This window comes from Drosophila erecta, unplaced genomic scaffold (genome assembly GCF_003286155.1).
Source record: "Drosophila erecta strain 14021-0224.00,06,07 unplaced genomic scaffold, DereRS2 tig00000000-arrow-pilon, whole genome shotgun sequence".
Taxonomy (NCBI): domain Eukaryota; kingdom Metazoa; phylum Arthropoda; class Insecta; order Diptera; family Drosophilidae; genus Drosophila; species Drosophila erecta.
Window position 1 is genome coordinate 8190544 of NW_020825194.1, and position 1067020 is coordinate 9257563.

Here is a 1067020-nt window from a genome sequence, read left to right on the forward strand (position 1 = left end):
AGGAAAATTGTGCGCACGTTTTCCAAAAGCGGAGAAAATTACAATAATATAATGCTGGCACGCAACAATGTTTTCCTTTTTTTTGTCGACGGAAGAGGCCGAGTAAACATGATGATATCACACCCAACAGCGCCCACTCCGTTCAATTTTCGCAAGTAAACATTGTCTACTCTCTATTCCTTTCAAGAAAATCACGCAGAGGCGTCTGCTTTGCGGGCTTAGCTTCTGGCTAATTGCTATTCGGACCTGGTTTTCAATGTGGGCTTGGGGTTTGCGGGTCGTGGGGTCATTGCATGTGCTCGGATTACGTATACGCACGGTGGGCCCTGGCCAAAACCAAATAAGCCGGTTAGCTGCAGCAGGTGTCGCCCATTTGGGTGGCTCTGTCAGGCTGCACTTCATCATTTAAGGAGCACAAAAGGTTCGTTTGGTCTGTCCGGCTTCACATTTCATAAGCTTCTTGAGCATGACTTGGCTGTTTCTCCAGTTCTTCCAGTGCGCCTCAAGTTCATCATCTGCCTTTTGGAGGCCTCAGTGCGCTGTATGTTCTTGATTTTTTCCACACCTTCGCTTCTGCTCATGTCCATTGTCAATGTCGCCTTGAAGCATTTCCTCCGCCACCAAGTCATTCGTTGCTTCCACACTTGGTTGCCTGCTCTGCACTTGGAGAAAATCCCACCTAAAACCAATCGGAGACTAAAGATTTATTTGTGTTAGCATGCTCTTCTTATTGTAATCAGCTATTTCTGTGAATGTTCCCTCAAAAAATTGGTCTATTTCTTCTAAATTATAAAATATTTAACATTTACTTATAAATAAATGTGCCAAGAAATAAAGTGTAGACTGCGGAAAGTGCAGTGAAAGGAGTGCGAACCCGGGGGACCTGGAGCCTGAATTTCCATGCCTGGTCGTCGCCAAGAATGCAGCCGGGCCAGTTCTTCTGCCCCCCATAAGCGGCCATCAAATGCTGGGTTGTTTTTTTCTTTCAGACCTCCATCACTTGGTTCCTAGGCAACTTCTCGCTTTTTTATTTCATTTTTTCCATGCTCCATGCTCTGTGCTCTGTGTGTGCTTGTTTTTTGCGCAATTTGTAATTTATGCCGCCATCCCATGCTCGCAGCAGATTCGAGTGGCCCAGCCATATGGAAAGGCAGTGGACTGAGGAGCACAGACTGGGGAGGACCAGGAGATGAAGGCGACAACGTGGCCGTGATGGTGGCTGTATGGCTGTCTTGCATATGGAACAGTGTGTGGCAGAGCGCCTCCTCCATCGGCTTGCCAATCATTATTTTTTGCTCTGTGCATAATCAAGATTATGTTAAATTGTCTGAGTAATTGTTGTTAATTTGCCCGGGCACATTATAAAGCGATTTCAACCATATGTCTGGGGTTAAGCTCCGCTTTCTTTCTGGCCACAAACTGGGCTAATTATGATGGATACATTGCAGCCCGTAAATTGTTTACAACACTTTGGTATCAGCAGGAGATTGAAGTTTCATTTAATAGCCACCCTAATGCTTCTTAAGCCAAATAATTGGGGGAAAAACTGAAGCAACATGAGTCACTTCACATGGAACAGACACAAATTCTGGGTCGATAAGACTTCACTAGTTGTTAATGCAATGTGTTTGTCGTGACATAATTGAAATGCAACTTTCGGAACCAAAAGTTAACATGAGTCAGCATATAATGGATTGAATATATTATCATTTATATGTAGTTAGTTAGTTGATTGTGCTTCAGCCAATGGCTAATCAGAAAAATCAGTAAAATTTAATTTTACAAGTGAATGGTAAAAGCAGATTACTTTATAGAGATTAAAAGATATTACTTTCCCATAATGCACATCTGCTTTCCATACATCTGTCTACGCTAAACGTTTCCCAAGTGATCTATTCTATTGGCAAGACTCCCACTCACCAAAAACCAGTATCTCAGCATCCATAGAATAGTAGTCTCCAGATCTCTGCTTGGTTCTCACCACAGCAGAGTCCCACAGACCAAACTGACTCATTTTGCAAAACAAACTGAGGCTTAACAATCATTTAATAATTTAGCACTTTGCGGCAAATTTATCTTGATGAACTGAGAGCCATTGTTTCCCCCAACAAAATTCGAGAGCATTTTGTCGCCATAATAACATACATATGTAGGTAGCTAGGTAGCTGACATGGAACTCTGAATGCACGGCACTAGGGAAAGAGATCGGGGAAAAGGGCAGGCACCATTAACCTAGCGAGCGCTCAGTAAATAGATTTCACCTTGACGCGTTCGCCAAAACAATAATTCCGACGTCACTGTCTCGCTTGCCGAAATCAGATATCGGTACCAGATACATGCATATATAGAGCAACATATATCTGCAGAGCTACACGACTTTAAATGGGAGCTTGCGGTTTTCTTATACCTTCGTATACATCTAAACGCTGCTAGGTGTTTGCAAAGCGCACAACAAGGTCGTACACCCGAGCGCAGAGGGATAGATGCAACTACTCATAGAGTAGATAATAGTAAACTGATAATATTTTGTAGGACTCTAATTTGTAGGGCAAATAAGGTACAAATGTCTGTTACATGGGAAGGGAAATTTGCATAGCTGGAGAGAAAAGGGTGCCATCATCCAGTTTGAATAGGAATGTAATGTGCTGTAATCTCAAAATAAATCTGTAAAATTGCTATTATTCTGACCACGCCTGTGGCCGGGGCTTATCAACGGGTCTACTCACACAGCGCCCATGAGTCAGAAGGCAGTGCATGACCAAGAAAGGTAACCAGCGAATAGACACAAAGGAAAGGCGAAATGAGCGGAGACAGACGAAAAACAGAAACTGCCACAGCGACAGCAGTTAAAGAACAATGGTATCCATATGCCAGGGAGCCAGTTCCAGTGCCAGTGCCAGTACCAGTTCCTCAGCTCCACAGTGGCTCAGTTTGCGAGTGCCTTAGTTCCCAGAAGAGAGATTGGGAGAGCCGGAGAGAGCCAGAGAGGACGGCACAGGTAAAATGGCTATAAAACACCGGCACCGGTGGCAGCCCTAATGACTCGCCGGAGTCACTACAAATCTCTCCAGCCAGCCGATCGCTGCACTCCACTCCACTCACTTGTCTTTCCGCACTCGACCAGTGTGGAGCGTTGTACCTGGCCGGAATCGCAGTTCTCGGTTCCCTCTGTTCGCAGTGCGAGGTAGATAAGATTTTTCGCATTGATATTGTCCGCGCCATACGTTTGTACCTAGAACCTAAACCTTCGAAATTGTATATTGCCTGATTCGGTATTATAATAGTGTTTGCTTCTCCTTCCCTATTGCAGTGCGCAAAATGTTGGAGGACACCCAACTGGTGTGGGTGCGAGATGCCGCCGAGGGCTATATACAGGGTCGGATCACCGAGATCGGCGCCAAGGAGTTCGAGGTCACGCCCACCGATCGGAAGTATCCGAAGCGCACGTGTCACTTCGATGACATCCACTCCTCGTGCGATGGACCCCAGGATCACGACGACAACTGTGAGTATCCAAGTTTGCGAAATATGTGATGACATGGATTGGAGTCTTATCTAGCCCGAATTATTATATAAGTTGCGTAGGAAAGTGAAAGAACGAACCAAAGCTACTGCTCTCGATCGCAAAAGAACTTTCCACTTCCACTTGGAATTGGTGGTAGCATTCAAACCATAACTTCTACAGAGACATTTACCACAAGAACTATTTACGTGAGTCTAGCAAGCGAAACCACAAAAAAGCGTTTAGTAGGGTAAAGATAAAGGTTGCGAACGTCAGTGATCTTCAATTAATATCAGAGGTATGTGGAACATTTTCAACTGCAGCAGGTAGCGATCTTATCTAGCAACCCGATAAGATGGCTTTCACATTAAAGATACCACCTGCATATCAAGAGCGAAATTTTTCAGTGAATTAGCTTCAAATTGAGTGAAAGAAACTCAGGGCAATGGGATGGGACAGGTCTGGCGAAATGCTGTGTATTTCCTAACTCTGGTTTGGGGTAATCGTTAGCTACGCTTGCTTACCTGACCTCCGAACCCTGCAGACAGGCGGCTGAAAGTGGTCGGGGGGTTCGGGCCATAAAACCCGTACAATTTCAAGCGTTTTACTAACCCAGTTGATTTTATGTGGCAGGCGAACTCATGCTGCTCAACGAGGCCACATTTCTGGACAATTTGAAAACACGTTACTACAAAGACAAGATCTACGTGAGTACTCGAAATAAGAACCAACGAAAATGGAACTGTGCTAAGAACTTGAATTGCAGACATATGTGGCCAACATTCTGATTGCCGTGAATCCGTATCGTGAGATCAAGGAGCTCTACGCACCCGATACCATCAAGAAGTACAATGGTCGTTCCCTGGGTGAACTGCCTCCTCATGTCTTTGCTATTGGTAACTGCAATTGATATTACTACAACTTGAAGAAGTTTGTAACCGAATGCATTATCAACCCACAGCGGATAAAGCCATACGGGATATGCGAGTGTACAAGTTGTCCCAGTCGATCATTGTGTCCGGAGAGTCGGGCGCCGGCAAGACGGAGTCCACAAAATACCTGCTCAAATACCTGTGCTACTCACACGACAGTGCCGGTCCCATAGAGACCAAGATACTGGATGGTAAGTGTTTCATGTCTGAGAATGCTTGAGGAGCAGCTCCTAGTGATTATACTCCCGTAGCCAATCCCGTGCTGGAGGCCTTTGGTAACGCCAAGACAACCAGAAACAACAACTCCTCGCGATTTGGAAAGTTCATTGAGGTGCACTACGATGCCAAGTGCCAGGTGGTCGGTGGTTACATATCGCACTACTTGCTGGAGAAGAGTCGCATCTGCACGCAGAGCGCCGAGGAGCGAAACTATCATGTTTTCTACATGCTCCTCGCCGGAGCTCCACAGCAGCTGCGGGATAAGCTGAGCTTGGGCAAGCCAGATGATTATAGGGTAGGTCTTTCCCCTACGTACTGCATCGTTCCTTATTTCACGGTTTGCCTTTCTTTGCCAGTATCTGTCTGGTTGCACACAGTACTTTGCCAACGCCAAGACGGAGCAGCTAATACCGGGCTCACAAAAGTCGAAGAATCACCAGCAGAAGGGTCCGCTAAAGGATCCGATTATCGATGATTACCAGCACTTCCACAACCTGGACAAGGCCCTGGGCCGCCTGGGACTCTCGGATACTGCGAAGCTAGACATATATTCGCTGGTGGCAGCTGTGCTCCACCTGGGCAACATTGCTTTCGAAGAGATACCCGATGACGTGCGCGGCGGCTGCCAGGTGTCGGAGGCCTCGGAGCAGTCGCTGACTATCACCAGTGGGCTGCTGGGTGTGGATCAAACAGAGCTGCGCACCGCTTTGGTGTCCCGAGTGATGCAGAGCAAGGGAGGCGGCTTCAAGGGCACGGTTATCATGTAAGGATCAGTATTACAGGGATCTATGGTAATCGATTGATGACTAACAAAACCATCACTCTTGCAGGGTTCCTCTAAAGATCTACGAGGCAAGCAATGCTCGGGATGCCCTGGCCAAGGCCATCTATAGTCGACTGTTCGACCGCATCGTGGGCCTGATCAACCAGAGCATTCCCTTCCAGGCTTCAAACTTTTACATCGGCGTACTCGATATCGCTGGCTTTGAGTACTTTACGGTGAACTCCTTCGAGCAGTTCTGCATCAACTACTGCAATGAGAAGTTGCAAAAGTTCTTCAACGATAATATACTGAAAAACGAGCAGGAGCTGTACAAACGCGAAGGGCTCAATGTGCCCGAGATCACTTTCACGGATAACCAGGACATCATCGAGCTGATCGAGGCCAAGTCGAATGGCATCTTCACGCTGCTCGACGAGGAGTCCAAGCTGCCGAAGCCCTCGTACTCGCACTTCACCGCCGAGGTGCACAAGTCCTGGGCGAATCACTACCGCCTGGGTCTGCCGAGATCCTCGCGACTGAAGGCCCACCGCACTCTGCGGGATGAGGAGGGCTTCTTGGTGCGCCACTTTGCCGGAGCTGTGTGCTACAACACGGAACAGTTCATTGAGAAGAACAACGATGCCCTGCATGCCTCGCTGGAGGGTTTGGTCCAGGAGTGCGATAATCCCCTGCTGCAGACCCTCTTCCCCTCGGGAAGTAGTACTTCGGTTCGTGGAAAGCTCAACTTCATATCCGTGGGATCCAAGTTCAAGACTCAGCTGGGCGAGCTAATGGAGAAACTGGAGCAGAACGTAAGTAATTCGATGGACTAACAGAAACCGAAACTTAATGATGTCACCTTTTAGGGCACCAACTTTATACGCTGCATCAAGCCCAACAGCAAGATGATCGACCGACAGTTTGAGGGTAGCCTGGCGCTGGCCCAACTCAAGTGCTCGGGCACCATTTCGGTGCTGGAACTCATGGAGCACGGTTATCCATCGCGTGTTCTCTTTGCCGATCTCTACAGCATGTACAAATCGGTGCTGCCGCCGGAGCTCGTTTCATTGCCAGCTCGCACCTTCTGCGAAGCCATGTTCCAGTCCCTCAATCTGAGCGCCAAGGACTTCAAGTTCGGCATCACCAAGGTCTTCTTCCGGCCGGGCAAATTCGTGGAGTTTGACCGCATCATGCGCTCTGATCCGGAGAACATGTTGGCCATTGTGGCCAAGGTCAAGAAGTGGCTGATTCGATCGCGTTGGGTCAAGTCCGCTCTGGGAGCTCTCTGCGTGATCAAGCGTAAGTAGTCCACCAAGCCATTTTATATGGCCTTTCGTGTAATGTTCCTTGTTTCTCTACCCTAGTGCGCAATCGGATCATCTACCGCAACAAGTGTGTTCTAATAGCCCAGCGTATTGCCCGTGGTTTCCTGGCTCGCAAGCAGCATAGGCCGCGCTACCAGGGAATTGGCAAGATCAACAAGATCCGGACCAACACTTTAAAGACAATCGAAATAGCCAGTGGCCTGAAAATGGGTCGCGATGAGATCATTAGCGGGGTAAACGATATCTACAGGCAGATCGATGATGCCATTAACAAAATCAAGGTAAGTCTTGGTAAATGCCACTTCCAGTCCTTTACTGATACTTAATCCGAAACAGATGAACCCACGCATTACCCAACGGGAAATGGACTCGATGTACACCGTGGTCATGGCCAATATGAACAAGCTAACAGTTGATCTGAACACCAAGCTTAAGGAGCAGCAACAGGCCGAGGAGCAGGAGCGTCTGCGCAAGATCCAAGAGGCCCTGGAGGCCGAACGCGCCGCCAAGGAGGCGGAGGAGCAGCGCCAGCGCGAGGAAATCGAAAACAAGCGACTGTACGTATTAGTTTTTATGAGTTTGAATTCTGAACTAGCTTCCCATCCGAAATCCACAGCAAAGCGGAGATGGAAACTCGGCGAAAGGCCGCGGAAGCTCAGCGCCTGCGCCAAGAGGAGGAGGATAGGCGTGCCGCCTTGGCGCTGCAGGAGCAGCTGGAGAAGGAGGCCAAGGATGATGCCAAGTACCGGCAGCAGCTCGAACAGGAACGCCGCGATCACGAGTTGGCCCTGCGTTTGGCCAACGAGACCAACGGCCAGGTGGAGGACAGTCCACCAGTTATCCGCAAGTATGTGATTATATGGTCAAAACCTAATACAAGTTACAAGGCCAGAAATAATTGGGTAATGTCTATATTGTATTCCTAAACGGGATCTTGCAAAAATGATAATTTGTCTGTTGAAATATTGGATAAGTATCAGATTTGGCCTGTTAGGTTATCAATTTATATTGTATATATTAATTATATTATAAAACTCACCAACTTTTTCCTTTTCCCCCACACGGAATCCACTCCACACTTTCCACAACCAAACACCACCACCCAACCACCCAATCCAACCCAACGAACACAACACAGTGGTGTCAATGACGCGTCTCCCATGGGTTCCAACAAGTTGATCAGGTATAGCACGCTTTATGAATTACCTATGTCTACCACTCTTGTAAATTTTGTCAATCTTTTCTTGCTTTCCCAAAAACACTAATTGGATAATGACTACCATACAAAAAAAAAAAAACAAATCAACCAACGATTCTTTACTACTTTAACTTCTTTACTTTCTGTATATTTTTGAAAAAGTTTTTCACAAGTTGTGTCAAACATTGCTTCGCGGTACTTGAATAAGTGAGTTGGTGCTGGTTTTGAAATCATTTCATACTAACTAAATTACTAACACCTAAAGTAATGAGCTCGTGCCCACTAATCCAAATCATCTGTAGCATCTACTACTACTAGCAAACTCCCATTGGCTTTTAGTTGTTAACTTACGATTCTCCTATTTATCCTGTCACTATGAACATTTGATGCCATCAATGACTCACTTTGTTTGCTTGCGCTGATATACATATCTATGTAAAAGTATTTACCTAAAATTATGCTAATTGCTATTGCTATTCCTGTGGCAGATCGGAAAATGTTCGCGCCCAACAGCAGGCGCTGGGTAAGCAGAAGTACGACTTGTCCAAGTGGAAGTACTCGGAGCTGCGTGATGCTATAAACACGTCCTGTGATATTGAGCTGCTGGAGGTGAGCCTTTATATATATTATTATTTTGAAAGCTTAGCAAACAAACCCATGATTTTGCAGGCCTGCCGTCAGGAGTTCCATCGCCGCTTGAAGGTGTACCACGCCTGGAAGGCAAAGAACCGCAAGCGCACCACCATGGATGAAAACGAGCGTGCCCCACGCAGCGTCATGGAAGCTGGTAAGTAAAAAGCACAGAAATAGTTATTGTATAGTACTATATACCATATCAATTGCAGCCTTCAAGCAGCCGCCTTTGGTTCAGCCAATCCAGGAGATTGTGACCGCCCAGCATCGCTACTTCCGGATTCCCTTCATGCGGGCCAATGCGCCGGACAACAGTAAGTGTTCTTCCAGACTATATAATTATGAAATATATTGATAAATCCCTTTGCAGCCAAGCGCGGTCTGTGGTATGCCCACTTTGATGGCCAGTGGATCGCTCGCCAGATGGAACTGCATGCGGACAAGCCGCCAATTCTACTTGTGGCCGGAACGGACGACATGCAGATGTGCGAGCTCAGTCTGGAGGAGACGGGTTTGACACGCAAGCGCGGCGCCGAGATCCTGGAGCACGAGTTCAACCGCGAGTGGGAGCGTAATGGCGGCAAAGCCTATAAGAATTTGGGTGCCAAGCCGAATGGGCCAGCTGCCGCAATGCAGAAACAACAGTAGACCCCCAATACAATAAAAAGGCACTGCATTAATCAAATACGTTGCCGTTCCGGTGGTCAATGGGTCAAAATTGGTAACTAACGAAACTCGAAAATAGGTTTTTGTCAGTCAAATTTTACTGAAAGCGACCACGTCCATAAAACATTTTTAGTAAATATAACACTCTTCGATTAGAAATGTGAAAATTTTAATTTGGATTCCGATCCCATTTGCCCAATCATTTTGTGCGCGCCCGGACTGTTTTTTGGGGGCCTTATACACTTAGCTATACAAATATATATCTTTAATTAAGTGAATCTTATGATGTAAAAGGAAACGGCAAGTTGTATTTAGTATTTAACTAATTACTATTTAAATTGTGTATTTAGTTCACTGCGATGTATTTACATAATTGAATATATATTTTACAGTATTTTAAAAATAAATATTTGAAGTGAATAATTTGAATCAAAATCAAATATGAAATCGGAGCGTAAACCAACTTCAAACTTAACCGGAACTCAAAATAACTAACCCTCAGCTCAGTGTGAATGGGTCGCTTTATTTAGTGTTGCTCGAGTACTTAAAGCACCAGTGTGCACTAGCTATTTTTAAAGACGAGTGTGACCCTTCAGTACAGTAAGTTCAGAGTGACCATCAAAAAATCGGCCATGCGATAGTACATTAAAATACGCTCACCACTAGTTGGCAACACTGGCACCGGTCTGAATAAGCCAATTTGTATTTTAGCTCATTTATCTGTGTTCAAAGTCAGCTCAAGATTAACAGGTGATTCATTCAGTATGCCCACCATTGGAGTTAAACGGGATCTGCTCTTCGAGGCGCTCGGCAAGACTTACAGTGAGTTTGAAGAGTCCACGTGTAATCACGTTTTCATCGCTTGGAGCTCCCTAATGTTTACCCCTTTCCCGTAGCCGATGATGAGTTCCAGGAACTGTGCTTTGCCTTCGGACTGGAGCTGGACGAAGTGGTAGGTGGTGTCTATTAATAAAGAGTACACACATACTGAAACCGCCTGAAATTCCCCACAGACCACGGAGAAGCAGATGCTGACCAAGGAACAAGGCGATGTGGCAGCGGCGGCCAATGCCAGCGAGGAGATCATCTACAGAATCGACATACCCGCCAACCGGTATGATTTGCTCTGTTTGGAGGGTCTGGTCACGGGTCTGCTGGTGTTCCAGGGAAAGTGAGTTCGAAACGTCGTCCTGTCATCAATGTGCACCATACAGAACTCTACCCTTTCAGACTAAAGCCCCCCAAGTTCCAGTTTGTGGAGCCGGCCAAGAGGCAGGTGCTGAAGATTGACCCTTCGACGGCCCAGATCCGTCCGTACGCCGTGGCCGCTGTACTACGGAACGTGACTTTTACGCCGGCCTCGTACAACAGCTTCATCGATCTGCAGGACAAGCTGCACCAGAACATCTGCCGCAAGCGTACGCTGGTGGCCATTGGAACCCACGATCTGGACACCATACAGGGACCCTTCAGTTACGAGGCTCTGGCGCCGGACCAAATCAGGTTCAAGCCACTTAACCAAACCAAGGAGATGACTGGCAGCGAACTCATGGACTTTTATTCCACGCATGCGCAGCTGAAGCAATATCTGCCAATCATTCGGGAATCACCGGTTTATCCAGTGATCTACGATGCCAACCGTGTGGTGCTCTCGCTGCCGCCCATAATCAACGGTGATCATTCCAAGATCTCGCTGAAGACCAAGAACGTGTTCATCGAGTGCACGGCCACAGATAGAACGAAGGCAAAGGTGGTGCTGGACACCATCGTATGCCTCTTCTCCGAGCACTGCGCCCAGAAGTTTACCGTGGAGCCGTGCGATGTGGTGCAACCCGATGGCAATGCGATCTCTTATCCGGAACTGGCGGTGCGCGAGGAGCGGATATCTGTCAAGCGAGCTAATTCCTATATTGGCATCGATGAGCCGGCGGAAAAGCTCGCAGATATGCTGACGCGCATGTATCTGGCGGCCAAGGTGGATGGCGACTCGCTGGTGGTTAAGATCCCACCCACGCGACACGACGTGATCCACGCGTGCGACATCTACGAGGACGTGGCTATTGCCTATGGCTACAACAACATCAAGAAGTCCCTGCCTGCATTCATGCAAATAGCCAAGCAATTCCCACTGAACAAACTGACCGAACAACTGCGCGAACAGGTGGCCCAGGCGGGCTTCACCGAGGCGCTGACCTTTACGCTCTGCTCTCGGGATGACATTGGACGCAAGCTGAACAAGAACATCGAAGCCCTGCCGGCCGTGCACATAGGCAATCCCAAGACCCTGGAATTCCAAGTAGTGCGCACGACCCTATTGCCCGGTCTCCTCAAGACTCTGGTGGCCAACCGCAAGATGCCGCTGCCCCTGAAGCTCTTCGAGATCAGCGACGTGGTGGTTGCCGATGACAGCACGGAAGTGGGTGCCCGCAATGAGCGAAGGTTGTGTGCCGTAAACTGCAACAAGACCGCAGGCTTCGAGGTAGTTCACGGCCTGCTAGATCGCGTGATGCAACTGCTCTCTGTGCCCTGGAAAACGGCCAGCGGGACCAAGGGATATTACCTTCAAGCTACCGAAGGTAAGTGGCCGAAAAGTTCTTGATATCCTAAGTTACCCATGTTCCACTCGATTTCAGATCCCAGCTACTTCCCCGGTCGCTGTGCTAATGTCATGTACGACGGTGTTGTCATCGGCAAGATCGGTGTTTTGCATCCCACAGTGCTGCAGGCCTTCGAGCTAACCACGCCCTGTTCGGCGGTAGAGTTCACCATTGAGCCCTTCGTCTAAAAGATTGATACAAAATGTTCAACATTGTCTAAAATTTCACAAATGAATGATCACAAATAAATTAAATAAAAGCAATCCCAAACCATTTTAAATCAAACAATTTGTTGTAATTTTTATTTATGCTGTTTAATGTTCTCTTTTATATTTTTCCTTCAATACAATAATAATAATTATAAGAGTAATAATAATCCGTAGTATACTCATATAGTATGTGTGTATTTAATATATGTAGTTTTTTTGTTTTTCTTGTTTGCATTTTATTTGTTTCCATACTTTTCATATTTGAAGTATATTTATATTAATTTTTAAATTAATAAATCTATGTGAATTTAATTTCTTTCGCTTGAAAAAAATTCTATATTTATTCAGTATGCTTTTGTATTTTTCTTGTTTATTCCCATCGTTTTGTTTGCGGTTCAATCAAGGATGCATCATCTCATAACGGCTGTATGTCCTCAGATATTCGGTTGTATCTTTTTGTTAGTCAACAAAATCGAATAAAGGTCCTGTCGGGCATATAGGAGTTTAGGTGTAGGTGTGTGTGTGTGTGTATGTGGTAAATATATTCCTCGCAATTTGTTGTATCAAATAACTTAAACAAACATCTCCACATATTCTCATTACTCATTATTTGCTTGCAGCTAAAACATTGAAAAATAGAAAAAAAGTAGTTTCATGCTTCACTTATATTATCATTTATTTCGTATTTTCATATTCATCATTATATATCGTGGTTTTTGTGTTTCTGTGTGGGATTATGCATGGATTGCTCTTTAAACGGTTCTCTAAGCATTTATATATCATCTCAAGCAACGACGTTTTCGTTTCTCCTCTAGAATTTTACAAAGCAATTGCAAGACGACCCCCACACCTTTGACTTGTGTGTCCCGGGGTCTCCGGATTTCGATTTCACTCGTGCCTACTGGCGGTGCGACCCTGGATCAGGCAAGAAGGGTTTTAGGTTGATCAAGTGTTTTTACATATCTCCTTCGTTAGTTTAGTTTTCGCTCGCGTTCATCAGGGATCGAAATAAAAGTTTGTTTATCTCATATATGCTATTCGCTAGTATATATTTTAGATAGGTATATATTTTATGTACGTCTATGAGCAGTGTCGGAAAAGCATCAAAGATGGCAAGCAAGCGCCGCTTCGTCGTCTCGTCATCTTCATCATCGTATCATATATCTCGTATAGTTTAGTTCTCGTAAATGGAATATTAAAACGTTACTCGACCATTAAGTTATTGATGTTTTACTTAATTATTTAAGCAATTTCAATTTCTACTAACTACATTTTTCGGGTTATCGACCAAGGGTTTCATTCACTTCCGACCAAAGAACACCAAGCTCTGTAGCAGCTCCGCCTCGGATGTTTCGTTCGGATTGGTTTGGTATCTCTGAGGTTGGGAGTAGTATGTATACGTTGTAAGTTGAATTAAGTAATTATCTGTCGGTTGCGGTTTTCGTTTCGTACTTTTTGCGGTTCATATTGCGATTTTGCGTATGCATATGCGTTTTGTTTTCATAGCTTTGTTCTAGTTTCCGGTTTCGTTAGCTTCTTGTTGTTTAAGATTTAAGTTTATCGGGGACAAAACAGGGGGATAGAGAATAGTGCGCGCCTAGAATTTACAGTTTCGACATTCAATTGTTGCCTTTATTAATGTTATTAAATATATATATAGATGTATTTATGTATAAGTGTTGTAATAAAAGTTTGTGTGTACTTTAACTTTAGCTGGCGCTAAACATTTCAATTTAATGTTTCATTCATAAGACTGACTTCTATCTTAAAGTAAATGTATTTGTGTATGTATGGGTGTGGGTGTGTGTTGTGTGCGTGGGAGGGGTTAGTGCATGTATATGTTGTGTGTGAAGAAGATTTACTTTTCGTTTCGTTTCCCTCTAGCTCGACACACAAAAAGCTACCACTAACTTCATGCTTCTTCAAAAAATATCAATACATTTAAAAATAAATAATATATATTGGACCCAGTTGCCTGGGCACCAGTTTCGAACATGTTTTCTTCTAGCATTTTGCTTTTATCATTTCTGCATTTCTTTTGCGTTTTTATATGTTTCTGGTTCAATTTCATATTTTGCCTGCGAAGTTAAATAATTACCCAAATTCAAAAGTTTTTAAATTGATAAACTAAAGAACAAAGCCATGTTTGCAATTTTCCATCTTGCTCTTAATTGGTTTCCACGAAAGTTGGCAGGCAGGCGGCAGTTAGAAGATTTAGGATTGGGGAGAAGAAGCCGAAAATCCGAATAGAAAACGTAGAAATTCAACAAATATTATTTCGCTTTGCATGTTCAAATCAGTGAGATGCTTAAGGTGTTACGGCTGCTACTGATGTTGACATTTCTGCTGGGTCCTGGTAATTTTTGTGTAGGGGTTCTCTCAGCCATAGCTACACGATTCAGGAATCGAAGAGATCCTCCTTCTGAGTTTCGCTGGCACATCAGTTGGACCAGTTGGTGGTATAGTTGGTCCAGGGCATCTGTATAAAAAGGTAAGCATTGCGTTAGTGATATGGATTTTCCAGGCAATGTCATATCTAGTTTTAAAAGAGCTATAAGGCAAATAGTTCTAGTAGCAAGTGTTCACTCACGTGTTTGTCGTGGTGATCCCACACCTCCATCTTGTCCGGCATGTGTGCGGAGATGTCAACCGCTCCAGGAGCTCCCACAAAATGCTGGTAGCCATAGGAGGGCATCAAGTTGACGTGCTGCTGCTGCTGCTGGCTCATATTTGGAGGTGCCTGCATGTTGTGGTAGTCCATGGGCATCTGGATATATTTGGAATAATAAATTAAATAATGCTAATCATGAACAGCCATTTCATCAATTGTCTCTTACATTCATTGGCTCATGCTGCTGCTGCTGCTGCGGATAGGGTCCATTGTTGTAGGCCCTGTATTGCTGCTGCTGCGGCTGCTGCTTCAGCCAGTTGAGCGGTTGTTGCTGCTGCTGCGTCTGAGGCGGCGGAGGCGGCTGCTGCAAGCCCGGAGGCTGAGCCTTAAGCTCGTGTGCCCATGGGGGCAACACACTGGCTAAAGCATCTTCCATGCTGAGTGGCGAGGCTCCCATGTTAAAGTTGTTGTACTTCCATGATGCAGCTCGCTCGGTACCAATGGGTCGCGGCATCTTGCGAATGTCGTCGTGGTTAGGCGACATTGCCGATGGTGAGCCCATGCCCGCCATTCCGCCGGCTCCATTCTCCAGGTGCAGCATGTCGCGGCCGGTGTAAGAAGGATACTCTAGAGCGCCGCCATACCAACGCTGTGCAGCTGCTCCTCCTGGCTGTCTTGCACCTGCTCCAGGTGGTTGTCTGCCTTGATTTCCTCCAAACATATTCGACTGTGTTCCACCCTGCGGCGGTGGCTGTGGTGGCTTGGTGTTGCCTTGCGGGAAGATGACGCGTTGGTTCAGGCGCAGCAAGTTATTACCATCCACGATGTACGATGAGGCCGTGGGATCCATGGGATAGTTCAGCTGCTGCTGTGGTTGCTGCTGTGAGGCTCCCACCATCCTTTGCAAATTTTGCAAAGTCTGCAGATTCTGCAAATTCTGCTGCTGGCGATCGATCATCGCCGAGGCGGCGGCAGCAGCTGCGGCCTGGGCAGCCACCGAATTGTTACCGCTAACTGGGTTGGAACCAATCGCTCCAAATGTGGGCTGTGCTCCGGCCTCCGGTGCAGAGATCGGCATGGGCACATGGCGCTGTATGGGAACTGTGGCCGTGGGCGGTTTAATAACGCCTGGTGAATGGGCAGGAGCCGTCTCACCCAGTCCCTGGGTTCCATTGATGGAGGGTTGGCCCACTGCGGGATTTCCTTCGTTGGCTGACACCATCGGTGATCTGGCTGGCGCTGCTGCGGGCCCTCCTGGTCCACTGGTGATTATGTTGAGAGCCTGTTGGCTAGATTGCGGTTGTTGCTGCTGTTGCTGGATCACATTACCCACTGGAGGCGAGGTGGAGTGATTCGACGAGGCCTTGGAACTGCCAACGGGCGAACTAAGGATGTTGCGATTGTATCCTGGTGCCTTGGAAGCATCCGCTTGCGGCAGACCATCGCCCACAGCTCCTGCTCCACCGCCGATGCCCGGATCACCCAACTTGCCCCACTGCGACTGCTGGTAGTCACTGAACAGGGAATATGCGCTAGACAACTTCGCTGCCAGCTGGGCACTGAAGCTATCGCTGGTGGTGTTTGCTGCACTGGCGGCCATCAGATCGTTCAGCAAGTTTGTATTGATCACGAGATTTTGGTGGGACGTCTGTGGTTGCTGTTGCTGGGTTGGCTGTTGTGGCTGTTGCTGCTGAGGCGCTTGTTGTTGCTGCTGCTGCTGCGACTGTTGTTGTGGCTGTTGGCCAGGAACTGGTGCTGGCTGGGGTAGTTGCTGTTGTTGCTGATGCTGCTGTTGCGGTTGATGCTGTTGCTGGGCTTGGGTGGGAGATCCAACTCGCTTACTGGGCGGTGCAATGGGAGCAATGGGTTTCACATTGGTAGTGGCTGCTGCTCCTGCTGCCGCGGCTGCATTCACAGCGGCCACATCCGCTACATTAAAGGTGCCAATTGGTCCAGCCAATATGATGCTGTTGCTACTGTTGCCACTTACACTTCCGAGCTGGGAAACGTTGGAAGCCGCCGTTGCTGCAGGTCCTCCTTGGCCAGCTACAGGCTTGCCACGTCCAAATGGTGCCACCACGCCACTGCTGCGTCCACCGGCAGAGGTGATCACCGCAGATGCAGCACCACCCTCAGCCTTTTTGGGTGAGGACTGTGCAATAGCCGCCGCCTTTGCGAAATTTTGTGCCCCCGGTGCCACAGTTGATGATTTACCCAAGGTGGAACTGCTCTTCTGTGCGGCTGGCTGGGATTTGGAAGAGCTGTCTGCCTTGCTCTTGGTCACGCCATTTGAGGCACCTCCAGAGCTGCGACCAGGCTGTTGCTGGCCAAGATAGCTACCGCCACCCCTGCCGTTCCGGGTGCCCGATCCACTCGAGGCCGACACCTTGGTGCTACTGCCGTTAGACTTCACCGACGCTGATGACCGTCCACTTGGGCCCTTCACTGACTGCAGCTGCTGCTGCTGCTGCTTGTGCGCATTACTGTACGCAGCTCCCGCCGGTGTAGTAGAGCTGGCAGAAGAGCTGGAGGATGTGGAGGTGGTGGACGCAGCTGAGGAAAAGGTATACGCATTCACACCGGCAGCGGTGCGATTGTCCCAAGTTCCCACGGACATCGGGGCGCTTGCCCCCCCGCCACTAGACGCCTGCTTAATACTGCTGTTAATCCTGGGCAGCATTTGCAAGATGTCCACATCGGGATCCTTGATCAGTGCCAAAATGAGCATATGTGCCTGTTTTGTAGCATCGGTTAAGCCCTTGATAGTGATGCAACGCTCTGATTGGTTCTTGCCCTGCTTCTCCACCTCGATGTGAGCACCAGTGGTGGCGCGGATAGCGTTTATGTTGCTTCCACCTCGTCCAATCACCCGGGAGATGGCATTTACGGGCACTTGCACCTTCTTGCAGGTCATCTCGGGTACCGAAGACGTTGCGGTAGTGGCGCTTGCGGCCAGAGAGCTTGAGCTGTTGCTGGAGCTGTTGCCTATGTGGTGGTGCGGATGGTGCTGCACGCTGGTGGCCGAGCTGGTAGCTGTCACAGGCAGAGGTGCTCCACTCGCTCCCACCGCTGTGGTCTGCTGGGCGGCGCTGCTCTTGCGGACTACTTCCTTCCAGCCATCAACTTCGGTGCGCTTTGCAGGATTCAAACTGGTCGCACTCGCGGCTTGGGACACCGGCTTTGCAGCTTCCTTGCGGGTAGTGGTATTGGCGCTACTGGTGTTGGTAGCGGTACTGCTGTTTATGTTGCTCGCAGACTCGCTGCTCTGCAGTTTGCTGGAGCTACTGGGTTGCTGCTTGGTTGGCAGTGCAACCTCCTTGGGCGCAAGATTCTCTTTCTCACGCTTGTTACTGCTGCTGGACGAGCTGTTTTTCTCTTCCTTCTTCTTGAGAGAGGATTCCTCCTTCTTCACGTCGAGCTGCCGCTTAAGAGGGGCAGCCTGTTGTGCGGCAGGAGGTTGCTTTACAACTTCGACTGCGGGTTGCTTTTTCAAAGTGATGCCCTTGAGGACGGTGTTCGATGTGACTACTGGAGGAGTTGGTGTTGGAACTGGTTCCACGGATACCACCACCTTGTTTTTGGGCTGCTTCTTGTTCTTCTTTCCCTGGTTGTTGTTGGACACGGCATTGGCTGCCGCTTCCGCAGCCTGAGCGGATTGACTGCCACCCAAGCGCGCACCTTTGGTGTCTCCGCTGGAGCACGAGCCCTGATCGATGCCAGAGTCTCCCTCCTCGCGGGCGGCGGCCGGCGCTGCCTCCTCGTCTTCATCGTCCTTGTCGGAATCGTCATCCTTGTCACTGGCATCATCGTCATCGCCTTGAAGGTCGTCTCCGCCAGCCCCATTACCCTGTTGTTGACGGCGCTTCTCCTCTTTCTTCTCCATCTTCTTCTTCTTCTTGCGCTCTCGACGTCGGGCGGCGGCAGCTTTGCGACTCTCCTCGCGAGTCCGCTCCAGATCCAGCTCCTCCAACAGGATGGAAGCATTCTTATTGGCCTTGACGGCCTGGGCCTCTTTGGCGCTACGCAGGATCTTCATGCAGTCAAAACACTTGTCTATCAGCTCCTTGTCACTTATGGTACCAATGAAGCGAATCATCTCCTGGTCAGAGGGAAACTGCGACACGTACTGCACCATCCACTTCACAATCTTGGTGTGACCCTTGCGGAAGGCAGCCATCAGGCAGGAAACGCGTCGATTATCCTGTGAGTCAATGTCTGCATTGTGATCGTACAGAAGCTCCACCACACTGAGATGGCCACCATGGGCAGCCAGCCAGAGTGGGGAGTTACCCTTTTTATTTTTTACCTCTACGCTGGCATTACGGGATAGAAGAAGCTCCACGAACTTTTGATGACCCTTGTCGGCGGCAATTGTGAGGGCCGTATCCCTGGACGTCGGCACTGGAGCAGCATTCACGTCCGCACCCTTGTCCAGCAGAACGCGACCGACCTCTATGTAACCGCCTGAAGCTGCTTCCATAAGAGGGGTTAGACCCGTCTTAGCTCGATGCTCCACATTGGCCCGTCGATCGAGCAGCAGACTTACGACCTCATGTCTGCCCTGGAAGCAAGCCAAAGTCAAGGCCGTATTGCGATTCGTCTCTATCTGGGCATTTATGTCGGATCCCTGATCCAAAAGCAACTTAACGGCCGGCGTATGACCATTCATGGCGGCTAGCATAAGCGGTGAAATGCCCAGCTTGCTGCCCGTTCTCGAGTTGATCTCTGCTCCGTGACTAAGCAACAGTTTAATGATGTTTACATAGCCCCCACTGGCTGCCAGGCTAAGAGGAGTGTAGTCAGATACATTGCGGTGCTCTTTGTTGGCACCAACGCTAAGCAGAAGTTCCACCACCTCGTATCGGCCGCCAGAACAAGCCAACGACAACGGAGTATCCTTGGTACGTTCTGATTGAGCCTCCAACTCAGCGCTGTGCTTGAGCAGAATGTCCACGACTTTGTCGTGGCCAGCGGTGGCGGCTAGGATAAGCGGTGTGAATCCCTTCTTATCGCGGTGCTCGATGTTTGCTCCCCGATTGATCAGCAGTTCCACCAGTTCTTCATGACCGCCGGCACAAGCCAAGGTTAGCGCCGTGTCGTGGTTGGATTCCGTCTCTGAATCTATCTCAATAGTCTTATCCAAACTCACGGTGGTCGAAACGGTTAACTGGTTCTGGAGTTGGGCTTGTTGCTGCGCTGTTGCGACCTGGGGCTGTTGATGCTGGTTGGTGTTAACTGCGATGAAATAAAAAATGTAGTTATATTAAATAGGAATTGGCTAATTATGAACGGAAGACCTACCTTGACTGCCGGCTGGAGTCTGGCGCACCACGCAACGACGATCCTTGCGCGACTGCTTGTCAATGGCTTTTTTGGCAATGCCGCCAGGCATCGACTTGGTGGCGCTCACACCGCTGCTGGGCGTGGGAGTAGGCGTGCCCATCGGCCAAATGGAGAGCTCGTTTTGTTGCATTTGCTGTTGCTGGGAGGCCTGAAGAGCGAATTGTGTATATCCAACAGCAGGCTGCGGCACTACAACAGATGCAGGATGCGTCTGCGTGGCCACCTAGAAAATTATGTATGGCGCATAAGACTTCCCTCCATTCTCTTGAGTTTTATTAACATACCTGATGCTGGACACAGGTGGGTGGACACGGCGGCGGATGCAGGTTAAAATGTTTTTGCTTGAGAGGAAGTGCTTGAACACCCACAACAGGAGCTCCTGCCGGCACCTGGCCACTTCGCTGAAGCAACAGCTCTTGAGCCACCTGCTCTAACTCACTCTGGGTGGGCGGACGCTGACCGCCAGTTCGATGCTGAAAGAGATGCGCCTGCTCAGCGTGCAATTGCTGCTGTTGCTGTTCGGTAAGAGGCTCTCCAACGGCTTGTTGTTGTTGCGCCTGATGCTGAGCCATGTTTGGTGGCAACTGGAAGAGCAACTGCACTGGCGGTGCATTCTTGTCGCCACTCTCCACGTTGTAAACGAAGTTGGTTGCAGGCTGCTGCTGATGCTGGGCAGCCACAGCTTTAATGATGCGCGCGTTGGAGTACTGCTGAAGCTGCTGCTTTAGTTCCGGATCGTTATCCAGGGCAAGTTGTTGGTGTTGCTGAAAATCGACTGCATTGGGCAAAGCTTGGTGGTGAAGCTGCTGCTGCTGTTCATCCGTAAAGGGCAGTAAGGAGAGCGGTGTTTGCTGGTGTTGCTAAATAGAAAAGTAATATGTTTTAAACAATCCGCATCATGCAGCAGGATAATATGAAACCAACCTGCAGGTGCATTTCCTCAGCATCGAGTAGACGCTGCTCTAGTTGGATGTTTTGCTGCATGGGATAGTCGAGTAGGACAAGATTTGCCTGTCGCTGGGCATCTTGCGGAACATCGCCTGGGTTAATGAGACCCGGCGACCTTACCACGCCCACCAACTGCTCCTGACCAGTCCACTTGGCGGAAGATTGCGCCCAGTTGCCAGCAAATCGACCCTTGCACATCTGATTGAGGCTAAACTCGGCCAGCTCGGGATAGTTCAGGCTACTTGCCAGTTCCTAAAACAAACAGTAATATGTGGTTAGTATATGCATTTTGTGCTAAACACAAAAAACAATTAACTTGCCTGGAATATGTCCTCCATTTCGCCATCATTGGCGAAGTGCTCCAAGCCCGAATATAGCTCACTTGCGCTAGCACCACCATCATCTTCTGCAAACAAGGATTGTGGTAAACAAATTAAGAAATAAATATCACAAATATCCGTTTGTGATCTTACCGCACTGCTGATCTCCTTCTCCATGCTGCTGCTTCTGGTGGACGGCAGCCGCTTTGGCGTGCGCAGCTGCCGCGGAGGCTGCTACCAACTGCTGCTGGAGTACGCTGTTCAGAGTCGCGTTGCTGCTGACCGCTGCTTTGAGATTGCTTATTTGGGGTAGGACATGAACCAGCTCCGAGTTGGTAAGTTCAGGCGGGAAGTCGCACAGTGTCTGCGAGTTCAGGATTAGGTTTTCTAACCGAGTGGCCATTTTGCGCTGTTTCGATGGCAAAGAACTGGCACCGCTTTTGGAATTGTTATTATTGTTGCCAATTCCTTGGTCGCTGTCAGGCTCGTCCAAGAAGTACCCGTCATCGTCCGCCTCATCCTCTTCATCCTCGCCATCTCCACCACCTTCGTCCTCGTCGATGTAGTCTACCTCACCATCGTTGTCCACTTCCGCATCTTCGTCATCATAGTTCAGCTTATCGACCTCGCCGCTGTTCGTATCCTGCTCTTCATCGTCGTCATCATCCTCCTCCTCGTCATCCTCCTCTTCCTCCACAATTATGCCATCCTCCCTTAGAGCGGCTGCCAATTCAATTGGCTCCGGCGGCAGTGTGTTTTCCTCGCCTTCTGCTCCAGCACCACCCTCTGCGTCATCCTCACACTCGCTCTCAAGTTCCGAACTAATCTCATCCTGATCCTTGTTAACCGCAGCCACAGCAGCAGCTGCTGCTGCGGCCGAGCAGAGCGTGGCCAAATTTTTCATCTCGGCCCTAGGCTCCGATCCGAGACGATCTGCTTCGGTCGGTGAGGACATGGCAGTCTCCTCCATTTCCGGCGGAGTCTCAGTGGGCGACTTTGGCTGATCACCGAAGAAATTGGGCACTCCCACCATACGCCAACCGTCCTTGAAGAAGTTCAACTGGGGCGTTTTAAGAGCCGGGTCTTTTCTGGCCCTTGACCCATTTACCGCCGTCTCCAACATGCCACGGAAATCCTCCATGGCCGTCTTGCGCTGTAAAGCTACATCCATGGATTGCTGTTGCAACTGCTGATCGACATAGTTGCCGCTGCCAGTGGGCGAGGGGAGTGGCGAAGCCGGAGAAATAGAGTAGGCCATGTTCGCGGCTGCAGCCGCTGCATTGTCCAGTCCAGCAACTCGCTGGTGATGCAGTTGAAGTTGCTGTTGAAGCTGGAGATGCGGATGCTGCAAATGCTGCGTATAAAAAAAAAATTGTGTTATTTGAATGGATGCAATAAGTTAGCCTTAGCGAAGCATACCAGGTTATTATAGATGGAAACCATAGGGTTCTGCTGCAAATTCGGCAACACTTGCTGGGCATGCTGAGCGGCCGCTGCTGCCGCCGCCGCCGCTGCTGCTGCAGCTGCTGCTGCTGCGACCGCTTGCTTCCGGTTGTTCTTGTTGGTGGCTTTTACCTTGGGTCTGTCGCTGATAGCTGTGCTCTGCAGAACTTCCGAGGAATGGGTTATTGCTCCGCTAGAGTTTCGCTGTAAGTAACATGCCAGTTGGTAAAGAGATTATTCTATAAATAGGACTATTGGACTTACCGCTGGGATCTGGGCGCAGGCACTATTGTCCAGTGCTGTCGGTACGGGCTGATTGTTGTCGGCTCCTGATTTTAAGGATTAATACAAAGAATTAGATAACCTTTAACAAAAACATTAGGCTGTGTTTTAGCTCACCTTTAAGGGCTAGCTCGTTTGGGTCACTGCTGCTGCTCTCCGGCGGCAGTTCACCCTTCTTCAGCTCCGGCATAAAGCCGCGTCGGCGCTGCAAGCGTGGATCCTCTCCAGCACATGCAAACTGTGTGGTCTTCCCATCCTCACCCAAAGGCTGCGTGCGCACCTGCTCGCCATGCTGTTGTTGATCCAGCGGACAGTCAATGAACTCCACTACTTCGCCGGTTTTCAACGCCCGATGACGGTTGGGAAGCATTGCCTTCAACTTGGGCTGGCCTGGCTGAACTTGCTGCTGCTGTTGCATTACAGGCTGCTGACAAACGGTGTGAAAGAGTACAGGTGGAGCGGGCGGTGCCTTTTGCGGTGGCTGCAGAGAATTAATGTGCTCCATGTCCAGGTCGAAGTGCTTACATGGCACCAACTGGTGCTGGCCGGCTGCAGGTGGCTGCTGTTGTTGCTGCTGCTGCTGCTCAAAGCCCGGCTGCAAATGGAATAATCTCGACTTTGCAATGAGGCCCTCCTGCTGCTGAGCGCCAAGAGTAGTTAGGTCAATTCCTCCGACTTCTCCATACTCCTCCATACCAGTCTCACTGCCCGTGGTGCTGGTTCCGGTTCCCGCACTCATTCCCGCCGTAGCCGTAAGTTGCAGTTCACCGGCGTCCAAAAAGTCGCCAGTTCCCATTGCCACAATGTTGGAGGAGCCATTGCCGGCACTGCTGAACTGTTGCTGGTGGAAATGTTGCTGGTTAGATGCACGAGCCGCCTCAGACAACTCATGCAATCCAGGAGGTGCGTTCAGCTGCTGCAACTGATGCTGAAGCTGTTGCTTCATGATCTTTTGACGCATCTGATTTTGACCGGGTTGGGTGGTGGTGGTTGGTGCTGTCTGGTTAACATTCGAAGCCGCTGCCATTTCCGTAGGCGAAATGTTCGGGTATCGGAACAACAACTCGACCACACGAGTGTGTCCGCCCTTGGAGGCTTCGATTAGCATGGTGCTGTTGTCCTTCAGCTTGTGGAACGGGTCCGCGTTGTTTTTTAATAGCAGCTCCACCACAGACTGATGACCGCCGGCACAGGCTAAGGACAGGGCAGTGTGGTCATTACTGGTGGTCTGTTTATTGACATTGGCGCCCTTTTGAATGAGAAACTTGACAGTGCACAGGTGTCCGGCACGACAGGCTTTCATTAGTGGCGTTCGCCCTCCCTCGGACTCGTGCTCCAGCTCAGCTCCATACGATAGCAGCACACCGGCCGCATCCGTGTGTCCGTTCTCACAGGCATGCGTCAAGGCAGTATCGCCCGTCTGGGTCTCTGCATGAACATTGGCCTTCTTCTTCAGCAGGAAGCTTACCAGATCGGTGTGACCCTCTTGCGAAGCTTCCATGAGCGGTGTGGAAGCACCAAGCTCAAGATTAGCTCCCTCCTTGATCAGGAATGCGGCCACTTCCATGAAGCCCCCACAGCAAGCCAGCGTCAAAGCTGTCTCCTGGGTCTCCTCGGTCGTGGCATTGATGTTTGCACCCTTGCTGAGCAACAGGGCCACCATCTCCTCGTGTCCCTCGCGTGCGGCTTCCATGAGCGGAGTGTAGCCCTCGTCGTTCACCTCCTCGATGTTGGCCCCCCTCTCGATCAAGAGTGTAGCCAACTCGACATGACCACCACAGGCAGCCAACGTTAACGGGGACTCGAAAGAATCCGTGGGCATGTTTACCTGGGCACCGGAGTCCAGCAGCAGGCGAGCCACTTCTACATGACCGTCCATTGAAGCCTCCATTAGGGCAGTGTGCATTTCGTCTGTTTTGTGCTCCTGATCTGCACCTGCCTGGAGCAGGAATCGCACCATGTCCAGGTGACCCTTGTAGCAGGCTAGTGTGAGGGCACTCTCCTTGAACTCATTTGAGTGGGTGTTGATGCCGGCTCCATGTTCAAGCAGCACCTAAATGGTTACAAGGATAACCGATAAGCAATTAGCTAAGCAATTAAATAGTTAAAAATACAATACATTACTGCCGAATGCATCAGATAAGATCAAACTAAATCACAGAGCTTGGCATCTTGCCTACACCAATCAGTAACGCGATTCAGGTCGCAGGTGTGCCAACACTCTCAAATCTCGGATTATAATCATTTGTATTGTATGTATATCGTAAAGTCTGGTGGCCTCTATATTGATTGCAAGGTATATACTACTGGTATCACATACCTTGGCTACCTCCACATGGCCGGCGGAAGCCGCTTCCATCAAGGGCGTGTGTCCGTTCTCGTTCTGCTCCTCGACGTTGGCGCCGTGCTTGAGCAGCACCTTCACCACGTCCACCTGACCACCGGCGCAGGCAAACATGAGCGGGGTGTTGCCGGTGGCACAGTGGGCGTTCACATCGGCGTTGTGGTTGAGCAGCAGTTTGACGATGTCCAGGTGACCGGCGGATGCAGCTTCCATAAGGGGCGTTGAGTCCTTTTGTCCTTTGTCCTCCACCTGGGCGGCAGACATGGCCAGCAGAACCTATTACAGTCGAGGATTAGATTGGTGAGATTTGGTCTTGAATTTCCCACGTAATGTCTATTTGTTTTTGTTCTTTTCCGACTCTCGTGGAACTGTTTTGATTGCTGCTAACTAATTCGGGGCTATTTATCGATAAACCAGCTGGCGGCGTTGCCACGTTGACGAATAGCCCGTGAAATTAGATGGCACGTGAAAAAGGTGTATTTACATATGATTATTTTACTAGTTTTGAGCAGAATTACCGAAATGTTGTCAAATTGCAAACCGTTTCGGAGAGATTATAACGCAACATACCTGTGCCAATTCGTAATAGCCCGCAGAGCAGGCCATCGAGAGCAGGGACTCGCCATCATCCGTGGAGGCGGCAGCATCGTTCAGGTTCACGTTGCCCTTGCAGAGCAGCCGCTTCACCGTATTGACATCGTTATCCGTGCAGGCGGCTACGAGGGATCTGGAGAAACCACTGCTACAGCAAAATAGGGGATAGATTGCTAGTAAATATACAATGCATTCCTTGGAACAGGACGTCAACACTCACTTCTTATCGCGGGGACTGTTGGCGCAGCGCATCTTTGTCAGCGCCTGCTTGGTCTCGTCGATGGCGTGGGTGGCGTGGCGCAGGACAGGAGCCTTCTCGTTGGCCGCGGCCTCGAGCAGGGCGGAGATGTTGCTGGAACGCTTGTTGTTGGCATCCAGCAGGAAGGAACTCACTTCGGGCGCGTCCTCTTCCTCATCCTCATCGTCGATCTCCTCGTCGTCCGCGTCGTTGTCCTGTAGCACATCTGGTAAAGGGATAAACAAGAAATTACTATAAAGTGGAGTTCAATAGCAAATTACACTTACCTATCTCCTCTTCGTCCTCCTCCTCGTCGCCTTCGGACTCATCAGAGTCCTCCGACTCCTCCTCCGTTTCGTCCTCATCCTCGCGCACCTCGCCCTCATGCGGACAACTATCCGGATCCGATTCGGGAATATCGTCCTGTAAGGGAGAATAATGCATATTGATTCGTTAGACTCTGGCTGCTGTCAAGTCGAACTGATTTCTACTAACAAACTCGAAACTTTTACTATGGGTGGGTAGAATAGTAAAAAGTTGCCTACGAATACACGAGTAAATTTAGCTGGAAGTTACAAATTAGAGAAGCTATTTAATAGTTGATCAGTAGAGCCCATTCTTGTTGTCTAAGGCCAGCAACAAAGTGGTGTGGTTTAGGTGTGGTTTAATCATGTGTGCGAGGAGGAAGCGGAGTAATTGGGTTATAGATCGATCAAGTATTTTGCGTAAATTAATGGTTTAGTAAAACTGGTGGCTTGAAGATGAAGGTACTTTCGTTTGCCTTCAGTTAATGGATTATGTTGGGTTTCTTTTTTGTTTTAATTTTTGGGATGCGGATCGGGAAACGGGTTTATAACGCGAAACTGAAACTTACCAGGAGATCTGGCCTTAAACACAAGAATGCCAATAGGATCTACAAATAAAGAGAAACGAAAGAAACGTGTACATAAATAATAAAAATTAACGCAAGCAGAGAGAGTAGAGTTGAAGATTTTAAGGACTAGTAGAACTACATTGTAGAAGTTACAGCGAATTTACATGGACGACTGAATGCAGCAGATAGTCCACGCTGTATCGGAATCTTCGTATCATTGCTTTGGTCAAGTTTTTCAAAAACGTGCTTGAAGTTGAGCGGTAAACCATTGCTGCCTTGTCCATTTGTTCTTCTCAGATGCGTTGGAATTCGTTTACAACGGAAATTTAAAGAGATCTACTTTTTTTTTTAATCTAATTCAACATTGACAAACTTCAAATATGACAAGGACTGCATGGCGAGCGAGCAAAGTTTTTGAATAAACCTACAAAACAACAAATGACGTTTGAACAGAGTTGCCAATGCGACAAAAAAGTGGTGGCAGGGCAGGTTGGCCAAAAATGTAATTATCGATAACAGAGTAGAACGAGGAGAAGACGTAGTGAAAACTAGAAAGAAACAGGACAATCCGTTTAATGCCTACTTTCTTCTACTTATGTACATTGGTTTCCCATATGCTCGCCGAGATATATAATGGAAACACCTTTTTTGACCTGATTCTTACCGCATCAAGTTGTTTTATTGGGGAATTTGAAGAGCCGCATGAGTCAGAGAGTGCAGTTCGCACATCGATTTAAATATGGCACGCACACACTCACCCTCTGCATAAATGTGTGTGTGTGTGTGTGTGTGTGTGTGTGTGCTTACGCCCACGCCTTAAATTATTGAACCAAAAATTTAAGTAGGGGAAAAGACATTGCAGAAAAATATTGCCGAAATACATTTTCAACACGAGGCCAAGTGCTGTCTGCTTAACCTTTGATGAATGAACAGAGGAACAAAAAGAATATAACCAAGCTGAGGAGCAGAGAGAAACGGCAGCGGAAAGAAAAGCAAAGAGAACCTACAACAAAAATTCATCATGAACGAGTTCAACAGCAGCCGTTCGTTTGTTCTCGTTGCTGCGCATTGGTATGTGTGTTGGCCCGTGTGTGTGTGTGTGTGTTTGTGAAAAAGAAAATCAACCATAAAATTTTTGCACGCTACCGCAGAAAATATTCAGCAAATTGTATCTCTCTCTCTTGACCAAAAAAGTAAGATACCCAAAGTTCATTATACTCAAAGTGCGTTATTATTATTATGGCTCTTATTTATTATTGTTTTTTGTAAGTGTTTCACATACGTTTCACTGCTGCAACAACAAAAACAACATCAGCTAGAAAGAAGCAGAAGCCGCACTGACGTTGCCAGATCGCCAACGGACATCTTTGTCACGCTGCCCAAAAGAGAATTCGCGAAAGCAGTCGAACCAAAATTATGTACATGTGTAAGCAGCGAGGAAATTAAACTACTAATTTTCGTGGGAGAGGCGGGGGGTCAATTGCACGATCCCACCAATGCAATGACCTTTGATTTTAATTGAGTAGTTGCAGCATAAAAGCTTTTACGTTTTTTTCTTCTTTTAGCTTGCATTTAGCATTTCGCAAATATGCTTGTGTGCTAGACAAAGAAATACATGGGCATTTACGCATACTATGGCAAACCAGCGAGCAGTCGAACAGCTGATAAATCATTCACCCACACTAGCATGCGAATAGGGCTAGCACACACACACACACTGACATGCAAAACTCAAACAACAGCCTTCCGGTGTGTATGAGAGAAAGAGAGCGCTGATTCCCTCACGCTGCAACAACAATTGCGTGTAGCACAAATATGTGCGATCAATTCGAGGTATTTCCCCTCGTAAAAGCGAATATAATGCGAATCTGTGGAGCGGCAAGCATGGATTTACTTTGAAATAAAAATACTTGTTCAGCTACGATAATAAAACACTCGATTATTTTGATAAGGTGTGCCAGCTAAGTGATAACACAACGCCTTTAATCATCTGACTTAGCCAAATGGTTGCACTATCAATCAAATTCGGTTTACTTTTAGTTTCTATACCATATGATTATAGGGAGATTTCTGCAATTTTTATGCCGCTTATCATTACCGTCTTTTCTAGACTATTTGGTTATTTTTAAGTAGCAAAGATAGTTCTGAGTTCATTGTACCCTCCTATAACTCTAAGCAACGAAAGATGGTTCCGAGTAATAGATGGGTTTATAAAGATGGGTTAAGCATGTGTTTATGACTAAGGCCGCAGAAATACTAGTTCTACTTCTAGAGGCTTCGAGTAACAAGCTTGAAAAGATTTTCAAATTCTACCAAAATGTCACCTATCTAAAAGATCGATGGATGTGCAGGACAACTTTAAAGCGAATACAATACTGTTCAAGGGGAATTAGAGCTGGACTAGTCTGGTATGGGAGAAAACACTGCGTAATGGTTTAAAGGTGCGATGACACCTGGCCAACTCACCTCTGAAACAGACTCCTCCTCCGATTCGGACAGGTCTGTGGTGACGGGCTGGGGATAGAACTCGGTGTCGGTGTCAGTATCCGGCGTAATGATGTTTTGCAGCGCCGAGGATATGGCATTCACGATGCCCGCCGACGAGGACAGCGAGGAGGCGGTTGACGACATGGACGATGTGGCGGAGCGATTGGAGGCGGAGGCCGAGGCAGCGGCAGCCGCATCCTTTAGCTTTTGCTTAAGCAGGACAGCGGCATTGGCCACATCTACGGCGGGATTTAGGGCCATTCTGGCCCCGCCTCCCGCTCCGCCAGATGATGATCCTCCTGCACCTGATCCACCGGTAGCAGCGCCAGCGTTGCTATCGGCGGCAGCTGCGGCGGCGCCCATCAGCAGAGTGGTTGCGGCGAATTTCAAATGCGCCGAATCCTTGCTGGTCAAGTTGGGGGTATTACCGGAAACGGGCTGCTGCTGCTGTTGTTGTTGTTGCAAGGCCACCTGTCGCTTCAGGGCGGCCACTGCTGCTCGGGTCTTCTTCGAGGACGAGGAGCTGGAGGAGCTACTACTGGGGGCAGGAGCAGTTGCGATTGCTGCTGCTGCTGTTGCCGCAGCAGTTGCAGTTGCATTTGCAGGAGCGTTGGTTGCAGGCAGTGCTGGGCTGGGCGCTGAGGCCACGGCGGAACGGAACTTGGCAGCACTTCCAGCTCCGGTATTGGCTACCGATGCGGGATTGGCTATTACCGTGGTGCCGCTACCGACACCGCCACCGCTGCCACTCCCACCGCCTCCGCTGCTGCTGTTCGTTGTTGTTGAGGTGGTTGTGCTGCTGCTGGTGGCCGTGGGCGGTGTGGGCGTGGCTGAGGCCTGACTGCTACTGGTTCCAGACATCTTGGCAGTGTTATTGGTGTTGTTGTTGTTGTTAACTTTCAATCGACTATTGCTGGGTAATGGTGTGTTGGTTAAAACGCCTGATGACTCCGTCGTCAGTGGCTCATTCTTGGCCGACAGGATCTTCCGCCCGCTGTTTTTCAGACTATCATTCGCCAGTAGAGCGGCGGCTATGGATTGTCTGGCGGCAGCGATACGGGGTAAATTATGATTCAACTGTCTGTTGGACTTTTGATTGGTGGTTGTGGTGTTGTTGTTATTATTGGAGCCGGAGCCAGAGCCTGCGTTATTCTTGCTGGTTGCTGGTGCTTTCGGTTGATTGGTTGTGGTTTGTTGGTTAAAATACGCCGTGGAGCGCACATTCAAGTCATCGCATTCATGGTTTTTCGCATCATTATTCATTTTACTCTCTCGCTGGAGGTTCTGTGTTGTTAGGGTTATTTTATTTTGATTTACTTTCAATTCACGCGTCCTTTTGGTCATCAAAAAAGGTAAAGGTATAGAAATTAAATTTTTATTTTTTTTGGGTAAACAGAGGTCAGGTCCCAAGTAAATGTCACTTTAAGTGAATTTAACAACTTTGTTGATGTGTTTTTCAAGAAAGAGGGGGCGCTACAAAAACACATCAACAAAAATAGGTTCTTCGGTTATATTGATTTTTGGATATTGTGAGGAATCGGTTTTATATATGCGATGGGCAAAGAAACTAACACACACATTCGCACACGCACGCACATGAGCCAGCGGGGTGGCAACACTGCGCATTCTTTCACTTTGTCTTTGCACACTCTTTCGTACATCGTTCGTTCGCATTTAATTCTCCCATTCCATTTCCCCTGTCCACTGATTCACATTTTTACACCGAAAATGGTTCAGGTGCAAAACGAAACAAAAAAATTACACTAAATCACTCAATTCCCCAAGTTTCGTATCGCCAATTTCGTTTATTCACGGATACAAAACCAATCGATGCGCAATTAGGACTCGGGGCAACGTGCTTCACTATTTATATAATCGCAGAGGGGAGACGCCGCCGAAACGACCAATCGAAGGATGCAATTTGCAAGTTTACCAACATTCGAGAACTTGCAATTGCAGTACTTTATTTATAAAACTTTTCGCAGCAGTTTCGACTTCGCCCGAACGAACGACGAAAAATCACTTTTCGACTTTGGCGTATGCGTTTCTCGCTTGGTCGATAGCCTCGTCTCTCTCCCGCAGACGCGATTCCCCGACGCGGCCAGTCGAACCGCTATTACCGTCCCGCTCACACGCGCAGCGAAGGCAGAAAATAGCTGAACGACTGGGGGAAAATTTTTTTTGCCACTATTCCGATGTCGATTTTCACCAATTAACTGACGTTTGCAGGACAAAAAACTAGCACAATGCACGACCCACACGATCGACAACAATTTAGTTATATTTGCGCGTATTACCGTTTAAAATTTGTAGCAAATTAATCAATTTTTCAGCAGTGTTAAATTCTCTGTCTATCGTCAGAGTTTCGGATCGCCATATTATTCCCGGATATTGAAAGAAAAGGTAGGACCCTACTGCGTCTCGCGATATGAACTCACATCGATATTTCTCCCTTCACTTTTGTTTCCGGCAAGTTGGTATTTTTGAATTGTCTCGTTGCGGTCCCATTGCCTTTTAATTTGTTTACTTACTCTACTTATGTTATACATGTAAGCGTTAATTTAATAGAGATATTTTGAATTTTGTTTTAAGACCTTGCAAATCCGAAATTTTAAGGTTTTGGCGTAGCATTTACGACTGTGCCATTTTTCCGTTTATAATTGAAAAATTTTCAATTATATAAGTGTGCCCATATACTAAAAAATGTGCAATGCTAAAATTTGCATCTTAATTTTAAAAAGGTTTTGGCTTGAAATGATCATGTACATGATTTAATTAGCTCAAATATTAACGATTTTCCGCGAAATATTGCGATTTTAAGCCATGAACTTTAATCGGGAAATTCGCGTTATTCTGGCGATGTTTTCGGGCCGAACCGGGAAAGTCATCGATAGTACATCGCGTACATACTGATTATCGTTCCAGCTCTAACATTTTTTTTCCAAACTAACAACACGACGTGTCATTTGCCGGACTGGGAGGAATAAAACGATATTAGAATGCATACGGTGTTAACCCGAGGAAACGCCACGGTGGCATACACGCTGAGCGTTCTGGCCTGCCTTACATTCAGTTGCTTTTTGTCCACCGTCTTTCTGGACTACCGGACCGAGGCAAACATCAACACGGTCAGAGTACTGGTGAAGAATGTCCCGGATTACGGAGCGGCCCGGGAGAAGCACGATTTGGGCTTCGTGACCTTCGACCTGCAGACGAATCTCACCGGCATCTTTAACTGGAACGTAAAACAGCTGTTCCTATATCTCACCGCCGAGTACAAGACACCTGCCAATCAACTCAACCAGGTGGTACTGTGGGACAAGATCATCCTGCGCGGCGAGAATGCGGTGCTGGACTTCAAGAACATGAACACCAAATACTACTTCTGGGACGACGGCAATGGCCTGAAGGACAACCGCAACGTGTCCCTATACCTCTCTTGGAACATCATCCCGAACGCTGGACTCCTGCCCTCCGTACAGGCCACTGGGAAGCACCTGTTCAAGTTCCCTGCCGACTACGCCACCTCGTCCATTTAGAGTTTAGGGCTAATGCTAATTAAAGCTGGTTCCGCCCAGGTTCCGTAGCCTGTAGTGTCTATCTTATAAAACCCCAAATAAAATATCTTCGTTAAGATTTCGAAATGTATCCCAGACGAAGGAACTTTATAGAAAATCGTTGAAAATAATTTATTTTTGGTTTTTTTGAATGCTGACAATTTAATCTATAGTTTTCTATAGTTTCTTTTCTTGTTAGCCACTGAGTGACTTTAGAGCGTTATTACTTAATGTTCGGTTTTTCGGGTCATATCGGGGTTTGGTATCATTGGTAGCAATCTCTTGGGAGGAGTTCGTATTAGGGTTCAAGAAATTCGTTGCCGCATTTATGATAGGAGAAATCATTTTTCTCAAAAGTTCCGCTGAGGTGTTAACGGATATAGCGACAACCAAAATGGCAATGAGGAGCTGTGAAGAATTTAGAAAATATTGTATTTCGCAACACAGATATTACAGGCACGAACTACTCACCAATTTTACGGAGGCCATGTTGATATCCACTGAAGAAATCAAAAACCATACTAAAATGGTGTAAGCCATCTCCAATATATATATATCTATTATTCAAGGCCGTTTTGAATGACTTCGTCTCAAAAATGAAAACTGAGTCAAATTGGTTAACATCTTTTACAAGTCTTGAGCAATCGCTTAATATAAACCAATTTCAAAGACTCACCGACCTTTGAAAATGTAATCCTTAAGCCGAAGATGATGATGAACGCAACATGGGAAAATACTTTTTCGGTTAATTTACAACTGATACGAATAAAAAATGGAATTTGCATTCGGAAGATTATTTTTATTTGAAACTTCCTAAAGAGAAGCATTTAGTTAATAGATTATTTATTGTACAGTGGGGATTATTATTTGTGGTAATATTATTTAAAGCTGCAGCAACTGACATGTGATAACACAGTTGTCCTTGGCCTAGTTTTGTACAAAAACATAATAAATTCATACAAAAAATGTTTATTTATAAGATCAGTTTAGTGTTAATATGGCAACGTATGCATGTAGTACAAACTTGAGTAAATGCATTCAGGAGTTCACAGTTTTATGATTATCTATCAGATTACATATTTATTTAAATGCGGCCCGACTTGGAGCTTGCGAGCGTATCTAATTTTGATATTTTCTAGTCTATATGTATAATAATTAAACAAAAAAATAAATAATATTATCTAATTATAAAACAATACATTTTATGACTATAAATTTGATATACCTATAGTTCATATAAATACTTTAAATATACGTTGAGATCATATTTTTGACATACTTTTTTACTATTTGTTTCTCGCTTTTTGGCGATATTCTTCTAAAACTTCCCGCATTCGCTTGACGAACATAGCCTGATCATTCGGAATGAAGCCCAAGAACGCGTTCCTGGTGGATGAATACAGCAGCATGATAACTTTGCAGACAACCTCGTTGGAAAAGCGGGCACAGCCACAACTGCCGGCGGTCATCGACGATGCTAGCGAGTCGTGCTCTTCTCCAGGTGTCGATCGGAGAATTATAATTTTTGATGCCTTAATAAACTCTCCGGCGAACTGACTAAGGTAAATTGTGGGCATCAAAATCATAGACATATCAGTTGGCCAATCCTCCGAACTGATCCCTGGTTCACCGTTTTTCAAAGCGATGTACACGGAACTCTCTAGCTTGTGACTAATGCTTTGCTTTGAATCTGTTTGTGTTGTCCAATTCAGCGTTCCCGTCCATAAAAGTTCATTTATAATGGCCTCTTCCTCCTGCGGAGGCGCTTCTTCTGGCTGTGGCTCTATGGGTGCTTGGACGCCCGGCTTTCGTTTTGCTCCCTGAAGAACCTCTTGCAGTCGTCCGCTAAACAAAACCTGATTATTGGGTATGAAGCCTAGCAGAGCTTGGCGGTCGGGTGAGTAGAGTAGAATTAGAGCCTTAATGCTGCAGTTGGTATTTGGGGAAAAGTGGATGCAACCAGCGAAACCGGAGCTCATCACCCTGACCAACGAATTGAGTATTTCTCCTGGGCTGGATCGGAAAACTACTATTTTGGCATCCTTAAGGAATTGTTCGCCAATTTTACCTAGCACTTTTTTGGATATCAATTGTGTCTTCAGCTTCTTTGGCCAGTTCTCCGACTTGATCTCCGGCTGACCATCCTTAGTCTTGGTGCAGACGTTGAATTGAAGCGTGTGCAGAGTCTTTGGTTTATCCGATATCGATGCGTCCTCCCATTCCAGCTCTCCTCTCCAAATTGGTTCCTTTGGGTCAGCATTTTCAGGATTCCCCGGGTCATCTGGCAAAAGCAACGCCCCTAACATATGCGTTAGACAATCGAGTTCCCCCTCGTCATCATCCACTCCGCGTGCCTCCTCCGGAACCGGCTCCATGCTCTTTTCAAGATGCAATCTAATTAAATTTGGATGAGGTCGGAGAGGGAACTTGTCGGTTAAAAATTTGTTTAATTTTTTGTTTATCAGTGATATGCTTCTTCTTGCGTTTAGCGGTTTGTTATTGGTATCGCACTATCGGTTGGTCGATTGGCCATCGAGAGACAACGCAATGCAACCCTGGCCAATCACTCTCACTTCTTCTTCTGCGTTTGTGTCAAAACAAAATTGAAACTAAAAACTCGCTTAAACCGTCTCCCAGCGCAATTATCATTGGAATTCGTGTTATTTATGTGTTCGAATGTAAGCGTCGGCACCCCACATCCCAGTGTTCATGACCCCATGTGTGCCACATTGTTTTAAATGCCACCAATCTTCTGGCAGAGTATCGCGTCTGAGCGAATGAAAAAACTGGAAATGTTTCGCTCCAAGCATTTGTGACTGACCAAATCTCATTTAAAACCCTGTCATGCTGCAGTACAAGAGTGCCGCCAGTGCGGCGACTAGTGCGGCCCCAGCCACGACTTCGGCGGCAGGCGGTGCCAGCAAGGCGACGATTCCACCAAATGGAGCAAGTGCAGCAGCTCCACAAACGCAGGTCCAGGGTGCCCCCGGAACACCAACCATGCAGCAGATCATCAACATTCACCAAATGCCTCCCCAGTTCGCTGGCGGAGCGGTTGCCGGGAGCGGCCAGAACCCTAGCATGCCCCAAAACATGTTCCAGATCGTACAACCCATGCCCATGCAAACGGTAAACATTGATGGCCAGGAGGCCATCTTCATACCAAACCTCAATGCACAATTGGCCACCGCTCAGGCGGTCAACTTTAACGGACAACAGGCCTTCATCACGCCCAACGGTCAAATCCTGCGGGCTCCCCAGATCGCGTCCAATCCGGCAGCCTCTAACTGCATCCAGCTGCAACAGCTGAACGGTTTGGGACAGGAACAAACCCAGCTGATCACCATACCCGGCACAAACATCCAAATACCCGTCACCAATCTCATTCAGCAACAACAGCAGGCACAACAAGCGCACCAGGGTGCAGTGCAACAGGCAACAGCAGGAACAAATGCTTCTGGAGCAAATGGAGCGGGAGTCGCCAACAGTGGGACAGCGGGTCAGCTGCCGGGTAGCATCACCATACCGGGCACGAACCTGCAGATACCAACCTCGGTGGCGGCGGCCAACGGATTGCTGGGAAACATCTCCAATATCTCCAACTTACTAGGCGGCGGGCAATCTATAAAGTTGGAGAATGGCCAATTGCAGATGCGGCCGCAACTGGTACAGTTTCCGGCGCAAGCTATGCCGCAGCAGCAACAAACGGTTGCTGTGCAAATTCCCGTTCAGACTGCCAACGGACAGACCATCTACCAAACGGTTCATGTGCCCGTCCAGGCAGCGGCAACATCGAACGGAGGGCTGCAAAACCTGATGCAGGCGCAATCCCTGCAGATGCCCGCCGCCTCGCAGATGCAAATCATCCCGCAGTTCTCACAGATAGCTCAGATTGTTACTCCCAACGGTCAGATTCAGCAGGTGCAACTGGCAATGCCGTATCCTCAGCTGCCTCCGAATGCCAACATTATACATATCCAGAATCCCCACCAGCAGCAGCAACAAGTACAACAACAACAGCAGCAGGTCCAACAGCAGCAGCAAGCGCAACAGCAACAGGCACAGCAGCAACAACAGCAGGTCCAGGCGCAGCATCAGCAGCTCCTTCAGGCGATCAGCGAAGCCTCGGCGGGGGGACAACTGCCTCCCAATCAGCCCATTACCATTACGAATGCCCAGGGCCAACAGCTGACCGTGATTCCCGCCCAACTAAGACCAAATGCGCCTCCCGCACCCACTCCTGCCCCAGCTGCTGTGCCCACACCAATGCAGATGTCCAATCTTCAGGCGCTGCCCATCCAGAATATCCCAGGCTTGGGTCAAGTCCAAATCATTCACGCCAATCAGCTGCCTCCAAATCTGCCAGCCAACTTCCAGCAAGTACTTACCCAACTACCCATGTCGCAGCCTCAGGTGCAAACTCAGGGCCAAGTGCAGGTGATGCCCAAGCAGGAGCCGCAGAGTCCCACGCAAATGATCACCAGCATCAAGCAGGAGCCGCCGGATACCTTTGGACCTATTTCCGCATCCGGTAATCCTCCGGCACCTGCATCTACTCCAAGCACATCCTCACCGCAACAGCAGCAGATCAAGTTCCTGCATACGGAAAGCAACTCCCTGTCCAGCCTGAGCATACCAGCCTCCATTCAAATCACAGCCCTGCCACAGCAAGCGACGAATCCACCGAATACCCCAGCCACACCCCAACCAATTCCTGTATCGTTACCTGCAAGAAGTAAAGTCAATGCTGTTAGCACGTCTAGCACGCAGATTACGATTGCGCCGACTGGTGGCCAAGTGGTGTCCGTGACCACGCAGGCTAGGGGAGCAACTGCCAGCATAAGGAGCACGAATACTAGCACGACGACTATAACAACGCCGTCACAGAGCCATCTCAATATGAACATTAGTGTGGCGAGCGTCGGAGGTGGTGCAACTGGAGGCGGCGGTGGAACACCGGCTGGAGAGCCGAAGCCACGCTTAAAGCGAGTAGCCTGCACCTGTCCCAATTGTACCGATGGCGAAAAGCACTCGGACAAGAAGCGCCAACATATCTGCCACATCACCGGCTGCCATAAGGTGTACGGGAAAACCTCCCATCTAAGGGCTCACCTGCGTTGGCACACTGGCGAGCGACCCTTTGTCTGCTCCTGGCCGTTTTGCGGCAAGCGCTTCACCCGCTCCGATGAACTGCAGCGCCACCGACGAACGCACACGGGTGAGAAGCGGTTCCAGTGCCAGGAGTGCAACAAAAAGTTCATGCGCAGCGATCACCTGTCAAAGCACATCAAGACGCACTTCAAGAGCCGCTCTGGCGTGGAGCTAATTGAGCTGAGCATCAAGCAGGAGACCAAGAGTGGTAATGCACCCAAAAGCATTAGCACGATGAACGGCATTGTTACGATAGAGATTCCGGGCGGCGGTGCGGCGGCTGCGGGCAGTGGAGCCTCCAGTGTTGCGGCCACGGTTGCGGGCTCAACTGTGGCGCCGGGCGGGGCCACGATCGTTCAGCTGCCGACCGTGGAAGCCAGCGGCGGGGGCGATAGTTTCGGCGATGATGAGGACGACGAGGAGGATGAGGAATTGACCGAAGAGGACGACGAAGATGAGGAGCTCGACGAGGACGAAATGGATGATTGCGAGGATGATGAGGATGACGAGGACCCGGAACTGGACAGCGGCGATGAAGTGAAAATGACAATTGCGGTCAGTGAGCCGGGCGACAATTCGTCTAACTAGCATTCGGAGTCACTGTTCATGGAACAGTTCTTGTTTGACCACTTCCCGTAGCACCCACCGCCCCCTGCCACGCCCCATGGGACCATGGTTTAGCTATAAATAAATTGTACATAGCGTAATTATGTAAAAGCGAGCATTTTAAATGTTTATCATCGTGTACAGTTCCGGTTGCGGATCATCCTAGACTAGTGTACATAGCTTAATCGAGCCTCGTATTTTAATTAAGGATTTTTATTACACATTTTATAACATTTTTAGGGATTACATGTTTTTAATTAAATAACACCAATAAACGCAGAACTTTATATAGTTAAAAATGGTAACTTACAAATGATATACGGACATCAGGCCATCGAATCAACGTCGATCGGCTCAGACCCCGAATTTTGTAAACTGATATTTCCTTCTGAATCAATTGACGGTCCAATCGACATGCTTTCCGAATTAATTTGATCACACCTTACCCAACTCTCATTCGTCTCGGTCTCTGGACAGGCTATCTGATCATCAGCCTCTTGAGTCGACGTGGGTCGTACTGATGTGCTCAATTGGGTGCCAAACATATAGTAGTCCGGCGCAGACTCCGAATTAGTCAGTCCCATCGGCAAGCTACCCGAATTAATTTGATCGCATCTCATCTGTGTCTCTGGACAGTCGGTGTGCTCGGTCTGAAATTCTGACTGCTGCTGTTGCTGTTCGTCCTCATCGTCCCCGATGCCGCTAAGATCTGATGCCGACACGACTGGCCGAGCCATCGGTTCCATTTGAGACACTGAATACCGATTTGTGTTAGCTTGGTCTTCGTGGGTCTCCACCGCTTCATTATCCTGAGAATCTTGCTGAGATGCATGACCGACCAGAGCTGAAGAGGATTCTGGTGCCGATCGGTTTTGACTCTTTTGCTTTTGCCATCTATCCAATCGGCTGATGTTGAACTTCTTGGTCTCGGCGGCAATCACTTCTCTTCGCTGGGCCACATACTCCTCCGGATACGGTTGGACCATCTTCCTGCGCACCGCTTTCATATACATTCGGTTGATAAATTTCTCAGATTTGTTTTCAAAACGCCCTTTTGCGTCAAACCTCTTTTTGGCCTCCCACAAACAATTCCAAGCGGTCATATCGACTTTTACTTTGGTGCGTAGACACAGCTCCCTTACCTCGTCCTTGGTGTATGGGCGCTTCAAGTCATCCTCTGTTATTCTCTTCAAATACAGGGTACTATAGTTAGTCATTGCCAAATTCACCAAATCAAATGCCTCTTACCGTTTTTTCGTGCATCCATAGAATCAATTTGTTTTTGGGATCGCTTTCTTTGAATTGCGCACGAATTTTTCTGTCCTCATCGGCTAGATACTTCCTCAGGAAGCTAGATATTTGCGTGTCAGACATTTTACGCTTTGTATAAACCCACACGATATAAAATTAAAAAAAATCTACATTTTTTGATGAAATTCGCGGCTAAATGCCGATCTACTCTCTGTGAGGTTATCGATTAATCAGTATTTACAGTTTCTTAATGTTTTAGCTCGATTCTAGCTAAATTTTTTTGCTTATTATCAATTATGCAAAGTCATGATCTCATAAAAACATACAATCCTAATAAGGCTTACTGAAAAAAAAAAACAATACAATTAACAGGGGCCTTAAAAACTGGCATTATTAATATAGGTTTTCTGTCTAATCTAGCTACTTTCTCTCTACGATAGTTGGAAGCACTGATTGCCAATTTTTTTCGATAGTCGATAAACAGCGAGTGGGCATTTCCGCGTACGCCAAACCAGCGCACAAAAAAGAAATGGAAAACGAAGGAAAGCGAAGAACGAGAGTTTACACATAGCAGCAGCAGGCTAAATTCACAAAAACCTCGTCCATCCAGAGATTTAAAATACATCAAATATATCGCGTTAAAAGCCGAGTTCCCATCAAAAAAGAACGTTTTCCGAAAAAAGTGGCTAGTAAAGCAAACAGTACGAAATATCTACGTGTTTTTATTTTCAACCCTGCACCTCTGTGACCGTCTGTGTGTTGTGTGTGCGTTTTGTGTGCAAATGTGTGTGATGTGCGCTTGTTTTGTTTTGACTAAAATCTCATTCGAGTAGTTCTTTTCACAAACAAACATCATTTATCAGTTTATCAGAAAACTAGGCCGAGCTTCAGTTGGACGAATAAGCACGCATTATGGCCAAAATTTGCCGTGATACCGTCCGCTGATAAAACCGAGTGGCAACTCCGAGTGGTCACCATGTATACAAAAACAAGAAACGATGATGAAAGCGAGTCGCGCGATAAATAAATGAAAAGCGGAGGCGCAGCAGAAGAAAAAGCGACCCAAAACGAATAGGGCGAATAGCAGAATCGTCGCTTCTGTTTCGACAAACACGCACAGAAATCAGCAAAAAAAAATAAAATAAAATAAGAAAAATAGAGGACCCAAAAAAAGGCACCAAATACGTTAGAACTCCTTAAAATTTCACAGTGTATCGTACGAATATCAAATATTGCAGAATCCCAAGCTGCGGCTACCTTTTTCTTTCAAAATCCTTAAGTAAGTGCGGGCGAAGAGCGGAAAGAGCGCGTGAAGAGAGGAGAGGCGGCAAGTAAATTTGAGCCCGAATTTCCGATTGAGGTGACTTCCTGGGAAAAGTGAACTGATCCAGGTAATCCTACATACATAGGTTCCTGGTATCCTCGATTTCCCATATGCGACATACGGCTTTCCTTCTTGTTTTGCCCGCCCACGCCATTCTTCTTGCTAACTGTATAGTGTTACTGTGTGTGCTGCGCCGTCCGTGTGTGTGGGTGTGTTTGTGTGTGTACCTGTGTGTGTTGGTGCTTGCACTTTGCGCGCGCTTACCGAAATCATTTTCGTTTGCATTTATTTATGATTTAAAATTTACCATCCGCAGTTGTGGGAAAGCCAATAGCAGTTTTTTAAACCCAAATATACCGTTAAAACAAAAAAGCATTACCAAAGTTCCAAACTTCATATTCGATTCTATTTATCAATAAAATATGTACCTATAAAACATACCAAGTTATATGAAGATTTTTTCCCTATTAAGTTTGGCGATATCTTCCACATCGCCCTATTACTTTGCAATACAATTATAGTCATTGCAGTTTTAGTTCTGATATTGGTTTTTCCAAGCTGGATATCCATGATATGTAAACCAAACCCAAACCTAAGCCCTCCTTTGTTTACTAATACAAAATAATAATTGAAACCACTTTATTAATATTTTGCAGAGACGCTTATCATCAGGCGGTTATTATGAAAGGTTATGATTTGATTCCAATACTCCTAAATACATTTAAGCTAAAACTCAAAGCATTCATATTTTGTTGCTAAGCGAGGTTTTGTCTCCTAACATGAGCCCTAACTTCCTTGAAACAATTCCAGATTTTATCACGATCGTTCTTATATGTGGCATGTACTAATATAACTCTCTTCTATATACCGAACAGGCAATCATTATAAAATGTCTCGTAACAAAGACAAATACGACAGCGCCAATCGGAGGCAGCAGATCTTTCTGTCGCAGGAGGATATCGCTGCTGGCAAGAAGACGAACTGGAGTGGCCTGGAGATTACTGGTGGGTTATCACTCGCTAAATCCCTAGAAATATCATACTAATTCTATCATATCTCTTGTTACAGGCTGCGTTCGCAATATCAGCCCGTCGCTGTGGGAGTTTGAACATCTAACCGCCCTCTACCTGAACGACAACCAGTTGCTGCGATTGCCCGCAGACGTTGGCATGCTGACCAGCCTCCGAACCTTGGACCTGTCCAGCAATAAGCTAAGAAGTCTGCCCGCAGAGCTTGGCGAGCTCATCCAGTTGCGGTGAGTTTGTGGGATGTCATAGAAAATAAAGGACACTGTAAACTGTTATATTATATCCTATCATTAAGTTTGGAATTCACTGTCCAGGCGCAGGACCTATTGATCACTGATGCATGCTTTTCACTAAGTCACTCCATTGCCTTTCCTCCTTTTAGGGAACTGCTGCTGAACAACAACTTTCTGCGCGTACTGCCTTACGAGATCGGCAAGCTGTTCCACCTCGTCATACTCGGCCTCATGGGCAATCCGCTGCAAAAGGAGTTCATGAACATCTACAACGAGCCGAACGGCACGCAGAAACTGCTCACCTACATGCTGGACAACTTGTCATGTGAGTCCCCCTATGTCTATCTAAATCCCTGTGTGTGTGCGCCCGGTGCGTGAGCAGCTCCTGACCAGGTGTGTGTCTGGCGTCTGGCTGCGTGTGTGCATGTGTGGGGTAAAAAGGAAAGCACGCGAAAAAGGCTTCCGAAAAGAGAAAGTTTTCGAACAAACTGCGGGATCAAGGGTATTTCAACTATCTTATTGGACTTGATGGGACCTTATTGACAAAAAGGAAGCTTCAAGTGGGAGAAAATCTTTTCATGTGCTAACAGCACATATATATGTTTATTAGGAAATGTAGGGCAAATAATTTATGGGCAAATCCTGGAATAAGAGCTTAATATCTATATTAAAACTGATGTATTTACATATAGTGTTATATATAGTGGTGCGTCCGTAATCAAGCGCAGCTAGTTAGCTAATCTTTTGTCGCACACCAGGATAGGCCATAAAACCTGTTGCCAAAGCCATAATTAAAGTTCAAACTCACGGCTGCCCATTAATGCCAAAATAAAATACATAATGCCCGGGCATCAATTAAAAATGTCTAATTGAATGAAACAATTACAACAATTGGCGGAGTTGGCCAAAAGAACTGCACGACCTCGACATGCAAAAGCCAAGAGCCGCTCTCCAATGCAAGTTGGTCCGAAAGAGAGCCGGCAGCTGAGCGTTCGTGTGAGCCAAGTGTGGAACGTAAGAGATAGAGAGAGAGAGAGAGTGGTCTTAACGGCTTTTACTGTTAGCCGGGCCTCGCTGTCGATCGCGTTTAGCAGCTGACTTCAGTCTGCCGCTCGCTTGGCTACGAGGCGGACGCACTAGCTCCACTCTGCTCCCCAATCTCTCTCCAGGTGGAAACCCGTTCGCGAGCGTCGCGCATGCGCCGTGTGTTTCGTAATTGCGATCGCGTCGTGTCCCAGTTTCTTGGCGTTCGCTTTTCATTTCGTTGCGGTGGAATCGTTCGACGTTGGCCAACCGAAATGCCTCTCTGGTAGCTGGCTCGCTCAAGCCGAATAATCTAACCCAGCGGCCAAGTGATGTGCAATCGACTCGATCCGCCGACAGGATTCAGTTTGGGACTAAGACAAAAACAGTATGAGATCGCATGTGGCCGTTTACAGGGCGCCAGAATCAGCAGCACCACTACCACCGCCGCCCAACTACGCTTCCCTGCGATATCACCAGCATCCGCTGAGCCATTGGCCGGGTAGCCAGCATCCAGCTCCTGTGTACAGGCTGCATCATGGTCCGCCGTCGGCATCACCACCCAATTGGGCAGTTCAGTCGGCCGGCCAACCACCTCAGCCTGCTGGCTATGGAGTGGTCAATCAGCAGCGGATCAATGAGTGCGCCGGCATACCGCTCATCTCGAATGCCTCCAGTCACCTGTCGCCAGCCCAGCGACAAAGATTGCTGAGGAAATCCGCCCTTAAAACATGCCCAACTTGGCCCCCTGGAGGGGCCACTATGTCCCAGTTGGCTGCGCATGCCCAGGGCATGCCGCTGCTCCAGCACAATGGCAAGCAGCATCTCCAGCAACAGCAGCAGCTGCAGCACCACCAGCCACAGCATCACCACCATCCTGTGGCCAACAACTGGAGTGCCTATCAGCCGATGAGCAGTCAGGCAGGTTTCAAGTTGGTTGACAAATCTCGAGCCCTTCGCTATCAGAATTCGGCACCACCTGTGCTCAGCAGCCAGGAGAAGACGTCCAACAATGCTGCCAGCCAGGATCAGGGCACTTCTCCAGCAGAGACCTGTCTGCCGAGAATCATTAAACCGAGGAAGCGCCGCAAGAAGGATCGCAAACCTGGCAATGGGGTTTTGCTCAAAATTGAGACGGATATGCAACCCAAGATTAGCAATCCTCTAGACGGTTACACCGCGAGTGCGGGAGGATCTTACCACCTACCATCTGGAATATTGCAGCATGATCATACGCACGGTGTTTGCTTCTGCCGAGAATGTGACCCACTTCGTTCGCTTTGGGATTACCCGCTCCGGCGATCGCTTTCCGATGCCTCTTCCAGCGAGCAAGGAGGCGGAAGCCGGGAGTCCTCCTCCTCCACCTCATCCACGCACTCAGACAGCTCCTGCGATAGCTCCATTTGCAGCCAGAGCCTGCCCAGCTCATTGGCCTTGCAGGAGGAGACCACCGAGGAGTTCGCTCCCATTACCGGCGATAGCAGCCGGGCGGAAAAAGTGGGCGTAATCGGATCCCAGCGGAGTCATCCGAGCGCAGTGACCACACCTTCGCAATGCCTGAGCGATGATTCCGGCTACGGGGATATCCTGAGTGGAATTAACATTGCCAACGATCTGTTTGGAAATTGCTGGCGAGGCGGGAAGCTGGGCAACGCCTCCTCCCTGATTTCCGCCCAGGCGGAGACGCTGCTCGATGAGAGTCTGAATGAGATATCACGCAAACTGATCGAGACCTGCAATGCGGTAGATCAGGCTGGATCGGAGTCGGGATCGGGATCGGGATTTGGATCGGGTGCAGCCAGCGACAGCGGCTTGGATAGCGCTGGCAGCCACAACTGCGGATCGGGTCTTGTCTTTAACTTTGAGCATTTGAATCTGACGGATGCGACGCCCACAGCCTTGGATTTTCTCGTGGATTGCAACAACAATAGCAGCAGCAGCACCACTGCCACCACCACCACCATTGGCAACAGCAACAGTTTGGGTTTGATGTGGCACGGGGGAAGGCAGCCTAGTGGAGGTGGCTGCCACGATGACAGCCAAGTGGCAGCTGCCAAACTGGGACCAGACAGCCGGGCCACACCCACCAGGCTGATATTGGGCACGGTGGGTAAGCTGAAGCCAGCGTTTTCCACCATCTCGTGACGATGCCAGTGGAAAACTAATCAAATCCAAAGCCATGAAAATGGGAAACGCGACGAGGTATCGCAGCCCAGAAAGTGGCTCATTTTGCGACGATTTGGAGAAACGTGAGACGAGATACGGATGCGTGGGCGCTTTTGGATTGGGAAATGTAAATCTCCTCGATGGATTTTTGAATTTCTACCCAACCCAAGTTGCGCAACCCCAGCGAACGCGACGGAGAAAGAAGAAAACCCATTAAATGGATATAACGCACATGTGAGGCGATCATCATCATCATCAACAACAACATCAGCTTCGACGTGATCGGAGCGAAAAACAAAAGGCCAACGAGTTGACCAAATGGGCGCAGGCAGGCAAGCAGGCTGTTGGAAGCGATCCCCGGCTAAATGGAAACTTATATAGACAGGCCGGGACTGGAAACCATGTACATACGAATCCCAGTCCGACTTCCACTTCAACTTTCACTTTCACTGCGGCGGCGGCAGCGACGGCAGCGACGGCGACGGCGTTTTGTATATCTGTATTTTTTAAGACATTTTTCTTTTCTTTTTCTTTTTGCAAAGACCACAGATCCACAGATGACGGAGCTGCGGGTGGGGGTTACGGGAAGGGTGCGACTCTTATGCAGATTTTGTGGCGCAAAAAGAAGAAGAAACTGTAGAAATCGTGTAGATGTACGATGTGAACTCTAGAGATACTTTAACTATACCCCCATATCTCCATCTACCTTACACATACAATTAGTTGTTCAATTGTTGTTATTTGTGCATTAACGTATTCCATAGGGCCAACAAAAAAACCTAGCAACCCAAAATCTGTACTTCCCAAAATCTGGGATTTATATAGGGGCATATGGGGTCGGTCCATGGGTGTTAATTTTTATCGTAGAGCTTAGGCAACGTTCCTACATGTTAGTTTTGTATCTTTATATATTTTTTGGGTTCTATTTGATTTAAACTGATTAGTTGGTTTGGTTTTTACTTAGTCCGTAATCGAAGCGCTACAACGTGAACTTTTATAGTCGATAAGTTATATTTATATTGGGCAAACACAAAAACAGATTGGATCTCTAGTGGCTTATAGCGATGTTCTACTAAAAGCTTATATCTGTGCTTAGGCCCAAAGGGGTCAGCTAATTTATTATTTTATAAGGAGGTGGAGTTTTCAACAAGCCCTGTTCAGTTTCCTACATCGAATAAAGAAACGAAATACTTAAACGCTCAGAAGATTCGTTTCGAGCTGAGAACTCATTCTTTCCAATTGAATATTCATAAGTTTAAAGTGAGAGTTTCATTCTCTGCGGCGCTTCATTCAGTTTATTCATAGGTGACCGGTATCCATATCGCGTTATATCTTCGATCTAAGATTCGCATTTTCGACTTGTCTGCAAATTGAGTATCATAAAACAGACGAGCGAAGATCTGGTGCACAATTAATTCCAACTGGGATCGCCAAGCATAAAATCTAAATCTGAAAATCGAGAGCAGCCCTAGTTACCTGCTTACCTGTGTTGCAGTTAGTCGGCGAGTAAAAGTTTTCGCCTTATTTTTAATTAAAAGAAACTCACGAACGCGCAGCGCGCGCAGAAATTGCTTGAAGTTTTCCGCTCCGCTCTGCTCGACTCCTCTGGCTCAAGTTGGCTCAACTTGGCTCGACTTGGCCTGGCTGAAATTAACTTGGCTCGAATCGTGTTGGCTGAGAGTAGCAATCGCAGTTGTCTCAGCATCTCGGTGCTGGAAAATGTCACAGATTTTCCATTGGCAGGTTCCGGCAGACAGTTTGTGTTACCATTCCCCAGATAGAAATTACCGCTCGCAGCTAATTTATTTAATTAATATTTTCACTAGTTCGTATTGTGTGCGCTCGCTCCCGCATTCTTATTGTAGTGTTTGTGTTTGTTCGTAAGCATCGTTTTTGCACAAATAACAATCCTATAGTTAACCCGATCCCATCAATACACACACCGCATTTGTAACCCACACACAACAAAAAAAAATGAAACACACACACAATATGGCCAACTTATTTATTTTGATTAAGCCCGAACGAGAACCCAATAAAAAGTGTAAACAAAAATGTCAAACAAAAAGAACTTGATTGCTGTTTTGATAGCCCCAAAAAACACCAATGTGTAAAAATAAAATGGGGGAAAACAAAAAATCAAACTCCATCATCTGTAATGAGGCACGTTTGAGCCGCGTTTGGAGCCGGAAAAGCAAACAGAAGTCGTCGGCTTTTCTAGGCCTATCCAACGAATTCCCAGACGCACTGCACCAAACAGCACTCGAAAATGAACTTTCCAAACATTTGAAGATGCCCATCGCTTAGAGAAGGCCGCGCTGCGCAGATTTCAATTACCGAGTGCCGCCGAGTGGGAACCTTTCACCCGGGTGAATCTGCTTGTGGTTGGGCTGTCTTTGCCGGCTTTCGCAAAAAGATTAACCGCTGTCATAACCGTAACCGGCAAATTAATTTCTGGGCATTTTGTGCCCGTCATTAGGCTAATTAATGTCTCCATTTTAGGGCCTCATTTCGAGTTCTGACCAGCTAGCCAGCAGTCTTCTAGCTGGCTAAGTGCCTGTTAGGTCAGCTTCCAACATCAGCAGGGCTCTTTCGCAATAGCCGGCAAACCTCTGGAGATCCGTGCTGGAGTTCCATGCTCCATGCTCCATGCTGTTCCATGGTTCGCACTGCGGACCCGGACAACGGACGAACGTTGAGTGGGTCAGTGGATAATTGGGTCATTTGCAACACTGTTTGCGCCATCAGCCGCCATCTAGCACCACTGAACCGCCGAACCACCGGCCGGCCAGCCAGCCAGCCAGCCAGCCAGCCATCCAGCCAGCGGTGGCTAATGTGTTTTGGGTACGTCAATAAATGCGTCGCGCTGCTCGGCTGTCATAGTTGTTGTTCTTGGTCATAGATGATATGGCCGGTGGCCAACGAAGCGGGGCCATCTCTCTTGGCGTCTTCCAACATGCTAGTTGTTCGCTTTTCCTTCTGGCCCCTGAAGTTTAATTGTTTTTCCTCACCTTCCGCAGCTGCGGGTATTTCAAATTTGTCGTTCTATTCGCTGGGGTTTCGAAATGTCAACCTTTTTGGACATGAAAGATGTTTTAGCAACGCTTTTGGTCTAATTGGGAAATCTAAATGTTTACATGAGTCATCGTAGTAAATCAATTACATCCATTCTCAATAAACTAGTTTGTATATTATAATCGAATGTTTATACATTGTTATTAAATGTTGTAGAGTATACATATATGTTTAGCTAATAAAATGGGTCAAAGCCTAAAAAGTAATGCATTTAAATGTTCCTACTATTTAGTAAGGGTAAACATATTCTTCCATTTTCTATTTCTGTAATTTTTTAGTTAGCTTTCCTGTCGTTCCGACTCCATTTCCCCCAAGTTTTCTAGTCAATTCGTTTAGCCGCTTTTCCAGTTGACTTTTCTTTGGCTAGAAATTAGCATTTCGCCATGAAATTGAAAGTTTCAGTTTCCAATTAACTTGGCCAGTTTAGTGGGTCACATACACACACTACACACCGGTAGTTCATCCTCAACAACATCTTCTTGGTGCGGAGTTGCCCAAGTTCCTATCTCCACTTCCTCTGCGCAGAGGCGCACAGAAAAAAGAAAAAAAAACGCGGTTAATCGGGATAAAGGCCAAATGTCTTCGAAAAAGGTTACGCAAAATGTCAAACAGTTAAGAATCCAACTGCTAACGGCCACACAAATGTCATTATTACACTTATTCTCCACTTTTAATGCCGTCTGCTCGTTCGCTGGGTCGTCTTAAAGTGGTTTTCTTGATTTTAGCCGGCACTGTTGTGGATTTTCTTTTCAGCCGTTCTCGTGTTGACTTGACTGTGGATTTTCACAGACAATTGCCGGTTGCCACTTGTCTGGCCCATTAGCCAAACTATACCCACACTATTCATGAGCCACTCGAAGCAAGATGAAGGGCTCCACTTTTTGAATAATTCGGTGGAGTAGATGTTGTTTTCAGTTGGGCAACGTGTAAATTTGATTGTCTGTGTGGATAGCAGAAACAGAAGAAGATGTCATTAAAAGTCACGTACTTCTCCTTGATGTTCGGTTGAATTCAGAGGGAAATTATTAAAAACTACATTGACATGCAAAAAGTAGGTTAAATAAATTTTAACTTATACTACTAATGTAACTTGTTAACAACTCATAGTAATTAAACCTTACGAATGAAAAATGTTCGCGGGGCTGAAGCTGTAAAAAGCCAATGGTTCAGAACTGAAAGTATGCCAGTATTACCTAACACCAGTTAATTGGGTCACTCTTTTTCCTCACCCATTAAAGACGATCAGGCTTGATTAGGTCACCAGTGGCGACTGCAAGCCCAGAAGCAGAAGATGGTCTTTAGAACAAAGCGCAAGCGATTGAGCCCATCCAACATGACCATTCATCCATTTCATTGTCATTGCGCCAGATGGACTACTACATAATATATTATATTATATATCTGTATATAAGACTAGATCTCGCAATGCGACGCTGCAGCCTCAAATGACGAAATCATTTGTTGCACGGAGGAAGGGGTCTAATGTCTCGCCTGTGTCGTAATCTCCCGGGGAAAGAGCGAAGATGCACCATCGTGGCTTGGAGCCCATAAATCAAGTAGACGGAGAACGGCCAAAGGGCTGGTGTTAACTCCTAACTCTTTCTGTCATTTAATGCCGTCGCATTTGTAGCCTACTATGCCCTCAGAAAGGTTTATGCGATATATGCTTTCATAATGGGTATAACTAGGATCCTATCCTATGTAGAACTCCATCATCCTCAGATTGATCACAAAAGATGACCCTAGCTTACCTGGGAAATCATTTTGTAGAGTATACCGAGCTTCGGTCTTTAAACCGACCATTGCTTCTTGTTGTAACTTATTCTTCCTCATCTTTTGTACCTTTTTTTGTGTCCGCTCACGAAATGGGCACAACATGAATTAATTTTTTTCTGTTTCTGGCTTTTTTCCGCTTGCCACTCGCAGTGGCCCACCGTTGGTTGTACAAATTTTGACGCTCTATGTAGGTTTATAACTCGATTCGTCTGAGCTTTATTGTTACTACCACTGCCTTTTTTTATCCGTTTTTCTGGCCGATGACGATGGTTTTGTGTGTGTTGCATACGATGCTGTTGTTGCTGTTATTGTTGTAACTGTTACCTAATCGTTTAATTGGCTTAAGTCGGTTGATGATCTCCTGCCTCCTCTGGTCGCTTTATTATACGTAAGTCTTCTCGTTTTCGGCTTTTATTTAATTCAATTTTTATGACAACTTTGTGCTTTGTAATGCATTTTAAACGCATCGCGGCGTCATCGATTCCCACAACGTTTGCCGATTTTGTGGAGCATGCCGAATCGTAATGTGGGAAGAGGAAGTGGAGCGAAAATGTATCGCAGGCTGTGGACCTGGGCAGTACCCTGTAAAGCTCACCAAAACCCTGTTAAAGCAAATTTACATATAACACTTAAGTAAAGATAAAGGATCCAATAGGATAAGATAGGATAGGATCAAATAAAGGTATATGCTATTATATATATGATCCAATATGATCCAATTATTGTTAGTGTCACTGTCAATTAATATAAAAGAACCATATAGGATCCCTGAGGATTCTCCTCTTAGTCATATCATATCATCATATTGCGCGGTTTTATATGTTGTGTGCTCCCTTTAACGATAACCCTTTTGGCCAATATACCCCGGCTTTCGCTCCATTTAGTATGACAAAACGGCCCCAAACAACCGAAATGGTTTATTTATATAGCGAAACCGGTATTTATTACTGCAATTGGGAGTGAAGAAGCAGCGAAGCAGCAGATGATGATATTAGTGCCAAAAATTATAATAGTGTGGCGAGGGCAGTAACAAAGCGGCTGATTATTTGTGGCCCGGTGCCTAGCCACGCCCCTCCGCCCTGTGCCGCCTCTTTGTCCGCCTTTGTGAATGTTAACGGTTATTTCGGTTACGAAATGTGAACTTTTTTCTGTCCGGGTTTTATATTATTTTGTGCTTTGTCACGGCGAAGCTTTTTCCGTTTTTATTTTCATTGCTTGTTGGGTCGATTCGTTGGTTTTTTTTTTCCAGTTTTTTGTGGAGTAATTCGCATAATTGGCCCATATTTCTTATAAATATGCATCTGAAATCGGAAATGTTTTTCGTCTGGTCGCCTTGCCTTTGTTATTATTGTTTTAAATGCGGAAGTGAGCTTACAGCCTGTTTTCATTTCGTTTTGGTTTTGGTTTCGTTTTCGTTTGCCGGTTGTTTTGGCCCGGCTTTTTGGGCTTATCAAGGTTGTTGTTGCGTAAAAGGAAGTGCAAATGGTTAGAAAGTTTAATGGCCAGGGAATGGGCCGAACTGCACTGGGAAAAAATCAAGTATTTCCTGCTTAAGACCCCTCGTTGCGAAGAGGAAAAAGGCGAGGAGAAAAAAACATGCATCATGGCTGCGATTTCTCTACTACACAGTCATTTTTAGTATTTAAGAAGCCATTCTTAATTAAAGACCTCACGAGTTTTAGCACTTCATTTCGCTAAAAGAAACTTACTTATCCAATATATTACTTTAATCACTCTTGTTGCCCCAATACATCTCTCTGTCTTCTGGAAGAAATAGTTTTAAATGGGTTAATTTATTAGTTCTTCGCGTGGTGAAATGTTAGAAACTAAAGATTTCACCTCTAAAAACTTGGAAATCTTAACCAAAAATGTGGAATTAATAAAAACCAAATTTACGAGCAAATATATTTGGTTTGTTTTGGTATTGCGCTATTTTTATATGCTGCCTATTATTTTTCTTAAAAATCGTTTATGAGGAGATATTTGGATTTAGAGAGTAGGATTAATGCATGCTTTGCATGTAGAGATTTATTTATTGGTATTATTTATGATAATACCAAAATAAAATTGCTTCCCGTTTTTAATAGGTATTTGGTTTATTTGAGTAATAAATGTTATTATAGTTGCATTTCCCAAACTATGAGTAGCACTTAGCGTCCAGTAGTTAAGATTTCCAATTATAGTTACTTTTTGCTCGCGATCTTTGAATAAGCTGTGCGCCCAGGGTCGTTTTCTTTGGGGCTGGCTGGGATTGGATTGGATTGTATTGGATTGGTTTGGTTTGGAGGGCCCATTACAGGCTGTGTCAATGCCAGCAGGAGGCAGGCTGAAGGCTGAAGGCAGAAGGCAGAAGGCAGTGTTCAGTGATCAGTAGGCAGTTGTCTCGTCGCCGCTTTCCAACTGCGGGAGAGAGAAAGTATCTGACTGCTGCGACTGCGAGTGCGCGCAAAGATTTAAAAGTGGATCAGCGAAAGAAAAATAAACGTAACCAAGCAGCGTGCAGCATTGTTGGCCGTTGGATCGCGTGAGGCAGCCGCCTCGAAGCCTCCTACGAAGATGCTGCCACTGCCACCTCGTGCACTGGGAAAAAATGTGTCCTATCACAGCGAAAGTCTTATCAACAAGGTGGGCGTTGCTGACATTCCGAAACTTGGTTCATTTAAATGAATCAGTAGCAGCTTTGAAGATCGTAGATATAGTGCAATATGTTCAACATTACTGGGAATTAACTGCTTAACTTCTTAACTGAAAGTTTACCACTCACTCTTTCCAATTATAATTATAGATAATTTCCGCTAAATGCATTTCATAGAATCAACAATGCTCAGAATCAATTGCATTTTTTGACTAATCATTAGATGTTTTTTGTGGTGTGTCTTGCTGCATGGAAAGAAAGCCCACGCCAGTCTGCGAATCTAACTGCGGATGGAGCTGCCCGCGGTGCTGGTGGAGATGAGGTGCTCCTCTGCAGCGGCTGTTGCCACTCGTCATCCGCTTGCCTGTGCATAATCACTGTGCGCGCACATTTTCAATTGATTTTCCATGTGACGCAGCACAATTGGAGTCTTTTGAATATGGCGCTCACGTTCAGGCACGATCTGTGTGAAACCCGGCAAGAAATGCAGCGCCAAATGCTGTCCAACTGGTTTCCCGCACGCACATATGCAAGTGCACAGAACTGAACCCCCGTCACAGCTGGGGCCAAAAGAATAGCGACTGCAAATGGCACCCAAAAAACGATCGTGTGACTTGTGCTCTAATGGAGGCTAAAAGGCAGCACTTTGTAATGGATTCCTACAGTGTTTTGATTTCTTGGTTAACTGGTTTACTCATTTTTCAGCGCATATTAATTACTTTTGCGCTAATGAAGACGGGCTCGCTACAAATGTGACCCCATTTGTAGTTCCTCGCCTGTGTGTGGAGTGCCTGAAGTGCACCTTAAATTGCGTTTCATTATTATGATTTTAATGCCAGATTCTCTTGAGTGGAGTGGAGAAGCATCGCAACGCATCGCATCGAGTCCCATCGATGGCGAAGGCGACTGAAGTGGACTGACAGCCCATACCAGTCAGAAACTGGCAATCAGCAGCCTGAAACTTGCATCTTGCAACTTGCAGCGATTGCTGAACGCCATTGAACATTGGCAGTCAATTGCTGCTGCTGCGATCTCGCATCGAGCGAGAAAAAACTGGTGCAAATGAAACAAGTTATCTAATTGCAGTGCTCGCAGAAGTGTGGCAAGTGGCGAGTTGACTTTTGTTTTCTATTCGGAGCGTTGCAGGCCTGGCCTCCACAACTCCTCCTCCTACTCCGCCGGAGTCCACCTCCTCGTATCCATCGCCTCCATTTGCCAACGTGTTGTGCATACGAAATCGTTGGCTTGGCCAATACACACACACCACACTCCTCACTCACTTACAAAACAGGCTCTGCATATTGGCCTCTTGGCGTTTTTAATCGCACCAAATTTCAATTTGAATTTCACTTTCTTTTTCGATACGCTCACTTGGGTTTTTGCCTTTCGAACTTTTGTTTGTTGTCTTTTGGCTTTGTTTTTTTTCTCTGCCTACCCGCTATTGTATTTCATTTGGTTTCTTTTTGTTTTCAAATGCTGCAAGCAGCGACCATGAAAACTTTTGGATAGAAAGGGCTTTCTAATGGCGCCCGAGGAGGGACTCCGAAAAATGAAGATCCAGGGGAAAGGTGCTGCTGGTGTTGGTTGCCGGTTGCTGGTGGGTGGTGGGTGGTGGTGAGAGAATCCTCCGGATGGAGGTTGGAGGAGGCATATAGTAGGCCGACACGACATGGCGTGAGATCAGGCTGCGAGGCGAATATTGAACCATCGAATGGCAACTTTGAGTTTACCGTGTCAAGAGAGAGTAAACATAATTGATATGCATCCATTAGGCGGTAAATAATCTTGATTGTGTGACGTTGAAAATTTATGACCGATCGAGCTGGTGGATTAAGGAAAGGATCGGAGACTGTGCACAGTCTGTCTGTAGATGATTGGGAACATTGCAATTGTGCTTTCCCAACTGAAAGTCATGGTACTACTTAGCCAAGTAAATTAACATCTGACAGCAGAGAACCCACAGAATAACGTGCCAAAAAGTAGGGCACCAAACAAACATATTTCAATTACCACTCGCGTATAGAGAAACAGGTTTCGTTTTCACTTTTATTTTGGCAATGAGAACTCTTATACGAAGTATTGCATGCGGCGAATTTACTTCTAATCTGAGAGGATAAAGATAGGTGTAACACAGCAATTATATAACAAATGAAAGCGAACATTTAATCTAAATTAGTTCATGCAATAAAATAAGGTAGCTCTAATTATAGCACTATAAAGTGATACGATATAAGGTGTAAGTTATGTTATCAAATGAATGAGGTATGCTAAAAATAATTTATACATTTCACTGGGTGGTAAGTAAATTGGGTTGCGACTTTCCACAGTAACTTCCCCATACCAAATGCCATATACCATATACCATATACACATGTATGCCAACAAACAGCCATCTTTCCGCACAAGCCGCTAAAAACTATGGCACGCTTCGCTGGCTGAACAAATTTGTTTTAAAATTTCGTTGAACGCTTTGTTTTGAAAAGTGTTTCCGATGTGTGTGTCTTTTGTTACACCTGTCCATGGGGTAATCACTCACAAATTCGGTGAAATTATGTTTCGAGTGGGTGCGTGGGTGTTTTTAAGTTGGCTGGTAAAAGTTTCGTAACCTAAGCTCCCGAACCGAGCACCTTTAACCCGTGATGATGATCATGGTGATGATGATGAGCAGCCCCACTGGAGGATGCTATTTATTTGCTGACAAGAGTTGGCATTGAGTTCGCTGTCAAAGTCTTTTGTTTTGGCGTTTTGTAATTCAAGTATTTTAGTTAATACGTGTGCTTCAAACACAACGATCATTCAAATACACGCGTTACGTTTGCTTATTCAACCCTTTCTCATTTCGGTGACTCATTTTCGCCTTCTGTAATTTTGTGTGCCGTTTCAATTAAATAACCATTTGCATAATTAAAGAGCAACAAGAGTGCTGGGTCCTAAAAACGAATTGTGCAATTAAAAGGCAATCAAGGCTGTGTTAATGTAGTCATTACAGGCTGTCAGCAAAAATAAAAAAATAAAACGGAAAAAAAAACAACCGAAAACAAAACAAGGCGCAGACAGTAACAAAATTATGAAAAAAAAAATCACAAAATTTATTAAAAAGTGAAAGTTTTTAGTCGGCGTCACCGCTTGCACAAAATTACCAGAGGGAAAAAGAAATGCAAAAACAATCAACAAGTCTGCGAAACAAAGCAAAACAAATCGCCCAGAGCCACCCAGCTACCGCTTCGTTTTAAGAGCGCCAGAGAGGAGTACGAACCGCTGGCCATCGGAGCGATTGGGTTCCACATTCCCACTGCCGCTGTATCGCTGAATCACTGTATCACTGTACCACTGAGAGGTACCTCCAGTTCGTTTCCAAGCCGTGGCTCCCTTTGCCTCGGCGCAATGTTGTAAGCAGCGGCCTAGTCACGGCTACCAATTCGAGAAACGGTGGCGCGGGTGTGGCTCGCAAGATTTTCCACCCGCACCACCAGCCACAGCAACCGCATCATCAGCGCCACCAGCAGCAGCAGCAACAGCAGCACCAACACCAAAATCGCTCCTATTACGCTCAACTGCCGCAGACATCGCAGTTCGGTTTCGCCACCCCGCAGCATGCTCCTCTCAGCTGGAGGAGCACATGTCCCAGCAGGCAGGCAAGCAGTGCTTCCTCATCACGTAGTAAGTGGTTCCCGCAGCACCAGTGATGGGATATGGTACTTCTTTTTATACCCTATGCGGCATATCTTAGTACCTTGGTGATACTATTACACAATATTCAAAACATTGTATTTATGTAGGAAATGGGAAACCCGAATGGGAAACCCGAAAATTATCCAAAAGGTAATCACAACAATAAGGAATACGTACCTAGATCCTAAGTCACCGTCACTTGTGCACCTCAGTGGTTGATGCAAAAGCGAATCACCAAGTCCAAGTCAGGTGGACTGGTGGTGCCGCTATTGAGCTGGGCCAAAGCAAAGGCGGAAGCAATTTGATTGCTTGTGCATGTCACTTTCACCACTTGCAATCTGCACCCAGTGGCCGGCATGGGGGATTTCTACGGGGAGGAGATAAGTGGTTGTGGATTGTGGGAGAACGTGGATGGAGCTAGTGCAGCAGTGTGTCAGTGGGGTGCCCGATACGGAGTGCTCGTGTGTGCTGGGCTCTTTATGCGCGGGTGCTGGTTTCATAATCTCTTGCAACTTGGCATTTTCACTCGCCAACTTACTAACCGCATATCCGCTTCTCTTTTTATTATTATCTTTGCAGTTACCGTCAATCCACCGCCCCAGAGGCCCTGGCTGCCACTGGCCAAGCCCAACAAAACGCGACCAGCCTGTAAGTTGTAGCTAAAGCCTAATGGGCGTCAATCGGCCGACAAGAATTTTCTATTACCCAGCCAATTGCAGTTGCCCTAGATAGCTAAACAAGCCGCTTTTCCATCGACAAGTCTTTTAGCAGTAATAAGTACTTGAGAGTAATTTAGATAAATTGTTTTAATTATAAATGCTCTTAAAATTAAAAACTAACTTCCACGAGAGCGATAACACCACTACATTAGTAGTTAACTTTGAAATTTTACGTTTAAGAATGCACTGGTTTCATAGAAGCCCCTACATATGTATTATGTTTTTTATTAATACTTTTTCTTACCTGTAGGCATTTTTACGGTCATGTGCTATAATGTGCTCTGCGACAAGTACGCGACGCGGCAAATGTACGGATACTGTCCGACGTGGGCGCTATGCTGGGAGTACCGGAAAAAGTCGATAATCGACGAGATACGGCACTATGCAGCGGACATAATCAGTTTGCAGGAGATCGAAACGGAGCAGTTCTACCACTTCTTCCTGCCGGAGCTTAAGAACGATGGCTACGAGGGAATCTTCTCCCCAAAGTCGCGAGCAAAGACAATGTCTGAGCTGGAGAGGAAGTACGTGGATGGCTGTGCGATATTCTTCAGGGCGTCCAAGTGAGTATATCCGTGAGTAAATCCTCATTAGATGATGAACTAATGCTGCGATCTCATTACACAGATTCACGCTGATCAAGGAGTCACTGATCGAGTTCAATCAGCTGGCAATGGCCAATGCCGAGGGCTCCGACAACATGCTGAACCGCGTGATGCCTAAGGATAACATCGGTCTGGCCGCCCTGCTCAAGGTGAAGGAGAACGCTTGGGAGCCGATGTCCGAGGTGACGCAGATCTCGCAGCCGCTGCTCGTCTGCACGGCGCACATACACTGGGACCCTGAGTTCTGCGACGTCAAGCTCATCCAGACGATGATGCTCAGCAATGAGTTGAAGACGATCATCGACGAGGCGAGCCACAGTTTCCGGCCGGGTCACAAGAACGACTCCAATGCTGTTCAACTGCTGCTTTGCGGTGACTTTAACTCGCTACCCGATTCGGGCGTGGTGGAGTTCCTGGGCAAGGGCCGGGTCTCCATGGATCATTTGGACTTCAAGGACATGGGCTACAAGTCCTGCCTGCAGCGGCTGCTCTCGAACGACACCAACGAGTTTACGCACTCGTTTAAGCTAGCCTCCGCCTACAACGAGGACATCATGCCGCACACCAACTATACGTTCGACTTTAAGGGCATCATCGACTACATCTTCTACACGAAGACGGGCATGGTGCCGCTGGGCCTGCTGGGCCCTGTCTCCAATGACTGGCTGCGCGAGAATAAGGTTGTTGGATGCCCACATCCGCACATACCCTCTGATCACTTCCCACTGCTGGTTGAGTTAGAGCTGATGCATACGGCTAGCCAACAGGCGCCTCCTAACGGGCTGATCAATCGCCGGTAGCAATAGAATAGACGCGGCAGACCCACCACCAGCAACAGCACCACAACCAGTACCACCCTGATGACGACGACGACGGCGTCGGCGGCCACGCGCACGTCGGCTGCCAGCGGGGGAGGAAGCGGGAGTGGAAGTGGGAGCGGGAGTGGCGGAGTAGCTGCAAGTGGAAGTGGAAGTGGAGGCGGTGCACTCATGATCCCGGGCGGATATAGGGGTCGGAGCTGCAGCAATAGTGGATGCCATCGTCTGACGGCTGCTCTTGGAGCGGCGAGAAAAGCAGCCAATCCCCCGCCGCCGGCGGATAAGCAGCTTACCGCTTCTCATCCCGCTCCCAACTGACGTGGCGATCTGCTCGCATCAAAATTCAGTTTAAGTTAGATACGACAAACTTTGATTTCTAATCCGGTCCCTCAGCTATTGTACCCACCACCACCCCCTCATCATCCCGTAAGTTATAAGCTGACGACGTTGTGGAGGTCCGCCGCTTTGTGCGCTGGATCGCAAAGTGTGCTCACCGATGCAACCCATTAACTAAGATCGTAATCGTAATAGGAAGGAATATAATTTACTTGCTGCACTCCTCTTCCGCGCTTCTCGTTTTGATTTTATCAACTGCACGTTTTCACCATCGAATAAATCCATTATATACAATATGCATATGTCAACAGTTAAATTCTTGAAACACCCACATCCATCCACATTGTAAATGTAAGCCGAGTGCATAAAACAAAATTACTAGCAGCCGTTCGTAAAAAGTTCCCCGAAACCAATTATGCATTAAGTGAAAAGTAAATTACATTGTGTAAAAAGTAAACAAAAAAGGATATCTAAGTAAAAATAACCTACAAATTTATCTGATCAACCCGTTTTCCAAATTGAGTCTGTCAGGGTTACAAAAACAACAGAGATACAACATACAACTAATGTGTATAAAAACTATTTTGGCCAAGCAAGTAAATTGTAGCGGTATTGCTCCCCGGATGTGCAAAGTAAAATAGATCCTTTAACTAGTTGATAATGCAGCGCAGATTCATGTAATGTATAACATTAGAAAGCTTCTAAAATAGGTCGACTGACTTTGACTTCAATGCATTGGGATAGGTCGATTTGTGTGGATTGGAATCGGTTAAATATTCTGGGGGCGGAACTTATTCTAACGAGCTTCTTCCTTAAAATGAAGCAGCGTAAACATTCTCATTGAGATTTGTTGACGAAAAATCGCAATGGATTAATTTCCGCTCCTCCGGTTCTGAAAAGTAAAAAATACACCCACCCTATTGTGCATACTTAGACCTAAAGAGATCTTACAAATATAAACTATGTGTACATACATGCGTGCAGCAAAACTACAAAGTAAATGTCGAAAGAAGTATTTTTAAGTATTGAATGGCCGAAGATTCATCATCTATAAAAACGTTTCAGCCCACACAGGAACTCGTTGTCCGGCCCTCATTGTAAACTCCACAAAATATCGAGGCATAACAGGATAATTCAATTTGTAAACTGATGGCATAAACGAGGCGCACATCGGCAGGCGATCTTCAATCACCGAAACCCCTCATCAAAATAAATAAAGTCAAGAGAAAATCAAATGTACATATATACAAATATTAATTAGTTGGTTACATACGTTAATTAGGTACTTTATTTTGTCGGAAAAGCCTCGCCGATGGCATTGTTCTCTTCCAAACGCTGTGCAATAGGGTTCCAAAGCTTTGGGTAGGATTGCTGCAACATCTCCAGATTCCCGATGATGTACAGAGCCCAGCGGGCTCGAGAAAGAGCCACACACACCCGATTGGCTAGACGAAGGAAGCCAATTTGGCCGGACGGATTGCTGCGCACCAGCGAGAGCAGCACAATATTGGCCTCAAGGCCTTGGAAACTATCCACACTGGCCACTTGCACAGTTAACCGATACTTTCGGGGAAGCTGCAGAAGGAACGAGAATTGGACAATCAAATTATGTGTATTGGGTATTGCTAACATACCGCTTTTTTGATGCACTCTACTTGGGCATTGTAAGGGGATAGTATCACAATATCGCTGTGCTTATATTTGGCCTTCTGAATCAGGAACTCAGTTAAATTAGCCAACACGCCAGCTTCGTAAAGGTTCTCAATGGACATATCAGAGGTACGTTGCTCCGTTTGGTTGTGCTGAACAAAGAACAAGTTCTTAGCCATCAGGCGGATGTTGTCGTATTCCTTCACTGACTCCGAGCAGAGTAGTTCGTGATAAATGCTGGGCACAAGGAGGTCGGAAATGCAGGGTCGCATGCGATACTGCAGATTGAGCAGTGAAAATGGCAGCCCCGCCACAATGAGTCGTTCAAAGAGCGAGATCTGTGAGACCTTACTACTGCCGCTGAATGGTTGCAGCTGCTTGTGATCGCCGACGAGGATCACGTGCTCTGTGTGCGGCGTTAGGCAGGCCAGGATATGTGCTTCCTGAATCTCCGCTGCCTCCTCAAAGACGACACACTTTGACTGCAGCAACCTAAACAAGAAGTTAAGGCGGGCCGCGCACGTGGTAGTCATGGCCAACAGGTCCTTGTCCCTTGCTAGAAAGAACTGGAACACCATGCGCAGTGTGTCGATACGCTCGACAACCTGATTAAGCTGCACCTGAGCCGCCAGCGTCTGCTGGTAGTTGTCCTCGCTGCCATCAAAGTTTGCGTACAGGCTTTGAAGGTTCTGAAACTTTTCCTTGTATTCACAATTGACCAGCCACCAAATTCGCTTCAAGCGCGGTGGTACCAAATCCGGGTTGACCATGGTGTGCACATTAAACTTGGATATTTGCGGATCTCGTGACTGACTGCCAAAGCGAAGAATTTCTTGGGTGTACTGCGATACTTTTACCAGGAATTTGTCCAGCGAGTTGTTGGTATAGGTCAGCACAATGATGGGTCCCGTCCCCAGGGTTTTGGCATTCTGTATCAAAGTGTTAACCAACTCCACAGAAAGGTGTGTTTTTCCGGTGCCTGGAGGTCCCTGGATGATGCTGAACTCCCTGCTTAAAGCTTCCTTGAATGCAGTTTTCTGACTCTCATTGAAAGGCAGATCTTCGGGTAGTTTGTCCAGCGTGAAGGGCTTTCTATTAAGACTTAGCTTAACTCCTGGTTTCATGTACACTGGCGGTGGTATCTCCAGCTAAATATGTGATAAAGTAGTATACATTTCAGTTCTTCAATTACGCTTAGACTTACTTCTCCGTCTACAATATAGCGACGCATGGGAAACTGTTCTGTGCTGCAGGTGCTCAGGTAATTGTGAACCCTGAGATAAGGCTCAAAAAACACGGGCGCCTGGAACATGATCAGTGGTCGGTCGTAGATGTTTCCAATATTATATTGTTTGACAATCTGCACACTTAGCTGCGGAGTATAGAAATATTTTGAACATGAATCTTCATAACGATAAACATATTTCTTACGCAATCCTCCTTTAGTTTATTTGCCTCCGTATAGCCAACGGAAGCTAGAATTAGATCATCAAAGGCGAGACTCGTGGTAAGACAGAGCAGTGTCCCAGATTTTATGGATTTCAGCCAAATCTTATAGTCTTTCTTAGACGCTTCGGTAGATTTTACCATCAAGAAAATTAGGCTGTGACGCTGAGCCTCGGCAAACTGCGGATTCAAAGTCAAATGCGCATTGGACCACAGAAGGCACTGCTGCGTCAAATCATCGACATCCGTTCCGCTGCGCATTTGTTGCACAATCTCAATTAATGGGTCTAAAAAATCTTCCTTTAGTAAATTCCGCTGCGCATTCAAATATTGGACCACTTTGTTGGACATCAAGGGCTCATCTTCCTCATCATTGGAATCCTTAGCGGCTTCCTTGCCCAGTAACTGGTCCAGCGACGGATAAATTTGTCCCTTGACATTATGTGAAGAGTTACCGGTGAATGATTCGAGACCTTCGATCAAGTCGCTTTTAAAGGAAGGTGCCAACTTTTTGTAAACTTCCACCAATTCGTAGCCCTGACGACTAAGTACGCCATGCTTATGGGCTCGTAGAAGCATCAACTTAATATGGCTTAGTATCACGGCCGAATCCTCATCACATTTTGCCACAGCAGCTTTGGCCTGCAAAAGATTCTTGATCTTGTCCAGAAGCACTGTCTGCCGACTGAATGCGGACAGAAAGACTTCATCGAATCCGCCCAACTCCAGTTCGCAGAGTGACCACAGGACATCCACGAACAGGCCAACTCGTTTCACACTATCATTGGCCAGTACTTGATTCACGAAGAGATCTCGATCCTCGGACAAGAAGTATAAGAACATGTCGATTGCTGGCATTTTTAAGCCTTTTGCCAACTCGCTCAGGGAGAACCTACCGGAGGCCTTGCCATCACTTCCGGCACTCACAGAAGAGCCCTCCAGGCTAAGTTGCTTCAAGTAATGCTTCCCCACTGAAATTAAAAACTTGATAGCAATATTACGGCTGGAGAATCGTAAGGCATTTACGCTCAGTTGGGCAGCTTTCGATGTGCTCCTCATTCTCCTTCAGCTCCAGGGCCTTCAACGACTTCTTCAGACCCTGCAACAGTTTGTCCTCATCCTGGTCAAACCAATCTTCATCTGAACTGGACATGGTAATTCATACGATTGATTTGAAACTCGCAATTACAATGGCAAATAAAGTAAAGTGCAATTTACAGTGAAGATTACTTATGTAGACATTATTCATTAAAATATAATTGATTTGTCTTAGCAAAAGTGCCAAAATAAGTGCAGACGTCATTTTTAAATGTGTTTTTGAACTATTAAGCTAAATAAAATGGTTGTATACTCGCATCTATACAAATTATTATTTGTACATTCCAAAGAGTCTCTACTGCATTGGTAGAAATCCAGATTATTTTGCGACGCTCCAAAGCGTTTACGACCTGGTCACACTACGCGTGGAACTGGATGAATGGCCATGGTGTAATTTCGCAAAATTCTTTAAGATACTGCGCTTTAGGTTTCTTTCGCGTTGGAATTATTGCCATCAACAAGAATTATAACAAAACAAACGCATCTACACAAGTAAGCTAAGCTAACAAAGTCGTTCAATATCGAATTGTTTACTTTCAAATCAGCCCGCGCTTTTTCTCTGGCATAGAACAAAACCAAATGGAACGGAGTCGCAGAGGCAGGATTCGGCGGATGCCGTCGTCCGGGTCAGATAGCGATGGATCCACGGCAGAGCCAACTCGCAAGAGGAGCAAACAGCAGCTGGAGCAAACCCAATCCGTGCCAGAGACGGGGGCGGAGGCGGACTATGTCGAGTATCTCGAAGGGGAAGAGCGGGAGAACGCGTCTACTTCGCAGACGACAAGGTCTCGCAAAAAGCAGTCGCGCCAAACATCTTCAAACATGTCCCAGCGCAGCGGTAACTTTAATCTAACGGTAGGATTGTGTGATAAACCTTTTAGCCCCAGTTTATCTAAACCATATTTTCCATAGTCCGAACTGTCCATACCAAATGCGTTCGATCGCTGCGGCAAAGTAATTTCAATGCGCCTCACCAACTTCATGTGTCACTCCAATCTATTCATTGAGTTCGGGCCCAATATAAACTTCCTGGTTGGCAATAATGGCAGTGGCAAAAGCGCCGTAATCACGGCACTGGCTTTGGGTCTGACCAGCAGTGCTAGGGCAACCAACAGGGCCAGCAACATACAGAGTAGGTAGGAGTAAAAGCAATACAAAACATGCAATTATGATATATGCATTTCAGAGCTTATTAAGAATGGGGAAGCTAGTGCCACCATCTCCATAACGCTGTGTAATGCGGGATTGCGGCCTTTCAAAGCGGACATCTTTGGGCCCCACCTCACTGTAGTGCGACAAATACGCAACTCCTCTTCGAATTACGACCTCCAGGACGCTCGCGGTAGAAGCGTCTCAAAGAAAGTGGCCGAGATAAGGCGCATGCTGCTCTGCTTCGGCATCAATGTGGAGAATCCCATTTTTGTGCTGAATCAGGAGGCGGCGAGGGAGTTTCTAAAAGAGTAAGAATAACCACAATAGTTCTAACAAATGCCTCCTAAGCATGTTTTATTGTTTGCAGATTGGAGCCAGCATCGAATTACAAACTGTTGATGAAAGCAACTCAACTAGATGTTTGCACCATCAGTCTAACCGAGTGCCATGCCCAGCGGTGTCATTTTACCCAAGACCTGGAACATCTTGAAAAGGTGGGAGTAGTTTAGCTAATAATATTTCCTGTCTCTATGTTTGTATGATTTTTAAATTGAACAGAAAAGAGATGTGGTGGCCAAGCAGGTTGAAGCGGAGAAGGAAAAGGTATCGATTCTTAAGGATAAGGAAATGGTCAAGGTAGGAAATTTAGCTACAATATAATAATTAAAGTTTAACTGAACATCACTGTACTTATTCAGGTAAAATTGGAGCAGTGCAAAACAAAGCTGGCATGGATGGCCGTGACGCATTACAAAAACGAGCTTGAGAATCTAGAGCATTCAATTAAACTGATTGAAAACAAGAAGACAAAGCTGGAGCAGACGACATCCAAAAAGGAAAGCACGCAAGCTACCATGACCCAACAATTGAAGTGAGTTTGTTTAATATTCTATAGATGATTTTTTGTAAAAACCTATCCACTCATTTTATTTTGTCACCAGAGAGTTTGAGGCTTCTAAAAATCAAATATTAGCAACCTACAAGACACAGGATGAAAAGCTAAGAACAGCTAAGAAAGCAGTGCAGGACCTGCTTCTAAAAGCCAGTCAAGTTAAAGCCCAGATTGGGAACGCAGAACGTCGCATGCGAGAGGATCAGCATGCGTACGATGAATGTGAAAACCTGATAGGAAACTATCATGCTGACTTTAATCGGGTTAAGGAGCAGCGGGAAGAGCACGCTAACAAGATGGAGACGTTAAAGCAGCAAGTGGCCGACAGCGAACAGATCATCGCCCAGTTGCGAGAAGAGCAGCAGCAGATTAAACGAGACATTAACTCAGTCCAGGAAAGGGTGGACGCTCTAAAAAATGAAAGATACCAGCTGCATAAATCGAAGCGTGAGTGGATATCTCCTTTTTGAAAACATCTTTTATATATTTTCCAACTTTTACAGAAAATATCAGTTGGGAGTTAGAAGCACTGTCCCGCAACAAGTCCAATAAACTGTCCGTGTACGGTGAGCAAGCGATACAGGTTATTCATGCCCTGCGAACTCAGTATGCCGGTTCCAATATGCACAGAATGCCTCGTGGGCCGTTGGGCCAGTATATCAGTGCGCCCAATCCAAAATACCGGGACCTTATCGAGAACCAGCTCATGACCTGCCTGCGTTCGTACATCGTTAGCTCTGACCGCGATCGCCAGTCGCTGCGGGCGTTGCTGCAAAACAAGTTCCATGGCGGGAATATGCCCACTATTATAACGAGCCCGTTTACGGATCGCGTTTACGACGTGTCTAGAAATAAAGTGCAACCCACCACACCAAATACCACAGTGTTAATCGATGAAATCAGGTAAATGCATTTGCAAATTGAAGTAATTCATTTAACTATCAATACTCTAAATTTTCAGCTGCGATGATCCTGTGGTAATGAACTACCTCATTGATATGCTACGCATCGAAACGGTCCTTGTGACAGAGTCCAAGGAAACTGCCGAATTCCTCACCTCCGACACTGAGAACGTTCCGCCCAATCTCACGCGTGTGCTGGTTCCGAACCTGGGACTTGAGTACATACCATCGCCCAACTATGCTGTCTACTCGACTAGAATAGCACCCGCCCGCTATATTCATATAAACGTCGATGATCGGATACGACAGCTTCAAATGGAGCAGAGCGATCTTCAGGAAAAGGATGCTTCTTTGGAAATAGACTACATGCAACACAGAAAGGCACTGGAAAACACCCAACAAATGATTTCGAAGAAGAGTACTATGATTGGTCAGCATCAATCAAGGAATCAGAGGGCTATGCAACAGATAATGGATCTGCAAAATTTTGACTATCAGGAGCTACCGGAGTATGATCGTTTGGTATGTGCCATTTCTCATAAACTTTCAGTAATAATTAATTGTATTGCTTTTATAGAAATCTCATTTAGCTGATAGCGGTGAAAAAATTGAGAAATGTAAGGCAGAACGGAAAGCGCTTCAGGAAAAACTTGCTAGCATCCAAGAACGCAAGGCAGAACTTGAGTCAACTGAAGCGGAAGAGAGGCGAACCCTTGAGGTGATTCACAAGAAGCTTTCCACACTGGACACCGAAGTTAGCGATGTCGAAAGCAAGATCCGAAGCCTGGACCTCCACTATGAAGAAAACACTCGCAATTTCCAGAAAACGTTGGAGCTCGAGAGAAAAATGCTCGGCGAGAAGGAGACCGTGTTGAACGAACTGGAAAAGGCTCGAAAAGAGGCTGAGAAATTGGGAGAGTTTGTAGCGACAACGCAATCGGAGGAGAAAATACGCGAAGCAATTAGTCGCTACAAATCGAAGATCAAGCAAGTGGAGCAGCTGAACTATAACCCTGAAGAGGTGGAAAGAGGGTTGGAGGAGCTGCAAGTCGAATTGGACCTTCAGGGTCGGCACCTGGACGTGGTTCAATCCGTGATCAGGAAGCTGCGCATGGCCTACCATCACCGAGCGCAACTTTTTCAGAGATCACGACATCATTACTTCACAATGGTTCAGTTTCAATTCGAAGTATGTATTGAGTTCTTGCAACCCGATATTTACCTTAAAAATGCTTTTCCTAACTTTTTACAGCAAGTTCTTGCTCTGCGAGAATTTAGAGTTAGTTTCGTGACCAATGACACGAACAAGACGTGGGAGATCAAAGTATTTCCGCCCAGTGGAAATGAGACTTCCAATACCAGAAGCTTATCGGGCGGTGAACGCTCGTTTACGACAGTATCCTTGCTGAAAGGTCTTTGGAGCACTTCAGATCATCCGTTCTACTTTTTGGACGAATACGATGTGTTTACAGTAAGTTCGATATATTTTCCTACTTTCTTGAGTATCCCTAGACAGCTTATTTTCTTTTAGGATGAAGTAAACCGTAAGTTTATCACGGAAATTCTAATCGGCGAGGGCTTGGAGTGGTTGTCGCGTCAGTATTGTTTTCTGACGCCCCAGGATACGAGGGTCGAGGCTAGCAATCTGATCACCGTGCACAAGTATGAAAACTATATATTCGAGTTTGAGCACTATATTAATAGCATTCATTTTTCTTTCTAGACTTGAGGCTCCCGAAAGGTAACATTTTTAAATAATACACTGAAACTCAAAAGTTGCAGGCGACGAAGCATCAGTACCAACTGTATTATAAGAGTTAATGAGGAATATGAAAAGTGTCCATTTTCTAAACAAGGTTTATATTGACGAGTTAAATTTTAATTTATATGCGAATTAAACATTGCTCATTATTCATTTTAGAAATATTATAGTTTAAAAGGTTTTCTAATAAAGTTCCAAATAGTTAATTTTCAAAATATCAAGGGTATTCCTTAGCGTGGCAACTTTGGTAAGTGCAGGGTGGCAACTCTTGAAAATCATATGTTCTTTGCACGTTCAAGCTGTTTTCAGTGGTATGATGCTATTTTTGCATTATTTAAAAACTAATTTGCTTTAACTATAGTTCAAAATGATTAAGGAAATTCATTTTCATTAGATTTTGAAGTCTCCCGGTATTGGTGGAAGATATATTTCACTTGTGAACCAAACTCATCAAGCAGTCTGACCGTGCATCTGACTTCGGCTGTAAGTAACCTCAACGCGGCGACGACTGGATTTGTCTTTTTTGTTTGTTGAAATTGTTAAACTTGCACAATGAGCCGCAACTACAAGGAAGATCAGACGAACGAGGTGGAGGCTTTGGACTCCATATACTGTGGCGAAATGGAGAGTAAGTACCACAGCATTTGCTTGAAATCCACATTAATAATTGCTGCTATTCAGTTCTCGCCACGGAGCCGCACCACAAATTTCAGATTCCAATCGCCACGGAGGAGTACAGTTCGGAGGAGCCCGAGAAAGGTCTCTCCTGCAAACTGGTCTTCACATACACAGCCACCTATCCGGATGGAGCACCCGTGGTGGAAATCGAGGAGCCAGAGAACTTTGAGGATACATTCGAAACGCGCCTGCTGGAGCACCTGCAAAAGACTATAGAGGAGAACCTGGGCATGGAGATGATCTTTTCGCTGGTAAGCAGCGCCCAGGAGTGGCTGAACGAGCGCTGGGATGAGCACAAGTTCCACCAGGAGGAACTGCGAGAGCAGAAACTGCGTGAAATCGAAGAGGAGGAACGCAAGAAGTTCGAGGGCACCCGTGTGACTGTGGAGTCCTTCCTCACATGGAAACTCGAATTCGAAGACAGCACTGGCATTGCCGCCAAGCGGGAGAAAAACAATGTGTCCAAGAAACAGACCGGACGCGAACTCTTCATGTGCGACACCACGCTTAATGATTCGGACATCAAGTTCCTCCTGGAGGCGGGTGAAAACATTGAGAATGTCAAAATCGATGAGACGCTGTTCCAAGATATTGGCCAATTGGATTTGGATGATGACGATGATGAGGATTGGGTTCCCGGGGCGGACGACGACGACGATTAAGTTACAAACTGGGTCCTTGGCATATTTGCGAATTGTAAATAACATTAAATGCCAACTTCTTTATTAGTTGTTTGGGTTCTGCAAACTCATTTCGGAAAGACGGAAACTGGTCTCCGCTTTAATATCATCGAGGTCGAAGAACTCCTCATCGCTCTCCTCCTGCTTGGACTTCTCTTCTACCTGGCTTTTCTTAACCGCTGGCAGTTTTTTGTTGGGGAAATTCAGATTAGACCAGGAGCCGGGCTCCAGCTTGGGCAGTGTAATCTCCACTTTAGTGCCAAACATATGTGCACTTGCATTGCTCACATTGACTATCTGCAATGGAATACGATTAGCCTGCTTACTACGGAATTTAGCTCGACTAGGAACTTACCCCGCGCAATTCCAGGTCCAAGTCAAACCTGGCGTTGCTCTGCTCGGGAAAGACCAGGTTGACGTGCAGCCTGATGGGATTCAGCTCTACCACACTCTGACTGTAATCATATTTTTTGGCATAAATGGCCACAACCACATTGGTGGCCGTCTGGTGCCAGTCGTAGCGGCACTGCACAACCTTTTTGTCATCATTCTAAAAAGGAGAGTTTACAAATTTCATCTTATTTCTTCCAAGTCTCTTGATTTTTAAGGCACTCACCTCCTTAACCCACTTGTGCTCACCGTAGGCACAGCCCTTTTGCGCCATAAACTGGGCGAAGTCCGAGGTTCGTTTCTGGCAGCAGGACCAGAATTTCATGCCCTCGTGGAAGATCGGTACGCCCGGATGGTAGGTGCACTCGCCAAAGTCGCTGCTGGTACCCGCGTAGATGTAGGTGCAGCCGTTATTCTTGCAACTGGTTCCCACCTCGATGGCGTCGCTGGACTTTGGAGCACCAGGCGTTTTTTCTACGAAAACGATCTCTTTCAGGGCAGGAGCCACAGCGGGCTGCAGGACGGTCAGCGGCGAATCAATTGGTGGACGCGACAAGGCTTCCCGGATGGGAGCACGCACTTCGATTACCTCGCTCTTGTCGGCGGACTCATCTCTAACAGGTTTCTCCGGCTCTGGAGGCTTCACATTGGAGTGCTTTGCCAGGGTGCAGCCCTTGATGTTGAGGAACTCGGTGAAGTCCACCGACTTCTTGTTGCAGCAGGACCAACCTTTGTAGGCGTCGTGGAAAAACGGTTCGCCCGGATGGTGCCGGCAAGATTCTGGACGGGATTATGGGGGGTTAAACACTCATCAGGAAGGTGCCATGACATAAACGCCGGCTGCTTACCATCGTTATTGGTCTCCGGATTGAAAAGTTGGCCACAGCCTCTGTTATAGCATTGTTCCATGATTATATTGTTTTGGTTTAACTTAATGTGTGCCAATTTCGCTTAAAATCTAGAATATTCGCCTGCAAGCAGATGTGTTTCAGACTTTCTTAGTATCAGTATGGGCAACGATATTATGGCGTTAGTGAGTGATGGTCACACTGCAGAGAATGGTGCGAAAATTCAAATTGATTTTTCCCCTTTTTTCATATTTCATATCTTATTTTACGCAAAAATGTATGTTTCATGAAAGTATAGATTATACACCCTTCTGAAACATTATTATACGTGTCCAAGGTTAACGAAGATAAATTTGATCTTCTTAGTATTTCAATTCAATATCTTAGGGTTATTAAATAAATTCCTATTAATCACATTTGGCTTTGGTAATTATGCGAACTATGTCTTGCAGAATAAACACAACCAGTGATTTTAATACCTTGAAATATGTGACAAATAGCAGCTATTTACCACACCAATCATCGCTGGTGGCTTTGGAAAGGCCAACAGTCGCGAATGAGAGCAATTAAAAGTGATAGTAAATTTGGAATTATGTTAATTGCTGCGACTGTTTGGCCGGTCAATGCGGTCTTTATAGAATTTGCTAATTGCAAGACGGAATCGAACTAAAAACCATTATTTGCAAATCACCTGAAGGTCAGCAACCGACTTTGTTTGGGCTACGTGATTTTTGAACGGAACTGGCAAGCGACATTTTGAAATTAGATCAAAGAATGGGCGGGATACTGGAGTGCTGGTCTCTGGCTGCTTCTAACTGGTTCCCGGAGGCCTCGGGTAATGTCTCCGCCTTGCATGATTGTTTATTTGTCGCACTCAGTCATAGACACACGTTTTCACGGTTTCATTTTCATTTATTGCCTGCGGTGTCAGGGCATAAAGTATACTTTATACTTGCACACAGTAAGAAAAATCTAGTGCCCCATTGCCTTCGTTTTTTTCTCTGATAGAACGAAAAATGTATTAAAATTGATCAACCTAGAACATAGAACATTTCAGGTATTATGCAGCAGCAGCCCTTCGTTTTAAAATCGATCTAATTTTTTCCCCGTGCAGTCGTTAAAGCTGTCGTTTCGCTGGAAATTCCTGTGGTCAACAAGGTTATCAACACGTTTAGCCTGGCGTTGTTCCTGTGCCACACAAATAAAATCAGAGAGAACGCATTAGTCGAGTTTCTCGACTATCAGCTGCCCATTACTCAGCTAGAGGTAGTACGAGGAAGAAGTTTCCACATTTTTTGTGGAACAAAATGTTTTGTGAAACAAACTTGAGCTATTGAATCTGCATGCTCAATTTTAACTCTCTGGCTTTTATTGACTTAGCTGGTGATCCCGATCAGTAATACTGTTGTCCTTTTTGCTTTTTCCTGTTACAAACTTTTCTAAGAATGTAGTATACCCTTTTACTCTGCGAGTATACTTACGGTATAATTATGACAAAGTCGGCGCTTTCCGCAGCTCCACAGGCACATTCGCCGCTTTAACTGCGGCTGTGAATCATGCCATGATCCAATGATCCGTTGCCCATTGTTGTGAAACCGACCGAGAATTGTGGACTTTTTCTGGTGCGGTGCAATTCTGGCATTTGGCTTTTGACAATCGCAGAAATGCAACATATAAATAAATAAAAATAAATATAGCGGACACTCTGGTCGCAACATCGCCAGTGTCAGTGGAAATTAACACCGCCCGTTTTGACTTTGGCTTCGGCTTTTGTCTTTTGCCCCGGCCGCCCGGGCGTATACGTAATTTAGCATACAATGGCGAGCAAGCAAGAGCCAAATAACATGCAATTGTGGCGCTGCTGTCATGTCATGCTGTACACATTTCCCGCAATGGCAACATTCGCAGCATTCCAGAGCCACTGACGATGCCCGCGATGTGCGTGCAGCAAATGCCCGGCTACCATTGCCAATACTTATTTGGGCTACTTATCCTTATCGCCGATTGCCGATTGGCTGCCAATTTCCCAGCTGAAAGCTGTAGGGATGTTGCAATTAGGTCGCCGCAATGCAAATGATCTGTGCGCTGCACGCTCTCAAGTTCGTTTCCCAAGTCTTTTGTTTGCCAATCCAAATTTTAGCTCAAAAACAGATGGCCGTCAGTTGATTGCTTGTTAGTTTCAATCATAATTATTTAATATTATGACTGAGAGCTTGGTGGTTAGTGTAGGATAAATAAATGCATAAATAAATTATATAGAACAACAGATAAAATATATAATGAAATCTTTATGAGATGAGATGACAAATATTATATTTCCTTAATAAATCAAAGTTGGAGATCCAATTTTAAGTTTAGGCCATTGTCTGGCTTACTTTGTCTTGGCCAGTGCAGTACTTTGTCTCTGCACCTATTGCAGATCCTCATTTAAGTTAAACACTATTCATTTGTTAATAAGAGTTAACACATTTATTTACAAGACAATTGTTTCTAGTCTCCAGCTCTTGCTCCTAGTTCTCCTCTCCGGCGGCAGTCAGTCCACTCCACTGACCACTGAACATGACTCGGGGTTTTGGCCACAGCTCCATCCGGCTCAGAAGTATCTAAGCCGCGTGGTGTACGGACTTCCGAAGAAGTTGTATGTCGCATAGGCGGTGTCGGGGGTCTGGAAGGTGGTGCTAAAGTAGGTGGACGGATCCCCCGCGGCCGCCACGGCCACAGCCGCCGCTGCTGTTCGAACAAACAAGAGCATTTTAATTGGGTTTCTCACACGACGCGGCGTGATTAATATTGGATTATTAGGTAGGTATATTGGGCAAGTGCACTTGGAGGCGCGGTGTTTGGGATTTCGTACTGGTATGGGGTATTGGGTATTAATTGTGGTTGCTGCGGGTGCCAAGTGGTGAATTCCAAGCGTGGGCGTCACCCAATGACACAGCTCGAAGGTCGCGCCGGGGTCTAAAGCTCATTCCGTCAATCACAATCGCCACTGCAATCACGGAGTCGACGTCACAGTCGTCGTTAGCCGATCTCGCCTTTGATTGTCCACCGAGTCGTCCGTCCGTCTGACAACGCCCAGCCACTTTGATTAGAATGTCGGTCACATTTGACCACTTCGGCCAATCGGTATGTACACTGCGGAAATTAATCACCTAAAGATATGCGTTTTATCACTTCTCAGCTACTCAGTCAACTATTCAAAAGAATCAATGGTGGTAAAAATAAGGGAACAATATCACCATTTGAAGATTACATAAAAGTTTAAGTTTAAAGGTTTGTTTACCAAGTCTTTTGTTTGCCCAATGCAATTTATAGCACCAAATGATCCCAGTCTCCTATTAATGGTAGTGAATTATTTTAAAGATTGTTTAAAGTACTTCTGCAATTAAAGCCATTTGAAGAAGCAAAGACTGAGGTTCCGAGGAAGCTTTTGTTAAAACCAACTTCTCTTTGTGTAATTGTGGTGGGTGGCTGCGGCTGGAGATTGCCCAACTGCACACACCGGCCAATCGCCGCTCGAATTCATGCCTGGAACTAAATCACGAGGGGATCGCGGGGCATGGAGCTTGCGGAATGGGGCGGGGGAGCTGCCATTAATCTACGCCAGTCTTGGGCAATTGTTACGCTGCGGCTTCAGCTAGACGTCGATTGGTGCTGCCGAAACCATTACCATGGCCTGCGGGTGAGTGGGTCTCCTAGCCGCAGGCAGTCCTCATCAGGAAGCCGAATCCCACTGCGTAACCATTTGGCTTCATGGTTTTGCGGCCATTCGGGGGTTGGGGGAGAGAACTTTTGCCATGCAAAGTTAATTACACAATGGCTGGTCCTTGTCGACTCTCAGGCTGTTCGCTTTTTCAATCGTGCATAAATTGTCAAATTGTAAAAATTATCTCAACTTAGCGTCGTTGCCGCGAACGCTTTTTACGCTTTTTGTTCCCAGCTCCAGCTTCATTGTGAAATGTCTCTCCATTCATTTGTACAATGAGTTTGGAATCGAAGTCGGAGTCCTCCGGCCTCAGCTCGCATTCAGCATGGAAAAAGTTGCCCCATTTCTGCATGCTCAAAATCGATATGCAAAAACAGAGCAAGCTGTGCTCGCAAAAAGCGAAAATCAACTGCCAACATATTTTGCATGCGGCAAATGCAAAGGCAGCCAAGTCGCATTAGTCGCGCATATCATTGACTCCGTCTGGCCGGCGTCTGCTCCGTCCCTCCGACTCCATTCCATTCCTCGCCAGACTAGATTCCGCTCCTACTCCACGACGAATCCGGCACGGGACCACTTGCGGTCTGAGTTGGAGCCGCGAATCGCGAGTCACAAGCGGCAATTCTTGCCCCAGCACCTGCTTCTGCTCGGATCGTTAAGGAAACTGTTTATGTGCCCTGCCAGCTAAGGTTATTTCGATTCTCCTGTGCTGTTGGTTCTTTTAAAAATGAAAAACTATCTGAGAGCATAAACTTCATGCAACATAAGTTTGGGAATATTATTCTGCCCTAATCTTAATTTCATTACCAAGTAAATGTATTAATTCCGAGCTATGAGCATGGAAGAATTTAATAAAATAAATGAAGGAATAAAATTTGAAAAGGAAACCTTCGTTTCCTAAGTCTTTTGTTTATAGAGAAAGCAACTAAGCTATTGACTAACTGCTCAAGTTCGTTGCCTAAGTCTTTTGCTTTGTGCGATCTTTTCTATTTGGCCAAAAGAGGCCAGTCTTCCAAGTAAGACAAAGATCACAGCTGATCACTAGCTGAGCCAAGGGAATCAGCACCTTAGCTGGCTTATCTGCCCATTTGCATATGCATCATTTTGTCTGCTTTCCGCAGGAGACCACTAGTCAGCCACCTGGAGTACATGTGTTTCTCTGCGGCCTGCTCCGTCAAGTGTGAAGCTGTGCGCGAGGAGAGACAGAGCATGCCCAGTTCGAGTTGGAAGTGGTCACAGTCGATGGTTTCCCCGGATCCGTCTTCGTCTTCGTCTGCGTTTGAGTCTGCGTCCCAGTCTTTATTTCCCGCCATCCAATCGCGGAGCCGGTGCACTTCAAAGTCGGATTCGGAGCTGTTAATTAGGCGCTAGTTTTATGTGCGCTTAAAATAATTGCTACCGCGCTGATCGGTGATCTCTGATCAGCCGCTCGAGTGCTTAAATCCATATACAAAACATAAATACAACTCAAATGGTGCATTGATAAACGAAAAATGCTGCGAATTGAAATGTGGTTTTTGTTTAATAGTATTTGTCGGTTTATTCATAATTTAAAATTTCGTTTTATGTTACAAATAAAATAAGGTAAAAACAAAAGGTAAAATCATAATACAATTCCAATTTGAAACATAAATAAAAAAGAAGCGAAAATAATAAGACAAATTAAAATACAAAAACGAAACAATAGCGTGGAAAATAACTCAATAGCGTTTTCAAGCTAATTAAACTAAGTAAATGTTAAATTAACATTAAGGGGTGGGGAAGGGCGATAGGAGGGGAAGTGGGGTCCGGAGTTAGTGGGTTGTTACTTGTGGGTGGCTACAATTAGCTAAGAGGGACGCATTTCCGTTTCCGGTGCTGGTGTGCAAAGTGTGTGATTGTGGTGCTTTCGAGTGCTTTGGGTTAATTACTGGGAATCGGTGTGTTGTTTTGTGTTGTGGTGTGGGGAAGATTTGCTATTCGGTGTGGGGAAGATTTGTTACTTTAACCAGAGAGTTTTCCTGCGAATTAGACATTTGTGTGGGTTGCAAATTACTGGGCAATCGTTTAACAGTATAACAAAGACATAACAAAAAAACACGACTACATATTGCACTAATAAAGCTTTTCTCTTCTAGGAAAGTGTTTGCGTGTGTGGCTGTTCGAGTGTGAGTGAGATGGAGATGGAGGAGCAGCTATCTCTATCTGTGTTCAGACAGTGCGTTTAAAGAGGTTCGCATTACTTTGCTGGGGCGGCACAAAACCGTATCCGGAGGCACCCACGACCACGCCGCTGGACTCGTCCACTGCGTCTGGAGGGGATGGGGGGAACACCACGGGTCCTGCAAGGAAAGCGTTTTAAACTAGTAAGAAGGTGCAACTAGGTATAAACAACATTCAGATTGTTAGTAACATCTTGCTGTGCAGATTTCTTCAATTAAGTAAAGAGCTATGTTTCCGATCTGTCTGCAATCCATCAACTAAGCATGTCCAGTCGTCACTTACCCCTGTTCTGTCGAGGATCCCGAACCTGTGTGGCCGATGAGGGTCCCGCTAGCGCCACGGGATCGAATCCAAAGCGAGTCCGGCTGGGGAACTGGCCCAGAAAGTACTGCTGGCCCGCGGCGAAGGCCACAAGGAGGCAGAGGGCGGCGATGGTGACTAACTGCAAGTGTAGGTGGACAATGCAAATTAGGCAAGGACTGGAAGTATTTCGCTATTTGGGTAATACGAGCGCAGTGCAAACACATGGCTGACGGCATGCACGGGCCAATTGCACTGGTTACACGCTGGCCAAAGCAATTAAGCCATGGAAATGTGTGCCAATGCCATAAGCCGACAATTAAATACCGAACGCAAGACGCAGAATGCCACATGCTTTTGCTATTGGCCCGGTCAAGTGCAGTTGCCTTGAGCACGAGCCAGAAAGCCAGGCCAGAAGCCCCGAAAGCCAAAAGCCGGAGTGCCAAGTACCTAGTGCCGGATAGCCGTGGTGCCATTAACAGTTCCAGTCCGCCACCGATTTGATGTCGGTTCTGGTCGATGGCCAAAAGGCCTCTGCAATTTGCCACGTCAACCGCCGCAATGGCCCATGACGAATTTATGACAAATATGGCACAGTTCGATAGGGTTCTTAATCGTAACACTCTCAAATGGTTAGAAAATTAACACAATTGCGTAGGTTCATTATTTAAAATCACAAGCTTATTTCACAATGAGCAAATGTTTATTGCAATGTTTTAATTGCTACTTTGTTGATCCTTTTTGCGAAACACTTATGCCCCCGTTTTCCAAATTTTTAATGGATATTATAGTTAAATGTTCGTTTAACCACCCAGTATGGGGCAAGAGCTTTAGAGAAATAAAATCTTAATTACAGCCTGGTCTCCAGGAAGTTTCAACTGATTTGTGTGTCCCAAGGCGCAGTAAATTAAAGCGTGTTCCTTTTATGTGGTTACTCGTTGTGTTTTGAGACCATTTTTAAAGCATAGAAAGGCAAGGCATTGGAAAATGTATGCGCTTTATTTAGATTATTCAATGCACATCACGTTGAGCAGCCACAACTGCGCTGAAGTGTGATCAATTTGCTAAATAGCAATCACGGCAGCGATTATTTTCCCACTGACCCCAATGCTGCTCGATCGCCTGGGATGCTAATGGCCCATGGAGAAGGAGGAGGAGACGGAGACGGAGGAGGTGGCTGCTCAGGTGGGTGGGTGGCAAAGGGGGCCACATGCTGTGCAAATGGTCTGGCTGACTGGTTCATAAATCCACTCGGGCTGTCTTCATACTCGACCACAAGTCGAACGTCTTAGTTAAGGCCGTCATTCGCCGGCTGGCAGACTGACTTTAATCATAGGGCAAATTTGACTTAATAGAACGGGTTTTCTTTGGCCCGTTCGATTGGACAATCGCCCCAAATGCACCCGTTTTCCATATGTGCACTGTATGGAGTATATGAGTGCAACCTGCTAATGCAAATGTTGCCAAAGCTTTTCGGGCCTCATTAATTGCCTAATGGGCCGCACCTTTTGTTGCTGTGAGGGATCACAACGGGCCCTCCTGGGGCCAAAATGCAACAATAACGCTAATTGCTATTAGCCAAAATATGCTACCAAATAATCACAAAATATGCAAACAAGGCGGTCGCAAAGTTGCCAACAAGCCACCGCTCCACTTGTGAAAAAATTGTTTTAATTAATTCGTGTTTTCTGCTGCCGCCGTTGTAGCTGTTGTACTGTTGTTGCTGTCCAGCCAGAAACTAAACCGAAAACTGCAACTAATACTGAGACCAAAACTACATCCGAGTTTTTTGAAAAAAAAAAACTGAAACAGTGGCGCAGGATTGAAGTTCCCCAGAGCGACGAACACGAGATCGTTAAGGGAAATACTGTCAAGTTTACAAGAGTACTACTTCTCTGTCATTTTAATCACTTGAGCTCTGACTAATGATCCGATCATTGGGATTTGTAATTCTAGTGCTACGATCACTCCAGAAGTTGCGACTTGAAGCTGCGGAAACAACTTTAGTTCATTGCGTTATTGCATTAATGTGGCATTTATCTGAGATTTATCTCGTACATAAATCTGTTCTAAACTCCATCTCATTTAAATAAATAGTTACTCATAAACACTATTTTAGCCAGCGAAATATTTCTTTTCCAAAACTGGTTTAATTTAGTAATTGATGTAAAACCAATCAAGCTTCCTACATGAGTGGCTTAAACGGAAATAAGACACAAGCCGCCTCTGAGGCAGACTTTCAAACTAGAGCTAAACAAATTAGATTCATCTGTCTTGACCACTGGTTTTCTGTGTTGGCATCTGACTGGGTTCGGTTTCGGTTTCGGCATGGTGTCTCCCCTTCAGGTTGTAAACACATGTAGCCGTCAGAATGTCGTCAGCCAACTGTTTGCATCTGGAATTCCGCAAAAGGTGGAAAAATCTCAGCCATACAGATGGCGAATGCGAAAGTAATTGATATGACCAATTTAGTGGCGTTTAATTGGGACTAATTAGCGGCTTGCGGCGGAATTAAGAACAATGCCAGCGGTCTTCCTGGGCCACCACCTCCTGCAAAAATTCCGACAAATTAGTCGAACAAACGACCTTAGATATGATTTCGTAATTGGGCGACTTGGGCTACGGAGCAGCAGAAACCACACCAGAAAACACACACAATTCAGATATCGAGGCACGCAGACAAGCACTTCGGTGCCAGTTTTTGCTTATTTTTTTTTCTATTTAGTAGTAGTTGGCCAACGGCGGCTCATGCGAAAATAATACCCACCCACCCACAACAATGATTAAGTGCAGCAACATGTGAGCGTGCCAGCGCATATAAAGCCAAATAAAACTAAGTAAAAATCACTGAACAACGACAACGACTTGCAGCCGTAGTAGGAGCACCATGTAGCACCATGGAGCACCATGCAGCTCCATGGAGCAGCGCCTTGGACAGACGACGATAGCTGCATTGTCTCGTTAGCTCCGCACGCTGATAGCCCCTGGATTCGGGCTATAATAGCGCTGTCATGCCGCAGATATTGCCAAGTAACTTTTGTGGCACTTGAAATTGAATAAAAATTGACTTGTAATTGTAAGTTTCCTTGAGGAGTTTTAACCTGCTTTCAGGCACTTTAGATAGCAAACAAATTAATCCTAAGGATTCCCTTTTGGGTAACTACTGAATATCAATCATAAGTATTTAATAGGATGAAAATGAGTGCTAATTAAATTCTATTTTGTTAGTGCTTTAGTTGGCGAGTGTATTCAGAATTCCCCTTTCATTTTCTCACTTTAATTAACTGCTTATTGGTTATCTCTTATCAATATTCATAGATCTTTACTTCGGATTGTTGAAGTTTCACTAACCGAGAGTGCCAGACTGCTCTACTTTAAACACTTTCCATAAACTTAAATTCCAGCTAGCAACTCCCTTCAAATTTTCAATTTGTTTTTTGCTATTATGCACTGGCATTTATTGGCGTTTAATTTTTGATTGGCTCCCAATGTGCGGTAGAAAATAAGTTATATTTATTGCTCGACCCAAGCAACAGGTAATCGAGACTGCGCTTTCAATGGCTTCGACTTGGCCCACAAAATTGTACAAAAATTTGCATGAGTCAGAGGGAGCCTGGAAAAGCTGTAAAGCTGAAAAGCTGATGGATATCCAGGTGGCAGGCGAGCAGCTGCTAATTAATCTTGTTTATATTTAAAGTTTAACCGATTTGTCATTTGGCCAGTCGGTCGCTGGGGCGTAATTAATTTTATGTGAAAACTACACGCAGTTGGAAAAGTGAATGTGATCGGAGCGATTGAACTCGGAACCCCGCACACAAAGTTATTATTGTTATCTTTTGTTAACGATTGCAACGCCCAGTTGCAGAGGTTTTTTTCTTCTTTTTTGGCAGAGGGTTCAATGCTCGATTGAGCAACCATTTGGCTGACTTTCAACACGGAAGTCAGAGCAAAGAGCTAAGAGTTAAGAGCTCCGGGAGCTCGGACTCTCCAAACGCAAATAACGCCGCCTGTCCGAAGCTGGATCGGTGCAAAGTGTTGGATGTAGTAGGTGCAACCAACTCGCAAAAAAAAAAAAAACGAAAAAACAACAAAAAAATAATGGCAAGAGCTATGGAAAACCGACGACTGCCGCTTCAAATTACTTTGAATTGTGTTTAATAGGTGGGAAATGGAGTCAGTTGGCGACTTCGTGGCCAGCTGCCCCGCTGATTTGCTGTTGCTGTTGCTGTTGCTGTTGCCCAATCTATTGTCAATTGTAATTGAATTATTAAACATCAATTTGCCTAGGAAGTGCAAATTGCCAGTGGTCGTGCAGCGTGAGAATCGAGGTAATCCAATTTGATTTGGTCTTTTGATTTTCTTGTTTAGTCGGATTTTTCCTTTTTCCTGCCAGTGAAATGGGTTCAAGTTCAAACTGGTTTCCAGCTGCAAGTCGGGCAAATTTGTATCGTTTAGAGTCTGACAAAATGCCAAACACAAACGCCAGACGACGACAACGACGACGACGACGCACATGCCTCATAAATATGGTAATGGACCGCGAATATCTGGCCACAAATGCCATACTTTTCGCAACTGGCCGTCGTCGCATGTGGGCAGTTGGTTTTCGAACTCCAACTGGACATGTGTACGCCATGCACTTGCCATGGATACACCACGAAGTGACCTGACTGAGTGACTGACTACATGGACAACTAGCTGGCTATCTGGCTATCTGGCTATCTGGCTATCCGATTGCGACAGCCGTTCAAACGCAACTAGAGAGCCCGAAATCCTATGCCAAATCCTATGCTCCAGCTTCAGCTCCAACGCTAATCGCCGTCCAGCGACAGAAAGGCATAATAAAAATTGTTGAGTCCGCTCCGTCCGATGGGACGATATCGAATGACATGGCCTGGAGGACCAGAGATCGGAATGTCCCACTCCTGGCGCGACTGAAGTGTGCAACGCTCTTTGGGAGCTGACTTAAATGCCTCTTCTGGGAAATGGTAAGCGCCATTATTCGCGATTAAACGAAGGCTAATATCTATGAGCACTTTTCCACTCAACGATTCCTAATTAACGATAAATATACATACGTTATAATAAGCTTTTATATACATAAGTATAAATAAGACTTACTGCACAGCTACCTTGTATTTCCCCAATATCTATACACACGTTTGCAATAGAGTTTGTGTCTATTCTCGCATGACCCAGAGCACAAAACCACAATGTAAAGCAAAGCCAAAGCCGTCTTGCGAGTAATTATGCACGGAGTGGACTTGTCGTCGTCCCCGTACTTGGGCATTGAGCAATCGGCACTTTCCGGCGTGACATCTTCATTAGAGGGAAGCCAAGCGCAGCCGACTACGAATTCAAAAAACCCAGATCCGAAAATCGAAACACTAAATACAAAATACAACATCAAATTGTACAAGTACGTATGGCAATTAATTTGAATTTCCACACGCAAGCAAGAGAGGCAGAAACTTTGTAACTAGAAATCCGGACTGGACGGACATCTGCTGGAGCGATTAACCGAGTTGGCTGAGAGCAATTAATAAATCTTGTACGTGTGCATGACCGAATCCTAATCGAGAGCGACACTGATTGCGGTTTCCCAGGGTGCCAGTTTTACCTGGAACAGCCACTCTTTAGACCCCCTTTCAGCAGGCAAACTGGTGGGCATTGCATAAGCCATTTTCCGATGCAATGCACGCTTGCATTTTTATAATGCATAAGTTTGACTTGCCTCCACTTTTTTACTTCTTGGCATTTTTCACGCACAGCTTCGGTTCATTTGATTCATTCATGACTGCATCTGGGGTTTGGTTTTCGATTTTATGGTGGCTTTTAGCTGGGAGAGCCGGCTTGGGGCACGCAATGGGACACGAGAAGTTGGTCAGCCGGCCAACTGGCTACGGCCATAGCAATTGGTCTTGGCTTTGGCATTTCGGCTCTTGGCCATTGGCCATTGGCGCGTGTGTATCGCACTTTTCAATTAAGTTACAAAACGCATGCTCAAGCACGTTTTCGCCTCGTTTTCTTGTCCAATCTGTCTATGCGTCTGTCTACCAGCCGTCTGCTGGTCTGCGAACTCCGGACCCCGATCCCCGATCTCCTCTTCGATAGCCAAGCCCCGGATCTCAGATCTCCACGGCCTTCAACGTGAACTTGGGATTGTTTTTTTTTGGTTTTTTGCGCGCACGCCTGCGATTTTGCGTGCGTTTTCCCATGTAATTGCGGGCTACTCGACTTGATTGCCAACTGCGTGGCGGAAACTGTTTGGGCTTCTTATTAAATCTGGTTAGAGACGTATAATTTTGCGTTTCATTGACCCATAAAGGATGATGTGATTCAGACTTTGATGCGAATGAAAGTCACCGATTATGAAAACTAACCACTTGGCTTTACCCAACTGGCAAATTAGCTTGCATTTTCAAATAAGCCAAAGCTAAGTATAATCAATTCATTAGTAAGTGGAAGAATTCAATACTCATAATGTCTTTGCTTAATAAATATTAAAATAACTCAACTCCCGGAAACAATAACAATAAAAATCATATTAAAAACAGTTTGAGACATCATAAAATGAACTTTAACAGAACTATTTTTGGAATAAATTAATCATTTTTTAAGAAAACTTTTTGATTGCATGGAGAATATTTTTCATTGTGAACCAGTAACATTTTGATACGCTAATAAAAACCAACTGGATTTTATAAAGAAACAAACTAAAGGGAAAATACATAAATTACGAAAGCGTGTGTATAAAATGAAAATACATTTATAATAACAAATATAGATTTAGACTGAGCTGATTGCTCGGCATTTTAAACGCGGTAATAAAAACTCCCTATAAAGATCGAATGATGATAGGAAAATAAGCATATTTTGACCATATACATTCAAATTTCCATCAAATTTTCAGCGCCTTGAACGGGGATGGTCACCGAAAATAATGCACATAAACTTATATGGCTTATATATGGCTTATAGATTCAGATATAGACATATCGAGGCGGTGGCCTGGCTTTCATGGCCCGCTGACACACGACATTGTGGACCATAAATTAGAGTGCCAGGGCCCAATAAAAATTCTTGTGGAGCAAACAATGACTTGGTCGACCGCAGCAGTCATTTGGTAACTGTCAAACCGAAATAGTTGACTTCATTTGTGGCTTAAACGAGGCTCAAACGTGTTAACAATTACGGCGCATTAGCGACCGATGCAAATGCTGTGACAATTGTCGCGAAAAACGAAGGACTTAGGCAACGAACTTGCTGCAACTAACGAGAAAAACGCAAACGAAAATACTTACGAATTTCATATTTGCTGGCTGATTGAGTTGCGCGGCAGTGTGTGCGTGTGAGAAGCTGCAATTAGTTAACAAATATTTGAATTATATCTGGCTCGAACACTGGCACTTTTCATTTGCTTGACACGTAATCGATGTTTTGCTTGCTATTTCATCAATTTTTTACGTTTGTTTGGTAAATTCTTGGTGCAGCGAGTTTCGTAAACAAAGGTAGCAATGCGTTATTTTGATGGGCTTTTAATTTTGTTTGTTTTTTTTTCTTTTTTTTGTATTTTCTTATGTTATGTTATTTATGGATGACAACCGACGAGCACGCGAAGCCAGGAAAAACTGCTTCCAAAGGCTGTGAACTGCGGAGTAGTACTCGTTGTACTCCAAAATTGTTGGGGTCTTACACGGTGGGGCTCTCGGGCTTTGGATTTTGGATTTCGGATCTCGGATCTCGAACCGCTGTACGTCGGCCTGTGCGGTAAAACGTTTAATGAATTCCAACAGATATGCTCAGTTGATTTTATATAAAGCATGGCTCGATCTCTGCCGCCGTTGACGGCGCAGCCGTGCGTTTGTTTTGAGTGGATTTCGTTTTGTGTGTTTGGCGGGTGATTTGAGTGAGTTTTTTGTTTATGACTCTGCTCGTTGGGGCTACGTGCTATTGGGTTTTGCATTCACCCTGGGCCACGTGATGTTTGTTCTCTGCAAGGGAATCGTCGGAATCGGTTAATGTTCATGTCAATGGGCAAACTGCAGTGGCGGTAGCGAATTCAACTTTCTAGCGAATCAATATTCATCGTCTTGGTTCCGGTAACCAGTTTTGGGTTCGGGTGCACCAAACGGGTCGATCAGCTGGCGATGCTTATGCAAATCCGTGTATCTAGCATATGTAATTGGAAAGCTGGCAGCACCTTGACTTGATTGCAGGTGAAAACATCATAGCAAACTTGGCTCAAAGCGTGGCATTTGGCAATTTCTTCCGGCTCTGGCACTTCCACTTGACCGTGAAATTCGCTGGATATTCGTTTGATTTAAATGACAATTTACGCGTTACGTTCGCTTCAGTGATTAAGAGTGGCATTATGCATAAACTGAATCATAATTATGTGTTCACAATACGCTCGTTCTCGGCCGGAAGCGCAGAATTCCGTGCCGCTCAGAATCCGGCGGCATCTTTTTTTATTGATCCCCCCAACTTAAGTGTTCGTTAAACGATTGACATTTGCCGCCGTGTGGCCCTTAAAAAAATGTATATCGCGATAAATGTGAAATTCATGAGGAATGCCTGTCATGCTTGATTAGCTTTAATCTTATACGATTTGCACACTTGTTTGCTGCTATGCCAGCAATGCGTTCGTGTTGTACTTTTTGTGTTAATTTTTTTTTTGCGACAAGTTGATGGCAAGGGGACTGGGAAGAGAGGGGATTGCAGGCAGCTGAAGCGGCAGCAAGTTCAAGTTCAAATCACAGCTGGCCACAATAGCTCCTTGGATAGCTGCAACCGCCAAAGTCAAAGCGATTGGTTAATAAACGATACTCTTAGCAAAAGGCTATAGCTGCTAAAAGATGGTCCGTATCAGATTATTTGAATACTCAAAACATAAAAGGAGCTTCTAATAAAATAGAAGGTTTAAGAGGAATAAATAGTTATATATTGTTTCGTAAGATTATCAATATTCACATATAAATTATACGTATAGAATGTAAATGTTAAGCTACTTAATAGAAAATGTTCTGCTAATACTTAACTTAGTTTTAGATACCTCTTATAACTTGAAACTACCAAGCGTGATACAGGGTAATCCCCTGCAGTCGACTCCGTGATCTACGATCAGCCATTTAGCCAGGGTATTTGGGCATTGTCTAAGTGGCCTTCCGTTCTGTTCTCTTCGGTTTTTGCATTGTCTTCACTCCACGGCGAGAGGGTCAAGTTCAGATACAATTGCTGTAAGCGAGGCAATTAATGCGGCTAATTGTTGATTGCCATTGATTTATGCTGAATCAATTAGCCAATTGCCTTGCGCCAGTGTATTGGGATTGCGGATTGGCTTTCTTTGATTCGGCCAGATACGGCAGCAGGTTATCAATCACCGAGCGGCCTCAGATTTGGCCTGTCTTGACCAGGGCCCGGGTTATTGCCACTTTGAGGAATTGGATTTGAAAAGTGCTGCTTGTTTGGGCCTCAACTTGTCCGCACATGACAGCCGATAGCTGTAGTTTATAAATGAGCTTTTAAGCGGACTACTAATTGCCAGCTTCGATCTTCTCAGGTATGCTAAAAATAACCAGCTGACGCGATGTTCTAAGCATGATAATGGCCACATCCTGTTGGGAAACTCGACATAACCATTTATCATTAATCATCCCCAACTTTCATTAGGGAGCTTTTGGGCTGCCACTCCCCGAAAACGAAAATAACCGCCATATCTCACTCCCCGAAACCATGAGGAAGTCGATCCGGCACAGGTGAGTCAAATATCGCGGGGCGACAAGAACGAATGAGGCGGTCGGAGAAAAAAAGTATAAGCTCAGCGGAAACTGGCTCGATAAAGGCAGCTGTGCAGTTGTTTTTGCTCGAGGGAGGTGAAAAGTGAAATGATTTCATAAATGACTGATATAATTAGGCACGTTATATGCCAATTAGCGGCGTGTTGAGGAAGCAACCTGTGCCGCCTTTCCCAGGTGACACATCTTGCACCGTTAGCCGCGCACGTCTAATTGTGCCCAAATGTGCATTTGAATCGCATCATTATAATTCCGAATCCGAAACGGTGTTCGATGAAGCTGCATGCCAAAGTTCCTGCCGCATTTGCATTATAAGTCGCACATTCTCACGACCAGCGACCTTGACAATGACCCCCAAAGGCGCCGCCTAACGCACGCCGAGGAGTGCACTCTTGGCGCACTGGAACTGGTTTTCCTGCTCGATTTCCACCAGCTGAGATCCATGCGCCGCAAGACCCGAGGCGTGAAGGCGCCAATGTGCGTGTGCAATAAGCCATAAAAACGACTCGCACCATGACAAACGGGCTGTTCGTCGTTGTTGGCGTTGTAATCCGATCGAAAGCTATTAATATGCAAACTGGTTGGACGCGCGAATTATGCGCCAAAATGGGGGGAAACTGTCCAAAACAATAATTTGCATTCATCAATTTTACAGTCTTAGCTGCACTTCCGCAGCGTATTTGCAGTCTGCCAAATTGTGCCACATTTATTGTCAAAGATAACCATACACAAATACCTCAAAGTATTTACTACTTTATAACTAATCCAAATTATTTATTTTCAAATACATTATGTTATGCTTACAATAAAATATAAAATATGTCACTTATTTTACATTTATTAGGTGTTAACTGGTTACAAATATTAAGGAAATATCTAATGTGATATTTCCTAAACCGAATAAAGATAAATTTAACTATTTAAATTTGATAGTAATCCCCGATAACGGCTGATAGTCAGTTTCGATAACACTTCAGCATTGCAACGTGACTTAGAATCGATGAGCCACCGATAGTTGCTAGTCACAGTAAGTGACTCACGGCTGCCCACCACTAATACGCCGGCGAAAAAAAATAGTCTGCAAATATTATTTTCCGTGTATGTAGTTTTATCCAAGTGGGCCACCGAATGCAGCCATGACCAAACCGACGCGCGCACACCGTTCCCTGGCTCTGCTGGCGCTCCTCGTCGCCCCGTTTGCGGTGCTCGGCGAAGATATGCCCAGGGAGCCGGACTACATGAAGCGGGAGCACAGTCTAGTGCGTCCATTCCAAGGTGGGTAATTGGTTACTGATCCTGATGATATGGAGTATACGTGGCTTGAGCTCCCATACAGGCGTAGGCGTGATCCTGCCACACTGGGACTTCCTGGGTAACACGATGGTGACCAGCAACTATATAAGACTGACGCCGGACTTGCAGTCCAAGAGCGGTGCACTTTGGAACTACTCGGTAAGCAGGAGGGCTGGTCTCTCCCCGCGGCGCTTGATGTTTTATGCTTGTTGTTTTTTCCAAAGCCCGTAATGACTCGCAATTGGGAGGTGCACGTGGGCTTCAAGGTGCACGGCAAGGGAACTGAACTGTTTGGTGACGGATTTGCCATTTGGTACACAAAGGAGCGCATGCAAACCGGACCGGTCTTTGGCAGCAAGGATCACTTCTCCGGACTGGCCATCATCCTAGACACATACAGCAATCACAATGGTCCACACAATGTATGAACCGCAAGGCTTTGAAAATACCTGTATTAATCTTATATCCTTGGTAGCATCAACATCCTTATCTCAGCGCCATGGTCAACAATGGCAGCTGGAGCTACGACCACGATCGCGATGGAACGCATACTCAGCTGGCCGGCTGCGAAGTTCGATTCCGCAATGTGGAGTATGAGACGCTGGTTAGCATTCGATATGAAAACGACATTCTGTCGGTGTCCACAGACCTGGAAAACCGCAACGAATGGAAGAGCTGCTTTGTAGTGGCCAACGTGGAGCTACCCACGGGCTACCACTTCGGCATGTCAGCCACGACGGGTGATCTGTCCGATAATCACGACATCCACAGCTTTAAGTTCTATGACCTGGACTCGAACGTAAATGTAAGTTCAAATTTGTTTCGCAAACCTCGGAGGGGAGAAAGCTTTACTCAATTGTCTGCTAAACCGATAAGGAGTGCAAAGAACCCGAAAGCGGACTTAATTTCAATATCTCAATTGTCTGCTACAGCGATAAGGAGTGCAAAGAACCCGAAAGTGGACAATATCTGCGTATATGTATAAATAGCATGTTTTTAATTGCTAAAAACTTGTAATAATTTAGCAGCTGGCGTCAAACACACTGTTTAATTTCAAATCGTATTAATCTTTATATGACTCGGTAAAGATGTTATATTATTATTTATATCATATTACTAAAAACCAGCTTTACCTTCTTGTTTCAATAACCCTCAACTTTATTTCTTGTTCGCAGCACGATGAGATTATACGGCGCTCCAATATCATACCGAATGCCAAGACATTCGAGCCCCCGCGCGAGCATAAAGAAGATCCCAAGCCAGGAATGTCTAACGCCAAGATCTTCTTCATCCTCCTCTTCGTGGTGGTCGTGGCGGCTGCAGTGGCTATCTTCGCTATCTCCTACTTCAAGGATCGCAACGCGCGAAAACGTTTCTACTGAGCTCCCTAGTCCGTCGAGCTAGTTCATTATAGCATCATGTTAAGAGTTTCCCGGACCTCAGTTGATCCCAACTTTTATTTATATGTATACCGCGACTGTATCAAATTTCTTATCACCCTTTTTAGTTTCCTTAATTTTTTCGTGGAAGGGTAAACATAATATTACACGTGTTGGAGAGTTAAATTTAAGTGCAAATTTTTAATCTGAACTATAGGAAAATTGAGACCGTGAGAATATTATTGCGTAGACAAGATTAAAAGCCACTAAACAAATGCATGCGCTTCTCAATTAACCAATCATCCGCTGCTAGTGCTGACGTCCAGCTAACATGGACTCAATCTGGCGCACCTGGTTACTGACAAATCGATCCCGGGCACTGATCTCCTGACGCTGCCCCGGCGGCTCACCCTCCGACTCCAAGGCGTCGTTGGACTTATGCATGCCACTAAGAATGCACTGCTCAAAAAGCGACTTGGACCGTGCGTCATCGTCGTCGTCGTCTAGCGAGTCATCTGAGCTGTAGTTCGGTTTATCGCCATCCTCGGTCTGCTCCTTCGACTGCCCATTTTCCCTGCATAGAGTGCTGGTACTAGCGTTTGCCAGGCTGGAACTGGTACTGGCACCACTGGGTTGAGGTCGGCAGCTTCCCGCAGCAATGGCCTTAAGAAAAGGGGGAACAACTTTAATAATTTCGAGTGTAAGAGTTTGCAATATCTACATTACGATTCCTTATCCCCAAGACACTTGTTTTTGAGCGTCTCAGAAAATGTTTATAAAGTGAAATATATCAGTGAAATGAAAGTGAAGTTTTCTAACCTGACTTAGGAGATTGCAGTCGTCATCCGAGTCCATGGAGAGTGAGCTTAGTGAGTCGCTCTTCTTCGGCGGTAAACGCGGCTCTGCCTCTCCCTGAACTGCACTGCGCCTGGGAGGAAGTTTGGGTGCCTGCGCCTCTTCTGCAGTCCGCATGGGAAGCTTCAGAACAGGCCCAGCCTTGGCAGAGCCAACTGTGAGATGAGAAAGTCCCGAGATGACCGAAAACGTGCAGGGACTGTCCTCGACATAGTACTTGCTCATTTCATCCGACACTGGCAGATAACTGGGCAATGCATTGCCACCGCAGCGCATCTTAGAGATTGCATCTTCTGCCGGCATCCGAGTGTCCATTCCGGGAACATCAGCTCGAGGCGCAGGCACTGGCTGCGCCTCATTCGCATTTAAGTCATTCGGAATGGACAAAATGGAGAGATCGCTATTGCTTGGCGCTTTGGAAAGCACGGCGGGAGTGTCCTCCGTGCAATAGCTACGAGGAGCATCCCCATTGCCGTTCATGTCATTTCCACGCTGATCTCGAACGGCGTTTGCATTGGAGTCGTCCATCATGCTCAGATTACTTAGGCTGGTGGCGCAGGAGAAGGTGGCAGGCGTGTGCTCCACGTGGAATCTGTTCAGCTTGTCCTCAAATACAGTGTTGGGCTTCTGTTCCGGTGTATCTAAGTTATTTTGTGTAGTCACTTTCCTATTCCTTCTCGGAGATTGAGGCATACTCTGAGTGGGTGAATCAGGCAGCTCTGATGGGGAGATTACACCACTCTGCATCCGACTGTATTCACTGATCACGGATCCATTGTCCTCACAGGCAACAGTTTCGTCGTCGCCCACTAATGAGTCCATAGAGCTGCGACGCGAAAACATTAGTGGAGTTTCTAATGCGGAATCGATGTTTTGGGGCGTATTTCCGTCTGCTTGTATTGGTAGAACAGCAGGTTTCGTTGGAGTTTTCGGCGCCATGCATTTCTCCGGTTTCTCTGTGAGGCTGTTGAGCGAGTCGAAACGACTGAAGCTGCCAGGAGTTCCTTCCTCACAGTAGTTTATTGGCCGCTCTGCAGTTTCCGTCTCCGCCTCGGTGGCAATTTTCTGCTTAGCTGCTGAAACCGCCACCAGTCCAGGACCATTGCGCAACTCCGTGGCCGAGGAGGACTTGGTAAGCTGCAATTCCTTACTTCTAATCTCATTAGTTTCCGTCTTCAGCTCCGGCTGTGCCGTCTGAGCGGATCGTCTCTCCTTATATCTAGCACTGAAATCTGTTGGCTGATCCAAGTCGATCTCAAAGGTCTTACTGCTATTGGGTTTGTGCTCCATGTATTTCATGGAGTAGTCAATGGGCTGCTCTTCTGTGGGTGTAACAATCTCGAAGGGATTCTTGGCTCCCTCCGACTTGGTTGAGTATTTAGTGGAATCGGATTTGCCCGAGTAAATGGACTCTCGGCTCTCACACTTTCTGTTCAGAAAGCCAGTTGTGCTGACTGTTGAAGGTCGCACTTTTTTAAGCGATCCCGTGGGATTTGAGCTTAGGCGAAGTGAGCTGAACCTCCGTGGCAGCGTACCCCCATGGCCAGCTTCCTTGTCTAGTGGCAGGGATCCACCATCACCATTTGGCATAAGCTCCTGGGTGGCCCTGAAGTTCACCAGATTTTTTAAGGCCGAGGCACTGCCCTCCGCAATCATGGAGTTCTTGGAGCTGATTAAGGCCCGCAAGAGCGGGATGGCATTGTGGTCAATGAGGTATTGCTGGTCCTCGGGACAGCGCGCCGAGAGATTCCACAGAGTTCCGCAGGAGTTGCTCACCACGGTAAGGCTCTCCGACTTCAACTGTTGCAGCAGAATGGCAAGGCAATTGAACCGTCTTAGGATTTGCCGGTACGGCTCACACACCGCAATGTGGCTCGAGACATTTCGAAGAATGCCGCCGGCATTTTCGATGATCTTAAGAGTTTTGCTCGGACCCTCGTAGCTAAGCATTCCCACCAAAAAGGACAGTGCTCCGTCTACTGCACAAAACTCCGCCTTGTTGGTGCTGCAGTGCGCCGAGAGATTCCAGAGGGCCGAAAGTATGGCCTTAAGAGTGTTCTCGTTTTTGTTTTGCATGGCTGCTCGAGCCAAGGAGGTCACAGTGCCCAGCTCGTTGAAGATAGTCTTCATATGTTTGTCCGCGCGCCAGGAGAGATTGCGAAGCACACCAGCGAGAACCTGAAGAAATCAAAGGTAATTAAATTGCGATCTTCTTCTTAATCTCCTAGATTAAACGCACCTGAAGCAGTTCATCCGGAGCCGTGTTCAATTGCGCAATGACCACTTCCATGAACTGCCGCTGACCGCACAGATACGATTTGTTATGGACGTTCTCGTCTCCGAAGGTGAGATTCGTGAGGGCCATGAGGCCGTAGCTCCTCAGGGCGTTGCACTGTTCCCTACCGGTAGCCGGTCCGTGGACCGCGTGATCGAGGTGGACCAAATTGGGAATCGCCTTGAGGGCTCCCAGTTCGCACATAGTCTGACGGTGCTCCTCATCGAAACTGGCTTTCATCAGGAGCTTCATAGCGGCCAGCGGATGGCGATCCTCATCATCTGCGATGGCCTCACCGCCGCTCTGCAACTGGGTGCGCAGAAAGTTACAGTAGTCGAGGATCTGGTCCAGCAGACGCAGCATCTTCACCTCCCGCTGCCGCTCCTTCTCCTCCGGATTATTGTGCACGATGTTGTGCAGCGCTTGGCTGGCGTACTTCCTCGCCGTGGAGAGGCCTTCGTCGTTGGCGTGCAGTATCTGAACCAGAAGCTGGATGCAGTCCGAGCTGCGCAGGGCGGTGCATGTTTCCGGATTTCGAGACAGCTCCAGGAAGTTGCGCGTCAACTCCAGGCGAGTAGCGTCGCTCTCGTTCAGCGTCATTACTTTGAATGTATCCTCAGCTATAAGTGCATTCAGATAACAGGGTTTCTGACAATAAACCTATACAGCTTTGCTTCTGGAAGAATCCTGTTGCAAGGTCGCTTCAACAGGTAGTTCCTTTCGATCTGGGATCCTCGATCTTTGTTCGAGATGGCCTGCGTTTAAGCCATTTTCCAAGCGCGCAGGCTCAGCGCTCGAGTACTACCGATTCAGCTACTTTATAGCTAGTTCTGACCAAGTTCAATGTAAAGTCAAAGTTCTTCAAAACAAGGTGTCATAACAAATATTGTTATATTTATTTAAGAAGCTTTAAAATATGGTTTTAATAATTTAAAAATACACCATGTTATTAATCAGCTAAGCTCAGCTGTTTTAAGCACTGAAGCAAGCTACATTTGCCAAGCAACTGTTGACAACTCTGCCCCGCGTTAGGACTAAAATAAAAATCGATTTTCAATCTATCGAGATCAAAGACTTAATTTTTAAAACCAAACAAAAAGGATTTATGCAATTTAAAATTGCATTGTCCGTGTTTTTTGTTGTTGTCTACTTTCCCTAACATTATTTGAAGTATATATAAAAAATATAGCATTACACCTTTAAAAACAATAATATCGTGCTTATCTATACATTTGTCCATCTCTAGCGAACCGTTACGTCACGTCAATCAGCTGTTGCTGGACGCAAAATTGTTCCTGCCGCAAAATAATGAACTTCTTGAAAAAGGTGAGTTAAATAACAACACTAAAACAGAATCCATGCTTAAGTAAGCCAATCCATCATAGTTGGTGCCCCAGGTGGCGACCGAGGTGCAGCAGCTCAGCCGGTCAGGATTCCACACCAGCTCCGTGTGCTGTCGCGTGCAATCTGGGCGATACCGCATAACCACAAAGCGAAACAGGCCGCTTACCTATGAGATGGCCAATCCGCCGCATTTTATTGGCCACCGCAAATCGTGGAACTCATGGAACACATGTAAGTTGTGAGAAATGTTTATTAAGCAACAATATTGATGGCACCCCTCTTTTAGCCACGATGAAGGATGCCCTGCGTCCGTCCCAGACCGCCATAGAGGATGTGTTCATCCGCAAGTTTGTCACTGGCACCTGGCACGCCCTCGTCTGCTCCGAGATCATTATCAAGCGGCAGCACAACACTATTAGGATTGCGGCCCTTATTCGGCAGGCGATCACCCCGCGAAAAATGTACTTCCTTATTGGCTACACGGAAGAGCTGCTCTCCTACTGGATGCAGTGTCCCGTGACCCTGGAACTGCAGACGGTGGGCGATAAGAAGGACGTGGTCTTCAAATACATTTAGTTGATTTTGCTATTTACATGTCCAATATAAAAGTGTAGATTTACTTAGTGAGTGTACTCGACTTCGCTGCTGTTGTTTTGCAGCGATTTTATGGCCTTGTTTACGATAATAACACCGTCGAGATCCTTCACCTAAGGCGAATTTTTTATAAGTTATGGCTTAAGACAGGGTTTCCATACCTGCTTACCGTTTCTATCAGTCTTTTGACGTCTGCTAAAGATGTTTGCTTCAGTATCAAGGACCTTATGTCCTTGACTAGTTCTACAAACAGGAAAACAACAATCTTTCGGGATCCTCCACAGACTTTGTCCCATATCTTGACCAAATCAGTTGTGCAGATGATACCAGCAAAGCAAGTTATGTACCAGTTATCCACCAGCGTTGAGTTGGCATCAAACAGGCCCAGAAGCTCCAGGTGACTATAAGAAGTAATAGAAGGGAATCAGTTGCAGTACCGGACTAACCATATGCAATCTCACTTGAGCAAGGACAGATCTTCGCGCTTCAGCATATTCTGCGTCTGCTCCTTCAGCTTGACACACTCCTTCTTCAGCTCACGGGTGTACTTGTAAAATCCCTTTGCTATCCAGTAGGTTTCCACGTCGTCGTTGAATATTTGCAGCAACGTGCGCACAATCTCTATAAAATGCATGTCATCGGCCTGGAGACTGGCAGTAGTATTGCCATGCCATAGTCGATTGGACTCCATCAGCCACATGGTGTGCATGACCTGCTCCTTCTTCTTATGATCGGTACATCGGAGCACAGTTACAGCTCGCAGCAGATCTTCGTACATTTCGCGCCTCTGGTCGCGTATATACGACGTGGACGCTTTGTGGAGCGGAAGAATACCCATGACCAGAGCCCACAGATAGCTCCTATTGTTGTTCGGCACCGTGTAGTTCATGCAGAACTGCTTGAGCTTGCTGAGGTTGCGGATGTCATCCTGTAGTAATTTGTTTAGCGACTTTTGTTCCTCTACGCTGTTTATTTGGCATTTTTCGTAGTAGATGGATCTGAAGTTTCGCTCGTCCGTATTTGTGGTCATTTTTGCGTTTATTATCCGAACAATAGGGATGGGACAACCGCCGATGACCGCGAAGAATTCCGAAATTCGATCACCGACGCGGTAACACCCTGGTAAACTTAAAACAAAAATATTAAAATCATTAAAGTATATTAGGAAAAAATAAGCGTTTATTTTTTAACACTAAAGTCTGAAAAAGTTATAGGCCTTAAAAAAGTTAATTAGGTATCAATTGAATTTTAAATTTACTCTATTCAAATGGATAGCGAAGCATAATAGCTTTTGCTAGGGTATGCAAATCGATTCATGGCCAAGAGACAACATCGATAGTGTCATCGATGGCTGGGCCACCACTAGTACTCACTGGATGCAAAAATGTCTTTTCTGAAAAGGTAAACAAAATGTGCAAATCGTGGCGAATAAAGACAATAATACGCTAAAGACGAAGGCGTAGAGGGGCAATCGGGAGTCCTGCAGCCACGGATATAGAAAGGCAGACTCTATCTACCCGCAATATCTGAGTGAACACGAGCTCGAGGCTGTTGCTCGCCAGCACATGAAAATCAATAATTGAATCAGAAAATCAAAACACGGATTCGCCCAGATGCATGCAGGCCCGCGATAAATTATGCAATTGTTGGAGCCATTAACAACCCCCCTTCTCCTTCCCATCGTTCCCGTTCTCGTGTTGGCCCCGTTTGCAGTTGATGTATTCAAATTCAAATGGTGAACTCGATTTTGGCCGTTGCCGTTGTTGTCACTACTGCCGTGCACGTTGTTGTAATTGGAGCTGGGAATCGCGATGGAGCAGGAAATCGGTACCTGGGATTCGGTGCTGCTCGAGAACCTGTCCGAGGATAGTTTCATAAACAACATCCACCAGCGCTATAAGCGCGATCACATATATGTGAGTCCTTAAAGTTCTACAAACTCTTCACATGTCTATACGTTTCCATATTTTTTGATTTATAGACCTACATTGGAACGTCTGTTGTGGCTCTGAATCCATATCATCACATATCCGAGCACTCTCTGGACAATGTCCGCAACTATGGCGATAAGGGCATCTTCCAGCTGCCGCCCCACATGTAAGCTATCCTGCAAGAGTGTCTGACTCATTTTCATTTCTTATAAAACTTTTATTCACCGCAGCTATGGACTCACAAATCTGGCTTATCAATCGCTTAAGGATCAGAGCGAGGATCAGTGCGTGCTTCTCACCGGCGAGAGCGGAGCGGGCAAAACGGAGACCTTTAAAATGATTGTAAACTTTCTGACCCATATACAGGATCGCTCACACTGTCCCCCCACACCGAATGTCCTACGGAAGCAATCCTCAACCAGCTCGGCCAGCGGATTGGTGCTGCACGCCCACAGGCGGGCCTCCAGCAGCTGCTCCGGCACTGCCAATTTTATTATATGCAAAAATCGGGCGGAAAATCCGTCAGCAAGTGTTTCACGGAGACAGAGTCCTTCGCCAGGACCATCGCAGCGATCACGGACGCGGGCAGAGAGCATCGAACGCCAAAGCAGGCGCCACATGCGAGAGAAAATCGTGGACTTTGATTTCTCACACCACAAGAGTAGCGAAAACATCAGCGGCCTTCCCGAATCACACGCCCACCACTTGCATCCGACCAAGTCGTGCTTCAAGCACCAGCAGACCCAAGTCAGCGCCTGCACTGCCATGCCCGCGGCCGCCAAGGGATCGCCGAAATATGCCGTACCCACCATGTACGGCGGTTGCCGTCAGTGCGGCCACAGCAAGTGCGTCCGTGCTCAGAGCCTGGAGAAGGAGGAGCGGGATGATTTGCGAGGCAGCAACTGCCGCCTGTCCACCATTGCCACCGCCACCAGCAACCCGGTACATCCGCATCGCGGCAGTTGCTCCAACTTGATGCGGCAGCACTCGACTGAAAGTCAGCCGGAGCGGGAACGGGATCGTAGCTCCCTCATGGGGTCCACGCAACGTATATCGCTGTACGATGCACACAAGCTGAGCAAGGTCCTGGGCGATCTACCGCCACCTCCGCCTAGTTCCGTTTCGCCCACGCCCTCGGCCAGCTCTTCGCTGCACAGGCGTCACAAATCGCCCACGCAACGAATGCGCGAGTGCGTCACCTGTGCGGATGTGTTCCTGGAGGCCATGGGCAATGCCTGCACCCTGAAAAATAACAACTCTAGTCGCTATGTAAGTGAAATATGTATGTACTGGAACGTGCTAACAATTGAAACCTTTAGATAGGTGCATATTTAAAGAAAAAACTTGTATGTGATTTAAATTAATTTGTTTATTGTTTTGCGGTTTCAGGGAAAGTTATTTGATATCGAAATTGATTTTAAGGGAGATCCAATGGGAGTGCACATTACCCACTGTAAGTAAAACTTCACCTATAAAGTAGAAATATGTATTATGACAAAATTTGTTTAATTCGTGCGTACTTCTAAGATATGTTGGAAAAGGTTTGATCGAATTTTAATTATCCTAGTTTAGTCATTATCAGTCTAATATTTCATTTGTTTACAGACCCGTATAACGGACACCATCATTGGAGAGCGAAATTTTCACATATTTTACCAGTTACTATTAGGTGCTGATCTCCAGTTGCTAAGTAAGACGCTGTACTCCTTTTAAATACTACCTGCTTATTGTTATTCTTTTAGAATCGCTCAAGCTGTATCGAAATGTGGAAAAGTACGAGCTGCTCCGCAACACAACTGCCATGGAGGAGGACCGCATGAATTTTCATTATACGAAGGTTCGATTTTACCCAGATAATTATTATACAAAACCTTATAACATGTGTATTGCACTTCTTTTTCAGCGATCCTTGGATGTGCTGGGCCTCAGTTGTGAAGAAAGCAACTCCATCTTTAGGGTCATTGCAGTGGTTCTAAAGTTGGGTAACTTTATTTTTGTACCCATTACTAACATAGACGGAACTGAGGGTTGTCAGGTGTCCAATGTATACGGTAGGTACTAAGTAAATCACCAGCGACATGATTTTCATTCTTTTCCGTTTACAGAGGTTCAAGAAACAGCACAGCTTCTTAATATGGAAGCCCAAATTCTCATCAACTGCTTAACCAGAGCGAATAGCTCGAACAGCGCTCAAGAGGATGTGGGTTGCGAAATGGATGCACGACAAGCAGCAATCAACCGGAACACGCTCTGTCGCACTCTCTACAGCCGTCTTTTCACGTGGCTGGTAAACAAAATTAATGAGTCCCTAAAGTCAACACAGCGCGAGAAGAACCTGGCATTGCTAGATTTTTATGGATTCGAAGTGCTGGACCACAACTCCTTTGAGCAGTTTGCCATTAATTATAGCGCGGAAAAGATTCACCAGGCAAGTACACATGCCTCATCCACTTAAGCTAATGAAAATCACATTCTGTTGAATCAATATTGTTGATATTGTAATTTAATCGTTCTCTAATTTCAGAATTTTGTGTTTCATGTGCTGCGTTCGGAGCAAGAACTCTACATTCGCGAGGGATTGGAATGGTCTCGGATTGATTATTTTGACAACGAGTCAATTTGCGAGTTAATAGACAAACCCAGTTATGGTATACTGAGCTTGATTAATGAACCCCATTTAAATAGCAACGATGCTTTGCTTTTGCGAGTTCAGCAGTGTTGCGCGGGGCATCCCAACTTCATGACCAGCGGCAGCAACTCCATGTGCTTTCAGTATGTCTTTGACCTATGTGATCTCATTCTCCATGATGTCTCAATGTATTTGTTTTCAGGATTCGTCATTATGCAAGTGTAGTGAACTACTCAATACATCGGTTCCTCGAAAAGAACTCCGACATGCTGCCGAAATACATAAGTGCTGCCTTTTACCAAAGCAAGCTTTCCTTAGTGCAAAGCCTATTCCCCGAGGGAAATCCCCGTCGGCAGGTTACCAAAAAGCCCAGTACGTTGAGCTCGAACATCCGCACCCAATTGCAGACGCTGCTGGCCATCGTTAAGCATCGCCGCTCCCACTATGTGTTCTGTATCAAGCCCAACGAGGGTAAGCATCCGCACCAGTTTGACATGGCACTGGTTCAACATCAGGTGCGCTACATGTCGCTCATGCCGCTGGTCCACCTGTGTCGCACTGGTCATTGCTACCATCTGCTGCACGTTAAGTTCTTTCATCGCTATAAGTTGCTCAACAGCCTGACTTGGCCCCACTTTCATGGTGGCAGTCAGGTAGAGGGTATCGCCCTAATAATCCGCAACCTACCGCTGCCCTCAGCGGAGTTCACGATCGGCACCAAAAATGTGTTCGTCCGTAGTCCCCGCACCGTATATGAGTTGGAACAGTTTCGACGCCTGCGGATTAGCGAGCTGGCCGTGCTCATTCAAAAGATGTTTCGAATGTACCATGCAAGAAAGCGCTTTCAGCGCATGCGACACAGCCAGATGATCATTTCGAGTGCCTGGCGCACGTGGCGGGTAAGCAGTTTTGTAGGAAATCTATTAATTTGCATGATAAGCTTTGCATTCCTTTCATTTTCTGCATGTATAGGAATGCCGATTTGGCATTCCGTTCACTGGTCGTAGGCATTTGTGGAGTTTATATCGTGTCGTAAGCATTGCATGATTTCTTCTAATTTATCTAAAACTTGTTTTTCCCATAAAAACATTTATATTTTGTTTATTTTCTTTAGGCCCGCGAGGAGTATCGGTCCTTGAAGTACAAACGACAGGTGAGATGGGCCATCGATATTATAGGTCGCTACTACCGCCAGTGGAAGATCAGGCAGTTCCTTCTGACTATTCCCTTGCGATTGCCACCCAACACGCTAAGTCCGCTTTCTACCGAATGGCCAGTGGCGCCCGTATTCCTCGCAGATGCCTCCCGTCATCTAAGGTCCATTTACCATCGTTGGAAGTGCTACATCTACCGAAACTCCTTTGATCAAACAGCACGCAATCGAATGCGAGAGAAGGTCACGGCCAGCATTATCTTTAAGGATCGGAAAGCTTCCTATGGACGAAGGTAACAGCTCTTTATTTTGTATTCTTCAAAATAATATTTAATAAATAATTCGTTTACAGTGTGGGCCATCCTTTCGTCGGGGACTATGTGCGACTGCGACACAACCAGCAGTGGAAAAAGATTTGCGCCGAGACCAACGATCAGTATGTTGTATTCGCAGACATAATCAACAAGATAGCGCGCTCCAGTGGCAAGGTAAGCTAATATATTCAATTGCTTATGTTATGTTATGTTATGCTTATGTTGAAATTTGTTTTGTTTTAGTTTGTGCCCATTTTGCTGGTGCTGTCCACTTCATCGCTTCTGCTGTTAGACCAACGAACGCTGCAAATCAAGTACAGAGTGCCTGCATCGGAGATTTACCGAATGTCTCTGAGCCCCTACCTAGATGACATTGCTGTGTTTCACGTAAAAGCGGTATATATACTGTGAAATTCCTTATTGAAATCTTAAAATTATTAATTATTCGTTTCGCAGTCTGAATTTGGACGGAAGAAGGGTGATTTCGTTTTTCAAACAGGTCATGTGATTGAAATAGTGACCAAAATGTTTCTGGTCATACAAAATGCCACGGGCAAACCCCCGGAGATACACATAAGCACTGAGTAAGGGCTAACAATAAATTCTCTGGATATGGAGCTAGGCAGTTCTAGATCCGGGGACGATTAAGGAATTGCACCAATGTACATGGCAACCAATACTTATTTTTATCCTTACAGATTTGAAGCGAATTTCGGCCAGCAGACTGTCATCTTCTCGTTCAAATACGGCGGCATGTCGGACTTAGCACAAGGCCCACCCAAGGTCACCCGCAAGGCGAACCGCATGGAGATAATTGTGTGATCCACGACAGAATCGAAATCTGATCGTGGCAGCTCATCGAGTCTGCTGCTATCATCTTCTTCGCCTTAGACAGAACTCGAGTTCGGCGGTCCGTATCCAAAATTGTCGCCAGTCATCGTGCAATTGCAATTACCATTGCATTTGGCGGTGGCCGGGGTCAGTCGACTTTTATATGGTCCCAGGGATCAAAATACAATTTTAGCAATATATTCATACACTCACACTTATAATTTAGTTTCGTTCACAAGTGACAATCAGAGTAACCAATTTGTTGTCAGGATTGTGCCAAAAGCAGGAAACTAGAATTGTACCAAGGAGTAAAAAAAGAGCGAGCTAATTTTAAAATGCACCCTTTTATTTAACTATGTAGAGTTAAAGGAAAGGAAACTAACGAAGTGAACAACTGAATTTATTCATCTAATTTGTCAACCTAGTTTAAAGTGTAAGTCGTGCACCAAGTCGATTAGCATTGCAACAATAAGTATGTACTGCAAATAAGCACTGGTAGCAGCGCAGCTCGCCAAGATTGGAGGAGGATTTGGAGTGTGCGCGGGTGCTGGTCAAGCAGTGTTTAGGATTTTACACAAACTATGATATTTCCGTTATAGAAACCAAGGCATTTCTCTTACTTTTAAGGTTTCATACACAATAATTAGTAAACTAATGCTAGGACAGACATATAAACCTCTTTATATACTGGAAACACAAATGAACCCAATATATGCAATTTGCTGCAACAAAACAAGATAGAAACTTTTCCCAAGCAAAACAAAACATGTTAAACAACTATTTACAAAGCAGAGCAGACGAGTAGTTAAATATTTCAAATAAATATATAAATATATGTATACACCATACGAAATTAATAATGAGTCTATATAAAAGCGACAACAATATGGGAAAATACAGAAAACATGTTTGTTACAAGTTGAGAACGAATGTATGTAGTTGTTTATATATAACTTGTTATTGATAGTTCGGGCATCTACGTAATTAAAGCTGGAGTTTAGTTGCCCCAGCGATGTCACATGGTATCTGCGACATGGAACTCCATCAGTTTTTATTTGTATTTAAGTTTTAAGCGAATACTTCGAAAGAAAAGCCAAATATGAGTAAATCGAAACCCAACCAGTTGGTAGTTTATAAAACAAAGTTTAGCAATAATAAAACATACACATAGTAAATTGTTTGTACACACACCCGTAAGGGGAGAACCCCTCTTACAACTTGGATTTTTGCTTCTTAAGCATATCCCTCAGAATACGACGCAGAATCTTGCCACTGGGGTTCTTTGGAATTTCGTCAACAAAGATCACGCCACCCCTCAGGCGCTTGGCAGGCGAGGCGTTGTCGTTGACAAACTGAATAACTTCGTTCTCGGTTAGTTGAACGTTAGCCTGTTTAACCACAAAGGCCAGCGGCAGCTCGCCAGCCGCTTCGTCTGGCTTTCCAATGACCGCCGCATCCTTAATCTTGTCGTTGGTTAGAAGCAGAGCCTCAATCTCTGCGGGCGGCACCTGGAATCCCTTGTATTTGATCAGCTCCTTGATGCGGTCAACGATGAAGAACTCAAAATCATCATCATAGTAGCCAATATCACCAGTATGCAACCAACCGTCCTTGATGGCGGTCTGCGTGGACTTCGTGTCTCCGATGTAGCCCTTCATGATGCCGTCGCCCTTAAAGCAGAGCTCGCCCCGCTCGTTGGGTCCCAATAGCTTGCCGGTGTCGGGATCAATCACCTTGGCATAGATTCCCACCTTAAGAACACCCACACTGCCTGGCTTGCAGAACTCATCGGTCTGCACGAGTACACTCAGCGTTGATTCGCTGAGGCCGTATCCTTGTCGGATGAATGGCACTCCAATACGCTCCTTGATCTGATCCTCAGTTTCACGACTCAGTGGGGCTGCTCCACACAGCAGAACCATCAAAGAGGACAAATCGTACTTATCCACAATAGGGTGTTTAGCCAAAAAGACCATCAGTGGAGGCACCATGAAGGCCATCATCACGCGATACTTTTCGATCGCAGAAAGGAAGAGGTTTTCCTCGAACTTCGGCAGGTACACCAATCGTGCGCCACGGCAGGCGGTGGTGATAAGCGTCAGGCAGCCGAAGGCGTGGAACCAGGGAATGACAGTGAGCAGAGTGATCTCCGACATGGGAATGAGGGTGGGCTGGCTATTAAAAAAAATCACTTTAAAAAATGCTTTAATAACATACCATTAAACTTACATTTGAGAGTCGAGAGTGGCTAGAAGGTTCATTTGGGTCAGCTGCACTCCTTTAGGTAGTCCGGTAGTTCCAGAAGAGCACACAATAAGGCACACGTCCTCGTCCTTACTAGCCGCAGGGCTCGTGAAGTTAGGCTGTGTCTTGAACTTGTCGCTGTCCATCAACTCATTAAGATCATAGATGTTCTTAAAGTTCTTGGAAGTTCCGCTGAGCGCAATGATGCCCTTGACGAACTTATTCTTGCTGGCCACCTTAGCAACGCGATCAACGGTGATCTTAGAGGCGAATATGATCTTGGGCTTGGACAGGTTAATCGCGTGGTCCACTTCGCGTTCGGAATAAGTTACGTTAAGGGGAGCAACCGTAGCTCCAACTGCTAGACCGGCGAACATGGCCAGGGCGAAGTTAACGCTGTTCTCGCTAGACAAACCGACGACGTCATTTTGTTTGACTCCCAGTTTCTGAAGGATGCATGCCAGCCGGACAATGGACTTGTGCATGAAACTGGCAGTGTATTCCACCCCATTGACAGCATCCACCAGCACCGTCTGGTCGCCGAAGCTCTTGTACTTGTCGAGAATGTACTGACCCAGGGATCTGCAGTCCTGGGCCTCCCGTTCAGTCAAAGGACCTCCGTACACAATGTTTCCGGGCAGTAGCTTTGAAGTCATATTGTGTCTGCAAAGAAATATAAGCTTTATAGTTAAGGTTTTACATCGTATAACAAGCTATTATGGGAGATAACTTATTCAAAAACTATTCTAATATGTATACATAGACCTCGGGGTGTGTGTAGTTTTCCTCAAAAATGGTAAAAGAAAAACGGTACAGGGGTTGAAGTTAAGCAACCCTTTAAACCATACTTTGAACCCGTCGGACTATCTAATCGCATTCGGTTCGCAGATCTTTTACTTGTGTCGAATGTTTCCGCTATCTCAGATAGTGGATTATAGAAAATCTGCATGTTTGCCAGTCCAGGTTCCAAAGGTCGCAGTTCATAGCGGATGAAGTGACTTCTTCCAGCTCCCCTGCGGTCTAACATTTTGATTTCCAAGCGCACACTAATTAATCCTTGTAATGTTTATGTTTTATACCGCTAATATGTTCAGTATCATTCAGATTATCTCGACAATTTACTTCTATACATACGCTAATGTTTTCTAGGTTACGATGCGAGCGGGAGCGGCTTTCGTGCGAAACTAACTAACTGTTCACCGGAGAATGGTAGGGCGGAATGTCAGGCTGCGTTTACGGAACGATTAGATTAGTTTATTTGATAACCCCGGCAGTGCAACTGCGCAGGCGCGAGTAGTGGCTTCGGTTTTTTTTTCATTCAAAGTACACGAAAAGTGCAACGGAAAATTAGTCAGGGGATGGTGCGGTATGAATTCGCTGGAAAAACAAGAGACAGCTGTTGTAAATATGCATTCGATAAATGCTTATCGAACTTTCAGTTGACGGTCTGGCAACGCCATGTTTTTTTTTATTTACGCGCGGTACACACTGGATTTTGCGGCATATTTGTTTCGAAACTTTTACTTGTATTACAAATTAGTCTAAGTTTTATGATGTATTAAATGATATCAAATACTAAAAAAGAGAGTTTCCTATTGCCCTTATTCACTCATAAAGCTATCAAGAAGAAGTGAAGTTGTAACAGCCGTGTTACAATGTCATAACATTGCTAATATTAATGTACATATATATGTATGTATATATATTAACTTACATATAGAGTTTAAGGTAAGAATTTTAAGAGCGCGATCAGAGAGTTCTTCAACAACTTAACACTAATCAAATGTAGCGCATTTGTGTGTCGCTTCTGATCTGTGCACTGCCGATCTGATTCATGGATTCCTAACACGACACGCACGGGAATGGAGTAATAGCGCAAATATAGGAAACATGCTAGGGACCAGTACTTAGTTGTTGATATTCTTGGGCGTGGAACAGAGGTACGTACTACTGCCGCCGAGCTGCCTCAAGATAAACGTAATCAGAATGAAATTATCGTTCGCACGGCATTTTAATGGTCAATACATATCTCGTTCATAGGCACTATAAACTCAGGGTGACGACGCCCTTCCTTAAGCAAAACTATGTCTGCGTCTATAACAAAAAAGTTCCACAAGTTGGATATAAACCGAACGGAATGGGAGATCCCGGATATATATCAGGATCTGCAGCCCGTAGGATCGGGAGCTTATGGTCAGGTGTCGAAGGCTCTTGTCCGTGGCACCAATATCCATGTGGCCATTAAAAAGCTTGCCAGGCCCTTTCAATCCGCTGTCCATGCAAAGAGGACGTACCGTGAGCTCCGACTTTTAAAGCATATGGACCATGAGAACGTAATCGGTCTGCTGGACATATTCCATCCGCATGCCGCTAATGCATCGCTGGAGAACTTCCACCAGGTGTACTTGGTTACCCACTTGATGGATGCAGATCTGAATAACATCATACGGATGCAGCACTTGTCCGACGACCACGTCCAGTTTTTGGTCTACCAGATACTCCGTGGCTTGAAGTATATCCACAGCGCGGGAGTGATCCACCGTGATCTTAAACCCTCAAACATTGCCGTCAACGAGGATTGCGAGCTGCGCATTTTAGACTTCGGGCTGGCACGTCCAACGGAGAATGAAATGACAGGCTATGTGGCCACGCGTTGGTATCGCGCCCCTGAAATAATGCTCAATTGGATGCACTACGACCAGACGGTGGACATCTGGTCGGTGGGGTGCATCATGGCCGAATTAATTACCCGACGCACCCTCTTCCCAGGCACCGATCATATCCACCAATTGAACCTAATTATGGAGATGTTGGGCACGCCACCCGCCGAATTTTTAAAGAAGATCTCATCGGAAAGTGCGCGTTCCTACATCCAGTCCCTTCCGCCCATGAAGGGACGCAGTTTTAAAAATGTTTTTAAGAACGCCAATCCGCTGGCCATCGATTTGCTGGAGAAAATGTTGGAGCTGGATGCCGAGAAGCGTATCACAGCCGAGGAGGCTCTTGCACATCCCTATCTGGAGAAGTATGCGGAGCCCAGCGTCGAGCTGACCTCACCACCATACGATCACAGCTTTGAGGATATGGATTTGCCCGTGGACAAGTGGAAGGAGCTGATCTACAAAGAGGTTACCAACTTTAAGCCTCCACCATCGTTTGCTCAGGTTCTAGGGGATGTAAAGTAAACGGATCCCATCAAGAATTTAAAGTATTAAATACGCCAATTTATTCGTTATAATTTACAGAAAATCATGTTGAAACCACGTATTTTGTACTCATATTGATCAATTCTTAGTGTTAACTTTTAATTTTGTTTTGTACAATGTCTTACCAATTTGTTATGGCTTGTCAATAATACTGTGTATTTTACAATCAATTTGTTTTATAAAAATACCTACTTTTTTTAAAATGTAATGTTTTTTCAGATCATATAAAAGAGAAAAGTTTCGCTGGCTTCGACTGGCAGCTGAACAAAAGACGATTAGTCGAAAAGTCGATTACTTTTCTGTGTATCGAGTGTGACTGATAAGATTAGAAAATGCTGAGTGTTCGAAAGCAAATAACTAAACGCCAGTTCAGTAATCTTTCTATTGTCGACTGTTAAAGATTTATTTTTGCACATATTATCCAGAATGGCACTCCCCAGATTTGTGAGAATGCAAATTGGCGAAGGCGTTTGGGAGTTCCTGGACACCTACGAGTTTGTTAGTTTCCTGGGTGGCGGTTCATTTGGTCAGGTGGCTAAGATGAGAGTAAAAGGCACCGAAAAACACGTCGCTATGAAAAAGCTTTTGCGTCCGTTCGAGAGGGAGGAGGATGCTAAGAGTGCCTATCGCGAAATCCGCCTTCTGAAGCACATGAACCACCCAAACGTCATCAGCCTGCTGAACGTCTTCCATCCACCGGCGCGGATAATGGCGTTTGTGCAGATTTATTTGGTGACTCACCTGATGGACGAAGATCTGCACAGGTACTCGCGTTCACAAAGAATGAGCGAGCACGAGATTAGACCAATCATTTACCAAATACTGCGGGGTCTGAAGTACATACACAGCGCCGGGGTTGTTCATCGTGACTTGAAGCCCTGCAACATCGCAGTTAATGGAAATAATGAGGTTCGCATACTTGACTTTGGTCTATCCCGTCTGTGCGCGGATAATATGACGGACTTTGTGGGAACCATGTGGTATCGAGCTCCGGAACAACTCTTCCTCAGGGGTCAGTACACAAAGGCCATCGACATGTGGGCTGTTGGTTGTATTCTGGCAGAACTTATTTCGGGACGGGTCCTGTTCCCCGGTCAAGACTACTTCGACCAACTAAGGCGCCTGCTTGACGTAATGGGCACTCCGACTAGGGAGTTTGTCAGTGGAATAGACTCGCAATATTCGCGTAATTACGTGGAGAGGTACCCGTTACGGCAAAGATGTGATTTTCACCACTTGTTTCTGGGTGCCGATATCCAGGCCGTGGATTTGATGGAGAAAATGCTTGAAATGGTACCCGAAAGACGTATTACAGCTGCGGATGCAATGCGCCATCCATACCTTCGGGATCTTATTGAGCCACACCATCATGACGAAGACATTGCACCAGTCTATGATCAGAACTTTGAGAACCTAGTACTGCCTGTAAACTTCTGGAAGGAACTTATTTCCAATGAGATTCAGAATTTCCAACCAAACTAACTTGATTTATGTAATTTATTTAAAATATATTTATTTATTATAATAATGTTGAGGAATAAAGAAATGATATGTTAAATATGTGTTCAAATTGCTTACACAAATAGATTAAACAGCTTATCTCCTTATAAGATAACTGAATGACGATTCAGTTTAAATTAAAGGGGAAATCACATTTTTCTTCACAAAAATACATCAAAAAGCCTAAAAGGCATGGAAATACCACTATTATTTCGACCGGATCTGGCAACGCTGGCCACAGCTGACTGCCTTACCGGCTTATTTTGTTTTTACAATTCGCCATAAGAATTATGTTGAGTTTACGAAAGATATTAAAAAAGTGCCTTTCGGCCAAGAAAACGTGCAGCAGAAATATCTCCGCCCTGTACATAACCGGCGACAAAGCGAACGAAAACTATGTGACTCTGCAGCCGTATATGAACTTCAAGGGAACCTTTAGCGACCGGCAATCTTTGGACCAGAGCATCTCCAGCCGGGGATTGGACATCAGTTTGGAAAAAGTGCTCAGGAAGTACGAACAGTATAAAGCACATCACGGTCAGCTGTCCAAATTGGCGGAGGAACGCGAAACGGTGACCAAGCGCCTGAAGGAGCTAACCAAATCTGGTGGTAATGCGGATCACCTGGAGGAGTTGAAAGAGCGTGGAAAATCGTTGCGCAACGACTTAAAGACTCTGAAGCAGGCACTCTATCCCATAGAGGATGACTTTATACATGACTATCTGCACCTGCCCAACCTTCTGCATGTCCAGTGCCCTGTTGGAGGGGAGGAAAAGCTTCTCTATCGCCATGGCATGCCTAGTTCAGAAAATAAGACTCCATCCCACTTGGAACGCCAGGAACTTATACACTTTGTGGACAACAATCGTTACTACTTGATGGAGCAGGCTGCTCATTTCGACGTAAATGCCATGCAATCTCTGGCCCGTTATTTCGTCACCCACGGGGATTTCATTCAAACCGCCAATCCGGACTTTGTGCGTTGCGTTCTCCTGGAGGCAAATGCAACACCCTTGTCAGACTATCATCTGGTTTTGGAAGAACACCTGCAAAACAAGATCAATACAGCCTATTTAACCGGAGGTGCGTCCTTCGAGAGCTACCTAGGTGCCATGACCAAGCTGTGCGTGTATCCCTCGGTGCTGCCCCTACGGTATGTCTGCTGTGGTCGGAGTTACAACAGGGCGGAAGCGCAGTTGTATGGGCCAATTCCCAGTCTTTATACGGCGACACAAACGAATGCGGTACAAAGCTTTGTGGCCACGCAAACGGCCAGCGAAGCGGACTCCCAACTAGAGCATATTCTCAATCTGGCTACTGATTTTTACAAAGCTCTGGACATACCATTTCGGATTTCTTATGCAACAGCAGCAGCTCTAACTCCGGCGGAGAGTATCCGGGCAGTCATCGAAGTATACGCGCCCTCACTGCAGCGCTACGTGTGTGTGGGACGGATCAGCAATTACGGCGACTTTGTCTCCAAGCGAATCCTGTTCAGCACGCGACGTGAGAAGCACTATGATTTCCTGCACTTGGTAGGCGGACCAGTGCTCTACACCTCGCGACTGATAGCTGCTCTTTTGGAGCATGGCGTTCGCTTGGAAGACTGCAAGCTTTTGGGCGCTATTAGTCAGAAACCCAGTCATAAGCAGGATCTGCAGCAGTTCAAGGACCTTTTCACTTAGAAAACGATCGGTGTTTAGCTTGTTGTTGCTTGTTCTTAGGCCTAATAATAAGTAAAAGTTAAGTTTTACATACAATTATATACATTCTAATGTAATCTCATGGTCAGCAGTGCGTTGAGCCCGTACACAGAAGGCTAATCGCTGCACTTGATCTGCAGCTTGGGAAATCTCTTGCGGAAATTTTCGCATTTAGGCGTGGTGAAGGTAAAGACGTTTCTAGAGTCGTCCAGCACAGCATTGGGACTGGATCGGGGAATCCTCAGCACATATGTGGTGTTGTACTTGAGCTTGCTGAACTCGAGCGGGTCCTTCTGCAATCGAATAGAAGGTAATGTAGTTCACAAAGAGCCATATTCGTTTGTTTGATCTTTATAGTTCGGCATACACCTATGGCATGGTCCGATTCTATTCATCAGTATTGTAATTATTTTGATTGGCATTTGGCCACGTACTGCCCATTGGGAAGACGTGTTTTCCGTGTCAAATGGAGGCAACACGATTGCGCCTTGTTAAACAATACCCCATGGTCAACGATGTTCCACTAATTTGCCCTTGCCCGGTGGTCCGGCCAATCGGCACGAAGTATTCCGACATGTGGCTCGTGGCTCCCATCAAAGCATCATCAAGGGTATTACTTACTTTGGCGCGAATCGCGCGGAACTCTCGCTGCTCGCAGTTCGTCTCCTGGGGACACAGTTCATAGACCCTGCAATCGGTGTGATGGCATGATATGTATGCATTTTGGCAACTTGTTTACAAATAATTACTTCTCCTTGTGTGGCTGGAAGCCCAGAATCTGCACAATCATGCCAAACTTCCGGTTCAACCGGAAACCCACTTCATACGTGGCGGCGGCCGCAGTCCGGTTTGTAATGGTGGGCGAAACTTCATTGAGGTCAACTGGCTCCGAGGTTGTGGCCCATTCCGAGCTTATGGAGCTGCTAATGTGATGATGCCGGCGCCTATTGCCATTCCCGGAACACTGGAGCGGTGTGATTGGCTCCAGCGGCTGCAGCGTCGTGTTGAACAGCATCGATAGCTGGTCGGACTTGAGGCGACGCGAACCCAGATAGGAGATGGCCTGCACCTGGATGTAGTACGAGGAGTTGGGCAGCAGTTCCTTGATCTCGTATTGGTGGGTCTGAAATCATCGTAACGTGCTGATTGATAAGGCTCATATTGATATTGCTCACTTCGGGTTCCACTTACATCCTTCACGTAGGAGCTGTTGGTGATCATCGAGGCCTTGGCGCTGTTTACGTACAAGGACCAGGTGATCTTGTACTTCTCGACAGGCAGATTGGACTTGGAGGGGCACCACACCAGCTTAAGGGTCATGTAGCGCCCATCGAACTGCTTGGCGATGATCTTCGAATCGTTCGGCTTCTTTGGAGGCTTTGGGTCTGGAGGGTGAATAGCACTTTAGGTGAAGGTTGGTTGGAAGACCAGCAAGTGATCTAATACACTTACTGCCCGTCGAGGGAAAGGGATCGCTGGGCTCGGAATATCCTCGGAACCCGTAGGCGTTCACGGCTGCCACTCGAACCTCATACCAGCGACCAGGTCGCATATGAAAGAATATGTACGTGCTGTAGGGAATGGAGGTATTATGCCATTGTAAAATAAATATTTAGGGTCTACCTACTGCTTGCTGTGTCCGATGTTCTCCTCCATGGTCTTCTCCACCTTCTGCCATTGCCAAGGCCCCAGTTTTCTGGCAGCGAAATGCCTTCCTATGTGGGACCGCACCTCCACGTGGAAGTAGTAGACCAGTAGCGAGGACTCGATCTTCAGATCGACAGCGTGACCACGTGACCTCCTGAAGTACAGGATCTTCGGTATGGGCGGGAGCTGCGTGTTGTTCCTAACGCCAAGAGGTTCAACGCACATGGGACCGCAACTGGAGGGACAACACTTCTGCACCTCGGGGCATTCATGATCGTACTGACAGTTGTCCAGGCAGGAGAGCCTGGCACGCGATTGCCTTCCAATTTTGGGGCAACTGCCCGCCCTGGGTCCCAGCAAAAGCTCCTGGATGCACTTGTTCAGGCACTGTTCGCGTCCAGCTCTGGTTGTGGGATTACTGCCACACTTGGCCAGGCACTGCAGCTCCAGAATCTTATCCTTGACATCGTTACTATCCCGGAACCAGTGCGCCAGCTTCTGTCGCTGCAGCTGATTCGATGCGGATGTGGAGGTGGAGGTGGAGGTGTAGGAGGAGGATCCATTGGCCACGGCGCTTGAGTATAGCTGGCCGAGAAGAAGGAGCGCCAGCAGCGCCACTTGCATGCTGCCCATCTGAAGCGATTGCAATCTGCAAATGATCATGCGTCAGGTGATCAGCTCTCGGTTTCTGGACATTCCGTGCGTTCGTAATTTGTGCCGATCATCAGCAGCATCAGCAGCGGCAGCACCAGCCCGCTGATTATGCTGAAGGATCACCCGCTCCGCCTGCATCCCCGCGATATCGTTGGGGAGCGAACCGAACCGGTTTCACCCATTTTGCATGACCAACTAACTAATCATTCCTCGCATTTGAGCCGCCCGACCCCGAAGTCGAGGCAATGAAAATGCAAAAAACACATAAATGTATCTCAAGTGCTTGACAGGACTTCAAAGCGCGCATCATAGTGCGTGCCACGAGAGCATCGGACAGACAGCCAGACAGCCAGACGAGGCCGGCTATCTTCATTTCGAGATGACTCCGTGATGCCCTGCACTTCACTGGTCAGTTCTGAGTTGACCAGGAACTCACAAGGAACTCTGGTATTTCTCTCACTGTACATTCAGAATCACAGCCCGTGTGGACTTCCTAATGGAACTTTTTCCTCGTGCGAATATCTTTGCACCTCTCCAAACCCCGAACAGCTCTTTTCGTCTTAATTTCGCATCGCCAATTCTCGGAAGCCCCAAGCAGACTCTCGAAATTCTTCACCTGCTGGCCATAAGTGTCGATGTGCTCGCATCGATTCCATGTAGGGTATTTAGCACGCAAATGGGAAACTAATGTTTTATGGTATGGTCGATGGTAGTCGGTTTATGTTGTTGTTTGGGTTTTTGTTGCCGTTCGACTGCGTGTGAATGTGCAGGCAGCGAGAACAAAATCGAGAAAATACGACTACGACGAATGTGCGAGAGCTGCAAGTGGATGTCACCACATCCACAGGTACAGCCACATCCATAGCCGCATCCACACTCACAGGGGCAGGGGCTCCGCCAGCAGCAGCCTCATCAGATCAGAAGCCTAGCCAGCAGATGCCGCACATACCAAGGCGATACAGACACTCTGGGAGCAGGAGCAGTTGAGTGGAGAAGTGGTGCAGCGATTCGGCGGCTGGTGGCGGTGGGTTAGCCAGGAGATGGCTTGCTCCAGCACAGTTGGGCGCACAAATATATGCCATGTGGGCATTACGGATGGATAATAATTAGAATCAATTCTGGAAACACTAATTACTAACAACCCAAATACTGCCAAAGCAAGCCAAACTCAGAGGCAACACTACGTATGCGTAATTTATTTTGATGGATAATTTTGATGCTACTTTCTAACCACAATTTGGGTTTCATACGGATCGGAGTGATTACTACACACTTAGGATCAGTTGTGCCGAAAAGTATGCAACAAATTTAGCTAATGATATTACAGGAATAATATAGGTAAGGATTGTTAGTTATGCACAGTTACGTTATTAGCTGTAATAAGTTCAGTGAAACTATCTGAGCTGAAATGCTTTTGTGCTGACCGCGGCTGTGCGGACCGCGACTGCCACTCCGACTGGGATGCGATGGACTGGGGGCCAAGGAGCTCGGAATGGCTGCGGGCAGCGGGGCCCGGGGCAGCCTAACTGAGGGACATTAAGCGACAAATGAATGTGCGCGACGATCGACGCAAGAAGATGAAGCGGCGACTGCGGCGACTGCGGCGACGACGATCGCCAAGAGCAGACGAGATGAAATGCACCAAGTTCCGCGGAACGAAAAATTTGCAACAAAATTGGGCAGTAAAGCGTCGGCAATGCGGGGATTGGGTTGGGGTTGCTATGGGCATGCTATATGCTATATGCTACATGGTATATGGGGTATGGGGTATGGGATGTGGGGTATGGGAATGAGGATCGCGGCCACGACTCTTCCAGATGAATGGGTTCTGCGGCTGACGCTGATGAGACAGTCGAGTCGCAGCCAGGCTGGCTGCCGTTGCGTAGAGGCGATTAATTGCTTTTAACGATTCAAAAATTCAAAATTACTTTTTATGCTTCACGCACACCAAGGCGAAAAGGCACTTGGCCAGCAAACAACAGCACACACACAATGCACTTGGGAAAAATGTAATAAATGTTAGAACACTCAAATCGCTCAGCCTCTAAATGTTATAGGTTGGACCAAATATGTGATGGAAAAACACTGCAAAGTATTGGACGAAAGAAAGGAAGAAGGAGGTAATTGCCATAGCCAAGTTTAAGGTCACGTTCGACCCATATTTTCTGCGAGTGTACACACAGGGGCGTTGCTAGGGAGGCCAGCGGCTGGCAATGTGGATGAGGATGATGGGGGGCACTAAGATCCGGATCGATTTCGTTGACGTCGTTGCTGTGATAAATCGCTGGTGGTTGCTGCTCTGGCTGGAGTGTTGCTTTTGTTTTGCCTCCACTTGCAGCGGCTCCGTTCCCATCCCCACCCCCACCCCCACCAGGCCCCACCTTGCTCCTCCATTTGGGGCTTACTACAATGGCAATCCGGCGACAATGGCCAGTAAACTCGGGGCAGCAGCAGCAGCAGCAACTGGGTGTAATATGATGCAAATCGTTTAACACTTTGACCAACAGCTCATCGCATTGTTGCCTCCGCCGCTGTCAAAGTGCATTGGTGGTAAAAACAAATCGAAAAACTTTAACGTCCACAGGGGGCACGTAACAAAATACCAGCGGGGAACGGGGAACGGGAGCAATCGCCAATTTTTGGGGAAAAGGCCAGAACGGCGAGATCAAACCGGGAAGTTCGATGGTCTGGCTGGGCGGAGGGGCTACACATTAGCCACGATCATTGCTGAATCATAGTTATCCATAATGTAAATATCAGGCGAGTGTTTACTGCTGTGCATTTTAAGAAACCGTGAGGTTCGCTTCTCAAATATCATGCATAAAAGTATGATTCCATTTTAGTATGCGTCAGAAGGCAACGTTCTCGATGCATGCAAATTTATAGCCCAAACACTTGATCAACAAGAAGTGCTCAAAACAACACAACAACAGAAGTATTTTACAAATTCAAGGTCTTAAGCCGGAGGTCTGGATTCCTTAATAGGTAGTTCCAATACCAATTTCACGTGATCTAGCACTTCTCTGGCTCGAAACTTGCCAGCTTTCCCATTGTTGTCAAGTGCGGTGTCTCCGGATCGCATGGTGACACTTAAGCCCGCGAGGAAATCCAAGCGACCCCAATGGAAGCCCATTTATGGGGTTCAAGCACCCAGCTGGGCATGTGCTCAAGCTCAAGCTCAAGCGGAGCGAATCCGAGTAGGATCTGTGTCCATGGCGGTGTCGAGTTCTACGTCAGGTTCTGAACCCGAAGCCGTGCTCAAGGTTCAGCGATATGATATGTCGTGTGTGCATTCATACTCGTACTTCCGATTATGGAGCACTTTAAAAGCTCTTCTAGTGGAATCCCGTTCCCAAACTCAAATAGGTTCTCAAATCTTCGAAAGAAAGTTATATAAGGTACTGTGACCCGAATTCGTAAAGATATCGAATTTAATTTATAATTTAATATGGGGAAAATGTATGTTTTCCAAATCCTAAGGCAATTTATTTTCTCAGTGTTCTATGGGCGAAAGAACGCCGGTACCCCAAGTGTCCGGCAAAGAGAGCTTTTGGGGCGTGAGAAGTGATGTTGCCGCATGTCAGCCGTGCACCATACGATGGGATCCGAGCCCGTCCATCCCCTTTGGATGCCCCTATATCGCCACCACCATCCTTACTCGTCCGCAATTAGCGCGAAGACAATCTCATTTACGCCGACGGAATTGCGCAAATGGCGGGTAGTGCGAAACATTTTTAAGGTACTCACGGTAATGGAAACACTTTCGGATGCACTGGCTCCTCGCCGCGATCCGTGATCTCGTACTCCCACGCAGTCGGAGTCGGAGCGCCTGCTTTGATCGCTTGCTGCCACTTTAATGTTTAATTCGCCGCACTGTTCCGGTTTCCGCTCCTGGCAACTGTTGACTTGCAGCCCGATCTTAGGTACCACAACCGCAACCGAATCTGAATCTGAATCCGAATCAGTATCTGAATCTGAATCTAAATCTCAAGTGGGAGCTCTTTTCGTGCGACCGTTGCGCTGCAGCCCCCAAGAGAGAGTGACACACTGAACGCCACGGACTCGGACTCGGACTGCAGGGCTCGAGCTCCATGCTCCCGTTCTCCGTTCTGCCGCCGCTCTCTCGCCACAGTGGGCCAGGTGGGGGTGTTCCGGATATAATATTCATTTGCTAATATTACAAATACTCACCAGGTATGTTTTGTCACGACTCGTTACCTAGCTATTTGAAGTTATAAATCATATATATTTGAAGTATTATTGAAATAGCATTAAATACAAGTAAACATAATATTTTTTTCGACTGTTACCATCTTCGCAGCAATAATTCAGTTTTCAATGGCATATCGGCGATTTGTCCCACTGTGCGGTGCTCCACTTGCTCCCGCTCCCCGTCTTGCGGTCAGTGTGTGTGCGGTGCCAAAACAGAGATCTCCACCTCCTGTCTCGCTCGCTCTCGCCTTCTGCTACTACGATGCCGCGCCCCCTTGTTTTCATTCAAAATTTCATTAAAGGATGCACACACGCACGCACTCCCCCACACACACACTCGCACACAAGCACACTGGTCTGTTGATTTGCATGCACCAATTACTTTATTTTCGTGATTACACATTTACACTGTGATTACAACGGGAACCTGGAAACAGATTAGGTTCTGATCGTTCGCATCCTTGGATTCCCACAGCATGCTGCCTTTCATCTGGAACACAGAGAGAAATATTGTTTACAGAACACCACATGATCTTGCTGCTGATCCATAGAGTTTGTTACCAGGGGTTCTTAACTTACCACCGGCAGAGTTTCGTTCACAAAGACATTGGCCCAATAGGCCTTTTCATCACTCGCGCTCTCTATGCATCCGTGATCCCCGTCGCAAGGATCGGGAGTTATGGCCGCCTGGGTCTTGATATAGTTGAACACCCATCTGACTTCGTGCTTCAGAAAGCTAACGCCATTGCCTGTAGAAGGTGGGATATTATTAGGTTTTACTGTAGCATAATATGTACTATGATTTTGGCGTGGGTGTACGTTTTTTATCAAAGCTAGTTCAATTATCTGGAAATGTTTTGCATGCTCTCTTTAATCTGAATGTTTGGCCAATCTTTGTTTCAGCCGCCTATCGGGAATTAGTACTCCAAAGGTTCGATTCGTGCTGAGATCAATCGTTTCGATTTCGTCTCCATTTCTGCTGATTCATCAAAATATCATTAAGCGTTAAATTTGTTATTTTATGGATCGACTTTGAGGCGGAGCCCAGGCTGCAATCGCAGTGCATTGAAGTAAGCAATAGTAGCAGCTAGAAATTCGGTGAAATTTCGTAGATCTACAATATTGTATCAGTTCTATTTATGATATTAGCTTATCATTATTCGAGCTGCTCTACTACCGAGTATTAGGGGGTTCCAAGCACCTTGCCCCACCCATCATCCGCCATTCACCTGATCGATATTCTTCGCCCGCACCAGATCTATTTTTATTTCCGACTTTTGCCCAGAAGCCGACTCTATGTATTCCGAATGCACGGGTCTGGTGTTATCAGCGGAGCACCTACCATTATCATCGAAGCGGACGGTAACCTTAATGGTCGCGTTCCGACCCATGGAGCAAGGCAGTGTCGTACAGCTTTCGATGTCCAGGTAGCTGACCTGGTACAAAGAACCTGAAAGATGTAATAGTTAGTATATCAATAGAATAGAGTAACAGCAGATATGATATGATCTACCAGCCTAAGAACTTAAGCCAAAAAGGATTAGATCCTTTGAACACAATAAGGATGTTGGCTAAGTTGGGCAACTCTATCCTGAATGGATTTGGGTACGTGACATAGTACATGCCGTTCACCTACCTGGCACCTGGCAACAAATTAAAAACTTTAATGAAAAACTTTCGCAGCAACTAAGTCGAGTTATCTCCGATCCACACAGACGACGACCACCCATATACACGCATTTCTGAATAATCTATAATCTGTGACCAAGTGCACTTCTCAAGGCCATTAAACAGTTTCTATCTTTAACACGAACCGTGTTCAGCATTAGATTAAAACACTCTATTAATTTGGTTCTTAATTGATTACTGTCCCCCCCAAGAAGGCGTTCGCCTGTCTATCAGCGTCATAAGGTAATCCCCCATAAGGGCGTCACATCTGTTTGTTTACAGTTCCTCAAATCTAGAACATAAATCATATATTAACAGTGCACAGTCCATAAATACTCCATTTAATCAAACATCGTAAAAACCAGAATACAATTAATAGCTCGTGCTCTGGGAAACGAAGCCTTGATGACGAAGGCTCAATGCCCTAAGATCAAGCAAGCTAGGTAACTAAAAAATTGATTTCGTTTTCCTTGGTTGCAAAGTCACTGAGGTAAATCTAATTTCACATTCTGCTGATAATGAAGTAATGGCACCCAGTAATTATATTCGGGTTTTTTGTTGATGTCATGGGAAAATCATTTCTTACTGCCATCTATCTAACCCACTTTCAAATTATACTCTGATAATATTTTTCGTTTGATTCATTATGGTAATGCATCATAAATTAGATTTATCATGTCACACTGTATATAGTAGGGCGCTCATACCGGGGAATTACCCTTTACGACTGTTACTCTTTACTCGTAGACTAATAGGGTATACTAGAGTCGTTAAATAGAAAGTAACAGGAAGCAAGTAACAACTAACATGCACACATTATAAAAATTAAACCTTTGGCAATGTTGAAAGCGCCCACAAGCCGTTACTCGGACTCCTTTCGGCTGAGTAAGGGGTATCTGATAGTCGAGAATCTAGGTTATATCGTTTTCTTTTGTTTTTGGAAGCAGCAGGTTAAGTTGTCAGATTGTGCCCTGTCAAATTTACAATATACTTGATAGAGATCTAATCGGAATTACTCTGCAAAATATTCAATTCCCTAAAATTAGCGAAAATGGGTGCTGCGGAAGTAATTCCTATTTAGTATTCGGTTTCTCCCCGAAAGACAACATTTTAGGCGAACGACTTTTAGATTATTTCCTATTTAAAGGTTTCTTTTTGAATGTCATGGTGTTTCCATTTCTTGCCGTTTTTTCCCCCTGTGGAAATCAATTGATTTTATACGTTGTTGAATTCGACCCACTGAAAAGCACTGATCCTGAGATATACTCACCACAATCCTCGAAGGGCAAAGATCGAAGGGACAGATACTTTTTGTAAACAGCATCTCTGGTGGACTTGATCGTTCCGCCAGCCAATTCGTGGACAGCACAAATGACCAAGAGTATTTTCAGATAGTAATCCATTAAGGCGCCACGCATGTCTTAATCGACTGTTTGAGATCTTGATCGCGGTTTGATTAGAATATCGGGCAAACGAATTTTGCGTAGGTGTGCAAATAACAAATGTCAATAACAATAACAAAGAAGTTCGATAATCAGGATCACGGGTTGGCAACGTTTTTTTTGGCGATACGATTTGCTTGCTGGCTAATAGGTGACTGACACCAGGAATAGTGGGGCCCAACAAAAGTAGCCGGCCTCTCTTTTCGATTGGAGTGCTGGCACTCTCTGGGCAAACGTAAATAAATAAATAATTCGCGGACGCTCAAGCAATAAACTTTGATTTATTGACTGGAAGCCGATTGGAGCAAATAACGCTGACTTTCGCTCCAGCTCCAACTGATAAGGACACCGAATCACTTTGAAGATTTTCAAATGGGAAGTCCATGACGTAGCTGGAGGCGTGTGTGGGTCTGGGAGTGGGTGGTTGGGCGGCGTGTGAGTCGCGCCTATAAATACACGAAAGTAAATCAAGTGACTCGGGCGGGAGATGTATTGATAAAAGTAACCAGCCACTTGACTTTAATTGAAAGTTAAAGAACATAGCAAACCATTATTAAATATCATTAGATAATGAACCCTTTAATAAATCAATTTAATTCGCAGACAGCGAGGTGGAAAATTTTGGAATGTGAATCATTCTGGTAGTCCTTCTCCTCCTCACTCAATAATGCCCTTCAGGTAGTTGGTGTTTTTGATGATCCTGAAATCAGTGCGCAGCTGAATGAATTGCCGCACCACCGACTTGTCCAGATAATTCTAAATAAAGTAGGGTTGATACAGAAGGTAACGTAATACCATCGGTCAAAATCAAAGACACCGCCCACTTACCAGAGTGTCACCCGTGCAAACTTCCTGAAGGTTTTGGGGCTTAACAAGCAATAAGTTGCACAATGCATGTAGTATGTCAAACAGCTGCGTAACCAGCGAACTATCCAGCTCCCTGATACACTTGCGATACTCGTTTACGTCGCAGATGGCGCACATGGCGCCCGCCGTGTTGAACTGCATGGTCTGCAGGTGATCGTAGATCACTCGGTGCAACCGAGTTCCAAATTCTGTAAGAACATTCTGCAAATTCTCCCCATCAACACATTTTTTAATCTGCACAATCACTGGCTGCAGATTCTGCACGACTTGTAAGCACGCCTAGAGGAGAAATATAATAATTTTTAAGCTAATGCGGGATTGAATTAACGATATTTCTATCTTACCGCTGAAGAAATTGTATCTACATCAGTTTCCGGCTTGTAGTCGGTTTTCTTTTGTTCATATTGCAAATATACCTTCACCCAGCCAATAACAGCGCTGATGGAGCGGTCCAGACCCTGGTCCAGCTTGGTCTCGATTTGCTCCATCAGAATACGCTTCTTGAACACATAGTCCGAGTACTTGGGCGTATTACTAGTAATGAATATATTATAAATTTTATAAAACGTTAATTGACAAAGTTCTAACATACCTCACACAGGGTATAACAGATGTGTGGCACAGCTTGTCCAGCAGATGAACAATGATGTTCGTCTTTTGCACTACATCAAAGAAGTAGAGCTGGGGAAAGACCCTACCCTCGGCAAGCGGCACTGCCTGCAGGCCCAACTCCAGTGCGTAGTCTACGTGCTCGTGCATCAAGAAACGCAGAAGGATATCGTTCAGCTTTATAGCATTGCCTGGCAGCTCAGTTTCGTTGGATAGCAGACGACAGCGCTTCAGCGAGGCCTTGGCCTCCTGCAGCATGTTGATGGCCAGCTCCTCAGACAGGAACGTCTCTCCGCCATAGTCCTCGATGGCAGCAATATTTATGTTAGCCCGCGTGGCTATCAGCACCTCCATGTTCCGCCGAAAGCCCTTAGTGGTTGCAGTCTTTTGGTGTTTCTTGCTGGCATAGAACTTCTCCAGCTCTGTCGAACACTTGGCTGTCAGGCACTTGGTCTCCATTTCAGCGTAGCCGGCCAAATGCTTCATAAAAATCTGCTGTGTCAGCTTCTGCAGCAAGTCGTCGTCGATTGTGGACATGTAGATTTGAAGGTCCGTTGACAATTTTAATGTGCTGCAATGTTGTTGTGAAATGAAAGTTATTCCTAATGTAGGCATTTAAGGTAACATTTGAATGACTCACCGTGAGTACAGCTCATAAAGGGTTCGGAGGTATTTCTCCTCGTCCTTTTTGTCCTCTAACTTAGTCATGGCGTACTGGTGCAGCTTCAGTTGATAGATGTTAAGTATGAACTTGGACATAACCTGCTGCGGATTGGCAAACACCTTCTGGATTATCTCGTAGTGATGCTTGCACAGCGGAACAATGCCTATAAAGATGTCTTTGCCGCTGTACGGTTGCATTTGACTCTGCTCGATGTATGCGTCAACACACTGGGTGTAACCCTTGAATTGGGATAAGATCTGGGCGAGTGTCTTCATTCGCTCGATGTCCTCGCTCTTCTGGGCGGTGGCAAACTCTTCGATCAACCGCCGCTCGACTTCGTCGTATTTCTTTTCGATTTTCCTTTTGGACTCTGCAAAGTTGCCGGGCGGCAGATCCTGCGAGATAGCATAAAGCTTTTGAATTACATCTGCGGCCTCACTTAATCGTGCGGCATCCGCAAATATATCGTTGACAATCACCGGGCCAGCGGCCAAAAACTCGGACATAAAATTGAGTAACTTCTGGGCCTCTACTGAGCGACTGCGTGGAGTGTTCACATTCTCCAATTGCTCGCCCAGGTGCATGATCTTGCCGGCCACCGAGTTGATTTTCTCGTCCAGCTGGCCGAACACATCAATGGCCGTTTGGTGGCGTTCTTGGAGCTTGCCGATCTTTTTGGCGTGCGACTCCTTCTCCTGGCGCAGCGACTCCTCCAGCCGTTCGCACTTGCTCTGCTGCTTCTCCTGCAGGATCTTCAGGTCCTTAATGGTCTGAATGAAGGTATCGTGCAGGGCCACAGGATGAAAGTCCTCGCTGTTCTGCAGCTCATTGTTGGTGCGCCAGGTAAGGCGTTCTATGAACTCGCCCACCTCAAAGGGTTCCTGTTGGTTATTATTAATAAATATAAGCCAAAATCGATTATACATGTCCCGTAAGCCTACCTGTTCAAACTCCTCCATGTATTGGGATAGCATTTTAATGTATTATATAGTTTTCGGATTTTTATGATCTGATTTAGTAGGCGTTTCTTTCGTGCTTCTTCTTCCTATATTATTGTTGCTTCCGCTCAGCTGTTGCTTTTGAGGTTGCCACATTTCGCGCTTCCTTTCAGCTGGCAATGTCGCTCGGTTTGTTTACGTTTTTGTTTGCTCTCTTGGGCAAAAATTTAAATCTTTGGCGGTTGTTATATAACCAATAGTAAGTTTTTAATTTAGTAAAATAAAAGTTTGTTTTTATGCTTGCTGATCTTAATTAAATGTTTATTATAATATGAATGCGCGTCTTACTTATTGCCTCGTATCAAAACCATTTTTTACAACAAATTGCAATGTGCTAAACAAGTTAAAATTTCAAACATTAATATTTTGTATAACCTTTATAATTATTGCGTGGAGTCAGCGATTTATTAAACCTTAGTTACAGTTTTGAACTGAATATGAAAATATGAAGAACCAATAACTTTTTTTTGTAAATTTTCTGTGCGGGTTTTCCCCAATAGACATTTGTTTAGCGAAGGAAAGCTAGTTCTTATTTGTTTTTACAAACTGCGTCTGCTGCTGCTACTGCAGTTGATCCTGTTGCTGTTGCTGCAGGTGCAGGTGCGGATGCGGATGTGGGTGGGTGAGCGTGTGACCGACGCCGCCGGAGGTCGACGGCAAGTCCAAGGCGTGCGGCGCGATGTTGATGGCACTGGCGGTGCTGGCCGAGGAGGCCAGATCCACAGCCGGCAGACGCACTCCGTCCTCGAACTGAGCGCCGCCGGGCAGGCTGTTCAGCACATCCGGAATAGAGGGTGTGTCCACTAGCTGGTGCAGGTTCTTCAGCTCCGTGGAGCGTAGGCTGGCAGATAAACTCTCACTGGAGGCCAGCGATGTGGATAGCGGTGAGTTGCGTTCAATGGATGACGCTATGTCTGTGGAAGAAAGCATTATCAATTATTTCTTAGCTTCAGAGAAGCTCGTTCACTCACCAGTTCTGTCCGTGTCCGGGGAACAGGTGTTGTGACCTGTTGTTCCTTGCGGCTGCTGCATTATCATCATCAGCTTCTCCTCCATCTGCATAATAATCTTCTTTTGCACGTCATACTTCTTGTTCACAGACTGCAAGCATACGAATTGTATGGTTTATAACTCGTTCATTTCATACAACTATATGATTTTAATATTTAGCCCTACCTTGAACTTCTCTTCGTACTCATCCTTGACGGTGCTTAGAAGTCGCTTTTGCTCCGTCATGCCCTTCTCGCTGCTGGTCAGCTGGGCCTGCAGGTCGCTGATCTTGTGCTTCATGCTTTCCAGCTGTGATGTCTTCTCGTCCAAGCTGTGCCTCAGTTCTAAATAAATAAACACTGCATGATTAAACATACGCGTCATATACACAATGAATAAGCACCCTTTAGTTCCAGGTTGCTGCTCTCTTGCAGCATCTGCAATTCCTCGTCGCGGGCCCTGAAGTTATCGATCTCAGCCAGACGGTCGCGGCATCGCACTTGCACCTCACCCATGATAATGAACTCGGCCTCCAATCGTGCCAGCTCCTGTTTGCACTGCAGCCCAATGTCCGCCTGCTGCTGGGTGTGCTGAAGCTCGGTTCCCATACTGAAGACCTGTCCGCGCAGAGACTCCAGTTCATAGTTCATCTCCTTGTGGCGCGCCAGCTCGCTGGTGAGTCGCGTCTGCAGGTCGTCGTTGGCCTGCCGCAGGCACTTCTTTTCCTCCAGTTCGTGCTGGTACTTAGCCCTCATCTCGCCCAGCTCCTCCTGGTGGATGTTCTGTCGCTCGTTGGCCAACCGAATAGCCTGATCCATTTTGCTCGCCAGGTCCTTGTTCTTCGCATCGAAGTTCTTAAGCTGCTCCCTTAACCGATCCCGCTCCATTTCCAGGCTGCGCTTGTCCCTGCTTCGTCCCATGAGCCGTCGATTGCGCTCTGCGTGAATGGATCGCCGGTAGCTTTCGTATTCCAGCTGTAGGCACATCAGTTGACCCTGCTCGGCGTCAAAGGACTCATTGGCCTTGATCGCATGCTTAATGTAGTCGTCCAGAATATCTTGCGGGTACAGAAGATTCCTCTCATAGTCGATTCGTTGCTCCTTGCACTCCAGCAGAAGTTCAATCAGCCAGTTCTCGTACTGCGCTGGAGCACTGTCCAGCCCTTCCACCGTCTGAGTGGAAGCATGGGTGCAGCTTCTAGCCGGATCCTTGGGCGCTGAAATGGCCAGATTCCGGCCGCTCCTCTGCAGGCGGCTGCCAGTCTTTTGCGTATTACCATTCTCTGCTCTCTGTCTTTGGCCCAAACAATCGGTCTCGTCATCATTCTCCTCTAGGTGCTGCTGCCGCAGTCCGGCCAGGGCCGAACAGGATTTGGTTCGTCGCATTGGGTTCTCTGCCTCAGTACTCCAACTTGCCTTCTTTGCCGCCGAACTTCGGCTGTCCGCACAGGAACCATTTCCACTGTAGCTTGCCATACGATTGCGTCGCTTCCTTGCCAGCTGGTGCATGGATCGGCTGGTGGGCATATGAAGTCCTCCCACACTGCAGAGGTTACGGTCCGTCTCGTTGCACTCGCCACAAACTGCAGCGACCTCCTGGTTGACAGGTGTATAAACGGAACCACCGACAAGGGATAAATCGGAGGTTATTTCCGGGAGGCTGCTTGGACACGGTGCGTTTACAGATCGCTCCACGTTATGCCTGTCCTGGATAACTTGCGATAGGCGACGGTCATAGGCAGTTCCTCTGTTGACCTCCAGATATGAGTGGCTGCTCTCCTCCGCCTCGCGAGAAACATCCGGGAAACTGAACTGACTCTGCTGCTCTTTGCGCATGGGTGACGAAGGCTGGCTTACGGCGAAGATAGCTCTCACAGCATGAGAATTCACCGCACGGCCCGGCTGCTTGATATCCCTCATATCCTTTAGGGGGGTGGTTTCCGGTGTGGCCTCCACAGCTGCTTCGGGCGGTGAGGAGCCAGTCATGCCCACCATAAGCTGCGAGTTCATTGTCGGCTGGAGTGGTAAAATAAACGACGTGGTGGGTGTCAGCGGTATGCCGCTACTAGTTGTGGCAATCTCGTTATGCGGACTCCAAATAGGACCCAGCTCCCCACCCGAGGCAAACGAATCGAAGCGGGTACACACATTCCTCGATTGCTGGAACTCTCTCAGCTGATAGCTGTAGTCCGTATTCGAGGTGTTTGAGGTCATGCGACTGTATCCTGGCGTCATGGGATACGCATAGCTGCCGTCTTCGTTGCTCGTCTCAGGCAAAAAGACGGGCAGCGATAGGTTGGCGCACTCCATAACCACGTCATGCGGCTCCATCTCCTTCCAGCGCGTATTGTTTACCTCAGTCTCTGGCGTGGCCGTCACCAGCATGGGATGCACTCGCACAGTGTTCAATAGCGGCTTGATTGTATGCTGGAAGATGCCCCCGCCATTGCCCCGCTTGATGAACTCCACCAAATAGTTAATAAAGCTGCACGGATACATGCCGTACAGGCGGTGGAACAGCATCTGTAGCCCCAACTGCAGGTGGACGAGCTTCTCGTCCGGCAATTTATTGCTATTCTGTAGCTTCCACGAGGCCAAATGCCCAAACACCTCAAAGAGGTCGTTGAGAAAGTTGGGCACAGAATTCGGTATGATCGGCAGCAAAGTAATTATGCACAACAGGGCGCTCATCAGCGGAACTATCTCCTTCTCGTGCTGCAAGAGAAAGTGAAGTTATGCTGAGTCCGTGTTGAATTGTAAACACTCCCAAACTCACCGTCAGCAGCTTAAACACGCTTTTGATCAGCCGGTGTTTCTCGATCTTGTACAGCCAAGTAGGGTGATGGCGCACAATGAAGCAGAACACCTGGAGGCTCTGCACACGGAGCTGTGACTGCTTTAGGCAGTCGTCCAGCTTGTCGAAGATGTACCCATCGTGCGGTGCCTGGGCTTTGACCAGTACCTCCAGAATGCGTTGAGATCCGGTTTTGAAGAAATAGTCCAGCATGAACTGCACCAGCCACTGCTCCTTGTCTGTGGATGAATGTCATGTTGGAATAGTGGGCACCTAAAGCGTAGCTGGCGAAGACTTACTCTGGGATAGCAGCTCCACAAGCTTGCGCTTGGCCTCCTCGTTCTCCAGCGTCATGTTGGACTCCAGGTCGGCAATGATCTTCTCAATCACCATGGCGGCGGATTTATTGGCTTCCTGTCGCTGCGATTGATTTTTCCGCCCGCCCTCGGTCGACTGTTCCTGCTCCTGCTACTCCGCTCCTAGTCCTTCTACTCCACTCACTCGTCGTCGTGGTTGTCTTTTGCAGAGCTGCGTGTGCTTTTTCTCGTCTTGGTCGCTGTCAACTGGAGAACAAGTGTGGGCATTGAAATTCCGGCTGCGTTCGATGCACTGCACTGTGGTGTCGCTTGTGGAGTACCCATTTAAAATGCTTACCTCTGCTAAACTCATATTTTTTTACATGTTTGTCTTGAAAATGAAAAAGGTTATTTTTTTGTGATATTCCTCTTGCGCTGTTATCGTCAGCCAATCGATGGTTTTGTCTGGCAACGCCGCCGGCGAATGTCCGGCAGCTTTGGCCGCAATCAAAACAACATCAGCTGTTTTGGCGCAACTTTTCGCCAATTCCGGTGCGAATGTTATAATCGAAGTAAAACAATGCATTACTCAATAATCAGACGACTGGCAACGCAGCCAAAGTTAGCCAACGCTCCCAAAAAGTATGTATGTCAAATAATATTATTAGAATGCATTCCAACACTTTTTATTACAGAAAATGGAAAAGCGTTGTGGGTTTAGAGGTGCACGCACAGATTGCCAGTGCGTCCAAGCTTTTTTCCGGCAGTGGCACATCCTTTGGAGCACCACTTAACTCGTCGGTGGCGTATTTTGATGCCTCCATACCGGGAACGTTGCCAGTAGGAATCGAAACTTCCAGCTGAGAAACCCTCGTAACATTGTATTCCTGTGTATTCCAGGTGCTCAACAGAAAATGTGTGGAATCCGGCATTAAGACATCCCTGGCTTTGGGATGTCGGGTGAACGAAGTGTCCATGTTTGACCGCAAGCACTACTTCTATGCAGATTTGCCTGTAAGATCGATGTTCATATTATATTACATATTGGCCATAGTATGAATGATAAATGTTAAACTGCTTCCCTCTAGAATGGCTACCAAATCACCCAGCAGCGTGCCGCTTTGGCCAATGATGGGAAAATGACTTTCCCAGTGATAACCCCAGGCAAAAAAGTTTACTATAAGACCGCCAAACTACTACAGTTGCAATTGGAACAGGACAGTGGGAAATCTCTGCACGATGATTATCTCAAAAGAAGCCTGGTTGATCTCAATCGTGCTGGACTCCCTCTAATGGAGCTGGTTTTTGCTCCAGATTTGGAAACGGGTGAGGAAGCGGCATCGCTGGTCAAGGAATTAATACTGATACTAAGGCGTCTGCAGACATGCAGTTGTAAAATGGAAGGTAAGTCAAAAAACAAGATAGAATGCTATAGTCGAGTTCCCGGACTATCATGTACCCGTTATTCAGCTAGTGGAATTGCAAAAGTTTTTGGCAAATTTATAGAAATTTACATTATACATATATTTAAACTTGAAAACATATCACATTATTCAAATGTGTAGGCGTGAAAGCTTTGAGCAACTTGTGGGCGTGGGAACATTTGAAAAAAAAAATACAAAAAAAAATAGTTTTTTAAATTTGAATACAGATTTATAGAGAAGTGCGCCAGAAACATTTAGAGGTATGCCACTTCAAAATCCGATTAAGAAAAGTTGAGTTTTGAAGTTTAGAACTTCAGCCTTGGGACATTTTTGAAATTTTTCGAATTTCTACAACATCACACATCAGGAAAATTACAAAAAAAAATAAAAAAAAATATATTTCTAAATTTAAATGCAGATTTTTAGAAAATTGCGCCAGAAACATTTAGAGGTATGCCACTTCAAAATCCGATTAAGATAAGTTGAGTTATGGAGTTTAGAACTTCAGCCTTGGAACATTTTTTAATTTTTTCGAATTTCTACAACATCACACACCAGAAAAATTACAAAAAATTTTAATTTAAAAAATTCTCTAAATTTAAATGCAGATTTTTAGAGAATTGCGCCAGAAACATTTAGAGGTATGCCACTTCAAAATCCGATTAAGATATGTTTAGTTATGGAGCTTAGAACTTCAGCCTTGGGACATTTTTTAATTTTTTTGAATTTCTACAACATCATACATCAGAAAAATTACCAAAAAATTAAAAAAAAATAGTTTTTGAAATTTGAATGCAAGTTTTTAGAGAATTGCTCCAGAAACATTTAGAGGTATGCCACTTCAAAATCCGATTAAAATAAGTTGAGTTATGGAGTTTAGAACTTTAGCCTTGGAACATTTTTAAATTTTTTTGAATTTCGACAACAAACATCAGAAAAATGACAAAAAAAATTAAAAAATATAAATTTCTAAATATGAATGCAGAGTTTTAGAGAATTGCGCCAGAAACATTTAGAGGTATGCCACTTCCAAATCCGATTAAGATATGTTGAGTTATGGAGTTTAGAAATTAAGCCTTGGGACATTTTTTAAATTTTTGAATTTCTACAACATCAAACATTCAAAAAATTATAAAAAAATTTTAATAAAAATAGTTTTCTAAATTTGAATGCAGAGTTTTAGAGAATTGCCCCAGAAACGTTTAGAGTAACGGGTATAATAATTGTTTGTCCTTTTTCAAACCGATTAACTTGCGTTGCAGAGGGTGCCCTGCGTGTGGATGCCAACATATCCATTCACCAAGAGGGAGATCCCTTGGGTGTCCGTACGGAAGTAAAAAACATCGGCTCGGTTCGGAGCATTTCGCAAGCAATTACGTATGAAATTAATAGACAGCTGGAAACTGTGACTAATGGCGGTGTGATCACAAATGAGACTCGCAACTGGGATGCGGAGAACCGACGCACTGTGGCCATGCGTGACAAAGAGGTGCTGCAGGATTACAGATTTATGCCGGAGCCAAATCTGCCGCCACTTCATGTAAACCTCAAGCCTGGATCAATATCAACAGAGGATCTACTTTCAGTGGCTGCTCTAAGCGAGGAAATTCCAGAATTACCAGAGGACACCAGACAACGGCTGCTGGAGCAGTACAACCTAAATGCGGAAACTGCCATCATTTTAGTGGTGCGTACTCAGATCCATATGCCGTCAAGAAATATTTTCAAATATAATATATCACTCCTTGATTCCATTCCAGAACGAACCCATTCTGCTGGATCATTTCTTAAGCATCACCCGGAGTTTAACAGAGTTGCCCAAGAGAGTCATTTACAATTTTCTTATAAACGATTTGTTAACCTACTGCAACAAATTGAACATAGATGTGGAGGATTGGTAATAATAGGAGCTAGCATACCTGAACCATTGAATAATTTATTGTGTTCATCCTAATGTAGCTCCATAAAGGCTAATGACTTGAAGGATATTTTAATAAGCTTACATGACGAGCTGATTAATCTCCAGGCAGCACGACAGTTGATTGAACTGCTTCATAAAAACCCCGAGGCGAAAGTCAATGAGGTAAGTCCTGCCTAATAATCCGAATTCGTAGCATAACGTGTGTATTGTCTTCCCATCACAGCTAATTGAACTGCACAACCTGCAGCAGATCTGCAGTCCGGATGAGATCGAAAATCTGTGCCAGCTGGCCATCGCCAACCAGGCCAAGGCAGTCCAACAGTACCAGAAAGGCAAGACAAAATCGTTGTTTGCCATCGCAGGCGAGGTTGCCAAGCTGTCGTCCCAAAAGGCCAACATGAAGTTGGTAGTGCAGTGTCTGGAAAAGCTGCTCAAACCCACCAATAAATAAGAGCACTGGGCGATAGTTGTGTCATTAGAAGTGTGTTTCGCTTGTATATATTTTATAAAAATGCAGTCGACGAACCGCACTGTATATAGGATTAAATATGCTAGGTATTAAATATAATTGCTTTGTTTCGTGCTGACTAGTTCGGTGTTCTGGCCAATATGTAAATGCAAATGATGTAAATTGTCGTGTGATATATAGTTCGGTGTTCTCCCTCGTTCAGGGAGAATCGGAACTCGTGACCCATTAATGCATAAATATTTATGTGGAGATGTAAGGATGTCATTATCGCTGCGACTGGATGGAACGCACTATATTCGATTGTCTAACAGGGCAGACAATGAACAGCTAGAATTGTACTAAGGCAAACGAGTTGAAATGCACGTGATGATTAACTCAGATGCGTCTGGAGGAGACCAGGAAGCCTTTTTCTAAATAAATGCAAATGGCAGTGAGCGTTACGTCTTCTTGGCGGGATCAAATTTAACCAAATCCTAACTTCACTTCACTCTAATCACGATCATAGTCCCGGCAGGTCGACGGAGGCAGGCTCATTGAAACGGCCGAATCGAGACTGAAATGTAAGATGTTTTAGGGTTTTGGAAGAACAGATAAGGACGTGCATCTCACCGCCGGCTCTCGCTCTCCAGGAGATGGGCATCCACCGGGTGCTGGGAGACATTGCGCAGGGAATCTCCAAGGGTGCTCCTCAGATGCTGCATTTCCCTATTGGCCTTTGAGCTGCGTAGAATGTACTGCTGCCGCCGTTTGGCCTCCTGAGCCAGCTGCTCGCGCAGCATAGAGATCTGAAAAGTGGGGTACTGCATGTAGATATTATACTTTCAAGAGTTCCTAGGCTACCAACCTGGTTCTCCAGGCGCAGCACTTGTTGCCGATGCGACTGCTCCCTGGCGTCCAGAAGCTTCTCCGCATGCATCTGAGCACTGCGATAGCGATCCCCATCCAAGCCATCAAGGCACTTGGCGCTGTCGTTCATCCGCGCCTTGCAGCGCGCCAACTCGGACTCCTTCTCCGCCAGCAATGTCTCCAGGCGGCGCACCTTGAGTCGCAGATCACGGGTCTCCTGCTCGATCGAACTGTGATCCAATCCACAGTTGAATGAGCCGCCTCCAGCAGTGCCGGCATTGCCGCCACCCACATCGTAGCGGTTGGAGTCGAACTCGCCGGACTCGGCAGCCCCGCCGTAATAGGAGTTGGACTTCTCAGCCCGATCGTAGGCATTGCCGCCCGAAAACTTGCTCTTCCGGTCGCACTCCAACTGTTTGACTTTGTCCTGTGTTAAATTGGAGGTGAGGTAAATTATTCAAATGGAAAATAGCTAGACTGAACTAGAACCGACAGCAGTGCGTATACTTAATTTTTGAAATAAATCACGTATACGCCCAATGGACTGCTGAGTTGGTTAAACGATCTACTGTTTTTATATTTAACGTAAGATCAAAAATAATAAACTAAACAATTAATTTACCTGCAGGGTCTGCAGCTTGCTGCGTAGCTCCGACTTCTCCCGCTGCGAGGACTTCAGCTGCCTGCTGAGCTCCTCCTCGCCATTGCCGCCTCCATTGCCGCTTGTCAGACCCTTATCACCGCCACTCTCCTGGTTCCACTTGGCAATGCGCAGTTGGGACTCCAAGGCCGAGCGCTGAACCTCCAGATCGGTAACTTGTTCCTGCAATCGCTGGTTACCATCCAGCTGGGCCTGTTGGCTACGTCGCAGCTCGTTGAGATTGGTCTGAGCGCTATCCAGGCGTTCGGTGAGGATGCGCTTCTCGTTCTCGGCGGTCTGCAGAGACTTTTGCACCAGCTTCAGCTTATCCTCGTTGGCCTGGGAACAGTGACCCTGCTCGGAGAGCTCCTTCTGGAGCGTTTTCAGCTCGCCCCGCAGTTGGGTTTCACTAACAGCGGACTTCTGGAGGCGCTCCTTCAACTGATCCACGGTGGACTTAAGGGCGGTACAGCGATCCTCCAGTTGGGTCAAGGCACGGTTTTGGTTCTCCAGGCGCTCCGCCATTTGGCGGATGCTGCAGTCCTTCTCTTGCAGGGCCATCTGCAGCCGGGTCAGATCGCCCTCCATGGCAACCCGCTGCAGATCGAGTTTGCTGGCCCGGCCCTCCACCTTGGCCAATTCCTCCTGAAGCTGGCGCTTCTCATTGTCCAGCTTGGAGCACTGCTGTCGGCTCTTCTCCAGGCGTTCCTCGTTCTGACCATTCTCCTCGGATGTGGCAGCCAGTTGCATTTCTGTTTGGGCCAAACGCTCCCTTAGCATCTGACACTCATCGTTGCGGTGCTTGAGCTTCTCCTCCAGCGCCTGGATGGCGGAGATCTTCATCTTGCGATCCGTTTCCAGATTGCTCTTCTCCTCCTGGAGATTCCTTAGCATGGCCTGCAGTTTGCCCAGCTTGGCGTCGCATCGCAGCTGCTGCTCAGCAGCATCTTGGAGCTGCTTCTTTGCTGCTCCCAGTTGGGATTTGTAGTCATCCTTCTCGCGCTCCAACTGGGCCACCTGGTGCATTAGGTTGCGGACACCCTTCCTCACCAGATCCGGATCCACATCGATCGGTCCATCCGGGCATTGCGAGGTGCTCCTGTTGTCATAGTCTCCGCAGCTGCGAGACGGACTGAATCTTCGCGAGGGACTCAGCAAACGATGTGACAGATTCACACTGCCGTCCACTTGGATGCCAGCAATCCTGCGCAGAGTGTGAACCACCGAGGATAGCTTCTGTTCGGTGTCCCGCTTGTGTAACTCGACGCAGGATAACTGCTCATCCAAAGCCCGGATGCGACCTTCGGCGCCGCCCAAACGGGCCTTCAACTCCTGAATCTGCTGGGTGGCATCGGCCAGGCAGACCTCCAGGTTGTGCTTCTGATCCTCCAGGCGCTTCTCCCTGCCACGACCCTCCTCCAAGCGCTGTGCCAACTCCTGCTCCCTGGCATGGAATCGATGCTCCTCCTGGTTGTTCTGACACCGAGCCCTGCCCAACTCCTGCCGCGTGGCACAGAGATTGGCTTCCAGGTCCGATAATTGCTTCTTAATCTGGCAGAGCTCCTGCTGTGCCCGCTCCTTCAACTCCACCTCGGCGACCAGCTTGCACTGCAACTCCTTGCCACCCTCGTCCTTCTGGGCAAACTCCACTTGAGCCTTCTGCAGCTGCGCCTTGGTAGCATTCAGATCCTGGGTGGTCTTTGTAAAGTGATTCTCCGTTTCCTTCAGTATCGTGCTCAATCGAGTGCGTTCGTTCTCTAACGAGTTCTTGGTGTCCTCCAGATTGCTGATCTTCTGCAGAGCCTCCTCGATGGCGCGTGCCTGCTCCCGCTTGGCGCTCTCCACCCGCTTCACGTGATCGCGCAGCTCCTTGTTGCTGCCGGAGTACTTGTCCCGCTCGATGTTGCTGTCCGCCAGTTGCCGGCGACAGTCGGTCAGCTCCTTGCGAAGGCTGTCGATGAAGCCCTCACCTGATGTAGGGATTTTGGATTAAAATGTAGCTGAATTTCTGTATAGGATTAGACGCCCAGGGAACTCACCCTCCTTGGACTTGCGCAGTGCATCCTGCAGCTCGTTGTTGGTGCCCTCCATTTTGTCCTCCTTCAGCCGGATCTCCATCTTCAGCTCCTCACTCACACGGCACAAAGATTCGCGCTCTTCCCGCAGGCTACTCAACTGCAACTCCTGCTTCCGGATGCATTCCTCCAACTTAATCCTACAGATGATCAAGAAAAGATATGAAACATCTAGAAATTGCATTATTTATAATAGCACCCACTTGTGCTCCTCCTCCTTGGTGCGCATCTGCACCATCTCGTCCTTCAGCTGGGCAATGGCCGCCCTCTGCTTCTCATCGCGCGCATTGGCCTCCCGTCTGCTCCGATCGAGGGACTCCTGCTCGGTCTTGAGATCCCGAGATACCGCCTCCAAACGCTCGGCCACCGCTTGCTTATCCCGGTGGGCAATCAACAGAGCTTGCTGCTTCTCGCTCTCGGCCCGGATCAGTGCCTCCTCGTGCTGCTGGACGAGGCTCTCGATGTGGGCCTGCAGGGTGGCCAGGCGCTCCTGCAGCTTCTCGATCTCATCATCCTTGGCCGTCTGCAGCGCTTGCAGAGCCTGCTGCATCCTCTTCTCCAGGGCATTTCTCAACTGTAGGATCTCCTCGCCATGTCGCTTGGCCGCCTCCTCAGCACAAGCCTGCAGATTGGCGATTTTCTGGTTGAAGTCACTCTCCGCCGCACGGGCAGCGTTGAGCAACTGCGTCTTGGTCTCCTGGGCCTTGCGCTGACACTGCTCAAGCTCCTTCTGCAGGCGAGCCACGTGATTCTTCAGGCTCTCCTCGCGCACCAGAGCCTCCTGCAGATCCCGCTCCAGCTGACTGCGTCGCTCCTCGGTGGCCTCCAGTGAGGTGTTGGTATCGAAGAGCACCGATTCTAGGGACTCCTTCTCCGAGCGCAGGGCGGCCAGGAGCTCGTTCAAGCGGTGGGTGTCTTTCTCGTGCAGATCGATGACCACTTGCTTCTCCTCCACATCTTTTACCATCTCCTCCAGATTTCTATTCAGGCGACTGTTGGTTTCGGTGGTTTGCTCCAGGCGCTGGCGAGTCCGCATAAGTTCCTCATTCAGAGCCTCCTTTTTGCGGCACATCGCCGTGAGCTGGTTGTGGATGTCACCACGATCCCGGGTGACGCAGGCCAAATCCTGCAGGATTTTCTCCTTCTCCAGCTGCAGACACTTGAGCTTTTCGCCCGCTGACAGATTGTCCGTCTCCAGTTCGAGGCGTGCCTTGTCCAGTACGGCCAACTCCTTCTTAAGCTCTCCAATTTCATTGCACTGATCGACGGACTGGATGCGGAGCTTCTTGCGCTCCTCCTGCGCCTCCTGAAGGCAATTTTGAACGCTCTTGAGCTCATCACTGGTGGAGCAACTGTTGTTGGATAGCTTCTCGTGCTTCTCCTGCAGATCGCACTTCTCCAGCAACAGCTTGTCCAAATCGTACTCCAGATCGGACTTCTGTTTCTCGAGCAGATTGATCAGATTGTCCGACTCGATGCGCTGCTGCTCGAGGAGATCACGATTCAGGCTCACTCGGTTAAGCTCCTCGCGCAAGGATATGGTCTCCTCGCGCAAGCGACTGCTGCGATCTTCCTCGGACCTGTTGGGACTCCAGATGCTTAGCGGATTTCATTAAAATGGAATGAATGATGGCATTCATACCTCAAATTCAACTCGGTTATGTTCTTGTCCTTCAGAATGCGTTGGATTTCCAGCTCCACTGCCTTCTTGTCCTCCTCCATGGAATCGATGCGTTTCTGCAGCTTACCACAGTTCAGCTGCATCTTCTCATAATCACTGCTGAGATGCTCGAACTACAAGAAATTATATAAAGCGGGTTGAAATAAATACATTTGCCTTCTTTTTGCCAAATGACAGCTTTTAGTAATAATTACAAAACGTACTTTTGCTTACTTGTATTATGTAATTATAGAATGCGTTTCTAAAGTGTTATTTAACGCCATTTTGATATAGACTAGCTCTATACTATCCCCACTTTCGAACCGATCCCAGCCAACCCATTCAGAGATACGCGATCCCGGTGCTGATGAACCTAGCCCCTTGTCATTTCCACTCACGCCGGCTGCAAATGCAATCTTCGCCGCCATAATTTGTAACTCATCGCAGACATGGCATCACCCCGGATTTAAGTTGGAAACATCATTATTATACACAATCTACGGCGTAATCAGAGGCAGACGCAGACTAATCGAGTTATCAACGATCCGCCCCCAATCCGCCTTGACATCCACACTCGGAAAAACCAGATATTTTGTATATTCATTTTGAAAAATTCCAAAGAACTTTGGATCCCTTGATCGGTAGCCTCTTTATGGCTCATCCACTTACCGCACTATTGATATCGGCTCGTCCCATCTCGGACTGTTGCTTCTGGACACGGATGTCGTCCAGTCCGCGTTGCAGACTCTCCCTTTCCTGCAGCAGTTCCGATAGCTTGGAGTTGCTGCTGTCCAACTTCTCGGTGAGCTGCTGCATCTTGGTGGTCAGTAGCTGTTTGGTACCCTCGCTGGTCTCCAGCTGCGACTTGGTGGTGCGCAGTGTTTCACTGCTGTTCTGGAATTTCACCTGCATGTCGTGGAGGGCCAGCTGGTACTTGTGGAGCGCCGCCTGGACGGCTGAGATGGTGCCCTCGGCGAAGGCTTGAGAGGCGCGTGTCGAGTTGCGACGCGGGGATTTCCCACCACCGCCGGCGGCGCTGCCCGCTCCACCTGCTCCGCCCGCCACGGAGGCGGCGTCACGCGTGAGGTGCATGTGCTGCATGACACCGCCGGTGACCTCGGCGTCCGCCTCGCGATCCGCATTCTCAGCATCTTGAACGACGGCCTGCGCAATTTCGCGCATGGAATTGTTCAGTCGCTCGATCTCGTCGCTGTAGCGACTGGCCAGCGCTGCTTGGGACTCCGCTTGGGCACAGCGATCCTCCAGCTTCTTCAGCTGATTCATTAGCTCCAGCAGTCGCTGATCCCGCTCCATGATCTCGTGCCGGGCACTCTCGTACTGCACCTTCAGCGTGGCCAATTGATTCTGGAGCTCATCGTTGTTGCGCTGCGATTGCTTCAGTTCCTCATCCGCCGCCCGCTTGGCCTGCTGGACGGCGAAGGCGACCGTTGCATTGGAGCCACTGATGTCCTTGCCCACGCCATTGATCTCCTGGCCCATCTTGGCCACCTCCGCCTTCATGGCCGTTTGCATCTCCTTGAAGGATCTCTTGACGGCCACCACCTCGCGCCACATCTTCAGCAGGCGATTGTGCTCGCTGTTGTAGTAGTCCTTAAAAGCCTGCTCCTCCTCCTTGAACTCGTCCTCCTTGATCAGCAGCTCATCCCGCAGACCCGCCCAGTCGTTGGTCAGCTTCTGCAGGTCGTTGGTCAGCGCCTCGTTGGTGCGATTCGACTCCTCCAGCTGCTGACGCAGTGCGCTGTTCTGGGCGAGTATCTGCTCGCAGCGCTGGTGCTCCTCCTCCAGTTTGCGGCACAGTTCCGCCGCTCCGGCGCCGCTTCCGCTGCCCAAGACATCGTCGACATAGTCGCGACTGCAGCTGGGCGGCGGCGAGTCCAGTGAGGAGCTGCAGGGCAAGCTGCTCTGCCCCAGAGTCAAAGAAGTTGAGCACTAAAAAACAAGATGGGCATGAGCTACAGTATCCTTGGATTTAAATTGATTTATTTCACAACAATGGCATATGTTGGAATCTCAATGATAACTGCAATCACCTTGGCCTGTGAACCCCAAATTATAAATCAAATTGATTAAATAGAACGAAAAATTTATTACTCATACGCAACGTTGCCCCTACGAACATTTTAGGAACATTTTTGCCCAGCTTTTGAATACTCACCAGCACTTGGCTGGTCGGACCCGTGGTCAACTTGGGTCCTGCTCCCGCCGTCGGCTTAATGGTCTCGTGCATGCGATCCTCCAGGTCGCTGCATCGCTGGCGATACTGCTGGATCTTCGACTGCAGTCGGCTGACCAGGTTTGCCTGGTTGTGCTGCGCCTGCTTGTAGGTGTCCAGGCGGCGTCGATAGCTGTGCGACTCGTCGGCCAGCCGCTGGCGCAGCTCCTGGTTCTGCCGCAACAGGGCAGAGGGGTCTCCTCCTCCTCCTCCTCCTCCTCCACCAGCGCCCGGCGGACCCGGACTCATCATCCTGGGCGTCAGGCCTCCCGCAACGGAGGCGGAAACGGAGGCGGCACTGGCCGAGGGGTCACGCCCACGCTGGCTGCGCGAGAACGGCAGCCGGGAGGCGGTGCCCGGTGGGTGGGCTGTTCCAGCCGCCTGAAGGTCGACGGCCGATGGGCAGGGCGTTTGCTTGAAGTTATCGCGATACGCCTGCATCTGCGAAAGGAGTTGGTTGAGATAGAGAGTGAGTGAGGTTCGCTGGGTGAGTGAGGTTTCTGTGTTGCGGTTGGCATTGCGTGCACCCGCAAAAGTCACACCAAACTTGGGTAGTTTTGTATTAGAACAAGGCTGTACCCTCTAGTCAATTTTAATTATCTTTGTATTATTGAAAAAGTTTAGTCCTAGTATAAGTAGGTTAAAACTAACAGATTCAAACAGTTTGTGTTGAATAAAACTTAAAAATATATTTGTTGATTTTATACCTATTACCCTTAGTTAAGATTCCTGTAATCCCATCAACCCCTTCGGCGGATGGAAAAGGGGTATTACCTTTATGAAGCGGAAACTTTCTGGCCAAAAGTTTGGCGCCGCGCCTACGCTACAGACGGACTCGATAAGTTAGTCCAAATTGATTTATTAACTTGTTCCGGGCCTGGAGTCAGTCGTCATGACAGCTCCACCGAGGTGCTGTTTCCTCGCAAATAAACAAGCGTGGGGCCCCAGCTCCCCCAAGGATCCCAGTCAGGACTGGGACCCAGTCTCTCCATTACGTCCATACTTTCGAATGATATTTCCACTTGAGGAAATTGTTTTTGGGACCCGGACGACACGCATTGCACAGTCTGTCACCAGGACAGCAAGTGTTTGTGCCCACCAACCCCGTGCTGCTCCAATCCGTGGCCCAACTGCCAACTCCACTCCCCCGAAAGTCATAATAATTCCTTGTCCTCGTATTTATTTTAATAAACAACATTTCCGCCGCTGTTGAAACTTCCTTTGACACGAATGCGTCTTCTAATTTTGAGCTCCTTATGCTCCGCTCCCCAGGCCACCCAGTGCACCCAATGATTCCCCCCACCCATTGCCATCTGTGTTTATGCAAACCATAAAAGTATAATAATAATATACTTGATAGTGCGACTATGATTTGGCATGCAATCTGCTCCATGGCGCTTCTACTTTCTATTTTAGTTCCCGATTTGCTATCACCACGTCAGATGGAGGTCGTGATTGAGGTTTATTGGGAAAAATCGGGGTAGTCATAGCACATAGAATGAATCATAGATAGATAATCTATATAGAGATATATTACTTTATATTCGGAGTAATATTACTTGAGCAATAAGAACTTATTACACACAATTCAAGTACTTAAGTTTTTTTCTTTGGAATAGTACAAGGCATTCGAGGTATTTTGTAGGGCTTGTTAAAAGCAACCTTAAAGCATTCAACACTTTAAGTAAACAATCTTAACTCCTTCTCAAAAGAAATCACATTGGTAATTTAATTAGCTTTGGTACTAATATTCCTTTATTTAAGGAGTTTTTTATTTAAGTTAATACGTTAATTCGTCTTTAGTGTTTAATGAACTTTATGTGTAAACTATTTTACTTTTAATTATTTATACCACAGCTAACTGCAACTTACTTTTCACTGGCAGTGAGAGTTTCCTATGGTTTATTATGTCCAAATTAAGACCGCGCACTAGACACTGTTGTTAACTGATTGAGCTCCAATTGAATACTCATCAAGTTATCACGGAATCCTGGGGCTCGAGGCCTACTCCTTGGCTCCTCCACTAGCGTGTCCTGCCTGGTGGCAATTGACACAAATTTGCGGAATGCGGAAGCACTAACGCAACTAACGCTTCTCGGTAGGGAAAGTAAATCGGGCTGGGGGCCTAACTGCCTGTCTTGGCCAGGATTCGAACTGTCTGCGAACGCGGAGCTGAGCCAACTGAGCGCCCGGTGAAGTTTTCGCAAGGAGGAAGAATGGAGCAAGTCAATGGGATTCCCTTTTCGAACTAACCGCCATTAGGGCCAGCTCCGTCTGGGGAGCAACTGCAGCCTGTCCGTGGTGCATGGGACTGGGGCAGAATAAACATTGAATTAACAAATTCCTGGTTACCACCGGCAACCGCAATTGATTACGGAAAGAGGAGCTCACAATTATGTTTGGCGTGCGAGCGAGCAACAAATGCAAATCGTGCCTCGGAGCATATTGCTCCGAATGCGGTCGGTCAAATCGGGCGATATCGATGGGTATAGCCGTACGTACAGTACGAGTATGCACTGTACGGTAGAGCTGGTGGTGGGTGGTGGCTGATGGCTGGTGGTTCCTCTCCAGGTTCGCCTGGTCACATGCTTCATGCCCAACTGCTTTTAATAAGTCAACCAGCGGGCAATAAATTGAGATAGCACAGGTGACTCTGTCGTTGCGATTAACCCTTTTCATGATTTATTTGCGGTGAATACAAATGAGCTTCCATGAATAGTTCAACCCTTGGTTGATATGGATATTATGCCAAACATAACAGGAATACTAAGTATTATCAAGAAGGGCTTGAATATAAAGTTCTGTAAAAGTAGAGGGAAGGAAGGAACCGTCCTATCTTATCATAGTTTTATTCAAACGCCAATCGCATTTCCCGCACTTCGTATTACAAAATCGAAATGCATTATCTACAGCCACGTAAACCTCGATCGCTCTGAAAATACCTCGCTGAAAGCAAATGTCAAAATGTTTCCTGGCTCAGGTTGCGAGATCTATTGCGATGGAGGACTCCCGGGGTTATCGCCGACGTTCATATCAGAGAACTGCATACTCATGCAGCCCACAACGCATTCGCCATATATAAATAGTAGGTACATAGGTGAGACGGCTATTTCCATGGCACAGCGACGACGAAATAATGCCAGAATAAAGCCCGATCGCTGAATTGAAATGTGTTATATACATATATACATATGTGCAGGCCAGGCACCCTTATCAGGCCCGCTTTGAACCTGGTCGGCGACCTTGGCCAGGAGGAGGAGATATCAAAGTGCCAGGTACACAGAATGCCTTCCATTAGGCAGTCGTGTCCGCCGTACAGATGTGGAACTCAGACTCGCGAACAACTATGTAGACTCTCAAAGTCCGAAGATTGGTTATGCATTCGCCCACTGAGGTGTTTGTGTTTGCTTCACTTTCGGTTTTTAATCTAAGGTCTATACTATGTGTAGGTGTGAGATTACTGCCGAGCATAAGTTTCTTTCAGCCGCCACGGGACGGAATAGTAGATCCCCTTATCAGCACTAATGGGATTGAATACCAGGCCAAAGTCCCACTGGCCACAAAGTGGGACCTGGAATGCATCGATCGTGCTACCCCCGAACTCACTATACTGATCTTCGGCACGGACGGAGATTTCCCGGCTCTCTTGGCAACGGGCGCCACCTCCGCCTCGCCGGAACCTTCAAGCGGCGACGATGATTTATACCCGATCGCCAAAAATGTCAGACGAACGGAGGAGAGCGGATCATCCCGAGAGTTGGCGACAATAAACATCACGATCGCCAACACATTGTTCGGCTGATCAGCCAATTTATATTGCTACACTGAGAGTTTCCCTCATATACTCGTATGTTGATTATGGCGACAGTATTTTATAATCGCATGGAGTTACCTAATCTGGATTTGTAAGGGTGTGTACATAGTAACTAACCGAGCTTAGTCAACAATATGATAGTGTACTTTAAACTTGCAGAGGTTTTAGGAAACATAAACTTTTCTTATAAAGCAAAAGTCTAGCCTGGCAACTAATAAATAAATTGTGATAAGCCCAGCAGCATAGACAAAAAAACTGACCTACCAGAATTTAACGCAAGTCATAACTATTAAGGCCTCTATTTTGAAATGCGCAGACTTTAAACCTAATTTTTTTTGGTAGTGTCTGAATCTGATAGTGCTATTTATAAGACTTTCAGTGGAGTACCTGATGGCGGAATCTATATTCAGTGGCCACCAAAGTAGTGCAATTAACTAATCAGTGTGATAAGGCACCCAGCCATTAGGCGCAATCATTTCAAGAACAATTCGTGATTAGTTTGTGGGAGTTTTTCTGGCAGTGCACAAGGTATAGACAGGGACTGGCCGATCCCAGTGCCGATGGACATGTGTGTCTGGGGTGGGTTATCAACGGTCGCGGCTGCATCCCATAGGTTTAAAGTATAGCTCCTATTTAAAACGCGATTTAGTCACAGTTCGGATTTTGCCAGCAGCAGCACGGCAGCGATAATCGGAGATTACACGGCGAAGATAATACGGAATACGCGAGTGAGCGAGTGAAGATGTCCCAGACCCTGGACGATCTGCTGTTGCGCCAGGAGCACGCCCGGCAACTGCGCCAGGCCACGCGCTCCAAGTTTCGGCGCATCAACTCGCTGGATCTGATACCGGAGCACCCCAGCCAGTCGGAGGAGGAGGAGGACAAGGAATCCCAGACGGCCCACAAGCACTTCGTTACCCTCAGACGGCAGCGGACGGCTGATGGCAATCTCCTGAGGCATCAGTTTCAGACGCAGTCGCCACCACTGCCCAATCTGGGCACCAGAGTCCTGCTCTTCGGACCACAGTTGCTGATGCGTCTGGTGCTGACCATCTTGAGATACGTCCTCTACATACCCCTGTCCATTGCGGCGCCCAGCTTCTGGCTGTCTGCCCTGCTCTGGATCTTTTGGAAACTGCTGCGTGTGCCCATTGCCCTGGTCAAGTGGCTGCTGAGTGGCGAGGAGGAGCTGGGTGCAGTGCAGCGCCAGAAGACCATACTCCTCAGCTGCGGCAGCACCATACAGACCCTACATTTGGCCAGGAATTTCTACGGTTCCGGCGCCCGTGTGGTGGTCTTTGAGTTCGAGGGATTGTTCGGACTGGCCAGGTTCTCCACGGCGGTGGATAAATTCTATTTGGTGCCACGGCCAACGGCCAGTAATCCGGATCAGTACATTGCAGCCCTGTGTCACATAGTGAAGAAGGAACGACCCTCGGTCTATATACCCGTGTGTGCCACCAGTCCGGCATACTATGATTCCCTGGCCCGACCCCATCTGGAGGTGCTGGGCTGTGCCAGTTTCATACCTGGCGTGCAGGAAACGATGCAGCTGGATGACTGCCTCCAGCTCTTTAGGAGATGCGAGCAGCAACAGATGGCACTGCCAGCCCATGTGGTGCTGACTGCTCCACGGCAGTTGCAGCAGATCTACGAGAGCGGTTTCGTGGGCAGCTATAGGAACATACTCATGGCCGCCGGAATGCAGGGAGTGCTGGAGCGGCACAAGTACATACTGCCCAACAGGAGGGCGGAACTGAAGATGAACCAGCACGAGATCAGCGAGAGACAGCCGTGGCTGGTGGTGCGGGATCAGCCGGGCTATCACCACTATGTGACCTGCACCACCGTCAAGGATTCGCGGGTGGTGGCCAATGTGAGTTGTCGGGTGGAGCATCACACCAAGAATCTGATACCAGTGCCCAGGGATGATGAGGCGCAGATAGAGCTCTGGCTGCGCTCCTTCTTCGCCAAGGTGCGCTTCCAGAGGCCCATCAACGGGCACATAAGCTTCCGGCTGGTCAAGAGCCCCGCCCACGGCGGTCAGTTCGTGCCACTGGGCACGCGACTTGGCGTGGCCCTGCCCTACATATGCCACAATCGATCGCATGCCCAGTTGCTGTGCCGGGCAATGAAGTGCATCCACAGGCGGGGACTGCCGGAGGACGATCTGCCCAACTGGAGCTGGTCGGCGCTGGAGAGGAGCACCTCGACCACGGCGCTGGACAAGCGGGAGGCACTGTTCGCCTACTGGGATCCGCTGCCCTATTGCGCCTACTATCATTTCCAGCTGCCCCTGGAGAACGTGAAGCTGTTTTTGCAGCGCCGGAATCGCAGCGCGACCAAAAGCTTATCACCCCGCATCACGGTGCCGGTTCATTGAACGGAGCCGCCGGAGCTGGAGCCACAGCATCAGCATTAAGCATCGAGCAGCAGCATCTAGCATCTAGCAACCAGCATCAGGCGTTTCTTTAGCGAGAGAGATTACACAGACTGATCAATAATGGAATATATAGAAATCTATATGGCATATATACATATATATATTTGCATTCTATACTATTTCTTTTTTTTTGTTTACGCCAATGGGGTTCAACATCCATCTAAGAAGATTAGGCCGTTAAAAAACAAACGTGTACCGCTCACACACACACGCACACACACACACCACACACACACATGCACGAATATAGATTTTATACCACAATATATTGTACAATAAATAATATTTATATTTTAATTGCCCATTTGACTTAATTTTTTACTTGTGCGGATTTTATTTTCATTGGACTCAGCTTGATGTGTGACACTTTTTTGTTTTGCGATTTGAAAATGAGTTGATAGATTAATATATGCCGACTATTTAGGGTTGTTTCTTCATATATCATGGTGGTGTTAGATATCACATTCTCTGTTCCTAAACAGAGTAGGTTTTTTAATTATTTGATTACTTTTTGTATTTAAGCACTTCAATTTACTTAATTCACTTCAGTTAAAGACAAATAAGCTTTGTTTCACTAAATTATTTCCGTAGTTATATGTCACAATTTATATAAATACAAACAGAAGATCAGTAGGTAACCTATTTATACCATAGATCCTATTTTCCACACATATTTGTATCTTTTATTTACCCATCTATATTAGTAAGCCATTTGTAAACTGCATCTGGCTGAATATTTAACACGTTGCAGTTGTTCCTTGCTTAAATACACAAACCGAACTGACCAGGCGGGTTGCAAGGGTTTGTCCTTGGTCTTTCGGTGGTGCCTGCACTCCTGGCGGTGGTTGTTTTGGCCACGTTTCTGCGTCCCGAGCCCGGCTAGTTGTTGTGGACACCTTTTGGGTTACCAGGCAACGGCTTTGGGTCAGCTTAATTGCGGTTGGTTGGCGGTAACTGAGCCATTTCCATTCCATCCTTATCAATGGGCCAGCAAAGTGCATTAGAGGGTGCACAACACAGCACCACAGGGTCAAAAGGGGGAAATTTGAAAATTATTTGCATAATTTATGGGGTAGAAAGGCGTTTTTTATTTCTACTCAAGCGTTACAATTGGAGCTAACTTATCATCATTTAAAAATTCTACGCCTAAATAAACAATATTTAACAAGCAGATTAACGAAACCTAAAAGCTTGTATACAAATATTGCGAAATAGAATGCCATTTAATCTTTCAAAATCAAATTGTTCTGTTATCGCGGAATTTTTCCCTCATTGAGATAACAACAATGCCGCTTACTCGTGTCCACTTGCATTTATTTGCTCAGCTAATGCTCTCTGCCAGAGAAAATAATTTTATAAATAATACTACAAAATAAAAAAAAAATAAAAAAAAAAAAAAACTTGACTTTTGCCAGGTGTGGGGTTCGAACCCACGCTCTCTCTCGAGAACCAGAGCTTAAATCTGGCGCCTTAGACCGCTCGGCCAACCTGGCTGGGGGAACTCGTTGTCAAAAAGTACCATATATGTTTTGCTCGCTGGGCAGAAGGATCATAATTTATTCAATTATTGTAATTATGTATGATATTATATTTGCATACTACAAATCAGAAGAGGCGTAAAGTAGGTCTAAGGAAAATGTAACAAGAGGAAATGAACAATGTAACAATGTAAATGTAAGGATTCAGAAGCGTTATAGCTATCTAGAAATATTTATGGGATTTACATATTTGCCATCGTCACCAATCAAATTTGTAACCCCTCTCCGAAATACAGGTTACCCCTACCTCCATGGGAAAATTGAAGTTTAAGAAGTAGCTGAGTTTGTTTTTATCAATCCACATTCCACACATGTTCCACCCCAAAGTGTGACCGTAAATCCACTTGTGTTTACAAATTATATTGTTTCTAGAGTATGTGTTGTTTTTGAACTTAGAAACAACCTAAAAATCTTATCTTTTGAATGCGAGATAGTCAGAAATATATAAATAAACTTGAATTCCATTTCAACCGCGTTTATTTTGAGCTAGAATTTGGTGTGACCAGCTGACAGCGGAGTCAAAATGCGAGCGACTTTGGAAGTCGTTTTGGTGTTCTAGGTGAAAAAAGGCCAGCGCCACAATGGTGATTGGATGTGGAACAATGAACAACAGCCCCAAGGATCCCTATCGTGGTGGAGGAGGAGGCACTGGGCCCCAAGAACGCGGTGGATCGACGGGTGTGTCCATCAACATCGAGAGCGACGACAATGAATCGACCACAGCGGAGCACGACTACCTGCTGCCTGCCTCCTCTTCGTCGGTGACCTCTGGAGGTGGCGTCGGAGGAGGAGGAGCCGTCGCCGGGGGATCGATCCAAACCAGCATAAGCCTGGAGCACCACCACGTACCCACGGCGCGGAGCAGCAGCCTCAGTGGTGGTAATGTGCGTCACGGTAACATTCTATCCACATTTTTGGCCCGTCAGCGATCGTACACGCCAGCCAGCAACAGCAGTTCTCCGATACGGGTGACCACTCAGATGAACCGTCGTTTGCAACAGTCCCGTAGTATGGGCGCCAACACTGGTGGCAGTCTCGAGGAGCCTTCCAGCGCCGGAGCAGCAGGTGGACCAGGAGCATCGCCCGGAGCTGGGGCAGGGGTTCGGCAAATGGGCTTTTGGCGTGTCAACCTCAACGATGTCTTTTCGCTTTCAACGGCCCCGTCGACGGAGGCACTGCGGTCCCTCATCTCACATTCCAATTTCAGATATGCACCTGCAAACGCTGCAGCTTCCGCGGCACCAGGACCTCAGCCAGCCGCCAATCCCGTAGACAACTCGCACATACTGCTCGGCCAGCAGCAGCCATCGCTCCCTGAGCCTGTCAGTCCTCTGCGATACGGTCGCGTTGCGGCAGGATCTGGTGCCAGCGGAGCTGGAGCTATGGGCAGAAGTATCTCCCTGCGTGAGGGCGAGATGCGACACAATCACAGCCTTAGTGGAGGACGGCACAATGCCAGTGCCATAGGACTAAACAGCACTCCGGCGGCCTTCGACGAACGCGAAGCAAATGAGAGCCAAGACCTTGACGAAAGCGATGTCAATGGGGATAACAGAGGCGGAATAGTAGCAGGAGGTGGCAACCCACCAGAGCCCGCAGAGAATCATCCAGAAGACGAGCATCTGATCTCAGATGACATGGTGGTCCAGATCCTCAGCCATTTTGTTCGCTATCTGCCGCTTATCTTCATACTATTTATCAAGTTTTTACACGACCACCTGCTGGGCATTGTGGATCTTCTGGTGCTGCAGACTGTGATGTACAATGTAAACCGATCAGTACGCAATCAGGTGGCCCGTCTAGCTCAGAAGAACTACGCCGTGATGACGCGGGATGCTTGCCTTATTGCCGTGGTTGTCGCAGTTCGTCTATTTCTGGCCACTGCGCCGCCGGATCCCTTTGGTCTGATTGTGCCACCTCCCAGGAAATCCGCCCTAATAGAGGTCACTACGCTGCCCGATCAGACAAGTTCCGAAGGGGACAGCCCCACAACAGCGCCGGAACCCGGCAGGGGTGCCCTGTACAAGGATACGTACAAATCCCTGAACGTGATCCCCCTGGGCATGTTGCTCTACTATATAGCTGTGAGCGATCTCATTCTCAAACTGCTGACCATGCTGGTCAAACTTATAATTACCATGCTGCCGCACCACTTGATGAGACTCAAATTGCGGGTGAGTAGTTATTTTGCACAGGAAACTCAGTCTAACATTCAATAATAACATAGATTAATGAAATCTTAGTTGTTCCATTACAAAATTAAAAATATTCATCATTTAAATTTATTGAATACTCCATAATATCACTATAGGTCCATTATAATAAGTCATTTCCATCAAAACATGAGTCATAAAATATGTAAGGCTCACATTATCAGTAAATGGGAACTCCCATTCTTAATATACATTTACTTGTTTATAATACATATTTTACTTTGGCATTTCAGGCTCGACTCTATGTGTTGGTGGAGTACACTTCCCAGTTCTACAGGGCGATGACACCCATTACCCAGTGGTTCCTTTTTCTCTACGAGTCCTACTCCGGCCTGGAGGTGGTCTCCGGAGGACTGCTTTCCGCACTGTACACGGCTGCCAAGATATTCGAGCTGGTGGAGCGCGGCAAGTCGCTTAAGAAAGCCATTGTGACCTTCAGAAAAAATTTTGTAAGAATGTCTGCGACGACATTGCGATGTTGTGTGTCCATTGTTAATAAAAATGCATTCAAGGACTCTGAGCGACAGCCGACCAAAGATGAGCTGGATGCCGCTGGTGCCCTGTGTCCAATCTGCCATGACGCCTTCAACACGCCCACAGTGCTGGGGTGCGGCCACATTTTCTGTGATGAGTGCGTCCAAACCTGGTTCAAGCGCGAACAGACCTGTCCGATGTGTAGGGCCAAGGTCAGCGATGATCCCGCCTGGCAGGACGGCAGCACGACCTTCTTCCATCAGTTGTACTAGCTGCGCCACCAAAGAAATTTCCACGGATTTCGCGTGTACATATAGTCGCTAGCTAGCCCTTTGTTTAATTAAACTGACAGTTATTAATTATTACTACAAGACATGAAATAGCTTAAGTTTTTTGGTATTTTATTTGCGACGCTTGGCGGCATCCAGAGATCTAGCTTCGTAGAAGTCTCCATCGCCGCGGGTGGCCTTTTTGTTGATCTCCAAGTGGCGCTCCTTGGTCACAATCTCTTCCAGTACCTCACTGTCGCCTTTGATGAGCCGGACGCGACCCGTGACCGGATCAACCTCCCTGCGCATCTGGCTCTGACGGCGCTGGTATTCCTCTGGAGTTTCCGGTGCATGCGATTTGCTATTCATCAGTGCTTGGGTTTTGGGGTGGGTTCAGAGTGTTCAGCAAACCATATACTGAATAATATATACAGGGGGGCTCTTACGGACCTATTGGTATGGCAAAGTCCTCCTCCTCCTGGTTGCCCCTTTCGGGTTGTATTGGTGTTGGTGAACCTATCGGCGGGGATTCCTCCTTTTTTCGACTGTGTTTCTTGGATTTCTTGGACTTGTGCTTTTCCTTGTGTTCCCTGCGCTTCTCCTTGTGCTTTTTCTTGGATTTTTTTTCACTTTTTCCCATTTTAACAAGCTAGCAAGTGAACGTAAACAATCCGATTTTTAAAGAATGACAGCAAAAATTGTATACTTGGATACCCTGTTGAGCTGTGGGGTATGTCCCCTCAAGAGTTTGTTGATGCAATTATTAAAAAGTATTTGTATATTTCCGTGCACAATGAAATGTAATTATTCATATGGTTCTTACATTATATTCATATAATTAAAGGAGATCAAATAAACGTATGCCTTTTAGTCGCTTTTTAATTATAATAATCAACGCAAATTAATGAATTCAGCTTGAGTCTTAAAATGAATAAAATGGATATACCCCCTTCCTTCCCTGTGGTATGTAACTGCACTACGTGAAGTGTTGGCCAATGCCAAAATTCCTCTTCGACCTACAGCACTGGTCGATTTTGACAGCGCCGCGTGGAATGTGGACATCAAGTGGAACCTAATTAGACGCATGTTGTGTTGTGTACAAAAAGAAACGTCAAACTAAAGTCGAGCGCACCAAAACTAAACGGCCAAGAAATACGCAAACCCACAGGAAACCGAAAAGGATAAGGCACAGGAAATACGATTGCATACCAGAGAGAGCGGCGGACCCGTAGCGAACCGCTCCCCCAAAAAGCGGCGGCCCCAAAAAAAATCGCCCACAAGAGAATCCACCAAAAACCCATTTGCACACACACACACACTCACACAAACACACACGCGCAGCCAAGGAGCAAAAGAAGAATTGCGCCAGAAGAAGCAGCAGCATAAAGAATCTAGTAGTGCAACCACCCGGATCCACAGGTTCTCGTTCCAAAGGTTGGAGCAGCGCCACAGGAACAGCCAAGCAGTCAGCAGAAGATCACCAGTAGCAGCTACCAGTCAGGATCATAAGTGCCAGGATGAGCATGGAGAAAGTAGCCAACAAGCAGTATGAGTCGTAAGTGGAGCACCTCCACCACCCACGCGCACCGCCTGCCACCCACAAGCACAATCCCTGCCAGCAACAAAACTGGGCCAGCATCACCTTCTTTACTTGGCCAATTGTTAGGTTATGTTCTGGCTGCATTTACGTGCGCCCAATCGCTTTATTCATTCCGATCCTCCTCCGACTGACGGATTAGTACCTCGGCGGCCAGCTGCTCGTCCTTGTCGCAGGCCAAGTAGGCCTGGACAGCCATAACACGTTCAAAACCCAGTGCCTCCAGTCGCTCTACGGCGGCGGCTTCTTCGGCGGTCAAGGCAACTTGTAAGAGTTCTCCCTCATCCGGATTGTGATTGTGATTGGCATCACCGACACTACCAGCAACACCTGCAAGCATGGTCATGAGCCCCTCCTGGTCGCGATGAACGTCTTCAAAGGCAGCCGGATCGGTATCAGCCAGTCTTTCCAGGATTAGTTGCATTAGTTCTGGATTCTCACGAATCATTTCACGCACCTGTGTAAGGCGAGGATCGCCCATTAAGTGCTGCAGCTGCTCAGTTGACTGTCCGCTCGGGATTTCAGCTAGTTCGTGCTCCGGAGAAGCCTCCTGAGGAATCCCATTGATCAGATACTCTATAGCCCTTTCTGGATGATTGAAGCTGGCACGTAGGGCTGAGCGTACCTCCTGTTCGCCATATCCCATGGACATGAGATCGCACACCCACTGCTCATTAGGAGCCATTGAAGGCGTCACATCCTGTGTGCGCATTGGCTCAGCGGCCAACGGTATTGTCGGGGAAACCTGCTCCTCTGGCAGGCTGACATCAGCCTTTTTCTTACCCATCAACACAATGATCCTGCCCTCGGCTATGTTATATTCACTGAGGGGCATGGCATCCTCCATAATGCGACCACTGTATATCAGCTGAACGTTCTCCGCGGGCAAAGAGACTTCGGGCAAATTGCCCAATATCTGCTTCAGAGTCTTCACATCCTGCGATTCGTTCATCTCCAAGGTGATTGTGTGTTGGTCCAGCATGCGTATGGACAGCTTCATCGTTTTTATATTTTTGAATTTAATTTTGCAGCGTTAGTTAGTGATAGAAATGTGGAAGTGCGGCGGTTGTGTCATCTGGTGAACCTTTTGTCGAATTTGATTTCCAACCCTTGACATACTAATCAAAATCTATCTCGTGTCATGTACGCGCTTTTCAGGAAAAACTGGCCAGATCTCGTCGACAGCGACGACAGCGATGTGGAGAATGAGATAGACGTGGACAAGCTGCCGCCACTGGAGGTGGGTCCCGGCGAGAACCGGCTGCAGCACACATACTGCCTCTGGTTCTCTCGCAAGGGGACGCAGCGGGCGGCCGCCGACTACAGCAAATCGCTGCACGTGGTCGGCCGGTGCGCCAGCGTGCAGCAATGGTGGTCGCTCTACTCGCACCTCATCCGGCCCACTGCCCTGAAGCCCTACCGGGAGCTCAGCCTCTTCAAGCAGGGCATCAAACCGATGTGGGAGGACCCTGCGAACAGCAAGGGCGGCCAGTGGGTGATACGGCTGCGCAAGAACAAGATCGAGCGGGCCTGGGAGAACGTTTGTATGGCGATGCTCGGGGAGCAGTTCCTCGTCGGCGACGAGATATGCGGAATCGTGCTACAAACGAAATATCCGGTGAGTTCCAAAGATCCTATATATATTATATCTTATTTGGGGAGATCATGCCGGAATACCTTATGACCAGTGATATTTTTTAGAATTAGCTTCAGTACGCTTCTAGAAGATATTTATTTAATAATTTTTTAATGAATTTCCAGTTACTAATTTTTATAAAATGCATTCCCCTTTTAAATGAAATGCATTAGAAATTTTAACTATAATAATTTGCTTCTAAGTTATAATGTGATATTAGAATTGAAAACATCATTTATAACTTTAAATTTAGATTTAAACGGAGTGAATTTTTAAATTTTGCTCCAATAGGACCAGTGTTGGGCAACGTCTCGTAGCAGTTCACTGCCCTGGGTATTACTTAATTTTTATATTTATTTATAAATGCCGCGTATATATATATATATTATTGCATTTTGCGGCCTATTCCCTAGTTCCTTTTCAGGTCGCGATTCGCTTAAACAAAAGTGCCGGTCGCGTTTCATTCATAAAAATTCTCGCGCATGACGTTTCTCAGTTCGAATGGGATCCACAAACAAACCCGTGCTGATTGTTGTTGCTATTGTGTGGGACTGACGTAATGCTGGCATATTTAGTACATTTTATTTCGCGTTTTGCTGGTCTCTTCGCGGCTGTTGACAGCAAAAGTGAAAACACGAAAATGCCGAGCAAAAGAGAAAACAGAATCCACTTACAGTTTTTTTTACAATCAAAAGTAAAAGTATCTTGATTATATTAGCTGTTTAAAATAAAGATGAGCAGATATTAATATAATTATTTAAGCAGAAGTATGTCAAAAATATTATGTTCTTGCAATAATATAAAATACCGAAATTAATAATATACTGCTCTCATTTAAATTCCACATCCGAATACACCAACACATATACACTTGATTTCCGAATCAAGGAAATTGAGAGAAAGAGAAGATATTCTCATTTGCCAGTGCTGAATTGGTTTGAGTCCGCGCTTAGCGCTGATTCAGTATAGTATTTTTTTCTACTCAGTACAGTATACTTTGAAGGAAATTATTGCGAACCGGAAGGTATTTTCTGGTAGTTGCAGCACGGTCACACTCGAAAATTGTTTGCCCGCGCGAGGTGCTGCGTTTCATTTCGGCTCGCATCGGAAACAAAAAAAATCTCTTAACCGCCGGGAAAGTCGCGAAACAATATTGGGTTTTATGTGAAAAAATCGAGAAAAATATTGTCAACACATTTTCCTAAGATAACAACAAACAAATGTGCGTGTGAAACAATTGGCGACAACAACAAATCGTGCACCCCAGACAGCCTGTGTGCGAGAGCGTGAGAGGTGGTCGTGCGTCCCTCTCCAACACACACATTGAATCGGCGCCGACGACGCGTACGCAACAAACGAAAATAAAACGCAAGCGAAAAGGAGAGAGAAAGAACAAATAACGCCCACCGTAACACCCCCCGCGAATAAGAAGAAGCAGAGAAGCTGAAGCAGAGAAAGACGAAGAAGCAGCAGCAAAAGCAGACGGCAGAATTGGAGCTTTGCGCAGAAATCGATTTTTTTGCCCATTTTAAGAGATTTTCGGTAGCCTCTCCCACTGTCGAAAATCGTTTATAGCCACTGCTGCGTGCGTGTTTGTGTGTGTGTGTGCGTGCGTGTGCCTGTGCGAAAGTGAAACAAACAAATACAACAGGCGAAAGATTAAAATTATATAGTACCACTGTGAGTCACAAATAATAAGAAAAGAAAAAAACAGAAAACATAAAAAAGAAAAATTAATTCAGCAGCAGCTTTAGCTTTTTAGCTGCTGGCATTGAAGAGGTGCTCTGCCGCAGTCGACGTCTCTGCCGCCGCCCGCAACACGCGCTCTCTTGGTCTCTCTCCGTCTCTCTTGTGAGTGAAATAACACCACACTAAACGACACACACACGAGAAAAAGCATAATAATATTAACCAAAACGCCAGCCAAAGTGCCAGTTAAGTTATAATTATACACTAAAAGTAAACCGAGAAAAGAGAGAGCTGCCAGCCAAAAGCGGAAAATCAATAAAAGGTCTCTCGCAAAAGTGGAAAAACGTGCAAACAAGTTAAAAGCAAGGCTGCAAAAAAAGAAAAAAGAAAACTCCGCGCGCGTTTACACGTGTGGTTTATGTGTGTGTGTTTAACGTTTAACTGCTAATCGCAAAAACGCAATCTGCGAAGACCGCGTAACAAAGGCTTACGTAAAGCTTGGCAAAGAGAGAAAACCGAATAACAACGAAGCATAAAAAACAATATATAACAAATTCAACAAATTTGGAAACTCCCAGAAAACAAGGATAGTCCCAAAAATTAGAAACTCCCCAATTATCAAATTCCCCCAACAAAAAATATAACGAGAATAACCTTCTCGCACACCCTACAAAAACCAGGATAACAACCCGTCACAAAGATGACTAAAGACAGATTAGCCGCTCTCCATGCCGCCCAATCGGATGACGAGGAGGAGACGGAGGTGGCCGTCAATGTGGATGGCCATGATTCCTACATGGACGACTTCTTCGCCCAGGTGGAGGAGATACGCGGGATGATCGACAAGGTGCAGGATAACGTCGAGGAGGTGAAGAAGAAGCATTCGGCCATCCTGTCCGCCCCGCAAACGGACGAGAAGACCAAGCAAGAGCTGGAGGATCTGATGGCTGACATCAAGAAGAATGCCAATCGCGTTCGGGGCAAGCTCAAGGGCATCGAGCAGAATATCGAGCAGGAGGAGCAGCAGAACAAGTCGTCGGCGGATCTGAGAATCCGGAAGACGCAGCACTCGACGTTGTCACGGAAATTCGTCGAGGTGATGACCGAATACAATCGCACGCAGACCGATTACCGGGAGCGCTGCAAGGGAAGGATACAGCGTCAGCTGGAGATTACCGGACGACCGACCAACGACGATGAGCTGGAGAAGATGTTGGAGGAGGGCAACTCGTCTGTGTTCACGCAGGGCATCATCATGGAGACGCAGCAGGCCAAACAGACGCTGGCGGACATTGAGGCACGTCACCAGGACATCATGAAGCTGGAGACTTCGATCAAGGAGCTGCACGACATGTTCATGGACATGGCCATGCTGGTGGAGTCGCAGGGCGAGATGATCGATCGCATTGAGTATCATGTGGAGCACGCTATGGACTATGTGCAGACGGCAACTCAGGACACCAAGAAGGCGCTCAAGTACCAGAGTAAAGCCCGACGAAAGAAGATCATGATACTGATCTGCCTCACTGTGCTGGGCATCTTAGCGGCCTCATATGTTAGCAGTTATTTCATGTAAATCTCGAATGCAATTACTTACACGCCACATTCACACCACCTCACACACAGCCAGACACACATTATACTATATCTCATCCAGACCCAAACTATATACATACATAGAATGTTGCGCAACCCACCCAGAGAAATTGCAGAAGACAAAATCGAAACTTAAACTGTAAGAGACCGCAACCAGTGAATCCCCGATAAAAAAGAAATGCACACGAAATTAGGTCTCGATTACACCAATTATAGCTATTACAATATATAGAGAAACATGTATGGTTAGTAAGCAAGAGTCTCAAGTCCCCAGAGTCTATCCTATATACACATGAAACTCAACTTATAGCTACCAGAATATTTAGTACTTGTAAACAAATTGCTAATTGAAAAGTTATAAAAACCAATGCGAAGAGAGTTAAAACACAAAACTACAAGACACGTAATTGCAAACAAAGAAAACATGAAATTTTATTGATTATTGTTATAATGCGAAGCAAAAAAAACAAAAAGAGAATTATAATAAAAAGAAAGGAACACTTCTCCACTGAAACACACGAAACACACACTCATTGCAAATGCTTTGCAGGGAGAAGTGAAAGAAAATCTTGTTGATTTCCTCGTTTTTCCGACTTTGAAAATGCATTTAGTTTTTGTTCGTTTAGCTAGTTTAGTTCTCCTGTTCAAAACTCACACAAAAGTAGCCTCATCACCCACACACTCACTCACACCGATGAAGATGAGAAATATGCAACAAATCTCTAGTTCACTTTTGAATATTTATTATAAAAAGATTGTTTACTATACGATATAATAACTATATTGACTATTTACTATAATGCTATTTACTTAACATGTTCATATTTATTGAATGCATATGAAAAATATAAATTATACAAACACAGCGCATATATATATACAAATATAAATCTAGATAAATAGCTAACTCGGACATTCTCAATGGAGATGATAATGCGAAACGAATACATGAGAAGTTGAGGAAGTTGATGGAATGTCGACTTTGAAGGGGTAAACAATTCAATCACACTCACATATATAGTCAGCTTCAAATTAATCGGTAAACTGTTAAATTTATAGTTGATTATTCATTTTTGTTTCCTTTTCTCTTGTTGCGCAAACAATTGAACAAGTTTTTATGTTGTTTAACTTACCGGAAAAACTAGTTTTCTTTTGTTGATTTCCGTTTTGTAATCGCCCGAAAAGTTAACAGAATTTAATGGATTTCGGTTTCAGCTATGATTTCATTTCTCACACTCACACCGCACAGCACTCACAGTTTTGAAATACTTTTTCTTTCTGAATTAACCTAATTTATTTTTCCTTTCTTTCCACCCACCGCCCCACATCTCAATAACTAACAATCGGAATGCAAATTCAAAACTATACTACCCACACATACCCAAAATATCTCTGGCATGCGGCTGTAAAAACCAATTTAACGAATAAATCAAACCAATCAACTCTTCTGCACTCACAATAAAAAACGAACAAACCATATAGAATCCAAGCATCCAAGTAGCATGCTCCTCATCAAGGCCTATAATCTGCATTATCTACTCACGTTTTGTAGTACAATTCTGATAATGCAAAACCATTATAGTTACTAATGACACTAAACGCAATGCGTATGAGTTTATCAGAATTATTGTGATTAAGATAGACAAGGAAATGCTTTCGCTTCTAAGTAGGAAATGCAAATTTATTAATGCACCAAACGAACTCACGCGAATTGGTGGATTTCTGTTTTGATCACACGAAATTACCAACTGCAATGCCAGACCTGCATTAAAAGCACGATTATTTCTTATTCAATACGTTAATTCACCTTTTGATCTTTTGTACGAGCAACGAATGAACAAGTTAATGAAAACTCAAAAACTGCAACTACAACAGCAATAGCGAAAATCAGCACGTTTTCACCACTAAAACAACAGCAACAACAACTGCAAAAAACACCCAGTTAATAACGCGTTCAGTGAAAAGTAAATCAAAAGAAATATAACGACTTCGTATTATGTCAATCAATCAAACTGCGATTTAATTTCGATCACATAAAAGTGCAATCCGAATGCCCGAAAAAAAAAAACCAAAATCAAAAATAAACCAAAAACGCGACTCCGCCCTGCCACGCCCTCACGTTCATTGGAAGTTCCAGTCCGGGTTCCAGTGCTCCAGTGTTCCAATGCTCCAGACCCGCAGCTTCCAGCGCGAAAAATAGCTGCAATGCTCCATTCCCACACGCTGAGGTGAGTAATACGCTATAATTATTCAACATTTAGCATTCTTTTTATCGGCAATTCCCGCAATTACTCTCTCTACGGTATGTTTTCCCTCACGACTTGTCGCGACAAGCATTGAAAAATCGCCGAAGGTCGCGTTTTCACGTCCTTTAAAGCACCCCATCGCTATCCCCAGCGCCCCTCCCCCTTTGAAACACCCACCGCCCCTTGAAGTTCCGCCTATCTTCTATTAATGAATTCGTGCCCTTTGTGTTGCGACATTTCGAGTTTCAAGAGTGCGAAACAGAGGGAGCGATAAAGCATTGGTCAAACAAGATCTTGGCAAACGAATGAAGCAAAACAAAAAGAAACTACTGTATACCCTAGATGTGATGGGGTATATTGCGATTCCGCAGCTCCAACTTCTCTTTTTGCGTGTCTTTTTTAATTAAAGCTCAATATTCTTTTAAAGCATTGGGAACACTTGGTTAAAGGAATTAGAATTTGTTTTGGCTTTATATCTTATTTGGCCCCCATAGAAATCACTCTATATACAGTATCTTATAGTCAGTTAATCTTATGTGCTAGTTTTACTACATATGCTGTGCTCCATTTGTTATAATCATCGTCGCTTTCATTTATATTTGTCATTCGGCTCTTTTCATCTTCCTGTCATTAAAAGAACACTATCTAATTAATAGAGAGTGTCTTTTAGTAAATGGGATATGAACAATTGACGAGATAATGAATATTAATGGTGCAATAATTATAAAAAAAATTCTCTTTCTCCTTAATTTCATTATTGGGCCATTAAATAACCAGTTGAATTATTTATACTTGCACGTTTAATCGAATAAATGCACTGGTTTGTCATCGATTATGGATACTACAGAAAAGCCTTATACATACATACATCATATATCTCACACGAATATTTTTTTGCAGCTTCGTCATACAAATGAATTCAAACCAAGTTAAGGCACTTATTTGCTCACTTTGCGCTCTTATTTGTTACTTATAACAAAAGCATCTTGTCGTTGATGATCTCATGCAGTGTGTATCGAGTCATTTGTGGTTTTTTTTTGGGTTGAAAGTTAGATATGTGTGTTTTTAAGCTCTCTTAAAAATAAGAAGCTATGAAATCTTCTAACGAAATCCCAAATTATATAATATTGCAATAGTTTTTCGGTTAATTGTACACGTACCACCGCATTCATGTGTATTTTATTGAACTTATTTTTAAACGATGACCCTAGAGAGATCACGATACCGTGCCAGTTGCGTGTTTAATTCGATAGCATTATACATCTGTGAAAGTTTCGTATATTATAGGCCGTTTATCATGTATCATTTCATTTCATTTAGTTCTCCCCATCACTTCCTGTCAGCGATTCCGAACGAGCTGCACGAGTATCGCCCCTCTAATGTGTGTCGAACATGCAGAGAGTTCGCGCCTCCCCCGATTCAAAATGTAGGCTTTGAATTGAGTCATCGTTGTCACCCTGCGACCTTATACTTTTGTTCCCTTCAGCCAGCCGAGTGCCTCACTAATTTATCATAGGCGTTGTATTGCAAAAAAAAAAAAATAAAAAAAGCGACTGGTTCCATTATAAAGTTAATTTACTATGAATATCTTGAGTCATATCTCCGCATTCTTGAGTTAATGATGCAGAAGTTGTATTCTAAAGGCAAATACCTTATGTTTTCTTTTTCTCTATCAAATCAAATCTTATTTACTTTTCACCCCACTTAGTTATTAAACGGTTTAAAGCAGTTGTGCAAATGTACAGGACGTACCGCGCACTAAAAATGAGCTGTGCCAAAGTAACTGATGAATCATCAGTGTTATCACTTGATAATGGACTATAGGTTGGCATAGATAACGAAGGTGTGTGTGGGCAGCGCTTCACCTTGTGTCCATGTGCCTCTCTTTGCGGCTTCTACTGAGCAAATCCGTCTGCAATGTTCGAATGCAATTAAGAGTTCAGCCCTTGAGTGACGTACCCCACTCCACCTGTCGCCGCATTCACATGTAACCATTTTTTCAGTCTTTGCCTTTTCACCTTGTTGTGCTCTATCACATGGCTTTTGTTTGCCTTGTTGTTCTCAAGCCCTCATGTAGTAAAAATGCCCGCAGCATTGTGCACGCTTCTTTAATGGGTATATTGGGCAGCATAGTATTCTCTAGATGTTTCTAGAAACAAATTTACTAAGTCTTATCTAAACACACCTATGTAAAGTTGCTTGCCTAAATGCTTTAAACTTATGCAATGTTTCAAATTAAAAGCAAGAATGAGTTGTAGATTTTTACAGGGTATCTTCTGGTGCGGCTGCCACCTTTCCCCCATTTGTTGGCTCTATGTCAGCCGTCTTTTCTACCAACAGAGTTTGATGACACCACACTGCAGTGCCACGCCCCCTTGCAGTATTCGTATATTATTCGCAGTCATGAATTCAATTTATATATTTATCTATTTTTTCACTTGTACACTGCTTTTATTTATGTTTACTTATTTGTCTGACTATCTGTTATTTTGATGGCTTGCCAAATGTAGCTTTTTTCCTCGACTGCGATGTGGGAGTTTTTTCTTTTATTTTTCGTATCTCAACTTTGTCTGGTGAGTCACAAATCTTAGCGGCTTATGAGTACATTTTTTTGTTGTTAGCTGTCAGCCAAACGATTTGATTTATTGATTCACAAGCAGAAGCCATTTTTGCGAACCTAATGAATATCCAGTACGTGTAATATCTGCTATCCATGCGAACTTGACTGAGTGGGGCCTTTTATCATCTGCTCATCTCCTCGGATGTGGAAAGTTTTTTAGAATCGTCATTGTCGTGTTAACATTTGAAACTTGTCTGCCAAGATGCTCTCAACAGCTTGAAAACTTTTAGATTCGAAGGGCTGAAGTTTCGCTTTCTCGAGACTCTCTGACCATGTAGAAATTTGCAATGCACAAAGGAACAGGAAGCCTGCATCCTGCATACTGCATCCCGTTTCCTGCATTTTCCACATCCGAAGCAGACAAAATGCAAGGAATTTATCTACAGAGCAGTAAGATGACGAAATTCCCTAAGAAATTCAGCTCTTAAATATTTTATGTCATATCATATAGTCTTCATATAGAAGTTCTTTTTAATTCAAAGGACTATGTTTCGTTTAGTGTACGAATGCAAGATACCTTTGGCGTGGAATCAAATTTGCTGAGATCCATAAATGTTTATGCCCAAGCTCAAATTAGAAGAAGATGGAACGGGTGGCGTTAGAAAAAGGCTTAGCTATCGATTTTTGTCGGCGCTGCGAAACAATTTGTTAATTGAAAACAAATTTCATGGCACGTCGGATGAGTTTTGGCTCAGAGGTGTGTTGAGAAGTGGGCGGTTTTGGGGGTGCTTGGATTTCAATACGACCCATGGGGGCCATCTAAACTGGACAAAGAGCACACACATGCACACACGAAAGTGGGCGTAGATTTTGTTAGGCCAGCAAAATTAATTTAGAGTTTGTCGTACAACAACATTTTCGTAGGCTATAAAACCTACGTGTAATCCCCAAAACGTAATTAAATTTCTGAAAAGTTTTTTGTTGAATATGCTTTAGAAAAACAGCACAATTTCACGTTGCGTTGTTGTGATAAAATAAATAAATTATTTGGCAATTTGTTCTCCTTTTTTATATAAAATCACTTTGGAAAAATAAAATGTTATATAATTTATACTTGATAAATCCTGGAATAATACCAAATTAATTCTGATTCGGTCTTAGCCTGAAGGGTATGCGGACATGAAAGTCCTTTAATACATGTGGCTGACCCTTTTTTTTGGGGGGGATTTACTTCGTTTTGCGGAAAGAGTTCATTCGCCTACTTTTATGTACTCCCAAAACATCAGATACGCCTGGCTCATGACCACACCCACCTGCCCTCCTTTTCTTTTTTTTTTCCAAATTATATGTGTATTTAATGCTGCTGCAGTGGCAAGACAAGAAACAAAAAAAAACATGAAATGAGTTCTGCTGGGCATTTAACGAGTGGCAGGGAAAAACAAAATGGGTTGCCCGAGGAAAACCTGACCCAGTAATACGATGTGGGTGGTTTGTTTGGAGGGTCCATTGTTCCCTTAACCGCCAAAAGAACGAAAAAAGGGTTGAAAGTGATTCCCATTTCCAAGGTTGGCCCAGGCTTCTTACGAATTTTCATATTTTCGCCCCTCTATTTTTTTTTTTTTTGTTTTGTTGTTTTCCTCCGAGACAAAAATAAAATGCGAAAATAAAAGGAAAACTGAAAAACTGATATTCTCACATTTAAATTCCATGCGCTTCGCTTCATCTCCAATTTCCTTTTTTAAGTTGGCTCACAAAGACGAAGAAATGCCAGTTAACCAAGCATGAGTTCAGAAAAAAAGAGAAAGAGTGAAAAGGTTGAAACCATAAATATTAATGGTTGCGTCGAACGGTTTTACCTTTAATTAAATGAACTTCTAGAGCTTGATTACGTGTGCGTCCGCTCAAATGGCTCAAAACAATTAATTGTGCAACCTGGTTTTGTTTTTCGCCCCTTTGCTTTAAGTTTGAGTGCACTTCTAATGGCTTCAAATGAATGTAATAAATGGTGTGAATAAATCAAGCCTTATCACAGCTGTTGCTTTCAATTGTTGTAGAACAAATGACTTCCAAGATAGCTTGTCAGACAATTCATTCATTTATATATTCAACTCTTAGCTCCACTCTGTTGTGGTATTGTATTTCAACTGGTGCATATGAACTAGTTTCGTGTAATTTTATTTGGACCCTGATTGGCACCCTTTGCCATTCCTGAAACTACCTCTAATTAACTTGTTCTCGGAATTCTCCTGCCAAGCGTACAAAACTTGCTGAGCAAACTGAGCAAAAAGTGAACAAGAAGTTCATGAAAAGAACGAAGGAATTGCAATCAACGAAAAGGTGCCGAGTAATTACTGTTGTCAAAGGGGAGGAACTGCAGCAGGACAGATGGACAAGAACGGAAGCTTGGCAAACCAAACAGTATCTCAAAAAAGATAACGAATATAGCATAGCCATCCTTACGGGCGGAAGAGCAACAGTGGCCTAGCCCAGCTGGCCAAGATTCCGGGCTCCCAGACTGCCAATCTCCTCGGGGGCCAAACCCGCCGCTCAGTGGTTGGCAAAAGGGCAAGAAGGATAGGAAAAATTCTTACCCAGAGGCATCGTCAACTCCTGCAAGTCACTGACAAATGGGCTTGACATTGTTAACCCAAAGCAAATAAAAAGTATTGCAAAGGGTGAAGTGCGTCTGGCCATTAGCAAAGCAAAGGAAATACTCTACACTTTATCAAGGTACAAGACAAGCCTATGACTTATGAAAGGGTCCTTTCAAAGAAAGTGTAAGTATAGAAAAAAATGTAAAAAAAAAGTAGAGCTCTTAAAAACAGAACTAAAATAAGGAAAATGCAACTATTTGAAATTAATTTATCTGAAAAGCTGATCTCTTATTTAAAGGATACTGTAAGGAAAATGAACTGTGAACGAAAAGCCCTGGAAAATTCCGTTGCATACTCCAAGTCGTGCACATAATTTCATTTGACGTAATTCCAACTTTTGCACTTTGCTTTTCGCCACGCCATCTCCACCTCGGTTATCTTTCTGTTCCTGTTGCTTTTCCCTTGCTGTATTTTATACATCTTCCTTTTTGCACAGCGGGTAATAAGGAGCAGCGACATCGGCGACGGAGATAGCAACAAAAACATGAGCTACATTAACTAAACCGCATAACGGCAATCAGAAGGATAGAAGCTCGAGGCGAGGACCTCCGAAAGGGGCGAATATGCGGGTATTTCTTATGGTTGTGTGGCTGATTCAATTGCTGGCATAACCTCTCAGTGTGCAGTCGCCAGTTGCTTGTGCCTCCAACTCCTTGCTCCTTTCCCAATTCCTTGCCGTTTTTCCTCACTCGCTTTTCCACGCTGCCCTTTCCCATTTTCATCTTGTAGTTGCGGAACAAGGTGTGAGTTGGCTGTGGGAAACGTCTTTCTCTTGAATGAATGGCAAGTTGCAATGTCGAGTTCACTTTTGATAATATTACTGGGCTAAAATTGTGTTATCCAGAGATTTGCGGGGGATATGAGGCTTCAGTATTATTAATAGTACGGAGTAAGCTAATGGATAATTTTAGATTTAATTAATTAATTTAAATAATTTAGAATTTTAAGTATTCTGATAGTCAAGTAAATTCAATATATTATTGCATTCTTTTAGACACTTATTTACATTTATTTTAAATTGTAGATTTTTCTGCACTATCTATTCTTTAATGGATATGACTGTAATACTGTCACACATTGCACACCTTGGGGAAAACGGTTTCCAGGGTATCATTGCCTTCCGTTTAATGCGCCCCTATATTCCCTTAACATCTTTTGATTGCCCCACAAAAGCTTCAACAGTTCACCACCCTCGACACGAAGCGATGGAAATTTCTTTCTGGTATCTTTTGGCTATGCAACACCCACTAACATTTTTCACTGGGACACCCCCCATCCCAAAAACCCAATGCCCTCATCCGCTTGGGGAATTGCGCACATTTTGCCCGTGCACTTTGGGGGATACTGCTTTAAGAGTTGTGGGTCGTGGGAGCTGCGACTGCGATTGTATAATAAAATTAAATTGCGGATTGCATTCAGGCGACGGGTGTTGATGTCTTCATTGTACTTGTACTTGTACTGTACACTGTACCTCCCACTGAGCCCGCAATTAAGCCAGAATGTCGCGCAGCGATTGCCAATGGCCTTGAGATGTGACAGGCAATTGCTGGAGAACTATTTCAGCGGCTAATTAGATTGCATTTGAATATTAAATGCCTTCCAATGATGATATGATAAACTCCTCCCGAGAATTAATTAATTGCTGAGCGCTGTGGTCTTGCAGTGCTCTTATCCTCGGGCAATAAGCCATATCCGTTTCATCGTCCTCATTCTCCTCTTAGCCACCAAATCGTCCTGCTGTGCAGCCTTGTGGGGAAGGCTTTTACGGGCTGTCCTCGAGCAATTTTGGACTGACCATGGGATGCTTTTATGCGTCCGCAATATTAAAGAATTGTTCAAGGGTATTGCGTTGAGTAGTACAAGTCGTCAAGTGGTCAGTGGTAAGGTTTGAAAAAGGTAACTAAAGATAAAATAATCTGCTTTATAGATTGGTAATAGCGTTAAGCCAAATTAAAGGGAAGTATATCATACGTTCATGCTAAATCGCTGATCAAACTTACATCCTGCTACCCTGAATCATCGCTTTAAATCCCATTGTATCCCGCATTGCGTATACGCCTCATTATCCTCCAAACCACAAGAAGCCCCATAAAAGGCATACATTTTTTACAGTAACATTGCTTGTACTCCTCTCGTACCTTTCTTGTCTTTATATAAAAGTTATCTTTTAAGTAATTTTTTCTTTGCTCGTTGTGCTGTTGCGGCTTTAGCCACCGCCCATCCCCCCGCCGACTTGTGGGACAATTTGTCCAAGGCGTTTCCTTTCTGGGGGCGTGGCAGCAGCAGGGACATGCCTGTGTCGACTTCCTTCCTGCCTTTCCTTCGAGTTCTTTGTGCGTAAAATACAAAAAGTGAACAACAAGGTGGCCAAATGGAGTGGGTCGTGTGGTCAAAACATGATGTGTGTGTTGTGTCAGCGTCTTTTAGTAGAAGGAAGTTATGAGCGTGGCTACACTAAGCGATACAAATGGTGGGGATTAGCTAGATATTTACAGTTCAACAGATTACATCATTTCATAAATTTACCTTGATTTTGTCAAGCATTTTTGAATCATTAACAAAAAAGGTCAAAATAGGTTGTAAAACCTTTTAAATCGCTGGAAAAAATGCTATTTTTTTTAAATTTTCTTAAAAGTAATATCTTCAGTTGTTTTTTTCAGTGCCCTAATAAGAGAGTAGCTTTTGGTTTTTGTGGCTTACGTCATATTTTATTGTTGCTTTGCATACGTTCATTTTGGAGGCGGCCTTAAAGGATTTGGATTTGGGCCTGCTGAAATGCCGTTACCATGTTGTAAAATTCATTCACATGACACACATGTGCGAGCAGTGCGGTGACGGGTGAAGAGGTGAAGTGGTGCCGAGGACGAAAGAAGTGACAGAGAGCGAGAGAGAGCAGAGAGGTTAAGAGGGAGACAGCAGCAACAGCATCATCATCGTCGTCATTTTCAGTCGGTCACAATGTCAAACAGAACTGTACACAACAAACACACAAACATGGGCGCTTCAAATAACAAAAAAAGAAGCGAAGAAATCCGAAATGAGTGAAACAAAAATGGCAAAAACAAGTCTCGCACACACATGCACAAAGAGACTCGGACTTACACGCACACACACACACACATGCGCCGCACTTCGCTCTTTTCTTCTTTCCGTTGTGCCGTTTTGCGTTTCCTTTTGGTACTGCTCTTCCTTCCTTTCGCTTTGGGGCTTAGGCAACTAATCCATTTCGCTTGCTATTTTTAACAGCGACGCGGCGACAGGCAGCGCAGTCGGCCGACAGCAGAGCTCCCAAGAGTCACAGGATCCAAGGATCCAAGGATCCAGGCAGCGCTGCCTGCGTCGCAGCTATGGCAAATCAAAAGCCGCACTCACTCACACACACACTGACAGACACTGACACCAACACGCACCCCTTGGGTTAGGCTACATTATTTTGGCGCTCCCTGCGCACGACGCTCTCTTTTGGCCATTTCTTGCTCTCTCTCTCTCGTCGGCCGTTCCTTTCTCTCTTTCTTGGACCTTTGAATTGTCATTTTATGTGGCACTGTGTTAATTTCCACACGCATACACCCACACACACACTAAAGCAATGTACAAAAAATTAAAATAAATGCTCTGAGGAAAACTTACAATCCAAAACTCCCCTCGGCTTAAACTTTAATCCAGCCCTCGCGTTTTTTCACATTAGGTGTAAAGACATGGAAACTAGAGTGCTCGACATATTCAACCAAAAGCACGTGTAAATCTTCAGCAGGGTTACCACCTATTTTAAGTTCGCCCATAGTTCTAACAAGATATTACCCATACGCCATGTTCTACCCTTACATCTGGCAAATATCACTTATACGCCATGTATTACGTTTAAACAATTTTTCCCGTTTGCAGACTAACCATTAAATGTAATTTAAAAATCGATTCTCTTGTCGAACTTATGGAATCTGTTCACTGCTGCGATTGTCTAGTTAAGTTGGCCAATTTATGTGAATCGCCCGCACTTAACTGGGCGGTGTTTTCACATGGGTGGTTGTAACCCCAAGCTGGCTACCCATGCCCTTCAATTTCCGTGCAGACAATCGCATTACTGGTCAGCCAAATCGATGCGGCCCTGCCCACTTCCGCCGCCCCTTATCCTGAATTACTCTGGTCTTTTCGCACTAATGTGGCTTCGGATTTGGCTGGAGATTACGACTCCCCGGCATTATCCCATAAAAGTAGATAGAACACAACACTCACTTATCGCTGCAGGCATATCATTTAATTTCAACATTATTTGTCATATACGACGTGAGCGAGTAAGAAGATGGCTGGGAAACGGGATGGCAACACATTTGGCTTGGCCTTTTGGGCTGGCATTAAATGAAACGCGCTATTAATTAGTTTTCCTAACATCTCCTGCTGCCAAATAGCCTCGGGATAGATAAGTTTCCCCACACAAAGGTACACCGAAAAATAATGAAGAAAAGGGAAAATTCTATGTAATTGAAAACTTTCCAAAATTGATTATTTAATATTGCAAGAATGTTATTTTCGGTATCCAACGAAGCTTCAAATGTGAAACGTGTAATTTCAATTAAAACTCCCACAAAGCTAGCTAATATTTTTTCTCAGTGCCCAAACACTCGGAAACTTTTTCTATGCCAACACAAAAGTTGTGCCCACAAGTGCGAGGGAGTTAGATGCAGTGCAACCGTCTCTTTTCGCCGCCACAGGATCTGTGAGCATTGTCGGATATTTTTGTAGCCTTTTCCGTCGCGTCATTTTAGCTATCTATGTTCATGACTTGTGTAATTATTTTTGCTGCGCTCTGTGCTTTTCTTGTTCCTGTTGCCATTTCTGCTTCCTGTGCTCTGCCTTTTTCCGTGTCCTTTGGGCACAATTACTTTTGGCACTAAATTTTATTTTTATTCGCCTCGGGGGCCGCGCTGTGCTGCTGTTCCATTGGAATTAATCAAACCCACGGCGAGCGAGCATGTTGTGTGCAACATAACGTTGGCTCTGCCATATATTACCCATAGATCACGCCCCCTTTTGAAGCCGCCGTTTGTGGCGCAGTTCAGGGATGATTGACCTGTTAAGTCGGCGTTGGTGGTTCGCCCACATAATTCTGAATAGAGTTTGCCTTGGGCGTAGGTTTTCCTTCACTTATGTATGACGTTGAATAAATCAGATAGATTGCGGTGCAATTTGTAGAATTCCGTTTGCGTCATTTCAAGAGCTGTCTGGACACAATGCCACACGTTACAGAAACAAAATAACTGGAAACTTTAAATTAAGCAAGTTTGCAGTAGTTATGGCTGTGATTACCGACGTTCAACTGAATCCAACAGCAATTAGGTAGAATAAAAAATCGGCTTTAATGCAAACTTGTGGGAGAATAAGTTTCAAACTTTCCACCAACCCATCTCCAAATTCTGCTCGAAAAGTAAACCAGTTTGTTGAACTCTCCTTTTTGCCGGGGCCTTTGGTTCAGGTGTAGTTTGCCCACCGGGCTACGGTTTATTGCCCATCACCTGCCCATTGCGCTGGAGGCCCTGGCCCATTACATAATGGAATTTCACTCGAAATTGGAAGTTCATTTTTGGGTGAGCCCCCCGAGCGGTTACAGTCGGCAGTTATTGTCATAGCTTATCTTTTAACCATTTCTCTTGTACTCCCCAATTTGCATTTTTTTTTCAGGCTGAGAAAGCACATAAAAGGCGGGTAGAAAAAATCAGAAAGCAAACAGTGAAGCGAGAAATTTTATGTCATAGAGCAGGTTTTTTTGTTGGCCAAAAGTTGGTGTCTCTTTCGTGTTTCTCTGCCAATCCACCGTCATTTCGTTAATGTTTCAGCTCTTCAAGGCCAGGCCGTATCAAATTGTTTAACGACTTTTTCTTTATTGTCTGTCACCTTAGACTTAGTTTGTTGTTCTCTGTTATTCCACAGTTTTGATAATGCTTGGCGATGACGGCATTGAAATGGTGTTGTTGTTTTGGCCCGATTTTTATGAGCTCTCTCGCAGCCAAATGACTTTCAGTTGTCAGCAAATGTAAATTTACCAGAATTGCCTGATATGAAGCGGCAACAACCGGGAAAATACCCCCACAAGTGGCCTTCTACACTTGCTCATTTTGCAGGTTATAAATGGTTTTGTAAAACCCCCTTGAAATGCGAGTATATGGAAGGAAGCCTGAGTATGAATCATTCTGTTGGCTTAGATTGAATAAGCTAATTTCAGGACGAAGTGGGCCAAAACCGATTTATATTCATTTTTGTAGTAGAGGAGATTTACTGGGATCGTGTCTTTATTATATTAAAAAATATACTTCAGTTTAAGTTTGCGAAATAGTTAAAACAAGTTTTGTAAGAGAAACAGATCCCTTAGGCTTCAAGCAGCACATTTTGTTTTGTCAACATTTTTTGCAGACTTCATTCTGTCAAGAAAGGATTGTGCAGCCCGTCGAGTTGAGAACTCTGTTTATCCTTTGGCTGTTTCTGTTCTTAATGGAATTGTTAATGCTAATCGCACTTGCAGCAGCTGCAGAACGAAATAAGCTGTTTTTTCTTCGTCTATTTATTGTTACCCGTAGTTTCCTCGTTTCCTTTGCCCGTTTGTTGGCTCAAAATTTATGCTTAACGTTAATTTGGGCCAAATGGAATTCAGGGCTTGAAGAGTGCCATAAAGTTGGTGCCTCCAAGTGCAGCGCAAATTCGGACTAAGGCCACGAGGAGGAGGGATTGCAGAAGGACGATGTGGATGGCGTTGGCCATTCCCCTAAAGCGGCGTTTGTGCATCATTTACAATAAACGTCGTTGGGGGCCGTCATCGCCATCATTAAAAGCACAATTCCGCGGTGCTTATGTTCTTTTGGAGGCTTAAGGGAATGGGAAAGTGAAGAAATTGTGGAGAGCTGTTATTATGAGTATCACTTAAGACTGAATAATCTTCGGAGGAAAACTTCGGTTCTGACGAAATTTTTAGTTAATTTTCATGAGAACAATTTCTACAATTTTCTCGGAATATTCTAAGAATATTATTCCTTTTCAAGATGTGTTGCTTCATTCTTAACAAACAATCAAGTTTGCCGCAAAAACCGCTGTGGATTTTTCTACACGCCATTTAATCAAATCTACAGTGGTATGGAAAAAAGCATCCAAAAATATCTTAATAAAAAAAGCACGCCCACGAAGATAAATGAAATGCAAAGAGATTCGCTCCCGTCTCATCTTATTTACGTATATATTTATTTGTATTATTTTGTGGCTTTTGCCCGCATTGTTTCGTTTGGTTGCGGCTGATTTCTAGGCTCCTTGGCTGAATTAATAAATTAAATTGGCGTGCAAACAGTTTTCTGGATCTCTCGGTGGCGCTTTTTATTGCATTTGCATTCGTTATAAATGCGGGATGAAATTGGCCTGTGGGGCAAGAATGAGTGAGGTGACATCTTGTTACCATGTCAATCATGATTATCGTATTTCTTGCCTTGACTTTGACTTTTGCAATTTGTTTTAATTTAAAGAGAGCACGATAAATCTTAGAAGTGAACGTAATTGATGAGTTTATATCATCGTGAATGGTCGAGTTATTACTACGTTTTTATGCTGGCCTTAAAACAAAACAGTTGTTTTTGCAATCCTTATTCAGCAAATAAATTTCTGCATTTTCTTTTGGTTTTTGGTTTGCTCTTGTTTTTAGCTTCCTTATATTCCAATATTGAGAGCATTTTTTAACCGTAAATTCTCTTTTCTTATCTGTCTCAAGTCTTCTAGAATTTTTCCCCTTTTCGAGTATTCCTACCAATTTGAGTGGCTCTGATTCTATAATTTGGTTTTCGGGTCCGGGCCAAAATCTCTTCTGGTTGCCTCTCTTTTTCTGCTGGTGCTGCTGACAACGCCACTTTCGGTTACTCAGGCAGGGCAATAAAAATTGTTTACCCCTGTATACGTAAGCTGCCATTTCCCCCCACCCCCCTTCTTTTTGGCCATTTTATGCTAGTCCTGCCACACGCACCGGCCACAAGAACAACAACGATAAGAAGCAAAAGAAAAAGAAGGAAAGAATTTTCCCTAACAATTATCGCATTGGGTTTTTATAACTGCGCCTAGACCTCTGGAAATGGTTGTGACTCACGCCGCACACACGCACAAAAGTCATAGCTAATAATAAATACATACATATATACATTTTCTTTTTGGCCAGGAAAATTTTCTAAGGCGCCAGTGAAACCCTGATATCGTTGTTCTTCTTGTTTACTGCTGACGTGTGCATGCCATAAAATTCCAGCAAAGTAAGACGACGTTGCCTTGGCAACAGAACCCCACCAAAAACTGTGTGAGATATTTTTCCCTGGTTTCTTCTGGTCTGATATTTCGGAACTCAATTTGCATTACATTTACTTTGTTCCCATAATATTTTATAGATATACATTTGAGCATACAGATTGGGGATTTTATAACTGGGCATTCGTATCGAATAAATTGAAAATGTGGCTAAATAATGCACAAAAGGCTCTTCAGGGTTTTATAAATAATTCACCATTTTAGCTATGTATCCTGTGTTGGTCTATTGTAAATTTTTAATTTCTTGCTGGTTTTTAATTGAAATCATAAATAAAATATGGATGTGCAGATAGGGTGATTTATAGTTAATTTGTTGCTTATTTTTGTTTTTGGAAAAACAATGCCAAAATATACCTTTTTTTCGTGATGATGTCGGAAAATTTTTATGGGATCGTATATAAAATTTGATTAGCTGCTGCCATCGGCGATACACATGAACACTTGGCGCCAGTTTAATGAAGCAATCAATCCTGCCACTCTGCTCCACAAACCTCTTTGATTGGGGTTAGCTGAGAAAACAATAAAACTTTCCACTGACCCATCGTAAATCTCGCAGCGGGACTGAAACTGGGAGATGCGTATAATTTTTTGAAGAACCCATTTCTTGATTTTTGTTTTTGCTTCGCATCAGCGGATGCGAAAGAACAAAAGCGGAACGGAACCCCATCCTCGGAGAAAAAAGTGTTGCCTACATTTGTGGGACTACTCGCTTCCTTTTCGGGCTTGTTTAGATATTGCCCGGAAACAGAAGCCTGACCTTTGACTCGCTTGTTGTTTTTGCCACGGCTTGTGTACTTGTAGTTGTATTTATATTTGGCTGTGTGCGTGTGCGTGAGCTCGTTTTTAAGGTGACCCAAGCCGAGGCAAAGGAAAAACTCAAACTCAAAGTTCACCGCCCGAGGCGCACTTGTAACTTTCCACATAAATTAACTGTCAAAAAGGGCAGCATCCGCTGAGTTGGGGGAAGAAAGTATGCTGCCGCCCAGGAATTTCCTTGTAAATTTGTCTTGTAATTACATTTGCCAGTTGTTTTTGCCACTGCCTCTGTTTTTCCGTCTAATAACAATCATAATTAATCAAAACTTGAAAAACAAATACAAATATTTCATTTTTTCAACATTAATTGAGTTGAGGTGGAGTGCAAGAAATTAAGTATACGCAAATGGCGTATACGACATGTGTTCACTTGCCTTGATAATAGGATTAAAACCCATTCTAAATTGAAACGAGCCGATTGCTAAACAATAATGGGTTTGCTCGACTATTAAACTAATCTAAATTGCGTTGATGAGTTAACGCAAATATGTAGAGTTCAGACATATTGCGCATACGACATGTGTACGAAAGTTTGTGCGTTAATTGCATCAATCAATTGGAATTAATACGATTACTGTATTCATGAAATCCCCGGTTAATACATTTTGTGATATCTGTGGCCAGGGGCATTAATATTTACTTTAAGCCAATTTACAAACAGCAATGGGAATTTACTGCTGAACAATAAAAACAATACAAATGCAATGAATAAAATTGCTGAATAAAATATAATGACTAAAGTACATACATAGATACTAGCATAACAGTAATGATATTCCCATGCCGTGTCATAAATAACACATATGTAGGCGCATAATATATGGCTAGGATATTCGCTAAGGATACCTGTCCTGTTTTGCTTACGCGCAGTAACGATTTAAGCACCATTTTGACTGCGGCAAGGCCAAATCTATTTGCGTTTCTCTGGATTTTCTTTTCCTTTGTCTGCTGATGCATAAATAAATCTTCAAATTAGTCAAGTCAAATGGGAAATTTGTCAAGTTTTGGCTGGTCTTGCTTTTCCCAAAACGCGTGCGATATAGTCGCAGTTTTTCCAAGCTTTTCTTTGTCTCTACTGTGTTGCTGCGTCGATAAAACATTTTGATTTATTTAGGAGTTCAGCCAAGGCAACAGTGCTCTCCTTGGCACAGCCATATGTGTGCGTGTGTGTATTTATCCAGATATGTACATATATGTATATCCCGCTGTATGTGCACATCCTTCCGAGGTGGATTTAGTGTGTGGCAGCTTGCTTGGGTTTATCCTCATGACGTTGACCTTGCCTTGCAATCGCTTTTGACTATGCAATTAGCTGTGGGTGTGTGTGGATTGTGGGCGTGGCATGTCCTGATATATTCCTGTGAGTGGTTCAAGTTGTTTGCTAATTAGCAACAATTTGCGTCTCGCACACAAGACATAATGAAGGCACAACACCAAAGTTCATTATGAAAAATGTTCTTCCTCTTTTGCGCGATCCTTTTGAAAAGGCATCCTAATGAATAGTCATAAATTTCATCAACTTGTTTCCACAGTTTTCGCCATTTTCCGCCATGCTTCCGAGTGTTTGGCCTAATGTTGGGCCAATTTATTGGCAATTTCTTTGCCATCACCTGATGCTGAAACCACGCCCGCACATAAATTGTCTCTCAATCTTGCAGGTTTCCCAGCCTAAATTTGACATTTCTCATATCAGCCATTTCCTTTTGGGGCCACGACTTTGATTTATATTCGTTATTCGGGTTTATTTATTTGCGATTTTGTTTTTATCAAGTACACACGCTGAGTTATCAGGCAATTTAGAGCCTGTACAAGTGAATTTGTTTGGCTTGTCACTCAGTCCACCAGTAATGATAATGGAAACCCGATAAGATTTGCAGCTTAATGAAATTGAAATGGAAATCCAAGTAGGAAATACTTGGTTCATGAGTAATTATTGCTTCAGGATTTTGGGTCTATCGTTAACTGCTCAAGTGTGGTGAATGAAAGCTGATTAAATTCGGGTCAGATAGAAAAGAGCTTTGGCCATGTACAAACTACCCATTGTGTGATGTGTGGTTATCAGTATATATGAAGTTTAGCCTTTTGAGATAAGTTATTCTAAACTTGAACTTAGGAAAATTTCCAACAGTTCAGCTGCGTACGTATATTTACTTAAATAGTAGAAATTTCTCCCCTTTAAATGCCAACTAAAACCATTATATCTGCAATTCATGTATTTCCATACATTTATCATGCACTCTTTTTTGTGTGCTGGTAATTTTTCATCTTCTCGTATAGAAAATTTCTGCCTGCAGCGCACTTAAGTGTGTATTTTAGGGCGTGTCTGCATCGATTTGCATTATATTAATGCCATTCGGTTGAATTTTCTATAATTCATGTACTCGGAGTGCATAGCAGAACTATTTTTTGGCAGAACATATGCCCTACGAAAAAAGAGAACTAAAAGAGCAGGAAAACCAGCCAGTGGATTATTTAATATCCGTGTGGGAGCCACATGATGTTCGCTCTAACCAGCCAAAAAACATTATTTTCCAACTAACTTAGAACACGAAAAATGAACAGAACCGTGTAGTTTGCTGCTCGGTGAAGTTCTCATATAAAAAAAATGAGCAAAGCACACAGAGAAGCAGCAAAAACCAAAGAAAAAGACGATGAGAACCAAAAACCATTTGGCAACAGATAGGGGCGGATATGAAAATTTGAGGGAATTTCAGGGGGGATTTTGGGGGGATAAACATCTCTCATTTGGCCGCAAAAAGTTTGGCATTGTGGTCTGGTTTCATCCCACTATCTCTCTCTCTCTATCTATCGTTCGCCGTCTCATTCGCTCCTCCATGGCATGTGAAACAATTTTGATTTTCGATATGAAAAGCCAGCCAGTCCTGCTCCACTTTTTGCTCCCTCCTTGGGCGCCACTTTGCCCATTTGTCGGTAATTAATTTTGTGAGTGGTTTTCCATTAATTTCGGAAAATTTTAGATCATCGTTCTGGCTATGAGCTTGAAAATCAATTAATTTCCGTTCTGTATTCGGATGGAGAAAAGTGAGTGCAACATGTGACACAGATGACTCGATTTTGCTTTCAAAAGGAGATTTCAGGATTCTAGGTGCCAATATCAATTGTTAAAGGATATCCTTCCTACATAGTTCAGATTTACTTGGAGTCATATGAATCAAAAAGTTAAATTCAGTTAAGTTCTCATAAGCTTAACTTGCCGCACAATTAAACCCGTAAAGTGCACTTGCCACGAAAATTCCATTTTAAAGAAGAAGCAGCGCAGGGAAGCCCATTGAAAAGTTTCAATTTTCGAAGAACTTTGTGTGTGTTTTGGGTATCCGTTATTCGATAGCTGCCACTGCTCCTGTCGCATCCTGTCAAACGGCAACAGCGGCTGCCATCCGATCTGTGTGGGTTGTCCTTGTTGCAACTGCGTTAAAAATCACTTGGCATGTCCATAAAATCCTCTGCGGATCCTTGGAAACTACAGCAGACAGGGCCTTAATAAATTTCAACACGTAACCACGGCAAATAAGGAACTTTGGTGGCTGACAAACATGGGGGAAGCTCTGAAGCTCCGAGGCTCTGCAGGGCATTTGTGCGAATCAATCGATGGATTTTCTGCTTGTCTGCTTGTAATTTTCGATGTTCCTTTTATATCGCCGAACAATATTTGATCGCTTGGCTGAATTGCTTGCCTTTTCTGCATTTCTGCATCCTTGACGGGAGATGGTTCAAAAATATTGCCACCCTTGACTGGCTGGCTGCTGTTGAATGAATGTCCTTGCTGCTGTTGGTTGGTACAACCTTCAGCTGACTTCATCTTCCTGCAGCGGTGTGCGGTTGTGTGCTTTGGAATTTGCATAGTTTTCGTTTAATTTACACGCAGTTTGAAACCAAAAATTGGATCCTGTTTGCAGCAGTTTGAAATAGGAAACACATGAAAATTCTTTTGCACTGCGGAAGCGCAGTGAATTTGTCGCACTATAAAATGCAACGAAAATTGTTTTACCAGAACGCATGCTATTAAATATGACCTCGAAACCGCACTAACAATAAAAGTGATATAATAATCTAAAACATGGTTTTATCACCCTGCAGTTGAAATTTGTCGGGAAATGACAGACACGCCATTTTCCTGTAAGCAATGTAAAATTCATTAAACAAACAACTTCTGCTAATTTGTGTAATTATTTATATTTATGGGACAGCTGCAAATTTCCGCACGTTTCGCGCTCATCCTGTCTGTTGCTTTACGCACACATATGCGTGCTCCCACGCACACACACACACACACGCGCATATCCTGTGAGAGGTTGCAAATTAAATGAGCGCCCATAAGTAGGCAACACATTTCATATATTTTCAATGATTTTTCGGGTCCTCACGCACAGGCAGTTTTCAATTCCCACCACGTTGCCCTTCCCTTCCTCTCTCACAGATTTTGCCACTTTTCCCCGCTTTTCCACCTTGATGCCATTCCTTTTAAATGGCTGCCATTTACTTTCCGTTTCCGCTACATTCTGTGCACGACTTGTGTTGATAAGATATCACGGATATCGGGGTTGCGAGCAGGGTAGCCTTCCTTTGTCTGCCTTGTGTGGCTCGTGTAATTTGATTCGCCTTTGCCGTCGCCGTCGTTTTTAGTGCAAATATGGGTTAATGCGATTTTTATGTCATTTATTTTACTGATTTCTGGCTGGCGACTGACTGAGTGTGTGCTCTTCTCCATCCTCCCTTGATGGATATTCACAGTTGGAAATTTTCCTTGCGAAAAATCAATACAGCAATTTAACTAAGCGTAGCATCAAACTATATGTCTGGGCCATTATTATTTACCAATCCGCATTAGATTCAGAACACATTGCGTAGCTGAGAATTGTGAGTAATAGTTGTTACAATGGTAATTTGGTTTAATATCTGCACACATATTCCACACGAAAGTATATCTGTGTGCCGATCACACAACTATTGCTCAATATAAATTTGCTTTATGGGTAATTTATAGACACTTGAAACCACGTGAATTTTGCAGCTTGAGCAAGCAATTTTGTGAGGTCAAACCATTTGATTGCTTCTTTCTGCCGCAATCAATGAAATAATAATTGAACATCTTTATAAGTGTTTAAACTACCTGTAAACTGCCAACATAGAACATCGGTTTTACCCAAGTTGGTTTCGCTTGAGACCACATGGCGTATACTGGATCTCGGAGTAATCAAGACTGGTATACTGCAACCTCAACTGTTGACACTAACATGTCAGTCGCATGGCACCCATACGCACACATGCTGCTGCAACTCTGTGTGTGTGTGTGTGTGCGTGTGCGTGTGTGTCAAGGACTCGCAAAAGGATTTGGGGGACACCGAAAAAGCAATCGGCGTAGTCAGGCAGCTTAACTGGCATTTATTATTTAACATAATTGAAATGAACAACATAGATTGACACACAAAAGAGCCAATTAAAAGCAGAAGATAAAAATCGATAGTAATTCATTAAAGGTATTAACGAACGTTTGGTGGGAAATCCAGTAAGATTGCAACTGCACTCGTTATGTAAAATTCGCAGATATATCTACATACGAGTATATGCATATGTAAATGGATGTATGTGTGGGAGAGTGGAATGTTGAGCTCGTCACTATATGTGCACGTCAAATGTGCGTGATGGCAACCCAACCAGACGTGACCTCATCCACGGACCACCACCCACGGACCACCTCCCACTTGCCACCCAACTATGCGCCACTCCCTAGCAAACACACCACCTATTTATGCGGCATGTGGCAGAGAGCTTGAAATGTTTGCACTCGTTTAACATTTGCTAAACATTCGTTATATTACATAGGTGCATATCACATATAGTTTTCTATAATCTTTAAAAGTGCTCGACTACAATAAATTCCAATTTCCATTTATTAATTTTTCCCACAACTGCAGCTGGAGCGAAATTTGGCTTCTGACTTACTTTTTTCCCTGCCACTTTTATCGATTCAAATGAGCAAATGAAACTTTTCGACCACAAGTGTTTTTATTTCAATAACAATACGCTGCAGCATTGGAAACTTTTAATTGCCATGCACTTTGTACATATATATAATGCTTTCTTTTGTTTGAGGCATACCAAATGGAAATCGAAATATCGCTTAAAGCTGGATTTAAGCTGGGATAGCAAACAGAAATTTGAAATTTCAATTCTGGGTCTGTTTCATTGTTCGTTGGCCATGAATATTTGATCAGAATCGCAGCCAATTATTTATTAAACCTATACACTTTGCCTTTGTTAGTTAGTGTTTATACTGCAGTTTATCGATTGCGTATGCAACTGTTCCTGAAGCGATAAAATTTATGGAAATTTGTTTGCACATCAGCTTTATTGGGGAAAACTAGTTATGACGTCAAACGGTGTCGGCAGAGACCAGATAATAAATAGATATTTTGCGTGTTTTTTGGGTGACTGTTATTAAAATATTCACGCCTTTCGCTGTGTTAATTGTTGCCTTCCGGTGAATCATTTCCACTCATTCCCAAGCTTTGGAAACCACAGGCAATTGACTCTGGTCATTGTAATTATATTTAGCTAGTTGCGATACTCTGTTGTCTCTTCTTCAGTTGCAAGTCACGCAATCTAGATACACTGAGGCAAAATGGTATCTTGTTATTGCGCAAATCGATTGCTGTGTGTGAATAATTGCAGTGGCTGGATAATTTAAAAGAAAATCGCCATGCAAACATATACATATTTCATATTTAGCAGGAAAACATTATATATGTGGAACAGAAGAGCAGTGGGAATGCGTAACTGGCCTTACTCATATACATATTAATTTAATTCTGTCGGAATTATCACCATATTTTGCGTTATCCTTCTGGCATTCGACCGACTCATTTAAATTCCTTTGTGCAACGGACTGTTGGGCGTCAGTTGATGGCAATTTGTGGTAGTTTTCGCTTCTTAATGGCAACTTTTGTGCGGGTTTTTGTATTTGTCTTGTGCAATTTAACGCCAACGCGGGCATATTTGCAGTCTCATTTTAATAATTTCGCGTCCGTAGCTTCTGCCATCTGCAAACAATGCGAAAAATGAGCGAAAGCCGAGCAATGTTGCCATGAAATATTTACGACCGCCCCCCCATTTGTGCCAGTGTATGTGTGTGTGTGTAAGTGCGTTTGGTGTGTAAATAAACACTGCATAAATGAGGGCGCGCGTGATGTATTCATGAATGATAACAACCAGCGTGCCTGTGCCTGTGCCAGCCTTGTCATTGTTCCAGGGTATTTCCTATTCTATAGTCTTGTCCGATTCTGGCTGCTAGTCCTAATACTCAAAAGATGGAAGGAAACACGACCTTAATATGTACAGTGCTCTTTTCCCTGTCCTCCTTTCAGCTTGGTAGTTCCATTTCCAACTCGATTTTTACACTTGCTGAATATTTACCGACTGACGAATTTGCGCTTTGAATAATTTACAAAGTCGCAGACGAGTGTTTTAAATTGCTCAGCACAGGTGGTCTGTCATCAGTGTAAATCCAGCACTGACAGAAATGGGATCGAGTGACTGAATTTAAAATAAAAATGTATGTTAATACATACAAGAACTAATCTAATAAAATTTGATACCAGAACTAATTTGAAACATTTCAATACATTGTAAAACCTTTGAAGGTACATGTTTTTGTGCAGTGTAGCCATCTCTGCTGCTTCTGACCAGCAGGCGAGTCAATTAGAGTGCAGTGTAAACAGTGAATCCGTCACGTGCAGATAGATTTTGCCATCCGTGGCGTATGTTGTATGTTGGTATGTTTGCACTTGTGTCGGCTTAAATGTCTCCATCGCTCATAAAGCAAAAGTCCCTCTAATCACTCTTTTTAAAGAACCTTTGAGTATGGGATTTTCTGTACTCTAATCCTTTTGATTTTCAAAGCATATTAAATGGTCTGAGCTTACAAATTAGTTTTATGATCCCAAAGAGCTGGCATATTTCAATTTAGATAGGCTAGGTCTCGGTTCTTTCAATGAATCTCAAATAATATCAAATTAAAACCAATTTATAGTTCCCCGCTGGGAATAATTGTTAAATTTTCGACGGCCTTTCAGGTTTGACAAGCGTTTTGGACATATATTCCCCATCTAGCTCCACCAAAGCCCGCCCACTGACCTCTTTTATCCGCACGGCAGCCAATACAGCGACAATTTTGTGTAGTTTGCATTTCAATTTGTTTGCGGTGACTGCGAAAAAAGAATGTTCTCCTGCGTGACGAGGCATCGATTTTTGAGCTATTTTTTTTATTTTTTTGTTGTTGCTCGTACCAGCTATTTGCTGACCACGCCCACTTGATTGCATTAGCCCCGATCGGCTGGTTGCATGCAAAATGCGATGGGCTGAAATTTGCCACCCCAAAGGGGCATGGGGCAGAGGTCAGCCATTCAACTCCCTTGGGATTTCAGTTGGGCAGCATTTTATTTCGCAACGCCGTTGTAAAGATTCACTCTTTTGTTCTTCGGCTGGAAGGGAATTTCCCAGTAAATGGTACGTACGTATATCGTAAATGTGTATAGTTGCCTGCTTATATAATACGTGCCGATGTCTGAATGGCAAACACACACCCACACCCAAAGTCGCCGCAACGCAAATAGCAACAGCTTGGCCTGAAATAAAAAAGAAATGAAGAGGAGCGAAGAGAAGGCGTCGCAGAAGCTGAAAAAATATGTTGTAAATACGTGCGTCTAACATGAGCACTCGACTCGACAGTCGGCCATATAGGGATGGGCTCCTCTTTCCCCATGGATCCCCAATAGGGATGGCCCCAATTCGGGGCACAGATTGTTGGGTGTTGTGTGCACATCGTAAAACCGAACTGAAACTGAAAAATTGCTTGTCAAACCATCCATGGTGGAGGAAATAAAACATATACTATGTATAGTCAAGTGTCGAACTTGTTGAGCTTTTTTTTCTTTTCAAGCTACAACTTAAAAGGCAGCTTGCATCTTATAGCAAAACATAGTGTAATACCCATTTGGAAGATTAATATCAATAACACTTCTGGTTTAATGCACTCGCAGAGTAATATCATATTGGTGAAGCACCAATGCACTGGGATATTTCTCTCTGTGCCATTCGCCGTCTTAGTTCTATGCAGTTAAGCACATTGTCCCAAGGTAATTGAGCCGTAGCTGCTGTTGAATTTCCCACTGCATTTCCACCTTGCCCGTTTGCAAGCCAAATAATTGGCCTTTGTGTTGGGAACGGGTCACAGTGGCTTACAGCAGTAGTCGCCCCTTTTAGCCATTGTAAAGGATCTGTGGGCGGTGGTGTGATGGCTAAACAAAAGGACAATGCACCGCGTGGATACCCCGCAAACCGCCGACATCCTGACTTTTGGAGGAAGTCTAATGCTAATCACTCAGTTGATCATTTTCATCACAAAAGGCAAAGAATTTAAGGTCTGACTTAAAAGCAATAGGCAAAGTAATCGCAAGAGGTTGGTGGCTATTTCTTAAAGATAATTAACTAAACTCCACAAACTCGTCTGGGATACATAAAATTCCAGTTTATTCGTGGCACCACTTGAATTTCCTTATTTACGATCTTGCCTCAACATTGATTACGTCAGTTTGGTTTTTATGGTCTTTATTTTTTTGTGCTGCTTTTGTTTTGTGGCGGTTGCTTGTGGCAAGCAATCAGCTTGAGAATTTCCGTCTTATCCAAGTGTCTAATGAAAGTTGTTCGCCAAAACTTATTCCGATTAACATTCTCCACGTTTCGCTGCTTTCGCCTTTGGTTTCATTTCGCTGAGATGGATTTGGTTACCACTCAATGCCCTTTTTTCCCTTTTTTTTTTTTTGATACGCCAGCTTGGCCTTTTGCTTTAATAGAAAACGTGCACTTAACACGCAACTTGCCATGGTTTGCATTCAGAAAAATATGTGTTTGAAATCGGAAAGAGCTAATAAAAATAAGCAATTTATTTCTAGAACCATGAACATATACAGCTGGCTATGAACTTTAAACACGAATTTTAAATATTTCACTAAAGGGTGAAGCCTTGAAAATATTGCTTAATTTAAAAAAAAAAAAATTGGAATAACTTAAATACGATTTGAGAACAAAGTTTTTCTCATTGCATTAACAAAAAGCAGAGCAACTGTGGACAAACTGGCAAAAGGGAGGCCGCCCCACAGTGAGACGTGCTAAATTTGGAAATGGAAATTAAGTTAGCGCCGAAAGCAAGGCGGGCACACAGGACCCAAGCAGGCGCCTCCAATATGGCGTCAGGTGGTGGCTATCGAGGAGGTGGCTCCAGCAGGGGGCTCAGTGGGCGGTGGGGGGTTCGTTCAGGGCTGAACATAAATTAAACTCCACTTGACAACAAGGAGCTTCGCAGTTGCTGCTGTTGCTTTTTCAGCTCCTGTGGTTGCTGTGGTGTTTTTGTTGTGCTTGCTCATTTGGCTGCCACCTCCCTGTTGTTGTTGTTGTTGTTGTTGTTGTTGCTGCTGTTGCTGTTATTGTTGTTTATTGTCGCAAGCTAAACAAACAAACACTTGACTACACGCACGTACAGCCACCCACCGAACCCACATCCCCCGCCATTTTGGGAAATGTGCTAATGCGCACAAAAAGCAAATTTACATTTAGTGCTGCATATTTAAGGGGGCTCCTCGGTCGTCCTTTGTATCGTATTTGTATCGTATCCCGAATAAAAACTACCAAATCCTTGAAATCGATTTGTGCCATCTGCATTAATCAGTTTATTTTTGGTGTCCATTAGATTTATGCGGAAATGCAAACTTTGCAGCAACTTCCAATCAATCCAATTTACAATAATAAACTCAACGCGAAATTTGGAGAATAGAGAGAGTTGCAAACAAAAGTTGGCTCCAGATTGCAATTAAATTTAACTCGGTTAAATTTAGCACACCCACGCACTGGGACCAAATCCAAAGAGCTGGAATACACCCCCTGGATTATATATATTCAAAAATATGTATATATAAAACGCACAGCGTAGGATAGGAGCTTAAATCAGATCGCCTAAGTTGGCAGCTTTTAATGAAGGAGCGCGATGCGGGGCCAGAGGAGCTGGGATGAGCTGGGCTCAAGCTTCGGGAGACGCCTCCGTCGGCGTCCGCCGCTTCATCAGGCACTCAAAATCCTCAACTTTAGCGGCAGAGTTAAGTCGCTGCCAGCTTAATCCCAAGTGCCTTCGTCCTTCCGCTGCCAATCTGCTCCTCCATCCTTCGTCCTCCAGCTGCCCAACTGCCTCCACCTTTCGACAACTCCCTGCGAGTTCGACTCAGCTCCCTGTGCGTTTGTCGTTCTGCTCGAGTTGATGAAACGAGCCAGTCCCAGGGCCTAAGTCCATGTATTTATGTGTGCCGTAGGTTTCGTGGAGCCATGAAACTTTTCAGTCCGTGCACAGAGAGAATAACGAATGTACTTAGTCGTTTGTATTGCGTATGGTATGCCAATTAGGATTACCAACTTGGGTAAGTTCGCTTCAAGAAGTTTCTTTTCACCTATCGAGCTCTATAGCTTATATCCAAAAGAAAAAAGCGTGGAATGTTGCACGTATGTTAGCTACCTTTGCGTTTAATACTCCTTTAAATAATGAGGCCTTTTTCTGGCTGTGTGAATTCCATTTAGCATAGAATTTGTCCTATCCGAGAGGCAATGAAATCAAGATGGCAGGAAGGGAATTCCAGCCCACACGGGTTGTCTATTTTTAAGGGGCACTGCGGGGATGGGAAACTGGATGAAGTGGGATGGCATGGGATGGGATGGGGATGTGTTTGGCTTGTGGGTGGCTCTGAGAACGTCGCTTGTCCCTCCGACCTCGAGTCATAAATTGGGCACAGTGGCAGCATAACAATAAGTCACAAACACACGCCACTGCTTGCTCCTTTTTTCCTTCTTTTCATGCATAAATTTAGGGGAGCGCCAGAGGAAACGCTTGACTTGGCAACGGTCTGGGTGCCCAGATCCCACGTCGTCCAGTCTCCGAACCTCCAGACTGACTGCTCTGTGTGTCCGAACTGGGGAAGCTGGCAAGTCGGCAAGGGCGACGTCGTCATTTGTGCAAACATAAAACCATTGTAAACAAACATGGGCAAACGCTTAATGCCAACACACAAACACTCGTGCAAAACTCACGAAGGACCCCAGCATAAGCTGAAAGTTAAACCGTTAAAATTGGTTTACACATCCATGCCGAAGGTATGAAAACACCCAATACTCGTTTAGGGCAGGGGAGCAAATTGCAAAAGGTGTGGGGTGTGCAGAGCGATGTGGAGTGTGCCACTGACAGGAACCATTGTTGTCAGATAGTTTTTATCCCCGCTGTCGTTGCTCCGGCTATCTTATCTGTATTGCTGCGCCCGTCCTGTTCTGTTCTCCTCTGTTTGGCTCCTCTGCCACTTTGCCAACAAACAAGGAGTTGGCCAAGTACTCGAGCACCATCCAAGTACAGTGGTAATCCGAGCTGCAGGCACACAAGTAATTGGGGCGGGAGGCAAGTGAAATGGATACTCAAAAGCATATCATGGAATCCAATAAAGATTGTGCTACATATTCATAAATGGATGCGATACATGAAATTACTTTTGGCTTTTTGAAATAGAATATTTATGATGAGATGTGTATTTAAGAATAGCAATTTTCACAGCACTTGCAATGGTCCAAGGTGTTTACTAACAAAATGTTTCTACTTTATGTGGCCTTCAATGGCCAGCTGTACTTTCGGTACTTGTTTGTGCTGCTGTCCCAGCCGAGATCCAACCAGCCATCCAACCATTCTGCCCGCCTCCTTACTCCTTCGCTGTCACTTAACCACACGCGCCTATAAGCAGGCAATACATTTTAACGGCAATGGAGGAGAGCGAGGATTCAGCAGGATGGGCAGGAGGCAGGGCGGATGAGCATGTGGCAGGAGGTGGGTTGCTCATCACTTATGGCCATTATGTGATTGTCGCTGCATGGCAGGCCCAAAGAAATGTATGTAAATCCATCCACATTCCCTCTGCAATTCCGAAATGTGTAATGATGGCGACGATCTGGATGATGATGCTGTTGTTGATGCTGATGCGGACAACGTACCTGTATGCATATGCGAGCGACAGAGCGCATCTGCAACCCACACACTTTATTTGTATGCAGCCATAAGCCATGCTAAATGTATTCCAAATGTTAAAATACCACGAAGAACGTATTTTCAGAAATATGTTTTATACTCGTATATATGTGCAATAGATTGTGGTCTTTTAAGGGACACCTTCCAAAATTAGCAATTACAGCTTTATGTGCAACAGCATCGCCAGTTTCTGTGGCTACTCTCGCTGCGCAACCTTGTGCCACCACCACCTATTCCCATTGTTGACTGTCGGACGCAATTTGCAATGGGGCAGAGAGTCCTTGATGGTTCAATTTGCAGCCAGGCATCCATCCTGGCAGCTGAAATCAATGTGTGGCCGTATGGCCGTGTGGGTGTGCGGGTGTGTCCTGCCACGCCCCTGATTGAGTTACATGCTGCATTACCCATGCAAACGCCCCCATAGTCGTCCTGGCCAGCCGGCTCCTCCTCCTCCTCGAGCAGTGGATTTGCGTAAGCGAACCACATAAATAGTGATGGAATCTCCCAGTGCCGTCACCTGCAGTACATAGTCAACTGTCAGCCCACACACACAAAAGCCAGCCACCCACACCGCCCACCTGAAATGAAAGGTCGGAGACGGGCGGAGACCACAAAATCCCCAGCATGCGCCGAGTCCGGAGGTGAGTGGCACCCTGGACTATGGGTTAGAGCACGTGTCCTGTGCCGGCAGCTTTGCCAACATCTCTCGCCCAGGCAATTTGCCCGTGCGGTGTGTCCTGATGCACCGCTCGCTGCTCCACCCCTCCGTTGGTATCCCGTTTCGCTGATGGATGACCATCAAAATTCCCACCATTATCGCCGGCTCAGCCTTTCGTGCACCCTTTTGTTTCGGACTGCTCGATTGCCAGCCTGAAGTTGACCGATTAACTTGCCGCGGCGACACAAAAGCCCTGTGCCCTTTGCCAGCTCTCCATGCCGCTCTTGTTTGCAATTCCATAAACAAATTTTAGTTAAAATTAGAAGCAGGAAAAGGGCGGGTATGGTTTCGATTCTCCCGGGATTTTAGCTACCTCATTGCGAGAAATATTTCATTGGAGCTGTGCAGCTCAGGAACTGGTTCAACTGAAATGAATTTAGCATGAATTTGCATTACTATGTCATACACATTTATTCAAATGATATTTTAACTTTGCAAATAGTTTTCGGCTCTGGTAAGCCCGTCTGCACTCATCCAACCGAAAACATACATTTTAAATTTTGTCCAGAACGGAGTTGCTTCCCAAAGGAGCTGCCGGGCAGAAAGTCAAACAGTTTCGCACGACTCCGCTGCGCTTCAATCTCCAATCGCCGGAGATGTTTCCCTGGGACACGAACTAATTTGCATACAATTTGAGCGCGTGGTTGTTACTTCCATTGTTTCCGAAAGGGCGGAAGCCGGGCTATCGCGGCAGTGGGATTGGCTTATTGGGTTCGTAGGCTCGCAGGCTGGTTGGTTGTAGGTTGTTGGTAGGAGCTATCCCTCAATTAAACTGTCATGTCAAAGTCAGTCGCGTCAGTGGTGGCGGCATTGAGGAACGGCGATGGCCATCGTGGTTATCGGGGAATCTGTGGGGTCTGGTGTAGGCACCATCTTCTTCCTCGTCTCGTCTGACGCTGCTTTAGCTTTTACGGCCTTCTCGGGCCCGGCACGTCACTCGGATTTTAAGTGCCAGCCCAGCCAGCTATCCAAACCCAACCCTCTTCGGCTTGGCTCTGGATCAATTCAATTTGCTGTGTGGCCCTTGCTATTTCAGGCCTAGTCGCCAAACGGCAGGCCCAGCAGCTCCGCCGTTGCCTTTTGACATTTCAAATGGATTCCCAGCGATTTATGTATATCATTTCCACTCCACATCACACATCGCATCCACATACTCACGAGGACATTATATGTGGGCTGTGAGTGTGGTTTTTGGGCCATACAAATGGCAGCCAGTTATCCTAATTTTGCGGTATTTATTTCGTTTCCATATTGTTGCCTTGGGCAGATAAATATTTATAATTGGGCAAATCTCTAGCCTAATAAATGCGGAGTCGATTATCGCAATACAAGTACGGATGTAATTAAAACAAACGTATATAAATGCTAAATTTAACTTCCTTAAAGACGCATATTTCAGTATTCATTTGTTTGGGTTTGCTGCAGATATTAAGCTTTTACAGCCACTGAACTTTAAATGCAAGTCTCTTCCTTCGCAAGGACCATTAAACCAGGGAATTTCTCTAATGAGCCTTCAGCACTAAAAGCAAACATAAACGAAAAGTAGTTAGGAAACGAAAGTGTGTTTTTGGGCCAACCACGTGCTAAAACTTTAACTACCACTGCCAGCAGTTATGAATGAGTGGCTGGGCCACAAATAATTGAAAACTTAACCCACTTGTAATGTGGTGTCAAGGTCGTGTTGAATCTCTAATCCAACGGATTGCCGTGCAATATTGATAACTGACTGACTTTAATGCCTTTCTATTTGTGACTTCTCGCCATCACAATGAGAGATCAATTGAGTGGCGAGCGCGTGGGAAGGCAACTATTTTTAAACATTTGTGTGGGTCAGGAAAAAACGCTGTGACGCAAATTACTCGATTTGCACACTGCGAAAAAAGCTCAAGAATTCAAGGAGTATTTCTTAGATATTTATCAGATTTTGAAGCCTTTATCACAGCGACTTAAATAGCTTAACTAAGAGTGTTTAGTAGACAAAATCTTTCTGACTATTGCAACAGCTACTAGACTGAATTTTTCTCTGTGTGGAATGTGGCTTGATGACTGGTCAGTGTGGGTGGCAGGATATCGCGAATCTAGCTGATGTCATCAGCCAGACGACAAGGACACCCGCTAGTGGCTTCTGTTGCTCTGACGTTTTCGTCTTGCTTGCCTAACGCCAAATTAAATAAATAGAAAATGTGTTTTTTTTTTTTATTTTGTTCGCCATCGCTCTAATGAAATTCTACCACGCGCCGCACTTGAAGTAGGCGATGAATGAATGTGTGTCCTGTCCTGGAGGGTGAGGTCCACGTCTGTGTCTGGGTATTTGTGAGCAGCTGGCCATAATGAGCCACTTGAGTGGCGCACACGCATGCAAAAAGCATTCGAGGCTAAATGCGAGTCGTTCTCTGGTCGCCCGGTCGTTCTGTCGTTATGTGGCTCGCTAGTTCGCCAGTTTGGTGGTTCCATCGCTGGCCTTCGACTAGAGACAATGCCAAGGAGTGCGGGCAGAGGTTGCTCCAAGGCCAGGCGGATAGTGTGGGGCGGAGGTGTGAATAGTGGATGGGTGGTTGGGGGGCACGAGCTCAACTTCCTGTTGCTGGACCTTTGCCCACGGGCACATGGGAAATAACTGCTAGGTCTCGCGCTAGTTGCGATCTGGATACATAGCGCCAGCAGCTGAATTTACTAAAAATGTTACACACAAGGACATGTTGGAAGCGTTGGCACGTTCTAGAGGTGCATTTTCTGCGAGTGTACTGCACCAAATACTGTCCCACGTGTAAGGAAATTCCATATCCGCTTCTCGTTTATCGCATTGCCATTGCCAGGACGTGTTTGCAACGCTTTCCATTGGAAAATGCGTAGAGAGAGTAGCACAATTTGCCGCAGCTACAGTTTGATAATCATTTAACACTTTTCCGTACATTTCTCACTCTAGATAAAAACCAAACACAGTCGGCCAATGCATACAAATGAGCGAAGGAGCCCGGGAGTCACGTAGCCAGCCACCAGGAAGGAGGCACCTCATCCCTTGGAGCGGCGGAAGAGCGGTGGCTCTAATTAAGACAGGCCTGGTCTGGTCTGGGCCAAAATTAATGGAACCCACGAGCGGCGGAGGAGCATTTTCGGTGTTCACACAAATTAAATTCCATCAAGTTTATTTGCTGTAAATGAGGCAGCGGCAGAAGGAGTGGAAGTGCTGGCCCTAATTTAATTTCCCCACCCTTAACCCTTTGTGTCCCCGTGACACGTGTTGCCATGTATCCATTTGCCACTTAGAAGCGAAACAATAGGCCTTTAGACAACTACACTTGGACACACAGATGCTAAATCAGATTGTTCGGTTTATATACGTTCGATTTTCTATGTAAATAGTCATTATAATTATTATTGTGGTCTACGCTGAATTTTGCCTCGAGCAATTTCAGCTGTAAGACCTTGGGAAAACTCAAAATTGTAAACAAAATCTAATATTTATTACGAAAATTCATATGTGTGCATCTCGCAAATGCTAGGATTGCAAAATTAAAAACAAAATACAAAACAAGGAGACGAAAGAGCAGAGGGCAAATCTATTAATTAGTAATTATTATAATGTGATGTTATATATATAAATCAATCTTTAACAAGAAACCTAAAGCAAGTAAAACAGAAAAAATGAAAAAATATACAAAACTGTTAACCAACGTAACAAATTTCACTAAGTAGATTTTTCGAATTAAATTTAAATTATAATAATTAAAAATTATAGCAAGAAAAACCGAAGAAAAAAAAACAAAATAACTTTGCTGTATACACGAGATAAAACTGCGTTTTTCTACTAAAAAATGAATATGTAAAATGATTTTTGAAATTTAGATTACCTACCTACCCCATATTCCTAATTATATAAAAACCAATTATAAATATATAAATTACAAATTCTATGTAAATGTTGTGCGTATATAAAGCAAAGCGTAGAACCCCACATTCAAAATCTTTTAGTTATTTATTATGTGTGTGCTATATCTTCTCTATGTATACATAAAAAGAGCGCTTGGCTTCGACTAGCTAACATTTTGGGCCTTAAACCAACCTACTCAAGCCGGGGCCTTGGTGTTCTTCTTATTACCCAGCATTCTTCAGATCGATATATCTATATACCCCTGGGGAGGGGTGCAACCCACACACTAATCGTTATTCTATATCTACGTGAATGTGTTCGTTTCTAAACTTGTAAAAAAGCACGCACCCCTCCTCCGTTCAGACACGAAATGTTTGTAAAATATTGAAAGAGAGAAAACGATGAAAAATACGAAATTTACCTATAATATTAATACGATTTTCAGGAGTAAAGGAAGAAAACATTTTAGTTTTTCTACTTGAATCGCATTTCTTCCACTTTTCACCAACCAAATCAAATTTACATGAAAATATGATACGAAGAATTGAATTTTGAGTCTCTTCAATCCTCAAGCTCAAAACCCTAACAAAATTAATACAAAACTAAAAAATAATGAAGTTTCTAGGTTCTATTATTTAGTTGTCTTGTTATTTATATGTTTAGCTTTAGTTCTTGTCTAATTTATTTATAAGTTTTGGCTCCGCAATAAATACAGACAATTATATATATTTTTCTATAATTTGTTTCATTTTATCATTTATTGATTGTGAACGAAAAAGTAAAAAATAAACTTAGAAAAGGATAAAAAATAAATTGCTAAATTTAAGCGCAAAAGTTCAATTAATAAAAATTAGAATTTTAATATTAACATAATTTGGACTATTTATATATACATACGCATATATATACAACTCTATATATGAATAATTAGTAACAAATCAAATCAATTTCCATAACAACCGCCAGAAAAAATCAACAAAAAAATATATATATTCTTAGTGACGAGTGCAACAAAAATCGCTCGTGCAATTGTACTTTAAAATTGAATAAAATTCAAAAAGAAAAAATTAACAGTGGAGGTGGAAAAGGAACGAATGGAATGGAATAAAGCGTTACATGCAACTCTGTTTTGCGTAGGGTTGCCAACGCCAACTTGCAGGCAGCCCTCAGAAGAGGCCAGCAATAGTCGAAACACAAGCAGACGCACTCACACACATGGCTTGAGATCAAGAGAGCGAAAGGGACAGATAGAGGTAGCTTCAGTGCGATGATTGAATTGATAGATTGATGATTATTTTTTGTGGATGTGTCGTGCATTGGGAGCAGCAATTGCAACAATAATTCCAGGCATATCGAAGCATTTTTACTCAGCACTCAGACGACAGCAATCAGCGAAATCGGCAACCAAAACTGATGGCAATAACAAGCAAAAGTAAACCAATTCGGGATCAGAGAGCGAAGACAAACAGGATGAAGGAGAAACCAGACACAGAGACATACACATACACACACAATCACAATAAAGGACGAACGCAAAGAAGTAAATACTTAACGGGATTCACATATGTATATTCAAGAAGCAATAATGAAAGTATATTTCCAAGTATGATAAAACAACCAAGAAAGTCGAGAACTAACATGAATAAATATTTATACATATATTTTAATTATAGTTACAAATTAGCATATATATAAATTATACATACATACAAACATATATACCGAAGATAGTCCAAATAATTTAGCAAAGAATGAAACCAAACGAAGTAATGTTTAATATTTACAAAATATTAAAATATCAATGTGCAATTTAACAAGCGTTTAAAACACCACACTGACACAGCCACACAAAAGTAATGCTACACCTATATATACATTACCACATATGTAAACCGATTATAAACATTATATATGCGTATATATAGCAAAGTCGATACGAAATAACGATCCATTTAAGAACAAGAGAGAAGGCGAGCGACGAACTTTAGTGGCGAAAAACAATTTAGTTTTGTGAGCGCATACGAACACCACAGTAAACCCTACTTAAAAGGAAATCAAAATTCAACTAACAAAACCACACGAAACCAAGCCGCGCTAAATGCTACAAAAAGCGGTTCAAGTCAAGTTTTTGAGCAAATACTCATAATTGTTAAAAATGTTTAAATAATATAATAACAAAAACAAAAAAAAAACACAAAAAATTAATTAAAAACCAACAAAAATCCGTAACAAAAACAAATTGCATATTATCATATATTTTCTCTCTTCTTAGACAATTTAGTTATTTATGAAAAGTAATGAAACAAAAAAAAAACAACATTATAATTAAGTGTTAGTCTTATACATAAATAAATGTATGATTAATAAATGCAGATAAAGAAAATCATGGAACAGCAGCCGACGAAAGTAATGTGAAGAGCACAGTAACAGCAAACAAAAAAGTAAAAAAACAAATTTAAATTAAAAACCAGCAAAGAAACAAAATCGAAATGAGAAAAACAAAAGTTAAATTAAGAAATTAGATTTGCCTTTGTGTTAATATCAAGTGTGTTTCTTATTACCATTATTATTATTATAATTTTTTCATTTCCAATTGGTCAGACGTGTGAAATGATTTCCTTACATATTGATTGAGAAATAAAAAGTATTAAACAAAAACGTTATAAAAGGTGTTTTTACTTACTCGTCTTACGACATGGCATGGTTTCCTGAGCTCGTTACCTATAATGCGCAACAACTATTACTAATTACTAATATTTCGTTTCACCTGCAGGAGGATAGCTTATCAGTATGGAACCGGACTGCCACTGATATGACCAGTACAACACGTATCCGTGATACGTTACGCAGGATATTAAATATACCTCTAACAACGGCAATGGAGTATAAGATACACTGTGATAGCCTTAAATATGTTTCAATGTGAGTATGCGCAAGGTTTTACTATATCCGCCAACTCGATAAGCTTGTAGCTAGCAGAGAATCATGTCATAATTAACGTAAACTAATCTGGTAATTCGAATACCACCTGTACCATACGCAGACCGAGACGTCGAAATCGTAAGCTGGGAAACCTCTTTAATCGAAATCGATACGGCTTTAATTCAAGATATGGCAGATCATGATCAAGATATTCGTGAATTTAATAAGCATAATGATTTGGGAAGGGAAACCCCAGCATTGGTCATTATTTAATCATCTAATTAAATTACAAATATTCTTCAATTTTTATTTTGCAGTAATAAAGGCCCATTGAAAAGCTGAAATTCAGTGAATAACTATAAACAAAAGAAAAACAAAAACAATAATTACACAAACAGATAATATAAGTCGCTAGTGAAAGCAGCAACAGTCACAAGTTCATCGACAGCACAGACAGGAGTTACACCAACAGCGAGCACAATAAACCAACCTGGACACACCAGAACATCTCATCCTGATCGGAATCAAAACACCAACCATGAATGCCGCATCGACAACGAGGACAACCCGAACAACAAATCCACAGAAAGGCAAATTAATATTTAAGCGCTAATGAGACAAATCTTTGTATTTTAAACGAATTTACAAAGTGTGTGTATATATGAAACGCCATAAATATTTTAGTTCGTATGTATAAAGTATACATTAGGCATTCCCTATTAAAGAAAATCAGTGTCCCCAAAACTGCCCAAAGCCGAAGCCCGAAGAATCTAGAATCTGGCTTATCTACCCTAGTTTATTTTGTATTAATTTAACCAAACCTTATCTCAAACCCTCAACACGATTGGACCACCTCTTCCACAGGCGTGCCCTTGTATTGTAGCCTTATCGATTATCGCCATAGTCGACAGGCCGCCAACACACAAAGTAATGAATCAATGAAACTGACACACCAACTAGCCGATGCTGTATTTATCTGTTTGCAATGATTATTTTAAATTAATGATACACACCGAAACTGAATAATCAAATTGTTTGTTTTTGTTCTTGAAGAAATACAAAAAAGTTTTTTACGTGAAGAAAAAAAAAGAGAAAAACTAAAAATTGAAACTAAAAGCAAAAACCCAGTTGTTTTACATATACCAAAAACATCCATCAATCGAACCATTATTTCACACATCCGAACACATTTAATTTTCTCCGGTACAGTACAACCAACGCAAGCCTAAATAAAGGAAACTATTAAAGTTGCAGAACATATTTTCGAAACAACTAAGTGGTTCCTATCTTTGCTTGAAGTAAGTATAATTGCTGAATTACTTGAGTATAATGGAATAGATTTCAAAGTCGCACGTTTACACATTTACTGGGTTTATTATTTGGAAATCCCGAGATTTACTTGAAAGTTACATCTAAAACTTAATATACATCCGACATATGAACTTTACGTGTCCTCAAACATTGTCAAGTCCATGATGTAAACATTTGATACGAGGCAGTCACCTTCCTGAAAGGGTAAACCAAATTTAGACTCGGCTCAACTTGACACCACTTGATTACCTACCCCAGGCGTAATGCCCACAAGAGCATCAGCATGACCGTAGAACTCTTCCTTCAAGGAGATAACGATGGTCTGCAGGTTGGTTGTGTGATCCCTTATATACGAAGCGACCTTGCCGATATTCGTGTTGTCCAAGGCGGCATCAATCTCGTCAAGGACAAAGAACGGCGCTGGATGAAAGCTGCATATAAAAATATTAATATTTGGTTTCAAGCTGTCGCAATTTATCATATCCACATACCTGTGGGTGGAGAAGAGCAGGGCCAAGGCCGCGATTGTTTTTTCGCCACCACTCAAGTTATTCATGGGCTGGAAACGTTTGCCGGGCGCCACACAATTGTAGTTAATACCATCCAGATATGGTTCCTCTGGATTATCAGGACCGATATAGGCCTGAGCTGCCTCGTTGCGAGCCAATTTCTTGTAGATACCATCAATGGCGTCCGATATGTGCTGGCAACAGGCAACGAAACGAGAGGAGCGTTCGTTCTTCACCCGTTCAAATGCCGCCTTGGCCTTCTTTGCTTTCTTTCGGGCATTTTCAAACTCTTCGTTGGTGGATTGCACCTTTTCCGTTACGGCATCGAGTTTCTGTAGGGCCTTCATGTTGGGCGTCTGTATGCGCTCCAAGACGTCCAGCTTGCTTTGCAGGTCCTTTTGGAGCAATTCGTGGGTCTTCTTGAAGGCGGAGTCATCCTTCAGCTTTGTATACTCTCGTGGTAGAGATGAATAATCCACTTCAATACTGGAAATACATTAATTAGGTATTATAATTGAGTTGTTTTAATACACTTACATATTTTCCATTGCTGCAGACGTGGATGGGACATCCGGATCGCTTTGTCGCACTGCGTCGTCCAGCGAGCCGCGCAACAGTGGCACTACGATGCAATCGGTCTACGGAGTGAATAACACATAACGCAAAAATAATTACGAAATAATTACTTCAACTTACTTTTGCTTGCAACAGTATATTCTGGCGTTCGTTTTTCTTGGTCTCGATCTTAGACTCTACTGCAGATAAATGACTGCCCACGTTATGGATTTCTTTGGCCAAGTTTGCCACATCCTTGCGGGCTTTAGATATGTCCTCCTCCATGTCATCCACGGCTTGCTTCTTGGCCTGTTTGTCCTGCTTGAACTTTTCCATTTTTTCCTTGTCTTCGTCGATTTCCTTCAGATATCGTGCCTCGGCCAATTTCAGACCCTCTAGAGCATCTTCCTCATCCTGTACGCTGCGCTCCCAGCGCTCAACGTTCTCTGGGATGGCATTTGGTTAGGAAATTTAAAAGCATATTATTTTATATACTTACTTTTCGTGTCCTTCTGTTTCTCGAAGTCCAGCTGCGAGTTTATGGAATCTATCTGCTGCTCGAACTCGGCCCGCTTACGCGCTCGCTCCTGCTGCATGACCAGCTCACGTTCCTCGTACTGCCGGATGTTCTTCACGCCCAAGCGGCGGCAGAAAGAGGCATACACTTTGTCCTCCACATTGTTCATGTTTTCCTTGATTTCCTGGATGTGCTCTTCGCGGTTTTGCATCCGACGCTCGATCTCAAGGATCTTGGGCTGCAAAATTGAGATAAAATATATTATAACTAAGGTGCTATTTAGAAATTTGAAATGTGAACTCACTCCGAAATCATCCAACTGGGTTTGGACCTGCTGCAACTGATTGTCATACTGACTAATTGACTTCTTGGAGGACTCCAAATCGACCATACTATATTTAAGCCGGTTTTCCAGACCCTTGATCTGCGACTCCACAGTGGCGAGCTCACTCTGCTTACGTGACTTTTTCACCAGCTCCTTGAGCTCTTCTTGGAGGCGCTCCTTCTGCATTTTCAGCTGAGCCATATGCTTCTCGTCCCAACGCTTGGCTTTGCGAGCCAGATCGTGACTGCCGCCAGATATGAGACCCGATTTCTGGTAGAATGTTCCGTCCAGAGCCAGAGCATCGAAACGTGATCGGTCTATCTCGTAGGCCACTTTCATGGCATCTTCGGGAGTCTCACAGACAAGAGCGTTGCCTGTGGCAAAGAGGACAGCTCGTTCGATCTCTTGAGGCTCAAATTTTAGTACATCGAACACCAATCGCACGTTACGTGGATCGCTGATGTTACGAAGTCGTTCCTTCAGAGGTTTAACTTGCAGATAGTCCAAGGGCAAGAAGGTTTCCACTTCCAGCATTTGCTCCTTCAAGATCTATACAAGAAATAAAATTAGCAATGTACTTATGTATAAAAATACCAGCTGACCAAGTTAAACTCACCTGAATGCAGTGTCGAGCCGTCTTCTCGGTGTCCACAATGATGGCTTCCATGAACTTGCCCAAAACTTTGGTGACGGCCACATTGTAGCGCTTGTGCGTGGGCTGACACATGTTAATCATACGGTCGTATACTCCTGGAACCTGTTTTTTAAAGAGCTCCACCACCTCCTGCTTCTTTTTTCTACGAGCATCCTCGTGCTTATCGCTCTTGGCATCGCCCAGTTGATCGCGTACGTCCTCCAGCTCGCGTTGCTTTTCGGCAATCTTTTCCTTGGATGTGCCAACATCTCGACGGAGCTCGTCCTTGATCCGGTTCTGCTCCTCCAAGGCGGCCTGGGATGATTTGATATGATCCATCAGTTTGTCTCGACGCTTTACAGCTTCCTCGCGCTGTAATGTGAGCTTCTTGAAAGACTCCTCAACGGAGGCGCGACGATTTGTCTCTCCATCAAGCGTGTCCTGTTCGGATTTTTGCTCCCGGTTTACTGAGTCCAGTTCTGAACGGTACTGCGTAGCTGTAGCCTCCGCCTCCTGCTTCAGGCGATCATACTCTTGCACAAGACCCTCTTCCATGTTGACGCTTTTGCCCCGGCGCTGCGACTCGTTCTCGATCTCGTCCTCAAAACGTTTTTTCAGGGCCTCCACATCAGCCAGCTGCTTCTCCAGTTTCCGTATGTCCGACTGATGGGCATTGTCCGCCTCTCTGGCAGTTTCCAGAGTCTTCTGTAGGGAGACGAGCTTCTTTTTGCAGTGGGTAACTTTCTCTTTTGCCTTGATGTAAAGCGGCCTTCGTTTGTTCATCTGGGTTTCAAACTCTCTGATTTCCTGATCGATTTTGGCCAGGTCTCGGGTTATCTTTCCGGCATCTTTTTTCTTTTCGCGCAATATTTCATCAGCGGCTTCTTTTCGCTGTTCGACTACTTTTACTTCCTGCTGCCTCACTTCCAAATCGCCCGTAAACTTCCGGATGTCCCTCTCCACGTGGAATAGCCTAAACAGTTGATACTCCACTTGTTTCTCATTCTGTTGGTATAAAAAGATGTAACTAATTGGATCGAGTTCAAAGAAAACAAAATCATAAAATCATACGTATTCGTTTTGCAGGCGAGTGTAGCGATCGGCTTCCATCTTTTCGTGTTTGGCCTCTTTTCGTTCTGCAGCGATGCCCTTTTTCTTTTGGTATGTAAACTGGGTCTCCTCCTCGGCCACAATCATTTCCTGCTTGAGGCGATTATAGTCATCCTTAAGCAGGCCAGAACTGGAAAAGTAAACACGGGCTAGAAAATCAATGATTTTTGGCATGAGCTTAAAAGTTACCCGCTAATTTCCTCAAACAGAGCCGTACGTTCCTTGGGTGTCTTCATGGCTATGTTCTCAACAGCTCCTTGGAATACTAAAAAGTTCTTGGCCTTAACATTGATGCCAATTTTCTCCAGCTTGTTCAAGTACGTGCTGCTCGATACGCTCTAAATAGAGAATGAATTAAGTGGCTTATAAGAGAATTGTTTGTCAACACGAACCTCTCCGTTGATGCGGTATTCCGAGGAGCCGCCGATAACAGCCCGCTGGAAGTCCATGTGGCGCTCCTGATTGAGCACAAACTTGGCCGTCACGTAGCAGCTGCGGGAAATGGGCTTGCCAATGGAGGAGCCGTGGATCAGGTCGTTCAGGCGCTTTACTCGCAAACTGCTGGTCTTCTCGCCCATCACGAAACTAATGGCATCCATGAAGTTGGACTTGCCGGATCCATTGGGTCCAATAACCGCGTTGAATTGCTTCAGAGGACCCACAACTATGTGACCGCGGTAGGACTTGAAGTTCTCCATTTCGATGTACTCCAGGAAGGCCGTCTCGTCGTCCGGCTTGCGGATGGGCGCTGTCGCCACCCTCTGGGCCACATCGTCGTCCTCTTCAGTCATTCACACGCTCGGTTGCAGAAAATATCCAAGAAAAATAACAATATGAGCGCGAAATTAACTTTTTTTTCTTTTATGACAGTATGACCGTATCTAGCTAACGCCACCAATATCAGACGCTAGAGATGGTAAGGTGTAGAAAACAAACTATCGATAGGGCACTTGGGCGATAGTACAATGTCCATATAGATTTAATCACAGCCGATTGCTATCGGTCGCCTTTGTTTACAAAATGCAACTTGTAAACAAATACAGTTTTTAATAAATTATTAGTTTATTATCTTAAGACTATGCAAACATAAGGAATTTTTGATTCAAAACAAATATTACTGCTTTGTTCAATTAAAAAAGTTATTTTCTAGATGTTTGATATTAGACCATCGAAGTGTCATGGACATGATAGGCATATAATTACATATCTATGTATATATGTAAAATAACGTAACGTAAATTTAATGCAGATTTTTAGGCAATTGCGCCAGAAACATTTAGAGGTATGCCACTTCAAAATCAGATTAAAATAAGTTGAATTATTGAGTAAGCTCTATGTACATACACGTTCTATTTAAACATGATATAGCCGTGTTTGTATTTTCTAGAAATTTGAAACAATTACGATTTTAAAAGTACGATCAACTAACTAATTGTATGTACATACATATGACTATTCTGCAGGGGAAATATTCCAAACAGAAGAAACATACATATATGAGTATGGTACATATTCTTGCACATGTACATATGTAGCTATAGAGACGTCAATAAGCCAAATAAACAAAATCTAAAAATATGAATGGCTTAAGTATTAATACGTTAATCAGCTAAAAATAGCTTTCATACGAATTTAGTTTTTTTGCCCACTTAGAATGCTGACCTATGACAATAAAAAAATATATCCCTCAATTGTTCCTGAACTTTCTACTCCTTTAACTGACAATTTCCCCTGCAAAGTGCACACTAGTTAACTCGCTCGCACTTAGGCGAACTGACTGGAATGTTCTGGCCTTTTCTCGCAGGGAAATCTCGAATTTTCCCCTCCTGGCGACTGAGTATAAATAGCGGCGCAAATTTCCCAACCGCTACATTTGAAATCAAACAGCCAAAGTGAAAACACTTCAGCAAACGAAAAATAAAGCTTGCAATTCAGAGTGACAGTTGAAAACCGAAAAGTCTTTACCAAGTGAAGTAGAAAAGGAAAAACTCAAAAAATTGAATTAAGTGAAAACTATCCATAAGAACACGCAGCCAAGTTTAAGCCATAAAGCAAGAGAAACAGCCAAGATGCCAGCCATTGGAATCGATTTGGGCACCACGTACTCCTGCGTGGGTGTCTTCCAGCACGGAAAGGTGGAGATCATCGCCAACGACCAGGGTAACCGTACCACACCATCGTACGTGGCTTTCACGGACTCGGAGCGCCTCATTGGAGATGCCGCCAAGAACCAGGTGGCCATGAACCCGAAAAACTCGGTCTTCGATGCCAAGCGTCTGATTGGACGTCGTTTCGACGATTCCAAGATCCAGGAGGACATGAAGCACTGGCCGTTCAAAGTAATCAACGACAATGGCAAGCCAAAGATGAGCGTCGAGTTCAAGGGAGCGGAGAAGCGCTTCGCTCCTGAGGAGATTAGCTCGATGGTGCTCACCAAAATGAAGGAAACTGCAGAAGCCTACCTGGGCACTGCAGTGAAGGACGCTGTCATCACCGTGCCGGCCTACTTCAACGACTCCCAGCGCCAGGCAACAAAGGATGCTGGCGCCATCGCTGGACTCAATGTGCTCCGCATCATCAACGAGCCAACCGCGGCCGCACTGGCCTACGGCCTGGACAAGAATCTGAAGGGAGAACGTAATGTGCTTATTTTCGATCTGGGCGGTGGTACCTTTGACGTCTCCATCTTGACGATTGATGAGGGATCTCTGTTTGAGGTGCGCTCCACGGCCGGAGACACCCATCTAGGTGGCGAGGACTTTGACAACAGATTGGTTAACCACTTTGCCGAGGAGTTTAAGCGCAAGTACAAGAAGGATCTGCGCTCCAACCCACGAGCACTACGTCGCCTTCGCACGGCAGCCGAACGCGCTAAGCGCACCCTTTCCTCCAGCACGGAGGCTTCTCTGGAGATTGACGCCCTTTTCGAGGGACACGACTTTTACTCCAAAGTGAGCCGCGCCAGATTCGAGGAACTGTGCGGTGACCTCTTCCGCAACACACTGGAGCCAGTAGAGAAGGCACTCAATGACGCCAAGATGGACAAGAACCAGATCCATGACATAGTCCTGGTTGGAGGCTCAACTCGTATTCCCAAGGTTCAGAACCTGCTACAGAACTTCTTCGGCGGAAAGAGCCTAAACTTGTCAATCAATCCGGACGAGGCAGTTGCCTACGGAGCAGCCATCCAGGCAGCCATTCTGTCGGGCGACGAGAGCAGCCAGATCAAGGACGTCCTACTGGTCGATGTTGCCCCGCTATCGTTGGGCATCGAAACCGCTGGCGGCGTAATGACCAAGCTGATTGAACGCAACAGCCGCATTCCGTGCAAGCAGTCCAAGACCTTCACCACGTACGCCGACAACCAGCCGGCGGTGACCATTCAAGTGTTTGAGGGCGAGAGGGCTCTCACCAAGGACAACAATGTGTTGGGCACCTTCAATCTGACTGGCATTCCGCCCGCACCCAGAGGAGTGCCCAAAATCGACGTTACCTTCGATTTGGACGCAAACGGTATCCTGAATGTGACCGCCAAGGAGCAGGGCACTGGAAACGCCAAGAACATAACCATCAAGAACGACAAGGGTCGTCTGTCGCAGGCGGACATCGACCGCATGCTCAGTGAGGCGGAGAAGTACGCCGAGGAGGACGAACGCCATCGCCAGCGGATCTCCGCCCGCAATCAACTGGAGAGCTATGTGTTCAGTGTAAAGGAGGCGGCCGAAAATGGTGGCGATCGCATCAGTGCCACCGACAAGAGTACTATTCTGGAGCGCTGCAGCGAGGCGGTGAAGTGGTTGGACAGCAACACCACCGCCGAGAAGGAGGAGTACGAGTACAAGCTGAAGGAACTGACCCAGTTCTGCAGCCCCATCATGACCAAGATGCACCAGGGTGGTGGAGACGGGCAGCAGGCTCCAAACTGTGGACAGCAAGCAGGCGGTTACAAGGGTCCCACTGTCGAGGAGGTGGACTAATTCAAACAAAGTCCCCTTATGTTGATCTCATAACCAAAAATACTCGAGTATCTAAAAATATCTTAGTTCCAATATGCTATTAAGTAGTATTAATAAATATTATTTATAACTTGCCAAAGCACATGCAATTGTTTATTTTTAAACATGAGTAATCCTGTTGTTTGGGAGACTGGAATAGCTCTCCAAAATAATAATACATTCGCATAGCAATGTTATTTACTTTGGCAGGCCCTCTCGTTCGGCCCAATCCAGCCAAGATCCCTGGTAGTTCTTTACATTCTTGAATCCCAAAGCGGCGGCAGCTTCTGCAGCCTTAAGGCTCCTTTTGCCAATCTTGCAGTGGAATATAATCTCCGTATCAGACTTTGGTTTTTCCCGGCCATATTTGGATTTGAAGCTCTGCTCACTGGCCGCCAATTCCTGGCTAACCACACCCAGAGGAATGTTGATGCTGGCGGGGATTTGTCCAGTTTCCTTTAGCTCCTCCGGCTCCCGAACATCGATGAGCAGTTTCTGTGGTTCGCTGGGCAGTTTCTTGACCACATCGTAGTCCACGATTCCAATTTTAGGAGCTTGACTGCTATAGAAACGCTGGAGAAGATTGCTTTGAGTGCTCCTGGCGGTGCTAGGCGGGATCTGGGATCTGGCGACCCTCAAGGCCATCATACAGTGTCGCATCATCATTTTAATGTGCTTTATAAACAAATAAATTCACAATAAATATTAATATTACGTAAAATCACAAAGAACAACAAATGAATGCCGGCTGTCAGCTGTTCATCCCAATTCACCTCATTGCACAGTGTGGTGAGTTTAGCAGATAGGTTGATTTGGCGCGCACTTTTAAAATTAACCCAAAAATCAGCATTTGATATGAATATGGGGTGATGTGCAAAAACAAAACAATTTCCTATTGTTTTTTAATGCACAACAAATGGCTTCGAAAGGTGGAAATCCAGCGATTAATACATTTATTTAGACATTTACAGCACTGCAGGAGAAATTCCCTTATTGATTGCCCCAAAGCCGCTGACGCAGATGATCGGTTCGCATCAATCTGTTGCCAGGCCGAATAAATAACACTCACAGACTTCGTGTGTGTCAAGGCCAGGGACCAAATCACCCGTCACCGCCTGATAAGTTCAGCGAACAAGATTCCCGGCGTCGGGGCTTGATTGAATCAATTAAACGAAATGGATTGCGATCCCGGATTCTGCGCTCATGTAAACACACTGGGTGGCGCAAGGTATAGACGACTGGTCATCTTTTCGTCGGCAGCGGCACGCGTTCGTCTAGACAGAATGGGTTTGGTTCATTTTCAGGTTCACTGATAGCGTGGCATCCGCAAAGGAGGTGAGTGTGGACCCCCGGGGAGCGATATTTGGCCCGATAAGCTTGCGACAGACAGACTTAGGCTTTCTGAATCCTCAGCAACGAGGGGTTCAACGACTGCGAATCGGCCCGGTATCTCTTATCAAAACGCCCCCTGATAACGCCCCACCTCAACAAACAGTGTTCTAATTAAGAAGCGCGTGCCTGAATGAGTTAATTGATGGTCTGTTGTTGTTCTCAAATATATTTCGACGTTTATTGTATAAAATATAGCTTATGACTACTGAAATGGCAACAATACACAGAGTTAGCTTCGCAGGATGTTCACAAAATACATTTGCCTAGGACACGAGCGTCTGATGCTAATACAACAAGTGATGTGAACAGATGAGGGACAGGACTTTGCACTGATACGGTACAGAATTGTGGCTTCTATTTTCATTTGGAGCCGACGATGTGGCCAAGGGACTCACCAACGCGGATCTTCTGGCCGGCAATAATATCGAATTTGAAGTTCTTTGGCGCCTCGAAGAGCAGGACAATGGTGCTCCCCATGTTGAACTGACCCACCAGATCGCCCTTGCCGAACTCCTTGGGCGCTTCTGTTCGTTCCTTGTTCAGGACCAGTTCATCGTACTCGTAGGTGCTGGACGGATGCTTGCCGACATTGAATCCAGTCCACCGGTTCGTCTTCAGATCGGCATCCATGTAGATTTCGACGGATCCCACGTTAGTGGCACCCACGGCGGTATAGGAGAAGAATCCGTGTTTCCATTGGCCCATGTATAGCACACGTTCGTTGAGGCAAAACAAACCAGGCAGCCAGCCGGCCACTTTGGGACTCACGGACAGCAGTTCACCGGAGAAATGACGACGAATGGTAGGCTTCCAAGCGGCAGGAGAGTGGAATCGGTGGTAATCTCCGGGAGCCAGATATATTACGCACTGGTACAGCTCTGTAGAACCATCGCTCTTCTTTTTGAGGGCCTGAGCATAGGAGGCACCGGAGTTGGCTTGCTCTACAGTCTCCAGTGGGCCAAGGAAGTCCTCGATGCTGTAGCTCACACCCTTGACCTGCTCGATCAGCGAGTCCGAGGCGCTGCCAAAATGTAGAACCTTACCGTCGGCGGGGGAGACCAGCGGGGCCTGCTGATCGATGACACGAACGCCCTCCTTAAGCGGCCTGGTAAAGAACTCAGCCAGACTATTGTAGTGCTCATACTCCGGATACATGGCTTCGCTTAGATTGACGTTGAACGTGTTGGAATACCATCCGTAGACATAGGGTCGCAGACTCGGAGGCAAGTAGCAAGCGGCCAGCCAGCCCCAGCATCGGCTAATTATGCGCAGTGGGAGGGAGCAGTATATGCGCGACTGGAGTTCAGACGCTGTCCGTGGTTTTCCATCCCGTTCGCAGCGATTCTTCTGCAACTGCCACTCGATGGCGCCGAACACGCAAATGCCCATAGGAGCCCAACGCAACAGGAATCCTGTCCACCGCGAGAGTATATTGCGCCGGATCTGAGCTAACTCCTGACTAGGATTCGGTTGCTGTTTAGGCTGCGGGAGCCGGTGGTGTAGTGGTGCCTCCTTGGAGGCTTGATTCGAGGAGAACTGGCGCAAGTGACGGGCCACTGGCAGACTCGCATTCTGAGCCTGCGGCTGTGGTCCTTTGTTGGGCTGTAGCTGTAGCTGGGCCGGCTGATGCTGCTGCTGCACCACCTGTCTAAGATTGCCGGCTTTCAGCAGGAAGCGGCCACGAGGTATAAAGTAGGAAACCATTGTTGCTCTCGCTATTGATAAACGGCTGCCCCCGCCGCACTAATCACGTAATCACGTATGTATGCCTATATGCCCAGATAAAAATGGCACGATGTGGAACTGGTCTCGGCTTCTGTTTTTTGTTTCTGTTTGTTTAATCTGGCGCGATAAATTTGGCTGGCTTTTGAGCGACTGAGCGGCGTAGATCCGCAAATCTAGAGATTCGGTCGGAACCTAGGAACAGTTGCAATTTAAAACACTAGCATTCGGTGAAGGGGAATTCTGGTTCAGTCAGTCCTCTTGTGTCAGAATTTAAATGTTCGTGGGAGGAGGAGTTCTGGGCGCTTCAATTGTTGCTTCCGTATCGCTGTGCTGCCTGCAAGAGACTGAAAGTTTTCCATGGGTCGTCTAATACGAAGAAGCTACAATGTGACCACGGCAGTGCTGCCATCTTTTAAAAGCTAGATTATAAGCGACCAAATTCGAGCTGCCCTATTGTTAGAAATTTCGAACTTGATAACGGAAACTTTTCAAAAACTAAATTTTGCTTAGCAATACACTTTATGTAGTTATGTCAAGCTTTAATTGCAAATCTGTATCAGTTTCTCTATTTAGTTAATTAATATTGCTTTGTTTTCATTCCGCTCTTGGAAATTCTTTGCTTATCATTGTTTGTGGCTTACCAGCAATACAAAGATTGCGAAAATCAATGTCCTTAACCTTTAATACTTTGCTTAGATGTGGGGTGCTAAATAACTCAAAGATTGCGAAAATTAATGTCCTTAACCTTTAATACTTTGCCTAGATGTGGGGTGCTAAATACGTCATTTCAAAGTTTTAAGTACTACATTCGCTCAACTGACGTAATCTAATTTAAATGTATATGTATTGCTTGTTTTTGGCACTGTGTTATAATTTTGGTAAATTAATAATTAATAATATTTTTGATAAAGTAGTTGAGTTCACAAAAAATATTATAAGTCCTATGAAATCATCTGTTTTGGTACGTTCTTCAAACCATTAATCTTCTCAAATTAGCTTGCCTAGATTAGCACTATTATTTATATAATTTATACTTTTAGATCTTGTTACTAGCGAATATTTGGTAAGATCAGCACTTAAAAAATAGCTAGGCTGGCTAGCAGCACTGGCGACGACACTTCGTCTAATGTTCTTTGCTTACCAAAACAAACCAAACGCCAAACCTCTCGAGTTCTCTCTTATCAGCGGAAATTTTGGTCAAGGCCTGCAGCTCCGCGGCACGCTTGAGCCTCTTCGGCGGACACTATTAGGCAATGTTTTTGTTTAAAACTGGTTTTTTGTTATTTTTTTTCTTTTTTACTGTCCTAGGTTGTTGTTGGTTGACAATTTACTGTCCGATTAACTGCGCCATTTTTCCACACTCTTTATCGGAGGGGGTGGCAACTCTAGCAGCCGTTGCCATCAGCTGATGAATTATTTGTGTTTTCACACTCGGTGAAAGATTTAATTGTATGCAAAAATCGAAGGACAACAAACAGCAGCGACCATGAGCGAGGCGGAAAAGCAGGCGGTGTCCTTCGCCTGTCAGCGCTGCCTGCAGCCCATCGTCCTGGACGAGCAGCTGAATAAGATTAGCGTGCACGCAATGGCGGAGTTGTCTTGTAGGTAATGGGTGATAAACACTGGAAATCCCTCTAATAATTCCGTCTTTACAGTGCCCATCTACGGAGACAATGGTAATACTTTGGACCCCCAGGACGCCAGCAGCTTCGACCACTTTGTACCTCCCTACAGGCTTACGGACTCTATAAATGGCACCGGGTTCATGCTGGTTTCCGATGGCAGAGACAACAAAAAAATGAGTGCTGCTTTCAAGCTGAAAGCGGAGCTCTTCGACTGCCTCTCTTCCAACTCTGAGATTGACCATCCGCTGTGCGAGGAGTGTGCCGACTCAATGCTGGAAATCATGGACAGGGAACTACGCATCGCCGAGGACGAATGGGATGTGTACAAGGCATATTTGGACGAACTGGAGCAACAGCGTGAAGCACCTAACGTTGAGGCTCTGGACAAGGAGCTTGATGAACTAAAGCGCAGTGAGCAGCAGCTACTGTCGGAGCTGACAGAGCTCAAAAAGGAGGAACAATCGCTAAATGATGCCATTGCCCAGGAGGAACAGGAGCGAGAGGAGCTGCATGAGCAGGAGGAAAGCTACTGGCGCGAGTACACCAAGCACAGGCGTGAGCTTATGCTCACCGAAGACGACAAACGAAGTCTGGAGAGTCAGATTGCCCACTCGAAACAGCAGCTAGACAAACTGCGCGACACCAACATATTCAACATCACCTTTCACATCTGGCATGCCGGGCATTTCGGTACCATTAATAACTTTAGGCTGGGTCGCTTGCCCTCTGTATCCGTGGATTGGTCAGAGATCAACGCCGCTTGGGGGCAGACGGTGCTCCTGCTATCTGCGCTTGCTCGTAAGATTGGCCTCACTTTCGAGCGGTATCGCGTGGTACCCTTTGGAAATCATTCGTATGTTGAGGTGCTCGGCGAGAATCGAGAGCTCCCGCTCTATGGTAGCGGCGGATTTAAGTTCTTCTGGGACACCAAGTTTGATGCTGCCATGGTGGCTTTCCTCGACTGCCTCACCCAGTTCCAGAAGGAGGTCGAGAAGCGCGACACCGAGTTCCTGCTGCCCTACAAAATGGAGAAGGGCAAGATCATCGATCCCTCAACGGGAAATTCCTATTCTATCAAGTAGGTTCCGAAGTGGCAACGATTTTATGGATACTAATGATGGTTTCCTTACAGAATCCAGTTTAACTCGGAGGAGCAGTGGACCAAGGCACTGAAGTTCATGCTGACCAACCTGAAATGGGGATTGGCCTGGGTTTCTTCGCAGTTTGTGTCACCGTGATTTTTCATTCTCTTTGTCTTTAAAGTGTATATTTATAAATTACTAAATTATCCTCTTAATATTAAATCTAAATCTTTCAAGTTTTAAATAAAAAAGTATATTATTATGGGCTGCTTTAATTTCAAATAAATGTAATGTAAGAACGTCTTATGTACATACTAATTACAAAAGTTATTTATCTAGTTTTGTATGGCTTTTTTCTGTGTTTCTGACTCCTCCTCGCTGTCGTCAGAGTCGGATCCAGAGATATCATCGCCTATCCAGAGTGTGCCCTTTTTCTTTTTTTTGGCCTTGGTCTTGTCTTCGGCGGGGGATTTTCTTTTGGTGCCACTAGCAGAGGCTTCCTCGACCCCTTTGTCCTTGTTCTCCTCGGCCTGCTTGAGTCCTTCTTCGAAGGCGTCGTTAACCTTTTCGGTTAGATTAGCCCTGGCCTCCTCGTACTTATCGTCCTTAAAGTCGTGTTTGGGCACGGCCAGCAGTTTTTCGATCTTTCGCTTTTTTCGCTCCTCGGCCTCCCGTTCCCGCTCGCCCTGCTTGTCCAGCCAGGCGCGCACCCGCTTTTCTTCGTTGATATCCCGCAAACGACGTCCACTCAGGTCGCGGCAAGCCTCGCGATTGGTAGTCTTTTCAATTTGGGCACCAATTGCTCGAAGCATGGAGCCGAATCCTCCTTTGCCGCCGAGCTGACGCAGAACACAGTGAACATCTCCAGACGTAAGTTCTCCCTCCAAGCGTTTGCCATTGCTCATTAGGTAGTAATCCTCTGGTTGCAGGTTCTGTGAAATGAAGACACCATTAGAAAATCTTTTGAAATTCATACATCACTTACTCACTGTGTTCTCCGCAATCCGGCTGCACAGCTCATCATATTTAATGTGATCCCCACAAGAAATTATATATTTAGTGTTTATAAAAATATTTATGCCCATTTCGACACTCTCCCTTTTCGATAACGATTGCTAGTTCTACTCCGCTTTGTGCTGCATCTGCGTCCGCAGTGCGTGTGCTAGAAAGAGAAAGCGGTGATGCAAGCGTTATCGGCTGCCCTAGGGTTGCCCCTCTTTCGATAACATTGTCTTAAATGCCTTAAACTCCCGAATTAAGGTGTGATCTTTGTTATATTACCGCTGAAAACCCATTAAATACTCCTAAGTAAGTAATAATATAACAAAACCGTGTCAATTCCATACTTTTCATTGCATTTCCTAGCTTGCCGCCATTGCGTTTTTATTTCCCAGCAAGTTGGCAGCCCTGGCTCTCGCACACAAAATCTCATTAATTAGTTCGCATTTTAGACGACGAAGGTAAAATTTTAGCGACGCGTTCAATGTAAATTTGCAGCCCTTAAAAACATTGAAAGTTTCGCAAATTTAATACAAACCGGTAGCGGCTAAACTTGACCGTCAATTTAAGTGTGCGAACAGAGTGCAGAGCAAATAAAATGCGGTAAATTTACAAACGCAGCCACGTCACAGAGAGCGCATTAAATCAAAAAGAAGAGAGTGCGGATTTTGGCAGCGAAATCCGAGTTTGAACAATGGACATTAACGAATGCACTAAAGTGCGGCGATTGTGGGGACGAGTTAAGCCCAGTTTTCGGCATCGCTGGTAGGCAGCAGGGTCGGGGCGGGGGCGTGGCGGTCGACGGAGGCGGGGGAGCGGCATTAAAAGATGGCAGCACAAAAGCGAACAAGATACATACATATACGTAGATATAGCGGCAAGCTGAAAAGGCAAATGAAAAGTCCCGCATTCAAATCGCCTTGGTATTGGTATATTGGCATTAGTTTTAATACACTCAATAGCCAAAAGCGAATAAAAAGCAAAAGCAAAAGAAAAGTGGCGACTCATGTGAGCAAAACGCAAACAAAAAGACCAGCGCAAGACGCCTCTCTGTGCGTGTGTGTGTGCGTATCGGTGCTAATGTGTCGGTGTGTGTGTGCGAAAAAGAGACGAAGAAAATAAGCAGCAAATGAGCAACAAAAACCACCCCGCCATTCCCTTTTCGCCGTCTCTTCGGTTCTGTGACTTTGACTGACATTTTCTATCGCCGCCGCCGTAGTCGTCGCAGAAATAATCAAAATCAAGTTTAGTGCTTTAAACATTAAAATTTGATTTCGCAAAGAGCGAACAACAAGAACCCAAATCTAATGCAACCGTGTGTGCCGCCCGCCCGCCGGTTTCGCAAAATTTCCCACATCTTTCTCTTCCTTTTTCCTGTTTTTCTTTCTCCTCATTTTGTTATCGACGGTCATTCATCTTCTAGTCGATTTTCGCCGTTCTCCTTTCGCCCCCTTTTTCGTTGGCGTGCCTGAGTGTGCGTTTGTGTGTGCTATGCGTGAGTGGCCCAAAAAGAATTTGGATAATGTGAATACAGAAATTTATTAATTATAAACTAAATCATTTTGCAAGGCCCGCAAATTCGTTGCGAATGAATGGCTATTGTCAATTGTTGGCCATTCGCTTTGTTATAAAGGCAGGCAGTCTCTTTCCCCTGCCCTTTCCCACCCCCTTCTCTCTTTTTCTCTCGCGCTATGAAGATAGCGCACTCACTCTCCCCGTGTTTTTTGTGTGCGCAAGTGTGTGTGAGCATGCGTCTGTGTGTGCGTGTCCCTGCACTGCTTTGCCGCCTTCTTTGTTCCCCGCATGCGAAAAGGGGGCGGGACGGGGTAGTCGATTTATATCCATATCATTTGCGCCTGTTTTAGGCCCACCGATCATGTGCCATTAGACCTTGTCCCACTCTTCCGGTTATCAGCCCACAGCTAACCCAAATTCACCTCTCTCTTTTGCAGCAGCAGCGATTCCAGGGGTCAGCTTCGAAACCCGAAAACTACACTCAACCTGCGAACTTTCACACTGTTCAACATAGCTAAATAATTTTTGTACTAAAAGCAAGAATAAGTAGTCGCAACCAAGTATTCATATGTACATTTATACAATCCTGTATATTGGAACGGACAACTATTTATAATCACACAACAACATCCGAATAATTGAAGGATCGAGCAATTCTGTAGTACCAAGTAGCGTACCCCAAGGAACCCCGAATCCCAGGCCCCCAGGAAAGAAAGTCAATCGATTATAGACACATATAAGGCGACTAATCGTATATTCCAAAACACTCCATTAGCGTTTAGTTAGGACAGATATATTTATACGTATACATATAGATGTTTAACGAAATTTTCAATTAGGCGCCAGATTAGGAACGAAGTAAAGCAATAAACGACGAACCTCAGAGTTAAGCAAATAGTTTTACCTACCAAATTGAGCATATATAGTTTATATAATCGAAATAATCAAGCCAATCCGTGAGTGAGTTGAAAGTAGTAGAAAATCAAAGTATTCAAATCTCTAGCCGAGTTCTCTGTTAGCAGCTAGCATCCTTTGGGTTGCCGCAAAGACACCTGTTTAATTAGCAGATACTTCTTTAGATTTTGTACGTAGCTAGGAACATAATCTGGAAATTTTTGATACATCCCCTTCCGATTAATGCGGCCAGGTGCAGTTGTTGCAATTTCGGTCCGAGTGTAGAGTCAGTAGAGACAGTCGCTGTAGTCTAGTGTATAACTCGATCGAAACCACAGTCCCGGTACATCCGACAGCTATGGACGAGTCGCAGCCGAAGACCCTGTACGTGGGCAACCTGGACAGCTCAGTGTCTGAGGACCTGCTCATTGCCCTCTTCGGCACAATGGGCCCTGTCAAAAGCTGCAAAATCATTCGGGAGCCGGGAAACGATCCGTATGCCTTCATCGAATATTCCAACTACCAGGCAGCCACAACAGCCCTGACCGCCATGAATAAACGCCTATTCCTCGATAAGGAAATCAAGGTAAGCTGATTACCTTCTCTCTTTAGTTATCAAAATGTGTCTGAACATGTGTATTTCATTTCCTGTGGACTCATTACTTAGAATTCTATTCTTTTGCCACAAATTTTCCCCACGCCCAAGCACCATGATATTTTTAATTAGACAGAAATTAATTGATTGCCGATTAAACGAATTCTCTTCGCAGGTCAACTGGGCCACCAGTCCCGGCAATCAGCCGAAGACAGACATCAGTTCGCACCACCACATATTCGTGGGCGACCTCAGTCCCGAGATTGAGACAGAGACGCTGCGCGAGGCTTTCGCCCCATTCGGCGAGATCTCCAACTGCCGCATTGTCCGCGACCCTCACACCATGAAGTCAAAGGGCTATGCCTTCGTGTCGTTTGTGAAAAAAGCGGAGGCAGAGAACGCCATCCAGGCGATGAACGGCCAGTGGATTGGCTCGCGGTCGATACGCACCAACTGGTCCACGCGCAAGCTGCCTCCGCCGCGCGAGCCCTCCAAGGGCGGAGGCCAGGGAGGCGGTATGGGTGGCGGACCGGGTAACGGGTCCGGTGTAAAGGGAAGTCAACGCCACACCTTCGAGGAAGTGTACAACCAGTCGAGCCCCACCAACACCACCGTATATTGTGGCGGATTCCCGCCGAACGTCATCAGCGACGACCTGATGCACAAGCACTTCGTCCAGTTTGGTCCCATCCAGGACGTGCGGGTCTTTAAGGACAAGGGCTTCTCGTTCATCAAGTTTGTTACCAAGGAGGCAGCCGCCCACGCCATCGAGCACACGCACAACAGCGAGGTTCATGGAAACCTGGTTAAGTGCTTCTGGGGCAAAGAGAACGGAGGCGATAATTCGGCCAATAACCTCAATGCCGCAGCTGCTGCGGCAGCAGCCTCTGCCAATGTTGCCGCCGTTGCAGCTGCCAATGCTGCGGTTGCCGCTGGAGCGGCCATGCCCGGTCAGATGATGACGCAGCAACAGATCGCCGCCGCTACTGGAGCGGCGATACCCGGCCAAATGATGACGCCCCAGCAGATTGCAGCGCAGTATCCATACGCGTACCAGCAGATGGGCTACTGGTATCCCCCTGCGGTAAGCATTACATTCCTTCAATGACATAAACGATTGACACTAACTTTTTGCGTTCCTGCAGGCTTATCCCACAACCCAGATGCAGACGCAGTACATGCAGCAGGGCTACTATCCCTACGCCTACACTACCAGTGCTCAGCAAGCGGGAGGAGTCCGTAAGTTTACCTTTCTCAGCTCCTGAATACTTATGACCTTGGCTTAATCAGCTTGCATACAATTTTCAGCGGCTGGATACCGTATGGTGCCACCGAATGTTGCATGGGGCGTGCCCGGAACTGTGGTGCCCGGTGTGACGGCCGCCGCAGCATCCGCGGCCGCTGCAGCGAACGGATCACTTGCCCCCCAGATGATGTACAGTGCTGCGATGCCACAATACCAGACCCAATGAGCTGAGATGTGACGCCAGCTTCGACGCCGTTTGCAGCATCCGGGAAGTCGCCCCCAGCCGCAGCCACAACCACCTCTGCTGCATCAGCTTCCGCACCTGCAGCAGTTGCAAGCGCATTACGCACGTTTAGGTTACGTACAATACCGAGTAGTAGCAAAGTCGGAACCGCTCCTGGCCATGCCGTTGGCCAGCAGCAGCAGCCACATTGACGGTGGCGATGTATCTGGAGATTAATAGGATGCGCGAATGTCCAGTTTTGAAGTTGTGGCTACGGTTGCGGCTGACTGCGGTGGACAGAAGCGGAATCGGGGGTGCTATAGCCCCCCAAAGTCGAAGGTTAAGGCGGTGCGTGGAACTCAACTTCAAGTGATTCACGCCGGCGACAACTGAAAGAACATCAACTGAAAAGCTCCGGGCGATGGGCGGGTAGCTGTAGCAATCTAATCCAATCTAAGTACGTGTTAAAATAATTTAATGATTTGTAATTTAAGCAGATATAGGCGTATAAACGAAACGGAAACAAAATAAAACAAACAGAACAGAGATAATGCTAATTACGCGCGACAGAGTTAAAACAAGCAACAACAAAAACAAAACAGTCGAAACATGAAACGTGACAAAGCAAATTGTAATTGTAACTATGTGGAACATGTGTCAACGAAAACTGAAGACGGAAAGGGTAGTGTCAGTAGGATGAAAGAAAAGCCACAAGCAAGCCGAATGCAAAAAACAAGAGGAAAAACAAATTTAGTCACTAAGAGAATGTAAATTCGAGCATACATATTGTATATTTCCAATGTGGAAAACGAAATGCGATATAAATATGTAAAATGTAAAATAAAGAAGCAAAAAAATATATAAAACAAGTGAGAAAACGAACAGACGCTGTTTTTATATAATGTTTTATAATGAATTCAAGAGAACCGCGTTGTTGAATTATGGTTTTAAAATCTGTTCGTTGATGATGAAGGTGGATACAAATGTGGTGGTGTCTAAATATATTTTTAATGACTTTAAAAAGTAATTATCAACACTTCTGCAATCGTGCTAAAACACTTAACAAAAGTAAAACAAATATACATGGATAAATTTTTTTTATAGCTTAAGCATTCCCTATTGAAACGCAGTTTTATTCCGAAACTAGTTTTCATGTATGCTAATTCTTCCGCTTACTTTCTCTTAATTTAAATGCACCTGGTGATGTCAGCAGTAGTCAATTGTCAATACACTACCAATGGTTTCCAATTACGAGTATATAGCATTTTGGAGCAAGACATTATTATTTTAGATAAAGGATGCAATTGATGTTTTTTGAAATCGATTTTATTTAGCGTATTCTATAGATTTTGTTTATATATATAGTTTTATATGCATGTAGTTTTGGATCTGCTTTTATTAACTAGTCATAGAACTCAAATTCCGGGTGGGCGAGCTGCGTAGAAGCTGGTTCAATGTGTCGCGATAAGCGACGGGCATGTGCGCGGGTGTAGATGTATCTGATCGATCTGATAACATCAGATCCATACGCACCTGCTAGGTACAACATTTTGGATGTGTTACTAATAATATAGGTGAATCGGAGACGATTGTATTTATGGCTGTAGGTACATAGATTGAAACAAATGAACTAAACTAGACTAACCATACGGACAGAGATAACTATTAAAACTTAAATACGATTCTGCGCTGGTAAATGTATCTTTGTGGGTGTGTATAAGTATATCATCGGTCTTAGGACTACGCTTACTTCTAGATTACATGTAGCTTGTGGATGGGCACTCAATGTACAACAAAAATATGCTCTATATTTCAAGGATACAATGGAAGAGTTGTGAACTTCTTGGGTCGCCTGTCATACAAAAAATCGCAACGGAATGTTCCAAAAACTAGTTTATAAAGCAATGTGCCCTTGAATTACTATCATAAACGAAGGGCGAATCTACTATTCTAGCAACTCCATTGAAAAGTACAGATAATCTTAGAAACATATTAGGTTAAATGAGTATAACGATGATGGAGCTGCATGACAAATGTCGCACCACAAGGAAATGGTGGTGAAACGACAAAAAAATACAATATTCTTAGGCTAAAACACAAGAAATAGATGGGAAACAAATCATATTCAATAATTCACTGGTAAATACAAATGTAACAATGTTTGTGAAACGAAAAGTCTACGGATTGAATAGAACCTTAATGGCGAGAAACATGGGTCACATAATAGAAACTAGTGCAACGAGAATGGTTTGCGTTCTGAGACTCACATCACAGCTGCTCCACATTGGATTGATGAAAGAGGGCAGGATCACTGGCTAGAACAGACTAGATGGTGATGTCGCCATAATCTTGCGACCACTTCTCGTACGAGTTGAGGCTCTGTGGTGCCACCGAGCGCCTAATGCGCTTAAGCGAACTGTGAAAGTCCTGCTCTGTGATCGCACGCATTGCACTGATGTCCAGACACTTCACTTGCTCAACATTCAACTCTCGTATGGGTTCCAAAGCGGCGTCTTTGGCCAGGGCCGTTAGGTCGGAGCCCGAGTATCCGTCCGTGATTTTTGCCAGGCGTCGCAGCGCCTCGGTATCCAACGGACTGCCTTGCTTCTGCAGCAGTCGATTGAGGAGCAGCTCGCGGGTCTGCTCGTCGGGCAGTGAGACATAAACGCGTTTTGTAAACCGACGCAGGGCGGCCTCGTCCAATTCCTGCGGCCGATTGGTGGCGGCCAGCACCACGATCCTATCTCCGTCTGGATTTCCAGGCAGCCCATCGAACTCTACCAGAAACTCGGTCTTCAGGCGACGCGATGCTTCATGTTCACTGCTGCTTCGCTCCGAGAGCAACGAGTCCACCTCGTCGATGAAAATAATGGACGGCTGCATGTGACGGGCCACGGCGAAAAGTGCCCTCACCAGTTTCTCGCCATCCCCCACGTACTTGCTGGTCAGCGAGGCAGCCGAAATGTTCAGGAAGGTTGCACTACACTCAGTAGCCACGGCGCGGGCCAGCAGGGTCTTGCCATTTCCGGGTGGACCAAACAGCAATAAACCCTTGGCCGGTGCGCGAAGTCCTAAAACGGAAGAAGGAATGGTTATGGTGACGATTCCTGGTCGCAGAATAATCAACTCACCCGTAAAAAGTTCCGGTCGGACGGAGGGTAGAATTACCATTTCCTGAAGAGCCTGCTTGGCCACATCCTGACCGGCAATGTCAGTCCACTCTACTTTGGCCCCACCCTCGACGATCTCGTCGAGTATAAGCTGCACTAGCTTCTGCTCCACTCCTTTCACACTCACCACCGGAGTGCTGGCGCCACTGCCACTGGGTCCGTTGTTGTTTATGGGAGTCCGCGAACGCTGGGGCGGCGTATTACGCCCCGAAGACTGTAAGATGCGACATCAGAGTAATTAGTATTTTAATTACTATATAAGTATTTGCCAAATGTGAAGCATCTCGATGCAATATAAGCATTTACAAATTTGGTTTACTTATCAGATACTCACAAATTGGCGCCGAACGGCGGGAGGCGTTGCAGCCGTCTTGGCTGGTTGCCTTTGGACTGCGCCCACAGATGTTTTGGAGCCAAGGTTGCGCGGCAGCGTTTGTGATTTGTTGGCCACGGCCAAGTTGACGGGGCGTTTGGATCCTATTGTTAGTTTTCGGCCAGATGCTGTGAAAGAAATAAGAACAATCAGAGATGGGTAATCTTGAAGAATGTACCATTTTTAAGTTACAATTTGGCCAATCGAAATAAAAAATTGTAAGAAAATCAAGTGCCAAGTGAGGTGATAGGGATAGACTGATCGATCTGCTTTTGGTCGCTTTGCGCTGGCGTGTGAGGATCTTGTTGGGTGCGCGTTAGCTGGTGAGGGACTTACCAGTGGGTTGGGCACTGGTGGTGGCCTTGGGCCCGTAGCCACTGCTGCGCACCCTTAGCTTCATGGGTTCGTTGGTCATTCCCGCCAGCATGGGTTCCCTGGTCTTCTGCGGCTTGCTTGGCGCCTGTACTTTCGGCTTCTCCTTTAAGGAGAGACGCTGCATTTGCAAATCCTGCTCACGTAGAGCTGCGCGCCGGATGAACACGTGCATATGGACAAAACGGAGGGGACAACAAAAAAAGCGGGATAACGTGCAAAATGAAATAAACAAAAAATGAGGTAAACAAAAACTATGTTTTAGGGGTATAGGTAATATGACCAGTCACTCACCTAGAAAATGGAGACGATCCCGCGCCATCGAAAGGTTTGTCTGCATCTTGTCATGCAGGCGCTGAGCCCGATCCCACACATCACCACGTCCACTCCAGCAATCGACAGCTATGCCATCCTCCAGCTCCTTGATACCCTTCCGGTAGAGCTCAATGGCCAGCTCTTTGTGACCTGGAAAAATATGATAACATTATTTTCTGCTTATTTTATTGTTATTTATGATCAAGACTTTTTTTGAAATTATCTTTAAATAATGTGTGCATCGCCAAGCTATCTCGCTTTCCTCTAATAAATAATTTGTCCCAGAATATACGCTTGTAAAAATCATGTTTGGAGGACTACCACTCAATAAATGTCCATCAAGGCAGACAACCCCTTCTCCTGCTGACATTTGGGGCATCCATTGTGCGCGCGTTCTGGCTTATTGATTCTCACACTCGACAGACAACAAAAGCGGCCAGCGGGCGATGACTCATTGAGCATTGAGCACTCGAACTCGAACTGGAGCTGCCACCCCCGTCGCCGTCACTCACCTTCGTTCTCCTCATCAATTTTGAGCGCCTTGGAGATGTACTCGAAGGCGCGTCGATGGTGATGCTTCTGCTTGGCCAGCAAGGGATCGCCGGGACCAGGGGAATACCCTCCTCCCGGACGATTTGCGGCCATCTCCAATGGTTGAATGGGTCTGAAACGCTGGGGCTGATTGGATAACTGCTGCTCCTGTCCGTCGCCTTCGCGGCTTAGCTCCGAAGGATGGTTCAAAGACTGCTGTTGCTCCTTGGAGGAATTCTGCACCACGATTTCAATATTACAGTCGCGTCGATGCGGGCGGTAAATCACCTTTGTGCTCGCACCGTAAAGGTAGCGAAAAATACAAAACAGCTGATAAATCAGCGAGCGCAGAACGTTGAAAAGAAAGATAATGGGGAACGAGACGACGTAGAGGTTCTGCTTGTGCACAGAGGACGAGTAGCCGCCGTACGTATGATGGTGGCCACTGCGTGGGGAGCACGTAGTGGGGGTCAGGTCATCTGTGGTGGTGGTGTCGTCGTCGCCGTCGGGTGAGCTGCCCGGACTACGGCGATTCGATGAGGAGCCTCCACCGGCGGCAGATGAACCGCCGGCGACAACGGCAGCAACGTTTGAGGCGCTCGACGAGCGGTGAGTGGACTGGCGACCACCGACGCCTCCGCCGGATGAGCCTGCCCCGCTGCTGGACTTTATTGGTGACTTGGTGCTGCTGCTGCTGGCGCTGGAGGAGGACGACTGGTTTTTAGTGCGTACCATCGATATCGATTCCGCGCTGTCTGCGCGTCCAGCACTCCGGCCCCCCGCTCTCCTTGCCCTAGCTCCGTGAAAGTTGCACGGGGAAGTTATCCTTTAAGCCAAATTGGTTGGCTGTGGCACGCGTTGGTATCGATGCCGCATAAAAAACAAACAAATCTCGAATATTATTGTTGTACGTCGTTCAAGCTAGTGCTCATTTTGCTGATATCCGAGAGTACTGATTTTTCACCGCAGTTACAACTCTCCCGACGTTGAAAATTGAAGCTAAGCTCTGGAGTCCCAGCCAGTGCTGCCCAACTATCGATTACCAAATCTAGCGGACATAGTTATGAAGCCAGAAAAATAACCAATTTCAAAGTTTAAATGGTGGGATGTAACGGATAAAATATAAGTAGGGAGATTTCTTCGAAGTGCACTATGGAGTCATTTGTAAATGAAAATTAGTTTGATTTATTGTCTTGCTTACCATTTTCTCCTACCTTATATAAATTTCTTTAACTCAAGTCTTGTTGTGTCCCTAACACCATCCTTAACGGTTAGCTGCTTCAACGAAAAAAACGCTAGCTGGGCATCTTCTAGAGATCCAGCTGTCAATAAAATTGCCAGACAGTTCGGATTCGTTGTTTTTAGATGGCAAAACTAAACTTAGTTGATCCATTTTAAAGAACTGAAAGAAAACACATTTAAGATTTGTTAAATTCCCAGAATTTAAACACAATTGCCAGAAAATTGGGAAAAATCATCGCTTTGTTTTGCGGTCGCCCAGTGTGGCAGCCCTGGCAGCTGGGTTGCGATATATCGACCTTGATACACCAACTGCCATCCCCATCACTCTCTGAGTTGTTTTTTTTTTGCGTCTTTGCATAACAAAATCTTAGAATTTCGGCCAAAACGCCAGCGATCTCTGACCAGAAGATCACGAGAACAGGAGCGGCACAACTCATTTGGAGAGCAGTCGGAATGGGACAGTACACGGCGTCGCAGCGCAAGAATGTAAGGATCCTGCTCGTGGGCGACGCCGGGGTGGGTAAGACGTCGCTCATTTTGTCTCTGGTCAGCGAGGAGTATCCGGAGGAAGTGCCTCCTCGGGCCGAGGAGATCACCATTCCGGCGAACGTGACGCCCGAGCAGGTGCCCACCAGCATAGTTGACTTCTCGACCGTGGAGCAGTCGGAGGATGCTCTGGCCGCCGAAATTAACAAGGCGCACGTGGTGTGCATAGTGTACGCCGTGGACGATGATGACACATTGGATCGGATCACCTCCCATTGGCTGCCGCTTGTCCGGGCCAAATGCAACCCCTCCCTGGACGGCGATGGTGATGCCGAAGCGGAGGCGGAAGGAGATATACAACGGGAACCCATTCGCAAGCCAATCGTTCTGGTGGGTAACAAGATAGACCTCATCGAGTATTCCACCATGGACAGCGTGCTGGCCATCATGGAAGACTACCCTGAGATTGAGAGCTGCGTGGAGTGCTCTGCCAAGACGCTGCACAACATCTCCGAGATGTTTTACTACGCCCAGAAGGCTGTGCTGCACCCGACTTCGCCCCTGTATATGATGGAAGAACAGGAGGTAAGTGCTTACAGAGTGGATCATAGGTCGGAGCTTTATCATTGTGCGGTTTGGCGATAAGTAATCACAAATAAGCTTGTACTCTTCTAATAAAACTCCTCATTTTCAGCTCACATCCGCCTGCAAGAAGTCGCTGGTGCGCATCTTTAAGATCTGCGACATTGACGGGGACAATCTGTTGAATGACTACGAGCTGAATTTATTCCAGCGACGCTGTTTCAACACTCCCCTCCAGCCGCAAATCCTTGATGAGGTGAAGGCCGTAATACAGAAAAATGTGCCCGATGGCATATACAACGATGCGGTCACCCTGAAGGGCTTCCTCTTCTTACACTGCCTCTTTATTCAACGGGGGAGGAACGAGACGACCTGGGCGGTGTTACGGCGCTTTGGCTACAACGACCATTTGGAGATGTGCCAGGAGTATCTTAGACCACCCTTGAAAATACCGCCTGGCAGCAGCACAGAACTCTCCCACCGTGGTCAGCAGTTCCTGATTGCTGTGTTTGAGCGCTATGATCGCGATGGCGACGGAGCCTTATCACCTGAGGAGCACAAGATGCTCTTCAGCACATGTCCAGCAGCACCTTGGTCCTACTCTACCGACATTCGCAAGTCCTGCCCGATCAACGAGACTACCGGATGGGTGACACTGCACGGGTGGCTCTGTCGGTGGACACTGATGACGCTGATCGATGTGGTCAAAACAATGGAGTATCTGGCCTATTTGGGCTTTAATGTACATGAAAACGACAGTCAGTTGGCGGCGATTCACGTAACTCGAGAGCGCCGCATCGATTTGGCCAAGCGCCAAAGCAGTAGGTCCGTTTACAAGTGTCATGTGATTGGACCGAAGGGATCAGGGAAGACTGGAATGTGCAGGGGATTTCTAGTGGAGGATATGCACAAACTAATCGGAAAGGAGTTTAAAACGAATGTGGTTCATTGCATCAACTCAGTGCAAGTGTATGGTCAGGAAAAGCACCTCATCCTGCGCGACATCGATGTAAGGCACGCCCTCGATCCCCTCCAGCCACAGGAAGTCAATTGCGATGTTGCCTGCCTGGTCTACGACTCATCGAATCCCCGTTCCTTTGAGTATGTGGCCCGCATCTACATCAAGTATTATGCGGAGAGCAAGATTCCAGTGATGATAGTCGGCACCAAGTCCGACATGGATGAGCGTCGGCAGGACTACCTAATGCAGCCGTCGGAATTCTGTGACAAGTACAAGCTGCTGCCTCCGCATCTCTTCAGCCTGAAAACCAACAAAAAAGAACTGTATACCAAGCTGGCCACCATGGCAGCGTTTCCGTGAGTACACCTTTTGTAATCCACAGTTGGGAGCTTCTTTTGTAAGCTAATACGGCTAGCCAAATGCAGTGAAATACTTTTTAAAGCACTTCATGTTACGTTGGTTCATAAACCAACCCTAAAACGTATTTCACTTTATAGTAGTTTTAACATTCTAGTCTAACATTCGGGATTAATGGTTACTTATCTTATTATCTTCTCTTCTACCCTTTTTTTGTGTGATGGTTGGTGTCTGTTTTCTGTGTTGTTTGATGTTTGTACACGTCGACGGCTTCGCGGATATGCAGTCGCTTCCAGGCCGCCTGGATACTGTTCTACAAGCACAGGTTGGTACAGCTGTGGGAGTCGGCGTAAGTGTTACCATTTAAACTGAACTTGTTACTAATGTAAGCCTTATATTTGTTGTTTCATCTGCCACGGTGCCCGTATTACTTCCTTGGGGCGCACAGATTCCCATCCATAACCGCTTGATTAATGTGGTGTGCGGCTGCTTCCCGTAGTTCTTAATTTTATCGTTACGATACCTTTTAAAATCCTGCCTCTGGTTTATCCATTCTAATTCGATTCTTTTTTCTCACAAGCAGCCACCTGAGGCAATTCGGCCTGATGACGGAGGACCCCAAGCTGTGGTGGAAGGCTGGACTGGGAGTGGCCGCAGCTACCATGCTGGGATTTATAGTGCTGAAAACGTTAAGTGCTGCCGGAGCCCACTCACGCTAGAGGAACCCACTAGGCTAAGGGGCGGGCTTAACACACAATTACCACAAGCACGTTAATGTTTGACAAATTCATGTAACTTATTAATTATTTACTTGCTTGGTACTGTAAATCCAAAATTTATTGTTACGAAAACTAAAGCGAACAATGAAAGGGACACATGCCGATGCTCTCATTCCTGACTTGTAAATACACTCGCCAAGTTCACTCGCAGGAATTGGGCTAAGGCAGTGGTCAGTGGAGCACATTGCGTACGTTGCATTTCTATTCGTATATTAACATACTTAAACCATGTACTCTCTGATAAGTCATATAAGCTATTGTTACCAGCATAATCGAGTAACGAAACAACCAATATCGTGCATAGCTGATAGTGATATGTACACGTACTGCGTTCTATATAAACCAATATATACTACATCTAGAGAATCGCCGGGTTCGGTGATATCGCACTTCTGTAAATACGCGCAAAGCCCCTAGTATGAGCAATAAACCTATCTATATGTGTGGATTTACATATAGCAATATTTAATGGCATTCGATGTTTTAGTCTTTTTATTATCCCAAAGGGACAACTTCATTTTATTGTGCATGATGCATTTGGCTAGTAATCGCCTCAATCATTATTAGATGTACCACCATTTCGGTTTGTAAAAGCTTTAATAATAATTTACCTTACTATAATTGAGTCTGTACACGACTCTGGCTTGTCGATGTCTAAACTCAACAGCAAATACTACTTTAATCCTACTTTTGTATTCCATTGATGGCCGCCGCATTGGCAGAAGCAGGCGACATGCAGTTACCATCTGGATATCGCTTCTGGAACTGCGTAATAAGCTCCGGATCCACCAGTCGTATGCCATCCAGTTGGTTTCCCAGGGTTATCCAGTTCGGTTGGATGTTGTGTGGACGCCCGAAAAGCTCGATCTTGCGGGTGCCCGGGCTAAGACGTTCGATAATTCCATAAATCTCATCCGGCTTGTGAGAGGTGGCCCGCACCTCCGCCACAATCACATCGCAATCGAGACCTCGGTTCAGGTTTGTGGGATTTCCCTTCATGCCGACCAAGCAGTGCTCCTTACCGTGGTTTAGCCAGTGACCAGTGCGTCCAGTGCGAATAATCCGCTGCAGTTGGTTGGTCTTTACCCAGATGAGTTCGTCCACTCGCTCATAGCCCCACAGCTTCAGGCAGTCACGGCCAAGTTCCATGGCGCGTCCTGTGACCCACAGAAAGATCAAGCCGTCATCCTGAAGGGCCGGCACGCCCAGGGCTCTCATTTCATCGTCCGACATTGTGCCGTAGGGCAGTTCCATGTGGATATCCCAGGGAGGATCGGCCATCACCACAGCAAACTTTCCCAGCACCGTCATGTCCAAGAAGCGCAGGTCGCATTGAATCCATTGCGGCGGATATAGCGTGCAACTGGAGTCCACGCTGCGCTTGAGGCTCAATTTGGTTTTCACATCCGTTGGCTTGTTTGTGTTTATATGCGGCAGGGTGTCCACCTCATAGTGCACGTACTTGCAGGTGGCCATGTGAAAGCAGGTGTTTAGGAAGCTGCAGTCCCCCAGAGATTCGTCCGTGTGAGCCTGGATGATCTTCTTGAAATGCAGTTTGGTGCACTTGTCTGTTGTTTCACTGCCGGATGTATCACTGCCATCGGTGGATTCCTGCGACTCGGCCTCGCAATTGTTTATAGCTTCCACGATGATTTCTCCATCTTCCGCTGCAGTTTCTGTCTTAGGTACCTTCCCGGTAACGCTTTCGCCCGCATCAACATCCGTGCGAAGCTCCTTCTCGTCTCTTCGTTCTTGTTTCTTCTTGGCCGCCATCTCGGCGGTGGCTTGTTGAGCCTTCAGGCACTCGACTTTTGTGCCGTGGGAACAAAACTCCATGACCTGCGCTCCGCCATGGGACTTAAACTTCTCAGCCACGGATCGCTCTTTGGCCGTGGGCTTGGTTAGCAGCTCAAGAATCTCCTCGCCCACCTGCTTACTCTGCTTTTCGCGGGTGGAAGGCATGGACAGCAGCATCATAATGTCGTCCGGAGCATCCAGGCTTGTGGACTCTTTCCGTACTGCACTGGTGTCCAGTTTTATTGTCTTCTCCTGCGGCTGATCACCATCCTCAACTTCCACTGCGAAATCAACAACAAATTATTTGTCTAACAATGAGCGTAGTAATTTAAGTGGAAATATTTACACTTCCTCTTGGCCTCCTCCTCCTTTTGCTGGCACGTATCGTTGGTGTCCTCCAGGATTTCCTTTAGCTCCTTGGGCTGCACAGAGATGATTTCACAGCCGGCCTCTGTGCCGATGGTCACGTTCCGGATCACAATGGCTCCCTGGTTGGCCAGTTTTCCTAAAATAAAGTTCACCATCTCCAGGCTGCTGCCGGCAATCTTTTCCACCACCTGCGTGGAGACAATGGGCAGCGCCAGGGAGCAGGAACTGAGGGCCTGCAGCACCTCCTTCTGTACCTCCAGGTCAGCCTCAACTACAAATGCAGAAATATATTCGTTTTTGTGGCTCCAACTTGTTGCCATTGCCGGTGCTCACCAAGTTCCTTTTTGGGATTCGTCAGATCCTCCTGAATGTCCGAAAGGATCTCGATGCGCTCCTTCTTGCGCTTTTCCAGCTTCTCGCGAAGCGTGTTCCGCTTTGTCTTAAGCGATTTTATGTCCCACGCATCTGCCATTGTTTATAAATTGCTGCCGGCCTATGGTAAACAAAGTTTTTTTTTTTTACAAAGGGTGGCAATGTGACCGTGTTAGCAGTGCAGGTAAACACGTTACATTAAAATACTGAACTAAGGTAATCTATATTAGACATTTTACGTAAGGGAATTTAAATTCTCGTGTCCACCCTCCTAAGAACTATAAAGTACTGTTGGAAGTAGGGTAGCATTCAAAATTTAAATTCAAATACTTTAAAAGTAAAAACATAGTTGTCCCTAAAATATTTTTGAATCCTATTTTTATGATTTATTGTAACGCCCCATTGTGTATTTATTGATTGGTATATATGGTTTTTCTTGTTCCGCCCAGTTGATATTTTCAAGGAATCCGCTCTGGTCACACTGCTCCGCTCCCCATCGCAAAAAGCGGAAGCTGCGACATCGCTGCTCCGCAACAATTTGCCCTATAAAACGTGCCGAAATTCATAAATATTTGATGAAAACCGCTGCAATCGTAAATAATAACCAAATCAGTTTCATCTGTGATCGAATCGCGATAAAAACGCGCGCGAGTGCCGGAGAGAAAGAGAGCGACTGCCGCCGTTTGCCTGCTCCCCGAAATTCATAGCGTTTTCTTTTTTGTTTATGCGCGCAAGAGAGAGCAAAGCATAAAGTGCGCGCACACACACACCTACACGCGCGTACACAGAAGTGGGGATTTGCGAAAATCTAGTCAATGTGTGTGTGTGCGCATAGCATTTGCACACATTGTTATTGTTGGGGCGAGACACAGAGAGGGCGACAGAAAGAGAGAGAGAGGAGAGAGCTAGAGCGAGAGAGTGAGGCAGCTGAACTGGGACCAGATTTATAACGCGACATTCGCACTTTTACTCTGGAGCATGACGGTTCTTTCGCGGCACTTTCGACGCGTTCCAAAGCTGCAGCCCAAGCAGCAGCAGCTTCCGAGTTCGTTCCGAATCCAAATCCGATTCCGATTCCGATTGCTAGTCGCCAGCAGCCGAAGAGGAGGAGCTGTCTAATCCGCAACAGATTCGCAGCGCGTACATACATATTGATTCAGTGCGAGTGCAGTTGCAGCGCGCGTCCCATCACAACAACAAGAAAGAAAGAACGAAAGGCAGAAGAAGAACACACCCCCACCAACCATCCCTCGTTTTTCACTGTGTATACTACAGCTTTTTGCTTCTTTTTTTTAAGGCGGCGGCACGCCCTTCCCCAACGTGCGTGTGTGTCCGTGCGTGTGTGTGAGTTCGTATGTATGTATTGGCGGGCTTACCCAGAAAATCGACAAAAAACTTTCGAAATATTGAATTGTGAAAACTATCAGAAAATCAGAAAAATTATGTGCCTGGTCGACATATATTCCCCAGTTTGCATAGAAATAATGTGCAACCCAAGTACATAAACAGTTTAGAACACAACTCGTGTACACGAAAAAAATACATTTCGACGAGAACCAGCAAAGAAACAACATGAAGATGGTCGATAAGTCGTCCAAGTTGGTGGATAAATTCGCCGTAATCAGCGGCACCGGCGGCAGCGGAACCGGAGGCGGTCCGCTCAATCTGCAAGGCAGCGGAGGAGGCGGTGGCTCCGGCGGCGGAGGAGGAGTCTCTGGTGGCATCTCCGGCACGGCCGGCTTGTCCGCCGGAGGAGGCATGACCACTGGTCAGAAACCGGTGCCCATGAAGCTATTTGCCGCCTGGGAAGTGGACCGAACGCCGCCCAATTGCATCCCAAGGTGAGTGTAAACAAATTTCACTCATGTACATACGAAATGTGACGTAGTGACAGTAGAAACCAACTAGGTTGCCAATTTGTTTTGTTTGTTTTATTTTGCTTTGTGAAAAAAAACACAAAAATGCCAACTGAGGTAACAAGAGTGGTAACTGTTATTTAACTACTTGGCGGCCTTCAGTATGTAAACCAAATATATTTCCCATAGCTATACATTGTATACATATAAATAACTGAAAAAAACATAAACTATTGGTATTTTCGGCTTGTTTAAACTACCTATTAACAAAAATATACCCTATCATTACTGAAGAGCCAAAATACTGAACTTAAAGGTTATACATATCTGATAAAAAGATAATACAAATCAGCAGTTTGTTTACGGCTTATTGTTGATTTTCTGCCAATTTGGTTTCGTGCCGGGGTTTCCGTTCGATTGGGTTTTGTTTTGTTCCTATTTTTAGTTAACAAAGGCAACAACTGCGCTAACTGTTATTTAACAGGTATTGTTGCTGCCGCTGGCAGCGCTGATTTTTATTCATTCGCCTCGGTTCAAGAAATTGTAAAAGTATTTAAGTGCAATATGTAAGAGATTGACTTTAGGCAATTAATCGATTTTATTTTTTCACTTGCTAAGCAAGCAAATTTCCTGGAATACATAAATAAAAAAGCTTCACGATTTTGACACCTCTAACCAAAAATGTAGTAAAATACAATGTTGAAATATTCGGCCATGATAGTAAATCTGACCGCAAATAAATCCCAACCTAACCCACTAATAAGTTAGCGATAAGATGGCAGCCGGGAAATTAAAATGAAATAATGAAGGAAGCAACTTGTAATTTTACTAACATAAGATCAAGGGGATATTTACAATCAGTGTCAGACTGCATGACATCGTAGTCCAGTAGTATTGTGAAATTTGAAATATATATTATATTATGACCCCTGCCAGTGGTGTATAAATTATAAAATTTATAATTTCGCAATCTCTGTTGATAACGCTTCTATCTCTGAATGGCGATCCGCAAATAAACCCGTTTGTTTTGAGGCATTGTTTTGCTTGCTTTCTTTCATTCCACACGTCTGCTGCCATGCCTTTGGCCCAGTAACCCCGAACCCAAAATGAGTAATGCCCCATCTCATCTGGCTGCTATTCTGTGGGCTGCTTCTGCTCCGGCTGATAAGAATTAGCGGCTCATTTGCATGCGGATGAGTCAGACTTGGTCCAAATTGGCTCAGATGTTGACTCTGGACAAAGATTAATCTACAATTGGGACAAGACACCTTACTGCGCAGCGCAAATTAGAAAATAAGCCAAGGCAAGGCTCACTTTTTTGGCCGAGTTTAATCGCTTTTGTGTATTTTAAGAGATCTCATTGCGATAAACTGGTCAAGTAGACTGGCATTAAAATCGAAATAGCCAAAGGCCCTGAACGCTTCCACTTCCAAAGAAAGTTTAAGCAAGTGAACAGTAAAAAATGTTTGTAAGGCAAGTTGTCAATCTATGAAATACATGTAAACAAGATGCATATGCTTTGGATATTTCGTTTGTGAAGTGATATACAACTTCGATGTTATTTCTCGCTGTGCAGAAGGACCATCAGGCGGTTGGAAAGTATTTTCTAAATATTTGATGGCCAAGGCCAAATGGGCTCCTCTCGCCTTCTTTTGGCACCTCACACCACATTTGGTGGCTCTTTTTTGTCTGTTCGAAAGGTCATAAACCGCTGATGCTGCCGCTGTTTTATCTTCGGGATACATTTTGAGTTTGGGTTTGAGTTTTCCGTCTTTGTTTTGCTTTGTTTGTTTATAATTATGCGCCCGCTTGGCTGGCTTATAATTAGAAACTGAAGCTAAGCAAGCAAATTGGATATTTTTCAGTCACCAACTTTGAACTTTTCGTCCAAAAGGCGCAGAAGAGGGTGAAACTTTCACCAGGGCCCAAAAAAGCCAGTAAAGATGGCATATTTTCCAGTTGGCTAATTAAAAATGTCATTCTGGCTAATTGCAGCTGAAAGTAAATGTAATTTGTAGTTATGCCACTGCACCATGTGTCGTCACATTTCCTATTTCCCTGTTTTCCCTCCGACTGCGCAAATTGTATCTTTATGTTGATTTTATCTACGGCCGAATGCGGCACGTAGAGCATATCCAGACTTTGATTAGGGCTCACGCGGCATTAGCGCTAGTTTTCCTTGTGGTCGCCAGTCGTACGTGACCCGTCTGATCCGACCCAGCCGATGGCTGATTCATCCGGCTCCGCTTGACCCGTCAGAGCAATCAAATTCAAATCAAATCAGAAAAGGGAATAAAGAGGGCAAACACACTCACACTGGCACACTCATCCACTTGGTGGCAATGTCAGGGTTTGAAATGCATTCAAGTTCGAGGCGTAGCAAATTATCCTTGGCAAAGTTTGCTGTGTATCTCGTTTTAATTTGCCTGATTTGTCTGAGGGTTGCGGAAAAGTTGTGTGCCAATGCAGAAATACAGAAATTGCCACACTGTTAATTTACTTTCATGGACTATACGGGTGAATGAAACTTTTTCCATTCTGATTAACTGTGCCGCGGAGGGGGAAGGGGAATGACAATATCCTTATCTTCGGTTGTACGAAGCAAATTACTTAATATTATCATAAAACTAGAGGGGTTTGCACCCCATTAATTGGATTGGTTCTTAAAGAATTTCTTTGTTTTACTTTTGTAATTGGAATTCTTTTCCAAATGTGAACTTTCTACGACTTTTCTTTGGAACTTTCTAAGAACCATTTAGATATCACTCAAATTCTTATCCAAGAATCTTACGAATATGTGAAATTTACTGAAAGTAATTGGAACTCTATGCAGGCTACATTTCATTAGGGATCCACTCGTTTATCTTTATTAACATACCATATTATTTGGAGTGCCCTTATCAGCAGGACACTTTTTAGGAAACATTTTCGAAACTGTTTGCCTGCCTTATCGGTAGAAAACAAATCATAAATTTGAGTGGCACTAATCCTTCGTGGCGCTTATCTAAAGTTGTTTTTGCTTGCAGGTTTGGTTGTTTTATTGGTTACCTGAAAATGGAATTGCATTTCAGGCATTTACAAATCATTTATTTGGCTGCCGTCGGCGTACGCAATAAAAATGCACTTGGGATAGGTTCGGTTAATTTGATGTTTTCGTGTTGCTTGTGTTATTTGTTATTTGCGGTTCGCTTCGATTTATTTTTACACCAGGAAATTTCATGTTTTTCATGTTCGCAAGGAAGTGGAACACGTCGGTTGATGGATTGATCGATGTTATTGGCTCCATTATGCGACGCTTTCTGCCTTTTCCCATTTGTATTGTTTTTGTTTTTTTGCCCAGATCTAATTGTATTTTAAGTGTCGAGCTCTTTGTTTATAAATAAATGTGAAATGGCTTTGCGGTATTTCGATTTCTGATAAACATTCAGGAATGTTTTCCTCATCGTTTTCGTGTAATTTATAAACTGCGCCAATGTTTTTACTACAAATTAATTTAAAGCCAACCAAAATAGCCGAAGAGATGCGACCAAAGTTGTCAGTGACATATTTCCCAGGTCCAATTTGTATCTCTGCCTGCCGATCGAGCCAGCTGTTAAAGGTGCGGTGTGTCGCGGGGTCTTGTATCTGTATCTATAAGTAGAATTTATAGCGCGACAAGCGACAGCAGTTGGCTGAATTTTTGTTGTTTTTTCGCTGTAGCGCGTGTTTGCCAACGAAAAGTTAGCCTTGAACTTTTTTTTTTCTCATCTGCTGCTCTGTCGTTCTTTTATTTTGCACGAACCCAAACAATATCTAGAGCATCATCGTCACAGCATCACATGTATCATTTCGTGTGTATCCGTATCTGAGCAGCTGTACCTGCATCTGCATCTACATTGGTGTCTGTGTTTGACAAATTGAATTCTTTTCCGTTGGCTATTTCCCTGCATTCACTGGCAATATTTTTTATCTTTATTGTTTATGCCGAAATATTATGTCAACGAAATGGTTCGCTCTTTGTTCGAATAGAATTCGATTGCTCACCTCGGCGATATCCTCTAGCAGATATCCTCTAGTTAGTTAAGATTTTAATTCAGACATTTGTCAAAGAGATACATTATAGAGATACATTATAATAACAATTTAGTTTACCTTGCTGTGTTATATCTTATATTGGCTATATAACAACTACATTGTGTATACCCCAGTTGTTCCTAATTTTTCCAGGGTATACCAATTTATGCTGATAGCTTTTCGAATTGATTCTGGGTGCAATTTTAATGGGATTTACTTTATTACGGTATCAGTGCTGCTGGCGCTGCTGCTGCTGTTGCTGCTTTTGCTGCTGTTGCTGCTGTTGCTTTTCCGCTGTCCCAACGCCATCTGTGCATCATCGAGATTACCGGCGACGAGTCAGCAGCTGTGCTTTTGGCCATGACCGATGATTCAGGTCTTCGGGTGTGGGGCACGCGGGTGTGGAGGTGTGTCATTGTGGGAGTTTAGTGCTTACTGTGGGCGGGGAACCACCTCAGCAATCAGTTTGCTACGATAGAGAAATAAGAAACAGAAATACATGAATACATGAAAAAAGATAAGAGTAGGGAAAAGAAAGTGGTTAAGCACTCGAGTTTATTAACTGTTTTGTTGCGGCTAGACCGAAATTGAACCGAAAACCTAAACTAAAACCCAAACCAATCGATTTCCTGTTGCGTTTGCCGCGCTCTGACCCAAATTCCTCCAAACGAATTTTCCCCTTGGGTGATGTAGAGAGCCCCCTTCAGAGACCAGAAGCCGGGCCTCGACCCAAATTCTCTAGTGCAACCCGAGGAGGCGGGGAGATCCCAGATGCCCTCCCCTGCATCTGATGGCGGTGTTGGTGGTGGCGGTGGCATTCTCCTCTAAGCGCATTAACCGCGATCCCGAGCCAAGTCGAGTGTCGAGTTGAGTTGCGTTGAGCTGGTGGCGTGTTAATGCCCACAGCTGGCAAATCTCCTGGTCATTAGGGTCGATGGAAAAGTGCAGCAGGAAAGTCAATTAAATTCGATGCATGGCAGCATCAACCAGCAGCCGAGCGTTGGGAATGTGTGTGTGACCAAGTCAGGTGGGGATTAAGCACAGTTTTTCACATTGTGGTTAGTTTCTCCTTACAGAGTCGTTAGATTCCAATCAATTATCCAGGTCTCCATAGCGTTGGAGTACTCCAGCCATTGAATATTCCTACAGTACTTGCCATCATATCGAACTTTAAGATCTAGAAACTAAAAGTCAGGTCGTCAATCAAAGTGTTTTATATCCATTCCCAATCAGTTGCAAGCCCGAATCCAAACAATGCAAAATTCATTTCCTCGACAACAAAGAGCGAGTGCTGTTGTTTTTGCTGTGCCAGCCATCCTGTCCTGTCCAGCTTTTCCCGAGCGTTGACTCATCCAGTGTGTTGGTCGAACTGCTTCTGCCTGCACTGGATTTTCCATTTTCCATTTCCCTCTACGTTTTTGTTTGCACTCGCGTCCAAGGCGAAGGCGAAGGTGCTGGCATGGAAGCGGCGTGGAAACTTGGAGTACCACGACATTGTCCAGGCATGTCAACGTCAAGTTTGTTGACTCGCCCGGCAACCTGCGCCCAAGTGGAGTTTTGCAGCCACACCAACAACGACCGTATCACCGCAAACAGCGGCAACACGAACGGGTGCAGCAACAACAACAGCCACAGTACAACAACGCCAAAGACGGCAGCAACTGCAATAACAGCCGCAAACAACGTGCAAGTTGGCGAAAACTTCCGCTCCCCCAAGTTCCAAGTTCCAGGTTCCATGCTGGCCAAAAGCAGACAGGCCAAACGAGCTACGGATGTCAGCTGCATAAATCGTTCGCCTCCAGACCCCCAGTTGTACCTTCACCCCGCCTGCCATCTTGTGCTCCATGTGCTCCGGTACAGGCAAATCTCCTCAAGAAGATTCCTAACTTTGCACGTCCAATACCTAAAAGCGGAGTGGATCGATTTCCTACTTTTGTGCTTATGTTGAATTGGTAACTGAAGCTGGAATTTCCTAACATAATAAATATATTCTTCAAATTGAACATTTTTTAGGCTATTAAGTTGCATATGCTCGATTTTGTTGAAAGGAATTGGAGACCATTACTATTGATCATTCTTCAGAAAGGAAGTTGTGTATATGGAAGCTGTACTGTATGCACTAGCACCCAGCTGTAGATAGTGCCTCCCATCGAAAGCTGTTCATAAAAGTGCAATTTATTAGCATACAAAGTACGTCGTCTAGAAAGGCAGAAAGGCTAAGAGCAGAGCCAGGCGTTGGCGGGGCAGGTTTTGGGCACCGAGAGAATGAAAACATTGAAAGATGCTCAACCTGGAGTGGTTTCCTCCGTTGGCCATGAAATGGTGGCCATGTTAGGGAGATTTGTGTGCGGTTCCCAGCCTTTGTTTCCATGCATTATAAGCTGTTGACCCAGCATTTCATTTTGGCTTTAACCGGGCCACCAGATACATACAGATGTGGCATTACCGAGAGATTTAGAAGATATTGTAAACTGGAATCTAATGGGGTCTACAAAGCTCCATACAAGAGGGAACAGGATGTAATCTAATCTAACCAAATGTAAAACAATTGATGGGCTGTGATAGTGTAATCTTTTAGATAAAAAAGGGGTTGTTTAATTATTTAGCAAATCCTTAACGCTATAGATACAAGTCCAGTGAAAATATCGATCGCATATTATGTAACATAACTGGTGCATTATCATACAGAATAAGTAGTTTACCAAAACATGATTATTAATTGACTTTTATTATGCCTTCTTCATCTGGATGATGCTGATAATTTGAAAGATTTTCAAACACCCATCACACATACGATTGTGTTAATGAACAAAATAATATATCAAATGCATAATAATGCTTTGCTAGTTTTTAGATAGTGATGTAAAAGAGTTGAGCCAACAAAAATATAATGGAGTGTTGGCAGTGACACACCCATTCACTTACTATCCAACAATATGGGCTACATCTAACCGCATCAAATGGCTGATAAAGCCATCACGTTGGACTCCATAAAATAATGTATGTGACGGCTTATCGAGCACCGGCAGCAAATCGGTCCTCAATTAACCCATTAACGACCCTTCTCTATGCGGTAATCCCATTCCGACTCACCTTTGTATTACGTATGCGTATGATCGGATGTTGGCCAAAGTTGTTAGCCCAAAGGGGAATGGCATAAATAAGATAGAGATAAAATGCAAATACAAAACACATTGATTAAGCCGAAAGTGTGAATCGATTCGATAGCGGTGAGGTGAGGTGAGGGTCGGCCATCCGAAGATCTCCGGCCAATCTCTGCTCGAAATTGGATTTATCTAGTTGTTTGGTCTCGTGCCGGCAAACTGCAAAAGTGATTATCGTGTGACTCACTGGAAGAAAGCCGCAATTCGAAAGTGAAAGGTTTCATTATATCTATTTTCGGGTTTCTTTCGCCAAATGTTCGTTGCCAAAAAAAAACATAAGTTGCAAAGACTTTTCAACGATTTGCAGCCACTTTTGCGACAATTATGGAATTGGAGCGACCTGACCGGACTGGCTGAGTATTTAAGTGGCTGAGTGTTTTTTGGGGGAAAAAGAGCTCGCTTGACACGAATTCCGGCAGATGATACTCATATTCCCATTAATAAATACGAGGAAAGTAGTTTATAGTTTGCGTATTAACATATAAACTTTGCCAATGTTGAACTTTAACTAAAAGGAGACCGGGCCAGCGGTCTCAGAGTAGCAAGCAGCCGAGTGGCAGCTTCACAGCGAGTCACTTGACACAGTTTGTGGTTGAGCCGCAGGGTTGCGGGTGGTTTTTGGGGGATTGGTGGGGTTTGGTGGGGCTTGGGAGGTCGGTGGTTGCGGTTGCGACTTCTGCTCGAGCTTAATTCCTACGTAGGAGCTGAGCAACTTTTGGCTTTTGACTTGGCCCGTACTTGACAACAAAGTATTTAAACCGATTTGTGTAATCTTCTTCCGTTAACGAGGAATTATAATTGAAAGTCGAAATACTTTGCGAGCCCTTTGTTTGTGCAGACTGTTTTCACCATGTTTGTAAGCACTTTAAAGCAAGAAGTTTATCTTTTAAAAGTTTCTCTCCCTGTTTATCCTTGACTGCCTAAACCTGTTATTGATAATTTGATACTATTCTGAGCTAGTATTACAACTTTCAGCTTTTCCAGATTTTAGATTGGAATAGCTTACATTTTCATTTAAACTGAGTCATCAACTGGGTAATTCCCATTTTTCTGGCTCTTGAATCCCCATGATTTAGACTCTAAGGAATGTCGGAAAATTTCAACCTACTTATACTTATCTGGCCTTTGGCAATTAAAAAATTGAATATATCTGAGGAATTCTTCATTTTGTGGGTGCGTGATATAAACAAAAGGCTTTCATTGTTTATATCTTGTGGCATTATGCCTACATATAGTTTGTTGCCTGTGTATCTATCCCACATTTATTCTCGAAAGTAAACAAGCGCAGAGTATTCATAAGTCCGAGCACGCTCTAACAGATCATAATTTTAATTTTATGGATATACAGTGCGTTTCCGTCGAAACGAACCGTATTCTGTTATCAATAGAATTTATACTGTTTATACTGTAGGTTGAATAGATATAGCTTTGATGGGTTTTCTAAAAATATATCAGTTTTTACTTAATGGCGAAAATAAAATGTCATTCAACTCAAATATCTATTATAAGATAGAAATAAAATTAATTGGCTGGATAACTCTATTTGGGAACCCACTCTAAAACATTCTCCTAATTTAATTGAAATAGATAACGCATTCACAAGCAATCGCAACGTGATTATCCAATTTCCCAGAAAGGAATTCTGTGTTTGCTGTTGTAACACTCGCACTGCACACTGTAAACTAAAATGTTGGCCAGAAAAATGCAATTAAAATGAGAAATGGGCGACCAAACAAGTTGGGAGGTGCTGCCGTTGTTGGCCTCCACATCCTGCTGGGTTTTCGGACCACACGCAGCGTCCAATTTGGATTTATTGGGGGCAAGGAGTAGAAACACTTCCTTTCTTGCCCAGCCAGATAGTGTCGGTTGCTGGTTAATTTTATTGAATTGCCTTACACTCTCCAGCGGCGAACACTTTAAGTTTCTCGATTCTGGGTGCGCCAGGCTATTAGCTCAACGTGGTGTCGTTCGCTTTTTTGTTGACTCTTGAAAAATGTCGTTTAAATCGCTTTCGGCCCTCTTGTGCTCTTGTGTTCACCTCCACCTTGTCCATTCTCCTGGGTATAAATGCCAGTTTCTTTGCTTTGGTTTTGGTTTTGGTTTTGATTTTCAGAGGGCGGAACAAGCTAAAGACATTTCACATTTATTTATATCACATAAAACTGGGCGTTTCAAAAATAAAACAATTTGCGTCAGTCTAGTGTGGTTTAATTTATTACACATTTGGGTTTATTATAAAATTTGTCCTGAATATTTATGAACTGTTGCGGTGCTTCTTGACACACTTTATCAGATGTGCAGATGTGGTAATATTTACGTATTTTGATAATAGCTTCTTCTGATGAATGAACAACGAAAGAGAATAATTTTTATTTCGAACCCTCTTGAGGATTCTGAAACGACGGCGAGTGCTTTTGATGGATTCGATCGGCTTATGGCATCAATACCTTACGCAATCAATCGAATGGCATTGGCAAATTGCGTTTCTAACCATGAAGTCGAAGCCAATCTGAAGCCGCAGAAATGCTCAATGGCAGGGAAAGGCGGGGAAATAAAGGGGAAAATTGAGAAAAATCGAGTTGTGGCCGAGACTGAGCGGGTCATATGATATATGGGTCATTAACGAATTGTGCGACGACATGGAATATGTGGAAAATGTTCGAATAATAAAAACAATAAATAATAAGGGGAATGTGTCACACGATTGCTCGTTAAACTCGAGTTTAGACGGCGGCGTTCGCTCAATTGGAACAATAGCTCGCAAAAATATTAAATAAATATTTAAAACTTATAGCTTTTGAAAAAGACTCTTATTTTAAGCACTGACTCATTTGGCGATCGGTAGTCACACATGCGGTGAAGTGGGAGCTCATCAACCCACACACACTGCTTATATGGATGGTGTTATATATGTCAGCTAATTACCTCATAAAGGCCACGTCATAACCTCACCAATTAATTCTCAAGTGCAAACACCCAAAAAATAAAAAAGTGAAGATACTGGGGATTTGTGAAATTGTCAGGTCGAGCAAATTATATTGCTTGCATATTATGTTGCTATAAAGCTGGGAGAAACTGCAGGAAATCTCGAGTTTATTATGAACTTCCTTATGGCTGCACTAAAAGCAAAAATGCAACAGAAAGCAGCAAACTTAGTGAAGCTGAAAATTGTTTATTGCACATATTGTGGTTTTCAATTAAGTGCTGCAATGTCTGGGAATTGAAAGTATCTCAAGCAAATCATGTACATTTTTATGATGAGAGAATTTACAATCAGTTTTTAAACCATGTTAAGCCTTAACGCATTGCTACTTTAAGTGAGCGTGAATTAAATTGGTTTATAAATAATGTTTGAATTTGACTTTTCTTAAGGGGTAGCATCACAACGGCATTAGCCTTTAATGAATTGTGATTTGTTTGCGCACTTGAGCGCTAAATAATGCCTATATTGCTGACCTATCCTAGGTCACTTACAATCGCGTTGTGCCGGCCATTTTCCTCAATTTTCCACCGTTTAAAGGCGCGGGGCCAAGTGCTAACCACACCACACCACATCACCCAACCCAACCCCTTGGGGCAAAACTCATGAATGATTCAGGTGTTAAGAGTGGAAAAACGAAAAAGGTGTGAAAATAATTACGTACCGCTTTTAGACACATCGATTGCATTCCTCGCCGCTGAAACTCAATCGATGTTTACAATATTTATAATAAGAACGAAGAAAGCGATTCCGGCTGCGGCTGCGGGCACTTAAACTATTTTTATTTTTTCCATTTTTTATGGTACCTCAATAATTGATAGACCATAAGTGTCGTGTCATATTCGATCTATGACTGCGGAGTGAATGAACCGGAGTAACCTTTCCAGCTGGCCTGCAGCACTTTTCCCACATGGGTTAAGGTTTGGGGTGGTGCATTTGGTGGGCGGGCGTTGAGTTGAGCAGCTGAGCCACACCCACTTTGGCCATATGACGTTGGCCTTGTGTTGTTGTTGATGTGGTTGTTTTAGTAACTTTGGAGAACGCGAACGTAAAGTGCCATTTAGTTGATAATTGTGGCAAATTACCAACGCTAGTTACATCGATTTTCATACCCTCCTAATGGGTCGGTTAACTACGGTTAACGGATGGGGTTACTGAACTCTCGCTTCTGGAAAGCATTTGCTGTCATATTACTTTTAATGGGCTAGTGTGCTAAGATTTTTACACATTAAGCACGAAACTATTTCAGTGCAGATGCTACCTTCCTATAAAATAGTACGTGTTTGTCATTTTCTAAACATTTTTTGTACTATATTTTGGGTAGAGTATTGTTCGTCTGTATAGCAAAATTGCACACATTCGGTTATTAGAATTTGAATGGCAATCTCTGTGGCTGCGTCTCTGGCTGTGTCCCCGAAAAACATTCCCCATTTAACATTCCGAATTCAATTGCAGCTCGTCTTTGGTTGCCATTGTTTGGGGGCTCCATCCGTTTCCGGGCATTGTCTCGTCCGTCGGTCTGCCACTTTGTCATTTTGGCTGTCAGTCCGTCAGCCAGTCAGTCAGGGCCTGCGTGATTCTCGCATAAATTAACTAAGCACCCCGATCGAACCCCACTGGTTGCCTCTGGTGTTGTGGCAAGTAGTTGGCATGCATAAGTAAGGCTCACACTCCGGAAAACTTCGGATGGCAACGCATTCGGCATGCAGTTGATCAATAATGCAATGACCCAAGCCAGCGACAGACGGGCGCCAAGTAATGCCTAGGCTGGAAACTTTCTGAGCCCTCTAATTAAACGCCCCCCAGAAGCCCCTACCCCCGCCTGCCCCATCGTCCTGCCTCTTACTTCTGTGTGGCGCCACCCACACATCGGTTCTAACCGGTTTGGCAGTATCGTGCCTTTAATTCATTTAACCAGTGGCTCTAAACTAAAACCAGACCCAGCGCGTCCGTGACTCATGCTTACAATCCTTGCTGAAACTCAAGCAAACGGCTCCCAAGCGAAATGGAAATGCAAAAAAATATAAAAAGAAAGGACAACGAATAAAACACGCTTAAATGAAACCGTAAAAGTTGCCCATAAGTCGCGACAAAATGACATAAACAAGCTTAACTAATGGGCGGTCGTAGATGAGTTCGAGTTTTGGCAATACCCTGGAGCCTTTGGGTGTGTTTTTCTGGGGAATCCCCAATTAATCATCATGTAAAAGATACAGGTTTAGCAGAGCTAAAAAAAACATGACTTTTGTTTTCTTAGAATATATGATGTAATTTCTTGCACCTTGAAGTGACTATTTTACACATGCATCACTCATACGCCGTGTGTCACTCGTAGGTATAACTCATTCGACCCGTGGCCCCATACTGGTTTACCCACTTGTGGTTATAATCGTACGGCAGCGATTTGCTGATTTGACGAGCTCTTTCGCAGCTTGACATCTTGTCAGTGAATGCGTCCTTGGAACGGGGCGACTATCCAGCCAGGTCTCGCTTTGTCTCCGGCTCGATCCGTATGGTGGTCAAGTCAAGTCTTTGTTGTCTACGAAAGCCAGGCACTTGTCGTCGCAGCAGGAAATGCAAAGTGCAATTTGCATACGGCTCTCTGGCGGCAGTTGAGCCATCCACGAGTCGCCCCCGCCGGTTGATTATCATTGTGAATCATATGTGCGCACATCATCCCGTCATCCCATCATCCCATCATACCAGGTCCATTCACACGGACAGTAACTGGTCGCACGCGAATCTACGGATAAGTTAGCGGCGGAAACAAAACTGCAAATTAACATGTTAACAAAATAGCCAGTTACAGTCGGTCTTTCTGTCTGTTTTGCCCATCTGTCCGTTTGTCCGCCAGTTTGTCCGTTTGGTCGTGGGGTGTTAACAGCCGCCCCACGGCAACTCGCAACTTACAACAGCTAATCAACGAGAAAGCAAAAATGGAAATGGAAAATAGCTCAGTGAGCTAAATGGAGGATGAGCGAGGGTGATGAACGCGATCACGCAACCTGGGGCAACGTTTTTGCGCCCAGTGTCGTTTTATTACCGGAATTGTTGTCAAAGGTGCTAGTTACGGATCACATCACACAATCTGTAGCACTCGCTATGTGCTATGTGATTATATTACTCATTTCTCATGAATCGTTTTGATGCTTTACAACAGAATTATGTCATGGTTGCAAAAAGTAAAGCATGAATGGTTTTTAGTAAAATTGTAGCTTTATTTTGTGAGTTTTTTTTATAAATTAGTGGGACAATGAGCAGCGCCATTCATCAACATAAATTCACATTTATGCGGACACACTCGAAAATGTCAAGCAAAATATTTAGCCTTTATTGAGACTCTGGACCGACGGAGATCAGTGCGATGTGATGCCCTCTCTTTCTTCGTCTGGAATCTTGCGCCAGTGACACAGTTTCCGTCTCTCTCTCCTGTCTATCTCTGTCTTGCTTCCACACTCTTCACTTTGATTGCGGCGATTTGTGGACTCAATTTGTTTTTATGTAGCATTTTCATTTCGCTCATTTCCCCCCTCTGTTATTTTATTTTTGCACTAATCAGTTTCAATTTCCATTTTTTCATATTTTATTTGTGCCATAAAAAGTGGGTGTAGGGGGTGCTGTGGCTTATCAAGTACACGCCCGCTATCGCACTCTATTTATATACCTATGTATAGTCGATGATTAAGTAATTAATACCACGACGCTTGTCGAGTGCTTAACCGGGTAATTGGTCTGATTTCCAATTAAGTGAACTTATTACGGTTTTTTTTGTGCCTTTCTGAGGCCCCAGACAGTAGTTTGCTCTATAGAAGACTGGCTTATCCCCATGGATCAGCCAATCAATCCCCTAGGCCATAATTCATATTCATGTCCGTTGTCCGCTACCTCAATTGGTCATTTATCAAAGCTCCTGCCCAACAAAGAAAACATTGTTTGCGACTTGGGTACGATGAACTGGAAAGAAAAGATTGGATAGTCGGGGATGAGGGGACGCGGAGTACTCAGGGAGATAAAGACGCGAATAAAGGCAACAAAAATATGTAAGAAAATGCTTTCCGGCAGCATTCGACGTGTGTCATTCATGGGCGCAGTACAAAACAGAAAAGAAAAGGCTGATGAAAAAACGCCATGACAATCAAAACACTAAGAAAATAATGGTCAAAAACGTAATGCCAAAATTGTGTACGAGCCAAAAGTAAAACTCACAGAAGCCACAAGTTTAAGCCTGACAACGAAGCGTTGTTTGCTTTAAAAACTCGACCAGTCAATGACATTGGCCAGACGAAAACAAATATCAAATGCAATACAGCTAAATAAACCCAAATGAAAAGCAAAATCGAATAATGTTAAGGCAACGAGAATAAGCGAAACGCGCCCCTCGATTTCTTATAAACATTTAAAAATACACCCCAGACGAGAACAACAATAAAATGTCAACTTATTTTTAACAATCAATGCAAACATGCCATGTCAAGTGCACGCAAATCAAATTGAATGGAGACCAGAGCTCTTCGGTGGTAATATGGGGGTACCGATCCTATCGAAGTGACATCGTTAGTCACTCGAAAACTCATTTCTAATGCTGATCACATTTTGTAGTTATTAATGAAATACTGCATGATCTACGTGATAAGGTTGATGATTTATTTATGGCAATTGGGAAGAGCTGTCCAAATGCGGAAATACGAGTGTAGCCGCAATGTTCTCGGAACTTAATGTTAATAGGATTTTTATGGGTTGTTATTGAGTGCGTTTACAAATTTGAGGATCCATTCGCGAATCGTCCTTGACTATGGGAACTATTGTTTAGTAATACTTCCATTGCCTGAGCATTTATTACCAGTTGTTACAGCGTCAACAATATTGTTTTCTTTTCATTCTCTTTGCTGATAGACTTGTGCTATTTTCTGTGAATCGTTTACGTTTTATTTTTGTAACGCCATAACTAAGTCATTGAATTTTTTGAATTGCGTGTACTGTCTGTTCGACTTGCCTTATAAGTGTTGTCCCCGTCTTTTCACCCAGTAACCACCTCGTTCACTACCCCCTTTAATGAAATTTGCATGGGACAACAAAACGAATGTTTTGAATTATTAATTAAGAAATTAATTGCGCGTTGTCGACGACTACGCATTCGAACTTGGCCCCTCTACATTCCATTCCCATTCCAAGCGCTTTCATTTTGCAGTTGCACAGCCAGAAAATGATATATCTATATAAATCAAGTTTAATTAAATACTTTGTTGCTATTGAATTTTCAATCTGGCTACATATATTATAATAGGCTTACATAATTTAAAATTTTTGTATGCTGTGCGATGCTATCTTTCCGAATAGCTCTCAAAGCATATTTAAATTTATATACTTGTACTGTCTTTCACTGATGGGTGGTCAAGGGAATTCAATAAGCGGCCGCCTTTTGTCCGCCAATCAATGGCTGGCCAAAGCTTCGACCCGATCCCGGCCAGCATCTGCATCAGTGCATCGGCTGGGGCGTCCAATCATTGTCCATTGTCGAGTCATCCGGCTGTCTGCTTAGTCAGCTCCATTTGCATATCTTTCACACCCCACCGAGCCGGTTATCAAGCATACGACGAGTATATCGTGTCGATGATGATGATGCACCACCCGTGCTCCAAGATCACCCAACTCCACCCAGCGCCAATCCAACGGCCATCCTCGCTGATTTGAGCAGATGATGAGTGAGCTGGCCAAACAAAAGAGGTCCGGAGTGCGTAATCTACTTCGCTGCGAGGGGCATTACCGAGCAGAAATTAATCAGGAAATACTCATACTCGTACAATCTGGACTTTGTCTTGTGCTGCCAAAAAAAGTAAAAAAAAAAAAAAACAATGCCCGGCTGGCTGCTTTGTGACAGTGCAAAATAAAAAAGAAAAACGAAAACTGAAAACTGAAATCCAATTTCCTTTATGGCTTAGTTATAAGCGATTATAATGGCCATTACATCTGACTTTGCTCAAAACGAGAGTGGGATATTATTTCCTTTGAAAATCGCACAAGAGAAAACTTTAAATTTAATGTATTTCCTCTGCACTCTTCGACGAACTCAATTCGGCACATGCATGTGCTTTTCTCCATTTTCATTTGCTTTTATTTCAGCTCCCATTATACAACATTTTTGTTTTCTACTTGATTGCATTTTACTTTTGACTTTTCTGCATCGCTTTCCAGGCCTTGCATCGCAAAATCTCTTGGCGTGAAATTGTTTTTTCGCTTAGATTTCGATGATCGATTGCTCAGTGCATTGGAAATGCATTTAACGAGCTCTTTTCTATTTTCCTCCTTTTTTATTTTTGGCCACCTTTGCTTACAAAATGTATTGTTGGGAGTTACCTAAGATGGTGCACATGAATTGAATCGAGTTATCATAAAAGGATTTTAAAGAGTGGATATCTTTGTGCTCTTCTGCCATCTAACAACATTTATCCAGAAACTAAAATATGGGTTCTCAACCCTTTAAATATCACTGCAAACTCAATAATCCAACTTCCCATTTTTCCTTATCGATTTAATACTAATCCAGGATGTTATCCCTCGCCCTTTTCAGACTCTGCTCGCTGACAATAACACGTCTGTCCATCTTGACTCCGCTGCCCGGTGACACCACCTCCTTGTCGCTGGCGGTGAAGATGCAGAGCTCCAAGAGGACGCTGCGCAGCCACGAGATTCCCATCAACGGCCTGGCCCTGACTTCATCCGCCTGCCTGCAGGGCAACTCGCCGATGTCGGTGGCCGGAGGAGCTGGTGGTGGCACTCCGGGTAGTGTGGGCACTGGAGGCGGACTGGGCGTGGCTGTGCCCTTGACGGAAACCGAGCTGGACTTGCACTTCAGTCTGCAGTATCCGCACTTTATCAAGAGAGATGGCAATAGGTGGGTGCTTGCATTACATGAAATATCCCTTGTATATTTTATATATTCTCCTTGTCATCCACAGACTGGTTATTTTGCTGCAACGCCGCAAAAAATACAAATCACGCACCATTTTGGGCTATAAAACGCTGGCCGAGGGCATCATTCGCATGGACGCAGTGCTCCAAAAGTCGATGGACATGATCATCGAGCTCACCGCTTCCGGGAAGAATGGCAGGCCGGGCACAGTGGTGGCCTGTCTGCGAGCAGAGCGCGTTTCTTCCATTCCAGTTGACCATGACAATAAGAACAACAACAGCGTCCTGCTGGCAGGTGAGTTTGACAATAGTTTAGGATGTTTAGGTATCGCATGGAACTGAATGCGGATGAATTCACTTCAGTATCCAAACGATTCCAAAGTCCATAGTTTTCGGTTTACTGTCCCATGACTAATGTCACATGCTTGATGGCACATCCACATGGATGAGCATTCCCTGAAACGACGGACTGTGCTAAAGAATTTATTGGTAAATCCATAAAACGAAAATAAATGGACCTACGAGTCGCAGGTCCAGGCCCAGTCAAGATTAGGGAAGTGCTAATGACGCAAACTGGGCAATTAATGTGCCAAGTGGGGATATGGGGATGTGGGGAGGTGGCAGGAGATTGGAGCGCACCGACTGCTCCAGCACTCCATGACGGATGAGTGGCTGTCCCGAGATCAGATGATGCTCCCAATTTGAGCTGATGTTTATGGTAATTGCTTGTGAAACAATTCAAGGGGCGTAGTAGTGGTGGTAGGTGCCCAGGAGTGACGTCAGCGCACGCATCCCAGTATTTATGCCATGAATTTCCCCACGGCTGCGAAAAGGCCCCCACATGGCAACAGTAGCCCCATCCATGGCAATCTAATTGAAATTATTTTTCAGCTATTTCTTTTCTGTTTGACAAGAGAATGGCGTGCGAACCGAAAAGAGCGAGCTCCGTCGAGAGGAAATTCAATTATGAAAATAGCGTTGAGCGAGTGGCAAACTCATTTACCATGCGGTTTCCCATCGGCAACATCTGGTGGCCCTACAAAAATAAAAGAGGAAGGCGATGGGGATGGGGTTGGAGGTGGAGGTGGGGGCTACAAGGAGTGGCCATTTAAGATGAGTTCTAAAAGGGCACACTCGGCGCTCCTGTGGATGTAGTTAAGCTGTTGAGCCCTTCTTCTTCGGGTGGATGGCATGATGGTATAGAGGGATTTGCAGTGTTCTCACGTCACTCGGTCAGGGCCAAGGTAAAGGTCAATCCCCAAGCTCACCTCTAACCTGGCCGGGCTGATGAAATATGTATGACATGCAAAATTGAATCTTTGCAACGTGATTTTACGGCTGAAACTTTTGCAGCTTCTAATGGCAAACTGATCGCTGACAGGGGGTTTCCGAACAAAATGCTTCCTTTACAAGGGTATCATTAGTGCGTTCGATACCCAATAGTTAAGTTAATTACTTGGTTACCTTGTCAACGCATTATATTTAAACTTGTAGACCCAAGTACTAAGCCTTTAAAAAAACGAACTAAAACAGGGTATACCCACTTTTGGTTTCACATGCCCAACTTACTCGTAATTTCCCTTCCGAACTGAGGACTGTAAATCAACTCCATTTGCCATAAGTCATGCCGTTGTCACTGCTCGTTTGGCGCAGCAGAGGATTGGCTGGGGAATCCCTACTCGTGGCCAGGGTACGATGAACGACTGGTGGCCATCAGAAGTTCGCCTCTAGCTGGCCACTTGGCATGGGGCCAAGGCTCGTGAATTTGGCTCCGTGCTCGTCCAATCCATTCCGTTTGGCAGTGACAGTCAGACCCATATACACTGAGGGTCAGAACTTGAACCCGAGCTAAATGAACTTAGTTATGGCCAAAAAAGGGTGGTAAGGGGAGACACAGACAGCTCTGGGTCTCGCTTTCTAATTTGCAAAAATGGAATTCAAAAGCAGAACACAGAGAGCATTTGGCAATGCGAGGAAAACCCTTTTGCCTCAACCTCAATTTGGTGTATTGATTTTCTCTTTATGCGGACCGGCCTCCAAAAACGCTGCTGATGGCACTCGGTTCTTGTGTTTTGGTTGCGGGGTGCGGTGGTAAAACGCCAAATAAGTGCACTGGGGCAAAATTTGCTTTAAAATTATTCAGTATTACTTGTCTTAGACCTTTTGTTCCAGGTTACAGTCCCTCCAGCATGGGATATCTCCTTTACATCTGTTGCACCTTGATTCACTCAAGTAAATAACCCAATTTGGAACCATCTTGTTGACAATATGGAACTAATGGCATATATTTTTTCGGTGTGGGCTGGGTGTGGTGCTGATTTGCCGCAGGGCGGTTCGCTGCTTGTTGAATATGCCTCGACCGGCGCACCTCTTCCCCGTTCCCGTTACCGTTCCGCCCACCACCCACTCAGTCCAGTCAGCAAACCCACTCACCCACTCACTACCAACCACCGGCAATCCCGCACCCATTCGCATCCATGCCCGCAGGTGCCAGGCCGAGCCAGGCACCATTAGCAGTTGGACTCCTGCTCCTTCAGCGAGCAGCAAGAGCAGCGGAACTTGTTTTCTGGGTGGACTTTGGAGCGGGGTGTTGGGATGATGTATATTCCATGGCCATAGCGGGCTTAAACTGTGGGCCTTCCTTCTTCCTGCAAACTGGAAAACAAGAGCCCTGTGCGAATTGGTAACACTGCACCCTAGTTTCCGAATATTTCAAAGGACGTAATGGAATCGTCGAAATAGGCATGTATATGTTCTGCTGGTTAAGTACTCATAAATGTTTTATAAGTGTTTAAATCGGAGTGTTCGGCTCATTCATTTTGCATGGCAATAACACTCGTGGTATTAACTACGAATAGATACAGGTCGTTTGCCATTGGTGAACAATATTTAATCATTTAATCAAGTGTACGTTTTAAATGTGCTATATCTGTGTTTTTAATCACTTCTCGCTCGCTGGTCATCTTGGCTGTTTGCCTAATGAAGTCCATAAATAACTATCAAGGCCGAAAGCAAATCAATCAACAAACTTGTGATTCCTGGCCCATCTGTGTGCCTATTCCCATCGATTAAGGTCTTATAATTTATGTAGAGGATAATGCCACGCCCACATCCTGCTGATCCACCGTCTGCTGCTGCCGCCCCGTCTTCATCGCCTTCTCGTTCTTATGAAGCTCCTGTTGATGACAGCTCCGACAGCTTTTCTCTTTTTTTTCCCCCTGTGCTGTTGCCACAACGACAGGAATTAAGTCATTTGTCCTTGAGTGCCAGAGATAAACGTTGTGCAGAAGTGTCATGGAACGAGGGGAGGGAATGGGTGGGCCGAACAGTAGCGTGGTAGGGAGGCTGTATTGCGCCTCTAATGACCGTACTGCCACCCCTATATATAGTGCCCCACACCCCACCGCACTTACTGCTTTTTGCGCACCCCAACCATTGAGTGGTTAATGGCGAAATGCGTAAATTATGTCGAGAGTAGCCACATTGTTCACTTCCATGCTGCTGCTGCTGCTGCTGCTGTTGCTTTTCCCCTTTCTGGTTATCATCTTTTCAGCCTCCGACCTCCAAAACCCCACCATCTACCCCCACCCACTTGGCCGCCCCATTGGCTGTCAGCTAATGACAAGATTCGTGTGCTGGCCAAGGTCAAACCAATGTATTGCCTTTCTGTGCCAGTTTGCCATTCCTCTTGGCTTGTTTACCCGGCACTTGATGCTTGGTTCAAGGGTGTATTGTGTTTTTGCAATAACACATTTATTATTTTAATATTTTCCGCTGACCTATCTTACGTTTGTAACACATCTAGGGGTTGTTGATAGTGTGTGGAGCATTCTGGAAATGTGAGAGATAATTTTATGGCAGCTGTAAGGACCTAAACATTACTAATGGCTGATGGAAAATAATGTATATAGTAAGCTACCAAAACGAAGTAGCTAAAGTCGGAAAATTGATCTCCATCGAATTAGGTTTTTCTATGCTGTTATTGTGGCTTATCTGAGCTACCCCGCATGGACATAGAGAGCACAGACACTAAATCAATGTCGCTCGTCGCTTTTCAATACGCTTTTCATTACTCATACGCAGCGTGGCACCAACAGAGCGTGGGATGAATGTGCGTTGCGGTGAGATGAGGTGAGGGAGGTGGAAATGGGAATCCAAATGGGATGAGGTGTTGCTGGTAAGGCATCTGTATGATGGGGTTTTGCCCATGACACATCTTTCATAGCTTTCGGCAACACTTTGTCTGCCATAATGGTGTCCCTCTCTCTCTCTCTGTTAGCCTTTGTTTGTTTGCTTTGCCTAGCGCCCATGTGGAAAACATTTTTCGTGGAAATTCCTTGGACCAAAGTGTGCTTGTGCTGGATACGCTCGCCTTCCTGGAAGCGCAGACAATGTCCCCAGACAGGGAAAAGGTCATTAAAGTGTTTAAGAATTGCATGCAATTATAAAGGAATAGATACTGAAAGAATGGAAAACAGGAAAACAATGCCAGCGAGAGAAGTCATTAACTTGTCTGCGTAATTGCAACAACGAAGACAAACAAAATAATTGCCCTCAAGTAGGAAACTTACATTTTCTTCTCTGTTCGTTCCTTCATTTTTATTTTTCTTTAACCAACACGCTAAGGGGGCAAATGTATGTAGGTGTGGGGCCCAGAATAATAGTCAATAAGCTGGTATGCAGCTTCTGCTTTGGCCCAATTAATCATCCACTGCCAGCAGTTTTCTCAGGCACTCCATCCATTCCAAACGACCCATTCTTCGTTTACCTTTCTGTGCCCGCTTTTTAATCATTCCCGTACTTATCACTTAACGGCTTTGAGGCTGTCAAAAGTTACACTTAACCGGAGTTTGCTCCGCACCCACACACACACACCCGGACGGGAAGCTATAGCTCATCCACTAGCACCGCCCAGCACGCGATAGATACCCAGATAGGAGCCACCCGGAGACGTAGCACCCACTGACACCCACTTTTCCTCCAACTCTCACGATTCTCGCGCAGACAACCGGCTACAGAAACCGGCCGGTGAATAGCTTTGGCTAAATGATAACGACAGCACAACATGCGAGAAAATAAACAAACAAGCCTAGTGGCGGGGTTTGGTGAAGAGGATCGAGTATTTAATACCCCTTCATTTTCAGATGCCCATAAACACAATACAATTGCATCAGAGATCATTGATCAATGGGGGTATGTAAATGCATACATACTAGAAACACATGTGATATCGTCTGATTAGAAAACTGTCTCCACCTCTTTGATAATATCCGACTATAGTATTTTTTTAGATAAGTTTTTATACATATGTATATGGGCTAGACTAATATTAATTCTTTAATTTTAAAAACAAAAGTGTTAAGCCCATTTTATTGATTACCAACAAATAAAATTGATAAGCGTTGGTATCTCCAAAGCATTTCTATAAAATTTGAGTGCACTAGCTTATATGTGTGTAGGAATATGTACAAAGTGTTTTAATAGTAAGATCCCTGGTCACCGCATACCCTTAGACTACTTTCAGTACTGGGTATGAAAACAGATGAGAATCGTAATTGAAATGGACTGAAAACGGGAGTGGAAGTGGTAGCCAGTTTTCGAAAATGAAGTGGCAACGGTATGGGAATGGGAATCGGAGTGCAACAAGTGACATCAGAAGGCGATGACACAAATCTTATCGCAAGCAATGTAATTGTCCGATATGAGTGTGTGAAAAGCTCTATATATACTTTCTACAAACCAGTTCACACGATTAAAAAGCATGCTCTATAATTCTAGATCAACAGGAACGAATGCGTAAATAAGGGAGTTTCAAGCTCCACATTTCTGAAATCTGTAACATATCCACTAAACTCAATTCATATAATTTATACATATCTCGTCTAGAAGGTCCTCAGTACTGACAAACTTCTATGTATATTCCACTTCTACTCATATTCCAATCCAATACAATCGGATATATAATAAATGAGCTGATTGAGTGGGTGGCATCTCGCTGCCCCTTCACAAGACCCATCGGGGAGGCACCTCCCCCATTTTTATACCCACTTAACACCCACTTCCTACCTAAACTTTCAGTTCAATTGCCCGAATCGGGCGTAAAAATAGCTTTAATGAGCATTTCCCATGCAGTGAGCTTTTGACACTTGTTTAGTAATATCGAAAAGCGACCCATATAGACCCATACACACATATTGTTAGGTATATCCACGTGTGTCGGCGTGTGTGTTCAGATATAATGGAATATATCGAGGCGCACGCTCGTTTGCCCCCCAATTGCACATATTGATTTTAGTAATTTCTCTCGGTGCGCGAGTAGCTCATCTCTCTTTGGTTTTGTTGTAGCCGCCGCTCTCTCCCACTCTTATCCTATCAGTGCTGACTGAATATCAGTGCAAAAATAGCTGGATTAATAGGTGGAGCGTGGTATATTATATTATATTGTTTGTTTGTAAAATTCTTCAAATACCATTTCATATGTCTTTTATATTCGGTATTTTGTTGTATACCCTTTAGAGATCGTAAATCAGGTAAAGGATTTGTTGAGCAGTATTCGTGTAGGCAGATATATTTAGCCAGAAACAAGCTAAAAGGGCGGCACTGCACCCCACTCTTTCGCTCCCACTGTCCCCACTCTGGCGCGCTCTCTTTCACACATCGCAAGTGCACAAAACGTGCGGAGCTGCGAGCAATTCATTCATTTCACTGACAAGCGCTCGTCGGTTCACACACTCGGCACTCGAGGAAGATAAAGAGAAAGAGGCGGCGAAAGAAAGCGTAATAATAACAACAATAAGACGGCAGATGAACAGATAAATCGGGTGTAGTTAAAACCCCAAAGCCAAAACAACAGCAACAGTTAAAAAATAGGCAGTCAGCCGTGCTATCTGTGATTTATTTACCGAAAAAAAAAGAAAAACAACGAAAATAACGGCGTGCACTTGCTTAAATCTTATAATTTATGAGCAACGCACTTAACTGTGAAAAGGTGATTATTAAGAAAATGTTTAAATAAATAATAAAACAAATACAAATGTACATACAGTACATATTTGGTTTACAACTGTTTAAATAACAAGAGTTCGAAGTGTATTCAAAAATATAAGTGTATGAAAACATCCATATGAAAAGACGAAAGTGTGCTTGTTATTCCATATTATTAAATTCCAAGTGGATTTCTTAACAGTTCATAAACTGAAACGCAAAAACCCAGCTGCCGCTGAGCGTTTATCTTAGTTTTATCCAGCGATACGAGTTTACCCAGCTTACCATAACTTATCCAAAATGTACAATTTTTATACATACACATATGTATGCATATATATTAATATATTAATCTTGTTCCGCAGATCGCGTTGCTGAATACTCCGACGAGGACGAGGAGGCCGAGTTCAGCTCGGGGGAATTCAACGACGAGGCCAACGAACTGGGCCTGATCCGGGGCTACGATCCCAAGGATCCGCGGGACTACAACCATCCGGCCAAGCATGATATGCGCAAGTATCGCAACAAGCTGCAGCGCTCCGGTATCGAGGACTGCGCCTTAGTGGGTCACCATCCCGGCAGCATCCAGCACCATCATCCCGGCGTGGTCGTCGATAGCGATAGCGAGTTCGAGATGAAGGACAAGAGCTCGTCACGGGCCAAGTTTAGCCGGGTGAGTCAATCACATCGAATCACTTCGAATCATATAGTGTAATCCCGCCCAGCTGTTCCGCGTGGCAGACAAAAAAAAAAAAAAGAAAACGAAAAATTGTCTCTTACCCAAAAGTATTTTCATTAGCGCTCGATATAATTGCGTGGCAACACGTCAGCAGGCGGAGGTCTTCTATTTGGGGGGCTCTAAAATTCATTATGCAAAGTGAATAAATATCACTTAGTGGCTATCTATATAGATTACAAGCACACATTCGCACATGCAGCACATGAAAAGGGGGGCAGAACCCATTCACTAAAAGGCTAGAAACGCAAAAACAGAACGGCACATTTTTTTAACTTTTTAATCAGATTGTTGAGAATGCAAAACAGATAACAGGGGTATGGCATGATTTAAATATTCACTAAATTTGACTTAACTTATTTAACTAGATTCAGTCAGATATCTCTTAGGAATACCTTGTTCTAGTTCCTTCTACCCTTTTAAGGAATTTCGCAGAAATTAGCATAAGCTAATCTATAAGGCATTTCCATATTATTCACATTTAGCCCATTCTATTCATCGAACCTATGCTTAGCCTTGTCTTGCGTTGTTAGTACCTTGTTGCTACCTCCTCATTCTGGCCAAGGCATTTGCCAATTGCGAAATATTGTCAGTTCCTTGCTGCTAACCCAGATCCGCAGGCACAGATACAAGATACAAAAAGGCGACCCAGAACAAAGACCCACTACCAGAACCGGCGGGCAAATCAAATGAAATATGTATCAAATATGTATCCCCATAGTATAGAAACAGAGTGCATGTATAGTACATGGGCACAGATACTTAAGTATCGGGAAAGGCATGCCCCAAACGGGGTGGCCAAGAATTTCTGTGGCAAATAGTTGACAATTGTTGGGGCGGCGGCCTTGGCGTGTCCCTCACTCGACTCAATTTGTTTAGATTTCGCCCGGTGGCATACTTTCGAACCCATGACTATATCTCAGGGCTATATCGGGGTCGTGGATTTCCGCATGAGAATATATCCAAGTTGGACTATATGGAGAGGTTTCTTATTCCGAAAACGGAGCGGAGTGTTCACGTGAAATATGAAATAAATGGGATTATTTTGCCGACTTTCTTTCGAAAACAAGCATCATATTTTGAAATTCTATGCTTTATGTATGCCCTTTCCCCTTAGAAGCGTTCTTACCACTCACAACAAAGACAATTTTCTTAAGCTGCCGCTTAAATATTTAAGCAGTGAGCGTTAGGCTTTGACTCACTACTTGGCCCAGCTGTTTGGGCCAATTATGGACTTTTGCCTCGTCCTGCTGCACGCCCATCCCCCCTGCGCCCCCTTAATCTACGCACCACCTGGCCAACATCCGTAGCACAGGTGTAAAATTAGCCTGCGGCCTTTATTGTCATGGCTTCTGCTATTTTTTTTCTGGTTGTGGCTGGCTTTTTATCGCAGGATAATTTTGAATGTCTGCCGTAGACAAAAACACGACTAATGACGGGCCGCAGCACAAAAAACGTAAAAAATAAAACAAACAAAAAGAAACCGATGAGCGGTGGGCAATTAAAAAAGAACGATGCATAAATTTTAACAGCTCCCCAAGTCGTCATCGCTGTCGCAGTCCTTGAGATTTCGTTTAATGGCCCATAAGCAACTCCAGATTTATCCGGCGGCAATTAAGAGGTATTAATAGGGAAAGGGAAGAGCAGGCAAAACATTATATTCAACTTAATATAAGCTTTTTATTTATAAGAATACAGGTCGTATAGCTTCTAGTTGTTCAGTTTAATATTCTTTACCATTCTCCTTTAATAGTTACGAAATTTATGCAGTTTAAGGCAAATGCTAATAATTTGTATGTCCATTTACCCTGTTAGACGATCTCGCTGCAGCAGCGAAACTTCAAGCAGAAGATCGTGGCGCTTTTGAAGCGATTCAAGGTGAGCGAGGAGCTGGAGGGGGAATCCGGCCATCGAGGAACGGCGGCGCTGCGCGGCGAACGCGACCTGGATGCGCTCTTCCAGGAGCTGGAGTCGCTGTCCTGCTGCGAGGGCGACGACTCCGGACCGGACATGGACAGCATATCGGTGGGCTCCACGCCGAAGCCATCGCTGCGTCCCTTCTTCACCAACTCGCGGATTATGCTGCACGACAACATCACCGGAAATGGCGGAGATTTGAGCCAATTGGTCGGCGGAGGCTCGGGACCCGGAATCGGAACCACTGGTGAGTACGGGGTGAATACCTTTTGAAGGCGTGTTCATTTGACTTTGCATTTTTATTGATGTGCTATTAACTGGAGTTTTACTAAACGATTTTTGTTCTATCAATTTTGTTTGGCTTTCTAATGCGTTGCGTTGCGTTGCGTTACGTTGAGTTTGTGGGCGTTACGTTGCGTTGCGTTTTCATTACGTTAATATTTAGCTTTGTACTGACACACACAAAATTACGACTTAAATACAAGCTTAATAAGTTATACTAAGACTAAAAGTGTAGATTTGTATATATCAGTCTTAGTACGAAATGTATAATTGCTTTTGAAGTAAACTCAAATGAATAGAAATAATATACACAGATATTTTTGGAAATTTTCCGGAAATGTATCAAATTTGTTATGTAAACTCTGCTTTCAAGAGCCGTTTTTATTTTCGTACATTTTTGTTGGTGCTGTCTGTCCGCTTATCTGCGATTTTCCATTGTCAACAGTTTAGGTCAAGGTTAAAAAACACGAAAAATAAAGAAAACTTGCGGACAGGAATGTCACATACACACAGAAACGCATAAACAACACAGCATACCGACGCGCACACACACACGTTTGAAAAGGACAAATTGTTTTTCCTGGAAAATGGAGGCGTGGCATTGGAGACAGTTAATTGTTCTGTTGACCGCCCACAGAGGAAAAAGAAGGCGCGGCATTTTCCGGGAAAAACAAAAGCGCAACTTAACTTAATTCGTAGCTTTGCTGAATTAACTTTCAATTGTGTTAAATATATATATGTAAGTCAAGTACTTTCGATCCAAATGCTTAGCTTAACTATACTACTTAAGTACTATATACTTGAACAACAACTCCAAACAAACAACAAACAAACATAAGATACATTTTGCATGGCTTGAACAAATCTCTCTTGCAGGCAACTCTGAGCGCCGATCATCGGATAAGAGCGACCAATTGACCAATTCATCTTACAATCTTGAAAATAACAAAAACCAAAAATGCATTCATTTAACAAACAATAACAATTCGGCAACAACACCAGGTCTGTGTACATTACAGCAAAATCTAAAAAAAAAAAGAATACCCCCAATCAAAATTATAGAAATACTACACACCATCACCCCCTAAAACCTTCAAAATGAGACCACAAAAAATATCCTATCCTTTGGACAATGAATATGTATAGCATACTGCAATCCGTGTCCAGTTTGTATATAAATAATACCAGCCCACCCTATCAGATACATTTTTCATCCAGAAAATGTTTGCTATTTTCTTTTTTTGAGGGTTACCGCCATCCTAAAAATATTAAAAGTTACTTTATTACAAAGTTAAGCTCTTAAGGTAAATCTGTAAAAACAATTTAAAGTATATTTCACTTCTATTGAATTCTCATGGATACAACATTTCGTGAGATTGTGCCTTTTTTGCGGATTACACCAATCTATGAATCGAAAAAAAGAAACAAAGGAGCTTTTGTCCTATTTTCATACATAGAATACATAATATACAACAAGCAGTTTATAGGATTACAGGTTTTTAATATTTAAAGGAGGCGTTCACCCAAATTCCTTGCCTTGCTCCACACTCACGCACAGCCCACTGCCCACACACGCATACAGCTACACAGCCACACACACCATGCCACAAGTACACTGGAAATGTAAATGTATGCCTTGCTCGTATCCTAGTTGTTGTTGCACCACACCGCTCTGCACCTTTGCATGCTCGAAATTGGAGTGGGATGAGGGGCAATCTTTGATTTGTGCGTCAAATCCATTGATCGTTTGTTTTTGGTATACATACATAGTTGAGGTGCATGTTTGTGGGGTCTTAAAATAAAACCTCCAGTCCGTTTCGCCCCAACCCCCCTCCCCGCACAAAAAGAGGAGTCCACGTACGCAACATGTGTGAGACTGTGTGTGAGTCTGTGGCATGACAATTGAACCTTCGACGCACTTGAAGCGGTTTTCCAATTAGCCCCGTCATAGACGTCAGACCCTTGAAAACAACACCCTTAATCACGGCCCTGTGCCGCCAGTATCGCCCCCACCACTTGATAAAGTCTTGGATTTGTTTGCTCCCTCGGCATTCCCCTTTTTTTCCCCCATTTTCTTTCACTTTCATTTTATTTACGTGTCGTGCGTTTTTTGATTAATCGGCGCATGGCTTTGAAAATTCAAGCACGACGAGCCGGAAATTTCTGCCTCACAGAAATATGGCTACTTTGCCCCACCGTTAGACCACCTCCCATTCATGGTCATAAAATAAAAGAAAGCTTAAATTATATTCTCGGTCCGTTCTTTTTATTATTTATTTACACGGTGCTCCTTGGACTGGGTAACTCTTCGCAGGGGCGTTCTATTTCGGGACCTACTATTTGTGGCCGCCATTCTGTCTCACGATTCTGTTTTCACTCGTCTTGTTTGGTCTCCGCATGTCTTGTGCCCCCAGTTTCACACCGTCACTCACTAGACCCTCTCCTCCACCCGGGGTCATCCTAATGGCCGTGTCTTTGGAAAAATGAGAGGAAGCCTTTAAAAAACACTTTATGTTTGAATAAGAATAGAAATGGGATTTCTTCTATATCAATTTTCCAACGCCATTGCCATTATGACAGCTCCTGCGTTAGATTAAACCAATTACCCAAGAACGCATTGTTTAACCCATTTCCTCATCTCTTTTATGCTCCCCACAGATCGCGGGGGTAATGACAGCTCCGGCAATGAGGGCAACGCTGGCTATACGGATGGCCAGAATTCCGATCCGCAAAACAGTCCGCCCAGGGACAAGGACTACATGCGCCTGCAGCAGATGCAGCAGCAGCAGCTGACCCCAGTGAGCTCAGTGGCTGCGAGCATGGGAAGCGGGAGCGTGGTAACGCCCGCTCAGACGGAGAAGCGATCACGATTGTTCCGAACTTCCAGCAATACTCCGGCAAACACAGGAAGTGGAAGCAACAGTGTCAGTGCCATTAGCGCATCGGGTGGCGGCAAGAGGAAGCACACCCTGAGCCTGAGTGCCGAGCCAAGATCCGTGCTGGAGACTTGCCTATCGCCCACAAACGTGGAGCCACGCAAGCTGCTGCTCGACCAGCTGAGTCGCGTGTTCGCCGGCGAGGAAAGCACCATTCCGGAGGTGGTGACCATCATTAGCCCGCCGGAGGCGTTGGGCGGCAGTGCGTTGCTGGCCAAACTGGTCACGCTGTTTGCCAACTCCTTCAAGCCGGCCTTCGTGCCGCAGAACACTGCCGAGGTCAAGGCGGTGCTCCAGGCGCTCATGGCCAAGATCCAGAAGTAGTAAGTGCTCGCGTTCTATCATCAAAGATGCAATGTTAATGCATTTTCTCGTCCACGTTTAGTTGCAACTCCAACGCCAAGCCGCCGCACACGGTGAAGGTGCTGCTGATTGGCGGAGATTGGCTGCAGGGAGCCACGCTGCGACACTACGTAGAACTGATGGGAGTGCGTCCTCCGGATTGGCTGAATCACCTGCGCTTCTACTTGGTGCCCGTCGGCGGCAGCTGTGGTAGCGTTGCGCGCCATCTCAGCCAAATGGATCAGGCGTACGCGGTGATGTTCGGTTCGGACAATTGGACGCAGCTGTGCGAACGTGCGGCAGCCACAGCGGCAGCGGTTAGTGCGGTGACCACAGTGAATGCCACCGCGCTGACAACCAACCTCGCGGATGCGGCGGGTGTTGCCAAGTCCGACATCGCAGAATTGGTGCAGCGTATTCAGCGCTACTTACTGGCGGCAGGACCCTGTACCCAGATACCCATTGCCGAGGCTATGGTCAACTACAAGGATGAGGACTCCTGCCAGATATTTGTGCCGTTTGTTAGTGTAAGTATAAAGCCTATGAACACTTTCCCATAGGCCATAAAATACTAAGCATTATTGTTCTTAATAAACAGGATGTTCGCATTGGCTATCTGGACGCGCAGGCCTCGCTGGATCTTGAGGAAAATGTAGCTGGCGCCAACACAGTCGGCAGTGGACTGGGCTCTGGATCCGCTTCGAGCTCAGCCATCCCCATAGGCAGCCAGAGCTCGCCAAATGTGCACGGCGTAGTGTCTGGTTCGCCGCCCCAACAGCAGAGCTTGGGACGCATCTCACCGCCTCTGCAGACGCCACCGTCATCCGCATCCTCTCACCGGGAGCGCAATACCAGTGAATCGCTTAGTACGCCATCGTCGGTGCAGCAGCAGACTTTCAGTGGAGCTCTTGCGGCGGCCGAAGCAGTGGAACTGCAAGTTGACTATTGGCCCCTGGTGAGGCCGGGCGAAGGTCACGCCAAGGAGTCTAAGGGTGGCTTGTCCAAGGGTAGCGACGCTGGCGGCAAGAATAGCATTAAGAGTACGTTTAGGAACCTGCAGGTGTGGCGACTGCCACAGCATGCACAGCAATTGGGTGATATGTTCAATGGACTGACTGTTAGTTTCGCCACCAAGGAAAAGAAGCAGAAGCAGAGTGAGTTCCTCCCACTTCGTATTTAAGATTTAATTCACATACGCTGTCCATCCCTTTTAGTTATGCGCTTGGGCAAAAAGAAGGATAAGGAGCGTGATCTCGAGAAGGAGCAATGTGTGGAGGGCGTGGCCCGTTTGATTTGCTCACCGAAACAATCGCATCCAGTGCCACTGCGAGGTAAGAACGTCCATCTTCCACTCAGTGAGGAGTTTTACTAATGTTCCCTTCGCTTCCCTTTGGCAGTGTACATTGATGGCACCGAGTGGACGGGAGTCAAGTTCTTCCAAGTATCGTCGCAATGGCAAACGCACGTCAAGAACTTTCCGATTGCGCTCATCGGGTGCACTCCCATGTCCTGTGCTGAATTATCCTAGTCATTTTAACCCCCGACCTCACACGGGACACTCCCAACTCCCACAAACAACACAGATAAACGGACACAAAAACTGAAATGTGCTCGGAGCAAGGGATCCAGTCACTTGCGCGGCAATAAATATTATAAAACTGAAAAGAATGATAATTTATTTATAATTAGTATTTGTAAATTTTTAGTTAATAAACCGTTAGCCTGTAACGTTCATTTAAGTTCATTTCCGCACGCAACTTGTGAATTTATCAGAGATACTTTCGACCCGCAACCAGACACGTACAGACAAACCGGCACTACTAGTTTAATGACGTGCTTAAAGTAATTTTAAACTCGTCAGAGATGAACAACGCGTATCAAAATATCCTGTACAAGAAGTTGTAGAACTAAAACCAAACCAAACTTTGTAGTTATCGTTTCAAAAAATTTCTATGGACACGTTGCTATTGCCTGTTGGCCATGTACTAGCATACATATATATATATTCTCTAACCGACAGTCCCAAGCAATCGGAAGCATTAGGCCCCATGATCTCAAAATCGCCGCTCCCGTTTGGTCAACTATCAAACGATTCTAAAAGTACTGCAGCATACTAAGCCTAATGGACAAATATTTGACATTATACCCAATCCCGTCGTCTATGTACTACCTAAATCAGAAGAATATCTGTGTGTAAAATTATATACAAAACATACTATATATAGTTACCTATCGTATCTACCATATATACAAAACCATGTGTACTACTCTTATTGTTGTGATTTTTGAAATTTCAAGGCAGCCCAGTCTTATTAGCGGATGTTGGAAAAGCATAAATTTATACATGTATACATAAATTTATACACAGCAGGCTCTAAAGCAAAAGAAAGTTCGATATATCATTATTGTATATTATATTCTATTCCCCCCTAAAATCGCATTCGTGTCCCCGTAGTAGTTGCGAACCGATTGAATACGAAAACTCTGCGTGTTTTTCCCCGTTTGAACTGAATGATGAATAGGAGTTAGATGTGCGTTGACTGCGTTGCGAAGTGAAATATTGTAAGGCGTGTAATTTATAACTGTACTATTAAATATATTAACGTTAACTACGAAATTATAGTCTTTTTATTGAAAATATTCAGATATTGAAAATATTCATTCAGTACATATGTATATCTAAGAACACCGAACATGAATCACCTCATTTGGCATGCCGTTGACTAGAATGCACCGCTCGTTGAGGCCCAGAGACCCACCGATTCCACCTGGTGGCAGCATAAATTCAACATCTGGGTAGCCCTTCGGCTGGGCAAACTTTATCAAATTTTCGTTGCTTTTGCTGAGCGTGTCCAGTGGCCAAACGGCCAGATTACGGGATTTACCATGACGAGCCAAGACGTAGAACTGCGGCAAGGTATATGCATTACTATTGGCTAAAAGAACCCTTTGTCCACTCACCCGATCAAACGGATCCTCCAGGTAACCCACAATCAAAGCCCAATGAGCTCGGTGTCCGTATACAACGCACGGCGCATGGTTTACATCGGCATCGTAGCTTTGGAAGAGGAATTTATTTAAGGACAGCCCAAGGAAAAAATATTTAAATTAATGGTAAGCACAAAAATATTTAAGGCACACCAATGGTGAAAAAAGACACGATTTTGGTTTTAAAGGCATTTATAAACCTATTTAGATACAGCTTGTAATGCAGGTGATTGATTTAAAGCTAAACAAGGCGCTAGCCCACCCGCATGGGTGGCGAAACCAGGATGACTCCATCGCCTCTAACGAATAGCATGGGAATAGTGCGCTTGGCGGTCTTGTACACCTCCTCGTAGGTCTCCTCGTCGATCTCCACTGTGGTCACCGTCTCCTCCGCATCGCCCAGCACTATGTTCAAATGCTGATCAAATGCCTGGATAAAGGTTAATAGTGGAAGATTGCTGGCCAACAATAAAAAGAGGCATCAACTCACGTGAAGACGTCCTCGCAGTTCCCGCTCGTTGCGCATCTTTACGTACACCTTCTCATCCAAACTCAATCGGATGAGATCCAGGGGCTCCTTCACCGGCAAAATCACCTGACTGAGCTGCAAGTACGTCATATAGAGAATATCATATTTCTTTAATGCTTGCATTACATACCTGCTCTGTTTCATCGGCCATTTAATTAAAAAATGAACACTTCTCGTTTACTTACTGACTGGAAATTGTATAGTTAATTTCGCGAAACCGAAAACGCTGTTTATATGTTGTAGCACTAAACAACCGCGAGTTTAACAACACTGGCAGACAACAGTATGCTGTTAACCGTTTACAAGTGCTGTAAGGCGCGAACGACTTTCAATGCGGGAGAATACAGAACTTAAACCGGGTTTATATCATAATATTTTTGAAAAAGGATACGGTACTAGTAGACAGCCTCCGGCCTTTAAAAGTTCCTTGACTTCTTTGCAGTCCAAAGGTCCTGCATGCAACTGGCACGCAGCTGGTCCTGGCATATGCTTACGGGACAGTTCCAACATATACTGAGCACTAAATAGTTCGCCATTCAGGGTATACTCCTGGTCAATTGCATCCTTGAGGAGCTCAGCTGCCGTGGGACTGCCACCGAGCAACATGCTTAAGGCCACTAAACCACAAGTGGGTCCTACCTTGGATACGTATGCAATCGAATAACAAACCGAAGAATCTATTTATTCCTTGCTCACCTGTATTATGCTGTTTACGGAGTAGTATTGGCAATGTTTCGGTGGCGTATGTTCGCAGACGCGACACATATAGCATCCTTTCTGCAATTCAGGATACTCGCATGCCCAAATGCACTTATCGGTGGTTATATTGTTCGCAACTGGACGTTCTTTTGTTGTAGCAGGTGTGCCAGGAGTGGCTATCATGGGCGGTGGGGGAGGAGGTGGTGTCACAGGTGAAAAGTTAGACATGGTATAGAATTTAATAAAAAAAATAGGCTTAACAAGTTAACAGACAATGACCACAGATGTTTTTGCAGACAAATATTAACAGTACTGATTTATCGATAAGCGATATTCTGTGCTCACCTGGTTGCATCTGTTGTACAATGGGCACAAAATGAATGAAACCCACAGAAGAAAAACAATTAGGCTTATTTGATTTTTATTGTAAATCGTTCATGTTTATTCTTTAAATTAAACCAAAGAGCATGAAAATTCATAAAATGAATTGTTGGAATAAAATACATACGAAATATACGCAATTTACATATATGTATTACCAAAAACAAGGAGCAATTTTACATGGAATACTATTCATAGTTATAGGATATATCGAGTAACGTTATAACTAATCAAAATTCACGCTCTAATATTATGCATAAGGGAGTTTTGTGAAGCTCAGCCAATTATAATAGAGTTGCCAATTCGATGGTGCAGGAAATTATGTCGTTAATTACATTTAAAAAGTTATTCCTTTATTAAATTTACAATCACAAGATTTTTTTGTTTGTTTAGAAGATACTCTGATGTTGTATTCTCAATGTTGCTGTTCTGTTGCAAAAGCCAGCAGCGGTTGCGTGCAAAATTTGACTAATACAATGGCAAAAATAGTACTAGGGAGATAGGCGGGCGGTCGGTCAGAAACATTAATTATTAAATACGAGTACACAGAGCATACTTATTCATTGAACGGTTACTTAGGTCGTAGGAAATTGGGTATACTGGTTGGGCCTTTGCCAGAGGCCATTTAAGACTCTGCTGATGTTGATCTGAATCTGAACTTTGCATCCTATCAATTAATTAATTACTATGCTGTTTTGCTGAAATTGTTTTACTTAATCATAGAACACTTTCCTCCGTCGTTCTTTGTGTTGTTTGCTTCTCAAGTTCATTATTATGTTGGAAATATTATTTAATAATATAGATTGTGTAATTATCCATTTTGCGTTGTTGTTTCATTAGCACTGACAGTTGTCGGGATTGCCAGGACGATTGTTTTGCGAGCCCAAGGTGATCTGATCGGGGAAATCGTTGATAACCTCAGCCTGTGGAAAAACGTAAGGTTCGCTTTAGTATGAAAGATAACATTTAAAGAGGATTGCTTACCTCCGCCTCCAGCTCTAGCGCATTCTTGGCTATAACTTGAAACGCCATTTCCACGTTGATGCCCTCCTTGGCGGACGTTTCGTAGTAGGGTATATCGTTCTTAGATTGGCACCACTGCTGCGCTCGACGCGTAGACACCTGGCGGTTGTCCAAATCCACCTTATTGCCCAATACCACGAAGGGGAAGTGCTCGGGATCCCGTGGACTGGCCTGTATGAGGAACTCGTCGCGCCAGGAGTCGAGATTCTTGAACGAGTTGGGCGCCGTCACATCGTAGACAAGCACACAGCAGTCGGCTCCGCGGTAAAAGGCCACTCCAAGCGACTGGAAGCGTTCCTGACCAGCAGTGTCCCAGATCTGTCATAGAAATTGTACGATTTAAGTCATTGAAATGAAATTTATGGTAGTCCCCAGTGCTTACCTGCATTGTGACCACTCGATCGTTGACAACCACCTCTTTCGTGCAGAAATCTGCTCCGATCGTGGCTTTGTATTGGTTGGAGAAGCGTTTGTTTACATACTGATTCATCAGCGAGGTCTTGCCCACACTGCTGTCGCCCAGAATGATGACTTTCAGCAGGGATTTCTTACGGCCAGACATTTCGATGCAGTTTGTGGGGTTGGCTTACTGGGGGTTATTTCTTTTGGTATTCGGCGCTGAAAACCACAGAATGTTATTGATTGGGTGTTAAAAATACCATTGCGGTTTTCTCTAATTCGATTAAGGAGTGTAGGCATGGAATGTGTTCTTTACTAATATAAATAAAAGTGAAATGCACAAACCTCTAGAGTCTAGACCTTTCATGAATTATGTATTTGTAAAGGACAATGAAAAGCCGTAATCTCTAGCACGACATGACTGTTTAAATGTTTAAGGTTCAGGCAGTTGTACAATTTTTGTAATGACGAGCGGTGGTGCTCCGCTGAACTGGGTGATAAACAAATCGGATGAGTCACTCTGAGCAATCCGCATTGAGTGGATCGCTGGACATTGTGAACAGGAGGGCAGGAGGGGAGGGAGGTGCCCGCATTGAGGCGATAAAGCGTGATCACTGTTAGCGCAGCGGAGAAAGTGCGCTGAGTACAGACAAAGACGAGGTCGAGCTGAAAAAGCGGGTCTGGAATACCAGGAAAAGGTATTGCCTGGGAAAACGCCCATTTCCTCAAAATCCTCGATGGCAGGGGGGAGTAACTATGGTGCAATCAAAAATAGTGCGAAAGTGGACTCTCCAAGGGGAGATAACCTCCCCCGCCCCCTTTTTTTAGACCATGAACAACTTGTTTTTGGGCTCCACCATTACAACTACGCCACTAATTGCGTCGGTGTGCGTGGGTCTTTGTTGTGTACGTTTTTCGTGTGTGCGTGTGTATGTTTAATGTGGGGGCTCCACTGGCATTTTCCATGCATTTTTCGCCTGCTGCGTAACACTCTTTTTGTGGCTTTGCTTCTGCAATTCGCTTTATTCCTTTTGTACCATCACTTACTTTGGACACTAGTGAACACTCCACGAGCTGTTTCTTTGTGGTACGCCTCGGTTTTACTAAAATATTTGTAATTAATTACGCAGTGAATTTTGTTGTTGTCTCGCTAGGAGAATCGCTCTCATCTCTACTGGTCAGTAAGGGTTATCGATGGCGCAGCAGCTATCAGCTATCGATAGAAGTTGACAAAATTGTAGGCTGCCGTTAGCCAACACTTTTTTGTGGCCAATTAACAAATTGTATCCTATTTTTGTTGAAATTATCACTGAAAAATATTGAACAACCAGGAAAATCCGAAGGGTGTTAAACGCTGGTCACCTGGGCTTACATAGGAGGCTATAATCGACATGGCCACGCTTCCGCCGCGCAAGAGCCAGACGCCTACGAGGATCTGCATCTCTAAACAGCACCTAACACCGCTCCAAACATTGCTCCAAATGGGATTTCCCAGGCATAGAGCGTAAGTTTTCTATTCCTAGACTATTGGGGGTCACCTGCATGTCTAGGTCCTATCGAGATAAAAAGGCTCTGCGTGCGAGTGACCCACTAAGAGGCTTTGTTTCAGAGAATTAGAGTATTGATTTTTTTTGCTTATCTCTATACAGGGAGAAAGCTTTGGCTTCAACAGGGAATCGGGGAGTCCAGATTGCCTCGGATTGGTTGCTGGCCCATGTCAACGATGGCACCTTGGACGAGTGCGCCCCTAGGGAGTACATTATATATGCCTGTCCCACGGGTCCTTTTCTACAGCAGCTGGAGGATTTCTGGGCCAAGTCGCGCCAAATGTGCGGTTGGAATGGAGCACACAACTACGTGCCTCACATAACCCTGGTCTCGTTTTTTAAGGTGAGCTTAAGCTGGATTGTAGCGTCTTTATTTATTCCCTTAATCCACATTGCAGGCCCCTGATGAGTGCTCGCTGCAACTGTCCAAGGCTCTCAAACAGGTGGTGGACATGACGGGCGCATTGTTGGATCGCCCTCTTAAGCTGGAGCCCTACATGAGCCAGAACTTCATGGGCTTCTTCGTGGCCGAGGAGGATGCCAACTATCTGAAACGGCTGGCCCTGCAGTACGTCAAGGAGGTGTCCAACTCAAGTACGAACTCTCCTTCTGTTGGTTGCACTCTCTTTGGGTTGTTTTGGTTTACCTTTCTCACGTTCTGTTCGATTCGGTTGATGGTTTTCCATTTTTCGGAGTGGCTTACACGGTTATGTTGTTCTCCTCTCTTCCTGCACACTAATACTCGGATATCTGGATAATCTGGGTTATGCGGCACAGTCATTAGCGATACCTATGAGCAGTTGGACGCCATTGTGGCCTGCTTTCCCTGGTGCGGTGCTGTCTCCTCGGGCACCCGCTGCATTCCGCGCAGCAGTCGATGTAAGCCATTAGCTAGAGCCATTAGTTTGCATAACATCTCTTTCTGATTCACTCAAAAGTACACTATCTCATCACTTTATGCATGACTTATTTGCACTGATAGATAACATACTAATCTACTCACCCTATTGGTAAAATTCAACATGACGCTGCTAATTGTGGTTAATTGTTTTTATCAATAAACACTGTAGATAGCAAGGTAGGTCGATGTTTTAGTTGCCGCTTCGAAACTACATATTAATGTGTTCATACCGCTCTTCATTGGCTTGAATATTATAGTTTATTATTCAAATAAAATAAATAATACGTTATTAGAACAAAAGCAATTTTGATAAACCCATGACGTTTGGCTTTGCGCTGAGATAACTTTAAGTGACTATAATTCCTTATCAAAAACATCGATTCACCGTGTTAGATACGAACGCATATAAGCAGCACAGCCTTCATTTCCATTCAGTGATCGTTTGTTCCGCCTAGCGAAAGGCCACTAATAGCTTTTAACTACCCGTAGCTATCTCACTCGAGCCACACGTAAAGAGCCTGCACCTGACGCTTGCCTACCAGTTTCCGCAGGCACAGTTTAATGCACTGAAAGCACTCGTGGAGACCTTAGACGCTGGCTGCGCCTCCAATTGGGAACTACGTCTATATTCCCGCGATCCTCGGCTCGCCACCAAACAAGTTAGAACTCCTTATCATCGATGGAGGATGAGTTATAATTCTATCTTTAATTTTGCAGGTACAGAAGGTAGTTTATCCACACAACCCGCACGAGACGGATGAACTGGAGCTCCGCATTGGCGATTATATCTACTTGAACACTGAGGTGGTGGACAGTTCCAGTGACGGTTGGGCCGAAGGCATATCTTGGTTGACCGGAAGCACTGGCCATTTGCCTGTCAATTACACCGAGCGCACGGCCGAATCGGACGCCTGGACCCTGCATCGCGTGGTCCAACTCTCCAAGAGCGTAGCCTCTTCTTTGACTTCCGCCGAGGATCTCGACATTGTGGACGGACGCAGTATATCTACGGAGCCCGAGGAACGCCACAGTAAGTACAGGAACAAATTCCAATAATGTTTATGTTTCATTATTTTGCCTTTCTCAATAGACACAGCACATCCCGATATAATTGAAGGCTCTTCTTTTGAGGAATCCGAGCAGAGTGTGGAGAAGTATTTGAGACAAACCTTGAAGCCCTGCCTGGAACTGCCCTCCGTGCAATTGCTCAACAGCCACAACCTAACCCATCAGCACAACCCAAACACGCCCACGATCGAGATTACGACCAATATGTCTTCTTCCTCCACCTCCGCGTCCAAGCAAGCGGTGGACGAGATTTTGGTGGAACCACCGGTAGCACAGCCTCCGCGTCCAGATGACACACTTAGTGTGCACTCGGACCACTCCTTGCATCCTGGATCTCTTGACGCCTCGCATGCCAAGAATAGAAAGATCTACATTATGCGGCATGGCGAGCGAGTCGACTTTACTTTTGGGACATGGATTCCATACTGCTTCGATGAGTTTGGAAACTACATGCGGAAGGATCTAAACATGCCCAAGACGCTGCCTCGTCGAAAGAACAGTCCCGAGGGCTGGCAGAATGACTCGCCGCTGACCAATGTGGGTGTCTATCAGGCCAATCTTATTGGTCAGGCTTTGCTTGAGGCTGAAGTCCAGATCGACCATGTTTACTGTTCGCCGTCGTATCGCTGCATTCAGACTTGCACCAGTGCACTGGAGGGGCTAAAGCTCACGGGCAAGCAAAAAATCAAGCTGGAGCCTGGTCTGTTTGAGTGGATGGCCTGGTATCCGAGCGGTGTCCCCGACTGGCTGACGAAGAACGAGTTAACCGAGGCCAAGTACGAGGTTGATCTGAATTATGAGCCGGTGCAGCCTTCGTCTGAGCTAACTGCTCGCTTAAAGGAGTCCACCGAGCAGTTTTACGAACGTAACCATGACGTTATCCTCCAGCTGTTGGAGCAGACAAGTACATTTTTAAAAATGTGGTTTTAAAATATAATCTAATGCACATTTGCTTTAATTCTAGCTGGCAATATTTTGGTTGTGGCCCATGCCACCACACTGGACACTTGCTCGCGGCAACTAACCGGTGGAGTTCCACGCAGCACGAACGAATTGCGCCAGGTCATCCACAAGATCCCCTACTGCAGCCTGGCAACGGTGGAACAGGTGGACGGCGTCTGGAAGCTGGTTGAACCCGAATGTCTTCCGGTGACGCACTCAAAGAATCCGCGGTTTGAGTGGAACGCCTTGTCGGCCACCTAGTGCCAGTGCTTAGAGCAGTTTCTCTGCAAGCATTGAGACTGATTGGAATGGACTTGGGGGTGAATCACACGCTGAAGGAACTATACGTAAATTTTTTGTTCGCTTAGCTATTTGAAATCCGTTGATTTTCTGTTTAGAAATTGGCTTTGCATTAAGTTGATTGTACTGCCATACAAATGCGAAGTAATTTAGATGTACACTTATGATGCAAAGCGTTGGAATGCGATTTTGCTGCGGTGCATAAACAATCCATCTATTATAATTGCCCTGCTTGTTGGGAAGTTATTGCGACGGACTCATACTTTATTGCAATCAAAGCGATCTATTGACTATATATTGAATATATACATGTATACCGTATGCCAGTAATTATACTAATTGAGCGCTAGCTCGCCGCTTTAGCCATAGATTAACTTGCCCTGTTACTAGCTTAGTTGTTAGATCGTTTGATTAGCCTTGCTGCGTAACGCAGCTTTTTTGTAGCCATTTATCCAAGAGGCAGACTTTTCTTAGCAACTTGTTGAGACTACTCCGTACGTAAAGCCCAAACATATATCGATATTATCGACTAGATTTAGAAGTACAAAACCATGTAACAACGCACAACATAATGGAACAATAAACAGTACACATTGAACACGTGTACGAGTAATGCCAAAACATTGAGGTGTAAACTCCATTTCGCTTCCACGATTCCCAAGAGGAAAGACGGACGATATTTTGCATTGTCTTGTGCGACTCGGAAGGGGTCGACCTTTATTTAATGCGCATAGAATTAGAATTAGTAATGTAATTGGTTTAGTTGTTAAATCTATAATATAATTGCTGAACATTTTACTTGAATTATATATCTGCATTTTGTATTGTATTGATTCGGTAATATATATCCCCATATATATGCTTGTTTTGTTTTAGTTTGTGTGTGTTTGATTTAAAGAGAAACCAGCAAGGCTGCGGCTACAACATCGATCAGTGTAATCCGAATACAATGGGTTTCAACATAGCGTTTAAAAACTTTTCTTCCTTTCTCATTCGAAATAGCTTACGGATCTGCCGCTTAAGTATTTGAAGCAATAAATTGTATATTTAGTAAAAGGCGCTCATCTCACACGCGTTTTGGAGAATTTTTGAGGGCGTAAAATTGAGGCTGGACATGAAATAACTCATAATAACTCGGATTAAGAGAGCGGCCGCCAAGCTGGACCGAATTGAAAAGCTAGCAGCAGGAAGAGGACGACGGCCATCAGGCCTGCCCTCAGCCAGGATCATCGCCTCGCCGCCGTCCTGTCCAATTGTTAGCACTGCACCTTGCCGAACTGGGCGCGACGCTCCTGGTACTCGCGGTACTCCTTGTAGTGCATCTGAATCTCCTGCGAGCGGTAGCGCGTAAGCTTGATGGACTTCCTTGTCTCCGGAGTTATGGCAGCCCGATAGCCACCCTTCCGTAGAAGTGAATCAATGGTCTGCAGCTGGTCCCAGCCCTGTTCTGTGGCCACCTGCGGCAAATAGGTGGCCGTGCGCTTGCAGCCGCGTTCCGTGAGGAACTCGATGCGGATGCCATGGACGCCTAGTTGCCAGTCCAGGTGGCCCTGAGCCTCCTCGAAGTTCTGCAGGATGGAGACCGAGACTGTAAGCCGTGGCAACTCATCCCTAGAGATAGGTGCAAATCTAGAGTCCTTAAAGGCGCTGGTCAAGGCGTATTCCCGAAGACCATGGTGCAGTTCCATTGCACTAAAAGTACCAATGCAGCCACGCAGCCTCTTGTCGCGCCCAATCTTCCAGGTGACAAAGAGTGGGTAGGCGTCGTTGCTGAACACCGGCACCGACGGACCATCGACATTATTCAGCTCACAGTCAAGCACCTCGAAGCAGAAGAGGCACATGTCTGGCACCGCGACGCTCTTCATGCCATGGCCGTTGGAGAACCGTTGCGGCTGGTGCACCATCTGCTGGTGCTGGTATTCCGGATCTCCGTTGCTGGAGTGCGGCTGCTGCTGCTGGTAGTTGTTGTAGTGGGAGTTGGACATGCTGCTTCGTGTCAGAACTAGTAGACTAATTACGTTAGGTAGGTATATTAAGGTTACAACTAATGGCAGTGCACGTTGATGCTTTAAGTTCAATTAACACAACAGAACAGCCCCAGTAGGAGTTGCCACAGAAACGCCGCCGCCAGTCCTCTAATCTTCTTCTGAAAATCGGGGGGTGATTAGTGTTGGGCTCGAATCTCAAGGCCTTGGATTACCTGCTACTGCGTAAACTAGGTCACCTGCTGTCCACCAGTCTGCGCTGACCTCTAGCCTGTGATTCCTGGCTCCCTGCTCGCTGATCCAGACCTCGTCCCCGTGTTCCTTGGCTGCCGTCCTGCTGCTAGTTAGCTCATAAGCACCTCATTGAATTGCGTCCGCTGGTCCGCTTCTGTGTCTGGAAAGGATCGTGTGGGAAATTGACAATAGAGGAGGGTGATCTTGAGTGGATTTCCATGTTCATTCGCCCGAGCGATCTTCACCTTAGGTTTCACAACAGCCTCTATTGGAAAATTCGGGGAAGTGGGGAAAATCGGAGGAGAAAGCCCCCCTCCTCCTATCGCATTAATTGCTCTTTGTTCGCCCTGGCTGTTCCCCCCACCCCCCGCACTGCTAAAGGGCTATGTCCCACACATGCACACGGCCCTTTATCTTGGCTGGCTTATCGAGGAGCCAGGGTGCACTGCATGTAACCCGCAAGAACAATATTTTACCTTTTTTCAATGTAAACAAATTTTACACTTTTTTACGAGTTCAATTGCGATCTAGAGATGGCTCAACGAGAATGAGGCCCCCTGGGTGTATATATCGATAATAGCGCATACCGATGCAAGTAACAGCAGCGCGCTGTCCAACACTGCTTATCGATAACACCAAAAGTGCATTGCCGTGTTTGTCTGGATATTGTTGAATTTAATTTGTTTTTGTTTAAATCAAAAGCAAAATGGCTTTGGCCAACGTGCTGCAGCTAAGCCAGATCGCTGGCCATGTCATCCTGTTCATCCTGTCGCTGTGCATCGTCGTGCCATTGTTTATAAACCTCGACCAATTCTGGTAAGTGCGCAGTTTCCCTTTTGCCCCCTGTAAATTATTGAGTATCTTTATTCCTATTTCCCACAGTGGCCACTGCCTGCTCTTCACAACTGGCAAATGGCGGGAGGAGGACGGCATGTTCGATGTCAAGTGGGCATCCAATGGTTTCTGCAACTTTCCCCTGATTACCGGGATCTTTCTGCTCATTATTTCGGTGGTGCAGATATACAGGTATGTATCTTGTGAGGATTTCTCGGTTATTTAGATCTCTAGAAAGCGAATTTCTTTGCCAAATAGATACGCCCGCATGAAGGAGGAGGCCTCGTTTATAGCTCTGTTCATTGACGTCGTTCTGGGCATCTGGATGCTGGCCATGTCCATTTTGTCGGCTATTTTCATTACCCTGGGCTTCATTGTATGGTGCGATGGTATGACCGAGAGATTCCCATCCTGTGCCATTTCCGCCGGTCAGAACATCATCCACGGCGACCTAGAGAAAATTAACACCTCCGGATTTTACATTGAAATGGGAACCACTCAGGTAAGATGGCACAAAAAACAAAATACAACGAACTATCTGTTTTAAAGCTATACTAAGCACTACTGAATGCTTAGCAAAGTGACTTGCGACGTTCAATCATTGAATTACATGTAAAACTAGAGCTTCCGTTGTGTAATTAACTCATTTAACCACTCTTCTTGATCCTGTTGCAGTTTGGAGCATGGGGTTCATTCGCAATTTCCGTTGGCATCGGCGTCATCGCCCTACTGAAACTTATCGACAACCACCAGGTGCGCAACATCAAGGTTTCAATGTACTTGGAACGACAACGTTTGGTGAATCAGCAGCAATACGACGGCAGGTCAACACCGCCGATCCTTTCGAACGGCTCATCTGACTCGGAACAGAACAAATAGTTGACGTTAGTGACCAGCCAGCAGTTTGTAATTCTCTACGTATTTCTCATCACGTGCGTTATAATCATTGTATGTCATTTGGTCCTTGTCCTTATCATTGAGGCAGACAGCCGGCAGCACACTTTCACGTTGTAGTGTAGCCCGAAACAAACTAAAGATCTTAGCTCTATGTTTTAAGACAATTTACGTGATATACTGTATATATATGTATTTAATTGAGTATTCCATGTTACAAGTATAATAAAACCAAATTATTAATATTACTAAAAGCGTTCATTTAAAAATCGTTTAGATTACTGCTTCCGAGTAAGTACTTACTTGTTGGGAACCTCCCCCAATAATTCCGAGCCTGCGAAATTAAATAATCAAAGCAATATGTTATGTCAGTTACATTTATTTTGCAGTTATCTTCTGTGTTGTGTGTGTTTTTCTTGTTGTTGATGTCATTCGAATCTGTCGTAATGTCAAACGGATTTGGGTTTGGATTTCACGTTTGCATGGCAACAAAATGTTCTTATAGACTTTAAAGCGACGCTATTGTACATTTAATATTAAATTCCGTATTTGCTTGCGTAGTCTGTTACAATTCAATTAAAAATTTCTTGATCGCACGGCATTTAGGCCCTGATCGCTGTATTTTTGCGTCTAAATTCAATCTTTGCCTGCACCGAGTTTGTTTCTTAAATGTGGAGCAAAAATGGTGGAGATTTACTTTTGGTATAGAGAAAAATAGTTACTTGTACATTTACGGGCTTTGTAGCTTTGCAGCTGAATCTCATAGATACTGTATCTGCATCTACGACTGCTTGGAGTTTGGTTTCGGTTTTCTGTTTTTCATTATCGTTTTCTGTTTTCTGGCATTCATGAAACAATTTCCTGGGATCTTACAATTAACACTACATCAATGTATGTACTATAATTAGTATTTTTAGTTTTTGCGTTTTTTTTTTGTTTTGTTTTATGGGTAATCATGTTTTGGATTTCTTTGAATAGCATATTATTTAAACTTACATTCTACTTTTGGTTTTCTTTTTCAGTGTTTTGTGTGTTTTCATATTTTGTTTTTCATTATTTGGTTTTGGTTTTTCATTTTTGTTTTTAAATACATTCAAAAAACATAACGCAAGGGTGTAAAAAACGATGTGCAGTGTTTCCTTGTTGCGGTTTCTCTTTGTACGAAATGAGGCGATAATAACCAAATCTCCTGCGGGCTGCGATTCAATTTGCTGGGGGCTAATCGATCCAGTCAACGCCAATTTTGGAAGGCGTGCTGGAGGATGGTCCGGATGACGACGCCGCGCCGCCTAGGACGCCGAGGGCTACGCAATCTCGGATGATAGTGGGTCGAATCGTAAAGCAAAATCATAGGTTTTTCTTAATGGTCAAATATAAAAATTGGCTCTGGCGCATGTTTCGTTCAATCCATTGCATAGCCCACGGCTGGTGGTGTCGGGCGTGTCTTCCGATCTCTGCCGGATTTGGCTAGAGACGTATGTCACGGAAATCGGTCGAGTGTGCTCCGATTAACCCCTGGCACTGAGCCCCTTAATCGCAGCCGGAGGTGATTTGCCGAACGCAAAGGGTGGTGGTGTTCTGTTTGGTTTCGTGTGTTTGTGTAAAGATCAAACTCCCACCCGTCCGCCCCACACCCCACCCCCACCTAATTCGCATACGGAATCGGAAGGGGGCGGAGCCAGGACAGAATGGGCTTGAATTTGGATTTTGGTGAGCACTGCCATGCGATTTCCGTGACCTTTCCATGGCAGTGCGTGTCTGATGGATTGCGGGAAAAACTCTGGTCTGTTCGTGGACATGTGTCTCTCGGTGTGACCTTGTTTGGGCGGCGGACCTGCAGCCGAGTGCGTCCCGCCCTCAATGGTTTATCCGGTTTTTGATGGCCGGATCCGGCTATTCCCGCACCCAGCTGGGTCACGTCGTCGCTTGGTGTAGTGTGCCAGGGATGGGCCGAGTGCGCAGGCGAATAGCCGCTGGGGCAAGGGATCCGCACTCGACCCTTCCCTGGCCCGCGATACTCAACTGCTCCTGGTACTAGCACTACATACATAAATAGTTGTTAGTACCATGTGGCGTGTGGTGTGTAGTTCACATAAGACGTAATGTAAAATTAGTTATAAAACTTTCAAAAATTGTTTTCTTTATAAGCGTTTTAAAGTTGAAATTGTAGTTTTTCGGATTTTGTGTCTCCTCTGTACTCTCATTCTTCTAGGCGGATTTGATATCCAAAATAAGTTGGTTTTTTTTGGTTTTTTCTTTCATTTTTTTTGGTTTCTTGTTTTAGACAAATGCAGGTGAAATACTTGCGATGCCATTGCCTACGCTCGAAAAATGCATTTTCCTATTTCTCGTGGATTTTCACTTTCTTCTTTTTGGTGGACGCACAGCAGCGGAGAAAATTCATACCAATTGCACAATCCAAAGGTCTTTTCCCATTTAATTCAATGGCGCACAGGACGAGCTAGGCCCGCCTGTGGATTCCAATTTAATCGTCCCAATTAGTAGTGTAGCCAACTATGCAATTTGCAGCTTTTTCCCCACTCAAAAGTTTCAATATCGCGATTCGAATCGATCCGATCCACAACATAAAAAAGTTTCGTATAAATTTTCCCGCATCTGCTGTACGTTTGTATTTTGACCTGGCTGGGTGTTTTTTTTTTTATCCTTTTTAACGTTGGTTTCGGAACACGGGGGTTCGCTGGAACACAACATTATTTACCTACTTGGTAATACATAGCTTTAGTTCTTTGATTTCATTTTGGTTTGTCGTAATTCGGGTGTGCTTACTTGGTTTCAACGCGATTTCATTTAGTTATAACAAACAATTTTCAACAATTTTGTACTTTTTGTTTTGTTTTCTTGGGTTTCTCTAGCTTTAGCTTTACTCCTTCATTTTGTTTTCTGTTTCATTCTCCCTGTTTCTTTTCCACTACTGCTTGCGCTTCTCTCTGTTTAACGGTATCACTAATCGGTTTCTGCTGTTGCTTACATAGGAACAAAACGAGAAGGAACATAATTGAACTTGAATTTGATACAACTTGGCCAGACTATTGCTGAGTGTTCTTCAATTAAATCTCTTTTCTTTACTATAAATACCCTCTATTGTTTAACATTTGAGTTGGATTTGTTTCATGTCTGCCCGCTGCGCATCTTGCTGCTTTCTACATTCTCCGAAATTGCAAATGGCGGGCGGACAGTGTTGGTTCGAGCTGTTTGAGTTTAACGTACTGATTTCAGACCGTGGAAAGGCGGCCGGGTTCGCTGAGCTGCTTAACTGATCATCTTTCATCTAATCCGATCTAATACCGTGGATTGGAGACTTTATACAAGTAATTTTGATTACAGCTTTTGATTTTCGAGTTGCCAGCTCTTTGGTGTTTGGTGTTCAGTGTTGGACTATGGACTGCTGAGATGGCTAGTGGCTTTTGCTTCTGCTCCTGCTCCTTTTGCTTCTTCTGTTGCTGCTTTTGCTATTGGGTGGGGGGATCGGGTGGGCTTTTCGCGGGTGGGTGGGTCTGTGGTCTGTGTGGGGTGTGGGATGCAGTTTGGTTCTGCGCTGGAATTAGCACGTTAAATCAGACGCTCGCTGTACCATATTCAGAAATCCGTGTTGTTCGTACCGCCGTCGCCCTCGGCGCCCTCCCCAGCCACGCCCACTTCGCCCACGCTGGGCGGTAGGGCCAGGGACAGCGGGGGGGCGGCCGAGCCGGCCACCATCATGGTGGGTTCCGTGTTCCGGCGTTTCATTTTCAGCTTGTTCTTTTTCAACATGGTGGCCTGCGGTTAACGGTATTCATTTGACATTTCATTTTTAACGGTGGTATTTAGAGATAGAGATAGAGAAAAGTTTTGAAATTTAAAGCGTCCGGTGCATTAATTAGTTAAGAAATTCGATTTTTTATAGATATCAGTTGTAGCATTTGTTTGGTATTCGTGTGATATTGTGTATTTTCATTTTGGTTGGAGAGAAAAAGAGAGTAAGAAAATAGAGCGTTAACGTAAAGGAAATAATTTTGGCTTGCCTTAGCTTAGATTCGTTATAAGTGCTTCAAAAGCCAGCTGAGAAATCAGGCAAAATGCAACGGAACTCAATCAACAAAATGGTTTCGGTTATAGATATTTCGATACTGAATGATGGATTACGAAAGCTTGCAGTTGAGAAACGGAACGGAAACGGAAATGGAACAAAATTCGATCAAGTTCCTCCAAGCGGGGAAATCAAAGAAAACTATCGCATATAAATTAATTAAAAATGTTGTAGACAACTTCTAGGCGCTGTGGCTTGCGGTGTGGTGTGTTCGCGTGTGTGGCATGGTGTGGTGTGGTGTGGCGTGGTGTACTGAGGTGGATAGTGGTGGCTTCAGTTGGCTAAGTTCAAGTTCAACAGCGGTGGTCACAGTTTTCTTGTGCAGTGGGTGGTTCATTGGTTGGTTGGTGGGTGGTGTGTGTTTCATCTTGGGTGGTGGTTCAAAGTACTTAGAGCTTGACAGCACCAACTTTTATTTACAGCTATTTGTATTTTAAATTTAATTTTTTTACTTCTTGCTTGCTTGTTAATGCTATTTCTCGCCTTTGGAAGATAGACTTTAATTTGCTTGCGCATTGGAGTTTTGCTCTTGTTTAAATATTCGATTTTCTGGTTACAATTTGGCCATTTTCTCTGCTGATCTGTTATGGGTTACTTTTCTGAGGGATTATAGTGTTATCTGACTATCTGGTTTTATGGGTTGAAACAGGAGAACCAATATCGCAGGCCGGTAGCCAAGCTCTAGGTGCTGCCAAAGCCGGCAGGTAGAGTCATCGAAGCCTCCTTCTCCCCATTCTCGGCCAGCTGCTGCTGCTGCTGTTGTTGCTGCTGCTGCTGCTGCTGCAGTTGCTGCTGCGACTGGGACTGCGGGGATCCCGATACCGACACGGATCCCGATCCGGATCCCTGTTGAGCCACTGAAAGACTCAGAACCGCAGGCGAGATATGAGGCTCGGTGAGGCGGCGCTTACTCTTCGTTTTCTTCAGCATGGTGGCCTAAATATATAGCGTAAAACACACACATGGTCAAATCCGACATACACACAGGCACATCACACGCACATCAAACAAAGAAACATTTTAGAACACTACATACAGTTTTTCTTTTGCCGATTTCATTAGTTTTTCAATTATTATTTTGTATACATATAAATATTTTTTTTTCTTTTGAGCTGCCATTAACAAATGAAAAATGCAGAAAAATACTTGGCTATTTTACATGGTTAGAGGGGGTGGCTCGGGGTGTTTCAATTGGTGTGTGCTCTAATAATTAATTACGACACAAGGGGCGGGATTTACCAGGGGACAAATTACAAAGTTAACATACAAAACACGCATATTCAACGCACACGCAGACAAAATGTTACATTGTTCCAAGTTCGATGACAATCGGATCCGTTTAAATGAGATATACTTGTAAATTTTTAGTAGCATTATTAAATTTGACTAAAAAGAATATCGCTCTAGGTCTTGCAGTATGTATTAGTACCGATTGTCATCTTGTTTAGCTTATTAACAATTACTTTTGGTCTCCATTGCACTAAAGAAATAAAACTACAGGCATTCTTAGTATTGTATCCCAATTGCGGTTCCTTTTCTCGTGCCTATAGGTATGACTTATATCTAAATTTCAACTGTCTTGTATGCTCTGTGGATTTTCACTAAGTTAGTTCTTGTTAAAAGGTGTAATAATTGAAATGAATGGAAAACTAAACGTGTGGCCCTCGTAATACTCAATAAATAGGTAAGAAAAGCATTTTTAGACGTGAACTTAGATGCTATGTCTGTGTCAACTTAAATATGAAATGAGGATATGTTTTAAAGAAGCCAGCATGCCGTAGAACAAAGAAACATCAGATACATGCAGGGAATCGGCAAAGTGGAGGCCAAATCCGAAAGAAGCCACTTACCTTGAGGGCCGACTTCAGGACGACCACATCGCCGGGACTCTGGATCCAGGGCTCACCGTCCACCTGGACGGGCATATCGGTATTCAAGTGTATCTTGATATGACCACCCTGAAGTTAAAGTACATACATTGAGAATAAGGTGTTTAATCGACAACAAAGCATTCCGTGCTTACCTGAGCTATGCGCATAGCCGTACGAATTCCGGATTGGATTTGACCCAAGTGGACCACGCCCGTCACACCGACCACCTCCAACATTCCATCGTAATGGTTGGGCGTTGAGAACTGGTCGTCCTTGTCAGGACCCCAGGGATTGGCACCGCTGCCCCAGCTGGAAATGGATATAAATGGTATCAGCATGCATTCCAGGAATGTTACATTTTAAAGAAGACCTGGATAACAGGATAGGTACCTTAAAATGTTCAAGATGATGATGCCATCGACGGGTGGCAGTTCGACAATCTTGCCATCGACCTCCAGGCGCAGTTCCTTTTGCAGATCCTTGACAGCCTTGCGACCCACGATCTTGCGCAGTCCCATCTTCACGTAGTAGCCCTTGTTGCGCAGCCGCGAATTGAACTGGTTGGGATTCTCTTCACGCGCATTGTGGAAGTCCAGGCAGAGGTCCGCATCTATTCCAATGCCAAAGTAGTTGTTCATCACGAAGATCTGGGAGTTATCCTCGTTTTGGGCGCCACCTGAATGGAACGCCAGGATCGTTTAGTCATCTTCGGTTTACATATTACTTGGATGAAACATCGACACACAGGACACCAAATATTTAACTGACAACATCGAGGTTGATTATATATCCATGGCTTAATTTACCTAATCAGTGGTTGAACCTTGTAGTGTCTGAGCTGATTTACTTTACCTGGAGTTGGTGACATGCAAATCCCTACAAGGATATTTTTACACATCGAAACTAAACAGCATTTCTCATCAGATACCAAACTAGGTTTGTGGTTTACATAATGGGTTTTTTGGGGTTTCTTGGGGATAGACTTTATTTTTGTGCATTTCAGTGTGCCACTATCTTGAGCGCTATGGAGTTGACAAAATTATGTTATAATATATTTAATATTTATAGAGGGAGTGTTAAGAATCTCTGTTCCTGTAACTACAAAGTATTACCAAGTAGAGTTTGGATACATCTCTCAAAAACAAGTTAGTAAAAGGATAGCTTTTGCAATTTACATATGCTACATTTGTACAGCCTGGAATATCTATATATTATATTATTTTGGATTTGCGTGTAATCAGCGAAATATTACAGCCGCATCCGGGATTTAGTCAAAGCACAGGTTTAATAACAACACAAAATACACCATTTTGGGAGTGGTCAAGGACTGGGACAGGTAATGGATCGGTTTCTTGAAGGGTTAGACACTAGACGGGTTTACGAGTATGTAACGTAGAGAAAGAACACACGAACGAAGTTTTGAAAACACCAAATGACCTGATATATCACTCGATGTCAGAGCCGGTAATTGATGATGCTGATTGGTTTGTTGCGATTGCGATAGGTGTGCTTGGTGTGCCTTCTTCTTCTTACCGGTTGTTTGGGAGGGCGCCTTCATGGCCGGCTCTTCGGGCTTGTCCTCCGGATGGAAGACAACCGTCCAGCGGTCCAGCCTTATCTCCTCCGCCTCGATGACGTCGCGCAGCAGATTCAGCGGATCCTCACCGCCGGTGTAGCCGGAGCCCCAGCACAAAACGCGCGCCAAGTCGTTGCCTTGAGGGGATTCGATGGGATAAGTGAGTGGATTTTAAAATATATGATATGATGCATATGTATTTAAGCAATGTATTTAAACGAGTTCATCTAGGTTAGCAGGTGACTTATGTAAGTGGCTGTCACTTACCTGTTCCCAGGGGAACAATGGCGCAAGGTGGGCTGGAGCACTCCGAGTCCTGGCCTACATTGTCCAGGCACTGCAGCACCCAACCAATGGTGCCATCTCCGCCGCAAACCAGAATCTTGTAGTTGGTTATTTGCCGGAATACATACAATCTAAGGGCATAATAGAATGCGTCGAAGATAAGTGGGTGGTACATAAACAAGTGTATAAGTTGAACGTACCCGGGCAAAGGACCGCCATTGTCCAGATCGAATACCTGGTAGGGATTCAGCAGCTTCCTGAAGCTGGAGATCAGCTCCAATCCCTGGCAGCCGCCGGACTTAACGTTGACAAAGACCAGCAGTGGTCTCACATCCGAGGGCACCATGCTGGGCTCGATGTTCGGCAGGAGCAGTACCAGCAGCTTCTTGTCCTCGATGATGGTCTCGCGGAGATTGTAGAAGGCGCGAACCTGCAAGGAATGTATCCCATTAGTTGGGTTTCATGGGAGTAGTGATATATTTATAGATGCCCACCGCCTTCATGGAGTCCTCAAAGGTGAGCACCACCGAGCCATACTCGTAGTAGATGGGTCCAATGCTGATGAACTTGTTCTCGTCGGTCACGTACTTGTTGAGGATCTGCTCGTAGTTGCGCTGCGAGAGACCGGTGGGCAGATTGCCCACGAACAGCGCGATATTGGGACCATGCGGATCTTGCTTGTGCTGCATGTAGAACCGCATGAGCTCCATCTGGCGAATGGAGTCCTTGCCCAGCTGCTTCATAATATCCCAGGGCCTTTCGTTCCACGACAAAATGCGTTCGGTCACGCCGCGATCGAGCAACACTTCCGAGCATCTGGCGAGGATTACGGACACGGGTTATAGGCGGCTTAAAACCAATCCCATATGCATTGGACTTACCTGTAGTCCTGTATCTGGTTATCCTGCAGCCCGAACTTGTCCAGGGCGTCGCGTATCAAATCCTTAATAACTGTGCTATTATCTACAGGAACACTGACATAGGGATCCTCCAGCATCGAGCACTGCAGCTTGCCGGGGTAGACGCGCACATGGCCACGGTCACGGTCGTGGAACCGTAGGTATATGGCCGGTCGCTTGCCCTCCAGGTGCACCAGGTTGAGCACGGGCGTGGGATCGAGCATCGGAGTGTCCTCCATGCCGGCGGGTGCGTACAGGTCGGTCAGATAGAAGGCCTGCGGGTCGCGCGTGATGTGGAATGCCCGCAGCGCGGTGGTCAGCAGCTGCTCCAGCGTATAGGTGCGCTGCACGATGATCACGCGGTACTGCTGGCGTCGGAATGAGTTGTTGCCATCGAACACCTTGATCATCTCTGTGGGATATAAATGTTTAGGTTTTGAGTTTCCCTATTCCAGACTCTGTTCGCACCTATATCCTTTTCCTCGCGCTCCTTCTCCTTCTTCTCGCGATCCTTCTCCGACTTATCCGACTTGTGGCCGGAACCGGAATCGGGTCTGTAGTGACCGGAGGAGCCGCCGGCAGCCGATGCCGAGCCGCCAGCTGCGGATGAGCCTCCAGCTCCGCCAGATCCGCTAGCTCCGCCACATCCGCCTCCGCCTCCGCCACCTGCACCACCGCTGCTGGGTCCATGTCCCGATTCGGCCTTGCTGGCCGACTCCTCGTCCTTGAAACGGGGTGTGTCGCCGCTGCTGAACTCCTCGGATATGCTGCGTGCTGGAGATCACGGAAATGTGGGTCAGTAACTGGTCGGCTCCTCACTGGGACACACATTGCTTAGTAGCAACAAAAGCGGCCGTGGCCTGGTGTTAGATACTTAGTTACGTTCAGAAAAATGTGCATTAAATCGTTTCTCCTCAAAATAGGTTAATTCATTTACATTTAGATGTAATACATATTCTTCCGAGGATTCATCATGCGGTTATGTCGGTGTTAATGGTTAGTGGCATTGCAATGTGGGGCGGAATGGTGCGGATGATTAGTGGTTCGATGGTTAGCGATTAGTGGGTTATGGCCAAGTGGTTCAACAGAAAACGGGGGACGGGTCAACCAAAACAAAAACCAAAACAGAGTGGTTAGCGCAAACTGAGGTCCTTTGGAAACCCAGCTCCTTTCGGTTAGCAGGGACTGAGACAAAGACAGAGATAGATAGAGAGAGAGAGAAAGAAGTGAAAGGAGTACGGTTGGCTAGTCACCTCTGCGCTTCTGGTAGCGCGGCTTGCGCCAGCCGACGGAGAGGCCCTGCCGCACCTGGCGGAGCAGTCGGCCCAGGACATGACCATCGCTGGCGTCACTGGCCCGCGATCGACTGCTGGCCCCGCCGTCGCTGATGTCGCCGGCGAAGGCCACATCATCACTGGCCCCGCTCGGCCGGTCGTCCAGGTAGAGATCATCGAAGCCAACATCGTCGTCCACATCGGTGACGTCCAGCATGTGATAGTTGTCGTCGTACGGATGGTAGTTGCCATCCTCGTCCTGGATGGTGATCTCGATATTCTGCGACAGCCTGTCCAGGCTGTAGTTGCTTTTGCCGCCCGCACCGACCGCATTCTTGGGCGATCTCTTCGAGCGTCGGCGCTGGAACAAGCCGCGTCCGTACTTCTTATAGCGCGACACAGCCGTAATGGCCGCCGACTCCTGGAACGACTTGCTCCTGCCCACCGGCGACAGCTGCAGCAGCGTGGCCGGGGCGGAGGGCGAGGCCGAGGAGCAGTCACTCGAGTTGGAGTTGGACAGCGGTGAGCTGAGGGAGCCGCCCTTGCCCTGCGCCTTGTGCTTGGGCATGAGTATGGGTTTGGGCTTGGGCTTAATTTGGGCCAGAGCCCCAGTCTTGGGTTGCTGGCGTCCGCCCTGGACGCTCAAGGCGTGTCCGGATTTTCCCGGGGCAGTGGTGGTGGCGTTGGCGGTATTCCCGGCGGCGGGTGCACTTGCTCCACCAGGAACATTGGAGGCGTTGCTATTATTACTACTATTATAGCTAAGGTTGCTGATCAGATTGAGGCTGCTGTCGAGGTCATCCGTATTGGTCAGCTCGCCGCCCGTGTCCGACGTCTCGTAGCAGCTTTCCCGCGGCACCGTCTCGCCCTCCGCCTCCGCCTCGGCATCACCATGGTAGTCCGTCTCGCTGACGTCCCGCGGCTGCCGGCTGCGCAGAGATCGTCGTCGCAGGGCGACGTCGCAGTGGTCGTAGTCATCGCTCAGATCGCCACCGCTTATATCACAGACACCGCCGTCCACATCGTCTTCATCTTCGCTGGGCGAGAGGCCACCGCCGCTGTTGCCCCTTTTCCGCCTCCGCTTGCCCTGGCCCAATTTCCGAAAGAGATTCGTGTAGAGCAGGTGCAGCGAGGAGTTGGCCGAGGGCGACTTCTGCAGATTGCCCATCACATTCGACGTGGAAGTGGTCAGCTGCAGGGCGCTGTCCTGCTCCTCGTTCTCCTCCTCGGGCTCATCCTCTGGCTGGTCCTGATCCCGCTCGCGATCTTGCTCCGCCTCGTTGCTCGTCTCGCCGACTGTCAGCGAGGAGGGCGTGGGAGAGTGGCACAGTGAGATGGAGCCACAGGAGGTGGGCGTGGGCGGCGTGGAAAGGAGAAAATGTTGTTTCGATTGCTCGAGCCTTTGCCTGTGGAGCTCGAGCAGCTCCTTCAGGTTCAGGCCCGCCAGCGAAGCGGATTCGGCGCCCGGAAGCGGGCAGCTCAAATCCGGACTGGCTGCCGGTGGAGCCCACACACACACACATAGAGTGGATAGACACATCATCAATCAACCGAAAACGTTTATAAAACGTATCCATTAAACCCAAAAGAGAAAAAGAAAAGAAAAGAAAAAACACAACGAAAACTAAATCAAAAATCAAAAAGTATTGGGAGAATCGAGGAAAATCATTGGTGGGATTGGTGGAGTGATAGATAGATAGAGTGATGGTCTGCCATGATCTGAATGAGCTGGAGCGATATGGTATCTGATCGTTGGAGTTCTTGTTCTAGTTTTCGGTTTATATATTTTTTTTTCAGTGATCGGAGTGTGCACACAACACAACATCGATAGCAACTTTTGGGGGGAGTGGGTGAGTATTGCTACATCGCTATAGAGGGTGAGTGGCACCGGCCTACACTGAGAAATAAAGCCACCTTCAAGCCAATATCAACAATAATCGGTGTTTCCTCAATCAGGAAACCAATGATCTCTATAAAAATCAGTTTAACTGATTATAATTGGCATCATTCAGAGGATTATTATCAGTGTAGGACCTGGCTGATTAGGATTTTGGTTTTGACAGGGCCAGTCATAGCTGGGATGGCAGCAGATCCGGCAGTGGCCGGATCAGGACTGTGTACTTACGACACGAGTAGTCGCGCACGAGCGAAGTCTTCGATTTGACCTGGACGCCGATGATGGCCTCGATGGGCACCTCCGTGCGCGGAATCGAGACTGAGTGCGGAGGTAAGTAGATAGGTTGTAGAATACCAAAATTACATTCGGTTGGCAGGTACATGCGACATCCGGCATGGGTCGTCATGCCACACCACTCGCAGCGATAGCCTGTTCACAAAGTTCCAACATTAGTGAATAATCATAGGATTGCTTAAATAGGAGTCATCTACCAGTGAGACATTCCGAGGACCAACAGGTTTTCTTGCAGTAAGCGCATTTGGACGTTGATGGAAGATTGCCCTCTCGCCAGTGATGCTGTAATTGAGCAACATACTCCATTATGCAGGGCCGATCCTCACCAGAGCGGCGCTCGCACTCACCTGATGCTTCACATTAAGCAGCTCCTTGCCCGGCACATACGTGGCATTCTCGGTGCAATCGGGCACGGCAAAATCTTGGCACTCAATATGCGCGAAATATTCGCAGACTGCGAAGAGATATATTATTAGATATGTGGCATCTCTGGGACAAACAAATAGGTATCCTAAAAACTGGCTGATTAACGTGCAATGATGCTTAACCCGTATGACTCAAAACGTAGCATACTTTTATGGCAATACCATATGGAAATTGGTGTGTTACGGGGTTAAGGTATGTGTCTATATAGAACAAAATGCGCTTGATGGCTCGAACAATGGATCGCAGGTGAACAGAAGTGACTGACACGGAAAACGACTGCTGCGAACGCCCATTATCAGGGAGGAAAAAGAAGGACAGTGGACTGATGTATATATACTGTCACTTACCTAAACAATGCACCGCTGGCGTTTCATCCAATCGCTTACGGCAAACTGTGCAGAATTTTCTCTTGTGATGAGTTGGCTCGGACCAACAATGGGCAACGGGATTCTGTGCGGAATGGAATGACACATGACAGCTATATTCGTTCTGAATTGTGAATGCGAGCTCCGCCGCCGGCTACGTACCTTTATAATACATGGAGCGATGCCGGAACAGGGCGTTACCACGCTGCTGACACATCGTTCGTGAATGATAAAGTTGCAAACTGAAAGTGGAGGAGAGACGTGGTTATGCAATGTGCTGGCAGTAGTTCAGAAGTTATATCAATGAGATCACAATGTCTAGTGCTTATCTAATGGGAACTGGCTGGGTGCCGCTGCGTATACGTAATATCCTGCGATATTTGAAAAATATAACGAATATTGCGTATACGTAATATCCAAAGACAGTTTACATTTTTAAATAATTTAAATATTTATAAAACTTTAAAATCCATATTTTATGTCATAAAAAACAGGATCGCTAATAAATCAACAGAAATTCTATCAATTCTTGCAAATGTTAAATTTGCATAGAAAAGGGTAAAGCAAGTGATTTGTGATAGATACTTTTCAGCCCTGTGAGAGAACTGTATGCTAAATGGGCCCCTGGGACCCCCCCTGTGCTCCACCGCTGCATGCAACCGCAAAGTCACCGCGTCATTGGTAGCCTGCATGCCATTCATAGTTGCCGAGTTCACGGACGACGGCACATTCATTGAAGTTGCCCGCAGGGCGCCAGCGGGGGCGTGGCAGGGGGCGACGCAAGTGGCAAGCTCTGAGCTAAGTGGCCAAGGTAATGCAACCGACTGCGTATCTCCCTCTCCCACTTGTACCAGATAGCTAAGCCCGCTCTCCAGCCGACCCGTTCTCCCTATCACCTGGACTAAAAGTTAAGCCCCATTGTTGAAACAGATATGAGCATATTTTGAGATATGATATTATTGGAACCACTTTTGAGGAAGTTTTCATATTTAATGTTTCATATTTCATATTTACATGTCCTATATTTCAGTTCCTTTTCTATGGTATTTAAAATTTACTTCGGAATGTCTTAAGTCCTAAGGAATGGCACCGTTTTTTACGATGCCAGCCAAAAATGAAAACGCACTACCTTCTGCTCCTGCTACAACAATACATATGCATTTATGCTCTCGTTTTGTGTGCAGCAATCTTAACATAGATATCATAGTTCTATATTTAGCCCGCCGTAAAAGTTGTATTTACACATAGACAAAAGTCGGGGCGGTGTACACAAACAAACACTTGCTGCGTTCGTGTGTATGTAAGTGCATAATTATCGTTGTGTGTGCAGGGGGGGGAGTGGCAGGGGACGGCGGGTGGCGTTCGGCGGTTGGGAAAAGAGAGAAAGCTGAAAACTAGGCCGCTGACCTGAGGCGCAGTGCTGACGTCATGAATGAACTCGTGAATGTGCTTTAGTTTTTGGCCCGTTTTATAAATAAAACAGCGGGCAGTCGTCAAGCAGTGCAAGCAGAGCGAAGAAGAGAGATGGAGAAGGACAAACGTGACGCTCGCTGCAGCTGCGAATGCAGAACATAACTGTAGCTCGCCCAGCCAGCTGTCTCGCTCTATCCGAGGCTTTGCCTTGTGGCTTTCTTCAAACTGTTGTTGTTTTGTTGCACGTGCACTGGGTGGTGCTGGGTGGTTGGGCGGTGTGATTGCAGAAGCAACAGCTGAGCATGTATACGCCCTGTGGGTCAGCGCTTGAAATCGGTGTATTTTTTGTCCGTTTTCGGTACTTTCCACTTTGTTGCATGCCTGCATTATGTATACCAGCAAAATTTGTGTGTTTTCTCTCGCGCTCTCTCTGCCTCCTTCTACCGTTTTTTGTGTAGATAAGCATAAGCAGACAAACAGCGATGCCAACGCATGGGGAAATTTTCGAAATGCTTTTCTTTCTGCTCGCCTTGTGTGTGTGTGTGGGGAAATTTTGGGTTGGAAACTCAACACACTTTTACTTTAGCTTCTCTTCGCATTTCCCTTTTTCCCTTCGCCCAAAGCAACAACACCAAGAATAACAAAGGAGTATCAAGAAGAAGCAGCAGCATAAAGCCAAATTTAAAGCACACACCAATACACATGCATGCGTGGAAAAGGGACGAAGCAGGAGGACAAAAAGGAGGAGCAGAGGGAGTTGGAGGTTAGGGACAATTGAATACGCACAAGTTGACATGCGTAGTGCGTGAAGAGGAAGCACAATTAAAATTGATATTTGCCCAGAGGAGAGTTATACAATTCAATTGAGGTGTAGCCAAAATACACACACTCACACATCTACATCTACATCTACAGCCAAAAACAGGAAGAGAGGCTAAAGAAGAAGAACTCCTTGAATTAAAAATAGCTGGACATGCTTAATAATAAATAAGAGCACACATAAACACATTCGCAAAGAGACAGTTGGATGACGCATATCAAACACGCATAAATCAAAATCCCCGAAATGTCTCTGCACAGCGAAAAAAGTGGGTCAAAGCTTTAAAATTCCAAATAAAACCAATTACTTCGAACTGAATCACTTGGTTTGTTCTAAACTTGTATTCTTACTAAGAGTGTCTTCAGCGGAAATGTGACCAATTTTTTTAAAAACTCTCCACGCACCTGAAAATATAAAACTTTAAATACCTGGATTTCATTGCCAGAGCACAGTTGTATCTTATTTACTTTAACTACCACTTAAATATTAATTCGATTTCCTATCTTTTCCTGATTATAAAGAACATGTATTTTTATTTCTCGAGCTAATTGCAAATATTTTTAGACCCCATAGAAAAAGGGAGGTGTGACGAGTTTAAATGACTACTTTCTCAGTTCCCACACCGTCTTATATATCTGTGTTATATCTGTATTTTGCCCTGGTTAACCGACATTTAATCGGTCTTGGCTTGATTTCATTAGCGTCGGAAGTGCCTTCCACTGGAGATTTTTTCCGGCTGGCCTGCAACGTCAGCATTGCCCTTCCTCTTTATCGCTCTTTCGCATTCCCCTACTTCCCCCGTTCTGTGCGATGATCCAGCCAAGCTGACGACCCCGAAAGTCTGTTTATTATACTCTATCTGAGCAGGGTATATAACAAAATCATATGTGTTTGGAACATACAAACATGATTGATGGTGGCTGTAAATAGATCACAGGATTCCATTTACCTCGCATATGTGTTTAGGGACAAATAATATTTTCTTTTTAATCTTAAACATATACATTTTACATGGGCTTCATTAATATTTGCACTATTAATTGGGTATAGAAACCATGTTATAGCTTATTTTTTGATCATTTTGAAGGGCTGCCCTTTGTTGCTGCTGCCGTTGTTCTCCATTCACTTTGGTTATGAATGAACAGCGTCGACAACGAGGCAATTAACAAGGCAAATCCCCCTTCCATTCATCACCCCCATACCAAAAACGCCAGTCCCACACCCCACGCCCCACACCCCACACTCCGCACCCCACTTGGTTTTCGGTTCCGCTGGCATCGTCGTCATTTTCCATGGCGGCCATTGATGACGCACTTTTAGCCCTTCGCTGCTATCGGCAGGGGCACCTCACTCGGATTCAGATTCGGATCCGGATCGGTGGGAATGGGGTTGCTTTGGTTTGAGTTTGGGGCTCTGTGTTGCATTGAGGTGGATGGTTCATGGCTACAAGCGCAAGCTACAAGCTACCGGCTTGTAGATATTCCAAGCTGAGGCAACCAACCAACCACCCACTACCCACCACCCACTGCCCACACTCACACCCCTCCCGCAGGTCATGCATCCAATTTGATTTGGGTGCGCACCTGCTGCTCTTGTGGCAGTCCGCTTCTCCGCTTCCCCTGGAAAACCAATTGAAAATTCGCCTGCGGCCTGCGCTGCAACTGTGTGTGTGCGTGTGCATCTGTGTGCTTGTGTATGTATGTATAGGAGAGTGCATTTCGCATTTGACCTACTTTCGGGACTCAGAGAGCCTGAGCTCTATTTCTGGTACTTTTCTGGCCAAATGCGTGGGCAGCTGCATCTGCAGCTCCAGCTCCATCTAGAGTCCAATTGGATGTGCAACTCACTTATGACGGCAGTTCGAATCATCCGCCCACTTCAGAAACGACGCCTCTGCACTATTTTCATTTGGCTGGCCAACGCGGCGTATGCTTAATGAACGACACGCCCGGGGGTATGCAACACACACAGTACATACTTGCCACACTCCTCATGCGGCACTCACGTACATTATTTGGCATGACTGCTCAATAAAAATATGGGCTGTTTTGGCCGCCATTAAAACAGCGCCAAAATGCACTGAAAATGTCATAGGCAAGTGCAAAGAAAACAATGTGAAATTTCGGCAATTTTGACTGCCAGACGGGCCATAAATTCGCCAGCTATATGGTGGAATAAGCGAATGAGTGCAATTATGGAATCTCGTTTTGTTCACTTAGAGATAGCTTTTATGATCCCTCGCACTGGCCATTAAAGTGCACAGAACAACAAGCCATGGTCCGCTTAGGAAGACCAAAAAGATGTAAACAGCTTGGTCTATAAATGGCCATGCAGGAATATGTAGTTTGTTTTCAAAAACAATTGAGGTATTTCGCAATATGCGAGTATGTTTAATTATTGCTAGTGCTAGTCATGTGTAAATCACAAACCTTAAAAAGATCAATGAATTTACGTGTTACACAATTACATTTAAAAATCTGTAAGTATGCATTCAAAGTGAAATAATATACATTATATATCGTTTGTTCCATTTTGTGCAAATGAGCACATTGCATCTAATTAGAGTGTTAATAGTGCTAATAGTGGGAAATCTGCGAAGTGGCAAAACTGTAAACTGGGTCCGCAGAAAATGGCAAGCGCTAATCGCGATAATTATAATAATAGCAACAAGCAGAGCCACAAATCCCGAGAACGAAATTACACAAATAAACAGAGGAAAAGCGAAGAATATTCATCATGATGCCAGGCGCCTAACACACTTCCCATTGGGAGAGTCTGGTGGCCACAATTCGATGGATTCCGCATCCGATTTGGTTCCTGCCGCGAATTCATTTCGATTCGACTTGAATTGCGCTGGGCGAGTGATGTGCTCTGTTTCATACTATAGATTTCCATGGCAATGGCACAAAACCCGCATGTACATATAGACGAGCCAAACATACATATATCTACACAGCGAATCGGAGCTGTCTATGACGTCGTTGGCGCTCCGCTCACGTCACGGCAGACACGGCCAACAGCCGCACAATTTGGAAAAGTTCAAACGCGCACACTTATCGGCCGCAAATAGCCCGATGATGCCGCCCCTATACCATACTACACACCAAAACTAGATGCTGCCCCTGTCGGAGCACACAATCTATGCGATCTATACCATCTATACAATCTACACGATCCGTACAATCCACACAAGCCGTAGATGACCCATTGGTCATGTGGCGATGACGTCGGGTCTGCCGATCATTCTGCACGAGGAGAATTGTTTAGTTTCACAGGGAAAACGCATTATGAATTATCTTCGGTTCTGATAATCTAGATTACCTTATTCACTTATCAATAGCATATCTTTTTCCAATGTCAAGATATACTTTCACCCGGAACTGCTGTTCATTTGTGCTATCCCAAATATAATTGTAGAATTAATCATTTTATGATAAGATTCCTATATTTCGCTATTCTGTGCAAGTCTGTGTACCCCAACCGCCTCATCCTCATCGACATCATCGGCGGCCGCATTTCCATTCCAAGTTTATGGCAATTTAAAAAGTATTTTCAAAACTAGACGAAATGTATTTTTACATCTGCCGCTGGCGTTGAAGATGTTCGATGATTTGCGTGCTGCGTTTTCTCGGTTCTGTTTAGTGCTCATTAATTACAACTTGAGACTGAATCGAGAACTGATGGACGAACTCAAATTCAGTGGAATTGAGGTACACTATAGGCAATTTTTCAAGAAAGAATAATTCCGACTATCTTATAAGATTTCCCTTTCTGATAAAATTTTATACGCAATAAATAAGAAAAATGGAGAGTGGGCTATACTGTGATCTCATCGAATAGATGTAAAGTAGTGGTACAAGTTCAGTACTTACCTTCGCAGATATAGCCCTGCTGGATGAGGCCCCAGAGCAGATCCGAGCAGTGGTGACAGTATGTTGGCTTATGAAATGTCTTCTTCACGAATGAATGCCCACCATCCGCCATTTTGTTTGCCTGTGTCCGCAGCCCGCCCCACTTCCTGTCCTTCTTCTGCTTCCGGTCTATCCTGCGCCTCCTTGTGCTGCCCTATGCCCTATGCCTTATGCGTAGCGGGTTGTTCCTGGTGCTTCCTGTTCCTGTTCCTGCTGGAGGATGCTGTTGCAGCTGCAGTGGCTGAAGTTGCTGTTGCGCTTGCAGCGGCAAGGTCTCTCGATGTTGCAGTTATATGAGCAGTATTCGCGGCTGCTGCGAGTGCAGTATGTGTTGCAGTTGCAATGTCGCCTGCTGCTGTGTAGATGGGCTATTTCGAAGTGGGATTCTGGCGGTTTGGCAATTTAGGCCGCTGCTGCCGGTGCGGGCGTCGACGCCAGCTGAGGCAGCGCTGCCGTACCGACCGAGGGCGTTCGATTGGCGTGGGCGTGGCAGGACTGCTCCTTCTGATCCTGCTGCTCCTTCTGCTGCTGATGTTGTTGCTTCTGGTGCTTCTCCTGGTGCTGCTGATGCTTTTCCGACTTTTCCTGTTGCTGCTGACAAAAGCGATGCGATAGTGACGACGGCGAAAGTGACGGCGACGACGGCTGCATTTTCATCCATTGGTCAGGTAGCGGCTCCCTTATCCGGACATTTGCTTGCCGGGATCGGTGTTATTCCTCGCTTTGAACTCTATTTATCCTTACTAGTTTCTATATACATATTGGCTATGTATCATATTTGTTTGGATTCATATTCATGCATCTTTGGTTTGGCTAAGCGTTTTCGTTTATAACTTTCTTTGGTGGTGAGTTTTTAACTGTTTTAATTATTTACAATTTCTGGCGCTGCACTGAACAAAAAATTTGGGTAATTGCTTGTTAGAAATTTTCTGCATTTATGTGTGCCATTTGAAATATATATATGCATATTCCAGTTGAATTTTGTATATAGCACTGCACACAGTCGCGGACACACACGTAGGCACACTTCACTCGGCGGGCGGTCTTCACTTCACTACAACCGAATACGAACAGTCGCAGCAGCAGCAGCAGCAGCAGCTCGGAAAATGTTTTTCTTCGACTTCGCTCGTTCCTTTGCTTTTCCACTTTCCGCTTTCCTGCGCTGATACGTGGGCGCCGCACACCCCAAAAGAAAAAACAGCAGAGCCAAAAAATGAAAGGAAAACGTTTCCCGATAATAAAATCCACAAGAGCGGGAGTTTCCACAGGGAAATGCGAGAGAAAGAGAAAGCTAGCCAGAGAGATAGAGAGAGAGAGAGTGGGCTGCGCGAGAGAGAAGGCACGCGTCATGCGTGGTGAGTTGGGTAAAAAAGTTCCCAGTATTCTTGGAGCATCATAAAAAAGTAGTAGACATCAATATAATAATAGAAGTGGCAAAAATATGATATCAACAGCGTGTACCGCTGGGGAAAAGAGAAAGGGAGTAGCAGGGAAAAGGAGAAAGAGAGAGTGGGAGAGAGAGAGAGAGAGCGAAAGAGAGGGAGCTAGAACAAACTGCATTGCTTCAGTTTCCCCCAGCCAAGGCGATTCTATCAATTTCCATAGCTGCGGCGCCCTCAAGTATGCAACATGTTCTGCGATGAACCAATTACCACCGCCACCCACTTTCCCAGCACCCCCTCCCACCGAAAAGGCCACCCACCGCCAGCGGGGATGGCCAAGGACAATCCAGTCAAACATTATATCATACAGGTCCTAATAATAGACGGAAACAAAGGTAACGACACTTGAAGTTTTCAACTTGATGACAATAAACGATAGCTAACGGAAGGCGCACAAATCCACATTGTGTGTATACGCAAAGTTAAGGTCGGCATAATGGCCCTCGAGCGCAAGGATCTTGGTCCTTATTTAACGTATACGACTTAGCAGGATTTCACCATTGATTTTCCATCAAATTATGTCCCAAGCTCATAATTCTATAACTATCTATTGGGACAACAAACTGTGCCTTTGATATTGGGTAAAACACATTGACTTAAGTTCGATTTCCCGTATCCTATAAAGTATTGATCTCAACCCAATCGTTTATGCCTGCAGAAAAACCCCTACCCCTAAATTAGAATAGTTATGATGATTAATTGAGTTTGAAGATGCATAGCTGAAATGGTTGCTTTCCCTCAAAGTTATGAAGGAATATCTAAGTGAGGAACATACTATTGGTGGAGTTGCCAGCTGAAGGAGTGCTGCGAACTTGAGCAATCAGTTGTGAACTTGGACTTGACGGTACTATTATTTGTACCGCAACTGTGAGTGTGGAGCCAGCCTGACGACGTGGAATGTCCAGGACCCGTTTCCCGTGTCCATATATCCTGGCCACCAGGCGATGTCCTGGCGACATGCGCACTCCCGAACCCACCACACACTTGCTCGCCCGAACTCAACTCCACCACGACGGAGCGGTTCAACGAAAGTGGCCAAGTTTAAGGATAAATCACAACGAGCAATATTTTTGCAACAAATGCGACGAACGCGGGGCAAGTTGCTGGGAGGGGGGTGGCGGGATGGTGGGTGATGAAAACTTTGCGGCTTTGCTTTTCTTAGGGAAATTATTGTTTTGTTTTGGGCTGGGAGAAGCAGCAGCGGGAGAAAAAATGGAAAATTATGGATGCTAATGGGGGGCCCCAAAAAGCGAGATATATAGATTTCAGAGGCTGTGTATACACACACACTCTACAACTGTAGACAAAGCAGCCGTACTTCGTACCCACTGGGGCCGTGGTGGCGCCCAACCAGCCCACTGCCCCCCCTGGACTTGCCACCCACCACCCACTTTTGCCACCCAATGCTGCGCGCTTCGCTCTTTTCGGGCCGCATGAGCAAATCGCAATAGATAGAGAATTTTTTTCTTTCTTTCTTTTGCTGGCGCGGCTTGATTCCTTGCCACCACATATATACATATATATTTATATATGCATATATCTGATTGGTATATATGCGAATATATATGTATGTATCTGGACGGAGTGCGTGTGGCCTTGTCTTTTTTCATTTTCATTGCTAATCAAACGAAGGAGTTAATTTGTTGAAACATTGCCTTTGGCTGGGAAAGTTGGGCCTGGAAAACTCTTGGCACTTGGCACATATGACAACGTAATTTTCACGCGCACACACACACACTCGCGATTTTGGAGAGAGAAATTTTATGTACCATACATTTTTGAAGCTGCAAAATTTTGCACATTCGATTTTCACACTGCCACTATGCTGCTACTGCTTCTGCTGCTTTTCCATTCGTTTTTCTTTTCTAGCCGCACTTCAGACTTTTTCCATCACCGGATGGAAAATTTTCACACGCACAGCAATGGAGTTGAATCGAGCTTTTCGCGAGTTTTCAGCGTGATTTCCCCCGAGTTTTCCACGCCGTTTGTGCACTTTTCCGCTGCGAGTGTGTGAGAATTTTCCTGTGTGCTGGCTGTGTGGAAATGGAAATCCAGTGAAAATCCGCAACCGTTACGTACGGAAGAGCACACCTAGCTGCTGTGTGTGCTCCGCTGAAGACGATGGTGCGCTCTGCGGACGGGTCTGCAACTTTCTCGCAGCGCAGCGCCTTTATCGCTGCCTTCGCCGCTGCTCCGCCTGGCGCTTTCGCTGCGTCCCGCTCGCACGCGCCCTGGTGCCAATCGCGTCCTCTCGCTCGACGGCGAGTGTGTTGAGTTTGTCGAAATTCCTGTGTGCGTGCGAGCCCAACAACAAACAGGGGGAAATTTTGGGGAGCTCCCGTTAGTGAGAGAGAACCAGCTCGCTCGCTCTCTCTCGCTCGCAGGCAGGATGCTCTCTGGCGCCCGCCCCCCAAATAAAAATGAAATCAACAATTTGTTGGTCGGCGAGCTGCCAACTTGGCCCCAAAATAAATGTGGCCAAGCTAGGGGAGGAAATTGGCCCCAAGAACAACCTTCATTTCAAATTGAGGCTTTATTGAAGCTAACAAAACAATTTTAGTTTCTGCAAAGTATTTATTTTTACATCCAATATTAAAAGCGTACCTTTGCCAAAGATTTTCTAAAATGTGGTATCAAAACAATGTTTTTTTTTTCTAATTTTCTTATTGAAATTGGTAAAATGTCTCACAAAAACTAACATTCCCAAAATAATTGCCTACCTTCTTGAGCTTATTACAAGTCATAACTATTACGTATTTTTTGTCCCAATAAAATATTATATATTAAAAACAGCGTTTAAAACATCTGAAATATAGAAACTCTCACGTTCGATACAACTTTTATTTGTAGCAAAGAATGCATAAAGTAAACAGAGTTTTGATTGGTTACTTTGGATACAGCAATTTTCATATATTTATAGGGCTTTTAACTTACAACTAGAGAGTTGAGCACACCGTCGATTATTCGCATCGCTTTACTTTGCTTATCATTAAGTTAATCTTTACAAATATGAATGTGTGTGAGCAACCGATATTGCTGCTTTTGTGAAATAAAATGTATTGCAAATTGCATTTGCCAAGCGAAATTAGGAATAGGTTTAACAGCACTTTTATACACAATGTGTTTATGCTGACACAGGGTGGTTAAATTATAATAGAACCGATATACTTTTGGGTTACGTTGAATACAGATACACGCATACAATTAAGGCGACTTTAAATGGGTTTAATATAGATAATGCCTTTCTGGGAATACTTTTACCAACTTAGCCCAGGCCGTGATCGTCGAAGAAACTCTGCGGGGTCTCATCCTGGAAAGGGAGAATGCTTAGCTTCAGTTACGTGATCTATACTTTACAGCGCTTGGGGTAAAAGGAAACCAAATAAAAGCATCGGTACTGTTACCCCTCATAAATAGACTATGGAAAACGGGTAGTAGATAGTAGCAACTAAAAAACGAAAGGACACCAAACGGGTGCGCTAAGCCAGACAGATAGTTAAATAGACAGTTTGGAGGAAGTGGAGCTGAGAGATCAGATCAGTGGAGGTGGAACAGAGTGGGCGTCAAGAGGTCAGAGCAGTCAAATGGGTCAGTCACAACAACAGCAAAGACAACAATCAAAACTAAAGGTATACAAAGACACTAAAAAGAAACTGAGTATCACCAGGTCTTACCATTTTCATATAGCATACGAGTACAATTAAGGTTTTTTTCAAAAATACTTTGTTTTTTATTTTAACTTGTTTTTCTCAGTTACAAAACACAGAAAATTTGGCTAAAACGTACAACACACATACATAAACATATATATATACTTGTAGATATAGATAAACTAGAGTTTTTATTCGGTTACCACTAGGGGATGATTATTACAATTTTCAATTATATATCGTTCTCATTTTATCAACATTAAAGCTTACAGGTTTCTATTGTAAGAATAGTATTGCATATATTTCCCCACTAAATTAGTTATTGCCCATTTGGTGATTGATTGGAATGATCTTTCGATTATATAATGTAGATAGGAAGAGGAAATTAATTCAGTTCAGGAACCCCAGGTGGGACTACGTGAGGTTGGCTTGTTTTGCATGAACTTTGCTGTATCTATTGTATCTATGTGTGAAATTTAAGACAGAGAGAGTGTATGAAAAACCGCATGCCAGATGCTCTGATGTTACTATCTAGTATTATTGCTTTTTGGAGCCTCACGCTGCTTGGCGTCTTCTTCCTTATCTTTTTTTTCAGCGCTTCAGTGCTGTACAACAGCCAAATCACAAACAAGTGTTGAGGAGTGGATGGAGCAGTGTTGTAAAGTGCCAAGTGCAGCACACGTTATCGCTGGGGGGTGTAACTGTGTGTGTATTGTGTGCTTGCTGTGTCTGGGTGTGCGTGTAATATCAACTACATAAGTTCTAGGGTGTTCTATTTCTTTAGAGGAGTCCAATGTCTCTTAAAGTGCCCTCAACGGCTTCGTCCTGGAGTACAGAGAATAAGAACAATAAGAACGAGAAGAGTAGAAGGAAAGAGAGTAGTAGTGGTAGTACGAGTAGTAGGTGTAAGTGTATGCAGAATTTGTCCAAAAAAGAAACCAATTTCGATCTTGTTTTGCTTTTCTTTCATGTACGGCACAACTTGGTAACACGAAATGTATATTATGTGGATGAACATCACAGCGCAGCGCGGGGAAGGCAGGGGAATGGAAGCTGGGCAATATACACATATAATATATACAGCTGGACGAAGGTTTGACTGATCTGACCTATCGACTCTCCACAAACTCTTTGCAGATCGGGAATATAACTTTATGTTCTTTACACTGGTACTTTGGGATGGGTTTTCTTTTCTTCTTCATATTAATTTATTGTTTGGATTGATTAGTTGAGATACTCATTGAAGTCCTGTGGTGGTTGTTGGTGGTGGTAGTAGTTGTGTTAACATCGATATATGCAGTGGCGGGTAGGGTAAGCGTTAATAATAACAAGAGAGAGGGTACATGGGTTACACATTTATATATGGCTCATGGTATGGCAAGAATATGTTAAGGTCAACATTGTTTCTAGTTAGTAATTCATCTACAAAGGTCATGCAAAATAATCAAGCCAACTACGATCGACATCTTGCTACAATTCGGGTTAGAAGACTTACAAAAGTTACGGTCACAAAATAAACACAAGCTACAAATTGTACTATAAATGGCAAACAATGTTTTAGTTTTAGTTTTACTGCACAGCAACATCTATGGCAAGTTCAATACTGTGGCGATTAAATATTTCCTGGTAGCTTCTCACAATTCACAATTCGTTGTCGCGTAGGCAAGTTTCGGAACTCAGGACGGCATGCAAATAAAATAATCGAATGAGTGCGTGTGTGCCAGCTGAGGTGGTTTACATCAGATTCTGAACTTAAAGATAATGACAACGTTGCTGCAAGGACACACACGCACACTGGACTTAGGATCTATTGCAGCGAGTAAAAGAACTCTTCTTGCTTCGAGTGGTTAGAGGTGTTTTGTTTATAGAGATTAGTTTTGATTGCAAAAAATTAGAGAAATAAGAACGAGAAGTAGGTAAGAGTAGAGTATAAAGAGAAAACCGTGATTTGATGAGGTATGACATTGTAAACGTTATAGATAGGCATAAAAATATAGATGCAAACAAACACTAACGAGGTAACGAAACTAAAAACCATCAAGTTGAATAAATATATAAAACAATTAACAATATCCGGCATAGGTAGAGTGACACAACCGTTACGCATTACAGATCATATGTCTCGGGTGTACTGACCTCTTGGAGCAGATCCTGCGAGGCGATTGCCTTAAGTACGTTCTTTTTGGACGTCTCCTGGATTTCGCCGCCAATGAGCAGCTCATCCAGGATAAAGTATGCTTTTTCAAAGTTAAAGATTATGTCCAGCTCGCAGACCTGTTTAGCAAATGGGAAATATAATACTCTTTATCGCTTCCATTGCAAACTGGTGTTAGTAACTTACGCTGCCAAAGTACTTATCCAACAGCTCCACATAGCGATGAATGATCTCCAGTGTCAGCAGTTCGTTGTCGTTCTGCTCGATGGCGCAACAGAAATACAAGCTGGCATACCTATAAACCAGCAAACGTTAATGTTAGTGTTTAAATAATGATGTCTGTCCATAGTTTTTTTTACAGACTGACGACACTTTGCTTTTTTTATACAATTACCCACCTTTTGTAGACAATTTTGCAGTCCTTCCACTCCAGAAAGGAGCACATTTTGGGCTTGCGGGCCAGTATCGTCGTGACCAGTTCCCTGGTGATCTTCTTTTTCACCTTATCCGGATAGGCCATGTACCACTTTTGTAACCGCAGTTTGCCCTGCCGACTGAACAGCAGCATGAAAAGCATCTGGAATAAGGTAGCAAGTTCGTAAGTCCACAACGTATATTGATTTTACGCTTTAAATTAATTTTTCATATCTTTTTAGGCCAGCGAAGCTCCCAATTTCCATCGACACAGTCATCGAGCACCCCCACCAACACACACACGCATGTACACCTGGAGCCACCGCTTCGTCAACACACAAATTCGATTCGATAACGAAAGAAATCACTTTATCACAACATTTTTCTTGAGCCTTACCATTTATTTTTGTTTTTCCCTGTGTGGTTAAGTTTTTCCGTGGGCTGGGAGTAGAAAATATATGGAAAAACCTTATTTTTCCATGCAGCCAGCGAGCAAAACACACATATAAAGTTCTTCTTCATGCACTGCTGCCATTCGCAATGCACCTGCCGACGTGTTCAGCGGAATGCCATTTACAGTGGACATGAAGCAAATAGCGCTAACCACACAATATTTATGATGCCAAATTATTTAACATTTTTGTGGTGCAGCTAATTGTTTTGATAAGAATGAGGTGAACTTCAACAAAATATTTTATATTTTAATAGAAAGGGTGTATTAATGTGCCACTGTATCTGAGCCGTACGATATTTGCCATTCGCAGAGAACAATCGCACGGCAACTGCAGTTCTCCGTGTCCATCTCTATTGGGCAGTGTAGACGTTAGCAGCTGGCCGTACTCGTGCCGTTTAAAAGCCGAAATTTCATCAATTTGATTTCAATTGCAAGCGAACAACCTGCGACCATGTCAATAAAGCTCAAAGCTAACCTCAACAATCCGCCCATAAGTAAGTATCAAACGCATGCCGGCTGCAGTGACCTTCAGTGCCCAGAGGATGTGCACATAGTGAGGTTATATCCGCATCGGGGTCTATTTATGTACAAAATATATTGGGGCATTTCATCCGAAACCTCTTTTATTGCATCAGTCCGGTATTGTGTGATATTAATTTACTCATTCGACTAGGTGGCCTGGCGACGGCGCATCTAATCAATGGCACGGTGCCCGTGGAGATAGTGTGGAGCAAGGAGGAGACATCGCTGCAGTTCCCGGATAATCGCCTGTTGGTTTGCCACTCCAACAACGATGTGCTCCGCGCCCTCGCTCGCGCTGCTCCGGACTACAAGCTGTACGGAGAAACGGCCATAGAACGGACACAGATTGATCACTGGCTATCTTTCTCACTGACCTGCGAGGACGACATATCCTGGGCTCTCTCCTTCCTGGACAAGTCTATTGCCCCGGTAACCTACCTGGTGGCCAACAAGCTGACAATCGCTGACTTTGCACTGTTCAACGAGATGCACTCGCGTTATGAGTTCCTCGCCACCAAGGGCATTCCTCAGCACGTGCAGCGTTGGTATGACCTCATCACCGCCCAGCCGTTGATCCAGAAGGTGCTGCAGTCCCTGCCAGCGGATGCAAAGGTAAAAAGAAGTCCACAGCCTTCCAAGGAGCCCACCAAAACGGGCGAGCGCAAGCAGGAGGGCAAGTTCGTGGACCTGCCAGGTGCCGAGATGGGCAAGGTGGTTGTGCGCTTCCCGCCAGAGGCCTCTGGCTATCTGCACATTGGTCATGCTAAGGCGGCGCTGCTGAATCAGTACTACGCTCTGGCGTTTCAAGGTACACTAATCATGAGATTTGATGACACGAATCCCGCCAAGGAGACGGTCGAGTTCGAAAATGTCATTCTCGGCGATCTCGAGCAGCTGCAGATCAAGCCTGACGTCTTTACGCACACCTCAAACTACTTCGACCTAATGCTCGACTACTGCGTCCAGCTGATCAAGGAGGGCAAGGCCTATGTGGATGATACCCCTCCGGAGCAAATGAAGCTGGAGCGCGAGCAACGTGTGGAGTCCGCAAATCGCAATAACTGTGAGTTGATTCTAATTACTATATTAAAATATTTAGCACTTGATGAAGTTTGGAACAGTATAATTATTTCCAATTAAAATTTGCTCTTATTTTTATGGTGTATTTACCCCTACGTTATTTTACACATATTTATTCACGTTTTCTCTTTCAGCTGTCGAGAAGAATCTTTCGCTGTGGGAGGAGATGGTTAAGGGTTCTGAGAATGGTCAAAAGTACTGCGTGCGCGCCAAGATCGACATGAGCTCCCCCAACGGATGCTTGCGAGATCCCACCATCTATCGCTGCAAGAATGAGCCACATCCTCGCACGGGAACCAAATACAAGTGAGTATAACCAAAACGTTTTCATAGCGAATCAGATGTAACCATTATCATTTGCAGGGTGTACCCCACCTATGACTTTGCCTGTCCTATTGTGGACGCCATCGAGAATGTGACCCACACCCTGCGCACCACTGAGTACCTTGACCGAGATGATCAGTTCTACTGGTTCATTGATGCCCTGAAGCTAAGAAAACCCCACATCTGGTCATACAGTCGATTGAACATGACCAACACTGTGTTGTCCAAGAGAAAACTTACCTGGTTTGTGGATTCTGGTCTGGTTGACGGCTGGGATGATCCTCGATTCCCAACGGTGCGTGGTGTCATTCGACGCGGCATGACTGTGGAGGGTTTAAAGGAGTTCATCATTGCCCAAGGCAGCAGTAAATCCGTAGTGTTCATGAACTGGGATAAGGTCTGGGCCTTCAACAAGAAGGTCATCGACCCGATTGCTCCTCGATACACTGCTTTGGAGAAGGAGAAGCGCATTATTGTTAATGTGGCTGGTGCTAAGGTGGAAAGAATCCAGGTGCCAGTGCATCCCAAGGATGAATCACGGGGCAAAAAGTCCGTTTTGCTGGGTCCCCGCATCTACATCGACTACGTTGATGCCGAAGCCTTGAAGGAGGGTGAAAATGCAACATTCATTAACTGGGGCAACATCCTCATCAAGAAGATCAACAAGGATGCATCTGGAAACATAACTTCCGTTGATGGTGCCCTCAATTTGGAGAACAAGGACTTCAAAAAGACATTAAAACTCACCTGGTTGGCTGTGGAAGATGATGCCAGTGCCTATCCGCCCACTTTCTGCGTTTACTTTGACAACATCATCAGCAAAGCTGTTCTGGCCAAGGACGAGGACTTTAAGCAGTTTATTAGCCACAAGACCCGTGATGAGGTTGCCATGCTGGGCGATCCGGAACTGAAGAAGTGCAAGAAGGGCGATATCATCCAGCTACAGAGGCGTGGCTTCTTTAAGGTCGACGTCGCCTATGCTCCGCCCAGTGGATACACAAACGTTCCTTCCCCTATTGTGTTGTTCTCTATTCCTGATGGACATTCGAAGGATGTGTCAACTTCCGGCCTAAAAGTTAATGCGCCGGAAGCCAAGACGACGGTAAGTTTTGCTTTACAAAAATATGATTACAAGTAGGGTATACAATGTTCGACCTAAAAATGATCTTGAGAATCAGCTGTTTGGAACTCTCCGAACTTTTTCGCTCTCCCACTGTAGCTCTCTGAAGCTCTTTCACTTTCTCTTAATTATGTGCCGCGTGGGTACGACGTAGTCTTCTTCACGGAAGAAAACCAGTTGTGTGCTGAGCTACCTGGCGTGTGGATCGTTATCGTCAACCTCAGTAAGGCAAACACAACAAATTAAAAAGAGAGGCTCGTTGAATAATACATGTAGCCCTTGCTGACGTTGCAAACTGATTTTGGAAATAATTTTCGTTGCTGCAAACTAGCTTTTTGTCTAAATTAATAAAAAAAAAATGTGTGTTCTTACAGAAAAAGGAATCCCCACCTGTGAGTTCTTCCGGCCAAGCTTCCGAATTGGACAGTCAAATTACACAGCAAGGCGATCTGGTCCGAGATCTGAAATCCAAGAAAGCAGCCAAGGAACAAATCGATGTTGCTGTGAAGAAGCTGCTCGCCCTGAAAGCGGATTACAAATCAGCTACTGGAAAGGATTGGAAGCCAGGGCAAACTCCTGCCCCTTCTGCATCTGTACCTGCCGCCAGCTCATCTAATGCCAACGACGCCGTTTCAGTGAATGCTAGCATTGTCAAGCAAGGCGATTTGGTTAGAGATTTGAAGGGCAAGAAGGCGAGCAAACCAGTGATTGACGCTGCTGTTAAAACTCTTCTCGGACTTAAGGCTCAGTACAAGACACTCAGCGGTCAGGATTGGAAGCCAGGCACTGTTCCTCCCACTGCCGCCCCATCTGCATCTCCTGCTCCTTCTGCCGCTGCCAACGATTCGGTAGCCCAAATTCTTAGCCAAATCACTGCCCAGGGTGACAAAGTTCGGGAACTGAAGTCAGCTAAAGCCGATAAGGCCACCGTTGATGCTGCAGTAAAAACGCTGCTTAGCTTAAAGGCTGACTACAAAACAGCCACCGGCAGTGACTGGAAGCCAGGTACCACAGCTCCAGCTCCCTCAGCCGCTGCAGTAAAAGTCAAACAGGAGAAGAATCCAGAGCCAGCTTCTGACCTAGCTGTAAACACACTGCTTGACAAGATCGCCCAACAGGGTGATAAAATCCGTCAATTGAAATCGGCGAAATCGGAGAAGTCTGTTGTGGAAGCTGAGGTTAAACTTTTGCTGGCTTTGAAAACGGACTACAAATCCCTAACTGGTCAAGAGTGGAAACCAGGTACTGTGGCACCCGCTCCCACAACTGTAGCCGTTGTAGATCTCACTGGTGAAGATTCAGGCAGTGACGTAGGCAGTGTCTTGAGCAAGATTCAGGCACAAGGCGATAAGATCAGGAAATTAAAGTCAGAGAAGGCAGCTAAGAACGTAATCGACCCTGAGGTTAAGGCTCTGCTGGCTCTTAAAGCTGAATATAAGACGCTGAGCGGTAAAGATTGGACCCCAGACGCTAAGGCTGAACCAGCAGTAGTAAAAAAGGAAGCCAGTCCCGTTTCAATGGCATCGCCAGCTAAGGATGAGCTCACCCAGGAGATTAATGCTCAGGGGGAGAAGGTACGCGCCGCGAAAGGTAACAAGGCAGCCAAGGAGGTGATCGATGCTGAAGTGGCCAAGTTGTTGGCACTTAAGGCCAAGTACAAGGAGGTCACGGGCACCGATTTTCCCGTAGCAGGTCGCGGAGGCGGCGGCGGAGGAGGTTCAGCCAAGAAAGCGCCAAAGGAGGCACAACCAAAGCCAGCCAAGCCAGCGAAAAAGGAGCCTGCCGCCGATGCGTCCGGAGCTGTGAAAAAGCAAACCCGCCTGGGTCTGGAGGCTACCAAGGAGGATAACTTGCCTGACTGGTACTCGCAGGTTATCACCAAGGGTGAGATGATCGAATATTACGACGTATCTGGATGCTACATTCTGCGTCAATGGTCCTTTGCCATTTGGAAAGCTATTAAGACTTGGTTTGATGCTGAGATTACACGCATGGGCGTTAAGGAGTGCTACTTCCCCATCTTCGTTTCTAAAGCGGTGCTGGAAAAGGAGAAGACGCACATCGCGGACTTTGCGCCTGAGGTGGCCTGGGTCACCAAGTCCGGTGACTCTGATTTGGCCGAGCCAATCGCAGTGCGTCCTACCTCCGAGACCGTCATGTACCCCGCCTACGCGAAATGGGTACAGTCCTACAGGGATCTGCCGATTCGTCTTAATCAGTGGAATAACGTTGTCGTAAGTGTTGCCTTGAATTTTCATCATTTATCGTTTATTAACAAGTGTATTATGTAGCGCTGGGAATTCAAGCAGCCAACTCCTTTCCTACGTACCCGCGAGTTCCTGTGGCAGGAGGGTCACACCGCTTTCGCCGACAAGGAAGAAGCCGCCAAGGAAGTGCTAGACATCCTTGATCTTTATGCCCTGGTGTACACTCATCTGTTGGCCATTCCCGTAGTTAAGGGCCGCAAGACTGAGAAGGAGAAGTTCGCGGGTGGTGACTACACCACCACAGTGGAGGCATTCATCTCGGCTTCTGGACGTGCCATTCAAGGAGCTACCAGCCATCATTTGGGTCAGAATTTCTCGAAGATGTTCGAAATCGTGTACGAGGACCCTGAAACGCAGCAGAAGAAGTACGTTTACCAGAACTCCTGGGGCATTACTACTCGCACAATTGGCGTGATGATCATGGTGCATGCGGATAACCAGGGTCTGGTGTTGCCCCCGCATGTTGCCTGCATTCAGGCCATTGTGGTGCCCTGCGGCATCACCGTTAACACGAAGGATGACGAGCGGGCGCAGCTGCTGGACGCTTGCAAGGACCTTGAGAAGCGCCTTGTCGGCGGCGGAGTTCGTTGCGAGGGTGACTATCGAGACAACTACTCGCCCGGCTGGAAGTTTAATCACTGGGAACTGAAGGGCGTGCCGCTGCGCTTGGAAGTGGGTCCCAAGGACCTGAAGGCTAAACAACTGGTGGCCGTGCGTCGCGACACTGGCGAGAAGATCACCATACCGCTGGCCGATGTGGAGAAGAAGATCGCCGCGCTGCTCGAAACAATTCATGAGAGCATGCTTAAAAAGGCACAAGAGGATATGACCAGTCACACGAAAAAGGTGACCAACTGGACGGACTTCTGTGGTTTCCTAGAGCAGAAAAATCTCCTTCTGGCCCCCTTCTGCGGCGAGATCAGCTGCGAGGACAAGATCAAGGCGGACAGCGCCCGGGGCGAAGAGGCGGAGCCAGGAGCTCCTGCCATGGGTGCCAAGTCGCTGTGTATACCCTTCGATCAGCCAGCTCCCATCGCGGCTAGCGATAAGTGCATCAACCCCAGCTGCACCAACAAGCCCAAGTTCTACACGCTCTTTGGACGAAGCTACTAAAAAATGAAAGTGATCTGGAAAGAAGCCAGGCTTCGTTGTTTCTCTAAATCATACTTTTAACAAATGAACTCGATTGGTTAGGATCGATTGACCTATATGTACTCTGATTTTCACGAAAACTTTCTATTCATTTTAAATTGATTAAATGTTTAATTTGAAAACCATTTGCTTGCATTTTGCTTACATAATCCAGAACTTTAAACCTACAGCTGAAAAGCTTGCAAGACTAATTTTAATTGGGATTTTTCAATAAGTTGTCAAACTATTTAACCCCAGTTGCCCCGTGCAAATATAATTAGAAACGGGGATAACGAAACGTATATGGCATGTATATCAATACTTTGCTTAGTTCCGTTTAAAAAGCATAAATTATTTATAGGCTTCTTTTCTATATGGAACACGACTTTTTGAAAAGGTATCAATCTTATCGGCAGCCAATTAAATACTTAATTACTTGTCAATTAAATTATATTTTATAGACTTTTTAGTACTCACTGATAGTTATTAATTAAGTTAAAAAAGGGTTGCTTCTGGCTAGTGATCCACTTGTTCTACTAATTAAATGCAATTGGAAAGGAAGCTGTCAATATGAAGAGATCGGTCATATCCTCCATACCCCTTTTAATCTTTTAATAACACCAATTAAAAGAAACCTAGCAGCTCCATTTCAATAAATGGATAATTTTTCACTAATCGCAATCAGTGGATTCCATCTTAAACGGTTTGGAGGTGGGTAGCAATATGACCAGATATAGGAATTGATACCAATGTTAACCGAACCCATGTCCAGAGCCCAAGGCGTTTAAATGCTCCAATACTTTCTGTTCGGGTGCCGCTCGCCAAGATCAGTAATATAATTGTCATACATGAGTAGGGAGTCGAGAGGCGCAAAGGTGGTTTCGGAATGCACCCTAAGCTGGGTGAGAGTGAGTGCAGCTAATTAAATGCATATCTCATATCTTGGCACTTTGCGTCAGCCGCCGCTGTCGACTTGTTTTAAATGGAAAAATAATGGCCGAGCCCACGCCGCGTATGGGGTATATGGAAAAGGCCCCAGACCTGGACAATATTGCGTGCCGATATGCGTAAACATCAACAAATAAGTGACAGGCAGTCCCGTCAACTGAGTTAGACAAATATGACTATTTCCATTCGTATTGCCACGATTTGTAACTGGTTTCCCCAATTGGAAGATATCACGAGTCAATTCGAAAATGGGTTGGGTAATACCAAAGTTCTTATAAAAATAAAATACATTCCTTATAATATTATGGAATTTATTGCAATATTGAGTGTAATATTTTCCATTTCCAGTTATACACCTATAATATAACATTATTTATGGCAGCTATTAATCCTTTTCTGAAATGTTTACACCAGCACAGCAAAGTTGCGAAACGAAGTCTTTAGATAGGTATACCCCATAGACACGATACCCGGCTTCGTTGCTTCGTTGACTCAGGTCAAGCCTTAATGTGTTCTACTTAGTCGTTAATCGAATCTCGAACAAATAGCAAATATTTAGTGTTATTTAGTATTCAGCTGCCGCGAAAGCAAGCGCGATTTGCAATTATGTTTGATTTATGGCGGCGTTCCCGATTCGATGAGTGGTGGTGGTGGTGGTGGTTGGATCTTAAAAATCCCATTTATTCCATGCGCAGCTCCAGCTTTACCTCTTAGCTCCAGCCCACTCGGAGTAATCAATTGCAAAAAAATTGCATAATGATGGCCGCGACTGATTGAATGCATGGCGCATACGTATGTAAGTATCTACTCAAGCAACCTGTTCACAAATGCCGCATTATTCATGGGTAGTGTACAATCAAAAATTTGATGGCGAGTTGGAGTTGGGGAAGTGAAAAAAGCAGTTCTAGAGTTCCAGAGGTGAGTCACTCTGCCACTGATATATTTTTAGTTCCAACCTGATATAATTCGGGATCGAGATAATAGCACTCAAGATCTAAATATAAGTATTGCGAACATGGGAAGTAGATAAAGTCTAACAAAGTTATCCTAATTCAATTTAGTTATATTCCACTTCAGCTAATGCCAATATTCTAACTTAATTCTCACGTAAGACTTAGACTTGCTTAATTAAAAACAATACAATTTTGCGTTTTATCTAAAAAAAATTGCTAATCTTTATGGAAATGTTTGACGTAATTCATCAACAATAGGAAAATTTTATGGGTTTTTAAGTTGTGCATTAAAAAAATGGTTAATTATAAGCTACAAGTATAGAGTTCTGAATAAAGCTTATAAACAACAAATGTGTGAAAGGCAAATATTAGCTAGTTAGTAACCAGATGGAAGTCAAACAGGATTCAGCTGAGATTCAAGATTATTAGATTGCACATAGAAAACGAGGAGTGTAAAAGGCAAAGATCAAAGACATTTTCCAAGGAGTTTTTTGGAGATTCGGGCACGTGTGTTGAAACCTCTTCCGCTTGACTAGAGACGAACTGGGAGCTGGGCAACTGGGAAGTTGAGATTTGGATTGGTCGTGCAATTCGCGGACGGGTGACGAGACAGTTTCCTCGGTTCTGTCGCGTTTACAGAACCAATTAGAGTGGCACTATGAATTGGGCTGGACCAGGGGCGACCGTCCAACGACTTGGGCTGCCAAAACAAATTATGTCATCAAAGGAAAGGGAAATGGAATACAACTGATGAGCTGCGAAGCCTGTTATTAGCCGCAAGGTCCGCAGGCCAACATACCCGGCTGGAAAAAAATGAAAACGTAACGGAGACGTTGCTGAATCACAATTTCAAGGTCGTCTCATCACGACATCTTCTGTTGTGGCTTGTTACCAGATTGTGAAATCCCCAGCGATCCTGTGCTCCAATCTGTCCAATGCCCATGCCCCTCATCCCCACATTACGCCAGCTCACAAGCCAACTCACCTGACGGGGCAACTTTTTTTTTTAACTGGCCATTATCACAACTTGCAGCCGTGGATCAGGTTCCTCCAAGATGAAAAAATCTCTTCTACAGCCGAAAATTGCATGAATGCATTTTAGCGCGGAAATGCGCTGGTATGCGTTGTCTGAATTCGTGCATATTCCACTACAGTGGAGCTTCAAATATTACGACTATCAACTAGGTTTTCTAATCCTAATTAAATTGTTTTAATTGGTTGAATGCTCAGGTGTCAAGCAAATGATTTCATTATCATTTTTAATAATTCATCATTTGAGTTAAGATACATTGCAAACGAGTTTTAATTAGATAAAACATAGATTAAATGGAAATAATACTGTGACCAGTACTCGCAGATAAAATGGATTTTATGGAACTTTGGAAATGGGTGAGTGTGTTTGATAAGCCTGATATACAGGAAGTTCCCCTCAAAGAAGCCGTACTGTATATATGCATCTGTTTCGCTGCCATGGATGACATGCGCTTTTTTAGGGCCACCTCAAGTGGCTGGCCTTGGTTTGGTGCGGCTCCTTTTTTTGCGGTCGAGGGGAATTTTGTTTTGGACTCCGACTAGGGTTGCCAGCCCATTGCAGTTGGGCTCGTCCAGATGGGAGATCCATTTGCATTGCCCTTGCTCGACTTTGAGTGTGCCGTTTAAGTGCCGTTTAATTGGCTTTAATTCGAGTGTTTCGATTCGGTGTGTGTTTTTTCGGCTTTATTGCCTGGCTGAGGGCAAGCTCATCTTACGCCTGATACAACCCGGAAAGCAGCGCTGTTCACCTGGCCACCACACACACACACACACACACACCTGTGGCCGCACACGTTGTGCACAGAGCGGGTAATTGTATTGGTGCGGCGTTGGGGAGGCAGCGACGCCGGCAGAACTGAGTTTCCTTTGAGCCGAGTATAACTTCAAGCCAATTGCCCGCTTTCAATTCAGTTGCCGCTGAGTTTTCAACCGATTCAATTCGAGACCGCCAACAACATCACTCAAAGATTCGCCAGTCACCGTCGCCTGAGAAGTGAGTTTCAGATCCAATCGTGGTGCTAATAACTTGGCCCAATAGTCGTTGGCCATCCTAATCCCCCCGTGAACTTTGGCTCCGTGTGTGTTTGCCCTTACAATTGACACGAAAAGCCCCAATGAAAACAAAAGTCAATCCAACAATTGTAAGCGAAATGTGTGCGAATGTCATAAATTGCATGCCTCGAGTTACGTGCATCTGTCCGTCCGCCCAAAAAAAAGGAGGCGTGAAATGCTGTGTATAGTGTGTGCTAGTTCAGGAATTAAAAAAACTCAGATCGGATCTGTAATAACAATGGGAATAAAATTCAATGGAAATTAATGCCGTTAGAATGAAAAAGAGCAAATGGATTCGAGTTTGTGCCTTAAGTCTTTTGTTTGGGACGCGAGAAGTGGAATGGTTACCACAGGAAACGAACATTTGCATGAATTTAGGAGATTGCAAAATTGTGCATATTTAAGCATACACTTTCCTGGGACAACAATGCTGTATATTCTTCAACTAGGGTACAGGCAAAAATGTTGAACACTACATTTTCGGCTCCAAACATTTTGGAGTGATTTAGTAACGTCTATGCTAATTGTGGTTTTTTCCTTAAGAAAGTTAAGTGTAAGGTCTTTTAAGTAAACTGTAAAACTAGAAACTAGAATTAGTGAATAACTTATAAATGTTTTAATTGGCTTGTCGGAAACGTAAACAATTGTGTTTGAATAACTTAACAAATGCAGCATTCTATAATTTTGCAATCAATCAATGATTCAGTTTATTTCTCAAATGTGATGCAATGGCAATAGGCGGTAGTTCACTTACTATAAAGAAAAAACATTCCATAAGATTTAGTTTTGTTTCTCATGATGTGCGCATAAAAAGGTAAACTACTTTAATCAGTGCGCCCATAAAACGAAAGTGAAATGCAAAGGCTTTTTATGGGTGGAAATCGCTTAGGTCATCATAACCTGGCTAATTGCTTGGACTTCCACCCGCACACGCATTGCCCAAGAGCCTAATGCACACACTAAAAACCAAAGACCCGAAAATAAAAACCCAAAATAAAGCAATGGACCACACATTAACCCATTGCGGGACGGACACTTTCCAAACACGAAATAAACAAACAGACGGTGGCCGCTAACAGGTCTTTAAACTTGTCACTATTTACCAACGCAAACAGATGATGTACGGAGGTGTGATGGTATCCCAGATGGTGATGGGAATCAGGGGGTTCCAGGGGAACGGACCCCCGAATCCCAATTGGCCGCGGCAATTACATGCGGTTGGTCAACACTCCGCAGTTGCCGCTGCTTGATCGTATTTCACTAGTATCCGCTGCTGACATTGAAAAAGAATCTGGCCCGGAGTAGGTTAGACAAACAAATGGCCAGTAGCTCGATCTTGAAAATATACAAGTGAACGTACTACGGCCTCATCGTCACTTCCCGTTTTACAAAGTAAACAGAATCCTTTGAAGCATTGGTTACTCTAAGAGGTCATTGTATTCCCTTAATGAATGTGTAGACTACTTTGCGATTACAGATCACTGCTTTACCATGGACATACTGAGGAGCGATGCCGATTGCGGCGAGTCCGATATTGCCAAGTTCTATGCAAACAAAACCATCCTGATTACGGGTGCCACCGGATTTATGGGCAAGGTTCTGGTGGAGAAACTACTACGCAGCTGTGCCGACCTGAACGTCATATATCTATTGATACGCACCAAAAAGGGAGTCGATCCCAGTGTGCGCAAGGAGCAGTACTTCAAGTGTGTGGTAAGTTACCCGAATCGCCTTCAACTACCGGAAGTCAATGCATTCCATTCTTAAATGCTGTAAATTGAATAGTTTATGGCTCGTAAAAAAGGCCCAGCCCCTCGCTTGGAGCAGCTAAATTAGCAGCTACTTAGATTGCCACTCTCCGTTTTACCACGTGATGTATGCGTAATGGCTATATTAAGTGCAACGAAGTGCATCAAATTTCCATGGAATCGTACAATCTGCTATGTTGCCAATTAAAAATAACAATATTGATTTGTGTGATTTGGATTTTCTAATAATTACCAGCTGAAGCGAAAACAATTACATTTCCGGGGGTTCTCCAAAAATTATTGACCAATATTTAATTACAGCACAACTAAAATTCTACTAAATCATTTGTTTTGTAGGGGAAACCACCAAGAATATCTGGCTGTAGCTAATTTCATAATTCCCCAACTAAATCTTTGATATTTCGTAATTCTGCTTGTGGTTATAATTTAGCTGAGAACTCCAAAATTTGAGCTTGCATCTATGTGTACAGCCAGATATTGCATAGCCAGTATAGTTTTGATACAATTAATCGTTCATTTACCACACGTTTGTAATAGTTTTCCGATTATTTCAAAGTGAGATATGTGAGTTAGTCATAGATTGAGACACTCCATTTCAAGTCAGCCACACGTCAATAAAGATCTTACAAAATCCGATGCGATCAGTATTATGGCCTTGCCCACCGGCCGTTAGCCATAATTTCCACCTCAGACAGCCTGACAATTCCGAATCCGAATCCGAATCGCGACGCACTCGCACGTGAACTCAGATATAAATTCTATATAATTATATGCCATAACTGAGCTAATACCCCGTTTGCCCTCCGCCAAAAAGGGAAAACCTCAAACGCAACTCCCGCAAATTACCAAATTATCGCATAGCTCAAAGACACTGAAATCCGGTGTTACGTGGAGCCCACAAAGCGACCCACTCAAACACATCCATGGCGTTTATAAGTCAAGGTGATCATTATTGGTAGAAAAAATCCAAAAATTACAATGACTCTTAATTGTTGGACGTTAAGCCGGCGCTAAAACCAGCGACATGGCCCATTAGGCGATTCTAGCCAGTGGAACAGCAGGCCGTTTGGAACCAAATTGCAATTCCAACGCCATGACACTTAACTAATGACCGACCGCCTTTTATTTTCGCTTTCAGATCTTTAGCAAGCTGCTGGAGAAGAATCCCGGCATCGTGGACAAGGTGCGCGTGGTAAAGGGCGATCTGCTGGAGCCGGACCTTGGCCTGAGCGCCAATGACACCAACACACTCGCCTCCAACGTCGAGGTGGTGTTCCACTGTGCGGCCAATGTGCGCTTCGACCAGCCGCTCCGTCCCATGGTCATGATGAACGTGGTGGGCACCCTGAAGGTCCTACGCCTCGCCGAGAAGATGAGCCAGCTGCAGGCCCTGGTACATGTGTCCACCTCCTACTGCCAGTGCAACGAGAGCGTGCTGGAGGAGCGAGCCTACCCGGCTCCACAGAACCCCTTCTCCATCATCGAGATGGTGGAGACAATGGACGACGCCGCTCTGGCGGAGATTACACCCAAGTAAGTGGTTTGAGTTTGTCTTCCTGAGTCACAGATATTGCTGTTATTATTAACATCCAATCCAATGAATTTTGAGCAGCACTCACTTTTAGTAAACAAACGTTAATAAAGATTTAGGCTGTCTAAATAGTGGCTCTAGTATAATAGTTTAGGGCAATAAAGTGCCTATAGTGTCATGCTCCTTTACAGACGTACCTTGGCACCTAATAACCAGTTTCTTTGGCTTATTTTCAGATTACTAAACGGCTTGCCAAACACGTACGCTTACAGCAAGGCGCTGTCGGAAGATTTAATTTGCAGATACAACAATAAGCTGCCCATAATCATCACAAGGCCCTCGATCGGTGGGTACCACAGAGTGTCTACTTTTTGTGTTGTGCCTCCTGGCTAATTGCTTTATTAAATCCATCGCAGTGACGGCCGCCATTCACGAGCCATTGCCCGGCTGGATTGAGGGCGTCAATGGACCCACCGGCCTAATGATCGGCGCCGCCCGCGGAGTCATCCGATCGATGCACTGCAATCCGGACTACGCCTCCACGGTGATACCCGTGGACAAGGCCATCAACGGCATGATCCTGTGCGGCTATCAGCGCGGCAAGGCCAGCCAGGAGAAGGGTAACCAGCAGACGGGCGTCGAGTTCTGCAATCTGTGCATCTCCAGCAAGGCGCTGATGTCCTGGGGCGACAGCATCGAGACGGGTCGTCGATTCTTCTACGAAACGCCGCTCAGCGTTGCGCTCTGGTATCCGGGTGGATCCATCAAAAAGAACTACTACCACCACCTCTTCTGCGTCATCTTCTTCCACTATCTGCCCGCCTACTTCATCGACTTTTGGCTGCTCGTCTTTGGCCAAAAGCCATTGTAAGTAAAGCTTTTAATGGCATGTTAACTTTAAAATCTCATGAATTATTTCCTGCCAGCTTACTTAATGTCCAACGCAAAGTGTCCATGGGTCTAAAGCTGCTGCAGTACTACACAACGAAGGAGTGGGTGTTCCGAAACGAGCGCTTCCAGGAGATGAGCAGTCAGCTGAGCCTCCTGGATCAGGACCTCTTCGACACGTCGGTGGGTCAGGTCAACTGGGAGACCTACATCAGCAACTACATCGTGGGCATGCGCACCTATATCCTCGGCGAGAGCGAGGCCACCTTACCGCACGCCAGGAAGGTCCTGCGCCGCCTGTACATCCTCGACTGGGTCAGCAAGGTGCTGTTCTTCTCCCTCAGCTTCTGGTTCCTGTGGACCCATCTGGATGGCTTAGTGGAGCGGGGCGATGCCTTCATTCGATCCTCACTCAACACCATTTACCATGAGCGAAACAGCACCATACACCTATAAGCTCCTTTTTAATTTTGTACTTCAAATATAGTCCGCAAGATTTTGTTTCTTTTTAAGTTAACTGCTGTGTTTTACTTTTAATGTTCGAATTTGTGTGAAAAATCGAACTCGATATAAAACTTCAGCCTTGGGCCATTTTTTAATTTTTTGGAATTTCTACAATATCATACATCAGAAAAATTACAAAAAAATGTAAAAAAAATAAATTTCTAAATTTTAATGCAGATTTTTAGAGAACTGCACCAGAAACATTTAGAGGTATGACACTTTAAAATCCGATTAAGATTAGTTGAGTTATGGAATGCAAAACTTCAGCCTTGGGACATTTTTTAATTTTTTTGAATTTCTACAATATCATTTCAAAAAATTTACAAAAAAATTAAAAAAAAATAAAATTCTAAATTTGAATGCAGTTTTTTAGAGAATTGCGCCAGAAACATTTAGAGGTATGCCACTTTAAAATCCGATTAAGATAAGTTGAGTTATGGATTGTAGAACTTCAGCTTTTGGGACATTTTTTAATGTCTACATAATCATAACATCAGAAAAATTACAAAAAAAAAAATTTCTAAATTTGAATGCAGATTTACATTCCAAGTGCTTTCTAAAATATGCAGAACCCCCTGAACTCGAAAAATAGCCGAAGATGATAAATCATAGCTTAATCTTGGAGTCAAAGAAAAACGTGAACGTGAAACCGATAACAAATACCTAATCTCTCCTTGGCAACGAAGCGAGTAATCCGCCGGCGATGGAGCCGCGTTTCTAGCGGGCACCCCACCCGCAGATGAGCTTTTCGCTCTCGGTGAGAGGTGTACTCCTCTCCAGCGCACTCGCGAGAGAGCCAAAAGCTCGGCGGTCCGAAAAAGCCGACATATATATGCATATGTAAACGAGTGCCTCGGCCAGTTTGGTGCGGCGTCGAGTAGCGAGCGGTTGTGCAGAACAGAAGAGTTGGTAGCCGAGTCCAAGTAATTAGCAGCATGTATCACCTGAAGAGTCTGGCCCGCCAGGGCGCCCTCCGCCAGCAGGAGCTGGCCACGCTGGCTAAAGCCCTGCCCACGGCCGTGATGCAGTCGAGCCGTGGCTATGCCACCGAACATCAGATACCCGATCGCCTCAAGGATGTGCCCACCGCCAAGGATCCGCGCTTCTTTGACATGGTCGAGTACTTCTTCCATCGCGGCTGCCAAATCGCCGAGGAGTCGCTGGTGGACGACATGAAGGGCAAGCTGACCCGCGACGAGAAGAAGCAGAAGGTGAAGGGCATCCTCATGCTGATGCAGCCCTGCGACCACATCATCGAGATCGCCTTCCCCCTGCGCCGCGATGCCGGCAACTACGAGATGATCACCGGCTACCGTGCCCAGCACAGCACCCACAAGACGCCCACCAAGGGAGGCAAGTGTTGACCCAAGATAACCCAAGATATCATAGACAGAGCTCTACAATAAGGTAGATAGATACTCTATAGTATAATGCGACTTAAGAGGAACTTTAAAGGGATGCAAACGAAAAACCAAACCCACTAAAGTGCTATATTTCAAGAGACCACTAGATGATTCAGTTTCCCCTGCAAACCTGCAGCAAAAAGTGCAATTAACAAGCAGGTTTAAGGCTAAAATATGTCAGCACTTACTCCGGTTTTGAAAACCCTAGAACAGCAGTTGTTGCTCGATGCAAATCGATTTTTCCTTGGGCATTTCTGGCATTTCGTCTTGATTTTTCGAAGTTATGTAACCCAGTATGAGCCACACAGACCCCCTTTCCCCTGTTCCCCTTTTCCCCACGTTCTGCGCATGTACCGCCGCCTGTTTTGTTTACGTTTTAGCCGCCTCGGCCCCCCAATTCAACCCCTTTTTCTTTGGAGGGTTTTTAGGCCGCATTGCATAAGGCTCGGCCTTATGGTACTACACGTGTTTCCATTAGATTTCCAAACCCTTCAAGTGTGCCACCATTCAAAAACAGATGTACAATGCATAATATACTGTGCCCGCTTTTCGCACATTTTATTATTTTCGAGCTGGCAAATGTATTTCGATTCTTTCGCTGCTTGTTTTTGTTTGTTTTTCCTTTGGCTGGGTGCTATTTTTAATGAACTTTTGCTTGTGTTTTGCTTTCTAATTGAAATGAGAACACAGCACTGCACAGTGAGTCAAGTGCTGTATAAAAAGTAACGCCCCCAACCACAAAGAAAATATAAAAAAAAACACCTTGTTGTCAGGCCAAGAAAATTGTTTGTTTCGAATTCTGTTTTTTTTGGCTTCGTCTCACGTTATTAATTTAGAATCTGCTTGTTGCTTATCAAAAGCAAAAAGAGAAAAAAACACGACAAAAATATGTAGTGAAAAAAATTCGGCCAGGGAGTCTTATCTGACCTTGGTTATGCGCAAAAATAGAAAACAAAAGCAGCCAAAAAACGCTATGGCCCTACAATTTGTTGTTTACGATTATTGCCACGCTTCTTAGCACTTTATGATCTTGTTTTCGATCCATATTTCGATCGATCATGTGGCTTAGTTTGGGTCACCAAAAGTTGTGTAAACAGCCTGTTACTAAGTGAATCCACCTTATGGCTGGCCCGTTAATGATTCACTCAAATAGCGCTCTGCTATTTCAGTTGAAGGTGCTAAAAATTCCTATTCTATTTATTTACTTAGTACTAGATCAATGGACAGTGTTTAATGGCTACCATTTTGCGTTTGCGCTCCATGCTCTAATTAATGCTAATTCCCGCTGATGCATCTGCCATTTAGCTGTTAATTATTTAATGCGTTCTGCGTATGTACATACATCAAGTCCGGTCTCGAATTTCGGCAAAAATGCCACTTAAAAAAAAGCCGGCTCATGAATTTCGTTTCATTTGGTTCCCTGCCGAATGTTTAGTTGCTTGTGCCTCTGAAGAACTGGTTTCAATTTGCCTGGATTGTCTGTCCATTCGGCTTTGTTCACGTGATGGTCACGTTGTGCCAAAAAAAAGATCTGAACCAGAACTGGGAGTTTAGGATACATGCGTCATATGCTGTACCAGTGTGCTGTTTTTTATTTCAACCCATGGGGGTCCATTCAAAACCGATTTGATCTGGTCTACGACTATGGAACTTTCTACACATGTCGATGAACCGATCTACATTGATTGTCTAGGCAATTGAGGAGTCTGCTACAAGTGATGCATTCAAACGCGACGAAATACAAAACTGATAGTGTAAACCGGCCCTATCGCCAGTATATAATACATATTTATTATATGAGGCAACACTTGTCCACACAAGTGCACACTTTAGTTCAAGTAAATAGCGTTTCCCACAAGTACTTGGCAGTTATCTTATTGACAAACAAGTTCCGATTCGATTTGCTCCCCTCGAGAGTTGCACTCGAAAAATGCGTATGCAAATCGTTGTCAATTGTGTTAAACTTAAGGGGTTCCGATACTCAGCACCTGGAAAAACAAAAAAAAAAAAAAAAACAAACCTCTCCTCATTATCTAGTGCACAGCTAAACAGTTGATCACGATGGAATCGAAATGGCATGTTTTCGCTACTGAACTTTGCTGGGGGTGCGTCCATATCAGCGTCACTTCCGTTCTAGTCCCCAATCTTATCGAGCATAGAGATCTCAAGGCCCCCGAACAGAAAGATTTCGGAGCAGTATTTGTACTCGCCATTCTAATCATATGGCGTAGAATTCTGGTCAGCTGACCCGCTGAGGCAACCGGTTTGGTCTATACGAAAAACAAAAAGATCTTCGCCTGTTGCCAATGGCGCATACATATAGACTTCTATCCACACCTATAGACGTGGCTATATGGCACACACAGCCACACGATCGAGCCCCCAAATGTGTTATCGCACCGATTGTATAAGCAAGCCCAACTAGACTATATAGCTGGGTTCCAAAGATAGCTGCCTTAATAGATTCATTTTTGTATTGTTTTTCGAAAAGTATTTGGCAAAAAGCGAAAACAAGTCGCCTGATAAAGCCGGTTGTTGCTGCTTCTCTGGCATTTCTGCTGAATTTTTTCTTCTTTTTTTATGGTAAGCATAAGCGAAAAGAAAGGCGAAGACTGGGGCTTCGCCAAATAGAGAATCAAGATTCGCTGTCGTCAAGCGCTGTGGGTACAGTCAGCACCATTCTCAGCTGGACTTGGGCTTCGATTCGATATGACGGCTTGACTCAGCGGAAAGGCAAAGAGCAGACGCCGAATGCCCGGAAGAAAGGGGCTCCAGACTCAAAAAGTACCTATTATAATCGTTAGTTTGGCTGAAAGAACCTATAATAAGGGTCTTTTCTAAAAGAGAGAATTGTTCTTTCACACCCTGTGAATATAATCAACATAACACCAGCTCACTTATCTTAAATTTTATTATTATAAACCAAAGATTGTGTGCTGCTAGAGATTACAGATTCAGTAAGAGCCTAGAAGAACCTATTTTTAGGTTGTTTACAAGCATACGGATCATAATTCACTTACTTCAGTTGCGACAGGAAAATGTACTTTCAAATCAGACTGCCCCTTGAAAAACAATGATACTCAAATAAGTTTCAATCGGTACATAGTGAATTGTAATTTGTGAATTTGTGTACTCATCGTTTAGCTTGTTTATAAGTTCCAGTTCTACACAGCTGATAATGCCAATTCATTTCGAGTGCCAAAAACCATTTCAGATTTTGTTTTTTATGGGGAGAAACCTAAAGTTCGCTTTATTCATGGTCACTATCGGCTTGGCAACATGGCATTCAGTGTATTCGAAAGCACTAAGCTAATTTTGGATTTTATGATCTTGTTTTTGGGGGCTCGTCCCGGGGTTCTAATCGGGAAGTCATTAATTCACATAGTTCTTCACACAAATGTCTGTATAGAGGCCATTTGGTGGAACTTGCTCTTGCCAATAAAGCCGCAATTATGTTTATCGATCCATAAAAAGCGGGCACTTTGCTCTTTAAAGTTCTTACAATTGAACACGCTTATTAAATTCGAATTACAAGCAGAAAACTTTGGCTTATCTAATCGCGGCCTTACCAAAGATATCAACATTAAATGTGCCAAGCAAATAAAGATAAGACCAAAGGAGGGATTTTTATGGTTTCTGATACGGTTCTCTTGGGTCTGTTGCGTCATCTGCGAAAGGTTTCCCCACGTCTGCCAGATGCAATGATTTTGTTTTTAGGGCACGTGAATTGGTAAAGCAGCCAAGAAATGTTAGATTGTATCACCGGTTCGAGGAGAACTTTTGCTTTCTGCGAGGAATTCGTGTAGTTTGTCGTCTATTTTTGAATTTGTCTGTTGGATTTAGGCCAAAAATGAAAGCTGCAACAAGGTCGCCGAAAGTTCTGCACACCTGTCGTATACGTAATGTGCTTATGCAATTGTTTTCCCCTTGCAGGCATCCGTTTCTCGTTGGATGTGTCACGCGATGAGGTCAAAGCCCTGTCTGCCCTGATGACCTTCAAGTGCGCCTGCGTGGATGTGCCATTCGGCGGTGCCAAGGCTGGCCTGAAGATCAACCCCAAGGAGTACTCCGAGCACGAGCTGGAGAAGATCACCCGTCGCTTCACCCTTGAGTTGGCCAAGAAGGGCTTCATTGGACCCGGCGTCGATGTGCCCGCCCCCGACATGGGAACCGGCGAGCGCGAGATGTCCTGGATTGCCGATACTTATGCCAAGACCATCGGTCACCTGGACATCAATGCCCATGCCTGTGTCACCGGCAAGCCCATCAACCAGGGCGGCATCCACGGACGCGTCTCGGCCACCGGTCGCGGTGTCTTCCACGGCCTGGAGAACTTCATCAACGAGGCCAACTACATGAGCCAGATCGGTAAGTGTCGATTCATCGCTGTTAAATTATGAAAGAGCATCATCCTAATGGTCGTATCTCAATCCTTAGGCACCACTCCCGGCTGGGGCGGCAAGACCTTCATCGTCCAGGGCTTCGGAAACGTGGGCCTGCACACCACCCGCTATCTGACCCGCGCCGGTGCCACCTGCATCGGAGTCATTGAGCACGACGGCACTCTGTTCAACCCGGAGGGCATTGACCCCAAGCTGCTGGAGGACTACAAGAACGAGCACGGCACCATTGTGGGCTACCAGAACGCCAAGCCCTACGAGGGCGAGAACCTCATGTTCGAGAAGTGCGACATCTTCATTCCGGCTGCCGTCGAGAAGGTCATCACCAGCGAGAATGCCAACCGTATCCAAGCTAAGGTAATCTTCGAATTGATTATACCAAGAGAATCCTGTAAAAATGGTATATTTTCGTTTCGATATAGTTAATATTTAATTTTAATAAATTTTAGATCATTGCCGAGGCTGCCAACGGCCCCACCACCCCCGCTGCCGACAAGATCCTCATCGATCGCAACATCCTGGTCATCCCCGATCTGTACATCAACGCCGGCGGTGTCACCGTCTCCTTCTTCGAGTGGCTGAAGAACCTGAACCACGTCTCGTACGGTCGCCTGACCTTCAAGTATGAGCGCGAGTCCAACTACCATCTGCTCGGTAAGTTATATTATATCACTATTATTATCCAGAATAATAGGCTCTCGAAGGCACTTTCTACTCATCTCTCTATCTACCGAACTATCTATCGAAATAAGTTTATTTTGGCCCATTGATCATGGATAAGTTATGCTATTTATTTTAGTAAACAAAACCTTTCAGAATAGCGCTTGCTCTTTCGGCATTTGCTCTTCCCATATTGGTTTAGTACATCCGAATTTCGTTTCTCTTTAATTTACTTTCGATCCTATCCACCTACACTCAAAAATCAAACCATAACCAAGAGACTCTAAGATCGTAATTTAATTTTGAAGTATCATCTAAGTAATTCGTTGTTTATTCTTCTTCTTTTTCCGTTTCTCTATCAACAATGTAGCCTCAGTCCAACAGTCAATTGAAAGAATCATTAATGACGGTACATTCTGATTATTAATTCTTTTCGTTACCACCTATCCATCCTAAAGCCCAAGAAACTATTTCTACCTCATGTTTACCTCTTTTTGTAGTTAGTTTTGTTCTGTAACCATTATTCTGTGCATTTATTACTTGTTATTTCTGCTTTATCCAAACAAAAATTCTATATCATAATCATACTAATACTAGGAACCATCCAATCCTATGCTTTAATTCGGAATCTAATTTGGTGGCTTAAAACCTTGTCATATATGTCAATGTCGTCTTTTGAGCATGTGGCACTCTTAACTAATTGCTTTGTCCTTTTTCGTTTCCCCCATCGCTGTCTTCCTGCAGAATCCGTGCAAGAGTCCCTGGAGCGTCGTTTCGGCCGTGTGGGCGGTCGCATCCCCGTGACCCCATCCGAGTCGTTCCAGAAGCGCATCTCCGGCGCCTCCGAGAAGGACATCGTGCACTCCGGCCTGGACTACACCATGGAGCGCTCCGCCCGCGCCATCATGAAGACGGCCATGAAGTACAACCTGGGCCTGGACCTCAGAACCGCTGCCTATGTCAACTCCATTGAGAAGATCTTCACCACATACCGCGATGCCGGCCTGGCCTTCTAAGCCCGCTGAGTGTGCTGATTAGCCCCCAGACTCTTAACTAGTTAATTAAGCAATCGAACTCAAGAGCATAACTATTGCTATTGCTCCATGCACCGCCGTCTTAGATGAAAAGTCACAAAACCGAAATGCAAGAATCGTAATTTATATCTATGGCAATTGGAGCTGGCCGGAATAACTCTTTTAAAAAACAAACAAAAACAAAAGCCAACTTTCGCCCGTGTTTCGTATTAAGTTGAACAAGTTGCGAGCTTATTATTGTTGATTTTCTGTAATTTTTAAGTTAATGAGCGTCAAAGTGAAGCAATTGCATTTTCAATTATGTATCGCAACGTCTCGTACCGTCAAGTCACGTTTATCGTACGATCGCTCCGTTGCCGTAACATTAAAATAATCAAATATACACAAAACTAAACTCTAAACTCAACTCATTTTAATTGTCGATTGGAGTTGGTCACTTAGCTAATCACAATGGAATACAATTGTTAGTCTCAATAATAATCTACTTGTACGTAGTAACGTATATATCGCTGGATCGACTGGAATGTATAAAAAATATATGGTTCTATAATACTATAAGTACACTTTTGTGATTAAAAAACGCAGATACAGCGCAGCGTACGTGTGAGAATATCCGTGTCCGTATACAAATTGGAAGAGGTTTGATAATCGTTTAAAAAACTAGTGGACTACGAGCTACAGGGAAAGTATATCTCCGGGTCCGAGTGCATGTCAACGTTGTGCAATCTCCTGATAGCAGTAGTGAATCAAAGAACCAACGATTTCGGAAACAATTGCTGCTTCACATAGTCGTTGATCATCTCCATGAGCAGCTCGCGAGTGACTTTCGGATGCTGCAGCACATAGCCAAAGTCTTTCAGTTTCGTGTTATCCAAGTAGAGGTGCTTGTGCTGGAGCTGCTCCTCATCGAGGTAGGGTGTCAGCGGTGTGTTGTCGATGCCATTGCGCTGGCAAATCTCGGCCCAGGGTGCCATGTGCTTGTCGTTGATTTCACTGACGGTGTCCGTGGGATAAAGCTGGAAAATTCAAGTCAATGATTAACAATAAGCTGAAGCTTAGTGCGGCGATTAAAAGCTAACTTACTTTTGCCAAATTCGACATTACAAGGCCAAAGAAGTCCAAATTGATGTCGAAAATATCCACCAAAAGATTACTAATCGTGCCCTGCGTCGATGCTGAATCATCGCAGATGTTGTAGATCTGCCCGGCGGTCTTGGGACTCTGTGCCAATTGCCAAACGGCAGCGCACACGTCCGATACGTGCACCGTATTCAAACGCATGGCATCGTTCCACAGCAGCTTCATTGTCTCGTTGAGGTATTTGTAAATGGCAGCGATTATAATGCGCGGCACTGTGAACAGAAGGCAATGGGCGGTGGGGTCGGGTTTAACCCATGTGGTTTGTCAATTACATCAATTATCGGGTATCAGCGAAGAGGGACACTCACTCAAATAGCGCTTATCGCCAATGCCATAGACCACGGGCAAACGGACGACCGTATAACTGAGATCGTCAATGTTGGACAGTTCCTTCTCCACCTTCAGCTTCTGCTTGGCCACGCCCGTCCACGGATCCGACTTGCAATCCTCTTTTAGCGGCGTCTTCTCGCTGCTGTTCACACATCCGGAGCTGAGTTCCACGTAGCGTTTGACCCGCTGGTTAGCCGCCTCATTGGCGCAATTCAAGCTTAGCTTGAGGATACCCTCCTTGTAGACAGCATCATCCTGGTTGGCACGCGTCTCGGCCGCACAATTGATGACGATGTCCCAGGACCGGCCGGTGGTGGGGTGTGGCGCAAAAGCCGCCTTGCAAGAGGCTGTGGAAAAACAAAGGGGAGCGTCCTATAACCAGTTTAGGTGCAACTGCATTAGGGTGGCTCGATTTGGTAGCAAGATTGTACTTGGAAATTCCACATCCGATAGCCTTTTCCTGTTTCTATACGGTATAGACGGTTATAGAAGGTTATATCCGAAGACGTTGTGATCCGCATCCTGGTAGAACGAGCCACCCTAATGTAGCGTGATTACCTACCGGCGTTTATTAGGTTGGCGCTGCAGAACTCCACCCGATCGCTCTCGAAGACCCGCGTCTGCTCCTCGTTCAGCCAAGCCATCTGCGGAGGGGTCTTATCGGCCAGTCGTATTTCCTGCGCCAGTTCATTGTCCAGCAGATAAGTGGCCAAGTTGCGTCCAATGAAGCCGCAGCCTGCGGGAAGAGGAAGAGCAGCGATGCTGATAAGCGGAAGTGCGGAGCGGGGGTATGAGGAAAGACGAGGATGCCGTGCGGCCCCTTACCACCCAAAATCAGAACAGACGGCTTCTCAGACATGCTGCAGGCGCGAGACGGACAACCGGAATGCGAATGAGTCAAGTTGAAAGATATATATTTGTTAGCGGTTGGAATGGCTTTGTTGTTTTGTTTGGCTGTATTTCTGGTGTGACCGCCCCGTGCCATTGTCGATACAACAAGTCCCTTCGATACTCCGCATGCTGGTCACACTATGGCGCCAGACTCAAACCTCGTTTAATGTCCTTCAATTAGCGTCGGTCGCTTGGCCTATTTATACAGACCAGAATCAAGTACCACTTTACGTGCTACTCCTTAGGGTTAAAGTGCCAACAAATTACCCTTGCTACTCTACCCTTTAACCGCTGTCATCAGGGAGAGTAATTTTGCAACATTGCGTTTCTTTCGAAATTTGTAGGTTATAAGGTACCAAATAGAGTTGCCAAGCTCACCCTGCTAAACTATCGGCACATAATCCTTTGGGATCAATGACCTGGTCACGCTGTCAAAAGTCACATTATAATCGTCCATTTTGGACAAAATCGTCGAACAGACCGGAACTCAAACTTTTCCTCCCAAAACGGTAAGACTTTTTAAATATATGTACGTATCTGAACCATACCAGCCTTAAAAAGTGCTTTAAAGAACTTAGCGAGCAACATGCCAGGAGTTACAGTGAAGGATATCGATCAGCACGTTCTGACCAAAACTATGGCAGATTTTCTTAAAAAATCCGGAAAACTTGCTGTGCCGGAAATGGCTGTCTACGTAAAGACGGGCAAGTTCAAGGAGACTGCTCCGACCGACGACGATTGGTTCTTTATTCGATGTGCCTCCATCATGAGACACCTTTACCTGCGCAGTCCTTCCGGGGTTGCCGCCTTCACCAAGATCTACGGCGGACGCATGCGCAACGGAGTCCATCCGTCCAAGTACTGTCGCTCATCGGATGGCTGCATTCGCAAGGTGAATGGGAAATGGGTTAGGTTAAATTTAATATTACATATGTAGTATATGTATCTGAACAGGCTCTTCAAGCTTTGGAAGCTGCTCACATGGTGGAGAGGCATCCGGATGGTGGTCGTAAGCTGACTTCCCTAGGACAACGTGACTTGGACCGCATAGCCAACAAAATTGTGGCCAAACAGCAAGAAGCCATTCCATCAGTTCCTATTATTATCACTACCTAAGATTCGAATACTCAACATGAAACCACGAAAGAGCAACTTTAAGTGCCTTGGACTTTGTCGATGACATATTTTCAATACATTCTCAATAAAGCGACACGCTAACACTAATGCTAAAATAACAATACTTAAATTAATGTTTTGACACTTTATTTTTGGCACAAACAAGCCGAATATTAAGAATTCAATTTTAAAATGTTAACTAGTCCACAAATCTCCCGATTTCTGGTTGCCAGGAGCTCTGAAACCACGAACTATTACCTCGGCCTGCCACCAACCGCTGGTTTCACTTGCTGCCTTCAAAAGGTCTTGCTCTTCATTAGTCTTGCTAACGTCTGCCCCAGATTTATCTAGATTCAGCAGGCCAAGATCCTGGTAAATGTCCATCTCCTTGCAGCAGCGTAATTCATTCTGTGTGTTCTCGCTGCAATGCAGAAGATGCAGATGTATGTTCTTGCAGCTGCGCGGCAGTTTGCTGGATACATGCTTGGGGATTAGATTGCCGAAGTCACAAGGAACGATGTCCGTAAGGAGTTCTATTTCCAGAAACACATTGGTGGTATTCAGTTCGGTGGAGAAGAGCGTGTACAGCTCCTCGCAGGTGAGCAGGCGGAGCAGCGCTTGGTTAATGCGACCTTCGGGCAGGGCATGGTGGTCGCAATAGTGATCTCTGGATATGGAATCATGTGGTATGTGCAGGGTGTAGGCCTCCGAGGGCATGAACGTATTGTTGCCAAACAGAAATCGGAGGCTCTTCACTTTAGAGCTCCCAAAGGCTTGTCGGATGATCTGCAGGCGAGAACAGGTTAATAAAGACCAAATAAAGTCCTGGATGTAAGAGGAAACGCACCTCTCTCATGTCACTAATGGATTTCTTGGTTGCCTTTGCCTTGGAGCGCTGCTGGTTGCGTTGATAGTGGGCAAATGACTCCTGAGCCTCGGATTCACCCGATTTATCTGCATCTGACCATTTATCCACATAATATTTGTATGTTTTGTACACGAAGGGGATTTGCCGGCGTTGGTAGAGCAAGAAGTCCAGGATGCCATTTACGAACTCCGCTGTTGCTCCACTGGTCAGAACCTCAATATTATCCAATCTGATCTCCACATTCTTGATATTTTGATCCATTAAAGAGCCGAAATAAAACAAATTTAAACAAATGCTCTTTTCGAACTAATTGCAAGCGTTGCCAGACAGTAACATTCAGATTGTTTACAGTAATCGATAAGTATATGAAAACAGTGACTTTTAAAAATAGTTTTTCAGAGCATAAATAAATTTTTATTTTGGTTGTAAGCTATTGCGTTTATAAAAATCTGACTGTTTAAGCATTTCCTGCCTTTTTCACTTTTCACGTTTTTAAAAATATTTTTTTCACCTCTAGAGTTGCCAGACGTTCATGGTTCGAGAGTACGGTAACATAGCAAATGCGAATGACTAGTAATTTTGTTGCCGACAATAAAGTGTAAAAAGTTCATCAAACGTTCGGGCAAGCAGCAAGCACAAATACGAAATGGTAAGAAATCACCTCCAGAAAACCCTGAACCCATATACGATCGATAACCACATATTTGCAGGGACAAAACCAATCGGCCCAAGGGGGAGCTGGCGACAAGAAAGATGACAAGGATAAAAAGAAGAAGTACGAGCCTCCAATCCCGACGCGCGTTGGCAAGAAGAAGAGGCGCGCAAAGGGTCCGGATGCAGCCATGAAGCTGCCCCAGGTTACGCCCCACACCCGCTGCCGCCTTAAGCTGCTCAAGCTGGAGCGCATTAAGGACTACCTGATGATGGAGGACGAGTTCATCCGCAACCAGGAGCGCCTGAAACCCCAGGACGAGAAGAACGAGGAGGAGCGCTCCAAGGTCGACGACCTGCGCGGCACCCCCATGTCCGTGGGCAACCTGGAGGAGATAATCGACGACAACCACGCCATCGTGTCCACATCGGTGGGCTCCGAGCACTATGTCAGCATCCTGTCCTTTGTGGACAAGGATCAGCTGGAACCAGGCTGCTCAGTGCTGCTTAACCACAAAGTGCACGCTGTGGTCGGAGTTCTCAGCGACGACACCGATCCAATGGTCACGGTGATGAAACTAGAAAAGGCCCCGCAGGAGACTTACGCAGATATCGGTGGATTGGACACTCAGATCCAGGAGATCAAGGAGTCTGTCGAGCTGCCGCTGACCCATCCCGAGTACTACGAGGAGATGGGCATCAAGCCTCCCAAGGGCGTCATCCTATATGGGCCTCCTGGAACGGGCAAGACCCTGCTGGCCAAGGCTGTGGCCAACCAGACCTCGGCCACTTTCCTGCGAGTTGTGGGCTCAGAGTTGATCCAGAAGTACCTGGGAGACGGACCCAAGCTAGTGCGTGAGCTCTTCCGTGTGGCTGAGGAGCACGCTCCATCTATTGTGTTCATCGATGAAATCGATGCAGTGGGCACAAAGCGCTACGATTCAAATTCTGGTGGCGAGCGGGAGATTCAGCGTACCATGTTGGAGCTACTGAACCAGCTGGATGGTTTCGATTCACGCGGCGATGTCAAGGTTATCATGGCCACCAATCGTATCGAGACCCTGGACCCGGCGCTAATTCGTCCCGGTCGTATTGACCGCAAGATCGAGTTCCCGCTGCCCGATGAGAAGACCAAGCGCCGCATCTTTACCATCCACACATCGCGCATGACGCTGGCCGAGGATGTGAACCTCAGCGAACTGATCATGGCCAAGGATGATCTATCCGGCGCCGACATCAAGGCCATCTGCACAGAGGCCGGTTTGATGGCGCTGCGGGAGCGCCGCATGAAGGTGACCAACGAGGACTTCAAGAAATCAAAGGAGAGCGTCTTGTATCGGAAGAAGGAGGGCACGCCCGAGGGTCTTTATTTATAAGTCGCGCGAAGATATACTTTCAGTTAATTTTGATAATTCCCAAACACATGCATTAAACCACATTAACACTAGAATCGCTTCCCGATGTGAATAAATTCGTAGTTGCCGGGAGTTGCTGTGCGAGTTTTCCCAGGAGGTCGTCCACATAGGTCCTTTGTTTTTCGGATATCACGTTGAGTGGAGCGCCCTGATGCTCCAAGTATTTGAAGTGTGCTTTATCTGTTGCATCTGACAGCTTGAGTTTTTGGTAGGCCTCTTGTTCTGCATTCCATTCTAAACGTTCTGCTCCCGCACTTTTAATGGTTTCGTAGAAGGCACTTAGTTTGGCCAGTTCAAACCCGGTTTTGAAGCCATTTTCAAAGCCTTCATCGAAGCTGTCTTGGAAGACCTTTTCCCTGCCATCGGCAACGCCATCTGCATAGCTGATCTTGAAAGGGAAAGGGTATTTCTGAGTCGTATTTTCCCGAAAATGAAAGCCAGCTGATTTTATCATGAAAGCTGGCCACGCCAAATTCATTTTAAACTCACCTTTGCCACTTTTTCCTGCACACGATGATAATTTGTAGCGCTGATGTCTTTAAACTCAGTTTCATCGTCCGAATCCCCAAGTGCCGACATTATTTTGATCCAGAATATTAAATCAGGCAGAAGTAAAGATTTAATAACAAACAAAACGAGTGTTTCCTATAACAGGTGTGACCGGGTTTTATATGCCAAATATTACCATTTCATAAACAAAACTACGGAAAATCTTTACAGAATCTTATAGTCATTTATAAAAACATTGCGTTTAAAAAGAAAATAAGTTTTTAAGTGCTGGATTTGGATATAATACATTTTTAAACCCCATCCCGTCTCAGCAATTCAAATTTCGCGCCACTAAGAGCCTAATAATTTGCAGCACTGACTATTTTAAATTTGAAAATTTTCGGTTATAGTCAGCTCAGGGCATTCAGTCGAAACTTGGAAATAGCACGCACAATGGTTGTGGGCGTCTTTCCACTAGGAAAACTAGCTTTACTTGCCATTAAGCACATTAGCAAGCCCATTGGCAATCTTATCAAGCAAACGGCCAAAAAGAATCAGTCATTCAAAGCCCTGGTAGTTGCTCCCCCAGCGAGATGTAAGTAAAATGCGTGGAATGCCGACTAATATTAATATAACCATTATAATGTTCAGTATACCACGTAATTGATGTTCGCTCCAAGATGTGGATGCTGGGACTTGGACAACCCCGTCTTATTCCGCCCCTAACTGACGCGATGACTATTCAAATGGGTAGCGAAATCCTGGGCGAAATGATCATCTTCATTATTGGCGCCACGCTGATTGTGGGGGAGTTCAAAAGGTTTGCAAGCCTCGATTATCCACAAAGAATCTGTTTATTTTCAAATACGTTTTTAGGCAAGCCAAGAACGACAGGTTGAAGCACGAAAAACACAGATTAAATCGGGAGAAGCTGGAGGAAAGAATTGGGGACCTCACCAACAAGGTCAGCCGCCAGTCCAAGGAAATCCATCAGCTGAGGACCAAGTTGGGGAGCAGGGAAACCCATAAGGCAGATAGCAATACGGGGGACTTGGAATGTAACTGAACTGGCGTGGAAATGTCAGTCGCCTTTATATTCGTGAAAAATTTTATGTTAGGCACAATGGTGATCGGCAGTTTTCCAATTGGAAAACTATTCATTCATGGCGTGAAACGGATTAGCAAGCCATTTGGAGACCTTCTAATATGGATGGGCAAGCATCATCCCTTCATCCGGCGCTATGTCATCATTCCGCCGGCCCAGCTTTACAACACCTTTGAGGTCCGTACCAAGCTCCATATGCTTCGATTGAAACAGCCCAGGCGGATTCCACGCCTCTCCACTCCGATCGCCACAAGATTGGGCGCTGATATGCTGAGCGAGGCCTTTGTGTTTGGCATTGGCATAGGTCTCATATACTATGAGGTTTCAAAGTGCGAACTAGTTGAAATGTTTTAAACAATTTTTGTTTCTATAAAGTGATTTGTTTTTTATAGAACATATGAAAAAACTCTGAAACAAAACCAGGAGATTGACGATCAGAAGAGAGCTCTAGATGAGTGCGTGGACTGTATCAGTGCGGATGTGGAGCGGAACCAAAGGGACATCAATTGGATTAGGACAGCCCTGAAAAACGTGGGGAAATAAGGATTTCTTTTTGTATAATTTTATATCGACTGTCGAGATCGCTTTCAAATCGGTGACGATTATTCAATTATGTAATTAAATAAATACAAAGGTAGTTGCCAAGTTCGTTTTATCGAGAGTGCCCTGTTACTTACGGTTAAATGAGTAGATTCGAATTGTCATCACTAAGAGATGGCCTATCGTGCATCACTGCGCACACCGCTTCCTCGTACACATCTCTAATTTTGCAGGAATATTTTGTAATAGTTATTAGTAAGAAGGTAAAACTATGGTTATTGGCGTCTTCCCGGCGGCCAAGCTCGGCATCTTGGCCATCAAGCAAGTCAGCAAGCCGATAGCCAACGTGATCAAGTCCAATGCCAAGTCGAGCCCCTTCTTCAGGAAATACATTTGCATGCCGCCCGCGCAGTGTAAGTGGTGCGATTTGATTACATGAGATTACGGGCTTTAATCCCACATTTTCAGTCTACAACTGGGTGGAGGTGAAGACCAAAATGTGGGCCCTGAACATGGGTGGTCGCGTTAATGTTCCTCCGCTGAACGAGGCAATGGCCATTGAACTGGGAGCCAATCTGCTGGGCGAGTTCATCATATTCTCCATCGGAGCCGGTCTTCTGATTTTCGAGTACTCACGGTAGGTAAATAGGGCTCCCTAGTCGTTTCAGAGCTATATTCATCCACCCATCTTTCAGTCAAACCATCAAGGAGAACAAGAAAAACGAGATGGCGCAATCGGAAAAAATGGCACTGACCAACATGCTGACGGAGATGAACTTTCGGCTGGAGCGACAAGATGCCCAGATACGGGAAATGACCCGAGTGCTGGCTGATCTAGGTTCCATTACCGCCCAATCGAAAAAGAGTATAACGTAATCATATACCAAATCCTTGCAGATTCGCGAAACATTTTCCAGTGGCACAAAGAGCCCATTCAGGAATACGTGCCCTTCGATCCCGACACGCCGGACCAGAGCGCCAGCGCCAGAAATCCGAAAAAGTTCGACAGCTTATATGACCCACAAGGCGGTATGGCCTTCCGAGCCCTGCACTTCCTGGACACGCAGATCTTCGTGGACGGACGCAACCGCAAGGCCAAGGAGGCTCTCAAACACCTGGATGAGGTGGCCGTGCAGCTGGAGCAGTCCTTGGGAGAGGCTGCCACCGTTGCCGCCGCCAGTTCACTGCCCACGAAAACAGCAGAGCTTTGACCCAATCGGCAGCTGGAGCAGGATCTGGCCCTGCTCATGATGGCAGTGGCGATGGAGGAACAGTGAGGCTGCCCGCTTGTACACATTCAACCTGCAGACCATTTCATCAGTGCTAGTTATGATCAAATCGCGTGTTACCATTTCTTACTTTAAGTATAAAAGTCAATAGTATTCGATAACTATTTGACGTTTGTAGTTATATTTATTAATTTTTATTGTTACCGCAGACAAACAACTAAAGAGATGCAAAACAGTGTACAAGATGAGTGTATAAAGTGATGGATGGGTTTACTCCTGGCAGACTAGGTCCTGGAGCTGTCGCAGTTCCTCTCCAGGCGGCAGAAGATCGCCCAGATAATCGCAAAACGAGTTACAGATGGCATACAGACTGCGGCGCACTCCACATCGAAGCACGTTGAAACTGGAGCTGGGCGCTCTAATGTTGCCTATCACGCTGCTTAGCTTGTCCAGTTCATTGCGCAGCTTGTTGATCGCTTTGATGATAGCCGGCAAATCGCTCTGCACCACTCCATATGGATCCTCTTTGAGCGAGGCAGCGCAAACCTGAGCCAGAGCCTGCGTCAAATACACAACAGGCAGGGAGTTGGCCAGCAGAAACGTTGTCTTGGAACCTTCGGGTTCCTTGAAGAAGTACACAATGCCGGGAACTCGCTGTAGCAACCGTTGTAGGGACTGCTCCAACTGCCTGGATACGCGCTCACACCAGTTAGGAACATGTCGGATGCCATCCGCTGGACGATCGAACGCATCCTCACGCGTGGGCGACACAATTGGTCGGATGCCGTGGATCTGATTGTATTGCCGCAGCAACACCTTCTCGGCCATCAAGCTAGCAGTAAGCGATTCGGTTATCTTCGGCATTGGCAGACTCTGGGCGCCTTTGAGTACACTTATCTTCTGCATGGACTCGGTTAGTTCTTCGGTAAAGCTGCCGAGAATACTCAAGCACTGGTCACAGAGAGAGCGCCAGTTTGCTGGCCGGTTGCCCGGCTCGGTCAGCTGAAATATCTCTGCCCGTTGTGCCGAATTCTTTCGCAACGCCAGCTTGTAGAAAAAATGGGCAGCAAGGCACTGCACCACATACACATTGAAGACTCCCAGTCCTGCTACCAAAGTTATATCTTGTTCATGGGCAAACGCAGCTCGCGGTTTACTTACTACCAGGGGCAAATCCTCCGAGAGCAGAATACCGTAGAAGCAACGCATGAGGTGCATGTTACTCAGAATCTGGGCGGTCAGCATATAGCCGTAGAAAATAAGGCGCACATTGGTGGCTACTCCGAAGAATCCTTCCAGTCGCTCGTCCATGTCCACAGAGAGAATGTGACTAAGTTTGTGGCATATCATGGGTCCGAAGAGCCAAAAGACGGCGGTGTAGCTGAGTGTGGGCAGCAGTGATCTTACTAGAGATTTGGCCAAACTGCCGTAAAGTAGTTCGCGCATCTTCTCCGCCCGCGACTGATCAACGATGGGGAATTCAATTGAGATCTCCTGGCGCATGTGAACAGAGACAAAGTGGTAGCAGCCGGCGGTCATGCCGATGCCCAGTAGATAGACATGGTATGCACTAATGCAATCCTGGCCATAGCACTTGTATCTCAGATGTCTTGGGACAAAAGGAAACGTAAGTATTTACCGAATTCACCCCACTCTAGGTATACTTACTGATAGTCTGTGTGCAGATAGCCCGTGTACAGCCAGGCGGTCAGCAGACCCACCATAAGATGGGCGCCCAGAAAGAGTAACTTGCGTGGGCCGTAATGCAGGAGCCAGCGAAACCGGGTTGGGCAGTAGGGCCGCTCCGACAGGTGCTGCTGGCACAGGACCACTCCGTAGAACACTACGGATGCTACCAGCGGGATGCTGGCAAACCAGGTGTACCAACTGGCTACCAGACGCAGTGTTCCCGTCACCCAGGCGAGTGGATGCAACAGTTGGAAGTTCACAAACAGCAGGAACACGGTGAGCAGCAGGAATTGGATGGCCACGCTGAGGAGCACGGCGCGCAGGCAGCGGCCGAGCAGCAAGAGCTTGCAAGCGTTGCTGGAGGAGCTGGCAGACATGTTTCCGATCCGAACTGCTAGACCATCGAGGTATCCCCAATAATTTGTTTTAATTATATTATTTTATAATTGATTTCACGAGTTATTGCAAATATTCGACGGTTGCCGGCAACGCGCGCGTTGTTGCACTTTTCAGTGTGACCGTGCGCAGAAGCTGGAGCTCTCTGTAATCGAAAACTGTATTGATGTTAGTAGTGAGTAGCCCTAATGAAAAACGGTTTTTTGAAAAACATATTTTGTAAATCTTGCAAGTTTACTATTAAAGCTTATGAAAAGAGCGTATATGAAAAAATCAATATATCTTTAATTTTCGACTTAATTTAACCATCAGTTCTTCTTATGCTTCGGTCTCACATAGCAATGGAAATAAAAGTTGGCGAACATGATGAACATGATCGCCGCGGAGCAGCTGACCACAAAGAGGGTTCCCTGCGAGGCCGTGCACTGCCGCTGCATGGCGGTGAAGGCGCAGTGGCCAAACATGAGGAGGAACTGCAGCATTTGCATGAGGGTCAAGCACCGCTTCCAACGCACCGTATTGCCCTCGATTGCCGCATAGTAGTAGGCATACATGAAAATATGAACGATTACGTTGAATGAGCACAGGAAGAAGAGCTGACCCCCGTAGCCATAGAATCGTATTATCAAGTATCCGGCGGAGGGCATTAGGACGTGATGGAAAACGTGCAGGAACGTTATTTGCGAGTACTTCTTCCGTAGCACGCAGAACACGGTGTCCAGTAGGTCAACGATCTTGTTTATGTAGTAGGCATAGCTGATGCAGCGCTCCCAGTTCTTCAGCGGATGATCCTGCTGCAGGACGGTCATGCAGCGAAAGTTGTACGGTTGGAATGCCAACATGAAGTAGTATCCCTGAGGGAGAAGGTTTCCTCAATTGGAAATATGTCCCTATATATGCTGGGAATTCTGGACTCACGGGCAGGAGCATCATTATATTGTAGCAGATCTGGAACATGTTATAGTACTTGAGCACTCCTCGGAGATTATAAGGTTCACGATGCTCCATAAACTTTCTGCCGGCCTTAAAAACTACCAGAAGGTAACAGGTGAGGATAATTATGATGGGACCTGGTCCAGTGGCCAACGGCAGTTGCTTGGAGTCCGCATAGGGCGTCCTGAATATTTCCAACATATCTGATATTTATTTTCTACTATTCAATTTAACAAATAAAACTTTTGAGCCGCCTTGCTTTTACATATCTTTTCAAATGACTTAAAAAACACAAATATTTGGAAAATCGCATAATTTTAGTTGCTTGGGTGTAAGCTTTTTGAATGAGTATGTTTCCTAAGCAAGGGAGATTGCTTTTTATGTAATTCAAACTTAAATAAATTTAAGCTTAAACTGCGTAATTGCCACATATTTTTTGCACATGCTTGCCATACTGTTGGCGGGCCGATAAGTACGCTATCGATTGTTGCATAAATGACATACTCTGGCATCATAGGGCTATCGATTACCCATGGTCGTAGCTCTGGCATTTTGCAACTGTCCGTCTTCGGTCACATCACATTTTGTTGTTGTCGCGGTCGGAAAAGTGCACGGAGTTACGGTCGTCGATTCGTCGATTTTCCGTTAAATACAGCATACAAATTCCAAAACAAATGCGCGCACTCGCCGCCGTCGAAAACGCAGGGTTATAAGGTGTGTAATGTGTCCAATTGGCCGCAATGGAAAGTGAATAAAGGCCCTATAATTCGTGAAGTTGAAATCAAAAAAAATAAAATATAAAAATTTTCTTGTGCGCGTTTGCCAATGAGAGTGAGAGAGCAGGGCAGAAAGAGAGAATGAGCGAGCGAGCGAGAGCGAGCCATAATATTGCGTGAATCGAATCGAGCGACACAAAATTGTTGTAATTAATTCATATTTAATTGGCATTTGGCGTAATCCGAGTCTGTGCATAATAAAGCCCAATGCGAAGTGCACTCGTCAGTTGGCAGTCGTGTGTTTGTTGTGTGTCTTTTGTAGCGTAATGCGTATTGAGGTCACTTTGTACATATTATAGCAGCAGTAAACCGCAGCATAGGCACGCGTATCGTACATGTGCATGTGTGTGTGTGTGCGATTGCCCAATACCCATACTAGTGCATCGAGATAGCCACCAATGTTCGTTTTCATCCCACTGCCCAAGGCGAACAGCTGCTCTCCCCCTCCCGATCCACCCCCCTCCTCCTGCCCCCGAGGCTCTGCTCTCGTGTTGTTTGCGTTGTCGCTGATCGCCGGAGCAGAACCACAGGGCAGGTGGTGGCTATTGCCCACTGTGTCGTATTGTCCACCGCGCACAGGCACAGGCAAAGAAACAAACAAACAAACGAACGGGCACGCATTAATTATACTACTTAAAATATGGTCTGCAAATTGTGCTAAGCTTAACAACGCAGCGGAGAGTGAACGAGTGAGACAGATAGAGAGGGAAAGGGAGATGGAGGTGGTGTGGGTGATGGCTCCCCTCGCGCGCTCTCTCCTCGCGCTCACTGCTTTTGCTTTTGGTGTCTTCACTTCATGCTCCATTCACCTACTTTTACGCGCTCTGCGCTCTCTGCTCTCCACTTTTCACTCGATTCGCCACTGCTGCTGACGTTCGTTTTCTGAATTCCAAATGAAGTCATGAGCAGATTGTACACCAAAAGAAATAACCAAAACAAACACTATTAACCGTTTAATGGTTAATGCTTGTAACCTTTTTATGACCGTAGCATCACGTCTCCTTGATAAAGAGCACATTCGTGTAGTCACATTTTATGCCACGTAAATTAATTAAAATAATACGAATATGTACTAAAATTTAAACATACCCATGTTTTTCTACCCGTGTAGAAACAACACAATACGCAGCTAAACGCAAACGTCGTTGTCGCATTATTACAGCTAAAAAAAGAAGCAGAGTGGCATACAAAATAATATCATTGCAAAAAAAAGTGAAATTAAGTGTTTTAAAAAAAAAGAAGGAAAAGAAACCATAAAAAAACATGAACATGACATGGCCGCGTCTCGTTTACACAATAACTCAAAATTAATTTAATATGCTGGCAAATGAGCAAAGCGAAAAGCAAGCTAAAAGGTGAGCGAATAGCAGAATAAGGGGCACAAACTTAACAACGCATAAATAACAAAAGGTGCGGCCTACGATTTGTCGTTTATACGATCGTCCAGTTAGCAGTATCTATTTAAGTGCGACTTTGGGTTTACAACCTTGTGGTTTTCGCCTTTCCTGCCGCGTTGCCTGTGCGTGAGGTGGCGGATAAACCAGATTTAGGCCACTTCCATGTTCATTACACGCGCAGCGCATAAACCCTGATTGGGCCCTCAAATCAGCTACTTTGTAAGTGGTGGTCAACTTGTGGAGCAAAACAAAGGCCGCCACTCAACGCAACGCAATTCGATTCGATTAAAGTCCGGGGCCCATGAGTCAACCGAAAACGCAGAGACAAAGACAAGAAGACCTCCACTGAAAATAACAATAGGTTAATTGATTGTATGCGTAGTTATAATTACGATATTCATGCTATCTGAAAATGTCTTTCATTCTAATATATTCATCATCATGTCAAAAGGGAATGGATTTATCAAATATTAAAAGGGTTCGCTATACAATTGAAACCAAAGCTTCAATTAATGCCTTTACTTGAATATGAATAGACTTCAATATAGACGATTATTCTCTGAATCCATATATGTATTCTTGGCTGTGACTAATACGGGAATTCCCTTGAATTCTTTGCAGGCTCTGAATCGCGAAGGAGCTCCTGAACGGCTGCTGTTATCGCCATGGCCGCCGCATCTGCTGGCCAGCAACAGCAGCAGCATCAGCACCAGCACAAACTTAACATAGCTGGGAGTGCTGAGACGGAGGTCAGCGGGATGCACCATCCGCAGCAGCATCACCAGCAGCAGCAGCAGCATCAGCATCAACAGATCAATATGTTCAAGCAGCAGCAGCAGCAAATGTTGCCTCTGCAGCAGCAACATCATCAGTTTTTCCAGCAGCAACAGACGAAATTTGTATCGCGGGTCGTTACAAGTGCAGCGGTGCAACAGCAGCAACAGCAGCAGCAACAGCAACAGATATTACCAGCTGGCTTGGTAAACGGCAATGGCAGCGGCAACATGATGCAAGTGGCAAATCTGCATCTGCAGCAGCAGCAGCAACAGCAGCGAAACAGTCAGCAGCACATATTTGTCTGCCCCACCAGCAACCATCAACTCCTTCTGCAACAGCAGCAGCAACAACATCAGCAGCAGCAGCAACAACAGCAACAAACCAAACAGCGCCAGGCGCAAATAAAGTTGCCAATAAAGTCAGCGGCAACAACGGGAGCAACGGCAGCAACTGTTGCTGCTGCAACTGCTGCTACTGGGGCAACGCATTGCATGTCGACAACAAATGCGGCGCGTCAAATGAGTCAGAACAATCAGCTCTATGCCAAGAATGTTGCCAAAGCCAACAATGCCAGTAGCAATGGCCACATCAACAGGAAGACGGCCACTAGCTACAATGGAAATTTGGCCCCCGGCTGGCGTCGCTTGACCAACAACAATGAGGTGGCCTATATCAGGTGAGTAGTCAGTCGGGTAGTATCTGGGCACATCTGTGGCCACAGGATATCTGCCGGTGGAACGCTCTTCGGCGGGGGCAAGCTTGGGGGTTGGCTACATCGCTGGGCTGTGTTGTACGGACATGACATTTACAGCACGTTTGGCTGCCCGGGCTAAAAGTCAATCTGGTTATTGTCTGGCGAACGCAACGCATTCGAGAAGCCATAAAAATGTTCAGCGATCCCCCCTCGCGCTACAGGAAATGCCGCTGTCCATGGGGGTTACAGGGGCTTACAGTCGTCCGAAGGGGCGGTGGGGCATGTTATTTAGTGGGCGTCTGGTGGGGGGTTGCAGTAGTCGTGTCAGAAATGTTTTTGCAACCAGGCACAACAGCACAACATCAACAACTAGCAACCATCAACGACTCGGTGGTAAATATTTACCTGGCATTATCTGCGAGTTATCATCAAGCACACATAATTACAAACGCAAATAAAATGTTTGCTCAGATATGCTGAAAAGCATCGAGTATGTGGATATATCTGCTTGCCCGGGTACTTGTAATTGTTCTGGCTGTCCAATCGCCCCCAAGGGCCAAAAAACGGGGGGCCCCGTCTCAGTATATCAGTATTTCTTCTTGTTTTCTGTGTTTTTTTTTTGGGCCCTGTGCAAACTGTTTGCGAGTTTGTGGCTGTTGCCGATGTTGGGTAATTGTTGATTTTATAAGTGGCTGGCACTTCTGAGCGCTTGACTCGGCTCGTTGGGATAGTTTCCCTCGCAGCTGTTGCCCGGGGCTCATTTGCCCAGAAAGGGTTGCCTGGTTGCCTGGTTCTCTGGTTCCCTGGCTGGCTGGCTGGCTGGCTGGTTGAATGGCTCTGTGGCTCTGGGATAACTGCTTTTCGAACCACTTGTACGGATTATGGTTGCGATTGCGAATGCCGAATGCCCCGCTCAATTGGCAGATTGAAAGCTACCAGGGGGCATGTTGTTTGTTTTACGAGACCCGAGCTGAGATTCTCATTATGACAGCCATGATTATGATTATTGGGCCTTGGCACTCGACTCACGTAGCTTTTGGGGCGTCAAGAAGTTGCAGCTTATCCGACGCACTCCATTTACTGGCAATGTCACATTTCACTCAGCCGACCAGCCAGTCAGTCACTCTCTGGGCCATTACCCTTCCAGGACACGCTTTGAGGGCACCGCTGGCTGCCACGTTCACGTCCTCGCCATCGTCCTTTGCCCGCTGGTATTTACTTGTGCCCGGCGACGACACGACATCGTGTGTCAAGCGCTGTCATTGTCCACCACCAGCAGAAGCAACTACACCAACTACAGCAGGAGCAGCAGCTGCTGCTCATTTCCACGTTGCGTGTTGCTGGTTGCTATTTGCTGTTTGCCCAAGCGGATGGATGGATGGTCGCCATGGCCCCCTTTGCAAATTTTCGAGTTGAGCATTCTTTTTCGTGTTTCCCTAAGCCAGTTAAACCGTCGCTTTGCCAGCGGTGTTTTCTGAATTTCGGGTGACAAAACTTGCTGAAGCTAGCAAAAAATATGTGCTCCGTAAGTAGCTGCAAAAAAAGGGGTGAAGCTAGAGTACTTACTCCTTTTATTGTAGTAAACCGGTCACACACATTTGGCAGTACATATAAACTAATCAAACAAAGGCAAATTCACTCTGAAAGGCTCGAATTATAATGATAAATATACCATTTCCTATATATTTCTAAACTCCCAGTTGGCGAAACCAGCACCGCTGGCTCCATGAATACCTCTTTTTGTTTAGCTTCCGTCTGTGGCGCGAGTAGTTTGCTGGCGGCCTTCGTTTTGGCTGTTTCTCGGAAAGAATGTTGCACAAATTGTGTACCAAATCAATAATTGTTGCGCAAGCCTTTAAATCTGCTGCTCTTGTTGTTTGCACAAGTGCTAAATGGCTTTTGGCGCAACGTGACATCGGCGGAGTGCAAATTTAAGACTGTGACCGGGTCAGATTCAAACGATGTCGTAGTCGCAGTCGCAGTCGCATTCGCAGTCCCAATTCAAGTTGAAGTGGAAGGCAGGACGCCCACTGTGCGGCAACGGGCGCATAAATCATAAATCCAAAACGGCAGCTGGAGATCCAGCCAGCGATCGAATCGAATCGAATGGAAAAGAGGCAAGGGAAAACAGTTCGAAGCGCCCCGCCAGCCTGAATAACTGCCAAAGAATGCGGAATAGTTTTTGGCCAGCGCGATTCAAGCAGTTTTCAATTTTCCTGTCCCTATCCATGTACATACATCGGTGTGTATGTGCACCCTGCCGCCACGAGGCCTGCTCTTCATTCCCCCCTGCCTCGGGCTGAACCTTTCAGCGGCCGCGTAGGTTGCATCAGCAGTTGGTCCCTCCTCACTGTTTGTCTAGGCCAGGCCAACTGCGCGCTCCGCTCCATTGTCAGTTAGCCAGAGTCAGGCAGAAAGGCAGCCAGGCAGTCATTCAGCCAGAGTGGCAGACAGATAACGAGACGGACAGACCTTTGAAATGTGTTTATTTTACTCACATTTAGGCATTTGTTGCGAATCCGCCAGCTTAGCTCTGTCCTCTCCGACTTGTTGACTTTGGTCAACGCCCACCATGCGAATTTGTCGTTGGTGATATCGTGGGAAAACCCCGGAAAGTTTCGCTTCAACAGCCACTTTTGACTCATGGGAGTTGGTCACTAATGGCGGGGCAAAGTTTCGCATTAAACGGAGGATATAATTTGGCTGGATAACAGTTTATTTATAAGTAATGTATAACATTATGGCATCTTTCGTAATTTAAACGAATTCATCTTACAGTTGACAACTTAATTTATGAAGTCTTTAGTGAATTGATTTTAAACGTTTAATAAAGCATATCAAATAAGTTGCCTTGCTATAAAGTGCTGTAATATATATATATGTATATATATAAGGGACCTTTGGGATGATATTTTTTCTGCGTGGGCATGATTCACTTTGTTTCGTGGGCTGTGGGCTGTTGGATGTTCGCTGCTCGCTTTCTTTGCGCGTTGTCAAGGACATGAAGGCACAAGGACAGCGGATAAAGTCCTGCCCTGCCCGGCCCTGCCTGTCCGTCCATCAGTCCCTCGACTGCGGAGTTCCCTCCTCGGGCATTGGACTCCGTCTGGCTGGCTTTGTGCGATAATTTTTTACAGTTTCATGCGCCACGGCGTAGCTGGCCCACAGCCTTTGGGCCACGTTGCTGTTAGTGTTGGTGTTGTTTGCGCTGTTTGGGATTATTAATTTAGTAATAGGCTCAGTCTCTGCTGGAGGCCAACACCCAGTCCAACGCCCAATCCCAATCCCATTTGCAGTCTCAGCTGTCTGCACTCTCAACTCTTTTTTTCTGGGCTCGAGGGTGCACTCAAGGTCACAGGGGCGTAAAGCTTTTTCACCTTTTCTCACACACAGAGCTATGAGGTTTAAAAGACGATGGCTGATGGCTTCATGGTTTCCAGCGGATGGATGGCTGATGGGCGATGGCCACTCGACAGCAAACTCTTTGGCACTTGGCGTTTTGTGTGTATAATTTATTAAATTATTTTAACTCGTTAGCCGAACGCCTTTCATGTGGCCACAACGCGGCAAATCCACCCTAAACTGGCGCAAATTGTTGGCAGGGTGGGGGCGGGGAGCTCCTGCTGCACCACTCACGTTATTAGCGCATTTTGTGCAAATACCACACAAAAACCAGTACGAGGTAAAAAACAAATTTAATGAGTCGCCGACTTCTTCGTCGTCTGTCACAGAGAGAATAAAATCGGAACTTTATTACTCGCGGCCTTTCAAATCGATTTCAAGTGTACGCTAATGATAGCTGCATTGAGAAAATCGATTTGTTGAATCTATAAAATAAGGTTTAAAATAATGGCACTTTTAAGCTGAAATAACGCTTTTGGGTAGATATTATGGAGGTAGATATTATGTTAACTTATGATAATATCATGTTTAAAGTGGAGTACATAGTACTGAGTTACTGAATTTCCCTTCGTTTTGAGTTCACTAAAACAATGCCACTTCCCACAATGCTGACGGCATTAATTGGGCTTAATGGGATTGTAATCATGTGTGCTGCAACTATCTGTTTTTAACTGCCCTCTGCTCTGAATCGTATTAATTTCTCCGCGTGCACGATTCCTGCTGCGTGCCTGCCCTGCTGCCACAACTGCCTCAAAGGCGATTGTAAGTGGCAAGCGGTGGGCTCTTAAGCTCCTTGCCACGCCAGCTGCATACAAATTGAGCCATAAGCTTTTGGCGTTGATGATTCCCTATCCCTGTCTCGTTCCCAGTGTCCTTCGTGATGTCTGGCAATCGACTTGCCATCGATTTTTCCAATCTCGAACGTGGCTCAGTTGCTCATAAAGCTCTGGCCCTCGTAAGTAGTTAAAAATAATTAATAAAACAAACCAGAACCAGTTTCCTTTTCCTTTTCCCATTTTTTTTTTTTGCTTTTCTCCATTGATGATGATGCTGATGACGCTGCGACTTGCAACTGGGAACTGGGAACTGGGACTTGGTTGAAATGCGATGAGATGGGATGAGATGCGGAGGCATCTCCTGTTTGGCCAGCTAAAAGGGCTACTCAATTGACAATTCGCATACTCGTTTAACCCGTAACACGATTCTCGATGCTGTTGCTGTTGTATGTTGCTGTCGCTCAATTATATTGTTGTCCCTGCTGTTCTGCTCCTCCAGCTACCATCTCCCAGCTCCCCGAACTCCGTACTCCGCACTCCGAACTCGGAGCTAACAGCTCACAGCTCCTGTTGCTGTCGTCGTCGTTTCATTTAATGCCCTTGCCGCTTTCACACTTCATGCATTATTCAGATTTCCCATACGGCTTGGAACAGCAACACGCTGAGAAAAATGTTCTCTTATATATGATGTATTTAGTGTTGTGAGCATAGTGAGATTGTCAAATCTTTTCATCACTTTAATTTGTTTTGGAGAACCCTTTTCATACATATATCCGTGCTAGATTTGATCATAGTACGTCCTTATTGTCAATATATTTCTCTCCGTGTTGACCTGCACAGTACTTCAGGGTCAGAGGAAGTGCGGAGCTGCGGCGAACTTGAGCCCTGGCATCAGTCCTCCGAGTTCGAGTGCCTCAGATTCAGATTCTGAATCAGATTCAGATTCAGTTCCAGCTACCGCTTTCCTTGGACGGCGTCATCATGAGCGCCCTTGATTCCTTCAACGTGCTCACACTTTACAATTAATAAGCAGCTACGTTTCCTTCCCCCTCCGGATTTTGCGTTCTTTATTTTGCGTACGGTACGAGTTATGTACGAGTGTGTGCTGTTTTTATACACACACTTAAATCGAAGTAACCCCCAGCTCATGCGACAGCACATTTATGTCGGCAGATTTGCGGTCATGCGTGGCCTGATTGGTGGGAGGGGGCGACGGTGAGCGGGTTTTTTGAAAGGGTTAACTTGTGTTGCGAAGGGAAAACCGCCCATAGCAATCGCAATCCGCAAAAGGGGCTTGGCATTATTAAAACTGGATTCACCGCGTCTCATTCTTTCCTCTTTTTAGGCATTAAATGACCGAAATTTAAATCAATTTTTTGCCTTCTCATAATTTTATGGCGCATAGGCGCGTTTTTTCGCTCGCTAAATATGTGCATATGTATGAGATCGCCTTTGTTCGATCTCGCAGATGTGGAGTTTCTGTTGCGCATTTTCTCAAGACAGCAATCACCCCGAGATTCCAGTCGCATATTCTGAACCTGAATCGGAAACCCTTCAGGAATGTCAACTGTATCAGTACGCAGTTACCCTGCAGAGGGTCGCAAATTGCTTTATAACGCAAATAACTATATAAACAGGTTTTCGCCACATATAGTACGATCGCTTACGATCGAAACTAATTTATGCGCAAATCACTTTACATTGTCATGCTAATGACCGCTTTGGCAACGAGCTGTTAATCAAGCACTCGACCATTATTCATTATCCATTTTCCATTATCCATTATCCATTGGCCTCTGTAGTCAGTCACTTAACTGCGGCTAATTGCCCCCGGGATATTGGGATAGTCGACCAAGTTCGCAGTGAGTGGGTGTTGGGTGTCTGGCTGCTCAAAAGCACTGGCCTTCGCTAATTGCATAATTTCCATAAAACAAATTGTGCGTTTAGCTGGTGAATAACGGCATGACTGCCGTCACTTAATTAATCACGCCCATCCACTAATGCATTTATCTCTTTAACCCCTTTCTTTTCTATCTTTTTCCAGCCCCTCGGGCAAAACGCTGCGCACGCAGTTCCAGATCAAGGACTATCTGCTCACACAGGGTACCTGCAAGTGCGGCCTGCCGTGTCCGCTGCGCCCGGAATTCCTATTCGACTTTAATGCCCAGGTAAGTCAAGTGCGGCAAACTGAAGTAGGTGGTAATCGTGCTGGCTAATAACCATAAGGCCCAAGTAGGCAGAAAATAGGTAGTGCCCTTCGAACAAGATCCATTGAAGATACATTTTGAGATAGCAGACTTTAAAGTTGGACTTTAAAGCTACAACCTCTTTAGAAATGCCATTTCTTTAACTCCATTGAATCTGTATCCTTTTCGTGCTCATAATTAGCAATCATGGGCCATATATTGGTTCTGAGTCTTCTGGGTTTCTGCTTCGCGTCACGCTGACATCGGCCAAACGGCGAGCTGGACTTGTTTGTCTCATAATTGGCTGTAAATACCGCGCCATGAATGAGCGCTGATCCAACGAACGGGGGAAGCCAACGCCATGTAGCTATGTATACTAGCCTATACTAAATCTAATTGAATGTGCTGCTAGCTGGCTGGCTGGCTGGGAATGGAGGGGCAGATTGGTGGGTTTTCGGCGCGGGAACGACGACTGACTGTCGACTTTCACTGAGCTTTACTCGACTGCAATGTAACTGGTGGCGGTGGTGCTGCTGCGCCCCCTTCTTATATGGCCTAACCTCCTCATCGCTGCGCTGGGGCTTCCAGATTAACGCAAAATATTTGTAAAACCAGTTTGACAACAAATCGACTGTGACGACGACGGCGACGGCGACGAGGATGGCAGCGATGGAAGCGATGGCAGCGACGTCGACTGCATAATCACGGAGCCAAGTGAGCCAACTGAAGCAACCGATTCTCCATGACCATCTGCCGCTTTTGCTCTGGAGCAGCTCCAATTTGTATATATCTATATATCTACCATCTATACGCTTTTCGGCCGCTTGCCGTGGCGGTGCATTGAAAATCGCAGTGAAATCGCCTGCAATGAGATTAATTTTCAACAGTAACAAAAAACTGTTAACGGTAAATCACGCCCAGAACTCAACTTCTTTTGGCCTTTTTTATTTCGTCTTGGTCTTGGTGCTGCTGTTGCCGTTGCCGTTGTTGTTGTTATTATTATTATATTTGGTGCGCTGCGGCAATGTTGTTCTTGCTGGTCTTATTGGCTTCTGTCTCGCCTTTCAGCATTTGTCCGTTGTCTCCGACTCGCCCCCATCCCCTCCTGATATTCGCAGGGCTCCCGCCTCCCCCTGCTGGGGTCATTAATTTGAGTTTATGGTTTCCCTTTGGTTTTTTGCGTGACGTTGATGCCGTCAAGCGCCAACGCCAACGCCCCACCAGCCGACCAACCAACCAACCCAACCCAACCGACCGACCGACCGAACTGGAGCCCCTTCTCCTCCAGCTTTGGCTATCCAGCATACCACCCGCGCACATTCAATGTCCTTTTAATATGCTCCAACAAACTTTTGAGCACTGCACGGTGGGAAAATGTGACCTGACTTTAAGGAATTCATCACAATGGATTTAATTTCAGCCAGCTAGCGTGATATATATATAAACTGGTGATCATGAAATGAAATAATTAGTTCCAACTTTACTAAATGAGCTGGCTTAGTTTGGAACAGTATGGAGTATTTGATTATAGGCCAACTATGGAATGTCATTCGTTTTAAAAGCTTTTTTCTTTGTTTGCTTGTAAATTTATGATTATGGGTCCCAAAAAAGCTTTTAGTGACCCATAAATTATAGGTGCGCAGAACGCTATTTATAAATCTGGTTCCACCTCAGACGAGAATGTGAAAAAGGCCTAATATTTATACGACAAACATTTCGGGGTGATTAATTATCATTGAATTGATGTGAGCAAAATGGCTGTTTGTTACTCATGTTGTTCTTTCATTTTTGAATTATTTTTAACTAAGTTTAGAAAAGCTTGCTCCACTTTTTACTAATTTCCGTATGAATAGCATTAACAATCATTAAACATTTCGATTGTTCAATTTAATCTCAGTGCACTCCACACGCATTTTAGGTTGAATGTCTGAACCCGCCAGCGTTGATTGTCGTCTTTTGTTGGTGCTGCTGCTGCTCCAGCTGCTCCGTCAATCGATATTTCGGTGCAATGCACTTATAACTTGGCTCATCCCAGCCACCCACCCACCCACTCCGCTCCATGTACACCCCCCACCCCCACGCCGGTGCCACGCCCACTTGGCTGTGCATCGTTGAACTCCCACCACAAAGAGCTCCTCACAGCTTCCATTTGAGTGCTAAGCTGAGCTGCGTATTATCAAAAGGCAACCGCAATTTGTTTACTAAACACTTCATTGTGCCACCGATAGTCCCCACTCTTTTGCTCTTTCCCTCCGGCTGCTGCCGTCCCTTTCTCTTGGCCATTCCCACATTTTCTGACCACAAGTCGATGGCTCTGTGTGTGTATATGCGTGTGAGAGTGTGTGTTGGCCATAACTTTTGGGCTTGGGGATATTCGTACATATATGGCGGTATATATCTAGAGGTAACTGTTTTGGATTTCTTCATTTGTGTGTCTTGTCTGCGACGCGTTTGGCGCATTCAACTCAGCCATCGCATTTCATTTTGGGCCATGATTGATGGCCCAGCATGATGAAGACTACGTTCGCTGATTTGTTTTGATTACGACCATTTTATGCTGTCGCCTTAACTGCCTTTCTTTCCCGATGTGAGATGTGTGCCGTGAGCTGTGTGCTGTGAGCTTTGAGGTGTGGTAGGTTAGGGATTTCTTTTCATTTCATGGCTTTTTGTTGGCCCCCCTTTCCATTTTGGCGCTCGGTGAAAGTCTTGGCCAGAGCTAGACAAAGCGGCTGTCAGTCATTGGAGTTGAATTGAACATGGCCATCACATCGCCTGGCAGGCGCAACTTGTCATGCGCTCGAGGTTGGGCCTGGCCTGCAAATTATGATGTCGTCTTGGTATATTCATGATTTCGAGGTGGATATTGGAGGGGCACACAGCGGCCGGACGGGGCAACCGACAAACTGTGAGTGTTTTAGTGGCTCCGATTGGAAAGTTGGAGCTGAAAAATAATGCCAAGTGGAGCAGAGAAGCTGTCGGCCGGCAGACAATTGCAGTTGCAGACATAACTAGTTTTGAGTGCCTCGACTAAGATTGCCCAAGACACACTGGAAAATAATATGACCAGCACCAGATTATGATCGAATTAACCAAAAAAGATGTGCTTTCAAACCAAAATGGTTTTATTAAACCTTTTTGCTCACTAGCTTTGGTCAGATATATTTTCTCAGTGCATTTTCACGTCTGTATAGTAAATAGTTAGCCAAATTCCAGACATCCGATAGCATCTAATGGCCCGAGCATGAGGAGGAAAAGAAATGCTTTCGAGGGTAGCAAATGCAATCCGATTAGGCCTGCCATACGCCACACTGATTGATGTATAATTTATGTACATAATGGGCTTGTAGACACCAACGCGGCGTGTACGTAATATGGATTGCGTATACGCCGTGTGGTTAATTAGACATACGCATCGAGTGAAATACATGGTAATTACAACGCATTTGGTATTCGGCTGCGGATCTTTAATTATGCCATATACAAAACCATGCACATATTTCTTCACAACCGCACAGTCCATGACTCAGATTTCGGTTTATGGCCTCTTAATGGGTGTCGGTGGGCGGGAAAATCCAGGGGGAGTGGGGCGAGGTCTGCTTTAGTATGACGCAGGCTTTGTTGTCCGTCGACTGAGCGGTTCTCTGCCAGTCAGCTGCAATTGTCGATAATTAAACAATTATTTACAATTGAAATTTTCAATTGCTAAGTGCAAATGAAAAACCGAAAACAAAGCAAAAGCGTTCGACCCGGTTCGTTTGGCCATTTTTCAATTTTTTGTCGATAAGTGCGAGACAATTGAAATTGATTTTCCACAAGGCGTCCCCAATGTATTTCCATTTCGAGTGCATTGCACGCAGCAAATTTTCGAGCAAGGGGACACAAGGGCAGGTCCCACAGGCAAGTTGGGCAAACAAATAAAACGTTGGACCCAGTTCGTATTCCATTCGCTCGCATGCAGCAAAAGGCGAAAAGCAAAAGCATAAAGCACAAGCACAAGCTAAAAGCAAAAGCAAAAGCAAATCAAAAGCTGAGGCTGAGGCTGAAAAGCAGCGCCAACAAGGCAAACAAACAAACTTGAGAAGGTCAGCGCCGAACGATGTCAGCAGCAACGTTGTTGCTTTATATTGTTGTTTAAATTTACAGCTTACAATAAAAATAAAGGCAATATTAATTGTTGTCGTTGCTGCTGCGGCTGTTGATGTTTACGATACACAAACACACGCATTCAGAATGTCAGAGGCGCATGCACAAAATATTCCATTCAGGGGTCACTTTAAAAATGTTGATTGACCTTTTTCGCGGCTGCCTCGCTTAAGTCAACACACGCTTTTGTAGTGAAAGGCAAAAAGCATATTTTAGTAACTGGAAATCAATAGCGAGCTATTCATCACTGCTTAAATCATTGACACGCTTAATTGGTAATTAAAACGTAAAAAATCCAACTTTGTATGTCTAGTTTGCACCAACTAACAAACTTGCCACTGATATCGCAAGTTAGTTTAATGGGTCGCAGTCTAAGCTGCATTTTAATTATTCCATAGATTACAATGTGTTGCAATCCCTTAAATGTTCACATACCCGCCCGAGCACGACTTCTGACTCGATTACGCCCAGCTGACTTGAACTGAATGTGCGTGAAGGTTGCCTGCTGCCAATCATCAGCAATCCGCGGCAGCTCCGGGCTGTACAGTATATATACACGATATGTGCTATATGCGCTATATGGTACTGTATGTGCTATAGGGTACTGTATGCCGTGGCGCGATGTCAGGGCCAGAAATCGAAAGTGAGCCGCGGACGACGGCGATGGCGGCGCATTGTTTGGGTGTCACTCATTCATTCAGGGCTATCCCCGAAGCCGGGGCATGTTCCTCCTCAAAACGCAGACCCCTCCAATGGGAGGAACGTTCACAGTTCTCGCCTGATTCTGACGCACACGAGAAGTGCAACCAAGCACGTCCGTCAGTCGGAGCAATCCACCTCCTCGTGATCCTCCTGCTCCGCCTGCTCCTCCACTTGATTCTCGACAACTGCCGCTGCACTTTTCGGCCAATTTGCATTTATAAACATTTGCGGAGCGAGGCCACGGATACGGATGCGCCGGATAGTGTGCGAGGGCAAACTGTAGCAGACAACTTAGCATATTCATGGAGCAACAACTAAAACAATTAGGCGGCAGGTGGCAGGTAGGATGGGATGGTGTTGTTTCCACCGATTCGAGCCGCATCTTCATCCACATTTCGCTCTGTTGTTTTTTCGTTTTCGGGGGTAATTTGCACGTCACTTGAATGTGAGCAGGCAGACTTGACTTGACTTGTCTTGATGGCAACGGCAACGGCAACGGCGACGGCGACTTCGACTTTTGCCTCATCCCACTGCTGGCCGTCTGTCTGGGCATTTTAGCCGTTTTGGTGGCAAAAATTGAATTCCACTCGTTCCCTTCTGCTGCTCTCCTTAGCCAGGTCACTCGGCCCGCTTGGCCCGTTTTTATAGAAACTTCATTAGTCCAAATTAAATGTTGTACGCGCCGTGAGCAGACAGCGTGGCATTGCCAGGACAGCTTCCCGGCTGCAACAGGACCCAGCCGGCGATGGCAGGCAGACAGGTCGAGAGCTTTGCTTCACTGAACCGCCGAAGAGTGGTTCACCGAGCAGGAGCGCACTGAGGTGCAGATACATCCAGGTGGCCGGCCAGGTTGACTGGCAAAAAGTTTTTGGACCACAGCAATTGAACGTGGCACGCTGGGCTGGGCAAAGTTGTCGTCCATCTCACGAGCGGCGTAAATTGAGTTGCCAGTTTAATCCTTTAACTGGCCCGAAAAAAGATTCCGCATAGATCGATATCAGTTTGCGGGCTTCCACAGCAGATTGAGCCCTTTATTGAAATTCTATGGGGCATATACATACATAATTGATTCCTTCTTAAATTGTTTTGAGCACTACACTTATAGTCCTCTTTCTACATTTAAGACATGTTTCGTACTTGTTAGCCAGAAAAGACTACTTTCTGGCGTCTAAAAAGTGCCAGAAATCCTCTAAGTATTCATTTTAAGGGAACTTGTATTTATATACTGTTTAAATTTAGTGTTTCGTGCGCACTTAAGTGTCGTGTCGCCTCGATTTGATTTAATTTCCGCTTTAAACAGGTCCTGCCAACGTGATGCAGTGAAATTTATACATTTTCTGCGCACTGCCAGGGTTTCTGCTTTTCAATTTAGTTTAAATGTGCATCCTGCTGGCCGTCCGGCTGCCCTCTGCCCGTTCGTCCGTTTTCCCAGGGTAGAGGCACCAGCCCACTCCCATTCCCAGAAACTAACCAGAGAATCGAGCATTAACCAGAGAATTGCACGCGCGCCCGGCGACCGTTGAGCGATTTCCGTTGTGGGTTACGTCATGCACTGCCCACGGTTGTAGTTGTCCTGCGGGGATGGGATTGGATGAAATGTGTTGGGTTGGGATGGAGACGGGGCTTCGGGCTGACAGGAAAATCTTGCTGCAGTGCTCCTGCAGCAGGAGTTTTGCACTGGCGCTGGGCACAGGCGACGTGACTGAGCGATTACTCATATCCGGCAGCGTTGCAAGTTCCTGTTGTGAGTGCGCACAATTGCCCGAAGGAGGTCCGTGGCCATGTCCATGTCCGAGCTGGGATTCCCGAGAGCTGGCAAAGCATGGTATCGGACAAGAACCGAGACAGTGCCACCCCCACACAAAGGATTAAAGCTGTCGGCCGGCTGCCGCTCGACAGTCATTATGACGTTAATGAAAACCAACACCGACGTTGCACCTGTGCATGCTTCGCACCTGCACCTTGCCCTTCGCCTCCTCCTCCTGCTCCTGATCCTCCTGCTCCGGCGTCTCCTACTTGGCCGCCACCAGCATAAGTCTCGCCCAGCTCGTTTGCATATTGGCCAAGCCGGCTCTTGCTGGACACAACCCCCACCGGGCTAAAACCACCACCCCCTTGCAGGGCTGTGGTAACCACCTGCCGCCTGGAACCGCCCCAAATCGCTTTGGCTGTCTGGCACACACACGGTTCGTTTTAATTTTCACAATTATGCATGCAAAAGTGCAATGTTTGTTGGTATTTCGCTGGCATTTTCGTTTGGCATTTTGTTGCGTGTCGCACACACGCCCCCTGTATTCCATCTCAGCGCGGAATAAGCCCAGTTAATACGTCAAAAATGTAAAATGCATGTTTCCCTGCATGGATTGGACACTTTTCGGTTTGTGTAAATAATGCAAATATATACATATATATGTATACTTGTATATCTGTGTGTGCGGCGCATACGTACTTTCAATTATGTATCCGTATGGCTCCGCTCATGTATGTAATGCCCTGTATTCATTAGCCGCACGCTTTGTGAATTGGTGGAGTGAAGCGGAGTGGAGTGGAGTGGATTGGATTGGATTGGATGGAGTGAAGCGGAGTGGAGTGTCAACGCGTCGCCTCAACGCTTGGCTGGATTTGGTGCTGCTCCTGCTAATAACCATTTTGGTGGCCATTATGCTGGGCCAATGGGATATGCTCGGTTTGTGGCACGGTTGCCAAGAAAAGGGCGACGTAATGATGGCCAAAATGAATTAGGGCTTTTCGAGGACATTTTCGAGTGACAGGTCAAGAGATGGAGATAAATGTTTGGTGACATCAGTTATTCAGGACCTTAAATGGGATGATCTTTTATTAGGCATGATAAATTACTTTCGGCATACTGGAAAAACTATTTTCGTTGTCATTTTTAAACGCAAATAAGGCAACACTACGAACTGCCTACTGCATTATTCATACTAATAAGTACTCAAACATACAAGTTATTATCTAACCGTATAATCTTCAGACACTTTATGAGCAAAATAAAACAGACAAGTTATTTACCAACTAAATTGAATTGCTTTCATCTAGTATAGTTTACACTCAAGCCACCACTAACTATTTTATTATCTTTCGACTTGTTTCTAATTAGATATTATAAGCAATTAGTTCTGATCTGAACACCACTGAGAAAAGGTAGTTTCCTTATCTATACACTTATATAAAAAATATATTGATTAATTGCATGTAACGAGTAATCAACAGTCGTTTATCATATTTCTGTTGCAATGTTGCATTCGCTGTTGTTGCCGCGGCTGTCGACAGCAGAAGCTGTAGCATCAGCACAGCTATTGCTTAATTATTTTTCCATTAAATGCCAATTAAATTGGGATATTATGTTTGCAACTCGCATTGAATTTCCTGCGTCGGGAGCAACAAAATATAATCGAGGTGGGGATCCCACGGTTGCCAGGCAACGTTTGATTGCAGTTGCATTTTCGTAATTTTTGTTTTTACCATTTTATTATATGTACATAATTTGCCTGGCAGACAGACACGAATTAAGGATAGTAGGGGCAGATTTCACTGGATTGGTGGCCATCCTGGTGGCAGACGATGACGACGACCCAGTTGGCAATTGCAAAATGTTCTACATCCATTTGTTTGTTTGTTTGTTTGCCTGCTTTCTCTATGCCAAGAGTGGAAGAGCGGATGAGCTGGGGTTGTCAGGGGGATGAGCTGCGGTTTTATTGCATTTCAAAAGTTGAAATTATGTTTGCTTTCTGCGGCAAGGCGGGCGCCGACTGCCTTTTGACTAAGTGGCAAGCAAAGCTGCAACAAAACAGCACTTGAAGTTGCCTTTGTGGCATAAAGCAGCAGCAACAGCAGCAGCAGCAGCAGCAGCAGCAAAAGCCCAGACATTCCAGGGGATTTTGGAATGGGTTTGATGTCCTCTAATGGATTTATTTCAGCTTGCTAGGGCGTGGTCACTTAATAAAGTTGGCTCGTGCTTATAGCATGAATAAATTGATTTAGCTTATTGAATTGATCAAGTTTCGTTTTTACTTACACTACGTGTGAGCTAACTTTAAAGGAAACTTTAGGGCACTAAATCCTCCACAGCAATCAAGCAATTACCCCCAGAGATGGCCTCCAGTTTCACGTTTCATTATCCCTCGCTTATTTGCCAATGATTCGTTTAATTTCAGCACTTGAACTTACAGAATACATACCATACCATAGCATACCAAGCCATGCCATGCCATTCCGTTGCCATCGTCGTCAGGTTACTTGGGCCACTTTATTGCCTTCTCCAATTGCTCCTTTTCCTCGGTCTGTCGGTCAGTGCGATAAAAAGCCGGGGAGCAGATGAGCCGGCGGAGCAGTGAAACATTTTAATGTTTAATAACCAACTTTGGCCTGCGGAATGTTCAGTTAAAGCGGCCCGGTCAGTGCTGGTTCCTAAAAGGTCCGTTCCGAGTGTTTTGTACAAATTGCTGACCCAAAATGGTTGCGACACGTTTCCAGCGCTTGGCTGGCCAATGAAGCAATTGCCATCCACTGATTGAAATGGCAAAAAGTGCACGGTCCCAAAAGGGTCGTCCATCATCATCACAAAATCCGTTGCCCCCTCTTTGGCCCGCTTCATCATCCACATGGCCATCATCGTCATGGTTCATAAAGGCGATGGAGGCGGTGGAGACGGCAGTGGAGGATGAGTCCGTTGTCGGCGGGGGAGGCCTGCAAATCGAAACCTTTGCCGGCGATTCATTTGCATAAATTCCATGCGCACCTGCTGCTAAAAAGGAAGGAGGTGGGCACCACCACGATGCGGTCGCCATGGCAACTTTTGCCAGTCTTTTGATCTGCTCAACTCGATAATGATGAATGCGATGCATTTGATTGGATTACATGTGTACTCGGCCGGGGCTTCGTTGGATATTCATTTACACAATGCTAATTGGACGGCTGCCTAAGCCTTGGGCCAAGGTCGTCGTATTCCTAAGTAATCAACCCAATGTTTTCACTCATCTCATCAATTTGCACAGAAAGGGATATGGAAATTTGTGGAAATCATTTGAATAATGCGAATGCGACTGAAATTTGATTTCGTGCTGCGAGATGATGGGCATGATGATTAAATGATTATGCTGTCAAGCAGAAAAATCTGTTGAAATGTGATTAAAATAGGTTTTTCATTAAAAAGCATCCTTAATTGACTTGACATGTGTTGCTATTTAAAGTCACCCATGTGAAGTGCATTCAAATAGCTTTACGATGTTATTATTACCAAATGAACATCGAGGTTCTAGGCACATGCTTTTAAAAGTTTGGATTTTTCCAGGGAACTTTGAAGAGTATCTCAGCAGTGCCGCCTAATTAAAGGGTATGGAAAAGTTAACGTCAAACGGCGCCTTGGGCGCCTATCTAATTTTTAACGAATGCCACTCACGTTTCCCATGCAAATTAATAGCGCACACCCATCGCCAATGAATGTGTGCGGCTGACAGTATATGTATACATTGCATTTGCACTAATGTGTGTTTAGGGTGGACCTTTACACGCGCCGCTTGGCATTCCAAGCGCGCTGATTAAATTTTCGATTTCATATTTGACAGTCAGCGTGGCGGACGTTTGTGGTGGTTTGTGGATTGAGGGGTTTTATGGGTGTTCTGCGGCTTTCGTTATCGACGTTTCTGTCGACGAGTGGCGGCGCCTAATTTGATTGTTGCACAGCATTTACACTAATTATGCCAATTTTGTTGCCTTATGCTAATTGCAGGTGCCCAACATGCCGCTCAAGTTGCCAACGGAGGCGTCAACGGCGATGCCAACACCTTGCCTGCACCAGCGGCGATTTCTGGAATCTCAGCAGCTTCAGCTGCCACAGCAGCCATCCCAAATGCAACAGCAACATCTACAGCAGCAGCAACAGCAGCAGCAACAACAGGCTGTCAAAGATGTATCTGTAGCCGTAGCCGTATCCGTATCTGGGCCAGCAGCTGTCAGCGATGTGTTCTCCACGCTGATGACATCGACGGCGAGGACGGCGACAACGGCGACACCAACAGCAGCGACATCACCAGAACAGGCGGCAACAACCACCACACATGAAATGGCCAACAAAGGTGAGTGGTAATTGTAGCATGGGATCAATAGCCAATATCCTTACAATCGGGGATAAGCCGAAGCCATATTATTGCATGTCTTTAGTTGGGCTTGTGTAAATATTGAATAACTACACACACGAGCAGAGTCATTATTTATGATAATAAATAGTAATAATAACAGCTTGAATAGCTAGATCAAAGAGCTCAACTAAATCGCTTGGATTACGTATGAGCATTGCAAGTAATTAGCTCCGTAATGAGTCAAACGCCTTCGTTGGCCACACAGAGCGAATGCCTTTTTAATAATTCGCCAATTCAATTCGTTTGGAAGTTCTGGGAGTGACGGACGCCTTCCTGTTTTATCGGCGCCACGGCAACCCTGGCTGTCAAAGCGCCCCTGCGGGTGAACATTTGCTGCGCTCAAAAGTATGCTATGGAAAAATGTGATGGCTGCATTTTTGCGCAACTGCAAAAGTGGAAGGAAAGGCTGGGGGAAAGTGTAGAAAAACGACGACAACGACGAGCAAGACGAAGACGACGAACGGATGCCCAAGTGCTGGGGAAGGGGCAGAGGGGGGGAGGGTGGGCAGGATATAGCCGGAGGTGAGGTCAGGGCAAAAGGAAAACTAGTGTAGATACGTGCGAAAAGTGCAGGCTGGGCCAAGGAAAATCCTAAGCAAAGCAAAATGGAGCACAGCAGGAACTGCACACAAACACACAGGCGGCCAGCACACAGGCACACCCATCGCATTTGTGCACACACACACACACAGTTGGGGTCAGCTGAATGTCCTTAAAGGATTTGAGATTTTGTAAAAACATGCATTTTTTCTGGTTTATACAAACCAAGTTGTTCAGTTAAGCTAAGAAGTAAGCCTTTTACAGTAGTTTGCTGGCACATATTAAGATGGTCATTAGGATTTGTTTCATACTATATCCTCAAAAGGTTTTTCATTACTTTCTTAATTCAGTTTCCTTTCTATCTCAGCAATAACAAACCTGCAATGTGACTAATCGAAATCAAATTTGGCACTGCTAGTAATTTGACCTCACCTGTTAGCACACATGTACATATGTACGTATGTACTACGTACGTGTGTGGTTGTGCAAACAGTTGCAGTGGAAAAGGTGCTCGATGTTGACTGTGGCTGCTGCCAAGTGAAAAACGATGCCTAGACAATGATAAAGTGAAACTGCACACACACAGTGGGCTGGGAACTGCAGCGGGAGGGTGAGAGCTACAGATGGATATACACCAGGATACTGGGTTGGGTTGGGGAGTTCAAGGAAATAAAAGGATAAAATCGCAAGGCGAGCGAGCGAGCAAACAAACCCAGCGAAAGCTACGAGTTCAACAAGCTTAAAACAGCACAGTGTATAGGTGGTTTTGGGACGCGGATGGTATGGAATGGTGATGGCTAGGGATGTGATGGGATGGGTTTGTTTGAGCATTGGCAGGAAGTGCATTTCGGATGCTATCCACCCGTTTGTCGTCTGTTTGTTGTCTCCTCCTTGCCAGATTCACCACCGCTCCGAAACTTGGGATTGTTTTGATTTTGCCTTTTGTGTGACCAGTCAAAGGAAGTTAACGCGCTCCAAACAAAAACCAGAGCGTTAGTCAAAGACACATCCCACCCACCATTCACTTGGCTTTCCCCAAACAACCCCGCCACCCACTGGATTCTCCCGACCAACAGCTGCAGGCGCTTTAAGGCGGACAGAGCAGCATGATAAATAAATGTTATGTTTATTAAAGACCCCGACTGCTGGGAAACATTTACACTTGAGAACGCCGTGAGCGTTTTGGACAGCTCGCATTTGGAATGGGATTTCGACTGGCTTGGGTTACGGATATATATATAGCCACAGCTTCTTGAAGGTGACACAAAATGGGGAAAACTGCAAAAGTTCAGCGTTGATTTCAGTGACTCAGGAAGCCAATTAGCAAGATATACAAAACTTTTGCCACTGAAAATAGAATTTTGCATCGAGGAATGAATGGATTTTTGCGCGGGGTATATCTGTTGGAAACAAATTGTGGTATTTATGATTAATATTTGTGAGAATGTGGTTTTTTTTGTCATTTTAGGGCAACTCAAGAGTTGAAAGAGTTTTGACTTCCAAGTTTTAACTTCCAAGAATGTGTTACTTTCTGCTCAAGCTGTGTTAGGGTATGAATTATTCGTGCCGTATTTGTATTGAACTCCCTCTGCAATCAACCGGGAAGCACTTGCAAAAACTTTTATTCTATTGACACCGCACCAATTCAGCATCCGCACTTTCCTGCATTCCGACCTGGTCCCTCATATCTGCAACTGCCGCAGGCTGTCGGAGTTTTTGAAAGGGGTTTTCTTCCAGCAATTCAAAGCAATTTGATTTCCATTTGAGATATTTGCCCGCCGCGCCGAGTGCAAGGAAAAAGGAAAACAACTGCAAAACTGTTGCCAATTTGGGGGAAAAAGGTTCTCGCTGTTCGCAGCTCGCACATTCATTCATGAATTCGTGGCGGTGGAGATGGAGATGAAGTAGGCGTGGCAGGGGGCGAGGTGGACAAGGGACACAGCTCAGCAGTTGGGCAAACATTTGGCAAACATTGTTAAAAACTTTAAAATGAAAAGGTTAATTGAAACAAAAGGGACTTGATGGCAAAAGTTTAACCGACCGCGTCCACTGCGTACCGCCTACCAGCCACGCCCACGGCCCATTTGCACCACCGCCCCACCATTCGGACTGGAGCAGACACTTGCAATCCTCCAGGCGGGTGGAAAGTCCAATCAGCGTCGCATTAAAAACCCCGCACAAAGCAAAACTTTTCCACGATTTAGAAAATTTCGCGAGCCATCGCAGATCATGGGGGGATATCACCAGAAGGTGGCGCCTTGGTGGTGGTGCAAAAGTTGGTCAGACTGCGGTCTGAGTGGGTGTGGCAAGTATTTGCGAATCTCTGCCCTCGCTAAATGAATTTAAATTCTCTGTGGCCGGCTTTGTTCTCATTGTGCGTACATATATATTTTCATTTTTTAGGGGATGCATCCCTTTTAATTTTTTGGGTAACGCTTTTTAATTATAAGTCTGCCATTATATGCTTACGCTTGGAAAAAAAAAAAGAAGCAGCCACTGATGATGTTCCACCTATACCCATTTTTCGTTTGAGGCACTTGCCGCACGTTTGTGTGTTCTGATTTGGGGATTCCACTGGACCCCCCGCTTGCCCCACCACCAAACTCGCAGTTTAGAGGACCTTTTGTGTGTGGGTGGTGTTTCGTTTGGGCGGGTGGACACGTTGCGGGCACTTTAAGGGCACGACGCGCTTTGCATATACAAACCAAGGATGTCTTGACCTTTCACTGACTTTGCCTTTTCAATTTGTTGCTCCATTTGCAGACGCTGATTGCCACAAGTACGGCAATAACAAATTACCTGCCTCAAATCGGACGGCGACCACGCCTACGCCAGCTCCAACGCCCCCGCCTCAGCATCCAACTAGTCAAGCATTAGCATTAGGCGGAGTTCCAGTTGCCGGCCATCCCAAGCGTCCAACTGGTGGCCATGTGATAAAGCAGTCAGCCTCCGTTCTTGGGCCACCATCCACGCCGCCCATGGCTACCGGTGGACCCAACACAGTCATCCAACAGCAGCAGCCGCAACAGCAACATCCCAACTTCAAGGACGATCCCGCTGGCTATCTGCAACAGCAAACAGCACTGCTGCATAACAGTCTTGGAGTCGGTTTGGATGCAACGAAAACGGCGGCTGGCACTTCCACTGCGAGAGCTCTGCCCCAAGAACCCATTGTTCACAGCTCGCAGCAGCACCAACAGCAGCAGCAGCAACAGCAACAGCAGCAGCAACAACAGCTTCAGCAACAGCAGCATCTGCAGCAGCTGCAGCGCCAAAAGATCCGTCGTCTGTCGCTCTTTGGGAAGTGGGAAACGGATCCAGCACCTGCCACCAACCCCCAACCATCAAGTGGAGCACGAACACTGCAAGCGGAAGCTGCCGCCTTCGCGCGCCCCCAAAAACCACAGGTCACTAGCGTAACACTGGTGCCAACTCCCCAGGAGTCTCCAGTATCGAGTAGCGCAGCCGAGACGCTGGAGAAGCGACCCGAGCAGGTGGGAGCCATATCCACCAGTCACGAGAGTCCGCGACAGAGTCTGTCGTCGCCCACGGACTCGGTTGACTCGGCTAAGAGCACGCCTTCAGCCTCACCCAAACCCCAAACGCATGCCCCACTGCAGCCGCAGTTGCTGCAGATGCGTCCGCATCTCCAGGCGAATCTTTCAGCTCAAGCGCCCGTCAGCGTGCCCGCCCATGTACGTGTTATGCGTCAGCAGCAGGCTCAGATCATTCCCGGCCAGCGCTTGCCAGTGGCCAGCAGCAGCGCTGCGATGGCCACGATGACCAGGAGCATAGTGACCTCCACGGCAGGCACGAGTACGATCACAGGGCGGCCTGTGGCCACGACGTTAACCAGCTCGAATCCCACTGTGGCGCAGTTGCAATCCATGGCGAATGCCATGAATGGAGCTGGTGGTGGTGGGCAATTGATAATGACTTCTTCGGGACAACTACTGGTCATACCGACGCCCAGCAAGCAGACAACGCAGCATCATCGTCCTGGACAGCCCGGACAAGGTGTCATCATCCAGCAACAGCAGCCGGCGGAGTTGCATCCCCAACCGGGAGGTGGCTATATCGTCAGTCAGCCCTCCCCGGTGGCGGCGGCCAGCTCTAGCAGCAGCAGCAGCACTGTGATCTTGAACTCCGGCGGAGCCAAGCTGCTGCACCACCAGATCATCACCTCGCAGGCTGGCCAGATTAATCAAGCGACTTCAGGTGGAGCTGGAAATCAGACGCAGACGGTGCTACTCAACACCCTGCCCAATGGGGGTTACATTGTCCAGCAGCAACCGCCATCGCAGACGCCACAGCAGGCAGAACAGATCCTGGCGATGCCACAACCGCCTCCGGCTCAAACACTTATCATCAGCTCGCCGGACACGAAGAGAAGAGCGCGGAAGCGCAAGAGCTCTGTATGCCATACACCGCCGCCGAGTGGATCGCCCGCCAAAATCATTTCGCCTCAGATCTCGCCCAGCATCCCAAGCCAGGCACCAGCTCTGCTCCACCAGCAGGCAGCTGCAGCAGCGGCTGCTGCTCCTCAATTCCAACAGCAATTCCAATTGAGTCCTGGCATTCAGGGAATCGTCGTTAACAAACCTAATCCTCCGCAGCCTCAGCAGGCACAACAGCTCCTGCTCCAGAATGGGCAAATCCTGCAACAGGTTAATCTCATTGGACAGCAGCTTCTCATGCCAGCCGGGTTGGTGATGGGACCAGATGCCACTCTGCTACAGATCCAGAATATGCCCGCAACCAGCCTGATGACGCCGCAGGGTCCCGTGATGCTGAGAACGCCATCGCCACAAAACAAGCCGTCTTTCATTTCTCCGAGCGCCGGGGGACAACAGTACTTAGTGGGCGCCAATGGGCAGTTGAGTCCCATCGGTCAGATCTACTCCACGCCCATGGGTCTGGTCATGCCAACTGGTCAGCAGGGAGGTGCCTCCTTTGTGCAGGCTAGTCCCACGACAACAACTATACAGATCCAACAACAGCCAGCCCCGCAGCCCACGCAAATCAGTTTGCAGCCAGCACAGGCCACCTACATGACAGAGGCGGTGATGAGTCGCCAGGGAACGGCCGCCAGTCCGCCGGACACAACTACCTGTAGTCCACGAAGTCCGGAGCGACCTGCCAGCCATCGAAGCAGTGGCAGCGATATGGTGAGTTTTTGTAAATGGAGTTTTCTTCTCGATTCCTTTTTCTAATCACTTTTGTCTTCCGTAGGTACAATGTGTATCCAGTTCGGAGCCGGATGCAGCTGTCTCTCCCCAAAGTACTGAGAGTCGGCAGTCGCCCTCTTCAACGGACTGCGAGAGGAGTAAGTGCATCTACTTCAATAAGAGCCCATTTCATTGAACCCTTTATAACAACATTTACTCTTTAACAACTAGGCATTTGTAAGAACAATGTGTTTACCCAGCCCAGTGGGATCTACAAGCACTCGGAGCCAAAGATCAGACGCATTCACATTACCTCGCAGACGTCGGCGGAGAACGGAATAAGCCTGATGCAGGGACAAGGTATGCGACTGGCGACATCTAACACAAACTCCACATCTGCATCCACGTCTATAACATCGTCATCGTCGGCACCACTAACCACAACTGCTATGGCTGGCCAACGCCAGCTTGTGCACCGCCAGCAGGCCGTGCACCTTCACACATCTCCAAACATCTCCAACAGCCATCCAAACACCTTCCTTCATAGCCACAAAGTAGTTAACTTTGACTACCAGGGTAAGGCCCCATCGCTGACCAGCACTAATTGCATCCACACGCTAACCCACCAACACAACACCACCCATTTGGCTACTGCATGATCGCCTGCACCACCTCCAGCACCTGCACCTGCACCTGCACCTTTGTCTAGTTTATAATCTGTACCCTCCGTCTGTACTTCGCTGGGTGCTGGGATCACCATTGCCCCCGAGTAACCAAATTCGTAGTCCTAGTTTCTATGAGTGTGTGTGTGTGCCTTTCGTAGAGTCGCCTACCACAACGCAGCAGCATACATCAGTTCCAACCGCTCAACCAGCAGTCGAGAAGACGACGATCAGGACGCCCACAAAACGTTCGCGCCGCCCGCAACGTGGGGCAGGGCGTGCGGCGCCCACGGCGTCCGATAGAAGTTTCCAGCTGCCACCACGATCCTTTGCCATTGGGGAGCTGATATGGGGTCCGGCGCGGGGCCATCCCGCCTGGCCCGGAAAGATCGTCAAGATGCCAGACGGAGTGTGCACGCCGTCGCAGCAGTTCGATCACGTCTGGGTTCAGTGGTTCGGCGGCGGCGGGCGTTCGACCTCCGAACTGATTCCGGTCAACTCATTGCAGAGTCTCTCCGAGGGTCTGGAAGCACATCACAAGGCCCAGAAGGATACGAGAAAGTGAGCATCGATTGAGGGTGGGAATTTCTGGGAAAGATCGGGGGGGAAATGTTTATTCAAGCTAATATTTAAAACAGGCAGCATTTCAGGATACCTTCGGCATTAGGTGAACTCCAGACCAGCCCTGTAGTTAGTTATTGTACGAATTCGAAAATATTTGTTGAACTTCATTTTATATCTTTAAGTAGTATTTATCTGTACTTTGTAGTTTTTTCTTGCATATGGTATGAAAGCAAACGTTGCAATTTTTTTGGTTATATTTGTATACAAAGTAATTGTATTTATTTTGCTTTAGACACATAGATAATTTTTTAGTTTATTTATGCAGCCTTTATCAAACCTTACAATCGTAGCTGTTTAGAAGATTGGAAATTTTATATATTTAACTGTGCAATTTAGCTATAAATCGGCATTTAAGTGCATTATTAATTAATTTAATCATTGTTTACATTTTGACTTTTAATTTGCTAATTAATATTCTTGTTTCTTTTTTTAAATGCGCTGAACCAAAACCAAAAATTAAACCATGCCCTGCCAACCCCAACGTGTATAACTCTGTGTGTGTATGCATAATCATCATCATCATCATGACCAACAACAACCCCACTCGAAAATGAAAAACCCAAATCCGAACCCAACCTGAAACCAACCAAAAACTCAACCACATACACACACTCACCATGCGACCACAAAGGAGCCGCAAACTGAACTCGCAGCTCGAGCGGGCCATACAAGAAGCAATGACTGAGTTGGATAACATTTCAGCCTCCTCGACACCCGCAGCCACATCCTCGTCATCAGCAACCATCGCTGCTGTTCCCGCATCAGCAGGACCAGCTGTAATTGGCGGACAACAGCAGTATCAGCAGCAGCAGCAGCAGCAACAGCAGCAGCAGTCGCCCTCTTCAACGAACAACAAAATAAATGGACTCGCGCGGAGCAAGCGCCAGGCCAACACAAGTGGGGCCAGCATGGTGCTGACCACCAGTACGGCGGCCACATTGAGTGGCCTCTTCAATCAGCAGCGAGCCAAACCCATACGCATTGCACCAGCTCCACCGGTGGCCACAACGGGCACGGGAAACATTGGGACGATACCAGCAGCTGGAGCAGCAGCATCAGCAGCTTCAGCTGGAACCGGGACCACTTCGGCCCGTTCCGAGATCCTGAAGCTGACCAAATGACCAGCGCTGTCGACGTTGCCGTCGACAGTGAGCACAGCCAGCTACACCCTCGTTATCGGGCATAAGTAGCGGGCGGCAGGAGGAGATGCCGCCAGGCCATAAATATAGCTATCCATATGCGACGATGCGAGTATATAGTGTTTAGTGTTAGGTGTCAGGCCTCAGCTTTGGAGTTTGTTGTTTTGTATTCTTTGACAGACTCCCCGCTTAGTTGCGTCGCTGGGCGGCGCGCGCCACACTTTCGAAATAGACAATAAAACAGCAAGATGATGTTAATGAAAATCAAGTTACAAAGAGCAGTTCTAACAATTAGCTATAGGTTTGGCTTCTTAGACAGCGCCGCGGCGCAAAATTTGCGTTGTTTTGTACATAGTAAGCACCCCAAGCTACAGATGTTCGTATTTAAGTATTTATTTATTGCATATAGATTCTTGGTTTCTATAGGTTTTGTTTTCGTTGCAATTTGTAGACCTACCAATTATTTGTATAAATAGGTAAACTAAGCTGATGATACTTAGCCACTAAGTTTAAAGAACATCCACAACAATTACATTTGCCTTGTCAAGCAAATAATATCAAATCAAAAGCAGCTACTGATTTTCATTTATTGTGATTGCACAAATTGTTTTTTAAACTCTAGAAGAACAAATTATTTATGTCAAACACAAAAAACGAAAAAACCATGAGAAAATTAGAACGGGTTGAGAAAAATTATATTTATAAATTGTTATTATTTATTTAGTTGAAACTATTGTAAAATTATAATTGTAAAACAAAAATGAAATCACACTTAGCGGAACCACACGGAGCAAATAAAAAGTAAAAAACAAAACTGAAAACAGAACTGAATGGTGTTTTTGTGTCCACTACTCGTAAATATAATGTAACAGGTGAATGTAAGCATTTCTAAGATCGCTCAAGCGCACAATATTTATGGATTCTTATAAGTCTTATATTGGGAATCAGTTTTTATGTGCGACTGGAAACTCACACATCTGAGTAAAAGCAGTGAGCAGCCGTCAAAATGACGCAGTCGATCTGGCCATGTCCGTCTGTCCGTATGAACGCCTCGATCTCAGGAACTACAAAATGTTATGATGTTGTAAAAAGTCAAAAATGTCCCAAGACTGAAGTTCTAAACTGCATAACTCAACTAATCTTAATCGGTATTTGAAGTGGCAGACTTCTAAATGTTTCTGGAGCAATTCCCTAAAAAAATATATAATTTTATTTTTTTTTTAATTTTTTTTTAGTTTATTTTGATGTTATATCTTGTTAGCATTATATCTTGTTTTGTGTTCAACTGCATCGAAGGTTAAGATTTTACTAGCTTCTAGCCTGGTATTTAAAACTAAAAGTTAATTTTATTAAAGGTTTTCTTATCTGCAAACGGCAAAGAGCCCTTGAAAATGGAAACTCAGATCTGTCAGAACTATCAATCTAACTGCCGACAGTTTTCTTGATAAGAGGGATTTCACACTTCCTAAATATGTAAATTAAGTTCATCCGAACAACCCTTTGTAATTATCTGAAAAGCGAATTTAAAACTATGATCTTTAAATTCCTAGCTGCGTTCAGTATTAGCCAACTCTCCTTGTATCCAATCTTTGAAATAGTGCACCCTCGTGTACAAACTGGGAATATCTGGAGTATCACATGCGAGTCCAAAAGACGTGACACCCATGACTTGGTATCGGCATCCATTTCCGGTATGGGCAATTAGCAGCGGACCACCCGAATCCCCATTACAAGTGTCCTTATGCCCCGGGGACCCAACGCACAACTGGGTCTCCGCATTGTATCCTTGGGGACAATCCTCACTTGGATAGGTTGTGTCGCTACAAGACCGATTATAGTTTTGCAGCTCCACCTCCCTCAGTTCCTTGGACGGTTCGAATTCGTCGAATTTCTTCTGACCCCAACCGATGGCAGTAAAGGAATCTAGCTGCTCTCCTCCATTCGAAGGCAGGCAGGCTGGCATCTTGTAAGGTCCAAAGGTCACCTGTCTGCGCAAACGAACAAGGCCAATATCGTTGTAGAGAACGGGGTACCGAAAGTGAGGATGAGCCCTTATTTCAAGCACTTCAATGTCCTCCGGTTCGGCATCATCCTCGTCGGAGTCGAAGACTAGTTCTCCTAGTCGCACAATATTCACAATTCCACTGCGAAATAAATATGCATTATATGCATTGTTGTTTTTAATTACTTTTTAAGTCGTACTTACACATCCGAGTAAAAGCAGTGAGCCGCCGTCAAAACCACCTGGTGACTTATCAAGGTGCCTCCACAAAACCACTTCGTTTGATTTCCACTAGACCTGTGATGACCCAGCCGAGCGGCCATGGGAAACTTTTTTGGAAGGGCTGCAATGCCTCCAACTACAACAGTCCCTGAAGTTCCACCTTAGAAAGGAGTTCTATCACTCATACTATACGATTGACACCTATCGGAAATAAGCTCACTGTGAATGTCAGAAATTTTAACAAGGCCAATGTAACACATAAAAGTCAGTGACAAAATCCGTATGGCCATTATAGATGTTATACTGTGCAGCTGCACCCAACGAAGACTCAATTGAAACTGAATTCAATGATTGATTATGATTCCGGCTCGTCTTATCTATCAAGAATTCTAGGGGAAATTACAAACGGACAAGATTAGTTTGAGCTGAGTTTGTGAATGGCATACCCTGTGCATTGTAATTAAATTTAAATCACATCACCATAGGCTCCAATGTCAAGAAGTAATAGTAGAGTATGATGCAAAGTAGTTCAGTAAAGTCCGGTATTTCGAGCTGAAAGGAGCTGTGAATTATTGGTTGTTCAAAAAGTAAGCATTCTGGAGATTTTAGATTTCTATATGATATGCTTGAGAACTACTTTACCTAGGCAAATATTCCGAGTTAGTTGGGTTACAAGCCAACAATGCATAGACTCAAGTTGAAGAACAAGCAGCCTCCGCCGCGCTATGAGCCCACTCTCCAGCCGGTCAATGGCATCGTGCAGCCGCCGGTCATTCCGCCGCCAAATCGTCCTGGCCGGAGGACGAACGTGCTGGAAGATCTCAAGTCCGTGCTGAACTTCATCTGGCGCATTCGCTGTTCGTACCACTTCCGCCATCCCGTCGATGCGGTGAGCCTGGGTGTGCCCGACTACCATGCGGTGGTCAAGCATCCGATGGACTTGAGCACGATCAGGAAGCGACTGCACAACAACTACTACTGGCAGGCGAGCGAGGCTCTGGAGGATTTCAAGCTGATATTCGAGAACTGCATGCTGTACAATCTGGAGGGCTCACCGGTAAACCAGGCGGGGAAGGAGCTGAAGGAGGTCTTCTACACGCGACTGGCGTCCATTGATTTGAGCAAGGAGGCGGAACTGAAGCCAAAATCGGAAAAGCGCAAGAGAAAAGCTACCGACTCGCTGGATTCAGGCACGACTCCCATGTTGCCACCACCGCGAGCATCGAGTCAGTATCCTGGACACTGGTCTTCGGGTCGTCCCCCATGGCACTGTCCTCCACCGATTCCTGGGGTGCCGGCACTTCCTTCACCATTCCGAAATTTCGTGCCTCCCAACTTGATCCCATCTTTTATACCCGATTTCTTGGTGAATCCCGTGACATCTATGATACCAATTTCATCAATGATGAATCCGATATTCAAGAATACTTGGGACTTAAATAGAGGAATGAATCTGCCGCCTGAAAAACCAGCCTCAGCGCCAAACTCCTTCCGTCCCATTGTCTTGCCACCACCCTTGACTTCATCGCCAATCGAACCCATCATGATGCCTTTGCCCACATGGCCAAACCCAACACCAGCTGAGCCCCCAGCTCAATTGCCACCACCGCCTCCGAAGCCCAAGCCACCTGCTATCATCTGTTACAAGTCTCTGGATCGATTGATTGAAAAGAGCCACACAGATCACCTTCTGAAATCGATGCTGAAACGAAAGCGCAAACAGATTACATGGGCTTTTAACCACGCTGACTACTGGCGCAGGTACTCCCAGAATCCGGACTACGACCACGATCGTGAGGAGAAACTGGATTGGAAGATACTCCAGGAGCGTTTGGACGCCGATAATTTTGAGAGCTTTGATGGATTCGTGAGCACTGTGCGAAAGATGTTCCAGAACGCATTGCGTTGCTTTCCGGAAGATGGATTAATCAAGGCTTCGGTGAAGAAAACCAATGAGATCTTTGAGAAAAGACTGCCCAAGTACAGGCAGTTGATTGCGACGGCCAAGGACAAGGGGCGTCTACTGGTGGCCACCAAGGAAAAGGAGTTTCGTGCCGCAGAAACCATGAACATTAAACAAGAAAGAGTGGATCAGGAGACTGAAAACGTTTGGATTCCAAAACCAGTAACTATTAAAATGGAGCCCCTGGACGTACCAGAACAGGAAGTGCTCACGACGGAGCCCCAGGATGTACAACAAACAGTAGTACCTAGTACGGAGCCGCTGGGTGAACAAACGAATGCTAGCGATCAAAGTGCGAAGTGTTCCAGCATGAAAAGCAGTTCTATTAATGTGTAAATTCCTTTCACAGTATTGTGGTATTTGATGTATGTTACTTTATCAGCATTAAATAAGAGCCTAATTATGAAGTATCAACATTTTCATAGTTTAATTCTTATATTTAAAATATAACGGTCAAGCACCAGGGCGCCATCGTTACCCATACGCCACCTCTCGATTGACAACGCAACTAAATAGGAATAGGGTGACCAGTCGTCTACCAATCTGGCAGCTCTGCAGGTAAAGTGCTGCACAGTGTTCCGTTGCCACGTCCTTTCCAACACTTATCTGTTGCTTCGCATTAAAAATTTTTGCCTGACTGGACGACTTCGCAGAAAAGTCCCAGAAGAAAACGCGGATAAGTCGGAATTAAGGCAGCCACCATGTCATACCAACTGTACCGCAACACCACGCTCGGAAACACCCTGCAGGAGAGCCTCGACGAGCTGATTCAGGTGAGTGCTGACCCGCAAAATGGCCGCACTTCGCGCTGGCAAAGTAGAACACATTATAATTTCGGTCTTGCATATTGCAGTACGGCCAGATCACGCCCGGTCTGGCGTTCAAGGTTCTGCTGCAGTTCGACAAGAGCATCAACAATGCCCTAAACCAGCGGGTCAAGGCCCGCGTCACCTTCAAGGCTGGAAAACTGAACACCTATCGCTTCTGCGACAATGTGTGGACTCTCATGCTCAACGATGTGGAATTCCGCGAAGTCCACGAGTTCGTCAAGGTGGACAAGGTCAAGATCGTGGCCTGCGACGGCAAGAGCGGCGAATTCTGAATACCACCGACCCGATCTGAACACCATATACCCACTAAATACACCATTATAACCATTACAAATAGCCGTAAGATTCGTAGCCGATAAGCTGGGTTGGCCAACTAGAACCGACCGTGTGATGCAGCGGGCATTGCAAGAAATACACTGTTAATTCATAGTTCAAAAAGTCGAGAATGTTTGTTATATTTGCCGGGTAAACAAGGCCATTCAATGAATTGCGTTTTACAAATCACTAGGGGCAGCATGAAATTGTGTTTCGTAAATGGTTCCCAGAAGCCCTAACTAATTAGAAACTATACATAGAAAGGAATTCAACGTATAAAAATAGGTCACATCATGCTAATAGACTTTTTTAATTATTATTTATTAATAATTTTAGTTCACTTGTTTTGAGCGCTTAACAGAGCTCTGTAAGCCGGCTAATGGTTGGAGCCTTCGCTAGATAGCGTGAAATGTTTTGTTTGGTATTTTTTAGTCATACTTTCTGTGCAGCCACATCGAGTGAGCTCTCCAGTTTCGCGACCTGCAGTCACACTTGCTCCAACGAACAAAAACCACCGCCCGCATCATCACGCATCGTTATTTGTTGTTGTCTCCGCCGTTCAATCGCTGACAATTAACAACAAAACAAAAAGAACGGCAGGCACTGCCTTCGCTTTTGAGAGAAGACCGCGACTGTAAACTGCCAGGCGATCGAAATCGAAGCGATTTAAAATCGAAAACGCGCGCGAGATGCGGAAAAGCCAAACGCCGCGAGCTTTGTTTATGTGTATCGGAAAATAACACAGGAAAATCCCTTAGATTTTGTGTGCGGATGAGCCAGTGCGAAAGCAATATCAATAATATCCCAAGCAGATTGCTGAATAAATCGCATTCGAGAGGTAAAAATGCAAATCGGAGTGTGATTATTGAGAGTGTGCTAGTGTGTGGTGCGAAGTGACTAAGCGCCGCAAAGAAAGTGGAAAAGCGGAAAAGCGGGGGACGCGGTGGTTGGGGGCGAGAAGTGGGCAAGGGAAAAAATCTAAAGTGCATTCATATTGCGTGCTAATCTCCGCCGTTTTTCCACTGCAGAAACGTGAATATAATTACGGCGAAAGCGGATCAATAAAGTGATTTTTCGTGCAGTCAACGAGAAAAAGAAAAGAAATGAAAATAAAACCTTGCGTTGGCGTCGCAGCAGCAGAAAATTTCGAAACAAATTCAGCAGCGCCCTGTGAAATATAAATAAATTTATATGCCATCCCCTCCCCTTCTTGTTCTTTTATGTTTTCCAATTGGACTCCTGCTGCGCCGCCATCACTTACAAAAAAAAAATAAATAATTCTCGCCTTCTAGGAAGTAAAAGTCGCGTTGAAAGGCAATTAAGATTAATCCATAATATCCATATCGATTATTTAAAGGTTTGACTAAAAGATCGGCAAAATTAATTTCCGTCGCATTAAAATCTTTACATCAAAACTGGATTATAACAGATCCGTTGATATTGGCACTCAGCAGGAAAACAACTCGGGGGTAACCAACAAAATGGTGAAACGGTAAGTAAACGTCCAATGATTGTAAATGCATTTCAGTTAGATTCAGTCTTATCAGTCAAGCCTGTGTTTTCACCGATATCGGGCAATGTCGTTAACCCATTTCTACAGACCAATTAGCGTCTATGTTCGTCACAGACAGTGTTCTACAGTCATCGCCCCATAAAGCAGATCCATAAATAAAACGATATCCATTGTTCAGAATGGGTTTATTGGATAGTGAAAATAGCTAAATAATGAAAATTCAAGTACAAGCTTTGTTAAAGTCATTTGGATTTCTTACCCCTGGCCCAAGTTCCCTGTACTTCGTATTTAGATTTGGGATTTGCGTTGCATTTGCCGCGCCTGTCGGGTCTATTGAACCCCAAAAGTCTGATAAACAATTTCACATTCTCACCGCATCCATATCGCACAAATTATAACGCAATTTGTAATTGTTTTCCTTGTGAGGTTTCTTTTTTTTCGGTTTCTGTTAATCGCTACTACGTCGCAATGCAAGATTGCTGTTTCTATTCGTGTGCGCATTTTGTCACTGCCTTGCTTTTCTGGCCCCCCCAACTCCATGTTTTCCTACCGAGCAGCGGCTCCAACAACAACCAACCCCCAGCTGGGAAAAACACCCCCTTCTGGCTGCACTTCCATCACCCACCACCGCACCACCGAAATCATCATGTTTCAGCACTGAGAACTCAGAACTCCAGAACGCAACGCCACATAAATTTTGTGTGCGTTTTTCCACAAACAAAAAAATTGTAAAAAATACAACGCATACAGAAGGCCGTTAAGGCTCTGTTTTCAAAACCGGATCTTTAGTGACCGTGTAAAAAATTATTCATTTACCCATTAAGAACTGCAAGTTTCAGTCGAAAAAGTTGTAAAGTTCTTAAGTAAGGCAATATAGGAGCTTGTTATATTAACATTAAGTTCCAGGCCCTTGAGATCTAACGTACAACAAAAAAGTTATTGATTTCCCATGTATTATCGATATTTCGACACTTGAATTGATTCAAGTAATTTAATTAAGGTTGTACTTGTACTGTTTGAAGTTTGATGATTTTATCAGTTGTATTTTTCTTTGAATGGTTTAATGAAATTTTATTTTCGATAAGGCGAATTGCTAAGGATTTTTAAGTTCAAGAACAATTAATCAAAGTTTAATATACCAAAGCATTTTTAGAGATATCGTTTTAGTGTTTTATAAGAAAAGCCTAGCTATGATCTGTTCCATTACACCCTGTCTATAGAGGGTATGCAATCTTTAGCCCACTTAATTCAATTCCTGGGATACCCTTTTTCCAGTTGGGTTAACAGATGATGACTAGTTACCGATAACTGCTTTCTATTTCCCCACCATCAAGTTCAAAGTGTTTAGGGAAATGAAAACTTGAGTGGAAAGCTCTCAATGAAAATAAAAAAATAACAAAAAGTAGTGTTGCCAACACGGCGTCGGAATGGGAATACCCCTAAACTTCAAACTGAAAGGATACAGCGCCATAACATCGTTGAGATGACAGCAAAATAGAAAAGCGGCATTCGGTTTAACGCATGCGCCCTGACGTCACGACTGCAGCGGCAGCAGCACCAGCAACAATAACAACAACAACGAAAAACGACGACAGCAACAACATAATGTCCAGTGGAGTTTGGCTTTGCAATTTGATTTTCTACACGATTTTCAGACTTTTCATCTGCGGGCCCCCAAAATAGCAACAACAAAAACAAGGCAGCGCCTACATAAATAACTGCATACGTTGCATTCTCTTGCCCGCGCTCTCTTTCTCTCTCTCCCTCTCTCGCTCCCACTCCTTTGAGCTTCTCGCTCTCGCTTGCTTAATTATAGACTTTGTATCTAGCAATTTAAATACCCTTACTAGGGATGTAAAGACTTTAGATTTGTTTGTGGTCTTAAAGTTTTAAAATATTACGTTTATTGGACAACGGCTTAGTTATATAATAATAACCCAACAAATTTACATTGTATATTTATGATTTTTATTACTTGTAGGGTGCAGAGAATTCGGCTTTTCACCGTTAACTTCCCTTCTCGTTTTCCATTACTTTGTCGCGTTGTTTTTCGTGTTCTTCTTGCCTTCTCTGTCTTTCGTTGATGTTGTTGTTGCTGTTGCCCTGCTGCTTTTCAAGCAGGTTCTTCTTGTTGCATTTTTTACAGTTGTTAGGGCCTTGTTGTTGTTATTCAGTTCTTCTAGATTTTTGGTTTGTTGTTTTCGTTGTCGCGCCCCCTCAGCATCATTGCACCCCGCCCCCTGGCTGCTTTTCCAGAATTTTCAGGCCTTTTTTCCAACTACACTACCTGCTTGCCCCTTTTATCGATATATTTTATCACAGCGGCAGTGGGTCTAATCGATGCCGTCTCGCTCGCACTCGCACACTTCCTGCCGCTTACCTGAGTCCGCGACCTGTTCCCCATGTTGTTGTTATTATTATTGTTGTTCTGCGGGTTCCTTGGTTGTTGCTGTTGTAGTTGTTGTGGCTCTGGCGATCGTCTCGCAGGGATTTATGTACAAATCCACACAGCCTTCATGCATATGGCCGTGTCTGTTCTGTTCTGTTTTGTTCGGATCGGTGTTTATTAAATTCCACGATGCGTGCACAGGCGCGGGTAGGAGCATAGTGCCGACTCACAGTTTTACATGACATTTAATTCAATTATTTTCAAAACAAATTTTCTGTAAGAAAATTATATGCTATTCATTAAAATCGGTGTTCTTTGTATTATTTTATCTTTCATCTTACCACTACACTATGCATTTGATCACTGCTCCTCGTCGGCCTAATTTGTGTCCTATTATCTTGGCCACCGCTGTGCGCTTGCATTTTCAGTGGCTGCACAGCGGACGCTTGCCTTTTGCTTGGAAATTTATTTGTCTGCACGCCGATCCCCATTATGTATGTTCATGGGTGTATGTACATACATGCATATGTACATACATACGTACATATGTAGGAATGTATGGTTTGTATGGAATAAGTCGCTTCCTTGTATTTCTGTCCGTCTCTTTCCTTCGTTACTCCATCTGTTTATTCTTTTTTGGCGATTAAAATTAAAATTTAATTCCGCCGTTCTGCAGGCTGTTATACTATGTATGTATGTATGTAGCTGTAGTTGTTTGCTCTTGTCTGCCGGCTGCCATTGCCCCGTTTTTTCATTGAGCTTGGCTTTGTTTCACGGACTTCCTTGTTGTTTTCCCACTGCCCATTGTCGCCCCCCTTTTGCCTGCCCCCTCCCCAAACTGCAATTTTACCACCGCCTGTTGCTGCTGCGCTTAGCAACATTTTGCTTATGTTGCTCATTTGTTAAGTGTAAATTTATTTATGAAGTAACCACTACCTATACACACACACACACACCATTTGTGGCTGATTCATATGCACATACCCGCGTACAAACATAATTAACTGATATTATTCATGCCCATGACTCCAGTGAATAACGCCGGAATTACTTTGCGGACAAGGGTTGGGAAATTCTCACTTCGAGGTACAAAAACCAACTATGTAGCTACACATATGGCATTTTGGTTTCATTAAAGCATTTTAAAACTTACATTTACATAAAACAAAGGAAATTTAAAGATGCTGCATATAACCATCACATCACTTAAAATGTTTTCAAACTCACATTTTCGTGGTTTTTATATCTCACAGCAAGTTTGAATCCATTTTTGTCTATCTTCTATGTACTTTAAAGCCGTCGAAACAAATATTCTTATCAGGGCAGGGCGACAGCTGAGCTTATGAAGCTGATAATTTACAAACCCCTGTTATCATGCTAACGATGAAAAGATTTGGAATGAAATTTTGGAAATTGGAATTTCCCTATTCTAGCTCAATTAAATGAATGAAATGTGACACCATTTAATATCAGGGGAGTTCCAAATGTAGAGAAGCTTAGATTGTCAGTGCTATTTGAATGGGAAATTGGTAGCATCCGCCTTAGAATTTCTTGCTCACCTTGACAGTTCTTTGGCTGAAAGCTTAATAAACGGAGATTAACATTTCAGCCTGTCTAATGCATCTATCCCCCTTTTCACAGTCTTTCATTTTGGTCGTTCTAGACTTGCGAAACTGCCAGTTTGAGTTACATTTTAAGTTGGGCTTAAACCTGTCTCAGCGTTTCCACATTGCTGCTGCTGCTGCTGCATTTTGCATTTGCCCTTGCTTATCATTTCACTTTTGTTTCAATGCAGCGTGCACTGATAAGGTGCAGAAAAATCTCTGATTAGCTGTTGCAGCAGTCGCCACAAAAGGCAAAAAAAAAATTAATCAGACAAGTAAATACACGTGACCTGGATCTGGGACTGAAAATCTAAAGAGGGAAACTTAATTAGGACGGTATTTGTTCGTGTGTGTCTGGCTCTGATAAGCTCCCTGGCGGAAAATGTCAAGCGGAAAATGCAAACACAGCCAGTAGCAGCCCCATGAGCTGGCTGGATAAACAAACTAAATAAAAATAAAAATAACTTTTCGTACTAATCACGAGTGCAGCCGTTGTGCTCCTACCATTAAATTCCTTCGCATTCGGAGCACAAAGAGCCGGAATCATCGGTATCAACAAACTCGTCGAGGTCCCATCCTCCCACCCAACCCCACTTTCCCCCCGCTTTCCCACGGCTCTGCCTATATTTGCTGACCGAAAACCGATTCAGCTGTAATATTTACCGCTGACCGATCTGACTCGCAGTACAGTAAACACTCCCTAATGCAGATGCGGGAATGTTTTTCAAAAATGTAGAAATCTAACTTACTGGCAGGTATTGAATGAGTGAGTTTAACTATTCAAGTCTCAATCTATTCTTATAATTAGGTTAGCAAACTATCACAAATTGAATTTTACTCTTAATTACAAATATTTTGAGATGTTATGATAGATGATAGAGCTTTTAAAAAATACCCCTTATGCTTCCAATTAAATGCACTACACGTTTTCTTCTGTAAGATGGCTCGTAAAATCACAAATTTAACGACATCCCAGATTTAAAGTTTCTAATTCGAGGAAAATCCACTTTGGTAGATTGGGAAAACGGGGAGATCGAATTTCGTTAGCTGGGGGCTCTGGGTTCAAAGTTCACGGCGCTTATCAGTGCGCACATCTCTTGCGGACAGCGCCTGAGATTGGAGCCAAATTGCCGTGGCGTGCATTGCCATCTGAACTCGAAGTGTCAAAAGCACGAACCGTTTGAGATTGCCCAAAATGGGAGGCAAGTTTGATGCTCTCGGGCGGTTGACCCACATAAGGAACCACCCATCACCCGTCCCACCCATCCGCCCCCCATTTCGGCCCTCTCTTTTCCTAATGGCCAAGTGAAAGTTTCCTCTTTTGCTGCTCCGTTGGCTTGGCTTAAGTAATTTACAACAATTTACGACAAATTTGCATTGGACCTGATGAAATGAAATTTTCGGGCTGTGGTGTGAAAAAATATGAAAGTGAAAATGAAAATGAAAATTGCCCAACGAACGCATTTAACTTTGATTTGCAAGTGATCTGCAGCTGCTTAAAGTGCAATGTTTGGGTAATTTTGTGTATGCAGGTGGATTCATTTGATTCATTTGACATGCATATGATATCCCATTCCGCAGGTCCAGACCCAGACAGGATATGCGCCTCGTCGGGCTGCAGGTGCTGTGCAAAAACTTGGCAACATCCTGCGGGGAAAATGAAACAGTGCTTTATAAAAAACAACGGCGCAAAAAGTGCCACCATTGTCATTGCCGCCTGAAACGTTGGAGAGGAAGTCAAGGGTGAACGACCACAGGGACATTCAGTTGACAGACAGAGAGACAGACAGGCAGGCGATTCGATTAAACTTTTATGCAAGGTGGAATATTCAGCAAGTCGTAAACTTCGTTTAACCGCCCCTAAAACTGTTCAAAGTTTTCAAAAGCCAACTAAAATAGTGAAGTTTAGCACGGGCTTTTTGGAAAAACTTCTCAAGAGGCCAAATTATTTTTTGCCACTCAAACTGAAACAGCTCAGACAGTTTGTGTTATATTATAACCAAAAGTATTTTGACAAACTTCAAGATTTGCTATTCATGTTCACTAAACTTGTTTCGTTTTCGTGGTCACTGATTATTACAACGCGGCCGTTTTAATACGTCAATTAATAAGTAGCATATGCCTATTTTGTGTGTCATTAATAAGTCCGGCTTAGAGCCCAATACCCAGATCCCTGATTCCCAGACCGCAGACGCTGCTGAAAGCGAACCAAGCTGGCTAAAAGCTGAATGCTGAATGCTGAATGCGGGCTTAGACCTTTGCAGTTGCTGTTTTTGTTCCTGCTTCGGCTGCCTTAGCCATTTGCCAGACGCCAACGAGCTTTTGTATATGATTTGACCTTAATTCCCTGGCACATTGCACTTTAAATGCAGGCTGGCTGTAGGAAACTGCTCCTTTAAGCGCATTTTGAACTTTGTCTGCGGCGGGCTGCTTTGCTGCCCTGCTCCTCCGCTTTCTTCTTTCCTGTTCCCGCCAGCTTGTTGTTTTTTTTCTTTTTTTATTTTTGGTTTTGTCGGGCATTTCCGGTTTGTGTGTGAAGACGATGAATAAGGCGAAGATGAGGAGCCTGGCTAAGCTCGGCCCGGTGAAAGACGTTGGTGGGCCAGGACCTCAAGTGGACAGGGTAGCGGGAGGATCCACATCCTTTGTCTGCCAGTTGGCTTAGTTCGAGCTTCCACGGCACAATGTGCCCGCAGGAAAGTGAGTGTGTGCTAGTCTCTGTTTCTGCCACAAAGGATAGAGGATATTGCTCTCCTCCATGTGAGTGTTGTCTCAGTGTGTGTGTGTGCGTGTGTATGGATGTGTGTGTGTTAGGTCATTGGCTGCTGTCCTGCCGTTCGTTCCATCCTTTTGCCTCCCTGAACAGAACTTTGGCCAATATAAATTTTATACTAAAAAATTTGTCTTCTTCCTCTGCTCTTTTTTTGCAGGTAAGTTTCGGTTGAAAACTTTCGGAGTTTAAGGCGTTTGGAAACTGTTGCCTGCCCCCGCACATTGCCACTTGACTTTGGCCAAGACCTGGAGGTGGATTCAATTGGTTTCGGTTTGGTTTTTTTCGAAAACTTTTTGGGCCGGCTTATTTATTTATTTTTTCTATGCGGTTTTGTGAACTCATTTGAAATAATTACACGGCTCTAACTCAATGTCTCGAGTTTTTGCCTGGGACGCGTTTATTTTGGTGAACAATTGATTTCCCACACGCGGAGACACAGAAATTGCAAAAATCACAAAGACCAGAAATGGGAAATTCCTTAGTTATTGTTGGATCCGCATAAATATGTATCTTAGTTAAGAGTTGAAAATCGCGTGGGCCGATTCCGCGAAGTCAGTTGGAGTTCAGTTCAGTTTTGCAGACCGCGGAGGCTCGTTAGCCTTGTTAACTAAGGCTTTGTAGGTTGGCAAATCCGTTCTGAGAATTCGCCTCAGATGTGCCAACTGTAATTGGCAAGAAATTAAGTTGAGCCATAAAACTAAGCTGCATTAGAACTAGAATAGCTTCCCACTTAACTAAACTGACTCGTATTAATTATAGTTACTCCATGTATTTCTGGAATTTATTTATGTGGGAAGATCAGCGCCCTGAAAATGATGCTCTAATGAAGTTACAAATAAATACATTTTGAGAACCTTGAAAGTCAGTAAGAATACAAAGTAGAGGCACCAGGGAATAGTACTTTTTTCAAAAACTACAATGTTTTCAAATAATTAATTTTAGCATCCCTTTTAACAACTATGCATTTTGCAAACCCTTTAAAGTGTATTCCAATGAGTTAGCGCTTCCAGCTAAAGCAAACTTTTAATTGGGTCTAAAGAGCCACGAGGGAAAGTCGGGACATGCATTATCTATGAGTATATGCATTCCGGCCGAGACCAAAGCCGCGCTCGTTCCCGTTTTCGTGGCTAAGAGCGATGCAACCGCCGATTAACTTGGCGGTTGCACATGGCCATTCTGCAATTTCCCGGGGCGTCCCTTCTCCCGGCTGAGCCCATTTCGTGACCCAATTAAACTGTTTACTTGCATAATTTCCACGTTATTTAGTGCGTAATTGCATTAGTTGGAGTGTTAATAGACCATGCATAACTTTTCGCGCAATTCTCAAGTGGCAAACAGACTAAAATTGATGAACAAACTGCCGTGATTATGCTGTTGATGACGACGACCATAATGATGATGACGATGATGATGATGATGATGATTAAAGGCGCGCCTTCATTTCGGTTTTCTATAGTTGGTTTGGTTTGGGTTGGGTCTGGATCTAGGTCTGGCTCTCTGATTTGTAACTGCAATTGCAGCACACATACTGGCATTCTTGGCACACAATTGCTGTGGCATTTATTGGGTGTTATTGTTGCGGTTTCGCAGTTGACCCACATTTTTGCCAATATGTTGCGCTGCTCTATGCTGCTAACAAGTCGGCATCGGGGATAGGTCCATAGATATCCACCGCTCGGATGCAAAACCCACCGATCGGGAGGAAGTTACACCAAAGGTGTCATTATGATTATTATTTATGCATATGTTGTCTGCATCGATTCGTGGGAAAATTGGAGCAAAATAAATGTGTCGGATGAAAAGAGAGGAGAACTTGTTTCCGCACAAACAAGCTATCTTTCTCGTCGGCTCTTAAAAGTATCAAATTTCGCATAAGTAATTTGTTGTGAGCATAAGTGGGCCCAATTGCTTTCATCTTTTGGGGCCAAACGTAAACACTTAAATATTCATGACCAGCTGATGAAGCTATGCAGAGATAAAGGAGCAGAATGAAAACTGTAGGACTATTTAAGATAATTTAGCATAAAATTTGAGTTATGATGAGTGGAGCAGTGAAGTGAATTATAGCGTCATGTCTTTGTGCTGACCTTTTTCGCTGTAAATTGTTAACTTGTCTGCAAGAAATCTGTGGAAAATGCAATGGTAATTGCTGTTATCTTCGTGCCTTCATCCAGCCGCAAAAATGAAAGACAGGCCAAGAATAACAATACCATTTTCCGCTGATAAGGCTGCAGGCGGATGAAGCCAAGATGCGGTCGTGACTTTGTGCGCGTTGCCGCAAAAAGAGATTGGGAATCTCCTCATGAATTCGAATACCAAGTTTAAAAGGGGCTATGAGTCTAGGTACCTTTATAGTTATAAAGGTTATAAAGAAATTTATCATGTTATGTTCTCTAATCTCACAGAATTTTGATCCTCTTAATCATGGGTCAATGTCTTACCTGCTGAAACTTTCTTTTATCATCTGCAAAACAAGTTACTTCTGGTTTAATTATTCGGATGGCTTATTGGACTTAAGAGGGTTTTCGTAGGAGCAGGCAGATAAGATAAGCAAAGATTTACAGATCTATTGTACTTATTTCAGGCCAGTTGAGATTAACTGGGTTCAAGAATCAGTATAAGCTTATCTTTAGGATGCTCATTACGTTTTCTTCTAACGCCGTTTACCTGACCCACATTCGATCTATTCGAAAACACCTGTTTGCTTGATGACCTCAACTTAATTGACGCTCTGAATCATTTCTTCTTAAAATGCTGTGTTTCAATTGTTAGTCATTTACACGTAATATACCTCCCATTGCCACTCCCCCTTTTCGCCTCTTCTGGGATAAACCACGCCCCTTCGACATCTGCTGCCAATTAGTGGGAAGCTGAAAAAAGCAAAACATCCATGAAATTGCTGCAATTAACTAACAAATTGTTGGGGCAGATCAGTGATTAAAACATGAAAATGCTTTTATTAAGCGAATAAAAAAGAAAGGAACCAATAAACGCAAAGCAAAAAAATGTTTTCAATGCAGCAGCCAATTAACAAAAAAACAATTTTCGTGACTTATATGCAAACGGGTTTAATATTATACTGTTTAAGTTAATAATCCATTAAATTGTGTGGAATAATGAATTTAAATGAAGGAAGGAAGAGTGCCCCAAGCGTATGGATGAGTTGGAAAATGTTTGGATTAAGATTGATCATCAAATAAAGTCAATTATTCTGTTGATATCATATAATGCTAGATTGGATCAGTTATTGAATTAGACAGAGAGATCAATTAAGACTGTCGTCTGAGGTCAGTTATTGAGTAAGATAAATTACAAAGTTCATTTTGTATGCTAATCTATAGACACAAAAGGTCTGAAAACTGCCATAATGAGAATTTTAAATATAATTTTAATGATGATGCTTAAACATCTTGAAACTGGATGATCATTACAACAGTCAAGAACATGCCCCTGAAGAGCGCAGCGCTCTAGTGGAAGAGTCTATATATTCAGTCTATAAATATTTTCCTTCAGATAATGCATATTACAAAAATTTTTTCTATATTAAAGTAAGCTTTATCAAAAAAGAAACGATCATCAGCGATAAGAACTTCAAGGGTATGCAAGCATGGTCGCCTTAAAGGCGATCATCTCCTGGCCTTCTTGTCTTCTAATGAAGCTGAACATCAGCAGTTGTTTGCTCTGGAAAACTGAAGTTCAAACAGATTAAATCACCGATAAAAGCCACGCAAAAAGCGAAAGAAAAATGAAAACCTGATGGGGTTTTGCTGCCTGCGTCACAGATGGGAGTAAAACTGGTTCGACTTGGCCCCCCATCATCGATGAGGCAATGTGGCAATGTCGCTGGCCAGCTTTTCATTGCACCTTTACTTTATTTTACTTTACTATACTATAATTCACCTTTCTTTGCCGCCCTGTCGCCCGCCTTTCTCCGCGTGAAAGTGAGTTCGCTTGGCCTTTGTCTTTGGTCGCCGGTTGGCGGTCGGCGTCTGCAGTGAGTTTGCACTGATTATGGCAATTGCAATTGCAATTGCAATTGCAATTGTCGCTGCAAACAATGCGGCATAAAAAGCAAAAGAGTCAAAGAAAATAAAAGCTCGACGCAATAGCCAAAGCCAAACAGAAGTAATGAAAAGAAATGCAGCTCGTTGAGCGATATACTCTTGGATGAGGTGTCGTAATTTACAGAAAAGGCTGTGCTATAGCGGAAAATAGTGTTCTGAGTATGCGATTTATAAGTTTGAGGTAAATAGCTTTTCTTGAATTATTTAAAAAGGTACTTCCCCGATTACTAACTGCAGTATCACACTTATAGTACACTTAACAGGTAATCAATTTCATCAGACTTTTGGTTGTTTGTGAAAAGCAATGTACATTTTTCTTATAAAAATAACTGGCCTAGGGTATTGCTAGATTCAGTAACCCCTAGACAGACTTCCTTTTGATGTTGATTTTGCTGCTGCTGTCTGTCATTGTCGCCTTGAAACGACATCGTCTGCTGCTGCGTCTTTTGGGTTCAGCGTCTGATTATTGACGAAGTCGACGTCGTCGTCGTCGTCGTCACAATGTTGTTGACATGTCCGCCTGTGCCCCGCCAGCGATCTCCATCCCCATCCCCGCCAGCTCCACCAGCTCCACCAGCTCCTCCGGCACCTCCGATCCGTGTCCATAAATCCCAGGCTGCACCAAGGTGCTCGTGGTGCGCTCTGTGTGTGCACTGCACTTGTCAACGCAATTTGTGGTTTTGTTTCAATCTCCGCCACTCCGCCTTCGGTTTCCCCCTTTCTGGAGACGTCTGCTGGCTACTTGTCATGACATATGTATATATATCTATAGGTATCTATGGGTATCTATGGGGCTTATATGTGTATATATTACCCGTGTGCGTGTCCATTGCGGCCGTGTGTGGCCTGAACCGGGCCTGTCCATATGGGGAGCCATAGCATTTGCATTAAAAATCCATGAGAAATTGATTTTTTCGTTCGGCTTTTCCTCGTTTTCAGATTGTTTTTGTTTTCGTGTGTGGAGTGCGGCTGCTGCAATTAAATAAAAATTATCTGCACGCTTTGGCGATTTGAGAATTCAGTGAACAGATACCCAGATATTCAGGAGGACGGTGGGGAGTGGGAATATGGATATGGATGGCATTGCATCGTGTATGTGCACTTGTCTGCGATTTGTCCGGGCGCGTTAAATTGATTTGCGCGTATAATGATGACCAATTGACTTTGATTCAGAGGCGATAACTAGGTGCAGCATTTATGACAGTTTTTCAAGCGTTGTTTTATTCTTTTTTTGTGATAATTTTCAGGGTTTGTATTCGATATTGTGTGCCATTTGTATTTATAGATTTTATTATATAGTAAACAAACCGTAAATAAAGTCACAAATGATCATTGCGTATTTGCTCTTGAACATTTCTTTGTTCTTCATGCAATGAACGGAATATATAGCTTATTCTTGTTTTCAGAAGTATAAATATTTGCATCCTTTTTATGCTTTCAAATACCTCTTTCGCCATCAATGAGCCGTATTTGCGGAAAGGTTTATTGGTATATTTTATGGAGCATTTATAGCTTAAAAATGTATAGTAATTTAAACGCACACACACGTTAGAATTTTCGTGGCGGTGGAAATTGTCATTGCCATTTGTAAAAATATTTGGGCTAACTGGCCGGCCTTGAAAATAATGAGCGAAGGTCAAAAAGTAATGACATTGCAGTGGAATTATTGCTTAAAAATACCCCACTTCCGTTGATAAGATCCTACGTGTTTGTGGAGCAACGGAAACGGAATAGAAACCCATCCAAAATTTAACAACTTTGCAAGCGAAACTTATCAGAGTGTGTGCATAGCGTTCATAAACATATTTACTCTTTACAGCACGACTTGCGGCTATAAAGGTTTTTGCGCCAATATCCGTTCCAAATTGTCGGGGCCAAAAGCAAACGAAAGAAAAGGGGGGGGAGATGGACTAAAATTGAAAGTGCGCCATGGTAAATTTGACTAATGGGGGTTTTTCCTGCATTATACACTCTCTGATGGATAACCTTTGGGCACTCACTCAACGTAATCGAATCGACAAATTCTTGGCATTTCGTTTCCAAATCAGTTGGAGTTTCAGTGGGCGGATGGGGCGAATGGGCGGTGCTTTGGGGCCTTGCCACCCCCCTGGAAACTTGGAAACTAGAACGGAACTGAGCAGCGTTTGTTGCATTAGCAAAATTGAAATAACAACAGAGGCAAAACCTCACATACTCGTACATATGTATATAGTGTGTGGCATGGTGTGGTGTGGCATGTGTGCCAAACAAGGGCACATATCCCCCGAATTGGGGTCGTGGTCGTACCATCAGAAAGGGCGGCTCAAAACATTTCTCAACAATTAAATTTCTGGTCTGCCGCTTAGCGAGTTGCCCTTTGACATTTGCATTTGGCTTGGGATCTAGAGAGATGTCAAAGTAAAGAGGACCTCCCAACTTTTTTGGCATTAACCCGGGCATTTTACGATTAACGGTTCAGACAGCTCGAAAAGTCATTTCTCACATGTCGCTTTTAAGTCAGAAGAGCAAAAGCGAGGTAAAAGCCCGGTTAATAGTACAATGGCATGAATTGTACACTACGTGCTTTATAAAAGTGTGGATGTTGTGAAATATATGATATATTTTTCATATTACTCTAAGAACACAAAGTGCAGCGTTCAGTGTATTCTAATTTTATGGCCTTGAAAACCTAAAGAGCGACATTTATTTGGGTTTCCAAAACGTCGAACCGTCAGACGTCCAACGAGACTTGTCGAAAATAATTTAAATCTCGATCGGTTAGCCTGACAGCTCCACTGCACATTTGCGCTGCCTGGCTCGAGATCTCTCGACATGTCAACAGAAATAAGCCAGCTTACGAGCCACGACACACAGAACCCGGTCGAAAGCAGGGCGTCTGAGAGGCAAGAAACCAAACCAGACGACGAATGCCACAGAACACGTAATGATGATAAACGCGGGATGCAAGAAGTGGCCGTGTGGGTGGCGGTGGAGCAACCGCTGCAGGAATGGAGGGTGCTGCATGGAATGGGGTTGGGTGGCTGGGTGGTTGGAGGTGCCTATTCTTTAACCCATACAGCTCGGTGACATAATCGGCACAGTTGGCCTGGCAACAACTGTTTTGCCAGCGCTTGTTACAAAACAGCCAGTTGGAGGGGCTTCTCAAAGGGGCCGAGTGGGTGGGCTTGGAAGGGGAGGTGGGGAGAGTGGAAAAGGAGCACTTGATATTAAAATAAACAAAAGTATATGTGCGTACCGAAACTCTGACTGTTTGTGCCGCTTGCGGACTTCCGATGACGAATGGGACATTTTCTCGATTCATGTACTCGTACCATTGATGGATTTTCGAGAAAATTATAGCCTACTCGGTGCTTAGGAGTTGCGCTGGGCAACGAATTTCCAATTAATTATTTGCATAGCGTAGTACGGAGAAATGCGAGCGACAGGTATAATGGGAAGGAACGGAACACATTAAATATGATTCAGCCAACTTGACGGTTAATTTGTGGGTACAGAGGGTATAGGGAACGGAACCTCTCTATCGATAGGGGCAATCAGCGTAATGATGCTTTTCCCGGGCAATCGATAGCCCTGATGATTGGCTTGTATAATCCGGAGGTAACGGAAGTTACAATGCTATACCTATGGTTACCAACAGCCGACTGCCAACTGCCAACTGCCAACTGCCAACTACCAATCAACCAATCTACGAATCAATATTCACGCACACAAGCTTGGTGCCCCCATCCTTTTACTTTGGGGGAATCGGAGATTGGAGGTCATGCCGTGTCTGACCCAAAACTGCACGCTTTCTGGCCGTTATGTGTTTGCTTTTTGGTCTGTGACCTTTGACATCCGAATGCCTTGCCATCTACGTAGTTGGACTCGGGTTGATTGACATAATTCGAGCTACCGCCTTGATTTGAATTTCAGTTTTTGCGATGGACTCAATGTTATGGAATGGAAAAGCTGTGCCTGTGCTGGCCCTTTGTCGCATATCGATTTCGCTGAAATGTCAATCGAAACTTTGGCAAAATGTCATTGAACCGCCGCTGCTGATCGGGGGGCGTACGCTTAGCCTGTGGGCGTGGTCGGGCAAGACATTTGCCTTGGCCATTTTATGGCTTCATTTCAATTTAACATTAATTGGTGAATGTTCATTGTTGCCGTTGTTGTTTCGCCTGCATTTTCATAGTTTCGCCTGCGGCCGGCAATCAACAAGCAGCTGGCATCTCTCCCGCTCTCTTCCTCTTGGTGCACTGGCCGAAAAACTTGCTGCTTAGTCATCAAATTGCTTAGTAGTCGGGCAATAAATAAATCAAGCTTTGAATCAAGAGTGTAACTGCCCAAACTTAAAACTTTGCAAGAAATGTACAAATATGTAGCACATAAATGGTATCTGGGCATAGACTTTCGAATATAACTGATTCTCAAGCTGTATTCTTCGATTGCTTTTCTTTTCCCCAGGTGTAGTGCCTTATTTTCCTTTCGCTCCTCCTCGTCCTGCCCTCCAATCCACTCCACACCACACCGCCGCACTCCATGCCGCCCATGCTCCACTGGGTCGGCTGTGTCTGCGTTTTGGCCATGCAGATTGTTTGCTGGCTGGAACATTTTCAATGCATAATCAACAGCAACAACATCCAGCTACGTGACGAATTACGTGCAAAATTGCTACCCAACAGCCACATCGACGAGCCAAGTGTTGCCCTTTGTGCAGCTGCTGTTGCTGCTGCTGCTGCTGCTTTTGTTGTGGATGTGGATGTTGCTGTTGCCATGACGTTTCGCCGCTTTTTATTAGTTTTATTTAATTTTGCGACTCAAAGACCTTTTTCTAATGCGCAAAAAACATATTCTCCTTGCGCTGGATCTTCACTTGGATTGTCACGTACATCATGTCTAAAGTTTTATTGATCCCCCGCCTTTTTTTTCGGCTTTATTCTCGGCTAATAGTTTCGTATGGGAGTTTCTGGTACGCACAACGCATAATTTTTGAATCAAATTGCATTTTTCGTGGCTGCCACAAGAAGATCGCAGAGGTAACTCCCCTTTTTACATTTTTTTTGATTTTTTTACTTTGGATCGACTGAGTTGGCTGTTGCGCTTGCAGGTGAAATTGTGTGCAGCGTAACATATTATTAAATTGCCTTGATTATGGCCAGAGAGCCATCGCTCGGAGCTTCGGAGCCGGCGTGGCCAGAAAGAAATAGCCAATTTGAAGCCGGTCGAGTATTTCCTGTCGTGTTGCCGCTGTTCCTCTCCGCTGACCGGCAATTAAAGTGTGTAAACATGGCCGACTGAGCCGGCCAAAAGTGAACTAAATCGACTGTCGGAGTGGCAGACGTTTGATCATAAATCTTAGAATGCTGCCAAAAATAGAGTCATTCTTTGGGGGTACCCAAATGGAATGGACTCGATTCGTTTCGATTCGATCCGATGCGATCCAATGGATGGATGGATGCATGGCTGCTTGGGCATGTTCAGAACAGCAGAACAGGAACGAAAAAGAGCGATAAAGACCAAAAATAAACCCGCCACACACATGCAGCAGACAACAAAGAAATCGAATGCTAAGAAGGTGCCTCAAAAATGGGGTGGTACTGCATCCGAATGAAGGAGAATACTATTTTTGGAGCACCGATCTGGAAATACTCTGGGATATGTCAGGAGTTCATTAGAGTTCGGTAATTAAAGGTGATTGATATCGTAGAGTACATAAAAGGCGCGTGAAGTAGCTTATAGGCACAATTTTAAGGAACAATAAGTTTAATGTCATTTAATGGTAATAAAAGGAAAATCTGTTTTTCAGATACAGTATCTTCTGTGCTGTACGAGTAATCCCTCTATAGGTAACTTCATATGTGAGCATTTAAGTTCCATTACCGGAGTAATTCCATTTTATTTACGGGATTACCTTATCGGAATTACCACATATTGGTAATGCCACAATGTAAGGGTATGGAAAGGTTTTTGCCCCTCTAATGATTGATCTACGATTAGTTGAGCAAATGGAGGTTCTTCCAAATTAACTCTGGAGTGGGGATTTGGGTTGGAAGCGAACCGAACGGAGCCATTTATATGGGTCAATAGACTGACGATCGATTGATAATGGCTTGTGAGATAATTGTTGTGCCAGTTTTTCCCTTTTTCAATTTACGTGTTTGGCTTTTCGTCATAAATAGAACTTATAGACGGGTTCTTCGATAGCATTTCTTCAACTTTTTCATTTAGATTTATTTATTGCTATAAAATAGGCGTTAGTTTGGCTTAGTTACTTTATTTCCTTGCTTTTTGTCGATGTGTTTATTATGTCATAACGATTTTAGTCACGCATCTGTGTCGACTATTTTCATAACTTTTTCTTTATTGCTTGGCTTTATTTGCTTTTCTTTAGCTTTGTTTCTGCTGCGTTTGCTTTCACACCTGCAATGTAACGCTTTTGTTTTTCTACACACTTTTTTCTCGCTTTTCATTTGGCAAAATTATGTCACTTTTTGTTTAAGTGCTTATTTAAACAACGCCAAAAAGTTTCAATTTCCGTTTGCTCATTAGGTCTAGGCGTGCTGTTGGTTTTGGGCCATTCCGAAGCAGTTTACAGGGGGAATTGTGTAGTGAAGGAGGGCCTACATAATTAAGCGCTTTCCGACCAACTACGAACCGCCGGAGGAACCGCCCACACGCTGCGGTAGAAATAACTTAATGCCCCATCAAAGTAGCTGCGATTTCGTTTCGCCTTTGGGGCTGCACATGCAAATACCCTGTAGTAATTCAAATAGATAGGGTGATGATTTGATGAATTGGCAGTGAAGAATGCCAAGAGTTAATTCTTACAAGTATCTACAAACAAATTATAAATGTAAATGTAATGTAAATGATGAGTAATACAATGATACATAGATTTTAACAAGGGTACCATCTAGTCTGGTCTTCTTTCTATTACAATACTTGTTTTCTCTTTGCGGATGATTTATTCTTCCCTTCTAATAATTTTGGGTGCTAATGAGTTTAACAACCTGCGACCATTTATGACGAGAAATTCGAAAATGGTTGTTGAAATGAACTGGGAATACCGAGCAATTGTTTAGTCACCGAAAACTAAATGAATCAGCTTGAAGACCCAGTGAAACTCATTGGTTTTATTTCGAAAAGCTGAAGATACTGTGTATATACCAGCATCATTGAAGTTCACTTGTACCGTGTTCGCACGCTGCGAAATTTATTTCTTATCAAAGTCCAAAAGTGTTATCGCAAAAAGAAAAAAGTGCATATCACACATGTGAACCCATGACATCATACACACAGAGCTAAAAGAATAGATGATGAAATGGTTAGAGCACATGCAGTACTTCAGTGTTTTTTGCTGACCGTTCCCAGATCCATTTAGGGGGGCAGAATAATTAAATGCCATCTATTGAGAAGATGGTGATGTTGATGTAGATGAGGCTGATGGTGATGATGATGAAGATGGGAGAATGGTTTCTATAGTAGAACCGGCAAATATCATTCCTGTCATTCCCCACTGTTTATTTCTTCTATCTATAAGCTTGTCAATAGTTTCATAATCACGCAGACTGGCAGCAAAAAGTCGTGCCCAGCTCAACCCAGCACTTGGCATTTGTTTATTAAAATTGCTGAAAGCAACGCGAGCGATAATGACGTTTGCTCGTAAAAACCAAGATATTAGCATATTCATGCTTTCATTACGATGACAAACTGCAGCGTGGCGGTGATGGCAGCAGTTCGGTTTTTATGCTACTAATGCATCCCAGCCAACCACGAGTCCAAAAAGTGAGACAAAACAATGCTCCAAATCGGAGCAGACAACTCGGTAATGGAGGCTAGTGCAGAAATAGAAACACTCCACCAATGAAAAGCGAAATGGGTTGCTTCTCCATCTTGGCACTCCGCGTGCTTTTTTTTATTTTTAGCCAGAAAAACGAGGAGAAGAGAATCACGAATGGAGGGTAAAAACTAAATACGAATACTACTGTCAGTCGGCAAAGAAAAATCCATAAACATAGGCACATAATGGAGCCAAAGCTTAAGGAAATCTAGCCACGCAACGATCATAGGGTTCCGAAAATACTCTTTTCGGCCAATATAAGTTTTCAGCGATGGAAACTAAAAGCTAGCAATAAATAAAGTGGATTTAAGGAGAAAACACAATTTTCTATATATTTAAAGTTATGATAAGATATACATATATGTATCTAGACTTACTCAGTTGCATTCGCTTTATCGGCAGTTTTTTATTTATAACGTTAGAATGTTGACACTAAGTTTAAGATAACCAGGTAGGCTTACAAAGTAATCGGATATATGATAAGTGCTATTTATTTATATTAGTTTGGATGACTAGCAATAGTCACCATACTTCTTTTAGCATAGTTTTAAAAAAACGTGCTCAAGAGCAGCTCAGACTTTTGCGCTTGCCAAGTAAACTAAATACACTTTTTTTTTTGCTGCCCTGCCTGTTTGTTTGTTTAATTTTAGTCAGCTTTGTTTTGGTCGTCGGGGTGCTGGAGTAGTGCAAATTTGTTTGCCAAAAAAGCAGCTGGCAAAGGCAAGCCAATGGCAAAAATATTGTTCGAGACGTGCCGCTGCATAGGCAAACAAAAAACCAAAAACTGGCAAGATCAGGGAGCAGGGCTGGACAAAAAATTAAAACTTCCATTGTTCAGTTGAGACATGTGTTTTGTAAAAAAAAAAATACAATACAATTTGAAACCAAACTACCAGCGACGCCAAACAAGCTTTTAAATGAACTTTCTGCTGATTATGTAACAAACTAAAAGCGACTGTGAGGCAAAGAAAGACTATCTTTGTTGTTTTCCACCCGGGCGCCTAAAGAAAAGTGGTTAAGAAATTGACGAGCGGCAATTTGCATAAATGGAATTAGTGAGACGCCGCTAACAAGGCCTAAAGAAACCAGCCCAGACCCACAAACGCGTTGACCCTGTCAGCCGATTTGAATAAGTTGTATCTCAAAGCTACGCAGTCCTGCGATCTGTTTATTTTAAGTTTAGAACACATTTAGTAGTTCATGCATTCTAATGGAGAGCAGTATTGTGATTAATTTATTTATAGTATATTAGGATGTAAATACAGAGCTGAGCTCTGTATCGTTCTTGAAAGTTTCTGAGCTGGTTTCATGGATAATTGGTTGCTTAATACAATGCTTATGTGTATACATTTTACTTGCCTTGCTGATTTTTTATGCTCCGCAATTTGGATGTTCTCTTTTGACCATTCTTTGCGCTTGAATTTCGCTGGCAAAACGAGTTTTTTCGTGAATGTTTTTTGAAGTTGTCTCAATGAGAGTTTCATTCTTGAAATGCAAACAGCTGTGTAGCAGATACGTGTGCACAGATACAGATACAGATGCGGATATGGATACAGATACAGATACGAATACGAATGCGAGTGCGAGTGCGAATACTGAGATACAAGCACTCAGATACAGATACATCCACGGCATGTGAATGGGCATGGGAAGCATGAGAAGAGCCCGGCATTTCGCCCATCAGCTAACCCAAGCACAGACCGCAAATTTAACCATAAAATATGGTAACGAAACACCTGCTCTTACCTGCGCAAAAAAGTGTCGTCTGTCCGCCCTTCTCACCTAAGTGTGTGCTGTGTGTGCGTGTGTGTGGCTGCCATTGTTTCCCTCCTGTTTATTGTTTAATCTGCCATTGCACTTTGCTGGTTCTTGCATTTATTTGGCATGACACTCGAGGGGCGACACTGCAGTTTGAATATTCTACTAGCACTTCTTCACCCTACTCAAATTTCAAATGCTACGGATGAACAAGAAGTGCAACTATCTATTTCTGCTCCTCAACTACACTTCTCCACTGTCGCCGCATGTAAATAGAGCCCTCCCTCCTTTGCTCCATTCACTACTCCTCTGCTGTTGACGACAGGCAAACTCAGAGATTTATGAAAGTTATAAATATAGTGAGGCGAGTTCCCCTGCTGCCACCGAATCTGGAGCAAACGAAGAAGCAGATGCAGCTGCCATTTGTGGTGAGCACAACCAACCGAATTTGATCGAAAACTTTGCCCGCAAAATGTTATTTTTAAAGTTTCGCTATCGTTGTCGCACTGAGTTATGGCCTTACTTTCCTGGTTTACCACAGCGCTGCAAATGAGGGTGGGTGCATTATGGTCATGTTCCCAACGAAGTACAACAAGTTGCGTCATAGAAGCTTATTCAATTTGTAAACAATCTTTCATCTTCAAGAAGTTAATTCTGCATGGGATATTTCCTGTTGGGCACTGATTGGCTACATTATAATGAGCTACTGTTCAAATGAAGTTAGGAGTAGCACTGATTTCACTAAAGGTCAAAGTGCATCCTAATACACATTGATATCCCCTCTGCACAATTGATTTCTGTGCTACCATTCCCGCTGACCTTTCGACTCTCGCTGCCTGTCGCTTGTTGCACCTCACACAGTGGACCCTGTCATCCGCAGACCCCGCGGTAAACTCAATTAGAGGTGCAGCCAGACGCTAAAAGCCTTGCGAGTGCTCATTTGGCGGCGACTCGCGCGCCCACCTGGGCTAATCAAATGAGTGCAACGAGAATACGTGGGTTACTTTGGTGTAATAATCAAATTAATTTGCATAAGCTGCGCCGCGACCCCGTGACATTAAACCGCTGCGGTTGCACGGGCGGCACATCCAGTGCCTATGGTCAGGTCAGCTCGGTTGCCCTGATTTCGGAGCCCTACCCTTGGTGGCGTTTGTTGTTCGGTTGTTTGGGAGGTCCTGCTGCACTTTTTAGCATGCAATCCAGTGGGGGAAAGGGCGGCGGGCTACATGTTTGCCCTTTGCGTTAGTTTTGAAATTTATTGTAATGCGATTGTGTCGGCCAACTGTGGGTCTCGTTCTGGGCTGGTTGCTTGCATGCATGCAAGGCAAACCGGCGAAAATCGATGCTTTGAGGGCACTGTCATGCAACCGGGCGGTAACTATGTATAATGGAGCACACTTTTACGCCCATTTCCCCACAAATACCAGCTGCAGTTGTACACTTCAAAAAATCACTTTCTGAAAGCATGCCAACAACTAAATCAAATATTTTCCAAGAACGTTTAAATGTTTTGAGGCTTAGATATGATTTTCAGCACTATTACCATTTTAAGGGTCCTGATTTTTTCGAGTGCAGCGAAAACCCCAAACACACAGACACGAAAATTGATTTCCCTAAACAACAGCAAAAGTACAAAACCGAAGCCGGCACCGCAGATACAGATACACAACAGATACAGATACAAATGCACATACAAATATCAGCACAAACTCTGGGGTCGCGCCATCAAAGATATCGTATCTCATGGATGCCCCTTTAAGCTACATGTGTACGTGATTTTTGTTATAGCGTACAGTGTTTTCAATGTACTCCTGTTTTTTTGGTTGGCTCGTCGTAATGTGCTTGGTTTAGTTTAGTTTTGAAATTGAAATGTATGCAAATAGTGGCAAATGTTGCCTTTGAAAATCGATAAATTCTTTGATGGCAGAGAGCCCAGCTGATTGCATGTGAAGTAGTCACGCAAATAAAGGGGCATGGGGGTTGTAAAACCCTCAAAACTGTTGTACCAAGTAATCAAGATTTATGCGATTTGTTAATGAATTCTCGCCACCATACCCCAAAGGGAATTGTACCAAAATGGAAAATCTTTCAATTGAATGTTGAGTAATATGATGGCCCTAGATGGGCTATAGTTGGCGGCGGATTGTGGGACTTTTCTCATGGCTACACGCATATTGTGTAAATATTTACTCCGTTTCCAATAATGATCACATCTCGAATTCTCTGTTTGCCTTTGTTTCGCCCCAAGTTTGTTTGTTAATTGAATTCAATTTGGACAGCAGTCAAATGACAAACTTTCATTATTATTAATCAGGCCGGGCTTAATCAATTTAACCCAGTTTATTCTCGGATGCTGCTACCGGGTGGGTGGTCCCATTGTTCCAGTGGTAACTGTCGCCTAATTAGAGCTAATATAATATGAATGACAAATGGTATTATTAACTAGTAGTTTTTAAGCTCTAAGCCTGTCGATTTCCGCAAAAGCTTTAGTATTCATATTATATTTTAAAACTGTTTAGTTGAATTAGTTAATATACAACTTAATAAAGCTGTCAGTTGATTTACTGTAACTTCGTGTTGGCTAACACTCAATCTCCAAATGCCAAATGATGATGCCAAGCTGTCCAGAGCGCATAGACAGGACTGTACATCAAGTCGGAGGATATGTCTGTACATATCTAAACAAAGTTGCAGCGCTAATTTGAAGCCAGCAAACAGAAAACAGCCAGCAGACAGGGCGAGAGTGATGAGCATTTGCCATTTCACCTTGCAACGCGCCCAGAGTCTGGGTGGTGCACCACACCACACCACCCCCAAGCTGCAACCCACTTGCGGCACCACCGCCCCCTGAAATTCTGTCTGCAGTGCACATTTTCAAGAGCCACCCCCTTCTGTTGCGCCCATTCAGCCCACGCAAAAGGGGAGCAAGTTTAAATGCAGCGAGCAAAAATCAATGCAACCCCAGAGCAGCCCCACCTTGCAACCCCCTCCGCACCCCTGGAGCCCCCTCGAGCCCCCTTGGCACCTCCACCGGTGGAGTACATTAAAAAAATCCATTTGCCATGTTTGTGAGTGGGCGTGGACCGGCGCCAGGCTGGTTTATTAGATTGCCGTAAATAAGTTTATGATGTGCCCGAAAAAATAGCCAACGAAACTTGTATTAGATGTAATAAAAATAAACCGGGACACATCCACATCGCCACCATGCTAATGAGAAAGTCGTTATTGAGCGAAATTTTCCACCATTTTTGGGATATAATTAACCCTCTAATTATGCGGATTACCCACCAGTTGTCGATCTTGGTGCAGTAATTTGAGGCAGGATGGAAGGTGACACACTCCTAAGACTTCCAAGGGAAAACCAATTACACTTGGAGAAAGGGAAATGGAACTTGCTACTTAGCCAGAGAAAATGCTCAATCCATGGATTCGTACTTTATTTAGAAAACTTAGGTTTTGCACACTGCACTGCAGCGGAGACAGAGCGGAGCCACTTCCTCATTTGAAATTCTAGAAAACCAAGAAGTTGCAGAGTAATATATATAAATGTGTATATATATAGAAGGAAAGGGGGTCCCAAGGCAAGTGTGAGCCACTGAGATGTTGGAAATGAGCAATTTCTTTGGCATTTACTTTGAAACTGTTTTGCTTTAGTTTTCTGCTGCCATTTTACTTCTTGTTTTGTTTCGTTCCCTTTTGCTCTTGCTAAGTGGGAAAACTTTTCCTTTATTGTTTTCCTTTTCTTGCATAACATAATGGCTGAGCAGTTGCAGCCGTATCCAGGCATTGTGTGAATTACCAAAATATAAATAAAATAAAAATAAACACAACTAAAACCATAACCATGTGCATTTCCATTAACTATGTAATTTTCAATTCCATTTTCACTTGCAGCACCGACGGCACTGAATCCCCCATACTGGCTGAAGACGGTGGCGATGGTCATGACAAACCGCGATTGCGCTACGGGGAACTAGTGATACTCGGGTGAGTCCAGGAAAATAATAACAATAATGCACATACTCGTACACACATGCGTAGTTCTTGAGGTAAAGTACTTTGTTTGTACTATAATTACACAGGTGCTTTTGTAAGGCAGAGTTTCCCGCTGCCAAGTGCTGAAATGGGCACTTCAGGTCTTTGAGTTCCTTGTTCTTCGATTGTAAGCCTTTTACAGAGCTATTTAGTATAAAACAAAGGCTAGGTCAATAAAGTACTCAAGTCAATTAAGATATTGCAGTTGCGGCCTTTTACTTTCGCTTTCTTGTGTACTTGAACATAATTGATAAAGGTTAAACAATGACTTCAATTGTATTTAAACACATTAATGTTTCGTGGCTTTGATAGTCCTATAATCAGCTGAATCAATGGGGATACTACCGAATTATGCCACTTTGCTGATTAACATCTAAGCGGCTTAAACAGATTACCTACTTAGCATTCGTAGATCAAAGATTAGCTAACCAGTTACATCTGACACAATCTAACCAGCACCAGCCAAACAGAATCTCTTGACATCCTATTACCGTCCATCACGGATTCATAAATTAAGATTCACTGCACTTTTATGGGATCTTCAACCGAACCGCGCACACCTAAAAGACCCAACGATTCCGGCCACCAGCCCAATCAGTCAAATGTACGAGTTTGTAGCTCCATCCAATCCGCCGCTTACAGAAGTTTAAGTGCTGGCTCTGTAAGCATGAAGCTAGACGCATAAATTTGATCCACGCAGCGGTCCGCCGGCGGAGATTGATGATTCTGGCCACCAGTTGGGACGGATGATTGTAAATCTTGGATTTGGAGGGACCAACCAACCGGGCGAGCGCTTGACATTGTGCTGATTGGCAACGCTTTGCCGCTGACTCACAGCCAAAGTGCGACTCACAGACTCCGGGAATCGGTCGCCAGGCTTGAGTCATTAGCCGAAAGCGTTCCGAGTTGGAGCTGCAGTGAGTCCCAGTTCTTTATGTCCCAGTTGTTGTGGGCATTTGTTATCTTAACACTTTTTAATTGGCCATAGGACAAAGGCGGGAATGAAAACGAAATTAAGGGAGCGGAGACCCTATGTAGTTCTTCATCAATTCCCCATTTATCACGACAACCATGCTGGTGCCCCGAGCAACATGTGGTCACTCATTGAGGATTCCCCACTCCATGGGCACGGTGTGTGTGATATATGATAGACAACCGGACGATGATTGCTGCTGGATGATTGCTGGAACGGACGCGTATGAACACTTGGATTGTTGTCAGCAAATCTGAAACTCTTAATGGTTGTCATCAAAATGAGACATCACCAATTAACAAGCTGAAAGGCACAATGCCGGCCAAATGTGGGCATGAATAAATCCAAAAACCTAAGTAGCCTCATATTTAAGTGCAAAGCAAAAGGTCAACATGTCCCGAGGGTTCGAACGTGGCTGTAAACATGGATTGGATTTATGTTTTTCATCAGTTTCTGGTTCTGAGAACTTTACATCACGCAACGAATAGTTGATTGCTCATGGATAGATCACTTCAAAGGAAGAGATGTTCGGGAATTTCCTAAATCCCTAGTTTTATTACCAACACGGGGAGTGGTATTTTCCAAAATCATGCCTGCTTGCTTGTCAATGAAATCCCATAAAATATTATTATTGGCATTTTATGTCTGATCATTAAGTCTTAGCTTTAGCTTTTTTATAGCTTCATTATTCTACTTTGGTAAATCTTATACTTAAAAGTCATAAATATGCACTAAACTTTAAAGAGAGAACGACGAAATATGAACTTATTATGCACACTTAACTTTGTCGTGTCGCGACATTTGCCGATTGACACTAAAGGATTATAATGCAGCCATTAAGCTATTTTACTTTCTGACATCTAATGATTAGACATCTGCTATGGGTTGGTTCCCTTAACAAAATGAGACACACTTTGCAGTTATCAACGCTATCGATCCCGAGTCAATAATACTCGTATATCCATTTATTAGAACAGACATCCGCGGGTAATTGCATGGCTTGTGCTAATGTAGCAAAAAGGCCCAAAAAGCTAACCCGCTATTCTTTGAGTTATTGGTGGCCATTATCTAGGGGAGGCAGGGAAGTGTGCTGCCCACTAATTGTGTAAGCATACTGCCGACGTAGAACTTGACCCACAAAACCGAACGAATTATATTTGTTGAGCAATGATCCCGCATGCCAGCTCTTATCTACTTGCCCCACATCTGTCAGCAAATGTATCTCACACTAAAACGCTATCCGTCCCGTTGCAGCTACAATGGTTACTTGCCACAGGGAGATCGCGGCCGACGACGCTCCAAGTTTGTGCTCCACAAGCGGACGGAGGCGAGTGGCGTCAAGCGGTCCAAGCACTACATCGTCCAATCGCCACAGACCTCGAAGGCCATTCTGGATGCCAATCAGCATTCAATCTCGTACACACTCTCACGCAACCAGGCGGTAATCGTGGAGTACAAGGAGGACACGGAAACGGACATGTTTCAGGTGAGACGCCCAAAGGTTTTCGCACTGACCGGGCCCCCAGAGCTTCGGTTTCACAGTCTGACTTTGATGAATGTTGTTTGGCTAATTAGAGGCGCCAAGGGCCAGAAATTGTGCCCCATTCCTGAAGGTCAGAGGTCTTCTCTGTTGGCTTCTGGCCTTAGCCGCTGTCACAAAACGACATTCAATATTTATGTCAGTCTGGCAACTAAAGTATCTCTTCCTGACTGACATCACAAGTGTAATGCCAATATTCGTCATTTATTTACTTTGTGATATTGTGATATATTGCCTAATCATTTCCTCCTTCCCCCAATTGCTCATACTCGTACTCGAATAATCATGTTTGCCGTTCTCCGCCAGGTGGGACGCTCATCGGAGTCACCCATTGACTTTGTGGTGATGGACACGCTGCCGGGCGATAAGAAGGATGCCAAGGTTATGCAGAGCACAATTTCTCGGTTCGCCTGCCGCATTCTGGTCAACCGCTGTGAGCCTGCCAAGGCGAGAATATTCGCCGCGGGCTTCGATTCGAGCAGAAATATATTCCTTGGGGTAAGTCGGCTGTTCGTCCGGTAATCTCCTGCTGATTCTAATGAGATTCGAACTTGATTTTTGCACAGGAGAAGGCCACCAAGTGGCAGGACAATGTGGAAATCGATGGCCTGACCACCAACGGTGTACTCATTATGCACCCCAAAGGATCCTTCTGTGGCGGCAATGCCAAGTGCGGACTCTGGCGCGAGTGCTCCGTGGGCGGCGATGTGTTCAGCCTGCGCGAATCGCGTTCAGCCCAGCAAAAGGGGCAGCCGGTAGGTGAACTTTCGAAATGCAACCCAACAGTTGATTAAATTCCTACTTTGCCACTAGATCTATGACGAATGCAACATCCTGCAGGATGGCACACTTATTGATCTCTGCGGCGCAACATTGCTCTGGCGTTCCGCCGAGGGCTTGCAGCATTCGCCGGTTAGTATCTCAAACAGAAATCAGTCAAATTGCCAAAGACCACCTCTATGAGAAATGAACTAATCCATTAATTTATGACAGACCAAACACGATTTGGAGAAACTTATCGATGCCATTAATGCCGGTCGTCCACAGTGCCCGGTGGGCCTGAACACGCTGGTTATACCACGCAAAGTTAACATTGGGGATCAGGTGAACCAGCCTTACGTGTACTTAAACTGCGGCCATGTCCAGGGTAAGCTGTAATGTTTCGGGATATTGTAGCGCAAATGATCTAACTCTCGCCCTACTTTGGCAGGCCATCACGATTGGGGGCAGGACGAGAACACTGGCGCCCGACGCTGTCCCATGTGCCTGGAACTCGGTCCGGTGGTCACCCTGTGCATGGGCTTGGAACCAGCCTTCTATGTGGACGTGGGCGCTCCGACGTACGCGTTCAATCCATGCGGACACATGGCGACTGAAAAAACTGTCAAGTGAGCGATGAAAGCCAGTTGCGGCTGGGAAACGACTCTACTAATTGTGGGTTTATCTTCCAATCTTATAGATACTGGGCCAATGTGGAGATACCTCACGGCACCAACGGATTTCAGGCCGTCTGTCCCTTCTGTGCGACGCCCTTGGATGGAGCGACTGGCTATATAAAGTTAATATTCCAGGATAATCTAGATTAAATATAAATATAATGGATTAACAAATGTATTTACGTCTATATAGATACTGTAGTAATTGAAAGATGTCCAAGTTTGAAGCAGGCATTAAAACTAGGCTTTATTTATTATCATTAATTAACATTTAAAGGCAACAGAAAACGGAAACAATTTCTAAATACTGAATTAAACAAACACAAGAGGAGAACAAATTTAATTGAAGAAAATGTTGTATTTGTTGTGTCTATTGCTGCTACAGTTTTGCATTATTCGATTGCTACTATATAATTACTGCATTATGTTTAGCAAATCAATGCGATTAATTACGAAATGAGCAATGCCGCTTTCATCGCCCCATTATACACCCCATTCCCCGATCGAAATTGCATGTTAATGTTTCATGTTTGGTTTCCTCCACTGTATAATGTATAAATTATTTGAAATTATGAAAGCAAGGCATACGAACGCAATGATCAGCAGCACACATCAACCATGCGAATTAATTGAAATTGCATAAATGTAAAAGTTGAGACCGAATGTAAATCGCAGATATATTTATTGTGTATAATTGTGTAAAAACAAAAACAAAAGATTGAAATGTAATCGTTGAACCTAATTATTCGCAATCGATTGCAACTACCCAGCATTGCTATGGAGTGGGCAATCAACCCATGAGCAGAAAAATCATTTACGTATTTCTCACCAAATCTAGAGCTTACATTTAGATCGATGAAAGATCGAGGAGAACCTAACACAATTATAAGCAACAATTAAACTTCAGCAAATGAAAACATGGTAAAGCATTATTCTAAATAACAAATAAAAAGTGAAAAAACAAAGACCGTATGAACAACATGTATAGTTTCAGAACTCTGTCAACAAAAACGTATAAAAAGCGAAACCACGAAATCGAACGCATTATGTATGATAGCATCATACGTATGTGTAGATCTATATACATAGGTTTAAATATATCTGCAGCGATCTATGTATGTTGATATTCATTTTCTGCCCAAAACGCATTATACATTACTAAGTTAGTTAATCTTACACCTTATTATTATACATTACGATTATTTGTATTATTATTTTGTATGCATTAAACACATTTGTGTGTTCATTGAATTTTGCGCCGCGGTGTGTTAACAAATCACAACATTGCAAAACAAAAACAAAACAACAAAATAGTTCATAATAAATACAAAATGTAAAATAAAAACTTTCTAGAAATACATAAACTAATCATGAGTTTTAACTTCTGGAGGTACAAGTTTGGATGTGGATATGAAAACATTTTTACGATTAAACATCCATTTTTAACTATGGCATTATGAAAATTATGTTACTCATACATAACAGGGCAGAATTATTTAGAAATCCCCTTAAATAAATTTATGTCAGAAATTATCTTTTCGTTTTTTCTGAATTTGCTATGAGCACATTTCTTTTTTTTCTTCAAAACATTTCTAAGTTTTATTTTCCTGGAATAAAGTAATCGGAATTAGAAGTGATTGATTTAAAAGGCATACTTTATTCACTGACGATCCAAAATATTTATTACTTTCTGTATATCTGGCAAGAACATATGAGGTAAACAAATCGACTCAGCTGGGTCTAAAATGCGAACGTTCACTGCGCATGCCAGTGATTTTATGTTGCATACTTATAGGGGTGCTTTATTTCGCCACGCGCTCGTTGCAATTCCCAACTGGTTCTAGCTGCTGTGGCATGGAGACCCTGCTGCCGAGCAGCCAAAAGCATACTTACCTGGCGTAGAGGTTAACCGTGATCACGAAGGCGGTTCCTCCGGAGTGAGGCTTGGCCATTGCACCTCGGCTGAGTTGACCTCTGCGATTATTCCTAATGTGAATAACTCGTGCGTGTAATTTTTGGTAGCCGGGAATGGCGTTCGCGCCGTCCCGACATTGATAATTAATTTGAATTTTGAAAATAACGTCCTAAAATCCGGAAAAGAATTCAAAAAAAATACCCAAAAGATTTGTGGCCTTTATTGATTTGAAAAATTGCAAATTTAACGGAAAGCAAGCTGTGTTGGTTCGAATGGTGTTCCAGGCTGCTCGAAACAGAATTGCTAGGACAGGACGGACAATTATCAGTGGCTGCAAGTGGTTCGTGCGAAATACGGTTCAACACAAAAACCTGGAGCTGCGTACGGTCTTCGACGAGATGAATAGGCACTGGAGTCGTTACCATGACATGTTGGTAAGTCACCGAAACCGGCTTGCTAATGCCCTGTCCACATCTCGCACACCCAGGAGGCGCAACAAATGAACCTGGCTGTGCCCATCCCAGAATTCATTGTTTCCATTTGTTATAGTTTTGTTATTGTTACTACCGCCAACCTATGTTAGCTGGCGCGAACAAAGCTGTTGGCATCAGAAAAATATCCCCCACAGCATTTAAACAACAGTAGGGCTTGCTTTCAGAAATTTATTTGTAGAATATTTGGTTTTGATCTTTTTGTTACGCCCTTTGATTTATCTTCAGGTGAAGCTTCTTATTATTGACATCATTCTTTTAATTCTCTACCATTTATTTGAACTGGCCAATGTCATGGCAAGCAATCGTCAATTGGGATTTTTGCCGGCTCTCTAATGCGGTCTGTATATTAACATTTAAAAATGGATTAGTTTGCTCCTCACCCTCTTAGCCTGCGACTCATGCATACATATCTATTTATTAAATTGGAGATTTCGATTTTTATTTTAATGAAAGTTCTTCGTTAGGTAATGCAGAAAAATGTTGCTATCTAAGTACGAGATGTTAAGTTATAATCGACATGGAAATTTTTATATTCTGGGATATTCTTTGAAAGTCATATTCTTGCCTCTTGTTTAATGTATATATGTATTTATGTATATGTATATCAATTGAATATAAAGGTGAGTGTTAATTTATAAATCGTTTGACTCGCTTATCATTTTCATGTTATCTGGACTTTTGTGCGCTTAGCTGCATTAACTATACAAAAATCAATTTCACTTATAAACCTGCTCCAGACCATATCAAATGTCAATATCAAAATTCTCCATATTTGTAGTTTATGGATCTCTACACTTTCTGTATCTTTGTTGCGATAATGTACATTACTACAGCATAGTGGCCATCAATATGTAAACTTATATAGGGAAAGGAAACAAAGGACAGCAAAAACAACAGAAACTTAACAAACTTTAGTGTCCAATAGCTTTTTATACATTTATATTCTTAGGAAAAGTTAGTTGTATTTAAATTAGCTCATTTAATGTCGATAATTTTTACTCTGGCTATACAGTTCATTCATTCTGAATTATTTTCGCTTAAATCAAGCCGCTGTCCAAAATGAATGCAAACAACTATCAAAAAGACTTGCCGTGCATGCGTATTTATCATTATAATATTACATATTCAATATCTTGCCAAATATTTCTGAAGTACCTAGCTTATTCATTTGTCCACTTTTTATTGTCGTACATCTTAGTTGTGGGTCTTTCTGCTTCAGTTACCATTATAAACATATCGCTTATTGTAAACATATACGAATATATATATCATGCTTATATAAAAACACCAATTATGCAAATATAGTTAAAAAAGTTACAAGAAAACCATCCGATAACAAAAACTTCATCCCGTCCAAAGGGGGGATTCTTGTATTCCATTCTAAACGTGGCGTTTGTTTTACATGCATTTCATCTAATATCGTTACAAGAAGCACCACAGTAGTCAGTAGCATTAAATAACATAGTTTTCTTATTTGTCATTAGTTTCTTAGTACATTCGAATTGTGTAAAAGTATTGTATTGTCTGCGAAACTTTTTCAAAATTCACAATTGTGTAGATTTTATTGTCATACAAATTGCATCGATTTCTGTCCTTCCTATATCCATATAATTCTTATTGTACATTGTCATTGAGCTTCAGTTGCAGCCCAAGTAATTCATTTGTTCGATATATTATGTGTGTCGTTTACACACACTCAATATCATCTATTTATTGTCGCAGTGTCGCGTTATTATTGTCGGCTTACGTTTTTATAGAACCGCATATTAAACATGATTCTTGTATCTACATGCCTTTGTAGGTTTCGTAGTAGTTGCTAGAAAAATTACAATTTTTACTGTACTAGAGATGTAGATGTATAAGTAAATTTAATAAGTATACATGTAAAAAAGTAGAATTCCATACTCGTAAATGTACAAAAAGTTCTCGCTGCCTAGCCACAAAAATCTACTGCCAACAACCGATCAAGTTCCGGCCGTGGCTCAACACCCATTCTACGTCCACTGTAGCAGTACAGTGGGCCCTCACGCATGCACACACAATTTCAACAGTTTTACATCTTACGAATTATTGTCAAGATATGTTTTTCAGATGATATTAGCCTGGTTGTGAAAGTCGCCAAGTGGCCAGAAATCCTCGACAGATGAGTGTGAAAAAATATAAATTCGTATCGAGAAGTTGGAAGTTGGATATGCTGTAAGTCTGGGCGGGATATGGTAATGTTAATGTTCAGATATGCTAAGGACCAGGATTCCGATCCCAGAACCTCATCTGTCGAAAATTCTGTCTACAAATCTAGCATTTAATCCACATACTGGCACTATCAGGCAAGTACGTGGCCAAAAAGGGGAAGGCGTGTCGCGACCAGGCTAAATACTGTGAAAATTGCGTATAAAATAAACTGGTGACTGCTGAATTTGGATCCCCCTGAGGCGCCCATGTCCACGACGTTTATTTTCCAGCCGAGATTGTTATGTGTAAAGCACTGCAAGTTAAGTACAATTAGCATTATATTTATGTTTCGTTGCCAATATCGCTCTCACCTGATAGTAAAGCTGATCGGGAGCATTTGTGGGCACCGTCCAGTTGAGATAACCTGGCTCGCCATCCTCGCACTTAAAGACCAAGGTTTTCATGTACTCCTCGAAGGTCTCAATTTCTGCGGATCGATCAATGGTCTGGTGCTCCCATTCGCAATAACGTCCAGCTGACATAAGTGGCAATCATGTAGTTTGGAAGAGCACAGTCTGGATTAGGACTCACCTCCTGTGGGAATAGCATTACCGTCCTCGTCGTATTCCACACCAGCATAGGCCTTCTGTTTTCGCGCTTCGAGACCCATTTTCTGACCAAGTCCACCTTCGGGCGAGTCCGTGATGTAGAACGGATGATATCTGTGCTCAAAGAGAGGTTTTTGTAAATGGTGCCCATCAATAGGGTTTGTCTGCGAACTTATACCTAGCTGGTTGACCATGATCATTGCCGCCCTCGATGATGAACTCGTAGGTCAGGCCACGTTCCACAGTGATTTCAGGGATCAGCAGATCGTTCACATACCAGGCAATGCCCCACGAGGGCACCCCCGTGATGGAGGTATATCCGCGCTTGCCGCCCGTGGGTCCAATGCTGGCACGGAACTTCCTGACACCTTCGATCTTGCGCGTGGGCCATGGCCTGGGTCCACTCTCGTCCTTAACATCGTACAGTGAACTCTTGCAGGCGTGATCGTTCTGAAAGATTGAGGTACTTATTATACATCCATATACACCATTATTATACACAATGGGATGGACCTACCCTCGCCGAGAAGTTGATGCGAATGTCGTCCTGGTTGTGATCACTGGCGGTGTGCGAGTGGGCATTGGCCTCCTTCCGGGAGTTAAGTGGTCCGATGGCTGCAATGACCGACACCTCGCGGTCAGTGGGTATCGGAGCATCGTAGATGGCGTCATTTGGTTGCAGCAGGCGCTTATAGCGGATGCTGGTAACACCATTCTTCCTATCGCCGCTCACTGCAGGAACACAAACGGATGGAATGGATTTGATTTTTTCCATTCGGAGTTATTTATCATCCACTTACAAACAATCACATCATTGCGTCCTCCGATTCGTTCGTCGGGACAAGCACCGCGCTGACCATCGCATTGGGACAAGTCCGAGATAAAGTAATCTTCTGCCCGGAACACGCGGGTCGTGGTGTCGTAGAAGGCCACCACCACGTCGGACTGGGACATCTGGGGTCGACCATTGGCTCCGGACAGACCGAAGGCCATGTACTGATCCTCGGTGATGCGTCCGAAGAGTTCCACCTGCAGATACTCGCCCTGGAGCTCCCACTTCACCTGAAGCTTATTCGGCAGGATCTCGCGACAGTTGCTGTACACTGGACGCGGAGTCGTCGTGGTCTGAAAATGGATCAGGGGGGCAGAGTAAGTGGGTTTGGTCGGCTTGGGAAAGCGGGACATGCATGAGGCTAAGTCTAGTACTCACGGGTGAATACCACCATGAAGGCTAATGCGGCGCGCATAAGTCAAAGAGATATACATTATGAGTTGTGTGCAAATGGGCAAATGCTAGCATATGTATCGGGGCAATCCGGGGTATCCGGCTCTAACTATGTCCGATTTGGACCATCACACTTACCGTGATTTTGGTTTGTCCCAAGGCTGGTGGAACATCCAGGTCCCGAGGTATGTAGACATGTCCGAAGTTGTGCCTGTACTCCACGCACCACACAGCCAGCCAATCGATGTCGTAAACGGTCAGACTTCCCGGCAATTGGATCTCAATGTCCTCGCCCTGATAGCCGCGCAAGGGTTCCAGGGAGCCACTCTCATTGGGAACCTACAGTAAATAGTTCAATATATTCGCAACCATTAAGCAACTGCTCCGAGTCACTGACCTTTATGCCCATGATGTTTGGTTCGCTGCCATTGCCCACCCAGAAGTAGGCATCAGGTCCAGCTCCGTCGTAGTGCAGGTTGGGTCTGGAAAGCAAGAACGAGCACTCAGGTAAGCTGTTTACAATGCAAAACCCCTGGCAAATCTCACATGTAGAAAGTCTTGGCATCCAGCACACTGATGTTGCTGGAACGCAGGCCGTGGGCCAGTCGCTTAAATTCGGGCAATACCCGTGGCTTGGGCACATCCATATTTTGTGGTATGAACACCTCTCCAAAATCAACCTGAAAGGGGTTAAGGTCATTAGACTCTACTTCTTGGGCATATCATTGAAGGTGAACGTGCACATCTTGTTTGTTTCTTTTTCTGGTAGTTAAGGCGTGGCTGCGTGGTTTTTCTTTTTCTACGTATGCATTTTTACATCGCACCACAGCAGATATGAATCATTTTACTTTACTAAAAAACTATACAGCAGTATTGTTCAAGAATAAATTTTTAAAAATTTCAGAATTCGGAATTATTATTAAATTATTTAATGCTTGAACTTCACATGTGTTCCTTTTAAGTGTTTGCTAGAATTAATAATTAAGTCTAAACGAGTGCTTAAAATACAGCTTAACTTTAGGCGAATGTCTCGAATTCTACACGGGATTTTACGCGACACCGCGTCTACATTCGACGCGCTTCTAAGTAAGCAAACAAGCGCGTTGTTGTTGTATACCCAAAACATTTGTACATAATGTGTGTTTATGTATGCCTCCGTGTGGGGCTGACCCGCCCCCCACCCCGCAGCCCAGAAACCCCCAAAAACCCCACGCTCTTGCTAAAAAATCGGGCATGCGCGCTCAAAACTCCACAAACAACACTCGCACACAGATACACACCGACGCACACAGGCACAAACTAACCCCAATCTGGGTGCCACTGTGTGGGTGTGCGGCAGTCAGCCCCCAAGAAGTTTTTTGGCTGTCAGTCAATGGAAGGCAGCGTACACCCACACACACACGCAGACAAACGCACACAGTGGCGGAAGGAGCACCCTGTATGCCACACAGATACACACGAAGCCCATCCGTGTGAGTATCTGTGTGAGTTCGGGGGGACTGGGTGCCTGTCTGTGTGTGTGTTTGTATGCAACCACTTGAGTTAATCAAAAATGTCTGCTGTAATTTATTTTACTACGGCCGCCATCTTTTATTCGACCGTGCAGCGAACTCCACGGCAGCCCCCATTTTTGGGGGGCACCACGCCCACCCCCCGCCGCCCATCCAATTCCAATTTTGGGGAATTTATCTGGAAATGCACTTGTTCGCCGCTTCCTCGCAGGAAACTTAAACAAAAGTAATTTTCGCAGGACCAAGGCAAACATAATTGCCAGCGGACGAAGGACATTGGACAGTGCAATTTGCATATTCAGCACTGTAATTAAAATCTAAAACTCGAATGAAAACAAACTTCCAGGCGGCTGACCCACATTAAAGTGCACGAAAGGATTAGTTGCCTTGGTAAATCCTTCATCTACTCTTAAACAAACGCGAGCGGGGAAACCAAATAACTGCCCTGCTACCCATTTCTATTCCTTTTTTGTGGAAAAGCTATTAAGACCATAATCGATAGTCGGGCAAAGCACAATGCTAAAATCTTTGTGCAGCTGCAGTTAAATTACAAAAATGTAATTACAAAAAGGCTCTTGCCCGGCTAAGTACACACACACAAATCTGAGAGGATGGCGCGTGCCATCCGCAAAAAGAAAAGTAAAAAGCAAAAAAGCGAGAAACCGAAAAAAAGTAATGGAACATAAAGATACGATGGATGGGAAGAAAGAGCGAGGACTCACCGTGAAGCGTCTGCACCACACTGACAGCCATTTAATGTCCTTAATCCTTTTGCCCATGGGTAAGCGCAGTATGATGTCCGTTCGGTTGTGCGCCTGCAAAATGGGGGGATCCCTGTGGGTGGTTCCGAGAGCGAGACGGGTGCCGGGAACGAGAGAGATGCAGATACAGAGTTAAATGGGGTCCAGGGTGTACTAGAGTAAACTACTACTTAAGTGTGTGCTCCGCAGCCATATTCACAGCTTCTTAGAAGCAGCAAACACAGGACTATAGCCACATTCTATTACCAATCAAATGTACAACAGTGTCAGTAACTTAAACAATTTTTCGAACCCGGCATGTACATCAATTTCCCCAATTAAAGCGCAAAAAATGGATAGGAATCAAACATTGACCGGCCCACAGAATGTCAGCAGATTTGTCCGATGGCCACGCCTCCAATTTACACGTTTTTTGCCAGCATGTGCATAGGGATTGAAGTGAAACCAGCCAGAAAATGCAATAGATCGGCCATGGAAGGTTTGTATGCATGTTGCACTGCGACTTGATGTCATTAACATTAAAGCAAAAACCAGGCGAGCGACGACAAAACCAAACACATTTCTCATTTTCGCATATTCGCATTATTTATGAGGCGAACGCTGATGAAGATTTATGGCTAATGCAGCGAACCGAGGCATTACACACGTCTCATGCCCCACAATTTGCCCCTTTCCGTTGTGATTTTCATTTTTCCATTTTCCAATGCACGGCTACAATACTACTACTAGGTTTTCCAACTTTTTGCAACTGCTTTAAGCTTTAGCCAATTAGAGCCTTTTTTCGCGCTTCGTGCTCAACATGGCAATGCTGGTGAAATACGTCAATGCAATTTAAATCTTTATTATAAAGCTGCTGTTTGTTTAAGTTAATAGAACAGAATAAGCCCAGGTAATCCGAGCTCTGCTGGCATACACATAAGTGAACCTTTTACGTATACCTCTTGGTTGGGAAACCTATAAGATACCTTGGCATTGGAATGAAAATGATCCCTCACTTGGCTTAGCCAAGTGCAGCGATGGCTTTTGCGATGATTACATATCCATTACTGCACTTACTGCATCTCATCTCAGGGGTATATTAATAATCAACTTGAAGTCTAAGTATGCCAATCCCAAGGGGCTGAACTGTTTGCCCAGATGAATCTGTATCTGATGTCGCGGATGGCAGAGCCGCATCCTTGGCGGGGAAGCTTGAGCTGCTTTGAGGGCGGCGCAGGATCGATTTATCGCAACTGGGGCAAGTGGCGAGTCAATCAGTCAGTTGGGCGGTTAGTCAGCCGCTGAAGTGGAAAGGTCGACGTCTAATGAATGTCGACGGAGGCCGCGCAATCCGCATTAGACACGGCTAAGCACTTAGCCCACCAACACCCTTGAACTGACACAATGACAGAGGTCCAAGATCCTTGTTCTCGTTTCGAGGTCGTGTCCAGATTTGGTCGACAACTAGGACCACAGTACCAGCTACCAGCTACCAGCAACAGTTGCACCACCGCTCTAATGAGCCAAAACAAATTGAATGGCTCTGTGTCAACAGTGCATCAAATGTATCTGCTGGATACACAAGCGCTTATGTCCCGTTCCTGATGCCAGCAACCCCAAGCGATTGGTCCTTTGTCTCCAGTAGTTTCAGTCCTTCAGTCCCTCAGTCCCTCAGTTCCTCAGTTCTCCAGCTTCAGTTCCTCGAATTGTGTTTGCTTTCGATTCCTAGTTCCATTACAGTTTCCGCCTGGCAAATATGTTTGTTGCTTTATTTGATTTGCTTGTCCTCCCACTTGGCAAGGACCTCTCCGTTCGACATTTATTGATGCACTCAGCCTGGGTTTTGGGTTGCGATTACTTTAGGGCTGGGTGGCTGGGTAGCCATCGATTTTATTTTATTGCTCTCGTTCAGCTCGTTGAACAGCCACATGATATGATATTTACATAAGCCCCTGTGCACTTTCACCCAATTAGTTTAGAATTCAGTTGCCGGCTCGCAAAGAGCACAGGCGTCTTTTCATGTGTGCTGGCCCATTGACTAAGACTAAACTGGCCAACTTGTTGCGCCTGCTGACTGGCACTTTGCATACCCACCAGCTCGATAAACAAAACGCACAACAATCGAGCGCATTTCGCAGACAATAAAACGCGCCAACTCAGCAGACAGCCCAGCCAACCATCCAATCATCCATCCAGCATTCAACACCATTAACCCCCTCAAAATCTGCACACAAAGCCCGCTGGGAAACCACCACCGAAAATATTCTAAAATTATTATGAATATTTCATGTTTCCGTGACGAAGCGCCGCAGCCAAGCCAACGCCCCCGCTTTTTTGTCACTGACACACCGCAGACGGATGGGTTCCGCTCCCAGCAGTGACTACTCAATTAAATTTGTATTAAAGTGCCGCGGTCGGGGCATTAATCACGCCAACAACAATAATAATTAGTACGGCTTTGGCCTTTTAGGAGCGCAGGGCTGCTGGTTGAATGAGCTGAGAAGCTGTTGGATTCCTAGTTAGCAGCGAATTCTTGGATAAACGGAGCTACCTTAAATATAAACATTGTATTTTACCGAGGAAAGGTTAGCTACTATTGACTCCCCATTTGTTTTTGAAATAATGAAGTTTTTAGTGAACTGAAATGGAAGTATTTCGAAAAGATCGTGGACAATGCATACAAAAGCCCGCAAGGTGTGAGATGAAAAAGCATTGCCTACTTATGAGCGCACCGAGGGTGAAGTGACAGCAACAGGCGAAACTACTTGAGTTCTGGGAACAAGTATAGGCGGGGGATTGGGTGATTGGGGGTTGGAGGCCGAATGAATCCGCCAACTTGCTGGCGCTTAATAGAGTTAAAGCCAGTTGGCACATCAGCCAGGGGCGAAATCAGTCGACAGGCAAAACAGTTGTTCGTGTTGCGGCTGCGCTGTCAACGTTGATTAACACAATGAAGGATGATCCGGTTGGTGGGTGGTGGGTGGTGATGGGTTAAAGAATGGGTTGCCCGCTCGACAATGAAGGACAAAACTAAAACTTCGTTTTGCTACTTTGCATGCAGCAAATTTTAATGAAATCTGCATAAATCAGCGCTAAGCGAAAAGGCAAGCGCCAAGGTGGAGGAGGAAACTGTGGGGTTTCTGTACTGCAGATGCAAATGAGATACGCCAGGGGGTGGGGCTTGTTGTGGGCGGTGGGTGGTGGGCGGCGTACGCTGGGTGCGGCACAAAACAGAGCAAGAGCGGGACAAAACAGCATCGCATCATCCTCATTGTCATGGCAACGGGCGTTAATCAGCGCGGCGTCGCTTTTATGCTTCTCAAAAAATTCTAATTTAATTACTTATGCTCGATGCATCCATTGTGACACATGCCCCATCCAAGCCACCCACTCCAGCGGGGGGAGGTAAAACGAGCGTGAACGTAAAGGAAGTGAGCAGCATGAAAGGCAACAGGGGCACTCAGAAAAATATATTTCAACTTTACAAGGATCTTCAAAAACTTGTTTGCGGAAAGTAAGGGAGACAGAAAGGAATCAAACGTCTTCATTTTGTGCAGAACTTTTCTCACTTAGTTCTTTGTTAGTTCGCAAAGTACTCAGCTTCTAATCTAAATTTCAAGCAAACCTCGTATACTTTCTCTGTGTGCTGGAGACTCTCGGGTTGCAGCAGGATTGGCAGCCCTTCAAGGAAGCCTGCCAGAAGCAGTTGGGATAATTAACGCTGATTGGCCTGCCCGAAAAGCTTAGCAGGAAGTCAGTTTTATGGCTGTCACTTGCCGCTCGTCAGCCAGGAGGATGGGAATCTGGGATGGGAAACAACGACAGAACCTTACCCAATGCCAATCAGTTGCATTTATCAATTATCGCTCGGCGACGTTAGGGCACACATACGTACATACGCGTACGTGAAAATCATTAGACATAATAAACGCGCGCAATTTGTTGGCTCAAATGCATGCGATTGCGATAGCAGCGGTGTGCCACATAATACAGCAATCATCATCGTGCTAACACCAGTCCGCCACCCCCGCCACCCAACCCCCAGCGGTTTCCACCCCACCGTCGACCTTCAGCACCACCCCATCCCACAGCGCATTCAGAAGGTGCATGGGCAAACGGGTGGCATGGGTAATGTGTCTGAAAGCGTAAAAGCGTGCAATCGCTACGGCGTTCCGGGCTTCCACCTCCGCATCCACAGCCCTGGCACAATGTTGCTCTTTGTCAGAAGGACAGGAAGCACGAAGGACGAGGGACGAGGGACGAAGGACTAAGGATGGGCATGGGAGCTGGGGAGATGGGGAAATGGAAATGGAGGCGATGCCATCGTTGTACATTGAACTAATAAAGCCCGGCACGTGGCATCAACAATGAAACGCATTAAAGTCGATTACAATATGAATGCCCGTGGTTTGGGCCATGGATTCGCCTTGGATGTTTCCTCTGCATCGGCCTCAACCAACCAACCAACCAAGCAAGCAACACACACATCATCAAACGATTTCTGAAGCGCGAAACCGCGCCGAGCATTTCGCATTCACATTTTCGAATGGGGAAATCCAGTGCGTAAACATTCTCAGCTTTTTCTTTGCCGCTTTCGTTTTGGGAGCGTGATTTGGGATCCGAACTGGAGACTGCGCACTGGGAATGGGAAATGGGAAATGGGCAATGTGAATCCGCTTTTCGGGAATCGCTGATGCCGCGCACGATACGTTCTGTTATTCTTGGGCTTGCGGAAATGTTTTGCCAAAGATTGGATATGCAAAAATGGGCCAGCATAAGCGTAAGATACGTGCTTTAGATGCACTTGAAAAAATACAAATATCTATGTGATTTACCTTGGCATTCAAGAGATGCCCCATCGCCCCCATGAGTATCTAATACAACATACACCGGAGCTAATGTCAATGCCAAGTGGAAAGCCACTTTGCCTTTGCCTTGGAATACAGGTGGTGCGAAGTGGTTTAGGTTTAGGATCAGGGAATTGTGGTGGGGCGGTGGGATTAGTTTGGGGCTGCATTGTTTGTGATAATGAAATATGCAATGCCCGATCCCCAAGCGGGCAAATGACGTCAAATTGTGTGCGTGTCTGGGCTGCAACGCGGGATTAGGCCGAAAAGTAGAGGCAAAAGTGGGTGGTGGGCGGATTTCAACCCGGCTAATACCGGCTTAGTGCGTCCAAGTGGCGGCGCAAGGAGACTGGCAAGGTAAATAGTTGAGTTGAGCGGCTTAACCTTGTGGCGACTCAAAGTAAATAGTGGCAGAGGCTGTAACTTCGCTATCTCTTTTCAGCGCCACCCACTTTCTCCACCCGCCCTGCGGCTTTCTTTGTTCGCTGTTTACTGTTGTTGTGACTGCTTTTTTTGGGGGGAATGGGGTCCTCCTGCCCCCACCCCACACACATGTGACCGCAAATCTAACGTGAAGAAATAAATGAGTTTTTCACATTAGGAGGCAACGAAGCGACACCACCAACGGCAACTTGCTGGGCCACAAAGGCGCCGGATAGCAAAAGGAATACGACAACGAGCACAAATGGCAGCCGAGATGAAAAATGTTTTTTAATTTTTGAAAGTGGTTTCATTGTAAGCCGTGCGTAACGTAAACTCTGCAAGGATACGGCGGCGGGCATACTCGTACATATGCCCAAACATTCGCTCACGTTCTGAGGAAATGGCCTGCTGCGCTCGAGTAGCCAGGACATCTCCATCACCATCGCCATCGCCATCTCCATCACCATCGCCATCACCATTTTCCATCTTCATCTCGGACAAGGTCCAGTCCGCCCATCAATGGCTACCCCCAAGTGTGGCAACTATTGTATGAAGTGCATTCTTGGCACTGCACGATACTCACATGCCCGTGTACTCCTCCGGATAGGGAATGATGTACCCCTCGGGACTGGGCCTTGCCGTCTCGCCCACCCAGAAGAAGGCGTCCGGTCCTGTGCCGTCGTAGGCAAAGGATTTGACGAACAGCGTCGACTCGTCCACCGCGTAGATTTTGCCCTGGGGAAATGAGTATGAATCAAGTGTTTAGATAAAAAAACTTTTGAATTTCAACTACAAATAGTTTACAAACATCGTAATGTGCTTTATAAAACAAACTATTATACAAGCTGATGGTAAGTTCCACATTACTAACATACTCCTTACTAAAAATCATTAGCAAACACACTAAAGCCTTAGTTCAGTTAACTATGTTAAATCATTTTTATTTTGTTGAACCAGAATGACACATGCTTAAATCGTATAGTAGAAAAATCCTAAGAGCACTTCTTATTGTGCCCAATTTGGCAAAGCTTAACTTGCCAAAAAAGGCAGTACTTATATGAAATGTAAAACTCACCTTGATGCCATGGGCAAAGTTGGTAAAGTCTCCGATAAGGCGACCGTAGTAGGGTTCCAGTGGAGCTCGTCCGGCGGCTGTGGATGAAAGGAGCGGGTTGTGGGATCGTTAGTTGGAGCAGATTTAATTGAAACGGAGCGGCCAAAAAATAAGTTTTCCACCCCTTTCACAAACACTGAGACGGATGGACGAGACTTCAATGCGGTGCATTTGCAGGTGCTTTTGCTGCAATTTCTGCTACGGATTCATAATCCGGAGGCGGAGGCTCAAGGAAATCGCTGGACACGGACAAAGAGCGAAGCCTGCCTTGCAAATTAATCCTCAGTCGAAAGAACTTTGCCATACAAAAGTTCGCTGCCGTGACGATGTGCCTCCAACCACCATCCAGTGGATGATGGTTACGGTGAACGAGGAACGATGAACGATGAAGATGACTATGATGAACTGGCTCTGTTTGCCAAACTCTTGACAAGTCCCCGGGGGAGTTGTTGGCATGCCTTTCCCTTTGGGATTGCGCCATGAAATTGATTGAAAACCATGAAATATATTGAAATTCAATGCTAAGCTCGACTTGGCTGCCACAGTACTTGCCACTAAACAATGCAAATTTGTGCCAAATGTTTCTTAAAAGAACAGAAACAGCCAGACAGCCTCCAATTGATAGGTGTCAGAGGTGGGAAACTGCGGGGGTTTGCAATTTCAGTTTGTTTCTGGCTGCTTGTCGATTCGATATTAAATCCCAAAGCCGTGAGCTGCTCCCATCCACAATCGTTGGCAGGGAATTCCCCAGAATGTCTCAATTGAAGATGGTACGTAGATGGCAAATGGTGGCTGGTAGCCAGGACGATAGAAACAACAAAAGCGTAATATGAATTAAATCAACTAATGCGTGCATTAATCTCTGAAGTCCTGGCCCACCGAGCACGTGGCCCCAAATGGCATATATACGTGCTCGAGGATATTTATACAAAGTGATGACGAGCACGTTGACAACCCCCAGCCCCCAATAAAGAGAAAAGCCCTAGGAAAACCCCCCCTTTAATAGTCACCGCCTAAGGCTGCCCGGCACACGACCACCGATGGTTGTTGTTAATAATGTTTGGTTGCTGCCTGCTCGGGTTCACGGATTTTTCGGGGAAATGGGGTAGGGGGTGGAACAAATAATACTCAATGGCCATGTCTATCTTTCTGGCTGGCTGAGTGGATGTGTCTGGGGCGTCTGTCTCCTGATATTTCGTCACTGGGAGGCGATAAGATTTCCAGCAGCCGATAAAAAAGGGAAACGGAGCACAGGCACAGTTGCCAAGCAGATGGCTTTATTTTTGACTTGTTGCCAGGTTCTCCCGGCAAAATTGATTGGCAACGCACAGCACAGCAACCAGCATCGACTGTCCAGTCACTTTGTCAATTGAATTCGCAGCGAAAGAGTCGCAGTTTGCCGTCCCAAGGACATCGAAGACAATAAACGCTTTTAATCCACTAATGCCCAGCTAGCAGAGGAAAGGATCGCTGACACATAAGCCCTATAAATTAACGGGTTGCCAAGGATACTTAGCAGGGCATCCCCTTTGCATCGAGACCTCCTGCCCAAAATCCGAATCTGCATATAACCAACCATCAAATCAGAAAGGGTTGAGCCCGGCCGTCTCGCCCCTTGGTTATATCCCTAATCCCATCTCCAATCCGCTCGACAAGTGCCCCGTGGGGGTGGGTTTCCAGACCGTGTAACCACAGGCAACCAGTGCATTCTGCATCTGATTTTCGGGCTCGTCGCCAGCGGTAGCGAATGACTGAGATGGATGGCCAAATGATTGACTTTCCAGGTTGTGGTAAATATTTGCATTAAACCTTGCTGAATTCACAAGCGAAACAAGTAAAGATTATAGCGTTACATCTTGCATATAATTAGAAAGATCTTGTGTACCGACTTATCTAAACGTGTACCGAAAATAATCAACTGTCAGCTTATTTGCAATTGAATTGAGTAGAGTAGAATTTGTATTAATTATTTATGTCGGGACGGCGCGAACGCCATTCCCGGCTACCAAAAATTACACGCACGAGTTATTCACATTAGGAATAATCGCAGAGGTCAACTCAGCCGAGGTGCAATGGCCAAGCCTCACTCCGGAGGAACCGCCTTCGTGATCACGGTTAACCTCTACGCCAGGTAAGTATGCCTTCCAGCGCTCAACTCTGGGAACTCGATAGGGAAACTGCTAGAACCAATTGGGAATTACAGGCGCTGCATGAGTGCAAGGACAAAGTAGGCTCGGCTAGGGGTTGCAAAATTCAGATAGCCGCAGGTAGGCATTTTTCAAACACAGCCTCGCACATTTTCCGCAATTAACCGGATACGGAAATAATGTTATTAGAACTGCCGTTTGAGTCATCATCATATTTATTCCCTTTATTTACTTAGCGACATCAAAGGAACAAACGATAATTAAATTCGCACTAATCTGCCCGTAATTTATTTTATCACATGCCCATCTTCGACTTTGACGTCGTCATCAACATCATCATCCTCGTTCGTGGTGGTTCGGTTTGGGTTCATTGGGCTCGGGCTTGGGTTTGGGCTGAGATCCTGTAACGCACGCACGACCAGGACACACGAAATTCCAAATCAAATTTTCATTTACTTCCGAAATAGACTCGTCCTGGGCGAAAAAGTTAAGGGGACGACGGAAAGGCGGAAAGCAGGTCGTCCTCCCCCCGGCGAAGGACTCATTGGTTGGTGGCCCACCTCATTAAAGCTCGGAAATATTCCTCCCCAGGAATGTTGTGCCCTGCTCTTCTGATGGGGGATGCTGCTGTTGGTACATCTGTATTTGTCTTTCCCACTGCGAGGGTGTGTGTGTGTGAGTGCTCCCTTGTCGGGTGTGTTTGTGTGCTGGTGTGAGCTTGTGTGTGTGGATGGTAAATCGAATAAAATTTAGCTGACTCAATAAAAATCAAAAAGCGTTAATGCTAACGATATGACTTTAACCTGAAACCGAGTAAATTGTTGCTTGTGTCAAAGCCAAAAAAGAATAGGAAAGGGACGACGCCCCCGACCCTCGACCCACCGATTCCACGTTTCTCTCGTCCTTCGCAGCGTGAATTTGGGCGGAAAGTCGGCAGGATATGGCAACTGGAAGCAATATTGCAACGTAATCTGACAGCGACAATTTTTTTCTGCCGAACTCGGACCGACGACTCCTTTCTTGGCATCGGAAACTTGGCAGGCAAGCGAGAGCGTTTAATAAATGATGATAAATAAATAAGGAAGCGCGAAAAAGGAGGCTGGACGCTTACGTTTGGCCAAGGAGGAGGAGCACAAAAACGCAAGGCAGTTAATGGATGAGTGGAATGGGATTTTGAGGGATTTGCTAAGGACTCAACTTCCCTGCCCATGATCGATGATTGGGAAAAGCGCAAACTAGCCGTTGCTGGTAAGACATTTGTTTAAATTAACTTCCGCTCTAACTTACTCTTCAATCTAGTTAGCGACTGAAGAGTTAGATTTTTAATATTTATTTTTAATGTCGGGACGGCGCGAACGCCATTCCCGGCTACCAAAAATTACACGCACGAGTTATTCACATTAGGAATAATCGCAGAGGTCAACTCAGCCGAGGTGCAATGGCCAAGCCTCACTCCGGAGGAACCGCCTTCGTGATCACGGTTAACCTCTACGCCAGGTAAGTATGCCTTCCAGCGCCCAACTCTGGGATGTCCTTGAGGGATCTGCCAGAACTGCTTGGGAATTTCAGGCAGAGTGTCGAGGATATTTCACCGAGAAAGTATGCAACACGGCTTACTTGCACTCTTATACCTGAAGGCAAAGATTTTGTGTATGACCGGACTTCCTAGCCCGTAATTTGTAATTTAAGGACTTTAAGTCCGGAGCCCTGTGGTGCGCTATCTGCGCCCGGGTGAAGCCAACACTCCTGGGAGATTTGTGAGCTCCCTGCTGCGCGGGCGCCGCCCACCGTCTTAGAAGGGGGCGTGTCCGCTCAGCTGGAAATCAGCGCAACTCGCATTTGTATTTATTTCAATTTTATGACTTCATGTTAGCCGAAACCTAGCCACAAACGAAATGAAACTCAAATATGTACACAAAGTTTCAATCTGGCTGGCTGCCTGGCTGGCTGGCTGCCTGGCTGGGTAGCAATGTGTAAATCCGGCGCGGAGATTAGAACATTTTGCGCGCCAGCATCGCAGTGGGTGGATTGGGCGAGGGAGTTCAAGGCGAGGGGCGTGGCAGCGTGGGTGTAAACCCACAAGGACATCGTCCCATCTCGCTCTGTCTGCTCGACGCGGCTATGGTGGTGATTTCACATGGGAATCACACAGATCACCCAAAGCTGAAAACTCCACTTTGAGCATTTTGTACCCACTTAATACCTTAGTCCTTCGGCAACAACAACAACAACAACAACAATAGGAGCAGCAGCAGCAACTGCAGCAACAGGAGGCAGGCAGGGAATCGCTTCTTCAGCGGCACGCTTGAGCTAATTTAATCGCCGCAAATTGCTCGACAATCTGCCCGGCATTAGAGCTGCTCCACACACGTGAATTGCGAGCACCCCCGGCGTATACGGGATATGCGATATGGCATGATGCGGTGTATGTTGCTGGGACCGGGGATGCGAATTATGGCGGGGATTTGATATGGCTGCTGGTCTGAAGTAGATTACATTGGCATGGCAGCAGGACCCAAAAAAGAAATAATAAAATCAGTGCTCCTCTGCGGACTGCGAACAGGCGATAAGCTTGTTAAAAACTGCACTTTTCCAGTACCGCACAAATTCCACGCACAAAGCGAAATTTAGTAAACATAAATTGGTCAGTAATTTGACATGTTTTCGGTGCAATTAGGGTTTTTTGTAAACTATATCTATAACTATATCTTGCAGTCCTTAATTGAAGCTAATCCCTGCAATACAGGGACGTACTTTACCTAACTCGCTGCTGAATTTTAATCCTAATTCCGCATACCCAACCCATGTTCATGATCCACTGAAAGTGCAAAGCGAAAGGAAGTGGAGTGATGTAAGCACAGCATTGCACAACCAAATCAGTTTGATATTTTCGCTGTTATGGCTTTGGTCTGTCGATGGTTGCGGTTGTTCCATTGTCCCAATGTGCCATTGCACCACTGCACCACCCACCGTGGACAATTGAAATTCAATGAACCGCACCACCGCCGCTCCAACTGCCAAGCGGCCAACTTCAATGGGCCAGCGGAAAGTTACCAAAATGGCTGAACAAAAGTGCAGGCCAACGACGTTTAATTGGCCGCTCCGCTTCCCAAATGTGGCCATATAAAGATCCCCATCGAAATTTGAGCGAATCACCTATGAATCTGACTATGTGGGTGGATTGCTCGCCGTCATTCAAAGTCAAATTCGCATATTCATTTCACTTATTTTTGAAGCAATTGAAAAACATTTGACTGATAATCATTTCGAACAGGATATTGTTCATAAACGAGTGTTAGCGCACAACTGACGTTAAGTGGAATATAACGATGGAGTTTTAATCACTTATTCCATCTGCCCGAATCCCATGACGCTTTCAATAAGTGTTTACTTTACTATTATGGTGGAAGCATTCTTCATAATGAATGAAAAATGAATACAACCCATTTCGATTCCCAGCGCTTAGCATCATTATCAACCGGATGCGTATAGCATCCTACATATATAAAGTACATTTATGCTCAAATTTTGATCAGCGGAAGTCGATTGATTCATTTTTGATTCCAATGTTAAAGTTTATACAGTTGTTTTCTGAATACCCCACCTAAAGTGAAGTTTAGTTTACCAATTCAATTTATTTTCCAGGGATTCTAAAAAAAAAACAAAAGGTGTCATGTTAGTGTTAACCCACTAACCCAGCTTCCTGAACTCAACAAAACGCAGCCACTTCTGTTTAAAAACTGGTTTCATTATATTTACGAGTTTTGTCGTATATATCTATTTACTGGTAACTGGAATCGCATGCGTAAGTCAAGACACGCACTTTTCAGACCGCTCGATTGCGACTACGTCGACACACTTTCGTTTTTAGCAGGCCTTTTTAATTTACATGGACGGCAAGTCAAGCGTCTCATTGGTTTTTAAACCGGGTTCAACTGAATGCAGTTCGCATGATTTTCATTTTCATTTTCATTTTTATATTCGTATTGCATTTTTTTCGAATTTTCTTTGAGCTGGAACTCAACTCGGTTACGTAAGTGCGAGACTGGGGCGACAAGATTGCCGCCGACTCACTTCTGTTTATGTGTTACTTTTGGGGCAAGACGGTTTGTATCTGGGAACTGTGTGGGCCAGGTACAAAGATACTCGGTCTTTGAACCGGTTTCCACATTACGCCATCACCATGCCCGATTTTTGGCAGTACCACTAGGGCCGAGATATGAATGATTTAGTTTGTTTGCGGTTCATTGGCCCCTCTAATGCCTTATCGCGGTGTTTTGCATAATGCGAAGAGTAATTTTGGGCCATAAATAAGAATTTCCTTGCTCGCCGACAGTTGCCTGAATTTATAAGGAAATGTCGGGCAAGCCAAATGAATCGAAAGGAAAGTAACCCATTAGTCAGCTAGATATGAACAAAGAGCAGTAATTTAAAATGCTTCCAAGGGCAGTACTGCCAGCTTCAACTCACTACGGGTAATTTGAAAAGCAACCATTCAGCTTTTGGCCAAACTACCATTCCCACATTCAAATTGGTAGTACCTAGTACCCGGGTAGGTATCTATGACTTTTTGCGTGACCAATTCTCGTTCATTGAACCCCACTGACATTGCGTCACTGGCCAGTCGAGCGCGGACCATCTAATTATGGCAATTAGGTAGTCATAGCCATAGTTTTTGGTATGCAAAACAATGGGTATGCGTTGATTTAGAGTCCCTTATTTACATAATTTATTCGCACGATTGTTAATTGGAGGAAAAGACAGCAAAATTAGTGTGAAGTGCTCAAGAAGAATGCCTATGAATATATATATTTCTATAAGGAATGCTGAATTCGTATTTATGATCTTAACTGTGACGATATTTGGCCCAAATTCTGAAAGCGTGCAATGTGTACCTGCTGCAAATACACTATCTTGAACGGTGATAATTGATATAATTGGAGTATTTATGCTCTGAAAACCGCGTGTCACATTTATCTCTTGGATATTGTTGTCTTTGCAAGTCAGCCTTAATTTTCCACGACATGAAAATTAAACGAGCTGAAGGTAAACCTAAATACAACTCAGATATTTACTTTTTTAAGTTGAACTATTAAAGCCGTCTTGCCAAGTACTTTGTATAATAAATCTTACAAGACGTTGTCTTCGATTTTAATTACAGTCTCGTGATGGGTGCTAATAGCTTTTACAGGCATTTGTTTTGCAGCTATAAGCTGAAGTTTTTTACGGCATTACAAAAAAAAAAACTACGTATGAAGATGATGCATCAATTTACTACTTTCTTGGTTGAAAACTCATTAAACGTACATCATAGCCCAGAGCTTAAGTCATCTGCGATACATTCGGCCTTTTATTAAGTTCACACTCGCCAAGCCTCAATTGAAATTGAGCAACTTTCGAGGGTTTTGAGGCTCGGCGAATAAAAAGAGGCACTTGAATTAATTGAGGTTTCGTTAAAGTATTCACTCTTAACCAAGTTGCCTGAGGCCAAATTCGTCATACTTGTGACTTGGCTTTGGCACTTATTGAGCCATCTGCTGGATGTGCAGACAAGCCGCAAGACGGCATTTATCCAAGTATTCTTGACGAATGCCAACAGAAAAAAGCGAAAGTGCTTTGCGCGCAGCCTCATCATAAAAATTGAAATCACATTGAAGCCATTTTACTAAAATGTTAAATATTTTTTATACACATCAAATGTTCAAATCCTGTGAATTTTACATCATAAAATGGGGTGTGAATTCAAAGAGAGGATTATAATTGGCTTGCAGGTCGTATGAGTAATGTTTAATTTAAGAATCACCATAATTTTCGATCACAAGCAGCTATTATTAATTAACAAAGTATTAATTGGTCACAAAGCGAACTCAAATTTTTTCCATTAAATCCATTATTAGAATAATGATACAACAGCATTAATGACAGACTTTTCTATTATTAGGCATCATTTCTCTGTTTCTATGGTATTAATTGGTGACCTTCCCGCTGCTGATATGTTGACCCCACGCTGTCCACGCGGCACCCACACAGAGGCACGCCGAAGGACACCCACGGGACACACGGATGGGGGGCACTCACTCACCTTGACAGACGTGGCATTGCAGGAGCACTGCAACCGCAGCAACAACAGCGAGCTGCGACCATGTGATGATGATGGGTAATCCTCGTGCGGTCGATGGTGTTATTGTTGCTGCTCCTGCTGCTGCTGCTGATGGGGCTTCCGCTTGTCCCTGACGACGCGTTTTCCACGAGGTGGTTTCCCTGACCAACCTGCTCGCTTTCCTCCACATTTTCGGCTGGGCGATTGAAACAAAAGGCGGAATCAAAGCAAAAGTAATTTCGATAGCTCCCGAAATTTTTCCCCTCGTATCGAACTCTTGGATGCTTCAACGTTTCCCAGAATCCTGCGCTTGCGTGCGTGGGTGCGAATGCCCGGGTTCTGGTTTTCCGGGCACAGGTGCCTCCGGGCTGGGGGGTGGTGCTCAGGTGGGCGTTTAGAGTTGCGCGCTTTGACTTTGTTTCAGATTAGGTTTTTCTTAATTTTTGGTGGGTTTCCTTCAAGCCAACCAAAGAACTTGGCGGCAAGGTGTAGTAATCCGTAGTCCTTGGCGTAATTCTTGTTTCGAGGTCTCAAGGTGCTCTATATACACACAAGCCTTCGCTACATATATACATGTATCGGTATGTACTGCGATTTTGTTGGTTACTTGTTTTCTGTTTACTTTTTGTATGTTTTAGCTTGTAACTTTAAGTTGCATAACATTTGCTTTTTGCATTTGCAAAGCAATGCATTTACGATTAACGCACTTATGAATTTCTTTCAGAAATTTCTCTAATTATTGCACAATTTTCACATTAACATTTATTGTAGTCGAGCTTAAACGCAATTTACTTAAAGTAAATCTTGTGTTTTGGTTATGTTTTACTTGATTGTGTTAAAAAAAACGGTGAAAATTAAACGAAAAAGTTTTATTTTGGGCTAGGCCCATTCTCGTTTTTACGGGTTTTTAGTTCGCGCACTATTTTTATTCGTTTCTACATGGATGCTAAACGTGGATCAGTTAAATAATAGTTGATTTCGATATCCGGCTTAGGTGCAGTTGGCTGCGAATTCGGTTTGGTGCATCCTTTTCTTGTTGTGCAGATTTTTTCAGCGCCAAAGTGGAGGAAAGTGATGCGGGAAAAGCGTTACGCGCGTCAGGGCGAATCGAGCTTCAGACTTAGTGTGACCGCAGCGGGAGCGATGGAATTTGCTTTTGGTGTGGCTGCACTCGCGTCCCCGAATGATACCACTCGCTGCTGGAAGAAATGCCAAACGAAATCGTGTAAGCTTGAAAATATACCATAGGGCAGAGGCTTTTATAAGGGGTGTTCTTCATACATTTAATATAAACATAAACATGTCTTAAAACTTAAATTAATTTGTAGAATGAATTGCAGAGAATTGAATATCTGAACCTCTCAAAATTGTTTTAGAGCTCTACATGTACTGAGCTATCAATTCCTTATATTTATACAAATAATAAACTGAAATTTAACTGTAAGTATCTTATCTAAATTATCATATATTATCTTATCAACCAATTTTCAGCATACAATTTTTTTGTTTTAATTGTTCTTTCAAATCCTGCCGCCCAGGTGGCGTACTCAGCGACCGTTAAATTCAAAATGTTCATGCTCAGAGCAAAATAATTGAAATAAAGTCAGAGCCTCCTCCATTTTTTCATCTGTTGTCCCTACACTGCCTTTAGTGCAACCGCAAAGGCCACAAAAACATGACAGTACGCACAGGAAAACAAGCATTGCAAATGACTTCACAACTGTACGGAAAATCGTACTGTCCGCATGCGGTTTCGTTGTGCCAAGTTAAAATATTTGCATTTGCGGTCTAGTCCTTTTGCATTTCCAACCACCAAATAATCCTTTTAGATCCTGTTTGTGGATACTCTGTGTATATTATTTTTTTAAACGGGCGCAAGAAGGCAAGGAGTTCATTCTTGCACTCATTTAACTTTAAAGTTTTGGCCATAGTGAATAGTAAGATAAGGAATAATACAAGACAAGGGAATAGCATTGGAAAAACGGATACTAGAGTGTGGTGAAGGTGACGAGTAAGGGAAGAGGGCGTTGCGCATCCGGCAAAATACAAAGCGCAAAACTTTTACTACAAGCGCGTAAGCACCGCCACATCTCCATGAAGGGGAGCCTAAGAGCATTAAGGGGAGGTAATCCGGAAGTTGCGAGTGGAATGGAAAATGAATTCTGCGCATGTGAGAGGTTATTTTGATGCTAATAAACATTCAAAAAATTTGCGCCAAACTTGAATCCAAGTTCTCCACCAAGGTTCGGGAACGCACTAAGATATAGCATACACCTGCGGTATATTTCTGGAACTATCGCAATCGATATTCGCTGCGAAGACATCGATGCTGCTGCAATCGATTTATGTTTCATCTCTATGCGCAACGGTCACTCTGATTTCATCAAACGGAACGGACGTGTTTCAGCAGACTATTTACATTACAAAATTGTTTGTAACAGATAGTGAGCCGCGTATACATAACGAGGTGAAGCAGACGATGCACTGATGTAAAGGCGCAGTGCCAGAGCAACTTTTTGGCGTGTTCCCCGCGTGGAACTGCATTTTTTTTTGTTTCCTTCCTCAGTTTTTGTGTGTGGTGTGCGAGCGAGAGGGCGTGCGAGCGAGCAGGAGCGGAACGGTAAGTACTGACGGCCAGACAGAGACAGAGAGAGCGCAAAAAAAAAAGCGAACGGCGAAAAGGCAAAACGGCAAAAAAACAAAAACCAACGCCTCGCATTTGCAGGAAAACCTATTAGTTCTTAATATTAGAAAAGTGAAAAAGTTGAAAACTGAAAAACTGAATTCCCTTTGCCAGCAGCCTCAAAATACGAATTGGCACTTGCCTGCCCATTTCACATTCTCAATCCGGGGCTGAGGCTGCTCAGCTGGACAAGGAGAGGGAATAAATTCGTAGCAGGCGCTGCTCGGAATTTCAGAGTATTGTAATCAAATTGTAATTTTTATTCCTCGCAATTGCAAAATTTAAGCATACGTTTTTTCTTCCTCTATCCCCATTTGATTACAGAACAAATTACCGTGAAATTTTAGCACTATCCGTACGTTATTTTGTATATTTTTGTACGCATGTACGTGTACGTGCCCCTCGTCCGTCTGCACAAATGTGGATGTGCATGTGTATCGTAGAATTGGCGTATTTTTATACATAGAATATCTGAGCTATTGGAGTATTCTGGATAGAGCCAATCACCACGACGACGAGTGTCCACGGGAAGTAGGAAGAAATCGTATAGTCAGCGGAGGAGCAAATAAGCAGAAGCAGGCGGAAGCGTAGAGCTTGACCAGGTGTCAAGTGAAGCCGGTGAGGCTTAAAGGCAGATCCACCTTAGGATCTCAACATTATTAGTGCCCCTGAGGCGGCAGACTAAGCAATAGGATATATCGAATACACTTAGAATCGTCACTTATACCAATCTGGGTAATTCCCAAGGGAAACAGCAGTACAGCAAGCGGTAAGTTTCGAAATCTGACTTACAACACACTATCATCCGAGTTTTTGTTTGCTTTTTCAAACAATTTGCATTACTTGTTGGTTTATTAGTTTAATGCGCACCCTAACACTACACACTGTCTCCAGTACGAATGCACTCCCAATCAGCGATCGCGATTCCAATTAGAGCAGCACCCACACATTGGTCCAACTGGTTTTGTTTACAAACAAACATGAAACAAGTGAGCCTATCTGCCAGCCAGGTTTTCGTTTTCCTCGCCATCCAGTGAAAAGAGGCAGGCACGAACTCGAGCTGCACCGCCAGCTTCTTCGCCTGCTGCAAAACAGGTTTTCTTCTGGCATGGAGGTGCTTGGCCGCAAACTGCAGCGGAGTTGGGTTTTCTAGGCCAGCAGAGAGCTGCAAAGAGCATGGCACAGTGAATACTGGCCAATGTTCGTCTTCATATTCTTATCAATCAGCGTTGTACGCTTAACACAACAACAATGCAATTCTGTTTGATCGTTTCAAAGCTAAAAAAGAAATCAAGAAATTTAAGTGATCTATTTCTGGCGGTCTCCACTGTGCTGTTGAAAGTGCTGACGGAATGCCAAACTGGATGTAGCCACACAGACGACAGCAAAGCATAGCTCACCTCCCACGCCCACAGACAGCTGCTTCTTTGTGGCTGCCTTTGTGTTGTTCCGCTTTAAGGCCAGTACTGACTGTGTGTCACCTATCTACGTGTATTTGGGCTGCGCAAGTGACTAGTCCATTGATAAAACCGACGATAAGGTGTGGAGCCATCTTTGAAATCGTTTTGGATGTATACACGTCCCGCGAGTGACATCATACACCACATTCCAATTAAAAAGCTCAATTGATTGAAAAACTGCGAAAAATAAAGGGGTAAAAGAGGGAGTGCATTCGTTAAATAGCCCTTAGTTATAAGATCTAAACACATGATTTGCATGTTGATTTTGGTTGCTTTTTCACACATTTGATGTAACTCTCATTCGCATGTATTCACGGCTTTGACTGGAACCCTAATACGCCAAGCATATCCCACATCGCCAGCACCATTTTCACTTTCATTTCCATCTTACTAACATTACGATTTGTACATCTGTTTTGCTCCGGCCGCGGTTTTCTTAACTCTCCGTGTGTGCCTGTGCCTGTGCGTGTGACCGTGCGATTGTGTGCGTGTGCAGATCCTTGGAAAGTCCTCCTATGTTCCCACAACAGGGAGGGGGTGGGAAGGGAACCAGGCCACAGTCGACACATCAGCAGAACCACAACCATCAAGCCCAGCTTCACCAGGCGGCGCACTCGCATCACCATCACCTCCAGCAGCAACAGCAGCAGGAGCAGCAGCAGCAGCAGTCCCACGCAGTGTTCGTCCCGAACCACAGCGGTCTGCACCACCACCAGCAGCAACACTTGCTGCAGCAGCAACACCAACAACAAGCAGCCGCCGCCGCCCATCTTCAGCAACACATCCAACAGCAACAACAGCAGCAGGTGCAAGTCCAGGCCCAGGCCCAGGCGCACCATCAGCCGATCATCTTCTACAATACCCAGCCGTCCTACGCCGCCCATTCCGCGGCGGTTAACAACAATGCCAACGGCGGCGGCGCTGCCCTCCAACTGAGCGCCGCCGCCAGCTCCAACTCGTTGGGACATCCTATTAGTGGTGGTCATCATGGTGGAGCAAATGGCGTGGCGCCTGGGGCGAACATATCCCGGGCCCTGAGCAACCCAACTCTACCACCCCACTTCCCACAATCAGCTGGCCTGATCGCACCTGCCGGCGGAAATGGTGGTGCGGGTGCCCCCTACATGTCCGCAGCCTATATACCCTTTAATCCGACCGGACCTCTGATGGGCATGCAGCCTGCTGTGACCTTTCCAACTAACGGAGCTGCTGGAGCTCCATTCTTTGCGACTGCGCCACCACCTCCACAACAGAAACCGCTTCCGCCAAATGGTCAACAACAAGGTCCAGGCGCGGCAACAGGAGCTGGTCACCCGCAGACGATAACTTACTACCACCTTGGGCCGACAACTCAAAACAATGCTGGCAACAATGTGGTCAGTGGTGCCAATTCACATCGTGGCAATATGCGCGGAGGGCAAAGATCTACTCCGACCGCCCAGCATACAAACTACTTTGCCGCATATGCTATGTCACCGGGAAATGCCCAACGTCCCGCTCCGACAACTGTGGCTCCCATGATGAACTCGCGCAGTGGCGCTCTAAACGGAGCTGCTGCTTTTCATTTGCCGCACAACTTTATACCCAATTTGGCATTGGGAACCCCAGCCGGGATGACGACCCCTATTTTGGCTCCGGCTGGAATACCGGCTCCGCCGCCGCAAGCAACAGGCGGATTGCACACATTTGCTCCGCATTTGCAGAGCAACAGTGCCACCACCTTACCTAATGTCCCAAGTGTGACTGGAGTTCCCGCAGTGGCCAGTGGTTTTTCAACCACCTCGCTTCCAACTCCTCCAGTAACATCAGCAGCGCAACTGGGGGCCAACAGCGATAAGGTATGCAAGCGCAAATACGCCATTCCCATCATCCATCCTGACACCATGGAGAATGTGATGGATGGATGGAAGAGATCGGTTTTTTTAAAAAAGGACTCAAACTCGACACTAACACAGCACACAGCTCTGGATACAGCTCTGGACTCGGATAGTACCATGTGCCTGTACCAGGCACCCATCCTTATGGACTCTGGTTCGGCGTCATCTCTGTTGTCTGGTGCAATGGTAGATCAGCAGATGCAGACTGTGAAGTCACCCACTCCTCTCAAACAGTCCGTTTCCTTGGAGAAGGTGCCAGAGGTGCTGTACAGCGAAGAATCTGTGGGTCAGGAAGTTGCCCAATTACCTCCACCCAAAACAACGGATAAGGATCAGATCAGCGTAATTGTGAAAGACATTCTCGCCCACTCGGGCAACACAGAAGACCATCTAAGCTTCTGGCAGTATAGTGACGGTAAGTTCATAGAAAATTAAAATGTTTTTTGAAGTATTTGAGAAGGAAGGGAAGCAACTCAGTAGCGTTTTCGATAAAGCGTTAAAGCAGTTACAAATATACCTCCAAATTGAAGTTAGCCTTGCTTGAAGTGTCAAAGTCTAATGATTCCTCTTGCAGTGGACAATGTCACGGAGACCCACGATAGCCTGCCGCTGGTACAATCGGATTTAAGTCTGCCCGATGCAACCGACGCATATCAGCAGCCAGTTCTTTTCCAAGAGCAAGCCAAAAAGCAGCGTCCCAAATCAGCCAACAAACAAAGTAAGTATTGTGAAGTTTAATCTTTTAACGTCGACTATATTCTTTGCTCGAAGGTACAGCTACGCCCACATCCATAGCGAATGACGTAGCTGAGGCAGCAGCCACCGGTTGCCCAGGCATCTCCATCCTGTCCAGAGGCCAGTCGATGCCAACACCAGCTGGACCCTCGACACCGCCACCAGCTCCGCGTGTCGCCCAACAGAAGCCAACCAAGTCGATAGCAACCACAGCTGTTCCAGCGCCGGCTAAGACAACAACGGGTTCACCCAACAGGAAGTCGAGTATTCAAGCCGCCACCTCGACTACGACTAGCTCGGGTGCCTCCTCGTCGACAGCGTCGACACCGACCCACGCATCCAGACAGCTTCAACAGCAGCCTGTTAACAATCTGCAGCAGGGAAAGCAGATTCCAGGAAGACCATCAACTGCACCATTACCACCGACTGCTTCACGAATCTCGGCCGCCGTTACGCTGCTTGCCGGCACCACTAACATAACCAACAGTACCAGCTCCAAGAAGCAGCGAAAGGTCCAAAAACGGGCCAAGGAGCTGGAGAAGAAAAAACAGAAATCCTCTATAACAAGCACTACAAGAACTCAAGGGCAGAACAACAATGGCAAGGGCAATGGCAATGGCAATAGCAACGCCGCGCCAGAAACTAACACAAATAACAACAATGCTGCCACAGTGACAACAGCCACGGCAACAGCACCCACAACCAAACAAGGAACGGCGGCTGTCGATGACAAGGCGACGGCGCAACCGATGACTGATACGCTTAGTGCAACTAGTAATAATCCTAAAGTAAGTTCTATTATAAGAGACAAAAAGCCCATGCTCAGTCCCAAGGAGCAATTGACGAGCAACAACAACAACAACAATAATGAGGATGGCATCGACGCTGAGGTGGACAGCGATCCTGAATGTAAGTACAAATTACTAAAGTAACAAAAATTGGTCTTCTAGATGTTCTTGTCCGCGAAATTATCGATAGCTGATAATATACCGATTAGAATCGGTGCAACAACTTTTTGTCCGTTGCTATAAATTGGGCGCGTCTTTTTCTAGAGATTGGATTTCCTAAGAATTGAATTTTTCGTTGTCATGTTCAATTGAAAGAACTTTTTTTTTTTTTTGTTTCCCAGCTGACAGCAAAAACGACAGCATGTCGAATATTATCGGAGGAAAGTCAGAGAAGCATTTAGCCAACGAAGAGATTGTGGCCAAGTTCCTGCAAAAGGACAGCCCCAACACATCCGTCGCGCCCTCGGAGACGCAACAGCTGCAATTCCTCAACAGTAGTAGCTCTGTGTGCGAGGAAGATGAACCAGTTCCGGTGAGCTCTGGAGGAGTGGTCAATACGGAGGAGAATGTCGATGTCGAAATCAAGTTTGGTGATTTTCATGAGGAGCCACGCCACGACACAGGTACAGGTTTCATATGCGGCTCCACATGGTCGAGTTCGACGATCAGTAAGGCGGCGGAGGACGACTCTTCGCAAAGCAGCAGGAGTGCGGATAATGTGGATTGTGCTCCCAAGGTTGGCGAACTAATTTCTGGAGAGAAGGAAGCAGAAAGCAAGAAAAGCTCTCCGGTTCATGAGACAAGCGACTCAGGACCGAGCTCCCCCAAAACCAGTCAGCAAAAAGGACTGAAGTCGGAGAGTCACAGCCCGAGTCCTGCTCCGCAGGTCCCCAAAAACTATCGCTACAGCATTGAAACTCTACGTGAGCTTTCCAAGCGAAGAGACTCACGTAAGCCACCTCTGGTGCCCTGTCAGAAAGGTGACTGCATCTCTCAGCTGTTCGTATCGCGCCAGCAGCAACCGCAGCAGCACCACAGTCACGGCCAGCACATCCAGCAGTACCAACATATGAGCTTCAACGAATCATTGGACTATGTGCCCGGTAAGCGAGGTCGTGGTCACGGACCCAACAAGAAGCACCACGACGGACATCAGCAAATGGGCGGCTCCAGTGGTATGGGCAACATTGGAAGTGGCGGAGGAGGAGGAATCTCGAGCTCCAGTCAACGGCACACGGACATCATCCGGGTGCAGCTATCTCTTAAGGAGGAGATCAAGCTATCCGAGTGCGAGAATGCATGGCAGCCAGGTACTTTGCGCCGCGTTTCAATGGCCGGTGGTCAAGATGAAGACGACGACGTCGAGGGAGTGCTGAAAAAAGTACGCGGTATTCTCAACAAACTTACGCCGGATAACTTTGATGTGCTGCTCAAGGAGATGTCCAGTATCAAGATGGACAATGAAGCTAAAATGACAAACGTAAGTTCCATATGTACGAAATACTATATTAAACGAAATATTTCGATATTACGTTTTAAATATATAATTATTCAAAACTAACACCGTAACGACAAATTTATTTCAGGTCATGCTGCTGATCTTTGAAAAGACAATTAGTGAACCGAACTTTGCACCCACATATGCCCGCTTCTGCAAGGTACTTTTCCACGAAATCAAGGCCGAAAACAAGTCCCTTTTCACCAGCTCGTTGATCACGCGCATTCAGCATGAATTTGAATCAAATGTAAATGATGCCAACGCAAAGTCCAAGAAGCTGCAGCCAACAATGGAGCGCATTAATCAGTGCTCGGACCCAGCAAGGAAAGCGGAGCTGCGCGCCGAAATGGAGGATCTAGAATACCAGTTCAGACGACGAGCTTGGGGAACTGTTCGATTCATCGGCGAGCTCTTCAAGCTGCAGTCGCTGACCAACGATCGAGTTCTCAACTGCGTGGAGTCGTTACTCGAACACGGATGTGAGGAGAAACTGGAGTATATGTGCAAGCTACTGACCACAGTGGGTCATCTGTTGGAAGCTAGTCTGCCGGAGCAGTACCAGCTGAGGGATCGCATTGAGAAGATATTTCGGCGTATCCAGGACATTATAAACCGTTCCCGTGGAACTTCGCACCGCCAACAGGTCCACATCAAGATCAGCAGTCGAGTGCGGTTTATGATGCAAGATGTGCTCGACCTGAGGCTACGCAACTGGGATCAGCCGGCAACCCATCAGTCAGGACAGCAGGCCGGCCGCGGTCAGCGGCACAAGCAGCACGACGACTCTAAGGATCAGTCCCACCACAGCACAAGTAGTGGTGGGCGTGGAGGGGGAATGAATCAGCACCAGCAGTCGGCTCATCACCAGCAGCAAAAGCATCATAACCAGCACGGTCACGATGGCGGAAACTACTTCATGCAGAAGATGCCAAACAAACAGCACCACGAGAATCAGACTCTGAGCATAGATCCCAGCAAGTTGCGATTTAGCAACAGCAGTGCCACCGACGACTCAATTGCTAAGTTAGGCAACTCTTCGCTCTACCAGTGGCGCAATGCAGGTAACCGTCCGGTCAGTTCAACGCAAGTAAGTGCATCAACTGCGCCTCCGCCTACATCCTTGTTGAAACGGCCGGGGCAAAACTACAGATTCTTGCCGTATCAGCAGCCTCCGGCAGCAATGGGCACTGCCATTGCACCTGCTGGCAGCAACAGAAGCAATGTGGATGTAGATGACGCTTTCGATCGTAAGCAATGCCAGGAGCTCATTATAAAACTTGTCGAGGAGGCTCTCTACACGCGCGACTGGCAACCGGAGGTCCTGCGCATATGGCGTTCGCATAGCGGCTCGCAACAGTCGAAGACTTTGCTTTATTTGCTGACTGACTACCTACACAAGTCTACGGTGAAGCGTCAGCAACGGCAGACCTGCGGCAATGTCTTTGCTTACCTAATGGATAAGGAAGCCGTGGAGAAGGAGATTTTCGAACAGGCGTACTCTCGGTTCGGCGACGATTTTCCCGATTTGCTGGTGGATGTACCAAACGGCTGGGGTTATGTATTCGAATTCCTGGGACCCATCATTCACTCGGGCCAATTGAACCTAAAAGATGTTTGGCAGCGGCGCTGGCTGGATGACTTTTTCTTTGCCGAGCGGTTTGTGTACGCCTTCGTCAGCTACTTTGTTCAGGAATTCGGAGCCGCCTATGCCCGCAAATTGTGGCACAACGACTACAAGCTTGATCGAGGTCAGCTTTTCTGGAGCGATGTGCGCAAGTATCGGGAGTTTGTGCAGTCGCACAGTTTTTACTTTCTGGACAACGGACCCGGACAGAGTCAAGGACATGCCAAAGCTAAGGCGCCCACAACTCCACGTTCGCCGGAGGAGCACGTAGAGCGGATTAGACACCTGTTAGCAATGTCTTGCGACATGGCCATCGACTACATAAACACCAATGTAGCCATCAATGACAACTTTGTGAGGCAGCTCACCAGGTTCCTATGCTGTGATTTCGCCCTGACTGTGATGACAAATAACCACAAAAACAACAAGAGCGGCGGCAACTCTAGACCGCCGCAGCTGAACACCGAGAGCTTCCGGAGCTGTTGCACTCCACTACTGCGACTGTGTATCGACGCCCAGGAGGTGCTGGAGATCGCTTGCATAGACGAGGCTGTGGACTCTCTGCAGCAACACTTTATGACCGAGTTCGAGGACGAGATGGCCGCCGGCGAAACTATCTGCAACACGTTCAGTGTGCTGTACGAGAGCGAAGTGATCCCCAAGGAGTCGTTCGACAAGTGGTACAAGCTAGAGATGGCACATTCTAGAGCCTACCGTCGCCCATTCATTGACAAGCTGCGGTGTTTCATCCAGGAGATGTAGATGAGATAACACCAACCAGCAACCATCCGATTCCAATGTAACAAATAACCACAACGAAGCAAACAACCAACCACAAACTGATCCATAAGGCAACATCGTTTGAAACCAATCCTTAGACTAGGCGCGGTCGTAGGTGTCGAAATCATTAACAATACTCCAACGATCATTCGGAAATTTCACATGTCAATCTTGCAACACACAGGGCGGTATATGTCAGGTGTCTCTTAAACACATTTATTTGTTAAATATGAGGAATATATCTGTCGAAATGATGATTGCACATACTTATATGTTGCACGATTAATAGATCTGTCGAGATGAAAATTTTTTGTTTTTATACACAGATTTCTTTCCGAACCTAAAACTTATCCATTTCATTTGTATCACAACACGTTCCTTAAAAAAAAGCTAAGATTATTCCCTTTTTATGACTTGGTCATAATTCAACTCAAAGATATACATATTTACACATTACTCGTATCAAAAGAATAAAAAAAAAAATCAAAAAAAAATGCAAAACTATGTAAAACTGAATCTTCGATGTCGAAAAATATTTTCAAGAAATCAAATTCTGACAATGCCTTACCCAATGTGAACTGGGTATAGAAATATATTTATGTATATTTACATATGGACTATTCATTTTTGTAAACCCACAGTATTTCGTTAACATTAAAATTAAAGCGGACATCATTTATAGAACTAGGTGCGTAGCTTAGCATACTTTTCTAGACTTTAAACAGAATTTTGTTTATTTAACCTTTCAGTACAAAGCTTTATGAACTTCGTTTTGTTTGATTTATTATAAACAACTACCAACATTAATTTATCTATTTTCAATGCAAATGGCTCAAAACCTATACGAAAATTACCCTATCTTCCCAACAGATCTGTATTTTCAATCTCAATTCTGAGGCTTCTTGTTCGACTCAGAAATTTCACGTATATTAAATCAAATATATATAAATGAATTAAAACAATATTAATTTATACAAAATTATACGTACGTATACTAAAAAAAAATGTAAATTATAAAATTCGTAAAGACATGTAAAGTATTTAGCACACAAAGCATGATTATCCAAAGATAAATCTTAAAATTAGCTGTAAAAAGAAAAAAAATACAGTAATATTAATTTCAAAAAAAATATATAAAACCCAATATATAGCTATTTAAACCAAATTAAAAAAAAATTAATCAAGCGTAGAAGCATACACAAGGTAACGAGAGAAAAAGCAAAAACAAAGAGCTCTAAGCCGCCTTTAATTAGTTATTTTTATAAAATTGAACGAAAAACACAACTAAATTGAAAAACAAAAGCAACTCAATCTCATAAATTTATATATAAAATATTTAAAGCGTGGCAACTAACAAATGTAGCAAAAAGAAAAATGAGTTGTACTAGACTCGAGAATTTGTGTATAAACTTTAGGTTTTTTTATTTTTACACTACAAGTGACAAAATATGAAATTGATTTACGGCAAAAGCAAAGGAAATTGTACGCATAAGTAATTAGCAAAAGAAACATAAAAGAAAACATAAAAACCAATGCAGAAACACAGTTAAATTAAAATAGTTAAGAATTGACAAAACAAAAGGAAAAAAAACCAAACAAAAGGACGTAAAAGAATCGCTTCTGCACTAACAAGCAAATACTTCTAAAGCCAAGCTAAACCATTTATAAGCTTAAATCGAGCAGTGGGCGTGGCACTTTAACTAGTTTCGTAGCAACTTTCGGCAGGCATTCCAAATGCTTTCGGCCAACTTCTGGTATTCATTCAACCAAGGCAAACTGGTGTCCTGCATTTTTAGCAGTCCAAGCATAAGATTGAGGAAAGCAAGTGCAGAATCCGAGCGAGTAGAATACAAAAAACCCGGCAGAAGCACACACATGCGGCACCCAGGGCAAAATAGGGAGACAGGATAAATGGGCGTTTAAGGCAAGATTAAACAGAAATCAAGAAGAAATTGTAAACAGCAAATAATAAAATCGAAAAGTAAAACTCCAAGGCGTTTCAATGTGGGCCCCATCCCCAGGAGCACTTGGTCACATTCGAGGCATGCAACACACACTTTCATCCATAGCAAATCCCACTTACCCCATCACCCTCATCAAATCGCATCCAAAACACATCTTAAACCTTCATCTTTTGGTGATGGCAGCATTAAGTTCCATTTGCATTGCTTAGCATAAGAGGTTATGGATTTGGCTTTAAGGCTTGTGCGCGGGCAAAACGTAAGCAAAGTTGTACCTATATTCTTAGACACAGTTATTAATTATAACTATATTTTACTCTTCTGGCAGGCCATAAATCATCCGCACGATGGAGCGACGCGGGCGCATTCCGGTGGCCAAGTTCCGCACCCAGGAGGCCAAGACACGCAGTCGGAGTCGCGTCAGGGAGCCGGACTACAACGAGCAGGACCCAGAGCACGATATGTTTACTTTGCTGGAGGATAACATTGCTCTTCGGGAGGAGAACAAGGCTCTTAAGCTGGAGATTGAGACTCGTCAGTTTGCTTTCAAAATAATATTCTTAGAAGTCCAACAACTAAACCTTTAACCTCTTACAGATAAAACCACACAGGAGGAGCAGCAGACTCAACATGGGAAGATGTGCGCTGCACTGGAATCACTGCAGCAGCAGCAGACCAACTTCGAGACCCAAATCAAGGAGCTGAGCTCCAAGTTCAACAAGGCTCTCAACGAACGAAACGCTTTAGACAAGCTGCACAAAATGAAGGTCGATCAAATTCACAAGTATGCTACAAATGTATGAACCAAGAATTTCTCATAGAATCATACATCTCTATTTCTAGTCTCACCAGCGAGCTGGAGCATATTCGCGAGAAGCAGCAGGATCAGGCACCACCAGTAGCTCCCCGGGCGGTGCTCGGTTCCGTGGAACTGAAGCGAAAGCTCTTTAAGATCCTGCAGTCGGGCAGCGCAGACAGTGCTGACAGTATCGGAACTCAGGAGCTGGACAGTTTGGTTGATGTCCATTCGGAGGGGGTGCCCATTACCAGCGGCTTGGTTGAGCGACTGGCCGATGAGTTCTTGACTCTCAAAAATACCACCAATTCCGTGGAGCTGCAGTTGTACGAGGCCAACGAAAAGATGGCCGAGCTGTTGGAGCAGGTAGGATTGATGGACAGAAAAGGACCGAGATTGGGAGTACCCAATAATAGTTAAACGCACTTATAGAATTTTGCAAATTGTACATTTATGAATACGAGATAATATTGCTCGTTAGAAAACATACGTGTGTACGTGAGAAATAATTGATCCTATGACTCTTGCTTTTAATTATATTTATTTTCTCATTCCTGTCATAGCAACACGCAATGGACGAGGAAAATGAAGCGCTGCGAACGGAAAATAGTAACTTGACCAAGGTGGCTAAACTGTTGACCGAAAACATGAAGGAGAGCGTGGAAACTAGCCAAAAGTGAGTATATTACTATATTCTTAACATGCCTGAGAGGTAAACTAAATATCGTTACAGAATGGAAGCCGCTCTCATCAAGTTGAAGCAGCGCAATGATGAGCTCGCTGCGAAGACTCGAGATCTGACTGATGGCCAGCCAGGATCCAGGACCAGTACGTCGTCCAGCGTGCTAAACGAACAGGTGGAGTTCGAGCATATCCAGGACCAGGTGCAGCAGCAGGCCAGAGAGCACAACGAGCGCATTGTGGAAATGGTTAGTCCCAAGTTCTGGTTACTCCTTGATTTTGCACTTGATCTATGGCTATCAAACTATCTATTCTGTCCCTCTCTGTCCATCCATTAGCAAACACGCAGCGTGTTTGATATTTTCAAGCCGTTCTCGAATATCTTCAAGAGCAACTGAATCACAACAAGATCAGCTGGTGGAGGCGTTTCTCCCCCCAATGCACACGTATAATACGATCTGAAAAATGCATGGAATATGACCAGCTGGGCGTGTTGTTGTTCCCTAGTCTTGGTGCCGGGTCAACCTTACTTCTTTCCACTACCAAAATACCAACCGAGACACGTAAGCAACTCGCTTGCCGTGCGCCGCTTTCCCCACTCACCACGATCCCCTGGCTTTCGATGCACTAACTTGTTGCCCCCCAAATGCTTTGATTATTCTACTAATCTTCTTACACTATTACCCACCAAACCAATCTCTTCCTGCTCCTGCTCGCCCGCCCCGTTCTACCCTTGTTCTTGTTTCTTGCATTTGTAGCAAAATCTAATGGATGCGGCTATAGCCAAAACTACTAACGATGAACTAAAAAAATTACAACTTAAGTTGGAGATACTCGAGAAGCAGCTGCGCGAGGCAGTCACGCGTGCTGATCGTGCCGAGGAGCAACTGGCGCACTACCAGCAGTCTGAGCAAAAGTCTCTGGCCGCTCCGCCACCTCCTCCACCGCCACCCCCTCCTCCAATGGCAGGAAAGCTTTTTCCTCCGGGCGGATTGGTGGCAGCTGGCGGTGGCAGCCTGAGTGACCATATTGCCGGACATAGCTTGCGCAAAGGCAGCGGCGACAAGATCATCGAAAATGTGAAACATCAGGTACAGGCCGAGGCTGCAACAGGTATGTAATCCGATCCAGAATCAAACAGCTTTCCACTTGCCTAGTTTTCAAGGGAACCATACAGCTTGTGTGTGTTTCAGTGGGTGGGCTAAAGTGCCAATGTCACATTGATGACCACCAAACACGTTTTGTTTCGCCCTTTTTTGGCCTACACTTTTACGACAATGTCATTGGTGGTCAGCCTTCATTCGATTTTTACTTAAGGGACCTTTTATAGGGGCTTGCAATTCAATAAAGTTTTAGAGCTGCTGGCTGAAACTTTTACCATTGTTTGAAATATTTGCCTTTCAAGGAGCTCGAGTGGCAGATGAACTCATTGGACCCATGAGTACGAAAAACTATGCACAAGTTGAATAGACTTTACTTCATGTTCGAGGCCCTTCATTGCCCTGAATCGATTTCGGTGTGAATTCGGGAAATTGGCCTGAAAAAAGCTGTCAGTAGGAGATTTTCCATTCCCACCCCACTCATGTAACCAGCCATGTGTCTGCGGTTAATCCTAACCAGCCGTGCGTTGACAAGTGCCTGCCATTGTCGCCGTGTCCTGGTGCTCTGGCTGAAGCGCCCAACTTGTTGCTGTCAATTGTCAGTTACGCCCACGCCACTCATCCATCCGCTCGAGACCCCTGCTCCTCTGCAGCAACCCCCGTTCACGCAACACACAAACCCGTCTGCGATTGTAATTGATTTTACCTACACGTCGGCTTCTTTTACGGCTCAATGCAGGCTTTCACTGGCTGGCTTTCCGCCGCCTCCTCCACTTGTGCCATTCACTCTCGACTGCTGCAGCAGCAACTTCTTAATTAAGTTTGCAAGCAGCTTTTTGCGGGGGTCAGGGATGGGGGAGGCAGCTGTAAGTGATGCCCTAGACATGGTATCAATTGGAATTATTAGCACAAAGAGCACGGCGCTCAGTTTAGCATAGTAATATGTTTGAAATAGTAATATCGCATCAAAATCTAAATCTAAAGGCTTTCTATGCTATGCTTGAAGTTTCGTTTTTTAAAAATGCTATAAAAGTTGAACAAAAGCTTTAATTGTACTCGTATATCACTCTTGCCATAACAACATCATTGTACACAAATTCAATTGCCTTTCGGATACTTGATTTTGTCAAGCGTTCATTCGCAACGAAAAGCTGATGGAAACTTAATTAGGCTTTGAATTTTTCGATGCTGTAAAGCTGAATCTACTGATATCTTTTCTATTTATCCTCACTTTATAATAATATGACGGACAATGCGAAGCTGAGTAAATAGAACTATATATACACGTGTGTACTTTATAGAGGGCAAGGTGTTTACATTGCCATCGCACTTGTGGGCCATCTTTGCCGTTAAATGTACGCTTTTTTACGATGAAACAATTGAGCGAACGTTGTACACACACAACATGCTTTAAATCATCATGTTGTGACTAGATATATCATACGCATGCAGGGCAGGCTTGCTGATAAGCTCAATGAAAATGAAATCAACCCATACACCCGCATCAAATGGTAAATATGCCCATGTATATTGTTGCTGAACGTTTTGTGCGTGTGTGCAGCAAGGCAGGATATGCATGATTACATTATATACACCATTGGCAAATATGTATCTACGTGCTATATATTAAATATTGATCCAGTAGCTAGTCCTGAATGTGCAGCCACAGGTTATGACTATGCGGTGATATACACGTATCAAATGCATGTAATCCTTGGTTCGTCCACTTACTTGGCGTAAAATCTTCAGATCAAGACAGCAATGTCAGGGCCATGCAAGGCACACACACTCGCTCACTTCCACACTTTCACTGACACTGCACACTGTCACTAAGCACTTCCGTTTCCGTTTTGTTTTGGCGCTGCTTCATTCCTGTTGCCTACTTTTTGGCGCGCACCACGAGTCGTATGCGTAACGAGCGCACATTCAAAACGAAATCAATCAACGCGCTTATTGTTGGAAGCCAGAAAAACTCAGCCACGAATGTGACGATTTATACGTATGTATATAAATATTTCGATATATATCCACATACAGATATAGAAAACTTGGCTATATGCAACTGCGTAGCGCCTTGCGAGCGGAGTGGAGCGGTGAACGCGCGCGCGTCTCTTGAGGCACGTGAAGCGTTTGAGCTGGTAGCCAGCCGTACATCAGCTTTACGGCTAGGCATCAGCCGCTGCTCGTGTCCTGGCCGCAGTCGTCAAGTCAAGCTCGTCGTCCTGCTCGGCGGGAAGGCAAAAACAAATGAAGCGTTCCACACCGTAACGAGATGGAGCGAAGCGAGGCGAGGCGAAGCGAAGCGAATGGAAATGCTGATATTGTCCAAGCCAGGCTGTGTTGTGTGTATACATAACAACAAGTTGCTGCCTGCCATTGCTGGTGTGGTTGCCATGGCCACCAGATACCTGCTACCAGCTTCACTTTCTACGGGCTACCGACCTCCATGACCTGCCTTTTTGCCGAATCTACGGGCTTATGTGTGTGCGCTAGAGTATGGTTTAAACGAATTGTCTCTGGTAGTGGGAAGGGGCGCACACATTTGTCAATATCCTGCTCGACACTAAAGCTCTCTGCGCGTCTGAGTGCCATTTCCGGTTTCAACCGATACATTGAAAACTTAAATTTGATTTAAGTTTCTGCCGAGCCATTCCGAGTTTCCGGAGAACTGGAGCACAAGGCTTTTCACTGGCTTCCTTCGCCCGGCACCAAGGTAACCTGCCTGAATTTTGGCTTTAAACGAAGCTCTCGCATTTTTCCTACACTTTGCGCTTGCCTTGCTTTATGTTGGTTCCTGGCCCATTTCCCCTTCCCCGCCCAAAACTGTCAAGCTAGGACCGACCGTATCAAATTCGACGACGATGATGACGATGGCGTAGAGGACGCAATTTATTATTTTTACGAGAAAGGGCCATGGCCGTAGCACCGTTCCAGAACCGCAAGCCGCATTGTTGTTACTGGGCGGCCAGGCATGGCTTATTATTATTATTTGTGCGTTTTATATTTCCGTGTTTTATTGCGCCACTTCTCCTGCTCCTTCCACTCCTGCCCGTCCAGCCAGTCCTCTCGTGCTGAAAACCCCCACTGAAAACACACACCCCTTAAGCAGAAGTCAGAGACCGTATATTTCCATTGACTTCTGCCGGGGTCCAACTTCATTTGTCGGCGGTGACAGTTGCTGAGTGCCCGACATGGTGCTCGCATCAACCCGTTTGACTCTGTCCGTGATTTATGTCCAATTGCCACCTAGCCAAAGTCCTTTAAAGTCCCAAGCTTACTCCATTACATAGGTGAGTATTGACTGCTCCTCGGGCCACTGATATGTTTGAATCCAATGCTAACATCTAACCGCATGTTCGTAGCGACTTTAGTAGCGACTTATTGTGATTATGCCACAAATCCTGGTTCTCATTGCCTTTCACCTTTTTTGTTTCAGGTCTTGACGCTCTGATGCGTGAGTTTAAGTCAGGAGGCGTGACCCTGCGACGGCGCAATCGCCGCAAGACGGGCACCAGCGAGGCTCTCAAGGAGATGTTCCAAGTACTAGAGATAAGTCAGAAGCAGAATCGCAACTCCAAGATATGCGTTGACCTGCACTCATCCCGTGGAGTTGATGTTTAATGCTGCTGCTGACACCTTTCTCACCCACTCTCTTACACCTTGGTCTCAAATCTCAGGATCCTGCTGTCCCTGAACAACGAACATTCCGTGCATTTTCAAACCGTATTATTGTGTGCCTTTTCGAAGAGGAAACTAAAGCCATTTTAAAATTTTCTAAGCTTAAGCCGCAACTTTATACCAATCTTATATCTTATATATTATCTACTTGACAATATTTATTTATAACTAACTTTTAACCGACCTGGGTAATGTGTTCATTTTGACAGGTTTCGCGTTTTACTAATCAAAGAAACCCCAAACAAAAATATATTGAATAAACTTTTTAACCAAAAAACAAGATAGAATGCTATAGTCGAATTCCCCCACTATCGGATACCCGTTACTCAGCTGCTGAAAGTGTTTTACCTCTAAAATAAAATCGTCAGACTCTTAAAAATTCGTAGCTTTTACATGCTTAATTGTATTTTATTATTGCTTAATCTTTGGCCGATACACAGATCGAAAATTACACAGAATCCATTTAAAACATAATTAAACAGTGATTTTGCTAAAACGTTTGTTTAAATAATTGTGCGTTATGGTTTCATTGCGCGTTGTTCATACATATAATATTCTGAAGGAATAAATCTCAATATTTAGTTTCTCTACTTTATGGCTATACTGAAGTGTATAAAAACAGTGTAAATAGTTTTGAGTTCTTCAAAAAAATGTATAAAATTGTAGCATACAAGATTTCGTTTCACATTAGTATTTCGTAATTGACTTGCTAGTAAATTTCTGCTAAAACCACGTTGTTCGTTCGTAAAATCGAAGATATGGTCGTAGGTTTCGTGTATGTTAATTGCTATTGCATAAAGACTGTGGCACTTGTTTGCATAAGAGACGTACAACGTTTTTCGACATTATTTCAGCTTAAATCTAATCGTAGATAACTAAAGTACAACATATATGTGTACAACATTAATTAGTACTTGTGGAAGACAAGCATTTGGGTTTGTTCTAAAACAAATTACACGACAAAAAACCTTAACTAAACAGAAATGACATGTTCAACATAATATCATTTAAACGTAATCAAAATCCTAATTTTATATCCTAATGCGATCGTTTTTAAGACACTTGATTTGGTAGGCGGTCGAAGGTTGAGGCAAAGGTCGTTGCTGTTTTTGTGGCTGTGGATACAGGCTCGATTGCCGGCTATACATGTAGTAACGGGAATATTTGGCACTCGACAACGTTTGAACATATATGGCGCTGCACTGGAAGCTTTTGGGGCTCAGAGATGTCCCTCGCTACCCTATGGAATGTGTTTGCTGTGGCGCGATGGCTTCGGTGGCGGCGTCGGCGGACGCGGTTTGTTTCCATCGATGGCACCCACCAAACTGAAGTTCGTGGTCTCCAAATACTCGTACGTGGCGTTCGTAATACTGGTCTTCGTCAGGGTTGAGGTGGTGCTAATGCTGCTGCTGGTGGTGTTGCTAATGGTGCTAAGCATCGCAAAACCATTTGGCGTCCAATCCATGTTTTGCGACAGGCTGGTGAAATCAGTTGAGTCACGTGCCTTGGCGGGCAACGGTGGAGGTCGAATGTCCTCCTCTGAAGTGGAATCGGGGGTTTCTGTGTATGAATTTATATATATATATATATTAGAGTAATTAATACTAAATGGGTTGTAGCAATCACTTACCAACAGAGTTGCGGTGGCTGCTTTCCGACAGGGAGCGCGTGTCTGGAAAATTCTTGATACTGGCCGTTGGCGTAGCAATGCTGGCAGGACGAGAGAGTCGACGCTCCTTCTCCATTTCCGAACGCAGGGGTCGCTTGGAGGTAAGCTGTTTAATACCAATCGGACGGATTAGATAATGATGAGGTGATCCATTTGATTAAACCTTACCTCCTCTGTCAGGACATGAGGGTCTGGCGTCTTGGGACCACTTAAAGAACTATTTGATGTGCTCGCCAGCGAGGCTATGGATATGTTGATCTCCTTCTCCGGCGTCGATGTTATAGTGGACAATGGCGGTGTATACCATTGACTGCTGGACAGGCTATGGGCATCACGCTCCTGTGGTTCAAGATCGTTTTTAGAAAAAGTTGAATTTCCGGGTACCGCACACTGCTTACCTTCACCTTTCCATCCTTAGGTCTTCGCTTGCTCGGAGTCTTATCCTTGCCCTTGTTGCTCTTGATGCTCGGTGAGTGTCCCAAACTAGGCCTGGATATGTTGGCATAGCAATGTAAGCATAGACGATAAGCAACATAACGTAAATAATTAAACAAAACAAAAGAAAATGCATGTTAAAAATCAAACTAAATCAAAATAATGTTAGAGTCTCAAACTAAAAGCCAGCGCCAGCGGTTAGCATGAAGAAAGAGTTTAAAGAGTTTTGGTTAGGACAAGCATTTCAAACAACGCGAAATCATCGAAAGCACTCACCTGGTGTTGAAACTTAGGCCGGAAAATGGGTTCTTAATAGAATTGGTCTGTGGACGCGGCAGAAATGTTGACTTCGACAGGCCGCTGCTACAATTGGAAATATTACGCGAATTAGTCAGCATTATTATGAAAAGATTGCTTCAACTTACTCTGAAGATCCCATGCTGGTTTCGGAGTGGCGATTGTTGCTGCCATCGGAGAGCAAAGGCAGGAAGGAGTTCGGACGTCGCATCACCACCGAATCTCGTTCGATTTTGAGGTCACACGACTTGCGGCCATAACGCATCTCCACATGCTGCTGCATTTCGGCGAAACAGCGTTCCAGGTGTTCCTGCAGAGCTTTCAGACTGTCTGGCGCCCGCAAGCGATGTAGCTGAATAGCTAAATCGAGCAGTGGAATCTGGTTGGCAATCAGTTCTTTGAGCTCTTCCACCAACTCCTTGTCGTCCGGATTCTGCTCCAAATAGTCCTCGGTGAGGAAGGCTTCCTCGTACTTGGCAAAGCCGCCCATTACAGCCGGATCCACAATGCCATTAAGTTTCATACTCAGCGGGTTGATGTGCAGACTTTCGTCGCTCTTGTGCAAGATCACCAGCTGGCGAATGTCACGGTTCGTGTCTTTCATAATTTCGACCGCCCGCTCCAGGGGTGAGATTTTAAAAGTATTGGTCTCAATGACGGGGAACCAGCGCAGAATACCCGGGAGAGGGTAGCGGATGAGCAGCTCAGTGCGCTCCAGCCACAGATTTCGTACATCGTCCCTGTCTCCACCGTTTATGCTGTCCCGGAAGGGACGCGAAAACTGAAACTTGTTCACGTCGTTGGCGGTGAAGTATTTGACGATTTCGTTGTTGATGATCTTATCGTTGAACTTGTTGAATGCCTGACCCATTATCGGCTCCACCTTGTTCACCTGTATGTACTGCCCATCACTGTTGGTGATGTCCTCGCCCGGCGCCTCCAACGTTTGCATTAACTCAGCCTGCGGATGCTGCACTAGCATACGGGCGCAGAAGTCACTGTGTCGCTCGTACTCCTTGCCCCGGAAGATGTAGACGCGGTTCTGAAGCAAACGCGGGAATCCCCGTCCATAGAAGCACACACGGAAGTATTCAGAATTGTGTCGCAGCTCCTTGATGATCTTCTCATAGAACAACGCCATGCGATTCAGAAGCTCCGCCAGCTTGAGATAGTCGAAGACCTCCTCCTCGTACTGGCGAGCCAGCACCCTGCACATATCGATGGCACACTCCCACTGTTTGCCCTTGTCGAAGTAATCCATGATCTCGAAGTAGAGCGCCTCCTTCAGTTGCCGGTGGGTGCGGCAGTTGCTGTGCCGATCGCTGCGCAGTTGGTGCGACAGTTCCGTATCCGTCCAACGCAACAGTTCCGTGTGGAGCTTAAGCGTGAATGCCGCCTCCGTGTAGTTCTCGAACTCCATGTGCAGAGTGCACAGTTTGTAGACATACCGGATGTACATCTCCTTAAGATCCACCTCCGAATAGAACTGCAGCAGAGAGAAGGTGCAAGCCATGCGATTCTCCTTGCTCTCATCTTGGATTATAAAGCGGTACTCCAGCAGTTTGTCCATCAGCCGGGTGACCATCTGCACAAAGGCAGTGCCATCCACGTTAAGAGTGTTGTGGGCAGCGCAGCGCTCTAGCATTATAGTCTCGAACAAATGTTTGTACTCGGCGTCGCCCTTACCAGCTCCAATCAGGATGTCCAACTTCTCAATCATCGCTGTCTTGAAGTCGGAAAAGTTACCCTTGTGGTGGGCATTGTTGAATTTTGTGTCGCCGTAGCTTTCGTGCTCCAATCGCGAGCTGTAGTACTCGCACTGCATCATGTCGAAGAAGATGGGAATGGTCTCCTGGCGCAGCTCCTTCTCCGGTATCATGCTCATTTCCAGGATGGGCTCCACCAACTGCGGCACAAACTTGGGCTTGTGCTGCCCCAACTGGAACCACATCTTCCTGATCTCCATGGCCGTGTCCTTGCGGATGTCTCGATATCGTGCGAACACAATTTGCCGTTTGTTATCGTTGAAGTCATTCAATTGCAGCGGTGATTGCACCAGAAAGGCGATGGAGCACTGGAAGAAGTTCGACCAGATCTGCTTCTCGAACGGACACAAGAAGTAATCCGTAATGACCACGGTGAGGTGCTTCAGAGCACCAAGGATCACAGTATTCTGGTGCATAATCATGTCCATCCAGTCTCGCGGAAACACTGCTTTCTGGTGCGGAGACACCAGCTCCTCAAATACCAGAAGGATCTCTATGACAAAGTGCGTCAACTCGCCGCGCTGGTGCAAGTCTTTCACAAAGTACTCGTAGTGCTGGGCGTCCATGCGCTGCAGTATACCCAGCATAATGGCAAAGAACTTGCCCACCAATCCCGTGTCCCTGTCCAGGGCGTGAGCTGCCTTCATCACGGTGCGGAACAGGATGATCATGATGTCTCGAATGTCATTGTGCGTGGAACCCACATCTGACCGGAACAGAAGTTTCAGTATGTTGTTCATGATGTTGATGCACTCGGCAATCTAACGATGAAAGTTGATATATTAGTTGTAGTCAAATTATTATTTTCAATCCAAGCAATTTGGGAACGCCTTTAGTCAATTCATAGAAATTTTGTTTCATTACCAAATTGCAAAGATTGGAACTATTAATGGGCATTGGATTTAAATCTATTTGTTTCTTGAGCTCTCAGAGCTCTATTGACTATCTCATTGGGCTTCAGTGGAAAAAGTTAACGTTAGTGTTCAATTAAATATAAATAACATTGCAGATTAAAAAAACACGAAACCATAGAACATTGCATTGCAAAAAGCTGGAACAACTTAAGCCTAACTTAGCGGCCGTCGATGGCAGGAAAACCGAAAAGCTGGGAAAATCGGTTCATGAAATTCGGTCCAGCCATCGACGGCGTGAAGCTTGGAAAGCCAATGCACGAAGTGGGCGCAAATGACCCGCCCAGTTAGCTGCAAGCTTAACATCAGTATAAAAATAAATATCTTAACATCTAAACATTTGGGGTAACAAATCAAGGGATTGATGGTGATCTCTGGAGAACTGAAGCTGATCTGACTGAGATTTTGAGATGAGAGACTTATTTCCTTTACCTTTTTGTTGGCAGTCGTATCACATGTATGCAGTTGGGATTTTTTCTGTCCGAGCACTTTGGCGGCTTTCGAAAGATTCTTTTCTTGCTGCCAGATATCGGTTTTCGAGTCTCCCTAGTTTTTTGTACAAGGCAATTGCGGTGGCAACGACAGAAAAACGATAACAACACATCGGTTGGGTTGGGCGTGAATAAAGATTCGTTTTGATTTTTGAAATATTTTACGAAAAACATATAATGATTGTGGAATTAGAGAAGAGTTACAAACAGATAGGTATAGCTGAATAATTGGGTGCCAGTGAGGAGAGATCGCACATTCACATTTGGGTGGGTGTGTTCAGTGTTTCGGTGTGTGTTTGAGGTGTGTTTATAGTTTACTGTTCCCAGGTGGTTGATGTGGTTTGTAAGGTGCTTTGATGAGCTGCCAAATGCAAATTGCTTTCTAGCTATGACGATGATGGGTGTTCGGGTGCAGTACTAATGGCCAAACTAAACACTTACATGAGTTCGCTACGGCCCATGGTGGATACAAAGGGAATCTCACTATAGACACACACAGAAAGATCGCTAACTAACATGGATCTATCGTGGAAATAACATTTCTATTTCACTACATTGTTCAATCTTTTTTGGAGCTTAGCACTAGGATATGGACGAACATTGATCTAAGACTAGGACACAAGACACATAACAACAGTTGGCAATAAAGCATTTCAGTTGCCAAATCACATGCTAACGTTCTTAAAATAAAAAGCAAATGCAACATGCTTATCACTAACTAAACATAGCTTGCAAAGATTAAGTACTTAACTAACTTCTAAATAACTCGAACTGGAACTGAGCAAAATTAAGACAAATCACATGTCAAGGAGAAAATATTGCTTATAGCATATGGACCAAGTGTTTAATAGCCACAAGTATTATGAAAGCCAGTAATGGAATTGTATTTATTAATTAAATGGTTCAAGTTCACTAAAGGTTAAAAGGCATCGCTGATGGATAATCTTTATTTTAAGAATAGTTTTATAATGCAATTATGTGAGGAAATTTATTTTAAAAGTTTGTTTGAAGTTAGTTACTTAAGGAGCAACCTTGACTTGATCATGTGTTGAGTTATGTTTTAATTTTGCGTCTTGTCGGTGCATTCACAAGACAACTTTCAAGGACGATGCATTGGATTAAGAACAAAATGCAGTTCCCAAATGATTAATTAGTGTCACACGCAATGTAGTTATTGCTCAAGCACATACCTCCTCCTTGCTCTCGAGGTGATCCTTGATGTGTTTGCAGAACACGGGCAGTAGGATGGCCCGACACTTGGGCAACGTAAACAGCTTTGTCTCCACAAAATCTTTGATGCATCCCATCTTAGACTGAGTTAGACGTCGCGGCGGGAATTTCTCAAGGATTTCCACAATGCAAATGCTGTGAACAGTAATCATTACTAATGAGTTTCGAAAATGATTCGTGTTTTTTAGCCCACCTTAAGCGCACTTGATCAAAGACCTGCATCAGATCTGTGGCTATGATGTGCAAATTCTTAAGTAGCGCTCCTTCCGATTTAAGCAGATTGCTCGGACATCCAATCATGTCGATGAACATGCGCAGAAGCTCCTGCAACCGGGTTGCGAAGTCCACATAGTCCGTGTTGCAGTTCATCTCGGCGTAGAGCACACGCGATCGAATCACGAACTTCATCACATAGTGAAGGTAGCGAGTCGTCTTGTACAGGCGTCGCACCTCCGCGCTCTCCTCCAGATCATTGCCATCAGCAGACTTTTCTTTCGGTGAGATCGCATCACTAATGTTCTTCTGCAGCACATCTATCAATTTGCTAGTGAATTGAAAAAATCACATTAGAAACTGCTCATCAGTGGTTGATGCACAAAATATGTATTACTTACGTGTAGGCAAGTGTAAACGAGAAGCTCTCACTAATGTACACATCGAGAACAGTGAGAAAGTGTTGGTACTTGAGATCGGACACCGTTTCAATCAAATGTATAATGCTCATGAAGACGAGCTGGTCATATTTCTCCGGATGATCATTCTCCACCAGTATATTGAACAAGGCATCGAGTATGTCCTGCAAGAACTTCACCACCTCCTCCCCGGGCACTGTGGACAAGGCGGTTAGCGACTGTTCCAGCGTCTCCTTGTGCGCCGACCAATTCAACAGTCCCAGCAAGCTCACTGTAGGGAACACATTAATTAGGGTAATTAATAAGCATTAAGTTGTAAATCCTCTGCTTACCGCTTTGAGTGAGCTTGGTGCTGCACAGGTTAACGCCAATGGACAGCTGATCTTTTGGCAGGAGAGTGAGTCCACCGATGGAAGGCCTTGCACCCTGGAGCTCAGCAACCGTGGCTGGAAGCTCCAAATAACAATTTGCAACCGTTTTGTCGTACTTCTTGTGATCGATCTTGTAAACGGCCAGGATATGTTGACCCTGCGGGATGGTTGTGCCATTGGCCTGCATTAGACGCACATAGGCGAGGCCAAAGGGCTTCTCTGTTCGATCCTTTTGCTCATTGCTGCTACGATGCTTGAGCACAAAACGCAGATGGCATTGCTTAAAGTCCTCAATGGGCACGTGGATCTTGAAGGTCTCCTGCCACTTGGGCTTGTCATCGTGGTAGTATACCACCGATTTGTACTCATCAATGGGTTGATGTCCAGCCCCGATGCTCAGCACACCGGGCATAAGGTATCCCTGCTCATTTGCCACACACACCGACACCTCAACGTTCTTCTCCGAGGTTTTGGCAATGCGAGCGAATTCTCCACTACAGATGGTAAGGTATAAGTCATTTCGCACATCGCCAGGCAATATGACCTCTGGAAATCCCATTTTCCGGGCCACCGGCACATTATTATGCATCAAACGTGGAAATTCTTCCTTAATCTGCTTAATGTCGCCCCGTAGCACCTCGATGGTTACAGCCATCTTGGAGTCAATCTTGCCGATATCCTTATTCGCGATTAGCTTTCTAAGCGTTCCGTCCAGCGTTTCCTTTTCGCACATAATGAAGGGCAGGTCTATGTTGCCACGGAAGTCGTCCGACTTATTGATGAAGGGCGTGAGGTCCTTGCAGGCCACACCAAACGGACGTCGAATGATGTATTCCCCGTTGCTGCAGGACGATCCGCTGGAGCTCACCGATAGCTGGGACGCCTTGCGGCTGGAGGCGTTCAGCATGCTATTGGCAATGCTCATGCTGGTCCGCTTCGAATCGGCAGAGTCCTTAAACTCCATGGAACCGATTCGGATGGCGTAGCATACCAGGTACATTTTGGCGATGGCCAGATCGCTCTTACTGAGATCCGTGAACAGCACGCGGTTGTTGTCGATCTGGTCGATCTGTCGATCTATATCGCGCGCGCTACCTATCCGTGTCCACTTGACCACATAGTTCTCGCTGATGGGTTTGTGCGTTTCCCCGTCGAAAAGCGTGAAAAGCAGGTCCGTGTCCTCCTGGAACTTGCAAACGAAGGCGTTCACGTGTAGCAGGATGTTGTGTGAGTACTTGTTGGGGGTTCGTGTGGATCCCCGCTCACTGGACAGCCGCTGAAGGTTGGATAAATAGATATAAGATTAGTTTAAGTTTGGGATTCCAATATAAACATACAAATTAATGAGTCAAATCCCTCATGAATCATAATGTAAAATAGCATTAAGCTGAGAGAAGTTTCTTTGCAAGTACAGTTGATAACAATCAACGTGACGCATTTGATGAAATATGAATAATGAAGAAGGAAAAATAAGTTTTTCCAAAGTTCCTGAACTAGAACTTCAGCACATACTTTTTTTATAATCGTCATAGTTCTATTTACAGAAATATTCAGAAACGTACTCATTTGTACGATTCGTTTATGACTTGAACTTGAATTTCTAGCTGACAGATATAGTTTTTCCCGCTGCAGTTTTAAATACTGACATTGGCCTTGTCGATGCGCTGAACGGCGTGCATATGCTGCTCGTAGAGCTCGGTGGTGCAGATGTCATTGGTGTTCAAGATGTCTCCGCTCTCATCGCGCACCACCATGTCCAGGCCGAGGAGCTTGTTGCCAGTATCGATCTGATTGGTGGCCAGCAGCTTCACCTTTCGCACCTCGTCCAATGGCAGATTTCCGGAGATCAATGCCGCTCTATTGTTATTCAATTCGTTCATTTTGCGGCGAATTTTGGGAAAGCTGGGATTTGTGGTCTAAAATTGGAACAAAAAGAGTTTAAAACGGTATTATGGTATTATAAATAAATTTACGATCTCACCAGAAAGTAATTTTTGGCTATGGATCCCCACTCTAGAAGAACTTTGGTGATCTCCTCGACAATATCCGTGCGTTGGATGCAGAACTCCCCATTCACGATATTATATTCGCATAAGTGTATATAGCTCTTGGGAAATATGCCTCGTGTTTCCTTTGCTCTGAAATAACATCGAAAATAAAAGAGGGGGAGTCATTAAAATGTGGCAAGCACATGGTATGCAACAGAAAAGTACAAATTGCCACTCCGTGCTTCATACACGCCGCAGTAGAAATTGGGTTTTTGGTTCCCTCTATAGTCTGTTCAGTCAAGAATAAAGCCCCAGAACGACGCTCCACTGTGGACACTTCATATTTACATATATGACACAATTCAACAACCATTGCGGCTGATGAATTACCCAAGCCAGGCAAGAGATAGGGGAACTTGAAGCGCTGAAAAGCGTGCACTTCGGAAATGAATGATATGGATTTCAGTAAACATAATAATCTTATATGCGATATACGGTTTTAAGAACATCGTATACACCATATTTATTTGCAAAAGAATGTATAATTTTTAAAATAAAGTTCATTGAATAAACCACCTTGCACCACCACTGATGTACATGATGTCCTAACTATATCTTTCAGTGTGCGAGTCTGCAGAGGAAGTGCGCTCAAAGTGTGACACTGTCGGATGAAATGGAATGCTTTAATTTGGCTCAATTCGCCGCTTGACATGCGGGGTGGCCGCTTTAATTGCTCGAGGCATTCATCACTTATAGAATCAGCAGCCCAGTTCTCCCCCTTCCTTTTTTGGGGTCCCTGAACCCCGGTCATAGTTCCACATCCACATCGTGGTTTTTCGGATCAGGTGTCCCGCTCGCTGCGTAACCTTCAAATTGATTAACCATTTCCAATTGATCTCGCTGTCCAGACAGAGGCGTCGTAATTTTCGATATTTACGCTTTAAAATCGTGAGAAAATGAACAATTAAAATTGATATTTTTGTACAAACAAAAATAGGCATTTGATGATGGGGAGCCACCGAGCCGAAAGCAAACAGGAACCCGGACTAAAGAGGTTATCAGCATATCGGGTAGAGTATCACAGTAGAGTGTGGGAAATGTTCTACGCAATTAAGGCAAATTAACATCGTCCGAACTGGATGCGAACTGGTTTTCTTAGGCGAGCACCACTGTGATCGGAGAATTCGTGCTTTTATTTATTTACTTTCTGTGCTGCCCGCTGCCATTCGAGATGTCTGGCTCTCGGAATCTCTGGTTCCACTTGGGATGGGGTTGTTTGGGTCAGCAGAAATATGAAAAAGGTCAGCTTCGTCAATTCGGATGGCGTTCTTCTTGTTTTCCTCGTCTTTTTTCATTTTTGTTTTCTTGATAAGACGTGGTCAGCCCTCAGCCAGATAAAACCAAGAGAGATACAAGAAACATAGGAAAACGAAACGCAAACAAACCAAACGGCAGCAAAAGGGTCAAACCATGTATAAATACATGGTATTGAGACATGGGATGGGTAAAGAAAACTTTATCTCGTCATTGAACGGATGTGCCGCCATGCAACTTTGGCAGCCACATATGGTGGCATCTGTTTGGAGTAAAGGATGAAGGAGCGGCGTTGGGCAAGAGCGCTGGCACAGATTTCCACGGAATACCCAGGCATCTTGAGCGGTAAACAAAGGCCGAGCCAAATGGGCGGCGCTTGTGTACCTGATTTACGATTGCTTCACTCTGACTGTGCCTGTGAAATATCTGTTTCAAGCATTTCCGCTTCTGAACTTTGGCTGCTGGCTGCTGTTTCTTCTGCTGCTGTTGTTTTTCCGTCTGTCTGTCGATTGTCTGCCACTTTTTTGTCCGCTAATGTCTGGGATGTTTCCCCCAACGCTCATGCATACGCATTAGACAAGCGAGATTGCAGTGAAAGTCGGGGGAAAAGATCTCGCAGATTGTTTGATTAGACAAGCTACACCGATCAAAATAATAGCAGTGCATACTTTACATGGAAATTAATGAAATCAAGGTTTACAGTTTGTTTTCCCTAGGTGTTACAAAGTGATTTTAGGGGGGAAACATTATTTTGAACTGTTGGAACTGTTGATTTACACTGCGCCTTTTGTTTAATTTGCATAGCTACTCACTTTTGTCTGTAGCCGTAGTACCAGTGGGTGGTCTCCTTAAGAATTATGACCGCATCACCCACATCCAGATTGAGGCGATGTGGCTTCGTCTCCTGGTCGAAATTGCACTTGGCTGAAAGGAAGAAACATTTTGAAATTAGTATAAAATCAAGTGAATAAAATTCAGAAGCGATGGGAGCTTAGTTTAGAGCACCGTGTCCAGTTGTCAGCCGCTGCGAACTGAGCGAAATCACAGTGAAATCAACGCGAATCAACGGGAGCGGAAGGTTATCAATTAGCCAATTCCATCATGAGGGGGACGCGCTGATCATCGGAAACTGGGTTGTCGCTATCTGTGCACCCAAGCGGATGGGATATTTGATAAAACCCCCAGCCCCCACCATCTATCAACGTTCCACCGGAATCCCCTTCTTCTAAACGCTTGTGCAACCAATCCATTTCATACGTGAGATCTAACATACAAATTGAATCTCGCTTTGGGCAACTTCCTCGAAGCCCCACCCGTCGATAAGACTTGGATGTCTGCCGGGAACTGCAAATGACGCACTTGCATTGCAAGTGTATACTGATATCGCACCAAGAAGTCGGAAATACAGCTTGACATCCCAGAATCTGCTTCAAGTGCTACGATAAGTGATCCATTTTTAAATAAGTCGCAAAACTAATACATGTGACTAGAAGAACTGTGCACAATCTCTCTTGGTGGGTTTTCGATTTTTTAAGCAAACTGCTTTAAGTTATTAGTTGAGGCAGGTTTTGGACTCATGCATGAAAGTCATAAATATTTCACAAATGAGTAATTACAACATGCAGCATCATTGTGCTACCGCAGCGTATAAAGTTGTTTTAATATTAATCAAATCATCTTATAAAAACCCATTACGTGCACTCCCTTAGGAGTAGTTGTGTTTTTGCCTTCCCCGCACGAGACATAATGGGACATAACCATCGACGCCGACAAACTTCCTTCTCGCCTGATAGTGCAAGTTTGAGATATAAGCAACACAGCGTATATAACATATATAGTTGAGCACACACAGAAATGTGCATCCCCCATAGAAGCCCTCGTACTCGTACTCGTATTCGAGTCCCCATCGCCGCAGTCAAGCACAAAAGATACAAAATCCATGTTGAGCCGCCTTCGCGTGGCACGCTCCGGGTGGTGCTGTTGTTGTTGCTGCTCATGGTGGTGCTGATGACGATGGTAATAGTGGTGCTGCGACTGGTGGTGGCGGTGGTGCCGGTGGTGGTGCCGATGGCGACTGCGTAACAGAAGGGGAGCAGTGGAGCCGTGGAGCCGTGGCGTCGGCGGTATGGGATACGGTCCAATGACCGATGCTCGCGATGTTCGCGCTGCCCGATCTCGATGGAAAGCATAACAAGCGAGAACGACCTCCACAGCACATTAAGAGCGACAGCGGCAGCAATTCGCAAAAGGTATTCAGTGCCGCCGCTGTTGTGCTTCAACAGCAGAGGGCAAATTAATAGCATTGCTGCCCACAAACCCAGATATGGTTCATTCACATGCCTATGTGTTGATATTCCAAAGTCAAGCCAATCATTTTGTAAAATCAGAAATATGGGAATTCGTACGTAAAGATTATTATTACAAGGGCGCAAAAGAATTCGCGTATGTAGTATATTGTATTGTATGAGTCTATGTACGATAGGGAATAGACCAGTAATATTTCTATTTCCTGCTATCATTTTGACCACAAGTGTATACTATACGTGTGAGATGGCTCTATCTGTTACTTTTTTTGCGCTTTGCATTTTATTTCGTCTGTCCAATTGCGTGGAAAGTTAACTTGGAGTGGGACTGGGTCAATTGCGGAAACCAGTTGAGCGAGCCTCTTTAGAGGAGCTTTCCCAGCTGGGAAAGTTTCGCAAGAAGCGCGTAAATATAGATCTAAGCAATTAAATACTTATCGAATTGATTGAATTCATTATTAATATCCAATGCGCAGAGCAAATAAGCGGAATTCACTGCTTTCCACGTCTGGAAGCTATTTATGCCCAAGTAATATAAGTACTCGGAAATAGCAATGAATCACCACGACGTCGACGCCTACGACGGAGCAGTACCGCTGCGGTCAAGCAATCAGTCACAGGGAATGCCACACCTATAAGGCCCCAGAAGCCCTGCCTGAAATGAGTTGAGGGAGTTGAGTTCAAGAACGATCAAAAACGTCATTAAATCGAGCCCATTTCCTTTCGTTCGGTTCGTCGATAAGCGCAACCAAGACCCTTTTTCCTCCACTGCAGCAGCGACAAACTTGTTGACTAACGGAAACAATCATAAATAATGAAATGCACAACTTGCTCGACTATAAATACCCAGAGATCGCTGGGCGGGGGAGTCACGGCTCAATGGCAGCGAGAAGGAAAAAGGGTTCGGACCAACATAGAAAAACCGTCCAAACAGTCAGCACTCAACAGGCAGGCAGGTAAACCAAAGGAAGTATGCTCAGGCTTACTTTGGAAATGCACAAGGGGAAATATTTTAAATACGATGCACGATCAGTCTATAACACACATTTCTTTGTGTGATTAGTTATTGTATTCGAAAAATAATCTTTTAGAAAAAACAACAAAACCATGTGAAACACCACGCACACCATCAGCATCAAGATCACCCCCTTTTTGTTCCGTGTAGAACGAGCTCCAACGGATGCAGCTGCACCTGGAGAAGGGAGCTGTTGAAGTGCCCCCCAGCACGTGAACAAAGTGTGCCTTCTGCCCGCTTTTCCGCGTCGAACCGGAGACCCCCCTTTTGGTTTATAGTTAGCCATAAGCTAGATAAAAGCAAAAGCCAAAACAATAATAAATCGCAGTCCACAAAGCAACGTGAATATATAAAATAAGCCGCAGTTCAGGCGCTTCGTCATCAATTGGTGTCGAAGTTGGCGTCGTGACTGGTGACTGGACAGCATGAAAACAAAAAGAAGAGAAATAATAAAACCAAAAGTACAACAACGTGACAACCACAGTCACAACTTGGCTCATTTCAAAGTTTCTGGTTTAAATAGCGCGCGGCTCAGAGAAGATTCTTTATGTCTATATATGATCATACTACACATATGCAAATTCTCTCCATACATTTAGGCGTTTGTTTTTTTTTTTCCTATATAAAAGCGGGTTTGTTTGTCCTCTCTAGCGCTCGAGGTATTCGGGTATAAATATACAAGTACGAGCTTTTATGAGCTAAGCCCCTAAAGCGTTTTCTATATATATATTCTGCTATATATATACGTTTTTAATTGCCCAAAGCCTGGGGAACCGTTTGGAGGGTTAATTTTAATGATTCTCGCTGGTTAAGATGCTCCGGCACTGACTAATTACAAAGTGGCACAGATGATCTCTGAAACGGGGAGAGGTGTTATTACTATGGATATGGAAAATTCAGCACTGTGTGTTCAGCAGATTGGGGGAGTGCACGATGGGAGTTCTATTGTTCACTTTGAATACATTCCAATGCAGGACAGATACAGATACATATGCGGCTAATTGAAGACGCTGGGAGGAATTTATAATTAGCTATTGTGCATTAATTATCTCGCATGAATTCCAGTACAATCACAGCAAAATGCCAATTACTATTTTATAGCGTTTATGTTTCTTTACACATTTCTTAATAAGATAGACGGGAAATACTAAGTGCAAATAAGTACATTTAAAATGTATACTTTTTTGCATTATCTTTATGTAAACATTGCCTTCCTATCTATTTCCGAAGAACTTTCGGGCTTGCCAAAAAGGAAATATTCAACAGGCTTTCGAAAAGTGGGTAAACCTGATACTGAAAATGTGGCACTAACCAGCAAACCCTACATATCCCCTCCATCTTGGACTCCTAGATAATATTTGATGGGACATAAATTCATAAAAATAATTGCGCAACCTCTTCGACCGCCTTGCCCGTTGACAGTTACGGTTAATGTCGTTGCGGTCGTAAAAAGTATCCAGAAACAAATTAGAATCAGTACCCAAAAAGCAGGAGGAATGTTGATAAAAAAAATAAGAACGTTATTATTACGGAGCACAGCCATAAAAAATTGCGGAGCAAGAAAAGACAAAAGAGGAAATGTAAACACAAACTTGACCCATTTGGGACATCCAAGAAAATCACTTAAAAACAATCTAAAATTCCTTTTATGACTCTTTCAACATGTAAGGTTAACTGCTTAGATAGAACAATGTTTCCTCAAAGCAATTATATCAATATGGGAAATTTTTTCAAAATAGATTACTCTAAAATAAATAAAGCGATAGCAGAACAATTGTTTTTAAAATAATGCAGCCTGGTTTTTAAATTTCAGTAAGCAATAGTTCTTAGAACTTACGAATGAAAATAAAAACATATACATATACATGCTATGAAAATCCAAAAATATAATTAAAATATCTTCGTCTGAACAACGAAAGCTTTTGTTTATGTTTAAAAAACATATTTTTTGTGACTTTCAAATGCGATAAAACGCGTTCAAAAGTCGAAAAGCTCCTGTGAAAAATATTTCAATGGAACCTGGTAACCTTTTTAACATTAGCTCACATTTCTCGGGCAGCTGAAACCAGTTTCCACTTACACCGGATGACGCACTGTGCCCCAATGATGCAGCCACCTTCCCCTCCCCCTCTCCACCTCCTCACTTTCCCTGATCGGATTCGATCCCCATAACTGCTCTTTGCGGCAAGCAATTTATGTTTAATTAAGCAATTTCCGAGAGCAATCGAAGATTGCAGTTGATCAATTAGCATATAAGGGAAACCAAAGATGCGACAAATCTCCGACATTGGCAATCTGCGAAGGGGGTGGAATGAATAGTTGCGAGTTGGAATGGGGGGAAGCGATTGAGTTTTCATTTTGTTTGCGAAATGGAAAGTGGAGATTCGCTTGCCAAGGCGGAGTGTATTCTGATAGTGGAGGGTTTCTGGGGTGACGATCCAAGTGGAATCAGAATCACAAGTGGATGTGCGAGTCACTTGGGCGGTTGCTCAACTATCCCAAGTTGATGGAGGATGGAACATACATACATGTGTACATGAGTGAGGGTAAAGACCGGGGATGAGTGTTTCCCCGATCTGAGTCAGCAGGGCAAACAATTATGCAGCCGCCCCGGAGGAAGGGCATCTGCCACGTGATAAGGCGAATCGGGGGATTCTTATTCGGTTGTGCAACATTATCCTCGAAATTATAGAGGCTGAGATATTAAAGATGGCGGCTGATTACAGGGCTTAGGAAAGTTCTATATTTCGTTTATAAATAAAACTAACAAAATCTATCTAGTACATACATATTGATGGAAACCCTAGTTTTCAGCTCGCTTCCAAATTTGATTAGGTTTTCACTTGTTTTGCGGAAATGGCCTAGGAAAAATGCTTTCCTTTGAAATTATGTAAATCGAAAAGCTTTTCATGCATCTTAAACTCCAACGAAGTGGAAAATTTTAATTAAATTGAGAAAACCCAGACTCTGAAATCAGAAACCAAATCAACTAGTCCCCTTTCTATCCCATTCCCTCCTATATTGTATGTATATTCTTTCGGCATGGGTTTCCACTACACTGTTCACTGCTCTCAGGCCTCATTAAGTTTTACGTTTACTTTGTGAGCTCTTCCCTTCATTTGATGTTGTTGTATTTATTATTAACGCGGTTGTTGTTTTTGCTATTCAAATTTAAATGTAGAATGCATCTGCGTGGAGTGGAGTGGGTAAATAAAGCCGAGTGTCTGGGGGAAAAAATGGGGAGCCCTGCAGGTGCACACCAACTAGAGGCAATGAACAGTGGAGTAGTGCAGCAATGAAGTGAAGATGTCACCGCAGGCAAACTTTTAACTTGGTCGACAGACAAATCATCAAAAGCAAAGGAAAATGTTGGAGTAAGACACACATTACAGATATTGCAAAACTGATAAAATTAGGTTGCTTATTTTATACTAGCTAGCTAATTATATTGCATTGCTAATTGTAAATTTATAATCAAATCATTTTTTAATGAAAGCTAATATGTTTTGTGGGTAAATATGACATTACGTGACTATTTGCTTGCCTAACAACTGTATATCTTTTCAGGTATATTTCAGAAATCATCCCACTGTGCATGGAGGTGAGTAAGCAGGGAGATGCAGCATTTCTTTTCACAGGAGTGAGTGGGAACAGCATACGACAAATATGTATGTACATACAATACATATGTATGCACCAGATCTTTTGTGTGCGAGTGAGTGTGCTCCAAACTACCGCTATGCAGGAGGCCGAGGACTTAACTTTAACTCGCTCACTCACTCGCACTTCACCGGAATTTAATTCAGCCGAGTGCCACCCACAAACACAGGCACACATCGATAAACGATAGCGATTGAATGGGCCCCATAAAGTGATAAAGCGATTACTCAATGGTTATCGCATTCGACTAAACAACAATGCTTCAGAAATATAATACGCAAAATGGATGAGCTGCCAAGCAAATCTCATGGTTTAATAATTTTTACAAAATGTGGGGCAGCAAGACGACTGTTTGCTCAGAATTTGAAAATGGAAACGAACAAAAGGTATGCAAACAGAATGGAAAACAGCGATAAGACAAGAATACATCAAACTGCCATTGATAAGGAGTTTCTTTTGAATTCCTTATATGCTGTAAGTCGTTTTCGCATTACAAAGGCCAAATTCGCCACTCAATGCCAACGACTAACTTATCTGCCGCCCCATATTCCAAATATTATCACGCTTAATTACATTATACCAACCTCAACCACCCACCACCCACTGCCCCCCGCCCACCTGGCCACGCCCCAAAGGTACTATCAGATACTCGTACTCGCAGCGATTTCGACAGCTAGTAAACGCGCAAACACAAAAAAGGGCAGAGACGGAGGCAAACATGTGTAAATAACAAGTGCAAACACCGGCAAGCTCCATTCGACTGTTAACGAATGAGATTCCTAGTTCCACTCGATCTACCTGGACTAGAGGTACCTGTACTTTATGTACCTGTCGTATCTATTGATCAGCGGTGAAAAGGTCAACAAAGCGGGGGCCATAAAAAATTCACACGCATTCGAAGCGGGTCGCGATTAGATATTTCATGGTCACTGCCAGTGAATTGGGATTTGTCTCCCAGTGTACACAGAAAATAAACATTTCCCACTGTCAGCTTGATAAATATCTTCTTCAGATCTATACGATTTTTTCGATCTCGTGACATACCACTTAAAAATTAAGAGATTGTAGGTCATCTGCCTTAGGTTAAAAAGACAGAGTTTTAAAAGTGTAGTAATAATTAAAATTTAAATAATAAAGGTATAAATCCTCAAAAAACCGCTTAATTTTTTTTTCTGTGTACCAGGCCTATTTCTGACAGTGTGTGTTGCAGTTGCACGTGTGAGAGAGATAGTGTAAAAGAGCGAGAGAGACGATAGAAAACAGGTTTTAGTTTCAAGAGCAAATCTCAGAATTTTGTGCTAGTGTTGAATGAGCAGGATGAAATGAAAAGAAAAACGAAACAACCCAGAGAGAGCGGGAAAGAAGAGAGAGTGATCAAATGAGCAAGCGAGAAGGTGCAACAAGTTTTACCGTAGCAACGCAGCAGGAGGCACACACATGCGGTGAAATGAGACAGAGAGTGGTGGGGGAGGAGGTGGGGTGTGCTCTGGAAAGGAGCGCCCAACAGTTCATAAACTTTTCCTTTATGGTTGTTTACAAAGCAATTGTTTAAACATTCTTGCCTAGCCATATTCTACCTAATTTATCGGCTTAATTGCCGAATTGCCAACTTACCAATGCCGAATTCTGCCTGTTTGGCATTGCAATCGCTCCACACACTCATCTTGAAGGCTTTTCTTCACGTTGTTGCTGTTGATTCTACTAGTGTTGTTGCTGATATTGTTGTTTCTGCGCCGACTTTTACCATCAACACGGCGACAAACGATCGCTACTCATACATGCAAGCGATGGACTTTCGTTTGCGAAAATAAAAACAACCAGACATAAAATTAGGCAACGGCAAAAGAGCAACACGTAGTTGAAATTTTGATTTCGTTTTCACAATGCCGCCAACACAAGCATTTCGCCTTAGATATCGACTCCGATTTCGCTACTGATTTCGACGAAAAGCACACCGGTTGGAGAATTGCAACAAATCGTCACAAATAATTATTGCACAAAAGCTAGCATTCCGCATCAATTGTCGCTCCGCTAATGCATTTTGCGTTGTTTTTCGCTCGTTTTGTTCTCGATTTGGGCTGGGAGTTGGCCGCTGCCGCGCTCAGCTAATTATCTCCGCTCACACTCCCGCACATGTACACGCACTCGAACGCACACACACACTCGTGTGCGTCAGTTCCCAATTAATTATTTTAGAGCTCTCACAAGAGAACCCGCGCGTTCCAACTGTTTGTTGTGAATGAGCGTGCTCGGTGCTCAGTAGCACCGCAGTGTACCCATTCAAAAATACCCCTAGTTTTAGTTTGCCCGTACAGCGTGTTCACACCGTTGATGTGAAATGGTATTTCACGTGGTTGCCAGTACGGTCACATAAAGTTGTACAAATTGTGGTTACCTAGGAATTACAAGCAAAGCAAGTTATTTACATAAATGCATAGGTTCGGGAACATCAGGCAAAAATTTAAGTAGGAGAATACATAAGTTAATCTCCTGGACAAGACCAACATATTTGCGCCTATTAGCTCTAAAATCTAATTTTTTTTTTACAGTGTATTGCTTGAAGACGATTTCAGACGCCTTGGTCACACTTCTAGCTGCATTTTCTTCGACATCGTGAAAAAATCGGCGCGCCATTTCTGTCCACCTTTTGCGTCAGACTCGCTCTACTCTTGCAGACTTGACAAATTCGCGAGTGTTTATTTGTTTTAAGTAGAGCCTGTCCCGACCCCACAACATTCGCATCCGGCGCAGCCTCCCCAGCTTGCCCAACGTGGTGAAATCAAAGCATTGCTCATTGCGATAGTTGGCGTTCGGCCGAAGGACAAAGCAGGGGATCTACCTAGTATATGTTTGTCAACTGAGCAGGAGCAGTGAGCAACATGTTTGGCGGCGCGAAACCCAGCTTCGGAGCCACTCCATCGGCCACCAGCTTTGGCGGATTCAGCGGCACCACGACAACCACTCCGTTTGGCCAGTCGGCTTTTGGCAAACCCGCCGCACCGGCCTTTGGAAACACCTCCACCTTTGCTGCCCAGCCCGCGCAGCAGTCGCTGTTTGGTGCGGCAGCCACACCAGCTCAGCCCGCAGGAGGTTTATTTGGTGCGAACACGTCCACGGCATTCGGGAGCACTGCCACAGCTCAGCCTACGGCCTTTGGAGGTTAGAGACGATCATTTCAGGGGTATCATGTTACTAATGTAGTTTTATCTTCATTGCAGCCTTTTCGCAACCGCAGCAGACCTCGAACATATTTGGAACCACCCAGACGGCGGCGAGCACCTCTCTCTTTGGACAATCGACGCTTCCCGCCTTTGGAGCCGCCAAGCCGACGATGACGGCCTTTGGACAAACAGCTGCTGCCCAGCCCACAGGCTCTTTGTTTGGACAACCGGCTGCCGCCACCAGTACAACAGGTTTCGGGGGTTTTGGGACCACGGCGCCCACAACAACCAATGTTTTTGGCAGTGGTACTGCCTCCGCCTTTGCGCAATCTCAGGCCACTGCCGTGGGAGCTTCCGGAGTCAATACAGGCACGGCCGTGGTCAAGTACCAGCCAACCCTTGGTACAGATACCCTAATGAAGAGCGGTCAGGCCAATAGTGTGAACACTAAGCAGCACTGCATCACAGCTATGAAGGAGTACGAGGGCAAATCTCTGGAGGAGCTCCGCCTGGAAGACTATATGTGCGGGCGCAAGGGTCCACAGGCTGGCAGTGCTCCGGGAGCTTTTGGATTCGGAGCTCAGGTTACTCAGCCCGCTCAGCCTGCAAGTGGTGGCTTGTTTGGAAGCACTGCCCAACCGAGCACGGGCCTGTTTGGCCAAACGGTGACCGAGAATAAGAGCATGTTTGGCACCACCGCTTTTGGACAACAACCGGCGACTAACAATGCGTTCGGAGCAACGACCCAACAAAACAACTTTTTGCAGAAACCCTTTGGAGCCACCACCACCACGCCATTTGCCGCTCCCGCAGCTGACGCTTCAAATCCATTTGGGGCGAAGCCTGCTTTTGGACAGGGAGGAAGCTTATTTGGTCAAGCACCTGCGACCAGCGCGGCTCCTGCGTTCGGACAGACTAACACCGGGTTCGGAGGCTTCGGATCCACAGCCGGAACAACGCAACAGTCGACCCTTTTTGGTACCACACCCGCCGCGGATCCAAATAAATCAGCCTTTGGCTTGGGCACAGCTGCATCAGCAGCCACTACAGGTTTTGGATTTGGAGCTCCAGCCACAAGCACTGCTGGCGGAGGTCTTTTCGGAAACAAGCCCGCCACTAGCTTCGCTGCTCCAACTTTCGGAGCAACCTCCACGGCCAGCACTCCGTTTTCGAACTTTGGCTTGAACACCAGTACAGCAGCAACGGGTGGAGGCCTTTTCAACTCAGGATTAAACAAGCCAGCAACCTCCGGATTCGGAGGTTTTGGAGCCACCAGCGCAGCGCCACTTAATTTCAACGCAGGCAACACGGGTGGATCGCTATTCGGAAATACAGCCAAACCGACAGGAGGTCTCTTTGGAGGAGGAACTACCACCTTGGGTGGCACGGGAGCTGCTCCAACAGGCGGAATATTTGGAGGGGGAACTACCAGTTTCGGAGGCGTCGGTGGATCCTTGGGCGGCGGTAGCTTCGGCATGGGTACAAACAACTCGTTAACTGGTGGTCTTATGGGAGCTCAGCCCACACTAGGTATCATGACGCCTTCCCACCAGCCCATTCATCAGCAGATTCTAGCTAGGGTAACGTCACCCTATGGAGACTCTCCGATTTTCAAGGATCTAAAGCAGAGCGACGAGGCGGACGCAACCAGAGCTACAAACCCGGCTGCTCAGCAAGCAGTTCTGGACATGACCAGCAACAAGTACAAGATGGCTACTAAGAACAGTCCTGTTCCAGTGAAGGTGAAGGCGCTGGGCAGCACACTTAATAAAAAATCGATGTTTGATGGTCTCGAGGAGTTTGATGCTACTGTAGAGGGCTTCAATCTCAAGCCGAATGCCAAGCGTTTGGTTATCAAACCCAAAGTAAAGAGCGTAGAGAGTGGAAATCCTTCAAACTCTATTGGCAGTGCTCCCAATACGCCCCAGTCTCGCCCCAAAGTGGAAACTCCCAACAAAGAACGCGAGTCCTTTAGCGGAGCCATTCCAAGTGAGCCAGTGCCACCAGCAGGAAACTCGCCTGGAGCAACAAATGGACGGGAAAGCCAGGATAACGGTCGCCGTGAGTCATGGCTGCATCCTAACAACCTCGAGAAGGTTCGCCAGCATAACATTCAGACCGGAATGGATCAGGGATCGCCCCATAACAGCACTCTCAACGAGCTTGTCCCGCGCAAACCATTGGACACATACCGACCATCGTCCACCGTTCGTCTTTCGGTGTCGACCATCCCAGAGAATCCGTTTGAGGATCAATCGAGCACGATTGCACGTCGGGAAACCTTCACTTCGGAGCAGGCCAATGAGAGCGTGCTGTCGAGCAGATCTCATGAGGCAGACGACTCTGCTGCAAACCGATCCCGTCTTGCCATTGAGGCAGCTGCTGCAGAAGCGGCAGATTACGAGGCCCACCCCACTGGCATTGTGCTGCGACGTGTGGGTTACTATACAATTCCATCACTGGATGACCTACGCTCCTATTTGGCCGAGGACGGATCCTGTGTGGTTCCAAACTTTACGGTGGGTCGGGAAGGATACGGAAATGTCTTCTTCGGCAAGGAAATGGATGTGGCGGGCCTAAACCTTGATGAGATTGGTAAGAGTCTTGTCTATTTTTTATAACCGCTTATTTTGCTTATATACGTTTATTAATTGCCAAACCATTTATGCAGTTCACTTTCGCAACAAGGAGATTATCATTTATCCCGACGACGATAACAAGCCGCCCATCGGTCATGGCCTAAACCGTGACGCCCAGGTCACTTTGGACCAAGTATGGCCGCTGGACAAGACCAAGCACGAAGCTATCAAGGAGCCACAACGCTTGCTTGAGATGGACTGGGAGGGCAAGTTGCGGCGGGTGTGTGATAAAAACGATACGCGTTTCATAGAATATCGCCCGGAAACGGGTAGTTGGGTCTTCCGCGTCAAGCATTTCTCTAAATATGGCCTGGGCGACAGTGACGAGGAGGACGAGGTGCCCACCGATCCAAAAAAAGCCAAAATGGCAATGCTTGAGGCTCAGCAACGGGCTAACACTGAAAAGATGACTCTTAATTCTCTGCGCCAAGCGCAGAAGATTTCCGAAGACGCAGCCCGTAACTTGGACCCAAAGGCCTTGGTCGCTGGAGTTGCCAGCGGATTCAGGCCAATGGATGACACCGCCGAGTTCCTCTTAATGGACAAAACACGTATGTCTATAGTCCCTTCTAAAAGGTGTAGTTTCGTTGATTGTAATTTGGTTAACTTGGATTCACAGAATATTTTCAAGCCGGCGGAAACTCCGATTTCTCCATGTTTGATCCACCGCGTCATCGTCCATCTGTTACCAGTCCCACAGCGGTTTTGGCTCAGGATATGGTAGGCAACGAGCCGCACAAAATGCAGCTAATGAAGTCTTCCTTTTTTGTGGAGGACAATGCTGCCGAGGACGAGCCCATGGGTAGGTGGACAATCTCTTGATGGTCTTGCATATTGCTTCAAAAGTTGTGTATTGATTTTGTAGTAGAAGCTATGTAGATTCTTTAATGTTAATCGTTGGTTTTGAGCTAAATATGTATTGTTAGTTATCAACGATATTTGCTTAAGCTTTGCAAATACTTTTTATAAATGTGAGATTCTAAAAAGTATTATATATATGATTTAAAGATATATTGTTTAAAAAAGTAGCACACATTATAAAGTTAATAAAGCTTTCAAGTGTATTAGTAAATGCGATTAATTTTGGCTAGTTTGACAACATTTATCATTATCATTACAACATTTGAAAATTATCCATAAACCTCTTCAGAGACCACGGGGCGTCTTCATCGTCATCGGAAGTTTTACAATGTGGAACCTAATGTTTGGAAAGATGGTGCCTCCGAGAGCTCGAGTCAATACGATTTTGAACACCCATCGCCCGCTCTGCCGGTCTCTTCATCCGTCTCTGAGGCCAGTCTGATGTGTGATGCACATTACGAGGAGGTACGGTCACGTAACCTTTTTTTTGAACCCCAATAATCATTCTCATCCATTTCAGACGTCGTCGATGGCAACTGGAAGCATTGTGGCAGCTGTAAAAGAAAAGAAGTTTGAGATGCCTGTCGCTAAAGCCTTCAAGTTTGTCTGCAAGCCCAAAGTGGCTCCGGTTAAGGTGCGTGCCACAACGGTGCCATTGCCGAGGTCCATTGCTTACGAGATGCGCGATATGTGGATCGCCGATTTGGGATTCTACAAAGGGCGCAGCTTCAAGCTCAGTTTTGGTCCACAAAACGCATTGGTACTGCCCAGCACCTTTAATAACATGCAAAACCTCAAAGAATGTAAGAATATCTGACCACTTTAGCAGTCAAATTATAATAGTTTTGCTTGCTTTAGTTACTGGACCATCCCTGCCCGCCTCCATGGTTTTTGCTCCCCGCTTAGCCACCGATATGTCGCCCAGTGTAATGCAGCTGGTGCAGTTCAACATGGTCAAAGGCAACGAGGGTATTCGAGAAAGTATCGTTCCCCATCTAGAGGTTCAGCTTAGCGACTGTCTCTCTGTAGATGTGGAGGGTAGTGAGTGCCCGTGGATACATCCCGATAGCGGAACGAAACTAGTTTCCAAGCACTTCTCCGAGTCTCTAAAGCAGAGAAATGCTGGCTTAAAAGAGGATTACGCCGTGTCAGTGTGGTCGCTTTTGTTCGCGTTATGGGGCGATCACGATGAGCTGGTGGACCTGGAAAAGAACTCCCACTACATGGTCATGTGTCGGCGCAATCTGCTATCCGAGTGGCTTGAGAATACGCTGTTGGGCAAGGATCTACTCTCGAAAAAAGTTAGCACTCACAGTTACCTGGATCACATGTTGGAGTTACTTAGCTGCCACCGAGTAAATGAGGCTTGTGAGCTGGCCTTCAACTACGACGATGCTAATCTGGCACTCGTGCTGTCCCAATTAAGTTCCGGAGCTGTTTTCCGGCTACTAATGGAGGAGCAGCTTTTTGCCTGGCAGCAGAGCAAGGCGGATAAGTATATCGATCTGGAGCGCCTCAAGATGTACATGCTGGCGGCCGGAGTGCCCATGATGCAGTCTTCACAGGGGGCCATCAACTTACTCGAAGACAACAACTGGGTGACAGTGCTGGCCATGCAACTGTGGTACTTCACAGCCCCCACCTCGACCATCACCGATGCCCTCAATGCTTATAACAACGCCTTCCAAGCGGAAGAGTGTTATGCGGAGCCCCCAACACCCAGCTACAAGAACGCACCTACTGACACCAAGAAACCCGTCTACGATCTGCTTTACCACTTGCTCCAGTTATACTCCAAGCGCATGCATTCCCTGGAAGAAACTCTCAATCCTATAACGCATACCGCCGATGCCATGGACTTCCGTTTGAGGTAAACTTGAACAATTTTTAGGCCCAGTGCAAAATAATTTATTTATTGAATCATTTTAGCTGGCTGCTTTTGCAAACTCTTCGTGCTCTTGGTTACCGTCACTGTTCGCCCTTAACGGAGGCTCGTCTTTCGGTGGATTTCGCTAGCCAGTTGGAGAACGAAGGCCTCTGGCAATGGGGTATCTTCGTTCTGTTGCATATTAAGCAGCGGTCGCAGAGGGAACGAGGAGTTCAGCAAATGCTTCAGAGGAATGTCAGCGTTTCCGCCAAGGTGCCTCTCAATGCGGAAGAGCGCTTTGTCGTCGAAGAGCTGGGTATTCCGATGTCGTGGGTGGACTATGTGAAGGCAGTAAAGGCGGGAGCGTCAGGCAAGCATCATCTTCAAGCAAAATATCTGCTAAAGGCTAAACATTTTGCTACGGCGCACGACGTCATCTTCCAACACATTGCTCCTGATGCCATCATAAACGGTTAGTTAGTAATGAGAAAAATAATTTTGATGGCATACTAATAATGCTCATCGCAAATTTGCAGGAAAAATGGAATACCTGCACAGCCTGCTCATTCAATTCGAGGATACTAAGGGCAGCAGCATCCGAGTGCCCAACTGGTCCAACCAGGGCCAGATTTTCTTGGATTTTATCGACATCAGTGCCAAGTTCAAGCAGATCCGCAGTGTGACCAACATCGCTGACATCAATGCGCGCTGGGAGAACTTAAAGCCACAACTAAGCGAACTCTGCTCCCGCATCAGTCTGCTCCCATGTCCCACCTCCAAGCACCGACTGTGCCAGAGTGAAATCGCGCAGAGCCTCAGTTGCTTGGTGCACGGCATGTGCATTGTCTGTCCCGAGATGGAGTCTTCCTTAGTGCTTAAGGTGGCCCTGGAGCGACTGCCACTGCCGCAGGAGTTCTCCTCAAAGGAGCTGCGCATCTGGCTAGAGGAGCTACTCGAGAAAATCGAAAGCGAGCCACCATTAAGCGAACGGCAGCGACCCACCATGATGGAAACATAGGAGCCGAGAAATAAAAAGCTTACAATGATTAGTTTAGGGTCGAATTAACTTAGTTATAATCAAATCATCCCCCTCGCAAAAGAAAGAAAGTCAGCTGTAGGATAGGTTTGAGTACGCTATCATTTATGTTTGATTGCTTAATAGTTAAAAACGTTTCGTCAGTAAAGACCAGAAAATTATAGTTTCATATTGATTTGTTTAATTGATTTCCATAAATTTAGGGGTTTAAGCAAGTAAATAAACTATGTTTTTAAAAGCGATCGCTGCATGGGAATCATTTCAAATCCGATAGAGCAAAGCTGTGCCTATCGAAAGCTTTGTTGGCAACTACCTGCTTAGTCCAGCCGTGAAGCGAGATCAGTAGTCATTGGATCGCTGATAAGGCCACAGCATATTTACCCCCTAAAAGTTTGATAAGCTTCTTACCTGTTGTACCTAGCCATGGCTGATGTTACTCCCACTGAAACCCCCGCCGCGCCCGCCTCCTGGTGTGGACGTGGGGCCAAGCCCCGAACCTTTGAGAAGCAACCGCCAGTGATCTGCTATGACAAGCCCGCGGCATCGATCGTTTCGAAAGAGGAGTACGATGTAAGTAAGCCCCCCTTACCTAGTCACAATAATACAGTGATAAAATAATGCCCAGGATAAACGCTTTCACGCCCTGACTGGTGATCTTGTGGAGACACTGATTGTGCCTAAGCGGGAGGCACGCACCTGGACAATGCAGGAGGGTGATTTGTGCCGCGTGACTGTCCACGAAGGTTCGCAGGTGGGCGACATGAACTTTTGGAATCTGGAGAACACCGGCGAGCGCTTCTACTCGGGCAAGACGCGACAGTTGCACTCGTCGCATCTGCGCGTCTACGATCGCCTGTGGAGCTGCCTGCCTCACCTGCGTCCCATGGCCACCTTTGTGTTCGATTCCCTTGCTGCCTATGGAATCGATGAGGACGGCGGTGCTCTGCACGATGTGATTGGGACGCGCTGTGACGACTACACCTACAAGCTAATCACGGGCAAGGATCGGGTGGGCAGCTGCCACAGTTCCATAGTCAAGGCGATTGTGGAGGAGCGCGGTCTTACGGAGCAGGATGTGCACGACGTGTGGAACATCTTTATGTGCACCGGTTTCACACGGGACACCCATCAGTATTTCTGCAAGGCAAGTCCCGCACGCAAGGGGGATTTCATTGAGTTTGTGGCCGACATGAATCTTCTGGTGGCCCTGAGCGCCTGTCCGCAGGGCGATGTCTCCATCCAAGTGGGTGCCGAAGTGCCGGACGCAAAGTGCCACCCCCTCAAGGTCGAGGTGTTCCGCCGCAAGTAACCAGATCCATTTGTATTCCGTGTGGGAACGCCTGGTTCAAAGAGAGTGCCATTTACGTAAACAATGCAAAGGAGATGCGCAAGATCATCTGACGTACTGTTAACGAAGTTTTAATACAAATACATATATTACTGCAATGTTTATTGAATTTTTCTATTACTGTATAAAATGTTATAATTAAAATTTAATTTTAAAATGTTATTTTTTAATCTAAAATTTTAAGTCACACTTTACCGCACTTCTCCGCACGCGACTGCTTTCGGTACGCGACTGCTTTTCGATTTTTAGGGTGACCAGTCAATATAAATTTTCAGCCGACTCTTGTTGTTATTCTTCTTGAGTTTTGGCAAATGCTAAACAAAGTTATTTTCGCCAGGAACAAACCATTAAAATGAGTGAGATTAGGGGCGAGGAGAACCTCGAACGGTTGCGCAATTATATCCTGCGACCGGAGCTGTCCCTGCACAATCCCCTGCCGGATGTTTTGCCCCGCAAACTTGATCCGATGCGCCTGTTGCATGCGCCTCTTTGTCCGGGAAGCACCAAGCTGGCACCTCGCCGGGATCAGAGTGGCCAGATACTGGAGTTCGTGGAAGTGGACCTGGAGGATGTGGGCGCCAGTGCCAACAACTCTATGTCTATGCAACGGGAGCCGGGTTTGCTGGAAGAGGCGACGCGTGGCTCCCACTCGAATTTTCCCTTTTGGCCTGGTGGATTCGATGAGCAGCGCCAACAGATCGCAGCTCTGGATGTGGACAACTTTCAGTTCGGAGATAAGCTGCTAACGGTGCCACCGGGCTTTACCTCTGGCTACGACTTCTCGCAATCACAATCCGTAACACTGCCGCCTGTGGTCGCCGATCCCAGTAACGTGGATCTATTAGAAAACCTAGAGCAGGATCTAGACGTCCAGGAGTGGATGAAGCTAACGCGCAGTGAGGGAACAAGTTCCACTGGACCCCCTCAAGGTGCCAAACAGTCGAACGTGCAACTTCCTTCAGAGGATTTCAAAGACGTGGACGATCACATCATGAAGGCGGACCTGAAGCCTGTGCTGAACATTTCTACCACCACGAAGAACTTCAAGAGCGACTGGGCCGAAATGGTGGACATTAGCCAACCCATCAATGACTTCAAAGAACAGATACCTAGCCCCGCCATGGATTTTCCCTTCGAACTGGATGTATTTCAAAAGCAGGCCATTCTCAAGCTGGAACAACGCCAGTATGTTTTCGTTGCAGCCCACACGTCCGCTGGCAAGACGGTTGTAGCTGAATATGCCATCGCCCTATCTAAGCGGGATCTCACCCGCACCATCTACACATCGCCGATCAAGGCGTTGTCCAATCAGAAGTACCGCGACTTCCGAAAGACCTTCAAGGATGTGGGCCTTATTACAGGCGACCTGCAGATAGAGCCCACCGCCTCATGTCTGATCATGACCACCGAGATTCTCCGCTCAATGCTGTATTGCGGCAGCGACGTCACGCGGGATCTGGAGTGGGTGATCTTCGACGAGGTTCACTATATTAATAACCCCGAGAGAGGACATGTCTGGGAGGAGGTCATTATACTGCTGCCCGAACATGTTAACATCATAATGCTGAGTGCCACCGTGCCCAATACCTTGGAATTGGCGGACTGGGTTGGAAGCACCAAGAAGAGAAAGGTCTATGTGATTAGCACATTAAAGCGACCAGTTCCTCTCACGCATTTCCTCTATACTGGTACTGGAGAAAAGAGCCGCGATGACATCTTCCTGCTGGTGGACGCCCAGGGAAAATTTCTGCAGGGCAACTACGAGAAGGCCGTGGAACGCAAAAAAGAGATGCAGGGCAAGGCCAAGGGCGGCGGAGCTGGGTCAAATAACCACTTTAATGCCAAGCAGGAGCAGTACACCTGGATCGGACTAATTGACTTTCTGAGGCGGAACAACAAGATGCCAGTTGTGGCTTTCACTCTGTCCCGCAATCGGTGTGACTCTAATTTGGCCGCCCTGCAGTCGGTGGATCTAAACACGGAAAGGGAGAAGGGTGCTGTGCAGAAATTCTTCTTGCAGTGTCTGGCCAAGCTGAAGCCACCGGATCGTACAATTCCGCAGGTTCTGGTTCTAAAGGACGCTTTGCAGCGAGGAATTGGGGTGCACCACAGCGGCATCTTGCCCATTCTTAAGGAGATCGTGGAGATGCTCTTTCAGAATGGGCTAGTTAAGCTGCTCTTCGCCACCGAAACGTTTGCTATGGGTGTTAACATGCCGGCACGCACTGTGGTCTTTGACTCCTGCAAAAAGTTTGACGGACTGGAGATGCGTAACCTGAAACCCGGCGAATACATCCAAATGGCCGGCAGAGCTGGACGGCGTGGGCACGACGAGACGGGTACGGCGATCATAATGTGCAAGGGCAGTGTGCCACCATCAATGGAGCTACGGCCCATGATCCTGGGCCTGCCGGATAAACTGCAGTCACAGTTTATTCTGCGCTATGCGGTTATCCTCACATGTCTGCGCATCGAGAGCATCAAGGTGGAAGATATCATGCAGTTCAGTTTCAAGGAGTTTAACCAGAAGCTGCAATTGCCTACGCAGCAGAAGCAACTGCGCCTGGCCGAAGACAAGTTCGCCATGCTTCCAACACTCGGCGAACATTTGCAACCGCTCGTCAACTTTTACGACAAGGCCGTCGAGTATTGGAAGGAAAAGCACCGCATCATGGTAGGATCTACGTACAAACGCAACTACATTTTACGAACCCCACTTTTCCATTTATTTTAGAAATTAATTGTAACACAAGCCAAGATCCAAAAGGAACTGAAGGTTGGGCGCGTCATTGTCATCACGCAGGGCAAGCACTACAATAAACTGGCCATTCTACTCAACATCAAGTCTGTCATGGGAAAGGATACCATCTATAAGGTGCTAGTGCTGGACCACCAATTCAAGGCAAAGGATAGCAACAGCCTCCAGCAAGGCGAGCTCTATTACAAGATACTTTCGTTGACGCCGCGGAACATGACCTTCCAGCCAGAGGGAATCGGGGGCCACACTGTGCTAGACATCAAGGCCATAGACATTATCAATATCACCAAGAGCACATTGAAAGTCGATGCAGCTGCGATTATGCGGAATTGGGAGCAGAGGCAGCTGGAGCGATTCAAGGATTCGCCCCCAGGTGCATCGGTGGTCAAGGCTGTCACCGAGCTAAACCAGCTGAACGATAGTTACATTGCCAGCGCGGATAACATCAAATATGTGAATCTCTCCAAGGAGATAATCGTGAGCGCTGACAGTGAGGTGGCAATGCTCAACTACGTAGATCACCTGAATCGTCAGGTCGTCAATTTGCTGCCTCATACCAACATTGCCGGATTCGAGCAAGAGTTCGCCAAGGTTTATGAGCGCCGAATGCTGGAGATCCACATTGAGGAGCTGCGCTTCAAGAACTCGGCGAAAAATTTGACCCTCTATCCGGACTACTGTAACAAGCTGCAGGTGCTGCGAGCCCTGAAATACATAGATGAACTGGAAGAGGTCACGCTTAAGGGAAAAGTGGCCTGTGAGATGGGCCAAAATGAGCTACTAATCACGGAGCTTATTCTGTGCAACATGTTCAACGATCTGGAACCGGCAGAAATAGCCGCTTTGCTCTCTGGCCTCGTCTTCCAGGCGAAGATGCGAGAAAAACCGGTAATACCAGAGGCGATGAAGAAGTGCGTGGAGGCTTTTGAGCAGATCAACGATACAATTCTGGCCGAGGAGCAGCGCTTCCAGGCAGCCATCGAGACCGATAATCGCCTAAACTTTGGTCTGTTGGAGGTTGTCTACGAGTGGGCTCGAAATAAGGTAAGAGGCCCTTAATATCTCTAGTTGACAATCATGCCAATCTCATATCTGCATATCTACTTTAATCTAATTGACAGCCCTTTGCTGAGATTATGCAACTAACCACGGTGCAGGAGGGCATCATTGTACGATGCATCCAGCAGCTGAATGAAACCCTGCGTGATGTTAAAACGGCCGCCATTCGGATTGGCAATCCTGGACTGCAGTCCAAGATGGAAGAGGCGTCGGCTGCTATCAAGCGAGATATTGTATTCACCGCATCCTTGTACACAGAACTGTAGTTGGCGGAGATGGTCCAGCCATTTATTGTGGATTGAAAGACGAGACGGAAGTGTAATTTCTTACATCTATACTTTATGCACGTGTCAATTACAATTCCAAAGGAAACTTATAAAAAAAATGTAAAAATAATTATGTGCAACGCGACGCGGGTAGGCGGAGGTGATCTGGCGATAGTGGAGAAGTGGCGCCGCGCTGGGAAGCAGTATTATCGCGACTCGGGCTTAAATTTTGGTGGAACCATCATGCCGGTCATATGCTTTTGTTTCTTGGCCTTCTTGGACTTGCCAGCACCCGATTGGAAGTCATGCCAGCTGTTCACCCGGCTCTGGCGCGACTCTTCGAAGTTCTGCTGCCATTCGCGGTCCGCCTTGATCCGCTCCTCCTCCTCGATTTCCGTTTCGCGCTTTCGCTTGCGCTCCTCCTGGTCGCGCTGGTCGAGCTTCTGCCGCCGACGCTCCATGTCGGCAAACAGTTTCATGACCATAACGTAGATGGCGTGCTTGTACTTGGTGGGATCGTCCTCGGGTATGGGCTCAGTGGGCCGACCCTCCTTTTTAAGCTTTTTGCGCTTTTCTGCAATCTGTAAGGTAAAGAACAAATTATTATAATACAGTTAATAAAGGAAATTTGTAATGACAATTGGATTTGGAAGTATTCTAAAGGATGACGACCATATAGGTTAATGCTTCGAGGAATGGAACTCACCATTTGATCCGTTCGCCCCTTTGCCTCCTCGTACACCTCCAGACATCTTTTGCGCGTGAGTTCGTTTTCCAGGATCTTCCAGGAACGCGACACAATATCGAATGCCATTTGAGCGCGCTCCTGGTTGTCGGGATTTTTATCTGGATGGACGAGGATCGACAAGGTGCGGTAGCGCTTTTTTATATCCGCCAATTCGACCTCGGGCTCGATTTGGAGCACCTCAAACGGATTGAGATTGAAGTACGTTGAACCTGGACGAAGTAAACGATCAATTTGTTGAGAAGGAGTTAAAACTGAATCACGTTTTTCAATTTCTTTCACCTGCAATATAGGCACAAAATCATTTACTAAAGTGTACATAATAATAATGGTTTAGTTTATTTGGAGCGGTTGCCGTGGGAGGAGCCCGACCCAGTACAAAACGCTGAGCCTGCGGTTCCGACCGCCACACTTACTTCTGTGTAGAAATCCTCAAAGGTGTCCTGGGAGGTTCCCGGTTGGTCTCTGGCCGACGAGGAGGACATGCTGCAACAATAACGACGCTTTTTGCGTTTTCCCTACAACAATTTTTGATAAAAACCTCAAGTCAACAGTGTGACCGTGCGCGGTTCGTTGGGAATTACCGTTCGCTGTAGTTAAAATGGCTCCAAGTTGTTATCACACATAGTAATAATAAACTTTAATTTTAATTTATGTCGACGTTGTTCGGCCAAAACAAGAATGCTTTTACAAATTATTTTGCAAGCATCTTTTATTTGGGTACAACACAATATTAGATTAGATTTATCATTTTGCAAAAATACAGGAATCCCTCTTTTAGTGTTGCACAATGTCACATCAATGTGACCACTTGTTACCGTAACGATATCATAAACTTATCGAACACATGGTAGCCGCCGTATCGTTACATTTCGCAATAAATAAACCTGCGCAACAGCTATAAATGTATTTTCCCCTTCGGAGCGTGGGCTTGCTTCTGAACCGCCAAATTCGGAGCTCTTTCACTTCCAATTCAACTAGCAGAATGAGCAGCGCCTGTGGCTTAGACACGGACATCGTGTGGATGGACCTGGAGATGACTGGGCTGGACATTGAAAAGGACAAAATCCTGGAGGTGTCCTGCATCATTACGGACAAGGACCTGAATGTAAAGTCCGAAGCAACCTGCTTCGCCATCAACCATCCGCAGGAGGTCTACGACACGATGAACGATTGGTGCATGGAACAACATTACAAATCTGGTCTTGTAGATCGATGCAAAAGTTCAGATGTAAAGCCCGAACAAGCCTCTAATCTGGTGCTATCCTATCTCGAGAGGAACGTACCAAAGCGCGCCTGTCCGCTCGGCGGGAACTCCGTCTACATGGACCGACTATTCATCAGAAAATGCATGCCTTTGGTAGATGATTACCTGCATTACCGCATAGTGGATGTGTCCACCATCAAGGAGCTGGTCAGGCGTTGGCGTCCTGAATTGCTGTCTTCCGCTCCCAAAAAAACCTTCACGCATCGCAGCATGGACGACATCATGGAAAGCATCAACGAGCTTAATTACTACAAAAAGAACTTCTTTAAATAAATTAAGGCAAGCTCTTTCAATACCTCATGCTTCACTAATATAAGTAAAAGAAAAAAAGTACTCCCAATACCTAAAAAGTGTGTCTAAGAATCAACCGTGCGTTAAGTATTAAAATAAAAACGTGTTGTTAATCGTGAAGCTAAGCTTATATTATTGGCAAATGCATTTCGTTAAAAATAGATGTACAAGAACGTTTACTGTATTTTCCGTATATGCACGGAGAAACAGAACTCTATCATGAGAAATAAGAATACGATAGCAATAAAGAATTCAATGCTAGTAGACGCCGTTGATGTTATTGTGGCTGGCTGAATAATTGTTTGGCTCCTGCCTTCTCCGCGAGGACCTGTGGTTGGAATTGCCGCCATCACTGCCCGTCACCTTCTCGGCTTCCATGCGTCCGGATAGAAAGCTGGCCACGCGTTCCTGTAAAATATATGTTAAGAGTGATCTTCCGTCTGAGAGCGAGCATCGAATCCTCTCTTACCAGGTAGGCATTGGTCAGTCCTTGAAGGCTATCATAGAACGCCAGCATGCGCTTGAAGAGAGATTCAGCTTCCTCTTTCGAAATGGTTTTAACCTTGTCCAGCCGGGAGATTGTGACAATGCGGTGGTTGATATAGATGATTTGGTGGGCCACCTCTGTCGTTGTGTGTGCCAGGTTTCTGTAAGGTTTGGGCGAAAGGGTTCACTAGGAGAAATGATTGAAGCGGGATCCACCAACCTGGGTATGTTGGCTGCCACATGAGCACTGAAGTTCACCAGGTGAACCACCCGCCTGGCCGACTCGCGGGTCAGTAGCACTATCAACTGCTCCAGAGTGGCGGGCCTCGCTTGATTCTCGGGCTCATCTGCACTGAGGTAGACCCACAGTTCCTTGGCCTTTTGAACGGCCTGCTTTGGATCGGTGGCAATCTGTGGGATGGGTTTCGGTTATAAGTGTTATATGGGTTACGCGAATAAACCACAATGTTTTATAGTAACAAATTATAATTGTGGTTACAAAAAACTCGAAGCTAATGGAATACGGAAAAGGAATAAGTTCTTGAATTTTACTGACCAGTTCTGCTGCATAGATGAGCACGTGGATCGCCTCCTTGCTCTGCTTTTTGAGGGCGCGAGCTTCTGCGATGGTTCTTTGGGTGAGCCGGCGCTTCAGTTTGCGGGAGAAACGTTGACCATGATGTATCGCCTTGATGGCTCCCCTCTCGTCCGGCACAGTATCGTTATCATCCTCCTGTGGGGCTGCAAGGCGGATATTGGAATAAGTGTGTGCGCACTCGGATTGTGTCTTATATTTGGTTGATCACGAGAGAGCAAATCCCGGCCAGAGCTTATCGCTTCTTCTCTTGCTTCAGGTTTCAATGAATCCGCCATTCCCAGAGATAACCTCCCCGACAACGTGAGCATTTATAAATAAACTATGAGATGAGTGCACCTTGAGGTGATTTGCCTGGATGCTGACTTTTCAAATCACTTGCTTTCCACATTTTCACGTAAAACTACACTATCTTTCTCAATAAAGCATGTCTATAGGCCTGTAATTTCCTACGATTTCGATTATCGCTAGTTATTAGGGGAAATATGCAATTTTGTATACTAACTTTTGTGGCCAAACATTCGGTTAAACTGTTGTCGAATCGGCGAAAAGTTATCATTCAGGGCCGAAACCAATTTCTTCACTATAACAATTTTGAATTATAAAAAGTTAGTTTAGTATGAGATCATCAGTCAAGAATGCCCAGTAATAAATCCCCACTGGCGATGGAAGATGAACCCAGATATGAGAGCCCACTGTGGTGTAAGCCCCATCACTCACCATCGGTCTGATCCTGATCCGTTTGGATGGGCACCAGGTACTTGTCAACGAACTTATCGCCGGCTGTGAAGGCGCCATCAATGCGTTCGGCTGCATAGTGGGTGAGCGGACTCTCCAGGACAGCATTTCCGATTTGTTTAACGGAATCGGCGCGCTTCAGAACCGGACGCACCAGATGATCGGACATGTACTCCTTGGTGTTCCAGTACATCTTCAAGCAGAGAAGGATGCCCTTTTGTCAGCGAAGGGGTGAGAGTTACCGGCAGACTACTTACCATTTCGGGTGGCAGATAGACCAGGGGAATGCGCTGCTCCAGGATGTCCAGGCTCTTGCACATCACGTTGTCCAGACGCTGAATGGATGGCTCGAAGAGCTTGACCGCCGGCTGGATGGTTTCGTAGGCGGCCGAAATGGTGGCCTCCGCGGTCTCAAAGTACCAGGAGAATAGCCTATTGTTGTTCTTCACCTTGTCGTAGATGGTCTCCACCCGCTTCACACTAGATTCCACCAGGGGAATGGATCCGATGCGATCGATGGCCTCCAGATGGAGTCCACTGCCGCTCGTTGCAGTTGCTGATTGGATTTAAAGATCGTATTATTAAAGGGGGAATAAAACTCCCAGACAGCGCGTGTCACTAACCCATTTGTGTTGGGATTTCACGGAAAGATTCGGATTAGATGCGAGAACTGTTGCTGTCGCCGGCTCAATTGCTACTGGCAGGCCTCCGATCGAGCAGCTATCATATAGACTTGGCTCCCCAAATCGCCGATGTCTGATTGCCGATCATGCTCGGAGCCCAAGCTGACCTTTGCCAGCAGATAAGGCGTGGATGGAGGCACAAACACCGTTCACCTAGACGCTCCGCCGGACTTATCAGCAAACACGCCATTCGCACTAGTGTGGGGCTCCAAAGTTCGAACGTACTATATGATGGCTGCAGCTTAGGAACTCCGTGCATGTGAATCACATTCTAGGAATATCTGTTCAGCGATCATAATCGCACCATAATATGACCCGATTAGCTGCGGTAATAACGAACCATTTTGTGCTAATTCCGAGCAAGTGACGAAAAGGTTCAAACTGCAGTCCGCTGAATAATTGCGGGGGCGTTCTTGCTCGGGTTCGATGTGCTCGTTTCTGGGGCTCCAGACTCCATTACCATTAACCCTCGGTTACCAAAGCGTGTTTATACAAACATATATATGTACACACCTTTCTAATTATAAATGAAGCTCAATTATTATATCTTATATCTTTTTATAATATGATACCTTTCAAAAACGTCCAAAAAACGGGTAATATAATACCTACTACTGCCTACATAGCTAACATACATTTAAATGATCTTAGTCGCTTAGTCGCTTAAAAAGTTCTAATGTAAAATGTGAAAAAGTAATCTTCAGTTTTCATTACAAAATGTTTGGTTGGGTTAATCTTTTACAGCTCTTTGTTGTCTGAGTACGTGTCATTAAGATTATAGAGTATGTCTAAGAAGCGTTTTAAAAGCATACGATTTTTTTTCCAGTAGAACTCTTAATTATGTGTGTACAACGCAGCAGTTATTATGTATAAAAACAGTGTATCCAACAGAAACTTGAACCCATATTATCAGGAAAACTCTTAATAAACATATATATATAATTTTAAATATTCTTTATTTTTCAAGTTAAAAAAGTAACGATCGATTCGATAAAGAATCGATTAATAGCTATTAGGCAGCGTTAAAGCCAGTGTTGAAAAAGTCGGCTTTGCCTATTATTGGTAACTTGTGTTTGTTGCGTGTTTTGCCATTGTTTCGGTCTAAAACCGCCTTTGGTTGCTTCCATATTAAAGTAAAATTGTGTTAAATATGCTTAGTTGTTAGTTCTGAGGACACCAAACACGCAATGCATTATTACGTGGCTGCTATCTGCCTGGCGGGCTTTATGGGCTCAGGTTAGTGATTCGATTCCCAAGCCACACCCAAGGCTCCAATTGAATCATGTGAATTGGCCAGCCGAAACTAACGCCCATCCATTTTACAGCTATCGGTCAGTACAACCTGGTGCAGAAGGACAACTGCATCATTCCAAAGATCCTGCAGGGATCGTGGTTCTCCTGGGAAACGGGCCTGCCCACGCTGACGGTGATCGACGCCACCTCGATGTCCAGCCGAGGCTACTGCATCAACTACATGCGTCACAAGGGCGATGAGTACTCATTTGTCTTCAAGGAGCGATCCAAGGACTGCTACCACTGCGTCAGGACCATCATCCGCACCCTCAATGTGTTCGAGAAGTTTGAGGGGCCCTGCGTGGGCATACCCGCTGGACAGGAACCCACCGTGGACTATGTGTGTCGTGGTGTTAAGGATGACCAGCAGCTGATCACCCTCTTCAACGAGAACTTTGTGCCCATCAACTGCCGCTCGTCGCTGGAGGGAGTGTGGCATTTCACCTACCAGGTAACTTAATTTGTTCATGGTTCAATTTTGGGAGTGGATTTCTATGGTGATTCGTTCAAATAAGTGATCTTGTGTCGAATTTTCATTACAGAACCGTTTCCGATTTACGGGCGTATGCGATAAGCCTGATGCTCGCATTCAGTCCTGTCAAACGGCGGGAACCCAGTTCCTCATCCAGAACCAGAAGTTCAACGTCACCTACCAGCAGTGCGAGGGTATGGAGGGCACATTCACCGGCACCGTGGAGTTCAGCTGCCTGGGCGATTGGTTTGTGGGCAAGAACCATTACTTTGCAGTGGCCAACACGAAGGAGTCGCGTAAGGATGAGAAGTACCGCTGCTTCCTCAAAAATCGTGACGACGATCTGTACGTGGGCGTTTCCATTACGGCCGAGTGTAACACCCTGAAGACGCCAGAAACCTCTCCGGAGCGTCTGAAGCTGACGCCCGTGAAGGCCGAATTTGTGGAACCTGGCTGCACGCTACCCCAAAACTTTAGCGGCGAATGGGTGAACACTGCCAATATTGATGCCGATGTGTCAATCAGTGAGACCCACATCAACGAGACGTACTATCCGGATAAAGCTCGATACCGAAAGACCATCTATGTTTGCCGAGAGCGACGAGGTAATCGTGTGATGATGGCTCGACTTACCGTCGACGGTTGCCAGAAAGATTACGTGTGTTTTGACTTTATGCCCCGCCACCACAACATCATTCGCTACCGAAAGGGTTTGGCTGTGATCAAGGACGATTTCAGTACAGTCTGCTCCTGGGTACAGTTCCCCAATTCGGAGGCATGGAAATATGACCTGTTTCTTGCTCGAAATCCTGTGCCGGTTCGTTGCCCCGTTGCGGGAAAATTCAACTTTACGCAGCGAGGAGAACATCCATTCAGAACGAGGTTTGTAGTGTTTGCAATAGTAACATGAAATATGAAACTAATTGATATACCTCACAGAATTCTTGGTGGCGTCACTCTGAGTCCGCGTCCCGATATCCATTGCAAGCAAAACATCTCGGATTTGTCGGTCTGTGATACTGATCAAAAGGAATTGGCGGTGGATGAAAACTACTGCCTGTCGGTGGATCACTTGGGCCGTCCCGTTGATATCTACAGTGATCCCGATTACCGCATGAAGTGCATTGGCTTCTGGAAGGAGAACCTGAAGTCCTACCTGATCACCTACGATGATCTGGATCCGCTGTCCAAGTATCGCTGCTGGGTCTATCAACGCGCTGACCTCAACCGTGTCCTCATGTCGCAGGCTGTGGGTGCATTCTGCAAACTGGAGCAGGACGTGACCTCGTGGAACCACTCGGAGGGTGCCGCCGTAGCCATCGATGCCGTGGAGTACGAAAGGGAGCGCGACGACTGTCCCATGTACTTTGATGACGGATTGAACCCATGGAAGACGTCGGATGCCTCCAATATCATTTTCGACTGGGACTTTTACCGAGCAGGAGCAGCGACACTCAATTCAAAACTGACTGGCCTCGTAATTGTGGCCTTTGTCCTGGTTAGGTGTTTATTACCTTACTAAGATCAAAAGTATTTTTTAACTATTCCATCCAACGAAATTTAAAAATATTTACAACCAACATAAAGTGACTTAGGAGCAATTGCGTGCCTTAGAATGCAAATTTTAGAAAGTTTTAAGCAAATTTTAAACTTAGTTTTTAAGATGACAATTTGTACTTGTAACAGCCATTCCGTCCCAAACGAATCTCAAATGTTTTGTGCAAATAAATAAAGCAGCTAAATAAATGCCTCGATCTAAATTAATTTGTTCCTGATATTTTTGTACACCTTATTCAAAAATGTGCCATGGCTGAAGTTCTAAAGTCCATAACTCAACTTATTTTAATCGGATCTTGAAGTGGCATACCTCTAAATGTTTCTCGATCAATTCTCTAAAAATCTGCATTCAAATTTGGAAATTTATTTTTTCTAGATTTTTTTGTAATTTTGTGATATTATGATGTTGGAGAAATTAAAAAAAATTAAAAAGTGTCCCAATGCTGAAGTTCTAAAATCCATAACTCAACTAATCTTAATCGGAATTTAAAGTGGGATACCTCTAAATGTTTCTGGAGCAATTCTCTAAAAAACTGCATTCAAATTTATTTATTTATTTATTTATTTTTTCTAGATTTTTTTGTAATTTTTTGATTTTATGGTGTTGTGGAAATTCAATAATGTCCAAAGGCCGAAGTTCTAAAGCCCATAACTCAACTAATCTCAATCGGAATTTAAAGTGGGATACCTCTAAATGTTTCTGGAGCAATTCTCTAAAAAACTGCATTCAAATTTAGAAATTTTTTTTATTTTAATTTTTTTGTAATTATCAAGGTAAGGTAAGGTATTTATTAAGGTAAGGTACACAGACCGCCCAAAATTGTCACGCCCACACTTTTGAAAAATGTTGTGGTATTTTTCACTTCTTTATATATCTTGTAAATTTCTATAGTTTTGCAAAAAACTTTTTGTTAATATTGTTATTGTTGATATACAAATGTTTAAAGGGGCTTGTGCCAATATTTTGCCCACTACTGTTACCGATAACAAATCGATGACAGCTGATTACACTATAAGCAGTGCTGTGTAATTTTTTTTTAGACAAATCGGCCCGAAACGAACGGAACGATAGAATCTTTATTTTGAGCTGAAAATTCTCAATTTATACAAATCCCAACATGTCCCTCTCGTTGCTCCTGCGTGGCGCTGTCCGTTGCAATGGTAAGGGCCCACTGGATGGCCAATTGCCTCACTATTGGCCGCAAAACAACATTCATTATATAACCAAACCGTTTGTTGGAATCCCAATTAGCCGCAAATCTTGTTAAGTCGGCGCGCATCACGCCCCTCAAGAGCTACTCCACCCTGGTGGCCAATGTCCAGCGGAAGGCGGTGGTCCAGCCCCTTGCCGTGGCCAAGATTGCCGCGGTGAGTGTTTGGAGTTGAAAGTTCAGTGGTGGCTGCTCTTACTAATTGGTAATCCCCGACTGCTTATGTAGCCCGTCGTGCGCGAGATCTCCGTGAGTGCGCCTCGCATGGCTGCCGCTGGATCAAGCCACACCCTGCTCTGGACTGTGGAGCGCATTGTGTCCGCCGGCCTGCTGGCCGTCATTCCAGCTGCCTTCATAGCCCCATCCCAGGTATTGGACGCGCTTTTGGCCATCTCCGTCGTCATCCACACTCACTGGTAAGATATCTTAAGTGAAATGAAACCATTATTGATATATTCCTCGCTTGCCAAACACAGGGGTGTTGAGGCGATGGTAGTGGACTACATGCGGCCATCTGTCGTTGGCAACGTCCTGCCCAAGGTAGCCCACATTGCGCTGATCATCATCTCGGTGGCTACGCTGGGCGGTCTATTCTACTTCATCCAGAACGATGTGGGTCTGGCCAATGGCATCAAGCGCTTCTGGGCCATTAAGGGCAAGGATGCACAGAAGGCATAAGCGTCAACGTAGCAACCAGTTGACGAACCACGAAACAACAGTTATTTATTCATAGTTTCGCGATAAGCATTAAATAAAGAATTGTAAAAAGTCACAGCTGCACACAGTGGGTTTTGTACAAAATTGTGTATTCAACAAGAAAATCAGCACTAAAGTAGTTGGGTAACAGGCACCACCTTTGTTACGTATGGTAATCTACTGTTAACAATAAATTTGATCTATTGTCCAGTCTTGGTCATGACTTGGCTTGCACATTGTTTGTGTAGAATAACCGGAGGGCATCCCATTGTTTGGTGTGCAGCAGAATGTGAGGTCGACACTGACGCATGTGGTCTACCGCCTGATCCGGAGTCCATCCGTTCTTCTGCAAAGTAAAAGTTGTGAGCTTTAATACAACTTTGTGCAAATGGATGATCAACCCACCATCATTAGGTAGCATCCCACCAAAGTGGCACTTCGCGTCCTACCCGCCTTGCAGTGCACATAGACGGAACCCACGTTCTCCGGCTGGTAAGAGGAACTCAGACCGTCAATCCTCTGCTTGACGGGCAGGAACTTGTTTATGAACTCCACGCCGCGGAAGAGCTTCTCCTGATTGGGCGACTCAAAGATGTCGGTGGTGGCCAGCTGCAGGAACTCAATGCCCAGCTTCCGCCACTTTTCCGTGTTGTTGGAGAAAGCTGTTAGCTCGTAATCCTCGTTCATCGACACCACCGCCTTCATGTTCTCCTTTTCAATGAGCTGGGTAGTTAAACAATAATTATGAAGGATTCTCGGCTTGGTTTCGCAGGGCTACTTACGTCATTGGCCTGACTGCGAAAGGGCAGGGCTCCCAGTATCACATGCTCATCGATGCGATCGTACCAATTCCTGGCCGAGGCCTTCTCCATCAGGACATTGTACAGCAGGGTGGGGTAGAAGGACACGCGTGCGAACATGGCAGCCTGGAATAACAGGTGTCCGGCGGAGGATTAGGAATAGGGGGACAGGTGGCGGATACTGGGTCAGCGAAGCGAAGCAACAGCTGTAACTTTCACCAGCACTAAAGGCTGAGGTCGAAGAGTGATTCGCTGTGCGACTGACTCGATTGAAGCGCGGTTTGGAACTGGTTTCGGTTTTCAATTCGGTTTTGGGCTGTGACTTTTGAGTCTGGGCGTCTGGCACGCATTTCGCAGCTTCTACTTACACTCATCTCCATGCCGGCTGCACAGTGGCTGACGGGATTGGACGAGACAAAAGTTGGTGATTCACACGGGTGGAAATCTTCCTCGTATTCTAATTAGTCCCGCTCGGAATTAACACCTTCGATCGCACGTCAACAGCTCCAATTCAGAGTTCCTTCTGTTAAACCTGCACGTTCCTTTGCATAACGAAACAACAGGCGGAAAATTCAGGGGCGTAGCTAGGAAACCCCGGGAATTTGTCAGGGTACTCCTTAAAAAATTTAGATAGATCCTAGGCATTTAATAACCGCAGATACCCGGGAAATAGTTGTTTAGCATAATTTCATACATTTTGGTGCTAAAATATGTGAAAGTGTTGTACAAAGCTTTAGAAAATTTTGTTTTAAAATTTAATGTTTTACCGTTGGACTTGAATAAATTGCAATACTCTGTGATTTGTAATAATAAAGAATAGTAGTGATTGTATTTTGATATCATTCTAACTAAATATCGATAAGTCTTCTTCAATTGCTTTCAGTAGGATAGAGAATATGTTTTCTACTGATAAATCCGCTGCACTTGGACCCCCGTTAATATATTTGGAGACGCCCTTGGAAACGACTGTTTTTGACGCGGTGCTTTGCAGCACTGGCAGACAAACATCGGCCCGTTCACAGCACTAAATATTGCAACAAAAAAAGATTAAAAAAGAATCTTACGTGTGAAAAATTAGGGAAAGACAGCCTAGGCATTCCCAACCACCACCAAGTCGAGGTAGCCAAAATGCGCTACCAGTAATTCCAACGAATGCACCGAGAAATAGCAATCCCATCTTTTTGCTGACCCTGCGGGCCAAGAAAGAAGTAAATAACACAACACGTCAGAAGTGGAAGAGCACCATATAGACGAAGCAAAGGCGAAGATCAAAATTGCCGTTATACATCTTGGAAGTCCACATCGCCATCGAGCAAGCAGATAGGCGACGATGAAGGCCAACAGCTGGATGTGCCTGCTGGCGCTGCTTCTCGCCTGGCAGCTGCGGGCGGAGGAGCTCCAAGGGCCCAACACTGAAGGCACGGGCAGCAGTATGGCCTCGGCTACGGCCACAGGTACGGGTACGGGAACCGGAACGGGATTGGGCACGGGGACAGCGACGGCAACGCTGCCCAATGAGCCCTCCACTCAGGCGGAGGCGGAGGAGGTGACCACGGCGGAGTCAGAGTCACGGGCCCCATCGGAAAGCAACGAACGCAAGGCAGCCAAGCCCAAGGAGTCCACGGAGTTTCCTCCCAAGACGAAGATCATGCCGGCTGCCCTGCTCGAACGCCTGTGGAAGGACAGTGTGATGAAGCAGAAAAAGCTGAAAGCTGAGATCGAGCGCATCATAACAAAACGCCAGCCCACGGAAGTGTTGCAACTTACCCCAGACCAGTTAGAAGGTAAGTGGGCATCGATGTATGTGTTATGCACTTGCTGATTACGCTTCTCTCAGCTCATACCGTGTACGACAACGCCATGTACATGTTAGCCAAGCCAAGCACGGATAAGCGGGTAGCCTTCATTCTCCTGAAGAAGGCTGCCGCCTTTAATCACCTCAAGGCTAGGGCGGAACTAGCCTGGGCCGTCCTGCTGGGTCACTGGATGGAACTTAATTTTAACTATGCTGCCGATGAGTTTGAGAGTCTGGCCAAAGAAGGTGTCCCAGAGGCTCACATGGGCCTTGGTTTCCTTTATTCAGCGGGCGTTGGCGGTAAAAACGTAAGCCAGCCCCTGGCATTGATCCACTATAATCTGGCTGCCCTCGGTGATAATACTCTGGCCCAAATGGCCATGGGTTATCGCTATCTTTATGGCATCAATGTGCCCATTAGCTGTGAGAAGGCGCTGGTCCAGTATAAGCGAGTAGCCAAGAAAGTGGCTTCCCAAATAACCTTCGCCAATGGGCCGGTTGTGCATCGTGTGAGATTGCTGGACGACCTAGAGAATCCCGGCAGCCCTGAAACTGAGATTGTCGACTATTACAAACTGCTGGCCGACAAAGGCGACATCCAGTCCCAGGTGGGATTGGGTCAGCTATATTACCAGGGCGGCAAGGTCACCCAGCAGGATCACCAAAAGGCTTTGGAATATTTCACAAAGGCCGCCACTGCAGGCAATGCAGTTGGGTTCGCGTTTTTGGGCAAGCTTTATCTGGAAGGAAGTGATCAAATCAAGGCCGATAATGATGCAGCATTTAAGGTGCGTATAACGTTGATAACAGTTTCTAATATATGTTTATTTTTTATATGTATTATTTTATTTTTCAGTACTTCTCCAAGGCCTCTGAAATGGGGGATCCAGTCGGTCAAAGCGGACTGGGCCTCATGTATCTAAACGGCTTAGGAGTGCCCAGGGACTCCATCAAGGCTTTATCTTATTTCACTCAGGCGGCTGATCAAGGTTGGGTTGATGGGCAACTGCAGCTAGGCAATATGTATTTCAGTAAGTGTATGAAACTTTTATTAAATGATTAGGTTTTTAAGAACCATCAAATTTATAACGTTTCCAGCTGGCAATGGCGTTAAAACCGACTACAAGCTAGCCTTTAAGTACTTCAACCTGGCCACGCAATCAGGTCATGTTTTGGCCTATTATAATTTGGGAGTGATGAATGCCTATGGTATGGGAATGCTGCGTTCGTGTCCAGCAGCGGTAGAAGTAAGTTAATTGCTCAGTTAATATGTTAATTATTATCTAACCCGTTTCATATTTGCTAATTCCAGTTCTTCAAGACCGTGTCAGAGCGTGGACGTTGGAGCAGCCGATTGATGCACGCCTATAGCGACTATAAAGACAACCGCATCGACGAGGCCTACATGCAGTACTCGTTGATGGCCGAAGTGGGATATGAGGTGGCACAAAGTAATGCCGCCTTTTTACTAGACCGCAAGGAGGTGCATGTGTTTAACGATCGCCACGAAGATCTGATTCGTGCCTTCTACTACTGGAAACGGGCAGCCGGACAGGGCTACTCTGCGGCTCAAGTCAAGCTGGGCGATTATTATTACTACGGTTGGGGTACATCGACGGACTTCGAGACCGCCGCTGCGCTTTACAGGTTGGTTGGATATAAATGAACAATTTTCGAAACGGCTTATGACTGAATTAATCCCCACAGGAAAGCATCGGATCAGCAATATAATGCCCAAGCCATGTTCAATTTGGGATACATGCATGAGCAAGGGCTCGGAATGAAGAAGGACTGGCATCTGGCAAAGAGATTATACGATTTGGCTGCCGAGACCAATTCGGACGCCAAAGTGCCTGTGGCCATTGCGCTTTTCAAGCTACAAATGCTCGCCACGATTGAATCAATCAAGGAGGTGATTATCCGAATCTGATAAACTGTGGACAACGTTTTTAATGTTGTTCCCCTTTAGTCACCTTACAGGTTCATCTTCTACATGGATGAAAACATTGCTGCCAATTGGGACTTGTATATGATCACCGTTCTGACTCTCCTGTTGGGCATCATCATGTATATGAGGCGTCCATTCCAACAGCCGGATCAGCCGGCACAACAGCCAGCTGCAGATGACATTGCTGCTGCGCCAGTTAACTTGGCGCCGGTTGGAGCGGAAGCAGCTGCTGTAGCCGGAGTGGTCGAAGGTGTCGTTGAAATGGGAGCCACACCTGCTACTGCAGCTTCATCTTACGCTCCTGGGGCCACGTCCTCCGCTACGGAAACCTCAGAAAGCCCTGCGTCCAGTGCCGATGCAGCGTCGCAAGGCGTGAGTGGCACGACATCTGCGGCGCCTGATGGCGCTAACACACTCGATCCCACTGGTTAGTCTTAGTAAATTGGTTAATCATCCCTCTAGGTTAATTAGTGTGCGTGTAAATATTTATCATCTAATTTCGCCCGATGTAATATTTTTTATTAATTCTAAAACCGACCTTTTTAGATATTTAAAAAATATCGTACTCAGATTGTAAATGTTGTACTGATAAACCAATGAATCGATCGACATTTGATACATGTTTTTGATTATTTTAAAAAATATGAAATCATTTCAGTACGCGGTTTCCTTTCAGTACGTCCCATTTTAGTAAATTTAATTAATTTGCTTAGTTTTCGGTTACTTTCGAAGGCCCTTGGTTGCTATTCAAAGGCGGTCTTCAGGGTGTAACAGGGTCGATAAACAGCATAATGTTACATTTCCATGGTTTATTTTAATGGGAGCTGACAATGTGGAGTTAAACTGCAAATTTCTAGCCTAAGCGTAGTAGTTAAGATTAGCCTTCTTCTTCGCCTGCACTTCCATGATGGCGTCCATGAAGTCTTCGTGCGTAACCGAATTGGCGGAGCGACGCAGTGCAATCATACCGGCTTCCACACAAACAGCCTTGCACTGGGCGCCGTTGAAGTCATCCGTAGATCGGGAAAGTTCCTCAAAGTTTACATCATTGCTAACGTTCATTTTACGCGAGTGAATCTGCATTATACGGGCACGGGCTTCCTCGTTAGGATGTGGGAACTCGATCTTACGATCAAGACGACCAGAGCGCAGCAGAGCAGGATCCAGAATGTCTACGCGATTGGTGGCCGCAATCACCTTGATATCTGCAGTAGAACTGAAGCCGTCGAGCTGATTAAGAAGCTCCAACATAGTTCGCTGGACCTCACGATCACCGGCCTTCTCCGAATCGAAACGCTTAGTGCCTATGGCGTCCAACTCGTCAATGAAGATAATAGCAGGCGCCTTTTCCTTGGCCAAGGCAAAGGCATCGCGCACCAGCTTGGCACCATCACCAATGAACATCTGCACCAGCTGGGGACCTGCCAGCTTGAGGAAGGTGGACTTAGTCTGAGCGGCGCAGGCACGGGCCAGCAATGTTTTGCCTGTTCCAGGGGGGCCGTACAAAAGGACACCTGTGAATGGCAGGGATTAATATGGTTGTATGACATGTTTTTTGTGTGAGAAACACACCTTTGGGTGGGTGAATTCCAAGGTTTTTGAACTTCTCCTTGTGCGTCATGGGCAGCACCACTGCCTCGATAAGCTCCTGTATCTGCTTGTCCAAGCCGCCTATGTCGGAGTACTGCTCTGTGGGTCGCTCGTCCACCTCCATGGCCTTGACGCGGGCATCGTATTCAGCCGGCAGGGTTTCCAGGATCAAATAGGAGTCCTTGTTGACTCCGACCAGGTCACCCGGTTTCAGTTTTTCGGCATCAACCAGGCCGATGACGGGCAGGAAATACGCCTGTCGAGTGGATGTTTTGATGACGGCACACTTTCCCTTTCGCTGATTGTCCAAAACGGTGACGGAGCCATCGTCCTCCTCCTCCTGCGGATCCACATCCAGCAGCTCTATTACATTGGACACCAGGTAGGGCAGTGTCTTGTTGACCTAGTAGAGAAGTACCTTACGAATGAGATTGTTCGGCAGGGAGGTGTTTCATTGTGATTCTTACCTTGATCTTTTCGGTGTTGTCCTTGATCTTATCATTTTGCGCCTGAATCTCGTGCGTTATGCGTATCACCTCGCTCTTCATGATCTTGATTTCGTTATCCATCAAGCGAGTCCTGCTCACAATCTCATCGGTGGACATACGCATCACCTCTTCGCCCAGCGACTCCTCGCCGTCCTCCCAGATTGATTTATCCTCTAGAGTCTGAGCCATGTCTAGTATGCTTGTTGGTTCGCCTTTGCTAAATGTTATCCTTTGTTCAAATGCAATTATTGACGATCTTTTGGCCAAACACACTCAGTCGATGACTTGTAAATTTCTTGTTTTTCAGCGGCAATTGAGCAACACTGAAAGCCAGTGTTGATAACAAAGCGTCATCGCCGGCGCGTATCGATAGTGGCAGCGATAACCCAGCGATAACAATTTCGGCAGGCTTTGCACAGAACGCTCTTTTCTGTAAAAGATTTGGCAATTTAGATTTTAAAATTGCAAATAGCTTTGTTTGCAATGTCCGAAAATAATGGTAAGTGTAGCAAAACGAGCTGTTGTGCCAACTGTAACCTAAAGTCGCCAAAAGTCGCGAATCTCGTGCCCTTGAAGAGTTAGCCACAAACTGACAAACGAGTCTTGTTTTTTTTCCCCCTTGTTTCCAGAAGCGTCAGTCGAAACTAACTGTTTCCGAGGTGGCTTCACCCTGAAGGCTTCTCGCCTGGGCGGTGCTGTTCTGCGACCGGCGGTGCTGGCCAACAGCAGCGGCTCCAACAATAGTTCCACATCCCCGGCCGCAGGGGAAGACAGCGCCCTGCTGAATAATCCGTTTCTGCGCGAGTCCAAGGACGAGGATGATGACGAGGAGGTGGTGGCCACCGGATCTGCGGCAGCCGAGTCCACTGGCGACAAGGAGGACGACGAGGTGGACGAGCGGCCGGATCCGCTGACCAAGCTGCGCAGCAATGGCATTGAGCGCTCCAGCATGTTTGCCGCAGCCAAAAACAATATGCCTCATGTCCAGTCCAGCGGCTTCGTCTTCGGCCAGAATGTGCATGAACGTGTGGTGGCCCCCAATGCTGAACAGGTCACCGCTGAGCCGGATGCAGACACGGCGGGCAGCTCGGGATCAGCCCAGGAGGCTGCCTCCTCCTCCACAGCTGCTACGTCGTCGACGGCGCCATTGCTCTTCTCAAGCGTCATTCAGAACGCTGCCCAGACCACAGAGACCAGCGAGGCCGCTGCCTCCTCATCAATTTGCAGCAGCAGCAACAACAACAAGGAGTCCGCCGAGGCCAAGAGCCTGACAGACGTTGCCCGGGAGTACGAAGAGAGCCGCGCTCAGAAGCGCAAATACGAGGAGGTTGAGACCTTCACCGGCGAGGAGGATGAGATCAACATTATCGACGTGAGCTGCAAGCTATTCGCCTTTTTGAACAGCAACTGGGAGGAGCGAGGTCGCGGCAGTCTGCGATTGAACGACGCCAAGGACGGGAGGGGCAACTCGCGCGTAGTGTTCCGCACTTCTGGCAATCTGCGCCTGCTGCTCAACACCAAAGTCTGGGCCGCCATGGTGGCGGAGCGGGCCGGCCAAAAGTCCCTACGACTAACGGCCATCGATAACTCTGGCGTTGTTAAGATCTTCCTGGCCATGGGCCGACCGGCGGACATTGCCGAGCTACACAAGGCGCTCAGCGAACGGATTGCCAAGCGCAAGGTCTCACATCCCGAGGAGTGTTCCGTAGAGGAGGCGAAAAACGGCGTCGCCTCTGAGGCAGCGGCTAGCTTGCAGCCGGAGTCGACGACTCACGACGACGATGATGAGGATGCTGCTCCCGGACCGTCAGGTGCCATTTCAGCAGAGGCGGACAGCTACGGCCCGAGTCCCAAGAAGTTGATTGTCCAGCCCGATAGCAGTGCCGATGTCCCTGTGCCGCCCGTTGAGGAGGGCGACGAGGATGCCGAGGCCGAGGCCAAGGAGTCAACCGATCAGAATTAACCGCCGCTCGCTCTTGTTCTTTTTATACGATTCATACATGGAGAAATACAACACTCACACAACAACCACTAATTAATAAAACGCGCCGTGAATTATTATAAATTAATTATAATAATTTATTAATAATTATTATTATTAAAAATAAAATGAAGTGCTGATTTGTAAACCCGTGAGCAGCGTCTACAAAAGACATTTATCCATTACGCTTTGTGTTTATATATTTTTTTTGTTAAAAATGAAAACCGAAATTAAGATATCGATATCGAATCGTACTCGCTCTAATTAAACGTTTTAATTTAGTCACTATACAAACCCTATGTACTACTTTTCGCTTAGGAAATACTTTTTACAAGTTCAGCGCTTGCTCTAGTCCTGGTCATAGCTCCACTGACTGGCATCCGGTGTGGATTCCAGCGGATCTTCACACAGTATTCAGTTATATAGGTAGGAAAAAAATAGCGTTACGATGAAAAGTACAATCTAAGTGGAAGTAGCAGCAGGAGCAGCAGTGGATATCGATCAACCCATCCTATGCCCTCAGCATTGCCTTGGTGCGATTCGCCGATCTTGAGGACGCTGCTGTTCGGTTCCTTGGCCAGGCCAATCAGGTTATTTATCAAGCAATTTGTAAAACATTCAACTACAAGGTAACACCTAAAGAAATGAGTTGCAACGCCTGGCCTGCACGTTTAAAGAGACTCTATGTACAAAAGGGTAGAAGTCGGCGCCCCTGCAGCGCCCAATCTTAGCTGATGGTGCTGCAGCTGGACACGGTCACGTTGAGAGGATTGTTGGCGCTGCTCACGGCGATGGAGGAGCTGCATGAAAGGAATCACAGGTTAGAGTCTTACATTCTTTAATTACATGTATGTAGATGATGAACTTACCGATTGTGACGCATGTGACTCTTGACTAGATCGCTATTGACCAACGCCGCCATCAGGCTCAATTCACCAGCCATAACCGTGGCGCAGACGATCTGTGCCAGCTTCTTGGCGTTGTCTCCTGGCCGGGTGGCGTGCGCTCCGCGGACACCGAGCATTTCCAAGCATGCGCTCTGTCCTGGCAAGCCGGTTCCACCGCCCACAGTTCCCACCTCCAGCGAAGGCATTGTGCAGGTCATGTAAAGGTCCTCGTTGTTCTCCGCCCAGCACTCCATGGATGTGGAGCAGTTGCTCGAGGTGACATTCTGAGCGGGATCCTGACCCGTGGCCAAAAAGACGGCGGTCACCATATTGGCGGCATGAGCATTGTTGCCACCAATGCTTCCGGCCATGGCGCTACCTCCCATATTCTTCAGCTTGTTACACTCGACCAGTGTCTTGGCATCCGTCTTCAGCACGGAACGCAGTGTGGCTGCCGAAATGGTACACTCGGTGACCACCCGCTTGCCACGTCCCTTAATCCAGTTGATGGCCGCCGGTTTCTTGTCGCAGCAGAAGTTTCCACTCAGCGAGATGATCTGCATGTCGGGAAACTGGCGCTTAATTCGGCGCAAGGCCATCTCAGCGCCCTTGGACACCATGTTCATGCCCATGGCGTCGCCGGTAATGGCCACAAAACGAATATACAGCTGCGGTCCATCCATGGCAATGTGGCAGTCCTTGAGACGGCCAAAGCGCGATGTAGAATCGAACTCAGTTTTCACCAACTGGTAGTTCGCGTCGTTCTCGATCCAAGATTTTGCCTCGGCCGCGCGGGCAACGCTGGGGAATTTCACACATGGCGCCCGTGTCATGCCCACGTCCTCCACGACAGATTTAACACCACGAACGGAGAGCGCTTTGCAGCCACGATTCGTGGATGCTACTAAAGCACCCTCTGTGGTGGCCATAGGCACGTAGTAGGTCTCGCCGTCTAACAGCAGGGGTCCTGCGTAGCCGACGGGAATGGGAACGTAGCCCAGAACGTTCTCACAGCAGGCGTCCAGCACTTTGCGGTAGTCAAAGTGTTCATAAGGCAAGACATCCAGTAGACCAGCCGGCATTTTGGCACGACTGGCGATGATCTGTCGGCGGATTCGCACTCCTCGCTCGGGATCATCTAGTACAGATTCGATTTTATATAGTGGGCAGTGAGGGCCACCGGCATGGACAATGGACACAATCTCCTCGTCACTCAAGGACGCTGGTCCAGAGCCATCTTCAGTGGAGTTGAGTATATCAAGGCATTCCTGAATTGGGCGTGGTGGCCTTATTGGACACACCAGTCGGTGGCGCAGAGGTAGCAGCTCCGTCTGCGTTGACGCATTGGCTGAACTCTGGTCTTCAATGGTAAATAGTGTGCGGACTATAGCTGGAATCTCCGTATCCTTTTTCTGTTTATCCTGTTCTTCATCAATGGGTGTGGTTTGTGAAGCCTTGGCGGCGATGGCCACTGGACCTGGTTGACGCAGCTGATCCGGCAGTGGATCACGATTGTCAAAGCAAATAAATTTAACTACTAGTGCGATGAGAACAATTGAGATTACTATGTGATCGGCACTCATGGTCAGCCACCTGGAAAATGTTGGTGTTAAGTTATTTGGTCAATGAATTGGTTTCAAGTCCCTGAAACTCACTTGATGATAATGTCGGCGATTTCCCCCGATTCCGTGCGATTATTGCTCACATTCAGGGTGAGCGTGGGTGTCAGCGTCTTGTCCACGGCGTCGTAGTCGCCGCCGGAGAAAGCCACCCGGCTGTAAATGTGCACCGCCATCAGGCCAGTGGTCATGATCAGCTTGACACGCTGCAGCACAGGATTGGCCTTCTGCTCCTCCTCGGTTAGCGACTTGAGCAGCAGCGAGCCCTTCGCTTTCTCACGCACCACGGACATATCGACGCCGGAGCGTGACAGATCGAAGATCAGCGACAGGCAGGCGGGATAAAAGGTCATGAAGACCACATAGTTGACCAGCACCGAGAGCACCGCAAACATGCAGAGAACCTCCAGGCGCTGTACACCCGACAGCGTGCCCACGCCCACCAGCAGCACCTCCACAATTGTGTCCTGGGAGATGGCTGGTCCCAGCAGCTCCAGTCCCCGTGCAATGTTCTGCGTGACCTCCGCCTGGTTACTGCCCGATAGCGCCAGCTGCGCCAGACGGCCAGAGTTGGACAGGTCGATGACCAGCAGCAGGAAGAACAGGGCGTCCCTGAAAGTGAATTGAAAGCATATTTAATTGCACATCTAATTAGCATATTTAGTTCACTTTACAAACTACTGTTTTTACGTCAGGGATTTAAAAACCAATGAGCATTAGTTCGCATATTTTAAGCCAAATTTAATTGTTACTCACTTCAGTTCGGAGATGTCGCTGCCCAGGAACTTGATGATGGCCGTCGTGAAGATGAAGCTGGAGAAGACCGTGAAGAGGCCGGCGATGCCTGAAAGAGACGACGAGATGAGTCGGAGTCGCATTAGTGGACGGAGGTCGAATCGTTTAGAGCGCACGTGAGAAATGCCAGGGAGCTTCGTTTGGGCACCTTCAGGTTGCTACCTGCTGCCTTCTGCCTGCCCCACCTCTAAAATCTTGGCCAAACATTCCAATCTTGTGTGGTTTTGGTTTTTTTCAAGTTTATTTTTTGGTGGGGGGGCATCAAAATAGTTCGGGGGGGGGAATAGTTCCACAATGCCGGTGGATGTTCTAACCACTTTGGTCAACACACGTGCCCCCCAAAACGAATCGGGGGCCCAGAGTGATGTAATTCACGCAGTACTCACCCAGCACATATTTGGATCCCAGGCGATGGAGGCTGCAGAACTGGTAGTAGCAGTACAGTACGGCAGTGCAGCGCACGATGGTCATCAGGATTACGTCGGCTGCATTGTACTCGGCCTCCAGGCCATCACAGGATTGGCTCCATCCGTGACAGGGCCTGTGCCGGCTGGAGGTGGCCGAGCCGCCTATTGATGATGGTGGTATGGCTCCACTTGCTCCAGATACGGATCCACCGGCGGCGGCAGCTGACGCGGTGGCTGTGCCCAAACCGCTACTCGCATCCAGGGTATTATTCTTGTCCACCGTGAGCATGCAGGCCGTGATGGTCAGCAGGGCCACGATGACCTCCCAGGGATGCGAGGCGCAGAACTCGCCGTGGGCGCGAAACAAACGTCCTATCATGGCTGCGGCGCGTCCGAATCCCGTCCAGATCTGGCCAATCTCGGCTGGCTGTGGAATACAAAAAGAAAACATGGCAATAGGCCGCCTGTCAGTTAACACACTTCTCACTGGGTTTTCTCAATTACCGAGAGCGGTCACCCTTTTATGTAGTTTATCGCATATCTTTTTTATTTCAGTTATTCAACCCAAGGACATTTGAGGCCAGGATGCGGGCCAGGCCAGTCAACTTTTGTGCGCCACATAATCAAGGCGGCAGTGCAAAGAAGGCGGTAGGCAGTAGGCAAGGGGAAAGGCGAGTTAACTATATCAACAGGGGAAAAACATATCGATTTAACTGTTGACACATTCACAGGCCCGCAGGCTCTGGCGATAAAGACCCTTCCTTCCTTGGCCCTTCCTCGGCAAAAGGAAACGGCGAAACACGTTATTACACTAAGCGGATTTGCACGGGCTGCGTGTCCTTGAGCTTTGGCACGCCCCAATCCCCAGCTCCCAAGCTTCCTCCATTCCCATGCAATGCAAATCCATGATTGATAGTTTAAGCCGGTCCAGGTTCCGCATGCCGGCAGAGTTCGCGGCCGGCTTAATTAAGCCATTGGGCAATCTGGACGGACAATCGCTCGCCCACCACGTGCCCGGCATAAAAATGGCCAGCTCCAGACTATCCATCCAACTTGATGCCACTAATACAACTGCTACAACTGCTACTGCCCCCCACCCTCTACAAAGTTAGACAACGCGCCATAAATATTCAAAGACTCCCGCCCAAATGGTGCGCCGGCGCACAGTCTCTTTTTCGTAGCGACCGGACTATCTGGCGTCCATAAACAATGTTTTTCATTTTGTTGTAAAATGAGAAAATAAACAAATAAATATGCTAAATAAATCAAATGCCACTTTGGCACGCCAAGAGGCGACACTGGATTCCGGCGATTTACGAGTGCGAGCACCAGCACCAAAGTGGCTGAGCATTGTGTAATCTGAAGCCCTGGAGGCCATAAACCATCACGAGCACTCAGGAAACAAGCATCCTTTCAAATCTTTATGGGATGCACCATACACTGGCAGGAATTTGCATCCCCAAAAGGGATTGGTATCTGAAAAGGCAATCATTGGGGAGACAGAAAAGTCTTGATAAAGATGATACTACTCATTTGTTGCATTAGCTGTGTTTTCAAACTCTGCTAACTCTTCTTTCTAGTTGCTCTTTTTCGAATCTACATTATAAAGTGAACACAAATTTCTTTAAAAGTGCATCATTTCCCATTTGCATCTACCGAAAAAATTCCACTCTGAAATTTCCCTTGCAGCGCGAGGCAAACTGAAAAATCAGAGTAATGAAAACGCGATCGTTAAATGTGCGAAGCATAAACAATTCCTCAATATACAAAACAAAACAACAAATTTGATGTTTCTTTTACTCAGCGGATGATGGCTCAAATGGAAGACCTGCGCATGGCCGGCAATTGTAGAGCTATTTTTGGTAGGTGTTTTATGGCGAAAATCGGAGGAGGAGTTTTCCGATGGCCAAAGGCCAGGGCTGAGAGTGGGTGTGGATCAAGATCATGTTGGCGTACATGTCGAGCGTAAAGCTATCATATGGTTGGAAGCTAGCGCCAATTCCGCGGAAGAATCTCCACTTACTGCGAAAAATAATTGAAATATTCAAGTATGAAATTTTCGAATGTGGTTTTCTGATTCATAGTTTACTTTTGTGGCGCACAAACAAATTTTAAGTGGATTGGCCCAAGGAAACCCCCCAATGAACAGTGTCAAATTAATTCTTACAGAATTACAAAATATTATGCAGCACCTTTTATTCATATTTATAGAAGAGCTCTTCAGAACCACGCACTTTTTTTTCAGTTGAATATTTTGACCTAGCTCGCAATTTCCCAAGAGATCTTCCTGTTGAGGTCTGAATCTAATTTGGTTCAATTTCCTGTTTTGGACCATTCATTGAAAACAATTGAACTGATGATGCGAAGTCGAAGTCAAAACGCATTTCGCACTAGAACAAAGTACTAGTCAGTCGCTGATGTTGATTATTTGCCATCAAATGGGTGTGAAGAACACGAAAGGAATCCATATGGAGTGGTACTCCGCCTAAGATCTTCCCGTGAAATCGTTTTGAGAGCGGGTGTGACGTAAATTCAGAGTTGGAATTGCCAAAGCACAACTAGAAATTGGAAATTAGACCAATTTTTCATTTTCATTCAAATGTTTATTCTCGTTCGCTGTTTTCCAACAGAAGTAGCGGGGAACAACAATTAACGAGGGCGCCGCTAATATCTTTTGAATGGCGAAACGTTTAAATTTAGCCCTAGAACACATAGAACACATAGAACGCCAGAGCAGCAGGAAAAAGCAACTGAAATCCGGAAAAATAGAAGAAAACCGTATTCTTTCTTCTCGCTTTGGGGGCGGCATGGGGCGCATGGGGCAAGGACGGCGGGCCAAGGGGCTGGGGACCTTTTCATTTGACAACAAACGCTGTGGTGCGAGTGTGTGCGTAAAAGTATCTGTGTGTGTGCCTGCATTGTTTTGCATACTTTTTAGTTTACATTCGAAAGCACTCGCCGAACGGATGTTGCGGCCGACCTCAACCTTATGGCCATAGAAAACAATCGTGGAGGATAGGATTTCGGCTGGGGGATAGCTACCAAAATAACTAAATGTACTCCGAAGCGAGAAAAATGTGCAAGTAAAATCGAGGCGATGACTCCCAAGTAACCGATAAGAGAACACAAATAGTAATACCGAAATAACAAAAGTGTGTATCGCCCAAGCAAATCGCCACTAAAACATTTGTTCGGCAAGTAAGTATCCAAAAATAAATGCATGACTTTATATTTTAGTTCAGTTAGTCGGAAGTTAAGTCTGCTTTTAATGTTCAGTAATCTTAATCAGTTTAAGCTGATATTTGCATAAGATAAACATGTGTGCTCTACACATGCATTATCCATTTTTTCCAAGAAAAACATTTAAAATTGTATATTTTATTTCTACTGCTCTTCTCAATTCAACGAACTGTTTGCATACGCAAAAAACGATGTTAAATTTTCTGCGGAATTATTACTTACAAGCAGCAATTGAAAAAGCCATTACCCTCGAGAGAAATTCTTTAGAGACCCCTGCAAGGAAACTGGGGTAAACCCAAGTACTTGGGGACCCAATAAAACCGAAATTCCGCGAAAATATCGGGCGACGCGTGCAGCATTTGCATTTGTCAAATTGAATTGGCGGCCACTTCGCCAATCTCAATTAATATGCCCAATGGGTAATGGGTGTGGGGCCCATTTTCGGGCTACCAAGAAATCAGAAAAGGGGAGATCGCGATGCGTCATTATTTGCCTGGTACCACACTTCTTCTTTTAATTTTTTTGGGAGAGGGTAATGGGTTTTCCCGGAATCTTTGGCAAACAGCATCTTTGTTTATGGTTGCGGAAATTTCCCATATAATTTGGCTTTGTTTTTGCACAAATTTTCTGGTAATTAGCACGTTAGAGTTTAGCACAAAGATGCTAACAGAAATGAAGACCTGACTGACTTCATTCAATCAAGTGATCAGGATGTTCCTTTCAAGTAGCTGAAATACTTCGAAGAAGGTGGTATTGTAAATATGCCAGAATTGCTCTAGGCTAACACCTATTTTTCTGCTTAAAATATTTGTATACATATATTTGCTTCAATTTATTTTCGACCTCTGCACCCCATGCAAATTATTGCAATTAACGCCTCTGATTTATGATTGTTTGTTGTTATTTGGTGGTTTTGATATGATCGACATGAGTAACAGTATAGATTTTGATTTAAACAAATCCAAAGTCCGGTACTTTAACATGGCATTCAGTCGCATTTGCTTATATGCTTTTCCTTCCAAGTGTTCGACAACAGATTCGTACCGTTTGTTTATTATTTGGATGTGAACAATCCTTTAGACAACGAGAATTTGGCAAACTTGCCACCTGTATTCCGAATAGTTTCAAATGAAGCCAACTCATCAGGAGGAATATGCTCTAACATGATGAATCGGAAAACGAGGCAGGTTTCATCCGCCGACAGATTTTTTTGGGGCGGAGAAATGGAGGGACACTCGACGTGGCCATGCATTAATTTATCCAATTAAAATTTAGGGGCTTTAACGCCATTTTATGGATTAAGTTATTTGCTTTCACTTATATAACAGCATTGTGTGTGCCTTAAAAATACTTAGTTTTCACGGCCAAACGAGGAGTAGAATATTTATCATTTTTATAGGTTTTTTCAAAGTTTTTTTTATTCAAAAATGCATATCTGACACTTGGCAATGAATAAAAATTTAACCATCTACTTGACTAGAATGCATTTGGATTTTAATTATTCATAAAATGTTTATGATTATAACGTACACTCACAGAGGACTTCTTTTGCGTTTTTTATACCATTATTTCATGGGCTTAAAGAGAAGTTTAGTTTTCTCAAACGATAATTTATGATATTTATATTTTAGTACCTAGAGAGACTGCCCAGAAGTATTAAAGCAACGTCACGTTTCACTGTAAATATACAAGATTGCCTCAGGAACCGGACGGATGTATCTTTTATGCGTAGCCGTCGAGTCTGGAGATCTTCAATCTTGCAACTTGTTTTCCGCCTCCTTTCTCCACAAATCGGTGGCTAGAATGCAATAAAGAGCGTGAGTCATGTGGCCACTTGCTCTACTTCTTTTTTGATCAGACTTAATAGCCCGGTGGCTAATGGTAGTTGGCGAGGATTGTGACTCATCCGGCAGGGCTAAAACCATTTGCCTTTAGTGCAAGTGGCGTGGGATTGGGAGCAACTCATTACCACCGGCTGCCAGTTGATGTTGCAAGATTGATAAGGCACACATAGATCACAGGCTGGCGCTCACGAAAAAGGGGTTAAATGGGATTGATGGGCCTGTGCTGCGGAAAGTGGCCTCATTTGGTTCGATAAGATAGGAAAAACAAGGTCAAAGTCAGAATATTAACATAGATGTTTGCTATGCAGATCGTACTTTCATATTGACGTTGTTAATTTAGACACTTTATTCGCTGTCAGTGGCCAAATTCTTATCAGCTATTGGCAATCGATGGAATGGCCACCCCCAGATATTCACTAAAAGCCAAATCGAGTTTGAAAAGCAATCAGAAGCACTTGCCACGTAGATTAATGCAGACATTAGATGATAAGAAGGCGAAAACATTTTCCATTCAACTGCGGGGAAATGAAGAAAACAATCTAAAACACACTTTAAAGCATTTTTTCCGCTTGCCAGCCGTTTTTGTGTAATTTACAAGTTGCCAAACAAAAAGTAAAAGTTGTCGCGTGAGACACAAATAAATAAATTAATAAAACGACAAACTCAAACGGCGATGAGAAGAAACAGTTTTACTTTCTACCAAAAATGCGAATGCTGCTAATTTGTATGCATGTGAGGCGGGTCAAAGAAAAAAAAAAAAAAAAAAACCTAAAAAAACCTTAGGAAGTGTTCAAAAAACTGTTGTGTTTTTCGAGCGAAACAATGGCAAAGTTAAACAAAGTAAAACCCACAGACTTTGCACATCAAAAGATTTCTTTTCAGCCAGTTCTCCAGCAAAGGGAAAAGTTTTACAAGCTGTTGGACTCTAAATTGAAAAAAGTACTTAAATCAAACTGTTAAAGATTTAAATAAATTCCTTGGCCACTCCTTTCGCTGTTACCGAGTTGCTGAGACTGACATGTGTCAATAGATTATGTTAATCAGGTGCTCCAGCATCGCGATATCATCGCCATCGCCATCGCCATCAGCATCAGCATCTCATCCTCTTGGCCAGCGCTTGACATTGACCCACTTAACGGTTGGTCCATCGATTCGCGTTGACCACAACGCCGTTAACCATCCAAAGAGCTACCAAAAAACCAAAAAGCGAACCAAAAACGCTGCGAGGGAAAAACCGGAACCGTTCGGAATGAAATAGAAAGTTTTGTTTTTTTTTTGGCTGTCATGGCTTTAAAATGGGAAGAAACCGAGCGCTTGGGGTTGAAATTTCAATAATAAGTTTGATAGAATTCGATTGAGAAACTATGCGTGAAATTTCATATTTTTCCTCGAAATTAGAAACTCCAAAGGGAAGGATATGATGTCTTTACATATCAGAACATCTCAGATTTTGTAGCCCCTTTGCATAATAACAGTGCGATCTGCAGGGATTATATATCCTACCAGTTTAACGATACGATAAAGATAAAAAATCTTATATTAATAACATAAATATATCTTTATTTTGTAGTTATTTTTTACTCACATAGAAAGGCAAGGCCCGCAGATGTAAAGTAAACGACCTTATCGAGGGAATTTGCCATAGTTAATGACTACAAAATTCTTTAATGGAATTAAGTCTGCTCTTGATTGCTTCTGTTTTCCCCATTGTATTTTAATGAATGCTATTCAACCGCTTAATTGTTAACATCCCTTGAAATTCGTCCTTAAGCTGAAGTTCTTCAATACTATTAATTCCCAGCCCTGAATACGAATAGTATTTCCTGGGAACGGGTGATGTTGTCAGCGATTGAATGAGAATTAATTTCATATTCACTTAATGTAAATACTTTCCGAGTATTCGGGATAGCCACATTTGAACAACATTGTAAATGCATCTTCGTGCCAGCTTCTTTCGACTGGCTAATCGACATTTTCGGTGTCGGCACGTGCAGGCACAACTTGGCATTACATTTGGCGTTAAATCGGTTGCATATATTATAAATTATAAATAATATTAAGTATTTCAGTGCTGGCGGCCAGCTAATTGGTGAAGCCAGCCGTCGTCGTTGTAGTCGCGATCCGGTTAATTGCCCATTAACATGACTGTTGCGCCTGTGATCGCGACTCGAGAAATAAACCTTTGTTAACAAATTAAGCAATCCAAGCTATTATTAAATAAACCATAATTGAAATGCGCTGCCATAGGCGATGTTTTGGCCAAGGTTTTGTTTGTTTTATTTGCCAATGCGTCGCATCCCCAGTTTCAGTTGTCTGGGACGCGACGATTCGCAATCACGCTAAGTAAAGCTGCCTTCATGCTCGGTTTGCCATTTGGCCAAAACCGAAACCAAAACCAAAACCAAAAGAAAAAACGTCTGAAAACACGGCAATTCTAATCACAACGCCACCCACATCATTATGCCTCGGATGCACACACATCATCATTAGCATTAGCCCCTATCTGAATCGGAATCTGTATCTGAATCGCAATCGAAATTTGAATGGGAATGGGAGTACGAAGGGGAAGGGGCACCATCATCGCTTGTCATCTGCAACATAAGCGCTCGTAAAGTGGGCAACTTTGGTTGGCTGCCTCTGCTTTCTGGCAGCTTGTTGCAAATTTGAATTTTAATTCGACCTTCGGCAAAAAAGGGAAAGACATTTTTATCGCCGCTCCGTCGGTTCTCTGATGTTTGCCGGATGCAATTTCAATTTCCAATCGCAGTCATATTACACGGCTTCATGGATTACACGCTGAGATAGCAGCAGAAAAAAAAAAATGAAAACTGAGGAGGGAGTTCGCCGCCGCCCACTCATTTCCCCTTCAATTTCCGCGCCTCCCGATGCCTTTTTTTTTTTCTTTTTTCTTGTGGCTTGAACAGAAATTGATTTGAGCTCATGGCGAGTGTGTGATTTTTCGCCATGTGGGCCGCTCGAAGAGTTTTCGAGCTTATCAAGCATACTCCACTATCAGTACTCCTCCGTGCAAACAATCAATTAGTTTAATGCGAAAGCATTTGCAATCAAAAGTTTCCCAAAGTGAATCATGTCTGCGAATTAAGATCGTTTCCACTGAAATGACATTGATGATGAGTATATAGTAAATAGATCGCCAAGTGCAAATCATCGTGTCAGCAAAAGTGTGAGATATTTGGTGTTTAGAAATAAATTGTTAGGCAAAACGCAAACCTAAATGTGTAGTAATTTATTGGTACTTGTTGATGGCGATAGAAAATAAGCAGAAATGTGCCTCGCTTTGGAAAACAAAATCGCATTAATTTGGAAAACAAAATAGCATCAATTTGGAAAACAAAATAGCGTTGCAATAAGCTGCCAGAATAATATTCATTCATTAATATTTTCGGTTGTACGTCAAGCGCGTAATTATAAGAAATCAAAACGTATTTTGGCTATATGTACCAGAATTGCATTTATTTTGGCCCACTTTGTTGGAATGCTAAATACAAAGTAAGGATTTCCTTAACTAACCGAGATAAGAAGACAACCAATGGAGGATTAACAGAAAGCATCGACTTAAGGAAGGGAAAATAAATCAGTAGCATACATGCCAATCTTTTTGATTTTAGCTAAGCACACATCATTAATTTATAAGTCCTGTCCTCCGGCCGATAAACCATTTATAATCTGATTAATAGCCAGCCCACTTCCACTCGCATCCATGTTTGTTTTTACAACCTTATCTGCGAAATATCCGACATCGCCGAAGCTTCCCCCAAAACCTCTCAATACGTCCAGCAAAATGCGGCGCATTATGGGAATTAATTAAATCGAGGCCCACGAAGAGAATGTTATAAATTGCACAAATATTTTCCTCGTCGGTAGGAAGACCTCGTCCCACCTCACCTCGCCTCGCCACGCCAATAATAATGGCCTGACTTTGAAGTTTGATTATATAGGCAGTGTGAGGGTCGTCAAATGTCTTGCCACCGGCAGAACTCGGATAACCAACAGCAAACAATCAACAAACAAACGGCGGCGAGTGTAGATTCAACATGTTGCGAACTGCGTTTGTGCAATATTTGCCAGCCTTTTGGTAAAAGGCCGTTTGCTCCAAGTATGCGTGGTTGTAGATCCTCGGTTTCTTGGCTTCTCGGTTCCTCACAGCCGAGAGTTGGACAAACAAAAGGCGATTAGAAAATGAGTCGCTTCGGTTAATGTAATTATGGGCGTTTTATTGGAAGGGCGGGGAGTGGGGATCCCATTCAAGTGCCACAGACCGCCTTCTGCATTGCTCAAATATTTGGTCCGCTTGCAACGTCGTTGCTCAAAGTTTGTTTGACCGGCGTAAATAAGCAACTTGCCTAGCCATGGGTGGCGACAATAAAAATCACGACACACAACAACAGCCACAGAAACATGCTGCTTAAGCTGCTAGTGCAACACGGCAAGAAATTATTGCTATAAAATTCTGTTATTAAAGAGGTCGAAAATGCATAGATCACCATATGGAAAATGGTGTGTATTCCTGAACCACCTGTAACTGGCATGGTGTTACCAAAGACACTAAGAAATAAAGCCTTTCTTCGTTTAGATAGCAGAATGGCCATTTGGCTAACTACCCACTACATTTTGGGCGCAGTGCAGTGGCCACATGAGCGTGAGGCAAACAGCATGTGACATAGACAACTTGGCAGCGGGAGCTGCAATTTCATCCGCCCCGAACTTGGCCGGCTGTTAACTTGGTTATGCCATAAACCAAGACGTAAAGGCGACGCATTTTTCCTGCGTTACGCTTTGTTTCGAACGGATCCAATCGGATTGGATTTGTGATATGGTAGTGGTGGTGTTGGTAGTGTTGCGTCGTCTGGCACCCGTTGCCATTAAGAGTCATCAGCATTCAAGGCGGTCAACTACGATTTCGGAGTGCCAATTGCTTGGTTCGGCGAGTTTTACGTGCCGAACAAAACGGGTTGGGCAGCCAAAGACTCCAACTTCAATTGCAGGTGGGAAAGAGTATAAAAAGAGATGGCTAAAATCGCAGTGGCGGTGTCAGTTGCAACGGTTTTCTTGCTGCCACTTCTGAACCCTGAACATGAAAATGTTGACTGGTTTTTCTTCATTGGCGACCTCATTGTACAACAACAGCACAGCAACTGCACACAAGTCCAGAAATAAAATGAAAAGTTGTGGCCCCTGTCAGTTTTGATCGAGGAGTTATGCAAAACTCAGCATGGCTTCATCTCGCTCTCTGAAGATTTGTCTTTAATCTTGCTGAATAACCATAAACTTGAGCTGAGTTTCGTTGTGATGCAATCTCGTTAATTATTGTGTATTTAAGTGGCTAGAGATAGATCTCTTTAAGATTGTTGCCAGCCAATTAGAAGTAAGAAATCGATTTGGTTTAGTGGGCTAAAAAATCGATCTTTTGCGAACACAAGACTTTGCAGCTTCGGTCGATTTAATTGGTTAAGTGGACCCAGAGCCATGCTGGTGCCTCAGTTTTCATTAGCTTCGGTTGCTGCAACATCTTCGCCTTGTTTGCTTATTTTTCGGGCTCTAATGCGGGCCGAATAAACATAAACTTTGATATGTTTATGCCAGAAGTGCGTGCTGGTTTCATGAGATGCTGGTTTTGTTTGTATTTGCATGCGGTCGGGTTGGCTTTTGTTTGCATTTGCGTTGGTGCTTGAGCCGGAGATATTTGCATTTCAAAGTGAGTCCACAACCGAGACTCGAATACGGTGTAGGGACTAATTCGAGCCGATTGAACATCGATTTTATAGACCCATTTTTTCGGTACGACCATCCGCAACAAAGGGGTTCGCATCTGGCCTTCGTTGGAAGTTGGCCTAAAGCGGCGGAAATGTGTAGCCATCAATGCAATGTGGCTGTGGCTGTGAATGTGGATGGCTGATGGCTTCGCTTTGCAATAGCGCTTGAAGGTGATCGGAAAAAGGGGCAGCGACGATTTCCAAAGTCATGCTCTCAATACCAGAAATCAATGGGGGTGGAGATATGAAATACCTAAAATACCCGCCGACTACACTGGGAAAAAAACCCCTTAGATATGAAATCTACTATTTACTGATCTTACGCAATTTATATTAAATTTGTACAATTTTTGTTACTTTTGTTTGCTTTTATTTCTTGGCTTAAAACCTAAAAGTAATTTGATTTATTTCTCAGTTAAAGCATTAGAAAACTGTTTCTGCGTGTTTACTCATCGCTCAGCGATTTGGCATAGCAATTTGCCATAAATAACAACAATTATGCTTGCCATGATGACGATGATGATGAAATTGCAGGCTAAAATCGCGCACGCGTTTTGCATGCGACTTGGCGCGCGTTTAGCTAATCGCGCAATCTGCGGACGAACGGACAGACTTACGTGCGCAGGCGGCACATGACCAATTTCAGTGGCCAACACGAAGAGCAGGAGGTGCAGATAGCCCAACCCCGGCAGTGGGAACGAGGGAGACAGCAGATACTTAGGCCCGCCAAGCAAACTGCGCATGCGTGCGGTTTAAAACGCGTGCAAGTCGCGCGCGCTTTTGCAGGTGGCGGAGAAAGTTACCAGCACTGAAACCACTTTTTTTCGGTCCGTCGCTGCTGCCTGACTATTGTTGCTGCTGGCCAAACTACATTGGCTTACATATATACACATACTTCTGGTAAAAAAAAAAAATAAATAAAGAAAAGAAACGAGAGAGTAAAATGCCAGGCCATAAAATCGAAAAAGAAGCGCGGCCAGCGTTAAATGAAAATAAATTTGTTTAAAAAACGAATTCAAAGTTGGGCAAAGCCAAAGTCGCGCAGCGGTGAGAGCAAAAGTTATGAAATCGCCGCCAATGGAATCCCAAGTTGAATTGGTATCAATGAATTTACACTTTGGGTCAAGAAAATAGCAGCAATGAGGGAGAATTGGGTAACTGGGTACTCCAACATAGCAGCCAGTTACAAAAAATTAAAGATCGCATTAAGCTATTTTATTTATACATGTATATCATTATAATCAGCTGTTGAATGAGCTGCATTGTGGGATGATCTATTTGAATATGGACTTTGACGAGAGTGCAGTGGCTATAATTACGATCTCGGCTGTCTGCGCAAGAGCTTGGCACAAAAATCGAATGTGAACACACGAGAAACCAAGCCAAACCCAACTCTTTCGCAACTCTTGGCGCCCGGGCAACTGGATTGGCCTGTAATTGAATAATATTACTACTCGGCTGCCGCAGCAACAAAAACTGAGCAGCAAAATACAATAACAAAAAAACAAGGAAGCGGCAATGCACTTGACAAAGCTGCTTCACTTGTTGCAGCAGTTTTATGGTTTATGTTTTTCCACATCATTTTTGTTTTTGGTTGGTTTTTGTTTTTGTGGCGCATTTTGTTGTGCATCGGCGGCGACTGTGTGGCATGTTTCACTTTTGCTTTTAATAGCCAGATGCTGTTGCTGTCTGTCGACTGGAAACGGAGACGAAGATGAAGATGAAGTCGTCATTCGACGGCGTTTTTTCGGAATTTGTTTTGGATTTTTGAAATTGCCGCTCTTCACATAACCGTAATACGCCTTCAGCTGGTTTTTATATATACCATACACATCTAAATACATATATACATATATAAATATATATTTAGTTGTGTATCGCGTCTGCGTTTCTGTCGCTGCCAGATGTCGCCCATTTCGATTTTGGTAAATTGGTAAAGTGGGGAACAGGCCGAGGAAATCAACTGCCATCGAGAAAGTAGTAGCACTTTCTTACTACCAAAAACGCACAGTGGCGTCAGGAAATGGAAAAAATGTTGACAGCGCAGCAGGATGTTTCACTAAACTCCTGCCGATTTGGTTCAAGTGCCTTTTTTACTCGGAAGGATGCGCAAAATATGTGACATCTGTGTAATGTTACCTAAGATGGAGGCATGGTCTCTAAAATGCAGTATTATTGGTCCATATGAGTAATCAAAAATTTTGAATCATCTACTTCCACGGATTTTTGGGTAAACTTTCGGTTTCAAATTCTCCATCAAATTTTGAATCTTCTACATGAACTGACTTTTGGGTAAGCTCTCGGTTTCAAATTCTCTATCAGCTTGAAAGTAATCTAATTATATTTTCTACCCAACGCTCCTGTGCTCAAGTGTCTTTTTCTTTTCAAAGAGAAAGTTGTCCAACATGTGTTCCCACTGCAGGCCAAGAACTTTTATTAGACGGCGACGTGGTGCCCACTGAGTGATAAGATTGGGGAGCCCCAATTGCATAACTGTCTACTAACCAAATAGTGGGAGCCAATGTGCAACCAACTATGTTGTTCTCAATGGAACGCGATCGGATCCAATGGGAATCGCTGGCCAATCGGTAGTGTGTGCTGCTTGGAATCTTGAAGCCAAATAGGGGGAACCTCATCGGGGAGAGTAGTGAGCCCCAAAAAGTCGGAAATAGAACCCAGAACTAACCTTGCTTTTCGACGAGGAATCGATCGGTTGCTTGGAGATCGGTGACAAATGGTTGACACGCGCCCTAATCCACAAAGGAAATGCTAATGAGGTCTGTATGGTGGAGTGAGGTTTCCAGTTGGAGAGGTTGTGGACGCTAACTAGTTCTTCTCAGTTTGTCAAGTTTCTGCGAACAAATCCACATAGTTTCTTGCACGACGCGTTGTTTGGCTTACATTTATATAACCACTAATTGCGGCACTTTCGTTCGCGAATCTCGATTTCTACTTTATTTAACTAACAAATTGTTAAATGTGCAAAACACACGGAAACTTCGTTTATTATTCGTTAATTTTTTTTTTGGCTGCAGGAAGCACACTCGATTTGTTGTATTTGGTTTGTTATCAGTGCTGCTGAGGCCCGGTTAAAGATCGATATTCTCGCGGATCGGGCTAACTGGCTAGTTGGCTGCGCGGCGACTCTCTGCCAAGGGGAATCCTGGCGTGCGGAATTATAAACTGTTTCGCTGCGAGCTCCAACACGAATTGAATTGTTGTTTCTTCCGCGTACACAATTTCACGCAGAAACAGCTGTTTCTAAGTATGACCAGATGGCGGATTGCGTTTAAGACCAAACCCTGCAGCTATCGATAATTATTCGCTGTCGGTATCGAATAAGTCATCGAGTAGTTTCTACGCACTAAAATAAAATCTTAATCGCATTGTTTTCTAAATGATATAACAATATCATATTACCTAGGTATAGGTTGTACTTTTAATTTTACGATAGCCTTTTTAAAAATTAATATATAACAAAAAGTTTGCAAAAAATACCAAAATAAGTTAAAATGCAAGCGGCCACACCGCGGAGCTGTCAATTTGACAGCTTCGTCGGCGATTGTGATTTGCAATTTTTGTAGTTTGGGAATACATTAAACATTTAATTTGGAATTCATTTAACACACAGCGCAGTTGCGATGTCCAATTCTCAGCCGAATGTCACCGCTTATCTGGCGACCCAGAAAAAGACCACCAACAAAGAACTCGCCGCCGAATGGACGCTCATCGAGGAGCTCTACAATGAAAAGTTAGATTTTTGTCTAAAATTTCAATTTCCCATTGTTAATAACCATATCTTACAGACTCTGGAATGAGCTGACCATCAAACTGGTGACCTTCGTGCGCCACGAATCCTTGCAGGACGAATCGGCGCTGCTGCAGCTCTACCAGAACTTCCTGTCCACCTTCGAGACCAAGTGAGTCGGCTTGATCAGATGACTCGGCAGTATCTCATGTATTGTATTTGCAGAATAAACCCCTATGGCCTCATCCAGATTCTCGAGGTGGTGGTGGACAACATCGGTGATAAGAAGGAGGCCATCGAATTCTTGGAGAAGATGAAGGACAAGGTGAAGATCTGCGATGAGGCCGTTTGGTATCTGCAGGTGATGCAGGGCAATCTCTACCTCAGCAACCTGAACGATCTGAATGCCACCAAGAAGATCATCGAGGAACTGCGCGATGTCCTGGAGGAAGCGGGCAATGTGACGCCCGTCCACGGCAAATACTACATGCTGGCATCCCAGTATTATCGGCGAGTAGGCAAGCATAGCGACTACTACCGATGTGGCCTACAGTTTCTGGGCTGCTCATTGGATGAGTACCCCCGCGATCAGTGGGCTCAGCAGGCTTTCTTCTTGGGTCTGGCTGCTCTCCTGGGCGATGGTGTCTACAACATAGGCGAATTGCTGGCACATCCCATCCTGGAGTCGCTAAAGGGCACGGAAAATGAGTGGCTTATGGAGCTTCTGAAAGCTTTTAACACGGGCGATATTAACAAGTAAATGATAGTTATCCAATATCGGACGTAACTAACACTACCTATTCCTCGACAGGTTTAATGAAATGAAGAAAATCTGGTCTAAGATTCCCGATTTGGCTGCACAGGAGGTCAAGTTGCGCCAGAAGATCTCCCTCCTCTGCCTCATGGAGATGACTTTCAAGCGCTCAGCCATCGAGCGGGCCATCACCTTCACGGACATCGCGCAAGAGACCAAACTGCCTGCCAAGGAAGTGGAACTGCTTATAATGAAGGCTCTGGCTTTGGACCTCGTCCGCGGCGAGATTGACCAAGTGGCTGGAGTGGTGAACATGTCTTGGGTGCAACCACGCGTCCTTAACCGTAGTCAGATTGTCGGCATGGCCAGCACCTTGGACACATGGATGGGCGCAATCACGAACATGGAGAAACTGATGGAGAATCGTGCCGCCGAAATTCTCACCAATTAGTTTTTAAGTTTCGCTTGATCTTGACGGTCCCCACATATTCCCATTTTGCGCGAATGCTTTTGTATTTAATTAAAAACCCAACCATTATATTAATTTCAGTTTTAATTTAACTCCCTGACAGTTGTGTGTAAAAAGTGTTTTGTGCTTAATCCTAGCTTATTGGCTAAATCAGATCACTTATGGAGGAGTTGCTGCTTATGATTAGGCCTAGGATTATTTACAATTTAAAGAAATACGTCAAATTTGGCAATAGACTCTGGTTACCCCAAAATGTCGAACAGTAATTTGGAATTTGCTGTAGCAATAATCGCGGCCAGCATAGCACCAGCTGTGTCCTTCGTCTTCGGCCGCCAGCACACCAACAATCAAATGTTCAGGCAACGCAGCTTGGTATCGGGCACTCGGGAGGTGAACTCGAAGGATGGCGGGCGGCGGATGTCCTCGTGCGAGTCGCGCCGTATCCTATCTGGATTGCGGCCCATCACAGACGACAGAGGTATTTGGCGGCGATACAGTTCCTCTAACACCAAGCGCTCCAGCTCGAACAGATGATCGTCCCTAACGCCGGGAATCTCATCGTGCATGAACAACGCCAGGCGCAGCAGGTACTCGGCGTTGTGTCCGCTGGGACCGCGGCAGGATACAATCTGCTGGGCTATCTCCTCCACCGGATCATCGCCCAGCCAGTGGATGTTCTCTGGCGTGGCCACATAGACCAGTACCTCGACCGCCTCGCCGCTAAAGGGCGTGTCCTGCGAGGCGACGCGCGGGAAGAACTTGGTATCAATCGTTGCATAGCCACCTGTTGGAGTCAGCCAGGGGTTAGCTCAAATGATGCGACCACTTTCGCATGGCTTTACTTACCAAGTGTGCACTCGCGCTGCTTGAGATAGTCCAGTGCCGTGCTGCCTGTTATTCTATAGGCGCAGCCCCAAGTGATGCCCTGCAATAAAAAATGGGATATATATATAATAAACAAAAACATATGGTTTATATAAATCTAAAAATATTGTACGCCCTCGCCCTGCGCGGGATTTGAACTCGTATATTTCGAATCGGGGCGCGCTATTCTTATCACACCCGCCTGCTTATAATTCCCAACTCGTTTTTCCGCAGATAGCGCGTTTAAATACCGCTGATAGCATGGCAAGTGATGCCGGTTTGAGTCTTCCATGCTTGTCTCTCGGGGCCACAAAACGAGTTCCTGGTAACTCCACTGGTATTGCCCTGGGCGAAAGTCCCCGGGCCTAGGATAGAAAGTATCAAGGTGTAAAACGTGCATCCCTCAGGTTGATGAGTTCTTGCATTCGCCTATATTCTGCGGAATTTCGCCTGGCGTATGGATGAAGAGGATCTATCCGAATCCTTTGCGTCAGGTTGTCTGCGGAAATCTGCCAGAGTATCTTAGATATGGACGAGTTGGTAGGACTCGCCGGGCGGAGTTCACGCTCTCTCGGCTGAGAAACCGCCTACACAGAATGGGGCTTACATTGGGAAACTCGGACGGCGCACTCCCTTTTTTTCATACACTATATCACATATCATGCCCCCCACTTCGGAGTCAAGGTTCTTTATACTTTACTCACCTCTTTGTCCTCAACGAGCGTTGCAACACGTCCAGGCTGTAACAAAGAATAAAGTACTCATTAGCGCTGGGTTGTATTTTATAGGCGTTCGTTTGTGGAGCCTATGTATTTATCGCCTGCACAAAGGCAGGGCCAGCTCGTTTTTGTTTACCTTCTGTATATTTGCATTATTTACGACATTTCACATATAACTGGGGTTATATATGTGTACATATATGGACCTTGACTTATTTCAAAACTGTTGACATTTGTCGCGATCGCAGAGCAAAAGCCGAGTAAGGGATTTACATTCCTGTATCACTATTTCATGTTATATTATATTTTTCCATGTATGTACTTGGAAATGCTTAGAATACAAGATGACACAGCTTGCAAATATTACATGACCTCAATTGGGCACCAAAAATGGAACAACAACTGGTAACATGTGCTAGCACTAAATTGAATATTAAAAAAATAAAAATCGAATTCGGAGGGGAAACGGGTTTCCAGATAAATTATAAAATCGCATTGATATCTATTCCAAGGGGCCTGTCCTGCCTTGATTAGCAAGCAAATCACTTATGTTAATTGAAACACAATCTGTATCTTAATTGGCACTCGCTCTAGACGCTGGCAAATGTTAATTTCACTTGTTGTTCGCCATTAGCCAAACACAACTGATAACGCCCGACGAACAGATAACGCGAGCCTGATCACTTTTGGTGCACACATGGAAAACTGGCAACTGTTCAAAACAAACAGCGGAGGTAATAAAATAATTACCAGATCACCCACCGCTGCTAGTTGTTGGGTAAGCACACACGAGAAAATTGTCAACAGACGCAGACCAGACGTGTCTAATTCCAGGATTTGGGTTATACCACCTACCTTTCCTTCACAGCCGCGATGGGTGACATTGCCCTGCCAGAATCGGCGAACATATCCCCTAATATAGCCGGTAATGCACTTGGTGTAGGTGAAGCCGGGATGCCAGCACAAGGATCCGTAGCCGAAGACCCAGCAGGCGGGATCCGATGGTCCAGCATTATTATTGTTGCTGGGGCGGTTCTCCTGCTCGTTCTGGTCATTGTTGTTGCTCTCCTCGGCCGCGCCCAACTGGCCATTGGTGAAGAGATCCTTGAAATGGGCGGGCACCTGAGCCGGCTGGCGATGACCGCTGAAGTGAGCCATGTTTGGTAACCAGAAATCTTATTCGAATGCCTTCACTTTTCTGGACTTTCGTTGCTTGCTGATTGCTGCGCCTGGTTGAGATCGAGACGGGGATTCTGGTGCTGCTATCTGGACATTCTGGTGGCTGTGGTCTCCGTCTCCTAGTCTTACATGGCTCGCCAAGCGGTGGCTCCAAATGCAATTGAGATTCTGTGGATGACCAGAGCAGTGTGGCGTTACATAAAACTCCAAATTTGATGTTTAACTATTTACGGCTAAGGGTTGCGAAACCCAATAACCGAATAATTTTTTAATATATGCTGAAACTTGATCGCCCGGCTTACTTGTAGGTGGCTTTGTACAAGCGCTGGGTGTTGTGGTGAGTAGAAATGTAGAAATTGTCTGTATTTTCTCTTGATTTATACACTAATTAGATGGCTTGTGTTTTTGCGCCGTATACGACCAAATAGTTCCGCGAGCAAACGGGAACTAAACCGCCCAGCGCGAAAACCGAAAACATATTCAACGCTCCGACGTTCGCGAAGAGGAAGATCGACACAGAGCGGCAATAAGTAGGAAAAAAAGAATAAAAAAAATGTAAAATAAATATTTATGACGCTCTGTCTGACGACGGCTCCCAAGACTTATCTATAGGCTTGAATATGGCGAACAAGTATTTAAATCGCCTCTCGCCACCACTCACTCTCTTTTTCTTTCAGTCTAGTGTTTCACTATCAATCGAGAATTATGGCTAAATCTTGGGGCGTTGTATTAAGGTAAAGGTGACTTGCTGGCCAAACACGTCCATAAATAATGCAACAATTAAATAAAGTCAAATATTTATATACCTTATAAACGGTAAGTAATGGCCGATCATATAATGACGAAGCTGGAAATGCGGTGCGTGATGAAAAAAACCCCTTGAACTGAAGGATCTGCAATAAATTCGAGCATTTAATAATTATAAATATATAAATGCCGCAAATTAAGAAATGATTTTGGAAATTGCCAATCATTGGCCATAAAGATCTTTGTCGCCTAAATATTTACTAAAAAAACAATGAGACGGCATCAAAAAAAATGACGCAAAAGGAATCACTTAAACTGACGTTTATTGCTTTGATCCTCGATATTGTTGTTGTCCCTGATTTTCCAGATTTCAAAGAAAAAATCATGTCTGCTTAGTAACAGTCCGCTGATATATCATCAATAGTAACTATTACATTGATTAGATGCAAGCCAACAGCAACTAGCGACGCGCTTTGATAAGATTATGACTTGATTTATTATTGAAGCTTGTATTATTGAAGAATAAAGATCAACTTTTTATTTATATTTGCTTGAAGCATTTCCCCGCGTCCTAAGTCCAGAACCAACGGCCCTTTATGATATTATCGCAATTTCTTTTTATCTGCTTTTATTTATATTTAAATGCAAAGCCGTTTTAATCTTTTGAAAATGGATAGAATACTTTTTGCTATACGCTTCAACACTATCTGCATTTTGAGTTCTTTGCTCTCTAAAGAGCATCTACAGTTCTTCATGCTGAATACCATTTCCGTTTAAGTTTTACTTTCGCAAGTTCAAAGAGGGGAAAGGTAGGCGGGGTAGTGTTATATTAAATATGTGTGACCGATCTTTTCGCTTTGCTAACTACGCTGCTGCCCATGACCAAATACATATGAGTATTTTGAAATGGCCGACGGTACGTATACTTGATTTTTAGCTTGCATCAGTTTATGCTTGCATCGCTAAAATGTATAAGTCTGACACAATCAATCGGCTTATATAGCTGTTTAATAAATTCATGTTTGATTAAAATATTTCTGAATCTCTAATACTCTTCATATTGTTGAATTTGTAATTTTTATGTGTGCAGAGCCCTGGCGGCCATACCATCGTATCGTGATGGCTCCCATTAACGAGGCATGCTCGATATATCAGCGTAACAATGTACATATGTATGTACTCTCGTGCGCATATTTGTTTGTATTTTTAGCTATTTTATTTCGCGTGTAGCACTTATACCCATGCATATGTATTAGGTACATATATGAATAAACTTAAATATTTCGCACACTTTGTTTTGATTGCCGCCTTTCCGAAATGCTGAGCGAATTTCTAAGTAGTTGTGAGCTTTCTGTTTTCATACGCTGTTTCTAAATACCAGTCTTTTTTGTTGAATTTTTATATTGCCGATGTATTTTTAATCTTTTTATCTTCTTCTTCGGGCTTCGGTATGTTAGCATAAATAAATTGACCCAAAAACAGGCTGGATGGTGGAAAATTACCGAAAACAAGTTCAAAAACCTTAAGCGCACATCCCTCCCCACGCACACATACATACATAGATGCTTACGACATTTCACATCCCCAAAAGCACACACACACGCACACACACGTTCACATGAGACTTTTCTTTGCCACACAACTTGGTTACGTATACGCAGCGTTGGCCACTGCTCGTTTTGCCAAATGAAAAACGCTCCGAAATCGTCTCGCTACACATTTCTGGGTCCTTGATACTGAACTTTTTTCATTGTGAAAGTTTTTTGCCAACGGTTCAAGGTTAGCCAATTTTTCTCAACAATTTGTTTATACAGCCATCTATAGTTTTTATCGGTCGTGTTTGAGGGGGGGTTGTTAGTAGTAGTTGCTCTGCAGAAGCCCCCAGAAAAAGCGGCTCCATGGGCAAGTCAACGTGTTTTTTGTGCTTCGGGTAACAGGCGCAGAACAAACCAAATTCTGTGCTCCGTTTGCTACATACATATGTATGTTTGTATGCATGTATACAGAACGAAAACGCCTTAAGCCCATTGATATCACATGTACATGACATACGAGTGTACGTTTTTTAGGGGGGCAAACGAGTGTATCAGACTGAAATTCGTCGAAATCTACAAAGCACACGAACTCACACCCACAGCCACGAATACTCCATCCAGATGGGCAAACCAGGCGTTTTTGATCAGGGCTTAGCACTTTTGCATGGGGGGATTTACGTGCAGCTGAATAAATTTCGGAATGGCTTATCTCATAGGCGATTCTCTCATTTAGCTTTCATCACTCGGCGAATAATCACAATTGAGATGGACAGGGTGTTAAATGGACTGAATTAGGCGAACTAAAGTTCTTAATAGTCGGTCCTAATTCAATAAAACAACATGTTACTCAATAACATGCCCCTTTTTGTACTTTTTTTCTTAAACTTATCTGTATATTGGATGCCATATTGCTCTCAATCCACTCATAACCACTCATAACCACTCATAAGAAAACCCTAGCCATTTAATTAAATACATTCACTACTTACTTACTACTCTTTATTTATTATCTAGTGCCCCTCTAAAATCAAATTAAACACACAAGCCTCCTGATTGCTAATTTATTTTGGAGCCAGATAGAATTCGTTGGTTTGGAATCATACCGGCACTTGAGAACAAAATAATGAACCGTGCTACTTGGCTTAGCACTTCTAATTAAACAATTAAAAATATATTTTATTTTATTGTGCACTATACGTGGCTCTGAAAATTATCAAAATTACTCAACGAGGGCCTAGACTACATTTTATTGATAAACAACCAAGCAGACTGAAAAAACTCGAGTGTGTAATTTACAATCGCGAGTTGGCGGTTGCTATCGCCGTATAATTTTGCCCAAATGATAAGAGTTCATTTCGATTTGGTCTCCGAGACGAAAGGCCTTTTGATAAGGAGCTGTACTGTATAGTACCCCCTCGATAGGGAAGATTAGACGTGTGAACGATGTACATACATACATGCCGACCGGCAGTTTAGAGAGTTTGCCAGACAGTCCGGTTGAACAATAGCGCCTAAAGGTAAACAACTATCCAGCAAACTATTTCACACACACATCTGTACATACGAGTATGTATATCAATTAACACATTTGGCCTAATTTTTTCGCTACCCAAAAAAATCGACTAGAACCGACCTCCTAATACCTTCTTCTGCGCATTGTATTATCCGCTGAATAGGAAAACACGTGTGGCTCTCTTATTCGCAGATTTTTCTTGTTTATTCGAAACTACAGACTATTTTTAAGCACACATCTTATATTCAACACTAATGATGTTTGCTGCATGCATTTAAAGATATATTTAGCAACATAAGGCAGCATTTGACAGGAAGTTTGCTCTAAGATGAAGCAGAAAATGTTTGATGGTAAATATCTCCAGATTTAATAAATATTTGCTAGACACCAGCAACTTTTGCACCTTTTTCCTTTTTTTTCTCACTTTTGGTTTTGTTTGATTTTTGTTTATTGCCATGAAGGAATTTGTAAGCTCACATAGACTTTTAAAGGCCTATGAAAACACATAGATATTTACTTAAATGGATTTACGTCGCACAAAATTTATACCAAAACTGTCGGCAAGGGCAGGCGGAAAATTTAAACAATTCCGGATTGAATAATGCAATCTAAATATGGAAGAATATTTTGAATTGCGGGTGCCAAAGGCACGTGCCAGAAATTGAGACTCCGAGTAAATTTCTGATAGGGTTTGCGAATATTCGCCAATTAAAACCACATTATGGGCATGTCATGTTGTTGTAATAAAGATGCTGAACACCTAATGAATACGGCCAATTAGCAGTTTTAATTATCAAAACAAGTAAATATACTTATATGTGAAATGCATTAAATTTGTATTATCGGAGAAAATCGGAATGTATTACTTTAATATCATATCTTATGTATACAGCAAATTCACTTGTTTCAGTGTATCCTAATGCACTTTCAGCATTTGCAGGCTCTTGAGACTTGCATCAACGGGTTGCGTGCACAGTGACTGGGCAATAAACTAAGCTATTTAATATAAATACAAGGAAAGTCAGCACAGAAGAAAATAAATTCAAATACGTTTTGAATTAAATGAGAGAGCGCAGGAGAGTGTGAGTGGGAGAGAACAGATTGAATTATAACACCAACACACTCACACACACACAGACAAGGCAGAGTGATTACAGCAACAAAGTGTTGTAAGTAAACAGCAAGGTAAATAGGAGCGATGGAGACAGCATATGCACGTGTTGACACTGAAAGCTCTCAACTTGGCACACTGACACACTTATGAGCCAATATAGCAACTATGTACATACATACATATGTACGCATGTAAGTACAACCGATCTCTCCAATTGCAACAATTTGATGCACAATTACCCACCTGTCCATTTACAGGTGCGACGGTAGCGTTTACGAGCGTTTATTAAATTTATGCTTATCAGTTTCCGTTCGGTTTTTGCACTGCACCCCGCTTTTGTTTACTCGATTTGTTTTCGGGTTTTATCAGCTTTTTTCATTCCGTTGCGCCATTCAGCGTGGCAGCGACAGCACTAGCATTTCGCACTCGTCGCGCGCCTTGTAATATAAACAAAAACAATAGCAGTCACGCCTTCCCGCTTTCACACTGTCGCGGTATCTCTTTCGCGCTGACTGATGGTGCAGTGCGACCGTCTCCACCGACGGATTCAATGTAAATGCGAGAATTGCGCCGTTTTTCGCTCTCAAATAATGCTCCAAGCTCCCCCTTCTCTCTCCCCCCTCCACTCCATTCCCCTGGGCAAACTCTTCTTCAGCGAATTTCGCTGAGCGAGCATAAACGGTAAAATAATGACGGATTTCATTACAAACCAGTCCCGGCAAAAATACATATGTGTATCAGATATTTAATACAAGTTTTGAAGAAATACAAGGGACATTGAAATGCATCAAATGACACTCAGGAAAATGTTGCCTTTTTATCATATTCATATATAAAAGTAGTATTTTTATAGATTTACCAATGAAAATGAACGTAATTGCTTCCTGGAACGATATCGTTTTTAATTTAATGTAACAAAAATATAAGGCGAACATACAGAATTATTAAATTAATTATAAATTAAATAGTTAATTTTGGATAATCAAACTAAACAGAAGTTCCCATTTTTGTTTTACCGTGTACTTTTGATATTCAAGCTCCTTGATGCTGCCCCACTCTCTCTCCCACTCTCTGGCTCTACACATTTTACCCAGAGAGCGCTCTCAACGCGCAGAGAAGAGAAGTGTAGTTACGCATCTCCACTCTCCACTCTCAATCGCGAATGCTCCAAAAACTCGCAAACATCCGATGGCTGACGTAACTCATACGCACTGTTGCCGCATGCAGCTCGATTTTATGAATGGAAAGCACGAAATGCAAAAGCAACAACCTCAATTGCCAACTGGCAACAGGCAAACTGAACAACAGGTGCAATTGGAGAGCTTCGATCTTAATTGCTCTAATTGGGAAGTGATGTGCCGCAGTTCGAATGTCAAGCAAAATAACAACCTCCGCTCAGATATTACCTTGATAAAAATAAACACACGAACGACTGATAAGCGCATGCACTAAATTTCGGCGAAATTGCGTCAGTTGAAAGCTAGTGCGGAGTTTTTTCATACATAGCACTTGTACCAAACAAACAAATTTGCAAACGTAAATGCCAACAACCATGACTTTAAAGTGAGCTGATGTAACTTAAATTTATTGTTTATATAAATTTGTTGTTTATTTATTGTTTTAATAAATATGTGTATAAATATAGTCTTAACGGTTCGTAGGTATAACAGCTACATTAATAAAATTTTAATTCAACAGAATAGCGCTGCCAGATATGTTGAAAATAATTGTGACGTTGAATAAAGGCGCCATCTGTTGCCAATGCCTTCTATACGACTGGAAACACGCCCCCTATGTGTGGGCTCTTAAATATGTATTATTAATACGCATACGCCGCGTAAAAAATTGGATATTTTTGGATTAAAAATGGAATAACAAAAGCCATATATGTAATTACTTCATGGGTAGTCGGCTTTTTAGGGAATAAATGCTTAAATCTAAAATCGGAGTGGCGGGTATGGGGTATTCAATTCAATTTCGATTCGAAAATTAATCATATGCTCTCAAAAACTTAAGTGTATTTTCTCAGCAAGCATATCCGACTTAGTTGAGTTTAGGCAGTGGGCGCCAGCAGACGCTTTAGCTGCAAGCTTCGGTTTGCTTCTACAATTAATTACAATTTACAATTATCACTACAATTTAGCTACTCCGTACAATTCAGTATTATTATTCTGTGAGGTATTTGAAATAATTTTAATATTGCCCGAAGCTTAAGCTTAAGCTGAGTAAACATGCTGAAAGTATCTTTTGGTTTCCTCACATATGGACTTCTACTGTCAGTGTCGTTGGGATATGGTAAGTAATTATTGTGTTTACAGGGTGCGTTATAAAAGTAATGCGCATGGTTTCATTGTCACGAAACTACCTGTCGTAGCAAAACTTTATGGCGTACCGCTGTTCCAGCGAACGCTCCATCGCACCGTGACACAACAGAAAAAATGATTTCGCTCTATGACACGTCCTACCACTTCTATTGCTCAGAGCGAACTGAGACCGAGCGCGTTGGAAAGGAGAGACTCCGCCCCAAATTTTCAGACAGGTCCGAGCGTGCTACGACAGGTAGTTACGTGACAATGAAACCATTACTTTCATAACGCACCCTGTATATGAAATGTTTTGTTTGTTAGTCAATCATTATCAGTTTTAAGGCCCATTAACGTGTATGGTCCGCAAAGTGCGTTCCATGAAATTATAACCAAACAATCTGCGAACCTTTTTTATATTTATATTTCTGATTTCAGGGATTTCCAAAAAATTTCCCGACTGTGGCGTTGGTGAGCACTGCACAAACCTTGTAAATTGCGAACCCTTGATGTACTTTCTGGAATCGGAGGAAATGAGAACGTCCAACTACAAGCAAGAAATATTACAGGACAGACAATGTGGTAATGCAAAATACTGCTGCCCAAATAGAGGTAAAGTGCTGCCAAATCAGCGGCCTACGCCTTCGTTTCTAATTTTGAACTTTGTCAGGCCATCAAGAATTCTACAAGCAATGCATCAGTCTCGATAAGTGTCTTCAGCTGAGTGGCCAAAAGATGACGATAGATATTCTGAAATCATCAATAAACCGCATATGTCGCATCGATTTTCTGGAAGAATACCTTCGCAAAAGAGTCTATGTATACTGTGAAAGAGAAGGTAATCATTTTCGGATAGTATCCGTTCTACCGTACACTAATTTGAATCCCCTACAGAGTTTGCTGAATGCGAATCCAATGAGATATGTGCACGCATCGGAAGCTGCCCTACTTTGGAGCTCATCAAGAAACCCCCGAGATATGAAATGGCCAACAAAAGATTGATGAGAAGGCAATGTGCCGAAAATTCTTACTGCTGTCCAAAGCAGGGTACAAACAGTACCACCAAACAGTACTACCAAACAGTAGTTTCAGTTTGCCATCCCAATCAAAGATGTATCCCATGGATTAAGTGCCACAAGAATGTTAAACTTTCATTGCCAAATTCGAAGCCCCATTCACCCGACAACAGATGGTGTAACATCGATACCAGCGAGACACGTTTGGAGAAGCGCTTCTACACCTGTTGCCTGGAGCCAGGTAACGTTCTGCCATCGTCCTGTGGACCAGTACCATCGCCCTTCGAAAATAAATTTGACCGAGTGGTTAGGCCCAATGCGTATCCTTGGATGGCCATGCTTATCTACGAGAAACGCAAACGCAAAGGCCCATACGCGAATAGCGTGTCCAAATGTGCCGGCTCGCTGATCAACACACGCTACGTGCTGACCGCTGCCCACTGTGTGACCAGAGGTGAATCTATAAGTCAGGGCTTGGTGCTAAGGAGAGTGCGGCTGGGCGAGCATGACACCCACAAGAATCCGGACTGCGACCATGGCCCACCCTGCTCTGCCCCCTATGTGGAGATCGATGTGGAGTACTTTAAAGTCCATGAAGCATACGCTAACACATCGAGATTCGAGAGCGACATCGCCCTGGTGCGCCTCAAAGTGCCAGTTCGGTGGGTATTCCCTTCTTAGGCATCCTTATTCGCCCATTATCAACTAAGGGTTATATACTTCCCTAGGTATACAAAAGAAATTCAACCGATTTGTTTGCTGAAGGACCCCATCAACTTACGTAATATGCCCTTGTTAATAGCCGGTTGGGGCCAAACGGAAGTTGAAGCAAATAGTTCGGTATTGAGGTACGCCACCGTTTTTGAAGGCTTAAAATACTGCAAGGATACATCGTTCTACCGCCCGGAAACACAAATCTGCGCGGGTAGCCGGTATGGAGATAACGCCTGTGATGGCGATTCCGGAGGTCCCATGATGGTAAGCCTTCATCATGGCGGCGAGAAATCCATGTATGTGGCAGGTATCATATCATATGGATATAAATGTGATGGGGACACTGGAACTTTCTACACAGTCACTGGTACGTTCTTCAAATGGATAAAAGCAAAGTTGGAGCCCTAAAGTTCTGCATGCGGAACCTCGAAGCACACAAAGGTTTCGTTTTATAGAACAATCAAGCTATTGTTATGTAAATGTATTTCGCTAGCTTGCATTGTATTTAAGTGAATGTATTTCATTTGGATCTGGATCTGGATCTGGATCATTTGATCATTATGATCATTAGTTAACTTATTTATTTATGTAACTGCTCTTTAGCTAAAATAACACAAATAAATAAATTGAATTCACACACTGATTTTGACTGGTTGATTAAGTTGAGAATTTACCCAGTTTACCCTGTTTGTAGCCCAGTAGGCCGAAAAAGACAGGCGATAATGATTAAATTTACAATTGGGCTTATCGTGTGGCACAACAAATAGGCTCTGCCACCAAAATACCATCAGACCGAATCAAAACAAAGCATCCATCAAAGTGCGGCAAAGTGGCAAAAGCGAGGAGAAGATACAAAATGGAAAGATGGGGAGGGAAATGTGGAAAAATGAGCATGGAAAGTGCTCGAGCAAACCACGGTCCTAAGACAAAAGATTTACAATATCGCTGGGGAAGATTTAAAGGTGATTTCCAAAGATATATATTGTGCCTGAGCGGCGATAAATAAACACAATTCTTTGACTATTTCTATTTCGGCCGCTTCTATTTTATTTATTTTTCTTTTTGCTCAATTTCTCGGTTTTTTCTCGGCCGTTGCAACTATAACTCAATGGAAAAGTGGCTGCCATTGAAGAGATCTGTGTGGCTGGGGCGGATTTTCCACTAAAAGTGTCACATTAACGAATTGCTCAGCTCACCGAAAGCTAATTTATGCCCCCGTCCACTAATCGCTGGCCAGGTAAAATGGAATTTATTTGATTTCCCTCCATGCGAACTAAGCCTTTCACAAACACGCTTCACATTGAGCGGAAAATCGTGTTAGAAAACTCACCAAAGTCAATGGGGGTGGGCGTGGCCTGCGGCAGCGTCCTTCTGCCTTCGAGAACCGCCAATGTCGTCTAATGGCGTGGCGCCCCTAAAAATAGGAACCACTCGAGAGCCACTCAGCCACTCAGCCACTCAAAACGCAGCAGCATCCGCACACCGAGAGGATCGCGAGCACATCTGGGGGCCCCGATCTTGTCTTCTTGGGTATTGTCACCAAATGTGTTGCGATTGCCACGGAGGGCGGTACATAATATCGCGTACGGCTCGCAAATCGCGCTAAATATATTTCAAAATTATCAACAAAGTGTAATGCCAAAAATGGTTAACAGTTACTCCCATTTAAGGAACAGGAAACTTATAATTATCGCTTAAAACTTGTGTGTTATCAAACTTCAACTCAACTTCAACTTAAACACAAAAAATAGGCCCTAACAAAGTGCTAATAGTTCTAGTAATATACCTTAAAAAGAGCTAAGACAACGTTGAGATAGTGTAATAAACAAATGACTGAAAATAGCTGAAAAATCGAAATATTTACAACCAAGTAAAACCTGCAACTTGTTGAACGAGCAAAATTGTTTTGTAAATTATAATAAAATCGAAGTGAAGTGACCCAACCATGACCAAATACAATAGTGGCAGTAGTGCAATGCCAGCGGCTCACACCATCAAGCAGGAGTACAACAATGGCTATGGTCAGCAGCCACATCCTGGATACGGATACAGCGCCTATGGCCAACAGAATCAGATAGCCCATCCCGGCCAGAATCCACACCAGACCCTCCAGAATTTCTTCAGCCGCTTCAATGCCGTCGGCGATGCGTCGACTGCGGGAAATGGTGGCGCCACTGCGATCTCAGCCACCGGATCGGGTACCTCGTGCAACTACGGCCAGGCAAGTCATCCGGCAGAGCTGGACAAGCCGCTGGGCATGAATATGACGCCGTCGCCCATCTACACCACCGACTACGATGACGAGAACAGCAGTCTCAGCTCCGAGGAGCACGTCCTGGCGCCCCTCGTCTGCTCCTCCGCCCAATCCTCCAGGCCATGCCTCACGTGGGCATGCAAGGCGTGCAAAAAGAAGAGCGTCACCGTGGACCGCCGGAAAGCGGCCACCATGCGGGAGCGCCGGAGACTGCGGAAGGTGGGCATCAATTAGATACAAGTGCTGCAGCAGATCCCTATAGCAAAACACAGACTCCTTTGAAACGAATAATTTAAAAATATTCTTTAAATACAAAACACATGTTATGTGGTGTGAAAAATAAGTAATAAGTAAAAATGCTTTCCTAAGAACTTATAAGGATAATTGAGGAACACTAAACTGCTTAGGATAGAGCTGGGATATTAGGACATCTCTGTACCCTCTCTCACATATTTAATGTTAATCCTCGGGCGATCTTAAAAATAGATCACAGCACAGTTGCGATTCCCCTGCGATTCCCCTCGAGGAGTGCAACTTTGTAGTAATGTCATTAGGTTGGACTGGCACTCCACAAATTAACACATCGCCACCAGGGAGGATCCATTGACATGAAGCGCAGAAAGGGAAACCACCCAACATGCGTAAAACACAAACATTTGCCAAGACCAAGAGTTAAACAGCGGCATTTATGAGTTCGACGGTCGTAAAAGTTTTGGCTGAACCACACGTATTTATAGCTCCACATAGAGACATTAGTGAAAGTCGGAGATCGGGGGAGCCCAGTGGGGGGAATTTTCCGGGAATGGTGGGGGGTGGTAGCTGTCATAAAGAGACAGACGACGGGCGAACGGTTTAATTGTTGAAAATTTAATGCTCTATTTAACTTAAAATATGTTTTATTAAAGAGCCACTTAAAGGGGAACACGCCTGGTGTTGTGTGTATTTTTATGGCGCGCCTAATGGTTTTCCATGATTTCAGCGATGGCCATTAATTGATTATTATTGTGCTGTTCACATTCTAGGTTAACGAGGCCTTCGAGATCCTCAAGCGACGCACATCATCCAATCCCAACCAGCGCCTGCCGAAGGTCGAGATACTGCGCAATGCCATCGAGTACATCGAGAGCCTGGAGGATCTGCTACAGGTAGTGTGGTCATATCTAACTTGGACTAGCAGACCATTGCTAAATCGTTTCGTACTTTATCAAAATCCCAGGAATCCAATCCCACACGCGATGGCGACAACCTGGCGCCCAGTCTAAGCGGCAAAAGCTGCCAGTCCGATTATCTGGTAAGTTTTCCGCTGAACGCCAATTAATATAAGCCCAGTATATCGGATGGTTATCGTTCCGCAATTATTATCTCGTAAAATTCTCATGCATGAGCAACGCGTTCGTACATTTTTCTTTGGCGACACGCACATTCATCAAAATCTCAGGGTCTGGTCCGTCGCAATGGCGAACATGAAAAACATGAATATACGTTTACGTTCTCGGATCCCCGAAGTAGTCATCCCATCCCAACCCGAATCTGTTGTATCTGCTGACCGGAATTTATGCGTTCGCTGACGTTCCATTTAATAATACGGGCTCCGCCGGCAAGCCAACCTCTCCTGTGAATCACATTGCATATTATGAGTTATGATCGAGAAAGTTTGCCTAGTTGTAGGTGGAGCAGCAGGCCCCAAACTTCCATAACAAAGACGTGAAAAAAACAGAAGGCAGAAGACAAATAGCCGGAGAATTTAGGGTGGCAGGGAAAGGGTCGTTGTCTGCATTTAGTGAAAGGCAATAAATAAATTTTCTTTTTATAAGCTCGAATGGAAATCGTGTTGTAAATTAATTTCAACAAATTCATTGGAGCAGCCATCGAGCAGGAATTTTCTCTGCTTCTCTGTTTCATAATAGTTTCCCTGCGACGTGGAACAAAAACCGATGTGGCAGTTGACAAATTGCACAGGAAAAACATGACAAGATCTCGGGATGTTCTTCTTCGAAAGGTGTTGCAAGATATGGCCTGGCTGGTGCTGGTGGGGGCACGCGAAAAGTGGGGCAACGGGAGCGGGTTGTACATGCATACCTACTCCCCAATGACAGGGCAACAAATTGTCAACAATTATGCAAACATTTTTGCCATCATCTTCAACGCCCTCTTTTTTTCGGGCTGGCCTGCGTTGAGTAATTTCCATGCAGTTTGCTTAAGTTCTGCGCATTTTTAATGTACAAATTTGTTAATTTAGCATAAAACTTAGCGTATTTGTATGTTGACTGCCACCCGGCCACCCTGCCCCACCACCCCATTGGCAGATATTAATGTGCGGCCATAGTTTGATTAAAAACTGGCAGTGCGCCAAACGTGCAGACATTCAAATGCATCTCAGACCCTGGCAATCCATCCATCTCATCCATATCCATTCATTTGGAGCCCGTGTATTTTTAAACCCCGGCGTCTTAAGTAGAAGATTTCCTTTTGAACTGCTTCCAACACGAAATGTGCACCCCAGTTTTCCCATAAGTTTTCTTATCTCAATAAGTCGCCAATAAATGGTTCTACTTGCGATATACACAGTTCGTCTATCAGTCAAATGTCTACGCAATAATGATAGCCATAATCGAGGTGTTGAGATATAGCCTTTTGGGTGCAAGATGTGGTTTCCATTGTATAATGTTCGCTGATAGTGAGTCAGGATTGATCGGATTCCCTACCCTTCAGTTAAAAACTATTATCAGCTATATACATATATGCTACTGAACACTTTTGTTATCTTTAAATTGCTTTAAAGCTACACTTTTAGATGACCAAATATTTTATGTGAATTGAAAACAATTAGTAATGATTTTGTAAATTATTGAGAGAACGTAATTTTGTGAAGAACGTATTTTTGTCACCGTTTCTTGGAAGAACAGTCCAAACAAGATAAAATAAAATTATTTTCAAATTAATCATCAACATTACTGCCTCAAGTGAATCTCTACCAATGTAGATATCTAACAAGTAGCATTTATTTTAGCGATGTCGGAAGTGGCGATATTTTCAAACTGGGCTAAGCATATTAAAAGCATATTTCACGCCACAAACTCTTGCAGCTTGCGGCTAGCAAATCGCATAATGCCGCATATCCGTTACATGCGCACAGATCGGTGGAGAACTTCTAAGGGGAACGCGCCAAAAGGCGGCTTAAAATCTTTACGCAACCCCAGACTCGGAATGCCCAAGGGATAAGTGGCATTTCATTCAGATACAACGCATGATATATGCTCAAAAATATAGAATACACCGAAATACCATACAGACATGCAAGACAGTACACAGCAAAAAGCTGCGCTAGAAAAAGTTGTCTAGAAATACTTTTTAGAAATGGTTTTTAAATTGCTAATTTATTTTCCAAGTAATTATTCAATATTTAGCACTATCGTGTCATTCGAAGCCTTTACTGCTGTTAACCTAGATGTGCTGTTGTCGTGTCATTTTTCCCAGTGCATCCGCTTGCTGCCTGTGGCATATTGAGCGCAGGCTGTCACTAAACGCTTGAAAAATGATAAATCGCTTTATAAAAGTGCAGTGTGAGTTCATCTGCTCCCGTTCAGTTTAGTTTGAGTTCTGTGCTGTTGTTCTGCTACTGCGTACTTTGTTTCCCGCTAAAAATGTGTATAAAAATACACAAATACGCCATGGGATGCCCTGTATTTGCCGATCCTTGCAGACGATGTGACGGCACTCTGGATGCACCAGACGCGGACTGGGGGGCGGGGAAACCCAAGGAAAACCCACCCAGAAGTGGCAATTATAATTTGCTTAGCATCGGCGTTATAGCGAGCAGTTTTTCTAATGAAATCCCGAGCGAATCTCCGGATGCCTTGTCGTCTGCGTATGCGAAAATGAATTTAATTGCCCAGTGTGCCGCAGTGTGGTGCACACAATGCCCCACAATGTTGGGGCAGACAATGGGGCAGTGGCACCACTACAACCAGAGCGCGGTGGTTCAATGCATTTTAATTGGCCTGTGGAGCCGCTTTACTGGCATAAATTTTGGCTTAATCCCATCATTAGACTGCATTCTGTATGGCACTTGTTGGCCAAGTTGACGTTGTCATTTCCCCGACGACACTTTTCTGTAATTTATTGTTTTCCCAATTTCGCTCGGGGCCAACTAAAAGATTTTTCCATTTCAATTTCTGTATCTTTTTCCTTGCAGAGCTCTTATGCTGGCGCTTATCTAGAAGATAAACTTAGTTTTTACAACAAGCACATGGAGAAATATGGCCAGTTTACAGGTACAAAAAAAGTGATAACATATTTTAAATATTTATATAAATTATATTTGTATAGACTTTGAGGGCAATGCAAATGGCTCCAGTTTGGACTGTCTGAACTTGATTGTTCAGAGCATCAACAAGAGCACCACGAGTCCCATTCACAACAAGGCCACGCCCTCAGCTGCAGATTCCCAGTCGCCGCCCACACCCGGAGCAAGTGCACCCAGCTCTCTGCACGTGAACTTCAAGCGGAAATGCAGCACTTAGCTTTAAGTATCAGCACCTTAGGCAATTGTAAAGCTATTTTTAAGAGGATACACGAGATACCCAGTGACCCGAATAGGCCCTAAATTAGTTGTATAGCATTAGCACTTAATTAAATGGTAATTCAAAGAACAGAGTCTGTTTACACTTAGTCCAGCTCCAGCTTGCGGAAGGAACCGCTCATCCCGTCCAGCTCTCCACTGGCCCAGGCACTGGCCAATCCGATGCGCAGTTTCTCATTGGTGCCGTACTGGGCGTCCTTGGCCAGGTAATCCTTGCTGTCCAGCAGCTTCTGGCGCCAGTGATCGACTGCCTCTGCGTGATATCCATTGGTGCCCCCATACTCGATGGTCATCGCATCTCTGGGCAGATGCTGGTACAGATCCTCCGACTTTTTGTGGACCACGAACTGGTTTGAAAATCAGCCAGGTTAAGACAAAGTACTATAAACATTTGTGAATGACCCACCTTGAAAGGCAGCTTGGAGGGTAAAAACTTGGTCACAAAATTGAAAATGGTTTGTCCCTCCTTGCGCATGTTGATCATATGAATCTCCACAAATCGCAGTGGTATGCATTGGTCCACCAGCGCAAAGGCCTTCTTCAGCAGGAAGGGATCGTATTGCATCATCTGCTCCATGGTAACATCTCTGGCATCCACAACCCACACGAGCCCGGAAATGGAGGCATTGTCGCACTCCAGAGCCAGTAGTTCCAGCATGATGAAGACCAGTTTGAAGGCCTCGCGGGGATTCGACTTCTTGGGATCGATGTTTCGGAATTGCGAGATGATAACCCTTGGGCCCTCGGGACTCACAGGTCGCATGGGTATCACATGGATTCTGTAATTAGAAAATACAAATCCACTAGTGTATCTTTTGTCTTCCCGAAATAGGAATTGCAAGTAACGTCAGTCGCAGTTCTTTGAAGTAGTAACATTTCATAACACGCAACTAATTTTCAGCCAGTAATGTACATAGATAGTGAATAAATTATTGTAGATAAAGTTCAATACCATTTGTTACGTTTGACACCACTGATTAGAAGGGCGCATTTAAATGGCCCGTGGAATGCGTGGCTCAGAAAAGGGTAGCTACCAAATATGGCTAACTAACTTAACTAACCCTCTTTGCAGCTGGGTGAGCAGGGCCTCGTCCACCTGGCGTGAGCCCAGAACCTCCGGGAACACGTTGCGCAAGGAGTAGTAGTTGTCGAACCGCCGTTTGGTCTCCTCCTGGCTGAAACGGCAACGCCGCAGGAAGGCCAGGACGAGCTGCTCATCCGTGGGCGCCTTGAGGTGCGGCGACTTGGTGATCCATGTCTGAAGGGTGGCTATAATCGCCGATCGCTGGGCCTGCTCCTCGTTGCACTCGCTCCTGGCCAGCGCCGCCAGCTTTGGGTCGAGGGTTCTCAGGGTGGTCGCCATTCCGGCGCTCGGTTCAATGCTAACTGAATGCCAAAATCACTGACGCACTGCCCTGGATCGTGCTGGTATTGGCATTTGCGGTGGTGGCACTATCTAATCTGGGCAACACCTTGTAAACCAGCTGGAACGGCGACCCGAAACCCGTCGGCAGCCAGTTAGATATAGATACACGAGCGCATAGATAGGTGATAGGTGGAAGTTATCTTTAATTGATCGACTACAGCAGAGTTTGGAATGCTTTCTATGGATAAACGCGATTGAGGCAGTTGCTAGGTTTCCTGCTTCCGGAGCTAGTATCAATCCCAGTTGAGGCGGCGGAAGGAGCCACTGGCTCCGAATTCCGCCTCGTACGTGGCTATTTCACCGTGTCGCAGCTCCTCAATGGTGCCGTAGTTGCAGTCCTGCTCGAAATAACCGCGATAGCTATTCAACAGGTCCTCCATGTAGGCCACACATTCACCCAAATGCCCGTTGGTGCCGCCATACTCCTCCGGCAGCGATTCCTTGCCAATGTGCTCGATGAGCTCTTCGCTGTTCCTCAGAACGCGTATCTGCAATGAGTGAACACATCTATCTTAGGGGTTACTCTATGAAAGTAATGTTCTTAGATGACATGCCGCTGAAGGTACTAGTACCCACCGGATAGTTGACTTGCATGCTGAGTACGTTGTACAGGAACATGACGGTACCCTGAATATCCTTGGGCATGTTTATGATGTACATCTCCTTCACTTTGAGCGGACTGCAATTGTAGAGCCAGTTCCACCACTTGCGAAACAGAACCCTATCAAATCGGCGCATCTTATCCGAGTTGACGCCCTCGAGGTCGATGATTTCGCAGATGCCCGCCAGGGAGGCGTAGTCATTCTCCAGCGCAATCACCTCCATGGCCATCGAGGAGAAGTGATAGATCTCGCGCAGCATGTACAGATTGGGATCGAATTGGCCAAAACGGGCTATGAACATGGCACTGCGACTGTCGCCCTTTGGCATATCCGGATAGAGACAAACACTGCAAGCAAAACCCGGACTTCCGATACATGACTAACCTTAATGGCATGAACCTAGCTCACCCCATGCGATTGATGTCCAGCAGTCTTTGCGTCACACAGCGGTTATTCATGATCTCCGGAAATAGGTTGTAGTGGGTGAAGTAGCGATCGATCCGGCGCTTCGTCTCCTCCAAGCTGTAACGGCAGCGCCTCAGGAATGCGATCAGGAAGTCCACATCCGTGCGGGCGCGCAGATGCGGCTGCTGGCGAATCCAGACGCGCAGTATGATGATGTCCTGCTGAATCCTGTCGGGCGTCTCGTTCACCTCCTGCTCGGCCAACTTGGCCAGTGTCGGCGAGAGCGAACGTCGCATTTTGGTAACGGCTCTGCGCTGTTTGACGGCATTTGGCCCATCTAATTTGCCTATCCATGCTCCCCATCTGTGGGTGGGTGGCCCCTAATCTAATCTTATCGCGTAGGCGAATCGGATTGGGAAAGTACGACCGCTGCACGGCGCTATGCTTATCCACACGCATTTGTAACTTGCACTTTTTCCAGCTCGGAAAGTGGAATTCGGATACAAGTATGTTTGGCAGTGGATGGGAGAAATAGCGCACATCCGGCGCCTGTCTGAAGAGATCTCTTAAGTGCCCTACTCGTGCACATTTTGGAAGTGGATGCAGATGCACTGGGAACAAAGTGTATCTTATTATGGCATGGCTTGTCTTATCGGCTTGTCCCCATTTTGGCCAGTGTACGAGTACTCTCTTTTGAAATGCGATCCGCGCTTAATGCCCGAAATAAATCTAACGCTAAATGGCATCCAGTTCGCTGTGAGCATTCAATTTGAGTGCCTGTCAGAGGGCATTACACACCGACATCCCGGCTAGGTGGCGATGTGCTGCTGCAGTTGACATGGAACACCTACGGCCGGGCAAATTGCTGTGACATGGCGCTGTCAGCTGCTGACAAGCCGGAGAACCGAAGAACTGGCGATCCGGGCTCCCAGGAAGCGGATCATCTTCCCACTCCGCCAATAACTCATAACACATTACGGCCATGGGTATGGGACCTGGAGTGAGCACTTCCAGTGGAGGCTGTGCTTTGATCTTCCTGATGACAGGGCCGCGCGTGTAAGTTCCCTTTGCAGCCAGCTCATTGCTCATGACGCAAACATATCGTTGCCATATTAATAATGAGCCTCATTAACAGCCCGCTGCACTGCATCATTGCACCCGACACATTGCCCAATGTTGCAACTACTTTCCTGGGGCAGAAAGGGTGAGGGTGAGGGCGTGGATGGGGGCATGTAATGGACACACTCAGTGCTGATAAGTGTATTTTGTTGTAAGCACTTCAGATATGCTACCAAACCCTCGGAACGCATATGCTGCACTTGACGCAAGTGATGGATGCCTCAAGGAATCGCTGAGAGTCTTGACACAAAAGGGTATGATATGGTCTTCATGATGACGTCTCAATTCGTCTGCAGAGTGGCATTTGCACTTAAGAGCTGTGATGAAGTATAGACCTATTTTAATATGTTTCTACATAAATATTTAGTCCATGAATAGGCGCTTAGACGTCTTCATCACTATGTTTATGTTTATGTGTGATTACTATTTGCTTATAATACATTTTATTTATAGAACATTGTGCACTAAGATTTATAAAAATAACAAAGTTACTATTTGCTTATAATACATTTTATTTATAGAACATTGTGCACTAAGATTTATAAAAATAACAAAGTTTCATAGCTCTCAAATAAAAAAAGCAGATAGTCAATTGCAAAGTTTATGTTCTTTAAAACATTTTATCAAAACAAAATGAAAGGTCATTGCTGCCACAAGCAACAGTCATATGGGCTTATAAGCGTTTCATGTTTTAATTTATAGACTTACATAAAACGCCCCATTTTGTGCGCCAAGTGCGAGGGAGAGAGCGCGGAAAATGCGGGAAAGTGGGAAAATGCATTTGCTTGCCGCTCAATTGACAATCATATTTATAGAGCATATTGAACAAATAGACCAGACACCGCAGCGCTAGCCTAAAGATAATATTCGGTTGGCCGTATAAGTTCCCGCTCGACTGCCAGTTGTCACTCAACTTGATCCGCGCTATGTTCCTATATGTTCCCATATACCATCTTCTCTATACATGGAACGTCCCAGTACGATCCCCATACACCAAAAAAAAGAAACGAAAATTAAACGGCAAATGAAATTTCATTGTAAACAGACACGTTCCGGCAAATTGAGCAGCTTAAACAAATTTCCGTTGTCTACGCATACCAGGCATTACATCCTGGCATTCGAGTCCCCAGCTCCTTGCGTCCTGCGTCCATTATCCTGCTCATCCTGTTCAGCGCAATTTATTGGCTTCCGCTGCGCCGCCGTCACTTGAGCCTCAATTGGTCCTCTGGGCAGCGGCAGCTGGACCCACCCCCACTCCTGTCCTAGTATCTAGTCGGGTTCCCGGAAGGGGAACCTCATTTGTAGAGCACCGTGTGCCAGGAGCGCGGCGGCAGGCGGAGATTGATCGCTCCACGCTGGCTATCATCGAGGGCCACGTCCACCGGCTGGTTTTGGCTGCAAGATTACGGATTCGGGATCTTAGAATATATTTTTGATAAAAGTCGCAGAGTGCGGGGCGGCCATTAGAGGCATTCATAAAAGTGAATTGCAATGCTGGCGGCAATTAAGTTGACGCACTTAAGCGGCACCATCGCAGATGCAACTCGAAATAGATGTGCGCCAAGCACTTAGAAAAATCATTTGGTATGTTACAAGTATGTTACTTCTCTATACTTTCTTGAACCATTTAAAAAAAAAGTTTTTTCAGATTTATAATTTAAAATTCCGATAGGAGGTATGTCAATATATATGGATCAATATAATTTATGTTTTGGTCAAAAGTCGCATTGCTTTTGGGCGAAAAACCAGAAAAACGAGTTTGGCTAAAATTGAGTATTTACGAAGTGTTTTTCCATCATAACTTGGCTAAAAATAGTCCGACAGTAAAAATAATAACCGATTTTTGCAGCTAATAACCAATGCTAACAATTCCCATCGCTTTTTGGTGAAGTTAAAAAAAATTTATTTTGGCCCAATTTTCTCATTTTTTGTAAGGGGTAACATCACAAAATTTTGCAAAAAATTAAAAAAAATTTTTTTTTCAAATTTGAATGCCAATCGATTGGAAATGTAATTTCGAGTCTAACAAGGTATGACACACCACTTTTGAACCATTATTTTGAGTGTTTTGGCCAAATTTCGAACGGAAATTTGAAAAAAAAACTGCAAATCTGAATCTTTTCCTCGAGTGCACTTACCCATTGTAGATGATCAACGCCACACTGCCGTCCGGTCGCTGGAAGCCCACAGCACTGATTTGGGTGAAGGGATTGCCCTGCTTCTCGATTCGCGTCTCGATGCGCACGGATTCCGGCGGCAGGAACTTGGAGAAGTGGCCAATGGCATAGAAGATCGGCTGTTTGTATATCTCGGCCCGACTCGTGGCATTCACAATGATCGGAGCGTCCACAAAGTTGTTCACGTAGTTCGGGCCGCCCCGTTCGTCCAGCACTAGATTCCAATCCAGCCAGCCATTGAAGTTGTGCGCTAGGTCCTGGGTATAAGCCCTCATGTAGCTCTCACCACGCTGCCAGCTGCCCAGCTCGGGACCATGGGTCTGCCATGGCTTATCGCCAATGCAGGACTCCGTGTTCAACAGCAGCTTGTTGGGCATATCCGTGTGCGCCTGGTCAATCAGCTGTGGACCTATCAGTTCATCCCAGTACCAGTGGACAGCTAGGCCATCCAAGTAGGACAGCGAATTGCTGCGGGAGGAGCGCATCTAAGGAATATATATGTGTATATATTTGATATCTTTTTGAGCTATCCGCATACCTTTCGGAACCACATTGGGTAGGTGTAGCGCTGATCGTCGTTGCCAAAGATGAGCACCTTGCTCTCCGTCGAGTTCCTGATGGTCGGGCCCAGATTGTCGTTCAGCCAGATAGCCTGGTCGAGAAAATGCCGACATGCTTAATAGCCAGAAACGTGATCGATGGCCAGTGGCCATCCAACCAATGCGAAATGGCTCATACATACCTGCTGCCAGGGCGTCCAGCCCATGCTCATGAAGTGTACAAAAAAGAAGCCAATGACGCCGTTTAACGGCTCATTGCCAGTGGATATGGCCCAAATCGGCATATTTTTAGCCCGCATGAGTTCGAGAAATCTGCAAGAAGAGCCAGTCCCTCATAAATGGGAAATGAAATGGCCAGAGTGGTCTCACTTGAGGTGGTACAGGGCCCAGGTTTGGTAATATTCCGATTTCAGCTGCCCGAATCCTGTCCAGCGCTCGTTGCTCTTCATCCAGGTTGGAGCACTCCACGCGGCGCCCATTATCTTCAGTTCATCCACCTTGCCAATTGCCTTGAGGCGTTTCAGTTGCTCCACTTTCTGCAGATCCCGCGGATCGAGTTCGCTAAAGTTGCTCAATTTCAGATCATGACGAGGCCATTCATTATACGCCCAGGGCTCCATGTCAAAGTCGGAGCCTCCAATGGACATTCGTATGGTGTTGTAGGCAATTCCAACCGGATGGAAGTAGGATCTGCAAGGTAATACTCTCATAGTAGTTTATGTTTTCAGCGTTATATCCAGCGCACTTATAGACATGATCCTGTAGTGCTGCCGGTAGTTCCTTGAGCAAGTACGAGACTGTTCCCGTGAAGGCGCCGCCAAAAATGGAGACGTTTTGAAAGCGCTGCTCCCGTTTCACCGATATGCGATATGTCCTAATGCTGGCATTAATAACTGAAATAGGAGTTCCTTGAGCATTAGTTTCTATAGCGCTGCTGCAGTTTCAGTTACACAGGCTCTGGGGAATGTTGGCCAACTGCAACCAGGCTCTCTCCTGATCCACCAGAATCGCATCTGCGTTGAAGTTCTCGTCGGTGAACTGTTTGTCGTCGATTGTAATGGGCTTGTTCTCCGAAAGATCCCCCGTCGTCTTCTTGAAGCGCAGGCCATCCTGAAGAACAACAAAAATACTGGCATATAATTAATAAGTACTAAGAACTAATCAAGTTCAAATCCGTTGCGCTAATCAATAAATTTTAGAGCATGACAAGCCGCAGCAGATAAGCAAACTATTCCAAGCCGGCTCTGAAGCTAATCCGCATAACTGAGCTCGGCAAATAGCTATTGTTGTGACCGCGACTGTAGACGGTCCTGGACTCACCTTGCTGCTGCTAATCACCACAATCTGCGAGGGATCAGCAAGCTGCGGCTGCTCCAGGTAGTCGCAGTAGGTGCTGTTGCAGACGCACACGCTGCCATGGCTCGTTTCGCGCAAATCGCAGGGTAGCTGCCAGTCGGTAGCACCTGCAAGCGTTTCATGAATGAGTTTCATGACATGCATTCATTGTATTCCCGCTCACCTGCCGAGCTGGCCACCAGTGCGAAAAGAAAGCCAAGCCAAGGTGTCTTCATATCGGCAACTCGGACCGCAGACAATGCGATCAGCTCAAGGGCCCGTCCACAACTGAGCTGATAAACGAATTTCACTCAATTTGATGTTTATGTTTTCGAATGCCACTTGACCCCGCTCAGCTGTTAATCTGATAAAGCGGCCGGACCGGCGAGTCGTCGCCAGTGGGGCGATCCCACTTGGAAATCCGCGCACGCAATCGAAAGCCAACGTTATGCAAACCCAAGGGGGGGCTACGAGCTATAAAACCAGATATAAGCATTTATTTGCCATTTTAAAATATATGTAATTCGCTTTAGTCTTAACAATTACTGCGTAAGTTTGTAGTTGGAAGGGAAATCGTAAGCGTACTATCGCTTTATTGCGGTGTACGACTTTGCGGATGACATTCCGAACCAACTAAGATTTCCCAGGGTATACATGGCCTTCAGATACTTCAGCACTTCATCGGTGCGCCACGCGGACTGGTTGTGCCGGCAGTGGGGGCAGTCTTTTGCGCTTGGAAACTGAATCTTTGGGAACTTCGGATCCTCTGTGGAGTCGCCGGCCAGCTGCTTGTTGACATGATTGTGGGCTTCCCAGAGCCACAATATCTGTTCGTCGTTACTGGTCACTTGTGCCATTGGTCGCAGCTTTTTGAACTCGCTTATCTTCATATTGCACTCCCTGCAGTTCATGAAGAACCGGACATATCCGAGAAATACCAGCAGCACGGATCTGGGCTTTAGCTTTTCCGACTCCACGCTGAGATAGTGGAACAGCATCCACAGGGAGCAGCTGAAGCCGCGCAAGGAAGGACGAGATGCAATGCAGCCAACGTACTGCCTTCCATCAAACACGTAGTTTTTCATCGACTTCAGCAGCAAGTCCTTGAATCCAACTCCAGAAAGTTGCTTTTTCACTCGCAGGGCATAATACAGTCCGGTCAGCTTTTCCCGAGCCTCTGGTTTCAAGGGACTGGAGTTCTGTATCAGCCGCACAAAATTCCGCAAAACAACTAGTTTTGTGCCCACAAAGTGCGGGCTTCTGGGGAGCTCCACGTTGAGGATTTGATTGATAGCCCGTTCCAGATCGGCTCGATAGACCCGAGATGGATGTTGCGCGAGCTGCTGGAATATCTCGAGCCTTAAGACTTCACTTATGTTGGCAGGTGTGGTTTTGGGCAGCGGTTTCTGGGGCTTACGGTCGACGAAGACCAAGAATTGCTTGATGGCAGCCACATAAGCCCTGCTGTTATCCATCTCGGGTGTGAGAAATAGCAGTTTCCCAGCTCTGTTTACCAGAACCACCAAATTGGGCACTGGCGATATGCCGAATGTGTTGTAAATATCATGGTTATCGAAGATCCGCACAATGACTTCCTTATAGGGCAGCAGCTCGAGAAGGGTGTTCCTTCCAATCACCGAAACTATTGGATTGTCCGCATTGCAGTCGTCCTGAGAGGCATACTTTTCCTCCATGGAGTTGCCCGTTTCCAGGTGTGGAAGAAAGTGGCTCAGGCACATTTGATAGACGAATGCAATGTACTCCACGTGCTGCTGGCTTTGAAATATATGCGTCACATTGTCCTGCCGCCTAAACATTTTAAAGTAGTTCAATTTTTGAAGACTTAGCGCCAGCTTCGACTCTATTTCCTTGGGATTTCGGTCAGTGATCTCGGTGCCCAGATCGTCGGGCACTCGCCTATAACTCGGTGGAAAATAACGTAGTGTGGGCGTTTTGCGAATGCTGAAACTGCTACAAATCCGCTCGTTTTCGTCCTTTCCACAATCTAGCACATGGACTTTCAGCACTCGTCGCCACTTGTAGAGTTTGCGCGAAAGATTCCTAAATGCTGGTACAAAGTTCTGGCTGTCCTCGCAGAATCCGTTAAAGAACTGCACCAGCTTGCCAGACGTTGGTTCACTAAGCGCGGATTCAAATGATGCAGCATCCAGCAGCTCCACATTGTCATCCGGATGGAAGAGTAGCGCGGAGAGTCCAGCGGAAAAGCTCAGGATGCACAAGAGAAGCGGAGTAGAGTTTGGAATCATTTTGAAAAGATACAGGCCACTGGTTAAATGCTACTGATGGATCAGATAGTTAGGAGTGATTCGATTCGGTTGGAGAACCACATCCAATGTGTGAAAATGGCAATTTTCAAAGCAGTAACGTAGTGCTGAGAACTTGGTAGAGCTCATTTCGGATATTGGCTTACTAATATTAAACAAAAACGGGGGCATTTCAAAGAACTTGAGAAGCTATTTATTTCAAATGCTTTCAACTGTACAGCAAAGTGTGAATGGACTTGGCCGGAACATTGACGACGAACTGACCCCGAATACTATCCACCAAAGTGATGTCCAGATCGGCACGTCCACTATTGAAGAGAACGGCGGCGATTTTGTTGTCCGGTCGCAGGAATGCAACAGAGTCCAGATTAATATTACTTGGTACGGCATCTATACGAACTGAGCCCTCCGGAACCAACTTGGAGAAGTGACCAATGGCATAGAACATGGGCTGCTTGTAGAACTGCTCGAATGCTGCAGGAAAACCATATAATTAATCAAAGCAGAATAAATGGTGGTGCTAATGAATCCCACTTGTAGTATTGACAATCACTGGTGCATCCACCGTGTTGTCCACGTAGTTGGGCCCGCCCATCTCGTCCAGACAAATGTTCCAGTCGATCCAGCCATGGAAGCCCAGCCTAATGTTAAGCAGGTAATCCCGGGCATACTTCTCCGCCCGCTCCCAGCTTCCCAGCAGAGGAGTAGCTGACTGCCAGGGCTTATCCCCGATACAGGACTCGGAAACAATCAGTAACTTGTCGGGGGCGTATTCCGTGGTCTGTTCGATGAAGCTGTTGCCAAAAATTTCATCCCAATACCAGTGCACCGATAATCCATTCAGGTAATCAATCGAGTTTGGACGAGTGCGATTCATCTGGAAGGTTTCGCGATAAGTGATGTGCACTTTGTAGTTTCATGTACTTACCATTTTGAACCAATGGGGAAAGGAATAGCGTTGATCGTCGTTGCCAAACAGGATGATGTCCTTGAATTCAGAGTTACGGATAGTGGGACCCAGATGATCGTTCAGCCAAATGGCCTGGGTCTGTGGCGTCCATCCCAAGCTCATGAACTTAACAAAGTACATGAAAATGATGCCGTTCAAGGGCTCGTTGCCCGTGGAAATGGCCCAAATGGGAATGCCATTGTTCTTCATAAGCCTCAGCCAACGCAGGTGGTAATCGGCCCATGTCTGGTAGTAAGCCCGCTTGAGTCGTCCAAATCCTGTCCAGCGGTTGTTGGTCTTCATCCAGGGCGGGGAACTCCAGGCGGCTCCTTTGACCAACAGATTCTTCACTCCGGACACCTCGATGAGTCGCTTGATCTGCGCCACTCGCTTCACATCATGCGCATTCAGTTCATCCATGTCGGACAGCGAGGTGTCCTCCTCGCCATATGACCAGGCCTCCAGTTCAAAGTCACAGCCGCCAATGGGAACTCGCATGAGATTGAAGCCCAGTCCGTCCTCGGCGTAAAAGGACTTGTACAGATGGTCGGCCAGTTCCGAACGCTTGAAGTTGTCCACCAGATACTCCACAGCTCCGGTGTAGCTGCCACCGAAGCCAACCATCTTCTGGTGGGTCTTACTTCGGTCCAATCGCAGGGTCACCGTGCGAGTTATGGAACTCTCCCGGGACTCCAAGGTAAAGGCACTGGCCACCACCTGGTCGAGCAGACGAGACAGGATAGTTGCATTCGCGGTCACCTGGGTGGCTTCCACATAATCCTGCACGGTAATCTTCTCCTGCTTGCCGAATTTATCACTGGTTGTGGAGAATCGCAGTCCCTGCTTGGAGCTGGAGATCAGGAACCACTCATTTTCGTCCGTCAGGACGGGGTTCTCCAGATAGTCACAATAGTCCGCCGTGCAGACGCACACTTTGCCATGCTTTTCATCCTTGAGCTTGCATGGAATCGACTCCGATTGGCCACCTGCAGGTCCAATTTTAGTTAGACTTTCGGTTTATGAGTTGGGTTTATGGCCACTTACCAATTGCCGATACCAGAAGCACTACCAGCACCAGGACTCCTCTGCTGGCGAACATGTTTCCCACAGACCGTTCACTCCGATCTCTGCCACCTGACTGACACCTGGGTAATTGGAAAACACAACTGGAGGTTGGCTGTTAATCTCACCACTTGAGGCCCACTTAAAGACGAGGAGCGGGTAGTTGCCTGATAAGACCATTTGGTCTTAAAGATTATGATTCCGGCTAATAGGGCCGTAATCTGTGTTATATATAGACGGAGATTTGTATATGTAGTACCATCATCAGCTAGGCCTTGATTTTAAGTTTTTCATTTAGTTTAAGGGAGTTCGGAAAGTCTGGTTCATTCCCTTGTAGAATCCCGTTCGGCAAACAACTCTTTCTAGAGTTTCAAAATTTTCAAAATTTCCAAAAATTTTCACAAATTTCCAAAATACTTGCCTAAAAAAGCCATCGAACATGTCGTGTAACAGATCTTTTGGTGCGAAATCTTCGAGCTTCATCAAATTTTGTTCTTTATCATTCCATATCCATTAGGACCTGGACCTGGAGCCTACAATCTGCCCAGCACCTTTGGCTTTAAGAACTGTGACAAGCGGATGCAGCGAAGTCCCCAGTTCTCATTCGGCAGATCGTCGAGGGCGTGCAATAGTCCCCGGAAACTGGAAGGACCAGGACCAGCGGCCTATCACCTGGGCAAGGTAACGCGATATGGACGTCCTGCGGCCGAAGAGTACACTGTTTATCGTCGTCGCTAGTGGGTTAAGGAATGTGTTTAAAATATAAGTGGCTTGGATAGGATATATATAACTGACTGTGGTCAAGACTTGTTCGTTTATCTAATCAAATAAGTGGAAATATTTACCCGATTTGCCTAATCGGTGTATTAGGCGCAAGTGGGCATAGATTAGCGACTGCAAATGGCTAAATTGTAGGACAGGTGTGCTGTGTTATCAATTATTTCGTTAAGCTATCTATTTGGTCACGGATTAGATTTCTTTGCATGCCACATAAATATATAGACTGTAAATAGGTCAATATCATCGGTGGGCTGTCACACTCCCCTTTACAAAATCAATTTTCAGCATAAAGAGCGAGAAATTCATCACAAATTGGTTGGGGCCAAATTTAAACGGAAAAAAGGAGATGCAATGAAGTGGAAAATGTGACTAAAGGCTAAAAGTCCATAGCCTGCTTATCGGGGCCGAGGCAAGCACTCGTTTTGCCGGCTCTTTAAGCAGGAGCTTTAATCTCCATCTCACCAACCTTTCGATAATAATAGAGAAGCCCATGTTATGGCTAAGGCTTTAAGGCCATGTGTGTGTGGCTGGGTTTGGTGCTAACAAAAACTATTACCAGTTCAATACAAAGGTTCTGCTAGTGCAACCCCTGAATGCACTTTCTTGTTTTAAATAAGGAATTTAAGTTATTAAACCGCGCTAAATCTAAATCTAAAATCTATACCATCGAACTGGGGGCTTTAATTTGGTGTAAATGTTTTTAAAAAGCCACATACCCTCCTGGAGGTCACCATGTAGCCATGTTGAACACAAACAGCATGGAACGGCCTGGAGTGGGATCCATCTGGCTGATGGGCTGTTGGGCTGTTGGGCTGCCTTCGGGCCACTTGGCCAACTGGCTGTTCGGGCTGCTCACTCGGCTCGGTTCGTCTGGTGTCAATAAAATGGAACGGCAACTTGTCGCCGCCTCTCAATATTCGCACATACGTCGTTGTGGCAGCACCACCACCTGTTGTTGCCGCACTCCGGGTAGATACACTCGGGCGCATACTTTGTGGCGCGAATCGCGAGCCATATGGCAGCCTAATTTGGCGCTATCTGTGTGCCGTCCAATTAGCCATGTCGGAGAAAACGAAACGCGCTCAAACACACCCACACTCCCGGTCGGAGTCGCAGAATCAGGCGGCTGTGCAACTGAATGCCTCCGGCAGACGCAGCTCCACACCATCCGGAGCCAATGGCTCCTCCAATCGCTGCCTGATTGCCGTGATTGTGTACCTGGCCCTGCTGCTAGATAACATGCTGCTGACCGTAATTGGTAATGGCCAAATCAATTACAGATAAGCACGTTAATAAACGATCCTTTTCGTTCCCTCCCCACTTGCAGTGCCCATCCTGCCGGATTATCTGGCCAGCCTGGAGGCGGATACGTCGTCGGCAGTGGTGCTCAGTCTGGAGGATACATCTTCAATCTCAAAACTCGGCCATCGGACTGGAGAATCGCCCGGCGGCGCACATCCGCATCTGTACATCTCCAAGCATCCGATACCGGGCAAATCAATGGTTAACTTCACCCTGTTCCAGCTGTCCACGGAAGGCACAACCACCAGCAGCAGCACCACCACCACCACGACCACATCTACGCACAATTCCACGTCCATGCAATCGCCTTCAAAGCTGACGGATGGCCAGTCGGGCGGCACTAATGTCACTGGAATTGGAATTGGGCATGGGCATGGGCATGGGAATGGGCACAAGAGCAGGAACAGGAAGCTGGCCCCCGGCAATCCGCCCACTCACGAGAGCAGCGCCAGCAGCAACAACAACAACAACAAGGAGCTGACCTTGAAACAGGAGAACGGCTCCATCGGCCTGCTGCTGGCCATGAAGGCCCTGGTCCAATTAATTTTCAATCCGATTGTCGGCAATGCGTCCAGCAAGTTTGGTTACCGCCTTCCCATTGTCATCGGCACCTTCTTCCTGCTCCTCTCCTCGCTGGGTAAGTGGTCTATTTTTGGGTGCATTGATTGCTTTTTCAATTGGCACCTCATCAGGCGGAAAAATGAATACTTCTTCATTAAAATGGCTTATTCCAATTTCATTTTATTTATCAAATACCATTGGAAATCCAACTACCTATCTTTGTCTTACTACCTTTCAGTTTTCACGGTTGGCGAATCCTACTGGGCACTCCTGATGGCCCGGGCGGTGCAGGGCGTGGGATCCGCTTGCATCAACATCTGCGGCATGAGCCTGGTGGCGCAGCATTATCCGGAGGAGGCACGTCGCTCCAAGGTGATGGGCATCATCCTGGGTAGCATCGCGCTGGGTGTCCTGCTGGGCTATCCCTTTGGCGGTATCCTGTATGATCTAATGGGCAAATCGGCGCCGTTCATCATTCTTTCCACGTTGATGTTCCTGAGCTTGGGGCTCCAGCTCCTGACCATGGATCTGACTGTGCAGCCGGAGGTTGTGGTGGAGGATAGTCCCAAGTGGCGAACGCTGCTCGAATGCAAAATGATCCTGGCCATTGTACTGGCCATTTGGTTTTCCACCTCCACAATGGCCATGCTGGAGCCCTGTCTGCCCATCTGGCTAATCCAGTATCTAAAGCCCAACAAGTGGCAGCTGGGCACCGTGTTCATTCCCGACTCTGTGGGCTACTTTGTGGGCACGAACTTCTTCGGCAGCGTTGCCTACAAATATGGCCAGGTTAAGGTGTCCTGTGTCAGTTTGTTGCTGGTGGGCGTAGCCTCTATTTTGGTGAGAGCCACTATTTATAAAATATAAATGGGAGTATGCACCAATTATAACTCTGAATTTTACAGATACCCAGTGCCACGACGGTTGCCCAGCTATTGATGCCCCATTTCGCCTTGGGCCTGGGCATTGGTGTAATCGATGCGGCACTGGTTCCACTCTTGGCCACCTTTGTGGACGCCACACTTTCGCAGGAGGAACAGGGTGAGGGCAGCAGTTCCATGTCCAGCTACGGAACAGTCTATGCCATCCAGCAGACCTCTGTCAGCCTGGCCTACTGCTTAGGTGAGTCCATAATGGCCGTTTCCAAACAAAAGTGTATATAAATATCATCTTATAGCTCCCCTGATTGGCGGTGAGTTGGCCCAAACATTTGGCTTTGCCTGGCTGATGCGCATTGTCGGCATTTTCAATATGATTTACGGCCCAGTTCTGGTCTACTTGCATCAGAAATACGATCCAAAGGTACACGAATTTTCATATTTTCCATTGAAACTATTAACTATTTATATGCTTTTGTTCCACAGGCGCTGAGGGAGCGGCATAACGATATGCTGCTCCAAAGCAGCGGGCGGGGATCTAGGTATAAGCAACTTTACAACTCCATGGATGTGGAATAAGCTGTACTGCCCAGTTGTCCAGCAAAATCTCAAGCAATCTTGAGTGTCCAAATTAGGCGTTTCTTTGGCTCAATAAAGCAATATATTTGGAGCTGATTTTTGTAAACCACTTAATTTCCGATCAAACTCGAATCTCCTATAACTAAAATCTCTTTACCATGTCTTGAAGTAACTTAGGTTCTTATGATCAAATTTTCCGATTAAAAAGTATTATGCAATTATTATTTCAATGGGTTTGGGAATTTTGGTGCCAAACCTTTTCAATAACAAGTGTGCCATGGATCTGACTTCGCCTGGAGCTGAGAGGTGGAGCTCTATGAAGGCCTCATTCTCCTACTGGAATCCGTTCGGCAAACACCTCATATTGGGGGTTCAAAATTTAAAAAATAGTTTATTTTTCTAATATTGCACAAAACTAACAAAAAATGGCGGTGCGACCTTTTGGTGAGTAAAAATTCATTGAATTATAAAATGGGAGAATAAATGGGAGAATTCTTCCATGCTCCTCGAAGGCCCCGGACCCGGCGTCTACATGCTGCCCCCCACTGTGGGCTATGATAAGCACGATAACCGCAAGCAGCGGATGCCACAGTACTCCTTTGGCATGCGCACCCGTGCTCCTGGTGAGGATCTGGGTCCTGGTCCCGGGGCCTACAAAGTGGACAAGCTGACGCGCTATGGCACGAGCAAGGGCTTGGAGTTCTCCATGGCACCCAGGACCAACGTCATCGGTGAGTACTTCACTAGTGCTAGAGACATGGTAGTTCTTGGTTAAACTGCTTCATCGTAGACAAGCGTAGCAGTCCCGGTCCTGGTGCCCACGATGTCCACAATAGGCCATTCTTTAAGGGGGTGAATGCTCCATCCTACTCGATGGGTCTGCGAACGGACTTTAACTTCAAGAAGGATGGTCCTGGTCCCAACGCCTACAAGTACGAGGTGAATGCTGTTCGTCCGGGAGTCCCGAGCTATAGCATGTGAGTACCATACCAATCATACCATAGTTATTTCCTTGCCAAGTTGCTCATATTTATTTGTATCCCAGGGGACTGCAAACTAAGATTCTGAACAAGACGAATTCCCCGGGTCCGGCTGCATATGGTGGTGGTGATATCAATGTCAAACTGACCCGTGCCCCGATATACTCAATGCAGCCGCGCACTACTATTCCGGGCGAGAATGTCGGTCCCGGACCCAACTACTACGACCTCATGTACTATCGTCCTGGCAAGAGTGGACCAGGCTACTCCTTCGGTGTGCGCCACCACCAGTTCGCTCCGCCGATGATAGTTAGATGTGACAACATGTAGATCCAGTGCAATATTAGAAGAAATGTTCCAAAATTTTTGTGAATAAACAATTTTTTTGATGCCAAGTTTTATAGTTATGCTCTATGGGATTTCAATTTTTGAGTCATAGGCGATTTTCTCAGTGTAGGCAGTGTAGAACGCCATGATTTCTTACAATGGCAGGATTTTGTTACCTAACTGAAGAAATGTATAAAAAAAAACCAAGTATAATATTTACTTTGCCTATGTACATACATACATGTCTTAAATCCCAGTAGTCCTTGAACATTCTGTCAAATAACATTTTTTTTTGAAGTATTAAAAAACGAATATACATTTATTTTATCAACCTAGCGGTGAGTTTGCTGGCAAATAAACACGCATTACTGTTTAATGGAATTGGAATTCCAAGAAAGAGTTGTATTATTTGCAGAATTCTTTATGTAGTTTTTTATATTGCATACATTTTTTCAATTTCGCGGGCAATTGCTTAGTTAGTTTCAAGTGTTGTTGTTCTCACTTAACAGAGCGCTGTTAGCAAGATAATGGTTCGAGTGCTCGGTAAATGTTACTGAAACTGAGAACCATCGATTTTATCTAACTCCGGTATTTTTCAGTCACAAATTCTTTTTCTCCGAGTTTCTCGTTTTGTTTGTAGATTTTGTCTGTTTTATTTATAGTTTTTCGAAAGAAGTTGGCGAAATTGGCCAAGAAAATTGATATATTGCTCCAGTCCGTAAATTAGTTGTGTGTTTGTGTGTCAGTGGCTCGTCGGGCATAGAATATTATAGCAATTTTTAATTGTTAGTGGCCTATAAAAGGAGGAGAAATATTCGCCACGCAAAAATTCGACCACTGAATTTTTGCCTTCCATGTTCCCAGCTTACGATTGGTAACATGTTGAGCAATGTGGCGGGTGCGGCCACTCCAGGTGATGCACCAGGTCAACCGCAGCAGGAGCAGAGACAGGATATGGAGGAGGGTGCTCCGCGGACACCGACGCTGGCGAATCCACACTCCTCGCAGGATCATGCAAGGACCCCCAATCAGGAGGGCCGTCACAATGGAAATTCCCACTCCCGTCGATCGGGTGGTGGCCAGGTGCCATCGAAAACCCAGGGCAACAACGAGTGCCAGTTCTTCTTCGAGGACGAGGTCTTTCGCATCGATCGCCGTGGTCGCGTTCAATTCGGCTTGGTAACCGAAACGACCGAGTCCTTGTCCTCCGACGACGAGGACGATGGTTTGTCCAAGGGTGAGGTGCGTGTGGCCTTCTATCCAGATGGCAAGGAGATGGTGCACACGGAACAGTCGGTGAGTAAACTCCATTGAGGTTATGTAACGCTCAAGGTCTCTCCAAAAAAATAACTGTTTTCACAACTGTTTTGGGTTTGCTCTTCAAGTTCTTTTGACACGTGTTTGTTTGCTTCTATTCTTTTGTTCCATCGGCTCACCCAACCATGTGGCATATACACAGATTGGTCTGGCGGATCGCACCCTTATGCCCGGCGATGTGGTGCGAAGGCGTCTGCCAGGACAAAAGGATTTGGTTGGCCAGGCGGGCTACGTGCGGGATGTTAATGTGCAGGCCGATGTCATGATAATGGGCTCCAAAATGGTCATAAAAAATGTGCCCGCCGAGCGACTGCGTCCGATATCCGAATGGACCAGTGATGTGCCCGTATGCATGGACACATGGATAGGCACCACCATCAACGTCGACGAGTGCGCTGTGCTCAGGTAATGCCCATAATCCCATTATCTCCGCGACAAACATAATTTGCAATTTTTTTCTTTCTTAAGATCCGCCAACGGTGCCCGTGTGGAGATCACCTCCAACGATTTCCACAAGTTTAAGGATGCTGTGTCCCAATGCGCCCGCGAGGTCTTCAATCCCAATATCTACTTTCCAGGAAACATTGTAGTCGGTCGCATGCCGCCTCCGGATCGTATCAAGAATCTGACTCCGGAGATTACCCTTCCCTTAACTCGCAAGGGTCGTGCTGTGGTAGGTATCCTTTTTAGATCTGTAGTCTCAGATGGCTCGTTCACATATACTATTGAAGCTTTTATTTTATTTTGCATTCGCATTAGTTATATATTATTTAGTAATATAACTTAAAACGCTAATTGAAAATAATCTTAATTATACAGTACACCGTGGAATCTATACGCACTGTCAATGTCAATGTGGCTTGGACTTGCCGCACAATCTCTAAGATCGAAAATGCCACGGACTGCGATCCTCTAAAGCAGCCAAAGACCTCGATCAAGGGTGAGGAACTGAACAAAGTCAAGCGCCTTAGCATCTATGAGTCCTACGTGCTGCAAATCCCCGATCGATTCTACCTCAAATATTCAAAATGTGATCTATTAGTTAAATACGCCGACTGGGAAGAGGAGCAAGGTAGGGTGTTAAAATGAAATGTGTTAAGAAGTAACAATAAACCTATATATTCCATGTATTACAGCGGAGAAGTACATCCCCATTTTTCAAACTCAGAAAAAAATGGAGCGCACGGCCAGCAAACTGAACGCATCTGCTTCCAGTAGCGGATTACCAAAGTTCCGCCGCCTGGCCAACAAGTTCAGCGGGATGCGTCTTCCTCGACCGGCAAGCGATCATGCTCACAACGGTTGCAAGTCGTTTAAGCGCAGCAAAGAGGATATATTGACATCCGAGGATGAGGATGAGATCGATGAGTCCATACAGACTGCCGAAAAAGATGTGGAGGTTGTCGAGGATGCACAGGCTCCGTCCGCTGCTACCACAGCTGCATCCGGTGCCGGTGCCGGTGCTGGTGTCGGCGTCCAGGCTCCCAGAATAACGTTGCGATCTGCTAAGAGGCGACACGTAAAGAAAAAAATGCGATCTGTCAAGAAACTAATTTCTACGCCTTTTACCAAAAAGGAATCGACTCCCAAAGATGGCGATGAAATCGTGGTGGAAACGCTGGTCGTTTGCAGCTCGGTGACGGTCGTCTGGCAGGATGGCACGGTGGAGACGGGCATTCACTCAACTCAACTGTATCCTATCCATCATTTGGACAACCATGAATTCTTTCCCGGCGACTTTGTGACCAAAGCTAACGAGAACAGTACGGGAGCCACAGACTACGGGGTCATTCAGTGCGTGGACCACGATGAACGCATAGCCAAGGTCATGTGGTTCAACATCTACACCAATGTAGAAAATCCAATGTGAGTGCATTTTTTATACTCGTTACTCGTAGAGTAAGAGGGTATACTAGATTCGTTGAAGAGTATGTAACAGGCAGAAATAAGCGTTTCCGGCCATATAAAGTATATATATTCTTGATCAGGAGCAAGAGTCTATCTAGCCATGTCCATTTGTCTGTATGAACGCCTCGATTATCTTTTTTATTAGTCTTGTACATTTCTATAACTAATATCAATCGGAATTTGAAGTGGGATACCTCTAAATGTTCCTGGAGCAATTTTCCAAAAAACTGCATTCAAATTTAGAATATTATTTTTTTTTTAATTTTTCTGATGTTATGATGTTGTGGAAATTCAAAAATGTCCCAAGGCTGAAGTTCTAAAGTCCATAACTCAACTAATCTCAATCGGAATTTAAAGTGGGATACCTCTAAATGTTTCTGGAGCAATTCTCTAAAAAACTGCATTCAAATTTAGAATTTTATTTTTTTTTAGTTTTTTTGTACATTTTTTGATATGATATTGTAGAAATTCAAAAAAGCTAAAAAATGTCCCAAGGCTGAAGTTCTGCAGTCCATAACTCAACTAATATCAATCGGAATTTGAAGTGGGATACCTCTAAATGTTCCTGGAGCAATTCTCTAAAAAACTGCATTCAAATTTAGAATTTTATTTTTTTTTAATTTTTTTGTAATTTTTCTGATGTTATGATGTTGTGGAAATTCAAAAATGTCCCAAGGCTGAAGTTCTAAAGTCCATAACTCAACTAATCTCAATCGGAATTTAAAGTGGGATACCTCTAAATGTTTCTGGAGCAATTCTCTAAAAAACTGCATTCAAATTTAGAATTTTATTTTTTTTTAGTTTTTTTGTACATTTTTTGATATGATATTGTAGAAATTCAAAAAAACTAAAAAATGTCCCAAGGCTGAAGTTCTGCAGTCCATAACTCAACTAATATCAATCGGAATTTGAAGTGGGATACCTCTAAATGTTCCTGGAGCAATTTTCCAAAAAACTGCATTCAAATTCAGAATTTTATTTTTTTTTAGTTTTTTTGTAAATTTTTTGATATGATATTGTAGAAATTCAAAAAAACTGAAAAATTTCCCAAGGCTGAAGTTCTGCAGTCCATAACTCAACTAATCTCAATCGGAATTTAAAGTGGGATACCTCTAAATGTTTCTGGAGCAATTCTCTAAAAACTGCATTCAAATTTAGAATTTTATTTTTTTTAGTTTTTTTGTAAATTTTTTGATATGATATTGTAGAAATTCAAAAAAACTAAAAAATGTCCCAAGGCTGAAGTTCTGCAGTCCATAACTTAACTAATCTCAATCGGAATTTAAAGTGGCATACCTCTAAACATTTCTGGAGCAATTCTCTAAAAAACTGCATTAAAATTTGGAAATGTATTTTTTTCTAAATTTTGTTGTAATTTTTCTGATTTGAAAAATGTAATTGTGTATTCTACCGATGTTCCAGAAAATGTTTAAATTTCTCGTTTGCACTTTCACTAGCTGGGTAACGGGTATCTAATAGTCGGGAAACTCGACTATAGCATTCTATCTTGTTTTATTATTTAGCAATATTAATTGTAATTCATTTTCTTCTTTGTAGTCCTTTGTTTAAAGAATTGGAGGAGCTGAGCGTTTATGATTTGAAGGATCATTCCGACTATCAGTACCGACCCGGCACAATGGTGATTCGAGTGTCCAATTTCACGGGTGAGGATGTTAATTCAACTGCTGGCCAGGTGATCGACAACTACCCTGATGGCCGAGTGCGTGTTTGGTGGACAAAGGGGCATATTACAATGTGCTACCCTCAGGATCTGTTCGAGATCAACCACACCGGGGATGTACAAGATGCGTTCGATTCGGATGGATCCGAAGACTCCTGGGAAACTCAATCGGAATACAGCCGCAAATCGTCAATGGACAACGATGACGACCTTTTAATAGGCATTGATATCGCCACGAGAGCAATGAAATTTCTAGAGAAGCTTTTCCGCGTTCTACATCCCAATCGCAAAGCGGAAGTGCTTAACGATCTGCTGGCTGTGTACAAAAATTGCCGTGCCCTAGACCGTTTGCTGAATACTAACTTTTTCGATGAATACCAGTTTCATGGCATTGTGCGTTGCAAAACTGGTGCCTCTAACGATTGTGCTGACACCCATGGCCTTGCGGAACCCGACCCCAAGTCGTCGGACGCCGTTCCCAAGGTGTCATCAACGCTCCAGATAGAAGTGGACCTAGTTTTGATGGCTCCGCCTGGTCAGTCATCATCCACTCCTACTAAGCGAAAATCCTCTACGGAGATGGATGAAGTTCTATGCAAAAAAAGCACGGATGAGATCACGGAGGAGCAAGACGGCCAGGCAGAGGAGGAGGAGGACGAGGAGGAGGAAGAGGTACCAGATGATCCCCCGTTAGTGAGAAAGTATCGCAACGAGTTCACCAAAATTTTCGCCAACGCATGTGAAAGTATTGCCCAAGCGTTTAGTAATCGTACCAAGGTAAGAGTACTACAAACATTAAAGTATTGTATTTTTAAAATCTATTACTTACCTATAATTACTACAACTTATCTTTTACTTGCAGAATGATTCTGGCGTTCACTCGCGCGGTGACATCACCTCGGACGAGTCCAATAATCCAGACAGCGAAAATAAGTTGGTCATAAAGCGACCCACAATAAATATAATGGATGATTGTGAAATTGAATTGGTTGCCAATCGCGATGCAGACGTCTGCGAAGTGTTCTGTTATTTGATCAAGGAACAAATGGCCAATTGCCGCAATGCGGTCGCTGAGACGTTGAGCAAGTCAAATTCCTATCACAAGCACGAGAACGATGAGGTGAGCGAAGTAGAGGAAGCTATTGAGGCGATCTACCTGGAAGCGGAACCGGCCAATGGCGGCTCCACCAAGGACGATCCAATGTGGGTTGAGGAAGCCGTGGAGCAGCCATTGAATCTTAACGCGCTGTCCGAGTCACTGCCGGCCATTGATAGTCCCATGGCCTGCTCCTCACCATCTCGTTCAATAATACCAAACACGCCCTCCAATAACGAGAATAATTTCCAAGTGCTGCCCAATGCACCAGCTGCACATCATTTCATTAGCAACCAGGTGACCCCCGCCAACAAGGCACAGTATCAGCGAGCTGTGCACCGGGAGTATCACATGCTTATGAGCTCGCTGCCTGACGGCGTTGTGGTACGTGCCTACGAGGATCGCATGGACCTAATATCTGTAATGATGGTGGGTCCCAAGCGAACACCCTACCAGAACGCCCTATTCTTCTTCGACTTTCAAATTGGGCGCGATTACCCAAAGAGCCCGCCGGTATGTCACTACATCAGTTACTGCACGGAGCGCCTCAATCCAAACTTGTACGAGGGGGGCAAGGTATGTGTGTCGCTACTGGGCACATGGTCGGGACGCGACAGCGAAATGTGGTCGGCCAGCAGCACCATGCTCCAGGTGCTCGTCTCCATACAGGGACTCATACTGGTCGATGAGCCCTACTATAATGAGGCAGGCTACGACAAGCAAAGAGGTAAAGTGCTGCTTATATGCCAGTGATTGGACTTATAATTATCTTTCCATTTATTTTCAGGCACCCAACTGGGCAATGAGAACTCTCGTGTCTACAACGAGATGGCCATCATAAAAATTGCCCACTCCACGGTGAAACAGTTGAAAAATCCGCCGCTCATCTTTCGCAATGAACTGATTGAGCACTTCAAACAGTTTGGCAGCGAGCTGTATGGCCGCATGCTGGCCTGGTCAGAGTATTCCCTTGAGGCACAGCGGCGACGTATAACCAGCATCAAGGGTGAGTCTGCCAGTTTTGCTCAGTTTTGCGCGATGATTCATAATCCCTTTCCTTAGACATGCCTGCCGAGTACAAGGCGCCCTGCGAGCTACCCGAATTCCCGCTGCTGCCATGCAGTCGAGGCTTTTGCGTAGCGGTCAAGGGCGTTTTGGGCCAACTACAAAGCGAGCTGACCGCCTTGGGAGCTAATCTGGCTACGGATGAACGAAATAGCATGGCGACTGGCTCCGGAACGGCGCCGCGCGCTGCTCCGGAGGAGATCTGAGCGCCACTCGTCCTGCCCAGCGCATGCCTGTGAAAATGGTGCCTATCAGAAGAACCACAAGACTTTGGCCGCTTGCGTTTTGGGAGTCCGATCTGGCCCCCGGCAAGGGTCAGCGTTTTATAGCCCCTATTTTGAATCTCGAATTTCTCTCAGCTCATATTGCTGGCAAACAGCCTTTTAGTTAAACAAAATTTGTTAAGATTATTGCTTATTAGTTCACAAAAAGAAACGAAATGTAAAGCTGAATTATATATAGCGCGCAACTAAGCATAAATTGTTAAACGGATCCGCCTCATGTAATGTCAGTGAGTTTCAATTTTTGTCGTTGTCAGGCCAGCTAACAAATTTGTTCCGACAAATGTGAGCGCTGGCCTACGCAAATCCTTGTAGGCATTCCACTGGAACTTAGCTTAGTTAGTCCAGCCCTCGTCCCCCAATCAGCATCATGTACGTAATATTGTAAGCTAGCCAATGCGAGAAATGTGAATAAACTAGCAATTTTATTTATTATGCCTCCAATTTCTGCTGTATCCAATCGATGAAAGCACCCGTACGGGTATAAACGCCGGGCCATCCCTGGAACCCGCACTGCTTAGTGCCATATGAGGTGATGCCAGCGATGTAGAATACATCCCGGCCGCCTGTCGATATGGACACCATCAAAGGACCGCCGGAATCGCCATCGCAGGTATCTATACCCTTCATGCCGCCGGCACACAATTGGGTGTCAGATAGTTTCACCTTGAAGGAGCTGTACTTTTCCTGGCATATCGTGCGGTTCAAAACGTTGACGGTCACCTTTAGCTTGGTCGGACTGGGCTGCCTGTTCTCAGTGAGGCCCCAGCCGGCCGCATCCATGCCGTAGTCTACGAAATGGTTCTGGATCAGGTCACCTGTGGGCAGGCAAATGGGGCGCACATAGTCGGTGTAGCTGGTAAAAGAGTAACAAAGTTGAATACGTTATGGCATACTGTCACATCCACACACCTGACACTCCTCTTCAGGCGCACCAAAGCTATATCATTCTGCTGGTCCACGGAATTGGGGGCATACTGCTCGTGGGTGATGCCCTTCTCCACCTCGATGTCGATGTGATTCGGCGCACAGATGCGCTGTCCGTTCATCTGGGTGGCGCAGTCGGGATCAGTACGGGTGTCCCACTCCCCCAGGCGAACGCTGTGCAGGACGACACCGGCCTTCTCCAGTTCCCGATTGGTCAGGCAGTGTCCGGCGGTCAGGACGTAGCGGGAGTTGAGCAAGGCGCCGCCGCAGTTGAAAGTAAACGCATTTAAAGATGTGGATTTGTTGACGTCAGCTAAATGATACAGAATATTCATGAATAGGTATGAACATACAAGGTCATTTACCTCAGCTCACGTTTTTTGTACTGCAGCAATACCATCCATGGGAATTCCCAGATGCTCGTGTTGGTGCCCCCGAGAATGCGATCCCCGAAGAAAAATCCGCAGACCTCATTTCCAGGCAGCACATTGCCAGGCAGCTGTTTATCTCCTGGCAGATGCGATGGTTCCGCCGGCTCCTCGCTGTCGATCCGCTTGCTTCGCGGGCAGCAGACCAGTGTGCTGTTTAGGTGGCCCTCAGCACGGTTGTCCAACCCACATTGACTGTTGGCGAGGAGGAGACGCTGGGCGGGAGTCTTTGGCTCCATAGTCAGCAATTTGGCTAGGGAGGGACAGCTGGTGATGTGGATGCACTGGCCACGCTCCTCGCTTTTTGGGGGAGCACAGCTTCCAAAGGTGATTTGCGCCGCGGCTGGAAGTGAAGAGCGATGCAGTCTTACCGGTTCTCAGTCAATACAAAAATATCATGGAAAACATATTATGGAAAATGGAACTGATCTCACTCATTGAAGTCCATTGATGCTGCACATTAAGCGATATACATATAACATGTTTAAGTCACTCAAAATATTTGAAAATTGTAAGTACATATATCTAGTTGAAAACGATATCGCTTTATGGCTGCCATGACAGCTCACCCACCTGAAAGTTGGACCCATTCGCAAAGTGCGCCGATCACCAGTGGCAAAAGTAGAAACTTCCATTCCGTAGAAGCCATCTCGATTCTCCAGAACCCAAGCTGATACTAACCAAGCTCTCAGATGCGGATCTCTATATCTGGATGTATATAACAGGTTGAGTGAAATGTGCATTGCAACAAAGGTAGATTGCGCGCTGAGTCCGAGGGATTTTCCTCCACTTTTCCATTAGATAATGGGAAATTACATGGGCAACCCACTAGACTCCGCTGATCTGCTGAGAGAAAAGCAGTTCAATGTAATTGCAACCGGTTGTGCTCGCTAAACTTGATCAACCCCCAATCTATCTCCATTGCGATATTTACATGGTTAGCATGTATATGTATTTATTATGGCTCCAATTTCTGCTTTATCCAATCGATGAAGGCCCCCGTGCGGGTATAGACGCCGGGCCATCCCTTGAGGCCACAGGGCTTTGTGCCGTAGGAGGTGAGTCCAGCAATGTAGAAGACGTCCCGGCCGCCTGTGGATATGGGCACCATCAGGGGACCGCCGGAATCGCCTTCGCATGTATCCAAGCCCAACTGACCGCCGGCGCACATCTGCGTGTCGTCCAGTTTCACCTTGAAAGTCGTGTACTTGTCCTGGCAGCTGGTCAGGTTCCAAACGTTTACGGTGATCTTCAGCTTGATTGCACTGTGCTGCATGTTCTCGGTGAGTCCCCAGCCGGCCACATCCATGCCGTAGTCCACGAAGTTGTTCTGAACTAAACTATCTGTGGGCAGGCATATGGGACGCACGTAGTCGGTGTAACTGCGGGAAGCAAACAAACGACCATGTCAGTGGTATTCTTGAGGGCACTCTGATCCACTCACCTGACACTCCGCTTGAGGCGCACCAACGCAATATCATTCCGCTGGTCCACGGAATTGGGGGCATACTGCTCATGGATGATGCCCTTCTCCACCTCGATGTCAATGTGATTCGGCGCACAGATGCGCTGTCCGTTCATCTGGGTGGCGCAGTCGGGATCGGTACGGGTGTCCCACTCCCCCAGGCGAACGCTGTGCAGGACGGCACCGGATTTGTCCAGTTCTCGGCTGGCCAGGCAGTGTCCGGCGGTCAGGACGTAGCGGGAATTGAGCAAAGCGCCGCCGCAGCTGAAACTATAGGTTTCAGAAAAAACTAAAAGGAGCATGAGCATCACATGAAAAGCTTTGCCTTTGTAACTATTGTATTGAGATTATAATAACATCATTGTTTAATGTGTATATACGTTGTCTTATAATGAGCCGCAGCTATTTAATGATCCCATCCTTGGGAAGCGACAAACTGAGCTTTAAATTGATTTGAAAATGTGATTAAAGCATGAGCACAGCTGACCTCGTTGAAAAAACCCACCTATAAAAGATTAGAATAGAGCGCAGAAATAATCAACTTACGTTTTTTGTACTGCAGCAATACCATCCATGGGAATTCCCAGATGCTCGTGTTGGTGCCCCCGAAAATGCGATCACCGAAGAGGAATCCGCAGACGTCATTTCCAGGCAGCACATTGCCCTGCTGCAGTGCATCCCCTGTTGAAGGAGTTGGTTCCGGTTCCGCAATATTGCCCCGCCTGCTCTGCGGACAGCAGACCAGGATTCGATTCACCAGGCCCTCAACCCGGTTGTCCAAGCCACACTGGCTCTTGGAGAGTAGGACTCGCTGGGCGGGAGTCTTTGGCTCCACCATCAGCAGGTTGGCCAGGTGGGGGCAGCTGGTGATGTGGACGCACTGGCCGCTCTCATCGCTCTGCTGGGGCGTACAACTGCCAAAGGTGATCTGTGCCGCGCCTGGAGAAGAGAAGAGCGCGATTTACGATGCAGTCTAACCGGTTCTGAAGCATTCCATTAAAGGCAAGCCATTACTGATGGACTTCATAACTAATATTTTTCACTAACATCCGTAGTCCGGCGAACTATGTATTGATATCTAATATATTTTATATTTTCTATTTACACATGTTTAATGATTGTTTTTTGTTTTGTTACAAGCGGCAGGGTCAAGTATAGGACCGCTTACCCACCTGATCGTTGGACCAACACGGATAATGCGCTGACCACCAGCGACAGCAGCAGAAAATTCCGTTCCGTAGAATCCATCTGGTCGCTGTGGGCTCCAAGCTGATACTAACCCAGTTGACCGGCGGTTCGCCTCCCGATGCATTGGCCGTGATTAGCAGAGGTTATCATGAAAGTAAATACAATATAGATTTCAACCAATGCAAAATCTAATTAAATGGGTGGCCTTTTCCCGACTTTATATTTCTATGAACTGGGCAAACCCGAAGAGCTCTAGTAGCTAAGAACCCCAAATGATATTTGACCGGCAATTAAGAAATGCAAAGTAATGCATTTATTTAGCCAATTCAGATGTCAACTAAAATTAAGGCGCTCGTACCAGAAAATGTATCTAATAGTTAGTTGCTAGCAACACGGATCAAATGTAGCGATAAATTCGGGTGCATCGCAACCTATGTTTCAGCAACATGATGCCTTATTATGCTATGGATGCCGCTTCAACTTCAATGTGAGTAAAAACAAAAAAAAAACACATCCACACAAAAGCATTTAAACATTTATCTCAGCGACTAAAAACTATCATGCAAAAAAAAGTCAAGCTGATAGCGCAAGCAATCTCTTAGGGGAATTTTCATTATTAGTTTTACAATTTCAATTACATTATTCATTCATTTGATATTCATTATTGCTATTTAAAGTAATTCGGCATTTGTTTTCTATAAGGAGTGCGGCGCACGCCACTTCTAATGTTTTCTCTATGAAATCGTAACTTTAACTTTGCACATCTTAAATTAAATTAGGGCGCCAAATTTGCCCTAATCCACTCCAAAAAGTGGCCAGTGTTTGTGTATACAGCTGGAGTACCAGCAGCATAGCAGTGCTGTTGTCCATAGGAGGCAATCCCTGCCAAAAAGGCAAACTGATCCAGCCCGCGTGCCATTATGCCCATTAGCGGACTGCCGGAGATGCCAGCACAGGTGTCCCTTTCCCGCTGACCACCGGCACATATTTGGGACGCGGCGTGGAAGTGGGGATACGTATTCGAGCAATAATGTGGATTCCTTTCCTTGATCGTGCTCGTGATCAGCGGATGACTGCTTTCAGTTGGATTCCAGCCAGCGATTCGCAGGTTTAGGCCCAGTAAGTGGGTGCCGGCATCCGGTAGGCAAATGGGTTGGATCCGTTTCGTGTATCTAGAGGGTTTGTTAGACCATAAGATGATAGCTTTGGAATGTAAGTCATTGCTGCTCACCGCACTGGAAATCGCAGTCGGAGAAGTGCGATGTCGTAGTGGTAAGTTCCGCCACTCGAAAAGAAACCCTGATGCACTGCAACCTGCTCCACCTCCACTTGCAGATGTTGCGGAGCGCAGCTATGCCCACCGCATTCGGGATTAGAGGACGTATTGTGCTCGCCCAGCCGCACACTCTTCACCACCAGGTCATTGCGGGTCAAGTATCCACCGGTCACGCAATGGGCAGCGGTCAGCACATAGCGACTGTTGATCAGCGAGCCCACACAACCCGTTCGTTGATCCGACGTGAAGGACAGCCGATTCTCATACAGCAGGACTCCCATCCAAGGATATTCGTTTATCTCTATGTTTTCGGCACCCGGACTTCGGAGTACGGACGTCGTTCGTCCGCAGGTCTGGTTGTTGGGCAGGACGTCACCCAACTCTGGGCAGCAGACGTAAACCCTGTGCAACAACTCGCGTCCATTGGGGCCAAGGCCACACTGCCTGTGGGCAAACACATCCTTCTCCGCCTGTGTCATGCCCCGGGGCTTTAAAATATTCATCAGCGGGGAGCATCTAACCAGTCTGGTGCATTTCTCATCCTTTTGGCAGCTTGATATCGGAACTGCAAATACCAAAAATAGATCCAAGCCATATAGAAAGAGCGGGTATCCTTACAATTTTATAACAAAGCTAGTCTGGTATGTGTAATATTAGTGATACTACAGCTATTATTGTGCATTTTGCTAATTATTTATAATAAAACAGACGGACAGACATGTATTTTTTAGGTGACTGACTCAATGCACACTTTTGACTCAAAATATAACTGCCTCTGCAAGGATATTATTAGGCAGAAAACAGGACCTTCGGATGCCAACTTAAGCTTGAAATACACCGCTCATGCTTACCAGACTCGGCCAACTTGGCCAAGAAAAAGCCCTGAAGAAGGACCAAAATAAAAACTTTCGATTGGAGCAACATGCTAGTCGTCCGAATTCGAGCTGCCACCAGATGAAATTGAAAAAAGAAGGAAGTACCAAGCGATTCTTACCCCATAAATAAAGAAATTGGGGAAAACTGAATTTTTTGTTTTTCGTTATTGAAATGATTCAATCTTCTGACAATTCTGAAACTTTGCTACTGATTAGTTCATAGGCATCAGACGCATATGTTTATATCTACATACATGACTATCCGCAGTTTCGGAAACGCTTGCAAATGTAAGTTGAAGATTGACGGAATTAAAGTTATTTATATTTTGAAATACAGATATCCTACAGAATTTTGTTGAGTGCCATAACTTATACAATGAAGAGTATTCTCAACATGAATTACCAGATTGAGCCAAGTGCATCAGCAGCTGAGCATGGAGCAAAAATGATAAGTACACTTTTTGTGAGAAGTCCATCCTTAACATCCTTAACAGTCAGCACTTAAACAATGTTTAATGCTTAAGCCCAGCAAGAACAATCGCAAATGATTCACTCATTTACGTACGTAGAATGTTCTGCTGATTGGAAATGACAAACATACCCGGCTTTAGACCTGGACCAAGCAAAGTACATGATTTGTTTCGCCCTCTTTACTCGGAAATAGCTGAATTTAAATCGAATACAAATGCTTAAGCTAGGGCCTATAACATGGCCTTTTCCTTTATAGGACATCAGTTGTGGTTATTCTTAGCGGGTTGTGGCTGAAGCCCAAGACTGGAAGGGATGCTGAAGTAGGGGGCGTGGCGTCTAAATTTTGTTGTGCGCGTAGTTGTAGACCTGCTGGAAACCTTCGTCATCGCCCTCACCATCGTCCGAGTCATCGGAGTCGAATGTATTGTCTGGGATATCGTACAGACGGATGATCGGCTTGTTGGGGTCCTTCATGATTAGATATTTGCCGTCCTTCTGCTTCATCACCAGATCGATGATGCACCGCAGGATGCCCCACGCGTTGTCCATGCTCAGGTTAATCTGAGTGGCAAACTCATGCGGCTTGAACTGCTGCGTGCCAAGGATGACATGGCGCGAGTGGTCCCTCGGATTGATACGCGACACATAGCCGAGCTTCAGCTGATCAGACCCGGCCAGGACGGCCTGCACAGTCCACTTGGCCAGCTTGCATGCGTTGTTCCTCAGCTCGTTGGCCAGCACAGCACCGCGCTGCGTATCCAACTTCTGTCGCCATTCCACGCCATTGGCCAATTTCGAGTCCCACTCGTTGAGTGCCTTGATGGTCATGAACTGCGCCTCGCCGCTGGGCGTCTGCAGGACACCATCGTGCTCGCAACGCGCCACCAGGACCTAAAGGAAACGGACATAATTGTTAATTATATATGGTGTGTTATGTATAGAAAACATGCCGGTGGAAGTCTGGCCCATTGGATTATGCAACACTTACAATATCGCTACCGAGCTCCCACTTCTTGTAGCGGTAGCCCACGCTGGCCACTTGGATGTCTTCGTCCTCGCTAATGAAAGGGTTGCTTTCCTCGAACTTGAACTTGGGTTCCTGGTCGCCAGTCTTGAGCACCTGCTGGCTAAAGTTGTGGTTGATGAAAGTGGCCTCGATGGCCAGGTTGCGGGGAGAGTTGCAAGAGCTGTCGTCGTCGGTGGGGGGTTCCACGCTGCTCTCGTTCACGGTCAGCAGGTCGAACTCGGTGTGGTCCCGCTTGTCCATAAAGATCTTGTCGCCTAAAATAAAGGTAAAATGATTATTTCTGGTAAGAGCGCTTTATCTGATTTCGCATTGCATTCAACATACCAACTTTCTCGATGACAATATCCCACGAGTAGTTCGATCGTGTGGAGCACATAATGGTGGCCAGGATGGCGTCCGTGGCGAAGACGTTGCCAACGGTCTTGGACAAACGCCGGATGACGGGATCGTCTGTGGTTGTCACCGTATGTACGATGCGATCGATCTTCTGCAGCGGCTTCTCGTTCTTCACATTGATGCGGTCGTAGGTCTTGTCGTAGTACTCCAAAGTGCCACAGGTGACAATATCGACGCCCTCCTTGATGTTGGGCAGCGACAGCTTGATGAGACGCGGGAAGTCCATCTCCTCGATGGATGCCCAATCGGCGCGCACGGCCACCGAAGATTCGCGCATCTTGGGCGGCGGCCCGCGGTGGCCGAACTTCTTGCCCATGCCGCGACCATGACGCGGATCGCGTGCCTTCACATTCTTGCCGCTGAGCGTTGTCATGCCGTGGGTATTGAGGCCACCGCGGGCATTCCTGCCGCGACCGGAACGCGAGTTCCTCATATTGCGGAACCTGCCGCGCTGGTGCGGCGGCTTCTGGACGCGTGCCGTGTCCACCAGGTGGAAGGTCGTCTCGTCCTCCTCATGGTAGTACGAGTACTGGTTGCCCGTGCCAAAGCTGGAGGCGTACTTGTCTGCGAACGGAATGAAAACACCAATATGTTAGCAACAATATCTTGCCACGACACAGCCACATAACCTCACTTTCGGCGGTTAGTTTTTGGGTTGGCTGGTTTCTGGAGGGGCTTGCACTCACTCTGGTACTTCTTGTCGTTGTTCGACGTGTTCGTCCAGTCGCAGATCTTGCCCAGACGATCGTTCTTGCTGAACGGCTGGTAAGGCACATCCTTGAACGTATCGGGCAGCTCGCAGGGACCCCAGCCCTTTTCATTGAACTGCACGGTCGGCTTCTCGAAGCTCGGGAACTGCGCCGCGGTGTTTATGGTCTCGGTCATCTCGTGCCTTTTCCTGGTGCTCAGTCTGCAGTCGGCTTTTCGGTCTATACACAGCGATTTTCCAGAAATCAACAAAGAAATGTGGAAAATTCCTGTCGTCGCGTGTTGCGAAAATAGTTAAGTGGGACCGTTGCGGCGTTGAAATGTACCAGCGGCTAAAAAAAATACTAAAATAGTAGCGACCGTGTAAAGGTCTGGTAGCGCCGCGCTTATTGTTATAGATGGCGCCACTTCTGGGCGGGAAAATTAAAAATACGTGTTTTCATGATTTCATTACGAATGTGTGTGTGTTGTAATAACAAATTTATTGAAGCAATTAAACCATATTTACTGGCAATTGTTTAGCTGCTTGTTGAACTTCTCCTTATACTTGGCGCAAAAAATAGCATCAAAATTATCTGTTAAGTTGCCCGATAGATCCGCGTCATAAACCTAAAACCACAAAGCTTAAAGTTGGATTCGGATTATTACTCTTTGTATCGAAACTCACGTGGTCCAGAGCTATGGCCGGCACACCCATAAATGAGACCCGGGCAGTTTCCTCGCCGTACTTCCTCAGAATGTCGTTCACCTGTCGCGTTTTTTTGCAGTTCCTAACATCGCCCACATCGATTTGATAATGGTCCGCGCACTTGTCCAGCCTGTTCTTCTTGCCCCTTATCATGCAGGCGATCAGCTTGAGGGACTGGGCGATGTCATGGTGCTCCAGTATGCAGGCGTGCCAGGCGTTCAGTTCGCACTCCATCACTCCGTGCTGGCACTCCACATTTCCGTCATCGTTCGTCTGGAGGAGAGTGGGATTAAGTGCGGATTAATGCTGACTGACGCTATAAAACTCCAAATTGAGCTGCTGCTTGCAGTCATTATCAACTATCAACTTTCAGGCTATCAAAACTTAATAACCTTATCTTTTAATAACTGCTCGAACATGTTTGGGCACTGATTAGGCATTGAAACATACCTTGGCATTTCCATACGGAATCAGCGTAAGATCAGTGAACGGTAATCGATCCTGGCGCACCATCGACGGATTGAGTTGGCTGGTCACGAACTTCATGCAGTAGGGACACAGGGCTTCGTAGTACAGGGTGATTGCCAGTCGGTCAGCTTGCGCTCCACGCAGCCGCTGCAATGTCACGATCAACGACTCGGATTCACCCCACAACTGGGTCACTTACCCTTGGCATGGCCACGCCCACCCATCCCAGCAGCAGACACACAAAAACCGCCGCCCTCATTCCAGCTTCACTTCAATCCCGAGCTGATCCAATATTCCAATTCAGCCGCTCGACACCAGCGAACTCTCGACACTGAAATAATGCCGAGACTTTTAGTGCGCAGCGTTGTAACTGCGTTTCGTCAATTCGAAATCGGCCAGTGGCGTGGGCAGAAAGTGCCCAAAGGGGCTCCAAAATGATATTTGTGGTGGATTTGTAGTGGAAAAGGCACTCTGTTTGTGTTGTTTCTGCCATAAATCAAGCTTCATTGAGACCCTTACCACTGAACTATTACTTGGCTTATCCTACAAGTCGACGTCCCTGCTGGCGGCTAGCATTTCCCCCTGAATCCATGCTGAGTGCCCAAAAACCAAAGCCATGACAACCACAACTGATTACGGGAAACTCACTGAGCAGCGGGCTTGTAATCTTATTTTTAGACCGCCAGACAGCTGTTCCTGATTGGGATCAGCACACAAAAAAGTGCCCGATAAGCTGATATACTCGTACATATGTAAATTTATAATGGCCCCAGCTGGGTGTAATTATTGTGCATTGGTGTTGAAAACATTGAAACGGCGACATTGCTCAGTGCATTACATAAATGTTTACTAAATTGCAGAACAAGTGGGCAGTCGAATGTTGAACTTGTGCAAATACTGCTGGCAAAAGTGTCTCTCAAAGTTGTTGCGAATGCTTCTCTGGTTGTACGGATCGAAGTCCTGCAAATGAAAGGTAATCCTCGGTCGAATCTGGTACTTAACCATGCAGTGGGCTACTCACATTCTCGAACACAATGGTGGGCACAAAGGAGATGCCCAGCTTAAGGGTTTCCTTGCCATAGGGCGCCAATATATCTGCCGTGGCACGTGATCTCTTGCACTCCCTGGCCTTGGCCACGTCCACACCCATGCTCCTGGAGCACGAGTCCAGCTCGTTCGCGTAGGAGCGCAGCATGCAGTAGATCAGGTTGAACGCCTTTCGGATGTCCAGGGTCTCAATGATGCAGCCATGAAGTGCATTCAGCTCGCACTCGGCGGCGCCATGCTGACAAAATACTTGCCTCGCTCCAGTGGCTGTGTTATTGTAGAACTGAAAGTAGCAAACTTTAGCTAACAAAATCAGGAAATATGTATTCCATTTTATGATCTTTAAGCTAATGCGTTCGCATTCCATTTTATTGCTTTGCTCATAGAGCAAATGATGATGGTATACCCTATCATATTTAACGTTGCTACTCACGCCCGCCTTGCCAAAGGGATATAGCTTCAGATCGGTGACCGACCACCAGTCGTTGTCCTGGAGAGCATCGTACAACCTGCGCCGGATGAAGTTCATGCTGTCCGGGCACAGGGCCTCGTAGTGGATGGCCACCAGGAGACGGGACTCAGGCGCCACCGGGGACTGGCCATTTCCGGGCGTGGGCCAAGTGAGCAGCAGACACTGGGCAAACAACAGTAGCCCCAATATTTTATGCATCGTCCGCCTTTCCGATTTTTCCGCTTTTCGCTCTTGGCAGCCTCACAAACCAAACACAACTGCTCATTTGGGTTTGCCCATTTCACATGCGCCGCTCCATGAAAACGAAAACAATCACGCACATCTGTGACATACCCACGAATACATACATATGTGCACATAATATATTTATTCTTTCTCTTTCACTGCTCCCCCATCGAAAGAGCACTTACTCTGCGCAAATATCGCAGCTCAAACTGGCCCCATATCTCTAATCTCCAATCCCTTATCACAGCTGGCCTAACCTACTGAACTCTTGGACATGGAGTTTATATATATGGAGTTTATATATTTATAAGTTTATATATATAAACATTATATTTAGTTTATATATATAGATATATGTTTATAGCATGCTTTAGGATTTAAGAGCTCGGACAGCAAGTAGTCATTGCTTACTCTTCAGCAGAGCTGAAAAGACTTAAATACAGATCGTTTGCGGCGGGAATAAAATGATTTAATAAAACAATCAAGTCAAGTGCAGCGTATTATCAAATGGAGGTACTAATTACATAATGCCAGCCATTGAGCTAATTGAATTAAACCCGTTAGCGAGCGCATTAGCTATTGATTAATAATTGATTATTGCCAAAAAATTCTATTAAAGGCATGACGCTGCAGCTAATTTAAAGTTGCTAGCAACAATTAAAACGACAGAACCCATACCCTGTAGATAGATTCAAACCTGAAGTGAGCCACGCGGAATAGCCTTAGAACCGGACCGAAAAATGGGTTAATGGCCAAAACGGTGCGATTGCCACATTTTCGTTGGTCAGTGGGCATTATAATGAGTTGGAGTCAACAATTTAAGCGTAACAAGTTCAGTGCACTGCCATGTCGCTTGGTTGCTAATTGACAGACAGACCGGCAATGGCTCCATTTGGGTAGCGTGCCCCTTGGAGGCCGGTCCAAAACGGTGTTTTTGCTTTGTATATTATTATATAGTTTGTTTTTTTTTTGGCCAGCAAACCAGTTGCCTGTGGCGCATATATAGATGTAACTGTCGCACAAGTTGCCGGCCGCGAATGCCATTGACCATCGGCCGTCCGTCCGACCGGCGTAAACGTGATCGCAAACGTGGCCGTTGAGCAATTTCAATTTCTTACTAATTTTCTTTGGCTCTTAATTGGCCAGGAAAATGTTTGGGATTGTTGGCCAGCGCTTTTATGGGCACGTCATCGCATCGCGCAGCGGGTTTTCATGGTCAAGGTTTGCACGCAAGAATGCCCCCGGCCAAGTGCACAGTGAGAAAATGGAAAGGGATCTGGTCCAACTAGATGTGTAGTGAGCCGAGTTACATCAGTTTTCACATTTTCCTATGAATATGCAATTTCCACCAATTTGCCATCAATTTGGTCGCTGTTACATGAATATTCAGGGTATCCTTTCTACCAACCATGTTGCAACCGACTTTGTGCAAGATCATCCAGTGAAATCTGCATCTCGTTTATTGCAAGCCATTTTGATTGCTAGCTATATCGTTCGGCTGCATCTCGTTGATTTTTATTATATGTATATTATTATATACACATTTCTATTGTTTTATTATATTTATATTATATTTATGTGATATTTTGATTTTATATTTATATTATATTAATGTTATATATATATTAAATTATATTAATTAATTTTAATTAAATTATTATATATTAAATTATTATTTATATTATATTTATGTTATATTTATTTACATTTATATTATATTTTTATTATTTTGAATTAAATTTCAAATACTCACAGGTGCACTAGGATAATGATCTCCGAACTAACCTGGTTCAGAAATACTTCATATGAAGCTATCTAATAAAACCATTTCTTTTTTCCAGTGCATTCTCGCATTGCCTATTGTGCAGGTGCAAATGTACCCACTGACCATCTCGGAGGAGCCACTTCCCATCGAAGACCGCTGCTGAAAGAGAGATGAGAAAAGCGACAGTATTTATGACGCGCCTCGCAGATTTCCGCACAATTAATTGGTCAGCGTTTTCCGATCGTCAGCGAGTTGCAGCTGCAGTTAACCCAAATAGCTTCTTGACCAATTGGGCTGTCCAGCCAGTCAGTCCATAGATCTCAACTCTTTTGCGGCCCAGAGGCAATAGCACGAGTAACGTTTATTGGTGGCCCCTCGATCTGTATCCAAATCGAAGTTGGAGCTGCAGTCTTAGTCTGAATCGCAGCCTCGGCTTGTTCCAGTTTCCCGGAGTCGTTTATTGTGTTATTTTTTCGCTTCTTCTAATTTGCATTTTTATAGATTCGCAGTTTGCTGCCGCTGATTCGCGGTTTTGATGCCGCTATGCAAGGGGTATTATTAGTCTGGACAAAAGTGGGTAGCCCAATGGTTATGGCTTTTTTATAGGTTCTTCTGGGCGAACCTTACGAAATTGAGGCCGCAGATTTCATAGCTCAGCTATACAAGTTAAAAATGAATTATAAAGTTGTATATTCTAGCAAATAAAATAAACCCTTTTTTATAGCCCTTCTTGCACAACAACGTCGAAGTTTCCATATTTTTCAATAAATACCAAGTGTATTCAAAGCTTCGACTCATTTATTTAACTGCGTTATTTGTTGGCCAAGTTTTGTGGCATTGCCAGTTCTTGTTGCAACATTTTAACCGCAAAACCAATGAAGCCGTGCCAGTCGTATTTTATTGTGTCGTTTTTGTTGATCTTGTTTAGTTGCCGAAAACGCACTGGGCTGCAAATTTAACCCTTGTGTTGAAGACACTTTGGTTAGGTACTAATAATAACTAAGAATAAGAACACTCTCATCAAAAACGTTAAAAGAATACACAGCAGTAAATTGCAATTTTTCAGAAATCTTATCTCTCTGCTTTGATAGATTTTTTATTCAGCAAAGTGAAAGTTGCGGCAAAATGTTTCTAAAAATACAACTGATGACTGCTCGCTGTGTTTTAAAATCCATTAACTGAAGTTTAAAGTAAACGAGACTCACGGTAGCTTCACCTAAGCGAAATGAATAAAATGGAGCGGGTCCATTTGCACCTTTTGGCCAATGTTGGTGTTAAAGTCAGCATTTGGCGGCTGATTTTCGAGTAAAAAGTAAAGAGAGGCTTTAGTGGGTCACGGTGGACCAGTTTTGCAGTTTCTTTTTTCAGCAGACCGGCCGCCAGGAAGAAATTTGGTTACATATCATTTGTTTTCTCTTTTTCCGCTGCCGCAGCCTTTCTCCATGCAACTGGCGACATGCAACTGCGGATCGGTTGCGTCCCAAGCGGTTCCATTGGGTCCACCCAATGGTTCTACCTACTGCCAGTTAAGCTGGGCGGAGTACTCGGCATCCACGTCTGGAGAACGTGTCTGAGCATCTAATTGTGCATCCCAAATCCCAGCCGATTTCCTATGCAAATTACCCCGGGCTAATACCCGATTTCCGCCGCCCCATTAGCATAGTCAATTTTTACGAGGTCCCTCCAGTGAGTCGGCACATCCCAACCTGGCCATTCATAATCCCACTCCGGCTGGCATTGCCTCATCGTTACACATTTCTCGGGTATTACATGATGATGGTATTCATCAGCGTCTTGGCTCGCGTGCAAATGCTCTATAAAGAGTGCGGATGGTTGGCTGGCTGGCAATCGAATGCCAGATGCTCTGCGGTTTGCAATGGGAATCCCTGCGAGATGGTTACCATGAGATCAGACCTCTAAGTTGATTCCAACTGCCAGTTAAACCAAATTTCAATTGTTTCGAGGCACTTGCAATAGCTTCATGTGAGCACTTTTGTTAAGACGCGTCATAAAAGGCGTTCAAATTGTCTTTTATTAGATTTTGATTATATATATTTTGTTGATATTATGCATGGAAAGCAAGATTGCATCCTAACTTACTAGTTTAAACATATTTCTGCCGATCTGAAACAGTGGATATTCCAAGTTTGTGTTTTCCTGCTAATCCTCTGTTAATTTGTAAAAATGCAACATTTTCGTAAACCTTCCTGTTCGCCATTCCTGTTTATATGTCCGGTTCAACTTTCAACTTGACCATCCAACTCTTTGACTTAAGTAATCGGCTTCATAAGTGAACCAACCAGTTCATACCGTTTACCCTTTCAATGTACATGATGGCAGGTTATTAGCCCCTTAATCGATTTGCCCCTAATTTATTCTTGCTATGATTTTGTGGCGGCTAAGTGCAGCATAATCGAAATACCTTTCGGCCATTTATAGGGTATCGTCAACAAAGCTCTGCCGCACATGCAACCAAGCATGGACCTTAAAAATGACGCCACAATACCGCGAATACCGAAAATGCATTTTCACATGCCGCTGCAGGCAAATAAATCTCATAGTTTTCCACTTACCATGCAGTTGTCAACTTTGACATTCCAAATTGCCCGACAGACAGAATTGGGTATTCATAAACAAAAAAAACGTCACAACTTTATTCTTATTTTTTCTTTGTACAAATCCAGTTCAACTTATATCTGTTTTTGGCCGAGAGAGAGAAGATTATCTTGTATCTTTTAGCGCTTTTTTCGCATGTATCTAGACCAAGTGTCGACAGATGAGTTGAGGGCTCGCTGGGAGGTAAAAACGGGTTCTCATGTGTGCGGTAAAGTTCCATTTCCATTTCCACTCTTTGTGCCACCTGGTAATTGAGTGCAATAGCCGGCCGAAAGGTGAGTGGCAATGATCGCACCGAAAACAGTTAGTTCCGATGCCAATAACCCGGCAGCATGACGCACTCCCCTTCGGAATCCGCCGAGTGTAACTCGTAAATCTTGGCCGCTGTCCAGATACGGATACATGCAGCCGCTGAGAAAGATATCCGCTAGCGGCACTACGACACCATCTAAACTCGGCTGACTTACGTCGCCGCTAGATAAAGGTATTAGCTACTTATTTATAATTGTCGTATAATTGTGGCGCACACAAAGCGCCCAAAATAACACTTGACTCAAATCGGGGCAGTTCTACTGGGAGCTCACAGCTAACAGCAAACCTATTTTTTTGGGGCACCGACGACAGATGGTTTCGGCTTTTAATTGGATTGAGCGGTGAGCAGGCGTTCTACCAGATACAGATACAAGTGTGGATAGCAGTGGAAATGGAAAAGCAAACAACAAATGGAAAACATGGCCCACACTTACAGTTAAGTACTGACGTAAACCCTTTAAAGTTGGGCAATGGCATAGATAACTTAACCCACTTTTACACAAATAATTATAAATTGTTTTTCCAACTCTTGTCAATTTTAAATTGTATCACATTCCTAATTGGGCAAAAGATAAATATTCAGGAAACCAGTAATTCCAAAAAGTAAATGTCATTCTATTCATAAAGAGCGATCTTAACTTATGGCCTCAATAAATTTGAAAGCATCTTAGGTATTTGGTAATGTGTCAGAAACTAGAATTTAGATTATTTATTTTAAAATAGTTCTATAGGTTAAACAAACCTGTTGAAGAAGGTACTACATTTATGATTTTATTTATAATATTTAAATCTGGCTCCGAGTAGCTAGTGCTATAAATAGGTGTATTTCTGCGAGTGCAGGTTGCAGGTTGCAGATTTCTATTTGTTCCCACACATCTGATAACAAGAAGCGGAAACAGAAAGCGAATAATTTACGGCTCGCGAAACTTCCTACTGTGCTCTTGAGGCGTCGGATTGAGCAACAGTTGGCCAGAAGTGGTCCACATCCAAAACAGAACTCCACATCCAGCACATCGGTCTCTAATCACATTAACACAGTGGCCAACAAATTGCCATTAAAGCCATTAGAGTGATGGTACATAATTGTGCGAGCCATGCAAATGGCCATTGTCTTGGCCGGAATCGTGGCCTAGGGATCGGCGGCATATATAGTAGCAGTAGTATACATAGCGTTGGAGTTCCCAGACCCCTGGCGATGCCAATGGGGCGTTGCGCAAGATTTATGACGCCTCCGGGCGAACAGCTCAGCTTCCGTTAAGCACAGCTTTAGCCTTAAGTTATGGCACCGATTTGGTATCTAGCATCTAGCATCTAGTATCTTAGGTCTTAGGTCTTAGATCTTATATCCGACAACTAGGTCTAGGTCGTCGGACTGTCTGACTGATGGCTGATGGCTCGGCGGCCACATTCGGTGTTCAGTCAACTAGAAATTCTTTGCCATCTATTTCTGTTGCCTTTTGCGGTTTGTGTGTCGTACTTATACATATATGCCAGTACCAGAATATATATACATTTATTCGCCTCTATATATACTTGTACTTTTTTTTGGGCCCGGCGTGCCTTCTATTATAGAGCCAATTGCAATTTGTCTGACGCCTCTAGAAAAATTATCTAGACGATACGCAAATACTCTAGTGGATCGATCGTCGCATGTTCGATCTTCGACAGGGAACTATAAGTTAATGTCTGGGAATAGTTTATTTATGTCAGGAAGTAAGCGGAATTGATGGGTAATAAAGATCGCACAGATAAATAACATTATACTTTAAAAGTTAAAAATCAAGAGATCAGCTAATTGACGAGTGTAAGCCTACACTTTTCCTAAAACTCAAATTAAAATACCCTTTAGACACCCACTTATTATAGGTAATGATAATTATACCTTTGCGAATTTAGTTGGTAATGATGATTAATGATGGGTTGCGAGTAATTTCTACACCTAATTTTAGAAAACACTTTTTTTGGATGAAAAACTAGTTTTCAGTCATTTTTCATTCCAATTAACTTGAGTTGAGCAATTTTTCGCATTCGATCCTAGACTTAAGCTAATAAATTATAATTAATAGGGTACAACAACTACACCGTAAACATGGCATATTACTGCTGTAGGAATTCCATTTATAACTGGAATTATCTATCCCGATCGGGGCTTACCCAAACCTTTTCCATGTTGAATATAGCCGTTGGTGATCAAGGGTATGTTAAATGTGCCAGACGAAATGGGCTGAAATCGCGGACAGCAAATCTGCTAACTACACACCGTGCATTTGCCGCCCTTCACCGCCCACTGCCACCCCCTTACCAGCAAAAGTGCAACAGGGTCTTATTAGAAACTTGTTTCCGACCACCTTGGCTTTGTTTCTTATTAGCTCTTCAGCTTCTTAGTCAATTACTATTTTAATGCAAGCTTATTAGGCGAACACCCCCGCTATTTTTCAGAAGAGCAAAAGCAAAAGCTAAAAGTGAGAGGAGAGTGAGAGCAAGCTTTTGGTCTGTTTACCTTTTCGTAGCGCAATCAGCTGTTTTAGTTTAGTGAGAGCGCCTAGGCAGCGGATTCGAGAGAAAGAGGGAGAGAGTGGGTGGGAGAGTGAGAAATGGCTGAGCAGCGGATGAGAGGATATAACTGTAAAGGCGCTACTTTTTTGTCAATTGATTCACAACAACAACGACAACAAGAGAGCAGCGCTGCAACAGCAACAACTGAAGGTATTTTAACTGTGAACGAGAGTATTTCGTACACAAAGAGAAAAATCGTAAGTTAAATGAAAAAAAAAATGTGTTAAGTACTGCCTTTAAAAATGTTGCATTTTTAGGAGATCTACCAAACAAAATGTTATATAATATATAATATAATATTTCCAAAACGGCATTTCGAGCAATTGAAGCACTATTATTTCTTAAAATCGAAGTCAGTAGTTAGTACGACCGATCAGAGTTAGCTGACCTTTTTCAACATTTTATTTTTTTACTACCAATTTTTTTCAGTGTACCATTGCGCTGCCAGCGCTCTGCCGCGATTTGAGATTTCTGCTTTCAGTTTTCCGTTTTCTCCGTTCAGTCGCTATCGGAACTTGGCGCTGTCAAGTTTGTTCGTCCGACGCGGTCGCTCTTTCGCTCGCTGACTTGGTGGGTTGTTGTTTCTGTTTCTGTTTGCTGCCAAAAAGGCAGCCGCTCTCTCTGGGCGCTCTCTCTTTTTTTGGGGCTCCCACGCGAGCACTCCCCTCAGAATAAATCGTTAATTGGCGATTCGCGAAAAATATCAAGGAAAATGCAAAAGTTTAGCGAATTCATCGCGGTGCAGTGCAATACTCTAACAAGCAAGGAAATCGCCAGCGAAAAAGATACAGTGGTGCAATCAAGAAGCTTTCCATGGCTCTGTGTGTGCGTGTGTGTGTGTGCTCAAGTTCATGGTGTTTGTTTGGTTGTCAGCAACAACAACAATAACATAAACAACAAACACACAAATTGAAATTCTTGAAAGAAATTAAAATGAAAACGCACTATCTTTAAGTAATCTTTAAGTAAAATGAAAGACGTGTTTTCTAAAGAAGTCGCTGAACGCAGTGCATCATAAAATAGCTTAAGTTATAAAAGACTAACGGTAAAACCACTCTTATAAAATAAAGAAATTTAATTTGAAAAAGTAATGTTAAAGAATGGAATAAATGGCGAATGAAATATCCATGTTCAAGAATCGTCGGGAATTTCCTTGCAAATATAGGGCATAAATCAATCTTCAGCTGTTATCAATCTCCATAAATGTTCTACAGCGCGCCAAACACGGCAAACTATGAGGTACAGATACACGGCGTGTATCCAATTGTCGAACAAGCTGTTGCTACATATAGTTGCTATATACAGGTATACTCGCAAATATGAACAACAGATAAACCGAAGTTAAAGCCCTGTTTTTCCGGTGATTGCAATGTAGTTCGATTTGCTCCGTCTATCTGGATCTGGGTGTCCATCAGTATCAGTATCTGTATCTCGTGGCGTCGTCAGCGGTCGTGTTGATAAGCACTGATAAGCCATCTAATTTGCTCCCTATATGGCCCGACTTTTCGCTCTCTTTCTGGGCGTCGAAATCAACCGCTAAATTTATGTTTTTATTTTTTTCAACGCTTTGTTAGCGTATATTTCTGGGTTTTTTTTATGTGTCTGTCTTTGCCGGCGACCTTAGACATCGTCAAATCAAATTTTTTGCCTCCATTTTGCGCGTTTAATTTGACCCAGCTTTAATTTGAATATACCTCATATATAAATTAGACTCCGTCGCTGAACGACGAGAAAATTGCTTTGTGTACGACTCTATCAAATATGAAAAAGAAAAACGCGAGTGCATAAATAATTGCCATCTTTATAATTGTATCTATTATGATTGCATTTAATTCAAAGCGGAAATATTTACGGCCATAAAAAGAAAGAGATTTTCACATAACGAGGAGAAAACATCAAGCTATTAAAAAGTAAAAACAAACTACGCAATTATTGAATTTACATACAATACAAAGGCCAGGGTAAGTTTCCATTTAGTTGAGCAAATTAATTAAGTTGTCTGTTATACCCATGCATTTCCCATGAAATTGAGTTGACCCCCCCTCTCAATGCCACCCTCCGATTTCCACTCTCTTTTTACCACTAATTTTTTTTGCTGGCCAACTTACGCAGTTGAAAATCAATAAGCTTTGACTCTTGCTTATCCCTTGCTAAACTCGCCGACGTTTTTCATTAGCAACAGCTGATTGCACAAGCTGCACCCACCGCCGCCCCCTGGCCAGTGCCACTCCCCCCGCAGCGGACCTGAAACCCCGCCCACCACCCACCGCACCTTCATTGAGCAAACGCTTAACCTTGGCACGCCTTCGCACACAGTGAACACACCTAGCGTAGAACAAAAGCTGGGAAACTCGACTCAAAAGCCTCCAATTGAAGACTTGCATTTGAACAAGCCAAGTTGTTACAACTTCCGGTATTTTAGTGATTTATTATCTTGGCCCTTAATACGATTCTTTGGTATTCTTATTTAGCTTGTGCCTATTTTTGCTTGGTTTCAATAGTATAATTAAGGCGGGCTTATTATACATTATTTTTGGTATCTTAATGAGGTGTACTTAAGAGATACAAGGTTTACTTTGTTAAAAACCTTTACCGGCTTATCCCTTTTGATAAAAGTTTAATTAAGCATTCACTGAATTATTTTTTAAACTTATTAAGTTTAAAAATTCAATTAAATAGAGTTTTCTCTTTGATTTTTGTTGCCCCCCGAGGCCTCACTGTATCCTTGGTGGGAAACGCTGCTTTCTCCGCTCGAGCGGTTTGTTGGTGTTTTTGTTTACGCTGGCCTGGCTTCCTGGCGCCTTATTAGTTTGACTCCCGGTCGCCGATTGTTTGCCAGAGTCTCATGCATGGGATGTGCCGTCGCCCAGATCCACAGCCCGCTGATTGTCCCAAGTGCTGCATTTGCTACTTCATCGTGTCAATCCAAGTTGAAGTCTCCGAAGAGTGCAATGGGAAGTGGGCGGGGTGAAAAGGGCCGAAAGGGGAGTGGCAGACAGTCGTCTAATCAGGCCAAAAGTGAAGGAATCGGGCCTCAATAACAAACCCACACCCAAGCCGTATTATAATCAGCTTCTGCTTGTTTTGACGTTTCCTGGACATGCGTATCCTTCGGCGCTCTCTTGTGCAGCGGCTCTCATTTGGTGGCTATTGCCCAAAAGCTCCACCACGTGATTCTGCTCAGCTGTCATCAGCTGTACTTTGACTTTCATTAAACTGCCGCAGGCGCCAAAGGCATAAAGCTCTGCTCTATAGCTTTTCCATATCCTAAAGCTCGTAAGTTCATCCGTCAGATACATTTCCCTCATGTCTTCAACCACCTGTTGATGTCATATTCTGATGAGGTTCTTCACATCTTTAGAAAGTTTCTTTTGCGGTAAGAATTTATGCAAATTGTTGATGTTAGATGGTGGCTATAAAAAGATTTTGATAGGATCAACCAGAAACCATGAAAACGATCTTTTCATGAGGTGAGCATTCTATCATTTTGGGGCTAAACAAACCATTCGCAACAGTGGGAAAAAAAATTCAGGTCGTGGTCTTGCTATTCACCCATTGAAGCAATAAATCAACGCTTAACTTGAAGTTGGGAAAAATATGTAGAACAAATATTTGTAATTCATTTTCGTGATTTGACAATATCAAGATGACAACTGATTTTCTTCTCCTCTGAGTGGGTTTTCCTTTCTTTAAGATTACACTTTTCCCCATGCTTTCACTTCGATCATTGTGAACTGCTGCTACTTCGCGTTCTAAAGTGAAAGGAAGTGTGTGTTTGGCTGAGATGCTTTCTAAACGATTATCACTTATGCCCAAGCACTGGCCATTCATGATTGCCCACGCTGGTGGGTCGGTGGATTGGTGGATCGTTGGATCTGCTACTGCTTGTATATAGAGCAGAGCAGCACCCACGAAAAACCACTGACCGACAACATTCTATTTCAATTAGTATAACTGACCTATGCCATTTGCTGTTTTGCAATTTTCTCCGCCGACGCCGCCAGCGGAGGCACATTAATCAGCACGATTTCAATCCATTCGTAGGTTTTTGTTTACACACACTGACTCCATGGCTCCAGTCCAATAATGCCCAATGCTTGAGGCAGTCTGGAGACCAAAAAGTCCGATGGCAAACACAAACAGTCGTCGAGTACTCAAAACTCGTACTCACACAAGAAGACAGTTTGCCCATAAATATCGCGTGAAACTGCCGCATTGTTTTGGCTTTCAGATTTCGATTTCAATTCGACCCGTTGATAGTTCGGCATGCTTGTACTTTTTGTTTGCCAATCGGGCTTGCTTTTGTTTTCTGGCCTAATCGCTTTTTAATATGCCACCAAAAAAAAAGGGTACAAAATTATAATTTTCTATATTTAGTGAGTGCAGGGGCCGTGTTCGTGTGGGAAATCTGGGCATGTCATGACTTTTGATTCGACTTGTGACATAAGGTTTCAAAAGGTAACACGGAAAAATGAAATATGTATGTGCGTAGCTTCCACGATAAATGCTTGCGGAACTTACAAATTTAATTTTAAAATCTGTAAAACCCATTTGGCAATGAGCCTTGAATAATGGCATTCATAAGCTTGCGTATCTGGAATAAGTCATATTTAAATAGTTCATGCTGCACTTTTCCACTTCCTGCCGTGTGTAATTATATATCTCTAGGATACCATAAGCATTCGAACGGGATATTCTCTGTAAACATTTTGCCAACTCATTATCTATTTGAAGTTCATAAATAACACTGAATCACGAAAGGTTTTTATCGTACCATCGGTGGGCATCTGTCATACATCCATCAAAGATATACGTGCATTTGTATATATCATTTGATCAATCATAGTTAATGCTTTTGGCCAGCATTTAATTGCATTCAATTTGATGAGTTGTTGGCCGCGATTTATGTAATGGCTGGAAATTTTGTGAATAAAAAAAGGGGAAGCTACGGCATTGTTAACGGCACGCCATATAATATTTATAAAAACACAGACTCATTCACATGCTGATATTGACGCATGCATCACGCCAATTATTTAATATTTATTAAACGTCCTCGTTTGAAGACCGATTTACAGTTAGTTTGACCCACCCGTAGACCGGTTTATTACCATATTTTTTGGCCACACTTTTTTCCCCTTTTTCTCACTTTTTTCCATTTCTGTTCTGTTTGACTAGTTGTTATTTTTTTACTGCAATATTTACTACCAGGTGATTATGCAATAAAAAGGTAAATAAAATGAAATTTTTTAATTTAAGGGAGTGAGCGCATCTTGCGCGGTAAAGAGCCAAATGTTTGGAAGCCGTAAAAAGAGTGTAATGAGGTTTTTTTTTTTTATAAGACCGCAGTTTATATTTGTTCATGAGTAATCTCTGAAAATGAAAAATATTTATTATATTTACTCGTGTGTGCTTAATGGGATTTTTATGGCATCTGAAGTTTCTATACGAGGTATAGAAAGTAGCTTATGTTCAATTTTTCCTTCCAGGAGCTTTGCCCAGATGGCGCCAGTGTGTTCAAGGAGCTTTGTTGTGTTTAGAAGACAATATCCTTTGAAAAGCTCACTTGTTGCTCTGTTTCCCTTAATTTCCATATATGATTTAAGCTAATTTCAAGTAAACTTCGAGCTTTGTTTGCTTATAGTGATTAAATATAAGTTATTGCTACGATATTTTAAGTAAGAAGTCATAATAATATGACTTAAAAACAACTTTCATTGAACGACTTGTTGACGGACGTTAGTATTTTGAAAATACAAAGTATCTATGTAAGGAGTGTAAAGTATAAAATTAACTTTATAATATCAGCTTCGGAGCAATCTTGCTTTTTTCGTGCTAAAGTGGTATGGAAAATACGTCGCGTGGGACAAAACGTGCACTGCACAAACAATCACAAATAACAACCATAATAGAAAATACAATCACGAGCACAGAAATCACGCAGTAACCGAAAATAAAAAATAACCAAATGGTTTGGAATAAAATTGTGAGTTTCACAAATGTCACGTTTTATGTAACATTCGTTTAATATAGTTTTGTTCTACCTGCCTTCTTTTGGTTAAACAAAATATATTTGGTCAGTATTAATAATAAATTGGAACAGCCGTTCGCCAAACAAAGAAATCAAAATCAAAATCATATACAGAATACAGTGGCAAATGACAATTACTTGTCGTAAAAAATCGACTTTGAAATGACTTTACCGGCAGCCGGAAATTAAATTTTGAAATTTAAAAAAACCCGCTGCGTACATAAGCGCAATCAAAATAAATGTCTGAGGTATAAAAACAATGAAAGTATCGAATGCAAACGTATAAAACAAAGAGCTTTAATAAACATGAAAGAATGCAAATAATATGTAAACCACATAGAAACGTGCGATCGAAGATTTGCGTTGAATTTAAATGAGTTAATTGATAGAATGGAATGGGAAGAGTTGCAAATATGCGACTGTTGAGCGTTTAAAGATTTTTTTGTTTGTAAACAGAACAGCTCGTTTCATGTGAACCCATTGCAGAAAAAAAGAAATAAGTATTATAAATGATTTCGGATTCAAATTGTTGATTCTAATTGGCATATTGTTTTCTTTAACTGACTTTAGTTATTCGTTTTGACCGCTTTAATTTATCGTTTGGTTATTTATTGAACTTGAAGTTGGACTTCCCCGAAGGTATCGACATCAAACCAGTTTTGTTATTAATACGGAATACTCAAAATACAATTATTTTCCAACACTTTACGTGCCAGTTTGGAGTTCAAGATAAAATAAATAAAAAGCTACTACAACGTTAAAACTGTGTCAATGAAATTTTCGTGGGGTAAATTGCAATTGTTGTCCATAAACCTTAGCCCGGAGTTTAATAGCCTTCTCTAACGTTCAGTTCCGAATGATTCACGAACTCGTTTCGCATCTTGGTTCCGTACGATCCATCGCCTCGAGGCCCATTTAGTTGGACGAGCTGTGAGTATCTTTTCAATAATTAGTTTGTTCGCTCGCCTCACTAATTATGCTGAAATATTCAACTGGAAACAAGTTAAACTTGTCGCCTTGTCCCTGTGACTTTGACTTTGGTGCTCATTTGATTGAGCTTAGAGCACACACACCCCGAAAAGTGAATTCTTCCGAGAACGGTGTTAAATATTTCGAATAGCTCCCCGGCTCTAGCCATTAGTATGCAGACCATCGTCCATGGAGTCGGGTTTGGTCTGGGTTCTAGACTACCAGGAAGCACTCCACGCCCGGCACATGCCACTTGGTTTCCAGATCTGGAGGTGCTATTTGGTATGGATGGCCTGTTGTCAGGTTAAAGTTGTTGTATCATATTTGGCTAAGAGAGAGAGTACTTCCAGCGGGAAATCATGTTTGTTTTGATAGCCGCCAGTTATGAGTACACTGCTAAAAACGTGATGATAGTCATGGAATGGGCTGTGAGCGAACTTTAAGCCATAAAGTTATATACAAGAAAGAGTGCAAATATGAAAACTGCGAATGGGTTGAATGAGTGAGTCATTAAAACACCTGATACAAACTACCACTTTCCATTTGCTCGCTTTAATTACAATACAATCACTAAAAACATTAATCCAATATACAGTTTTCCCACAGCTCTTAAAAACAAATTTAAGCTTAAGTAGCGACCAAACTATAAGCCGGCTTAAAAGTGCCATATCACTGGGAGTTTTCTAATCGGTCATTGGCCTGAATTCGTTTCTCGCCTTATTGTGAACTGCATTGACCGTTAACGGGTCGTTGGAATTTCAGTCTACAAGTATATTGTCCGGAGTCTTTCATTAACTGGCTATACACAGTACACATGCCGGTAGTATGGTATCATTTGAGTGCATGATTAATCAGAAATATCGTTCTAACAGGCCCGATGGCTTGATGGAAAAGTGAAAATCATTGTTCGATGTGTTTGCAGCTTAAGCTAATGAAGCGCATTAAACGAAGCTCGGGAAGACAGAAATTGAGAATGTCTGGGTGTGTTTGTTTGTATATACATATGTGTATCTTGAAGATACTTGGGCAGAATTTGGCTGCTGCCATTGTTGGTCGTGTCAGCCCCGTTGTCTGTGTTCTATGAGCCAGTGACATAGAATGCCACACGATGGGGCAAACACAGAATACAAACACTCGAACAAACACAAGAACATCTGGGGTGGAAAGTTCGGTTCTGGTCCGCTCGGAAAGGTTAATGAGTTATAAAACTTATGGCACTTACTTTGCTTAGTGTAAACGATACGCATTATTAAAATGCCTTTATGTGTCTGTGGGTCGTCCTCCCGTTGTATTTGTATGGCTTGGCTTGCAGTGTGTTATTTTCGTGTGTCAGATATAATTTGGCTTTAGTAGACTAGCGCTACAGATACTACAGAGATACAAATGTAGGTATGTAGGTACATACGGTTTGTCTTTATGCCCGATACTTTCTTGCGGCTTTTGTTACGCTTTCCAGAACATGACACGAAATTTTCGGCACAGCTTTCGTTCTTGTCTAGGAGTAGAAGTAGAAGTAGAAGTGGAAGTAGCAGTTGCTTTCTTAACTGATGAATAAAGGCATCTGCCGGCGGTCGCTGAAAAAATACACGGCTTAAATGGCATTTAAAGAGCAGAGCGAAATGGCCCAGAAACTGTGTCAAACCTTTTTGTAGTAGAAGTGCAGAAGTCGAGCAGAAGCACAAGCAGAACTGAAACTGAAACAGCAACAGAAACAGAACAATGCCAACGAAATGGGGGCCAAGAAACGGGGCAGCATTTAGGCAGTCAAAAGGTTGCAAACACAAAAGCGTAACTGTGCAGCCAGATTCTTTAGCTTCTTTCTTCTGTTCCACTGTATTTTTTGTATTTTTTTCTCGCCCATTTTGCAGGTTGTAATTAAATCTTATAGAATGTCTAGGTGGACGGGTAGATGGTAGAAATAAGCCAGCACTTTTGTGGCTCTCCACCTTTCTCCCAACGTGCGTTTTCTGTCCAATTGCAGCAACATCGTTTTGGCCATGCTTGAGTTGCTCCAACAGTCTCTTTATTATAACTCGCCTTATTTTTTTTTTTTTTTGGCGTTTTGGTTTTGGTTTTGCTTCCCTGCTATTTTTTCGGTTCTGAAATACCCGTACTTAAAAAGGCAACAGCCCAACCGCATCACAGCCAAAGCACAGCCTTAAAATATCCACTTAACAAGCGCAGCTGCAGCCTGTTAAGTCAGCCCTAAGTGGGCGTGGCTAGAGCTTTAACCCTGCCACCCGTCCGCCCACATCTGACCCCCCACCTCTAGTTTACTTTTTCAGAGTGTGTGGCAACAAGGGGCAGACATGGGGCCACCTTGGGGTGCCACTTTCGGTTGGAGCCAATTCCGCTCGGCTTCGCCTAATGAGTAATGCTTTAAGGTGTCTTTTTGCATACCCTAACTTGTGTAACTTAAAGCTTTAAGTGAACACGAACTGAGGTACTCGACTAGCTAACAATGATGTCTTCACAAAAATGATACAAAAAATGCTTAAAATAACCATCTTTTCATAAATTTTCCCTTAGCTAGGGTAATAAGTTCCTGTCTCAAATGTCAAATTTGATATATGACAGTGAATTGGTAAACGCAAATGTATTATTTTTAGCTTAGGCATTTACTCACAAATAACTGCCTTTTACTTCTGAGGTACTTGTACTTACCCTAATTCATGTCCATGTAAAAATGTCAGGCTCAGGGGACATTACAATACACAAATTTATCACCATTCTCCGTATTTTTTCGTATAACTTAGCTACACTCGACATGTATTACCGCTTACACTTTTGTTCAGGTTCTGGGCATTTAGGGCCAAAGGATTTCACAAAACTCGTTTTTCCAGGAAACTTAATTGAGTTTGACAGTTAACCCAAAACCTGATTGAAATGTAATGAATGTCAACCGATGAGATTCCATTCGAAATGTTTTACTTTTGGGTATTTTTAAATGAGGGGATACGCTCTTTAATTAAAGCCAAATTGATTAAATGAAGACGGACAGTAGATGTATCGCATGATACATATCAGGAATATAATTAAACCTAATATAATTAAACTTCTTAGTTAAGAATAGCTACGTATGTCTGAGAAATACCTAGACTTTAGTCTAGCTTCGGGAAATCTCGCTGACTTTTTATTTAGCTTTTCACTTTGAATTTCCATCCTGGTGTGGCTAATATATGCATTTTCGAACTGACATTCGATTTTGAAGGCCTTTAGGTAAGCAAATTTATTGGCCCATTAAAAGCATTGAATTTCAAAGTCAAAATACGATTCGAATTACCTTTCCCTATTGAATGAATGCATTTCATTCGGTGCACCGAGAAAAATATAAGCTGAGTATATGCAATGACCCTATTTTATTAACTTGCAAATCTTTTTGACATACAATTGAGATATTTTTAAATACCTAAGGACATTACAATGCTTAAACATGAAATATAATTATATAAAAATACATTTTTTTCTATGCTAGCTATACGATTGCCGTTTGAATTCTCAGTTAGAAATGCACTTGGCTAATAATTTGTTTAGCTCTTCAAAGCATTTCTCCTCATGCGTTGATGTAATTATTTCGGTTGTGGCCATTAAATCTTTATTTACAAACATTTCTTGGGCAAAGGCAAGAACTAAAATTCGCCCACATACAAATGCAATTCAATGTTGATCTTTTTAAATTCGAACGATGCATCCGACGCAACAGAAACTACGATGCAATCAAATTTTATTGAGAGATAGAATGGCAGCTAGTAGCTAAAAATGTGTCCGGCCAGCGACACTGACATACAGATATGGCAGTTGCTGTATGCTATATGTTATACGTTATTGCATGATATGTCGAGCATCAAAATAAAAATATATATATGTATATATAAGCAAAAAGATGGTTGTTTTGCATTGTGTTTTTGTTTGGCTTTGCTGGAGCATGACGCGACCGAGCTTAAAATTAAATTTGGAAAATGCATTACTGCAATTCCATCGAAAGCTGTACAAATTTTCTTATAAAACATATTTCATTGCAATTTCAGTAACAACAAAAATGCTGATTGCCTGCAACTTCCGCTGCGGATTTGGCTTGCACAAAATGAACAAAAGTGCAGAATGCCGATAAATGTTGAAAATAAAGTGAAATAAATGCACTTAACTGGTGCTCCAAACCAACTGAACACATGAACAGCACTCGAAAGGCGAGCTGCAAACTTTTGTCGACTCGAATCGAATCGCATTGAATCAACTCGAGTTGAGTTTCATTTCGTATTCGGATTCGGATACGGATTCGGATCTGCCCTCTTGGCCAATCCACATGTGTTGGCCCAAAACATGCCGTAAAATTAATTTTACGCACGGCCTCGAATCATGACCAAGTGAACATTATAGTTTATAGTTGATTTTATTTCAGGCGAAGAAGCTCGAAAAGTTCATCGAGTGATTGAGTTTCGGGGAAGTGGTTGGATGGCAATGCGAAACCCTTTCCACACCAATTAATTTTGAGTATCGTAGGGCATCCAGAAGTAATTGAAAGTTTGTAGAACATGTTTTTGGGCTGGGCTCGAAGCTGCATTAATTAACATGAAACCAAGTCGAGTTGATTGTTCATTATGCTGATTATCTGCGTGCCAGCCTTCTTGGTGAATTATTAAAAATAACCGAATTAGAGCTGATTTTGTTTTGGGACTGTTCCAATTTAAATATAGCCGCCCTATTTATAAGGCTGCCCCATTATTTTGCCGCTGACGACTCTGTTTTATTTTTCTTTGTCGTTTTGGTATTTGTTACTGCCACAAAGTTGCTGGAAAACAAATTAATTCAAAATTGAATTTTCGGTTTTGCGGTCAATGGAAATGTATAGATGAAGTGGAAGCGGGAGTGTGAGCTGGAATAGAATAAAAAACACAATTGTTTGCTTTTAATTATGAAACCGCCACCAAGGACTGAACCGAACGGAGCTGATAGAGCTCAGGTTACTTATTTCAGTTTTGTTTGCCGTAGTCGCTGTCGTTGTCGTTGTCGTTGCCACTGGTGATTTTGCTGGCGCTTCTGCTGTTTATCAATTTTCAATATTGACCTTTGCCTGTGTTTTGTTTTTGTCTTTGCTTTTGCTGTTACTCTGCTCGTTTTCCTTAATTTTTGGATTTTTTTTGTTTTTTGAATTTCGGTTTAGTTGAGCTACATTAAATATACACACAACAGCAGCGGCGGGCAGCGATTGCGTTGTGTTTGCCTTTGCGGTCGCTCTTGCTCGCTCTTCACACCTCGACAACACTACTGGGCCAGCCACCTGGCGGGGAGTCCGGGCACTAGGGCGGGGGAGTTGGATAGTGCGATGGTGCTGTACTATGGGCGATAGGAGGAGATACACACAAATATTTGCGCTATGCAAGGTGACATTTTTCGGGTTTCTCTGCCACTCTCCCTGCTCTTCTCTTTCATTTAGCAGCTATTAATAGGGGCCTTCATGTCGATTGAACTACTTAGGGTATGGGTACCAGGGCAACATAAGGGGTATTTTGCCGCTATCGCAATATCTTTACATCTACGGCATTATTTGATTCACAAATTACTTGCGACTGTTATAAATAAGACCATCGTATCGAATCTGTACAAAACAACAAGGTATAATATATTCCATAACTTGGTCTGTGTCGTGTGTGCTATTTTCGTTTTGCTAATGCCAAAAATAAAATTTCCATAATCCTGTCAATTGAATGGAAGGGTCGATTTCAATTTCTAGACAGTCTGCAGACTCTCTTCCTTCCACTCGCTATCAATTTTAATTGCAGTGCAATGTCTGAATGTCTGAGCGTATCTACAAAGTTCGATGGGGGAATTCACACAACTGCAGTGGGCTAGGGTATTAATGTGTAGATATTTCGCTGATTGATTAGTCACAGGAAGTTTAAAGCCGATAAGCGCAGTGCACTTAACCCAATTAGCTGAACAAAAGGCGATACAGTGAGAGCATTTAATTAAATTGCATTCCATTCGCGGGATTGTCAAGTTTTGAATAAGCCTGCCATTTGTCGGCCAACTATTTGTTTCAATTTCCTTTTATCGGCATCGGCACCATGGCAAATCAGTTCTGCTTTTGCTTTCTAATGACTTGCGTTTCAATGAAAGTTCAATTAGTCTGTGCACAGGGCGAAAGTTTTCCGCAACACAGCAAAGAAAGCGGCAAAAAGAATAAAAGACCATTACGCGTAGAGTAAATATATTTGGTCTCACTTAGGGGTTTTTGTCCTCCACGGTCATTTGAATTTTCTCCATTTTTTTTATTGCCCTTTTTCTCGCCCAATAGAATCGAATATAACCAGATTCTTTTTGTGCCTCATTAACATTTATTTGGCCTTGTGGCATGCCACCAAAAAAAAAAAAAAAATTGCCAACTGGTTCAATCTGAGTTTTATTGAATTCATTAAAAGCACTGCACACTTTCCACTTGATTTTTATTTAATTTTTTCTGTTCCCCCTCCCAGTTGTTATCCTTTTTTATTTTTGGCTTTGCTGACACTTAAACAATTAAAATAGGATTGTTGGGCGGGCGGAAAAGTGGGTGTGGGTGGGTCCTGTTCCTGATCTGTGCCCATGGCACACATTGCAATTTCGTTGGTGAGCAAAAAATGCACAAAAACTATGTATGTGGCACGAATGTGCTTAAAATGTTGCCATCTGAGTATGTCTGTATGTCTGTGTATCTCTTTCCGAAATGACATGTCGTCTGTGTGTGCAGATTTGGTTTGCAGATTGTATTTTTTAAATTGGTTTATCCGTTGTTATTGTTCAAATTTTTTATTTCAATTTCTCCCCTTGGGATTGGGCGCACAAATGGTGTTCTTTGTCTGCTTTATTTTGTCCGATCTGGCCGTAAGTCGCATGAAATTGTCACACAGGGCGTATGGGTGATATGCAAATGAATTTTTAATAGAGGTTAGAGAGAAAGCCATTACACAGGTAAAAGCCGTAATTGCCATGTTATGTGTTTAGTTAAGCAATAAAGGGCTATTTCGCTTGGTTAACCAGCAATAAATGCACTTGAAGATACTAAATATTCTCAGTTATAAATGTATGTATGGTATTTGAAAATATTTCTTCTTTTGTTGAAATAAATATAAATGTAAATATAAAAAATATTCACAACAATGTGCTTAGTTTAAGGTCTTAAAGTATTTTCCATAGTTGTGATAAGATTGCGGGTAAACGGCTTACGCAAACATAAATAGCTTAATAATATATCTTGCACTTATTTTTATTTAGCTTAAGGACACTCAGTCGGTCTGTTTAAGTCATTTTACCACAAAAATACTGCGGTAAAAATGACGTTCTCCTTTTGCTTTTAATTCCCTAAATAATTTGTTGAATGTAATCAATTTATGGCTTGGCGTTTTTGTGGTTACCATTGCTGATACAGAAAAACGTGTCATAAATTGCTGATGTTAATAAAATTTAATTAAAGTGAAAACAAAGTCCGCCCATAAAGTGATTATGGAAAACTGCTTGACAAAAAAAGAGAAGAAAATAAGTGGGGTGAAAAAATGAAACAACATAAATTTACCGGTAAAACAAATTGAAAATTTATTAAAATTTGCCATTTGCCATAATTGGTGGATAACTTTCAAGTGCTTTAGTCATCTCTTGACAGTGGTATTTTAACCCTTCAACGCTATGCGAATTTATTGATGAACATGAGTGAGTAATTTACATGACATATTATTGTTTTCTTTTTGTGCATATTAAAGTTCACTTTTTTTCCCCCCTTTTTTTATTTTGTTTGTTTGGCCATGCAAATCAATTCCGGAATGCGCAGAGTAGCGATAAAGCCATTTGCATGGCAATCTTTCCTTTGTTGTTCTGCACTTAAATTTTAATTAATGAATTTGTTATCGTTTATCGTCATGGTGACAGCAATTGTTGCCATTTCCAATTCCCCCCGGCCCTTTTCCCTGCCCCGCCACCACCGCAGCCACTGTCACCACTGATAGCATTTTCTCCAGCCAATCTGATTGTTGGCCTGGTAGCTGCCTTTTGGTGCTACGCCCTGTCGCATCAATGCCAGTTGTTTGCCACAGCCATTGTCTGTCAGAAATTTGACAAGTCACGCGAATGAAAGATGTGCCAGAGCACTCGGAATATGGGCCAATACCCACCTATGTACACTGGACTGGGCCTAATGGACTTTGTGCCATCACAAAGGTGCTGGAAATGATGCCAAAGTTGACAAAGGTTAATTGAGGCCTTCAGGCGAAATTTTAGGGATTATGGAAATTATTATGCATGGTTCGGAAATAATTGCGTAATGGAAGTGCTGGCAAAGAAAGTCAATTATTGCGCAAACTATAGTAAAGTGATTTGAATAGCTAGAACCTCAGTTACTTTTGCATCCATTGATGCAAAATTGTATTTTGTTTAACTGCAGGATCCTTGGCTTTGCGGCCCATAAAAATGTTTTGTTCCTATGACCAACTAGCGTTATTAATTACTGACTGGCTTTAATTACAAGTCACTCTACGGGGTGCAAGTGTCGCATGTCAAAGGCCACTTGAAATTCCGCTGGCCAACTGAGGTAACTGAAGCTCTCTCAGCTGCGCTTAGGCCTTCTTATTATTTTTATGGCGTTTTAATGGCTTAATTAAACAATTAACCAGGCGCACCACGATAGTTCAATTATGTAAGCAGTTTGCCAAGATGCCAACAATTAAAAGTTCATTAGTGCGAGAAGCGTTGGGTGGCTGAGAAAAGCCGGGAAAAGCTGCATAAGCAGCGAGTGAAGTTGTTTTTGCCTTTTGCGGCTACAAAGAATCTAATTGTATATCAAGTGCAAGTGCAATTGTACAAGTGGGTTAAGCGGGTTAAGGGGTTAGAGGGGGGGGCAGGAATGTGGGTGGTGGGGCTGCTCTTCTGCCCCAATGAATCGAGCAGAGCCGGCAAATACAAATGCAAATACAAATACAAATACGTACACAAGCCCCACGTTGGGCGCTACTTGTAAACTAATTCAATTAACGTTTAAGCCGCTTAACATCATCAAGTGACCCAGTCTGCGTGGTTCTCAGAGCCGCGGAACCTCAGACACTGAGAGCCCCAGAACCCCCAGAACTTACCCCCTTCATCGGCATTTAAGCCGCTTTAAAGAGTGAAAGAGTGGCCCGCAACTGGTTGAAATTAATACATATTATCGAAACTAGCCAGGTATGCACTTAAAGTTTTATGTGTTGTGCAATTCCCGATGGCAACCGGTTGTGCGAACACATCTGCCAAATGCTAAATGAAAACATTAAAAACCCAAGCTCAATCTCAGGCTGTCAGCCGTTGTCACATCAAGTGCATTAAACTGGTTTTGCGGTTTCAGGCCGGCTCAATTGTAGGCGGAAGTTGGCGGTGGGGCGCTCGAAAGCAAACGAAAACAAACCAAAACCAAAACTGGGTTAAGCAGTTAATCAAAGCTCTCCCCCATGGCATTTGCATATTAATCAAGTTTACAATTTCCTTGTTCTCTTTGCAGACAATTCCCCGCACAGACATTGAGTTTAAGGTGAGTGGGAAGTGGAATTTGTTTTTGATTTGCGACCTCTTATCAAAATACTAGTAGAATACACAAAAACACTAACTCTGACAGATATTCCCCCCATTATTTACGGCACATTTTCACACAATCCGTTTCATCAACAAGCCCCTGATAATTGGCCAAAGTCTCGTTAAGACCTGGTCATGTGCCGGGACTCTAATAAAAAATAATTTGTTAACCCTACAGACACTTTTTGTGGGTTCATGGCTGTTCGGTGTGTCAGACGGGGCTTTCCACGTCACTGTCGGAAAATGAAAAACTTCAAATATATTGCAAACTGTAAAAATATATACACAGCGTAAAAAATTGAAAATCCCCTTGTTTCTACATCTCTCTCGCATTGTGAATGCCAAAACCTTACTAAATATTGAAAAAAAGAACAAAACAAAATACTGTGAAGTTTGCTCGTGGCTCTGTCGACAAACGTTCGATGGGTAAAATGCAAATAAAATACAAAGAAATATGTGCGAATTGTTTAAACAAACAATGAAGCAAGATAAAGTAGTGGGTCAATAAAAAACAAAGGTTATTTAGAGTGAACCGTACATGTGCAGTCTGAAAATATACGATTTAATACAATTTTGTTTGTGTTTTCAGTAGTTAAAGTACTACAGCAATTGAATGTAATACAAATGTAAAAATAGTGATATTAAATTATTACAGTAATCAAAGGTTGGTTTTGTCATTGAACACGCCAATATTGAGTAAGTGGTCCTCCTCGAATTCGTGCTCGTCTGTAACACTCGCCAAAAAATGGTTGATTAACAAATTTCGAAAATTTGAAGATCAAATAAATTTATCTTTACTTAGCACATTTGCCCACATTTTTGCGGTTGTCTTGTCAATTGGATAACATTTGTTTATAAAAACTTATTTACACTCGTACATGTGCCTTTGGCCCAGCCTTTAAAGTGGTTGTAAATTGGGTTAAAATTAGACAAAACCCATCTACCACATAGCATTCCATATTCTATTGCGTATATGGATCATGCATAATCAATGGCAGCATTTGTGCCAACAAGAGTCGCAAATAAACATTGTTGAATTTGCCATCTCTGTTTGGCTTTGCATATTTTAGCAGGGGGCAAGAGCTAAGTAAATGTTTGCCAATGGCTCACAGCCAACCGGATACTGGGTGAACCGAGCACTCTGGACTCTTTGTTATCTAATTCGGCGAATTCCCATGGGGACTCGGTAGTTCAAAGCGCCGATGAAAGATGATTTGAGCTGCACATTGAATTCAGTAATTACCAATATAGCAATCACCCCAATGGAATTTGCACGTGCTATGCTATCAATGGAAATCGCTTATCACAAAACCTCTAATTAACGCCACAAATGAACAAATTGCAGCGAAAAAAAGAATAAAACCTTTTGGATTGGATTTAAATGCGATACAATTAATTATTGCTCTTCTAGCTGGTCCATAGAAATCAATAGTAAACAATTCGGAATTATTCGACGGAATGAATAAACATTTGCTCATATTATTTGCCTTTTGAAATGGCTGCCATGGCGTATACGCAATGTTGGACAAATGTAAATACGCAAAAATCTATTTTTGATACCAAGAGAGGTGGAATTGAATTTCAAAAGCAGTAAATGTTGTTAATTATTATGCACATTTGACCCACTTTTTCGCCACACCAAAACGAGGCACGATGCATTTTGGTCGACAAGGGGAAAATGTCAAAAAGGAAGTTGCCAATTATGAGCACACAGTTGAGTTTTTGGCAACATTTGCCATGTGGCATTGTCCTGCCATCTGATTTATGCATGCCATTGTACACTCTTATTATTGTTGTTTAACTTTCCATCGGCGGGGGTGCTCGGGATTACCGGAAATTAAGTTTTCGAAATTAAGTTACCGGCTCAGTCAAATTTCAAATGCTAAAACCTCTGCCACAATTGACACGCTTTTCACTGTGCGCGCCTACACTTGAAACATTTTGTCTGCCAAATAATTAGGCTACTAATAAATAGGGTTCACTTATTAATACTGATAAAGTGTGCGGCTTAAGTGAAAGTTGATGAAACTATGCCAGCTAGTTTGCGTTTTTTCTTCCGGTCCATGCACGTTACCTCACACGCACGCATATTTGGCAAAATCTAACCTCCAACTTGGCCCCAAAATTGAGTGGAGCTGGAAACTTTTAGCATTTGCCGAAAATTGAAAACGTGTGCAAGAAAACTAATTTGATGAGCAAATATCGCCCGGCTACGTAGAAACTTTGCTTGTAGTAAATTCGTTACATATTTTTTACTTCTAGCTGCTAGCTGCTAGCTGGTAGCTGGGTGCGATAAAAGATATTTGTTTTCACTCTGTTGGCGGTGCAGTGATTTTCGGCTCAATATGTTTGCAAGGGGGGTAAATTATGCTGATTGCCTCGCGTGCAGATTCTGGTTATGCAAATGTTACGTGCAGAATTGTCAGGGAAATGCTATGCCGAAAATTAAAAACCCAGCCAAATTATGCAAATGAACTTTGTCCCCAAAGGTCAAACAACAAACCGGGGAATACAAGGTAATTAAGCCATTTGCTTTGAGCCTCGACACTGCAATTAGCAGCGAGTTTTCTTCTTTCGGCCAACCCCTCCGAATTAAAATGAAGGTGTCAACGTATTTGGCCGGCTTACAATTTTCCTCGAAAATAAAAGCAGAAAAATAAAAAAACAAAAGCAAAAAGCACAGACGGTGGACGAGAATAAAAAATCGTACTAAATGAGCGGCAAAAAGCATTGAAATTGCTTTGGCTGGGGAAATATGCAAATTTTATGACTCGACATTGAAACGTGGCCATAATTGGGCCAAAAGTCGGAGAAGTTAAAGTTTGAGGTTAGAGCTTTTGTCTTTCCGAGCAGATTTGGCCTGTTCCTCTTGTTTTCGTTACCAAATCCCCTGCAGGAAGCGCATAATTAGCTTGGCCACGTTGGTTGCATTTATTGCTGCTTGTTGGCAAAGTTGGCCCAGAGTTTGGTTAATTTTTTGTGCCGGCCATGCCTTTGTTGTCATTGGGCCAGGCTTTTTGGGTCGGCTAGAAGTTTATTGCTTTCGGTTTCTGAAGGAGTATTTTGTTTGAGCTACTGCATTAAGTTGGCAAACAACCCTTTATATAATTAAATAAGTATTAAGCTTTGTGGTTTTACGGACATTTTAAATTCACAAATCCAGCTAGTGATTTAAAATTAATCTCTTTTAGGAATTACAATGAGCAAATACTAAGATAAACTTTTCTCATAATGCGAAATCGATTTCGTTGTTCTTTGGAATATTATAAACAAATGTACAAGCTTTACATATTAATGTACAAGCATAATATTTTCTGGACTGCGGTAAAATTGGTAAAGCAAGTATATCGGGTGATTGGGTAAATATTTCAACGCACCATATCCTCTAGGCATTCCAATTATCTGTGAAATTGACTACAAAACGTTCCACTTGGCAGTCGTCCCAGGAAAGCAATTTGCGTTCCGAACACTTTACAAGTTGGGCTGTCTATACCCATCTAACCATCTAGCCATTCTGCAACCCCAACCATATTTCTGTGTATATAACCTTTTAAATCTGCGTTGTCACTAGCCCAGACGCACACAAAGGGAAAAAATACATAAACTGTCATAAAGTAGCAATAATAATCCTTGAGCCTATGTCGAGAGCGTTTTACTGAATTTTTATTGACTCGACAAGCGGGAGGAGTCAAGAGAAAGGGAAAGTCAGCCAGGCACTCAGGCATTCAGACATCAAGGCATCCAGGCATCCAGGCATCTGGGCATCCGGGCGGGCCACTTCAGCTGTCAGGACAACAAGAACAAGGACAACCGGATCTGGAGCAGCAGCAGGAACAGGAGCAGGAGCAGGAACAGGAGCCATAGCCGGGGCAGACAATGGCCGTGGGCCCAATAAAGAGTCGTCATCATAATTTCGTTCTGGGCTGACACTAAAGTGCCGAGATTCGCCTTGAATGGGGCCCAAAGCCAACTAAACCGAAAGTAAGAACCCGGCCGTAAATGCCCGCTGTTTCAGCCCCATAATTCGCACATTTTGACACGGCTAATAGGCGTGGCAGCCATCGCCTGGACACCATGGCGTATGCTTAATCATTATTTAGCCTGCGGTTGTGCCAGTTCTTTCCTAACATCATCATTATTATCCACTGGCCGAGTGTTGATTTTTATTGTTAGCGAAATTATTTTTTAATTAAATTTTTACGACACGCGTGCCCGCAGAAAAAGGCAAAAAGCGAGAAAAGTGAGAAAAGAAGCCCAACAAATGGGGAGCGGCGGTCAAGACTCGAATCTTGCGGCTGGATTTTATTGTTTCTGTTGTTGTTATGGTTTTAGTTATTTTTTTTCCTATTTCGGTGAGAGTGTTTTGCCTGTCTGGTCGCTGCGGGCTACTTGGAGTATTCACTGCATTTCCCTGCAAAACAATTTTCGTGGGGATCCAGCGGAGGAGGAGGAGGAAAAGGAGTGGACGCCCAGGACTCCTCTGTGGATAGCCGACTGTAAATACATTTGAACCCTTTTCCAGACGTCTCGTTTTCCGACGCTTTTCCAATTTAATTCCTTTTGGGTTCTTTTAAAGGCACTGGCCTGTTCGGTGGGCGTGTGAAATGCTCGGAAAAAGGGACACGCACATTGTTGGATTGTGCTGTGAAATTCTTGGAGCATTTTCACTGCGAAGTGGCTCTGGCAACGACGAAAACATTGAAAATTTGTGACGAGTGAGACTTTCTGTAGAAAAGGATCTTTGAACTTAGCGCTCTGCAGGCTGAGAGGGTTTATACATGATTACAACTTTTTAAGAAAGATATTTTTAGAGTAACAGGCTGTATGGGACTTAACAAAACTGAAATTAATTAGTGACTTGATTAATACTTGTATTTAAAATTCGTTCCCTCTTTTTTTGCAGCGCATTTTGAATTCGATATTTTTCGCATTCATATTTAGATTTTCGCCAGTCTGTGTTTGTTTATGGCATTTGTGATAGTTTTTCAGAGTTGAAACGAACCGAATAGAATCGGCCGTGCCTTTTATTGCTTGTTTCGCTTTTTGGATCCTTTTCGCTTCACTCCCTAACATTTTCACGCAAATCCAACAATTCCTTTTTTCTGCATTTTATACGTTTGGAGTTTTGGGTTACTTTGAGGTCACAATGTATGGGTGGGGTGTATCTGCGGGTCTGTCGGCCCTTTGACCCAAGCAACCTTCCCCACCTCGCACAAGCTGAAATACAAATAAATTCTGCAATAATGTTTGTCCACTCCACGACACACCCATTTGGGTGTTGCCATATTCACGTGTCCTGTATCCTGTGTCCTGTTCCCCGTCCAATGTCCTCTCTCCACCGTCTGCTGTCGTTTTTTCTTAAGAAGACGCTTCTTGGGTATCTGCTCTGTCCACTTTTAGTCCACTCGTAATGTCTTCAGCTCAATTCAATGGAAAATAATCGAATTTCGTACACATTACTTTGACATACAGAAAATTATGCAAATTGAAATTCAATTGATTGGAAAATGCGATGTTTTCGAAGCATTTATATACGAGTATGTAAGTATTTACGAGTATGTGTATGTGTAGGCACGACCTCACCCACAAGTTTTCCATATGTCTTGCCATTATGGCATATGAATTTGAATTCGAATGCGATTTGGCTGGCGGTCCCATGAATTTTGCATATGTAAATAGGCCCAGAAATTATTTGGCAAAGCGGCAAAAATCTGTTTTGCTGGCTTTATTCATTATTCATGGGTGCGTTGCGTTCAGTCCCAGCGCTATAACTACATAATGACCACGTTTATTTCTGATGAATTACATCGCTGTCTGTCTGTCTGTTTGGCTTGATACCAACGTGGCTTACTTCCATTGAACGGGGAAATCGGTTTACGGACTTTCGGCTTGGCCTTATTAAATCATTTTAATGAGTCAACCAAAGCCGTAGAGTGGGGCAGACAGCCAGAAAACCGCACTTGACAAACATTTCATTAATTCGCCACCGCCAGTCCTCACCCAACGTTCCTTTGAAGTTCAAATAAAGCCGGGACAGAGCTTAATGAAAAGGATGTGCCATTGCATAGATCGTTTATGGGCGAGTTATATTCATGAATCCCGCTTTAGCTTACTACTATAAATTCGAGGCATATCAATTTTAAATATTCATTTGTAAAATACAACAAATTACTGTAAAATAAGACATCTAATTAAACCAATTAGCACAGAGGTCAGAAAGTATTGAATGACATTTAAGTAATGGACAAACAAAAAAAATGTATAAAATAAAATTCATTTTAATTGGCATGCGTAATAGGTTTGCCAACAGCCCCTTATAAATCAGCAATATAATTGTTTAACGTCTCATTAAAATGTCCCTTTAATTTACAGCCAATTGTTGCATGAACATTTGCATAAAGCAAATCCGTCGCCAGTGTCGAAAATTTGCATAAACAATCGCAATTGCCATTACAAGTCCTATCAGATGTCACATTAATTACCCGCATAAACCTCTTCAATCCTTGGCTTTATCCCTTTTTTCCCGCTTGGCTTCAAAGGGATTAACGCTCGGCCCTGGTGTAAGCTAAAATAATTAGTGGATCGGGGCTGGATGCTTAATGGTCACCATTCAGTCTCCAATCCTGGTAACGCAAACACCACCCGTCACCCAAAAAACAGTATAGAACAAGAAAGAATGCTATAGTCCAGTTCCCCGACTATCAGATACCCGTTACTCAGCTAGTGAAAGTGCAAACGATAAATTTCAACATTTTCTGGAATGTCGGTAGAAATTGTGTAAAAAAATTCGAAAAAAATCTCAAGCGCGTGGTCGTGGCAGTTTTGGGCGGATTGTAGGCGGTAGAGTGGGCGTTATAAACTGATTTTTGGAAATCGATTGAAATTTACTAGACTAATAAAAAAATATCACAACATTTTTCAAAAATGCCACTTCAAAATCCTACTAAGCTAGGTTGAGTTATAGACCTTAGAACTTCAGCTTTGGGACATTTTTAAATTTCATATCATTAGAAAAATTAAAAAAAATTTAACAAAAAATAAAATTTAAATTTGAATGCAGATTTTTAGAGAATTTCACCAGAAACATTTAGAGGTATGCCACTGCAAATTCCGATTAAAATTAGTTGAGTTATGGACTTTAGAACTTCAGCCTAGGGGCATTTTTGAATTTCCACAACATCATAACATCAGAAAAATGACAAAAAAATTTTGAAAAAATTAAATTCTAAATTTGAATGCAGATTTTTAGAGAATTGCACCAGAAACAATTAGAGGTATCCCACTTCAAATTCCGATTAAGATTAGTTGAGTTATGGACTGCAGAGCTTCAGCCTAGGGACATTTTTGAATTTCCACAACATCATAACATCAGAAAAATGACAAAAAAATTTTGAAAAAATAAAATTCTAAATTTGAATGCAGTTTTTTAGAGAATTGCTCCAGAATCATTTAGAGGTATCCCACTTCAAATTCCGATTAAGATTAGTTGAGTTATGGACTTTAGAAATTCAGCCTAGAGACATTTTTGAATTTCCACAACATCATAACATCAGAAAAATGACAAAAAAATTTTGAAAAAATTAAATTCTAAATTTGAATGCAGTTTTTTAGAGAATTGCTCCACAAATATTTAGAGGTATCCCACTTCAAATTCCGATTAAGATTAGTTGAGTTATGGACTTTAGAAATTCAGCCTAGGGACATTTTTGAATTTCCACAACATCATAACATCAGAAAAATTGCAAAAAAATATAGAAAAAATAACATTCCAAATTTGAATGCATACTTTTCATCGAATCTAGTATACCCTTTTACTCTACGAGTAACGGGTATAAAGAGAAAAAACGAAAAAAATGACCAAACGCCAACCAAATCTGCTTGGCAAATATTTGCGTGAGCGCACTTGAAGCGAGGTGAACCATTAATTTCAATTAATTTGATTTATGGCAAACTGAAAATGCCGGCGCCCTCAAATAGATTTTCACAATTCAGATTCCGATTTTTCCCCACCCCCAAGCTTTTTATTAATTGTTTGGCATTTTGTGCGTGTAATTGGTGCGGTTAATTCTTACGAGCCTCCCACCCTAACCAGATTACCACCCACATCCCACACCGCCAACCTCCCACCGCCTACCGCCTACCGCATTGGGAAAAACAAAAATAATGCCCTGCTTTCCATTGTTAACTAATTAAGGTCAAACTACATAATGCCAATCATTTGTTTGGCGCCAGGCACTTGAGATTCTTCTGTTTTGCCGGGAAATTTGCATTTCCAATGAACGTCGTCGCACACAGCTGGGCGACAACTCGATAATTTCCAAATGGCAAAAGGCAAACAAACCGGCCCAGAAGGGAAAACAAACTTGGCCAAAACGTTTGCCTAATTTCGCTACGCCTTTTGGTCGTGTGGCAATTACACCTGGGCGGCAAAAGGGGGCGGGGGCAGTTGAAAGAGCGGCTAAAACAAATCATTTGTTTGCACAAGCGCGACAAAGCGAACTCTTGAACTTTTCCCCAGCTGCACAGTGGTACAAAGTGATTATGCAACTCAAGCAGGATAGTTGCACACAGGAAACGCTTTTTTCAAATTACAATTATGATCTTTGGCTGCCAGTTCTAACGTGACTTAGCAAGTTCTTATGAAAGTTGATGCATCCTGTTTTGGTGGCTTGATTTTGTGGCAACTGCTGCACTGTGCATCGTGGAGTTTATTTTGTCGGCGCTACCGTCTTCTTGTTCGGCCGTCCGGGACTGTAATTTTGTTGCAAGTCGCTTGGCACATTAAATGCATTACGTTTTGTGTTTGTTTTGTTTGCTGGCTGGCTTGGCTTTCGGTTTGGGTTCGGGTTCGTGCAGCCCTGACAGCTGACAGTTGGCGGGAAATAACAAATAAATTGACAGATGACCTGACAATTGATTTCGTTACGTCTTCGATCGAACTCGGGACTCGGAACTCGGGACTAGGGATCGGGCATCCGGACCACCATGAAAGGTGGAGCAAACTTGCATTGAACGAATGCAATTAAAACACAGCTGCTGGGAAATGTTATCAAAATGCAAATTGCATTTGTTTTGCCGCTGGAAAAAGTCAATAACTGCCAGAGAAAACTAACAGGGGGGAAATTGTTCGGTTGAATGTGGCAAAGTGGGTGGATGTGGGGTTGCTGCCGAGCAAAAATGTTTCACCCAAAAGTCTTCGGTGCGAGATACACGAATCGTGGCCGCGCTGAGTGGTCATCCCCTTGGGCAACTCAATGGTGGGGATGGCAACTCTGGCAGCGAAGTTTTACTATATATTCCAGCAGCCCCCGTCCGCCGCCTGCCGTCTGCCGCCCCACGAAACAGTCGCCTCAACAAATAACAATTTCAATTTCGCCTATCGAGCGAGCGCTCAGCGTAAATTCAAATTTTGTAACTTCGGTGCCGCAGGACGAAGGCGACCGCCCCAAGGATCGATGGCTGGCGACAGTGGGCACAAACAGTTTTCGCACACGCGGCATGCCGAACAGACCAGAGTTGCCGCCGGGCTGAAAAAAACTAACATAATGACAGCAAATCAATATCATTGTCAAGGTTCCCCGAGGGCCCGGCAACACCAGCCACAAAGTAAGAGTCTTTATTGTAATGCCCCCCATCCCTAGCATTTACCACCCAGCTCCACCTTTTTAGACACCAGACACGTTGGAGGTGGAAAGGTAGTGAGTGTGTGCGATTTGCATTTGCCCGGTTTTTTCTGTTTTTGCACGGTTCCGGTCCTTTTCATTTGGCGTTGGCAAACATAACGCGCACTTACGTTTACGCCCTACGGATACGCTCACCTGCCACGCCCCCATATTCACTTCATTCACTTACATTCACAGCCGCCTCCATTCAGTGTTTCCTTTCCCTTTTCCCATTTTTGCGACCACGCAGAAAAAAGATGCATATGTTTAAAATATTTTCATATAATTGTAATAAATAAACAAATATTTGGATATATACGTGTATATGAATTGAATTATTGGTGTTTTATACGAAGTAATTAAACGCAAAAACTGCCAAACATTTTGCTCTAAATATGATGCTCGAGGCGCAAGTATTATGGCTAATTAATGGCGTTTTGCTAAATTTGTAAAATAAAACAATTAAATTCATGTTTGTTTCTCTGCACTCGAGTCAGTGGGATGCGCATTGCAATGCACTTGAATTGCAGTTGCAGCTGCACAAAAAACTGAGTGCGGCGTGAGAGGAAAATAAAACTCGACTCGATGCTGCTATTTCAGTTACCGCACTGGTCAGCTAAGAGGGGTCAAGGGGTGGGCGTTGCCTCCGCAGGGGGGTGGGGCATCCTGGGGGATCCGGATGGGTCAACCCCATGGGAAAGCAGATAGTACGGCCAGCCCCTGGCCCCTCGGACGATGGGTCCATGGCATATGTGCTGCTATTCAGTCACGCATTCATGCGGCAGAAGGTGCAATTGATTGCAGTTGCAGTTGCTTGTTTGTTTGTTGCTTTGTTTGTTTGCCGGCTGCTGGGAGGAGCATGTTGCTGGGCTTCTGGGTTTGTTTCTGGCTGCTGCTGGTCGTTCTGCCGGCGATAAAATTCCATTCATCAGTGGGTCTCAATGGAAAGTTCACTTGAGTTATTGATTATGTTGCTTATCATACGGTTTCGTCGATGCACCAGCTCACATTTCAAATGGAAAATTTATCGAACATAAACAAAACTTGTGGCTTACAAATTTCACTGCTTGTGGCCATGCACAATTCGTAGAAGCATTTATTTAAATCGTTATATCTTCGTACATCTGATGTATATACTTATTTTTTGCTACTTTTACAAATTTCCCAAAACTGTATGTTGAATGTAAAGTTAGAAGTTTTAGGTGTCCCTAATTATGTATTGTTATGTGATTAAAGTGAGATTTTCAATTGTGCACTTTAAATGCAATCAGAAAAGAAGACGAGAGAGTTTGAAAACAAAAGAAGAAGGTAATCCCTATACCAAGTACACATATCTGTATCATGATGCACCATTGTCTCAAGGATTTTCCACACATAAGCATGAGTATCTATGGAAAAGATCAGCGAACTTTATGGGTCCACTTGAAGTTATCGCATATCCACGTACCTTTTTGCTCTTCCCGACTTTGTTTTGCATTTTTGGATAATTAAGCTCTTCTCCCACGCTCGACCTCGTGGATCGTGGGCTCCTCGATGCCTTGGAGCCTCTTATGCAATGCCTCAAAATTGTTGCCTGATGTTGCGGCTGATGTTGCTGCTGATGCTGCTGATGCTGCCGCTGCTGTTGATGTTGCAGTTGCAGATGCAATTTCCAAAGTTACTGCTGGTTGAAGCCTGGTCACGGGACTCCGCGTCCCAGTCCCAATCCCAATCCCAAGTTGGCACACATTGTTGCCAGCTTTAAGTGGACAGAGTGTGTCGCTTGCACTTTTCTTTAACAACGTTGCATGGGTCTCTTTACTTTTCCTGTTTTATTTCGCCATTTTCTTTCCGTTGCTTATGACAAAACGCTTTTCCCCTCTATGTCACATAATGCCAGCTTCCCAGATAAAAAACGCGGTGTGCTAAAAAACCAGCAGCAGCAAAAATTGTCAAACAGCAACCGAATACGCCACGCATGCCTGAGGGTAATTCAAGACTCAAAGTGTGTCGCCAAAGGTGGAAGAGGAGCCACCGACGCATTGTTGCCCCAGCCGAACAAATTTACAAATGCACGTGCGAGGCAAAAACTCAAGAGGTGGAGACACCAGATGGTGCAAAGAGATATGTGCACTTACAGACAAACCTGCTTAGGTTGCACCGACATTTAAAGTTGAGCAAAATGGTGTTCTAAACTGATTACTCCAGGGAAATAGGTTCAACATACTGTTATTTTTTCAATAATATGCAATATAATACGTTTGCCATTATAAACCTCATATAGCAACTAGTGATGCTCGCCACATGGTTGCGTAAATAAGCCAACCTGTGTTATTACAGCATTTTCAAGAAGTTTGAACTTATGTATGATGGACTGTTGTAACAAGTGTGTGCTGGTCCAAGTTAAACATGAAAGTGAAATCTTCGCATGCTGCCGCCTCGCTGCTTCCGTCGAGTGGCAGTCATGGGTTTACGTTTATTGTTACCTCTGCCACATGCAGCATTCCGGCTGCAACATTGCACCCAGCTTCGTTCCGAGTTCCGAGTTCCCAGTTTGCAGTTCCCAGTTCGCAGTTCCCTTCACCTTTCACTGGGCCGTCAGTATTTAGTGCTAGGACTGCTATTTGGAAGCCAAGTGCAGTGGCAGTGGCACTGGCAGTAGATGTGGATGTGAGTGTGGATGTGGATGTGGATGCGGCTGTGGAAGCGGCAGCAGTCATCGTTGATGTCGCTTGTCGTCGCCGCTCGTCGGTTGCCAAGTTGCACGTGAAATAAGTGAAATTGCAGCCCGGTGGCAGTCGGTAGTTGGTAGTTGCTAGCTTGCCAGTTTGCCAGCTGGCAGAGTAGCAATTGTTTCTAATTGCCATGGCCCAGGGCGTCCGCAGCAGCATCAGGCATCAGGCATCAGCATCAGCATCAGCATTAGGGGCTGCTGGCATTTGTTGCACGTTTAAAATATTTAACTTTTTCATCCATTCGGGGCGGCAATTAAATGCGATAACCGCTGGCCGAGTTGAGAGCCTGACAAGTGCGCAACTCGATTATGACGGAATGTATGTATTTATGTGTGCTTATAAATGTATCCTTTTTAAACGGATTTAATTCGTGCGTGTGCGCGTGTGTGTGTGTGTGGTGTGGCGTGGTGTGCGTTGGCGTAATAAAAATAATGTAAATGTAAATTGCCATATTAACAGGGCGAAAAGCGGCCGACGAAATGATGGCGATAAACGCAAATAAAGCATTGACAAACGGACCAAAGGACCAAGGACATCGGGCGGTGGTGCGGGTGGTGCGGCGTTAAGCCCTCCGCTGAGAGCAATTACGCCGAGCGAACCACAACGAGCGTAGCGCTCTGCCAAAGTGTCCTTAAGCGCCGTGTCGCGTTTTGCCTGCCAGGCTGTTTTATTTTCATTTAATGCTGCATTTCCGTTTCCTCATTGCCACTGCCTTATTGCGTATACGCACTGTGTGCGCCCGTGTTTTAATAACTGCCCGCTGGCTGTTGGTCGATCCGGAGGCCGAATGCCGTCCATCCGTTCGTGTTGTCAGTTGGCCTGTCAATTACATTTTAAATTTCTTGCCGTTAATTTTGATGCTCGCGGCACACGTCCGTTCTGAGCTGATAGGTATCACGGTGGCATGGTGGCACTGTGCTTTTAAGCAGATTAAGGACACTTTTTGGCCTTGCTCATTTTGAAGGACCTTTTTTGGTAGGGAGGTGGGTGGGTGCTGGCTGGGTTTTATCAGCATTGCTCTCTGGACGGGCAAAAGTCATTAAATGTATTTTTTTTAACGTCCCGGCGGCCCATTGTGAAATTGTATCTTGTATTTTGTATTTCGTATTTCGTATTTTTATATTCGTCCACGCATCTGATGTCCTTGCCCACCGCTGCTCGCTAAACTTTCAGTGGCCGAATTCATTTCATTTGCAATCAGCCAACGAGGGAGAGCCATAACAAATGCCCAAATATATAAATTGGGTCTCTGCATCTCGGTGCGCGGAAAACATTTTTTATCGGCCTCGCCTTGGCCAAGTGGGGCAGTTTTATTTACTTGAGCGCAGTTACTCTTCTCTGCTCCTCACTTCGTTTTGTTAATTTGATTTTTATCTGCTTTTTATTTACTTGCCATCCCCGGTCGGTCAGCTTTTGCAGCACCTGGCATCATCTCATTTGCACGTGGCGCATACGCCCCGTTGACGGCTGCTTGATTTTTATTTAGGGTCCTTCATTTTTACACTGCTTTTGCCAAGCTTTCGGTGTGCAAGCTTGTTGGGAAATGGTGCCCTCACTGTGTATACATACACCCATATATATACATACATCTGTGTGTGTATTCCCAGGCTAATCGCAAGACAAAAGCCAAAGCTTTTCACACCTTTAATCTCTGTTAATTGGGGCTAGGGTCCTAGCTGCTCTGCTCCGTTGCTAAAGCTGCAAAAGGGAAAAAAATCTACCAATTATGCTCTGCAGCCCTAATTGCTTCCTGGCCCAGTGCGTCCGCTTGGCTCCCAACTTGATTTTTATAATAATGATACCGGATATTTAAGTAGATGCCGGCACAAGCTGCTGGCAACTAGCAAAATCACAACAAGAACTACAATCTGCCCCGCCCCATCGCCCACTCGCCCACTTGCCCACTTTTGTGGCAGCCAAAAAAGAAAATACACTATATATATGCACATATACCCGAACGGAACAATGGGTATGGAAAAGGACGCACTGTGGCAAGAGATGGTTTGAAAATTGGTTAGATTGAGTTGCCAATAAAAAGCCAATTAATTTGCACAAAAAAATATCAAATGCCTATTTTTAACTGCTTCATTTTATATCCCTTCTTTAATATCAATTAAAGGGTTTGCATTTCATTGCGCTCTTGTTTACTTGCAATAAAAATATGGCAAAACAGGGCGTGTTGTTTGATTTCCGCTGTATACCCTCTTTATTGCCCAAAAACTATTTAATGTGCATTTCAAATCCAAGTTGTAATTACACAATTGTTTCATTTTATACGCTTCACTGCTCCTCGAAATAAAATTCTGCAACAATTTACAATTAAATTGCTTCTTGAGTGCCTGGCTGCCGTATTTTATATTTGTTTTACTACCTAAAGCCAAAAGCCAAAATTCGCAACAATGGGTTTCAATGAAGGAAATCCACTTGCTGCTACAGTGAGTTCTAGAGTAAAGGGCTAAGTAATGGTGCACCTTAAAGTTCATATATGCTCAGCATTGTAATGATGACCAGCACTTTTGTCAAATAGTTTCCTCTCCGTGTATTTATGCTGTCAAAAGTCACCCAATTCTGACAGCATTTCCCCTGCGGCGTTGATTTGGGTCTTCCTGTATTGCGCTGTTTCGACCCACTGTGCGCAGTGGGGAAAGAAGTCGGAGTTGGCTGGGCAAAAGTATCTTCAAGTCATTTGTGCAGACTCTAATGATTTCCGCTAGTTTCCGTTTCGTTGTCATTGTCCACGTCTCCATTGGCGTATGCACAAGGAATCCAACTGGGCTCCGTGGCCACACTGGCCCACCCACTTCCCATTTCCCATTTTCCTGCCAAATTAAGGTCTTCCCCCCTCTTCATTGTTGGACATGCAACGACCTTCTGCCTTCGGCGGTTCGTGCTGTTGTTATTGTTATTATTGTTGCGTGTCGGTGCGTTGGTTGTTTGGCTTGATAAAGAAATTATTGTAATCTGGCTTGAATTTGAGCTCTGCTGCGGCGCTGTCGCACTCCGAACTTAATCAAATTGTATGGCTAATGGAAATGAAGCGGTTATCCACACACTCGCACACCCAAAACCCGGCGGCAATTGCTGTTAATGAAATTGTCTGGCAAAATGCGTTCCACGATGCCGCGAATCGTGTGAGTTGCTGCCAATGGCATTTATATATAATTGCTTATAATTCAGCCAATTTACAGCCCATAAAGCTGCAGACAAAATGTTAGCCGAACAAAATTCAGTGTTTGAGCACCCTTGAAACAAAAAACGCGAGGGGTAAATTAAGGGGGAGGTTTTATGCAAATATACGGCATATGCTGAAAAGTTATGAAGGTAGTTCGGTTTGGAAAATACGCTGCAATATGTGATTTAATAATATTATATTCAAAGCGTTCTCCTATGTACTACAAATGGATCCTTAAGCTAACTGCTTACTGATTAAATTACCAACCTATTAGTGATGGCAATCAAAAGTGTTTTACTGGAATGCCTGCTATTTTATGCCATTATAATTCCATTTTCCCGACTCTAATCATGGCAAATTACTCTCGGGCTAAGCCCATTTTTCTGGCCACCTCTATGATCGATTAGATGCAGTTAGATATTGCCAGTAAGTGATTTATTGCCCCTACCATACATAGTGCCTTGGTTTATGGATACACTGTGATTACAACATGTCGGTATAGTGGATATACCCCGCCACACAAAGCCTGTCACATGCAACACGTGAATTACCGCCGCTACAATGACAACAATAACAACAGCCCTGACAACAAAGGCAGTCGACAAACAGACAAACAAACAAACATACAAACAAACCAACAAACGACAACAATCAAACTCGTTTTGAGTGTTTCCCATAATCAACGCGACGTCGTCGTGGGAATTTTATTTTTCGGTTACAAACGAGTTGCGTCTTTAAAACACACTATTTCCTTTCTGTTTGCAACTGCAATGCACTTAGCTGTCGCAGAAATATGAACAATTTTTTTATGCCAGATTGGGAAGAGTTTCATGTTGCTTCAAAATAAATTTTCAGTTCTAACACATTTTCAAAATAATTTATAAAGTGTAACAAACGATTGCATGTTGTTGCAGTATTATATATAAAGTACATAGTGTGTATAGCAAATTCAAAGAAAGGGAAAGTTCCCATTTCTACGATTTCCATGCTATATTTTTCTTAGTGCAGCGAGCTGTTGCTGGTGTAACTATTGTAGCAGTGGTTGTTTGCACAATATTTCACGCATACGTGCCTCTTCATAGCGGCACCCAGAGTGGGTGAGTGGGTGGTGCTGGGTGGCTGGGTGGGTGGTTGGGCGGTTCGGTGGGTGGCGAAATGCGCTCTGCCGTAAAATTGCGCGCAATTGGGTTTTTTGTTTTGTTTGTGGGGGGAGTGCGAGTATGTTGGCTTAACGACAACAAACTGAACACTTTTGGACTGAGCGCGGGTTCTGGATTGTGTTCAACATAGCAGAAAATTATGAGTTAATGGATTTTGTTTAATATTTCTTTTTTCTTTGTGCTATTGCTGTTGCTGTTGTTGTACATCGTGAATCGCATTGTTTGCTGCATTATTACGATTTGCAACAAGCCGCAAAGTGTTGACAGCCACATGGTTTTTCCTTTTGCACTGACAGAGCATGAAAGTGTTGAGTGTTGTCACCGCAAAAAGCATTCAACAACAATGACACGCTCGTTGGGCAAATGCCACCTCCATACTGTGCAACATCCAATCCAGCAGCGTCTGCTGCTAAGTCTTCAATTTGTTGCAAAATCAAGTTCAATGTTGCAGCGAAAGTTTCTGGGCAATAAAAAAGAGGTGAAACAAGAGAGGCGGCTGAGTGGCAGCCAGATTTGCTCCTTGGCTGCATAATCAATGTAATTAAATGCGGAAATTGTTTGGCGCAGTGCAAAACTGATTTGGAGCTTGACGTAAACGCTTCCATTGAAGCCCCATCAACAGACCCAGCCCCAAGCCCCAAGCTCCAAGCCACTTGGCCCCCAATTTGACTACAACTCCCGATCTGCCTCGAAACCGGCGACGTTGTCATTAGAGAAGCCAACGAGTTTAGTTTCGAGACTATGTGGCGTGGAAATACGCTTTAAAAGGTCTTAAAATTTAATTGGAAATATTTATTTAAAGGGCTATAAATCCATATATTCCGATCATTAATTTCGTTATTTCTTTCGAGATTTAATTGTCAGCTAAATGCTCTTTAACCAAATGTTTGCGTGGAAATAGGGCTAATATATTTGCCACCGCCTTGGCCTTCAAGAAACTAATTTACAGGGTATGCAGAGGGCGTCTAAGAGGCTGCTGAAGAACAGGAAGAGCAGGACGACGTTGTCTGCCATTCGCAAATACACAGGAATGTGCAATTATTTAGCGTAATTGCTTTCAATACACCAAAATGTTCCACCACATAATTAGAAAATTACAAATTGAATGCCAGAAATTCGGCTGGAAAATTAGACAGAGTGGAAAAACTGGAAAAGTAGATTAAGTTTAACTTTGATGTTATCGCTTAGAATAATCATGGGCCACAATGCAAATTTAACAATACAAGCCAAAACGAAGCGGCCAATGCAAATTCTATTAAGCGAGTCACTGCCCCATAATGAAATTAAATTCAAACATTGGCCAGCAATGTATTTATAACTGTATACAAGTATAACAGCACACTAATATTAATACGTGAATTAATTATTTCGCATAAGGATGCGGCTTATGCAGCGTTTTTGGCGTTGAGTTCAGTGTGAGTTTTAAAATATTTATACTATTAATTTGCTCATTTCCAATGCACTCGCAGCTTTGTCCTCGCCACGTTTTTACCTCTATATTTACCTGATGGTTTGTTTCTTTTTTTTGTTACAACCTTTCCTACTGCGGTTTGATATTGTAAAATAATTTATTTAAATTGAATTTCTTTGCGGTTGATTTGCGGGCAAGTCCAGCTGAATAGAATAAATGAGTATAAATAAACCAGAAATGTGGGTCAGCCGGGGATATTCACAAAGCGATTTGCAATTTAGTGGATGGCATTAAAGACTTGAGAACTCGAGAGTTTTCTTTTGAGCTCACTGGGCTCAGTGGCCACTCAAGTAGTGCTCTATTATTTAATAAGTTTCCTATTCGTCTCACTTATTTGTGTCCCAAAGCCTTTGAAATCTGTTTGGGCGGTCTGCTGCTTAGCCAGCGTTTATTTATTTCCCAGTGAAATAGCCAGCGAAAAGCGAAATTGCATATTTGCTTTTATTATAATAAATGCCAATTTGGCCGACTGCAATTCAATTACGTGAGCACCGTGAAAATTTCCCTTTTCGCTTGTTGTTTTTCCTGGCTTTTCCTACCGCCGTTGAGCTTGAGTTTTCCCATTGCAAAACGTGCGGCTCTCAAGAGACTGCGGCCTGGGCCTCATAATCTCTGGAAAACGTGAGTTTCGGCCTGGCCAACTAAATGGCTGGCTGGATAGCCTAGCCCTCCGAGCCGTCATTTTTTCGTTGAGTTTGTTGCACTCGAAAAAGTGTTTATATATTAAAAGTGATTTAAATATATTAATGATAAATGTTTTTTCTTGAACAAAGTTTCCAAAGTTAGGGCATGGAATGCATTTTTTTAGCAAATGATTTACCACTTCTTTACTTTTGAAAATGTTCGCTTGAACATGATGCATGATCTTGAGTGTAGTAATGAAAAAGTACGTGTAATGCTGGGGATGATAGCCAAGGCAATCATGACAGCGACGATGCAACAGTCGAGTGAATTGGATAATTGCGTATAATTTTAATGGATCGAATTGCAATCGATGTCTGCGAGGAATGGCATGGCGTATGGCTTACTTGGTTTTCCTCTTAAAGCGCGTTGTGTGTTAATGTGTGGCTTATTATTGTGCCGTCAGATGCAACGTCATCGTATCGCATCCATCGCCAAACGCTTTTGTTTCGCCTACAACCGCTGTGCATTATCAGGGGCCTTTGGGGCATGCCACGTCATGGCATCAGATGATACAATCAATACACAGCTGCATCTCTGCACCAACTAATGATCCACAAGGACTTTGATTTCACATATTCTGGAAGGCCATTTAATTGGAATTCGCTCCACTGCTCACTGTTGTCTTTCAATTTAATTCCAGCCTAATGGCTTGTTGTCTTCGGTTGTCTTCGGTTAACATTTCATTTACTGCTCCGTGCATTGATTATGCAAAGTGGTTCGATTCTATTTTCCTCTGCTGTTTGATGTTGGGCTATTATAAATGCTCGTTTATCAATTCCGAATGCTAATCAGAATGCTTTCTCCTTAATTTACAGTTGATGAATGTGCCAGGACTCCACCGGCGGGCCGTTTGAATTGGGTAAGTACTTGTTATTAGTTCATTGTTTGCCAGTTGAAATCGTTACGCCTCTCAAACACACGGGCACGTGTCAGGACTGTCAGTCAGTCAGTCAGCCAAGCAGTCAAGCAGTCATTTTATCACTTTGTCACTTCCTACCAGCAGATGGTAGTGTGAGATTAGGATTTGCTCTCTCCACGGGTTGGTCACCACGGGAATGGCCGGAATGGATGTCCAGTGGAGCCCTGTCATCGGCATGCAAATGTCGCCAGCTCTGTGACATTTGCATTTGCAACGCCCGCAATTAAATACGTGGGCGGTAGGTGGCGGGTTGGTGGATTGCTGGATTGCTGGATTGGTGGTTTGGCGGACTGCTGGGTGGGTGGGTGGTTGGTTGGTTGGCAATTGTAATAGCAATGCGTCATACGAAAGTGTTGCGTGCTGCATTTTAAATGAATATTTTATGCCAACTTTCCGGCTCACTCCCGCACGCCTTAAATTATGCAATGCAATGCAACGCAATGCAATGCAATGCAATGCAATGCAACCCGATGCACTACTGCCATACAGCAGGCCCAATGCGTGTCGCATTTTAATGGCTACACGCCGAGAGTCGAAGACGAGTTCTCGACGGGATTGCGAGTGGAAATAAAAGTTAAAATTGTCGGGAGTGCATTTTTATGGCCCATATGTAGTGGAATACATTTTCGAATATTTATAGCCGCCTCCCTCGCTTGCCGAGCGATGCGTCTAGACGTCAGTCCGTTAAGCCCAAATGGAAACCTATTAGGACCGATTATACCCTGTAAGCAGACGCATTCCTAGACCATGTTGGAAAGCCCAACTCAACAGAATGAGCATGGTTGTTTAGCTGAATCTTATTTGAGAGGGTTTCCTTAAAAAAATATATTTCTTTTTAATTGTATTCTCCTGAAATGATTAAAGATCTAATATATTATAGGCTTTCCCAAGTTATAAGGGCTTATTATGTTAATCGATTCGATTGAAATATGCTGAAATACCCTAGTTATCTGCGGATAAGGGGTATTCAAAAAATCATTTGGCCAGGAGCGAGAGAAAGATAGACAGCCAACAGGCAAATGCACTTTACCCGGAATGTGTCAAGTGCGGAGAGCATAAGATGACTCGCATTGAGCTGCCCGGACGGATATATAGACGAATAGATAGATAGATAGATAGATAGATAGATATATAGACAGATAGCTGTAGAGACTTAGCTGCATGCCAGACATTCATCTCAATTTATCGTGCTTAGCCGCATATTCCGGCATATCGAAGTGTCGCCTGCGTATATATCAAAGTCTCAGGCAGGACTCTCAGGACTTGCAGGACTCACAGGGTACGCTTGCTGCACACATGTGAACTGCGTGCGTGTGTGTGTGAGCGTGTGCGTGTGCGTGTGCGTGTGCCAGAGTGTTGTTGTGTGTGCAAGTGCGTGAGTATACGTGAGCTGCAGTTGTCATTCCAAGCCGTATCCTTGGCATCCCTTCTCTATTCGCAACCCGTTTCTCTTTGGCAAACAAGTAATTTCACTTGACATGCAATTTTTTGTGGGCTGCCCCACTCCTCGGCTTTCGTCCTTTTTCCCATCCCAGGACAAACAAAACAGATGTAACGCTGCATCGGATAGAAATCTTCTCCTTTCGCCATCTTCGTGTGTGCCCTGTGCATTCTGTGTGTGTGTGTGTTGGTGTGTGAGTCCCAAACCACGTTTGATTATTTTGGCTGAAAAACCACACACAAGCTGCAAGGAGAAAAAATGGAAAGTATTCCTGTCTTACAGCTGAAAAATGTCAATGCCAAGGAGCGAGTTAAAAGAGACACGATGCGGGAAGGCAAGCTGGGGAAAATCGTTTTTTCCCAGGGCTGGAAAACTCCCTGTGGACAGCCTGGCACAGAATCTAAAATGCATTTCTGCCAGCATTCATCATTAAATGTGCTCTCGGTATGCCACATATGGGCATCAAGTGCAGCAAAGACAAAAAAGGATAAGACTTGATTAAAACGAAAGACTTGAACGAAATTTAAATACAGCATCAAAAGGATAGCACACTTTCTTAGAAATGGCTTTCCGCATAACGTAAAGTATGGCAAATATTTGCGGCGGGTAAAAATATAGCTCTTCCTATTTATTATTTATTTGGCACACACACACAAGCGCGAGCACATTTCCCAAGATCTACTTTCAGTGACATTGCTGATCCGGCTCCCTGTTTGTCTTTTGCCGAGCGTAAATAGGAAAATATGCAGCCAACATAGTCGAAAATTGTTTGAAAGCTATATTTCCACGCATTTCCATTTGTGACTGCTGTTGGTATTTGGTAAACACGAAATATCTGTGCTTCAAGATATTGCCGCATTTTCCTTTGCACTTTTTTGTGTGCTTCTTTTTTTTTTTTGCAGTCTCCACTGAGCTGGAAGAAGTGCCGGAGGAGAGCTTTCGTTTTTGGCCTTAGTATTCCCACACAGAGTTTTGCTAAGCCCCACCCACCACCTCCCCCTGCCCCTGCCCCTCCCCCTCCCCCCCGGCATAGACCGACATCAGCACTTAAACGCTTCACACATGCTGTCCGTTTCTCTTTGGATTCCAAAACGATTTTTTCTGCCTCTTTGCTTCTGTTGTTGTCGTTGCCATTGCTGTGTTTTTCCGGAATTATCCGCTTATGCTAATCTGTCTAACGATTTTGAAATTTTGATGCTCCCTCTCTTCTGGCCATCGGTGGGTTTTCCTGCACTTTCCACACACACACCCACACACCCACTTCACCGACTAGATTCATCCAGCTTTGAGATACACTCGCCGCAAGGAAAAGCGAGAAAAAATCGGCAAAGCAAACTCGGCTGCGAGCTGTGGGCCACATCCACTTGATGACCCCGTCGGCTGGAGGAGGAAAAGTCTCCTAGTTGGCCTCCTCGAGTACGCCTCATTCAATGTCACTTGCCTCGAGGACGAGTGTAAGTAGCACTCCACAAATGTTTTCATCCGATTATGAAAGGGCGCCGAATTGACCGAGCATTGTCCTCCCTGGTTTTTACTTGAGTTCCATTGAGTTGAATTGCGTTGAGTTGTGTTCCGTTGATGGCTTAAATTATTGTTGGCTTGCCACTATCCGTAAGATAACAATTGTTCTGCCGTTACCCCCGCCCTCCGTTCGATTCTACTAACACCGAAAGATTGCCCCTTGCTTGAGCATGAACACGAAATTGGGCACGAGCTTTCCATTTACAATTACGCGTCTCTCCATCAAACCAGGTTAAGTCAGGCGGCAGCGAAGTGGACTTAAGGCAACGGAATGCCAGCATCCGGAACCTCTTCGCCCCCTCGCCGGCTGAGTTGGCCAAAAAAAAGGAATCCCGTCAAAGGAGCCGCAGCCAGAGCAGCTTCTCGCTCCAGAGAGTCAGCAGCCAGGAGGATGGGATTGGAAACGGTATCGGGTTGGGGATCGGTACCGGATTGGGGAGCAGGATGGGCAGCCAGATGGGCCTGTCCAGTTCCAAGAGCTTCGATGATTACGCTCTGGGCATAAATCAATTGCCAATGACTGCGAATCAATCGGCAGTGAGACAATACAATGGCCAGGACCATAACGAGCTGGGCTCAAGTCCCTATGCACCGGCTTCTACAAGGACATCGGCATTGGTAATTCCCAGGACATCGCACAATGGCTGCCATCAGAGTGCATTTGAATTGGCAATGAGCCGGACTCCATCCGAGCACAAAAACTGGAGGTCGACGAGCCAGCTGGAAAATTTTATTAACAGCAACGAGAAGTTGCAGCAGGAGCAGTGGCAGCAGCAGCAGCAGCAGGACACTTCTGTTGACTTTGGTAATGAAATGACCTGGGGCAAATCTGCTGAGAAATCGCTGCCATTGAATCACCTGCTGCAAGAAGGAGGATTTTCCCGAGACGGCCAGTGGGATTTGGACTTTCAGACGGAGCAGCGCGAAAGTTTGCACAGCCAAAGGTAAATTGACAAAGGGCCAAAAGCACAGGGAATGAGATAGTGAAGGAATAGCCATGGCCAGAAAGGCAACTAACCCAAACTGCGTTTAGCTTTTCTATTTTCTATTTTCCATTTTCCAAACCCTTGCACCCGCCGCAATTTGCTGAAGTTTAGCGGATGCTTCAGTGGCCATACAATGGAGAAGGGAGCCATGTAAATGAGCCAAACGTGTAAGCCAAACTAACCTTGACACCCTCAATGCGACTCGACTCGATTCGACTCGACTCGACCGAATTGGCAACACGATGGCTGCAACAGTTTGGCCAACATTTGCATATCGAATGGCATCGCGATTGATTGCCCGTTCGATTGGGTCGATAAGGTGGCGGCTCCGTAATGGCAACAGTAGTTGTAAGCAGCTCAAGTGCAAACCGCTCAAATAGTGTGGCAACAAATCGATCAATAAGTCGGGTCTTTTGTGGCATCGCCGCCGCCATTGCCACCGCCATCGCCATCGCCAATGGAATCGGATTCGTATCCCGGCCAGTGGAATTCTCGACTGCCATCGGTGCGTGGCCAAGTCACGCGGGGCAACTGGGTGGATATAGATGTGGATGTCGATGTGGATGTGGATGTGGATGCACTGAGCGTGTCACTTCAAGCTGTTGCACAATCGCTGATTTGATTCGAATCGAGCTGGGTTTCAAGCGGGTTACGCATTGCATTTGTTAACAACAAAATTACAAGGGTATCCCCTCCACTGCAGTGCAATCATGCAGAGCAAATCGCGGGGGGAAAACTGGATAATGTGGGGCTCTAGCAGCTGCGACTCAAGTGCGGCACAACTACTATATAATATCAAGTACGGAGCGAGAGTCCAGGGAATGCAGTTCGTTGACCGGCGAAGGCTAATTGCACTGGAGAAAGGTAGCGGAAAGGCATTTGTCAAGTTTGATTGAAAGGGAGTTTGATTTATCGCATTGCGATAGCCCACTTCAATGCGGAGTGCTCCAATTTGGCTTAAAATTGATTTAGTGGTCGATTAGCGCAGTGTTTTGTACTTTTTGTGCTGTTCCAAATATGTGACTTTAAATTGAATGGGGAGTGGCTTGAAGCTTAATCGAAATTGATTGGATTAATCATAAGAAGGTCATTGGAACTTCCCACGATCTTCGCTTATGAGCCCCTTTTGAAGTGGAATGATTAACATATCCCTCACTCAACTCACTGCGATATGGTGCTCTAAATTGTTTTGCACTTTATTGCCCTCCAGCTCATTTAAGTACATCTCGTCTCATTGCGCTTTCTTTACAATTTTTCTATTTTATTTTTCTTATATTTTTTTCTTGCCCCGCTATATGTCTGATTAATAAAAACAAAGCGCAAATTGGAAAGGAAATTGCTGTCACTCACTGGCGCTGTTGTTGCTGCTGTCAGCAATTGCATTAAAACGATTGGTGTTGCTATTTTTACTCGACTCTCAGTTGACTCCAGAGCCTCGACCCTCGACGATGCGGCATTTAAATACACCGCATGAGTTTAATTTAATGCAACGCAGCAGTTTTATCAAGCGACAACAAAATGCGACGACAGCAATTGCTGTTAACTGCGTTCGCCCTTCTCGAACTCACACTCACACTCGACTTGCCCTGTCACTGCCACAGTGCTTATCGCCCTCACCGGCTGGCTGATAGGCAAAACTCGTGTGGATGACGCTTCTCCAGTGCTCCAGCCCACCAGCCCACCCGCTCTTCCTGGGATTACGTATGTGCTTTGCATTTGACTGCCCATTGATGTTGCCAACGCGCTGCTGACGGCGAGAGATGTGCCATTGTGTTGCCGGGCCAAGTCTCTTCAGCTGAGTTCCTTGTACACGTACTTCATGTACCTAAAGCCACCAATCCATGACCCCTAACCCCTTGCCCCGCCCAACCCTCGTCTGGTCGCCACCCCTTGGCCACGCCCACTCTGCGACTGTCAAATCATCTCGTCATGGATATGAGCAATTGCCAGGATCTCATCCGGCAGCCCAGAGCTCTGGAGCGAGAACCTGCATAGAAAATTGGCATGATATGTGATTTGATTGACATGGCGGCACAGTGATCCTGCTGCTGCCATTTTCGGACGCCCTTTGTTTGCCAATTTAGTGCCGCCTCTGCCATTTTATTCCTATCAGCCCTGCTTGTAATCAGCATTTTTGACGTTTAATTTGTGAGCCGAGTTACGTCAGCAACAAATCGGTAGGCCTGTCAGTCAAAGGGTTTCGCATTCAATTTGCAGTCCATACAGCCATGCACTCAGGAAAATATTGAAACTGAAGTTCAACCAAATGTAATCAATCTTTTGCTTTCAGCAATAGACCTACACTTGCCGAAAAGGAGAGCTCTTTCTACAGTGCTTTACTCACAAATATTCACTGGCAAGTAGCCTGATTTTTATGATTGAAGAGAAGCTTTTGTTGAATTTTTTTTTAATACCTTGAAAATTTCTCGGTTTACTTTCGACTTGAGCCCTCTTTTTCGAGTGCATGTGGAGGGCTGGAATATTTTGGTCACATTTAATGCAGTTACGGCATTTGTTGCCCAGGGCAATCCAACATTTTGCCCACAATTTTCGGTTGTCGAACGACCAGGGCCGTGTTGACTTTGCATGTGGGCAGAAAACAAGGCAGCAACAAGCTTCGTTAGCTTACTACCACCAACACCACCGACGGCCAAACGGCCAAAAACAGACAACGGCCACTTTGCAGGTCCTATTCCAGATCCAGATCCAGATCCTGGCACCGACCAGCCCTTCCTGTTGTAGTTACAATTCAAATTCCGACTGGAACCCGCCACGAGCTGGCTGCCTGCAGAATATGCTTCATGCTACGTGGACCCGGCAAAAACACGAACAATAAAAATGGAGACAATAAAATGGCACTACAACAAGCAAGTTGATGGCACCGGCAAAAGCACGGTTGCAATAGCAACAACACTCTAAAGCAGCGATAACGGTGGCCGACGCAAAACAAAAAAAAAAAAATGGCTGCTGTCGCATTTCCGGTGGCAGTCAACATGGCGGATGCCGTGACGCCGCTTTATGAATAACCAGACACAAAATACGAACTGCAAAATGGCCAAAGGATCATATTTTTGAAACTTGATATGGTTAGGGATAGTCCACAACTGGGATATGTGGAGTGGGTGTTATGAATTAGCCATTTGAAAAATAAATAAAGCGCTTATCGCAATAATAAACAATATCAAAACACTGGGGACCTTGAAAAGTGTAAAGTGTACGCATGGAAATTGCAAAAATAAATGGTTTTCATGAAAAATCAATTCGTGATATCATTTCAAATTGGCAGAGCGAAAATAAAATATTATTCGTTGATAATTGATGTTTTATTTAGCGTCAATTTTCAGATTTAGATGCATTTTTATGTTTTGTTTCTACATTTTGCACACTGCTGCTTTTTAGAAAATGCTCGAAACTTTGAGAATATCATTCAAATACTTTATAAATTTCAGTCGAATAAATTTGTTTTATTAGCAAAATAAATGTTTTATTAGCCTTACATACATATATGGAACAATATATGACTTGTTTTTTTATTAGTCTCCTGCGACTGTAGTATTTTTACCAAATGCCTATTTAAAGCATTTATTTATATCCTTATTTTCATAAAACGTTGCTCCCAAAATAAAACGTTTCTTCTCCGCTTTCGTGCTGTGGGCGGATAGGATTTGCTGGGCGTGCTTTTGTGACTTGTTTGTGTTCCCTTTAGACCCTTCGAGTCATGAAAACTTAATAGAATTTTGATTGCCTATCACGAGCACAACACAACGCAGCAACCGGCACCCTTGAATTTGCATTGGTTTTTAATGAAATTTCCCGCTTTTTTGCAGCTATCGACCGGCGGTCGCAGCGGCAGCTCAATCGACGCCGCTGGCAGAGCGCCTGCAGCGCTTTCGATATCGCCAGCAGTTGCAGTTGCAGCAAGAGCAGCAGCAGCAACAACAATCGAATACTGATATCGACGTATATGATAGCCCCTTCAACGGCCAGCTATCAGCTGAACAAATAGGCGTAGCCAATTGGCGGAGGGGAAACCTCGCAGGGCCCATTGGCGGGAGAGCTCCAGTTGAAGCTGAGTACTCAGCGGAGCAGGAGGAGCTGCCGCCGGATCGAGTGCTATACCCAGACTCGCAGCCGGAGGAGGAGGAGGCAGCGCCACGACGCCGCGTTGTTATCAGGCGTCGCATAGTGCGCACCAGTCGCACCACATCACAAGATCAACAAACTGCCGAGGCTGTTGCGCAATCCTGCAAAGATAGCTCAGCTCCTGCCGAGATCAACGGACGCAATCTGGGCTGGCTGACCAGGCTGCGCAGCTTTGGATCGATCAATAGGAAAAACCAAGGGACTGCCGCACCCACTAAACTTGGCCAGCAAAAAGCCATTTCAGCTGCAAGCAACAACAGTTGCAACACCAATCCCATCATGGCCGTCCTGCGTACTATGAAATTAAAGGAGCGACTGGTCATCAGTCTGGGCGCCACCCTCGTGCTGCTCACCCTCCTGCTCATCGTCGATGTGCAGATGGACTTCGGGGTGGCCAATCGCCACCTCCTTCAGCAGCAGCACCAGAAGATCCGCCTGGGCAACGACTATGATGCCACGGGCGGCGGTGGAATGCTGCACGAGTTCAAGCGCAAATTCCTGCAGAAGAGGTAAGTCCGCATTCCCAGTGTCCGGTCCGTTCCGGTTGTATACACGAAATCTGACTCATCTATTGCTCCAGTCCCGTCATTAATCAGTGGATACCTTTCGAGTTCGCTTGGAATGCGGGCTTGGATGGATGGCCAGCTAGAATGTTGTAATGATTTTCAGCGAGTATTGTAATGAAAAGTGACCCTCATTAGGCATTAGTGCGGCATTAGTGCCTGCATTTTGTTATCACTTATCAGAGTCCGACTTGCAAACTGGGGTGCAAGCTATAGCAGGGATTTCTTGTTTGTGCAGCACTCAAAGCTTGTTTTTCTTATTAGGTAAGTGCAAGTATTAGTAGTCCATAAACGCAGCTAAATTGTAGCAAGCCCATAAACCATATACCGCTGTTTCAAAACCTTTGCTCCTTCTTCATTCAAAACACCCAGGTGGCAAAGAGCAGTGGGTTGAACTTAGGACTCCCCAGTCTGACCAAAGCAAATGGGCCACCGCTGGCCATTCCGGGGGATTAAGAATTATGCACAAATCGCAGAACGGGGTCGGGCCATTGACTCCGGCAAACACTCCGCAGTTCCCTTGGGGCGACTGAACACGGCAGGGTACATAATTCAATTTAGCTGAAATGCAACAAAAGTTGCAATAAAACTTGGTTGGCCCCGGCATTAAAACGTAATTTGCTACAAAACATAAACCCGAGGCAGGGCCAACTTCTTGGCCAGTACAAGGAGTTTTTTTTTTTTTTTTTTTTTTTTTTTTTTTTTTTTTTTTTTTAAATGTTTATTATTATAAAGCGACGAATCCGTACATGCAGTACTAGTACCATAACATTGCAATTAAACATATAAATAATATAACCAAACTTCTCACTTATCGTGGGAAGACTAACATTACAAGGAGTACAAGAAAGCGGAACAAGCACAGTAGCGCCATGTTAATGCCTCTGCCATGGAGAATATATACAGACGAATGGGGCCGAGTCGCTTTACCTTTGAACACTTCATTTTTTTCATGTTGGCCACTTTTTGCGTTGCGTGCGGTGGGTGAAAGTGGGCGAAAGTGGGTGGACTTAAAGGGTCCGCCGCCATTTTGCTGTGGCTGGCGGAAGTCGAGTAATAAAACATCAAAATGACGCAGCAAGGCGCAAGGGAAACTGTTAAGACCATCCTTCCAGGTACCAGCTCCCAGCTCCCAGCTCCCAGGACTTCCACTTCCACTCCACTCCCAGGTGCAGTAAACGACTCCGGTTCGCATCGCATCCACGGCTAGTTCGGTTTCGTTCCAGCTTTCAAGCTCCGGCTACGGCAACATAAAACGCCAATGTTTAGCCAGTAAATATTTAATTAATTCATAAGCCGCCTGCCACCAGCCCGTAAAATGAATGCCTTCGGAAACCGTTCCTTCCCATTCGCTCCGTCTGAGGGACACCTCCACCCAGGAAGATCGGGAGCATCAGGGCGGCCAGAAACCCGGCCGGGGCTTCAAGCTCCCTGCTATCTACTTATGCGCCGGGGCAAATGCAAAATTATGATGCCTCCATGCACTGAGTCGTGCAACGCGGCTGTGAAGCGTAATAAATTCTATTTAAGCATCAAATGTTTGCCCGTCTCCATCTTCAGACGCCCCGAAAACGCCCCATGGAAGTTGCTCCGCTTCCTGATTTCCTGTCTTGTCTGCTCCTCGCCCGCCAGCCTTATAATTTTTTAATTATTTCATTAAAAACTGAAAACTGAGGCAGCAACTTGGCAATGCTGCAAATGGTGTTCGCCGTCCGCGGAACAGAGGGAAAATTCATTTTCAGTTATGATTCTCATTTTTTTTGGGCTGTTATCAATCTTTATTTTATTTTCCTTGTTCTCTTTTTCTTAACCCTTTTAATTAAAATTGCTGTAGCTGACAGAGATTTTAATCCTCTTGTTTTAATACTTTTTCAATAACATTTTATTTAGATTAGTACTATCTTCCTGCGCGAGTGCGTAATCTTAAGATTCGATGTCACATAATTACTAGGACTCAGAACAATTTGAAGTTAACAAGCTATAGCCACCCCTGAACTTGACTAGATTGCATTTGCCATGGATGGCAGCCAGAAATGCCACACCGAAATCCAATTACGACTCCCTTAAAGCCATCCATTAACCCCTGACAGTGTCACAGCTTTCGACTTGCATAAACTTTTACCTATCACCTATGATCCTGTGGCGGCGTTGTCGCTGCATTTTGTTGCAGGGCCGTCTATTGCCATTGCAGTTGCAGTTGACTGGTTAATTAACCGCAGCACATGGCCAGCTTATGTGGCCAACGTTACGCACACCACGTGCCACTTTAATGAGCAAAGTTTCGCTATCGCCAAAGTGTAATTAAGTGCATGCCACATCGATCAGTGCAGTCGGCAACAAAGAGGGTTAGCACTACTACCCTATATGTATGGCTATATCCTTTCACGGCGTAAACAATTTCGAACGAGCCGCATAAATATGAGGGCCCTTCCTGCAAGTGGCTGCACAAGGGAGACTTAAATACTTATTAGCACATAAAGTGGCATTATGCGGCTGCCAATAAAATGAGCGAAACGCGCGAAATCCGCCCAGGCTCATTGCGTCGGAAAATTCTTAATAAGCCCCCCAGCCGTGGAAAGGCTCTTTGTCGCCCAGATATTGTCTCATCCGACCTGGGGAAAATGGCAAATGTTGACAGCTTCTCGGCTGTTGGCCTATCTGCTGTCTCGGCCCAGACATTCTCTGGCAACTGTTAATTGAAAAAGTTTTGCATTCTCACTCGACACACACATGTGTGTGTGTGCAGCACACCTGTCTGCTTGACGGATAAGACAAGGCGTCGACAGACAGACAGACAGACAGAGGACTCTCGCCCCAAAAAACTTGGGATACTTTGGGATACAATTAAAAAAATATACATACAGATATATAGGAATTTTCAGAAAACGACATTTTCGAGATGCTGGCCTAATGATGTGCACTCCGCTCAGCCTGTGCACACGAGTGCTGTCATTTGGCTTAATGGTCACACAACTGGTGCATAATTCTCGGTTTCCGGGGACATCCATCCCACAGAGCATACATACACGTGCATATGCTAACGAGGTGGAGGTGGAAAGTGGGCCGGAAACGGAGCATCCGGCCGGGCCGGGTTGGCTCCCAAGCATTTCGCCGAGAGCTGTTAAGAGTCAAGGCTAGCAAAATGGATGCAACAAATTCAAAAACTTTAATTCATTTTTCAAGCACTCTTTTTGTCTGAAGCAGGCGCTGTCTAAACGGCTGCTGATTACCACCACAAGGCACAGTGGGTTAGGCTGGCAAAAAAGTGCGCAAACTTTGAGTTGGATATGAAGCGAAATGAACACAAATTTCTGTCACATAGATGGACTGACATGAAACTTGTCTAATACAGAAAGCAAACTTATAAATTGTGAAGAAATTTGTTTCATCTTTTTCGTTCCGATTGTCTAAGAAACTTTTGCAAATAATGTTCGCCAAAGTTTGCTGCATTTACCTGATATTAGAGGCATGTCTCCTAGGTGTCGCCACTGTTCCAACTCGTACCGGTTGTGGCTTTGCCCCCTTGAAGTGCCTGCAATTTCAGTTTATTGCAGTCGAGTGAAGAGTCCCATGTGTGTCTAAGCTGGTGGGTGTGGATGTGGGTGTGGGAGTGTTCGTCTTAGGTAAACGCAACTAAAATCCTGGCTGACAAAGTTTCCAGCTTACCTGCAGCAAGTGCGTGGCCAGGGGGCTAGGCTGCTTCAGTTCAGTGTAGCTCGATGGCTGCCACTAAAAGGCAGTGGGGCACTTGGCAGTTGCAATTAGCAACGAGAGCCACCCGGAGACCATTGTCAAGAGCAGCCGGCTTTTGGGTCTCCGCTAATTATGGCAATCTTTTTGCTTTGTTTTTTCTTGTGCATTTAACTCACTTTTATGCAGCTCCCTTTTAACAGAGGCACTCACGCTTTCATGCTGCTTGTATTCCAGCAACTCCTCGGGCTCCAAGGAGGCGTCCACGCAGGCGGGAGCGAGCCAGAGTGGCGGTGCGACCAGTGGTCAGGATGCGGCGGCCGGAGCCTCGGGCGGAGCAGCTGGACCTGCCACATCACGGGGCACATCCACGAGGAAGCCCGCGCCGCATGATCGCTATGTGGATCTGCAGAAGCACCTGCTCAGCGAGGAGTACTCGCATGTGATTGTGGACAATGCGCCGGATGTGAGGAGGGACAATCCCACGCTGGCCGAGATGCTGCACCGCAAGGCCAGGTGAGTGGCACATAAAACCAGTAGCGAAAAAATTCAATTTCCCCTGAGCGGAAGGACATAATGCTTACATTTTTTTTTTATTTTTTTATTTTTACCCTGGGCCCCGAGCCACTTTATCCGGCTACGTGGTAATTGATAGTGAAGGTGGGGGCCTTTTACGGTTCTAGGACGGCAACATGGATAGTAAAAGGAGCGTGGGGGAGTGCGGCAAGCAGTTACGGCAGTTTTCGGGATTCAACGGAATTGAAATGATTTTTATTGAAATTTACGCTCCATTTACGTGACACATTTACGTTTTAGACATTTAGGCTGTGCACTTGAGGAAAACAACTATGTCGAAGGAAATGAGATACACTTGTCTTTGAACTAACATTTTTATGGGCAGAACATTTTCCAACGAAGACTGCAGTAGGTTTCCCCATTTAGGGCTGATTTTCCAGCTTTAGATATATGTTTTGTGCTGAGTGTATGCCCCCCAGAAAGTTCTCGGTGCCCACATCTTTACGGGCATGTCTCTATCTGTCGCTGGTAAGTGTTGCCTGATTGTTGTTGCCGGTGGCAAGTGGGGCAAGTGGGGCAAGTGGGGCAACTGTTCCAATGCTCCTCCCCGATGCCGACCGCCGATAACGTTGATGAGCGTTTACTTGTCTCAACATGGCGTATGCGTAATTTCATGCGAGCACAATCAAATAAAAGTGCAATAAAGAAATTAATGTGGATTTTGCACTACCAACCAGCCAGCGCTTATCTGCGTCACCGTGGGCGGCATCTCCCGCTTTTCTTCTCGGTTTTCCACCCGCACACTTGAGACAGCAATGAAATTTATTTCGACGAGTTTTCATTTGATTTTCTTTTTCGGTAATCAGCTTAGTTTCTCCATCTTCCGCCCGTTTCCTTTCAGCGCTTTTCCTTTGCTTTTATGTTACAATGCGTCTGTCGAATCGTTTTGCTAGTTTTTATCAAAATTGAATACGTAGCGTATGAGTAATTTCATTTGCTTCAATAGTTGCCAACGTCGTGTCCCAGCTGAAGTTGCACAAAATTCCGGGAGCGGCGGAGAAAGTGAAGTAAATCGAAAATGGCTAAAATGCAAAGTGGCAAAAACTTGTCAAGTTGTTGTTGCAGTAGCGTTGTGTGTGTGTGTGTGTGTGTGTGTGTGTGTGTGTGGGTGGTTGGTTGTTGTCTGGCTTGGCCAAGTGTGGGCGTCGGCATTAGCATAAAATGCTTGATTTTCTAATTTATAGCACATCACCGAAAAGCAAGCCGGAAAGTTTGCTACTACTTTTTTTGCCTGCTGTGTCGCACGTAGCAAAATGCAAATTTCATTAACAAGCGAAATTGCTGCCAGTAAATGTGCAGGGTAAGAAAAAAGTTGGCCGAGGGTTTAGGTTTACCTGGCTTAGCTGGGCCAAGAAGTTCGCATGCTCTTGCAAGCAAAGTGCAAATTTCATGGAAGAGATTCTATTACTTGCTTACTACGCAAAGGTACTTAGTTTTTAGGTACTCCCTATGTTTTGGGCTTTATAAAATTACTCGGAGTTTGCTGTTCTGATAGCGTAATGCCGTTCAAACCAATTTCGAAAACCATTTAAGTGGCGCAATTTCCTGCAGTGAAACGCTAATCCCTACGACTCAGCCGCCTACAACTAATCAAGCCAAAAGGATGGAAGGATCTGAGTTGGCTGAAACAGGATCTCCTTTCTATTCCTGCCATCCTGCTGTCGCCTGTCGCTCGTTTCCCGGCGATATCTCATTAAAATTCCGTCGCCAAACAGCGCCCCACATGCTCGACGTGCTGCCATATCTCGTCCCTTTTTGGCTGGCGGCCTAGTCAGCAGTTTTTGGCCCAGAGCTCCGGTAACAATGCAGCCAAGAAAGGACTGCAGGTGGGGTGAGAAAGAATGCAATGTGACAGAATGCAAATGCGCCTAAAAATTACTAGATGAGTTATTACCAGCGGCAGCTGAGGAGTCAGGTAGAAGCCTGTCCGGCATTAGCCGGGTGTATAATTACGACAAAGTTGCCGCTGAATCAGCCAAGTCCCGGGGTCGCTTTTAATTAGTATGACAAATTTTTAATTAGCTTGCAATTGCGAGCTGCCGAGCGGTGGCAGAAATCTTATTTCGTGAGAATTACACCCGGCTAAAGTGAAGAAACAGCTGAAGTTTTACCAGCTGTCGGTCAGGATGCGAATCCGGCGAATCCGGCGAATCCCGAGAATCCTGCGAATCCTGGGAATTCTGCGAACGTTGGCTAATAAAAGACTATGCTCAATGTCGACGAGTGTGTAAAACTCCGAGGGCTTGCTGACATTTCGGATGGCAAAGTGGAAGTGGATGTGGAAATGGAAGTGGAAGTGGAAGTGTAAGTTTTCCCAACGCCGCCCTCCCATCAGCTTTTCGCGGATCCCAGCTGCAGTTTGGCCTGCTGTCATTGGTTTTAATGTTCGCGTTCTTGCCGCCGCTGAAGTTTTATACCCGGCTACAATATAAGTTTAATTTCACTTTCCTTTCGGCCCAGCTCCTCCTGCTCACTGCAAACTGGGCTCAAAAGTGTCCGTGCTGCAGTCCCCGGTCCGTCCATTTCGATGGCTCCTCCGTTGGTCCTGGCGGCCGCAAAATTTCACACGCACAAACTTTTCCTCTCTCCATCTAAGCAGCACTTTTGCGGCTATGTGGCTGCGGCCAGGACGCAGCTGCTCCAAGCTGGTGGCACTGGGATGTCGGCTATGTCGGGGAAATCGGGTAGAAAACTGGAGGGCTGTGCGCGCTGGCGAAACTTTTCTGACATTTTCTTATGGCAAAATAATTGCGGACTTGGGGGTTTGGGGGGCTTAAGCAAAGGCCAGGACATGCCGGCTGACAGCTGTTATTATAGTACCCACTTCGACCGGCGGTATAACACCGAGGATAACAGCCCACCAACAATGGCAGTGGAAAACCAGTCATTCGACCAGTCATAATCCCGGTTAGAAAATGTACCTCCAATGCCGCGGAAAATGCAATTTAATATTTGGTTAATGAGTAATTCCTGGCGGAGCAGCGATAAGTTGACGGCCAGGGGCAGCTGGCACATCCAACAGGTATCGTAGCCCTTAAAACAGGGAATCATTCCGTTTTTTAGTTGCATTTTTCCAGCTTCATAACTATCAGTTACCAGTAACATAGTTTTCGTTGAACAAAATCCAGGCTTATTTACGCTTACGTTTATTTTAACGTTTCGCTTGTAAGCAAGGTTTACTCCTGGCCATTGCCATGGCAGCGATGGACCTGGTCAGCGGGATTCAGCGTTCAGGATTCAGGACTCTGGCACTTGGGAATTCGGGATACCGCCTGCCCTGTCAAATCGTCAAACCGAGCGCAATTAAGCTGATTAGTGAGCGTCATTCAGAGTGAAGCCCGTCCACGGCCGTCGTCCCATCGCCGACATAAATAAATTTAATTTCCGCTAAACATAACTCAAAGTAAACTTTTGACGCGAGTAACCGCCAGGAACGTGCAACTGTCGAGGGCGGCGGGGTACTACCAATTATATGAAAATCTCTTTTTCAATTATTTTCCTCCTTTTTTCTCGTGCATTTCGCAGCGTTTCTGTTTTTGCGCTGCGGTACGTTGTTGTCATCGTCGTTGAGCTGTCAACGCTTTGCATAACAAAGTTTTTCGCGGGCTTAGACCAGCGGACTAGGGGAGGGTGGGGGTGTGGTGGCTGAAGGACAGTGGGCGGTTTTTTTGGGGGGCTGCTGGCCGACTGTCACTGCGGTTGTCAGCGTTTGTAAGACCATGTTTGCCGCGATATGTGCTTGTGGGCCACGTGTCACGTGCGCTTTTCGCTGCCGCTGGCAGCGCCACGCCCCCTTTTTGAGCCACCTTCCTTGCCACTTTCGCTTGTAATGCGATTTCGGCCGCGCAACTGCAACTGATTTACGTGACTCAATTACCCATGGGATTTGAATTCGATGCTGGCTGGCTCCTCCTTTGTTCCAGTGCAGTTTCGGCCCGGAAAGTGCAACAGCTGGCCAGGCGGAGCAAGCCGCAGACTCGCAGAAACATACGGCCAATCTGCGGACAGCGGCCAGTGCTTAGTCAGTGTCCGGACCGGGCGGCTTCATCAATTACGCAGCTTCTGCCGGATTCCATTGGGCCGAGCTGCTCCACCGCAGTTGACAAATGGAGCATGAGCTCGAATTTGACTGTGCCAAGCTAACACGTTGCTTAGCATACTTTGGGGCATGCAGCCAAATGAATCGTTCTCAAATCCCGGTTCTACATAGCTATATAGGAAACATGAAGAGCTACGAAAACCTTAGGCAAATATAAGATATGTAATTTATGTAGTACTAAATACTCAGCATTTTAAGTGGGATGACAAGGGCAATTCGGTACTTAAAAGCAATTATATTCCAATTTCAACCCCTTGGTTCGGCCTTAATCCTGCGGACTGGATGCCGTTTGCCTAAGCCTGAGCCTGAACCTGATGGAACCTTCGTCACTTCTGTCCTGGCCTGCGCATCCTGGCCATTGTCACCGGATTCCGAGCACTTTTGCGCCGCCAGGTGAAGGGTTGATGTTCCGCCCTCGGAAGCTGTCACCATTTCCATGGAACGCTGATATATTGAAAGTCATTCGGGGCACGAGAAGGTTGTCCGCCAGACATTTGTTTCCTTCCTGCGCACAAAGACCAAAAAAGGGCTGGGCGCTGAAGTATAGCAGAAGTCGCTGGGCAAATTATGAATGGCCTGGGAGTGGGAGTGGGTGGAGGAGCAAGTGGAAGATGCAGAAGGACAATGAGTTATGTAGACGCCATTGAGAGCAGCACTCGGGGGAGGAGCACGGATATGACTTCATTATCGTGATAAACTTGCTGCACAATGGAGCCCGTTTGCCACTTTTTCACTGACCAACGAAGCGAGTACAGGGTTTTGCATTTCAATTTGTCGTAGCTGACTGCGACTACTGGTATAAATTGTTGTGCAGTGTGAATGGAAACGGGAGAGCTAATGCCAATGGAGCGCACTTTGCAGCTTAAATTCTGGCAGCAGGGCCTGCAGTGCTTAACCGGCACAAATTGGACTAAATCTGAAAGCGTAACTGCCAGGGCTTAAGACAAAGGCATTGGCCATGTGAGCGGCACATGTCAGACGTGGAGTGCAAAGCATAATCGGAGAGGAAAAGATATTTTCCAACAATTGCCAGTCTGGCGGCAACAGGAAAAATCGACCACCAAAGATTACGGCTGGCTGATGTGGGGGTGTCTTGGCATTTGCAAACCAAATTGTCATGACAGCAGCGGCAAAGAAAGGAAAAAGCAGCCAAAGGAGCCAAAGCAGCCAAAGGAGCAGGGCATTGCTTTGACAAATCAATGTGAGAAATCTTGATATGCAGCCCCAAAGCGTAGCATACTTATGAGGGAGCCCCGAGCACTGGCTGCACTGTGCGAAAAATCAGCAAAATATGTATCTTCATATCACAGCTAACTACTGCGCCTATAAATTGATGTTTTCACACATAAGGAAGAGAGGAGTTTTTATGGTTATTTCCTTATTTATTCATTTCAGTTCACTTTTACTATAAGGCACTAATTTACTTTGAGTGTAGGGCTGCAGCTTGATTGTCCATATGGCTCCTCTTGCCTGCAAACGACAGCCAGCTCGATTCTTACTTACATTTCTGCCATTTTGTTTCCCTTTTGCCCGCACCATATCTGAACCCGAACAACTTTCCCATCTCTCCTTGCAGTGCAAATGCCAGCAATTTGGAGCACTTCCAATTGCGCATCACGAAGAAGGAGCTCTACGGCGAGCAGGACACTCTGGTGGATGCGGTGCTACGTGACATGATCAAGCTGCCAATACAGCATGTTGGTAAGACAGTCTGCTTCCGCTCCATTCTGCCGTTCGGCAATTGTGGGATTGTAAAGTCATAAATACTAGCCAAGTTTGTTGCACCGGGTGTTTACACGAGGCCAAAAGAGGGGGAAGCGGGCTAAAAGAGACTCAGCTGCACATTTAACTCAATTATGTAGAGCTTGGCGGCTGGCTTTATTGAGGTGCCACTGCGAAACTATTTTCATAGCAAAGTTTTTCCAGCGCATTCATTAAACTCATAATTTATTAATAATAAACTTTTAACAGCGGCTGCTTGGAGCTGCGAAAAGAAAACTCATTTGCAGTTAAGGGAAAGCCAAGGGTTAGCCAGGGGGTGGTGGGGGGCAGGGCGCAACAATGACACTGTGGCAGCATAATTGCTGCAACTTTGGCTTTGTTCTGCCAGGCATTTATCACGTATACGCCGCGTGTACGCTGCCGCTTTCTAACACACACAAACACGCCACACTTGGGCTTTGGAGCAACTTTTGAGAGATAATTCATAGGTAATATAGGGCCAATTTTCATTTGCTTGCTTAGAATAAATTCCAATGAAATGCGGTGTGTGTGGGGCAGCAGTTTTGGTTTCGGTCAGTCAGAGCTACAAGGACTGCAAGGTCCAAACTACAATGAGCCCAGTTTTCGGTTCAATTCACACAGCTGAATCGCAAAAGCAAGCCAAGGCGGGTTTTATTTGAGGCTCCTTTGTGCGGTTGCGTTTTACGCAATATTTGTGTGCTCTTTGAATGCATTTTAATTGCTATTTAGTCGAGTGTAATTTGTTTATGCAGTGCTCCCCGGCCTGCAATTTTGTTTGCAATTTTAAAAGCCGACTGCAGTCAGTCGGTGATCGGTGATGTGAGAATTGCATGAATTTTTGGTTTTTGCTTCAATTAATTACGAGTGCCTGATTAATTTACATTCATTCCACTGTCTTTTCTCCGTTCGCAGTGCAAAAGGAGGGCGGCACACAGCTGAAATTGATCATCGAGTACCCAAACGATATCAAGGCCTTAATGAAGCCGATGCGGTAAGTTTGGCCAACGGATGGACGAAGATTTCCCGGTCTGTCGCCGCTTAATGCATTTGTCCCTCGGATTTTCGCGTGCGTAATGAATGCAACTTTCGCCCACTTGTCGACAACACTTTTCGCACAGTCGAGTAAATAAAATTGCGCTTTTTATTCGCTGACTTTCCTGCGGCCTGTCGATGGAAATTCCGCGTCCATTGCCGTCGTTTTGCGGTGGCACTTCAAGCTGCTCGCAAATTTAAAACATTCATGCACTTTTTAATGAGATTTAAACGCGTTGGCTTGGTCAGCGCGTTGGTTTCCCATTCCTCCATCGCTGCCTCCATCGCTGCCTCCATTGCAGCTGCCAAAGTGCAAAGTGTCCTTATAATGCCATTCATTTGCAATTTAAATGAAAGCCCTTCTTCTGCGCTTCTTTTTTTAAATAAATATATAGGAACCTCTCTGTGTTTTTTGTTCTTTTTTTTAATAGCACTCCCTTTCGTGTAAGTAATTAAGCTGGCACATGGCACGTAGCAATGCAGGTACACTGTGGGAAAATTCAAAGTGCATTAAGCTGGTGACAGAAGCCCGCAGTTTCTATTCATTTCATTATGCCGCATTCCCACCTCTGATCCCGCTCATTTGCAATTTGCATTTCCACAGCTTTCCGCGGGAGCAGCAAACGCTGCCCAACCACTTCTACTTCACGGACTACGAGCGCCACAACGCCGAGATTGCCGCCTTCCACCTGGACAGGTGAGTTGCGATTCCATTCCACTCTGAACTTTCACCGGGCGCACTCGAGTGCACAAGAATGCCGTTGTGAAATCATTCGTTCGATCGAATTAAATCTGCCCAGGCATCGTGTAAATGTCTGGCATACTCTTATTTATTTTTAATTTAATTTTCAATTATACGTAAATATTTATGGTGAGCATTGGACGGATGCCCACCGCAGCACAAAGGCGGGGAAATCGGGAAAATATTGTGCAAAATCAATTTGAAATATTCAATTAGGCAAACCAGACTGTATTCTCCGCAGACTGGCTGAAAATACCTGAATTTAATTTCAAGCGACTAAAAAGGGATTGTTCCGAGTGCAGCGAAAAAATCCGCTTTATAATCCTTTTACAAAACGATGCCCAACTTTTTGTGTGATGGCTTAGTTAATGGAGCATTCACTAAAATTATTGTGAACATTTTGATTTTAAAACCGCTTTTTTGAATAATATACCTATGCTAGCATAACCTTTTAATGGAGCAAATGTTTGCATTTTATTAGGGTATCCTACTCTAGGTATTTCCTGAAAATAGTAGTCATTCCCTTGGCCAATAATAGTAAAACTCCGGGTGGCAGTGCGCAAATTATTTTCGCTACCTCATTTCAACTTTATGGCCCTTGAAAGTTATGCGTTTTTTTAGTGCATGACAAAGCAATCAAATTAACCAATTTGTCTGCCATGTGAGCCGGTGAACCGATCCCTTGGCCAGCATTCAAATTTATAACGCTTTGGATGCCTGACCCTCGGCGATTAGAATCCCAATAATCCTGACACACACACGCATACTGAGGTCAGACCGCAGTCAATTTATGTTCATTATTTACGATGGCCGGCCAAATAAAATAAAAAATATGTCCATACACTTAGCCGTTCGGTTCGGGTTGGCCAAGGCCAAACGGCGCCATTAAATGATGTTTAAGAATATATTTTTCAAAGGGCAAAAAGCTGTGGCGCCAAGCGAAAGCAAAATTCATGTAAATGATGTGGCCAAACTGGCTATCTGCGCCCTTTCATGGCTAATTAACTCGGCCAAGTGGCCTGACATGTCCTGCCGTAATTTAGACTGAAATTGTCTGCATAGTTAGCAGCTGCTTGGCTTTGACAAAACTTTGACGGCCAGGTTAATTGCCGGGGGATTTTTGAATTTAGATAAGGCGTCATAACTTGTGCAATTGTTGTGGCTGCCAGCCGCACGCACATGCCGCATATCCTCTAATCGAGTTGGCTCAAACTCTCCTGTCGATTGGCTGGCCAAAACTCCCGAGGATTGGACCGCCCAACCGCCCAACTTCTGGCAACTCGAGCTGTCAGCCCTCTAATGGAGTCACATGTGTGTGTGGTGTGTGTTGTGTGTGTGGTGTGTGGGGTGTGTGTGGTGTGCGCTGTGTGATGGAGTGGCTACTCGTGCTTGATGGAAATTTACGGCATTTTCCCATTTTGACCTCAGTGGCTGCCAATGGCCCAGACAATGGAACATGCCTCATGTTGCCAAATAATTTCGATAATATCTTCTGGCCAGTCCACATAAATCCGTTGCGAACCCTTTCAGCTCGAAGCAGATTAAGCGTGACTGGTCGAAAAGATTGATGAAATCTTCATTTATTGATGGGATAAGAGGTACATTTTTTGCGCTGCTACCAGCGTAATTTGATTGATGAAAATAAAGCTAAGGAGGCTCGGATTTCACCAAATTAGCACAATTGTTGTGGGGCTTGGTTTCCTTAAATAAACAAGAAATTATTTTCCTTATTGTATTACTGCCTACCGTTTCCCTGACAACAGGCCACAAATATTTTCCATGTTCTTGATTACGCATTCCGGTTCACACGCAGTCTTTTCCTTCGCCCCACAAACCATTAAGAAAAACTTTACCCAGCGAGCTCTTATTTCTCGCAGGACCTTTCGGCTGATACAGGGTACTCATAGAACACATGGGGTATATGGCACACGCAACGTAATTCAGCAAAGGCATTGTCATCCTAAAGTTGACATATTTAAAATTTCTGCTTTATTTTGGGCCAGTCAATTTTTGAGGATACATATTTAAAAGTAAATTCTTAACAGGATATCTTCGATTCGTCAACCTCGACTGCGTATTTTTTGGCATTTGTTAACCGCTTTTCTGCACTCCTCTCCGGTTTCAGGATCCTGGGATTCCGGCGTGCCATGCCCGTGGCCGGCCGTACACTGAACATTACGACCGAAATTTATCAACTGGCCGAGGAGAATTTATTGAAGACGTTCTTTGTTTCGCCATCGCTGAATTTATGCTTCCATGGCAAGTGCTCGTACTACTGTGACACCTCGCATGCCATTTGCGGCAATCCGGACATGTTGGAGGGCTCCTTCGCCGCCTTTCTGCCCAACTTCGAGTCGGGCAATCGCAAGGTATGTATCGCATCCTAGACACGCGGACCCACCGCGTCCACATTGCACAGCCACCTCATCCAGCTTCCAGCTTCCAGCATCCTCCATCCAGCACGCATGCCAGTGGGTTGGGATGGAATGGAATGGGATGGGATGGGATGACATGGTATGGGCATCATGTCTGTGGGCCTGGCTAAGTGGTTTTTGATTAATGCACGGCCAGCTCTAACACTGCTCCAGATTACAATTTATGCTCTGCCCGCTTTCATTACCACATTCGTGCGCCTGGGCGACCGGGCCAAATAACAAATCACTTTATTTACTTAGTTCGTAAGTTCGTTTTTTTGGGCGTCCATGTGGCTTGCAACAGGTGAGCTATGGCCTATGGACTACGGACGATGAGCTAGGTGGTGGTCAGTTCTAAGAGATATCCGAGCCATGAACAGAACAACTCACTTAAGGCTTAGAGGGAATTTTTAATAGCTGGCTGGTTGGCTGGCTGACTGGGCCAAAAAGCGAAAGAACTCACTTTTAATTTGCATAATTTTTGTTGTTCGCATGCCTTTATCCTTTGTTTGTGCGGATGCCCCACTCGTTTACCTTTCACCCTCCCCAGTGAGCCACTTCATTGCCATTCCCATTCCCATTCCCATTTCATTCATTCGTTTGGCCGTTGAATTAAGAGCAGAAATATTGTATCAGTTCTTCAGCGACTGGTAAAGCGGAAAATGGAATATAAAATGCAGGGACCCAGGACTCAGTCGTTGGCGTTAATAAATTCTAGAGTCCACTCCATCAACGGACAAAAAAATACGAGCGGCAAAAAAAAAGAAAACCAAAAAGGGAAAACGGCAACAGCTTTTAAATGCAAATTACCGAAAAATTAAAGCCCTGTCCTGTCCACTTCAGGACCTCGGGAATGTCTCGGTTTGGCGAGCTGTGGCCATAAAAAGGGTTCAGCTGGACTCATCCCTCAGATTTCCGCAGCGGAGGCATTTTATTTTTAGTCTATTTTGAGCAGAGCTATATATACATATATATATTTTTTTAGTATCCTGCCCCGAAGCCTCAAAGGAATAATTCTCTTTATTTTCCCCCTTTCTATTTTTTTGCGGCTAGCTCTCCAAACAGTTTACAAGTAGAAAATGGTTAAGTGTATACTTGAGATTTGGCGTAAGGCAAAACTGTAAATTATGCACAAGAGATCATTTTTCTTTCTCCTCTTGCACAGCCCTATTCCTTGTCCGATTTTTCCGGAACACCCCCGCCCCCCACCCTTTGTGCTGTGCAGGTTTTTCCTACTTTCCTTTTCCGGCCCGGCCAAGTTTTGTTTCCCCTGCGTTGCGAACAACGAGGAAATTTTTGTAACTGAACAGAATTTTAATTAAGTTGCAAATTTGATTTGCACGCTTGTTAAATGCTTTGGGAATTCAGTTAAGAGGGATCTACGGGTAACTAAATTGCAAGGACCGAAAGAAAAGGGAAAATAATCGTGATAACTAAACAATTGATTAGATCAGAGCTGGGATAAAGTGGAGCTCAAGCATTTATAAATTCCATTTAATTGAAGAGGAGCTGACTTTAATCACGGAAATTGGCCTAACTACAGGTGCTTCAATATCATCGAACTAAGTTATTTGAGACATTTATACTTCGTGCTAATTTTATCGTATTTAACATGGGAGTTGCACCATGCATTCATTTCAAATTATAACAAAACCGAATGGCTAAAGTATTTAGTTACATTTTTAATTGAATGCTTTAATTAGTCGGCTAATAAAATGGGACTGTTTCCGCTGACTTTGGGGCGTCATTTCCATAAAAAACATTGCATCTTAAAGCTTTTCCACGGGGTTCGCAAACTTATCAAGTGCATTTAACGCGAAGCTAACAAAAATTGCAAATTGCTTGCCTCACATTCTATGTTTTCTTTTTTTGCTGCGCGTTTCCCATTTCCCGCTGCTCTTATAAAATTAAATTTTGCTTGATTTATGCATATTTTTTTACTTTTTGGCTAAGCTAAGGTGAACAGTGGAGCTAAAGAGCGCTATGAGAATCCCCCCGCTCCGCTGTCACCATGGCAGCGTTAACTTACCTGGGTTTTCTGCTTTATGTTTGCTTTTTTCACCATTTTTTCATCGCAGTAGTTTGTTGCTTTTCCCCAAGTTTGCATTTTCCGCTTTCTGTTTGCCTTGCTTTGCTGTGCGCCGCCTGCTGCATTCCTCGGACCGTTGACGCCCCACAAAAAAGGGGCGGGGAAAACCCCAACCCAAAGAGGGGGGGGGGGGGGGGGTCCCTGTTTTGGTCCCCGCTTCCGGTCATTACACACTCCGCCTGCGCCGTTGCCACGCCCACTCAGCATTAAACGCCCAACGCGCCGCGCTTTTATTATGCATTTTTGTGCGCTCTGCTCCCCTTCACATTTTTAATTCTTTTATATATATTTCATATATAATTTGTTGTGTTGCCGCTCCCGCATCCTGTTTCTGCCGCTCCTGTTCCCGATCCTGTTTCTTGTTCCTGTTTCTGTGCTGTTGTTGTCGTTCTTGTTGTCGCTATTGTTGACCCCTGACCCCCGCAACACAGGGTCGCAAGGTAAGTTGCGGTGGCTCACAGGAAACGCACGGGTCGAGTCTAAGGTTCTATTGGCCAGCAATTTAATTTAAGCAAAAGTTAATTTGGCCCGCAGTTGGAAGAATTCGCAAGAAAATCTGGCAAAGCAGTCATAAACAAAATTAATATTCGTACACTCGGGGAAAAACTGCAAGTTTTGTTGCGCGAATGAAAAATCAAGCAAAATGATGGCTGAAAAACTTGCTATGCAATTTTGAGGGTCACTGAATTTCCCGAAAGTATTTTTTCTGTAAAGGACAACTCCGAACTTAAAGTTGCTGCTTTTAGGATTTAGAGAACTATTTATCCCATATATCTAGATATAACTCCGAGATAGACAGACTTTACTGGGGAGATTGCGTAAGCGGTTTACTGTCGGCCTGCAAGAATGCGAATTGATTTCCGGTCGTCCTTTGCTTTCTACCCAACAGCTGTGGCGGCATCCCTGGCGACGCTCCTACCACAAAAGGAAGAAGGCCCAATGGGAGACAGATGCCAATTATTGTGCCCTGGTATGTATACACCCACGCCCCAAGTGCGGTTTCTTTTATTTAATTTGCATTTAAACTCGATTGAAATGCAAATGTTTTTATTGCGGTCGTAGCGGGCGGCGGCGCTCCTGACTGTAGCTGACTTAATTAAGACATCGCTGGCCAAGCTGCAGCTTAATTTTGCATTTGATTTCCCCCTTTCCCGCTCCTGTGCACGTGGCCCACTCCTAGGTCCGGGATATTCCGCCCTACGACGAGGGCAGGCGACTGTACGACCTCATGGACATGGCCGTCTTTGATTTCCTCACTGGCAACATGGATCGTCATCATTACGAGACATTCAAGTGAGTAGTATTAAGGTATTGGCGAGCGGCATTGGCCAATAGGCAATGGGCTGTGTGGGCTTAAGCCGGATGTGGGGATGTGGGGATAGGTCTGTGTCTGTGTGTGCGCTGTCTGGGTGCCGTGTGTATCCATGTCCTTGGCATGGTAACTAATGCGATCGGTTTATTTCCGCACACATGGCTTTGTTGGCTTCCTGCCTTCGCATCCTCGGTCTGCCTTTGGCACGTTACGTATGCGCCCCGTGTGCGCCTAAGCGCCTGCATTTGCCAGGGATATGCCAGCACCTGCATGCCAAGCAGCCGCCAATGCTGGTGCTGCTGCTGATGCTGATGCCGATGCTGATGCCGTGGCCACAGATGCAGATGCAGCAGCTGGAAAGATATTTTCATGCCGCCTGCAAAAGGTTGCAAAGCGTCTTCAGGTTGTAAGCCGCCACTCCAACGCCCCCACATCATCGATGCTGGGTCCTTGGAGACCAGGTGCCAGGTGACTTGGCTGTGCTGCTGCTGCTAAATTGTTTGTTATGCAAAAGCGTTTGTTGGGCTTACGGCGCTGTCATCGCTGGCACACAGCTAACACCTGGCGAAATAGTCCCGGCTCGTCCTGACTTTCCATGCCACTCTGCCACTCTGCCAGCCAGCCACCCACTTGTGCCTGGGCAATTATGCCCTCCGCCAATCGGCTGGATGGGGCACCTGCCCGGGCTGATTGCCGAATTCACTCTAATTTGACCCGGCTTTCGTTTGCATTCCAGGGTCTACGGCAACGAGACCTTCCCCCTGCATTTGGACCACGGCCGTGGTTTCGGGCGGCCCTTCCACGACGAGCTCTCCATCCTGGCGCCCGTGCTGCAGTGCTGCCTGATACGCAAGTCGACGCTCGTGAAGCTGCTGGAGTGAGTATATAGGAGTATATAGTAGCTTGCTGCATATGGTTGCACCACTCAATATGCAAAATACAACTCCATAACATTCAATTGACACATTTTGCAGTTGAATCATGCTTTAAGCGGCTTATCGCCGTGTCTTTCATGTGAAATTCAATTTGAGTGCGTGCGGCTCCTAATGTAATATACTCGCATTGTAATGCATTTATCTAAACACCAATTAGCTTTTGCGCTTGATTTGCCTTAATTAAATTTGGCCATTGAATGCCGAAACATTTAACTTTAATTCCCTTTCAATCAATTATTTAATAACGTGGAAGTACAGAAATGAAGTGTTATGCGTGTGGAAGATGCTAAGCTTATTATTCAAATGAGTTATTTTATTTATCTGCTAGGTTCCACAATGGTCCCAAGCCGCTGTCCCAGCTGATGAGCGAGTCCCTGAGCCAGGATCCCGTCAGTCCGGTGCTCTGGCAGCCGCACCTGGATGCCCTGGACCGGCGGACCGGCATCATCCTGCAAAGCATACGCGACTGCATAAAGCGCAATCCGCCGGGCGACGTGGACGGATCCGAGGCGGACGTCTCCTCGTAGCGATGAGGAGGCGACCGGAGTGGGCCCCCAAATCATCCTAGAGCATTAGTTTAAATCCCCTAGCTGTTAGTCGCGTGTCCTGGTCCTGTGTGTTGAAACTGAAACTGAAACAAAAACAATTAGCGTTAATGTTGGTGGCAATCTTGGTCTTTGAAAAAGATCAACGTCCTAAGTGAAGGGAACCCTGTCGCTCTGTCTGCACATACCAAAAACAAAAGGGAAACAAGAATTAGAAAATGAAAGGAAAAAGAAAAAGGATAAGGAGGCCAAGAGCCGAGGGCGGAAATGAATTCACTCTAATGGGCAGCTGGAAAATGCTATGATTGGCTATGAAATTCGAGTACCTCCCACCCAATCGCACACCCAAATCAAACCGAGCACTATCGTACGCTTACAGTGGGTGCCAAAAGTAAACGAAACAACTTGAACGGAAAAGTAAAAACTAATATAGGGCAAATCTTGACATTTTGCCAGCGTGCGCCAGAAGGAAACTTGTTTAAAAGACTATAAAACATAAACAACAAGAACTAAAACTGAAAGGATAACTACAAAAACAAAAAAAAATTGAAACTATTTTCTAAATATTTATTTATAATTTTTTCATACATTTTATGACTTTTACATATGTGTGTGTGCATACACTTTTCACGTATGCAAAGCTGCCCCAACTCCCACGCCCATTCTCAAGAAAAGTTGTTGCAAGTTTAGTTCGTAAGTTGACCTAACATTATGATCGATATCAGGCGTAGCTTTATCCGATTCAAGGATCGTCTTATTAGTTAGTCCAATCAGTTCCAGCGAGAATCATGTACTTCATCATGTCGGAAGCAAAACAAATGAGTAACCACTACTGCTGTTAACAATCTAATTAATACTATTATTGAGTACATAGCTAAGTTAAATTTGTTTTTATTATTGTAACGTTTTTCAATTGTACCTTGAGTGGTTGAGCTAGAGAGCATCGATTGGCCAAGAAAAGAGAAAAGAGAAAAGAGACAGGTGAATAGAGTGTGAAACTATGAAGAGACAACAACAAAATTGTGTTAGACATAGTAAAATTTTAGTGAAAATTTCTGATGTAATTAATAAAAAATACCAAAGAAATGTTGTGTGTGTTAATGTGTTCCGTTCCAGAATCTTGGAAGAAACGTTGTGTGGGCAGGGCTTAAAGAGCATGGCGCAAGTACTTATGCTCTCTCTTCCTCTAATTTACTCGATCGCCGCTCAATCGGGAACAGAACTTGCAGGGCTCTCTGCTGGAACTCGCTATATAAAGAAGGCCATTTAGCAGCTGTTGGGGTCAGTTCTCCGCTGGTTCTGATCCGAGCACGTTGTGTGATTTTTGTTTTTTCGCAGTTTTATCAATTAAGTTTCCAAGTGAGTTCTCTGATGATTTGTTGTTTACTTTTTTGTTTTTTTTTTTTTTGACAAATTGAATTAAGTGTATAAAAGTTGAATTGAACATACGCGTTCGCTGGGAGATCAAGTGTTAAAAATAAAAGAATGATTATGCAATCGCGCAACGCACCACATTCCAATTCCTTTCGAGAAGTGATTGTTTAAATTTGGTACTGGGTGCCGCCTATCGCCCCATTGGCCGCATCAATTATTTAAGGCGGTGCAACTGACGTGTCTCAATGCAAATGAGCGCGCGATTCCGTGGGGGATTTGCTGGCCATAAAGAGGAAAATCAACATAGCCCACCTTATGCAAATATCCGAGCTAATCAACTTGCAGAAAATGACCTCCCTCCACTCCACGGTTGACCTGCGCTCGGACACCGTCAGCCAGCCCACGGACAAGATGCGGGCCCGGATGGCCACCGCCGTGGTCGGGGACGACGTTTACGGCGAGGATCCCACCGTCAACGAACTGGAGGCGCGGACAGCGGCCATTTTCGGCAAGGAGGCGGGCCTCTTTGTGCCCAGCGGCACCATGGGAAATCTACTGGCAAGTGAGTGGCAACTGCCCGGGCTGGAGTCGTAAATAAGCCCGGCTCATTTTCGGTCCCTGCTAGTGGGCTTCCGTAGTGGGGAATCGCTTATGTTTATTAGTTTAAACCGAGGCCGGTCTCAGATTACACAAAAGGTGGCTGGTTGGAGGGGAAACAAGAAAGCAGCGCTCATATCATGCATCAGGTACATTATCGTAAAGGCTAAGGGCAGCCATAAACATAACATTAATTTTTATAGACTTTAATATTAGACGTGGACGTGGACGTGGGCACGAGCATAGGGAGCGGAAAAAAGGAAGCGGACTGAAGGATAAAGGACGCATTCGCAAGGAGTTACCGCTTGGGGCATCGCAATCTGAAGTAATTTATGCATTCGCTCAAATTAATATTTCTAATGGAATTCGAAGTTTGCATTTCACTCAAAAGAAAACTGCTGCACTCAGACTTGTGATTGTGCTAATTTTTCAGGAGGGCTGCTCATGGGTATGCGGCCATAAAAGGTGCAATTTATAAGAGTACTTCCTGGTTTTAGCTAATGTTTTTCTTTTATGAACTCCGAAATAAGTGAAAGCATATGCAGTTTGTTACGTTCATTAGCTAATCATAATAAAGTTATAGTGCTTACCCCTAGCACTCTGCACTGATAGTAATATGCTCTTATCTTGGGCAGCTTAAGTACACTTTAAAGCTAATCAAAAATCTATTAATTTACTGGGTGTTAAATCCACATGGGAGCTAGGCAAATAAATGGCTCGGGAAACGATAGGTGATGTACAAAGTGCTATTCAGATCGGTTACAATTAGTAAGACTGACTTAAAGATGGGTTCAGAGTTACACCGAAGCGAACTGCCGAGCCAAGTGAATACTGCAATGCTTCCCTTGATAATCCCCCAGTTATGGTTCACTGCCATCGTCGTGGCACAGAGGCCCTGGTCGGCGATTTATCGCACATCTTTCTGTACGAGCAAGGTGAGAACAGCAAACACTCCGGCAGGACTCAACGACTCCAGTGCGTCTTCATTAATCACGTTTAGGTGGCGCCTCGCATTTGGCCGGAGTCCAATTAGCCACTCTGAAGAACGAGCAGGATGGCACATTTAGTCTGCAGGAGCTGCGTCGCAGGATTCGCCACGATGACTGCCACGAGCCCATCACCTCGCTGGTGGTGGTGGAGCAAACCCACAATATCTGCGGCGGCAAAGTGGTGCCTCTGGCCTTCCTGGACGAGCTAGCTGCTCTGGTCCGTCAGCCGGGCGTGGGCACTGGAAGCGCCCGCATCGCCCTCCACATGGACGGGGCCAGGGTCTTCAATGCGGCCACCGCCTTGGGCGTGGGCGTGGAGCGCATCTGCCGCGACTTCGACTCGGTATCCATCTGCCTCAGCAAGGGCTTATCGGCTCCCGTGGGATCCGTGCTAGTCGGCTCCAAGGCCTTCATTTCGCAGTGAGTTTGACCCCGCCCACGGCATGAGTGTCTAATACGCTGCTTGCCGGCTCATAGTTGCTTTTCCGGATCCGGGATCCGTTGATCCGGTGACTCCGATACTTCAATATAATTACGGAAATTGCTGCTTCGCTCCTGTCCATTTTTAGTTCTTGGTAACTGCAGCTTAGTTATGAAATTACTTGCACTTTATTTAAATTTAATGGAATTTTAAACATTACACTATTAATACTTGGAGCCCTTACTATTAGCCTACTAGTAACATTTAATTTTCCACGCCCAGAGCACATCGACTGCGCAAAGCTTTGGGAGGCGGAATGCGGCAGGTGGGAGTGCTAGCAGCAGCCGGACTTGTAGCCCTGGATGAGGTGGTTCCACTGCTGAGCAAAGATCACGAGCGGACCAAGAAAATCGCCCACGGTTAGTGTCATCGCATCCAAGATAATTGCACACCTATAAATATGCACTTCCTTCACAGCTATTTACGAACTGAAAAGTCCCAACGTTGCCGTGGACCTGGAGACTGTCCAGAGCAATATCCTCCTGGTGGAGATAACCCAGCCCAAGCTGACGGCCAGCGACTTCTCCACCAGGTTGAGCACCGTGGAAGCCGGAGAAGTGGAGGCCGGAGTGAGGGACAAAAATGGAGCCGGCATCGTGGTGAAGGCCAGTGCCCGGGACTGGGCGTTTGCGAGGCTGGTGCTCTACCATCAGGTGGACGATGAGCAAGTGGACCTGGCCATCCGGAAGCTGAAGCACGTCATCGGGCAGTACGACCAGCAATGGCCCAGGACGTAGACTTTTGTAATTCTTTTGAATGTTACTGGAAAGACAAACACAATTAGACTTTGCATTTTGTCGTTTAATTAAAGATATAGAGGCAGCAAAAGAAGATCTCAAATTTCCATTATTGCCCCTTGAGTGGCTCCGAGCTGCGTTTACATTCACGCATGACCGGGCAGCGCTCCGTCCAAGCTGATGGACATCCATTGGAGCAATTGGCTGCTGCTCCGCCCAACTCCTGCTCCAGCTACCCAGAAGTTTCCCTTGTGTGTCTGCATGGGTGGCCGGCTGAATGAAATAATAAAATTATTTTTAAAATATTATTGTCAATCCAGCGCTGTGCTCATCGATTTAAAAGCCTGCAGTGCCCCAGTGTCCCAGTGCCCCACTGCTCCAGCCTCCCAGCCATCGGACAGTTGTGATTTATAAGCAAACTTATCGCCGGCGAAGCCGGAATGCGCTCAAAATGATTGGATCCCCGGCATCCAAGGACCCTGTGTGCTCGTGCCCTTACAATGGATTAGAGAGAGCGCTGGGGCACGGCATTGAGATGTTATATTTTATAAATTATGCTATGCCAAATGAAATGAAATTCAATTAGAGAAATTGCTGAAGCATTTGATAAATTGAAATCGAATTGACTGGCCAAAGTTGGTCTTTTGTCTGCCTTCGAGCCTTCGAGCCTTTGAGCCTCCGCAGATTCTGGGCGGGATTAATGTGTAACGAAAAGTCATCTGCCCAAATGGGCAAGTAATTATGGAAGCTTGATTTTCGATCGACTTTGCCAAACTGCACCACCGGAACAACAAAAACGAGCTCGCTTGCTGCCCGAAAGTATGCAATGCCCCCATTAAGGCGCCACTTTTCACTCTCGCTGCCCCAAAAGCACACGTATGCTTTGGTGGGAGTGGGATGGCAACACGGTGTGCGAGTGAGGCGGAGCTGGGGCACACAGTCTATAAATAGCTCCTAGACATGCGACGTTGGGTGTGAAAATGTGTGTTTGCGGGTTGCTTTTTAGCCCATCGCTCCATCATCATCATCATCGCAGCACTAGAAGTTAACCCCCCCGCATTTCCACAATTTAAGCGCGCAGCTTATAAGCGGGTTTTTGCGCCCTCGCCCGCAACTCGTCAGGATGGCCGAGCGGTCTAAGGCGCCAGACTCAAGGCATTCAGTCTTGCCCTTCGCAGAAGGGCGTGCGAGCGTTCTGGTCCTCTCTGAGGGCGTGGGTTCGAATCCCACTTCTGACAGAATTTTTTTTTTTACGCTGGGACTTTTATTTTATCTTCTCCTTTTATTATACACATGCTTTCATAACAAATTACGCAGTCATGATCGTTTAAAGCAGCATCAATTATTGTTATCTGTGATTGTTTTGTTATCGTTAGAATTTTTTTAACTGATAAAGCTAACCAGACTATAGTTAGCCGGCGCGCCCAAATGGGCTGAATCAATAGAGGAAATGGACATAAAGGGGTTCCCAGACTTCCCCGTACGCCTCAATAAAACTTAAAGAAAAAAAAAAAAAAAAAAAAAAAATTATTTTTTAACTGTGTCATTTATTTTATCTCCTTTTATTATATATGTACATGCTTTAATGACAAATTACGCAGTCGTGATCGTTTAAAGCAGCATAAGCTTGCAAGGATAAAGTAATTATACAATATTCTGAGCATTAGCCGGAAAATAGTAATACAATTAAAGTGTATTAAAAAGCCAAATGTAAATCAGGCAAATACAAAAAATGACATGACATGCCATAGATAACAAATACTTTATTTGCAAATGCTTGCATTACCAAAATCACAGTCTTTAATGCAATTATATTTCTACAATGAATTAATAATTGTATGCCCCAGCTAAAATCTATCCCCTTTCTTTCGGCTTTCGGCTTTTTGCCAACGCCAAACTTTGTTTATGCATTTTGCATACTATTTAAGCCATTTTTAAAATGAGCTCTTGACATAATTGCATGGTCTTTCTGTTTTGTAAACATTTAATAGCATTTGAGCCCAATTAACGTAATTACATGGACCGGTAGACAGATGTGCAGCATGTAGTGCATTCAATTAGGTGGCACACACACTTTCGCCGCCGTTTAAACAAATGAATTGCTTCTAATGAAGTATTTAAGCGCACCTTTCTGGGCAGCCGAGCAGCCGTGTGTGCGATTTAGTTAAAGTTGAAGTAATTTAATTATGCATTTACACGGTCGACATGTTCAATTAACTAAAGCCACGTTACGTTGGCGCCGGCATTAATTTCTGGGGATTTTCAATTCAAACTCGCCTCTTAATGGGCATTACCATGTTTATTATCGCCCCAAACGGCACCGACTTTATTGGCCATGCCGCTTTATGGCACGTGCCGCGTCTGCCAGGATCGGCTGGGCTGGGGCAAATGGGTTTCATATGCGCGGATACATGATGAATAGCGCAGCTCCTTGGCCCAATAAAATACATTAACAATGATGGAAAAACGCCATTCCCTCATTATGCCAGGCGGGGATTGGCGTGTTACACTTTTCGCCGCCTGAAATGACAATCTGTCATGGAATAAACTCGTAAGCCCGACAGTCCAAGGAGCTGGCTGGGATTGCTCGGTGTCCCAGCTAAATTGAAATTTGCATGCAGTCCAGCCCAAAGAAGCACATGATTATTCAATTTGAATAGCCGCCTGCAAATCCTTCACATAGATCTACAAGGAGAGGCATATTCTTAGGTGTTTCAACAATGAGTTGCGACAAATAGAACATGCTTTTGAAATACTTAATTGCTGGATCGCAATTTAAAAACAATTTATGTACAACGACGCCATGTTTGCAATATGTTTTTGATGTGCTCGCACATACTTTGAACTGCTTTCATCGAATGTGCCACTGGTTCAATGGATTTTCGGCGCTCTAATTTAATTAATTGCATGCGCCTAACTAATGTCAAACAATTTCCGTATTTAATCAACGAGAAAGCAAACGAATGACTCAGAGCCATCGTCAAAGGCGAAAGAAGAGTCGGCCATAAAGGATACTGGATGATAGATGCGGGCGGGGTGGTGTGTGGTTGTAAGTCATGCGAACTCATTTCGAAAATTAAGCAAATGTGCTTAAGTATAGGTGCGGTGTGTGTGTGTGTGTATGCACAGTGTGTGTATTTGCTTTCCCTATTTTTCCGCCTTCCCCGCTTAGATGTGTGAGTGTGTGTTTGTCGGGGGCGTGGCTGGGTGAGCATAACGTGATTGCTGCCAATTTCACAAAGCAGCAAATTGATGATGAGCTAATGCTTTGAAAATTATTGGGAAAAAATATTTAATAGGTTTACGTCGGGCTCAAGCCGCGAACGAAAAATAAGGGAAGGCTCGAATGGGCGGAGAATGTGAGACACTTGGTTAAAGGGGAGGGAAATTTCCCTTTAAAGCTTAAGGATGTCAAACGATGTTTGCTGTGGTGTTTTAAGAGCTAGGCAAAATAATAATATTATTGGGGCACAATATAATTGAGAGTTGCAAGCCTTTTTGGGGCACCCCATAACATTACCTCCTACAGAAAATTAGGTATGGTCAAAGACATTAGAATAACCAGATGCGTAACGGCCATACATCGGTTTGGCACTATGCGGAGATCCAGAGGTGCCTGATCCCGCCATGAACTGCCACGTTCCGCCATGTCCCGCCAGATACCCCGCCAGATATCCCGCCAGAGATCCCGTCAATTTCCGCCTTCTTATTCTAACGTCTTTGAAATGGCTATCTGCAAAAAATCGATGGCGCACTACGAGGGAGGTTGCCATGAGTGTGGTCAGGGTTTTCCACTAATCGACACGTATTGAGATACCCGTTGATAACGCTTATCGAGAGATTACGCCATGAGAAAAGTGGCATAAACGCATTTGCGACCGCGACAAAAGCAAGCAAACATTTTCTTTATTTGCGGTTCACTTCGATTCCTGGGATTCAATTCCATCGGGTCTATTGAACGGCACCTTCTACGATCTGGGAAACTGGTGCCTCAGAATAAATCTAGGGATCCGCAGCCTTGATCAAGATTAATCGCCTAGGGCGAGTTCGTCTGGAGGATGGCAGTTCCAATCCGAATGTAATGGCTGTAATTCATGGAATTGGGTGCATCTGCCTAATCTGGGTGGTATTTCCGCACATCACATATGTATTCCCTGATATCCCCAAACATCAAGTTTACCTATGCTGCTGCGGTAACTATGTGCTGCGGTATTTGCAAGGACAACACACTTTCAATTAAACATTTAAATACATTTGCTTCAAGCTTTTTCGTACATGGCTATTCCTCAGTGGATACGTTTCTCTTCATCAGCGGCTGGTATCCTGGAAATCGTAAATCTTTAATTATATTAATGGGTAATTGAATGAGTAGATTGGCTTCAGTACCAATGGAAACCTAAATGTCGCCCTGGTCTGTGTGCATCGCATTATTCCGGTCTGGCCATGGCCATCTTGATCCATGTAAAACTAATGCCGAACCCCTTTTCAGATTGGATTCCATGGCAAAGGATGGGCTCCTTGGCTAATTGGATTCCGGCTCGGATACTTCTGCGCCTGAGTCGTGGCCGAAAGATCCAGATGGGTCCACTGGTCGTGTGGTCAGCCTGGCCGTGATCTTCACCTCGATCCCACTGTGGAGGAATGTCTGTCAGGAATCTCTGTACTAGGGTACCAAGGGTATCCTGTTCCGTCTTCACCTGTTCCTCCAGGAGCTAAGCAGCCGGAATATGGGGAATGTGGTATGTAGTGCACCTTTGGACCTTTAGTTTTGTTAGTTACATTCGGTATCTTGCAGATACTCTACTTCTGGTCTGACCCTTTCTTCAGTCTGATTATGTCCTATGCCTTGTATCTTAATATTGAGGACCGTATAGGTGGGCACCATTCACTTTGGCGTCCCACTGGAACTGTAAAGTCGCCAGCGGCTGTTGTGGCGCACAAGTATAATGGCGATGAACCAGAACATAGATAAGCACAGATAAGTCTGAACTGATAAATATTCAATGGGGTTTAGGGCACATACATAACTAAAATGTATATTGAACTAAACAATAAATCAAACAGTTTTAATTACAAAACGGCGTTCTTAAAATATAAGATTATCTTTATTAAAAAAAATTTAAAGTTAAAATAACTAAATATGTAGATTATCAAAACATGATTGTGAAATTCTTCTTAAGCCAATTAATCGCAAGAGTTGACACTTTCTTATGAATAATACTTGGTTCCCAACCTAAACCAGTAATCGTTTGTCATAAGTGCAGATAGCGCTTATCGCTGCTGATGTGCCATATAAAATCACGGTCAATTCCCCCAATGCTCTCAATCGGAAGTCAATTAAAATGGTTACAGTAGTTATTATTTTATTGCTCTACGGATTGCTAGCCACCTGTGCCTTGCAGCCTGCGGATACTAATGTGCGGAAAACATATGAGTACATGAGCCAGTTGCGGCCATTGGGATTGGCATTTGCTGAGTACTTTAAAAACGCAACTCTGGAGAGCCTGGGCGTATCCGACTCCAGGTTGGCCAGTGCGGAGGATATGTCATGCTCGGCTGAATTGGCGGAACTAGGGAATGGCCTCTCATCAAGACAAACTTGGGCATTAAGGAGTGAGTCAATCGAAGTACAAATAGCCTGCAATCCCCATGCTCTTTCCTGATATCTATTAGTGATCGATTCATGGGGTTCCCTGCCCAACGGACTTCTGACCGGCAATTCAATCGAGCTTGGTAACTTTGATGAATGTCTCTCCATCAACCAAGTGACCGGTGGTCAGAGGATAGCAGGAAAGTACTGCTTCCTCCTGGCCAACAGTGTGCGGATAGCAACTTGTTTTCCGGCTTCCTGCTCGTCCACGCAAATGGAGCCCTTTGTGGAGCAGCTGATGGCCTTGATCAACCTGAACAGCTCCAGTGTAGATATGAGAATCAGTGAGGCGAGTTGCCAAACGAGTGAAGTTCAGCCTTGGGATGGCCTGACTATTTTCACCATGTAGGTTTAATTCTGTCTTATCACTAGCACAGCCGTAACCCTTTTGCCTACAGAGTAATCCTATCCTTGATGGCTGTTTTTGTGGCATCTGCTACGATATTTGATTACTTCTTGTGCGCGGAGCCCAGTAAGTATCTAAGTGCATGACTTCCTAATGAAGTACCTAACACTAATGCCAATTTTCCAGCGACAGTTCCAGCTCTGGTGAAGGCTTTCTCGGCTAGAGCCAACTCTCGCGCACTTTTCCGCATCGCCCCAAACAAAAGTAACCCACATGTGATCGGGTGTTTGCACGGCATCCGCTGCATGACACTTTTTTGGGTTATCTACAGCCATGAATTTATATTTTCTCTGACATCACCAAACCTAAACACGATTGATTTGTATTACGTAAGGATACCTAACAATCAAATGTGGAAGTAATTACTAATAATGCGTATGCTTCAGTGGGCCGCAAAACCGCTTTCCAGTGTTGTGCTGCACGGTTACTTCGCAGTAGACTCTTTCTTCGTCCTGGGAGGTCTTTTGGTATCTATGATAGCTCTACGTTCTATGGAGAAGTTGGTACATCAAGTGGCATTTAAAAACGATATTATATGTGAGCTCTTGATAGAACCGGAGGAAGACTAAACCCAGTTTTGATGTATCTGCATCGGATACTACGGATTTTACCTGTCGTGGCCATTGCCATACTAATCTATACGAAAATGATGACAGTAGTCAGTGGTGGTCCAATGTTCAAACACGGTTACCATGGCATGGAGTATTGTGAAAATGGGTGGCTCTGGACCTTGCTGTTCATTCAGAACTATGCAGTGCAGAACATTGTGAGTAATACACAACGTAATCGGGCTAATCAGATACGGATATCGCAACTACATGGAGATAATTCGATGATTAACTTTATCAACTGCGTTATAATATGTGTCTCCTTAATGCATGAACTTCATTACAGATTTCAGTGCCTGGATCACACTTGGTACTTGGCAGTGGACATGCAGCTCTTTATCATCTCTCCAATCCTCCTGATCGCTCTTTACAAATGGGGCAAGAAGGCGGCTGCTGGAATTGCAGTTCTCGTGGTTTTGCTATCCGGCTGTCTTTTTGCTACCCAGATGGTCAACCACTACTCGATGCTTATTAAGTAAGATACTGTTTTATATTCGGAACTTTGACATTAACTTGATCTACACAGAAACAACGACGGGGATGACGAAGTTGCCAACAAAAAATTGTATCTAGCCACACACACACACGCTGCTCCCTGGCTTATTGGATTCCTATTTGGCTATTTTCTGTATACAAATCGCGAAAAGAAGTTTCAGTTAAGTAGGCCTACAGTTTGGATAGGCTGGCTTCTTAGCCTGGCTTTGCTTTTTACATCGATCTTCGCTCTATATCCGGCTTCCATGTGGAATGCTCCTCCTCTTTCCACGCTGGAGGAATCCCTATACTACACCCTTACCCGGTTGGCTTGGCCGTTGGCTATTTGTTGGATAATTTTCGCCTGCATGCAGGGCTACGGTGGCTTGGCCAACAGTTTCCTCTCCACACCCTTGTGGCAGCCCCTTTCTAGGCTTTCCTACTCCGTGTATATTTGGCACATGTTTGTCCAAGAGGTGAATAGCAGAAATGTGCGGACTAATACATACTTCAGCAACTACTTCGTGGTAAGTCATGGTTGTAATAGTACTTGTAACATTGATGATTTAACATTACTTATCTTGCAGATGCAACGTTTCTTTTATGACCTTGGCTTTACTGTGCTTATGTCCTACATTTCGTACCTAATAATCGAAGCCCCGCTGTGTGGATTTGATGGTCTTTTGCGGCGACAAAAGATCCCTTCTGCTACCCTTCAAGCAAACATTATGTCTAATGACAACAATTTGGAGAACAGAGAACGTGATGATCTAAATGCGCCTGAAAGAAACCCTATAAATATTTCTGAAGTACATAAATAATTAACCAATGATTTCCATTACTTTTTAAAAAGTAATAAACGATCAAACATCCCAGGTGGAATCACCTATTGTAAACTATTTTGACTGGTAAATTAAAAGTCTGAAGTTCTAAACGCCATAACTCAACTTATCTTAATTAACTCTAAAAAACTGCATTCAAATTTGAAAATTTATTTTTTATTAATTTTTTTGAAGTTCTGCAGTCCATAACTCAACTAATCTTAATCGGAATTTGAAGTGGGATACCTCTAAATGTTTCTGGAGCAATTCTCTAAAAAACTGCATTCAAATTTAAAATTTTATTTTTTTGTCATTTTTCTGATGTTATGATGTTGTGGAAATTCAAAAATGTCCCTAGGCTGAAGTTCTGCAGTCCATAACTCAACTAATATAAATCGGAATTTGAAGTGGGATACCTCTAAATGTTTCTGGAGCAATTCTCTAAAAAACTGCATTCAAATTTAGAATTTTAATTTTTTTAAATTTTCTTGTCATTTTTCTGATGTTATGATGTTGTGGAAATTCAAAAATGTCCCTAGGCTGAAGTTCTAAAGTCCATATCTCAACTAATCGTTATCGGAATTTGAAGCGTGATACCTCTAAATGTTTGTGGAGCAATTCTCTACAAAACTGCATTCAAATTTAAAATTTTATTTTTTTTTTAATTTTTTTTCATTTTTCTGATGTTATGATGTGGAAATTCAAAAATGTCCCGAGGCTGAAGTTCTGCAGTCCATAACTCAACTAATATAAATCGGAATTTGAAGCGGGATACCTCTAAATGTTTGTGGAGCAATTCTCTACAAAACTGCATTCAAATTTAAAATTTTATTTTTTTTTCATTTTTTTGTCATTTTTCTGATGTTATGATGTTGTGGAAATTCAAAAATGTCCCGAGGCTGAAGTTCTAAACTCCATAACTCAACTAATCTTAATCGTAATTTGAAGTGGGATACCTCTAAATGTTTCTGGAGCAATTCTCTAAAAAACTGCATTCAAATTTAAAATTTTATTTTTTTTTTCATTTTTTTTGTCATTTTTCTGATGTTATGATGTGGAAATTCAAAAATGTCCCTAGGCTGAAGTTCTAAACTCCATAACTCAACTTATCTTAATCGGAATTTGAAGTGGGATACCTCTAAATGTTACTGGAGCAATTCTCTAAAAAACTGCATTCGAATTTAGAATTTTATTTTTTTTTTCATTTTTTTGTCATTTTTCTGATGTTATGATGTTGTGGAAATTCAAAAATGTCCCGAGGCTGAAGTTCTAAACTCCATAACTCAACTTATCTTAATCGGAATTTGAAGTGGGATACCTCTAAATGTTTGTGGAGCAATTCTCTACAAAACTGCATTCAAATTTAAAATTTTATTTTTTTTTCATTTTTTTGTCATTTTTCTGATGTTATGATGTGGAAATTCAAAAATGTCCCGAGGCTGAAGTTCTAAACACCATAACTCAACTTATCTTAATCGGAATTTGAAGTGGGATACCTCTAAATGTTTGTGGAGCAATTCTCTAAAAAACTGCATTCAAATTTAAAATTTTATTTTTTTTTCATTTTTTTGTCATTTTTCTGATGTTATGATGTTGTGGAAATTCAAAAATGTCCCGAGGCTGAAGTTCTAAACTCCATAACTCAACTAATATAAATCGGAATTTGAAGTGGGATACCTCTAAATGTTTCTGGAGCAATTCTCTAAAAAACTGCATTCAAATTTAAAATTTTATTTTTTTTGTCATTTTTCTGATGTTATGATGTTGTGGAAATTCAAAAATGTCCCTAGGCTGAAGTTCTGCAGTCCATAACTCAACTAATATAAATCGGAATTTGAAGTGGGATACCTCTAAATGTTTCTGGAGCAATTCTCTAAAAAACTGCATTCAAATTTAGAATTTTAATTTTTTTAAATTTTCTTGTCATTTTTCTGATGTTATGATGTTGTGGAAATTCAAAAATGTCCCTAGGCTGAAGTTCTAAAGTCCATATCTCAACTAATCGTTATCGGAATTTGAAGCGTGATACCTCTAAATGTTTGTGGAGCAATTCTCTACAAAACTGCATTCAAATTTAAAATTTTATTTTTTTTTCATTTTTTTGTCATTTTTCTGATGTTATGATGTGGAAATTCAAAAATGTCCCGAGGCTGAAGTTCTGCAGTCCATAACTCAACTAATATAAATCGGAATTTGAAGTGGGATACCTCTAAATGTTTCTGGAGCAATTCTCTACAAAACTGCATTCAAATTTAAAATTTTATTTTTTTTTCATTTTTTTGTCATTTTTCTGATGTTATGATGTTGTGGAAATTCAAAAATGTCCCGAGGCTGAAGTTCTAAACTCCATAACTCAACTAATCTTAATCGTAATTTGAAGTGGGATACCTCTAAATGTTTCTGGAGCAATTCTCTAAAAAACTGCATTCAAATTTAAAATTTTATTTTTTTTCATTTTTTTTGTCATTTTTCTGATGTTATGATGTGGAAATTCAAAAATGTCCCAAGGCTGAAGTTCTAAACTCCATAACTCAACTTATCTTAATCGGAATTTGAAGTGGGATACCTCTAAATGTTACTGGAGCAATTCTCTAAAAAACTGCATTCGAATTTAGAATTTTATTTTTTTTTTCATTTTTTTGTCATTTTTCTGATGTTATGATGTTGTGGAAATTCAAAAATGTCCCGAGGCTGAAGTTCTAAACTCCATAACTCAACTTATCTTAATCGGAATTTGAAGTGGGATACCTCTAAATGTTTGTGGAGCAATTCTCTACAAAACTGCATTCAAATTTAAAATTTTATTTTTTTTTCATTTTTTTGTCATTTTTCTGATGTTATGATGTGGAAATTCAAAAATGTCCCGAGGCTGAAGTTCTAAACACCATAACTCAACTTATCTTAATCGGAATTTGAAGTGGGATACCTCTAAATGTTTGTGGAGCAATTCTCTAAAAAACTGCATTCAAATTTAAAATTTTATTTTTTTTTCATTTTTTTGTCATTTTTCTGATGTTATGATGTTGTGGAAATTCAAAAATGTCCCGAGGCTGAAGTTCTAAACTCCATAACTCAACTAATCTTAATCGTAATTTGAAGTGGGATACCTCTAAATGTTTCTGGAGCAATTCTCTAAAAAACTGCATTCAAATTTAAAATTTTATTTTTTTTCATTTTTTTTGTCATTTTTCTGATGTTATGATGTGGAAATTCAAAAATGTCCCAAGGCTGAAGTTCTAAACTCCATAACTCAACTTATCTTAATCGGAATTTGAAGTGGGATACCTCTAAATGTTACTGGAGCAATTCTCTAAAAAACTGCATTCGAATTTAGAATTTTATTTTTTTTTTCATTTTTTTGTCATTTTTCTGATGTTATGATGTTGTGGAAATTCAAAAATGTCCCGAGGCTGAAGTTCTAAACTCCATAACTCAACTTATCTTAATCGGAATTTGAAGTGGGATACCTCTAAATGTTTGTGGAGCAATTCTCTACAAAACTGCATTCAAATTTAAAATTTTATTTTTTTTTCATTTTTTTGTCATTTTTCTGATGTTATGATGTGGAAATTCAAAAATGTCCCGAGGCTGAAGTTCTAAACACCATAACTCAACTTATCTTAATCGGAATTTGAAGTGGGATACCTCTAAATGTTTGTGGAGCAATTCTCTAAAAAACTGCATTCAAATTTAAAATTTTATTTTTTTTTCATTTTTTTGTCATTTTTCTGATGTTATGATGTTGTGGAAATTCAAAAATGTCCCGAGGCTGAAGTTCTAAACTCCATAACTCAACTAATATAAATCGGAATTTGAAGTGGGATACCTCTAAATGTTTCTGGAGCAATTCTCTAAAAAACTGCATTCAAATTTAAAATTTTATTTTTTTTGTCATTTTTCTGATGTTATGATGTTGTGGAAATTCAAAAATGTCCCTAGGCTGAAGTTCTGCAGTCCATAACTCAACTAATATAAATCGGAATTTGAAGTGGGATACCTCTAAATGTTTCTGGAGCAATTCTCTAAAAAACTGCATTCAAATTTAGAATTTTAATTTTTTTAAATTTTCTTGTCATTTTTCTGATGTTATGATGTTGTGGAAATTCAAAAATGTCCCTAGGCTGAAGTTCTAAAGTCCATATCTCAACTAATCGTTATCGGAATTTGAAGCGTGATACCTCTAAATGTTTGTGGAGCAATTCTCTACAAAACTGCATTCAAATTTAAAATTTTATTTTTTTTTAATTTTTTTGTCATTTTTCTGATGTTATGATGTGGAAATTCAAAAATGTCCCGAGGCTGAAGTTCTGCAGTCCATAACTCAACTAATATAAATCGGAATTTGAAGCGGGATACCTCTAAATGTTTGTGGAGCAATTCTCTACAAAACTGCATTCAAATTTAAAATTTTATTTTTTTTTCATTTTTTTGTCATTTTTCTGATGTTATGATGTTGTGGAAATTCAAAAATGTCCCGAGGCTGAAGTTCTAAACTCCATAACTCAACTAATCTTAATCGTAATTTGAAGTGGGATACCTCTAAATGTTTCTGGAGCAATTCTCTAAAAAACTGCATTCAAATTTAAAATTTTATTTTTTTTCATTTTTTTTGTCATTTTTCTGATGTTATGATGTGGAAATTCAAAAATGTCCCTAGGCTGAAGTTCTGCAGTCCATAACTCAACTAATATAAATCGGAATTTGAAGCGGGATACCTCTAAATGTTTGTGGAGCAATTCTCTACAAAACTGCATTCAAATTTAAAATTTTATTTTTTTTTCATTTTTTTGTCATTTTTCTGATGTTATGATGTTGTGGAAATTCAAAAATGTCCCGAGGCTGAAGTTCTAACCTCCATAACTCAACTTATCTTAATCGGAATTTGAAGTGGGATACCTCTAAATGTTTGTGGAGCAATTCTCTACAAAACTGCATTCAAATTTAAAATTTTATTTTTTTTTCATTTTTTTGTCATTTTTCTGATGTTATGATGTGGAAATTCAAAAATGTCCCGAGGCTGAAGTTCTAAACACCATAACTCAACTTATCTTAATCGGAATTTGAAGTGGGATACCTCTAAATGTTTGTGGAGCAATTCTCTAAAAAACTGCATTCAAATTTAAAATTTTTTTTTTTTTTAATTTTTTTGTCATTTTTCTGATGTTATGATGTTGTGGAAATTCAAAAATGTCCCGAGGCTGAAGTTCTAAACTCCATAACTCAACTAATATAAATCGGAATTTGAAGCGGGATACCTCTAAATGTTTGTGGAGCAATTCTCTACAAAACTGCATTCAAATTTAAAATTTTATTTTTTTTTCATTTTTTTGTCATTTTTCTGATGTTATGATGTTGTGGAAATTCAAAAATGTCCCGAGGCTGAAGTTCTAAACTCCATAACTCAACTAATCTTAATCGTAATTTGAAGTGGGATACCTCTAAATGTTTCTGGAGCAATTCTCTAAAAAACTGCATTCAAATTTAAAATTTTATTTTTTTTCATTTTTTTTTGTCATTTTTCTGATGTTATGATGTGGAAATTCAAAAATGTCCCTAGGCTGAAGTTCTGCAGTCCATAACTCAACTAATATAAATCGGAATTTGAAGCGGGATACCTCTAAATGTTTGTGGAGCAATTCTCTACAAAACTGCATTCAAATTTAAAATTTTATTTTTTTTTCATTTTTTTGTCATTTTTCTGATGTTATGATGTTGTGGAAATTCAAAAATGTCCCGAGGCTGAAGTTCTAAACTCCATAACTCAACTAATCTTAATCGTAATTTGAAGTGGGATACCTCTAAATGTTTCTGGAGCAATTCTCTAAAAAACTGCATTCAAATTTAAAATTTTATTTTTTTTCATTTTTTTTGTCATTTTTCTGATGTTATGATGTGGAAATTCAAAAATGTCCCTAGGCTGAAGTTCTGCAGTCCATAACTCAACTAATATAAATCGGAATTTGAAGCGGGATACCTCTAAATGTTTGTGGAGCAATTCTCTACAAAACTGCATTCAAATTTAAAATTTTATTTTTTTTTCATTTTTTTGTCATTTTTCTGATGTTATGATGTTGTGGAAATTCAAAAATGTCCCGAGGCTGAAGTTCTAAACTCCATAACTCAACTTATCTTAATCGGAATTTGAAGTGGGATACCTCTAAATGTTTCTGGAGCAATTCTCTAAAAAACTGCATTCAAATTTAAAATTTTATTTTTTTTCATTTTTTTTGTCATTTTTCTGATGTTATGATGTGGAAATTCAAAAATGTCCCGAGGCTGAAGTTCTAAACACCATAACTCAACTTATCTTAATCGGAATTTGAAGTGGGATACCTCTAAATGTTTGTGGAGCAATTCTCTAAAAAACTGCATTCAAATTTAAAATTTTTTTTTTTTTTAATTTTTTTGTCATTTTTCTGATGTTATGATGTTGTGGAAATTCAAAAATGTCCCGAGGCTGAAGTTCTAAACTCCATAACTCAACTAATATAAATCGGAATTTGAAGCGGGATACCTCTAAATGTTTGTGGAGCAATTCTCTACAAAACTGCATTCAAATTTAAAATTTTATTTTTTTTTCATTTTTTTGTCATTTTTCTGATGTTATGATGTTGTGGAAATTCAAAAATGTCCCGAGGCTGAAGTTCTAAACTCCATAACTCAACTAATCTTAATCGTAATTTGAAGTGGGATACCTCTAAATGTTTCTGGAGCAATTCTCTAAAAAACTGCATTCAAATTTAAAATTTTATTTTTTTTCATTTTTTTTTGTCATTTTTCTGATGTTATGATGTGGAAATTCAAAAATGTCCCTAGGCTGAAGTTCTGCAGTCCATAACTCAACTAATATAAATCGGAATTTGAAGCGGGATACCTCTAAATGTTTGTGGAGCAATTCTCTACAAAACTGCATTCAAATTTAAAATTTTATTTTTTTTTCATTTTTTTGTCATTTTTCTGATGTTATGATGTTGTGGAAATTCAAAAATGTCCCGAGGCTGAAGTTCTAAACTCCATAACTCAACTAATCTTAATCGTAATTTGAAGTGGGATACCTCTAAATGTTTCTGGAGCAATTCTCTACAAAACTGCATTCAAATTTAAAATTTTATTTTTTTTTCATTTTTTTGTCATTTTTCTGATGTTATGATGTTGTGGAAATTCAAAAATGTCCCGAGGCTGAAGTTCTGCAGTCCATAACTCAACTAATATAAATCGGAATTTGAAGCGGGATACCTCTAAATGTTTGTGGAGCAATTCTCTACAAAACTGCATTCAAATTTAAAATTTTATTTTTTTTTCATTTTTTTGTCATTTTTCTGATGTTATGATGTTGTGGAAATTCAAAAATGTCCCGAGGCTGAAGTTCTAAACTCCATAACTCAACTAATCTTAATCGTAATTTGAAGTGGGATACCTCTAAATGTTTCTGGAGCAATTCTCTAAAAAACTGCATTCAAATTTAAAATTTTATTTTTTTTCATTTTTTTTGTCATTTTTCTGATGTTATGATGTGGAAATTCAAAAATGTCCCTAGGCTGAAGTTCTGCAGTCCATAACTCAACTAATATAAATCGGAATTTGAAGCGGGATACCTCTAAATGTTTGTGGAGCAATTCTCTACAAAACTGCATTCAAATTTAAAATTTTATTTTTTTTTCATTTTTTTGTCATTTTTCTGATGTTATGATGTTGTGGAAATTCAAAAATGTCCCGAGGCTGAAGTTCTAACCTCCATAACTCAACTTATCTTAATCGGAATTTGAAGTGGGATACCTCTAAATGTTTGTGGAGCAATTCTCTACAAAACTGCATTCAAATTTAAAATTTTATTTTTTTTTCATTTTTTTGTCATTTTTCTGATGTTATGATGTGGAAATTCAAAAATGTCCCGAGGCTGAAGTTCTAAACACCATAACTCAACTTATCTTAATCGGAATTTGAAGTGGGATACCTCTAAATGTTTGTGGAGCAATTCTCTAAAAAACTGCATTCAAATTTAAAATTTTTTTTTTTTTTAATTTTTTTGTCATTTTTCTGATGTTATGATGTTGTGGAAATTCAAAAATGTCCCGAGGCTGAAGTTCTAAACTCCATAACTCAACTAATATAAATCGGAATTTGAAGCGGGATACCTCTAAATGTTTGTGGAGCAATTCTCTACAAAACTGCATTCAAATTTAAAATTTTATTTTTTTTTCATTTTTTTGTCATTTTTCTGATGTTATGATGTTGTGGAAATTCAAAAATGTCCCGAGGCTGAAGTTCTAAACTCCATAACTCAACTAATCTTAATCGTAATTTGAAGTGGGATACCTCTAAATGTTTCTGGAGCAATTCTCTAAAAAACTGCATTCAAATTTAAAATTTTATTTTTTTTCATTTTTTTTTGTCATTTTTCTGATGTTATGATGTGGAAATTCAAAAATGTCCCTAGGCTGAAGTTCTGCAGTCCATAACTCAACTAATATAAATCGGAATTTGAAGCGGGATACCTCTAAATGTTTGTGGAGCAATTCTCTACAAAACTGCATTCAAATTTAAAATTTTATTTTTTTTTCATTTTTTTGTCATTTTTCTGATGTTATGATGTTGTGGAAATTCAAAAATGTCCCGAGGCTGAAGTTCTAAACTCCATAACTCAACTAATCTTAATCGTAATTTGAAGTGGGATACCTCTAAATGTTTCTGGAGCAATTCTCTAAAAAACTGCATTCAAATTTAAAATTTTATTTTTTTTCATTTTTTTTGTCATTTTTCTGATGTTATGATGTTGTGGAAATTCAAAAATGTCCCGAGGCTGAAGTTCTAAACTCCATAACTCAACTTATCTTAATCGGAATTTGAAGTGGGATACCTCTAAATGTTTCTGGAGCAATTCTCTAAAAAACTGCATTCAAATTTAAAATTTTATTTTTTTTCATTTTTTTTGTCATTTTTCTGATGTTATGATGTGGAAATTCAAAAATGTCCCTAGGCTGAAGTTCTGCAGTCCATAACTCAACTAATATAAATCGGAATTTGAAGCGGGATACCTCTAAATGTTTGTGGAGCAATTCTCTACAAAACTGCATTCAAATTTAAAATTTTATTTTTTTTTCATTTTTTTGTCATTTTTCTGATGTTATGATGTTGTGGAAATTCAAAAATGTCCCGAGGCTGAAGTTCTAAACTCCATAACTCAACTTATCTTAATCGGAATTTGAAGTGGGATACCTCTAAATGTTTCTGGAGCAATTCTCTAAAAAACTGCATTCAAATTTAAAATTTTATTTTTTTTCATTTTTTTTTGTCATTTTTCTGATGTTATGATGTGGAAATTCAAAAATGTCCCTAGGCTGAAGTTCTGCAGTCCATAACTCAACTAATATAAATCGGAATTTGAAGCGGGATACCTCTAAATGTTTGTGGAGCAATTCTCTACAAAACTGCATTCAAATTTAAAATTTTATTTTTTTTTCATTTTTTTGTCATTTTTCTGATGTTATGATGTTGTGGAAATTCAAAAATGTCCCGAGGCTGAAGTTCTAAACTCCATAACTCAACTAATCTTAATCGTAATTTGAAGTGGGATACCTCTAAATGTTTCTGGAGCAATTCTCTAAAAAACTGCATTCAAATTTAAAATTTTATTTTTTTTCATTTTTTTTTGTCATTTTTCTGATGTTATGATGTGGAAATTCAAAAATGTCCCTAGGCTGAAGTTCTGCAGTCCATAACTCAACTAATATAAATCGGAATTTGAAGCGGGATACCTCTAAATGTTTGTGGAGCAATTCTCTACAAAACTGCATTCAAATTTAAAATTTTATTTTTTTTTCATTTTTTTGTCATTTTTCTGATGTTATGATGTGGAAATTCAAAAATGTCCCTAGGCTGAAGTTCTGCAGTCCATAACTCAACTAATATAAATCGGAATTTGAAGCGGGATACCTCTAAATGTTTGTGGAGCAATTCTCTACAAAACTGCATTCAAATTTAAAATTTTATTTTTTTTTCATTTTTTTGTCATTTTTCTGATGTTATGATGTTGTGGAAATTCAAAAATGTCACGAGGCTGAAGTTCTAAACTCCATAACTCAACTTATCTTAATCGGAATTTGAAGTGGGATACCTCTAAATGTTTCCGGAGCAATTCTCTAAAAAACTGCATTCGAATTTAGAATTTTATTTTTTTTTTCATTTTTTTGTCATTTTTCTGATGTTATGATGTTGTGGAAATTCAAAAATGTCCCGAGGCTGAAGTTCTAAACTCCATAACTCAACTTATCTTAATCGGAATTTGAAGTGGGATACCTCTAAATGTTTCTGGAGCAATTCTCTAAAAAACTGCATTCAAATTTAAAATTTTATTTTTTTTCATTTTTTTTGTCATTTTTCTGATGTTATGATGTGGAAATTCAAAAATGTCCCTAGGCTGAAGTTCTGCAGTCCATAACTCAACTAATATAAATCGGAATTTGAAGCGGGATACCTCTAAATGTTTGTGGAGCAATTCTCTACAAAACTGCATTCAAATTTAAAATTTTATTTTTTTTTCATTTTTTTGTCATTTTTCTGATGTTATGATGTTGTGGAAATTCAAAAATGTCCCGAGGCTGAAGTTCTAAACTCCATAACTCAACTTATCTTAATCGGAATTTGAAGTGGGATACCTCTAAATGTTTCTGGAGCAATTCTCTAAAAAACTGCATTCAAATTTAAAATTTTATTTTTTTTCATTTTTTTTGTCATTTTTCTGATGTTATGATGTTGTGGAAATTCAAAAATGTCCCGAGGCTGAAGTTCTAAACTCCATAACTCAACTTATCTTAATCGGAATTTGAAGTGGGATACCTCTAAATGTTTCTGGAGCAATTCTCTAAAAAACTGCATTCAAATTTAAAATTTTATTTTTTTTCATTTTTTTTGTCATTTTTCTGATGTTATGATGTGGAAATTCAAAAATGTCCCTAGGCTGAAGTTCTGCAGTCCATAACTCAACTAATATAAATCGGAATTTGAAGCGGGATACCTCTAAATGTTTGTGGAGCAATTCTCTACAAAACTGCATTCAAATTTAAAATTTTATTTTTTTTTCATTTTTTTGTCATTTTTCTGATGTTATGATGTTGTGGAAATTCAAAAATGTCCCGAGGCTGAAGTTCTAAACTCCATAACTCAACTTATCTTAATCGGAATTTGAAGTGGGATACCTCTAAATGTTTCTGGAGCAATTCTCTAAAAAACTGCATTCAAATTTAAAATTTTATTTTTTTTCATTTTTTTTGTCATTTTTCTGATGTTATGATGTGGAAATTCAAAAATGTCCCTAGGCTGAAGTTCTGCAGTCCATAACTCAACTAATATAAATCGGAATTTGAAGCGGGATACCTCTAAATGTTTGTGGAGCAATTCTCTAAAAAACTGCATTCAAATTTAGAATTTTAATTTTTTTTAATTTTCTTGTCATTTTTTTGATGTTATGATGTTGTGGAAATTCAAAAATCCACATTTAGCACAGTTTCATCCACTAAATAAACCAACGAATCGTTAGAACAAATACTTACTTCTCCAACTACCAAGTGGTAAGTCAACAGGTATTTGCATATTGATAATAATTATTTCGATCCTATTACCACTTTTTAGATGCTTAATTTCTGGTCAACCATGGGATTCACTGCACTTTTTTCCTATCTACTGAACCTGCTTATTGAGGCGCCATTTGGTGGACTTGACGCCACCAAAGGGGAAACCACCCGCAGAGATTAAGCCGCTGACGGATTCGGACCAAATGAAGCCGGTGGGGATGATGTTTACTCAAGTGACCGAAGAGAACTGGAGGGCAGTGACTCAAGTGCCGACCAGCTCGCCGAAAAGTCTCAATAAAGTCAGCCATAAATATATTTATTGATTAAAATTCCAAAGGCCACGTGACTCCTTAATCCGCGCACCCAAAGTATACTCCAAGGTGCATTAAAGCAGTTGTCACGAGTGCGATAAGGTTGTTTTAAATAACAGAGATTTCGTGTGCTTAATCTCGGCAATTTTCTATCGGTACAATGTGTTAAAAGCATTGTTACCTGTAAAGTTACCTGATAATTGGTTTATCAGGCGTTTTCCATACTATTGATTATGAAATGACTAATGTTACTGATGGTCTTTGTAGACGGCGCTTATCTCTTATTAATTCGCATATAAAAGTGGCTCCGAGTTCGCTGAGAAACCATTAATAAGAGTTGAGCCAGCATGGTTAACATAGTCGGAGTAGTCTTCCTCTGCGGACTTGTCGTCATCAGCGCCGGACAACCGAACGACGAGGATGAGCTCTTACATTTCCAGCGAGTCAGTCAACTCAGAGCCCTTGCCCTGGATTTTGCTGGTCAAGTGAGGGATTTGGATGTGCAGGAGCTCAACATCCTGGACTCGCGAGTGCCAAGTGTGCAGGATATGCTGTGTCTAAGCGATTTGACTGCGCTAATAGCTGGACTAAGCAATGGCCAGTACTGGGCGCTGAAAAGTAAGTGAACTTTGAACCGAAACCGAGTACCATTTCAATGGCCTTACCATCTGCATTGCGCCAGTGTTCGATTCCTGGGGCTCCAAGCCATCTGGTCTACTGACGGGAAACATGTACGACCTGGGCAACTTCGACGAGTGCCTCAGCATCAACACGGAAGTCAGCCTGGGCAGAACTATCCAGGGCAAGTACTGTTTTCTTTCAGTGTCTCCTGCCCAGGCGCTGGGAGTCCAGAGTTCCATCCTTGGCGGTTTCAATACCGCCACATGCCTGCCGGCATCCTGCTCGGCGGCTCACATGAACACGTTCGTGGGTATGTTGATGAAACAACTGCTTAACGTTAGTATTCCCAGCTCGGTCATGAGTATCAGCGAGTCCAGTTGCCAGACCAGTGAGCGTGAACCCTGGGACGGACTCACCATTGCTATGATGTAAGTGGCGCACTTTTTAATCAGTTTTCGGCTAATGCCTCTGATTACAGAGTGATCTTATCGGTGATGGGCTTCTTAGTGGCTGGGTTTACCATGTGGGACTACTGTGTGGTCAAGAATCAGGGTGAGTAAACAAAATCTTATCGATCCGAGTTAATTTTCAGCACGATTAGTAAACTTTTCAGACCACATACCCAGCATTGTAAAGGTGTTTTCGGCCAGGGCCAACTCACGTGCTCTGTTTCGCATTGTAGCAGTGAATTCTGGTCCAAATGTGATCGACTGCCTCCATGGAATTCGATGCCTGTCGCTCATCTGGGTGATCTTCTGCCATCAATATGTCATGGCATTTGTTGCGGCAAATATCAATCTGTTCCAATCTATATGGGTAGGAAACTATAAATTTCACATAATTTGTTTCATAAATAATATTTGAATCATACAGTGGGCGGAGACACCGTTTGCCAGTTTTGTTCTGCACGGCTTTTTCGCCGTGGATTCGTTTTTCATCCTCGGCGGGCTTTTGGTGGCTCTGATTTCGTTGCGTTTGATGGACAGGTAAGCCGACAATTAGGTAATATTTAATATTCAATATTTAATACCGCCAATCGCGGTGCATCCACAGAAACGCAGGTAAGCTGAACGTACCTTTGATGTACCTACATCGCTTGCTCCGCATCGTTCCCCTTTTGGCCATGGCCATTGTGGTGTACATGAAGCTCATGCCCATCATAGCAGATGGACCTCGATTCGCCAGTGGCTACACAGGAAAGGTGGCTTGTGAAAATGGTTGGTATTGGACTTTGCTCTTCGTGAATAACTACACCGGAGATATGGTAGGTCCTGGTCTGTGCTCAGCTCAATCGAAAACTGATATCAATTCCCTGGACTTCAGTGCGTTGGCCATTCCTGGTATCTATCGGCGGACATGCAGCTGTTCATCCTGTCGCCGATCCTGCTGATCGCGGTCTACAAGTGGGGCAAGAAAGCAGCTGCTGGCATTTTCGTGCTAATCATTTTGCTTTCCGGCTGTCTCTTTGCCACCATAATGGTCAACAAATACTCCTTGGTGCTCAAGTATGAACGACTACTCCCATTTCGAGAATTCGTTTTTCATACCGTGTATGTTTGTGTAGGAAGTTTTCAGCGGATGCGCAAAAGGATCTGTATTATGCCACCCACACCCATGCTACGCCTTGGTTGATAGGATTCCTCTTCGGCTGCATTCTACACATGAACAGGGGAAAGAAGTTTCAGCTCAGCAGGATAGTCGTGTGGTCGGGATGGATCCTTTGCCTGGCCATGATCTTCACCTCGATCTTCGCCCTCTACCCGTACGCCAAGTGGTTTGGTCCAGAGCTGTCCACCTTTGCGGAGGCTTCCTACTACACTCTAACTCGAATCGGCTGGTGCCTGGCCCTCTGCTGGGTGATCTTCGCCTGCCAGAATGGATACGGAGGACTGGCCAACAGCTTCCTCTCCTCGCCGCTGTGGCAACCGTTTTCCAGACTATCCTACTCCGTGTTCATCTGGCACATGTTCTTCCAGGAAGTCAATGCCAGAAGCATGAGAACGAATGCATATTTCTCCAACTACACCATGGTAAGTGTGCGAACATTTTGGGGTAGCATTTGATCCTGAGGCACTGAACTTAATCTCTCTAGATGCTCAACTTCTGGTCAACCTTTGGCTTTACCGTGCTGTTTGCCTATGTGATGCACTTGGTGATTGAGGCTCCTTTTGGTGGTCTCGACTACTTGCTGAGACCAAAGCAAAAAACTGCCGCTCTTGTTGAAGAGAAATCCCAGATAGCTGACAACGAACACAGTAACCTCGAGGAGCTAAAAGTAACGACTTCAACACCTTCCGAAAGTTAACTGTAACTAATGCTAGTCCTAGTAATTTATATCTTAAGTGTAAGTAAGTGAATGAATATTATTTTTAGAAAAGCAACGCGCTTGTTTGATTCACCTTCTTAAAGCCGTTTAGTAGCTGAGCAGTTGGCCCTGCTCCTGGCCGAGTAAGACATTTATCTACGACTCCTACGCTTCCGACTGATGGGGCTAGAGCCACATCAGTACCTGCCACCCTGCCCCGCCGCATCTCCGGTTGCATGTGGCGTGTAAATTTAAGCCTGAAAACAAATGGAGAACTTCTTGACTTAGCCCGATGCCATAAACTACCTGTGACTGCCGTTGCAACTCCAGTTGCAACTGCAACGGCAATGGCAACTGCAATAAGGGGCTGCCCTGGGCCGACAAAGCGATCTGGCTCCGGATCCGAGTTCGAATTCCCACTGCGCATATTTTATGGCAGTTACGCGGCTGGCGGGCAACTTAATTAGTGCCTGCTGGTGCGCCTCGACTCCGGCTCAGCTCCACTTCCTCTTGCACAGACACTTCGATTGCGGCAGCAGGGACAGCTGCATTGCACCTGACATTTAACATTATTGCGCGGCGCCTCCATCGAATACCGAATGAGAATGAGAGCGCGAATGGGAGTGGGTTGGCGGCCATTACGGGCAGCGCCTTAAAGTGGCATTGCCACGGTGCTCGCGCTTAAGCGGTGTTAAGCTTAATGTGCACCACATTGACACCACTGCCGGACCACGTGGCCCACGTGGAATGCGGAACATGGAGCATGAGGCATGCAGCATGCAGCGTGCAGCCCTGTTTTCGGTGACAGTGATGGCAATTACAGATCTCAAGCATAGGTCAATATGTATACTTAAAGTAATACAAATTCAATTGAATAGGTTATATTCTGTAATAAGTTATACACTAAAAATAGGTGGTTAATAGAGCTTTAAGTACAAGCTGTAAGTACAAGCGAACAAAAATTGATGGCTGCGAGATACGGCAAATAAATTCGTTGTGGCATTTGCTTAAAGGCGTCTCTTCAAGTTGGCAACACTGTGGCTCGTCGGCTCAGTTGCATTAACGTTTTGTGACTGCGCCAAGGGTTGCGTGTTCGATTGCAGTTGCTTGCATTTAATGGTTTAGGGCACACTTCTGTGGGAGGGCCAGGCCACTTACGATTCATTGAATTGCCCCCGGCATTCCGACTCCGACTCCAGTGGGGCACAATTGAAAATCGATCCGGCTTCGTGTCGCTGATGTTTTCGGTGCTGTTTTTGGAGCTGTTTTCGGTGCAGCCCTCCTCTTCATGGACTGCCGGAAAACCCAGGACTCTTTTGAAACCCAAGGAGGGCCGTATTTGGCCGGCGGTAAGTCCCTGAAATAAGCTGTTGTAATATGCTCCGAGAAGGACTCTGCTCGGAGGGAGCTGGCTTTTGACAGGACTTCCAATTAGCAGGAGTCAACTGCTCATGTAAACATTTTCCGATTTAACTTTCGGAATTCTGCCGCTTCTGCCGCTTCTGCCGGAGCAAAGAACAAAGTACAAAGAACTTTTGTGCACATTTGTGTTTATTATTGTATAAATCAAAAGATAAAGTTGCACACAGAGTTCCTGCTCCGCCCTCCGCCCTCCCCCTCCCCCCCACTGCTCCTTTGGCCAGCCCGGGATTCGGTTGGTTAGGTTCTCCTCCTGGCCGGACTTAGGGGTTATCCTCGGTTGCTCCATGCTCCATGCACTCCGTGTTCTGTTTGCATGCAGCGGCGCAGTACGTAAACTAAACGGAGTGCACACATACACTTGTCGTGCATGGTTGTGGCATTATAAAATATATCTGGGCACCAACAACAAAGGCGGCTCTTTGGGGCTCTGCCCAATTTCCAAGTTGGTAATGGCAAAATGGCGATCTGGCTACCTCTGCTGCTGCCGCTGCCGCTGCTGTTGTTGTTGCCACATTTAAATGCCAAACTTCACCGGACATGCTTCATAGCTCTAATTATACATGCGCCTTCCTCGGAACGCCTTCCGTTATTCGGGCGAAGGAAAAAATACAATACAGCCAAGGAGGACAACAGTGGAGCCCGCAGAGCCAGGACTCTCGTTATTGTTATTGTTGCTGCCATTGTTGTTGTTGTCGAGACTGCATTGTTGTTCGGCTTGTTGGCCCCTTGCCAAGGGGCAACGCGTCGTATGCGCAACGTGGCCTGCTATTTTTCTAGCCACAGCTAAGCACACACAGCCACGGTCAAAATAATAGCAGTGGGGTGCTCTGAAACAAATGTGTTAGCATTTCTCTGTGCAGAATTATTAAAAATAGTTCGAGAACGCAAAAGCGCGTCTTTAAAGTCTATCTAATCATATATTAAGCACATTTCCAGATACATTAAAATAATTATTATATCTTTTCATTTTCATTGCTATTATTTTGCACAGGACTGCCTTCAGTTCGTCTGTATTGATATATGTAAGTGTATTGGTGTGGGAGGGAGACAGCGACTTTGGCTTGAGTCAAAACCTCTGGAGAAGTTTGCATGTCTGTTTAGTAATTCAGAGAAAAGCGGGAAGCGAAGGGCCGTCACTCTTTTGATTTGATTAGTACCCGCACAAACACACACCAACACCATAAATTTATGTAAATTCTGGCAGCATAAAATATGGCATTAAAGTATAATGTGCAACTCCAGGCACGCAAAACCAAATCGGAGTAAGAATGAAGACATTATGCTCGAGCCAAGATTGGTGGCTTGCTATATACCGATGACCAAGACGCTACAATTGTCGGTCTAAAAACTTTCATTACCAGAGACGCATTAGCATATTTGCTCTGCGCCTCTTTTATAAATCACTTCATTGACATTTTTTACGAGGCGTCAAATCGACGGTCGGGGAGTTGGCTGCCCAACTTTTCGAGAACAAAACATGTCCAAAGTCTGGGAAAATGTCTAAGCCCGCGGGCGGCGTTTGGGGATCGGGACACCCGACCCTTGGCCCAAGTCCCATAGCCCTTGGCCAAGATTGACGCGCCGCTTACGTGCCACGGAACCATTTGTCTTAGAGCCGCACTTTGCGTGTCTTAATTAGCGCCCCACCGCCACCGCCACCGCCACCACCTTCCACCGGAGGTCTGCATCTCATCCTCGTTCTCCCGCTGTAACAGCCACCCACGAAACTTTGCAGACGCCAAGTCGAGCCTGGAATTTATGTATCCCAGATAAGAGCACACTGATAAGCCTATAGATTCCAGGGCCTTGGCCTGTCTTTGCCCTGAGTTATTATTGAAGCAGGGACATGCTAATGAACTCGGCCAGGGAATGGGCTCCAAGTGGGCCACAAAGGAAAGTTTTATTTCGGGTCAGGCAAAACTTAATTAGCCGTGTTGGGGGTTTTCACTTTCCAATCTACTGCTGTACATACCTGCTTAGACACTTTTTGGTTGGTTGTAAAGGACGTGCATTATTCCTACTATTCCTGCAGCAAAAGCGCTTTTAAATAAGGCCAAGTTAAGTACGAGAATGCAGCGCACAGCTTAAATGCAACATTTAGTCATTAATTTCATTAAAGATAATGGCATGACTGGCGTTGGAACTTGTATAATTGGGTCACTATGAACGAAATACCCGTTTACTGAAAAATACGGCCAAGCTTTGGGGCCCAGAGAAAAGCCGCCTTTGTGTTGTTAATGAAACTTTAAGCCTTCAGCCGCCATTGTCCTGGCCTTCATTGGCCATTCGAGGGGTCAGGTGGACAGCTGCCGTCTGATAAAGCCCCGCGAATGCTAATTAAAGCCTCGCACTGTGCTCGAATGTTCCGCCTCCGGCTGAGCGTATGCAAATCGTGTAAATCAGAGAGTTTAGTGCCACTGGCCACTGGCCACTGGCCACTGGCCGTGTCCCGCCATAAGCTGCCATATTTAGTTAAGTAATCAGGATTTTTGTGGGAGGCAGCCCGGAGGCGGCAGCTGGCTGTAGTTGGCCAGGGGGCGTGGCTGGAAGGGGTTCAAATTGTTGACTGGCACAACAAAAGAGTTTTCTAGTTTTGTGCCCAGGAGACTGGGCGCCCGGGGACCCATGTATTTTGTCGATGACTTTGTCCTTTCCCCGGGTGCCGGGGTGTGCTGCTTGTAGTTGTGTGTATATTATTATGTCGACAGGACTCCCCCAGTGTCTGAGGACACACTGCCTTGTCCTGCCTTTGTGGCTGGCATGTGGTGCTCGTTAAATGCTAATTGCCGCATACTTGTAGCCACTTTATGTGGATGCCTTTGTGCAGGCAGCCCCCGCACACCCTCACCCGAGTAAAACAAGGCAGCCCCGCCTCCAATTGAGTGTCGGGCTAATTGAAACTGTGCCCAGAGCCCGTCCCCGTCCCCGCATTTGCCGCGAAAACTATTACCACATTTCGCGGCCATCAATCAAAGGCTTAATATCCGCGAGCCCCATGCTCGGTTCTGTTGTCCGTGGAATAAGCATGTCAGAGCCAGGAGACGGCACAAAGTGCATCACTCGACCGCTAATTTGGGCCGTAAATACGAGACCCACTGCAGTTTCCAGCTGACCTGCTGTTGGCCTTTTCGAAACTCTGGTATTCATAACGTAACGAGTCAGTTTCGCATGCAAATGTCACAGTTGTGCAGTCCTAAGCGGCTGGCTATGTGGCCATGTGGCTATGTGGGTGATAGGTTTGGTTCAGTGCAGCAAGATCATGCTGCCATATGTGACCTGTGCGAAGACGAAGCCACTCGATTCCGGTTGTCGGCCGTTCGAGAGCTAAACCTCATTAGAAGTGGCCCACTCGTCCTCCTCTGGAACCACTGAACATGGCAGGCAGCTCCCATTTTGGCATTTATCGTCCAGTTTTTCAATGACTAGGCCAACTGGCCATCAGGCCAACGGGCCAACGGGCCAACAGGCCAACAGGCTCTCTTAATTACCGAACATCGCCCAAATGCGTTTTTCTATTGGAACCTGGTTGAGGCGTGAGTTCATCAGCCTGCGCCTCAATTTGCATAATTTCCAGCCCGGAAGCTCAAGTGCGGCGCTGATTGTGGGGGCTCATGACTTTCATATGCTCGCTGGGTTCGGGCATCCAGCGGCATCCATTTACCCAATTTGTTGGCCAGAATTTATTTGTATAGTCCATGTCAAGGATGCTGATGCTGATGCTGATGCTGCTGCTGATGTGATGCCATGGCTCGCGGGCATCGCGGCAACGTGGCATCGTGGGTGGGCATGAAACACTCGAAATGACATTACGGCCCATGTTCGACGGTTCGAGGTTTCGAGGCTGGCAAAAGGAATCAATATTATGCAAATAGCCAAAGTGGTCAGCCGACCCACAGGACCACCCACTGTTCTTCCAGCCATTTCGTTTCTGCATTTCAATCGACGAGAAAATGACGGCAATGGCATATTATTTTGCTGCATTTCATTTCACTCGTTGTGCAATAAAGTGCATTTTGATTTGCCTTTAACGGGCATCGGGAGTGGCATAATAAATTATGCATGGCAATGCATGAACAGTGTGTTAACCTTTTTATGCCGTTCGAGCCATCCAACTTGATTTCTCCAATCAATGCGGAAAACTTTCTATACTTATTTAAATTTTCAGTGCTGACCATTAACAAGTGCAGTGGTCATAAATCGCCATCTGCCACGTGCCCAATGATCACCTTCTTTCAGCGCCGCCTTTTTGATTAAGTGTCTGCGGCAGAGCCCCACCTGGATGTCCTGCCACGCCCCCTTCCTTGGCAGCAAGTTGCCGCTGTCAGAAAGTTCGCTGCACTCATTAATCAGACGCCGTGTGGAAACTAATTTAATGCAACTTAAATCAAAAGCAATTGTTGTTTTAGCCAGCTGCAATTTAGTCAGCCACTTCCGCACGCACCTCCTTGAAAAGGTTGCTGAACTGGGTGCTTGGGTGGTGCAGTGGTTGGGTGGTTCAGGGGTTCAGGGGTCATGGGTTGGGCGGTTCTGTTTGCCCCCGCCAATTGACGCGTCATAATTTCCAACACCATCGCTGTAAGGCTACGACCGCGCCCAGTTGAGTGCAAACTAAATTTATCAGCTTCGCAATCGCTGGCCATAAATTTTTACCTCCGCCCCTCAAACAATTCACCGCCCTGTGCCAACTGACCACGCCCACTTCTCCGACAAGCCCGAACATATGATGGCTAAGTTGTTCTATTTGGGTTGCCACTTAATTTGTAGCACTTAAAATTCGAAGAGAATTTTACTACACTTGATTTGAAACTCCGCTATAGACATTTATCATGTCTTTAAGTCAGCAAATATTTTCTATAAATTCAATTTTCTTTAAAACAGTTTTGAACAATCAAATATGCCCTAAAAAAATGTAAAAATTGCTCTCGGTGTAGCAATTCAAGCCCAGACATTTAAATGGCGCCGCTTATGCAATGCAAGGCACACATAAATCTTGACCAAACTGGCCAAGTGCAGAAGCAGATTAGATTGACCCCGTGGGTGGCGGTGGCGATGGCTGGTGTGCGGTTGGTTGGCCAGGTCGGTTGGATTTGGCTCGGAAGAGGCATACGCAAGGTAAACAGGATCGGCTGAATTGCCGCGGGCCACGCATGAATACATTCTGGCCCGAACCATTTGCGTGTGACCGCCCCTCGGTTAGCCCTCACCTTCGCCCCCCTCCCTCTCAGAAGCAAACAAAAATGTACCCAGCTATTCGCGCTTCTCCACTGTTTTTATTTCGGCACTAGCTTTGTGAAAGTTTTTGCGTGCATTTCTATTTATGTGCCGCGCATAAAGTTTAGTGCGCCGTCAAAATGTTGGCCACGAAGACCAAGAAGGGCAGAGACCGGGCACAATGGCACATAAAAGAGAACCGAGTTCTGTTAGCCGGCAGCGCCTAAAAGGCTGCACGCAATTTTTCCATTCGCCGCCATTCCGTGCGTGTGTGTGTGTAGCGCTGTGTCTGTGTCTGTGTGCGCGCTGCGGTTTGTTTGCATACAAAATTTGTACGTGTTATTTTAACTTTGCCGCTTTTATGTTCTATATATATATAATTTTTTGTATCTTCTTTGTTGGCCCTGCAGAGGCAGCCACGATTTTAACACCTCTGCCAAAGGGGAAGTGCAAAATGGGAGTGGAGCAACTTTGGTCCTTCAGGTGTTAATGGTTGCTGCACGGTCCGTGTGCGTGTAGCAGATAACATTTCCGTATCCGGTTGCCTATCTGTGCGAGAATCTGCCGGTAGCGCGGAAAATAAGAAGACAACTCCGTGTTTGCTTTCACATTTATATTTGTTTAAACACTCTGGGGGGAAAAGGGGTCTTGTCGTACTCATTTACTGTATACATATACATATCATCATATATAGTAGGTATATCTTCGGGGGTCTTTATCCTTTAGGTATCGCTACATACAGGATGGGGGCATATTTTCTGGGGCACAGTTTTGCTACAACTTAAACACCTAACTTATAGTTCTAGTTTAGCAAAGGTTCTTAACAATAGGGATATGACACATATCCAGGTTCTTTTTTTATACAGTTCATACAACTAGGATGTGCGGCAACTCAAAGCTCCTCAACTTTAGAGCCATCAGTAATGGATCCATCAACAATATAATTCAATTCGAAGTTCCCTTCTCGCTTACGGACTTAATTTACAAAACTAAATACAATTGGAAATACTTTCGGAGTCAGGAAGCAAATACTTGCCGGAATCGTAACTAAAAGAGGGGAAAAGAGCACTTTTCCAGCTTACTTTTCCCCATTTGTTTTTATCCTTTTGTTTTTTTGTTTTTTGCAATTATGTAGTTTTAGCATCTGTTATGGGAAAGTTGCCAGCTACCATTCGAAATTGATGCCACTCAGACATTATTTGACAAAAGTCCAAAGTTTGCCCTAGACTTTGTCGTTCCATTCAAGTATTTACACAGAAATTACGCACAACGAACCCTCAGCTGGGCTTGATTCGGGACCGATGGGCGGGGATATGTCATATATATATGGGATTTGAATTTAGTTACTTAACAATTTTACTAATTGAATTCGGTGCGCCTCTCTGCGCATAAGTTTACTTTTTCGTGCCGAACGGGATCTGTTTTAATACTATTTAACTCGTTTCCACTCGCGTTGCTTTATGATTTTTACATGCTATAACACATTTACCCAATTTGTCTGTTTTCTTGCCCTTCTCGTCGCTGCTGCTCGCCTCTTGTCTCTTAAGAACTAAGGATATTACACTTAAAGTATACAAAATCACCATTTATGCTCTGCAATTGCAATTGAATTGAATTGAATTGAAATGAATGCTTGCTAATTGAATCGAGTGGAATGGGGTGCCATCTGCCCTCCTGGCGGTCCGGCTTAGGTCAGCTCCGCGCCGAGTAGCCACTGCCCAGTTCTGGCCAGGATGATGGCGATGGTTAGCGTTCGCAGCAAACTGCTCTCCGAGTGCCCAGCCGCGCCTTTCACTGTGGGAGAGAAACGGGGCCAAATGGCAGCGAATCGAATTAGTTAGGAGTCGGCAATGGCTCCCTGCCAGGTCACTCACCCAGCAGCATGGCCTCGCGGTTGTCGATGATGCCCGGTCGCCGCTGCAGGACGCTCTCCTTGCCGCCCTTCCACAGCACCGGCGATATGCTGGCCAGGCACTTGACGCGCATGTCGCCCTCGTGGAAGTGGCGCGGCTCCAGTGGCAGCTGCAGGCCCAAAGTCGAGGTGATTAGCCCGTGTTTGTGCACGATGTCGTTGTATTTGTGCAGGTAGTGCTCGTCGAGGATCTGAAATCAGTCGGTTGGGGCTTAAATGCTGCACTGTGCAAAAGGCTTAGTTAGGAACAGTTTGTGTTTCTCTTTTGATTCCACTGGTAGATTAATTAATGTCGTTTCGAATTCCACTTGTTCTGTTATTTCGTCTAAGTCTTAAGTTTTAATCCCTCGATAGTCTGCTCAAATTTAAGAGCCAAAATTCAGAGAATCACACTGAAATGACGCCGTAGTTAAATGCCATTTAATAGTGAAAATAATAGCTGTCCTAATAAATCACCAAAATCGGACATATGCTTATGCAGATAATGGCAATTAGGAAATGCCATGCGAAATGAATTGCCTAATTCAACATGTTTTTGCATTGGCAAGGTATATAAAAGCTGATTGGGATTTTAGTAATTTCCTTTTCTGCAGTAAATTCCAATTTGCTCGCCGTGTACGAGCGGAATTAAAAGTCTGCCATCAAGTGCGGGGGGTTGACACACGCGGCGTATGAGCAACGAAACGGAAACGGGACCCGCAATGGGCGTGTCTGGAACACGTCTGGCGAATGCTTGAGGGGATGCCTTTGTGTTCCAGGCCGGATTCGGAGTTGGAGTAGCAGCCTCCGTCTCCGTCTTCGTCTCCGTCTCGGAGTCCGACTCCCAGGTCCAATGAAGGTTACAATTACAAGAGCTGGATAATTCCTCCCTTTCTGTGTTTGCTGCTGTCAGCAAAGTGCACTGCCTTCACGAGGGGCGGAAGTGGGGGCCTGGGTGGGGTTGTCGAACAAATAGAAAGGGGGCTGCACTTAAACTTGGCTCGAAAGGAAATAAAATCATTTGCCATAAATAAGAAAAATGTGCAGACCTGATAAAAAATGTGAAACGCTCAAATAAATAACTTGAACTTTTCCCGGCTGCTTTTTTCGATTTGCTTCGAAATTGGGTTCTGCGAGGGTAATCGGAATGGGAATTCGAATTCGGTCTGTCCTCGGGGTTTCGGGGCGGCGGTGGAATTGGTTAGCACTTTGCCAGCAAAATTGTTGCCATTTGTTAGGCGATTGGTTGCCTTTCCCAAATGCTTCGCCATTGTGGCTCGCTTTAAACTTTAAGGGCATAAATTAAAAGTGCGAAGTCCGCTTTCGATTTCGATTCCGGTGTCCTGCTGACACAACAAACATGCTAGTAATGCCGTCAGCTGTCCACAGGCCTGCTCCCACGCCAAACAGAGGGAAATAAGGGGGCTGGTCGTAAAACAAGCGCACAACTTTCACCCAAGATGCCGCCAAAATTTATTTCCCCGCATTTTGCGGCCTGGCCAAGCCGTTGTATTAGAAGTTTTTCGTGGAATTGCGAGAATACTTTTGCCCCGGCTCAAGATGGACACTTTTATTGTAAATTGTAGGAATGCCTCGCAGGGCAGCGCGTATACGACATGTTGTCGTAGGCGGCCAGACAAACGTTATGAAATGAGCCCTCCTCAATTTCATTGTTCTCCAGGCTGCCCCCTATATACAAGTATGTACGTTTGACGGATGCTCGGGTGGAGGATATGATAGGGTGGTCTTCATTATTCAGGAAGGTTGGCGAAAGAGGGATGATTCCAGCTGCCATTGTTGGAAGGCAAATAAACCGGGAATCGTGCCTAATCGCACTTATTGATTTTTCTCGTATTTATACAAAGCGAACGGGAGGCACGAACCCTCCGGATTCGAGGATTTGTGGATGGGGAAGTCAGCATGGTACAATGAACTAACTCGTACCTTAACGCCTCGATTCACACAATTTGAGTGCCATGTAGTCAGCGGCGGCGATAAAATGCACTGCGCCACCCACTCGCCGCCTCTCGATTTTTGTGTTCCGGCCACGGCAGACATGTAACGAGCTTTCGGCCAGATGGATGGCCCAGTACCCCCTACCCACTACCCACTACCCAGTAACCAGTAACCAGTTACCAGTTTCAGACATATATACACCTGACGTAACCTACCCTAAGCTCCCGACATCGGGCCATAAAACATGGCCAGCCAAAAGGGAAGAAAGACCGAAAAATGTGTTCGAAGCCTGCCCGTCTACATGAGTTTTGTTCATGAAATTATTTCAACAACCTGCCCAGCTGAGTCCACTTTGCTCCCGGGCGCGTTCTCGCTGTCCGCCGCGTTGTTAGAGGCTTAAATATTTACTGTATGCATAATTTCTACATTTTTCCCGCTCTTGATTAGCACGGCATCGTTTAGGTGCGGACCCAAAAACCAAAAAAAGGGGCTAAATGTGTAACGTTTTATTTGGCTAAGGGGGAGAGCCCAGGGCTAACAGACACAAACTCACCGGCTGCTCATTGACAAACCACTGCAAATGCGAGGCCGGATGCGATTTGCCCGACGTGCAGTTTAGATACAAGTACTCGCCGATCTGATACTGATACTGCGGTCCTCTGATGTGTGGTCCATCGCGCGGCAGAACTGAAATGGAGAGCGGGAAGGAGTATACATCAATTATGGATACAAGATTTGCATAAATAAAATGGGGGGATTAATACGATATTATCCCTTGCGATGTTATCTGGCGTGGCTTTGAACTGCGTCCATTTGCTGGCCATTTCCCAGAGTCGCATGGCCAAAAGTCCCCCCAACCAGTTGCCAATAAATATTTGCTGCGGCTTTCGCCCCTTGGTCGAGTAATTTATTAACAATTTTTTTGTGTTGCTTTGCCCGGCAAATATTTACCCGGCGCACACACTTCGCCTTTGGTGGGGGAAGTGGGGCCTTCCCCCTTTTGCACAGACGATTTCAATGGGATATACAAATAAATATTTTTCGCTGCTCAAATAGAACATAAAACACACAGATAAGCCAACAGCAACAACTCCAATTGCAAAGAGGTTTTCTGGGTGTTCAGGGACTACACAAAATATGTTGTAAGCGGCCAGACTGCGGAAATATCCATTAAAATGGCATTTTAACTTATAAATCGCTGTCGTGGCCGCCCCGCTACCCCCCTTGCGGGTCCACCTTTTTTATATATTCCTTTTGCCGCTGGCCATTTGGTTTAAGTAAATAAAAATAGAAAAAACTGTGGGGTAGAGCGGAATGGAGCGGAGTTTAGCGCGTGTGTAAAGCGTTAAAAAATGCAAGCACCCGGCTTGGATTACAAAAATATGCTGTTATGAAACTAAAGCTTATGAATGACTTTTTAAAAGCATTTCCGCCCGCCCGGCCCGATAAAGAAGGCCAAAACAAACAGCAGCAGCAGTCGCATTAGTCGACCAAAAGCAAAAGCCGGCAGAAGCTGTAAAAATAAACTCGATCCGAATCAGAATACATACATATACATATAGGTCGTACATATATATGTAGTGGGTGAGCTTGTGGCGGAAAGTGGACCGCAGGATGGCAAACAGAGCCACGAAAAGGCTTTTAAACATGCAATTTAAAACAGCTAAAGCTTTTACCAAAAATAATAAAATATTAGAGGAGATCGCATGAAGGTCGCAGTGGGGATAATTTTATTCGATTCAGCTCCTAATGCATTTCCCTCACAGTTTGTGCGACGGGTTTTAATTTGAGTTTCATACATTGGCATATTAAAATCCTATTTGCCTTACATATTTCAACTAGTAATTTCAATAAAATCCCATATCAATTTCTGCTCGAGCATTGAGTTCCCAGAGTTCTTAGCCGCTTATTGAAATTCCTTGCAGCTTGAACCGAAATCTGTGTACAAAACCATGAATACTATTCACATTGGATTCGCTCTGTATCGAAATGCTGCCGAACAAATAAGCAAACAAGATCCGGCTCTTGATGCCAATAACGATGGAGCTCCTGATTTAAAACCTGCCCCACCCACCGCATTTGTCCTGTATTTGCGCTCCCAATATTTGCCTGTAATTGATGTGAAATTTTTCGAGCAAACATTTGCTCGGTTGTGTGCTGCTTGCGGGGCGCAACAAATATAATAAAAACCCGGGCAGGCAAATGCGGAACGTGACTTCGAATAGATTGGCATTCGCATTGGGCGTACTTACACACAATGTCCATCCGCCCCTCGCCCTGCACCGACGAGAAGTTGGGCGCCTCGGCGGACACCTCGCAGCGGTACAGTCCGGTCGAGTTGAGCGTCAATCCGCGCAGCAGGACGCGACTGGCGTCCGACAGCTCCTCCTGCAAGAAGAGTAACGTGGGTCAATGTCAACAATGCCACAAATTGCAAGCTCCACGGCCAGGGGCAAAATATGCAGTTGATTTCAGAGAGATGGGATTTGGGAAAGTGCTGAAATATGAGTGAATACTTTGGGTGCACTCACAATGACTCGCACGCCGTCCACGCGATAGCTGGTCTTCGGCGGCCGCGCCTTTGGCACGTAGCGGTAGAACTCCTCGTTGTCCTTGTACCACTTGATGGCGTACAGGGCCTCGCCCTCCTCGGGCTGCTCCTCCTCGTCCTCGTCCTCCTCCTCCTCCTCGCGATCGTGGCTGTCGTCGAAGCTGTCGGCCCGATCGAAATCGGGCATATAGGGCGCCGGACCGCCGTTGTTGTACCCGTTGCTTACGGATACGGAGCCACTGTGCGTACTGGCGCCCACATGGGCGGCGCCCAGGTATCCGGAGGCGGCACTGCCCCGGTAAACACTGTGCCCGTACGGCGACTTCTCCGGCGGAGCTGGCAACTGCTGGTGGCCCTGTTGGCTCTGGTACTGACGCATGGCGATGGGCTCCCGCTGCCGGGGCCGCTGGCCATGTTGCCGCTGGTTTTGCCGCATCCTGGAGCGGTACGCGGACCGCTCGTCCTCCAGCGCCTCGCCATCCGGATAGTGGAACTCTCCGGCGTGGGTCTGGTGACCGTGGGCATGGTCCGAGTGGCTCTGCAGACCCGTGACCGTGTGGTGCGTGCGGTTCAGCTCATACTGGCACTCCAGAAAGGCGGACTCGCCACGCAGCTTGTAGGCGGGAATGGAGACCTTAATCATGCGCAGGCCAGCGGCAAAACCTGTTGAAAGAATAATCAATTATTAATAAAGTTGTGTTGTCAGCGCAAAAGCTGCGTTCTCCATTCCAAGGAAACTTTGTCAATAATGGTGACACCAATCAGGCGAAAATATTCACCAAAAATATCAAAATAATATTCTCTATCGGCCCAGATGAAAACGACAAGTATTGAAATCAGCGAGACTGGGAAATCAATAAACTGGCAAGTCGCCCGGGGATGTCGAGCGCATATTTGCATAAGAAAAGGGCGCAGGATGCGGCATGATGGCAAGGATACGCGGCGGGGCGAAAGGACAGAGTTCAGAGGACCCGCCGGGCAATCGCCAAGGATTACGCTAGTCGCAGCAAGGCCAGAGGAAAATTAAAATATTTTCCGCATTGTCCGGGGCCGTCAAGATGAGTCAACTTCTTGTTGCTGATGACGACGCAAATTTAACGCCTGCCAGCCTGCCAAGTATTTGCATAATTGATTTGTCCTCTGGACTAGACCACTAGTCAGTCCTGGCCGCCTGCCAGCACAAACAATTATTGTTTTAATTAAAAGGACCCACGGTTTTGATCGTCAATTGCTTATTTATGAGTGGCGATTCTGAAATATGCAGGCGAAGGGAGGCGGATAAATTGTGGCAGGTGGAATGGCCATTGTTCTGTTATCCCGTGTCGGGCGGCTCGTAAATATTAATAAATGAGTGCGTAATCGGGCTTAATCCTTTGTGAAATTACAGCACCGCCGCGCCAGGGCCACGATTTATGAAGGCTGGCCATGTGGCAGCCGAAGGACGCCCAGGACGACCAACAGGATATGGGCCGTTTGTACACTTCCTGGCTGTCATGCACCCCCAGAATTACGGAATTACAGAATAAACGCTCTGTTTAGCGGTTTATTTTGGCGGTGCTGCTCAGCCAGCGTTAAATTAGAATCGCAGTCGTCATAAATATTTGAATATCTGGCCATTAGGAGCAGGACTCGGACTCGGCGTCGGCGTCGGCGTCGGCTAATTGGCCATTGGCACTGCCATTGGCAGCTGGCAAAACTTTGGCAGCCGCTTAAAGACGTCAGCAATTGAATGGGATTAAGCAGATTGACAGTCTCTGATCTGGGACTTGGCGAACAAAACTTTTCCATTGCAGCTGCACAACTTTTCCGGCTGCCAGGCGCCCCGGAGACCGATTGAAATTGGCAGGACTGCAGCGTGTGGTTGCGGATACTTGCTGCTCGTCGAGTGCAGTAAACAGTTTTGATTTGCCCAACCCTCATTTAATTACGAGCTGAATTAGATTGCTCTTGATTCGGCCTGGAGAATGCCAGAATTCTGCATATGCCGCTGTTACCCAGTACTAATTACATTTGGCCATTAATTAGCGCCGGTATTTCAAGTGCCTGGCGTGTGGGTGAACACGTTGTTTAATTGGCCAATTTTTATGACAGCGACTTTGATGGACGAGTTGAGGTGCGCCCGCCCCCAGTCACGCCCACCTGCTGATGTCAGTCGGGAAATGGGCTTAATGAAATTAGGCCGCTTGCCGGAAAAACAAAGGCCCCAAGCCGACTACTGCATACCATATACTTGTACTCGTTTGTATATGTGTACAAAAACATGCCAACACAAAGCGGCCTGTGACAAGCGGTAAGCACATGTCATTTGGGCAATGCTGCGCTACGGCATGTCTAAATGTTAATTAAAAAACAGCAAAGTCGCAGTCAAAAAACGATGGCCGGATCGGATGGAGAGGAGCAAACAATGGGTGAAAGTTGCATGGGAGCTGATTAAAATTGCCTGCAGGGCGGGCTCCATTCAAAGAAATGTAGCCGGGGGAAAGAAGAGCTTCCCCCTGCTTTCGCCAGCAAGTCAACTCTGCATTGATAACAGCCAAGTCGAGTGGAGCGACAAAAGCTTGCATATACATTCAGATCCGAAATTAAATTACAAGTTGATGTGCTCCGAATGGAATTCCATTTCAATGAGTTTTGTGCAAAAATACACATACAACTCGTAAATATGCCACAAGCACAGCATCTCAGCTTTGTCTAAATGCAACGCTGTGTGTCTTTCTTTATGAATGGGCTACCACCGCAATTGTACTCAGCATTAAGTAAGGATTTTCAGGCCTTTTCACATGAAAATAAAGGCTTTTTGCGAGGAATCTGTAAAATATGGACAAAGGGTTTGCTATGTGCCTGTCTGTCGCACAAATAATATTGGCTTACTTTGTTAAATAGTTACTTCCTAACTTTCTACTCACTGTTTGGGCAATTATAAGGTGCTGTAAGTTGGACGTTGGACTGGCTTTCAAGGTAATTTGATTTTGCCCATTTTTAAAATTGATATTTAAGCAGGCAATTCACACTTCACAGCCACTGTGGCCCGGGGCAAGGACAGCAAAGAGCCAAAGTTCCAACTGTCTGCCTATCAGCCCGCCTGTCTCAGGCTCCCAGCTCGACTTGACTATCGCCTGCTCCTCCAGAGCCTCCGAACTCGGCAAAATAAAGTTCCATATTTAAATTAGTATGTAAAGTATCCGCAAAGCAACGCGGCGCACTTGATGTAAATTGAATATGCATAAGCCGGTGTCGTGGCAGAAGGAGGGTATATCATTCAGTATGCATGATAATTTCGTTCATTAACGCATATTTAAACAGGGCTAGCTCCCCACTCAGCGAAGCAGGGGGGAGGGGGGCGCCCCTTTGGGTTGCCCCGCAGCTCACCTGCAGGTTAAATAAGTCCTCCCCCGTTCTGGTCCTGTGAACTTTGCTGGTGTTTAGCATAATTCGATAAAATTGGCAAACAGAACGAGCAGCGGAGGGGGAAACGAACCATACAGAGCCGAAGGACAGCAAAGTAGAAAGACAAACAAAGGAGGAGCTAAAATCTCCGGAAAGAGGAAGGTGGTAGGTGGCCCAAGGTAAACTGACCCACAGTGCGTTGCCAAATAGCGCATAATGAAGGCCGCCATTAGGAGATAAAGCTGGCAGCAAAAATCGGTTGTACCAGCTTAGTTGCTATCAATGATGGGCGGTTGGGAACCGGTTGGTGGGGGTGGTGGAATGGGATCGGTTGAACGGCCCTTAACTTTATACCACTAATGAGTTTGCGCCTTTGCAGCAATTATGCGCCCGCCCGTGGAGGCTGGCAAACTTTGCTATCTGTTAAATCATTTCGCTGGAGAATGTTGGCCCGAACCTGAGAAGCAGCCAGAAAGTTGCCGAAAAGTGTCAAAAAACTGGAAGACACAACAGGGACGCCAGTGCGGCTGCCATTGATAGTGGGCTGCCAGCCAAGTTGGAACGGCGGCTCATTAAGGGCGTACTTCTTATTTGCGGCGTCTAGACTTCATTAAAAACTGTGACGTACGCTTTCGGCTCGCACATTTTTCGTACTGCCGCTTGCCGTTCTGCGGCTTGATGAATATTTATTGTGGCATTGACAGCTTAAACTCCGCTTAATGTTGTTCATTAAATGCGTTTAAAAAACAATTACTGCGGCCACGAATTGCGGCGCTCGGTGGGTGTTGGATGTGGTGGGGCGCATGGCCTTGTGCTAAATACGCAAACAATTATATTAAAAAATAAAACATCAAGGGGGCGAAATGCAAACGGGGGCGGAAAAAAAGAACCTAGACGAAATTGTAATGAAAAAGCCTTTGGGATAGTTTTAGTTTAGTTTGCGCAGTAACCGAGCAACAACAAAGGCTATCCTTGCGTCGGGCGAAACAAGAACAATGCGGCGCAAAAAAGTATGCAACAGTTTTTGAAAGGCCTGCAGAGAGAGAAAGAGGAAGAAAGTACTCATACGCCCCGTTGCCACTGCGCGATTGCGTGTGCATTTTTTTTGTTTCGCTGTTGTTGTTTGCAGGCACCACAAGCGACAACGGCCAACAAAAAACAGAAACAGCATGCAAATCTGTTCAAGCGCTTCTGATGTATTCAAGTTGACACAAATCTGGCGCAAATCCTTGCACACACACACACACACAGCCATTCTCGCAGGCAAAATGGCCACTCCACCCTAAGCGACACTGACAAGGCGAACTAGCACCAACACACACACACTCGCACACACACATGCAATGGTGAGAGTGGCAACAAAACATTTATGAATAAAATAGAAACAACACGAGCTGCAGCGACAGCAACTGACGAGCAAGAAACGAGCAAATTAAAATCAAAATAACCGCAGGTGATGAGCCAACAGGGGCGCAGTGGAAAAGAAAAGTCGGGCAAGAAAAGGGAAACGGGAAATGGGAAATGGAAAAGGGGAGAGCGAGGGAAAAGCAGCTGCTGAGCTGGCGTGTAATTGAAAAGAGAAATAACAATGGCGGCAAGGCAAAGGCAATGGCGCAACATGTAAACGGTCGTTCTGCCACACGGCGTATGCGCAATATTTGATCACACGGCCCGGGACTCATTTGTGGCCACTTTGAGTCGAGCGAAATGCAGAAAATATTACGACTGCCAGGAAGCTGGCGGCAGACGTGTGCCTCACGTTCCACAAACAATTTGCCAAAGTTTTCCCTTATTATTTCAGCTGATCGAATCGAATGGCTCGAATCGAGCGTCTGCAGTCTGCCCTTCGGAAATCGATTGCCGTGTTTTGCACTCTAGGTGCGATTACATATTTGCAAAATGAAATGGAATTTATGGGAACACCCGCTGCTTCGTTACGCTCCCTTCGTGCGTCATTGGCGTTTAATACGTGTGAGTGATTTCCCCGGGGGGCTAGCATGCAGCTGGCAGCCGGAAAACCAGCAAAGCAGCGTCGGAAAAGTGCAGAGCCCAAGAACTGTGTCTATCAAGTCACGTTCAGGCGGCTGCACTTGACAGATGCATATGCGAATGGGTATGGAAATGGAGCCAACTTCGAGCCCAGCGAAAATTGACAGCTCACGCGCGGGGCGGCTGGGTGCTGAAACCTGCGAAATTAAGCCCCGGGAAATTCTATTAAAAAAATTATCATGTTTATTTAAAATAAAGCGAGAATTGCCGCTCCAAGTGGCGGCTTCATCTCTGTGGGTGCTGTGGGTACTGTGGGTACTGTGGGTACTGTGGGTACTGTGGGTACTGTGGGTGGCCTGACCCACTCATTTGTATGCGCTCCGCATGCGGCACACAAGAAAAATAACTGAAATAAGTGAAACGAGCGGGTCGTCAGCGGGGATTCGGCTGGGTTGGCTGGGAGTGTATATATAGGGATTAGTGGGCGGTTATGCCCTTTTTTTGGGCTGCCAACACGCACAGAGAGTTACATATGTGCGTTTGGGTGTTAAAACGCCACAAGTGACTTTGTCGAGCAGTTACAATTTGCTTTTTATTGACTGGCAAGGTGTCGACACGCGCAGGCATTGAACTGGAAATGCTGGGGAAAATCACCCATTCAGCTGGGAGCCCCAGCCACCCACACCACCCACCAAATGGCATTGAACACTTTTGCACTCACCTTGCAGCAAACAGCAAATGAACACAATGATTCGTGTATCGCTTGTGTATTTCATGTTTATCGCATAATATGTAATCCTTGGCGAAACAATAATGTAGCCTGGTATGATGATGATGCTCCTGAGAATGGAAATCCGCTGCGGGAAAACTTTTCTGTGGATTTCTTCCACTCTACCGCTCCGTTTCGGTCCTGGCGGTTTCTTGTGCTGATTTAAGCGCTTTTTCCCCGGCGCGTTTTCCCATTTATTGTTGCTTGATGGGACTTAGCTCGGTTTGTGTGTTCTCTGCGTATTACTTTCAGAAACTTTTCGCATAAACTTCCAGCCTGTTGCCATTAATAGTTGGCTCGATCCGTTGGCCAGGGACAAGTGCTGCGGCAGTCTCATGTGTTCCGGCTGCAGGCAGCTCATTAAACTCGGTTTTGTCTCACTAGTGCAGGCTGCAAAAAAAGATCACAATAAATGGGATTTAATAAAGTTTGATGGCCCTGGTAAAGGTAAAGTTATCTTAATTGTGGTGCGGCCCCCTCCAGAAGGCAGCCTTTCATGGGGTCATTTCTCAGAACAAGTTCCCTTTTCAATTTGTCCTGGATTCTGTCGGGTTTATCATTTCTCATCAGGTCTGGGCACAAACAAGGCAGCCTAAGAATAATTCTCAATCAAATGACATTGTTTCGCTATCTGTTTCTCTTTCTGCAAATGACAGTAACCTCAATTTGGCCATCAGCAAATGATTTCGGTGACCGGAATCTCGAAACAATTTATTGATTGTGCCCATTGTTTCCTGGTTAGCCATGGAAGTGGAATGGCAAATGCAGAGGGAAATGGGAAATGGGAACTCATTACATAACACTCCCATCAGCATTTGACTGCCATTTATTTTTGCCACAAGAGCTACACGTCAGATGTTTGCATGGAAATAGATTTTCCCCAGCAAAACTTATAAATATACGTTACAAATCGAACGCCGACAAAAGGACGAAGGTTAATGCGTGGGCGTAGTGTAGGGCGTGGGGGCTGACAGCTGTTGTGGCCAAATGCGGCAGCTGAGGTCATAGGTCAGGTCGTGTGTGCCGCTTTGCTTTGCCTAAGAAAATCGAACGAAATTAAGAATTCATATGAAAAGCAAATCAGAGCCGAATAAAAAGGCACAACTTTTTGAAGAACGCACAGCAAAAAGCGTTATAAAAAAGAGGCCATCCCACACCGACTCCATGATGCCCTAGTCAAGAGAATAAAAACAGCTTACTGCCTTCCTGGTCCAACAATGCCTCCCAGCTAATGGACACTTGCCTGGGCAAAAAAACAAAAAAAAAACAATGCTCAAGGACACGTGCCCGGGCTTCCCATTCCGTCGAAGTGCTCATGAAATGCGCATAAATCAAGGAGGCCACCAGCTCGTCCTGCGGCTTTGGCACTGCCTGCCCGACCGGGCTCTTAATGAAAAATGAAGCTGAAATAATCATAAAAAAAGATGGAAGGAAAACAACTTCGGGTGGCAGCCGGCAGAGCGGAAATGTAAATGCCAAGTAAACTGTGACGCTCGTCGCGTCTTATTCTTTTCGCATTTGGCAACTGAAACTTTTCCCTCACCCGGTTCCGGCCACCCAAAAACCCGTATTCCCAGCCCGGGTTTTTTGTCCACACTCGGAGATGGATTTGTCTGTTGCGTTGCTTCATTATGCGCAGTGCCAGCAAAGTTTGCTGGCCCCCCTTGCTCCTAGCCCCCCTTCCCCAGCTCCACAGGACTTTTGTTTTGCTTGGCCTGGCCCAAAGTGCTGCGCCTGCGATTATGCAGCAAAAACTTTCGGAGCCGCCATTTTGCATTGCAAAGCGCGGGCAACTCAAATTGGGTGCCTTCCCAGTTATCCCGAATGACTGACAGAGCAACTGGCTCCACGGCAAGAAATCTTTTCTATGATTCGTTATTAATGGATCAAGGTGGCACCTATGTGGAGTTTACCCTCCGGTTGCTACTCAGTGCAAACCACTCCATTGGAAAGATGTAAGAAAAAGATAGACACGTCTTGTACAACATGCGCATATTAATATTAAGCTGTGTTACAAACTTTCAATTCTTAATCATTACATTTTTCATAGGTCTGGAAAAACGATCAATATCTTTCTTGCTGTGTGTTGGCAGCCAGCATTCTTGCGCTGCATTTTCCAGCTAAGTTGGCTAATTCTTAAGTTGCTTAAATATGTGCAAACATTGCGCGACAAATGTAATTCGTCTCCTGGCATTGTGTCCTGCCCCGGTGGCCCCTTAGCCCCCGAAACTCCCCCTCAGCCACTCATCCACTGCCAACCTCGCTGCCACTGGGTTGGCAACTTTTCTAGTTGCGGTCCCATCATATTAGAATGCAGCTCCACTCTGTGCTGAACTTTTAGCCACTGCTCCGCAGCTTCTGTGTGTGCTTTCCCCAGTTTTCCTTCATCCCTCGTCCTTCCCATCCAGGACCTCCATTCGCTTTGTATTTTTTGTCTCTATTGGGGAGGACGCTGTTTGTTATTGTTGTCGCTCTTGTTGACTGCAGAAGTTATTAAAGCTGCAGCCGCACTTTATTATTGTGAAACAAAACCCGAAACAACAACAGCAGCAAGGAGCTGAGTCGCAAGTTTTACTCGAGTTCGTGTGTGTGTGTGTGTGTGTGTGTGTGTGTATCCTGGCAAGCACACATACTCACGCACGCACACTATCGCATTGTTTATCTTTCACATTGTTGACACAACTTTTGCAGGGTATTCCGAAAATGTATACGTATGTGCACATAGACAATGTGTGCGCATGTGAGTGGCCGGGATATCATTTGTATTATGGTAATTTAATATGCATTAGCCAATGTCAGGAACCCGGCCCAAATCGATTATTTTAGCAATTATTATAATTTCCAAACGGCGATGGGCTGGCAAATTAAATTTGTTCCTCCGGCCAGATTTCCAATTCCCCACGTGCCTGCACATACATATCTATATACCAGTATGTATGTATGTAAGTATGCAAAATGTAGCCACAAGTGACCTAATAATGTCGGGGGGCACATTTGAAGGCTCCCCGTTCGTTTTGTCGATGTCAGAATGTCAACCAGCTATTTACATCTCTGTACACATGTTCGTGCCCATATGTGCATTGTGTCTGTAATAGTATTGATTTTTCATTTGACACATGGGTCGCACTTATCAGTGCACACACAAACACAACTACATCTACATATACACAAGTATATGTGCTTTTGCGGGGTGTGCAGGTGCAGGTGTGTTGGTTTTGGACGGACGGCTAAAGTTACATTACCAAAAATCGCATTAAAATTCAACAGGCTAAATTATTGTTGGCACAAAGTCAAAATGTGTGACACTTAATCCAATTTAAAATACATTTTGCATTAGCGCTGGAAGCCAAATCCAAAGCGGGCAGCTTTGGTATGCCAGTTAATAAGGTATGAACTAAGTGGTCAGGGCGGAATTACTGATAATCCTCCGAGAGTTTCGTCTATCAGGAGCACTAATTAAGTGGCTGTAAATTGAATGCATACGTTTAAGTAAAGCTTAAGAACATAGTAATATAAATATCATCGTAGTACTTAAGAACCCAGTAGGACTTTATACGAAAAAGTGTTCATTTGCAGCTCAAATCGATCGATTTCACTTTGCCGAAACATATATATTGAACAAATAAATGTTAAAGCCAAATACTAGCCAGCCACTAAGTAACAATCTGTGCGAATAAGCTAAATCAAGCGAGACTCCTCCCCAAGGACACTTCAGCATCTGTCTACTTTTTGAAAAATATATTAAGTGCCACCTCGCGCCATAAATTCATGTGGCTTTTCTGCGGCTAAGCGTGTGGCAAGGATAAACACACACACAGGCACTCGAAAAATCCCTGGTCGCTTGACAGATTAGGAGCTAGGATATCGATGACAATTGATGGCCGCACATTTTATTCGTCCGACTTTTTCGAATTTGTTTCGATCGGAACCGAGTGAGTCGTAAAAGTGTGTTTCATAAACTGCAGCTGCCGAGCTCTAAAAAAAAATAACACCGAATGAGGCGAGTAAATAAGCTGCGCATGATTGACAATGCAAATTCATTGGGGAAATGTTTGCTGATGTTGTAAATTTTATTTCCCCCATTCCCCTCTGCAGCTGGCAGTCCTTGGCGGGTGTTTTCTTTGATGGCCTTTTCATTGAGTGCTCAACTAATAAAGTTTCGCATATGTGGACAAATATCACGTGCTGGGAATAAAATGAGTTTATGAGCGAATACAAAAAGATGGAATGGTACTAACAAACATGCAGGGGCGTCGAGGGCAACTAAAAAGTGTTTATGGTTGGCTCTTTTTTATGGTTCTCGGCGTTACGGGAGCTACAGGGTAGCAGGCTCAAACTATTATAAATAAATTATCATTTGCCTAAGCCGACACGAAGACACGTTTGATGGGGCCCATTATTTTTTTGGGCCAGCATTAGCCTAGCACTTCAACTTGGGGCTTAAATTAAATCAACATCGCTGGGAAAACACCGTGAAAAACGCCCATAAAGTAAGTCGATGCGGCAAACAAAGGATGCGGAACGGGACGGAGGACATTCATCGACACAAAACTTAAATTTTTAATGCCAGCCCCCCACGCCCCCCTCTTTTCCAACGCCCTCAATGTGTGTCGTTTCAGGTGCAAGACACATAAAAAATAAATGAGCACAGTACAAGAAAAGCGGCGCGAAAGGAAAGCCAAACAAAAATACAAAGCTGCACGGCGTGGAAAATAAGTGGAAAGCCACGGCGTGCCACAATTGTGCGGGTAAGGGATAAAGTCAGTGGGCGGGAGGCGACACAAAAGGGCGTGGACCCACCCACCCCCCACCCACGCCACATTTCCACATTTTGTCACCCAGCCGCGTAACTCGCGACAATTTTTTATGGCAAACAAATTTTGTTTTTGTTTCACGCGGCGCCACAAACAGAAATCCAGCCAAAGGCGAAATCGTAGGGATTCGCGGCGGAAAAGGAAATGAAAAAGTACTTAATATTTCACAAAAGCCGTAGTGAAAGGCAATTTACAGAGTGTAACGAAATCGAGTGGAATATGACAGACTAATGGAAATTGGAAGGCAAATATTTAAGCAATAGCCAGCAAACAGCATTCAAATTCAATGGTATTTCCCAAAAGGCTTGCGGGCTACCACCACCAGAGTTCCGAATTCCGTGTAAGCCAATGCTCATCAGTGCAACTTCCATAAATAGTAGCCCCATTTGGTCAGCTCACCCACATTTGTGCGCGACACGGAGACAAATAACTATTTAATAAGTAATCTTTAAATCTGTTCAAGCTAACAAGTGGAGCGCTTATACAATCTAAGTGGCAATGAGCTGAAAAAAACTGCTTAATATGACATATACACTTATATGCTTTATACTGCTTATTATATTTTATGACTTATACATATATTCTTGCAGTGCACGTGCTCTCCGCCAACTGGTAGTGCCTGCTTCGCCAAGGCAACTTTGTGGCTACAGCTTCCGAGCACCTCAAGGACCCAGGAATGGTAACCGCAGCTACAGACGCGACCAAACCAAGCCCACGAGCGATCCTTGAACGCCCTCTTCTTCGGTGGCTTCCCGGACCGCCTCCCGCCACCGCCCCCGTCCCCTTGCCAACGGGCCAGGTTGGCCCGCCCCCACAAGACGCCACCCCAGAGCACCCACAAAAGCTGGCGCGTGAGCCGCGAGAGAAGTCAAAAAATTAAACGCCGTACACAAGATTTGTTGGCTGCGAATGTGGGACCCACGAAGTCTCGACATTAACCTACAGTCGCGGGCCACCAGTGCGTATGAGTGATGCGCACAAGGAAACGGCCTGTCTCTGCCATGCGAAAAATAAATGTTGCATGGGAGGCGAATGAACTCCAAATTGATTGGACCTCCCGTGTGCGTGTGTGGGTGTGTGGGTGTGTGCCTGGAGCGGTACTATAAATATTGAAATAATTAAATTGCATTTTAATAAATTAAATGGGCGAGAGCATAAATATTTGAGCAGGCAAAAGTGCGCCTGCCATCCGGATAACCTAATTATGAGAAAACCACTTAAGCTCCTTAATTGCACAAAGGCGACAAGGGACGGCTGTGACACGTGGGAGCTCTCAAACGGGTGTGGTTAGTCGAGGGGCCTGATAGTTTACCGACTTTTTTCCTGATTGAAGTTCATCTCGACTGCTGAAGGCTAAGGTGCGTGAGCTTTCAAACTTCCTACAGTTGTGGTCCCAGCTTGAATCCCGTCGCATTCTCTGCCGTTTCCTCGGCAGACATGACGAGAAATTTAAGGAGCAGGAGCAGGAGCTGGGGCAGGAGCTGGGTGCCGGCCGATCCCTAATCCCAGGGCCAAGCAACTCCCTCTACGGGGATGCCGATTCGTATTGTTGACTGCGCCGGAAATTAAGCGCACCGGCAGGAGGAAGTCTGCCCTAATGTACTAAAGTGGAATAACGTGTATGCCATATCTTGAAACATGCGGATGGCAGTAAACACAGATATATATTCAGATAGAAACACAGATACAGATGTAGATACAGATACAAATGCAGATGCGGATACGGATACGCCGATACAGTTGCAAATGCAAATGCCGTTAGCCCGACACCGACAAAAACAAAAAAGGAAAATATCAACAAGTCCCATGTGAATTTTACCTGACTTCTCGATTGGCCCGGACTGGAATGGCTTTTCATTCGATACAAACTCCAGACAGTGACATTTATTCAAACTACACGGCTTGCCCTGAATTTTGCATTTCGGGAAAATTCACGTCAGTTACGCTGCGATTTCGCTTATGATAACAATTTGCCCGAGGGCAAAACTTTCGGGCCGCCGCGATGCCAATCATATGAGAGAAGGCAATGCCAGCATAATTTTTTCAGCTCGGCGATAAAAACTTTCCCCAGCGAACGAGCGGAAAATAGAGAATTGGGTGGGTGGGGGTGCGGAAAAGCAAATATGAAGCTCGGAAAAACTGTTTGGCGAAAAAAAGGCGACATATAATTGGAAAACTTTCGGTAAAAGGCGATGGCGACAAGGCAAAGTGTGAAGAAATATTTAAGTTCGTTCAAGTGCCGTGAACTAAATAGAAAAAAAATTCACTATAAAAGCTCGGTAAATGAAAAAATAGAAAAAAAAACGGGGTCACTTGAGGGCGAGGGTAGCCACTTAACTATTTATGGAATTATTGAAACGTCGATTACCTTTCTCCCAACAATCAATACCACAATCGAAAGGGTATCAGGGAAAAAATAAACCGTGAAAAGGTTAAAATACATAAAATAATGGGCAGTAGGTGGGCTGGGCACACAGATTGATAAATATAGCCGAATGCATAATTTAATTGACTTTTATGGGTGCTCCGGCAGCAGTCCCACAATTTACACCATTGTTTGTTTTTGCATATAATTTCAATTGAATTTTAATTGAAATTATGCCGACTCCTGGCTCCACTGAGCCAGACTCAACTGGGCGGCACTGAGCCATTGTTTTCCTAACCGTAGTGCTTTGTTTGCGCGCCCCGGCAATAATTTTGCCAGTGGGTTGTGGCTTGTAGAGCGGTGGGTGGTTGGGTGGTTGGCAGGTTGGGTGGTGCGCCCACAAAAGCAACCATTTAGCATATTAGAATATGCATTGTTTGCGCCCAACTACGGTACACGCAATGTGCGACCACCCCAGGGGCCACTGTTCATGGGGGACGGGATCGAATCCTGTTTGGGGCTCGCAAGGATGTTCCCTAATAGCCGTCACTTTAATTTGCCAGAGAATTAAATTTGCCCGCTCCCTAGCTAGTGGTTTTCGATAGCTCTATCAATACTTGCACTATATACTTGTAACCCTTGTAGTGTAAAAAAGATGGACAAAGGCTAACAAAAACCTAAGCTATGTACTTTGCAATAATAACTAATAGTTCGATAATCAACAAATGCTAGAAATAATGTTACACATACCCAATGTCCTACAGAGAATCGTCTTGCCTATGCGAAAGTTGCAAGATGAGGGCAACTATTTCAGTAATTTAAGGTGCCACACGCCCATTGTTCAACATTTGTTTTTATAAGAGTTTCCCCAACCCAGCTGCCGGTGTAGTTTTACTTTTTCCTGTCCCTTCTGCCCCGTAAGTAGGGAAAACAAATAAATAAATTTCAGCTCTGGCCAGGACACTCACTCACACACACAGAGCCATACGTGTGAGCTTGCCTTTCATAAATTTGACATGTATGCGAATTCCTTTCGCTTGTGTGGTGGTTGGGGTTTTGCCTTTTGTTTTTTGTCAAGCGAAGCCCGTTTCCTGGGACTCACATGCTGCCACCTGGTTACATCTACATTTGCAATTATTTTATGCTCCGCATTTGCCATTTCGTCTTTAATTAGATTTCCTGCCCAACCCCTAGCACAAATTTGCACTTGCCTTTGATGGGGCTTTCATTAGCCCGTCCTTGCGTGCCGTTTGTCTTGCTGGCCGATAATTCCACTTTGGCGAACAAGGGCTGGCCAAAAAACACTTTAAGCCCTCTCCGGCTGGCTCACATGCATTTGCTTTAGGGCGCTCGGTGTCATGCTGCGACATGCACTCCTCGCCACGAAAACATGCAATTCGCAATGGCCATTTGCGCGGCCATCAGTCAGTGGGGCGCTGGAAACTTTAATTGCCCGCACACGTTTGGGGGGTTTTCGGGTTTTCAGCAGGAAAGGAAAACTCGGGGGAAAACACTGAGTAAAACTTGGCAAAATCGCCGCAGTCGCACTCGCCGCAAATGCGTTTTCGCGCCTTAGTCTTGGCCAAACTCTGACACACGAACTCCGACCTCAGACACCGAATGCCACTCTATATGATTGCTTTTCGCCACGACGACGACCGCTGAGCACGTCCTTTCGCCAGCTCGCAACGAATTCAACTGAATGGCCACGGCCAGGAGCAGCTCGATTTGTTTATGAATCCTCGTGTGTCCTTCGGGCCGAGTGCTCGGCACTAAATGTTCTGGGCGGCTGGGAGAGAGCTTTTTAGTCCAAGGAGCGGAGCTGCGAATATCGTAAGCTTAAGAGAAAGGACATTTCTGGCGCTCTGCCCCCCATGCTCGGTTGAAAATTAAATTCGTGGCATGATACTGCATCACTTACAAATTGAAATTCTGGGAATTGTAACAGCATCCTTGCCATTTAGCTTGCTTTCTTTTAAAGATGAATTTACTGCCACAATTTTAGGGAAAATTGAAGCTCTGAGTTCAGAGTTGTTTATTAAAAACACAAATGCTTTATACAATTTGAGAAAGGAATTTCCTACACTTATTGGATTTGTGTTAAAATGTAAATATATGAGAAAATATTAGATGGAGAGCCAAACTTTGTATATTATTATTATATTTTGTGACTATTCTGAGCTCCCAAAGCATTGCCGGAATTGTCAGGCACAGTGACTTTCGAAGCACCATTTTTGAATATCTAAATTTGGGAACACCAGCTCCCTGAATACAGTCCTGCCCATTCCTGCAGCTCCACATCGATGATCTAAATTGAACCGAGTACGCCTTTCCCCAAGTAGCAGTGGCCGTATCCGTATTCCGGATCCCCTCCTAGACACAACCAAGAGCCATTCCCAGCAGTCGAACAGACAGCCCAAAGACACTCCCACATCAGCAGGAGGTTGGTGTGTGTGTGTGTGTGTGCGGTTCGGTTGGCCAACCGCAAAATTCTTGGCAAACAAAATAAAGAAAACTAACTTGGGCTAAAGCAAAGCAGAGCCAAGCGGCAACGGAAATTGTTAACCTTTGGGGATATCAAACATTTACGATTGCGTGGCAGCGGCAGCAACATTTAAGTTTTTATCAGCACAAAATAAAGTTTTGGTTTACGGATTGTGTTCCTGTCCGCCGACGCCCCCACCGACCATCCTACGCTTTTTTGGCCACAGGCAGCTACAAGTGCCCAGGAGCCAGGGCAGGAGCAGGAGCAGGATTCAGGAGCAGGAATCAGGAGCAGGAGCAGGAGCAGGAGCAGGTGCTGGATCAGGGGCTGAAGGCTCGTCCCTGTTGATTCCGGGGCACGCAGAACTTTTATCCTTTTCAATTTCGTTTTTCTTCGCCGAGTACTTTTGAGGGATTTAAATTTCTGTTTGCTGCCGAGCCAACAGCGAAACAACAACCGTGGGAGCGGCAGCATCGAGTTGCTGGCGACCAGGTGAGTGCTTCTTGTTGGCCTAATCACGGCTTTGCCAACTTGGCCGCAATCAAGTGCAGCACAATGCGATTGACGCGGCTAATTTGACGTGAGTTTTTTGTTGAGTTACGCATATGAAAGTGGTGAATTAGGTGGTATAAATATATGGTTCAAATTTAGTTTTTAACAGGAAAATCAATATTGTTTTTCTTTTTTCAGCCGTCATGAAGGAAAGGAAGAAGAGCCGTAGAGATGCGACAACAAAACTTGAACAACCCGAACCATCGAGAATCGTCAACTCGCAGGGAGTCCAACTGAACGTGGATGCCCAGTCCCATGGGGAAGATGATCAGGCTGCACCATTTATCCTAGTGGACTGTGCGGCATCTAGAGATCGTTCGGAGCTGGAAAAAGTCCTAAGCCAAATCGAAAGGGAGCGGATGAAAAAGGTCCAGGCAGATATAGAGAGTAACTGTTTCCCCCTGCTAGAGGACATAGAACCACCTCCAGAATTAGATATGCCCATTAACCTAAGTTCACAGGCATTGGCTAAACAGAAAGATGCAGAGGATGAGCGCCGCTTCAGGGAGGATCTGGAGAGCCTTCGCATTGCTGGAGTGGAGGGCGAGGAGCCAGATGCCTCCATTAGCGTTGCCAACACCACTAATCCCCAGTTCAAGTCCCTGTCCGACATGACAATAGAAGACAGCCAACTATTGCTTCAGACTATGGCCAGAATGGGCCAGATGCGCTGCAAGCTGGAGCAGCGCAAAAATGTGCACTATAAAAGTGGGTCAGCAGAATCGGCTCCACAGGTAAATGGCACAAGCTTGATTCCCCTTCCAGCCCTCCGCCGGCAGGGCACCTTCGAAATTAAACGCAAAAAGGATGAAAAGTTGGGCCATCCTGAGGTTTCCACTGGCCCAGCAGTGAGCCAAAAGGAAAATTTGCCATTAACTTGCAAGGGGGGAAAAAACGAGAGAGTTATTTCAGAGGCTGACAAGATTTTCAGCCAGATTGGCGATCTCCTCGTGCAGCTGCAGCTCCAACACGAGGGCACTAAAGTCCTGGACAAGGGCTCCTCTTATTCCTACATGGTGACCATCAAGCCAGATGGACATGCCTCCAATTGTTCTGTTTATGCAATTACAAAACTGAAGTCCCACGAAGTAAAGAAGGTGCATGCCGAAAATCTGAAGAGCTCACACGCTCCACTGATCAACATTTTATCCCCTGGTAATGGAATACTAGCAGAAGCTTCCCAGTTGTCCACCAGCACACAATGTATCGATGGAAGCTCCCTTGGGCCGAGGTCCCTTCACGAAACGCCAGCCTCCAGGATCAAACCAGCTTTTTCGCGCAAGAGGCCCTGTTCCCATCTAAGGGTTTCTACCCCGGTGAGATTTTGTCATGGCAGGAAGAAAAACTAGGTCGGTTGGCAACAGCTCCATAAATCATTTGAAGGCATTTAATTTCTAGCAAAAAATAGTTATATAGTGAGTTAAGAACAGCCGTACATTATGGAATGTCAATGTTAAAAATTCAAATGTTGCCAAATAATATATCAGTTGCCATAATCTAAGGAACGGACAAGTCTACCAACGCATAGAAAATGATTTAAGGAGTGCAGGCTTTAATATAAAATACTCTGTGATATAAAACAATTATATTTTTATAAACCATTAATTAAAATATAACCTACACTTCGGTTATTAATGGCCGCATGGATTTATTTCCGCTGGGGTCAATTAATGAAATTGCAAGTCTGAAACCCATTTTATAAGATCAATATGCTGCGTTCGATCCCATTTTATTTATATTTTATGATAAGCCCATTGAATTTCGCAACGCCAACCATATTTGTTTTTTCTTTATTCAGTGCAAATAAACAAGTGGTTTCAATTATTTATGTGCCATTTTAAATTCATCACAAAACGCACAATAATTATGTAGTTGCTATCGGCACTTACATTTTCAATTACACTGGTATTTCAATTTATTATGTTGTAATTAAGCCGATTTAATCATAATCATATTCAAGCGGAAAGAATGCTCCAATCTAAACTCGTTCACCTTTCAGGAGTGCTTCCCGGCATAAAAGTTGCATCATGGCCACATCCTGGAGGAGTTGTCTAATTGCATGGCCACGCACTTTCATTGCTCATTTCCGAGTTGGCCTCGAGTGCGTGGTTGCAGCTCATTTTGTTCGGTTTGCACAATTGTGGCCAAAGTGTTTTCAACTTTCTTCTGTCAATGCGCCCGGAGGTCGAATCTGAAGTCCGTGCCGCCCCTGAGAAGTCTTTCCCTCTTTCGGCTGGATTTTGGATTGTGGAAATGTTGGCCAAGTGCTCGGCTTGGCTTGGCTTGGCTTGTGCCAGTTGGCAGTTGGCAGGCGTCCTGCTGCAGGACCTTAAAAACCTGCCTGCCTCCTGTCATTTGTCGTTGGCCAGAAATTGCAAGATTGACTGCCGGTTTTGGCTGCAGAGGGTGAACAAATGGTGGTGGTGGTGGTGGGTGGGCACAAAAGTTTTCATTAGTTTTAATTAAATCCCAAACAGCATTTCCATGCGGCACTCGTTCTCCCGCACCAGTTCTCTGAGGCGTGTGCTCTTTCGAGCCTTTGTCAATGGGTTTTCCCAACAAAACCGAATTAAAAACACATCAAAATTAATGACACTTCGCCCCGGGAGGGCCGGGAGCCGGGAGCGGTCAAAAGGAAGTTGCCATGGCCTCCACTGCCACTCGAAGTGCGGACAGCATTTGTGCAATTTATTTAGCCGGCTTTTTGCGGCGCTTCTGGACGCGCGCATGTTGCTAAATAAATTTCATGATTTACTGCAGCCATACGGGAAGCGCGAACAAGAAGGAAAAAAAAACGCCAGTTGCCAGTTGCCAGTGGCCACAATGTTTATATAGTTGTCGAGTGGGCGTGGCGCATCGACGAGAGGCGTGGCGCGAGGGAGACCGAGGCCGAGGCTACATGAAATTTGCAATTAGATTTGGCGAAAAAGGCAGCCGCAACATCCGCCCGTCGTCCCAGTTCCACTTGCAACCAGCAGCCAACTTCGTTGCCGGTTTGGTCCGGACGAAATATTTAATGCGGAAAGTTTAATCGCAATGGCAACGGCAACGGCAACGGCAGCTGCAGCTGCAGCGTCGCATTTCCGGCATTTGTTGGTTTTTAGACTGCATTTCCCGCATTCAGATGGCTGCTTCACTTGCAACGCAGGACATGGACATCGCAGCGACTCATGGTTGACATCATTAAATTTGATGTCCGGCATTTACTGGCCACCGCCTCTTGTCTTTGGGGATGCCATGCCTTCCATGCTGACATGGACAGGGGGACATCAGAATGCCCGAGTGCGGACGCACTTTCACTGCGGCCAGCCTTTGAGTGGCCAAGAAATTAAATAAATTTTTGATTAGCCAGTTGGGTCCGGAGCCACATGTATATGTTCACTACAGTTCACTCTGCTTTTTAGAGCACAGATTTCCCTGGGACTTAGGTGCGCTCCGGGTGGTGGCTTAATTTTCTGGTGACCGCTTTGAAAGTGGGCTGATTAGCTTGGTAACTGAAGTTGCAGTGGGTTAGTCGGAGCTAATGGAAACAGAATGAGGTCATTATTAAAGGCTGGTGAAAGTTTTACTATTTTTTGTACAGGAAAATGAAAATGAAAACTGTAATAGCTCAAATTCCATTAAGTTCCATTGAGGCAATGAAGAAAGTGCAGCATTGACACTCGAATTTCGTTGAAGTGATAATCGGAACATGTTTTTCGCAGTTCTCAGCATCGCTAATTGGCACTCAGCTAATTTGCAAAAAACTCCCCCGAGCGTGGGAGTGAAAGCCAAATAAATGTAGCACACAATTAGAATGCACAGCAATAATTACATAATAAATTCGCCAACGCAACTGGAATGGCAACTGGAATGGCAACTGCAACTGCAGCTGCCGCAGCGGCAGCGGCATTCAGTGTCTTCCGGCGGCAGCTGCCACAAAATGTAAATGGAAATAAGTGGCAGGACGCCTTCTTCGTCCCGTATCCTTCGCTCTTGTTGGCGACCGCGTTTACAAATGCCTTCGACTAGTTGAACACTTGATCAGCGGAGCAGTCGGTGGCGGGTTGTGGAGCTTCCTCCATCCATTTCAGTCCGCGTGTGGGCGACTGCGAGATTAATAAAATTTATTATCATTGCGATAGTGGCAAAACAAACTGAACGCCCCACACATCCCCCCAGTATTTATGTGCCTGGTGCTAAAACCAGCTGGGAGAACATATCAAAATGAAGTAAAATTCATTTTACAACATTCAGACTGAGCTGAGCGAGCACTGAAACTGGAGCTCTCGAATGCAAGCCGAAATTGCAAATGCTTCTGGGCTGCCATCGAGCTGAGGGCTCAGTGCTGAGAGCTCAGTGCCGGGAGATCCTCCAGTCCTCCAATCCTCCAGCTCCATTGTGGGGCAGAGCAAAACGGAAGTTCGACGCCCAAGTGGCAGTCGCGATAATAGCGCCCTGCCATGTGCGCTAAAGTATTAGCATATACACAGGCGCACACGAGCCGAGTGCTAGAAGAAAAACTTTTGACTGCAGCGGCGCTATCAGGAGACACATAAATATGAAAATGCAAGCGGGCTGAGAAATGCACTCGCAGAAACCCATGCCGCGGCTATAAATGCACCCCAAACATATTTGTATTTACTGTAAGCCAAATGAAATGGCTTTACTTATCGCTGAGGGGCAAGTAAATGGTTTGGTTAGACCTGGATACAGAATGCTATTTAAATGACTCAAATGGGCTGCTAGCAAGGTCTTGCTGGACTCAAATTAATTTAATAAATAAAAGGGAAATATTATTTCAATATATTGTTAGGTGTCGCTGATGTGATAGCTTCAGTTTTTGCTTCAGGATGCATACATTCTTAAGTGGGAGACCTTAAATTATATAGGCAGTTTGTCATTATTATTAATGTTTTTTTTTTTTTTTTTTTTGAATTCTTGAATTGAGTTAAATAGCTAAGAGACTTCGTGCAGTGCACTTGAAAGGGTAACCAGGCTAGTGGCGACTTCCTAGGCAGATATATGGAGTGTAAAAGTGTCATTGCCACGCCCAGCGGCCATTACCCACCGCCCACAGCACGTTGGCAGTGGAACTGCAACAGAGTGGAATTTGAATATTATTGTCACCCACACAGGACGCACAACCAAACACCAGAACACCCAAACAGCCAAACACCCAGTGGGCCGTGGAGCAGGCACGAACACAGGTTTACTTGGACAGACCTCGACCTGGAGACCAGAAAAGAGATGGCAGCAGGACCAGGAGCAGAACCACAACTGGAACCCAGTATTTAATACTGTTTGTGCAAAATAATAGCTAGGCCCCCCGGGGAGTGAGCTAGAGCGAGTGAGAGGGGGGCTAGTGTGCGACAGAGAGGCGAGAGATGCGCCCCTGGCGGAGCCGTAAATTCAAATTAAGTCGCCCAACTTGCTGACAGTTAAAATCTTGGTAACAAAAATGTGCAGAGGAGCCCACAGGAGAGATCAGCACTGCACTGGGCCACACTGCGTATGAGTGTTTCTGGGCTAGTGCTGCCTTCATCGCTGTGTGAGTGTGCATATCGACCCCTTTCACACGTGTGTGTGTGCATGTTAGTTACCAGTTTGTTGAGCATCACACGCAGTTGGCTTTGAATTTATTGCCGCAAAATGCAGCGGCGAAAGGTATTCCCCAGAAGTGCAGATGGATTAAGTGAACTTCCTGCATATATTTACTTATATCTAGATACTGTATATTTGCGCATCGCACCCAAGGCGTCTCATTTTAATTAAATACTATGCCAAGCTCTCGCAAAGTGTCAAGGCCTTCGACTCGTTTTCACCTTGCTCTTCATCAGCCCCCACTCATTTCCGCCCACCTGGAATGGCCAACTTTCATTGCCGCAATTTGGGGTCATCATTGAAATCAATAAACGCTACCAAAGTGGCTCAAAGTGCGATTTTAAGACTTGGTGAAAGAGAGAAATGGCCAGCACTTTCCCAGCGCCAGACATAGTTGAAAGATTTCCCAGCGTCCGGAAAAGTTTGGCTGACCAGGTCAGGGAATTGTGGTCTGAATTATGAGAAAGAGGAGAGCAAGGTGCAAAGAAGTGATTTCATCGCTGTTTTGATAGTCTTGTGGCCAATTCGCTGGCAATCAAGTGAAAAAATATTGGAAATATGCTCAAGAAATAAGACACTTTTGGTTAATAAATAAAATATATTTTTACAAAACGAATGTGCTTGAATCTGCTTCACAGTAGTGGCATAAAAGTAAGCTTAAAAAGGGGCAGGGGTATCAAGTTGAACGTTTTATTGGACGCTTAAGTTTTACAATCAATTCCAGAGCTTATTGCCCGCTACACCCGAGCGCTTAATAATAAAACTCAATTTCATTTTGCTCCTCTTTGTGCCTCGTCTTACTCAGAGGCTCGGGCGGAAATTTGAAGCCAATTAAAAATGCATTCAACGGCAGCGCCAGGAAATAAGCGGCAAAAGAAAAATGAAAGGACAAATTGACAGGCGGGCGTTGTGGGACTGGGGGCGTGGCATGACCAGGACACTCGACAGCGAAGGCTCAAGGACAACTGGGGAGCAAAAATGTGCCCCAGTGAGACCCGTGCAAGACACCGCCCTGGATGGGGTTGCTGCATTTTTGATGGAAATAAATATGATTGCTGTGATCCGCGATCAGTGCAATCAGGCAAATGGACCAAATCGAGTATTTTAATCAACGCCAAGGGTCGGACCACAAAAAATATCGCCGGCAAAGGCAAACAAAGGCAAACACTTGACGGGGAGCATTAAAAGGATTGCAGCGCAAACAAAGGCCGGGCGTGGAAAGCTGGGTGGCTTTTAAATCCGAGGCCCCTTCAGGCTGGGCGGTGTGAATTTGCCGGAAAAGTGCACAAGAAACGCCACTTTACATGCCAAATCGTAAATATTTTGCCATGAAAACAGCACCGTGGCTGTCGGCCTGGAGTGGAGTGAAGTCGTTTCATTTCAGCCATTTTTTTTTTGCCACCCATTTCCAGCTCTTCTCTTTTTTTCCCAGCATAGCCCACCTGTAAAGGCAACTGTCGCCCCAGCCAGTGGCAGTACGCATCGAGTGTGAATGAAGTGCGCTCTTGGGCGCTTTGCGGCGTTTTGCCGGAGTAGGAAATGAAAAAACACTGGAATAATACACAGCACGGCAATGCCGCTCCAAATGTGTTTTTTCTCTGTTTTTAGTACACTTCTCTATGACACTTGGTGGCCAGCAGGGTGGTTGGAGATGATGCTTGTCGCGCAGGTTGCCTAATGGCAAACGTTCCAGGGCTTAATTCCCTACTTGCACTGCTTAATACCCAGTAATCCCATCAAGCCTCGGGGGTAAAAACTAAAATCAGACGTCCTTGTCGCAATGCTCAGCCAGAACGTTCTCTATTTTAATATACCATTTTGGAGCTTATATTTTTCAACTACCCATTTGGCTAGTATCAATGCCTTGCTCCCATGCCAAGCTCACCAGTTTCACCTGCACATTTCCACATCAATCACTGCCTCTACCATATCCGTCGAAGAACAAGTTGCCCAGCAAGCGAGACCTCATAATTATGTGATGCCGTTTTTAGCAGCTAAAAGCTGTGCGTTTCCCCGACCCAAGACCGAATCCACTGCCGTTGGCAGTCCAGAGCCATCGGGTGCAACATAATATTCAAGGTGGCTTAAACGGGCGGGAGGGGTGGCAGGGATTTAGCCGGAATGACTGTAGGCTGCAGGCCAGCTTTAATTGTGGCTGCCACAAGGTGCCTTAAGGTGGCTTTGATTCCAAAGTTTTCATTTCCCTCACATACCTGGCCCGTAATCAATTTAGATGGCAGTGTATTTCTTGGCTGCAGCTGTATCCCTTACTTTGCGAGGAGGAGAAGCGCCCTGGAACAAAGAGCTGCGCCTGGGGACAGGAAATGCATCTTGGCCCCATCCGGCCAGCTGGCTGTGCTGAACTCCTTGGACTTGGCCAAGGCCCTTTCATGCTGTTGTTCATTTTTGACATAAACATTATGATGCATTCGGTTGAGTAATTTTTATTGTATTTTTTCTCGAGCTCTGCCTCTTTGCTGGGCCGAGCCACCCGCGGGCTGTTTCAATGTGTACTTGGGAAATTCTGCCCTTTGCCTGCTTTAATATAACCAACAATTCCCCAGAGCTCTTGCGGTCATTTTGCTTTTATTAAAAAGTATGGAAGTATGGCAGTACGGAAGGCCCCTCTCGTCCGGAATGCGCACTGGGGACTACTGACTTGGGAGCCTCGAGTGCCGTAGTGACTGCAGTTGTTTATTATGTGCAAGATTTCTATGCTCGCAACGAGAGCTATTATTATTTTGCCATACATTTATTTATGTCCGCCGATGTCGTGTGTGGTGTGTGTTCGTGTGGGTTCCTACGCACAATAAGGAAGAGTGCACAATGTGGCCGGGAGCGGGCATATTGTCCGCTTGACTACAAACGTTTGCTTATTCTCTAATCAAACAAAATTCAATCACTCGAAATTCATTGCATACTTTCCAGCGACAAGCGCGGGAGAGGGAGCGGGAGAGGATGATTTACAGTGCCGTTATTATTCATGTATTTTAAGGACTCGGGCGAAGGACTTTGGGGACTTGGCTTTTTTGCGATTTCATTTTGTTCGATTACTTGTTGTTCTTGTCGGGGATCTTGTTGTCGAGTGTGCATGTTATTGTGTATTTCCTTGCCGGCTCTTGCGTATGCAAATCCCCAAAAGCTTCGGCCAACTGGCTTGGAGATAAGTGCATTTGTCAGTCATTCAATCTGTGTCCCGCCCCCTCCATTTCAGAGTAGCAAGGACCAAGTCCTGGTCGTTGTCGTCGCACGCTTTCCTCCTGGGTGAAACACCAATTGTTTTCATTGATTTTGTTTCAGCAGCTCCCCTTTTTCGATCCCCATGTGCTGACTTGTTGATGGCCAGCTATTTGATGGTATATTGAGCTGGCAGCCAAACGAGTGTGACTAACAAGCTGGCTGCTTATAATTCCCTAACGTTTTCCTGCCAAAGTACCCAAGTACCCGAAGAAGGAAAGAAAAATTGAGAACTTTCCCAGTAAATTAAATATAGGGCACTTGGGAAAAAATGATTAAATTGCCTTGTTTGGTATAGGGTAATAGTAACCTGTTCCGAATGATTCTGTATTTCTGAAAGCGGCAAGTGCTAAAAGAATTTGTAAGATCAAATTAATATTTATGAAACTAATTGTTTCATAACTACCACACACATTAGGGGTATATTTCTTTTAGTGCAAGGCAGCCTGCAAGTGCAAGGAAAACTGCTGGGGATGCTGGCATGTCATAAGCACCAGCTAATGTTCAACTGTTGTTAAGGATAGCATCCTGTGTGAGCTTAGCTGTGCCTGAGTGTTTGTGTGTTTGCGTGCTAAGGGGATGCAACACAACTCTAATTATATTTAATGTTTTTCAGTCAAGGACGTGCTGATGCTGCAGCAGGGGCAAGGACATGTGGGGAAGTGAACTGAAACCCCACCCAAGATTTCTTTCCTCCCCGACTCTTCGTGTGTGTGCGAACGTGTTTATGTGCGTGCTTAAACATAATACCTTCATGCTTTTATTAGTGGATTAATGTCGACTCCTTGTGGACCGACACTGTTGGCCCTCGCACTTTGGCCGAATCGGGTGCGGGCGTCCAATTAACGGAGCATAAATCAAATTAACTCAACTCGTGTCTGGCGGCTCGGAGATTCGACCGATAGGCGCTGACAGGCGGCATTGATTTGCCATCTAATTGCCAGAAAGGATTATGCGGCTCTTACACTCAGAATCTCAGAGTCTCAGAGCATCGGAGCCTCCGCCCGGAGGACAAAAGAAAGGGAGAAAGGGAGACGGTCTGCCTGAATCAACAGACTAACAGGCAGATAAGCAGCTCACGGACCAGATTCTTTGTTTCGGCCGAGAACAAAGGGAATGCCTAATGGCAGATACATGGCCAGGCCATAAATCCTTAATGGAGATATGTGTCGACACGAGATTAAAGCCTTTTAATTGTGGGCGTGACGGAGCTCTTGCCCTAATGAAACCTAAGGTCCTACAAGTTCGATACCACCGACTCATCAATCTTCGATCGGGTGAAATCGCCCAGGCTGCATTTCATAATTAAGCCATCGCTCGGCTTGTGATGCAATATGGAGAAAATATGACGTATACGCTCCGTGAAAGCATTTGGAATATGCGATGCAGCCGGAATGGAATCAGTGGCAGCCAGGTGTCGCAGGATGCGAATGTTTGTTCGTTTTGGCAAAGGGGCGAGCTTGCGGTCGAAATGTTACACATGTCAAAGTGCGGTTAGGTATGTTTATGATATGCGCCATTATGCGAATTTGCATTTTAAATTCGCTGTCAAAAGGGGCGTGCCAGACACACGTAATGCGCTTGAGGGAGTTTGCGTGTTTGGTTCAACGTGTGCATAATTAAATCGCAACAAAAAAGCCTTATTTGGCTCTAAAGTGTTAGTAAAAATCCCAGATATGATTGATGGTTTTGCGAGTATATGTGACAAGGTATCGTTGAACGCACCTCTTGCATCTGGGAAAATGCAATTAGTTGGTTGCTAGGCGCTGGCGCGTAAACTTTTCAGCCATCTGGCAAAGTTTTGTTAACAGAAATCGAGGCAACTCGAAACTTGCAACCCAAAATTGCTTTCATAATGCGCCACTTTCCGGCCCGCGACTAGGCTAATAGGGCGTGAAATGGAATGAAAGGGGGGCTGCGCTGGGAAGAATTAAATTTGCACCAGCAAGTGTGTAAAATGAAATTCAGTGCATTTTTCAACTGCCTCTGTTGCGGCACAAATGCCAACCAACTGTCAACGGCAGTGGCCAAAAGGAGCTGTTCCATTCCGCAACACATGGATGGCATAAAGACGAGCAGGGCTCCTCCTGCTCCTGCTGCTGCAGAACCGCAAATAAATTCAGCAGCAGGCAGTTAGCTCATATTTTCAGGGAACCGCAGGATACACACGTCCACCAACTCACCAAACAACCGCACACTTGCACACACGCCCATTCATCGAGGAGGAGATATGTTAGATGCTTGTTTTGCGCTGTGGCACTGACTTTATTCACAACTCTGGCCGTGGAAAATGAAACATTTTCGCTAACAAACGGCATACAAAAAAGGCCAAATTATTTATTCAAATTTTGCCAGCACTAAATGACAAATGGAAGAACTTCATTGAATTAATCACGACCAAAGTTGGCCGAAACTATTCAATCTAGAGCGCTTATGCTCAACCAATGGCCGCAAATTCAATTAGACTCATTTGGGCACAAATGTGGAAATCGATAGAGGTTTGCTAAATAATGCCATAATATATGTTATATCCAGAGACATGTTTCAATTGCAATTATTTGTCTGCGACATGTCACTCCCAAAGGTCCTTGTTTACCCATAGACAATGTCGGTGATTAAAACTACCAGCTCAGCTCAATTATTGCAATTAGTTTGCCAGGAGGTGCTGCTGAGCAGGCCAAAATGCTGACCTACATTGTGCTGGATTCCAGTAGGACAATCAAATCGGAGACAAAGTCCACTTAGTCAGGGTCAAGGCTCGGCCGTTCATTATCCTGGCTAATGTGCCTCCCAAACACTTGGCACTGGGCACAAAGGCAGACGAGCTCCGAAAATGGATATTTATGTGCGGCTATTGCACATGCAGGCCCAAAATATTCACCATAAATCTCGATAACTTGCATTTGCATCTGTTGGCTGCCTGGCAGCATGGCCTTCCACTTGGACGGCTTGCAACTGTGGCAGCCGCGTGCACTCAGCTAAATGAAAACGTGCCCGATTTTTCCAAATAGTTTAGTGCCAGGCAGCATGAAGCGTGTTATTTTATCTCTGCCAGTGTGTGTGTGTACTGTGCCACAAAACCCAGCCCCTGTGCTCACAGCAGCCGCATAAAGTAGTGAACAGTAGCAGCAAGATGCCGCAAAAGTAAAGCAGGTTGCAGCAGCAGCAAAAGTAGAAGACGAGCGGTGCATGCCAAGCAGGAAAAATCCAGTGAGCGATGGCGGGCAGGGAGGGGGCGAAAGAAAAACCGTCCAAGTCTTTCATACACAATTTCTTTGTTGGCCCCAGCGAAAGTGTTGTGTTGTGTTCTGTTGTGGCAAGACAACGCTGAGCTGAAGTTTAAAGCAGCTGCTTTCCCGTCTTCTTGCCATGTAGGTCGGCTGTATGCCAGGCTTAATTTGATCATTTATCAACTGCGAGATACATGAGCTGGCTGCCAGCGGCGATTCCCGTTCCCCATTCCCTATTCCCCATTCCACACACCGCACTACCCAGGAGCTCCGAAAGGCTCTATGCTCCACTGACAAATCTAAACAGGCATGTAATCATTTCAGCTGAGGTCTTAATGCCGCAACGCAACGCTGACACTGCCTGCAGTCATAGTCAGTTAGTTAAAGTCCACATATTCCTTTGGCTTTCTGCTTCTCAGCCACCAGTTTCCAGCCACCAGCCACCAGCTACCAGTTCTCGGCTCCCAGCTTTCCCCCATCCCGCTGCCATTTGTGTGTGCATGCACAACGCGGCGTATGCGCAATATTTAGAATGCATGGCCGCTTTGTTGGCGCTTCAAGGAGCTCTTTCGAAGGGCTTTCGGCTTTTGCGGCTGCACTGAGGAATTATAAATGGTGCTGTTGATTACAATTTATAACAATGCGTGCGTCTAGACATGACATTCCATGGCTATTGAGCGAAAGGGGTGCATCAGTGAATTGAAATAAATAATTATGTGCTACATTGAACATTTCACTCCAACGGGAAGCACATTCAAGATTTATGGGATGCCGGTTTTCCTCTCATTGCAGCAGTGCAAGATTTTCCAAAACTGTAATAATTAGTATACAACAAAATGCATATTTTATAAAATCAGCTTGCATTCCAACCTTAAATATCCGTAAGCACGCAAAATAAACAAACAGCCAGACGAAAGTGAAACTTATGGGGCATGTTTTTGACAGCCATGAGCCACTGGATTGGGTGTCACTAGTGATAACTCCTAGGTGAACTGGTTTTGAAGTGGCCGGGACTTCTGTTAATGGCCTGCATCGCCCCACATTTCATTTAATTCTTGGCACTTAACTTGAACTCCATTTCGTCGGTTCCGCCCGAGCTGCAGACCCCCAAAAAGCTGAAAGTGGCCGCCAGCGCGTCAACATAACATTTTTTGCTTTATAAATATTTGAACGCTTAAAAGCTGGCAAGGACCCCTCGGAAAAGCAGGAAAGCAGGAGAGCAGGAGAGTTGCAATTGCAGTCGAGAGCTCACAGCTCCTCTGGCTGTTTTTGGCCGTTTTTGCCTGTTTGTTGCTGCCTTGGATGTTTTGGCCAATTTCTCTGTTTTCGGCGGCTTTGCAGCCGGCAGTTTGGGGAAGCAGAGGCGATAATCGCATGAGGTTGAGCGCTTTATTGGCCTCGCTTATGCTCATAAAAGTCGACCAGCCGAATGGACTGAATGCCGAGTGCATTGCATCCGATTCGCAGGCCGGAGATTTCGGGGCGGCTAATTGGAATTTGTAGCCGGCAATTAGAGTCCTCGCAGGCCAGAAACGAGGACAAAGAGCAGCACCGCAGCTGACACTTTAAGGCCATTGAGAATTGCACTGGCATTTGCGTTTGCATTTCGCTTGTCCAATAACAATAATGGCAACAAAACGAGCCACTGGAGCCACTGGAGCCACTGGAGCCAACGGAGCCACAAGCTCATCCAGCGACCTTTATGCGGCCAACTCGGCATTAGTTTGCATTATCCTGCAGCGCGGGAGGAAGTGCTCCTGCTGCTGTCGTAATATTGTTATTGTTTGCATTATTGCGCTCAATGTGGCACAAAAGTTGCCTGCCACAAAGTTGGTGCGCAACTTTCAGCCGTGCCTGCTTGACATATAAATTTTAATTTCTCGGGTCGAGTGGAAAGTGGAAATGGGAAAGGGGAAAGGCAGCGGAACTTTGCGGCCAACCGCAGAACACAACACAACACAACACAATGCAAAGCAAAGGCAAATACACAATCAGAAGCCCAAACTAAAGTTGCATTGGCCACACTCGAGAGGAAAGCTGGAAAATGCCCGTTCGGTGGTTCAAGGCCGTGTGGCCGTGCGGTCCGAGCCCCAGTGCCAGCATCAATTTATGAAGCAGCACCAGGACCATGAAGCAGGCTCCACTAAACCGATGGAAAAAACCACCGACAGACAGCCCGCCGGCGAACGTTATTTATTGAGTCTGAAGCTTGTCAGCGGCGTGTGAAGTGGCTGCCAGCAGCAGCTGGCAATTTATGTGGGCCAGAACAGGCTTCGTTTCGGCCAACTTTACGCTTAGGATCCCAAACCCTTTGACAACTTTTGGACCCAAGCGGAAATGAAAACCAATGGCAAACATTTGCTGTTTCTATAGGTGGGGTCGTCCAAATGGCATTGGCTTCATAGGATTATCAAGTTAACAGCTGGCTAATTCCACAGAAAAAAATTTGCACAAATTAATCAATCATATAGTTTTTGCAAGTGAACTTGTATTAAGTCATTCACCCTTAAAGTGCTTGCTTAAGTAACACATTTTTGAACACATCCTGAACCATACTTCTTGTGGTAAAGATAAAAAACGCTTAAGAGTACAAGAAATAGATAAAAGAGGTATTTTTTCCTTAATATTTTCCTTAAGATTATCGAAAGAAGGTGCATGAAAGTGTGGCGTTGTGTTTTCTCTGTGTCATATTCCGTGAAAAAGAAGAAACCGGAAAAGGAGAACGACACATTAAGGACTACCCACCTTTCCGGCCCCGTCAGCTGCTATCTTCATCTGGAGAAGGCACTCCCACTTGGGCACATCCTCCAGATGTCTTCTTGCCGTGCTGGGCCCGCAGCCAACTCGAAAGAGAACTGCGGCTTTTATTGTTTCCGCTGTTGACATTATCACGGCAGCGACACCTGCCGGGCGGGCTTGGCGAGCGTTTTATTGTTTTGCGCTTGATGCAATGTGACAGCGAGCCCTTATTCCGGCTCCTTTATATCCTATCACCTAGCGTGCGAGGACAACAGGCATTTGCACGCCGTCAAAAGTCAATATTGCGCATACGCCGTGTGGCAACATTAAGATAATTAAAAGCAGCCGCGTCACGGTGCAGTTGGCCAAAGGATCAGTCCGTAAGCCCACCAAATACGGCAACAAGTCACAGAGAAGAGGGAGGATGGCTGGCCAAGACGCTCTATTAACCAACTGCCGTTGAATAATTAGACAGCTTCCGCTTTCGTTTCCGCTTCCGGCTGCGTCTGGTCGCATAAATTACATCCAATATTTAACGAGGCAAAAAGGCGAGAAAAAGACTGAGTCGTCAAGTCGGAGGTCCTTTAAAAAAATGCGACGCCAGCTGCTGCTGCGGTTGCTTTTCCCAAGGACAAGGCAAGTTGGCAAGTCGGCAAGTCGGCAAGTCGACAACCCCGCTTTTGTCATCGCCAGTTGGCGGCAAATTGTGATTTAGTGCGCCGCGGTCCGAATCAAAAGTGCATAAATATTGCCAGCTCGAGTTGCCGCATTGATATCATTTACATTTCCGTCGGAAGCGTTTACACGCCTGTCACAGCACTTATTTATTATGCATTCCGCTGCAATTGAAGCCCTTTTTACACACACACTTTTTGCCCCGCCCCCAATTAAGTATGCACAGTGTAGCGGCGCAAAAACGCTAACTGGAGTCCATCTAAATTACTTCGAATCGATGATTGGATGTCGATTAAAGAGATGGCAAATTGAGCACTACAATTTAATTACCAAAATTGACGGCTGCAATTTTGGGCAAACTGGAGTGAATGGCCGGCCATTACAACAGAAGTACCCAGCATATCCAACAAATAGAAAATGGAAATGGAAATCCGTAGTTCAGGGAATCGAAGCTGTAGTATCGAGCATGAAATATTGCCAAATTCTAATTAATTAGACACTCGGAAACCGGCAGAAAAATCTCGTTGAGTCGGATACAGAACCACTTTGGCATATATCCATGGACTATCCGCTGGACTATCAACTCGATGGCTCCAGCCTGATATGCCTATTCAAAATTGTTGCAGCCATCAACTCAGCAATGCAAACGGTAGCATTTTACGAGAATTGTTTATTTGGAATGCAACGATGCATTGTTGCCACTCTGATCCCATTTTGCAATGCACGGCGGCAGCCGTCAAAGGGACAACCACTCCAAAAAAGGAGACCCGAAAAGCGGAGCCATAACCATTTTTTATGCAACGCTTTTTGCGGTCGCCGTTAACGCTGATTTATGAGTGTTAAGTTAATTTGGGCTGCCAACCCTCGAACCCCCCTACACCCAAACTCCCCCGAATCCTTGATTGGACCGCATACCCCCGTCGCACTGCATTCAGTTCCCACTTCATCATTCTAGACTCCCGTTCATGCAGCTCATGCATGTTTAAACGGCGCCGTCGTCCACATAAACTCACCCACCAACACCCACCACCCACCACCCACCACCACCCACAGCAGCCCAATCGGAGCCTGCCGCACGGGTGCAGGATGCAAATAGAGGCACCGTTGAAATGCACTTTGAGTTATAGTCAAAATATAAAACGCACAGTTGCATTTACGAGGCCATAGACTGCGTTCGGCGAAATGTGGAGCGATGGCATTTTACACCTTCACCTGCGGGTGCCGTAAAAGGTTAAATGCTGCATTTTCCGACATTCTTGCGGGGTCACGTGAACGGCAGGCTGGCCACTGCGTTCTTACAATATGATCATTTATTTTAAATATTTTATTCCATTTGCGTTGATTTACTCTGCCCACACAATTGGGCATCTCCCATTTGCAGGCTGTAAGTATGCAGCAAAAACTGTTAACTTGTCGCGCATATTGCTATTATGCCATATACTTTCGGGCTGCCTAAAAACTATTCATACTACTAAAGCTATTTAAGCTAGCAAGAAAGTTGTAATAGTTATTAGTATAATTGGAATTTCGCCGATGACGTCTGTGTTACTTACAGATCATCCTGCGAATATGAAGCAGCAGACGGCCTACAAGAGTACGCTGACAGGTACGAGCAATGGGCAAGAAGATGGAATATTGGCATAAATGGTCAAAAGTCAGCTAACGTGTGCTTCTCACTAAGGAGGAAAACACCACCTGCTGTTCAACTAGGTGAGGAGATGGTACAGCAGTGTAGTACGGCCAAATATCTTGGCATAACATTAGACCGCCGGCTCACATTTGCTCCCCACATAGCAGCCATCAAAACAAGGGTGAGAGCAGCTGTGACAAAGCACTGGTGGCTCCTAAGAAGCAACAGTAAACTCTCCACCCGAAATAAGCTCACCCTATACAAGCAGGTCATTGCTCCCATCTGGCAATATGGTTGCCAAATCTGGGGGATAGCAAGAGATAGCCAAATCAAAAATATTCAGGTGGCCCAGAACAAAATAGCGAGACTAATTACAGGCTGTGAGTGGTACATTCGAAATAGCGTGCTACATAGGGACCTAAAACTAGTTACGGTACTACAACAAATCAACTTCCACTCCAGTCGGTACAACTCAAGACTGATGAACCACAGGAATCGTCTCGCTAATGATCTCACCATTACTCGACCGAGGCAGAGGATCAAAAGACGTCAACCAAGAGACTTAGTGCTAAGATAACAATAGCTTAATAGCTAAATATTAATTATAAAACAACATGAGAGTATTAGACCAAAATAGAAAAAGCTATATTAAATATTCCCTATAGCCGGAGCGCCAATTGGCAGAAACAATAGAAAATAAGGTAATAAAAGGGTTCATAGCTATCCTGTATATCTTAATAAACTACAATAAAAAAAAAAAAAAAAAAAAAAAGTATAATTGGAATGGTTCTTTCCCTCATAAGTGTTCCCTAAACGTATGATTTCACCTCACTCATTTATGGGACAGCACTCAATCTTGCCTATAATTGTGGCCAAAAGTATGGAAAACACCGAACACAAAAGTGTAGATGTGCCGCCCTCTGGCTAAAATTTAAAAAACAAAATACTCCCCCTATTAGCAATTGAAAAAAACCCCACTAGATGGCCAACTTAGCGCATGCGGATTGGGGTGGTATCAGAGGGAGATGACTACAGCGTCGATAGAAAGAGAGCACACTATACGCATAGGGGATGGCTTTGAATAAAATTTCCCTGATGGCGCCAAAGCCGACGCTTTATCCGCAACCAACGAGAATCAGCATGAGCTATCAGTTCCAAAACTCATAAACACATGAGCTATCAACAAATTTTATAGCTTTTGCTCCGACGAACTGGAACTTTTGCGGTTGATCGGTGAAGTTCAGATAAGATTGCGTTTAGTTCAGCACAGAGCTCTGAAATGAGCGGACTAGCAGCGTAAAAATGCGCAGCGGCTGTGCTTGGCTGGCCCTTGGTCTGCTTTTGCACCTGAATCCTTACCTGGACTTGGGTGAAGCGGCCAGTATCCTGGGCGTGTTCCCGTACCGCATTCCCTCCCCCTTTCAGATGGTGCGACCTTTGATGAGGGCGCTGGTGGAGCGGGGTCACAAGGTAACGATGGTCACACCCGCTGGTTATCCGCCCGAAATAGACGGAGTACGTCACCTACGAGTGCCCACGCTGAACCAGCTCATGCAGAGTGAGTACTACAAAATTCAGTGCGACAGACAGATACATTGAATATTGATTTTCCTGCAGATCTACTGGATAACGACCAATTTGTTGACGCATTGGGTTGCAAGTGGAAGGAGGGCGTTCTCGCCTCAACGATTTTCTACAACGTTTCCCATGCCATTCTGAGCGATAATGGTGTTCAGTTGATGATGCGCGATAAAAGTGAGAAGTTCGATATGATCATGGTGGAAGCTAGCCACCTGGATGCACTGTACGGACTGGCTGAGTACTACAACGCCACCCTTCTGGGAATTTCGTGCATGCACATGACTTGGCATATCGACTACTTGGCGGGAAATCTGGCTCCAAGTGTATATGAACCCGTCTCACCTATCGGGTTTGCCCTTGATAGCTCGCTCCTAAGTAGGTGGTTCAACTGGATTTATATCACCGAGGAGCAGCTCCTGGATCGTCTTGTTTACCGTCCCGCTCAGGTGCGATTGTTAAAAAAGTTCTTCGGCTATCCGGCGGAGAAGTTGGATGAGCTGCGGGCCAAAGTCTCGGTCATCCTTGTTAATAGCCACTTCAGCATGGGCAGGGTGCGAGCCAACGTGCCCAACATCATTGAGGTAGCAGGAGTGCATCTGAGCGAGCCCCCAGCGCCATGTGGTGCGGAACTGCAGAAATATCTGGACGAGGCGGAGCACGGCGCCATCTACTTCTCGATGGGCCAGGATATCCTGATGAAATATCTGCCGGAGAATATGCAGAAACAACTGCTGCAGGCCTTCTTGCAGTTGAAACAGAGGGTGGTTTGGAAGAACGAGCTGTCCGTGCTGCCCAACAAATCGGAAAACATATATGTGATGGACAAAGTGCCCCAGCGAATGGTGCTCGCGCATCCCAATCTCCGGCTGTTCATCTCTCACGGCGGCTTGCAAAGTGTGATGGAGGCCATTGACAACGGAGTGCCCATGCTGGGACTGCCGCTGTTCTTCGACCAGTTCAATAATATGCATCGAGTGCAGTTGGCCGGAATGGCTAAGGTGTTGGACCCCAACGACTTGAACGCAGAAACTCTCTTGGACACTATTAAATCGCTTCTTGAAAATACTAGCTATGCTGAGAGAGCTAAGCAAATGGCAGCGTCTTTCAGGGATCGGCCAATGAGTCCTCTGGACACTGCCATCTGGTGGACGGAGTATGCTCTTCGAAATCGGGATACTTCTCACATGCGCCTCAATGTGGAGGAGATTCCTATAATGCGATACTACAGCTTCGACAGCTTACTCACCTTTGGAGTTCGCTTGGTCTGCGTCTGTGGATCGCTGATCTTTCTGGGCTGGAAATTGTACCAGAAAAACCGCAGCATGCACAGAAGACTTCGAGAAATGGAAACAGTGCTTTCGAATGAGAGATGATGAAGTGGTATCCTAGATTGCTTCAACTCCAATTGTAAATTGAGGTACACGCTTTCTAGATCTCGCTTTTAAGGTAATACAAGGCAGATCCACAGATCTACAACAGATACAATGTATACACTCATTTAATATCTTATTCATATCTTATCTAATTGTATTATACATGCCTAACAAAATTATGAAATATCAATCAGGTTTAATTGAATAAGATGCATTACAAAATATTTTTAAGTGTGAGGCAATGAGGTTTTTTTTCATACTCTCCCACGTGAGTCAGAAGCAAAGAGCTTTCTATTAATTCTAAAATGCATCAATCCAAAGTTATCAAGCCATTTGATTGTTATTGATTGTAAGTAATGTGGAGCTCTCAAAAGTATCGCGTAGTACCGATAGGATTCGCTCATTTGTGGCCAGAGCTGCAACATGAACGAACCGAGTTCGTGAAAATGTGCCTAGGATATTTATGGCTGACCATCTGCCTCTGCCTGCTCCTGCAACAGGATCTTCGCCAGGATCTGGCTCAGGCAGCCCACATCCTGGGTATATTTCCCTACCGCCACATTTCGCCATATCTTGTGATGCAGCCTTTGGTTCGGACATTGGCAAAGAGAGGTCACAATGTGACTCTAATCACACCGAATGAAATGCCAAACGATATCGAGGGAATTCGACATATACGCGTTGCTCAGCTCAACGAGTGCATAAAAGGTTAGTCACTTCAGTAAAGTCTATAAGCTTATTTATTTCTTTTATTTTTAGAAATGCTTGAGTTTGACCAAGTGCTTGACTTTATGATTAACAAATGGACGGAGAGCGCACTTACGGCAAAAGCGCTTTTTAATGCCTCCCACGATATTCTAAGTGATCCTGGCGTCCAAAGGATGCTGCATGACAGAAACGAGAGGTTCGACCTGATCATCATGGAACCAGCTAATCTAGACGCCCTTTATGGCCTGGTTGAGTACTACAATGCCAGCCTGATAGGATTATCCAGCATACGGATTAACTGGCACACCGACGAATTGGCCGGAAATCCAGCCCCATCCATATACGAGCCCATATCTCCGGTTGGCTATTCCCTGGAAACATCGTTGTTAAGTCGAATATATAATTGGATTCATATAATGGAAGAAAAGTTGGTGGAATATTTGATCTTACGACCAGCTCAGCTACACCTATTTCAGAAGTTCTTTGGCTACTCCGCACAAAAGATGAGTGAGTTAAGATCCAGATTCTCGCTGATGCTAATCAACAGCCACTACAGCATGGGTAAAGTGAGAGCCAATGCACCAAACATTATCGAGGTGGGAGGACTTCATCTCAGCGAGCCCCCGGAACTATGTGATGCGAAGCTTCTGAAATTTCTGGACGAGGCGGAACAGGGAGTCATTTACTTCTCGCTGGGCAACGACATTCTGATTAAGTTTCTCCCTGCAAACATTCAGGAGCTGCTACTGCAGACGTTTGCTAAGCTAAAGCAAAGAGTTATTTGGAAGAACGAACTATTAGATATGCCCAACAAATCGGTCAATGTATATGTTATGGAACAGACCCCTCAGCGCCAGATTTTGAATCATCCAAATGTCCGACTTTTCATAACAAACGGAGGGTTACTGAGTGTGATTGAGGCGGTGGACAGTGGAGTTCCAATGCTGGGACTACCTATGTTTTTTGACCAATTCGGTAATATGCGCTGGGGACAGCTATCCGGAATGGCAGAAGTCATTGATATCAACTCTCTGAACGAAGATATCCTAACCGAAACCATAAAATACATGCTTGGAAACCAGAGTTATTCACTGAAAGCCAAGGAAATGTCGCAGTTCTTCAAGGATCGGCCCATGAATCCGTTGGATACGGCTGTTTGGTGGACGGAGTACGCCTTACGGAACCGGAACATTACTCGAATGCGCCTTAACTTGGAGGAGGTTCCATTGCTTGAATACTACAGAATAGACAGTATTTTAGCATTTAGCCTGCGATTTGGATTAGTCGCTGTAGCGCTGATCTTTTTGGTTTACACCTTGTTTCTGAAAAATCGTCAGACCTAGACGATTGCATCCATAATAAAGTCACGGCATTTGCAGACTCGATAATTTGTATATAGGGCAATTTATAGTGTTGTGAATAGATAACACCACGTTGCCCATTGTGTTTATAATGATAAAAGTTCGCTGTGAGCTCCCAGAGCTATTATCAATTCCCTTGGCAATCGAACAAAGCTTTTTGAGTTTGGCGACACTTAAGTTCAGATTACGCTCATTTGCGGATAGACCTCGGTCATGGACGCAGTACAACCGGGAAAATGCAGCTCAGCTCCGCTTGGCTGCCACTCGGCATTTGCCTGTTATTGCACCCAAATGTGAACTTCGACCTGGCGCAAGGAGCCCAAATACTGGGAATATTTCCATACTACTATGGCTCCCCATTTCTGGTGGTGAGGCCGTGGATCGAGGCACTTGTGCAACGAGGCCACAATGTAACTCTGATCACACCTGATGGAATGCTTCCCGATATGGAGGGCGTTCGACATATTCGCGTTCAGAAGCTGAGAGAGCGCATTCAAGGTAATTCAATTTACAGCCTAATAAGTATCAAATGGGCATTTTTCGACTAATAGCGGCTAAAAAGAGTACAAAACTTTTATCAACCTACAACTTTTCGTTTGTGTCCCGCACAGAATTTATTGCGACTGATCATTTTCTGGACTTCTTGATCAACAAATGGAAGGAGGCCAATTTGGCCGCTACAATATATTTCAATATCACCCAAGATATTCTGAGCGACGGCGGCGTTCAAAAAATGTTGAGCGACAAAAGTGAGCGGTTCGACCTAATCCTAATGGATCCTAGCAACCTGGATGCACTGTACGGCCTGGTGGAGTACTATAATGCCACTCTAATTGGCCTGACAAGTACAAGCATTAACTGGTTCATCGAAGAACTGGCGGGAAATCCAGCGCCCAGTCTCAATGAACCGATTTCTCAAATAGGCTACTCCAGAGATTACTCGATCGTGAGTAGAATTAGGAACTGGATTCACATCAACGAGGAAAAGTTGATGGAGTACCTTATAATTTTACCCGCTCAACTGCGGGTCTTTAAGAGGTTCTTCGGTTACTCGACGGAGAAGTTCTATGAATTGCGTGGCAGGTATTCGCTGATCCTGGTCAACAATCACTTCAGTCTGGGCAAAGTGCGATCCAATGTGCCCAATCTCATCGAGGTGGGTGGAATTCATCTAAGCCAACGCCCAGAACCGTGCGATGAGAGCTTGCAGAAGTTTATGGACGAAGCGGAGCACGGAGTAATCTACTTCTCGATGGGCCTGGACATAATGGTGAAGTTTCTTCCAGATACCCTGCAGCAGACACTGATTATGTCCTTTGCAAAGCTAAAGCAGCGGGTTGTTTGGAAGAACGAGCTCTTTAATATGCCAAACAAATCGGATAACATATATGCCATTGACAAAGCCCCCCAGCGCCAAATTCTGGCCCATTCGAATGTGCGTCTCTTCATTACCAATGGAGGACTTCTGAGTGTAATAGAGGCGGTGGATAGTGGTGTTCCGATGCTCGGACTACCGGTGTTCTTTGACCAATTCGGCAATTTGCGTTGGGGGCAGCTGGCAGGCATGGCCGAGGTCCTGGACATAAACAATCTGAATGTAGATACTCTAACTAAAACAATTATTGAACTGATAGAAAATCCAACGTACGCGTTGAATGCCTATAAAATATCAACGACTTTTAAGGACCGCCCCATGAGTCCTTTGGATACGGCTGTCTGGTGGACGGAGTATGCTCTACGTAACCGGAATATATCCCACATTCGCCTCAATGTCGAGGAGATTCCACTAATGCATTACTACAGAATAGACAGCATCCTCACTTTCTTCCTTCGATTTTTATTGATTGCTGGGTCGGTGATCTTTTTCGTTTCAGTTTGTTTAAAAAATTACACGTCGCTCGGTTTGGGGTATCGATTGCACTTTACCTTATCAATAAAGTAATACGACACAGTAATAAAAATGTACAATATTTCTTCAATTATCTGCGGATATTTATGACCCTCGTTAATACTGATTCACTACCCGTTAAACTTTAAGTCATAAGCCTTTTCAGCATTCCATAGATGTCCCTTTTGAATAAAATTATTTATTTAAATTAATAAATGAATCAAAAATGATAATGACATAGCCATAATTAGTTTCAGTTCGTTTTACGGTGTGAATATAGTTATCTATCAGACAAGCAACTAATAACCGATAATAATTCACAAATATTTACACTGCCAGGGGATTCAAAACTTTCATGTTATCAGTAAAACTTTCTGCCGACACCTTAGATTAGATTGCGTTCATTTGCGGACAGAGCTCCGACATGAGCGGACTGAATTGTGAGAATGCGCCTCGAGTTTTCTTGGCTGGCTGTCGCGCTTTGTGTGATCCTGCAACAGGATCTGTGCCAGGACTCGGTGCAGGCTGCCAGCATCCTGGGCATATTTTCCTACCACTTCAGCTCCCATAATCTGGTTGTGCGTCCATTGGCAAGGGCTCTAGTTAAACGGGGCCACAATGTAACGTTGATCACACCAGTTGGAATGCCGTCCGATATCGAGGGAGTTCGCCATATCCGCGTTCCCAAGCTAAATCAACGCGTCCAGGGTGAGTCAAACTATAATTTTGGGAGTATTTCCCATTATTCAATTTGTATTTTCACGCAGAAATGATCGAGTGCGACCAAATGATGGACTTCTTCGGCAGCAAATGGATAGCAGGCTGGTTGGCAGTGACAATGCTCTACAATATGTCCTTAGATATACTGAGCGACGAAGGAGTCCAACGGATGCTAAAGGACAAGAGTGAACGTTTTGACCTGGTTATGCTGGAACCGTCTGCCCTGGAAGCGCTCTATGGCATAGTGGAGTTCTATAATGCCACCTTGATGGGGTTTTCCGGTGGCAATGTCAACTGGAGCACCGAAGAAGTCGCTGGAAACTTTGCGCCAAGCATCAATGATCCGATCTCCTCGCTGGGCTATTCCCGAGGCAATTCGCTCCTGAGCAAAATTTACAACTGGGTCCATATCACAGAGGAAAAGTTGCTGACACACCTGATCGTCCGACCATCTCAACTGCACATCTTCAAGAAGTTTTTTGGCTATTCGGAGCAGACATTTTACTACATGCGGAAGAGGTATTCGGTGATCTTGGTCAACAACCATTTCAGTATGGGCAGGGTGCGATCTAATGTGCCGAACATCATAGAAGTCGGAGGACTGCATCTCACCGAGCCACCTGAGCCGTGCGATGCGAAACTGCAGAGATTTATGGACGACGCGGAGCACGGGGTTATCTATTTCTCGATGGGACAGGAGATATTGGTGCAGTTTTTGCCTGAAGACATGCAGCAAAACCTTATGAAATCTTTAGTCCAATTCAAGCAGAGGGTCGTTTGGAAAACCGAACTTTATAGCATGCCAAACAAAGCGGACAACATATATGTGATTGAACAGCCTCCACAGCGCGCGGTTCTGGCCCATCCCAATACTCGACTTTTCATCACAAACGGGGGTCTGCTAAGTGTAATGGAGGCTGTTTACAGTGGAGTGCCGATCCTGGGATTACCAGTGTTCTTCGACCAGTTCATTAATCTGCGGAATGTTAATCTGCGTGGCATGGCCGAGGTCTTGGACGCCAACGAGATGAGTTTGGAAATGTTGACCTCGACCATTCGGGAGCTGCTGGAGAACCCTAAATATACTCTGAAAGCCAGGAAAATGTCGCAGTCCTTCAGGGACCGACCCATGAGTCCTTTGGACACAGCAGTTTGGTGGACGGAATACGCCCTGCGCAATGGCGATGCCTCACATATGCGTCTTAAGACGGAGGATGTTCCTCTTTACTACCAATGGGATTGGCTGATCCTGTTAGCTGCTCGGTTTGGTATTGTTTTCGGATCTGTGATCTATTTGTTCTACAAGGTATTCCAAAAAACTCGTGCAGGCCCAAGGCCCCTTCAAGATAGAGAAGCTGCTTTTCAGCACCTCATTTTGCTTGCTCCAAGATGGCAAGCACAATAATCTTACCCCAAGTATTGTTTTGTGTTACTGCTGTTACTACTACTCTGTTAACTACTTACCTGTTTATTTATGAGTTGATCTTAAAAGTGTGCTTCGAAAATCGCTTGTTTACGTCGACTTTGTAGCATAAGTTCAGTTGGCACCTGAAAATGTTGTGAACAACTATGAATTATATCTAAACATAGCAAATTGCATTCAGCGCTTTTTTTATGTTTTTCAACACAATTTCTTGAAAACATGAAAGTTGTAAGATCAAGAAAAGGTTGTTTTATCTTATTTGAAAAAAGTAATAAAATTAAATCGCTACCTGAGTCTATTCAGAAATCTTTTATCCGATATAAAACATATGTTTAATTGGGCTTAATTGTTTTTGTGTTTTAATCAAGGAGCTTCTGCTTCATAATTGACATTTTGAAAGATTCTACACCTGGAATGAGGTGTTCTTCAAGTAAAGAACTTATTGACGTCAGCACTGGAAAAAACCGGTAGTCGTCCTTGATAAAGGGCTTCCCCCTAGAATCCAGCGGAGGTTCCGCCTTTCACCTGCGTCACTAACTGTAAACCTTTCCATCCCAATGGCTAAACTTCCCAATCTGGTTTCTACTATAATATATATTTAAGATATTTCTGCTGTACCTTTCGTAAGTCATGGTAACTGACGCTTTGCCAAATATTTGGGCCAAACAATAACGACAAATGGTGACACAGTTTTAGGCCGGAACAACAGACACAAACGAACCGCTGACAGAATGCACAAAATATGAATTCATGAGCAGAATCGTATATTATTGTGGTTGTATACAGAGTGTTTTTAATTTTCCATTTTGGGGTTTATTTGCACAGTGCGGCGGCATTCTTTTGTTTACGATCCGCGCATGGCTAAATATTAAACCTGGCTGCAAAGCACCGGAGTGAGAACAAACGGCAACGAGGTCACCAAGAAGCCTCCTCCGAGAACGATTAATCAGTGGAAGACTTCCCCTGTTTAATTGCTCCGCTAATATAGCAACTAAGTGTCTTGACGATCGAGTTGGGCAATCGCTTAGTTAATTACACGGGCTGCGTGAAAAGTTCATTTCCATCCGGCGACTGGCATTAATTGTTAACGTTAACTTTAGTCGCCATTACAGTTGTCATTCCATTGCCATTGGCCAGCTTATTTTCCACATCGAGATCGCATTGCCTTGGCTTATTGTGCCACAGATTATTAGTTGCATCCTTGATCTCAAACGGTAAACGAGACTGGCCATCTCTAACCCCAGTGTCAACTGCTTTTCCGCGGTGTTGATAAACGCGTCCAATTTCACGTGCCCGCAGTTATGGCTGCTACCTAAAGTAACTAAAGTAAGACGAGTTTTAGATGTCTGCCCATGCGAAATGCCCAAAAAGAATAAGTTTACTATGGGCGGACCAGCAATCACCAATTGCCAAAATTGAATTATGCTAGGTATATAATTTTGCATAATTATGCGTGAGCCGGCGTGACAGCGGTCCCTTAATAAGTTTGGCCATAATTTAAGACCACAGAAGCACAGCTATTCAAACAAACTGTTAGTCTGGTGTCCATTGGCTAAAAGCCAATTTATATATATTTCCATGTTGCTAGCCGAGGTAATACCCTTTCAGTCATTAGCTTTATAAGCGGTTTCCACTAATAATTAGTTGCTTGAAAACAATTAATCATTTATATGTGTTTAAAAAGAGACAAAGGTGTTTTATTAATCAACGCTGTTATTATTACAAATTAGTAGCCACCTGAACAAATAAATTAAGCAAAATTTACAAAAGCCAGCGATAAACTGAAGGACTTAAATCAAGATATGGTTAAAGTCTTAGTATGTCATGTTGGCTTAAAATATAAGAAACATATTTGCGTAAGAAGAGCCTAGGAGTTCCGCCCTATTATGTTGAGTCCAGAATAACGACAGTACAAGTTACACTGCCAACTACGAATTCCGCTCAGGTCGCCTAGCCATTGCTACGGAACATCCAGACTCTTGGCCATGTTTTGCATGCCGCTGCCGGTTAAGGTATAAGGTATAAGCCGCAGCAATTTGACGCTTAAGCGCACCGCTGCACAGTCGCAGCTTCAGTTGGTCGGCGACAGTCGAACGTGGAGCACGAAACATTCCGGTACGCGAAGAGTCCAAAAATTGAAGCTGAAATCGAAAAAAGTCGAAACGGAACGAAACGTAACGAATCGAATTGAGTTGAATGGAGCTGAATCGATGTGGCGGGCCAAAGACTCGGGCCACAAACTTGAACTTGCCCAACACACTTAGCCAATTACGTGGTGCTGCTAACAGTGTTTTAGTGCTCAGAAATGGTGGTCCGAGTAATTCCGAGAATTAATCAAATCTAATGCTGATTGCTGCCTATTAGGTTGACACATTTAGCCGACAAATCTGTTGCAAATCGCTCACTGCAGCTGCCGTCTTGTTGAGTCATTGAGCTGGGTTCAGAAAAAGTATGTGTGTCAAATATTTGCCTGTTTGCTGGTGAAATATTTGCCAGCCAGCTTTTGTTAATGAAACTCCAGGCCCCAGCAGATGTGTCGGTTTGTAAGCAGATGCCTTTCGAATGGGCCTGGCGAATTTGAAAATAGTTTTGAATTAGTTCCGTTTTTGCTGCCTGTCCCCGGCTACCTTTTTATATAATGGGTCAAGCGAAATTTACTGTTAAGCGGCGCACGCCAAAAGCCAGTGGGCCATCATCTTTTTGGCCAAACTCTCGCTTTCTCGCACCTCGCTCGCTCTCTTTCTTGCTCTCTTTTGGCGCTTATCTCTTCATTTCTTTCAGTCATTGGCTTGGCTTAATTTTTTCATGTCAATATTTACCTTTTTTGTTTTGCTCGCCTCTTACGTAAGGCGTCGCAAGCCCGTCTGGCCGGCTCCAGGCCAAGTCTGCATCACCACCACCACCGCCACCACCACCGCAGCCTCCATCTCGGCCTGAATCCCGATCCCAGTTGCATTTGCAGCTCCCGTTTAGCTGGCCATTTCTGTGCTGGCCCTCTCTGACTCTCTCTTACTTCGCTTGCCAGCTCTTCAATTGGCCTGGTCATTACAAAATAGCCACATTCTACTATTGGAATAGTTGGCTTCAACTCAATCGTTGCCGCTTTGTATGCAGAATTGCGCAAAATTCAAGTCCAATTTGCATATGTTTCTTGTAATCATAAGGCATATTTTCAATACGCTGAATTTGTGGCCAAGAGAAAAGCGCACAGCTGATCGGCAACTGCCTCTCTTCTGACTCTGCATTTCCAGCTGGTGGTGCAACTTTCAAGGAAAGTGCAAGTGTTGCCATGGCATTGTGGCAACTACGAATGGCTTACTCGGCCAAGAGGGAGGGAGGAAAGCGGCAATGTCGTGGCTTTTGTAAAAGGAGGAAGTGGCTCTGGGTTACTGGTTTACTGGGGGCGTGCCTATTGGCAAAATTGGTGTATACATACATATATGTGTTATGGCCCAGTTTAACGAAACTGTTAAGGAAGCGGAACTATAATTAACACCATTACTACTAGCTAGGCCAAAAGGTTTCCATATCAGGTTGATTAACAGATTTATGAAAACCACGAATAAAGTTCGTTAGCTTCTTTGAGACCTTCTCGCCCTGATTTCCGGTCTTGTCATTCAATTAGTCCGTTGTCATTGGGTCTGTGCCTTTATGTAAAAAATATATTAAATAAATTTATATGCATACACGCCATAATGTGGAATAAACCTACAGCCATATGAATTACTAATTAATCATACGCCCTGTGAGCATGCAAAATATTTAGTGACCTCTCGTAAGGAAAAAATAACTCGGCAATAAAAACAACAGCAGCAAAACAAAATTGAATAATGTCTGTATTAGCTCAAGACAAGCACTGTAAACAAATTCGAAAATAATCGCAAGCAATTTAGATTGAGACCACTGGCACCACTGGCTGGCGGTGGAAAAGCTGAGAAAACTGAAAACTGAGCCAAGTTAGTGGCTCAGAGCCAAGTTGAGTGGAGCCGGAGTCAAGCGCAAGAGCGTCTAAAAGCCCAGCCAAGCCAAGCTGTTGACATTCGCGTCTTTGTCTTGGCCCTGACCAAGAAGTTGGCTCAGAAGCGTTGCGCACTTCGATTCGTTATTCAATATTCGGTTCGGTTCGGTTCGATTTCGGCTTGGACATTGACGTTTGGCAAACACATTTGGCCATAACACGGGCCATCCACTAATGCATTATTCCGATTTGTTTACCCAGACACAAAGCAAACGCACAATGACAGCGACTGGACTTCGACCACTTCTGAGCCTTCTGCTCCTTGGATTGGGCCTGATACTCTTCTGTGATGTCAGCTCCTCGATTGCCATAGCCCCGTCCACATTTGGCACGGCAATAGCACGTGCTGGAAAGATATCCAACCAGCTTAAGGTGAGTTCAAGAACCCGTATTCCAAGCCACATATGTAAATGGTTGTGCGATCTAAGAAGCGCTTGTATAAATTAAGCAGAGACAAAGAATCTTTACAAAGCGTGCCAGTTCTGGCCATTTCGGCTGACTCGGCCAGTTGTGTGACTTTGACATCGTGTCGCAAATTTGTTGCCGCCCCAAAAGTAATTCAACACCCGAGAAGACGTCGCTTTATGGCCAAGTGTTTTGGCCAACTTGTGTGGCTGCCGGTAACTGCATTTACATGTGCCTGTTAATGGACTTTATGGCTCACCAAACAGCAAATATGCCCGGTCAATTGCAAATGCCTCGCGGTTCTATTGTTTTATGGGGGGAAGTGAAGCGCGTGAAAAATACTCTTTGCCACCTGCTAATTAGGCAGCCAGTGGCCCAAAACAAGTGGTCAGGGGCAGGGGAGGTTGTCTGTGGGCTTCGAATAATAGTTGGCCTTCTGAGCAGCCCTACTCAAAACGAATCTCTCTGGCAATGCAATCAATTCATTAGCCATGCGGCGCATGACATTTTGAATGCAGCTTGGCTCTTGGCAAGCGAATAACTTACTGAACTTTGGTGCAACACAATGCCCCTTTTTAAGCAGAAATGTGAGCACTGAAATATTAACTATTTTATTCAACTATTTATGCCCCGCGTGAGGGCATAGCTGATTAATTAGGCAATTAAAGTAGGAACACATTTCCGTTTGCCGGTCGGATAACATTGACTGATAAAAGCCCAACATCAACGACAAGCCGGCCAACTGAAAAAGAATACACGAACGAACAATGCCCGAAATGTACCTACACTAGGCCATTGCGTGCCTTACATAACCCGGCCATAAAAACAATGATTACAAGCACTAAAAACTAAACAAAACAAACCAAAAAATGTATTTAAAACACCGAACAGCCGACGGACAGACAGTAACAAGTGCAGCTCTAACAAGATGGCAAAAATTGAGTGCTATTGCTTAACCGATCAGGGGATACCCAGTAAAAATGGATAAGTATATCTTCAGCTTTATACAAAAATCCGCAAGTTATAGTTAGTTCTAAGCGACAAAGCTGACCCAAATGTTATTGATGTATTAGCATGTTATAGGCTGACAATAAAAAGTATTCAACAAAGTGATCAGATTATAGCAGCAACTAATGAATTCAGTCGTGACAAGCCCGAAATTCCCAGAATTCCCAGGGTACTTTTAATGACTGCCATACCGAGGCGAAAAATCGAGGAAAATCGAGGAGCAAGTGGAATTTAATTCAAAAGGCTTCAGACGCTCGAAAGCGCAACAGTTGCTGTCGGAAGAGCAAAGCGTTGATCCCGGGTGCCAGACTTTTTGCGGTGACTGTTCGGTGCGAGTTCAATAAATCAAAGTTTACGGCTCCGCGCACTCCACTGCACTTGTCGGAACGAACTGCATCGAATTTGTGCGGTTGTCAGGCGGTTGCATAAAACAAAAGAGCCCAGTCCGCCGACTTTTCACCTCCCCCGGACTTTCGTCATGCCCTGTCCCCGGAATTGGCAACGTGGAGCGCCGATCGCGGCGATCGCGGCTCTGTCGCTAGCCATCGGTCTAATTGTCTTGGCAATTTGTGTGCAGCGACCGAACGAATCCGGCCATCGAATCATAGTCACCGAACAGAGAAAGTCATCCGCGGAGGAGGCGCAGGAGGGTCTCGATCCGCATGGCGGTGATTTGCAAGATTTGCGGGGCAGAGCCAGAGCATTTTTTTTAATCGCCACCACCACAACGACGACGACAACAATGTCGCCGGAAAATGCGACGAAAAGCGCAAATGCTTCCGGGTCGCTGGATATGCGGCAAATGGCCCAAATGGGCCGTTCTACCACGGTTTGTATTGAACATGGTTCTTATGCAACAATTGCATCGCTGGCTTTCTATCTGCATTTTAGTTCGCATTTATATTTGGCTTTCGAGCGTGTAAGCGTGAAAGCGGCAACCATTGCATAATGTTTGCATTGTAAGCGGCGAAAATATTATTATGCGAGATTCGCAATGCAACCAGAGATGTTGTTATTGCCTGTCTGTCTGTCTGTCCGGCTCTCACCTATTTGCATATTAGAGCAGCTGGAGCTCGAAAACCGAATCGAAGCCGAGAGATTGATTGGAAGATTTTAATTATTTTCCCAGCACTCTCAAGCGCTTTTTGCGTTGAACAATGACCCACTTCTTAAGCGCCTTTTAAGCCAAAGTGTGTTTGGTTAACGAACACACAGCCGGCCTGGCCAACGAGCGCATTAAACAGTTATAATTAAAGCCAACATCGATCGGATCTCGATAGGAAACTGTTATAAACCAGCTACACCCACATTAGCATAGCACCCAGACCACACACAAAAATGCCGAAAAAATAAACAAATCGACTTTCGAATACCTTGCCAGCAATTGAACTCGATGCCTTGGCCGTGCCTTGCAGTGCGACGTATATTCATCAAGTTAGGGTATATGGCACAAGTAATTAGCATAACAACAGTGTTAGAGGTGAACTTGAATCTCGCTGCTCCACAGCCACCAACTGACGCCCAATTGTGGTATGAATCACAGCCAAATATGAGCCCGTTTTAGCCCGGGACACACGCCCAGTTCGGCCTGGGAACAAGCGTCAGATCGAGATTGGCGTTTCCTCTGGCAGCACGTGACTCCAGTTGTTGGTGTTGGCCATGTTAGCCATGTTTATACCGCTGCCTAATTGCCGCAAGCCGAGCATTTGAGTTTTGCAAATGGCATTTCAATTAAGCGACGCAGTCGGTGAAGGTTGCCCGTTGACAGTTAACGCCGCTTTACAAATCGGACAGCCCCAAAAAATTGTCATCGAGCCCGTTGAACTTGGACTGGGCCAGAGCTTTTGCATGTTTTTTAAATTGCTGTCAACTGCACGGCAAAGAAGATCATTGCCATAGGCATAAACATGGATTGCATATTTCCTATTTATCAAAAACAAGAGTATATTTAAATTACACTTTTTACCAAGTGGTTACTCAGAGTTAATTGTACATACGGCTACTTGGTTTTCCCCCTTATGGCTTGTAACAGTTTTTATTTAAGTGCATGCTAAAATTGTTCGGAATTTTCAATTGCAGGAGACGACGGCCTGGAAGACCCTGACATCGCATCCGAACTCGCTGGTCCAACTGCTGCCATCGAGGGCCATGCGAGTGGTCCAGGAGGTGGTAAGATCTCTGCGGGTGAGTCTTTTTCGGCCTTGAACCATGGCCCCAGCAAATGCCAAGCGTTTACAGCCTCTTTGGACAGCGGAATTGCAAAGTGGTGGCCAATCAATTTTCAACTTGGACGTGAACATGGACAGCTGGCCAAGCTTCTATGCAGCTGCAGTTTGGGGCTGAGGTCGAATCAATAGTAAAGAAAGAAGCTGGCATATGCACACACCCCCAGTGAATCAAGAACTTGGCAGGTGGACGGTGGGCGGAAAACTGGCTTTTTGGAAATTGACCGAGGCAGTTGCGCAACATTGGCCAGGCACATGACATACTTCTTTGCGCCGGTTCTATTCGAATTCGCACTTCGATGCAAATTGGTTGCGCAACTCAGATTTTTTGCATTCGCAAGTGGCGGCCAAATTCGTGGGCCTTGAGGTTGATTTCCTCAGTAAAAACTGACTTTTACAACTGAACTTATCACAAGTGCTATACGTAGACTAACATTGTTTGCTAAAATCATTCACAGAAAGAGCGTGAGATTGTGGCCACTACCTCGTTGGGAAAAGTCAGGGGTCGCTATCAGAAGTATCGATCTGGAGAGCGTGGAGGCTACTATAGTTTCAAGGGAATGCGATATGGAGCACCGCCTACAGGAGCAAGAAGGTAGGTACCAGACCCAAGACATACAGGCTGGAAACTAACAAGATCTTTCATTCCAGATTCCGCGCTGCGGAGCCGGAGAAACCGTGGTCCGGAATCCGCGATGCTTCACGGGAAGGTCAGAGCTGTCCGCACAAGAACATGATCCTGGACACTTTCAAGGGAGACGAGGATTGCCTGTTCGTCAATGTGTTCACAACCCAAATGCCCAAGGACGAAGAGTCGGCAGAGCAGCCAAAGCTTCCTGTAATGGTTTGGCTGCATGGAGGAGGTTTCTCCTTTGGCTCCGGCAACTCCTTCCTCTACGGACCGGACTATCTAGTGGCTGAGGATATAGTCCTGGTCACCCTGAACTACCGATTGGGCCCACTGGGTTTCCTGACAGCAGGACCCGATGCTCCCGGCAACCAGGGTCTCAAGGATCAGGTGCTGGCACTAAAGTGGGTGCGGGATAACATAGCCGCATTTGGGGGAGATCCCAGTCAGGTTACCATTTTTGGTGAGTCAGCTGGAGCTTCGTCCGTCCAGTTGCTGCTGCTGTCTCCCCAGGCCAAGGGACTTTTCCACCGAGCGATTTCCCAAAGTGGATCGGCTCTGAATCCATGGTCCATGTCCGCCAGTTCGAGCCAGCGGGCTGCTCGTCTAGCTGCCAATTTGGGTTACGTGGGGGCCAATAGAACCGAGGACATACTCGACTTTCTTCGACGGGTCCCAGCCATGAAATTGGTTGAGGCTGCGCCCACCACAATCACGGCAGAGGATCAGCGGAATAACATTGGTTTGCCATTTGTGCCCGTGGTGGAGGGATATTGGAATCAGGACTCTCAGGAGGAACAGTTCTACGAGGAGCCCTTCCTTACTCAGCACCCCAGCGACATGTATCACTCGCAGAACTTTAACAGTGATGTGGCCTATATGACGGGTTACAATACACACGAAGCCATGCTGTTCATTAGAAGTAAGATCAATTCTAAGGACATGTGGAGGAACATTTTAATAGGTTTTAAATATTTTACCAGGACTTCGCAAGAATCCCCAATTGCTGAGCATCATTGAGAACGACTTTGGCCGCTTGGTTCCGCAAGATTTGAATGTGACACAATCTCATGATAGGGTGACCCGCGAGATAAGATCCTTCTACTTGGGAAGCAAGCATGTGGGCATTGAATCGGTGGACGAGATGATTGCGGTAAGTCCGAGTTGCAGAGTACACGACTATAGATAGTAATTAACTATATGTCTTTGACAGCTCCTCACGGATCTCATGTTCCTTCAGGGCATCCGTCGCACGGCCCGGAATCATGCCAAGTTTGGAAATGCACCTGTCTACATGTACCGCTTCTCCTTCGACGGATCCTTGGGGCTCTACAAACGGATGCTGGGTATTCCCCGACCCGGTGTCTGCCATGGTGATGAGCTGGGTTATCTGTTTAAGTTCGGGTTCTTCAATTTGAGCTTGGATCCCAAGTCGATGGAGGTGCAGGTCAAGAATAGAATGGTGCGCATGTGGACGAATTTCGCCAAATACGGGTTAGTACTCAGGATGAAGGAAAACCTGTTATAGAATATAACCAACGCTAATTACAGCTCCCCTACGCCGGATACCGAGGATCCTATGCTGACCACCAAGTGGGCGCCCATCGATCCCACCAATGTGATGAATAGTCTCAACTACATGGACATCTCAGCCAATCTGGCGATGAAAACCAATCCCGAGCCGGAGCGGCAGAGATTCTGGGATGAGATGTATCAGCACTACAATGGGGCTGCCATGTAAAAAGACATCAAAATACCCTCACAAGAGCACACACCCCACACACTCACCCACACACACACACACACTGTAATTTCGTATTGCCATTTTGTGAAAGATCGCACGAAACCCAGAATATTTAAATGCAAAATTCATTGTACAATTTTCGTAGATCGTAGAAATTGTTAGCTATATGTTTAGCTATATTATTAGCAACTAGTTTGTAAGTGTTCCAGCATTTATCCACACCAACACCAATTCACTTTCATAACCCAACGTCGAGATGTTTTTCCTTACTACACGTGTATCCACAATAACCAGGTGTAAATAGTCAGAGTCTATCTAATGCATAATGCAAACGTCTAAACGTCTAAGTACGATGTTATTGTAAATTAAACATATTTTATTTTAGCCGTTGTCTTTTAATTTGTTGTAAACGTTTATTTTTATTTGGGGAGAGTAGCATTTTCATTAGGAAAAAGGCTTATCAGCTCTTCAAATTTATGCAATTTAATGCTACTGTCGATGTACTCGACTGTCGAATTGCTCCAGAAACATTTAGAGGTATCCCGCTTCAAATTCCGATTAAGATTAGTTGAGTTATGGACTTTAGAACTTCAGCCTAGGGACATTTTTGAATTTCCACAACATCATAACATCACAAAAATGACCAAAAAATTTTGAAAAAATAAAATTTTAAATTTGAATGCAGTTCTTTAGAGAACTGCTCCAGAAACATTTAGAGGTATGCCACTTCAAAATCCGAATAATATTAGTTGAGTTATGGACTTTAGAACTTCAGCCTAGGGACATTTTTGAAATTCCACAACATCATAACATCAGAAAAATGACAAAAAAATTAAAAAAAAAAATAAAATTCTAAATTTGAATGCAGTTCTTTAGAGAACTGCTCCAAAAACATTTAGAGGTATGCCACTTCAAAATCCGAATAATATTAGTTGAGTTATGAACTTTAGAACTTCAGCCTAGGGACATTTTTGAATTTCCACATCATAACATCAGAAAAATGACAAAAAAATTTTGAAAAAATAAAATTTTAAATTTGAATGCAGTTCTTTAGAGAACTGCTCCAGAAACATTTAGAGGTATGCCACTTCAAAATCCGAATAATATTAGTTGAGTTATGGACTTTAGAACTTCAGCCTAGGGACATTTTTGAATTTCCACAACATCATAACATCAGAAAAATGACAAAAAAATGTTGAAAAAATAAAATTCTAAATTTGAATGCAGTTCTTTAGAGAACTGCTCCAGAAACATTTAGAGGTATGCCACTTCAAAATCCGAATAATATTAGTTGAGTTATGGACTTTAGAACTTCAGCCTAGGGACATTTTTGGTTTTCCACAACATCATAACATCAGAAAAATGACAAAAAAATTTTGAAAAAATAAAATTCTAAATTTGAATGCAGTTTTTTAGAGAATTGCTCCAGAAACATTTAGAGGTATGCCACTTCAAAATCCGAATAATATTAGTTGAGTTATGGACTTTAGAACTTCAGCCTAGGGACATTTTTGAATTTCCACAACATCATAACATCAGAAAAATGACAAAAAAATTTTGAAAAAATAAAATTCTAAATTTGAATGCAGTTTTTTAGAGAATTGCTCCAGAAACACTAAGAGGTATCCCGCTTCAAATTCCGATTAAGATTAGTTGAGTTATGGACTTTAGAACTTCAGCCTAGGGACATTTTTGAATTTCCACAACATCATAACATCAGAAAAATGACAAAAAAATTTTGAAAAAATAAAATTCTAAATTTGAATGCAGTTTTTTAGAGAATTGCTCCAGAAACATTTAGAGGTATGCCACTTCAAAATCCGAATAATATTAGTTGAGTTATGGACTTTAGAACTTCAGCCTAGGGACATTTTTGAATTTCCACAACATCATAACATCAGAAAAATGACAAAAAAAATTTTGAAAAAATAAAATTCTAAATTTGAATGCAGTTTTTTAGAAAATTGCTCCAGAAACATTTAGAGGTATACCGCTTCAAATTCCGATTAAGATTAGTTGAGTTATGGACTTTAGAACTTCAGCCTAGGGACATTTTTGAATTTCCACAACATCATAACATCAGAAAAATCACAAAAAAAATTAAAAAAAAATAAAATTCTAAATTTGAATGCAGTTTTTTAGAGAATTGCTCCAGAAACATTTAGAGGTATGCCACTTCAAAATCCGAATAATATTAGTTGAGTTATGGACTTTAGGACTTCTGCCTAGGGACATTTTTGAATTTCCACAACATCATAACATCAGAAAAATGACAAAAAAATTTTGAAAAAATAAAATTTTAAATTTGAATGCAGTTCTTTAGAGAACTGCTCCAGAAACATTTAGAGGTATGCCACTTCAAAATCCGAATAATATTAGTTGAGTTATGGACTTTAGAACTTCAGCCTAGGGACATTTTTGAATTTCCACAACATCATAACATCAGAAAAATGACAAAAAAATTTTGAAAAAATAAAATTCTAAATTTGAATGCAGTTTTTTAGAGAATTGCTCCAGAAACATTTAGAGGTATGCCACTTCAAAATCCGAATAATATTAGTTGAGTTATGGACTTTAGAACTTCAGCCTAGAGACATTTTTGAATTTCCACAACATCATAACATCAGAAAAATGGCAAAAAAATTTTGAAAAAATAAAATTCTAAATTTGAATGCAGTTTTTTAGAGAATTGCTCCAGAAACATTTAGAGGTATGCCACTTCAAAATCCGAATAATATTAGTTGAGTTATGGACTTTAGGAATCCGCCTAGGGACATTTTTGAATTTCCACAACATCAAAACATCAGAAAAATGACAAAAAAATTTTGAAAAAATAAAATTCTAAATTTGAATGCAGTTTTTTAGAGAATTGCTCCAGAAACATTTAGAGGTATGCCACTTCAAAATCCGAATAATATTAGTTGAGTTATGGACTTTAGAACTTCAGCCTAGGGACATTTTTGAATTTCCACAACATCATAACATCAGAAAAATGACAAAAAAAATTTTGAAAAAATAAAATTCTAAATTTGAATGCAGTTTTTTAGAAAATTGCTCCAGAAACATTTAGAGGTATACCGCTTCAAATTCCGATTAAGATTAGTTGAGTTATGGACTTTAGAACTTCAGCCTAGGGACATTTTTGAATTTCCACAACATCATAACATCAGAAAAATGACAAAAAAAATTAAAAAAAAATAAAATTCTAAATTTGAATGCAGTTTTTTAGAGAATTGCTCCAGAAACATTTAGAGGTATGCCACTTCAAAATCCGAATAATATTAGTTGAGTTATGGACTTTAGGACTTCTGCCTAGGGACATTTTTGAATTTCCACAACATCATAACATCAGAAAAATGACAAAAAAATTTTGAAAAAATAAAATTTTAAATTTGAATGCAGTTCTTTAGAGAACTGCTCCAGAAACATTTAGAGGTATGCCACTTCAAAATCCGAATAATATTAGTTGAGTTATGGACTTTAGAACTTCAGCCTAGGGACATTTTTGAATTTCCACAACATCATAACATCAGAAAAATGACAAAAAAATTTTGAAAAAATAAAATTCTAAATTTGAATGCAGTTTTTTAGAGAATTGCTCCAGAAACATTTAGAGGTATGCCACTTCAAAATCCGAATAATATTAGTTGAGTTATGGACTTTAGAACTTCAGCCTAGAGACATTTTTGAATTTCCACAACATCATAACATCAGAAAAATGGCAAAAAAATTTTGAAAAAATAAAATTCTAAATTTGAATGCAGTTTTTTAGAGAATTGCTCCAGAAACATTTAGAGGTATGCCACTTCAAAATCCGAATAATATTAGTTGAGTTATGGACTTTAGGAATCCGCCTAGGGACATTTTTGAATTTCCACAACATCATAACATCAGAAAAATGACAAAAAAATTTTGAAAAAATAAAATTTTAAATTTGAATGCAGTTCTTTAGAGAACTGCTCCAGAAACATTTAGAGGTATGCCACTTCAAAATCCGAATAATATTAGTTGAGTTATGGACTTTAGGACTTCTACCTAGGGACATTTTTGAATTTCCACAACATCATAACATCAGAAAAATGACAAAAAAATTTTGAAAAAATAAAATTTTAAATTTGAATGCAATTCTTTAGAGAACTGCTCCAGAAACATTTAGAGGTATGCCACTTCAAATTCCGATTAAGATTAGTTGAGTTATGGACTTTAGAACTTCAGCCTAGGGACATTTTTGAATTTCCACAACATCATAACATCAGAAAAATGACAAAAAAATTTTGAAAAAATAAAATTTTAAATTTGAATGCAGTTCTTTAGAGAACTGCTCCAGAAACATTTAGAGGTATGCCACTTCAAAATCCGAATAATATTAGTTGAGTTATGGACTTTAGAACTTCAGCCTAGGGACATTTTTGAATTTCCACAACATCATAACATCAGAAAAATGACAAAAAAATTTTGAAAAAATAAAATTTTAAATTTGAATGCAGTTCTTTAGAGAACTGCTCCAGAAACATTTAGAGGTATGCCACTTCAAAATCCGAATAATATTAGTTGAGTTATGGACTTTAGAACTTCAGCCTAGGGACATTTTTGGTTTTCCACAACATCATAACATCAGAAAAATGACAAAAAAATTTTGAAAAAATAAAATTCTAAATTTGAATGCAGTTTTTTAGAGAATTGCTCCAGAAACATTTAGAGGTATGCCACTTCAAAATCCGAATAATATTAGTTGAGTTATGGACTTTAGAATTTCAGCCTAGGGACATTTTTGAATTTCCACAACATCATAACATCAGAAAAATGACAAAAAAATTTTGAAAAAATAAAATTCTAAATTTGAATGCAGTTTTTTAGAGAATTGCTCCAGAAACATTTAGAGGTATCCCGCTTCAAATTCCGATTAAGATTAGTTGAGTTATGGACTTTAGAACTTCAGCCTAGGGACATTTTTGAATTTCCACAACATCATAACATCAGAAAAATGACAAAAATATTTTGAAAAAATAAAATTTTAAATTTGAATGCAGTTCTTTAGAGAACTGCTCCAGAAACATTTAGAGGTATGCCACTTCAAAATCCGAATAATATTAGTTGAGTTATGGACTTTAGAACTTCAGCCTAGGGACATTTTTGGTTTTCCACAACATCATAACATCAGAAAAATGACAAAAAAATTTTGAAAAAATAAAATTCTAAATTTGAATGCAGTTTTTTAGAGAATTGCTCCAGAAACATTTAGAGGTATGCCACTTCAAAATCCGAATAATATTAGTTGAGTTATGGACTTTAGAACTTCAGCCTAGAGACATTTTTGAATTTCCACAACATCATAACATCAGAAAAATGGCAAAAAAATTTTGAAAAAATAAAATTCTAAATTTGAATGCAGTTTCTTAGAGAATTGCTCCAGAAACATTTAGAGGTATGCCACTTCAAAATCCGAATAATATTAGTTGAGTTATGGACTTTAGAACTTCAGCCTAGGGACATTTTTGAATTTCCACAACATCATAACATCAGAAAAATGACAAAAAAATTTTGAAAAAATAAAATTTTAAATTTGAATGCAGTTCTTTAGAGAACTGCTCCAGAAACATTTAGAGGTATGCCACTTCAAAATCCGAATAATATTAGTTGAGTTATGGACTTTAGAACTTCAGCCTAGGGACATTTTTGGTTTTCCACAACATCATAACATCAGAAAAATGACAAAAAAATTTTGAAAAAATAAAATTCTAAATTTGAATGCAGTTTTTTAGAGAATTGCTCCAGAAACATTTAGAGGTATGCCACTTCAAAATCCGAATAATATTAGTTGAGTTATGGACTTTAGAACTTCAGCCTAGGGACATTTTTGAATTTCCACAACAACATAACATCAGAAAAATGACAAAAAAATTTTGAAAAAATATAATTCTAAATTTGAATGCAGTTTTTTAGAGAATTGCTCCAGAAACATTTAGAGGTATGCCACTTCAAAATCCGAATAATATTAGTTTAGTTTAGAACTTCAGCCTAGGGACATTTTTGGTTTTCCACAACATCATAACATCAGAAAAATGACAAAAAAATTTTGAAAAAATAAAATTCTAAATTTGAATGCAGTTTTTTAGAGAATTGCTCCAGAAACATTTAGAGGTATGCCACTTCAAAATCCGAATAATATTAGTTGAGTTATGGACTTTAGAACTTCAGCCTAGGGACATTTTTGAATTTCCACAACAACATAACATCAGAAAAATGACAAAAAAATTTTGAAAAAATAAAATTCTAAATTTGAATACAGTTTTTTAGAGAATTGCTCCAGAAACATTTAGAGGTATGCCACTTCAAAATCCGAATAATATTAGTTGAGTTATGGACTTTAGAACTTCAGCCTAGGGACATTTTTGAATTTCCACAACATCATAACATCAGAAAAATGACAAAAAAATTTTGAAAAAATAAAATTCTAAATTTGAATGCAGTTTTTTAGAGAATTGCTCCAGAAACATTTAGAGGTATCCCGCTTCAAATTCCGAGTAAGATTAGTTGAGTTATGGACTTTAGAACTTCAGCCTAGGAACATTTTTGAATTTCCACATCATAACATCAGAAAAATGACAAAAAAATTAAAAAAAAATAAAATTACAAATTTGAATGCAGTTTTTTAGAGAATTGCTCCAGAAACATTTAGAGGTATCCCGCTTCAAATTCCGATTTAGATTAGTTGGGTTATGGACTTTAGAACTTCAGCCTAGGGACATTTTTGAATTTCCACAACATCATAACATCAGAAAAATGACAAAAAAATTTTGAAAAAATAAAATTCTAAATTTGAATGCAGTTTTTTAGAGAATTGCTCCAGAAACATTTAGAGGTATCCCGCTTCAAATTCCGAGTAAGATTAGTTGAGTTATGGACTTTAGAACTTCAGCCTAGGAACATTTTTGAATTTCCACATCATAACATCAGAAAAATGACAAAAAAATTAAAAAAAAATAAAATTACAAATTTGAATGCAGTTTTTTAGAGAATTGCTCCAGAAACATTTAGAGGTATCCCGCTTCAAATTCCGATTTAGATTAGTTGGGTTATGGACTTTAGAACTTCAGCCTAGGGACATTTTTGAATTTCCACAACATCATAACATCAGAAAAATTACAAAATATCAGAAAAATTACAAAAAAATTTAAAAATAAATACATTTTCAAATGTAAATGCAGATTTTTAGAGAATTGTGCCAGAAACATTTGGAGGTATGCCGTTCATACGGACAAACGGACATGGCCATGATCCTGATCTAGAATATATATTACTTTATATGGTCGGAAACGTTTCCATCTGCCTGTTACATAATTTTCTACGAATCATATACTCTTTTACTCTACGAGTAACGGGTATAAAAATGTAAGAAACAAAGTTTGTGTACAATCTATCGACGAATTAGCCGATACAACCACCTATGTCATTCTACAGATACACGAACTGCTATCCCGATTTTACACATGCGTATAGATACATTCCTTGGCAATCAGGATAACAATGACCGCGTACCTTAGAAATCTGGATGGAAATGCTGAATAATTATTTAATTATTTAATAATTATTTTCAAATTTAGGAATATCAAAATTCAAGAAGGGAAATTGATTTGTGAGTTTACAAAATTTCGTAACTTCATGACCTGTCGTCTTTAAATCACTGAATAACAAAAATATTTATATTTATAATATTTCATATTTATATTTCCATGTATGCCATGACAAACAGAATGCTGTAGATAGCTAAACGTGATCCAGATAAAAGCCAGTGGCCTGACGTCCAACTTAATTTTTCGCATCATTTTAGCAATAAATATACAAATTTCTCAACAGGTGGTTAATTGAGAAAGTCAACCGAATCGATTTGTGTACTATTACAGAAATAGCCGTTGCGTGAATTTCAAAACCAATTACACCCCAGGATCCCCATGTGGCACTCTGATGGACTACAAATTTGCACTTGACGCGGTTTAAGTGGCCGCCAACGGATTATCAAGGGGGCAGCTGCCAGTTCATCCAAGTATCGGGGGTCGCACACACACTGGGCGACAAAGCTGATTATTCAATTATACCAGCGGCTTTGGCGCTCTTCATCCGCGTCGAGTCGCTGCCATTCACAATTTAGTGGATCGTAAATTATTCTGGGGGCAGGGAATTGCGGAAGAGCATTGAGCGAAAAACGCCTGCTACTACCGCATGGAAACCGAGATGGCCAGTCAATCGCCTTCAAAAACTAGGACTCGTTACAAGTCAAGAATTTTGTAACTAACACACTTCGTACATTTTTGTATAACGCGTTAATTTTCCAAGATTTTTTTCACGATCTTCCCTTTTGCGCGTTATGTCGGACCATTACAATTGTTTTGACTTCAGGCGGCTAAGTCATCCACTCCACCAGAAAGCTCTGCGGGTGTGCTTCCTCCGGAACGGCGATAGGCACTTCAATGGCGTTAATATGGTCATCTCTCGAGCCCATTTCAAGGACTTTCACGCTCTGCTGCAAGGAGTCACAGAGTCTCTAGGACGCCACGTGGTACTGCGATCAGCTATCGCGCATTTCTGCCGAACCGACGGATCGCATTTAACATCACTGAGCAGTTTCCGCGAAACCGACATTGTGATTTGCTGCTGTAAAAACGAAGAAATGGTTTGGGTCAAGTACAGCGTCAACAAGGACTTTCTGCGAATGGTGGAGTCCTGTAAACGTTGGCGCCAACGTCGCTTATACAGTGGATGCCTGGATCGCATAAAGCCCTACGACCTGCCGGAGGCCATACAGCTTTACATCGAGAGTCTGGAGACCGTGGTGCAAAACCCAAATACGCTGATATATCGCGGACAATCCAAGGCCAGCAGGACCAAGTGCATCGTAAAAATGGTGAACAAACAGAGAAGGAGCAATAACTATGTGGAGGCGGAGGTGCTGCGGCAGCTGCAGTCGCATCCAAACATCGTCGAACTGATGTACACGGTGGAGGAGGAGCGCTACATGTACTTGGTTTTGGAGCACCTGGACTGTGACATGCAGGACGTGATACAGGAGCTCGGTATCATGTCGGAGAAAAGTGCCAGATTGGTGATGAGATGCACGGTAGCGGCTCTGGCGCATATGCATCAGCTCCAGGTGATTCATCGGGACATCAAGCCGGAAAATCTGCTGGTCTACTTTTCATCCGGCGGTTGGAATTTCGAAATGGTCAAGGTAGCGGACTTTGGCTTGGCCACATACTATCGCGACAAGTTGTACGTCTTCTGCGGCTCACCATGCTACATGGCACCCGAGATAATCGCAATGTCGGGATACGATTATCAGGTGGACTCCTGGTCGCTGGGCGTTACTCTGTTCTATATGCTCTGCGGCCAGAGGCCCTTTGCTAGTGCCAGCCAAGATGTGAATGAGATCTATGCTGCGATCATGAGTGGTGGGCCCAGCTATCCCAAGGACATGGATGGAGTCCTGAGTCCAGGGGCCAGCCAGTTGATCGACGGACTGCTAGTGAGAAATCCGAGCAATCGTTCCACCATCGCTGAGCTCGGACAGTATCCGTTCTTGGCCTTATAGGGCTGTTCAAAATTTTCCGTTTTCGATTGTTTGGATTTTCAATAAATTTGAATAGCTTCAGCTTAGGCCCATCACAATAGCCCAAGATTTATGGTGACAGTGAACGGTTTTAATTGGCTTAATGCCGTCAAAATTAACTACGCATGACCCTACCGTTGACTGCACAGCGATACTTGTACACATAAATTTGTTATTAACGTCACAATTTATTTATTATTTGTGTTTGCACAATGCAGCCAAAATGCGCGTGAGTCGACGGTAAACACAGAGATATTACGTATACGACACCTTGTACTCGAATCCGAGCCAAGATACAAACGAGGGCCATTGTTTGCGCTATCTATTTAAATAGGGAGATCCAGTAACAGTCGTAGCTGATAAATCAGAACTTGCCAGACTAACATATCGATATTGCGACATCTCACGGGAGCCCATAGAATATCAAGCCAGCGCCACCCCTTCCGCGACGAGGGCTCAAGGTCGCCTACATTGAGAAGTGTCTCTGCCTTCTGATTTCGTTGATAAGATGAGCTTATCGCGCTTATCTTCCGCTTCGCTTTCAATTTACGAATCATTTCAATTGAACTTTTTCCGCGGCACAGCCACAAGTTGTATCTTTCGGTAACAGTATCTGTGAGAGCATCGTCGATGTGCAGTGTGTAAATTTCTCTCTTGCTGCACATGTATGTGTGTGTCACTTACAGCTCACCGCTTTCTGTTCACAAGTTTTGTTTAGTTGAAAAAAATGTTCTTTCAGTCGGCCGTCATTTAATCCATTGGTCGGACTTGCGGATCCGTAGATTCGCTGTGACAGTCGCTCTGTGGCTGCGGCTTCTGTGGGCTCAGCACGGAGTGCCCTCTGATCTCCAGTCCTCAGATCATCTCATTTCTGAAACGACTCGCGTCGCAAAACAGAACGCAACGGAGCTCGTGAAACTATAACATTGTGCCTATTATCATTTTGCAACATGCCATCTTAAAGTGCCAGAAGTATTTTGAGGCCCAGTTGCAAAGCAATGGCCATCTAACAAAAACTCGATTAAAGGGTGTCAATCAATTTATTATTAAGAAGGTGATAAAACTACTTAAGCTTAAATAATAATTATTCGACTTACAAGTGCTTGGCTCGGATCTTGTGAAAAGTACTGAAAGGTGCGAAAATCTAAACATGCTGCGGAAGCGCTTTAAATTTCAGTAACTCAAGTCTGGACTTATGCAGCTGCCAATAAAAATCGTTTAACAATGTGGCGAATATTCGCTATTTATGCGATTGAATAATGTAGTAAATATTTGCGTATTATTCCTTACATAAAATAAACTGATAAAGTATATGGTTGTATACTTTGCCAGCGGACCACAAAAATCTGTGTGAATCAGCTGACGACGTTGGCAAAAAAAAGTAGATTCTCGCACCTGGGTTGCACTTATCACAAGTTTCTGTTTGCCCACACGACGCCAAGGGAATTAATTGAAAAGGCAACTCCTTCACCTCAACCTCCCACCTCCCACCTCCCACAGATGCGTTTCAATTTCTCCACCCACTCGGCGGCCCCCGCCTCTGCGGGCACCACAACAACAACGCAGGCAAACGCAGGCGAACCGGCCACCCAACCGCTGAAGAAGGCCATCGAGGCGGATCCCGATTCGCTGGACAGCGTGATCAGCAATCCACAATCCTATCCCATCACAATTGTGCCGAATAGGCCGACCAGCTACTATGGCCTATCGCAAAATGGCAAGCCGTTCCCCCGCCAACCGAGCTGCAGGTGAGTGCTGGTGGTTATTTTCTAAGCTATTTTCCCGGGCTAAGTGATTGGGTCAATAAGTGCCGATTAGTTAGAGCAGCTCTAATTAATTGGCCAAATTCCGACCACTCTAATGTCGGCCTGGGCGGAATGGTTTGGCTAGGAGCTTTAGTTTCGTTTAGCAACGCGAAGTTTGAACGTCTAGAGAGATGCAGGTGCCGCTCAGCGATGTCCAGGTCCTGCAGGATCCCGCCGATGCGGAAACCCTTGTCGGCGGCGACAAGGAGGAGACCTTCGCCCACATGAAGGAGTGGAAGCGCCAGTACATGCGTGGCATCTCGCACACGCCCTCCCAGGCGGGAGTCTACTACGAGGCCTTGAAGGGATCCAGCCACTCGCTGGCCAAAGGGTGCGCGTGAGCCAAATAGTTTCTGATTTCAACCTCTAGATTCAAAGGAGGATCCTAAGGAAAATGTTTTTTTTTATATTTTTGTCACTATGGATGCATAGTTCCTGTACCACAAGTTCCCTAATTAATTCCTTTTGTTAATACTGCAGGAAGTAGAAACCAATGCACAGAGAAGGTTAGGTAAAAAAGACAGTTACGCTTCCGAATAACGTTTTAATATTATAAAAAGAAAATAGTTTTCTTCTACTTCCTATGTCCAGCCGGATTTTTATTTCGATGTACGAATTTTACTTGCGAAAGTACAAATAGGAGCTTCGGGCAACAATTACCCAATTACTCAGAGTTCCGCCGGCTTTCCGTTCAGTAATTAGCTCGTCAAGGGGCCTGACATTCAACTTGAACTTGCCGACAACTTGAGTTCCATCATCGCAGTGCGTCCGTGTCACGTTGTCGCATCTTTTGGGCTTTTTGTTTAGCTGATTAGCAGAGTGCCGCTCGCAGTTTGCGGTTGTAATTTATATGGCTACGCCCACGGTACTAGTTTGCTTTCCTGGCTGCAGATTGCAGTGCAAATGATTTAGAGGCGCTTTACGAATGCGATTCATTGGGCCAGGCATACTGTCTTTAGTGCCTTCTCCAAATCTTGACGGCATCTTGTTCTCACACTTGTCAGCTGCTAAACGGTTGGCCAAATGACTTCCCATCGGATTTAGCTTCCCTTTTCCCAGACACTTTCTTCACTGTTTAGCTGTTTAGCTGTTTCGATTTTATTTCTCTTATTTGTTTATTGCGTGGGCGGCTCAAAAATGTAATTAATTAATGCCGACATACTACAAAGCGGACAAAATGATTCATCTGGCACAAATTTAGCTAGCTGAGCTCTAAATTTGATTAGCCGACATAAATGCAATCGGCACAATGCCAATTAATCGACATGTGCGAGTGTCAATGTGGGGTTAAGGTAATTGGCATCCGAGAAATGCGGGTTCACGTAGGTGTAGCCAGCCCTCTTGAAATGCATTGCTGTGACAAGCAGGGGTAATAAATCAGACAATTTGTGGGAGAGCTGCAATTAAGTGTTATAAGAGTGGATGGGTCAGATTGCCCTGAAGCGTAAATGCGATCTGAATCTGTCTGATTTGTCCGCCTTGCGACATTGGCAATCGCGACTGTGTTAATTAGATGCACTACTCGTGTGTCCAGTCCAAAAAAAGACGAGTGCAAAAGCGCACACTTAATTTACGCAAATTAAAAAACACGATGTCGAGACATCCAATTTCATCTGACACTTGCATAAATCATAGAAATCGTATTCATTGCCATTTGTAATGGGAAAGATGATTAAGGATTTCTGAACAAATAAAGCTTAGGGGAATTCGACAAATATTTAAGTGCCTAATTTCGTTACCCTATAAATTTAGGAACAGAAAAAAACTTTAAGCCCTACTTATTTAATTCTATCTAAAATTCTGGGCTGCGAAAATCCAAGCGAAATCCAAAAGATTGATAATCATTGCACACTTTTAGGCTCCATGCGTAAATACCTTGATTTTCTGTTCGCAGATCTCGCAATTTCCGGCCTGGCAGCATGAGACGTGTTCGCCGACGAGCGGTCTTCAAAAATGGTGACTGCAATGTAGTGCAGAAACACCTGCAGAGACGCCGGGTTCGATTCCTGCAGGACATGTACACCACCATGGTGGATTGGCAGTGGCGATGGACTCTCTTGGCGTTCGCGCTCAGCTTCATCCTGTCGTGGCTCTTCTTTGCGCTCATCTGGTGGCTGATTATCTACACACACGGAGACTTGGAGGAGCCTCACTTGCCAGATAACCAAGGTTTGTTAAATATTAAAAAACTCAATGGTTATAAGACACATCCATCTTTTAGAGGAATCTGGTTGGGCGCCTTGTGTTTCGGCCATCGATGGCTTTACTTCCTGCTTCCTGTTCTCCATTGAAACGCAGCACACTATTGGTTATGGAGTGCGCACCACCTCGCCCGAGTGTCCAGAGGCCATCTTTATGATGTGCTTCCAGTCCATCTACGGCGTGATGTCTTCAGCATTTATGGCCGGAATAGTATTTGCCAAAATGACGAGGGCCAAACAGCGGGCACAGACTCTGTTGTTCTCCAAACACGCCGTGATTTGCCAGCGGGATGGCACCCTGTCGCTGATGTTCCGTGTTGGTGACATGCGAAAGTCCCACATCATTGGAGCCGGAGTAAGGGCTCAGTTGATAAGGACAAAGAGCACCAAGGAGGGTGAGGTGATGACGCAGTACTTCACAGAACTGGAGATCGGTACCGATGACTCCGGCTCGGATTTGTTCTTCATCTGGCCCATGGTCATCGAGCACAAGATCGACGAGAACTCACCGCTTTACAATCTCAATGCCACTGACATGCTGCAGGATAAGTTTGAGATCGTGGTCATCCTGGAGGGCACCGTGGAGTCCACTGGACAGAGCACTCAAGCCAGATCCAGCTATATAAACACTGAGATACTTTGGGGCCATCGTTTCGATCCGGTGGTGCTGTACAACAAGGACCTGCAGGCCTATGAAATTGACTACGGTCGATTTAACGAAACCACCCAGGTGGACACTCCGTTGTGCAGTGCTCGGGAATTAAACGAGATCTACAAGATCCAGGAGGGATTCCGCACACCGGGTAAGAGTTGGAGAGGCGAAGGCTTCCATCGTTTTGTTTTTCATTGTGATTTGTCCAGCAGAAACCACCTTTACCATGCGTCAACTGTCCCACAATCATTCTGATCAGGCCTCCTAGGCGCAGACTCCAGTGTTTCGTCCCTTGTGTTGCTATAGTTTGTAATCGTGTTTGTCCCATGTGAGTTAAATGCCTCACTGCTCAAAATGTGACCCATAATATTGTGAGATATCGTTATTACAGCTTCCCCCTCGAAGAAATCGAGGTGCCTCTGCAGTTCCGGCTATCAGACACCTGGAAGACAAAGCCGCATGCGCTGGCAGCTCTCGGTGCCCTTGTAATGCTCCTCGACTATCCACGCACTTAAATGTACGAGTTACCCTACGAAAATAAGTTAATAAACGCTTTAGTCAGAGTTTACACCCAAATTGCATGTCCCTGGGCCTGAGCCGTGCATACAAATGACACATAATTGCCCCACTCGCTGCCAGGTAGCAGTTGCATTGGGGACCAACCCACTCATTAGGCATCATTAATAACTCGGGCATATCAATGCAAGAGGTGCCAAAAAAAGCCCAACACAATCACACACTCAAACACTCGCTGGGCAAAACAAGTTCGTTGCTTGAGTCTTTTGTTCGTGGGCGACCCCAAAGTGGACTAGGGTGAGTATTGCACATCGAGAGTATCGAGGTGCGGGACTATGGCGCTTGCGAGAAACATACATATCCTTTTAATTGAAATTGAATCAATAACTCTTATTTGCGCAAACTAATCAACACTAAATTATAACACTCACAGAAAAACAACTTGAATATTTATTATCGCATTTATCACCGCTCCCAGGGTGGATATCTAATGAAATGTGGGTGTGGGTCAGATGCCTGGTATGCCCCAATGCCCGGGCCATAAATACAATGCCAAATTTCAGCAACTCTATTACAACTCACCCGAAAAAAATTAAAGAAAAATGGCAAAGCAAAAAATCGGCACAAAAAACTAAATAGGAACGCAAACGAAATCGAAATGAATGTTGGCTGCCAAAGGCGGGGGCTGTCCCAAGGGGTGGAGTGCAGAATGGTGGCTCAGTGGCTCAGTGCCTCAGTGGTTCGGTGGTGCAGTAGTGCTGAGTGCCGTGCAGCGTCCTTAACCCAGTTTGGGGCCCAGTTGCCGTTGTGGAGCAGAACCAACCAGCCAGCCAACTAGGCACTCATGTGGGGCGAGCTTTATGTTTAATTACTTGTTAAATGTTTTGTCGCTTTTATCAGCTCATATGCTTAAGAGCCCCATTAGCCGGAGTCGAGCACCCACAAGTCCCTGTGACATGCGTCGCTTTTGGGCACTTCGAGCACTTTGGGGCTTTTTGGTGGGAGGGCCATAAATGTCGATGGCCGTTTGGCTCTTGTGTGATTGGCTTCGACGAACGTGCCGGCTGATCGACAGAATTAAAATATTATTCGCGCATGAACCGTTGCAGGCAACGAGCACACCGCATGTGGCACACTATTTTTGCGATTTCAACTGCGACTTTGCCTCCGACTGTGGCACGTTTCGAAGACAAAAGGCGCCACCCAAATGGCTCAGCTCCGGCCACTTGGCCCCGCGGGTCATAATTCCCGCTCCAAGCCAGCCGAAAAACGTTTGCCAGTTGTGCCAAACAATTTCTCGTGTAATTTTTAATGTGCTGCACAAACACGCGAACAATGCATGAACGTGGTCCGTTTGTCAGGCTATCCATGTCGAATGCTCCTCCAAGTTGACATGGATCCACGTGGACCCATCTGCCAATGGAGTTTGAATATTGGAGCAACTACATTTGATCGAGAAAAGAAGGACAGCATCTATTTGATTCGTTTGAGATAATAATATTTTCCAATAAATACTTTTTAATATATCATTAAAAGAGCTCAGCAAGCGCATCCAAAATTTGATAGCCGAGTAGCGACAGTGAAGGCAGCCTAATAAAGACATCAATTGGGAGGATGACTCAGGTGGGCTTTTTTCCGTCCAAAGATCTGGAGGAAGGGAGCTGATAAACGAAGTTGCAAAACAAGCTTAAAATTAACTGCGGCCGGCAGTGCGAACAAAACAAAAGGTAGAACATGCTACATAACTCATCCATAATCAACACTGTTTACATAAATTTCAAAAATTATTACACAGCAACGGTGGCCAATGGGGATTCCAGCTCCATCAGGGACTGGGACTGGGACTCAGACTCAGACTGAGACTGGACCCAAAACTGAGCTATGGGATCGGGGAGAGCGCGTGATGAATGCTTAAATAATGCGCTTAATCCTGTGCGAACATAATTTATGGTGTGCGGATATGCATGAGTACAGTACAAGCCGGCAGTGGGTACAGCGAATACAGGCGAGTCGGTCAGCAACACACGCTGTTTTCATTGTTATTACACGGACGTTGTTGCCGCTGACCAATCTGTAAGCCCTCTTTGCCGTCCTGCCGGTCCGCTGCCATTTTGGCCAAATTGATTAATTACGGTCATTCGGGGACGCAGCAGCGCTGCATAAGTAGCATAAAATGCCATAAACCGCAGGCCAGGAGTCTTCAAGTCATTTGCCACTAAGGACAAAGCCGCCAAAAAAGCGAAATTACTCAGGCGTAGCGAACAGGCCAAGAGATCTTCTTCATCTTCTTTGGGCCAGGTCGGAGCTTGAGCCTTGCCGCTATATGCCGCAATTGATTTAAGTTACTTGGAGAGTTGGATACGGGGGGGCAGTCAGCATGCCAAAATATGGTATATACGAGAATGTATGTATATATAATTGTGAGTAGCCTCTGGGCGTGCTGCATGTTCTGTTGTAAGTAATAAGCATTTTTATGTCGCAATTGGCCAGGGAGGGGTTAAGGGCAGGCCAAGAGTAATGCTTAACACGCCGTTGCCGCTGACATGCTCAACTTGATGATGATGCTGCAGTGCCGGCGGCTGAAAAGCACTCTCTGCTTGAATAATATTGAAATTAATTATTTTTGATGGAAATTATTAAGTAATTTTTATGTGGTCAGGTTTCGGGGAGCACCTCTGCTCTCTTCCCCCCTAATTAATTGTATTTATTAAATAACATAATAAATTAGCGCTTGCACTTGTTGTTATGCTTGCTCCAATTAAGGAAGTGCCACTCCAAGACGATCAAAATGTCGGGCCTGAAGTCCCGACCAAATTGGCTATCGGGTCAACCGGTTTTGGTTTTTTTCGTTTTTTATTTTGGTTATTTTGCTGTAGCCGGGCTTTGTTGATAACGCGCTTTAATTAAAAATCTGCATACATTTTTGGGCAGTTGCAAGTCTCGCTGCTTTTTCCCCCATATCGCGATCTTATTTTTTGTTCCCAAAGACCCGCCAAAAATATCAAAATCAAAAGCGGCGCTGGCTCTTTTATGACAGATCTCACTTTAAAGTTGACGTCCGAGCTGTCAGAAAATAACACTTGAAGTCTGCGAGGAAGATGCAGTTTTCCCCTGCTTCCTTCTTGGCCATAAATTTCTGTTATTTTGGTGGATTTCTGATGTGAAGTGAAGTTAATTTAGCCAGCTGTGACTGACACAAAAGAAGAGCAACAATGTATAAGCTTGTGCACACGTGATTATAAAAAAAAGTGTATTAAAAGGACATGCCTACTCAAAAAAGATCAACCTACATCATCGATTTTGTTACCGTTTTGAAAATTATAGATCATTCAAATCGAATAAGTTTAATGTTTTGCACTTTTAGTATTCTGGAATTATACTGTACTGTTACTGTATAAAGCCACTTCCAGTTATTGCTTAATATTTGCACGCTTATCCTTCATGGTTGCTTTAACGGGTTCCAGATAAAAAGCCGTCTTAATTTTTCAAAATTATAACCTTCATGCTTGATGGTTTTCTGACGAAACTGGATGCTTGACCAGAGAGTTCAAAGGCCCCAAAATCCGCTTGCAGTAACTAGACAGTATAAAATACGAATCACTTCGGGCCATTTGTAAAAATGAAATAAGGGGCTTCTATTCAAATGACCAATAACCGAATGTATAATTTTATTTCACTCCGAACTTCTTGATGGGTTTTTCAACGGGCCCTTTCACATTTGCACATAATAATGTTTTTGGATTTGGCTTTTTGGAAAGTCTTACTTCGATAGCCTGTGAAAATGATCTCAGATTTGAGGAACGAGATGTGATGGGTGGAGATTTGGGCATATTCAAGATGATTCCATGTGCTGTAAACAATTTGCAAATGGCTGGGGCAGCTTTATCTTAATGATGCATAATAAAATTATGGCGGCAATCATCGGAAATCAATAACAGGCCGCAGAGAAAGTAATTATTGGCCGATCAAGTGGCTCCGACACCCGTCAAACCATCGGCCTGGCTCTTATCCGATAAGAGAAGCTTTGGGTTAAGACGCGGCCGAGATGAAAGTCGGGGTGGGGCATGAGTCCATCTGCTGCTTGTTTGCGCCCATCGTCACTTGATTGAAGGCCCAGAATGCAGAAGCGGGCAACAAATCAACGCCTGGACTGCTTTTTGCTCTTTGCAAACTGACCTACAGCAGCAGGAGCAGCAGGAGCAGCAAAAGCAGATTGCAGATACCAGTTCTCTGCCTCCAGTTTTATTGATGCAAATTGCATGCCCTGGGCCCTGTAATCAGTCCGCGTCCGAGGGCTCTGTGCGTGCAATTTGAGCGACAAGTCGATACCCGCCAGCCAGCCAGGATGGAATTGGGTCACATTCGGTTGCGTGGAGCTCACTTAACCGCGATGATTGGCCAAATGGGAGAGGGCCAGTGGCGGCGCCACCTAGCGCCCACTGCCTGCACTAAGTCACTCAGATTGATTGACAGCCCCTTTTGGGATGAACGCCCTGGTCTGCTCCACTGTCCTTGCCATGTAACGAGCTTTAAATAGCTTCAATTACTGGCAGACATTGCATAATACACCGCTGGGACTCGGAGCAAGTTCCTGCTCCTGCTGCTGCTTCTGCTGATAATCCCCCCCTTTGAGGCTTTGAACTTAATACTGGCCGACGGACGGATGGACAGGGCTTGACGAACGACAACGGCACGCCAGGAGGTCATGTCACAAAAATATCCATTAACACATCATAAAAATTAAAAATTAAGAAACCATACGAGCGAGGCAATAAAACCGCAATGCCTGTAAAATAAAATAGCAGTACAGTGGAATAAAAACGCCAAGGCATGCCAAGATAATCGCAGACGAGAGAGAAAAGTGAAACCGGTAATTATGCATTATGTATGCACGCCACCAACGCGGCGGATTAAAATGAGGAGCTGAGGAGCTGGGGAGCCGAGGAGCGGAGGAGCTGGGGACCAGGATGGCCAGTGTGAGCTGGCCAGTGTCAGAGCCGGCTTACTGTCTGCCCACGCTAAGTAGGAAACACATTTTTGCGTCTCTGTGATTTTGGCAATTTACGTGCCTTGGCGCGCGACCCGCAAACAAAAGACTCAAGCGACGAACCAGCAGTAACATAAATTTCACTTAATTGCAGAAGGCAAAAACCAGAATGCATTCAATCGATAAACAGAGTGCAGCAAATAAATGAGCTCGGCACGCTGGCAAAATGCTTAATACCAACCAGCCGCTGGCCCTGCGAAAGTATGCAAAGCACATAAAATTAAGTAAAACAAAAGCTGGCCAGAACATTTATCTCCACTTCGATTGCGCTTCCATTGAAATGCATGTGGAGCAGGGCAGTTCAACGTCTTCCGCCTGAAGATCGCCGCTTGCAAATTTGTCGCAAGATCAGGCAACCACTTCCCAGTAGCAGTTGCTCATTTTCATGGTGAGGGGGCTTATTTCTCACTCGCAGGCAATGACAGTGAATACTCGTACACTTGGAGAACTGGTATACAACTTAAAATGAAACTTAAATAAATTGAATGTTAAAGAAAGTCAAAGATTGGAATTTAAGTTATTACCGACGCTAGTGATTCTAAAAGATATGATCCAATTTTTTTTTTTAATATTATTAGGTCTTTCTTGTAGTGGGCCTTAAATTTATTAGTTTGCTTTAAAAATTATTTTTTTTTTTACATCTAAAAATATAAAAAGTTATATGTTGATTTGTCAACGTACAGACTAAACATTGGTTTTCTTTAAGTGTAGCCTCGCACTCCAAACTTTTTACGTTGCTTTTTGGTCATTTTTCCCCCCTTGCAAGTGTTAAAGTCAACAATCGTGAGAAAAGAATTTTATTGTTGTTTAGCCTGTGTGTGGTGGAGCTGCACTTTTTTCATGCCTTTTCAGTCATTTTGTTTATTTTCATTTTACGGATACTGAAGGTCACACAGCCTTATGCTTTGATTGCCGACCGCGGCTGGGCCAACTTGGAGCTCAAGTTGAATTCTGTTTTCGTATCTGTATCTTTTTGGCCGTTTTTCGACTGCATATGATGCCTGCCAGCCAGCCCAGTCAGCCCAGTAAGCCCCAAAAGTTGCCTTTGTGGAGCTCGGCTTTATGTCTTTTTTTCTGGCTTTCTGGCTGTGGCTCATGTTAAATTGTCCGTTTCATGTTTCTGCTTAAATGTCAGTTGTAATTTGTTGTATTAACCCATACCACATGAATTATGTTTAGTTCGAATGTAATTGATTTGAATGCAATTTGAATGGCAACAACACAGCGACTCAGCAACAACAATGGCTGTACGAATATGTATTAACAATAACAGCCACAGGAGCGTCGTCGGCAAGGCAAATTGAAAATTGCCCTCAACTCTGGCCGAGATTAAATGGAATTATGCAAAAGAGCTGCCTGGGAACGGGCTGCGGCGATCCGAACACGATCTCAATGAGAACTTCATCAAGAACTGGGTGCAGCTGGGATGAAGTGGTGAGGTGTTGCCTTTGCTAACAATGTTATCGATACATGTCGGCATTATGCCAGATATCGCATCACGACCGCCTGTAAACTCTTGAAATTAATCAACTTTTTGGCGCTATTTCATTGTTAAATGCACAAAATCACCTTGTTCCATAACGGCGTTCTATAAATAACTTACGATTGTTAAATGCTGTAACGAACGATAACGTTCAATCACAGCAAGCCAAAAGTTTATTGCAAAGGAGCTGGGAACCCTAGGAAAATAAATTTTATTTTACCTACAGAGCGTTACCTACATGTGTGTCCCCCTATATTTTGTATTCCACAACCTGTCGAACAAAATAAGAGTGACACAAGTGCAGCCAGTACGCGAAATCCGCACTTGGAATTCCAATTTAGCGACCATGACCTCTAATCCGTGCATTTTCTGTTTAGATGAGCAGAGGTATCCGCAACACATATCCTGCGGTCATTCCTTTTGCGCGGCGTGCTTCAGGAAGTATTTGGAGCTGGGTCGAGACAAGCGATGTCCCCTCTGCAGATGCGATTTCAGGGCGGACATCCAGCCTGCTCCGCCCCACGATTCTGCAGAGGAACTCGAGTCCTTGCCCGGAACTGAGATGGACACGCTGGTGCTGACTCTTTCGGAACAGGAGTGCTGGTTCTTTGAGCAGCTCTACCGGGAAGTGCAATTGACAAGCCGTCGTGACTAGATTGTATCGTAACGAACGTTTTGTGATATTTTTTGTCTTCATATATTTGTATATACATTGTATATTTATATCTCATCGTCAAACATTTTTGTCCGATCTTCCTTGGAGTGTGCTTCGCAGAAGGCGGATGATTGCTGGTGGAAACCGCTGTTTTTCAATAAAAGCTAAAATAACCCTGACATCAAAACTTCTATATAAAATAAGTTGTAAAAGTTTTTCCATCATCATCACTTTTAAAAAAGTTTAATACGAGTACAAGCTGGTATCCGTCTGCCAAAAGATTGTTCTGCTTGCTAAGGCAACTTAAAATAAACCCTCACAGCCTAACTCAAGCACCCGGACAAGATCTAAGCGTTCGAGTCAAGTGCTTAGCCTGGCCAAAAGCACAGCCATGGCGGGCTATCGCCATCTGAGCCTTTTCAGCGACTGCTCATCCATCTGCAAGTGGCCAGGTTGCTCCATCGATCAGCATTTGTATCTGCTGGTGCAGGCGCAACTTAATTAGACGCTTAGACTGGCTAATTGCCGCGCAGTCGGGCTGATAAATTGATAAGCCCGGCCACAGATGACCAGCTAACGATGGCCATTAGCCGAAGTGACAGCGGCAGTTGCGGCAGCCAAACGGGCGGCTGAAAAATGGTGCAAAAATGTTTATTAAATGTCCGTGGCTGACCGGCGGTCAGTGGAGCGGGCCTAGCCCAAGTCCGAGAAAACCCCAAAAACCACCCAACTCTGGCTGCATTTGCTGCATTTGTTTGTTTGCCGTTGTCTTTTTTGGCGCTTTATCGCACGAATCATTTCTGGCTGGCCGTTTTGACAGCGTTTTGAGTCAACAACATGGCGCATGCAGCAGATACAAATCTAGGCGGCACATTATGCAACGGCCCGGCGATCGTGCAAATGCTAAGAGCCAAAAACTATCTCATGGATTTGCGCAATTTGTCATCCTGGAATCGGAATCTGAATCTGAATCGGAATCGCAATCGAAATCAGGGACAAGAGCCGAGGGGATATACCATTTTTGCCTGGGAGTGCGTGTGTGCGGGCGTGGCCGGCAAACAGTTTTATTGATAAGACTTGCCAGGCCGCTTCGATATTGCATTTAGTTGGCCAATTATTAATGCCCCTTGTCGCCGGGCCGCGTGTAATTTGTGGCAGTTGTTCGGGCTGCTGAGCTGCACCAACTGAAATGCGATACACGCCGGCGATTGCTCATTTATGAATGTCCGACGATGGCCGCGATGTGCGATCGTCAATCTTCGAACTTAGCCACGCTTACATGTGATTTAACAAGCTAACAAGCCGTGGCTCTGGCCTTATCGACGATTAGCAGCTTTCGATAGGACAGCATGGCATGGTAGTGGCCAGATTGGTTTTGGCCATACACTAGAACAGGGTTCACTGAACGAATGGTCGGATTTCAACAGCAGGCAACGTGCCACATTTTCAGCATTTTTATTATCGCAAGTCATTTGTCAAATTGCTAAACTGACATTAAAGCCGCCTTTCCTGTGGGCTGATAAACCAATTTGACATTTTCAGCCGGTTGCGATGATCGATGGCTGCGCGAGATTCCCTCGATCCACCCAATTCCTTCCAACTGGGAGTGCAGGCTGGTGACATTTTTGCGCCAATTTCGGTCGCTGGGCCATCAGTTAAGAGTTAAGAGAGCCAACCAGCCAACAGCCAACAGCCATCAGACCTCAAGACCCTCAATTCGCATTTTTCGCTTTCAGTTTTTGCGGGCGAAAAGCCTCGTTTTTTTCGGGGGGCTTTGTTTTGTTTGGAGTTTGCCGTTTGCATGCGTGGGAGTTGCACGAATTGTGTAGTTAAATAATGCTCCATGTTTGTCCTGCACGAGACCCGCGAAACACACAAAACGAAACGAAACCAAACCAAGCCAAACAAAACGGGTGCACTTAAAGAAAAGTTTTGGTGTGCAATGCGGAAAAGAGGGATCAACAATAAAAATTTACTTACATTTTAAAATGCAAATAATCTACGGCCTTATGTACTTTGTAATCAATTTTTAGTTGATTTTTTAAATTTTAAATTCGTTATCAATAGACTCGAAATATTCGTAAAACTTTGATTAAAAATCATCTTTAAGCTATCAATTATAGTATCTTCGTAACGCTCATAGCTGGTGTGGCACTTCCCTTTCAAACTTTCTTTCAATCACTTTAGATGCAACATCCGTTTTATGTTTACCAGCTATTAAATCAGATGTTTAGCGTTGGTTTTTGCAGTGCCGACAAACAAGCGAAATGAAACTGGTTGGCCGAGAGCGCGGAAGCGCTGCTTAAATGGCAACTGGAGCAGCGTTTTGGGTGGCCGGACGGATCGGGATCGGGATCGGGATTGGGTCCAAGACTGGGGTCTCGAGACCCGAGTCCCCGCGTCGAGCAGCCAAGTCTGGAGTCGGAGTCCTACTCAACATAGTACCTGGCAGCCGTGCCGGCCTTGCATTTGATGTCGATGTTGCTGCCGCCGCGCCGCTTTGTTTAATTGATAGACGACGATGACTGCGACGACCCACGCGGCGGCGTAGCTGCGGAACCGGGGATCTGCTGCGGATTTGGCTTCCAGGCCAGGAGGAGCGAAACCGGCGGCGGCACGCGATGTCTTGACTGCTGCGCTCTTTGGCGGCCGACCGCCGGTGGCAGGCAGCCCATCGAACTCAAACTGTGCGCATGCGCATGCGCATGCAACAGAATGCGACGTCGCGGCGTTGACAGATTGATGCCCCCTAACTCAGTTAAGGCCCCCGCTTCATTATTCAAATTACTTGTGTGTTTGTGCGGAATTTATCAAAGTCCCCTCGCAGCCACACAGATGTTTGTAAATTAAAAGGAAAACAGAAATGGACTAGGAAAAAGCAGGCTAAGGTTAGCATGTGGGCCAGTTGTATATGGCGTGTGTTCGCGTGGGCGTCAAATGCTGTTTTCCCCGGCTCGAAATAAAACTATTTGCAGGTCAGTTAAGATAGGTTCCGCCGTATCCCTGTCCAACTTTCCTTTTGGCTAAGGGCAGCTCAGCATTAAGTGGGACAGAAAACGTATCTGTAACTGCAACTTCAACTTCCATTTCGACTGTGACGCTGACTCGGCTGGGTGCGGCATAAATTCTCATAAATCTATGGCCCAAAAATCAGCCATATGTATGTACATATGTAGATAGGTATATACACATGCTGGCTGGAGTAATTAAAGCAGTTTAACATGTCTGTGAGTTTGGCCAGTTTTTGGAGCTGTCACAACATCAACAAGCCTTCATTCATGCATGCTCTGCGAATGCCACAAGCCAGCCAGTTAGCAGAGGTCCGTCATTCAGTCAGTTTGGCAGTCTGTCAGTCCGTCAGTCCGTCAGTCAGTCAGTGGGGCAGTCATTCAGTCAGCCAAAAACTTGCCATAAATCAACTCATTTGAAATGCATCAAAGGCAGCAATCAGAAACAGAAACAGTAACAGTTACAGACACAGAAACTGCCCAAAAGAAAAACGCAGTCAGTTGCACAAATATTTTTACACGTACCAGCGATTTCCAATTGAAATCGAACATTCAACGGAAAGTGACAATGCGCGGGCGGGGCAACGAAAAAAACCAAAAAAATAAAATGGTAAGCCTCCAAGAGACCAAGAAAACACGGCTCAACTGTCTTGGCCAAATCGTGTTGCACAATGTGTGAAAACAGGATCAGAGTCCTGCCTAAACATTTGTCAACCCAGCGGCGTTTATATAATCAACAATGCAGATTTTTGATTTTATTTCACTTTTTTATTTTACCAATTAAACAGTTTGTCTGCTAGCCGGCAACAAGCATCAATCAAATGGTTTTTGCTGTTGGTTTCGATTTGGTTTTGGCCAGACTGCTGTGACTACTGTTGGAATCGCCCTCGGAATGCAGATTGTCTGTCGGTTGGCTTATGACAGGCTTCTGGCCATTTGGGGCGTGGCCATTATTAGCATCGCCGGCCAGTGCTTAATTGATTCGGTTGTTGGCCATGTTAATTGACAGCACGCACGGATGTAACATTGCGATAGTCGTCGACACAGGCTGACACAGGCCCAGTTAGTTGGCCAGTCAGCCAGTTGTCAGTCAGCTGGCCAGGCAGCCAAGGAGTTCGCCATGCGATGGCTTATACGATGGCTTGTGTCGTATAAGCCACAATGGCAAACTTGGTAAATTTCACTTATCAAGAGCCCAACAATTAACGGCCACTGCGCGAGCTATAAATACATATAAATGTCAGGACGTCTGGAGCCCTGCGATTCGTGAGTGGCCTGACCCACATGCGATTGGCAACTGCCAGCAATTTGCCACCTAAGCGAGAATTATGATCGCCAGCATTTTCCGGGCTAGATAAGGCGGCACAACTAATGCGCAAATCCAGCTGTCACTGCCTGAATTCGAATAGGAATACGAATCTGACTGAATCAGATTCCGATTCCGAAGTCGAAGCCGAATCGGATACTTCCCACCAGGCTCCACACAAAAGTCAACAGCCAGCAGAGCGGTTTCGTTATAATTTCTATTATTTTCCCTTTTGGCATAATTGCAGACAATTTACTTAACGATCAATAGCGTCAAACGGCAGGCAGCCTGGCTGGCAGGCAGCGAGCCGACAGCAGACATCGGAAAATTTATTAGCTCCCGCAGCTTCAGCTTCAGCATCAGCATCAGCATCAGCTATAGCCCGGAATCTTGGCCATGTGTTGGCCTTTTGGCAACACACACATCTGTAGCTATAGTACCCAATCTAAACCATATCCGCGTGAGAGCCAAGCGCTCTTCGTGCCCGGTTTTCTATCCTTGAGCCCCGGCTAATGCGACTGGCATTTTTCTTGACTTTGTGTGCTTTCTGTTGCCATAAAACATTTATTTAAAATGGAGCAGCAGCGTTTCTCCACCGCCAGGCCATGATGTTTGGGCCAACAGATGAACGCTGTTCATATTTTAATTACGCGGCTTTATCACGTCATTGCAGCAGGGTGGCTGCTCCAGTTACGGAGCATTCTGAAGGCCCAGCGGATGAAAAGCGATTAATCTCCGATTTATGGGACCGATACGGAAGTCCACTTGTGTGTTATTTAAATGTATATCGACCTAGACCAAATTCTGCATTCGATTCACATTCATAGCGTGTTTATCGACTTTGCATTTAGGTATGCGCATATCTGATGACTCTCTAATTGGCTAATGAGGAGATTTAACAAGCTAAACGGTTAGGGCACTTGACCCATAAAGTTTTAATATTTTTCTTTTCGGCCAAAAATAAATTCAAACGTTTTCATTACTGATCGGTGATTTGGGGTAATTAACATACGACCCCTGACCACAATTGTGCGTCTATTTCTGTCGGTTGGCAATCAGCCAAAACGCCAAGGTGGAAACCCCCTGTTAACCCTGTGCTTGAGTCCTCGTAATTCGGCCTAATCTTGCCCAGCCGTTGATTGACGATAATGTTGTCTAAATGCACATTTAACAAAGCGAGAAAAAGTGTGGCTAGTTATAAGTTATAAGTATTTACCTGTCAATGGCCCCAAAGTGTGAGAACAGAGCTGGCTTTCCATAATGCCACAACATAACGCACATTTCGGTATCGTAACGAATGAGCAATAAATTTCTAAATTTTCGCCAATAAACAAACGTAATGATCATGTTGAAGATGCTGATCGGTTCGGTTTGGCTCTCTGTTGGACACCCACTGCCCCGGCTGATTATGTTCGTCTGGCCAATGTCTGTATAGGATGGGATGGTGGGATGGTGGGATGATGGGATACACATCGGAATGGGTAAAGGGGATTAGGGGCTTTTGGGGTTTTGGGGCCTCAGCTTTGTGGAAGGAAATCACCGACGATCTTCGCCGATCGGTGGTCGGCGAAATGTTGTTTATGTGCTGCTGATTATGAGCGGGCGTCGCTGATGGTCGCCGGGGTCTTTGTTTCTGTGTTTTTGATGTTTCAACACCGTCGAACTCCGGGGTCAACGCGGCAACGACGCATCGTAAATCATTCATAGAGGGAGCAGTTGGTTATCCCGACTCGGGGCTATGGACTGTGGGCCTCCCCTCCGTGAAAATTTGTTGCTGTGCCTGCTCACAACAAATTGATTTTAGTCACGATACTGTCAATTAGCTGGCCATGGGTCAGCCAGCTAGGTGTTGAAGCCTCCTGACCCGGCTCTCAGCCATCTGCCCCTCCGCAGAAATGGCAAAAAAAAAAGAGATCCTCCTCCATCGTTTAGGCGCGATTAAGGCCCCAAAGTTATTGTTATAGTGGGCCGCCAGGGCTGCCAGCTACTTTATTAAATCAAACTCCGCACATGATTATTATCACGTGAGCCGGAATGACCATGGACCTGGTTTATGGCCACAATTTGCCGGCCTTTCGCCTCGCCCGGTCGCGATCTAATTGAGTGATTTCTGGAATGCCAAATGGGAAAATAAGGAAAGCCTAATTAACTTTTTACCCCATGGTATGTTTATTTGCTCAGTGCTATCCACGCTGGGGGCGAATCGCTGGCATAGTTGGGCGATAATTAAAGACTCCGTAGAATAGTCGCAGTCGCAGTTGCAGTTGGAGTTGCAGTTGCAGTCCAAATCCGATCTCCTTTTCGGGGCAGGCGTACCTGTTAGGAGATACTTTGAACCTGTTGTACAGTTAGAGTTACAATTTGCAACGGTCCAAGCGAGACGGAGTCGCTGTTGTATCGATGGCGATGCACTTGAAAATCGTGATTTCACCTTTTGTACCAAACTACCAAAAGAGCCAGCCCAAACAGCCAGCCAGCAGCAAATGCAACAACTGCAGCCACACAAAGGCTTCTAAATGGCAAAGTAAACTGATTTACAATCAAAGGCAACGAAGCGCGCAAAGAGCTGCAATGAAGCCTCGGTTTGAGCCGGGCTCAGTTCGATTCGCTGGCCAAGAGTCCTCAGAGTTCCAGTTGCAGTACCGTTGCCATCAGCAGTGCAGAATCAATTGAAGTAATTACGAAATGAAGGCACGAACTAATAAACTTGGTCGTCCCCGGTCGGCAGCCTTAACAAGCTCAAATGCTGGGCCTAATCCCCTGAAAGCCACCTTCTGCAATCGGAGGAGGCAAAAGCCAATACTTTTTTGTTGTATTTTTTTTTTTTTGGCTTTGCAGACGACGCCACCGCGCCCAAAACTCGCAGTCAAACTCTCAATTTACAGTTAGTTTAAATTAATTAAACGAAATGCACTTAATTAGAAGACAATTCCGTTTCCCATTCCGGCAATGGCAATGCCAAACCGCTCTCATCGACCGTTGGCCGCGGCAAGTGCATGACTTTTGCTGTGCTGCCTAACCCCGAAATCCGAAATCCGAAAATCGAAATCAGGCCAAAACCCAACCGCGCCGAACCGAACCGAAATCTTGGCTAAAACGGACAGCTACAAATTTGCGAGGGCTTCGCTCTCGGACAGGCGCAATCGATCGCACGTCAGAAACTGGGGCCAGGCATCCGCAGAAATATGGCTTTTCATTTAAGACGGGTCAAGACGCCCCAAACGCTGACCCCTCCCCAAATGAAAATGAAAACTGAATCAAAAGTAACCAGAAAACAAAAATAATCAAATTTCATGTACGACGGGCGCGGCACAGCGAAGTTTTATTTACCCTTTACGTTGTAATATTACCACTATTATTTTGGGCCGTTTTTAAATTATGCCATTATTTAAATGGCTTAATTTAGACGTTGATTGAAACTATTTTTGAACTATTTATAAAATTGCCTACATTAATATCTATCACTTTAAAGGTTTATCTACACAATCACGTTTAAGGTAATGACGAAGGGGATGCAAATGGAAATAACTCTTTACTAAAGATTTCTTTATTTAATCCAAAAGTTGTGGTACTTTTCTGAAGAGCATAAAATGGATTGGAAGGGCACCTTATGGGAGGGCATTGGGCATCGGGCACTGGGAGCGACAGAGGTCCAGATTTGGTGGCGGGGCTGGCATCAGTCAATTTGTTTGCCCGATTTCTGTTTCTATTATTACCCTTTGTGCCAGTTGCCGTTGTTGTCTGTTGTCTGCCGAGTTTGGCGATGAGTCGCCCTAATCGAGGCGCAGAGATCAAAAACGAGAAAGAAAACGTGGCCGGAGATGCGCCACACCCGCATCGCGCTCCAAAGCTCGGATCGTACGAATGGAAATTAAATCTATTGTCTGTGCATTGGGTCAAGTGCTGGCTGAGACGTTGGCAGAGATGCCGGGCTTTATGGACGGGGCGCGTGCTCAAAGCTTGGCCATTTTCACACCGCTTTTTATGGGGGGTCTTAGTCGTAAAAAGTCTGCCAAAACGGCATATTAAGGAATGAAATTCAACGCAAAATATTATGGCTATCGCAGATGGGGTTTCATTTCCTCAATAGTCAGTCAGGTTCTATCAAGGCGATGATCAATCTGTGATATTGGCCCGTTGTCAAACACTTTTGCTCCAGCCTTGCCCTTAATTTAATCAGTAATTGAACCGAACTCAGCCCCAAAAATACGATTATAATTTGCTCCATCTAATGTCGGTTCGAGTTGGTCATCAAGTCGGAAAGCCGCAGTAAAATCCCCCAGCGAAATGAGACTCTCGCCCTTGCCAACGCCCACCGAAATGGGTGAAAGCCGATCGAAAACGTGCACCGATTTTGACACTGGGTAATGGGCAATAGTGGACCCTCGCATTTGGATTTGGATTGGGATTGGGATTGGGACTGCAGTCAGTCAGTTTCTTGTGCTCTCTGCTCTCGAAACGGCGCCCGAAAATCGTTTTCAATTAAAGTCGCAACCGAATGGAGCAAAACGTGCTGGCGATCAAATTAAATGCGCCAAAAATTTTTTGATTATTTGTACAGTTGTTGAGTTGCTGAGTTAGAAGGAAAGTCGCGCGGAGTAATCAACCCCATCATCACCTTTTGTGGCTTTTTACTCCGTGTGCCAGTGCGGTAAGTAGGTTGTGTTGACCGGTGGCCAGTGAAGCCAGCGAAGCCAGCGAATTCAGCAAATCCTCCATGGCAAGCGGTCAATCTGACCCACAGAGTGCCGCACATCCAGTCCCAAGTGTTGACTGCATTTGGCCGCAAGACTCGACTTCAAGTTGCATGCCACACGAGATGAAAGCCAGCCGAGCGAGTGCCAAAGTAATTAGTCTGATGGCGAATAATTTGGGCAGGCTTGCGGTTCCGCATTGGCCGTTTATTAGGCCTACGATAGACCCCCATGGACCCCCGAAACATTGAGCTATTCAGTTACTCAGCCGAGAAATACCAAACGAAACGAAGAGATTCAAAAATGCACTTCAAACTGCCCCATCATTCTGCCGCCGCGCCATCAAAGCAACTATCTCGGTAAGCGTAATAATAAATAAGCCGAAAATAAATCTAACAAAATGTTAGAGCGATGCGATGTCGACGCCATCAATCAGCTGGCAAGGCCACAGGCGTTTTACAGTTTCACCAAATGAAATCGGCTATAAATAGGCAAAGAGTCAAGTGAATGAGCCACAAAATGAGCGGCCAAGAGAATCAATATGGTATATTTGTATCAAAAGAAACCCTCGACGTTTGGTTACCCTTTCCTTCTATACTATTTGTTATTATTCCTTATGGCTAAGTTAATAAGTATACCCGAATGTGTGCTCAGTTTTGAGACCCCCCTGGCAGAGTGTTTTCCTCGCTGTCTGTAGTTGTCGGAATTGTTATTTACAATTAAATTTCTTGTCGGCATTTCGGCCTGGGCCGAACCTTGATTGCCACACCAGGCCCAGATGGATGTTCGATCTGATTCCATCCCAACCCATATTCCATATTCCAACCCAGAGTTGGTGTTCAACGCGAAGTTGAAGTTGAAGTAATTAAAAGCAAAGCACAAAGCAAGCACGAGCCGGGAACTGCAAAACTTTAATTGAACACCTCAAAATGATGCGCACGTAACGCAGCTTAACGACTCCAATGAGGCCGTAAAAACAATGCCAATACCCCATGTCCTCGCGATGCCAGCGATGTTGGCCAAATGAGGGCAGATGCTGGCCAAGAGAGACGGCCGAGAGATGCTGCATGCAATGCCGCCTTAACACGCCCCACATCAAGTGGCCCGAAGTTTGCACAAGAAATTAAACGGGGAGTGGGGCCGAAATCGAGTCTCTCCCATGTCCGAGTATCAGTTGTGCATCTACTTGCCCTTAAGTAAAGTAAAGTATCTTGTTGCAACTTCATTTCGTTGCATGGCCCCCAAATATTTTCGCTTCGTTTTCGCCTTTTTTTTCTTTTTTCCCCCACCGAATACTCTTTCAAAGGGTATGAGTCGAGTTTTGGATACTTTAATATACTGTAGTGGCTTTTTTTTTAAGCTGCACGGACTCATAAAGGAAATAATTATATTTAAAAACTTCATTATAATATTGTTTATTTATTTGCTTTGAATACTTTTGTACTACTGTTTACTATGCCTATCCTGTTGGGTCAAAATCTTGGATGCAGTTTTCCCCTTTCGTTTGCAGTGGCAACCACAGCAGCAACAAAAACAACAAGAGCAGCCGCAACAACATGCATGTTGCATATTTCGGCCTGGCCTTGTTGTTGCTGCCGCAGTTGTTAATACCGGGGATGTGAATGTGGATGGGGGATCCAGCCCCGCCCTGCGCTCCTTTTCGTTGTGGGATCGATGCTCGACTGAAATTATTTTCTCTCCCTGGTGCATGTTTCGTTTTTGGCTTTGTTTTGTTTTGGGCTTTTTTGGTTTTGGGTGTTTTTATGTTCTTATAATGCGACTTATCAGATTTTTGCGAAGCTGACAATGGCCGAAAAGTGGCCAGTGGACCGATGCACCAGGATCCCCATCCTCATCTCCATCTCCATTTCCAGCCGATGGCAATGGCCGTGAAGGTGAGTGACAGGGGGAGGCTTTTGCGGTTTTAATGCGTGCGCTGCTGCTGCTTGTTGTATTAAATTTTCTTTTCGTTTTTTAAGGGCCCCTCTCCGGCCACGCGACTGGATATTTAATACGGTTTTATTTTCTTGTTTTTACCCTTTCGTGCTGTGCCTTTCGGTTCGATTTTGTTTCGCGATGATTTTCAATAAAATTAAATTGAAAATAAAAATAAAATTAAGTTTTATGTTATTATTATTTTGACGCTGCCTCGGCGAAATTGTGGCCCTCGAAGGTAGATTGTGGTGCCGCGATAAGCGGACAAAAATGCATTCAACGCTGGGATTTCGATCTTAATGGCCCACGTGGTTGAACATGCGTACTCGGATGGGAATTTATTTTATGTCTTTATTGGCATTAGCATAAGATATTCTCTTTTATTGTTCGTTGAGTATATTTTATTGCTCCGATTCTTATGTTTCCTTAATTGCAAGTCAGCTGAATTTATTTACATGTTCTTGACGCACTTTCTAGAGTCTGCATAGAGCTGCGCTGGAATACTACTTTAGGTCGGAACTTACAAAATATTTATTTAAAATCGGTATTTAAAATTTATTTCCAAACAACAACATTTTCCCGCCGAGAATTCCCGACCGCTGTTTTTATTACAGATCCCGCGATCTTCCGCAAACCCGTTGGCTTATTTTGTTGTTTTGGTGTTTTGCGCTTGTCAAATATTTGCAAATCGCTTTGACATCTGGTTCGACAACTTGTTATCGTCTGCGGACTGCCCGACTCGACTTGGCCCGACTTAGCCCGGCTCACACATATTTCGTTTTTAATAAATTGTACCACAATTTGATATGGCCACGCCCCGCCCCCACTGCCCCCTACGGCAGCCACCCATTTCCGAGTCCAGATTCGTTGGGTCCCCACTTCGATCTGGCTGCAAGTGGCCACAGCTGTCAGGCAGAAAATGGCATAAAGTCTTTGATTAGGCGTGGAAAAATATTGTCCGAAAGCATTTTAATCGTTTTGATTAAAAGCCACCACGCCTAATTAGTTGGAAACTGTCTGCAATTGGTTTACGTGTGTGTGATTTACCCAAACCGGTTCGTCCGCGCAGATGGAAAACCTTTTCGTCAATTGTTGGCCAGCCAATTTAGCAAATAATTCATAGGAACACAAATCGCGATAGGCCCTGCCATTGTGGCTGCGATTGCGGCTGCAGTTGTGACTTGCGGACTGCCACAAATTGTTGGCCAATTGTTGTGTTGGCCAAAAACAAATACGAGCTCTAAATGCTTTTTGCTTCGACGCGACACGCCCATTGTTTGTAAATAACTTTTCGTTGTGCATTTTGTTCTAATTAATTTTTTCATCTGTTCGGTTTCGTTTTTGGCTTTGTTATGGTTTTTGTTATGCCAGTGCACACTCAACACATTTGGCGATAAGCATCGATCGAGCAAATGGTTCAGTTTAACCAGCGAGCTGGCGATCGAACGACATTGGCAAATATGGACGATTAGCAACAGGGTTGACATAGTAAAACACAAAAAATAAACTAAGACCAGGCTGGAACACGTGCTCAATCTCCGCGGGAATCGGAGGCGGGTGACTTGAGGGATCGGCTCAATCAAGAGGGGCCCCTTCTCATCAACTTGTGCGGCGACCCTCGCACCTGGTCGCAGCATAATGTGCACAAAAACGTGCCACTACACCCATGACTTGCCATGCAGCAGCAGCAGCAGCAGCCGTACTGCAGCAACAACAAATGCATTTTAATTGAAAATGTTGATTGAACTCAAGTTCGTTGCCTAAGTCTTTCGCTTGGGCCGACTCCCCGCCTCCCCGACTGCCCGACTGCCCACCTGTTGTTTTACAGCGTGACACCAGACTGTTGTAGTAATTAATAACAGCGGACAACAACAACAAATTATGTTTTTAATAACTGTAAATTTGTAGTTGTAAAAATTTACGATTTAATTGCCGAACGCTTTTGAATTTTTTACGGGTGCTAAGTTGGACTAAGTCTGCGCTAACATTTCACGCTTTATATATTGTGTGTATGAGATTGAGTGGTCCAGATTGTGATTGGCATTTTGGCCTTTAACCCAAGTCAGCGGAGAAAAATCGACGACTACTCTGAACTAGACCTTGTCATCGTCGTCCAAGAGTCGCCGACTTTGACATTGACGTTTTTGCGAAGCGAAGCCAAGCCATGATCGCCGATGCTGCCGGCTAACTGCACTTGGCCAATGCCAAAAAACAAAAAATTGAAAAACATAGAAGCAAACTGCCAAGCCGCTTAGCATTTAGCCGATCGTGGTCTTCATCGCTGCTGCTTTTTTGTTTAGCTACAATTACTTATTTAATCATAATTTCGTTCGCGTTTCAACAATCATCAATCATCAAAGCCGGCAGAGCTGTGTGCGACTGGGCCAACTGTCAGCCTGACAGATTGCCAGCTAGTTTGGCCCACAGATCCCGGGCTCGGGATCTGGAATGCAGCTATGCGGTCTGCCCCAGCTGTTTAGTGCAAAAAGTGGCATCAGCCGCAGAATGCCACAATTATCTAGTCAGCAGTCAGTCACTCAGTCAGTCAGTCAGTCAGTCAAACGGGCTAGTTGAACTTGCCGTTTGCCATATTGACGTTGCCGTTGCCGTTGCCGTGGCTCTTGCAGCGATCGCGCGAATCAATCGATCACGTTTTGAGACCAGCACTTGCCGCAATCAACTGGTTGGTACCCTGTAAGCTTCGCCCGGTCTGGCAGTTACCAAGACACCAAGATGCCATGATACCCTTTCCCCTTAGCCAAGGAAGCTAGAAACTGAAGCGCAACTGAATGAACTTTCCAAACAGGCAGCAGCCGCACTCGCGTTTCGCTGAAATCGCAGTAAAGTTGCAGCGGTTGCGGCAGATGGATTGATTGATTGCCTGAAACAGTTAGCAGACATTGTCTGGCTGGCTTATTGCTATTTATGATCTTGATCTATGGATCGAGGGCAAAAGCACATGCGGCGCTGTTGAGCAGCCAGTGCACATGTTGATAATCAGCACGGAGGCTGATAATGATGCTGTGGCTCAAACTCTAGCTGGGAGCTGGCCTTGATTGGTAGTGGCTTCTTGCAAGGCTATGAAGTTCCCCCTGTTCCTGCGGCACTTACCGCCTCGTTTCTGATTGAAAACATTTTCCCCAAATTGTTGCACAGAAAAACCTTTAAGGGTATACCAGCTCGTTGCGGGTTAAAGACCTGTTGGTGTTAAGTGCACGATAATCGATTCGATTCGATTCGATTCGTTGCGAGCCCGGTCCGGATGATGTTGGCGTTAAACGGCTAGAGCGCCAAATCGCCTATTTATGACCGCTGCTGCCTGGCCAGGAAATCATACATTTGCATGTGCCGAATGGAAAGTATCTATTAGACGGCACCGAACAGCGAGATATATGGATATATAAAACTCAGTGGGGACATTAAAAGGCATTGCACCACCAAGGGGACTGACCACAAAAAAAATTGCCAAGGGAGCAAAAAATATACCAATAACGGTCTCAGCTGGCTAACACATTTTGCAGTTTTTACAGCCTTTTAATTACGCTCAACGGCCAAAAAACAGACGGCAAATTGAAGGAGAATTCTGCCTTGGATATCGGTATGTGTATTATATTGACTATCAATAAAAGTTGTATCAAAACCGCCAGACAAACGCACACGAGCTAAAACCGTTATCATTACGACTCAGTCCTAGATTTGTGTTCAGTTTGGCAACGTGTTGTTTTATGAGATGAGGTTGCACCTAGTTTTTAGCTTTTTGCATGCTAATTAGCTGCTTGTCACTAGTTGGTGATTGCAATTCGCGCCTTAAATGCTGAACCGTAGAAAGATCTAATTTCCGACATAGCTGCACTCACTTCCCCTTTTTGGACTGGAATGCCCGAATCCGTTCAGGCCATTAAATGGAAACTGCCTGGCCAACACTTGCAATCGAACAGGCCATTATCCTCATTGCTCTTTATGGCCCCAAACAATGCGCTAATGATTTATTTAAAGCACATTAACATTGGTATCGGAATTCGGAATTCGGCATTCAGCAACTCGGCAACCAAAGAGCAAGCGGCGAAGAGTCATCCAAAATTGCCCACTGGGCCGGCTGGGTGGGCGTCATCGCTGGGACTTGGGATTTCGGGGCCGCACCCCTGCTTTGGCATTGGCAGTGACCCAGCACCAGTGAGCCACCGCTGCTGCACCACTAGCACCACCAGCACCACCGGCACCACTGCGTACTTCCCGTATCACAAGTTGCGTATCTGCGCCGCGGGCGCAAAACGAAATCGACATTTAATGCGCTACCACACAATTGCCAACGGTGGGGGAGGTGGCCGGTGGGTCGGTGGGTTGATGGGCGGTTAGTGGAGGGAAGTGGAGGGAAGTGGGCGGTTGGCAGTTGGCGGTGGGAGGGCGCGGCCGTTTCCGTTTGAGTTGCGGTTACCATGATATCGCATATTTCAATCAATTTGCTTATTATTGTCGTTGCTCTCGGGGCATTCCCGTTAGTATAATAGACCATAAAGGTGCGCTTGAGATCGACACACAAAACACAAGATGGTAAAAATAAAGACAAGGAAACACAGCAACATTTTCACCACAATATATAAGACAAGTCGACTCTTTACTTTCGGCATATACCCTTGAAGAAGGTATTTGAAAATCATAATCATCATAATGATGGGCCTCTATGGTGTTCCATATTTCACTTAATTTCCGGTACATTTTTAGCTTCTTTTATTGTGTTGCAGACCACATCTCCGTTATAGAGATACTCTAACAGAATGAGCTTATTATTTTTGGCAACATTAGATAAAATATGAAATATAGATGTTGTTGCCCCGTAGAAGGGTGCTCCACGTGTCGATGTCCTTAGAATCTTGGCCTTTCCCAGTTTTTTTTTGGATGTGTCTAAAGCGTGAGATGCGACCACATGCAAATTTGCCCGGCACGATGTCCCTGACAGACACTTGTCAACGGATTTCTTTTTGTTCAGCTGCTGCCATTTTGTTCTCGACAAAACTATGCAAATATATGTCAGGGAGATGTAGATGACGATGCCATGCCAAAGGCGATGTCAACTGAGCGACAACAACAAATGAAGATCAGCGCGGGCTTATTTATTTTATTTTTATATACAGAGGTCCTATGCTCCTGGGTTCCTTCAAGTACCCGCCCCCTCGCAAATGCAACTGCAACTACAACTGGCGCAGCATTAGGCATTCACCCAAACACTCTTGGCGCAAACGGCAAGCACTTGGCCGGGGAAACTGCAACACCGACTTGACTGGCTTGGCTTGGCTTTTCTTGGCTCGGCAAACACATTTTTCGCGCCCGAAAAGTGTTGGAGGCGTTTTGTTGTCCACTTAGAGACATGGGGCCGTCCGTCTGCCGCTGGATGCTGCAGCAGTTGCAAGAAGGAAAATCCAAACTTGCAGCAGCCACTAAGCGTCTTGGGCACACGTCAGTCTGTCGCTTCCGTCGGCCTCTTCGTCTCCTTGTCTCCTTGTCTCTTTGGCTTTTATTGCCTTTTGTTGCCTTTTGGCGCCTTGCGGTTGGTCGTTGTTGATTGTGGCATTTTGATTGATTTCCTTTTGACTTTTGGCAGCCGCAAATATTTGGTAATCCTGCCAGCAAACAAGCCGCTTCATCAGCAATTTTAATGCATAATATAGCACCTCTATATCGGCATTTTCTTGGCATTTTAATGCCATCTACTTTCTAAGCGCGAATACAAAATCTGTTGACATCCACACCGCCGTGCTGTATTCCTGCCATCCATACCCATTGACCATAAACTTGATTTCTTCGCACATTCGGCGACAATTTGTCAGAAATTCTGGCACTTTTTCAATCCGTTTTCAGCGGCCTGAGTATTAAGGTCAACGTCAGTGCTTAATTGAACACCTGGACGGTCGAAACCACGACGGCGATGGTGGGTCAGCAGGTCTGCAAGGTGAGTCATAAGACGGACCCAAGGTAATGGCAGAACGATTTCCATTTTCATTTCCAAATAAATCTGGTTGGCACGAATAACACAGACATAAATGAAGGAAAACTAAGTCAATTTCTTTAACTGCCTCCGAGACTCTAATTCGCTAATAAGTAATAGTAAAGTTGTTAATCAAATAAAACAACATTATTGCACATAGTAAATCGCTTTTGCGTCTACTTGTAGCTAGCTACTCGATAATCTCAATGCCTCCTTCAAAAATATAACACCGCAAAGAAGTTGTGAAGCCTTCATTCAAATGGTGGTAGACATAATTTGTAATTGAGATGTGCGATGTTGCAACACATCAATGACAACAGACGAAACGAAGCGAAAATGCATCTTCGGCTGTCAAAAATTACAAAAAGTCCCTTGTTGCTGGCAATGTTGCAGGTGTTGGTTTGGTTTGGCTTCTTTGAGTAAATAGTGCAAAGTCGTGAAATCAAATTTGTTCACGTTGCTGGCAGTCGATGTCTATTATTCGCTTTATGTTAATCAAAACGGGCCAGCAACTCAGACTCAGCCAGATTTTGCGTTGTCCTACCAAAATGAAAAACAGACAGCACCACTGAACAATTAATGTTCTTTCTTTCACCAAATAAAATATTAATTCAATCCGTATCTGTATATAAATTTGTAATATAATAATTATTTAATGAAGTAAAGTAGGTTTTAGGTTTTTTCAATTTTTTTAGAATGGCAAGGTACTACAACTAAGTGATTACTTGCAGTGTACACCCCCTCTCTGTCAGTAGGCCACAAATTGTTGGTTTTAGACTGCTTCTTTGGTGTTGGGGCTTTACATAATTTGGTGGATCTGTTGTGGTTGCCTTGTTTCTCGCTTCGCACTTGGAGTCTTATTTCGTGGCTCCGGTCGTGTCTTTGCGGTGTCTTCCTGGTGAGCAATTTGCATTTATTTTATTTGCAGGGGAAAATGACAAAGCCAGACACTACAAGCTATTGAGAAATACGTTGGTGTAGAAAAGAAGCAATTCGATGGTGAATACGCCGGTCGCAGTGCCCAGACCCACTGCCAAGATGAGCCAGCACATGCGAAGGTCCTTGAGGCGCAGCCGTTTCCTTACACGAGCGCGGCTATAGTCCTTGATGGTCATGCGGCCAGCTCTCACCATTTCATAGAAGCTTTGGGTCATCCAATTGGTCATCAAGCCAGCTTGGTTCATGTTTAGGGTGAAATGCTGGAGCGGTTCGCGATAGAGGGACTCCGGTGCAATCAGCAAGCCCCAGGGTTGGTTCGAACTGAAGCACATGTCCTGCGAGTACCGGAATACTGGATGGGCAAAGTGCCGCTGTTGGGCCTCAATCACAAGCCACTTTATGGACGTGATGGTGTATGCCCAACTTGTGTTAAAGTAATTTCGGTTATCATACAGCTCATTGGGGTTCTCAGTCAGGTGAAAAACTGACGCGTACTTGGCCCGAAAACCACCATCCAGAAAATAGAACTCACGGTTTATTCCAAAGATTTTCAAGCCAGAGGATAAAAGGTCATCAAAGTTTTTGATTCGTGTCTGGAGCGGTGGGGACATCAGCAGGGAGAGCAGTTGGGCAGAACTGGAGCAAAGCATCACCAAGGCGAAAATCCTTGAAGCCACTCGTATTAATCTTCCACGAAAAGTGATACCCAACAATTTCATAAGCTGCGGAACTACCAAAAAGCACAGTATAAAAGCCAAAAGTAGAAGAAGCGCTAGTCCAGGACTCAGTATTCGGAAAAATATAACTTTCACACCTAAAGGCTTGTCCACCGGCAACATGGTACACCAGCTGAGGTCAAACAGAGGGTAGCTATAGTCGTAATACCTTTCCTCGTGCTTGAACGTTATCATTGCGGCAGTTACTCCGATATCCGAACTTCCATTCCGTGTAAACTGGATCATATATTCCGCAGCTAAAACCTTGCCTTTTTTCCATGTCGGATATAGAATCTGGGTGTCGCCTCTCAAACTTCTGGAAAAGTTCTCGACAATCCTCCACAAATATCCACCCAACCGATATTCACCATGTCGATCGCGATACAAAAATGAGTTGGGAGGCGACAGGTCGGGTTGAATCCGAATTTTATAGCCTTGGAGATCCGCTAGCTGGTTGATAAAGATGTTGGGTCGGAAAGATCCCAATAAACGCTGCTTCAAGACCTTGAAATATGGAAAAGCCAGGTAACTGAAGACACTCAGAGTGCGTTTCCAACGTGAAAAGTACAGTGCCACATTCAGCATACTGTATTGTTGGCAAAGCAGAAGTATTTGAGAGGCCAAAAAGGAGCCTCCCTTAGCCTCCACCTCGATAAGTACTCTTACTAACCGGTACCTGGTCAAACTCTGGGCCAAAAGCTTGAGCTGCCCATCATAAGATATTGAAGATAGACAGGCCATTACAAAGAGATTATTGCTGTGGCGCTGGTACAATCCTGGATAAGTTTCTTCGCGATACCAGATGATCTGAGGATGGCTGGATAGATTAGTCCTCAAAAGCGTTTCCCAGCTACACTTCTGTCCAGTGGGGTTAAAGTAGAACAATGTGGCCTCCGAGGACAACAAGAACTTCAGGACTAAACCGTATAGATCGACCAGCTCAGGAGCAGGAGTAACACTGATGTTGGACAACATGACTAACACCCAATCCGACGAAGACTGAAGGACAAATACTGGGGACTGGAAGCGGTTGTCCTTTGATAAATTGTTTGCTTTGGAAATCAAATGCTTATCGCACGTTATTATCTGGGGACAAATTCAATACGGAAATAAAGAGTGTGTCCAGCAATTATCAAAGTGACTTCGCTATGGTGGAATATGAGTTCAAGGCAAGCTCCCAGTTTGTTAAAGTTACGATGACTTGTATCTGGAAATGTCTCTGCAGCCATGTAAAATCCATAAATTCCTGACCTTTCAACTTGTGGGCAAGGCAACCGCAACGCAGGCGAAAACAAAACAAAACAAAATGCAGCGAAACAAAACAAAAAGCCAGAGAAAATACGACAGGCCGAACCCAGAGGGCCAGCTGCAGCTGTAGAATTTTAAGGCCGAAACATTTTTTGGCTTCACATGGTTGCCCGTTGAAGGGGAGTTTTGGTTTTATTAAAGGGCGCAGCTTAAATCTGTGTTTAAAATCAGATATATTCATGTTTTCAAAAGGCTCTGTGGCAGAAATTATAAACGAACTAGTACCAGAATTTTTTCTTATCATGATATTGGAAAGTTGACTTCTTAACTGAGTCTATGGAAATATGGAAATGTGTCCGATAGGGTGTCAAGTATTCGGTGCTGACCATCGGGCTGCCGACTTGTTTCGGCTGCCATTCAAAGTTCAGGCGGCGTCTCTTTGGCCAACCAAGAGATTTTATGGCCGGTACTGACTTAAGCCTGATCCTTCTTGGCAGCTGACAACACCCTCGCATCCGTCTTGCGGAGAAAGTTTTGCGGTCTGCGCATTTCTGGCTGCACACGCGTGTTTTCCACTCCGCTGACCTTCGCTGGGACAGATCGTTTAATAATTTGCAGCAAATCTCGAATCGCAAGTCGATTGTTGGCCACGACGGCTGGAAATTGTCTCACATGTCGTGAGGGTCTTGGCCCGCTCGATCAGCGGTTTTGGCTTGATTTTCCCGCCGATCACGGCCACATAATTCATTTTCCAGACATCGTGTTTCGGGGAAATTTGTCAACCAAATCGTGGCACATCTTGTGCATCATAAATTGCCCTTGGCGTAGCAATTGTCTAAGCCACAGAATCCAATCCTAGCCACCGATGCTCCATGAAGCAAGAAAATTCTTAGGCCAAGTAAAGGTAACTGGGCCAATCCGCAGTCCCAAAAGAGTGGGTTCATTTGCCTAACTAGACGTCATTTAAAATTGAGATATGCAAGTTGCGACACATCATTGACAGCCGTGGAAACGAAGCGAAAATGCATCTTCTGCTGTCAAAATTACCCAAAAAGCGCTGGTTGTTGCCAATGCTGCCGATGTTGGCAATGTTGCAGGTGTTGGTTTGGCTTGGCTTCTTTGGCTAAATAGTGCAAAATCGTGAAATCAAATTTGTACACGTTGCTGGCAGTCGATGTCTATTATTCGCTTTATGTTAATCAAAACGGGCCAGCGACTCAGACTCGGCAACTCAGATCTTGCGTTGTCCTACCAAAATCCAAGAAACCGACAACTTCGGCACTAGGCCACAATTTGCTGGTGTTTGCTGCCAAGGCTTTTACATAATTTGGTGGATCTGCTGCGGTTGTCTGATGGTGGCTTAATGGTTCGGTGGTTCGGTGGTTCGGCGGTTCGGCGGTTCATCTTCCCCTCGATTGGGGTCTCATTTCGTGGTGCCCGTCGTGTCGCTGCGGTGACTTCGTAGGAGGCAATTTGCATTTATTTCATTTGCCCTCGCAGCTCGAAGGTGTAAGACGGTAGGAATCCATTCAACAGCATTGTTAACTACTGTCTCGTTGCCCGAATCGGGCACTCCAGGAACCCTTGTCACCGTCACGAAGTAAACACACCAAAGTTAGCATTTGCTTTTATCCTGTCTTGTCTCTATTATTTACTGAGTAGCTGGGTGGAGGTGGAACAGCCTGGTTTATCGGACGCCATCGCCGTAATTGCCGCGCGAACAATTAAAAGCCCAGCCAGTAGTTTACCCAGCTAACAAAAAGCTCACAGGTAAACAGAACCATGCTAATTAGCAATACAGAAACGTAAGTGATAAACACATTTCTGAGGTCCGTAATATTGAGCGTTTCGGCCTGATAACGCTTCCCGATGGCTGTAAAGTTGATCTTACCCGCCTTAACCATATAGGAGAAGCCCCGATTCACCCACAAATCATGCAGACCAGCCTCTCTGATGCGCAGGATGTAACTATGAAATGGAGCTTTATGAGGCGAGTTCTCCGGAATGACCAATCCAAATGGTATCATATCATAGAAGCACAGGTCCTTCGAATAGCGAAACACTGGCTTTGCGCTCCGCTTTTGCTGCTCCTCATATATCTTCCACTTTTCGCTAGTGATGGTATAGCCGTAGGAGGTATTGAAGGCATTTCGCAGTCCTAGCAGTATCGATGTCTGCAATGCCAGATGGAATGCAGCGGAGTATTTGGTGCGCTGCGTAAATTCAATGGACGAGTATTCCGATCTTATGGAGATGATGCGCACAGGCGATTCCATCAGGACCGACAGGCTGTTGATTGGAGGCAGAGACGGTGGGTCTGTGAACAGATAGAGTAGTCTTCCTACGTAGTTCGAGCTGACCAATGTGGCCAGCACCAGCCAGCCAATGCTTTTGAGCCTTGAGTGTCGGCGCCAGCGTCCACGAAGCGCCTCGTAGAAAATCCAGAAGAGTAGTAGCACGGCAAATGTGGAATACGGCATCACCCGCGAAAGCAACTCGGACACATGGAGCTGCCTTTCCACTGGCAACATAGTGCACCAACTGGCCTGGTTAACCGGATAGGAAATCTCGTGCATGCGATTTAGGGAACCCACCGACATTGGCTGTATGCTGGCACCCAGGTCTATAATACCACTTTGGGCTGCGTCAAGGAGTTCGATGAAGTTGAGAGGCCTATCATCCGCATACTTATTGACCACCTGCAGTTGGGCATTGTGTTTCTGAGCATAGGCCTCCAATAAGTCCCACAAATAGCCAAGGATCTCTTTGTTGCCCTCTTTGTCTTGGTAAAGTATGGTATTTGGCTCCGAATAATCTGGCATTGTACGAATAACGCCTTCACGAAGGTTTAACATCTTATTCGGGTACAAGTCGGATGCTTGTGTGTCAGGTGTAAAAGTTTGGTTCACCACTTCGAAACTTGGATACGCCTCAAAGCTGGAAAGATTTTCAGTTTCCGAAAAGTCGGCAAATATTGCATTGACATTAATCATATCCTGAGTGAGACAAAAATGCAGCACTTCACCAACTAGGAATTCATCTCTATCCTCCATGAGTTCAATGAGTATCCTCGCCTGTCTAAGGTATTTCAGACTTCTCGATAGGCTGCCTAGCAGAGATCTCCAATGAAATCCTGGAAGACAAGCCAGCACCAAGAGTCCCTCGCCGATGAATCCATTCAGGATCACAGTTCTATCCGTTCGCCAAACCACCAGGGGCAATCCCCAAGTGGCCGATGCAATTGTATCTTCGAGGTGGCATTTTTCATTCACAGGAGCATAGAAGAAAATACTGGTAAGTTCTTGACCACGGCTTATTAGCGACACGAGCTTGGAGTGCAGACTATTACCGCCAGTAGACATCTTAGAATACTGACTTCTTTCTAGGGATGGTCCTATATAATACAACTGGTTTTATTTGCCTAATCGGTGAAAAGTTATTTATGGAATTCATTTCCACTTGACGTGAGAATAACACAGTTAAATCCATAGTTTAAGAATACCCATTAATAATTATTTTCTACAATGCTGCTGGTATCAAAATGTACGGAATGTTTCTACTTAGAAAATATATTCATATTATATAAACTACAAGTAGTTTTTTTATTGACAATAAGAAGTGTATTTTTTGTGAAACCAATACACCCCACTATATCCTGTAATGCGTTTTTATTTACTCCTACGACATATTTACTCAGCTTACAAGTTGTTTAGGCAAACATTTACATAGTGAACAGTGAGCTCGATGACGAAAACAACCACAGAAAATAGAAGTCCGGCCACATGTAGTAATTCCACATACTGCCATTCTGACCAACGAATGGGTTGCGCCTGGCGGACTGTGCTTAAGTCCCCCTTGGGGAATCGTCCAGCAGCAACCATTACGTAATAGGATCTCCTATACCACAGGCTTATGAGTCCGGCTTCGTGCATTCGTAAGATGAAATTTCTGTTTTCGTGGCGATATAAGCAGTTGCTTTGCAGGATCAGTGAGAAAAGCGATAGCTTCTGGACACAAATATCCTCCGAGTAGCGAAACAAAGGTCGCCGGAAATGGCGTTGGGCTTCTTTGTATAGATTCCACTTAACGGAGGACACCGTATAGCCATAAGAAGTGTTGAAGTTGTTACGATCTTGTGCCAAATCAAAGAAAACGTCATGCAGCAGAAAGGAGGATGCATACCGACTCCTCATTTCGATGGGGTACTCCATGAACTCCGCTCGCATTCCTCGGATTTTAAGACCCGATTCCTCTAGTTGCTGCATGTTGGAAATGTGATTCACCTTCTGGGGTCCAATAAAATAGGCCGAAAGTTGAGCTTCTAGAAAGCAGATAAGCGCCAGGTTAATCAAAAGTTTTATCAGGTGTACGAGTGAAATCCTTAAACGTGTTTTTAGCACCAAAAATCTGTGCACACCGTACAGCACTAGCAAGATTAGCCACGTCCAAGGAGACTTCATCAATCTGGCCAGCGCCTCATGGCTGCGTATTACCCTTTCCGTGGGTAACATCGAACACCAATTTCCCACCATCATTGGGAAACCATATACATGCGAGCTGCTGCGTTTCACGTTGACGGTATAAGGCCTCAAGCTGGCTGCTATATCCACGGTTTCATTTCTTACCAAATCCAGGACCTGGACAAGTTTAATGGTTCTATCCGGATGTGGCTCCATGGGAAGCTGAAGAGTGCCATTAATATGTTTGACGAATTCAACCATTAATTGCCATACAGGACCTTCAATGGTGATGGAACCATTCGATATCTTTTGCACGATGGTATGCGGCTCAGAATTATCGGGAATGGTGCGTATAGGATGTCCTTTCAGGTTTCCCAGCTTATAAGGGAATAGTTTGAGGTATGCTTGATAAACTAGTGTTTTAACTTTGAACTCTGGAAACATTTCGTAGGAGTAGAGTGTCCCAGAGGTAAAAAATTTCGACGAGAGCAACACGACGTTGATCATTTTTAAGTCTTGACTTTGCTTCAATATTAGCCGAGCTGAGTTCAGTTCCTGGTTGGAATCTTCGTCTCCGCAAAGTTGCAATACCACGGGAATGTATAGTATTTGATCCAGCATTACGCTTAATGCTAGCAGCACTTCCTGGTACTGGTGAAATCTCAGGCAGGACACTGACAACATGTCGGAATCCTGTCGCTGCCTCAGATAATGTGGGTACGTTTGATTATTCCACATTAAAGCCGTTGAGTCGGCAGAGCCCATAACATCATCAAACCAGCATTCACATGATCCCACTCGATAGTGCAGCAGCGTCCGGTATCGAACCTCCAACCTCAAATGTGTCCAGAACCGCTGGAGAACGTCTGAACGAGACCAATTAGGGGTCTCGGCCAACAGCACTTGTTGCCACATGCCCGACTTTTAGACTAGTGACCCACTGAAGGATTGGGCTCGGCTTTTAAGGCCCAGCTCACATTGTTCTGTCCAAACTGAAGGAGTCAGCGTTTTTAAGGGCTGACTTGCAGAACCCTTTTGGCCACTGATTTCCAACACAATGCATTACAAAGAATGCAAGCAGCTTGCGCCAACGCTCGAAAGCAAAAGTTGCGACGCATAAAATTGTGGCTTGTCTGACCTGTCGCCAGAGTGACCCAAATAAACGGTGGAGAATGCCCACAAGAAGGGGTATATTCGCACAGCAGGTTTCCTGGAACTTAGAAGGAATTGCATGCCAAGGTGGCTGCTTTTTAAGTAGTTTTATTCAGTTAAGGGCTAACGTATTTTGGTAAGTTCTCAACAGTTTTGTCAGTTTGGAATGTACGAGTATTTTCTGAAATTCAAGTTTAAGGAAATAAATGAATATAAACGAGCATAAGTAATATACCCCAGTGCCGCTACACCAAACTGGGGAGAGAGACAATTGCTTTTGAGCAAGCCAACAAACAACAAACCAGCGTGTTGACAATGGTCAAATACTCGGGCCAAATGTGAAGATGCAGCTGGGGATCGCCGAACCCGCTAACCCACGACCCCTGCCCCCCCGACTGGCATACCGGCCAAACGAATTGTTGTCTTCTTGGCCAGCACAGCACCATGCATCCAATCATACACTCCCACTGCAGGTTGCAGTTTGCTGGCTGGATGCGCACAAGTCCAAGACTGGCAGCCATGTCCATGTCATCATCATCATCGTCTGCACAGCGGCATTTTGTTGCTTTGGCTTTCGTTGGTGGTGTCGTCCCGTGGTCGTGGCACTTGTTTTATCGTCATTTTACAGGCATTTTTCATAAATTACAGTTTATTGTTGTTTGATAAACGGTCAGCGGTGGGCGCTACTTGTATTTTGTGACCAGCAGCGACACGCAAATAAACTTAAAGCAGGAATCACAACGCTTTTATTGTATTAACAACGTTGTCGCATCATCGTCGTTGGCGTTTTTTGTTGTTAGTGCTCGTCTGCCTTGATAAGTTAAGCGTTGACATCTTTATGCACCTGTGTGGGCATATGCATCTGCAGATGTACAGCGCAATCAAGAAATCATGTGAAATGGTGAATAAAAGTCGAACTTTATGTCCCGAATTAATGGCTTCCCACAGAGCATGAGAACTTTTCACTTGGCTAGATCACACCCTTAAATTGTGCAGTCGAATGAAATTTGTTCCGCCTAATACTTCAACCAATATTTTAGTGGCGCTTAGGAAACAAAAAAATAAACAAATTATGGTACGTAACTCACCCACTTATGATTTACGAGCCAAGACCTGAGGCCCCGGGGCTTTGTGGGCTTTTGGCGTGCAAATTACCAATGCAAATATGCATCCGCAGAGTGCCAATCGAGTGGGGCAGAAGTGCGGTGGCGCACCGATATTTGCATAATTTTATGGCCACAAATTCCACTTAAACAACTTAATTAGATTTCAAAGAGCAGCCAGCAAAAGGCTGATTTGGAGGCACTTAGATAAATAAAGAAAATTCGAAAAACGGCGAATGGATGGCATGTCCCTTTGGGGCAGCCGCAGCTTATTTATGAACGTGGTCAGCGCCATTTTGGCCAAGTCGATTACAGACTTACAAACTTATCTCCCACTGCGGACTCAACTAAATGGCCATAAACTGGATATGAATCGGTCTGGACTCGAGACCCACTTGGCCTGGCTGGCCCCCTCGATCGCTCCATCTAATGGCAGCTAATCTAGTTAACAGTTTTTCAATTATAGACGATTTGGTGCAGCTGATAATAAATGCGATAAAACATATTTCAGGCCAACGACGCCAATTGGATCCAGATTACATCAGAGATTGCGCTCCGCGTTTGGGCGTAGTTCGGCTGCAATTGTCAAAACCATTTGCTCTGGTCTGGGCCGAACTCATTTGTTAGCCATATTGTTAGCCGGCTGCGGGCGCTAATTGATTTGCCAGCTTGTGTGTGCCAAATGTGGATCATTAAAAACTTAATTAGCTGCCGCCATTCATTAGGCCTCGGACCGCCCTTCGACTCTCGATCGCCCTTTAATTACACATTCTGATCGATCCGATCCGATCGAATCTGTTGGCCAATTCAATCTTGTACAGAAATTACGTATTGAGAAATCCGCATTTGTAGTGATGCCCCGAGGTCAAACGAAACAATCTTATTTTTCGGTTTTCTTTTTTTTTTTGGCTACCAATAAAATAAGATAGAATGCTATAGTCGAGCTCCCCGACTATCAGATACCCGTTGCTCAGCTAGATGTAGATTTTTAGAGAATTGGTCCAGAAACAGTAAGAGGTATGCCATTTAAAATTCCGATTAAGATAAGTTGAGTTATGGACTTTAGAACTTCAGCCTAGGGACATTTTTGAATTTCCACAACATCATAACATCAGAAAAATGACAAAAAAATGTTGAAAAAAAATATTCTAAATTTGAATGCAGTTTTTTAGAGAATTGCTCCGGAAACATTTAGAGGTATCCCGCTTCAAATTCCGATTAAGATTAGTTGAGTTATGGACTTTAGAACTTCTGCCTACGGACATTTTTGAATTTCCACAACATCACAACATCAGAAAAATGACAAAAAAATTTTGAAAAAATAAAATTCTAAATTTGAATGCAGTTCTTTAGAGAACTACTCCAGAAACATTTAGAGGTATGCCACTTCAAAATCCGAATAATATTAGTTGAGTTATGGACTTTAGAACTTCAGCCTACGGACATTATTGAATTTCCACAACATCATAACATCAGAAAAATGACAAAAAAATTAAAAAAAAATAAAATTCTAAATTTGAATGCAGTTCTTTAGAGAATTGCTCCGGAAACATTTAGAGGTATCCCGCTTCAAATTCCGATTAAGATTAGTTGAGTTATGGACTTTAGAACTTCTGCCTACGGACATTTTTGAATTTCCACAACATCATAACATCAGAAAAATGACAAAAAAATGTTGAAAAAAAATATTCTAAATTTGAATGCAGTTTTTTAGAGAATTGCTCCGGAAACATTTAGAGGTATCCCGCTTCAAATTCCGATTAAGATTAGTTGAGTTATGGACTTTAGAACTTCTGCCTACGGACATTTTTGAATTTCCACAACATCACAACATCAGAAAAATGACAAAAAAATATTGAAAAAATAAAATTCTAAATTTGAATGCAGTTCTTTAGAGAACTACTCCAGAAACATTTAGAGGTATGCCACTTCAAAATCCGAATAATATTAGTTGAGTTATGGACATTAGAACTTCAGCCTAGGGACATTATTGAATTTCCACAACATCATAACATCAGAAAAATGACAAAAAAATTAAAAAAAAATAAAATTCTAAATTTGAATGCAGTTCTTTAGAGAATTGCTCCGGAAACATTTAGAGGTATCCCGCTTCAAATTCCGATTAAGATTAGTTGAGTTATGGACTTTAGAACTTCTGCCTACGGACATTTTTGAATTTCCACAACATCATAACATCAGAAAAATGACAAAAAAATTTTGAAAAAATAAAATTCTAAATTTGAATGCAGTTTTTTAGAGAATTGCTCCGGAAACATTTAGAGGTATCCCGCTTCAAATTCCGATTAAGATTAGTTGAGTTATGGACATTAGAACATCAGCCTAGGGACATTTTTGAATTTCCACATCATAACATCAGAAAAATGACAAAAAAATATTGAAAAAATAAAATTTTAAATTTGAATGCAGTTTTTTAGAGAATCGCTCCACAAACATTAAGAGGTATCCCTCTTCAAATTCCGATTACGATTAGTTGAGTTATGGACATTAGAACTTCAGCCTAGGGACATTTTTGAATTTCCACAACATCATAACATCAGAAAAATGACAAAAAAATTAAAAAAAAATAAAATTCTAAATTTGAATGCAGTTCTTTAGAGAATTGCTCCGGAAACATTTAGAGGTATCCCGCTTCAAATTCCGATTAAGATTAGTTGAGTTATGGACTTTAGAACTTCAGCCTAGGGACATTTTTGAATTTCCACAACATCATAACATCAGAAAAATGACAAAAAAATTTTGAAAAAATAAAATTTTAAATTTGAATGCAGTTTTTTAGAGAATTGCTCTAAAAACATTTAGAGGTATCCCTCTTCAAATTCCGATTACGATTAGTTGAGTTATGGACTTTAGAACTTCAGCCTACGGACATTTTTGAATTTCCACAACATCATAACATCAGAAAAATGACAAAAAAATTAAAAAAAAATAAAATTCTAAATTTGAATGCAGTTTTTTAGCGAATTGCTCCGGAAACATTTAGAGGTATCCCGCTTCAAATTCCGATTAAGATTAGTTGAGTTATGGACTTTAGAACTTCTGCCTACGGACATTTTTGAATTTCCACAACATCATAACATCAGAAAAATGACAAAAAAATTTTGAAAAAATAAAATTCTAAATTTGAATGCAGTTTTTTAGAGAATTGCTCCGGAAACATTTAGAGGTATCCCGCTTCAAATTCCGATTAAGATTAGTTGAGTTATGGACATTAGAACATCAGCCTAGGGACATTTTTGAATTTCCACATCATAACATCAGAAAAATGACAAAAAAATATTGAAAAAATAAAATTTTAAATTTGAATGCAGTTTTTTAGAGAATCGCTCCACAAACATTTAGAGGTATCCCTCTTCAAATTCCGATTACGATTAGTTGAGTTATGGACATTAGAACTTCAGCCTAGGGACATTTTTGAATTTCCACAACATCATAACATCAGAAAAATGACAAAAAAATTAAAAAAAAATAAAATTCTAAATTTGAATGCAGTTCTTTAGAGAATTGCTCCACAAACATTTAGAGGTATCCCGATTCAAATTCCGATTAAGATTAGTTGAGTTATGGGCTTCAGCCTTGGATAACTTTTTAATGTTTTTGAATTTCCTGAGATCGAGGAGTTCATAAGGCCAGACGGACATGACCAGTTCGCCTCGGCTATTGATCCTGATCAAGAATATAATATATATACTTTATATGGTCGGAAACGCTTTCTTCTGCCTGTTACATCTTTTTAAACGAATCTAGTATACCCTTTTACTCTACGAGTAACGGGTATATTTAATGAGCGGATAGCTGTAGCTGCACTGCTAACCCAGTTCAAGTGGCTGGCCAAAATGTCAGTGGGCATTTTCTGATAAATGTGCCACATGGCAGCGAAACGAGCCACCAAACGAAAATGAAAATGTTGCAAATGCAGGGCGAGCACAGCCCCTCCCGAAAGGTTGCCCGCCCGTCACAGTCACATCATAATGATGCCCCCGATCCGCCTTGGCTTGGCTCTAGGGCGTTGGAGCCCGCCCCTCTGTCCTCGCTGCTCCTCCGACCAAGTCGTGCTCCGTCAACGAGGAATATGTCAGGGTCTGGGGCCAATCCAGCCAGCCAGCTCTATTCCGCTCCGTTCCGTTCCGACTAGATCCGATCCGGCTCAAAGTGTGCCTGTTTAGCAAACACTGCCGTGGCCAGCGGAACAAAATCGCCCTCTGACGAGAAGTCAAAATGTGGCAAATGTGTTGTGGCTCGGAGGTGCTCGTACCCTTTCCAAAGGGTCTAATCAAAGTCACTTGCTGTAGAAAAGTAAGGAAGCAGAAAACCTCTTCCATACACAATTGAATCCAACATAAATAAAATATAGCATTTCTTAATGTTGAAAAATTCCAATGAAATACCATAATTGAAAGCAGCTTAATTAGAAGATTTTGTGGAGTCTCTGAGGAAATTTATATGAGAGCACTCAAAATTCCTTATTGAATACATAGTCTTTCCCGTTTTTGTGATCTCTCCTTGACGTTCTGTCGGCGTGACAGCTTTGGGCCACGAAAAATTGCCAACTAATGTCGAAAAATGCAGTATCCAAACGGCCAAAAACCCAGACTGGCATATGTCCAAATTTTCAGAGCCGCGAGCGCTTCTGCTGCAGCGGATTTCAAAACTGAATCTCAGAACTCGGCATCAATCGATCGCTCCGCAATCTCATGTTGCCATAGTTCGCTGAGTTGGCCTGGCAGTCAATAAAATTATAAATGCCACTTATTAGACCGAACTATTTCTGGGCAACGCTTCGCTTCGCCGGATCTCCAGATCGCCGTTACTGCAGTTGATGTATGTAAATATAATGAAGCGAATATCGGGCTAATTAAAATAAATTCAGGGCGTGGCGAGCTCTCATGCCGTTTGCAATTAAATAAATTGCCCGCCATTGCCTAGCCGTCGTCCGCTGACTGGAGTTGCATAAGTCGGCTGCCTCTTGGCCATTTGTGGTGGCTATTGTTGGATGCGGAACTGCGGCTGCCAGGTAAAGGAAACGGAATATGAGCCACTGGCCCAGCTTCAAATGAATCCGGGAATGAGACATTAAATTTACTGTATTTGTAGCATAAATTTCTCTAAATCTGCGTCTCTTATATAGCAAGCAAATGGGTTTTATTGAAATCGAAGACAGTTTCGATCCTATATTGATCCATTATAAATGGATTTAACATATGCTAACGTATGGTCATAATTCTGGTTAATCACTTTATATGGCTTTAATAAAGGTTTTTTAAGAGTTTTGTATATTTGGATACCAGCCTTAAACTCAATATAAAAGCATTCATAAAAGCGGCAATAAACTGTTTATATTGACATAAGCATACGAAATTAGAGCGGTATTTGATGAATATAAACATTAGGTGAAAACTTGAATTTGCCATAATAACTTGAACTCGTTAAATGCTTGAGTGAACAAACTGAAATTGGTTTCTGCAAATTCAAACAAATTATTTTACCTTATTTTACTATCTCAAAGTACGACAAAATATTTACTTATTTATTAAAAACTCGCTTTTAATCTGCTGTCCGGCAGTATGCATGTGATATTTTTTCACCCAATGAGATCATGATCACTGTTCGCAGCAGGTGCTGAAATGTATCTGGCATGGATATGATTCGTGTTGGCAGTGCTCGGCTTTCAGCTCATCGCCCGCTTAAACAACAAGACCAGGAAGTCTATGACAATTATAAATCATCTTCGCCTTGCATTTTGCTGCTGTCATGATGGGCACTTCACTTGCCACCTCGGCTGCAGTTGCAGTGGTTGCTCATTACACCAGCAACATCAAGAGCAGCAACAGCAGCAACACCCACCACCCCGGCAGCAAATGGGGCAAGTCAAGTGCTCAGGCAAACAGGGCGTCTAGCCGTTTTTGAGATCCACACACCCCTGCCCGCTGCCACACCGTTTTTCAAACGCTTTTGTTTGCTCTTCCGACTGACGCAGCTAACTGGATTCCGTTTGTGGCTTAGATAACATTTGGCAAAGCAAGCGGCAAGTTGATGTCAAATTTCTGGACATGCAGCGAAAGGTTCTTAAATTAGAAAAGCGTGTGCTGGCAATTCCTGTGACTTGAGTCTTCAGTCTTTCCCTCTTCCCCCCCTACTAGCCTTTTCGTTGCGGTTCAGGCCAAAGTATTTTCACATGTTCACTGACTTGGCCGCAACTTTGGCTCTGGGTCGTTTCATCTTGTCGGGCTTTTGCTGCAGTTGCTGTTGCTCTTGCTGTTGCTGTTGCGTCTATTAAAATGCTATTTTGACTGGAGTAGTTTAGCTGAACAAGGGGGCGGAGGACAGTCATCATCATTTCGAGTGCTGAAAAGCATTTTTATGTTCTCGTGGCGTCAAGTGCCGCAGGAAGAGGCCGAAAAACAAGAACAATGTTGATGATAATACTAACAACAACAGTCAGCCAGACTGCAACTGCGCGGCGTGCAAATAATGCAATTTGTGCAATGCGCCATCGCAAACGTGGGAGTCAAATGAAAAACAAAACAAAAAAATCGAAAAAACCTGGCTCTGGAGCTACGGAGACTGCCACATTTTAGTAGCTTCCCCACTGAGCAGCCGGGCCAAAACCACTGTCAGTCAGTCAGTCAGTTAGGCAGTCAACCAGGGTGCTGCAGTTGCAGTTGCCGCAGTTGCAGTTGCAGTTGCAGCAGTTGCTGTGCGGCCAACGTTGATTGCATTCTTGGGGCTGCCGCTGCCGCAAAACAAATAAGTGCATTTAGTGTTTAACAAATGTTCGCTTTTGCGCTGATGGCGATGTTGATAAGAGCGAGCAGAATGGATTAACAGCAATAAGCCCGGTCCGATGACAACTGCGATCCGGCGATGACAATTGATAATGCCCCCGCACGAATTATGATGATGATGGGAGTTTGTTTGCCCCGGACTGACAAATGCTGATTTTATGGTGCTCCACAAGCTTGTCGGCACTGCGAAAAATTTTTTCCTCTTGCTTTTGCTATCTAAAAGATTTACTTTACCCATCATTAAAGAATCACTTGAATGATAACAACGTAAATGGGTTCATAAGGTGTAGGAGGCAGTCCCAACTAATTTTGCTATTGCTATTCCTAATTTCTTGTTGTGTTTGAGGATTTAATTGTGTGTCAGAGCTGGCCGCCAAATGGCAGGGAAATGAATTGCAATCTCGTCCGGGGCCATAGAAATTAAAGCGCATTGAAACGGCGGCCGTAAAGACCGGCTGAAGGCATTTGAGCCAAAACGCCCACGCCAGGCGGGCGAAATTTCACCGCCACCAAGGCAAACACACTCGAAAACCTGCAGCCAAGTGGATGTGGATGTGCATGTGGATGTGGAGCAAGATCCGCTTGGACATGGACATGGACTTCGAGGTGGTAGTAATGGTAGTAATGGTAACCGAAGCCGCTGCAGGCAGACAAACGAGCGACAGCGGCGGGTGTCGCTGTGGCGGTGTGCATTTAAATTAAATTAGAGCTGCCAGCTCTCTAACTGTAACAATGAGTGATGCACGCACTAAAAGCTGACGACCACCTCATCAAACGGCGCTGTTGGGCCGTAAATCAGCCAAAAGAGAGATGTCTTGGCCATCAACGACATTTGCAATTAGCCAGCAACCTGCCGGCCCCATCAATATCAAATTGAAATTGGCCGCAGAACCCGATTTTAGCCATGAACGAAGAGCAAAGACTAAAGAACTGAGGCCAAACGGAACGCCCCCGCCAAAACGATCGCCTTTAATGGCCCGTCCAGGTGTCAAGTAATTCGTCATGGCTTGTGGCAGGTCGCCGCCGACGTCGCGCCGTCCAGTTCATTTCATTCCGGTCCGGTCCACAGATCCGTTTGCATGCAAATTAGAACAAGCTGGAAAAACACACGACCAAGATGCTGACGCTGACAAACGGATTTGGCATGCACCTGCAAGGCTCCGGTTGGGGTTTCGATGGGTATTTGTATTTGGAGCTGACCCCTGAGCCTAAGACGGCTCCGCCGGCTTTCACATTGCCAGCACTTTCAAGTTCGCAGACAAATGGCTAAGCATTCGATTCGATTTACTTTTAATTTATAATTTGGCAAACCTTTTGAACCGCTCTTCGGCTTCCAAATGGAAGCAGTAAGCGCACCGAGAGCACCGGCACTCAATGCTAAAGAAATGAAATTGTCGATGGCCGTCGCCCTGGCAATTTGTGGATGCAATTTCATTTTATACTCGGTTCCGCATCATTGCCATGCACTGGGCGAAGCCCACAATGGCTTCCCATTCATTCCAAATGCACTCAAACACTTGAACAAAATGTTTAACACTGCACTACCGAAATTTCGAAGTCGCACAGGAAACTCCCTGGTAGGACAGTATGAGAATTATTTGAAGGAACAATTGTAAAATATTTAAAAAGTATATTTTCGCAGTCGAGTTTTTTTCATAAGTAGAGCGATACCAAACAAAAATGTAGTAGCTTATCTGAAAGTTAAATGCATGTTAATTCAGAGTACCATTTTCTTCAAATTCCAGAACTGTAACGTTGAATTTCACACAGTGCAAACAAAACAGTGCGCAATAAAAGTAAAATAGTGCAAATAAAATCAGGTCAAATGGCGCTCACTGGGCTCCATTTTGGGGCCAGGCAGCCGCACGTACGCGAGGAGCATTTGCTGGCCAGTTGGGAGCAGAGCCACTAATCCCAGCTTCCCATGGATGGACAATCCTTTCCCAAGGCATGACCCTGGCAGCATTTAAATCGCGGCTTAATTGACTTTTGTGCCAAAGACACAGCTGCGTATCCCCACAGGCGAGCCAAATGCGAATCCGACGGGACGGGTAGATGGATACAGTGGATATCATGGATATACTCGCAGTGGATGCAGCGCAGAGTCAAGTGTGTCGTTGTCAAGGCGACGTGGACAAGACATCAATCATCACTAAATTAAAAATGGGAAACGTTTAAGATGCCATCCAGGGGCCATAGAGGCGGTGAGAGCGAATGGGAGGTGAATGTGGGGATCGAATCCGAATTCGATCCTATCCTATCCTATCCGATTCGATTCGATCCGATCCAACCGAACCGACCGATCCGAGGCTCATAAATAATGCAATAGCCCAGCAGTGGAGGCAACAGCAATAGCAACATCTACAGCAAATGTCACATTAAACAGGCAATATTAAAGCTGAAAAGCAGATGACACCGAAATCATGTTAGGCGGCACTTGAATGAGTATCAAACGGCAGCTGCCATAAACACACAAACACACTGTCGCGAATGGCGATTCTGTGCCAGGAGCACCACTTGGCCAAGTCGAATGCCCAAGATCCAGCCATAATATCCGAGATCCCAGCGCCGACTCCTGGAGACAGTCGTTTTACACTTGTCGCCGGCAGTGACCAAAGTTGGCAATTGCCGCGCCACTTTTATGTGGCCTCCGCCTCTGGGACCTGCGGACGGATCAAATACTCAGCTAGGTGCAAACGCCGCACGTCAATTGCTGCATTAGGCCGCAATTCCGATTCCGACTGCGATAGCAGTACCGCTACACTAAAAAAATGCCTAATAATATTTGGACACTATATAAAAACACATTTTCCATGACAAAAAAGCTTTACGATTAGTACTATTAAAAATACACCTCAATATATTTTTTTATTATATGAGATATTTTATATATCTGTTGTCATGCAACTTATGTAGTATGACCTTTACAATCAAGACACACGTTTTCGGAACATTAAATATATGTATACTAATGTTATATCTGAATATTTGTTTAAATATTTTATTTGCATTTCGTCATGCAACTGAGTTAGTGTAATTATTTTTCCCGAGTGCACTATCACCCATCCCAATACCAGCTCCAATTCCGATTCCGCGCAAACAAGTTGTCATTGTCGCGTTATTTATGACAATGTTCGGGATGTTTCTGTTACCCTTTTGCAGCTCGCGACTCCTGCAACACTTGTTTATGTTAATGCCGTTCGGTGGTCCATTGGGGTCTCACCTCTCCAACTACCTCCCCCTGCACACCCTATGCCCCCTCCCATTTGGGTCCCCTCTCCAGTGACAGCGGCTGGCCATTCAAGTGTCCGTCAATTGGCTTCGTTAATAGAGTTCGAGGCGGCAAGTTCGTGCTGCCGGGAAGCTGACCAAAAGTGGCGGGCGTGTGACAATTAAATTGTCAAAGTCGCAACCTTTGGACGTGTGGCAAGTGTCGCCTGTCCGCTGGAACAGCTCATCCAGCCCCTCTCTCTTTTTTGTTTTTGTATTTGTATAGTTTTTGAGCCCCTTTCAATTATGATTTGTATCTGAAATTTGAAAACGAAAATATATTCTCACAAGCACTTTTCGCTTCCTTTTTGGACGCGATAAATGAGCCTCGATAGCTGTAATATCCAGGCGTGGCCGACCAGAATATGTGTGTGCTCTTTCATGTTGCTGCTTAATGAAATTCATATAATTTTATTCAATTTCTTATCAGTCCGTTTTGGCCCTAAGCAAATGGCCAGCAAGAGCATGCAAGCTCTCTTAACTTGACTTCTCTTTGGTCGTTAAGACGCGGCTGACTGCGCAGCCGACGTCTTTCCAGACGCCTGACTTGGAACCCCTTTTTTATTGGTCAAAAGCTGATCGGCAACTGATATTGCAGCCAACTGGAAATGAACCGCTAAGCCAGTCGCTCTCCACTGGAAGGCCCAGAGAGTTGGCCCACAGAGAATTGGCTAAGAGAGCGAGATTCGCGATAAACACGAAGCAACGAACGACGCTGGCAGCGATCTGTGCACAACAGGTTTTCATGGCTTAGCGCTTTTAGCGGCTTTTTTTCCAGCCAGAGAGTTCGGGCCGTGTTGCTGTTGTTGTTGTGGCTGCGGTTGTTGGGTTGCTGGACTGTATTACTCGGTCAGTCGGTCTTCGAGAGGTTGTTGCCTGTTTTTGCCGAGAGATCTTAACGTTTTGCAACGCTGCCGTTGCTGCTGTTGCTGCTGCTGCTTCTCCTGCCGATGTTGCTGCTGCACCGGCACTGCAACGTGTTGCTGTCGCTGCTGCGTCGCTGCTGCTGTTGCTGCTACTGCAGTCGGGCTGTGAGCCGATTGCAATTTTTATCCTCTTGCAGTTTCTGTGCGACTTTCTTGCGGGACTGTTTAAGCTGGTTGCGACTGCGCGCTAAAATACGTTCGCGCTTTTGGCTGAGTTTGTATTGAGTTTTCTCGTTTCGCTGGCGAATCGCGTGCGCGTTTTTTGTTGTCGCGTGCGCGCGTTTCCAGGGCGTTTTGCGTGCGATTTTCGTCGCTATTGTGGACCTGGCCAATGAACTGCGCGGATATCGAAATGGAAATGATTTCTTCGGCTGGGGAGGGCGAATGAAAATGAAAATCCCGCCTGCAGCTGGCACTCAAACTTAATCTGTTACTGTGCGGCTACCAACTGAAAAAAGTGCTCGTAAAAAGTCTGGCCAACAGTAAAAACCAATTCAGTGCGGCCATAAAACCAAATCAAAACATATATGCCAGTTTGTAGGCTCATATGCCCTATGCCAAGACAAGACTAGCATACATATAAAGTAATGTTAACAAAAGACCAAACTCGTTTCGATCGGCAACAAAAAACAAAAATATACGAGAGTATAAATAAATAAAAAGGCAAATTAAATTAAATTTATTTTTAATTACTCGCTGGCCAAAAGATCACATAAAGAGCGTACAATAAAATATTTGTATCAGTAAATTAATTATATTGTATATAGAAAAACATGTTGCAATAAAGCGGTCTTTTAATGACATACAAATAAAGAAACAGAGGCTCTAACTAAGTCGCCGATTCAGCTTCACTTCAATCTTCTCGCCGGGGCAAAAAACCGAAAGACTTAGGCAACGAACGCGCTGCCATTTTGTGGTGTCATTTGTTTGCAGCAGATAACGGCGCTTCGGGCGCCTCCGAATTGCCAAGTGATAGCAGCCGTAACAAACTAATTGACAACTCAAATCCTGCCGGATCGCACACAAAAAAAAAAAAAACGAAAATACAACACGAAATAAAAAAAAGTTAAAAAGAAACAATTGTTAAACAACGTTTCGCCTGCCACTCGGACTGTCGGTTTGTCGGCTTGTCGGTTTGTGGACCTGGTCGGCAGCCCCACTTCAATCAAATCGCTTCGCTGCCCCGAACGACGACAATTGCCAAGTGTGCCGCTTAATGTCTTCAAATGCATTTCACCAACACAGCCTGGCTGCTGCTGCTGCACAACAACGAAAAAAGAAGCTGAAATAAATTTACATAAATATTTCACTTGCCAGTTTTTGCTGCCAACCACATCCGCGTTTTATAGATTGAGCCTGGCCAAGATATCCCAGTGTGTGAGTGTGGAATCGCGTGTGTTTTTGTGGCCTTACTTCACAAGGAGATTCTGGGGGAGATTCCGATTCCAATTCCGAGCAAAGAGCCGTCAAAATCGTATTTGCCCTGCCGCAGGTGAGTTGTGTTGAACCGGAGCTTAAGTCCAACCGTTTGCTTCAGTTTTACGCGTTTGTAATTGGATTTTATGTGCAACTGCCGCCCATCGAGTGCTTGGCTTTTGCCTTTTGGCCAATGGAGATTTATCAATTAGCAGAGACAGCGATTTCAAATACAATTAACTGACAACTCAACTGCCGCTTTTGTTGTTTGAGCATTAAACCGTTAGCTAAAGCATTTTTAACTACAATTAATTGCTATGTTTTTCGAGTAGTGAGAAACTGTGCGAGTGAAAATTCCAACATGGCTCTAAAAATAATTTACATCCAGTCTGGCTTATGCTAAACGCAGAGTGCAACAACAGCAATAGCAATAATCAGAGTGCGCCATAATTACAAGTTCAGTTGAGCAATTTAAATAAAAACACTTCAACACTTTAACAATTGCCGCTTCCATATGGCCGGTGGTGCTGGTGGGATTGTTGAGAGTCTTGTGATGCAATTTATTGGAAAAGCGATTTATTTTTTCTTCCTCCTGTACAATTAAGAGGAAATACAGCTGTGAGCAAACGGAGTTTTTTATTTGTTTTTGTTTGATTCATTTTATATTGATAATTACAATTGCATGAGGCATTAGTGCTTTGCTTTTGGAGAGGAACTGGGCATGTTGGTCATTGCTGATGTTTGGCAAATAATGGGGCTTTTAATGGTTTATCAAATACAGGTATATGTCTCGCTTCGACTAAACGATGCTTAATGTTAGTAATTACAGATTTTTATTTGTGGTTTGATGATTTTTACATTCTAAAGTATGCTTTGGGGTAATAAATTATGAAGTCTTTTAATTTTTTGAACGTCCATAAATATTTAGCATTATTTACTGTATTCAAATTTATTTATTTGAGTTGTACAGCCTAACCTTTAGTTTAAAGAAGTACTATAAGTACATTAAATATAAATCTATATTTTCAATACATAAAAGGTAGAGTATTAATTTGAATCTTTCGAGCCTACAGCCAAGAACATCGCAATTAAAACGCCTAATCAGCTTTGAGGAAATCGCATTTTAAGAATAAAAAAGAGGCAGGAATAATGTTTATAAATAAATATGCAAAGAATTATTTAATACTCGATTCTCACAATTGCGGAACGCAAGTCACGAGATCCCCAGCCACCAGGGCGTGTGCTTTTAAGGGGCAGGGGCCAAGAAATTAAATAAAATTTATAGCCTGCAATGATGACTGCAACAACAACAGCTGCATCTCAGAAACAAAACTACAATAAAAAAGAAAAAACAACAAAGCAACTACGATAACAACAATTGTTTAATTGCCGAGCTCTGACAAAGAAATCGCCAAGTGGCTGGGACAAAATGCGACAAATGAGTGCAAGAAATGCTGGCCGAAGTCGCAGCCTCAGCGATTCTTGGTAGTCTGCGAGTTGTTAATTGTGGACTCGGATGAGTCAACAAGAAATTTTCTTAATAGCTGTTGTTACCGTTGCAGCTTTTTCCTTCTTTTTTAATTAATACTTTTTTCTGCCGCCGCTGCTATAATTTATGAACGTTTTTTGCGGACCGGCTGCTGCTGCGGCTGCTGGCTGCAATTAATTGTGACTGATTCAAAGCGTTGGTAGCGCGTTGCATTTGATTTGCTTGGCCAGTAATTGTACTCATTATGCTAGGCCATTGTTGTTGCTACTGAATTTTTTTTGCCTGACGTACGCGTCATTACACATGTCGTCTAGACCGAATGTCTGTCGATCTGTCTGTCAGTTTGACTGTCGTTTAGTCGGTGAAGCTGTCAATCTAGCTGGCTACCGATTAGCCACCACTGGCTGCCCTTTGTCCACACGATTGATTGTCATCGATGACGCACTTTGTTGACATTTGCGTGCTGCTGCCAGTGCGGTGTGATGTCATTACTGGAAATGTCACGCATCTCATGGAATCTGCTGCTATCGTTCTAATTGCATCAAGTTCGTTGCCCAAGTCTTTTGTTTCGCCACTCCCGCGCATTTCTGGCTTACACTGCCATCGATTACCGCAACCGAAAAGGCAACCGTAATGAGGCATGCGCAAATATTTCGCCTATTACTCAACTCCAAACCAGCCAAGCAAACAGCGCCAACAATGGTCGAAAATCGATGACTATAAGACGTTAGCAGGCGCCAACTTATGCATGCATACGTTTTCAAGTTTCCCCCAAACCATACCATACCATACCATCCATTCAGGCAGTCAGTCTTCTCGATGTGAAGAGTTTTCACTAATTTCAAGCCGCCGCCGAAACAAAACACGCGAATCGAAAAGCAACGGCAGCGCCAACAACAACATCAACAATGATAGACAGTGCTGCATAAATAAAAGTAAATTTAATGACAAGCAAAATATTTCTTGTCATGCCTATCAGATTACAAGATTTCTATATGAACCCGCTGACGATTCACCACATAGCAGCGCCTTATACAAATTATATACGTGTTTGTCTGTGTCGTTAGAGCATGATTACTGGCTCTCCAGAAGAGACAAACCGTACAGTTACATGTGGCCCAGTACATGACAAAGCCGTTAGTGTCATTTGAATGCGAATGTTGCAAATGTTACGAGTGCCTGGCAACGCCAGGTGATGATGCTGTCAGGGAAGGTGTCCCCACTTCCATAAATCGCCGCCAGAAACAGGCTTTGATAGAGCCGACATGTCCAAACTACAAGTTATTCGGCTGAGGATAACCCATGGCATCAAACCTCTTACATACATTTAAAATTGACCCAGTTTACACTGACTATGGCTAATCCTCACAAGTTCAACTTGAACAGTAGGAAGCGGTGAGCTCCCATCTATTTCGCTTAATTGTCTTCGAACGGAGACCTCCGCAGAGTGAGAAAACTTTTTGGCCATTACAAGCCCAATTGCCAAGCGAAAATCAATTTCACACGTTACAACAGAAACAGATCGAAACGAAACGAAATAAGGGCCACGAAAATTCATACTTCGAGGCAGACACAAAGACGCATGAAATTGCTAATTGTGTGAATGAAGGGCCCAGCCTATATCTAAAAAAAAATATTAACAGATATATACTTAGAAATACAGGCAGAAAAACGCCCTGGGCCGCCACAATTATAATCGTAGCGAATTCCCAGGCAACAAAGGAAATTTAATTACGCCGCATGTGGCAGGGGCAACCCTTTGAAATCGGTTTTGGTCTGTAATCAAGTGAAAAATTTCCAAATGGCCTAATGAATATTTTTAATCGAGCAGAAAACTGGGCGTGATCATTTTATGTTCATCTGGCTCTCATGAAAAATCAAATTTATTGAAATATTAAGCCCTAATGATGTTTATAAAAGCAGGTCATCAGCAATTCCAATTTGGCAACTATTTTGTCACTCACAACCGGACAATTGGAAAACTGACAGCACTAATTAATTGCAATTAAGAATGCTCTTTTTTCCACTTCCCCTAATTGGCAGCCGCGAAGTTGTCCAACAAATTCCGCTGGCCTCCCAAATCGACTATTTTTCGACTTTATCAGCGCAAAGCCATCGAGCAGGCGAGCGGCACATTCTATGTTTATTTAAATGGATAATTTGCTTAATTAATTTTCGAGTTGAAACGCTTCGCATTCATCATTTTAATTAGCCGCATGTTTGGGCTGAGGCCTGTGCGTTTATAAATAATTTATAAATATTGATTCGACAAAGATGTGCGGCAATAAAAATCTGCGAGCTATTAATTAAGAAAACGCAGTGTTCAAAATCAAACGCTCAATATCGAATGTCCCTTGTGAGGAAGCTTGGGCCGCATTAATCTTCGCGACAGCTTTTGGCCAAAATTCCGCAGCGGGCGACAGCCATTAATTTCACTTTAATGGGCTTGCAGCAAGACTCACCAAAACACAAAAAAAAATTATACAATTATTGCTTCGTGTTTCTGTATATTAGGTCTTACGAGCAACTCCAGACAAAGGCCACAAAAGATCGAATAAAAATTAGTTTTCCTTTGTTTTTGCCAGTCAGTTAGTCCATTTGATTTGATTTATTTTCCCTGCATCCACGTCGCTGCGATTTGCATATTTCTCGTAGGTGGTTCAATGAACTTGCTGTGGGTCCGCGGGGGGAAGTGTGCCCGGTGGGGGCGTTGTTAGATGAGGCGGCTGTGGTGGAACTGGTGGTGCTGTTGGTGGTGCTGGTGGTGCTGTTGTGGTGCTGAGACGACGACACTTCCAGCGCTTTCGGCTTGATTTGGCTCGCCTACGCGTTAATTTGAGAAATTTGCAAATATTTGCATGAAATCAAAAACGAAACGAAACCAATACAAATTCAAAATCAAACAAAGGCAAAATTTTTAATGAAACGGAAAATACCCTATTAAACATGTTTTTATTCAATTCAATTTAAACAGCTTTTATAACAAAAACATTCTTAACTTACTCAATCAGTACTAACTATATTAAAGATTTACAAAACTCATATTTGAGCATTCAGTTTATGTTTTGCAAACGCCATTTCATACCATTCTAAATTGATTAATTGAAACTCTTTTAAAAGTTGTATGCACAGGCCCATAAATATCCAGGGTAGCAATCCGATTGCACAATCGAGAAGTTGCTGGATGTGGCATTAAATAAATAACGCATTTGCGAAGCCATTGATAATGTCAATTTGGGCAGTCGGCAGGCAGACAACAATTGCAAACATTTTGCCAGCCCGGTAATTTCTATTAAAGCATTTTCCACTCGCCTAACGAGTTGGGACAGTCTGGGACTTCCTTAGCCTGGCTTTATAGACTTTAGTTTTAAGGTTTTAATTGCAATTGAGTTTCGACATGAACTGCGTGCATTTGCGCAATGATTTTCCCGATAGTCAGCAACATCCATGGGAAGCACAAAATTGGCAGTAGCTGTGGCACCAAGCTGCAAACGGCAGCTGGGAGAGTATCTTGGCTAATTGATAATTTCATTAATTTATGCACTTGATGCCAACAAACTTCGGCCACTGATTGAGATATTGGCAAGCGGGAAATGCTCTGACAGCAATTTGCCTCCGTTCAGCATTGCTCGCTAATGACCGACTTGGGTCGCTCTGACCCAAACCCATTATTACCCAGAGCCACCTAACTCATAGCCATTTATCTATATACATATCCATCTATCTGTCTATAAGCGTCTATCTACCGGGCAGCCTTCGCGGTAACCCCATAAATCCATTATAGCCCGCAACTGCCTCAATTCTTGTTACGCACTTGTTTGTGTGTAATCTAGAATGCTAATTAAGCTGCCGGCATTTGTTTGGTTGCTTAGCATACCTTGTGCTTTTTGCACGCACTTTACATACGCAGGAGGCTGACTACGTTGCTCGATCTCGGTCTTGCATTAATTAATAAACGTCGTGATGTCGCTTTTGAAGTGTCTGTCATTATGAGATCAATTAATAGGAACAAAATTCTAGATCAAGGCGAGAATCGACAAAAATGTCGCACAGCAAACGCGTGCGTGTTGTTATTGATCGACACGGCGTAGATATGGACCCGGGATTTTTCCAATCCGAATCCCATTCGTAGTTCGCGGATCTATTGCCGCAGACAGCACGACGTTAACGAGAATTATTACATCATCGCAATAGCCGACAGCTGCAGTAACGAAGGCAAATTGAATGGCCACATATCAATCATCCTTCCCAAATACACGCAACTATGCTGCTATTCACCTTTAATAGTAAGTTAAACTAAGCGCAAATAGTCGACTGCTAATACTATCTTTTTATTAATCCTAATTTCTTTCTGGTATTTTCTAGATAGTGTTTTATTCACCCTTAATCTTAAGCCGATTCTCTAGGGGGCTTACCATTTTTCCCAGTGCACTGTAAATTTATTTTCATTTTAAAATAAACGCATTTTTTCACCGCCTTATATTGCTGTGGCTGCCGCTGATGCTGTTGTGGCTGTTATAATTAATGTTGCTGATACGCGAAATGTTGTTTGCCGGGCTGTTTGTTTTGCTGCTTGTGGATATTGCTTCGATTCGATGTTACAAAGTTGCTCGATTTTGGCGTTGGCCGCACTTGTGCTATGTACACAGTTGTTGCCGGTTTTATGTTACACACAAATATTTGCTATACGCTATTAAAAACGGAGCAGCAGCTACACAAATTTGCCTTGCAAATCGCATTTGATATATGTTTAAGCGTTCGAGCTTTTGAACTTGATTTTGTGGCGGCGGCATAACAAAAGTCACGGGCCATGGCCTGCAGAGCGAGGGGGCGGGCGCGGGGTCAAGTACAACCCGCTGACCAAATGCAGCTGCGCCTGTGCGTGAGAACTAGCTGGGTAAACAACAATAACAACAACAGCGAGCTGCCTTATATATATCAAGATTTGAGATTTTTGCATTAGAGACTTGTGTGTAAGTTTTGTGTACTTGAAAACTGACGCCGCACGGCTAGCACGCATTTGTTTGTTGTTGTCCAGCACGGCTGGTTAATAAATTTCGCGATACTTATCAATTAGCATACGAATTACATGCCTTGCAATCATAAATAATGCGTGTTTCAAGCAGGAGGCAGAAATCAACTAGAAAACGCAAAAAGTACCCAGAAAAAACCCAACCGCTATTGATGCATACATTTTGATTGCCGCTGCAGTTGGCGGTTTTTTATTAGTTTTTTTTATTTTTCTATCAATTTTGGGTTCATTTTAGATTTGTTGTAATTTATAAACATTTCTACACACTTTTGACTCAAAGGTGCGTGTTTGATTTGCCTCCGATTAGGAATGACAAATAAACAACAAATCATGCGGCACGAAACGAATGACTAAGGCAACGAACTTGATGGCATGATCAAGAAGTCCACAACGGCTGTCCGATCTCCCCTCAACCACCACGCAACCACGCAACCACCCGCACTTAGTTCGTTCTTTTTCCCGCCGATCCGTTGATCCATGGCTGGAGTCTCATTGTTATGCTCGACACTTTTGCGCTATATTTACAAATTGGGCCAATAAAATGAACACCAAGACACCACCACCGACTCGAGACCAGAAATGTAGGGCCATAAAAATTGAGCTGATAGCGATGGAAATAACAACAGTCCACCGCTGATGAATTTTTATGCATGTTTATATGACGGTCATATAAAAGTCGCGTCTAGAAGTCAATGATCGTTTCGGGGCCTCCAGACGGCGGGGGAGTCATTAAAATGCCCAGCAAATAAATCAAAAAACTAGCTCCGAGACCCACCACTTGATTACGTCTGATCGGGCCAAGCAAACTCCGCCCGCTTCATTAGCACATCACCTGCTGGGCCACAGCATCCACAAAGATGACAATAATGCGCTAATCTCCAACAATACAAAAATTGCGGATTAGGTTATTGTAACTTTCATATATACAATGATCTGTAAATACGCCTTTGGTTCAAGAAGATAGGATTCCAGTGTATTATTTTTTAATTTTAAGTGAAATTATTTCCCAAACATATACAACTTTTCCTGTATATAATCTCAACTACAGGATGATGCATATTAAGTACATAATTCTTTTCGAACTGTGCAAAAGCTAGGCTCTAATTGACTACCAAAAATTTGTCTTGTCATTCTTAACAAGAATTTATATAGAGCATAACGGGGGAAGAACATCTTTTAGTGGGTTACAGACATCCGCGCAGTGCCGTGGTATTATTCACTCAGCTTGAGTGTAATAAAAATGTTTGCCATGGGATTACGATAGATAGATGGATGGATGGATGAATGGCGATGGAGAGAGCGCTAAGCTGACACGGCGCTGGGGCACGCGCTAAAACGTTTGGAAACCGAAAACGTTGATAAATCGATCGATCTGAGCCGAGTTCAATCAACGCGCCATCTGAGCGTGTAAGCCCCTCTTGCCACCGCCCCCGATATCTAAGTGCTTATTGAATATTTGTGGGCTGGAGTCATGCCGCATACTCATACTCGTACTCGTACTCGTACTTGCTCATATCGCCTATCTGCTGCTCCAGATCTGGATCTGAATCGGATTCCGAATCCCAATCTGGATCTGGCAATCGATTGCCGTGTTGTCAGCCCGGCGACACTCGGCCCCATGATTTATGCGTATTTAGATACTTTTCGTTGTCGTTGGCAGGCATTTAACGCATGTTAGCGTGTGGGTGCTTTTTTCTGAGGCAATTACGCCCACAAACTGATTTTCGATTTCGACGATATTGGCAGCGCATTTGAGTCGTAACTCGTAGGGAAATTCCCACATTTTTGAGCCTGACTCAAAGAAATTCGCAGAGTTTTATCGTTTTCTGTTTTTGTTTCCCTTTATTTCACTTTGCCTTTCAATTTTAAGCTGTGATAATTAAAAGGCAATAAAAATACAGGCAGTCGAACTCAGCCACCAGCCGACTCATCCGGCGGCATTAGAGCCATGACTAAGTGACGGCAACTGCTCCTAATTGGCCACATGCCAAGTGCCACTGAACGAGGAGCTTGTCCTAAGCCTTTGGCTTGTTAGTTTGCCAAATTGCCAAACACTTAAACTGGTAGAAAGGATTGTGGGTTGAGTGCTTCCTGATTTTGGCCAGGAATGCTTAGCACAGCCAAGGATTTTCCAGCCTTTCTTTGAGTGCCAGCTGGTCTCGTGGCTTTTATGATTTTAAAAATTTAAGTCACGCTTTTGGCAATTAAGTGCCCCAACACCGAACCGACCGGCTGCAGGCAGTGTGGCCTCCTTAGACAGGTGCTGCCCTGCTCCTTTCGTTCGGAATGGTAGCAATGAAACCGGAGGGGTGTTGGCTTCCTTCTTCTTCGCCAGCAGACCCCCGCTGGATCTGTATTTTCTCACCGCAATACGTTTGTTTGGGCGACATGAGTAGCATTTGCAATTATTTTGCGGCTCATTAAAGTTTTAAACACGTCGCTCACGTAGTGACGCGTCTGTCAGACGGCTGCCATGTAGTCGAGTGGCACCCTCTGCCCGCTCCCACACCCAATGGCTCAGTGGTTCGGTGGCTCAGTGGTTCGGTGGCTCAGTGGTTCGGTGGTTCTCTGCTCCTCCAGCCTGCGAAAATGTCATTAAAATCTCAGGGGAGTTTTACGGTTTTGGCTGCTTTGATTTCGCTCTGGCTTTGGCTACTTTTTCTCAATGTTTTCTTGCTTGCGAAATCAAATAAAAGATTTATTTTTTATCGCTCAAGAGTTGTTTGCTAAGCATTGTTGTTTGTTCAGCTCATGTCTGGTTTTTATTTTATGATTATTAAAAATTTTTTTCTTTTTTTCTTTTGATAATTGCCGTCGCCCCAACAAAAGACTTAGGCAACAAACCTGGTGTGTTTCTTATATTGTTTGGTATTTCAGCGCGGGTAATAAATGATTTATTTTGGCTTGTGTTTGCCGGCGCTGTCCGTTGCAATTAGTTGGGGCTTAATTGAAACCGAAGCAACCGCCCAAAAATGTTTTATTTTTTCTACCGGAGTTGCGTCCGTTTTACTCTTCCCCTATCTTTCGGGCCGATCAGCCAAGGCTGCGGTGTCAGGCTGCATTAATGTGTCGGCCTGGTTTTCTGGTTCAAGTACGTTTCCTTCGTTGACGGCGGGCAAATTCCATTTCATGGCCATTTGCATGGAAATCGCCTCGTCGTCTTCCGTTGTCAATAACGATTTCCATCATCATCATCGTCATCAGCTGCTGCTGCTGCTGCTGCTGCATCATCCTGTCCCCGGATTGCATTCGGGATCGTGTGTCTACCACTGAAAGTGGAATGCGAACCAGTTTTGTGGCAGCTAAGATCGAATCTCCGTTCCCCCCACCCAAAAGCCCCACTATATACGAGTAGAGCCTCAACTGGCGTGCAGTTTTCGCCAACTAATGAAATACATATATGCAAAAAATCAAACTAAAGACTTTGGCCCGTTATCAGCCGCCTGTATTTCTCGGAGTTTCCCCCTATCCGCCGATTTCCCCTAGCCGCATACCGCTTTGTTATAGTGAACATCAACGGAACGGTTTTCGGGTCTTTTGTCCCCAAAATAGTATGCATAATTTATGAGACACAGCCCGTGGTTGCATCGTTTTATTATGCTAATATCGCCGGTGGTAATTTGTTCATTCCGTTTCTGGCCAGCTGGGCTTAGTGTCATAATTAAGCGGCTAATTGATTTGTTGCAGGCGTTTGTTATTATTCCGTTTTATGAATTGATTGGTGATTAGTGATTAGCCAAGGCTCGCAAAGGTGCCAACAGCTTCATCAATCAATTAGCCATGCCGAGATGTATTTCCCCGATTGCGTGGTCAAAAGTAAGACGGAAAAAGAAAAATATATATATTATTTAGAAAAAAACGCCTGTCCCGACTAAACTGCGAATGCAATCGCAATCGCAATGAATTTGGCAATAGCTGGACACCCAAAAGAAACAGCAACGGAAATGCCATAAACCATATAAAAGAGAGCAATGATTAGAGGCTGCAAACTGCGACTGCGACAGCGACAGCGACTCTAGCAGTCGACCAGTCTTGAAGTCTTGACCACGTCGTCGTGTCTGTCCTGACTTGGCCATAAGTTGTGGCTGCGCTCCATGTTGTTTGGCCAGAGTGTGTGCCCCCGCGAGAGGTCGTCCAGTCAGCCAGAGAGATCCGGCTCGGGTTTTGGCCCAGACTCCGCGACTGCAACGGCGACTGGGCGATGCTTGTTACAAATATTTTAAAGCGCTTAATAATATGCAGTTTATTATTGTTATTGGCATCGTTGCGGCACATAAAACATGCAATTGGCATTATTAACGCCATCGGCTGGGGTCGTTTGGTTGTTCGAGGGAGTCCGCAAACCAAATCAACTCCTTTTCTGATTTCTGCAGAATTTTTTTATATTTTTTGCGGGGCGTGTGTGGGAATGCTGCAACGCTGATTGATTATGCTCACTGGCCAACTGGCGTTTGTAATGTAATGCTTTTAGCGTTTCCTAAGCAACCCAACCCAAAACTTTGTTCACACCTGGCCAGGGCATTAATAAACATCGAAATTAACCGCACTCTAATTAACAGAAATACATTTGAATATCGATATGGCGGCATGGCGGCATGGCGGCATGGCGGTCTGGCGATCTGGCGATCTGGGGTCGCATTCGGCACGCAAGCGACATTGATTGAATCAAAGGAAACCAGCCGTTGCTGGCTAATTAAAAGCAAAAGTGTTGCTAATAAATATTTTTATATAATGGCTTCATAAAGTGCGTGTTTCGTTCGGGATCTGCTCTAGCGGAACGCGAGTTGAATAATAAAGCTCATGGCTCTCTGCTCTAAACACGATTATGAATACGAATAGGATTCGAGATTGAGTTTGGGTATGCATTCGAGGTGCATTAGTCTAATGAGCGGACCGAAAAGATTTGCGTGACTTGCCAAAAACGTTTTTTTTTTTCATATACCGAGCTGTTGGCTAATTCTTCGACTCCTTGAGCCGTGGGCGTGATGTGGTGTAAATTCGATTGCATTATGCTTGTTCCAGCAAGAAATTAAATTAAACTTCATATGGGCATTACAACTGACATGTACACCAATCAAAGAAATCTTTTAGGTATATACTAAATTTGTCACTTTAGTCAAACAAAAATCGCATAGACTGGCAAATAAAAACAGCTTAAACACAATTTATAATATGTTAACCTCCGCCTATGGAAATTTCCATATTTAAATAAAATAGCTTTTTTTGCGAAATCAATTCGACAAATTCATTCTATGCATACGAAAACCCAAACTTGTTCTATCGCATTTGAGCCAAAATCCAGATTAAGCTATTAAAATTCAATGATCTCGAATCCAAACCTCTGTTAATCTCAGTCAACTTCAATTTCCACATGAATTTTCGGCTTTTATCGCGCAGTTCACCTCTTTTCGAGTGCATCTCGTGGTGTGAGAGATGCAATATATCTCTGCACTGCCGGCTGATGACTGATTTCGATTTCCTTATTGCCAAATTGCTGGCTTTCAAGTAAGCCGCCATTGCCGCCGACGCGTCGCTAACTGCGTGCAAATGCGGCGGCAACGCGGCGTATGCGCATTTTTAATTGCCCCAACATGTTGCAGCGAAGATTGGCAGCACCGCTTTTATACATTTTTTTCAAATCATTTTTTTCCATAGCTTAGCTTTTTGAGGCAATCTACCTCTCTGTCAAATCGCTTGCGGCGCGGCAAATTAAAATTGACATTTGAACAGCTCCAACTCCGCCGCGTTAATTTCAAATGGCTCACCATTTTTGGGCAGGCAGGCGTTTACTTTTTTATTTTCGCGCACTTTATGAATTATCAATATGGAGCCGCCGCCCTGCGGATGACACAAAATGTGAACTGTTACTGGCCAACTGCCGCTTTTGGTCTTTTTCGGCGGCTTTTCGCAACGCAGGAAATAGTTTCCATCGCAGCCGCTCCATATAAGGTCTAAGTATTTGCCAAATCACACGCCACACAGTCCCCCAAAGACAATGCCGTCGTCCAGTTTGGTTCAGAGCAATCTTTGGGGTATTCCAGGAGGTCAGGGGAATCAGGGGTATCAATGCTGGGACCAAAGCCAGAGCTCTGGTCACGATTTTAACATTTTTGAGCATGCGCAGTGCGCACCCCAAAATTTTGCAGCGTTTGCCCATTAATTTTCATTGAAAACGTTTTCATATTTTGCCACAGTTTTCAGTTTTCAGTTTTCTCGTCGCTGCCCCAAACTCGATTGCTGTGGTTGTTGTGGCCACATTTTCGTATAGCACAATATTTTCATTGTAGTGTTTTGGCATATATTTATGTGCCGTAAAAAATGCGATCAAGATAGCAGCCAGGACCAGGTCCAACCCATGGCCCAGACTGGCTTTTCCAAGTACTCGACCAAGTACTGCCCACATGTGCACTCATAAAAATGCAAAATTCAAAACACAATTTATGTAAAATTCGCATGTTAGGATCATTAAATGGGAGAATGAATATACATAAGTTTACATAAGGGATTAGGAATCCCTTTAGGTTTTAACAGCACTTTTTTGATTTAACTATTAACTATTCTGTACAACTATTTCTGATTTCTCTTCTTTTTTTTCTGTGTGATAGCTCTGCGGTTCAACTTTGCACTTCAATTGCGGCCCGTAGTTTGGGGGCGCTGGTGCAAATTAATGGATTCATTCAGCATTTTGGCAGCTGCGGCTGCGCGGCGAAGTTCAATGTTTATGTTAACAACTTGGCACCTTTTGGATGGCCGCGGGAGCTGGCGGGCGGGTGTTCCTCTTTTAATTGAATTTCTTGTTTAATTTATCAATTAGAGTGTGGCCTTTGTTAATTAAAGGCTGACCGGCTTAAATGCTGGCCAAATTAGCGGCCAACTAGCATGGCCATTTGGGACGCAGTCAGGAAACAAAGAAACCACAAATTGACCGTTCTGTTATTGTATTTTGTATTTTGCATTTTGTGTTTTTTGTTTTTTGTTGTCTTCAGAGGTTTTATTCTCCCATTTTCGGGGTGTGGACCAGGGCGAGTCCCTGGCTCTGCCGAGAAACAAATGCTAATTATATGGCTACCGAGTACGTTTCCCCTACGAAACGAAGCTCTTATTGATTCTCGACGCTGGGCAAGGTTATGATTTCGCATTCGCGTCTCTTTCTATCTTTCTATGTTCCTCCGACGGCAGCCACGCCCCTTTAATTGCCACCTAGCATTTAAGTTAACTAACTGTTCATAAATAGTTATGGCATACACGGTCGGTCAGCCGGGCATTTGAGCTAAAAACTCAACTCAAAAGCCCGGCTGCGCCCACAAAACTTGGCTCAGTACCACAATCTGCAGTCATTGCAGGCCAACTTGGTAGTGCCTTTTTGTCTTTAGGTCTTGCCATTGTTAGCGCAACAAATTTATTTTCCCACTCTCGACTGGAGCTTGGTTTTTACCGAAACCGCTGCTGCCTCCGCTGCTGCCGCTGCCATTGCCTAAACAAAAATTAGTTAATTTAGCGCATTTTGCTGGATTTTAGCACTGCTGCTGCCAATTTGATTTGCGGGCCAATTGCTGATTGCTTTATTAACCGTTAATTCGCCGTGCGAGCCATGTCCTTGGTCCGAAAAATATGGCTTCCGCAATGCTTAAACAAAAATAAAATATTAATGGTTCCTAGAGTAAATATTGGGATTGGTAAATATGATTTCAATATCTTTACCCCAGGCAAAATAAGGCGCACTTAAGAGAGTCCATTAATTCAAAATGGATTTTTATTAGGTTTGCAGGCTTGGCAATGCTAAAGGCTTCTAAAAAAAATCGTTGATTTAATTTAAAACAGAAATCTTATTAACATATCTCAGGAAGGAGGAATATACTTAGAAAGCAAATTAGAGCTGAGAGGTATAATTCAATTGTTGATCAATTTGCCTTCGATCTTATTTTATCATTGAATTATAAGCAAAGTTCTTGAATTGAATTTGATTTTAACAATTCAAATAAGCTGACCACCCATTTCCTCTTCATTTACGAAGATGCACCGTTCCGGTTCCCATTGTCAGCTGACTTTTCACCTTAATTAAATTATGCGTCTGCTCTCTGAGATTGGTCCAGCCGGAGTTTTCCCAGCTTCATAAATTTACCAAATGCAAAGCGGAGCAAATGCGGCCAGATCTCAGGCTCCCAGGCATAAATCAGACGGCTCAAAGGAGACCCCACACACAATTGAGCCCGAGGGGCGGCATTTCATTCATACTACACATGCGTGGACTGTTCAGATCTGCCCCAACATTTGGAGGTGTCGTTTATGCAAATACGCCACGTCAAATGCCACAAAAAACCGAGCACGCCCAACATGTCGCAGTGGATGTCAGAGGGCGTATATAGTGGGGCCTAATTGCCCGATATACTCGAATGTGGCTGGAACACAGCCTATTGTAATGCAAAAATCGAGCTAAATGCAGTCTCTCATGAGAATGAATGAATGAATGACTGAGTGTGTGAGTGGCGCATTTGCATAAATTAAGCCACTTGGAGTCGATGCTGAGATGTGGATATCGATGCCGTGTGTCAATCAGCGGCGCATGCAAATCAATCAGCCGATGGACAAGTTATTCGTCATACAGCAGACAGTTGGCCACAATTTATGAGCCATCAGCAGGCCACTTAACAAGCGCAAAAAACACAATATCAATGGCCGCAATAAAACAAACAAATAAACAGCAAACACTCAGCCACAAAAAGTGCTTAAGGCTTGCATTGCTTTCGATGCGTTGTTAAGAGATGCGTTAATCATATTTATTTATATCTATTTATGGTCACTGGATTGCCTGGCCCTCCCAAAACATACTAAAAAAAACATGAATATAGTAGGCAACAAAAAGTGAATGTTTTTATGCTGAGCCATACGTCAGTTGGCCCGACGAGTGGTACCATCCCATACAATTATGACTTTACACTTTGTGCCACCTTTTGGGTGGTTTACGATCCGCCGGTCAGCGTTTTATGGCCCATCGTTTAGGCCCGCCTAATGGCTGTTAGCTATGAAAAAGTGTTGACACTTTACTCGAGACCCCCTTTTTTTGAGACAAAATATCAATAAATGCTCGTAAAACGTAAGCCCCCCAAAGAATATGCCAAAAAATGAAATCTAAGCGATCGGGGTCTTTTCATTTCATTTCCGTTTCTCGTCCAAAGGAATCAAAAAGCTGCCATCGTGTTAATGCTGTGCGAAGAGGGTCCACAAAAGGGACCAAGCTCGTGAACCGACTTAAGTATTGTCAGGGGATTAGGCATTAGTTGGGACTTGTTCTCGGCTTGTATGTGAAAGATCTGCATACGATTATTAGATGGCGATTTGAGTGGGCTTGCGGTGAATTCGTGAATGAAGTCGGTCGAGCAGAAGTCATGAATGAAACGCTGCTATTGTGAATACTTTTACTACCTAGGGTTCATTCACCAAACTCTACATGTGTAGCAACCTATAAGCACCTTACAAAATTACTTGCGCCCATTTCGAAGGCAGAGACCCCACCCATTGGGAAACCCATAAGGAAAATGTTAAAACTCAAGCAAAAAATAAGCGCTCCGACCATTTTGGCAATTTGGAGCAGAGCAGGCTGCAAGAAATGTTGAAATACTTAACAAAATCCACAAGTAACGACAACAATAAAAAATAAATGAACGTTTTTATAGCTTTTCAATTGATTTTAAAGTTTTTGGCGTGCAGAGCAATAAATAAAACTGCGTACGGCGCATTATACAATAATAAATCTCCGAGACCCAGTCGCAAAGTCCCATTCGATGTGTGAGTGCACTTGTGCGCGAATACTCGATACGATATTCGCAGGTATTCGTATTCACAGGTATTCGCAACAAAAGTGGGCGTGCTGCGTGTTTCGTTGTTGGCAGCGCACTTTGCGCATTAAAATGCCGCGCATGCGTGCCAAAGTGTTGCAACGTCAGTCAGCCAAGTCACCAAGTCACCAAGTCGACCGAAGTTGCCCCGCTCCCTTCGACAGGATGTTGCATCCAGATCCAGATCATGTTGAGCAATATCCCAAAGAAACACTTCTGATCGGAAACGAGCCCCTCCTCACGGCACCGCACTTTTTTGTCGCCGTAATTAATGCCGCACTTTTATTCATAATAAATTCACTTTAAATGCATGTTTTCTCGCGCATTAAAAGCGCATAAATTAAAAATCAACACCCAAATGCGTCAACAGGCGTCTCGCAAGCTGCGTGTGGCAGAGTTGCATGGCGTTTTTGGCGGGGATTCGGCTGGGACGTGGCCATGGCCATGGCTGCCTCATCACTCATACGCAATGAAGACATTTATATGGCAAAAGCCATTTAGCGCCAGCATCGTTGTCGTTGACGCTTCTTTTTGGCGCCACCAGTAGCAGTTGCTCAGGGCAGGGGTGTGGAGAAAGGGGGCTTTTTGGGGCTTTGCATAGGTGAAAACTACAGGCAGCAACAAAACACACCCATAAACTTTCGTTCATTGCATTTTAAGTTTAATTGCTAAATGTTCAAGTATTAAAATCCTATTAACAGCCAACAGCCAAGCATCTCATTTTAATAAGAAAATGATGACCACGGACTTTGTATGTCCAATATAAATATATTTCTCAAAGTCATTATAAAATTCAGGGAATACCAAGAAACCACCTGCAAGCAAAGTGAAATTATAAACAACGCTTGATGAGGTTTATCATTCAATGTTTGGTTCGACATTTGTGGTATATTATATGTTATATTTTACATATGTTGCAACTTTGGCTATCCCCCTCTGCGGCACGCCCCTGCTTCGGACCTGCTCACGCAGTGGCCAGCTTCTTTTGGCCATCCATCCAGCCGCCATCCGCCATCCACCCATTCAGCTAGCCAAGCCTATGGCTTATCTGGCGGACTTGGCCATTTTCTGGCCGCAACACAGCACACGCAATGGGCGTCGCCAGGCACCTGTTGCAGCGGAGACACTTGCTCTTGTCGCCCGATGAAATCAGAGCAAGGCAAGACACACACTTTGTGTATCTGCAAGTCTGCGCCATGGAGTGAGCATATATATCTACACTCGGGCAGCGTGTATCTATGTGATGACAGCGACTTGTGCGTTGGCTTTGCCTGTGGAACATGTTAATTCGAGTGTTGCATAAGGGGGAAAAACGGGGGAAAACGGGGAAAAACGGAGTAACGCTACATGGCAGACCGTTGGCTGGAATCTGGGAGCTGGGGAGCTGAGAGCTGAGAGCTGGAAGCTGCTCCTTATTTTATGTAATTGCCAACTAAACACTTTCGGGCTTAATGTCCCCTCTACGCCCCATTTCAAATGTGGCTCGTCGTTTATGTCTAATTAAAATTGCTCTGCGTGCCGGGCGTGCCAAACGCTAAACTGGTGCTGTTATTGTTTTTTTTTTGTCTCTGGAGGTGTACTTATATGTACTTATATGATAAGTGTGCTGATTTGTATTAATTATAACGCTTTAATGTGACTTCGCTTGAAACTATTTGCAGTGCACCACAACTACTACTCATTGGCATTTCCTGCGCGAACGCAGTCTTCCTGCTCCGCTGGGGCAGTCAAAGTAAGTCAATAAATCTATGCAAAACTTATTATAAGTCATATGACAAACTGCGAGGCGGCACTTTAATTACCTGTTTTGCCACACCGAACCAGCTAGCTTAATAAGCCGCCTTAATTTGGCTTAATTTGCGGGCGGCCACAGGGTCGTATGAGTAACGTTTAATTGCAGGCCAAAACAAAGGCGGCCAGCCAAGTCGCAAGAATTTCAGCTGGAATTGCTCATTACGAACGGGCCATTCCTCGGAAATAGCTCACAGTAGCTGGCCGCCATAACAATAACAATAATAATAATTAAAAACCAATTTTTGCTAACTTTTTCGCTTCGTTTGTTGGTTCGGCTGGGCCGTTAGACAACAACTAACTGGGCTATAAACACATGCCACATACTCGTATGTACATATGTCGGTTGCTGCCTGCTATACGAATTTGCTTAGTCAAGCGACCATAAACGGCGTCCGAAATCCAACAAAAAAAATATAATAATAATAATAATAAACTGGGCGCAGCGCTTTGCCGCAGAGCGAAACAGAAAATTAAAAACATCTAGATCTGCGAAAGAGATTGCGGCTAAATATTATTGCAATTAATAATTAAGCAATAAAATTTAGCACCCTGCACTGGAATTATAACAGCCGCTATTAACAATTAAGCCTTGCCACTTAGGCAGATGCCAACAGCAGGCAAAAAAAACAGTAATAATTCTTGTACAAAACTACAAGCAATGGCAAAAAATGTCTGTCCAAATTTTTCGTCCGCCGCATTAGCAACTGCAATTGTTGCTGCATTTACTGCATTTACTGCTGCCACTGGGGTTAGGCAACAATTAAGCAATTTTCATAATTACAAACAATGACCAATTTTTTGACACGCTTGCAAAGCGCGCAAAATTTTTTTGATTTTAACCAGCGGCAACCTGCGGCAGCAACCAGCAGCAACAACAACGGCCAGCAACAACATTGCCGCAGCAAGTGCAACTGCAACGGCAGCGGCGCAAAACGCTGATTTGTGTCTGGTCGGCAGTTGATGCATGTTTAATCAGTTTTGGCTGCAGAATGGGGGAAATTTTTACTTCAATTGCTTGTGGTTGAAAAATGCATGCTAAACGAAAAGAATTGTTGCCGTAGGGAATTGATTTTTACACGATCTAGTGCATTTTGTCTTGTAACTGAGCAGTATTTACAGGAAGGTCGCGTATTCAAGCCGTAATTATAGTACTGCATTAAAACCCATTGTAATGAATACTTTTTAAGATATTTTATTTATGACTAACAAATAGCTTTGCTAATTATACAGCTAATACTTCTATTACTTAGCGCAGACAACCAAAATTCTAAGGATAGAATTTTTTAGAGTGCAGCAAACAGAAAAGTACCATTACACTTTAAGTAGCCAAATCTCCCGAAAAGCGCAAGCTCACATGCTGCATGGCTAAATGGCCAACAACCGGAGGGGCTGGCGACAGGATGGGGGGATACCGCAGCTTCCACCTGACAACAATCACGTGCCCAGCAAATGTGCGGCAGACAATTGACCAGCGGCTGCCACCGACGTGTCGTGCATTAGAGTTGCGATTGTGGCATCGAGGGGTGGGGATGTGAACCGATTTATATAATCAGCAGCGACACAAAACGTGGCAGCATACGGCAAATAATTCGCCGCTTTGGGCAATCTAAAACAATTTGCGTTTTGTGTATCGGACAGGGAAACACCGAAAATACGAGAAACGATTGCAGTTTTGCCGTTTGGGTCTCAGCATTTTGCGTGCTGTGAGATTGGGCAATTGGCTGGTGTTGGTCAGTGGGTGCAGTGGCATTTTTTTTGCCGGACTGGGAGACATCTGAGCCACGTTGTTCCACCCGCAATTAATGCATAATAATTGCGAACGAAAACCGAGTCGAGTCAGCGAATCGAGTTGCCACAAAATGCGGCAAGTGTTGCGAATGCAACCGGCCAAGTCTCTAGGGTCTTCGCCGGCCACACGATATTAAACAATAATTGTAACTGTAAAGTGAGCTTAACGTGAGTGCATCAAAGCATAATCTCTCTTGCAACAGAGATATATAGATACAGATACAGATACAGATACGAGTGCAGACGGCTGGAAGCCAAAGCGCAGACTGTAAAACAAAACACAGAAAAATATTCATTGAAGAAAAAAGCCAGCCAACAGACAGACGGACAGACAGACAGACAGGCAGACATACAAACAGACAGACAAACCGAGGAGTCAAGAAACTTGGCTAGTACGTAAAACATACCGCCTTATAATTAGAGCAGAAATTCTGACGTTTCTATTTCAATTTTCCAACAAACGCCACGCAAAACTGCCACGCCAAGTGACGTTTTGATTGAGTGATTGGCAACAAGACGTGGTCTTCAGCCGACTGGGTCGCTTTTTGGACCCGGTAGCCAACCAGGCAGCAAGTGTTTGCCCACTGCGGTCTACTACCTCACTACTCCACCGCTCTGCTCCATGCCAATCCGATGCGATGGTTGCAAATATCTGCATACCAGGCTCTGGCCACTGGAATAACTGAATGAAAATCGTTGTGAAAGAAGGTCTCGGATTACCCTCGACAGCGATCCGTTGCAGGTTGCTGTCGCACTCCAAATCCGGCACGTAATTCAAGCTCGGGAGAAATTTCCAACGCGGTAACAACAAAAAAAAAAAGTTTCAAGCAGCTATGGGCGAAATGTCACACATTTGTACAACAATTTTATATACAGCACATATAAGCCAATAAGACAACAGCAATTATACACGGCAGTCTTATAAGCAAACAGGGTTATATGTTTTGACCACAGTCCAGTAGATGGAAAAATCTCAGTGTTCGTGTATACATTGTAGCCGCATTTATAATTATCACAAGACAATTTAGCAAAAATTAGAAAAATCAATGTTGGGTCGACCACACCCACCTTATGCCATACGAGTTCCAAGTGGTAATTGCACCAATTTGAATACGTTATAAAAGCGAATGAGCAGCAAATCGATTAGCGATCTAACGCGCCCATTGTGTGCCCGTATCGGATCTCTTTTTATTTTCCATTTTTTTTTCTTTAATTTTTTTCCCCCATCCGATCGAAGCGTTATATAGCCAAAGCTATAGCGCACGAGCTAGACGCCGAGACGTTTGTCCGGCTGTTGGTCGAACCGATCGGATCGGATTGGATCGATCGACTTGCGGATACTGCCACCGCTCAATGTGAAGGTCAGTAGGTGGCGGCCGGCAACCAGAAACTGCAAACAATCAATTAGAATGAATGCCTAAAACGGTAAAATCCATATGTGCACTGTGCACCAGATAGTTCGGAATGGTAGTAGATAATGCCATGCACATATGTGTGTATATAGCTGTCGATCAGGAATATATATGGGTGTGCCGGCACACCGATCTGTTTCCAGTCTGGGCCTCAAGATCAAGGTGAGACTGGGACTGGGAGCCGTGTAAAAAAACAAAGGAAGTTTAATTATGCACCGGTTTTAGATTACGCATGGTATTCTGGAAGTTCCGGAAAAGATAACTACTTGAAGTGCAAGTTTTATTTAAATTGTATTGTCAAATAACTCCAATGATTAGTATTTCTTCCCGCAACTAACACTTTATGCAAACATAAGTTAGGCAGTAATAACACTTATTATCTTAATTACACTTATTTAAGGAAATTCGGTTTTTATGAAAAGCTCTTAACAGATTTTAAAGCAGATTTATGAGTCAGGATTTCTGTTATTAAGTCATTAAATGGGAACTTCCCAGCTTATGTGTAATAAATAATCAACTACTAGCTCGAGTAGATGAACATTAAAAGACTTTTTACGGAAGACAATTTGCAGAAGTCAGGTCTGTATTATAGCAGCGGGCTTAAGTACCTGTGGTCAATCAATAATTTGTTGTTCCAAGAAATCGAAACCGTAAATTCCCCAATCGATGGCCATTCGAAAGCGTTTTCGATAGTTGGATTAGTGTCGCCTTAGCTAATGGCCAGTTGGGCCGGTCAATACTGGTACGATGCTAGTGCTCTTTGTGTTGTTAATTGCTTTCTTTAATGCCAGTGTTTCGTGTACCGTTGACGAGATCAAGTACCGCCCACGCCCCCACAAGGAAATACCAGATGGCAAAGCTCTCGGCTCGGTGCTCCAATTTGATTTGGACTGTTTTGACAGTCTGCAGTTATTGTTTGATGCGCTGTCCAAGTGATGAGTTCATTAAGTGTGCCATAATTGAGCCTTTAATGCTAAAGTTGGCCACGTGAATGGGCGTGCGTTTTGACAGTCAGATTGACTGACTGCCCGAATAGTTTGCTCTTGTGTTTGGTTTTTGCTGACTGACTGACAGGCTGACACTGATGGGCCAAAAGCAGTTGTGCTCTATGGCTAGGCGTTTGGGCCAGTGAAATTGATACAATGGGACGCAATGAAAGTAGGCAAGCGCAGACTAAGCCAACTGCTTTGATGGCCACCACTTCCTGCTCCGCACGGCTTCTATTTTAAGTCGCGCTTATGTGTATTGGGTTTAATGTGTGCCCATTTTAATTAAACCAAGTTATCTGGTTACCCACTGCAAGACCTCTGGTCAGGGCGCTCCTCTCGAACCTCAGTGAAATTACTGACATTTGATGCCATTTGCACAAATTTAGGCATCTGCAATTGCTAAGCCCACGACTCGAACATATTGATTTCCCAGTCCGCGCGTGGCAAAACCAAATTGAATCGAACGGCATCGAACGGCATCGAATCGAATCGTAGACAGACCCACAAGCCGACCAGATGAAATAGATCCGCTTTAATATCGGTAATTAGGACCACACCTATGCCATATTCAAAGTGATTTTTATTACAATCGCAAGCTCTGCAAACGTTGTTTAGATTCTGACTTATTTATTTTTCTTTTTATGTTTATGGGCAGCTGCCTTTTGGCCAAAACTCGATTAGTTTCAATTTGCCGTTTGTGTGGTTGTATTAGTGCTTTATGACCATTGTTGGCCAGAGTCTGTGTATATATTTTATACATCTGCATGCTGGTTTATGGAACCTCTGGCTTCGAGATACTGGGTCCCATGATTGGGGGCACTTGCATATCACACGAGATAAGCTGACCTTAAACTTGCCGGTCCGCTTTTGTGGTGTAGAATTTAAATAAACCATGCAGCGGTCAACTTCTATGCGCAATTAGTTTTCCCGTGTATCTGTCTCTATATCTCTCCCTTTTCTTTTATTTTTTCCTTTTCTTCTGGCTGCGTGGAAAGTCGGAGGCTTTTCATATTTCGGATTTCGTGGCGAGCTGGGCAGCAGCAGGTGGTCTCCACTGCACCGCCGCCAAAAGCTAATTGTGTTTTTCTCACATTTGCAGTTAGGCACCGTTGTGTATCTGTGAGATACTCGCACTCTTGCTCATGTGTGAGCCTAAAACAAACACACAATAAATTGCCTGTGCACAGCAGGCGACCAGGCTACGGTGGTTGTGTTTGATGGTGTTTTTTGTTTTTTGTTTTTTTTCTGCTGGTGGTGCAGCGGTTCTACTTCCATTTCATTTTGCATGCTGTAAATTAAGGCAGGTTGCCCGAATGCGATTTCTGGTAATGGAGGAAATCGTTAGGATTCAGCTATTAAATACGTATAATTGCTTGTTAGCGATTCGGAATGAGAATTACATGTACTCTGGCAACTGCAGACGACTGTCGAGTGGAGAGAGTGCGAAAACCCAAATTGAATCCGCTTCTCAGAACGGAGCATGAGCAGAATAATTTTTCCGGTTTTCCAAGCCCATAAAGCCTGCATCGCGTTTCCTGCCACTTTCAATACCAGAAAGAACGGTTAAGTAAATATTTAGATGCTCTTAATCTCAGTTATATCTAAATATATACCTCTTATAATTCTATATCTATACTCTTGTAATTCCACATATAACGGTGTTTTAATTATTATATTTAAGCGTAAATTAAGATAATATGTAAATTCCATTTTCCTTACTTGCATGTTTGGTTCCATAATAATGTATTTCTAAAAGAGTTATATTAAATCATTAGCATAGTTAGCTCCTTTTCTCGCGGTATATGGCGAATAAATATTTCTATCTGCTGATTCCAAATGCATCCCATGGATCTTCTACGCGATTCTCAGGCATTTGGCTGTCATCGGTGCCATTGCGTTTGCCTCCCAGTGGCTACCAGTGTTTTCTCTCGCTGTCATCGGATCTGCGGCCAGTTATCTCACATTTGTATCCGCTGGCCGGCTATCAAGGCTGCATCGCCTTATGACTACCAGATTTTCAAATCCGCCAACCGGTTGGCGACTCTAGCAGCGACAAAACCCCGACGACAACTGGCTCAGAGCTCATGCTTCATTAGACGTCACATTTGGCAAACTTCGCAGAGTGTGCAATAGCAAAAGCAAAAGCAAAAGCAAAGCCAGTGTGAAAATGAAAACGAGTCGTCATCTGACAAGGAGATCATGATGCGAGGATTGCTGATACGGCTGATTTTCCCAGAGATTTTCACCCGAGCGCCAACTAATGAAGGCAGAGGCGCAGAAATGAACTTGCCTAACGAAAATATGGTCTGCGAAAATTCGCATAAATAAGCCTGCATTTTATCCTGCGGACAGGTGCGCTGCGGCAACGAAAAGGGGAGTTTTAGCAAAATGGTAACGCGCTCATGCAGATAAACAGTTGGGAAAGCCAAGCCAAAACGCTTTTGGAGTGGACCACATGTGGGCTGAGCGATGAGCTTGAGTGTCTGCAATTGCAATAGCAGACAATTTGGAGAAGGAGTGGGCCAAATGTGCAGTCTGCATAAATAAATGCCCTGCCAGTCCAGTGGATGTGGCAGCCCATTTGCTGTTCGGTTGCGCCCCTGACACATTCAAGAATGTTCCCCAAGTCGCTTCCGAGAGTCTCTCGTTCAGGTCGATTGTTTGCCCAGCGCAAGCAACTAACTTTGACTTTGAGCCTGGCTGTGAAGTCTGAGCCAAGCTGCTATAGGCCAACAGCGAACCGCGAACAGTGACTGCCGCCAAGCAGTCTGTTGACTGTTTTCAATACCAATTTGGTGGCAGTCAGCACAGGCGCTGTTGTCTCGCTCGTATTAGTTTTAAATGCCACATTGGCATTGGGCAAACAACATTGAGTCAGGTCAAGTCGAAGCTCACATACCCTGTATGCCTCTCAGCAAAGCAGACGCATTTTAAATAGATCAAAAACTAACTTTTATAAGCATTTAAGACTATTTCTGTTAGCTTAGCCTTCTTTTCAAAAGCTGCTAAGACTTAAAAGAAAAGCTTTTTTTTTAGTAACGGATAAGATTTGACGATATTTTTCTGTGAGTGCAGGCAATAGATCTTTGACCAGAGTCAGCAAGAAGCGATCCACGAGATAGCCCCTGGCTAATAGCTGGTCACCAGCTGTGGACAGCTGTCCCCTGGCTTCTTGGCCAGTTTGTCGCTTTGTTTACCCCTTGTTGTTTCTGTTTGTCTCTGTTTGTTGTACTCTGTTTGCCGTTTGTCTTTTGGGCCTAAACGGCGTTAATGCGTACGGCAAACACTCGCGTGGACCACCGGCAGCAAAATGCAGGAGCTAAATTCGAATTCGAAGTTAAAGTTGGAGTTGGAGTTAAACTTGAATGGTGAAGCTGGAGGCTACCGTTAGCCACCGGCTAATTGGCCAGAAAGCAGCAGCAAATAAGCTAAAAAGAGAGTTAGTGGGTATGCGAGATACGGCTGGCCAGAAATTCTCAAGTAATTATGAAAGTTTCACTTTTTGCCAGAGGAGTCATTGTGTCCATGGCATGCGCCATACCAAACAAGAGAAGGAAATTATGCAAAAGATACACAAAAAATAGCTAAATGGGAAATGCGAAATTTTTCAGCTGCTTGCCATTTTTGGCCATGGCAAATTGTTTGCCCAGTTGTTGGCCGCTACTGCTAAGGCGATGGCTTCAAAAAGTTGTAAATTAATAGGCGAAAATACGCGAAATCTCGACACAAACACAGAAACAGAGAGACAACAACAGATGGAGCACTTTGGCAATGGTTGAACGCCCATTGCGGGTCTTTCAATCAAATGGCCGAAAATGGCTCCTATAAATTGCGGCCCATGCATTAAATGTGACTATTTTTGCTTTTTTTTTTTTATCTGTTGGTTTTTGGTTTTTGGGCCTGAACAGCGGGGCTGCGGCACTTACCGAACAATAAACATTCATTTTACTATGCAGCTGACAAAGATTTGTGGCAACAACAAACGGCTGTCAATGGCCAATTGAAATTTATGCAGCCAAACCGCCTCACCACTCCCTCCGACCCAACAAATTCCCATCCATCTCAGCCAGAACATATCCAACTGGGTGTGACGACAGCAGCGACACTTGAGTCAATTTTAATTATGTGCGCTCGCAGGCCGCAAATAATGACGTCGGGGGTTGCCCAAAAATGGCTCAGACAACATGGCCAGAGCACTTCGGTGTCCACTTTTTAGTGGGCTTTTCTGCTCCGGGCCACAGTCCTGTCTATCGTTTGTCAAATCGCCTTAAGAGTCTGCAGCTGGAAAGCCCCAAAAAGCCAGCTAAGCCCAAATGCAATACGTTTTGTCATACTCTTGCTGGGGAAGTTCTGCTGCTGGAATAATTTAATACGAATAGGTTAGCAATTGGTAATCCAATAATCTACATTACACATAAAGGTTACTGCTTACTTGCTTATTATCTATGGAGTTGCGTATCTTATTCAGGATTTAGGAAAATACTGTTAAGCACACTAGCAATTATTCTTTGCACGCATAAACAATTATGCACCCAATTCAATTAACTCAGAATTTTGGCGGCAAGTGTGTGCAATTGTCTTCTAGCTTGGTCTCGATGCCATATTCAATTTGGATAGCACTTGTTTTGCATAGGAGCCTCGCCCATCGCGGGCAAAAACCACTACGAATCACCTAAAACCACCAAAAACCACCAGCACCACCGGCACCACCCGCCCACAAGGCGTCGAAATGGGCACGGCTGCCATTTTGGGTGGGTGTTGTGCTCTCAACACTTTCGCCAGCACCAAACAAAAAAAAAAACCATGCTGCATAGTCGATTTCCCGATGTCAATTGGCTCTTTTCGGCAGGCTGCACCGCAAATTGCATTGATTTGTGTGGGAATGCGGCGTTAATTTGATTTGATTAATCAAAGTGCATGCACAGATTTCACCCGAGATCGAGGTGCTCACAACAGAGATTCGACATGTGCCGCCGCCGGGTCGTGGGTTCTTTTCTTTTTTGGTTTTTGCGTTTTATGTTTTTTCAATATTTTTGTTGCATTTTATGTATATGGCCAATAATTCACTCGGCTGGCCTAACGGTTTATTAGCATAAATAAAAATAAAATTGATATGTTTGAACTATTTCCTGCAGCAATGCGCGCTACAATTTTCGTACATGACAACCAACAACCATCGGCCAACAGCCGACAACCGACAACGGGCAACAAGAACAACCTGCAGCAGCTTGTGGCTCAGGAGCACTAGTAGTTGGCTTAGTAGTGGCTGCCACAAAATTGAGCCCGAGCCAGAGACGTGGCCCAAACGAGCTGCGACTAAGTGGACGGACGGCAGGCAGGCAGGCAGGCAGCAGGCAGACTGCGGAATTGGTAGCCGCTGCAACAAAATGTTGCGATGTCAGTCGTCGGCGAAGGCGGCGCATGCAAATGGGGTTAGGGTATAGCACAGACCACTATACAAGTATATAGTGGAGCTCTAGCGGCTTAGCCACTGCCGTATCTAATGGTTATATAAATTTGGCACTTCATGTAGTCCACAGTCCATTGGGCTGGCTGTTAGCCATTGCCGTCGTTGTTTAAGCGCTTGTTTAGGCCACGAACATTGCCTTGATTCGAAACAATATCGAGCGGGGAGGGATGACAAACGACAGGAAAAGGCTGGGTTCGGGTTCACTTGTAGATCGGGCCAATGATTGCCAGCCAGGGACTTGTACTAAGAATAGGTGTATTATATAATAACCGTGCTTGCCATTAACTGATAAGCCTCTAAACGGGATGGTTGCAGTTTAATTTGATTATTTTTATTGTAATCTGTGGAATTATTTTTCTGCCCGGGTAAAAAAAAACTGATATCTTAATATATAATTGCAAAATTATTAAAGATCAATATCAAATAACAAGAAAATAATAAATAATTCATGTTTATGCCTCGAAAAACGTCCATAACATAGAGAAAAAGGTGGAAAAATCATTATCATTCCTTTCAATGTACCAAATTGCACCACATTTTTGCCACGCCCCTCCCCATTGGAAACGCACATGGATGGCATGCCGATCGAGGCTTTTTCAGCCAAGTCTCCACCTGTGCGAAGTGACATGTTAATTTTTACAGGCCCAGCAGACAGAGCGGGATAGCGAAACAGACTCGCAGGTGACACGCACGCAGGCCAGTCACTCAGCGGCCCAGTGGCCACGCCCCCTTAGCCGAACTATCCCATTCATTGGGTTAGTGCGATAAAGTTATCATTTATGCAAATTCCCCTGACAGCTTTGACAAAATCGAAGCGAGCGTTTTAGAGAGGCGGGCCAATAGTTTCAGGGATCAACATTTTCGGACCACCAAAAATTTCCACACCATTTGCATAAAAGGCATGTGCTTTTTTTCTGTTTTTGGTTTTTCTTGCTGGCCAGTGGTAATTTGCGGATTTTTTTTGGGCAGACCGATCAAAACTGTTAATGACTCACTACCAGGAGCACGGGCTAATCACATGACTCTGTGTGTGGCCCGCCAAGCAGCGCCTAATATGCAGTTAACCCACAAATGCCGGGCCAAGAGAAAAACGGCCAAGACAACACCAGCTATTATGACCAGGGCAAAAAACAAAAAAAAAAAAAAAAGAGTGATTATAAAACCAACAACGGTTGAGAGCCGGCGGACAATGGGTATCGGCTCGGGCCAAAAGCTGCGCAAACTGTAATTGATGATGAAGAAAAGAGATCGATCATATTGTGCGAGCGCATATCAATCACGAACACGACGCAGGCGAATCAAGCCGGGCCTACCTGGCGTATGCGTAACGTGTGGCATTTGCGGCTGCGGTGGCTTCTACCTGACCATAAGCCGCATATGTATACACGATACGCAGCCGTCACACAAGCGGCCACCGAGGGCAGCAGAAATGTTTAACCCGGCTAACCGGGCGTATGAGTAATGTGCTCAAGTGCAAATACAATGAGGCGAGGAAGAAAACCGAAAGCACAAATACAAACGGCGAAATAAGTGTATTAATAATAAGACCCCGGCATTCCATCGAAACGAGTTTCATATTAATTGGCCTTTTCATAGCTTTGAATATTTTTGGTTCGGTTTCTTTGGCTCTTTGGCTTTCGTGCCTTATGCGGGTTCAATGGATTGTTCTACTTTCTGGGCCACCCCAAGATTACATGGCGAAATGAGCAATATTCTCCAGCTGCTGCTGCTGCTGCTCCTCTTTTGAATCATTCAAATTGCCGAAAATTGCCGACGGGGCAAAACGTCTTGGACCCAATTTTTTTGGACCGGCACTTTTTATTTGCTTTTGACCATTTCTTTATTGTTTGTTTTGATTAATTTTTGGTGCTTTTTTTGCCGAACGATCTGTTGTTGCAAATGTTTAAGTGGAGCAGAAAAGATTTGGCTGGCAACTCGGTGCTTCCGTTGCTAAACGATTCGAATTAAGATTCCCTGGTACTTCTGTGAATGAAATCGAGAAATCGAACGGGAATGGAATGTGCTGTCCACGACGGAAATGGACTTGGGTCAGCTTTCTATTGGGTGTGTTTTCGCATTTTTGTGGCATTAATTGAGGGCCAGCAAGTGGTTAAATACATCTAGATACTCCAATTTCACCTTTTCGCAATGCTGAGTTCCCCCGAAACGGCTTAATTAAACAGCAACATTTTACACACGTAATTAAAGCGATAAAATCGTTTTTGCCATGAGCACTCAAAAATACCAAATAAGTTTAACAAATGTCAGGCCAAAGTAGCAGCGGCCATACAAAATGAATAAAAACACTTGAGAATCTTTATACAATAAATCTTTATTTTAACGGCAAGCCGGGCTTCAGTACAACAAAAAATAACACTTGTTGCTGTTTTTGTTGCCGTCGACTGACTTGTTGGCTGGCTCATTTGACATTTATTTCATAGAAAAAAGCGCCCGATGTCTGCATTTGCCGTCTGCAATTGCGGGAGAGAGCAAAGAGAACCAGTTGGCCATTGATCATCCCAAGCCACTCACCCACTGCCCCCCTGCCCATTCCCCTTGCCACATTAACAATGTTGCCAAGAGCCCAAGCCATTGATGCCAACGCCAGCTCGGCGTTTAGGCCATTGCCTGTCATTGCTGGCCTTGTTGTAGTTGCTTGCAATGCTGGTGCTAACTGACTAACATAAGGGATTACCCTGTAATCTCTTCAACTTGTTGTAGGTACAAATATTTCCCTGGCTTTTACTTGAAAAATGTCTTTAAATAAGGAAGAAGCTTTACATTTTCTCCTTATGCATTTTAAACTACGAATAGGCCTACTGATTGTGAAAACAGCTGAGGACACATGAGTAGGACGATGATCTCCATATGCAGTTGGGTATGATCGCACCTGCAGAACGGCCAGAAACCGTTAAAGTCATTTCGCATCATTAGTATGATATGTGCGGCTGTATGGGTGTTGATTTCTGATTTGCGAGTCGGTGTGAGTGCTGCCGACTGTGAGAATCACTAAATGCGCATGTAAACAACGCGAAGGGGAGTGGAGGATGCTTTTGGATGTGGCCAAGCATGTATTCAGCTGCACTTAATAAGCACCTTGACTTTGATAGGCCATAAGCGGCGGTTGTGTGAGTGAGCCGGCACACCGCAGTGTCCATGTGCCCGTAAATTAGCCGCAGTTAGTGACCCGGCGTGGCTGCATTGGCATATTTCATTGGCTAAATGCATCATTAGCCGGTTTGATTTACGGCACACGTGTTTGCCGTTGGGTGGAGGCGATTGGGAGCGGTCCAGCATATGAGGATCGCATATATGCATAGCCGTCAGCGATAGCCAAATGCTGGGCATTTAATTAAAATTGAAAAGATTTTTTGTATGCCCGGCCGTGGGCACTGGCCAAGTGCGGCAACAATTTAATTAAAAATTTCGTTTGATTTTCCCCCAGCATGAAAATGGTCTGCCCATCTGGCAGTGGCAGTTGCTGCCAAGCGGCGGCCATTTGTGTTTCGATTTTGGCCACAAGCGCTTGGCGGTTTTTTTGGTCAAAACAAGATCGCAGCAAGTGGCACGCAATGCTGCTGCTGCCATCGCTGCTGCTGCTGCAGCAGCCAACTGCAGTAAGTGCTGCTGCAGCAGCTGCCAAGGAGCCAACTGATGCGTATCGAGCGGCATTTTAAATGAAGCGATTAAAATCGAACGCCTGCACAGTTACACATTTGGCCCCGCGGCAGCTGCCCACCAATCCGCACCACTCGGAGCCACTGCATCCGCACAGCCATGCGCCACTGCACCACTTCCCTCCGAAAGAGTGTATCTTTTAATTCAATCTATTTTTCTCACAGCTACCCGTTGGCATGCGAGCATCGATCATGTAAATTGAAATTGAGTTACATGATCAACATGACATCATTCGGGAATCCGCAATTTTCAATCGATAATAGAGAAACTGCACTGCTTACGCCGTCTCATTTATACTTGCACAGAGAAAATTTGCTATTGAAATTGGTAACAGCCTTTTCCATTTGCACATTTCCTTTCACTGCATGCATAACAACTGAAAACCACGTCTATTTCGTTTATTAATAGGCCCTTTTTTGACAAATCTGTATTTAAACAAATATTTAACGGCTATTAACAGCGGCATAAATAACTATAATATGGTTAATTAATAATTTTAAGCTAAGAGATCATCTGCAAACCAGTTGGGACGTTGGAGTCATTTATTATGAGGTTTCTGTAAAGATTTTGTGTCCGAAATTATAATATTATAATTATAATATTTTTGTAAGTCGCTTGACGCACTTTAAAATTCTCGGAAGTGAGCAAGCCAACAAAAGTCCCCGACTGAACTGATATGTGATTATAATAATAAGTTATTAAATGCAAAAATTGAAATGAAAATTAAGTGTGTTTTTTCTCTGCACACCACTTCGGCGGTACCGTGTGGGTTCATTAGAATAAGCAAACATTCGCGGGCTGAGAAGTATCTTATGGGGTATAAATCGTATAGCGGTCAACGAGCGAGTGCGTGTGGAACACCCACAGTTGGATAAACATTGACGCGAAGCAATTAGAGCCCCGAGACAAGCTGGCAAGTGGAAGAGAGTCTATCTGGCCAAGAGCTATCTGGCCATAGGTATTACCAATATCGTATCAGCGTTATTTATGCGCCTGTTTGCCTTCCCCATGCACACAAACACACCGACGGAGGATTGTCATTGATTTATGCCACTAATTGTTATTCATCGCACCGTAGGTGGCCTCATCACCATCCAATATACATCGAATAACTACCACCACCCCAACATATCGGTCCGCTTTGGGTAGCTGCTCTATATCGCGTGCTAATGTCGCATAAATCAGAAATCAGAATCGGCCAAAGACTGGCAGCCAAAAAACGACATCACCTAATGATTTGTTTTGGACCCTGAAAATGGGCTACCAAAAACGGTTGGGTTACAGCATCAAAGACCCATTTCCCCATACTTTGTAGTCTGTTTCGTTTAATGATCGCCTACGCAAAATCTAATGCTGCTTCGGATTTGTCTTATGTCAGCATAAATTTGTTTTAATTGATTTTAAATTCGGGCATTGGCGTTGTTGTTTTTCAGATTTTATGGCCTCTTGCAGGCCAAATTTTGAAACTGATTCCTAGCGAGCCATATAACAACAAGAAATTATATTTTTCCGCTTTTAGTCTATGGCTTAGCTAATGGCGATCCGAAAACTAGACCGGTGTTCGTTTTGATTGAGCATGAATATGTATGCTCAGATAGCTAATTCAATTAACGAGCCCTAACGACTTTATCTGAGTTATTTGGTAAATCGAACGGAGGGGAAAACTAAGCATACTGCCCATAAATGTCACATTGATTAATTCCTTTGCACTTACCCAATTTACGTTGGTGTAACTGGCCAAGGGCATAAGGTATCTAACCATTCTCAAGTAAATTTGCCTAACACATATACATATGTATATACACTTTAAGTTAGATAACCATCGAATAGGTTCATTTGATAAAAGATAGAAGGAGAAACACCTGCTGCGCAGGAAAATTAGTTTGTTGGCTATCTTTATAGGCGGCTGCCAATCAAAATAAACATATGTAAATAACCTGTAGTTTATTGCCATGCATAAATATGGTGATATATATAATTTACATTCGATTATCGGGATGACGTACAAAGATCGAGTGTGGACACATTTAAGGCAGCAAATTATCAAAACGAAATTGCACCATAAATAAGCCACTCGAAATGTAAAAATTATGAACATCAATTCAGCCCAAGATCGAAACAAGATTCAGATACCCATTCCGATTCCGATTTCGATTCCGACTAATGGATCGTATCGTATCGTATGATATATCAACGGATCGTACAGATCGTCGCACGCTTAATGGCGTGAATTATTTACCGATTTTAATGGCAAGCCAATACCAACACCTCCTAAGCCAAAAACCAATATCGATCAGACACTGCTGCACCTTTGTGGTTAACGTGCTGCATTGATTGTTGTTAATACTTTTGCGGCATGTCATTGCTTTTATTTAAAACAAATCGAAAATGTTTAAATGCCGCCTCTAGCTTTTTGAAGTTGCCAAAGTTTGGAAGTTTTGGTAGTTGGGATCGCGGGACATTGCTCAATGGCACACAGTGGCTATCTATCGGTGGCATTCGGTGGCTCGTTTTTTTTTTTTTTTTTGTTTTTTGAGGTGTGTCCCGGCCGGAGACCTTATAAAAATAAACAACAATGCACGGAGACACAGAGACAGAGACATATATCGTATCTACGCTGGGCTATGCGTTAAATGCCGTGTATGTCGAGCAGTTTGATTTTGTGAAACGCCCCGCTTGGAAAAGACAACAATGAAGCGGCCTAAAAAAGATCAACAATCATTTTTTCGGCTGTGGTGGCTACTTAAATAAACAGATATCTCGGGCCTGAAGTGGCGGAGGGGTAGGTGGTGTAGATAATGAAAAATAGCGGCATCAAGTCGAACAAAAATAAACCACTCTTTGGGATATTTTAATCATAATAATACACAAGAGCCACAAAAAGCTGACAAGAGCCTTTGTTCGAATGTCAGTCTTAATAAAGGCGCAAAACTTTAGTTTAAACGTTTTTTAATGACGTCAATGAGTTTGCAATTGTTTCAGTGTGAGTGAGCCACAATTGGGCAATTTGAATAGGCCCAACCACGCATTTTTAGCTGGCCTTATCCCCAACGAAACCTTGTATTCTCTTCGCTGGCTTAGTTTTCTTTACCAAATTAGTGCCTGGCAAAACTGAAACTGAAACCCAGACGAAATCCTGATCCGACACCTACAACATGGCATCACGTACAAATATCTTCAGCACGATTTTGCACTATTTTCAAATCCAACGGCCAACACCTGCGCAAAAAAATAAACGGGAAATATCTCAAAGGCTGGAAAATTGAAATGAAAATGGAGATGGAGATGCGAAGAGATCAGCGCAGATCACGTTGAACATGAAAAGCATGAAAAGCGTTTTGCAGTTCGCCAGAATGCCACAAATAAAATTCAAGGGTTTTGCGCGGAATATGGGTGAGGCTTCTATTTCCTATTTGGACTGCAAATTTTGGGGCCTCAGGGGATGCAAATTGTTTTGCACTTGAAAACGAATGACTTAAAGGCGAGGCGCTTGAGATCATTAAGCTAAACGCACGACATTTCCGTTTTAATCAACCACCCGCTACCAGCGAAATTAACTCAATTCACAAAAGTAGCCAACAAAAAAATGGACCGAAAAAGAAAAAAAAAACAAACAGATTGGCTGGGAGTCGTGAACTGTGAGTATTTGGGGGCATATCCCACTTACGGATGCTCTTTTGGAATCAAAACAAACTTAAATACCTTACCTTACCTTATTTACGGATGCTCTTTTGGAATCAAAACAAACTTAAATACCTTACCTAGTAAACTATTTGTTATTTTCGAATATTTTTTATCAATTCGTTTGGGGACTCCTATTTGACATATGTATATATTTTCTAGAAGGGAGACTATTCATTCGCTGTAGAGCGATAAATCCTGGCAACTGCATAAAGATTAACTAAGACATTTCGTCGTAAAATATTATAAAGGCAATCAAAGCAGATAGATTTGCCCACATAACTCTCTGCCATGCCATTATTCCAATCAGCCAAACATCCAGCTGCATTCCTATCAATCTCCGCGGCACTTCTTCTATTACAGCTCCTCTGGACCAGGCCAACACGATCTGCAGAAATGTCTTGCGGAAAAAAAGAGTAAACATAAAAATTATATTGGTAGAAAAGACCAAAGGTGGAGAAGGAGGGGCGGGGCGGAATTTCATGGCTCAATGAAAAGACCAGCTGAAGAACTAATAAACAACAACCACAAGAGCCAAGCCATGACTTAGAAATATAGTTCATAGGCATTGTGATTGCCTTCAATAAATTGCAAATAATTTCGACCTCATTTCGGTGGGCTTGCCACACGGTCACGGACAACGCCCCACAGACCCCCGCCAACAGCTCCAAAATAACTACATATATACCTTTATATAAGTATAGTTGCCGCCACCTCCACAGATCCGAACGCTGCGTGATATAATTTCTAAGATCTATAGACAGATCTAGCGCTAGAGTGGACCAAAAAAGCACACATTTTTCCAGAGCATTGTGACCACGCACATGGCACTCGGGATTTAGTGCGGCGTCATAAATTTTCCTGCAACTCCGTTCGACTTCTTTTTAATTAAAATGCTATCAAATGTCAAGTTTACATGGCCGGAGCGCCAGCTGCGTCGAGGAGCAGGCAAAAGCAAAGCAAACACTTGTCATCTTGACAGGCCAAACAAAGCGTGACGGAGTCAGGGAGGGATTAGGGTAGCTGCTGAGGCAGGGGCAGGGGTAGGGGCGCCTAACGAGGGTCATTCAATGAGTTGAGACTGCATTCGCATTTGCATAGGATACCCACACAAATACTCCACACTCTCCATACTCCAAAGTGCACCTGGCTGGCTGGCTGGCTAGATGGCTGGCAAATGTGGGCTCCACTCGTGGACGCGGACTTGGACATGTTTAAGTAATTGCGCGCGTGCGTGGTGGCAAACAATTGAGACACACTGGGCCCGGGGTTTTGCCTTTGTTTTGTTTTGTTTTGGTTTGGTTTGGTTTGGGATTTTGGCCAGGTCTATACGGCTTTTGTCTGGCTCTGGCCTCTCTTGATAGTTTGGCAGCGATAAGCGCGACATGTCAGCGTCAGCTAAAGCTCGAGATTCAGATTCAACTTGAAGTTTAGCGTGGCAGCTTTAGATTTCGAGCACAATATATTTTGTCAGCTCAAACGGTGTACATAATAGCCCAGAGATAAGATTGTAATGGGCCGGTTAAGCGGCTCATAAATCATTGGCATGGAAATTGCTTTTCCATGATAGACAACTTGTTAGTATACCGACTGTGGCTGCCGACGCTGCGACTTCCGCAAAAGGCGAGGCGAAACCTGCAAACTAAGTCATTTTAAGCAGCACTTTTCACTTTCCGCTAAACACTCGACATCCGCTGGTTGGTGAAAAGTTCATTTAGAGAATAAACAAACAAAAACTTAAACTCATTTTCATAACAGCCACCGGGCCACCGGTCAGCACCGTGAATGTGCAGCTTTTTATTTATCTTTCCATGCCAGAGTCTGGTATGCGCTTCCTGCGCCGATTTCTGTGTAGAAATATGCTGGGAAATCTAGCGCCAAGTGGAGAAAATACCCGATGTAGCCCGCAGAAGCCATTGGCCGAAAGGAATTTCGAATAATGTATAACAAATCTGCGGCAAATGAGCTGTCGTAGGTAAATAAGGAAGACGAGAAACCGGAGCCATAATTTCTAAGTTATATTTGCTTAGTGCATAGCCATAATTTATTTGCCGATTGTTGTTTGGCTTTAGTCATCTTCAATTCTAGCGTTTGGACTTCCGTTTGTCAGTATTCTCGACGAATGTCGTTTAACACCAACAGTGATTAGTGGGTTTTTTTTGGCAGCACGCTTTTTATGAGTGATTTATACTTTGCTTATCATCTGTGCGATTTATGTTCCTATTTTAATATTTTTGAATTTATTAATTTTAACAATGCGAAAGAACCAAATATGTTGCTTGGACTGTGCGTTTATTTTGAGACATATAATTGATAAGCCTCTTTGTTGTAAAATGAACACACATAAATATCAATTTAACGCCAAATAGAATGGAGTATTATACTTTTCTTGGCCTAATACACAGCGATTCGTTACAGTTGACAAGAAACTATGCCGTTTGTGGTGTTTCCGCCATTAAAATGCCGATACACAATACAAAGTCTGCCGCAAGGGCATGTAAAGTGCCAAAAAAAGAGAGAAATCAAATTCCACTCCTTGTTCCGCCCAACTATACAAATTTCCTTCTGTATATTATATGATTGATTGCCCGCTTGACCTGGAAACGTAGCAAACTAATAGTTACACGTAACAATGGGATCAGGGGACAGTGGAGCCGCGAACAGATTTATGTACCTACATATGTATGATCCATAATATTCATAAAGAATATGGGTCAAGCGGGGCGGCGAGCAGGCTCTTAGAAGATGAAAAAATAAAAACTGGCCGAGTGGGCGCTGCATTCCAGAGCTTCAGGTGGGGGGAGTCCGCAGGTAGCTGCAACACCTTGAGATGGACTTCGAATATACAGAAAAAAAATTAAAAAAAAAATAAAACCGAGACTGCCACATGACGTGGCGCTATTTTTAGGCATCTGTGGCTGGTTGACGAAAGCGGCAAGTTAATGAGCTGCCTCGATCTTTGTGGCTCCCCTGATTACTAGGTTTTTTACATTATTATACGTATGTAGTGCCCGCCTCCCGTTTTGCCCCCAACACAAACTACGAATATGACTGAGACTTCAATTTCACTTTTCCGACCTGGATGCGGAGCCTGGTGTTGTCAGGCCGTCATGCTGGCCGAGCGAAGAACAAAAGACTTGGGCAGCGAACTTGTTTTACAGCTACCGACAGTGGGTAATTAAAAAACCGTTAATATTGGAACCGCTCCCATCGGAACCGGGTGTCAAATCGAACATAAAAAGAAATTATCAAAAAATTATAAAAGACACACATTATCCCAAATATATTAACCTGAAAATATGTTGAAGAAAATTGAAATTCGGGCAAAGAAATGTGAGAAAAGTCAGCAGGAACACCATAAAATGCAAAACAGATGAACATAGATGATAGCCAGATATAAGATACAAGAAAGCCAATAAGCCCGGGTAATACGCCCCTCCAGCCCCCCCTTTACGTTGCTAACCGTCCTGCCCGAAAATGTAGCGTTAAGTGCTCAATGGCCAGAAAACGGCATTAAGCCATAAAATCGTATCGAAAGAGAAAGAGCCAAAAGAAATGCTCAAAGCCAGTTCAAATCCCACAGCTGAAGAAACGATTGATGGAGTTCAAATGCATATTGATTGACGTTGAAATGCCCCAAATGGAGCACGGTTCCGAGTTCGAGTCCAAGAGGCAGGTGCAAGTTGGCCGTGGTTGTTATGTGTTTTGTATTTCGTGTTTTGTGGCTAATAAGTGGCATGAATTAGTGAAACGCTTATGGGGGTCAGGTCGTTGTGGCACTCCACTGAATCGACTGTTTACTGCGAGACAGTGGAAAGGCTTTTAAAAGAAACAGTCCCAGTTTGGGGCCATTGAGGCGAATCGAAATCGTAAATTCGAAATCATTGACTAAAAGCTTTTTGATAAATTATTAAGCCGGGGCCAGGGATGTGAATGAGAGCGTTTCTATCAATGGTTAGAAAAAGCAGCGGCAGCAGCATAATTGTTGTGAGAAAACATCTTGCTTATTTATGGGAAAAGTTCAATAGACTGGGCGTGTCCGTCACAGCCTTTCCCCGAAACAAACCAGATTCCACCAGGTAAGGGTCAAAAGGCTTCTTTTTTTTTGCACAATTCTCCATTGAGAAAAAAACGGCCGTAAAGCTAACAATTTATGGGGCGAAACGATATCAAAATGCTGACAGTTTAATGCTCAATGCCATGACAGTCTTTGCAAATTTTAAAAATAATCCCAACCACCCATAGAAAAACCCAATCGGACAAAAGACATAAGCGTCCGGCGATCTTAAAAATAATTGACAAATATATTAATGGCATAAATCAGCATCAGAATCGCTCATAGAGCGCGAAGAGAGCAGAGCGTCTTCATTGATTCGATTTTGGCCAGGCCAAAAAGCTAGGCTGCTAACTTTTATTATCATTTACCGCTTTGGCTCCGGCCACAACAAACAAATCTTATAATAGCAGAAACAAAAATCAAACCCCCCCCCAAAAAAAAAAAACACACAATAAAGATCAGCTCTGCCGGCGTTGTCGTCACGCTCTCAGCAGATCAGCTGAAGTCGACGCCGGCGTCGCTGCCGCTGCTGCTTTTGGCCAGCAACTTCTTGGACATGCTGGCCAAGAGCCAGATTTAGTTCAGTTCAGTTTCAAGTGTTTGAGCGTTGCGTGCGTTTCAAAGCTTTGAGCGGAGAGTTCGACTTTTGAGCCGTTTGGTTGCGTCTTTCGTCTGTTTCTGTTTTCTCGCCTCTCGTCTGTGTGACTTCCGTATAAGTTCATTTGCCGTCGGGCCAAGCGTTGAAAATTTACATTTAGCTTGTTGTCGTTGTCGTAGTCGTCGTCGCGATTCCTGTCGCCCACCCAACATATGATCACACCGAAACGGAAGCCACCGCCAACGGAAACTGCGATACGGACCTCAGTTTTTAATTAACCCGGCCAAATTAGTTTTGTTCAAGAATATTTCCCGCACCTCCGACAAATGCAAATGAAAATGTGTCTGGCAAATTTATGAATGCAGGCCAAGAATTATGTTTCGTCTGATAAGACGATCCGATGATATATGTGTGTGAGAGTGTCTTCAACAATCGGTTGCCATAAATAATGCTCATAATGGGCTGAGGCATGGGAAAAACTAATAATCTTTGTGAAGCCCAACCAATTTAATACGAATACAAAAGTATCATATACTATAAACGTACAAATTTATGTGGATTTATTAAGCTATTAAAATTGGATAAACTTTTCGACCACGTTGACCAATTTGAAACCGGTAAGTGCAAGTTTGGTTGTCAACTTCGTTGTCCAAGTCTGTAGTTTATTTTTTAGATATTTCAATATTTCTTGCCTGTCGCACATCTATGCAAAGCAGAACCATATTAAAATCAAATGTCGGTAGTTTTATATATATCTACATATATATATATATATAGATACAAATTTGTATATTTTTGTTAATAAGACTATGTCTTTGTGGCGGGATACAAAGCCGCGCTGCCTTATCGCAGGCGTATAAATTCAAGTTTTATAGCAAGGTGTTTTGTATTTGGAAAGTCATGACGCACAGACCATAGATATTCCAGCTATCATGGGCGCGAAACAAAGCAGAATTAAAATAAAATAAAAAAGGATTTTGGCCAGACTAGTGACCATTAATGAGAAGTTCTTTGTATTTTCTAATCTGGGTTCTTTTGTGCCAAAAGCTGGCAAATTGATTACAAATTTAACAAAACGCTGATAGCGCATCTCAACGGCATTTAAGACTTATCTACCATTTATTTTTTGCACACATTTGAATAGTTTCAATCATCTCCTATTTGGCCAGTTTAAATTAGTAAATTCCGTGAGCAGACCAAGCGCTCGGGCAGCAATAATTATATACTAATTTAGCGTATAATTAGCTAATTAGAACTGCGCAGCGACTGCCTCAAAACCAAAAAGCGCAAAACGCAGAAAAAATGTTCCGGCAACACCTTCAGTGCAAAAAAGAAAAATTTGCCAAAATCTTAGCTTGCGAAAATAGAAAACGGCAAACCCTTGACAAGCTTGAATAGCTATTAATCAAACGCGGCTGGACGCATGTGTGGCTTGCTGTAAATAATAATGACTTCATAATTGATATTTTTGCGAGTTGCTCGAAGAAAGTTAGTCGAACTTGACAGTAGCAGCTGCTTTAGCACACAGATTCCCTGACACATTCAGGCCTCATATATTAGCCATCAATGAATATTAATCAGTTTATTTAAATTGTTTAAAAATGTAATCAATAACAAGCGGGCGCTGATGAAAGACGTAAGGAAAAACCCATAAAACGAAACTTAAGTGTGTGCAGGTAGTAAACTAAAATCAATTTTAGATAAGATCCAAAATGGGAGCAAAACAATTTTTCACTGAACTGCCTAAAAACAATATAATGCTACAAAAATACAATTGGCTTTAAGCTCAGGGAAAGAGAAACACCTTAATGGCATTTAATTAAAACGAAGGCAATAAACAACTCAAGGTATTAAAATTATTAAAGTGAAACGTCGCCAGTTTAAATTAAAAACGACAAAAACGGAAAATAAAACTAATAAAAAGCAATTCCAAATCAACGCCGCATTCAGCAAAGCAACAAAAGACTGAAGCAACGAACTCATGGCGAAGATAAGCTTTACTTTACTACACTAGTGAATAACTAGCTTTTGGTGAGCAGGAACAAAAGACTTAGGCAACGAAATTGTTAACGCATTCGGAAAAAAAATTATGAATGAAACGATAATCAGATTACGTAGCTTATTATTGGCTTTCAGTTGTGAGTATAAGTAGAACCGTCATAACCGTTTAGCTAAATATAGAATTAAAAACTATAAATATATAGAAGAACGAGTTTCGTGAAGTTTTCATATAAAACCAGCAAATAATTAATCATAGTCGGCTGAAGATTTTAACTCAGAGCTTTGGACGCCTAAAAAAAAAAATATACTATATTTTTCTGCAATTTTCTCTTTTAATAACTGTTTATAAGCTTACATAATTATTCAACGATTTTGTTTACTCATATGACGTTAAATTAGTCACTCATTTGTCCATTTAACACGGCCACAATCACAGTCAAAGATTTTCTTCAATTAACGGCAAATCTAGTATGTTTGCCCAGAAACACGTTGACAAATAAATAAAATAAAAGCTGTTAATTTGTAGATGAAGCCCCCTGGGTTGTGAAACCACTGACTGATTGATTTTGTTTATCTTATTCGTTGGTATTCATTTTCTAATGTCTAATATTAATAATTAAAAGTCTGTTGCCCGTGCCATGCATCCAACAACACTATCGCATGTGTTAAAGCGCCAAAAGGGAAGAATATGCAAATTCCAAAGTTCGCTATCGGTGTTTATAATTTTTTATGAAAAATGTGGTGCCGCTGCTGCTATGTTTTCTCACATAAATCTGCCACAGGCGCATAGAAAATTTCACCCAAAAAGAAACCGGAAGCTTGGCCGTCAAGTGGAATGGACTCTGGGTCGCTTGTCCGCTTAACTTTAGCGGGTGTTTATCAGCGCCAAAAAAAAATGAAAAATTTCATAAATTTCTTCTGCTCGTGGGTATACCTATATCTACAGTAGTATGTGTGTGTGCGTGTGTACCAGACACGCAGCAACCGTTTCGCACTGGATTTTTATACATTTTTTGTTCACTTTCGCATAATTGTGGAACCTCGGTGTTTCGCTTGTCTCTTTCTGGGTCTGCGCTTCCACGCTCCTCATGTCAGACACTTTGTCAAAATAGCATTTGTTACGCTGTCAGTGCCAGCCACCAACGCACTGGACAGCCACAAAGGTAGCAACACCGGCAAAAACAACAACCATAGTAATAACGAGCGTTATCCAAGCATCATCATTATCAACTTTTAACCATCGGTTTATGTTGTTTGCCACCGAAATGATTTAATTTTGACAGACCTTTATTTTTTTCTCCTCTACTCGGGAGTATGTGTACATTTTTTTTCACTTGGCGTTTCTTTCTCGACTTTTTATGTGTGGGAGTTTTTGGATTTTAATTTAAATTTCTTTGTTGTTATTCCTGTTGTTGTTGTTGTTGTTGTTGTTGGTGGCAGTGCTGTCTATTTTGGTCATAATTTTTGTCGTCTTGTTGGTGTTGCTGCTGTCGCTTGAACTTTATTTGATATGCATTACCCCGGCCTGGCTTTCGTCTTTGTTTATTTCTTCTACGACTTCTCCTTTTTGGCATTAAGTGCTTGTAAATTGGGTCAGTGGGAAGTTACACTTCAGTCGACTTCAGTTCAGTTCAGTTCAGTTCAGTTCGTTCGATGTCGATGTCGATGTGTTTTTGTTGTGGTCCGTACTTGTACTCCACAACGTCATGTGTCATAAATTTATTTGTCTACGGCCCGCGCTGAGAACTTTTGCCTCTGACATTTTCCCGTTTGATTTTCATTTGCTTTATTTATTTATTTATTTACTACCAGCTATAAATGCCAGGGAATTTTCAGTACTCAAAAAAATTAGTTACCGAATGGGGATTTTCTCATTAAAAAAGTGTTTACCATTTACTATCAATGGATTTCGGCACAAATGCTCCCAAAGTTATAATCTGTAAAGTAAAGCCTCAAACTTAACGTTAAAGCTACAAGGAAACATTTTCTAATCCGCCTCTGCCGGATCTTTAATTTAATTTGAGGAATGTTGCCTAAAACACTTCTCCTTGTTTACGATCTCCATAAAGTTGGCCAGAATTTTGCGCTTCCTGCTCCTGCCAATTTGCGAATCCACTACATAAACCGATTTGTCCATTGATCCCGACCGATGATGCGATGTGATCACACAATCCGATCGCCGCGGGAGCATGAAAATTCCCCGAGGACTTAAATAAATTGAGATCCTGATTAGCTCTCGACTCTACCGTTTTCATGGCAGAGATGCATTTTTTATTGTTACCCCCGAATAGTGAATAGTCGAATAGTGGAGCTGGCACACATACATACGAGTATATATCGGTGGGTCGTAAAAACTCAGTGCACCATCCTTCGCGGCCATGGCTCATTGAAAGTGGAGGCAGCCGAGTCAGGAAGCGCAATGTGCAATGTGAAGTGACTTTGGCTGTCTGCTGTCTAGACTTGAGACACACTCACAGCTTTCCAGGTGCATGCAGGAACAAGTGCAGAGGATTGGATTTGGACTTGGACTTAGAGCTAGAGGATGCACTTGCAGTGCTTGGCTTGATTTTTATTGACACAAGTTGCTGGCTGTCGGCCGAGAGTGCAGAGTGCCGACTTCTGCTGCCTGACTGGCTGGCACACATTTTGCATATTTTATGAGTTCGTGTCGATGTCGTTTGTGCAACGAGCTTTTTGTTCTCCACTGCTGCTCTTTGCATAATTATTGTGGAATGTATTTGGTTGTGTTTCGGGTATTCTATGTAATGTCAGCGCTACCGGGGAGGTTGTCTTTTTTATGGCCGCATTTAGTGCCCCCCTCGAGTTCTGCGCGCGCCTCTGTAAGTACGAATACCCACGGGACATGTGACCCACTTGCCGAGGAAGGTGCCTCCTGCTCCGCACTGATCGGCGCACATAAATCAAGAACAGTCATTAATGCACAACACATAAATACATAAAGTGTAGGTTTTCGAAACAAATCAAGGGGGGGAAGACCCCCTGCTAAATTAGTTTTCACTATATGTATGTATATATATACGAGCGGTCATATATAAACACATAAGTACGCGGAGATTTCGCTTGTTAACATTAATAATAACTTGTAATTTGCAGTCGTTGTTGAAAATCACTCACTGAGCGAAGATGGGGGAAAAAAAACTGGTAAAAAACTAATTACAACATTTTTCACATGTGTATAGGTAAACATTCATTCATAACATGTAGCCAGAGCCAGCATAATGTAATGTAAATGAGAAAATCCCGACAAGACGAGAAGAAACTTTACCAAAAAAGCGCAGACTTTGAAGATCTTCCGCATGGTTGGCTTCTGTCTCCCCTTGGGTCCAACATACTATACAACTCTACCCCCACGGAGAGTGATCTCAGTGTGTTGTTAATTTCTGTTCATTAAGTCAGAAAATAGCCAGGTTTAATGTTCGAGCGAGGCACAAAATTAATTAAACATTTATCAAAATCAACGCCGCCTCTCAGGGCCTCGCGATAACAGCGAAGATCTGAATATATTCGAATATACTCGTATGTGTGTACCCCCAAATGCCCGATGACATTTGGGCATTTTATGAGCATGACCGCCATTGTTTCTGGCTTTTGGGGATCGCTTAACTCTTGTCATTGTACTAGTCAAAGTACCAATGCCGCCGCACTGAGAGTCTCTTGGCCGAAATCGTAAACGAAACCGAAAACGATGCCACAAATTCCAATTTCAATTCCAAGCTTGCGTCTTGGATACAGACGTGGACGTCAACATCAGTTCGCCTGTCGTTCCGAAATGAAAAATGCTCAAAATCCGACACAAAAAACGAAGAAACACTTTGGCTCGTTATTCTTGGCCTGAGTTTTACTTTTTTTGGGGCTCTCGTTTTTGCCTGATACGAATTCGGACTTGGACGTGGATGTGGATGTGGATGTGGATTGCTTGAATGTGTTTGGTTGGGCATATCGCTCGACTTGGCCCAGCACTTGAATTGCACTTGAGTGCTGTAAATATTGTTTAAGGCTGCCAGCCAGGAAACTTGAAGCCGAAACGAATCTCGAATGCCCTCCCTGAAGGCAGATGAGCTCCGAAAACTGAGTGGAGATGAGCCTGGCTTATTATGAGGTCAGCGGCGGGCTTTTGAAGTTCTCATTGCCGCCTGTCAGCAGGTCACTTCACATCGATATCTATTGACAATGTTGTCTAGGCGAAAGCCGCACTAAATCTGGGTTGGCTTGAGATTCTAGGAAAAACCACAGATATCTAAAGCTCATTTAATAGAAACGTCTATGTTGATTGTTTCATACAAAATTGCAATAGTTGAAAATATACTATAGTATTGGTTTCCCAAGAATATTGTCCAACGACTCCGCTTGGTTAGTGAATCTTACCCCTGAAAAATGAGTTTTACTTTTTGATTTTACTTTTTACCTTCCTGCTGCTCCCGTTGCTTGTTTTGGCTTTGTTGTAACTCTTTCGCGTTTTTTGGCAATTTGGGTTACATTGGCCGCTGTCTGAAAAATTATCTGGCACTTATATTCACGCTTAATTGGCATTTTTTATGAAACTCGAGCGTGCTGAAAAGTGCAACAGCGGCGGTCGCCGTACAAACAAACAAACAAACATTCGTGCTCTTCTCGACTCCTTGGCTGCCCAGTTTCCAAGTTTCCAAGTTTTCAAGTTTCCCCGTATCATCGGCTGCACGTCGGTGTCCCCTGTTTTCTGACAATGACACTGGCACTCAAAATCAAAGGAGAAAAATCAATTTAATGAGCAAAACATGCAATAAATTACACTGGCGGACAAATGAATTTTATTTATTTCATTTTCCTCCTTTCAACTAATTGGGTCACATATTCTTCAGGAATTCACTTTATTTTTCCTTTATACCAGATGCGTGTGTGCCTTGTGTTAGTTTCGTTTAAAGTTCGAACAGGAAATGATCAGTTTTAATAATTTGAATTTTATTAATTCGATATTGAAGCAATTTATTTTATCTCTGCCTCGGTGATGTGTCTGTATTTTTTGGCAAATGACAAAACAAGTTCTCCGTGCTGACCTTTTGCTGGTTATTATAGTTTGTCTTAATGCTATGCATGATTCTAGAGCTGCGGTGTGTTTATTGCTTCACCGAGATTGTCAGGCAATATGTCAGAGTCAGTGCCCCAAACTGGACCAACATGCAAAGCCAGAGCTAAAAGCCACAGTAGCAGCCACGAAAACTGTAAGTTGAGGAATTTAAAAAGGCATTCGGTGGCGATCAATTTATTTGACATCAATGGCAGGGGCAAATAAAAGGCTGCCTAGCTCCGGTTATTTGTGGTAATCAAAATGACTGATGAGCCAGCTCTATAAACTGGTTCGCATCTATTGCCTAAGCGTGGGCGTTTTATTATCTTAGCCTGTGGTAGCACGAAATTAGAAATCTTTGATTCGATTTTAAATGCAAATCGATTTCGATCGGTGTATTTAAATGCGTCTAATTCGTTTTGTTTTGTCTCAAGCACGAAATCCGAAATATTTATAATATTGATTTCTATTTGGTAGCCGTCCCGCTGCGAGAGGCGGACACCACTTAATGAATGAGTTCGCTTGGGAAATTCTATCGGCTGCTGTCGAAGGCGAAGCCAAATCCATAAGCTTGCATCATTGACAAATCACCGGACAAAGAGTGTTCGAACACTTTACCAGCTTAAATACTCGTAGATTTGGCTTAAGTCGCTGCCGCTTCTCAAGTGATAAATGATAGTCGAATGTGACTTGGCTTATGGCCTGCGTACAGCTGTTTGGAGTCAACACGTTGTGAATGAATCGCTTCCGGCATGAATGGAATGGAATCTTGGCCTGCCGTTTGGCGATCATGCCAGCCTCGAGTGCTGGTCCATCTTCTTTTTTCAGTTCTCGAGTGCAATCGACGATGTTTGTTTCCAGGAAGATTTGTATCAGAAACGGACCACTGGCAACCAATTGCCGGACATTATAAATTTCCCAGAATTTTACTGAGCTCTTAAATGTTTATATCTCAGTTTCGTAATAGAAAACAAATGATTGAAAGTAATGGGAATAGTAAAATATTTGAAACGTTAAACGTTTAATGTAAAATTGTCGAAAATCTGAAAGAATGTATATTTTACCTGCAATCAGCGAATACGATGTACTTTTCCATTCATTGATGTAGATATATTATATTCTTGTCCCAGAAAGACAGCCCAAGATTAGAAGAGGAGCCATAAATGTTTATGATCAATTATAAAGGCCCGTTCACAATGGATTGGCTTTACTTCCGAAACAATTTCATCATTTTACGACCGACACGAGGAGTCTGGCCCATCATAAACCGGAGATCTCCTCTCGATTTTGACTCACCCTAGAATCTCGGCAAGCGTGGCCAATAAATTTTCGCTAGTGGTACATAAAAATTTGTCACATAAATTACAATTTGCGTGCCCCTGTCGAGTGGCCAACAACAAGGCGCACACTTGTCACACACAGATACGCTGGCCAACAAACACACTGACAGCTGTTGGCATTTTGCAATGGATTTGTACGCCAGCCGACCCTAATTGCCATTGAGTGTTGTCCCGGGCAAACGACTAACACTAATTGTGCGTACAACTGCAACTACAAGTCTTCCGAACAGCTCAATTTGCATCTGATCGTCTGCATTTGATCGTCTGAGGTGCACTCCCGTTAGAGGAGGACATACCCAAGTGGAGGATTTCAGCATTGCGAATCTGGCGAATCTGGCGAATCTCGGCATTCTGGGCAATTAGTATGGCCAGAAGGGGACTGGTAGGGGATTCGCAATGCAAATGGAGTGCAGGCATAAATGTCAGCTTCAATTTGGACTGCAATTAAAAGCGGATGGGGTAGCACGACTGACAGATCACCGGGGCAACAGCTTTATTTGCAGATTCATTTGCTGGCCACAAGATGAATGACTATGCAGCTGCTGGCGATAAGCGAACACGAAAGCCAAGCGGGCTGATAAACGTCGAGAAAGTAAGGCTGGCGACTTTCTTTTCTTTTCAGCCAGATGTAAGCTTCTTGGATTAGCCGAAAACGGCAAGAAACACATCTCAATTGTAATAATTGTATTGATTGTGCAAAATTCGGGCATTCGGGCGTTGCTCATGCAAATTATCGATTCGGTTCGATTCGATTTGGCGTCTGGCACGAGTTGCTTTCATAATTAAAATGCAGGCAAAACGGGAAAGAGTTGCGGTCAGTCTAAGCTACCGCAAAATGTATAAATTATGCAAAAAAGGTATTGGAACGAGAGAAACAAAAAAAAAAACACTGAAACCTTAAATTTCATATTGTTAGCAAACGTGGGCATTGTTAGACGCCTAGCCGCACGGCGATTGGTCCACTGAAAGTTGGCTCATTAGCATGTTAGACACACGCCCCACACCGCAACACACGCCCCAAAAAAAAGACGGAGGGAAGAAAAAAATCAAACAGCAGGTTGAGCCTCCCCCTGATAATGCCCAAAATGCCCGACCATAGTTGTATAGAGTTATCTAGCCCAGATTGCCGATTGCGGTGGCTCGTTGGCCGCGATGCTGTGGCAATAAATCAAAATTATTATCCACACATTTGACTGTTTAAGGCAGCGCATGCATTTTGGCCATTTATGGCCGGCTTGGTTCCTGCTTGCCCGATCCGTTAGCGTTTGCTGGTCTCTGGCCAACGGCCTTTGAAAGAATGCCATATGCGATAGATACACGGTGGTAGTTCAAGTAGTCGCAGTTAGTCCCGCACTCCCGTGCTTCCATACTCCCGTAGTCATCGAAACAGTGGCGCTGGCATTGGCTTATCTGGCGGACGCAATCTGCGACCTGGAGCCGGAGCTGAAAGCCTGGATCTGGCCGCATTTGAATATGACGCACGAGTGAGCCAACTAGGGTGTGTGCCTCAGTAACAGCCAACTATTCGCAGCAGCCAAAGACCCAGTGCCAGTGGCCAAAAGCTAAAACCTGGCTTTGCTTTTTGACTGTGACTTGCGGTGAGCACGCTTGATTTTCGATCGGCGATAAGAAATTTATAGTTTCGGCTTAAAAGGCATTAGAGTGTAATATATTTAAAGTTTGGCATCGTATCTATATAGCTACATATATTAAACAAGTAAAGGAGGCTCTGGCAGCCCATTGTTGCCAAGGCATACTGCGACTCGGCCCGTGGGTGTGTAAATCTATATGCAAATATTTGCATGCCCAGTCGCAATACAAAAGACTTAGGCAACGAACTTGGCTACCTAGACCGCTTGTCATAAAGTCATGCGGCCAAAGAAGTGCGAGCAGGACAGCGCACTAAGCCGATATTCTTTATAGATCAAGTACATGCAATCAATAAGTTGGGAACCACAGAGTTATGGCCGATTTGCACGGCGTCAGGCAAATCAAATAAAATAAATTGGTAAATCTATAACATTAACGATATGTTTAGCTTGATGAATGGAATTGTAAGGTGTTCGCTAGTGGCTTAGGCAAATTATTTAATTGACTTTCAATTGACTTTGCCATCTAATATAACGTGCTAAATGGTTTTGAGAAATGGATTCTAAAGCAAAAACCATCAATATTTACATTTAATAAGACGTCAGGAAAAATGTGGGAGTATATTATAGAATCATTATAATTAAATCAAGTGCATAGACACTAGCTCGATTATAGATTAATCTTGAAAACAAATCTGTCAGCACTCGCGGATTAAGTTTGCATGTAGTAGTTTAAAGTGCTCGCTTGCCATTTCTGAATTGCAAATAAAAATTTAAGCCAAGTATGTTTCATTGCCCAATTACATTTTCGAAGAACCTGTGGATATTACAATGCTGCCAGTGGGATATTTCCCTCAATTAAGTGGTCTGGCAAATGCAATCATTTTCGTAGGCCTCCCTTTCCCATTCCCAAGCACTTAATCCAACATAATCCAGCTATAACCATACTTGCCAGACGCGACAAACTCTTGCAAATTCATTTCTATGCAAATTTCTAGTTTCCATTTGGATTTTTTCCTGGAGTTTCACTTTCAATTTGTATTTGTATGGTTTTCGGTGCTTTTGTCACAGTTTCGTTTCGTTTCTGTAGGTGCATTGTGTATTGTATGTTCGGTTCGGGGTATATGACAATGTGTTTGGCTCGATCCGCTTCGCGTTGAGTTGAGTTTCTTTTGTCTAGCAGCTGAAATTTTATATGGTAAAATACAATTTGTGCAACTGGCAAAAGCGACAAACAACAACAGGCTAAGCATCCTTTGCTATATATTGAAAGTGAAGTCTCTTAGCATATTTGCAGCATTTTCTGTTGCTGTTTGTAGCTGCTGTTTTACTCTGTGAAATTTGCATATTTGCGCACAGCTGCTTTTTTCTATTTCCCCGGTGCTTTTCTTCACTTGCCGCTGGTTGTCTCTTCTATTGCATTAATTTTGGCTTCTTGTTGCCGTTGTTGTCTTCGTCGTGGCTAATATGGTTGCTGCTGCAAATGTTGCACTGATGTTGCTGATGCCGTTGCTGCTGCAGCAGGCAGTGCTGTTCATGTGCAGCATTTGTCGTTGGTTACCACATTCTGCAGCTCAGGCGGTTTGTAATTAATGGTTAATTAATTGAAACGAAGTAGCTGACAATCTTAATGATCCGTAATTTGTTATTATGGTAATTTATACAAGCCGCAGCAACAAGAGCAACACCAACACACTAAGGCCTCTCCTCTCTGTTGCTGTTTGCTGTTGCTGTTGCTGTTGCCATTGCCCTACTGCTGTTGTCTTGTAAGACATATAGAAATAAAAATTCATTAGCTTCTGAGCTGAGTGAGTTTGGATGACGGCGACAATTGTCTAATTGCAGTCACGAGCAATTTATGTACCTCGTTCAGCTATGAGTTATACATATCACCATGTCCGCTATATTTATAAATTTGTATCGGATCAGATCGGCTTTACTTATATGGATAGAGCAACGCCCACAGGTGGCCCTAACAGTCGGGCCACAACAATAAATTGTGCTTAGCGGTGTGGCAGAGCCAAAAGGCGGCAACAAATTTCAGAGCTAAGAAATGCCAGACTGATGGCTGCCTGGCCTCCCACCCATTTCGCCCACTCCCACTCCCACACCCACTCCTCCCCTTTTTTACAAAGTTTGTTAGTTTTTTTTGTTTGTATTTTTTGTTGCCACCGGGAAGATGAGCACGACTGGCAAGCAACAAACAACAAACAACGGGTTAGAAATTTGCATCTTGACGAATTTAATGATGATGATGAAAAAGACGCCACAGAGGGAAAATCATTTCGATCGGGGCAAATAAACTGAAAGAAGAAGAAACTTCAAGGAGCCCACAGACAGCACACGATGTTTGTTGAAGGCATTTTGGGATATGGGATGTGGGAGTGGGAGTGGGAGTGGGAGTGTTGGATGCTGCTGCCGTTCCCGTTGCTTGGAAAATATTTATGAAGATGCCTTTTGGGTGGCATTGCGGAATGTTTGACGTTGGCTGTCTCATGTCAAGTGCTGTGTCGTTTTGATGGGCAAGTGAAAATATTTTCAATGCACTCTGTCATGACAGCCAAACAAATTACTGGGTAGGATATTGCGGCTCTTTTGGCGTGCACCTATGAATGCCGCCACCTATGAATAGCGCCAAGAAGCCTGACCGGTTAAATGGCAATAATGAATGGCAGTCAGCCTTCAAACTAAATACATGGGAGCGTCACCCTTTGTCTGTGCTGATTAGCCAGAATTTCTGGCCATTCCTGGCCAGGTCTCCTTTGTTTGGCTGCCAAGTGGCGCCTGCAGCGATCACGTCACAGACTCTCCGACACAAAACAGCCACAATTGTTGGTTTTCTTTTTGCCAATTTGATTGTTAGCCCAGAGCTCACGATTTGGTTTCAATGTCTTCGACGGCGGCAGTGGTGGTGGCTCCACTCTGCTCGTTTGGCTAAATCAATAAAGTTATCATGATTCCGGGCAGAGGCGTCTCACCACGTAAATGCTTTAATACTTTAATTTCTATACATTTTCGTATCAATCCAATTTGGCTGTCAAAAATGTTTGCTCACTCGGGGTGAACGCCCACCCACCCCAAGACATAATCAAAAATTCAGGAAAAATAAAAAAGCACTAGTATATATAAACTCAATTAACATGTCACGCTTGGGCAATGAATGCAGTTCTCTGTTTCTTTCCAGATTTTGTGTTCAAGCTTTTTGTTTCTGGTTTGTCATTATTATGTCGCCAGTCAAAAAGCCAACTGAAAGTAAAGGCTGCCAAAATTCGTGCGCTACCGTTTTACAATGACTTAGAACAGCAGCAGCAGCAGCAGCAACAGCAGTGGCGGCAGCTGAAAAAATTAACTTGTTAAAATGCAAATTTCTGTGACTTGGGGGGCTGTCCGTCCGCACAGTTCGGCATTTAGCCTTGTTATTACTCTGGCATCGGCATTGAGACCGTTCGTTCCCGTATTGATTTTGATAAATGACCCCGCTCCAAACAATTGCCAATCATATTTTTCTGGGTTGGGTTCTGACTAACCGACTAACTGGCCCAAAATTGATTGAGCGCTGCACTAATTAAGGCATTAATCACGTGGCCCAGGAGAATGTATGACGAGCTTACAGTTAGGCCAAAAGTTGGTAGTACACTGTGAAAAGTTGCTGCTCTGATGTCTAGAACATATCTTACACATTGTTTTGCATTTTCAAGAAAATGTACATTGTGGGATATTTTTGTGAAAGATTTTGTTAGAAGATAGTATTCAGTATTTGGAAAGTTCGAATAAAGAATATTTTACTTTTAGAGCGTATTTTTTGAGTAGTAATTCTTTCTGAGTGTAACTGCTGCCGTTGCACTTAAGACGCTGTGAAAGTCGCAGGCGGGCACACGAAAATTTTCACCCAAAACCACAGCAGGGGTGCAGGAGTGAGAGTGTGGGCCGCCAAGATGGACATGTTCTGATACAAGTTTCATAGCAAATTTGAAATTTATTGCGCCATGTTGCCGCGGCGCAAGGCACGACTGCAACAGATGCAGCAGCAACAGATGCAGCAGCAACAGATGCAGCAGCAACATCAGCTGCAGCAGCGGGAGCAGCACCCACTGGCGCAAGGCCGTTAGGCACTCTCTTGGCCTTATTTGGTGGACAGTACGAGTATTTATGCAGATTCGCCGCGTGGGTGGCACAACACTTTCTACTCACAGGCTGCACTTGCCAATTTGCATTCGTGGCAGCTAGCAGCTGGTTGTTGCCCTATTGATACGTGGCTCTGATTGCTTTATGAGCTGTCTGCCTGCTGGCTAATGTTCGCATAATGTTTATGGTCAAACATATAAATGAAGGAAACGATCCTGAGCGGCAGCATCATTGCATCCGACAGTTGACAACGGCAGCGGAAGACCTCGCATTGGAGTCCCAATGTAAGTCCCAATGTGGCCAAGACGGACAGCGGGCCAATCAGCAACATCTTCGTTAGCTGGCTGCCCCCTTCATGCAGTTGCTTTTACGGCTTTGTCATTAATCAAATGGAATTGAAATGCGCCGCGTGTACATCACACGCCGTTGTTGTAGCTCTTGCTGTTGCTGTTGCTCTTGCTGTTGTTGTTACCGCCGAGCAGCGCCCATTTGGAGTTTGCCATTTTTGCGCATTTTAATCATGCCCGTCTCGCCTGTAGTTATTTGGCGTTTTTTCATACGCCTGGCTATGCCAAAGAGATCTGCGGCAGCTGATAAAGCAATGGCATTGCCGTTGCCGGTTGTTGCTTGTTGGCTGCTGCCGCTAACTGTTGCCGGTTGCCGCTGCACTCACACAAAAAACGGGTGCCAAATTTGGTTTACTTTTGAAATCCGAAAGCATGGCCTTTTCTACGCTTTCTTAAAGCATACATTCTTCGGTATTTGAAGATCGATTAAATATTTAATATTATTAGTACAACCAGATTTGTGCTCAGTGTTTTTCAACGCCAACGCAGGCAGCGGCCGAAATGATTAATACATCTTGATGCGATTTGGTTTGTAACGCAGGCGCAATAAAAACGCGACTTTTGATTGACAATGGCAGCAAAAAGCCCGAGATGCCGGCCGTTGATTACTTCATTAGGCGGGGTTCGAAAGTTGCCCGCTCCAACGGGGAGGACCATTTGATTCAATTATGCATATGCATGCAATTGAAGCATAAGCCAAATTCACTTGCATCCCCATGCCATTGCCAGCTGCAACCGGCATATATTTTCTTATCAGCCGCCAGCTCGCTGAGCTATTGGTCAATTGGTCAGCAACTGACTAGCAACTGCAATTGCTGGCATATCCGGCTCTATTCGGCTTTTGGGGGCAGGCTCTCAACTGGTGGGCGATAATTATCTGGCTGAAAAATGATCGACTGCCTTATGGCCAACTTGGTCTCACTTGGCTAACGATGACAATTTGCGGTGCAGAAATTCGCAGCTGCAAGCTCCCGTGCGTTTTTTGATGCGTTTTACGAGCGGTCTTCGAATGGCTTTCGTAATTTATGCGTCGCTTGGCAATTTAGCAATTTGAATATGCACAGTCGTTTATTATTGGTGGACATTACGATTGCTCAACACGCAGTTGAATCCCAAAAGTATGCAGCAGAGTCAAGTTCAAGCTGTTTCCTTCATCATGAAATATGTGTGCGAGTATGTGCCAGACATGATTAACCCATTTTTACCCGCACAATTATCACATTTTGCACGCGCACACACTGCGTATACGCAACGCGAAACGCCCCATCGTTTATCTCAATAAAAGTGATTACGAGTCGATGAGACGACGACTGCCGCTTTCCATTGATGGCTCCATTTGGGCCAATCGAAGCGCAATTTGATTGCGGTACGTGAATCAACTTGCCTCAACGTCCCCAACCAGCAGGTTTTCCCATTTCCCCGCCGGCACAGCCACAGCCATATTGTCTTCCTTTGCGCTTTGGTCTTCTTTTATGAAATCAGGCGAATTATTTTAATTGATTGAGCCAACGCTAGAGGGGGTGCTGGTGGTGCGGCCACGCGGTTTAAGTATAAGTACAACTGGTTTCGGTTTTTATGCGCACGCATTTGACGATTGGTAATTGAAACTTGTTAGTGAAGACATTAAAAAATCGTTTAGCACGGTATTTGGGTTAAAAATGCGTGGAAAATCGTGCAGTCAAAGCGGTAACCCGGCCAAGAAAAAGCGGCCAAAGCAGAAGCAGCCAAAGCGTGTGATTTTCATTGATTGTCTTGGCAGTGAGGGGGGGTTCAAAATAACCAAGCTGGAGAAAATTGTGTAACCGCAATATAAAAATTCCTGCACATAAACTAATCTCAGACGATGGCTGCCTATTGACTACCGTGATGCTGTTTTCTTTGCCATTTATTTCTTTTTTTCGCTTGACGCCCGCAACAAAGACGTAGCTTATGGGACGCTAATCATGACCGGGCTAGACCAAAGAAATTGTGCCGAAAATTGCCACATTTTTGCACATATTTCTTATGCATTTGCCTTTGTCTGGCGCAATTTACATAGTCGAATAAATCATGAGCTGCCTCGCTACCAAATTGTGCGAATAAATATGCCAGAGAGCGAGGTTAATTAAAAACATTTAAATTATTGAATCGTTTTTTATTTATGGCCCATAATCGAATACCTCCCCCCCTCCCCACTCCCCACTCCAACAGCCAACCCGAAACGTAAAACCCATCATGCTATCATGTTTTTTAAATGATGCCGCCTCAGGCTGTTTGCATTGGCCAAAATGCGCTAACAATTTCTACGATTACGATTACGATTACCATGCAGCATCCCCCGAATACCCCCTCCAACCGATCCTATTCACCATTCGTATTCGAATTCGCATTCGCATGCATCTTCATCATGGCTTTGGCTGGGAAGATGCATGTGCCCGGCACATGCACATCCACATCCACATCCAGCAGATACCAAGATATATCCATGGCGACCACGTCCATGATTGGCTGGCCGCCAGTTATATGAGCACGTCTCCTTTGGCTCTAAAGCTCTGGCTGACTGGATGGCCAACTTTCTTTCTTTCCCGACTCGGTCCCGCATCCAAATCACAATAATCGTGCTCAAATTAGTCAATATTTGAGCGCCAAAATGCTCAAACAAAGGCTTATTATTTTATTTCATACTTTTTGCCCGTTCTGTTTGGCGCTTTTCCCCGCTGCTGGCCATAAAGTATATATAAAGTAATTTCTGCATTTTAAACATGATTATTAAGTAAACTACTAGGCAGAGCTCGGTGCCGCTGTCAGTTGGCAGGCAAATGACCACAAATGATTACGCAGCGTTTCGGTTTTGGTGAAATTTCCTTTTTTTTATTGTCCACTTTTTTTTGTTTTTCTCCTTTTTGCCCGACCATTGGAGCTGCGATAGAGGCGAGGGAAAAGCCGGGAAACGAGCTCACCTCGAGAGCCTTAAAAATGTTAACTGACCGCTTCCCAAATGGCCTGCACTTGTTGGCCAGCCTGTGCCTCCTTTGAGTGGCCTCACCGATCAGGTGTTGATGCTGCTGACCGACACGTAGAGAAAAAGGACTACGTTATACAAATGCACAAAATGCCTTTCAAGTTTTCAGCCACAAAGGATCATAATGTATTGCAAAATATCTCAACGAACTCTAGCATCACAAAAATCAATTTTTCACACACTAACTACCTAGAAACCCATTTGAAGTTTCCGTATGAAAATTTTGTTCTTTTCCACAATCAGCTGCAACAGATCAGACTAAGCGAATGTTGTTTTCAGTGCCTGCTGCCGTTTTCGCTATTTCCAGATACCCCTGCCAGTTTGATTTCCCCGCAGATATTGCACTTAAAAGTTTCTACAGCAGCAGCATCTGAAATATTTTCCAGCAGCGGCATTTTCTCTACGCCGCTCTGCCCTTATCTAAAGTATGCAAGCCATGGCACTGCGAGCCATGCAAATTTGTTAAGTCATTTTTGTTTGTGGTTCTCACGCTGCCAGGCCGTAAGGTCCATTTTTCATACACACATAAGCCCAAGCGACTGCGAGTCGGTTGGTTTCCATGTCGGTGTCAGTGTCAGTGCTTTGGGGTAACCACACAAAACAAACGAAAAACCAAAAAAAAAGTAGTAGAGTAGAATCAATTTGACAATTTAAGCATTTGGCACATTGGCCAGAACACGACGCGGGGGTACTTTTTGCGATATGCTAAGCGAAACTGAAATAACCACAGACTCGCAGTTCGATCACCTTAGGGGTACGCCCGATATGGGCTACACGGTAGCCAAGCTATTTTTTTGCAACTATTCTAAATGCCGAGCACTTGCCGAATCTATGCAAATGAAACAAGTCGAGAGTGAAACAAAAAGTGCTGGCCAAATTGGGGAAAAAAGTGTCGCAGCGACAGGTTGGCAGAACCAACATTTGGCATTAGCCAAAAAGTCCAAGAGATTTACGAGTCGAGCACGCCAAATGTGTTTACACTTTGTCACCCTTCTGTCAGTTTGATTTATTTGTTTGCAGATAGCCGGCCAGCTAGCCATGTTAGTTGGCCAAGAGGCAGAGAGCTGGCCAAGACTGCCTCAAATTAAAATGCAAGTATGGCCGGAATGCAGGCTCGGGCCATGTGGCTAGAATGAGCGAATGCGAATGACTGATTGACTTAAGTGGCCAACTGACAAGTGGCTTTAATCAATTGGTGTGACTTTTAATGCAGGCCAGGCCCCAGTGCGTGTGTGTGTGTGTGTGTTGGAGAAATTGAGAAACGAAAACCGAAAGCGAAACTCGCTGCGAAATCGAAACCGCTGTGAACAGGTGTATGGGTATTTTAAGAATGTTTCACTTTCAATAGGAGCGGATACAATGTCAAACACAAAGTCCTGAAGAATTCGCGTTATATGCGATAACTAATTTTGTAATTTCCTCTTTTCCAGCTTACACATTACTTGGAATTAACCAGTAACTGGTTTTTAAAGGCGCTACTCTGGCGCTTCAAGCTCAGCAAATGATCGGCACCGAGGATATGTCCGCAGCGGCTGGCATGGACATCAGCGAGTCCTTTCGTGCCGAGGATCTCTCGAAGGCGGACTTCTTTGACTTTGTGACCGGACCCGATATGGGCATCGGCATAGGAGTGGGCGTGGATTCGTTGGGTGTCAGTCTGCATCAGCAGCAGCAGCACCACCACCAGAACCACCAACAGCCGCCCCACAGTCATAACGGCCACAACAATAATAACAACCACGTCCAGGTGGTGCACCAGCCCATTACGTCGCAATCGCAACAGCAGAGCCTCTGCGGTGGTGCGAGAACCAACAGCAACAACATGATCCACGACGGCGGAGGAGGTGGTGCAGCCGGCGGCGGTGGCGGTGGTGGTGGCGTTGGAGTCGTGGTTCCCGTGGGCAACCGCAACGGCAACAGCAACGGTGGCGATCCCACGTTACAGGGCTATGAGGTAGGCTATTAACTTGGGGCATTAGCTATAACTATACAATTTGCAGGGACAAAATGTTAAAAAAGATACTTCTGGATAATTAGAAAGTAGTAAATTTGTTCCAGTCACAACCAAATCATCCTCTATAAATCATTCTTAATTGTTCTTCTCCCCTTCCAGTTTTGGCATCAGGACAAGGACAGCAGCCGCCTTGACTCCAACTCGATATTCGAGGACCTCGATCGCTACTGCTGGCAACAGCAGTCGGTCACAAGCAGCGCCAGTAATGGCGCATCCGCCAGCACCAATCAGCCCAGTCCCACCTCGCCGCAGGGTCACCTCCAGCAGCAGCAGCAGCAGCAGCAGCAACATCAGCAGCACCAGCAGTTGCAGCAGCAACAGCAGCAGCATCAGCAACAGCAGCAGCCGAATGCGAACAGCTCCTCGGCAGCTTCCAGCGGAGCGGGAAGCAGCAGCGACACCATCAGCAGCCTGGACACCACCGATGGCCAGATCTACACCCTGACAGTATTAAATGGAGGAGAGCCCTGGCTGAAGCGCTCGGAGGCGGAACAGCTGCCCACTTCGCTGGATCTGGACAGTCTGCTGGGCAGTTTTCCGGGCTACATTAAATCAGAGTATCCCTACGATGACAGTGGCTTTAGTACGGATGGCAAGGATGTGATTGGCAATGGAACGGATGGTCTCAGCAGTATTTCCCAGGCACAAAACCAGGGTCAGCAAGCGCAACAAACGCTGCCCTCGCTGGTCACGGCCATCTCGTTGGCGGGCGGCAATGATTTGGGCCAACAGTTGGCTCAATTCCAGAACAACAACAACGACTGGCACATGGCCGATCACAATACGGAAACGGAACAGAGTACGGCGGAATCGCTGCTGCGGAGTGCCCTGCAGGGTAAGGGTTACGCAAAGGGTTTGCACATGCAAAATGGCCTGACCATGCCGGTGGTCAAGGAGGAGGATATGCGGCGTTTGCTATTTGCCGATGAGGCAGCAGCTTTGGGCTTTGCGGACTCCACTTTAAGTGCCGCCCAGATGTTCGACGAGGCCCAGGGCATCCATCTAAGTTCGCAACAGCAGCAGCAACAGCAGCAGCAGCAGCCACATAATGGGAATGCTAACAATATCCTGGTGGACGATATGTTCCTATCGCTGGAGAATGCCTTCAGCGATGATTTCGAGAAGATCAAGCGCATCGCCAACGAAGTGCAGCAGTTTTGTAGTGCCGGCTCGGCAGGAACACCAACTCCCGGAGATTACGTGCCCACCAGTGACGTGCTGATGCAAATCTCACCCAGTGCGGCGGTAACATCGGCCGGTCAGTTGCAACCACCGCAACCCTTGAAACCGGAGGTCAGTACCTCCACATCGCCCACATCGGCGGTGGTGACTTCCGCCGCCAGCAGCGGTCATGTCCGCTCCGGCGGTGGCGTTGTCAAGCCCAAGAAGGCGTACAAACGGAGCAGCAGTAATAACAATAATCCCAATGTGGCTAATAACAACCAGAGTAGCGGTGGCAATCCGCTGATAGCAGGCAGTGGCAGTGGCAGCTCCTCGTCGAGCGGAAGTGCCAGCAGCAGCAGCAATAGCCCGCCAGCCAATTCCGGCGGCAGTTCATCCTCCTCCTCGGGCAGTACGCAGCGAAAGGAGCGCTCCCTGCACTACTGCTCCATTTGCGCGAAGGGATTCAAGGATAAGTACTCCGTAAATGTGCACATACGCACGCATACGGGTGAGAAGCCCTTCGCCTGTTCGCTCTGCGGCAAGAGTTTTCGGCAGAAGGCCCATCTGGCCAAGCACTACCAGACGCACATGACCCAGAAGAACAACGGAAACATAATCAAGGGCGGATCCGGCAAACACCAGCGAGCGAGCGGATCCTCGACGGGATCGGCCAGTGCCGCGCTCAACCAGCGGCAGCAACAACTCGGTGGCGGTGTGGTGCCTCCCTCGCTGCCCGTGATGATCAGCAATCCCAATACGCCACCTGGCGGAGTACTACCACCTGCCAATGGACTCCTTGCCAATCGGTAGTGAGCACCGGCAGTGGGGTGGATTACCCCGGCCTAACTATTTCTTGTTCCTTACTCACAAAAAGCAAACACAGACACACACACACAAACAAAATGAAAAAGAAAATGTAGAGAAACTATTACTACTGTTAAATACCTAAATACTTAAATACTCGTACTCCCAACTCGAATTTACGTCATTGATGCATTCCTATTTCAGCTTTCTGTGCAATTCCTATATGCCCACACACACAGACAAACAGACAGACAGACAAACACACTCGAAGCACTTCCAAATACAATACTCAACTTAATGTACATTTACTCAACAAATTAAATTAAATGTGCCAAATTTTGAAGATTTAAATAACTAAACTTAAACTAAAGTATAAATAGTAGAAATAACCATAGGCGTGTAGAAATAGAAGTGTAACGAAGCTAATGAAGCAATTCCACGAGTGGTGATATCAAAAAGAGGCCAAACGCTTCCTTGCAAAACGATAATGAGAGTTCTTAAAAGAAATTCCCCTAACTAGAATAATTACCGCCTTCAAATATTCGATTTATTTACCAAGTTTCCTGATCACCCGCAGTTCTATAGAGTCTTCAAGTTGCTCAGCCCGATGCGTGTTTCCTGTAAATTAAAAGTATTTGTTTTCTTAGTTGCTCTGCCCAAATTAGCATAAATTTGTTTGCTAGTGTTAATGTATATATTATATATGCGCGTATATAATGTTAGTAGTAGTATTTTATTAGTTGTAAACAGAGGGAATGCCAAATATTTGAGGGAGGAACACTGACCTAAGGCACTAAATTCGAAACGCATCCTCCGGAGCTCATCCTACAGCAATTTCCCGCTCCTTTCTCCTTCAAGGATCTCTTTGATCTCTTGGGCCGAGTGTTAGCCAACTTCGAAGGCATTCAGCGAACATTAAGAAAATAAGGGGGGCACAAGCATTACCTTACCAACTACAAACTATTACACACCATATGTTCAGCAAACTCAACTTGCACTTGCCATTATTTTTGTATTTGATAAATAAAGCAAACAACAAGGCGCATTACTAAGGCGAAATTCCCTATAATTAAAGATAACTCCACATTCACCCAACTAGTGTATTGTTTAGGCTAAGCTAACTGATAAATCAGCCGTAGTTAGTGGTTAATTAAACTGCCAATTATTTTGTGATAGTTTTTAATGGACAATAGTTTAGATTACGCAAGAAATATCTTCAATGGTGTTTGGGTTATGTAACGTTTTAACGATTTGTTATAAACTGTGTACACTTTGCAATACGAGTATTTTCTGCTAATTTATTGAACTTCATAGTTTATGTACATAGAGAACGATCCTTGTTTATATCCAAGCCTAGGCTAAGCCACACATTGAAATCTTAGTTAAATCTTTGTTAGTTATTATTTATGCACACACACACACACAAACACTCACTCAAACATAAAACACACACACACACACACATCCATCTGCAGTTAAGTTTTGCATTAATTTTTTTAGTATTGCAAGCATTAAAAATAAAGAAATCTAAAACGTTTTATTGACAATTAAGATGCGCCCCGTGTCCGCTGTTTGGGTCCGACGTGGGTTAATTAGTTTCAGCTCGTTACGCCGATGGAGGATGAAGATGGCAGATGGGTCTGGCCGAGGTCTGAAATAATTTTCTCCAATAAAGGAGCTGAGTGCACACGAAAGCGCATGCAGCTGCGCATGTCAACAACGGATCGCAACTGCAGCAACATTACTGCAGCATCAGTGCAGCAGCAGCACGCTGATGCAGCAGGCAGGCGGCACTTGTCAGTCAAAATCAAAGTACCCGGCCCCAGACTGCCGGCATCGTTTGGCGGGGGGCTACAAATGCGTGCCATCAGCGTAGATTAGAGAAAATTTTTCACTTCACGATCGGTGAAACACGACTCGTGCACTGCAAAAAAAGGGGTACTGGCACTGTTCGAATTTCGATAAGTATTAAATTCGCCAAGTACATAAAACAAAACGCGAATTCTTCAGTCTATTCATCAGAATTTTGATTATTTTCTCACTCTTTTAATCTTTTATAAAAAATTAATACTTGTTTTGTGGATTCACCCAAAATTTGTATATCCCTTAAAAACCGTAAGAAGTTCTTATAGGATATTGCCCCAGATCTTGATCACATTAAGCCCAAATGACAGCTAACCACTATTTCTCCCAGTGCACCGCTGATGGTGATGCCTCCACTGCCGACCACGTCGTTTGAGATCGAAACATGTCGATTAGGGAATTTCAAGAGGCGCCAGTGGCCGTCGCACAGGTGGCTAACATCAGCGCACCTTTGGGGGAACTCAAACACTGGGTATTCGGTGTTCCATGTTCCGTGTTCAGTGTTCAGTGTTCAGCTGCCACTGCGGCAAGCACGCGTCTTAATTGCTTTTGATGTTGAACTTTGGGCCAGCAAGCTGCTGTGCAAATATTTGCACAATGGAAATGGGGAACATTCGATCCTCGTGTGGGGTATGCGAAACGAAAGGAAAGTCATATTTGATGGCTAGACAAATAACCATAAAGCAGCTGGAGCTGTGAAACTACACTGGCTGTAGTCATTACAACTGCAAAGATCCCTTTGTTTAGGTAGCAGGACGATTTATGTTTAGTGTATTTAACGATAATTTTCGGATATTATGGTTTTTAAACAAGCCACAAAACTCTTTTATATTTTGTTCCGCTTCATAATGATTTTCCATTTTACCTTGTGCACCAAGATTTCCAGCAGCCAAACTAGTGAGGAAAATACTACCATAAAAGCATATCCATACCACACATACTGTAGATCCTGAATCTGCATGGCCCTGAATTCGCGATGAGGACTCAAGTCCACAAAGTGCATCTCACCCGCCTCAATGAGTTCCGAGAAACCGGTGGCCATCCAGTGAAAGTAGAGTCCTCTTTCGGCCAATTCCATAATCAACATTTGCACTGGTTCCATAAACACCGAGTTCTCATGCAAGGGGAAGCCGAAGGGTATATTGTTGAAAAAGCAAAAGTCGTCGCGTTTTTGGAAAAGTGGTCGCGAGAAGACCTTTTGCTGTTCGTTGATCAAAACCCACCTATTAGTGGTTATCATGTAACCATATCTCGTGTCCAACGTGTCACGAAGTGCCAAGTACCGATTAAAATCGGGCTCCACCAGGAACATGGATTCGTACTTCCGAAACTCCAGGAGACGGCCAACCAGCTCTGCATATTCCGGCTTCCATGCCACCACTTTCAGATTGGAGGCAAAAATATCATCGTAAGTTCGTAGAGCCGACTGCTTTGGTGCACTGGTCACATAGCTGGAGAAATAGGAGTTGTACCAGGCGGTGATCAGGATGCCCAGCACGCAAATCTCCAGATAAATACCCCGCACAAGAGCGGGTGCTCGGAAGACTTCCACAAAGGATTGCCCCAGTACTCCTCTCAAGCAGCTGTCGTGGAGCAGGAACTCACTGATGTTGGTTGGATAGCCATGGAGCCGCAAGGCGCTGGCCAGGAGACAGGATATTATCACTAGGGTTCCCAGAGTTAGCAGAAAAGCAGCCAGCTCAAAGACCCTGGTGTAATACTCAAATGGTGGCACATCGGCCTCCACCGGCAGCATGAGGCACCAATTCATCTGCTCGTACGGATAGCTGAATCCAAATGGGGGAATCGTGGGAAAAGTCAGGGATATGGATAACTCTACGGATTCATTGCGCACTGCACTAACTGTTTGCATCGATGGTGCAAAGTCCAGGGGATTTTTCGCCAGCAGTGGCTGCACAAATTTCACGTTGTACTTTTGCTGAAAGGCCGTCATAAAGTGACCCACGGTTCCATCATAGACCACATCACCCTTCTTGTTGCGGTAGGCAATCATGCGCGGAGCGGTTCCTCCAAGAATCACGGGCATCTCGTAGCCATGGAAATTCCTGAGTCGATCGGGAAAAATAGGTAAAGGTTGCAAACTGATATCATAGATGCGCTCTTCTATTTGTAGTACAGGAAATTGTGAGTAGCTGTAGAAGGTCGAGGTAGTCTGTGAGCCAAAAATAGAGTATATTGAATTTAATTTTTCTGAGCTTCTCCACACCCACCTCAAAGTCCTGGAAAATCACAATCACATTCAAGAGCTTTTTACGCCAGCAATCTCTAAACAGTTCGTATAGAAAATCGGTTGACACCTCCGCTTGGATCAGAAACATCACTCTAGACGTGGTCATGTGCCTAAGATTCGCGACCAGAGCTGTGAGCAGACCTCTGTGCTCGTCCAGATTTGCATCACTTATAAAGCCTAGGGAAACCAGACGTCTACTGATGCTATTGTGCAAAAAGTAGCTCACATCTTCATTTAATTGAAGGACAGGCACTTGCAGTTCGTCCATAATGTCCCTTGCCAACGAAGTGCCGTTCCAAACTTGATCCGACAGACTAAAGTTCCGATTCTTCATGAGCAGCACGTACTCAAAGTCCGATTCCAGTTTCATCCTGCCCAGTAATTCAATTACCGTTGCGGCACCGACCAGGCTAATCAGGCAAAGGCCGCCCAGGATCCACTTTGGGCAATCCATCACGACGGTCGAGGGACAACTGCATGACACTGATTGATGCCGCTGCACATTTAAAGGGTTGCTAATGAATCCGCCGACGACGTGGCTAATGGTTAATTCCAATTAGCAGCACACGTTAACAAGTCGCGGGCGAAAAAAGAAAACCAGAAAACATTTCCCAGGGGATTCCCATTACACAATGACAGCGAAATCGCCTCAATCAGACATGTTTGGTTGGAAAATTAACACTACACTGAGATTAGGTTAAGTCAATAAAACAATAACTATGGTTGTGAATATGCTAAAGGGAATTCTTTTGAGGTTTTCAAAAGCGTTTTATTCTAATAAACATTTGACAAAGACATTCCTTTCTTTATTTGCCTAACTTAAATTTTTTTTTGGTTTGCCGAAACAAAATATATATTTCATGTTCTGCCACATCCTGTGTCGCCAAAAACAAACCAACTCTAGGATAAACACCATTGTGGCCAACCCAAACATCCAACCCACAAAGCGCCAAATCTGTAGCAAGTCCTCCACCTTCATGGCCCGAAATTCCTTTGGATGACCTCGATCCTCGAGGCTCAATTTTCCTGCCTTGATCATTTCCGTAAAGCTCATGTCTCTCCAGCGACTCAGAAGTCCCGTGGCAGCCACTTCCAAAATGTGGCGATCAAAGGGTTTCCTAAATATCGAATTGCTTACGATGGGAAACACTATGGGAACGGTGTGAAAGACGCAGAGATCATCCTGCAGGCTGAACAATGGCGAACTGAATACCCTCTGTTGCTCCTTCATCAGAGACCACTTCTCCATTGGCATCATGTAGCCGTATCTGCTGTCGAAGGAGTCGCGTAAATGCAAAAACTCCTGGTAGTCCTCGTGCAGTTGAAAGATCGACGAGTATTTCTGCATGTTTTCCGATAAGAGGAGAAGCATTTCGTACTCCGGCTTCCAAATCACTACCTTGAGACTAGACTGCTTAATGCTCTCATAGCTGCTGAGCCGTGGCAGTCTGGGGGCTCTGGTCACAAAAGTGGAGAAGTACGAGTTGTACCAGGAGGTGATCAGCAGACCCAGCAAACAGATCACCAGATACATAGCCCTAATTAAAGCTGGAGGTCGAAGGACCTCATAGAAGGATTGAGACAGGACTCCTCTCAGACAGCTGTCATGCAGAACGTACTCACTAAAGCTGACTCTATATCCGTGAAGACGAAGAGCAATGGATAATATTAATGAAATCAACACCATGGCAACTATAGTGACGCCGAACGCCAGAGGGCTGAATACCATGCTGTAGAGCTGACTGGGAGGAACCTCCTCGGGCACTGGCATCATCAGGCACCAGCTCATCAGCTCGAAGGGATAAGAAAACCCAGTATAAGGAAGTTGGGGATGAATAGCCCCCAAAGCAATTTGCACACTACCATTTCGCACGGCAGCAATTAAATCACGAGCCGGAGGAATGGCAGACTCGTCAAAAGGATATGGTTGAACCAATCTGCAATTATAACGCTGTTCAAAGCTCTTCATGAAATTACCAACAGGTCCTGAGAAAATCAGTTTTCCATCCAAACCACGATATACTATTAGTCGAGGTGAAGATCCACCCAAAGCAATGGGTATCCTATAGCCGTGAAGATTTTCCAAGCGCTGTTCGAATATTACAGAGCTATTGTCCAAACTTCTCTCAATAAACTGCAGGATGGGAAAGGGCGTGTAGCTGTAGACAATTAAGGACTCCTGAAAATATTTAACAGATCCCACCAGGCGTGTGATTAATATTTCACAATCAACACATCAAACACAAGCAATAAATTATTTCACAGTCATGAACTTGCTAGTTTTTTCCCAGCTATTAATTTTCTTAACGGGCCTTGGAACTGCGGTGGCACTCAGACATGGTGAGTTATCTTTATAGCTTAACTATATAACTTATAGATAGTAAATCTTCATTTCAAGGGAGGTGTTTGTTAATCGCAAATCCTGGTCCTTGCAATGGGAATTTTGAAATGTTTGCCTACGACTATGCCAACAATGTATGCGTAGAATTTATGTACGGTGGTTGTGGAGGAAACCCAAATCGTTTTCAAACTAAAAAGGAATGCATACTTCAATGTGATGCCTTATCAGATGACGATGAATTCGAAGAACTTATGAATTCTACGGATAAAAATGATTATATGACAGGACAACACAGAACAGATGGCACACCGTCATTTAATAGAACTTCATTATCAGAAAGTTCAGAAGCAACCACGACAAAAGAAAAAACTAATAATCACTTCACTCTCCTTTATTAAAAGGTAATTACTTAAGTAATTATGTACATCTTACCTCGAAATCTGGACCTATGGCCACAACATTAAGTAGCTGATGGTTCCAACACCATTGCAACAACAAATTTACTCGAACTGTCATATTCTTTATAGCCAACAGCACGGGTCGTGTGTTTAGCATACGTAGATGGCGGTACAAATTTCCCAGTACGGCTTCCGGTGCATCGTTCACAAAAGCTATTGTAAGGACATTATATGATTGATTTTCAAGCAAGTTATAGTTCGGACTAGAGTGCTCTTCAATTTGAAGTACGGAAACAGGAAGTTGCCACAAGATTTCCAGCCAAGTCGGATCGGAGTTGCCCAAAAGCAGCGCATACTCAAATTCAAGCTCACGACTCAGATGATGTAGTAAATTGTGATAGGAGCTTTGCCTGCCAGGACTAAGGAGAACCAATGCGGCTAACAGTAGGTGCAACTGACCCATGTTGAATGTGGAAATGACTTTCCACTTCCAGTTTATATATGTGCCTTTTAACTGCCATCAACGGCACCCATGGGAGCAGATTTATTTGATTTATTTAACTTAGCCCGAGAGTTTTTTGCCACCACCTTACAGTGCAATTAGGATGACACTGTACTTATAATAATTAAATAATAAAATAATAAAGAAATACCCTGACATACAGCTTTTTGTTCGGGCCGAAATGGGATATCTTACAATAAGCCTTGTGGGCAATTTAAGAGGCCACTAAACCCACTAACAACCCCATTAGTAGCACCATTACCAACTGTGATGAACATGTTTTCGCTCAGGCTTTAATAACCAACTAAAGTCGCCCACATAGTCATTTGGCTTGTTTTAAGACACTTTTGTGGGTGTTAAGTTCCTTTTAGCTATCAGCTATTAAGTATAATCAGCATTTGGTAGCCACCACAGTTAGCTTCAAAGTATAAAGTTTAGATATCGGGCAAGTGGTTTGTAAGCTGGTATGTTTATGTGCAGACAGCAGGTTTTTCTCGGGCAGGAGTAAAATGCGAATCATATCACATATTTATGAATTTGAGCACAAGCCCTATTAAATTTTAAATCATTTGTTTTTTACAAATCCATACAGATTTAATTCCATTGAATAGCGTACAATAGCGAGGCTAAATCGAGTCACAAATCTCATTCACATGCGATCCGCCTGACAGATGATCGCTCTTAATGATGCTGCCAACAACAGCATCCACTCGGCTCATTATATTTCTCAAGCATTTATATGTTTTGGTGCACTTCACTGGATTTGGCTGATGCGTCAGCACTTGACCCGCACTCAGCCCCAACTGGCTGATCCTCCTCCATCTGCTCCACCGCCCAGCTCCAATACTCCGATTCCCAGTCGTAGACTCTGTCCCCTGCTGTTGTCCGCCAAATGGAGTTGACGTTGACGTAATGCCCCGCCACTTGAGTAAGTCTCACTCACTCGGTCTTTTTTGGCTTTTGTCATTTCTGGTTGCTGCTTCTGCTTTTTTGGTAGTTTTTTGATGAAGTGCATCATCGTCTGGGGCTGGTCAATTAGCTGCACATTCCGCGTATCTCGCACAAAAAGAGTGGCAGCGTGGAAAGCTCAACATGGCAGGGTTGGTTTCTTATATATTTTTTTGTCTTTTTATGCTTATGTTAAGTATTTTTTGTTTATTTTGCTTGGAGGTCACGTAGAGTCTTTAATTGGCTGGCCCGGGCTGCGTATGCGATGTCAATTTAGCGAGCAGAGTCAGAGTCCCAAAGTTCATAAGTGCCCAAGCGCATTCTTATATAGCAATCTTTTGCAATGGACGAAAACTTCACTTAACCCACTTGCAGAACATGCAACCACAACCACTAGAGGCTACCTTTTATTTTGGGTATTTACTGCGAGAAGGAATTTTCTTGTGATTTTAATATTACTCTGTGTATAAAAGTTTCTTGCAACCATTTCTATTTTAACAACTTCTGTTGCATACGACAAACAGCCAAGGGAAACGTTTTTATGATTAGTTGGCATCGTAAAAGCGATAACTCATTTGCTGAGTCTGCCGCTCTGTGTGCCCCACTGGGGCACAGATCGCCCGGAGTGTCCTTACACTCCTGACACCGGCAACCTGGTAATTGTTTCTGAGCACCCAAGCAGCCAAAAAAACTTCCTAGTCCACTCTGGCAGAGATCACGGCCCCGTTCCATGCGGACTCAGGCAGAGACACTGCCCCAGGAAAGTAACTCATATTCGGTGCATTTCTGTGCTGCAGAAATTCACAACTCGAACCGTAGTGCATGTGATCGTACATCCGACTCTTTGGGGCTCTTGTTGTCCAGTTGTGCAGTTGTACAGTTATTGTTACCAGCCACGAGACATGCACGAGCCAACTGTAACTGCAGCTCCCCCGAAAATCCCCAACCCCAACTCCCTCATAGGCCAAACCAAAAACAATAACAGTCGCAAGCAAAACGGTAGCCTTTTTGGGGTACGGGTCCCGACATAAGCAGCAGTACAGAGATTTGGACCAGGCCTGGGTCTGGGGACTCATTGAAAAGCGAAAGATGGCCAAATGGAAATGGTGAAAATGGCAAAAGGCCAAAAGCGGACTGACAAAATATTTTCGCATACGTGTATGATAAATGGCACAGTTTAAAGTAAGTCGAGCACTTGCAATTGTCCACGTACCCGACGAACACAATGTAAATTTTCCAAGCGCTGACCATTTGCGCCAGTTTTTCCGCCAGCTGAAGCTAATGGTGCCACACTAAACATTGCCACAACCATAATTTTGGCATTTTTCGCTAGGTCGCCGCTGCCCGAGTGCCTGATTTATGAAAGGGCCTCATAATTTAGCACAAATATGGTCATAACTTTTTGGCTTTTACTTTTTGCGGGGCTTGGGAGCTGCTAATGAAGCGGCATCGCCTTCCTCCGCCAGAAACTGAAAACCAAAATCTGGAAAAAGAAAAAAAAAAGCCCCCAGTGGAGGTGAAACAAAAGCGCCCAGAAAACTTCCAGCCAAAACTCATTTAAGTGGATGGCCAGCCGATGGCCACTTGTTGCCATCGTTTCCTAGCAATCAGCAGTGAACGTGTCACTACTAACTGGCCGGGAACCGACCAAGTCGAGCTGCACTGGCAAAAGTTATAACCTCTAATTAAAAACATATATATGTGTACTAACAAAAATCTTTTTGAAATTCTTTAAAAGGTTTTTTAGACATCAACAAGTTCGCAATGAAATTGTTTTGTTCCTGCAGCAATTATGGCTTTCCACAATTTCAATTTCATGGTTATCTTTAAGATTGCGATCGTAGAGGTCATAATATTCGGCAGTGTAGACTGGGGCAACCATGCCGAACCGTGCCTATAATCATCATCAACATTACCAGCCAGCCGCCTGCAATGTGGAGCAATCACGTCCTGGACCAAAGCCACCAAAGTGAGCCTGGCCAGCGGCTCCTGCTCTCGACTGCCGCAATCCAGCCAGACTTCAATAAATGTCACTCCTCAAGCTTTGCATCTAAAAATTGATGACAATAATTTGTTGCATTTGCCCGAAGGGGTGTGGCACTGGCCAGCTCCGATCGCCATTTGGATCCCAGTTCAGTTCAGCTCAGTTCAGTTCGCAAATGCCTGGGACAGACGACCAAGTTGACTCCGAGCTGAGCTGCTGCTCCTGCTGCTGTTTTCAACACAATTTATACAAAGTGTCGCAGTTTTTGGCGCTTTGCATTTGTTGCTGACAGACTGACCACCTGCCCGCCCCGCGGAAAAGCGGCAACGGTTTGCACTTTGCCGATGCAAAAAAGTAACATAAATTTCGTCATTTTGTCACAAGTCGTTTGTATGCGATACCGCTGCACCTAGAAAAATGTAACTAGAATTGCTGAGAAAAACTATTCCCTGCAGCAACTGCCCAAGCGAAAAAGGTTTGCAGTTTCTGTGGTCATTGGTCTGTGCATTTTCTGCAAGTGTAGCTTAGCACCAGGGTTAGCGGGCTGGCACTGGGCTGGGCTGGGCTAAATCCATTGCTGCTGATTGCAAAGCGATTTGCCGAATTGTTTCCCCCACAATTCCATAAAAATCAACACACTCCTTTGGAGCCCGTTCGCTGTTCGCTTTGATTTGATTTCGATTGCGCATTTTTCAATTTGATAAATTTATTGAGTCGCACAGGGTTAACAAATCGCCGGCGATGCTTGGTGAGGATAAGTCGAAAGCTTTTGGGGGAAACCCAATAACCGAATGGATTCGATACTCCTGCCCCACCCATTCAGCTCCACCGAGATGGCACCATGCCATCCACCGTATATGCACGTACGTGGGCCTATATGGCCATGGCAATAGCCTTGTAAATGGCATCAATTGCGACCTTTTGGCACTCTTACGGAAACATTTCGCTAATGAAACCGATACCTCAAGTGTCAAGACACGATCCGGTTCGAATTGCCATAGGTTTGGCCTGTGGTCAGTGGCTTCTGGCCAGTGGCAGTAGTGGCAGTAGTGTCCGAGGTGGCAGCAGCATTTACCACACTGCGGCCAACTTATGGCAGCCATAAAAATGTTAAGCACAAAACATTTGCCACATTGGCACCTTTTGGCCGAAAGCAGAAGAAATGGAGCACGCACGTGGCAACTGCCCCGGGGCGAAATTGGATGCTATTCTCGATCGGCGGATCCTGGACTCCACCATTTGGGGTCGCAGCTGCAGTTCGGTTATGCGGAAGCTGAATCCAATCATAATTTGAAGACTCTTTTTGGCCAACTCGAGTTATGATCACTTTCAAGAGCAATGCCATGTGGCGCTAAAGTGTGGTAGTCGGGCGTATAATTCGTAATGGGATATCTTATGTGATTTAGATTCCCCACAGATGGCTAGAAAGTCCAATATTATTTTCAATCTTAATAACAGCTAGGGGTCAGGGTTTAATTTACACACACACGATACGATAAAGTTTGAATTACCTAGATTTTAACCATCTTGTGGATGTCATAAGCAACTAATCAGTTGAAAAGGAATTCCTTCAACGAAAATTTATTTGCATTTGAATTGCAGTCATAAAACACCCTGGGCTATTTTCCTTAATCACTTTACAAGGACAGCGCTTAGGAGCCATTCCCGAATAACTAAAATTATACACTTTAGTTGATTATTTCATTACAATGCAGACAGCCCACAAATTAATAAAAAAAAAGAAATGAGTTGTTAACAACAGGCACTTGCAGATGCGCCTCGAATGCTCTTGGCCAAAAGAAAACACGTCAAGCAATCGTTCAAAGTTGTCTCGGAGCATTTTGGATTGTTGGTGGCTGTGTGGGCGTGGGGCAACAAAAGATCTGCGGACACACTGGCAACTTGCAACATGCAACATGCAACATGCAACATTCGCTTCGGTTGGACGCCGATTTCTCGGGGCTCACAAGTGGAAAACAAAAATAAGAAAAATCCAGCCAACGTCCAGCATGTGTACGTGTTTAAACAAATACAATTTGCAATTATATGGCAAGCAAATCAAGTTGAAATCAGCATGCGATTTCCACCTGTGGCCGGCGTCATAATTCGTGGCCATGTTTTCGGTCATAAATCTAGCGATTTACAATTATTTTCTGCCTTATTTTGTTTCGGCCTCGCTGCAAAATAGAAAAGCAGAAAATGCATTTCGTGGCACAGTGGGATACAGTACGGATACATCGTGTGCCCGCCAACAACAAAAGGCGACTATAGGCAACAGCCCCTAATGTCCATTATGGTCATTTCGTTATCACTTCCCCCAGAGCCAGGCCAACGAGGAAACATAGACGCCGTCGTCCGTGATCCGCTGACAGTCATAAATTTGCATAGGTTTTGCAATAGCCTTAAGAAACTGCACACTACAGCAATTTTCCCCCCCTCCATTTGGGAAACACATACTGGAGAGGCGAGCAAAATGGTTAAAAACAAAAAACGGAGGATTCAAATTATTTACGATGACGCTAACGATCGTCGACAGGTGGCGCTACGCACTCTGGTGCCATCCCGTTCCAATCCACCGCATCTCTCGCTCGCACTTTCTGATAACGCAGTGCGTGGCTGCAAATTGATTTTACGGCGCCGCCCGTGTTGAAGCCCCAGGCATTCACTCTATAGCTCCACAGCAGCCCCATCTTTCCACCGATTCACAGCCCCCCACATGCACACATGGCTCCATCGCGCATTCAGCTGGTCTAAATTATGCAAAAGACAAGTGAAAATTTGCGCTAAGCGGGGCTATCGTTAGCACAAATCGAAGAGAATGAACGATCACGCAATTATATATTGATTATATATTAATTACAATAAATAATTTAAGTATTATTTTATTTGCATCCCAAAATTCGTAATAATTCATCCCATCTACGAAAGGAATTAACGATCATATATTTATTATAATAAATAATTTAAATATTATTTTAAGTTCATAAACGTTGTGAGGATTATGCATCCCAAAATTCGTAATAATTCATCACATCTATTTGCCTTTTCCCACCACATTCCTTCAGTCCATGAACCTTACGAAAGTGCATAACATCTAAAGTTTTAAATGGTTTTACTTTAGTAATCCCCAATTTATTTTCCATTAATAACACTTAATCATTATCATCGTTCAGTATTTTTCTCGGTGCAATCTCAAGCATCTCCCGCTGTCAATGGGGCATATGCGTTATATAAAATCGGCTTGAGGGATTAGCCGGCCGTAGTGTGTGTAATTAAAAGTGTAATTGTGGGGACCTAACGAGTTTGCAGCAGCTGCTAACTGCAACGGCAAACAAATATGTATGCCGCACTCGAACTGGAGTTTGGCTGCGTATTGATGGATGAGTTTGAGTTTGTCATGCAAATTTCAACAGCCCACGAGTGGCGGTCGGTCCACCAATGATGATGTTGTCTCCATGGAGTCGCCATCTGCCCGCCGATCCTCAGTGTTTCCAATACCCAGATACACAGATACCCAGGCCTCCAGAACCCCAACCCCAACCCCATCTCTATCGGCATCCATGCATACCGCTAACGAGCGACGCGTGGTCTTTGGGCCAAACACCCTGTCTCCGAGCCCGTTTTTCTCGGCCATATTCTGATACCATAAATATGAAGCTGTTTTTATTAAAAATTGCCTGATGCCCGAGACTTGGCCTAAGCCGCATTGGCATGTGTGTGGCATATAAATTGCATTGCGCTGGAATTTTAATGACAGCCTTTGGAAATTAATCTAACGCGTTCGCCAGCCAACAGAAGAGCGTTGACTAGCCCAGTCACTTATGAAGCACTGAGGGCAATAATTGCATATTGCATTAATTGAGTAATAATCAAATGGCAAGCTAGTGAAATTTCTGGGAGTTTTGTTTAAAGTGGCTGCAGGAGAAATGACAGTCTCTCTGGTTATATAATGCCTTCATGTATTTCATACGTAATCACATATTCATAATTTAGCTTAAGCTATTTTTTTCAGTGCACTCCCCACATCTTGTTGTGAAACTTGTTTGGCAAAGTGTCGCAGATGGTGGTTGTGCTGTTCCCGTTGTGCCATTGATTGTTTACTGAACTGCTGGGTCCCAAATGGGGCCCTGCCAACGCAGAGATAGATGGATATGGATATGGTGATTGGGATGAGGATGAGGACGAGGCGGCGATCCCAGCCGATCGTTATTATCCACAAGAGGGGGATATAAAGAAGCCACCGGCTGTGGCTTTCACTTGTCCCGCATTTGCATGGAAATTCCGCGCCAATTTCAGCGCAATTAATCGCACAGCCGCGTCCGATCTAGAGACGCCCCCAACCTGCATCCTACAAACTGGCAACTACAAAGCCGCCACCTGCCTCCCACTGCCCCAACTATCTGGTGGCATCTACCATCCTGGCCAGAAAACCAGTTGCAGCTCATTTGCATGGCGGCTTAATTAAAACAGTCTGTGGGTGGGTGATGGGTGGTTGGCCTGGCTTGGTGGGTACGTTCGTTTGCTGGTGGCTTTTGGCCATCAGCTATATGGCCTCGCTTTCCTTGGCAAATTTCTCTCTTTCGCGTACACACACAGCACACACGATTGCCTTATTTATGTGAAAAATTCGTGGCACATCTGCCGGCTCCCATTTAGTCAGCGGCAAAATTTACTCGCTCATAATTTAGTCAATGGCAGGAGGAGAAGAGCAAGAAAAGAAAAAAAAAAAGGAAAAATAAAACAATAACCTCAACGGCTGCAGCTTTCATGGCCAAAACGGTGGCAAGAGTGGGCGGGCTGGGCAGACTGGGTTTTGGCCATGGGAAAAGCGGAATCTTTAGCAAAGAGAAAAAAAAAACAAGAAAATCCCAGACCCAACCTGACTGATTGAGCACGGCAATATCCAGACGATGCTGAAAGTTTATTTTATCAGCTGCAACCGATCAGAATGTTAATGGCTTTGGCGAAATTAATTGAATTTGCATGTGTGTATCTTCTGCATTTAATTTGACTAGGTTATCGGATCTCCTAGACTTCCGATGGATGTGGTGACACGAAATGTTCGCCGATCTAAGGATTAGATTTCTTTGTCGGTTTTCTAGCGATATTACTCTTGGTCTAGCCGATTATCCATTTTACTAATGGTTTTAAAGGGAATCCTTACTGAATACTGACAATTTGTAGCTTTACAACCATAGAATAAGATCAGATTTACCAATACTAAACGAGTTACCTTGAAAATAGTTTGAGTGAGCTCTTATAAATTCGTTACGAATCATATTAATTGATCATATGTCATACTAAAGGCGACGTCATTTAAATGACATGCAAAGTCGTCAAGTGCATTTACTTAAGTTTATAAATAGAGCAAGATGTGGGCGTGATTCGTGTACTTTTCCCTTCCAATCATCATGTCAGATGCTGGCTAATAGATCGACCATCGTTAATGCGACAATTGAAATGCTTTCGGTTTTTTGTTTCTAAGCCAGGCCAGAACGAATTCGGTGGCAACAAGTTGGGGAAATAGCTTGAACAACAAGGGGCAACAGCAACAGCGACAGAAAACGTTGTCAATTGATTTTCTGCACTATTTCAATTGACCTCACCGCCAGTTGATGTTGCTCGGATTTGGTTTCTACCTCTTTTTTTTGGCTTGGAGCCACGGTAGCCAAGATGCTGGAGTCGCCGATTCGTAGGCAGTGCAAAATGAAACGAATTAACAATTTGATGTAACTGTGATTTTTCGTTTGGCTTTTTTGTTTTTTGGGTGGTTTTTTGTATTTTTTTTTTTTTTTTTGGTTTTTTGTTGGATTTTATTTTGTCGGTCGCACACGCCCTCAACGAAGCGAATTCAAGAGAAATGCTTATCGTGCTTCAAAGAAAACCAGCAATACGAACGGCAACGGCAACGGCAACAGCAGCGGCAACAAAACATGAAATTGAAAATGCCAAACGCTAAAAGACAACTAGACAGACCGTACCCAACCCTTCTCCTCCTCTGCACTAAAAAAAAAAAAGAATGAAATAGGCTTCATTAGGAAAATAAGCCAGTATATTTTTACTTTAAGGAAAGTCCATTGTAAGGTCCATACTTTATTATCGTTCGTTTATGTTTTTCCAAATGGAGTTCGTCACAACGCGGACCGCCTGTTTCCCGCATATTTGCAAAAAAAAAAAATGCCATACTGGCATTGCCTACATCGTTTTTTCCGGTGCAGCGGATCAGCAATATAGAGCTTATAGTAAAACTGTAACGAAACCCGATTGAACCCGCCATGGGTGGCGGTGGATTTGCTTTGGCTTGGCCAAAGCCATAGCCACAACAGCGGATCTGAACCTGGGACATGGACAATAACATGTACGAAAAAATTTCATTGCTGGTGAGCTGGTGCGCTGGCCGGGCTTTTTGCTCTATGGCCGAAACCACGATTCGGGCCAGCAGGAAAAGCAGGAAAAACCAAAAAACAAAAAAATCTCTGTCAAAAATCGCTGGCGGGCAGCTGCGGGCCCAGCCCAAGCACATCCTCACGAGCAGCAACACCAGCAACACGGCGGCAACAGCATCGACAACAGCGACAACAAAAGACCGAAAACAAAAAAGAACAAAAAAATGGAAATAATTAATATGCCTCAAAAATATACAGGCCAGCATTTATGACAGCCAGGCAGGCGGTGCTGGGCGAAGGGAGCATATTGCAACTGCAACTGCAACTGCAACTGAATCGGGATTGCAGCTGCGCAGCATTGGACGCTGGCCGCTTTTCCGCCGGCAGCTTGAGCAGCGGCAGCAGTTTAACTAACGGCTTCTGTGCTTGTTGTGCTGCCGTTTCCGCATCTCGGTGTCGCCTCAGAATGTGCACGATTTTCCTTCAGATTCAATTTCAAGTGCAGCAGCAGCAGCAATCGCAGCAACAGCAAAATGGCAGCGGCAACAAGGGGCAAGCGCCGCTATTAAGTCGACGACAACAACAAGCAATAACCCTAGCCGATGGAGCCGCCAGCCCAGCCAGCCTGCCACTGTCTGCCGCTTCTTGCCGAGATTTCTATCTTTGATCTCTTACTCCACATGGAGCAGCCGCAGCAGCAGCAACGTGGAGCATTTGCCGCATTATGTGGCAGGGCAGCCGGTGCTGTCTGCTTGTTAAATTGCTCATTTAAACCATAACGAAATGGCCTGTGCCTGGGGACAGCTCCAGAGCATGTGCCTTCCTAGAATCCAGCCCACTCGGAAAAACAAAACCAGATCACTTTCAACGCGGCTGCAACATAAATACCGAAAGCAAAGTGTCACAAGCCGTCAACTTATTTGGATACCCACAAGCTGGTATTTGTGGTCTTTCAGAATATGTAGCATAACTTATTAGTTGGCACCTTCTGCAAACATATTTTCGCTCAGTGCAGCCACTTGTCTCCGCTTCTCCTTGTAGATGGAGCACCGCCATCGATGCGGCGGCCGTGCAAATTGCCCGGAGTCATGTGGCGACCGAGTTGCCAAAGGCATTTTTAATTAGCATGCAGCGGAAATTAGTCGAGTCCAATGCTAATGCCAATGCAATGGGAATGCCAGGCAATGGGAACCAAATAGATTTGTCGATCTCTGGCCGCCGCAGGCTGAGTAGCTCCAGAAAACCCCAACCAAATCCCCTCCCATTAGATGTTAGCATTTGCGATTTGCGTCATAAGCCTGCGTCAACATAAATTACAGGCTGGGGAATTGGAATTTATCGGTGACATTGCGATAACGAGCATTGTGTAAAAGCGCTTAGGAATCGCGACAGCTTCTCAAGTGGCACGACACACGCAATTATATTTGATATTTTTATGGCATACGAGTGTGTACATATGTGCGTTTTGCTTTTTGCTCGTTTTTGAGATCCCCCGTGAAATGTTGACATAGAAAGCTGACGATAAGCAGCGGACTTAAGCGCGTTTTTTACCAATGTTTATAATGAAAGAATTTGTCCATAATTAACCAGATTGCCGCAGATGGGATATCACACCAATGACAGCTTAAGTATGGCCAATTTCTCATAGATCTCTTAAGCCAACTGTGTTGCTTGCAGCTTGTGGACAAAGGAAAAGCCGCTCTTGACCAACATTTTTTTTGTTGCCAATGAATCTGCATCCCCTGAGGTGACATCGCTTTCGACTGGGGGGCACATGCCAAATTGGTGTCACAAAACCGAATCATAAATCAAGCAAATTATTATTATTATTATTGGCCAGCATATCTCGGACACATGTGAACCGAGCTATATAGAGATATATCTTCCAGCAACAGATCGTAGAACAAGCGCCAAGCATCAGATCGCTGGCTGGCTGGCTGGCTCTCTAGGAAAAGGCCATAAATCATGGCAATATCCCAAAGCCGGCTAGCCCATAGCTCCAAAGCTGCATAGCTCCACAACGTAGCCAAGTTGCCATCCTCCATGCTTCACTGGACAATCATAATAATCACAGCCGGCTGCTGCGCCACCAGCAGCAGCAACAGGAAAATGCAGCAACAAAAGCTACTTACTATGTCTGCGTCAACCGATATGCAACTGATAAAAGGAAAAACTGTGCGGAAAATATACAGCAAAAAAATGAGACAAACCAAGTTGGTCAAATACCCTGCACAGTTGAAGGGGCACAACTGGTATGAGCTTCCATTTGCTGCACAGATGTATGCCGCTAGTACTTAATTTATCGAAATTAAATGGCTAAATAGAATGAGAATTTTTGTTTAACAAATAAAAAACAACAAAAATTATGAAAGATGGTGGAAGTACAGCTTATGGTTTGCCTTTTTATAACAAGGATTCAGCTTATAACAGATGATGCCAGGGTATGTTATATTCGTTATGCATGCCGAATATACATTTGGTTTTCCACCGCATTGATTGTTTTCTTTGTTGCGGCTGCCGCCGTCTCGCTCGCACTCGCTCCCCATCCTTCGGTGGCCAGCAAGCAGGAAAATTGACAATTGCGCACCTGCTTCATTTTCTTGCGGCAAGCGAAGCGGCTGCCGCCGAGCGGCAAGCGGTCAACAACAATGCCACTGCCAATGCCGCGGCATCGTCTGGTTAATGCCATTTAACGGTCACCAAAATGCCCGCTGTGTAGCAGTAAACTTTCCCAAAAAAAAAATAAAACAGCACAATAATAATAGATAAATAGCAGAAAATAGAAAAAATAAGGAAACCAAAAAGCGCAAAAGGAAAACTATATATTTTCGTGGCCATCAAAGACTGGCCTATGGATAATTTTAATGCATAGAAATCATAGTTACATTGTTGCCGCAAACAATTTGCATAATCCTAAAGAAATATCCCTGGGCCGGCATAAATATTTCATAAATTGCATAAGCCGCCGCACATTTGCTCTAATTGTATGCTAATTCGGCCATGCCCCAAATAAATCAAAGCCAGTTGAGTGAGTTATGAGCATGGATGTGGATTTCTTTGGCTATATACCAGTATATATACTTTTTTTTTTTTTGCATCTGCTGGCTGCTCGATCGGCATCCTTTGTTAAGGGGCTCGCTCTCGAAACTCAGTCGATCCTAATTAAAAACTGCTTATGGGGGCCTCTATCAAATGGCCATCACCATTTTGGCCAATTAAGCTGGCCAACGGAAAATATACGAAATGAACCTGACCGCAAGATCAATGAGTCGTTGATGAAGTTGTTTTGATAACAACAACGAACTCTAAAACCCGGCCCTGCCTTAGAAAACGTGCGCAATTTATCTAAATCAGTGCAGCGAAAGAGCGCTCTAGCCCCTCCCCCCAGCCGACTATTTAGGCCCCCTTTCTAGCCAAGTTACTTGACAATTGGCATGGTATCTGTGGGCTACTAGCACTGCTCCTAACTTCTCCCAACGTCTCCGCGCTGCAAGATAAACATCATAAATGCATTGAAATGTCATTGCCAAGTTGTGCTATCAGTCGGTGCCGCTTTGCAGCCAACCAAAAACAGCAAGGTCCAATGGTCCGATGGCGATAATAACCCGTGGGCAAGTGTACATATAGTAATCGCAAATCGATGGGCACGGCCTCGGCTGAGGGATTCCTTATGCCTTATACCATACGCCATATACCATATGCCATGTAGCATATACCATGTAGCATATACCACATCCCGTTACCCTTTTATGCAATTACAAGTACGTGCAATTGCAGCCAGGCTTAATTAGAGAGCCCCGAACTGGAAGAAAAGCAGGAGCCATGGAGCACTTGACTGCACCGCTGACTGACTGATGATTATTTATCACCGTCGTGAGTCGTGCGACAATGACACGAGATAGCCCAAAGAGTCGAGTTGGCCCAAAGTCAGCAGCATCGTTAGCAACATTTTGTCTGCCACCAGACTAACTGACTGACTGACACTGGCTGACGACTGGGTGCCCCTTTGCCATCCAGCAATATAGATGGACCGTTGGACAGATGGAGCAATGGACCACTGGACAACGGGACGGACTGACAAACAGGCTGGACGGCCGGCCGGCTGGGCACTCAATCTTTCAATTTGAGCTGCACTTCAATCAGTTCGGCTTGGTTCAACTCGGTTCAGCGTCATCATTTTGGGCTGACGTTCTGTGAGAACGAAATTAGTTTCCAATCAGAAGAAGCGCCTCATGTACAGCCAGTGCACTGAAAATAATTCATTAGTTACAATGCATTTTGAGGGCCCAAAGTGGTTAATTAGTTGGGATTAGACCCCTGTTGAAAGCTGGATATTTTTACCTGTAAAAAACGAACTTTCCTCTTTAACTACACTCATTTTACGCTTGGTAAAATGTTGAATGACCCGTTTAATTTGACATTAAAATCGAATTGGATGCGCTGATGGTGGTAATTGAAATAATACTCATATCGCAATTTCATTTAGGATGCAAGTTCCAAGCCATGTGGACCAAACTCATCTACTTAATGCTGCTTTGGGGATTTTTCTGCACAACCAAAGTGCATGGAAAGCGTAAAATGCGAGATCTTGAAGTACGACGTATAACAATATTTGGAAGCCACAGGGTTCGTCAAGGTAAGTCAGGTATCTTGAAATCACACAGATACAAATATCATTCATTTTGCAGAAAAATGTTTGTTCATACCCAGTTATGGAACGTGCAAAAAAAATATCGTGGTATATGGCTATAGCATTGTAACCAATAGATGCACAGACTATTTTTATAGCGGTTGCGGCGGAAATCCCAATCGTTTTGCTACTTATGACGAGTGTCGAACAGTTTGCTATGTGGCTCCGGTGAAGAAGAACATTACACAGCCCGATTATTATGAAAATGACGAGGTCACAGAACAAATAACATCGAATGAAACGGATGATACGGATGATACGGAATCATCTACAGATGAATGATTCTGGCAAAAAATAAAAACATGTTGTGGTAACAATAAGTTTTACTCTGCATAGTCATAGCTCTTTAAAATCAGCCTGGCTTTTGCCATTTCAAGAAATTACACTAAAGTAATCCTAATGAAATTAGTCCCATGAATTACCTAAATGGCAAAGTTAAGCAATTTATGCCTTCAAGTGCATTAATAAATTGTTACATTTGTTTTTTTTTTTGGCCCCACCCCAGAAAGATTTTCCCGATTAGCGTTGCGCTATATGTATGTATGTACATAAGTGCCTAAGTGCATGGCATGGCTAATGCCCAATTCCCAACCAATTTGTTCTATGCGGAAGTTGAGGGACCGCAAGTCGCGTACTCAATGCAGCGGAACTAAACTATTAACGCCTTAGAAAAACGTACATTCTAATGACTTTATTATGAGCAATGCAGGGCAGCAACGAATGCAACATGTATGTAAGTCATAAGTTGTGGCAGTTGATGCTGCACCAGTTGTTGCTGCCGCACTGTTGCACTGCTGCACTGCTGCACTGTTGCACTGCTGCACCCACCCAAAAGTGACGTCAGGGTGCGGCGTAGTCATCGCAGATCGGTTTGGCGGCTTGGGGCCTTTCAAGTGTGCAGTTAGCTGAAATGAATACCGGGCCAAATGCACAGACCGAACCCAACGAACGCCAAGCCGAGATCAGGGCATGACAGTATATCAGTTGACGTTTCTCGGCTGGCGTTGACAATTATTTATGGTAATAAACAGTTCCGCTAAAGCCTGGCACTACTCGGCTCTTCTATCGCAGACACTAAATCCCAAGATCCGAACTCATTCAAAGCCCACATAATGCGCCTCTAATTGCTGCGAAGTCGATGTGTTACAATATTCATAAAACTTGACGATATCCACAATTGAAATGATCACTGCCAACGAGGGGTACTAATATACATATATGCAACATGAGGGGGGCTGGGGGCAGAGCAGTTCAAGTTAGGTTCACAATTTGTAAGGCAACCGAAGTTCGGTTTGATTGTCAGACGGCAATGGCTAAAAAATGGCAAAACAAATGGCCGGTGTCTCATTAATGCCACACAATGGTGGCAGCCAACGGCGTCCGAAATATGCAACATTCATCAATCACACAGCAAGCAAGCCAAGCTGACCTAAGCTGCTGCACACTGAAAGAAAGTGCATTTAAACCCATCTAAAAGTGCACTAAAATAACAAGAAAGAAATTTGTTGGGCAGAATGAAGTGCATAGTTTCATTTTGCTAACGAAACATTACTTTTCTGCGCTCAAAACAATTTGACTTTGTTTGTAACTAGCTTCAATTTTGAACCCATAATTTTAACATTTCTATGTTGAACAAAATTGAAAAAATTTGTATGCAAAGGTAATTTTTCTCAGTGTCATTGTTTGGAGCGTGGCGCACTCTGCTGGCCAGCGAATGAGAATGAGTTCACGCGCTGCACTTGAGGTCGAAAATGGTCGGGGGACGGACGAGGGGCAGTTGGCGGAGCGACTGTGTGCGGATTGATTTGCTTGGCGCATTTTCAAGTCAATTACACATATTTGTGGCATTTGCGGCAATTGAGTATGAAAACTCATGCGGTGGGTCGTTGCAGCAGTCGTAGGTGTTGGCCGTCTGTCTATTTTATTTGTTTGCGGCTGGGTTTGCTTGCCGGTGTGCGAATGTGGCATGCCACAACAACTCGCCGCATGTGTCCGCCCACAAAATGCTCAGGTTTTTTCGGGGCTGACCAAGTGAGTCACGTTGGCAGTCGGGGCGAGCCACATTTAGCTGCATATATAAATATATATAGCCATAACTCATGTCCCAGTCGTTGCACAACGATCTCCAGAGCAACGGTCAACTGAGGGGTTAATGAGGTATCTTATTCAAACCGATAATAGGAAAAGATTCAACTGAGAATTGCCAGAGCTGTACTCGTTAAGACGAGAATTAAAACTGAAGCTTTTATGTCTGTCCAAATACAGATTCTACCACAAATTGCAGTTCACTCTACTGCAGCGCCCCATTATCAATCATTTTACGACAAGCTCGGCAACAAGGTGTTAAGCGCTCTTATCAGAACAGCTGATGGGCAAAGCTTTGGTCAGCCAAACACAAGCCAAAGCTTAAGCCCACAACAAATGCGTGATAAGAAAGCTCAACAGGGCGCATGCGTAATATTCGGAGAGCGGGCAAAATGCCAGCAAAATGCCAGTGAAAGCTCAGTAAAAACCAACCAGTGAGTTGGGCTGAAGGGCTCCAGAGAAAGGGGTGGCACAAAAAGTTACTCATATTTTGTTTACTACACGAGTAGTTACAATCGTGTTTATTCTCTGCTGTTTGCTGGATAGCCGGGAAACGACTACGTGAGAAATTTTTTCAGCTGGGTTTGGGAACTTTGTGGCGACTGCGAAATATGAGCCAGTTACTGTGGGAACTGGTCACATTTCCGCGGAGGAAAGTGTTCAAATGGCATTGGGTCGGCCAGTTAAATAGTTTATTTGCTCTTTAAATGATGTAAACTACGAATTGCTATTAATTAAAAAAAAAGTAATTATTATCGTAAGAGAACACACTAAAAATAAAACATTCACTGGCGTGTTTGCACAATAATACTACATTTACTAAAACAGGTTATAACTTAAAGTGTGGGTTCAATAATATCGGGTTGAAATAAGCACCTCAGCACGAAGGCATAAAGTACAAAAACTAACCATATATCAAAAATTTAACGACCGTAGGAAACATAAATTTTACTAAGATACAGTTACTTTAAGCGCGCTCGTGAATATTTAAGTAAATAATTAGGCACCTTTAAATCTTAAAAAAAATATAAATATTTGTATGTATATTTTAGGTTGTTCTTCAAGATAGCTCTATCTAATCGGTTCTGTTTACACTTGATAAACACTCCTAATTGCGGCGCCCCGAGATCTGCCAAAGATATAAACCAGATCCACGAGCCATTTGTCTGGTGCATTCCTTGCACAGATCGTTAATCACCGGATCGAGTCGATCCGATCGGTAACCCAATCCGTTGCATTCCGAAGACATAACACTTGTATTTTGTAGTTATTTTAAGGCGTGTTCCCTTATAGGCTGCATTCCCCGCCCAGTGACTGCAACTATTTATATTTATAATACCCGCTGCTCTCTGCCAACAAATATATCCAACTCGTATATATCTTGACTCTCAACTGTCGGTTTCGCACATGAAGATACGTAAACAAAAGCGTATCTTCGCCCCCGATAAACAACAAACAAATAGATATATACGCTCTCTGAGATGGAGAGAAAATTTCTGCCCTTTTGGGATGGACTCAATACATTTCTGTCGAATGCTCAGCGAATTTTCTCCGCTCATTCGCCCGCATTGTGTGAGTGGCCAAAACAATCAAGTGAAAGCGCTGAAATTGTATTGTGCTGCGCCCAGCTAGCTCATAAACTTTCGTCGCACACTGTGATACTTGGTACTGCTGTGTGTGCTGCACAAGAGCAAAGTGCACGGCGCACGGCGGAGAGAGTTCCCAGCTCCCAGCTCCAAGTGCCAAGTGCCAAGTGGTATCTGAAAATTATTTTACGGAACTAACGCAGACCCCGGGGCCTCGAACTCAGTTTCAGATTCACAGTCGCAGTCAGTCGCATGCGAGAGTCGCTGACGGGCGGAGCTGAGAAATACACGGAATCGGAATCGGAATCGCAAAAATCGGAGACGAGACGAGAAGATATAGCGCAGACCGAATCCGGTGGCAAAGAAAAATGTGCCCGAGAAGATGTGCGAGTCTGGGAGTGTTCGTGTACATAAATCGCAGCGGAATCAAATGAGTTTTATTCAATCAACGAGGAAAGTCCGCCCACCAACGGAAGTGCTATATACACATATATTGAGTCTGCCAGCTACGACATCCCGTATAAACTAAGCGAAAAGGTACAAAAAAGCGAAAATGTGTGTGTATATGTGGGGGGAGTACACGCCTTTTGGGTGCACCAAGTGAAATGCTAACTACGAAATGTTGAATCCCCAAATGGGCATGGCTATGCATATATTTGGAAATGGTTAACTGTGAAGACGGGAAATGTGATTTGCCAGACTGCTAACTGTTTTGCAGTCATCAAAAGTGCGCTGGGCTTCGGGCCAACTTTGCCTAGGGTCAACATCCTTTGACCCAATTATGGCCGAGGAACTGCACAATCTCTGCTGCCAATTGGCAATGTTGCCCACTGTTTTGTTGTGGTTCCGTCTGGTTGGCTGGTGTCAAGCCGTTTATAATGCGCCTCAATTTCCGTTTGCCTTTCCTTTGGGCCTGGCCTAAACGCATACCCAGTAATAAACCCCGTGCTTGCCCCCCATTATCCTTGCTGCTGACACGCCTCAGAGTTTTGCAAGCGAAAAATTATGAATAGCTTGTGCAGGGCGCAGGGGAGGACGGGGTGTTGGGGCTTGGATAAGGACTCTGGGGGGCTAAGGATAATCGGGGGCGGCGGTGCGTGTGTATGGGTGTGTGGGTGCGGTGGTGTGCGGCTGTAGTTGGTGGTGGGCGCGGCAGAGCAGGCGCACTCCTTGCAACTCTCTCGTGAAGTTTCCCGCACGCTCTCGCGTTAACTCTCCGCTCCAGGACCCTTTCCACACCCCCAAGGATGTGCCTAACCTACCTTTTGTTGAATTTCATAGTATGTAGTATGATAAACGGTGTGTGCAGCTGTGTGCGTGTGTGTAAAACCGCTGTGGCAGTGTGTGTAAGCAGGTGATTATCTGTTGCCGTCGTGTATTTATCTCATTGAGGCATTCAAAAGTGGAATGCAGCCCGCTTTTAGGCGCTTTCAACGTGCTTTATCGCGTTATATGGCGAGTCCTTAAAGTCGGAACTATGGGCAAAATATTGAGTTATTCTGCGCAATATTTACGCCCAGTCAATTGATCATTCAACAAGTGACTGATGCGTATCTATATATCACATTGCACATGCTGCAAAAACTGTAAATATTTAAATATTGAAGTGACAGCAGATCTGGCTATAATTAGACTATAGAATCATATTGCTAACTGCGAAATGTGCGGCTATTATGATTACACGAGGTGATATTTCAAGTGTTGCAAGAGGGTCGGCAAGAATTATTAAACGAATAACGCTTGGGAATTTACTTTACTTCATTGCATATACTCGTTCAAGAATTTATGAAACTTCATTTGTTTAGTTTCCACTGTCACATTGTGAGCAGACATTACTGGCTTTATCTGCATCTCGCAGATGCAATGTGGAATGTGTCACGTACATATCAAAAATACTCGAAGATATTCCAGCGCGTGAGAAGCACTTCATCAGGAGCAAAGCTCCACTCGACAGCCTCTGACTCCCAATCCCCCACCAGGCCACCCACTTCACACCACCCACCACCCACCATCCAGCTCCAACAGCCGCCCCCCACCTTATTGTGCAATTTTTTAATGGCAAGCCCTCCGTCGATTGAGAGCTGCGCGTGAATGGGTGTTTGGGCGGTTGGGCGGCTGGGTGGTCGGCTTAAATGGAAAGACGGGCTAAAAGTCATTAGGGCTATGAGGAGAAAAGGCGACCCGCAAAGGCCTGCGAAGCCACAAAGCCGAAGGCGTTTTAATGAAGCACACTTGACAGTCATAATTCATTTGCAGCAAATCAACTCAGGACAGGCAGACAGACAGAAGCCCCCTACCAAAAGGTTGAGTCTTGTCTTTTAGCGATTATAAGTGTAGGGAAGTCCATTAATGGAAACCCATTAGCACACAGGAAGAAAACATTGTCGTGCAACTTAGAAGGGTGTGCTTCTTGTTGGAAGCTATTATCATCAAAGCAAATCTTATTTCAACTGTTGGTTTCATGAAATTTGAATATATTATTATAACCCTTTGGCTTCACCTTTGACTTATGAAGTGTTGTTTGCTATTTCAGCATCTTTCGACAATGGGCAAGGATCAGGAGTTCCTGGAGGCGGCGCGCAATGGCAACATCTCGCACATCGAGAAGGTGCTAACCCAGAAGGCGAAAAGGGCAGGACCGCTGGCCAGTTTGCGACGTGGCACTGGGGTGAATGTCCAGGACAGTGGTGGCTACTCCGCCCTGCATCATGCCTGCCTCAATGGCCATGAGGATATAGTGCGTCTGTTGCTGGCACACGAGGCCTCGCCCAATTTGCCGGACTCCAGGGGATCATCGCCGCTACACTTGGCCGCCTGGGCGGGAGAAACGGAGATTGTGCGGCTCCTGCTGACGCATCCCTATCGACCGGCCAGTGCCAATCTGCAGACAATAGAGCAGGAGACGCCACTGCATTGTGCCGCCCAGCATGGTCACACGGGAGCACTGGCCCTGCTGCTGCATCACGATGCGGATCCCAATATGCGCAATTCCCGGGGAGAAACCCCTCTGGATTTGGCCGCACAATATGGCCGCCTGCAGGCGGTTCAAATGCTCATACGTGCCCATCCGGAATTGATAGCACATCTGGGCACCGAGGCCTTGGAACGGGGCACACCATCACCCTCGTCGCCAGCATCGCCCAGTAGAGCGATCTATCCGCACACCTGTCTCCACTTGGCCAGTCGCAATGGGCACAAGAGCGTGGTGGAGGTCCTATTGTCCGCCGGAGTTAGTGTCAACTTGCTAACTCCTTCGGGAACTGCTCTGCATGAAGCAGCGCTGTGTGGCAAGGAGAATGTGGTCAGGACACTGCTGAAAGCTGGCATCAATTTAAATGCCACAGACAATGAAGGACGCACTGCGCTGGACATTCTGCGCGAATTTCCGCCGCATGTCACCAAACACATTGTGGCTGTGATCAACAGTACGTATGCGTAATTTACTTACTCAGACTCGTTTGCCTTCGTTTTCTTTTTAAAAAATCCATTAATACTATGTATCAAGCCAAAGTAATATGCAAGCAAAGCTGACCTAATTTTAGCCTACGTAATGCAGATAATGCAATGCATTACTTTTTGTTTCGTTGGAAGTCTGATTGAGTAATCACTTCAGAATGTTTGTATACCCGTAACTCACATCTTATACTTAAACGAATATTCTAAAAATACATATATACCTTTAATACATATTTTCTGTTAGTGTTGCTTAACAAAATCAACTAATATTGATTTTCCTGTTTTCCTACAGACTTCCGAAACCAAATGGACACCGATGAGGGCGACGAGGTGATCTACAGACAACACTCGGGACCACCGAATTCAGGACGTGGCCAAAGCAAGCACCATTCGCAACAACAGCCCCCACTTAGCAATCACTACCATTTCAACTCCAATAATCACTTGCTGAATCATTCGCACTCCATGCAGCAATCCGGATACACTAAGCAGCGACTGAGTGCCGGAAACGGTGGACCCTACAACGGAGGCAAGTCCTTGGACAGTGCCCTCCAGCCGGAGGATCGTTTCTACCAGGATCTCAACGCACACTCCCCACTGCACAGTCAGAAGTAAGTAAGAGGCTTCTAAGTCGATACAAGTTACTATAGATTTTCATATGCACTTCTTAGTGAAATGGGTGGTGGCTACAGTGTAAGTCCCTCCTCATCGCTGAGCAGCTTTGAGCCGGCCTCGGTTTCGCCCCGATCCCGCTGCTCCACTGGTGGCCTTGGCCAACCCATGCATATGAGTACCTTTGCACCGGCTGGTCCTCCCAAAAAGCCACCAAGACGAAACCTCTCCGTTTCGCCAACGCACGCAGGGCCTGGCCAGCAGTTTAGCTATAGCTCACCATCCAGTCAGAGCCAAAGTCAGAGTCATGGTCATGGCCATGGACAAAGCCAGGTGCGCCGCCAGCCGGCCAGCGAAAGTCCCTACTCCCATCAGAGCCATGGTAGTGTTGGCGGTATGAGTTTTGATGAGACTCAATTGAGGGAGCGCCAGCGGAATGATCGTCTGTATGCAAGTGCCAGGCAGAGCACAAGATCCGCCATCGCCGGCGGAATGAGCCTGAGTTCAAGCAGTAAGTTCTGGCGAGGATCGAAGGTCGGATGCATCTAATAACTGCCTTTTGCAGATGACATGTTGGACCGTCAGTGCAGCAGCTCGGAACTGAATAGCGAGACGAGTGTGCCCAACTCTAGTGGCGATTCCCCGGCTACCAACTCCATGAAGCGACCTATTCCAGCTCCTCGAAGTTCCACCACCAAGCTGTCCAAGGAACTCCTCAAATCAGCCGAAAGTGCTACCCTCAAGTCGTATAATCCCAATCGAAAACTTAAACGTAATCGGAACAGCAGGTGAGTGCAGAACGTATTTTTCATTTCGTTAAAATGGTTATATCGACCTATATTAGGTTTTAACTATGGCTATTAGTATGAAACTGGTACTAAAGCAGTATTTCCAAATATTTCAGTGGTGCAAACGGAGCTGCCAAATCCAACGGTGGTGACGAGAACTGCGAGGCCAAGCAGCAGATACCCAGTAGCCCCACCCACTACAAGCAGCCACCCACGCCGGATCATCCGCCGCCGAGCTCCAGCCAGGCGGAGCGGACCATCCACGAGCGGATCAGGCCACTTAGCCAGGAGTACAAGCGCAGATCCGCTCTGCTCCAGCTGCAGGCAGCCCAGCAACTTATGATCGAAACGGGCTCATCGCCTTCGAAACTGCTGCCCACGCTGAGTACTCCTGGCTACGATTACGATGATACGGTTACGGTGGTGCCCCGCTGTCCGGCTCCATCCTCCGGATCCCTGAGCTCCAGCATTTCGTGCTCGGATCACAGTCTATCCCATTCCACGGACTATGTGGAGGAGTTTGTTAGCGATGTGCCCTTTGCGGGTCTGCTGAAAGGAGCCTCCCAGCAGCTGAAAGAGCAGCCCGAGGTGAAGTTAAAAATCCAGGAGGAGAACAAGCCGCAGCAAACATTGCCAAGAGTGCGTCCTCCCATTCCCACCAAGCCAGCGATTCCGGAAAAGAAGTTCGCCAAACCGCCAACGACACCAACCAATCAATCGCTGGAGGCGAATGGGAACTCCTCTAGCGATGTAGTAATCAAACCTCCACGCTCACCTTCCAAATCACCTAGCAAATCCTCTAACAAATCTCCAGCCAAGTCGCCAGGTAAATCGCCAGCAAAATCTCCGGGCAGCGGTCACTCGGCAGCAAGGAATTCCATCAATCTACTCAGTCCCTTTAATGCGGAAGAGGCGCGCAAGAAGATCTCGGAGATTATCGAGAACTTTGGCAGCGGCATCCTGAACACCAGCATAACGCCCACCCATGACATCGAACTGGACTTCGAGGACATGGAGGTGCCCAACGAGCGAAGGGAATTGGCCACACGTCTGCGCGCTGCAGGATTACTCCATCTGGAGCGGATACTCTTCGAGAACGGTTATGATAACTACAAGTTTGTGGTAAGTGCCCGGACTGGAACATATTTGGCTGTAAGTTGAGCTAATTGATTTTGGTTTCTCTTCCAGCACAATGTCTTTGAGGAGCCCGATATTCCGCTACTGCACATTCCCGAACGAGATGCCCCCAAGCTGCTGCGCTTCGTCCAGAGTCTACCGCCGGCGGAGTTCCAGCCACAGGTGCCAGTCAAGACGCAGCAGGAGAACAAGCAGATGGGTGTGGCCACCCTACAGCAGTGGCTCAACACCATTGCCCTGCCGGAGTACCTGGAGTTTTTCAAGTGGGTACCACTATAAATACTTTCATGACCACTTCCCCAACTCAGAGGTTTTCCTGTTTACAACATGTTGCAGCAAGCATCTATACAACACCATTGAGAGCGTGTGCGGAGTTTGGGATGTGGAACTGCAGACTGTGCTGGAAATCAACAAGCTGGGCCACCGGAGACGCATCCTGCAATCGCTGGCCTATATCCGCCAGATGCGCGACAGCGACTCCAAGTCGCAAAAGACGCCGCTGGGCGAAAACAATGAAACCAATCAGCTGACAACGAATGGCAATGGCACTGCCAGGGAGGCACCTACCCGGTTACCCGCCAATCCCGTGCATCATCGCAACTCCATCACTGGCTATCGCAAGAGTCGGTAAGATATGATCTCTAGATTTTGGAAACACCTTTCTCTAAGCCAGATTCTATGTTTTCAAGACCTGCACCACCACCGCCGGCTCCGCCAGCTAGAAAGACAGCCGCTCTGCAAATACGAGCTCCATCGGAGCTACTGCTGGGTCTACCGGCCAATCTTAGGACCACCGAATGGCGCCACTCGGCGCAGACTTTGCTCAACGAGCACATCAATTACGAGGTTCAGGTAAGCTTACCAACGATTGTATATCCTGCGTTAAACGTAAACGTAAAAACGCGAATTCTTAAGCATTAAAAATACTGCCTCAGACTAAGCTATACCTTCTGGTATTCCATTTCCTTGACAGTATCTCGGCTCAACGGTTGTGAAAGAACTACGTGGCACAGAGTCCACCAAGAAGTCCATTCAAAAGCTGAAGACCTCAGCTGAGGGTGAAGTCAAATCGGGGTCACCACTCTCGCTGGCAATTTGTCACCGTGGCGTCGAGTTCAAGGACGTGAGCAGTAAGGTGGGTGATTTGCAATGCTAATATAATTTGGGTAAATACCTTATTAAAGGTGCTATGTTACAGCGCACTATTTGCGAGCACGAGATTCAGAACATCAATTGCGCCTGCCAGGACTCGGAGGACTTGAGGCACTTTGCCTACATCACCAAGGAGCAGGATCTGCACTACTGCCACGTTTTCCTGGTCGAAAGCACAGTGAGTACACACATGCATCCACGTCTATGAAACACTTAACACTTGACTGTTGCAGGACCTGGCCAGCGAGATCATCCTGACTCTGGGACAGGCCTTCGAGGTGGCCTATCAACTGGCACTGCGCGATGGAATCTCCACCACGCCAGCACTACTCCTGGACAATGGAATGCTGCAGGGCGAGTATTGTGGCGGGAAATAGAGCCAGGACCTGGCCCCAGGAATGCAAGCACTGCCGACACCAACGGCACCACTCAGGCCAGGTCACAGTCTCAGTCACAGTCTCAGTCGCAGTCACAGTCACGGTCGCAGTCACAGTCGGAGTCGCAGCCTGTGCGCCAAACTATTTTGCCTCACCAACTATGGGGCACTGTTCAAGTTGTAGTTAGAGGGAATTTTTGTAGGGCAACTGGTAGTTTGTAGTCCTTGCGCATTTGACTTTTATACGAGTGGGAAATGGGGTTTTTTTCTAATTATTTAACTATTCAAATGGCCAAAGAAGAAACTACAAATGAAACGAACAAAAAAGACTCACAATCAACCAAAAGGCACAATTTTTTTCCAATTAAGAGAAATGCACCAAATACAAAAATGAAGACTTAATTAGAGCTTCACCAATTCCAAGTTAAACAGAAAGCTTTCCTTTGCAATCGACTTTATTATTAAAACATTTTGCAAAGAAGAATCAGCATTAGAACATTTTGAAGGGGTAACAATTGCATCCCGATTCCAAAAACATATTGAGATATTGCATTTATGTGGTATAAAGGATAAACAAGTAAGCTTGACGATATAAAACAATAGTAAATGAAAATGTTTTAGCAAATTTTAACATAATGAATGGAAAATCACGTTTGGCGTACGAGCGAGGAAATTAAAAGATATTGGCTTATTAAACAATTTTATTAATGTTGAATGCTAAAGGCAAAGAATTAAATTGATACAGAAAGAGCAATGCAAAATCATATCCCGCATTCATGAAGATCTATAACCTATTGGCTAATCACATTTACTATATATTATACATACATATATACATACGACTAACTCTAATATTGATATGTATGCGTGTTGTTATATAATTTTTAATTGAATATTTAAGCGAATCGAATCGAATCAAATCAAAGGACAGACAACGCAGCAAGTTATAAGCAGAATATCCTGCTTACAAAATGGTAGAAATGAATGTATTGACTGCATCGATGTGACGAGTCAGCCGCATTTGAAAATATGGTTTTGAGAATATTTTACGAATTTTAAAAATAACTTTTAACTAGTCCCTTAGTTGTTACGTAAGCATTAATCAAACCACACGTGTATTTGCATTTATTCGATTGTAAAATTTGTTTTCGTTTGAGGCCAGGCCTCGTTGTTATACAACTAGCTATCATTTTGACTTGATTTACGTAGAATACCTATCTATGACTTTGGATTTAGACCTTAACGAGGCGTTTTCTCGACCCTTCTCTATCGGTGTATGCGAACGCTTTAAATGTTAGCCTGCTTGTGGTACAAGAGATTCCATTAAGTACCTACCTACTCAATACAAAATCGAAGATTATTACAAATAAAAAAAGGAAAAAACTCATCTTAACCCAACTTTCTCTGGGCAGCAGTTTGTTATGCCATAGACACGCGCACACGGAAAATAAATCAATTTTATTAAACAATATATACAAAAGTCGTACTCAACCAGCCTAGCCCATAACTAAAGAAATTTAATAAAACATAAACCAAAAAACCCACATATATACGGCATGCAGATTGCAAAGTGGTGACAACGCAAATTCAAAATTTTTAAGTGTTTATCCGAAGCAAAAGAATGAGCAAAAACTGAAAATGACGGAAAAATACTAAATAAATACATAATTAACTGAGGCCACCAGTTGTTTAACTCTTTTTTTTCGTTTCTTGGCGGGGTCAGGCGGCAATTTAAACGCCTCGTGATGTCAATTAAGGCCCACTTTCCCATAGGCCATGGAATCCTTGGGTCCAGAAAGAAGATGAGAATTGCTGAGGGGAAAATCAGGGGGAAAACCTCGATCAGTTACACAAAGGCAAACGCGTAAATGCGAATTTAATGTGAGCCGGTTTGCGAAGCGGCGCGTTGCCTTGTTGGTTTTTTCTCCGGCTAAATGCGTTAACCATTTGATCATGCGAATATTAATTGGCTCTGGCCAACAACGGAGCGCAGATCGGGCCTAATGTTGTTGGACATCCCATAGAGGCGAAGATTCAAGCCAGCCAGAATGACGTCGCGTCCTCTTGAACGTGAGCTTCACATTTGTTGTCTGCCAAAGCGGCAAGTTGTGTATTCGAGTATTATGAGCCACGACAAAATTTAAGACCTTTTACCATTTCAGATAAAATCTTTTCAAAATGATTTCGCGCATAAAATCGGCAAGCGATTAAATATTAAGCATGGCTATGCACTTTTGATTAAATCTTAAACTGTTATTAATTTCCATGCTAATTAGAGAGGTACTCAACATAGCGTCGACTGCGTTAAATTTTGTTACTTGTTTTTTTTTATTGATTGGTTTTGAGCTGTGGCTTGAAAGCTAACAAATTCATAAAAGTTCAATTCATGACCAATTTAATTTTATTTCATTTGAAAAGTTACTAGTTTTCAAAACGTTAAAATCAAATATTATAGCATTTAAGCAAATTTAATCAAATTGTATCTAAAAGATATCCGTTACCAATCGTGTCACGTGTGCATCGCTGGTCGGCTGCATTTGATGCCCCATCTTGAGCTAACGGCTAAAATTATTGTCTCTCCGTCTCACTTGCGTGCAATTTGTGGCGCGCAGCTTATCACAATTTCATTATTATTTTTATTATTATTATTACTATAGCTATTGCCATGGATGTATGTATGTGTATAGTCGGCATCGGGATGCCCGATTCTCCCCGCCATCAATGGCCATTTCACCGTCAGTGCGTTTATTTGTAATTGAAATTGCGTGACTTTATTCTTTGATTTCGCTATTGGCCAATTGCGATTGCCATTCTGGCCATAATGTGCTTTTTGCGTACGAGCGGCGAGTCGAGTCAACCTGTAAACTTGCACATTTTGGCCCCTCATCGTTGATTTATGCCTCTAACGGCGCACAATAAAGCCCAGAGAAATGAACAGAAAACAGAAAAAAAATAAAAAAAACATCTGGCGAACAAACTTTACCGCCGAGAGCTTTCATTTCGCCACTGCCAATGCTGTTAGCCTGGTCCAAATGCCAGCAAGCAACGAATATTTGCCCAGCCCTTGACAATCTCAAGTTCCGCCCCTGTGGGGGAATATGTGTAGCTTGTTTTGTGTTTGTTTTTTTTTTTACCAGGGGGGATTAACTACGAATATATACATATGTACATGGAAGTGGAAGTGCACGGCGAGCTGGTGAGAAGCTTTCCACTGCTTGTTCTGCCCTCCAGTTGTTCATGAGCGCCGGCTACGAGTTGTACCAAAAAAACCGCCAGACGCCAACAAAACGTGGTCAAAACGAAAGCGTTTTAGGTGTGAACATTTGCAGTCGACTTGTAAGTTTTCGTTGCGACAGCTGGTATTTGTTTCTATGCATTTAAAAATACTGCACATGAAAACTATTTTATATTACACTTTTTTTTTTTTAATTTAATTTATACAATCCATAAATCAAAAATAATTTTAAAGTGTATAGAGCAGACGGGTAAAACAGCAAATAAGAGAGAAAGGGAAGCTACGAAATTTGGGCGCAATTCGCCTTAATTCCAATTTGGCTAAAGTAGCTTTGCCGTGAGCTTTGGTAAAAAACCGCTTCTATTGCCACAACTTCCTTTTGCTATTATTGTGCTAAAAGGTAAATTATAACTCCCTTCAATAGAAAAGTTAGTAGTTAATATAGCCAGTAAAATAATGATAGCTTCGTTGGTTTATCACTTGTATAAAAATATTATTATTTCCAATATCTAATTAGAGAGAACAAATCGAGATTGAATTGGTGCGCAAGCTTTCTCGCAGTTTTCCTTGGTAAAAAAGCGATTTTCATTACCGCCACAATTGGAGAAAGCGAATGGCACGCACATTTGTTGCTTATTCGAAAAAGCCCACATAATGCGATGGCCATCACATTTACCAAACTCGTGGGGAAGGTAACAAAAAGCTGCAATAAGATATTTATGAAATACTTTTTACAATATGTAAATAAAATACTTCAAATTACCCTTCCGCTCTCCTGCACTCTGAACTGTTGAGACAAAAACCGCCAAAAGGCACAAAAAGTCGATTAGCAATTTCATTTCAAAATGTGCTCTAACATGTATTTCGTTGGCTATTTCATTTAAAAATGTGCTCTAAATGTATTTCGTTGGTTATTTATACTCTTTACAGCTAATGAAAATGTGGTCTGAACTACACAGGTAATATAGCTTGAAATTCAGCACCTTTATGAATTAGTAATTTCTATTAAATAAAATATATTATATTTTATTCAAGTAGATAGAAAAAGGCATTTAATTTCCATCTTTACTTCTAGCAGCAGCTGTACTCAGGCGACCTGTCTTTCGACCCTTCTTCCAGTTGTATCTACCACAAAATTCCATACAACTTTCTTTGGTATAGAAAAGATTGCCATTGCCACCACAATTGGAGTAGATAAAAGGTTGGCAATTGGATTTGTCGGTGTTGTAGTACCAAAGTTTCCGGCGGCCCTTGCACTTTCCGTATTCCATACTTTGCAGGCAAATTTCTGCAAGTTACAAATTACAAGATTTGGCAGTTGGGTTATGGCTAAGAAGATTCATGGTTAACAAACTTTTGCGTATATTGTACTGTTCCCTTTCGTACTGATCCTGTAAGGAATCCGAGTCCATGTCGACAGCCAGGACCACAGCTGCCAGGCAGAAAATGCAAATGATTGTGAAACGCATCTATGTAGTTGATTCCAACAATATGAACAAGAATCTGCACACAAGCTTTTATATAGCCAAGGGTGTACACTGCAGAAAAATTAAATATAGGTAGAGAAAAAAACTTACAACGCCCCTATAATTCAGCTTAAACCTTTTCTCAGTGTACTATCATAAAAACACCTGATGTATTGTTTTCAAAGAATGTTTTTTGCCACCAACTGTTTGCGAAAACTGTGATAAGTGTTTGGGGAAAAACGTATGGGATCGAGTAATTGCACAATGTGTAATCGGGTGGACAAAAATTATGCGACCGGTTGGCGAGCATACGAATTCAATTAAATTTCTCAATAAATTACAAGTGCAGAAAGATAAATACAGCAAAAAAAATGAGTAAAAATAATCGCACGCGTTTCCACCACAGGCGCTTCAGTTCAGATGCATAAAATATCTAAGAAACAAGTAACTTGTCTGGGCGGCCATTTAAACCGGTACTTAGCACCCCGATCGGTGATCTGTAAACTGTGATTACGCAAGTGCAAGTGCGGTGCAAGCGGTGAACACGAAAACATCACCTTAACACACCTGAGATCGCTCGAGATCACAGCGACGCACATCACACATACGCCGCGTTGTACGCAAGCGAAAATCACAAAATGAAAATGAAAATGAAAATGAAAAGATCGGAAAAACAACTGAAATTCTAGATCAAGGCCACGCCCGGCTAGGCCCATAAATATAAAGCCACATCGGCTATCAATGCCTGTTGGCACACGCAAAATGCGTAAACTAGTTTGTTTGGCTCCAGGAGATCCATGGAGCGGGAGGATTACTGGGGGCACCTCGCCACCCAATCACCAAGGAAGCAGTGCGTCGTCGAATAGGCAGCAACACGATAAATTGTCATTCGAATGCATTTTGTCACATTTGGCCATTTTGCATTTGTAAATTACAAGACAAAACACTTAGCAGTCTCCCAAGAAATTTGGGTTGCACTGGCGGCACGGCACCCAATTACACATGAAAATGTAGCTGCTTTTTTGCTTGTAGTGCAACTGCCAAATGTGGAGCACTTTTGCTTACTTAATTTATTTATTAACAGCTATACAGCTATAATAGTAGCTTTAAAAAAAAACAAGATAGAATGCTATGGTCGAGTTCCCGACTATCAGATACCCGTTACTCAGCTAGTAAAAGCGAGAAATTTCAACATTTTCTGGAATATCGGTAGAAATTGTGTAAAAAAATTCAACAACATTTTCACACGCGTGGTCGTGACATCAACATCAGAAAAATGACAAGAAAATTAAAAAAAAATAAAATTCTAAATTTGAATGCAGTTTATTAGAGAATTTCTCCAGAAACATTTAGAGGCATGCCACTTCAAAATCCGAATAATATTAGTTGAGTTATGGACTTTAGAACTTCAGCCTAGGGACATTTTTGAATTTCCACAACATCATAACATCAGAAAAATGACAAGAAAATTAAAAAAAAATAAAATTCTAAATTTGAATGCAGTTTTTCAGAGAATTGCTCCAGAAACATTTAGAGGTATGCCACTTCAAAATCGGATTAAGATTAGTTGAGTTATGGACTTTAGAACTTCAGCCTTGGGACAGTTTTGAATTTCCACAACATCATAACATCAGAAAAATGACAAGAAAATTAAAAAAAAATAAAATTCTAAATTTGAATGCAGTTTTTTAGAGAATTGCTCCAGAAACATTTAGAGGTATGCCACTTTAAAATCGGATTAATATTAGTTGAGTTATGGACTTTAGAACTTCAGCCTAGGGACATTTTTGAATTTCCACAACATCATAACATCAGAAAAATGACAAGAAAATTAAAAAAAAATAAAATTCTAAATTTGAATGCAGATTTTTAGAGAATTGCTCCAGAAACATTTAGAGGTATGCCACTTCAAAATCGGATTAAGATTAGTTGAGTTATGGACTTTAGAACTTCAGCCTTGGGACATTTTTGAATTTCCACATCATAACATCAGAAAAATGACAAGAAAATTAAAAAAAAATAAAATTCTAAATTTGAATGCAGTTTTTCAGAGAATTGCTCCAGAAACATTTAGAGGTATGCCACTTCAAAATCGGATTAAGATTAGTTAAGTTATGGACTTTAGAACTTCAGCCTTGGGACAGTTTTGAATTTCCACAACATCATAACATCAGAAAAATGACAAGAAAATTAAAAAAAAATAAAATTCTAAATTTGAATGCAGTTTTTCAGAGAATTGCTCCAGAAACATTTAGAGGTATGCCACTTCAAAATCGGATTAAGATTAGTTGAGTTATGGACTTTAGAACTTCAGCCTTGGGACAGTTTTGAATTTCCACAACATCATAACATCAGAAAAATGACAAGAAAATTAAAAAAAAATAAAATTCTAAATTTGAATGCAGTTTTTTAGAGAATTGCTCCAGAAACATTTAGAGGTATGCCACTTCAAAATCGGATTAAGATTAGTTGAGTTATGGACTTTAGAACTTCAGCCTTGGGACATTTTTGAATTTCCACAACATCATAACATCAGAAAAATGACAAGAAAATTAAAAAAAAATAAAATTCTAAATTTGAATGCAGTTTTTTAGAGAATTGCTCCAGAAACATTTAGAGGTATGCCACTTTAAAATCGGATTAATATTAGTTGAGTTATGGACTTTAGAACTTCAGCCTTGGGACATTTTTGAATTTCCACAACATCATAACATCAGAAAAATGACAAGAAAATTAAAAAAAAAATAAAATTCTAAATTTGAATGCAGTTTTTTAGAGAATTGCTCCAGAAACATTTAGAGGTATGCCACTTCAAAATCGGATTAAGATTAGTTGAGTTATGGACTTTAGAACTTCAGCCTTGGGACATTTTTGAATTTCCACAACATCATAACATCAAAAAAATGACAAGAAAATTAAAAAAAAATAAAATTCTAAATTTGAATGCAGTTTTTCAGAGAATTGCTCCAGAAACATTTAGAGGTATGCCACTTTAAAATCGGATTAATATTAGTTGAGTTATGGACTTTAGAACTTCAGCCTTGGGACATTTTTGAATTTCCACAACATCATAACATCAGAAAAATGACAAGAAAATTAAAAAAAAATAAAATTCTAAATTTGAATGCAGTTTTTTAGAGAATTGCTCCAGAAACATTTAGAGGTATGCCACTTCAAAATCGGATTAAGATTAGTTGAGTTATGGACTTTAGAACTTCAGCCTTGGGACATTTTTGAATTTCCACATCATAACATCAGAAAAATGACAAGAAAATTAAAAAAAAATAAAATTCTAAATTTGAATGCAGTTTTTCAGAGAATTGCTCCAGAAACATTTAGAGGTATGCCACTTCAAAATCGGATTAAGATTAGTTAAGTTATGGACTTTAGAACTTCAGCCTTGGGACAGTTTTGAATTTCCACAACATCATAACATCAGAAAAATGACAAGAAAATTAAAAAAAAATAAAATTCTAAATTTGAATGCAGTTTTTCAGAGAATTGCTCCAGAAACATTTAGAGGTATGCCACTTCAAAATCGGATTAAGATTAGTTGAGTTATGGACTTTAGAACTTCAGCCTTGGGACAGTTTTGAATTTCCACAACATCATAACATCAGAAAAATGACAAGAAAATTAAAAAAAAATAAAATTCTAAATTTGAATGCAGTTTTTTAGAGAATTGCTCCAGAAACATTTAGAGGTATGCCACTTCAAAATCGGATTAAGATTAGTTGAGTTATGGACTTTAGAACTTCAGCCTTGGGACATTTTTGAATTTCCACAACATCATAACATCAGAAAAATGACAAGAAAATTAAAAAAAAATAAAATTCTAAATTTGAATGCAGTTTTTTAGAGAATTGCTCCAGAAACATTTAGAGGTATGCCACTTTAAAATCGGATTAATATTAGTTGAGTTATGGACTTTAGAACTTCAGCCTTGGGACATTTTTGAATTTCCACAACATCATAACATCAGAAAAATGACAAGAAAATTAAAAAAAAAATAAAATTCTAAAATTGAATGCAGTTTTTTAGAGAATTGCTCCAGAAACATTTAGAGGTATGCCACTTCAAAATCGGATTAAGATTAGTTGAGTTATGGACTTTAGAACTTCAGCCTTGGGACATTTTTGAATTTCCACAACATCATAACATCAAAAAAATGACAAGAAAATTAAAAAAAAATAAAATTCTAAATTTGAATGCAGTTTTTCAGAGAATTGCTCCAGAAACATTTAGAGGTATGCCACTTTAAAATCGGATTAATATTAGTTGAGTTATGGACTTTAGAACTTCAGCCTTGGGACATTTTTGAATTTCCACAACATCATAACATCAGAAAAATGACAAGAAAATTAAAAAAAAATAAATTCTAAATTTGAATGCAGTTTTTTAGAGAATTGCTCCAGAAACATTTAGAGGTATGCCACTTCAAAATCGGATTAAGATTAGTTGAGTTATGGACTTTAGAACTTCAGCCTTGGGACATTTTTGAATTTCCACAACATCATAACATCAGAAAAATGACAAGAAAATTAAAAAAAAATAAAATTCTAAATTTGAATGCAGTTTTTTAGAGAATTGCTCCAGAAACATTTAGAGGTATGCCACTTCAAAATCGGATTAAGATTATTTGAGTTATGGACTCTAGAACTTCAGCCTTGGGACATTTTTGAATTTCCACAACATCATAACATAAAATCATAATAAATCATAATAATCATAATAAAAAAATGACAAGAAAATTAAAAAAAAATAAAATTCTAAATTTGAATGCAGTTTTTTAGAGAATTGCTCCAGAAACATTTAGAGGTATGCCACTTTAAAATCGGATTAATATTAGTTGAGTTATGGACTTTAGAACTTCAGCCTTGGGACATTTTTGAATTTCCACAACATCATAACATCAGAAAAATGACAAGAAAATTTAAAAAAAATAAAATTCTAAATTTGAATGCAGTTTTTTAGAGAATTGCTCCAGAAACATTTAGAGGTATGCCACTTCAAAATCGGGTTAAGATTAGTTGAGTTATGGACTTTAGAACTTCAGCCTTGGGACATTTTTGAATTTCCACATCATAACATCAGAAAAATGACAAGAAAATTAAAAAAAAATAAAATTCTAAATTTGAATGCAGTTTTTCAGAGAATTGCTCAAGAAACATTTAGAGGTATGCCACTTCAAAATCGGATTAAGATTAGTTAAGTTATGGACTTTAGAACTTCAGCCTTGGGACAGTTTTGAATTTCCACAACATCATAACATCAGAAAAATGACAAGAAAATTAAAAAAAAATAAAATTCTAAATTTGAATGCAGTTTTTTAGAGAATTGCTCCAGAAACATTTAGAGGTATGCCACTTTAAAATCGGATTAATATTAGTTGAGTTATGGACTTTAGAACTTCAGCCTTGGGACATTTTTGAATTTCCACAACATCATAACATCAGAAAAATGACAAGAAAATTAAAAAAAAAATAAAATTCTAAATTTGAATGCAGTTTTTTAGAGAATTGCTCCAGAAACATTTAGAGGTATGCCACTTCAAAATCGGATTAAGATTAGTTGAGTTATGGACTTTAGAACTTCAGCCTTGGGACATTTTTGAATTTCCACAACATCATAACATCAAAAAAATGACAAGAAAATTAAAAAAAAATAAAATTCTAAATTTGAATGCAGTTTTTCAGAGAATTGCTCCAGAAACATTTAGAGGTATGCCACTTTAAAATCGGATTAATATTAGTTGAGTTATGGACTTTAGAACTTCAGCCTTGGGACATTTTTGAATTTCCACAACATCATAACATCAGAAAAATGACAAGAAAATTAAAAAAAAATAAAATTCTAAATTTGAATGCAGTTTTTTAGAGAATTGCTCCAGAAACATTTAGAGGTATGCCACTTCAAAATCGGATTAAGATTAGTTGAGTTATGGACTTTAGAACTTCAGCCTTGGGACATTTTTGAATTTCCACATCATAACATCAGAAAAATGACAAGAAAATTAAAAAAAAATAAAATTCTAAATTTGAATGCAGTTTTTCAGAGAATTGCTCCAGAAACATTTAGAGGTATGCCACTTCAAAATCGGATTAAGATTAGTTAAGTTATGGACTTTAGAACTTCAGCCTTGGGACAGTTTTGAATTTCCACAACATCATAACATCAGAAAAATGACAAGAAAATTAAAAAAAAATAAAATTCTAAATTTGAATGCAGTTTTTCAGAGAATTGCTCCAGAAACATTTAGAGGTATGCCACTTCAAAATCGGATTAAGATTAGTTGAGTTATGGACTTTAGAACTTCAGCCTTGGGACAGTTTTGAATTTCCACAACATCATAACATCAGAAAAATGACAAGAAAATTAAAAAAAAATAAAATTCTAAATTTGAATGCAGTTTTTTAGAGAATTGCTCCAGAAACATTTAGAGGTATGCCACTTCAAAATCGGATTAAGATTAGTTGAGTTATGGACTTTAGAACTTCAGCCTTGGGACATTTTTGAATTTCCACAACATCATAACATCAGAAAAATGACAAGAAAATTAAAAAAAAATAAAATTCTAAATTTGAATGCAGTTTTTTAGAGAATTGCTCCAGAAACATTTAGAGGTATGCCACTTTAAAATCGGATTAATATTAGTTGAGTTATGGACTTTAGAACTTCAGCCTTGGGACATTTTTGAATTTCCACAACATCATAACATCAGAAAAATGACAAGAAAATTAAAAAAAAAATAAAATTCTAAAATTGAATGCAGTTTTTTAGAGAATTGCTCCAGAAACATTTAGAGGTATGCCACTTCAAAATCGGATTAAGATTAGTTGAGTTATGGACTTTAGAACTTCAGCCTTGGGACATTTTTGAATTTCCACAACATCATAACATCAAAAAAATGACAAGAAAATTAAAAAAAAATAAAATTCTAAATTTGAATGCAGTTTTTCAGAGAATTGCTCCAGAAACATTTAGAGGTATGCCACTTTAAAATCGGATTAATATTAGTTGAGTTATGGACTTTAGAACTTCAGCCTTGGGACATTTTTGAATTTCCACAACATCATAACATCAGAAAAATGACAAGAAAATTAAAAAAAAATAAATTCTAAATTTGAATGCAGTTTTTTAGAGAATTGCTCCAGAAACATTTAGAGGTATGCCACTTCAAAATCGGATTAAGATTAGTTGAGTTATGGACTTTAGAACTTCAGCCTTGGGACATTTTTGAATTTCCACAACATCATAACATCAGAAAAATGACAAGAAAATTAAAAAAAAATAAAATTCTAAATTTGAATGCAGTTTTTTAGAGAATTGCTCCAGAAACATTTAGAGGTATGCCACTTCAAAATCGGATTAAGATTATTTGAGTTATGGACTCTAGAACTTCAGCCTTGGGACATTTTTGAATTTCCACAACATCATAACATCAGAAAAATGACAAGAAAATTAAAAAAAAATAAAATTCTAAATTTGAATGCAGTTTTTTAGAGAATTGCTCCAGAAACATTTAGAGGTATGCCACTTTAAAATCGGATTAATATTAGTTGAGTTATGGACTTTAGAACTTCAGCCTTGGGACATTTTTGAATTTCCACAACATCATAACATCAGAAAAATGACAAGAAAATTTAAAAAAAATAAAATTCTAAATTTGAATGCAGTTTTTTAGAGAATTGCTCCAGAAACATTTAGAGGTATGCCACTTCAAAATCGGGTTAAGATTAGTTGAGTTATGGACTTTAGAACTTCAGCCTTGGGACATTTTTGAATTTCCACATCATAACATCAGAAAAATGACAAGAAAATTAAAAAAAAATAAAATTCTAAATTTGAATGCAGTTTTTCAGAGAATTGCTCAAGAAACATTTAGAGGTATGCCACTTCAAAATCGGATTAAGATTAGTTAAGTTATGGACTTTAGAACTTCAGCCTTGGGACAGTTTTGAATTTCCACAACATCATAACATCAGAAAAATGACAAGAAAATTAAAAAAAAATAAAATTCTAAATTTGAATGCAGTTTTTCAGAGAATTGCTCCAGAAACATTTAGAGGTATGCCACTTCAAAATCGGATTAAGATTAGTTGAGTTATGGACTTTAGAACTTCAGCCTTGGGACAGTTTTGAATTTCCACAACATCATAACATCAGAAAAATGACAAGAAAATTAAAAAAAAATAAAATTCTAAATTTGAATGCAGTTTTTTAGAGAATTGCTCCAGAAACATTTAGAGGTATGCCACTTCAAAATCGGATTAAGATTAGTTGAGTTATGGACTTTAGAACTTCAGCCTTGGGACATTTTTGAATTTCCACAACATCATAACATCAGAAAAATGACAAGAAAATTAAAAAAAAATAAAATTCTAAATTTGAATGCAGTTTTTTAGAGAATTGCTCCAGAAACATTTAGAGGTATGCCACTTTAAAATCGGATTAATATTAGTTGAGTTATGGACTTTAGAACTTCAGCCTTGGGACATTTTTGAATTTCCACAACATCATAACATCAGAAAAATGACAAGAAAATTAAAAAAAAAATAAAATTCTAAATTTGAATGCAGTTTTTTAGAGAATTGCTCCAGAAACATTTAGAGGTATGCCACTTCAAAATCGGATTAAGATTAGTTGAGTTATGGACTTTAGAACTTCAGCCTTGGGACATTTTTGAATTTCCACAACATCATAACATCAAAAAAATGACAAGAAAATTAAAAAAAAATAAAATTCTAAATTTGAATGCAGTTTTTCAGAGAATTGCTCCAGAAACATTTAGAGGTATGCCACTTTAAAATCGGATTAATATTAGTTGAGTTATGGACTTTAGAACTTCAGCCTTGGGACATTTTTGAATTTCCACAACATCATAACATCAGAAAAATGACAAGAAAATTAAAAAAAAATAAAATTCTAAATTTGAATGCAGTTTTTTAGAGAATTGCTCCAGAAACATTTAGAGGTATGCCACTTCAAAATCGGATTAAGATTAGTTGAGTTATGGACTTTAGAACTTCAGCCTTGGGACATTTTTGAATTTCCACAACATCATAACATCAGAAAAATGACAAGAAAATTAAAAAAAAATAAAATTCTAAATTTGAATGCAGTTTTTTAGAGAATTGCTCCAGAAACATTTAGAGGTATGCCACTTCAAAATCGGATTAAGATTATTTGAGTTATGGACTCTAGAACTTCAGCCTTGGGACATTTTTGAATTTCCACAACATCATAACATCAAAAAAATGACAAGAAAATTAAAAAAAAATAAAATTCTAAATTTGAATGCAGTTTTTTAGAGAATTGCTCCAGAAACATTTAGAGGTATGCCACTTTAAAATCGGATTAATATTAGTTGAGTTATGGACTTTAGAACTTCAGCCTTGGGACATTTTTGAATTTCCACAACATCATAACATCAAAAAAATGACAAGAAAATTAAAAAAAAATAAAATTCTAAATTTGAATGCAGTTTTTCAGAGAATTGCTCCAGAAACATTTAGAGGTATGCCACTTTAAAATCGGATTAATATTAGTTGAGTTATGGACTTTAGAACTTCAGCCTTGGGACATTTTTGAATTTCCACAACATCATAACATCAGAAAAATGACAAGAAAATTAAAAAAAAATAAATTCTAAATTTGAATGCAGTTTTTTAGAGAATTGCTCCAGAAACATTTAGAGGTATGCCACTTCAAAATCGGATTAAGATTAGTTGAGTTATGGACTTTAGAACTTCAGCCTTGGGACATTTTTGAATTTCCACAACATCATAACATCAGAAAAATGACAAGAAAATTAAAAAAAAATAAAATTCTAAATTTGAATGCAGTTTTTTAGAGAATTGCTCCAGAAACATTTAGAGGTATGCCACTTCAAAATCGGATTAAGATTATTTGAGTTATGGACTCTAGAACTTCAGCCTTGGGACATTTTTGAATTTCCACAACATCATAACATCAGAAAAATGACAAGAAAATTAAAAAAAAATAAAATTCTAAATTTGAATGCAGTTTTTTAGAGAATTGCTCCAGAAACATTTAGAGGTATGCCACTTTAAAATCGGATTAATATTAGTTGAGTTATGGACTTTAGAACTTCAGCCTTGGGACATTTTTGAATTTCCACAACATCATAACATCAGAAAAATGACAAGAAAATTTAAAAAAAATAAAATTCTAAATTTGAATGCAGTTTTTTAGAGAATTGCTCCAGAAACATTTAGAGGTATGCCACTTCAAAATCGGGTTAAGATTAGTTGAGTTATGGACTTTAGAACTTCAGCCTTGGGACATTTTTGAATTTCCACATCATAACATCAGAAAAATGACAAGAAAATTAAAAAAAAATAAAATTCTAAATTTGAATGCAGTTTTTCAGAGAATTGCTCAAGAAACATTTAGAGGTATGCCACTTCAAAATCGGATTAAGATTAGTTAAGTTATGGACTTTAGAACTTCAGCCTTGGGACAGTTTTGAATTTCCACAACATCATAACATCAGAAAAATGACAAGAAAATTAAAAAAAAATAAAATTCTAAATTTGAATGCAGTTTTTCAGAGAATTGCTCCAGAAACATTTAGAGGTATGCCACTTCAAAATCGGATTAAGATTAGTTGAGTTATGGACTTTAGAACTTCAGCCTTGGGACAGTTTTGAATTTCCACAACATCATAACATCAGAAAAATGACAAGAAAATTAAAAAAAAATAAAATTCTAAATTTGAATGCAGTTTTTTAGAGAATTGCTCCAGAAACATTTAGAGGTATGCCACTTCAAAATCGGATTAAGATTAGTTGAGTTATGGACTTTAGAACTTCAGCCTTGGGACATTTTTGAATTTCCACAACATCATAACATCAGAAAAATGACAAGAAAATTAAAAAAAAATAAAATTCTAAATTTGAATGCAGTTTTTTAGAGAATTGCTCCAGAAACATTTAGAGGTATGCCACTTTAAAATCGGATTAATATTAGTTGAGTTATGGACTTTAGAACTTCAGCCTTGGGACATTTTTGAATTTCCACAACATCATAACATCAGAAAAATGACAAGAAAATTAAAAAAAAAATAAAATTCTAAATTTGAATGCAGTTTTTTAGAGAATTGCTCCAGAAACATTTAGAGGTATGCCACTTCAAAATCGGATTAAGATTAGTTGAGTTATGGACTTTAGAACTTCAGCCTTGGGACATTTTTGAATTTCCACAACATCATAACATCAAAAAAATGACAAGAAAATTAAAAAAAAATAAAATTCTAAATTTGAATGCAGTTTTTCAGAGAATTGCTCCAGAAACATTTAGAGGTATGCCACTTTAAAATCGGATTAATATTAGTTGAGTTATGGACTTTAGAACTTCAGCCTTGGGACATTTTTGAATTTCCACAACATCATAACATCAGAAAAATGACAAGAAAATTAAAAAAAAATAAAATTCTAAATTTGAATGCAGTTTTTTAGAGAATTGCTCCAGAAACATTTAGAGGTATGCCACTTCAAAATCGGATTAAGATTAGTTGAGTTATGGACTTTAGAACTTCAGCCTTGGGACATTTTTGAATTTCCACAACATCATAACATCAGAAAAATGACAAGAAAATTAAAAAAAAATAAAATTCTAAATTTGAATGCAGTTTTTTAGAGAATTGCTCCAGAAACATTTAGAGGTATGCCACTTCAAAATCGGATTAAGATTAGTTGAGTTATGGACTTTAGAACTTCAGCCTTGGGACAGTTTTGAATTTCCACAACATCATAACATCAGAAAAATGACAAGAAAATTAAAAAAAAATAAAATTCTAAATTTGAATGCAGTTTTTTAGAGAATTGCTCCAGAAACATTTAGAGGTATGCCACTTCAAAATCGGATTAAGATTAGTTGAGTTATGGACTTTAGAACTTCAGCCTTGGGACATTTTTGAATTTCCACAACATCATAACATCAGAAAAATGACAAGAAAATTAAAAAAAAATAAAATTCTAAATTTGAATGCAGTTTTTTAGAGAATTGCTCCAGAAACATTTAGAGGTATGCCACTTTAAAATCGGATTAATATTAGTTGAGTTATGGACTTTAGAACTTCAGCCTTGGGACATTTTTGAATTTCCACAACATCATAACATCAGAAAAATGACAAGAAAATTAAAAAAAAAATAAAATTCTAAATTTGAATGCAGTTTTTTAGAGAATTGCTCCAGAAACATTTAGAGGTATGCCACTTCAAAATCGGATTAAGATTAGTTGAGTTATGGACTTTAGAACTTCAGCCTTGGGACATTTTTGAATTTCCACAACATCATAACATCAAAAAAATGACAAGAAAATTAAAAAAAAATAAAATTCTAAATTTGAATGCAGTTTTTCAGAGAATTGCTCCAGAAACATTTAGAGGTATGCCACTTTAAAATCGGATTAATATTAGTTGAGTTATGGACTTTAGAACTTCAGCCTTGGGACATTTTTGAATTTCCACAACATCATAACATCAGAAAAATGACAAGAAAATTAAAAAAAAATAAAATTCTAAATTTGAATGCAGTTTTTTAGAGAATTGCTCCAGAAACATTTAGAGGTATGCCACTTCAAAATCGGATTAAGATTAGTTGAGTTATGGACTTTAGAACTTCAGCCTTGGGACATTTTTGAATTTCCACAACATCATAACATCAGAAAAATGACAAGAAAATTAAAAAAAAATAAAATTCTAAATTTGAATGCAGTTTTTTAGAGAATTGCTCCAGAAACATTTAGAGGTATGCCACTTCAAAATCGGATTAAGATTATTTGAGTTATGGACTCTAGAACTTCAGCCTTGGGACATTTTTGAATTTCCACAACATCATAACATCAAAAAAATGACAAGAAAATTAAAAAAAAATAAAATTCTAAATTTGAATGCAGTTTTTTAGAGAATTGCTCCAGAAACATTTAGAGGTATGCCACTTTAAAATCGGATTAATATTAGTTGAGTTATGGACTTTAGAACTTCAGCCTTGGGACATTTTTGAATTTCCACAACATCATAACATCAGAAAAATTACAAGAAAATTTAAAAAAAATAAAATTCTAAATTTGAATGCAGTTTTTTAGAGAATTGCTCCAGAAACATTTAGAGGTATGCCACTTCAAAATCGGATTAAGATTAGTTGAGTTATGGACTTTAGAACTTCAGCCTTGGGACATTTTTGAATTTCCACAACATCATAACATCAAAAAAATGACAAGAAAATTAAAAAAAAATAAAATTCTAAATTTGAATGCAGTTTTTCAGAGAATTGCTCCAGAAACATTTAGAGGTATGCCACTTTAAAATCGGATTACTATTAGTTGAGTTATGGACTTTAGAACTTCAGCCTTGGGACATTTTTGAATTTCCACAACATCATAACATCAGAAAAATGACAAGAAAATTAAAAAAAAATAAATTCTAAATTTGAATGCAGTTTTTTAGAGAATTGCTCCAGAAACATTTAGAGGTATGCCACTTCAAAATCGGATTAAGATTAGTTGAGTTATGGACTTTAGAACTTCAGCCTTGGGACATTTTTGAATTTCCACAACATCATAACATCAGAAAAATGACAAGAAAATTAAAAAAAAATAAAATTCTAAATTTGAATGCAGTTTTTTAGAGAATTGCTCCAGAAACATTTAGAGGTATGCCACTTCAAAATCGGATTAAGATTATTTGAGTTATGGACTCTAGAACTTCAGCCTTGGGACATTTTTGAATTTCCACAACATCATAACATCAAAAAAATGACAAGAAAATTAAAAAAAAATAAAATTCTAAATTTGAATGCAGTTTTTTAGAGAATTGCTCCAGAAACATTTAGAGGTATGCCACTTTAAAATCGGATTAATATTAGTTGAGTTATGGACTTTAGAACTTCAGCCTTGGGACATTTTTGAATTTCCACAACATCATAACATCAGAAAAATTACAAGAAAATTTAAAAAAAATAAAATTCTAAATTTGAATGCAGTTTTTTAGAGAATTGCTCCAGAAACATTTAGAGGTATGCCACTTCAAAATCGGATTAAGATTAGTTGAGTTATGGACTTTAGAACTTCAGCCTTGGGACATTTTTGAATTTCCACAACATCATAACATCAGAAAAATGACAAGAAAATTAAAAAAAAATAAAATTCTAAATTTGAATGCAGTTTTTTAGAGAATTGCTCCAGAAACATTTAGAGGTATGCCACTTCAAAATCGGATTAAGATTATTTGAGTTATGGACTCTAGAACTTCAGCCTTGGGACATTTTTGAATTTCCACAACATCATAACATCAAAAAAATGACAAGAAAATTAAAAAAAAATAAAATTCTAAATTTGAATGCAGTTTTTTAGAGAATTGCTCCAGAAACATTTAGAGGTATGCCACTTTAAAATCGGATTAATATTAGTTGAGTTATGGACTTTAGAACTTCAGCCTTGGGACATTTTTGAATTTCCACAACATCATAACATCAGAAAAATTACAAGAAAATTTAAAAAAAATAAAATTCTAAATTTGAATGCAGTTTTTTAGAGAATTGCTCCAGAAACATTTAGAGGTATGCCACTTCAAAATCGGATTAAGATTAGTTGAGTTATGGACTTTAGAACTTCAGCCTTGGGACATTTTTGAATTTCCACATCATAACATCAAAAAAATGACAAGAAAATTAAAAAAAAATAAAATTCTAAATTTGAATGCAGTTTTTCAGAGAATTGCTCCAGAAACATTTAGAGGTATGCCACTTTAAAATCGGATTACTATTAGTTGAGTTATGGACTTTAGAACTTCAGCCTTGGGACATTTTTGAATTTCCACAACATCATAACATCAGAAAAATGACAAGAAAATTAAAAAAAAATAAATTCTAAATTTGAATGCAGTTTTTTAGAGAATTGCTCCAGAAACATTTAGAGGTATGCCACTTCAAAATCGGATTAAGATTAGTTGAGTTATGGACTTTAGAACTTCAGCCTTGGGACATTTTTGAATTTCCACAACATCATAACATCAGAAAAATGACAAGAAAATTAAAAAAAAATAAAATTCTAAATTTGAATGCAGTTTTTTAGAGAATTGCTCCAGAAACATTTAGAGGTATGCCACTTCAAAATCGGATTAAGATTATTTGAGTTATGGACTCTAGAACTTCAGCCTTGGGACATTTTTGAATTTCCACAACATCATAACATCAAAAAAATGACAAGAAAATTAAAAAAAAATAAAATTCTAAATTTGAATGCAGTTTTTTAGAGAATTGCTCCAGAAACATTTAGAGGTATGCCACTTTAAAATCGGATTACTATTAGTTGAGTTATGGACTTTAGAACTTCAGCCTTGGGACATTTTTGAATTTCCACAACATCATAACATCAGAAAAATGACAAGAAAATTAAAAAAAAATAAATTCTAAATTTGAATGCAGTTTTTTAGAGAATTGCTCCAGAAACATTTAGAGGTATGCCACTTCAAAATCGGATTAAGATTAGTTGAGTTATGGACTTTAGAACTTCAGCCTTGGGACATTTTTGAATTTCCACAACATCATAACATCAGAAAAATGACAAGAAAATTAAAAAAAAATAAAATTCTAAATTTGAATGCAGTTTTTTAGAGAATTGCTCCAGAAACATTTAGAGGTATGCCACTTCAAAATCGGATTAAGATTATTTGAGTTATGGACTCTAGAACTTCAGCCTTGGGACATTTTTGAATTTCCACAACATCATAACATCAAAAAAATGACAAGAAAATTAAAAAAAAATAAAATTCTAAATTTGAATGCAGTTTTTTAGAGAATTGCTCCAGAAACATTTAGAGGTATGCCACTTTAAAATCGGATTAATATTAGTTGAGTTATGGACTTTAGAACTTCAGCCTTGGGACATTTTTGAATTTCCACAACATCATAACATCAGAAAAATTACAAGAAAATTTAAAAAAAATAAAATTCTAAATTTGAATGCAGTTTTTTAGAGAATTGCTCCAGAAACATTTAGAGGTATGCCACTTCAAAATCGGATTAAGATTAGTTGAGTTATGGACTTTAGAACTTCAGCCTTGGGACATTTTTGAATTTCCACAACATCATAACATCAAACAAATGACAAGAAAATTAAAAAAAAATAAAATTCTAAATTTGAATGCAGTTTTTCAGAGAATTGCTCCAGAAACATTTAGAGGTATGCCACTTCAAAATCGGATTAAGATTAGTTGAGTTATGGACTTTAGAACTTCAGCCTTGGGACATTTTTGAATTTCCACAACATCATAACATCAAAAAAATGACAGGAAATTTAAAATAAAATAAAATTCTAAATTTGAATGCAGTTTTTTAGAGAATTGCTCCAGAAACATTTAGAGGTATGCCACTTTAAAATCGGATTAATATTAGTTGAGTTATGGACTTTAGAACTTCAGCCTTGGGACATTTTTGAATTTCCACAACATCATAACATCAGAAAAATGACAAGAAAATTAAAAAAAAATAAAATTCTAAATTTGAATGCAGTTTTTTAGAGAATTGCTCCAGAAACATTTAGAGGTATGCCACTTCAAAATCGGATTAAGATTAGTTGAGTTATGGACTTTAGAACTTTAGCCTTGGGACATTTTTGAATTTCCACAACATCATAACATCAAAAAAATGACAAGAAAATTAAAAAAAAATAAAATTCTAAATTTGAATGCAGTTTTTCAGAGAATTGCTCCAGAAACATTTAGAGGTATGCCACTTTAAAATCGGATTAATATTAGTTGAGTTATGGACTTTAGAACTTCAGCCTTGGGACATTTTTGAATTTCCACAACATCAGAAAAATGACGAGAAAATTAAAAAAAAATAAAATTCTAAATTTGAATGCAGATTTTTAGAGAATTACGCTAGAAACATTTAGAGGTATGCCACATCAAAATCCGACTAAGATAAGTTGAGTTATGGAGTTTAGAACTTCAGCCTTAGGACATTTTTTAATATTTTGGAATTTTTGAATTTCCACAACATCATAACATCAAAAAAATTACAAAAAAAAATTAAAAAAAAATAAATTTATAAATTTGAATGCACATTTTTAGAGAATTGCGTTAGAAACATTTAGAGGTATGCCACTTTAAAATCCGATTAAGATAAGTTGAGTTATGAAGTTTAGAACTTCAGTCTTAAGACATTTTTTAATTTATTGAAATTGCCAAATGAACATTTTGCAATAGAAAATTTTACTTTTACCTTTTTTAACACTTTGCAATAGAAAATTTTAGTTTTCCCTTTTTGAACACTGAAAAAAAAACAAATATAAACACTTTACAATATACAATTTTCCATTACACTTCTTGAACACTTTAAAATAAAAAACAAAAATAAACACTTTACATTGGGAAATTTTCCTCTAATTATGACGAATTACCTTTATTTTAACACACCAAGATTTTAAAATTTCAATAAATTTATGCACATAAAATACCACCCAAAAAAAATGGAACATAAAAAAAAGAACGCGGCGAATTTCGCATCATTGCCAACACACTTGCATTTATGCACGGCGAAGTAGAAGCACGGCGGGTTTAAAACACAGCGAACTGTCGCATCGAGACACACACACACACACATGAAAAGGCGCGTCACCCGCTTGAATGCCTAAATTAAAACCCGTAAATTCGAATATTATATTGCATCTTGCGCTCGCACGTTATTGCTAACATACTAACTTGTCGACAATGCATTAATTTTAAGTAGAATAACACCTTTTCGATGTCTATTGAACATAAAATTGGCAGCTGCCACTTTTTGAAGCTCACACACACACACGTGTGCACCGAAGCACGTGGTTTTTTCACTCCTTGCAGGTGCTTTAATTACTCAAAGTCGAAACAGAAAGATTAAATTAACACAAGTTTTAACTAATTCCGAACGCTTTTAGCTTTATTAAACTTATAAAAACACGTGATGCGCAAAAGCAACCGTCTGAGAAATGCGCAGCTAAGAACTGGCAGGTAACGGCGTACTTAGAGGAAAGGAAGAAAACGGAATAAGCGAGGATCCAACGGAACTTTGCTCTCTTTCGCTCTGAGCATGTAAACTACTGGAAAATAGAGAACTATGCAATTTTACATAGGCAAATTGTATGTAAACTAGAAAAGCTTATAAAATAATATCATTCTTATGTGATATAATGTAAATTGGAGTGCTTTTATTATAAAATAAATGAAATAATACTGCAAAATCACATAGCATACATATTTAAATGCATTCCTGATTTTAAAGCTGGCAATTTGACGATCATCACCAAAAAAATTACAAAAAAATTACAAAAAAATAAAAAAAAATACATTTCTAAATTTGAATGCAGATTTTTAGAGAATTGTGCCAGAAATATTGAGAGGTATGCCACTTTAAAATCCAATTAAAATAAGTTGAGTTATGAAGCTTAGAACTTCAGCCTTTGGACATTTCCTACTATTTATGTATTTGCACAAAACTGTGTCTGAACACACAGCAACTTTGTAAGAAGTTTGTTTGGTATACCAATTTTAAGACTGTTGTTATTTGCGAAACGAATTATTGTTGAAATGCCAAATAAATTACGAAAACATTTAATTATTTTCAATGCCAGCAAATGGTTTTTCCTTAGGGTTCTGATTTGAAAGCAAAATCGGCCATTAAGTTATGGCACAGCATTAGGCATTAGCCAAGTGAGCAGCATTGGCCTTCGCCGGAGTGTCGGCCTTCTATAAACAAATAATATAAATTATTAAATAAATACAGTTAAGTTTGGAATTGTGGCTTGCGGCCATGACAATTTGCACTGAAAATCCGGCTAAAACCTTTAACCGAATTGATTGCACATAATTTGAATTATTTAAATGTGGCATTTGATTTTTCGCGCCACCTCGCAATTATGGTCATTTGGAAATGACCATTGGGGCTGCCAAGGCCAAGGAAGTTGGCTTATCGCCACCTCATGATTGATGACAGTTGGCTTGCGAAGCAGCTTTTTTTCAGCTTTTTTGTTCATCCTGTTTTTTTGGACTGACACGCAAATGAGCCACATGGAAAATTGTGCAATTATTGCTAATAAAAATGTTTATGAACGTTACCTATTACCCGATGCCAGCGGTGACTCCACTTGGCCGGCTGGTGATATGAATCACCATAAATCTAAGAGCGGTATAAATGTTTATCGCAATTTTATAATCATCCCCAGCCAGACCTGGACAAACCCGACCAAAAACAGCCCACTCTGCGTGAACTGGTCAGATATCTGCGCGTGAGAATTGCACTTGCTTAGAAATAGTTAAAAGGCTCGGTTTCACAAGTTATGAACTCTCGAAATACCCTTTATTCTTCTCTATGGCAGCAGTTCTTTATATCCTATTTATATAAACGTAAAATATAGTAATTATAGTAATGCCTCGGATATACTAGTATATATCAGCAACTTGTAGCTAAAAGCCAACAAAACTAGGCAGTTGGCTAAGGAAATGTTCCCCGAAGAAGAGTATTCGACATAGTCGAGCTTTGGCCAATTCCGTATGCGTTTTATGACAGGCAAATTTTTACAGCAGCTATTGGAATGGCTAAGGATAAGAAGCCAGTCTGGGGGAAGTGCAGTAGGTTAATTAGCAGGAAGCTGGTAGAGGAGGAGGTGCCCCACAAATTGCGGCAATAACGCATCGGAATGGCCAAAAAACAAAATTAAACCTTAAACTGAAACTGGAAGCTGAGACTGGCATTGGTGGAATGGATTGGAATGGCCTGGCCATTGGCATTGGTAAGGAAATCCGTTGCGGACATGTCCAGGACTACTGGCCTCCGGTCGCTGGACGACGTCATGGTTAATTGGGCATTCAAATGTCAAGTTCAATTTTGGGCCACATTAGCGTTACCTATAAAAGGGCCGTTCGCTGTGCGCTCTGCATAAAATGAGATTTATTGTTGCATTTTTCTGCTACTGGTGGCAATGGTCCGTTGATCTGGGCCTGGCCCAAAAACAATTGGCCAAAAGAAACTCGTTGCCTTGCCCGCCGCCAGTTGTTTGCCTTTTATCGTATTTCGCCTTTGAATAATTCGCAACCAGGGCATTTGTATAAATTGGAATATTGTTAGAAAAAATGCAAGTAAAATTTGCGAATTGCATTTACATTTGCTGTACTTTTTATTTATTTTTTATTATTTTTTTATTTTCATAGCAATTGGCTTAAATGTGACGTTGACGTGCCACTTCCGTTTGCTCTAATCGGGCTCAAGTTGGACTGCTTTTTTATCAGCTCGCAAATGCTCGAAATGAATATATATAATGCTCGCAATTAATTTCAGTTAAATAGCTTGGCTCTTAACTATTCTAAGTGCAGCCAACTGGACCACCGAAAACTAAAAAAAAATCAATAAAAAAACAAAACGGCTCACTGGCCGACTGAGCTTTAAATCAAAAAAGTATTTTGGCTGCAGTGGTCGGGCATAAATCAAACGATAAGTAAATTAAAAGCCATAAATTTGCAATTAATTTTTAATTTGTGCAAATTGATAGCCATCAACGTGTTGCAACTGCCAATAAAAAAATTATGCCCAATAAATCACGAAACCTAACAAAAACCCGTGATCCGGAATCCGACATGGGAACGCCTTCAAGGAGCTGGATACGAATTATCAAATGACTGTAAAATTTATTTAAGATGTTTAAGAAGCTTAAATGTATCAAAATCATGTCGATAAGAAAGTTACAATACGGTGAAAACGAGTTTGGAAGTATTTATCAAATTGAAAGCCTTAATTTAAGGAACAGTTGGAAAATGTGTGGCACTTACTGCAGCAATTTCCCAGGATTATAATGCATAATGAATTATCCGGCAGCGTTATCACCTGGCTAAGAAATTCGTCTTGGTCAGGCGAAACACCGGGCCAACAATCAAATTGCATTAGCCGTGGAGTCTCTGGGTTGATCTCTCCACCATTTCAAGCCATACAAAATGCCCCTGGCTACAACCTACGCATTGTGGCCAATAAACAAAAGTGTGAAGGTCTCGCGGGAATCTGCTGGAAAGGTGCAACACGAACTTGTGACCCTGAGTGGATGTTGCTGGTTGCAAGTTGCCCACATTGCTGCTGTTGTTGCACTGAAGTCAGCGAACATTATGGGATGTGATTAATTATGCTGACATTAATTCGGCTAATAGAAATATATCTCGTTGCGTTGAAAATGATGTTGACGTGATTGTAATTGAAGTTGTTGGCCCATGGGGTTGCTGTTGTTGTGCCTCGAATGGCTGTTGTTGCCTTTAACCTGGCTAAAAGAAAATTGCCTTCACCGCTGCGTGCTGTGCAGTTTATTGCAAATTTGTTTGTATTTATGATAATTGATGGGAAGAAATGGTGAAAAGCGCTTATGAAAATACATTTTGGCAGCGCGCATTTATCAAAACGATAATTGGCGACTGTTGTTCCGCCGTTGTTTGCTTTCACGCCAGCTCCAGAGCCATCGGATAATGATAAGGCCAATTGGATGGCATAGTCACAGCTTTTTCGCTTTGGGCCCGAAGTGCTAGGCCATTTGGGAAAGTTCTGGGGTTGTGTGCCAACAATTAAGCAGAAATGTCCGGGCCATATAATCAACTCGACTCGAGCAGCGGCCTGAGTTATTTGCCACGCAACGTCAACGTATTTAAATCAATTACAAACAGCAATTTGCCGCCAGCCCCAACTTTTCCCCTACCCCCACAATCAAGGCATGCGTTTGTATTACAGATGGGATGACAACCAGAAACAACCTGAATGGCCGCAGTGCACAGTGGGCCAAAAACTGCAGCTTCAACACAGCTTTCTTAAACCAAAAGCGCTTGAGGTATTCTGAAACATTCTGTTAGTTTTTATACTTACATGAAAAATGAGTATAGACCAATTTGAAGTTTGATCCCTTCTCACGAAGTTTGATTCTTTCCCCAAGTGAGTCATTACATATGCGATTTTTGTGGCACAATTCCGCTGGCGTGCCCACCGTGCGACGGTCGTGTTAAGTACGCGTGAATTAATGTGTTGCCAGAGTCAGTCCGTCTTTGCTCTCGCGGGCAGCATCTGCCCCAGTCAGTTGGCCACGATTGCCCATCGCTCTGCCCGCTTCGAGCCAAGAATTTAACAGCCAAAGCGCCGCCTGGCCGGGCTAACTGGCAGCCTGGTAACCAGGCGTCGCGTAATTTACGTCGATTTGATGTTGCCAACATAAATTTATAGCGCGCACATTTTTCGCCAACGATTTGTTGCAAGCGTCGCCTTCACGCTGCTGCGATGTCGCTGATGATGCTGCTGCATGTTGCTGCTGTGCATCTTGCTGTTGCTGCTGTTGCTGTTGCTAGTTGCAGTTGCTGCGCTGGCGTGCTTTGATTTCGCAGAGCAGCAGCCAACGCAAAAATGTCGCAATACAATAATGAAAAAGCAAGAAAACTCATGTTGGCATGCGGTGGTTGTTGGATTTTTCGTAAGCAACATTTTTGCCAGAGATTTTTATTGACTGAAGAGGCCGCTAAAAATTAAGCAGCAGCAACTGCAGCAACCGACTTTGTGAAGAGGCGCCTGCGTGCATGAAATATAGTGCTACACCTAGAAAAAATCATAGTTATTCAAAAAGAGATAGGAAAATCGTTAACCAGGTATATATGTATGAAAACTTGAATTTAATAATCAGTATAGGGTGAACTTCTGGTATGTAATACAGGTTTTTCGCCAAGTGTACTGTGGCACATGTGTGCCTGTGTTGCATGACATTTTCGAGGAGCAGGAAGTCGTTTTGCGTTTGCTTTGCCTTGTGTTGGCCACATTTATGAGTTGCTCACGGCCTGCAGTTGCTGGTGTGTTGCAAGCGGCTTGCAAGCATGCAACGTGCCACTTGTTGCCGCCACTCGCCGTTCCAAAGGATAATGCCAAATATGTTGAATAGTGACTAATTCCAAATAGAACCCAACCCTATAGCGTACTAACTGCCTGCGTCTAGGCCAACAAATGATGTCATTAGTGGCAGATACAGCACGCAATGCGAAATTAAGAAATTAAGTGGCAAGAGTTAGCAACTCGGCGGCGTGTTGCTGCTGTACAATGGGCGATGTTGCCACTGCTGTCCCGAGGGCAGCACGCCAGTCTAATTTTTCCAATTTTTCGCCAATTGGATCGGAGATCCATGCAAATTGTTTTGCCATGCAAAATGGCTGGGAAAATGGCTGTACATTGTAAGTAGCTGCCACATGAAGGAAGTTACCAATTCTTGGATGGTGGGTGATGTTTGGGGGCACGGCTCCGCCTTACCAATTACAGGCGATACGTATTGCCAATTGACAATCGGGGTTGATCGCAGCCAGAAGCGAGTGATTTATGCACCGCACCATTTAAAGTCCGCGGCGGTTCCATAAACAAATTGTCGCCGTGCTCTCTAAATGGCCATGGCTCTCTGCCGCTGCCATGAAATTGAGCTGTAATTGAATTGCAGTTGCACTCAGGATGTTGGCCACTATACGATGGGTTAAGAGTCTACCTTTGTGCGGAAAATCAAATAATTTGTATGCTTCAGAACTTGAAAATCTCTTTTTAAAACCCAGAAAAAGAATATATATGTTTTAATGATTGATCTCTGTGTGCTACAATTTAAAGAAAGATTTAAGTTTCTTTTCATTGAAATTCCTGATCATACAATTTTTATTTCTAATATTTTTCATTTAGTATTATTTCATTTAAGTTGATACTTCAGTTTCATGCCACAGTGCAATTGTTGGCTCATTCGATTTTTTGGCCATCTTGCAATTTATTGCACAGCATTTCACAATTAAAACACCGGCCAGCGAGCCACGTCATTAGTTTGGGCCCAAACAAATATGGCCACTGTGTGTTTGTTACGAATTCAAACATTTTAACATTTGTTTTGGCCCGCTGATAATTTGCTGCCTAGCTGGTTGCAACAAAGCAACAATGTTGTGTCGGCCCAAAAACATGCACCCATTTGCCCAATCATTCCAGTTGTTGGCAACGAAATGAAATAGTATTAAATATATGTATGTGCACATGTATAGCAAGAGAGCACACTTTTCCAATGGCCAGCAAGTTGATCTATAATTACCAAAAACCCGAGTATAGAGCACCGAGGACGGAGGACCGAAAACCGAGCCCAAGTATAAATATCATTGTCAAATGCGCTTTTAATTGATGTAGACAGGCAGCGAACACATTGGACAGCCGAGCTGGACACTCGAGTTGGCCAGGCTCAGTCGATCTGACAAGCACACATTAGCAATAAAATATCTAATTGGAGTTTTCCCCCTTCCCCCCCCCCCTGCTGCCCCCCTTGCATTGACTGGGCCAAATGAAAATTTCATTTACAACCTGGCCGGGGTAATCGAGACTTTTGTTTCGCTGAGGTTTCTGTCGCTTTTATTTATTTATTTTTTGTTCGCCATTCGTGTGGCTTGTAGCGGCTCTATAAGGCGTGATTTATGCCTTCCCCTGCAAATTTATTTCGTTTTTAATGAGTAATTTACACAAAATTGCATTAATTTGGCGGCCAAAGCCCAGCGACGCACGACAAGTCATGGCAAATTTCTGACATTTCCTTGATTTATTTACCCAAAACAAAATAGAAAAAAAAAGAAATCACAATGGAAATGGAAATGGAAATCAAATACCTGATGAGATTAATTTTAATTGTAATTGTTCAATTTGAATTGGCTTCATTCTTTTGGTAGGCCGGGCTACCAAGAAAGTGTTGCCAATTAACGCAAACATAGCGGCCAGTTGGAAAACTCGGCGTGTTGCAACGATTTCCATATGCGAATGCAGTGCAAATCCCGTGGAGATGATTTAGTGCCCCACCATCTACGGCCATCTACTTGCCCGGGCACCTATCCATGCGAATGCGCCAGCAAGTGTATCTGCGGGATACACATTTTAATTAATATGTACAAGCATCACCTAATGAAGCCGCTGCTCCAGACAGCCGGCCAATACGTGATCAACACGGCTGCCAAGTATTTTTGGTATTTTTACAACACCCAAGCTGCCACACGAGGTGCACTGAAAAAAACAAGGATTTTCCATTGCCAAAGAACTAACTATTTGCTAGCAAAGAGCGCTAGTGAAGTGATAACCATAGCCTAGATAGAAAAATCTTCATACTCTTTTGTTTATCAAATGATGTGTTATCATTCCCAGTGTATTAAATCAGAGAGAAAAGATGGAAGGCATTTCCATAGCCACTGCGAAATGCTGGAAAATGGTGCGAATGCGAATGCCACTGCAAGGTGGCTTACATTATATGGCCAAAACACCTAAGGCCATGATTTATAGTTTGTGGTAAATTAAGAAATTAAAATGCTTTTATGGGCAACTGGCCGATCTGCAGCTTCTGTTTGCGGCTCAAATGCCCCTCACCTGTCACCCCTCCGCCGTTTTTGTGTCCCCGCTGTCAGTCTGTCGAGTTAATTGCCAAAATGTTTGATAAGATTATTTCTGTGCAAGAGCCGCCCACGCTGAATAAAAAAAAAAAACAAAGTGAAAATAAAATGAAAAAACAACCTGCAGCCCCCAAAAACAAGCACCCCCAATACAAAATGATTTTCTTAATTAAAATTTTGGTTGCATGCCAGGCGCAAAATTGTGTTGCTCAAAAAGCAGCAAATTGTTGCCAGATATTAATGTGGCTTTGTAATTGGTTTTTCTCAAGTCCAAGTCACGTTAAGTCAATTAAGAGAAATGAATTTTCGTATATGAACGGATTGGCTGGATGGATTGCAATGTTGAAACAATTGCATAATGCCATGTTGTGCAGTTGTAAATTGAGTGAGAAAACTTCTTCGAAGCGAAGCGTGCTAAGGGTACATTGCAAAACAAGATGGTTTTAGTAGTTATATGCATAATAAATGATGCTTAGAAATGATATCGAAATAGGTTTCATAATTTGCATACATTGACATTAGACTAGACAACTCGTTGACAGTCTTTCGGTAACGTTACGCAACTTCTTGGTCTAGAAAGATAGCAATGTAGCCGCCAAAGAAGATGAAACCTTGGACCACATTACCATTTAAGCTCCATTAGCAGCGCCAAATATTTGAGCACGATGAGTTTAATTGGTTCCCGAGCTGGCAGCAAGTCGAATCGAAGATGCAACTCGGCGACATGGTAACATGGTAACATGGTAACATCGCCACTGGACTTGGAGCCAAGTTGCGCCATCCACTTGTTGCCATCGAGGCGATTTGCCGTCCAAATTTGGTCCGCACTGCCTTTGCACCGCTCGAGAACAAGCTCGTTAAACGTTTTCCGATTGCAATTGCGCTATAAATTCTACCAAAAATGTAACTAATGAAGTGTTATGAAAGGTGATCATAAATCGTTGACGTTCAATTGCCCATCGGCGAGATGCAGGGGATCAGAAGCGCATACAGACCGGCTTAGAACAGCAATGAGAATAGAAAAAAGCTTATCTCACACGAGAGAACGATGTCACAGACTCAAGTTCAATGGGTTTTACACATACCCTGGGTTTAGCTTGAGAATTTCAGTACTTTGTAGGCACTGCAGTTGAGCAAAAACTAATACAACACCTCGAAAACTACAAAACAAAACTAAATAATTTGTTAAGAAAGAAGCTTAGATATACTAGTATTACAATAACCACCTCTGTCATGTACAACATGCACTACATTCCACGGTATCAACTAGTCGACTTCCAAAGTCTTCAACCTTTTTCTTATCGCCACTTCCTTTTGTGTGCTAATATATTTATGTATGTCAATCACCGCTGTGAGACAACGAGATGGAAAAATGTTATACCGACTTCAACCTTCGGCGAATAGAGATGTCACCCAAAGGATGGACTCCCCAGCCGCTGCTGCTCCTCCTGCTCGTTTCCAGTGCCTGTCTCATCCGGGAATCCAAGGCAGCTAGTTTCTGCACCAAGGCTGATCAGTGTGCGCTGGATGAGGAGCTCAAGAAGGCGGCAGATTCGGTACAAGCGCGCTACGATCACACCCGCATCTACCAGGTGGAACTGGCCAGTGAGGAGCATGTGCGCCTCTTTCAGGCTCTCGAGCAGGCCAGCGATTCCTGCTCCTTCATGGGTCATGCCCGGCAGCCGGGTCAGAAGCTTACCATTATGGTAACGGGTGCCAAGGTGGCTGACTTCGATGACCTGGTGCACAGTTACAATGTGACGCACAGGGTGCTGAATCACAATTTCCAGGCCCTGATCGATGCCAACTATCGCGAGGTGGCTCCGGAAGACACAAAGCCCGAGGAGTTCGACTGGAAGCGCTATCATCCGTTGGAAAGCATCAACGCCTGGCTGAGGAATCTGGCGGAAACGCATCCCGAAGTGCACTTGGTGGATATGGGCCGCAGTGCCCAGGGAAGGTCCATCCTGGGTGTGAAGATCGCCTTCGACAACGAGAATCGAACCACTGTCTTCGTGGAGAGTGGCATCCATGCTCGCGAATGGATTGCTCCGGCCACGGCTACCTATATCATCGACCAGCTGGTGAACTCCAGGGATCCAGCTGTCCAGGCACTAGCCCGCTCCCAAAACTGGTACATTTTTCCCACCACTAATCCGGACGGATATCTGTATACCTTCCACGGCGATCGCATGTGGCGCAAAAATCGTGCCCTCTTCGGCATTTGCCGTGGTGTCGATCTCAATCGGAACTTCCCATTCCACTGGAACGTCACCGGAGCCAGTGGAGATCCCTGTCGCTATGATTACTCGGGACCAGCGGCTGCCAGTGAGGCGGAAACCAAGGTGATGATCGAGTTCCTAAAGCACCGCGTCGTAAGTGAGCGCATACGTACCTTTATAGCGCTGCACAGCTACTCCCAGATGATTATGTTTCCCTACGGACACAGTGCCGAGCGTGTGGACAACTATCAGGATCTGACTGAGATTGGTCAACTGGCAGCGCAGAAGATCAAGGATGTGAGCGGCAGGATCTACAAGAGCGGCAGTATCTACGAGACCATCTATCCCTCGGCAGGTGGCTCAAAGGATTGGGCTCATGGTGAGCTCAAGATACCGATTACCTTCTCGTACGAGCTCCGTGGAGCCGCGGACAGCGAGGATCTGTTCATTTTGTCCGCCAAGGAGATCGAACCCACCGCCGTCGAAGCCTTCGCATCCCTCCAAACGATCGTGCAGGAGGCAGGCAAACGTGGCTATTACCAGTGATCAGGGGCTCCAGCTACAGCTCCGGCACCAACTGCAATTCCAACATCAACTACAAATCCGAATCCGTATCCGAATCCATGCACCATCTGATGGGGTTGATGATGATGATAAATGTCGTCTGGCCTGGCAGTTCACATGAAAAACACATTACGCGCCATCGTTTCTTAATGCTAAATAATGATGGCAAAATCATGACACAAAACCTCATAATAATGTTGGTAAATCAAAGCAAATATAGTCAGACTCGAACAACCTTAGAAATAGTTGCAACCATTACAGTTACGATGCATTGTTATTGTACACTACCTTTGGTGGAGGGGCTTATGCGCTTGGCGATTGGTTCTGTAATTCCAATTCCTATATAGAGGTTTTCAAACTATTTTAGTAGTTTCTGCTCTTCAGAAGAGTTCAGTATCCCACAAAGCAGAAGTAGGAAACGCGAATTCTTCAGCTCTTGGATGACAAACTTGCCACACACTTCGCCAACAGGAACTTAAACAATATAAAAACGGTTTGAGCTGCATTACAATTTGTTTTTAGTTTAAAAATAACTCATTTAGAGGGTATCAGAGCAGGTGACCCATCGGATTTAGCTGGATTTGTCAGAACGGAGCCTGGCAGCTGACAGGCGAGTTATGAACCTGCGCAGCCTCGACAGACAATATGCATGTTGCACTCTGGCGCACAACTGCAACATGGACTGGCAACACCAGCAACACATTGCCGCCGACGTTGCAGACTTGTTGACGGCAATTGTCGGGTTTTTGTTTTGGTTGCGCTTTGTTGCTGCGGCCATTATAATATATATAGTTAGTAGGAGAGCTATGCCTGCCACACATGCCCCACACTGGCCGGTTAATAATGTTGCTGCCGCAGGGATGCCCGTTGTTGCTGCCGCAGATGCTGATGTTGCTGGCGATATTGATGTTGCCATAATCACGATCTAATTTATTTACAAATTGTGTTGAAATCATACGTTCAAAGTCGTGTTTAAAAGGTTCTTTATGATTTATGCCAGCGTTGAAATGAACCGCAACTACAACAATGGACAGAACAATTGCGGCTGGGAAAATATTTCTCACAGTCGCACAGACGCGATGGCCTGCAAAATTTGTTTCGTCTGCATTTATGTGCACCTAATTGATTGGGGCAAGTGGAGGAGCCAGCCAGCCAAAGCATAGCAATGGTGCAACCAGGAACTGCGGCCATTCCTACCACCAGCTAGCTAATTTAGATTTATGGCGCAAATCGCAACTTGATGCGTGATGCCGCCGAGACAAGCCGCCAGTTCCTCCTCCTTAATTTGCTCCACCTCCTCATCTGGCCCAAGGAGGAGCTCCTCCTAGCTAGGCGGCAGGAGGAGTGTTGCATGTGGCCATTTGTCATCGGGATCGAGGATCGTGTGCTGCAGCTGCGATTTCAGGCCGCTCCAAACGGGCACGAACTCTCGGCGAGTGCAACAGCAAATACATAAAAAGAAAAAAACAAAAACGTATCTCTTTCTCCCGCGCCGGCTGTTATAATCTCGCAAATGTTGATAAATTGAACGATTGCTGATTTTCACGCTGCAATTGCCCGGGGCCGTGTCACTGTGCCAGCTGGGAAATAAACATATCAACATGATAAATAAGAGGAGCGGGTTATCAGCGGCCCCAGGAACGCGCAGACACACCGGACACTCTCATGTTGCCCGAAGGACAGCCTCATAAATCAGCGGGCAACTGGACAAAATGTGAGCCGTTTTAATCGCTGATTTCCGCTTCACAAGAAATGGATATAAAACGCGCCATGGCGATGCGAAGCAGGAAAGTGAAATGAATTCGGCAAGCCGAACTCATGATGCCCTCTCTACTCTTCGGACATTCTATTTTAAATCAACCGATCTCTAAAAACTGCACAGTATGCTCCTATGGTTGGAATATTCATCTAACTTCTAAGGTTATTAAAATTAAAAAAGATAATTACTTTAATTCTGATAAAATGGAAAGGTATACGACTCTAGTAGCCAAACTGTTTCCTTCTAGTCGTCAATGAGCATATTTTATGATCGCATCGTTGCAAAAGTGACGGATTAAACCGACTTCCAGCCTGAGTTTCGAAAGCTATGCTCCTCTTGAGGCCACTTGGTTTTGGGAAACAGGTTTGCATATCGGACAGAGGCAACTTTAGGGCCGACCCTCGCACTCTACACTGCACTGCACAAGTGGGTTATTACTTATTGATTTTGTTTTATTGAATTATGGGTGTTTGTTTTGTTTCTGTCGTTTTGTTGTATTTGAGGGCAACTCTTTCAGCTAGTCGCTCATTGGATGAACAGTAAAACTAGGTTTACAAAACTTTCGCCTCGGACAGATCGTCCAGTGGCTTACTGGGCGGGGGGATCTTGTACTCCGTCTCGGGCGTCTCGTAGATCTTCTCCTCCTTGGGCTCCACAACGGACACATTGTCGGGCAGCGGCTTCTTGGGGCCGATCTTGTTCTTGGGATCGTAGGGCAGCATGACCTTGACCTTGATGCCGAGCACTCCCTGGCGCAGGAGCACATGACGGGTGGCGGTCTCGACGTAGTCGTTGCACGGATCTCCCGAATGGATCATCAGGCCATCGACGAATTTCATCGACTTGGCACGCTGACCACGCAGTTTGCCGGACACGACGACCTCGCAACCCTTGGCTCCCGACTCCATAATGTAACGGAGCACACCATAGCAAGCACGACGAACGGCCAGTCCTCCGGTGAGCTTGTACCTCAGCGACTCAGCCTGGGCGATGGCGCAGATGCCACGAGTGGCCACCTTCTCGGCGTACAGCTCAATGCGTCCGGTCTCGAAGTTGAAACGCTTCTGCACCATGGCGGTCAGCTCCCGGATGCGACGGCCCTTCTCTCCCAGCACCTGCTGGGTCTTGGTGGCCATGATGATGATCTCAGTGCGGGAGGGGGTCACACGGACCTCCACGCCGGAGTAGCCATCCTCGGCGAGTTCGCGAGTCAGGAACTCGTTCAATTCAGCCTTGAAGATGCCGTCGGAAACGAACTGTATCGGGGAAAGAACAAGACCATTATAATCCGCATTCCATATCCATGGCACATAAAGCAATCATCCTCCTTGTTGTGTTGTTGTTTCACCACGCGTTGTTGAGCTCCAACATTTTTTTGGGACGCCCATCTGCTTTGAGGTTAACTCCGAAGCCGAAGAGTTTTCGCACTTTCCGGCCGGGTTTTTCACACAACTCCGGTGAAACAACGAACGCACGGACACTGCGCTACATGCCGGTGCCAATCCTGGCCCGTTTTTCCTCATTTACCTTGCGTTTCTTGGAAATCGGAAGGGTCGTATTCATTTTGACGTCGAATCGGAAACGTGGTGCGCAGAAAAGAAAGATGCCAGTGTGACCGCGCGAGAGACGGCAAAAAATACCACCCGGCCTGCAAATAAATACTACTATATACTACTTCGGTTTAAAAAAATAGCACTTATTCACTATTGAATTTAACAATTATTTACATTACTTATAACTGAAAATATAATTCAACTATTTGCTGGTTCTGCTCCATCTTTACCGACATTAATTTACAGTACTTGATTTAAGAGATTTGTTTCGTGAACTAGCTTACTATTAGTTTGTGCACAAACCACAGAACGTAAAATGCTAAAAAAAAAAATCGAAATTTTACTTAATGTTTTTCAGATTTCATAAGTATTGTTCATAATAAGTTTGTCTGCCATTGGTTTCATGATTTTAAATCTTATTATTGACTATTATAAAAAACTAAAACTATAAAAAACTAACTAAAAAAAAATAATTGGCAAATCCATTCAAGAAAACTATAGTAACGTTTATAAGTAAGAAAATAACTTGTTTTTGAACTCAATATAATTTCAGAACATTCAAATGCAAATAAATAAAACCGGGTATTTGCAAACAAACTAAGCAGAGTTCAGAGGGGGCACATTAAATTGTATTTCGTATATATATTTGTAAGATAACACTTTTAACCACGACATCAGCACGACAATATTTCAGGACTGGCTCAGTTGGATAGCTGCGAGTTGGATAGGTTCGAGCTGTGCTCCGAATCGGAGGACGGACCTGGATGCGATGGCGCCTGCTGCTGGTGCTGTTGTGGCGCCTGCTGTTGCTGAGAGTGGGAATGGGGAAGGTGTGAGGGCTGCTTCGATTGGATGGCCGTGCCCGATTCATAGTTGATGCGGATCCATTGGCCTTCCGTGTTCTCCTTCCACAATGTGACATTGTTATCGCCACCGGTGACGGCAAGAATGTTGCCGGTGGTCGACCACGAGATGCTCCACACGGCATCGTCGAACGTGTGCAGCACAGTCGAGGTCCACTGTGACAGATCAGCGTTGCTGCTCCACACGATCACATGGCGATCCTGCGAAGCCGTGGCAATCTGCGACCGAGGCAGTCCGATCGACGGCGCCCAGGCCACGTCGCGCACCCAATCGGAGTGCGCCTCCAGGCGGTGCTCCTCCACCCAGCGGTCGTTGTCCTCGCGCCAAATCTTCACCAAGTTATCGCAACCACCGCTCACCAGACGCTTCACGGCCGTCGAACGCGAGGTTACCCGCTGGTCAAATGCCGGATCTGGAGCCTGAGCCGGACACCACGATATGGCGTTCACTCCGATCGTGTGCGCATTCGGTATCTTCTTGGCATCCCACACACCGTACTCCGTGTTGCAGGTGAGCACCGAAACCGAGCCATCCGAACTGGCGCAGGCCAGCACCAATCCGTACTCCGAAGGCGCGAAATCCACAGAGTTCACCGAGGAGTCGTGGTTGCTGTATTCGTAGCTGAAATGTGGCAAGCACAGAGGTTAGATGTGGCACTCTTTAAATGATAACAGCAATCTAAACATATGTATGACACGGCGCTTTGCTACCCTGTTATCTCGGGCATAATAGATAATTTAAGTGTGTTGTGACAGAGGGAACAACTCAATGGAAACAAAGATATATACATATATGAGAAAATCATATTATTCTCCTCAAATACTTTCCATGCCCTGATTTAAAGTATTATAATTGACAGAACTTATACATTTGTTTTCTTTAAAATGCTACGACCGGAAAGAAACAAACAAAACTGTTTAGCATAAATATTGAAGCATTAATGCGTTCCGAAAGCGTTTCAAATGTAAAAAAAAGGCATTCATTTTATATATGGACCTAACAATGGGTGTCCTCTGGTCGTTTCCTCAAACAGCCATCACTTTGTTGGTATGGGTGTGCCCGTTTACTTACAGCTTAGTCCAATCCCGGGGCGTTGTGGACTTCCAGACGATCACCTTGCGGTCGTAGGAGCACGAGGCCAGGATGTTGCCGAACTTGGGATGTGCCCAGGCCACCTGCCACACGGGTCCCTGGTGTCCCTTGAGCTCCGCCAGCGCCTTGTTGTTTTTGCGCGAGTGGAAGATGCGGACGCTGCCGTCCGAGGAGCAGGTGGCCAGCAGGAGGCCGTAGAAGTCCAGCGCCGCGTGGTGGACCATGTCCTCGTGCTCGGTGTCGATCTCTTGCAGCAGGCTCACCATCTTGCTTCAAATCCGTTCGTCCGGTCGCCAGATAAATTGATTAAATGCAAGTCGTGTTTTTTTTCCGGCGCTTGACGTGGAACCTGGACGAGCAGTGTGACCAGAGCGCGCCAGCGACACACTTCTCTGGTCACACTTCTCATTCGCCTGATGGTCACTCTGGTATAAAAACGGGTGAATACAAAATAATTTGAAGCTTTTTTAGTTAATATTATTATTCAGGAACACATTAGCATTTATTTATATTCATTATAGATCGGATTTTGGCTTTGGTGAGTTTTGTACAGTTTGAGCGCTGTTTTGGTACGCTTTTGGTGCAGTTTTGGTTACAAATTTATAGTAAAATAGAAGAACAGACAGACAAAAATAGAGTTATAACATTTCAAACACTTGTATGAATAAAATTTGCCTGGTTATTTGCTTCAGAGGGAAACATCTTTTCTTGTAGCCCTATAATTCCCAACTAGTTCTAGTGAAGACTGTAAGGCATGTCTTCTAATTTATAGTCGCAAAATATTTCAAGTAATCTCTCTTACCGGTCGAGCAGTGAGTGTAGTGTATGTGTAGTGTATGTACGCACGTATGTATGTATGTAAGTATGTATGTATGTATGTATGTAATTATGTATGTATGTATGAATGAATGTATGTACGTATGTATGTATGAATGTATGTATGTATGTATGTATGTATGTATGTATGTATGTATGTATGTATGTATGTATGTATGTATGCATGTATGTATGTATGTATGTATGTATGCATGTATGTATGTATGTATGTATGTATGTATGCATGTATGCATGTATGCATGTATGTACATATATAGTGTATGTGTTACTTGCACAAAGTAGTAAACATTTTCTTAATTAAAGCCTGAAGAATGTTTAACTTACTGGAAACATATTTTCTTGTAGCCCTATAATTCCCAACTAGTTCTAGTGAGGACTGTAAGGCATGTCTTCTAATTTATAGTCACAAAATATTTCAAGTAATGTCTCTTACCGGTCGAGCAGTGAGTGTAGTGTATGTGTTCTTAAGTGTGATTACTTGCAAGATGACATCATTTTTTTTGATAAAAAAAATATCATCGATACGATATTTTTTTTAATATCACGACATTCCTACTTATAAAATACCATTACTATTGAAAAGCTTATCGTGCAACTCCATGGCGATAGTATCGCAGACACCTGTCACGCGGCCATCACTAACACCAACTGCTATTGTGAACTAACAATTGTCACTTTTCCGCACGAAAGTTAGCATTTGCCAAGGAAAAAAAGGTGAAAATAAGGTTTAAATTAAATGCAAAATATTTGAGGGAGTAGAGTTTGAATACCGGATAAAGTGCCTAGCAAAGGCAGCTTGACATCCGTTTGGAAAACGTCGAAACAACAAATAGTATTACATAACCTTTTTAAGGTTACCTACGAAGGAGGCCGAATTGTGCTATTCTAACAAAGATCCATCCATTCCAGATGCTGTCGCAATCCCTGCTGAGTGGCATGCGTGTCCTGCGCACAGAGGCGCGCCGTAACTTTGGAATCGTCGCCCCCGCCCTGAACAAGGCCTCCGATCCCATCCAGCAGCTGTTCCTGGACAAAGTGCGCGAGTACAAGCAGAAGAGCGCGTAAGTTATGGCTCCTCAATCCGCTGGTGGGTCGCAAAGTAATCCATGTTTCGCTCGCCTGCAGTGGGGGTAAGCTGGTGGACTCCAATCCCGACATTGAGCGGGAGCTGAAGACCGAACTGGACCGTGTGGCCAAGCAGTTTGGCAGCGATGGCAAGACCGACATGCTGAAGTTCCCCGAGTTCCAGTTCCCCGATGTTAAGGTGGACCCCATCACCCAGGCACCGCAGTAGAGATCGCTCCTCGCGAATGAGTTAGTGTAATTGCTTTAAGTTCAGCTGCCCACGAAAACGCGGGCGCGTCAACAAAAATCAATAAAATCGGGAAAACAACAAGCGACTCGTACGAGAAACCCATTAAAAGCGTGTGAATCTCAATGGATTATAGAGCGCGTGTATCCCTAAACGCAGACATCGGATTGTCATGTTATAAAATTAACATACAGAAGTGTTTATAGCGACGCATTAATGGTAGTATTGATTTGGCTATGACATCATGAACTCGGAACTCATTAAAATCTATTCAAATTCCATTATAAATACAATATATTTAGGAGCAAAACTAAAGGACCTAGCGTGGCGTGGTCAGCGCCTGATGAACAGTCTGCTGGAGCAACTGCATCTTGTGGTTGCCAGCCACCTTGTTGAACGTGCTCAGCAGCGTCTGGATGTCCTTACCGCTGATGAGGGGCACAAAGTTACCAGCGCAAGTGCAGAACTCGGCAAGATTCTCGCGCTTGATCTCGCTGCAGCGCGAACAGCGCAGATCCTGCAGCACATAGGACATCATCTTGCGCTGCAGGGCATCCAGCATCCTCATCTCGATCTCCTCGTTATCATAGGCCACATAGCACTGGGCACACAGCCAAACGGGTCTGCAAAAGCAAGCAATCAATAATTTGTAGCACTTTGTGCACTGGTTTGTGTACTCACACTCCATCCTTCATGGCGCGATGCTTGTCCTTGCAGAGATCCAGATCCCTGCAGTGATTGCAGGCCTTGCAGATGACCTCGTTGATGATGTGACTGTCGCAGGGATCCTCCCACTCAGCCAAGTCCGAGAACTCGCCAATCCCCACCAGACGCAGCATATTTCGGCGCAACTCGTTGATCTGCTCCGCCAGCGTCTTGTCCACACTCAACGCCTTGATCAGAGTGCGGATAAGTTCCAGTCCCGGACTGGGCTTGCCCTTGCCGTAGTTCTTGTGCAGCTTCAGGATGAAGTCGAACGCACAGTGTGAGATATCCTTGATGGCCTGCTCGGTGGTCTTCTTTTCGGCCAAGGATTGCATGAAGAGGGTCAGCAGGGATTCAAACTTCTCGCGGCACTCGTTTTCATCGGGCAGGTGTTCGCCAATTGTCCAGTTCAGCTCCAGCGACAGCTCATCCTCCTGATCCTGATCCTGCTCAGGCTCGTTGCTCTCCGCCGGATCACGGTTTTCCGAATCCTCCTCTTCATCCTCTTCGTCGTCTTGGTCGCGTTCTGAATCCCGTATCATTGTGGTGGAAACTATTGAGGACACTGTCTCATCAATTCCCTTGGGCAGCTTTCCCCTAATCCCCGAGAAATTTGCCTGGTCCATCCAGAGCATAAAGTTCCAGCACTGCTCGAAGCTCAATTGGATGGAGTGGAACATCTCCTTGTTCCTCAAGCTCTGCACAATGTAGTCCACGTAGCCCAGGGCATCGGAGACGGTTTTCTTGCCGGAACTGAGGATAATCCTATTGAAGTCCGCATAGACAATGGTGGCGCCCAATCTCTTAAACTCGGCTATGATGCGCAAGAACATCTTCCTCATAAGATTGTTCAGAGATCTTCTCAACGCGGGATCATAAAGTAGTGCATTACTGGAGCGCACCCAGCGATAGAAGTGCACGATCTGGAAGTCCGAGAAGATGTTCCTGTTGATCGATACCTCTCGCAACCAGCCATTCACCATGGAGCGCATTACGCGGAAGGCGGCGGAGCAGAGGGCCGTTTCATCATAACTTGGCAAGGTGGCAGCCGGCACTGTGCCGATCATCTCCTCCAGCGAGGCCTGCGGCATCACATCGAAGGTAATGGCGGAGGAGGCGCCCTCCATTTCCTGAATCCTGGTCGACTGGAGCAGTGCGCTCACTGCCAGGCTGTCCAGAGCCAGCTCCACGCAAACATCCGGATAGAAACCTGCCTTGTTCTGCACCACACTGATGCTCTCCTCGAATTCCGCCAGCAGCCGGCTGTCGTCCGCCTCCCGGCCACCCAAATCTGGCCGGGTACTCGCCGACCACCACAGCACAAAGTTATGCCGCTGCAGCAAGCGAGCGAAGAAAAGATCCGCGCCAAAGAGCACAGTATCCGGCGGCATATTGCCAATGGGCACATGGAAGTAGCGACACTGGTCCAGCATCAAATCGAGGACATTGTTCAGATTCAGAAAGTGACGTATCACTGCTCTGGAACCCTGCCGCTGCCAATCCAAGCCAGAGAGCAAACTGGCATCGTCGGAGATGTGGATCTGGGCCTGGGGAAACTCCAGCAGTATCGGCATGGCCAGGCTGAGTTTACGCGCCGCCAGCGCAGTTTGCAGGCACAGAATGGTGGGTCCCTGATGCTCCTGCTTGTAGGTGGTCAGTGCCCGCTGAATGTGCCGGTAGATCTGCTTGACATCCACCTCTATGAGAACCTCAAAGGTGTAATCCTCCACAGGGATCTTATCTTGCTCCTCGCTTGTCAGATTCTTGAGGAGCGCCAAACGCTCGGCGGTATATAGTTGCCTCATGTTGGGCATCTGGTTGGCACGCACCGTATCCAAGGCAAAGATATAGGCCTTCTTGCTGGGCATCAGGATCAATGACCAGATCTCCTTCTTGGCCGTCGGTGTGTTGTGCTGGTAGAGGTAGATCTTGCGCAACCGATTGTTGGCACTGGCCAGATATTTGACCTGCGTCTGCGGCCGCTGCTCCAGCTGCTCGATGCTAAAGGTTTCCAGATCCTTGGTGGCCAGCTGGGCCAAGCGACGTGCCTCTTCGCGCTGCACGCCGCAAATGCAGCCCATGTCCATCAGGGCGCGGAACTCCAACGTCATCTGCGTCTCGTATATGCCCTCGATGTCGGGCGTGGCCAGATCCGCCAGCATGCCCAGGGAGTTATCGCGGAAGAGCTGCTCGGGTACACTATACCGGTAGAGATTGAAAACAGGTCGGGATCGCGGCAGCACTCGGTTAACCTTGCGCCAAAGTTGACCCTCCTCGGGTGGAGCAGCACTCCGCTGATTTACATAGAAAATCCTCGGCACCGTCAACTTGATCTTGTGCAGCTCCTCGCCGATTAGGGCCCACACGGTGAAGTGGCCCAGGTCGTCGATGGGCACCAGTTGTACGATCTGCCACGGCTGGTCCAGCAGGGTGCGTTGTGCTCGTCTCAGGAAGCCGCCCAGTGTGGCTGTGGATCCTGTGGCTCTGACCACCGGTGGGTCCTCGCCTCGAGTTCGCTTGCTAGCCTGACGATTACGCTGGCGCTGATCCTGCTGCCATTTCCATTTCTTCTTCTGAAATCTCACCCACTCCACGATGGTCTTTCTGGTTTCGCCGATGGGCGGTGGTGCGCCCAGGGCCTGACGCCACGTGGTGGCCTGCGGCTCATCGTTCTCCTCCAGCTGGACCCTCTTTCGCTTGGTGACTATCGGGCAGCCTGCAGCACCCTCTCCACCATCCTTGCCAGCCAAATCTTCCATATCCGCCAGCTTGTCCTCCTCGGTAGCCAGAGGTTTCGGCTTGGGTCTGCTGGTGAACATCTCATTTATGCGCCGCTGCTTCAGCACATCGTTCTTCTCCAGCATCTTCTTGTGCAACCAATCCGGATGCTGAACCCTGGGCACTGGATTGGCCAGTCCCTGCAGTGCCGCCGGTATGGTGATGATCTTCTGGATGGTGCCACCCAATCTCTCTATGTAGTAGTTCCAATCGAGCACATCGCGTATGTCCGCATCGCCCATGGTGTTATCCTTGAGCCAGCGACGCAGGTGATGGCGTCGCACACTCGGCTCGGATTGGAAAATGGCCAATGGAATAGCTCGCTCGGTGACGGGTGCTCCTTCGGGCTTCTTGGATATAATGTACTTACAGGCCAGGCCCGCATCCTTGACCATCTGCTCGCCCAGGAACTCAGCCAATCGCTTGGCCGTGGAGATGGACGTACTCTTTTGGGCGCCATACTCCTCAAGCTTCTTGGACATGCTCTTGTTCTCCGAAATCAGTTCGAATAGCTCAGAGTCGGGCAGATTCGATCCTCTGCTGTAGAGTACATCCAGCCAGTAGTCCGCCACCTTGGCCACAGATGCGTAGCATTCCTCAAGAGTACTGCCTGCGAGGAATGCCTCGAAGACGGAACTCTGAAAATTTTTGATCAACTGCAGTTCACCACGTCGCTTCACCTCGAATCCCTTGAGTTCCGCCAGTGAGCCATCGAAATTAAAGACGGCATATCGTTTCTTCAGCTTCTTGCCCTCCTCTTTGGCAGCGGGCAACACCATGGCCAGGTAGGGTCCATCCACCTCAAAGAATATGGAGTTCTCATCCCGAACATCGTACTTGGGTAGATTGTTTTCCTTATCCTTCCGCAACTCGTGGTACTGGTCGTTGGTGAAGTGATCTTTCACCATGGTGTTTAGCACCGCATTCGGATACGATATGTTGATCTTCTTTTTCTTCTCGTGGCTCGTGTGAATGGTAAACTCCTGCGGAAAAGATCCAGGTAATATGCACCATATGCCATCAGTGTCCAATTCCAGAGGGCGACCAACGCGCTCGATGATTTCCCTCGCCTTGGTGATGATATTCGAGCCAGTGAGGCACACAATGCCGGCCATTGGCATGGAATGCCAACGAGCTCCGCGCCTCATCACGTATCCGTAGAAGGAGTTCAGGATGCACTTGTGGGCCAACTGCAGGGAATCGTAGAGCACCTCCCTGCCCTTGGCTGCCTTGATCTCTGCCGCGTCTCCAGAAGCCACGGCAGCATTCACCGATGCTTTGGCCACCTTGGTGAGTCCCTTGTACTCGTACCGACGATCTCGGAAAGCTCGCACAGTGTCCACATAGAAGCTGTTCTCTTTCTGGCAGATGGTCGAAGTGCGGGTTTCCAGTTTGGTTAGCTTGGTCTTTTTGTAAGCCTTGCGGCAGTAGTCCGTGAGTCGTTTCTTCTCGTACGCCGCCTGATCCTCCTTGGAGAGCTCGTGAAAGGCACGCTGTGGTCCACCAGGGAAGAGGGGCGGAAACTTCTCAGTCTCCAGCTGCTGCTGGATGCGCTGGAACTCGTTCCTGGAGGCGGGCAACATCTCGCCGCGCCACAGCCAGTCCATGGAACGTTTGCACCGAACTCCTGGCTTGTTGAAGTCACAGGCGGCACAGTCTAAGTCACTAACCATGGCGGATGGCTGCAGGCGATTGGTTAGGATGATGTTGGGGTACATGGCACCCACGTCCAAGTGATAGATGACCGGCTGCTCCAAGCGATTGGGGATATCGTGCAGGCCTTGTAGTCCCTGCACAATCTCCTGCCGCACTTCATCCAGATTCAAGACCTTTTCGAGCGGAATGCCCTCCTCCACTTCGATAGCATGGCGCAGCACCGCATCAACCTGGTCCTGGAGTTGCTTGACCATGGCAGGATCTAGGCGAAAACGGCATGGGATGTCCGCCCGGAAGACGCCCGATTCCAAAGCCTCCACATGGCCACCAACATAGGTTTCCGAATCCAGGACATGTCCCTCGCTGGAGAGCTTGTTTAGCTCACTCTGATGCTTGTTGGGATACACAATCTGGGCGTGGTAAGCCTCTACCATCAGCAACGTTTCGCAGAGTGTACCGGAACCCTTTCTTAAGATCTCATCGGGTTCCATTGGGATAATCGTATTCAGGGCGAAGATAAATGGATGCACATACTTCATGTACAGATAGTAAGTGGCAACCGCATCGGATACAGAGTAATTGGCAAGCACTTGGGGCTGCTCCACGGCCATGAGGCACATGTCCTCCGGATCCAGTTCCACGGGATCGTAGCGTAATTTAGCCTTGGCCACCGCCTTTAAGCCTTGAGATCCAACGGGTAAATAGGAATCTCGCTTCACCCAACACAAGCAATCCATGTGTATAGCCGGACGACTTAGGTAGTTGCCATCCCGCAGTTTGGAGAAACCAATCTCCTGCTTCATGTCCAGGTCGTACACGGCAGCACGCGTCTCCACGAAGGGCCAATCGAAGAAGTCGCCGTTGTATGTAACTATTATGTGGGGGCGCACCTCCATGATGTGATCGAAAAATCGCTGGAGCAGCTGCATCTCGTTCTCTTCGTTGAATACTATGAAGTTGCCCTCGAACTCCGGCTTGGGAGTGTACTCGAAGTCGTCCACATTGGAGGATATAATCTCGCGATTGGTTATCAGGTAACCCTGACCATCGATCATGTACGAGATCATCATAACCTGATCCGTTTGGGCGTCGGGAAACTTCAGCGGCAGCTTGGTGGTTTCTATATCGAAGGCCAGGACTACTGGTTCGGGTCTGTCCAGGATATCCGGTCGGCAGGTGATGTTGGGCAGTTCCACGCCACTTCTGCACCTGATGTTGTACCACTGTCCACAGAAGATGCGCAGATCGATGGACACGCGGACGTGGTAGGGCACATCGTGCTCCCTTATGTCCACAATGCAATCCATGTAGTCCTGCTGCCTCTTGCCCAGCGTGGCATCCTCCGAACCCGCGGAGGATTGGGCCAACGAGGTGGCCAGCATTTGCATGTAGTATGTGTTGGATTTCTGACGCTCCTGATTTCTCTTCACCGCCGACATGAGTTCCCTTCTAACCTTGGTCATGGCTGTCTGGTTGAGAAACGATAGCTTTATGTACTGCTGCTGCAAGCCGGATAGATGATTTGGCAAGTCCAAATCCTCCTTGGTGATGTGCTCCAAGCCGCAAATCTGCCCGGAATACTTGCGACCCAGAAACCGGGCCACCTCCAGATGCATATTGTCCTCCGGGCGGATGAGCAAATACGGCTGATAGGCCACCGTGCATTTGAAGCGGGAACCATCCATTTGGATGAAGAACAGATCCAAGGCAGCAATCAATCTTCTGTCCTCATCCAAAACCTCGTTCTGCGTTGGACATACCCATTAGTGGACATTATGTTCGTGGTCTTGGGGCATGCCCGACTTACCGCATGCATGTTGATGAGGTAGCCCGTCCGCTCCTGGCTGTCCTTGACCCGGTCGAAGCCATATTTCGAGTCGATTTTGTCGTTCTCCCGGGATTGACGATAGCCCGCCTCATTGAAGAAGTCGTCGCTGTGGATATTCCCATGTTCAGCATGAAATCCTTGGAATTCCACCACTCACCCTTCTGTGCGATTCTCGCTGACGAATTTACCCGTATTTTGCAGCACTTTGCTCTTGCCGGAGTCTGCCATTTCCGTGTTGTTTGGCAGAAATAAAATAAATAAATGTAAATAACTTGTTGCCGCCAAAAATCTGCAACGTCTACGAAATGTGCTAACGCGTTGGAGAGAATACCCGCATTTGGCGGTTGCACAGCACTGGACAGTTGGATATTTGGCGCCAATTTGCAATTTTTGAAAATTGAAATCAAAAGAATTAATTAATACAAATGCCACTGATATTATGACTATGACTATATTATTCCTCAATGCTATCAATAAAAAATAAACTTCAATAATTTGTTTTATGAGCTGTTAAATCAGTTTAAATCCTTGAAACTGAATTTTTATGTTTATTTCATTACAGCTTGACCATTTCTGCTATAAATTATAATTTATATAAGTTTTATGAGTTTTTTAAATCGAATAGAATCCTTTAAACAGAATATTTATGTTTATTTCGTTGCAGCTCGTCCATTTTGCTATAATTTCCGTGTAATGGGCATTAAATGCCCTATTTCTTGTCACTCAAGGGACAGTTGCTGGCCACTTGAGTCGGCCTGTTGGCCATGTGTGCCCAGTTCGAGTTTCCCATTGCTGAAATGTGAACTTTTTCTAGTAGTTCGCCGCTGCATTGGCATCATGCAGTCACGCACACAGGCGCATTCATTCATAAAAATCCGGCTCACCTACACGAGTTGTAAGATTCCAGCGCAGAGGAGCGAAAGAGAGAGAGAGAGGGAGAGAGAGCGGCGCGCATGCGCTCTTTAAGTTTTATTTTCGCTGCACTTGTCGCCCCCCTTTTAATTTTGTTTTTTTCAGTTTTACCTTTGTGGCAGCAATTAAGTTGCAGCAGAGGTTGACAATCAGGCATATTTTTAATGCACGTGTTTCGTTATGCAAGGCTGGTTATGTGTTTTTTTTTTATGTGTATACTCTTCCCCTTGGCCGGGAAAATCGGGAACGGCATCAAGTTGTGTTATCCCGAATCTTATTGCCCTTTTTTTCTGGGTGCAGCTGGCTGTTTGGCTGCCGCCCCTGCACTTGCATTCGTTTATGCTGTGTAATTTGTTATTTATGCGAAATGCGTTGCTGGAATATAAAAACATTGTGGTAAGTTTCAGTTCCAGATCGCCGCTCTCTGTCGCACCCACACTGCGCACACATAAACCTGTTTTTGTTTTTGATTTGCGGGAAAGAGAGAGAAAGAGAGGCTTTCGAACGCACAGTGGTTGTCATGGTCACGGTGGGAAAATATCGCCTTTAACTTCGGGGGACTTTTTTTGGGTGCTTAAAGTTATTTTCCCACACAATGTGTGCAAACTTTTAACATTTATCAAAATTTTCACATACATTTTATAAATTTAAGGCAGTAAAATAACTATACCAATTTGGTTTACATTTGTATGACTACTATTAAATTGATTAAAAAATACAACACATAAATTCAATTTTTTTTCAAACATTATAAATACTTTTCACTCGATCACTGTACTCTTGCCTAAAATATATATAAAAGAATTTTTAAATCTGGAAAACTTTTTTCTTTTCTAGTTAACTTTATTTGCCTAAAATATATAGATTTTTATAATATCTGGATCATACATAGATTAAGGTATTTCTATCAGTGTACACACTTGAAAGACTTTGAGCTTGCCAAATTTTAAATTTATTTGGCTTTCTTATTCCGCCCCCTTTGCATATTTAATGTTTAAATATACTAGTGATTTTTCCACACTGCTTAAATGCTTGCCAAATTGTTAATTTATTTGTCTTAATTATTCCGCCCCTTTGCATATTTAATAGTTAAATATACTAGTCTTTTTCGGACACTGTTTAAATGCTTGCCAAAAACGATCGCCCGCACACACACACACACAGACACATGCGCATGCACCCACACACTATCCCACATATTCGCACTTACACTGAGTTCTGAGCAAGCAGATTTTTTATAAATTGTTGCTATTTTTTTGTCGCTGCAAACACTTTGTTTTTGCTGCTCAAAATATGTAATTCTGATTTCCATTTTTTTCCAGCGCTCATGATGCACGCTCTAGTGCGAGTGCGAAAGAGAGCGCGCGATTGAGGATCGCCCACGCCTTTTCGCTCTCATTCCAGTGATCTCTGGTGATCAAGAAGAATAGCGAATAATGTTTATAAGTCAGATTGGAGGAACTCTCGATTTTCATAATTTGCGATTTTCGTTATCACTTGCGGCAGAGCAACAAGAAAAAATATTAATCTTAGCGGCGGCGAGAGAGAGAGAGAGTGAGAAGGAGAGCGAAGGTGCGTCGGCGTTGGCGTCAACGCTGCGTCTGCGCCAACGTCGGCGTCGCTGCCGCCTGTTGCCGCCAACGGTCAGTCTGTTTTTGTCTCTCTTTCGGGCAGCGTGCACTTGCGCTACGGTAAATTCGATTTGAATGAATTAAATGAATCAAATAACAAATAAATAACAAATGCAAAACACTTTGCAAGCCAAGCAAAAACCAAGTGTGTGATTGAGTGCAATAGCGAAACATCAAAAGATCTGCGCGCGCAATATACAGCAAAGTAAAGAAGGCAAACACCAAAAAAAATAAAAAAAAAAAAAAACACGGTTCAGAAACAGAGGAAATACGAAATCCATCATAAAACCACAAAAATCTCCTCAAACATCGCGTGTGTGTGCCTGTGTGTGTAGCGCGTGCGTGTGTGTGTGTGTTTGCCAACGATCCGTCGGCCTTTTCTCCGTTTGTTTCTTTTCGCGTCTTATAAGCCGAGTTAAACCGATCCCCGATTTCTTCTCGAGTTGTTCCTTTCGGTTTTCGGTTTGTCTTTGTGCCCGGCACGTAATCCCTCTCTCTCTCCCCCTAATCAACCTGCTGATCCCACCGGAGGGTTAAAACACACACATATATACGTATAGTGCACACAAGTACAGAGAGAGAGAGCGAGAACGGGCGAGAGATAGTCATCGGTGCTGCGAAGTCCATCAAGATTGTGCGCCTAATTTGAAGCTGTAATTAATTTGGATACCCTAATAAAAAGGCCAGCCGAAAGAACACAGCATCCAGAACCCGAAACCCACAGCCCAAAAAACCAAGAGCCCAGTAGCCCCCGCCTTCTTGTTCTTGAAGGGGCGCTATTTTATTGCCCCGCACCGGTAAGAAAAGTGAAGTGTTGAAAAACAGTAGTTCAAGTATTAGTTTTTGTTATTCTCCCTACACGCGAAAGAAAAACCCACCGAGTTTGTAAGGAATTTCAAACTTTATTTGCTGAATGTTGTATTATAGTAAACATTGTAAGTAACAGGAATATTATAATTTTGTATAACTTATTGTGTTGAAGTACAACAGTTTTGAAACGGAATTTAAATATTGCTTATTATCCTAGAAACTTGCAACATATTTTGAATAACTTACAGTCATGGTTTTTTCTTGCGAGTGTATGTAAACCCTTTCTGTGTTGGTGTTGCCTGTTTTCTTGAATGAATCTAGGAGAAAACTGGTTTGGCTACCGCTCGGTAGATCCGCCGATCTCGCGATCTCGCCTCGATTCAGGATTGCTGCCTCTATAAACTCGTTGTTGGCCAGGCCAACAGAATTTGAATTGGTTTTCTACCGCATCATAGCCAAGCTAGTTAGCCGCCTGTGTGCGTCTGCGTGCGTCCATGTGTGTGCATGTGTGTGTGTTTGTGTGGGGCACTTCCACAACCCTTGTGGGAAACACGATCGAAATTACTACTGTTCCTTTTACAGCTTCCGGTGCCGCAAATGAGCTTCGCCTGCCCCTCGATTGCGTTTGAAACCATCGATCCATGGGGTTTTGGTAATCGAGAATGTGTGAACGCTATTTGGTTAGGGCCAAGAATCTAGCACAACGATCGCATTAGACAATTAAGTATCAATAAAACCGATACACGGGAGTGCTACTCACTTGACCTTTGGGTTTTGAAGAATGTATAATTGGGGCTTTCCTGTCTGCACTTTGGGTTACCTGAAAGGGTTTCAAAAGGATTTTACAATTTGGGATGTAAGTTAAGGTAATTATTAAGAGGAAGAGGATCAAAGGATAGCTGAAGGTTTAACCCATGAATGATACCTTGAAATTAGTAATTTTTTGGTACTGTTCAAAAAGATTCAACTTAGATCACTTATCAAAACTTCTGTGATTATTTAAAAGTGGGTATATAAAGTTCATTATTGTCCCAGCCATTCTAATCGCAGTATCAAAGTCCATAAAAAGTTTATTTTAAGAGTTAAGATCATTGAACTACTCTAAAGATACGTTAAAGATCCCTCAAGCTATTTAAGAATACCATTTTGCGAGCAAAATACACAAGCGAATGATAAGGAATTATTGCCATAATCGCTAATTTGATGTGTGACGAACATGACGATCGTTGGATCATAATTGAGCCCAGTTCCCGCCCCTCCTCTCCCTTTCGCGCCCCGTGCGTCGCCCCCTAAATGAAAGACCAGTTCAAGATCCTTTTCCATAAATACCCACAGACAATTACAGTTCAGTGGATCTTCTGCGCACTGGTTCGTTGCCCCATGCCACGTTAAACTCGGATTCTGTGCCCGGCACCGATGCTAAAAGTATCAACCTGCTGCAGACAGGCCGAGATCAAGATCGATCCCATGACAAGACAAGACGACACACACACAGATACTCCACACACATAGATACTCTGCGCACACACGTGCACACGGAGTGTTCTGCGACAGCAGATAGAACACATGTGCACAGGCAGGCATCCCGAGGATCATCAGCGGCTCGGAGATCCCTTCTTTCCTTCCAGCGTGGAAAAAAGGGCCCAGCGACTAAATGTGTATTCTACCGTTACGTACACACCGAAAAATTGCACCCCTATTTGTTGCCGCTGCAGTTGTTGTTGCTGGCGTTGTCGTCTGGCCGAGGAGTGCGCACCATATCAAAAGATCATATTCGTTTACAATCTGTTCCTTGAGCATCTGCTGCGCCCAGACTCTCCTCCAGACTCCTCACAAACTCCAGACGTCTACTCTTTTGGTCCACTTACTATGGGCCCTCCCAAAAAATGTTTTTTGCTCCTTTCCAGGGAAAACATATGCTCCGATTTTCGTTTCGATTCAATTCGATTCGTGTTGTTGTTTTGTTCGCCCTCGCTCTCCCTCAGTATATGTACACATATATAATATTTTATTTTATTTTTTTATTTTCGGTTATCTACGTGTCTGGGCGATAAGGTTCTGCGTTCAGATAGTTTTAGCGATTGCGACTCGTTTTTGGCAGCCTGCCGAATGATTTCTTGCTGGCATTCGAAATCGGTTTTTGAAACATGTGCCACTTTCAAACTCACTCACTTGTTTCGATTTTATTTAGAGTCATTTGATGAATTTGTCTTCAGACAAATGATTTGTTAGGTTGATAGACACAGCAAAATGTGGAATTGGCATGGAAATATTTCGTATTGATAAGCACAATTGTCAAGTCACTTGTAATTGATTGACTAAATAAACCCAAATTAATCTCTGCCACTTGGGGTACAAAATGTATTTCCCCTCGCTTGTTTGCTTAGATAATCGACGTAGTTTTTCTTTTGCAAACGATGTGCTTTTACGATCAGTGTAATTGCTGTGAGTAATAATGCCTTGGAAAATAAACTAATTTCATTCTCAATTATATTAGCTGGCTGCACAAACTTTAGCAGCCAAATTTGAGTGACTATAGGAACTGAAATATTTGGTTTTGGCTGTTGGCAAAAGCAAGAAATCAATTGGACTTGCCAAAAGTTGCCAATTATCTTGGCCACTTTTATGCGTCAATGAATTATTTTCGTGTGAAAAGTGCACTCAGTACTGCTGGCATATTCAAAATCATATGCAGTCGAGTTCTATATATATCCGCAACTGAAAATGCATATAGATTGTGTGCAGATTTAGTAATGCTGCTGTGGTATCTGTTATTGCTGCTCTACATTGAATTGATTGCACTGGGCGGTCAAAAAAACTAGGAGGCGCGTAATAAATCAACTTTTTGTGGACTGCATTCGCTGATTTTATTATCCATTTAAATGTTGATTAACTTAAATTCGTTTTTAGTGCACTCGCTTGGTCCGCACACTCAAACATACGCGTATATATGTACAATATATATTGATATGAATGTGTGTATATCTGGTTCTTGTGAACGTGAATACATAACTGCCCAGCTGGGTGTTTCTGTTGATCGGCAACGACCACGGACAAAATCAGCAAATCAAATCGAAATTGATTTCGCAACAGCTCGAGCTGAAATTTATGCAACGCTTTCTCATGACGATATTGCCCTAGGCAAAGGGGTATTCCTTGCATTTAATCAAAGCCATTTTGTTGTACATTTCATAACTCAACTAGCTTTATAAGGGCATTAAGCCAAGCAGACCATATATAACCACCATATCATTTTCAAAATCGCCCTAGGCTTCTGTAAGTTGAGTGTATACTCGGTTTTCCCCTTTTCCAAGCGTTATTTTGGTTCGGCTAGATCGGCGTGAATTGCTTCAACCCATATACATATATACGTGTATATATACCGCCGATTTACATACAAATGTGTGCGTACATGGCTGATAAGGCGGATAGATAACTGTTGGCCACACATTCGCCGAGAGCGAGGGAGACGGACTTGGGTGGAATCGTCACCGATGCGACGACAGTATCTACACATTTGCATAACGTATCTAATTAGGCAGCCAGTGCTCAAAGATACTCCCAGATGTAGCTGGAGATATATGCATATGTGGTGACTGGGGGGCGTTTACCGTAGCCATTTGCTACCGTAACATTTGCTCACCAAGAGGTCTCAATAAGCGGCTCAATCTGGTGCGTTGTAAGTCGTAGTACTATGTAAAGTTGTCCTATAAGATTCTTTTGAAAAATAACACAAATCCTTTCAATCATCATAGGCAACTGTGTAAATTGATAGCAACTAGCTGCATCTGTACTCCAAGAACTTAAAGTTTCACATTAAGTTTAGTATGTGCCATTGATTATCGCCTTTTTAGGTTAAACTATTTGTCTTCATTTATCACAAAACAGCTTTTATCATTCCAAAGTACATTTAAAGTATGTATGATATATTTAATGCGTAATTTCTGAACTTTATCGCGAGACTGCGTTATTTATAGTGGCTACTGGCTGGGCAGTTGTGAAAAGCCCTCATAAGAGGCCTTCGAGATTTCTGAAACTGCTCTTCTTTTCTCTGGGCTTATCTAGCCCACTTCCGGTGATTATGGTTTCTAAGATTCATTGTTATTCGTTTCGGATTTGAATGCAATTACTTTAAATACAACTTGTGATTCAGGGAATGCTGTGCAATGCTATAAAGACATGGACACATGGCAACCAAAGGCCACTAATTGGGCGACATTCAGGGAAAGAACCCAATTGCTTCAGCAAGCCGTGTGATCTTCCTGCCCAAAACTCTGTGGGGCGACACTTCAAAGTAACTTTTCGTGTTTTCTTTGAAACTCACATCGCATCCACAGCTTGGTGATCATCAACCGCCGCTTGGCCAGGGCAAATATTTGAGAACTGCAAAGAGAACGAAACGAAACGAAACCCATTAGAAATATATTTAGAAAATTGAAACCCTTTGAATTGGCTGTGGACCTGGCACATCCTCTCCTATCCCATCCTATCCATCTATCCACCTATCCACCCATGTGATGGATGCTGTGTAAACAAAATAAAAGCGTGCTCATATGCAAACTGTGCCCCGTCGGCTCCTTTTGTTGTGGTTGTGTCTCAAAGGTGGCGGACACTTTTGATGTTGCTTGGGTTGTTGCTCACAAAAAAGAAAAAGAAAAAAGTGTCATAATTTCAAGAGTCAATAGAGCGGGATTGAGCCAAGAAAGAGGTGCGAACGCCAGAGTGGGAGGTGCCAACGAGGTCTAATAAGGCGCGGTGGGGTAACAAGCCAATAATTGAGCGATAATTAAAACACCTCACGCCCAGGCGGGCTAATAATTGCAGCGATTTGTTTATTGGCCAGCCAGCTAATTGTTTGTTTTATTAATTCGATTTTTCTCTCCTGCAGATGCCTGCGCAATATGGAATTGGCGATTTGTAAAACAGATCTGTCTGCCACAAAATTTATGCTGCCGCCCGCTTTGCCCTCCACAGCGGCCATTGGTTCCTCGTCGGCGGTCGCCTCCACGGCCTCCCATTTTCTGGATAAGGCGGCCCACGAGCTCTTCCATCTGAACGCCATCAACGGACACCTGTTCAAGTCGCCGGCCAGCGGCCATCTCAATTCGGTCGGCAGTCCGCAGTCGATCCTCAGCCAACTGAACGGCATTGGCAACAGCAGCAGCCATTCGGGCCAAGTCAGCACCATGAGGCTCAAGAAGAACCGCAAAGTCACCTTTCTGTCCAGCCTAGTTGAGGTGAGTCCAGGAATTTTGAAAATCGCATTAAACTACTTTGTTAACTGAGCAATTTCCATGGCGACCAGCGAGTGGGTGCAAGGTATTTGAAAGCCTTTGCTTTCACAATCTATGATTGCTTTAATATCTGATACTTAATCCAGGCCATCATAATCTTTATGATGACTGGCTACTAGTCTTAACTGCTCGACAGTTGGCTTATTCAAAACTAGGTAGCAATGACGGCACGTCGTTGATCGATGGCTGCATAAGTCTAAATTTTCTATATATAACTACGAATAAGTGAATTTGCTGATCAAGTGATCGATTGGCTGTCCATCGGTTTCTATGCCAGTTTGACAGCCACTGCAGTTGGAGCCCCAATGACAGGGCGCTGTCCATTGCGAATGCAGATCACGTAGATCGCATTCTAAATTTGGTAGACCAAACAAAACGCAATTATTATGTATTATGCTTTGTTGCGCTTTTATTCGCAACACCCTGCTTTTCGGCGGAGACTTTGCAGTTAAGTATATTTTATGGCATAATCTGTCACTGATCACTGATCAAGCGGAGGATACCCAAAGTGAGGGTGTAGCCCATTCGTATGCATTCCACTGGTATCTTTTGTGCATGCCATCTTTTGTTTATTCGCCATAAAAGCCATAAGCGTGCCACTTGGCTCATGACGCATCTGCATAGACAAAAGGCCCGATCAAAATTGGGAAATGCTTGGTAACGCCTTGAAAAGTAGGTATCTCCGACCAAAGAAAGTAAAAAGTAAAAAACAGGCAAGATCGTAAGGCTTCCCTTTCCTTCGGGAAAGGTACCCTTTGTGATACCCTTCAAATTCATGACACTTTACACTGGGTTGCCATAGATAATGTCCGAGTAATTTAAGTTGTATGCTGCTAGAGTAGTATCCTAGCCAACTTCGGTGTGGTTAGGTGTTAGTCCAAGCTCCCAAAATACCAAGAGTAACCAACTGTTCGGCTATGCAAACCGGTCACTCCCTTGTTTTCCCACTCCCTGGATGCTTTGTGTGTCCCCCCAAGAAAGTGACGACCGCCGAAGGCATTTGACACATCGCCTGCGGTAAGCATATCCGTTGGCCCGCCGAGCCGTTGACCACTTTCATCCGGTCTTTCGGGGCCAACAGCCTGACCCCCAGCTGATCCTTTCCCCGCTGCCCAGCCAAAGCCCCAAAGAACAGCAAGAAAAACCAAAAAGGACATGCGCATGCGCAGTCGCTTGGAAAATGCAGCCAAGTAATCCGATCTGGAGTGTCTGGCCTGTAGAAGGAGCCAAGTTTTGGGTTTCCATCATACGTCCAGTGCAGCGCAGTAACTGAAGACCTGTGGATCGCAGAGCACCAAAAAATTGGGTTCCAAATGTGTGTGTGAATTCCGCTGGGACTCGCTCAGCAATTGATTACGATATTTACGAAGCATTCCGTTTGACTACTGCTGACCTCCATTATCATTAATGGCGGACCCGCCGATCAAGTCCCCTCGCTCGAGCGCAAGTCAAACGTACAATTCAATTTATTAGAACGCGTTCAACACGATCGAATGGACCCATGGGACAACATTGGGGCAGTCCGCCCCTCAGCCACCAGCCACTCTCAATTGCCGGAGCAATCTATGCCACGACTCTGCGCTATTGTATCTCTGATTATCATGCCCGCCGCGCTGAGTCGCGTAGAGCCTCCGCTTACACACACACATTTTGTAATTGGGTAAAAGTGGCTTGTTTATAAATATGTACAACACACAATCATGGATGCCTCTTGTGCTGGCTGTTTGCTCATTGTGCTGCAGCTGGGGGTGGGCATAATGGGGGTGGCAGGTGGAGAACAGCCCCCTTGGGGGTTTGATTAAAGCACGCAAATTGCAAGGGGGGGGGGGGGGGGGGTTGGTGTGATTGACCAGGGAAAACAAACAAAGCGGTTGGATTGATCGCGCCCAATCTATTGCCTTCTAATTAAGCAGCAATGCAAAAATTCACCTTTTTAGCACAGAAATAAGAAAATAACTTTGGTGTGTACCATGAATAAGTGCAATAGTATGCCCACTGTAAAGTAATGCATATGGAATGCTCACTGTTGAAGGCCCTCTAATATGACACAAAAATGTGAAATATTAGTATATTAGTACATAGAATAATGATGACTTAGTCAATGCAAATGAGTCACTAAATGAATCAACCATGAAAACTTAAACTAATAAAAGAATTCCATGTTTCTTGCAGTCGAAAAATATATTCATCAAGGAGGAGCCGATTCATGGATGCAAAGATCTGTGCAGCTTGTCGGATATTTCAGATCATGAGGCGTCATTAGGTGCGTAAGAACCCAATATATCATATTATATGCGGACTGTTTACTTTGGCAAAGTGCTAACCCATTTGCTGTATCGGTTTCATATGGCCTTTATAGCTCTTTTTTCTTGCTCTTTCACTTCATATTTTGTTTGTTATATGGCACTTCGAGGTCTGGGGAGCTTGTGATAACAGATTTCCAAGAAATGGAAATAATTGAAGAGCAAAATGTTGTTGATGAGCAAATGTTCAACAATTATATAGTTGCGGAGCGTATAGTCCTATCTTGACTCACATAAGTGCTGTTTGTATATCTTATGTATATTAGTGAGATAGATTAGCTTTGTTTACAGGGCAGATATTCAACAGAAATGGAATTATTTCGAATTATGACTTGGTTTCTCCTAGCTTATTTAATTGCAAAAACTATTAACTTAGTTTATTTAGTTTACTGGCTGTGGAGAAAGCGAGAGGCTGAACTAATATATTTTAGAAGCTTAAACAATTAAGCACAGAATGCATTAATACAGAAGGATATGTGGTAGTCGTCACAACCGATCAATACATGTTCAGTTGCTTTTGCGACTTTATTATTATTTTGTTGCCTTTTGAACCGAGCGATAAAATGGCAAAAACACACTGAGAGTGAACGAAACAGCGGGCCAAATAATTTGGCGATAAGATAAGCCGACAAAAGCGTGTTACTGGTAAAACAAAAAAAAAAAGAGCTATATAAAAAGAAATAATGCCAAAGAAAGATATAGCCATTGTGTGTGGAGGATCGTCTGTGATTATTATAATGTAGCCGTTGAAACAAACATAATTCCCAAGCATACGCATAGTTGGTTTAATATTTCAGTGAAAAGTCACGTCGTTTGTTTCCGGTGGGCCCAGCCCCCCGTTCCTGAACTCCCAAACCCCAATCCCCAATCCCCAATCCCCGATCCCCACTAACCACTCCCCATGCAAAAGCCCCCGGCGAAGTGCCAAGTTAACTTGCGGACACATATTCATTCAGTCAGTCACTCCCTCACTTATTCATTCACCCATTCATTCACTCATTTGCTCCTTTGAATGCTCCTCTACGAATGGAAAACGAACAGAGATCTCTGCGCGCGGAATACATTTGCATTTGAAATACGCTCAAAATAAATACGAGTGTATCTCAAAATGTGCAGTGCCACCTTTTCTCTGTCAATCAGGCAATACGTCAGTCATTCACTCACTCACTCACTCTGCCAACTCTTCGTATACGTAATGTGACAAAATATCTTAAGGTTTTGCTGTTGCTTTTCCTATGGCATGTGTCTAGTATACTTTATCTATTATTTCACACACAGTCGCGGGGCAGAAAGAGATTTCATGTATCGGACAACGTTTTATGGTAATTTATTATGCATCTTTTGCCCTGTTGTTTGCGAAGCGAGAACAATGTACAGAGTATGTGTTAATAATGGGAATTTCTCGGTTTTTTTCGGATAGTACTCAGTCTTTGGGGTATGATGATGTCGAAACTTAAACGCAAATTTAATATCTCTCTGAGGAGCACTGCATTCTTTTGATTACCATTTACTGCGAATTAAAGGCGCATATTTTGGGGAATTTTCAAAGATTTAAACCATTTGCAAGAAATGTAATTTAATATTATAAAGTGTTTATGTATTGAATTCGGTTTTGCAGCAAAGTAGAGCCAGTTGAGATTTTTAAAAATATCTCAATGCACTGCCATCTGTGCAAATCGGTGGAACTGAAACGATTTGAAAGCTATTCAATGTTTATAAAAACAAATAATACAAATCTTCTTTGGTGTTTATTTTTTTTCTTGCCTGGCCCAAAAATCGAGGCAGTTACCGAAAGAAAAGAACCCCAAAACGTAAAAAGTATTTATGTATTTATGTCTTATCGCCGCGTAGAGATCAACAAAGCGCAAACAATTTCAATGTCAACGCAAGCCCAAGACTAAAGTCAGTGCCCAACTAAATATACAAATGTGTGCTCTACCAAGGGTGGACCTCAATTCGCTGTAGTAATGGGGATCGTAAATTTAGTAGATATCTTATACTAAGTTTATACTATGTTGATGGTTTACATTTAAGTTGTAAATATATTTAAATGGAACAATGCACTAGCGGGTTGAATTTTATGACTGCGTGGGAAAAGTTAAAAACAACAGCATTGCTCATACGCAGTGTGGTATTATTTGGATAAAAAGTTGTAACTAGTTAGTGCAATTACATTGTAGTTTCTGTGAAGGTCCACCCCATTGCGCCTATATGGTGCACAAACAACCCTACATATCTGTGCATGTTTTACACGTATGTACAAACACACATACATACGTATGTACATTTGTATGTGGGACCCAGGCGAGTCCCTTAGCGAAAACAACTGGCAGCCTGAACTTTTCGCTCGTCGCTAGAAGATCGCGGCCATAAAAATGGCAACAGAAACAAAAAATAAATATAAAATCACAAAAACTAAAACAGAAACAGAAAGGCCGAAAAAAACGGGGGGAAAAACATGCAAAAACGGCGACAACTGCGCAGATGCTGAATGGAAAATGGGGATGGCACATAAAAAAGGGGGAACATCGCGGGCCAGAAGAAGCAGAGAAAAAAGATCGGGAGCCAGGCACGTAAATTTAGTTTACATTATACGGACGAAAGATACAAAGATACACTTAGCATAAGGGTCGCCCTGATATCTAAAAGTATTCAAAATGCGTGAAAACGTGGGAAACTAAATGTAATAAAAAACTAATAATATTGCGACTATCTGCAAATTTAATGAGTGAATAAATTCTGAAACGGTTTTAATTTATAGTAAAACTGATTTGAAATCTTAGAGATTTTAAAAAAATATTTCCTTTGCTTTTTGCAAGTGTATGCAAAAGGCTGCCCTTATTTTAATTATACGCGCACACAGATGCAAAAGTACATTCACGCACGCACACTCACACGCCGTAATCATCTCTCATTAATCATAAACTTTGCCAATAACAAGAAACAAAACGAAACGCAGCAAACAAAACGAAACAATAAATAAAGCAAATTATATTTTCGCATATTAAATTGTGCGCTATGATTTGTATAAAAAATATCAAAAATTCAAATTCTCTGCACCAGGAGAATGACAGAGTGAGAGAGAGAGAGAGAGGTAGGGAGATCGGGAGAGCCTGGCGTCGACGCTGGCAGCGACGTCGACTGCGCGAGCCCCACAACTTTCATTCATTTTGCTGCTCATTTCATTCATCCCCGCGCTGCCGACGTCGCTGCCGGCGTCGCTGCTCCCCAGCGCTCTCCCGCTCTCTTTTTGGGGCTCTCGCTCTCCCAGAAACACGTTCGTTTTCATTCATACTCGCCAGGCACCAAAAACAACAAAACTAGTTGGTTCTCGACTAATAAAACGAAGGGAAAAAATACAAAAAAAAAGCAAAGGCAACCAAAAAAGTATTAAAATGCAGTTGATGAATGGGGGAATGGAAATGGAAATGGGATTGGAAGTGGGGAATAAGAGGCAGCGACGAGTGGATCTTGTTGCGGCTGTCTCCCTTTCTTCCACGGCCATTTGTTGTTGTTGTTGTGGTTGTGGTTGCTTCCTCTGTCATTGGGGCTTGATGTTTGTTTCCTTCCTTTTTTGCGTGTGCCTGCAGTGCCCCACCGCCACTCCCCCCGCCCCAGCGCTCCTCTTCCTTCTTCCTCTTCTTCTAGGCTTGTTCCTGCAAACCGGCTTCTTGCTCTTCTTCTTGTTCTCGGGCTTTGTCTTTGGGGCTCCTCTTTATCGCTGCTCCAGCTTCTCTTCTGCTCCTTCTTCTTCTTTTCAGTCGCTGCCCGTGGGCGCGTCGACTTTGGCTCAAAATCCAACTGCAGTCGTCGTTGCCTTTTCATACCCTGTAGTATAGGGTATAACGGTTCCGATAGCATTTTGTTACCTATCGCTGAGATTCTGAAAATCTTGCATGTTTGAAACCGAAAGTAGGATTTAAAAATGCTCTTCAGTAACTTTGGACATAATAATACTGTATGTTTGAAAAAATATAATAGTCAATATTATTTGGCTACATTTAGAACTCCAGCAAGGGTATCTGAACTGCAACTACACAGTGTTCTCAGTTTTGTTTTCATTGTTTTTGTGTATTTGCTTTGATTTTTAGCTGTTTGCTCTTGGACCAACTTCTTATTTATTCATAATTTGAACTCCCCTCCCTACACCTCCACCCCCCTCCATTCCAGGCACCACCCCCTTCCAGCCCCCACCCCTCCACTCCACCCCCCCTTCGCCGCCACTCGACGCACAATTTGTGGGCAGCTGCTGCATATGGAAAAATGGAAAACTGGAAAACGAGTTGCCAACACACACTTGCTCGTGTTTCTGATTTTAAGTTTTTTGTTTTAATTTCAGTTTTTTGTTACCTTTCAAATTTCTTGTTCACAGATCTTTTTTACCCCACCCCGTCTTCTGCGGTTGTCGTTGGTGTTTTTTTTTTGGGGGGCTCTGGGTTTTTTTTTTGGTTCGTGGAAGTGCTGCGTTAACAACTTATTGTTGTTGCTGTTGCGGTTGTGCTGCTTCTACAATTTTTCATTCATTCATATTCAGAGGTACACACACACACAATTGTATGTAGGTACCTATGTGTGTACGTGTGCGTTTGTAGTTGGATATATCGCCTGTTTTATATTTCATATGCACGCCACTTTGTACTCACTTACTATTTGTGATTTTCGTTTTGTTTGCTTATTTTACTTGCCTTTTTATTAATACTTTTTTGTATTTTCCTCTGTCTTGCCTTTTGTCGGGTTTTCGCCTGATTTTGCTTTATCCATTCATAAATTTTGATAGCCCAGACGTTGATTTTTGTTGTTGTTTCGCCTGGAATTAACCGCGCGAGAACTTTTTGATTCATTTGAATTGAGGCCTTTAAGGCGGTATAATTCGGTGCATTACGGCATTCGTTTTAGCCCCAATAATATTTCTATAGTTTTTAAATTTTATGCAGCTAATGCTTGGATAATTTGTTCTCGAGTTTATTGCTGATTTATGAATGCAAAATGCCGAATTAAGTTATGCCATTTATTATTACTGTCATGCAAAACAATTACCATTTACAATTCAAGCTGTAAATGAGGAATTTAAGCACTGAGTAAGACTTCTGAACTTAATTCTCTCTGTGTAGATATTCAAATATGTAAATGGCTTACAAAAGACATGGAGACTTTATCTAATCACGTTCCCTCAACGTTTCTATTTCCATTCCCATTTCATTCACAGCGAAAAAAATGTTATCAAAACAAAAGCGCGTTTCTCTGTGTTTTATTATGTACATGTGCGTTTTTTCTGCCTGTGTAGAACGGATGCGTCTAAATTGAGTGCATCCCATGGACAAATTAGCAGCATTCATTGTAATAGTTGTAGTTGTTGTCTTTGGGATTTTCCGAGCCGCCATAAAGCCCAGTCCATGGCTAATCAGCACGCTCCAAACAGTTGTAATGCCGCGGAGAAAAGGGCGAGTAGAAAAAAAGATGAAAAAGCAGCAGCCGAGTTAATAAAGCCATAAACAACTGACCCAGCACAATAGCCAGGGTGAAGAACTTATCAGGCAACCCTCTCACGCGTGCGACCTTCACCAATTTGAACTTTACCAAACGCGAAACTCACTTTCCATCGCCCCAAACAACTTGGAGCCCACGAAATAACCAATGGAGGTGGTCGAAGAGTAAATATTTGTGGCTGGCTGATAAGAAGTGCTCGTTATCGATGGATGTGGGCGCTTTTGGGCGGCAAGGGGGAAGTGTGGCTGGGAGGGGTAGCAGACACTCTAATATTATAATGCACTTAGCCTACACCTTGAAGTGTCGGGAACTGGAGAGACACAAGGAACACTTCCCAATTGTTGCTTACCAAGTTAACAAGGTGATAGGAGAATGTGAACTTGGACAAATTGGTTGCATTAAGTTAATATTGAAAAAGAAGTGGGGAAAGGGTATTTGGCAGACGGATAAGTTTTCATTAGAAAGAGATTTGAGAGCGCAGTAAAATAAATTTTTTTGTTATCAGCTTTCTGTTCAATAATTGCTTATGCCGTGATACTATTGGCATAAATGGAATTCCAGTTTTTTTAATAAATTCGCTCTGAGTAGTACACAAACGTATTTTCGAATTTAACTGATGGTTTTTAAATGTTATAAATTTTTGTAGCTTGTAGCTCAAATGTCTGATTTTTGCTTGTATTATTTTGTAAGCAGGCATATTTTTATTATGTTTTATTATTTTTGTATTGTTTTATTGTATTATCATCATTTTTCTATACATGATTTCTACATGACTCAGTGGCGACCCCTGGCGGCCAGTAGCTAGCTAAAAGTGTACCGATATATTGCCTACTTTCAAGCGCCCATAAGAAACTGAATAATCAAAAAGTGTTGCATACCATGCGGGGTACTTAATTGGATAAATCCTAAATAAATTCTATTTTTTGTGCTTATTTATAACTTCTAGGTAAAAAACCTATTAATACCAAGTTTCAAATAATTAATATATCACAGACACTAATAAAAAGCCAAATGGCAATGACGGATTTAGTGTAGCCTTGGATTTAAATACGCATTTCATTTAATGATTGCCCACAACAAAAAACCACACAAGTTTTAGCATTGCCTTTAAAGCATATCGTTTAAAAAAAGAAACTTCAACGCGTGCCATAAGCTAATTATTTTATAATTTAGCCAAATGAATAAAAAGCGAATTTCTGAAATCCACTTATGCCCATTTTGGGAGCAACTCAATTAATCATAAACGCCAAATATGGAGCAAAAATACATATATCAGTGGACAAAAGGAAACCGAAATCCCATTAGGAAATGCTGCAAGACGCGACTAACAAATATGAATCAATTAATGCAACAAAAGGCAACCTGTCCACGCACAAATACCAACCAACCAACCAACTAACACACACACACACAGTTGCACTCGCATCCAGATTAGTGGATGTGTGCATGTTGGGGCAACAAATTGCGGCAATGGAAACCCGTTCTTGGGACAGCTTCAATTGCACTTTATGATTTACCAACCAGCCAACCGAGCGAGCGAAAGATCGAACGTACGAACAGCCGCACTCGAGCAATTGATAATGCAATCGATGAAAAATTGAATCATACAGGATCTCGATCCATATAAATATCTTTTTGGCAGCAAAAAGGGGGTGGGACAGGGGGCGCTGTCGATTGGGAACACCTGCCTTGTCATAATGACTGTGTCTGCACAATTTTCCAGTTGCCTGCCCCTGGCCGGAGTTACAAAAGTTTTTCCAGGAGTAGTGCGTTTCGGTTCTATCGATGCGGCGATCGAAGCCCGCTGATCATCAATTCAAGCGTGTCCACCTGGGCTCTCTCTAGCTATCACTTTTTACTCATTCTCTTGGCCAATTTAACGCTGCTGCTACCCCTTTGGCCAATTGATAATTTAACGCTTCAATTGGCCCAAAAAGAAGCGAGCTGCCTAAAACAATGGCCCATCTATGTATGTACGTACATATGTGAATTGGCCCAATGCCCTTTGGTATCTTTGGTAAAAGACCCTATTTTCTGCCATGTCATAATTTGTTCAGCATTTTAAATTAAAGTTTTCACTCTTCTTTGCGGCTCTCATAATAATGCCTAATGGGTTTTTGTGTCTCAATGCCTTTTCTGCAATTGTCATTTGAATTAAAAGCCATTTCGTTGCGCTACTTTTAGCCCGAATAATGGAACTTTTAACTAAGTCCATTGGCAGATCCTATCCTATTAACTGGGTTTCATGATGGAGAATGGAAGTGCCAAAGTCCATCAACTGGAACAGTTTATGTTTTAAAAGCCGATCTACAGAAAATTTGGAAGTGGAATTAAACCTTTAATAGAGCAATTTTGCACTAAGTACATCAATTTATACTGCTATAAATGTACGTTCTATCTTGAAATATTACCCAGTTCAATTTATGTAACTGCCAAAATTGTACAGCTTTATTTCGTGTAGCATCCCATAACTTTGGAAGAGGAGGTTTTTCTGATTTGTGCACAGATCCCAGCTAATCAAAGTCTGTTCAATGGAATGGGCCCATAAGTAACATCTATGTAGATCCCCACTCTTTGCCAGATCAACCAGATCGACGTATCTACGAAGAATGTCGGCACTGGCGCTTTTGTGTCTATTCGAACCGAAAATTCTCCAAACAAAAACAATCGATAAATTTCCATAGAAGATTGCTGCAAGTGGCCGAGTGGCTGAGATTTTGGGAAGCGGGAATGAGCGGTTGTAGCGCCATTCGCACAGTGGGTTACCTTTGATGCCCGGCGCAATTTATCAACGGATTTTATTGAGTGTTTTCGTTGTGCGCCTGCATTCGAAATCCTCGCCGCCTGATGCTGACCATAACACCCACAATCGATTCGAATCGATTCGAATCGAATCGCTTCGCGCTGAATCGGGACTGAATCGGAATTTTGTGCGAGAATCGGTGACTGGCACTAAAGTTTGTATATACAAGCGGGAATATATTTATATAAGTAGGTACAGTGCGGAATGGTTTTCCAGTTTGTTAAGGCTCAATCAATATACTGCCTTATTAGGAAGTATATTCATATGATGTGAATAGAAATGGAAAGCAGCCAAATGGTATTATTCCATTATTAGTTGTAAAATAGTTCTTAATATGACCCTCCATCCTTTAGGGTATTTGATATTCACCTAGCTTGATTTAGATTGCTTGAGAACAGCAGCCACACAGTCATGGCACGCACTGTACTTGACTTTGTATATGGTGTGCCTGAGATCGGAAGTTAATTTATTCGAGGGTTAAGCATTTAGTTTTGTTTATTTGAAACCCGCAAGATTTGTGGCTCTCCACATAAATTTGTTTGTCAATGCACCTTTTTTTTTTGGGCCCCACACCCCCTCCCTTCCACCAAATATATCGAATTTTCTTTAATTTTTACCCTTCGGCTGTTGAAATCCATTTAGTTATATATTTTAATTGCGTTGGGCTCAGTTGTTTAGGTAGCCGCAGCATCGCTCTGGAGGAGTGTGAAAATTGTGCGGCTGCAACTGCTGCAGCAGCAACAGCAGCAAACATGAAGGGGGAAGGCGGGGGAATATCATCGGTCTGTACTTGGTCCGCTTATTTTAGCCATGGCTAATGCCAACAAACACTCGACCCGATCGCACGCAAGCTGCAACTGCGAGCAGGTGAAACTTTTGCCGATTCACAGTCGAAATGGCGGGGGGATGGTGGGGGTTCAGGTGGGGTGGGGCGAAGCGGGGAGGGGGGGAGGGTGTCTATTTGGGGGAGTGGGCAGGCGGCTGGTTGGTAGCAGTTTGAACAGCTGACCAAACCGCTTTTGTGGCAGCAGTAAAGCACAAAACTGGTTGACTTGGCTCCGTGGGTCCTGCTTTCGGTTGGGGTCCATCCCCCTCGGATGCCCAGCATTTCCCCCTTGTTTTCTGGTATCTCTCTATTAAAAATAGTCTAATGATCAATGCTACGGACCGTGCCGGTACACTGAGAACATGAGTGGTTCCTAGAAATTGGTTCTAGAAATTAATAGCCAAAAAAGTAGTGATTCCCCTCGAGCACAAACTATTCTAGACTTAATGTTATAAGTAATCACAAGCTATTCAGACTTTATATTTATATTATACTATCACAAACTTTTCTAGACTTTTTAGCAAGATTAATCACAATCAATTCTAGACTTAATAGTGTAAGGAATTACAATCTATTCTAGACTTCATAGTATAAGGAATAACAAAGTATCTTGGACTTAATAGTATACAGAATCACGAAGTATTCTAGCCCTAATATTATAAAGAATCACAAACTATACTATCCTAAATATTATAAAGAAATTCAAACTAATTTTGACTTAATATTATAAAGAAATTCAAACTATTTTTGACTTAATATTATAAAGAAATTCAAAATATTTCAGAGTTAATAGTATAAAGAATTACAAACTATATTGGACTTAATAGTATGAGGAATAACAAAATATTTCAGACTTAATAGTATAAGGAATCACAAACTATTCCAGACTTATTCTTGACTCCATTCTTAATAGTATAAATAATCATAACTTCTAGCCTTAATATTACAAGGTATCACAAACTATTCTTAATATTATTATATTATATCTATATAGCCTCAATATTATAAGGCCTATTTAACTTTGATTCGTGGTATTGGTAGCATTTTTGCTCACTGCATTTTATGCAAATGCCGAGCAGCCGGGCAAGTTTAGGGTCCAGTTTGAGCATCCTCAGGAGGAGCGTTGTGGTCCTAGGGTTTGGCAGGCCAGGTGCTAAGATGCACCTAGGGCGAAAGGGGTGCCAGGGTGATGGAGGCTGCAGATCGGGAAGTCAATCCAGTTGCATGGCCGGCGTGGGCTTATTACCAGCAACGAATTGCATCTTCATCTTCTTCGGACTGCAATCGAAGGGAAGGAGTTATCACCGTGACCCCAGCCATTCAGATATCTAACCAATTAGGTGGCCAACAATTAAGTTGGTGCCGTGTGGGCTTCCTCGTGGCGCCAGTCTTGGGTATCTTATTTAAAAAACAATTAATATTTTGCCTCTTTTTGGGTATTTTAATTTGGTTTTTATCATCTGCCACGCAGCGGGATGGCTAAAAGTGCCTTCCGTCACACGTTCCGCGGCCATTTTCGAAATTCAGTTATCAATTAATGGCCAAATATATTTGTTCAAATAGAAACAAAAAGCCGAAAACGTCGAGACAAAATGTTTTTACAGCTTCTGATACATTTAATTTCAATTCATTACGATGCGTTTCGTTTTTGGCATCTTAATTTATTCAAAGCCGTTACCAAATGGATACTTAAGGCCACCACGCGATTGAGATAATAGTGTCTTATGGGAGTTCCTTTTGATCGGGGTCTTGAGTTTAGGGTTTCACTTAGGTTTGATCTTTCCCCCTGGAGTGTGTGAAAGCCATTAAAATTATTGCTGTGGAACTGGGATATTATTTGGAAACGGGTTTCATTTTATGATCCTAAGTTACGTTTTGAGAAGCGGCCAAGATCTTCAGTCGTTTTGATTTAGCTAGCAGTACGTATTTTATAGTTTGTTTCGATTCCATGGCACATTCTATGTCCATCATGTGGATTCCATTGAGCTTCGGTGAAATTTCAATGGGCATTTTCCCCCTTTTGCATTGCAGCTACGCTCTATTATCATTCTGGTCGCGCTGCGTAATAAATAATTATTGCTAATTGATGCTGATAAAAATGAATTTATGAATGCGTTTCTGGCGCTCTTGCGGTCACTCGTCTATCAATTAAATTGCTTCGACTCGGACCTGTTTCGACCAGTTATCAACGATGAATGAAGAAGCGAATACATTCATACGTTGCCAGCAGAAGTGGCTAATTTGGCCTTGCCAGGCGAGAAATTGGCCGTGGTTATCTGGTCAGGCCAACTCTCGAATAATATACGACATTTGTGTACGAGCATACTGAACTGAGCTGAGTTGTTGTGCGATAAAGAGCAGTAACAAAAACAAAAGCAAAAGCAAATTTCATTCATGATTCAAGATAGCCCGTATGCGAAGGCTTCGCATTTGCGAGTGAGTATCTCACTCTGAGTATCCGAGCGCGGGACTTGTGTATATGGACTATAATCTATCTAGCTGGGCACACAAACAAAAGATACTCGCGCACACACATGGAGCATATTTAATTTGAGGCAAACTAGCAATGATTAGGAACATCCGGTTTACTAACCGAAAAACCAACCGAACAACCGAACAACCGAGCAAACGAATCAGCGGAGCCAACGAATCCCGGGCTGTCCCATTCCCATTGAACAGTAGCTGCACTGCAAGAAAAGCCATGCACATTTAAGTTGGTAACCAGTCATATTACTCCAATAAACCTGAATTCAAAGATACAAGCAGATGTTGATGAACAAGTTCTAGAGGTTGTGAGAGTATTTTCTCGCAGTGCTTTTGCGACAACAGCAACGACACTAGACCCATTCAACTTGATTCGTTCTTACGAGCATATGTCTACGCCACCGTCATCATCCACAACAGCAGCAACGTGATGATCATGCTCCGCAGCAGTTGGGGCATCTTCATCATCGTCTCCTGCAACTGCTGATGGCGAACTGGTGGAGCTGGAGATTCTGGATGCTAGTATGGTGGCGGGGGCGGGTGCGGGGGAGGAGGTGCCACTGCTGGACACTGGAAGCGCCATCCGTCGTGGCCAAGCCTCTTCAGTCTCTCCGCTCTGGACATAAAGCAGATAATAATGTTGTTCTTGTTGTTCGGCTCTGGATGCTGTGAAATCTTCTGTTTGGAGTTTGAATTGTGTGTAATTTGTTTGCTGGCTACTGCGCGGCTACTGTATTTTCCATCGCAGCCGCCGCTCGAACATCTCTACACGATCCTCATCGAGATGGGCAGATGGGGCATGGGGCGAGTTGGGCATTGGAGGCTTCTGGAGTTGGGGGTCTCTTTGTTTGTTGTAAGCCGCGACAATCGACGGCAGCTTCAGCTCAGCTTAAGTCCGCTCTTCGGGGATGGCTATCCCCAACTGATCCGATCGGCATCCAATCGTTCGTGTTTATCTTGCGCTTCAAAATGTGGAGTCTCCCAGCCCGGGGACTCCTGCCCCATGGATTTAACGTGCAGCCGCTTCCTTTCGGTGCTTCATTGAAGCTGTGGGGTTATGGGGTAATTTTCTTTGGTTACGCTCAATTATTGATATTCATATTGGTGAATTAAATTAAATTGAAGTTGAGAGCTTTAATAACTCGCTTGAGCTGCGGCAGATTAATGCTTCTCGGGTTCTTTATGTCTACTAATATTTCTCCAAATTGGCGAGTGGTCGGTAGTTACTCTATTTTACGATGATTACGTTTGCTGGTTGATTTTGCGTGAATAGCTTTTAGGGTTGATTAAATGAGAGTATTATGTTCTTGAATTCAAATTAAAAATTACATTCCCACAGCTGGGTTTGCAAATTAATCTGCTTCCGTTTATCTTAAATACAAATTAGAACAACTCACGTTTCGTTCATTAAATCGAAGAAAGATCCGTTTCTTTGCCAAATCGCTGATTAGAATACCGAATACTGAACTTTATAATCCATGTGTATTTCCGATCATGAACGGTTTTTGCCCCTCTGATTGGGTGAGTGACCCTATTATTAGTGGTTGAAATAACCCCAAAAGCCGCTTCCCATTGATATCTGCATATCTAATTTATGCGTTAACTACTGATTTGATTAGGAGGAACTTGTGAAAACATCAAACCGAACTTCCCATAGCAATTAAAAGCCAATTAAGACGATATCATCCCATCATAATCGAGGCAAACATTGCCAATACACGCAGAACGAACTAGTTTTGTTTCTTTTCCTATCATTTATTCATTTTTCGTTTTCTCAGTTACAAGTCTCTGTGGGTCTGCCAGTTTTCTACACATTCATTGATTAAAACAAATTGATAATTAATAACTTCGATGGGTGCAGACAGGTAAAAAGAAACACAACCAAACTAAAATCGAGCGGAGACGAGAAACTAGTTTGCCCCGGAAACATATCCTGTGTCCATTAACTGTTTTACGTGCTTGACAAACTTCCGCAGTGGGAAAAAAAGAGTTTGCTTTAGTTTTTTTTCTCAGCCCACTCGGCTTCCTTTGCTGCTGCTGCTGCAGTTGCTGCTGCTGCAGTTGCTGCTGCTGCTGCGGATGCTGCAAATAGGTTGGACCTGGGCCTGTCCCGTCTGCCGTCTGCCGTCCAAAACCCCACTTGACCACTGGAGTTGCAGTTTTCTAAGCTGATTTGAATGTCAGATAGATGCCTGGCCGTCTTGCCGGGCAGCAACTTTCGCATTTCATTTGGCACGGTCTCGAGCTCCCCAACGCCACCACATCATTCACTTAGCCTCGCTTTGCACTGCTCAATATCTGGCCAGTTGATCGGCCCCCCAGCTCCCCGAGCTCCCCAAACACCCAGCTCCAAACTGCACGTTGCAGCTAAAGTCCGAATAGAAACAGCTAACAAACCCGAAAAGAAAAAGTTGCATGCGTTTCTGCCATGCTTTTTTTGCATGGCTTGTTTCCTTATCATGGGATACCCTAAACTATTTCTGCGGGATATGAACGACGACTTATAAAGGAGCCTACTATTATTTGCTTAAGTAGCGCAGCTGCTCAGTTGGAGAACTGAAAGATCAAGTATAGGTCGTATCCCTGAAATGCAGATTCATAAACAGCAGTTTCATTCAGATACATTGGAATTGGTTAAATGTTATATCTATTAGATATATTCTATGTGGTATATCCCTAAAAGCTGCCGCTGCTAGTGCAATGTTAGGGTATTCCAGACTCGTGACTTTTCCGCCTGCATGGAAATTTGTTGCGTTTGTTTTAAGTTTTTTCTCACATTGACCGGATGAGCAGCTGCTGGGGATCAGGTGAGGATGAATATAATAACATAAACCCCAATATCAACAACGCCAGCGACGGCCGATCGATCGAATGAACTGAACTGAACGAAACGAACCGAACTGACGAAACCAGTTCCCATTGAGAAAACGGCGAATGGCCCGGGGGGCCAAAGGAGGTGGCTGGCGGAGATCAGGGGGCTCCACTGGCCACTACATGAATTAATCACTTCGTTTGTAGTGGACCGATGGGGAGATCCAATCCAAACCGATCCCAGCGAGCGCAGCAGAGGCGGGTGGCTGGCTGACTTGGTGGAATTGGTGGACTTGGTGCAATTGGTGGACTGGGTGGACTTGTTGGGCTTGGCGGTGGAGCGCTGCAGGGTTGGAGGGGTGATCTTGTGGACTTACGAACTGGCATTAGCCCAGCATGTGCGGATGTGGATGTGCGAGTTTTCCAGATCAGCGGATCTCGCTCTGTGTGAATGGGAACCGTGAGTGTGTGTGCGAGCGTGCCAAGATTTTATGAATGAAATGATCGACAGCTGAATTGCAAAATCGTTAAACAACGAAAAGCTCCTCACGCTGGCTATGGATATTTGTTGCTGCTCTGGGTGTCCATTGATCCAACAGGTCGTCCATCGTCCATCGAAATGAATCGCATCGCATCGCATCGCAACCGATCATCACGATCGCAATGATCATAATCATCAGCAGCATCTGTGCTCCACGTCAGCGTAGCGCCGATGGAAATCTAATTTCTCTTAATTATATTGCCAGCGATCTTGCGGACTTAATGAGTGTTGATTAAAATTGCGTTGTTGTTGTTGCTGTTGTTGTTGCTGCCCCATGATCTGGCTGGAGATTTATGGCCATGCATATAAAGATTTATATATATAGCCATGGCTGGCCATAGATTTATTTGTGATTTCCTTCGCTGTCAATTGATAGTTTTGGCCGTTGTTTAGATTTGGCAAAAGATTTTATGGGAGTTCGTTGCGGAAAGACCTGATCCGTTGACCAGTCAATTAATCAATCAATCGTTTCAGTATTACACCTTTTCGATGGCCAAATTACTAGCTCCTAGTGATTAACGAGTATAAAGCTAACTTTTTTGAGTCCAAAAATGTTTCAAAAACTGCTAAAAAAACTGGCGGCATTAGTAACATCATTGAAAATGGAAGAAATTGGCATCGCTGCATGTGTTTGCATGATTGAAAAGATGAAAGCAAAAGTAAACATTTATGGTTAACCTTAAATTTATGTTCTACGTCATACATGCCACCTTTGGGCCATATAACCTATACTTAATGATCGGCTCAGATCTGCAATCACTTGCCTAAACATTTCCTTTCATAAAACACTCATAACATATCTTTTCGAAGCGTTTGGGAATGCCTATAAATAGAATGCCGATCGCGAGTATGTCGATTGCACTTCAAACAGTTGCCAATGTGTCTGTTTGATATCAGACATTCGGCGATGCCTTCCGTTGCAAGCGGCATGTTGCACGTTCTGCCCGATCCTCAGCTTATTTCACACCTTGTGGGCATTAGCCCGCCCCCGCAGCACCCCCTTAACCCCACCACCCACCATTAACAACCGAGTGCAATGGCAACAAACACGGGAGTCCGAGCTCTTTGATCTCTGATCCAAAAAGAAACACCAGCGAAAGAAAATCCCCAACCCCCAAGACAACTCATAATTGGTGGAAGAGCGGGCAGGAAGAGAACAATCGATGGCATATAGATAACCCACACAGATCATAAACTTTAGTTTTTGTGGGATATTTTTTCAAAATTTTCATGGGGGCTTTTTCACTAGTTTGTCGTTTGATGTTTTCCCCCCAAAACGGAAAATAAACAATGTTTGCAACTGGAATTTATTGTGCCAAAATAGGAACCGCGTTCATATAAATCGGTTTAGATATTATGGTATTCGATGTAGTAGTACATATATTGTTTGTTTGTAAACATTGACAAGTTCCGTTGAAGTTGCGATTGCAGTAGTTGGAAAATTTGAGAAAATTCAAAATGCCGCGCTGTCTGTTTCGACTTTTCTCAGCTTTTCCAAGCTTTGTAGGCTTTTGCTGTTTGTGTTCTTTAATGTCTACGGCTTGTTTTTCTTGTTGAAACAAAATACCCATAAAAATTTGAAAAACATCACCTTTTTTTCCTCCTTTTTTGCTGCCTTGAATTTGGTTTCCTTGGAGCATATTAAAAATGAATTTATTTGCTTTTAGCCAGAATAACCAAGCGATTTGGGTATCTGGGACATACGATTGATCTCAGTTCCGTTTGGCATTGTCTTGCCTCTCTTTCGCGCCGGCATAGTGCCCACCCTCTCGCACCCGCAAATGTGAGAGTTTTCGTTTGATCATCAAGTTTATGGCTTGCAATTGTTATTGGGGATTTCCACCGATTGACTTTGGCCTGTCCATATAAATTTGTATTCTCCTGTTGATCGTTTGCTAAATAAACATTTTTACTCGCTGCTAGTGTGGATGGAAAAACAACAACAACAAAAACAACAACAACAGCAGGCGATAGCTGCCAAACGTTTCTCACTTTCGAGTCAAATAATTGCGGCGATAAAGTTATATCGGAAACACACACATGTACATATATAATTTCATGTTCTTGGAAGTGCATTTCAAGCTGCAAATTTCGTAGAATATTGTGTAAAACGTATTTTTATCAGCAGAATTTTTGGTTAAATCAAGTTACAGTGTACAAGTACGCTTGCACTTCTTGGTTTCTTCGCTGCGGATAACCAAGTTGGCACAAAAACACGTTTATACTCAAGCAAAATGGTTGAAAAATAATTAAAAAACAGCACAAATGTTCTAGCACGACATTACGAAGAAAACTGTAGAATGCAAACCCAATCTAAAGTCCTTAAGATACGCAAGATCTGCACTTATAGTACGCACTGTTCTTGCCGATCAAAATCTCCAGCGCACACTTAAAGCTCGGTCAATTTAGTGGAATTGTTGTAAACTATAAATGCTGATGTACCATTATGAATAAATGCAATTAGACAAAGTGTCCGTCCATGTCCGCCCACCATCAATTTAGAGAACAATTAAACAAGAGTTCTCGAAAAGGAGGCTGGTGAATTGGTATTGTATGTGCTGTGAGATTTCCATGGGCTAATTGAATGAAATTAAAATTGAAAGAACCAAATTAAAGACAGCACTTGGCGACACAAAAATTGACTGAGGGGAGCCAGCACGAAATGCTTCCTAGAATGGCCGGCTTTATCGGCAATGAGTCAGGAATGTTTGCCAGCAACCATGGCCTATCTACTATTAGTGAGTAATATACATACATAACTATATCGCGGGGTCAAGCTGTCCGAGGGCCTTTGGCAGTGCCACTAGACAGCGGGTTGCCTTTGTTATCAGCCACTGGATTTCACTACCTGTTGCAGTGACTCAGTCCAGTTCGAAAAATCCAGACAGAGGCCCCCTCTCGAAAAATCAGCGCAGAAATTATTGAAGGGGGAGACAAGATCTCCGCGCGGCTTGAGAAATATTTTTTGAGCAAAAAATATATATATATACATATATTAAATGGGGTAAAAAGAGAAACCGAGCAGAAGGAGCGAATTTTTAGACTGATTTTTCCCACGCCACAGACGCCAAGCGAGTAGAGTCCTTGATGGTCCGCAGATGCGGGGTGGGGGGTCAAAAGCCGCCAAAGGACGCAACAAGTCGGACATGACCCAGCGAAGAGAGGGTATGCGGTCTTTTCGTGGATCATTAGCAGGTAAAAGCTGCAGGACACAGACATATTGTGTGTTAATCGGTCGGCAGTCCTCGCCTGCGATTGTGTGAGTGAGTATCTGTGTAATTTGAGCCTTTTTAACATCCCATTTAAGCGCAAAGCATTAATGTATGTTTGCATATGAACTTGTATTGGAATCTGTCAAAATAACACAGCGAACAATTCAAGTTCAAGTGCGTGGGAATTTTATTTTCTGCGAATTTCGCTTTCTGTGAGGATGGCACACAAAAGAAGTTCCAAAAGGGTTTGAATGTGAAAGAGCAATTAAAATTATACATATATAGGTTTGGGGAATTTTCAATTCAATTAGGCCGATTCTAACATTTCAAGTTGTTGAAGCGTAGTAGAATAATCTCCTTCATTATTTTCAGTGCAATGCATCATCTTTTGATTGATATTATTGCTTCTTACAAACACCAGATAAACCAATTGAGGACCCTGCAGTTTCATATCCTTCGCAAAATTTCACTCTCTTGATTTGGGATTTCCTCCGCCGTATTTGCACCCTTAATCCGCATCAAATGCCATAAATATAATCCGCTTTAAACGCACTCCGTGCGTAAATCATCCTCTCGTGCAGTTGGCTAAATAAATATTCCCATAATTATGGAACACACCTGAGGTGCAACACTTTTCATGTCCATTGATTGTCGAATGGGGCTACTACCTACCTTTCAAATTGGGCAATTAATTTGCGTTTCCCTGCCCTTCGTCGTCATCACGAAAAAAAAAAGGGAAAAAGAGAAGGGATGGGGAATCGGTCAAATTGGGTTCGATCGTTTTGCACCCTGTAGACGTGACGCACTGCATCTGCATCTCCACGCATCTCGAAGAATCTCAACTGCAGCATGCAACTCACTCACACACACATACTCACACACGCTCACATGCCATTTAAGTGTTGAGTGTGTAATTTTATATTTCCGGTGTAGTAAGTTTCGTACGACAACTCCTCGCTTCTTTCTTTTTTTTCCCCATCTTTTCCAATTTTTTTTTGTTTTTTTTTCACCAGGGTCGCAGCTCCCTCTTCTTCTTGTTAGCCAGCGCACTTCTCTTTTACACTTGCTTCGCCCCCTCTCTTTCTACTTTTGCTGTTTCAGCTGCAAATGTGCAACAAGAAGAAGCCGATCGTCTCGCTGATTTTTTCTTATATGGCCTTTTATTTTTTGTATTCTTTTTTTTTGTCGAACGTCGTCGACAACACACAATTCCTGCAATTATTTTTATATCGAAAACTCCCCCCGCACACACACACATACATATTTATGTGTACATATGCTCACTCCCCCTTTTAAAGACCCCAACTCCAAACTCCAACGCCTCCTGTCATGCATACGTACATATTTATTTATACTCGAATGGGTATTTTGTCGTAATTTGGCTGCACATTATTTGATTTATTTGCTTTCAATATAATTTTCAGTTGGTCTGTCCGTCTTCCATTCTCTTTCCATTTTTTATCCAGAATTTTAAGTTTGTTTTCCTCGTTTTTTCCGATATTAAGGAAACTTAAGGTGCATTTACGGAATTCGAAGAAATTCTCTGATCTCGAGAGCTTGGTATCCGGAATATACATTTGCTCTTTGAAAGTTCTTAATCAAAAAGTACAAAAAAAAAATACAAAAAATGCACTTTTAAAGATCACATTAGATCGCATTGCTAATGAATTAATAAATTACGTTTTACTTGATTTAATTATCCATATGTGCAGTCGCAAAATTTGATTGTAAATGTTCAAAATATAAAATTAGACTGTTACTTCGATATATTTTGTGTTGCAGGGTATTTTGTGGTCTAAGTCAATGCATTTTGCGGCTATGCTTTTTTTATGTTGACAACATTTTCCAAGAACTTGTCACATTTTGCCTCTGTTTGAATTTGTATTTATTCAATTCCTCTTATGACGCCCCTTTTATTGACTTAATTTACGATTTAAGCACTAAATGAGAAGCGTTCATCAAACCCACATATACAACTACATGCATATATATCCTCTGCCAATCGATGTTAAACTGTTGGAGTTTCCATCAAATTAGTTGCCTTGTTTGGCCCAAGGCGCGAATCGTTTCTGGCCGGCTGCCTGTCAAAGGACCTTCAAAAGATACTAATGGTTCTAGTGGTAGAGAGGCAGAGGAATCTCTCAAAGACCTACATATACCACAAACGCTTTCGCCATAGGTATTTATGTAGGTACAGTACTGGTTCGGTATTGATGGCACTATATATTTTGCCATAATTACACCGCCACTACACTGGGAGCTGCCTGCCCATCTGGTCTCGATTGCAACTCGTATCTTTTCTCTTAGCCAGCCCATCATCGAGACCGCCCAGAATGGTGCAAGGCGGAATATTATACAATTTAATAGAGGAGAGCTTGGGAACCCCCACCTCCAGGGATCCAAAGTTGGAGTCGAAGTTGGTAATGAAATATCTAACGACCGGAAGTCAATGGCAAATACCTAATAATGTTGTTCGCTGCCTTTGTGGTGGTTGCCTGTTGTCAGTTGTCTGCCTTTTGGCCTTTACTACACTTGGGAAAGCATTTCTTAAATCTGTTTTAGGCCATCAAATATTGTTAGATATTTAATAAACAACGAGACTGCTTTTGGAGGCACTTTATTCCAAGACGAGTTCTAAGTGCACCAGTAGTTTCTTGTCATTTTTTTCTGGTGTAATTTCGCTCGGAAGAAAATTGCGTGCAGCTTGTTGCACCTTCAGGTGAACTGAGGCAAGGTGGGAACGTGAACGCTAAGTGTGCGCTTCAATTGCCTTTGATTCGATTCGATTCGACAATCAGACACTCCATTAAAATTGAAATTTCTCCGGTTATCGCTCGATAACGATCTAATCGCAACAGGAAACGGAAATAGAACTTCATAGTTCACGCTTCCGCGCAGAAATACGGCGATCGCTTTCACACTTTTTATGAATGAACTTGCTCGATGCTCACTCATGCTATCGGTAGGCAGGTTTTTCAGCTGATAAGAAGTAATGGGTTCGAAAATAACCTGCACTAATAAATTTCAGCTAGCACTTCTTTCGAGTCCCATTTCCCAGAATTGCGATAAGATTCCTTTGGACCCATGTGCTAATTGCGCAATTACGCAGGCTTTAAGATTGGCACAAGTCAAACAATAAGCACAGTTTCCAGTTCAGTTTCAATATCCATTCACGTACTGCCCGATTAAATAAGACCGAAGCGGGTGCCTGGTACGAAAGGGCCTTATATAGATTGCCACTAAGTCTAGCATTTAAGGGATCGTTATTTGCAATGCACCAGTAATTCATGTAACTACGTGACTTCAATATCGCAGTTGAGCCTGAGTAACGGCTACAGATCTGAAAAACAATCGCGAGTGCATTTAAAAGTTGATTTTGTCAGCTTCCTAGTTAAACGAGTGGTTAGCAGTGTTTCATGGAAATGCTTAAAAAAGGTACGATTAAGTTACACTATTTACTAGAAAGAAAATCTATCTTGGCACTTGCCTTAAACATTATGAGTAGATAGTCTACGGATAGTCCCTGCCTCCACTGCAGAGATGCATAATTATCATCACTTGCCTCAAACATTATGAGTAGATAGTCTATGGATAATCCCTGCCTCCACTGCAGATATACTTATCATATGCATCAAATGCCACCCAGTGCAAATATAAATATTAAATAATTTAAATGCAATTAATCATAACTGAAGTAATCCGAGACAGTCCAGGGGGAATCTCAGTGAGAATTAAGCCACCGTGACGTGGATGTGGAGCTGGATGTGGATGTGGATGGGTCCATCTCGTGATCTAAGAAGACAGCAGACAGACGGGCGGTGCCTGGTGCTTGGTGGTGGTCGGTCGGCGTGATTGACCCATTTCCAAGTGGAGCTGCAAAAAGTGAGGCAACTAGGAGCGAACAATGAACACCTCGTGTGATTACCAACCGCAGCGCATTGGCTGGAGTGGCTCCAATTGAAAGATCCCTGGCCATGTGTGTGGCCCACAGGTTGGATACCGACTTGGATCTGCGACTTAACACGGATCGCATAATGAATTTCGAACACGCACAGACGTTTTGTAATTTCGAGTTGTAAGTGCTGGGCTTTGAAGTGCCTCGCGTCTACTTCTACTACCGACTACAAGTCATAATAATTGTTATAATACATATGTATGCAATGCCAAATATGTACAGGGCCCATAGTCATGGCTATGAGAAGTCATTTCTTTAACACGCAGCCCACCTTGGGACTAAAAATGCACTGAAAGAACTGAAAAGCAGATGGGGAATAGCTTGTACTATGGGTTAGAAAGTTAGCATGATATGATATAAAAAGTTATGAAACTAGAGATGAACGTTTAATTGAAGATGTTATAGCGCTTTTGGGTCTTAGTCTGATTCTAAACAAAATTCTAAAAATATGCTAGTAGTAATGCTCAATATGATTTCATAACCAACTACAAGACTTTGGATACCTTTGGCGTACTTGGCAATCTGCCAAGTAGATTAGTTATTTTTTCCGGTGCCGTTCAGGTAAACGTCGAGCCGAAGATAAAGCCAAAGGGTTTCCCCTGCATTTGTCGCCAATTATGCGGTTTTGTGATAATGACCAAATGATCTCCCTTGCGTCCCCGTCGCCGTCGCACGTAATTTCAATTCATTCATAGACGTAAAGCCGCGGAGTCAATGTTTTGCGTTGCGTCGCGTCGCGTCGCGTCGCGTTTCGTCTCGTTTCGTATCCCATTCATAAATTTACCTGGTCGCGTAGTCATCATAATAATAGCTTTATCTTATCCTCCTCTCCTTAGCCCTGATCACTTCTTCTCTCTTTTCCTCGTTGGGCATTCTGCAACTAGCCATCTCGCCCTCTCGCTTGCACCCTATCAATATATCGAACGGAAGCAGCGGAAGCGGCCTCTGTCGACGTCGACGTCTCGATCGATTGTTGCTGTAGCTCCTATCGCCTGAGGTATTGTATCTTCGAAATACGAAGCGTTCCCTACTACAATATCGGTGTCTTCTTCACTTTTTTTTTTGTTGTTTTCGTTGTCTGGAGTTTCTTTTGAGGAGAATGCGCGTGTGAGGCAACACAAGAAATTCATTCATAAATTGCCTGTGTGCCTGGGTATTTTTTTCGAGTCATTGCAGAGGGGGAGAAACATGAGTAGATTTGCCATATGTGCTGCACAATCTGGTTAAAAAATTACAAAAAAAAGATACAAATTATGATCAAACAGGAAGATAGGAAGTGCACCAGAAATTCAAAAAGCAAGCCACTTAAAGTAATAGGATAAATATTTAATAATACATTTTAACAACAAGTTGTTGGGCTTACTTCATTTTACGGAGCACTGTTCGCTGCTTTAAATTTTAACTATGAAATTTGTTATTTTTAGTATTATTTTCTAAAGAATTTATTCAAACCCTAGATCTTTTTATCTTGTAATGACATAACTATACAAGTTATGTATATTTTGAAGCACTTTTCTATTTGGCGCACCTGTTACACCCTGTATAATCGCACATTTGGTCACCTGTTGCTAATGTTCCGAAAAAAAGAGCTGGTTGCTTTATTTGTGTTTACTCTCTTTCTTGCATTATTTTTTGCTTTAATTTTTTCGTGTGCCTGTGTGTTTTGTTTTTTCGTTGCCTTTTGCCTTCTACTCTCGGCTAAACAAACAACCTGGCGTTGTTGTTTTACTAGCTGTAGTTGTTGTTGCTCTGATGATGGCCGTTTCCGTTCCAAGCACACACGCACACGCACACACACACACATGCAGACGCAGCCGAGAGAGCGCACGCACACACACGCACACGCATCGTTTTATGAATGAATTCCAGTTCGTTCCGCAAGAGTGTTTCGAGATTTACGAGTTCCGTTCCCACTTGTTGCGCTCTCTCTGGCGCTCTCTCTCTCCGCTTCGCTCGTTTTGCTTAGGATATGCAGCTACAGCTACGGATACGATCGTTTCGTTTCAGTTTGGTTTCACAAATCCAGCAATCCGATAGATACACAGAACGAACGACGAGCGAATTACAAAATATATTTTTCCGTTTCGTGTATTGTTTTATCTATCGCATTAAAAATAAGAACAAATTTGAATCTCCAGAAAGGAGTCCGTGTGTGTGTGCGTGTGTGTGCATCTGTGCAACTGTGGAACTGTGGAACTGTGTGTTTTTTAAACCCGTTTGCTAATGCTGACAATCTGTTAATGGCTAAATGGTGCTGTGATATATGCAATTAACGTTCAATTACCACAATTAAGGCGCGACAATTGCACGCCCAAGATACATTTGTATCTGACGGATTCGAGCGCTGTGAAAGGGTCGTGACTTTCACTGACATTTCGGGTCAAGATTGTGCCGCACCAATCAATTAAGATCAATTATACGATCATCCCATCGTCCCCCTTTTTAACCCCTGACACCCAGTGCGTAAACAAATACGTGCAACAAGATCTCAATTGGCCCGACTATGACCAATGAGTGGATCGATTGGAATGACAGTCGGATGCTGCCGCCGCTGCGGTCGGCAAACTATAACCACCACCATCAGACCTTCTTGCCCAATAACTATCAGTGCTTTACGGGAAAATTCCATCTGAAGGGACAAAAGCTGCAGCAGCTAACCACCAATCATAGCAAGCTCAAAGGTGCGATCAAGTTTACAGTCCGCACTTTCATATCTTCTTATTAAAGCAGGCTTTAAGTTCTATAATACTGTATCTAATGCTGTGATTCTTTTCGTGTTTTACAGAAGTTCCCACCACCTTGCCACCCCTCACGCCGGGCACCAATCGCAAGGTCAACGAGGTACTGAAGGCCTCCTTCGCCTCCTGGGAAAAGGAGGTCCAAAAATGCAACATAACCAAAGGTAAGAGAAAGTGATTTGATAGATGCGACTTTTACTTATACACAAACCTAAAGAATTCGCGGCTGAGCTCCATTTTTCTAACTCATCACTTATCCCTGCTGACCGCTGAATCTAGCAACTTGAAGAACATAATCTTAATTATCCTAACTAACCGTGAACTATCAATTGGAGTTCCGGCCTGAGCACCAATGAATATTAATAGTTTCCCACAGCAATAACAAAGTGCGCTCCCACGCCTAATTAAGTCGCCACCGAGCTAGAGGCATTAGAAAACGATTAATTTCCATCTCTATTTATATATGTATATATTTCTATTCCTATTTCTATTTACACTCCCCCTCAACGCTTTTATCGTATTGTTTCCCATGCAGATCCGCGTGAATGGACGGAGGAGCATGTCATCTACTGGCTCAACTGGGCCAAAAATGAGTTCTCGCTGGTCTCCATGAACCTGGACCCCTTTTACAAGATGAAGGGCCGCGCCATGGTCGAACTGGGCAAGGAGAAGTTCCTGGCCATCACGCCGCCCTTCACCGGCGACATACTGTGGGAGCACTTGGACATCCTGCAGAAAGGTGAGTACGTGAGTCGAATGCCAGTGCATGCCGACGGCAGAAAAGAGTTAGCCATAGTAAGCCATAAACATGGACACGACTGGCGCCAGTAACGAAATTTACCTGCCCCAAACCGAGGCAAGAGCCAGCCGAGGCAAACCCAAAACGGAAGCCTGTCTAACAAAGTCAAGGAGTCCATCATGATGGCTGGGGTGGCTCTATTGGGTTGCCATGGAATGGGTGGCGCTGCGAACCGGTTCTCTGACCTGTTGAGCACTCTCATACCCTTTATATTAAACTTTTCTTTTTTTTTTGTGCTTCTGAAGCTTCCTGTCCAGGTTGAAATTTGATTTGAAGTAGAGGTCGCAGTTATCCCGAGCCCCGAGCACTTAAAAATATAATGTTTTTTGTGAATTTAAATAGAAAGTTGAAAACTTATATCGTTATTGCACCAGTACTAATGCATCACATTCAATTTGAGTCTGTTTATTTTTTGTAAACTAATATATTGTTTGAAGTGTACAGGCATGCCTGTAAAAAATAAACTCATTTGGACAGTTTGATTTTTATAATTTATTGAGTTTGCCAGCTCTTAGTTTGGGTAAAACCCTATTAGTATTTTTATGCAACTAATTCAATTTGTTGCGCACCTTTTCACCGAACCCCTGCGCCATTTCGACATTTTTCAGATTGCGAGAAACCAAATGAGGACATTGTGCACGGCAATTCCTTTGAGTCGGCCACCACGGCCTCGGTCTGTGGATCGGACCACCAGGTGGCCAATTACCCCACCGAGCCGCCCGCCAACAGCAACAACAGCAGCATAAACAGCCGCCTGTCCATGGATTATGTGACGTCGGCGGGGAACAGTGATAACAAGAACTTCCACCGCGCCACGCCCCACGCCCACAACGGTAAGTGAAGCAATCCGAAAGATGCTAATCTAGGCGTATTCATAAATGCACACCTTCAATTGAATCGAAGGTGAAGGTCCTTCAGTGATGAGAACTGAAAGGGGTATTATTTCCTTTTATAATCACACAAAGTGCGCAGAAATGCAATACTTCAAGAGAGACTTCAGCCATTCCTAAGTTCTACCTTATCAAAACACTCGCAATATCTTGCCCATTGAGGAATCTATTCAAGTTATTAAAATTCCGTAATACAAATAGTGGTTCCCCAGTCCAACATCTTATCATAAGCTAAGCAAATGATACTTATTATTTCATTGAAATTTCGCAGAACTGCGAAAGCCATAAACTTTACAGATGCATGACCTACAAAGATATGATGGCGCGGGGGTTGGGTTGCAAAATAAAAATAGTTCGCAATTGATAAGAAAATTGCTTAACTGCGCCGTCAACTATTCGTAGCAGATTCCATTCACTTTTGCCTCGACTTCTTCATTAGTGGCCCGAATCATTCAGCATTCCGGAACGTAAACCCCCCTGTAAAATTACACACAATCGATATTGAAATTGAAATTACAACGATCGATGGGAGATGGATATTGGAGCTCATTAAGCGATCACTTTTATTTATTGCACATCCTCCGCACCGAATTGGCCAAATGATGAGCAGTTGTTTGGCATGTGTTTAGTGCATCCGGCACAAGATACTAAATCACGAGCAGATCCATAACTAAATTCAAATTGAGAGCCAATTTAAACAATTCATTTGCACAGATACAATGTTTTGTATTATAGCGCTGGCTTCCTCTGCGTTGATATCTGTGTCTTGGCGGATTGCAGTTTATCTGAGTTATATTTCTGTGATTTTAATTTATTTATGTGAAATTGAAACGGAAATTAAATTTTAAAACAAATAGCGGGCTGTCTGACGGTGTGAGCTTGGCGCCAGCGTAGGCAGCATATCTAAATATCTATTTAAATTGTTTACATGTTCGATGGCCTGAGGGGCTCTTGGTGGCGGGGATGGGGGCTGGATCGACGCCAGGGCACAGCTTGAGATTGAGATACATTTACTTAATGCGTCGCCGTACAAATTGGAACACAGCAGCAACATCATCACCATCACCATCATCAGGCTGCATTGTGCCCGTTTTTTGTTTCCCCAACGGAGTTGCAGTGTCAAGATGATGTAGTATGCGATACAAATTTCATCTTATTATTAATCAACTGACCCCCAGCATGGACACGTCGTCTGCACTTTGTCGATGCTCCAGCGAGAAACCAGGCCCACTCCTGCCATCACCATAAATTAATTGAATTTATGGTCTTTGACACATTATGACCATAAATGTTAAAACATTTACGTATTTACATATCCCAGTCGCAGACGTGTGCGCGGCTAATGAAACAATCAATTCATTGGCCAAGTCAAACAAACAAAATTAGAGGGACTGAATACTTTTGGGACTTTTAAATACTCTTTCTTTTGGTTGCTCTGCAGAGTGATATGATGAGTGATGAAACGAAGTGTCATGACTAAAGCTATTATGATACATTTGAAAATATTTCTTTTTTTAACTTCGAAAGATATTTTTTCTGTATAACTTGATGGCGTTAAATGTGCTTAACTTTGCAGAGTTATGTGATGCATATGTGTCACGATATAAAGCTATTATGATACATTTTAAAATATTTTTTGAAAATTTAGAAAGATATTCTTTTTCTAACTTGATGGTCTTAAACTTTGAAGCGTGTTATGATGCATATGTGTCACGATATGAAGCTATCATGATACATTTTGAAATATCTTTTTAAAATTTAAAGGGAAAATATCCTATAAAATATCTAAACCATTATGATACATTTTGAAATATTTTTTGAAAATTTAGAAAGATACTCCATTTCTATGTAACTATATAGAGTAAAACCACCAAGATATCCCCTAGTTCTTAACATAATGCAAAAGTCACCATCAATGTCATAGTGTGATTGGACACATGTAAGTCCATCACGATCGTTCTGGGCATCAAATTGATTCAATCATTTGCGTGGCTGTTGTGGAAGTAGCCCCTGTTGTCAGTAGCCCCTGTTGTTATTATTTCAATCTTGCGGATAAGCCACCGTCGTCTGGGCACCGAACCCCAACCACCAAAAGTCGGATAGTCATTGTTCCTGCGCGGCCCGCATCTACGGAAATTATGCGACTCGGATCGGATCGGATCGGAACGTATCGGATCGACGTCCAGTGGTTTGTAGGCTGGTTTTCTTAATTCGTTTCGATTGTCTTTTTGTCAGTCATTAATTTGCTGCATTTGCATATTATTGATGTTTTTTGCCCTGCCCGATCATTTGCATACAAGTAGTGTGGCTTACTCTCTCTCCTTAGTTTTCGACGAGGGCTGTGAAAAATTGATTGACCCCAGCTGGAGAGGATTACTAAAGAGATGGCCGTGTAGGGTCTTTAAGTCTGGGATCCCAAGTGCGTGACTTGTTGACACTTTTAACCCGACTCCTGGCACTTAACTCCTAGGCTCCCTGTGAAAGGCAATTATGCAGATGAGTGCCCTGCGTTTATGGCATCCAGGTGTGCCTACTTGGTTTAGAAGCAGAAATAATATATATATACTCGTATAAATACAAAGCCTTCACAACTGGGCCTTAAAAGTCAGTCATTAAAACTAAAAACAAATTATGATTAATTACACACATTAGGAATCGAGTTCATGCCTTTGGCAAACGAGTTTCCAAATCTCCAAATAATAAAAACAGTGTCATGAACACGCTTCACTTTTGCTATGGCCAACGAACTGAGTCTTTTCTCATTTTCTCATTTTTACTGTGTATTCTTCATTTAATTTGACCCTCCCACTGGTGCAACACCTACAAGCGAAATCAACGAAGCGCAAAAAGGCTGAAAATGTTTCAAAGTTTCATCATCGCTTGAAGATTCACGAGGAGGGGAGTTGAATGTGGTAGTTGAATGATTTACGGTGTTGCACTTTAACACAGCCGGAATTTATTCATAAGTCGGGTGGCATTCGTTGTTTGAGCACCCCCTATGTATTCATCCATTCATATGGAAAGTATGTATTCGTTTTAATGAATAGTGGGCCCCTACCAATTATTTTCATACGCATTCGATCAATTTGCAGTATCTAACGCTTAGTCAGCGGGCTAAAAATCTTTGCACACATCGCAGATACAATGGTGCACAGATACATACGTACGTATGTGGCTGATTGTTCGACGGACTATAGACTATAGACCCCATCATGACCAGGGTCTTTCGATGTTTTGGTTGAGAGCGTATCTAGGCTAGTGTATCTTAGATATTTGCACGCAAAATTGCCGCTGCCTTTTTTGGTTGTTTTACTTCTTTTGCGGCGTCTCCTTTATTTCATTGTTCTGCACCTCCTCATCTGAAACAACGTTCGTATGCGATATGTATATGAATCTGTTCAAATTTGATTTATTTTTTTTTTTTTTTTTGTTTTACACTCGCATGATGTCATTAGGCTGTGGAACGAACCCTTAATGAAAGCCAAGTCGAAGTGGAGAGAAATCAAGTTTATTTACCTTTTGGGAGCTCTGCGGTGAAAATCCATTTTCTGTCGGCGGTCGCTCCATTGTTTCACAAAATTTAGATTTGCGAAAATCATCAAGCTATATGGCTATAGTGTGGCTGTTCCTATTCTATGTTTTGCCATTCATGAAGTTTTAGTGTACGTATTTGCCTTTATTTCGCTGTTTTTGTTTTCTGTGTGTTTTTTATTTCTACATAATAAAATGCCTGATGCGTGAAATGTTTGTCCAAGCTTGAAGAGTTGCCATTGTTGCCTCTTGCCGGCTGTTGATTCATCATCATGATCACCATCGTCGCAATATAGCTCCATATAACCTCAGCCCAGGCAACCGACCGATCAACCGACCATAGAACTGTTTCTGTTTTCAACCTCTTTGGATACCCCGATCTCCACCAGGCCACTGCTGTCGGTTGCCCCACAGAATGACACATTTAATGCACATTTGACTTGCAGATGTAGATCCATCCGACTGAACACAGCACCTCCAGTCCACTCCACTCCAAGTCACATGTCTTTGGAGTTCTCGCATGTGACAGTTTGTAAATTCTGCATCTCACTAGCCCTCCGGCAGGTTTAGTTACACTTTGTTGGTTTTGAAAATGACAATGGAATGACAATCTTTCAGACATGTGGCAGACAGTCATCGTGCGAGCTATTTTCACTTTCTTTTGGCCACCGTTTTGATTCCAAATCGGAAAATATAATAGAGCATTCTATATCGAATAATAAATATAATAAGGCTATTAACAGAACCGACTTCTTCTTACTTCCCCTTTCATCTTTAATTTTCATAAAGAAATAGTATAGTCACGATTAATTTACTCATATGAAAATGTAGCAATTTATAGCCAGTAATTGACCCCATTTATGATAATAAGTTTTGCATGAATTCTAATTAAAAGATTAGCCCACAAAAAGAACGAAAACAATTTATGCTGTTTCCTAGAATTTAGAAAACTCATAATTATACAGTAGCCTAAACCTTAAAAAATGCGAATACAGAGTTATCGGGAATCCAGTATCCAGTTCATATATGAAATTAAAAACCTACCAAGAAGAAGGCAATTACCATACAATGTAGGGCCAAAAATGGCTGCTGTTTCTACTTTTTACATCGACTTCATTTGCGGCTCCTTCGTATTAATTACTATACGCTAAATTCAGCCATTAACGCAAGATAGTTTTCACCTCCCACAAAATTGTTGGCCCAACAGAGCAGAACAAAGAAATTAGTGGAATAGTTATAGAAGATGTGTGTTCTTACTCTGCGTTTTTCGGTGGTAAAGAAATCTGTTTCGATACGCAACATAAAACCTAAAGAGTCATAACACGGGGGAATTATGTTGATTGCAAATTTGTTAAGGTCATAAAGTGGAATTTCGTTTTTAATTTCAACGCCATTGTTTTGCAAATGCACGGGCGAAGAAGAACCAGAGGAAAAAATAAGCATATTATTAAAGCATTTAGCGGAATTTAAGGCAACCCACTTCAGCTAGCAGTCCGCTTTCAGTGGTGCCAGCAAATTAATCATTCGCCCCGTTGGCAGATGGAGTGGGTGGGGGCGTGGCCGTTGGAGGGGGAGGTGGAGGTGGAGGCGGCACAGCGCCTTGAGGCCCAGAAATCACATTGTCACTAATTAACATACTCGACGCCGTTGGGAGTTTTTGGACTACGACTACGCGCCTGCGCGCTTCGCTGCTCAGAGCAACTGCTACTGGAGGAGCTCGGCTTTATGGCGGACTTATAATACAATGTTGTATGTGGTGGTGGTGATGGTGGTGATGGTGGTGATGGTGGTGATGGTGGTGCTGGTGATGATGATCTAGGAACCGCTTTTTGGGGACGGTTGGGGTTCCGTGGGTGCCAGAGCGCAGAGAGCTGTGAAAAGCCAAGTCAACGTTTTCGGTTTTCTGCTGTTTCGCACTCGTTTTTATACCCAATTTTGTGCTTTTAGCGCAGTTTTAACTGTCATCTGCATATATTGATTCGCTATCTATAAGAATAAGCAAGATAAAGTTCAATTTGACAGCTAACTGCGAGCTCTCAAACATATTTGTTGATATTTTCCTTCGAAACTTATTATGTTTTTGCTGTGCCTAAGAATATATCTCTTGGCTAAATAAGTACCTCTAAGTTCGCTTCATTAACTTCCCTTGCAAAAGTGCGCAGTATCTGCATTCTAGAGCTTCGCTTCTGCTTCTGTGTGCGTTTGACTGCATTCTGCGGTTGGTCCGCTGCGTGGCTTGCATAACACCACACACCAGTGCACCACATGCGTTCGGTGGTGCGCCGGGTGGTGCAGATGCATGCATACATTTATCTATCTTGCGCGGATTTCGTTTAATTTATTACCATATTCAGCTGAATCCGACGCGCAGCCAACCAACCGACCGACCGACATTGGCTCTAATGCGGCCTGCACTTAACCCCTTTTCAGGGGCCGCCCCGCCCCCTCGCGCCCTCCCCACCTGAAATTCAAATGGAATTCCCGGGGCAGAGTGGATCCGCGGATTGGAACTGTTGCTGATGTTGCTGCAGGCACATCAACAGCAACAACAACACCATTGTTGCCGCCTGTCGACGACGGCGGCGTCTCCTCGAACTTTAATTCTTTACGTTTCAGTTCTGTTCTCTTCTGTTATTTTTTGTTGTATATTTTCTGTTTTTTTGTTTTTGTTTTTTTTTTTTGTTTTCGTATCTGACTCTGATGTATTTCCATTTTATTTCGTTACGTACGTAGATGTAAATTTACGCCATAGAAAAGCGTTACGGTCGAGTTCATTTAAAACAAAGAACGCTCAAAAGAACAACAACAACAGCGGTGTATATGTAGTGGGGAGAAAAAATTAAACATTAAATTTGTATAATGCAAAAGCCGCTAATAGTATGGGGGAGTGAGTGAAAGAGAGGCTCGATTTGGATTTGGATTTGGAGGCCCGAAAAGTCAGCGAACGAAACGGATTGCATTTGATTTCAGATGCAAATGCACCCATATAGAATGATAAATGCATCTTTACACCACCTTGAACTATAAAGCTCGGGCTGATTTGTAGGCTTAAATCGTGTGAGAGTGCGCATATCTGTGCTAGATAATCTGGGCACCCATAAATATATTTACAAACCCAAAATGTTTAAGAATGTAACCCCCACTTATTGGAGATATCGATAATCTTGAAGGTGTAAAAAAAAACATGAAATTAGCTTCAAAGCGCCAAATTATTCTTATTAGACCACTAATTTGACTATGTTTTACTTTGGGTTTCGACTTGCAATTAGATCATAAATCGCAACAAAAAGCTGTAATTAAAAGGTAATAATACAGTTAAGAATACCTAAACATAGGCCAGAGGTTAGCGGGGGCAATTAATTTGCAATCAACTTTCAAAACTCTGTTTGCAAAGCGGCGACGAGGCAAAGCACTTTATGCATCATTAGGAATTAGGCAAACAAAAAGCCGAACGACAAAATGGAGAAATAGCCACATAGATACAAAAGTATCTTTGTATCTGGAGGCTGCCAGCGGCTTGCCCAACGAGCGAACGCCAATTCATAATTATTAACTCGCTGCAAACGGCATACAAACGAATCAAATAAATCAAATCAAATCAAATCTCGGAGCTTGTTGTTTGTCTATCAGGCAGCTGAGGGGAAAGGGGTGATGCCATGTAAAGAACTGAGCTGAACCAACATCCGTTGGATGAATGGAGCAAAGTTGAGTTGGGTTTACATATGTACATGGGTACATACGTACGTACAAGTATAGGAAATCCGAAAAGCCAGGCCAAAGCCGGTTGGCGATCGACTGAATGAATGAATGGCCCAGCCAGCGAGTGAATCAATGAATGAGTGGCGAATGAATGAACTGTAACTTGTAACTTGTTTTGGATTTGCAGACAATCTGCCAAGACTCGAAGACTTGAAGACTGCCAGCCGACAAGCCACCAAGTCACCCAAGCCAGCAAGACTCCAGGCCTCCAAGAGACCCCATCCGATAATTTGGTTTACCTCTCTTTTTTTTTTGTTTTTGTTATTATTATTTATTTCGTTCGCCTTTTGAAAAGAGTTCACATGAGCGACAAAATGTTGACCGGATGTGAGGCTGCGTTTTTTTCTATCTGCCCGCCTTGTCGCTCCTTCGCCTGTCTCGCTCGCGCTTAATTATATTATTAAAGCAAATTTCAACGCTAAAAATTAATAACTCTGATGAAATTATGTCTGCTCGCTCCCGCTGCTCTTTTTTCACTGTCTATTAGCGATTTTATTGGCTTTTGAGGACATTTTGTTGCCGCAATTTCCGTTGCATTTGCACGAAAATATCCGTCTAACCTTTGACCTCATCCTTTCATCCTTCCATTCAGCCATCTATCCATCTATCCATCGATTTCTTAGTCTTAGACCCGACCTCAACGCGATTAATCGACTGTCAGCGCCTTGGCAATTTCCTTGCATATTTCCGTTTTGAGGCGTTTTTCCATTTTCCATCAGCTTTTCTTTCGTTTTCTCCGCAGCAATTGCAGTTCGTGTTTATTTACTTTGGCGCGCGGCGAACAGGGGGTCATTTTGCAATTTTCATTAACAATTTCGGTTTTTGAATTTTGCGGCCGCGTGTTCGCTAATTGAATTGTGTTGAAAATTTGTTTTCTCCTTTCGAATTGTTGGGGGAATCACGCGCGATTGATGCGAAAATCAATGGGCATAGAACTGTAAAGAGATTCGCAAAAGGAGGAAAAAAATAATTATGAATGAGTCATGAATATTTTACATTGATTTCAGCTTTTAAATACGAATCCTTCTTGCTTTTTTGCAACTGCCTTTGAACACTTGTAATACCGAAACTGTTTTCCAACCTGTTCACTTCCGGTTGTATGTTGTGTCTCTCCCCACTTGAAAAACCTCAAAGCGACACGAAATTATGATGCTTAAGTCAACAAACAAATACTCGAAACCAAGATAAATCCCAGGCAGGGAAAATATGCTAGCTGCCCTAAAACCACCCTCTCTATACGGTTCCTCTATAAAGCATAGCTCTACTAACCCAAAACCTTGGGAACTGACAGGGAAAACAGGGAAAACAAGAAAAACATTCTGGTTGCAGCACTTGTCGCCGCGCAGACAAATAACAAAATTATATAGAAATGCAATTGGTATATGGGAAGTGCAACAAATCGGAAAGGGATGTAAAGATAAGGGTGTGTGCACAGCGAGAAACATTTGCTAGTTTTTATTTTCAAGAAAATATCAAAATATCAAATATCAGCTCAAGATTTCCACTTTTAAAGCATAGTGCTCCACAATGACAGTTGGGTAACTAGTAAAAGGCATTGTTTGCAGTGTAAGCACTCTCTCTTACAGAGGGTGAGCAAAATTCCGGCATAGTGCGGCAGCTAATGTTGGACTCAGATGATAGGGGGTGCAAGTGGCGGTGCACCATGGTGGTGCGATGCCTATCAGTGGATGCAACCACCGTGCACAGGACCTTCCAGTTGGCGGCTCCTTGTGCTTCGTGTAGCTTGTGTGGCTTGCCCACATTTGCGGCAATCGCTTGTCCACCTTTGAGCACCTGAGTTTCCAAAGTCGGAACGTGGGAAAATTCTCATTTCCCCTCCTCCGGCGGCCGGTACTAATGCAATTTGGCCGGGCTCAAAGCGAACTCGTAAATTCTGTGCAAAACTTGAACATTTCTCAGTCTCCGTTAATGTTGCTCTTTCGGCTTTAGCTATTTTCTGTATTTTCTGTAGTTTCTGTATTTTCTGTATTTTCTGATCTTTATCAGTTTGGGACCTGCCTGCCCTGCTTAGTGGCTTCTCTCACTCTCCGGCTTTTATTCATTTTCATTTAATTTTCACATCGTTATGGCCATTGTTGTTGTGTCACTTATTTGCCTACATTTGGCTGTTCTCTCTCTCTTTTTTTCTTTTTATTTTATGTTTTTTCCAGACTTGTGGTTTTTTTTGTTTTTAGTTGTATTGCTGTACGGCTATCTCCCGCTCTCTTTGTTTTAAATGCGTCAAAGTGTAAATAAATTTGAATTTTCAGCTTGCTTTAGCTTTAATTTTCAAGACCCCCCCGCTCACCACCCCGCCATCTTCTTGCAATTTTAAAAGTGTGGAGCCGCATTTGTTGTTTTTGGCTTTTCTGAGCTGTCGGCCTTTCGGCCTTTTGGCGTTTGATCTGTGCGCTTGCGCAGCTGATTTGTTTATATTTTTCTGTCCACGTTGTTTTCTCATTGTTTCATTTCATTCGCTGCTATTTGCCAGCCAGCCCTTGTTGTAGTTGTTTGCCTGAGAGGTTTTACCCTGTTTGCTTAGGCCCTAGTAAGTATCTGTAATGCCCCAAAGCTGGCCACTCAATGCCCATAGATAACGCATGAAAGTGTTTGGGCCAAAAGCGGCTTACCAGGCGTCTTTGTTGCGTTTTGTTTGATCGCTTGGTAAAATGGCAATCGACTTGAAGCTTGTGTAAAAACATCTCAGGAATTAATAATGAGGAACTACCATTTTACTATGAGTTCTATCCGATTTTCATATTTACAAGACGATATAACGAGGTATACACATGCAGTAGGTTAATAGCAACACATTTGCCACCTCTTATCGCCTCGATCGCCTCAACTTGTTTCCTAATTAGCCCAGCGTTTAAAAGTTATGGGCCATAAAGCAATAAACATTGCCACCACCAGCCCAACCCCCCTCGCGGCGCTCCCACGCTCCCCTCCACCCGCTCAACTTGTACGTGTCCTTTGACGAGACATTGCGACGCAATCAGCCGGAACGTCACTCCTGCACTTGCTGTGCCATTAATCAAAAAACAAAATTGAAAAGGAAAATAATATAAGGAAAGTACCAAACTATATAAAGTTAGTTGGGTAGCGTGGGAAAGCGTCAACTACCGCGTTGGCCCAACAGTTGAATGGCAATTAAAAACGCATTGCATACGTGGTGTGCAATTAAAAGGGCTGCCCAGGATATCATGCCATTCGATACCCATTCCCCACCGACGCAAAAAAAAAAAAAATAATAAAGAAAAGAAAAGAAAAACAATGAAGGTGTATCCCAAGGATTGGCAAAATGTTTTATTGGCTTGCATTCAGCTGGTTGGTTCGCTTTGGTTTCGGTTTCAAGTGAAAAATGAGCAACAAGCAGCAAGGTCGTTCACAAAGGACTGCCCGCAGGACATTTCGTTGAATCAAAGGGCAAAAGGGCATAGGGAATCGGCGAAGAGAACAGCAAGCAAATGAGTAGACAACATCCGGTAATTTACTTCCTTTAGTTCCGTATCGATGCACCTTGAGATGCCCCTCATTCTTCTGCTCCTTCGAAGAGCAGTTCAATGCCTCGCCGGGTAGAGATTTCAGATTTTATGAATGAAAACTGCACGAACAATGCGCCGGCGAGGGCACAAGTAAATTAGGCAAGCCCAAAGTGGCCCGGCAGGTAGATTCATTCCTCTGTCCTCCGCCCTTGCGATCTTGAAGATCCATAGATCCCCTGGCTCCGCATGTCGGGCATTCTAATATCCCTATATCGCTTGACTGCATCTTGTTCGCCCGGAGTAAACACACAGAGTGGCGGAGGAGGAGGAGGAGGGGCAGAAAGTGGAATAAGGAACCAGGAAGAAGGAACCAGGAAAAGGGAAGGAGGCAGGATCATGGAGAGGGAGCAGGAGCAGGAGCGGGCGCAGGAGGCACACAGGCTGCCTGCAGTTCTCACACTCACGGGTATTGTGTGGGCGATACCTGCATCTGTGTGCGTAGGCTCACACAATCTGACCGGGCACAGCTACACGGCGAGAAAAACATAAGCCCATTTTTACCTTAAACACAATTTGTATAAATCTAAAATGAAATGCAATGAATATTAATCTTAGTCTTAAGGATTAATCAGCACTGAAGGCATATTTGGTTTCCCTATTTTTATCAATAATTTAACTTTCTGTACGATTGCGTTTGATGCAGTGTAAAAGTGGAACGCAGTCAGCGGTGCACAACAGTTGTCCCTCGCTACAGCAGCAACACATGTTGTCGCTGTCCAAAAATTCTGTCGACGCACGCAGTTTGTTCCTCACTTTTTTCCCCTATGTATGTATATGTATGTATATCCCTCGCCACTGATGTTGCCGTTGTTGGCATGGCGATAGTCGGACAGGTGCAGAATACTCTGACATTTAGTCAGCCGCTTGAGTTGCAACTGCCCCACCCCCGCAGCTCACACTCACACTCACACTCACATTGAGGTTCACATTCAGGTTCAGGTTCATTCGTTTGTGCTTTGCGGCACGCTAGCTGTTGTTGTCGTACCGCTTGCCGTTGCAGCCGTTGTTGTTGTAGTTGTCGAAGGTGACCGCATGCCACATTTTGGGTGCGTTGCTGCCGCGCAGTGGGAAATGGCCATAAATGAGCCATTTAGCGAGTCACTCTCTGTCTTCTGGCCAACTGTTTCCTCGGCTGCACATCTGACAAACTAAAGACACACACACACACACACGGTTGGAGGATCCTGGAAGGTAGTAGGTCCTGATTGAAGATCACTTGATGGGCAGCATGATCATTTCCGGTTTAACGGAAAGTGTTGCTATTGATCTTAGATCTAATTACAGCCGAGGTCCCCCAAAGCGATCATCTTGTGGAGGGGAATTAGGACACCTAGGCATTTATGTGCCAATATTGAGGCAAACAGCTATTGTGCATTTTATCGTCATATGTGAAGCACACATCAAACAGAGATCCTGTATCAAAGAACCCCTGATTTATGACCTAAATAGCCAGCAGCATCATTTCCGGTTTGGTGAACTGATATTAATGATGTGAAATATGTACTGATTGCATGTCAAAAACTCATCCGATTCCTTTAACTTGATCAGGCACATGATCAATTCGTCAGTGATTGAAAAAAGTATCCGAATATTATAGATCCTGGAAAGACAAACTAATCCAAGCTTTGTTGCATGTCTTCAATGAGTGACGGCACTAGCAAACTAAACAGATACACATCTGTCACATTAGAAATCAGTTTCTCACGATCTCTCGAACCCGATAAGGTTCTTGAGTGTGCACTTGATCTCTTATAATACCTGGGATCTTCAGTCAAAATGTACTGTATCTTTATCTGTGGGCCATATCTTTGGCAGCATGATCGCCTAATTTGCGCTCCCAAATCTTAGAACCTGACCCACAATCTCGATTCACCTGTCGCGAAGCTCCGGTTTCCTCGCCCATTTCCCAGGCAGCATCAGTTGGTGTCTCATCTTCGCACAAAAGTCAGCCAACTTCTCAGTTTTCAGACGATCGATCTCTGTGCAGTTCGGATACGATCCGATCAGATCAGATGCGATACCAGATCAATGACATCCGCGGCATTTAGCAACTGCAGGATCATATCCTACTTCAGCAGTCCCAATCGAAATCTAAATCAAGATCAAGAGCACTTGGCAGCGTTTTGCTTAATCAAGATCGATAAGTACATACCCAGTACCCAGTACCCAGTACCCAGTACCCAGTAAATATACTCGTACATGTGTACAGTGAAGAGATCTTGTGGCGGCCGGCCAGCTGCACATGCGTTGCCATGTTGCTATCAAAGTATCTGGTTTCATTTCCGCTCTTCTCGGCCAGGAGCTGTGGAAACGCATGCGGATCTCAAGATCGTAAGAGCGTATGAATCCAGCGTTATTATGATTATTGTTGTTTGTATTTAGTGTGTGTTGTTTACGGCTCCCAACAATCAGAGGTAACTACAGCCATAGCTGCTGCTGCTGGGGGATCAGTGTTTATTTTGTTGTCAAAATGCAGGTATTCCTCCCAACCTGAAATTGCAGTCGAAAGCTGTGGGGCCCGTCGAGGGTGTGAGGTGGGTTTACATAGAAAATTGATATTATTCTTGGCCGCTGCACGGAAGCATCAGCTTCAGAGCACAGAACAGGTGGGCAAGTTGGTGGGCTGGGGGAAATGGGTATTACTGGGAGCTGTAATTATGATAGTATGCGTGTCAAAACAACAACTACTGGCTTGTGTTTACGATTTCCTTCCGTTTTCCAGCCTAACAGTTTATTTATTTATGCGGCTTGTCTTCCAACAGGTTCTCTCTGGCATTTCGCTCGCTCTCTCGGCCGCCTCGTCTTTTAATTGATATGCCTCACGCGCATTGCATTGACATCCGATTTACATTAGCGGGATGGGGCCGGAAGTGCTTGCAGCTATATGCTACAAAACGCAGAGCGCACAGATCTCAGGGAACAGGGAACCAGGGAACATGGCTCAGAGTGCTGCGAGTGCAATTTGCACACGTGCAACTGGGTAAGCGAGCTCCTGGCTGGGCTCATCCTACTCCAGTTTGATATCAATTGAATGGCTGCTGATCTCGAGTGTCAGGCGACAGCTGTTGGCAGGCCCATCCGAATGGAATCCCTAGGTTCTGGTCTTTGTTCTTCACGTAGGCGCTTCCTGCAACTCCTCCTCCCTCGGATCCTTATTGCATTAGATGTGTAATCCTTTTGTGCGAGCAGAACGAGTTTTAATTGAAATTCAACTGAAAGTATGCTTATTCCATTTTGCTCCTTTTTTTCCTTTTGGCACACACCATCTTATTATTTGGTACACCGAAAGAAAGGTTTGCGTACTGCAAATCCTTACTAGAAATATTAATTATTTATATAGCAAGACATTATTTAAAAGATAAACTGCGTCTTTAGCTTCAACTTTGAAGTTTCTTGGGTTTTGCTGCTTTTCTTTCAAGTTGAATACATTTAGGCGTTCATGCCAGTGTGATCTGATTTTTTTGCGTGTGCATTTATTCAAGACAATGATAATTATTATGTTAACCCTTGGCTGCGAACGTGTGCGTTTTCGGCAAGTAGGATCTACATTTACTCCCCTGAAGACGGAGGCCAAGGCGAAGACTCACTCGGCTTGTTTTGTTTTGTTTTCTATATCCCTTTTTGGTGGAAGTGTCGCCGGTTTTATGAGATTGTGATTGGTTTTCTGCCTTGGTGGTGGCTTTTCATCGGGTTATGTGCTGCAGCCTGGGGAGGAGGCGAACTGGGAGGAGTAGCTGGGGTTCGCTGGTTGTTACGCTCCTCTTCAAAATGTGCGCACGTGCTTCAACCGGAAATGGTCGTAAGCGAGGCGCATCATCTATCTCGCTCTCGGCAGCCCCTCTCCCTCGCTCCCATGGAGGTACTAGCTCCGCTTCTTTCACTGCGTTTTTTGTATTTCCGCTTGTGTTTTTTTTTTTGTCTCTCTATTGTTCTCCAGCACTTTGCGCAGCAAATCAAAGACGAAAAAAACAAGAAGCTAACGAAAAAAACATTTTTTTTAAATATATTTTACATTATAAATATGATTGTGCTGCATGAATTCTTAAGTGGCCAAAAAAACAAGCCATCCTTTTGTGGCCATAACCAAAGATGGTCAACAGCTGTTGCTGTTGCTTTTCGGGGCTTCCTTATGCGTATTTATTATGTATGCCGTTAAATTGGCAACTTTGTTTCGTGTAATAACCCCAGCGCATAACTTTTGTGCTTTATCAGCTCGCTGTGCATTGGAGTTTTCCAAGAAAAGACGACCACTTGAGGCCATTGCAATTGGTATCAGGGTATCAGTGGGCTGAGAATCAACAAGCGATTCCCCGCCGATAAGAGCAGCTGCCTCCAAAGCCTGATAAGCGAAAAATCCACCTCAGCTATGGCTTCTTTATGGCGTTCAATATCATTATCCACTCAGCAATGGATCTATCTCTTTTCGAATTGGAAACGTGTCATTCTGGATTTCACGTTTCGAACTCGTATTTAGCCCGAAAATCCAAAGCAAATTGTCATTGGCTAACGGACAGCGGAAAAAATGCCCCAAAACACGTTTCCAGAGCTATGGCCACCATTTTTTCATTTTTTTTGCTGTTCATTAGCCAAAACAAAAAATTATTTATATAATAATACATATGTGTATCTGAAAGTGGGGCCAAGTCAAAGACACGTACGCCTTCGGTTTGGAATAGTTAACTAATTTTTAATTTCTTGCTCTGTTTTTTTGTTGTGTCTTCTGTTTTTCGTTTTCCTATTTTTTTTTTGGCATGATCTCATCGAGCGAATGTGTTTGTGAGAGGCGGCAGCCAATCCCACTTTGGCTCATTATGCGAGTATCTGTGAGATACATTTGCTGTGTGGAGCTTGCTGATGATGTGCTGCCCACTCGATCATCATGGTAATGATCGCCAAGAGCCCAGCCAACTGACCAGTGGGCCGAGATACTTTTGTATCTTTTCATTCCGTTCGTCGCTGCTCGCTGTCTTCTGATTTGCTGAGGGCCATTTTGACGGGTCTTGCGAGTTGGCGTTGTTAATGATTTCAAGAAAAAAAAAAACAATTTCGACTATCAACTGTACTGTCTCTGACAAAAACATCTTAAGCGATGAATAATTCGTAAAAGAAGCTAATTTCAATGGATAAGAGCTAAAATTCCACAGAAACATTCGTTTAAGTTGAAAATATATCACAGTTTCTGTCATTAAAAAAAGGAAACATTTGAAACAGATAAGAATTTTACACAGAATATTTTTGTGTTTCAGCTTTTCTCAGAAACTCTATCTAGGCGATATAAAACAATTTCAAATATTCCGATAAATAAAGCTGCGCTTAAGGTTGCCATTCAACAAGTAGAGGAGTTTCGACACTTAGCCAAACGCTTGCCTTAAATGCGCAGCAACGGGCCATTTAATTTAGTCGCTGTGGCTTTTTTTTAGTCACTGCCACTAACTAAGAGAGCAGTCAGTCGATGGATGGCTGAGTTAAGCGAGAGCGTGTGAGAAACACCCTGTGAAAGTATTCTCGACTCGATTATTATTATTTGCCATTGGCACATTCGTATCTGTATCTCGGTATCTCGGAATGCGAGTCGCAGTCGTCGAGCCGAAGCGCACACACGAAGCGTTCTCTCCCACACACGGTCGTTTGTGTGCGAGCGAGACGCGGTGCGGCCAGAAAGAGAGAGCGCGTGCCGAGGTGGCCGACGAACAGCCAACAACCCGAGTGCAACTTCAGAGCAACTTCAGTTCTTGAACGGATGTCGAAGGTGGCGGAGCTGACGTCGCATGCTCTTCGTGTATATACATAGTAACCCCACCATCTCGATATAGTACCATACTCCCTAGTGGTTCCCAACTTGATCTTAAGTCCCTCACACGGCACGCTCATTCTTTTTTTTATCGCGAAAAAAGGCGCGCAAAATACACAATAACGATAAAACAAAAAACAAAAAACAAAAAATAAATGTGAATTTAAGGAACGGCAAAAACAACAGCCAACATACTGATAGTCGCGCGGCATGAAAACAATGTACATATAGTTACGATATGCGCATTAATTTATCGCCCGTGCCAGAGCGACGATCGTGTAGTGCCCACAATTAATTGCCATTAATTCGCAAAAGTGCTAAGAATTCGCGACGGTGTGTGAACTGCGAATACCGCAAATGTACATATATCTGAACAAGTGCGATCGTAAATACACACATGCTGATTTAAAGAAATCCCGTAAATTGAGCAGGGATTTGGTAATATCACACCCTCATACTTGTCACACTTGAAACTTATCAATTGTCCAGTGGGCCATCCAATTGATTAGGACCCGCATCCCAAACCCGAAAAAAACCAAATTCATAAACCACACAAAACGACCAAAAAGTATTCACTGGGTTCTGACAACTGACAGTGCAAAAATTAAAATAAACCCCACAAACATCGAAAGACCGGAGAGAAGCCAAAGTGAAGTGAAATCAATTTTAATACAACTGCAAGTAGCACCAGCATAAGGGGACAACCATTCCAATCAATTGAGAGCTGATCCCGCAGATTTGCCTAGTCCAGAGTCAATGACGTGCACTTTGACCAGCGAGGTGGAGTTTCCGTTTTTGAGTACCGATCATTTTGAAGCGAAGAAATGCCGCCCTCTGCGTTTTTAGTGAATGCCAGCATAATCAGTGCCGCCAACGCCTTGGACAGCGATAAGGAGCATCAGCTCCAGGAGCATCTCAATCAGAGCCACTTCCACAGCAACACAACCAGCAGCAGCAGCAGCAGCATTAACAATAATTGCCACACGGCGCCCAACTACAACATGGTCCTGCAAAGCTATGAGAACTATCCCAGCTACCATCTGGCTCAGCATCATCATCATCATCATCACCACAGCCATCACAGCCATCCGCATCACCAGTTGGCGCAGCAGGCAGGACTGCACGGCCATCACACGATGCAGCAGCAGCAGCAGCAACAGCAGCAACAGCAGCAGCAGCAATCCCTACTCCTGCAGCACTCGCAGCAGCAGCAGCACAGCCACCAACAGCAGCAGCAGCAACAGCAGCAGCAACACGGATACGGATCATCAGGCCAGCTGCCCCACCATCGCTTATCCGGCGGCAGTACGGGCAGCACCACCACCACCTCGTCCGGCTCCAGCTCGAACGGCTCCTCGTCGAGCGCCTCCTCGCAGGGATTCGCCACCGGGAGCGCGACCGCAAACCATCTGGTTGGGGCATTGAGCAGCTCCACGGCTGCTTCGCTGGGACTGGGGTACTTCAATGATATGGCGCCCTTTGTGGGCGATGCGAATGCCTACTACACCGACTCGGATGTCAACTTCTTTAGTTCAGGTACAGGTCAGCAAATATTTACCGACATCAAAAACGGTGCTTTTAATTACGATTGCGCTGGGGTGTGAAAAGGCAGCAAACCAGAAGAAGACGCGTTGCGGTGGCATAATTAAATTCGTAATTTGTTTTTAAGTGTTTGACACGCAACAAGTCGGGGTGTTCGAGGGGAGGGCTGGCACATACACGCAGAGAAAAAATTGTGCAGCTGGTTACTAGCAAATAATGACAGTTAGTTTACTCTTTAGCTCACGAAAAATTCTAAAATGAACTTTGCCTGTAAAGTGACGCATCTTACAACATTATTTGCTTTCGAATCACTAGTTTCGTTAAATTGACTAAATACACCTTTTAGAACCCAATTTCGCTGCGTGCATCAGATTGAGCTGGGTGATAAGTGGCTTGTTGAGCGCTAGAAGATGCCCTGCGACCGGCCCCAGATGTATCTGGCAGATACGGATGCTCTTGCGCTCTCCGGAGGCGGCACCTAAAGAGGCGCTGCCAACTCTTTGGCCAGCCAACGGGGGGCTGTATCTGTATCTTGTGTCGCTGTATCTGCGAGCGAATGGGAATCGAAACGAAGCGGCTGTGAAAGCTTTTTATTTCTTTGCTGTGTGCGAGAGGGACGGCTAGAGGGCCGCGCGCGTGTGTGTGTGTGTGTGTGTGTGTGTGGGCATGGGTATGGGCCAACAGGTTTTCGTATCCCACAGATGCACGAGTGTACGTGCATACATCGAAATGTGTTAAATTTCGCTGTATTCGCAATTAATGTAGCGTGCACACCATTAGATCGGGGTTGTTGTGCCTGTGTGCGTGTGTATCTGTGTGCCTGTGGCCTGTGGCCTGTGCTTGTGTGCGTGTGCGCTGTGATTTTGATTGGTTTCCGAAGTCTTTCGCTCGATTGAGAGACGCCCCATTTCTATGAAGACCATTTAATTGAAGTTGCGAACAATCTGCAATCAATGTGTTTTGGCGTGTGAAAAATGTATCTAGCGGTTTTGACGGCGCGTATTTCCCACGATAAATTAGTTGCTTTCTAAGATTTTCCTATTAACTTGAGTTTTCTTATATATGAATGCGAAACTTGGACTTCGCTGATATGAAAATAGAGAATTTAATATAAATATATATAAATTTGAATTTCTTAGAAATGAGACGTTTCTTTTTTAAGTTCTTAGAATTTCGATCACATCAATGCGATTATCATATGAGTAACCACACAAAAATTTGACGTTTTTAAATGCCAGTTAAACATAATACATAAACCAGATAAAACCAGATAATATATTCCAATTAATTTCAATAAACTAAAATGAATAGTTCACTTTCTTTAAAGTAGATTTTCAGGATCGTTTACTGAGTTGCTTAAAATATATGTAAGCATGGGCTCTCTAACTGAATTGCTTTGATTTTCTAAATAGTTACATATTTCATGTCCACTGATTATACCCTACCCATAGCCATAACATACCCATATCAATAAAAATGTCTAATCCAATTACCATCTCTTTTTCGTATCGCTTGCAGGCTACAACACCAGCAACACTCACGACCGCATCAACAGCAGCCCGCCCCCGCAGCAGCAGCAATCGCAGCAGCCGACTGTCAATGGCAGCGGCAGCGCCAGCAGCAACAACAATAGCTCCATGCTACCGCCCGCTGTCCAGCAGAGCAGCAGCAGCAACAACGAAAACAACAACAACACCAGCAGCAGCAGCGGCAGCAGCAACAACACAAACAGCGGCAGCAGCAGCAACAACAATAATAACAACAACAACAGCGTTGGCAACAACAATGCGAATGCGGGCAGCAATAACAACAATAATAACAATAATAATATTAACTACATGGCCACCATGGCGGCAGCGGCGATCTTTCAACATCACCTCAAAGAGGAGCCAGGCACCCAGAATGGCAATATTGGCGGCTATGGCGGCAGTAATAGCCAAAACGATCCCACGGATCTCAGTAGTTACGGTTTGCCCGCCCACCTGGCCGCCTATGGGGGTGGGAGTGGCAGTGGGCCAACCGGCGGCAGGAGCTCCGGAGGCGGCGGCGGCGATGAAAGCGATTATCACAGCACGATCTCGGCGCAGGATCACCAGAGTCAGCAATCGAGCGGGGGAAATGGCAGTGGTGGAGCCAGCGGCGGGAGCACCGGGAACAGCAACGGTTACATGGACAGCAGCTCGGAGTTCTATAACACCTATGCGGGCAGGAGTCGATTCCACGATGGCTATCCGCCGGAATTCGCACCCTATGATGCCCAATCCTTCCAGTCGATGGGCCCCCAGCCCACGGCCATGGATCAGTGGGGAGCAGCCCACGCCCACCAGCATCCGGCAGCGTACATGAGCACCTTGGGTCTGGACAAGGGCCTCCTGGGCGGCTACACGACGCAGGGCGGTGTGCCGTGCTTCACAGGATCGGGTCCCATTCAACTGTGGCAGTTCCTGCTCGAGTTGCTGCTGGACAAGACGTGCCAGAGCTTTATCTCGTGGACCGGCGATGGCTGGGAGTTCAAGCTAACCGATCCCGATGAGGTAAGACTTTTCGTAATATATAACTGCCTTTGAGTACCTGACTTACACCTATCTATCTCAATCAGGTGGCTCGTCGTTGGGGCATACGCAAAAACAAACCCAAGATGAACTACGAGAAGCTGAGTCGCGGACTGCGCTACTACTATGACAAGAACATCATCCACAAGACGGCTGGCAAACGATATGTCTACCGCTTTGTCTGTGATCTCCAGAATCTAGTTGGGTAAGTAGTCCACATGAGAAAGAAGATCTCAAAATCCTTATTAATAACACTCGTTTCCATTTACAGGCACACGCCCGAGGAGCTGGTGGCCAAGTATGATCTTAAGATTGAGAAAAAAGATGTGGATTAGCAGCGGAGCAGCGGAGAAGCTGCCTAAAACGGGAACAGCTCCAGGTGAACTGTGCTCCCAGCCACGGATTGTACTCAACCAACCGCAAAATACTTTCGAGCGTTATTGTTTACCAAGCGTGATGTTAGCTTTTAAGCAGCAAACCCCGATCTGCGCTCTTGCAACGAGATTAAAGTGTTGGCCAACCCAAGTCCCCAAATGTCCCGACTCCTCCACACAAAACACAAATAACAAACAGCAAAAAAAAAACCCCGCCCACCAAACTGTCAAATCGATTTGCTTGTAATTACCGTGTAAAAATTAGACTTTTGAATTAATTTGAAATTAATTTAAAATACTTCAGATTTAGTTATAAGCCGATCTAAGCAAGAGAACCAGTTGAGGATGAACCGAATTCAATTTGAAATTCTGTGTGCAATGCGTTGATGTTTCTTCGTCTCACATAGTCTGTAGAAGATGTCAGCTGCAAGGATCGAACGTTGATAGAGGCCATAAAGCATGTGTCCCAAAAGTGATATTAGAGCGCAACAATTTGTTATACTTACATAATCATTTTACCCGCACGGGGCACCCAGAAACATTTCAAACAAAATCATGCATGTATATAGCGATGAAGATGTGTATGGCACATAAGTAGGTCTCTAGTATTTATGTATGTCTAACCTGTAATCTGTGCTACTGGTACAACTAAGTTTTCCACTTCCACACTATATCTTCACTGTACTTCTGTGCGCTTCCGTGCGATCCCAAAAGTTTTAAACGTAAATCGGCACAACAGTTTATCATGCATATGATGGAACATTGTTATCGTGTGCTATCTGTATACTTATAGGCTACTCCTAGATACATAGGATCCATAGTGTCTCCCTAGTGCGTTAATCGACAGTTCAAGAAGTGTTTATTACCTAGTATGTGTGTATAGCTATTAACTACTTAAGTCTAGCTCGTAGATGCATAGCCACGTATTACACCCGTAAACATAAAGTTATATTGATTACATAGATACACATACATTTGTAGAGCAATTTTAAAATATTGTATTTATACAAGCGTACATCGTAATATTAAAGCTATCATTAACATTGCTAAGATAAAAACAATAAAAGAAAACCCAATATGAAAATACAACAGCAATCATAGTTCTCTCTGGGAAATACATCAGTGCTATCAAAATTCCAAGTAATTCTTTCAAAAGTTTTTTGTTTCCAAATTCGATTTGTTTATGTACAATTAACAATTTTTGCATAATGCTGCGTTATGCTGAACGGCTTTTTAAAAGGGTATATCTCCTAATGCCCAGGCAAGGGTTAAAGCGTTATGCACACCAGATGCCCGAGAAGCTCAAATCGGTGGAGACGGACAAGGATCCAGAATTCTCGGAAATGGTGCTGTATTATTACCACAAGGCCGCCCAGACCATGGAACCGGCATTGCTCAAGGAAATGGAGAAGTATCCGCACATGAAGGCGGAGGAGCGTCAGGCCCGTGTCACCGCCATCCTGAATCTGCTCGGTAGCGTCTCCACCTCCGTGGAGGTCAATTTTCCCATTGTGCGCAAGAACGGCACATACGAAATCATCAGTGGCTATCGCTCGCATCATGTACGCCACCGATTGCCTCTCAAGGGCGGTAAGTGTTCACCTTCATCCCATCTATGCGCGAATTCTTCAGCATCGAATGTCCCATCAGGTATCCGATACGCTCTGGACGTGAACGAAAGTGAGGTGAAAGCCCTGGCCGCCATTATGACGTTCAAGTGTGCCTGCGTGAATGTACCTTATGGTGGATCTAAGGGCGGAGTTTGTATCGACCCGAAGAAGTACACGGTGGATGAACTGCAGACGATCACACGGCGATACACGATGGAGCTGCTCAAGCGCAATATGATTGGTCCCGGCATCGATGTGCCTGCGCCGGATGTGAACACTGGCCCGCGTGAGATGAGCTGGATTGTGGATCAGTACCAGAAGACCTTTGGCTACAAGGACATTAATTCGTCGGCTATTGTCACCGGCAAGCCCATTCACAATGGCGGCATCAATGGTCGCCACTCGGCGACGGGCAGAGGCGTTTGGAAGGCGGGCGATCTCTTCCTCAAGGACAAGGAATGGATGGATCTGATCAAGTGGAAGACGGGATGGAAGGACAAGACGGTCATTGTGCAGGGCTTTGGCAATGTGGGCTCCTTTGCCGCCAAATATGTGCACGAGGCGGGCGCCAAGGTCATCGGTATAAAAGAGTTTGATGTTTCCCTCTACAATAAGGACGGCATTGATATCAATGTAAGTGGCCCATCAATTGCGGATGTAATTTTCTACTAAAAAAAACCCATTTTGTTCTAGGATCTTTTCGAATACACGGAGGAGAAGAAGACCATTAAAGGTTATCCGAAGGCTGAGGAGTCCAAGGAGGACTTGCTGGTAGCCGAAACCGATATCCTCATGCCCTGCGCCACCCAGAAGGTGATCACCACCGACAATGCCAAGGACATAAAGGCCAAGCTGATACTCGAGGGCGCCAACGGACCAACCACACCATCTGGCGAGAAGATCCTATTGGATAAGGGAGTGCTCCTAGTTCCCGATCTCTATTGCAATGCAGGCGGCGTAACCGTATCCTACTTTGAGTACCTCAAAAACATTAACCACGTGTCCTATGGCAAAATGAATTCCAAGTCCACATCCGAGCTGATTCTCGAACTGATGAACTCGATCAACGAGTCCATGCAGAAATGCCCCGATAGTGGATTCGTACGTCCATCCCAACCATTAAGTATTACTTATATTAAAATGCTAACTTTCCCTTCAGCCGCATATCTGCCCCAATAAAAAACTCAATAGGATACAGCAATGCACCACAGAGGCGGATATTGTGGATTCAGCTCTTCAAACTGTCATGGAATCTGCGGCACGGGGCATCAAAGAGATGGCTCACAAGTTTGAACTGTGCAACGATTTGCGGCGGGCCGCTTACGTCTGGTCCTCCTTCAAAATTTTCCAGGCCATGGAAAGTTCCGGCATTTCTCAACAATAGTGGCTTTCGCTGAAGTACACATGAAATTCACAGTTTTCAATTGCTTGCATTGTTGATTTTTATATTCAAAAGTTCAAATAATGTTTAAATAAAATATTACTATTCAATCAAAATTAAAAACATGCCATTACTTTTAGTATATTTTTAGGCTTTAATAAAATTGGTCTATTTTATGTTTTCAATACCGTTGAATAAGTTTAAATCTAGAATATCGTACGCCATGACATACAATTCATATCTTATTTAAAGTTTTGATAACCCAGAAATACCGAAACTTTGTAAACACTACGAAAACAAACATACAAACACGAATATTCCGCGCTACCAAACTTATATATAGTGGACCTCAGTTTTGGGTCACTTACCAGGCATTCGCCATGGAGGAAATCAAGAAGTTTGACAAGGTTGCCTTCCTGGAAGGCTACCTGCTGAAGCACAAGGAACTGGGCAAGCGCCAGCGCGAGTACAAGAAGATCCTGTCCTGCAAACTGAAGACCCGCAAGGAGACTATCATCGAGGCCAGCTTTGAGACGGCCATCGACCAGCTGGAGGAGGAGAAGAACGATCTGCGGGCCCAGATCTGGGTGGCCAGTGGCACAACACACAAAAAGCAGAACAACCGATGGCTGGAGCTGATTCGCTGCCATGTCGAGTGCCAGGAGAACCTGTCGCAGGACATCAACTCGCTGAAGACATCGATTTACAACATGGAGAAGGAGATTAGTCGCATGTCCAAGCAGATATATAACCTGAATCGTTTGACCATTCCGGATCAGCAACATCAGGCCTATGTGATGAGGGCCAGGAAAAGGATGACCATTCTGGAGAACTCCTTGGAGGTGGGCGTGCGTCAGGAGTGCGGTTTCACGGCAGCCAATGCGGATCTGCGGGAGCAGCTCATCCGCATCCTGAACCACCGAACCTTCTTCAACGACTCATACACCAAAATGGTGCAGAAGCTGAACAGCGAGAAGAAGTATCTCATAGATCTGATCGAGTACGCTCTGAATACCTTTGATGGCTGCATTGAGGTGTACGAGAAAATTGATCTGTTGGCCAAAAGGGAGGCCAAGGAGCGCGACATGAGACGTGTGGAGATGCAGGGCATTATGCGAAAGGTGGCTGCCGATGGTGACAACACCGCGTTCCTGAACTGCAAGTCCAAGCCCCGCGAATTGGCCGACTTGCAGCCCAAGGAGTACAAGCGAAGGGACGAATTCCGACGGGTGCACAACAAGAAGATCAATCTGTACAACTCGGTGCTGCAGAAGATCCTCCAGTATACAGACTCCAACAACATGGACGAGGTGATCGATAAGTTTCAGCAGCAGGAGAGTCTCTATTACTCGTTCTTCAACTATGCCAACGAAATGAGCTACCACATAACTATGCTCAATAACTCGGTGAATCGCCTGTTTGAGGACATTGTGAACCTGAAGAAGGACAACTCCAACACGCTGCAGGACCAACTGGATCAGATCTCCAACCTGGAGAACAAGGTGCGCACCAAACAGGAATCCAACATGGAGCTGCACAAGGCCCGGGAGAACAACGATGCCCGGCTGGAGAATCTACTACAGGGCGTGGAGACGGTCTGCGACATGTGCTCCATTGATGCCAGTCCGCTGACCAAGCTCCTGGGTGACCACACCCACGTCAATCTGGTCAATGTCAATCGATTCCTTAAGCTGCTCGAAACCAGGGTGCAGGAGCTGACGGCTAGTGTGTATGTGATGGAGCGCCAAGAGGAGGGCCGCTTCGACTATGTGGTCAAGCAGATCGAGAAGATCTGCGAGCTGCCCACCGATCTCAACGACATTGTGCTCACCCAGCAGTGTCCCGAGTGTGCCGAGGGCGAAGCCTTCAACATGGATGAGGGCGGTGATGGTGTGCTCGTCCACACGGTCACCGAGGCCAAGAAGAAGCTGTACGAGAAGGTTACCCAGCCGGAGATGCAGTACCGCCTGCACAGCATCAGCCAGTGTCGTCTGCCGCGATCTCGCCTCCTGGCCGCCAAGCGCAACATGTAGTTTTGAAAGTCACATCACAATGCTTTTGTTTCGGTTTCAAATATGCATATCTAGCATATCTAGGATATCTAGATTTCGAGTCGTGCGATCGTCGTGTTTCGGTTACAATTACAATAAATTGCCAAGTTAACCTTCAGCATACAATTAGTCGTTTCCAACTTATTAATATTAGAAACAGTTTGTTCAATTCATGCTAAATTTTTATTATTAACAACTAAACATATTAGCTACAGATTCAATGGTGCTAGGTTTTTGGAGGTTTTGGTGGAATGCGTTAAATACTTTCGAGCGTTGATGATGGTACGAGCTAGTAGATTCTACGGATTGGTTCTAACTAGGAACTGGTCGCCTTCTTCCCATCGCCCAGGCCCAATCCGCTGATCAGGCCGCCAAGGAAGCTATCTACGATGGGATTGCCACTGCCAACAGCGGCGCCGGGAGCAGGACCAGGAGCTGGTAATGCCGGAGAAACTGGAACAGCGTTGACAGTGCCACAATCGTACATGCGATTCAGCTTCTCGATATCGAAGTCAGAGAAACCATTCCTTTGGCCCATTTTGTCGGCGCCGTTGGCTTTCTGGGGATGCAGAAATGAATACAATTAATCTAGATCCCGGAGTCTTCAGTACCCAGTACTCACCATGGCCAGAATGGTGGGCTGTCCGTTGATGGAGAAGGCGTTCTTGGAATAGTGCATCACGCTGCCATAATCGTAGGGCACCCCAAAGGCTTCCGTGCGGGCGGCCTTTTCGAAGTTGTTCATCGCCGACGACTGGACATTGTTGTACTGGATGGCCACATAGCCATCGCGCTCCATGCGATTCTGTTCGTGGAGGAAGCCCAGGGCGTGCATCAGCTCGTGCATGGCGGTTCCCGGACGGCTGAGGCAGCCGGGAGACTGTAGGTTCACCTCCTGCTTGCCACCCACTCGACCCACGGAGGACCAGCAGCCGGAGTTGTCGCCGCGAATGGAGATGTAATCCCTCTCCGAGCTGCGCTTCACAAATCGAATGCACGTCCGACGATGGTACTCACCAATGGCATTTTCGATAGTGGCCATATCCCTGGCATTGAAGTTTCCACGGATTTCATAGGGCACCACACCGTTTGGCCAACGGGAGGACTGAGTGGGCAGGCCATTCTTCATGATCAGGTCCGTTTGCGGCACCAGCATGTCACCCTCCAGGTAGCTGCCCAGTTCCTCAGGATTCATCTCGTCTGCATCGGCACTGAAGTTGCCCACCCGAGTCGCCGTTAGCTTCTCATCCGGTTTGCCAAAGAGCGCCGTTCCCAATGGTGTCAGATCGATGATGTCCTTGCCGAGAGTGGGTGGTGCCTCCTCGACACCATTTCCCGGCAGCTCGATGACTTCCGTATCATCAGCATCATCGTAGGATACATAGGGAAGCGCTTGGCAGGCCGATAGAGCCAAAGCTAGGACTAGAAAGGCTTTGTGGCTCATTGTTACTCTTTAAAACCGCTTTTGTTTAGGTGAGATTGGATTGCCTCTTGACTGAATGGCTGGAATGGAACTGTGCTGAGTTCTGGCCTGGTCGGGATTTATATATTTTCCAGCATAATCTCGCCGCCAACGCTTTATCAAACTTCGCCGGTGGCGGTGGCTTTCATATGCATAAACATGTGTTCCACGAAGAAACCTTCAACGGAGCTGCAATCGTCATCGCTGGCTTCTTGGTTTGTCACACGCTTTATGGCCTGGTAAATATTTGGCCAACACTCTCGTTAAGCGGTTATACATATGGGACTGTGTCTGCTTCGCTATTGCCATAAAGTGTATCAGTAGTTTGTTTGCATATCCAAAGTTTAACGACTTTATACGTAATTTGTCGCCCCCAAAGCGATAACCGATAAGCACTATCGCGGCGACCTCTTCCCTTTATGGATTTATACCGCCTGCTGGGTGAAGATATTCCGGAATAATTTGCCAGCTATTTGGAGTGGAAAGACACGCGGAACACTTGTATAATTTGGGGATATACGCTAAAGAAATCTAAACACAATGGCATTGAAAAAGTTCGAGTTTTGGTTGCCGAGAAACTTAGGTGTACGTGCTCATTGGAGGAAGCAAACTTTTTTGGTTACAACTTTAGTTCCTTGCACAGGCTAAGCTAACTTTAATTATAATTAAATTGTATGCAATTTATAGAATGATTGAGAGAACGTGGCAAGGACCACTCTTGACTGGCCGTACAATTATGATTCGAATGAGACTTTTACGTTTTCTTAAATACTTAATGTTATTCACATGGCGGCGACTTCGATTGATAGTGGGAAAAACAGAGCTGAAAAATCCCAAGACTGCTCATTAGCCAGACGACATTATACAAGCATAAACATCTGTATTTGTTTTGGCCACGAATTAGGTTCAAGTGCATGGCATATGTTTGTCTAACTAACAATCGAAGCTAACACTAATGATTGACATAAGTTAAAATACATTTTTCTAGGTATCAAAGCTCATTTCCACTACCATGTTGGAATCGGAGTTGGCAAACTCCTCTTCCTCATCGAACTTTAGCTTCATCCCATTAAACTTGTCCGAGTTTAGCACACGGCGACTGTTGGCCGTGATGTTCTTGGCCACATCTCGCAAGGCCGCACTGCAAATCTCATCAATAGTAGCCGAGTCGTCCATTAGGTCTTCGATGCAACTCTTAAGGATGGTAGACGTCACAATGCAGTCTCTGTTCAGGGCCAAGCTCTTGTGGAAGGCTTCGATGGCGGGGTCTAGATTTCCTAGTAGAGCATGTATAAATCCAATGGACGTGTAAGTGGTAGGACTCTGCGGCTTTAACAGAAGTGCCTGAAAAGTCAATCGTTTAATTTCAAGGGTAAAATGCCTGCTGTAAATATACTCACATATTGAAAGTTGTATAGAGCTTCCTCGTACTTATGCACCTTGCGTAGCGAATGACCCAGGTTTATAAAAAGCGGTTCCCAGCGTGACGAGATCTCCTCGTTGTTTGTCTTGGCCCGCTGCTTCACAATGTCCACGGTGCACTGGAAGATTGTGGCGGCGCCGTCAAAAAACTCATACTCGTACTTTATCACACCCAGCTCATGAAGCACATATACATCCAGCGGCGCTATATTCATAGCTTGTAGGAAAAATTTCTCAGCTAGCTCGAGGTTTTTGGTTAGGCCGCACTCCACACCAATGTAAAGCAATGGCAGATGACAACCTCGCATCAGTTGTGTGGCCTTAAAATAGGCTGCCATTGCTTGTTCGTGCTCATTCTCATTGGCAAAGCTATGACCATAAGCTAGCCAAGCGGGGCCATAAAGTCGGTCCAAAGCAGTTGCCTTGGAGAGATAACGCCGGGCAGGATCACTTTTGCCAATCATGTCGTAGTAGCAGCCCACCGCGTACCAAGAAATCGCTTTGTCGGGATAACGATCCACCAACTTGTGTGCCACGTAAAATAGCCGGTTAAAGTCGCCGTTTTCCACCAGGCAGGCAATCTGAATGGTCAAAGCATTGTTATGGAAAGGATCCACCTTAAGGAGTCTGTATGATAAACCAAACCAAATATATTTTGGATCAATATATGCCTTTTATACCGTTCTCCACTTACTCATTAAGTATTTTCAGGCACTGTTTGTAGTCGCAGTCGTAGAAACACTTCTCCGCCTCAGCAGCCATCATGTCCGTACTACGTTGTACTCGATCAAGACATTCTGCGTAAGGAATTAAGGTGTCCGTATCGTGATCCCGCGATCGCCTTCTACTGGGGGAGTCGAACATGGACCGGTGTGAGGCATCAATAAGGGATGAAGCCTTGGAGAGACTAGTTTGTAGGGAGAATGTGGGCGCCTTCAGATCTTCCAGCACTCTAAAATGAAAGCCCATATTACAATGCGCCAAATACTAGATAAGAAGAACGGAAGAACTTACTTCTGAGCGGGCGACATGAAATGGCTGGGTGTTAGCGGCACCTTGACGGCGCTCACCTTGGGCATTTGTGTGTCTGACGACCCGGTCTGCTGCACTCGAGCTGTAAATTCCTTGATAAACTGGAGTATATCAGGATTAACAATGGGGGATATCTCTTCAGCATTGCGTGCGGAAATCAACTCGTAGTACTTCTTCAGGCGAGATTCGTAAAGTTTCAGTATAAACTTGGCATCAGTTTCACTGGATTGTTGTGCCAGCGGCAAATGGTGCATTAGCTCAAACTCTGCAATGAACGTAATGATTATACTGTATTCAGAACGGAGTTGTGTGCTCACCTTCCCAAGCCATCAGCATTTCGTGCTGAACCAGCGCCTCCAGAGCCTCAAAGCAGTATATGGATTTGTGAAGAGCCTGAACATAGAAGTCCATTGCCATGCCGCGATTGTCCAGGGCCTCGTAAGCCTTGCCCTTCATCAGGTAAATGGATGAAAGCAGTTCATTTCTATGATTCTCCTCGCCTCCAAATACACTGTTGCTTTCCAGATAGCAGCCACTGCCTGCATCCACGGGCTGGTTGATCAGCGATGTGGTCATCATTTCCACCTCCACATTCTGGATGACATTGGCCACCTCTGTAAACTCCTTGGCCGCATAGAGGCTCTCCAGGAGCAGATTAAAACACGGCAGTGAGTTCTTCTCCAGCTTGTGGTGCTGTATTGTGTGGGCAGCACGATGGTATTCCCCCAGTAGGTACATGCACTGCGCCTGATAGTAAATATCCCTGGGCTCATGGCCACCAAGCACGGCCACCTTTTCGGCCCAGAAAAGCGCTGTGGAGTAGCGACGCTAAAAATGCAATAGAATTTTCAGTGAGGCTCCGCTTGCCGGCTTTTGGTTCTTACCATGTCTATGAACTGTTTGACCAGCTGCCTGTACAAGGCCAGGTCGATGTGATCATTGGTGGTGTCTGTGCTTGTGTTTTCTGTGTCCCCAGGCATTTTTTTTAATGCAAAATTATATTTTTGTTAGGAATTTGATAAAAGTTCTCCGCCGCTGGTATTAACTTATTTGAGCACGTCTGGCAACGCTATGCAGCACAGCTGTGTAGTTGCCATTCACTGGAAACCGTTGTTTACGCCACTGAAAGAAATTAGGTTGATTTTAGAACTATACAAATAATCAATAATAATAATGAAAATAAAAATATTATTTTAGCCCAACTTTCAAATGTTTACTATAAGTAATTCAAATTAAATAAATAATAATAATAAATAATAATTAATAAATTACTTAAATAGCTCAGCCATTTTTGCCAACTTTATTAGTTGTTTTTTTTTTTTCAAGAAATCGCAAAACCCGAGCGGCATCAAACAAAAGAGAGCTTTTTAGTTCAAGAGAGTGGTTGCATGCGGTTGGCTCGACAGAGCCTGGCGAAAAAGGTTATTTAAGCAGCGTTGCAGGCCGTGGCCTGCCCATAATATCAAAAAATCCCGACAAAAATTCCAAAATAAATGATATCACGGGATGATATTTAGTTTGTTCTATTAATTTGTATTGCCGCGGCCGAGTCCGCTGAAATTTAAGGCTCAATTATTAATTCGAATTAAAGCGGTGCCATTCAACAGTCGCAAAGATTTTCAACAATCAAAATAGTTTAATAGTAAAAAGAAATGCATCCGTGAGTGAGGAGTTTTGGCGAAACAGCAGCGGAAGGAGAGACGGAAAACGGCGAAGGGCGTGCAAGGCAGAAGTAACGGTTCCTGGCGGCGTGTGTGCGAGTGTGTGTAAAAATGTGCTTGCCGGACGACAAAAGAAACGGGATGCGATTGCGGGTTCGGAATTAAAATTAAATTCACACAAATTTATGCGCTAGCCGCGTGTTCTTGCGAATCCTGGGTATGTATTAGTGTATCAGTGTTAGCCGGCACTACGAATTGTTGACCGAAAAGTTCTTGCGGTGCTGTGTAAATTCGTTGGTAACAAAAACTAAAGGAAAACAGGGCAGCGGCTCATTTTTCGTTCTCTCTCATTCTCACCGTGCGTATTTTACAACTTTACAACTACACACTACTAGTATGTGCCGTTGGTCCTGTTTTTCTTTTTTTTCTGTTGCCTGTGGCTCACGTCATCTCTCCAAAAACTACAACAATCAATCGCCGCCTTAGCCACTCAGAGAAAAAGAATCTCAAAATGCGGAGAGTTTGTGGCTTTGATTTGCGAGTACCTGGTGAGGTGTGCATAGTGTAGTAATAGTTTGTTTGGATCGTCCAGTGTCAATACAAAAAAATATAAATAACAATGAAATTCTTGGGAGTATAGCACATTTTGTTTCTGTGTGCACACTTATTCTTACTACCCATTATTCTACGCACAGAGCGCGAGAGTGAGATGGAGAGAGTAGAGAGAGGGCGAGACAGGGCTTGGCCCCATCTCCATTTTACAACTCCAACTTCGCTGCCACTGCCGCTGCTCATTTCATGCTGATTTATGGCTCTAATAATAGGTTCGCTCAACACACAGCTTCCGAAAGGATTACCACCCAAAAGGATAATGCATAGTTTGTGTTATTGGCGGCCATAAAAGGGGACTTTTAAAGTAAACGACCCTGGATTACAGTTAATTACAGTTAGCCGGGGCCAGTGGCTAGATAGTGAGAGAGAGAGAGAGAGAGAGAGGGAGGGATACGCCTTGATCGATTTACGGCATTTAACGCTCAAGTGCGTACGCGTGTGTTTTCTTTAAAGTCCAGTGATTTGGAAACTACAAAGAAAATAGTACTCTGTTATTAATTCATGCTTATGATATTTTCAGGTCTTTGGAAATTTGCATCGTTGACGAGGCGGAATGGAATCGATGACAATTTGCTGCTGATACGGCCACATCTGCCAGCTGTCTTGGTTCGCCATCGCCCCCTCTCGCTCGCTCACTCGCGTTATCCTGCGGAGCCCCAATAAACAACAACAAAAGGCAGACTCCTTGCCCGAGGCACGGCATCCAATTCAAACTCCAACCAGATCCAACTCGAACTTGAACTCGAACCGCAGCGAACTCCAACCGGAAAGCCTGCGCAGGAGTGAAAGAGAAAGAGAGAGCGTGAGAGAGAGAGAGACGGTGCGCGAACAGGCTCTCCGCCGGCAGTGGTAGTGGGAAAGGGAAGGGACGAGAGGCGGAAGTGGTGACATCTGTTTTGCCGCTTTGTCAGTTTGCGGATGCTGCTCCTGCCGAACACGAACGAACGCGAACGAGCACGAACGAACAAGGAGCGCAACGTGAACAAGTGTGGAAATTGGAATTTTTATTCAAAACAATGCCCCTGCTGCAACAGGTATGTAAATAATAATAAAACCCATTCGCACTCCAGAGCGGTAATTGAAACGCTCACGTAGGAATGAAGTCGGATAGAGAGAGAGTGAGAGAGGGAGAGAGAGAGTGGGCGTGCGAGTGAGAGAGCGCTACATCAGCTGGCTTTTTCAGCTCACCTTCCCAATTGGGATTCGTGAGTAGCTGGCCCGGGATGATCCTAATAAGATTAGTGCCCAACTTTACGCCTACACTTCTGAGAGTTTTTTCCACCCCACCACCCACTGAAACACCCCCCATCCATCCACGTCTGTTGCACATTATGAGTAGTTAAATTCGATTAAACTTGCGGCGTTTTGTGCGCCAGACACTGCTGCGCCTCCTTTTCGTCCTTTTTGCCGCCGGGTGGGCGTTTAATTGTACTCTTTGTTGCGCAAAATAGTTGCGTGATTTAATTTCGCTCGCCTTTATATGTTTTTTAATTCACTTAAATGAGATGATTCGATTAGGACACTCGGCGGTACAGGAAAAGCGCAGAGAGCAAATGGAAGCTTCGGAAAAGCGGAAAAAAAGCAGAACTCAAGTTGTTGGATTCCCTTTGTAACTGTTATTATTTTCAAGATTTGCATGTCTCTAAAGATTCGTAATTTACCAAATTATAATCTTAAAGTTCCCTGGCAGCTATTAGCCTCTTATGGCTCAAAATATTACTTGTCCCTTCTTGGGTTTTTCTTGAGCCTCTGGAAAATTAATTATCCTGCCTGACAATCCGCTTCATATCAATACACATCAAAATTATGTCAGATGCGGCAATTGCCCTTCACCCCCAAATGTGAATTACATATAATGATTACAATATCCCTTATGCTGATACGCACATGCTAACCATGGCCCCCTCCGACCCCAGACTTGATTTAAGCGATCCTAAAGCGACTGTCAATATGTGTGACAGGTTTTTTAAGACGCTCCCCCTTGGCGGAGCACTTGGTCCCATTGTTGGCTACGCCGCCCGTTTGTATCCTTGCCACGTCTTCCGCCTTTTGCAGAAAGTTGCTCATTGTCGACTGTGACAGGAGACCCGGACCCGTCTATTGCTCATCATTCAGGCATTTGACGACAGACGACGCACAGGGGTTGAGGAAAAGCCAGCCGCCTTGACTACGTCAATGGATTGGGGATGGCTTTCAAGGAGGCGGAGATGGAAATGGAGGTCCTGGTGGAGGGGTCCTGTGCTGCATCCATGGCCCGAGTTGGCTGACAATGGAGCTGCGCATTTGTTACAATGTTTACACAAATATTTAAGGATAATCCGACGATTTCAAAGGGGTTATTATGCAATTTTTCTTCTCATTTTATTGTGGCTGCCAGCAGCGGCAGCAAAATGGTTGGAAAAAAGATCAAAATAGACCCAACTGAATAACTAAATGCAAAATGTCAATTTCGTCGTGTAAGCAGAGTCTATCCTTCTTTGCATTGCCGTATTGCTGTATTGCTGTACATTCATATTTATTTGCTGGTAATGTCTAAAATGCGTCTACTTCATGCCAACGTGGCGTGTACTTAATGTCCTTCTCCCATTCGTATTATTTATATATTTTGCATCCATTGCGCCATTGCCTGCTGTTTAAAATGCCTATAAATAATGGTGGGGGCCACAGCGGATAATTTGTCGGTCATAAGAAGCGCTGTACATTTTATTTGCCATTTTAAGCCGTAGGATGTGTGATGTCCTGCTCTGCATACGTCCATATCCTGCTGTGACATCGTTTCGTGCAGCATCTTCTCTTATTGTCCTTGGGCCCAACGTCTTGGTTCACTGTCCAAGTGCAGTTCAGTTCAGTTCAGTGCAGGTCAGTCCATCAATGGCTCCGGGGAACTGCTAAAAGGATCTTTTGGCCTAAGACACCAGCAGCTTCTGTGTTGCAAGACGTCTGGCGCAAGAACTTGCCAACATTACTGTATTGTGCATAAATCATCTAAAATGACCAATGGAAAATTTAAGTACTGTGCTGTAATATTTGATGCTAAACTTTCAAAGAACCGCACTTTTAAATTGTGTTCTACGTTTATGGGGGAAATGGTTGAAGCAAACCAACCAACTTGTTCTACCTGTTGATTGCACACGCCCATAAATATTACACTTGATAGTATAATTAAGTGAATATACTCGGCCACTTTCCCTAAACGACTGCCTGCGAATGCCAGTTATTAGCCGGCTCAAATTTGATTGCCAGCGGGCAAATCATTGGCATTATTGAAACCCCAAATACGAGTGAATTCGAGTGGGCAAGAGGGCGGCAATCATTTCGAGCAAATCATTGTGCTGAGCGGTGGCGGCATTAACAGTTGGTTATGTACACTTAAGTATATGCCGCAGGCCAGCTCGTGATGTCCAGGCAGCCAGAGCCTGCCATTTCCACTTACAACTGCCACTCCCCCAGCTCCACCCAGCCGGTGCTGGTGCTTCTGGTTCCTCTGATCCTTGGCAGACTATTGGAATGTCTCGACATTTCGCGCAAATGCCAAAAGTACAAGGCGGCCAGGCCAAGGCGTCCTCCAACAATGCGGTGGCAGCAGCCCCAGGGCACATCATTAAAATGTCGATACCAAGCAAATCACACGCCCGCCGCCAGCGAGAAGGATAACAACCAAGAAAATATCAACCAGGGTGCGTTTGTTGCACTGCCGCGTTTTGCCGTGGTTTGGGTAGCTGTAGGTTGGTATTAGGGCGTAGCCCATTGCAATATGAGCCTCTGGCATTTAACAAAAAATGAGAAAAGAATAAAAAAATAAAATAAAAAAGAAAACAAAAAGGAAGAGTGCGGAAAATGGCAGCAAAAAATGGAAAACTGAAAACAGAATACGAGTGCAAAATTCAATTGAATTTACTTCGCCAGACGTTGCACACACTACTGGGCTCAACTAGCATTTAATGCATTGGCAGTAGTGCGGCATGCGTGGTTGTGATGCGGCACCGCCCACCACCCAGCACCACCCCCTCTGTGACCCCTGAACTCCGGCTGATGCACACCATTATTGTGGTTGAGCGGATGACGAAAGGTGGCCGCCTGGCCGAGAGGGTATCAGGCCTTTCGGCCAATGGAATGAGCCCGAGGATGCGGTATGAGGCGCCTGGAGGAGGCAGGGTGGGCGGTGGCGGTGGCGGTGGCATACACACAATGCTGTTGCGTTATCATTAAAAGCGAACAAAAATGCGGCAAAAGAAAATAGAAGCAAACAGCAATGAGCAACAGCAACATCCAGTCGGAGCTGCAACACCACCACCACCACCACCACCACAACAACAACAACAACAACAACAACAACAACAACAACAATAAAAGGCAAACCACAAAAGGGCAGCATCCAGTTGGAGTCGCCTCTTGTTTTCTATATCCTCGCAAAGGTTCCCAGCAACTCTGCGGAGCATTTTGAATCGCCGTGATGGAGCAGTTTTGTCCTTGCAACCTCTGTCGTCGGAAACTGTCACGAAATAAGGGGAATATAAACTGCAGGTCTCAATTGCAGTGACTAATTTATCTGATTTAGTCTACAGGCCTTGTATAAAGTAAAGCATTAAATCAGAGAAATTAAAATTCCATAGATACTTTGTATGATTTTCAGGCAAGAATTGAAAGTATGACTAGGAATCTGTGCTAGTTAGTACAGCAAACTGTTTTTTATTAAGACGTAGCATACTTATGAGGGCAGCTAAAATTTAAAATGTGTAATAATATATAATCCATTTCTGTTAGCTCCACTTTGGCATTTTATAATGCTAAGCATCAGCCATTCGAGATCATTTCACGGCTGAAATTGAAACTGTGTTGTGTTTCTGTTTTTAAATAGGCCCGGAAAAGTTGTGCCTTTTCGCCTTGTGGGCTGCCTAAAAAATGTGCAGCATGCAGCCCCCGTAGGTGGCAGCTTCTGCTGCTTGCACCACCTACATTTGGCAGGAGCTGGAGAAGCACCAGCACCACCACCAGAAACAGATCCACAGATCCAGCGGCTGTAGCAGTGCCAGATAATACAGTGCGGAAAAAGCGCGTGTTTTATTTCCACTTAGCACTCATACAAACGCGCATGTATTGAATGCCTGTTGACGGCTGCTTGGCCCATTCCGCCTCCTAGTAGCCATGGAGCCCACCGCCACCCACTGGCGCCCCAGAGAAACAATAACAACGGCAACGATGCTCCGAGAATCGGAAATGTTGCCGTTGAAACTGAAATGTCGCTACGCTTCTCTCGTTTGTTCGCCGAACGGAGGAGGAGGAGGGGCTGGCTACGCCCATGTAAAGGCTGCTGCTGTCAGTGACTTGCCTGAATTACGATATTGTTATTATTAAATGGATGGGCTGCATGCGAAAGGAAACTGCAACTGCGACTGACTCCGCTGAAAAGTGGATGAGTTGGAGGCCGAGGTGCTGGTGGCGATGGAGGAGGTCCCTGCAGCCAGCGAAGACGTCTGCATGCGCTTTGATAGTTGAGTTCTGATCCAGAAAGGCATTTAATGTCTTGTTTTCATATTGCACAAAACAGGGACAACACACAAAAACAAGCAGGCAGCAAGCAGCCATGGAAGGCATGCAGTTATGTAAATATGATGGCGACACATCGCGCAGTCAAAGCTGATGAAATGGCACTCGACGACATGCTCAAAACTCAATTTAATTTGCCCAGCCATTGGCATTTAATGAAATGCACAGCACAGCACAGCACAACTCAGCTCAGCTCAGTACAACACAAAACAACACGGGACAGCACAACGCAAACAAGGCAGCATCTGCAGGACCAAGTGGGATGAGTGGGAGTAGGAGTTGGAGGAGGAGGAGGATGTGGATTGGATGCTGGATATGTAGGCGCAGCAATTACGTGCCACTATATCGGCAACCAACGCCAGGCTCTGCCTGCTGTCCTGCAGGCATTTGCATCTTATCGAATCCTTGCCCCACCCACGACTCCAGCGGCCTGCGGACAAAGTTCGAAGTCAAAGAGGTCTCGACTCCGGTGAATGCTTTTTAATTTGCAAACATTAAACGCTTTCGTTAGACGCCGCCACTGCATTCTTGGCGAATCCACTTTGTTGAACATTTTCAACACGTATACGGGTATATTCGAATGAGACTTATAAACATGAGCACAGGTTAATGGTGCTCATTACCCGATTTTCCCATATTCCAAGGTCTTTTAATTGACAGTGGGCCGAAAATACTACATTCAAATTCCATTTTACTTTATAATAGAACCTAGCTACATGGCACTGGCTTTGAAATGACCTCGTAATTTGCCAATTGTTTTTTGGGGGGGAATAAAACTGTCGTAAATTGAGTTGCATTTACTTGATTTCCCCCTTGGCAGTCGGCAACCCACCATCAGCAGCTTATAGATCAGAGCTCCATAAATTGTGCATCCCGAATCCTTTCAGGGGATTTAAGCACTCGCCACGTAATATGCAAACACTCTATTACCGCTGGCAAATTCAAATGCATTCGGCCATAACTCTTATCCTTTATGGACTTGCCAACGTCGCTGTACCCGCTGCCGTCCGCCTGGCGAATCCGTTTTCGCCCACAAGTTGGCAACATGTAATCGGCCATAAAAAATTACAACTGTGCATTAACCTCTGGCTGCGGTCACTGGGTGCGGGAAACGAAGCGGGCGTTGGGCAAAGGGAAATCGAAACGAAACGAATCGAATGAAGTGGCCCTTGTGGGGTAGGATGCAGGAAGGGCAATGGCGTCGACAAGGACAACGTCGTTATTGAACGCTTATCACTACATGCCATCAAATTTTAATGCCGAAAACCCCTTTGGGCCGCAGCACCAGAAGAGCATTGAAAACGGATGGAAAACAGGAGCAGGACATCTAATAAGTGTTGTAAGCGATGCAAACATAATAATTTGTAGTATGACTTCTGAAAGCCGAAACTTGTAATTTTACAGAGGCTCTGGCCCCGGAAACGCTCTCCAATCCACATCCCCGCCGTCGACCAGCATGCCACAGCATGTGTGTGAGTGTATCCGCTGAAATGCAGGCCAGGCCCAGGACGAAATCCCAGCCAGACCAAAAAGCAGTCGAGGCAAATCGCTTGCCAAAAAAGGGAAATGCAAGAAGAGCCCAAGAAAATGGCCAACGGACGGGGGATGGCAGCGGAGAAGTGGGAACACAAAAGCCAAGTCGAATGGACATGGGATAAATAACTACTGAGTTATGGGTGGAACGGCTCCTTGGCCCCTTGGCTGACATTTTCGGATCGGCCGCAGAGAGATGCCGAATATCTCCATGTAGCCATCAGCTGGCGGAGAGTGTGGATGTGGATGTGGAGAGAAGGGAGCACGGACACAGCAACGCCATTGAATCAAATTTTGCAAATCCTCGACGGCAAAAGACAAGTAGCAGGCGGAGGAGGAGCTGAACATGAAACTGGAACTGCGATATAGTGGAGGTCCTGCAACTGGGGGCGATCTTTGGAGGAGTAGTGGAATACGGAATAGAGCAGTCAATAGGCCAGGGTGCAATCTACGCGTGAACGGGTGGTTAAGATTTTTTGTCGTATTCAATTTCGTTGTTTATGGGATTTACCCGGCACGAGAGAGTAGAGTAGTTGACCGGGTATATTCGCTGGATTGAGCTGTTTCCATTGTAAAGTGAAGCAATTTCACTTTTACACAAATCTTTCCAAGCAAATTTATAAGAGTTTAAATCCCAGTCGATGGCTTATACTTACATTTAATTGCAAGTCAACCGATTTGAGTTTATATTTCTTAATTATATTTTTAAGACCTGCTTTACTTGCTGCTCCTTGGAAAGAGCATCTCCGCTTTCTTTTAAGGGCGGTGGCCTTAGGATTCTCGTTAGTCTCTTTGACGCCTTTTCTATTTCCGCCAGCGAAAGCTTTTAGCGTCTTACTGGTATTTTGGACGACGCTTCTGGGGAGGATGTGGTTGCGGATGAGAGTGCGGGGGCGGGTGCGGATGCGGATACGGACGCGGCCTCGGCATTACAAAATAGCTTGAAGACTATTTGTAATTTGCATTCATTGACGCCAGTTTTTTCTTTTTTTTTTATCGCCTGCCACAAGTTGTAACTGTGGGCGTGCAACGGGCGTGACGTATGTAGGCTAGAAACAAAGTCTGAAATCCCCCCACCAAAACACACAGATGGGCCACAATGCCGCCTCTCCACCGGAGCCGAGTTGTCCGGCACATCCCACATCCCACATCCCCGCATCCTGCTCCATTCATGGTGGATAGGATGTGTGATTGCCGTGCGTGCGTGTGCTTGGATGTTCGTGCCATTTCCGACTTTGCACGTACCTTCATCAAGTTGTCATTCAATTTTTAAATCCATAGCAAGTTTTGTACTTAACATAGTTGTGACATCTTGACAAAGACCGAGGAAGCCGTCGACCGTCGCTCCGTTACCGGCATTCAAAACTTGCCAGCGGATGGAAGTTCTTTTCGTGCCCCTCCACTGGTGTCAGTCCTTTATGTTGCGGCAGATCTTTAACTTGTGCCCCTCACTGTTTACTGCTGGCATTTCGGTCAGGAAAAGCGCATCATTTCCACTTGCTGAACATGTAGCAAATCAGTTTTCGCAAGTTAATTTAAGTTCTTATGGAATTCTCTGTCTGCCATAGATTACTTGATAACATTGTGGCGCCGCCGATCGGTGCATGTATGTATCCTTGATTTGGTTATTTGAAGTAATGCAGATTCAGTAAGTAAGCTCCTAAAGTCGCCACATCCATTTTGCTAACCTACTGACTGCCATAGCGAATCAAGGACTCGTCCGCATCCTTTTTAGGTAACTAGAACAACTCATTCGCATCCACTCAACAGCTGACCATTGACCGTCGTCCTCCGACAGAGACTTGTTGCCTTGGCTTTGGCACATTTCGCTTTATCCTCATCTCATCTGAGTCCTTGTCATCCATGCCACCATAGACACACTTCCTTTTCCCGTTTCCGATTGCTGTCACTCGTCTCGTCTCGATTCGTTCGTTGGTTTTCGTTCCGTTTCGTGGGCTACATTAATCCGGCGTAATGAGTTGTACGCCATTTTGCGCTAAATTGTTTGGTGAGTGCCTGATAACAATATTTGCACTAATTTGGCATTTTTAAGTGTGCTCCACTGACACTTGATGCGCTTTTAATTGCGCCCAGGCGCTCGAGAGTGCTTCAGAGGAGAGCGAGGAGGATTCGGTGGGAGGTGCGACACAAGGGTCGGCTGCTGTGGGTGCAAACTGCAAACTGCTGCAAAGTGGGTGGTGGCACGACTGGGGGGCGGGCGTGGCATTGTCTCCTTGTGGCTGGCCTCGTGCGGTTGCCACATTGTTGTTGCCCTGCTCTCGCCATTGCCTGGCGTGTGGCAAGAAATGTGAAAGATAAACGATTCATTAGTTGCTGCCATTGGGTGGGCGGCACACTCCAGGAGCTCCTGCCATCCTGCCATCCTACCATCCGCATGACACACCCAAAAAAGGAGTAGACAGCGTGACAATAAAAGTTTCAGCAACTGTCGTCCGTTTTTATTGCGATTGCATTTCAAATCTCTTGCTTGATGTCATCGTTTCTACAAGCACCTCTATCTTTTCATTTCCAGTACGACACCCCTGATTGCTCCGGTTCTGGTGGCAACATGCGAGCTCTGAGCGGAGGCTCCACAACGGAGCTGCTGCAGAAGCACTCGATAAGCTCCTACCTGGATCACCAGCACCAGCACCAGCAGCAGCAGCAGCAACAGCAGCATCAGCTGCAACTGCAGCACCAGCAACAGCAGCAGCTGCAACTGCTGGACAGATGCAGCGACGATGGATTGATATCCTTCATAAACGGTCAGTTGAATATATGAAGTTTTCGGTTTTTTTATTATGAGATAGTCAGCCTTGTAGGGAATCATCAAGATGATTCAAATTCGTGTAATTGCTGAAAAACAGCAATATTATTCTTTTACTTTGCTGTCAAAACCGTTGGACGCAGGAATGTCAGAACACAATAGAAAATATTTCAATAGTTTTTTACTTTTAGAAGTCGGCACACATAATTCGTAGACACTGTCATTATTGTTATTAACATAATTTAATCATACACCTCTTTTTCAAGTCGGACTGCACCACTGCCAACTGCAGCCAAAAATTTTCATTTACATTTCCCGTTCAAATTGTCACAACTGTGCCCGCGAGAAGCGCAAATTAAATTTTACAGTACCAATCGAAATTTTAAATAAAATAGTCCCCAAATTCATACCGTCCGTCCAATAAGAAGCGCAGACGCAATAGCAGTACCTTACAAAGGCCGAAATCGAAGGCCAGGATACCACAAGGATACCGTCAGGATCACTACACCCATGCTGGGATTCGAGAAGCCATATGTGGTAGAGCCAGCGATGGCAGTAGCGCAGGACTCGTTTGAATTTGGCAGCAACGGCGCTGCCAGCACGCCCAGCACAAGCAGCGACGCCAGCTCCAAGGACCTTGGCAGCAGTCTGGCTACTGGCGACGGAAACCAGAACGTGGCCGAAGACAGCAGTGCCAACAGCATTGACCAGGGCAGCACGGACAACACAAACAGTAACTGCAGTACGCTTAATTTATTAGCAGTTTTGCCGAATATTTGCAAAGTGCTTGAGGGGCAATAGTTTTGATTTATTGAGGGCTGGGCAAACTGTGCGATAATTGTTGACATTGTACTTACCACCACCATCTTCCTTGCAGATCCAATCACACTGAACGATCTACTCGGCTTGTGCGGCGGCAGCACTGCCAACGGAATGGTCGGCATTGGCCAGACCCCAGCGACATCAGCGCCAATACTGGGTGCAGGAGGAGGTGGAGGCGCTGGCGGAAGAGCAAATGGAGTTGCAGGAGTGGGAGTGGGAGTTGGAGCTGCAGGTGCATTGCCTGGGACAGGAGTTGGATCGAGCCAGGCAGGAGGAGGAGGAGGAGGAGGTGGTGGAGGTGGAGGAGGCGCAGGAGTCCTGGCACAAACCAATGCCTCGAGCAATACCTCGGCGGCCAACCCATCCGCCAGCTTCGGTTGCAACGGCAGCAGCAGCGACGTCAATAATCTGCTGCTCGCCAGTGCTGCTGCCGCTGCCGCCGCGGCTGCCGGTGATGGCGTCCAACTGTCCGCCAGTGCGGCCGCCTACGCTCCGCTGACGCCCAGCTCCACTCAGTCGTCGGCCTCGCCGGGCACCAAGTCCAGCTTTGACTACTTCCAGGTAAGGACAGGTGTCGCCTTGCGGTGTCCGCCCGCCCGGTTGATGCTGCCCACGGGCTGTGACCTTCTGTAAACTTCTCTCTAACTGCACTCAATTTGCACCGAATTCTCCTAACTTTTGCTTGTACTCGTATCTATCCCCCGAAAAGCAACCTGTATTTCTCGCACGGTGGCCGTAACCGTCTTTTGATTTTCTATCTTTCCCCTCTGTCTCTGTCTCTGTGTGTTCATGGGTGGGTCGAAAAATTGGTGATATAAGAGCCAGGTATGGCAAGAATAGGTTGCAATTAAACAAGTGCCAAAAATAATGATAATTTAATGCCACTCACAGTAATGTGTTGTCAAATCTTAGTAATTGAACAATTAAAATGGCAAAGCAAAACACTACAGCAATGGTACTCTCTATTGTAAATATTTGTGATGATGATAATCGACCCACTCTGTGTTTGTCAAACGAACAACCTGGCAAGGACTTGAGCATGCGAAAAACCTTTACTATAAACAACAATAAGATCGTAAAATAAGAGTCCTTCATGGGTATAGCAACTTCGTTTCAGCGAAGTTATCTGCTGTCGTTACCGTTTCCTTTCCTCATTTTAATTTATTCGTTGGTTTCCATTCTTTCTTTCTTTTTGGGTGAATTGGCGAACTTAGTTTGAAAATGTTGCACAAAGTAACCCACTTAAGGCTTTCCAAAGAACAAACATCAGCTTCGATTGCTCTGCACCCTTATCGCCAAGTACGCCTACATCTATTTACAATCGCTCCTTTCACAGTTCACCTTTAGTCAGGTAATAACCGAAATATGATTATGTGGCACTCTCTCCACGATTTACACACTGTGATTAATCGTGCCCCCATCGACCCACTTGCAGCGACAGCAGCAACTCGTCCAGCGGCAATGGCCTCTCCATGGACTCCATCAACATGCTCTACCACCACCAGCAACAACAACAGCAGCAGCAGCCGCAGCAGCAGCAAGGTTACTCCAGCCTGGGCAACTCCATGGGCAGCGGACTGGGACTTAGTTTGGCAAACGCCTCCACACGCTCAAACTCGCCAGAGAGCCAGAACAGCAGCCAGTCGACCACTGAACCCAACCTGCTGGACATGATTGTAAGTGATTCAAATGCATCAAGGTGGATATGTTACTAGTGGGAATGATGTTTAGCCTATGAAGATTGTTATGCGCGTATATGGATATTAATTTACGTTTATTACCCAAATAATAAAGACACCATAGATTTTTCGTTCATTTTAAAAATAATATTCGAAGGTATAGGTCTTTATTACAACTTATATTTGTTAAGTTTTCTTTCTTCAAAATTGCAGTTTACAATAGTTATGGCTAAAGTTTTACATGTGGTAAGACCAATTTGGTGGCATTTATTCATATAGAACATCTTCTATAGGACGTACTTCCTATTGGCTAATGGTAATATAATACTTACTATCTTTTAGAATTTGCTGTCTGTAAATAGCAACAAGATGCAGTATCAACATCACCACCAGCAACAACAGCAGCTGCAACAACAACAGCAACAACAGAATCAGCAGCAAATGCAGCTACAGCAACAACATCAGTTGCAGCAACAGTTCGCCAACCTAAACAGGAACTACGAGCAGATGGCAGCCAATTTAGGTGGTCAGCAACATGGCTTCGAGCACAACGGCGTGGGCGTAGGAGCTTCCAATGGCGGCAACGAGAACTGCCTTACCGAGTATAATCTGGAAAACATCGCCAGTGTGGACATGGAGCTGACCAAGCTGCAGAATTTGCAACGCATCAACACGCTAAAGCTGCTGCAGGCCCAAACGCGACAAATGCCGCTGATCAACCAGCTCCTGCAGAGCTATGCCGGCAGCACCATAAGCAGCGTCGCTGGAAGCACTCTCAGCAGCCTGATGAGCTCGGGCGGATCGTCACAAGTGGCAGAGATGTCGGGATACGTTGGCGGCATAGGAACCATCAACGATGGCCACCTGGATCGCGTGGCAAAGTTCCATCGGAGTTCGGCTGCCCTGTGCGATGCCACATGCACATGGAGTGGACAGCTACCGCCGCGTTCGCACCGTATGCTCAACTATTCTCCCAAGGTTTTCCTCGGCGGGATTCCCTGGGACATTAGTGAGCAGTCGCTCATCCAGATCTTCAAACCGTTTGGATCTATTAAGTAAGACCATACACACTACTAACCCTTCGTGTCAGTAACCGAAAATTCGGATTTCCTCAGAGTGGAGTGGCCCGGCAAGGAGCAGCAGGCGGCTCAGCCCAAGGGCTATGTTTACATCATTTTTGAATCGGACAAGCAGGTTAAGGCATTGCTTTCGGCCTGCGTGGTTCAGTTGGATGACTCTCACAGTGGTAATAACTACTTCTTCAAAATCTCTTCGCGGCGTATTAAGTCCAAGGATGTAAGTGCAGGCCAGAGTACCAAGCGAGCCGCATTTAATACTTATCCCTTACTTATCAAGGTTGAGGTCATTCCGTGGATTATCGCTGACTCAAATTTTGTGCGGTCCAGCTCCCAGAAACTTGACCCGACGAAGACCGTGTTTGTGGGCGCCCTGCATGGAAAACTGACTGCTGAGGGCTTGGGAAATATCATGGACGATCTTTTCGACGGCGTGCTGTATGCTGGTATTGATACGGACAAGTACAAGTACCCGATCGGATCGGGACGCGTGACTTTTAGCAACTTTCGCTCCTACATGAAAGCTGTCTCGGCCGCCTTTATCGAGATTAGGACCACGAAGTTCACCAAAAAGGTACAGGTTGATCCCTATCTAGAGGATGCCTTGTGCTCCATATGCGGAGTGCAGCACGGTCCCTACTATTGTCGGGAATTATCGTGTTTCCGGTAAGTTTCAATTAAATTTCATTAATATTATAATACTTTACTTTCATATATTCCATTTGCAGATACTTCTGCCGCAGCTGCTGGCAATGGCAGCACAGCTGCGACATCGTCAAAAATCACAAGCCCTTGACGCGCAACTCCAAGTCGCAGAGCCTGGTTGGCATCGGGCCATCCGCATCGACGGTTTCCTTAGCCTCCGCTGGCCACAGAATGAACAGTGATCAGCATCAACACCAGCAGCAGAAGCACCATCAGATGCAACAACAATCGCAGCCCCACAATCTCAACCCAGGAAACTCGGGAGCCACCAATGCCGCTGCCACATCAACGTTAACTTTTCAGCAGCGGCAACTTCTGAAGGAGCGGCAGCAGCATCATCAGCATTAGGCGATCTAGACTGCTACGGCTTTTATCCACACCGTTTTAACGGATGTTTCTGCAATCTAATGTGCGAGACTTTGGACTTTTAGGCAACGTAGAAAAGTGGCGGAGAAAGTTTTCTTGCAGCCGATGGAGACCCGGGCTCATCATCGTCATTATCATTGTAAACACAGTTTTATTGATGTGTATATTAGATCGGTACGATATGAAGCTTACACTTTCGAGTTTCCTTTAAGGTAATTAGTGTTAGACGATTTCCCCAAACCGAACACCCTCGAATCGAAACAAAAGACCCCCCATTCATAATATTTTTTGATAATCATGCTTACATATCAGCATTTGGAGCTGGCATTCGAATGCTAAACGAATGATACATGAAATGAGCAATTTCATTTACCCACACCCCTCATACAAATACTACTCAAGTTACTTTTTGGCTAAGAAAGCAGTTATTAATTCCTAATTTGTATATGTCTAATTTTAAGGGAACGAAACCGCGCGGCAAATGGCTATTGAACTTGAAGGTATCTCGACCAATTTTCCGCGCTGCGAGGTTAGAATCACAATTTTTTGTTATGTTTTGCGCTATTACTGAGGAATTTTATGTAGTTTCTTTTTACATAGCCAAGCCCCCGACTCGAGTTAATATGATATTATATTATTTGGATTGTCCGTTAAGCGTTTATCAGGGAATTTCAATTTTTAAGAAAGCATTTTAAAAATTGTAAATTCGTTTAACTCACCAGTCCCCCATTTTTGTTACTCATTGAATTGTTATTTACACACCTGAGTTATTATATATATAATGTTTAGTTATTTTTTTGTTTTGGATTAGCTTTAAGCATTATCCTTGTGAACATTAACGCGATGCCTGATTGATTGTTGAACTTTGTTTTAAGCATTTATCATTCTTTGGCTTTTTTGGCTGTTCCAGTTTTAGAGCTCATCGGCAATAAGCATATAATTTATGTCTACATTATTTTTCATGTATTTTGAGAAAGGATCTCTCCAGCGCTTATCTATAGAAAACACACAAATGTATGTATACAAAAATATTACACATTGTACATTACAAGGCTTTATATAATTTAAAAGTTTATAAGTTTGTAAACCTACCTATACAGAGAATAGGAAAATCAATTACCTAAGTCTATACCTTAAACGCGAATTGATCACTAAACGATAAATAACGCAAACACGTATTCACCCAACCAAACAAATATACAAAATCGCTATTGAATTCGCCTTGGTTTCATTTGGCATTTCTTAATCCAAGCTTAACCCAACTAAACACTAACCTGCGCTTCCCATGCTAATTGTTAATCATAAGAATTAAACGAAGTTAAGATACTTAGTCGAATATCAAAAGTTAAATTCAAACGAATTTAAGCATAAAAACAATCAAATTACTTTACCAAGCAACTGAAATACTCCAAAAACCAAAAGCAACCAATGTAATCGAGTAGTTCAGACTTTACGAAACTAACGCTGCGGGTGTTAAGTGACATTTTAACGCATTACTACTCTCTAGGCATAAATTGTTTTTAGCATTATCTCAAACATCACACACTCACACAGGCATTACGATGAACCTACAGGGATTTTATGGTAGTCTTCGAAAGAATCAAATATGAAACCAAGTAGTAATTATAACAATAATTGAGGGAAGCGAGTGTTAGCAGAGGGCTAAACAGCAGCAGACTAGTTGAATTTGTTTAGTTATTGATGGATATAGATTTGCGAGAATAAGCAATTTTTAATTAACCAATACGTGAACTGTGGAGGAGGGATTGCGGGTCTAGGGTAAACATGGATGCCTCTTAGTGTAACGGTTTCTGTTGTAGCGCCTACCTAGCTTAGTTTTCTTTTGGCCAGGTCAGAGGATCCGCGGGAGACTCTGGCCAGCAGCTGGCCGGTGTATAAGTAGCAATAAACCTAAAAACCCACAAGTGCTGGACAAGTGCATTGTTACTAACCATTTACCATTTACCATTTACCTAGCTATACTCACATACATATTGCCTTCGATTAGGTGAGAGGAGAGAGAGGAGAACCCAAGCAAATCACCCACTTAAATCGCTTTAATGCCAACCACAAATCAAAAAGCTTATTGACTACTTTTAACGCAATGTATGTACTGTATATTCCACATCCTTTGCCTCTACCAAGCGAAACCAGCCTGGAAATAAGTATAGATCATAGATTGTAAATGGATATCAGGGGTCACGTGGCATTACGGATCAACACTAAGACTCCACAGGCCCCGAATATGACCCACATATATATTTTAAAGACAAAGTTATGAATGTGTGGGAATGGGGTATACCTTAACCTAAGCTAGAAAAGCTGTATAGATATACAGATAAAATGGTGCTTTAGCTGAATTATTAGTAATCGTAAGACTTACCTTGATAGGGAAACATAAATGCTCCAACTGCAAATGCAAATACAAGACCTTATTTCACTTCACTCATTGGATAGATTCACATTTTTTAGCCCTAATCTTTATTAGGTGGGTGTTTGGGTGTTGATAAAACAGTAACATTATTTTATTGATAAAACCAGCAAAACGTTTCAAGCCGAAGCCTATTGGATACAAAGTGTTTTTAGCTCGCAAAAATCATGCTAACATTTCAAATACACATACACTAAAATACCAAACACTAGCACACAAATATACACACACACACACGCGTACATATTCGTGAAACAATTTTAAATAACTATAAAATTTACCATATTTTTATTAACCAAAGGAAGAACAATGAAGATACGCCCAAAACAGGGCGACTTTTAAATGGAACTTTTTAAGGCTATTTCGGCAAGAATTAATTGGCGACCCAATCTCGATCGTATGTTACACAGTTTTACTTTAACGTTTTTAACGCTTTTACAAGCTTAAGAGCCAAGGATAACGTGAATTTTAAATTAACACAAGCATGTGTCAAGCAAACAGTTTTAAACTTTTCCATACTGGCTTTTCCATTTATTTAAAATTACATTTTTTGTCCTATCGAAATAAACTAAAACTGAAGAGCAGGTTAGGGAGATTAAACAAATGTATCAAAGATTAAAACCAATATGTGAAGACACAAGAAAATAAAGTTTAAACGAAATGTAAAGGAACCAAAATCGAACGCTTCCCACGCAAAACCGATAATATTAAATTTTAGCAAAGTAAAAACAAAAATTGAACATTAAGAAAATATGCAAAGCGTAATTTAGGTAACAATATATAAATAATTAACAATCCAAATCCAAATACATATATTTCAAAAATAAAACATATTTTACTGACGCAAGTCATCTGATTATCCATACGTCTACTTTTAAGCAATTCTACACTATACAGAGTAATTATTTTTAAAGTCAGCTAAGGTGCAAATCAATGAGGAAGTTCTATCGATGAAATATCTTTACTTATGCCGATATCTCTAGCACGCATTAACTAACCTATTCTGTACTCTAAACTCTAAACCATACTACTCGTATTCGAAACCCTATACCAGATATTTTTACTATCGTATTACTGATGTACTGTCAACTGTATTCAAAGACACAAGCGAACATGTGAGACACATTTTGGGGGAACATTAGCAAGAACTTTGCAAATTGAATTTTAATGCAACAATATTTGCCCGGCAAGTATGTTAAAATTAAGCGAAAACCAAACCTAGTGAGTAAGGATAAGAATGCAATAAGAACGGTTTTTAAAAAGACTATTATACAACATATATATATAAATATATATATATACACCAATGAATATGTAATATTAATTCAGAACGGAATACTAAGCTTTTAATGCAATAATCAAATACCACATATACTATATACATACACGTACATATAAATATATTTTAATAATTACTTGCGGGGCAACCAAATTGAGTTAAGAGCCCCGAATTCGTATACTGTTATAGCAGAGGATGAGAGGAAAGGATATTTAGAAGAATATTTAGTAACGACCATCGTCCTTTCACCCAATATAAGGGGCTTTTGGCGGTGGTCCGACTAATTGATTTTCCCACCTTATATAGGAATATAAACAAAAATTACTGCAGTGCCATTTTAAATAGCTTCCGATAAGAATAAATATATACATAAATATATAATGCAAGACGTAAATTGGTACATAAATACCTAATACAGTTGGTCCTTAGACTTTGGCGGCTCCCAAAAAGTCCTGACTTCTTCTCTATGGGCAGACCGTACTCCATATGGAGGGATTACCGCATATACAGTATCCCCAACTTGGAAGATCGTACAGCTTTTGCTGTAGACAAGAGTTGGAACAAACATTGGGGAGTCCAACCAATAACTTTGGCCACTGTTCATGCAATATAAATACATACAAATATGAATATATACCTATTTATGTACTAAATAATTATTATATATTGTTATGAGCAAGAGTTCAAATTGCATTATGGTTATAAAGAAATACAGATACACAACTATAAAAGCAAATGGAACAAAGTTGAACATATTTTGAGTGCATGAACTCTTTTTGGGAACTTTTTGAGGCTTTTTTTTTGTAAGTGAAGCGAAGGGCTTCGATCGAATATCCAATGATACTAATAACAATAACAAAAGTATATAACTCATGTAGCTAGGTATATTATCGAAAATTAATAAAATCCCAAAAAAATATCTATATCAAAATAACAAGAATTTTAATGAACCCCGTTACATAAAGAGCAAACATAAAGGCTAAAATAAAATGATAAACACCACTTCATTCATACTTCGTACATCTAAAGAGCTTACCAATGGAAGCAGTCAAGCAGAGCAAACTAAAAATGATAATAACTAGTAATTGTTAATACTTATGCGCTTGCGACACAAACAAGCAAATAAACTATGTACAATGAAAATATATTTACTAACAAATGTTATTTTTAACCAAACCGAGCAACTGATCCCCGGTCCCTCATGTAATCTATAAATCCAAGTATTTAAACTGAAACCATGCATAACGAGTATAATATCAGACATATGAGTATTTTAAATATGCCTAAGACACATTGTATACAATGACTGCTAAAACCGACAACAAATAACAAATCGTTCGTGTGAACGACAAATAATACGAATAACTCTGGTAATGAACCCTCGCCAGAGGGCTGACAATATAAAGGAGTGGGAGCCTGTACATTAAGTTAAACATTCTGCTGGCTACGAAGGGAAATTAACAATACACAAACTGACATACATGTATGGGAATCTAACAACACACACAATAAAAGAAGTAACAGATAATAAAGGACACACAGACCAAAAACTCCTGTTTTACCATTATTCAGCGTGTATTTTGTGCTTCTTTAAAGGACTTACTGGCTAAACACACTTGCGAGTGCCGTACAAAAACGATTATCGACTAGCTTAAAATTCTGTTCAACAAATACGAGTACACGGATTGCAAATACGAGGGCGCATCGACTACTTGTTCAGTCTTCTCTTGGCAAAGATCTGGTAGATGCCCAGGCCAGCGGATAAGGTGCCAATGGCCCCCACCTGCAGGGTGGACAGCTTGCCGCCCCACAAATATCCCTTGGGCAGCGTACTGACCGCGTGCACAAAGTCGAGGGAGATCCGGACGATGGACACCATTTCCAGGCGGTGCTTGGTCAACGTTTTCACGTCCAATCTATGGAATTGCGAGCGTTGTTAGTTTTGATTGCTGAAAGTCGTAATCTTCAGTTGACGACTTACTCGTTTATATTTTTGGTTCGGTTCAGTTTCTCCTGATTCAATGAAAAATTCCGCATTGTCCTAAAAGATAACATTTGAAACTGTGTTTGAAGAAGCGGGTTACTTCTTACCTCATCAGGTTTAGGTACACCGAAAGAACCCAGAATATGGAGTTGACATTGTCCCAGTTATCCGCATTCTTGACATCCACAATCTTGTGCTCGGCCAGCCAACAGACCTTCTCGATGGGATAGTAGAGCAAATCGACGATGTTGGCCGTCACGCCCAGCACTTGCATCACGCGATCGGGTTCGTTCTCGCCCAAGCCGTACTCCAAGGCATATTGGATCATGGGTATGTCGTCGATGAGGCGCAGGGTGGCTCTCGCACCAGAGATCCTGGAGCTAGCGGTGGCGTATCGCTTGGCGAGATCGGGATTCCGCTTGGCATGGTAGCCAGCCACCAGCTTGGCACTGTAGCACAATGCCTTCATCACCTGAAATAGGTATTTAATTTCATATATGTACGAATTCTTCTGCGCAATTTGCTAAGCCGTATGTTTACTTCATCACGAGAGTTGGCATCGCTGTTTACCTTTGTGTCTACCTGACCCCAATCGCCAGTCAGCCCTGCAATTTGTGGAATTGCTTGGTTGTGACAAACAGATAAAATACTATCAGCGATAAAAGGAACACAACGAATGCCACAATCATCTCGTTCGATGGCCGCCAGTGGAGTGCTTCTGCTCGTCCTGTCGCAGGAATGGGTCATTGTTTGCCCTTTATTGGTTCAGTTTGCTTGCTTTGCCATCAATGAATTAATTATGCAATTAGGAGGAACACTAATGCCACTATTCAGAAGTGGGAGAATTCCTGATTTCCCTACAGGCACATAATATATTGAATATGTTTTCTAATAAATCTCAAATATAAACTAATAACTACTCTACCATTAAACAAAGGTTCGATCTCTCTTTTAGATACAAGAATATACACCAATTAAGATTTCTATTTTCCCTGAACTTTATATACTCCTTGAAAGGGTATCACAACTGGCGGCGGTGGCAATGGGTAGATCGCGTGTTTCCAGCCCAAACAAACCTTTCGCTCATAACGAATTATCCTCTTTATCTGGCAGCGGGTTAAGGGTTTGCCGGCTATAGTATTGAGCATTATCTTGACTCGATCGCCGCCGAACTGCGACTGATAAGCGGAAAGCGAAATACATAATCCATTGCGCATACGAAAGAAGTAAGGCAAGGTCCAAGCTGCGGTGGCTTCCTTGTTCGAGACCGCCAACCGCGACCAATGCCAACTTCGATGCAACAACAACGTGAAAACCTGTTGGTTCAGTTTCGATTTCAATCGAGCCCCTCAATGGACCAAACGGAAATACATAGAAAGCCTTCAATATGCCACGATGCCTTTTTTAAAATTTTGCTGAAAACACTTGCTTGAAAATGTAAACAAACAGGTGTGTGGCCAATTAATTGGAAATTTACTCGGCAGTGCGGGCGTTGTTTCCGCCCACCTATGTTACCTTATCTCGCCCGCCATAGGAATCGATAATATCACAGAATTCGTTCACAAACTTTGTCGTGCTGCCCATGATGACTCGTTTTTCAAGATCAGGTACTGTTTTATATCAGGCAAAAACGCGAACTGAGATACCGCAGCGAAAACACAAGAAATTGTCGAGCGCGCTCGGAAATCCAACAACACAAACAGCTGACTTTCATCAGTGATGGCAAAAGGCAAATAAACTAGCTATCTTTTTCAAGTCGAAGAATAAAGCTAAAAAAAGCCAAAAAAAAAACTTTATACATCAGGCGACTCTATTGTGGCTTATTTAAAGGTAAACTAATTTATATGTAAATAAAAATAAAAATGAATATATGGCAATAACAATAGTGTTATAAAATTGATAGCTGAAAGAATAGCCATATGGCCAGCACTGAGGAAAACAAATTTGAGAAAAACAGCTGTTGCAGCCGCCTGAAATCGATTAAGGCATATCGATAGCGCAACCCATCTCCGCTGTCAGCACTGTAATCGAACGCTTATCGGACGCACAGCAGGACGGGATCAGGATACGGATACAAAGACGTGTTTCAGCGAGGATAACACGCAACGATGAGCCTGCCCAGCGCCAGCAGCCACGCCCATGCTGCGTCGCCCGTCTACAGTAACAGCACCAGTACCAGCAACAGCAACAACAACAAGTCGAGTGCGAGCGGCAAAAAGACCTCCTCCAAAAACGATTTGCTACGCTGCGCCGTGGGCCTTGTGCTAAAGCAGAAAAACTACGTGGTAAGTGATGGATACCCATCCAAACATCAAATTCCACAGAGTGCCTAAATATTCCGACCCGTAGAGCAACGAACGATTTCGGCGCTCGGAGCTTCTGTTGCTGCAAAACAAGCAGCAGTTTGCCGTAAACAAAATGCTGGACACGGACTTGCACGGCGGCAATAGCTTCACCTTCTCAAATGTCCAGGTTATCACCAACAATCAGCACACCGTGGACCAGCAGTTTTCGCGGTTTTCGCAGTTTGTGGAGGCCCAGGCCGAGCCGCTGCGTCTGGAGATGAAGCGCTTTTATGGACCCATGCTGTGCCACTTGTATCTGGATCTGCTCAAGGCTCGCGAACCGCGTGGCGCTGTGGAGTTGTTGCGTAAATATGCCCACTTGGTGGCACCCGTGGATGTGTACGATGCACCACCACCCACCAAGATAAACGGCTGCTCCACTACGGCCAATGAGTCCACATTCAACATACGCTTCGCTAAGGAAGCCCAGGACACCGGGGACACGGAACTGGACTACTTCATGCGGCTGGTGCAGATCCTGAGTGGCTACACACGGCTGGAGGCGGCAGAATCGGACGACACAGTGGCCCATTTTCGATCTTCGAAGTACGAACTACATACCACAGCTGTAGTTGTGGATAGGATATGCGCTTATCTCCAGCGGCGGGGCCACGTTTTAATTATGAACCTACTCTACACTTGGCTGCACGTCCATATAGTGGAGAACGAGCAGCGCGCCTTTAGTGAGGATCACCTGCTTGGCTTGACGGACGAACTGGAAGGTGAGGATGCAGAGGACGATGTTGTTTCCAAACCAGCTGTAGCCCGCGGAGACATAAAACCAAGCAAATCAGTGATTGAGAAGTCAAATCGAAAACGGCCCGCTGAGGAGCCAAGCATTAAGCTAGAAACAGACATCAAACAGGAGATAGATCTGGATGAATCTGCGGAGCCTAGCAAGTTACAATTGAACATAGACGCCTGCATGGACACCCTTAAATCGGCCACTGAACAGATACTCATATCGCAAGTGGAGTTGCCGCGATTTCTCAGAATCAGTGAACGTTCTCGGGGCCTCAACTCCGCCCACCTGGATCCCAGTGAGTGCCACCTGTTAGCGGGCTTCGACAATTCTGCCGTGCAGCTGTGGCAGCTTAACCAGAGCAATTGCCGCGGCAAGAGCCTGTACAGACGCTATCCGCAAATGCAGTGTCCCTGGGAGCTGAACAACTGCGTGAATCAGGAAGCGGAGACGGAGGAGGACAGCAGCGATGAGGATGCCAAGTGCTCTGAGGAGGAGAGAAGGAAACGCAACAGGGCGAATATGTGCAAATATGCTGATAACTCCTAGTAAGTTAATCGTCCAGGTTCAGTATTGGTTTCAATTTGCACTTTTTAATTAACCAAATTTTATTTTAATTAGCAACGAGTACGGCGGATTGCAGCTGCGTGGTCACACAAGAGGAGTCACCGGTGTGCGCTTCTCCGCCCACTACCCACTCATGTACAGTGTGTCCAAAGACGCCACCATGCGCTGCTGGCACGCCCACAACCTGCACTGCGCCGCCATATACAGAAGTCACAACTACCCGATTTGGTGCCTGGACGAGAGTCCAGTGGGCCAATACGTGGTAACGGGCTCCAAGGATTTGAGCGCGCGCCTCTGGTCGCTGGAGAAGGAACATGCGCTCATCATTTATGCTGGCCACACGCAGGATGTTGAGGTTGGTCGTTTAACCTAAAACGCCTTAGAACTTTTGCTTATATCTACTTGGTTGACAGTGCGTTGCGTTCCATCCGAATGGCAACTATATAGCCACTGGTTCGGCAGATCACTCCGTCCGCCTATGGTGCGCAACCAGCGGAAAACTGATGCGTGTCTTCGCCGACTGCCGTCAGGCGGTGACCCAGCTGGCCTTTAGCCCAGATGGAAAGATGTTGGCCGCCGCCGGAGAGGAAACGAAGGTGCGGATATTCGACTTGGCCGCCGGAGCACAGCTGGCTGAGCTCAAGGATCACTCGGCGAGCATTAGTTCTCTCTCCTGGAGCACGCACAATAGCCACCTGGCCACAGCCTGCAACGACGGTACCTTGCGATTGTGGGACATCAAGAAACTGTCGCCCATGAGGTAAGTTATTTGTGAACAAGAAACGTGGCGATTTGTAATTATTTATGATTTATTTCGGCTGCTCCACAGCGACAACAGTAGTGCTGGAAGCTCGTCATCGGCTACAACGAATCGTGTGCTTACTCTCAATAGTTCCTGCCAGCGCTTGGTCGATGTTTTCTACGGGACGAGCAAGACGCTTTACTGCATTGGCACCTGAAGAAATCGGGTAGAGATGCAGACCGAACTTTGACTTTCTAATGACTTATGTTTGAAAATAATTTATTTGTAATAAGTCTGTATAATATTATTGTTACTACCGTGTGAAACAACTCTTTATATGAATAATTCTCTCGATACAACAATCCGTGATGTCGTTAAACAAGATTGATCCTTGAAAGCTATGTCGTTTTCTTTCTGTTAGCTTTCTAGTGGAATAAAACGAGTTGGTTACAGTGTAATGCCTCTAACTACATCGCCTACAGCTAAAAGGTCACAGCTAAAGAAATTTCTTTCAAAACGAAGACATGGCATAAGTAATAAGTGACCTATTTTCATAAAATTAAAAAATGTGTAAATATTAAAAATAAGACGAGCATTACAGTCCAGAGTAATCGAATTTCAATTTTGTATTTTACCTAGTATTCTAGAATTATAACAAATATGATGGTGCAGTTAAAGTAATTTTTTTTTCTTAACATAATATGAACATTTCACCCAAAACTATAAAGTTGCATAACTAAATAAATCTAAAAGTATCAAAATAAATATAGAACTTTTCGATTGGATTTAATTAGCGATGCATTTAAAGACATTTAACTGTTCTTCACTAATTTAGGTAGTTCCATATAGGTTTAGGATTGTGTAACATACATTTATATACAATTATTTAGCTTGGAACCTCTATGATTTTGGACATACACACAGCCCTTTTGGACAAAGAACATTGAACTTAATTTTAAATAATGTTGGAGTGATCAGCAGCGTTGTGATCGTAAGTTACATGCAATGAATCAATTGAACAACTATGTATAATCAAATTTCATAACTTATTTAAATGAGCTTGTCTACGACCCAGCGGGATGCAACAAATACGTAATCTTTATCCGGTTGGCTTACATATAGTTACTTATACAGCGTAATGAAAGTGGGCAAAATATGAATAAATAATAAATAGCATGCATATGGTACGCATGTCGACAGCAGCAGTTGCATTCCACAGCACACTGGGTAGCAGAAGTTCTAGTATCACAGTGCTTGTTATGCAGAACCAAAAGTCCTTGCCAATTAAGTTGGGAGATAATCCCACTGTGAATGCCTTATAGATCAAGTTTGCTGCTACTGCTGCCGCTTAAGTTGTCGCTGAATAAGTTGAGTATAAGATTGTAGCTAAAAGGTGTAAACGCATCTATCGTTTAAGACGTCCGCGCATAAACTGCAAGGTCTTCGCCATTAGAGGCGCCTTCTTGGATCGCGCCGGACCAGCTCCTTTGCAATAATGAATGATACGTAAATATCCATCTGAAGCACTTTACTTACAATACTTACCCACTTGGGCCGTGTCCCGGGTAGCGGCCAGCACACGTAGTCGGGCATCGCCCACCTTGGCTGCATTTGGAGTCACGCTGGACAAGGCGGCCACTCGGGCGGCTGGGGTGGCAATGAGCTTGCCCTTGGTGCCATATTGCTCTTGCTTGCGCTGCACACTGCGCGGCGGCTTCACCATTGAGTCCACGAAGGCCAGTTGTGTCTTGCGCACAGGCGCCTCGCTGATCTTCTGCGATGCCTTGATGCTCTCGGCCAGAATGCTAAGCTTGCGATCCTTCTCCTCTTGGCAGCGCTAGAAGGAAAATTGTGCAGCGGCTTAGTTGGTGCTTTAACTTGGGCGGATGGCGTCTCTACCAGGAACATTTCCCGCCACGTTTCCATCTCTTCACGGCGTTGACTGCGGCAGTGACGTTGGACATGCTGCTGCCACAGGACATCACTGTCATCCATCAAGTAAGGATTGTACTCCTCGAAGTTAAGCAGCTGCTGGGGAGTGGCGCGCTCCAAGACGGGACGAAGGACCTCGAAGGGCACGCCACCCGTGTACTCCAATGCTGAAAAACGATTAAGATTGTTATTTATATTCGGTATGTCCTTTAGTTAGTCCTTACCATCAATATTTTTTTGCAGCACGCGGGTGCACAGATCAAAGAGGGAAGGTACCTGCAGGATTTGACCAGTTCTCACGCCCGAATAGATCTTGGTGCTATAGGTAAAGAAAGTTTATATACTTTGTGCAAAGCATTATCATATATCCTAGCTGACCGCATAGTTTTGGAGGAGATGCCCTGCGCTAGAGCTTCTGATTCATTAAAGTAACGTGATGCCTGCGCCTTTTGGGAGCCGCCCTGATTAAAGACGACGTCCATAACTGTCTGATTTAACGGCAAGGGCTTGTAGTTATTGGATATGGTGGGCAGCTCTAGTGCAATGTTAGGATCCAGGGGCTCCAGCTTAGCCGTGGATGCCAGCAGTTCGGGTTTCTAAAGTATGATCATATTATCACGACTCTAAAAATTAAATGTGGACTAATTACTTTGGTGGAGGTCGGTCGACTGCTGGCGGAGAAGACCTCTCTGGATGGTCCAGCAGTCGTGGATGCTGACAAAGCTGACGAGGAAGGGGCTGTAGTTGGCTTGGCGGCAAACTTGCTCTTGCTGTTGCTGCCGATCTTCTTGCTGCTCATGGGCATGTTGAGCAGACCAAGAACATCGTCAAAATTGGCACCCATGCTGGAGTCAAAACCATCAGCGGAATCTTCCTCAGATTTCGATTTCACTTTTGGTATCTTGGCCTTTTGGGCATCCTCCTCGTGGCGTTGTGGACTATGGGAGCGTTTTGATGACTTGGAGGACGATGACTTGTGTTTGCTCGACTTGTCCTTGTCTGGCTTTGACTCGCTGTGCGAGGTCTTGTCCTGAAAAATATCGTATGAACCCATAACCTTGCTTTGATCAGGAGGAAAGCTCACCTTTTCGTGTTTGCTTTTGGTGTGGTCGCTCTTGTGGCTCTCGGATTTGCTGCTCTTGTGACTGCTACTGGATTTGCTGGAATCCTTTGACTTGTGCTCGCCATTCGACTTCTTCTCTCTGTGCTCCTTAGCCTCCTTGTGTCCCTCCCTGTCCTTATCCCTATCCTTGGACTTGTCGTGGCGACTGCTCTTGTGCTTCTTATCCGAATCAGACTTGCTCTTGGAGTGAGATCGGCTGCTGCCGCTACGCTCGTGCTTGGAGCTCTTGGCATGCTTTGTCTTGTGCTTGGTGGTGTTTAGGTCCTCGCCGCTGGATGAGTTGCTGCCCTTGTTCTCCTGGTCGGGATCCTCATCGCTGGACTTGGACTTGCCCGAGTCCTCTTCGGTGTGGCTGGCTGTGGGCGTTGTGGCGATCGAAGGGTCCTCCTCCGCCACCATGGCCTTCCATTTGGTTACCAGCGTCTTGGCCGCCACGCCAACTTCCCCGCTGATCTTGCGCAGGGCATTCACCGTCTTGCCAATTCCCGTTTCCTGCAGGTGCTCGAATTTGATCGGCAGGTTGAACAGCTTGGTGATGCAGTGCAGCAGCTGCTCCGCGGGATAGCAGGTAGCGAGAGAGGTGATTAAGTACGATTAGTCAAAGAACGTGTGGGCGAGTGAAAGGTCAGCGGAAAAGAAGAGCGACTTAAAGTCGCGAAAAGTGACCTTGGCGGATGTATGTATGCAAATTTCACAAGGTTAAGTAAGGGAAAGCCAGCCAGGTCAGGTATATAGGGGTGATATGGGTAGAAAAATGAGGGAATTCAATGAAAAGACCATTGTAAGCAGGGGATCAAGGGATGCGTATGCGGGGCGAACGAGAATAATAGCTCACCCGTTGTTCATCCTCGCCGTGCTTCTCAATGCTGCGCTGGTAGTGGCGCACCACGTCCACTAGATTGCTGGTGGAGGCCATTGCGTCGTCTCAAATTATTCCACACGAAATGAAGTGAAATGAAAAAAAAAATGGCACGCAGGCAGACTTTGTCGCCTTTTCCAGTTTTCTTTCTCACTTTCAGTTTTTTAGGGAATCCGAGGTAAACACACGCACGCACGGGCACACACACGCGCAGGCACAAGTGCACACACACACACACACACGCGGAAGAGCCTCTGGTCGTGAGGCAATTGGCTTTAAGTTATTTTCTACTGCATTACGGGCCTTTATAACAATTTATTTGACTTTTGCTTTTGCCAGGCCAGCAGCGTTGGAAACTAAATGAGATTTGCTTTTGACGGCGTGGCGTTTGTCAACACTGGCTGAACCAGCTGTCGGCCAGAGTTGACCTACGTCACAGCAGGCGTGTACAAAGATTTGCTTATATTTTGATATTTGTTATTAAACATAATTCACATTTTCAAATCATCTAAACACACTAAAAATTACAAAATATTACTTGTTAGTTACGTCTTACTACTTTAAAATTATTTTGATTGTGGTGTCTTGTACTGTGGTCACAATAGTTATCGGCTATCGATTGTCCTTGCCACAGCTGATTCCATTTGGCGTCTATTTGGTTTTGGTTTAAGCAAATTATTGTTTGGCGCCTTTAGCTTTAAGAACCTTGGATGATCAGTGGGTTTTTTGAGTGCGCAAAATGTCCGACGACGACTGCGATATATTCAGTGCTGCTCGCAAGCGGGTTCCCGTGAAAGGTAAGCTTTAAACTGAACAAATCCAAGTATTTTACCTTTACTTTTTTTGTCTTTTTTGCCAGCTTTGCCCAAGGAATCTTACGATCTTAGCAATGATTCCTTCTCCAAGGAGGTGGACTACGATTTCATTGAAGACGTCACCAAAAAATCAAATAAACCCAGCAAACGCAAGCCCCGTGCAGCGAAGCGGGAAAAGCCACAGGAAAGTCGGGATGGCGCTTCGCCTTCAAAACAGGCAAAACAAGAAGAAGAGGTTGTGGAGCCAGAAAATGATGAGAGGACCGAGCGCTCCCTATCACCGGTATCCCAGTTGATATGGGAGATGGAAAAGAGAAAAGCCAACGATACCGCTACCCAGTTGATCCCGGATGTGCAGAAGCATGCGAAAGAAAATGATATTGGTTCTGTGGCCAGACGCACACGATCATCGCTAAATAAGGCGGAAATGGCGCCAGCACCTGTGGCAGCCACTGTGGAGGTGACCACAAAGGTGAAACCAAAAAAGCGCGGCAGAAAAAAGGGCACATCATCGACAGCCATCGACGTGGAAACTGTGTCGGCTTCGGTGGTGTCCTCATTGGCAAGCATTGTGACTGTAAGTTAGAAATTTCCTATAGAGATCTTAGGTATTTACTAAACATATTCGTAGAGCTTAAACCAGAACAGAATCAACAAACGGCGGACGGTGGCCGAAATTGCAGCCCGTTCCAAGGTGGTGGACAGCATTGATCTGGTATCGGCGGTGGCTCCGCGAGTGGAGGGCTTTGTAAGTCCCTACAAAGGAGTTATAATACTCAATAAGGCTAATAATAAACTATGTTCCTAGGTTAATCTGGACTCTGAAGACGAGGGTGAACCTCCTGCTGCCGTAGGGGAAGAAAATATTTTTGATGATGCCAATCCCACCATAGAAGTTGCTTTGTCTTGGTAAGTGATACTAAACTTCTCTTATTGCATGATTAATATAAATCTTTACACGCAGGCTTGGCGAGATCCAGATTTATAAATTGCGGCAGCATCAAATGTTCAAGCATCTGTTCAAGGAAGTAGCATCACGCAATGGAGTAGATGAGGACGATATATCGGTGGATATGTACTACAACTTTCTAGGACCCGAGGATACGCCGCACAGCATTGGTCTCAAATCCTTCCATACGCTCAGTAAGTGTCCTCTGTTCATAATAATATTTATATCCATTACTCGTAGAGTAATTCTACCGCCCACAAACCGCCCAAAACTCCCCAATCCACATTTTTGAAAAATGTTCGGATATTTTTTCATTTTTTTATTAGTCTTGTAAATTTCTATCGATTTGCCAAAAATAGTTGTGAAACGCCCACTCTACTGCCCGCAAATCGCCCAAAACTGTCACTCCCACACTTTTGAACAATGTTATTTGTTTTTATTTCTTAATCTTATTTGCAATTTTGACAGATATTCCACAAAATTATAAAATTTCTCTTTCGCACTTCCACTAGCTGAGTAACGGGTAATAGCCGGGATAGTCGGGAAACTCGACTATAGCATTCAATCTTTTTTTGTAATTTTTTTAATGTGATGTAGAAATTCAATTCGCACTTGAAGTGGCATACCTCTAAATGTTTCTGGAGTAATTCTCTAATAATCTGCATTCAAATTGCAAAATTAATTTTTTTTTTTTAATTTTTTGGAATTTTTCTGATGTATGATGTAGAAATTCGAAAAACTTAAAAAATGTCCCAAGGCTGAACTTCTAAACTCCATAACATAACTTATCTTAATCGGATTTTGAAGTGGCATACCTCTAAATGTTTCTGGCGCAATTCTCTAAAAATCTGCATTCAAATTTGGAAATTTATTTGTCCAAAATTTTTTTGTCATTTTTCTGATCTTGCGATGTAATATATATTCAAAAATGTCCCAAGACTGAAGTTCTAAAGTCCATAACTCAACTAATCTGAATCGGTTTTTGAAGTGGCATACCTCTAAATGTTTCTCGACCAATTCTCTAAAAATCTGCATTCAAATTTAGAAATTAATTTTTTTTTAATTTTTTTGTAAATTTTTTGTAATTTTTCTGATCTTGTGATGTAGTAGAAATTCAAAAATGTCCCAAGGCTGAAGTTCTAAACTCCATAACTCAACTTATCTTAATCGGATTTTGAAGTGGCATACCTCTAAATGTTTCTGGAGCAATTCTCTAAAAATCTGCATTAAAATTAAAAATTTTTTTTTTTTTTTAATTTTTTGTCATTTTTCTGATCTTGTGATGTAGTAGAAATTCACAAATACCCCAAGACTGAAGTTCTAAAGTCCATAACTCAACTAATCTTAATCGGATTTTGAAGTGGGATACCTCTAAATTTTTTTCGACCAATTCTCTAAAAATCTGCATTCAAATTTGGAAATTTATTTTTTTTTATTTTTTTTTATACATTTTTTGTAATTTTTTTTGTAATTTTTCTGATCTTGTGATGTAGTAGATATTCAAAAATGTCCCAAGACTGAAGTTCTAAAGTCCATAACTCAACTAATCTTTATCGGATTTTGAAGTGGCATACCTCTAAATGTTTCTCGACCAATTCTCTAAAAATCTGCATTCAAATTTAGAAAAAATTTTAAATTTGATTTTTTTGTAATTAATCCCATTACTCGTAGAGCAAAAGGGTAGACTAGATTCTCGTTTGCACTTCCACTAGCTGAGTAACGGGTATCTGAGGGTAGTCGGGGAACTCGACTATAGCATTCTATCTTGTTTTATTTGTAAATTACCCACTTTTTTAATAGCTGGCCATCCAACCAAGTCCCATAATAACAAACGTGTAGCTGCTAAGGATGGCAACAATCCAGAAGCTCTTAGCAGGAAACCTAAAAAGTTTCAAGTCAAAATCCAGGCGGATAAATGGAAGAATCCTTTGGTGATACCCATGAAGAAAAAGGATAGTTTCAAAATGTTATATATCAAGTGTGCTGAAGAGCTGAACTGTGATGCGCGACTCATTAAATTATTGTAAGTATTATAAGCTGCGAAAAGTAGAGACAATCCAATGAATTTGAGTTGCTTTCAGTTTCGACGGTGAATTGTTGGATCCGGAGGATACGCCCAAGAACCAAGATATGGAGGGCAACGAAGTTATTGATCTTAAAGTAAAAGTTTAAATTTTTTGAAATGTTATTTTTATTTTATTTTTAAAATCAATTATAATTATGTTATTTACCAATAGCTTATTGCAGTGCAAGATTTATACATAATTTATATTATTATTAAATGTAAGATTGAATTATTCTCCTTTTCTGTATGCCCAATAGATTGCATTAAGTGTAACATCAAAAATTGTGTCATAATTTATTCGCTTTAAGCAATGCAGCTATACTAAGTCAGAAAATTCCATTGCATTGCATTTAATGGAAGCACAAGCGTATTCACACTTCGGCTAGATCTGCGCAATTTGTCACCAAGTGGAGCAGCGGGCAACTTCCAAAAACCCTCAAGCATTCATTATACACCCCTAATATTTTGTTTATCTAGCATATAGCGCACTCACACAGCGCTGGAAACAGATCCCAAATGGTTGTTTATATTGACAGGAGGAGAGCGGATGCTGCTGTGGGGGATGGTTTGGGGTGGCGGCCAGAGTGTGGGGTGGGGGTGCAGTAGTTGGCTTCTTCCACCGGCTTTGCTCTCTCTCTTTTTGGACCTCTCATTGCTCTCTGCTTTTTGTTCCTGTGCAGTTTTCCGTGGAATTTCAGTGCACAAATTCTGACACACCAGGATAATAATCTCTCTCAACTGAGAGCAACGGAGAGAGGAAAGCTCTGGTGGGAAAAGCTCTCGCCAGCTGAAGGGAATTTTCCCATTTCGCTTACTTTTCAATCAGAAAGAGTTTATCCTTCGTGCTTGATGGACGCAACATTTAATTCGCGCTTCTTCTATAGAACAAAGAAAACCAAAAAGTAATTTTCAATCGCATGTAACTCATTGTTATTGAACTCCGTTTGTTTTCCAATTTGTTTAACCCCGATTCCGCCGCTCGTTGTGTGTTTTTTGTGACGAAAGCAGTGAAAATCAAGTGAAACATCGTATATTATATGTGGTATACAAAAGTGCTTCTCTATTTGGCGCCCAAAAACGGAAGGATACTCGTGGCTTAAATCATCAGCTCTAGGTAAAACACATCCTCCCGACTCGTGTTGTTTGCATAGCCGCTTTGTGTAGACATCCCCGAATCCTCGAAAGCATTTGCTCCATCCATCCATCCATCCATCCATCCATCCATCCAACCATCTATCCATTCATCAAACCGCTGGCATTGACAGTGACGACTGACTCTGACAAATGTGTTTGTCATGTTTACCATGTGGCTTAAACAAGTTAATTGCCGTGCGCCAGACACAAAAACCAACAACTCCTTCCGGCTCTACATGTGTCCATCAATTATTCAGCCTGATTCTGGGCATTAAATATTGAAGCTATGTCCTGCTTATGAGCTAGAAGATCGCACACTCCTCACATACATCGTACTACACAGGTACCCAGTTCCCAAAGCCTGGTGCTAAAAATAAAACGTGACACCTGCAAAAATGCTGTGCCGTCCACTGTGCGTACAGCCACCCCCCAGAGAACCACCCATCCTAATGGCCTTGGGACTGAGCTGGGAATGCGGACTGTGGACTGTGGACGCTGCCTGTTACTGGGACTCAAATGGGACTCTGAGGGCCCTAGATTCGGCACTGATTGCTTCAGTTGGCAATCGACTGTGCGCCACACACACGCAGCGTCCAACCAAACGAATGACCTTCAATTTGCCTTGCATATGGTCGAAATTAATAATGCCAGATTCACCCAAAAGCTTTGCATGAAAGCTGCACAAATGCAGCTGCGTAAAAAGTTGGCTGATGAGCAGTGGTGAGAGGGGAGGGAGGGATGATGCACTATCATAAGTCCGCTTGGCCATTTTTATTTATATTTAGCGCCGTGCGACAGACCGGAAGTAACGTAAACGTAACAAACGACACATTGGGGCACAATTTGCACACGTGTCGTATGCGCAACACTCACACACTCATGCACACACACACGCACACACCCAATGCCCAAGTTGGCTATTTTTGGCTGCAGTGTCCTTTTGGCCCTGGCTATGTACACAGTATGTCCTGGCCGCTCCTTTTTTGGCTGCTTTGTATGCAACGGGAGCAACAAGCGCAAAAAAGAGAAATCACAAAACAAACTGACGCCATTTTGCCATTAATCCCGACCACTTTATGGCCAGGCCACCAAACAAACTTGCCCCTTTCCGGCTATACCCTCTTGGTTTTGGGGTATTTTGGTACACGTTGCAGTTATTATGTTAATTAATGCTTCAGTTATCCAGTGGGTTAAAAAAAAGAATAATAAAATTAAGATGTTGTGTTGTATTGTAGAGTCCTTCCGTTATAATTGACAATGATTATGATATCATCCCACTTGATTACGACAAATATTAATGAATCTTGCAAAAAAGTAACTTGAAGAAGATTAATTAAACACGAATAACTCATCATATCCCTTATTATACGCTTACCTCTTGTAATCAAGAATTCAGGGTATACCGAAAACGTTGCTTCACTTTCAACTTCGGGAACTATACATATGTATTTCTTTGTTTGCTCTATTCATTTCGGCTTTTTTGCCTTTTGTTTTTCGTCCTTTGTGCTTTACTTTGTTGCGCCATGGTTATTTTTTGAGTTTGGAGCTGCCCCCGGAGTGGAGGATTTGCTAATGGCAGGAGCGTTTTGTGGCCAGCGCTGGTTGCAAGTGCTTCCAAATGGCTGAAAGGTTTATGGCCCGTCCAGTTCCGAGTTCTCAGTGCCCCTTTACCAGGTCGCCCTTCCTATACTTCTTTATTACGTTGTGTGTTTTACCAACAGCAAACACAATTGCCCAGCCCCGCCTCGACTTTTGTTTCAAGTGCCGCCCCATCAAATGGAGTGGCCAGCACTCGGTCTGCGGATCCGGATCCGCATTCCCATTCGCAGCCGCATCCGCGTATTCCCTGCTCGATTTAACTGGGTCTAGTGCTGGGTCCTAATCCTCAGACCTCTTGGAAGTAAGCTGCACACAAAAAAGCAATAATAAATACAGAAATTTGTATGAAAGTTTATAGTTCTACATTGAGTTGAGAAGGAATTTCTCTGAAACTGAATCATATATCTGTGTGGCATATTACTAACACCTTAAAATTGCAATTTAAAATACAAATAAATTCGAATTTAAGTGCCGCGCATTTTTCTCAGTGTGCTCGTGCATTGAACCGCTGCGGCGCACCTCTTCGATACTTTCTCGTTAAGAGAGAGCGATGGGAAGTCCCTGACCAGGCGGCTCCTTTGGCTCCTCTGGCTCCTTCGCCTGCTCCATGCCCGTGGATGCCTCTTGCAATTACTGTCGACTAGGCAGCCATGCACCGCCCACCTCTGGGCCACTGTTCACATTTGATGTGCATTTGCATTCGTGGCCCTCCGGCTATCGAATGCTTTTTAGCCCACGACATTGTCATTGTTGCAGCTCGCCCTTTTCTTCTAATACTCCTTTTTGCTGGGCCACAAAGGACACTGGAGTGCCAACGGGGAGAGCTGGAGTGCGAGCGCTTTTATTAAAGTTTCGTTTTGTTTGACTGGCACAACAATGTCCTGGCAGCGACACCCGCCCACAAGTGGCGACATCAGTTGCAGGCTCCAACTGCTCCAACTGCTCCTGTTACCCCATCTGCCCTAGTAAGTTTTTCCTTTTTATGCTGGCCAGCACCGGAAGTTGCAGTCTAACAATAAGTCGAAGAGTTCTAAATGTTGGAAACATTTCAATTGTATATGTTCCTGCCTATTTCTTATTAATTTCTGCGCAGCCAAGTGGAGTGTGCAAATAGATGTGCTGAAACTGGGACTGATGGTTTCTTTTGTCTGGCGCACTCAAAAAACTACTTACATTGCATTGTTTGCTTGACACAGATAGCTTTTAGTAACGTCAGCTAAAGATACACTCTTAACTTTATTTTATCAGCTGTATCAGTTAAATATGTTAATTTTACGTTGATCTTGGTAATTACAGAAGGACATTAACACCAGGAACTGGACCAATTTTTGACCGAAATACGAATAATCAAGCACAACAATCAACTCTACTCACCGACCTTTCTAGTCTTCTACATACCCGTTTACACTCGAAGGACCTTTTGTGCCGACCACTTTTTGGATCAACATATCGCTAGCGAAGAAGCCGAAGGAGATAGTGCCCTAAACCCGGACCCATCCCCGATCCTGCTGCCCCATCCGCGCCAGGATCAGTCGTAACCCAGTAGTAATACCCCCTAAATCGGTTCGTGCCCTGTGGCAAGAGAATCCAAGACGGCGCCACTTAAACCACAAGCCTATAAAATTGGCCGAATGTTATGTTGTGGCTTCTGCTGTGGCAATATGTCGAAGCGCGATTACAAAGTGGCCACCACGGATGGCATCGAGCTGGAGCCGTTGGGCGGCGAAAAGTGCGACAAGGATAAGGACAAGGACAAGGAGAAGCAGACGAATGGCGTCACTTTTGGTGAGTACCATTTTCAAAATCTCCCTGGGCGAAACCCTCAAACACCTGCATTTGCAATTGCCTGGAGCAGCATTAATAATCAAACAAAGTGCATAATTGCACTCGTGCATAATCCGACGCTTCATGCAATTTAAGCACCTCTTGCCTGCCAATTTTGGGATTTATGCATCAAGTTGTGTTCTTAATTACACCGCATGCAAAACAAAGGCATTAAAAATGCCACGTCTTGCAGCCGTTACGCATACGCCTCGTTGGCCGGAGGCAATGTAAATGAATGTGAGCAGCAGCATCCAACCCTCGTTACTTGCCACCATGCCCCTTCCATTTTCAACGTATTTTTGCATTTCCCTTCCGCCGGCAGTCAAGTTTGCCGGAATATTCCGCCCTGACAGATGTCCGCCGGATCCGGCGGGCTGCTCCACGCGGAGAGACAGACGGGTTGACGGAGGGCAGGCGCCACAAATGTTCCCGAGTGCTCCTTGAGCTGTCGCCGATTTTCTAGAATTTTACGCTCGTCCGGAGTTCGGCTATGATGGGAGCATTAATCCCCTGGGGCCAGCGATTGTGGTAATGGGATTTCAATGCGCTATTTGTCTGGGAAATCAATTCTGAATTCAGAATCCAGTGGCGAGGCAACGAGTTGATGGGGCTATAAAAGTACTCCTATTATCCTGACTTTAAAAGCTTTACCTGCCATGCTATCCAAAAAAGTATGCTATAGTTTTTGTCAGTTTTAAGTGAAACCATTAACTAGAAGAAAATTCTCCACGTTGAGCTATAAATAAAGGATAAGGCTGAACATAACTCCTAATTATACTGTATTTAATCACCGCTTCTGGCAGATGAAACAACTATATGTGTACGTAAAGAAAAGCAAGCAAATATTTTTTCCATTGCATCACCTCCTCATCATCACTTGGAAATCAGTGTCACGGGAACAGGACGTGGACGTGTGCTCGTGTCCCGGCAGCCAGTCGAGCAATTAAGGATGCACAAAGTGGAGTAACCTCTTGACTCACAGCAGCTGCAGTGCTGTTTACTGTAAGGGAATCCAGCTTAACCTCCTGCAGCCATCAGGTTCACGTAATCCGCATACGTTCTTGGTAGTTGGGGAATTTCAGAATAAGTTAGTGGGCTATACTTCAATCTAAGCCAACCGAAATACCATACATCCAAGAGCTAGGGAAATGTATTACTTCCCCGCTGTGCAGGCAGCCTGAAAACCTTTTAACCCCAAGCGATTTAAGGCACTCCTGTCATGTGGCGTCATTTGAGACGGACGCCCGTCAAAGGGTTAATGGTGGAACAAGCCGACGAAGGCGGCTGATGTTGATAATTGCAGGATGCGTTGTGTTGATTGCAGGCTGAATGGGCTCACACGCAAACACATACACACACACGAGCACTTGGGGCCGGGACTTGACTCAAATAAAGAATTCCTGCCTATCCTGGACTGCATCAGCGAGATAAAATGGGTCCACAAGAAACAATTGAAGCGGCAAGAGCCTTGCGCCGCATGCCAAAGCTTGCCACCGACTTTCTGCATCCGCAGCCCCTTTTCCTATGCGTTTGTGGGTGAGTGAAAGTAAAGGATACATAGAAATGAAATGTGTTTTTGGGTCAGGCAACTTCAAACTCAACCAGAGAAGTGGAAGCGACTAGCAGGCGTACAGGAAGAGGGCCTCGAAATGGCAAGATGGAGCGGATGAGAAGTGCGACTGGCAAATGGAAAATATGAGTAACTGACAAGCGAGCGGGCCAAGTCAACCCGTCAAAACGTCCGGGCGAGCAACAATTTATTGTTGCGAAATGGCGCAGGCGAAACACAATTAAATGCAACTACAAAGGACACAAGCGTAATTAAATTAAATGGAAATGGAAAATATTGCCCGCGGGCCCCTTGCAACACAGCACTCGTACTTGTTGAGGCACTTGAAGGCCTGCCAAGCCGCGTGCATTTGGTTTCATTTGTGCCATATAGCATAGCCTGGCCCAGAAGGGTTTCCATATATAGTCGCTACTGCGAGGGAGCCAAGCTGAGTGGACCCAAATTACATGCCGCCAACGAAACTGCACAGAGCATTATAGGGTATTACAGTGGCAAATTGAAGCGCTGACACTTAAATGTAGAGCATGGTGTGAAAATGGGAAAAGCTTGTGTCTGCAATGTCTGAAGAATTCGCTGTTAGACTGAGCCGGAAAAATGCTTAAAAATGAGCTTGAAAGAAATCGAAAATACTCTTTGGAGAAGAGTATTCAATGTGTGCTAGCTGGGCTGAGCTGCACTCGTTTCTGCACAATTAGTTCGCTTCAGTTGAACCCAATGCCATTCAAATCGATGGCATGCCCATCCCAAGACCCACTTAGCGAGCCGAGCACTTGGGCCCAACTCTTTCGATTTGCATTATTTGCCATGAGCAATGAGCAATGCGCCTGCAAGTGGTCCTCGAACACGGTCTGCCAATTAATTAAATCATAGCAAATGGCTCAAATTGAGTGTGCAAATAAGCCCAGACGGTCACCAGTCTGGACTTTTCCCGTCGCTGACTATGGCGCATCTTCCTAGGAAGCCCTGCTTATTTTGGACACAGTTCGCTTAGATCGTTTATTATCAAAGCCAGTAGTAGGTAGGTACTACCAGATATCGCATTTGATTAAGCTATTCAAGCCCCCAGTAGATTGGGGACAATTAAAGGCTTGTCCAAAGGCCGGCAATTTGTAAATCAATTGATGAAATTGAAACCAATCCGTGTCGAAATCAGATTCTATCAGATTGTGTGCGTAGTTCAGGAAGAATAGTTGCCGCAGGGACAGACTGGTGAAGCTGGGCTGCAACTGGCTGTACTTGGAGTCCATTCTAAAGTAGGCCTCATAGGCCAGTTTAAGAGCCGACATATCGATCAATCGCTTGTCCAGAGTGTTCGTGGTGGTTCCATTGAGGCACTTAAGGCCCAGAACATAGTGCTCGGAATCACGGAGTTTAAGGAGCTGGGAGGTCGGACTGTAGCGCAGTGACTCGGGCAGCAAGGCCTGCAACATCATCTGGGCGATGTTGAATCCCAGGAAGCTCATCCTGAAGACATCGTGACCATGGGGCAGAAAGTAAGCTGTCTGCAGGACATGGGTGGGCACCACAATAGAGTTTTCCCTCCTTACGTAAAATGGATCGAAAGCGGCGGGGATTAGGGTGTCCTCCTGGAAGTAGTAAGCATTGCCCTTGGCTGCAGGCTGATGCAATCGTTCCAGGCTACGACTAGCGCGGACTCTCAAGACCTTTAGCTGGGCAGCTGCCATGTCCTGATCATTGGCCAACTGCAAGTCCCTGTAGTAGTTGGTCACAAAAGCACGATGATTTTGGTCCCGTGGCCTGTTTCCCAAATTGAGATTAATGCCCTGGATGATCTCCTTGAACTGAGCAGCCTGCCCTGGGCTCAGTTTCAATATATTCGCGTCGATCTTGTCGACAAGTACACTGCGCACCGCGTTGAAAAGATTCTGGACTTCTGCATCAAGCTGCGTAGTGTACTTGCTATCGTAAAGGAAGGTGGCACCGAAATCCATGTAGTTGCGCACATCCAAGCTACATTCACGAGCTCCATTGTTCTCCTTGCTCTGCATTGTGATCCTCAGAAAGTCGACAAACTTGGCCATCATGTACGTCGCTATCACCTCGGCATCGTACGCTTTCAATAGATTATTCAGCTTCACAAAATAGTCCACATTCCGGACTTGTACCTCAAAGTCTTCGGGGAAGGTGCGATCGAAAACGATGTTTAGGTACTGCAGCCATGGAAGTCCGGTCTGGCTCTCCAACTCTCTCAGGGTCAGATCATCGTAGGATTTGCCCTGGACTGGCGCCAACTTCCTTATCCTTCGCTCCAAACTTCTGATGCTCCTGGTCAGCGACATGGCTCGCACACTGGGTACACCCAGGCGAATCAGCAGCTGCTTGGTTCTCAAGCTTTTCTGCAGCCTTTGGAGGGAGTATTTAAATGTTGGCTTGTCTATCGTAATCACGTATTTGCTGCTGTCAACCAAATTCAATTTCACATTCATCTTGACCAGCAGGTTATCAAAACTAAAGCGTCGCAGTTGTGCCAGGGTCGACATCCAATTGAACAAACCATTTGGCCAGCTCCTCGGCGACTTGGTGAAGGGATAATCCGGCTGCACCAGCTCCAGGTAGTGCCTTTCCGATAGGGATTCGTTGGGTGCCGTGCGACAGGTGCGGTAGAAGCTCAGCGTCTTGGCCTCCACGCTATCCGCGTCCAGAACGCTTTGCTGAGCGCTGAGCGTTTCAAACATGGAGATGTATTGTTCCTCCACGAACAGATAAATATCGCCCAACAGATCTTTGCCATTCTCGTACATCTTTTCGGAATTCCCCCTGACATATTTCTGAAAGTCTTGGCAGGGATCCACCTCGTTGTCCATGAAGGTCAACAGTCGGCTCATGATCGCATCGTTGGGATCCGATGTCGATAGTGGAGCACGACCCTCCAGTCCTGCCTCCGCGGTGGCCCAAATGACCAGGAACGTAATCCACTTAGTTGTATTCGATCGCATCATCTTCAGCCGAGAACTAATGGAGCAGCCGGCTGGCGCGTTTCTTTTAAAGGCATTCTGGCTAGCTGATAGTCGAGGTCACCAGGTGAACCCGTGCGAGATAGACAGTGCGAAAATTCGGTGACATAGATAATGATGTCTATGCGACTGATAAGATTTATGCGAATTTCATTACGTCACAATTAAGTTTAAATTATAATCCATTATATTTAAATGTTTAATTGAAGTCCGAGGTTTCTGTGCACTTGTGTCAGATCAGTTTTCAATAAGTGCAACTTCTCGCCTTCTCTGCAGCTTGGCATACGTTCATTAATATTTTGATTTCCCTGCTCGAAGTCAACAAGCCCTCAATAGCGCAATTACAAGCATCGATTACAAGAGCCACCCTCTTGGCCAACTGTTTGCTCTGCAGCAGTGGCAGTAACAGCTTAAATTTATTGATTGCTTCATAAACAGCGATTATTTAACCACCGCATTTCGATCCGTGCTGCAATGACCCAGCAATCCAATGCCCCATGCCCCATGCCCCATTCCCCCTTTTCCCAATACCCATCCGCAATCCACAGTCTGGCGAACACTTGTGGCCATCTTCAACCAGTTAGGACCCCAGGCGATGGGCACAGAAAGGGGGCGGGGCACTTCCTCTAGATGCTCAATGGGATCAATATGCGACCGTGTATGTCTGGGTGGTGGTGGTGGTGGGTGGGTGATTGCGATTGCGATTGTGTAGCACATGACAAGTCACAAGTGCGGCCAGTAAATTTGCATGCGGCAGCAAGTACTCAATGGTCGGACACAAAAAGCGAGGGTATATGGTGTTGACTAACTCAGTTAGCATGGGGTGTGATTGCTCTGTGGGGGTCAGAGTTGAAAAGGGAAAGCAGGGGAATCGAACCGAATGTTTTGTCTCAAAGAAGTCCAATTCTGCACCGCTTGCACTTTCAATTGCAGCTTACACTGCTCAAAGGTATACCAGTTTTGTCGTACTGGCTGCCCTTTAAGCTGTTGCTAAAAGCTATACTAGATTTCCTATTTATCAAGATGAGCAGAATTCAAAGTTTTCATTGAATCAAAAATCTATGTCTAAGTGTATTTATCTTCGTTACAATCGAATTGCCAGTTTTTCCCGGCAAATGGAACGCTTTAAGCCAGCTATATGACAACCGAAGAGTGGGCGTTCGACGAGGCGTGGCACCGCCTAATGAACACGATTCAGCTCGATTCGGTCGAAAAGCCGCGAAGGGAAAACTTTACTTTACACTAACGTGACGGCGAATTTATTGAGTTCAGCCCGCTCTGCCGGCGTCGAAGTCAGTGGCTTGGGAAATTGGGAAAAACTGCCAAAAGGAAAATGGAAGGGATGAGGGCAAGAGGAGCATCCCCAATTTTTTCCGGCAAGTCACCGCGAACCGGTGGTGTGTTTCGTTTTCTTTGTATGTGTACTTGTATGCCCTCCAAACCAAAAAAAAAAAAAAATAAACTTTCGTCGCATTGCCGGAACAAAGAGGCGAAAAGGGGAAAAATGAGATTTCATTTGCCGGCAAACTTCCTAAAGCGAATTACCATTTACGTTTCGGCTTTGTGCTCCATTTGTTGATTGTTTTCGCCCAGTTGCCATGTCGACCCAAAAGTAGGCAACACAGCGCAGCATCATCAGGACAACGTAAATCCCAATTGGAACGCAGTTCGGGAAAAGGCCCAAATTTTAATCATAAAAATCGCATCCCCCGAGCTGGTAAACTCTAATGATTTTTATGACAAATTCTCGAACGCGTCAACGAAATAATTATAATTATATAAATCAAATGTGTAGGCGCAGGGAACTCATCCCTTAAATGGGAACATCTAATGATGAGCCGCTGCCAGATTGAACTATTTGGCCAACACATGATAAACAACACAACATGGAGTGGTACAACAAGAACAACAACAAATGATTGCATGTGGGCGAAATGAGGGGGTGTTGCTGGGGGGTTGTGGGGTCTTTTAAGGGTTGCTGCGCTATTGATTCGCCTGGCAACACTTCACTATAAGCTTTTCCTTTAATACCGCGGCACTCGTGGAGTTCAAGGGTATGCTGAGATCTTGGAAATAGTTTTGGGGATTAAATTCCTTAATTTAAATAATATGGTTTTGGAAAAGGTAGTCCACATTTTATTCGAAACAAACCAAAGGGTTGTCTATCTTTTCGAAAGCTTAAAAATATAAACAGAACGGTTTATTTGAAGGGTATTGAGTAGTTCCTTAGCTTTACTACTTGTATTTGTTTTTGGTTGTATCAAAACAAAAATCCAATCAGCGGGAGGACATGGAGAGCAGGGGAGGGGTTAGTGGTACATCAAACACAAGGGCTCTCCAAAGAAATTTCATTTTCACTTTTGCAGGTGAGCAAAGCTCAAACGCAGAAATCAAGAGAGCGAGAGAAGGAGAGAGAGAGAGCAAATGAAGAGCGGGTGGGCATGCGCAAGACCTTCTCGGGGTTGCCACCTCCCATCTCGCAGGGTTGCTGCACGCCGTTTCGCTGCGGCAGCATCCAGTTGGAAAATGTACGCGCACTCAAACGCAACAAAAAGCGCGTGACAAAAGGCGGCGTTCGCAAAAGGAAAGGACACTAGCGATTCGGTGTTGACTAAAGTGCCATACACACGCATACACACATACACGCAAGCGAATGCGTCGCGTGCTGCCCCCCTTAACCCCCACCTCCCCCACCCGCTGTGCGTGTCTGTGAAAGAAAGCAGAAATTGCCAAAAAATATATATGTATATATACATATATTAAGAAGCAAGAAAGTGTAGTGAAGGAAATCAATTGGTGGCTATAAAAAAGCAGCCAATTAAAGTGTTCAATTTCGAGTCGAAGCTGCGAGTAATTAGTGTATGCACTTTTTTATTGATCTCTAAATTGACCTTTTTGCCCAGAACCCACTTCGAAAAAGAGAAAAGAAAAAAAGAACGGTAACAAGACCTTAATTTTTCATTAATTAGCTAACTGAAATGAAATAATGAACCGCTATGCTCTGTCGCCAAGTAAAATGCAACTGCAGCTGAGAACCGCAATTCAGTCAAGTGGCAACAAAGCGAAAAAAGGGAAAAAGGGAGCAGCTGAAGGCGAAAAAGTGCGAAAAAATAGGGAGAAAGGTGTGAGGGGGGTGGTGGAGAAAAGGAGAGCGGGGCCAGCTGGAAAGCGCACTATTGACATATATACGCGCAGATTGGAGCGAAAGAGAAGAAGAAAATCACCGCATAAGACAAAGCAGGAAATTCACTTATACACGCGCACAAGGAAAGGAAATTCGCGCTGTTGAGCTTTGCATTTTGACATTTCATTTCAAAACACAGGTTCCAGTGAGAGCGCTCCAGTCGCTCACTCGCACTCACACTCTCCACTCTCACTTCCAAGCTCTCGTTCTCTTACTCCCATTTCGCTCTCCCTCTCTCCTACCCGAGTTCTTCAGGTTTTTTGTTTTTTTGTTTTTTTTTTGTATTTTTTCTTTATTTTCGCTGAGCAAATGAGAATGTAAACAAATGCCAAATGGCGGCCGCGTTAAACAAAAATGAAATGGAATTGTGATATATGCATTAACACGTTTCTTGAGTGGCATGTGGAATACACAATTGGAAATGGCTGCAGGGAAAGGAGAGAGTAACTACGAGTACATAGGTGCAGTCACGAAGACAAACAAAGCGGCAGGCACAACAATCGCATTCGTTCCACTTGGAAATTAGGATTAGGCCTCGTTTTGACATTGACATTAAACAAAGAGGAAAGCCCAAAGCAAACAGAATGCGAAGCCTCATTAAAGACCAATTTGGGCTACAACAACTGGCTGACGGGAATTGAATAGTTAGCAAATGTTGTTGACAACCACAGCAGTTTTTATGGCCCTAGTTTTGCCTGTTTTATTTGTCGATTTTGCTAGCGAAAAACGTGTATACATATCATAACTTTTTATGTCAGATTTAACGATTTGAATTTCACCGACACTAATGTGAAAGTTGATTTGCCTTTGTACATCTACGTATACGTGATTTTATGCCTTTGCAATGTGAAATCTATAGCCTGCTTCAGGGGTGGGCAATTGATGTTAAAAATTAGTATCTTTTTTATTAATACTTGGAACTTTACTGAAATAATACCGAATCATTATACAGAATCCAACCTAATCCATAATTAATAGACTGCTCTAGCTATTGGAATTTAGTTGCACCAATAAGATAACTATCCTGAATCATAGCCCCCTTAAGGTGTGGTCTTTAACCGAATCTTACCTATTGGCAAGGCATTCAAATTTGATTCGGTTTTGTCCAAAATTACCGTTGCTACGCCTAACAAACCGTAGCCACAAATTATGCCTGAATGATGCTACAGGCGGCCAGCTTCAGATTCAAGAGCTCCTCAAAGGCAGACAGAAGCGTGGACATTAGACATCAAATACAAGCATACAGCCTCCTCACAAAAGCCGGCTACACAGATGAGGAGAGAGAGAGGGACGGATATAAGCAGGGAGAAAGAGACGAAAGCATGTTTTTTGGGGGGTTGATTTTCGGGCGTTGAAAGCGCTTTTACTAATTCAATGCGACATTGAAAACAGTGAGCTTGAATGCGAGAAGTGCAGACTCTCAGAAAAGGGACCCATCGCCATGGACATGGAATTACGGACGGGGGCGGACAGCCGTAGTCTGACTAGACGGAACCGGAAGGGCGTCAGCGTCTGGCTTTCGGCCAACTTGGAGCGGGGGTAGGGGTGGTGCTTTTTTTTTCTGGCAAGAGGAAAAGCCGGCTGAGGAAGAGCCAAACGAAAGTGCTATCTGCATAAATTATGTATGTATATTTCTGGTCGCCCGATTATCAACTCGTCAAGGCGTCTCAATTTTTGGCAGTCGATTTGGTAGCTAAAGGGTGCAAAATGAAAATTCCATAAGCACTGGATCATAAAAGTATACATCCTCGTAAAATATTCATCGGTCGGTTCAGGGTTCTTTTAAAATTCCTTACTACCTATATATAAAAACAGTGTTTATTAATATTCTCGGCAGTCCGATTATGAACTCATCAAAGGAGCTTCACTTTTTGGCAGTAGATTTATGGGTAAAGGGGTGAGCAGAGAAATCCAAAACCGATTTCGGGCATTGGTGGTGAATAAACTATGAAGTGCACGTGACTGGAAGAAAATGAATGGGGGGTTCTGGCAAAAGGGTTCGACCTGTATTGGCCATAAAGTGATTGTGATTTCCCATTTTTAGAGCAAATAAGCCGTCAATTATTTGCGGTATACCAGATTTTCGAGTGTTTAATTCAACGGGTTCGCTGCGGTCTCAGTTGCGATTTCGAAGCCCAATTCGTTTACGGCCACGGGTTAGCAAGCGTACGTATTGGCCGGAAGACACAGAGACACCGGCCCCGTTAAGATTTCGGTCGTCGGCGGTGGTCAGAGAGGCTCGAAGATTTGGCGTCGCGAGCGCATCGAGATGACAAATGATCCGGACCTCGATGACTGTGCCTTTCTATCCGGTAAGTTGGATGTCGAGGATGAGGCAAGGATTACCCTGCAACTATGAAGAAGTTGGCCAAGCTGAAAGATTTGCCTAAAAAAATAATCCAAATTGTATGCTTATGGCCAACAAGAAGACATATAATTATATGGTTAAAAAAACATGAGATATGGCATACAATGTGGTCTTGATCAAACTTATGAAGAATATTTTCCATGAGCAAACATTTTATTATATTTGTGAAGCCTGCACTTGGTGGCTCTTTCATGCGGTAACCAAGCACTCAATCTTTGAAAGCTGACCCCCATTTTGTGTTATTTTTGTGGAGCTGCACTCAACTCCAGTGGCAATTGCAGTGCAACCCATCCAGATGAAATATTTGCACAGCCCCACTATGACTTTTATGCGGAGTTTAATTACATTTTGCACGTTCCTTCTCCGTTCCATTTCGACAGGTGGCGAATCGAGCGGCGGACGGCAGACGCGGACCGGAGTGGCCGTCTGCTCACAGCGCCGGGCTCTACTTGTGGCCGGAATCGTGCTCGGCTCGCTGCTGCTGACGGCCATCATCATCGCCTACGCCGGACCGCAGAACGGTAGGTTTGCCCCGTGCCCCATGACCCATGCCACCAGATTCGTGCCCCAAAGGCGGCGCCATTCTCACACCGTTACGTTCTTTTCTTTTACTTCCCTTTTACGAGACTTTTTTCGACCATGTTCACCTCGTTCGTTTTTCGTTTTCGCCCACAGAAACAGTACAGAACAGGACAGAACAGAACAGAACAGAACAGAACAGAGCAGAGCAGAGCAGAACATCGAGTGGTTTGGGGTCACCCTTTGTGTTTGTTACTGTTGTGGCTGTTGTTGCTGTTACTTGATTACGCCTTTATTGGGGGCGACAGGATATGTAGTCAATTGGACGGGACGGAAAGGCGGCTTCAAAAGGTTACCCGAAATTTGACAGCTTTAAAAATGGGATGTTGTAAGAGAGGGATTCAGATTGACGTGAATGGAACAATAGAGTCATATAACTCGCTTTCCTGAATAGATGTCCCTAGCAAAAGGGTTAATACATGCTTTTAAAGCATACGCTTGAGTGAAATACAAAATCTTTATGACAATGAAAAATACCCAAATAGATAGAGTAATCAGCCAAATACAGCATAAAAGAAAGCCACAAGCTATGTAATTCCGGTAGATTAAAGCATTACAATAGAGGTCGGATGTAAAAAATTTCAAAAGGATCTTTAAAGAGAACCCATTGATGAGGGGCAGTTACTTCAATCAGACTCGTTCCAAATGCAATGGGTGCACATACGATTGAGTCATAAATCAACGTGTCGAAGGGAATCATGAATAATGCAGTCCATTCTCGGTCCGAGCCAAGTATCTATGACTAAAGCCGCCTCAAGGTTCAAAGTTGGGCCCCAATAAATCCGTATAAATGGTAATTGAATTCCTTGACCGGCGGCATTCGAAGCGGGCAAAGCAATCCATTTAGAGCCAAGTAATATGCTTTTAACCATATTAGGTGGGACCATAAAGGAATCACCGCATTCCGCGTATAAATAGATGCAACTGCAACACCTGACCCCAACCCGTTGTCCCCAATGGATCCATGGGCCTCGACCTGCTATTCTGTGTGGCTGGCCATATTTTTTTTTTTTTTTTTTTTTTAAATGTTTATTATTATAAAGCGACGAATCCGTACATGCAGTACTAGTACCATAACATTGCAATTAAACATATAAATAATATAACCAAACTTCTCACTTATCGTGGGAAGACTAACAACAGAGTCTCAAACGTCGAGGGGGTCTTTAAAGCTGTCCAATTGTTTTGGCAAAGCCCTTTCTTTTAAGCCTTCTTAGAGGCCTGGCAGGGAGTAGGCGTCTTGCTAGCATGCTGTGGTGTCTTTTAAGCCTATCACTGTATCTGCTTGTGTGCCTTGAGATCTGTTCTTCCACTGTATGCAGATTAAGGTCCCGATGAAGGGTTGAGCTACGTACATAGTATGGGCAGTTGGTGATGGCACGCATTGCACGATTTTGCAAGACCTCAATGCGTTTATAGTTCGATTTTGCAGCAATACCCCAGATCTGCACTCCATATAGCCAGATCGGGGCTATACAGTGGGCGTATACTGCCCTTTTGGCTCTAAGTGTCATGGTGCTTCTTCTGTTGATCAACCATCGCAGTTGTTGCATTCTCTGACCGCATCTCCGTGCCGCAGCTTTTAAGTGTGGGCCAAAGGTCAACCGTTTGTCAAGGGTGATCCCAAGGTATTTAGCCTGCAGAGGTTGTTCTAGGGTTACGCCATCAAATTGTATGGGTGGTGTGCGCCTAATGAGAGTCTTCAAGGTGAAACAAGGATTGATGGTCTTATGTGGATTTACCTTTAAGTTCCATCTTTTGCACCATGCAGCCAAAGTATTGAGATACTCTTGGAGGCCACGTGCTGCCTCAGTGCAAGAACTGGAGCTGTATAACAGTGCGATATCGTCAGCGTAAGTGGCGAGTAGGGCCTTCCTGGGAGCTTCCATATGGTGCATATTTGGGCAAGGCAAATCCGCGGTAAATATTGAGTAGAGCAGCGGGCCGAGGACGCTGCCCTGCGGAACTCCAGCTCTCATGTAGCAAGGGGTTGAGTAGGTGCTTCTGACCCTGACCATGAACTTCCTATCTTCCAGGTAAGATTTCAGGACTCCATAGTATGGTGCTGGAAGCAGCTTTTTTATTTTGCAGAGTAGGCCGATATGCCAGACTCTGTCAAATGCTTGCTGCATGTCAATAAATACAGCATTGCAGTATTCCAAGTCGTCAAACGCCTGAATAATGTGCTTAACCAGTCTGTGAACCTGCTCCACAGTGCTGTGTCCCTGTCGAAATCCAAACTGGTGATCTGGGAGGATACGGCGCTCCTTAATAAAGTCACCTAGTCTGTTGGCAATCAGCCTTTCCCATATCTTGGATAGCGAAGACAGCAGACTTATGGGCCGATACGATTCCGGATCCTCTTCAGGTTTCCCAGGCTTATGTATCATGAGAATTGCTGCCATTTTCCACTGCTTTGGGAAGGACTGCACCCTAAATATAGCATTAAATATTTTCGCCATGTATAGGATGGCTCGGAGAGGTAGCGCTTTTAACGTGGCATTACAGACATTGTCGATGCCAGGAGTCTTCTTTATTGGCATTGATTTAATGACTTCGGCAATTTCCTCAACCCTGATTGGTTTAATTGGTAGCGACATTTGTAGGGGTATCTCTAGGCTGTCAAGCGTCTCTCGATTCTGCTCCATTGTAGCGAATTGGTAATGGGTGAACCTAGTCTCCAAATGATTTGCAAAGGAATTGGCCTGTTCCTCCTCGTTTTTAGCAAGTTCACCTCCCGGGCATCTAATGGGTACCTGTCTGAACGGTTGTCTTTTGAGGGATTTGGTGGACTTCCAGAGTGAATACCCAGCATCCACCGTATAGTCCATAGAAGCCAGCTTCTGCTCAAAAAAGATACTTCGAAGGTCTCTTACCACATTTCGTAGTTGTTTTGCAGCACGGTTCCATAAGATGCGGTCCCAGGGATCTTGAGATCGGATTGCTCGCCTTCTGAGTCTCCTTTTCTGTGTCAGGAGCTCTCTAGCCTCTCTTGTTAGGGATATTCCATAGGGGGTGCCTGTCCGAGGAACAGAAGGCGTAGATGCAGTCGCAGCCCTGTGAATACTTTGCGTAAGGTGATCAACAGCCATTTCAATTTCTTCACCAGAATTTAGCGTGATGTTCAACGGGATCATGCTCTCCAGTTGTTGACTAAAAGCGAGCGGGTCAGTGTGCTTGTTGACTAATCGTGGACTTGGATTCACATGGGTACTATCTGTCACAATACTGATGATCAAAGGCAAGTGATCGGAGTCCAGATCCCAACTTTGTGTTATACTTGTTAGGGAATCTGGTATACCATGATGCACCGCGAAGTCAATGCAGGAAGGCGTATGACTGGGTACATAAGGATACCTGGTTGGCGAGCCAGTTGCAAGTATCTTAGCTCCAGTGATAGAGATGGCTTCCGCTAGCTCACGCCCACGGGGTGAATTGTAGGTGTCGCCCCAAAGCCAGTGTCGGGCGTTCCAGTCGCCACCAATCATATACCGTTGGCCGCAAGAGCGTATTGTGTCAGTAAATTGTCTTTCGTCGATACTAACACTGGGAGGACAGTAAATGGCGCCGAACTGCACGTCACCCAGTCCTGTAGCTACTTTTACTGTAGACATTTGTATGCTGCGTGTCTCTATGACCCTTTGCGGGAAATGGCGAAGAGTTGTCCTAACGAACACGGCTGCTCCACCAACGCTATTATTATTTTGCGATGGCCTAAATGCTGGATAGAAAGCATAACCATATATCTTAACAGTATCCCCTCTTTTAATTCTAAGTTCCGTCACAAGAAGAATGTCCACGCTATTATTGTGCGCGTAAAGCTCAATATCTTTAGCTTTTCTTGAAATGCCGTTGGCATTCCAAATAAGAATCTTTAGTGGATTCATTGTGGGTGTGGAGCGTTGTTAGTAAGCTGGTAGGTATGTTCATTCCCAGCTCCTTGCTTTAACATGGTGGTTATTTCAAATACCATTCTTTCGAGTTTTTCAAGTCGTTGATTGGTTTGATTTCTGTGATGTTGCTGATCTTGTTGCTGCTGTTGCAACCACATAATAAACTGATGTTGTTGTTGTTGTTGCATTTGCTGCTGCCATTCTTGGAACTGTTGTTGTTGCTGTTGTAACAATGCTTGGACGTCAAGTGAATTATTTTGCTGAGTGTTCAGTCGTTGTTGCTGCGATAACTGTTGCGTTTGTAAGTTAAATAAACGTCGCTGAGCTGGTCCATCCTTGGAGGGAGTTGTATTAGAGTATTCTTTTGCTACTGTGGCATAGGATACTTTTGTATTTACCCCAGGGCCTATAGATGGTTGATGCTGTACCATATTTTGGTGTTGTTGTGTTGGTTGCTGATGTTCAGTTGACTGGTTGGTACTCTTACGGCGATTAATCTGCACGGAAGGAAACTGTTGCTGATCTCTATGGTTGAACCCATGATTCTGCCTATTTAAGTGATTCGCCTTCTTCGCAGGCCCCATAGATCTGCGGAGAAGCTCCTGGTACTTATGGCAACCTTTATAACTAGCCATGTGATCGTGAGAACAGTGATAGCATGTGGGCAGAGCATCTACAGGACGTGTACATTGTGTGGTTTGGTGATTTTCACCACACCTGGCACAATTTGGATGTCTGCGGCAGTATTTAGCTGTATGGCCATACTCCTGGCAGCGTCGACATTGTGCAATTTCACTAGACTTTCGCATCCTTTCGATCCGTATTTTCTGTCGGCAAAGGGTCTTCACGTGATAAATTTCATTAATATTAGGGCAGGGCTTAATGTTAATGAAAAAAATATTGAGTTTTTCATCTTTATTAACCCTTGAACGAGGGTTGTGAATGTGAAGTACTTCATAGCCTAAACATTTCAGATCGGCCGTTATATCTTTGTTTTGTGTGCTGTGATGTAAGTCCCTTACTACAATTCTGTGTGCTTTTTCTGTCAGCATTTGGTAAGTGTGAAACTGCATACCAATTTCATCCATATAGCTAACAATTTTTCTGTAAGTGTCACTGTCTTTGGGAAATATTCTGACTGTTTCCCCTTGGTTAGCTTTGACTACGACGTTATCCAGACTTGCCTTTTCTTGTATGAGCTCAAATAGGTCATTTAAGTTGCTAATATTAACAACAATTTGGGGTGGTTTTTTAAAATCTTTGAGTTGATTGTTGGCGTTAGATGTTTCCTGGGATTTATTGGCAGTATTGTTTTCTGCAGATTGAAATTCGTCCATGCGGGCACTAGCATCCTCGGCATCCTCAGACATCATGTCTTCCCCGTTTTCTTCATTAGTAATGATGTCCGTGTCGAGAATAGCAAACCTGTTACTAGAGCTTGCCTTCTGGTTAATTGTGGGGACCAAGTGCAGGCCCTGGGTACTGCTCACTCTTTTCGGTTTAAGGATGGGGGACAGTGGCTTTGCATTTTTTCTCTTGCCTGCTTTCCGATTTTGATCATCCAGTAATCTTCTGGCAGCACCGCTTAGATTTTTTGCTGCAATGTCGGGGCTGGTCAATTGGGAACATTCTTGGTTTGCTACACTTGAACCAGAACAGATGCTGCTCATTGTGGGATTTGCCATTGTGTATATGGTGCTGCTACTGGCACTAGAAAATGTCACTGTTGTTGTGGTGGGACTGCTTTGAGACTTATTGCATGTAATGCGTTGAATTTCTGATCGGCACTCGTCTCTAATCTTACTAGGTAATTTTCCAGCTATTGAGAACATTTTTTCATGATCAATCTGCTTCTTTATAAGCTGAGAGTCATCGAAACTGTTTTCATTCATTGTTTTTATATTGTCTTAATATTCAGCAAATAATTTGCGGGCCCAAATGTCCGGAACAGAGCATAAACAGTTCGGTTTTACTGATAAGCAAAGTTTGTTTACCTCTTGTGCAGTTCTGCGCGGGGTGAGGTAGATGACTTGCCCGAAGGGCAGAAAGCACCGTTTGAATGCACTTCACCTGATGCACTTTTTGTTTTTGTCAAACTGCCGACACCGCTCAAAGCAGCGCCCAAATAAATGATTTGTGCTATTTTGAGCACAAAAGGGAATGCACCGATAAGCAAAAAATAAATCACTTTTGCATGCGCGCGACACAACCGATCTCTTTGACTGCCAGAGTAGGAATCGGCTGGCCATATTGAATAGCAGAATTATGCAAAGCGCAAACACTCACATGCTCGCGGGAAGTTTCTGTTGCATACTTAATGGGGCTAAATGCATTGGGGGATAATTGCATTAACTGTCAAGGGAAAGGGAAAACAAGCCGCATGAAAGTGTGTTTGCGGATTGGAGGGGGATGTGCAGGGACACATGTCTGGCGGAAAGTTAATTTTCCCCGCCGCGAGGTCGATTATCAATCAACATTTTCCACCATGTAGCTTTAACTTCTGCTTCCGCCGATCCAATTAGACAGTTTGACCAGCGTTACACATTTTCCACTACCCTTTTCTATACAGTATATATATATATATCCATTAATAATGTCTATTTGATTTCCTGATCATCGTTTGTTTGTTTCCCATTTTCGTTTCCTTTTGCCTCCGACTTTGTATACCAAATGTTTATTATATATATATGAATCTTTGAAAAAATATGAAATATTTCTCTTAAATGCTTGTTTGATTGATTGGTTAAAATGTGAGTAACAATTATGCCAAACCTGAATACTTCTGAACTGGTAAATAGCAATGACACTCTATATAATCCTTCGGCATGTTGATGTCATTGATCATCCGTTGTTTCTTACTTATCCCTTTTCGTTTTTTGTTATTTTTATACTTTTCTAACTCTAGATGTTAGATCTTTGATTGGTTTTATTTCGATTGTGGAGGAAAGGTTAGATTGTTTCAATTTTAGTGTCCATTGTAAATACGAAATATCACTGATCATTAGGTATTTGTCATTCCGATGGTTGAGTTAAATACTTTGCATTAGAAATGCGTCGAGAAATTGCACAGACACTACTTTATTGAAGGTTCCAAGTACATTTCAAGTACAATCTACAAGTATATACACACCAAAAACTTTATATAAATAGACAACATATTTTCGGGTCAACTTTTTTATCTTCGTTTTCTCTCTAGTTATATGAACTTACTTCTATTACTTAACATATGATAATGTTGTAGATTTTTGAGTTGTACTCCTGATGGCTTGTGGATTATAATTGTTAGATCTTCCATCACATTGAAAATCTCATTGAAGCTATTGAAGTGACTACATTCGATTAATCGCGACATTCAGCCAGAAAGAAATCTCATTTGTGACCCACCCCATTTGAGTTCCGTTCACCCCACTAGATGTGCTAATGACTTGAACCGAATCCAATTATTAAACCGATTTACTGCTAGCTTTTCTTTATGCTAACCCCCACCCCGTCTTAGATGATATATCCCTCTAACTCTCTCTCTGTTGATTGTGTATAATGCAATTTGCTTTAACGAACTTAGCTACGAATCCCCGAAAGAGTCGTCCGCGAATAAGAAAGAGCAACGAGCCGTGCAGTGCAACCGATACTGATTACGCACCTTGACTATCCTTGCAGACTGCTCCTGCGGATCGAAAACGGTGTCCGGCTACGAAACGGATGAAGAGAACAACACCCAGCCCTTCAATCCGATTGCCACCAACGGGGAGCCCTTTCCCTGGCTGGAGAAGATGCTGCCCACCAGTGTGCGGCCGCTGCGCTACATGGTTACCATCCATCCCAACCTGACCACACTGGATGTCAAAGGTGAGTCAAAAGTGATTCGAAAAATACCAGCACATACATTAAATTCCGGCAAAACGTTTGCAATTTACTGGATTTTTCTTTGAGTGTGCTGTTGCCTCCCATTTCGTTCAACGATGAAATTATAATTTGATTGTCTGACATTTAACTCTTATACTTTCCACTTTCATATTGCCGTCTGGCCAGGCCAAGTCACCATCGATTTGCACGTGGAGAAGGAGACCAACTTCATTGTGCTGCACATCCAGGACCTCAACGTCACCGAGAAGGTAAGTCATTACCGGATCGGTTCCGGTCGAATGCAAATTAAGCCAATTAGCGTCTGGCTCGAGTGCCTCCATTGATTGCATTCCCCGTTTCGATTGCAGGCCATCGTGACCCCGGGTCCCAAAGGCTATGCCCTCAAGATTGTTAAGGTGCTGGAGTTTCCGCCCCGGCAGCAGCTCTACATCGAGGTGAAGGAGCGGCTCAAAAAGAAGTCCAATTACACCCTCAACCTTCGCTGGTACTCCAAGCTCAATCCGGAGCCAGAGGGCTTCTATGTCGACCAGTACGAGAGCTCCAATGGCGTTGAACGGTAAGAAGTCCCCATTGAGTGCCTCTGTCAGTACAGTAATAGCCAAACCTTGCAGTTCCATTAAATTCATGTGTTTCCATCATTACAGATTATTAGCTGCCACAGTTTTCCGACCGAATGGCGCAAGAAGAGCATTTCCCTGCTTCGATGAGCCGCACGTTCGAGCACCGTTCCGGATCTCCGTGTTCCGAGATCGCTTCCACATCGGCCTGTCCAACTCCATAGTGCACACCACCGAGGACGTAGGCTTCTACATGGGCACAGGACTGGTGCGTACGAATGGAAACGTTTCTAACCGAAAGATATATAATTATGTGCCTTTCACAGCTGCGCGACGACTTCATAGAGACTCCCCCACTGCCAGCCGATGCGGTGGCCTGGGTGGTAAGCGACTTCCAGCGCGAATCCCTGCAGCCCTCGGCGGCATATATACCCACGACACCAGCGCCACCGGGATCCGGAGTGGGTGGCAAGAAGTCCGCCCAGCTAAACAATTATACTCAGCTTAAGGGCAAAAACCCGCCGGTACGAAACATCACTGCCCTGACTCATTCATTGAATGTGAACCTGACGCCGCGGCAAAACCTGACCGTTGTGCAACCCACGACGACGACAGCGTGGCCAGTGAATCTCAATGGGAACGGAAAGCCAACGAATCTAACATCACTGTCCCAGTCCACGGTATCGTCGATCAAGAGAGCTCCATCGTACACCTTCTATGCGCCCAGGGATCTGCTGATTCGCTCTTCATTCATTCTGCACACTTCTAGGGACGTTCTGGAGTATTTGCAGACCTGGCTGGATATCAGTTATCCCCTCACGAAAGTGGACTTTGTGGCCTTGCCTTCCCTGGATCGCAACATGATCTCCTCGCTGGGATTGGTCACTTTGAAAACGTCGTTCTTAACGGATCCCAGTTCAATAACCTCGGAGCAATATCAGTTCAGTGCACTACGAATTGCCGAGGCGATGGTTAGGCAGTTCTTTGGCGGCATCACTTCGCGAAAGGTGCTCAAGGACGTCTGGTTGTGGGAGGGATTAATCCAGTATTTGGGCATCCACGCCTTGGCGCCCCTGCAGGAAACCTGGCCCTTGAGAGAAATGTACCTCCTGAAGATGGCCACAGCTGCGTTGGATATCGACGCCATCCAGGGATGGGATAGCATCATGAACGGCACCAGCCACGATGGCAACAATGAGGAGTTCTTTGTCCAGAAGACAGCGGCCATATTCTCCATGTTGCACACGGCCATCGGTGAGGATCGGTTCCGGGGCTGTCTGGGCTCGTTCCTTAAGGTGAATCGTTTCCGGACTGCTGAACCCACTGATCTGTGGACCATTTGCACCAAGAAAGCCAACGGTTCGAAGAACATCAAGGACATGATGACGCTGTGGACCCACCAGCCGGGCTTTCCCCTCCTCACGGTCACCAAAATGGGCAACAGCATTTCCATCTCGCAGCGACCTTTTCGACCAGCGGAATTTCTGGCCATCCATGACGACTCCTACGATGGGAATAACTACAATAAAACGTCGCTGAATGCCACTGATATGCCCAGCACAGTGGCACCCACAACACAGGGTAGCAAACATAAGGTGGCGCCGCACATGAAGTGGATCTTCCCAGTCACCTATGTGACAGATATCAACAACGTCAGCGAAACCCTCTGGATGCAGAATGTAGATGGTCAGTTCAAATAACTTTATATAAGTGAACAAAAATTACACTTAACCTTTCTTCAGTAACCTTCAATGTGCCGGAGAACGTGAAATGGATCAAAGTGAACGCCATACAAAACGGCTATTACCGAGTGGTCTACAATGATGATAATTGGGCAAGTCTGATCGAGGAGTTGGCCGCAAATCCCAACCGCTTTACCAGCGAGGTGAGCCCCCATAAACCTTCACTATAATTGGCAACTATAATTAACGAAAATATATCTTTATATCTCAGGATCGCTTGGGTCTGTTGTCGGATGCCTTTACGCTATGTCACGCAAATCTGCTGCCCTGCGAGATCACCATGAACATGATTCAGTATCTGCCCAGTGAGACGCACTACGGTCCAATGGCTTTGGCATTGAGGCATTTGGAGAAGTGGCGACGCATCCTTAAGTACTCGGAGTGCTTCCTAATGCTTAGCGAGTTCATTAAGATGAAGATATCCACGGTGATGGAGAAGGTCGGCTGGTCGGATGACGGCGATGTGGCCACCAGGTAAGACAGCTTACAATAAGATCGTACGAAAATGTTCTGAATTTATTGCATTCAATCAAGGTTACTGCGTCCCGAAGTGCTCTTGGCATCGGTGCTGTGGGAAGATATCGATAGCATCACCAAGGCAAAGAACATGCTTAATCAGTATCTATACTACAACGGCACCGCCATTCCACCAAATCTTAGAGAGGTGGTTTACACGGGCTCCATCCTGTCCGGCGAGTACATTTACTGGCAGCACTGCTGGGAACGCTTTGTTAACCTGCAGCGCACATCAGAGACATTCGTGGAGCGGATGCAGTTGCTCCGCGCCCTGGGTAGAACCAAGGATGCTTGGCTGCAGAACCGCCTGTTATCCCACGTTACAATGCTGCCCACCGAGGAGGTGGTGCAGGTGCTCAAGGCCATCGCAGGAACGCCGACGGGCGGTGCTATGGCCTGTCGCTTCCTTCAGGCCAAGTGGTTCGAGCTGGAGAAGCGCCTGGGTCCTGGAACAATCAGTTTCGCCAAGGTCATATCGGCCATCACCCAGTACGGGGCCACCAAGTTCGATTACGATGAGGTAAGTTTGATATATTGATGGGTATAGAATATGCTAATAACTTGTATTCACTTTTTTTTAGCTCAAATCGCTGGTCCATCGATTTGGCCGAGGTCATGGCATGTCGGTGCTGAACATGACCTTGAGCAGCGTGGCCTCCAACGTGGAGTGGGTGGCCCGGTCACAGACGTCGCTCTACAAGTGGGTGGAGGGCAACCTGCACTCGCACCGATAGAGGAGATGGGGCACACGGAGGTCCTGTCGCAGTTCTCTCTTCACACTCATTTGTAATTATGTTCCTCTATCAGACACGAATCTTAAGTGAGCTTTGATTTCGCCAAGTTAACTAACACAATGGATCTATGTACTCCTTACCATATCATTGCCAGTTCGATCGATCTCCTTGGTTTTCTCTGTAGCTAACCTATGATTTTAGTACTTAATGTTAGTCCACTCAACTGTAAAATACGATTGCTATGATCAAGCAGCTCTTATATATGTGTATATCTATCCAAGTGGAGAAAACCTTTTCTAGCACATACGAACGTGTATATCTACAACTGAACATAAGGATATATCTATATATGTATATTGTATATGTATGTATATTTTACAAAACCAAACAAAACCAAAACATATTTAGAGCAATGGATAATTGTAGATTGTAAGCGAAGAACAAAGAACAACATATTTTTTCATAAAATCTAAAACGTAACAAAAGAATCCCCAGAATCGATCAACTAAATCGCTTATGAATGCATTCTAGTAACTGTATAGCACATGTACAAGTATGTATATTAGTTTTAGTGAGCATTGCGCTCGTGTGTGTGTCCGTGTATGTGCGCATCGAAATATCACAGAAATCTTCCTTTTGCCCAAAGATAATGTACTTAAGTACCCATATATGTTTACTCTATGCTGCCTGGCCAAAACCAGTTAGTAAATAACCAAGACCAAGTTTTAAATACCTTTTGATTTCTAAATGTATTTTCAAAATCAGTGTTAGCTTCCAATCAGCAATTTATATAAATTTAGGTCAAATCAATAGAATTCTGTCTAAATGTCCTTTATATATTTTTTCATATATTTGAAATGCTAGTAAATTTTTAATTGAAATGACACATACATTTTGAATCGAAATCAGATTAAAAGCACGTTTTAATCAGAAAGATACAAAATTTCGGCGAATCGAAATACTTATCGCTAGCCCAATTAGCTTAAAATCTGTTAACGATATCGTATGGCTGCCATAGTAATTAACTGGTCAAAATATCAGTATGGTGCCATGAACTACATAATGAATGTAAAGTTCTCGTCTTTGAAGCTCTAGTATGGTCTAAGGTCAGGCAGGCAGATATAACTTAGGAAATCGAGATACGAAATAACAAATAGACATCCCACATGTACATACATGGCATACATGCTACAGTTTGCTAGAAGACAAGACAAGTTCAACACTTTTTATTTACGCACTCGCCTATGACACTTAAACAGTGTATCAGATTACAACGTTCCGACTAGTGTCTTATTAAAGACATTTTACCATCTAATTTACTATTTAACCATAACGCTGCTTATCATTTGATTGGAGTTGGAACGCCAGCCCAAAAGATAGCGAGATAATAGAGCCCGAGGTGTTTGTGCAAACCGAGGGAATCCATCAACTTCTGCCACTTAACACTGCGCTCCCATGAAACGTATAATACCGTGTATAAGTTGTACTATTTGAGCAACCCGCGATAAGAGAGTGCCATGCGACTAGATTAGCTTAGTGGGCGACATGAGCGTAGATGGGTCAGTTTTCGGGGACAACATTTTTCAGTGATCAGAAAAAAATATAAAGCTATCGAGGAAGAGGAAATCCATAGGAGCTAACGATCCCCAATGAGTCACGTATGAAATATCAATCGGTGGAAAGGGTTAAGCAGATTCAGAGTTAAACCTTCAACCGCATTTGACTATGCTAATTTGTAAAGGTGTATTTGCATTAGGCCATTTGAGATCTTTGATTTCGTTTTGGGTGGAATAGGTTGATTTGCTTGGCTAAGACACACTAAGACTAACTCAATGATACCCGAAGTCAATCGCTCAGATACCCCGAAATATATTTAAAACTGTAGGAACACGGTCAGAGAGATAAGAGAGAGAGAGAGAGAGAGAGATGGAGAGGGAAATACAAATTAAAACAAAAATAACTTTATTAGCGACAAAGTTAGATCACAGAGAAAACACAAAAAACAAGTTTTGGAGCGATTTTACGGATTTTTGACACATGTATAAGCCAAACAAGCAACTAAAAATGAGAAACGAAAACAAACCGAAATAGAGATAATACAAAAAGAACAAAGAAGAACAGAGATACTCAAAAAAAAATTCGAGAAGAAAAAGGAAGATTTTCAGATCAACGGACTAAAAAGTGTTTGTTTTGATTACAACAGCTCTTTAATTCATTTTTAGCCCATTCATCGTCTAAGTGCATTGTACAATGCATATCCGTCCACAGCTTTGATTCACTTATCTCATTTGGGTTCCATTAAGTTCTCTAAAAACAAACACACAACCCATCCTCAACCCGTTCCTAGCTCCTACCCCGGTTTGTCCTGGAGTTGAAGAATGGCCTTTTCGAAATTCAAGGATCAAATATCAATTCTAGTTAATTTTATTAGACGAAATTTTTTGGCAATCGGCATCTGTTTATAAAAATTGAGTAATTATGCATTGTCTATTAGGTTTTATATAAAACTTCGCGTATGGAAAATACAAAGTGTATCTAGAATGCAATGGAAAGCAGGCAGAGCAACTCTAAAGACGTAAACCAAATTGTATGCTAATGATATATACACATCTATATATAAATATATATTTACATAATATAGTTTAAGTCAAATGGGAATATTAATAAAAGCGATAACTAATCTGTAAATATCATGGTAATATAATTCCGCTTGTTCGTGGTTCAATGTGTGTGGTCCGAGGAGCAGGATGCGGTGTGCGCGGCGTGGGGTGCAGATAACTCCTAGATAAAATGGTCATCAGATAAAATAGCCCTCCGAAATCTAGACCCAGACAAACTAATCTTAAAAATACCTCCCGATGAAATAAACCCCGCAAATTAAACTCCAGATAAACTAACGCCCCGATTAAATAACCGGCAGATAAGCTAACCTCCAGATAAACTAACCGGCAGGCAAATTATCCAGATAATATAAATCCAAGATAAAGTAACTGGCAGATAAACTAACCTCCTGATATAATAACATGCAGATAAACTAAACTGCAGATAAAACAACATCCATATAAACTAACTCGAGATATGCTAACCTCCAGGTAAACTAACCCCCAGATAAACTAACCTCCAGATAAAATAACCGCCGGATAAACTAACCCCCAGATAAACTAACCCCCAGATAAACTAACCCCCAGATAAACTAACCTCCAGATAAACTAACCGGCAGTCAAATTATCAAGATAAAAAAACTTAAAAAATAGTAACTGGCAGATAAACTAACCTCCAGACAAACTAACCGGGAGGCAAATTAACCCCCAGATAAAATAACCTCCAGATAAACTAACCCCCAGATAAACTAACCCCCAGATAAACTAACCTCCAGATAAGCTAACCGGCAGACAAATTATCAAGATAAAAAAACTTAAAAAATAGTAACTGGCAGATAAACTAACCTCCAGACAAACTAACCGGGAGGCAAATTAACCCCCAGATAAACTAACCTCCAGATAAACTAACCCCCAGATAAACTAACCCCCAGATAAAATAACCCCCAGATAAAATAACCGGCAGATAAACTAACCTCCAGATAATCTAACCGGCAGTCAAATTATCAAGATAAAAAAACTTAAAAAATAGTAACTGGCAGATAAACTAACCTCCAGATAAACTAACCACCAGATAAAGTAACCCCCAGATAAAATAACTAACAGATAAACTAACCGGGAGGCAAATTAACCCCCAGATAAAATAACCTCCAGATAAACTAACTTCCAGATAAACTAACATGCAGATAAACTAAGCTGCAGTTAAAACAACATCCATATAAACTAACATCCATATAAACTAACTCCAGATAAACTAACCGGGAGGCAAATTAACCCCCAGATAAAATAACCTCCAGATAAACTAACATGCAGATAAACTAAGCTGCAGTTAAAACAACATTCACATAAACTAACATCCATATAAACTAACTCCAGATTAACTAACCGGTAGGCAAATTAACCCCCAGATAACCCCAGATAACCCCCAAATAACCTCCAGATAAACTAACCCCCAGATAAGCTAACATCCAGGTAGATTAATCTCCAGATACATTAACACCCAGATAAGATAACCGTCCGTCAAATGAACCTCCAGATAAATTAACTCACAGTTAATTCACCTAACCCCTGGATAGAATATCCACAGTAAAAATTAACCCACGGATAAATTAACCTCCTGACAGATAACCACCTGGTCGTGATCCGGGACCTGGATAATTAAGTTCAACAGTACATTTAGGCAAACGGTTGCTTTAATTATATGCCTTTGTCCCTGCAAAGCTATTTAGATTGTAAGTAAATACAGTTTATTGGTCACTCTATAGCATTAATTTGCCGATTTGGTTACACCAAACGTGGTGATAAGCGCTGGTCAATAAAGGCAACTTGCAGTGCCAACAGTGGGGACAGCAACTGTGATTCAGCCTCTCAACGAATTGGCGGCGTCGAGCGGAAGAAGCCGTTTGAACA

At 44.2% G+C, this 1067020-nt stretch overlaps 151 protein-coding genes, 2 long non-coding RNA genes and 5 other non-coding genes across 265 annotated transcripts in view; 85 read left to right on the forward strand and 73 right to left on the reverse strand.

Moving 5' to 3' along the window:
- Positions 1–9661, forward strand: part of LOC6554947 (myosin heavy chain 95F) — an 18202-nt gene extending 8541 nt beyond the window's left edge. For 2 of the 6 annotated variants that reach the window (XM_026982432.1, XM_015153805.2), the window contains exons 2-18: positions 3311–3505; positions 4136–4209; positions 4269–4398; positions 4464–4625; positions 4686–4948; positions 5010–5416; positions 5484–6228; positions 6283–6715; positions 6781–7022; positions 7078–7298; positions 7358–7588; positions 7880–7924; positions 8102–8146; positions 8428–8548; positions 8609–8726; positions 8785–8886; positions 8943–9657. In XM_026982432.1, the coding sequence (XP_026838233.1) occupies positions 3319–3505; positions 4136–4209; positions 4269–4398; positions 4464–4625; positions 4686–4948; positions 5010–5416; positions 5484–6228; positions 6283–6715; positions 6781–7022; positions 7078–7298; positions 7358–7588; positions 7880–7924; positions 8102–8146; positions 8428–8548; positions 8609–8726; positions 8785–8886; positions 8943–9220 (3804 nt within the window). In that variant the 5' untranslated portion in view covers positions 3311–3318 and the 3' untranslated portion in view covers positions 9221–9657. Of the gene's footprint in view, positions 1–3039; positions 3185–3310; positions 3506–4135; positions 4210–4268; positions 4399–4463; positions 4626–4685; positions 4949–5009; positions 5417–5483; positions 6229–6282; positions 6716–6780; positions 7023–7077; positions 7299–7357; positions 7589–7879; positions 7925–8101; positions 8147–8427; positions 8549–8608; positions 8727–8784; positions 8887–8942 lie in introns of those variants that run through there. The other 4 variants (XM_015153803.2, XM_001981981.3, XM_015153802.2 and 1 more) reach the window with 4 other exon arrangements.
- Positions 9662–9843: 182 nt separating this feature from the next.
- On the forward strand, positions 9844–12119 carry LOC6554948 (phenylalanine--tRNA ligase beta subunit). Its single transcript, XM_001981982.3, has 5 exons — positions 9844–10060; positions 10135–10190; positions 10252–10409; positions 10469–11814; positions 11872–12119. Exons 1-5 carry the CDS (start codon positions 10003–10005, stop codon positions 12021–12023), a joined length of 1770 nt encoding a protein of 589 aa, XP_001982018.1. The 5' UTR covers positions 9844–10002; the 3' UTR covers positions 12024–12119.
- A 2053-nt stretch (positions 12120–14172) lies between these two features.
- Positions 14173–31984, reverse strand: LOC6554949 (ankyrin repeat and KH domain-containing protein mask). Of its 3 annotated transcripts, none has more exons than XM_026981408.1 (18): positions 31826–31984; positions 29508–30812; positions 27042–27080; positions 26455–26590; positions 26150–26393; positions 25906–26077; positions 25312–25611; positions 23109–25044; positions 22974–23038; positions 22686–22913; positions 21420–22620; positions 21267–21352; positions 20923–21198; positions 20283–20858; positions 19957–20221; positions 14882–19890; positions 14635–14811; positions 14173–14523 (listed from the first exon to the last, which is right to left on the reverse strand). In XM_026981408.1, exons 2-18 carry the CDS (start codon positions 30789–30791, stop codon positions 14485–14487), a joined length of 12033 nt encoding a protein of 4010 aa, XP_026837209.1. In that variant the 5' UTR covers positions 30792–30812; positions 31826–31984; the 3' UTR covers positions 14173–14484. The 3 variants fall into 3 exon arrangements, with proteins under 3 accessions (XP_026837209.1, XP_015008896.1, XP_026837208.1); XM_015153410.2 differs by having other exon boundaries at positions 29508–30861; XM_026981407.1 differs by having other exon boundaries at positions 29508–30861; positions 31750–31984.
- Positions 31985–32421: 437 nt separating this feature from the next.
- Positions 32422–33203, forward strand: LOC6555104 (signal peptidase complex subunit 3). Its single transcript, XM_001981984.3, has one exon. It carries the CDS (start codon positions 32528–32530, stop codon positions 33065–33067), a length of 540 nt encoding a protein of 179 aa, XP_001982020.1. The 5' UTR covers positions 32422–32527; the 3' UTR covers positions 33068–33203.
- LOC26526167 (accessory gland-specific peptide 95EF) lies at positions 33203–33653 on the reverse strand. The gene is made up of 2 exons (XM_015153880.2): positions 33557–33653; positions 33203–33493 (listed from the first exon to the last, which is right to left on the reverse strand). Exons 1-2 carry the CDS (start codon positions 33623–33625, stop codon positions 33281–33283), a joined length of 282 nt encoding a protein of 93 aa, XP_015009366.1. The 5' UTR covers positions 33626–33653; the 3' UTR covers positions 33203–33280.
- Positions 33654–34281: 628 nt separating this feature from the next.
- On the reverse strand, positions 34282–35619 carry LOC6555105 (protein PTOV1 homolog). The gene has a single exon (XM_001981985.3). The coding sequence runs from the start codon at positions 35458–35460 to the stop codon at positions 34372–34374; it is 1089 nt and encodes a 362-aa protein (XP_001982021.1). The 5' UTR covers positions 35461–35619; the 3' UTR covers positions 34282–34371.
- LOC6555106 (transcription factor Sp4) lies at positions 35590–39123 on the forward strand. Its single transcript, XM_001981986.3, has one exon. It carries the CDS (start codon positions 35930–35932, stop codon positions 38822–38824), a length of 2895 nt encoding a protein of 964 aa, XP_001982022.3. The 5' UTR covers positions 35590–35929; the 3' UTR covers positions 38825–39123.
- Positions 39040–40347, reverse strand: LOC6555107 (telomere-binding protein cav). The gene is made up of 2 exons (XM_001981987.2): positions 40091–40347; positions 39040–40029 (listed from the first exon to the last, which is right to left on the reverse strand). Exons 1-2 carry the CDS (start codon positions 40214–40216, stop codon positions 39169–39171), a joined length of 987 nt encoding a protein of 328 aa, XP_001982023.1. The 5' UTR covers positions 40217–40347; the 3' UTR covers positions 39040–39168.
- Positions 40348–40554: 207 nt separating this feature from the next.
- LOC26527086 (CCR4-NOT transcription complex subunit 6-like) lies at positions 40555–60738 on the forward strand. Of its 3 annotated transcripts, none has more exons than XM_015153938.2 (8): positions 40555–41484; positions 42074–42105; positions 42293–42421; positions 42486–42672; positions 42828–43003; positions 57605–57673; positions 57995–58307; positions 58372–60738. In XM_015153938.2, the coding sequence occupies exons 2-8, from the start codon at positions 42099–42101 to the stop codon at positions 59147–59149; spliced, it is 1659 nt and encodes a 552-aa protein (XP_015009424.1). In that variant the 5' UTR covers positions 40555–41484; positions 42074–42098; the 3' UTR covers positions 59150–60738. The 3 variants fall into 3 exon arrangements, with proteins under 3 accessions (XP_015009424.1, XP_015009421.1, XP_015009422.1); XM_015153935.2 differs by having other exon boundaries at positions 40555–40794; XM_015153936.2 differs by lacking the exons at positions 40555–41484; positions 42074–42105; positions 42293–42421; positions 42486–42672; positions 42828–43003 and adding an exon at positions 56552–57013.
- LOC26526623 lies at positions 43734–47935 on the forward strand. Its single transcript, XM_015153909.2, has one exon. The coding sequence runs from the start codon at positions 44092–44094 to the stop codon at positions 45844–45846; it is 1755 nt and encodes a 584-aa protein (XP_015009395.1). The 5' UTR covers positions 43734–44091; the 3' UTR covers positions 45847–47935.
- A 22-nt stretch (positions 60739–60760) lies between the features above and the next one.
- LOC6555108 (NFX1-type zinc finger-containing protein 1) lies at positions 60761–63997 on the reverse strand. Its single transcript, XM_001981988.2, has 5 exons — positions 63626–63997; positions 62585–63570; positions 62358–62525; positions 61138–62301; positions 60761–61078 (listed from the first exon to the last, which is right to left on the reverse strand). Exons 1-5 carry the CDS (start codon positions 63750–63752, stop codon positions 60791–60793), a joined length of 2733 nt encoding a protein of 910 aa, XP_001982024.1. The 5' UTR covers positions 63753–63997; the 3' UTR covers positions 60761–60790.
- An 11-nt stretch (positions 63998–64008) lies between these two features.
- On the forward strand, positions 64009–68592 carry LOC6555109 (structural maintenance of chromosomes protein 6). 2 transcript variants are annotated; one of them, XM_001981989.3, is made up of 14 exons: positions 64009–64189; positions 64243–64552; positions 64610–64829; positions 64884–65157; positions 65217–65343; positions 65408–65485; positions 65548–65720; positions 65791–66188; positions 66245–66644; positions 66703–67165; positions 67221–67832; positions 67896–68114; positions 68175–68305; positions 68367–68592. In XM_001981989.3, the coding sequence occupies exons 2-14, from the start codon at positions 64277–64279 to the stop codon at positions 68386–68388; spliced, it is 3393 nt and encodes a 1130-aa protein (XP_001982025.1). In that variant the 5' UTR covers positions 64009–64189; positions 64243–64276; the 3' UTR covers positions 68389–68592. The 2 variants fall into 2 exon arrangements, with proteins under 2 accessions (XP_001982025.1, XP_026832741.1); XM_026976940.1 differs by having other exon boundaries at positions 64266–64552.
- Positions 68593–68645: 53 nt separating this feature from the next.
- On the forward strand, positions 68646–69811 carry LOC6555110 (RWD domain-containing protein 1). The gene is made up of 3 exons (XM_026977093.1): positions 68646–68716; positions 68800–69033; positions 69087–69811. Exons 2-3 carry the CDS (start codon positions 68958–68960, stop codon positions 69743–69745), a joined length of 735 nt encoding a protein of 244 aa, XP_026832894.1. The 5' UTR covers positions 68646–68716; positions 68800–68957; the 3' UTR covers positions 69746–69811.
- On the reverse strand, positions 69770–71187 carry LOC6555111 (cysteine and histidine-rich domain-containing protein). Its single transcript, XM_001981991.3, has 4 exons — positions 71002–71187; positions 70380–70933; positions 70119–70313; positions 69770–70060 (listed from the first exon to the last, which is right to left on the reverse strand). Exons 1-4 carry the CDS (start codon positions 71060–71062, stop codon positions 69809–69811), a joined length of 1062 nt encoding a protein of 353 aa, XP_001982027.1. The 5' UTR covers positions 71063–71187; the 3' UTR covers positions 69770–69808.
- Positions 71188–73453: 2266 nt separating this feature from the next.
- Positions 73454–85032, reverse strand: LOC6555017. Of its 2 annotated transcripts, none has more exons than XM_026975633.1 (5): positions 84906–85032; positions 84514–84568; positions 77192–77351; positions 76930–77028; positions 73454–73731 (listed from the first exon to the last, which is right to left on the reverse strand). In XM_026975633.1, exons 2-5 carry the CDS (start codon positions 84520–84522, stop codon positions 73595–73597), a joined length of 405 nt encoding a protein of 134 aa, XP_026831434.1. In that variant the 5' UTR covers positions 84523–84568; positions 84906–85032; the 3' UTR covers positions 73454–73594. The 2 variants fall into 2 exon arrangements, with proteins under 2 accessions (XP_026831434.1, XP_015008891.1); XM_015153405.2 differs by lacking the exon at positions 73454–73731 and adding an exon at positions 76594–76707.
- Positions 85033–87997: 2965 nt separating this feature from the next.
- LOC6555018 (vesicular integral-membrane protein VIP36) lies at positions 87998–89953 on the forward strand. Its single transcript, XM_001981994.3, has 5 exons — positions 87998–88281; positions 88343–88458; positions 88524–88721; positions 88775–89104; positions 89475–89953. Exons 1-5 carry the CDS (start codon positions 88143–88145, stop codon positions 89679–89681), a joined length of 990 nt encoding a protein of 329 aa, XP_001982030.1. The 5' UTR covers positions 87998–88142; the 3' UTR covers positions 89682–89953.
- LOC6555019 (adenomatous polyposis coli homolog) lies at positions 89860–93638 on the reverse strand. Its single transcript, XM_001981995.3, has 3 exons — positions 92773–93638; positions 90498–92711; positions 89860–90341 (listed from the first exon to the last, which is right to left on the reverse strand). Exons 1-3 carry the CDS (start codon positions 93406–93408, stop codon positions 89988–89990), a joined length of 3204 nt encoding a protein of 1067 aa, XP_001982031.1. The 5' UTR covers positions 93409–93638; the 3' UTR covers positions 89860–89987.
- A 398-nt stretch (positions 93639–94036) lies between these two features.
- Positions 94037–94776, forward strand: LOC6555020 (28S ribosomal protein S24, mitochondrial). The gene is made up of 3 exons (XM_001981996.3): positions 94037–94134; positions 94194–94383; positions 94439–94776. The coding sequence occupies exons 1-3, from the start codon at positions 94117–94119 to the stop codon at positions 94726–94728; spliced, it is 498 nt and encodes a 165-aa protein (XP_001982032.1). The 5' UTR covers positions 94037–94116; the 3' UTR covers positions 94729–94776.
- On the reverse strand, positions 94761–95845 carry LOC6555021 (TBC1 domain family member 7). The gene is made up of 3 exons (XM_001981997.3): positions 95208–95845; positions 94916–95147; positions 94761–94859 (listed from the first exon to the last, which is right to left on the reverse strand). Exons 1-3 carry the CDS (start codon positions 95774–95776, stop codon positions 94773–94775), a joined length of 888 nt encoding a protein of 295 aa, XP_001982033.1. The 5' UTR covers positions 95777–95845; the 3' UTR covers positions 94761–94772.
- A 217-nt stretch (positions 95846–96062) lies between these two features.
- On the forward strand, positions 96063–102776 carry LOC6555022 (unconventional myosin-Ia). 4 transcript variants are annotated; one of them, XM_026983850.1, is made up of 18 exons: positions 96063–96147; positions 96460–96662; positions 96728–96843; positions 96908–97946; positions 98067–98130; positions 98205–98218; positions 98283–98367; positions 98420–98514; positions 98581–98728; positions 98783–99105; positions 99202–99449; positions 99509–100205; positions 100279–100338; positions 100421–100752; positions 100812–100947; positions 101017–101169; positions 101230–101357; positions 101472–102776. In XM_026983850.1, the coding sequence occupies exons 2-18, from the start codon at positions 96558–96560 to the stop codon at positions 101593–101595; spliced, it is 3867 nt and encodes a 1288-aa protein (XP_026839651.1). In that variant the 5' UTR covers positions 96063–96147; positions 96460–96557; the 3' UTR covers positions 101596–102776. The 4 variants fall into 4 exon arrangements, with proteins under 4 accessions (XP_026839651.1, XP_026839658.1, XP_026839666.1 ...); XM_026983857.1 differs by lacking the exon at positions 100279–100338 and having other exon boundaries at positions 101472–102498; XM_015153808.2 differs by lacking the exons at positions 96063–96147; positions 96460–96662; positions 96728–96843; positions 98205–98218 and having other exon boundaries at positions 97893–97946; positions 101472–102498.
- LOC6555023 (4-coumarate--CoA ligase 1) lies at positions 102709–105274 on the reverse strand. Of its 2 annotated transcripts, none has more exons than XM_001981999.3 (3): positions 104983–105274; positions 103834–104511; positions 102709–103779 (listed from the first exon to the last, which is right to left on the reverse strand). In XM_001981999.3, the coding sequence occupies exons 2-3, from the start codon at positions 104502–104504 to the stop codon at positions 102816–102818; spliced, it is 1635 nt and encodes a 544-aa protein (XP_001982035.1). In that variant the 5' UTR covers positions 104505–104511; positions 104983–105274; the 3' UTR covers positions 102709–102815. The 2 variants fall into 2 exon arrangements, with proteins under 2 accessions (XP_001982035.1, XP_026839676.1); XM_026983875.1 differs by lacking the exon at positions 104983–105274 and adding an exon at positions 104928–104943.
- A 20-nt stretch (positions 105275–105294) lies between these two features.
- On the forward strand, positions 105295–107224 carry LOC6554971 (mitogen-activated protein kinase p38a). 2 transcript variants are annotated; one of them, XM_001982000.3, is made up of 3 exons: positions 105295–105576; positions 105638–105788; positions 105889–107224. In XM_001982000.3, the coding sequence occupies exon 3, from the start codon at positions 105933–105935 to the stop codon at positions 107031–107033; it is 1101 nt and encodes a 366-aa protein (XP_001982036.1). In that variant the 5' UTR covers positions 105295–105576; positions 105638–105788; positions 105889–105932; the 3' UTR covers positions 107034–107224. The 2 variants fall into 2 exon arrangements, with proteins under 2 accessions (XP_001982036.1, XP_026839682.1); XM_026983881.1 differs by having other exon boundaries at positions 105638–105825; positions 105889–107170.
- A 172-nt stretch (positions 107225–107396) lies between these two features.
- Positions 107397–108552, forward strand: LOC6554972 (putative mitogen-activated protein kinase 14C). Its single transcript, XM_026983955.1, has one exon. The coding sequence runs from the start codon at positions 107481–107483 to the stop codon at positions 108534–108536; it is 1056 nt and encodes a 351-aa protein (XP_026839756.1). The 5' UTR covers positions 107397–107480; the 3' UTR covers positions 108537–108552.
- Positions 108553–108686: 134 nt separating this feature from the next.
- On the forward strand, positions 108687–110314 carry LOC6554973 (serine--tRNA synthetase-like protein Slimp). Its single transcript, XM_001982002.3, has one exon. It carries the CDS (start codon positions 108845–108847, stop codon positions 110237–110239), a length of 1395 nt encoding a protein of 464 aa, XP_001982038.1. The 5' UTR covers positions 108687–108844; the 3' UTR covers positions 110240–110314.
- LOC6554974 (anosmin-1) lies at positions 110256–116627 on the reverse strand. The gene is made up of 7 exons (XM_001982003.3): positions 116306–116627; positions 111885–112553; positions 111710–111828; positions 111449–111642; positions 111007–111380; positions 110879–110945; positions 110256–110550 (listed from the first exon to the last, which is right to left on the reverse strand). Exons 2-7 carry the CDS (start codon positions 112535–112537, stop codon positions 110374–110376), a joined length of 1584 nt encoding a protein of 527 aa, XP_001982039.1. The 5' UTR covers positions 112538–112553; positions 116306–116627; the 3' UTR covers positions 110256–110373.
- A 503-nt stretch (positions 116628–117130) lies between these two features.
- LOC6554975 (NPC intracellular cholesterol transporter 2) lies at positions 117131–120289 on the reverse strand. Of its 2 annotated transcripts, XM_001982004.3 has the most exons (4): positions 119709–120289; positions 118113–118220; positions 117350–117519; positions 117131–117260 (listed from the first exon to the last, which is right to left on the reverse strand). In XM_001982004.3, exons 1-4 carry the CDS (start codon positions 119854–119856, stop codon positions 117174–117176), a joined length of 513 nt encoding a protein of 170 aa, XP_001982040.1. In that variant the 5' UTR covers positions 119857–120289; the 3' UTR covers positions 117131–117173. The 2 variants fall into 2 exon arrangements, with proteins under 2 accessions (XP_001982040.1, XP_026839775.1); XM_026983974.1 differs by lacking the exon at positions 118113–118220.
- An 81-nt stretch (positions 120290–120370) lies between these two features.
- On the reverse strand, positions 120371–123104 carry LOC6554976 (exocyst complex component 5). The gene is made up of 6 exons (XM_001982005.3): positions 122962–123104; positions 121997–122901; positions 121340–121927; positions 121092–121281; positions 120709–121026; positions 120371–120636 (listed from the first exon to the last, which is right to left on the reverse strand). The coding sequence occupies exons 1-6, from the start codon at positions 122992–122994 to the stop codon at positions 120538–120540; spliced, it is 2133 nt and encodes a 710-aa protein (XP_001982041.1). The 5' UTR covers positions 122995–123104; the 3' UTR covers positions 120371–120537.
- Positions 123105–123254: 150 nt separating this feature from the next.
- LOC6554977 (hamartin) lies at positions 123255–127607 on the reverse strand. The gene is made up of 7 exons (XM_001982006.3): positions 127456–127607; positions 127101–127364; positions 126784–127040; positions 124412–126722; positions 124195–124352; positions 123990–124119; positions 123255–123932 (listed from the first exon to the last, which is right to left on the reverse strand). The coding sequence occupies exons 2-7, from the start codon at positions 127192–127194 to the stop codon at positions 123580–123582; spliced, it is 3303 nt and encodes a 1100-aa protein (XP_001982042.1). The 5' UTR covers positions 127195–127364; positions 127456–127607; the 3' UTR covers positions 123255–123579.
- LOC6554978 (glutamyl-tRNA(Gln) amidotransferase subunit B, mitochondrial) lies at positions 127564–131032 on the forward strand. Its single transcript, XM_001982007.3, has 8 exons — positions 127564–127739; positions 127793–127937; positions 127998–128111; positions 128186–128501; positions 129784–130208; positions 130282–130418; positions 130481–130604; positions 130666–131032. Exons 1-8 carry the CDS (start codon positions 127582–127584, stop codon positions 130891–130893), a joined length of 1647 nt encoding a protein of 548 aa, XP_001982043.2. The 5' UTR covers positions 127564–127581; the 3' UTR covers positions 130894–131032.
- On the reverse strand, positions 130905–145718 carry LOC6554979 (rootletin). Of its 2 annotated transcripts, none has more exons than XM_001982008.3 (10): positions 145314–145718; positions 138309–138806; positions 136802–138082; positions 136115–136266; positions 134676–136052; positions 134437–134612; positions 132380–134367; positions 131756–132184; positions 131521–131696; positions 130905–131464 (listed from the first exon to the last, which is right to left on the reverse strand). In XM_001982008.3, exons 2-10 carry the CDS (start codon positions 138804–138806, stop codon positions 131401–131403), a joined length of 6141 nt encoding a protein of 2046 aa, XP_001982044.2. In that variant the 5' UTR covers positions 145314–145718; the 3' UTR covers positions 130905–131400. The 2 variants fall into 2 exon arrangements, with proteins under 2 accessions (XP_001982044.2, XP_026834045.1); XM_026978244.1 differs by lacking the exon at positions 145314–145718 and adding an exon at positions 140238–140648.
- Positions 142678–144719, forward strand: LOC6554346. Its single transcript, XM_001982009.3, has one exon. It carries the CDS (start codon positions 142922–142924, stop codon positions 144560–144562), a length of 1641 nt encoding a protein of 546 aa, XP_001982045.1. The 5' UTR covers positions 142678–142921; the 3' UTR covers positions 144563–144719.
- Positions 145719–146031: 313 nt separating the features above from the next.
- Positions 146032–146115, reverse strand: Trnal-uaa. Its single transcript has one exon. It is a non-coding gene; the product is annotated as a tRNA-Leu (tRNA).
- A 534-nt stretch (positions 146116–146649) lies between these two features.
- Positions 146650–149229, forward strand: LOC6554348. Its single transcript, XM_001982010.3, has 3 exons — positions 146650–148334; positions 148607–148822; positions 148886–149229. The coding sequence occupies exons 1-3, from the start codon at positions 146742–146744 to the stop codon at positions 149117–149119; spliced, it is 2043 nt and encodes a 680-aa protein (XP_001982046.1). The 5' UTR covers positions 146650–146741; the 3' UTR covers positions 149120–149229.
- On the reverse strand, positions 149149–150147 carry LOC6554349 (ADP-ribosylation factor-like protein 6-interacting protein 4). 2 transcript variants are annotated; one of them, XM_026975739.1, is made up of 3 exons: positions 150063–150147; positions 149567–149765; positions 149149–149490 (listed from the first exon to the last, which is right to left on the reverse strand). In XM_026975739.1, exons 2-3 carry the CDS (start codon positions 149754–149756, stop codon positions 149249–149251), a joined length of 432 nt encoding a protein of 143 aa, XP_026831540.1. In that variant the 5' UTR covers positions 149757–149765; positions 150063–150147; the 3' UTR covers positions 149149–149248. The 2 variants fall into 2 exon arrangements, with proteins under 2 accessions (XP_026831540.1, XP_001982047.1); XM_001982011.3 differs by having other exon boundaries at positions 149940–150068.
- A 5-nt stretch (positions 150148–150152) lies between these two features.
- Positions 150153–193322, forward strand: LOC6554350 (eukaryotic translation initiation factor 4E type 2). Of its 2 annotated transcripts, none has more exons than XM_001982012.3 (4): positions 150153–150671; positions 151872–152331; positions 192715–192863; positions 193181–193322. In XM_001982012.3, exons 1-4 carry the CDS (start codon positions 150634–150636, stop codon positions 193203–193205), a joined length of 672 nt encoding a protein of 223 aa, XP_001982048.1. In that variant the 5' UTR covers positions 150153–150633; the 3' UTR covers positions 193206–193322. The 2 variants fall into 2 exon arrangements, with proteins under 2 accessions (XP_001982048.1, XP_015009295.1); XM_015153809.2 differs by lacking the exon at positions 193181–193322 and adding an exon at positions 192985–193103.
- Positions 150820–151862, reverse strand: LOC6554351 (UV excision repair protein RAD23 homolog A). Its single transcript, XM_001982013.3, has one exon. It carries the CDS (start codon positions 151711–151713, stop codon positions 150820–150822), a length of 894 nt encoding a protein of 297 aa, XP_001982049.1. The 5' UTR covers positions 151714–151862.
- LOC26526003 (syntaxin-1A) lies at positions 153357–156971 on the forward strand. The gene has a single exon (XM_026975723.1). The coding sequence runs from the start codon at positions 154739–154741 to the stop codon at positions 155612–155614; it is 876 nt and encodes a 291-aa protein (XP_026831524.1). The 5' UTR covers positions 153357–154738; the 3' UTR covers positions 155615–156971.
- LOC113563708 lies at positions 157622–190675 on the forward strand. Of its 2 annotated transcripts, none has more exons than XR_003407585.1 (2): positions 157622–157862; positions 188997–190675. It is a non-coding gene; the product is annotated as an uncharacterized LOC113563708 (long non-coding RNA). The 2 variants fall into 2 exon arrangements; XR_003407586.1 differs by lacking the exon at positions 157622–157862 and adding an exon at positions 188697–188837.
- An 821-nt stretch (positions 193323–194143) lies between the features above and the next one.
- Positions 194144–198765, reverse strand: LOC6554352 (structural maintenance of chromosomes protein 1A). The gene is made up of 11 exons (XM_001982014.3): positions 198217–198765; positions 198014–198162; positions 197786–197954; positions 196697–197719; positions 196060–196629; positions 195738–195993; positions 195380–195684; positions 195221–195321; positions 194666–195169; positions 194428–194605; positions 194144–194370 (listed from the first exon to the last, which is right to left on the reverse strand). The coding sequence occupies exons 1-11, from the start codon at positions 198613–198615 to the stop codon at positions 194308–194310; spliced, it is 3717 nt and encodes a 1238-aa protein (XP_001982050.1). The 5' UTR covers positions 198616–198765; the 3' UTR covers positions 194144–194307.
- Positions 198766–199689: 924 nt separating this feature from the next.
- On the forward strand, positions 199690–201922 carry LOC6554353 (heat shock protein 68). The gene has a single exon (XM_001982015.3). It carries the CDS (start codon positions 199894–199896, stop codon positions 201799–201801), a length of 1908 nt encoding a protein of 635 aa, XP_001982051.1. The 5' UTR covers positions 199690–199893; the 3' UTR covers positions 201802–201922.
- On the reverse strand, positions 201901–202605 carry LOC6554354 (rhodanese domain-containing protein CG4456). The gene has a single exon (XM_001982016.3). The coding sequence runs from the start codon at positions 202483–202485 to the stop codon at positions 202018–202020; it is 468 nt and encodes a 155-aa protein (XP_001982052.1). The 5' UTR covers positions 202486–202605; the 3' UTR covers positions 201901–202017.
- Positions 202606–203361: 756 nt separating this feature from the next.
- LOC6554998 (phosphatidylserine decarboxylase proenzyme, mitochondrial) lies at positions 203362–206277 on the reverse strand. 2 transcript variants are annotated; one of them, XM_026983800.1, is made up of 2 exons: positions 206078–206277; positions 203362–205280 (listed from the first exon to the last, which is right to left on the reverse strand). In XM_026983800.1, exon 2 carries the CDS (start codon positions 204913–204915, stop codon positions 203572–203574), a length of 1344 nt encoding a protein of 447 aa, XP_026839601.1. In that variant the 5' UTR covers positions 204916–205280; positions 206078–206277; the 3' UTR covers positions 203362–203571. The 2 variants fall into 2 exon arrangements, with proteins under 2 accessions (XP_026839601.1, XP_001982053.1); XM_001982017.3 differs by having other exon boundaries at positions 203362–205270; positions 206078–206164.
- On the forward strand, positions 206278–207879 carry LOC6554999 (beclin-1-like protein). The gene is made up of 3 exons (XM_001982018.3): positions 206278–206537; positions 206592–207639; positions 207694–207879. Exons 1-3 carry the CDS (start codon positions 206423–206425, stop codon positions 207797–207799), a joined length of 1269 nt encoding a protein of 422 aa, XP_001982054.1. The 5' UTR covers positions 206278–206422; the 3' UTR covers positions 207800–207879.
- Positions 207880–207897: 18 nt separating this feature from the next.
- On the reverse strand, positions 207898–209374 carry LOC6555000 (replication stress response regulator SDE2). Its single transcript, XM_001982019.3, has 2 exons — positions 208633–209374; positions 207898–208575 (listed from the first exon to the last, which is right to left on the reverse strand). Exons 1-2 carry the CDS (start codon positions 208726–208728, stop codon positions 207979–207981), a joined length of 693 nt encoding a protein of 230 aa, XP_001982055.1. The 5' UTR covers positions 208729–209374; the 3' UTR covers positions 207898–207978.
- On the forward strand, positions 208801–213994 carry LOC6555001 (nucleolysin TIAR). 20 transcript variants are annotated; one of them, XM_015153814.2, is made up of 5 exons: positions 208801–208951; positions 210595–211637; positions 211822–212730; positions 212792–212885; positions 212937–213994. In XM_015153814.2, the coding sequence occupies exons 2-5, from the start codon at positions 211410–211412 to the stop codon at positions 213116–213118; spliced, it is 1413 nt and encodes a 470-aa protein (XP_015009300.1). In that variant the 5' UTR covers positions 208801–208951; positions 210595–211409; the 3' UTR covers positions 213119–213994. The 20 variants fall into 20 exon arrangements, with proteins under 20 accessions (XP_015009300.1, XP_026839598.1, XP_015009301.1 ...); XM_026983797.1 differs by having other exon boundaries at positions 208874–208951; positions 210598–211637; XM_015153815.2 differs by lacking the exon at positions 208801–208951 and adding an exon at positions 209015–209103 and having other exon boundaries at positions 212955–213994.
- A 429-nt stretch (positions 213995–214423) lies between these two features.
- LOC6555002 (spastin) lies at positions 214424–218921 on the reverse strand. 2 transcript variants are annotated; one of them, XM_001982021.3, is made up of 6 exons: positions 217858–218921; positions 217325–217495; positions 216995–217180; positions 216620–216786; positions 216247–216499; positions 214424–216186 (listed from the first exon to the last, which is right to left on the reverse strand). In XM_001982021.3, exons 1-6 carry the CDS (start codon positions 218609–218611, stop codon positions 215441–215443), a joined length of 2277 nt encoding a protein of 758 aa, XP_001982057.1. In that variant the 5' UTR covers positions 218612–218921; the 3' UTR covers positions 214424–215440. The 2 variants fall into 2 exon arrangements, with proteins under 2 accessions (XP_001982057.1, XP_015008890.1); XM_015153404.2 differs by lacking the exon at positions 216995–217180.
- Positions 218922–219370: 449 nt separating this feature from the next.
- Positions 219371–222757, forward strand: LOC6555003 (mitochondrial Rho GTPase). Of its 4 annotated transcripts, none has more exons than XM_001982022.3 (4): positions 219371–220189; positions 220299–221503; positions 221791–221853; positions 222088–222757. In XM_001982022.3, exons 1-4 carry the CDS (start codon positions 219572–219574, stop codon positions 222221–222223), a joined length of 2022 nt encoding a protein of 673 aa, XP_001982058.1. In that variant the 5' UTR covers positions 219371–219571; the 3' UTR covers positions 222224–222757. The 4 variants fall into 4 exon arrangements, with proteins under 4 accessions (XP_001982058.1, XP_015009304.1, XP_026836606.1 ...); XM_015153818.2 differs by having other exon boundaries at positions 221791–221829; XM_026980805.1 differs by lacking the exon at positions 222088–222757 and adding an exon at positions 221953–221999 and having other exon boundaries at positions 219372–220189; positions 221791–221829.
- A 7-nt stretch (positions 222758–222764) lies between these two features.
- Positions 222765–225019, reverse strand: LOC6555004 (N6-adenosine-methyltransferase MT-A70-like protein). Its single transcript, XM_001982023.3, has 3 exons — positions 224783–225019; positions 224427–224720; positions 222765–224361 (listed from the first exon to the last, which is right to left on the reverse strand). Exons 1-3 carry the CDS (start codon positions 224919–224921, stop codon positions 222968–222970), a joined length of 1827 nt encoding a protein of 608 aa, XP_001982059.1. The 5' UTR covers positions 224922–225019; the 3' UTR covers positions 222765–222967.
- Positions 225020–225241: 222 nt separating this feature from the next.
- Positions 225242–258724, forward strand: LOC6555005 (phosphofurin acidic cluster sorting protein 2). 6 transcript variants are annotated; one of them, XM_015153819.2, is made up of 12 exons: positions 225242–225414; positions 226119–226662; positions 243443–243766; positions 243831–244078; positions 251133–251440; positions 253319–253667; positions 254579–254704; positions 256361–256961; positions 257024–257507; positions 257579–258134; positions 258195–258311; positions 258378–258724. In XM_015153819.2, the coding sequence occupies exons 2-12, from the start codon at positions 226394–226396 to the stop codon at positions 258506–258508; spliced, it is 3513 nt and encodes a 1170-aa protein (XP_015009305.1). In that variant the 5' UTR covers positions 225242–225414; positions 226119–226393; the 3' UTR covers positions 258509–258724. The 6 variants fall into 6 exon arrangements, with proteins under 6 accessions (XP_015009305.1, XP_015009306.1, XP_026831781.1 ...); XM_015153820.2 differs by lacking the exon at positions 254579–254704; XM_026975980.1 differs by having other exon boundaries at positions 225243–226662.
- Positions 258725–259646: 922 nt separating this feature from the next.
- LOC26526507 (UPF0692 protein CG33108) lies at positions 259647–261519 on the reverse strand. 2 transcript variants are annotated; one of them, XM_015153896.2, is made up of 4 exons: positions 261194–261519; positions 260889–261136; positions 259942–260038; positions 259647–259887 (listed from the first exon to the last, which is right to left on the reverse strand). In XM_015153896.2, the coding sequence occupies exons 1-4, from the start codon at positions 261422–261424 to the stop codon at positions 259660–259662; spliced, it is 804 nt and encodes a 267-aa protein (XP_015009382.1). In that variant the 5' UTR covers positions 261425–261519; the 3' UTR covers positions 259647–259659. The 2 variants fall into 2 exon arrangements, with proteins under 2 accessions (XP_015009382.1, XP_026831785.1); XM_026975984.1 differs by having other exon boundaries at positions 259647–260038.
- Positions 260143–260906, reverse strand: LOC6555006 (U6 snRNA-associated Sm-like protein LSm3). Its single transcript, XM_001982025.3, has 3 exons — positions 260628–260906; positions 260459–260572; positions 260143–260398 (listed from the first exon to the last, which is right to left on the reverse strand). Exons 1-3 carry the CDS (start codon positions 260646–260648, stop codon positions 260222–260224), a joined length of 312 nt encoding a protein of 103 aa, XP_001982061.2. The 5' UTR covers positions 260649–260906; the 3' UTR covers positions 260143–260221.
- A 189-nt stretch (positions 261520–261708) lies between the features above and the next one.
- On the reverse strand, positions 261709–264202 carry LOC6555071 (ras-related protein Rab-7a). 2 transcript variants are annotated; one of them, XM_001982026.3, is made up of 4 exons: positions 264047–264202; positions 262983–263218; positions 262562–262918; positions 261709–262500 (listed from the first exon to the last, which is right to left on the reverse strand). In XM_001982026.3, the coding sequence occupies exons 2-4, from the start codon at positions 263160–263162 to the stop codon at positions 262414–262416; spliced, it is 624 nt and encodes a 207-aa protein (XP_001982062.1). In that variant the 5' UTR covers positions 263163–263218; positions 264047–264202; the 3' UTR covers positions 261709–262413. The 2 variants fall into 2 exon arrangements, with proteins under 2 accessions (XP_001982062.1, XP_026831786.1); XM_026975985.1 differs by lacking the exon at positions 264047–264202 and adding an exon at positions 263345–263413.
- Positions 264203–264215: 13 nt separating this feature from the next.
- Positions 264216–268564, forward strand: LOC6555072 (protein UBASH3A homolog). 2 transcript variants are annotated; one of them, XM_001982027.3, is made up of 8 exons: positions 264216–264503; positions 264649–264889; positions 264945–265140; positions 265324–265425; positions 265937–266106; positions 266165–266477; positions 266538–267419; positions 267480–268564. In XM_001982027.3, the coding sequence occupies exons 1-8, from the start codon at positions 264391–264393 to the stop codon at positions 267716–267718; spliced, it is 2256 nt and encodes a 751-aa protein (XP_001982063.3). In that variant the 5' UTR covers positions 264216–264390; the 3' UTR covers positions 267719–268564. The 2 variants fall into 2 exon arrangements, with proteins under 2 accessions (XP_001982063.3, XP_026831784.1); XM_026975983.1 differs by lacking the exon at positions 265324–265425 and having other exon boundaries at positions 264217–264503.
- LOC6555073 (uncharacterized protein CG5902) lies at positions 268437–270568 on the reverse strand. The gene is made up of 3 exons (XM_015153401.2): positions 270456–270568; positions 269961–270139; positions 268437–269906 (listed from the first exon to the last, which is right to left on the reverse strand). The coding sequence occupies exon 3, from the start codon at positions 269743–269745 to the stop codon at positions 269014–269016; it is 732 nt and encodes a 243-aa protein (XP_015008887.1). The 5' UTR covers positions 269746–269906; positions 269961–270139; positions 270456–270568; the 3' UTR covers positions 268437–269013.
- Positions 270561–271955, forward strand: LOC6555074 (transmembrane protein 179). The gene is made up of 4 exons (XM_001982029.3): positions 270561–270795; positions 270862–271005; positions 271072–271315; positions 271489–271955. Exons 1-4 carry the CDS (start codon positions 270686–270688, stop codon positions 271690–271692), a joined length of 702 nt encoding a protein of 233 aa, XP_001982065.1. The 5' UTR covers positions 270561–270685; the 3' UTR covers positions 271693–271955.
- A 2390-nt stretch (positions 271956–274345) lies between these two features.
- Positions 274346–294465, reverse strand: LOC6555075 (diacylglycerol kinase theta). 12 transcript variants are annotated; one of them, XM_015153400.2, is made up of 17 exons: positions 294347–294465; positions 290787–291715; positions 284844–284923; positions 284664–284766; positions 284238–284344; positions 284088–284172; positions 283825–284025; positions 281679–283193; positions 280894–281199; positions 280408–280837; positions 280021–280342; positions 279509–279956; positions 279199–279378; positions 278056–278341; positions 277818–277974; positions 277645–277752; positions 275402–276730 (listed from the first exon to the last, which is right to left on the reverse strand). In XM_015153400.2, the coding sequence occupies exons 2-17, from the start codon at positions 290896–290898 to the stop codon at positions 276476–276478; spliced, it is 4695 nt and encodes a 1564-aa protein (XP_015008886.1). In that variant the 5' UTR covers positions 290899–291715; positions 294347–294465; the 3' UTR covers positions 275402–276475. The 12 variants fall into 12 exon arrangements, with proteins under 12 accessions (XP_026831780.1, XP_026831772.1, XP_015008886.1 ...); XM_026975978.1 differs by lacking the exon at positions 281679–283193 and having other exon boundaries at positions 279509–279657; positions 279727–279956; positions 294337–294463; XM_015153399.2 differs by lacking the exon at positions 281679–283193 and having other exon boundaries at positions 279509–279657; positions 279727–279956; positions 294347–294461.
- A 613-nt stretch (positions 294466–295078) lies between these two features.
- Positions 295079–299056, reverse strand: LOC6555077 (AP-1 complex subunit sigma-2). Of its 3 annotated transcripts, none has more exons than XM_001982032.3 (5): positions 298884–299056; positions 298471–298649; positions 298259–298367; positions 298054–298191; positions 295079–295577 (listed from the first exon to the last, which is right to left on the reverse strand). In XM_001982032.3, the coding sequence occupies exons 1-5, from the start codon at positions 298884–298886 to the stop codon at positions 295533–295535; spliced, it is 474 nt and encodes a 157-aa protein (XP_001982068.2). In that variant the 5' UTR covers positions 298887–299056; the 3' UTR covers positions 295079–295532. The 3 variants fall into 3 exon arrangements, with proteins under 3 accessions (XP_001982068.2, XP_015008882.1, XP_015008881.1); XM_015153396.2 differs by lacking the exon at positions 295079–295577 and adding an exon at positions 296078–296742; XM_015153395.2 differs by lacking the exon at positions 295079–295577 and adding an exon at positions 297112–297165.
- Positions 299057–299250: 194 nt separating this feature from the next.
- On the forward strand, positions 299251–305523 carry LOC6555078 (bifunctional glutamate/proline--tRNA ligase). The gene is made up of 6 exons (XM_001982033.3): positions 299251–299434; positions 299614–300525; positions 300677–300848; positions 300906–301968; positions 302361–304220; positions 304278–305523. Exons 1-6 carry the CDS (start codon positions 299392–299394, stop codon positions 305364–305366), a joined length of 5139 nt encoding a protein of 1712 aa, XP_001982069.1. The 5' UTR covers positions 299251–299391; the 3' UTR covers positions 305367–305523.
- A 3697-nt stretch (positions 305524–309220) lies between these two features.
- On the forward strand, positions 309221–314075 carry LOC6555202 (putative fatty acyl-CoA reductase CG5065). Of its 2 annotated transcripts, none has more exons than XM_026978172.1 (6): positions 309221–309311; positions 310830–311083; positions 312278–312672; positions 312907–313016; positions 313087–313537; positions 313597–314075. In XM_026978172.1, the coding sequence occupies exons 2-6, from the start codon at positions 310862–310864 to the stop codon at positions 314012–314014; spliced, it is 1596 nt and encodes a 531-aa protein (XP_026833973.1). In that variant the 5' UTR covers positions 309221–309311; positions 310830–310861; the 3' UTR covers positions 314015–314075. The 2 variants fall into 2 exon arrangements, with proteins under 2 accessions (XP_026833973.1, XP_001982070.1); XM_001982034.3 differs by having other exon boundaries at positions 310848–311083.
- An 829-nt stretch (positions 314076–314904) lies between these two features.
- LOC6555203 (glutamate dehydrogenase, mitochondrial) lies at positions 314905–321960 on the forward strand. 2 transcript variants are annotated; one of them, XM_001982035.3, is made up of 6 exons: positions 314905–315415; positions 319399–319833; positions 319903–320222; positions 320315–320519; positions 320896–320934; positions 321270–321960. In XM_001982035.3, the coding sequence occupies exons 1-6, from the start codon at positions 314998–315000 to the stop codon at positions 321539–321541; spliced, it is 1689 nt and encodes a 562-aa protein (XP_001982071.1). In that variant the 5' UTR covers positions 314905–314997; the 3' UTR covers positions 321542–321960. The 2 variants fall into 2 exon arrangements, with proteins under 2 accessions (XP_001982071.1, XP_015009308.1); XM_015153822.2 differs by lacking the exon at positions 320896–320934.
- LOC6555204 lies at positions 321950–324027 on the reverse strand. The gene is made up of 5 exons (XM_001982036.3): positions 323855–324027; positions 323592–323765; positions 323008–323376; positions 322643–322911; positions 321950–322575 (listed from the first exon to the last, which is right to left on the reverse strand). The coding sequence occupies exons 1-5, from the start codon at positions 324012–324014 to the stop codon at positions 322306–322308; spliced, it is 1242 nt and encodes a 413-aa protein (XP_001982072.2). The 5' UTR covers positions 324015–324027; the 3' UTR covers positions 321950–322305.
- Positions 324028–324350: 323 nt separating this feature from the next.
- On the forward strand, positions 324351–325149 carry LOC6555205 (40S ribosomal protein S19b). Of its 2 annotated transcripts, none has more exons than XM_001982037.2 (3): positions 324351–324429; positions 324492–324812; positions 324875–325149. In XM_001982037.2, the coding sequence occupies exons 2-3, from the start codon at positions 324507–324509 to the stop codon at positions 325034–325036; spliced, it is 468 nt and encodes a 155-aa protein (XP_001982073.1). In that variant the 5' UTR covers positions 324351–324429; positions 324492–324506; the 3' UTR covers positions 325037–325149. The 2 variants fall into 2 exon arrangements, with proteins under 2 accessions (XP_001982073.1, XP_026836650.1); XM_026980849.1 differs by having other exon boundaries at positions 324357–324429; positions 324482–324812.
- A 16-nt stretch (positions 325150–325165) lies between these two features.
- On the reverse strand, positions 325166–326274 carry LOC6555206. The gene is made up of 2 exons (XM_001982038.3): positions 325884–326274; positions 325166–325822 (listed from the first exon to the last, which is right to left on the reverse strand). The coding sequence occupies exons 1-2, from the start codon at positions 326163–326165 to the stop codon at positions 325232–325234; spliced, it is 873 nt and encodes a 290-aa protein (XP_001982074.1). The 5' UTR covers positions 326166–326274; the 3' UTR covers positions 325166–325231.
- A 45-nt stretch (positions 326275–326319) lies between these two features.
- Positions 326320–328005, forward strand: LOC6555207 (26S proteasome regulatory subunit 4). The gene is made up of 2 exons (XM_001982039.3): positions 326320–326553; positions 326615–328005. The coding sequence occupies exons 1-2, from the start codon at positions 326551–326553 to the stop codon at positions 327929–327931; spliced, it is 1320 nt and encodes a 439-aa protein (XP_001982075.1). The 5' UTR covers positions 326320–326550; the 3' UTR covers positions 327932–328005.
- LOC6555208 lies at positions 327885–328673 on the reverse strand. Its single transcript, XM_001982040.3, has 2 exons — positions 328460–328673; positions 327885–328358 (listed from the first exon to the last, which is right to left on the reverse strand). The coding sequence occupies exons 1-2, from the start codon at positions 328547–328549 to the stop codon at positions 327984–327986; spliced, it is 465 nt and encodes a 154-aa protein (XP_001982076.1). The 5' UTR covers positions 328550–328673; the 3' UTR covers positions 327885–327983.
- Positions 328674–328874: 201 nt separating this feature from the next.
- On the forward strand, positions 328875–330214 carry LOC6555305 (putative OPA3-like protein CG43998). The gene is made up of 4 exons (XM_026983534.1): positions 328875–329054; positions 329111–329279; positions 329336–329893; positions 329957–330214. The coding sequence occupies exons 3-4, from the start codon at positions 329538–329540 to the stop codon at positions 330105–330107; spliced, it is 507 nt and encodes a 168-aa protein (XP_026839335.1). The 5' UTR covers positions 328875–329054; positions 329111–329279; positions 329336–329537; the 3' UTR covers positions 330108–330214.
- Positions 328893–329893, forward strand: LOC6555209 (putative OPA3-like protein CG13603). Its single transcript, XM_001982041.3, has 3 exons — positions 328893–329054; positions 329111–329279; positions 329336–329893. Exons 1-3 carry the CDS (start codon positions 328913–328915, stop codon positions 329523–329525), a joined length of 501 nt encoding a protein of 166 aa, XP_001982077.1. The 5' UTR covers positions 328893–328912; the 3' UTR covers positions 329526–329893.
- Positions 330215–330270: 56 nt separating the features above from the next.
- On the forward strand, positions 330271–331572 carry LOC6555306 (putative OPA3-like protein CG13603). Its single transcript, XM_026983954.1, has 4 exons — positions 330271–330517; positions 330573–330741; positions 330800–330942; positions 331002–331572. The coding sequence occupies exons 1-4, from the start codon at positions 330376–330378 to the stop codon at positions 331313–331315; spliced, it is 768 nt and encodes a 255-aa protein (XP_026839755.1). The 5' UTR covers positions 330271–330375; the 3' UTR covers positions 331316–331572.
- On the reverse strand, positions 331512–333576 carry LOC6555307 (nucleoporin Ndc1). The gene is made up of 2 exons (XM_001982044.3): positions 333002–333576; positions 331512–332942 (listed from the first exon to the last, which is right to left on the reverse strand). Exons 1-2 carry the CDS (start codon positions 333397–333399, stop codon positions 331604–331606), a joined length of 1737 nt encoding a protein of 578 aa, XP_001982080.1. The 5' UTR covers positions 333400–333576; the 3' UTR covers positions 331512–331603.
- A 105-nt stretch (positions 333577–333681) lies between these two features.
- Positions 333682–334697, reverse strand: LOC6555308 (elongation of very long chain fatty acids protein F). The gene is made up of 2 exons (XM_001982045.3): positions 334337–334697; positions 333682–334272 (listed from the first exon to the last, which is right to left on the reverse strand). The coding sequence occupies exons 1-2, from the start codon at positions 334550–334552 to the stop codon at positions 333727–333729; spliced, it is 762 nt and encodes a 253-aa protein (XP_001982081.1). The 5' UTR covers positions 334553–334697; the 3' UTR covers positions 333682–333726.
- Positions 334698–334864: 167 nt separating this feature from the next.
- Positions 334865–364529, forward strand: LOC6555309 (methyl-CpG-binding domain protein 5). Of its 9 annotated transcripts, none has more exons than XM_026975665.1 (10): positions 334865–335273; positions 336239–336482; positions 337146–337977; positions 344218–344341; positions 354954–355299; positions 358666–361070; positions 361135–361228; positions 361302–361646; positions 361894–362293; positions 362988–364529. In XM_026975665.1, the coding sequence occupies exons 3-10, from the start codon at positions 337190–337192 to the stop codon at positions 363475–363477; spliced, it is 4992 nt and encodes a 1663-aa protein (XP_026831466.1). In that variant the 5' UTR covers positions 334865–335273; positions 336239–336482; positions 337146–337189; the 3' UTR covers positions 363478–364529. The 9 variants fall into 9 exon arrangements, with proteins under 9 accessions (XP_026831466.1, XP_026831463.1, XP_026831460.1 ...); XM_026975662.1 differs by having other exon boundaries at positions 334865–335065; positions 336118–336482; XM_026975659.1 differs by having other exon boundaries at positions 334865–335065.
- Positions 364530–364716: 187 nt separating this feature from the next.
- Positions 364717–366021, reverse strand: LOC6555310 (serine protease snake). Its single transcript, XM_001982047.3, has 3 exons — positions 365940–366021; positions 365702–365879; positions 364717–365639 (listed from the first exon to the last, which is right to left on the reverse strand). Exons 1-3 carry the CDS (start codon positions 366007–366009, stop codon positions 365042–365044), a joined length of 846 nt encoding a protein of 281 aa, XP_001982083.2. The 5' UTR covers positions 366010–366021; the 3' UTR covers positions 364717–365041.
- Positions 366022–366401: 380 nt separating this feature from the next.
- Positions 366402–368018, forward strand: LOC6555311 (bromodomain-containing protein 4A). The gene has a single exon (XM_026975890.1). The coding sequence runs from the start codon at positions 366402–366404 to the stop codon at positions 368016–368018; it is 1617 nt and encodes a 538-aa protein (XP_026831691.1).
- A 211-nt stretch (positions 368019–368229) lies between these two features.
- LOC6555312 (transcription initiation factor IIA subunit 2) lies at positions 368230–368942 on the forward strand. Its single transcript, XM_001982049.3, has 2 exons — positions 368230–368455; positions 368536–368942. The coding sequence occupies exons 1-2, from the start codon at positions 368384–368386 to the stop codon at positions 368782–368784; spliced, it is 321 nt and encodes a 106-aa protein (XP_001982085.1). The 5' UTR covers positions 368230–368383; the 3' UTR covers positions 368785–368942.
- Positions 368943–369308: 366 nt separating this feature from the next.
- On the forward strand, positions 369309–399082 carry LOC6555313 (protein pellino). The gene is made up of 10 exons (XM_001982050.3): positions 369309–369665; positions 370185–370319; positions 394645–394737; positions 397013–397244; positions 397605–397796; positions 397865–398053; positions 398112–398210; positions 398292–398445; positions 398509–398686; positions 398758–399082. The coding sequence occupies exons 2-10, from the start codon at positions 370309–370311 to the stop codon at positions 398882–398884; spliced, it is 1275 nt and encodes a 424-aa protein (XP_001982086.1). The 5' UTR covers positions 369309–369665; positions 370185–370308; the 3' UTR covers positions 398885–399082.
- Positions 372416–373319, reverse strand: LOC113563933. Its single transcript, XR_003407705.1, has 2 exons — positions 373071–373319; positions 372416–373003 (listed from the first exon to the last, which is right to left on the reverse strand). It is a non-coding gene; the product is annotated as an uncharacterized LOC113563933 (long non-coding RNA).
- Positions 399083–400619: 1537 nt separating the features above from the next.
- Positions 400620–400784, forward strand: LOC6555314. The gene has a single exon (XR_046886.2). It is a non-coding gene; the product is annotated as a U1 spliceosomal RNA (small nuclear RNA).
- A 901-nt stretch (positions 400785–401685) lies between these two features.
- Positions 401686–439846, reverse strand: LOC6555372 (protein Skeletor, isoforms B/C). Its single transcript, XM_001982051.3, has 14 exons — positions 439745–439846; positions 422013–423229; positions 413745–413821; positions 413253–413404; positions 407382–407493; positions 405695–405828; positions 405546–405630; positions 405287–405487; positions 404724–405048; positions 404441–404655; positions 404102–404373; positions 403907–404037; positions 403687–403850; positions 401686–403628 (listed from the first exon to the last, which is right to left on the reverse strand). Exons 2-14 carry the CDS (start codon positions 422218–422220, stop codon positions 403467–403469), a joined length of 2238 nt encoding a protein of 745 aa, XP_001982087.1. The 5' UTR covers positions 422221–423229; positions 439745–439846; the 3' UTR covers positions 401686–403466.
- On the reverse strand, positions 415758–415922 carry LOC6555373. Its single transcript, XR_046887.2, has one exon. It is a non-coding gene; the product is annotated as a U1 spliceosomal RNA (small nuclear RNA).
- Positions 417271–417435, reverse strand: LOC6555374. The gene has a single exon (XR_046888.2). It is a non-coding gene; the product is annotated as a U1 spliceosomal RNA (small nuclear RNA).
- On the forward strand, positions 425406–434084 carry LOC6555375. The gene is made up of 6 exons (XM_001982052.3): positions 425406–425482; positions 426670–428465; positions 428625–428768; positions 428822–429694; positions 429915–431053; positions 431160–434084. The coding sequence occupies exons 2-6, from the start codon at positions 426689–426691 to the stop codon at positions 433455–433457; spliced, it is 6231 nt and encodes a 2076-aa protein (XP_001982088.1). The 5' UTR covers positions 425406–425482; positions 426670–426688; the 3' UTR covers positions 433458–434084.
- LOC6555376 (shootin-1) lies at positions 425412–441968 on the forward strand. 5 transcript variants are annotated; one of them, XM_001982053.3, is made up of 8 exons: positions 425412–425482; positions 435765–435970; positions 436034–436220; positions 436280–436598; positions 436796–436908; positions 436966–437161; positions 437672–438026; positions 441450–441968. In XM_001982053.3, exons 2-8 carry the CDS (start codon positions 435784–435786, stop codon positions 441632–441634), a joined length of 1542 nt encoding a protein of 513 aa, XP_001982089.1. In that variant the 5' UTR covers positions 425412–425482; positions 435765–435783; the 3' UTR covers positions 441635–441968. The 5 variants fall into 5 exon arrangements, with proteins under 5 accessions (XP_001982089.1, XP_015009310.1, XP_026836506.1 ...); XM_026980697.1 differs by lacking the exon at positions 425412–425482 and adding an exon at positions 425490–426367; XM_026980701.1 differs by lacking the exon at positions 425412–425482 and adding an exon at positions 425490–426253.
- Positions 441969–441997: 29 nt separating this feature from the next.
- On the reverse strand, positions 441998–462073 carry LOC6555377 (dedicator of cytokinesis protein 1). 2 transcript variants are annotated; one of them, XM_015153393.2, is made up of 15 exons: positions 461388–462073; positions 453608–453719; positions 451475–451631; positions 451140–451409; positions 449455–450769; positions 449105–449393; positions 448684–449034; positions 448451–448625; positions 447202–447315; positions 444221–446619; positions 444072–444158; positions 443759–443849; positions 443529–443699; positions 443322–443466; positions 441998–443251 (listed from the first exon to the last, which is right to left on the reverse strand). In XM_015153393.2, exons 1-15 carry the CDS (start codon positions 461434–461436, stop codon positions 442932–442934), a joined length of 6045 nt encoding a protein of 2014 aa, XP_015008879.1. In that variant the 5' UTR covers positions 461437–462073; the 3' UTR covers positions 441998–442931. The 2 variants fall into 2 exon arrangements, with proteins under 2 accessions (XP_015008879.1, XP_001982090.1); XM_001982054.3 differs by lacking the exon at positions 447202–447315.
- Positions 462074–462134: 61 nt separating this feature from the next.
- Positions 462135–469577, forward strand: LOC6555378 (nuclear pore complex protein Nup98-Nup96). The gene is made up of 10 exons (XM_001982055.3): positions 462135–462238; positions 462323–462932; positions 462992–465529; positions 465606–466124; positions 466193–466375; positions 466724–466899; positions 466955–467237; positions 467293–468304; positions 468364–468773; positions 468838–469577. The coding sequence occupies exons 2-10, from the start codon at positions 462653–462655 to the stop codon at positions 469317–469319; spliced, it is 5883 nt and encodes a 1960-aa protein (XP_001982091.1). The 5' UTR covers positions 462135–462238; positions 462323–462652; the 3' UTR covers positions 469320–469577.
- Positions 469578–469629: 52 nt separating this feature from the next.
- On the forward strand, positions 469630–470784 carry LOC6555379 (uncharacterized protein C11D3.03c). The gene is made up of 2 exons (XM_001982056.3): positions 469630–469907; positions 469963–470784. The coding sequence occupies exons 1-2, from the start codon at positions 469761–469763 to the stop codon at positions 470644–470646; spliced, it is 831 nt and encodes a 276-aa protein (XP_001982092.1). The 5' UTR covers positions 469630–469760; the 3' UTR covers positions 470647–470784.
- Positions 470785–470937: 153 nt separating this feature from the next.
- Positions 470938–475394, forward strand: LOC6554244 (helicase SKI2W). Its single transcript, XM_001982057.3, has 3 exons — positions 470938–473359; positions 473420–474487; positions 474565–475394. Exons 1-3 carry the CDS (start codon positions 471038–471040, stop codon positions 474766–474768), a joined length of 3594 nt encoding a protein of 1197 aa, XP_001982093.1. The 5' UTR covers positions 470938–471037; the 3' UTR covers positions 474769–475394.
- LOC6554245 (dnaJ homolog subfamily C member 8) lies at positions 474822–476112 on the reverse strand. Of its 2 annotated transcripts, none has more exons than XM_015153392.2 (3): positions 475930–476112; positions 475475–475725; positions 474822–475349 (listed from the first exon to the last, which is right to left on the reverse strand). In XM_015153392.2, the coding sequence occupies exons 2-3, from the start codon at positions 475580–475582 to the stop codon at positions 474975–474977; spliced, it is 483 nt and encodes a 160-aa protein (XP_015008878.1). In that variant the 5' UTR covers positions 475583–475725; positions 475930–476112; the 3' UTR covers positions 474822–474974. The 2 variants fall into 2 exon arrangements, with proteins under 2 accessions (XP_015008878.1, XP_001982094.1); XM_001982058.3 differs by having other exon boundaries at positions 475475–475795; positions 475930–476111.
- A 191-nt stretch (positions 476113–476303) lies between these two features.
- On the forward strand, positions 476304–477337 carry LOC6554246 (probable oligoribonuclease). Its single transcript, XM_001982059.3, has one exon. The coding sequence runs from the start codon at positions 476418–476420 to the stop codon at positions 477051–477053; it is 636 nt and encodes a 211-aa protein (XP_001982095.2). The 5' UTR covers positions 476304–476417; the 3' UTR covers positions 477054–477337.
- On the reverse strand, positions 477181–479849 carry LOC6554247 (lipid storage droplets surface-binding protein 1). Of its 2 annotated transcripts, XM_015153391.2 has the most exons (8): positions 479514–479620; positions 479148–479446; positions 478873–479083; positions 478658–478735; positions 478114–478298; positions 477778–477968; positions 477541–477718; positions 477181–477479 (listed from the first exon to the last, which is right to left on the reverse strand). In XM_015153391.2, the coding sequence occupies exons 1-8, from the start codon at positions 479515–479517 to the stop codon at positions 477330–477332; spliced, it is 1296 nt and encodes a 431-aa protein (XP_015008877.1). In that variant the 5' UTR covers positions 479518–479620; the 3' UTR covers positions 477181–477329. The 2 variants fall into 2 exon arrangements, with proteins under 2 accessions (XP_015008877.1, XP_001982096.1); XM_001982060.3 differs by lacking the exon at positions 478658–478735 and having other exon boundaries at positions 479514–479849.
- Positions 479850–480593: 744 nt separating this feature from the next.
- On the forward strand, positions 480594–483102 carry LOC6554248. The gene is made up of 4 exons (XM_001982061.3): positions 480594–480809; positions 480899–481317; positions 481409–482220; positions 482278–483102. The coding sequence occupies exons 1-4, from the start codon at positions 480761–480763 to the stop codon at positions 482858–482860; spliced, it is 1863 nt and encodes a 620-aa protein (XP_001982097.1). The 5' UTR covers positions 480594–480760; the 3' UTR covers positions 482861–483102.
- Positions 483103–483880: 778 nt separating this feature from the next.
- Positions 483881–484886, forward strand: LOC6554249 (succinate dehydrogenase [ubiquinone] cytochrome b small subunit, mitochondrial). The gene is made up of 4 exons (XM_001982062.3): positions 483881–484056; positions 484148–484263; positions 484335–484522; positions 484583–484886. Exons 1-4 carry the CDS (start codon positions 484014–484016, stop codon positions 484782–484784), a joined length of 549 nt encoding a protein of 182 aa, XP_001982098.1. The 5' UTR covers positions 483881–484013; the 3' UTR covers positions 484785–484886.
- A 9-nt stretch (positions 484887–484895) lies between these two features.
- LOC6554250 (phosphatidylglycerophosphatase and protein-tyrosine phosphatase 1) lies at positions 484896–486203 on the reverse strand. Its single transcript, XM_001982063.3, has 4 exons — positions 485971–486203; positions 485585–485728; positions 485208–485525; positions 484896–485148 (listed from the first exon to the last, which is right to left on the reverse strand). The coding sequence occupies exons 1-4, from the start codon at positions 485980–485982 to the stop codon at positions 485020–485022; spliced, it is 603 nt and encodes a 200-aa protein (XP_001982099.1). The 5' UTR covers positions 485983–486203; the 3' UTR covers positions 484896–485019.
- A 317-nt stretch (positions 486204–486520) lies between these two features.
- LOC6554251 (protein sel-1 homolog 1) lies at positions 486521–489963 on the forward strand. The gene is made up of 7 exons (XM_001982064.3): positions 486521–487386; positions 487440–488185; positions 488254–488428; positions 488496–488644; positions 488710–489044; positions 489105–489309; positions 489367–489963. Exons 1-7 carry the CDS (start codon positions 486933–486935, stop codon positions 489775–489777), a joined length of 2475 nt encoding a protein of 824 aa, XP_001982100.1. The 5' UTR covers positions 486521–486932; the 3' UTR covers positions 489778–489963.
- A 176-nt stretch (positions 489964–490139) lies between these two features.
- Positions 490140–491769, reverse strand: LOC6554337 (26S proteasome regulatory subunit 6A-B). Its single transcript, XM_001982065.3, has 3 exons — positions 491403–491769; positions 490918–491338; positions 490140–490859 (listed from the first exon to the last, which is right to left on the reverse strand). Exons 1-3 carry the CDS (start codon positions 491610–491612, stop codon positions 490204–490206), a joined length of 1287 nt encoding a protein of 428 aa, XP_001982101.1. The 5' UTR covers positions 491613–491769; the 3' UTR covers positions 490140–490203.
- Positions 491770–491778: 9 nt separating this feature from the next.
- On the forward strand, positions 491779–493694 carry LOC6554338 (ran-binding protein 3). The gene is made up of 2 exons (XM_001982066.3): positions 491779–491922; positions 492053–493694. The coding sequence occupies exons 1-2, from the start codon at positions 491907–491909 to the stop codon at positions 493384–493386; spliced, it is 1350 nt and encodes a 449-aa protein (XP_001982102.1). The 5' UTR covers positions 491779–491906; the 3' UTR covers positions 493387–493694.
- LOC6554339 (3-hydroxy-3-methylglutaryl-coenzyme A reductase) lies at positions 493591–511255 on the reverse strand. Its single transcript, XM_001982067.3, has 6 exons — positions 510657–511255; positions 497092–497539; positions 496667–496754; positions 495947–496522; positions 494274–495884; positions 493591–494204 (listed from the first exon to the last, which is right to left on the reverse strand). The coding sequence occupies exons 2-6, from the start codon at positions 497489–497491 to the stop codon at positions 494132–494134; spliced, it is 2748 nt and encodes a 915-aa protein (XP_001982103.2). The 5' UTR covers positions 497492–497539; positions 510657–511255; the 3' UTR covers positions 493591–494131.
- A 46-nt stretch (positions 511256–511301) lies between these two features.
- Positions 511302–513012, forward strand: LOC6554340 (26S proteasome non-ATPase regulatory subunit 13). Of its 2 annotated transcripts, XM_026976237.1 has the most exons (5): positions 511302–511394; positions 511602–511721; positions 511777–511890; positions 511944–512474; positions 512530–513012. In XM_026976237.1, the coding sequence occupies exons 2-5, from the start codon at positions 511612–511614 to the stop codon at positions 512921–512923; spliced, it is 1149 nt and encodes a 382-aa protein (XP_026832038.1). In that variant the 5' UTR covers positions 511302–511394; positions 511602–511611; the 3' UTR covers positions 512924–513012. The 2 variants fall into 2 exon arrangements, with proteins under 2 accessions (XP_026832038.1, XP_001982104.1); XM_001982068.3 differs by lacking the exon at positions 511302–511394 and having other exon boundaries at positions 511476–511721.
- Positions 513008–521182, reverse strand: LOC6554341 (glutathione-specific gamma-glutamylcyclotransferase 1). 3 transcript variants are annotated; one of them, XM_026976244.1, is made up of 6 exons: positions 520856–521182; positions 516510–516596; positions 515380–515871; positions 514510–514545; positions 513788–513866; positions 513008–513725 (listed from the first exon to the last, which is right to left on the reverse strand). In XM_026976244.1, exons 3-6 carry the CDS (start codon positions 515680–515682, stop codon positions 513289–513291), a joined length of 855 nt encoding a protein of 284 aa, XP_026832045.1. In that variant the 5' UTR covers positions 515683–515871; positions 516510–516596; positions 520856–521182; the 3' UTR covers positions 513008–513288. The 3 variants fall into 3 exon arrangements, with proteins under 3 accessions (XP_026832045.1, XP_001982105.1, XP_026832048.1); XM_001982069.3 differs by lacking the exon at positions 516510–516596; XM_026976247.1 differs by lacking the exons at positions 516510–516596; positions 520856–521182 and adding an exon at positions 516006–516210.
- Positions 521183–523358: 2176 nt separating this feature from the next.
- LOC6554342 (spaetzle-processing enzyme) lies at positions 523359–525053 on the forward strand. The gene is made up of 4 exons (XM_026975891.1): positions 523359–523527; positions 523586–523753; positions 523810–524593; positions 524660–525053. The coding sequence occupies exons 1-4, from the start codon at positions 523425–523427 to the stop codon at positions 525051–525053; spliced, it is 1449 nt and encodes a 482-aa protein (XP_026831692.1). The 5' UTR covers positions 523359–523424.
- Positions 525054–526082: 1029 nt separating this feature from the next.
- Positions 526083–531554, forward strand: LOC6554343 (myogenic-determination protein). Its single transcript, XM_001982071.3, has 5 exons — positions 526083–527118; positions 527922–528044; positions 528116–528190; positions 531095–531173; positions 531229–531554. The coding sequence occupies exons 1-5, from the start codon at positions 526591–526593 to the stop codon at positions 531420–531422; spliced, it is 999 nt and encodes a 332-aa protein (XP_001982107.1). The 5' UTR covers positions 526083–526590; the 3' UTR covers positions 531423–531554.
- Positions 531056–532869, reverse strand: LOC6554344 (alpha-tocopherol transfer protein-like). The gene is made up of 3 exons (XM_001982072.2): positions 532543–532869; positions 531888–532260; positions 531056–531828 (listed from the first exon to the last, which is right to left on the reverse strand). Exons 1-3 carry the CDS (start codon positions 532842–532844, stop codon positions 531568–531570), a joined length of 936 nt encoding a protein of 311 aa, XP_001982108.1. The 5' UTR covers positions 532845–532869; the 3' UTR covers positions 531056–531567.
- Positions 532870–533063: 194 nt separating this feature from the next.
- On the reverse strand, positions 533064–534228 carry LOC6554345 (alpha-tocopherol transfer protein-like). Its single transcript, XM_001982073.3, has 3 exons — positions 533918–534228; positions 533484–533856; positions 533064–533395 (listed from the first exon to the last, which is right to left on the reverse strand). The coding sequence occupies exons 1-3, from the start codon at positions 534208–534210 to the stop codon at positions 533141–533143; spliced, it is 921 nt and encodes a 306-aa protein (XP_001982109.1). The 5' UTR covers positions 534211–534228; the 3' UTR covers positions 533064–533140.
- A 1818-nt stretch (positions 534229–536046) lies between these two features.
- Positions 536047–539418, reverse strand: LOC6554168 (glucosylceramidase). Its single transcript, XM_001982074.3, has 9 exons — positions 539290–539418; positions 539091–539233; positions 538721–538880; positions 538516–538663; positions 538140–538460; positions 537953–538082; positions 537749–537862; positions 537172–537695; positions 536047–536428 (listed from the first exon to the last, which is right to left on the reverse strand). Exons 1-9 carry the CDS (start codon positions 539339–539341, stop codon positions 536329–536331), a joined length of 1692 nt encoding a protein of 563 aa, XP_001982110.1. The 5' UTR covers positions 539342–539418; the 3' UTR covers positions 536047–536328.
- A 103-nt stretch (positions 539419–539521) lies between these two features.
- On the reverse strand, positions 539522–541386 carry LOC6554169 (sulfhydryl oxidase 2). Its single transcript, XM_001982075.2, has one exon. It carries the CDS (start codon positions 541370–541372, stop codon positions 539690–539692), a length of 1683 nt encoding a protein of 560 aa, XP_001982111.1. The 5' UTR covers positions 541373–541386; the 3' UTR covers positions 539522–539689.
- A 170-nt stretch (positions 541387–541556) lies between these two features.
- On the reverse strand, positions 541557–543480 carry LOC6554170 (glucosylceramidase). Its single transcript, XM_026982062.1, has 4 exons — positions 543384–543480; positions 542319–543325; positions 541925–542267; positions 541557–541864 (listed from the first exon to the last, which is right to left on the reverse strand). The coding sequence occupies exons 1-4, from the start codon at positions 543436–543438 to the stop codon at positions 541599–541601; spliced, it is 1671 nt and encodes a 556-aa protein (XP_026837863.1). The 5' UTR covers positions 543439–543480; the 3' UTR covers positions 541557–541598.
- Positions 543481–543714: 234 nt separating this feature from the next.
- LOC113564847 (outer dense fiber protein 3-like protein 2) lies at positions 543715–544207 on the forward strand. The gene is made up of 2 exons (XM_026983753.1): positions 543715–543862; positions 543919–544207. The coding sequence occupies exons 1-2, from the start codon at positions 543841–543843 to the stop codon at positions 544137–544139; spliced, it is 243 nt and encodes an 80-aa protein (XP_026839554.1). The 5' UTR covers positions 543715–543840; the 3' UTR covers positions 544140–544207.
- An 887-nt stretch (positions 544208–545094) lies between these two features.
- LOC6554172 (chromaffin granule amine transporter) lies at positions 545095–547661 on the forward strand. Of its 2 annotated transcripts, none has more exons than XM_001982078.3 (6): positions 545095–545439; positions 545509–546120; positions 546283–546884; positions 546950–547166; positions 547222–547346; positions 547409–547661. In XM_001982078.3, exons 1-6 carry the CDS (start codon positions 545241–545243, stop codon positions 547499–547501), a joined length of 1848 nt encoding a protein of 615 aa, XP_001982114.2. In that variant the 5' UTR covers positions 545095–545240; the 3' UTR covers positions 547502–547661. The 2 variants fall into 2 exon arrangements, with proteins under 2 accessions (XP_001982114.2, XP_026837297.1); XM_026981496.1 differs by having other exon boundaries at positions 547447–547661.
- Positions 547662–547845: 184 nt separating this feature from the next.
- On the forward strand, positions 547846–548876 carry LOC6554173 (outer dense fiber protein 3-like protein 2). The gene is made up of 4 exons (XM_001982079.3): positions 547846–547945; positions 548014–548232; positions 548292–548478; positions 548547–548876. The coding sequence occupies exons 1-4, from the start codon at positions 547927–547929 to the stop codon at positions 548809–548811; spliced, it is 690 nt and encodes a 229-aa protein (XP_001982115.1). The 5' UTR covers positions 547846–547926; the 3' UTR covers positions 548812–548876.
- A 482-nt stretch (positions 548877–549358) lies between these two features.
- LOC6554174 ((E3-independent) E2 ubiquitin-conjugating enzyme UBE2O) lies at positions 549359–556367 on the forward strand. The gene is made up of 9 exons (XM_001982080.3): positions 549359–550104; positions 550268–550530; positions 550594–550798; positions 550945–551197; positions 551262–551991; positions 553591–554491; positions 554577–555537; positions 555598–555816; positions 555873–556367. The coding sequence occupies exons 1-9, from the start codon at positions 549688–549690 to the stop codon at positions 556079–556081; spliced, it is 4158 nt and encodes a 1385-aa protein (XP_001982116.1). The 5' UTR covers positions 549359–549687; the 3' UTR covers positions 556082–556367.
- Positions 556368–556533: 166 nt separating this feature from the next.
- Positions 556534–558415, reverse strand: LOC113563885 (spaetzle-processing enzyme-like). The gene is made up of 4 exons (XM_026976732.1): positions 558085–558415; positions 557459–557854; positions 557069–557396; positions 556534–557012 (listed from the first exon to the last, which is right to left on the reverse strand). Exons 1-4 carry the CDS (start codon positions 558158–558160, stop codon positions 556589–556591), a joined length of 1224 nt encoding a protein of 407 aa, XP_026832533.1. The 5' UTR covers positions 558161–558415; the 3' UTR covers positions 556534–556588.
- Positions 558416–558449: 34 nt separating this feature from the next.
- On the reverse strand, positions 558450–560256 carry LOC6554160 (spaetzle-processing enzyme). The gene is made up of 4 exons (XM_026976743.1): positions 560149–560256; positions 559523–559915; positions 558956–559265; positions 558450–558893 (listed from the first exon to the last, which is right to left on the reverse strand). The coding sequence occupies exons 1-4, from the start codon at positions 560222–560224 to the stop codon at positions 558470–558472; spliced, it is 1203 nt and encodes a 400-aa protein (XP_026832544.1). The 5' UTR covers positions 560225–560256; the 3' UTR covers positions 558450–558469.
- Positions 560257–560939: 683 nt separating this feature from the next.
- LOC6554161 (spaetzle-processing enzyme) lies at positions 560940–562422 on the reverse strand. Its single transcript, XM_001982083.3, has 4 exons — positions 562292–562422; positions 561684–562005; positions 561396–561641; positions 560940–561336 (listed from the first exon to the last, which is right to left on the reverse strand). The coding sequence occupies exons 1-4, from the start codon at positions 562362–562364 to the stop codon at positions 560940–560942; spliced, it is 1038 nt and encodes a 345-aa protein (XP_001982119.2). The 5' UTR covers positions 562365–562422.
- A 528-nt stretch (positions 562423–562950) lies between these two features.
- On the reverse strand, positions 562951–565245 carry LOC6554162 (eukaryotic translation initiation factor 3 subunit D-1). The gene is made up of 4 exons (XM_001982084.2): positions 564896–565245; positions 564138–564773; positions 563775–564067; positions 562951–563677 (listed from the first exon to the last, which is right to left on the reverse strand). Exons 1-4 carry the CDS (start codon positions 565092–565094, stop codon positions 563123–563125), a joined length of 1683 nt encoding a protein of 560 aa, XP_001982120.1. The 5' UTR covers positions 565095–565245; the 3' UTR covers positions 562951–563122.
- Positions 565246–565357: 112 nt separating this feature from the next.
- LOC6554163 (GILT-like protein 2) lies at positions 565358–566454 on the reverse strand. The gene is made up of 4 exons (XM_001982085.3): positions 566273–566454; positions 566056–566220; positions 565585–565878; positions 565358–565526 (listed from the first exon to the last, which is right to left on the reverse strand). The coding sequence occupies exons 1-4, from the start codon at positions 566330–566332 to the stop codon at positions 565422–565424; spliced, it is 624 nt and encodes a 207-aa protein (XP_001982121.1). The 5' UTR covers positions 566333–566454; the 3' UTR covers positions 565358–565421.
- A 370-nt stretch (positions 566455–566824) lies between these two features.
- On the reverse strand, positions 566825–567904 carry LOC6554164 (GILT-like protein 3). The gene is made up of 3 exons (XM_001982086.2): positions 567554–567904; positions 567095–567403; positions 566825–567033 (listed from the first exon to the last, which is right to left on the reverse strand). Exons 1-3 carry the CDS (start codon positions 567788–567790, stop codon positions 566923–566925), a joined length of 657 nt encoding a protein of 218 aa, XP_001982122.1. The 5' UTR covers positions 567791–567904; the 3' UTR covers positions 566825–566922.
- Positions 567905–619195: 51291 nt separating this feature from the next.
- On the forward strand, positions 619196–640332 carry LOC6554165 (extracellular serine/threonine protein CG31145). Its single transcript, XM_026981196.1, has 11 exons — positions 619196–620015; positions 623997–624275; positions 630011–630135; positions 631090–631168; positions 631814–631906; positions 634077–634320; positions 636886–636894; positions 637344–637424; positions 637635–637747; positions 638503–638643; positions 639030–640332. The coding sequence occupies exons 1-11, from the start codon at positions 619786–619788 to the stop codon at positions 639226–639228; spliced, it is 1593 nt and encodes a 530-aa protein (XP_026836997.1). The 5' UTR covers positions 619196–619785; the 3' UTR covers positions 639229–640332.
- A 191-nt stretch (positions 640333–640523) lies between these two features.
- Positions 640524–643516, forward strand: LOC6554166 (probable low-specificity L-threonine aldolase 2). The gene is made up of 6 exons (XM_015153826.2): positions 640524–640605; positions 640966–641182; positions 642078–642152; positions 642218–642626; positions 642910–643046; positions 643105–643516. The coding sequence occupies exons 2-6, from the start codon at positions 640969–640971 to the stop codon at positions 643422–643424; spliced, it is 1155 nt and encodes a 384-aa protein (XP_015009312.1). The 5' UTR covers positions 640524–640605; positions 640966–640968; the 3' UTR covers positions 643425–643516.
- Positions 643517–644541: 1025 nt separating this feature from the next.
- Positions 644542–644662, forward strand: Trnal-caa. Its single transcript has 2 exons — positions 644542–644579; positions 644618–644662. It is a non-coding gene; the product is annotated as a tRNA-Leu (tRNA).
- Positions 644663–648766: 4104 nt separating this feature from the next.
- Positions 648767–651383, forward strand: LOC6554301 (nose resistant to fluoxetine protein 6). Its single transcript, XM_001982089.2, has 9 exons — positions 648767–649037; positions 649098–649419; positions 649473–649546; positions 649607–649809; positions 649867–649979; positions 650033–650246; positions 650382–650563; positions 650615–651089; positions 651150–651383. The coding sequence occupies exons 1-9, from the start codon at positions 648767–648769 to the stop codon at positions 651381–651383; spliced, it is 2088 nt and encodes a 695-aa protein (XP_001982125.2).
- A 12203-nt stretch (positions 651384–663586) lies between these two features.
- LOC6554302 (nose resistant to fluoxetine protein 6) lies at positions 663587–666257 on the forward strand. Its single transcript, XM_001982090.3, has 9 exons — positions 663587–663882; positions 663947–664313; positions 664364–664437; positions 664499–664701; positions 664759–664871; positions 664939–665149; positions 665209–665390; positions 665450–665915; positions 665978–666257. The coding sequence occupies exons 1-9, from the start codon at positions 663612–663614 to the stop codon at positions 666188–666190; spliced, it is 2100 nt and encodes a 699-aa protein (XP_001982126.1). The 5' UTR covers positions 663587–663611; the 3' UTR covers positions 666191–666257.
- Positions 666258–673414: 7157 nt separating this feature from the next.
- On the reverse strand, positions 673415–694254 carry LOC6554303. Its single transcript, XM_001982091.3, has 7 exons — positions 693757–694254; positions 685319–685756; positions 679202–679884; positions 678923–679058; positions 677224–677357; positions 674698–674926; positions 673415–674617 (listed from the first exon to the last, which is right to left on the reverse strand). The coding sequence occupies exons 2-7, from the start codon at positions 685371–685373 to the stop codon at positions 674511–674513; spliced, it is 1344 nt and encodes a 447-aa protein (XP_001982127.2). The 5' UTR covers positions 685374–685756; positions 693757–694254; the 3' UTR covers positions 673415–674510.
- A 1085-nt stretch (positions 694255–695339) lies between these two features.
- LOC6554304 lies at positions 695340–697154 on the forward strand. The gene is made up of 2 exons (XM_001982092.3): positions 695340–695522; positions 695721–697154. Exon 2 carries the CDS (start codon positions 695726–695728, stop codon positions 696929–696931), a length of 1206 nt encoding a protein of 401 aa, XP_001982128.1. The 5' UTR covers positions 695340–695522; positions 695721–695725; the 3' UTR covers positions 696932–697154.
- A 16637-nt stretch (positions 697155–713791) lies between these two features.
- Positions 713792–715695, forward strand: LOC6554305 (2-hydroxyacylsphingosine 1-beta-galactosyltransferase). Its single transcript, XM_001982093.3, has 2 exons — positions 713792–714234; positions 714294–715695. The coding sequence occupies exons 1-2, from the start codon at positions 713979–713981 to the stop codon at positions 715628–715630; spliced, it is 1593 nt and encodes a 530-aa protein (XP_001982129.1). The 5' UTR covers positions 713792–713978; the 3' UTR covers positions 715631–715695.
- A 362-nt stretch (positions 715696–716057) lies between these two features.
- LOC6554306 (2-hydroxyacylsphingosine 1-beta-galactosyltransferase) lies at positions 716058–717753 on the forward strand. Its single transcript, XM_001982094.3, has 2 exons — positions 716058–716338; positions 716390–717753. Exons 1-2 carry the CDS (start codon positions 716077–716079, stop codon positions 717679–717681), a joined length of 1554 nt encoding a protein of 517 aa, XP_001982130.3. The 5' UTR covers positions 716058–716076; the 3' UTR covers positions 717682–717753.
- A 140-nt stretch (positions 717754–717893) lies between these two features.
- Positions 717894–719737, forward strand: LOC6554307 (2-hydroxyacylsphingosine 1-beta-galactosyltransferase). The gene is made up of 2 exons (XM_026979747.1): positions 717894–718197; positions 718311–719737. Exons 1-2 carry the CDS (start codon positions 717936–717938, stop codon positions 719639–719641), a joined length of 1593 nt encoding a protein of 530 aa, XP_026835548.1. The 5' UTR covers positions 717894–717935; the 3' UTR covers positions 719642–719737.
- Positions 719738–719989: 252 nt separating this feature from the next.
- On the forward strand, positions 719990–721848 carry LOC6554308 (UDP-glucuronosyltransferase 2C1). 2 transcript variants are annotated; one of them, XM_001982096.3, is made up of 2 exons: positions 719990–720295; positions 720355–721848. In XM_001982096.3, the coding sequence occupies exons 1-2, from the start codon at positions 720034–720036 to the stop codon at positions 721710–721712; spliced, it is 1620 nt and encodes a 539-aa protein (XP_001982132.1). In that variant the 5' UTR covers positions 719990–720033; the 3' UTR covers positions 721713–721848. The 2 variants fall into 2 exon arrangements, with proteins under 2 accessions (XP_001982132.1, XP_026835529.1); XM_026979728.1 differs by having other exon boundaries at positions 719997–720286.
- A 1932-nt stretch (positions 721849–723780) lies between these two features.
- Positions 723781–732142, forward strand: LOC6554435 (esterase B1). Of its 4 annotated transcripts, XM_026979707.1 has the most exons (8): positions 723781–723845; positions 725950–726120; positions 729241–729345; positions 729845–729981; positions 730038–730936; positions 730998–731167; positions 731228–731508; positions 731566–732142. In XM_026979707.1, exons 2-8 carry the CDS (start codon positions 725968–725970, stop codon positions 731753–731755), a joined length of 1935 nt encoding a protein of 644 aa, XP_026835508.1. In that variant the 5' UTR covers positions 723781–723845; positions 725950–725967; the 3' UTR covers positions 731756–732142. The 4 variants fall into 4 exon arrangements, with proteins under 4 accessions (XP_026835508.1, XP_001982133.2, XP_015009315.2 ...); XM_001982097.3 differs by lacking the exon at positions 723781–723845 and having other exon boundaries at positions 725897–726120; XM_015153829.2 differs by lacking the exons at positions 723781–723845; positions 725950–726120 and adding an exon at positions 727273–727990.
- Positions 732143–740123: 7981 nt separating this feature from the next.
- LOC6554436 (serine/threonine-protein kinase GD17699) lies at positions 740124–741400 on the forward strand. The gene has a single exon (XM_001982098.3). The coding sequence runs from the start codon at positions 740124–740126 to the stop codon at positions 741342–741344; it is 1221 nt and encodes a 406-aa protein (XP_001982134.1). The 3' UTR covers positions 741345–741400.
- Positions 741401–742061: 661 nt separating this feature from the next.
- LOC6554438 (G protein-activated inward rectifier potassium channel 3) lies at positions 742062–746588 on the forward strand. Of its 3 annotated transcripts, XR_003407591.1 has the most exons (6): positions 742062–742416; positions 742863–743110; positions 745062–745336; positions 745389–746171; positions 746233–746348; positions 746412–746588. XR_003407591.1 is itself a non-coding variant. In XM_015153830.2 (5 exons), exons 2-5 carry the CDS (start codon positions 742863–742865, stop codon positions 746507–746509), a joined length of 1404 nt encoding a protein of 467 aa, XP_015009316.1. In that variant the 5' UTR covers positions 742062–742416; the 3' UTR covers positions 746510–746588. The 3 variants fall into 3 exon arrangements, 2 of the variants coding, with proteins under 2 accessions (XP_015009316.1, XP_001982136.2); XM_015153830.2 differs by lacking the exon at positions 746233–746348; XM_001982100.3 differs by lacking the exons at positions 742062–742416; positions 742863–743110; positions 746233–746348 and adding an exon at positions 743266–743498.
- Positions 746589–753412: 6824 nt separating this feature from the next.
- On the forward strand, positions 753413–753799 carry LOC6554439 (E3 ubiquitin-protein ligase rnf146). Its single transcript, XM_001982101.3, has one exon. It carries the CDS (start codon positions 753413–753415, stop codon positions 753719–753721), a length of 309 nt encoding a protein of 102 aa, XP_001982137.3. The 3' UTR covers positions 753722–753799.
- A 17798-nt stretch (positions 753800–771597) lies between these two features.
- Positions 771598–773277, reverse strand: LOC6554440. The gene has a single exon (XM_001982102.1). It carries the CDS (start codon positions 773275–773277, stop codon positions 771598–771600), a length of 1680 nt encoding a protein of 559 aa, XP_001982138.1.
- A 1433-nt stretch (positions 773278–774710) lies between these two features.
- Positions 774711–776912, reverse strand: LOC6554442. Its single transcript, XM_001982104.2, has one exon. The coding sequence runs from the start codon at positions 776910–776912 to the stop codon at positions 775275–775277; it is 1638 nt and encodes a 545-aa protein (XP_001982140.1). The 3' UTR covers positions 774711–775274.
- Positions 776913–777248: 336 nt separating this feature from the next.
- LOC6554443 lies at positions 777249–778925 on the reverse strand. Its single transcript, XM_001982105.1, has one exon. It carries the CDS (start codon positions 778923–778925, stop codon positions 777249–777251), a length of 1677 nt encoding a protein of 558 aa, XP_001982141.1.
- A 13389-nt stretch (positions 778926–792314) lies between these two features.
- On the forward strand, positions 792315–855402 carry LOC6554444 (rho GTPase-activating protein gacU). Of its 2 annotated transcripts, XM_015153832.2 has the most exons (4): positions 792315–792756; positions 810699–810769; positions 851403–851926; positions 852086–855402. In XM_015153832.2, the coding sequence occupies exons 3-4, from the start codon at positions 851474–851476 to the stop codon at positions 853958–853960; spliced, it is 2328 nt and encodes a 775-aa protein (XP_015009318.1). In that variant the 5' UTR covers positions 792315–792756; positions 810699–810769; positions 851403–851473; the 3' UTR covers positions 853961–855402. The 2 variants fall into 2 exon arrangements, with proteins under 2 accessions (XP_015009318.1, XP_001982142.2); XM_001982106.3 differs by lacking the exons at positions 792315–792756; positions 810699–810769 and adding an exon at positions 832474–833121.
- Positions 837930–838340, forward strand: LOC26526867. Its single transcript, XM_015153928.2, has one exon. The coding sequence runs from the start codon at positions 838068–838070 to the stop codon at positions 838194–838196; it is 129 nt and encodes a 42-aa protein (XP_015009414.1). The 5' UTR covers positions 837930–838067; the 3' UTR covers positions 838197–838340.
- Positions 855403–856643: 1241 nt separating the features above from the next.
- Positions 856644–858522, reverse strand: LOC6554445. Its single transcript, XM_001982107.2, has 2 exons — positions 858049–858522; positions 856644–857990 (listed from the first exon to the last, which is right to left on the reverse strand). Exons 1-2 carry the CDS (start codon positions 858520–858522, stop codon positions 856644–856646), a joined length of 1821 nt encoding a protein of 606 aa, XP_001982143.2.
- A 360-nt stretch (positions 858523–858882) lies between these two features.
- Positions 858883–861451, reverse strand: LOC26526307. Its single transcript, XM_015153889.2, has 2 exons — positions 860842–861451; positions 858883–860247 (listed from the first exon to the last, which is right to left on the reverse strand). The coding sequence occupies exons 1-2, from the start codon at positions 861268–861270 to the stop codon at positions 858883–858885; spliced, it is 1794 nt and encodes a 597-aa protein (XP_015009375.1). The 5' UTR covers positions 861271–861451.
- LOC113564642 (kunitz-type serine protease inhibitor mulgin-4) lies at positions 860305–860978 on the forward strand. Its single transcript, XM_026983088.1, has 3 exons — positions 860305–860408; positions 860467–860810; positions 860937–860978. The coding sequence occupies exons 1-2, from the start codon at positions 860336–860338 to the stop codon at positions 860805–860807; spliced, it is 414 nt and encodes a 137-aa protein (XP_026838889.1). The 5' UTR covers positions 860305–860335; the 3' UTR covers positions 860808–860810; positions 860937–860978.
- A 13639-nt stretch (positions 861452–875090) lies between the features above and the next one.
- LOC6554236 (early lactation protein) lies at positions 875091–875637 on the forward strand. The gene is made up of 2 exons (XM_015153869.2): positions 875091–875263; positions 875316–875637. The coding sequence occupies exons 1-2, from the start codon at positions 875131–875133 to the stop codon at positions 875597–875599; spliced, it is 417 nt and encodes a 138-aa protein (XP_015009355.1). The 5' UTR covers positions 875091–875130; the 3' UTR covers positions 875600–875637.
- A 3317-nt stretch (positions 875638–878954) lies between these two features.
- On the forward strand, positions 878955–887896 carry LOC6554237 (ankyrin repeat and SAM domain-containing protein 1A). Its single transcript, XM_001982110.3, has 12 exons — positions 878955–879525; positions 881522–882413; positions 882737–883055; positions 883116–883567; positions 883622–883844; positions 883961–884966; positions 885033–885244; positions 885318–885608; positions 885671–885833; positions 885955–886116; positions 886180–886311; positions 886367–887896. The coding sequence occupies exons 2-12, from the start codon at positions 881534–881536 to the stop codon at positions 886508–886510; spliced, it is 3984 nt and encodes a 1327-aa protein (XP_001982146.1). The 5' UTR covers positions 878955–879525; positions 881522–881533; the 3' UTR covers positions 886511–887896.
- A 2190-nt stretch (positions 887897–890086) lies between these two features.
- LOC26526820 (kunitz-type serine protease inhibitor textilinin-5) lies at positions 890087–890699 on the reverse strand. The gene is made up of 2 exons (XM_015153923.2): positions 890508–890699; positions 890087–890447 (listed from the first exon to the last, which is right to left on the reverse strand). Exons 1-2 carry the CDS (start codon positions 890581–890583, stop codon positions 890254–890256), a joined length of 270 nt encoding a protein of 89 aa, XP_015009409.1. The 5' UTR covers positions 890584–890699; the 3' UTR covers positions 890087–890253.
- A 55-nt stretch (positions 890700–890754) lies between these two features.
- Positions 890755–891220, reverse strand: LOC6554238 (amyloid-beta A4 protein). The gene is made up of 2 exons (XM_001982111.3): positions 891099–891220; positions 890755–891032 (listed from the first exon to the last, which is right to left on the reverse strand). The coding sequence occupies exons 1-2, from the start codon at positions 891211–891213 to the stop codon at positions 890797–890799; spliced, it is 351 nt and encodes a 116-aa protein (XP_001982147.2). The 5' UTR covers positions 891214–891220; the 3' UTR covers positions 890755–890796.
- A 26768-nt stretch (positions 891221–917988) lies between these two features.
- Positions 917989–919700, forward strand: LOC6554239 (zinc carboxypeptidase). Its single transcript, XM_001982112.3, has one exon. The coding sequence runs from the start codon at positions 918019–918021 to the stop codon at positions 919420–919422; it is 1404 nt and encodes a 467-aa protein (XP_001982148.2). The 5' UTR covers positions 917989–918018; the 3' UTR covers positions 919423–919700.
- A 1930-nt stretch (positions 919701–921630) lies between these two features.
- On the reverse strand, positions 921631–922837 carry LOC6554240 (40S ribosomal protein S3). Its single transcript, XM_001982113.3, has 2 exons — positions 922727–922837; positions 921631–922455 (listed from the first exon to the last, which is right to left on the reverse strand). The coding sequence occupies exons 1-2, from the start codon at positions 922760–922762 to the stop codon at positions 921751–921753; spliced, it is 741 nt and encodes a 246-aa protein (XP_001982149.1). The 5' UTR covers positions 922763–922837; the 3' UTR covers positions 921631–921750.
- Positions 922838–923359: 522 nt separating this feature from the next.
- Positions 923360–925114, reverse strand: LOC6554241 (protein SEC13 homolog). The gene is made up of 2 exons (XM_001982114.3): positions 924688–925114; positions 923360–924237 (listed from the first exon to the last, which is right to left on the reverse strand). The coding sequence occupies exons 1-2, from the start codon at positions 924972–924974 to the stop codon at positions 923454–923456; spliced, it is 1071 nt and encodes a 356-aa protein (XP_001982150.1). The 5' UTR covers positions 924975–925114; the 3' UTR covers positions 923360–923453.
- Positions 925115–926147: 1033 nt separating this feature from the next.
- On the forward strand, positions 926148–926968 carry LOC6554242 (ATP synthase-coupling factor 6, mitochondrial). The gene is made up of 3 exons (XM_015153833.2): positions 926148–926259; positions 926455–926606; positions 926671–926968. The coding sequence occupies exons 2-3, from the start codon at positions 926455–926457 to the stop codon at positions 926837–926839; spliced, it is 321 nt and encodes a 106-aa protein (XP_015009319.1). The 5' UTR covers positions 926148–926259; the 3' UTR covers positions 926840–926968.
- Positions 926969–927107: 139 nt separating this feature from the next.
- On the reverse strand, positions 927108–934140 carry LOC6554243 (DNA polymerase epsilon catalytic subunit A). Its single transcript, XM_001982116.3, has 4 exons — positions 933982–934140; positions 933804–933930; positions 927539–933741; positions 927108–927480 (listed from the first exon to the last, which is right to left on the reverse strand). The coding sequence occupies exons 1-4, from the start codon at positions 934050–934052 to the stop codon at positions 927177–927179; spliced, it is 6705 nt and encodes a 2234-aa protein (XP_001982152.1). The 5' UTR covers positions 934053–934140; the 3' UTR covers positions 927108–927176.
- Positions 934141–936372: 2232 nt separating this feature from the next.
- Positions 936373–993501, forward strand: LOC6554517 (ETS-like protein pointed). 4 transcript variants are annotated; one of them, XM_015153836.2, is made up of 9 exons: positions 936373–937164; positions 942066–942414; positions 944644–944734; positions 969679–969795; positions 970167–970370; positions 971039–971263; positions 991007–992022; positions 992088–992245; positions 992312–993501. In XM_015153836.2, exons 2-9 carry the CDS (start codon positions 942079–942081, stop codon positions 992373–992375), a joined length of 2211 nt encoding a protein of 736 aa, XP_015009322.1. In that variant the 5' UTR covers positions 936373–937164; positions 942066–942078; the 3' UTR covers positions 992376–993501. The 4 variants fall into 4 exon arrangements, with proteins under 4 accessions (XP_015009322.1, XP_001982154.2, XP_026832123.1 ...); XM_001982118.3 differs by lacking the exons at positions 936373–937164; positions 942066–942414; positions 944644–944734 and adding an exon at positions 968857–969574; XM_026976322.1 differs by lacking the exons at positions 936373–937164; positions 942066–942414; positions 944644–944734; ... (1 more) ...; positions 970167–970370; positions 971039–971263 and adding an exon at positions 987729–989488.
- Positions 993502–993520: 19 nt separating this feature from the next.
- On the forward strand, positions 993521–995521 carry LOC6554519 (glutamate dehydrogenase, mitochondrial). Its single transcript, XM_001982120.3, has 4 exons — positions 993521–994004; positions 994065–994657; positions 994718–995125; positions 995184–995521. Exons 1-4 carry the CDS (start codon positions 993623–993625, stop codon positions 995406–995408), a joined length of 1608 nt encoding a protein of 535 aa, XP_001982156.1. The 5' UTR covers positions 993521–993622; the 3' UTR covers positions 995409–995521.
- A 135-nt stretch (positions 995522–995656) lies between these two features.
- On the forward strand, positions 995657–997582 carry LOC6554520. Its single transcript, XM_001982121.3, has one exon. The coding sequence runs from the start codon at positions 995786–995788 to the stop codon at positions 997436–997438; it is 1653 nt and encodes a 550-aa protein (XP_001982157.1). The 5' UTR covers positions 995657–995785; the 3' UTR covers positions 997439–997582.
- Positions 997583–997621: 39 nt separating this feature from the next.
- Positions 997622–999659, reverse strand: LOC6554521 (low choriolytic enzyme). The gene is made up of 2 exons (XM_001982122.3): positions 998079–999659; positions 997622–998015 (listed from the first exon to the last, which is right to left on the reverse strand). The coding sequence occupies exons 1-2, from the start codon at positions 998898–998900 to the stop codon at positions 997773–997775; spliced, it is 1065 nt and encodes a 354-aa protein (XP_001982158.1). The 5' UTR covers positions 998901–999659; the 3' UTR covers positions 997622–997772.
- On the reverse strand, positions 998907–1002486 carry LOC6554522 (cell division cycle protein 16 homolog). Its single transcript, XM_001982123.3, has 6 exons — positions 1002257–1002486; positions 1001690–1002200; positions 1001355–1001637; positions 1001035–1001292; positions 1000319–1000967; positions 998907–1000262 (listed from the first exon to the last, which is right to left on the reverse strand). Exons 1-6 carry the CDS (start codon positions 1002350–1002352, stop codon positions 999903–999905), a joined length of 2157 nt encoding a protein of 718 aa, XP_001982159.1. The 5' UTR covers positions 1002353–1002486; the 3' UTR covers positions 998907–999902.
- A 242-nt stretch (positions 1002487–1002728) lies between these two features.
- LOC6554523 (cytoplasmic polyadenylation element-binding protein 1) lies at positions 1002729–1019356 on the forward strand. 7 transcript variants are annotated; one of them, XM_015153838.2, is made up of 10 exons: positions 1002729–1003250; positions 1004166–1004679; positions 1013259–1013490; positions 1014370–1014875; positions 1015529–1015665; positions 1015750–1015990; positions 1016336–1017048; positions 1017109–1017289; positions 1017350–1017735; positions 1017798–1019356. In XM_015153838.2, the coding sequence occupies exons 2-10, from the start codon at positions 1004662–1004664 to the stop codon at positions 1018120–1018122; spliced, it is 2739 nt and encodes a 912-aa protein (XP_015009324.1). In that variant the 5' UTR covers positions 1002729–1003250; positions 1004166–1004661; the 3' UTR covers positions 1018123–1019356. The 7 variants fall into 7 exon arrangements, with proteins under 7 accessions (XP_015009324.1, XP_026835458.1, XP_026835469.1 ...); XM_026979657.1 differs by lacking the exon at positions 1002729–1003250 and adding an exon at positions 1003528–1003586; XM_026979668.1 differs by lacking the exon at positions 1002729–1003250 and adding an exon at positions 1003544–1003581.
- Positions 1019357–1023401: 4045 nt separating this feature from the next.
- LOC6554524 (peroxisomal membrane protein 11C) lies at positions 1023402–1025559 on the reverse strand. Of its 3 annotated transcripts, none has more exons than XM_001982125.3 (4): positions 1025350–1025559; positions 1023942–1024306; positions 1023832–1023891; positions 1023402–1023766 (listed from the first exon to the last, which is right to left on the reverse strand). In XM_001982125.3, exons 1-4 carry the CDS (start codon positions 1025416–1025418, stop codon positions 1023559–1023561), a joined length of 702 nt encoding a protein of 233 aa, XP_001982161.1. In that variant the 5' UTR covers positions 1025419–1025559; the 3' UTR covers positions 1023402–1023558. The 3 variants fall into 3 exon arrangements, with proteins under 3 accessions (XP_001982161.1, XP_026831588.1, XP_026831589.1); XM_026975787.1 differs by lacking the exon at positions 1025350–1025559 and adding an exon at positions 1024405–1025062; XM_026975788.1 differs by lacking the exon at positions 1025350–1025559 and adding an exon at positions 1024911–1025060.
- A 259-nt stretch (positions 1025560–1025818) lies between these two features.
- Positions 1025819–1028622, forward strand: LOC6554558 (TAF5-like RNA polymerase II p300/CBP-associated factor-associated factor 65 kDa subunit 5L). Its single transcript, XM_001982126.3, has 5 exons — positions 1025819–1026119; positions 1026184–1027469; positions 1027543–1027843; positions 1027902–1028248; positions 1028318–1028622. The coding sequence occupies exons 1-5, from the start codon at positions 1025943–1025945 to the stop codon at positions 1028445–1028447; spliced, it is 2241 nt and encodes a 746-aa protein (XP_001982162.1). The 5' UTR covers positions 1025819–1025942; the 3' UTR covers positions 1028448–1028622.
- A 219-nt stretch (positions 1028623–1028841) lies between these two features.
- On the reverse strand, positions 1028842–1032568 carry LOC6554559 (transcription elongation factor B polypeptide 3). The gene is made up of 8 exons (XM_001982127.3): positions 1032121–1032568; positions 1031247–1031834; positions 1030812–1031192; positions 1030541–1030758; positions 1030387–1030481; positions 1030130–1030329; positions 1029776–1030067; positions 1028842–1029715 (listed from the first exon to the last, which is right to left on the reverse strand). Exons 1-8 carry the CDS (start codon positions 1032199–1032201, stop codon positions 1029636–1029638), a joined length of 1935 nt encoding a protein of 644 aa, XP_001982163.1. The 5' UTR covers positions 1032202–1032568; the 3' UTR covers positions 1028842–1029635.
- A 169-nt stretch (positions 1032569–1032737) lies between these two features.
- On the forward strand, positions 1032738–1036210 carry LOC6554560 (uncharacterized protein CG4449). The gene is made up of 7 exons (XM_001982128.3): positions 1032738–1032941; positions 1033004–1033536; positions 1033591–1033707; positions 1033768–1033868; positions 1033924–1034102; positions 1035709–1035931; positions 1035990–1036210. The coding sequence occupies exons 1-7, from the start codon at positions 1032884–1032886 to the stop codon at positions 1036078–1036080; spliced, it is 1302 nt and encodes a 433-aa protein (XP_001982164.1). The 5' UTR covers positions 1032738–1032883; the 3' UTR covers positions 1036081–1036210.
- A 589-nt stretch (positions 1036211–1036799) lies between these two features.
- LOC6554563 (endoplasmic reticulum aminopeptidase 2) lies at positions 1036800–1063313 on the forward strand. 2 transcript variants are annotated; one of them, XM_015153840.2, is made up of 12 exons: positions 1036800–1037087; positions 1040003–1040491; positions 1051008–1051148; positions 1058757–1058945; positions 1059129–1059211; positions 1059311–1059519; positions 1059608–1059788; positions 1059847–1061206; positions 1061263–1061405; positions 1061474–1061736; positions 1061797–1062298; positions 1062360–1063313. In XM_015153840.2, exons 2-12 carry the CDS (start codon positions 1040338–1040340, stop codon positions 1062510–1062512), a joined length of 3378 nt encoding a protein of 1125 aa, XP_015009326.1. In that variant the 5' UTR covers positions 1036800–1037087; positions 1040003–1040337; the 3' UTR covers positions 1062513–1063313. The 2 variants fall into 2 exon arrangements, with proteins under 2 accessions (XP_015009326.1, XP_001982167.1); XM_001982131.3 differs by lacking the exons at positions 1036800–1037087; positions 1040003–1040491 and adding an exon at positions 1050529–1050571.
- Positions 1063314–1067020: the final 3707 nt, after the last annotated feature.

Coding starts and splice junctions, on each gene's coding strand:
- LOC6554948 (XM_001981982.3), top strand. CDS start 10,003: ATGCCCACCATTGGAGTTAAACGGGATCTGCTCTTCGAGGCGCTCGGC. Junction 10,410..10,468: donor CTGCTGGTGTTCCAGGGAAA/GTGAGTTCGAAA, acceptor CTACCCTTTCAG/ACTAAAGCCCCCCAAGTTCC. Junction 11,815..11,871: donor TTACCTTCAAGCTACCGAAG/GTAAGTGGCCGA, acceptor ACTCGATTTCAG/ATCCCAGCTACTTCCCCGGT.
- LOC6554949 (XM_026981408.1), bottom strand. CDS start 30,791: ATGAATAATGATGCGAAAAACCATGAATGCGATGACTTGAATGTGCGC. Junction 25,612..25,905: donor GCTATTACGAATTGGCACAG/GTATGTTGCGTT, acceptor CGACTGTAATAG/GTTCTGCTGGCCATGTCTGC. Junction 25,045..25,311: donor GCCATGTGGAGGTAGCCAAG/GTATGTGATACC, acceptor GTAACCATTTAG/GTGCTGCTTGAACATGGAGC.
- LOC6555104 (XM_001981984.3), top strand. CDS start 32,528: ATGCATACGGTGTTAACCCGAGGAAACGCCACGGTGGCATACACGCTG.
- LOC26526167 (XM_015153880.2), bottom strand. CDS start 33,625: ATGGCTTACACCATTTTAGTATGGTTTTTGATTTCTTCAGTGGATATC. Junction 33,494..33,556: donor ACATGGCCTCCGTAAAATTG/GTGAGTAGTTCG, acceptor AATTCTTCACAG/CTCCTCATTGCCATTTTGGT.
- LOC6555105 (XM_001981985.3), bottom strand. CDS start 35,460: ATGGAGCCGGTTCCGGAGGAGGCACGCGGAGTGGATGATGACGAGGGG.
- LOC6555106 (XM_001981986.3), top strand. CDS start 35,930: ATGCTGCAGTACAAGAGTGCCGCCAGTGCGGCGACTAGTGCGGCCCCA.
- LOC6555107 (XM_001981987.2), bottom strand. CDS start 40,216: ATGTCTGACACGCAAATATCTAGCTTCCTGAGGAAGTATCTAGCCGAT. Junction 40,030..40,090: donor TATGGATGCACGAAAAAACG/GTAAGAGGCATT, acceptor CTGTATTTGAAG/AGAATAACAGAGGATGACTT.
- LOC26527086 (XM_015153938.2), top strand. Junction 43,004..57,604: donor CATGCTGGACAACTTGTCAT/GTGAGTCCCCCT, acceptor TTATCTTTGCAG/TTACCGTCAATCCACCGCCC. Junction 58,308..58,371: donor ATATTCTTCAGGGCGTCCAA/GTGAGTATATCC, acceptor CTCATTACACAG/ATTCACGCTGATCAAGGAGT.
- LOC26526623 (XM_015153909.2), top strand. CDS start 44,092: ATGAGATCGCATGTGGCCGTTTACAGGGCGCCAGAATCAGCAGCACCA.
- LOC6555108 (XM_001981988.2), bottom strand. CDS start 63,752: ATGTCCAGTTCAGATGAAGATTGGTTTGACCAGGATGAGGACAAACTG. Junction 63,571..63,625: donor CGAAAGCTGCCCAACTGAGC/GTAAATGCCTTA, acceptor TTTTAATTTCAG/TGGGGAAGCATTACTTGAAG. Junction 62,302..62,357: donor GCTATATTGTAGACGGAGAA/GTAAGTCTAAGC, acceptor TCACATATTTAG/CTGGAGATACCACCGCCAGT.
- LOC6555109 (XM_001981989.3), top strand. CDS start 64,277: ATGGAACGGAGTCGCAGAGGCAGGATTCGGCGGATGCCGTCGTCCGGG. Junction 65,486..65,547: donor AGGATAAGGAAATGGTCAAG/GTAGGAAATTTA, acceptor GTACTTATTCAG/GTAAAATTGGAGCAGTGCAA. Junction 66,189..66,244: donor CCAGCTGCATAAATCGAAGC/GTGAGTGGATAT, acceptor CAACTTTTACAG/AAAATATCAGTTGGGAGTTA.
- LOC6555110 (XM_026977093.1), top strand. CDS start 68,958: ATGAGCCGCAACTACAAGGAAGATCAGACGAACGAGGTGGAGGCTTTG. Junction 69,034..69,086: donor ATACTGTGGCGAAATGGAGA/GTAAGTACCACA, acceptor GCTGCTATTCAG/TTCTCGCCACGGAGCCGCAC.
- LOC6555111 (XM_001981991.3), bottom strand. CDS start 71,062: ATGGAACAATGCTATAACAGAGGCTGTGGCCAACTTTTCAATCCGGAG. Junction 70,934..71,001: donor TCCGGAGACCAATAACGATG/GTAAGCAGCCGG, acceptor AATCCCGTCCAG/AATCTTGCCGGCACCATCCG. Junction 70,314..70,379: donor AGCACAAGTGGGTTAAGGAG/GTGAGTGCCTTA, acceptor TCTCCTTTTTAG/AATGATGACAAAAAGGTTGT.
- LOC6555017 (XM_026975633.1), bottom strand. Junction 77,029..77,191: donor GGATCCTCGACAGAACAGGG/GTAAGTGACGAC, acceptor CTTTCCTTGCAG/GACCCGTGGTGTTCCCCCCA. Junction 73,732..76,929: donor TTTTGTGCCGCCCCAGCAAA/GTAATGCGAACC, acceptor TTGTTCGAACAG/CAGCGGCGGCTGTGGCCGTG.
- LOC6555018 (XM_001981994.3), top strand. CDS start 88,143: ATGACCAAACCGACGCGCGCACACCGTTCCCTGGCTCTGCTGGCGCTC. Junction 88,282..88,342: donor TCTAGTGCGTCCATTCCAAG/GTGGGTAATTGG, acceptor GCTCCCATACAG/GCGTAGGCGTGATCCTGCCA. Junction 89,105..89,474: donor ACCTGGACTCGAACGTAAAT/GTAAGTTCAAAT, acceptor TCTTGTTCGCAG/CACGATGAGATTATACGGCG.
- LOC6555019 (XM_001981995.3), bottom strand. CDS start 93,408: ATGACGCTGAACGAGAGCGACGCTACTCGCCTGGAGTTGACGCGCAAC. Junction 92,712..92,772: donor CTCCGGATGAACTGCTTCAG/GTGCGTTTAATC, acceptor TGATTTCTTCAG/GTTCTCGCTGGTGTGCTTCG. Junction 90,342..90,497: donor ACTGCAATCTCCTAAGTCAG/GTTAGAAAACTT, acceptor CCTTTTCTTAAG/GCCATTGCTGCGGGAAGCTG.
- LOC6555020 (XM_001981996.3), top strand. Junction 94,384..94,438: donor GTGGAACTCATGGAACACAT/GTAAGTTGTGAG, acceptor CCCCTCTTTTAG/CCACGATGAAGGATGCCCTG.
- LOC6555021 (XM_001981997.3), bottom strand. CDS start 95,776: ATGACCACAAATACGGACGAGCGAAACTTCAGATCCATCTACTACGAA. Junction 95,148..95,207: donor GAAGATCTGTCCTTGCTCAA/GTGAGATTGCAT, acceptor TACTTCTTATAG/TCACCTGGAGCTTCTGGGCC. Junction 94,860..94,915: donor TCAAAAGACTGATAGAAACG/GTAAGCAGGTAT, acceptor AATTCGCCTTAG/GTGAAGGATCTCGACGGTGT.
- LOC6555022 (XM_026983850.1), top strand. CDS start 96,558: ATGGAGCAGGAAATCGGTACCTGGGATTCGGTGCTGCTCGAGAACCTG. Junction 99,450..99,508: donor AGCAACTCCATGTGCTTTCA/GTATGTCTTTGA, acceptor ATTTGTTTTCAG/GATTCGTCATTATGCAAGTG. Junction 100,948..101,016: donor TAGCGCGCTCCAGTGGCAAG/GTAAGCTAATAT, acceptor GTTTTGTTTTAG/TTTGTGCCCATTTTGCTGGT.
- LOC6555023 (XM_001981999.3), bottom strand. CDS start 104,504: ATGACTTCAAAGCTACTGCCCGGAAACATTGTGTACGGAGGTCCTTTG. Junction 103,780..103,833: donor GCCACTCTCGACTCTCAAAT/GTAAGTTTAATG, acceptor TTTTTTTAATAG/CCAGCCCACCCTCATTCCCA.
- LOC6554971 (XM_001982000.3), top strand. CDS start 105,933: ATGTCTGCGTCTATAACAAAAAAGTTCCACAAGTTGGATATAAACCGA.
- LOC6554972 (XM_026983955.1), top strand. CDS start 107,481: ATGGCACTCCCCAGATTTGTGAGAATGCAAATTGGCGAAGGCGTTTGG.
- LOC6554973 (XM_001982002.3), top strand. CDS start 108,845: ATGTTGAGTTTACGAAAGATATTAAAAAAGTGCCTTTCGGCCAAGAAA.
- LOC6554974 (XM_001982003.3), bottom strand. CDS start 112,537: ATGGGCAGCATGCAAGTGGCGCTGCTGGCGCTCCTTCTTCTCGGCCAG. Junction 111,643..111,709: donor TCCCTTTCCCTCGACGGGCA/GTAAGTGTATTA, acceptor TTCACCCTCCAG/ACCCAAAGCCTCCAAAGAAG. Junction 111,381..111,448: donor ACAGCTCCTACGTGAAGGAT/GTAAGTGGAACC, acceptor CGATGATTTCAG/ACCCACCAATACGAGATCAA.
- LOC6554975 (XM_001982004.3), bottom strand. CDS start 119,856: ATGCGTGGCGCCTTAATGGATTACTATCTGAAAATACTCTTGGTCATT. Junction 118,221..119,708: donor TTTGCCCTTCGAGGATTGTG/GTGAGTATATCT, acceptor TACATCTTTCAG/GTTCTTTGTACCAGGTCAGC. Junction 117,520..118,112: donor CGTCCGCTTCGATGATAATG/GTAGGTGCTCCG, acceptor CACCTTCTACAG/GCAATGGCGTTAGCTTTCTG.
- LOC6554976 (XM_001982005.3), bottom strand. CDS start 122,994: ATGCTATCCCAATACATGGAGGAGTTTGAACAG. Junction 122,902..122,961: donor ACATGGAGGAGTTTGAACAG/GTAGGCTTACGG, acceptor AATAACCAACAG/GAACCCTTTGAGGTGGGCGA. Junction 121,282..121,339: donor TCTGTTATACCCTGTGTGAG/GTATGTTAGAAC, acceptor ATTCATTACTAG/TAATACGCCCAAGTACTCGG.
- LOC6554977 (XM_001982006.3), bottom strand. CDS start 127,194: ATGGTGATTGAGAAGATCATTGCCGACCTGGAGTCCAACATGACGCTG. Junction 127,041..127,100: donor TGTGGAGCTGCTATCCCAGA/GTAAGTCTTCGC, acceptor ATTCATCCACAG/ACAAGGAGCAGTGGCTGGTG. Junction 124,353..124,411: donor CAGCAACCTGGAACTAAAGG/GTGCTTATTCAT, acceptor TTATTTATTTAG/AACTGAGGCACAGCTTGGAC.
- LOC6554978 (XM_001982007.3), top strand. CDS start 127,582: ATGTCCGGCAGCTTTGGCCGCAATCAAAACAACATCAGCTGTTTTGGC. Junction 127,740..127,792: donor TTAGCCAACGCTCCCAAAAA/GTATGTATGTCA, acceptor TTTTTATTACAG/AAAATGGAAAAGCGTTGTGG. Junction 128,502..129,783: donor ATGCAGTTGTAAAATGGAAG/GTAAGTCAAAAA, acceptor CTTGCGTTGCAG/AGGGTGCCCTGCGTGTGGAT.
- LOC6554979 (XM_001982008.3), bottom strand. CDS start 138,806: ATGCAGGCGTATCGCGATAACTTCAAGCAAACGCCCTGCCCATCGGCC. Junction 138,083..138,308: donor GTCCGACCAGCCAAGTGCTG/GTGAGTATTCAA, acceptor CTTGTTTTTTAG/TGCTCAACTTCTTTGACTCT. Junction 134,368..134,436: donor ACTGCGCAAGTCCAAGGAGG/GTGAGTTCCCTG, acceptor TCCCTACATCAG/GTGAGGGCTTCATCGACAGC.
- LOC6554346 (XM_001982009.3), top strand. CDS start 142,922: ATGTCCCAGACCCTGGACGATCTGCTGTTGCGCCAGGAGCACGCCCGG.
- LOC6554348 (XM_001982010.3), top strand. CDS start 146,742: ATGGTGATTGGATGTGGAACAATGAACAACAGCCCCAAGGATCCCTAT. Junction 148,335..148,606: donor TGATGAGACTCAAATTGCGG/GTGAGTAGTTAT, acceptor TTGGCATTTCAG/GCTCGACTCTATGTGTTGGT. Junction 148,823..148,885: donor TGACCTTCAGAAAAAATTTT/GTAAGAATGTCT, acceptor AATGCATTCAAG/GACTCTGAGCGACAGCCGAC.
- LOC6554349 (XM_026975739.1), bottom strand. CDS start 149,756: ATGGGAAAAAGTGAAAAAAAATCCAAGAAAAAGCACAAGGAGAAGCGC. Junction 149,491..149,566: donor GGACTTTGCCATACCAATAG/GTCCGTAAGAGC, acceptor CCAAAACCCAAG/CACTGATGAATAGCAAATCG.
- LOC6554350 (XM_015153809.2), top strand. CDS start 150,634: ATGAGCATGGAGAAAGTAGCCAACAAGCAGTATGAGTC. Junction 150,672..151,871: donor GCCAACAAGCAGTATGAGTC/GTAAGTGGAGCA, acceptor CGCGCTTTTCAG/GAAAAACTGGCCAGATCTCG. Junction 192,864..192,984: donor AGCCTTAAATATGTTTCAAT/GTGAGTATGCGC, acceptor TACCATACGCAG/ACCGAGACGTCGAAATCGTA.
- LOC6554351 (XM_001982013.3), bottom strand. CDS start 151,713: ATGAAGCTGTCCATACGCATGCTGGACCAACACACAATCACCTTGGAG.
- LOC26526003 (XM_026975723.1), top strand. CDS start 154,739: ATGACTAAAGACAGATTAGCCGCTCTCCATGCCGCCCAATCGGATGAC.
- LOC6554352 (XM_001982014.3), bottom strand. CDS start 198,615: ATGACTGAAGAGGACGACGATGTGGCCCAGAGGGTGGCGACAGCGCCC. Junction 197,955..198,013: donor CTGTTTGAGGAAATTAGCGG/GTAACTTTTAAG, acceptor TTACTTTTCCAG/TTCTGGCCTGCTTAAGGATG. Junction 194,606..194,665: donor CTGCTCTTCTCCACCCACAG/GTATGTGGATAT, acceptor TTTTATATGCAG/CTTTCATCCAGCGCCGTTCT.
- LOC6554353 (XM_001982015.3), top strand. CDS start 199,894: ATGCCAGCCATTGGAATCGATTTGGGCACCACGTACTCCTGCGTGGGT.
- LOC6554354 (XM_001982016.3), bottom strand. CDS start 202,485: ATGATGATGCGACACTGTATGATGGCCTTGAGGGTCGCCAGATCCCAG.
- LOC6554998 (XM_026983800.1), bottom strand. CDS start 204,915: ATGGTTTCCTACTTTATACCTCGTGGCCGCTTCCTGCTGAAAGCCGGC.
- LOC6554999 (XM_001982018.3), top strand. CDS start 206,423: ATGAGCGAGGCGGAAAAGCAGGCGGTGTCCTTCGCCTGTCAGCGCTGC. Junction 206,538..206,591: donor CGCAATGGCGGAGTTGTCTT/GTAGGTAATGGG, acceptor CCGTCTTTACAG/TGCCCATCTACGGAGACAAT. Junction 207,640..207,693: donor GGAAATTCCTATTCTATCAA/GTAGGTTCCGAA, acceptor GTTTCCTTACAG/AATCCAGTTTAACTCGGAGG.
- LOC6555000 (XM_001982019.3), bottom strand. CDS start 208,728: ATGGGCATAAATATTTTTATAAACACTAAATATATAATTTCTTGTGGG. Junction 208,576..208,632: donor GCCGGATTGCGGAGAACACA/GTGAGTAAGTGA, acceptor TTCATTTCACAG/AACCTGCAACCAGAGGATTA.
- LOC6555001 (XM_015153814.2), top strand. CDS start 211,410: ATGGACGAGTCGCAGCCGAAGACCCTGTACGTGGGCAACCTGGACAGC. Junction 211,638..211,821: donor TCCTCGATAAGGAAATCAAG/GTAAGCTGATTA, acceptor TTCTCTTCGCAG/GTCAACTGGGCCACCAGTCC. Junction 212,886..212,936: donor TCAGCAAGCGGGAGGAGTCC/GTAAGTTTACCT, acceptor TGGCTTAATCAG/CTTGCATACAATTTTCAGCG.
- LOC6555002 (XM_001982021.3), bottom strand. CDS start 218,611: ATGGTACGCACTAAAAACCAGTCGTCCTCCTCCAGCGCCAGCAGCAGC. Junction 217,496..217,857: donor AATTGATGAGGAGAACGAAG/GTGAGTGACGGC, acceptor ATATTTTTCCAG/GTCACAAAGAGCTGGCCATT. Junction 216,500..216,619: donor CCGCCGTTCGGCGCCAATTT/GTGAGTATCTGA, acceptor CGCATCTTACAG/TCTTCGGGGCGTAATACGCC.
- LOC6555003 (XM_001982022.3), top strand. CDS start 219,572: ATGGGACAGTACACGGCGTCGCAGCGCAAGAATGTAAGGATCCTGCTC. Junction 221,504..221,790: donor GCCACCATGGCAGCGTTTCC/GTGAGTACACCT, acceptor GCGGATATGCAG/TCGCTTCCAGGCCGCCTGGA. Junction 221,854..222,087: donor GTACAGCTGTGGGAGTCGGC/GTAAGTGTTACC, acceptor TCTCACAAGCAG/CCACCTGAGGCAATTCGGCC.
- LOC6555004 (XM_001982023.3), bottom strand. CDS start 224,921: ATGGCAGATGCGTGGGACATAAAATCGCTTAAGACAAAGCGGAACACG. Junction 224,721..224,782: donor GAATCCCAAAAAGGAACTTG/GTGAGCACCGGC, acceptor CTGCATTTGTAG/TTGAGGCTGACCTGGAGGTA. Junction 224,362..224,426: donor GGAGGAGGCCAAGAGGAAGT/GTAAATATTTCC, acceptor TTGATTTCGCAG/TGGAAGTTGAGGATGGTGAT.
- LOC6555005 (XM_015153819.2), top strand. CDS start 226,394: ATGAAGATGGTCGATAAGTCGTCCAAGTTGGTGGATAAATTCGCCGTA. Junction 226,663..243,442: donor CCGCCCAATTGCATCCCAAG/GTGAGTGTAAAC, acceptor CGCCCTTTTCAG/ACTCTGCTCGCTGACAATAA. Junction 258,135..258,194: donor GGAAAAGAAGCAGAAGCAGA/GTGAGTTCCTCC, acceptor CATCCCTTTTAG/TTATGCGCTTGGGCAAAAAG.
- LOC6555006 (XM_001982025.3), bottom strand. CDS start 260,648: ATGGCCGATGAAACAGAGCAG. Junction 260,573..260,627: donor TGGCCGATGAAACAGAGCAG/GTATGTAATGCA, acceptor ACGTACTTGCAG/CTCAGTCAGGTGATTTTGCC. Junction 260,399..260,458: donor AACTGCGAGGACGTCTTCAC/GTGAGTTGATGC, acceptor ACCTTTATCCAG/GCATTTGATCAGCATTTGAA.
- LOC26526507 (XM_026975984.1), bottom strand. CDS start 261,424: ATGTCTAACTTTTCACCTGTGACACCACCTCCTCCCCCACCGCCCATG. Junction 261,137..261,193: donor CCGTAAACAGCATAATACAG/GTGAGCAAGGAA, acceptor TACGTATCCAAG/GTAGGACCCACTTGTGGTTT. Junction 260,039..260,888: donor GGAGGCTGTCTACTAGTACC/GTATCCTTTTTC, acceptor CCTCTTCCAAAG/CTACGATGCCGATGTAAACC.
- LOC6555071 (XM_001982026.3), bottom strand. CDS start 263,162: ATGTCTGGCCGTAAGAAATCCCTGCTGAAAGTCATCATTCTGGGCGAC. Junction 262,919..262,982: donor ATCGAGTGGTCACAATGCAG/GTAAGCACTGGG, acceptor TTTCTATGACAG/ATCTGGGACACTGCTGGTCA. Junction 262,501..262,561: donor CGCTAGAGCTGGAGGCGGAG/GTAAGCAATCCT, acceptor GTTTTTCCACAG/GCTGAGGTTATCAACGATTT.
- LOC6555072 (XM_001982027.3), top strand. CDS start 264,391: ATGGCCACGCTTCCGCCGCGCAAGAGCCAGACGCCTACGAGGATCTGC. Junction 266,107..266,164: donor CTCGGCTCGCCACCAAACAA/GTTAGAACTCCT, acceptor TTAATTTTGCAG/GTACAGAAGGTAGTTTATCC. Junction 267,420..267,479: donor CCAGCTGTTGGAGCAGACAA/GTACATTTTTAA, acceptor CTTTAATTCTAG/CTGGCAATATTTTGGTTGTG.
- LOC6555073 (XM_015153401.2), bottom strand. CDS start 269,745: ATGTCCAACTCCCACTACAACAACTACCAGCAGCAGCAGCCGCACTCC.
- LOC6555074 (XM_001982029.3), top strand. CDS start 270,686: ATGGCTTTGGCCAACGTGCTGCAGCTAAGCCAGATCGCTGGCCATGTC. Junction 271,006..271,071: donor TCGGTGGTGCAGATATACAG/GTATGTATCTTG, acceptor TTTGCCAAATAG/ATACGCCCGCATGAAGGAGG. Junction 271,316..271,488: donor TTGAAATGGGAACCACTCAG/GTAAGATGGCAC, acceptor ATCCTGTTGCAG/TTTGGAGCATGGGGTTCATT.
- LOC6555075 (XM_015153400.2), bottom strand. CDS start 290,898: ATGGCGGATGGTGGGCATTCATTCGTGAAGAAGACATTTCATAAGCCA. Junction 284,924..290,786: donor GCAGGGCTATATCTGCGAAG/GTAAGTACTGAA, acceptor CTCCACTTTCAG/TTTGCAACTTTATCATTCAC. Junction 281,200..281,678: donor GCGCTACCAGAAGCGCAGAG/GTGACTAGCCAA, acceptor CGTGATCTCCAG/CACGCAGCATATCCGAGGAG.
- LOC6555077 (XM_001982032.3), bottom strand. Junction 298,368..298,470: donor TGCAAAATTGTCTACAAAAG/GTGGGTAATTGT, acceptor GCTGGTTTATAG/GTATGCCAGCTTGTATTTCT. Junction 295,578..298,053: donor CGCAGGATCTGCTCCAAGAG/GTCAGTACACCC, acceptor CTCCCTTTCCAG/GATGAGACCCCGCAGAGTTT.
- LOC6555078 (XM_001982033.3), top strand. CDS start 299,392: ATGTCAATAAAGCTCAAAGCTAACCTCAACAATCCGCCCATAA. Junction 300,526..300,676: donor GTCCGCAAATCGCAATAACT/GTGAGTTGATTC, acceptor TTTCTCTTTCAG/CTGTCGAGAAGAATCTTTCG. Junction 301,969..302,360: donor CGCCGGAAGCCAAGACGACG/GTAAGTTTTGCT, acceptor GTGTTCTTACAG/AAAAAGGAATCCCCACCTGT.
- LOC6555202 (XM_026978172.1), top strand. CDS start 310,862: ATGGACATACTGAGGAGCGATGCCGATTGCGGCGAGTCCGATATTGCC. Junction 312,673..312,906: donor CTGGCGGAGATTACACCCAA/GTAAGTGGTTTG, acceptor GCTTATTTTCAG/ATTACTAAACGGCTTGCCAA. Junction 313,017..313,086: donor CATCACAAGGCCCTCGATCG/GTGGGTACCACA, acceptor AATCCATCGCAG/TGACGGCCGCCATTCACGAG.
- LOC6555203 (XM_001982035.3), top strand. CDS start 314,998: ATGTATCACCTGAAGAGTCTGGCCCGCCAGGGCGCCCTCCGCCAGCAG. Junction 319,834..319,902: donor CAACTACATGAGCCAGATCG/GTAAGTGTCGAT, acceptor CTCAATCCTTAG/GCACCACTCCCGGCTGGGGC. Junction 320,223..320,314: donor CCAACCGTATCCAAGCTAAG/GTAATCTTCGAA, acceptor AATAAATTTTAG/ATCATTGCCGAGGCTGCCAA.
- LOC6555204 (XM_001982036.3), bottom strand. CDS start 324,014: ATGGCACGGGGCGGTCACACCAGAAATACAGCCAAACAAAACAACAAA. Junction 323,766..323,854: donor GTCTGTTCTGATTTTGGGTG/GTAAGGGGCCGC, acceptor CTCTTCCCGCAG/GCTGCGGCTTCATTGGACGC. Junction 323,377..323,591: donor CGCCAACCTAATAAACGCCG/GTAGGTAATCAC, acceptor GTTTTTCCACAG/CCTCTTGCAAGGCGGCTTTT.
- LOC6555205 (XM_001982037.2), top strand. CDS start 324,507: ATGCCAGGAGTTACAGTGAAGGATATCGATCAGCACGTTCTGACCAAA. Junction 324,813..324,874: donor CGGATGGCTGCATTCGCAAG/GTGAATGGGAAA, acceptor GTATCTGAACAG/GCTCTTCAAGCTTTGGAAGC.
- LOC6555206 (XM_001982038.3), bottom strand. CDS start 326,165: ATGGATCAAAATATCAAGAATGTGGAGATCAGATTGGATAATATTGAG. Junction 325,823..325,883: donor CCATTAGTGACATGAGAGAG/GTGCGTTTCCTC, acceptor TCTCGCCTGCAG/ATCATCCGACAAGCCTTTGG.
- LOC6555208 (XM_001982040.3), bottom strand. CDS start 328,549: ATGTCGGCACTTGGGGATTCGGACGATGAAACTGAGTTTAAAGACATC. Junction 328,359..328,459: donor TGCAGGAAAAAGTGGCAAAG/GTGAGTTTAAAA, acceptor TTCCCTTTCAAG/ATCAGCTATGCAGATGGCGT.
- LOC6555209 (XM_001982041.3), top strand. CDS start 328,913: ATGGTTGTGGGCGTCTTTCCACTAGGAAAACTAGCTTTACTTGCCATT. Junction 329,055..329,110: donor AGTTGCTCCCCCAGCGAGAT/GTAAGTAAAATG, acceptor TATAATGTTCAG/TATACCACGTAATTGATGTT. Junction 329,280..329,335: donor ATTGTGGGGGAGTTCAAAAG/GTTTGCAAGCCT, acceptor ATACGTTTTTAG/GCAAGCCAAGAACGACAGGT.
- LOC6555305 (XM_026983534.1), top strand. CDS start 329,538: ATGTCAGTCGCCTTTATATTCGTGAAAAATTTTATGTTAGGCACAATG. Junction 329,894..329,956: donor ATATACTATGAGGTTTCAAA/GTGCGAACTAGT, acceptor TGTTTTTTATAG/AACATATGAAAAAACTCTGA.
- LOC6555306 (XM_026983954.1), top strand. CDS start 330,376: ATGGTTATTGGCGTCTTCCCGGCGGCCAAGCTCGGCATCTTGGCCATC. Junction 330,742..330,799: donor CTGATTTTCGAGTACTCACG/GTAGGTAAATAG, acceptor CCCATCTTTCAG/TCAAACCATCAAGGAGAACA. Junction 330,943..331,001: donor CCGAGTGCTGGCTGATCTAG/GTTCCATTACCG, acceptor AAATCCTTGCAG/ATTCGCGAAACATTTTCCAG.
- LOC6555307 (XM_001982044.3), bottom strand. CDS start 333,399: ATGTCTGCCAGCTCCTCCAGCAACGCTTGCAAGCTCTTGCTGCTCGGC. Junction 332,943..333,001: donor TATCTGCACACAGACTATCA/GTAAGTATACCT, acceptor TTTTGTCCCAAG/ACATCTGAGATACAAGTGCT.
- LOC6555308 (XM_001982045.3), bottom strand. CDS start 334,552: ATGTTGGAAATATTCAGGACGCCCTATGCGGACTCCAAGCAACTGCCG. Junction 334,273..334,336: donor ATATAATGATGCTCCTGCCC/GTGAGTCCAGAA, acceptor CTTCTCCCTCAG/GGATACTACTTCATGTTGGC.
- LOC6555309 (XM_026975665.1), top strand. CDS start 337,190: ATGGCCGCCGCATCTGCTGGCCAGCAACAGCAGCAGCATCAGCACCAG. Junction 337,978..344,217: donor AATGAGGTGGCCTATATCAG/GTGAGTAGTCAG, acceptor ATCTTTTTCCAG/CCCCTCGGGCAAAACGCTGC. Junction 355,300..358,665: donor ACATGAAATGGCCAACAAAG/GTGAGTGGTAAT, acceptor CTCCATTTGCAG/ACGCTGATTGCCACAAGTAC.
- LOC6555310 (XM_001982047.3), bottom strand. CDS start 366,009: ATGGCCATACGGATTTTGTCACTGACTTTTATGTGTTACATTGGCCTT. Junction 365,880..365,939: donor TAAAATTTCTGACATTCACA/GTGAGCTTATTT, acceptor CTCCTTTCTAAG/GTGGAACTTCAGGGACTGTT. Junction 365,640..365,701: donor CACTGCTTTTACTCGGATGT/GTAAGTACGACT, acceptor TTTATTTCGCAG/TGGAATTGTGAATATTGTGC.
- LOC6555311 (XM_026975890.1), top strand. CDS start 366,402: ATGCATAGACTCAAGTTGAAGAACAAGCAGCCTCCGCCGCGCTATGAG.
- LOC6555312 (XM_001982049.3), top strand. CDS start 368,384: ATGTCATACCAACTGTACCGCAACACCACGCTCGGAAACACCCTGCAG. Junction 368,456..368,535: donor GCCTCGACGAGCTGATTCAG/GTGAGTGCTGAC, acceptor TGCATATTGCAG/TACGGCCAGATCACGCCCGG.
- LOC6555313 (XM_001982050.3), top strand. Junction 398,054..398,111: donor CCCAGCAAAAGGGGCAGCCG/GTAGGTGAACTT, acceptor CTTTGCCACTAG/ATCTATGACGAATGCAACAT. Junction 398,211..398,291: donor AGGGCTTGCAGCATTCGCCG/GTTAGTATCTCA, acceptor AATTTATGACAG/ACCAAACACGATTTGGAGAA.
- LOC6555372 (XM_001982051.3), bottom strand. CDS start 422,220: ATGTGGAGGAAAGCGAGCAGGTTGGTCAGGGAAACCACCTCGTGGAAA. Junction 413,405..413,744: donor ACTTTGCCCATGGCATCAAG/GTGAGTTTTACA, acceptor TCATTTCCCCAG/GGCAAAATCTACGCGGTGGA. Junction 407,494..413,252: donor CCGGAGGAGTACACGGGCAT/GTGAGTATCGTG, acceptor AACCACCCACAG/GGATCCCCCCATTTTGCAGG.
- LOC6555375 (XM_001982052.3), top strand. CDS start 426,689: ATGTTCCCACAACAGGGAGGGGGTGGGAAGGGAACCAGGCCACAGTCG. Junction 428,769..428,821: donor CAAATCAGCCAACAAACAAA/GTAAGTATTGTG, acceptor CTTTGCTCGAAG/GTACAGCTACGCCCACATCC. Junction 429,695..429,914: donor GGTGGACAGCGATCCTGAAT/GTAAGTACAAAT, acceptor TTTGTTTCCCAG/CTGACAGCAAAAACGACAGC.
- LOC6555376 (XM_001982053.3), top strand. CDS start 435,784: ATGGAGCGACGCGGGCGCATTCCGGTGGCCAAGTTCCGCACCCAGGAG. Junction 435,971..436,033: donor TAAGCTGGAGATTGAGACTC/GTCAGTTTGCTT, acceptor AACCTCTTACAG/ATAAAACCACACAGGAGGAG. Junction 437,162..437,671: donor ACGAGCGCATTGTGGAAATG/GTTAGTCCCAAG, acceptor TTGCATTTGTAG/CAAAATCTAATGGATGCGGC.
- LOC6555377 (XM_015153393.2), bottom strand. CDS start 461,436: ATGAGTGTGTGGAGCGATTGCAATGCCAAACAGGCAGAATTCGGCATT. Junction 443,700..443,758: donor CTAAGGATGGAAAGGTGAAG/GTAAGCAGTGTG, acceptor CTTGAACCACAG/GAGCGTGATGCCCATAGCCT. Junction 443,252..443,321: donor CAGCCACCGCAACTCTGTTG/GTAAGTGATTGC, acceptor ATTCATACACAG/AAACCCCCGATTCCACTTCA.
- LOC6555378 (XM_001982055.3), top strand. CDS start 462,653: ATGTTTGGCGGCGCGAAACCCAGCTTCGGAGCCACTCCATCGGCCACC. Junction 466,900..466,954: donor GTGATGCACATTACGAGGAG/GTACGGTCACGT, acceptor CATCCATTTCAG/ACGTCGTCGATGGCAACTGG. Junction 468,305..468,363: donor GCCATGGACTTCCGTTTGAG/GTAAACTTGAAC, acceptor GAATCATTTTAG/CTGGCTGCTTTTGCAAACTC.
- LOC6555379 (XM_001982056.3), top strand. CDS start 469,761: ATGGCTGATGTTACTCCCACTGAAACCCCCGCCGCGCCCGCCTCCTGG. Junction 469,908..469,962: donor TTTCGAAAGAGGAGTACGAT/GTAAGTAAGCCC, acceptor AATAATGCCCAG/GATAAACGCTTTCACGCCCT.
- LOC6554244 (XM_001982057.3), top strand. CDS start 471,038: ATGAGTGAGATTAGGGGCGAGGAGAACCTCGAACGGTTGCGCAATTAT. Junction 473,360..473,419: donor AGGAAAAGCACCGCATCATG/GTAGGATCTACG, acceptor CATTTATTTTAG/AAATTAATTGTAACACAAGC. Junction 474,488..474,564: donor ACGAGTGGGCTCGAAATAAG/GTAAGAGGCCCT, acceptor TCTAATTGACAG/CCCTTTGCTGAGATTATGCA.
- LOC6554245 (XM_001982058.3), bottom strand. CDS start 475,998: ATGTCCTCCTCGTCGGCCAGAGACCAACCGGGAACCTCCCAGGACACC. Junction 475,796..475,929: donor TTGAGGATTTCTACACAGAA/GTAAGTGTGGCG, acceptor CCTATATTGCAG/GTGAAAGAAATTGAAAAACG. Junction 475,350..475,474: donor AGGGGCGAACGGATCAAATG/GTGAGTTCCATT, acceptor TTTACCTTACAG/ATTGCAGAAAAGCGCAAAAA.
- LOC6554246 (XM_001982059.3), top strand. CDS start 476,418: ATGTATTTTCCCCTTCGGAGCGTGGGCTTGCTTCTGAACCGCCAAATT.
- LOC6554247 (XM_015153391.2), bottom strand. Junction 478,736..478,872: donor GGATCAGGATCAGACCGATG/GTGAGTGATGGG, acceptor AAATTGTTATAG/TGAAGAAATTGGTTTCGGCC. Junction 477,719..477,777: donor GTGGCAGCCAACATACCCAG/GTTGGTGGATCC, acceptor CAAACCTTACAG/AAACCTGGCACACACAACGA.
- LOC6554248 (XM_001982061.3), top strand. CDS start 480,761: ATGCATTATTACGTGGCTGCTATCTGCCTGGCGGGCTTTATGGGCTCA. Junction 481,318..481,408: donor TGTGGCATTTCACCTACCAG/GTAACTTAATTT, acceptor TTTTCATTACAG/AACCGTTTCCGATTTACGGG. Junction 482,221..482,277: donor GAACATCCATTCAGAACGAG/GTTTGTAGTGTT, acceptor TATACCTCACAG/AATTCTTGGTGGCGTCACTC.
- LOC6554249 (XM_001982062.3), top strand. CDS start 484,014: ATGTCCCTCTCGTTGCTCCTGCGTGGCGCTGTCCGTTGCAATG. Junction 484,057..484,147: donor TGGCGCTGTCCGTTGCAATG/GTAAGGGCCCAC, acceptor AATCCCAATTAG/CCGCAAATCTTGTTAAGTCG. Junction 484,523..484,582: donor GTCGTCATCCACACTCACTG/GTAAGATATCTT, acceptor TGCCAAACACAG/GGGTGTTGAGGCGATGGTAG.
- LOC6554250 (XM_001982063.3), bottom strand. Junction 485,526..485,584: donor TTCGCAGTCAGGCCAATGAC/GTAAGTAGCCCT, acceptor TTAACTACCCAG/CTCATTGAAAAGGAGAACAT. Junction 485,149..485,207: donor TGGGATGCTACCTAATGATG/GTGGGTTGATCA, acceptor TTTACTTTGCAG/AAGAACGGATGGACTCCGGA.
- LOC6554251 (XM_001982064.3), top strand. CDS start 486,933: ATGAAGGCCAACAGCTGGATGTGCCTGCTGGCGCTGCTTCTCGCCTGG. Junction 488,186..488,253: donor ATAATGATGCAGCATTTAAG/GTGCGTATAACG, acceptor TTTATTTTTCAG/TACTTCTCCAAGGCCTCTGA. Junction 489,310..489,366: donor CGATTGAATCAATCAAGGAG/GTGATTATCCGA, acceptor GTTCCCCTTTAG/TCACCTTACAGGTTCATCTT.
- LOC6554337 (XM_001982065.3), bottom strand. CDS start 491,612: ATGGCTCAGACTCTAGAGGATAAATCAATCTGGGAGGACGGCGAGGAG. Junction 491,339..491,402: donor ACAACACCGAAAAGATCAAG/GTAAGAATCACA, acceptor CTTCTCTACTAG/GTCAACAAGACACTGCCCTA. Junction 490,860..490,917: donor TGGAATTCACCCACCCAAAG/GTGTGTTTCTCA, acceptor TGCCATTCACAG/GTGTCCTTTTGTACGGCCCC.
- LOC6554339 (XM_001982067.3), bottom strand. CDS start 497,491: ATGATAGGACGTTTGTTTCGCGCCCACGGCGAGTTCTGCGCCTCGCAT. Junction 496,755..497,091: donor GGGATCCAAATATGTGCTGG/GTGAGTACTGCG, acceptor CGTCTCTTTCAG/GCATCGCCGGCCTCTTCACG. Junction 494,205..494,273: donor AGTCACATGCGTCACAATCG/GTAAGTTCATCA, acceptor CCTTTCATGCAG/CTCCTCCATCGCCGTGAGCA.
- LOC6554340 (XM_026976237.1), top strand. CDS start 511,612: ATGTCCAATTCTCAGCCGAATGTCACCGCTTATCTGGCGACCCAGAAA. Junction 511,891..511,943: donor CTGTCCACCTTCGAGACCAA/GTGAGTCGGCTT, acceptor TTGTATTTGCAG/AATAAACCCCTATGGCCTCA. Junction 512,475..512,529: donor AACACGGGCGATATTAACAA/GTAAATGATAGT, acceptor ATTCCTCGACAG/GTTTAATGAAATGAAGAAAA.
- LOC6554341 (XM_001982069.3), bottom strand. CDS start 515,682: ATGGCTCACTTCAGCGGTCATCGCCAGCCGGCTCAGGTGCCCGCCCAT. Junction 514,546..515,379: donor ATCGCGGCTGTGAAGGAAAG/GTAGGTGGTATA, acceptor TCTTTGTTACAG/CCTGGACGTGTTGCAACGCT. Junction 513,867..514,509: donor CGCTCGTTGAGGACAAAGAG/GTGAGTAAAGTA, acceptor TTTTTATTGCAG/GGCATCACTTGGGGCTGCGC.
- LOC6554342 (XM_026975891.1), top strand. CDS start 523,425: ATGTACTTTCTGGAATCGGAGGAAATGAGAACGTCCAACTACAAGCAA. Junction 523,528..523,585: donor ATACTGCTGCCCAAATAGAG/GTAAAGTGCTGC, acceptor GAACTTTGTCAG/GCCATCAAGAATTCTACAAG. Junction 523,754..523,809: donor TGTATACTGTGAAAGAGAAG/GTAATCATTTTC, acceptor AATCCCCTACAG/AGTTTGCTGAATGCGAATCC.
- LOC6554343 (XM_001982071.3), top strand. CDS start 526,591: ATGACCAAATACAATAGTGGCAGTAGTGCAATGCCAGCGGCTCACACC. Junction 527,119..527,921: donor AGCGCCGGAGACTGCGGAAG/GTGGGCATCAAT, acceptor TTCACATTCTAG/GTTAACGAGGCCTTCGAGAT. Junction 531,174..531,228: donor GAAATATGGCCAGTTTACAG/GTACAAAAAAAG, acceptor ATATTTGTATAG/ACTTTGAGGGCAATGCAAAT.
- LOC6554344 (XM_001982072.2), bottom strand. CDS start 532,844: ATGGCGACCACCCTGAGAACCCTCGACCCAAAGCTGGCGGCGCTGGCC. Junction 532,261..532,542: donor CTCACCCAGCTGCAAAGAGG/GTTAGTTAAGTT, acceptor TTCTAATTACAG/AATCCATGTGATACCCATGC. Junction 531,829..531,887: donor CCTCCAAGCTGCCTTTCAAG/GTGGGTCATTCA, acceptor TTTTCAAACCAG/TTCGTGGTCCACAAAAAGTC.
- LOC6554345 (XM_001982073.3), bottom strand. CDS start 534,210: ATGCGACGTTCGCTCTCGCCGACACTGGCCAAGTTGGCCGAGCAGGAG. Junction 533,857..533,917: donor CTGGACATCAATCGCATGGG/GTGAGCTAGGTT, acceptor TTTTGCTTGCAG/TGTTTGTCTCTATCCGGATA. Junction 533,396..533,483: donor GCATGCAAGTCAACTATCCG/GTGGGTACTAGT, acceptor CACTCATTGCAG/ATACGCGTTCTGAGGAACAG.
- LOC6554168 (XM_001982074.3), bottom strand. CDS start 539,341: ATGAAGACACCTTGGCTTGGCTTTCTTTTCGCACTGGTGGCCAGCTCG. Junction 538,664..538,720: donor CAACATTCCCCAGAGCCTGT/GTAACTGAAACT, acceptor CTCCTATTTCAG/TTATTAATGCCAGCATTAGG. Junction 538,461..538,515: donor CTACAGGATCATGTCTATAA/GTGCGCTGGATA, acceptor ATTACCTTGCAG/ATCCTACTTCCATCCGGTTG.
- LOC6554169 (XM_001982075.2), bottom strand. CDS start 541,372: ATGATTCCAAACTCTACTCCGCTTCTCTTGTGCATCCTGAGCTTTTCC.
- LOC6554170 (XM_026982062.1), bottom strand. CDS start 543,438: ATGTTCGCCAGCAGAGGAGTCCTGGTGCTGGTAGTGCTTCTGGTATCG. Junction 542,268..542,318: donor TTCCCCATTGGTTCAAAATG/GTAAGTACATGA, acceptor GAAACCTTCCAG/ATGAATCGCACTCGTCCAAA. Junction 541,865..541,924: donor AGTGATTGTCAATACTACAA/GTGGGATTCATT, acceptor GTTTTCCTGCAG/CATTCGAGCAGTTCTACAAG.
- LOC113564847 (XM_026983753.1), top strand. CDS start 543,841: ATGTCGTGTAACAGATCTTTTG. Junction 543,863..543,918: donor GTCGTGTAACAGATCTTTTG/GTGCGAAATCTT, acceptor CATATCCATTAG/GACCTGGACCTGGAGCCTAC.
- LOC6554172 (XM_001982078.3), top strand. CDS start 545,241: ATGTCGGAGAAAACGAAACGCGCTCAAACACACCCACACTCCCGGTCG. Junction 546,121..546,282: donor CCTGCTCCTCTCCTCGCTGG/GTAAGTGGTCTA, acceptor ACTACCTTTCAG/TTTTCACGGTTGGCGAATCC. Junction 546,885..546,949: donor TGGGCGTAGCCTCTATTTTG/GTGAGAGCCACT, acceptor TGAATTTTACAG/ATACCCAGTGCCACGACGGT.
- LOC6554173 (XM_001982079.3), top strand. Junction 548,233..548,291: donor ACCCAGGACCAACGTCATCG/GTGAGTACTTCA, acceptor GCTTCATCGTAG/ACAAGCGTAGCAGTCCCGGT. Junction 548,479..548,546: donor GGAGTCCCGAGCTATAGCAT/GTGAGTACCATA, acceptor TTTGTATCCCAG/GGGACTGCAAACTAAGATTC.
- LOC6554174 (XM_001982080.3), top strand. CDS start 549,688: ATGTTGAGCAATGTGGCGGGTGCGGCCACTCCAGGTGATGCACCAGGT. Junction 550,105..550,267: donor TGGTGCACACGGAACAGTCG/GTGAGTAAACTC, acceptor GCATATACACAG/ATTGGTCTGGCGGATCGCAC. Junction 555,538..555,597: donor AGGCTACGACAAGCAAAGAG/GTAAAGTGCTGC, acceptor ATTTATTTTCAG/GCACCCAACTGGGCAATGAG.
- LOC113563885 (XM_026976732.1), bottom strand. CDS start 558,160: ATGGCTTCTACGGAATGGAAGTTTCTACTTTTGCCACTGGTGATCGGC. Junction 557,397..557,458: donor ATTGCTGCAGTACAAAAAAC/GTGAGCTGAGGT, acceptor TGTATCATTTAG/CTGACGTCAACAAATCCACA. Junction 557,013..557,068: donor CGCCTGAAGAGGAGTGTCAG/GTGTGTGGATGT, acceptor CTCTTTTACCAG/CTACACCGACTATGTGCGCC.
- LOC6554160 (XM_026976743.1), bottom strand. CDS start 560,224: ATGGATTCTACGGAACGGAATTTTCTGCTGCTGTCGCTGGTGGTCAGC. Junction 559,916..560,148: donor CGTGTTGGTCCAACGATCAG/GTGGGTAAGCGG, acceptor TCTCTTCTCCAG/GCGCGGCACAGATCACCTTT. Junction 559,266..559,522: donor ATTGCTGCAGTACAAAAAAC/GTAAGTTGATTA, acceptor TGCTCCTTTTAG/TTTTTTCTGAAACCTATAGT.
- LOC6554161 (XM_001982083.3), bottom strand. CDS start 562,364: ATGTTGCTCCAATCGAAAGTTTTTATTTTGGTCCTTCTTCAGGGCTTT. Junction 562,006..562,291: donor GGCCAAGTTGGCCGAGTCTG/GTAAGCATGAGC, acceptor TGGTATTTGCAG/TTCCGATATCAAGCTGCCAA. Junction 561,642..561,683: donor GAGAATCGGCTGTCCTTCAC/GTCGGATCAACG, acceptor GCTGATCAACAG/TCGCTATGTGCTGACCGCTG.
- LOC6554162 (XM_001982084.2), bottom strand. CDS start 565,094: ATGACCGAGACCATAAACACCGCGGCGCAGTTCCCGAGCTTCGAGAAG. Junction 564,774..564,895: donor CAACGACAAGAAGTACCAGA/GTGAGTGCAAGC, acceptor TTCCGTTCGCAG/ACAAGTACGCCTCCAGCTTT. Junction 563,678..563,774: donor GGGAGCTCGGTAGCGATATT/GTAAGTGTTGCA, acceptor CGTTTCCTTTAG/GTCCTGGTGGCGCGTTGCGA.
- LOC6554163 (XM_001982085.3), bottom strand. CDS start 566,332: ATGAGGGCGGCGGTTTTTGTGTGTCTGCTGCTGGGATGGGTGGGCGTG. Junction 565,879..566,055: donor TTCCGTATGGAAATGCCAAG/GTATGTTTCAAT, acceptor ACTCTCCTCCAG/ACGAACGATGACGGAAATGT. Junction 565,527..565,584: donor CGGCCATAGCTCTGGACCAC/GTGAGTTTCGAT, acceptor TTGTGGTTTTAG/GTTTATGACGCGGATCTATC.
- LOC6554164 (XM_001982086.2), bottom strand. CDS start 567,790: ATGCATAAAATATTGGGGCTACTGTTGTTTGCCCAGTGTCTGCTGCTC. Junction 567,404..567,553: donor ATCCCTTTGGCAAGGCGGGC/GTGAGTAGCAAC, acceptor TGCTACTTTCAG/TTCTACAATAACACAGCCAC. Junction 567,034..567,094: donor CCACCATTGTGTTCGAGAAT/GTGAGTAGCCCA, acceptor TTTCATTTGCAG/GACTTCGATCCGTACAACCA.
- LOC6554165 (XM_026981196.1), top strand. CDS start 619,786: ATGGCCGTCCTGCGTACTATGAAATTAAAGGAGCGACTGGTCATCAGT. Junction 631,169..631,813: donor GCCTTAATGAAGCCGATGCG/GTAAGTTTGGCC, acceptor GCATTTCCACAG/CTTTCCGCGGGAGCAGCAAA. Junction 637,748..638,502: donor CATCATTACGAGACATTCAA/GTGAGTAGTATT, acceptor TTTGCATTCCAG/GGTCTACGGCAACGAGACCT.
- LOC6554166 (XM_015153826.2), top strand. CDS start 640,969: ATGACCTCCCTCCACTCCACGGTTGACCTGCGCTCGGACACCGTCAGC. Junction 641,183..642,077: donor CATGGGAAATCTACTGGCAA/GTGAGTGGCAAC, acceptor ATAATCCCCCAG/TTATGGTTCACTGCCATCGT. Junction 642,627..642,909: donor TCCAAGGCCTTCATTTCGCA/GTGAGTTTGACC, acceptor TTCCACGCCCAG/AGCACATCGACTGCGCAAAG.
- LOC6554301 (XM_001982089.2), top strand. CDS start 648,767: ATGGTTACAGTAGTTATTATTTTATTGCTCTACGGATTGCTAGCCACC. Junction 650,564..650,614: donor CACTACTCGATGCTTATTAA/GTAAGATACTGT, acceptor TGATCTACACAG/AAACAACGACGGGGATGACG. Junction 651,090..651,149: donor ACTTCAGCAACTACTTCGTG/GTAAGTCATGGT, acceptor CTTATCTTGCAG/ATGCAACGTTTCTTTTATGA.
- LOC6554302 (XM_001982090.3), top strand. CDS start 663,612: ATGGTTAACATAGTCGGAGTAGTCTTCCTCTGCGGACTTGTCGTCATC. Junction 665,391..665,449: donor AAATACTCCTTGGTGCTCAA/GTATGAACGACT, acceptor ATGTTTGTGTAG/GAAGTTTTCAGCGGATGCGC. Junction 665,916..665,977: donor ATTTCTCCAACTACACCATG/GTAAGTGTGCGA, acceptor TAATCTCTCTAG/ATGCTCAACTTCTGGTCAAC.
- LOC6554303 (XM_001982091.3), bottom strand. CDS start 685,373: ATGAAATACACAAGCGATACACGAATCATTGTGTTCATTTGCTGTTTG. Junction 674,927..677,223: donor GGTTTGTCAATGAGCAGCCG/GTGAGTTTGTGT, acceptor GACTGATTTCAG/ATCCTCGACGAGCACTACCT. Junction 674,618..674,697: donor CCGCGAGGCCATGCTGCTGG/GTGAGTGACCTG, acceptor TCTCTCCCACAG/TGAAAGGCGCGGCTGGGCAC.
- LOC6554304 (XM_001982092.3), top strand. CDS start 695,726: ATGAAGGAAAGGAAGAAGAGCCGTAGAGATGCGACAACAAAACTTGAA.
- LOC6554305 (XM_001982093.3), top strand. CDS start 713,979: ATGCGCAGCGGCTGTGCTTGGCTGGCCCTTGGTCTGCTTTTGCACCTG. Junction 714,235..714,293: donor GCTGAACCAGCTCATGCAGA/GTGAGTACTACA, acceptor ATTTTCCTGCAG/ATCTACTGGATAACGACCAA.
- LOC6554306 (XM_001982094.3), top strand. CDS start 716,077: ATGTGCCTAGGATATTTATGGCTGACCATCTGCCTCTGCCTGCTCCTG. Junction 716,339..716,389: donor GCTCAACGAGTGCATAAAAG/GTTAGTCACTTC, acceptor TTTTATTTTTAG/AAATGCTTGAGTTTGACCAA.
- LOC6554307 (XM_026979747.1), top strand. CDS start 717,936: ATGCAGCTCAGCTCCGCTTGGCTGCCACTCGGCATTTGCCTGTTATTG. Junction 718,198..718,310: donor GCTGAGAGAGCGCATTCAAG/GTAATTCAATTT, acceptor TGTCCCGCACAG/AATTTATTGCGACTGATCAT.
- LOC6554308 (XM_001982096.3), top strand. CDS start 720,034: ATGCGCCTCGAGTTTTCTTGGCTGGCTGTCGCGCTTTGTGTGATCCTG. Junction 720,296..720,354: donor GCTAAATCAACGCGTCCAGG/GTGAGTCAAACT, acceptor ATTTTCACGCAG/AAATGATCGAGTGCGACCAA.
- LOC6554435 (XM_015153829.2), top strand. CDS start 727,640: ATGCCCTGTCCCCGGAATTGGCAACGTGGAGCGCCGATCGCGGCGATC. Junction 727,991..729,240: donor AAATGGGCCGTTCTACCACG/GTTTGTATTGAA, acceptor TTTCAATTGCAG/GAGACGACGGCCTGGAAGAC. Junction 729,346..729,844: donor AGGTGGTAAGATCTCTGCGG/GTGAGTCTTTTT, acceptor AATCATTCACAG/AAAGAGCGTGAGATTGTGGC.
- LOC6554436 (XM_001982098.3), top strand. CDS start 740,124: ATGTCGGACCATTACAATTGTTTTGACTTCAGGCGGCTAAGTCATCCA.
- LOC6554438 (XM_015153830.2), top strand. CDS start 742,863: ATGCGTTTCAATTTCTCCACCCACTCGGCGGCCCCCGCCTCTGCGGGC. Junction 745,337..745,388: donor TCACTTGCCAGATAACCAAG/GTTTGTTAAATA, acceptor TCCATCTTTTAG/AGGAATCTGGTTGGGCGCCT. Junction 746,172..746,411: donor GGAGGGATTCCGCACACCGG/GTAAGAGTTGGA, acceptor TCGTTATTACAG/CTTCCCCCTCGAAGAAATCG.
- LOC6554439 (XM_001982101.3), top strand. CDS start 753,413: ATGACCTCTAATCCGTGCATTTTCTGTTTAGATGAGCAGAGGTATCCG.
- LOC6554440 (XM_001982102.1), bottom strand. CDS start 773,277: ATGTTGTCCAACATCAGTGTTACTCCTGCTCCTGAGCTGGTCGATCTA.
- LOC6554442 (XM_001982104.2), bottom strand. CDS start 776,912: ATGTCTACTGGCGGTAATAGTCTGCACTCCAAGCTCGTGTCGCTAATA.
- LOC6554443 (XM_001982105.1), bottom strand. CDS start 778,925: ATGTGGCAACAAGTGCTGTTGGCCGAGACCCCTAATTGGTCTCGTTCA.
- LOC26526867 (XM_015153928.2), top strand. CDS start 838,068: ATGACATTTGGGCATTTTATGAGCATGACCGCCATTGTTTCTGGCTTT.
- LOC6554444 (XM_015153832.2), top strand. CDS start 851,474: ATGATCGGCACCGAGGATATGTCCGCAGCGGCTGGCATGGACATCAGC. Junction 851,927..852,085: donor CCACGTTACAGGGCTATGAG/GTAGGCTATTAA, acceptor CTCCCCTTCCAG/TTTTGGCATCAGGACAAGGA.
- LOC6554445 (XM_001982107.2), bottom strand. CDS start 858,522: ATGGATTGCCCAAAGTGGATCCTGGGCGGCCTTTGCCTGATTAGCCTG. Junction 857,991..858,048: donor TGATTTTCCAGGACTTTGAG/GTGGGTGTGGAG, acceptor TTTGGCTCACAG/ACTACCTCGACCTTCTACAG.
- LOC113564642 (XM_026983088.1), top strand. CDS start 860,336: ATGAACTTGCTAGTTTTTTCCCAGCTATTAATTTTCTTAACGGGCCTT. Junction 860,409..860,466: donor TGCGGTGGCACTCAGACATG/GTGAGTTATCTT, acceptor CTTCATTTCAAG/GGAGGTGTTTGTTAATCGCA.
- LOC26526307 (XM_015153889.2), bottom strand. CDS start 861,270: ATGGGTCAGTTGCACCTACTGTTAGCCGCATTGGTTCTCCTTAGTCCT. Junction 860,248..860,841: donor CCATAGGTCCAGATTTCGAG/GTAAGATGTACA, acceptor AAATATTTTCAG/GAGTCCTTAATTGTCTACAG.
- LOC6554236 (XM_015153869.2), top strand. CDS start 875,131: ATGTGGACCAAACTCATCTACTTAATGCTGCTTTGGGGATTTTTCTGC. Junction 875,264..875,315: donor AAGCCACAGGGTTCGTCAAG/GTAAGTCAGGTA, acceptor TTCATTTTGCAG/AAAAATGTTTGTTCATACCC.
- LOC6554237 (XM_001982110.3), top strand. CDS start 881,534: ATGGGCAAGGATCAGGAGTTCCTGGAGGCGGCGCGCAATGGCAACATC. Junction 883,056..883,115: donor TCCCCACTGCACAGTCAGAA/GTAAGTAAGAGG, acceptor TGCACTTCTTAG/TGAAATGGGTGGTGGCTACA. Junction 885,834..885,954: donor ACATCAATTACGAGGTTCAG/GTAAGCTTACCA, acceptor TTTCCTTGACAG/TATCTCGGCTCAACGGTTGT.
- LOC26526820 (XM_015153923.2), bottom strand. CDS start 890,583: ATGAAATTGCTAATCGACTTTTTGTGCCTTTTGGCGGTTTTTGTCTCA. Junction 890,448..890,507: donor GAGTGCAGGAGAGCGGAAGG/GTAATTTGAAGT, acceptor ATCTTATTGCAG/CTTTTTGTTACCTTCCCCAC.
- LOC6554238 (XM_001982111.3), bottom strand. CDS start 891,213: ATGCGTTTCACAATCATTTGCATTTTCTGCCTGGCAGCTGTGGTCCTG. Junction 891,033..891,098: donor ACAGTACAATATACGCAAAA/GTTTGTTAACCA, acceptor TGTAACTTGCAG/AAATTTGCCTGCAAAGTATG.
- LOC6554239 (XM_001982112.3), top strand. CDS start 918,019: ATGGAAAAATGTTATACCGACTTCAACCTTCGGCGAATAGAGATGTCA.
- LOC6554240 (XM_001982113.3), bottom strand. CDS start 922,762: ATGAATACGACCCTTCCGATTTCCAAGAAACGCAAG. Junction 922,456..922,726: donor CGATTTCCAAGAAACGCAAG/GTAAATGAGGAA, acceptor TCCCCGATACAG/TTCGTTTCCGACGGCATCTT.
- LOC6554241 (XM_001982114.3), bottom strand. CDS start 924,974: ATGGTGAGCCTGCTGCAAGAGATCGACACCGAGCACGAGGACATGGTC. Junction 924,238..924,687: donor CCCCGGGATTGGACTAAGCT/GTAAGTAAACGG, acceptor GCCACATTTCAG/CTACGAATACAGCAACCACG.
- LOC6554242 (XM_015153833.2), top strand. CDS start 926,455: ATGCTGTCGCAATCCCTGCTGAGTGGCATGCGTGTCCTGCGCACAGAG. Junction 926,607..926,670: donor GAGTACAAGCAGAAGAGCGC/GTAAGTTATGGC, acceptor GCTCGCCTGCAG/TGGGGGTAAGCTGGTGGACT.
- LOC6554243 (XM_001982116.3), bottom strand. CDS start 934,052: ATGGCAGACTCCGGCAAGAGCAAAGTGCTGCAAAATACGGGTAAATTC. Junction 933,931..933,981: donor AGCGAGAATCGCACAGAAGG/GTGAGTGGTGGA, acceptor GAATATCCACAG/CGACGACTTCTTCAATGAGG. Junction 933,742..933,803: donor ACCTCATCAACATGCATGCG/GTAAGTCGGGCA, acceptor TGTCCAACGCAG/AACGAGGTTTTGGATGAGGA.
- LOC6554517 (XM_015153836.2), top strand. CDS start 942,079: ATGGAATTGGCGATTTGTAAAACAGATCTGTCTGCCACAAAATTTATG. Junction 942,415..944,643: donor TTCTGTCCAGCCTAGTTGAG/GTGAGTCCAGGA, acceptor TGTTTCTTGCAG/TCGAAAAATATATTCATCAA. Junction 992,023..992,087: donor AGCTAACCGATCCCGATGAG/GTAAGACTTTTC, acceptor TATCTCAATCAG/GTGGCTCGTCGTTGGGGCAT.
- LOC6554519 (XM_001982120.3), top strand. CDS start 993,623: ATGCTGCGTTATGCTGAACGGCTTTTTAAAAGGGTATATCTCCTAATG. Junction 994,005..994,064: donor CCGATTGCCTCTCAAGGGCG/GTAAGTGTTCAC, acceptor ATGTCCCATCAG/GTATCCGATACGCTCTGGAC. Junction 995,126..995,183: donor AATGCCCCGATAGTGGATTC/GTACGTCCATCC, acceptor CTTTCCCTTCAG/CCGCATATCTGCCCCAATAA.
- LOC6554520 (XM_001982121.3), top strand. CDS start 995,786: ATGGAGGAAATCAAGAAGTTTGACAAGGTTGCCTTCCTGGAAGGCTAC.
- LOC6554521 (XM_001982122.3), bottom strand. CDS start 998,900: ATGAGCCACAAAGCCTTTCTAGTCCTAGCTTTGGCTCTATCGGCCTGC. Junction 998,016..998,078: donor AGCCCACCATTCTGGCCATG/GTGAGTACTGGG, acceptor CTGCATCCCCAG/AAAGCCAACGGCGCCGACAA.
- LOC6554522 (XM_001982123.3), bottom strand. CDS start 1,002,352: ATGCCTGGGGACACAGAAAACACAAGCACAGACACCACCAATGATCAC. Junction 1,001,638..1,001,689: donor AATGCTGATGGCTTGGGAAG/GTGAGCACACAA, acceptor CGTTCATTGCAG/AGTTTGAGCTAATGCACCAT. Junction 1,001,293..1,001,354: donor TTCATGTCGCCCGCTCAGAA/GTAAGTTCTTCC, acceptor CTTTCATTTTAG/AGTGCTGGAAGATCTGAAGG.
- LOC6554523 (XM_015153838.2), top strand. Junction 1,013,491..1,014,369: donor ATTGATATCCTTCATAAACG/GTCAGTTGAATA, acceptor TCTTCCTTGCAG/ATCCAATCACACTGAACGAT. Junction 1,017,049..1,017,108: donor AAACCGTTTGGATCTATTAA/GTAAGACCATAC, acceptor GGATTTCCTCAG/AGTGGAGTGGCCCGGCAAGG.
- LOC6554524 (XM_026975787.1), bottom strand. CDS start 1,024,581: ATGACCCATTCCTGCGACAGGACGAGCAGAAGCACTCCACTGGCGGCC. Junction 1,024,307..1,024,404: donor GGGGTCAGGTAGACACAAAG/GTAAACAGCGAT, acceptor TACCTATTTCAG/GTGATGAAGGCATTGTGCTA. Junction 1,023,892..1,023,941: donor GTGTACCTAAACCTGATGAG/GTAAGAAGTAAC, acceptor GTTATCTTTTAG/GACAATGCGGAATTTTTCAT.
- LOC6554558 (XM_001982126.3), top strand. CDS start 1,025,943: ATGAGCCTGCCCAGCGCCAGCAGCCACGCCCATGCTGCGTCGCCCGTC. Junction 1,027,470..1,027,542: donor AAATATGCTGATAACTCCTA/GTAAGTTAATCG, acceptor TATTTTAATTAG/CAACGAGTACGGCGGATTGC. Junction 1,027,844..1,027,901: donor GCCACACGCAGGATGTTGAG/GTTGGTCGTTTA, acceptor CTTGGTTGACAG/TGCGTTGCGTTCCATCCGAA.
- LOC6554559 (XM_001982127.3), bottom strand. CDS start 1,032,201: ATGGCCTCCACCAGCAATCTAGTGGACGTGGTGCGCCACTACCAGCGC. Junction 1,031,835..1,032,120: donor ACGGCGAGGATGAACAACGG/GTGAGCTATTAT, acceptor CCCGCGGAGCAG/CTGCTGCACTGCATCACCAA. Junction 1,030,759..1,030,811: donor GTCGACCGACCTCCACCAAA/GTAATTAGTCCA, acceptor ATCATACTTTAG/AAACCCGAACTGCTGGCATC.
- LOC6554560 (XM_001982128.3), top strand. CDS start 1,032,884: ATGTCCGACGACGACTGCGATATATTCAGTGCTGCTCGCAAGCGGGTT. Junction 1,033,708..1,033,767: donor CTCCGCGAGTGGAGGGCTTT/GTAAGTCCCTAC, acceptor CTATGTTCCTAG/GTTAATCTGGACTCTGAAGA. Junction 1,035,932..1,035,989: donor GCGCGACTCATTAAATTATT/GTAAGTATTATA, acceptor AGTTGCTTTCAG/TTTCGACGGTGAATTGTTGG.
- LOC6554563 (XM_015153840.2), top strand. CDS start 1,040,338: ATGTTATGTTGTGGCTTCTGCTGTGGCAATATGTCGAAGCGCGATTAC. Junction 1,040,492..1,051,007: donor GACGAATGGCGTCACTTTTG/GTGAGTACCATT, acceptor CCATTTCGACAG/GTGGCGAATCGAGCGGCGGA. Junction 1,059,789..1,059,846: donor TCTACATGGGCACAGGACTG/GTGCGTACGAAT, acceptor TGCCTTTCACAG/CTGCGCGACGACTTCATAGA.